Source organism: Phaethon aethereus (assembly GCF_964289735.1).
Source record: "Phaethon aethereus genome assembly, chromosome: 2".
NCBI classification, from domain to species: domain Eukaryota; kingdom Metazoa; phylum Chordata; class Aves; order Phaethontiformes; family Phaethontidae; genus Phaethon; species Phaethon aethereus.
In genome coordinates, this window is record NC_138582.1 from 4593068 (window position 1) to 5746500 (window position 1153433).

Here is a 1153433-nt window from a genome sequence, read left to right on the forward strand (position 1 = left end):
GCAGATTGCATTTTGGCCCCTTCACCAAACATGGCTGGAAGTGACATTATTATAAATTGTGAAATATATCGTTCTGCACTGTCCCATATTGCACCAAAAGAGAGGTAATTTTTAAAGCATGCTAGGAATGTGTAGTTTGGCACAACCATGTGAGGCATTCCCTTTCAGGCCTTTCTTCAGGCAGTGCAATTTGCTCATAGGTCAAAAAGTTGATCATACACTGATAGAATTCATGTGTCTTTAATGACCAGAGTACATGCTTCTAGTAAAAGCTGGTTCTACAAAATTTCTTGTGCCTTTCCTCTCTTTCCTTGGCTATACTTACAAGAAAGCAGCATTGTTTAATTAAGAAAGCACATTAGTGGAGTTCACAAACGAATATACGAACAGATTTTCCTGTCAAGTCTATTCTTCAATTCGTATTTCCCTGGGTTTTCGCTTGGATTTAACAAGATTTTTCACAGAAGCTTTCTTACAGTGTTTTGCTGCCAATAGATTGCAGCACCAGTAGAGACCTAACTGACTTGAACAAGATCTGATCATCTCTTTATAATGACGTGCATGGTTACCCCTGAAAATCATGTAATTATGATAAAGATTTAGAAGGAAAGAAGGTAATTTATTTATGTACTGTCCAGAAACATTCAGTCTCTTGATGTGGAGCAAAACCTGAATGTCTATATGGAAGTCTTTAGAGTTACTGCAAACATACCAATCTGAGTTAACCAGGAAGGAAGCAAAGAAGCTATTAATAAAGCGGTGCTGAGAAAAGTGCTACAGGGCACTGTGCTGCAGTATATATTTACAATATGTTATAAAGGCTGCATTTATTTCAGAATTAACATCTTTAAAAAGCAGCAGATTTTTGAGGGGACAAAGCAACCCTCATATTGGGTTTCCACGTGATCTGGACCTATTTAAATCTTGTGAAATAGCAACAGCCAAGCCTTCTGTTTTTAGCTGAGTCAAAAAGCAAACCTTAAACACAAACAGCACAAAAGCTTTGTCACTAAGCAGAATCAGTAATTCAGCTATTGAATCCCCCCTACAATATTTTCATACTCTGATTTATTTTTCCTAACACCTCGATACCCCATGGGTATCGATGAAACACCATCGATGCTTGGTGCCCTACAGACCTATGGCATAGTCTTTTCTCCGAAGAGGTTACAGAAGCAACAGCCAAGCAACATGGGCTTGTTTTGTCTTTTTTCCCTTGAGTACAGATGGTGTTCAGTTCTGCTAAGTTAAAATAAATATCAGAACTTAAATATAACAGCTACATCCTCCAGACAAGTGATTGCATAAATATGCAGAATTTGCAGCCTTGCTTTCATATTAATTCTAACCACATCTCACATCATCAGGCAATGCTTTCCCCTTATTATCTTTCACTACCAGTCTCATTTCAGACAGCAAAGCCAGTTCCAGACTGAAACAAAGGTCTGAGACAAGGAAGAAGGTTTTAACACGTAAAATCAATCAAATGTGAGTTTTGTAAATTTCCTTTTGTATGTATGTGAGGATTGTGTAAGATAAACTACTGTGGACAACTTCTTTTATCTTAACCAAGTAACTGGCAGGAACCGGTGAGAACCAGTACAATGTTAAATTACAAGCTAAGCAAGTAGATAAGAAAAGAAAAAACCCACCAGAGACCACCAGAGGACCACCAACTCATTTAACAGCGCATGCATCAGGGACATTTGAGTATGTTAAACATTCTCGGAAATGTCATGAATATGCTAACAATTGCAATGAATATGAATGTATGTACTCTATATAATTCAGATGCTGGTAACACAAGGCACGCATGTTAGGAGGAGATATGCCCCATGCGTCCGGCACTGTAATAAAGATGTCTGCTTAATAACACTTCGATGTTATTAAGTTTGAATTTCTTAAATTAGAACTTCTTTGAATCAAGACACATGCCAGCTCTATGATAACAAAATATCCATGGCTACCTCTATAGTCTATGACAGAGCTCAGGAAAGCTGTGCTTACCCCTCCAGCTGCCAGCAAGGAGAAGGGAGAAGGTGTGTGAGATGAAGATTCAGAGGTTGCCAGCACATAAACAACAGCTACTGATTTCTACTTTCCCATTCTGTTTAAGACAGAAAGTGCAAGCTCAGCTCTTCATGGTTTTCCTATGAGTTTTCTAGCCCAGGTCTTCTCCTTCACCTATTCATCCTGTTTCCCATGCCAGGAAGTGCTTAGTCTCAGCCAGGCATCTGTCTTCACTGCTTAGGATGATAGTATTCAGATTGCCTGCAATGATGGTAACCCTGAACGATCTGTAACTGAAAAACAGTGGATTTACAGGTACCCTCTGGTTTCAGTGCCTAACATTGGTTAACGTTGCTTTCACCCTGTAGTAATAGTGCCACTCAAAAGCATCATGAAAATACCCAATGAATCATTTTTTCCTTTTGTCATGTTACAACCCATTCTCTGATTTGCAGCAGGGGAGCATGCAAGGTTTCGATGAAAGAAAAGGGTCAGGAAAGAGGCTGACATCATCATTTTTTTCAGTTATACTTAGTTTTCTCTACAGACTCCGTGACCCTTACCTTTGGTGACAGAGCTTGAAATGGTTCCTACAGAAGTCATTAGCATTTGTACTCCAGTGGTACCTAAAGCCGTCAGGATCCAGACGCTGCTAAATGCAGTCTAATTGCAGTAGTCTTTGCCCTAGGGAACATTCACTCTCCACCTTTCTTCACCCTCGTTGCATATTCTGCCCCCAAGGCAGAATGGAAGCGGTTAACAGTAGCTGTAATGATGACTGCTGTTATGTGAACACTTTCCACTGCAAACTGTGTGAATGCCAATACTGATTTCTTTTCAAACGCAGTACTAATTTCATGGCATTCTGCTGCCCTCAGTAATGTCTGAGTCTGAATTGCAAACTAGGCCCTAGTCTCCACTCTTGCAGTCATCTACCCATCCAGTTTTTCTTCCTTTAATTGACAAAGAGAGATGGTGAAATTCCCATTCCTGGGCAACCTAATCTAATTTTCATGTTAGCCCTGCTTTGAGCAGGAGATTGGGCTAGAGACCTCCAGAGATCCCTTCCAACTTGAAATTTTCTCTGATTCTACATTTTATATAAGCAGGTGTATTGGGTGTCCATGTCTAGGGGTGTTCTCAGTGAGAAGAGGCCAGGGGTTTCCCCTGCATCAGACAGAGCCAGCTTCCAGCCAGCTCCGAAATAGACCCATCGCAGGACACAGCTGAGCCCATCACCAACACTGGTGGCACTTCTGGGAAAACATAGTTAAGAAAGGACATAAAAGTTGCACAGCAGCTGAGAGGAGTGAGAAAAATGTAAGAGACACAACGCTGTGGACACCAAGGTCAGTGAAGAAGAAGGGGTAGGATGTGCTCCAGGTGCTGGAGCAGAGATTCCCCTGCAGCCCATGGAGAAGACCATGGTGAGGCAGGTTGTCCCCCTACAGCCTATGGAGGACCCTGCTGGAGCAGATGTCCACACTGCAGCCTGTGGAGGACCCCATGGCAGAGCATGTGGATATGCCCTGAAAGAAACTACAGCCCATGGAGACCCCACTCCAGAGCAGGCTCCTGGCAGGAGCTATGGCACATGGAGAGGAGCCCATGCAGGAGCAGGTTTGCTGGCAGGACTTACAGCCCATGGGGGACCCACGTTGGAGCAGTCTGTTCCTGAAGGACTGTACCCCATGAAAAGGACCCACACTGGAGCAGTTCTTGAAGAACTACAGCCTGTGGGAAAGACCTACACTGGAGAAGTTTGTGAAGGACTGGATCCTGTGGGAGGGACGCCACGCTAGAGCAGGGGAAGAGTGTGAGGAGGAAGGAGCCGCAGAGATGGTGTTACAGACTGACCGCAACCCCTGTTCCCTATCCGCCTGCACTGAATGGGGAAGGGGGAGGTAGAAGAGTTGGGAATGAAGGAGTGAAGTTGAGCCTGGGAAATAGGGGGGTAGTGAGGGAAAGATGTTTTTAGTTTTATATTTGTTTCTCACCATCCTGCTCTATTTTTAACTGACAATAAATTAAATTGAGTTTTCTCCAAGTTGAGTCTGTTTTGCCCATGATAGTAGTGATCTCCGTCTTTATCTTGACCTGTGAGATTTTTCATCTTATCCCCCCCCACCGCCATCCTGTTGAGGAGGGGGAATGAGAGCAGCTGGGTGGGGTCTGGCAGCCAGCCAAGGTCAAACCCACCGCAGCAGGTACTGAATTTTACAAGCAATTGCAGCCATGCGCTGTTCACTTTGAGCCCATGAACACTGCTGTAGAATTCATAGAGGGATTTATTCAAGTGCATAAAGGCATCAGGATATGCCCTTTAATGATTGTACTAGATCTCCACCACAACCAAACCCCTTGAGCCTGTGCACGGCAGAGTTCAGAAAGCGTTGCACTCTGCCACTCGCAGTATAAAATGCTAACACATAAAAATGCATGCATCTCATACGATACAACTGTGAACCTATACATCTTTATGAAACCACTCAAATGATGCTAACAGACTTCAATGCTGGTATTTATATACATTATATACAGTATGTATATACATACAATGTTGAGGAAAATATGAGTGAAAGAAAATCTTGCAGCAAGGCTATTCTATTTACAGTTAAATAGGCTACTTAAATCATTTAATATCACTCAAATCACTTAATCTTTTCCTAATTTAATTAGGAAACAATAAAACTTTCAATTATCAATTTAAGTTCTTTGCTTTCATTGCTGATCTTTTGGGTGAATACATACAAGCATGATACATAAATGTAACAGAGACTATTTCTCAACAAGGTTAAGAAAAACAAGAAAACCCAGTAGTAAGGCAATACTAAGTGATGGCAAACCAGACTTGCTTACTGCAAACCAAAGGACTCATTGGTTTCACACACAAAAGTGAGCAGGAGTCATTGTCATCTCCCTTCCTCCACTGCAGCTATTTCCTTTGTAAGTTTTAATCCTCTGCTCTCACTAGTGTCCACTTTTTTCCAGAAGAAGGAGAAAACCTACTTCTGGTAGCACTGAGGAAGGAAGGAATAAGGAAGGTACAAGCTTGGGAAAAGGCTGCACATATTTACTAGTGAGTACTGTGTAGTGTTTATCCTGCTTTGAATTTTTCAAAACTGGGCACTTCCAGATCAAGCAAAAGCAAAGTTCCAAAAATTTAGGAGCTGCAGAACGGAGTTACAGGCCCAGATGACAGCTAAGAAATTAGCAATGCCAAATAATGAAGTATGTCACATTAGATTCGCAACATCCAATCTAGCCACCTCTGCTTGCAACATATACCAGCACTAGCTGCATGTAAAGAATAAGAAAAAACAGGAGGTGAGCTGGTAAAAAATGCTTGGATGGAAACATGACTTTTCCTGTGGAAGAGAGAGGAAATGCTATATTATTATTGATATATTTAATGTGACAGATATGACAGCTGTTTGTGACACACCGTAGACAGGCATGGTCCTACTGGAAGGAAACTGTCGCTGTAAGTGTGTGCAAACATCCTGGATGCAGACGATGAAACTGTAAATAAAGGTGGAAAGGTCTGCTTTTGACTAGTAATGGTGTGGACAAACATGGTATGAGAAAACAATTGTAGCTCTGTAACCAGAAGTTCTCTGTCTCCCAAGACTACCCACAAGTAACCAACTCTGCAAAAGCTGGTGGCAGTTAAGAATGTTCCACAAGCATTTGAATTTCTGAGCATCACTGCCACTAATTTTATGTGTTAGCAGACCAGAGCAAGTCTTTTCCCTACAGCCTGTCATGCTTCAGGCATGAAGTCTAGAAAAATGCTTCAGAAGTCTATAAAGATGGTCAGTTTGTTTTGAAAGTGTACCTCTTGCTCATAACAACTGTGGAGCAGCTTAGAGCAGGGTTCAAACTGACGGTGGGATGAAGCCACCACTGAGAACAGAAGGAGCTTAGAGTGGATTTCAGCTTAGGTACTTCAGCTGGTAGCTAAAGACTAATGTGATAAACCTCAGCTCAATTGTTCTAATAAGAGTACAGAGACACAAGAATAATAAATACGTATATGAAGTTTCAAATTTCTCAAGAAACATTTGCACATCTGCATCTTTCCAGTTACAACTGAGGAGAAAAAAAATCCCACACTTGATGTCATCTGCGCATTCAGTGCTTAGACTCTTACTGGAATGATTAAGAAGATGCTGGATTATATAGGGTTTTTTCACCTGTTTTTGACTGCTCACAACAAGTTACTAAGACTAGCAAATGACTCTGCCTGAAAGATTAGTCCAAAGTTTATAGTTCAGATGAACAAAAAATAACAAGCTGGATTTCCCTTCCCCGCCAGCCCGTTCGTGTTGAATAGTACCAGCAGCATTTTCCATATGGTACATAGTAATGCTGTTACTTGGTTCCTCTAGTTTATAAATAAAATACTTGTATCTGCACCTTTCTTCGCCATGACTCATCTCTGTAAGATCACATGGGAAAAATGCAGTGCCATTTTCTTCTCAATTAAGCAAGCAGTGTTGGCTGCCATCATGCCTTGACATTCAGAACCTGTCTGATTCTTTGTTTCACCTTCTGTGCAGAAAAAGCAGGTACGATAGCTCCACAGGATTTATTTTTAACCAGCTTATTTACCTTGCTCCATCTGTTCAAAACAAACAAGCATTGTGAACAGGACATGTAAGAGGCTGGGCCAGATGTACAGCAGTAGTTACCTTTGTTCTACTTTAGGTAGAGCAACTCCTGATCTTCAAATTTAATAAACAAGGACTTCTTTCAAGCAAGCATTAACTCATAAATATACCCGTGAAGGAACAGGTAAGAAGCAACTATTTCACAAGTAAGACAACTCAGAATATGTCAGTTCTGGGAGGAGAAAAAATGTATTCTGATCTTGGACTGGACAATTTGAGCTAAAACTGCCATGAGTATGGCAACTGACCTTTTTAACATGGGTTAGTAGTGAATGAATACTTAAAAGGGAAATTTGAAGATAAAACCAGTCCCCTTCCCTCTGTTAAAACCCCAGGTGTCTTATCTTTATTTTAGCACAAATGAAGAGCATACTTTCTTTCATTCTTTCATTGGAATGTAAGCACATCCTGAATGGAGGCAAGGAATTTCAGAAGTAGCTACTGATTTTTACTATGTTTTTATATGTTGAGTTTGAAGTAGCTTACGAGAAGTTTTCAGAAATGCTGTCTCTCTGTCTGAGGTTGTATTCAGTATAAACTGGACAGAGGTTGTATTCAGTATAAACCGGAGGTGTTCGGCTCTCACGGCTTCTTGTCAGCCCAAGACATCTCTGAGGAATCTTGAGGGAAAATTACTTACCCTTTCTCTGAAAAACAGAAGATGGTGAACTGTGGACTTCCCTTCCCTAGCACTGCTGGTAACCGAAGAGAAAAAGCTATAATTATTTGTTCCTTGCCAGCATCTGTACAGACTGAAATCAAAGTCCTGTCTTCTCTGAAGGGCCTACTTGGAGTGAACTGTTTCCTATAACTGAGATTGGGGTTTCCCCCACCACAAAGTACTCCTTTTGTCTTCCTTTTATGAAGTGCAATATCTTCCATCTGAGAAAACCCCAGCTCCTTTTGCCCACTGACACTTAACTCTTGGCAGGCCTAGTTCCCGATTCTCTGGAGAAAACTGTCTATTTGATTTTCACTGAGACTCAACAATCTTGTTTTAGGTTTCACAGAGACTTAAAGAATTTGGACTTGATAAAATACCCCAACACGTGTCCAGAGCCACAGGGTGAGCTCATGTCTGAGCTAGCCTGAAACTAAGCTTAGGACTTGTTAAATTAGTTCCCTGTGATGTCTACACAGATCATTTAACCCACCACCTCTTTTCAAGAACAAGGAAATACTTCCCATGTCATAAACTTCCCGTTGGGTACAGGTTGATCAGACTTATAATTGTCTGAAAGGGGAAGAATGCTGTTCTTCTCTGGGGCTCCAGCTCTTGAAGGTCATGAGGAGAAGGCAGGAGTTATTTCAATTGGTAATGACAGAAAATACTCATTCAAACACATTCAGCACGTCAAGTGGCATTTTAAAAATCCTTTGAGGGCAAGATGGACACAGCTGCAGGTGACTGCTTTTGTCTAGGCAGGAATAGGGCACAGAGGGGTCACATTTACTTGGGCCTGAATCATCTTGCACAAGATCACACTAGAAAGAGCTTTCTAAAGGCTTCTTGAAAATGATCATATTTGACAGTCTCAAATTCAACTCTTAAAACTAGGACAGAGGAAATCTCATCATTTTAAAAATAATAATAAACAAATCTTTGCAATAACTCAAAAGGATACAAAACCAGAGGATCTGTTTCTCAGGAAATACATTTTAACTGCTGTTGCACATCACAAGTAACTTCATATGAAGTCTTTTTTACAGTGGTCCTCCCAGTTGTCTTCACTGCAGACAGGAGAGTATTCAGGGTCAGTGTGTTATGTCAGGAAATTACTCTGAGGACCTCTGTGAGATTAAAAGTTTGAGTTCTTTATAAGGTATTTTCTGTTCCAAGTAATAGTTTCAAAGTCAAATTTTATGTGGCACTGAGACATGCTTAAGAGAAATGTTGAGTTTAGATATGATGGTTCCTTCATTACAGTTACCTTGCTTGTGCCGAGATAGGCTGACCGCTTTGACAGTAATATACTGGCTGTAAGTCTTGCTATGTATTTTAGTTCTTTTATGCCAACACACAGGTAAGCACTCGTCTCACCCTCAGTGAAATGTCTTTTACTTCCTGAAATCAACACACACACTAGCACTGAAGTCAGAGCAGCCACAACCTGTATTTTAGCCACTGCAAATGAAAATAAAACCCAATCTGATACGGTAGAGTCTGCAATTGCTAGGAAATCCCTTTGGCAGTTTTCATCTTAATGACCTCCTCTGCTTATATCAGAAGGTTATGGCTTAGCGGCTTCCAATTTCTTTGTTAATCGCCTGTCTGAAATCATGCTGCCTTTCTTTAAAATGGTGCTAAGACTTTTCCCTGGAATGATTAATTTAACAATACTCTACTTTTCAATGGTATTTAAACACACTTAGACATGCTCATGAATTAACCTTCATAACCTCCATTACAAATTCATGGGTATCATACTTACTACACAAATTAGTTACTGTTAGATGTTCAAACAATCAATTTCATGCTTTGGGCTTACAAAAATATTTACAGAGCTCTCTCATTAGCTTTTCTCGAACCCTTCATTAAAATTTTTTTGACACAATGCAGAAACCTTGGCAACAGCTTATACCCTGTGCTGCCTGCCTATCACCCTGTCAGTATCGCTTCACTGTTGTCTTAAATTCCCCTCTATGACTGTATCCATCTGTTGTTTTGTGTCTTACACCTCAAAAGCAATTTGGGGCAGGATTACCTTTTCTTTTCAGATTTTATTGCTTCATTCACAATGGGGCCGTTTTCTGTGACTGAAATTGCAACATGCAACACGCACAGTAGTGAACAAATGGGGAGACAGGAAAAGTCAAAATGACTTGCCTAGAATATCCTGTGGTGGCTAGGAGTCAGGGCACTATCCCTCTTCCTGTGCTTGCATCGTTTTTCTTACAGTTGTCATCCTTCTCATTACAGAGGAAGTCCAAGCACTCTAGCAAGCATGAAAAATCAAATTTAAAAAAGGAAGGAAGATTACGATGGGTAATTCTAGGGAAAGGGAAGAGTTACTCATCCCATTTTGCAAGAGCTTCAAAACTCTGGCAAAGCTCATATAAAAGATGTCATGGGTGCATTTAACCACTAGGAGCCGTATTTAGACCATTTCCCTCACCTATAAAGGACCTGGCAAATTTTAGCATTTAGGTCACGAGAATAGCTAAGATGATCTGTCATCCAGGGCTGCCAGATGCTGCGATCACCTACACCTCATCATCCTTGTGTTTGGGATTGCCAGGCTCCCAAGATGCTCAGGAATGCTCGGCATATCCCAGCCTGAGCTGAGACATAAGCTCTGTTATAACACCAACTCATAAAGAGGTACCTACCTCCAGTCTAGATTTCCTCGCTGTCCCAGTGTGAGCCCATCACACCCAGCGCAGACAGCCAGTATTGACAGAGCTGGAGGGAGGGTAAGTGCTTCTACTGAGGGTTGTAGGCCTTTCTGATTCCGGAGGGGTTTGTAGCCGTAACTCCTCAGGAGTTCCTCTTCAGCTAAAGGGCCCATTCTCATTAATGAGCTCTGGACTCCACAAAGGTCAGAAAATGGGGCAAACACGGCTTGGCTAGGATTGTTGATTGCTATGGGTTAATGCATTTTTTTGCCTTCAGTTTGCCTGGAAACCTGATGAAATTGGGTGTTTGATAGTTTTAAATATTAATTCTTGCAAAGCTTGAAATGTCCCTTTTGGGGGGATTTAGCACTCTTGTGACACTCACCATTTCAAAGCTCAGATATCAGAAATGCCTTTAGAAAAGTATGCTAGGTCAGCTGCAGAAAGACTGGAACCTCTCCATCCACTGCCTGGTTTCAGAATATGAGGAACTTAATGCCGCTTCCCTCAATCAAATTCTGTCCAGCCTAAACAGTTCACATACACATAAGTTTGCAGGACAAATTCACAAGCTTGTACAGCATTTAAAAGCTCAGAAAATCATTTAGAAAGCAAACCTTTTGTTCACTTTTTCATTATCCTAGAAAGTAAATAATAAACAAATCTTCATTTAAAAATGCATATGCAATTTTTTAGATATTATGGCCGTGATTTATTACAGCAACTTCCACAGCCTAACTGCATTGGCCACCTCCCTGGAAGCTGAAACACATCATCGCCTATTTCCCAGCCTACTGCAAATGTGAGCAAGGAGGATTAATTAGTCAACACTTTGAGAGGTATTTAACTTCTGTGTGATGCAACAGGATTGCAGTGCTGTGTGGTTCTCATAGAAAGAACAAGCACTTAATAAATATCTAAATAATCCACAGATGAAATTTGGTCCCATGAGGTTTAGAGTTCAACAGGTATAAGCCAAACGCCACTTGCTACATTTGCAGGAATGAGAAGGAGCAGCATGGAAGGCATCTTTAACGAAGTGTGTGGCATCAGGGTGACCACTGTGTTACAGTTTGGACAGGTTTGAATTGTGCTTGGCAAAAAAGTTGAAAGTCAGTTGGCTCAGCTGTCAGCCATATCCATTTATACCTGATCATTCAGGCTAAAGACCCATAGTTGGCTGGACATAGGAGCTAGCTATGTCTCTCCCGTGTGCTAGTGGCTACTGAAACGGCCAAGCTTTAACCCTGCTGCCTTTGGCATACCACAAGCTTTGATGTATTTCACTGAAGTGTAACAGCTACATAAAACAAGCTGCTTCTACATGACTTAACAGTTCTCTGCTCTTCATCTGCAAAGATTACAGAGCCAGAGCTTGAAAACTGTTGTGCTGGGCAACCAAACCACAAGAACAGAATGGGTGGGACTAGGCCACGGCGTGTGGCAGCAATGCAATGGATGCACACTAACCAAAAAACTCTGTGTCTACTGCATGCTCCTCATGCATCTTCAGGGCTGGACCCCCTTTCCTAACCTGTTGTTTAACCCTGAGCAAACCATTCTACTTGCCTGCCACATTTCTCCTCTGTAAAATGAGAATGAGGTGGCTTTCCTCATCCATGGGGATCACTTCCTAACGTATGCAAAGTGCTTTGAGAACCTCTGATTAAAGAGGTAATTTTGGATGTTTTATCAAGTAGTACATGAATTATTTCAAAGATCAGACTGCATTTGTAGCATGTGCTGCTGACACACTGACAGCCTTTTCTGAAAGGAAGCAGTGTCCTGGCTGTGGACTAGGTTGGTTTTTTTTTAGCTACACAGAGAAGTCTTTCTAGCAACTGCAAAACTTGCACAAGTAATTTTTGAGCATCAGTGAATCCTGGTTTCCTGCAGACGTGTGCCCTGATTGACTGACCTCCATATGTAAAGAAACAAAATCACCAAGTGAAGCTTTGCCCACAATAGCAGCACCTACAAGGTGTCCCTCCCACCGGGATTCTCTAATGATGCACGAGTCCAGCCTTTGCTTTGCTAAGTGTGCTTACAGGTGCTTTATTTTCTACCCATCTGCCTATTTTCACAAAGGTGGCGTGAACTCCTGTTCAACATATTGCTCTCTGTCACATTTGACTGAAAACAGATTTAAACATTATTAGCAAGAAGAAGGAAGGATGGGGAGTAGTCCATCAGGTGCTGTGGTTCTGCAAGTCTTCATAGGAAACCAATAAGAAAATAAGTAATTAAACTCCAGCTAGCATCAGAGGAAAACAGGAAGACACATCTCTCATCAGACAGAATGAAAATGCTCTGACAGTAAAAAATAACAACTATTTCACTCTTTGTTCAGGTCCCTTTCCAGACAGCACAGAACATCCAAATGCAACGTTTTCCTCTGGAATCCCAACACTGACTGGATTTTTTGCTCAGCTTGCATATGTTGTTGCTGTACTCAGGAAACAACTAAGTCTTTATTTGATCTCCACAGCAAAAAGCAAGGATAGGTAAATTTGTAAAATCTGCTTTTTATCTCCCCGCTTAAGGAAAATAAATTCTGTTGAGGGGGCACAGAGAGAAGGGCTGACAGCTTTATGGACGCAGCAAGAAACCTCCTTTGGCTGCTTCCCAGTAAAAAAACATTCATTGTCGTGATGCTAATTATGCCACACACATCTGTACCTTTTTGTGCTTTTCAAGGAGTTAATAGTTGCTGCCACAGATCCAGCTCTTGCGGAACCAGCCTCCCTACTCTGCAGCATTAACGTTTGCAAACAAATGCACAATCCCTTGCTTATGCGCAGCTGCATGGACGGTACGGAGACAGCTACGTGCAAACAACACCTCGCCTTGTAGGCAGCAAGTCACATGCCTAGCATTAAGTGTAAGTCATGTGCAAACTCATCTCTGGCCCTAGTCCAGTCCCTGCTTACCCTCCCGTATACAAATCTACAGCATTAGATGGCACTGAATACCTAAATGGAAACTCTCCTTAGTTTTATTGAAGTTACAGACTGCCGCTCCTTTTGGTCTTCGCCAGCACACAGGTGGGAACAGCCATCTTGGTCCCAAATTACAAGCAGAAGGCAGCATATTTAAGCATCTTGCTACATTACTACGACATCGTAAATGACTTCTAACAACAGTTCAGAGACCTACCCAGGCTTGGCAGAGCCTGGCCCCCATGGCCTAGTAGCCGTGGGTAGCAGGTGGCCTGAATTGCTCTCATGAACTCAGTGTGCCATGTTACTCCATCTGTCACAGGCACCATAAGGTATGTCCACCCTATACATTAAGCCTGCCATGCAGGGTGAGTGGCCCAGCTGAGGCTGTTTGCTTGCGAGTTCCTCCAGCCCTCTCATTTCTCTGTCTCCACATCACTGGGCAGAGCTGAGCTCCGGGATCAGCTCAACCAGAGGAATTGGCAACTGAACAGCAATTAGGAGCAGCTCAGTGCCATCCCAGCCCACCACTCCCCACCAGGTTCTGACCCTGGGGTCTCCTAAAGACTTTGGCCCTTGGCTAAAGGGCAGTGTGGCCTGGGGATAGAGGTTGTACAGTGTGATCAGCAGGCCCAGGTTTAACACATGATGTGAACACGGCGATAGTAAGCAAGTGGGTGAAGTCTTCAAAGTTATAATAAAATATACATAATTATACATATTTAAACCTATTTTAGGATATAGACTAAAAAAAAAAAAGTAGGTGTGATTCAGTGTGATTTCCAAACTGTACATACGGTTACCAGCGCTCTGGGATTCAGGGAGGGGAAGGCGACGGCACAGCCCACTGATAAAACTGCTTGCTAAGATCCAGCTTTGAAATGTTTTGTGCTTGATAGTCAAAGTGCTGCTTGTGCACAGCCCAAACAGTGCCAGGGGCCAGCACAGCAAACAGCACTTCACCCGGGAAGAATTGCCTCCAGGCTCCCATGGGAGCAGAGGCTGGTTGTACCCATCACTCAGCAGAGCATGAGGGTATCTGAGTGCCATCCTCTCACCTGACAGGCTTTGAGATGTGGTTTCAGTGGGTATTCACTAGTTTAAATATTCTGGCCAGAGGTTGTAGCACTTCAGATACGCTTTTTAACTTCAAAAAAGGCACACCTGACAGCGCAAATTAGTCACAGACAAGGAAAACCTCAGAAAATGCATTAGAATTAGAGCAAAGACTGGCTCCCAGGACAGACTAGCGTTTTCATTAGCTGCAAAATACAGATAAGAATTTGTGACTGTTTCCTCTTTATATTTTGAGAGCCAGAGTTGCTAGATATTCCCTTCAACCAGGAGCTCTTGAGTGTTTCACACCCCAGTTTGTTTTCCGCGATTTCTGCACTGATCACTTACCTTCTGGAAAATTCGATTCAAGCCCATGTCTACCTCTAGTGTAGGGAAGCTTCAAGAATCTGAGGTATATTCTTTTTGCATCAGTCTATTTTTGTATCACTACAAACACTTTCCTGCTGTGTGGGTCTGCAGGAAAGTCCTTGCTATGAAACTCTTACCTTCTGGGGTACAATAGAGAAGGAAACCCGAAGGGAAATGAACCTTTTGCAGGTCGTGGAGAGGCCTTGTGAGCCAAGGCATAGCCAAGCCAAAATGCCAAAACGCAGATGAGGTCAAAAGGATGCACAGAAGTGCCAGACGTGTCCACCTCTCGCTGCTCGTGCCGCACGCTGCAGCTGGAGCGGGATATTTTGCCAGGAAGGAAGTCACCTCCTCACCCCCGGTGGGATTTCCCCTAGTATGCGGATGGCTCTGGTGTAATGCGGAAAGTCCAACTGCTTCCTAAGCAATTCCTCATGCCCCTCCTGTACCATCAGCAGCTGCTACCTCGCTGCTGAGGCTGCTCTGGGATCTCACAGGGAGACAGTCGCAGCAAAGGGTGCTGGGCGGCTGTATCGGCCTCGCCCAGGCAGCGGCATCTGTGGGATGAGCAAGGATCTGGCTACAATACGGACGTTGCAGGGCCTTTGGTTTACGGTCCAGCTCTAGTACTCTGCCAAGGAAGGATTTTGCCGTGTTATGTTCAGGAGCAGTAATTAGACTCCGTTTCCAGATGTTACACAGAGAGGGACTCCAAAGGAAGAAAGGAGGTGGTGGATCTTTTTTTGTAAAAGGTTTGTTTTCTGGCAGCTGGACTGCATTTAAACAGCCTGGCAAAACCTTACATCGGTTTGGACTGCATTTAAACAGCCTGGCAAAACCTTACATCGGTTTTAAAGACACTCTTTACTACAAAGTGATTTCTGCTACAAAAAAACACTGGGGAAGTAAACATTCTATAAAAATATTTCAATTTATCATTCTAGCAGAGGAAGTGAGAGGAAAGGCGAGCTCAGAGTTTCACGTTGTCTCCCCCGTGGAGAATAATCCATTTCTGTCTATCACACTCGGTGCAGGTGGATGGGAAAGGAGGAGGTGAGCTCCTGCTGGACGAGGATACAGGAGTTCAGACTCAGGAGGGAGACGGCACGTTCTTTGGTGTTGTGGTATACAGAGGCAATACTTGGCCAGCAGTAATGTCCCAACAGCACAAAATACCACAAGATTTTCATAATGCAGACAGAGCTTATTAGCCATGAAGAAACAATTAGTTTAAAGGACAGATAAATGAAATTTTGGCCGTTTACCTGAAGCCTCTTCTCAGCACGTTAATTAGGAGGAGAGCAAGGGACGGATCCAAGAGTGAAGTAAACAGACAGCACCAAAACCAGTTCTAGGAAGATAAATCACCACAGAGGAAGAGCATGAATAATAATTTAGTAATGAATATTCATTTGTGCGTGTATGTTCTTCAGGGGCTTGAGATAAATCCCATTTGGGGTGCATCTACCAGAGTCCTGTGCCGTGCTGGGGAATTTGCTCCTGAAATTCAGGGCTGAAATTGGGAACTCTGTGATCATACATACAAGAACCTACAGCTATATATCTGTACATAAAGTTTTACACTTTGGAGAGGTGGCAAGCAATGTCTGCAATACCTTTAGGTTGCTTAAACTTTACAGTGAAGTAGACTGTAAGAAAATAAAGAGGTGAGGGAAACGTGCTGGACAAGGATGAATGACTCTGGACCAAAGGCTCTGAGTAAGATGACTGAAAGTAAGGATTTGAGCTAGAGATCCTGAAAAGAAACTGGAACAGGACAAGACCTGGGAGATTTCCTTCCTCCAGATATGGCTGAGCATGGCTATCCTTTCCACTGCAGCTGAGATGGCAGTCTCCTACCTGAGCTGTTTCTGTAAGCATGGTGGCTCATTCCTGTTTTGCAAACGTCCGTCTTTCCGCCCACCACGAACAATTCCCTGCCAGCAGCACCCTGCGTCACCTCTCACGTGGCTTTTGGCCGGGCCCTGGAAGATGCAGCACTTGACGCTTCTGATTGTGAACGGATGCGGGACGTGCAGAATGACCCAGCGCGGGCTGTGCCGAGGTACCCGCCATCCTTCCCCAGGCAGCAGCGGGCCTCCTGCCCTTCGTGTGGTGGCCCTGTGGCACGCAGCCTCTCCCCGCACTGCGGCGCTGGGTGATTTTTTCTTCTCCTCAGGTCCCTTCCTTTCCTCCCTTTGCATGGGCCTTGCTGCCCGTTCGCCGCAGCAGTACTGGATACCAGCACCATGAGTAAAAACTGGGAGACTACCAGCAGAGGAAATGCTTTGAAAATGAGATCTCCTACTTCTGTGCAGAGGAACAGGCTATTTTAGGACCAGATTGTGTTGGAGATATGGGCTGGGACGGGATTACTGCAGCTGCTAACGGAAACGCTGTTGTATCCAAAGCTTCCCAATAAGCAAGGCGACAGACGTTGTGTAAAGAAACCCTCCGGGCTCCTTGGTTCCTCTCCTCCCTCTTTGGCATGGCCTCTGGACTCAGAAGCGGTAGGCAGGAGTTGCTCCAAGCCCAGAGACCACCGCCAGTTTACAGCAACGTACGGGAGCAGCCCCGCCACTCGCACCTTCTGGGAAGAATGACGATTTCCACACAGGCTTCTAATTACAGCAGAAAGAAAGGGTTGTCCTGCTGTCAGTCCGAGGGCAGCACAAAGGACCATGGTAACAGACAAAACTCCAGCAGTCCTGGGCATGTTCAGCAACGCAAAAATTCGGTCCTGAGCAGCTCCCAAGGAAATCACACCCCCTTGTCTGCCTGAGATTCACTGATTCCCCCTCTAGCTGCAGCTGCCCAGCCATTTAAATGACATCAGATAATTAAACATACTATGGAAGCAGCTACAGTGCATGTCAAAGCTCTGTTGGGTTTCACAGAGATGCTTCAGCTGAAACCTTCAGTTCTTAAATTTTCTCGTAAGCAGTCTGTTGGGACTGGCAGGCCACATACATTTGTCATCACCTGGTATCTTCAGTATATAGGTCCCAGCTGCCAAGGCAGCAGCCTCCAGCATGCAGTACCTAAGAGCAATCCCAGTAGCCTGACATGGTGTATACCTCTCCAAGCTACATCTCCCCGTCTCCGTGCTACGAGCAGAAGAAGCTGCAAGCCATGCTGCAGAGCCCTGCAGACCTTTTTCTGTCATTGTGCTGAAGGGTCGCTCTGAGAATTACCTGCAGATTTATTACCCTGCAACGTCACTTGAGAAGAACGTTGCTGTCTCTATTCTAACAGAGATTTACAGCTCATTCTGCCTAGAAATGGGGCTTTTTTCTTTTTTAATTGAGTGATCTGTCTTTGGGGGAAATATTTTATTTTGTGCTGTACGTTTCAAGGTCTTTGACCGTGTCACTTCCACTTTATTTAGCTACCCTGTCACACCAGCCTTGTGTACTCCCTGTTCTTCCACTATCCATGGCAACCTTCATGGCTCATATATTTATTTTTCCTTTTATGCATCTCCAATGATTCTTCCCAAACTGACTCTCAAGACTGGAATGTGGTCCTAAATTAGGATTTATCTACATGGGTGACTTTTCCAGAGATTTTGGGATAACTCCTCTCTGTGGAAAGACTTGCTGCAGCATACGTGTGCGCAGCTGGGAGTTATAGCAGTGAGCTGTCACAGTTCACTTTGCCTTTGTGCCACGATAAATTAGCACAAGCACTAACTCAGAAAAAGTCCTCGGCTATTACTGGAGAAAGCTCAGTTAAGAACTGCATTCACTGTGTGGCCGCATCCAGAAAGCAAACATGTATGAGTCTATGTAAAGGATGGGATGAGGGTTATATAATTCAGTTACACAATGTATGTGATTGCTGTCATCAGAAGGCTGTCTTCAGCGCTTGTTAGTCTGTTTCAAAAATAAATAACAGGACTGGAGAGTTCAGGGACAAGCAGCATTCTTACAGCAATGAACAAAAAAATAAAAGAAAGATTGGAGCCATTTATCAGGGAAGGATAAGATATGATAAATCAAATAATGAACAGTCTAGGACATGTGGATTAAGAATGCCTGTTTTCCCGTTCATATAATAAAAGAACAAAGTATCATTCAAAGAGGTGAGAAATAGCAAATTACAAATTACAAATTACAATTTTACAGCAGAAGCACTTGCTTGACATAATTACAAACCACAGAGCTCTGGCATTTACTTAAAACACAGGAGTGAGAAATCTTGGTGTGGTAACAGTTGCAACACTGAAAGCTAAAAAAAAAAACAAAACCAGAAGGGAGATAAATGCTTCAGTATCTATTATATATAGGGGATTGAGAATACACCATCAGGGAAAAATAGATATCAGGGCTTGCTTCCACCCTCTACTGATGTCTCCATTACTAAACCCTCTCAGAAACAAGCTATCCCACCAAATGGCCACACGTCCAACAGGACAGTGATGTCTGTGTTCCTAAGGAACAATACCAGCACTGAAGGCAAAGGAGCTGCCTTGTATTTCCAGAAATGTGTAACGTCTGCCTATTGTGCCCTTGCTGATACTTAGCGTGGCTGCACACACTAGAGCCACTGTTCAGAAAAAACTTTCAAACATGCCAGCTCAGCCAGTGAAAATTATTGTGTCTGAAAGAGCACAGATTTGGTGAACTTTCATCAGATCTGAATTCCAGCTCTGGTTGCCCTGGAAACACTGGGATGCTGAAGATACCTCATCTCAGGGCAGCTTTCTCTGAGGGGTTTGTTCGGCACCAGGAGCCTCGGCCACCGCAGCACTTGCCGAGACACCAACAAAGGCATCGATTTCACTCAGCAACTGCAGGGAGCATCAAATCGCTCCTTCCTGGAATTAATATTGGTTCACATCCAGCCCAGACCTTTTTCTTAGTTCAAATGCACATCTGTGCCATATGGCAGCTGCTCCTGGCTTTGAGTTCCTCATTCCCCCAGGTGGGTGCAGACACCGTGTCTCTTATTTGCCCTGGCGAAGCGGCAGAGGGAGCTCAGGCAGTTCAGACATATCCTAGAAGAAAGTGAACAGTGAGTAGACTTCTGGCCACTGTATCACCGTTTGCTACCAAACACACAGCTGTTCTCCAGTTGCATTGTGAGATGGAGCCAGACGGACTATTCTCGGCTCCATTACCAGTTTTCCGCTGATTTTTTCAGCTGCCTGGTCTCCGTGCCACATGAAGCTGAGAAACTGCAGCGTTTATAGATTTCATTAGGAGTTACCTGTGCTCAGAGTCTCTCGGACCAGGGTTGTATTTTATTCTGCTCTAAAGAATGATATTTTGTGGCCAAGTTTCTCCCCCCATCCCAAGTTTTTACAAAACTCTAATAAAAAAGTTATGCAGCCAGGGCATTCTAGGAGTTAATCACAGAATCATTTAGGTTGGAAACAACCCTTAAGATCATTGAGTCCAACCGTTAACCTAATACTGCCGAGGCCATCATTAAACCATGTCCCCAGGCGCCATGTCTACACGCCTTTTAAATACCTCCAGGAATGGTCATTCAACCACTTCCCCAGGCAGCCTGTTCCAATGCTTGACAACCCTTTCAGTGAAGAAATTTTTCCCAATACACAATCTAAACCTCCCTTGGCACAACTTGAAGCCATTTCCTCTCATGCTATCGCTAGTTACTTGGGAGAAGAGAGTGACACCCAGCTCGCTACAACCTCCTTTCAGGTAGCTGTAGAGAGCGATAAGGTCTCCTCTGAGCCTCCTTTTCTCCAGACTAAACAACCCCAGTTCCCTTAGCCGCTCCTCATGGGACTTGTGCTCTAGACCCTTCACCAGTTTCATTGCTCTGCTTTGGACGCACTCCAGCTCCTCAATGTCTTTCTTGTAGAAAGCATTAAGTACCTCAGCCTTTTCCTCAGCTGCTGTCATTATGTTTCCCCCCACATCTAATAAAGGATGGAGATTCTCCTTAGGCCTCCTTTTGTTGTGAATGTATTTATAGAAACATTTTTATTGTCTTCAATAAAAGACAGTATTTGGCAGTAGCCAAATTAAGTTCTAGTTGGGCTTTGTCCCTTCTAATTTTCTTCCTGCATAGCCTCACAACATCTTTGTGGCCCTCCTGAGTTGCCTACACCTTCTTCCAAAGTTCATAAACTCTCTTTTTTTTCCCGCTTTGAGACAGGGGTACCCCATCTGTCGCCAGCAGGCCTGGTGTCGTGCAGACCAACCCATGATGAAAAAAACCAAAATTCTGCCAGTGACATCAGTCATGGAGCCAGGTATTGATCTGCTGGCTCTTCCTGTTTCTTCCCTCATTATTCCCTGCAACTGGAAGGGTAGAGGAGCACACTGCTTGTGCTCTTCATCCTTTAACCCATCGTCCCAAGGCCCTGAAATCTCTCTTAATTGCCCTTGGACTTCTTATTGCAACTTCATTGCTGCCTACATGAAAAAGCAATAATGGATAATAATCCGAGGGCCGTACCAGGGTAGGAAGTTTTCTCATCTCATCTTTAACCCAGGCCCCAGGCAGGCAGCAGACTTCCCTTAGAAGTGGGTCTGGTCAACGTCCTGGGCCTTCTGTTCCCCACAGAAGAGAGTCTCCTATGACAGTGACCCATCCTGTTTCTTTATAGAAGCAGTTTTGACGCAGAGCTTAGGCCAGCTTAACCTTGGTGACACCTCCAGGATGAACCACCGCCCTAATCGTGGTTCGGTTCCACTTGCAGACCCTCATACCCATCACGCCAGGGCAGCTGGGAAGGTGGGTGGTCATGGAGGAGTTGCTGCACCGGGCAGGAACTCGTCACCGTTGCCCCCATCCCTTAAGCCGCCGTGTTCAGCCAGGCGGAGAGAGGGCAGGGACTCCTCCGTACCCTGTGTCCTGTCTGCCTGACAGGCCTGTCCCAGGGAAGGCGGGTGCAGTCCCCGTAGTCTGTCTCTCTCTTGCACTCCCTGGTGCTCCCCAGCCTGCTCCCCTCCTCCCGGAGCTCTGTCCCCGAGCGGAGGAGCTCCTCTCCCCGGGCGCACCTCCCGCAGCCGCGCTGGCTGCTGCGTCCGGCCCTGGCGTGAGAGCAGGGCGCAGCCGGCAGCCCGGCACCGGGCTGGCAGCGCGGTCCCGCCGAGCTCTGCCGGGGAAGCGGCGTCGGTCGTGGTGGGGGCAGAGCTCAGAGAGGACGGGGCCTTGCGCCGGGTGGGTGCCATTGCTCGCTGCTCGAGCCGGCAGAGCTCCAGCGCCCTTCCCGCGCAAACGGCCGCGCCACGTCCCGGCCGCGAGCGCTGCCCAGGGGTTCCTTTTATCCATGGCGGGGCTCGGCCGCCGTTGCTCCGGTCGCTAGCACGCCCCGGGGGTTTCTATAGGTGCGGATGGTGCCAGCACCGGAGCTGCTCCTCTCGGCAGCTGCGTGGGAGCGTCTCCACCGCAGAGCACTCAAGAGCTGTGGCAGTTAGCTGATGAGCACGTGCCACAGCATCGTGACTAGGACCCAACCAGAATGGATATGTTCTTGTTTTTTAAAAGAAGCAAGTAGTTAATGACTACCATAATTAATTAGGATAATTACTGTTGCCTCTGGAGTGCCTTCCACTTAAGAATCTCCACAAGCTTTTTCTGCACGAGTTAAACTGGTGCCCCTGTTCTGTGAGGTACACGATCTCTATGACCATGTGTAAGTCCCTCTAACTTCCACATTCATAGAATGACGTCAGTAAGAACACCGTTTCACTGGCAGGAAGATACTATTCAAGATTATGGGATGTTCAACTTCCAAGAAGCTGGAGCCCATTTAAGTACCTAAGTATAGAGATTCATGGAGGAAATAGAGGTAGAGGAAAGCACCAGAGTTAGAAGCTTAACTGTCCTCCACACTTGCTGTCAGCCCATGGCGGTGGCATACCAGCTTGGGGCAACCCAGAGTCAGAGTGGATTTGGAGATTGGCAGTGGGCAAGGTTTCCACAGATACGTTTCTGGTAAATGCGTTCAGGCTAAGTAGCCATTAGGACTAAACACAAGCTTTGGTTTAGATTTTTGTTTTCTCGAGCTATCCTTCCCAGTTGTTTCCCTAGTAACAAGTCCATATGTCAGGAACATATTTAAGATTATTATATATGTAACAACTCAAGATTAAAAAAGGTTCAAACAGTAGCCCGTATCTACCTGATTTAGGGAAGAAAACCATATAATTTCCTTCATTTTTATTAATTCTTTTACATAAATGGGAGGAAGTGTCCATGGACTAGAAATCATGAAACTATCAGCAGTGGATTTATTGTCTGGGTAGAGAAAGAACCAATTACAGTTAAGGGAACAGTATGAAAAATAACTGCTTCTGAATATTTCTTCCCAATTTGTATTAATGTTAGATGTAACAGTGGAAAAGTTAGTGTTTATATTTAATGTCTAAGTTCATAACTCCGCAAATTATATAGTTCTTTTCAAGTAAAAGCATTGATAGGGAGCACATTTCACATTCAGAATGAATGGCTAAGAAGAGTTTCATTTGCAGACAAATATTCATGCCTGATTTTTCATGTCCTCGAATATGCGAGGAATGGAAACAGCATCACATTACTTCTCTGACTAGCTGGAAATAACACAGCCCTAACGTTGAATCAATTCACAGAATAAACCCTGTGAATAGCTGCTGAGGAAATCAATATGAGGAAATAGTGAACTGAACATCTATTCTGCAAATAGGCAGAAAAAGAAAAAGTAGATTGTGGCTGTCCTGGTTTTGGTATCCCTGAAAAGTCTGGGCCTAAAAGCAAGTTGGGTGCCCCATCTAGATTAACAAATTCATTGCGAACCAAGTGGGGAGGTTGTGGAGAAAGAAACAAAGGAAAAATAAAAGAAGGGTGATGGAGGGAAGCTGGGCAGTTATAGATAAGCACTTGCATGGACAGGTGAGGGGAGAAGTATCAAATGAAGGAACCCTTCAAAAGAGGAAGGAGTAGAAAGAGGAAGTGGGATGGGGTTAAAGGCAGCAGGTAGAGAAAAAGTTCAATGTTGTTCTTTCTGATACAAGATGGGGGTATCAGCAGAGAGTACCCTGCAAGAGAAAAACTTGCCAGAGGACAAGACCTCTGAGAGGGTGGAGGGAGAAAGATACCAGAAATAGAGCCAGATGTGACCATTGGATTTGTTGTCCTATACAGCACAGCCCTTAAAAGTCACTCTGCTGCCCTCTCTCTTTTTGACAAATGGCAGGTTTCCTTGAAGTGATGCAGTCTTAAAGACTCAAAGAAGTGGAAAATGATCTTGGATAGCTGTGATCTTGTCCGTGATAGAGGAAGGATTCCAGGGACAGTATGACCAAAAGAGAAGGACAGGAGGAAGATGGTTGCAAGGAGTGAGAGTACATAGAGGTTATGGGAGGGGAAGGCCAGAAAAGAGAGACATGTTGAAGACAAGGAAGAAAGAGTGTAAATAAAGCTTTACGCTGGTGAGAGGAGGGGAGGAATGGGGTGGGAAGGAGAGAAGGAAGAAATGACTGTTCTAATGTGGATTAGGATGACAGCAGAAAAACTGTCTGTGCATTGATGCTGACAGAGCAACCAGTTTGCCCAGGCTAGAAATAGATAATTGATACCATCCTTTGAGAGCTGCCGTTCATCAAAGCCCTAGAAACCACCAGTCTCTCCTTGCCCTTAATTTGTTTTAATGGAACACTTTCCCTGCCTCTTCCTATATTTTTTTTGCAACTCCTTGCAACCTTTATCCTCAGCATTTTAAGCAAGTGATAAGCTGCTGGTAACCTTGTTTGCGATTTGCAGTTCATTAGAAGTTCAATCGGAGGCAAAGGCAGCACTTGTGTGCAGGATGAATTGTTGAGCAGGTGTGTTTGGTCTGAGCCTTGTCTCTGCCAGCCACTTATATCTGCCATCTAGTCCTGCTCAGTCAGCACTCACTGGGGTTTCTTGCTCTGCAACTCTGGTGTCAGTGGTGATAACCATCAAAATGGAGAAAAAACCCAAGTATTAGTTGCACACAAAGCACAAAGTTAAACACACGCCACTGAGAAAAAGAAGGGGCAGGATAAGATGAGGCAGGAATAAACAAGTGAGCACTGAGGATGTACTTACCGCACCTATCAGTTGCCACCAAGCTGCAGGGACTGCATCTTTGTACATTGAAACAATAAGTTCTGAAATAAAGTTAGTAATCTGGGAAGTGACTCCTTTTTTTCCCACTGTTGCTCAGTATGTTAATGCAACAGATATACCGAACTAACCTACACATCTCCTATATTGTCAGCTGTTGTGTGCTTTACAGTTTTGTATCTCCACAATTTGCTCTTCTTTTTAATTTAATCTGCTGGATGGAGGTAATGAAGATTTAAGTACTAAGTGTAAACTCATCTGTCTTGGTAGAGTAGCTGGAGTTGCACAGAGCCGCAGAGCTGAAGATCATTGTACTCAGCTCAATGGGTGGTTCTGCCTGTGGCCAAATGGATTCCATATGCGAGCTTTTCTGTCACGCAGAAGGTGCCATCACTAGCTCCCTTTCTAAGAAGTCTTTCTGTTCTTCTCGATGAAATACACTGTCACTTACCCCAGCACGTTCACTTGCCATGATGGTGTCAGTATGGAGCGAGCTCTGCTTGGGTAACTTTCAAAATTACAAGTGCCTGTTAGGTTTTTTTTTTTGGCTGTAGACAGATAGTGTTGCAATTTTATTAATTTTATTCTTGACACAATTCTGACTTTCTGCATGCAGATGATTTCAGTGTCCAGATACCTTTGAGAAACATATCTTGGGTGAGAAGAGTAGTCTGGATTGTGTTTTTAATGTTAGGCTTACACCATTAACCAAAGAGCAACAAGCTGCCACTCTGATTGTCTAGCATGTTACACAGATATGTAATCTATTGCAGCCAACATCTTCACCCTCACTTCTCTTTTTATAAGGAAGGCAGGTTCTCGTGCCCAGAGTTCCTCGGAGAATCTTCTATGACAGTGGGTAAGGTAGCTGCAGAAAGGGAGAAGGTAAACTGCTCTCCATGTCCCCTGGGAGTGGGTCAGGTGTAGCGAGTTTAAACTGAAACAGAAGAGTTAAGTTAGAGATGACAGAAACCTGTTCATAGAGAAGAGGACAGTGGGTAGATGCTTAGGAAGACTGTGAAACCTCTAGCGCAGGCAGTTTGTCCAATCTGTTTCTCCCAGGAATTAGTTGTGGGCTGGCTCATCTGGGTTTTTTCCAGCCAGTTTTTCAACTCTGCTTTCTGCTGTTACGTAGCAGCAGACATTCAGATTCTGAATATTTTCCAAAACTGCCCAATTATTATTAGGTGTAATTAACACCAGAATCCTTAATCCATAAACCTGCTGTAGGTTGGACCCAGTCCTATTTTGTGTTTACAAAATAAAACCTCAATGTGAAGATGACCTCCTTGAAAAGCAAGAAGCAATCCTAGCTCCCAGTCTCTCCCCGTGACGTAGAGAAATACTTGTAGAATATAGAAAGCAAGGTATATTACTAGAACACATAGCTGTTTGCCATAACAGTAGCACAACTTACCACTTAGAAACTCTCCAAATTTATTAGTGCTGAATTAATTACCTAGCCATATATCTAAACTCAAATGTTCAGGAAAGTGATTAATATTACTCAGAACTACTACTTTATGGATCATTGTCTGTAATCAGGTTGTGGTAGTTCAGCAAGATCCACATTTCCTGTGGCTGACAATGGATTATTCACATAGGATGTGCGGCATAACTGAGTTAAGGTTATGGAAGCAAACATACCTTCTGGAATTTGCCCAATCTGAGTCACATAGTTTGGTAAAGATAAAGTTGCGTAATTCAGGGCTATTTTTATGCACTTGCACTAAATAAACATATGTTCATGCGTTCTGAAGAACAACAATGTGATAGGAACAGTCTTGGTTCGTACTAGGATCTGGTTAAATAAATTAGAAGTACGGTGCAGTGCTTGGGAGGGTTCGGTTATAAAGCTATTTCAAGAAACCCATGAGGATTTCACTAAACTCTGCAGCTGCAATGTCTGCAGGCAAACAGGATGCTGTTCTATCACCAAAGGAATAACAAACAATTCCAAAAGAGGGGGTAATTTAGTTAAATATAGCACTTGAAATAATATACTAAGAATTCACGTCTTTTGTCATCATTTTACCTTTTTTATGCAGTGGGTAGTAGCAAAATCCTCAAACTGCTATTGACTGCAAATAGTGTTCCCATCAGAGAAGAAACAAAAATTTGGAGATAACAGGCCAAAGGACAGTGAGGCAAGCACAGGCTCTAGAAAATAAGATAAAAAGAAAAAAAAACCCCGAATGTCTGAGATCATTGCTTTGTCTGCTTCCTAGGCCAGATCCTTGAGGTCTTAAATGTACAGCAACACTGAGAAAAATGTGCAATACTCCAACCACTGTGAAGGTGTTGATGGTCAGTGCATGAGCTTATTCCCTGATTTAGTGCAGCCCAAGGACCAGTCTCTGTCGTCTTCAAGAATCCTTCTCTGACATCAGCCAAAGTAGATGCCTCTACCTGAAGTAGAGGGTAAGAACTGGAAAAAGCAGTCTCCCAGTTTGCAACCATCTGCAGTTCAGGGACTTCCTGAAAAGGTGGGTTCGGTATATTAATAACCCTCAATCTCCCTCTTCCTTGAAGAGGCTGCTTGAAGAGATGCTTTCTGAAGCCACATCAGCTTTTAGTTCCCACAACACACTGTGGCAGGAACTTCCAAAGTTTAAGTACAGGCACGAAGAGTCACTTCCTTCCGTTTGCTTTGAGCTTGTCCTCTCCTACTTAAAATTGCTGCTTCCTTATTCTTTTATTGGAAAATACAATGAAAAATCCATCTCCTTACCTTCTCCATGATGTTCATGATGATATAGATTTATGCTGATCATCTCTTAGGCTGAAGAGGTGAACCTATTTAGTTCTTCCTTATATAGGGTAGTTCCGTACTCCTATCATCCTTGTTATTCTCATCTGAATCTTTTTGGCTCTACTGTTTCCTTTTTAAGTGAGAGGGCCAGAGCAGCACACAGGATTCAAGCTACAAGAGCCGTAGGTTTATACAGTTGCATAACAACATTCTCTGTTTTGTTCTCTGTGCCTTTCCTGATGATTCCTAACATTTGATTTGCTTTATTGAGGGCTACTAAATGCTTACCTGATGTTTTCATGGAACTATTTATTATAGCCTCGAGTTTTCACTCCTGGCCAGTAAAGGCCAGCTCAGGGCCACATGTGAGCTGAGGGCTGCTTTTTCCCTTGTGCATCATTTCACTGTCCAGTCACTGAGATTCTGCAATTCTTCACGGTCTATCCTCATCTTTAATACTCAGAGTAGTTTTGTATCATGACTAAATGTCGTGGTTTAGCCCCAGCCAGCAACTAAGCACCACGCAGCCACTCGCTCACCCTCCTCTCTCCAGGTGGGATGGGGGAAGAGAATCGGGAAAGAAACCTCGTGGGTTGAGATAAAAACAGTTTAATATGACAGCAAAGGAAGAGGAAATAATAATAATGATGATAATAATAATAATGGAATATACAAAAACAAGTCATGCACAATGCAACAATTGCTCACCACCCCAATGATCTATAGCCTGTCCCCGAGGCACAATTCCTTCCCCCTGGCCAGCTCTGGGTTTATATACTGAGCATGATGTCATATGGTAGGGAATATCCCTTTGGACAGTTGGCATCAGCTCTCCTGGCTGTGCCCCCTCCCAGCATCTTGTGCCCCTCCCCGCTGGCAGAGCGTGGGAAGCTGAAAAGTCCTTGACTTAGTATAAGCACTACAAGTACTCAGCAACAACTAACATCAGTCTGTTATCAACATTATTCTTATACTAAATCCAAAACACAGCATTGTACCAGCTATTAGGAAGAAAATTAACTCTATCCCAGCTGAAACCAGGACACTAAACCTTGTCACTTCACTGTTTACTCCTTTTCAGCTCATGCATGAGTTTGCCGAGCAAACAGCACATATCTCCAGGGGACACCACTGCTGATCAACCCCTACCACAAGAGCTGACCATGAGCTCCTACTCTCTGTTTCCTGGATTTTTTTAGTCATTCCTTTTTAATTCATCCAGGGACCTTCCCATTTATGCCTTGACTTTCCTTAAAAGCCTTTGGTGAGAGATGTTGTCTGCAGCTCTCAGGAAATAAAAGCTGGTTATATCAACAGGATATCCTTTATCCAAAGGCTTGTTGACACCTTCACAGAACTCCAGTGGGGCCATATGGCAGGACTTCCCTTTACAAAAGCCATGCTGACTCTTCCACGGCACATCACACTTACCCATGTGTCCACTAATTCAATTTTTTTTGCTAGTTTCTACAAAACTGCAATGCCATACCAACCTGCACTTAACTTCTTACGATGCTGGAAGAACCGAGACCTCCCGGTAATTTGAAAGGCTGGGGCAAAGGCGCTCCCACTGGATCTGTATTTTCCAGACTGCAAGTTTCAGCTGCCGGAAGAGCAGTATTTGGGATATTTTTTCCAGAATTTCCTCTTAGTGTTTATTGTTGTTTTTGGTCAGATACACAAGTGAGTGCACGACACTCGGAGAGCAGCATCGTTTTCCCACGTCAGGATTCCTCTACCTAGCCCAAGATGTTACAAGCAAAATTCCCTGCTGCCGTCAGTCCTCTCCGTGCTGACAGAACGGCAAGATGAGCACTTGCCTCCCTTTGCTTATACCTCCGAGGGGCAGGAAATGCCTCTTCCTCACCGCGTCCCCTAAAAACCTGGGGTGGGAGCCCTGCCAAGTGAGGGGAGGAAGTACCAGACAAGTTGGTTGCTGCCAGCCACCGGCTGCAGTCAGTCCCCAAGGGAAAGCGGTTATTTAGCGTGTGCTGAAACGATTCTGTGTGGTGAATCAGGAACACGTTTATAGCTCCCAGACAGCCAAACCTCGCCCTCCCTTTTAAGAGGGGAGTTCATCCAGGCGACAATCTGACTTCATTGAAGAAGCCAACGTGAATTATTTCCTGATCATTTCAATGATGATTTTTGGGTTTGAGGGTGCAGATTCATCAATCAATTTGTCTGGGAAAGCAGAGGACTGCCTAAATCATTTAACCAGTCTCATACTGCTCTTTTTCTTGGGGTGGTGAGGTTATGACTTCTTCAAATTTTTTAAAATATTGAAAGCCAAATAAATTATGGAAAAAGAGCAGCTGCTAACAGCTTAAGAAGGGCCTTGTGGTCATTTCCTCACCAAAAGGTAAACAAGCATGCTTCTCTCTCATGAGCAGTACATTTCATCCCTTTCTAGGTTTTAACAGCTTTTGAATGAAGTAAAACACCGGCACTTTTGAGACTTGCATTGACTGCAGAGATCCTTCTGGAGCCCTGAGCTACCTCAAGGAAGGTGTTGCTTTGCCTTGACTCTTTCCACAAAACCTATCCCATATATTGCACTGGGCTCCCAGCACAAAGCTGACCCCTCTGGGAAGCTTGAAGAGGTGTAAAGGTTTTAGCAGACACCGGGAGAAACCAGCCGTCGCTCTGCAGAGTGACTCACGTTACAGAGTGCTGCCGGCAGGACACAGACGTGCAGGAAGCAAACCTTCGTCAGACTGAGTAATTCAGGTGAGCACAAGCGCGACGCTTGAAGGCACGTACTGGCTGTGATGCATAAGGCTGTGTAACCTGGTCTGCCCTTACGCAGATGACCTCAGGGGTCTGTATTGTGGCTTCCCAGTTCTTTGAATGTGAACCACACTGTCTCCTGTCATGGAGAAGAGCTTCCACTTGCCTGCACGAAGGGAAGCATGGCATGCTTGCCTGCCATGCCTCCTGCCTCTCTCCCAGCAGCCCCGGGATGCTCTCAGACTACCAAATCAAGAAGCCTCTGGTTTTGTTCAGAAGGTTCCTGAGATCACCCGCTATGAGGGAAGAAGGGATTTGTAGGCTGGCAGACCGTAGGATCCACTTTGCTGCTTATCTCATTCCCTTAAGAAGGGCAGAGGTGGTCTAAATCCCATCTGATTTACCAGGACTTTGGACATCTCGTTCCTATTAACTTCAGTAGCAGTATCCATATCCTGTAGGAAGTTTTGAACACAAGGCTCTGACATGTTTTGAATCAATCCCTCCCCAATACATGAAGTAAAGAAGTGACCATGAAGGGAAATAAAGGACGTAGGAAAATCTTAAACAAAATCCCAAGCTTTATGAATTCAGAAGACCAAGATCCACCTACAATTCTGACTGTAGGTGAATGAAGATGAGAATGAAGTAAGTAATTTCCATGCATATTTTGGAATAAATATAAAAGCCATTAAAATAACACGGACCACAGTCTAAAATACCTGTAGAGGCACAAAATAGCTGCCATGAAAATGCCACAATAAATGGTCATGGAATTTGAAATGTGACTTGTCAGCAAAATTGCACCTTCATTGAAAACAATGATACAAAATCTCTTTTTGCTAATTTATTTGTACTTTACCTCCAGAGAGGTAAAGAGCAATGCAAAGTCTTTAGACTCTTCTAGGCATTCTTCTCAAGCAATCGTTCCAGAGTTAGTGTAAAGATACCAGGTATAAAGTGACACCTAAGAGAAATTGATGCCTTGCCCATTTGTTCCAGAAGAAGATGCCCATGCAGGACAACTTCCTCCAAAATGTCCTAGAAGAACTTTCCAGTAGGTGAAAACCTAGGTAGTTTTGATAAAGAGATTGATAAATGAACGAACTCCCTCGTAAATCATGACTCTACTACTTAGGAGAATATTGGATTAATTTGGTTTCCAATTTTAGACTTTTTTACTCCTGTGTTACTCAGTGTATGCTGGACCTGTACAAAGCATACATCGTATGCACCGGCATATTGACAGCAAAGGAGAAAGGAGAATTTGAAATATAGCTGCTACGATGATCTCCTGTGCCCAGCCTGCTTTGTTCTTCCTGATACCTACTGTGATAAATTCAAATACGCAGAAGAGTCTCTCCTCTTTGCAGTGCAAAGAGCTGCCCTTGCTCACTCATGCATGGAAATCCACCCTGAAAGCCAGGGGCAGCAAAGGAAGTTCTCCTATGGAAAATTCACAGTGTTGTCTTAAGATCCCATCTTCTGTCCAGCTGCAGGGATGGTTGCAGATCTATGAGAGCAATGCAGAGATGAAAACAAGCGGCCATGTGAAAACAAGCAGGAATAGCAGGGAATGGATGGAAAATCCTGGAGCTGCCACTTACATCCCTGTATCATCACACTGTGATTCATCTCAGTTACGCAGGATTTGCTGTAGGAAAATCTGGAATATACTGAGCTCCACTGACTCTCCTCGCAAACCTTGTACACCTGCACACAACGAAGAGTACCTGAACTGCACTCGCTCCGTCTCTGTTTGCTTCCAGCTCATGTTTGCTACTTTTTGCCTTTTGCTCAGTTCACAGTGAGGAATGCTCATATAAACACAAGTTTGAAGGAAATGCCTAGGGAGTAGCTGCCTGCGATGGGAATGCATGTGGAAGTCATTTTTGAATATCCGCAAAGGAGAGCTAGTTCTGGATTAACCTCTCCAGCCAGAGAAGATAAACTTGACTGCACAGTTCAGTTTAACTCATTTGCCATGAGCTGCTAATGGATTATTGATAAGTAATGACTTACTGAAAAAAAAATATGCAAGAAATATGAAATTAATGTGATAATAATGATCACCTGCTCTGTTAGCTTCTGAAGAAGAAAAGAGATTGCATTTGTTGAACAAATTTCAATACATCACTTCTCACACTGGTACTGAAGGGCAGCCGTTACAGGATACACAGCTCTGCAGGGGTCTGGGTAACTGTGATTTTGTTATGCAGTGGAGCCAACCTACCTTTAACCACTGCCAAGAAGGATGTCCGGCTCCCTGATGCTGTCCTTGACCCCAGCATGCATCCTGCAACTTCCTTTTCACCGCACCACTGAGTCCCTGACCCACACTCTGCCAGTCTGGGGAGATAAACCAGCATGGAGCCCTCCAGTTCTTACACCACAGAAGTTTTTTTGCCGGTGTAGTTCCCAGCACCAGCATGCAGCAGGATCAGCACATTGGACGTGGTGGAAATGTGCAGCCTAGTGACCCTGGCCATCCTTTCCAACAACAGCTGCCCATTAATTAGGATCAAAAATATGATAAAAATCTCATTCTCAGCCTCCTAATACCACCATGCCATGCAGAGAACAGTGGATGCCAGGGAAGAAGCAAAGGGCTGTAAGGGGAAGAAACATGCAGTCATGAACGACCATGAGAATTAATTTCTGCCATAAAATATGGCTCATAATATGAAATGTCTGACAACCATCTCGAAACCTTGAACCTTGCCATCTAGCAGTTAATTTTAAAAGTATTAGTTATGGCTTAACATCACCTGAAAGTACGCGAATGCCTGGCAGCACAGGCTGACAGGCAGGGCTGCAGACCTGGGGAACCTGCAGCCTAATTAACGCTTGAGAGCATGAGGGCCCCCGTCGATAAAAGAGAAACGGAAGGGCGGCAAGTGAAGCTCCTGATTGCAACAAGTACCAGCATGTGGCTTAGTCCCAGACGCCACGTAGTGGTTTGCTAGGCAGGGAGGAGGGAGATCCTCCGCTGTCTGGCAGTGAAGGGACCAGGGGAATATCTGGCCAATGCTGTTTTAAAGTTTTCTGGAAGTTTTTCCTATTGATTCACCCCATGGAGATACGTGGGGAAAGGGCAGTTGTTAGGAGGAATCTGGAGGAAAAGGGACTGTCGAACTCTCGCCGCTCTCAGCATGACCTCGCACTGCTGCAGGCATCGATGCACAAAGCCAGTGTCTGATTCAGTGTGCAGAAGTAAGGGGTGACAGGGACATATCTGCTGCCTGAAAAACTGACCTGGAGGGACAGGGAGGGATGTGAGCAGCTGGATATGTGAGCATGTATCATATCGATTAGCGAAGGAGCTCCTATAACTGTCAGAGTTACATACGGTGTCAATACAAGTTATGGAAAGGCACTTTAATTAAGAGAAAAACCAATGACAAAAAGACCTTTCTGTTCTTTAGGAACACTGGCAGAAGAGGGTTATTTCTAAACGGTTGCCCACACTGAGTCACGTCGTTCACATAAATTAGCTTGGCCTGAAACAGAAAGTTCAGGAGCTGCCAACAGCAAAGCCAGCCATGGGTATGAGCTCATGAGAGATTGCCAGTCCTGTGGAGTTTGGCTGGTCCCATCACGGATGAGAAAAGTCTGAAGAAAAGCTGGGGTGTGGGAAGAAGATGCTTCGGGTGACCTGCTTCCATCAGACACGGTGCTGAGCCAGGGCCTTTTCATGGTGATAAAGAAGACCTCTGGGGGAGCAATGTGGCCCAATCATATATATAACAGACATCATGCATCCTTTAAATGCTGCATCTCCCTCTACAGCTTGCTGGATCAATGGTGTTATTCTGCTCCAAGCGGTACAGCAGGAGACCACTCAATGCAGATACACTTTTGCATTCAAGTCATCCCACAAAATAGGCAGCTTGCTGGAATTTCCAGAGGTGACACCGGAATTCCATTAAACCCCCTAACCCATGCTCAAAGAGAAACTATTCACGTTTCTCCTGTCTACCATTAGGTATTAGTTATCTCTCCACTCACACAGCATTACCAAGGTATATGTGTTTTTCATAGTCACTCAGTCTGTGTTCATCCATTTTGGCTCTTAAATAAGCTGCTATATACTGACATCCTCTAAACTGAACCCAGAAGTGTTTACTGGACTGAAAAAGACATCACCAGATGGCTCCAATATCAGCCTAGAAGGATTTCTGTTCTCCAACAGGTGCTAAATGTGGCTGAAAAATCAGCAGGCTGTAGAGTGTCTGCATAGTCAAATCACCTCTAAGAGGCTTTATAATTGTGTTCAGTTCTGCCATGCTGGAAAATGAGGGTAATAAGCTCAATGTATTACATTTAAACTGGGGCTAGACTCCATATATAGTGGTAATGAGAAACACAGGCTGAGGTTTTGAAGGCAGCTAGTGGGGCTTAGCACTTTGCTCAGTGGAAAAGGAGATGCCAAGCTACCTTAGTTCATTTGAGAGTCATGGCCATGAACTCCCAAGTTTCCAGAAGTCCCCAGTGATGGGGCTCACCTATTTCAGATGATGTGAAAGGGCTCAGTTCTGAGAAGTCGAGTCTTACGTTCGCTCTAAAAATCAGGCTCACATAGCGATCTTAGGGTGAGAATCTAACAAACTAGATACAAAATCTGTAGGCATTTTTTGGACATTCAGATAAAAATTGTTATTTTATTAGTCACTAGCTTTAAGGCTACAATAGTCTTTCTGATACTGAAGTGTTACTAATCATTAAGGTATTTAGTTTTGTCTTACTTTGCCTCACTTTCATTTCTAACTTTCATTTTCTGGCTCTGTGCACATGAATTACATTGAGGAGTTTCCTAACAGTTGGCCATAGTATCTACCAAAATGTCTTGAACACATTTCCATGAACATCTTCTCCAACTATCAAGTTCTTTTCAACAAAACCTAGAAGTACTCAGCCTTCTACTATCTTTTGTCTTTTTTTATTGCACTGGGGATGGTGCAATGGGTGGGTACATCAGTAGTAAATAAGTCAGTAAGTAGATAGGTCACTCCACTGGGTTTCATTTAAAAGGAGTACTTTCCCTTTATGCTGCAGGCTGGCAAACACTTTTTCTAGCTACTACGCCAGTTCAAGCAATCCCAACGTCCCCTCGTGCTGCCCACTCAGTTGTGCCAGTACAACTTTCCATGGGCTGCCCAATAAATCCTGCAGGGATCCATCTGGGATAATAATAACCTGACCAAACATAACTCCCTTTTTTTTCTTCAAGCCCTCTTAACCCTTGTTGAGTCTACTTAGCTCAGTACCACCACTGAAAAATTGCACACCAGACTGCACCAAAAGCAAAAGGGAATAAATATTGAAGTTGAGTTCAAATTACTTTTGCGAGTCAACCAGCTGCATCATTGTATGGGAATCCAGTGCAAAGTCTAATGTACTCATTTATCATCAAGCTCAGATCAGAGAGCCCCACAGCAGCCCCACAAACTGTCTGTAGTTGTAGCCATGTTCCAGGCACTAAACAACCTATTTTTATGTGTCAGAGTAAAGATTCACAAAACCTTCATCAAAACTGGTCCTGCCACGGATTCAAAAGCCCAATGAGGGATTCTGAAGTCCTTCTGCAGTCCCTGGGGAGAGCAAGGCACTTTGTACAGATGACATGACACCACAGACACCAACCAGGGTGTTGGATGGAATGAACCAATGGGAAACACAAATCACACAGCTGCACCAGAATATCTCCCCTCTGTGCAGCCCGCAGGCTGCAGAATGAGGCCCTTCGGTCAGCCTGGTTTTCAAAGCCTTCTTCTGGTGCTCAGGGCTGTGGGGAGGAGGGCAGCATTCACTAAACCTCATCCTTAGCTGGTTTGTCACCCTAAGTGCTCTCTCTGGTCTTCGGTTAGGGACATTCAGAGGAATTTTGAAGAAGACTTTTCAGATCAGACAATGATATCCAATTAGGATATGATTCATCTCATCTCACTTTAGCCGTCCACAAAATGCAGGGTTGGGATTCAATGGCCTATCTAGGTTCTAGATACTTAGTGCCATATGGCATATTCTGTGTCACCCAAGACATCTATACAGGGCTTGCAGATGTGACACTGAACATACAGGAGACCTGCACATTCTGCAATGGCAGCTAGCATTGCTCTTGTCACCTTTGTTCAGGCAACGACATGTCATCCAAGAAGTCTACATCTGAACTAATGGTCTGGGTACTCATCATGGTTAGAAGTCTAATCATCGGCATTAAGCATAGGGTGTCACTCACCCAAACAAAATTAGGTGATTAATTACACCCTGTGTTCAATTGACTGGTGCCTCTTACCCTACTGATTACAAAGGTGAATTCTGAGTGAGTTCTCAGGACCCACACTGCAGATCCACACATAGTCAAATGAATCCCGTGCCCAAGAGTTTTCAGGATGTGGTAGGTGCTTAGGCAGAGTTGGCTGGACTGCAACTGTACCAGGATCTTCTTTAACCAAGAAGAAATTGTTGACTCATTCCTTTGGACCTTTCAGGTCACAGAGTGTCACCGTCTGTGAAAGCAATAAAAAAGGATGTTTCTTATAATGTCTTCAAAAGCACTTGACAAAGATCACTAAAAAGACAGTTTCGTGTTCTAAAATAGTTGATTGAACTTGTTTGCAAGTTACTGGGCCCAGTGTAGGACACTCTTCGGATGTCAGTGGAGGGTCATCTTGTCCCTTTATGACTGTTTGTGGCTAACAGACACTACTCACCACTCCCACCTCACTGCTGCCAGCCCAGTCCCCCCGAAAAATCTATGATGTTATGGAGATGTTATGGATGTTATGGAGCACAAGTCTTACGAGGAGCGGCTGAGGGAATTGGGGTTGTTCAGTCTGGAGAGGAGGAGGCTGAGGGGAGACCTTACCGGTCTCTACAACTACCTGAAAGGGGGTTGTGGCAAGGTGGATGTTGGTCTCTTCTCCCAAGGAACTAGCAATAGGACGAGAGCAAGTGGCCTCAAGTTGCGCCAGGGGAGGTTTAGATTGGATATTATGAAAAATTTCTTTACGGAGAACGTGGTCAAGCATTGGAACAGGCTGCTTAGGGAGGTGGTGGAGTCACCATCACTGGAAATGTTCAAAAAACGTGTAGACATGGCACTGCAGGACATGGTTTAGTGGGCATGGTGGTGTTGGGTTGATGGTTGGAGTTGGTGATCTTAAAGGTCTTTTCCAACCTTAATGATTCTGTGATTCTGTGTGATTTTGTGATGTGGGCCACAGGAGGTCAGGGTTCCTTCTCACAACCTTGTCTGTGAGCTGCAACGAAGCCTGCAGAGAAAGACAGCCTATAGTGCAGGAGTGACTTCTGATTCACGTCAGTGAAACTTTGGCAGCAGTGCTCTCTGTGGTTTTCACCTTTCAACATCTCCTTATATACTCATTTTCTCATCTGTACCATGTAAAACACTACGGGATCTCCCAGTGCTCAAAAACTTTCCATCACAATTACCTGGAGTTGCACTCCAACCACTAGTTCTTAACTGAAAGGTTTCCAGCCACTCAGTTTTCTGTTGCCCAGCTCTTCCTTCAAGTTGGTTGGACATTTCTGTATAAACCAGACTGTAAGTCCCTGCCCAGAACAAGCTGACTATTATTACACAGCCTGCATCATTCTTTTGCTTGGCTCATTCAAGACAAATCAAGTAACTGGGTACTGCCTCATGCTGCCTGCGACTTAAATTAGAAAGAATAGACCACAAGAACAACTGCAGCGGTAGGAGAAGTGGCTATAAAAAAGGAAAGTGCTTCTCTTAGAAACCTTTGTTCCACAGAGGGAAATTGTAAAAGTAGTCCAGGATATTTTTGTTGCTGCTTTTTAATTTGAAATTTCATGTCTGGAAGTATTTACAGACGTAGTGTTGTGCAATGTTTTTGCTGCAGTATGGTGCTTGCTAAGATTAGCACAGTAACAGACCTTTTCAGAGTAAATTGCATATAATTAATAGGAAGCAGGAGGAAAAAGGAATAATTGTACTTCAACCTAAAGGCAAGTTCAGCTCTCCCAGTAGGTGGAACCAGCACTAAGGCCATGCTAAAGAGGGGCCCTTTCCGTTCCTTCTGGGAAATGAACAACAATTTTGTGCCCGTATTGCAAATTCTCATTTCCAATTTGAGATGAGTTTTACCAAAATGCAGTGATGTTCAGAGCTGGAATTTCTTTCAGGTCCTTCCTAGCAATGTTGGAGATTATCGCTTTGTGCTTCTGGCTCGTCTCCCATCCAATGTCAAAACACATTACAGATATTAAAACAACATTTCCTTGTGAAGGAGCTGTATAAAACCTATGCAACACAACTTACATTTTGGCCTCTAAGGAAGGACTTCACTGGTAATCTAAACACGACTTCAGTTCACCATTTCTGCGGTGAGGCCTCAATGTCCTGTGGAAGGAAAGAGCAATTCCTCTCCGGGTGGACACACAGAGGACACCAGGACAAAAGCTCCCTACACTCCAGACTGGGTTTCTATGTGTTATGAACCCTGTGACACCGCACAAGAGGGGATCCCACGTCTCATTCCAACATGAGCAGTTACAGCCTTCTCCCCAAACCCTTTTGGAGCTCATGGTCAATAGGGGACCTGTGCTGAAGCCGCGTGGCACGTTGCATGATGAGCTCCCATCTTCCATCCCACTGAACCAACCACACTTCCCAGTGGGTCACTGCGTGCAGCAGTAAGGAGGGACGAGTCCACGCACATGCTGAAACCGAGTGTTTCTCAGCTCTTCACTTCCCCACGCAGACACTCCTCCCTGAAGACATTAGAGCATCTCAGTATTGCCAGATGCACAGGTCAATAAAAGCACTGAAACAAATCATTGCAACCAAGGTTTCACTTCGCTGCTATTATTAATCATTAGCAATAGCTATTGCTAATTAATGTCATTATACATCACGACTATTAATCATAATCTGCTGATGCAAGACATATTGTCTCTTGTAGATAAGAAAGAGGAAAAAAGCAAGCAAGCAATAATAAAACTTGAAAATTATAATGGGCAGCGTCTGCAAGTTCAGGCTGCAAACTTCACGCTAGAAGGAAGCCAACGTCCCTGCCTTGCTGGCTGCATCTCTGCAACTGCATTTAAGCAATGCCACTGGTCACAAAACCACACACCACCAAACTGGGCATACAGCTTTAAAATATTATTTTGTATATGACAACTTTTGGTGATACAAACTCTTAACCATGTGGGAACGAGATTTCAGTTAAACTAATCGTCTCTTCCATAGTGCTACACTGTTCCCCCCACCCACCAAGAACACCCCCATGCTTCTATCTTTACATCAAGGTCTTTCAAAAAGAGTTAAACTGTTCAGTTCAAACATAAGCTCTTAGGCTGTATGCAAAAATCACCGAGAAAATGGCCATGACCTTTGTTAGGTAGAAGGTGCGATTAGCTGACCCTAAAGATCCCATGGTCCATGAAGACTACAAAATGATATAATGCAGCAAATTATTTGACATCAGAAGTGCTGGGTCATTAGGATTTGTTTGTCATTACGATTTAAACCCTCATAAATCATTTTTTTTTTTCCTCATAAGGAAGGAAAGGGAAATTTCCTTCATTTTATATTTCAATCTCAAGTGGAAATTTAAATGCAGGTGTCTGAAGGTGAAATGCAAGAGTGGAATCAATTCTGTAGCTCACAAAATTGATTTGCCCCAGACCTGAATTTGTAATATATCCCCTTCAGCAGGCAGTCGGGAGCCGCAAGCACTCCAGCACGCCTGCTTTCCCCACAGCATGGGAGAGAGCTCACGTACAGCCTTCGGCTACCTGCCGTCGTACTGATGAGCGTGGACATTGCCCGCTCAGAAACTACATCTCTAAGCAGGAAGTTATTGACAGCGTTTTAAACAGAAATTCACTGCGATAGCAATCTCACAAAGGCACAGCGCAAAGAACAGGACATATCTGCTGGCTTTGGGTCCACAGACTCAGGGGTAGTGGGGTGCCAAGGACGATTGTACGGAGGAGAAGGTGTCAGTCTTCTGAAACAAAAGTATTTCTGCCACACGTTCAGATGGCCACATCTCCATCTGCTACGGGAGAAAGGGCTGTTGGTCACAGTGGTGAGCTCATTAAAATGAGATCAACAGAGATTTAATCTAATGCTGAGGATTATTCGAAGTGGAATGCTCAATTAAGTGTGGAGAAAAAAAATGTAACACATCAAATGAATTGCCAGCTGATTCCCCTGCTTTATTTGGAATTTAGCCCAATATTGAGGAGGGCTGATAAGCTAAGGCAGGACTGTGAAAAACCTCTGATGCTGGGGGGTGTCAGCAAACACAAGTTCATTGTGCCACATCGTTACTCAAAAATTTTCCAGCAAGCTCCGCAGGTACGTAGCGTTTGGCTAGGATTATACACCTGCCAGTTTCCACTTCTATTCACACCAGTGGCTCAAAGAATATTTGAAATCTGCTAAGGTGAGGATTTGCATAAACAGGATTTGCCATGGCTCTTGGAAAATTGGAAGAGTTAAGTCCGATGAGTGCTACAAAACTTGCCTTTTCTTTGCAGATCTTCTGTAATCCTGGCCATTTCTTGCTTCCTCCTCCACCCCCAAAATTGAAACTGCTGCTGCTTCCCCAGCTCCCTCACCTCTCCAAGCAGCGACCACACACAAGGACAGACAGGATTCTGTTTTGAACGAAACAATTTATTTTTTTTTTTTTTATTTGTTTGTTCATTTAATTTAAACATTTACATTTCCACTTGAGATTGAAATATAAAATTAAGGAAATCTCCCTTTCCTTCCTTCCTTATGAGGAAAAAAAAAAAAAAAATATTTATGAGGGTTTAAATCCTAATGACAAACAAATACCAGGCAGTAAGCCAAGAAGCAAGAGAAGAGAAACACATTCATTAATTAAAACAAGCATTGCTTGCTTTGAACTAATAAAATCATGTTAAAAAAAATTGGAGCGATGAGTTCTCGGCCTCTCGAAGAGAAGAACATGCTCCAGCCCAACCGGAGGCAGTGGCACAGCGAGCGCCTGCATTGCTGCAGGAGAGAACAGGCAGTGTGGGATGCATTCCCCAAACTTGCTAATTGGCAGGCGCAGGGCCCCGTGCCGCTTACAGAGAGAAGAATTAATCTTAACATGAACAGCTATGTGGCCTGTTGGCACAATATCACAGCATTTTTTTTTTTCTTCCAGCAAGTAACATTTAATCTTTGCCCAGACATTTCAAGGCAGAGCTGTCTTATTTCTCCCATTATGGCAGGACACCTTCCCACGCCATTCCCTAAAGTCAGAATTTTTGGGAGCCCGGCGGGATGAGGTCCAGCCAATCACGACCTCCCGCACGCATCTTCTTCTTCTCTTCCTCGAAGAGCCTCACCATCCCTGAGGCTTACAATTGCCCCTAAGAAGCTCAGCAATTTGCCATCCTGAATATTTTGCCTGGGCTCCCACACTCTGCCCCCCTCGTCATCACCAGAGAGCTTAAAAACATCCCGAGGCTGCTCAGGATGAAGCAAGGCTGCCTCCGAGGCTCTCCGTAGTGCTCTGCGTCCTGGACTGAGAAAGGCCGAGCACGGAGTTATCTTCTGCTGCCTGTTAACCACCTACCCATGGCCCTGTTTCTTTGCTGTTTATCACTATTGCTATTCCTGTTTATCACTATTATTATCATCTCTATTTATCTGTGGTCCAGGGTACACAGCAGGACTCTTCCTCCCGCTCCCTCTGTGCTGTTCAACACACTAAAGAGGGAGTATGTTTTATACAGGGGTTCAAGATGGGCTGTGGAGGGTGGGAAACCATGAGCCAAGGGAATTAAAAGACTGAGTGGCACCTATGGCTATAGATTTCTCAGAACAACTGATTTGGGTATGTTTTGCTGCAATTACCCACCAAGTAGGAACGGTGGTTTTGCAGGGCCCCCGGCAGCAATCCCTCTGCTGACTGTTTTGCTTCTGCAAAGTTTTTCCAGGGGTTTTCGCAAAGGTTTTTGAACTCTGAGGGACAAGAGCCGCGCTGGCACTGGGGCGTTGCCTTACCCCGTCTGGCCCCAAACACCTGTAGTATTTATTGCCTCTCCTGTCCTTCCCCTCAGGAGCCTCGCAACTGATCCCACAGGGAACAAGCTTCAGGAGGCAGAAGACCTCTCTCACCGTCACTCCACATCCATGCCTCAGCAAACTGGCAGAAGAGCACAGAAACAGAGCTGCTCTAGGATGAAACAGAAAGATTTGATGGACATTTCCTCCAAAGTCAACTCGTGTTTATACGGAGGAAGAGTATCCTACAGGACATTCTGTGGGACGTGGGGTAGAGCATCCTGACTTGTCCCAGCACTGCCTACGTCTGTGGGACCTGCTGAGCCCTGAAGAGAGCCAGCAGGGACCATGCATGTAGAAGTGTCTTCTGGTTCCCCAACAGAGGCAAAGTGTCTCCCCACCAACGCTTCTGGTGTCAGCACATTGTCAATAGCTTGTAAAGTCTGGGCTAAAAGCTCCAAATAAGAGTGGCATTTGAAATAAAAAAATAAGAAATAAGAAAAATAAGAAATAAGGAATAATGCCAAAAGTGGCATTTGAAATAACAAAAACCTCCTACATCGTGGAGTCTAAGCTCCTTGACCCCACGATGAACACAGTCCGGACGCCAGCAGGTGTTATACTTTCTGTGGCATGAACAGACGTGCAAAGGAGTTTGGCAGGAGCTACCATGGGGTGAAAAGCCGAAAAGTTTGGGGGACTCGCTATTTTAATGATGGTGACTACGAAACCCAGAAGTGCTTTAACTTTGTACAAATACAGCAGTTAAATACAAAGCAAACAGTACTCACTGGAGAAAAGGGTAAATGATGAGGAACCCCCCCCTGTGGTTTATATATAGCATAGATCTGTATACTTGGCATTTTTACAGTCATAAATACTCCAAAACTTCCTATAATGTTCTGACAATGTTTTGTCTCGGGGTTATTTTGAGGCTATTAGAAAAGAACAGAGCATGCCCAGCTTCGGTGAAATTTGAAGCAGAAGATGTAGAGTTGCTGGTGCAGTTCCACCTCGACCATGCCATCACCTTGCGGCAGCCAAAGGGAAGCACCACCAGCCCCGGTGCCCGCGTGGTCTGTCAGTGCCGGGATCGGTATCTTCATAAAGAAATACCGTTGTGACCCAACACTCCTGTCGAGCAACCCAGCTGCAGCTAACGCATCCCCTCGCCGTGTCCTTGCTATGGCCAGCATCAGGAGAAGCTTTAGAAGATGAAGATAAATGCCCAGGCCAGACATTTTAAAGGAGAAGAGTAAGAAGCAGAATTCAGTCTGGAACTGGTGCAGAATCCGGCGTGTCTGTGCAGCCCCGAGCACCCTGCATTGTCCCTAGTCATGCAGTTCTTTAAAAACAAGCAACTTTTTGCAATTATTTGTTGGCACTCCATGAAAAGCAATGCCCCCCTCAATTCTTTCTTTCTGGATTTTTTATTGAAACCAGGCAGTCAGAAAAATGCAGTTCTATTAGAAACAGGACATGAGGACAGTTTTCGCCTGTGTGGCAATTTTCTCCTTGCAGTCTGCTCCCAGCGACAGCCTATTCTTCTCCAGGGCTTGAACAATAAAGGTCTCAAACAAAGGCGGGTCACAGCTGGAGAAAGGATGCTTGAGGTCAGGGCTCCTTCTTCAGCCTCCAGTAAGGTCAGTAAGATGGGTTGTGCTGGTGCCACCTTCCTGGGTGAGGCTCGCCACAGCCTGTGCGAGCTGCTTCGCCAAGCCCAGGAGGTGAAGGAAACACAAGGTCTCCTGCAAGACGGGGTTCACGGTGCTCGTAGACCTTTGGGCTCGGCCCCTTTTGCTGCACAGTGGCTGTCTCCACCAAGGTCCGTGCCAATCCTGGGCTGGGGGGCTCCCTCCATCGCTCTAATCCATCTCCTCTACTTAAAAGGGTAATTTTGTCAGCTGCAGTCATTTTTAAGCCACAACTTTTGACTTCCCGGATGGGGCGGGGGGGCGGTTAACAACATTTTCTAAGCCCATTCCATCCATTTAGGAAAACACACACATACAGAAATACACAAATATATATTTTGCTTGCAGCTCTGTATCACTTAATAACACTTTTTTTTTTTTTCCTTTGGACTCCATGGCCCTCTGTAACACAGAAAACCCATTTGACTACCTTGCCGGATACTGGGTGGATCAATATATTAAATACTTTGAAGCATGGTGGCCACTTTTTTTCCTAGTCAGGACATCGAAATATCTGCACCACAGCTAGACTCAGGAAAACCAGTAAACCATGTAAACTGCCACACCATGGGGAGACTGAACTGAGCTAATGCTCAGTTATTCAAAACTCAGGATGGAAAATAAAAATTGATGACAGAGGCAGGTAAAATTGGCACAATCCAGTGTCTTTGTGTAGTTAAACTCCTATTTTCTGTGGCAAGGCAAGACACAAATGGCAGGGACTATCTCTGCTCTCGCTGGTTTTATTCCCTCCCTGCCACTCAGTGCCAAAATGCCTTTTTCTGTTGGAAATTTTGCCTCATCCATGCCAGAGGCAGTGCTTGGTGCGTTCCTGCTGCCTCTTTTAGCTTCTTTGGAGCCTTTGTGCCTCCATCTCACAGGCGCAGACATTTTCGTAAAATATTAGTGAGCAAAACCCCCAAACCAGCCACCACAAGCAGAGACATCTCCTTCTGCCGTGTAACTTGTACGCATGAAGTTTCCCTTCTGCAAACCTTGCCACCCAAGGGTGATTCGCCCTGACCACAGCTTCCCGTCCTGCGTGCTTTGCCTACGCTTTCAGCAGGGACATGCATCCATGAAGGCAAGAGAGACATTTTCCCTTGGATGTAAGTTTGAATTAATTATAGAAGATCTTCTCTTTCAATCAGCACAGGCCTTACTCTCCAGTTGACTTGGTGGGACTCTGACCTGCAGTTCTAATTGGCTCTGAGCATTACATCACAGAACGGTTTGGGTTGGAAGGGACCTTTAAAGATCACCTAATCCAACCCCCCTGCCATAAGCAGGGACATCTTCAACTAGATCAGGTTGTTCAAAGACCCGTCCAACCTGACCTTGAACATTTTGAATGTTCAAACACTTACAAAACAAAAGATATTTCTCTTCCCTGTGAGTGATACAAACACAACCTGAAAACTAAAGGATCCAGCTGTTCCTTGTGCTCCTCCCATCATCACCAGCAGCAAAACCCCTGAAGTCAACACTCTGCAAACAGCCAGCAGTTGAGAGCCTGGCGGTATTTTCTTGTAGGGTGAAACATGCTTTTGCTCAGTAAAACCACCAGACCTAGCACAAAACAAGACACACTGAGCAAGAAGATGCACTTTGACATGGCCACCGTTCTGTCTACACCAGCGCTTTAAGGCATTAACGGCAGAAACACGATATAGTAGAAAAGGTGCGACTTTACGAACTTACACTTTCAGGATTATCATTTCAGTCTCTGGAATCTTATGTGATGTGAGTTCGGCAAGAGCCAAAGGCATTTCTCTGTAAAGAGCATTTCTCTTTGCCCCCACATTTACAGCAGAGCTCCCACTCTCTTTTCCTTACCACATTTTTTTAGCCCCCTTTAGCACATCGCCAGCCCTTGGAAGAAAAGCTGCCCTTGCACTCGCACCACGCAGCGTCTGGCTGTTGCCACCCAAATGCTATTAGCAGCTTATCCATGGTACAGTCTTGCTTGCAGGTTTGTCAAGGACATTTCCAGATCTAAAAACCTGCTATTGGTAAAATTGTCATTTTGAATTCATGTGGCAACACGCATCTTCCCCAGTGGCAGCTTGTTAATGAATTTGGCTTTTTGCTTTTGAGTTGTTTGGTTTGTTGAGATAAAATGCGCAGTGTTTTCCCTTCCCGGTGCATATTCTTTCACAACCAATTTGTACCTTTAAAACAGCAACGTAAGAGCGTTTGTTTAGGAGTTGAGAGGTATTTGGCTACTTCTATTCTGTCCTTCTGGAAGATCACGTGGTTCAGACGTGCATTGGAGCAGATTCTTGTGGATTCATTCAGCTTCCTCTGAAATCTGGAGGTTGATAATGTGCAGAGGAGTTTTTGGCTAAAGGAATGGCCCTACATTAGGTGTCACTTTAGGTGTGGGTGGCTATGCCATTATTTGTAGATAAAACCCTGGATGCTTTCAGCTTGCACTCAAAGGGAGTATTGTCAGATAACAGAAGTCCAAAATGGTAGAAAAATTAAGTATTTTAAGGCTTTAATACGAGACGAATTTTTGCCCCAGTCTCCATGTGTGCAAGCAAGCGGGTATGCTTTTATGCTATTGAAGGCTAGAGGAAAATCCCCCAATGATGGTAGTAATAAAGACTCCTTCGTGCTGATACATCAAGAAATCTCAGTGCACTTGCCATTAAAAAGAGCATCTCTGGAGCATCATCCTGCAGCTCAGGCTGGGAGGGATCTGGAGATGCCCATGTCTTTGCCCCTGGCGAGGAGGCAGGCTGGGCTCCTCACCTGCAGCACTATTTGATGTAAAAACCCATTTTGTGGCAGCAGAAGCTGCCTACGAGCGCAGGAGGCTCCGTCCCAGCTTGGGACTCCCTCCTCTCCTCTTACACTCGCACACGGGTGGAGACCAAACTGTACATATCCCACTCCCAGCGAAATGCTACCACAAAACCATGTTTATTTTTCTTCCGCTATGTTTGCAAGTGGGATGTTTTGGTTCTTTCCTAATGGAGGTTATTAACATATTTTTACTCTCATGACAGGAAGGAGTTAGCTACTGCTATTACGTCAAAAAGCAAGTCAGCACCTGGTGGTTTTGGCCTGCGTTAGTATGTACCGGTAACTTGACTGTGTGAAGAGTGGAAGAGAAATACTGGTCATTGAGCAAAATAAGCATCCTTGCCTGCAAGGATGGCGTCCCCAACACCTTCTGATTGCGGTAGCCCCAAAGCTGAGAGGGCAAGCACGGGGCTTCACGGGGCTCTCTACAACTACCTGAAAGGGGGTTGTGGCGACGAGGGTGTTGGTCTCTTCTCCCAAGTAACCAGTGATAGGACAAGAGGAAATGGCCTCAAGTTGCGCCAGGGGAGGTTTAGATTGGATATTAGGAAAAATTTCTTCACTGAGAGGGTGGTCAGGCATTGGAACAGGCTGCCCAGGGAGGTGTGGAGTCGCCATCTCTGGAAGTGTTCAAAAAACGTGTGGCTGTGGCACTTCAGGTCACGGTTTAGGGGACATGGTGGCGCTGGATTAATGGTTGGACTTGATGATGTTGAAGGTCCTTTCCAGCCTTAGTGATTCTGTGATTCTGTGATTTCTTTTTACAAAACAGAATGGAAAATGTAGTTACTTATGCTGGTTGGGGGCCGTCTGGTACTGTTAAATTTTTTTAATAACCTTCTGGGCTGGAGCCAGCTTCCCCTTTGATGTGGTGCTGTTTTCATTAGTACTCGTTCAAGGTGAATACCTGATTAGCTATGGGGAGCTGAAGGGTTTTTTTCTTTCCCTTTTTCTTTTGACTTTTGTAACACTTACTACAGACAAAGAGCACCCATGCCCTTCCCATGTTAGAAATATAACAAGTGGTGTTAGGCCAGAATAAGTGAGTTTGGGTCTATCTGGCAGTTCAAATGAACTAATTCACACAGCCGTGGCCAAGCTTTTTGTGTGAGCTATTTCCATGCTGCGCTTCGTGGTGTTTTCAGTCATTCGGGGCTCTTCTCCCTCTCAAATCCAGGGCAGCTGCAGAATGGCTCCTAACAAATATTTCACTATCCCTCACTGCAGTGGCTCTTCTGCACAATGGCTGTGAGGGATTTGTGAGCACACAAGGTCTTACTGTGGGTCTGATTTCTACGCCTGTAGAAATAGAGCTACGCAGATGGATGAGTTTCAGCAAGATCAAGGCTCTTTCTTCCAGTTTTCTGCTGAAATAGACCTATCGACCAACTTGGAAATGGTACTTCTGAAATGCTAGATAGATCCTAAATGTCTTTTTATCCCTTCTTTCCCCAGGAAAGCACTGTAATAGGAGACAGATTATCCAGTATTATATGTGAGAACAAGAAAAGGGCTGCAGTTTGGGGGAAAAAAGATAAGAAAACTTTGGTTACCTGAGAACTCCTAAGAAATAAATTAATCCGACCACTTGCAAAAACTTCACAGATTTCTCTCTTTGATTTCTTTCATGATTTCAAAGACAGAAGACACAGTAATAAGTACTCCGAAAGCTTCCCCGAGATGCTACAAGCTGTCAGCTGAATTTCAGGCCAGTTTAGACATCACTCCTGCTCCCTTTCCAGAGCCCATCAATGTGTCATTCTTGGATAGGTTCAATTTTGGGTGCAAAGGGAAAGAAACTACCTTCTCCGGCTTTGGAATAGTAATGTAATCATAACAGCAAGCACTTAAAAAGCTGTTCTGCATAGGACATGCCGATGTGCTCTGTAAAAGATTGTTTTACAGCCGGGGCAATGGAGACACAGGAAGGTAGTGACTTGCCTGTTGCCATTCAGCAGAGCTGAGGCGAGGACACAGGTCCCCTGAGGGCAATGTAGTGGCACAATTGAAGTCAGCTTTGCATAAATCTTCCAGCCTTTTCCACAATATTTTGCCATTTCACAGTATTTCTGATTTTGAACTTATTTTTTCCTACTCTCCTAGCCCTCTCCTCCTATCTTCCTCTCGTCGCTCATTCAGCAAGTAGTTTCTTCAACTTACATCCCCAAGGAGAACAAGACATTTACTCCCGCTTCATGCTGGATGTTGGGGTAGATCTAAACGTGCTCTGCTTTATCCTCAGGTGTCTGGGGGACTTTGGCAGAATTGGCCATTTTTTAATTTCCTGCTAGGATGCTTCTGTGCTCTCCAGGCACAGCAGGAATGCAAGGACCACACAGCTGCCGGGGCTGGTCAACATGTGGTCCCCACCTATCTAGAAAACAGCAATCAGGAAACAACAGGAACCAAAGCAATGCTCTCTCTGCCCAACAACCTCATCACATATTTCCTCTTTGCCTACTAGCGTCACAGGACTCCAGGACGCAAAATTCCCATCTACTGGCTCCAGCCTGGGTTTTGATAGATCATGAGGCTCAATAAAAAAGCAGAGAGCCTTTGAATAATGTTCCCCAAGTGCATCTTGCTGGAGCCAGTCTCTCTCGGCACCCTGCCGAGTCTGCCACCTGTGAGAGACAATGCTGCATCACTGCAGAAAGCTGCATGGACCATTGAATAGACTTTATATTTTAAAATATCACCAGTGTCTTTACCAGCTTCTCACAGATTCAGAGTTTTTTTATAGGTGGGAAGAAACAATGGCTCACTTCCTGAGAGCATACAGCACAGCCTCCTCCTCTAGCCCTGTTTTCAGCCCAGGAACCTACTCTTTAATTCACCACACCGTGCAGAACGGTGCTGCATGTTAATCCAAAGCTATCAAGAGATGGAGAGTCCATCACTGGCCAGCTATCATGTTCCTGTGTTTAATGAAGCTCTTACTTCTCGTTTCAGTTTGTCCAGCCTTAACCTCCCAGCACTGGCTGCTGTCACACCTCTCAGTGCAAGATTAAAGAGCCTCCGGTTACCCGGTGCATCCCCCACAAAGTACATAAGCACAGATACCAGCTCATCCCTTGGTCTTCTTTCAGATAAACTAAACAGATGGAGCTCCTAAATCTGGCTACGAAGCATTTTTGGTGGGCCTCAGGCTGCCTCTAGCTTCTCCCTCCCACCAACACCAGCTCAGCCCAGTATTCGGCATTTTCTACTGGATGCAGCCTTTCAGCTACCAAAGGCAAAAGCTCAGCCCTGCACTGCCCTCCAGCACGCCCTGGCAGCGGGGCTGCTCTCCTGTCTAACTTTGCATCTGTCCACTTTAAGGTAGATTTTATTTGTCCCAATCAGCTTATTAAATCATTTATACTGTGTGACACTCTCCCTTTATAGCAGGATGGGTTTTTAATCAAAATTGCCCTCTCACATCACTGTGAAATTGAGGTGGTTGGTCAGCTGGTGAAATCCTCTTATAGAAAGCCCGACTTTCATTCTTTCATATTCTGCTTCAGTACTGCACAATTATCCCTTTTGAACTACCCAATACATTCATTACCGCGTCGGTCCATCCTCTGCCTCTATTGAAATGGAGTCCCAGCCATATGCTCCTGAGATACCGTCAGCTTCCAACGCACAGACCAATCTCTCAGAATGAAATCTGAAATACTGTTATCTCGTGTTGGGTGTAATATCTTCTGGGCTAGAAAATGATCACACATCATTTGAGAAACTTCAAAGAGATTTATTTCTGGTTATATGAGACTTCCAGCATACATCTTTATGATTGAAATCTCCCATTACTCGGTATTTCTTTCCATATATTACAGATAAAAGCTCCAGGAGCAACTCACCTCTTTAATGTGAGGCCATGGTCTGTAATCCCTGTACAGGCACAGACTCACTAAACCCCCTAACTTTGTTAGAGCTTTAATATCTCTATGTTTAACAGCTACATGGGTCACAGTCTTCTTCCAATACTGTCCCGCTCAGCCTTTTCTCTTGGGCAGACGCTACTGTTCGTACACAGGTTGTAGTCGGCAGTTTTAATGCTCCAGCCACATAAGTCAGCCTCCTCTCACTCTGTTCTGGCAATTATATCAAACTCCTTTTAATTAACAAGCATTTGCGATTCCTGTCATTACCCAGATTCCTCAGAAATATGAAGAATGAAGGAGGAAACTGTTCATACAGCCACCAAATTTCAAGCCCTGATAATGGAAATTAGACAAATTGCTTGGGCATGTGATCTGCCTTGATGAGTAAAACAAATCTGTTGGTCACATTTTGGTAGGTGCTTTTAGGCAAACAACTGCCCCTGCCCTGCTGCGCCAGGCAGCCTGATCAAGGAATGCTCTTAAGCATTGTCAGTCAGTCATGTCGGGAGTAATAAATAAAATGCATAGAAGAAATAGGATGAAAGGAGAGAGCTGCAGGGGACTCTATAGCATCTACAGAAGATGTTCAAAGCCAACCTTACAGCGTCCTGCTCAGAGGAAGGCCCTTTGCCTTTGTTTGGACCTTAGCAGGAAAGGATGTTTATAGGTTGTGTCTTTTAAAGTACACCATGACTGAGTCAGAGGGTGTGCTTACATTTGGTCATTGGGTGTTTTTAATATCAGTACAAAGTCCAAAGAATACTTTACTATAGCGGGAAAATAAGGTAATGCCATTTTTTTACTGATGCGCCAAATCTTAGCTCTGGAAAGCTAATGGGTGACAGGGCAAGTCTGACCCTGTACCTTGTGCAGTGCAACTGGAGTGCTATTTGCTCACAAAGCTCAGCACTGGCAGGTCCTTGGGATTTAGAGATGGAAAGATGCCTACGGTGGTACAAAACACCACCTTACCGATGGCAGCTTTTTTGTCCAGGCACATGTAAGCAGGCCAGGGAGAAGAGGTAGCAGTAAGTACTCCAGGAGTAGGAGGCAATCATTCCTGAAATAATCAAAACTTTCTCAAAGTCTCTGAAAACCCTCTTCATACCCTGAGCAAGAAGAAAATGGGACCAGTTCAAACCAGCACTGCACCATGTACAGGGATTCCTCTCCTTGGTGGGGAGCGGTTCCCCCTTGGCCCAGCAAAACATCTTAGAGACCCTCATCCAGCTCAGGAAGAGTTAAAATCTCACTGCATTTATTTAGCCCAGACCTAAAGAAAACAAATTCTTTCATATCAAGCTGTGAAACTCAGCACAATCAAATGCCTACAGGGACACAGAGCACTCTCCAACCATCACAATGCGGTGTTATTCTAGAGAAGATGGTTCCTGGTTATTTTGGACTGTGGAGACCATTACCGACTAACTCCCCAAAAGCAAACCTCGATGCAAGCAGGAAGAATATCTCAATTTTTCCCAATCAGCTGCTAAAATCCTGGGCCCAGTTCAAAATAAATTGGTTTCAACTTGGTGAAGAGGCTTGCACATTTGTTAAACCCAAATGAACGGGCAGCAGAGATGGGTTTGGAGGTGAGATCTTTAAACAAGCTGTCCCAGTGTTTTCATTGGGAGGGGCTTGTGTTCTGTTGAAAATTCTTTCCTTCTGTTACATTGGTTTTATTCTGTATTATTATACACCACTGATACAGTGGAGCCCTGCCAAAATCGGATGTTAAAATGCCAAAAGGAGGTGAGGCTCTGCTGGAGCCTTTCTGAGTCCATAGGAGCCAGGAAGCAGGGAAGCCACAGGCACTTCTGTTCGTGCACAAGTTCCAGCCCTGAACTGCCAGCTCCGGAAGCTGGATTTTAGCTAATCATCTGAATTAAATCCGTAATGGTCCGTCACGGCTTGTAAGCAGGTGCACTTTTACCAAGGATACTAATTGCCCTGGAAAAAACACAGAGAGCACTGCATCCCAAAAGCCCAAGAGAGTCCAAATTAGTACACGAGGCACTAACACTCGGTATTAATTTCACACAGAAGACCTTTTTTTGTTTGTTTTTAACATGAATACTGTCCTTGGCATCCTATAAGACATGCTACATTCCTGTGGGGATCAATGGAGGTTTGTTGCAGCTTTGACTAGTCTCTTGTCAGACACACAACATCTAATTCACTACGGTATTTCTACTTGTCCCACTCTGGTTCGACATACATACTCCCACCATTACACTGCTCCTTTTAGCTGGGAGGGTTCATATCTTCTTTGACTGCTTTATCTCCTGTAAAGCAAAGGAAAAAGGAATGGTCTTGGAGATTGGTATGTGGCTTGGCCCCAAGGTCAAGGCAACAGATCTTGAGGGACCTTTCCATTTCTACAGAATCATATAGTGGGGTTTTCCCACAAGTAGCACCCAGTCTCTCACCCTAGGTTGTCATCCCAACCTGCAATGGCCAAGTTCAACACACCTATAAGTGTCTACGTTTGGGCTGGTTTTATGATTTGTGCTTTTAATCAGTGGGGAGAAGGTTCACAAAGGATGCGGTTCATCTCAAGTTTGGTGTGTCTGAACCAGCTCCAGTAAACAGCCTCCAGGATGACTCTCCACTGCTCCCCATCAGTGAAAAGGGGAGTCCAGATGCTCAGATGGGGCTGTTCTCATTGTAGGGTCTTGCTTTTAGGTTGGATCTTAGGAAAAATGTGGAGACCTCCTGCCCTCCAATCATTCTTGCTGAGCTGGGAAAGAAAGAATTTCAGACACAGCGTATAAAACATTTCCCACAGCCTTTTCCTCTCTTGTCATTGAGAAGATGACATTTGTATTCACATAGTGTTTAGCACAAGGAACCCCCCCACTCTCATTTCATTGTTGGGTGCCGCTGTAGTAAAAATAATAAACAGTTGAATGTGGTGGTGGGGTTTGGGAATGACACCTGCTAACATTTAAAGGATGGGCACGTTTATTTCTTCATGAATAACAGCATTTACAGAAGGCCTTTCACCCCGAGGTGCTCCACAAATTATAAACATACATCACCACATCACAGAACGGGCAAAACAGCCAACTTCAAAGTTTCGGCTGGGAAAATCCCACACACAGCCCACTGCAGGGAGCGATTCACCTGCCAGATATCAAAAGGCAAGGCAGTCCTACGCACAAGGGAGGGTTTGCTGCCAAATCAAGTCATGTCCAAGCTGCAAAGTAGACCATAGGATCATTCTTCTCCTCTCTGGAAATTATTAGGATGGTCTTTGAGTGTCTGTGTTTAAACAACATTACTCTCTCACTGACAAAGTTGAAACCATCTATGTTTTATTGTGTTTCAACATGTTTGGAAGGTCCATGTGATTGTTCACCTTTATTTCCTCTCCAAACAAGTGTTCCTCTCCGTTTCCTTCACACGCACTCATGCCAGCCACACCTTCCTCGCAACCAGCAGTCCTGCAACACCACACAGTGCAAAGACCCAAAGGAGAAACTAAAGATGATGTCTGTGTAAAAATGACAGCTAAAGAATCCTTAAAAAAAGATGATTCAGGAGCTTTAACTGAGAGTGTGTCAGGAAAATTCACAGAATCACAGAATCACTAGGTTGGAAAGGACCTTTAAGATCATCAAGTCCAACCATTAATCCAGCACCACTAGGTTGGAAAGGACCTTTAAGATCATCAAGTCCAACCATTAATCCAGCACCACCATGTCCCCTAAACCATGTCCTGAAGTGCCACAGCCACACGTTTTTTGAACACTTCCAGAGATGGCGACTCCACACCTTCCCGGGCAGCCTGTGCCAATGCCTGACCACCCTCTCGGTGAAGAAATTCAGCTGCTGGGATTTGCTTTTCACTTTCTGAAAACCTCAGAGAATTAAAGAGCCTAAAACTGAGCGTGGAGGTGAGGAGCATGCTCTGAAGGTGGGTCTGGAAGGGCTTCAGCCACTTGCCCTGAGTGTGCAGCCACCTCTAACAGCAAGTGGGAGACTGAAGCAGGACCATGCCCTATGCAAGCCACATCGTGGACATTTCCCAGCATCTCTGACCACCTGGGCATTTTTCCATCCATCTTCAAGAGGGATCAGCAAACCAAATCTCATGCTCCAATTAAGTGACACTTTTACAGAGAAATCACATGGTACAAAGTGTGTCGGAAAAGTCAACGGTCCAGAGAGAAACTTCAGCGTCTAACTGGCATCCTTTAATTTGCATTCACCAGTTTATACTGGGACTTTCTGCTTTCTACAGTGCTCCCTGCCTGTCCCAGCGAAGATCAAGAGGCTTCGGTGCTGGTGACGAGTGCAGAGGCTTCATAACCAGTTTTTTTCTCCTGCGGTAGGTAGCACAATGCAGGTTCATTCATTCTTGGCTGGAGTAGACTGAATCAGCACATAGACGGGACAGTAGAAGGACACCATTACAATCAGAAGAGAGCAGGGAATAATAAATTGAAGCATTTGAATGTGATTATCCAAAGGAAAATGCAGATTGTGCAAAAAGAAAAGCTTCTCAACAGTGTAATTTATGAGACTACAAAATAATCACACAAGCGAAATATGGGAAACCCCAAATTACAGACATCTGAGCATCTAGAAACCAGCTGAATACTTTCTTCCTCTCCCTAATTTCCCCAGTGCTCTGATTGCACAGTTAGTTCTGCAAGGCCAGGTTTGTTCTCAGAGTGATTAACGATTAGCAGCAGCAACAATTTTTTTTCAATCCCTTCTGCAGATCAAGGGAGGAAAAAAATGCAGCTCCGACAGAATTTCTGCCTCATGCTTGCTGCTCTCAGCAGGGCTGATCTCTCCGAACAGCAAAGGCAGCTACAGGTGGTCGCAGCGAGAGTACTACCAGGAGAGGATTTGCTCCATCTCATAACTGACCCACCCACTCATCCTTTCAGAGCTGATGCTCCCTTTCTTTTATCTATTTTAATGAACTCCACTCCAAATAGTTTGCTGCCTGATAAGAACTCAGATAATCTATTAACCGCCTCGCGTCGGGTGGCTGCCCCTGTTGAAATGAGATTTGCGTGTCGTCGGGCACGCATTCCTGCAATTCAGAGCCTCCCCTAATTGCATTCTCGTGCATATTAGCATGAATTAAAGCCTGGTTGCAGAGATCTTGCCTTCCTATTTTGTTCTTGTAATGGTTTTTGTTCTGACCGTTGCTGCTGAATAATCCCCGCTTCGGCAATCAAACTGAACCTGAGAGCGTTATTGGACTTCACAGCAAATGAGTCCATTTTAGGCAGCAGATAAAGTTTCTAGTGGAACAGCATTGCCCTTGACAAGTTAACCTCTCCCTGCTCCAGTGCTTCCTGTTTTCTCATTGTCTTTTAAGCTTTAAGTTATTTAAAAGCATTAAATTAGAACTTAGGTACACTAAGAAACATTGAAATTATAAATAATCCAATCCTAATAAACGTATAGAAATAAATAGATATGGAATACTGAAAAGGTATCATTAGAGTTTGTCCTTTTAAATGGACAGTGTAGAAGACATTGTTATGTGTTCTTATGCCAAGAAGTGAGACCATGTCATGCCTAGATATTATCTCATTAACATCCTGTTCATTCCCAAATCGAAATCCAGATTACAATTGTTTAATTTTGTGTGTATATATAATCTGTGGGTTGTCTACCTTTCGGAGAAGGCAAGAGATCCACGGCTACTGCAAATACATGAATTTCCATTCCCACAGAAGATTAGCATATTCCACCGGTCCCTTCTCTGAGTTCAAAAGGTGTCTTTGAAAAGGACAACTCTTTGAATTACCCTCTTCGCATCCAAGGAAATTACTAAATTTGTATTGACCATACGACTTAAAGGTAACTAAAGATTCGTACCATGACCTAAACCCTATTCTGTTCAACTCTAGCCGAGCAAATACGTTAGGGGCATTATCAGGTAAGATGCCACTATAGCTGGAAAAAAGACAGTCTGATCAACCTTGTTCCCTGATAAAAATCACACCAGACACTCTGGGAGACGAGGATAAACATCCTGCCTCAAACTTTCATTGCGCCCGTGTTGCCCTCCAAGTGCCTGAGAAACCAGAGAGGTGCTTCGCTTTGTCGACAGCCGAAAAGAAGGCTGAGGTTACCTCCAACGCACCAGAATTTATTTTAAACCCCTTCAACTTACAAATCCTGTATGGAATTATAAACAAGAGAGTCTCTGGTTACAAATGGGTGGCATTAGTCCTGGGGAAACAGACTCTCCTCCAGGACGTCGTTCAGTGGATCGTATAACCGGCTTCCGAAGGGAGAGTCTGAAACACCAGCACCGTCTGCAGCAGCTTTTCACCTCGCCAAGAGCAAGGCTGCAGGGGAGAGAAGGGGGCAAAGATAATTTATATAGCTCCGTACTGGTGTGCCACCTTGCCACCGATACCCACAGGAGGCAATTTAAGGACGTAATGGGTCTCCGGGCGCTCCGCTGCTGTGTAGTGGGGCAGGTACCTCCCGTTACCCCATTTTTTTAACGCAGCTCGGGCGAAGTTTGCAGTAGAATACAAGTTTGGCTGATGAGGGAATCGATGTCAGGCTTCTGTAAGAAATGTGCCTTGTAACAGTACAGCATGTTGATGAAGTAACTAAAACAATACAAAACCACTGTAAAACACATTAAATGGATTAAGAATTGGCTAAATTCAGGTCTCAAATATAATTATAACCAGAGAAGTTTTCTTTGAGTGGGTGTGTGTTTGGAGAGATCCCACAGGGACTGGTTCTTGGCTCTATGCTATTGTATTTTATCAACAACTTAGGGAAAAAAACCCTTTAGACCATTATAAACATTTTTTTCAGATGAAAAACGCTGGGAAAGTGGTAAAAGGAAGGAATAGAGGTCACTGATACAAATGGGTAATTGGTAATCTGAAGGTAAGCAAGTACAACTAAGTTAAGTCACAAGATCAGAGACGATACTTGCCTGGTGGGGGGCTACAGCTGTTCTACACTGGAAAGCCATGACGAAGAAAGGGTTGCAAGTCACGGTGAGTAACCAGCTGTCCATGAGCTGACCCAAGCTGTGTATGTATAACCAAAGGAAAACCAGGGAGAAGAGGAGGATTATGCTGTCTGAGTATTCCCCCGCTCCTGAAACTGCTGCCTACGCATTGTGCCCTGCTCTTGCGTCCACAAAGCAAGCGGGAGGTTGAAAACCTGGAGACAATTCAACGAAGAGACACAAAAATGTACCCAAGTCTGAGAAAGATGACTTGCAGGGGGACATTTAAGCAGCTTAGTCTACTTAGCTAGTCAAAAGAAAGCTAAGGGGTGGCTGGACGCTGATCCAAGAGCCTCCAGGGAGAAATCCAGTATCGGAAGTTGTCTTCAGTCTAGCCAACAGAAATGTCCCATGCCACCAGACTTGGTTCGAGTTCCCATACCAGATGCATGCCTTGGCCATGTCCTGCCCCCATAGGTGGGGAAGACACCAACCTTTCTCTCAAAGAGAAATCCAAGTGCCTGGTCCAACCAAGAGCTATGGCATGCTCTGACAGGTCCTCCCATCTCGTCAAGCCAGTGACTGGGAGCCTGTTGCACACCAGTGTTTGAGTGCGAATGTGGTCAGAGAATTTGGGTCTGGGATACTCCAGCTCTGTTTTCCTTCTGTGGTTTTTCTCTCTCTTCTGATCCCAGTGCCAAAGAAATGTTGCATTGTTTGAGAGATTTGAATCTGGTGGCACAGCCTGTCTCAGAACAAGCACTTTCAAAGCTGTCATCTAATCTAATGAAGAGAGAAGAAGCTAAAAGAAGAGACAAAGATAGCAGGCTCAGTCAAGAAAACTGCTGTGCCTGTTCCCCCAAAATGAAGGAAGGGTTATGCATTGACCAATTTGAGCAAGAGAAAAATGGACAGGCTGGAGAGCAGCAACATTTTGGAATGCTGTACATGAGAAAGACATTAAAAAATGATGATCCCTACCTCAGCATACCCTCATACTGGGCCCATACCTCAGAAGTATTTAGTTCCATCATCCTACCTGCCCCTTTTGGAGACCTCTTATCCCATCACTTCAAAGGCCAGTAGCCAAACATGACAGTTAAACAACGGTCAGAAAGGGGCGGCTAACATCAGACGGACTCCATCTGGCTGCAGATACTGCCTTTAGTGCCGTCCCTCCCTTCTCGTGTGTGGGTTTTCTTCTTCAGCTCTACTGGGAGATGGCTGGAAGCACAAAGAGGGGAAAAATAACCGGTGAATACGTAACAGGAACAATTTGTTCTTGGATTTAGAGCTGTCTATGGACAATATGCAAGCCAGTGTTTTGAGTGAAATATTTGACTAATGATCCCTACAAGGAGTATGGAATAATTAATGCCTGGAAGTGATATACAGGGATATGGGGAAGTTGGGAGTGGGTGTAACAGACTGCGACCATGGCAGTAATTTGAGAAAAGCCCGCACCGTTGAAGGTAGCTTTCCATGGAGGAACAAGCTGTGAAGAAAGCGTATGATGAAGAACAAGCTGGATGCTTTAGCACACTTTTTAAGTGTCTTTAACACATTATAAGAATGTGTTAAAAATAACTTTCCTGTATTTTGCAAGCAACCCCAATGCAAGCTGCATACTTTTAATTGCAGCAAACTGACTTGCACAAGCTTTACAAAACACTGCTGAAACTCAGGCCATTATAGTTAAGAATAATTGCAAGAGCTACTTAAATATTCAAACACTGGTGAATAAACAAGTATTGTTCTGTATTAAGTTCTCAACAAATTGTTGCTGCTTCTGGTTGAACCTTGTGTTCACTGTAAAGATGACTTTCTTACAGCACTTCTAAAAGCTTATGTGCAAGTGCAAGTGCAACATATAATTTGAGGTCCTTTTAGTTAATTGCCCACACAGCTGAATTCGACATAACTGCTGAATTCCAAAGCTGTTTGTTTATTTTCTCTTCAGTGGGAACTAAGCTTTCTACTAATCAGTGACTGCAGCTGAAATGAATCCATCACAATAGTGAAACAAGAAGTGCATTCATTTAACAGCACGTTAAACTGGGCATTTTAGCCCCTTTGCAATGTGGTTGCTATGGCATTTGTGGGTGGTGGTGAAGATGACAGGAGATTCTCAACATAAATGCCAAACCACGCTCTAATATATGTCATACTGACCTGCTATTAATTCAGTGGCTGCTCTTTTATCATAAAAAAAATCAACTCAACTTTCACTTCAAGAATAGATGTGAAATTCAAAACAGCAGTGGCTATAAGAGTGTAAATCACATGACAGAAACTTTGAAGGTTGATTTTTTTTGTGCCGCTGGGGCTTCCTGAAACCCAAGAAGGATTATAAGGAAATGGGGATAAGCCGACAGTCATAGAACCATAGAATCATAGAATCTTTGGGTTGGAAGGGACCACTAAAGGTCACCTAGTCCAACCCCCCTGCAGTGAGCAGGGACATCTTCAACTAGACCAGGTTGCTCAGAGCTCCATCCAACCTGATCTGCAATGTTTCCAGGCACAGGGCATCTCCCACCTCTCTGGGCAACCTGGGCCAGCGTTGCACCACCCACATTGTGAAAAATGTCTTCTTTAAATCCAGTCTAAATCTCCCCTCTTTTAGTTTAAAACCACTACCCCTTGTCCTATCACTACAGGCCCTGCTAAACAGTCTGTCCCCATCTTTCTTCCAAGCCCCCTCTCAGCCCTGGCAGCTGCAGGAAGGTCTCTCTGGAGTCTTCTCTGCTCCAGGCTGAGCCCCCCCAGCTCTCCCAGCCTGTCCTCCCAGAAGAGGGGTTCCAGCCCTCGGGGCATTGCTGGGGCCTCCTCTGGCCCCGCTCCAACAGGTCCATGTCTCTCCTGTGCCGAGGGCTCCAGAGCTGGACGCAGCACTGCAGGGGGGTCTCCCCAGAGCGGGGCAGAGGGGCAGAATCCCCTCCCTCGCCCTGCTGGCCACACTGCTTTGGGTGCAGCCCAGGACACGGTTGGCCTTCTGGGCTGTGAGTGCACATTGCCGGCTCATGTCCAGCTCTTCATCCCCCAGGACCCCCAAGTCCTTCTCCATGAGGCTGCTCTCCATCCCTTCAGCCCCCAGCCTGTGCCAATACTCGGGGTTGCCCCGACCCAGGGCAACAGCCTGCACTTGGCCTTGTTGAACCTCATGAGGTTCACACAGGCCCATTTCTTGAGCTTGTCCAGGTCCCTCTGGGTGGATCCTGTCCCTCAGGCGTGTCAGCCGCACCACTCAGCTTGGTGTCATCTGCAAACTTGCTGAGGGTGCACTCGATCCCACTGTCTGTTATTGGTGAAGATATTAAAGAGTACTGGTGCCAATACAGACCCCAATCAGATGCAGTTGCACTAAAAGGTTGGGCTGTTCACCTGCCCTTGGACTTCGTTCTGGCAATTTCATCTTGCCATAAAATGTAATGAATGTCAGGAACATATATTAACTTAAATATGGAGTTTTATTTTCCTGCAATTTTTTTCTAGGTGGATGTGAAACCTGTCACAGAACAGCGTATTTCTTTGGTTCCATGCGCTTTATTTACAAAGAATTGGATGTTTGTTTTCCTTTACTTTAAGAAGAATAAAATAATGAAATGTCTCTTTCATCATCCTTTCCCTCAGGACTGTGCTTATCATCTTTGTGCCAGAGTCTGGGGCTTTTTTTTTTCAGCTGCATGAAGCTGAAGGAAGGCATTCTCCATCCATGTGTCCTGCACATGACTTTGGGCAGGGACAGACAACTGTTCTGCGTAGTTAGTACTATCGCTTCAATTATCTGTGTCTTTATTGAAGGTTATGGGCTACTTACATTAACTCCAACACATCTCTAAGACAGTCCTGTGAATTAAAACATAATTACATAGGAAGCAGAAGGTATGGATTTATGTTTTCTCCCCCAGATTAACAACCCCATGAGCATCTTGTCTGGACCATACCAGTGGTTGGTGCCTTCTTGCTTACAGCAAGGTGACACCCTTCCCGCAGCACACATCTCTGAAACCTCTCTGCAGGCTGGGTATCAGTGGGCATTTACAGTGTGCTGGCACTGGACTCTTCCCAGAGGAGCAACCTGCCTTAAACCTGAGCTTCTCTAGTGGCTGCCACAGGCTGTCATACGGTGAGAAAGCTGGTGATTAAGACATTGCCTGCCGCTTGCATTGGCATGGGAAATACCGCCAGAAATAAGTTCAGTGGAGGATGCAAAACTGGCTTGTAGGTTCCAAAGCTTGTCCTCCTGTCTTTCCCTGCATTGTTTTCTGCCCTACAGGTCCCGGCCAAGGTCACAGATGGCAATATGCCCATTTCCGTCAGCCCCCAACCGCAGAGCGAGCCTGAGCAGGGGATACTAGGACTGGTCATGGAGAGCAGGCAGGCTCTCTGCACAGAGGCAGCCAGAGATTCACTCGTTCCGTATAAGCATTTCAGCTCATCTGGCATTTTTCATTCAGGAGCATTAACCTACAGTCCAGCAGAATTACGTACTGTATGCTCCTAAATTTTTAATCAGTTACATGCGCTTGAGAGCAAATGGTCTCCTTTTTTTTCCCTGATATACATATAACTCCTCTCAGTGTTAATGGGATTTACATGGGTTTATCAAGTGATAATAAAAGCCTAAACGTCAGCTTCTGCTAACACTGGCTATGTAATTTCCTGCTCTCTCAACACACAGGGAGTATAACTATGCGCTATTAAGTGCAACGTAACAAGCAGAAAAAGATATTGAAGGTTAATGCTCAGCTTTACCCGTGCCATTGTTGGAAACCTGTTACATACACAGGTTTTAGGACAAATCACACAGAACGAAGAAAATCAAAAGGAAAACCAATTTAAAAGTCATGGACGTGTCTTTTCTCCCCTGCAAAAGGGCACGTCTGTTCTTTGAAGAAGTCTTTGTCGGAGTCCCACAGCCTGCGTGTTGGAGGCTGCAGCAGCAGCAGAACGTGAAGGTCCATGCGGCACCTTGCTCTTCCTCTGAGGGGAATAGATGAAGCAAATAACAGCATCTGGGCCGATTTAATCTGTTCTCACGTGCCTCCAGTCTCCTGTGGGGCAGGCGTGAAACAACAAGTCCTTCAGCGTTACCTCGGCATTCCCTGGGGCTGGAAAGAAGGTTTAGTCCCAAAGGGTGGGACTCATCTCTCCCCACTCCAGCTGTCTGCAGCGCAGGTGCCTCCCACAGCCGTCTTGTCCCTAGAGTGCCTACGTCCTTCCCCCAAATATAAGGAATAAAACTAGCACACCTGAAGCTCGGTGACAGCAATTCCACCTGAACTGTGCATGAATGGCCCTGGCTTCTCCGTGATTTCTAGCTACAAAGCTGTGGCCCGTTTCTTCCCCTGAAGTGCCCTTGTCTTTAATGAGAAGAAATTGCTCCAAACAGGCGTGCACAAGGCTCGTCTCACCCCTGCTCCTTCCAGGCAGCTTCAAGGTAGAAGGGGCTACATTATAAACTGGATTATTGAGCCACAGCCATTGCTGCAGTTGCTCAAAACAAACCATTTTAAAATCTCCTCTTACCGCCCGTATTTTTTAACGCTTTGAGGGCTGAATTTTACATTGCGAACTTTCTTTCTGTGAAGGCTTCACACGCGACACAGGAACACAGAGCCTGGATACACCTTATATGCAGTTTTGCTATTATTCTCCAGCCATTTCTTATGTGCCACAGCAGAAGTGACTTGTGAAGAGGAAGCTGAACGGGGAGTACGGGAACACAAGCAATTTCAGTTACCGCTCATACAAATCCTAGCCGCATGCTTAACCACCTCCCAGAGAAAATCAGATTAGCCTTAGCAATAACACCGTGCAGATCCGTTTATTGGAAAAATCAAAAAGGAAAACCTCTGCGGAGGGTGACCGCTCCAGGCTGAACTTCTGCCGGACAGATGCTGAAAACGGATGTCCCAGAGCACCCTACAGCCAGCAGGACCGACACGCAGTTATTGTGCCACCGTAACATGGCTTGATGGAACAGCCACGCAATTTGCTGCCTTCTATCCGGCGACTGAAATAAAACACGAGGGAAGGTTGTGTTTTTTAAAACTTTCATATTGGAAAACTTGCCTGTTCTAAGGGGAATGTCGTGTAGGCTCAGCTGCAGGCAAATGCGGTCCGAGGCATCCCACACACATACCAACACATACACAGGGAGCCATACACAACATGCAAACACCCTGAAATCCCAAATAAATATCTCAAAAATCAGTTGTGCTCCAGGGGAAACAAGCGGCCTGCCCACACACAGAATTAAGAAGTTAATTAGTGTTTAAATATTTCCTTGCAAGCTTTGGCTCTATTACTGCTTCAGTGAGTATAAAACTAGCAGGAACAAGTGACTATATGGGAGAAGCATGACTCTGTTTTTCAGCACGCTAAGATAAATGATAAAAAAAATCACATAGGTAAACTGCATGCTTTTTATTACAGCTTTAATACGGCATGACTGGGAACTGAGGGAACTACTTTTTTTAAAAAAGCATATTCATTTTGATCTAGCACTGACCTTTTAATACGTTCAGATCCCTGCAGGGGAGACGAAGCTACTTGCTGTTTTCTGTAAGAAAGGATAACCCCAAAAGAAAAAGGCACTTCAAGATCACAGAAAATCAAGGATTAGCCACGGCAAGATATGTTTGCACCCTCTTAGGTATTACACCAGACTTGATGATCTATTCATTTTGGTACATTCCCCTGTATGACCTCAAGGTGGGATGGGTTTGGTTGGGTCTGCCAAGAAGACTCATCTGTCACATACAGTCAGAGAAGAATGAGTTATCTCTACTATAGTTGGCAGTGGGCAGATGAAATACTGCGTAGCCATTCCTGCAGTTATTTTGGTGTTTACCTACCTGGGACAGAAGCTATGATTCTGTTTTATTATCTCTTTTCAGTGCCACCAGCAGATAGCTAATACAGTGCTGGGGGAAGCAAAGATGTCTAAGGCACCTTACTGAAGTTTTTACTCTCCCCTGACTGTTACTGTACAACTCCAATGGGAATAGATGGATGGTGGAAAAGAGTACTTTATACTTTACTCTCCACACCTTGGCCTTTTGGATTTTCCTTTTTTGAAAATAGAATAGAATAGAATAGAAAAGAACATTTTCAGTTGGAAGGGACCTACAACGATCATCAAGTCCAATTGCCTGACCACTTCAGGACTGTCCAAAAGTTAAAGCATATTATTAAGGGCATTGTCCAAAGTTTTTTTACTCACTGGTTTTAATTTACCGATAGGCCAAGTTTGCAAGTTGGCTCTAATGGCACAGCAATTTCACTGCAGGTATTGAAGCTATACATCTCTCTTTTCAAGCTTCTAGGGACTTTGTTATAAGCTAGGGGCTTCTGCTTCCACAAACATGTCTAGCATATCAAAATGGAAAGATCCCTGAATACTAAATTTAAAAAAAGCATGAGAGGTGGAAGGGTTTTCAGGCTGAAGTACTCCATGACCAGAATACGCACTTACAAAGCTGGGAGTCTAGCAAATAGCTTTACATAGGACCAAAGCTTTACGGAAACATGCCTCAAGGATGGAGAGGAGAAACATCAGCAGCACTTACTAATTGCTGCCTGCATTACAGTTGTGACAGCCTAACATTTTACAGTTCGCTTCTCTGAACGGCTGATAAATGGTTTGGTTTTGCGCGCGATTCTTTGTCTAGAGAAGTTCACTCGTATCAACAAGAATAAGATCAATGTTCCCCAAGCAGAGCTGCAGCAAGGCAGCTGGCTGCCATCAGTACGTATTAAACTCACCTCTCAAAGTTCTCTTCCAGCTTTGCCACCAACTCATTTTTCTGACCTTGAGCGGGATGTTTTATCTGTTGAGGTACCACCTGGTGCACCTGCAGATGGGAATCCTTCTTCCTTTTTAAAGACCGCTATCAATTTAGCTAAACCTGTATCCGTAATGTGCTTTGAGCTCTTCAGATGAAACATCACAGAAGTGCAGGTATTATTGAAATACACAGGTAGAAGCCATGGATAAAACAGCCTTTCTAGAAATGGCTCTTACGGTCTTGCTTGCCTGTATGCAGTATTTGTCCCCAGTGCATTCTGGACACACAAAGGCCTGAATGTGTTCTTTCTTTTAGATACTTTGGGACAAACCCAAACACAACAGCTAGTTTTTATTTCAGAGGGAAGTATCTGAGTGACCCCCAAAGACAACTGGGACTTGTCGTGGTTTAGCCCCAGCCGGCAACTAAGCCCCACGCAGCCGCTCGCTCACTCCCCCACGGTGGCACGGGGGAGAGAATCAGAAGAATAAAAGTGAGGAAACTCACGGTTTGAGATAAAGACAGTTTAATAGGTAAAGCAAAAGCCGCGCACGCAAGCAGAGAAAAACAGGGAATCCATTCCCCACTCCCCATGGGCAGGCAGGGGTTCAGCCATCTCCAGGGAAGCAGGGCTCCATCACGCGTAATGGGGACTTGGGAAGACAAATGCCGTAACTCCAAAAATCCCCACCCCTTCCTTCTTCTTCCCCCAGCTTTACATGCTGATCATGACGTCATATGGTATGGAATATCCCTTTGATCAGTTGGGGTCAGCTCTCCCAGTTGCATCCCTCCCAACCTCTTGCGCACCCCCAGCCTCCTCGCTGGTGGGTCAGGGCGAGAGGCAGAAAAGGCCCTGACTCGGTGTAAGCCCTGCTCAGCAATCACAAAAACATCCCTGAATTATCAACACTGCTTTCAGCACAAATCCAAAACACGGCCCCATACTGGCTACTAGGAAGAAAATTAACTCTATCCCAGCCAAAACCAGCAGAGGACTGAAGTAGTGCTTTTGCACTGCGGATGCTCGAGGGAGAGGACTGAAAAGTCAATGGGGAGCTAAGTTGTATAAGAGGGTGGAGGCATCTTAGAGGGAGAGAGGGGAACTGGCTGCTGCCTGTAGATACAAAGCAGGAGAAAAGAAGGGAATGGAAAGAAAAGAACTGTTTAACCCAAGGTATAACCTTGGGGAAAATACAAACACAGATAACATCACAGACAAACGTATGGTGGAGACTGAAAGATTTCTTACTCGTGACTAGTTTGCTACACACCCTTGAGTAGTTCACTGTTTTGTGGCTGGATTTGACCAATTGAGGTTGAGGCTCATGCCACGAGGCGGGTGGCAATGGCAGGGCATTGCACTGATGACTCATGAGCTTCCTTTCAGCCCCAACCTCGCTCTTTGCAGGATGGTCCCAATCTATGCGTTGCCACACTTTTCTCGGGCTAGGTCCCCAGACCTAAGTATTTCCTTTCATAGAAATAATAATGAATGCTAAAGAGTAGCATTTATTTTCAAATAAATAATATGAATAAAAGCATAAGATAAAGGGCTTGCTCCTCAGTTGGGATGAATAGAGGCAGTTCCGCTCACTTCTGTGGCCACATTATGGCAACGAAGAATTTGGTTCAAAAAAGATTAATCACCAAAAAAGGACTTGATCTTCTTTCGGACTAGGAGTATCATTAGCTGCGTCCTTAGTCTGCTCTTCCAAAATACTGCTGAACAAGAGAGGAAAAAGGATGAATCATTGCAAAACTGCAAATATTTGGCTGGTTTAACAGTAGTAAAAGCCATTCTCCTATAGTAATCTCATCCTCTGTGGGCTCGCTTCAGTTTATTTTAGCTCATGAATGAATGTGTCAAGTATGTCTCTTGAAGTTCAAGACAAATACTTTAATTTAGAGCAAAAAGGCAAAATCATGAAGGACTGTGGATCTACGTACCTAAAAATAAACATCACCAAGCCTGTATTTAAGGACATCAATTATTTCACAGGTGACTTTCCAGTAATTTTAATACTTGACACTACAGCTGCAGTGTAGGAAAGACAACAGAAGCCTAATGGACTCTGAAACAGTCCTTGTTGATTGTGGTCAATAGTCTAGTATTTGTATTATTTTTACTGAGGGGACATTGTTCAGCACAGTAGCTTAAAAATAACACTGCTATTCCTGTTGAATTTGTTGAATTTTAAATTTTTGTTTCCTGGGGAGTACTTCTCGGGCAGGGACTGACTGAAGTGGTGCAAGGACTGGATGTATCCACGTAAAAACTAGGGCTGCGAACTTTCTCATAGTTTCTGCTCGATGTAAATAAAACCGCTCCAACTCTTCACCAGCCCTAGAGAAAGGGTGTTCTCTCCACTGCCGGGAAATTACAGATAAACTTGAAATCCCAGAAGCTCTGTTGCCAAACTTCATGTAATATTTTATCTAAATTTAACATTTGTGTCCTTCCCATATGAATAACACTGCTTTCAAACAGTTCAGCGGTTAAATCTCTCCGCTACCATCTTAAAGCAAGCCTCGTAAGATAGTTGGTCTGTGCACAAAACATTGCAAGTTAGATCTTTTGTAACCAAGTATATTTAGAAAAAGTTAAATGATTGTTTTGAAACTTTTCAGCTCACAAAGAGAAATCCATCTCCAAGACTGAACACACGCATTTAAGATCAAAATAGCAACAACTGTAAAATTAATAACTGATTTTATTAAAAGATAAAGTTTTGTAAAAGAAGAATACTCATTTATACCATGATCCAGTGGTACTTCAAAGACACTAGCATATTTTACTGTATTATGGCTAAAAATGTTAGCTGCAATTTGTCCTCAACAAAATAAAAACTTCAGAATTAATTTTAAAAATCTGTAAAGTTGGTCTTAGCCTTATAACATGGCTAAGTAAAACTGTGCATGGCTTGGCAAACTGAAAATGGAAACAGAAGCCAGGTTCGCCAAAGTGATTTTCAGTAAATTATTTCTCTTTTCCCATCTATACATTATGGAAATCTTTAGAAATCTATTTGGTGTATAACTAGCCATCTTAAAACATGCTCAGTTGAGAACTTCTCTGTAGCAGAGTGTTGTTTTCATTTAGAGCTAACAGCTCTATGGTGAAATCCTACTTTCTGCACGGGTTATATATACTCTTTACATTTACCACACGCATTTTGGCCAAGAAGGCCAACAGCGTCCTGGCCTGTATCAGGAATAGTGTGGCCTGCAGGAGTAGGGAAGTGATTGTGCCCCTGTACTCGGCACTGGTGAGGCCGCACCTCGAATCCTGTGTTCAGCGTTGGGCCCCTCACTACCAGAAGGATGTTGAGGTGCTGGAGCGTGTCCAGAGAAGGGCAACGAAGCTGGTGAGGGGTCTGGAGCACAAGTCTTATGAGGAGCGGCTGAGGGAACTGGGGTTGTTTAGTCTGGAGAAGAGGAGGCTGAGGGGAGACCTTATCGCTCTCTACAACTCCCTGAAAGGGGGTTGTGGCGACGAGGGTGTTGGTCTCTTCTCCCAAGTAACTAGTGATAGGACAAGAGGAATGGCCTCAAGTTGCGCCAGGGGAGGTTTAGGTTGGATATTAGGAAAAATTTCTTCACTGAGAGGGTGGTCAGGCATTGGAACAGGCTGCCCAGGGAGGTGGTGGAGTCGCCATCTCTGGAAGTGTTCAAAAAACGTGTGGATGTGGCACTTCAGGACACAGTTTAGGGGACATGGTGGCGCTGGATTAATGGTTGGACTTGAAGATTTTGAAGGTCCTTTCCAACCTTAGTGATTCTGTGATTCTGTGATTTTTCCCCTCCCAGTAGCACGCTATAATCATGTGCACATGCATGTAAGAACATCACTGCAATGTGCGTATTATCTGCGTGCACAAACCACATCATATTATGGCAGCTGGTGTAATTTGGTCCTTAACAAAGATCACTGCTTTTCAATGTACTAGAAAGCTTCTAATTATGCTGGAATTCTCACTTTGAAACAGTATTTTCCCCGCTCATGGCAGGGGGGTCGGACTAGACAACCTTTAAAGCTTCCTTCCAACCCAAACCGTTCTAGGATTCTAGGATTCTAGAATTCCAAAGATTAGCAGAGACTGATTAAAGTACACAGCCAGCCATGTAGAACTAAAGCCTACAAGCGGAGCCTGGCTGCAGGAAGGGCAGGAGAGGCACAGGCGCCGAGCAGCCCAGGGTATCTGGAAGAAGCGCTGCAGGCAGCATACGGCTCTTCGCTTGCCTCCTCAGGCTTTTCAGCTGGCGGCTCTGCAGCTGCTTCTGAGTTTCTGAGCTAGTCACTGTAGTACCTCGATAACCTCAAGGAGGTTTTTTCCCTTACTAAATCATAACAATGATGAAATATATAAATATTCCCCAAATATCATATGTTTCCTGGGATATTTACATATGATTTCAATGCGAACTTAAGGAAAACAATATTCTCTGCAGTTGTTAAGATTTTCCTTGGCACCTGGTTACAAGAGATGGACTTTATTTCTATTCTTGACATCAACATCTGTGAGTTTCTGTTTTCAGACAAATCGCAGGGCTCCTCTCATTACAGCAAAGGGCAACCAATATGTACCTCTACAGACAAGAATTTGCTTTTTAAGTATGCAATCTCTCAAATGGCTTAACGGTCTTTTTAATTACATATTTATTACATATTTTAATTCATATTTATTACATATTTTTATGATATTTTGGAGGCATTAATCCAATTTAAATCATAATGAAAGAGAACACTGGGGTAACTAACAGGAGCTTGAAAAATCTCTACACTTGTTGCACCTGCTTGGTAAATAAACAAAGCAGCTCAGACCGTAACCAGCTTAACATCAACAGATGTAAAAAAAAAAAGTCTGACGCAGGAGCTGATCTAGCAACATCAAAACAAAACAGTAAGGAAATCTTTGCTTCTCCGTTACGCACAGCTCTAATCCTTCACTGAAACTGTAGGAGTTATTTTCTAAGATACAGATAAGAGGGCTGGGAAAACAACAGTATGAAGCAAGAGAAAAAACCTTGGCTTATACACTTGGTCTTCAATATTCAGGGAGCTTTAACCTCTTTTCTGAAGCTCTCCTAATTGTATCTCCCAGTATCTTCCCATAGCTGTTCAATCACTGCGCCTATTTTACAGACTAGAACAGGAGGCACCAACACACAAAATGACATTAAACCCCACATGAAGTTCATGCTTCTAACTTGTTCTGCTGCTTCTAACTTGTAAACTATCCGACAGTTAAATATCCTGTATATGTATTATGTTGATAAGTAATAGTCTTATAAAGTTAATATAATGATGTGCAAAAAATAGGTTTCCAAATAAATAAGAAATGATCCACATCTGATTTACAAGGCTTTTTGCCTTCCTGCACGCCAAAGCAGCCCGATAACTTATCGAGAGGCAGACATCCATAAGAAAGAAATATTTGACTCTTTTAGAAAGATAAATCTGTCATTTGGTACACTCCTCACTTGCTGTTCCTGAAGCAGCCTTTATTCAATGCAATAATTCTGTTATAAAGCTATACAGTCATACTTTTTAAACTGGTTCAATAGAAATTACTTTTACAGTTTTTTCTTTTGGGGGGAAGAGTAACATTTTCAAGAACAAATTCTGATGAAAAGCTGTGTTATAGATGATTCAGCTGCTGTCAATTCACTTTTCTGTAGCTCATAGTGACTTTGATGCCAGAATGTTAGATTGCCACAAAGAACAAAAATCTTTGTGCAAACTGAAATGCATCTGGCTGCAATCTTTCTGTTATAGCGATTGTTTTCATAATAAAGGAACCCAAGAGAAATATTTGTGTTTTTCAGTGCTTGCTACATCAGACTGAAATGGCAGACAGCATGAGGATATATAAGAATACAATTGTTAAGGAATGTGGTCTATTCTTCAGAGGTTATTGTAAAGTATGAACTCACTCCTACATGTGCTGCAATCAACTCAGTCCTCCAAAGCAAAACACACTAATTTAAGTCAAACCACAGCTCTCTCTCTCTCACTTTTTTTGGGGGGGGGCTGTGTGTGTGTGTGTGCAATATTCTTCCTACAAAGTAAATACACTCAAGTGCGGTATTGAGGTAGTCAGATACAAAGACACTTCACAGAACACCTCCAAAAGAGTTGTTGTGCCTGTACTGAGAAAATTAGTAGGAAGAACAGTGTGTGTAACGGGGAGAAAAAGACAACACGGAAAATCTCTCTTTTTCTATACTGCAAATGCATACACGCCAATGAATGTCAGCCAGTGTCCCGAAGGGATAAAGAACAGGATATCCCCGAGTTCGACAATCCCACAAAGAAAGTATTTTCCAGTGCATCACTGTCTTCTAAACAAATCTGCTATGATAATTAGCTCCATATTTTACCCACTGTGGAGGCTCTCTTCAAAAACTTTGTGCAAGAGCAGTATCCTTTCTCTGCAGAATCTTAAATGAGAATAAATTTTTAATTAGGCAACTGAAGAGCAAGGACCTGAACTCAAGAAAATTACAATCCTCTTTTATTCCATTTTTATTCCAGCTTTCAAAGCAGCACAGGATGAACAAATTAGAGGAATGACAGAAGTCGTCTACCTCCTGGCTGACTTAAATTTATGAGGTCACTCATTCAGTGGTTCCCAAGTAATGACTTCATGTAGGCAGCAGGGACTCTATGCAGCCATCACAAAATAAATTCATGCATGTCAGCATATCTTGCCTATAAAAGTAACTTTTAACAAGAGGAAAATGTAATGCAAGGGGAGTGCCTCTGAAATGGGATGCAGGATAGGAAGATTCACCCCACCCCAGAAGTGCTAGAACGTGTCCTCTTCACCCTGTCCCACAGGACAACACAGCTATCAAAGCCAATGACACCTGGTCCAACGGAATGATTAGAGCCCCTGACCCCACTCTTTTGATAGAGAGCAGAGAAAGAGCAAATTTTGAGAGACACAACTTTAGGGAAGATGAGGAGAACCCTATAACTCAGAGGAAAGGCATGTGGAACAAGTGCTGGGGGTGTTGGTGAACAGCCAGCTGAACATGAGCCGGCAGTGTGCCCAGGTGGCCAAGAAGGCCAACAGCGTCCTGGCCTATATCAGAAAGAGTGTGGCCAGCAGGAGTAGGGAAGGGATTGTGCCTCTGTACTCGGCACTGGTGAGGCCGCACCTCGAATCCTGTGTTCGGTGTTGGGCCCCTCACTACAAGGAAGACATTGAGGTGCTGAAGTGTGTCCAGAGAAGGGCAACGAAGCTGGTGAGGGGTCTGGAGCACAAGTCTTATGAGGAGCAGCTGAGGGAACTGGGGTTGTTTAGTCTGGAGAAGAGGAGGCTGAGGGGAGACCTTATTGATCTCTGCAACTACCTGGAAGGGGGCTGTAGCAAGGTGGGGGTCGGTCTCTTCTCCCAAGTAACTAGTGATAGGACAAGAGGAAATGGCTTCAAGTTGTGCCAGGGGAGGTTTAGATTGGTTATTAGGAAAAATTTCTTCTCCAAAAGGGTTGTCAAGCATTGGAACAGGTTGCCTGGGGAAGTGCTTGAGTGACCATTACTGGCGATATCTGTAAGACGTGTAGACGTGGTGCTTAGAGACACTTGGTGGTGGTGCTTAGTGGTAGACTTGGCAGTGTTAGGTTAACGGTTGGACTTGATGACCTTCAAGGTCTTTTCCAACCTAAATGATTCTATGATTATGTGATTCTAAGTACCAGTCCTGTATCCCGTGCCTAAAATCTAAATCAAAGTAGTATCAAGTCTTCATGATTCTGGGACAGATTCCAAGACGACTGGTCTCATTGTCTCATCAGAACTCTTTCCACCTAGAATTAAAAATTAGGCTGATAACAAATTTGTAGATACTACAGTTGAATAAACAGAGACTGGAAAATAAAGAAAACATTAGAAGAATCAACATACACATACATTAAAGATCATTCACCGAATATGAGACTGGTCAGCAATGACCATTAATATCCACAGAAAATAGTCTCCTTACTTAATGTATTTGGTTCTGTGTTTGAAGATAATTCTAAAGAAAATTATTCTCTGATGTCTAAATTGCCATTTAAAGTGGCTGAAAGGATTGCAGAAGGAGATTATTTTTTTTGCCATTTGCTCAGATGTTGAAAAAAATGTGAAAGAAAAGACAAGTTTTCCCAAATGTGGTCATTGTAACCTTTTAGATGATAGGTGTTCAGAACATTAGTTAATCTTATAATAAATGGATAAAGCTTAACACAGTCTTAAAATAAAATAAAGAAGTTAAAATATTCCTCACCAATCATCCCTGCCCTCCTTGCTAGCTGGATTGATGTCCCATGGGCCCAGTGTCTCTCTGTGGAGAGCAGGAGGATTAGATCTATACATTCACATCTGACTGCCATAAGTGTGTTGAAATTTGCATTAAGTACAAGAACTCCTTTGATCAAAACATCGCATACATTTTACACATCAAGGGGCTCTACAGGAAAAGTGTAAGCTTACCAAAGCAGCTGAAGGGATTTTGGGAGGGATTTGACAGAGAACAGAGTGATGAGGCTACTGTCACAGTTCCTGCAAAAAGCTGACTTGATCTGTTTAATGACAAAGAACCAGTACTGCATAAGGACAAAATAAAATAAAAAAGAGGTTTTTCAATACCAGTTTGACTAAATGAAAGTATAAGGATCAGGGGTTGGTTCAGAACTGGAAGGCTGTATCTTTACTGGGAAAGACACCACGTGCACTCCTGGAACGTAGCTAGCCCTGCTGATAGCGTGTACTCCTGAATCCTCTCCTTCTCTCTTGACGCTTCCTGAAAAAAAGTGTGCAACACAGCTCAAGGCATTAAAATGGTAGAAAACTGCAGAAGAGAAGTCAAAGAATTCAAATGTTTCTAAATGTCCATAAGAACTCCACCCCTTTATGCTGTTTGGTCTCAACAGAATGCAATTTTTAAATATATGGTTTGATTTGGCTCAGCTAGGAGTTTGTCTGAGGTTAGGTTGGCAAAAAAAGAAAAAAGAAAAAAAGGTTGATTTCTATCATGGAAGCCAAAAGAAAACGAGAAGAAAAGAATCTCTGACGGGAAGTAGAGTGCTTTAGGATAGATCATGAATTTTACTTTCCATGCCATCACACCAGGGCTCCTGACTCTCTTGTGCTTTTGTACTGACAGGACGCAGAATGAATCTCTCCTCTTCCCTTTCAATTTCCATTTCTTATTTGGAACCAGTCTAACTTTCTAGAAATCAAAGCTACCAGTCAGGACAGAGATTTGGGTTGATTTTCTAGATAGATAAATAAACTTCTTGATCCCATGCTTCTACCTAGTCACCATGCTGAAAGGCCTGGTGAGGTGGTCTATGTTACCATTAGGGTACACATCAGCAAATGAAGAAGCAGTACTGGGAGGGTTCCCGTGCTACCGTGTTTGTTTTTAGCCAGTTATAGCCAAAAAAAAAAATTGTCCTGTTTTTGTTTTGTTTGGCTTTTTTTGTTTTCCACTGGGAAATCTAGGAGGTTATTACCCTGCTTCTAATTAACACATTAACATTTGCTTTGGAGGTTTTAGTTAATAAGAGCAACTTGTCAAGTGGGTCCCCAGCTGTTAATTAGTTTTTTCCACACCAAATTTTCTACCTGAAATTTCCTTCCTGATCCAGTGTAATTTTGCTGATTTCCCTTAGAGCTTTTCTTAAGAGTTGCTTTGTGTTTTGTTTTCCTGGGTTTTGTTTTTTTTTTAAATTAGAAAAACCTCCACTGGTGACTTTCCAGTCAGCTTCTACTCTAAATGCTGCCCAGAAATGCTAATACAATGGTTTGCCTTTTTTTTTTTTTAAATCCAGAGAGAAGCAGAGCTGCACATATTCACACTAATAACATTTTGGTGCCTTTAATTGTTCAAATCTGTACCTTCTAACCATGAAGCTGCACATAGCACGGTGCCCCTAATTGCTGTAACACTCCTCCATCTGTGTGGCATTATTCACTGTTACATGTAGGACCCGAGCCCTCAAGGTAAACCACGCCGCTGACCCTACTGATCAAATATGAAAACTCACACATGAGAAAAATATGCAGCGTAAGGTTTGCAGCAGATTATAACCCTGATAAGATGAGAACTGTCATTTTATTTCTATCCACTCATAAAAGAGGTATTTACTACATACTTTTCCTTCAACGGTGTCAGAATACTACGTAGACTCTTTATGTACACAGTTGAAGACCCCTTCATCTGGGGTTGATTTAAATGATTAAGAAAAGAAAATCCTCTCACAATGAAGAATGTTACTGCGTATTTTGTGAAATAGTTAACATTTTCTCCTTTTTTCCAACCCCCCCTGCATTTCATTGTCACAGCTTGAAATAGCCTTGCAGATCAGAGTTACCTGTCTCTCATAAGCCTGATCACACTGGTTGTTTTAGTGAATATTTACCATCTTGCAGAAAAGTTGAAGATGCTTGACTGCAGCTGTGCTCCAAAACACCGGAAAGCACCAGTTCTCTTTAGAGCCGTTATCCCCAGCTCCATCACTTAATAAAAGGAAAGACAATACATGCTACGATACAATGAAGTTTCCTACCTTTTTGTTTATACCAATGCAGCACAAGTTTAATAACCACTGTAAATTAAATGAGATAATGGCATGGACAGGACAAATAATACCATTAGTATTAAACTGGATGTCTTACCTCAATATTAATCATTCAATAATAAATTATAGGGCATAGTCTTTTTTCTACCTACCAACAATCTCTCTGTAGACAGAACAGGCAAGAAAATTATTTTACTTTTCTGTGCAAGTTCTAAGCATCAGGAGGAAACAAGAATCGTAGAAGACAAAGGTGCAAGTCACAACTTATAAAAGTTTAGCTATGTAAAGATTTAGGCTAATTACCTAGGCTCTCCTGTAGTCGATTGAGAAAAATTGGGGTAATCAGAGAGCGAATCATTGTAGGATGGATGAGCTGCTGGAAGTGCCTTTCTCATAGGCAGTTAGTTTGGATGAGGCCCTGAAGCTGGAGGACAAAAAACCTGGCACGTAGAGACAGAGCAGAGATTTCAATCTGGATGCCTCATAGTCCATACAGAAGCCATGACCATTATCCTACTCATGTCTCATGAATTTCTGTTGAAACTATCATTTTGGATAATCATGTAACTTTTCATTGGACATCAGCACAGGTCCCCTCTCCCCGCTGAGTGCTCGATCACCAGCTTTTATGGAACTCACTCTACATTTGACTAAAAATTGCATTCTGTAACGTGAGAAAGACTTCCCAGCAAGTGTTTTATCAAAATCAGTATGTTGCTGAAGGCTTCTGTTTTTACAGGCACTTTGCTGAGGAAAGAAAGCAACAAGAAACCAACAAAAAAAATTCTCACGAGGACCTGAAACAGGGACTTTTCACGAATGGCTACGAACCATCAGTTTGAGATATTATTTTGGGCTTGCCTTCATCCCATTAAAACCAATGGGAAATCTCCCAAGGACTTCAGGCAGCATATTCTTCCACGTGAAAAAGTGTATTAAAAGATTGAGCAAAAATATAGGAATCAGATTCACAGTTCTACCACAGGCTTTACTCTGTCTCCTCCATAAATCACTCATATATATCTTAATAGTTTTTCCACCTGTAAAATGGAGAGAATTGGTACATTGACGCTGCCCAGCATCATTTCTATGATAAACTCAGAGAAACACAGGAATAGTAATTACTTATTAAATCAAGTACATTTGAAAAGATACCTAAATTAAGAAAGTTTATTAACCCTGTATATAAAATCAATAGGATACACTATGCATGACAGAAAGTAGGTATTGCTACTATGTTGTATGTGTAGAATATAGCCCTGGAGAGGAGATATTTGCTTTTGGGCCTGTTCATCCAGTGAATAATGTGTGAATTTGGCAACTCAAATACTGTCTCAGCTTGCCAGTGTAAAGAATGGGGATAACTACCTTCTCCACAGGTTTGCTTAGAGGCTAGAGCGCTTTGACATCTTTCAACGAAGGCTGAGACAAAGGAGAAATGATTAATAATTGGAATCAAATGTTTGGAAGGGTCATTTAGTGCAATTCCCTGCTAGTGCCAGCAACTGTATCATAAAAATTTATGAAGCTCCATTTTCCCTTTCATCTTCCCTTTCCAGTATGTGTACCACCCCTTCCCTGTGTATTAATCAGAAAATATACTCCTGTTTTACTCATGCATTTCCTTCCATTTTCACTATGCCAGTCCTCAAGAGCATTCAATTTTTCCTGTGTGTTACTGTGAACACCCTCTTTATTGATGTCTCCCAACTTTCTGTCATCGGTAATTTTAATTAGCACATTTCTACCTTTTCTGGCAATAGCATCAATAGTGATCCCAAGACCAATAATTATAAAATAACTGAAATCATTCTTCCTTCCTTCCTTCCTTCCTTCATTTCTGCATAGCTGTCCAGCTTCAGTAGAAAAGGTAGAGTGTATTTGCTATCCTCTCTGGCCTACAGCCAGCTGATTGAAGGACTCTCCCAGGAGACTGGCAGATTCAGGTATGAATCTCTTGGGTTAAGGAAGTTGCCGAGTCTCCCATTTTGTTAGCAACTACTCTAATGGCCAAGGATTTCTATAAAAGATGGATAGGAATGCTGTAATGCTGTTTAAGAGAGAGTTTCTAGGACTTGTTTTCATATGGTGTTCAATGCATTTGTATCATGTTCAGAGTTTACGTGATGGAGCGGCTCCTGTAGGGCCTTGGAACGTTTTAGGTTGGATTCACCTGAAAAAACTGTATTTACAATCTAGGTGCCTACTTGTTTAGCATGTCTCCTTTGAGTTTCTTTATAGTGCCTGGAAAACTAATAAACATAGGGAAGTTAAAGAGTGTGAGTTGTCTTACCCTAAACTACCCATGTTTGAGCGGATTAATCGCATCCCAAGTGCCACTGACTGTATTGACTAGTTCTCCATCAACTATAAAGGCAGCCCTGCCAGCTAGCTCAGCTGCAGACACGCTTGAACCAAAGCAAAATCCATCCTACCTCCAGTTTCCAGACACACTCGCAGTTTCCAGAGGTGGAGGTTCGGGATCTGCTCAAGCTCAGGCTGCCCGGGGCATGCAGAAGAGCAAAAACTCAGTTCAACTGCCACTAGAGGTAAGTGATGGATTAACAGAGACTTTTAAAATTACTAGTTCAGACTTAGGTTATTACATATACTCAATGACTGACAAGCACGCAAACACTGAGGTCATATGTAAATAAATATGCAACTATTTCCGTGAAAGAGAATATTCCAGTCTTGAAACAAGAGAACAACTGTGCCAACCGGTGCCACCGTGGAAATGAAGCAAGGCCAGACGTGCCAGAAAAAGGCCACAGAACGAGCTCCTCTGAGGCGGTTTCACGCCTCCAAGCAGCAGGGACGCCCGGTCACAGCGGGGCAGGGAGACGGAGAGGACGCAAGCCTGAGCATCGAGAACCGCTTCTGAAAAGCGGAGTGAGGATAAGGGGTTAAACTTCCCCTTCTCCCCGAGCTAACCGCCCCCCCTTTCCACTGGCCCTTCAGGATCTGCGTCGCCTGGGGAAAAGGAGGGCGGGAAGAGCCCCCCAGGCCGGCGAAGGGACGGGACGCGCCCCGCCGCCATGGCCGCGGCCGCTCCTGACAGGATCCGGGGCGGCGGCGAAAGACCGGCGAGCTCGCGCCACCTGAGGCCCCCGCACGCCGCGCCTGCGCAGGCGGGGCGGCTCTCCCCGGTTTGAGGGGCGGCAGCCTGACCCCCCCCTTCCAATCCCCCGCAGCCATGTTAGTGTGGGGAGCGAACGAGGGAGGGAAGGAAGGGGCAGCCGCGCATCCCATGGTGCAGCGCGCCGGGAGGGCGGGGGAGCGGCGTGGAGTGGCCGGGGCGGGCGGCCGGGCGGGCAGGCAGGCAGCTGCCCGCGCCGCCGCGCAGAGCCAGCTAGCGCGGGGCGGCAGCCGGGCGGCGTCAGCAGCCGGCGCTGGCGGGACAGCTCCGCTGCTTCTCCTCCCCTCGCTCCAGCACCTCCGCCTGCCGGCCGGAGGTGGCTGCCCGCAGCGCGGTGAGTGCTGGCGGCAGGGGCTGCCTGAGGAGGAGGAGGGGACGGAAGGGGCGAGGGGGACTGGCGGGGTGAGGCGCAGCCGCCCCAACGGCCCTAACTTGTATAACGGGGTGAGGGGAGAGGGAGGCGGTGGGAAGGAGTGTGGGGGGGCGGCGGCTTCTCCTTCCGTGTGTGTCGTCCCTTCCCCCGGCTCCTCAGGGGAAGAGCCGCCCGTTTCTTCTGTATCCCTCGGGAGGGGCTGCCTTGGGCACCGGGGAGGGGGGGCAGGAGACACCAGCCCCCCCACACGGGGCACGCGTGTGTACACACACGTACGTGCCCACACGGAGCGCACGCCGCGCGTGCCTGCAGCCGGGGACGGCGGCCGCGGTGCGAGCCGGGGGCTCCGGCGGGGCGAGGGGGAAGGCGGGTACGGGTTGGGCTGGGGGTTACCAGGCAGGGCCGCTTCCCTCCCCCGCGGCGTCTGCGAGGGAGCTTCGTTGTGCGGTGTTGTGGGGACGGACGGGCCGGGAAGGGAATAGGAGAAGAGGAGGCTGCGGGGAGAGGTCATCTGGTGCACCCTCTCCCCGGGGCAAAGTCGGCCGGCCCCGCCGCCCTGCCCACCCGGGAGGCTCGGCCCGCCGCCGGCCCTGCCCGCTCCCCGGGGCCGGGGCGGCCGCGCCGGTCCGGTCCCACCGGATGTGGCGGGAGGCGGCTCGGCGGAGCGGGACGGTCCGTAAAGTAAACAAAGGGAAAGGAAAGGGAGGAGGAGGTGTCCCCTCGCTGCCGGAGCCGGGCTGCCTGGCGTGCCCCTTCCTCTCTCCAGGCGTGCTGGTAAATCTGCGGTTGTCTCTTAGCGCCTGGGTGGGAGCGCAGGGGGAAGTGGTTGAGGTTTCTTGGTGCGTGTCGGGCGTTTTAGGGGTTTGGTTTTGGTTGGGTGTTTCGGTTTTTTTGGTTGCGGGTTTTTTTTCTTTTGTTTTGTTTTTGGTTGGTTTTGTTACTGCGCTCGCTGGAGAGTGGGGTGGTTTGATGCCGGGAGAAGCCGGAGCAGCTGCTTGGTCCCATCCACGCTTTAACCCGGGGACAGCTTCCTAAAGCTGTAGCGGGGAAGGGGGAGCGAGTGTTCCTCAGCGTGGCTTTTGGGTGACCCGGCTGGTGCCACAAAAAGTTGGATTAGATAGAGGAGTTTTTGCACTTCTTGAAGAAATTTGGTATTTGTTTTTCGGTTGTAAACCCGATTTTGCAGGCATTGTACTTCTGCAGCTTTAACAGGGTATCTTTCTCCTCAAATCCCTGGGACTAATTTTGAAGCATGTACTGTATATTGTCAACTTTCACATCCATTCTCTTTCCAAACCTCCGTTGTTGAGATGATGCTGTTCTGGAACAAGGGGTAGTCTTTCTCTCTGAGCTCCCCCCGCCCCCGCCTGGAACACTGTTCACTGTATTGTTTCTGTGTTAGTTGATTTGAAGTCAGTCATATTTAAGTGCTCTGAAAGCCGAGTGAATGCTGTAGGCCTTAGCACCAATGTTGGGCTCTTGCAGTGTCAGCCTGCAGCTCAGTTTTTGGCAGTTTGACTAGGATAAAGCAGTGCTGTAGTAAATGTGTTGAACAAAAAGTTCAGTTGAAAGGAGAAATACTTGGGGATTCATATTGAAGTAGTTCATGTAAATGTTAACTTAAAAGTGAGGTGGTATTGCAGTGTCCCTCAGACTCCTCTGGTTGTTTAATATATATATTTTTTTTCTGTGTTAATTGAAAAAGTCCCACATTCCTCAAAGCTAATCTGCCTTTATCATCTCTGATTCTGTTAAACCTGGGTAAGGTCAAGAGCATAACTGGATTGGGGCCAGAAAATATTAAATGTTACATAGTTGTTTGGAACAGCTTGTTATCTTATTGATGTTGTCAATGTCCAAAATTCCACCACTTCCGTTCTCCACCCAGCTCCTTTTTTGTTACCCCTGAAGTCAGGCTGTTACCCTACCTCCTATCTTTGTTGGAACACCTTTGCCCAGATGGTGTGATTTGCAGCATGGGAGCCACAGCCTTTGAATTTCTTAAAGCAAGGTTTATGGCTGAGATTTCTTAAAGAATGTGTATGTTTGAGATCGGAGCCCATGCCGTGAATTTAATGGACCTAAAATCTGGGGTACTGTTAACAAAACAAAACCCCAAAAGAGGGAGGAGACACTTCACTGGTTGCTGGGAAACATTTTCTCTTTCAGGACTGTAAACTCTACTGGCTATTCAACAAGAGAAAAACAGTCCTGATAATTTGTCTTTTGTGCTATTATGTCTTAAATCCAGTTTTTGTAGAACATGCCTTGAATTGATGTTTGTGTTGGTTGACCTTTTGTTTTGTGGGAAGGTTAAAAAGTACACACGAAAGGAAGATGGCATAGTAATTATACGTCAAAAGCTTTAAGCTTTATTCAGCCTCAGCCTTAGGTATTATTAAAAGAACTGAGCATGTGTAGCTGACGTCGCAATCAACTAGTAGTGTGGTAGAGTGCTTCATCTAGAAATGAATATTCTTAGAAGAGCACTATTGTTTCTTGAATGTGTAATTTGCTGAACCAGCTTTAAGAATTGTTTCAACTTCTAGGTATCTAGTCATGCAGCTTTGCTTCAAAGTATCTTACATGTTGTTAAAAGGGGACTTTTAAAAAAGAAATATAATGGCTTACCACATGATGACTAATAATTGAACGGGGTAATCTTGGTTTTCTAAATTTCACCAAGCTAATAGATATTTGGGGGGGTGGTAGGAGGAGAGAAAAGCAGGAGTGCTTTCTGGAGATTTAAGTAGTAAACCAGGTGGCTTTGGTTTAGGAGATTGTCTTCTATTTTTTTAATGCATCTATAAATGTGGTGTGTTTGGTTTTGGTTTTTTTTTTTTTTAAGTAAAAGGGTAACTCAAGAAACAAGAAGTTATCTCTTGCCATTTGTATAACAAAATGATCATTTTTTTTCTCCTCCGGTAGGCATTGCCGTGTGTAGCAGTACAGTCTTTCATATGGTAGAACATTCACAGTAACAGTACACGCTATTCCTATTCCTTTTATATCTTTTGGGATTTGTGGAAAAGTTTGGGGTTTGGTTTTTTTTTTCCTCATTGTGACATAACTTTCTGTGTTTTCAAAGTACAGTTTTGAAGAACATTGTGTTGCTGGTTGTTCTTGAGTACATGTGTGTATATTTACCTCCGGGTTTTTGACAGCTGCCTGCACTGGTGTTTACACAATAGCTATATTTTGCAGAATGTTGGTAGCTATAAGTAGGTTGTAATTTGCTGTAAAATCTGTATGTTCTGATGCTGTAGGTTTTTAGTCTTGTGTAATTTTTTGTCTTAAAATGAACACTTGCAGCTTTACATTTGATGTAGACTATTGCATATAGTGCCTCCATGTTCTCACATTCTGGACAAATTTCAGTGAATTGATAGAAGGTATTTTAAAAGGACACTCTTATGCTAGAATTCATACTCCAGATCTTTTTTCCTTTGTTACAACTACCACGCTGGGATGCTAGCAGTGAAAACTTGAGTTTTATTTACTGCTTAGCGGTAAGCTTGTGAGTCCTCGTTTTGGGCAGATGTCAGTGAAAACTCGAGTGTGTGACTGATATTTAGCTCCATCAGCTGTGGTTTCCAGACTAAATCTGTTTTTCCTCTCATGTCCTGTTAGTGTAATTCTGAAATTCCAAGTATCATTGCTGAGTAACAGGAAAACATGGACATACTGACTTAATTTCTTGAAAGGGTTTTAATTATAGGACAAGATTTTAAAAACTGCAACAAACAAATCCTTACTGTATCACTTTGAACTCTTATATGGAATGATAGCAGAAATTATTTCGGACCACTCTAAAACTCTAATTTTAAATGTACTTACTTAGCACCTGAACTACAGTGATTCTTGTTGCCCTGAATGATAACTTCTAAAAGCTGTTGGTTTATTTTTAAGTGTTTGAAAAAAAATCCCTAGAACTTAACACAGGTTAATGCAAGATTGGAGTTTGTAAATTGTTAGCAATTCCAAGTGAGTCTCTTGATCTGTATATGACTGCCACTTAGGAACCTGGGACGTCCAGTGTGTTCTACCAGTGTTCAATGAATGTGGTTTATTGTGTCTGTTAGAAAGACATGAAGTTGAAAGAATAGGAAATTAACTGGAAAACGTGATATCCCAATGGATGTCTGGTTTTAAATAGTCTTTTTAGTGTGGGAGAGGAAGAACAACTGTGGAGATGATAAAGTAGACCTTTCTAAAAGCTCTCATTTTTCATGTCCTGCTCTCCGTACTCAGGGAGTAGTTGATGGCTGATCAGATGAACTGTTGAAGAAAGTGGCTGTTTAGGGACTGAATGGCCCTGCAGGTTTTATGTTTTATTTTCCCTCTCCTTTTCTTTTTAAACGTTGTGTTCTTTCTACCATCTAAGCTTCCAAAGGTAGGAGTTTGTTAGCATTTGGTCTTCCTGACACTGGGATGCAAGTCTTACAACTGGGGGGACTTTTGAGTGTTAGGACTTCATGGATAGGAAATGATTTAAAAAAACCCTCAAGCCCACAAGAAAAAAATCATGAAATGACCAAAAGCACAAAAAACTTCAGATGGCTTGATCTGATTGTCTCTATTTGTATTAAAGCAGACACAAGAGAGACAGTTGTGGTTACCCAGGTGTGTGTTGCTGAAATGCGTATGACCTACTAAAATTTGCAAGGGGATGTTTTGAAAGCTGTGTCAGAGCTGGAGCGTGTCCAGAGAAGGGCAACGAAGCTGGTGAGGGGTCTGGAGCACAAGTCTTATGAGGAGCGGCTGACGGAACTGGGGTTGTTCAGTCTGGAGAAGAGGAGGCTGAGGGGAGACCTTATCGCTCTCTACAACTACCTGAAAGGGGGTTGTGGCGACGAGGGTGTTGGTCTCTTCTCCCAAGTAACTAGTGATAGGACAAGAGGAAATGGCCTCAAGTTGCACCAGGGGAGGTTTAGATTGGATATTAGGAAAAATTTCTTCACCGAGAGGGTGGTCAGGCATTGGAACAGGCAGCCCAGGGAGGTGGTGGAGTCGCCATCTCTGGAAGTGTTCAAAAAACGTGTGGATGTGGCGCTTCAGGACATGGTTTGGGGGACATGGTGGTGCTGGATTAATGGTTGGACTTGATGATCTTAAAGGTCCTTTCCAACCTAGTGATTCTGTGAGAGGGATGTGTTGTTGGAGGGAGTTGACACAGGGAATAATGTATATGGAAGAAGTGGTTTCAGAGATGGCAGGAGAACCACAGAAACCAAATGCTCTCTGGCTCTGACGATACTTGAGATCTGGAGATTCAGATCACTGGTGGTGTCAGTGGTTTGTAGATTAAGAAGAAATGGGAGAATTGTTTCTGAAATCTGCTTTACGAAGTTTGAATGCAATATCTGTCAAATCAGGATGGAAGAGATAAATAATGAAAGCTGAAGGTATCAAACTTTGCTAGAGAATATCTGATGATTTGCTTGCATCGGCGTTAATTACGGGTACATCTAAATTCTTCAGATCTGCAGCAGTCCATGGCTGAACTGGTAAAACTTTCCTGTGTTGGATTTCCTTTGTCCCCTATGACTTGAAGACTTTTTCTTCCCCACCATCTAACTCTCTGCGTTGGTCCTCTGCCCTTTTTATCGTGTTCAGAACAGAAAGGGTGTATAGAAAAAGTTTAAGCAGTTTTTGTTAGTGTCCTATTGCACTGAAGTATTACCTTTTTTTTTTTTTTCCTGGGAAGGAGAACTGACAAGCACTCAAGTTGGTTTCATTTTGCTGCGGGGTTCCAACTTCATACAGTGTAAGATAGGTCAGTTTAGAGCTTAATCCTTAGGGTTAATCTTGACCCTTTCCCTGCCCGTGGAATTGTAATTTAACTCATTTTAAGACCCCGGACTAACTTCCTTCCTTTTGACCAAAAGCGTGTAAGCAAAACGTGTGCATCAGTTGTCCTGGAGACAGTAACGGGAGAGTACATATTCTTTGCCACTGCTATCGTTTTAGGTATGTTGATGAAAAATAAATTTAGAAGCATTTAGACAGTGTATGTGTCAAGAGTCTTTAAATGAGGCACTTCTTATTGCCTCTGTGGAAATTGCAGTGATCGAGCCGAAGCTGTTCTCACCGTTGGGCACAGTGAGAAAGAGGTCAGAGGGCTCTATGGCTGCAGACTACTCCTGCTTCCTGCCGCCACGCGTGGGGTTTGCGTTGTTTACCCGCACATGAAAATGTGCAATTCCTGCTTTTGTTTTATTTACTTTTGGGGGAGAGGAGAGGGAGCAGACCATCTCAGGCTACAAAATAATTTTTCCATTAGTCCCACTAAAGTTCCTGGGAAGGATTTGAAGCAGCAGCTGGTTTTTTTTAATTTTTTTTTTTTAATATGGGAAGGAGGAGCTGCTGCTCTTTCCTGTTTTCTTGCTGCCAGGGTAGCAAATAATTTGGTTGTAAGGGGGTAGCAGAAGTTGGGTTTAGCAGAAGCCAAAATGAGCCAAATAGGTGCATTCAGATCTGCAAGATACACTCTTTAACCAGGTACCTAGCTTTTTTTCAGGCCTTTCTTAATGCTGCGAGGGGTGTTTGCTGATTATAATCCATGGGATGTACAATAGCCAGTAAGGTCTCTGGTCCATCAATGTTTGATACCTAATTTCCTAGCACTGCCTTCAAGATTACTGCTACTGAGTGTACTAGTAAGATACTTATAAATCCCAATGTCCGAGTTATACCCAGTGGTGGAGATTTATATCAATCAATACCTGTTTCATCCTGTCTGTTGTAGGTTTTATGTTCAGTGTGAATACTGAGGCAAGTTTGCCCGCAGTAATACTCTGCAGCATTGAGATTCAGCAATTCTGTGATCTTAAAAGGAGAATTTCCTCTTAATGATTTTAGGCAATCTTTTGAATTTAATTCTTTTTCTGTGAAAGATAGTGTGAAAGCATAAAATCTACTGCCATGTTCTTATTTTCACATAAATAGCTGTTCTTGATTTCCTTTTTTGGGCTAGGCAGTTGTAATCTTTCTGTCCTATGAGGGAAAAATTGTCTTGCGTTCTGGTTTAGAATTTGGGATTTTTATTGCCTGCTTTTCTGTATTAACCTTTACTTGAGAAAGGAGAAAAATCAAGTTAGTGTTTAAAAGAGTACAGTTCCTTTTTATTTTTGGTTAATTAACCAAGCTGTTTCTCAAATTTTTTTCCCTGCTATTTTTAATACACTTCAAGCAGAAACTCCTTTTGCTGGTGGCTGAATGCTCTTGTGGTTCTTTTATGCCTGCTTATACCTCAGCTTTTAGCTGTCTCCTTCATCCTGTTTGCTCCTCTACTGATGTTCTTCTGGTAGTGGAAGCTGTTTAAAGGCAGAGTTACTTCTTCGTGATTGATTTTGCAGTGTAGGCAGTAGCACACAAAATTAACATGTGTAACAGGTACCTTCATAATTCAGTTGCTGAACTTACTCGTTGGAAAGAGTTAAACATCATACTATTTTATTTTGTATTAGTCCTTATCTCCTTTTCTTCACCCTTTCTCCCAGGAAGTTTCCGAACCTGATTAGGGGTATTCTTGTGTTTTTGCTGGTGCCTAGGACCGCTCGTGCCTGATACCACTGCTTTTTGTTAACCAATGGTGGAAAGAGGTAGGAAACATTGATACAAACACAGCATTGGAAGTCAGGAGGCAAGAATTTTATCTCTGCCTCTTCACTGCCTTATTTTTTTCCTTTTGATGTTGGCTAAACTAATTTACCTGCCGTGCTGTTGTTTATTCCCCGTTAAAATGAAGACAGTGCTTTGCTCAGGCTTTGTCCACTGGCCTAGAAAGACATGGCAATTCTGAATTGCTTTCTGTAAGAGGGGTTTGAAGTACCCCTCATGAGGAAAAGTAGAAATCATGATGTTGAATCAAAGTTGTTCATTTAAGGTGCCATCTTACTGCTTGGGATGAACCTTGGTGTGGCTGTCAATTAGTTCCCATTTGTCAGTGTACTTGTTAACCTTTTGTGATGCCTGACTCGGAACTACGCCTGCATTTACTAAAGAAAATGCACTTGCCTTCTATTTAATGAGTAGGAACAAAAGCTGGTTGATAATATGTATATAAAAATGTGTGTGTCTGAGGTGAGCCACGAGTTGGAGGGTTTTAATCTCTAAGTTTCCATTTTTAATTCTGTTGAAGGCTGTTTAATTTTTAACTGGTTTTCTATTGCCAGCCTTTATCCAGGAAACCTTTATACGCTGCTGACACGTAAGAGTCTCTTCCTTGCAGTGAAGCTCTTTGCAAATGTTACGAATTGTAGTTTCTGTTCTTACTCTTGTGTTAACAGCACCATTTCATGGGAATGCTGTTAATTAACGGCTAAATAAGTAATTCTGAATTTTTTATCAGCTCTCATTTTCTATTTTGGGCTTAAGCACTGTATCCTAGAGGCTTCTAGATTCCAGCTGGATTATTAATTGTCTTGCCATTTTCACTTTAGTGTGTATAAAGTGCAAAGCTGGCTGTTTGCTGTACTTGTTCTGGTGCCTCTCAACTCCACAGCCTCTTCCTACTCTGTATTTAGTACCTTTTGAATCTTGTTGTTCAAATGTCTGCTCAAAACATACTTTTCAAGTTCTACAAGAGCTGAGTAAGCAGTGATGTGCAGGTTATTGATTGATCGGTGCTCAGTTTGTGATTAACCTTGTTCTGCTGGTGCAGAAAAAGAAATGCTCTACGGTGGTGTAGTGAGGGAGTAAATACTTGGAGTAATCATTCTACTGAGTTCAGTACTGGTAGGATTTAGTTTAAATGCTGTCTTCAGTTTTGGGCACTGTACAGCGAGAAGGGGTTTTCCTCTCTTGGATGCTTTCAGTAGCAGATCAGATACCTGAAGGGTATGACACATGAGAATTGAACAAATTAAGATGTTAACTTTTTATCTACTTGTAGTCTAAGTTATTCACGTGCATTAGGCTACTACAAGGAGTAAGAAGATAAAGGCTGATGGGGGCTAAAACAAGGAATAGTTGACTTAAATAGTAGGACTGAAGACTTGGATTAGTTACTTGGGGAGGAAGACTTCTAATGCTAAGAATTAACAAACCACTGGAATAGATTAGAAAGGGGATTCTTCTCACTGACAGTCTTTAAGAACAAATTAGATGTGTCAGCAAGGGAATGCTGTTTATCCCTACCTCAGGAGTGGCAGATTGACAAGATGACCTCCTGATGTTAGTGATGCTAACAGGTAAGGTTTATGGTAATAGTCAAAAGGTAGTTGACAGTAACCCCAGCAACTGGTAGCTTTCTCAGAGCTTTTGCAAGCAAGTCCTCTCTGTTACCTTGTTAGTTGTTGCTTGAGGCTGTGCAGCTTTGATGTAAATCTGTTGCAGGCAAAGCATCTTGTGTTTTCTTTGTGGAATGCTGTTCTCGGTTACGGCTGTAAAGGTCACCGAGAGAAGATACTTTCCATAAATGAAACTGTCATGCTTTTCTATAGATGGAGACGTTACCTAGATATGGCTTGAAAAACGGAATTATAAACCGATTACTGATATTAGAACAATTAGCTTAGCTGCCATTTTGCCGTACACTTAGAAGTTTCATGGAAGAAAACATGCAAGACTGTGCAAGCAAGCTAATAAAATGGCCTTGGAGGATGACTTTTTAAATTCTTTTGGTACTGCCCTATAATTAATGACTGTATTTAATTAATTACATATTAATAAACTGTGCTTTGCTTTCAGAATAATAGGAACTTCTGGTGGATCTATACTTTCTTTCTATGTCTGTCTTTCACTCTTTAATGCGATAGCTTGTATTTTGATGTTGCACCAGTAGGCTTCCTCAAAATTGTAACTCAAATTAATCTGTTTTTAAAGCAAGTCAAAATGTTTCTCAGCAGTTTGTCATGGAAAGAGAAAGTCACTACTGAGATTGGGAAACAGAATTAAGTAATCTTTAGTGAAAGTTTTTATGGAGACAAATGAAAATGTGATATGCATGGCTGTCTGTACTCAGTACAGCCTCTGCTGGAAACTAGTATTAATGCTGCACCCTGCATTTGGGATGTTCCTTATGAAAAAATAAACTCATTGATCGGACAGTTTTTTAAACACTATGGTAAAATTTAGAGGCAGAAGCTGCTGGAATTAACTTTTTTGTGCTACATGTGGGCTTTCAGGGAGCCTCTAAACTAAAAGGTGGAGCTGAGAGTGTACATCTGTGCAATGCGTATGAACTCTTGTAAGCTGTTTGCTATGGTCTGGGGAACTAAAAGTTATTTTAAAAAACAAACCTATGTGGTGTATAGGCAAAGGGAAGCCTCTTGCTATTCTTTTGTATTGAATTCTGTTTATTCAGTTATAAAAGCACCTGGTCAGACTAGATACTAAATCTTCATTATCAGGATAATCTAATAATTTCAGATTTATGTGGATTTCTGTTTAGCGTTGCTTTTGTAAATTGTGTGATTTTGGCTGGGGGTGGATCTCCTCCAAGGAGGAGGATAACGTTGTTGTTGTTATATGCTTTAGTGCATATGTACATAAATGGTTTTGGACATTTTAATTAACTAGAGGTTGTCAGGAAAAATCAATCAATTTCCAGAAATATTCCTTGTATTTTGAAGGTACAGTTTAAGAATTCAAGTTTATAAGAGAAGTGGTGGGGGAATTATATGGCACGTGCTTCTCTTGTGAGAATATTCTGACTCTGTCTCTTCTTGAATACTTTGTGGATATTAGATTGAGTGTATTTCTTGGGTTGTGGACAGAAACAAAAATAACATAGTCAGAGCCCCTGTGAAACTTAGTCAAGAAATGGAGTCAAAAGAAGGAGCGGGATATAACACTAAATACAGTTCTGTTCCATCTTTTACCTAGAGTTTGCGTCAATATTTCGTTTTTATAAGAAATCGAGCTTTAGTACTCTGGATTTCATTCCCTTGTTGCTGGAAATTTGTTACCTACATGAAATTAATGAACCACCAAGCTGATTTCCTTAGGAGATTAGGCACCTGTAGGAGAAGATGGTGTGCAGCATAGACAGTTAATTCTCAGATGGGGATTTAAATGAAGTGAAAGTTTAGTTGTGTCATAGGCTACAAAGCCCCTGCTTATTCAGCCTTAGCAGAAGGGGGAGAGTTTCTTTGTGTGATGGCAGTACTGCTTGTCTCATGCTGTTTCAGTGCTTTCAACAGCTAGTTTTATGCCTTGCTCGCTCTTCATCAAAAGAGGAGAGGGAATTCTTAGACAGGAGTGTGTATCATTGGTTTCATTGTACAACTGAATCAGCTTTTTTTTCTCTTAAAGACAAACAAAACCTCTAAACTGTTTCATAATCTGGGAAGAGTACTGAACACAGGAGCTTCCCTTCCTAGGAAACAAGTTTTGGAGTTCTGTAATGTATTGATCTATGTGGCTTTTGGGAGATAAATGGGGATTGCATTGCAGTTCTTTCTTTCAAAAGTCTTTGTTACTTCTGTTGAAATAGATACTGAACTACAGTATTCTCATGTGGGAATAGGAACATTAGTTATATTAAAGCAAGCAAGAGATCATAGAGTGAAAGTACGGGCAGGGTGAGGACTGCAGCAAGCTGTGAAAATAAACGTACATAAAGCACACTTGCTTTAATACCTTACGCTGGAAGTAGACAGAAGTAGTAAAACAAGGGAAGACTTTGTGGGTTGCTGAGTCGAGATCAGGTTTGGAAAGGCAAGATGACAGTGAGTCTTGACAAAGGATTTGAAGCGTAGTCAAAGTGAAATGGGGAGGGGGGACCTGTGGTGCCCATGTGCATATAATGCGAGTACTTAATGCACAGCTGTCACTTGAAACGTGATAGGTTTTTCGACTGAGGCTGTGTTACAGGAGTTTTAAGTGTTATGTTGAACTTGTGTTCACTGTTAGATCTTTTGTCTGTGTAGCTGATTTTGTATGATGGCCCTTACGAGTAGGAGCTGAGAGTAAGTATGGACTCTTATTTTTTCGTGTTTTTAATGTGATATGGAAGTGAGATCTTACTGAAGTTTGCCCTTCTTCTCCCTGTTCAGTTATGACAATCTGGTTACAAGTTTCTGTAGAACTGCTGGTGGTGGCCATATGGATGTGTTTTGTGGTGACATGCTTAGGATCTGTGTTTGGGTTGAATGAGTTGGTTCCAAATTCTGCTTCATGGACTACGTTTTTCTGGTGTCCAAGCCACTAAGCAATGTTAAGATCAAGTTAGTGCTTTTACACCAATTATCCCAAAACACTAAGAGTTTCAGAGCTGCTAAATCTTCACAGCATTGTGTCTGTGCAAATAATGCCTTTGAGTCAGCCTAGAATTCAGTAACTGCCTTGAATGTTCTGGGACTTTTCCTGAAGGCCATAGGTCACTTGTTAGTAGACTGTACTTAGGGCTGTGCGTACTGTTCTACTGCATAGTTTTCTTCTTGGTGCTACTGCTGAAAGTGCTCCGGCCAGGTCCATTACCCTCATTGTTTGAGGTATAGAGAAGCTGTGTATATACAGTTGTTTACACAAGGTATAGGAGAGTATCTAAAAATCTGTATGTGCTGTATAACTAGCAGGAACAATGACATTGCCGATAAAACTTAGAAGAGATGAGACATAACTAAAGAAGATATTACTTGTGTCCAGAAATTGCTTTTCTTTCCCTGCATTGGAAGACCTCTTGAAGTCTTTTCTGTCTACCATGATCTTCTGTGGAGTTTTCCTGTGACTTACTGTAGTGCGAAAGGGGCATCGTTAGAGACCAGATCTGATCACATTAAATGCTTTACAAGGATAAAAGTGTTGCGCTGCACCGAATTGTTTATTCACTTTGTCTCGGATCAGAGGTAGGAGAGGGAAATGAAGAAAGTAATGTTGATCTTTAGTGGTCCATGTTTAGCTTTGTAAGGCTTGAGATGATGAATTGCTGTATTGAAATGGAGTGGAGTACTTGGGAGAGGGTTAGGAGGAGAGGAGTTTGTGAAGAGTGAATTAATGAAGTGACAAGAAAAGAGCAAAGAGGACAAATTTTCTTGAAGAACATGATCAAAGAGCATTAAAGGCAGCTGAAAACATAAGGAAGCTGAGGAACGAGCTCCATGCTTAGAAGGCATCTTAAGATTTTTCTTTTTGGATACTAGTAATTGATTTATGTCTTTAGTGATATGCTAAACTGGAGAGGGAATGGGATGATCCTGGAAGAGAAAACTTAAAATTTCAGACTGTGTTTGGAGGTTTAGATCTACAAGTAAGATGCTCTACCTTTTAGTTGAAAAACAGGATTGTGTGTGATTTTTAAAAGGAAAATAAGGTAAGACAGAGTGGTAGATAAAGCTGAGTGGAAAAAAAACAAACGCCCACAAATTGAACTGGACCAAATGGGTGACTTACAGCCACCAGCTGGAAAAAGTCTAAAAAGGAATAGTTTTCCACCACAAAAAAATGTGTTAAATTTAACATTTAAATATTATCAACTTACTGAAAACCTTTCCCTTGTGGGGAAAAAGGTGGAGAAATTTCAAAAGCTATGAAAAACTCCTACTGCCCCAAGCAGATGTATTTGGATTTTCTTACTTTAAAGAAACCATTTTGTAAGATATATAGATTTTTTTTTTTTTAATACAAAAAGTTGAAATAAAAGCGCAGTATTTTGTTTAACCCAAACCATTTTTTATGTTTAATTTCCTTCTGACCACTTTAGAAGTTTTCAGCATTTACCCCAATTAGAATGAGACTGATGTTTTAAGAAGCGTTAGAACTGGTCAAACTGGAGTTGAGCATAGGGGAGTTCTTGTCACCTCTTGCTTCCTAAGGAATTGATGAATGAAGTAAGTGAGTAAGTAATCTGTGAGAACAAATCTTGGGAAGATTGGGAAGGTATGGCTGGAAACGGCTGTCAGTGTAAGGGAGATGAAATGATCCTGTGTTTGCATTGTCGCTGAGTGCATTACCCTCTTAATAACTAACGACCCAAAGAGGCCCTTTATGTGTGCTCTAGGGTTGCCATCCAACGTCAAATCACAGTAGCATGCGTTTGTACACTTGAATTTTACACACATGGGTAGTTCTATTGAAAATCAGTGGGATAACTTGAGTGGAAAATTTAGCATGCTTGTGTTTGCATTATTGATGCCTAAGCAATTAAAATAATATTTTTCTAGTATATGTGTTTGGTGCATTTTTGATGTTGCATGTCAGTAAGTCCCATGGTATGACACACAACTACTTTAAAAAATGCTTTAAGGGTGCTATTGATGTAATGTCCCAGAGTGAGGAAAGGTCATTACTCTTGGCCTCGGAAATTTAAAGTAGCTTTTGCCATATCAGAAAACATATTTGATTAAACCAATAGCTGCACAGGTTTCACAATCTGAGAAACAGTCTCATGAGCTATTTCCCTTTTCATAATGGACTTGTCATGATGTCATTCCCATTGTGTTAATCGTTGGTGTTTTCATGAATTGTCCCAAATCATGACTAAATCCCTAAAAATACTCAGAGCAGATTCTGGGGAAAGCTGTCATTTGCCACTCCGTCTGGTAGAGATAATGGGACAGCCGGCAGACTTAACAGATTCTGTGTTAACTTTAAAATTAGTGTTTTGAGGCAGTGCCATCCCTCTTACACGCCACCATAAAAGTTCAAGTTCTCAATGTTTTTCCCGATGGTATGCATGCGTGTGTCAGGTGAGTGTCTGTGGCTCATTTCTGGGGCTTTCATGCAGAAATTCTGTTTAATTCTGTTCTACTTAATCATTGATCCAGATGAGGGGATTGAGTGCACCCTCAGCAAGCTTGCAGGTGACACCAAGTTGAGTGCGAGCGTTGATCTGCTGGAGGGCAGGAAGGCTCTGCAGAAGGATCTGGACAGGCTGGATCGATGGGCTGAGGTCAACTGTATGAGGTTTAATAAGGCCAAGTGCCAGGTCCTGCACTTGGGTCACAACAACCCCATGCAACGCTCCAGGCTTGGGGAGGAGTGGCTGGAGAGCTGCCCAGTGGAAAAGGACCTGGGGGTGCTGGTTGACAACCGGCTGAACATGAGCCGGCAGTGTGCCCAGGTGGCCAAGAAGGCCAACAGCATCCTGGTCTGTATCAGGAATCGTGTGGCCAGCAGGAGTAGGGCAGTGATTGTCCCCCTTGGTACTTGGCACTGGTGAGGCCGCACCTTGAATCCTGTGTTCAGTGTTGGGCCCCTCACTACAAGAAGGACATTGAGGTGCTGGAGTGTGTCCAGAGAAGGGCAACGGAGCTGGTGAGGGGTTTGGAGCACAAGTCTTAGAAGGGGCAGCTGAGGGAACTGGGGTTGTTTAGTCTGGAGAGGAGGAGGCTGAGGGGAGAGAGCCTCTCTACAACTGTCGCTGTTGCTCTCTACAACTACCTGGAAGGGAGTTGTGGTGAGGTGGGTGTTGGTCTCTTCTCCCAAGTAACTAGTGATAGGACGAGAGCAAACGGCCTCAAGTTGTGCCAGAGGAGGTTTAGACTGGGTATTAGGAAAAATTTCTTCTCCAGAAGGGTTGTCAAGCATTGGAACAGGTTGCCTGGGGAAGTGGTTGAGTGACCATTTCTGGAGGTATCTAAAAGACGTGTAGACGTGGTACTTAGGGACACAATTTAGTGGTGGACTTGTCAGTGTTAGGTTAACGGTTGGACCTGATGATCTTAAAGGTCTTTTCCAACCTAAATGATTTTATGCTAAATTTAAATATTTCTGGTTTCTTTTTTGGTTTATTATAGCTTAGATGAACAGTTAAAATAGGATTTGAGTTTGTTGTTTTTTCAAAAATCTCTGCAGTGTTTCTTTTAACTTTTTTGTGTTACTTCACCTCATCAGATTCTCTTCTCTTGTGGAAATCTCTTGGTGGCCTTTGTGTGTGGGAAAAGCTTACGTAGCTAAGGTGAATAAAGGTTCAGAAACAGTTCTTAAAAATTGATTTCTAAGTGCTTAGTATGTAAGCTTAGGCTTTCTACTGGCACTGCCTTTGTCCCTGTAGTATATATTTGTTCGCAATGCCAAAGAGCAAAACCAACTAGGAAAATAGCAAAACCAACTCTGTAGATTACTAAGCTCTGGAGTTCTTTCGGTTTGGTCATTTCCTTTAAGGAAAAAAAAAAACCAAACAAACCCACAAAACCCACAATTCTTTCTGGACAGTATGTTACGTGTGTTTTGGGCTGTATCTGTATGTATTTGTTACTTCAGCTAAAAACTGGCTTGGCTGTCCTATGATGCACGTACCCTGGGGAAATAAATGCTTTTCACTAGTTCCTCCCACACAGTTTTTTCCAGGGAAGCACTCTTTCTAATTCTAGATCTGGATTTTGCAAACGTTTTGAGTCACTCATCACTGTTTTCGGTGCTCACTGAGTTGTTGTTTCTATTAAATGTATGTTACATATATTAAAGGTTTGCTTCAGAATCCCTCTTTAACCCTCCTCCTCCTTCAAAATACCAAAACTATAAAACTTGTGAATTTTTTAGTGTACTTTTGTGGGAGCTACAGGATTTCTGGCAACTTGCTTTGTAAGGTACCTATTTTGAGTTCGAACGTTAGCCCCTGGTTTCTACTTTTACAGACTTCTTTTGTGTTTTGTTTTTGTCTGTCCTGTCTCCAACACCCCCCCCCCCCCCCCCCGCAATGTCCCCCCACCCCCCAGGATTTCCAGCTAAACGCCCTACTTTACAAGTACAGATTATCTACCGCAGCTCACTCTTTTGGAAGGTTATCTTGCCTTCATAATAAGGGTATCAATTATTTGCTTTTAAGCTTGTTGGATATTTGACTACTTTGATGTTAATTCAAGAAAACAACCTGATCAATTCTAAATATTTATTTCAGATTTCATGTTTCATCCTGTATTAAGCACCTGCTGCTGAGAGCTGGAAAGTCTACTTAAGGTATGTGGAATAGCTAATGATTTCACTTTCACACAGGATTTTCTTCTGGATAAAAGGATTCAAGTTCAGATTTTTTTCTTTTTTTTTTTTGATCTTTCCTTGTAACTATTATTGAAGATCCTGATTTTTTTTTTTAACAGTGGATGTTATAATAGAATTTCTTGGTTCGTCTTTTTCCCTGAACCTCCTAGAACTGTCCGTTCTCTGACACCCCATTTTTGGCCCTTCAGCCTGAGGGGAGCAGAGGTGGGTAGGCCTGCAGCAAGTAATTTATCATGCATGGGAGGAATCCGTAAGGTGTTTTCTCACTTATCAAAACTGCTCAGCTGGAAAATGTCGTAGCAAACCGACGTGCTGGCTTTGGAGTGAAATGTTAATGATACTCTGTTTTCATGTTCTGCCTTTCTGTAGTACGTAAAAATTTTGTCTTAGGCAAAATCTTCACTGTAGGAGCACTTGGCCTAATCTTAAGTAGTTTAGGTATAAGCAGGAGTAGAAAAGCTGGGTAACCACAATATTCTTTGTATTACAGGAATCTATTTCTGGTCTCCTATTTTTTTGATTCCTTGTGATGCCCCCCTCTCCCAGGGTGTAAATGGTTATATTTGCAAACTTCAGTTTTATTTCTCGGTACACTTGGAATTTCTGACTTTTGCTTTTTTTGCTGCTGACATATATGGATGTTTGGAATATTCTTAGATTTGAGTGTGGCTAGAATAACTTGTTGGATCCTTTTTTCCCTTTTTTCCGTTTCTGGTTTGGTGGTGGTTTTTTTTCTTTTTTCTTTCTACAGCCTTCTATGGTTGGTTGGTTTGGGAGCCTGTATCACTTTTTTTTTTTTTTCCCTTAGGCTTTGGCAGGTAACAAAATTCATGTTCTGCTACTTCAACAACACTTTTACATCTAATTTGCTGGGTGGCAGCCTTATTTAAAACTTCTATATCGCCTGTGTTAGATTACGTTAATGTCCTCCTTGCCTGGGCTGTAATGCGCTGGAGAACAAGGAGATGTGGCTGGTAGCATTTCACAGGACGAGGCCCCTAATGGGGTTTCAGACTGTTATCTTGCAGTTCAGCTTCAGAGTATTGCCTCGCCTGGATTTTCACCTTCAGGAAAGAGCAGAGGGTCACTTAGTGGCTCCTGACTATCTAAATTTGCAGGGGTAGATGTCTTTATTCTTCAGTAACTTTTTTGCTTAACTTCTTACTTCACAAGAGGTCTGGAAGTTAGTCAGCCTTTCTCCATTTTCAAGTTTATGGGGACTTAATTGCTTTTCCTTTCTAATTTCTCCCTTCCCTTTTCTGGTATGGGATGATATTTGTTTGTGTTATGCAATTAGGGTTGTTTTTTTTTTACCCCCCCCAAGGAATTCCATCTCCTTTCACTGCTCCAAAGAATGAGTGGTTTAAAAAATAGTAGTCTTCAGTTTTGTCACCTGAACTGAAAAAAACCCAAAGTACTTAAATTTGAACAAAAAGCACCATTACTGATACTTTTATCAATTAAGACTAAAATTTGTTGCCTTATATGTCATGTTAAATCTGAATTATGATTCAGATGGAAAACCAGACATTTAACAAAAAACAACTAAGTGTGGGAAATCCAGAAGGGGGGGTGGGGGGGCACAGAACAGGCTCCCCCCCCCCCCCCCATCATATCTATAAAGGCCTACAAATCTGACCTGTGATTTCAGTTCTTTTTTATGCTTCCTTTAATTTTGTTTGACCTTTTAAAAGGAACAGCTATGACTGTCGTGATGTCATAGGCAAAACAGCACACTTGTGTGTTTTGTGAACTGAAGCCATTTGTTCTTTGGAATACATGGTTTGTAAAAGGCTGAAGTGAGTCATATCCTGGTAAAACCATGACAACTAAGTATTTATTAGTTTGTTAGGTAAATATCTTGCAGTACCTTCCTAGATAAGACTTTGTAGAAACCCAGCCATGTGAATAACAAGGCTGTGAAATATAAAGGCAAGTAAGAAGGAATAGTGCAAGATCTTAAATGTAAATTGCAAGTACTTCTGACTTGTCAGGTTTACATTGAAATATGTGTAGTTTTTCTGGCTGGGGATTTGGTAGGACAAAGAGATTAGTGCTACTTGCTCTTTGAAATTGGTATTATATATGCAAATACTGGAATGATAGTTCCAGTGGAAATGACAGAATAATCTACTGAATCTTTTGCTTACCCAACTGATTTATAAATTGTTATTGTAAGTCTTGTATTCATATTGTAAAAATGTAAGCTCTTAGCTATATCAGGATAGTCTTTTCATTACACAATCACATACTTTGTTCCACAGAACCACTATCGTGTTTGGTACCAAAAATATACTTGTTTATTCGCTGTACTCTTAAAGCCCTTCTCTTACAGGATGGGTTTTTCCTGTTAAATTTTGCTTTACCCGTTCTTCTGACGATGACATTAGTATCTGTATTGGATGGAGTCACAGAATTCAGGATAAAAGGTTTCAATTTTAGGTCCCTGCTCAGACATGCCATTTTTTGTTGTAAGACTTAAAATTTGCATTCAAAGCAGATCTCTGGCTGATCTGAATGGCCCCTGAGAGTACTTGGCAGTTCTCTACTTAACCTCCCAGGTATCAAGGCATGTGTCCATGAAAGAGAAACACATGGTGATTGTGGAAAACTTGACTAAATGACTCTAACATCATCCAGAAACCCTGAATGCATAGATGACACTTAATTGCTTCGGCTCATAAAGTATTCTTTGTCTTCTTCCTGGTGCTAGTTTTACTAATATGCTACTTTTTTATTTAATATCTTACTAATATGCTACTCTTATTTATTAGCGAATGCAGAAGATGTGTATCAATAGGGAGCAATTATGAGCAATAGTTCTTTTAGCTTTATAATTCTGACTTGCTCCTCAGGCAAGTCTTTATGCACTGAATTGTTGCAGGGCTTCTGTAGGTCAAAGTACATGTAACACTGGGTTTTTATCGTGTGTGTGTGTGCGTGCGCACGTGTGTTCAAAGGTGTCAGACAGCCATTGACAGCAGGTGGTGCTAGCACTTCCACCTCAGAAGCAGCTTCCAAAAGATGTTCTTCTGATTGTATCCCTATTGCAGGTGACATCAGATGCTTTCCAACTTGACAGTTTTATTTCAGTTGAAATGGAACTAGTATTTGTTGAACAACTTTGTTGTATCCAGCATAGCACTCGTTTAAAAACAGTATGGCAGATCAATAAATTAATGTTCCTTTTTATCTCTTATAGTAAGAAACACTTCCCTAATGAAATCTTTCAAGATCCATGTTTTCTGTATATTTTAGATGTTATGCTTGTAATCTTGTTCTAATACATTCAGGGCTTTTTCCTTCTTGATGCAAAATTTGTTTCAAAAGATTTCAGTTTACACTTAAAACTGTAAAGAATAACCACGCTATTCTCAAGTGTTGAGATAATTAATGTATATTGCTGCTTGCCAATAAACACCTATGTGCTTATAGCTCCTCCTGGCTTCTGAAAGTGGAATTTGGCTGGGCTTGCTATCTGTTTTTTTGGTTTTTTTATTCTGGACTTTTGGGGCGTTGGAGAAAGATCTACTTTTCCACCAAGGTTACGGTAAACTTCAACTTCTTCCAAGCAGGCTGGGCTCACAAGTGTGTATGAGTTCACCAGCGGTTCAGTGCAAAACATACTCTTCTCTCTGGCTGGGTTCTTGTTGTGAAGGGTTCTGTGCTCTATCTGTATTGGCAGGCATCACCAGAGTTTTAAAAGCGACGAACTTGACTGTAATGAATACAAACCATGCCATGTGGTGCCTAATGCTTGCCTGAACTCTGTCCTGGCCTTTGCTCAGTGTAGTAGTTGTTCCTCAGCCTGACCCCAGAGCAACTGCTATCTTTTACACAGAAGTAACTGGGCTGGGGGAAATAAATTTCAGTGCTTGTGATATTCTCCTTAGTTATCTCACCCGTCAGCTGAGTTTAATAAAACCTCAGTCTGTCTGGATTATCTTGGACTATGTTACCGAGGTAGCATGAAGTTGAGTTTTAGTCTTCCCCTGGAGTGCCAAAGGTCTTCTGTATACCGGAACAAATCATTTGTTTTGGTTGCTAGCCCTCCTGGTAAATGTGAATAGGGAAATACAAAGCAGAAAACAAATTTTGACTCTGTAAATAGTACTCCTTTGTAATAAAAATCCTTAGATGGATCTGTAACAGTACATTCTGATGATGCCAGGCATAGCCATGTAATGCTGCTGCTACTTTCCAGACTGTTTAAATTGCAGATTTCCAAATGATTGACTTGGTTAAATATCCATGAAGCTTTTCCCTGTACATCAAGGCATTAGCCCGGACATTGCAGCATTGTTTTAGCTTGGAAATGTTGAGACCTTTTCACAGAATACGTTCTTCTTGTCCTGGCACAACAGATTTTTTTTCTTCATCCCAGCCCTGCAAACATACACGTGTTCAAATTTGTGCAACCATGTTGACATGTTCAAATCAGTAAGAGTAGTTCTTGTATCTGAAGTCAAGCATGCCTATACATGTTGTTTAGCTATCGAGGCAGTAGGCTCTTATGTATAGGTGTAATGAAGGTGGATGCAACCCATTTTATCAGTCTAAAAAGCAAAACTAATTCTGTTTCATTACAGTTATTCTGTTCCATCCCACTAATGTATTTATCATCACTTTTCTAAAAATAGATTTAGTGTTTTTGGCAATGTAGGGTTATATTTGCAGTGAAGTTTGCTGTAGCTCTGCTTCTATGAGAACACTTTGTTTACTCATTGTCCTTTGATCCTGTATTTTGGTTATTGGGTTAAGATCCGTACTGCCTGTTAGTTGCTGCAGGAAATGCACAAGACTTTAACACTGGCCTAGAAAAGTTTCTAAAAGCAACAGGTTATTCTGGATCATTCACCAAGATCATTCTTATACAAAATAATCAATGATAATCTGCATCTCACTGCTAGGTGGTAGACTTTTTAACTTTCCAGTATATCCGAATTTTAGACACACAGTGGATCAACTCCACAACAGCCTTGCAACTTGAAAAGTGTTACCTTCCTGCTTGTAAAAAAGAGAATTTTCTGAGAGCATAAAAAGACAAATTCAAACCAGACCGTAATCTTCTCAAGGCTTGAAAAGTTCAATTTTTACCTGTAAACGGAGTTAGGCTTGCTGGGCTTCCTGTTATCCTTTGTAATAGTGTTTGTTAGTGGTGTAGCATCTTGAATTGTAGTTGGAGACCAGGCTCTAATGAGTGTTCTTAGAAGACAAGAAAAATTAATGGATACAAATGTACTGAAGTCATAAAATACTGTGGAAAAAATACTGTCCAGCTTGGTAGGCAGCAGCACCAGCAAGTGACAACCTGGGGGTTGCCAAGGTTGGTTTGTGTGCACTGTAGTAAGGGAAGGATCTGGGTTATTTCCTGGCAGATGTTCATGGAGAACTTCCTCTTAAGAGACGTACTCTCGAGCGCGCTTCCTGAAATGTGTTTTAATTAACAGTGACTGAGACATAAGGAATTTCACTCCTCAGGAAATTCAGGGCTTATAAATATTGTGCTGTGCTCAAAATGGGACCTGATATTCTATCTTAACTATTATCAGCATTTTATGAGAGTGAAAAGTTTACTTGTCTCCTTTACGTTTGGCACTCCTTGTAAACAAGTCCCAACATTAATGTTAGTTTTTATTTATTTTCCTCTTCTATCTAGTCTCATAGTTCTTGTTCACTTTTGATTCACTAAAATCTCCAGACTTTCTGTAGTATTATTGTCTTGTCTTGCTAGTAATCTCATTTTGTATGTGTGTGGTTGGTTATTGCCTAGTTGTAAAGCTGGTGGAAAATGATGCGATAGAGTGTTAGAAGCCTCTGATGTGACATCTTTCCTTCCCATGTATTTATAAGACGCATCACCAGCTGTATGTGAACAGCTAGTATAAATCCTTTCAACTTGGACTGACTCCCCTTTATGTCTAGATGTTTGTAGATTTGGTTTGCTTAGTCTCTTACTTCTTTGGCACCTTGAGTTACGTAAGTCTTCCTAATGCATGATAATTCTTTAGATGCCAATTCCTTTCGAAATTACCAAGTTTTGGAAATAATGCTATGCTTTTTTTTTTGTGCTTTAATGTCATTAAATCCATTTACAGTAGTGTGAATTGGCAGAAATAGTGGTTTTATTTTTTTATTATATTGTATAGTGTTCACACATACTGGTTCTCTTGGGTATAGAGTAGATGGCTGTCAGGAGCGATGTGATTTCTTTTGTTTCTTTCTTACTGGTAGCTATGAATCAGTACTTGTTTTCTGTGGCAAGAAGGAAAGCAGACAACTTGAATTCCCTGGGCAAGATTCTGGATAAATGCAGCTTGGGCAGTGTTTCCTTATTAAGGAGGATGAAGAGAACCTGAGAAGGCAATAAGAGTCTGTAACTGCACCCATAAATGAATGCATTAAATGAGATACAGCGCTCTGAACCAAGAAGAAGCCTTGATCACCCAGTAGAAGTTACTAATAGCTGTTCCAGGTACCACTGAAATACTGCCCTTGAACATCATGTGGAAAGTATATGGTAACACAGCCCACTCCCGGCTGTATTATGGAATGTGCAGTCTTTTAAATTGCTAACCAAGATTCCCATATAAAAAGAAGTCACTCATTTCAGTAAATAGCGTTTAGAATATGGAAAGGAAAAGGGTACTTAAAGTCATGGTTGTCAACAGGACTGCAAGTGTGGCATTCCAGGTTGTATTTGTATGTGTTGCTAGCAGGTGGTTGTGTTGTCATTGCCCTTTCAGGATCAGTCTACTCGGTTTAACTTTCAGGATCAGATGATAAAAGCTGGGCAGAGTCATAGTAGGTGTTAAAGTCCAAAGGAATGGGGGCAGCTGTGACTGTGCAGTTCTTTCATTCAAGCCTACTCCTTTATTCTAAATGATCTCTACAACAGCAATGTCCAAAAGGAATGGTAGGGGTTTTCTAATAGTATAATACTCTACGGATTTTAACTTTCTCATGTTTCTGGAAGTCTTTTTATGTCGTTTTGCTAGTAGTAATATTCCTGGAACTCTGGACAGTGTTGTGTCATAGCTATTTGAAGCAGAACAATTCAGGTTGTACTCTGCCTTTAGTGTATGCTAGCTCTTACAAATCACCTTACGTACAAATTTGCGTTGGACTCTTACTATAGTGAATAACTTACCGTAGAAGCCTCTGCATAATAATTTTTGCTATTGAAAAACAAAACAGGATATTAGCCTGCACCTTCTTTTTGCATGGTGTTAGGGGCTATGGATTAGTCATTTGATACCTTAAAAAATTCCTGAGCGCAGGATGTATTTGTATCCAGCCTGAGCCCTTGTGCTTCTACTGCTGTGCTAAATCCTAAACAGATGTAACCCTAACAGAAGGTCATTGTTAAACAGCGACCTCTAAATCTTTTTTGGGGGTTTTTTTGGGTGCCTTTTCTTTTTATGGTCTCAAAATTTTTTTAATTTTTTTTTTTAATTATTATTTTGAGGCCCACTTTCTCTGGGAGATCCTGTACGGATGTAAGTAGTCAATGAAGAATAGGACATGTGGTGATGGTGGTGGCGGTGAAATCTGGGCTTCAGTTCTGAGGTTTCCTGTTCATAAGGTTTGAAGAGAAGCCAAGCCATAGCTACCTGGAAGATTTGCTTGGAGGGGGCTGTGTGTGTATAAACATATAGTGTGAAACTTTGACCACTTACTCTTCTGCTTCTTGAAGGAGGAGGTTAAGAGTTAGAGCTCTGTACTAAATTCAGAGTTCAAATCACATAAAAATTACTGAATCCTGATACTAACACCAGGATTTAATATTTTTGATGTTGCTTTCGGTAACAAACACCTAGTGTTGGAGACATAATGTAAATGCAGCTCTCCCCTGGAAAGGAGAAAGAATGACATAAGCAAAACAGTAAGTTACATTGCTTAATATATGGATGGTCTCTATATCCATAGTGATGACAGCAGAAAAACCTGCACAGAACGCTGCATCACTGCGATAACTGTACACAAGCAGTATGACTAATCTGAGTCAAAAGATGCCGTTTTAGCTTTTCTAACTAAAGTTCCTACTCGAAGGTATCGTCATACACAGAAAATTTGTGATGGCTATATTCAGGGGAGCATTACAGATCTCAAAAATAGCCGAAATGCACAAATACAGAGTTAATTAGTCTTTTAGCATCTAATGCTTTTTTAATGCAAGTTGTGCATCCCCTCATTTGTTGTGGGCAAAGTGGAAGTATTAAGGTAGGGAGAAAGGGTTGTGGTGCATCTGAAGGCTCACCTGTTTTTAAGTAGAAGACTAAATAATGCCTTCTTCATTCAAGTTCCTCACCTGGTTTGTATTTTTTAAAGAAAACACTTAATCCCTAAATTTGCATCTGGACTGTAAAATACTTTTGTCAGGAAAAAATAATTTCTATCTTATTTGGGTGAGTTAGGTGGCATTTACTTTAAATTTGTTACTTTAGCATGAACGTTTTTCACCTTTCTTCTGAATAATTAAGAGAACTCAGTGGGAACCTGTGAACATATGAAAAGTAGGTTGTACGAAAGGCCCAAAGCTTGGCCTCAGGTCTAGAATTTTTGCTCTCACAGAAGTTATTAATTATAGAAGATTATAGAAACTGAACAGAAGACTTGTTGCTTTTGGGGATGGTAGAACAATATATAATTAGATAATAATATATTATTATTGTGTATATGGGTGTGGTAAATATGCTTTATTAATCTACTCAAAAAAGCTTATTGATTTTTAAATTTTTTAATTTGGTATTTCAAAACAATGTAAGTATTTTAAGAAGGCAAAATTGTGTTTTAAGTGTGCAAAGGTGGTCTTACGATCTTGGAATATCCTATTAAGCACCATGCTGTGCTATTCATTTGCATCTTAGTCTTGCTTTTTAAATTCAGAAGCTTTGTGGTTTCAGTTTTCCTTTGCACTGTAAAAAAGTAAAGTCATCTTCACAGCAGCTGAGGTGAGAATAAGTCTGAAAACTTATAAAAACATCCAGTAACGGGATGGAATTGATACGGCTAAATGGGATAGCAGGAGGAATTAATCCTTTTCTAGAGTTCCAGTTTTGAAAGAACTCTCAGGAGCGGAGAGCCCTGACTGTGTACTTGGAGAGTGGTACTGGATAGAAGTTTCCAGCTAATTCTCCAGCTATGGAGAATTTCTTGTAGCTTTTTTTTTTGTTTTCCTTAACTGTAGGTTGATTAGGGAAATCAGTAATTGCACTGTGGAAAAAAAAAAAAAGGTCGTGTAGTGTGTCTGCTCTAAAAGACTATGTGTTTGCACAATATTTGCTCACAGCCTAGAAGGCCAACAGTCTCCTGGGCTGCACCCAAAGCCGTGTGGCCAGCAGGGCGAGGGAGGGGATTCTGCCCCGCTCTGGTGAGCCCCCTCTGCAGTGCTGCGTCCAGCTCTGGAGCCCTCAGCACGGGACAGACATGGAGCTGTTGGAGCGGGGCCAGAGGAGGCCCCAGCAATGCTCCGAGGGCTGGAACAGCTCTGCTGTGAGGACAGGCTGGGAGAGCTGGGGGGGTTCAGCCTGGAGCAGAGAAGACTCCAGGGAGACCTTCCTGCAGCTGCCAGGGCTTAAAGGAGGCTTGGAAGAAAGCTGGGGACAGACTTTTTAGCAGGGCCTGTTGTGAAAGGACAAGGGGTAATGGTCTTAAACTAAAAGAGGGCAGATTTAGACTAGATCTAAGGAAGAAATTTCTCAAAACAAGGGTGGTGCAACGCTGGCCCAGGTTGCCCAGAGAGGTGGTAGATGCCCCATCCCTGTCAACACCCCAGGTCAGGTTGGACGGGGCTCTGAGCAACCTGGTCTAGTTGAAGATGTCCCCGCTCATGGCAGGGGGTTGGACTAGATGGCCTGTAAATGTCCCTTCCAACCCAAACCATTATAGGATTCACTGATTCCAGTCTTGCTTGGTTACTGGGGGATGCGTTAGGCCACTGGCAGACCTAATCCACTAGATCAGGTAGATTACGAAAAGTTACTGCTCTGCTTTTCTGGAGGTCAGAGTTGCCCAGTTTACCCCAAATTCTTCTGGAGGATTTCTGTGGTTTTTCTCTTAGCTATAGAAGTAGAGACACACTCCACAGGTTTCCTTGTGGCCTCATGACTTTTGTCACTGCTTTGTGATTAGGGAATTGGGAGAAAGGAGGTAAATGGATTTACTTAAACTGCGTTCATGTGGCAGCAGGGTTAACATCCCTGTCGTTTACGCTGAAAAGAATTGTTTCGTTCTCTGAGCTTCCTCTGGCTTGCTCTGAGCTTTCTGTATCCTGTTATTAAGAACTTGTGCGTTTCTTCTTATGTGGGGCTGCAGCAGACAAATACAAAGTCGAAATTATTTCAACTACAACTCCATGACATGTTGTTAGCATATGCGGCCTGAAATTCCTTTGTACTGTCACAAATGCTTAGTTTGCAGAATGACGAAATAAGTATTAACTGTACCAGAGCTGACACTGGAATAACTGCACACTACTGTTCTTTAATTTAATCTCTTTCTGCTTATCAGCAAAGATGTATGTTTTCAGAAGTTCCTGAAATACCGGCATCTTTGTGCAGTAGCTGGATGATTTCTGTGCCAGAATTACTTTAATGTTTTTGAGCAAATTTAAGTTCTCTGAACCTAATTAGATCTTGAACGGCTTGCACTGAAAAGGAGTCTTTTTGTAATAATTATTGGAAATTTGAATAAGTTTTTAATTTGGACCTTAAGCCATTTTTTTTCTCGTTTATGCTTCAAGATTGAAGCATAAATGATTTTTTTTTTTTTTTCCAGGGTGCGTTTTAGGATACCTTCACCAGTAATTCCGAGAGGGAAGATTGGGGAAAAGCGATCTTCGTGAACTCAATGTTGTTTCAATATTTTGATTAATTTTATTTTTTAATAAGCATTGCATATGTATTCTGCATGTTATGGGACATAGGAGATACTGTTACAACGTATTCTAAGTAACTTAGCGCGCTGGGGTACCTGACGCTTCATACATGATAAATTGAAAACTAGATCATAGTGTAATTTAAAATATTCACTTTCTTCATGTTACTGGGGTTGAAAGTGTGTGAAACAACTGTCAGTTCAGTTCTAGATAATCTCTGTGACCAAGTTCAATTCTTTGTTCTTACTCTTGTGGGATTCGGTGGCATTGGACTTTATTCAAGTTGGATCAGGAGCTGAGAAAAGCTGGAGAGCTTTTTTTGCTGGTCTTTCCTTCTTCCATGCCCAATGAATCGTCAGAAAGGGAAAAGCTTTTTAGAGACTAGTCCTCTCATAATTTATCTTTCTTTGAGATAACAAAAGAGGTGAGCTGGCATTGGTTTTTCAGGCACACGGGATGGTGGGGTAATGAATAAACTACAATATCAAGGAAGAATTTTAAAAGCCTAACAATATTTTTTCTTGGTTTAGGCTTTAATATTGTTGCTCTTTCCTAGAGGTTATAATGTGGTACAAAAGATTTAAGTTTTACTGCCTCCCAGCACTCATTGCTAAGGCAAAAACACGCGTTTCTTGTGCATGCTGCTTTGTGGTCTTGAATTCTTATCTTTGTGCAGAAAATACTTGTTCACTGAGTCCAACCTACACAGGGCTGTACCAAATACGCTTATATCATTAGGATCTTTGTGACCCTTTTTGGTTTATTCTTAAAGGGCTACTTCATTATTTTCTTTATTTCTGCTAATGCATGTTACAGCTAACTTGGCTTGTGTTAAGGAATCCTATACATCAGCATATGTATTCACTGCTAGTATTGCATTTTATATATCAACAAAGCAAGTTCAAGTAAGATGTAATTGTACAAGTTTATATACTATACTATCCCTTTGCATAAATGGAAAAAGCTGTTACTGAAATATTTGACTATGTACATTTCAAGTGAAACAGCACTGTTTCTTGACAGCAGCAGCAGAAAGAATAAATTTGAGACTTTTTTTTTTAAATAGTAGATGCATTTTGTATTGGAAAAAATATTTTTTCTAAGAAGTCATGTCTAGATACAAAATCATGGTAGACTTAAAATCCGTTGTAAATAGACCTGTAATACTCTGTAGTACTTAAATACTTACCAACATAAGGTAAGTCAGAGTTACTAAGGGACTTGGTGATTTTTAGCTAAGAAAAAATGGTCATGTTTCATGAACAGCATTCTACCAGGATTCCTTTCCTTGCTGCTGCCCTTAAAATTGGTCTGTTAATTATTTGTGAGGAAAATCAGTTTGACAACCCTGAAGGCAGAAGTGTTCACTTCACAGTACAAATAGTGCTGTCACGCCATACCCTTGGTGCTGGGATGACAAGAGCTGCTTCTTGGAGCACCAGCTCCAGTCTCATCTCAGGACCATTTGGGGCTGCCGGCAGGGCTGGCTAGTAGCTGTGTGTCCTGTTACACGTGTTAACTTCTAGCTTCAAAGTGTGGACCTCCAGGCATTCTTATATGGCAGCTTTCCGTCATTGTCTTTCAGTATTTCTGTGGATAATCTAATTAGTTTAAATCGAGCCTTGATAAATTTTGGGTAAGGTTGTCAGCTGCTTGTTATCTCATCTGAAACAGCAGGGACCTGGACCCAGAGTGCGTTCTGTTCTGATCCGTGCATTTATTCAACCTAGTTTTGGCCAGGAACCTACACAGGAGACGTAATGTACATACGATTTGAGTTGTCCTTGCTGTCCTTGTTTTATCTCCCTAGTGTTTGTGGAGTCTGTTAGTATTGTATGAAATAATATTTCGTGAGCTTTGACTTTAAAAAGCGCAGTCGTGGCTTGTGTAGGAGGTGCGGCTTGCGTTAGCTGCTGGGGAGGTAACTGCAGTGTTAACTAAAAACCCTCAGCTCTTAGACACAGTATTGAGTCTACAGAATACTGAGTTTGTAGCATAGCTAATGCTTATCTGCCACCTAAGATGTAATGAATCTTAAATCTTTCTGCAAGTATTTCTGGTGGTCTTAATCTGTTTCATGCCAGAGGCAGAGAGAAATAATGCATTCAATTTTGTCAAATTAAGTCTTTACTGTGCATTAAATTGATTAAATGGAGCAGCAGATTAAGGCGAAAAATACTATCTTAAATTCAGGACTGATAGGATCTTAATGATGCTAAGCTGAAGTTTTCCAGTGGGTTTGTGGATATGAGAATCCATTAATCATCTATGTGCGGCATCGTGTGCTACTGTATTAGAAACAAGCTGTGTGACTTGCTCACTTTACTCGCACGAGTAATGGTCATGTTTGGAAGCCGCAGCAAATGGAATATGGAAGTCGCATGCGTGTTGGGTTCTGTCAAGATGAGTGGGTCTCGTTTGATCATGTTCTTGCAGAGAACAGGCGTGTTGGGGGTTTTCCTTTTACACGAATGACAGTGTCTTTTGAGAGTTGCTCTCCGACGGCTACATGACAGAACCAATTAGGAGAAGAAAGCCTGTCTCATGTTGTGTACTGAAATTCTTCTGTCTGCAATCTTGTTCCCCCACTACCTTTTTTTTTTTTTTCCCCTTCGTAATCTAGTTTTTGTCAGTCATCTCTTTTGGTTTCCTTGTCCTGGTATATGTGTGTGTTTTTCTTTTGCTGTCTTTTCTGCCTGTGGTTCCTCCCTACCTCGCTTGTCATCTTTTTTGCTGTCTTAATTCATCCTCCATTTCTTTTCCATCTGGAAAACTGTATAAAAGGGCACAGAAGTAGAGGAGAAGCTTGGGAAAAGATTTTTCTCAATTTCTGCTGGTGCATCTACCTCAAGGAGTGGGGGGAGGAGGGAGCTGACCTAACACAAATACTGCTATCATGAAACATAGCAAGAAAAATTAATTATGTCAGTTTAGGTAAATGCGTAGTATATAGCTCTGTAGTGACTCTTTTGCCCTTTCCTGATTTGTTGTCTTTATTTCTATTGCCCCTAAATTCCTATTTAAGACCTTGAGGTAGGCTCTGTGTCTTTTTGGCTTAAAAATAATTACATATGTTTATTTAACAACAGGAATAATAGTTTTTATCTTCTTGCTAATTCTTATTGCCTTCTGTGTCTGCTGTGTTCATTGACAAATAATTTAGTCAATCTAGATGGTTCTTGTGACTTGGGTTTTGGGAAGCTTTTTTTGACTTAAAAAAAAAAAAAAAAGGCGGGGGGACCCCAACAAAACCCCAACCTACCAGAATTATGCTTTGTAACATGTTGTGCCTCCAAACAGTACAGTAGTTGCAAGTGGTGTAATCTGTGTCTCTAGTAAAACTTGCTGTAACAACAGGATTAAATTAAAGGAGTTATCCCTGTGCCTGTGGTAGTACATTTATTGGAAGTTTGTCCAGCAGACTGAGCATGCGGTCTTCGGTTCTCTGTTACTTCTTACATTCTTAAGATCCAAAACTGTCATGTCTTGCTGGAAAAGTTATTTCAGACTCTCTAGCTCTGGCTGCAAAGGCCCTAAGCCATATGCTTGTGGAAATGCCTGTTTGTCGTAAAGGGATGTTATTGTTTGCTTTGAGAACAAGCTCTAACTGCAGCAAATTATTTCTCCATCCACAGTATCACTATTAAACTAAGAAAACACTAGTATTCTTGTTAAAAATAGATTTTTGTCTTGTTTATTGGGATACTTCTCTGTACAGAACTAAACTTCTGCAGCTGCTGTCAAGCTCGCTTTGAATACCTTGCAGTAATCCCATTGATACCAATAAAATGTTTTATTTTTTTAGGCACTAAGTAAGTTAGTCTTTTCATGCATGTAAGTGTTAACTAGTAATGGCCCTTTTTTTTTTAGATAAGTACAATGTATGTGCAAAGATGATAATCTTCTCTTAAACTTTAGACAAACTACTTTGTGTTCTTTACTGGAAAGCTGTCCTTCAGATTTTTTCCTTCCCCCTACCCCCTCCATGCTGGTTGCATTGATAATCTTCAACCTTTCAATCATCTTGAATGTTCTGTAACTTCAAATGAAAAAGCTTAAAACTTTTAATTCTAGCTTCTGAAAAACTGCTGTAACAATGGAATCCATGTGTGGGCCATAACCATGGAAACGGCATAATTTTGCAGTGGTGGATCATGAAGGGAAATGACTCTCCCAACTTTCTAAGAATTTCTCTTTAAAGAAAAAAAAGAAACCCCAGAAGCTGCAAAATCCTGTCTTAGTATTCCAAAAAGAATTGAGTGGCTTTCTGTTAGGTTGTTAGTCTGTTATTTATTTTACATTTATTTTACGTTCTGAAATGTCTACTCGCTCTTGCAGAGTTCCTATCATACCTAGAGTGCAAAAGCTTTCCAGGCTTGCAGTGCTCGTTTGAGTACAGGAACTACAAAGTCCTGTCACCTTTTGAAAACTCAGGTGACTTGTGGTGGCACACTGCATGTCAGGAGTCTATCATGGAAAATGACAATGGAAATTCAATGATAGCAAGCAATGTCAAGATGATGTTTTTTGAAAGAAAAAATTTCCACTAAACCTATTGCTTAAGAACAAGCACTCTGCAGTACAAATGGGGAGGGAGCTAGACACGTATAGAGTGCATGACTGCAGCTTTCCTTAAGCTTGCCTGGGGGCCTGAAATGTTAGGTTTATAAAATGTCACAGTATTTCTATCAGGATTACATGATCACAGGTCATAGTACTGGAGATATTCCTGATAGAGCTGAACCATTGCCAGCACACGGTTGTCCCTCCTTAAACATCTTAAGCGGTTTTAAAGTTTCTTGAGCTTTTTCAGAGCTAAACATGTCTCCTTTTGCTATAAGCCATTAAAGGAGCAGAACATTCCTATAATGTAGCTGATAAAGTCTTAAAACAGCACTTCTGATTGAGTAGGTATTCTCAGAGGTCATATCTAAAGCTCGTGTGTGTCCTGCGTCTCCACAGAGCCATGACGGGGAGTTTAAGAACACCGGAGACACTGCTGGATGAGACCAGTGATCCTCCAGCCTAGCAGTGTGCCTCGGTGGCAGCGAAGGTGGTGTTTAAATAGAGTTTGCAGGCCTGGCCCTATATTTCCTTGGCATCCCCGTTGCATCAGGGATGCCAGCCGGTGCCTCCCTGACTAGTCCTTCTCACCTTTCCTTGTCAACCTGCTGTTAGTCTGACGACTGCCTTTGAACTTGCTGATGGTACCTGCCTCTGCAACCTTCTTTAGCAGGAACGTCAGGATGTTCACTGCCAGCCCTGAAGAGAGGCACTCTTACCAGTTTGATCTCCAGTAGTTTCCGTAAATGCCTCCTACTACCCATACTGGCAGAATTTTATGAACAGCGGTGCTGCACTGATTTGCTTTTCCTCTTTTTTTTCTGCCCCCCAACTTGTAAGCTGTGGTCATGTTCACTGTGAGCCTCATGTGGTCCCAGATTTTATACTCTGGCCTTACATGGCAGCTGCTCCATCCCTCGATCACTTCAGCTGCCCTGCTCTGGACTTTCGTGAAGTCCACTATGCATTCCTTCTGGTGCAGAGACCATAACTGAACGCAAGATATGGATGCTTTATTGTTTTGTACAGTAACATGTTGAAGTACCTTGTTTTCAGTACCTGTCCTAATGATATACAACTTTTTAATTGCCTTTTTTTGGTCAGCTACTGCACTTTGAGCTGATGATTTCAGAGAAAACAGTGACTCAGCCTTCCTCCCACAGTTGGAACTGCAGAAAGTGCAAGTGTTAAGTGGTTAAGGAGGTATTGCTCAGGATATTTTTCCTCTGGATGCATTACATCATGTCTATCTATGTTGAAGGGAATCTGCTGTCTTTTAGCAACTAGCTTCATTTTGTGAGATCCTTCTGGATATTTTTCCTATTGGCATGACTTTTGCCTGCCCATAAGAGCTTAATATCACCTGCAGACTTAAAGATTTCACCCATTTTGTGATGCTGAATAAAACCAATTCTTGGAGACCTTACTCTAGTCTCTGTCCATACCTCTCTTCTCCATAGGCAAAATGTAGTAGTTGTGTAGCTATTGAGAATAAATTCTTTGAGTTGCTCAGATACCGCATGTTCTGTAACTCAGTGTGTAATGAGATTGATCCCACCTGCCCTGAGTAATGATTGAGTAATTTCTTTTGCTGTTCTTAACCTCCTTGAATGTAGCTTTCACCAGAGCTCTTTCATTTAATCACTTACTGTTCAGCATGTCTGGTCTGAAATTTGGCTACTGGTGCCTGGCTAGATAACTTTGTGGACATGCTCAATCATGTGTAAATGAATTTAAAATTTCCAGATGCCCTTTTAGTTCAGGGCAGAGTTCAGCTGAGATGAAGGAAAATGTGTGTGGATTTATTCCCAGCATCTTAATCAGAATTTGGGTTTTCTTCAATTTCAAAAACTAGTATTTAACAACCTGAGTGATTTAGGAGGAGTTGCTCTCAGTGGGAGGGGGGAAATCGTGATTGGAAACTGTTGAAAGACTTTTGTAGATGGTATAAACTAAGATGACTAGATGTTGCTTTTGTTTTTAAATCACGGTGGGTGGGACACAGAAGGCAGGTATGAACAGAAGATTGGGGGGCAGTGAGGAGAAGGCAGCAGTTAATTAGCCACTGATTTGTCACCTTATTGGTTATGGAAACAAATATAAACTGAACATGTTCCTGAGGTACAGGACAAGTTCGCTGACACCAACACTTGTGCTGCTGTAATAACACCATGCTCATGTGTGTTTAAAGCTATTTGAAGCATGTCAGGTATGGTGATGATCACACTGCAAATGTGTCTAGTACGTATTTTACCAAGCAAATATATAATCTGAAAAAAAAAAGTTAGTGTTCCGTGCAGTACTTCAGTTGGTCTTCTAACTTGTCCTTACTTTAATTCTGTGTTGCTTTTGTGATTGAGAGGCTGCTGCTTCCATTAAAACTAATAACTAGTTAAACAGAACTACTCAAAAATATAACACAGGCTGTGCACGTTTTCCTAGGAGGGTCTCACAGCGGTTCGTTCTTGGCTGTTCGTTAGTGAATCTTTTCAACAGATGTAAATGAAAGTGTTAAATAGTGACTGCTGATATTTGCAGTTGAGGCCAAGATTTAAACAGAGATAATAAAGGACTACAGTGCAATGTGAATCTCCTGTGAAGTAGAGTTGTAAACAAAAGATGTGTGGTTTTCTATGTTGAATGTCTTCTGATCTGGCCAAAGCACAAAAAAAATGCTGGCAAGTTTTGTGCATGGTGGTGTCTGTCCCATAATCATTCCCATCCCGCCCAATCCATCCCTATGGTAATGGATAAAAATTTACAGTTAATGGTGGATATTTAGCTGCTGCTGTGCCTAAGGCAAATGCAATAAATATGTCAACAGGGGAAAAAACTCTGAAAAAATAAGCAAATGGTATTTTTAGTGCTGTTATGATTGACTGACGAATACTGTGTCAGGTATCGGTGCCTGCAAATCGGGGAAGCTACTAAAAGCAAGAATAGTTTGGCCATTTAAAGACTTGGAAGGATGAACAAAGGTTTAGAAAAATGGGCCTTTATAGTGATCCACTTCTGCCTCTCAGTCTACATAGCTAATATAAGAAAAGATTTGATTGAGTCGCTCTTTAAAATTGCCCTAAAATTGCCTTAATAGGAAACGATATAATAAAAGGCTGTTAACATTCAGCTCTGTGGACTGCTAAATTAGAAGTAGGTTAGATATAGGTTAGAAAGGATGAACTTTTAACGACGAAGGAAAAAAAGTACCCATATGGAACAGTCTAACCCGTGGTTTATGTAATCTTTTAATCACACCGTAAAACTTTTTAACAGCTTTTCCTTAGCGGGTGTGCTGTCAGAATGAATTTAATGTATCTCCAAGGTCTTTGCTCGATAGGTTAGATGATCACAGATAAATCCTTGAGATTTTCAACAAACATAATTTTACTAAGCTGGTTTTATGAAAGTTGACTTGTGTTTTCTGCTTAATTATCTACTCTTTAAAAAAAGGAAAATAGTTTGACATAGATGATGGGATCTCAACTTTATTAAACATTAGAGGAACACCCAGCTCTTTTTTTTTTTAGCCTGCGAGAGAGTAATAGGAGGGGAGGCTTCCAAGCTGTTGAATCCAGCCTCCAAGACAACATCCTTCAGCATCAGTCAGGCAAAGGCTTAAAGCTGAATACATGCATGTATTCCTAAATGATTTTGGTACCGGTAGATAAATAGGAAAATTGCATCTTACATTGAGGCCGTGATATTCCTCGTTCAGTTGGAAGGATTGTTGTCAGATGACATGTGCTACTTGGCTTCCTGGAGGCTGTGGTCTGTGGTTCCTTGTGTGCTGCAAGCCTTTACTCCTCACTGGAATGAGAGAATGGTTCACGAACTGAGTATCTGCATTCATTTCAAGGGAATACTGTTAGGTTAGAGTCAGTCAGTTCCTGCTACAGGAGAACAGGGTTAAATTTCTTGTGGTCTACTGCTTACCACAGCTCTGGAAAGAGATCAGTGCTGTAGATGGGGTGAGTCTGAGCCTCTGTAGTTGTCCATGGAGCCATATTCTCATTTTACCTTGAGGTGGGAACATGAAGCTCAGAAAATATTTCTGTTTTTGATGATTAGATGTTAGTCTTGGAAGGAAGATGTCAAATTTCAGCTCCATGTCCAAGAAAACATTTGAGGAAATTCTGCAATGCAAAATGCATAGTTTCATAAAAACAAATATAGAATTAGGGATATCTGGTACTCGAGGCATCCATAAATCATAGAAAAAAAATATTTGTGACAGGATTTACAAAGTCTATTGAGGACTATGCTGTCCAAAACCATCTCAATGGGTATAGCACTAACAGTAGTATTCTTTCTTTAAAATACAGGGTTTTTTTTAGTTTCTCAGTGAATTCCTGTAGGTGGTTGGTTTACTTGGCAAGTTTTTTTTTGGCTGAGGAACTTTCTTATTTTGTAGCACCTCTAATGTGTTACAACTTCTTTCCTGTTCTGTTATTGTAATCTGTCTATGGTATTACAGAAACCTTGGTTGGAAAGGACCTCTTGAGGCTATCTGCTCCATCCTCCCAGTATCTATTTGGGATGATAACAGTTTTCCTTGAGAACTGTTTACCTTTACAAGATATGTAAAAGTTTGTAAAGAATAAGGTCCAAAAATTTTTTTTTCTTTCTGCCTATTCAAAATGACAGTTTGTTCTCTACCTAGTGGCACAGTAAGACGTGTAAGAATGCGAATGCAGAATGTGACTGATCCCTTAAAAGTATCAGTAGGAGTAGAAGTGCATGAAATGCAATTAATTTTTAATTTCGCTTTGAAGAAGTACTTTGGAGCAGATAGGAAACATAAGGTTGGTTCATGTTGTACAGCTGTAGGTGTGGTTTGTGTGACAGCTTTCACAGAATCACAGAATCACTAGGTTGGAAAGGACCTTCAAGATCATCAAGTCCAACCATTAATCCAGCACCACCATGTCCCCTAAACCATGTCCTGAAGCGCCACATCCACACGTTTTTTGAACACTTCCAGAGATGGCGACTCCACCACCTCCCTGGGCAGCCTGTTCCAATGCCTGACCACCCTCTCAGTGAAGAAATTTTTCCTAATATCCAATCTAAACCTCCCCTGGCGCAACTTGAGGCCATTTCCTCTCGTCCTATCACTAGTCACTTGGGAGAAGAGACCAACACCCTCGTCGCCACAACCCCCTTTCAGGTAGTTGTAGAGAGCGATAAGGTCTCCCCTCAGCCTCCTCTTCTCCAGACTAAACAACCCCAGTTCCCTCAGCCGCTCCTCATAAGACTTGTGCTCCAGACACCTCACCAGTTTCGTTGCCCTTCTCTGGACACGCTCCAGCACCTCAACATCCTTCTTGTAGTGAGGGGCCCAAAACTGAAAACAGTATTCAAGGTGCGGCCTCACCAGTGCCGAGTACAGGGGCACAATCACTTCCCTACTCCTGCTGGCCACACTATTGCTGATACAGGCCAGGATGCTGTTTGCCTTCTTGGCCACCTGGGCACACTGCCGGCTCATATTCAGCCGGCTGTCAACCAGCACCCCCAGGTCCCTTTCTGCCGGGCTGCTCTCCAGCCACTCCTCCCCAAGCCTGTAGCATTGCATGGGGTTGTTGTGGCCAAAGTGCAGGACCCTGCACTTGGCCTTATTAAACCTCATACAGTTGGCCTCTGCCCATCGATCCAGCCTGTCCAGATCCCTCTGCAGAGCCCTCCTACCCTCCAGCAGATCAACACTCCCACCCAACTTGGTGTCATCTGCAAACTTACTGAGGGAGCACTCAATTCCCTCATCCAGATCGTCAATAAAGATATTGAATAAGACCGGCCCCAGAACCGAGCCCTGAGGAACACCGCTTGTGACCGGCCGCCAGCCGGATTTAACGCCGTTCACCACAACTCTCTGGGCTCGGCCATCCAGCCAGTTCCTCACCCAGCGAAGAGTAAACCCGTCTAAGCCACGAGCCGCCAGTTTCTCCAGGAGAATGCTGTGGGAGACGCTGTCAAAGGCTTTACTAAAGTCCAGGTAGACAACGTCCACAGCCTTTCCCTCATCCACTAGGCAGGTCACCTGGTCATAGAAGGAGATCAGGTTGGTCAAGCAGGACCTGCGTTCCATGAACCCATGCTGGCTGGGCCTGATCCTTTGGCTGTCCTGCAGGTGCCCTGTGAGCACTCTCAAGACCAACTGCTCCATAATCTTCCCCGCTACCGAGGTCAGGCTGACAGGCCTGTAGTTCCCAGGATCCTCCTTCCGGCCTTTCTTGTAGACGGGCGTCACATTGGCAAGCCTCCAGTCTTCTGGGACCTCCCCTGTTAACCAGGACTGCTGATAAATGATGGAGAGTGGCTTGGCAAGCTCCTCCGCCAGCTCTCTCAGTACTCTCGGGTGGATCTCATCAGGCCCCATAGACTTGTGGGTGTCCAGGTGGCTTAGCATGTCCTTGACTGCTTCCTCCTGGATTATGAGGAGTACATTGTGCTCTCCATCCCCGTCAACTTTCACATGCTTTCAGGAAATAAGAAGTTGTAGGAGAAAAGTCAGTCGAGATCTCTACCGCGTGAGGGAATCCTTACCAACAGGACAGCTCCCCCAAATGCTCTAAAGTCTCTCCTTATAGTCATAATCCAGGTTAGGAGCCTAACTCTTGTTTTTTTCTTTTCAAATGTCAGCACTGAATGACTTTCTTCCTATAGGATATACATATCTGAATGCTATAATGTGCTTCAGAAAGGGGAAGGTTTTGCACAGCAAAGAAGGCAAGTTTGTAAATGTGATCTGAAATGAGTAGCTACCTAAATGTGTAGTCTCAATTTAAGTCTCAGTGAATTAAGTTTTTAAAATGTTGCCAGAATCCACTAGTCTTTTTTCAGTGTTAGATGTTAACAGGAAACCATATTTGGAGTATGAAGCTAAGAAGTTGCAAGCCAGAAAAGATTAGAGCGTGGGGGGGAGACAGGGTAAACCCAAGGGTAAGAAGTATTGTCCAAGTTCCTGATGTAACTCTGCAGCTAATAAAAATACATGAAGGTAATGAACATTCACTTACTCTTGTGGTCTCTGAATACAAACACACACACACACAAAACAGTGGAATTGTTACTTTTCTCTTTGGACTTGTGACAGCGTTTGCTTCATTTATGTTATTATGAGTTGATATTTCTGTAGTGGCTGCTGTTGGCCAGAATTAAGATGCATTAGCCTACAGAGCACCTTGTTCTTAATGGAAATCTTTGAAAAATATGATACAAGTAAATTGCTAAGTGCATTTATACAATTTTGAGGAGACTGATATGACCTTCAAGCTTCAATTTCTTTTGGTCTACTTGTTTTTAAATCTGACGTGTGTCAATTAATCATAGAAAACAGTCTCTCTTACACTAAATTGTATTAGAAGAACGTGTACTTGCAGGAAGCCGTTCTGTGTACTTGTCCCAGAGGTGTAGCATCTATTCAGTTAATGCACTTACAGAACTGGTTTCCTGTGGAACATGGAAGTAAGAAATCATTACAGTGTTTGACTTAAATACACTAACAGTGCTGATCTTGTAGGCACCCTATATGGTTAGGTCCCGGTGCAGTAATGGGATCTGTGTGAATGCTGGTGCCTGTGCAGGGAGAGATCCCATTGGAAATCAGCAGCTCAGGTGTTCAGGAAAAACGCTAGAATACCACCAGGATTTAATCTTAAGTTAAAAATATGTCTTGGCTGTAGAGCTTTCCCTGGAGGTGTTTGAAATTGCATGGTTAAGTTCCTGATGTAAATTAATGTTTCCTGCCTATCTGTGTATATATGATAATGTATTTTTCTGATGGTTATGTTTATCATTACTTTCTTGAAATCTGTTGTGTAGGCACACCTAACCAAATAGTCATTTCCAATACATTGCAAATAAGAAAAAAGAAAAATTAATGCAGCTTGTAATCTTTAGTAACTGAAATTTTTCAATGTTCTTTAATTATAAGTGGAACTTAGAGATTAGTTTCTATCATTGTAGAAAAAATTAAAATCAGATAATGATATTTTCTACTCTGCAGTTTTATTTGTTTTATTGAGGTGGCTACAGTTTTTCGTATCGTGTATCCTAGTGACAAGCAGGAATTCTTTTGCAACTTTATAAAAGAAGTGCACAGAAACTATATATATAAACAGACAGAAAGATGCAACGTTTCTCTTCATTTAACTGTCCAAATTAATTGTCACTGCAACGTACTTTTCTCCCGGAAGAAAGCTCCATTCCATATGTGGATGTGGATTCTGTGCAGGAGCTGGTGCAGAAGACAACTTGAGGTTTTTCTTTCCTGCAGTTTATGCAGCTTCTTCCTGCCTGCGTTTCTCCCATCTCAAGGCATTTCTTATAACAGAAGCTGCTGCTTCTCATAAGCAGACAGCATGATGAGCATCTTTTAAATGTACCTTAATAGTGTTTTGAACTTTGTATGTTCTGCCAGAACAAAGCATGCAATGTTTTCTCTCCTGGGGTGTCCTATTGCTATTTTCATTTTACATTTTTAAGTGTGTGAGAAATTTATTAATGCCGTTTCACTGTCTCCTCAGAGAGTACCACAATTCAATTTTGAAATTTTTAGTAGGCTGCCTTTAAATTTCAGGTGTAATTCTCTTTGGTATTCAAGTTTTATTATGTTTTACAGCCATGGATTGTAAGTGAAGGCAAGCATGATGTTTAAAATCTGTTGGTGAGGGCAGGGTTAATATATTTATTAAGCCTTGTTATATCTTCTAATAGATAGCAAAGTAGTGGCCATCTGCCCTGATAATCTATGAATCTGTTCCAGTTGCTACACCTATGGTTAAAGTTCAATTTCTATGTGGATTTTGTACCCAATCTGACGATTTTGTTACTCAGCAGTGCTGTCTCCTCTTAACAAAAGCAGAAATAAATACAAGTGTGTTGGGACAAGAAAGGAGAACTAGGAAAACAAATGAGTAAGAAACTGAACTGTGAACCTAAGGAAAAAGGTCGGCACTGCTATTTGGTTAATCCCTTGATGTGTGTTCCCAGTCCTCGTCCTTACAGACTTTGAGTAATTCTTGCTTTTTAGTTCTTTTTGGGTTTTAGTTTCTCTTCTGAACTCTGATAGGTACCTCAAGTCCTAGTTAAAGCCATGTGTAGTGAGATGACAAGTAGATGTATGAAAAGCAGGCAGAAAGGAATATAAATCAGAGTTTATATAATTACCTACATAAGGAAAATTTAATGTATATGCATTTATATCCAACTTTCTATTAGGGTATAATTTTTAATATCATCTATTCAGACTGAGACAGTGGTTCTTGTGAAGTTCACTACAGATCAAGACAGCTTTGTCATTTACTATAAAAAATGTTCAGCAACTGTTTCATGTGCCTCAGTGACAAAAATCAGTCTCTTAATACTTTTGGTGTTCTATACTTATCCATTTGTAAACTTGGTTACCTTTTTCTCCAAAGGTTTAAGAATAAAGAAAACATACAATAATGTCCTCTTCATATGCAAAGACTAACCCTGACACTTTCAGCTCTGGAATTATGTAGGTGATGATGGTGAAATGCGTACATAGCACTTAATTTGTGCGTAGTGGCCTGTATTCTGCTGTAGTAATTACACTCATTGCCTAGCAGTATAATCTTTGTCCTTCAGTTAGGTGGGCAAAACGTAATCTTGTTAATGAACAGGGTGAGACGAGGAAAATGCTTCTGATTTGCATGTAGCATGCCTAGCAGCTAGCAAATTGCTTCAGATAATGTGCTTCATTAAACAAGTACAGCCTTGCAGAAAAATGATCAGGCCAAGGCAATTTTAGAGCTATTTTTCCTTCTGTTTCTAAATGTATTTTTTTATTGTTACAGATATTTGAAGACTTTCCTTGCCAGCAGGTAAGTTCTCTTCTTTCGCTTATGTCTTGATGTGACAGCAGGCAGCTTTTAAAGGCTTGCTTGCAATACAGTCGTGCTTTTAGGTAATCAGAGTATCAGTTCTTACTGGCACTGTCATGGTACTCAGTCATGTGGGGATCTGAGGTCAAAACAAAACCTGCTGAGGTACAGATTTTTTTTTTTTACATTTAAATAGTGTATTTTGACAAGGGGAGGAGGTAACTGAGATATATTTATATACAGTTGTTAAATATGCATGTAATATAGTTAATGCTTAAAACGACTCAGCACAGTGTGTGATACAGCTGTCAGAAGAACAGATTAGGAGCAGCCACAAATAGTATTAGTGGTGAATCAGAGGGACAATGTGCAAGGAAATGTGGATGGGTGGTTTATGGGTGGAAGGAATCTCTCCAGGTGCTAGTGGGAAAGGTGACAGGCACGTTCACTTGGCTGGGGTCACAGGTGACTTGTGCCAGAGCTGGAAATATCCCTTGGCTCTGTTGGACCCTGTGTCTCCTATCAGTGGTGCTTCAAAATTAAAACAAAACAATAAAAACCCCAAAAACCAAACAAACCCCAAAAAACCCCCAACCAAAGCAATGATGACAAAAACCATCAAAAACCTAACCCCATCAAACCCTACTGCACTGGACCTGATTTTTAAAAAGTGTGTTTATTGTTTGATACATTTGGTCTTTAATTAAGCATTAAGTTTCATAAACTCACTTGTGCTGTGGGCTCATGTTGTGCTGTAGAGCTCAGAATGAGGCTGTCTTCCATTCCCCAGCATTTGGTTCATCTATTCACCGTTTGTAATATGAATTCTAGAATCAAAACTGTAGTGCACTTTTACTCCTGGCCGAGCAAGTCTGGGATTGGATGTTTATCAGGCTTGTTGGCTTTTGTCCTTACTCTGTGTTGGTTGTTTTGCTTATGTATCCATTCTTTCATTTCTTTTTGCTAATATGTGCTATTACACACAAAATTATCTTTTTACAAGTGATGGTGACTTCTTCTAATTTTGCCCAGGGAAGTGGTGGAGTCACCATCACTGGAGGTGTTCAAAAAACATGTAGAGGTGGCACTTCAGGATATGATTTACTGGGCACGGTGGTGTTGGGTTGATGGTTGGACATGATGATCTTAAAGGTTTTTTCCAACCTTAATGATTCTGTGGTTCTATGAAGTGTGTATCTAAAGTATAACAGTACTTAGTCAATATGAATTTGCTCTGGAGGTAGTTGCTCTTTCCCATTTGAATCAAATGTTTATTTCAATTAAAAGTTTGAAAGCTGATATGTTATAGTCTTTCCACAAGAACTTTATAGAGTGGCTGTTCTGGAAAAAAAAAACATGTTTGCTTGAAGCAGTGAAGAGAACTCTAAATGTGGAAAGAAGTTGTGTTGGTTTTTTTTTTTTTTATTTTAAGGAAAGCATCTTTACAGTGATTTTGCGTGCTGAGAGTGGTTGTCGGGAAGGCAAGTACTTGTGGAGAATACTGGAAAAATAAGTGCCTGGTGATTAGGTCAGGCTGATGGGAAGATAAGGGGGGTGGTTGCTGGTTTTTATTTTTTCCCTGCAGCTTCTAAAACAAGGATGTGTGGTGAAACTTCTTCCGAGTTTCCATTTGGGACTTGAACAGTTTGTCTGATACTGTGACTCTGAGTCACAATAAGATTATTCTTTTCGATTTGGATATGTGTGTGGGAGTGTCCTAATTATACTTTTTAACTGTGTCATGGAAGTACTGATAGAGGGCAAAAATTTGCCCAGGATTTTGAAATGGTAACCTTTTACCATGGTAAGGCAAGAGACCTTTATAGAGGGTAGAAGAGCTGTACATCAGAGCTAAGGAAACCTGTTTTAAAAACGTACTTAAAATACTATCAAGAGAGAAGGGTGTGTCAAATGGAGTCCCACAGAGGTCTGACTTGTCAGTCCCACAGAGGTCTTACTTGAAATATTGTATTATAATATTTCCATTAATGACTGTGATGATGGACTTTATGTGCCTATTCAATCTGCCAGTAATACAAATACAAAAAGAATTATGAGTACGTTGGATGATGGGATTAAAATTCAAAAGAAATTTGACAAATTGGAGAAATAGCCAGGATAAAAGGTAAATGCATTTGAAAAAAGATGAAGTTCTACATTCAGATGGGAAGGTTTAGTCATCGGAACTCGTATTTGCAATAAATAACAGTATTTTATTATTTCATGTTTTGAAGAACTTTATCTTTTTTTCTCGGTGCCACTTGTAGCAGAGGACAATAGATGTCACTAGAAATGCTCTCACTTTTGCCACCTGGTTTAGTACTCTAAATTTGCATTATTATTGGTGGTCTTTTGCAATATTTGAAGACTTTGCAGTAGGGAGGAGGCTACTTAAAATTGTCTTTATTGTAGTGTCTTGTTTGAGGTTGTATTACAGGTAAATTTGTTATAGTCAGTGGTATCCCAAGGTCATCCAGAACAGTTCCTTTTTGCTTTGATTTCATAGCAAGATTTGCTTGTAAAGAAGGATTGTTAGTGCACTGTTGAATACATTAGTTGATTAGGTCATTAGTTAAATCATTACCCAGGAGAATTATCCTACATCAGTCTGTACCACTGCTTTGAAGTCTATGGGTAACTTGGTTTTTTACTACCTTTTAACTGAGGCCATGGATATAAGCATAGAGAATTTTTGGAACGTGAACCAGTAGGGACTTGGAGGGCAACTCGCTAAAATATTCTAATTTCAAAACTGGATAGAGAACACAGTACTCCTGTCTATATTTGAAGTTATTTTGGAACATGAGTGTGTTCACAGTAGGCCAGGAGGAACGAAATAGTTTCCTTTTGGTAAATGCAGTTAAACTTTGTCTGTCAGCACTGTTGGGATTAAAAACAATCCCTCCTGGATTTTTTTTTTGCCCTCTGAATTTAAAATGGTATAGCATCTGTGATGTAGGTGACTTTTCTTTAGACTTGATCTTCTGTTCTTGATCCTGTAGTGCAAATAAGTATTCATTACCAGAATCGAGAAATAGTAAGAAAGCAAACAGCTATACCAGATAGGGAGAGGAGAATAAAAGAAACGAGCATGTACACAGTTTTCGGTTAAAAGGGAAACACAACATTCCCGCAGAATGGGATCTTGGGTACGGGCATTTGTTCCTGATGACACTGTCCTTCAGAGAACATCTGGTGAGTCCAGTAAAATCTTACTGTCTCCTAGTATAAGGTATTGAAAAATTAAAAGGAAATTAGTACCCTTTGTGTAGCTGAATTCCAGATATGGAGTATATTTGAAGTCTGTTTGATGTTTTTGTGTGCATTTTTTGCGTGTATAGTATACAACCTAGGTAAGTACCATCTGCTCACAGTCGTCGTGATCTTGAAATACTAAATTGTTTTGGAGCTACTTTTAGTTCCATGTGCTCATTTAGGACAAAAACTCATTACACAATTTCAGCTCAACCTAAAGAAGTTGTTCTTTCTGAATTAAAAACACGTTCTCATTCAGTCTTTCATTTGTGTGTATGGCCTTGCTTCTTATATAACGCCTGCCTGTGATCCATTTAATTAAACCAGATTAATCTCCTGGCACATTCCACAGAAGCACCCTGCCTCAAAACAACCTGCTGCTGCTTTTTTTCTTACCCACCGGATACGAGGTGGGGTGTTTAATGATGTCCTGTGTAATTAGATCTTCCTTATCCTAAATCTACGCCTGTCTGTGTGATGAACTTAAATATAGCAACTTGAAATGCAACATAGCTTTTCAGATGGAATAAAAAAAACTCCACAACTGCACGGATACTTCCTATGATGTTAAAAGATGGAAAATTAAAAATCAGTTGAGGAGTTGCCGAGTGAAGTAGCCAATAGCAAGAACTGGCAGAATTGAGGATATGCAGAATTCTTAAAATAAATGTCCACATGTATTAAAGGGGGTAATAAATTATGCAGCGATTATTCATTCTGTTGAGAACAAACTAAATAACATGAGCAGAGAACTGTTGTTAATGTCTCTGCCAAAAGCGGGGGGGGGGAAGCAATTGTGTATTTAAAAGTAAAAAAAAAGTACAAAATAGTGGCTTTTTGATTTGTCACTTCAATTTTAAATAAGAACTAAGTACAAGCTCTGCTAAGACTATAAACAGTTCCTCTTATGTCAGAGTTCCTGACATGGTGCTTAAGGGATTATAGAAGGAAACCTGCACTGTCTTTTTCACTAAAATCACTGTTTTCAGTAATCCCTTTGAAAAAACCAGGATTTTTTTTTTTCTTCTAGGAATCCTTGCAGATTTCATTAAGAATTCTGATTTTATCCAACAGTATAATTACAACCAAAACCATTACAAACATATGAAAATTAATTTTTTAATTTGCACTTAAATTATGAGGTACTCCTACAAATGAAAGAGTATGGAACTGAAAAGTTCTCAATTTGTGAAACGTTGGTGCTGTCAAGTTAGAATAGCTGTCTGCATGCCCCGTACAGTTCAGATGTGAGAAGGCTTTTCCTCTTTTGGTGCAAATATGCTTTATAATTTTAATTCTTTTCACCAACAGTGGGGGATATGCTACTTCTAGACTTCCAAATACCATATCACAAAACTTCTCTTACTACTGGATGAGATTATTGCTGACAAAACTTAAACGTCACTTTGAGGAAGTTTCCCTTGGTATATGTGTGTTAAATTTTCCTATTTAAAAATGTGGTAACAGAAAGGTAACATTTTTCAGTGAGCTATGTAGTAGTGTTGAGATGATGAGATATATTGAACACCTCGCTAAAATTTAGGTAACTTAAAATTTCTTCTTTTTCCTTTAGGAATTGGTTTTCCTAATCTTTTATTTGTAATGGCTGGCCGTCACCTGGACTTTAAGCTGCTGATCGCAACCCTTTGAGGTTAGCAGTCCAGTCTCCAGGTCATCTCCCTGTCCATTTATTTAGTCCATACGCCATCAATTTGTCTGTTAGGATATCGTCATGGGAGTCAGTGTGGAAAGCTTTGTTGAAGTAAAGAGAAACAACATCCCCTTGTACACCAAGCTAGTCACAGAAGCCCATCAGGTTGTTCAGGCATGATTTCCGCTTTGTACAGCCATGCGAATGACTTCTGATCGCTTTCTTGTCCTCATATGTCTAGAAATGGCTTCCAGGGTTATTTGCTCCATCTCCTTGTCAGGAAGGGAGGTAAGGCTAACCAGCCTGTAGTTATCCATACCCTCCCTTCTAGAAGACAGGAGTTACCTTTACTTTCTTCCAGCTATCAGGAACCTTCCCCGTATGCCGTGACAGTCTATAAAATGGTTTATAGTTAAGAAACTTGCCCTGGCGGCAGACCATTGTTTTTCTGGGAGTATGTAGAGGGATAGCGGAAAAAGGAGAAGATGAGGTAGAAGGAAAGAGGTTTCAATGTAGAGTATTGAGAATTGGATTAAAAAAAAAAAAAATTCAGGAGTATTGTGAATGATGTGTCACCCCTAGTAACTCCTTACTTTGTTGTGATGCTCAAAGAAGGTGAAATTTGATATATTTATCACTTAATGGGTCTATGACATGATTGCATAAGGAAGTAGGGAGTCGGAGTTGATGACATGAAAGGTCCTTCAAGTCCTATGCCCTATGTTCCTATAAATGTTAACAAGCTGGGTTAATAGTCTGTGAGTTTAGAATAAACAAATAAACAACAAAAAAGCAGCATTTCAGCACATTCCTCTCTCATTTCCTGTCTGTAGTTCTGGCTCCCAAGGTTCTGGGGACGTACACACTGCTGTGAGGATTGTTCTTTCTTACTCATATGCAGTCACCTCAAAGTGGAAGAATTCCAATATGTCAAGGGGTGCATCGTATGCAAATTATATGATTTGAATATAGAGTCTGTAAGATTTTTTCTTTGTTCTAATTCATTGCTATTTTAGGACAATTTGAAGTTTTTATCCACTTCCTTAAAATTTGTATTACAAATTATGTCTTTAGAACAGGAATTTTGCAGTTCAGAGGAATAAGTATACTCTTTCCTAGGGAAAATTGTTCAACTTCTTTTTGCAAGTGGCAGAAAAGAGTGTGGGTGAGAACCAGTGCTGCTCCACTCTGAATAACTTGAAATCACCTGATTAGAGTTATGCAGGTCAGCTTTGAATTAAGTCATGTGCACATTTTCTCCCTTCTTTTAGATAGTGTACTTAATTTTACTTCTAGTTTGGAAAATTTGTTAGAAATGCTGATTGTCTATATCCTGTCACTGAGGATGGTGGACAAGAAACTTGAGCTTCACTGTCATACGGGCATCTGTTGACACTTCTCAGCCAGGTTTTCCAGAAAGAGGTTTGTTAGTCCTCCATTTGAGAGGTGGGTGAGTTGTATCTCACATAGTTACAGCTGCAGGGAAGGGGGAATGTCCAATGCTTTATTTTAAACATACTACGAGTTGACACCCTTCTAAAACAAGCAAACAAAGAAAGAAAGAAAAAAGACGAGCTTTTGGCAGAGCTTCTGGCCAAAACGTAAAAGAAAAACCTGAAATTTCTTTGGGTGTGTTTTTTGTGGGAGGAAAAAAACCCAAAACACCTAAGGCAGAAGCTATTGAATTTTATGGGGTTTTTTGTCAGTTGTAATATCAGAGGAATTGCAAGAGTACTTACAATTCTGTACTACATGCTGTCAGAAAAATAAATAACTTACGGTAATGTTTTGCTTACAACAGGATGCGTATTTGCTGTGAGAAGATGTTTACCTGTTTTGGAGTTGAAAGAATACAGACTGAAAGTGGTTCTTGGTGGGTTCTGTGCCATTAAATAGTCCCTTTCATTCTGTTGAAACAAAATGGGTGTCCAGAAACTTCCAGTTCAAATTCAGCTGAGGCAGTCTGTAAGCGAAGTGAAGAAAGTTCATTCCACACTATACACCCACAGGTATGTTCTTGCTGCCAACTGGCTGGCAGCAGTAGTGCAGAAGAAGCTGAAGGGACATTGATAAGAGTTAAGATTCTTTTTGTGTTGTTGTAGAGTGGTGGTTTCTTTTAGCTTATAAAAGTTTTTGTGAATGGCAAGATAGGGGGTGGTATCTGCTACTGGAGAAGTCATCTATCTTCTCTTACAGGAGAAAGAAAAAAAAAAAGTCCAAGAGCAGAGCCAGCCTCCCAAGTGGAGGACAGCAAGCTGTAATGAGGGCACTAGGATATTGTGAATGAGAGATTCTGTTGCTTTTTTGCAACACAACCTTCAATGGCAGTCACTGGAATTGTCTTGTTCTGGTGCAGAATTATTTAAGGAAAACATGGCATTTTGAAGAAATGACTAATTATGGTACATAAACATGTGTTCTTTGCTCTGTCCTGTGAGCAATATCCTGCTTATGCCAATGATGCATTCACTCTGTTTTTTATAAGACTACCCCACAGAAAGAATGGCTTCAGTGGATTTCTGTAACCCCTTCAACTCCTGCTGTTCTTTCAACTTAGATGCATAATACACCTCACAGCTTCCTGTGCGCGTTTCTTAAATCCACACACCACATTGGTCTCCTATCCAGTTGTATTCGCATCCCATGCTGTAGTGTCCTGCCACAGAAGGAACCTAAATGAGCAATACCTGACTGTGCCTTGATAGGTTTTTCAAGATGTTACCTCTTTTTTTTAATTGCTGTTGGGTTTTTTTTTTGTTTTCTGTTTCTCCCTGTTGGTAAAACACAAAGGTCTTGGAAAGGAAGGTTTTCCCCATGCCTCCATTTTGTCAGGAAGTTAATACTTCTGCAGTAGGTCCTGACAAGGCCTGAAGCTTTCTTGGATGAGTGCGTTGGAGATGCTTGCTCTAGTATCCAAGTATGTTAGTACCCAAGGTTTTCATAGCAGCAACTATGAAGTAAAGGAAGGGTCAGTATGACAGTGTTACTGAAAGAAAGAGTCTGAAAATCAAGTTGGATCTTGTGTAGTTGGTTTATATAAAATATTAGTTGTTGGAGTGTGTTTTTTGTTCTGCGAGACCTGGGTTGGGAGTGGCTTGGGATCTTCTCCCAAAATACACATAAGCTTGTTTGAAGTAGAACATCACGGGCTACAGTGAACCAAGAAGAAAAACATTGTGTGGCTGAACTTTTATCAACTACTTTGTTATAAGTTACACCCAAAATGACCATAAATAAAAGATTAGATGAGATTTCCTTTAGTTTATTTTTACATCCTTGACAGCTCTTAATGTATAGCTCCACTGCTCTGCTTGTGTAGTTAGCTAATAACTTTTTATTTGTGCAAGGTTGTTTTTTTTTTTGCTCAGCAGAAGACTGGAAAAAGGAAGTAGTAAGAAAAATTGTAGATACTGTACCTATGACTTCTTTCCCCCTTCCCTTTTTTTATTTTAAGAAGGTGAAGAACACATTTAAGAAAATAGTCAAACAGTTAGATAGCTGTGGTGTTTACTGCAGGCCTTTTCCCTGGGGATCAGTAACTTGAATATGAAAAGTTATTTTGTCAGGCATAAACCTGATGTTCTTCAGGTTTTCACACAGAAGGGTCAAATTTATAAAAACAGACTTTTTTATTCTTTTAGTAAGTAGATATTTCTTCAGGACTTCATTCTGACAAGGGGTCAGAATAACAAAAGTGGGGTGTTTAAACGTCTGTGTTTCCTTTGGTGGGTTGGAATTACGCTTGAGATGCATGTGAAACTTCTTAAGAAATTCTTAAATAATTTCTTAACTCTGGCACAAAGATGTTTTCCAGATTATATCTTCATTCACTAATTATTCCTTTAAAAAGTTCTCTAAAACTGAAGCTTCTAGTTAGTCTCCGTTCAGATTACTTGCTGGAATGGTTTCATGATTTTTTTTTCTTTTTATTTTTTTCACAGCAATGTGTGATATCTCTGTGAAAGTCTTAATGGAGACAAATATTGCAACTGTATTATGAGGATTAGACTTAACATTGTGATTCAGATTCACCTGCTTTTTAACTAAATCTATGAAGGCTGGCTGGGCTGGGGTTGTGGTTGTTTTCCTGCTTATCCTGCAAGCACTTTACAAAAAGCTCCAGCAAAACGGTTCTGTGTCTTAGTGGAGCAAACTTCCATGGACTCAAAGAACAGCTACACTGCTAATGAAAACTTGGCTTGCAGCTAAGGCTTTTAGCCTCAGTAACATGTTGCTGATAAGCATTGAAAAAGCTGCTGACAGTTCCCTGGTCAACTGTGCATCCTCCAAGAGGAATAAAAAGTGTTGTTGAAACTTGAGGCCTTATGACAGAGAAAGGTGGGAGAAAAGCGATGACACCACGCTGAGTGGTGCAGTTGATATGCCTGAGGGATGGGTTGTCATCCAGAGGGACCTGGACAAGATCAAGGAATGGGCCTGTGTGAACCTCATGAGGTTCAACAAGGCCAAGTGCAGGGTCCTGCCCCTGGGTTGGGGCAACCGCCAGTATCAGTACAAGCTGGGGGGTGAAGGGATGGAGAGCAGCCCCATGGAGAAGGACTTGGGGGTCCTGGGGGATGAAAAGCTGGACGGGAGCTGGCAGTGGAGTCGCCATCTCTGGAAGTGTTCAAAAAACATGTGGATGTGGCACTTCAGGACATGGTTTAGGGGACATGGTGGCGCTGGATTAATGGTTGGACTTGATGATCTTGAAGGTCCTTTCCAACCTAGTGATTCTGTGATTCTGTAATGTGCACTCGCAGCCCTGAAGGCCAACAGTCTCCTGGGCTGCACCCAAAGCCGTGTGGCCAGCAGAGCAAGGCAGGGGATTCTGCCCCTCTGCCCCGCTCTGGGGAGACCCCCCTGCAGTGCTGCGTCCAGCTCTGGAGCCCTCGGCACAGGAGAGACATAGACCTACTGGAGCGGGTCCAGAGCAGGGCCACAGCAATGCTCCGAGGGCTGGAACAGCTCTGCTGTGAGGACAGGCTGGGAGAGTTCGGGTTCTTCAGTGTGGAAAAGAGAAGGTTCTGGGGAGACCTTCTTGCAGCCTTCTAGTACTTAAAGGGGGCTTATGTGAAAGATGGGGACAGACTTTTTAACAGGGCACAGTAGCAATAGGACAAGGGGTAATGGTTTTAAACTCAGAGGTGAGATTTAGACTAGGTAGAAGGAAGATGTTTTTCACAATGAGGGTGGTGAAACCCTGGCTCAGCTGTCCAGAGAGGTGGTAGATGCCCCATCCCTGGAAACATTCCAGGTCAGGTTGGACGGGGCTCTTGGATGGGGCTCTGAACAGCCTGATCTGGTTGAGGATGTCCCTGCTTCGTGCAGGAGAGTTGGACTAAATGACCTTTAAAGGTCCCAACCCAAACTATGCTGTGATGCAGCGGGATGTTAGGGGTTTGATTGACGTTCTGGAAACATCAATAACTGAATTATTGAGATTTTAATGTGGAACTTCTTCAAGAAGGGTTTTAAGTAGAAATGTTAAAGTCAGTTATCCAGCTTTGTTTAATGGCCTGTGCCCTTCAAAGCCTGAGGGGAAAAGGAAGTGGTTCCTTCTACCCCAAGGCACAACTGGCTAGGCTTAAGTCATTCATTGAAGATACTTAACCTATTAAGATGACAGTTTCACAGGTGCTTCTGCAATTTAAAAGTTCTTACTATGCTTTTTGTTTTAGGGTGTTTGAACTTCTCTACCAGCAGTTTCAGTTTATTAGGTTTTGTTCTCAATTTCTTGGTGGTCGGACAAGGCTTATAGTTTTCCCCTGTTTATGCATTCACTGATTTTTGTCCCAGTGTCTTGTTCTCTTAATAGCTTTAGTTGAAATGGAAGTGGTGTTCAACAGACCAGTACTAAACAAAAGATGAGCTCTTGGCCCCGTCAGATGCTGTTACATGCCAGCAACCTTCCTGTGATGTTTGGTAATGTAGGTCATTCAGGCTGCTATCAGAAAGGGTGGTTTTTTTATGTTCTGTCTACCGTTTGAAGACGGTTATGGTTTAGCCCCAGCCGGCAACGAAGCCCCATGCAGCTGCTCACTCACTCCCGCACGGTAGGATGGGGGAGAAAATCGGAAGAGTAGAAGTGAGGAAAGTCATAGTTTGAGATAAAGACAGTTTAACAGGTAAAGCAAAAGCTGCGCACGCAAGCAAAACAGGGAATCCAAATCCCACTCCCCATGGGCAGGCAGGGGTTCAGCCATCTCCAGGGAAGCGGGGCTCCGTCACACGTAACGGTGACTTGGGAAGACAGACGTCATCACTCCAAACATCCCGACATTCCTTCTTCTTCCCCCAGCTTTATATATGGAGCATGACGTCATATGGTATGGAATATCCCTTTGGCCAGCCTGGGTCAGCTGTCCTGGCTGTGTCCCCTCCCAGCTCCCCGTGCACCCTCAGATTCTAGCTAGCAGGCCAGCGTGAGAAGCTGGACTGTCCTTGACTGCTCAGCAACAACTCAAAACACCAGCATGTTATCAACATTGTCTCATCCCAAATCCAAAACACAGTCTCACACTGGCTTCTGTGAAGAAAACCTACTCTATCCTGGCTGAAACCAGGACAGATATTTATTTAATATCCCTTCCCTTAGATCTGAAGAAGGGCTGTGCCTAGAAAGTTAGTGCTTTTCCGGCTGTATCAGTTGGCTGAGTATATCTTGGTCTTGCCTAGTTTAATTTTTGTAACAGCATTCTTGCATGTGTTTCAGCTTCATCAAAACACTGCCTTTCGTGCTGAAGTTGTCCTTAAGTCGATGGATAAAGTTTGGTACGTGTAAAGTTCAGTTGAATTTGAAGCTACAGAGAAGGGGTTGTATTGGTCTGCTCATAAACTTAAATGGATGCAGACGGGATATTTGCTGTGTTTGAAATACTCAATGCTGTTTCATTGAGTTTCACAGCTGGTTAGCTAAACTAACTTGAGCTTTATTTTGGTGGTGAGATCCTGGAGGCCTTTTTAAAAATAAGCAGCATGTTCTTGTGTTTTCTGAGCGTTTTGCTATCACTCTGCAGGCATTTTCATAGGTAAACATAACTTGCTCAGCAGAACTGTGCTGACAAGAAGCTATCTTGTGTAATTGGAGGCTATTTGAGGTGGTGGATTTTGCATCAAATAAAAGGTTTTGTGTTAGCTGAAGATGACCTTTGATTCCCCATAACAGAACATAAAATGACTGCCTGAGGAACTGCTCTTTGAAAGTATATTGCTGTTCTCATGAACCAGCGATATAGGTGAAAGCTCCTGTAAAGTGAATGTCCCTTCTTGGTGTAAAATTGGAAGAAGGATTGGTTGAAGTGAATAGGAATTGAATTTTCTGTGGTTTAGAGGCGCAGCTACACCTAGGCTCAACTAGAGGTTCTCCTAAACAAAACATCAAACTCTATTTGTTGGAATTTCTCATGCAACAGTCTTGAATCCAAATTATGCTGATTGGAGAGGGAAAGGGGGATTTGTGTCTAACAACTTTTTTTTTTTAAATACACTGGTCTTTGCTTGATGGGTTAGCCATAGGCATTGCTTGGTTAATACAGCAGCCCTAATGTTAGTATAATAGGACTTTTAAAAGATGCTATGTAAAAATTAATTTTTACTTTTCTATTTTCTTAGACTTGAAGTGTGTCCACACTGGCTTGTTGATTTGTTTTGTAACACTGGAACTTTGAAGTTAGACAGTTACTTGTCTTAGCCTTTAAATGTGTGTTTATACATAGAGGATTTATGCTATGCTCATCCCTCACTAAGAAATATAATGTTAACTCTTCCATCAGTGTGTTTTAAATATAAATGGAATCATGTTGCATTATTGTGAGCTCATGGATTACTTTTTATTCAGTTTGTAATTGCATTTAATGGTTTGGAAGTCTGAGAAATTCCCAATGTTGTATTTGTCTTTTATGTAACACTGTAAGTCTTTGAAAATTACATTCTTCTGAGGTGCAGTGATACAGAAATCAGGTGCAACTCTTAGTTGTAAACATCTTTTCAGCACAAAGTTTTTTGGTAAGCTGTTTTTCTAACTTAGTATATGGAGGAGAAGCAGGATAAGGGAGACGTGTCCATTTCTGGTAAATTAATTGGACCCTCTGTGGCTGCATAGCTTTCTTACTTCCATTTGTGTAACCAGTTACTGGATAGATAAGAGAGAATGCAGCCCAGATAGGAACAGACACTGAAGAGACTTGCTGACCCATAAGCAACTTCATTTTCCTATATCCCTCTTTAGAAGATGTGACTAATTATTTCTAGGTTATCCTTGAATTAACGAACAGGGGTTTTCAGAAGCATCTGTAAGGTCAACTGATCTTCTCATGGATCCCTTCCACAGAACAAAAGTAATCCTCACAGAATGAGTTTCCTTTAAACAGCATCAAAGGAGTGGGGTTCTCCCCCTTCTGCTGTGCTTACCTCATAAATAGAAGCTTTTCCTCATAAACACAGGAAGCTTTATCAGGTCAGGAAGGGTTCTGGTGACCATTCTGGATAGCTTTGGCTCACTCCTCCTGTCACCCCACCTCTTTCTCACCATCTGAGAAGGTTGAAGAAGTACAAACTGATAAGCACAGCAAGCCTGTAACAGAGCAAAATTATCACACTTTATTTTGCAGTAAAACAAGGAGCAAGACGTGTAGGGTTTACTATTTCTCACCTTTGCTTCATGGAGACCTGGAAAAATGATTTTTGCTTTAAGCACTGGAATTGTGAAGGAACTTCTCAAGGGTGTCTTGAGGATAGCAACAGTTTTGTTTGTTTTTAGGTGGTGGGTTTTTTTTGTAAATAGCCTAGAATATGAAAAGGCAGAATACTGGAATTGGTGCCCTAAGGAAGGAGTAATTTTGAACCATTCTCAGCTTTCATGGCGCTGACTTTATACTTCTCTACAGTAAGCCTTCAAAAAGTAAATGGGAGTGGAAGAATAGGAGTGGGTTAGTCCACCCACAAGAAAATCTGCTGTAGCTTCCCTGCCTGAAAATTAATACAACCCATATGGGTTTAAAAAAATGGCTAGTCTTTATTTATGAAATAATAAAAATAAAGTTAACTTAGTGGTCCTTCTAACATGTGTTGTCTTAACAGCATGGAGGCTTTTAGGAGGCTGCATGCGGTCTGCTCTGCTGCTGAACATCAGAGGATCCTTTGGGAAAGGGAAGTATGGGAAACTTCATCAGCACTACATTGCTCCTGCTCTCTTTCCCTTCTCCACCTCACTACTATCAATGTTGAAAGTAAAAGCAGGGAATTCTGTCAACTACTATTTTAAAATGTAGTTCAGAGAATAGTAAGGCTAATTATAATTAGTTGACCATGGCCTAGAATGTGAGAAAGTGTTGCTTTAAAACTCTGCAGTTTTCAAGAATACCTTGGATGTATTCTATTAAGAAAGCTCACTAAATGGAGAGAGATAACAATAAATTCAGTATGGGATTGAATTCATGCCAGAAGAATGTCTTAAGCACAGATCCAAAGCAGTTTATATTCTAGAATGAGTTTATGTTGGGATACTGGCATCTTCTGGTCAGTAGAAGCGCTGTAGTGTGTATCTTGCAGTGTATTTTCTTTTCTTCCTGGCGATCGACTGCCCCAGGTTGAATCTAGGAAGTGTGAGCTTCAGTCTGTCACACTCATTCAAATCTCAAGCATTCTCTGAGTAAGAAATCTTAAAAGCAGGTACCACTAGAAGTTCAAAATTAAGACTAAAATAACAAATGCAAATTTTTCATTTGATTGATGGAAACCTCACAAAAGACCGCTTAGCTTTACAGGCAATGGATGTTACTAGTAGTTTGCTTTGCACTTTTTTAATTGATTGATTCTCTTAAAGTTTATTTCATAGAATCTTTGGGCTGGAAGGGACCTTTAAAGGCCATCTAGTCCAACCCTCCTGCAGTAAGCAGGGACATCTCCAACTAGATGAAGTTGCTCAGAGCCCCGTCCTACCTGACCTGGAATGTTTCCAGGGATGGGGCATCCACCACTTCTCTCGGCAACCCGTGCCAGTGTTTCACCACCCTCACTGTGAAAAATTTCTTCCTTAGATCTAGTCTAAATCTACCCTCCTTTAGTTTGAAACCAGTTATCCCTTGTCCTTTCACAACTTTCAGGAGAAAAATGGCTTTAATCTAATTTAGAGCATGGAATTAGAGTTTGTCCATATTGCAAAGAGTCAAATGAATTCATGGAGATGATGTTACTTCTCAGTTGTGCTGAATTACTTCTGTCGGAGGACTGGACTTGCCTTTTGACACTCCAAGTAAAACATTGTTTGTCTTTCTGTTTTATCTGTCAGAATGCTCATAGTTATATAAGAAAGAACATCTCTGGTGGCAGTATAACGATAATTGAGCTTCCCATCTTCAGAGATCCTTTGAGTTCATGAAACCGGTCATCCGTGTTCTGTTGTGCCCTTTGGCAAAGGCATTCTGGAGAAGACTGTATGCTAGAGAAGATGTGGATGGAGAGGCAAGGGGTTCTAGTGGGCAAGGATGATAGATTTGGAGACCAGGTAACCAGAGGTAGATGTTCACGGCAGCCTTAGCACAAGTTGAGCTTACTGTAAGATAAATTTCTGAAGCCGTTATTCCAGATTTGATGTAATGGCAATGCACCATTTTTCAGTGGTTCCCGTGAACAAAGGAGAAGATGTTTGACTCTGGCTAAAAGGATGCTTAGGGCAGATAATATTTTCCATTCTTAAATATTACGCGCACGCAAACAAAATAATTATAGTAGTTTTAAAAGTAAGAAACAAGCCTGAGAGAATGAAGATTACAGTGCAGTTTCAGTGTTTGGAGAGCATCTTTGCAGAATACTGGATACAAACATGGAAAAGCAAATGAATTAGGATGCAGAAGTTTGTCACATGAGCCATAAATATGTTTTAATATTTTGAAATTTAGATCAGGCACTGTTAGCTTTACAGGCTGTTCTGCAATTGTCTCGGTAAAAAGCATTTGTGGCTTTACAAAAAAATCCTCCCCTTTTCCTGAGGGCAAACTTGGTTTGGGGGCTCTCATTTTTTGTTAGCAAAATGAATGCAATGAAGAAATGTTGTTCTTCCATCTCTTACATCAATATGCAGATCTTCTTAAAATAAATGTGCATGTTCTTCAGCATCTAGTAACTACTAGAGGGATAAACAGTAGCACATGAAGTGGCTAAAAATACAAATGATCAAGTCCAAAACAATAACGATGACAATGTGATTGCTATGCCCTAGGCTGTACCTCTTCATTTTTGTCTTAACAAGCAAATGGGCTGCTGTCTTCTCTCCCTGTTGGAAGGAGATTGCTGTTGCTGATATGTTCATCTGGTAGCTGAGAGGTTGCAGAAGAGGAATTGAAAAACAAACCTTTTTTTCTGCTATCAAACGCTGCTTTGGTACAGATCTGTCTGCTTTCTTCACAACTTCTGAATACTGGGTTTGGTTTCTCAGGGCAATGGAGCTTGGACAAGTATTCTGTGTTTGGCTCTGTCCTGTTCCCATTCCCAACAGTGCTCTGACTTGCTAGCCAGTTTGATCAAAACTTGATGAATAGAGATAATAACTGATGATAAAATAATTGGTTGAATAGCAGAGAGATCCTAATGATGCCATTCACTGAGGGGGGGAAACTGTAGTTGGTTAGCTCTCTGCTAGTTAGATAGTGGACACACCCAACGGGAGCTCAGCCTCTAGACATAAACCTAGAGAAAGCCAAGCTTTGCCAGTTCATCTGATCTTTATTTTTGTTTGGATAAGCTTGAATGGAAAAAATTATGCAACCTTTTATGTGCCTTCCAGTTGTACAAAACTGTTGTTTAACCCTTTATTCTGCAAGGCTTTGATTTTTTAGTTGACTTCACTAGGGCAGGATCAGCCCTGCAGGCAAAATTAAAACAAAAACTAAATGCCTTGATACAACTCAAAAGCTTATGACACCCCCCACACCCCCCCTTGTTTTCAAAAAGCTGATGCTGATATTCAGTAGTCTTTAAAACCAGGATGAAATTGAGTAACCGAAGTCATAGTCATCATAGAAATGTCTTGACTCGAATCTCCTTGGAGGCAAAATGCCATTTCTTAGCTGAGGACCTTGGCTTGTCTGTTGCTGTTGGGGTAGTCTGACTTTTGTCTGGTTAGAATGTGTGTTTTAGGAAAATGGCCAGTGCTTCTACATGTTCCTAGTATAAACTGATGCGTTAATTTAAAAAAAAAAAAATTTAAGTATTTTCTTTGGTAGCTGTTAGCATCATTGCTTACACAGTGAGTACTATGCAGATACTATCAGTGTATGTCGGCATATGCAACTTAACACAAGAACGAATGTTCCTGTTCCACAGTCCTAATTTCTGACAGATGTTCCTTACCTCAGTAAATGTCATAATCTGATTGGCATCACTTAGAACAGCTTATTTTACCTAAATGGTACCTACGTGATGAGTGGTATTTGTAAAATGTTGCAAATACTTGGTATTAAGTATACTAAAGACAAAAATATTTAAATATTCAATTTTTTTAACTTTGTTACTTGTCTTCTGCTTCATGCCTACCCCTTACTTCCCCCTAACTGAAGGTTTGGAGTTTCTAACTTTCTCCAGAACACAAATTTTATGCTTTTGGTGTTTAGTACACAAAAACTGATCATGTTATTTGAAAGAAGAGAAGGAGCGCATGTCTACTGGTTACTTTTTACAATAACAAATAGAAAGTAAGTAATTAAATAAAAATAATCTTGGCATCAAGGAACAACTTGGCTTATTTAGAAAAAAAATCTGTACTCAGAGTGTAAAATACTGGACAAATTCTAAAATGGAATTTAAAAAAAAAAAAATTCTCCTGCTATGCAGTACTTCACCTTCATTTTGTAGCCTAATATTACAAGAAGGTATGTCCTTGAGGAGAATGATTGGAATACTCGTGTCATCAATAAGGATGGCTGTAACGAGCAGACAGTATCTCTTGACACTTGGATTGATAATCTGTGTTAGTCTCATCTGTTGAAAGTATAAAGAAAAATGTGAGTGCACACATTCTGTTTATTAAAATTCTCCTTGGTCATGTACTTAGCAGTTGATATTTAAAGAGTTTTGCTGTCATGAATAAAACTTAATTTAGGCCTTACCTTTTTTAGCTCTTGTATTTTTTCAGTTTTTTTGCAAAACACTTTTTTATGGAAGAAACCCAGGCTTTTTGTATTTTATTCCCTAAAGCGCAGACCAAACCAACTTAAGGAAAAGTAAGGAAGTATTTGCAGCTTTCTGTTTTGTAACAAAACAAGACGGACTTGCTCAAGGTCATCGGGGAAGCCCCTGGCAGAGCTGGATGTGTAAAAGCAGCTTTCCTGTGCTGCAAGCTGCACCTTGAACCAGAAAGGCACCTAACTCTTGTCCCATGCATCTTCTGTAGGCACACAAATACAGTAATTTGTGTTCTCAATATTACTGTAAGGTGTGTTGCTTTATTATTGAAGGGAAATATAATTGACCTTGTTTCTGGAAGTGTTTGGCTGGCTGTGTAGCATGCAGGGGCTTTGAAAACTTTATGGTGGGGGGAGGAAGGCATCCAGGCATGTCTTCAGTTCCCTTTGGCTTTCTTCAGCCCCAGAAAGAGCTTTGTGCCTGAGCAGTGATGCAGAACATCTGATGGGCCTGGTTGTGGCCTAATCTCTCTCCCTTTTTTTTTTTTGTCAGTGAATATTTTTTCTCCTGTAAATATAGAAGAAAGCAATACTTAAATACAGTCGCTGCTTTTTTTTTTTAATCAGGAGTTTTGACATACACTGTGTAGCTCTGCGTAGCCAGTGTATTGAGAAATGAAGATGGCAGCACTATAGTGAAGAATGGTAATTAAACATATGCTGTAGACGAGTGCGTGCTGCTACAAGTAGGCAGATAGGTAAATTGAAGGCTGCTAGCTTCAGATTAATTCCCTTTTGGTTATAGCCTTGGATAAGCCTTATGCCTTACTGCTGAGGGCTGGGAGTGGGAAAAGATTACCATGGAATATATAAAGAGCTCTAATGAGTTGCGTGAGTCTTGTTCCTGTTAATTTTTTTTAATACGTACTTTCAGTGGAACAGATTGTTTAGAATTTTTGTGAAACCTTTTGCTAGGACTAAACCGAATATTTTCTTTATTTCCGTATACATAAGCTGGCTGGACGTCTGTTTATAAACATACGCTTTCGCAGTGCTTATATACTCACATTTTTAAAAAGAACAAAAATTGTTCTAAGTAGTTTTGATGTTACGTGTTGCAAGTTAAGAAGAAACAAATGCCCCATGTGGCGTGTGCGCTTGTGGTGCCTTTGCCTAGACGCGTACAAAGCGGCCCTGGCTTTAGGGGGCTGGACGTGGTACCTCGCGGCACGGGGCGAGGTGTTTGCCCTTCGCTGCCGGTATAGGAAGGCTCCGCGGGTTCTGCCATTACTGATCTCGTAGCTGTGGAGTCGCGCAGGTAGCGATGTGGGGTCTGACCCCGAGTCCTGCGCCTTTAGGGTGCCGGCTGCTTTTTTTTCGGCGCAGCCGTCTGCGGGCGCGGGTAGACGGCGGAGGGAAGCGGGGCCCAGGCCCGGGGAGCGCTTGGCGGGAGGGTGACGGGGCGGTCGGGGGTGCCGGAGCCGGAACAACCGCGGCAGACAACGGCCGGAGGAAGCCGCGACCCGGGCCAGGCTGGATGTGCAGCTCAGCCGCTTTCAGAGGCGGCCGGGTTGAGCCGAACAGAAGGGGGAGATTAGCATATTAATGCGGCGCTCGCTAATCGCTTCCCCTCCTCCCTCCCCGCCTCCCTCCCTCCTGAGCGAAGGCAGGAGTACGGGCACCCACGCTGACTCCGCTGCCTGTTCTCGCCCTTCCCGGCACCTCGCCCCCGGGAAAGGATGGCTCGGGCTTTCAGTGGCCCAGGCCGGAGAAGATGAAGCAGCGGCGCGGCCTGCCTCCGCCGCCGCCGCCGGAGCGCGCTGCCCCGGGCGGGCTGCGGGGCCGCGCCCCCGCCCCTCCCGCCGCCGGCAGGTGAAGGCAGCCCGGCGCGCCTGGGGGAAGCGTAGCGGTTCTTCCCTCTGCTTGCGGATCGCGAATACGTTCAAGCGGCTCCTCAGCCGCCACCACCAGCCCCTCGCCGCCCCGCAGGACCGCGTTCTGCTGGAGCTCTGAAGCGGGACGGTGCATGCCGAACGCTGGCGTGAGTCCCTACACGGCCGTGTGTATGTGGCTGCTGGAAGTGGCAGGCCAGCAGGCCCCGAAGCGAGCAGGTGCTGGCTCTATGGAGAAAAGCGGCTGTAGCCCATTCCCGATGTGCTGGGCTAAAGGTACGCATACCTTTTATTTTTAATATATCCTTCCTTCCGCGGCCCACCCCACCAATTAATGTTTCACTACCTGTGGGTTTATAGGTTTTTTCCTATCAAAACAAAAAAGCAAAGCTAGAAAATAAAATATTTATATTCTGGTCATGCGCTTGTAACGCGAAGCAGTCTGCAGGGTCTTCTTTCACCTGACAGCTGTAATGCTTTTTCTTTTTTTCTTTTTTCCTTTGCTTTTCAGAATTACTTGAAATGAAACAGCACTAGAGCTGTTTTGGTTTTTACTTCCACTGATCTGACGGCTTTGTTTTTGATCTTTGTATGCTTGAAACCACTGCGAGTGTAATTCTGCTTTCAGTTAACCTTTTGGAAGAAGCGGTTTTTAAGTGTCTGATTGTAGGCAACGTTTACAGTGGAAGACTTAACATCTTTTTACTTGATGTCTTAGGAGTTACCACCCCTTGCTACTCCCCGAAAAGAAACAATAACTAGCCACAAAGCATGCGTTTATTACAATGAGAGGGTTTCACTTGAAATTGAGGCTTAAAAATAATTAGATGGAAATGTGAAACCTATTCACACGGTTATCTTAAACTTGCATCCCAAGACATTAATATTTACATAATGATAATCTAGAAGGTATTTGCTGGCTTTGTGGGTGGGAGTGTGTGTATGAAGATACAGTACAGAGATTAGGGTCGAAATTCTGTTAGTAGCCAAAGAATCAAATCTTCCTTAGATGGCAAACAAGTGTAAAAGGTTGAGTGTTGCTGATTGCAAGCATAACTTTCCTCGTGCTCACTTTCATTTCGATGTACTTTCTTTTTTGGAAGACAAACTGGCAGTGAAGTATTGCGTCACCGTAATCTTGGATCACAGGCAGAGGCAGTTACTTCAGATACATTTCTCCCGAACTTCTGAACCAAGGAGTTGGTAGATGTAGCTGCTGATGAGCTGTTTTGGAAAAAATAACAGTAAATTTCTTCAGAAGGTGTGTTTATTTGGAGGACACGTGAAGGAGCATTTCACACTGTCTTTGTCTTGCGTGCCTTCTGCACCTTGCTGAGTTGTTCAGGCTAAACTAGCACTTGCCAGACACTGACATCTTAGAGCAGCACGTATAGTAGAAACAACTTAAAAAGAAGAAACGGCAGAACTTGAACTCCACGTTTCATGAAGTTCGGAATCTGTCAGCTCCCTGGGGAATAATAGTTAATAAAACAATGAGTACCAGTAGCTGGAAACAAAGCTAAAACAAAGCTGTGCTTTGCTTTTAGTAAAACTCGTTTACCAGGAAAAGGGGTAACAACGATGTCTGCTCCTGTGTGTCATAAACTGGGTAACGAAAAGTATTGGATGAAATAGGGATTCATCCCCTTGGGCTATTCAGAGGGTCAGAATGAAGGTAGTTCCCAGAGAGTAATTTTCAAAAGTAGGGAAGAAAAAAAATCTTTTCAAAGAAAAAGCAAGTTGTTACCATCTGTTGTTAAGCCTGGTTAGTATTGGGGCTATCGGTTTTCTCCCTCCTGCTCCGGCACCAGAGGATGGCTGCAGCAGGACTCGCTGATTCTTGCAGAAGATGGCTGCACTGGGCAATGATAAAAGGTATCGATTCCCCCTCCCTCCAGCAACTAAAATGAATGAAAAACGATCTCTCTCTCTTCCCCTGGTCATCGGCGAAGTGTTCTCAGAACATAACTTCAGGGAAGATTGCTTATGCAGCCGTCTCTGCCCTGAAACGGAGAAGAGCCATGTAATCTCTTTTTATTCCTGTTGGGGGGAGAAGGGGGACACCAGGAGTTGCATAAGAGGACAAAGGCACCAGCATCTTCGCAGCTGCCAGTTGTCATGATTTCTAGAAAAAAACTGCATCTCAGCCTCCAAGAAAAAAAAAATAGGACAGATGAGAAATAGCCTGTGCTATATTTGTCGTTGAATGGTGGCCATTCCTTAGTTGATGAATGCTCTGTATACTGTTCACCAGCTTAACCTTAGGGAAATGAAACGGATCTGGCCTACTTTGATAAGGGCTGTGAGATATCTACAGTCAAAGAAAGGTAATATATTAATGAGAGAAACATTTAGTTTGGATAGCTTTATTCTGGCTCTTCTGCTTTTCTGTTAAATCTTCAGGTTACCTGCAGCAAAAATTCATAAAACTTTTTAAGGTATTTTGTAACGTTTTAAAATGTGATCTTGATGTATATGTTTTCTTATCTAAAACTTCTCTCTAAATGGTCCTTTTTGAATGGTTTTTAATGCAACAAATTAAGCTCTCAGTGTGTTAGGTGTGATCTCATAGCAAACGTTCGTTCTTTGAAAATGCTTTGAAATACTTGAGTCTGTGTTCATGCAGAGTGTGCTTCTACCTTTTTTTCAGTGTTCTTAAATTTTAAATCTTCAATTTTAGCAATATTGCATGATGACCTAATTGCAGGCAATTCTGTGTGCTCTGTAGGACTGCATCAAAGAGTAAGTTGCTTGCTTGTTATAAAGTATTTGTGTAATCTGTGTTGCCTCCTCTTTATGCTTAAAGTCCAATCTAAGTGGTGTTACTGAATTCAGTAATCTAGTCCGGATCAGCATACTCCAGATTTGAGAATATTTTGCTTGGCAAAGGAAGAGAAAGTGTATATTTTGTTTACTGGCATAATTCTTCTCAGCAAGCAAGTCTGTATTACTTCAGTTTTGGTAGTGATAGGAGTAAGACATTTTTGGCTGCTTCCCTCCTGTCCCCTTTCCCTTAAATAATTTGTAACTTAAAACATCTGGTCTTGTGCAATAAACAGCTTCAAGCTCGGTTACAACTTTCGGGGGATGCTGAAGTGTGAGTGTCTTGGTCCCCAAGGAGGCAGGACTTGTTTTCCAGCTAAGTACTGAAAATTTGTGCTGGTATTTGTCATACAGGGATGTTTTCTTTCTGACTGTAACAGTAGACTAGAAAGTAGTTATGGATCATTAAAAACTTTTCACTAACATCTCTAATCTTTGATAAGATTATTAATGGTATAATGTATTGTACTTTGGTTTAGATACTTTTCCTAGTGACCTTTTTTCCTGAGTTTTGTGTGGCATGTCATTTTAAGCTTACAAAATAACTCAAATGAAAGAAAAGTAAATGTAACAGTTAAGGATAGTTGGATAGCTCTGTTATATAGCTGTAAATTATCCACTCCAAGAAGGTGGAAGCTTCTTGAATATCTTCCATGTGAAGATAATTTAATTATTAATAACATGTTTAATAATTTATGAACAATAAATGGATGTGATGTTGTTAAGTGTATGTCATGTGAGTAGTTAGTGAAGGGTGATCATGGTTACTGAATTCAGCTGTTCAGACTAACATGAAAAGGTCTGTGCTGTCTTCAGATAATCAAGCCAAATTCAGTAAAAAAACTTGTCTTGATTTAAAAAAATCAAGACTTTAAGCTAGCTATGTTATGAAATGTATTTAATCAACTGGGAAGGAGTTTTATCTTACTGCAATCTCTTAATGTTGCAGTCTTTTTCTAAGTGTCAAGCAATTCCAAGTTAAATGTGGGGTTTGGGGGTTTTTTTTCTGATTAACCCTGCTGTTTCAGGGGGTGTGTTCAGATGGAACCTGCTCGTGATCTGTTGAGTGTAAGCAAGATAGTTGGATGCATAAGAGGAAGGTTCAATGCTGTTTCTTCTTGATCTCAGTCTCATAAGTCTCCACTGTTTTGGTAACAGAAAAATAGTGGGGTGATAATTTTCAGTCCAACAAACCCTTAGATTTTTAGGTGATAGGTAATCACTAGGAGGGATACGGTGGTAGAAACAGACTAAGGAAAGGTGCTGATACCATGAAGGTAGGCAGGTAAGTAGTCTCTAAAACAAGATTTCTTACTTTTTTGACACAGACACTGTGTATATATAACATAGAAATAAAATAGCTGTTGTGGATTAGGAAAGAAAAAAATCCCCTCTGTTAGCATGAGTGTTCTGCTGCATCTTCATAGTGACTTTCAGTTGAGGTGACTGGAGGGAAGCGCCCACACTTGCGCTTTTTGCAGATCTGTAGGTGTAGGTGCCATGAAGTGCTTTTCCCTTGGCTTCTGAGGGCGAAACAACTGGGAGAAGAGTCTCATTTGTGATTTGACAGTCTGTTCTTGACTTACGACATTGGCTGCACCAGCTGATGTGACACATCAACCATTTCCTTCCAAACCATAAATTTGTCTAAAATTTTTATTAAACTTTATTAACTTAGTAGCTTCATAAGGTGTGAGATTTGCAAACTATTAAAGCATCTGTATTTCAATTCATGTGTGCCTGTTTGTGTTTTGTTGGAAATCTTTGTAGAAAAATGAAAAATAGTGTTAATCTAATCAAACCACTGCCTTTCAGAGGCAGTTTAAAAACAATTCCTCAAATGCTTCTGTATATTTAAAAGTGGAAAATAGTCTGGAAAAGTAGGGGGGTTCTTTCCTTCAGTGTTAGTACAGCATGCGATAGCATTGATGTTCTTCAAAATGTATAGAAAGTATGTAGCTACGAGAGTACTGATGCATTTCTATTGGCGTGATTTGTTTCTTATTCAAAGACTACAGGAATAGAAGATGGAGCTTGAGATGTTTTTACAGAAAAGGGAAGTGATTGTTTTAAGCGCTGGGGGAGCATTTGGTGTTCCCTGTGTAATGGAGATGTATGATCTTATTAATTGTAGCACCTAGTAATGAACCAGTGAACCAGCATGGAATTAAATTCTGAACTGCCTGGGAAAAACTAAAAATTATGCAGGGAAAAAGAAATGTTTTAAATATCTTTTTGAAGATGCATTAGGAAAAAAATTAGCAGTAAACCCTGGAAGTTGGCATTTAAGAGAATGGTTCATTGATTGGAACAGTGCATTTTTGCTGAAAAGTCAAACAGGAGTTTGTGGCCTTAATATCTTACTCAGTTTACATTGGTCATTTTTTATCACAAGTCACATTGTGTGTGTGTATGTATATATTTTCTGTATGGTGCATATATATACACACATGTGCACCCCAGACTCGGCATCATTTTCCTTACACAGTTAGCCTGGCAACAGTTGTGGTGTTTCAACATTGGCATCCTTGGGTACTGAAGATGATCTCTTACCTGTTTTTGATGGAGTTTTTAGAGAACGCAAGTCATTGGGCCAACTGTTCTTCATGCATAGCTTTTATTGGAAGTACTATTGTAATGTAACACCAGTCAGAAAAGCTTATTTCAAGAAATGTATCAGCCTGTCTAAATCCTTCCACTTGCTGAAGTGTTGCTTAAGCAGAATAGTTGCAAATTCATGTCTTGTAAAAAAAAAAAAAAAAAAAAAAAAAAAAAGTGTCAGCAAAGAGTATGTAGTTTTCATTAATTGTTGGTCTGGAAAAAACCCTCACTAGTATCCTCAAATTCATGAGCTGATACGGATTTGTTCATGATAATTATTAAAAACTGGAGACATCTTAAATTAACACACACTATCAATCACATTACAGTAGGCAGGCCCGTACAAGCTACTGAGTTCTATAAACTAGCACAGCAAACAAAAGACAGACATAAGGAAATGTCTTTGTAAATGTTACGTTAAAACAAGCTTAAGTACAGCACATCATAAATGTATTTGAGTATAGAAGTTATAAAAAAAGTTATAAAAATTTATTAGTGTTTGTGAAGATTTCATCATCTTGCAATGTAAATGAGATCACTGCAGTATCTACTGTTGAATCCACGTTGAGAATTAATAATGCCAATTTTTTTCTGTCAGGTTGTAAAGGACGAGGATTGCTGAGGTTCTGGAGTTAGCCGGTGGTTGCCCAGCATTTATGTGACGCTTTATTTACTGGCATACAGGAAGAGGGTTGGATTTTCCTCTTTGGATATTGAATGTAGCTTAGCAAAGATGTTATGAAAAGTATTTCTGGGTGGAACTCAGTCCTGCTGAGTCATTTCATTAAAAATAATTTGTAAACAAACTCTTTTTTTGTTTTTCATTTGATAACCAAGGATTGGGGTTTTTTTTGGCAGAAAAGAAGTTGCTTATTACTTTCCCAAACACCATCACTGCTTTCCAAAACAGTGTTTCCTTTGCCAATGATTTCAGATCCGTAAAACTAAGCACTAAGTGTTTGGTTTGTCTTTTTTTATTTAAATTTGACTCACTTGGGAGATGAAGTGTTGTCCCTTGCTTTATTGAGGAAATTTCTAAGGAAAAAATGCTTTTTCCATGCCATAAGTCTCCTCATCTTGGCTAAGTGCAGGAAGAAAATTAACCTTCAGTTCTGCCATTACTTTGTGCAACTGCTCACAGCACTGAAAACACTTCAGTGAAGAGCTATAGAGGGTGTCGTATCAACAGCCGAAGAGCATAGTAAACTGAAGTGTGGCATTTTGAGACTGAAAGCTAAACTTTGACTTCAATTTGATGTGCTGTAGAACTAAAAATTTATCTTTGTCGGGGGAAATGGAATAGTTGTGACTTCTCCTCTGCATCCAGTGATGGTTCATCTTATATTGGCTGAACGGGTCCTCAGGGATGTGGCAGTTCCCTTTCAGAATTGGAAGAGGTACAGAGACAATTTTTAACATGTCCAAAACATTGATGGAAAGCTTTTGCTTCTCAACTTTGTAGAAGATGCAGATCATCTTCACTGTTGTGTTCCGTATAGTATGTGACACTCTGGGGTTGTCTGACTAATGATTAAAGAATGGTAGTGCCTTTCTTTCATTGCCTGCTTTTTTCTAGTTCCTATAAGAATTTGGCCTAAGCCAATTCTACTTAAAATTGTCAGTAAAAAAGACTCTTCTTCACTTGAATAGCACTACTTGATGAAGCTAGACAAATTATTTTATTGCCAGTATTTGGTCATGGATTCCCGTGTTGTGGTTTTCTCCTTTAATAAGCGTATAAAGGTTATCGTGGCAAAGAACTTTCTCATCACAAGTAGTTGCAGGGTGAGTAATGGTCTACAATCCTGTGAAATCTTTATTTCTAGGGAGGAGGATGGGAAGGAACTGGATGTACTCCTGAAGCTTCTCAGCTGGCTTCTGAAGATGAGGGGCAGCAAGGTTTAAACTCACCTCATAGGCTTTCTGCTATTGTGTTTGCAACTCAGCAATGATCTGTTGTCCTTGCTGTTATGGGGGGATACTAGAAGGAATCATATTCCTGAAATCCTAGTATGTTCAACTGAAAGGGGGTTTTGTCTAGTCTGTGACATGATGGTTGGTCAAGATAAACTGAAGAACTGCAGCAAAAGTACTTTAAGAGTAGAGCAACCTTTTCAATGCGATCGGAACGGCTGATTCCCATGCAAGTTGCATTGCCAGTGGACTTGAACAGCAGCTTTTTGTCCATTCAAGTGTTTCATTGCAGTGCTCTTGAATGATAGTGGCAGAATTAAAAGGCTGGCTTAAAAGGTTTCTGATTTATGGTTGTATATAGCTGTACCTGTCAAAATGGAAGCATACGTGTCCTGTAGATATCCGTCCCAGCCCTTCACCAGAGGGTAAAGGTACTGCTGAGATGGCAGGGAGCTGTGTATCTGTTCTTCACCCAAGGGTGCTGGCAGTGTAGTGCTAATTAGTATGCCGCTTTTATCATGCGAGTGGCAAAGAAATGGATGGTTTTCAGCCCAACCTGTTCAGCTGCTCTGAGCACAGTGCTTTTGGCACAGAGGTGGGATGGGCAGATAGCAGTGCTGCCTGTCAGTTCAGTATGTTAATGTTTTATCATCTAACTGTAGTTTTAGCAGAAGATACTAGGCTTTTCTGTATGTGTTTTTAAATCTATGCTTTCTAATATTAAGGGGGTTTTTTTGCTCTAGATAAAACAGGAGGACTTAATGCCTGGGAGTTTCTTATATAGAGGCAGGAGAATGTCATTGCCCTGTTCCTGTTCTGCCCTTGAAATGAGGGATTTGCACCTTTGTACTTTTGCTACTAAGTTCCTTCAGCCACATTGCTTTTACTTTTATATTTTTTTAATACATATACACACACTATAGTGTATGTAATATATAATATCTTTATATATAATACAGGTAAAAAATAAATGCATATAAGGCATAAACAGTGCTTGGAAAGGAAAATGTCCATTACTTGTTCTTTCTTCCAAAGTCATTTGGGGAGTTGTCTAAGCTCTGGTTTGATCTGGTATTGAACAAACTCCTTGCTGATTTTAGACGCACCGATGTAGTTTTACTGAAACAAACTGTGACACCTGCATTGGCCAGTAGTGCTGCATGTGATGTTTGAAGTATCAAGTTTGCACATCTAATCATAATTTAAGTATCTTTTGTCAGTCTGGAGATGCAGCAAGAATTCATTTGGAATATTGCTCTCATCTGTCACATTTCTTTTCAGAACTATGTTTGTAGGTATGTTATTCCACAACGATGGAAAACAAGGTATTGCGGTAGGAATGGCACCACTTGCTGTGGCTACCAAATAATTTGTGATAAACCCTCTTCAGATTGTTTTCTGAAATCAGAATTATCAAAATTCTTTTTGTTCATGCTGAAATTAAACTGGAATCTCTTTGTTCCAAAACTGCTCCTTTCTAAAATTTGAAGGGAAAGCTGTTACGCTGTTTCCGTGTCCAGCCTGTTCTGCAAGGGAGCAGTGACTGTTAGAGGTATGAATGGGGACGAGCTGGTAATAAGAATTATCTGAAGTCAGGGACAAGCACACCCTGGATACACAAAAAGGTCCTGTTCATTATTCCTGTCTCGTACTGTAGGAAGAGTCGGGTGAGTTGCTTGGTTTGGCCAGAGGTGCGACTGAACTGCACGGCACCTCGAGTCTTGCGGGAAGCAGTGGGCCAGACTGGGTGTCGATCGGGTGTTCCCTCCTCTGAGCAGTGTTACACTGGGCCCTTTCTAGCAAAATTTTCTACAAGAGAGGAAGGAGTGGGAGTAATGTGCGTTTACTGTTCCTGTGAATACAGGGCATCTTAAGTAGAATGTTTTACTCGGTAGTATCAGCTACTGGCATAAGCCAGTAGTGAAGATCACAACCTGTTCCTCTTCAAGTCATGCACACCCTTACCTGATGCGTGATACCCACCAGCCCACTGCTACTTAGAGAAAATACCACAGTAGAAAACTGCTTTTCTGAGACATTCATAGTTTAGCAATTAAAGACAAAGCAAAAATGATTAATATGTACCAATCACCGACCCAGTGTGAGGTTCCTTAAAATTGTACATCTGCTTATTGAGCACATGATTGAAAATCATAATGATGAATTATAATCATAAAATCATAGAAATTATTTTGAGGACTTGTTGCTCAGAAAGTTTGGAGTAATTCAAATGTGATTAAAAAAAGCAAAACAACAAAAAAACCCAAAAACAAACTACTAATGTTTATCAAGCATAGAAAAGCAACGGCAGACAGTCCCTTCTGTTTAATCTAGATTTATCTCCAATTTGTTTTTTTGTGTTGAAAACACAGTCAAGCCGAAGTAAAATAAACCAGGGTGGGAAAGTTTGGGTTTAAGAACCTTGGGAACAAGTAAAATTCATCAGAACAGGGAGGAGAAACCCTCATATTGGAAACTACAGATTTGAAACTGGTTATAAGATGGGACCATACTTGGGCGTGTATTTATCAGTACAGAGGTGTCCAAAATATTAACTGAAGCATTTTTACGTTCAGGTACCTCAAATTACTGTACTCACTTGTGTAGCTGTGATGGCCTGTGCATCTTCAGGAGAAATTAAGCCAGCTTTGAAACTTGCACTCGCATCTCTTCTGCCTTTCTTCAGTATTATATTAGGCGATTCATAGAAGTTTAGTATGAGCGCTCCGTAAAATCGAGAGGGCAGACCAGAGGTAGAAAAAGAAACTTCAATTTAAAATGGATTTACTTTAAGTGTACTTGCCTGTAGTGTGTGTTTGTGGATCTACCCAACCTGTTGATACGCTATAATGATTTATTTTAATGTTTGGTTTTTTTGGTAAAGAATCAGTCACTGATGCCTTAATCAAGTCAGTATTTTCCTGTTCAGTGATAGGAACATGAACAAGAAGTTGAATAAACTTCAATTCTTTTGAATAACACCACATGTGGGAGAGCGGCAGCCATTCCCTTTCGCTAGTGTGGATGGTACCTGAACAGAGGCTGTGACAATTACTGTGAATTTTAGTTTTGTCTCTGTGATATATGTGATGCTTCAGCCCTGGAAGGGTCATAGGAAGCAGGAGTTCATCTATAAATTTTTGTAACTTATTACCATAAAACTCTGGGAGGACATATTTTTCCTTCTTTTTGTTAGACTTTCCTCACTCTTTACATCCCATCCACGCTCAGATTATTAATATACTTGATGATCTTAGAGGTCTTTTCCAACCTTAATCATTCTATGATAATATTGCTCCAGTTCTGTTGCAAATGGAAATAAAAATGCTTGCTTGTTCCTTTCCTCCAATGGGAAGAATATTTCTTGGAGCAGGCAGTAGACAGGACGTAAACTCTGGTCTTGCAAGGACAGTCAACCTACTGTAATGCAGTAAAGATGCTCATAAAATGTCTCCTTTGTGACTGACTGGGCAGTTTTTGAGAGGGCCAGGTCTTTTCAGGTGTTGAATGCTTCCTCCTTCCTTACCCGTGTGCATGTACGTATTGCAGTGCTAATCACCCGAGCATGAAAATGCTTGTATATTCAAATCTGCTGTTCTGGAAATCCACAGGTATGGTCATTGCTTTGCCAAATTAAGGCCAAACTGAAGAAGGGTGGGTCCTGAACTCTTTAGGTTGTTGATTTGTTGTTTGTGGCATGTGCTTTCCTTGATATCGGTGGTATGGTGTAATTTGGCACTGAATTTTTAGACGGACTATTATTTCTGGCTTTGATTACTGTGTCTTTGTGTTCTCTCCCTTTTCCTCTTACTCCTTTCAGCCCACAGAGATGCTGTTTGTTTTACTGCTGTGAACTGTTTTGTTTAGCATGTAAGAGTAGATTATATAAATGTTATAATAACTTGATTCAGAGCTTTCTGTCAAAACAACATGTTCTTAGGGATATTCCCAAAGTAATTTGTTATATCTCTCTCTAATCTTAATTTTGTTGCATTCAAACAAACAAACAAGGAATTTAAGCCTCTCCTGCAAGATGTCCTGGAAGAACTGACAAACCCTGTCCAAAGGAATTGCTTCATAAATACCTTATATTGGCATATACCTTTGTTAAATGCCTTATAAAACAAAACATCAAGGCAAATCTGTAAGTTTAAGATAGAATACATGCTGTGCAGCAATGTATTCTCTTTTTTAAATTAAACTCTGAAAAACCATATCCAGTTCTAAAATTACAGGTTTTTTTCTGGACATTTATCTGATTTATGAAAACAACTCTAATTTCAGATATTTTTTTTAATAGCAAGTATTTTGCAGGTGACAGAAAATTAAAACAATTGAAGGCAGACACACCAGTGAAATAGTAAAAAAGCAATATTTTTAAAGTCCTCGCCTTTTAAATACTGTTAAAATGACTGAATTGCGATGTGCAAGGGAAAATGGGTAAGAGTTGTTTTTAAAAAACATGCATCACAAAAGTGGAGTAAAGAGAAACTGAAACAAGTTTTTGGTATCAGTTCTTTTCACCTCTGAAATCTTGGAGCTGTGAGTTTCTTTTCAATAATTAAAAAAAGGAAGACTCTTCAGTTGTGTAGTTTTAAAAAAAAAAGATCGCAGGTTTGGGGTGAGGAAGGTCTTGCACAGTTTGAATTTGCCATAGAAACCTCAATCCCAATGAAGAAATCTTAAAAGAAATGCAGTTTTCTGACCTTCAGCAAGTTCGTGGTAGGGGCTACTTAAAATAAGTGAGTAGATGGGAGAATTCTGTGCTGCCACTTCTGCGGAAAAACCTGAAGGGTTTTTTTTTTTATTCCTTACACCAACACCCTTTTCGTGTGTATCTCACTTTTGCTATGAAATACAGCAGTAGAACAGTCTGTGTAGCAGAAGTTCTTGCCGTGACAAATACTTTTTTCACAAGAAGAGTGGAATTGGGGATGCTTTCAGTCCGTTTATTAACTGGCATCTTAAATGAGGAATTACGTGTTGCACATTAAGGAATCAAAATTTGCTCTTTCTTCTTGATACTTTACAAATACATAACCTTGCAGTAAGTGAAAGGTGATGGTTTGGTGTTGTTTGTTTAGGAGGTTGGTCTTTGTGTTACCTGAAGGGGTAGAAGGTAAACCACAAAGTCTTGTCAAGTATGCTGCTCTTTGCTCCTCTTTATATTGTCAAAATACTCTATTCACTCTTTAAAGTGGGAAAACTCATTTCCTTCTGGAGTGTGAAAATATCTGCAGCTTATTTCTTTGAAGCAAATCTTGTTAACTGTTAATGTCTCAAACTACATTTGTGTAGGAGGATCATTGGTACTACATCTACCAAAACCAGCAGCGGAGCAGCGTGGACGGTGCCCCGCAAGGCTGCCTGGGGTGTAATGTCCCAGGTCCACATTGACTAGGTGGAACAAAAATGTTCTTGAAGCCTGACAAGCTCTGCTTTTTGCTCTTTGCTTCTCTGATCACCTCTTTCTGGTGTCCATCATTCCTCTGAGTAGTGTTGTATTTGACAGAAGAACATAGCTGCGTGTTAAATGGGTTTTTCCTCTTCGAATTGCCTGTCATCTGCGAAACTCAGCTCTGCTTGCTCAGTGAAATACTCTGCAGCTGATAAAAATGTAATGGAATCATGTTTCATACAAATGCTGAGCATCTTTAAAACCATACTTTGACATTTACAAAATATTGGGAAATAGAGGTGAGGTGTGCTTATGCTGCCATTGACTGTGCCAGGCATATTTCAAATTAACCTTTTCCCTTTACACTTCATCCCAAAAAGTTACTTTTAACAGGTTCCATGCTTCTACCACTTCTTTTAAATTCTGATCCCTGGCTGAACATCTGTAGATGGTGCCATGAGAATTAACTATCAGATGCTTTGTTGATTTTCGTGCAGATTACAGGTGCTCATCAGGTCTGCATTGTATCAGAGATAAACAAGCCTTACTTGTTCTGTTGCCTAGAATTTCATGAACTTCTGCCAAATTATTGGCATTAAGAACTAAATTGGTAAGAATCTATCAAATGATAAAACCTGCTCTACCACCAGAACTATTGTCTACTCTGTTAGTAAGCTCTCTACTCCTAAACAAAGGGAAATTGTAATAGTTTTCAATAAACTAGGTAATTACACTTTTTTTTCCTTTCAGACTGTGCCTTCAAGGCCTTTCAGCTCATGCACTGTAATCTGAACCCAAGGTCAAGAGATGACTCAATTTTTAATAGTACAAGTTTATAGAGATACAAAGTTCTGATACACTTTTGCGAATGTGTTCAGTATTTCACAAATGTGCTTTCCATACATTTTATAATACCATCAAAGTGTATGTTGCAAAACATACTGTCAGACTGATTTTTTTTTTTTCAGAAGATGGTTGTATCTCAGAACACTGCATACTAAAGCAGCTGTGATTGTCCAGTTTATAAAAACTTCAGGCTGGGATATCACTACAAGCTAAATTTCTTGTGTTGTTCTACTGTCGGAAAATCTAAGAATAATCTTAAATTAATGATAAGCAATTAATGTATGTCCGATGTCTTACATTCATTGTATTATATACAATCTTTTAAAGTTCAACAAAGCCATTATTGTAAAAACTTTATTTTTCATAATTAAGATGTAGCAAATCCTGCGGTTTGCGTTGGTAAGGAGTAGGTATTATAGTCAGTAACCTAAAGAACTGTTCATCTTTATTATTAAGGAGATGTACATAGGACCTTTGCAGGTCAGCAAGGTCCTCCGTGGTGAGGTAGGTGAGGTGTTGGAAGGTGGTGAGCGTTAGTTCAACCAGGAAGTTGGACTCTGGTTTTTGAACCTTCTGCTGAACACCATAAAAGCTCAGTCATTCTGCCTTGAAGGTGTTACTTGGTTTTTTTCAGCAGCTCCTCCCTATTCTGTCTTTGTGTTTGTTCCTTCTTCTGTCAACTCTGACACTTAGTGGGTATGTCTTTGCTGTTTCGATATGTTACTGTTAAAGATTCTTGGTCTTTTTCAAATCTGCCCATTTAGTTGGCCAGACGTATCTGGGTACCAGCTAATATTTGATAAATGGCTGTAAAGGAACGGGAACGGGAAAAAAATAAGGTAGAGGTTGAAAATGACACTTGAATTTTTAATATTAGTATTATAACTGAATTATTTTTGCCGCCTTTAGTCATTACAATGGAGGAGTTCCTCTTCCTGTCCTACCCATGCTCTGCCCTTCCGCCTTCTCCCCTCTCTACCAAGTATTGAAAATCAGTAAATGCTATTTAATAGTTTAGTGTCCAAGGTTCAGCTGTCAGATTTGGACTGTAAATGATTCATGCAGCTGTACTGAAAAAAGCAGTTTCACCAATACAGAACTCACTCATTTCTCTAACCTATGAGTGCAGTGGAAGATGCTTTCTACTTCCCAAGATCCAGCCCAAGAAGAGGGGACAAACTTAGAGCAGGGCCTGTTGCGATAGCACAAGGGGTGATGGTTTTAAACTAAAAGAAGGGAGATTCAGACTAGATCTAAGGAAGAAATTTTTCACCATGAGGGTGGAGAAACACTGGCCCAGGTTGCCCAGAGAGGTGGTAGATGCCCCATCCCTGGAGACATTCCAGGTCAGGTTGGACGGAGCTCTGAGCAACCTGATCTAGTTGAAGCTGTCCCTGCTTATTGCAGGGGGGTTGGACTGGATGGCTTTTAAAGGTCCCTCCCAACCCAAACTGTTCTGTGATTTGAAGAGCAGTGGGCTGACATACCAGTGTGCAGCTGCCAGAAACGGGAAGCCTCCCTCTCCCTACTGCTGGCTGTGTGCTTTGGCTATTTAGTTTGTGCTGGCTCCAGAGCTTTTCAGAGCTCTTCTTGGGCCACTTCACCTCATTTAAATGGACCTCCCCACAAAAAACCCCAAACAAAACTAAACCCTCACCAAAACCATAAAAAAGAAGCCTGGACTGATTTCTTCTGCCTTAGGTAAAAGCAGCTCAAAAGCTGCTTAAGAAGCAGCAGGAGGCCACAGAAGGGAAGCACGGGCTGCATAGTCAGGGAGAGTGGATGGGGAAACACTTGGCAGGTTGGAAAAGGGTAGCAAGCTCTGCAGCTTTGGCAGTGGCAAAGACAAATTGGTTATATTAAGTTGGTTCAGTGGCCTGTGGTGACTACTTACTTGCCTTTGAAAAATTAACTCAAACCTCAGTACAAATACATTCTTTAGAAATAATCATATATAAGTTCTGTAGCTTCTTACAGAGGCAGATCTGAGAAACCACACTTAAATTTCTTTAGTGATATTTGAACATTAAACTATATGTGAGAACTTGGTCTCTGTGCAAGAAAATACTTGACTTTTTAGAAAAAGACTCAAAATATTGCAGAAGTGATGGGCCATTTTAAATTTTGTTGGGTTTTTTTTTAATAAACATATGAACCCTTGTAAGGATCAGAATATACAATGTAGGATTGTTTTATTTTCTGATTAGTTCTATGCAAAAAAATAGTCAAAATGTTATTTGACTTCTTTTAGTTTTCTGACTTGATGTCAGTCTTTTTCAAGCCTGGAAGTTATCATCTTGCACTGGCAACTATTGACTTGATAAATGTTGTCTATAAAACATAAGGCATGAGAGCCTGCAAAGCTGGTATTTCAGTGTTTTCATCTGAACTTTCTGGAAGCACTAGGGGTCATATTTCAGCTTGAGCAGTAGAAGCGAAAGGTTAAGCCTTTAAGGACACTTCTAATGTAAAAAAAGGTATCACATCAGCGGTCTGCTTTCTTTGACAACATCTCCTATTTGTGACTTGTTCAGGAGACCACGTGAGCATGACTGACTGCAGTCCATCCTTGTGTTTCTTCAGCATCCACTGCATTAGACTTTTATAGAGTCTTTTAATATCCATTAATGTGCCCATTGTCCATACCTTTCTGAATTTGCTGCTGCTGTTTGCCTGCACAGTCTGCTGTCCACTACCTCCTGTTTAGAAAAGATCTTTTGACTGAAACTAATTAGAGGATTAATTTGGGGTTCAGTTTATCCATCATCGTGGATTTTGTAGATTTTGATCTAGTTCTTGGATGGAATCCCAGCTTTTTTAGGTTCCCCTCACATGGCTGCTGCTCTGCCCCTTAGTCATTTTATTTGCACTTCTCTGGACTTTCTGGACAGTATTCAAGTTGTGGTGGAAATTCCATTGACTTTTCTGCTCTGTTGCACCTTGGGGTTAAAATAGAATAAACATAGACCACAGTTCTCTGCTGGCGAGGGATTGTATGATGCTGAAGATACTAGATACCCACTCCTTGCCTGTAGTAAGTACTGACAAAAACTTCCAAGTTACAAAGATCCTGAAGTCACAGTTTCAGGCTAAAACTAATAATACAATGAAATACTGCATCCTTCAGTTAGAATACTTAATATTTTATCCCTTTGTGTCATTTTCCCTAAAGCTAGTTACTGTACCAGTTGCATAGAGGTTTGAGTGAGAGGTACCTCCCACCTGTGAGATACTGCTGCATGGAAACAAAAAAAAAGAATTGTATGTAGTGTGGAGGGTGTATTGTCACAATGATATTAAAAATAATACTAAAAATAAATTTAACCATATTAAGAGCACAGATTGCAAAAAAACTCTTTGCTTCCTGAAGCTCATGTGCAAAGGTGTTTTAATTACCAGATCCTTTTGTAAGAGATTGTGTTTTCAGGCCAAGTACAACTCAGTATTTAAAAGGTTGCACATCTTTAAGTACACCCCCTCCCCTATTTAATATTTCTGCATGTTCTAATAGGGACTGAAGGTAGATTGGATTGATAGCTCTGTGTGTATTGTTGGCTTATGGAGGTGTCTTGCTTGTGTAACAAAAACTTAATTTATTACTATCTGCTGTTTCTGCAAATGGTCAGGCTGTTGTACACATTGCATATTTCATCACTATGATGTGGTGGGGAATTGATTTATTGTTTCCAGGGAAATAATTGAATAGAATAAAAATGCACTATAAAGTACCAATTTCATCTTTATGAGTTTTCTTAATGCCTATCTGTGACCAAATATACTATAAAAAAATGCAATAAATTCTTGTGAGGTAGTGAAACCTGGTTTGCCCTAGTTACTTGACCATGAAGATGTTACACCAATCATCTCTTTTGTCCTTTATACCCTCGTGTGATGAGGGACAGCACAAGCTGGTCATTTTGGACCTAAGCAAGTGCTGATAGATTTGTCGTTATGTTTGTGCTCATTAGCTAGCTGATGGGCTGTCAAAGAATGTGCGAAGACTGACTTTTACTACTGATTTTTTTCAAAATGTGCACCAATTTAATAACGTGTTATTTCTCACCCCCATTCCAAGTTGTTTGAAATTAGTTAGCTGTCAGTAACTTATAAAGAACTGGGTTTGTTTAGCTGGGATGAAGTGGGCAGGCTGAAGCTCATTGTAGCAAAGACTGTGTTGTATATCTTGGCCATGCATTGAAAAGCATGGTATAGTTTTGACCCAGGATGCCCCCATCATAGAGGGGCAGAGGAAAGCGGTGCCAGACGTACCATGATTGGGTGTTCTTGATGTTCCTGCGTGATTTCTTCCACAATTTGAAATGACAAAAAAAGATGAAGCTTAATTGTAACAAAACTTCACTTCTTGTAGGATATTGGACCCAGCCCTTCCATGTTCCAATTAATTTTTATACCACAGACCAATATCTTAACCTTTTGAAGTATTAAGTTTCTTTTTCTGAGAACTTGGTTGAAGGAAGCCCTGAAGTAAATGTATTTCAACTGGTTAATACCTAGATTAAGAATGGCTTTTCTTTTTCTTGTAAACTTAATAAAATAGTAGCTCAGCTGGAAGTAAAGTGGTCTAATTCCAGCTGTTAGAGTCTTCACCTCTGAAGTCCTAGCTTTTTTTAATGGCTTGTGTCTCATGCAATGCTAAATCTTTGGCTGATGTGACATACATATTGGAGATGGGTTAAAAAAAGTAGTTTTTCTAAAATCGGTAAAAAGGCTTACTTCACCCTCTTGTTTTGATGTTCATAAGTGGGGCTGCTGGCAACCAGTGGTGCAACGTCAAAATAGAATTTTCTTTTAACCTTTTTAAGAAACAATTTTTGCTTGCTCACTTGTGTGGTGCCTTTTTTTAAGAAAATAACATCACTATTGTTCTCTACAACTTGCTAGAGAAATTCTAAAGACCAGCAACAGAAAATGGAAGAGGAGATTAGTGTTTACTTTTATTTCTGTAGTACCAAGGGACCACAGTGAAGGTTCAGAGAGGTACTGAGAAATGAAGCAAGTATCTAGCTGGATACCTTGTTCTAATTAAAGCATATAGAGACACTGATTTTTCTTGTATTCCCAACACAATTGATGCTTCCTCAGTATTAATTTTTTTTAATATTAAAAATAGAAATTGGTGCCAACTCCAAAGGGAATTGCTGGGTAGCAGAGATTATGCAACAACATTAGAATAAAATTGGGTTAAAATGAGTACTTAAGCTATGTCAGGACTTAATCCCGTGGGGTTTGTATCAAGAAGGATGGGTTGTGTTTTGAATGTCACAGGATGGAGAGATTGCAAGACATCTTGGTAAATTTGAATTATTCCTTGAAGGTACAAATAATTCAGCCAGTTGTCAGTACTCTCTGAAACTTCTCTCTATCTTGTCATCCCAAGATGCAGTGCTACCAGAGTAAAACCTACTCACTGCTTCTGTAGCATTTGAAAGAAAGAAAGAAAAAAAAAAAAGTGTCTTACGAGTCCTGAAAACAGCCTGCATCAGTAGCAGCTGTATATGGAATATGCTCTTGCTTCAGTTCGTTTAGGTGTGTTGTGGTTTAGCCCCAGACGGCAACTAAGCACCATGCAGCGCTCGCTCACTCCCCCCCCCCCCGCAGTGGGACAGAGGGGAGAATCGGGGAAAAAACTCATGGGTTGAGATAAAAACAGTTTAATAGGGCAGCAAGAGAGAAGGAAACAACAATGATGATAACAATACTGACAAAGGGATGTACAAGAACAAGTGATGCCCAATACAGCGATTGCTCACCACCCGGTGATCGACAGCCCGTCCCCGAGCAGCGATTTCCGCCCCCCCGGCCAACTCCAGTTTATGTACTGGGCATGACGTGGTATGGTAGGGAATATCCCTTAGGCCAGCCTGGGTCAGCTGTCCTGGCTGTGTCCCCTCCCAGCTCCCCGTGCACCCCCAGCCTTCTTGCAGGCAGGCCAGCACGAGAAGCTGGACTGTCCTTGACTGCTCAGCAACAACCCAAAACATCAGCACCTTATCAGCATTTTCTCATCCCAGAATCAAAACACGGCCTCACACTGGCTTCTGTGAAGAAAACCAACTCTATCCTGGCTGAAACCAGGACAAGGTGATATGCATATTTATTGTTTGCTTTTGTTTTTCTGAGAGATGCTTACTTTCTGTTTAACAGGCTGAAGGTTGTCATAGGCTCATAGAATGGATTGGAAGGGACCTTTGAAGGTCATCTAGTCCAGCCCTCCTGCCATGAGCAGGGACATATGCAGCTACAGCAGTTGCTCAGAGCCCTGTATTACTTTGGTTCATATGGGTTTTGTAGTTCATGCTTTCTCTGAGTTTCTCCTTCTTGCTCCCCTGAGTGTTTTGTCTCCTAAAAGATTGATAATAATTGAAATAAATTTTCCCAGGTTGGCAAATTGCATTGATAAGCTTGTTTTGACTTTGATCTATAGTATCTTTTCATGTTGATTTTCTAGTGTATTTCTAAAATACTTAAGTCTGCAAAGAAAAACTATACATTTCTGCTTTGAGCTGTATTGAGACATGGAGTTAGTAACTTGATGCAGTATTCTCTGAGGGGAGAGGAATTCAGAGGAATTGCAGTCCCAGGCTGTTCTTCCATTTCGTGTCGATACAGTGAAATATTTGATGTGTCGATTTAGACTAAAATAGATATTAAGAACTCAATTTTTAAATTGTTTTGATGTGGCTGGCCAGGCTGCTTTATACTTTGACCTGAGGGGTCTTGATAAATGCTTTTGACTGCAAATCATGTACTTAAAAATATTTATATATCTGGAGGAGTGGGGAGAGAGCAGTCACCAGGAGGGGATCAGAGAAGAGGCAGTAAGAGAAGGAAATCCATTCTTGGGTGTAGTCATAGAAAATATTACCAAGAAGAATGAATATAGCTGAAAGATGTTTAAGGTGGAAGAAAGGTTTGCTGCTTTTTTTCTTTTGCCTTTGAACCTCATCAACATTGGCTGAAAGAAAGAAAACAAGAAAAATAAAATTGGTAGGAAATAGAGACTCTGCAAAGTGACTTATGGAAATAGCTGAAATTGTTTACTGTTTCTGAAGGCAAAAGTGATGATAATAGGAAAAAATATCCTTTCTCCTCTCTTTCTATGTCTGTCTCTAGTTTGAAATTGTAAGCTGTCGTGGTTTAGCCCCAGCCGGCAACTAAGCCCCATGCAGCCACTCGCTCACTTCCCCATGGTGGGATGGGGGAGAAAATCAGAAGAGTAAAAGTGAGGAAACTCTTGGGTTGAGATAAAGACAGTTTAACAGGTAAAGCAAAAGCCGCGCACACAAGCAAAGCACAACAAGGAATCCATTCCCCACTCCCCATGGGCAGGCAGGGGTTCAGCCATCTCCAGGGAAGGAGGGCTGCATCATGCGTAGTGGTTTCTTGGGAAGACAGACACCATCACTCCAGACGTCTCTCCACCTCTTGCCTTCTTCGTCCCAGCTTGATATGTGGAGCATGATGTCATAGGGTATGGAATAGCCCTTTGGTCAGCCTGGGTCAGCTGTCCCGGCTGTGTCCCCTCCCAGCTCCCCGTGCACCCCCAGCCTGCTCGCTAGCAGCCCAGCACGAGAAGCTGGACTGTCCTTGACTGCTCAGCAACAACTCAAAACATCAGCACGTTATCAACACTTTCTCATCCCAAATCCAAGCCTCACACTGGCTTCTGTGAAGAAAACCAACTCTATCCTGGCTGAAACCAGGACATAAGCCTAATGGATTTGTCAAAATTTCATCCTTAAATCTGCATCCTTAAATGTGTAACAAGATAGTAACATCTGGTAAACACAAAAAAACCTTGTTGCCCGCCTGGCGTGCTTGCTGCTTCTTTCCTGTGGCATGTATGCGTTCTGGGGATGCTCCTTTGACCACTTTGCTTTTTCCACCATTCCATTCTCTCTGGTCCTCTGGGAATGGGTCTATTGCAATAGCAGGGCTCTCCAGGCATGCAACTGTGCTGTGTAACCATCAACATGTAGTTGAATACACTATGACTGTTTTCTTAGCAGCACTTGCAAAGACACATTTCTTCGAAGAAGGATTCTAAGGAGTCATCCAGATTATGTCCAACAGCAAGCATTAGCACCATTTATCTCATGATAAAAAAAAAAAAAGTATATATTATATCTCTCAGGAGATGGCATCCCAAAAGTCAGCAATGCAGTGACTCTTAACAGAGACTTCTGAAAATACAAGCTTTGCCCTGGGGAACGTAGTTAAAATTGTACTTAACATGCTTACTTTCTGTGAGGTTGAGGTAGACAAGTTAATATTTGCAAGGTGAGCTGCAGTAGGATTTATATACAAACTGTGAAAGTGGATTGAGCTTGAAATTCATGAGATGTTTACTGTCTGATGTGAGATGTATTATGGATAATTTTAAGGAATTAAGAGTGTGGAAGAAATTCTTAATTACAAAATCGCTGAGGTTGGAAGGGACCTGTGGAGATAGCTATGTCCCTAGATAGTTTGAGCCCTTGCTCAGAGCAGAGGCAGCTACAGCATGTTTTTCAGGGCAGTGTCCAGTCTGTTTTGAATATCTCCATGGATGGAGACTCCATAACGTCTCCAGGCAACCTCTTGCAGTGTTCACCCACTCATATAGTGCAAAAATACAAGGTATTTGAATGAGAATCACTGTTTGTCATTTTGTGCTCATTGCCTTGTGTCCTCACTGGGGAGGGATAGTCTGGCTCCGTCTTCACTGGTATTTATACACGTTGGTAAGATCCCCCTAAGCCTTCTCTTTTCCAGGTCAAACCAACACAGCTCTCTCAGCCTGTCCTTGTATGACAGGTGCTCTCATCCCCAAATTGTCTTTTGTGGTGCTTCACTGGGCTGTCTCCATTATGTCCATGTCTGTCTTGTACTGGGGAGCCCAGCACTGGGCACAGCACTCCCAATGCCCCTCACCAGTGCTGAAGAACGAGAAGGATCACCACCCACCCTTGACCTGCTGGCAGTGTTCTGCCTAACACAGCCCAGGAGGCTGGTGGCCACCTTGCTCCAAGGGCACGTTGCTGACTCATAGTTGGCTTGTCCACCAAGACATCCAGGTCCTTCTCTGAAAAGCTGCCTTCCAGCCAGTCACTCGGGTAAAGCAGCATTGTTCATTGAGGATGCAAGTAACCTAAAGGCTTTTATGTCTCTTAATAACGTTAGTATTTTAAAGTATTTTAAGTCTTGTAGAATTATTACACCAGGACCAGAGAAGGAAATGAACGTTGAATTTTTATTGTATCTTTTAATAGATTTTATAGATTCTTACAGATTTTTTTTATAGGTTTGAATTGAGATGGGTGAAGTTACTTTGCAGAAATGAGACCTGAAAGAGGCATTAGCTCATAGATGTCGATGCCTTCAAGGCTGAGATGGGGATCACAATATGGAGGTTGGGCAACATTATAAAATTTCATGATGCGTACAAAGGACATGAAGTCACAGTGTGAATAATTACAGCTAGGGTCCTTGTAACAACCGCTGTGTTGTTAGCTGTCAGCCAACACTAGTATGAGGAAGTTTTAGTTATTTTTTAAATTATTTTTTTAATGTATTCGCAAACTATGAATGCTGAAGACATTATTCGCATTGAAAGGATTTTCCTTATGAGACTACTTTAACTTTTCTATCATTTTATTAATCAATTTTTAGTTAATCGATTTAAATATTTTTTAATTATTTTTTTGACTGTCTCATTAGTGGAAATGATTTGGTTTCTAAGTAATCAGAACTGGTAGTGAAACATGACTTTGAACTTTGATACTGGAAGTCATAATCCTGACTATGTTCCTGATGTAGTTCGCAAACGTGCGGAATATGCAGTGCGTGTAAGATATGTCAGCAGGAGTCACATTGAGCAGCAAATCACTTCTGGAAGGATTCAGTTAGTTATCTCATCCTATTGTGCTTTTTGAAAAAATTAAACAACTTTTATTATACTTTCCTAATGTAATTGGTACCCAAGTACTGAAAATGGCAGGTATTCGAAAACAAATTGTATAAAACCAGAAAGGAGCACGAAAAAGGTACATAGTGCTTTACTGTAGTTGATTTGCGAAGCTGTGAAGTGCAGTGCTATTGGTTTTGTTGTAGGTTTTTTTTGTTTTTCTGAAAAGCTTTATGTTCTGGTCTTGTTTCACTGTCTCCTATACACTTTCCTAAACCTCAGGTACTCCGCCACAGTAGAGGAAACCATCTGAACGATAACGTGCATCGTAGCCTGCTAACAACCGCAGCATCTCAGCAGGCTGGGATTTGTTTGCTTCACTCCTTCCCCCAAGCTTGGAATAAGTCTTTACAGTATTGAGGAATATGGGTGTTTTTTCTAAAGCATGAGCATTGGGAGAACAATTCTTTACTCTTGGAAGCTCAAGGGGGTAGCTGGCACACAACTTTGCCTACAAACAAGTTTGATTTTTAGACCATTAGTCTGGATGTGCCCCAGCTCTTTTTTCACCACAATATCCAATAAAATACAGCGGATTTAAGTCTCCGTACACAATGTGGAATCGTACAATGGTTTCGGTTGGGAGGGACCTTTAAAGATCATCTGGTCCAATCCCCTGCTGTGGGCAGGGACATCTTTTACTAGATCAGGTTGCTCAGAGCCCTGTCTAACCTGACCTTAAACGCTTTGAATATTCAAACACTTCCAAATCCAAAGATAATTCTTTTCCCTGTGAGTGACGTAAACACAGCCTGCAACCTAAGGAATCCGGCTATTCCTCATGCTTCTCACATCTTCACTGGCAGCAAAAACCCTGAAGTCAATACTCTGTGAATAGTTGTCCAACCCAATGATGGGGCATCCACAGATGCAACATGTTCCAGTGTCTCACCACCCTCATTGTACAAATTTTCTTCCGTATATCTAATCTAAATCTACATTCTTCTAGTTGACTGTAGCTTGCTTGTGCTCCATAATTTGTCTATTTAATACCAAGAGGTCTATTGGTCTATTTAATACCAATTTCAATGCTACTTGTCTATTTAATACCAAGAGGACTAAAGCTGCTCTTTTAAAGTGAGATCTGTAATGGCAAGATTACAAACCAGTCAGGTTTGAATTCAGAATAGCCCAAATAAGCATCCTAGTCTTGTAATCTTAGCTTTCGTTGTATCCTAAAACAACCAAGCACATCTTGTAAAATAGTTGTTTAAGTATCCTTGCCTGGAAAGCAGCTATATTTTACAAAGTTTTGGCCCGGGACAGAGTTTTAAGGTCATGTTAGAAACTCAAACCTGGGGGCTGGTTTTAATGGGAATGTTAATAGGTCCATAACCAGAGGTACAACATGTGTTTCTATACCTTGAACTATCAAATTTGTTGCTCTTGGTACCTCATAAAGTGAGCATTGGGATTTTTTTAACGAAGTTGTAACGAACCCAATGATGATCAAATTCTGAAGGAAGACTGCTTTTCTGATTTTTCAATGCCCTGTACCCACTACAGTCAGTCTGTTTTATTCGACATTTCCCCCTCAACGTGATGAATATGAAAAAAATCGTAATAGTGTTTTCCCTGTCCATTGAAATTATGCTGCCTAAAAGCACTTCTGTATGTAGAACCTGATGTCTTTCATCATTTTTCTGTTTGCTGCTCCCAAGGGATGTAGATTGTCCATATTTAGTCTGTGGTCAGACATATTCTAAATGCTTCTTTTGATATTTTCCTGTAGCTTTTCTCCATGTTCTTTTTCTGCCAAATAAAACGTGATGAATATGTATGTTAAGTGGATGGAATATGGCAAATTAATATTAAAGCAGGCTTTCTTCTAGTTCTTTACTAGAAAAATTACTCCTCTTGCTTTGATTTGTAGCAAACTTTCCTGCCGTTTGCATAGATAGTTTAAAATAAAGCTTTGCATTTTTACTAGTGACTTCCAGGTAGGGTAGGTTGTTCTGAAGGAGACAGAACATAGTGCAGAAGTTGTGGCCCATGTCTGAGCCTGAAAACTGCTGTTTCATTCCTAGCAGTTGCACTTTCAAAGGGCTTCGTTTGCACGAATTTGACCTCATGAAACTCCCCACCCTGCAGACATTTGGAGTTTCATGGTGGCTATTTTAACCTTACAGGAGAGGAGCCCTGTAGTTAAGAGCATGTATGGTCATGTCATCTTGGTAGTCTTGCCACAGGGGAGATTTTTATACCTGCTTCAGCTTTCAAGTCAAGGTTTATATGGAAACAACTGGCAAGTTCCTTTGGTGAGGACAAGTCCAGAGTAGTGTTGCTGAGGGATTCCCGGCATTTTTGCGTCTGCATCTGTTGGTGTATGGTGGATAGGAGGAAAAGTTTTAACATGGGCATAAGGTTGGCTTAATACATTTTTGTTTAGTGCCAGAAAAGAGAACAGTAAAGCCAGATGCAAAAGCTGTAATGGTTTCTTGAGTTTTCAGACAGAGGCAAAAGGGACATGAAACTAAGGTAGGACTTGGCAGGTGGGGGAAGTCCCTCGAGGGTCAGGCACTGAGGGAATGTTTTGGAGAAGTGTCTCTTCGGCTTGCTCTTACCATCTTCCCTGAGGGCAGGGACATTAGACGTCCTTTGTCTGACCCAGGACTGCCGATTTTAAGTTCTTACAGTTCTGTAGGCTGAATGCAATTCAGCCATTTATTCAAGAGGTAAAGACATACTGGGCAGATGGGCTGTTTGTTTCCTCTTTATCTTGTGGGTCTGAGTTAGTTAGGTAGATACTTAAGGTTGTTGTGTTAGACTTCAAGTCCTGTTTTAGCCTCTAGCAAATGTTATCTACAGTCTGAAGATTTCAAGCCTTGATACTGGCGGTGCTAGATTCCTGTTAGCTGAGCTCATGGCGTGGTTTGACACTACTGGTGAACTGGTGTAATGGCTATCCGCTGCTGGAGGGGAGACGGTCTCCACGCCTGCCCCGACCACCAGCTGCTTTTGCTTCTCCTCCGCTGTGCTTGTCTAAATGTCTATGGCAACTTCAGGCAGCTGTGGTATAAAACTAAGCCAACTCTGAAAACCAAATCACCTTTTTCCCCCCGCCGGTAGTTTCCTGAAGGGGTGGTCGGAGGTCAGCAGGGAGCCATGGCGGGTGGCAGGTTGGTGGCTGACGCTCTGTCGAGGGGCAGGCAGCCGTTACGGGAGCTCAGCTGGAAGCGTCGCTCTCTCTTCGCAGTCAAGTAAACAGGCTCAGGCATTCAGTAGCGGTACTGAAGCAGTTTCACTCTCTTCCAGCTCCCTTTCGCAGACCAGCTTTAACTACCAGAAGGGCGTTCAGAGTACTATGCCAAAAAGATCAAGTTTATTTTTAACATCTCCAGATTTCCAAAACTGCCTCCCCACTGGCTGATCGCTCTGAGGAGGAGGAGGTTACAGAAAGCTCTGTGCACTTGTCCAAGCCCTGGAGCAAAGCCCTGCAGTCTTTGTTCTTTCCAGCCAGCAGACTGGAATGATGCTTGAGACTATGTCAGGCGAGGGAGGAGGTAATGTTTGCTCTTTTTCCCTTGTACTGTGTTCATTTCTCAGACACCATCTGCTTGTGGCTGACTAATTTGCAGTGGTAGCTAAGAGGCAGGTTTTTTTCTTTTTTTCTTCGAGATGAAGACTCATACCATGGTCCATGCCTTTTGCTACCATACTTGCAAATCACTTGGAAACTGGGCTCATCAGTGATAAAACTTTGCCACTTGTTTAGTAGTTGATGAGAGGAGGGACAGTGGTGTTCTTCGTTGTTCCTCGGTGAATAATGAATTTAGCTCTGGATGGTTTTGAGTTGCACTGGTTCCCAAAATAGCAGAAAACAAGCTATGTGACAAGGTTCTTATCCTTAAACCAGGAGAGTCTGGTGTTGGTGTGTGGCTTCTTAGTGGAGAAACTCCAGTTCAGTGACTGGGCTGTCGGGGTTTTCATATGCTGATCTTTAGAGGCTGGTTGCAAGACCAGATTTGGCAGATTTTAGGGGTGGGAATTCCTGTTAAAACCAAAAGGTGCTACTTGGTCCTGAAGGTTTTGACAGAGCCCTGCGTAGAGTCATTGAGAAGCTAAAGGAAGAAGTTTTGCTAAAGATTCCACTTTTATTAATGATTGTGTTGTTCAAATTCAGATCACTTACGCCAGGGGGCTTGCAGTTTCTCTGCTAGTCGTCTGGGTAGATTTTTTTTAATGTTTGTAGATGTATAACTATTTTAGGTGGGGACTCCAAAAAAGGCAACTAAATGTCCTTTAAAAAATGAGTCTCTATGGATCTCCGGTAAATGCTCTGTATGAATCGTAAGATTCAGGTATAACTAAAATTATTTTTTTTTTGTTTCCCTTCCCTAGAATATGACAGATACCTAGCATCTAGCAAAACCATGGCAGCAGCTTACCTTGATCCAAACTTGAATCACACACCAAGTTCAAGTGCAAAGACACACCTCAGTACTGGGATGGAGCGCTCCCCGGGGGCCATGGAACGAGTCTTAAAGGTTTTTCACTACTTTGAAAATAGCAGTGAACCGACAACGTGGGCCAGCATTATCCGGCACGGAGATGCTACTGATGTCCGAGTAAGTCTGTTTTTAGCATTCTCATGCCATCTTTAGGTTGTTAACTTCATGCTCCAAAAAATGGAAAGTAAAAGTCTGTAAGCAAACAAACATGGAAGTTTTCTGGTTTATTTTAAAAGAATTTTTACCTGTTGTATATTATGATTAGCTTAAGTTGGTATCACTGAAAGCTTTTTCTTTCCTCTAGAACTCTTCCCATTTTTGCAGAATAGAAACTTGAAATGTAGAACAGTGCTTAGCAGTCTAGATACCACCAGTGATCTATGTCAGTTGACTTCTACTGCTTTATGCTCCCCAAAGCCTGTGTGATGCCTCATGGCAGGGATGAGAGCTGGAATGAAGGTGACATTAAACTTTTCATGTTTAAGGGGAAAAAAAAAATTTGTACATGTTTAAATCTAAGGTGTGTATATTTACAAGTTTAAAATGTTCAAATGTAATGTGTACATGACTTTTTAAAAAATAAAAAGTTTTCTTCGGAAACTCATTTCACCATGGCATGGAGAAACCGAGCTGAAGAGTCCTTTCTCCCTGCAGTAAGTCCCTTTGTTCCTCTCCTGCCTCGTAGTCACCTGCTGCTTGTATTTGTACAATGTTGTCGTTCGGTTAGTCAGTGCAAAAAACCTGGAAGGTTGGGATTCTTTTAAAAATAACTAAGTATCTGTAATCTTGAGATACATGGAAATGTTGCATATGCATGAAAAAACAGTGTTTATTCTGAAGCATACATTCTCTCTAATGCTGAGACCTTTACCATTTGCTACACTTTTTCAATTTTTGAGGTATTGCGGTATTTAAACTGAAATGGAGATCAATGTGACATGTCAAATGCCTTTAAAACTTAATGGTTTATTTTTTTTAAATTATTCTTCCAGAGCAGAATCTTGCATGGTGGTAGGTAGTGTGCAGGGTTGTTTTCTTCTGTGAGGTTCTTGCTGTAGAAGCAGGTTCCCATCGGCTCATTCCTTCCAACATTTGTATTCTCTGCATGGTACTTTAAATTCCACTACAAAGACACGACTCCAGTCTGCTGAAGGGAGAGTTGTTTGAGTTAAGGAGACCTGTTGTCTCCTTCTGCCCACTGTTAAGTTTCCTTTGTGCAAGAGAAAACAAAGTAAAAAACACCGTGAAGAGTTTCGCATCTTTTCTCTTCCTTTGCTACTGCTTATTTTCTAGCACAGCTGCATATGAAAAGGCCTAACAGCATTCCTAAGCAGAGTACGTCTTGTGGTGGTGATCATAGACCTGTGAAGTTCAGGGATTTTTTTTGGTGACAGTCAGGAGGTCTGTGTCATGTCAATTTAATAAGCCCATATCTGTGTTCAGGGATAACTTGATGAGTGGACAGATTAGAGGTACAACAACAGGAATCATTATTATCAATAGCAGGCACTTATTTTACATGGAATAGGGTTTTTTGGGTGCCACTTGAAACATCCTTGCTCCCTGGCTTAAGTATAGTGGTTTGATATATATATCTAATGTGATTGATTCATTTCATAAAGTGTATTACTTGGTACAAGGGAAGAAAAACTATGTCTCTTATGTTTTTAATCTTGGAAGTCTCTACTGTGGATGAATGTCTAGGATTCTTTATATGGTACTTGAAATTGAGGTTATCTTTCCAAAGAAGTATGTAGAAACTTGAAAAACAGAAGCAGAGATTACATCTCTGGTTTCTCCAGCTCAGGAATACCTGTGGTTATGGGCTTTAAGGATCCAAAACTTGCACTGCCTGTAAGAAATTCGGTGCTGAGTTCAATTTGCAAAGTTACATATCCCTGTTGTAAGCAAAAATGTGTAATTTTTTATAAAAGCAGGATCAAAAGAATAGGCAAGTAGCAGCTGACTTGCTGTCGTAATTTTTAGTTTTCTTACATGCACATTTAATTGGATGGTTGTTTCTAAAAGTAATGGGATTTTGTATTGTTCTCCTTTCCTGATAAAAAAGAACGTGGTGGGTTGCTGTTAAACTTCCTTCTTTTAACAAGCATAGTTCTTTTTTTATTTTGTTAAACTGGGACAACGACTATTGAATGTGCAGGTACTCTGTAGTAAAGATCTAGCACTGATATATATTACCGTGTCCTGACGTTTATTTTAGAAACAGTAAACCGTTGTTGGAGTACAAGCTTACATTCCATTGGAATGACTGCTGTTTGACCAAGCTGAATAATTTAAGATTAAAATAGCCTTTAAGGTTTTTATGCCTTAGTTTTACACCCCACACACCCACACCCACCTTTGTGGAAGAGATGGTCTGCAATAGAGCTTCCATTTCTTCTGAGTTACAAACTGAGAGGGAGATTGGGTTGGGCCTTTGGCTTATTTCCAGAATGGCTCTGTAAGAATATTCCGAGGTGAATGTCTTAGCTCTGCAATTAAAAGGAAAAGAAAAAAAGGTTTTTCAAGACTACTCCCTGGTTAGCACAGCTTCTGGGATGACAGCCGAGGAACCTTTCCAGTACTCAGAGTAAGTCAGACTTGGTCTGAAATCTCCAGAAGAGCCAATTAAAGGTTTTTTTGCTGGTAGAGCAGAGGACTTTGTGTAATGTACTAATACCAAGTGAAAGTAAGGGTGGAATTTTCATTCCTGATTTGTGTTTTCTAACACATTCTGGTTCTCGCAACGTGGTTTGCCTTTGTCAATGGAGACCATGTGTTTGACAGTCAAAGAAGCGAGGAAACACCCTTTTCCCTTTTTTTTTTAAAAAAAATATTGTATGACTTTCTAAGAGTAGAGTATAAACAGTGCTTTAGCTTTATACCTTATACACAAATCCTTGCTCATGAGGGGAAACCCTTTTCATTAAAAAAATCATGTTAAGCTCAAATGAGCTCAAACTTAGCTTTCTGTAAGAGTCTCGTAAGTGGCTAGGCTAAAGGTACTCTTTCCTTGCTCTTTGACTTGAAATATCCTTAACCAAGATGACAGTATGGCTATACATAGGCTTTGCTTTGAGGAGAGCTTCTGGCTTTGGACCTCTGCTTAGTCTGGATGGATGTAGTCCCTCAGACAGCTGTTTGCTGTGAGGGATGAGCCTGTATTCTGCAAGGGATTCAAGGGCAGCTTTTCAGTTCTAGGAAATGCTTTCTTGGATTTCAAAGAAATGGCATGCTCTCTTTACCATTTTTTCCGTGGTATTACACTGAAGACATGCTTCATTTCCAAAAGAAAGAAAAAGGTTTTTATGAATGTGCAAACATTGGTCTCCTACTGTGAATAGGTACATAGATAGCCATGCATTTGCCAGGGAAAGAAGGTGGTTTATCTTCCCTATTTATCTTGGTATGGCTTCCTTTGGATGTGTTGTCTACGTGCATATTCACAAAGAGGGATTTCCAGGCTTTGGGGTTGGAGAGGATGCAGGGCATGCTCTGCCCTGTTCACAGCCTCAGGTGTGGCATGCAAGTAGGTGGGTGTTGCCGAGATGGAATTTCTTTGGTCTGAAGTGCACACTGAAAGTAAACACTGCCACCGCATCTTGATCAGGAGTTACAAGTAAATCACCTTTCTGTTCTCAGAAAATGTGGTTGAGGCAGAATTGTAACAAACATATTTGACAGAGAAATGAATGGACTGCATTTAGCAGATTTAGGGGTAGAGAAGGGTTGGGTTTTTTAGAAAATAGACATTTGAAAGCCTTGTGTGAGCCCCTATTAGATGGCTTTTGGTAAAGTGCAGTTCTGCTCCGTGCTCTGCATTCCCACCTCAGAGGTGCCCAGCTTGCATCCATTACACCTTCTTTTAAATTTCTAGTGCTTAAAACTTATCCTTGATTCTTGAATAGTAGTTCTGAGAAGTAAAGATGGCATTATTTCTGTGGAAATAACCTGGTTTGAGATTTATGGTTGTTATTGTGAGACATGCATTGCACCTTGATTCTTACGCGGGTTTGTTTTCTTCCAATTGCGTAAGACTAGCTGACTAAAATATAAACTGGATAGTGATAGCATTAAAACTTTTAGCTCTCAGCTTTGTCCTTATTTCTGGAGATAGAGAAAAGCATGGTTAGAAGTCTTTGACAAAAATAGTGTGTCCAGGGCTCTCTTAGCTTGTTCATGATTCACATGTCTTTTTCTCCCCCTTTTTTATGTGCTACCACCCCGCCATTTCAGCTTCATTAATGTCGACAGACTAAGAACTCAAAAAGCTGAAGGAAAAAAGACCATTAGCTAAGGATAAGATTGTATCTACCTTAATGGACTTGACAAAGTTTGGAGTCACAGGGCATGTCTTGGTTCTGTCCCATCCTTTCACTTCAGGATATGGTTTAGTGGGCATGGTGGTGTTGGGTTGATGGTTGGACTTGATCTTAAAGGTCTTTTCGAACCTTAATGATTCTGTGGTTCTGTGATCCCTACATCAGAGAAAAAGACCAGAGCAAATTCATCAGCTTCCCTACTCACCTGCCAAATCTTATTTTTCGTGGGTAGAAGGCATGGGTGCAGGATTGGAAGACACTGTATTCCAGCCAGTTCCCTAACTTGAGCTGTTTAGCAGGAGCAGGGCTGAAGCATGTTCAGATGAGACATCACTAAAGCAGTTCATTAAACCGCATTGCTGTGTTAGTATTTGTTGCTTGCTCTTTTCTTGTTTGACTCTCCCCTACTATCCATACCCAATTTTTATGTTCCTAAGCCATTTTCAATTTCCATGTCTTAGTCCATCCTACAGTGTCTGTATATCATTCTGCTTTGGTTACCTGTTCATAGAATCATAGAATCTTTGGGTTGGAAGGGACCTTTAAAGGTCATCTAGTCCAACCCCACTGTAGTGAACAAGGACATCTTCACCCAGATCAGGTTGTTCAGAGCCCTGTCCAACCTGACCTGGAACGTTTCCAGGGATGGGGCATCTACCACCTCTCTGGGCAACCTGTGCCAGTGTTTCACCACCCTCATTGTGAAAAATTTCTTTCTTAGATCTAGTCAAAATCTCATCTCGTTTAGTTTAAAACCATTACCCCTTGCCTTACTGCAACAGGCCCTGGTAAAACGTCTGTCCCCATCCTTCTTAGAAGCCCCCTTCAAGTACTGGAAGGCTGCAAGAAGGTCTCCTCGGAGCCTTCTCTAGGCTAAACAACCCCAAATCTCTCAGTGTGTCCTCACAGCAGAGCTGTTCCATCCCTCTGAGCATTTTTGTGGCCTCCTCTGGACCCGTTCCAACAGGTCCATGTCTTTCCTGGGCTGAGGGCTCCAGAGCTGGATGCGGGACTCCAGGTGAGGTCTCACCACAGTGCAGTAGAGGGGCAAAATCCACTCCGTCGCACTGCTGGCCACACTGCTTTGGGTGCAGCCCAGGAGACGGTTGGCCTTCTGGGCTGTGAGCGCACATCGCCAGCTCACGTCCAGTCTTTCATACACCAGTGCCCCCAAGTCCTTCTCAGCAGGGCTGCTCTCCATCCCTTCATCCCGCAGCCTGTACTGATACTGTGGGTTGCCCTGACTGATGTGCAGGACCCTGCGTTTGGCCTTCTTGACCCTCATGAGGTTCACACGGGCCCATTCCTTGAGCATTGTCCAGATTCCTCTGGATGGCATCCCATCCGTCAGGCATGTCAGCTTGCACCACTCAGCTTGGTGTCATCTGCAAACTTGCTGAGGGTGCACTTGATTCCACTGTCTTATGTCATTGATGTAGATATTAAAGAGTACTGGTCCCAGTACGGACCCCTGAGGGGCACCAGTCATCACCAATCTCCATCTGGACATTGAGCCGTTGACCGCTGCTCTCTGGATGTGACCATCCAACCAATTTCTTATCCACCCAACAGTGTCCATCCATCAAATCTGTATCTCTCTAATTTAGAAAGAAGACCTTGCAGAAGTCCAGATAGATGACATCAGTAGCTCTTCCCTTGCCCACTGATTTGGTCACTCCATCATAGAGAAGGCCACTGGGTTGGTCAGACAGGACTTGCCCTTGGTGAAGCCATGCTGGCTGTCTTGAATCACGTCCCTGTCCTCCATGTGCCTTAGCAGAGCTTCTAGGAGGATCTGCTCCATGATCTTCCCAGGCACAGAGGTGAGGTTGATGGGTCAGTAGTTCCCAGGGTCTTCCTTGCTTCCTTTTTTAAAAATGGGTGCAACGTTTCCCAGTCTTCAAGGACTTCACCTGACTGCCAGCACTTTTCCAGTATCATGGAGAGTGGCTTGGTAACTACACCAACCAATTCCGTCAGGACTGTGGGATGCATCTCATCAGGTCTCATATACTTGTGCATGTTCAGGTTCCTCAGGTGGTCTTGAACCTGATCTTCTCTTACAGTGGGAGCGACTTTGCTCCTCCAGTCCCTGTCTTGCAGTCCATCCCCTCGAGAGTTGTGGGAGGAGAGACTGCCAGTGAAGACTGAGGCAAAGTCGTCGTTCAGTACCTGAGCCTTCTACTCATCCGTTGGTACCAGTCTGCCAGTCTTGCTTATCAAGGGAGGTACACTTTCTTTTACCTTCCTTTTCCGGCTGACATACCTGTAAAAGCCCTTCTTACTACTCTTTGCATCCCTTGCCAAGTTCAGCTCCAGCTACGCCTTGGCCCTCCTGACCCCATCCCTGCGCAACTGGGCAATATCCCTGTGCTCTTCCCAGGAAACCTGTCCCTGCTTCCACCGCCTGTGCATTTCCTTCTTGTCCTTTAGGTTGCCCACCAGGTCTCCACTCAGCTGTACAGGTCTCTTGCCTTCCTTTCCTGATTTGTTACCACTGGGGATCAAGAGCTCTTGTGCTCTATGAAAAGCGTCCTTAAAGATCTGCCAGCTCTGCTCTGCTCCCTTGTCCCTGAGGGTGGTTTCCCAGAGGGCTCTATTGACTAACTCCCTGAAGAGCTGGAAGTTTGCTTTCCTAAAATTCAGGGTCCTGACTTTACTCTTTTTCTGCCCCATAGCCCTCAGGACTGCAAACTCCACCAGTGCATGATCACTGCAGCCCTGTGACGGCTGCCTCCTGTCTTGACATCACCAATTAGCTCACTTGCGTTGGTGACCAGCAGGTCCAGTATTGCGTCCCTTCATGTTGGGTTGATGGTTGGACTTGATGATCTTAAAGATCTTTTCCAACCTTAATGATTCTGTGATTCTGGTAGGACTATTCTTGCAGTGTTTCCATTCCTTCCAGGTTTGTCTACACTAGGCTCTTGAGTTTTTGTGGGTGTTTCTAAGCTATGGATGGTTTCTGTATTTTACCCACTAATACAGGAGACCTGAGTATTCGATTGTAGGTTCAGTTTGTGATAGAGGAATGGAGTCTCTAGTGCAAAGGTCTACAATTAAAATGATATCCTAGTTAGACAAGTGTTTCTTCTGGCAGCAGTGCCAGCTTCCTTCTCAAGGTTTTCTCATGCTGCCACCTTAGTTGTGCTGGCATAGATGTTGTGACTGTTTGGCAATCTCAGTCCCAGTTAAAATGAATGTTTGTTACAGTGTTGTTTTTAGTCCAGATCAGTTCTGCAATCTTGTTGGCCACATCATTATGCGGACTGACACCATTGAGAAAACGGGAGGAAGAAAGGTAACGCTTGCTTATGCTGGCACTGCTCACGTCTGCAGTGTTACTGCACCACCAGGAAATAGGCTATTAAAGCCTTATTTATGAGCATCCCTTATAATCCACTGCAGTATGCCTGGTTTCCAAACACTTCTCAAGGATATTGCCTATCTTGAAAAAGGGCAAGTGGCTTGTCAGTCTAACCCTCAGTCATTGAGAAGACTAACTTACAGCTGCAATTCCACCCATTCAGCTTCATGTCTGTCCTCCTAAGTCTTACCCTTGTTCACAATTGCTGTATTTTGACCCGGTACCTGGATGAAGGGAGCGGATGCTGTGGCTAGTGTGGAGCAGAGCTGGTGTACACAGTACTGATTCTGATTGACTGCCAGGTAGCCAGAAGTTGAACGCACTGCTTTCCAGCTGCTGAATGGGCCAGTTACACTTCATTGCTTCTTGCTTCTTCTTAAACCAAGCAAGTAACTTGAAGAGTTACAGGAGATTGGGGATGTGGTAGGGCTGTTCTAATGTATCTACTGCTATCTGTAGAGGAAAATGCAAATGTATTACACAGGAAATTTTTTTTATCTCCTGGGTCTCTTTTCTAAAATAGATTCTTAGAATAGTATAGTACAGGTGTAGCAGGTTTGTTACACGAAGTTATTTCACCTTCAGTGGAAAGAGCATGTGAACACTAGCAGGATTCGAAACCATGCCAGGTAGGTATTTTTGGTGTTACAGAAATCTGCTGTACTCAGCAATAGTTAGATATCCAAATCTAATTTCTACATCTATACAGCAAAGTAAGTGCTTTGAGGCAGTGAAACATTTTCATGTATAGAAGCAGACTGGAGCACACTGTTTTCCAACATCAGTTAGATAAGTGTGGAAATGCATAAAAGAATTTCTGGTCTAGTAAAAGAGCTAGAAAACCAGTACTGTTTACCTTTTCTTTCCTTCCTTTTCTCTGCGGCATGCCTACGTGCAATGTAACAGATGACAAGGCATAGTTGTATTGCTACTTAATATGTGCCTCCCTTTTGCAAACTTGAAAAAAGTTCCAAGAACTCAAAACTAAGGACCTGCAAATGTAAGCAGTATAAAAAAGAAGGTAGATGGTACTGTGATATTTAGACTAATTGTAACAGACAAAAATACCGTGGATCTTTAGAATGCCTGTTTTACTTGTGCAAAATACTCTTGATATCCTTGTATGAGACACATGCAAAATAAGAGTTTAAGAAAAATATAAATAGCCTTTGACATTTTTCTGAAAACACCTTAGGTCTGCAGGTGGTTTCAAGTCATAGAATCATAGAATATCTTAAGCTGGAAGGGGCCCATAAGGATTGTCGAGTCCAAGGCCCTGCTCCTCGCAGGACTACCTAAAACTAAACCGTATGACTGAGCGTATTGTCCAGACACTCCTTGAACTCTGACAGGCTTGGTGCCTGACACTTCCCTGCGGAGCCTGTTCCAGTGACCGACCACCCTCTCAGTGAAGAAGCTTTTCCTCATGTCCAGTCTGACCTTCCCCTGACGCAGCTTCATCCCATTTCCTCGTGTCCTCTTGCTGATGATGGAGAGAGGAGATCAGCATCTCCCTTTCAAGTCAGGACCACATCCTGCATTAGACTTTAGCCGTACAGGACTGGATCTGAGGAAGCTCCTCGACTTTGCAAGTGCAAATGAGGACAGAGGATAGTGAGTTCTAGATGTTGAGCTTCTGGAAAAGGGGGAATTTCTGATTTCTATTCCTCTGGAATGAGGGGGAAGGCCAAGGAGGCAGATATCCTGCTGGGAGTCTGTTATAGACCACCCAGCCAGGATGAAGAGGCAGATGAAACATTCTATAAGCGACTGGCAGAAGTCTCTTATAGCTAGCCCTTGTTCTTGTAGGGGACTTCAATGTACTGGACATCTGCTGGAAGTATAACACAGCAGAGAGGAAACAGTCTAGGAGGTTCTTGGAGTGTGTGGAGGATAACTTCCTGACACAGCTGGTAAGTGAACCCACCAGAGGGGGTGCCCGGCTTGACCTTCTGTGTACAAACAGAGAAGGACCGTTGGGAGATGTGATGGCCAGAGGCCATCTTGGGCTTCGCAACCATGACATGGTAGAATTCTCAATTCTGAGTGACGTAAGGAGAGGGGTCAGCAAAACTGCTACCATGGACTTCCGGAGGGCAGACTTTGGCCTGTTCGGGTCACAGGTTGAGAGAGTCCCTTGGGAGGCCATCCTGAAGGGCAAAAGGGTCCAGAAAGATGGGACAGTCTTCAGGAAGGAAATCTAAAAGGCACAGGAGCAGGCGGTCCCCGTGTGCCGCAAGACAAGCTGGCGGGGAAGACGACTGGCCTGGCTGAACAGGGAGATTTTGCTGGGACTCAGGGAAAAGAGGAGAGTTTATTCCCCTTTGGAAGAAGGGGAAGGCAACTCAAGAAGAGTACAAGGATCTCGTTAGGTCAAGCAGGGACAAAATTAGAAAGGCAAAAGCCCAGCTAGAGCTCAGTCTGGGCATAGTCATTAAGGATAACAAAAAATGTTTCTACAAATATATTAACAACAAAAAGAGAGGCAAGGAGAATCTCCATCCCTTACTGGATATGATGGGGAACGTTGTCTCCAAGGTTGAGGACAAAGCTGAGGTACTTAATGCCTTCTTTGCCTCAGTCTTTAATAGCCAGTCCAGGTATCCGCAGGGTATTCAGCCCCCTGAGCTGGAAGACAAGGGATGGAGAGGACTATAAACTCCTCATAATCCAGGAGGAAGCAGTTAAGGACCTGTTCAGCCACCTGGACACCCACAAGTCTATGGAGCCCTGATGGGATCCACTCAAGAGTACGGAGAGAGCTGGTGAAGGAGCTTGCCAAGCCACTCTGCATCATTTATCAGCAGTCCTGGTTAACAGGGGAGGTCCCAGATGACTGGAGGCTTGGCAGTGTGACACCCATCTACAAGAAAGGCCGGAAGGAGTATCCTGGGAACTACAGGCCTGTCAGCCTGACCTCGGTAGCGGGGAACATTGTGGAGCGGTTCATCTTGAGGGTGCTCACAGGGCATGTGCAGTACAACCAAGGGATCAGGCCCAGTGAGCATGGGTTCATGAAAGGCAGGTCCTGCTTGACCAACCTGATCTCCTTCTATGACCAAGTGACCTGCCTAGTGGATGAGGGAGAGGCTGTGGATGTTGTCTGCCTGGACTTCAGTAAAGCCTTTGACAGCGTCTCCCACAGCATTCTCCTGGAGAAACTGTCGGCTTGTGGCTTAGACAGGTTTACTCTTCGCTGGGTAAAGAACTGGCTGGATGGCCAAGCCCAGAGGGTTGTGGTGAATGGCGTTAAATCTGGTTGGTGGCCGGTCACAAGTGGTATTCCCCAGGGCTCAGTTCTGGGGCCGGTCTTGTTCAGTATCTTTATTGATGACCTGGATGAGGGGATTGAGTGCTCCCTCAGTAAGTTTGCAGACGACACCAAGTTGGGTGGGAATGTTGATCTGCTGGAGGGCAGGAAGGCTCTGCAGAGGGATCTGGACAGGCTGGATCGATGGGTCGAGGTCAACTGTATGAGTTTTAATAAGGCCAAGTGCCAGGTCCTGCACTTCGGCCACAACAACCCCATGCAACGCTACAGGCTTGGGGAGGAGTGGCTGGAGAGCTGCCCGGCAGAAGAGGACCTGGGGGTGCTGGTTGACAGCCGGCTGAACATGAGCCGGCTGTGTGCCCAGGTGGCCCAGAAGGCCAACAGCATCCTGGCCTGTATCAGAAAAAGTGTGGCCAGCAGGAGTAGCGCAGTGACTGTACCCCTGTGCTCGGCACTGGTGAGGCCGCACCTTGAATCCTGTTTTCAGTCTTGGGCCCCTCACTACAAGAAGGATGTTGAGGTGCTGGAGCGTGTCCAGAGAAGGGCAACGAAGCTGGTGAGGTGTCTGGAGCACAAGTCTTATGAGGAGCGGCTGAGGGAACCGGGGTTGTTCAGTCTGGAGAAGAGAAGGCTGAGGGGACACCTTATTGCTCTCTACAACTACCTGAAAGGAGGTTGTGGTGACGAGGGTGTTGGTCTCTTCTCCAAAGTAACTAGTGATAGGACAAGAGGAAATGGCCTCAAGTTGTGCCAGGGGAGGTTTAGAATGGATGTTAGGAAAAATTTCTTTATGGAGAGGGTGGTCAAGCTTTGGAACATGCTGCCCAGGGAGGTAGTGGAGTCACCATCTCTGGAAGTGTTCAAAAAACATGTGGATGTGGTGCTTTGGGACACAGTTTAGGGGGCATCGTGGTGTCGGGTTAATGGTTGGACTTGATGATCTCAAAAGTCCTTTCCAACCTTAATGATTCTGTGAAAACTAAACTTACTGTCAAACATCTAAAATACTAGAAGCTATACCAGTGTGCAGTAGGATCAGAAGAGTGCTGATTCAGCCGAGGAGACTGGAAAGCACGGCTGTGCTGGCTCTGTGTTTGTCAGCGCGGTTGGCATGTAGTCTGAGGTTCCTCGTCTGATGTGGGAGACCCTTTGGATGACTGATCTTTGTATGGCTTAAGTGTGAGAGATAACTGAGGCATTTACGTGGATGTGTTGCTTGAGATGATGGTGTCTCTGGGCTTGCATGGTAACAAAATCCTAGGCAGCAGAAAAATGTGTTTCCAGGCTACAGTTCCAATGTATCCTTGTCGCTGCAGTTCTTTCCAATGTATACTAGTCTTCTGCAGCAGAGTTCTTGTTCAGCTGGATGAGTTCCCCAGCCTAGTTTATCATGTGATACACAAACATGTTGGCTGGATTAGTGCGAGAGAGGGGAAGTAGCATGATAATGAGAAAGAGGGATGTGGGCTTTGCTCTTTGAATGTCAGACATAGTTTCCTGGGAGGACAACCTGCATTTTGGTGTTGTGAGGGCATTGTAGAGTTTTCGTTTATGGAAACTGTAAGATTAGTTTTCATCCGAGCTTTGTAGTTTACTTTGTCCAGCTTTTCATTTAAGCTCCCCATACAAATTTCTCATCAGAAGTTATAGTAACTTGACATGTAAATAGCATTTGACATATTTGAAGCGCTTCACCAGTGTGAACACCATGTCCCTATGTTGGAGGTGCTACTCCTAAAAAAAAAAAAAAAGGCTTAAAAATGGCTTTTTCTAGCGCAAGATACTTTCTCCTTCCTACTAAATAGGGAAATTAGGTTTGTAGTCGCACTGGGAGTATATTATTACAACTTCTATTTATTCATAGTAGCACATCAGCTTCGTTAATTTACAAGCAAGCAGTTCTTTTTCACTCATTTACAGAATACAGGGTGTTACTGATACACACTGGGAGATCCTAGGGTGTCCAGTGCCTTTTAGCCTTTCTCTGGTCTGTCTTGATTTTTCAACAGCCTCCTAAGTATATTGTACTGTAAATTCTATTTTTGGTCACAATCTCCTAACTTAGGACAAATATTAATCTATTTTTCAAATTAACTGTGTTGCATATCTGTGGGCTTTTTAGACAAATGACTAAAAATGAGTGCTATCCAGTTTTCTAGCTGTTGAACCAGCTTCTTTCTTCCCTCTGGGTTATTAAAGGGAGGGAAAAGTGATCTTTCACTTACTTGTTATTGATAGGAAGTTCCTCTAGGGGCTTCCCATTCTCTTTTGCTTAGCTGTACTAGCCTATATTATGTTTGGGATGTAAATGTTATCTCTGGAAACCTAATTAAAGTCAATGTGGTTACAGGAAACAGCATTCAGCTGTCATATGATTGTGTGACTTGCTTACAGTTGTAGGGTATTTATGAGAAAGACAATACGCATGAAAACTCCTCATAGAAACTTCTATTCATGTAGATATCCTGTGTATACCCAAAGTGAAATCTCATTTTGGAATAGGTTTCTGCTGAAGTCAAGCTCTCCTATGACTGTTTCTAGCTTTGATTAACTTGTGGTTGTAAGTCTGTAATCCAGATTGAAACTTTGCTGTTCCTTACCTGTTTTTTTCCACTCAAGGATGCCTCTGAGGAGCTTCCCAAGCTAAAAGGCTGGTTGTAGTCAAATCTGGACAAATCTCAGATTTCTTTGGCTATACTTCCAGTTAAAAGATTGTCATGACATGTCTCAGCAGGATGTTTTAGTCGCTATTGTGCAGTGGTTAAGCAGTTAAATTGTTTGTCTGGAAATTTCTGATTAAGCATTCTGATCGCTACCACAAAGAACATCAGGCATGCTTCTGGCAAGGCTCCTCACACTGTGACCATGAATGATGGAGAAGCTGTCACCCATCCTGGAGTGATGGCAGTGGCTTTGTTAGACACTCCGAGGATCTCCACATGATCTGTGGAGGCTGTCCAGAACCTGAGGAGAGACTACACATTGTTTACTACCCGATCAGAGTTAAATACACTGACCTTATTATGGCTGCAGTGCCAGTCCAGCTCTTTGAGATTAATCTTGCAGTGTTTGGAAATAGCAGCCAGATAAAACAAACCCTGTCCTGCTGCATAGGAACTTACTATAGTGTTTTTATGCTGCGCTTCCCCTGGTGAGAGCTGGTGTTCCTGAGCGGACCGCACTGTTGTGTTGATGGTTTATGTTGACTGAAGGTGTGGCTCTAAATGTTTCATAATTCTAACTTCGCTGGTTTGTGAATAAAAACAGTAAATAAGCAAATAAATGTTTTACTTGAGAGGCTTCCCCTGCAGACCAGCTGTTTTGAGTGTCTTAATCACCACATTTCCTTATTTCTCTATTTTTTCATTCTGGCTATGTTTTGTTAGCATCTGGAATGAGCTCTGTGGCCTTCCTAAACAAAAAGAGAAACGAAGCCACTTAAGGTGTTTGTTACTCATAAAGCATCACTTCTTCCTTTCTGGGCATACATAAGTTTTTTGAATGTATCTTCAAATACTTGCACTTGACTTGCTTTGCAGCAGTTCTGCTATGTCCTTAATGTTTACATTGAAGCTGACTTTTTCTTGGGTTGCAGTATGTACTAATTGTTGCTATTTTCTTGGGGTGATACCAACTACCTTTCTTACATAATTTACAAAATACATTTACCTTTTTATTATTATTTACTTTTTGTTCTGTTATAGGTTTAGAATTGAGACAATATAAAAAGGATAGAGGCTTAAAAATCTCACTTTTGGTGGGCATTAAGACATCTGACTTCTTCAGTCCTTTTGAAATCCCAACCTGAAAATCAGAGAGGTTCTGTGATGTCTGGCTTGATTCTGTCCTGAGTAAATACCAGCGGTTTGAGCTAAGCCTTCTGCATTCTTCTTGGTGGTTCATATTCATAGATAATTTTGCCTTTTTTTTTTTTTTTTTCCCCCAAAGCCATTTCTTAGCACAGCAGGCATAACTATCGGTTAAGAACATGTACCCCCATTTTCATTATCAACTGGCAGGGTCAGAGATAGGGGAAGGGGTGGATTTCCAAAAACAAATATTGCATGTTATGTACTCTATGCAGGGTGTAGGAGGAGATGGAAATGAATGACTCTCTTCTGTTTGTATGTATATAGAAAAGCTGGCAGTGTTTCCTTTAGAAGAGAGCAGGCCTGCCAAAACATTAGGCTTTACTAACTAAGCAGAGATTGTCCTTTGGGTGAAGAGGAGGTTAAATGTGCCTCTGTCACTTCTGAGAGTACTTAGTGGCTGTTAAGTGTTTCCTGGGATGCAGTCAACTGTTCTCCTTCACAATATCTGATACAAAGACCTAAATACAGGCAAGAAACAAACTTAACCAATTTTTATACCCTGTGCTCAGTACATTTAATTCAGATTTTAAACCGTTCACTAAGCTGTTAGTAGACCTTTGGAATTTGCTGGGGAGGGTTGCGAAAAGTTAACTGCTTTAAGAGGAGACAAGATGAGTAGCTGGAAGAGTTTCATTGAAGGTTGATGAATGACAGAAACAACGCTTGGCTCAGGAAATGCACTGGGATAAAAATAGAGGCTGGGAGAGCACTTAGGGGAAGCGTTGTATGCGCTTGCCTGGTGTCGTCTCTTCTCCCGGCATCCATCTGTGGCCACTGTGGTTGCTCCTTTAGTTGTTCTACCAGCCTACCTGCAGGGAGGTTACCTTCGTTTGCATCAGCCCTTTGTCCCAGCAGCTTGGGCACCTTCTGGCTGGCAGAACTCAGCTGTTGCTGGCTAGTGTGGTGCTGCCAGCGGGTAGTGCCACTTGAAAACTTGTATTTTCCAGCATGTTTTGAAGTCGCCCTCCCACATGATACAGTCCTCTGCAAGAATCTTGCATGCTTATTGTTGTGTCCATCTTCCTTCAAGTGTAGTGTTTGTCAGCTGCGTTGCAGTGGATGTCCAGGTCCTGGACATGGAAGGAGACGAGGGTGTTGGGAGCCACTGCTGGTACTGAAGCGAATGATGCTTCTGAGGATACCACTGCTCTTGGAGGCAGGGTGCTGGGCTTGATGGAACCTCTTCTGACTTAGACTCCGTGAATTTACTAAACATGGTTTCCTTCTTGCATGCTTGAAAGATAATTTTTTTTTTAACATTTTGCTATGCACTGTGTTGCTTCTGGAAGATTATTTAAAGGTTGCAGTTTGATTAAGATGTCAGCTGATGTAACAGCTCAGTATTATCTCACCAGAAGCATTGATTCCACTCCTACATGTGTCATCTTCCCCCTCTATTCACATTTAGTACTTCCTTAGTTCTCTTTTTGCAGTTATTTTTCTGCTTGCTTAATTTGCAGAATCTCAGGGTCTTAAACAATTTCTTTGAGATATAAATTTTGGGAAACAATGTCATCCTGTAAAAAAACCTGCTGTCTAACTCGCTTCAGTAGCCCACTTCTGGCTCTTGTAGAACTTACTGTTGGCCACATGTTGATACTGTCTGAAATTCTGAGCAAGAATCAGCTTGTGCATCTCTGTGTGTATCTACGTGCATGTGTATGTATGTGTATATGTGTGTGTATACACACACTCACACATAAGCATATTTAGTAGCAACTTTTCAGACCGTTACAGGGTCAGAAGCAAAGGACTATGAATTCCTGAAAGAAGTATCTTGGAGCAGTGATAGCCCGTGCTCCTGCTGAGCTCTAAACTCTGTACTGCAGGGATCTGCTGCCTTGCAGAGAGACAAGGTTTACCTTACACCAGATTGCGAGGCAGAAACTGATCTCCTGCTGACTTTCTAATCTGGATAAGAGCAGGACAGCCTGGCATGCTGTACCTGAAAGGTTGCTAATCCATGATCTGCTAACACATTTGAATTTTAGTTATGATGTGTTACACCTTTCTAAGGCCTAACATAGAAGGGAAACAGCAATCTGTTATAACTTTTATTTAAAGGTTCCTTTCTTGGGCAAGAGATCCTCAAATTCTGAAATACACCTTAGGACAAAACCCACTTATTTTGTTGACAGTCTTCACAAATAATTGTCTCTTGTGGCATTTTATAAGGGATCTGTGCTGAATCTCAGGAGAAAATAAGTGGGGGGGAGAGGGGAAAGGAAACCAAGGGGCTGTGATGTGACCTACAAAATCTTGGCTGTTGGGGCACTAAATAGGATTAAAGTCTGCAAGACAATTTTCCAGCTGTAGATTAAGAGTGACTTTTAAAGGCTGGTAATGGGTTTTTGGTTTTGTGGGGTTTGGTTGTTTTGGGTGTTTTTGAACAAGTACATCTCACTTTCATCCACAAATATGCTTTTTATATTTTGGCTTTTATGTTACTCTGTTTTACATAGAGGAAATAGTGGCTTAATTCTGATAAGATGCATGGAAACGTATTTACTGGCGTTTTGTGAAGCTGTGCTGGTAAAATTTCAGAAATTGTAAATGGTTGTCTGAAAAAGTAGCTTAAAATTGAACATGTTTAGTATTTTTAATAAAGGTGGTATCTAATTTATTGCCTTGTATTTTGTGTAGGGTATGACATGGTTATATTTTAAAGCCTTACTGTAGAATTTAAAAAACTTATCTGTTGCTTTTTACGGCTTGTAAGGAGTGTATGTTTCTCTGTTTTAGGGCATAATTCAGAAGATTGTGGACAGTCACAAAGTGAAAAATGTGGCCTGCTATGGGTTACGGCTCAGTCATCTGCAGTCTGAGGAGGTTCACTGGCTACACCTGGACATGGGGGTGTCCAATGTGAGAGAGAAATTTGAACTAGCCCACCCTCCAGAAGAATGGAAGTAAGAGTATAAATCTGTTCAGTGTCAGAATTGAGTCATATAAGTCTTTTTGCCTTGTCTTAAACTACTCTATAATTTGCTTTACTAAGGAAGGTTCTCTTGTGGTGGTGGAACAGGGCAGTGGGGGGAAACCGCCCACCTTCTCACAAAGAGCTGTAAAAGGTGTTTTGTTTGCTTTAAGGGGTTTTTGATGATGTGAGGGGTTTCCCGCAAACTGAAGAGAACAGATAAGTGGAACTTGGGATTTAGAGGAGGCATAAAGTAGGAACAGAAATCTCCTAGTCGTTTGTCCTGAAAAATGTGCAAAATTGTGATACATCTGGTGACCTAGTCCCATCTCGGGTTTTGTCATCCTTAAAAGCTTTAGGGACAGGAAAGGTGTTCCTCTTTGTGGTGTAAGCACACCTCTAAAAAATCAAAAGGATAAACCTTGTTATTTAAATGAAAACAAGAAAATATTATTAAGTACTAGTGGTATTTATATGTAGACTAAGTAGGAGAAATGTCATTTTGAAAGAATGAAATGCAGTGGATAGATCAGTTTATCCCTCTACAGTTGTAAGACTATTTATTGGATAACGAATTGAGGCCCAGAGCAATGAGTGACATCTGCTTTTCTTCTAACTAGGATTTTCTTCAGTTATACTAGGAACAATGAACAATAGAAAGGTAACTGCAGAATTTGGATAATTTTTTTTTTTTTAATACCTAGGTACATTGGCTGATATATTTTCATGATACCAGTTAGTTGGTTAACAGAAGTTAACGCTCTGTTGAAGGTTGAGTTTTCTTCAGCTCTTTAGCAGAGTAAGCTGGAAAGACAAAGAGCAAGCTGATGGTGCATGCTGAGGAGACGATATGGGCTGATGATGAAGGGAAAGGCCACTTTCCTGGTAGAAAGACTTAAAATTTTTTGCAGGATACAATAGTCTGCTAGAGAAGATGGAGAGCTCAGGGTTTTAAAATACCATTAAACCAAGTGTTGCACTAAACTCATGTGGGAACACCAAAAAGTAGATTACTATGGTAGTAACCATAGTTCATTGTAGGGGTTTTGTGCATCTTCTTCTGTGGTTTATGTTCATAACCACAATTTGTGCAGAAGCTGCTAGTTATTTTAAAGGCTTACATCTATCTTCTGCAGAATTATTTGTAAATAGTCTATACTTAATTTCTTGTAAATGAAGTCGTTATATACTAGCAGATGTCACAGTTGGCAATCTTCAGTTGATAAATTCTCTTTAGGGGCCTGATTTTAACAAATGCAAGAAACTCAAACAAATTAGGAATGTTTAAAACTTAGGTTTCAGAAACGTTGCATACTATATTCAGTGCATGTTACATTTTACTGCTTCTGGGATGTACATCAATATTTTTCCTTCCATACCTTACAAGAAATTTTTCATTGTTAATACTGTGAAATCACAGCTTAGGAAGTAGAGGATTCCTGAATCCTTGCCGTGATAGTAGTGCTGTGTATACGATGTGAATCATCTATGCTATGTAAACTTGTTACATAGTGTACAAGTGTCAGTTCCAGTTTTATTAGGCAGTGCAACTAGCATTGTACGTGTTGCAGAACAAAGTTAATCAGTTTTAAAAACAAAATTAGGTGATTGTTTTGAAGTTTGTGGAAAGGAATTGTATAAAATACTCATGAAAGAGCTATGGCAAGATGTAAATTATTCAATACCTTTCCAGAGTGTCATTTAATGTTTTATCGAATACATGCAGCGTGACATACCTTTTAAACCCGTGGAGATTTGCTGTGCATAATCAAAATGCTGCTGTCATATTTGTAATACCATAACACAGAGTGTTTAAGATCATATGACAGTACTTGTAAAAATATTTAGATTAGTAAAAGGAGAGAAATCTTGGAATGGTTCTTAAATTAAAAGCTTCCTCTGGTATTAATAAACCAGTAACTGCCCCTCATGTGATTTTTTTTTTTTTTTTTCTCTCTTTTTAATTGTCTAAATTAAAAGGGCTGTTTATTCACAGTGTTCAGAAGTTAGATCTCAGACATTCTCCTGGACTAATCCAGATACTAGAAGTTACTCTGATTGTCAGTAGGTTGTACACGAAAGTTGCCAGAATAAAATCTGTCTGCTGTATACTCAGCTTTTGTTTGATGCTTATATGTTTGTAATCCTGCAGAGGATGGGCTAATGAAGGGGAGAACCAGGGATATGACCTGCATCAGATGATGTAGCTGTAGTTAGAGCTTAGAAAGAGTAAATAATAGTGGACTTCAGGGCAAGGTCACCCAAAATTCTGTCACTTCAAATTTTCTTTCCTCTTCCAGGGGCACACACAGTTTAGTTTTGCCAAACTGCCAGTGGATAACCTCAATTATGTCACAAAAGATGGACAGGAAATCATTGCTTACTGGAAGTCTTCTTTTCCCATCCTCACGTTTGCTTTTTTTATAGTACTTTGACCTTCTTGCTATAAAAGGGTCTGTATTCTGCATGAGAGAGCAAAGGTTTGAACTATCTTGTGGATTTTTTTTGTTGGTTTGTTTTAAATAAAAATCAGTAAAGACCTAACTCTTTGGTTTTTCTTACACAGAAGAAAGATTGGCACTAAAGGTCATATAGAAGCCTTTTGTTGACTGTGCCTGCATCCTCACTGTACATTTACTTCAAGAATGTTTGTGCTAGTTAACGGTATCAAACCAAATACCCTTTTTCCATTTTATTTTATTCTCTGGCAATGAAGATAATTCTGTCCAGCATCAGAAAACTCAGATTCTGTCTAAATCATGGTGCCAAAAATGATCAGTTATAATTATTGGAACTGCTTATTTGTTTGTAGCATTGTGTTTAGGAAGACTATTCTGGAGTCTGCTGTGGTTTGTCACACTGCGTACTACTGTCTTACTTTGAGTTACGCAAGACTTGGCACTACAGAAGTATTGTATAATTTGAGTGTAATTCCATGCAATTGCTTTAGAATAACTGTAGGCTTCCAAATGCAGTCTGAGATTTTTATTCATTACTGAATTCTGGTAACACTGCTGCTGTTAGGTTTATCCTACAGTAGCACAAATTGTTAATTGTTCAGTAAGCATTCGCTTGTATGTGTCCCTGTCCATGCAAGATAATCCCAGATGACAAGTGAAACACAGACAAAATCCCAAGGCTTTTCTATGGGAAGACAATAAAGACTGGAGGGGTTTTGTTTGCTTCAGGTCTCCTCTTAGTGTTTATGCTGTTAAGGCAGACCTGGGCATGTGTGAAACTCACATTTTAATGAAGAAATTAATCTTTGCTTCTAGTATTATTATTTTAATGGTTGGATGTTTCCAAGGGCATGAGGGTGAAAGATGAAAGAGCCTTCCTCCCTTAACCCTCATCTTTACCACCATACCGCTAGATGAACTAGGATTAGCAGGATGTGGGACTCCTTAAATCATAGCATTAACCCTGGTCATTTTTATAATACTGAACCTTCAAAAGCAGCTATCCTTTCTGTCTCAAAAAATGGTGTGTGCCAAAACACTGTTAGATTTGCTGGTCGTCTTTGTTGCACAAGGGGAGAATCAAGAGGTTTGAATAACATTATTCCAGACGGGGTAGACATCTTCCAGTTCCGTACTTCAGGTTTGTATGTAAAGTAGATCCTTGTAACCAGGCAACACGAATGGTTTCGCTCTAACAGGTAGAAGATGCCCCAGTGCTTAGCAGTCCTGTACTATAAGATTTGATAGCTGTAATATAAAATGCCTTGGCACTGACACAAAGGCCAGACCACCTATGGAATGATTTAATGAGTTGACTAAGTTGATCTAAAAGCTCTGTACCTCTCCTCTCCACAGTCTGTCTTCTCCCTTCTTTTGCTTCCAGTTATTCAGTCTTTTCCCTATTCTTCCAGGAGCCTTAACGCTTGTCTGATCCTTCAGCGAGCTGATTCAGTTCATTAAACTCACACAAGGCTCCTTCTTTGTCTGCCCTTTTTGTTCCCATCTTCTCCTTTCTGGTTACTTTTCTCCTGATGCGAACTGAATTGGAACTTGCTGGAAGCAATCTGTGTGGTTGGGACTGGTGAGATTATTTCTTTCAGTGCCACAGAATACTAAGAGTTGGATCATACTTTGGTTTTTGGCTCTACCAACTGCCCAGGTAGAGCTTGTTACTGAAAGGGAAGCTCCTAGAACTGTGGACAGGTCACTTGACTATACAACTTCTTAACTTAATGGCCCACCGTTCTGCAGGTCTGAGTGGAGGCCCATAGTGTGTGGCACAGTGCTTCTGTACACCAGTATAGTACACCAGATGCTGAGCAGTAAGTAGAATAGTGGTCTTCCAGTAATAGTTTTATCAAACACAAGGGAGGTGATCATCAGCTGGGATACCTGCTCAGAAAGCAGACCTGGTTTGTGAGAAAGGGACTTGTCATCCACATCAGTTGGCTGTATTTCAGACAGTAGATTTAGTGGCTGTTGAAAATCAAGCCCATTCTTTAGTTGGCCTTCGGAATTCTGCTTCTTCGTTACCCTAGGCGTTGTCAGAGATTCGGTTATAAATAGTTAATGAAGGTCACTCTCAGTGACTGTCCCAGCCAAGCTGTTTTGCCTTACCTGATTTTTCTCATGAGATCCTGTTGCCAAAAGCAGTGCTTCTCATGGCTCCTCAGTTAAAAACACAAGTCCCTGTAAAAGACAAAGATTGTTTTTCCTGTTTTTTTTTTAATCTCAGGGAGTAAAGTTTTTCTACATCTTAGAAACATAGAAAAATTTAGGTTGGAAAAGACCTTTAAGATCATTGCGTACCACTGCTAACTAACACTGCTAAGCCCATCTCTAAACTATGTCCCCAAGTGCCATGTGTTGAATATTTGTTTCCAGGGATGGGGCATCTACCACCTCTCTGGGCAACCTGTGACAGTGGTCTCACCACCCTCATGGTCAAAAATGTCTTCCTTATCTCTAGTCTTAATCTCCTGTCTTTTAGTTTAAAACCATTACCCCTTGTCCTATCGCAATAAACCCTGCTAAAAAGTCTGTCCACATCTTTCTTAGAAGCCCCCTTTAAGTACTGGAAGGCTGCAAGAAGGTGTCCTCGGAGCCTTCTCCAGGCTGAGCAACCCCAACTCTCTCAGCCTGTCCTTGTAGGAGAGGTGTTCCATCCCTCTGATCATTTTTGTGGCCTCCTCTGGCCCCGCTCCAACAGGCTGCAGCCCTTCAGGGACAACCTGATCCCGCCCGGGCTCCCCACGGCCGCAGCTCCTGCAGGAAATATCCCCCTGCTGCGGCCTGGGGCCCTCCCCGGGCTGCGGGGGGGTCTCTGCTCCCGCGGGCTCTCTCCAGGGCTGCGGGGGATCCCTGCTCCGGGCCTGCAGCCCCTCCCGCCCTCCTCCTCCTCCGGCCTCGGGCTCCCTCTGCTGCTGCCGCCTCCTGGGCTCCCTCCTCCTCTGCCGGGGCCGCCTTGGGCCCTTTCCGAGTCCTGTTTCCCCCCCGGCGCCCCCGGCTTGGCTGCGGGGCTCAGCTGTGTCCTGCGCTGGGGCCCTTGGAGCCGGCTGGGACCGGCTGTGTCCGGCACCGGGCAGCCCCGGCCGCTCCTCACAGCGGCCGCCCGGCAGCCCCTGCTGCCAGTGCCTGGCCCCCAGTACAGCTCCTTAGGGCAGGTACGCTTACTAACTTACTCTGCTTTGAAATAATTGAAAATCCATTGTCTGTTAACTGTCCCCCAGAAGCCCTGTGTGCTAGTATTCTGTCCTGTACAGAAACCAACTCTCTAGAAATCCATTCAGTTAAAGCTGTAGCTTTGTGCCCGAGAAAGCGGCCTGTGTTAGTTGAAATATCCTGAATATTCTGTAGTTGACTTCACTGTCTTGATTTGCAAATTCTCTTGTGCCCTGCTGTTATCCTCAAGTTGCATGTTAGCCTTTGCTATGTATTTTCCAGTCCCTCACAAAGCTTAATCAGAAGAAAAAAGGTGCCATATTTTGTTTTAACATCCAGTGATCTCACAAAGTGCAGCTCCAACGGGAAAGGATGAAATTGTCTTTTAATTAACTGGGTGGTACTGCAGTATGGATGATGAGTTACCCAGTCACCTTCACGTATTGGTTCAGTCAGCTTCTCTTTGCTCAAAGGCAGGATCTTCACTTTTGAATACTTATTCCTGCTTACTGCTTCACGCAGTGAGGCTTGGAAGGTGATGTGGAAACTTGCTGCCACAGAGAGGAATTGGGATAGAAACAGATAAAGGATGAGGGCAGAACAGCAGGGAAAAGTGCACCTGGGAATGACAAGAAACTGATAAGGACAGTTTTCAGAGAACAGTGTTGATGTTAATCTTAAAATGTAGAAAGACAACTAAAGTGCAGTGGGGTTTAGAGCAAAAAAATGCAAAGAAGGAAGTTTGTTTTATTCCATATTGGTCTCTGCAGTGGTGTTCCGTAGCATATTTGAGGGAACAGGGCAGAAGCAGGTGATAGGGGAGACTCTCTGGTTTTCTGCTTTTGGACAGGGTGCTCAGGCTGCTTTCTCCCCCTGGCACTTCAACCCACGGGTACAGTTTGGCTTATATCTAATTTTCTAGTGAATAACTCGATCTCTGCTGTGTATTATGAAATGTAAACGCTAATGAGCAATAGAAGGTGGTTCTGTGTGCCTTCTCAAATTAGAGTAATTTTTCAGCGTTTGTCTTACCTGTGACTTTGAATCTTTTTTTGTTTATACCTGTCTGTGGTGGTGTATCAGGAATGGCTTGGGTTGGGAAGGACCTTTAAGGGTGACACAGAATCACACGGAATCACAGAATCACTAGGTTGGAAAGGAACTTTAAGATCATCAAGTCCAACCATTAATCCAGCGCCACCATGTCCCCTAAACCATGTCCTGAAGCGCCACATCCACACGTTTTTTGAACACTTCCAGAGATGGCGACTCCACCACCTCCCTGGGCAGCCTGTTCCAATGCCTGACCACCCTCTCAGTGAAGAAATTTTTCCTAATATCCAATCTAAACCTCCCCTGGCGCAACTTGAGGCCATTTCCTCTTGTCCTATCACTAGTTACTTGGGAGAAGAGACCAACACCCTCGTCACCACGACCCCCTTTCAGGTAGTTGTAGAGAGCGATAAGGTCTCCTCTCAGCCTCCTCTTCTCCAGACTAAACAACCCCAGTTCCCTCAGCCGCTCCTCATAAGACTTGTGTGCCAGACACCTCACCAGCTTCGTTGCCCTTCTCTGGACATGCTCCAGCACCTCAACATCCTTCTTGTAGCGAGGGGCCCAAAACTGAACACAGTGTTCAAGGTGCGGCCTCACCAGTGCCGAGTACAGGGGCACAATCACTTCCCTACTCCTGCTGGCCACACTATTCCTGATACAGGCCAGGATGCTGTTGGCCTTCTTGGCCACCTGGGCACACTGCTGGCTCATGTTCAGCCGGCTGTCAACCAGCACCCCCAGGTCCCTTTCTGCCGGGCTGCTCTCTAGCCACTCCTCCCCAAGCCTGTAGCGTTGCATGGGGTTGTTGTGGCCAAAGTGCAGGACCCTGCACTTGGCCTTATTAAACCTCGTACAGTTGGCCTCTGCCCATCGACCCAGCCTGTCCAGTTCCCTCTGCAGAGCCCTCCTACCCTCCAGCAGATCAACACTCCCACGCAACTTGGTGTCGTCTGCAAACTTACTGAGGGAGCACTTGATTCCCTCATCCAGATCGTCAATAAAGATATTGAATAAGACCGGCCCCAGAACCGAGCCCTGGGGAACACCGCTTGTGACCGGCCGCCAGCCGGATTTAACACCGTTCACCACAACTCTCTGGGCTTGGCCATCCAGCCAGTTCCTCACCCAGCGAAGAGTAAACCCGTCTAAGCCACGAGCCGCCAGTTTCTCCAGGAGAATGCTGTGGGAGATGCTGTCAAAGGCTTTACTAAAGTCCAGGTAGTCATCTAGTCCGATCCCCCTGCAGAGAGCAGGGACATCTTCCAACTAGATCAGGTTGCTCAGAGCCCTGTCCACCCTGACCTTGAATGTTTCCAGGGATGGGGCATGCACAGCTTCTCTGCGCAACCAGTTCCAGTGTTTCATCACCCTCATCATAACAAACTTCTTCCTTATGTTCAACCTAAATCTACCCTCTTTCTGTTGTTCTCCACCTCTCTTGTATATCTTGCAGTCTGAAGACTCTTCTTAGTTTAAGAACATGTTTTCTGTGCACAAGAAGACTGAGTGTGAATTTTTCTTTATGAAATAAACTTGCCATGCTATGAAGAAACATCATTCTGGGTATTCCTAATTTGTATACAGTGTGTATGCATGTCTTCACAATTTCTAAATGTTTTCCTTATATTAATAATTTCTGACAAGGCAATGTGTTTTTGATGAGTTGAAGCAAAGAAGAATACTGCAACTTCTGTTTGCAGTGGAATTCTAAGCAGCAGTAACTCTGAGTAACTTTTTATCAAATGCTCATATAAATCTTGAGTATAGGCAGCCAGATCACTTGTTGAAAATAAGTTTTTGTCCTGCTGAAAGCAGCAGATTGAAATGTTCCAATATTTGGTCTTACCATCACAAGTAGACAGTTAAATACACTTATTTCGGGGAAGGACTGTAATGAGTTTTAGACTTGGGATATGCTGTATTGGCATACCCAAAGGGATGAGAACTTTTATTAGCAGAATTTCATTGCAGGAATATGTTAGAGGAGGACGTATGCAAAGTGTGTCAAACATCATGGGCTGTTACTGCAGGACAAGCAATAATACTAAATTTAGGGATTGGAAGCAGAAATTTAGGGTTAAGGAAGGGATTTAAATTTGGTATAGGTCATAGATCATGGCTAATTCTAATTCTCCCTCACTCCCTGGTGTACTATTAACTTGAAAAATATGACTGTCATGTTGAAAACTGGTTCATTTGGGTTTTGCATGCATCTTGATGATGAATAAGGAAGTAGGAAACCTTTTTACAGAGAAATCCCTTCAAAACCTTTGGAAGAATTCAGAGGTCAATATTTCAGCACTTGATCAGAGAAGGAGCGGAGTCATGTTCCTCAAGTAAGCCCTTGTTTTGTCTGTAGGATGTGGATCCCTGGTGAGTAACACAGGTTGCCACTCTTGCTTGGCACAGTGGGATCTGTGTTTTATAAACCATGCTTGTGATAACCAAAGATAAAAGCTGTTGCCAGGGGAGTCATGTCAGTGGTTATTGGACGTCCCTTCCCATGGAGCTGGACCTGATAGCTTATACGCCCCAAGTCTTGGTGCTTCAGTCCTCACTGAAGCTTTGAGAAGGCAGAAAGGTTTTGTGTTTGCTTCTATTACAAAGGTCCTTCGTAAACTATGTCTACTATATTCCAGGTCTCTGTGTAGTCAAAAGAGGAAAATTTCCATTAGTTTTGAGAGTTTGTTTTGATTTTATCCTTATTTTTAAGAATGTTTGAAGCTGTCTTTTCTTTGTGAGGAAATGTCAAGTATTATCAGTTTAATTCTCTTTTTCTTGCTTTTCAGATACGAATTGAGGATTCGATATTTGCCAAAAGGATTTCTAAACCAGTTCACTGAGGACAAACCAACTCTAAATTTTTTCTATCAGCAGGTGTGTTCAGTTCTACTACTTTTCTTTTGCTGCATTTACTGAATTTTTTCAGATTTTGCTGAATTTGGAAAATTCTGTGTTTGTTTACGCGGATAACATATTACTGCAGAAACGGAAGTTGGTAAAATTTAAGGTTGCATATATAAAGCAGAAAGGGCATGAAGCCCATGGCATCTTTCTTCTTGAGAAGTGGCGAGGAATATTTTCCAAAGACAAGGTAGCTCTGTAGTTGCTGTCTCAACTCAGGTAAAATTTACCATTGTTCAGCTGGCTTCTTACAATTATTTCACACTTTATTAAATTGCTGAATTTCTTTATTTTTGCAAGCACAAATAAATAGGCAAATTCACTTCAACGATGGAATGTTTCTTCCACTCATTGTTAGGTTATTTTCTTGATTTGAGTATCTTACTGATGAGTAAAATTGCATAATATTAAAAGTTTCTAAAAAGTGAACAAAATTAAGATTTAGGTGCTTCATTTATAATCTGCTTTTAGACTCTCAAGCTCAAAGTAAAACTTAGTGGGGTAATCTTTTAGAGGAGTCTGGACTAGAATGGTTTTAGTATCGCCTAACCTTAAGAATCCATGCAACTGTGAGAACTCAAACCTAAACTTACTACTTGTTAGGTGGGTCTTTCCCGGTGTCTGGATGGTTTGCTGTCTATGTTCGTACACTGAAATATCATTAGTGCTTAACAACCAGTTTGTGTTACTAATGGTGACAAGTTGGTGAACCGGATACTTTTTTGTCATAGTTTTAAGCAGTACTTTATACTGCTATGTGGAGGGTTAGTTTTAATCTAGATCATTTAAAGGAGTCATTTTATGGAGTTTTGTCATGATAGAGATGGAATAAGGTAGGAATGAGAGGCAGGGGGAGAGGGTTTATGAATTCAGCTGAAATGGCAGAGCTCAAGAACTATATACTGTGAAAGCTCTGGAGTTTTGTTTTGAAATAGAAATTTTGTTTTACCTGATGCATTTTGTTGTGTCGAAGGAACAACAATATGAAGCGCTGATAATGTTACTCAAACCCCAAAGGCTGCTACCAAGGAAAACTATTCCCATGGACTGCTCTTCTTTTTGTTGTGTCTCTGCCACATTCTGAAATATCCTGATCTTAGGTTGCCTGCTTGGGGCATAGCATAATTCTTGAGCAACATCCCCTAAAATTAGGATGTAACTGGAGCTGGTCCAAAGCATGGCACTCTTCTGCCCTTGTGAACAGACACATTTGCAGATGAGGAACCAGGAAAATTTCTAAAAAGAGGAAAATATAATCCTCCCCTCTGTCCAATACCTCATCTGAAAGCAGAATAGAGAATTAATATGCTCGTGCTAATTTCTTAAATGTCTTCTATCCTGTATTGTACACACAGACATTCCTGCCTTAGGTAAATTACTCTTTTCTTTTTTTTAATGTGATGAAATTCTTGTATTGGTATATGTTGGAGTTTACTTCTGAGAAGACAATTCCTGTGCAGTGCTTGTCTAGACTTAGCATTCTAGTTTAACTGACCCGTGTGATATGCTTGTTTCAGCCTATAAATGTGTGGATTTTAGTGAGTTTTTAGTACTGCCAGGGATTCTTCTAGAAACAGCAAAATCATGTTCCTTTTTACTTCAGCGGCAAGTGACTTTCTTCATACTGGCTTTAAACGTAGGAGATTTGTGTTTTTTCTGAAGCAGAAATGGGTGATGAGCTCCAGAATAATTTTCCTGAACTCCAACGTTTACCTATCCAAGAGCTGGGAATCCTGCAGCATCCCCTCATTTGTGCTGCAGAGAACCATTTTTTCCAAGCAAGGAATTTAAAATGCCAGAGGAATATTTTTTTAGCATTTTCTGAGAAACACATTTTTACTCAATTTGGGGAAGTCATTAGAAACAGCTGCAAATGTCTCAGACTAGCAAGAAGATTTATGAAGGCTGTGAGGTACTGGTATGGAAAGACGAGATCTGGGTGTATCTGATGATGCCCTGAATCCTAGTTCTACCATAAAACGAAAATCAGAGGTTCTTGTCTCCTTGCTCTGCACGCCCTATGATTTCTTTTATCTTCCCTTTTCTTCTCCACCTTATCATGAGGTATTTCTAAATCCAGTTCTTCAGAAGTCACTGTTCTTCATTCTGGGGTGCTGCAAGGTATTTGGGTCTTCATTGTGTGGAAATCAGGTGCACAACTTCTCAGATCTATCATTCTGTGTCCGTGATTCTGTTTTGCTCCAAGTCTCACTTGGCCTTTTGAATAAATTAGGATAATTACTTCTACCTGGTAAAGTGTTAAAGCAACCCCACTGACTTATGAAAAGAAGGCAGGAGAAGAATTTGAGCAGTAACTCTGCATCATGAAACAGACCTAAAACAGAGGGGGATGTGGAAAAACAAGGAGAGATGATTTTTCGCATTCTGTTCCTCGTTGTCATTCTGGCAACATTTTAATGTCCTCTTTTGCTAATCATGGCTCACAATCAGACACATCGCGTTGCATATAGGCAAGAACAAGAGAATGTACATAAATCATACATGCACACATACATAGCTTAAGCTTTCTGCACAGAAATAACTGTTAAGAGATAACGAACGTAGGACCTAGTTACAGAATTAAAAACCATCCAACAGAATAACACTTCTATAATCAAATTGGCTTTTGTTGAAGTAAAAGTCAACATACATTGCTGTCTCGTGTGTTTATAAATGAGGAAAAAAAGGTTCTGATGACCAGATGCTGCCCATGACTAAATCTTTTCCTTTTCAAGAAGAAGCTGAGAACCTGTTGCTAACTTGATAACATCTAAACACATGTTGCCTGACATGAAAAATGTACAACATGGATTTTAAAAGTTCATGGAGAAAGAAAAGAAATATGGTGACCTGTCACCCATGAATTGTCCATGGATTCTAGAAAATGTAATTATTTTGTTGAATTTGAATTGCAGAGCAGCAGTATTGTTGAAAAAGAAGCTGAAAGTTTGAGAGACTGAATCCTCAAGTGATCTTCATGTTCCAGAAAAGCACAGAACATTTGTAAAGATAACCAAATGTTACCTTAATCACTGTCAAAAGACACAGTTTATTTGTACAGTTAACCCAAACCACAATTATCAGACTGTTAAACTGAAAACTGGCACACGTTTGTAACTTCACATGCATGACTACTCCCATTCAGTTCAATGAGTGCATTGCCCTGTATAAATTGGTGCAAGCTTTTAAGTCTTCTCAGCTTGGACTTAGTATGTGAAATCTTTTTTTTTTGCTCTCCTTAATTTTGACTCTTTTAAGGATGCTGTGACCTTTCTTTTTTTTGGATATTCTTCATTTTCAAGAGTCTTGAACAAATCAAGAACCTCTGACCAGAACTGTTTGTAGCTTGATGGACAGCCGTTTGTAATCGGTGGCGGTCATTCTGCCATCTGCAGCGGGCGTAATCCGTTCTAATTGGAAATATAAAAGCAGGGCACTTAACGAGACTTTTCATAAGAGTGCCCCTGGTTTGCAATCTGTACAGCAAAAGGATTAAAATTAGTATGTGGGGAGGGGAACCATGGAACTTGTTTGTAACGTCAGAATTAGTCATATTAATATTGATACCATGCAGTGTGTCAATGCATCTGTGTTTCAGGCTGTGCTTCAGCTTTGAGGCTTGGGATGGGGGAGAGGCTGATGCTTAGGCCATTCCTCTTGAAGAGATGTCATTTTACATCCCAGCTGAGAGCTCTCATCAACATACTAATGCTAGAATTGTGTCTTTTCTTTTGTGTTGTTTTGGTTTTTTTACTGGCCTGTTTGGTAGATGTCAAAGGTAGTGGATCGCAGGTCTTCAGAGGTGTCTTCTCTCTTTTCAATTAAGTGGAGCATTTAGGTGGTGCTACTGCATTGACTGCATTAGTCCCGTGGGCCCAACTGCTTACAGTTTCAGCCAAATTAGGCAAATTGGATCCCACCCAGTGCTGCTTGAATTGTGAGGTTAAAGTATTCAAAAATCAGGAAATGCCAGATTCATGGTTGTCTGCACAGCTGGCAGATGCTTGCTGCATAGGTTTTATGTGCCAGCCTTCAAGTTGTGTCCCGTTGTGTCGTATATCCAAATCTGAACCAAACTGAACTATAATCCCACCCCCAAAAACCTTAAACATGAACTACACAGGATTGCTGAGTAAAAATACTGTAAGTTAGTTTTTATCAATAAGTAACGTCCTTTTATTTGTTCTGTTGACTGTTTTGTATATCTCAAAAGAATAACAATACCTGTCTTTTGTATGAATATTTAGCATTTTTCAAGAAAGCTGCAGAGGAAACAAGCATAAAGTTACAGAGGGAGAATTAAAAATTAGAGTTTTTCAAGTAATGGAAATTAGACTTCACATTTTTCTTGTGCTTTTTAGGAGCATTTCCAGTGGCTTTAAATAAGTGTTGGTGAACTCAGTTGCAAGTGTCTTCCTTTCCCTCTGTTCCAGTGACATGGCTCTTGGGAGGTGGAAATAAAGGGGACGGGCTTCTCTCTTTTGCCTTAATAGCTGAGTGAGGAATGAAGGCCATATCTCACCTCAAGATAGAATACAGCTTTTAAAAACATTCATATAATGAGAATCAGATGTAAGCTACTTGAATTGCCTTCCTTTTTACTAAGGGACAAGAGCCTGCACACATTTATCCTTGAATAACATGTTAGCCTCTAGTAATTGGAGATGGTTTATCCCTTGATGAAAAGGGAGTAAGCATCTGTATGGGGGCGGGGGAACACACACACACACACCAGCTCTTAGGCATCAGCTGTTCCATTGTTGCTGTCCTTGTGCTTCAAACTGAAGACTTTTAAAATAACTTTTTGGGATTTTTTTAGATCCCGAAGAACAAAAGGTTGTTTTTATCAGAGCAAAATTTTTCTCTGTGCTGCCTCGTTTAATCTGCAATGTGGAGCTGCCTTGGAGGTGTACATCTATATAACAAAGGAGACCATAGGACTGGACTATGTTTTGCATTTGCTTTTTAAAATGAGCCAAAGATTGTGTAATGCACAAGGGAAGGAACTGCAAGCAGAGAGAGAGGATGATCTCAAAGTTAAGGCAGATAAATGATGTTCTGCAAAAATTGAGCTGAATTCTGGGCCACAGGGTTTCTGTGTTTCACCAGACAAGTACAGTGCAGGTTCGTTTTCATAAGACAACTGTTTTTAAAAAGAAAAGAGAAAAAAGTGATACTTGTTTTCCTCTAAAAAATGAAAAATAAAAGAAAATTATCTAAAGAAATAGGAGGTAAAGTGGCACTTACTTGCTTTGTCTCTGTAGTATCTGTAAAGATAATATGAACACTTAAAATGTATTTCCTTAAATGAAAATTCTCTTTTGTGTTGTGGCAGATAAATGCATCATGCAAATTAAATTATTTTTATAACACTGTCCCCCAACGTGTAGGAGATTTTAAGTCCAGGCAATTACCGTTAATAACTTAATGATTAAAGTTTTACAAGGCTTAGGTGCATGAGATATAATTTGAAGGGCAGGCTGGGAATTAGACTCTTTAACCTAATTAAATAACAACATCTCTTATACCCTAATAAAAATAGGAGACCTGAAGCAAATGACTTTGACAGAAAAAGCTTTGAAGAAAAGCAAGGACATAGGGAGAAAAGCTGGCATTGTTCCTGATTGGCAGCCTGTTTAAAACAAAAAATAAAACAAAAAGAGGTCTTTCAGGAAGAGTTAATGGTTGACACATAAACTGTGCCCTACAGGGAAGTGGTAATAAATGTAAAAATTGCAGCTGCTTAAAAAGATCTAAAAAAAATTTAATTTTAAATCATAAGTATATAAATCAAACTGAACATCACCTGTCTGCTCCTTACAGCTTGCAAAAGTAATTATAAGTGAGACAGCCTTTACAGGAGTCAGTTTCTTGAAATTGCTGAAATTCACAATTCCTCATAAAGTATTCATTTTTTAACTATAAAAGTTGATTTACATTCTGAAAACTTATGCTGACATTCTTCTTGTAGGTCTTGCTGTTTGTATCGTTGTGTAGCTACTTTGGTAACTTCCAAATGTTCTGTGTCAAATGTCTGCTTTCTGTTAGCAGTGCTGTATGATAGGAATGTAAAACATACTCCTATTCCTAAATACCTCTTAAGTAGTCAGCCAAGCTCAGTCCAAAGGAAGATGGCTGATTTGATTTAAAATTTCCACCTGTCAACCAGAGTGGTGAAAATACTGCTTGTGGGCTTTCTTGCAGTCATATGTGAATTACTCTTAATTCAAGATGATAAATTTAAAATCCTCAGGACAAGTTTCCATGTACTGATTTCCATATTCTATCCATGGAGTTGTCTTTGTTAGTAATCTTGAACAAAATGTTATTCTGATAGGTGTATCAGGTTGTACATAACATACATTGGACCAAAAAAAAAAAAAAAAAAAAAAGTTGAGTCACGTTGGTACTTGGACCCATTTGTTCTGGAGAAAGCAAAATTCTGTGTCGGTGAGAAGTATAGAAATTAGCTGTTAGCAAGGCATGCTTAGTAGGTTGAGTACTATACGGCTCCCAAGAGTATAGACCTACTTTATGGAAGATCTGAGAGGCAGCAGTGTATAGTGCGGTGACATCTGGAGATCAGCCCACTCGGACAGAAGGGATCATTTTTAGCCATTCTGTCCCTAACAATGCCTCATCAGAAGTTGATTCCCCCCCTACCCCATCTCTAATGCCCTTATTATTAACAGGGGAGCTTCCAAAATTCGTTAGAGATGTCAGAGATCACCTCTAGATAATACAGAGGCTGTGACCTTGCAAGACGAAGAAGAGGAGCAGCTGAGGGCAGATGGCAGATGAATGTTATCCTGATACTGAATCAGTGCTTTTAACTCCACTAGAAGAGGCCAAAGCCTTAATTTTCCCTAATGTAGACTTATCTTCTGTAATACAGAAGTCTGATATATCAGATGGGTAAATAGGGGTGGAAACACAGGTGTTTCCCTCCGGTGCATATTTTAAGACTACCATTAGGGTCATTAAGATTGCTCCTAAAACTACTGATGACATTAGAGGCAGGCCTTGGGTTTTTGTGCATATGGTACTTCATTCAGAGCAGATGAAGCACAAATCTTTGAGGGTTAATTTTGCGTAAGATTTCTGAAGCTGTAGTAATGTGGGTTGGGTCCGTATTCTTCCAGGGTGATGATTCTGATTCTGTAGTGAAGAAAATCCAGTGTCCTACAGGAATCTGCTGTTGGTAAACGAGGAAGGGCTCCGCTGTTGGGAAGACGGAGGAGCCGTCTCCTTTTGCAGTTTGGTCATTACAGATACATGCAATTATGTTGTGTGACTGTTCTGCATTCATCTGGTGATGTATCTGTCCCAGGGTACGCTACAGCATTTCTATGGTGCATTTAATGCTACAAGAAAGATGACAGTGGAAACCACAGAATATTTGAGATGATTACGTCTGATAGGGGACCATGGAAGAGCTGTGTCATGGATTGTGGTGGACTTGCGTGTCGTACCCGCTACAAGTGGGGAACAAAATTCGGTCTGAACGGGAGTGCTCTGAACACAGAGCAACATTGTTCATTTTGAGTGTGAGATTGTGGGGGAAACAAATGTGGTACATGCTTCATCGTTGTGTTGGTCGCATAAGTAGTAGCTGAAAATCGGCTTTTCCGATGGATAAATTGAGGTATTCTGGACTTTCATGTTATAGAAGCTGGAATTAAGAGCTGGTAAATTACAGGAAAAATTTCAATGGACATTTGTAGGACCGATGTCACCAGAAATGTTGTGTGCTAGTGTAGAACAAAGATCCTGATTGAGTAATTCTGTGGTGGCTGAGAATGAGCTATTACATACAAAAAACAAACACTAAAATACGTTCAGGTATTAGAAGCTTGAATGTTTAAAAAGCAGTGCTAGAACAAACCTGGGCTGTTTTAAAAGGAGAATAAATAATTACTACAGATAGAGGATGGTCAAGAGGAAGGTTATATTTTTTAATATAAATGTCACTAACTAAGCACAAATGCATAACTTCTGAATATAAAAAACAGCAGCTAAAAATATCTGGGTAGAACAAGTGGATAAAGAGAAAATGATGTAATGTGGATCTTTGTTTTTCATGCTTCGTTAAACTACTACAATTACAGTTCTTAGGCTGTTTACTGAATGGAGTACAGAAGACATTTTGTTTCTTTGTTTGCTTATCTAAATATCTTATGTGTTGTGGTGGAGATTTTTTTTGTTATGGACTTAACTCCTTAGGGGGTACTTAGTCACTGAAGTGCTGTTTAAATGCAGTTTTCAAAGCAATGCAAATTTGGAAAATAAAAAAAAGGACTAAGTTGTGTAAGTAGGTCATAGACATTGAAAGTAAAGCAAGAGAAATAGATTGCTTATTTTTAAACTGTCCTGAAATATTGGAGATTATCCTGTGGGAGATTTCTTGGTAACATTAAATGAGCTGGGAAAGCCAGTGCAGTGGCTAATTATTGGTACTTGCCCTTTTTGAGACACCATTTGATAGTACTGTTGCTAAAGAATTTCCACAGTAGTTATGCTTGAAAAGAAAACTCAGTAGAAAGTTTGATAATTTTTTTTAATAACTTCTAAGGATATAAACAAATCTAAACCTAAAATAGATTTTTAAGGTCCAGCAGGTAGGGGTTTTTTTAATCCCTAAACTCTTGGAAAGCATTCAGTACTAAGTTCAGAATTATTTTACTCTTCTTAATAAAGAAATTTAAATCCAGCGTGCTGTTTTTATGAACTGCACTGGCAAGATGGCTTGTCAGCCTGAGTGAACATTCTTCTGAAATACTGCAGCTGCGTAAAAAAAATCGGGTGCAGAAAAATGAAGCAGATGGCTTTTGAAAGTAGCAGCTGGTATATAAAATACAAGGCCTGTGATAGATTTCTTCTTAAATCATTTGTGCTAGCGAAGGGCTATTCTCTAATTTCTCCATCTTCACAAACATGGGCTTTCCTCTGTCTCCAATTTTTATTTTAAATTATACCATCTGGAATTTGCTAGCCGTTTATATAGCTAGGAAAGTGCCCGTTATTTCCTAGTAAATTTTGAGAGGTTAGAAGTTACACCATCAGTAATTTGCCCATTCAAGTAAAAGAACAAATATTTTAAAAGTCTGGCATCAGAAATGAAACTGGTCTTTTCTTTATGTGCCCGTCTTCCTTGTGGAAAAAGCTTATTAGTTCACGGTTCAGTGCTCATCTCCTTTCTTTTCTTACGATTTAAGAGTATCTTGGAACTTCTAATGCTCAAAAGACTAGAGACATAAGAGAGATTTTTTTGTTCTGGCTAACCAATGAGGAATAGTAATGAAAAAATATTTTAAAATGTTGGTGAGAACAGAAGGTAAACAAAGAATTCTCACTGAACATCAGGACATTAATATGTCAGGAAATACATTACGTTATAGGATTATCCTGGACTTATGAATTCTTGTTTGTTTTAAATACTACTGCTCTTTCTAAGCATGTGATCATTGAACACAGGTAGTATGTTGGGGGGAGTAATGGTTTTGTTTCACTTTTTATTTTATCAGGACATGTAAAAGACCTTTTTCTTACTTCTGAGAGGTGCATTTATGCTTGGCATTCATGTTTTCCACATTGCATCTCTTCCTTGTTACAGAATCTTTGTAGCTGTCGTGACCAAGAAGTTAACTACAAATGTGAAGCGTAGGTCACACTTTAATTCTTACTTGCCAGCCTCTGAACGGGCAAATGCAAGTACAGTTACTTCTAACACCAGCATTGTAGTACTACTCATCTAGAAGCCTGAAGTAGTTTGCATTTTGGTTATACCATGGTTAATGGAACTTAAATAGACTAATCCTTTCCTCTCAAAGCCTACACCTGCTTGACTGTAAATCTGATTTAAACGTGTTAGAACATTTAAAAAAAAAAATGAGGGAAAAGATGCTTGAAATCAACACCACAGTGTGCAGCAAGAAATTATTTTTGTCTTTATCCTCCTTTAAACTATTTTCCAATATATTTTTCTCTGCAAGTTCTGATATGCACATTCTGCTAAAATGCAAAATGGGTAAATGGAAGCAAGCATGTTGCACACAACATAAACCAAAGTGATTCACTTAAGACATAATATTTTGGGGTTTTGATTGTTACCAAACAGAAAGTATATCAGCTCTTAGCAATACAACACTTGAATTCATAATCCTAGTGTAAATCTTAAGTGTTTGCCTTGTTAATCTTTATGCATTTTTATTGCTAAAACATTGTGACCATGAAGTATTTGAGATGACTACAGGCTTCATGTAGTCTTATCATTGCCAGAGCATCTGGTCTCTAGTAGGTGATGTAGCTGAAGTAACGCCACACAGGTTTAGCAGGAGTACTTTAAAGGCTTCATTGGGTTGGTGGGAATTGGGAAGGGTTTGCTTTGTTGTTTCTTGTTTGGCCTGTTGGCTTATTTGGGGTGGCTTTTTCAAAAACAGGTTTATATAAATTATGTGACAAGTTTTATATAAATTTATTGTTCTCTTACAAACTAGGGAAAATTAAGTTCTATTAAATAGCATCTTACAGTTTTTCTGATTTAGCCTTTGGAGGGATCCCATTCTGAATAATTAAAATGGGGAGCAGAACAGCAGCAGTGGTACTTGGTCTGCTTGACGAGTGTATATATCTTGATGACGTACCCTTCGGCCTTCCTCCATACATTGCATACTGTTAACTGAACTTTCAAACTGTAAGTAAAGGTCTGCACATACAGAGGGCAGTTCTGCAGGTGTAACATGAGCTCACAGGTAACAGTAGCTCCCAAACCCACAGATCAGGATTCTTCCTCCCTCTTAACATTCTACTTCTGAATTCGTAGTAAACAGAAAAAAAAATTACAGAATTCTTTAAATTTGTCAGTTTCTTTTTTGTGTCTTCGTATGTGTATAAACTTTATGCTCTAAAAGATAGGGCCTTTTTTCTCTTAAACAGGCAGATAATATTCTTGTTTCTCTCATTTAATTATATTAACAACAATAATAATAAAAGTAATAGTTGAGCAAACACGAAAGACTTCTAGGAAAACTATTCAATTGCCCTGTGGCAGTGCGCTTAATTACCATTAAATTATCTCTTCTGTCTCTTCCATTTAATATTTGTTCAGGCTTTTTCCTTAGGAGGTTATGTAGCTCATGTTGAATCTCTTGCAAAACTCTTAATCTTTGCACGAGTATTAGTTCATGCATTGATCTAATGCCATCTCAAAGAGAATAGTCAAGAAAAATTAAAGGTGATAAGAGAAGTTCTCATTAGTATTCTGGGAGTAGAAATTGAATGTGGTGTGTGTCGTCGTTCCCCCCCCCCCCAACTTAGTGAAATTTAAAGAAGAATGTGTGCAGACAAGTTTCTGAAAAAAGCAAGATAAAATTAATTCCTTCTATCAGTTTATTACCTTTGCTATCCATAATAGGACACTGCCCAATCTAATTAGACCACAAGATTAGGACCATAGGCTTCCTGAATCTCATAATTTCTTTGTATACCTTCCAAAGTTTAAACATAAAAATAAATTGGTGTACAGAATGTATATGCAGTGCTTATGATAATCAAGTGCAATTCTTAATTTTGATGAGAGGATGTCATGACTGATTTTGTGAACACTGCTATGAGTCACTTGTGGACACTGAAGGCGGGTATTTTTTCAATGTTTTCAGCTCATTTCTTAAGTGGATAAAGGCATTTTCATCCCACTCTTCAGGTTGAATCATGTGAATTTGAAAGACTTGAAACTCCATGTTACAGTACCAAGGAACTTCGGAAATCCACACACATGCCCCCCGCCCCCGCAGTGAATCAGCAAGGGAGAGTCTCTCTTGGCTGAAATGTGGAAGGGATATATGTGATTTACTCCAACTTTATGAAATAGCTGCGTTTGTCCCTCTCTTCTGGACAGGGATGTGCAAAAAACCCTCCTTTTTTCTGCTTGTCACACTAAGAAAATTATGCGCTCAACTAGGCAATTGTCTGCTTGCAGCATTATGATGAAAATGTGTCACTTTTGTTCTGCAAGTAAGCTGAGAATTTTTACAATACTTATTTTTTTCTTCCAAATTGTTGGGATTCGGAGTTTTTTTAAAATTTTCTTAGTCAAGTTCTGGTGCTTGTAGTTGCAGAGTCAAACTGGGAAAATAGAAGTGGGATTTGTGAACGCTCACAAGCCAGAGTGCAAGGGGAAAGAAACTCCGAACTTTAAATGTTTGGGTAATGTTATGTATTTATGGAATACTAGTTACTTGTGGCTAGCTACATTTTAAAATATGGTTGCATGAAAGTGAAGATGTTCTTAAGCTGTTTATTTTAACAAATTAAGTACTTAGTACTGGGACCTGTAAGCAATGAGCTGTGAAGATAAATGAATACATATTTGATTATGGTATACTAGTTGCCTCAAATTAGCATAGTTTCTGCAAGGGGAATTTTTATATGTCAGGATTAAAAAAATACTTTGCTACAGCCAGTTCTTCTCGGTGTCTGAATGCTTCAAGGAATAGATGGGCAACAGCTCTGAAATTTCCTGGCAATGCAAAATTGTTGAAATGGTTCAAAAAATGGAACACATAATTTAGGGGAAAAAATAAGTTTGTTTAAGGTGTAAGGCAACCTGGCTAATGGATTTTGTGAGCGGATATGTTAGCTTTTTAGGTGAAGTAACTTGGCCTATACATGACGGTGAATTCTCAGAAAAGTATAGGAGAATAAAACAAAAGCTTGTATTATAAAGTACCATTCAAGTTCATTAAACCTCAGTATGGATGATATAAACAAGAAGTAAATTGATTATAGTTTCTTTTAACTTGATACATTTCTGGAATATGGAAATACGTATAAGAACTGAACTCACATAGAATTTGCATTTTCAGTTTGTTTCTTACTTTTCATTATCCCCATGGGTATCCCGTGGTGTATTTGGGGACAAAGAGTGCTGTTCTGTTGTTTGCCACTGTGGATACTGCAGGGGTCATTCATGGTAGTAACACAGAATCATAGAACCATTAAGGTTGGAAAAGACCTTTAAGAAAGAACATGGGAGCCTGAAAATTACACTCCTGATTTAAATGCTCTGAGCTTGTATCTGATGGTTTTAATGCAGGACAGGTTTCGTATCCTTGCTGGTGAATACAAGTTCTAATCTAATTTTTTTGTTGAAGTTGTTATGTTGTGCCATTTATGAAGGCATCTAGATGGCAGTTCTGATAGCTGGTAACTCTTTTCAGTGGTGGCCTGTGCCAGGACCAGAGGCAACAGGCACAAACTGAAACACAGGAGGTTCCCTCTGAACATCAGGAAGCATTTTTTTGGTTTGGTTTTGTTTTTGGTTTTTTTTTTTTTTACTGTGAGGGTGACTGAGTACTGACACAGGTTACCCTGAGAGGTTGTGGAGTGTCCATCCTTGGAGATATTCAAAAGCTATCTGGACATGGCCCTGGGCAACTGTCTCTAGATGGCCCTGCTTGAGCAGGGGAGTTGGACCAGATGACTTCCAGAGGTTCCTTTTCCCTGTGTGACTTTGGGTGATTCAGATGGGAGAACTCTTCAGTCACTTCGTAACATAAGGCAGTGGTTTACACCTGATGCTGAAGAATAGGCCTTTAAATTACCCCTGCAGAAAATACTTCTGCAATGCCTTCTTTGCCAGGTCTTTCAGATAAATGGAACATATCTGCGATGCCTTAGAAATAAAAAGATAACATGATCATTTAATTTCATTTACGTGGGAATAGCCCTTTAAGATCGTCAAGTCCAATTTTTAACCTAGTACTGCCTAGTCCACCACTAAACCATGTCCCTAAGAGCCACGTGCACATCTTTTAGATACCTCCAGGGATGGTGACTCAAGCACTCCCTGGGCAGCCTGTTCCAATGCTTGAGGAGCCTTGCTCTGAAGCAGTTTTCCCAATATGCAGTCTAAACCTCCTCTGGCGCAACTTGAGGCCATTTCCTCTTGTCCTATTGCTTGTTAGCTGAGAGAAGAGACCAACACACACCTTACCACAACCCCCTTTCAGGTAGTTGTAGAGAGCAATAAGGTCTCCTCTCAGCCTCCTCTTCTCCAGACTGAACAACCCCAGTTCCGTCAGCCGCTCCTCATAAGACTTGTGCTCCAGACCCCTCACCAGCTTTGTTGCCCTTCTCTGGACACGGTAAAGCATCCTTCTTGTAGTGAGGGGCCCAAGACTGAACACAGGATTTGAGGTGCAGCCTCCCCAGTCCTGAGTACCAGGGCACAATCACTGCCCTACTCCTGCTGGCCACACTATTGCTGATACAGGCCAGGACGCTGTTGGCCTTCTTGGCCACCTGGGCACACTGCTGGCTCATGTTCAGCCGGCTGTCAACCAGCACCCCCAGGTCCTTTTCCACCAGGCAGCTCTCCAGCCACTCCTCCCCAAGCCTGTAGCGTTGCATGGGGTTGTTGTGACCCAAGTGCAGGACCTGGCACTTGGCCTTATTAAACCTCATACAGTTGATCTCTGCCCATCAATCCATATCTGTGATACGCAGTGTAGATACCCATATGTGTGGTCTTATAACTGACAGTTCTCTCTAATTTATACACGGTTGTTTGTAAATTATTTCATAAATTGGAAGATGTTTTGTTCATTAGAGCAATGAGTGTTTACTTGGCTAACTCGTAAGACTCTTTGCACTTAGGGACCTTTGTGGTTTTGAATGAAAATACAGAATTAAAGCATCTTGACTTCCTGGAAGTTGCATCTCTCAGTTTGTATTGCCTACAGCCGTTGTAATTACCAGATATTGGGGTTTGTTGTTGTTTTTGGTTTGGTTTGGTTTTTTCACTTTTACCCAGATAAATCTTTTTAAATGTCACCAGAAAAACTCAAATGGAATCTTGTTTCACATGACAAGGTTTTGGGGGTTGTTTGTGTTTGGGTTTTTTTGTTTTGTTTTATTGTAAGCTTAATTAATAAAAAGACCATTATTAATTCTACGTATTTTGTGCATTACTACCATGGGAATACGGAATTACTATTTCCATATGTGTATACAAATAGCAAACTACGTAATGCTCAAGGGCAATTATTTCTTCTCCCGTCTTTCTTATTAATATTTGTAGGAGTTGACTTGAGAAGAGTTTAAAGCTTATTGTTTCATCATATTTAGTACCTGTATGAGTTCAAATGTAAGAAGCTTTCTCCTAGTATCGCAGCTATTGTAATATTTCATATTTTCCCTCTTGCACAGTTTATCATAGTTCTTCCTTCACACCTTTCAATAACAAATTAAAATTTATCATGCACTTCATAACTAGAAGTGTCTTATGTATTTGTTGCTTTGTAGCCTAGGGCTGGATCCAGCTGTCACTTTGGTGGTGAGAGAATGCTGTGGTGCATGCTCATGTGTTACTGTGAGGATGCTGACTGGAGAGGACCTCCAGCTGTTGAATCTGCTGCTTTATTTCCCTGTCTTTTAAATTATGAATTTCATAGACGTAGCAGTTTGAAATAGTTTTTCTTACAATTTGTCATCACTCAAAAATTCATTTTGTGATGTGAATTGCTTCCATAATGTATAATCTCCTCTTTGATCTGCAAGTCAGTCATGTGGATTTTTGTGATATTTCAGGACTTTCTGCCACTAGGATCTCAATAGGAATTTTATGATTTCATAAGATAGAGTGTAACATTAGCCGTTAAAGAAAAGTTTCTGTAGAGGTATGTTACTGGTAAAACACGCCTGTTGCACAGAAGACAGGATTTGCAGAGTTAAGTTCTTCAGTGCTAGTTCTCTTACTGTCTTTTTTTTGTTCTTAATAACCATGTAAATTACTCCAATGTGGTGAAAGTATTACCTAAAAAGTAGGCTTTCTGCCTACATCGCTGTTAGTAAATAAAAGTCAAGGAGACGTGATGAAGCTTTGACCCACCATAGTCCATTTGTTGAATACTTGGCATGCCCTGTGGTACAGCCTTTGCACATGCCACTTTACCATTCTTCTAGACTGTGCCCCAGCACAGCTGGGGGACGGTGCATGCCAGTGGTGGTCCAAATATGCTGTTTTGGCCCAACAGTCCTCTTCAGGAGGGATGACCATTTGGCCTCCTCCAGGTTAGGGCACACTCCTTGGCCTGTTTTATTTCCTGCTGTAGATGGTAACCATCTAGTTTCACTCTTGTTTCCTCTTGCTAGTTCAGACATTATTTTAAGTCAGTATATAGCATGATTTGCACATACTACTCTTTTCACTTACTACTACTTTTATTTTCACAGTAATGCACAGACATTTGTTTGTTTTATGTGCATGATTAGATGCACCTAACAAAATGAAAAACTGTTGACCAAGATGGTTCAAGAATACAGCATACATTCATGTATCTTGAATGCAGGTGCAACAATCTGCTCAGCCTTCTGTGAAGTTTTTGATTATATTTAATAAAACATAGATAATGTTGCTGTAAATAAGGAATTTTTAAAATCAAGTTCATTGCAGTCAAAATGGGTTTCTTACAGAAAAGTAGCTCATTTGTGGAGAATAAACTTTTTTTCTCTTTATGCACTCTAAATAGTAATTTAAAAAATGGAACTTAAGACATTTGTTCTGAAGTTTTTTGGGCAGTATATTAGTCTGTATTGGCACTGAACTGATCTTTCTGTGATGCGTACCCACTTCTTTTGCTATAGGTGAAAAATGACTATATGTTAGAAATAGCAGATCAAGTGGACCAGGAAATTGCTTTGAAACTAGGTTGCCTTGAAATCCGGTAAGCTGATAATATCATTTATTATTAAAAATGTTTCTGACAGAATATATACATTAATTTTGAAACTTCTTATAGTTCATTGATTTCTGACCAGTATAGTTTAATAAAACATCATAAGACTTTTTTTGCTACAAAGTAGTTTGAAGAAAAACTGAATAGACTGTATTGTAATAAATTTCTAGTGATTTTTAAATTAACATTCCTTTTAAAATTTTAATTAATTACATCTTGATACTGCCTTTTGGGTGAATTCTTCTGAATAATTCAAAGGCCTGTAGAGGACAGTGAAGTATACTTAAAAAAATGCATCTGTGGTGTTATTTAGCACATAGTCTTGTCATTGTGCATACCTAAATCCTACAGCTAAAGAATGTAATTAAAGGTAAATGGTGCTACCTTTCCTCTCTGCACTTACTCAATTTTTAATGTGCTATTTCCAGATTATTAAATCTTAAGGATTCTTTTGGGTGGTTTTGGTGTTCTTGTTAACTGTGTAGACAGATGGAAAATAAAGATAAATTTATCAGATTAAGAGATCCTTGAGAGAGTTCCCAGCACAGCTTTTGAAATGCATGTTTTGGGTTTTGCTAATGTATAGAGAATTTCCAGCTTGAAACATTGGCTTTAGTTATGCTGTTGTCTCACACAGGGAGATTAGGGAAGAAGTAAAATTAATAAGAAATTAATGGCAAATGTAAACTTCTTAGCAGAGAATAGAAGTTTCCTTTGAACAGTACTGTCCAAAGTAAAACAACATTTAAGCTTACGGAATTTCCTAGGTGTTGTAGGAGAACCTGGTGCCTTTGCTATAAGTTTTGCTGGTAGCACCAGGGAAAACAAAAATTTTGTGTGTAACTGCAAACTCATTATGCACATAGAAAATTGTTGACGCCTTATTTCAAAACGTAATGAATATAATAATGTGTGATTATTTTGTCAGCCAAGTCCTGCTTTCCATGCTTCTCATGCTGTGGCTCTTCAGAGTATTTTCATGAGATATTTCTAGTAGATGACTACTGAGACTGTCTAAGCATTACTGGTCCACTTTCTCAGTGAAAACAATGATCCCAGCCCTCTCCCAACAACAGCTACTCATCCTTGATTTATTAATTAATTTATTCTTTTATGCAAACATGTCTGGATTGGAACTGTTAGTTTTGATCATTCCTTGCTTCCTTTGGTTCTCCTGTTACATGCACAGACACAAGTGCTTTTACAAAGGACCGAGATACCGTGGGAGGTAGAAAGGAGCTGCTGAAGGGCAGGCTAGATCACTTCTTTTGGTAGCACTGTAGTTAAGCTGGTTTAAAGTGGTTCTGACAATGCAGTACTGCTATAGTCCTATGCATGTTCCATACATAAGATGATTTTGTAAAATAAAAATCTGATCTGTTGAGGTAGGAGAATAATGTACTAATATTTATATTTTAATTAATTCTGCCAATGTTTTCTAATGGTAAGTCTCTGAAAGATTTGATGTTGTAGTTTTAGGCTGGATCGTCCAATAATTGTTGCTTTTAAATATTTTTCCTGACTTCAGGAGATCCTACGGAGAGATGAGAGGCAATGCATTAGAAAAGAAGTCCAACTATGAAGTGTTAGAGTAAGTATTGTGTTCTAGTTTGAGGTTTAAACTGTTTCTTAATCAGGAACATTAAATTCAGTTCAATAACAGAACATTTCTGCTGTGATCTTTTTATTCCTGATGTTTGTTGAGCTCTTAGAGTGCTTTAACATAAGAAAAGGGTGATGAAACCTATTAAGGTATAGAAGTAGGAAGAGCACCTTTAACTCTGGTCCAGGGAAGCAGGGTTGGAGTTGTTTAAACTTGATCAGGAGGCTGCTTATGTTTTTTTGCAATTTTGCTACTGTTTATGGGTTCATCAAGTCTAGTTCTAAGGTGACTTTGATTCTAAATGTTTTTCTGTGCATAGTTGCATTCTTCAGTTGTGATTCATCTGTGGTAAAGTTTGAGTTACTTGAAAATGTTTGCGGTATTGTTTTTTCTTCTTTTTGCTCAGCATGTGGGTTTCCTGAATTGTGACCTTGCAATTAGCAAGTTCTTTATTCATCTATGTATCACAAATTTTAAGACGACGAAGAAGCATCCTTTTACTGAAAGTATCTTGGTTACTTAATCATGTTGTACTGTAGATGGCTTCAGTCCAAACAATCCAAAGTCCTTTAGAAGCTTCAAGGGACTGAAAACTAGTTTTATTTGTATTAAATACATACATACGTATGCCAATGATCTGCTCTTCACTACTAATTATCTTTGTGAAAAGATGTTGTACAGTTCTGTTTTTTGTTTTATTTTTAATAAAACATGTGCTAAGTTTTAGAGGAGTGAAATTGGAGAATTTGGAGGTGGAAGGTAAGATTTTTTGCCACAATGAATAAGTTTGTAAGGACTTTTGAGGAAACTGTGATTTTAGTAAGTAAAAATAACTTTAATGAATTGCCTGCATATTTATATAGTGCTCCTAGAATCATAGAATCATTAAGGTTGGAATAGATGTTTTAAGATCATCAAGTACAACCATCAAGCCAACACCCACTAAACCATGTCCTGAAGTGCCACATCTACACGTTTTTTTAAACACTTCCAGTGATGGTGACTTCACCACTTCCCTGGGCATCCTGTTCTAATGCTTGACCACTCTTTCAGTAAAGAAATTTTTCCTAATATCCAGTCTAAACCTCCCCTGGCACAACTTCCTCTCATCCTATCACTAGTTACTTGGGAGAAGAGACCACCCACCTCACTACAACCCCCTTTCAGGTAGTTCTAGAGAGCGATGAGGTCTCCCCTCAGCCTCCTCTTCTCCAGACTGAACAACCCCAGTTCCCTCAGCCGCTCCTCATCAGACTTGTGCTCCAGCCCCCTCACCAGCTTCGTAGCCCTTCTCTGGACACGCTCCAGCACCTCAACATCCTTCTTGTAGTGAGGGGCCCAAAACTGAACACAGGGTTCGAGGTGCGGCCTCACCAGTGCCGAGTACAGGGGTACAATCACTCCCCTACTCCTGCTGGCCACACTGTTGCTGATACAGGCCAGGATGCTGTTGGGCTTCTTGGCCACCTGGGCACATTGCCGGCTCATGTTCACTCCTCTATCTGTGCAGAGTTTTTAAAGCTTTGTCTTTTTTTGAGGGAGGGGGGTTTTTTTACGGACTTCATTTTACTGTCAGTAGCCACTAGTAGAAACATTCTGGTTGAGGAATTGCATAACAAAATGAGAAAGGACTAGTAAAGATGGATCAGATGAGCAGATAGACGAGGCTAAAAGGTGATACAAAAAAGGATTTGAAAATACTGTGAGTTACAGTGATTGCAGTTCACATATGTATCAGGAAGAACTTGAGAAAGGTGTTTTTAAGTCTGTTATTTGGCAACTCATAATCTACAAACATTAGGTTAAGAGCTTTGGAAACAATGAGACAAAGGAAACGAGTCACAACAGATGACATGAAGTATTAATTAATAACTGAAACAGGTGAGAGTTTCTGGAGGACTCAATATGGGGCTGCTTCCAGTTTAATAGTGACTTGTGTCTTTCAGTTCATGTGTTTTTCAAGCAGTAACTACTTTGGTAGGAAATAACTTAATTTCTGCTGTGAAAGACAAAGTGAAGCAAAACTCTGATACTCAAAATCCAACAGCTTGATGCCGTACAAAATAGGAAATTTAGAATTGTGCACTGCAAGACTGTCTCTTTTGAGAAGCAAAATGTACTTTTTGTGGGGTTTAGCTGGGAGAGATGAAGAGTAAAAGCACCTTAAAGTGTCTGTAGATAATTAGAAGCTGGTAAGAGTCTGCAGAAAGTGCCAGCAATCCCTAAAATGTACTCATTCGATCTTACTGCCTTAGTAGCCTGTAAAGGTTTTTCTACACAGGTAATGTTTATTTCTCAAGTGAAGCTTCTGTTTGGGCGGGATGGGGGTTGTTGCTAGTTTTAGTACATCATGAGGCACTTAACCAGCTGAGTGCAATTTTTTAATTTAATTTTTTTTGCATTTGGTGTGATTGCTTCTTGCCTGTCATTGTCTGATGTCTATTTGATATATACTCGTCTTTGATCGGATTTTCATACAAGACCAAATCTGGGTGGGAAATGGTAGATAGAATCAAACTGTTAAGTAGCCTTTAATAGTTGGGCCTTCATGTAATGAAAGAAGAATGTTTTCATAATAAATGCTGAAGCCTGTTAGCATAGAGCAAGGATAATTACAAGTACAAAAATGGGAGCTATATGAAGGAACAGCTGCAGCCACAATTTTGTAAAAAGCGTGTTAAAGACTATTATGTTAATCTCATGTTACTTTTTTGTTATAACTTAATTGAGATGAAAAATAGAAATAAATATATATGTTGCCTAAAGCTGCTTATCATTAGATGACAAGCGGTATCATCTATCTGTATTTGCTATTTTATTAATCCTATTGAAGTTTATACGTTAAAAAAATTAAATTTACATTTAAGCTTACAAGTAGGATGGAGTAGATGAGGTTAAATACAAAACTGTATTGAACTGTATGAACCAGGAGCTTACTGCTAATTATCGCTTACTGGCAATCAGAAAACAGATGTCCGAGTTCTTCATCTGGAGGACTGAGTTGGTGTGTATCCCGAGTTGGACATTTTACCCCCACGCAGTGCAGCTGCGGAGGGAAGGGAAGGAGTTTGTAGGGTTGTGGGTTTAAAACTGTATGTTCCAATTTCCAGTGCTTATTCTCTTCCTTATAGGTACCCATAGTTCGTTGTTGACCATGGCATTAAATCTGTATGCTGCTTATATTAAATTCTTCTCCAGTGAATAAATTTGCTGTCTCAGTTAAACACAGGGTATGCTTCATTAACAAATTTTGTTAAGAGTTCTATTTTGCTGTACTCTGCATAAGAATTTCTTCTGAATTTGTTACGTACAGATCTGTACAAAAGGCTACTCTCTAACTCTCTAATAACGAATCGAATCCGATTGTCGCAGCCACGTGCTGCAGTACTGTTAAAATGAGTAATACTGGAGTGATGCAGGGCACTTCATTTTTGAAAACACTATTTCTCAAATGTTAAATGTTAAACTAATTTATTCCTTGTCAAAATGTCTTTGCATGTTATTTAGATGGTAATAGTGTGTTAGATTTATTTAACTGTGGGATGCTAAACCGCATATAATTTGCATTTGAGAAGAAGTGCATCAAAGGAATTAACATTTATGAAAGTTTTATAATCTTTCAGCTTACTGTCATCGCACAGATGCCAGTGTTCGCTGCTGCGCATGAACATTCTGCTCCTCTTAGTGGAGGATGGTTTTAATATGTTTTGTGAAATTGTATACTACTTGTCTTGAGAGCTTTAAAAATACCCTGATGTATTATTTTGAATACATTTTTTAGATTGACTTCAATGTTGGCTTTCTTCTTGTGCTGTTAGGTAGCAGTAAATATATACTGTATATCTCAGGCTCGCTAATGGCTTTTCTTTACTTTTCTTTGCCAAATGTAAGAATTCCAGATGTATTTCTAGTCATGTTCAAAGCGTGCAGTCATGGAAAGGTTTCTTTCATGCTCCTTTCAGAAGCAAATAAGGATGTTTGTTTAAAAGAGAGTGTAACCTCTTAAATTTAAAGGGAAAAAGTCAGTAACATTGTTGAGAGGCAAGGATATAAGTCCTATTTACCATTTTCTTTTAGTTTTTCCATTTTCTCATGCAAATTTTCTGCTAATACTAATACAACTAGGTCACAGTCATGCACAGTCATTTGTTATACCTGGTGGTACAGTGTTGTTCTTGTGCTCTACTGTATCTCTGGCAACTTCTCAGGCATCTTTCTTGAAGCTAATGTTTAGTTGTAGTGGTACGTACGCACGTTGGACATAAGCTAGGTGCAGTACATCTGAGCCACAAAAACATTTAATCCACATGTCCCTGGGTTTCAAGCAAGGGCTGCAGTCCTATTCATAAGCGTGAAAGCAAGCTTGTAAGTAGTTCTGTTTGCAAGATTTTTCAATGTTTGCAAGTTTCTGTTCGTCCAAGCTCACGAACAGAAGCAGGATCCTGATTTACAGATGCAAGAAGTGGGATTACTTGCAAGGAAAAGATGGGAATTTTAACATTAGATGTTCAGTATGAGGAAAAAGTGACAGTAGAAATTAAAAAAAAAAACCCACCAAACTTTAAGTGCTGCAAAGGGTAAAACAGTAGTGGAACAGCAGTCAACATGCTTACCAAGGTGATACCATGAGAAGTCCTTTCCTTTATGTTGTATCTCCTCCTCAATTCGAATAGATGTTTAGTAGAATTTGGCATTTTCTTCTTGTTCCCGTCTCACCTGACTACATGCTGTAAGAATATATTTTCAGTATTCTTTAAATTATTAAAATATGTACAAAGAACAGGTTTTATTCTCAAAAATTCTCTGTGCCCAAGCCAACATTTCAAATAATACACTTTCCACATCAGGTACCTGTTGTAATGGTGATAGCCTCTTGAGTGTAAACTAGAAGATGCTGGTGTCCCACGTTTGCTGTGGAGTGGCTATGGCTAGTGTTTTAATGGTACTGTGTGTTACTCTGACAATGTCAGGGACCTTAGTATGAAAATCATTTACTGTATTGCATGTGCTAGTTAAAAAAACAAAACAAAAGAAATAAAAAACAAACCCAAAACACCACCCTGAAAAAGAGCAATATAACATTGCACAATGTTGTTTATATTAATGATACATGTGTTTTCATTTCAGGAAAGATGTTGGTTTAAGACGTTTTTTTCCGAAGAGTTTACTAGATTCAGTGAAGGTAATTATAATTCCAGTCAATTTTATACTACTTAAAAAAATAAACGTCAGAATTCTGAAGGTTGCAGTATCATTTTCACCATATAGTCGTAAGGGAATTGCTGAGCAGTTGTGCTGTCTTGGTGAAAAAATACCAAAGCTGTCTGTTGGATTGGTAGGATGTAAATCCCTATAGTATAGGTGTGCAGCTGGCAGAACTAAGATAGTAGTGATTTACATGGCCTTGCTGAGCTATTGTGAGAGAGTTACACCTCTACCTCTCAAACCTTGTGGGTAAAAATTCAAAACAAGTCCTCAGACCCTCTAGTAAATAACTTTTTTTTTTTTTCTCAGAGAAATGAGAGTTCTGGAGAAAGAGGAAGGGGACATGTAATAAAACAGCATATTTTTAGTGGCAACTTGATAAACCATATTCTGCCTTCCTTGTTCAAGACTGCATCCAATTCATTCAAGGAAGATTTCCAGTAATTCCCACTTACGTTAATCGTAGTTAAGACTATCAACATCAGTTGAATCTCACTTCCATTGAAGTCCATATGTTCCCAGAGCAAAAATGTAAATTTTTCTCAACATTTGAAAACGGGGATTAAGAACAGCCACCAAGTATTTTTACAGCTATAGCCATCTTGATATGAATGTCTTGATAAAGTATCTCTTTACCATTCATACATGAAAGTATAAATGATAAATTGGTATTTTAGAGCTGGCTTTGGTAAGCAGTGATGGTTTTACAGAAATAATAGAATTCAATTTCAGTGATTTAAATGGATAAACAGAAAATGTCTGTCATGAAGGGGTTTTGTTTCCAAAGACTATTGAAAATCAGAAGGTAATGAAGTCAAGTGGATTTAAGTAATCCCTCTGCATTTTTATTTAAGCAATTATCTGAAACTGTATTCTCTGCTAACTGGAGAAATTGTGGTGAAAGGCTCCAGACGTAAAAGAATGAATAACTGTTTCAAAAATAATACTACAGAGCCAGAAAACTGACCAACAAAGAAAACTTCTCTTTAGAAATCATGAAATGGAGAGACTAGCAGAAAGAAGTAGCAAGAATTGCCAGAAGGTGAAACTGAGTAGAAAGTTGCAAAGATGTGAAAAAAATGTTGGACATAGGAAAAGGAAAAACAAGGGAAGGAAAAACGGGTCTGCTTTTTAATGAAAATTAAATCCCTATTAAAAGTAATCTAGGATTGGTTCAAATGTTTCAATGACTCACTTTGTGAAGACCATTGATTTTTGAACTGGCAGGCAAGGGAGGGCTCCTGATGGCCATGAAATATAAAATTAATTATTTATTTCTCTTAGTGAGGTAAAGCTTAGAGTGTAGTGCAGTGGTAATCAAATTTGTTCATGTTACACATTTAAGAGATGCCAGCTGTACAGAGGATTATCACTCTATGTATAGGAAGGCCAGAAGGATGGAAGAATGAAAATCAAAATGTTTAACAGTGTGAAGTATGAGGTGATATACAGGGATTGCAAAACAGAAAGTTCAGCTTTATTTGGGGAGCTCATTAAATAAATTAAAAAGAAGTCAGGAGTTTAAAGACATCTATATATTAGCTGATCACAGAGTGTCTGCAAAGGCACGATGTTGTAAAAGAAAGCAAGTGTTGTCCTAGGAGGTGTCTTGGGAGACAGGTTTCTTCAGGTGGAAACATTAAAGTCATTGGACGGTATCTCATATGTGCTGCAAATAGTTCTTTTATTCATGCTCAAGAAAGAGTAAGTCAGCCTAATTCACGTGCAGGGAAAAATTTTTGGCCTTCCATTTTCATTACATCACTAGAGAAGAGTAAGAAACTTTCCTGTGTTCAGCTTAGTAATTGGTGCCTTGCAGGTTGACATGACTGCTGAGCCGTGCTCTCTGTGTGTAGCTGTATCAAGTGTGCAGATATGGGGGGGGGGGGTCTACTTATACTAAACCAGCAATAGAGCGGTGGAGGGGTATGTGGGAAATGGATGTAAGCCACATTCTGTTTAGTTCGCAAATTAGGAATCTTCCCTGTCACTCTGGAGCATGCCTTCTTAAGCAAAAGCGGAGGAAAAAAAACCAACCCTGTTCTTACGAAATTCTTAAAAGCAAATTTTCAGTGCATTTCCCCTGCAGTTGTCATTTGCTGATATTTCTCATAAATGGCTCTCTTCTTTTACGGAAGAGGTATGTTTTTCTAACTGATTTTCTATGTTTACATCTTGCTCATGATCTCAAAATGAAGGCTTGTATCCTCTGTGCTTGCTTTTTCAGGATATGTAATTAGGTGTCTTGCTCTGGCCCACTGTCCCAGATGTTGGGAAGATGATTTGTGCTGCTCTAAGTGGTTATTTCTACCCTGAAAACAGTTAATAAAATGATATGCAATATAGTTAAAATATTTTAATATAAATGTTTGGTTTACTTTTTACATTATTTTTTAATTTACACTTTAATTTTTATGTTTTATATGGAAGTTATTTTGCATATTATCCAACTTTGAGAATCCACTATGCTATGGCTAGTCTAAGATACTGTGCACAGAGGCTGAGATAACAGCTACAGCTGGGTTGTATACAGTTAAGAAGTTGGGAGAAATGAGGAATCTAGAAAAAATAGCTCGTGCAAAGGTTAGCATGCTGTCTTTTACAATTTATTCAAAACATTAATAGTTAGATATTCCCTCTATAATATATAGCAGAAATAATTTTGTCGCCAAGCAGAAGTTAGACGGCAGAACTGTTACTTATATTTTGAAGCTCCCTTTTTTCTTGAGAGTTGTCTGCATCTCATTGATAAAGAAAGTGTTAGTGATGTTAAGTGACTGAAACTCTTAAAATGCACTGTCACTGATTAGATTTAAAATAATTAATCTTTAAACATTTTAATACACAGGCCAAAACACTACGAAAATTAATCCAACAAACATTTCGACAATTTGCCAACCTCAATAGAGAAGAAAGTATTTTGAAATTCTTTGAGATCCTCTCTCCAGTGTACAGATTTGACAAGGAATGCTTCAAGTGTGCTCTCGGTGTAAGTAGAGGCATGTGACAGTCACCAGAATACATGCTGCAGTTATGAGTCTAATTGGATTTGCTTAGTTCTGCAACTAATTGCTTGCTTAGTTCCTGTTTTGATGTAGAGATGATTGAATTTCATTAACAACAAAATGTATTTATTGATTTTATTTAGAATTTTCTCAGTTGACTGTGAAAAAGCACCATTCATTAGTAGGGTAAGAATTATACATTAATAAATATTTTTATTGGTGCTTCATATGTGAAAGTCAAGCAGTTTTTAAGCTGGTTTCGTGCAGAAATGAGACTTCTCAGCTTCTTGTGTTTGTGAATTTTCCTCTAATGCCTTTTAATCTCTACCAATTTCAAACAAATTTTGAGAAAGGGCCTTCAGTCTGAGAGCTTTGTGAAAATAGACACTCAAGTAGATATTAGAACATGAACATCAGTGTCCATGGGAAGAGCAGAGGAAATATAGGAAATATATAGCTCTCATGTAGACCTAAGATAAAACACGTAGAAATGCATTTTGAGTAGCAGGGATCCCCAGGAAACCAGTCATGAGGACTTTTGCTACTTATAGAATTATTTGATTTTAATGTATTTTAGATTAGTTGAATAGTTTAAAAGCTTCTAGAAATTAATTACTAAATACGGTAATTACGACATTGGAGGATAGTGTTTCATAGCAAGGTCTTGCTTTTGTATTGAAATTTTGCCCTGTCTTTCTCCTTCGATTCTGAAGTCAAGCTGGATTATTTCAGTGGAACTGGCAATTGGCCCAGAAGAAGGAATCAGTTACCTTACAGACAAGGGTGCAAATGTAAGTCTACTTATGTTTTCTTTTCTCAGTTACTGTCTTAACAACCATGACTTGTTGTGAACTGAACTTCACACAAAGGGGAGTGACAAGTCTGATCTTTTAGTTAAACACAACTGGAGCTGGGAGATTCAGCATATACAGCTATTACTCAGATATTAACTCATGATTTGGGATTGGAGGAAATGGAGTTGGGTTAGGCAGAGAGACGGTGTCAACTTTTGTACTCGGTGTTGGCTTTTGTACCCAGTGAAGTACTCACTTGCAGAATTTGAAGCATTAGTGGTGACTTTTTAACAATGAAACATGCAATTTACTGTAACTTATTCTCTTCTTTCTTAGTAATATGTAAATGAAGAGCTTGTTTAATCAGTGTTTAGCATTTGTGCAGTCAGTGCCGGCTTTATTTGCTTTATTTCATACCCGTAATAGCCTTTTCATTACCCGATATTGACTGTATTACAGTATTCCCTGTACACCTCTGTGGTGCAAGGAAGTTTATGTTCAGACAGGTTCTTCTAGTAAAATGTTTGGGACCTTTACAATCATGATTTACAACCATCTCTAACTTCTATTAAAATTAATTCGAAGGTAGTGAAAAGGTTTTGAGATTAGGAATAGGTAGCCAGCTAAGAACATACCTTTTTCAGCAGTCTGGAAGTATGTTGAGTATGCTGTGAGCACAGGTTCCACGTGGTTAACCTGTTGAGTTTTTGGTCTTGACCTCCAAGAGGTTGTATTTAGTATGTACTTTAGCGTGTGCCTGGAGTTACTCAACAGTGACCTCTGTGGGCAAACTTGGTGCTCGGTTTCAGTTTGCAAATACTATGGATATTTGTATATGTTGTTAGCCAAAGCTTAACGGAACTGTAAGAAAGAAACAGAGAGGAACAGACTTCTACGAGTGTAATTTGGAGATCAAAGTCTACATGAGCTTTTGCAGCATCAGGAATAAAGGCAAAGTATTTTGCTGTAATTTTGAAATTTCCCCCACTTTTTCCATTGCCTTTCTGCAGCCAACTCATCTAGCAGACTTTAATCAAGTGCAAACTATTCAGTATTCAAACAGTGAAGACAAGGACAGAAAAGGGATGTTACAACTCAAGATAGCAGGTGCACCTGAGGTATGATATTGACAGTTGTGGTAAACTTAACTAGCTTTGGTGTTTCTGGGAAAGGGTGGAAGTTAGTATACTCTTAATTAAGACATTCTATATATTGTACTTTTGTTCTGGTCTGTAACTTCATTCTGGATTTTTCTACTGTCAGTGTAATTATGATATACTCAATGGATACTTGTGTACGTGCATGTTTAAGCTGGGAATTGCCTGTCTCTGTACATGTACAAAGACTTCAGTTAAACTCTCTTGCTCCTCCTGTAGTTACAGCCAGTGCATTATATTTTAACATTTTGCATTCCAGGCATTCTGCAGTTGTTTGATTTTTCTCGCTCTTTAAGGGGAAAGGGAAGCTGAGTGTGAGCAGTTGCCATTATACTCGTCAGATATTTTTGTTTTTAAAATAGGTTTAGAGCTTATTATATGTTTTAGGTTTTGTATTTGGTGCTCGTAGAATTTGATATTTGTAAAACAGACATAAAAAATACTAGCCTTTAAGTGCAACTTAATCGTAGCCTGCGTATGTATATGATGCTACATCCTAAAGAGGAAACAGAGCGATTTCACTTTTGTGAAAAGGGGAAATACAAAAGAGGAGAAATTTGTTCCCTCGTTACATGGAAGCAGAGCTGGGAGTGAAATCAAAGCTTTTCCTTGGTCCAATGCACTGGAAAACAGTCACTGTGGTAGAGAAGGTTTATGGGCAAGTTGGCAAATATGTGAGAGGATGATGAATGTTGGCTGTATTAAAATTAATAGCTTGTCTGTATGTGTCTCATCTCTTTTTCCATTGTCTGTCTCTTATTATTTTTAAATATTTTTTAAATATTTTTTTTTGAAATTGTGATGGTTACAAAGAATAAATAGCTGCAAAAGGGTGGGAAAAAAGATACCACCTGCAAGAGCTTTAAGGAGTAAGCAGCTTCTTCAGAATTGTCATAATTATAGCCATAAAAGTCATAGCAGCTGTAATGAACAGTGGTTGACTGAAAGTTTAGCTAGCAAGCCACTTAAGAAGCTGAGATTAATACTGCTTTTGTAGTAGTGGAGGGTGGAGGGTTTTATCAGCTGTGCTTTCTGAACCTCATGTTTTAAATTCGCTACATGAAAGGTAAAGCAAGAATCTGATCACTCTTTTCTCACCCACATTTTTCTGTTTACTGTTCACAAGTGTGTGTAAAGTTCTGATGCAATGACACAGCTGTTCTACTCAGTGTTTGCAACTACAATAATACCTCTTTGTTGGTGCCTTGTTTTTTTCCGCCTTTAGCCTCTGACAGTGACAGCACCATCCTTAACCATTGCAGAGAATATGGCTGACTTGATAGACGGATATTGCCGACTGGTGAATGGAGCGACGCAATCTTTTATTATCAGGCCACAGAAAGGTAAGGAGATGTTTCATTCTGGTAGTTGCTGTACTCCTATCTACTGATGGATTATTTTGCATTTGTATAGAAGACACAAGGTCTCAAAAACCTCAATTTGAGGCTCTTTTCTTTCAGGGAGGAGGCATGAGGTATTTTTGTTATCAGAAACACTGATAGTAAATATCACTCCGTGAAAAATTACTTAATGGCTGGTAATTTAGTTTTCAGTAATCACTGCTTTACACAGTTCTAAACTTAACTAGCAGATGTCTATAAATTGTAATTAAAGGCACTCCTAACAAGAACGTGTTAGCTTGAAATGTGATTCCTTAATGCACAAGTGGGAATTCAGAGAGGTTGGTTAGAATGCATTTGGATAAGGTTCTGACTGGTGATAATTTTTTAAAATTTCTGCCTTCCTCCTAGGTACTCAAAACATCTCTGTCAAAACAAATGAGAGTTTGAGAGAAGTCTCATGATCCTTTCTCATAAAATAGAACTAAAGCAGAGATATGCATTTTGTAGCATTGATCATTTGGTTTTGTAGCAACCCAGAAGCCGAAGGCAGTGAGGCCAGGGGGCAGGTACACCTAACTTTTAAGAGAGAGTTTTAATTGCATTTCATTAGCATTTCTAATTTCAGACAGCTTTATTTCTTTGAAAACACCCAAGCAAAGCTGCTTAAGAATGGAATTTTCTGTCCTCCTGTACTAATCTTCTGAAAATTAATCCAACATTTTTGGTATCTAAAACAGTGAATAAACTGTTTCCTTCTTCCCTGTATGCAATACAAGAAAATACACAAACCATCGCAGAAGCTCTCCAGTCTAAAACTGAGTCCCTCTTTAGCCATTTTTTTTGCTTTTCTGTGCCACTGGTTTTCCCTGATGTGTAGTTGCTGAAATGGACTGACGTTATTGACATAGTTCAGATCTTTCATGGGTCCATATATAGCATCCTGCCTGTGCATGGCTCCAAAGTCTGCCTGTACCATTCTGTTGTCAAAAAAAACCAACAAACCCACACAACAAAACTTGGTCATTTAGTGATGAAGAAATGTGATTGTAGGGTATTAGGCGTTTTGACAGCACTTACTCATTGTTCAAATTATTCTTAAATTTGCATGTTTGTTTCTTATTTCTGACCTCTGGAGTGTGTGACTAACCTTTAGCTCCAACACAAGTAGCTTTGTTAGAATTTACGTTGGTCATGCAACCTTACCTCCATATAAAGCAAAATCTTCCCTCAACACAAATTCATCTCTTCTAGCCAACTTAGTGCACAACTCAGTGATAGTGAACCACTGGCACTAAAATTCGACACAAAAAGGATAGGTTAGCATCAGTGATAATGCTAGTTTATTGTTCTAAAAATAAAATACGCATCACAAACCAGGACATTCATTTCACTAGTCTAGTTCATACCTTTGAGCAATTGTCTTTTGTGCCTCTTTTTTTCTGAAAAATCATAGCTTGGCATTTGTTACAATCCTTATTATTCACGCCCCAAACTTTCCTTCCAATACGCAGTGGATTGGCTATTTTTCAGCCTGACCGATAGCAGCCAAAGTTGAGCTTTTAAAACTTTTTCATATTTTAACACATTACCTCTCCCCACATCTCCATCATGTTAAGTTGATGGATAGCTTTGACACTGGCTTCTGGTTTTTCTTTAGAGGCACGAATATAAAGCATGTCCAATTCTTGCCACTTCTGCACTGGTGGTGTATCAAAAATGTGGTCCTTCCAGTCTGCATTGCCAGTGCTATTCTAGGCTTGTTCCTCTGCTTCCAGAACGGCTTTCCTTTTCTTACTTACACATAAATGCTCTTAACTCCACAAAATACCACTCCTCAATGATTCCCAATTCTGTCATTCCCAACAGCAACTGCAGGCAGTCAAGGCCTTCATCAGGTCTTAGCTCTGTTCATCCAGTGTGTAAGCTTCTAGTGCCGTGCGTTCTGGCATCGATGGTGCTCCAGTCACCTGTTTCCATTTCTCGGCCAAACCCTGCTCTGCTGTCCTCTGTGCTGTTCTTGCCCAAGCAAGGGAGCAGCTCTCAGTCAAAATCTTTTACCGGATTTACCGTCTCCTGTTCAACACTTATATGATACGTACAAACAATTGCCATCCAAGATAAGCAGGGCATGTGAGTCCTGACTTACTGCTGCTGTAAGCAGCAGTAAAAATTGACCCACTCTGCTTGCACTTTTTCTTTCTAATTCTTGTCTTCCACTGACTTGCTTATCATTCAACTGTACATCTTCTAGCTCTGTTAAGGGCAAGATCTCTGATTTTTTGTGTTGTACAGTGCTAGGCACAACTATACCTTGCACAGTGGTTTGCTGGTAGGCATGAATGCAAAATAAATCAATGCATTTAATGGAGTGTGTGTGTTTATGTGATATTCTTACTCGTGTATTTTAACATATCGCAAATGAGCAGTGATTGAGTTAAAGGAACGTTATATAACATTTTGGGAACACTGCTCTTTATGCAAACGTTAAGAGAATCCCTCCAGTTAAAATAAATTGTGGGGTCCTTTTGTCTGAGGTTTCTTGTTTTGAAGTTTATAGCGATACTCAACATACTAATTAAACATTTCATATGAGAGCTGTCCCCACCATGATCTGCATTCCCCGATCCCACATCCACAGTGAGCTTTGAGTATATAAGGCATATCAGAAACAAATCATGTAGCAACTCTTGATCCAACAGATGTGTTTTCTCTCCTCTTTGAGCTTTCACATCGCTGCTTTGTTGTAAATTTGCTTGTTTTTTTCAACTCCTCATAAGTTATCCTTCTCAATTACTAAAAGAACATGTGTGTTTGGCTATTATCTGTCATGCTATCTGTTAATGATCCAGTTTTTCTTCATTTGGTGAGAGCACTTGGTAATGTTTAAGACCTGGACAGTATTTGGCATATTTCCATTCAGTTTGTTTTATTTTTCACAATTATTTTGGTATATAGGTCCCTTTAGATCCCTCTGGAAACTTTAAACTTAGTATTTGTGTTTCCATTATCACACTTAACTCTTACAGGCAAAGAGCACAAATGAAGAAGTGAGAAAAACTCAAACTGCTATTAAGTGGCTATTTTCTGATTGGACTATGCACTAAGTAGCTTTCCTGTGATCTTAAGTCCAGTGGCTGAATTTTCTATCTATTAATCACTTTAAACAAGCTTTATAGGTAATGCAAAGTTGTCAAAACTCATAAAAGGCTAAAAAAAAAAAGACTCTGGAAAAAAACACCTGAGCAACTGAAATAGTTATCTGACTTTCATTCCTTTGTACCAGACCTCACCTTTACGTTGAAACCTTTACGTTGAAACCTTTACGTTGAAACCTTTACGTTGAACCTAAAAGGATTACAGTTAAATGAAAACTCAGAATTTTGAGTATCAGAAGACCAAAAATAAATAATCCATGCTGTTCTCCAAATAAGTGTTTTTTGTTTTCACACAAATTAACTGTGAGCACTGTTTTCATTTTAATGGAATAGCAACATGTATTCTAATTCTTATGATACTGCTATCATTTTGAGTAATTTGACCCCTCACTGATTTTGCTTTCACAATCCTTTCAATCAGGGGAGGACAGTTTACATTGTGGTAAATCAAAATACCTGAGAATTCTTTTCACATCTCCTGGAGCCAGAGGTTATAGGAGTGGTGGAAAGTACTGGCTGTATGTGTCAAGGTTTTGGTGGCCACTGTGAAATGGAGCGGAGGCTGCCCCAGCTACCTCCACCATTCCACCACTTGCCTCTGTGACACACACACTTGATAATTTTCATTAAAATACACATTCATCACACATTCTTTGTGACTTTCACTTACATCAACAAAAAATCCCAACATCAAAATCTGAAGTATCATCATCACAAAGGCAAAAAAAAAACCCCAAACAACAGTATATACACGATAAAACTCCTCTCCTTGTCCCGCCACTACTTTACAACAACACATTCCCAACACCACCATCCAAGCTCCGCACAATTATTGTACTCCCTGATATTGTCCAGTCTGACTTTTGGCTGCTCCCTCTTTCAGTTACTGTTGCTGCCTTGAACTCCTGAAGCCCCACGTTGGGCACAGAAAAGGTGGGTTAGCAGCCACCCTCAGCGGCTTGCTCCCTCCCCCTCCTCGGTGGGACAGGGGGAGAAAATAGGATGAGAAAATTCATGGGTTGAGATAAAGGCAGGGAGATTGCTTACCAATTGCCAACATGGGCAAAACGGACTCAACTGGATGAAAATTTATTACCAATTGAAATAGATCTGTGTAGTGAGAAGCAAAGACAAAATTTGAGCAACACCTTCCCCTTATTATCTGACACCTCGCTACCCTTTCCCCTTCCCAGCTTCACCCCTTCACGCCCGACCCCTCTCCCCCCGAGGGGCGCAGGGGTGGGCACGGGGGTTGCGGTCAGCCCCTCACAGCCCCTCTCGGCCGCTCCTCCCTCCTCACAGGTCTCCCTGCTCCAGCGCGGGCCCTTCCCCGGGCTGCAGCCCTTCAGGGACAACCTGCTCCCGCCCGGGCTCCCCACGGCCGCAGCTCCTGCAGGAAATATCCCCCTGCTGCGGCCTGGGGCCCTCCCCGGGCTGCGGGGGGGTCTCTGCTCCCGCGGGCTCTCTCTAGGGCTGCGGGGGATCCCTGCTCCGGGCCTGCAGCCCCTCCCGCCCTCCTCCTCCTCCGGCCTCGGGCTCCCTCTGCTGCTGCCGCCTCCTGGGCTCCCTCCTCCTCTGCCGGGGCCGCCGGCTTGGCTGCGGGGCTCAGCTGTGTCCTGCGCTGGGGCCCTTGGAGCCGGAGCCCCTGCTTGCCACCACCTGGGCATGGACACCCAAATACAACCATGCATATCGCATTTTTTTTTAACTGAATATAGAATTGGATAAAATGTTGTGGGTTCCAACTTGTGAAAAACAACATATGGTTTTACTGTGATGCTGTTAGTAATGAATTTTGACTTCAGACCTTCAAGGGTACTAATGAATGTTTTGTATTTTATTTGGGATATAAGCTGTAAATGGATGATCACCAACTTGGGAAACAGTGCCTGAAGTGAGCAGTTTGTATCCAGAGAGCGTGTAGGCGTCTATAAGATCAGCTTTGATTATGCTATTTCAACAGTAGTTCCATGCGGATGGATTTTTCTTGAATTTTGTCCAGTGAAAGGGCAGGTGTCTCCAATACTACTTAATAGTGGGGTTTTATTTCTGGTTGCCTTTTTTTTTAACATAAGGTTACTTTTCCAGTTTCCTGTGTCCATATGTGTTTCTCTCACAATTTTCCAGATATCTTTAATTCCTTTCACTTTTGTCACACTTTACTCACTAACTACATACTACTATTCCTCAGCTAACTACATAATACCACTTTGTGTTAACTTTTTCCTTATCTCACAAAATATTTAGAATGGGTTTACTCTGAAGATGGAATCAGGATTTTATTGTGAAAGACATATTTAATTATGATCCGTGCTTTATATTTTGCACTGATAGGAAGCTTTTGAGTAAGTGAAGACTTGCAGGAACAGAACACGATTCTCATTGTTAAGGAAATTTAATACTGCACTGGAAAATTAGATTCTATCTCTATCTCCTACATCCTTTTTGATAATAGTTGACTTCAGCATACAGTAGCAGTTGCCACCTGAGGTATTTCTCAGTTTCTTTAAGAGGATGGGGTCTACATTTGCAGGAGGGAGAAACAATCTGATCTGCAGCTGAGGTCAGTACTTTGAAAATATGAAGCATTGTGGCCATGCAGGTGTTGTGAAATCAGGCACTGATGTTTCTGACGTCCCCAAATATGATACTGATGTGCTCCACACAAAAAAAACTTAGAGGAAGTTAAAAGTTCTGTATTTAGAGTACAGTTTGAATAGTGTGCAGTTAAATGCGATGGATCTACATATTAAACAGCAGGAAAAATTATTTTTAAGTAGCTGCTCATTAATCTTGCACCGGTTATCTCAATTTAAAAATACCAAATTATGAAATTAACTTTTAAATGTAATAAAGCTCTTTTAATACAGAGGTTTGTGCATTTGTATCATTTCCAAAGTTTATTATTTAATATACTATGTTTTAGCACACGTGATTCATCAGCAACATCTCAGCCATTAAATACATTGCCAAATGTAGGAGTGATGTTGGAATAACTAACAGTAGTAGCATAACTTGATGTAAACTAGAACATGCAGTGCTTTCACAGCTAATGATGACAGATCGTGTAGATACCAGGTGGAATTTAAGGTTCTTGAGTCTCCTTCAGAACCCTGGGGAGGCCTGCACAGTAGCGGGCAGGACTCTTCTGCCTGTTTCTCCAAACTTGATGTCTTTTGCCCAGTTCCATCCATCCAGTGTGAATGCTCTAGTGCCCATGCCAGCCCCTTTCTCAGGTGCCTCCCCCCCGCCTCCGGTCTTTTTATTGCTGGCTGTCATCTTCAAGCATCTGATCTCGTACTTGCCACTTCGCACTACCTTTCAGGATCTTTGCCTTTCATTTCCTTTCCCAAAAGGTATCATTTACCCTAAAATCACTATACCTTTATCTCCCACCTCATGTTTCTTGTACAGTCTTGCTGTCCTTCCTCCACCCTCCAGTTTCAGGTGCTTGCTCTAGTCACTTTGCCAAGCTGCTCTAGGTCATCTTCCAAATCACAGCTCCTTGTTTCCCTTGTATCTTGCATCTTCCTTTTCAACAGCCACCATCAGACCTTAACGTGCAGCTCTCACCCTTTCTGCACTTACGTGGACCTGCTTGCTCTTCAGTACCTTTAAGTACAATTGAGCCTGTCTCTTTTTATTCCTGTGTCCAAACCCACTGGGAAAGATCGGACTCTGTAGCCCTGGGCTTGATTTGGAGCATGTGCAGCCCAAGTCCAGTGCTGGAGTCTCCTCCTGAGGAGGAATTTAGCTTTGAGGCTGTGGAAGAGCTCTGCTGAGCATGCCTGCGCTGCAGTGTTTGTTCTTTTCCCTCAAAAAACTGATAGCTTGACTAAAATTAAGCAGACTTACGTTGAGATGGTGAAAGGAAATAGCCTGATACACCACCGTCTCGTAGCAAATTATGGTGCATCCCTGCTTGAAACTGTAGAGGCCTGGGTGATTTCCAACGGTTTCTTTTGGTTTTCTTAACATTAAAATGTTTGATCCCTAATGTTAAAATATTTAATCCTTAGCATTAAAAGGTTAGTCCCCTAAAATCCAGCTAGCCTGCGGCAGAAATTTAGCATGGAAGCAATAGACCATTGCTTCCGTTGGTGAAAGTACAGGAATGTTGCAGGAAATGGAAAATGGATCCCTGTGAACTTAACAGGTCATGCTGTTAGCATCATTTATGACTTAAACATTGTTTCAGATAAACTTAAAAACAGACCTAGGTTGGTGAGCCAAACTATGTTGTTCTATCTTTACACAGAAAAAAAAAATTGTAACAAAATAGTGTAGTTTGCCATGTTGAGCATGGTGTGTAGGTATTGAGCATTTCTTTACTCAGTTCCATAATACACAGAGGCAAGACTAGTTTTCTTTTATAAGGTCTGTAAAATTCAGGAATTTTAACACAGGGTAAGGGCAAACCAGAATTTACATGATTTTTGCGTAATCAATCTGTATTACGGTTTTCTGAAAGTGTGGCTTTTCCATTTTCTCTCAAGTCACTTTATCAGTACTACAGTGATACCCATTTCAATTGCCCACTTTCTCCCCTTCACACTTTAATCTAGTATAAATCACTGGTGCTTTACTAAAGGTTTAGTAACTTCCCCATCATCCTTCCCACATGGATACCAAGTGTCTCATCAAATCCAATAGGCAAAAAACTTGATTATGTACAGCCAAGTTTTGATTATGCAGTACCATTATCAGAGAAAGGATTTGAAAATAGTTTACAAAAAGCTAACTTCATCTCTGGCTACAAAGCATTACTATTGTATAATATCAACCAAGTGTGAAATCAATACGATATCTTACATGCTTTAATGATTTATTTCAGTTGTCTTGCTTGGGAGTTCAAGTTGGCTTCAGTTGTTTTATTTATATGTTAGCACTTAGCACATCTTGGAGATAAAAGAAAAGCATTTCTTACTAGAGAGATGAGATACTGTCATACCTTCTGCAGGTGATTTATCGGACTTGTTAAGAATAAAAAAGAATTTGTATATTCTGTATATGTTGTTCTCTCGGATAAGAGTTTGCCTGAGAGGTCTATATTGAAGGAGTTAGAAGGAGTTGTGTTGATATGCTGCTCTAAATATATGTATAGAACAGTCTTTTGAATCCACATAGTTTCCGTGTGAGATGATGATCATTATTGTTTCAACCATGTATATATTGCACATTGAGATAGGTTATTTGGAAACTTGAGTAAAATTCTAATCCCGTTTTCTTCTTGTTTACACAGAAGGTGAAAGAGCTTTACCATCAATACCAAAGTAAGTTATATGCTTTCTTATATATTAAAAAAAAATATTTTGAAAAATAGTTTTGCTTAAGTGATGCTTTAGGACTATTTATATATGCTTAATTTTTATTGTGGCTTTTGGATCCTAGCACAAATAGCAGGTGGTCATTTGGGACCATTGGGCATAAATGACTGACAGCAGAATTAAACTATAAAGATAACAAATAAAATCTCAGGAAAACAGTGCATAATGCATAGATTGTATTTGACAATAACAAAAGGAGGATGTTTTGGAAAAAACTTGAGTGGGATTCAGACTGTTTGTTTTGAGTCCATGAGTAAATTTTATAATAGGAGTGATGCTAAACAGTTTTTGAATTGTGGTTTTGATCTGTGAGTCAGCCTATGCTCTAGTTTTTCCTGTTTGTCCTCTTTTCTGCTTATGTGAAATACAGATTTTTTTTTTTTTTCTCCTGTCATAAATCTGTTATATCACCTTTTGTTAATAAAATTTCTGTAATGGGGCTAGCCTGAGTTGGGATCTCTAGATTCAATGTAATAAAGACTAGCATTTACTTCGTAAATACTTTAAAATCTATTTTATTGAATATAATAATGTAGAAAAAATATTCTCCAATAGTAATTGTGGATTTATAGGAAATGCTAATCTGTGTCAGGCAAATAGAGTTGCGCTTTTTCCTCTGGCTAGTTTTATGGTGATACTGTATCTAAGGTATGCTGAGATACGCTATCTTCATCTAATCATCTAATAATTCTTCATCTAATAATTCTTACATAAAGTATGCTAAGAATCTCTGCTAATCTCTCTGCATTTTTCTCCTTCCCGAGCTTTATGGCAAATAGGAAAAGATTGCTAATTAAATCTGTTTGAACTAAAAATACCTTATGTTGCTGGAGTTAGTAGTCCATAACGCAGCAGTAGACAAGCCTGTTAATTCTTCCTGATGATTCTCTACGCTCCTGGTGTCAGTGGCTAGGTCTCCATTCTACCTGGCAAGTTGTGATGTTTGTCTCCCCTTTCCACGTGCAGTTTCTTATTGTGGCCTCCTAAACTTCAGTCCTTTAACCAAGCCACTTTTTTTTTTTGCTTGCTTGTTTGTGATTTGACTGCTTCTTAATAGCCACATTCAGCCTTGTTTGAAGTCACATATCATCAGCTTGTTCTCCTTGAACCTTATCAGGCAGTATAACTGTTGAAAGACCAAATGAAATTTAGCAGTTTAATAGTGCTTTATCTCTTCTTTTTTTCCTTTGGGACAGAGGAACCGTGCCTACTTTGACCCAGCCACCTCATTCTATTTTTTCCTTAATTCCTGGAAGGAGTCCAGAATTACTATTACTACTCTATTAACTATTGGGTGGCGTATGGAACACAATTTGTTCCTGAATGTGGAAGAAAGCAGCCACTTAGATACTAGTGGTTGCTGTTCCTTCACAGGTCCTGCTGCAGTCCTTGCTAGCCAGGTAGCTTTCTCATGGTACAGAATGAGAGGAGTTAAAATGCCGGGATAAAAAGGAAAGGAAAAATCAAGGCCGGAAGCAGTAAAATTGGTAAACTTAGTGTACACTCACATGGAGGGGGAAAATTTGTTTTTACACAAAATTTTGTGTTTTTACTTTAGCAAGTGAAAAACACAGAATAACTTTCTAATTACATTAATTTTACCCTTTTTTTATTTGTTAGGGATTTCTTGGATAAAATAGGGTTTGAAGGGAAACTTTTCCCCATTTTTGGGACAGTTTACCAAAACTGAATTTGTATGCTTGTGTCTGTTTAAATGAGGGCACCACATGTGCTCTCAGGCTGGCGGCAGAGGAATGGGCGTTTGTCAAATATATAAAACTACTAGCCAACACCATCTTGCATCTAGAAGTATTTGCTTTTGCCAGATGAAATTCCAGATTTCTGAAAGCATGAAGTGCAGTATTCTTGCTGTCTTACCATTAAAATTGTGTTTATGTATGTACATGGAAAAAAATTTAGAAGAATTTATTGGAGTTTCTGTTACTAATGAACATTTATAGCTAACTACATTTAAATTTAATTGGTTTTCTTGATTTACTTGACTTGTAAAGCAATTTAAAATTGTTGCACATGGTAAGTTGTCTTACAGACAAAAACTCAATTCATACTTTATTTCCAGTAAATAATATAGAAAATAGAAACACCTTAAAATTACATACATTAACAAAGTTTAGACATGCACAGATTGATCTTAAAAGTTTGTAAAACGTAGGGTTTGTTTCTTTCCTTTAAATTTGCTCTGTCGTGAATCAGTATGCCAATTAAAACGATAACGCATTCTCTCCGCTCTTACTCCCCCGCATGGGTTTGAAATGGTAGATTCCTTTCTGACTTTCCTCCCCCTCAAAATCTGTCACTGTGGGGAATGGGCTGGCCCTGCTGATTACAGTGGGTGCCCTGTTAGGGCGAACTCCCAGTGTATGTGACCCCGAAGGATGTACAGCATTCAGCGATTCCAACCTCTGTTTTACAGGCTGGCCAACAATGAGAAGCAAGGAGTAAGGTCACACACAGTCTCTGTGTCAGGTAAGGCTCATTTAAAAAAAGGCAAGTTTATTTATAAAGCTAGCAGATGTTTAGGCAGGTTTTTCACTCACAGTTAGCTCGCTTCTTGCTACATGGCTGTTGACTTTCCCAAGCCTGTAGCTGTGCTGCCTTTGTAACGCGGTTTCCAGAGAGAAACTTTTTGCAGCTATCCTATGTAGCATCGCTTGCGAGAACACCCGTATCCGTGCAGTAACGCAGAGCCAGAACACTTCAAAGCAAAGCTCCTTGTCAATATTTCACTTAGCTTTGTAATGAAGTAGAATGTCGTGGGCTAGAACTTAAACTACCTGAGTATGTGTTAATTATGAAGGAGCAGGTTTGAAAAGTGAAAATAGGCAATTAATTATTAATCATTGCTTTTTGGAAAGAAGAAATTTAATAACTATTTTTCTGTAGCTGCTGCTTAGATCAAAGGGCTTAATTTTTGCTATTGATAATCACAAGTTAATTGAGGGATGAAGCATGTGAGGTGATGTTTGTTGTTTCTATAGCTTGTAGGCTTCTGAGGCTTCTGTTAGTTACTGTGGGTTTTTTAAAGTTTTTATACTTGAGAGAGAACATTTTTCCTTTACAGAATCTCAAAAGAAATCCTTTTGAAGGATTGATTCACTGTCTTAGTAGAAAATACATTTCTAAATCCTTATACGAATTATTTATTAAGGAGATTTTTCAATGCAAAAGTGCTCTAATGTTATGATATGCTCCTATAGATTTCTAGCATGTGGCCATGAACTCAGGAACCAATACTGTGGCCCAGTGGAGTGCCCACCCCCGATTCATAGGGAGGCTACAGCCCCCCTTTAACATTTATGTGAACGCTTAGTAGCACATGCTCAAAAAACCGACACATTTCATACAAAAGAAGGAGGAAAGATATGTAAATGTTTGATTAATTTCCTACTTCTCAGACTCCTTTCCTTGCCCTTAACCCTTTTTTAAAGATGTTTGAGATTCACCCCTTGGCATAGGAAACCCAGGTAAACAGAGCTTGTGCAAGAAATTAGATGAGAGGATCTGAAATTAAAATGTATGTCAAGCTGCGGAGATGTAATAGAGCTTCATCAGTTACTGTTACCTCTCGGAGTCAAATAGCAGCTCTTCTTCCTTCAGTACCTATCAAACAAGCATGGTAGAGAAGGCAGATAAGCATGAAGCATGGTCAGCATGTTCTCTCTTGATACTTAACCTGTGTGGCTCATTTTAGCTGTTAGAAAAAGTTGAAATTTCTTAAGTGATTAGTGCTGTGCTTTTTACTCACTCCACTCATGCAAGAAAAGCTTATCTTCAGGACAAAAAAGTCATACTCCCCTGCCACCTCAAATTTTCACCCTTTCAGTTATTCTAAGAACACTGATATACTTTTACTATTGAAAGCAGTCATAAATGCTTACTTCATGATCCTTTATTGCTCTCGCTTTGACTTTGCAAGTTTAGGTATCTTTTGCTTGGTGCGTTATATGTGATGAAGTACTCTTGCGTCTCAGAGCACAAACTCGCTTCTTCTCTACTCTACGGAAGTAGTGTTTTGATATTAATGTAGGGAAGTTAGTTGTAATGCCACATAAGTGGCGTTTAGGGCATCACATAAAGGTGAATGATGGGCGAATGAGAGCCTTGCTGTAGCACCACAGAAGAAACAGAAGTAGCAGTGCTGGAGATGCGCTGGTTGTGCCAAATGAACGTCAAGGAAGCTATAAGGCACAAAGCTGGCTCCTGATGCCACAAGCAAAACAAAATTAAACGAGAAAATGTCCTTCTCTTTCTTTCCAGTACCAAAATCAAAACCAATTAGGTATTTTTCTTATATTGTAGTAAGGTTTTATATCTTTCCACACTGAAATTGTTGTGCTTGATGCTTGGTTTTTATACCATGTTAGAAACCACCAGAAACACTGACATAATACTGGAGTGATTCAAGCCATTGCATTTATTATTCAGTCTCAAGGGCTTGTTCTTCTTTTAATATAATAAGGGTATGTAGAAGACAGACATACTTTTTTTTGGTTTTGGGGTTTTTTGCCCCAAAATTATTTCAAATGCGTTGAGTGTGGCATGATGTCAGTATATTAAATTTAAACCACAGACAGATTGTTGAAATGAAGTTACATGATATGGCTTTTTCCTCGGGAGGTGCCTTCTGTAAGAATCTCTGAGTCCCCAAAGGAATCAACTTGTTATAAATGAAGTAATACTTCATGTACATGTGAAAAAGTGTTGTTCCTGTTGTCACACGAAACTGATCCATCAGTATGGAACAGCGGAGGCAACAGATGTATTTAATGTTTAGTTAATCTGAGAGTTACAGGTTAGCAGAGTCTGACAGCTGACAGCATCCAGTGCAAAGCCAGCTGTGGGTGATGCTGTCTTGGTTTGCAGAATAAGAGTTTTTCTCTGGTGACTTGGAGCTGTGGGCTTCAAATAAGACAAGCTTTTATAACTTACTGATAGCTGTAACATCCTTCATGCCTTTGGTAGTTCAAATCATAAATTAACTCTGCTATTTATTTTCAGTGAGTTGCTCCCCTTTGTTTAGACCTCTCCCGATGCTAAAGCTAAACAGCAAAAATCTGAGACAGATTTTTGGCAGGAAAATTAAGCAGTCAGACATATTTGTAGTACCAACACCCATAGTTCTAACGGAAAGTTTCACAGTGAGTTCCCCACTACAATTTGGGGAAACCAGTGTGGAACATGATTAGATTGTCTAAAAGTTCAGGTATTTGTCTGAAGTTTTATAGATTTAAAAATGAGCCTATTAATGAAAGACACCTTGTCTTTCTTTTTGAAATATTTATTAATATACCTTGAAATACTTCTGGTCTAGTGAAATGAGAACTTGTTCTTTCCACGTGTTTCAATATTCTGAAGCATACAAAGATAGAAAGTTTTTAAATTTTATTTGTTTGTTTGTTTGTTTTTTGCTCTAAATAAAGGCCTTTTCAAACTAGTGAAGGGTGAAGTTGGTTTCAGGAATCCAGAGCAGCAGATTGCTGGACCTGGGAGCCAAGAAGTGTTCTCTTACGGCTGTGTGTCACTGAACCAGGTTTCACCACACACCTCTTACTGCATGCTTCTGTTTCTTATGGTATTATTTGTCTGCCTTATTTCTTCAAATTATATGTTCCTTGGAGTGGGCACTGTCTTTCACTGTGTGCAAGTAAGATGCCTGCCAGATTAGCCCATTTTTTAAAGCATAGTAACAATTTTATCCTCAAATTTTAAGTGTGTGTGTGTGTAGGATTATAAATAAATATAAATAAGAAGCCAAATTAAGTTAGTTGTATTTCAGATTTTTTTGGTATACATCTGATGTTTTGGTTTAAGTTACTGTAACTCACCAGAAACAATGAGTGTTTTAGCTAATAGGTAGATACTTCTGACTTTTATCTTCTTCTCCCTTCACTTCTGTCTTTACGTTAAAAAATAATTCTTTGTACTTAGCCAAGAGTGTACACTCAGAAAGCAGTAAGGCTAAACTATTTGCTCTGTGCAAGTAGTGTATCAAATTTGTAAGAAGCAGCATACCACTTTACTATAATTTTATTGACTGGATTTCCTGCTGTTTTGCTTGGAGTCGCCTTATTAAAATTCTCTAGTCTACAGGAACTTGTTTGGGCCAGCAGTTTGTTTTGAAATAGCAAACATTAGCCTTAGTAAGGTGATGCACGTATTTCCTGATACACATATTTCCAAAAATAATAATTTACCTAGTCAATTTTATATTCTAAAAAGTTCTTCATAAAATGAAATCAATAAAGCCTTAGTTTTCTTGCTTCTTTTTTACATAAAATCTGACACAGAGTTCTTTGGTTTCTCCTGCCTGATCCTCACCTATATAAATATGACTAGGAAGAATAAATAAGCTTTTGCTTCCCTTGGCTAATTGCTGTGCCTCCTTTGCACTAGAGAAATTTTTTTAATCATAGCTCAAACGTTACTTTATATGCAGTAGTACAGAATATGACATTTCAGTCCCGCTTGTTTCAGTGAGTATTGAACAAGCAGAATATTGAAGAAGTCTTGGCAGTGTTAGGTTTACGGCTGGACTCGGTCGTAAGGATCTTTGCCAGCGTAAATGATTGTACGATTCTAAGCAGTCGCTCTTGGCATTTGGATATTCAGGTACTGCTGAATAAAATAACGTGTTTGTCGGGAGGGAGCTGTGACTGGAAAGATGACAGTAAGCAAGAGGATGAGTTGTCCTGCAAGAGCCAGCACAAGGCATGTGCCTGAAGGGACTGGCCACAGGGTAGGTCTTGGTTCAAAGCGGCTGCTGGTTTTGCAGCTTTAATACGTCCTTATCTAGTGAAGGAAATTGAAAGGTGTTTAAAAATATTATCGCTGTTTCAGATGCTAAGGCAGACTGTTCAAGCCATCGAAGGAACAGACCCCAGAACACATGCCTTTAATGGGGAAATCGGTATCTCTAAAGAGAAATTTCTTTGTCATCTTGTTCCCTAGCTGGCGCAGCTGTTGTTACTAACACAAGTAGCATTTAAGGGGTGTAAATGCATGATAATATGATGGCATAAGTTTCTAATAATGTCAATGTGCCATTGCCTCTCTATAGAGAGAAAAAAAGAAAATTTGTTTGTTTATGGTAACTCTGTAAGAAATTACAACTGCATCCCATGGTTTAGATATATCCATAACACGCTCTGCGAAGGACAGATTGGATCTCTTGAGAGAGCTTCCCTATAGGAACAGAAGGATTTTAGCATCCTGAGAGAGGGGCTTCTCAGCAAGTTTCCAGGTTCTGCCTTAGAACTACAGATTTACAGTATAATATCATTGCGCTTAATCACATACTGTGGTTAACTCTTGATCATGGTAGTGAACCGGCATGAGAGTTTTCTGAGGTGCTACTTACGAGCAGATCCTGTTTGAAGTAGTTGCCCATTTAGTCATACCATTTAGCTGAAATTTAAATTAGAATGAAAAAAAAATCTCTTTTGAATGAGATAGGTGTGATTTAACTGAGATTTTAGCATGCAGAAAAAAAAATTACATGGTATAGTTCATCTGTGAGAGAGACGTCCAGTAGATTGCCTAGAACAAACTGAAATACGGCAGAATCCAAATGTCAAAACACAACAAAACAGTAGAGGAAAAAACAATAAATAATATCCACCTGATTTCAGTATTACAACACTTTAAAATGTTCTTAGTGAAGGAGATGTCAGCATATGAAAGGACCTGAATGTACAGGTGAACGGTGCGGGCTAATCATAAGCAAAGCTGTGAGCAGGGATGGAGAGACAAGTACGATTTTTATTGAATCACTTGTGCTGGCAAAGCACAGTGCATGCTCTGTTTTGTGATTCCTGTGCTCAAAATGAAGGTCTGCCCTGTGCTCAACTCTGAAAGAGTTTCTTGTGTAGGACTTGTATTTCCTAGTTCCATTTGAATTAGTTGGTAGGGAAAAAAAGGTGTTCTTTGCTTGAGATTGTAAAGTTGGGGGTGTTTATGTTCCTTTTATCAAGTCACTCCAAAAAGACAATGCTAAAAAGTGTAAGTAAATTTTTAATAAGAAAAATTGTATTTTGAGTGCTTATGACTGTCTGCTAGCTTGGTTATGTCGTACTCTACAGCTCACTTCTGAAAAGAAAGACTAGCAGTCTTAGCATAAATTACATAGTTATACATTCAAATTATTAAGTAATTAGAGGAATATAAAGGCTCTGTACAGCTACAGCTTTGCCATATGGTCACAGGACTGGGAGACATTCAAACCTAAAGGTTTGCTGCAGATTAATTTTACAAACCTTGAGCAAGTCATTAGTCTCCAAGTTCATAAAGAGAGTTACTTGCTTCTTAACTCAGCCAGCTGTTCCGCTGATTAATAAGATAATACAGTTAAAAATACTCTTAATGCTAATAAATTACAGTATTTCAGATTCCCATCAGAGTTGAATAGACTGTTGGTGTTATCTTTTTGTGTTTTAGACTGACAAAAATTATCTTTTCATGCATAAGAAGACCAGAATGAACTCTAGTGATGATCTAAACAGATTTCCTCTGTATCAGTGCCTAGGAAGTTAACTGCATTGATTTCATCAGCCTGTGTTGTTGGTTAAAGAGTTCTTAACCCTCCTACGCTCCTCCTTTGTGATCTATTCATCTGATTTGAGCAGATACTTTTGCTTTGCTAGTAGTAACACTGTAGTATGACTAAAGAAGTGTTGCATGCAGTACTAGGTTTGGGGGTTTGTTGTTTATGTATAGCCATACTTGGTGACAGCTAAGCTCCTGAAAAGGTATTGGAACTTTTTTTTTTTTTTTAAAACTTAGAATCAACTCTCTACCTAAATAAACTTTCTTCTGTAGCTGGACTTGAAGGTGTGGTAAGTTTAAGACAAAGCAGTCTTCCATTTATTCTGGCAGAATAGTTGAATAAATTTTAGACAATAAATCATAAAGGCAAAGTTTGAAATGCAGAAGGCGAGTTGGACCGAGTGTCAAAGGGCATCAGGACCCGTACATGATGAATTTAAAACACCGTTGTCGTTTCAATGTGCCCTTCATACGAAATAGGTTATCCAGATTCCAGTCAGCCTACCCATGTATCAGTGTAAGAGTGAACAGCATTTCAGCATTTCAAGCTTAAATTAGCTTTGTAGCCTGAGCAGACAGGTCAAGAGTTGAAACATCTCTTCCCTTTTGTGCATTGCTTCCAGTGGCTCTTAAACCTGTTTTTCTGTTTCAGTACAGAGTATTGGATTCCCTTACTCTCATTTCAATACCTTTTCATTAGCCTCTTAAAATAGCTGTAGCATTTTTTTCTTTTCTTTCATACTATATCTAAAGTTTTTTATGAATGTTACCTCAGGTTTGTGTTAGAATGATGGTGCTGAAAATTGTACGATGAGATGTTTGAGCAACCTGGTCAGGTGGAAGGTGTCCTTGCCCATGGCAGGGAGGTTGGAACTAGGTATCTGTACGATCCCTTCCAACCCAAACCATTCTATGATGCTATGTCAGGAAGATAAGTCCCTAGGATTGCAGTGATGTGATATGCATGGAAATGCTGATACACTAATTTATTCGACAATTTTGCCCTCTCCTTGCACCTCTTTTAATATTTCGCATTGAATCTGATAGATGTTCTGTCGTTTTCAGTGACATGTACATTTTCACAATTGATGAATGATTTTTGTTTGTTTAATCACCCCAGCAGTTTTTATAATGGTGCTTCTTTGTTGTTTAGGATACAATGATAAATCTCACCCACTTGATTTTACTTTGGATTAAAATTGCCATCTTAGCAAAGCATGGGTTGTACATAGTAGTGCGTTATCCATTAGATTTGCATGCGTGAAATTCAATATGCAGCCTTCAGCTTGGACTGTGATTGAACACACTTAATAAACCTTTAAAAAAATTCTGCACATTGTCGTTCAAAATCTGGCCACTAAAAATTGCACAGCTGCATATAACATGGTGCTTTTGTGTAAATATAGCTGTTTTGGTGGTCCATAGGTTTCCAGAATCTATGAAAAGTGTGAAGTTATTTTTATTAAAAAGTAATTCTTCTTCTCCGCCCTTCCTCCACTCCTCCCACCACTCACTGGTATGCTGTACTGGTATGCTGCCTCTGCACTACTTGGGGTTCTCTTTCAACACCTGTACCTCCAGCCAGTATAATTCAAGGTGGCTGGACCTCATTCTTGAGTTTCGACTGTGAAGGACTGCCAGCAGCAGGATGCAGGTCTTTTAGTTGCTTGGCTTTTTAAACCACCTCTCACATTTCCTGAGGTAAAGGAGAGAGGGAAAAGAGGAAAGCAGAGAGGAGCGAACAGATCACAGGAGAAATAAAAGGAGCAGCTATCCTCAGGTTCTTAGTGTTGTCTTGTGTCCTTCCTTCTCACTTTGTGAAATCAGTTGTGGCTTCTTTGTATTTTCTCCTCAAAAATCTCTCCTCCTAAGAAGCGTTTTGCCAATTAAATGCAGTAGGGTGACTAGGAAAGGGGGGACAGTGAGGACAGTACCATGGGGTGTTTGCTCAGAGATCACTGGAGAACTAGAATATCAATTGGCAAGACAGATCTGCACTGGGCATAAAACTCCAGTGGCAGATTTCAGGTCATAAAATATGTCAGTGTTGTATTTCAGTGGGACAGAGAAACTGTGTTTTCCTTTGTTCTATGTAACCCTGTTATGTGGAATACTTGTTTTGTGTTAAGTTCTTTTTAAGGGTCCAGAAAGTTGATACGTCTATGTTTAAGTTTGATGACTGCCAACTGAATCGGAATTTAGCTATAGCACAGTCTAGTAGAACTTAGATGGGGAGTTTGCAAAAGTGGGTTACACTTCTGGGATAGACAATGTTCTTTGCGTTGGCAATGGATGGCATATGTAGTTGGCAAAAGCTGACTTTTTAATAGATTCTAGTCTCACTTTTAAGACTTGAAATAAGAATAACTTTGCTATAGAAAGGAATTTGAAGGGAAGTACCAAATATTCTTTAGAGCTTCAACAACATTCTTATAACCATTTGCGTATACGGAACTGTAATGTAAACCTTTACTTTTATGTTCGTTCATTGTAGATGTTCTCTCCAGTCTCTTTTCTTTTATTTCCAAATAATTTGTTTCTGTTTTTCTCTTTCCTTTTCTTGCCTCTTTGTAAAGGAGTCAATCACTGTCAGCATAAAGTAAAGAAAGCTAGACGCTTTCTCCCTTTCGTCTTCTGTTCCCATGAGCCGCCACCTAAGGGTACTGCACTGCTCTTTGTATAGGCTGCCTTATTAACCCAAAAGCTGAATATACTAACTCGTTTACAGTTGTTAAACTACTTTAGCCTCAGGTAAACAGAGTTCCAAGAATCATTTCATTAAATTTCTGCAACCTCTTTCCTCCTATTGAATTGGATTTTCATGCAGTGTCACAAGCTTACTGGTCCCCATTTTTATGGGGGACTGGTTTTTAAGCATCATATGTTACAATGACAAACACATTACTAATTTCATTTGTATAGCTATGCAGCCCCTATATACCCATGGGGTTGTTGGTTAATATATTTTTGCTTCATTCTTGGACCCCTGATACAGCATGCTTATGAATGAAATAGAATAGCAACAATAAGCATCAGCTAAGATCACTTTTAATTAAATATTGATTACAGCGATGCTTTTGGGTGCGTACTGGTTCAGCACTTGGTCTGGACCAGTTTGGCTTTGTTAGGGGTAAGAAGAATTGCAGTAATAAGTGCGTTACTTTTACAACATTAATGTGCATATTCCTTTTATTTATAAATAATGTTTAAAGTGCATCAGCTTGTGCTGTGGGTATTGGTGTGCAATAGGGCCTCTACAGTACATGTGGAGTATGATGCTCGTTTGAACATCTTCCCCGTAGAGTTGCTTCGTTTGCCACTCATTTAAATATCAGCTTTGTATAATTGCAATATGCTTGTGTGTAATTAATACTTAGATGGCTCCATTTCTTACTTGTGTCTTTGTGATAGCACAGGAGTGCATTTCCTTTGAAAGGGTCAACACCAACTCCTCTTTTCCAAAGTCATAAGTGTATGTGCAAAGTCAAATTGAACTGACTCATCTGACTATAGATCTATTTTGTAGTGAAGTATTGAATAAAACCAGGAATTTACATTTCTTAACAATGCTTTAAAATAACTAGTTCTACTCCCAAATTTAATTTTTGTGTAAATTTGTGTTTGAGAGTCATTAACTCTGTTTCATCATACAAGCTTCTTAGAACCTATCTTTGTTCCTTGGGTTTTAGGTGAGAAGTCTTAAATTCTGCTACTTTTCTGATTTCTCTTGAGTCAGGTATATAAGATAACTACAGTCTGAATACTTTGGATTACTCATGAATTTAATAGTCTATTTTCCCCTCCCCCTTCTCTGTCCCTTCTCTCTCCCCCTCTTTTTCTCTCTCCTTGCATGCCACCTGGATCTGCAGATGAAATTAGTGGGGACGGTAATATGTTTTCTAGTCTGTGTGTTACTAACGTGCAATATGCAACTCTTATATCCATATATATATATATATATATCACTTAATGCCCATTTCAGTAATAAAGTTTATATGGATTTTAGTATTAAAAAGCAGTCTGCTTTGGACACTAGCCAATAAATATTGTGCTTTACAGGCTGTGCTACTAACACTTTCTGCTAAACTGGAATTGAAAAATGAAAAACTATTTCAAACACACAGGGATGTGGTATTGCATGCGTTTGCAACGAGAGTTCTGGCATGATGCAAAGAAGGTTTATAGGTTTGCAAGAGGGTCCATTCAGTCTGATTGAAATGGTTGTGTCAGAATTTTTTTGGTCAGTGAGTGAGATCAATGGATGTAACGCATGAGAAATGAGGCTACTAAGTGAGGCTTTAAAGGCATGGCAGCATCAAAGTGCTGTGTAGTCCACTACTGCTCCTTGCATAAAAAGAAGCTGTAGAAGATAGATTAATGTCAATTGAATACATGGAATATTAATGAGGTTTCAGCCACTCGAACTGCTAATTTTAAAGACAGATTTTAATGTTTTTCTTCAACACTTTGAAACTTATTACAAAATATTTAACTTCTCCAGACTTTATAAGTCTTTTTTTCTAGAAAATATTGACTTGCTGTCCTTTGAAAATAAATTGGGGTTTGTTTTTATTTTTTTAAAAGAGATTTTCAGCTATTTTTCTAAAGGATTCCATCTGATGTTGGGAAAAATCAAACTGCTACTATTGATAGTGTATGTATCTTTATTCTTATAAGTAGGAGACACTAAAAGGGCATAAAAAGCAGTATGCAAAGGAAGGCGATAAGAAGAAATAGAGATGACATCTTGTGGCCTTCCTCTCAGTAAAATGTAAAGGGGGTGTATAACTTCATTTCCTTTCTCTCCTTCAGATATAAATCAAAGATGACATTACCCCAGTTTTCTTTCTTTTCTTAAACGTTAAAAACTGAAAGAAAGTTTTTTCTGTCTTAAATTCAGAAATTGTTTTTCAGATACTAACCCTATATAGCTATTTATTGGTGCTTATCATCTTTTATAAATTACAGGTTCTGATAAACGGGAAAAGATCATAAAAAGGGAAATTTCAAACAGGTGGTTAAGATCATGAATTAGATATTACAGATTTAATATCCTGGGATGTTTTTTCTCTACTGTTTAATAAATGCATTCAGATTTAGTAAAGTGCAAATTGGCTCATTCACCTATACCACCAACAGTGTATCTTTGTCCTGAAGAGACCTATTCATTTTTCCATCTAGAGCAATCTGGGGTTGGCCAACAGATGAAAAGGTTCAGTGTTGGTTTTAAAATGTGTGAGAGCGCAGCAGTAATGAGCCCTATTTTTAAATATTAGTTTTTCTAGACTTTAAGAGAGATGCGACAGAACATCTCCTTGAGTGCTGCTTGGTTGTGAGTTTTTAGCTCCTGAGACTGCTATAGCACATCCTTCTTCATAAAGCAGCCTGGAGAGCCTCGCCCAGCTGAGTTTTGCTTTAGACTCCATGCGTTAGATCCCGTGTTCTGGAATATCTCTTAGCAGACATAGTCACAGTCTTGGCAAACTTCATAGTAGTCTCATGCTATATGACTCTAATCGTGGGGTAAAGACTGCACATGAGGGAGGCCAGTTACCTGTGCTGCAGAACACTTTGAGCACATCACTGTTAATGCCTTGATTGAATTTTCCTCTAATTCCCAGAAACAATGCCAGACATGTATAAGAACTATTTTCTGAATTCTTATTATGTATTCCTCTCCAGAATGTTAATGTGTAACACAAAATATTTGTTTAGTTAATTGCATACATTTAATTAATTTGGCTTGGCTACTGAAGACCATTCTAGTTTCAGGACAGTTTTGGGCAATGTATCAAAACCATGTGAAGTGCTTTGTGGTGTTCTGATAATGCTTTTATTATGAATTAACTTCATTAATTTAGAATAGAGAGGTGAACAGGCCAAACCATTTATCACATTTTATAAGCACTGTTCCATAATGTAGTGTAACATGTTTTGTTCTTTTAAAAACCACTGTGGCACCAGTTCTAGTTTTCAGACTTTTTAAGTTCTTCTTAAAGATGTTTATAATACCTTTCATTCAGTCCGTTTTTGTACATAGATGAAGAACTTTCTGGTATCCTCAAATGTTAGCTTGTAACAGTAGTCAATACATACCACTCTTAATTAAAACTAAAAACCTCTTACCACAACATTACAAGGAAGCAGTGATTTATCCCCATCACATGGGTGTCACACTAATGATTTCTTTCAAACGGATGCTTATTTTTTAGATCAAATGGGTTTATTTTCTGCAAAAACATTAGTTGATAATGTAGGGAGGAAAAAAGATACCAAGAAAGAGATTAGTGCCTCTGGAGTATGCTGCCTGTTTAGAATTGTGCACTGTCTTTATAATTAATTGAATATTCATTATGTGACTCTGTGTTGCTGTGTCCTAAATAGAAATTGCCTAGCAAAAATTTAAATGACATAGAATGTCCTGATACTGTTTTTACAAGACACGGTATATTCCTACAGGAGTTGGAAAGAACAATAGCTTTAATTTTATTTAAGTAGTACGAAATTAAGATCATAAAACTACATTTACTCACTGACGTGTGTTGAACTGCAAAGGTTGTAGGCAACCTGTAGTTTCCTAATTGTTGAATATTCAGGTTTGATGAAAATGAAGCCTCTTGTTTATGTACACGTGTAATATTTATGAGACTTGCTCTGGTTTCAGAGTTGGTCTTAGTTAGTTGAACTGGGGGCTGCTGCCAAAAGGGATCATCCCATCCTTTCCGTTCCCACTGTGGCTTTGTCCCATTCACCACTGAGAAACCATACCTCTGGAGATGATGCCAGGGAGTTGTAGGGATATTCATATGCTCCAGGGCAGATGGGGAAAAAGTGGGAGTAAATCATGCCTTTCAGAGGTGGCCCAGTATGTGATCACCTGAAACCAACCATGAAAACCGCATGCTGGATTTGAAATTACTCAATTTTGAGACCATCTCTGTGCATTTAAAGTTAGTGAGCAGAATTTAACAGTCTTGCAGTGAATATTTATCTCACTGCTGTGGAGTGGGTTTGTAACCCTTGGAGGAATTTATCTGACATTTAGGAAATGACCTACACACACTGGAAGTTCTTCAGAACAACAGAAGGACCTTCTGATATGACTTCACACCATTTAAACCCTTTTGAGAACAGATGATATGAAAGTTGTAAGTTCTAAACAGAGGAAGAAATACACTGTCATTTTTCTGAAAATTTTGAGCACTTGTTTTCAAACACTGTCCATGAGATGTTGATCTTGATAGCAAAACTGGCGGTGAATTTCCACTAAACAAGGAGAACTGAGACCAGTGCAAGAAAAATGGGTGTAAGGTGAGGGTGTGACTTAAAAGATCTTTATGCTCTATGGAAAGCAACTGACCTTGCCCTACTGACAGTAGGTAGATGCTGCCCTGGAACATCTTTGCTGTCTGTTCTGCCTGTTTGACATAAACTAGCAAACTATTATTCACGCTTTATTGAAGGTAAAGCAATTTAATCCATTAATAATGTTTTCTCCTTAGTGCAGTGGAATTTGCTGTTAAAAAGATTTTCTTTTTAAGGCAACAGTTTAGATGAGTTTCAATTACAGAACTTGAACTTCTTGGAATACAAATGAATCTTCCTTTTATTCCTTGTTGAATGCATCTGTGTGACGTATTATAATTGGGACTGAGGTCATTATCATACCATCAATTATGCACGAGCAAGTTTTATTCATGCTATTGTAAATGCATCCCAACAATGTTGAAGTCGGGGGTTGTGACGTACCAACCCTGATAAATTGGAGATATCGTTCTGGAGAATTGTTTTCATCTGCTTTTCCCCGAAACTCTTCAATTCCTCCCGTTACAGAGACAGATGACTATGCAGAGATTATAGATGAAGAAGACACTTATACAATGCCATCAAGTAAGTATGGTATTTAACTTGGGAACTTTTCTGTCCAAAAGCTTCTTTGGTTTAGCAGGGACTGAATGTTGTATTGCAGCCTTAAGTAACATGTGTGGCAAGAAAATACTCCTTGTGATGTTTTTCAAGTTCAGGTTTTGAAGCACATAAAACCGGATTTCGTTTTGCTGCCATGAGTGACTTCACAGAGGAATTCCTTTTATGTCCCAAAATGTAGAATTTTTGATTGTGATGCTGAACACAATGCTTAAAGACAGAATGGATAAGATTTCTGTGATAAGAGCAAAGATTTTGGAAAGCTTCTGCGTATAGCTGTCTTAACTGTCTCTAACCCTTGCTCTATGACAGACTTGCTGCTCTTGAATGCCTTGATAGAGGAAAGTCATCTGTACCACATGCAATTTTGTTAAAAGATGAAAGACTTCAGGAACAAAATTAAAAATTCAAAGTTCTTGTGAGTCTTCATCTTTGAAGTGAAAAAAAATTATGTATTAGCCACCACAAGGATTTTGTCTTATGGCACATGTGAATTATAATATAATTTTGAAGTGTCATGGCTAAGTAATTTAACTTGAAAGTCTAGTATTCTGATTTTAAAAGTTGTGTCTGCAAAATGATAGTTGCGTTTTGACAATCAAGGATTTCTCTAGAAGTAGACAAACAGTTGATATGCAGATGTGCAAAAATGTCGGGTTTGGTTAGTGTAAGAATGGGGGGAGACTGGTGCTAAACTGGTGCCTTGTTCTGCTGAAGAACCATGAATGTATGTAAGGATTTCTAGAGTTCACCATGTGGCAGGATTGTTTTGTGATCATTTCAGTGTTTACAACATAGTTTCCACTACTGTGGAAAATATTTGAAAAGCAAGAATATATGTTTTGAACAACACATGTATTTGAACATAAATACTTGAAAAGCAAGAATATATGTTTTGAACAACACATATATTTGAACATAAATACTTGAAAAGCAAGAATATATGTTTTCCAGAAATAAACAATGTGTTTTGAATGTCTTGCAGTAAGTCACTACATGATTCCACTAAAATAATTGCAGGATCAAAAAAGTACTGTGATAAATTATATCCTTTATTTTTGTTAACATATTAACTTTGTGTGATTTCCTTCCCCCCATCTTTTCATTTAAATTCTCATTGAAGTAATTACTTGTGGGCCCAGCCCTGGATGATGCTGAATGCTTAAGTATGCCTTCGATTCAAAGCCCATGAGATGGGCTATTGAAGTGAAATTCATTAAGTACTTTGCTGTATTGAAGTGGACTCAAGTGTTCAGCTCTCTCAGGACTGAGTCAGTAAAGATCACAAGAACAGACCTGTGACTTCTGCTAATGTAAACTTAAAATTGCATCAGTATATTTCTTCATTTTTTAAAACAATGTTAAAAAATGTTTGTCCTTGTCTTGATTTTAAGAAGCTATATCTAAGTAAGCATTTGATTTTTCTCTTAATTGCACTGCAGAAAGCTATGGAATAGATGAAGGTAACAGGAGACCCTTTACCCATCCCTGTATGCTTGCAATTTGGAATGATGTGGAATTTTTAAGTTTACTATTCAGTTTCATTAATAAACATTATTTATTTGTAGTTAAACCAGTTAGCTTTGGGATTTTAAAGAGGAAAATGCAGCACTTAAAAAAAGAAATGAAAAAGACATTTATCACACTGTTATCCAGCTCTAGATGACGTTATTTCTGTAGTGCTAACAAAATCATCAGTCATGAAGTCCTAAGCTGGTTGATTTTTTTTTTCTGCTGAATAATACAAGTAGAGGTGAAAACATATACTGTACATGCTTTTCTACTATTCCTGAAATATTTTTCCATGTTTGCTAGAAATTAAATTGCAAATGAAGTAATTCAATTGCAATTGATTAAATGCTTTGCTGAACTACTGAGCCATTTTTATCAGTAATATTCTCAGTCTGTTAAACAACCAACTTAACAAAATTGCATAAGTCCACAAAACATAGCAATTTTACTTCAATTACACACTGATAGAGGTCTAGTGCACTCAAAATTTTGCTCTTTCATTTTATCTGTATTTGCTCTGCTCTTGTTTCTGTATTCTTTTTCTTGCAGTTACCTCTTTAAAAATTCTCCGGGCTCGTTTGATGGTTTTGAAATCTTAAATACCACATAGTGGAATTCTCTTAAAAAACAGATGTGTGCTAAGGATGTATTTAATACCATTGGTAGACTGGATATTAGACTAGATATTAGGAAGAATTTCTTTACAGAGAGAGTGGTCAAGCATTGGACCAGGCTGCCCAGGGAGGTGGTGGAGTCACCATCACTGGAAGTGTTCAAAAAACACGTGGATGTGGTGCTTCAGGACATGGTTTAGTGGGCATGGTGGTGTTGGGTTGATGGTTGGACTTGATGATCTTAAAGGTCTTTTCCAACCTTAATGATTCTGTGGTATTGCCCTAGGCTATTTGTGTTCTTTGTCTTTTACTAGGTATTATTAAGAAGGATTCAATTACGTCTATTGAAAATATTCAATTACGTCTGCATTGAATTAAATAATGCATAGTAGTTAATTCAGCAAATTAGATTTCACAATTCCTTTTTCATTGCTTTGAATCAAACGTTTGTTTAAAGAGGTTTCCACTGTGTGTATACAGCATTTGTATAGGTTGGTGTGCAGCAAATGTTAATCCTGCCTATTCATATCTGAGACATTTGAATGACTTACTTTGGGTTTCTTATCTTATGGATTATTTCTTTGCCCTTCTTCAGAAATTTGATATTTTAAGTGCATTATATTCTTATAGCCAGAGATTATGAAATTCAAAGGGAGAGAATTGAACTGGGGCGCTGCATTGGTGAAGGACAGTTTGGAGATGTACACCAAGGAGTTTACATGAGTCCGGTAAGCCTCACTTCTGAAATAAAAACAAACAAACAATAAAACCTTTCTACTTGAAAAATAAAATAAAAAATAAATTTATTCCTTAGATGCCTTGGTCTGAGTCTTCCAGAACAAATAAAAATTGACTTTCTGATATATTTTGCAGAGTAATCAGCATGTAGACAGTATTTCTCATGTTTCAACTAAGTGCTGAAAGGACTGAAGGAATTTTAGTCTGTTATGCTGGAAGGGCAGTAGCCTACAGCAGAGCAACAGTAATGTTACATAACTGTGTTGCTCCTGTGAGCATCTCACTATACCTCTCGCAAAGAAGCTTGCATGTTAATAAAGTTACTACTTTTTCCTGAAAGGAAAGTTACAAAATACTTGGGCCCTGATCCAGCAAAACCCCAATGCACAAGAGTCACCTCAGTGAAACGAGTGAGGTTGTCAGGACTTGTGTAATTTAGACTGGTGTTTATGTGTTTTTCTAAACTGCAGCCACAAAGATTAAGATGGCAATTTAAATGGATGAAAAATTAAGTTTGTGGAAAAAAAGGCAAGAGAAAGCTGGGAAATTATTTAATGTCAACCAATTTCAAGCTTATAATAAACTAATTCTGGAAGTGTACAATGAAGATTTGTTTCTCATTTGAAGAAATCAAGTGTCTGAATTTTCGATAGATGAAGTAATATTTCATGTGGACAACAATCTAGTTCTAACTTCAGAAACACCATTTCCCAGAAACGTCTAGTTAGCGTCCTGGGCTCAGTGGGTTAAATAAATAAATCTTTAATGCAATATTTAAGTAAATAAATAAGGATGAACATTATATATTTCAGAGAGGTTTGAAGCCTGTTCCGATATCTTCATTTAGAAAAGCAGTTCTGATATACTTTGCATTAAGGGAGATCCTTATTTTTCATTTAATCCTGTCCAAGTTAACAGGAGTAATGTTTCACTGAACTTGGGGCACAGTGGATAAATCTAGTGCTCTGTAAAACCAATTTAAAGACCCATTTTCTTAGGGACTATTGTTTTGAAATGCCGTCTCTCTCTGTTCTTTTTCTTGAATTGGAAAACAGCTTTTGTCCAGTCATCCTGTGTCTAGTATGACTTTTTAAAATGGATTTTAAAACCTGATGATTACTTTTATTAATAAAATTTTATGCTACCTTTAAGACACTTGAATATGTGAAGGGAAAACAGAAAGGTATTATCATTAAATTTTAATGTACTAGTCACAGAGTGTAACTTAAACTTCTGGAAGAAATCCTACAATAGTTAAAGATTAGTTACAATAATGTGATAGTGTTTCCATCCTTGTGTATATGCAGCTTGCATGCAAAAACATAGGAGAGATTTCTGGTTTAGTGTTCTGCTAGCTCAAATTTGAATCTGAAAAATCTCATTTATCCCTCTTTGCTGCACTTGTAAAGTTTTTGTTCTAGTGACTGTGCAGCATCCACCTTTTCTCAAATGCTGCTTACTACTAGGTGTTCCTGCTATACCACAACCAGCCTGTATAGGGTACTGAATGGAAAATACATGTATACATACAGGATGCTATTGCTTAGATGTATGCAATTCAAATAAGACTGTCTTTAAAGGCTGATTTACTGTGGGATTAATCCAAAAGTGTGATTTAAAACAGCGTTTGCTGCTCAGTACACAAACTGTTGCCAGTCTGATATATCCTTACTGTTTTATTTCCTTATCCAAAACCAACGTCAGCTAAACCCTGGTATCGGGCCTTTTCCTATATTCATTTTGCAAAATGTCTGGAGTCTTTGCCGGTTGCAGACACTGAAACTTTCTTTTGATGCCAATATTATGGTTATGGGCTGTTTCAAAACTCTTATCTGTAACAACCGGTTACACTTGGTCTGGCTGGCCTCCGGAGGGCTCATCCCATGCTAATTGCTGAATCCTGATTTCAGAAGGGAATAAAATAATCTTAATTTACCACCAGTTTTTTAGACAGTTTATGGGCATGTTTATGTATGAGAGAAGGTTTTAATCAATATTTTCCTGCAAAGTTAACTTGAAGAGCTATGTTGTGAGTAACTTAGAAAATAGACCTTTAAATCTACAAAATGTAAATACTATTCTAATTCTGATAATTTGTCTGTACAAATAGATTTAATATAGAGCAAGCATGAGCAGACATAGAACATAACTCTGTGAATCTTCAGCTCTCGCTGACCTTAAAAACTAGGTGAGGGCATACATCAACCCTTTTGGGGAAAGATTCATTTGTAATCTTCCTATTAACCAATGCATAATTCCCAATTTCCCAGCTGGAAGGAAGGCATACTAGTCCTTGAGCAGGCCTATACCTAATTAGAAGCTTAATTTTAGTACCATTTCAGTGGCTTTCAACCCATTAAGAACTTGTAGGAGTGACATCTTCTGAGCACTGCATGTTGCTGTGGGTATTTTTACAACATAGTGTATCCCATTTTCTAAGTAAGTCATGGCATTTTGAATACTAGTGAAGCTCGAACAGCTAAAGCTTCTTTTCAGGAGAAAAATGTTTGCAGATTCTCTGTGCTGTCTGTAACTTATGGAAATGGTATTTGTAAAACACACCAAAGCAGGAGAAGATGAAGGATGCCGCCTGAGCCAAGAGGCCTCCTTTGGGCTGGCTTATTGCTTCTCATTTTTCAGTATTCAATGGATAAAAAATCAGATGGTAAAATCTGTTTCTGATTTTCAGTTCTGTTCTGTTTAACTCTGTTTTAAGCCCTTGCTACAACTGATTGTGAAGCTCATATGTAAAATCTTTGGTTTAATTTCCGTTGTAATTTTAGTACAGAATTATGGCCAATCTTTGCTCTACAAGAGCCACAAAAAGTCCTTTATTTGACTTTCCAGGTTGCTTGCTCGCATAAGCCAAATGTGGGTTTTAGGCATCTACCTACCCTACTTGTTTCCTCTGCTTTTGCTAAATATTGTCAAGAGTTTACCATCCTCAATAATGCAAAAAGTTCACAGTACTATTCAGTTGAACTTACTATCTTTGTCAGAATTTTTGTACAATTTAGCATAGTTTAAAACAGATTAAATATTTTGTGGGTGCTTTAGATGTGACTGTTGTACTTGATTATAATATATGTCTTGATTATAATAGTATTTTAACCATTGAAGCTATCAAAATGTAATTTCTTAACTAAAGACATTTTAGTTCATAGTATTTTTCTCTAAAGCAGTTTTGCTAGAATTTTAAAGGACTTAGCTTTTTTGTGGGCTGTATTTCCGTTATTTCTCAATCATGTCTTTCAGGAAAATCCAGCTATGGCTGTTGCAATCAAAACATGTAAAAACTGCACCTCAGACAGCGTTAGAGAAAAATTCTTACAAGAAGCCTGTGAGTATTAAAATAGTTCTTTTGGGGTAGCTTCTGTAACTGGTCCTTGCAAAGACTGCAGCCATCTGTGCCAGAAACTTTTGATGCTAATGTAAATCTTCTATTAATATCTCGCATGACCTTTTCTTCTCCTGCAATATGTGCCAGAAAGACTTGCTTTACATCCTTGCATTGCCCATGTATATGATTAAATGTGGGTTCTTTGATTTTTCCAAGTTGAACAGTAATGTCTGACTCCTGTAAGGCTTCGCAGCTGGTTTTGGAATATTAGAGACCTGATCCTCTATTTCCTTCTTAATTAATTTAAAAAAAGTAGCACTTGTTTCAGTGTATTACTTTAGACACTCAGGTGGGCTGTCTTTGTTAACAAAGTTGCTAAAAATGTTATGTCTTAAGAGACATCTGTTTTGAAAAATCAGAATTAAAAATTTTGATGGGATAAACCGATTTTCCAATTGATTGCCCGCAAATATTGCATTCCCCAAACAGAACATTTGATAGATGGAGGAAGGCTTTTTGTTGAGATGACTACTAACAGAAAATTTCTGAAGATCATTGTAGTTACTGATTTGGTTTTGTAAGCAAATTAAGATACAAGGTTTAGGCCTTAATTTTGGCCTCTTATTTTCTGCTATTGTGTATCTATAAATCTCGTAAAGGTGTTGTATTACATCAATAAATTATTTGGTTATGGCCAGATGTTACAGTATACTTTTATTCACTATTCCTTTGTTCAAGGATTTTTTTCTGATTGTTCAGAAAATCTGTGTTTGTAGCTAATAGCTTCTTATTTTTGGTTGTCAGATTTTTCTTAAATTACTATAATTTTTTCCATTACATTTCTAGCTGTTGGAAAAGTAAATGCCATTGCTTATAGTAATAACTTACCAGTCAAAGGTAGGCTGCTGTCTTTTGACAATGTAGAAAATAATTGCTCATTGAATGGTCCTTATTATGCTTTGAGCTTGACAGATTAGGAAATGCCAACCTAGTAGACAGATAAATAGTGCTTTTCAGTTTTGATTTAATAGTTTTGCCATGTCTTCTTTCTTTTTTTTTTAATTCTAATTCCCATCTGTTACCTTTCTCTTGTTTGTGTTCAGACTGCAAACTCTCAGCAGATGCTGCCTCCTAGTTTTTAAGAGCACTCTTCAAAAGGCCCAAATCCAACATCTGGGGAGGCGGGGTCGATCATTTCACTGAATTAAGAATTTTTTTTCCTATTATGTTAATTTATTATTAGGGATATTCAATTATTTTGGAGTTTTAGTTGTTAGCTTGTGGAGTGTTCAATGCTGAAAAGATTTAGTATTGATTCTTGAAAGAAGGAACACCACAGAATAGAAAGTAGATCAAAGAAAATGTTTTTACGAGCAGCACCTGTCTCTGCATTCCTGTCTGCTTTTGTGTAGCGCTGTATTAGTATTAATGCATCTGTATATGCTAAAATCTGTATATGCATTGAGTTAGATTAGCACAAGAGATTAACACAAGTTAAATAATTGGGGTTTGTTTGGAGTGTACACTTTATTTGCCAGGATTTTAATACTAACATTGCGTTCAGATGTACTAGTTCAGCAGTGCATACTTTTTTGAGGTGTCAGAAATAGCTTCCCTCTCCGAAACTCCGTTTTTACTTCAAAAGGAAAGAGGGGATTTGAATGACTTAGCAATCTAGCTTCAAATCTATGGAGTATTTTAGCAGTTGTTATTGCCCATTCGACATTTCACCACATTTTTTATTCCTTTTTATTAATACATTAAGCTATGTCATTGATGGGGATGTTTGTTTTTACTGACTTCTTCTGTATTATTTGTAACACATTAATATTTTAAAGAATATGTTATCTTAAGTTTGCCCATATAAGCTTCTTTACAGCAAAATATGTTAGTGAACTATTAAACAATAGGTTTTATAGGCAGTATTGTCCAAGGATTTTTCTTGAGGTTTGTGTTGTTGCAGGATACGTTGGTTACACAGCTGCTATGTATCAGTGTACAGAAGTAGAATTCAGAGCCGATCAGAGTAGGAATCCAAAACCACCTGCTGGTTTTAGCTTATAAATGTACAAGAGATACTAATTTAAGGTTAAATTAAGGATAGTTGTCAAGATTAAATTAAAGGTATTTGTCATGTGTATGTTGGAAGAGAAAAATTTAACCAGAGGACTGATGCTTCATTTAACCTACTGAATACACCTCCCCCAAACATGGATAAGTGTTGAGTCAGTCGCCAAGGTGAGCATCTCCAGTGTTGGCAGGAGAGCACTCCAGCGCGGTGTCCAGGAAGGTTTCCTGAACGAGGGCTGTGCCAGGTGCTGGCAGCCATCGCCAGTACGGCTGATGAAGCTTGGGCGGATCCAGGAGCAATGTCAGGAGACTTAAATGTGGTGTTCCACAGACGACACGTTCCACAGCAGAGCGGTCTATCTTGGTGTGCAGGGGAGTTTCCTGAACTGGAGCAACACCAGGGTCATGGGAAGAGCCACCGGGAGCCAACAGCTGTCACAAGAGGGGCTGATGAGGCTTGGGCAGGGCCAGGAGCAACCTCGGCCAACCCCCGCACGTGTAAAAGGCAGCCCTTGGGGCGTGCTCACGACCAGGGCGGGCAAAGAGGGCATAGCACGGCAGTTTGCGCAGAAGGGCACGCAGAGAGGGTGGGCTCTGGAAAATGGGCGATTTTCTTCTGGGAGCCAGATGGAGACAGCCTCCTGTTGAAACAAAATGGTTTGTGCCCACCACAACTGCAAAGCTGTGACTGAAACCCAGGTGGAAGTGATAAAACCTCCTATGTGGACACCTATACCCAGACTGATCCCCCAAGAACTGAAATTGCTGCTCAGAACCAGAGTTGCATGGAACTCCAGAACCTGGAAGTCCTCCTAGGGTCCAAAGGCAGGGGTGGATGTCATGGGTGCAAGCATGCCCAGCTGGAGGAACTCTTCAGGCAAGTGGCCATGTTACAAGAGGAGCTTAACAGGCAGTGCGATATCCAGGCGTCGGAGCAAGAAATCGATGCATGGTATTGTGTGCTGTCACAAGCTGAGTGACAGCCCTGCCTTCAGAGTTTGCAAAGGAAGATAAGCTTGTTTCCAACCCTGAGGTGACAGACTCAACCAACTCCCAAGACAAAGGAGACTAGACTCTTGTTTCTGCTTGGGGCAGGAGGAGGAATCTTCCCCTTCCACCTGAAGTGTCCCTGCATAACAGGTATGATGCCCTGGGGCTGGAGAATGAAGAGAGAGTAATGGGCAAGACCCAGGAAAGGCCAGCTGTGCAAAGTTGGTCCAGCTGCTCACCTGCATTAGAACTGGTGCCACCAGGAAAGTATGTAGGGTATTTATAACTGGAGACTCCTTGCTGAGAGGCACCAAAGCACCCATTTGTTGCCCAGACAGAGTCTAGAGAAGTTTGGTGCTTGCTTGGAACTCACATCCGTGGTGTGACAGAGGCCGCTGAGCCTGGTAAAGCCTGCGGACTAGCAGCCACTCCTGCTATTTCAAGCATGGTCGAATGGTGCTGCAACAAGGCAACTCACAAGTATCAAAAGAGACTTTATGTCCCTCGGGACGATGTTAAAGGGATCGGGAGCACAGGTGGTGGTGTTCTCTATGCTCCCAGTCAGAAAATGGGGTTAGAGCAAAAGGAGACAAATTGAACAGGTGAATGATTGGCTGCATAGCTGGTGCCATGCTCAAGGTCTCTGCTTCTGTGATCTTGGGCATACCTTCAAGACACCAGGCCTGTTGACAGCTGACGGGGCTCAACTGCCCAAGTGGGGCAAGAGTGTCCTGGGCAATAAACTGGCTGGATTTACAAGCAGAGCTTTAAACTGGATTAGCAGGGAAGGGAATAGAGTTCTAAGCACTCAAGAGCTGGGGCTGCTGAGGAATTAGGAAGCAACAGGTAAAACACCTGTGAATTGCCTGAAGGGAATTAGGGCAAGCTCCTCTAAAAAGGGAATGTGGCTGATAGCCCAGCTGAAGTGCCTCTATAGCAGTGGACACAGCATGGGAGACAAACAGGAGGGGCTAGTAGCCACTGCCCAGATGGAAAACTACAACCTGATTGCTCTCACAGAAACGTGGTGAGGTGAATTACACCATGGGAGTGCTGTGATTGATGGTTATAAACTACTCAGAAGGCAAGGAAAGAGAGGTGGGGGAGTTGCCTTCTATGCCAAAAATGCATTGCACAGAGCTATCTTTGAAGAACAGCAGTGCACAGGTCGGGGGCTTATGGGTGAAAATTTGAGACCAAACCATAAAGGAAACTTAGTGGTTGGTGTCTACTGCAGGCCACCCAATCAAGAAGAGGAGGTTGGTGAAGAGTTCTTTCTTCAACTGCAGGAAGCGTTATGCTTGCAGGCCCTGATCCTGATAGGGGACGTCAGCCACCCAGACATCTGCTGGAAAAGTGGAACAATGAACTGCAAGCAGTCCAGGAGACTATTGGAGTGCGTTGAGGACAACTTCCTAGTACAGGTGATGGAGACCCTGGCCAGAGTAGAGACACTGCTGGACCTGTTACTCACTAACAGGGAAGAACTTACTGGAGTGGTCAAGACTGGAGGTAGCCTGGGGTTCAGTAATCATGCCTTGGTGGAATTCTCAATCTTGAGGGGTGCAGGATGGGTAAAAAGTGGAGTCAAGACCTTAAACCTCAAAAGGGCAAACTTTTGGCTGTTTAGGGTGCTAGTGTATGGGATCCCATGGGAAACCCCTCAGAGGCAAAGGAGCAAATGAAGTGGGAGATACTTCAAGGCATGTTCCGTAGTGTGCAAGAGCTCTTAATCCCGATGTGCAAAAAGTCAGGCAGGGGAGGCAGGAGGCCATCTTGGCTAGGTCAAGACCTCTTGTCCAAACTAATTCACAAAAACAAAATGCATAGGCAGTGGAGGCAGGGATACACATCCGGGGGAGGTTATAGGTATGTGGCCTGGCCGGAGAGTGCAGGGAGAGGATCAGGAAAGCCAAGGCATAGCTGGAGCTGAACTTGGCTAGGGACATGAAAAATAGAAGGAGGAGTTTCTTCAGGCACATAGGACAAAAAAAAGGAAGATGAAAGTAGCTGTATTCCCATGATGAGCAAAATGGGAGACCTGGCTACAACCAACATGGAGAAGGCTGAGGTGCTCAGCAACCTTTTTGCCTCTCTCTTCACTGGCAAGTGTTCCAGCCACTGAACCCAATTCACAGAATCCAAAAGGAGGAACAGGGAGAATGAAATACTGCCCACTGTAGGAGAAGATCAGGTTCAAGACCATTTAAGGAACCTGAATGTGCATGGGACCTGATGAGCTGTATCCGATGGTCCTGAGGGAACTGGCAGATTAAGTTGCTAAGCCACTATCCATCACTCTTGAAAAGTCATGGCAGACTGGTAAAGTTCCCAGTGACTGGAAAAGGGGAAGCATAATCCCATTTTTCAAAAGGGAAGAAAGGAAGACCCATGGAACTACAGGCCAGTCAGTCTCACCTCTGTGCCTGGCCAGGTCATAGAACAGATCCTCTGGAAACTATGCTAAGGCACATGGAAAATGGAGAGGCAGTTGATGACAGCCAACATGGCTTCCCTAAGGGCAAATTGTGCCTGACAGATGTGGTGGTCTTCTACAATGGGGTTACAGCATTGGCGGATAAGGGAAGAGCAACTGATGTCTTCCACCTGGACTTGTGCAAAGCATTTGATACTGTCCCAACCAATATTCTCTCTAAAATGGAGAGACATGGATTTGATGGATGGACCACCTGCTGGATAAGGAATTGCCTGGATGGTGACACTCAAGAGTTGCGGTCAGTGGCTCAATGTCTGAATAGAAACCACTGACAAGTGGTGTCCCGCACGGGTCTGTGCTGAGACCACAGAATCATTCAGACTGGAAAAGACCCTTAAGATCATTAGGTCCAACCATTAACCTAACACTGACAAGTCCACCACTAAACCACGTCCCTAAGCACCACATCTACATGTCTTTTAAATACCTCCACGAATGGTCACTCAGCCACTTCCCTGAGCAGCCTGTTCCAATGCTTGACAACCCTTACAGTGAAGAAATTTTTCCCAGTATCCAATCTAAACTTCCCCTGGTGCAACTTGAGTCCATTTCCTCTTGTCCTGTTGTGTGTTACTTGGGAGAAGGGACAGACACCCGCCTCGCTGCAACCTTCTTTCAGGTAGTTGTAGAGAGCAATAAGGTCTCCGCTCAGGCCTCCCATTTTCCAGACTAAACAACCCCAGTTCCATCAGGTGCTCTTCATAAGACTTGTTCTCTAGACTGGTATTAGTCAAAGTCTTTGTTGGGAACATGGACAGTGGGATTGAGTGCACCCTCAGTAAGCTTGCAGATGACACCAAGCTGAGTGGTGTGGTTGGTACTCTAGAGGGAAGGATGCCTGGACAAGCTTGAGGAATGGGCCCATGAGGGTCAACAAGGCCAAGTGCAAGCTCCTGCACCCATGTTGAGGCAATCCCAAACATGGATGCCAGCTGGGTGATCAGTGGATTGAGAGCAGCCTTGCTGAGAAGGACTTGGGGGTCCTGATGGGTGAAAAACTGAATGTGAGCCAGCAACATGCACTCGCAGCCCAGAAAGACAACTGTAGCCTGTGCTGCACCCAAAGCAGCGTGGCCAGCAGGTTGAGGGTGGTGATTCTGCCCCTCTACTGCACTCTGGTGAGAGCCTACCTGCAGTGCTGCATCCAGCTCTGGAGCCCTCAGCACAGGAAAGACCTGTTGGAGAGGGTCCAGAGGAGGGTCATGGAGATGGTCAGGGGACTGGAGCACCTCTGCTGTGAGGACAGGCTGAGAGAGTTGGGGTTGTGCAGCCCGGAGAAGAGAAGGCTCCGGGGAGACATTATAGTAGCCTTCCATTATTTAAAAGGGGCCTACAGGAAAGATGGGGAGGGACTCTTTTCAGGGGGTGTAGTGGTAGGACGAGGGGTAATGGTTTTAAACTGAAAGAAAGTAGACTTAGATTAGACATTAGGAAGTAATTGTTTACTGTGAGGGTGGTGAGACACTGGCACAGGTTGCTCAGAGAGGTGGTAGATGCCCCATCCCTGGAGGCATTCAAGGTCAGGTTGTATGGGACTCTGAGCAGCCTGGTCTAGTGGAAGGTACTCCTGCCCATGGTGGGGGCGGGGAGGGCGTTTGAACGAGATGATCTGCAAGGTCCTTTCCAACCCAAACCATTCTATGATTTGTATGTCTTATTGCATAAAATATACTGTGACTGCACTGCTGAGACTGAAAAGCTAATTAAGTCCATGGAAAAAAGAGGACTTGTGAACGTAATCATTAAATGAGATTTTTGTCTATGTTGTAAACTGACACGTGTTACAGACGTTGAATTATACATATTATTTTTTCCTTCCACCCGCTCCAGTAGAGAGGCACAGGTTAATTGGTCATGCACTGGATTGATAGGTCATTACGTTAACTTACATTATGCTCAACCAGGGCAGAAGAGCCAGAGAACCTGACTTGATATGCACCTTCTACAGAAATTTAGTAAAGCAAGCAGTGTTTCATACTGCCTGCAGAAACTTAAATGACCAGACATTATTGCTTGTAAGCAGTTGTTTTAAGTCCTGCAGAACTGTGATTGTATTTCCTGCTCATAGACTAAGTGCTTCTTAACCGAATTTTTTACTTTTACTTAAAACAAAAAGGTTTTATGTAACACACCAACTTGTTTCTTTTCCTTTTAGTAACAATGCGTCAGTTTGATCATCCTCACATTGTGAAGCTCATTGGAGTTATTACAGAAAACCCAGTTTGGATAATCATGGAGCTCTGCACTCTTGGAGAGGTATGAAAAATCCTCACGCAGCTTTGGTCTCTCTTTTAGCTCACAAATATCTTTACTTCTCAGTACTAATGCAGAGGGACTCTCCTCAAATGTGCTACCATACTTGTTTGTAGAATTACAGACTCAGAAACAGTAGTGGCAGAATTTGACCTAAGTCAAATCAGTCCTCCACTGCATCAGCTCATACCGAAGTGATGTGGTCATAGTTTTCAGAGAACTTCAATTGCTGTTCCAGAGCGAGAGCACGACCTGTGTCAAGATGATGATAATGCAGTATCATTTAAACAGCATTTGCAGAGATGCCTTCTAGAAGTGAAATCATGTCGTACATCTTTTCCTGAGTAATACTGCATTTTCCCTTGGAACACTGAACTTCTTAGGGGTTTTTTTTGTGTACAGTCTCTGCAGCAGAGGTCCTAGACAAGGTGCCTTTCCTCATTATTACATCTTTTGGATGAATGGTTTAAACAAAATGAGATGTTTTCATAACCTATTTCTTTTCTTTGAATTGCGTTGTTTCTGAAAATGTGAGGTTAAGTGATAATTCATACTGCATTGTAAGATAGTCATTGTAATTATCAAACTGCAATACGTTGTCCAAGGGGAAAAAAAAAGGCAGAAAAACCTGTAGTGGAGTAGTCACTTTCTGGAAAAAAATTACAGATTTCCTTTCCTGTGTCCAAATCGCTTTTCAAAGCCTTGTTTTAATTTATAAGGCGACTCTAGTGCCACCGTCCATTGGGTCCTAACTGCCTTATACTAGGAATATATATAAAAATTGTGCATTGATACTGGCTACCATAATTAAATACAGTTGTTAGCAAATGGAGATTAAAATTAAATGCTTCCAAAACAATACTGATCTAATCACTGTTCAGATTGGCCATGTACTGTTTTGTTCTGAAATTATTTAGGCCAAAAATGTGCACAGTTCTCCAAGGAAGAATGCTTAAAAAGTCCAGGAGTGCTTTTCTGTGGAACAGCAGTGGTATACGCTGTAAGTCTTCGAAAGGAGCCTTGAAAGCAATGCACAAATTTGTTTTTTCTTGTTTGGCTAACAGTTCTGAGGTACAAAAAACTGCTTGAAATTAGAGAGTCAAATTTCTTCACGGCAAGTGATTTTGTATTCTCATCCAGTCTTAAGGAAAGGCATACCCACGGATACTCATGTAAACTTTACAGTTTGAGATATGCCTCGTTCAAATTTGTTATTTTTTTGTCCTAACTTCTTGTGTTTTTTCCTTCTTTGTGCAAAAAGTTGAGATCGTTTTTACAAGTAAGAAAATACAGCTTGGATCTGGCCTCTCTGATACTTTATGCTTACCAGCTTAGCACAGCACTTGCCTACTTAGAGAGCAAAAGATTTGTACATAGGTAAGATTTTATACATATATATTTATACGTGTATATTTTTATGGGTAACAACCTGAAATTTTCGGGAATACAAGGTGTCCTAGATTCCCAGATTTTTTACGGGCAGTACTCTGGCTATTAGATACACTTGCTCGAGTAAAAACAAACACTTACAACACATAGTTGGATTCTTTAAAGCTTTCTTTTTGTGTTTCTTTTCCTTGACTTACGATGAAAGTGTAGCAGCAATACTTTAAAACTCGTAAAATTCACTTCCCTGGTTTTATGTCAGGTTCCATACTAGTATGTCATTTTTTTCAGGTGCTGTCACCAAAATTACACCCTTTTCAAGAGTGACACCTGCTGGCCCACTCTGAGACTGACTCGGAGGTGGTGCTGGGTTTTAGTCAGACTAGATTTCAGCTGAGTTGTTGCTTTGAGTTTACAATATTTTCTTTAAAGCTGCAAGTCAACTATAATCTTCCAAAGAGAGAAAAGCAAAACAAGCGGCAGGCAGTTTCTTAAGTAAAGAACAGTGAAAACAAAATATTTATAAAAACAACTACTTGCTTAACCAGAAAGTGAACTCGAATTTCCTTCTAGGTGAGTTTTGAATTTTATTCCCTTGAATTTGAACATGAGCTTTCTAGGGAGAAGAGACTGGCTTTAGCCTCTTATTTACAGAGAGGCTTACTGACATACTGACATAGCCGCTTACATGACATAGACAGTGGGATCGAGTGCACACTCAGCAAGTCTGCAGACCACACCAAGCTGAGTGGTGCGGCTGACACACCTGAGGGACAGGATGCCATCCAGAGGGACCTGGACAAGCTCAAGGAATGGGCCCGTGTGAACCTCATGAGGTTAAACAAGGCCAAGGGCAGGGTCCTGCCCCTGGGTCAGGGCAACCCCCAGTATCTGTACAGGCTGGGGGCTGAAGGGATGGAGAGCAGCCCTGCCGAGAAGGGCTTGGCGGTCCTGGTAGATGAAAAGCTGGACATGGGCCAGCAATGTGTGCTTGCAACCCAGAAGGCCAACCGTGTCCTGGGCTGCATCCAAAGCAGCGTGTCCAGCAGGTCAAGGGAGGGGATTCTGCCCCTCTGCTGTGCTCTGGTGAGACCCCCCCTGCAGTGCTGCATCCAGCTCTGGAGCCCTTGGCACAGGAAAGACATGGACCTGCTGGAGAGGTCCAGAGGAGGGTCGCAAAAATGATGGAACAGCTCTGCTGTGAGGACAGGCTGAGAGAGTTGGGGTTGTTCAGCCTGGAGAAGAGAAGGCTCGGGGAGACATTATAGTACCTTTCCATTATTTAGAAAGGGCCTACAGGAAAGATGGGGAGGAACTCTTTTCAGGGGGTATAGTGATAGGATGAGGGGTAATGGTTTTAAACTGAAAGAGGGTAGACTTTGATCAGATATTAGGAAGAAGTTGTTTACTGTGAGGGTGGTGAGACACTGGCACAGGTTGCCCAGAAAGGTGGTAGATGCCCCATCCCTGGAGACATTCCAGGTCAGGTTGGACGGGGCTCTGAGCAACCTAATCTAGTTGAAGATGTCCCTGCTCACTGCCGGGTGGTTGGACTGGGTGACGTTTAAAAGTCCCTTATAACCCAAAGTATTGTATGATTCTATGCTATTAAAAGTTCACAGCACTCCCATTATCGTGTACCATTTAATTCTGAACTCGAGCATTTTACTTGTGTTTAAATACTTATGTTGAAATTCTGTGTTGTATATATTGTAGATAGAAACATACATATGTACTAGGCATGTATATATACATAGCTATGTACATAAAAACATTTTAAGTAACAGACTCTTACAATTTTGGCCAAGTAGCTGTTTATTTTAACTCTAGCAATAAAATTTCAAAATACAACTTATTCATAGTATAGTGAAATGGGAGCAAGTAGCACCATGCAGTTTGCTCTGCATACTTCACTGCTCAAAGCTAAATCTGTCAGTACTTAGTCAAGCCTGCTGAAATCCAGAATCAACAGACATATAAGGCGGGTTGCCTCACCTGGGAAACCGCAAGACAAAAATGCCCAAGTCTTTTCATAATCCCTGTGTCATCACGAAAAACTGAGCTCCTTACTAGGAAGCCTCTCGCAGAACTGAGATCTTATACCAATTCCTTACCTTTGCAGGGTCAGGAGACAGATTTTCTTCTTTCTGTCACTTCTAATTGCCAAAAATTGTTAGTCTGTGATATTTAAATAGATGAAGACAAAAGTTTTTTCCTCTGCTGTTGACATTGACTGTTACACTTTTGGACAACAGTTAGCTACTTATAGGATCATTGTACTGCAGCATTTCTGCAAGGTTCTCGGAATCAGAAGACAAACATGCAGTTGTCATCTTCTGTGCATGGACACCCAAGCTGTGACTAGAAAAATAATTCAGTCCTCTCAAAGGCATTTGATACTTCTGGGTTTTAATAATTTTTAACGAGTAGAAATAATGTCTCCTCTGTTTGGCAGGGATATTGCTGCTAGAAATGTCCTGGTATCTGCCACTGATTGTGTGAAATTAGGTGACTTTGGTTTATCCCGATACATGGAAGACAGTACTTACTATAAAGGTAAGTTGACACTGGATCCTGCTTGCAGGCCGGTTAGAACACAATTGATTCTCACAATGCTGAGTTTGTTGTCAAAAGGAATTAACCACATGCTCTTGGTCTAGCTGTTGTATTTGCATAAAAAGGCAAACTATTCAATGATTTAATAGATGGCATTAAATTCCTACATGTATGCTTAAGAAGAAAAATCACAAGGTCTGATTTAAGTTGCAAAAAGTAGGAAATTCATGTGTAGGTAAAATTCTGCTTTTTAGTGTTACAATGTTTACGTCATGATTTTTAGAAAATTATCCACATTTGAGGCCTGTTTGAGATAATATTCATGTTCATGGCATAATACAGGTAGCTTACAATGAGCTTAAGGTTAGCTACAGGTAAATTTTGAGGTTTTGCTGTCATTGTATGCTGTGTACTTCAGATGCCACTGGACTTGGGAGATTCAGCACAAAAAAGTCTCTGAAGCCTGCTTTTTCCCTCATTTTGGATGGAATACTGATTTTCAGTGCCTGTAGCAGCTGTGAGATGTCCTGCAGTATCTGATAGATGGAAAATACAGCAGGACAATAGAGATTGCAATGTAGAGTATCAACCAGTAGCAATTTAAATCTGGTATATATTACGAAATAATGTAGTCATAAAATCTAATCTTCAATATATTTGTAGTTTCAGTCATATCTTTTAAAATATCCTTTATCTGTCCCCTTACACTCCATCTTGTTTCCTCGTTTGTCTCTCATCACTGTGAGCTACTTACATTCGTTTCAGTTGCTGAGAGGAGAGGGGGAATACTTTTGACGTGGTCATTTCGTGTTGTGCCTTTGTGGTTTGTTGCTGGGGTTTTATTGGGAGGTTTGGAGGATTATTTTGATTTTTGTTGATTCTTTTTTCTGGTTTATGTAAGGTCAAACAACCTACCTTTTTTTTATGAATCATTTAAAAACACCTACTCCCTTGCTGAAATTTTTTGATGGTTTCAGATTTAGTGCCAGTACCTTCTTAACTAGTATAGTTGCATCTTGAAATAAGAATTAACTTCACTTAAAGGAGCTCAGTCAGTCAGAATATTTAGGCAAAGTGCTGCTCTTCCCTCTAGAGGACTGCCAGCAGAACTTGTCAGACTGTGCAGAAATCCCTTGTACAAAATTTGATAGTTCAAGTGCTTCACTGGAGATGTGTTTTTCCCTATGAATTATTTCACTGAGAACGCAATCTGTGTTCGAGCTCAGTAGGAATAAAAGCCTGCGTTGTCTTGCCTTCCCTTGTAGCTTCCAAAGGAAAATTACCTATCAAATGGATGGCTCCAGAGTCAATCAACTTCCGACGGTTTACCTCGGCTAGTGATGTGTGGATGTTTGGTAAGTGAATACCAAATCGTGAGGTTTCTTTAGTGTCCTCTTGGAAAAGTTTGATGCTTCATTGCTAACTACTGTAAATGAATAATTTCCAGATATTTGGCACTATTTTTACTGTGCTTTCTGAAAATTTGGTTTCTTCCAGCACATTTTCCACCTCTCTGTTTTTCTTTCTGTTTTCTACTTAATAAGCCATAAGCTGCATGTGCCTTTTTGCTTCTAGTAAGAAGCCGACAGAAATTAAGGTATAAGGAAATTAGGTCATAGTCATAATGGAGATATTTTTTTTTTTACTGTTGTTTTTCGCTCTGATTTCTTTTTGTTACACTATTGATATTTGCTGTTTCTGTTTTATATTTTCACTTTTTCTTTTATGGTGGTATGCCTGCTTCCTTGCTTAATGCATAGATCAGCCTATGTGATGTCCTGTTTCCAAATCTTTAATGCTAGATTTCCACTTAATTTGTCTTTCCTGCTAGCTTTCAAAATATGACCAGAAGCTGAGTAAAAATAAGGGTAAATGGGAATATCCAGAAGGCTTGATCTTTTTTCCTAAATATGCAAGTTTTTATATTAATCTGTTCACCTGTGCTCAAACTGGTCCAGACTGCTGGTCTGGACAGATAGAGATACAGGCTGTGTAAAGGAACAAAGATGATAAGACTTGAAATAAGAGCAGGACAGTCAAGTAAGAGTTCACCCTGTTTACAAAATAAAATTTGAATGTTTTTAAGTAAAGGGTATGTGAATTTTGGCAGGTTTATAATAGTTTGAAGAAAACTCTAGTACAGTCTGAGTTTAAAAAGTGAAGTCTGTGGAACATTCTGCCTGATCCTAAACTGAGAGACCTTTTTTCCCTTTGTGCTTTTAACATAGTTTCAACAGAAACTGTTTTATTACATAGTTTTAGCACAAAAAATTTGGATCAATGCCAGTGTCAAAACACCCTCAAAGTGAAAATACGCTCTACGTGTCGAAACAAGCCAGTTGGAACTAGTCAAAGGGAAAAGCAAACACAGCTCATTCTTCCTCATCAAAACGTAGATTTGAATATGAGCAACCATTCTGATTTCCAGTAGGTAAAAGGTAGTTAAAGTGAAGCCGGGCTGCCATGAGCCAGCAGTGGGTCATGCTTCCTCAGAAATAGTTTAGGTTGATATTGCGTGTATAATCCTACTGCACATCACTCCTCTCTGCTGCCAGCGGTAAGTCAAAACTGATTCCCTAGGTATACATTTCAGAAGAATTTCCATTGTTTGGCTGTATAAAATTGGGGTTTGTTTCTTCTTTAACAGATTTTATTGTTTGCTCACTCTGGGGTAAATTTTTTTGTGTGTTTCTCAGGTGTTTGTATGTGGGAGATCCTAATGCATGGGGTAAAGCCCTTCCAGGGAGTGAAGAACAATGATGTGATTGGGCGAATTGAGAACGGTGAGCGGCTCCCAATGCCTCCAAACTGCCCTCCTACCCTCTACAGCCTTATGACCAAGTGTTGGGCATACGACCCTAGTAGACGACCCAGGTTTACTGAACTTAAAGCACAACTCAGGTAGGGTTATACTTTTGAAAGGTCATTTCCTTGTTCAGAAATACTTATTTTCACTGTATCTTCTGTATTTTCTTTCTGCGGAAAGTGCAAGACATAGCGTATTAAGTTTTATCTTCAGAAGGCTAGGTTGTTGGTACTCTTTTGGAAATCTGGACCTTATCTGTTAGAGAAAATTGGGAAATAAATTCAAATAACTGGAAATATGAATCACCTTCTTTCTCTCCCAATAAAAACTCCAGATTTTACTAGCAATTTGGTTATAATTTTCGCTATGTGTGCTACAATCTGGTGCGGGGGCGGGGGGGGTGTAAGAAAGAATTTTAGAGTGATTACCTAGTCAAACATGCAGTGGACAGTTTTGGGGTAGAAATGTATCTTTTCTTAAATAAATGAACCATCGGGTGAGTGCTGTTGAAAGTCATTTTCATAACATACGTAGGACACTAGTTACCCTGTGGCAGCTGTGTTTGTGCAGTCACAGAGCCTGCTGTAAATGCAGGCTAGGAATCATTAACTTGGAATTCTTTTGGTCTTTGTAAACCAGGATATAGACTACCTTATGTTTATCTTGGAATAAATGAGCGCACACTTTTGAGACCAGTCTAAATTCACACCCTAGTTTATTGTGCAATAATTTATTCCAGTGTCCATATCTCTATTTCACCAGCCACAAAATGGGAGTGATATTTAAACTTTGAAGTGTCACTGAGAGATTGCGCAGACATATTTGATATTTGTGACTACCTTTGGGATTTTATGAGTTCTCAGTATCTATTTTGCTTAAGTCAATATAAGCTTCAAACAGTATGTGGGTATTGTACACTGTAAATACACTCTTGGATTTGTTGTAATTCATTGCCAAATTCTTCAGTTTTATGTCTTGTTTTAAAGTTGTGCTTTGTTGCATGTTTTATTTTTATAATACCATTTTGTGCTGTCACTGGATGTTCACGGTACAAGATCATTCATAGGTGGTTAAAATAAGGGACAATTTTAATATAATTATGATGCTGTTTCAGAGTTGCTGTATGGTTAACTTAGCTACCTTTAAGTTTTTTCCCATTTCTTAAAATTTCATACAGTTCCACTATCTGTTACTCCGCGAGCTCCTGTGTAGACTAATAATTTACATAGCTAGAGGAAGTCATAGCCCTTCTTACAAATAACTTACCCGATTGATTGTGCGGAGTTAACCACAAAGGAAGGAATGGTAGGGCTGGGTAGGGATTACAAGGAAAAGATACAACACAGTTGTGTGATTCAGTAACAGGTGGAAATTGGCAATTCACTTGCATTTTCTGGGTTTTTTGGCTCTGGAAGAACAGGATTCATTTTAGTTTGCAGTCAGGTTGTACTGATAACTTACAGCTGGCTGGCATGGAGGAGGATGAAGCCCTAAAAAATTTTTCGCCCCAAAGGGTGAGAACCAACGCTCGTGACATGCAGCAAAGCAAATTCTTGTTGATTACAAATCACAGTGTTTCCCAGTGTGTGTGTGGGTAAGCTCTGAAACAGGTCACCCAGAAAGACTCTGGAATTTCCATGTGGGGAGGCTTTAAAACCTTGACTGGAAAAGGTTCTGAGCTGCCAGACCTTGCTGTGCATGGAGCCCAGCTTTATGAGGAGATTGAACTCGAGACCTCCAGGAGTCCCTTCCAACCTGAACGATTCTCTGATTCTAGATGAAAAACGCACCAAGGAGGATGGAGTTTTTGCTCCTCTACTCATGCTAGGAGATCTGAAGCATTGTTTAGAGGACAGCTTCTCTCCTGGGGCCACAGCAACCCTAAAATCCAATTTTTACTCTCTTCTTACCAAAGCAGAGAGTTTTATACCACTCCATGCTGGTGACCTTTATCTCCTGGAAGTTAGGCAGCATGGTCGTCCTTAGGGCTTCTTTGCGCGGCTGGCAGACAAAGTCAGCCTCTCGTCGGAAAGGTTGCCAATTCCCTTACGATGAGGCAGTCTCAGGCAGCTAGGAAAGATTGTGTTTCAAAACTCAAATTCCCATGAACTTGCAAAAACAAGCCATTTCCCTGGTGGCTTTTTCTGTGTGGTGTTGCTGCTGCTCCTTCTGGATCCTATCCAGGGTTGTCTTCTCAAGCTGAGAGCAGACTAGTCGTTTGCTTGAGGCCAATGATACAACACTGCAACGTTCCGCTCTGTTTTAATGAGAAAAGGCCCATGGCTTTGGGAAAAATCTTCTTTTCTGCATCTGAAATAGCACTGATGGGAGCATAAGCATTTAATGTGTTCTTTGTTTGTTATTTGGTGCTTATCCCATTTCATGGTAACATCTGCTTTGCACAAACTTCATTTCCAACTGATTGTGCAATGCAAAGATGTTGATTTCTGTAGAATTTATATAGTGTTATTAGGGTAGTAATAAGGCCTGATACTTTATAACATTTGATCTTTCCAAAGTGGATAGGAGTGAGTTAGTCTTCACAGCAAACACAAAAACAAATGTGTGGATTGTGGATTTCCAAATTTAATTCCTCCTCGCATCCTAGGTCCTTTTTGCAGTTTGGGCAGGGGTTATGGGTTGGGGTGTGTAAAAGTGAGATTAAGGCAGGAAAGTGAGGTGCTACCCTGCTACTCCTGCAATTCTGTCACTGATGGGCCAGAATTAGAATCTGGGGTATTTTAATCAGAAAGCCTGTGCTGCCTTGCTGATTCTGTGTAGAAGAGATTTTTAGAAATTTTTTTTAGAGATCTTTCGATTATTTACATGGTAGATAATATGAAAGGCCCTTTGCAAAGTGTTCAATGTAGCCACACGATGCGATATCATTTTTATAGCATTTCTTGTCAAAATGACTCCTAGCTACTTACTGTAACCATACACTTACTGTACTATAATGGTACTCTCACTGTAACCATACACTATCTCATACATGCGCGTATTATTAAATTTAATTTATTCTTTGCTGTGTTCAATGCTGCAAGTGTGTATTGCTAAGGTAGCACCAGTATGCTCACAGACTCTTCAAAGTCAGCTCCCAGACTTGTGCTTGCGACTTGTGGTGCCCTGAATGTCCCTTTGTTTGGTAGTTCTGTTAAAACCGGGTATTTTTAAGTTGAATTTTAACTTTGAGCTTGCAAATTAATGTAATTGCATGACTTTTTCGCTGCATCATTGAATGAATTTTGTTTAAGTACCTATCACTGACCCTTTCTCCTAAAAATAGCAAAATAAGGAGCAGTTGTATCATTGACAAGTGTCACTCTGGCTCTCTGTTGGTCACTGAGGAAGCAGCACAGGTTTTAAGAGTGGATGACCCCACCAGCATCCTAGCACTGCAGGTCACATTAAATACAGCTCTAAAAAGAATGAGAAAAAAACCGAAACAAAACGACGACTGATTCATGCTTTTAAAGTCTGTTTTTTATGATAACGGTGAGATAATTAGCTGATGAGAACTGGACTTGAGCCTTTTTGTGACTGCATTTGATGTAGGTTCTGAAATGTTGCTTATAAATAAAAGAAGCAAAACTGGTAAGAATGAGGGCAGTTTGAGTCCTTGCCTGTTGTGGCATCCTGCCAAATATTTTAACACATGATTGAAATACACGATGGAGGCTGCAAATTCTTCATTAGCCTTTTGCTCTTGGACAGTGACCATTAGGAATAATCTATAATCCATATGAAAGTGCTTTTAAATTAGAACAGTATGCGAAAATATGTTCATCTGCATCCAGCTTTGCATTTCTGATGGCTGGAGACGACAGAGAGGAAAAAAGAAGCTCCTTGTTCAGGGTCAGCACTTACTGGTGGTTCCTGTACCACCATAGCAGCAAACACTGGGATTGCTGTGCTGTTTGACATGCAAGGATACATTTTAGTATTTCAGATATTCCTACACTGAAGTTCCTAGTAAATGCTTCCTTTTCAATGTCACAGGCCAATTTCAGTAAAAAGATTCCTTGTAAATTAAATAAGCTTATCAATCATGCAAGCTTCTAAAAGTTAAGATTTTTCATCAGACTTAACCTAGCCAAGAAGATGAGTTAAGTTTCTCTTGTACTACCTCAAGATTTGCTAAGGAAATCATATGAGTAGAAATAATTCTCTGTTTGCTCCTCTTTGCTGCTAAAAATATATGCAGTTTGGGAAAATATGCCTAGATCTGACTTTCCTGACCTTCTGCAAATTCTAATAAACTGTTCAGAGTACTTGAGCAGCTGCACTGAGAAAAGGTCAAAAATATCTCTTGGCATGCTTTTACTCCGTCTATGGATTGGTCTTCCCTTTGTAAAAACAAAGACGTTTCTGTGAGTCATTTATATTCTTTGTGTTTTTTCGAGTAATGCTTCTCTGAGGCATTTCCATTTTATATTCTTCTCAGCAGTACTCAAGGGCATCCAAGTACAAATTCTGCTGCAGCGGATCAGCCTTTGACCAGGCTACTTACTGGGTTGCTGGGGAAAGGACCTGCTGATGATACAGGCGCCAAAAGAGCAGGGTGGGATGAATTGGAGTTGTAAGGCAAAAAGCTGAGCCTATGTTATGAAAAATAAGTTACTTCAGTAGAAATTTGTCACTTCCAGTGATCTGATTGAAGTTAATGGTATTGTATTGAATAACGTGACACCACAGATAAAATGACTTTGATAGCAAGGCAGACAGGTATTGGTGTTCCATTCCTTTTTATGGAAAAACAGGAGTGTGCTGTGACAAATTACACCCATGGCCCCAAACTGCCAATAAGCCATCTCTAAATTTAGTCAGCTGCTTTTAGCCAACTCCTGTTCCATTCTTTTGCCCAGATTAGAACAACTGCTGTATCAAAAGTTTTATTAAAAATATATATTTGATTTGTGCAATGTCTGGGTGGATTTTTTTTGTGTTGTTTTGTTGTGTGGTGTGTGGGGTTTTTTTATTTTAAATCTTGAGGTATTTCTTGGAAGATCATATATCATGGCTATAGATGCATGTTGGCTGATTTCTCATGCTACATAAAAATGCATGCTCAATATCTGAAGTGTGACCTAGCTTTAAAGCAGTGGGTTTTTTGCTAGTTCTTTGTGGGTTCAAGTAGGAAATACTTCATTTTCCTTATTCTGAAGGAAGAGAGAAGTGAAATAAAAATATTTTCCCTTTTCAGTTCCCTCTGTTGGGCTGTAGCTGTTATATCAGGGTGACTTTTGCAAAGAACTTGTCTGATTTTGTTTTTGTTCCACATTCTTGTGTTACTTCAGCAATGATGGATTGAAATTGCAGCAATACTTACAAACTTGCTTTAGCTGCAGTGAGACGAGATGACTTCGCTGCTTTTTAGAAGTGGCATAGGATTTTTTCTGGCTGAGTAGGGAAAAGCAAATTTCTTGTCTCCAACCAAGCAGGAATTTATTCTTGAAATAAGCAGTAAAGTTCCAAGATTAGAATAGATTGCTGTAGTTGATCTCATCCCCTGCATGAGTAATTCTGGGTGGTTATTTAGCAGACTGAACAGGAGATTACAAACTCAGAACCAAGCTTTGTTTCTGGAAACTTTTGAGAGATAAAGATGCTGAAATAGCTCCTTTACAGGATTATCTTTACACTGGGGATAGTGATATGTAAATAGTCTGCCCTACTCCCATCTCCAGAATAACCATGTAGCATGCAGCTCCAACGAGTTTGCAGCTCCCTATTTCAAAGCTTTATTCTGAGTATTTTTCAAATGGCAAATATCCAACATTAATAATCCACATAGCAGAACTGGGAGGAGGCTGCTGTGGGGGCAGCAGTATCACACTGAACTTCAAACAGTCTTTTTAATAGTCAGAACAGTGGTAAGTAGCAAACTAGTTTTACTACTGTCTTGTACTTTGTTTGAAAATGTCGCCTTTTGACCTGAATGTTTAGAAGCTGAATGAATAATGTCAGTATTTCTGTTTTGCTAAATTAGTTTGCTGAATGTGTTCCTGGTTAGGCTAAAATATAAGCGCTGAAGACGTTGTATTTAAAACATTTTTTGACTGCTTTGTTGAAAAAAAAAAGAAAATAATCCCAGTGATCTGAAGCTCTTTTGAGCATTTTCAGTGTGTTTTGAACCTTTGCAGCAGTTCAGTAGAATATATTCTTGTCAAAAATAAGTTTTCATGCAAGTTAAATGCTCGATTTATTGTCTTTGATGATTTCTCTGTGTAATTACACATCAAAAGGACTGTTAATGCGCAAAAAAAGTTTTGTACAAGATCAACCACACCTTTCTAAAAACTCTTGCTTCTGTGCTGCTTCTGTTACTGAAAGCACGCTGATAATCCTACAGGACTATTTCTTCCCGATACTGCTTTTCAGAAGCGTAACCAATATAAGTAAAAGAAGTTTGTGTTTCAGTTCTCAGTCACTTTGTCGAATAGTATTCATTAGTCTGAAAAATGTGGGAGGTATGGGGAGAGGCTTGTTAGACATTGAACTGGAGTTTTACTTAAATATAGTATGTTTTTCTTAGTACAATACTGGAGGAAGAGAAGCTGCAGCAAGAAGAACGAATGAGAATGGAATCCAGGCGACAAGTCACAGTATCCTGGGACTCAGGAGGATCGGATGAAGCTCCTCCCAAGGTAGCTATGACTGCAAATTATGTGTGTTTTAAAAAAAAAAAAACCCACAACAAAAAAAAACCCCAAAAAACCTTTTTATTCCATTTATTTCTTCAAAGCCTCCTTTGACGGGTTTGTTCAAACAACGGCATTCTGGCCAGTTTTGTCATCATCTGCTAATACTTGCCTGAAATGACCTGGCTCTACTTGAACTGTCATTAGAACTGATCCATGCTATAATATCACACTAACAATTTTCTGTTTCTTGTTGTTTAACTTGTAAAAGACTACCATAGTTGCCACAAAATTGTTTCCTGGCCTCTTCATTTTTTCTTCTTTCTTATAGCACTGCTATGAAACGTTAGCTAGGGACTTCTCAGACCACTGTGAAGTTTATTTGTAAAACATCAGTGAGAGCACAGAAATCAATTAACTGCATTTTCCTGATTCTGGACAGAAAATTAAGGGGTTTGCTTCCAAGGACCTTATGTGGTTTAGTTTACATTTAATTTTGTTTCATTACATGTCTGTCCTGTTTGGATGTCGCTGATGCGTTCTGCAGCTGTGATAGTCCAACCTCAGCAGTTGCTGAGCTCTCTTCTCTCATTAACTTGTCAGCTTCTTTTCAGAGTTACTTTGCACTTTGAAGGATCGAGCCTGTATGTCAAAGAATTTCGTATTGTGCATTCACCAGTGTAGTGTGGGATATTATCCTGATCAGTTTGTGATGAACCCCTGTAGCTGTATACACAAGCTGTGGTGCCAATAATGATTTCAGTAGTATTTATGTGGCACCTTCTGCTGCACCACGCATCCGCCAACAATCACAGGAAGGCAATTTTTTTTTTTTTTTTTTTTTTTTTTTTTTTTTTTTCCCCAGTTTCCCCACACCCAGGTTGTTGCCTGATAGCTTTTCGAGCTTGGTTCTGCATTTTGATAGCTTTATGGCAACCAAGAAATATGAGCAGTGGAATTGTTGCTTTCATTTCAGAGAAAAAAAAAACAGAAAACAGTCCATCAACCTGTTTAGTCATCTGAGATTAACTAGCAGGATTTGGTGTATATATAAACCGATGATGTTCTGAGTTACAGAAGCAGATAACCTACATAGATAGGAACAATATGCTACTTAGTTATTACAACCTTGTTTGAAGAATTTGTTTAGTCTTGAAGCTTTAGGGCTAATTGAAATAGAATAAGTACCTTTTACTAATGTAATATATGAGCTACACCTTTGGGTGTAGCTTTGGGTGTGATGTATAAACTGAAACACTTGACAAAGCATGTGCTAAGATTGCAATTAGTTGTACTACTGCATATCATTTTTGAGGGGGTCAGTATGTCCCCACTGTATATGCGATGCAGTTGTTGGTTAGGTTCTTTTATACAGTATTGTTGTGTAAAATATGGATGTGCATACTAATGACATTTGAACAAGTTGAATTTTGTTGATACGAGATTTTAAGTATCTCTTAAGTTACTATCTAATTTTTGTAATGGTGACAACTGATTTTTTTCTTCCAGCAATTCATTATAAAAGTTTCAGGTCTTTATAGGTCTTAAACTCCATTTTATCTATAGCCTTAAACTCCTACACATTCTCAAATAATTCTAGGATATCACAATTGATGCTATGAAATTACTTGTATCTCACAGTGATTTCTGTTAGAAACCGAAGACAGAAAATATCCTAGTACAGAATGATAATGACATTTTTCATAAAGTGATGATAAAATTCTGCAATCTCAAAGTAATGTGACGGTCGCCTTTAGCTTCAGAAGGACTGAAGGAGCCCATTTGCAGAATGATGAGGTTTGGGGGGTTTTTTCCCCTCTTTGGTTGATTTTTTTCTCCTCCCAAAACACCCAGCAGCACCGTTCCTCATTAAAAAAAAACAAACCCAAATATATCTTTGGAGGTTAATATCAAACAAAATAACAGAACACTTCTGCTTGGAAGATAAAAGTTGTTCTGAGCAACGTTTTCCAACATTACTTCTTCCATTAGTGTGGAATGTCTATACCTATTTTGGCAAAAGGTTGATCTGTTCAATGTGTGCAGAAAACCAGGCTCCTTTTCATGCAGTTTTTTGTAATAGTGCTGTCTGAATTTCTGACGACTTTTCTCATGTATTCCTGTGATTATACATCTTGTTTGTTTACAGGTGAAGTATTGCCCTTCTCCTGAAGGGGTAAAGCAAGACAGTCAGATTAAGACTCGATAGCTGTTTTATAGCGGTCCTTTCTGATAGGAGCTGGTTCTGTCTTGTTTTTTCTTGGCTGGGAATGGGTTGCAAAACAAAGCATGGATAATGAAGCGACCATGGAGTTCAGAATATGATCAAAAGCACCTTCCATGTTGAGGCAATTAGTTACACAGAAGTTAATTACCAGAACTAACTTTAATCCTCAGAGTAACACATGGAAATATTCGTGCTAAACAAACCGGTTTGATTTGTGTTCTGACTCAAGCAAAAGAATTTACTTTTGGGAACGGTCACAAAAGCAAGAAATTAATAGCAAAACTTCACGTAATGTGGATTGTGAACTTTGAAACAATGCTATGTTTGCACCTGGAAACTTTGATTTAAGAATTATGTCCTTAGCTGATGTCTTTTCTAGACTTAAACAACACAGAGTAGGTCAATTAATGCAAGCAATTAAATATACTCAAAGAATTCACAGAACAAGCATTATTTATTGACATACCTAGCAAACAATTCAGCTGCTTCAATTTCCAAGCAAAAATGGAGGAAAACTTAATTTTAGTTGTTTAAAAAAATGTAAGTCATTTTAGAAGCGGGGGGGGGTGTGTGTGTGTGGGTGTGTGTGTGCATTGAGCTTGCTTTTGTGGTGTACCACCTGTAAATGTTTGTCTCACCCAACAGTAATTTTCTGGTTATAGTTTTCTGTTTCTAAAGACTCTAAAAATTCCTTTACATTTACAGCCCAGTAGGCCTGGTTACCCTAGTCCGAGATCCAGTGAAGGGTTTTATCCAAGTCCACAGCATATGGTACAGCCAAATCATTACCAGGTATTACATTTAACACTGTGCATGTATTTTTAGGAATGTTCGGTTTATAACTCAGTTGCAGCTGGTGGGATTGATTCACTTCTTAGGCAGTTTATTTTCATTCAGTTCTGTTAAATGGTTTTTGTTTTACATCAGAACAAACCCCCAGCTGAACCTGGTAGGTTTACTCCAGATGGCAAATATTTTCATATATCTGATATGGTGCTCAGATTCCTAAAACTACAGTGAAACCCATCAGACGTTTTCATATTTACCGAAGGAATGTGGTGTTCATGTTAACATTTGTGCTAAGCTATAAAATTACTTGCCTTATAAAATGGCATTAACTGGTGGGCTTTCCTTGATACTCTGCTCCCTGATGAGTGTCTGAAACATTTTTGTTTTCTGTTGGCTAATAGCCATCTCTAGATCTACCACATCATATACTTGCAGGTTTTGCTTTTCTTCCTAACACTGCTGAAGAAATTTGAAAGAAAAGTTTGTCATTAAAGTACTTTAAACATTCTTGGGTTTGTTCAAAGCTACAGTCATACACGGCAGTCTCAGTCAAGATTTTTTTTCCATGGAAAGGGTGGGGGTTTCATTATTTTAATGAGTACTTCAGACTCATTAGAACTACTTCGATTTTCCTGTAGAGAAGTTCTCAGGCCATGTAGCTAAGCACACTAATTACGTGCTGTCTCTCAAGACTTCAGCTTGTAACATACACTAGGGGGGTACATTTTATATGTCTCTGTAGGGTGATGTGTGCAGGCTCTTATTAACTTGAACATGAGCTCTGCATGTGTAGCTCTTACAAATGTATCAACAGGTTTATTTTTGTTCATCAGAAGACTTGATCTTCGTGGCTGCAGAGGTTAAAACATACTTTCTAATGCTTCTGTTTTGATAAGCATCCTCAAATAGTTACAGTTGTATTTCTGTGTTTTTATATATCATTATAGTAATCCTCAAGTAATTGTTATATGTTGTGATAGGCATCCTCAAAGGCCTAAAGAGGTTTTGTGTCACATTTTGGCTTGGCTTCCTTCTTCTGATGTTGCTTCCCCTCTTCCTCCTCCTCCTCAGTGGCTGCTTGTTTTGAGTAATTTCTGTGCTGTCATATTTGCTCCCTTGAGGGGGGGGGAACTATTAATTATGGGAAAGCATAGGTCTTATTAATAATAACAACTCCCCTTTCCTCCCCCCGCCCCTTCTGCTAAAGGTGTCTGGCTACCCTGGTTCTCATGGGATACCAGCCATGGCAGGCAGCATTTATCCTGGGCAGGCTTCTCTCTTGGATCAAACAGATTCCTGGAACCATCGGCCTCAGGAAATATCAGTGTGGCAACCAAACATGGAGGTATTGTGAACTGACGCATCTGTTGTTGCGCTCTGTACAGTAAACACGCTTTTTTATTATTTAGGTACATCTGGAGATTATTGTAGGAAAACTGTTTCTGTTATTTTTTTAAATTGCCTTACTGCAGTGGGATGAGAGTCATTACTGAGTTCTGTTCTTTTTGAAACAAATCCTCCTATGTGAGCTTGGGCATGAAGGATACTCTTTACACAAATGCTTGCTGAACTGAGTGATAGCAAATATTTTGTGTTTGTTAGAAGAAGGCTTTACTGAAAATTACTGCTGTTAATAGAGATGGAAGCATCCATGTAAAAATATGTGATATTGCTGCTGTTTTAAAATACTTCTTGTGGGAGATACCCAGCATAGCTAAAGTATCTGAGGCTTCTCTGTAACTTATCCAGAGCAGAAAATGAACTGGTCTGCAAAACTGTTCTTGAGTTGTATTCCTATTAGGTAGTTTTCAGCCTGTCATGATTGCACAGAGCTGCTGCAAGGAACATCAAATTAATTCCCCCTTTAACCTTCTATCTTTTTTTTTTCATTGTTCTCCTCCATTATTTTACACTTTCTTCATTCCATTTTACCCTCCCACAAAGTTTCACTTTGTGCAGCTTCTGTCTTAAATCCATTTGCTCTCTAACCAGTACTCTATTCCCCATGTCTCTGATAAACATTTAAGTGATAACTGAGGCTTCCTTGTTAAACACAGGCAAGCAGATAGGTGTCCAAGCCTTCAATTTGCCTCTGCTTACTCTTGTTGATTTGACCATATATTCTGCCGTTATAACTTGCTGCTGTGCTTTTGTTGCTCATGCTATGTAGTTGAGGGCTGTAGTCCCAAGTAGTTCAACATCCCCATAGATCATTGACTGTAGAAACAACTTAGTCTAACTATGTTGTGCTTGAATAAAGTGTTGGTGGAATCATATGAATGCTTTGCGTGTGTTTATAATAATAATTTACAGCCAAAGTTCTCACAAAAGCTTGGCAAATTGGTTACCTAAAAACAGCATCAGTGAAGTTTGTTACCAGACTCCCCTTGGCTTCTCTAAGGATACTAATTTATACACTACTTGTTAATGATTTCCAGACAGCATTGGGATAGGTTATATTCAGTATTGTAAGCTTAAGACATGCATAAAAGCTTACTCAAAGATCAGTAAAAATGTTTTTGTGACATGCTTTGCAAGTGTCAGCTAAAACTGAAAAGCATATTTGTTTGGGGTAAAAAAATGTATCTTGCGGCTTTTAACAACTGGATAATTACATTATTGCTCAAGACCAAGAAGATGAAATTGATAAATCTGTTTTGTTGTCCAACTTAAATGAAGTGCAATATATGAAGTTATGTTACTGAAAAACAAAGCAGAATTTTTCGAATCTTTTTGGTTCCAGTGATTAGGAGCAAGGCAGATGAAATATTTGTAGTTGGAGTTTCTTCTGATGGTCTGCTTCAGTTTATAAGGAGTTGAAGGAACTCTACTTGACTGCTGTTGTGTAAGGGCTTTTAAAAGTCTGTTCTTTTATAATCTATAAGTTCTTGCAGCTGTTTATACTAGTTCTAAGTTGTGAGACTGAATAAACTTACGCTGTTTTGTAGGATTCGGGCACTTTGGACATACGAGGAATGGGCCAGGTTCTACCCACACATCTCATGGAGGAGAGGTTGATACGACAACAACAAGAGATGGAAGAAGATCAGCGCTGGCTCGAAAAAGAGGAACGATTCCTGGTAATACTTCGTTTCATAGTGCTTCTTAATTCATTCTGATTTTCCTTTTTTTATTGCAGCTTGCTAAAACCTGATCACTTCTGTGAAATGAGAGCATTTACTGAACGTAAGAGTCACTACCAAAATACAGGTTTGGAAACAGGTTTTAGATTAAGCATTAGCTAGTGAGTCCTGTATTATAAATACTTTGAACAGCTGGGGTTTTTTCAGTCAGTCTCACTTTATCCAGTTGAGTATTGATGTGTGGTATGTTGTGGGTATAATTCTGTGCCAATCTGGACATTGCCTGTTTGTTCTTAAGGAGATAGATCTGCGCATGCGCAACCCCCAAGAAAGGGGTAACCATCAGCCATCTAACAACCCTGACTCTACTAAGAGTTGTAAGCAGTCTTACACTGGAGGAATAATGAGACACATTAGTGGGAGGAAACAATTTGAGAGAGAGCTCTGTGAGGTGGGAAGAAAGCTCTGACCATAAACCAGGGGGAGAAGGGAGATGCATTGGTGATGGGATTTTTTGTTTCTTTGCAGTTCCATGTTTTCTTGTTGTCAGTGCAGCTGGTGTATGGGTTTTAGTTCAGTTCTAGCTTTCCATTTGTCAAAATTCAGTTCTGTGTTAAAATTCTCCTCCTCGAGACTGATGGCTGCAGATGCAGCAGAAGATGGTAGTAGCATATTACTCTGTATAGGCTCATGTCTGTAGGCACCTATAGGTGTGTAAGCCTCATTTGGCAGGTGAATAATTTACAGTGGTGTGGTATGGGTTGTGGCAAGCATCAGTCGCAAGTTTGGTCTTAAGAAGCATATGTCAAGGAATGTTACTGTGTGGAAACCTTTTATGTTGTACGTAGTTACAAAACATGCCTGTATAAATGCAGGTGCCATAGGTTTGTTACAGAAGGTAAGTCTAAATGCTCTCTATTTAAAGCAGATGTTGATAATGGTCTATGGTTTCTGTAAGAGTTCTTTGCACTGTCTAGAGCTGGTCTCCAGGAAAATCTTAGTTGTACAGATGAAATATTTTTATTTTAGACACCAAAATTTCTGGCCGTGATTGTTTCACAGGACTTGAAACAGTCTTTTAGGTATCTTGAAGCCAGGACATGGAGTTCCTTGAAAATAAGAATTTATGCTTTATTCTACAGGAAGCCAGTGGGCAGGAATGGAGAACAGATCTTGTACGTAGATGATGTTACCAATTCCTGGCCATTTGTATTGTCTTGGTCTCTCAGGGGTTTAGTTATGTATGGTGTTCAGAACAGCTGATGGCTGTGAAGACAGCCAAGGTAGGATAGATGTCTCCTAGCTCAAGAGCTACTGATAGATGCCTCCGTGTCCAGTATATGTTCTATCCAGGATCCAGATTGTGCCACAGTTAAGATGTTACGTTTGATTAAAGGATGTCGAAGCTTGCTTTTGGCTGGTTTCCTTGTAAGTGCACTTGGGAATTTGCGCTTTGTCATTGGTTGATAGTAAAGAAACCGCTGTACCCAGATTGCTTTGTCCAATTTATTATAAGCTGAAGAGAGGGAGGGGAAAGGAAATTCATTCCCTGGTTTAGGCATTAGCTTTTCCAGTTTTGAGTGGCACCAGTTGCTCGTGACTTTCACAAGACCAGGGGGTCAAAGTGATCTATTGTGCGTTAAAACTTTCAGGATTGTCAAGAACTTTTTGAGGTATTAATGTGTTTACTGAGAATAAAGCATTGATTTCAGGTGGTGGCACTAGATTGTGTGTGAACTTTCTGCAGAAAACTTTCTGAACTTTCTGACCTTTTCTGCAGAATAGATGACAGTTATTTGCAGCACTTGTTACTCTGCTTTGATTCAGCCTCTGGATCATTAGGCTGTTTGCTGTCCCCAAAATTGCTCTTTGAGGAGAGACTTGTGGTCTGTCTTATCATACACTTGGAAGAAAATTGCTGTGTTTTCATTATGTGTCTTTGCTGTGAAGAGACACCATCTCTATTGCAGCCCCTAATCAAAACAGAACTAGCACTGATGAACTTGTGAGCAGCTATACAGCTCTGCAGCTTTGCCAGAGCTGGATTTGTTTTACGTAAACCCTTAGAGGGTTAAAAAGGCAAAAAAAGAGAAAGTTTGAGTGGAAGTAAGCGTGAGCTTAGATAGCCACTTTTTCCAATTTTTTTGGAATGCATAAAACTTAAGTTCTTTTTCTTTCCACACTAACATTTTGACTATACGGACTGTGGGGTTTATACCTGAATGCCTGTTACAGCTTTAGACACTGTGTCAAAAGCTAAACAAGCCAATGATAGCCACAGGGCGTATTTGAACCCACAGCAGGATGTATGTCAGAGGAATCTTCGGTTTATAGGTGGGTGTTTCTTGGAAAAGGAATGTGGTTTTCTAGGTTTAGTCCTGAAGAACAGAAGCGGGTAGAAAAGTCCTTGTGGGGAGTCACTCTCAGAGCCTTGCAGATCTCCTGAAGGATGTCCACAATTCATCTGTGAGAGTCCAAACACAGGCCCAGTGTAGAAATAATGCCTATATTACACACACCCTTCTTGGCGCATGTCCTTTAGTGAGTGACCAGTGACATTTCTTCTCTTGGGAGAGGGGCCTTCCCTAATTTCACTCCAGGTGATTTAGGGAAGAGAAGCACCTTATTTTCTCAAAATTGATGTCATGTCTCTCACTTGCTTTGAGATACCTTTCTGCACTAACGTTTAGATTTTGATAAAATGGTTTTGCTGAAGTGTGGCTCTCCCTTGCCTGCTATAGGCAAGTTTCAGGAGAATATTCTTCCTTTTGAGCACAGAAGACAATAGAGAGAGTAGAGCCAGATTTTAATTTTTACCTTATGTAACCATACAGTATAGTGTTCTCAGTTTAAACTGGCTACTTTCAAAAGCATCTCTACGCAGACTTCAGACTCCTACAGTATATCTTGCTTGTACTACTGAGAATTGGATTCGCAGGGGAGCGACTCCACATCACAATGTAAGACACTGCAACAAGAAGAAAAGTCCTCAGTGAGGTTTCTATTAGTACAATTTTTGTTTCCCCAGAGTAACATCAACTTGCTCATGACTTGAAATTTGTTGCTGCTTCTACAGGGAAAAAATACAACTCAAAGCATGTTAGTACACGTATAAACAGCACTGATGCTATGTTTGCTAGAAGAGACACCCCAGATGAAGAATTAAATTGCAATGGCATTGAAATGGAAATTTGCCAGACATTAGAGAGGTTGTTATCTGTGTGAGCAGTTTGCCTGAAACTGGTCCTTTGAGAACATGTGACTAGTCAGTACTTGAAAGAAGACAGAAATTTTGTCTGCAGCTGCAGCTTTAACAGAATCCAGAATGCTGAAATTCTGCTGTAGAAGGAGAAAACAAGCAGATCTCTCTTCATGGCAAGCTCCTGAATGAAAATAAATGTGTTGTGTAAAAACTGGAAAGTAAAGAAGTGTTTAATTTTAAATTGTACCAAATATATCCACTGGGGGGGGGCCGTGATTTTGGGTGTTGGGTTTTTTGGGTGGTTTGTTTTGGGGGAGGGGTGTTTTGGTTTTTGTGGGGTTTTTTTTGTTTTTTTGTTTTGGCAAAACTGACATTCCCTCCCACCCCCTGGTAGAGAGGGGATGTTGCGCATTAGTCTGGTAGCTTTAATGGACACTGGTTAAACTTCTGGGCTTTCATGCTCTCTTGATAAAAGTGCTTTAGATACCAGCATTACCAGGAAGGAGAACAGAAGTACCTGAATTATTTTAGAGGAAGCTGAAGCGAAGACGAAGCATTACTGCACTTAGAGTGATAAAGGTAACTATAGAAAACAATCTGTGTCCAGGGCATGTGCAGGTGGAGAGGTGAGGTGGCTGCAGTACAAACACATTACATCAAGCAAGTGGAAGTCTGGCCTTCTGTGTAAGGAGCCTTACTGTTGGGATTTTTTAGGTGCTGCAGTCTTGTGGACTGAGGTTTTCACTGCTTTATATCCTGTAAAGTTTGGACCTCAGTCACATAGGCAGTATCACAAGAAATGCATAAAGTTCTTATTCAGGACTTTCTCCTGAGTTGTTTTTTGATCATATGGGTATTTCCACTCCAAAAAATAAAATTGACGAAGATTAATCAATATTTTACTTGCACATAGTGCAAGCTTCTAGGATATAGAAGCTAAACAAACCACCTCCATCCCCAAAAGCAGTGCTCCACAATTGTGAATGGCCTCTCTACTGCTGGCACTTGCAGTTCACTGTGACTGTAAGATTTGGCCCATTGCCCTGCAGTCTGGCATGCGTGCAGCGATACTTGCACTTATGTCCAGCATGCTGGCTTTCCTTTACAGTATTTGTGCACACAGAAAATCAGCCCATAAGGATCAAATTACTCCATTAGGGCCACAGTATGTGTATGTTAATCTTCCAGCCCTGACTTCCTGTGTGTAGAATTAACTTAAAAACAAATCAATTAATTGATTACTTTAAAATCATTTTTAAAGCCCCCAAGGATGCTTTTATTTGTGCATTTTGACATGATTTTGGAACTGCCAAAAACTGTTCTGATAATTAATTTTTTTAATTGGTTCTAGGAGTGATTATATCTTATGTATTTTGATATGGAGTTTGACCCAAAAGGAGAATCACCTGTAATCACAGATAAGAAACCAGTGGCGGTGGTGATGCCATGAGAGAGCCTGCTGAACTGCTAGCTAGTTAGTTTGCTTTGCAGAAGTTGTGGGAAAGAAATTGTGTCTTTCTGTGTCTTTTCAAGGTGACCTTTTAATTTCAGAAGTGTAGTGAAGTTAGTGATTTTTATGCTGTAACTTTGGGTAACGTCACTATCTCTCTCTGAACATTTTGCAGAACGCTTTTCTTCTTTTGAGCCAGTTTAATTACCTGCTTCCTCATTTATATTTAGTTTCTAGTTTCAGCCTTTCTTTGTGGCTGTATTGATGTTATGTGCCATAGTTTTTAATAATATAAAATAAAGATATATGTAAGTGCATGCCTTTTAGTAACTCCCCAGCAGACAGAGCAATGTTGTGCTAAGAAATTTATAGCCCTTTCCTGTGATAGGTTAAGAAGAAATAACTCACATAGTTTCCTTATCGTGTTTGGTTTTGTTTTTTTCTGAAATTCCCACATAGTTGTGGTTTTGTCCTATTTTGACACTGAGAACTGCAATTGAAATATAATTGATGTGAACTGATGCTAAAATAAGATTTTAATTTTTAGCCTGAGAAAATCCCACCAAGACATTACAATTTGGCATGTCCTGAGTATGCCAAGACTTACATGTTCTTTTATTAGTGAGTGACCAGAAATGCTGGGAAAAAAGTAGATTATGTTCCAGTTTGTCAAGATCCGCATCCTGTCTGAAAACTCTTCTCGATGTTTCCAAAGATTTCGGATAGTAGACTATTTATTGGAAAAAAATCCATTTACTTTTGAAGGATTTTGATTTTATGCAAGATTTTAATAACATATAGTTCCTCCCTTCGATATGTATCTGTAATCCGTATAATAGTAAGTAGAAAAGATTTTGCTTAAACTTGCATTTGGCACTTTCACAAAAAAAACCTCAGGGCACTACGGTTTGTGTGCTTGGGAAGTCCCACCATACTATGGTATGAAACACATTTGAAGATGATTTGTCATCAGAGTTGGTCACTGTTTAGCTTCAAGCCTTGAAAAGTATACTCGCCAGTGACAACTTTTTCAGGTAAAGCTGAAATCCTAAACCTCTGATTTCCCGAAGGTTTCATTTTCTGAAACAGTCTTACACTGCACAAGAGTGTTAAGCAGGGCCTTTGTAGATACACACTTTTACAAGCTATGTTCAACCTGGGGACTTCACAACCAAGTGGATGTCTTGAGGGTTTTCCCCCCTCCAGCTCATCTCCCTGATGTATATAACACCCTCGATACAGTTGTGCTCCAACAAGTGCCAGAAATGTTCTCTATAAAGACACACACGCTCAGCACCCACCACCCGGTTTCCAGCCCCTTTAGCTGCTTCTCAGAGTCAATTCACATCCAGCTTAGAAGTTCTTTATATCTAATGCTATGCCCAGTACCAGGATGGGAGAACCGTTCAGAGGAGTCTCTGCAGTTTTTGGGAGGGCTGCCGTGAAGGTACAGGGCCATAGCAGGGACTGGAAAGACAGTAGGGTGTGCTTTGGGGCTGTAAAATGGTGTGTAAAGTACAGAACAGGTCCATTTTGGTGTGAGGCTTCTTTTTGACCCAAATTGCATTAAATACATCTGAAGGATCTCAGTATTAAAAATTCAGCAACATATTGTTACCTCATGCAGCATGAGGAGCTAAAATTAAAACTCTTGCCACTGTAGAAGCATAAGAATTGCTGCTGCTAATATTTAAAAATACAATGAGTGCTTGATCTTAGATATCACCTCTACCGTAAAATAGTTTGTCTCTTGAAATTTCCACAGCTACACAAATGAATAAATCAGAATATCATGTACTAAAATGGGAGTTGTTAGGATTTATTAGAACACAGTCAGGTCACTAGAGATATAATGGGACCTCGTCTTAGCCATTGAACACAAAAGTGTGGTGGTGTTCCTTGTGTTCCTAACTATCCGAGTTTTGATGGGGCAGAAGGACGAAGATGTTTGGAAGAGTTGAAAGGGCTCGCGTTTCTGTACCACTGAAGATTTTCAGTCCCTATTTCTAAGACGTAAATGCAGATCACTGAGGAGCAGGTGGGTTGTGTATGTAGCTGTACAGGCTGCTCGTGGTGGACCCTCTGGTTTGCCATGACCCATTGGCACTTAGCATCTTTGTTTCCAGATCAGGTTCTTGGAGATGCCTGGGCAACACCACAGCCTTCTATGGGTTGGCTTGCGTGGGGGTAGTCAGCAGGACTCGGTATTTTTGTTGGCAGTTTGTGAAGCAAGTGTTTCATCAACTTAATGCTCATTTTAGTAATACTTTATGTGTATTTACAACATTTCTGTGAAACGATTCTTAGATTGTAGCTAGGTGGTTGTATACTGTTCATGTACACGATGTCCTGAGGTCCGCTCATACGCTGCACTTTTGCTGCTCGTGATGGTGACTTGGGTATTTGAATTGTTGCTGTGATGTGAGGTTGTAGAATTGGGCATTTAGAGAGTTTAGATGGTAAAAGGGAGGGCCTTGTTTATAAGATAAGGAGGGGAGGAGATGGATATTATGTCTGTTAATTTAGCTTTTTTCTTATAATACCATTAAAAAATACGTTATTTGGACTAGTATGTATTTTTGTGCTGCTGAATCTTTTAAAATGCTCAATATTTCATTATCTTTGGAGTGTGGTTTAGGGTGCATTTCTGAAGCAATAAATTCTTAAAAGTGCCTTAAAGACCCCTGTGATAAAATAGTCTTTGACTATTTCGAAAAACTTTGGGCACTTCCCTGGCTAGAAACAAACATGAAACGAAGGCAAATTGTGAACATTGGTGTAATAGAAATGTAGTTAGTCGTATGCTTAGATAAACAAGGATAGCTATTTGCTTTAGCTTAAAAATATGAGAATCACGACTTACTTTAGATATCTAATGAAGTATCTAACATACCTGTATCAAATGAACTTCAATGAGAAAAAGTCATTTGTCATAATAAAGGAAATGAACTGGAGATTCGTCAATGGTAGGTTTCATCATAAAATTTGTCACACATTTCTGGAGAAACACTGGGAAATTGGTTGCTGGTGTCTGCCTCAGTTCTTCATGTTTAAGATGGGGTTAAAGATTTCCCTGCCTAGTATGATTTGTCTATTTTTAGTCTGCAAGTTCTTTCAGGCAGCGACTGTCTGTGTCTGTGCCTCAGTCTGTGGACGACTGAATGAAAATCCGAAGTACAAGCCCTTCTGAGAGACTACCAGCACAATTGAAGTATTTTTCATGATAAAAGTTCAATATTAGTGTATCTCTGCAAGTTCTGTCTGCCCTGCTGGCTCTTTAGGGTCATCTAGCAGGATACGTGAGTTGAAATTATTCTTTAGTGCTTTTAGAAAGAAACAAAGGAATCTGGAGTAGCTTTAAACGAGAAAAAGATGTATTTGTTCCTTGACACTGACCCTGAAAGAACATGAGCTCAGTTTAGTTACAGTCAGTATTCACAAGCCTACATTTCTCTAAATAAAAAAAAGTCATGCCGTGTGTGTCCATTTTGTGTATATATACATAGAGACATATGAAGGAAGTTGTATTTACACTGATGTAGATACGCATTTTATCCATTTTCACTAACTCCTCATCCAGCCTCATAGGAGAGTGAATTGAAGAGTCAGATAAATCCTCTTTATGTGCCAGAACTAGTGCACTGGAAAAGCACTCCATTTTGCTGAACTTGTGTCTTCAGATCGGTGTTAACCTTTGTTTCACATCCACTCTCCCTTTGTCTTTCCATGTAATTAATTCTGTCCTCGAAGAATGAATATAACATACTTAGGTTTCCTGGGGAGATGAGAAAAATGTGGAAAAAAAAATGGGTGTCATCTTATTTTTACTTTTTAAAACAACCGAGCCCTGGGTTCCTATACCTTGCTTAAAACATATAAAATACAAATTCATTTGTTGCTTATATCAGGAGAATAGTGCATCTGGATGTCTTTATTAGCTTTCTGTATCCAAATGCAGTGTTTAAAGAGCTCCAGTAATTGGCCCCGTTTGCAGGCTCGCAGAGGGAGCCAAGTACATATAAGCCATCTTCAGGCAGGAAGCGGGAATTAATGCGCAGCGTCTCTCATCCCGTGGTTGCAATTTTGCTGTTGGGAAGCAAACGAATTTTTTTTTTTCTTTTTTTTTCTTTTTTTTTTTAACCCAACTTTTGCTGCCTTTGGGAAAATTAAAATGCAGGTTTTCCAATGTTGTGTTAGGGAAACGGTACTATCGATATTTATAACAAGCATTTTTACACGTGCGCTCGAGAACGGGTGGTTGAGAAGCAGTCGAGAAGGCTGCCAGGAGTTTCAGTAGCTGCAGTTGCAGAAGCGCGTAGTCACAGCAGCGGGGGTGTATAGACTGGAATGAAATGACATATGTATTTGTCAGTGTAAATTTTTAACAGTATTTGCCTGTCTTTAAAATGATGTTAAGCTTAGGTCGCGTGAGTTGGTAAGAAGAGTACAGAATGAAATTTTTAATTTTTTGTTTTAGAAACCCGATGTGCGGCTCTCTAGAAGCAGCATTGACCGAGAGGATGGAGGTCTCCAGGCCCCAGTAAGTATGTGTGGGATCTTTTCATCCCCCAACTCTTCCTCCAGTTTCCTGGTAGAACATGTTGTACCCTGTCTTGATTGTGGGAGATGATTTAAAGTTTTTGCTAAATGTTTCCACTGTTATTACATGGTTCTACAGCTTTCCAGAGGCTGAGCTTCTGTGGGAACAGCAGCCATGGCAAACTTGTTCATGCAGCAGTTTGGGGGATTTGGGGTTTGTAGTTTTTGGGGTTTTTTTTCCCCTTGATGCTGCTGTTGAAACAAAAAATGTTTCCACAAATATGTTGCAATAATTTTTACATGTTCATGTGCTGTATAATTGGGCCTTCTGTTTAAGAATTTGGATACTTTTATGAAAGTTTTGTCAACAGGAAGCAGGATTAAAGTAACTGTTTTTAAGGATCTGAAGGGTTTTCTTACAAGGAATGTAAATGTTACTGCTGTATTACCCAGAAATCTGCTTGGGGTGAATGATCCACTATGAAACAGATGGAATAAACCCCATAGCCATTCACTTACTGCCAGACAACAGCTGCAGCTGTGGTATCCGTTCTTATGGCTTAACTCCTGTCCGTTTAACTAAAAACGTCTCTCCCAATTGTTCGGTAGCCATTGGATCTCTGAACCATACTGGTCGAAGGGGGGGTTAGGCTAGGGCCCGTTAATGACAGAAACCTGATGCTTCATCTACTGTTTGTCCCCAGGGATCACCTTCAAAATAGTGAATATTTTAAATTAACTTTCCTAGTTCATTTGGGATGCAACTGTAAACTCCTGGTTTGGCTTCAGTATTTCTTCACTACCTAAGAATTTAGGGACTCTTCCTGTGTTTGCAGCCAAAGTACAATCATGAGTGAGTAAATTAATGACACACTGCAGCATGGTCTCTAGAGACGTTCATGTCTGGAAGCTGCTAAATTTTTTTCCATGAAATTGGAAATGGAAATTTGTTATGGAATAACAAATGGAATATTGTTATGTCTTTGCTATGGTTGCATATAAAGAGCAAGTAAAGTATCGCTGCATTTTGTGCCACTCATGAAGGTGCTTTGAGATAACCTGGAGATTTTGAGGTCGTGTCAGAGGTTTGATTCGGGTGGCGATGGGTTTAAAGTACAGCCTCTTACAGCCAGCTGGTTGCTCTGACTGCTGCTCGATTTCAGCATGACTGCCTTGGGTTAGAATAAAAAACACAACACCCAGATCCTAAACTGCTGGTAGGGAAAGTCCTGTCCTCCCAGAGGAGGTAGTACGATTTCACACCCCATTTGAAAGTGTGAAGAAGACACTTAGTGGTCATTAACAAAATGAGTTTTAAAAGAGACTCTAATTCGTGATAACTACATTTCTAGTTCCAGAACTTGATTTTGTGTTTTTATAGTTCTTAATACATTCAGAACATCACTCTGACTAACTTCATTTGCAGTGGGAAATGTCTAATGCTTCTGTGAGTCAATCTAAATTTCTCATCAAGAGGATGAGAAATAGACAGTGGTCATTTCTAGGAGAACTAGGATTAAATAATTGCCCAGCGTTGCACAGAGATTTCTGTGACAATGGTGAGGACAGAATCCAGTTTACTGAGGTAATTTACGTCTTCCCTACAAAGTGACTTGTTTGATTAGTCGTCGTGGCACTTGGAAGGATGTAGAGCAGAAAGCACAGCAGCTCTGATTCCTGCTCAGAGCAGCAGCATCTGCACAGTTCAGGAACACGGGGAGGGAGGAGAATTAATACATGATCCTGTTCTTGGATAGGATGGTACAAATGAACGGTTATCACACGCATTTAGTAGTTCCGAACTGATGAGCGTGTGGCTATGTAACTTCGTGCACATTCTTTTGACATACATTTTTAATATCCAATTTTCTGGAAGTAAAAATGCAAGAATTGTTTTAGTGGCATTTTGTTTTCCTTCCTGTCCTCCCTCCTTTCCCCCACACAGGGTTATCAGACTTGAAATATTTAGGTTTAACAACCCAAATCAAAGTTAATGACATGACTGATGGTGCTGACAGAAAGCAGATGGTTTTTCTAGCTGTAGAGGGCAGCCGTAGGACAGCGTGCGAGATGATCAGCCAGTGGGTTTCAGAGGTATGTGGTGACAGCAGAAGAGTTTCAGAGCTTTGGATCTTTGATCTCTACTCCTGGTTCCTGAAAGTGAAGTTTGATGCTTATTTTTTGATTCCCACCAGAGTTACAGACTTGGGAGCAGGCAGGCTGAACGTGCTCCTTTACTTCTAGCCATCACATTCCTGCTCTAAAGCATTAAGTTGATAGAATATCAATTTATAAGAATTTCAGATTTCTCTCTGTGCAATACATTTTTATATGCCCTTACTTTCTGAAAGTTGTGCTTCTTGCTACAGCTGCAAGTTTTGTGTAAAGTAATAATTTGGTTGTGACTATACAGATTTTCATCCTTCATAGAATCGTAGAATATCTCAAGTTGGAAGGGGCCCATAAGGATTGTCGAGTCCAAGTCCCTGCTCCTCGCAGGACTACCTAAAACTAAACCATATGACCTTGAGAGCGTTGATCAGACACTGCTTGAACTCAGGCTTGGTGCCTGACACTTCCCTGGGGAGCCTGTTCCAGTGACCAACCACCTTCTCAGTGAGAAGCATTTCCTCGTGTCCTATCACTGGTCACCAGAGAGACGAGATCACCACCTCCCCCTCTGCTGCCCCCCTTGAGGAAGGGGTAGGCTGCAATGAGGTCACCCCTCAGCCTTCTCTGCTCCAAGCTGAACAAACCAAGTGACCTCAGCCGCTCCTTGCAAGTCTTGCCCTGGAGACCTTTCACCATCTTGGTTGCCCTCCTCTGAACACTCTCTAATAGTTTGATGTCCTTCTTCTGCTGAGGTGCCCAAAACCCCACACAGCACTCGAGGTGGGGCCACACCAGTGCAGTGCAGAGTGGGACAGTCACCTCCCTCAACCAGCCAGCGATGCTGTGCTTGATGCACCCCAGGACACAGTTGGCCCTTTTGGCTGCCAGGGCACACTGTTGACTCATATTCCAACTTGCCATCAGTCCAAACCCCCAGATCTCTTTCCACAGGGCTTCTCTGCAGCCTCTCGTCCCCCCATTTGTATGCGTAACCAGGATTACCCCGTCCCAGGTGGAGAATCCAGCATTTGCTTTTGTTAAATTTCATATGGTTGATGATCGCCCTGCTCTCTAGTCTGTCCAGATCTCTCTGTAAGGCCTCTCTACCCTCGAGGGAGTCCACAGCTCCTCCTAGTTTAGTATCAACAAACTTACTTAACGTATGTTTGATTCCTGTGTCCAGATCATTTATAAAGACATTAAAGAGCACTGGCCCTAAAATTGAGCTCTGGGGAAACCCACTGGTGACTGGCTGCCAGCCTGATGTCACCCTATTTACTAAAACTCTTTGAGCCCAACTCTTCAGCCAGCTGCTCACACAATGTGTTATGGACTTGCCTGGCTGTGTGCTGGACACTTTGTCCAGAAGGACACTCTGAGAGAGAGTATCGAAGGCTTTGCTAAAATCCAAAACCAACCACATCTGCTGGCTTCCTTGGTCAACTGGATGGGTGACCTTGTCATAAAAGGAGCTTAAGTTGGTTAAGCAGTACTTTCCCTTTCTGAACCTGTGCTGGCAATGACCAATGACTGTGTTGTCTCTCAACTGCTTTTCAGTAACTCCCAGAATAACCTTTTCCATAATTTTACCAGGCACTGAAGTGAGACTGACAGGCCTGTAAGTACCAGGGTCTCCTTCTTAACCTTTGTCGTGGTTTAGCCCTAGCTGGCAACTAAGCACCACTCAGCCGCTTGCTTGGCCCCCCCGCCCAGGGTGGGACGAGGAGAGAATTGGAGAAAACCTTATGGGCTGAGATAAAAACAGTTTGATAGGACAACAAAGGAAGGGGAAATAATAACAATAACAACAACAACAATAATAATACTGATAAAGGTATATACAAAAAGAAGTGATATGCAATGTGATCACCACCTGGTGATTGATAGCTCATCCCCGAGCAGTAATTCCCTCCCCCTGGCCAACTCCAGTTTTATATAGAATCATGGAATAGTTGGGTTGGAAGGGACCCTGGGATGAATCCCATTGGCCCCCACAGACGCCCATTGGGACCCCCCGGTTCATCCAGCTGGAGCAGCAAGTCTTGAACAAGTTCAGAGCCAGCTGGGAGTTTATGGTGGTCCCAGTCATGGTCTTCCAACACAGGGCTCTGGGTGTCCCAGTGGCTTATTATCGGTGTTGAAGACAGAGGCGAAGGCAGCACTGAACGTCTCCACTTTGTCTGTGTCCCTATTTGTGAGGTGACCGACCTCATCATAAACAATGGACCAATGTTACCTCTGATCCTCCTTTTGCTGTTAACATATTCTAAAAAGCCCTTTTTGTTGTCCTTCCAGGTGCTGGCTAGCTTGAACTCTAATTAAGCTTTGGCCATGCTAATTTTCTCCCTACAGTGGCAAACAGTGTCTCTGTAGTCCTCCCATGTTGCCTGTCCTTGCTTCCAGTGGTCGTACATTTTCCTTTTCCACCCGAGTTCTAGAAGAAAATCCCTGCTCAGCCAAGCTGGCCTTCTGCCTCTCTTGCTTGACTTCTAAGACTTTGGAACTGCCTGCGCCTGCACTCTTAAGAGGCGGCTCTTAAGTGACCATCATTCATGGAGCCCAATACCTCCAGAAACAGATTCCCAGGAGACCTTACTAACTAGCTCTTTCAGGAGCCCGAAGTCTGCTCTCCCTATATCCAGGGTCACAGTTTTGCTGGCAGTTATTGTCCTATCTCTAATGATTTGAAACTCAACTAGTTCATGGTCACTGTGACCAAGACAGCCACCAGTCACCGCTTTGCCCATGAGTCCCTCTCTGTTTCCAAACAACAAATCTAGGAGGACGCCTTTCCTACTTGGCTCCCTTAGAACCTGCACCAAGAAGTTATCTTCAATGTGCTTCAGAAATTTCCTGCACCTGATTGTGTCCACTGTATGATATGCCCAGTTGATGTCTGGGAAGTTAAAATCGGCGATAAGGACAGGGACAGCTGATCTAGAGATATCCTGTACTTCCTTCTAGAGTAATTCATCAGTGTCATTGCCCTGGCTGAGTGGTCGATAGTGGACTCCCACAAAATCCCCTTTATTGGCTTTCCCCTTCATCCTTACTTAGTTGATCTCAACCGTGACATCGCCAACTGTGTCATGCGATCCAACCCGTCCCACATACAGTGCCACCCCCCGCCTTTCGTGCCCTGCCTATCCCTCCTGAAGAGGCTATAACCATCCGTCACAGCACAGCACCCCCGTCACAGGACTCATCCCACCAGGTTTCGCTTATGCCAGTGATGTCATAGCTCTGGGAATGGGCCAAAGCTTCCAGCTCCTCTTGTCTATTCCTCATTCTGTGCGCATCAGTACAGGGACATTTCAGATGTTCTCCGGTGTACTCAGCACGTCATGGAGCAGACTGAAGGACCTCGCTAGCACACCATCCCTCAAACACTGGCATGCCACCCCCAGGCTTATCTCTAGCAAGCCTGGTTTTATCCCTTTCCCCCTTCAAATCTAGTTTAAAGCTCTTTCAATGAGCCCTGCTAACTCCTGGGCAAAGATCCTTTTCCCGCTTTGAGACAGGGGTACCCCATCTGTCGCCAGCAGGCCTGGTGTCGTGCAGACCAACCTATGATGAAAAAAACCAAAATTCTGCCAGTGACATCAGTCATGGAGCCAGGTATTGATCTGCTGGCTCTTCCTGTTTCTTCCCTCGTCATTCTCTGCAACCGGAAGGATAGAGGAAAACACTTGTTTGTGCTCCTGATCACTTAACCAATTGTCCCAAGGCCCTGAAGTCTCTGTTGATCACCCTTGGACTTTTTATTGCAACATCATCTCTGCCTACATGAAAAAGAAATAATGGATAATAATCTGAGGGCCATACCAGAGTAGGAAGTTTTCTTGTTGCATCTTTAACCCAGGCCCCAGGCAGGCAGCAGACTTCCCTTAGAAGTGGGTCTGGTCAACGTCGTGGGCCTTCTGTTCCCCACAGAAGAGAGTCTCCTATGACAGTGACCCATCCTGTTTCTTTATAAAAGCAGTTTTGACGCAGAACTTAGGCCAGCTTAACCTTGGTGACACCTCCAGGATGAACCACCGCCCTAATCGTGGTTCGGTTCCACTTGCAGACCCTCATACCCATCACGCCAGGGCAGCTGGGAAGGTGGGTGGTCATGGAGGAGTTGCTGCACCGGGCAGGAACTCGTCACCGTTGCCCCCATCCCTTAAGCCGCCGTGTTCAGCCAGGCGGAGAGAGGGCAGGGACTCCTCCGTACCCTGTGTCCTGTCTGCCTGACAGGCCTGTCCCAGGGAAGGCGGGTGCAGTCCCCGTAGTCTGTCTCTCTCTTGCACTCCCTGGTGCTCCCCAGCCTGCTCCCCTCCTCCCGGAGCTCTGTCCCCGAGCGGAGGAGCTCCTCTCCCCGGGCGCACCTCCCGCAGCCGCGCTCGCTGCTGCGTCCGGCCCTGGCGTGAGAGCAGGGCGCAGCCGGCAGCCCGGCACCGGGCTGGCAGCGCGGTCCCGCCAAGCTCTGCCGGGGAAGCGGCGTCGGTCGTGGTGGGGGCAGAGCTCAGAGAGGACGGGGCCTTGCGCCGGGTGGGTGCCATTGCTCGCTGCTCGAGCCGGCAGAGCTCCGGCGCCCTTCCCGCGCAAACGGCCGCGCCACGTCCCGGCCGCGAGCGCTGCCCAGGGGTTCCTTTTATCCATGGCGGGGCTCGGCCCCGTTGCTCCTGGCCCTGCCCAGGTCCGCTCAGCCGCTGTGGCGTGAGCTGCGGGCTCCCGGCGGGTCCCGGGTTCAGGAAACCCCCCGTGCACCGCGCTGGAGCGCTGCGCTGCCGACGGTGCCGGCGCTGGAGCCGCTCGCCTCGGTGACTGAGGTTGACATGAAGGTTGTATAAATATAATTACCAAGGAAAGTCACTTCAATCTATTATTAAATACTTCTGGATGAATAAGCAAATTGACCTTGACCAAGAGCTTTGCAATAAATGCAAAAAGTAAACCAGCTTCTACGTCTGTTACCATTGTGGAAACCATTCAGCAGTGCAGAAATACCTCAGGCTTCTAACTGTTGCACTGCCGTTTCTTTTTCACCACTGTGACTTCTACAGTTTGATCTCTGAATACAGACTAAAAATGACTATGAATATCCCACCACATTTGATTAATAACGAAGGATAAACTGTAGTGTAGAGGCAGGGCAGGGCTGTTGTGAGCGATAAAAAATAAATGAAAGTTCTTTTCTTGCTCTGTAAGTCATATACCCATAGTTGGGAGCTTAGCTAATGGTGGTGAATAGAGGTTTATTTTTTTCAACTGTTGGGAAATGTGCTGAGAACTGGCTACTATCAGTGTTTGAGATTGTGATGATGAAAGTTGTGAGCACTGTAATAACTAGTCTAATTGCATATTTTATTTTATAGGCAGGTAACCAGCACATATATCAGCCTGTGGGTAAACCAGGTAAGCAGTAAATTCATATACTGTCATCTTGAATCTTTGATTACAAGTCTTCAAGTAGCAGTAGTGAACAAAGATTTTTGCCAGTATTTTCATACAAGGGGTGGATTCAATTCCCCATAATTACACATAGGTGTTTCAGCGCACTGTGTGTTTAAATTCCCTGTGCAGTTCCCAGAGATGTAGTCAGAAAGCCAAGAAAGCATTTCGTCAAGAGGCGGGAAGCGTCTAGAGGAAGCTGAGTCACTGTGTAGGACTTCACCTAGTAGGAGTTTAGACATGTAAAACAAAAGTAGACACCTAAAGTTAGGTTTCTCAAAGTGAATCACACCCAGGATTTCTGCCACGAGGAAGTCCGGTTTTCCCAGACATACGCAGCATGTGTGGCACTCGGCTGTGGTATGAAGGGGTGAGCACCTCCCCGGTCTGGCACTGGTGTACTTAAATGCATAGCAGTTCCCCACAAAGGGATTTTAGAAGTATCTTACTAAAATGGCCATGTTCTCATAATCGCAGGGAAACTTGATGAATTCTACAACCTTTTCTCTCTACATTTCTTCAGTAGAAATACAGATTAAAGTGTATTTACTGTAAGACACATTAAGATGTACATCTCTGCTAGTACTGTAAAGCATGTGTAGCCTTTGTAGTGTTGACAGACCAAAATCACGCAGGTACATCTGATATGTTGGTCCTCTAAAATGCAAATCGTTTTGTTAACCAGATCATGCAGCTCCGCCAAAGAAACCTCCCCGCCCTGGAGCCCCCAGCCATTTGGGCAGCCTTGCAAGCCTGAACAGCCCTGTGGACAGCTACAACGAAGGCGTGAAGGTACATTGCTCAGTGTCACATGAAATAGGCTTCAGAAAGTTAAACGTTACCACTCTGAGATAGTTTTCTGTTCCTGGAGTAGAGACCGTGGAAAGCAAAAGCAACTCAACTTCCCAAGTAAATGTCATGGGGCAGACATGCACTGGCAGCGCTCCAGGGTAGTGGGGAGTTAACTGGTAGGCTCATCTCCTCCATTACTATGATTCAGCATGTTCCTCACCTAGAACTTTTCCCAGGTGAGCTTATTTCTAGGTTGAAGAACATAAGAGATCTCCCACATGGACTTGGCCTCCCTGCTCAGCAGGTTTTTAAGCAGGAAGGAGCACACCCAGGGTTCCCAAGTCACTCAGGTAGTACCAAAGCCTCCTGTCCTCAGTCAGAGGGAAGTGAGACATGCATCAACTGTGGTGCTCCAAAAAGCTCTTGCTGCAGCACCAAGGCTCCTAAAACCCTAGTATCTCTGGGGAACAAGGGAAGAGAGGAAATGGGCTGTCTGACCTGTGATTGAGCTACTTTCTGATGTATTGTTTCATCTCCAGTAAATAGGCAGCAAAGCCAAAAATGAAACTTCAGTTTCCTAAGCAGAGAGATGCTGCAGGGTGCTGTGAAACACAGCGTCTTGTTGCCTGTTGCAGTTGGTGTTAATGGAACTGCTCCTTAGTATGTCAGTCACTTTTAAAATCATGCTTCTAGATGTTGTCCCTGCCTTTGGGGCTCTTTTACCTTTCTAATCTTCAGGAAACAGAAACCTGAGTGACCTCAGGGCCTCCCAAAGGGAACCAGTGGAGCTAATTCTGATAGTAGCGATTTCCAGCAGCTAGATGTAGAAGTGGTTGGGAATTCTCTGTCAGTAATACTCTAACAGAAATGCAGCTGATCTATTCACATGGCCATTTTATTATTTCACAACCTTTGCAGATAGACAAGTACCCCTCCACAGTGACTGTTGGTCTGACGGCAGTATTGCTGCCCAGGGCGTTAAAGCAGGCTCACCCCTACCGCTGCTCCCATTCTGTCAGCTGACGCCCTCAGTAGCACCCAGGGAGGTGATGTGTTTGTGCTCCGGTTCTTTCCCAAGAGGAGAATGATGGAGGCTGTGTTAGAGCACGGGCTTCTGCAGATACACCGGTACAATCCCTCCGTAATACAACAGCTAGTGCTAACAGTACCAGCTCCTCATGGAAGCAGAACCTCCTGCTAATCTAAGCCCTGCCAAGCCTGTAGTAAAGAACGTCAGTCCATGTTGTGGTAGACACAGCTGTTGTGATAAGCAACATTTATTTTAGGTGGTTTAAGAAAATACAGAAAAAATCACGTTCATCTGACCATGGAATTCAAGGCTTGCCATCAAAGCAGTATGTTTAGCCCAAATCAATCTCGGTCACTGCCTGCCCCTGTGTCTTGCTCTCTTGTTTTGAGATTGTTGGAATATTTAAGAATCAGCATACATAGACAGCAGTGGTGAATTTGAGCAGGATTATTTATTATAAACTGATGCCAGTGCTTTTGAAGCTGCCAAGCCTGAGAAAATGTCAAAAAGCAGTAACAGATGTGTTATTACACTTGGCTTCTCTAAAATTTCCTTTTGAAATGCTGGTACTGGAACATGAAAAGTGTTTTCTGAAATACAGCCTTTTGACAACAAACCAAACCTAAGGAGCCAAAGCCATCAGTAATAACAAGTGAACAAGATGTGTGTACTAAATAGCTTCTTCAGTAGAAAAGAAGGGCTGATTTTTTCTGTTAAGAGTTTCTTAAAATTGGTTTTATGCCCCTTTAAGAAAACAGCCCATTATTTTTTAATAGCGTATAGATTTGTTAATGTCTGCAGTCCTAAACTGAAGATGCTTCTGAGGTTCATTTCAGACTCCCTTTTCTGCAGAATACAAATTAAAGTAAGAGGATTTGAACTGCTTGCCCTCAGAAACCTTTAGGGCATGCACCAGGACATACTTGGGTTTATGTTACTCACTGAGACAAAGTCAGCCACTCCACACAAAGAAACTCCTGACTTCATAGTCTGCAAAGCCATAGTGTTGATGTTGGGTATAAACAAAAAAAAAAAATAGAGCGTTAGGAAACACAGATGTCCGTACTCTTGAAATGTTAGGTCCTGGCTCTAGGAATTAAGTGGGTTGGGTATAATCCAGCTAGAATGGGTTCTTGGTAGTTCTTAACCACGACTGTGGTAAGTCATCGCGAACCAGGAGCTGCACAGTTAGATGACCATGTATTTCCTATCATGACTTTCCTAAAGGAAAAAAGAAACCATTTCAGAAAGATGAATACAACATTTTCTTAAATCTATTGATTGTTTGTGTAAAGGCACCAGGGTTGCACAGGACATGTTGTTTCCCACCATTGCAGAGGCCCTCTACTCCATTCACCACTTTGCTGCTCGCCAAGACTGGCTTGCTCCTGTCAGGCTTTGCATGATCTCTTCCCCATGTGTTTGGTAAAAAATAAGCATGGGTGCATGGCAAATACTTCCACTTCTACGCGGGCGCACAGCAGGTCATCAGCACATGGTGCTTCCGTAACAAACGGACCAAGAGCTAACATGAATGACTGCCGATACTGTTGAGGATGCATTTTTGTTGCAGGCTTTTTAACTGGTCTCTTATTGCTACACATGTTTTGGTTTTGGTTTGGTTTTTTTCCTGCTGAGTTTTATTAATATTGTTTTTCTTTTTTCCCTTCTTTTGGTAAATTTCTTTAACCTTCCCCCACATTCTGCTCAACCATAGCCATGGAGGGTAAGCAGTGCGTGAGCGTGTGTGTACGTGCCCTATTCCAAAATGTCTTTGCATGTGACTTTGCCAGATGACTGTTTAACTTCTCGATTGCTGAAACCTATTAGAATCACAGCCTTTCACTGGTGATTGAGGCAATTACAATGTTCTTTTTCTGAAGGTATTTTCCGATCAATACACGAGATTGACTCTAATTGTCAGTACCCACTTAGTGAAATGCAACAAAATGGAATCACCACGCACTAAATCCTGCACTCCTTCCTTAGACAGAGTTTCATCCAAGTTTTCGTTTATAGTTTCATCAGGGCAGTATCTCAGGTGCTTGCAGTGAAACATGTCACCAGTTGTAAGGACCAGTAGTAACCCAGTGCGATGGGCTGAAATGCCACGAGCTATCTCAGATCAACAGGGTGGGTGACTGTTGTGTGACCAGCAGGAAAGAAGCAATTTTTTAACCTTCTGCTCCCACCGAGTGGTTGCTTGGGCAGCCAAGCTCTTCAGAGCTGCAGAGAACTGGGATGTGTTCAGTTTTACAGCTCAGGGGCAGAGATGCTGAGAACCTTACAGAGGAAGTTTTCAAAGTTTGTTTCTTTCCTGACCCAGGATTATTCTGGTCTGTCTTGGATTTAACTCTAGACAGATATGACTCGTTGGAAGTTTTGCTTGAGTAAGGACTACAGGATTTTTATCTATTGGGGTTTTTCTGTTGGAAAAATTATGAAAACATTCTGTCTTTCCCACCTGTACTGGTGACAACATTTTTGCTAATCCGCTGTGAACTTTCACTAACAAAATAATATGTACTGCAATATTCTCTCTTAACTATATCAGTTTGTTAACCATGTACTCTGACATAATTTTGGAGCACAAAACTTTTGGGAATGAGGGACCTGATAGCTGTCGCCTTAGCAGTGGAACTTGTCCATCAGTAGTGAACCACTTAGATGTGTCAAGTACTTTGTACTCCTCGTTCCTCAAATCATTTTCTTCTCTGTTGTTGGAGTTATACTGGAAGCTTTTCAGGGAAATCCTGGTAAAAATTCCCTAGTCTCACTTCATAGAGCAGGTTCAGTTAGAAGAACTAAAGGAAACTTCCTGCAGATCTGGGAGCGAGCATGCTCAGCCAGGACAGGGGCCCCAGCGGGACCGGGCGGGGGGGCTGTTGTGAATACGAGACCTTCCCAGCCGTCTGCAGAGGTTGGGAAGTTGCTGAGCCCCATCTGCTGGGGACAAGAGTTTAAACAATCCCTCTCTGCTTCCAGATTCAGCCGCAGGAAATCAGCCCTCCTCCTACGGCCAACCTGGACCGCTCCAATGACAAAGTCTACGAGAATGTAACTGGGCTGGTGAAAGCGGTCATAGAAATGTCCAGTAAAATACAGCCGGCTCCGCCCGAGGAGTATGTACCCATGGTAAAGGTAGGGAGGCAATTCCTAAGAGCAGTGGTTTCTTTCTCTCCTGAATGAGGTCTTCAAGTGGAACTTCTGGCAAGTTGGAAGTAGAAAAACCTTTTATGTTTTGTGGGTTGTGTAACTTGTGGTCAGAGGGCTGGAGCTTTGGATACTGTTAACAGTATTGTGCGCAACAATGGTTTTATTCCCCAGCTTGCCTGTGCTTATCCAGGGGCAGTGAGTTGTGCCCCGTCTTCTCTGGATTTCACTTTTTTAAGAAAAACTTTTTTTTAAATTAAGCCTTTGGCATCTTGTTTTTACGGTGAAACACAGAAGTGCAGGTAGGATTTTAAAGTCTCTCAGCCATGTTCTAACTCCCTTCTTATCCAGATGAGGAAGTAAGTGTATCTGTTGATTCCTGCACTCCTACAATTCTCTCATCCATTCATTCCAAGTTTTTAAAGTTTATTTCCTTAAATTTTTTCTCTCAGGAGGTTGGTCTGGCGCTAAGAACCTTACTGGCAACAGTAGATGAGACCCTCCCAGTGCTTCCTGCAAGCACCCACAGAGAGGTACGTAGAGCTCCGCTCACCTGACGCTCAGTCATTACGTTTCAAGTTAGCCTGAGCCAGGAGAGTGATCTGGACATATTTTTGGCACTCCCTCCTTTGCATATGCATACATTTTGGTTCACTAAGCAGTCTGAACTCTTGGGTTATAATTCTACATGAAACAAACGTTATTAGAATTGCTGCATGGACATAGGCTTGTATTGACTTAAGTGAAGCTGCTTAAAGTGGATGCAATTGAAGAGCACACAACACGCACCCATCGGAAGATGACATAAAAACCGTTAGCAGTGCATACACGAAACCAGTATTCTAATGCAGGGAGACCATCTGGGATTTAATTCCTAGTGCAAGTGTAATTTTCCCTTAAACTACAGATTGCACACAAAGTCATTAAACAGGTAACAGAGCATAGCTTGCTGCAGATGGAAGGTTGTGGTAAGAAAGTATCCTGTAGTACCTAGTTCTGGATGAGAAGCGACTGAGATCAGTCAGTGAAGTTAATGAGTCAGGAGTAAAACCGTTTTCCTCCAAAACTTTGAAGGAGTGTGATAAGGAAAAAGCCAGAGAATGGTTCTTTAAGTGCCATCTTAGAACCACATAGCTGAGTCAAGATGATTCTCTGTTAAGTAACCTGCATCTGGCTTCTTGACCTGTTTAATTTTTTAGGGCTCCTTTAATAATAGTATTAAAAAGGGTGATGGTAATTAGGGACCTTGAAACCTGTAACAAGGTGTTAACTCTAAGACATGAATTAAAATCCAGGGTTTTTTTGCGGTCTTGGAGATGTTAAACAGCAGGCGGCTCAGAAGCTGCCAAGGCTGCTTTTGATCTCCACATAGCGTAGAGCGGCTGGTGCCGAAATTCTGTCTGCTCCATGTGGTGCCCACAGGAACGGCCCCAGCTTCGACTGGAAATCTCAAGAAGGGGCTGTCGAGGGAGGGTAGATCGTGCCGTTGCTCTGCAGCATCGCTGCAGCGAGTGAAGTGCTTCTAACGAATTGCACAGTTGACTGAATCTTCTTGTTCCAGATTGAGATGGCACAAAAGCTGCTGAACTCTGACTTGGCCGAGCTCATTAACAAGATGAAACTGGCACAGCAGTATGTCATGACCAGCCTGCAGCAGGAGTACAAAAAGCAAATGCTGACGGCTGCTCACGCTCTCGCTGTGGATGCCAAAAATTTGCTGGATGTTATTGATCAAGCCAGACTGAAAATGATCAGTCAGTCCAGACCGCACTAAGTACTGAGGGAAGAGTTTCATCAGTCCAAGAATTCTGCTTGCGAAAGGATGTTTTTTCACCTTCCACCAGCAGTGAGGATTAACCCAGTGTAGTCCCGGCTTTCCAGCGCCTCTTGCTTCAGCAGACCTGACTGACAGCTGTTGGTTCTCTCTCATTGCAAAAGTTTAACCAAGTTTTTATCATAAAGCCAAGCTGGTCTGGGATTCTAAAAGTGGCATTATCACAAGATGAAGTTTGTACAGAAGTCCTCGGGAAATCACGGCTACGGAGCGCACTTCAGTTTTACACCATCGCATGGGACACGCTTAGCCTAGAGCTGCCACAGGGTTACGGTCTTGGAGCCGACATTGTCTGAGCAGCAGATTGGAGAAAGATATTGTGAAGTGAAGAATTCGGGGAAACCTCAGGGCTGAGAATTCTTGCCCACAGTATATGAACTATCCAGACTGGAATTTTTTTATTAGAACACTTAACGTCGCAATATGCTAATCACAATTTACAGAGAAAGAATAAAAAGCTATATTTTCAAGACTTCAGTCATTTCAAGACAAACTAAAGCCCTCTTCATCTTCCTGCCTTTTACTTTTATGTGAATGTGTGAAGCATTTGTTTGGAACTAGCTGTAGAACACAACTGAAAACTTGTCTTTTTCACCAGAATAACGTGCCAGTTCTTTTGTAGCAATGTTGTTTTCCTTGGAAGCAAAAATGCTGCTTTGTACCAGAGCAATTCAGAGCTGCATTTAGAGGAGTTCTGTAACCATTCATGTCCCCCATTTTTATATAATTTATAAAGACAGATTAAAGCCATGTTGAATATTTTAAACCCACTGTAGTTAACTAACCCATCCTTTTGTCTATCTTGCCTGGGAGGAGTTACAGTAGAGCAGTGTAATTAGATTTTCCTTGGTTTTCCAGTTGTGCCATCTGTTCTGTTAAAATAAAAACCACACTCCCTTTTTGCTGTTGAGGGATATAAATTATTCTCAGGAAGAATATAATGAACTGTACAGTTACTTTGACCTATTAAAAAGGTGTTACCAGTGAAATTCTGGCTAATTACTTTGTGTGTGTGTGCACTGCGGAAGAAACCACTGTGAGTTTTCTCTGCTTGGAATTTTGCCTCCACACTAATCCACAAGCTTTTAAGAATTGACTTATGCAGGGACTTAAGGAGCAACAGTAAACAGCGGAGGAGGAAATCCAAGATCTCAGTAGTCTTCCAGAAGGCAGTTTTTCCTTCAACTGTGGGGCACAGGGAACAACTCAGTGTTACCAGCTGTGTAAGTGACTTGTAATTACTTGCTGTCATGCCCTTAGACTTTTCACATCCATTTTCCTGGGGGAGGGTTACTTTAAAAGGAAGTAGGGGAAGGTGGCAGTTGAGTGGTTTGCAGGAGCTGTGTTGGAAGCTCAGTAGAGTTCCCAGCAGCAGCAGGGGGTTGCACAGATTACATTCTGAAAACAAATGAGCTCCAGTTCTGTGGGAAGATGGGACCATGCAGAATGCATCCCTTTGGTCTAGATGTGGAACAACCCTTCCACAGAGCTTTGGAGTCCTTCATACACACTAGGCACATTTTGCTAATCATAGAGTAGTTTGGGTTGGAAGGGACCTTCAAAGGTCATCTAGTGCAACACCCCCCCACCCCCAATGAGCAGGGACATCTTCAACTAGATCAGGTTGCTCAGAGCCCCGTTCAACCTGACCTGGAATGTTGCCAGGAGGGATGGGGCATCTACCACCTCTCTGGGCAACCTGGGCCAGGGTTTCACCACCCTTATTGTGAAAGATTTCTTCCTTAGATCTAGTCAAAATCTGCCCTCTTTTAGTTTAAAACCATTAACCCTTGTCCTTTTGCAACAGGCCCTGCTAAAAAGTCTGTCCCTACCTTTCACATAAACCCCCTTTAAGTACTGGAAGGCTGCAATAAGGTCTCCCCAGAGCCTTCTCTTCTCCAGGCTGAACAACCCCAACTCTCTCAGCCTGTCCTCACAGCAGAGCTGTTCCATTCCCTCTGATTATTTCTATGACCCTCCTCTGGCTCCATTCCAACAGGTCCATGTCTGTCCTGTGCTGAGGGCTCCAGAGCTGGATGCAGCACTGCAGGGGGGTCTCCCCACTGCAGAGGGGCAGAATCCCCTCGCTCACCCTGCTGGCCACGCGGCTTTGGGTGCAGCCCAGGACACGGTTGGCCTTCTGGGCTGTGAGCGCACATTGTCAGCTCATGTCCAGCTTTTCATCACCCAGTACCACAAGTCCTTCTCAGCAGGGCTGCTCTCCATCCCTTCAGCCCCCAGCCTGTACTGATACTGGGGGTTGCCCTGACCCAGGAACAGGACTCTGCCCTTGGCCTTGTTGAACCTCATGAGGTTCACACGGACCCATTCCTTGAGCTTGTCCAGGTCCCTCTGGATGACATCCCGTCCCTCAGGCGTGTCAGCTGCACCACTCAGCTTGGTGTCATCTGCAAACTTGCTGAGGGTGCGCTCAATCCCACTGTCATTGACACATTAATTTTCATTTAGTACTTTAGAATACATGTTTGCAAAACAGCCCTTACCTTGTTCAGTTGCTCTGGAAGTCCTGCTCAAAAGTTCTTTTAGAAATACAAAGTTACTTCTTTCATATGCAAAGTTACACAATCTTCCACACCCACCCTTCAAAGCAGTTTGAGATTCTCCTTCAACTTTTTCTGGAGATGCAAAAAAATTACACACACAACCTAGGCTTGGTGCCTAGCACTTCAAGACTCAGTCTGCTTTTAAGTTATACCTACTCATGAATAAATAGTATCCTAGCTTTAGCCTTCAACCAAGAACTGCAGCATTTTCCCCACTCTTCAGCTCATCAAACGTCCTCCACTACGAAATGCTCGTAATTCCTGCTGCGCCACGGCCCTTGGCGGCCACTGAACAGGTTAAATCACCTGGTACTAGAAACTGCACTCTCTCCATGGAAGCTGCACTGTTGCTAAAGCATTAACTAGTCATGTTAATGCTTTAGCCTTCTGCTGAACGTGACCACATCCTGTACCTGCCAAGCTCTTGCCGCATCCCATGCCCACCGCAATTACATTTCCACCTTTGTCCATACGCCACGGAACACAATTAGGAGCCTTACCTGTCACTGTGCTATGCCTATATCAAGCATGAACCCCCACGGAGAGCTGTAAAACCCTAGATGAACATGTGACGGCAGCAGTTTTGGTACCTGCAGGTAACTTAGCCATCCTTCATCCACTCCACACACACACACACGTAAGAAGGAAGAGTACAATTCAATGTTCTTTATTACAGATAGGTACAAAACTAATTAGTCAAAAAGACCAAAGCCCATGTCATCATCAGATTCCTCTGATTCTTCCTTCTTTTCCTCTTCTTTCTTCTCCTCAGCTAGAAAAGGAGAAAGGAATCAGGATTTTTCCATGTTATCAGCTCGTAAGAGTCAGATGCCACAAAAGACCTCACGTACAATGACCAAGCAACCAACATCAAGAAGCAAGGCCTGAGCAATCCTAACAAGCTAAGCTAACAACCCAAGCAGACTAGTGCTTCCACTACCTAGGAAATTTGGTTTGTGCCTTCAAAATTCATTCCTATCAAATCTAAATAACTTTACAGAGCAGGTGCTTTCTCTTTAGCCATCAGGATGAGACCCTGATGATAACCACAAAGATCAGCCTTAATTCTGTGGTCACACTGATCCTGTACACTGACTCAAAGAGCAATTACAGCCTTTCTAAAGGTGAGGGCCTGTTTTGCCCTAGAACACCCACATGTAATACCAGAGAACATAAACCACATTAAAATTGTAAGGGGAATAGGAAAGCTGATTCTCAAACTAGTAACAAGTAGCTTTCTAACCAAGGATTTCCTCCAGCTGAAGATTACTATGTTGGACACAGAAGCCCACTTACCTGGGGCAGCACCACCAGCAGGGGCAGCACCACCGGCTGGAGCTGCTGCAGCCGGAGCACCACCACCACCAGCTCCTACATTACAGATCAGGCTTCCGATGTCGATATTAGCTAGAGCCTAGGGAGAACAAGCAGCAGTAAAGCCTCGTTAACACAGGGTGTGCAGGGCAGCTTTGCTTTAGCACCTGCTAAATTACGTCCGGAGCGCAGTGATGAAACCGCATGATGACAGACCAGTGGCCTGCTTCTCTCCCATCAGCGCAGTCAGCGTAGTAGCGACTACTGCCCAAGTCAACACCACCAGCGAGCCGTTGTGTGGTTGCGACCTGCACCCAGCAGCGCCCACACCGAGACGGGGACGTCCTCACACGCCTCCCGCCGCCCCGCCTTCTCCCCTCGTTCCCTCCCGAGACGCCCACGGCATCCACGGCTCCCCCGCCATCCCGGCCAGGCGCTCCCACTCGCCCACCTTCGCGAAGAGTCCCGGCCAGAACGGCTCCACGTTCACTCCGGCCGCCTTGATGAGCGCGTTGATCTTGTCCTCCTGCAACGACAGCGCCGCTCAGCAGCCAGCCCGGCCCGCGGCCTCCCGCCCCGCGCCGCCGCCGGCCATGCCGCGGCTCGCCGCCATCTTGTGCCGGTGGGGCCGCGGCCCGCACTCACCGTGACGGTGACCTCGTCGTCGTGCAGGATGAGGGCGGAGTAGATGCAGGCGAGCTCGGAGACGGAGGCCATGGTGGGGGCGCGGTGCCAGTCGCCGGGGTGGGACGGCCTTAGCTTCAGCTGAAGGACACAGCACCTTGGGCCGCCAGAGAGGAAAAGGGGCGCGTGCTCACAGGGGGACTTTATAATGGCGCCCTGAGCCAATCGCAGATCCGGCGAACTGAGACGCAAACACAACCGTCAGCGCCGCTGCCCAACCCGCGACGGGCAGGGCAGCCCTAACCAATGCCGCCGGGGAAGCGCTCTGCCAATCGCAGCGTAGCGAGGGATGATGGGAGCGTCGGCAGGGCGCGTATGGGCGTAGCAGCGTCACAGCGGCCGTGGCGCGGCGCAGCGCCGGCAGATTCGCACGGCCTGCGAGGGGCGCTGAGGCTGCCAGCCGCCCGCCTGCCCCCGCCTCCCTGCCCGCCTTCTCCAGCGCCGCTGCCGCCTCCTGCCCGCTGGGGCCACCGCGGCCCCCCCGGGGCTGGGCGGCCCCGCCGGGCCGCGGGAAGGGCCCTTCCCTCCCGGGTCGGGCAGGCGGCTTCTCCGCGGCTCTCCGCGCTCCAGAGCGGCGGTGCTGGGGTCTTCCACGGTAAAGGTGGTGTCTTCTCGTAGAGCTCTTTCCCTCCCCTGCTTCTTGTCAATAACAAAATAGTCATCAAGATACACAAGAGGGAGTATAGACTGTGAACTACAAAAAAAAGAGAAAATATAATACGGAATACTCATCAGAGCTGACACCCTTGGCATAATGATTGACCAAGAGGTTAATGTGGTGGGCAGGAGTGGCTGGGACCTGCTTGTTCTGTGTGTCCAGCCATGTCCCAGACCTTCGATGGAGATCAAAACTAACACCATTTATGCCGGAATATAGAATTGCCAATTTTTCACAGAATCATGGAATCATTAAGGTTGGAAAAGACCTTTAAGATCATCAAGTCCAACCATCAACCCAACACCACCATGCCCACTAAACCATGTCCTGAAGTGCCACGTCCACACATTTTTTGAACACTTCCAGTGATGGTGACTCCACCACCTCCCTGGGTAGCCTGTTCCAATGCTTGACCACTCTCTCCATAAAGAAATTTTTCCTAATAGTTAATCTAAACCTCAATCATTTTTGTTAATGTTCTCCCAAAAAAAGTCAATATGTACTGTGTTGTGGGTTTAATCACAGAATGTTATTTAGGGTGTTACTACTTGGCTAAATACACAATTTTCTGTAACGTGCATAAGTAAAAAAATTAAAAAGGATGTAGAATGAGCCATTTTTTGTGACCCTTCTCTTAGGGAAGTCTGCTACCTCCCTGGGGCCCGGGTTAGGGACACCACTAGGAAACTTCCTAAACAGGTACAGCCCTTGGACTATTAGCCACTACTGCTCTTCCATGTGGGTGGAGACGAAGCTCCAACTCATAGTCCAAGACTGATCAAAGAAGACGTCAGGACCTTGGGACGGTTGGTAAGGGCATCTGGAGCACAGGTTATTTTTTCCTCTCTCATTCCAGTTGCAAGCAGCGACATAGGAAGAAACAGATGGGCCCAGTCTATTAATACATGGCTCCATGACTGGTGTCACCGCCACAATTTCGGGTTTTTTGATAATTGGATGACCTACACAGCACCTGGCTTGCTGGCACCAGATGAGATTCACCTTTCTTAAAGGGGGAAGAGGGTCTTTGCTCATGAGCTAGTGGGGCTTATTGACAGGGCTTTGGACTAGACTTAGGCCAAGATGTATGATGTTTAATAAGGCCAAGTGCCAGGTCCTGCACTTCAATCACAACAATCCCACGCAATGCTACAGGCTTGGGGAGGAGTGGCTGGAGAGCTGCCCAGCGGAAAGGGACCTGGGGGTGCTGGTTGACAGCCAGCTGAGCATGAGCCGGCAGTGTGCCCAGGTGGCCAAGAAGGCCGACAGCGTCCTGGCCTGTATCAGAAATCGTGTGGCCAGCAGGAGTAGGGAAGGGATTGTGCCCCTGTAACTCAGCACTGGTGAGGCCGCACCTTGAAAACTGTGTCCAGTTTTGGGTCCCTCACTACAAGAAAGACATTGAGGTGCTGGAGCATGTCCAGAGAAGGGCAACAAAGCTGGTGAGGGGTCTGGAGAACAAGTCTCATGAGGAGCAGCTGAGGGAACTGGGGTTGTTCAGTCTGGAGAAGAGGAGGCTGAGAGGAGACCTCATCACTCTCTACAGCTACCTGAAAGGGGGTTGTGGTGAGATGGGTGTTGGTCTCTTCTCCCAAGTAACTAGCGATAGAATGAGAGGAAATAGTCTCAAGTTGCACCCAGGGAAGTTTAGACTGACTATTAGGGAAAATTTCTTTACTGAGAGGGTGATCAAACATTGGCACAGGCTGCCCAGGGAGGTGGTGGAGTCACCATCACTGCGAGTATTCAAAAAACGTGTAGACGTGGCGCTTCAGGATGTGGTTTAGGGGGCATGGTGGTATTGGGGTGATCGTTGGACTTAATGATCTTAAAGGTCTTTTCCAACCTTAATGATTCTGTGAAGGTGGAGGGGGATACTATCAGGCTCACCCATGACAGACAAGCCATGGGACAACATGCCAAGGTTAGAGGGACGGGGTGCTAGCGAGAGCCCTCAGCCTGTTGCTCTGAGATGTGCTGGCTACGCTGCAGCACACGTGAAGTCTTACAGAGATGAGCCAGGGGCTCGTGAGGTAATAGGGTACAACAGGGGAACACCACCAAAAGACCTCAGAGGAACTAAGGGGTGTTCCTCTAAAAAGGTGCCACGGCCGACAGCTCAGCTGAAATGTCTCTACAGCAATGCACGCAGCATGGGCAACAAAGAGGGGGAGTTGGAAGCCACCATGCTGCTGGAAAGCTACGACCTGGTTGCCATTACTGAAACTTGGTGGGACAAATCCCATGAGCGGAGTGCAGCTATTGACGGCTACAGGCTCTTCAGAAGGGACAGGCGACAAAGGAAGGGCAGAGGCATTGTCCTCTGTAGTCAAGAAATAGAGTGTGAAGAGCTTTCTCTGAAGAATAAGTCACGAGCAGGTTGAAAGCTTATGGGTGAGAATCAGGGACTGAGGCAACAAAGGAAATCTTGTGGTTGGTGTCTACTACAGGCTGCCCGATCAAGGGGAGTCTATTGATGAAACATTCCTACTCCAGCTACGGGCCCATGGAGCGCAGGGAGCTGATTCAAGACAGCCAGCATGGCTTCACCAAGGGCAAGTCCTGCCTGACCAACTTAGTGGCTTTCTATGATGGAGTGACCACAGCAGTGGGCAAGGGAAGAGCTACCCATATTGTCTATCTGGACTTCTGTAAGGCCTTTGACACGGTCCCCGACAACATCCTTCTCTCTAAATTGGAGAGATAAGGATTTGATAGGTGGACACTGTAGGGTGGATGAGGAATTGGTTGGATGGTCACATCTAGAGGGTAGTGGTCAACGGCTCAATATCCAGATAGAGATTGGTGATGAGTGGTGTCCCTCAGGGGTCCATATTGGCACCAGTACTCTTTAATATCTTTGTCAATGCCATAGACAGTAGGATCGAGTGCACCCTCAGCAAGTTTGCAGAGAACACCAAGCTGAGCGGTGCAGCTGACAAGCCTGAAGGACGGGGTGTCATCCAGAGAGACCTGGACAAGATCAATGAATGGGCCCATGTGAACCTCATGAGGTTCAACAAGGCCAAGGGCAGGGTCCTGCACCTGGGTCAGGGCAAGCCCTAGTATCAATACAGGCTGGGGGGTGAAGAGATGGAGAGCAGCCCTGCCAAGGACTTGGGGTCCTCGTGGATGAAAAGCTGGACTGGACATGAGCCAGCAATGTGCGCTCGCAGCCCAGAAGGCCAACCGTATTCTGGGCTGCATCCAAAGCAGCATGGCCAGCAGGTCGAGGGAAGCGATTCTGCTCTTCTACCGCGCTCTGGTGAGACCCCACCTGCAGTGCTGTGTCCAGCTCTGGTGCCCTCAGCACAGGAAAGACATGGACCTGTTGGAGCGTGTCCAGAGGAGGGCCACAAAAATGATCCAATGGATGGAACACCTCCGCTGTGAGGACAGGCTGAGAGAGTTGGGGTTGTTCAGCCTGGAGAAGAGAAGGCTCCAGGGAGACCTTGCTGCAGCTTTCCAGTACTTAAAGGGGGCTTCTAAGAAAGATGTGGACAGACTTTTTAGCAGGGCCTGTTGCAAAAGGACAAAGGGTCATGGTTTTAAACTAAAAGAGTGTAGATTTTGGCTAGATCTAAGGAAGAAATGTTTGACAATGAGGGTGGTGAAACCCTGTCCCAGGTTGCCCAGAGAGGTGGTAGATGCCCCGTGGCAACATTGCAGGTCAGGTTGGATGGGGCTCTGAGCAACCTGATCTAGTTGAAGATGTTCCTGCTTATGGCAGGGGGGTTGCACTAGATGACCTTTGAAGGTCCCTTCCAACCCAAATTGTTCTATGATTCTATGATAAATAAGTAAAATTTTCAGAAACAAGCTTGAACAAAATAATTCAAGGATTTACAAAAAGCCTGGAAGCTTAGAATCCTAAAATGACAATTTACTGTTACCAGCAAAGCATATCCAACAGCCTACTCTTGTAATTCTCCTTCATAAAAATCTGAGGCTTTATTACAGCATTAGAAGCAAAAACTGAGGTAAACAAGAGGGACTTGACCTCTTGTATACATCCCTTCCTCAGGATCAGAAACAACTCAAAGTTTCACTAAATGAATACTTGACGCTACTTACTGATGGAGATAATAAATGCAGAGTGTTGCAGCATTTAACTTGTGGGTGCTTAACCCTATTAATGGGGTCACCAGCTCTGAATTTAAACATTTACTTAAATTTTCTATACAAGGCACAGGGCAAATGTCTACATTTTTAGTACCTAACTCAAAGTAGCAAATAACTGCACCTTTCCTTAGGATGTAATATTCTGGAACCTCTGTCATTGTTAAGTGCTTGAAGATGGGATTTCACAAACAACTTGCATGAGCCTGCCTTGTCTGTCCCTTGCTCTAGTGTTGCCATGGCCTCCCATGAGAAAGCACTCAGAGCTGTGCCGATAAGTCTATGAGATGATCTCACTGAAAACTAGCAATATGAAAAGAAAAGATTCCTTTTCAAACAAATGAACTTGCCAGTGACAGTGGCCTGGGAAATGAGTAACAGAAGTGTGCAAACAAACAACAAAATTACAGGCTTAGTAGAGACCATTTGCTTATGAAGGAAGTTCATATATAGTGTATAACTGTTCCAAATATCAGGAAGCAGAAAGTGGAGTTTGTTCAAGGGCATCAGGATCTCAGAGTAACTGCTACTACAGCACCTCTGGAAATGTACAGATTGTCAACAGGCTAAGAAAACTGCAGGACACCCAAGATTTTCAAATAAGAAAGATTCCCTCCCAAGTGCATCCCCCACCAGATGACATTTGTATATGTGAGAAAGGAACTGAAGATTAGGCCAGCCCACATGAGGAGATGCTCAGATAGCTATTACTTTATGTCTAAAGGTACTGCCAGCTAAGAAACCCAGCAATGTTAGATTCAGCATCTGAAATGTCAACTCCACTGACAACATCCTGCATTAAACAGAAAATAACTTATTTTGCAGGATTTAAATACTGACCGTATATCGATTCTCTCTTCAGACAGTAGAGGACATCTAGCTTCACTGAACTTGCAGGTTCTCTGTATTCCAGCCGTTCCTGTTGCAGTGATCAGCATGTTTAGTGCTGTTGTACTGAAACGATACAATTAGGGACAGTATGCAAGCATTCCTATTCCTTGTGGATACGAAGAAAGGTGAATGATGGGGCCGAGCTTTTTCTATTCTGCCTTAGTGGTGAAAGTAGGAATAGAAATTTGTGGGGGTCCTAAAGCACAAGCAAGATAGGGATGGCAAAGTCTTGTACCTGTGACTTGAAAACAACATTTCAAAACATGAAACAACACGAGTTAAAAACTTAACCAGGTATAAGACCAGTAGGTAGGGAAGTCATTTGCGCACCCGCAAAGGAGAAGAGATACGACTGCTTGATGGATAAGGTAAAAAAATAAAGCAAGATTCCCTTAGCCTCTAAATTGGCTTTGTATTGCCCAGAATCACTTACATCTTCTGTATAGACACCATAGTCTAGACACCATCGTCTCCTAAAAGCAATCACTGTATGACAGTGAGAGGACTTAGAAGTAGATAAGTCATTTTAGGTTGTTTTTCTTACTACAGTCCACCTTAATCTCTGTACAGTTCCCTTTCTTTCTCTAGTAATTCATTATTTTTTTCTTGTTTAAACTCTTCAAATGGTCTAAATTGTTCCCTGGCCCTGGGAGGATCCTAATTTGGCTGTACAAGCCTATATCTCCTGGTTTTAGCAATTAGCCATGCTAATGAACTTCACATTGTTGATCATCAGCAACAGGGTAGGAAGGCCTACATAGGGATCTGGACAGGATGGATTGATGGGCTGAGGTCAACTGTATGAGGTTCAACAAGGCTCAGTGCCAGGTCCTGCACTTGGGTCACAACAACGCCATGCAATGCTGCAGGCTTGAGGAGGAGTGGCTGGAGAGCTGCCCAGCAGAAAGGGACCTGGGGCTGCTGGTTGACAGCCAGCTGAGCATGAGCCAGCAGTGTGCCCAGGTGGCCAAGAAGGCCAACAGCGTCCTGGCCTGTATCAGGAATAGTGTGGCCTGCAGGAGTAGGGAAGTGATCGTGCCCCAGTACTCAGCTCTGGTGCGGCCGCACCTCAAACACTGTGTCCAGTTTTGGGCCTCTCACTACAAGAAAGACATTGAGGTGCTGGAGTGTGTCCAAAGAAGGGCAATGAAGCTGGTGAGGGGTCTGGAGAACAAGTCTTATGAGGAGCGGCTGAGGGAACTGGGGTTGTTTAGTCTGGAGAAGAGGAGGCTGAGGGGAGACCTTATCACTCTCTACAACCTTGTAGCAAGGTGGCTGTTGGTCTCTTCTCCCAAGTAACTAGCAATAGAATGAGAGGAAACAGCCTCAAGTTGTGCCAGGGGAGGTTCAGATTGCGTATTAGGAAAAATTTCTTCACCGCAAGGGTTGTCAAGCATTGGAATGGGCTGCCCAGGGAAGTGGCTGAGTCACCATCCCTAGAGGTATTTAAAAGATGTGTAGATGTGTCACTTAGGGACATGGTTAAGTGGTGGATTTGGCAGTGTTAGGTTTACAGATGAACTCGGTCTTTTCTAACCTAAATGATTCTATGTTTCATGCCAACACCTTCACACAAAGGCAACAGGCTAAAGTCTTTCCGACTCTCAAGAGAGGGAAGGTCTTCGTAGATGATCAGGCTGCGCTGATTTTGTTTGAGTCACTGTTAATCTATTGTTAGCCAGAACAGTCATCCCCTCCTGCAAGTGTTTTCCAAATTTCTCTGCAGTTGCACCTACTGTGCCTTACTGAGTCTGGTGGGGTTGTTTTGGAATTTGACAGTACAGCTGTAGAACATTAAGTTGTTTTCTCCGAGTTTGTTCTTGAACAGTCTCAGGTACAATATTTGCTTCCCTTACCTTCTTTTTGGAAACTACTTTTCTCCCTAGCTGAGTTTTTGTTGGTTTTGGGTTTTTTTCCTGATAACTAGGTTATTACAACAAAGAACGGAGCTCTGTTTTTACTTAAAACTATAATAATGAGCATACCTAACATATCCCCAATAGGTGGTGCTGCATCTTTTTCATAGTGTTTAATTCTTGTATTGTTGGCCTTGATCACCTAGAAAAGTTAAGTCTTTCTTGAATGAACTGAAGTTAGTGATCTAATAATAACAACTACTTCGGGGTTTTTTTTTTTATAAATAAGTATTGCAATTCATTTGGCAAAAGAAATCAAGTGTGGCTTTGTTGCTTAGTAAGTAGGACAGTCATCTGGTTGTAGAAAGACAAAAATCAGGTTTTGGTCCCTCTACCATGGATTAATTGTATTTAAAACAGTAATTGTAAAATAATAAACAGTCCCTGGTGGAGAGGGAACCAGAACCCTCAAAGTCTTTGTAACCATGTGAACACATAAAACCATAGAGTTGTGGTCGTCTTTTGTTGTGATCCCACTCATTTTATATTCTCATGCAAGGCAGAACATAGAATATGTGAGGAGTCTAATGCACACACTCCAGGATAACATCTTTCTCCAAGGCTTTTGATAGTGTTTCCCACAGCCTCCTCCTAGAGAAACTAATGCATTACGGTCTAGACAAGTGGTCTGTGCTGTGGGAAACTGGCTGACAGGCTGCACCCAGAGGGTGATGCTAATAGCTCCTTTTCAAACTAGCAGCCTGTCACAAGTGGGGTCCCCCAGAGATTGATATTGAGCCCAACGCTGTTTCATACCTTCATACGTGCTCTGGATGATTGGATCAAGTGTACCCTGATGAAACCAAACGGAGTGGAGAAGTGGACTCTGGAAGGGAGAGCCACTCTTCAGGATGACCTGAATAGGCTGGAAGAGTGGGCTAACAAGAACTTTATAAAGTTCAGCAAGGACAAGCGTAAGGTCTTTCACCTGGGAAAACATAATCCAGGTGTGCAGCACAGGCTGGGATCTACCCGGCTGGGGAACAGCTCTGTGGAAAGGCATCTGGCGGTCCTGGTGGACAACAAGCTCAATGTGAGTGAACAGTGTGCTGCTGCGGCAAAGCAAGCCAACAGGATGCTGTGTTGCATCAACAAGGGCATCACCAGGAGAGACAAAGAAGTCATTATCCCACTCTACTCAGCACTTGCTAGGCCATGCCTGGAATACTGTGTTCACTTTTGGACCCTGCTATATAAAAAAGTTGAGGACCAGGCTGAAAAGGGTCCAGAGAAGGGCCACAAAGATGATCAAAGGACTGGGAAGCCTGGTGTATGAGGAAAGGCTGAGAGAACTGGGTTTGTTCAGCCTTGAGAAAAGAAGGCTTAGGGGAGACCTTTATCACCATGTTAGAGTATTTAAAGGGTGGCTACAAAGAAGATGGAGACTCCCTTTTGACAAGGAGTCACATGGAAAAGATGAGGCGTAATGGGTACAAGTTACTCCTGGATAGATTCCGACTGGACAGAAGAGGAAAATTTTTCACAATGAGAACAATCAGCCATTGGAATAATCTCTCCAGGGAAGTGGTGGATTCCCAAACATTGGACACTTTTGAGATTCACCTGGACAGGGTGCTGGGCCATCTTGTCTAGACCGTGTTTGTGCCAAGAAAGGTTGGACCAGATGATCCTTGAGGTCCCTGCCAACCTGGCATTCTATGATCTTAAAAGTTAGGCCAGTTGAGAGCTCAAAAATGTAAGCTTAAATCCCCTCAGAGTCAAGAATAAAATTGACATCTTTCTGCTCTGAGTAAAACTTTTTTCCACTGTGTCATTGTTATCAATGACTAAAAGACAGTTAACTGTGGGCTTTTTAAAGTTAATTTAGTTTAAGCAGGGAAGGGTTGTTACTTAGTGAGATCAACGTATGTTTTCTCATCAAAAGAAAAGCCGTATCGTTTGTCACTAGCCTATTTGTACATAAAATATTTTTCCCAGCTTGCTCCTGCTGATATAAATTATTTTTAAAAGCTGTTCCTAAATACCATCTTTGCTTCCAAAATTATTAAAAAATGCTCGGTTTTTCCAAAACCAATAATTCCTTCTTAGAGACATATCAGTTCTGAGAAATGTCAGCTTGAAATCCGGCAGTTATGATAGGTATTGTGTCCAACAGTCACTCAATTTTTTCTTTAAATAAACCTGATTTTAAGTGTTTAAGCAGTTCTTCTTATACTACTATACAATTATAAATATAACATATAAAGAGCATGTATAAAAGAATGCTTTTATAAAGCTTTCAAACCAAACCTTTTCAAAAACCAAGGTCTTTTTTTGGGTGAAATTGCCCAGGAAGACATAGTTACGTTTCACTGTGCTCTAAAACATCAATTGTCAGTGCCAGAAAGTATTAGAAATAAAGCAGGTAGCATGGTCCAAACTCAGTGTGCGTCCTATCACTTCAAGAACAGAGATAGAAGAGAGCTGTAACTCTCCTTTCCTCAGTAACACAGAAATGTGGGTAGAAGTGTGCAGCAGCATGAACATAGCCTGCAGGAACAGCAGGACTTCTACATGAGAAAACAGTGCTTAAATAAAACTATTTAACTAATTTATTATTTAACTGGTTGTGCAAGTCTGCAGTCATGTATACACAGCGATAAGCCCTTTTGTTTATGAAGTGCTAAATCCACAAAAATCAACTTTAAATCAATACGAGTATATTGCACTCTAGGATGTTCCAGGTATTAATTGCTGTTTTCAGGATCTCTGTTTTCCAGGGAATTTGTGAAATCAATTGCAGAGTATCCTGTGGAGCCTGAGAGAAGTGTGGGATATGGGTTTATTGTTTTGTGAAACCTCCCCTTATGTTTCACGTATCTTCTTGTAGCTTGTAATTTTCAAACTGCTAGCAGAATACCATAATCAACTTTTTTTGTTTTCTTTTGCAGTTGTGTGAGGTATCCGATGAAGTTCCATGTGGGTACATCCCTTCAGCATGCAAGCTTCACTGACTCTTGCTTTCAGAACAAGCATGATAGTATGCATAATGTTAGTGGGAGTTATCTTCCTAGTCAGAATGAAGAGATTTATTTAAATATAGTATCCAAAAAATTAGATGTCGATACAGGGACTGCATGCTTTCCCCCTGCCACCTCAGCATTTAGTACTATCTAATAAAGGAGAAAGGCCAAATTTGCCTCAGATAACTCTCTTCTGGCCCTTAGTTTGGGGGATTATCTCCTACCCTCCCCGTTTTCAGCCTCTAGTAAGGTTATATAGCATAAACCAGAAATTATTGGTGGTTGTGCAAAAATGTTACCCAACTCCTCACAGAGAGCAAAAGAGCAACCCGTTTGCCAGCTCCCTTGTTTATAATTTTGCTAGAGCTACTTGGCTTTTCTCTAGAACTAAAGTTGACCCATGATTTTTTCCTTTGTTTGCTTATAGTTACTGGTAAATCTTTAGTTTCCAGCAACATGAGGAGCTTGGAATGCAGACAAATCCAAAATCACTCCAGTGGAAGCTCCAGTGGTGACAATGGTTTCAGGACATTCAGGACAATGGTTTCACTTGAAGTGAAAGCTGAGCTGTTAATAGCAACTCTTGAATATCTACAAGTATGATCCAAAGGGAAGACTAAATAAATATATAGTTGATGTAACTTTAGAACAGTGAGATGTTTCTATACCACTTCAAGTATGAACTGATGAAGGAGGGTATGAACCTATGGTTTGATGAACCATACAAGCTGTATGTTTGCCTCGTCCTTTGGCAGATAGTATTTACTAAAGGAATTCAGTTGACTTTGAAGGGGCTTGACTGTCCTGGGATGAGAACTGCATTATTTTTTTTAAAGGCTTACACATCAAAATGGAACAGGTGAATGAAACTATGGATCATAGCTGCTATACTGTAATTCTGTAGGTAACACTTTCTGGTGGAAGCAAGCATCATGAACTTGCTCTTTGCTTCCTCATCAGAAGGATTTTTTTTCCTACTTTTTTTTTAGGATTTTTTTTCTACTTTCTTCTCCTGAAAGGAAGAGGTACCAATGAGGTGATTACAAAAGGATGACAGTTCCTGCAGGAATCATCATCACTGATATCCCGAGTCTCAGTACATCATACTGACCAATACTATGCCTCTTTCACATTATCACTAGTTGGTATTCCCCCATACTAGACTTTACATAAGTACAGCCAGAGATTATCTGGTTGTACAAGACAGTAACGTGCCACACCACAGTGAGGCTATAGATACAATTAAAAGTGGCTGTGGTAAGGTGTGAGATCCATGAGGTGACTGATCTGAAGTTTTCACAGCAGCGTTGCCTTTGTCTCATGGCGTGTTGAGGAGGAAGAAGTGAAACAATCAAATCTAATTTTCAAGTAAACAGGGCATTCAAGATCAAGCAGTGTGTGCAATATTGATGTCATTCCAGCATCCCTTTTAAACATGCATAACTAGGCAGATTGCTTTGAAGGAGAGGTAGTAGAGAGCTAGAGGCACTTAGCATTTTCCAAGGTCTCATTGAAAGACAGAGCAAGTCTCTAGCAGTCCTGGCTGCAAGCACACACTTTGTTTGACTGTTGATGTTGCACCTGCCTGAGGCAGAGGTTTGGTAAAAACAAGCCATGGTTCATCTTGGTGGGTGACTCCAGGGCCTAGAAAGGCTCCTGCTGGTTAGCCACAGCAGCAGCCTCTAAGAAGAGCAAAGCACAACGCGCGTGGGTACGGACGGCAGGGCTGGGGAAGAGCGGTTCAGTTCCAGTAGATGAAATTCGTGCGGGGGAGGAGAAGGAGGCGGCAGGAAGCCGGTCAGCTCCACTCGGCGGACTGGAGGCGGTGCGCGCGGATCTCGGCTCGGGCCCACCGCGCGGCTGGGCTGCGGGGAGCGGGGCCCCTCGGGCGGGCCGCCCGCCCCGCGGGCCGCGGGCAGGAGGGCGGGGGAGGCGGCAGCGGGCGGAGCGCCCCTTCCCCGTGACCTCCGCGGCTCCTCCCTTCTCCCCACCCACCTCCCCGCTCCTCAGTGCCGCCGAGTAACCTGGTTTCCCGGCGTCGGCCCGGCCCTCCTCCCTCTTTTCTTTTCTTTTTTTTTTTTTTTTTTTTTCCTTTCCCCTTTTCTTTTCCTCCCTCCACCCCTTCCTCCTCGTCCTCCTCCTCCCCCTTCCCCGACAGGGTAGCCGGGGCTCGGGCTCGCTCCCTCCCCCTCTTCCCTCCCCTCGAGCTGCCGCCGCGGTAGGGACCTGGAGAGAGGCGCCGCCTCCGCCGCCGCACACGGAGACATGTACCCGGGAGCCACCGCCGCCGGACCCGGTGAGGCTTCGGCCGGTTTTGTTTCCCTCCTCCGGGGCCTCCCCGGAGCCGCCGGAACGACTTTCTCTCGGGGCGGCGGGGTTGAGTTCGGCGGCTGTACGTGTGCGCGGTGTGTGTGCGTGTGCGGTGAGCTGAGGCGGGTGACCGCTGGCGCACGAGGCAGGCTGTCAGCGCGGGCGGCGGCACGAGCCCCCTCTGCGGCCAACTCTTCCCCCCCACACCTCCCCTCCACAGCCCCAGCGCCGCGAGACGGGGGGTGGCGCGAGGGGCCAACGGCCCGCCGCGAGACGAGGAGGAGAACGGACACGGACCCTGCGCGAGCGCGCCCCCCCATGTCTCCCCCCGCCCCGCCTCGGGCCTGGCTGGAGCCGCTGAGGCCGCGGCCGGCTGCGTTCCCGGGGGAAGGAGGGGTCAGCCCGCTGCCGCCACCTCGGGGAGGGCGGCGAGCGAGCCTGCGTGTCCGGAGGCCCTTTTTAGGGGAGGGTCGCCTTCCCCTGCCCTCCTCTCCCCTCCCTCTGCCGCGGCGGGAGGCTGGCCCCGGCCTGAAGTGGGGGGAGGCGAGCCCCGAGGCGGCGGGGAAGGAGGGGCGGGCGGAGAGGGGCGAAGCGAGGGGGGGGCTATTCCCCTCTTCTTGGGCGAGAGGTCCCTTCACGCGGCTCTGGTAGCCGCTGCGGCGGCTGCTGGGGCGGTGGGAGACGGCAGAGATCCCCGTTCCCCTTCCCGGCCCGCCGCCGCTCCGTCCCCGGGGTGTCCCCATGGCTGTGCGCTACGTGCTGCCTTCCTCAGGCCAGCGCTGGGCTGTTCCTGCCAACTCAGCCTCCTGGTGGCAGCGCGGTATGGACTGGGGTCTCCATTTCCTCCCTCCCAGATCCTCCTGGGCTAGCCTGGGATACCCGTCTGCACAGAAGTTGAGGCTGCCGTGGCCGTGTTTCGCTAACAGCGCGTTTGTCAACGGCTGTGCTGTGCTAGTTTGTGTTGTTTAGATGTAGATAAACCGTATCCAGATGTTGGGTAGGGCTGGGAGAGGTTATCGGCTTCATTAGATGACTTTAGGTTCTGTCGTGTAATGAAATCTGGGGGCAAAGGAAAGATGAATGTGGAGAGAAGAAAGGTTACCAACTCGCTCGGGGATGTTTATTATTGTTTAGGGGAAAGGTAGGTTAATACTGTGGGAGTTTGTGCAGTTAATATGGGACTTTCTAGTGTTGTGCTGTTTCTGTGGTAAGGATTCTTTTCTAATTTAGAAACTATGATGGTTGGGTGACTGGAACCTAGTTTTCTTATAGAAAAGTTTCAAAATAAGTGGAACTTTATTTTATATTACTGTTCTCAACAGCATTGCATAGAATCTTTTCCCTTAAGGGGATAATCTAGCAAAGAATAGCGTAGTGGAATATAGGACTTGTAGCTGAGATGCATTTTACTGCTGCTCTTACAAATGCTTCTACTGTAAGCGCATTCACATCTTAGGATCCACAGTTAGGTGTTGACTTATTTTTTTTTTATCTGATTTCAGTCTCTTGAAGGGACAAGGATCAAGAAAGACAATCTGGATAATTGTTTTCTTCTTAGAGTACAGCTCCTTTGTTTTTACTTTCTTGCTTTTCTTTCTACAGTGCTTGAAGGCTTTTAGTAGACACACCAGGAAGATAGGTCTCTGCATCTGTGTGTATCCAGACTGATGTTCAAGATTTTGGTTTCATGTATAAACATAATTTGCACATTTCAGTACCAGTAACTGTGCATAACTATTGATTTAATCATTTGGTGGCTTCTAGTGTTGGGTTCTCGTTCAGGTGTGGGTATACTTTCAGCTTACAGGTATTCATGGTGCTCAAATTGTCCTGTTGTTGCTAAGGCTGTTATGTTCGTGTCCTATTGATACATGTTTTTTGATGCTGTGTGTAAGGAGCTAAATAATTGAAAATATTGCCAGTGTATGGGCTGAGAGTAGTTTTTATATGTAGGAGTCTCTTTACATTCCTTCATTTGCTCTCTGTCTGATCTGTCATTCTTCCTTTCACTCAGAATGATTTTTACTTCCATGGCACCAGCATTGGTGGCTGTCCTTTCCCATCAGGGACCCATGTTCAGTGCGGTAAGGGTATTTTCCCTTGCCAGAACAACCCTCTCTTCACCTTGGGCCCTTGATAGAACAAATGCTGTATTTTTACCGAGTCCTAGGCTGCTATATGTTATTGGTGTGTGTCTCGGGATCCTGCTGTTCTGCTCCCCTTAAGCCAAGCTCATCTTCTGTCTTGTTTACTTCCTAGTTTATCTCTGTGGCTCAGCCCTTTCCCCCTGTGCAGAGCTGAGCAGTGTCGGTGTGTGCGCTGGGGTATGAGCTGTGAGTTGTTGTCCACATCGTGAAGCTCTGTGTTTCCTTCCTGTGAAATGATCCACAGAGAGCCTTAGCACAGTGGCCCTCTAGCAGTCCGAACAGCTTCCTGCTCCACACCCCATCGTAAGGCAGGGTACTTGAGTTTTTTAAGAAAGCGTGGCTGCGCTGTGAACAAGTCTGGAAATGGGGACTATCAGCAGGATGCTTAGTTGCCTTGTGTAAGACTACATGTGGCCTGTGAGCGCCAGTGAAAGTCCCCTTCCATATGTTAATCTGATACCTATAAAATGAATGTATGCTGGAATCCTGTTCCTAGGAGTGAGCAAGGAATGTGGTTTACAACCATTCACAGAGCCGCAGCTGCTGTGAATGTACAAGAACTCCAGCCTCTACATGTCTGTCAGCACATCCTTGACACCGCGTAAATGCTCCATTCGTATCTCCTATAACTTAGATCTTGCCGCCGTTTGCTTCTCCAAACGTTGCTGATGCGTACAAGCTACTTTGCTCTTCTAGCTTCCGTCACCAAACTGGACACCGCAGCCAACCCTGTTCTGATGGTGCCTGTGGTGCTGGCCTCCTGCCAATGTAATCGCTCAATTTGCCACAGGGTTTGCTATTTTAATCTTAATTCTTTTTCTGGAAACAGTATAAAGCAAGTTAGGAGGCCATATCTGACTAATTTCAAACAATTGCTGCCGAACACGGAAACTTTGTTCAAACATGCTGTTACATCGGGAGTAAGATGTTTTTTTTTATACAAGAGTGGGATATCATGAAATCACCATTTTCATGCTTAAGAAACCTATGATCCCTGTTCCTTTTTCCCAAATACTGTTTGAGTTCTTGACTTGAATTTGCTGAAACACTGCACGTGTGCACTTTCTTTGCCTTCAAAAACTGTGAAAAGTAAAAAATCTGAAAATATGAGAGAATTTTTTTTTCTTTTTTAAGAAAAGTTTGATACTGCTACATTTTGGTATATATTTTTCCAGAAGGACAGGAAAATGTTAAAGTGACAAAAATACCATCATTCAGTTTCAAGAATTGATTAAAACTTGCTTAAACTTCTCTAACGTACACTGCTTGGTGTTTGTGTATTTATAAATTCTAAACTTCACATGCTATAGATTCTCTTTTTATTCTTTGAAAGAATATTTGATTTTTGCCGGCTACTCAAGGTCTTAATTTATTTTTTGTTGAAGCAGCAGTTGTCTGAAAAAGAGTGTCTTCATGAAGGGGGTTATGGCTTTGAATGTAAAATAGAACCTTTTTTTCCCTAGCACAAGAAACAACTTTCAGCCCTCTATCGCACTAGTGAAACTAAGGTTATTTTCTCACTTGTCGTTTAGTTGTAAGTTACCTCTTTCAAATTCTTAATAGACTGTTGAAACTTTTAAGTCTTTCCTGTCATTTTTCAGTGCGTCTACTTGTTTTTAACTCCCATATATTTTCTTGAAGATATGCAATGGCTGGACATTGATTTTCTTTAGGACTCTAGTCCTAAAATGTGGGGCAGGGAAGGGTGTGCTCATGCCTTACTTGGGTGGTAGAAATGGCAACATCTTCATCTTGTGGAATTTAACTCCACCAGCATCCTCTTAGCTCGCGCCCCAGTAGCAGCCAGAACTCTTGTGTACCTCCTGTCCAAAGATCTGCCCTTCTCCTCTTAGAAAGGCTTTTTGTATTCTTTTGGGGATGGATCTGGACCTGCCTTTACTGTGCTAGCTTTTCTGGTATCACAGAGTTGCCCAGTTTCTTTGGCTTAATTTTAGACAGTAAATTATGTCAAAATTCATTGTAAGCTGCTGTATGTAGAAGAGGAAATGAGAACTTAAAGGAAGAGAGCTGAAGCTGTACATTTTGTGTGAGAATTTTTCCTTAAATTATATTTTATTTGACAATGTTACAACCTACAAAGCAGTGTAACTTTTTCAAGTGTATTGTTGTCAGGGCCAGTATATTTTCTTAAGGAAGAAAAAGATTGCATATTATTATGGTGCTTTAGCTAGCTGTGTAGTCTGAAGGTGGCTTGAAGATGAGGTAATAATTTGATTAAAAGGTAATTTATGTTGTCATATGTGTGAACCAAACTTTCCCCTTCCCTTACTGAATTGCAGTATACTATTTGCTATACGAAGGGTGAAACATTTTTTTGCAGCAGCGATTCCCGTACTGACTCTGCAGTTACATGGCATTTTGTATTCTTATTTTTCTTTTGTCTTGAAATTTTTCATTTTTGCAGAATCATTGTGTACTCATATATACTTAGTGGTGTGTTGTAGATAGAAAGAGTACAGAGGAACAGCCAAACCTTCTTGACGTCCAGGGAAGTAGCACTTTGACAATTTGTACCCTCTCCTGTACTGCTATCACCACCAGTCTTCCTCTATTCCACAGAAGGGTGGGAAAGGTAGTTAAATGCTTTAAGTCTGTAAGGGAAAATATATCTTAGACTTATCATATGATGGTCTGTTCTGTTACCCGCTTTGAATGGTATAGGAGGGAAAGATTTTTCCATTTCCGAAAACAGCCCTTCAAAATACTTTCGGCCTTCCAGAAATTGCAGGGATCAAGTCGATGAACGCAGTAAACTTCTAACTCCTGAACTGGCTTTGCAAACATACACAGTTCTAACTAATTAGGAACTTTACATGCCTAATGAAAGTCTTGTTCATGTCGGCTAAGCATGTGCTGACAATAGCTTTACAAAACTTGTAAGACTTGTCAAAATTTTGTTGTGTGTTGCCTCCCTTATTTCAAGTTTTAGTGGAATACTTGGTCATATTTTTAGTGACAGAATTTCTAATACTCAGACTACCAGAGAATATTATTAAATTTGAAAATTAAGAAAAGTCAACCTCCAGTATCTTATTTTTGGTAAGTTACAAACTAGAAAAAAATCGCTGGTGGAAAATATTACGTAGTTTTAACTGTAGTAGCTGTGGGTAGGGAGCTGTTCCATGCATTGTCCAGTTAATTTGCTTTAGGATCCTGCATCCTTTCTGATGTACACATAAAGCAGCCCACTAGAAGGTAAAGTATCTCTTATTCTGTCGACTAGGGAAGTGCAGCACTTTACAACTCAGTGCAAGGGGGTTTTTTTGTTCACATTTATTGTAATACTAAAGCTGAACTTAAACATTTTCTTACATGTTTTATGCTGTCAAAATTGGGAAAAGTAAAAGATAGACCTGAATAGCATCATCCCCAGAATAGACCAGACTTGCATGGTGTATCTCATGTCTTGTAATTCATTAGTACACCGTTCTCTTTGGTAGCCATTTCTAAGATGCAGCGCTTCAAAGAGACTTTTTAGTACTGTCCAGGAGGTGTTTTTATAACCCTCAGATGGAGGTTATGCCCATGTTTTTGTATGCTCATGACCGTTTTCATAGGTGGTATCTTGGTAGCATGTCCAAAGAAGGGCAACGAAGCTGGTGAGGGGTCTGGAGCACAAGTCTTATGAGGAGCGGCTGTGGGAACTGGGGTTGTTCAGTCTGGAGAAGAGGAGGCTGGGGGGAGACCGTATCGCTCTCTACAACTACCTGAAAGGGGGTTGTGGTGAGATGGGTGTTGGTCCCTTCTCCCAAGGAACTAGCAATAGGATGAGAGGAAATGGCCTCAAGTTGCACCAGGGGAGGTTTAGATTAGATATTAGGGAAAAGTTTCTTTATGGAGAGAGTGGTCAAACGTTGGAACAGGCTGCCCAGGGAGGTGGTGGAGTCACCATCATTGGAAGTATTCAAAAAATGTGTGGATCTGGCATTTTGGGATATGGTTTAGTGGGCATGGTGGTGTTGGGTTGATGGTGGGACTTGATGATCTTAAAGGTCCTTTCCAACCTTAGTGATTCTGTGATCTTTCACTGTGTTTAGTGAGTGCTGTATGATAGCACAATTCACTTTAACTTCTCCATTTTAATTTGTTTTGCTTTTACTATTCTCTTTTCAGAGTAAACTTAGTGCTTTTAAATAAAAAATTTTAGTCTGGGTGTTATTTCATCTGTGTCTAGTTCCTCTTTGCATTTTGTATTAAGGAAAAATATTTATCCTAAATATCCCTATTGCTTTGCTGTAGCTGTGGAGCCATGTGGTACCCGGTGACCAGGCTTTCTAGAAAGAAAAGTTTTGGGGTTTTTTTATTTTTTAAACTGTATGACTTCACAAAACTGGACGCAGCTAATGTAGAAGTGGACTGTTGATTTAGATGGGGAGGTACTGTTGATAATGACATAATCCAGTCAGTCCAAATCTTGCTTTGATGTTTTTCTCTCTTGCTGCCATCAGTGTTGCCTTTTGAATTCAGTTCTCATTGAGCTGTCCACAGTGCTGCCAAATTTTGTTTGTGTTTGGGTTGTGAAACAGATTTTTTTTTTTTTTTTTTTTTTTTAAAATCACAGACGTGGTGACAGTAGTTCATTCTCTCCTGTTGTAATTTGTCGTCTTCTATTTTTTGCCAGTGCTGCTCAGTTGTGTCTTGTTTTTGTTGCAGGTTTTAGTCTTCATTCGACCTTCATTAAACAGGCAACTGAAAAACAAAACTCTTTCTTGCCAAAAGTAGATTTAAAAGCTGTCTATGTGTAGTTTTACATTCATCTTAAACTACCCTAATCTAGCCCTGCTGCAGAAAGAAATGGTCATGCAGGCGTTAGTGTGGGAGGCTGCCTTGTGCACTGTTGGGCAGACCGATCCCAACTAAAACCAAGTCCTTTTCATTCCTTGCCCTTGTGCCCCCTCCTAGTTAGTTTTAGCGGCTTTGCTTCTCTGCAGGAACGCTCAGGATATCACTAGTTTTGGGATCATAGACTGAACAGCTGCGTGAAGGCAGGATTTCTCTTTCAGTGCTAGATCTATCTCATACCAGCCTAAGTTGTATGTGAGCTTATTATGGCCTGAAGTGAAGATGTTAAGACCTGGGTGCCAGCGTTAATATGTGCGGTGACAGCTCTGTAGTCATGAAGGTCTGTGAGAGAAGTGTTAAAATATTTAACTTTTCAGAGGTACAGAATAACTACATACATCTGCACTGTTTTGGGCTCCACGTATCTTTCCTAACAGCTCTTCTGGCAGCAACCTGATTACATTCCCTTGCTTTATAAATCAGAACAAGGAGAATATGCTAGATGTTAACTCTTTCACCTGTGTGAAGAGTTAAATCTCTTAACACATAATTCCATAAAATATCTGTAAGTCTGAAGACACTGTGTTTAAACAGTATGTGAATTTTTTGTCTCATTATGTCACTTCAAGCCTGTATTGGGGTGTGACTGAAACAAGGGGTCTGCAGAGCAAAAATCAAGTCTCCAGTCTTTTGAAGAATAAACTAATTTTAGCATGTCATCTGGAGGAGCTTGAAAATATGCTTTTGAAGCTATGTTGGTTTTACAGTGCAGATTTGCATATAGGGAATCAAACTGATGATTTTTTTTTATGTAGTCTAGAGAAAAAAAGGTAACTTTCTTCTGGTCAGATGAGGAGCTGACTTAGCAGGCACTGTTGGATACCCTGGGTGGCTCTGTTTGAGCTGCTAATACCACAGATTGGATCTTTAGAACTTTTTGTCGTAGTGGTGCTTTTTTTGTATTCTTAGTTTGGTCATGAAAATTATGTTAGAGCTTATTAATGTGAGAAAATAATGAAATTTAAATTTTAATTTAGTAGTAGGAAGTGTGTGGATGTGCTAGTTTTGATTTATTTTAAATAAGCCAATTTTAGAAGAATTCCCAAGAGGGGAGGTTTCACTGGCTTAGCTAGATCAATCTAAAAATTGTTTGAAGTTAAACTTGTCATGTAGATGAACAAGGCTTTAAAACATAATTATTACTGGGGCCTCGTTATATACCTTCTGAAACTCGTTTAGCAAGTGTTTACTATAAAAGGGCAGGCGCCTATTCATATGGAGGGTAAATTCCTATCTAAATGTTTCTGTGTTCTTGGCTTTGCTTTTCCTTTGATAATGAACTTATTTCATTGTCCTTTCATACAGCTTGTGGTTTGCAGTGAATGCTCCCTTTCTAATGTTTTTTGGTTTTTGTTTTTTTTTAATCAATCCCTCTGGTTGTGCTCTCTTGCCCCATCATACTCCTCCATCATTTTTGAAATCTTTGTTTGCTTCCATGTGGAGGACAAGTCTGAGGATGTCGGGAGAGCAGGGGTTTTCTTGTTTGCACTTTTTAACTGCTGGTGAAATACAAGGTTTCTCAGCAGTAGTACATGTCAACTTCAGCTCTTCTGACTTGAATATTTCATATGAGAAAGCTCATGAGAGACATAGATTTAAAAAGAAAACCCAAAAAACCACCAACCCTCCAAACCACAGGGGAGAAAAAAAAAAAGAGACCCAAGTTCAGGTAGAGAATGACAATACAGAGGAATGAACGTCGCTGTGAACCAGTATGTTTCTTTCTGGGAAGAGCTTCAGTGTTTAATGAGGGAATGCTTAGGAATAATTCTTACAGATTCAGAATATTTGCATAAGGGTGTGTTGTTTAAAAAGCGAAAGCTTCATTCAGAAGGAGGAAACTGCCCACCAGGCAAGGAAGTAGACCTTTATTGTTTGGGTCTTGTTGTGTGATTAGAATACAGCAGTGGTAATTTTTTTTTTTTCCTAATTGTTTCTGACTTGCAAATCCCCTTTAATGTAAAATTTCAATGGAGGTATAGACCTCTCTGTAGGAAACTTGCATGTGCCTTTTTTTTTTTAATTTACCTTTCACAGAATCCGTAAAATAATGCACAGGAAATCTACAGGACTAGATGCCACATGGAGTAAAGTTTTAATAGTGACACTGCAGGAGAAAATTAATTATTTCCAGACAAAAAAATCTCTGGTCATTTGGGTGCCCCTAGGGTAAGATGCCATCGTTTGTGGTCTCCTCCCATGTTGTTGCCATCATGACTGGGGTGGCACATTGCCGCAGCTGAGTTTTGGTTTGTATCAACTTAATATGAGAACTTAAGTTGCTTACAAGAAGCAGGTGGAGGGAAAAACATGCTACTACATAATAGGAAAAAATATTCTCATAGGGGAGCTCTTCTGAAAGCCTACACTCTTGTCATATCTCAGTTACTCCATTATTTTGAACCTGCATTTTACCCTTCTTTACAGCCATGATGAAAACCACAGCCCTGTCTCTTGAAACCGCATTAGATACTATTGGATCTCTTGCATGTTAAAGATGCTCCTACAGCTGCTCTCACTATCTAAACCGATAAAATAAAGCATAACCTCAGCTCCTAACTGTGACTTCTCTATTTTGAAACTAAGCCACAGGAGTGTTCATGTTTTTGTAGATTAATCCAGTGTGGGTTTGGGGAAAGATTTCTTTTTCAAGGAAGGCATGGCTGCTGCTTAGTTACAGCTCCAACAGTTGAGTTTTGTAAATCAAAAAATATTTTAGGTATGAGAGAACTTAAAATTTTTATTTTTAGATTTTACACAAAAATACTGCTAGGCAAAGTCTGTGGGACTATGAATGTGCTTGCAAAGGTACAGCGCAAAATACGACCATCCTAGCTTATTTCTTTAATAAGCCAAGGACAAATTATTTCTGTGTTTCATTAAATTGTATACAATGTGAATACCAGAGGGAATGGGGATCTGGGGCCTATGTGGCACCAGTTTCCAGCTGATGAGGCACAGCACACTAGAAAGAAGTGCCAGCGGCAACAGGGTAAAGCCCAAGCCATTAGAGCTCGTTAAGCTTAGTGGAGCTTGTGTGCATGTAGACACTAATGTCTCTAATAATATAGAAGGCCAGAGGAGAGGCATGGGATGTAATAGCAAGGGATCTGGAAGGAGAAGGAGGAGAAGGAAAAGGTGCTGGTAGAAAGGTTGGTGGCAACATTGTGCTGAGAACTACAACTGTGGTTCAGGTGACTTAATCTATGCAGTGTCTGCTCGTGAACTGTAATAGAGACCCGTCCTTACTATTTCTAAGGGGAAAAAAAAAATTATGAAATACCGAGATCTTGAGTCATAGAGGTAATGGAGTGTCATAGTGAGGTGTACAGTACTAATGGTGTTGTTTGACGGTCGGTTGTGTGTGCAAAGGTGTGGAAGTACTTAATGTGGGGCGGTTTGCGGTGAAGTACCCCTCGCTGAGCTCAGTTCTGTGCCTGGTGCTATCTGCAGTGACTGAGCTCTCCTTGGGACTAAATGCACGTGCTTGTTCATCTGATATTAGCACCAAGTAGTTTGATGGAAACTTCAGTCTGTACATTGAAGTAAATATCATTGGAAGAGTCAGTAATGATGGATAAATTGCACTTTACCAGGCTACTAGTGACTTAAAATTATAAATGGATTGTGGCCTATGTTGTTTCATACATACCTATATGGCCAGCTAATACAGAAGAAGGGGGAGCCACATTGCTTTGCTAACCTAAATGCAATATTTCAGCAAACAAGGGGTAAGGAAATGTTAATGTGGGATGAAGAATACAGATTTTCTAGTCTTGCCTTCTATAGGGAAGAAGCAGCATGAAGGGAGGTATAGATGCTAGTGGGTGTTTATTCCCCTCGTAGAAGATGTGTATATTCACTACACAGGCCTTTTGGAGTGGCAAAGAACAGGGATTATACTGAATGAAGGCATTGCTCTTTATGAATGCAGAAAATACTATTACATTCTTTATTTTAAATGGTTAGAAAAAGCATCTGGAATTAGTTCAGCATCATTTTCTGAGGTATGAAAAAGTGAATGAGTCATTACAGTCAAGTGTGATGTATAGCACTAAGAATGTTCTCCATTTCCCCCTTCATCGAGCAGAGGTTTGCCTGAAGATGGTGTTACTTTGTGAATTCAAACTACATTTAAGGGTTGCTGATTTGTGGGTAAACCATAAGCATCCCTGCCATTGTTTGGATGAAAAATCCACGATTTGGATGACCTAATTCAACATTGCACTTCATAATTAAAAGCATTTCTCTGCATCCCTTAAGAAGGTTTTCAGGAGTATTTTGTACAATTTTGTGTACAGGGATTGGTTAAGCCAACTGGCTTATTAACAGTAAGGATAGATGTTTTATGCTCTGTACGTTCCTTGTGTGGTCTGATGGTGCTCTTCTGCCACTTGCCCCACTTGCAGGTGGCCAGTAGAGTGGTGAGAACCAGCTTGTTAGTATTTGAAAATTTGGAGGATAACTTCAAAGGTCTAGGCTTGAAGGAGAATGTGGGAGGGGGAAAAAGAAAAAAGATTACTAACACTTGGTGTCTTTTGCTAGTTGACATTGTCCAGAAGAAGCCTGTGGGCTAGAAAGAACCATTCTTTGTTTCTTGCCTGTTGCTTTCTGCTGGAGCATAGATCTCTTCCTCTTTGGTTCTCTGGCATTTTGTTCTTGTAGTCTTTCACGTACTCTTATTTGAAACATCGTCATAACTTACAAAGCAAGTGGGACTGATGTCTTGTTTCTCCCTTTCATCTCTGACTGCAACACCCACTCACACCATTAAAGTCTGGGAGTGATTCTGGTCTCTGTGGACCGTATCTCTTCACAATGCCAGAAATTACCACGTCCCTGTCTTACAGGGGTCAAAAAGTAACCAGCATACCAAGGCAGCTATAGACCTGTAACCGATTCTGTAATCCAGAAAAAAATAATCATAGAATGGTTTGGGTTGAAAGGGGCCTTTAAATATCATGTAGTCCAACCCTCCCTGCCATGGGCAGGGACATCTTTCACTAGGTAAAAGGGTTTGACTTGGGAATTAATGTTGCTTGAATTCTTTTGCAGTGTGACAATTATTGCATAAAAATAATGTCTAGATTAGGTCTGCTGAACATAATGAGATTCTAGGTTTGAAGGCAGGCATCTAACACTTTGACTCATTGTTAAGGTTTTTGATTTTGTACTACAATGCAAAGAAATTAGAAGCAATCTGGCAGAGTGGGATCCCTAAACTTCTCAGTAGTCATAGGTGGGGTTTAAAATATGACCAAATATGAGGACAGCTCCTTCGTTTTTGCTCGTCGGTACCAAAGCAGCCCTAGCTCTGATAGCCCACCTCGACATACACAACATGCTGTTAGAAAGTGTGTTAGACAGCAAGTGGTTAAAGGAGTTCCAAGTAGTCTTAGATGTACTTTATTTGTATGAAAAAGCTAAGAACTGTTTTTCCGTTTTTGGCTCTTTACCTGTTTCTAATCTTCCAGATGCTTATGAGGTTATTTGCCATGTTGCGCTAGAACGTACTGTTTTTCTAGAAGGTGCAGAAAACCTCATAAAATCTGGCAATTGCATGCTAGTAAAGACCCTTCGATAGTTGATATTTATCAAGATAATGCTGTAAATATATTAGATTCAAATGAAGTTCTGATTGCATCATCTCTTCTTCTGCTTACCTCCAGCACTTTCCTCGTGGTTTGTTGAATTCTTGAGGATAATAGATTAAGTCTTGGAGAGATACAGATTTGATGGGTGGACACTGTGGAGTGGATGAGGAATTGGTTGGGTGGTCACATCCAGAGGGTAGTGGTCAACGGCTCAATGTCCAGATGGAGATTGCTGATGAGTGGTGTCTCTCAGGAGTCCGTACTGGCACCAGTACTCTTTAATATCTTCATCAATGCCATAGACAGTGGGATCGAGTGCACCCTCAGCAAGCTGCAGACGACACCAAGCTGAGTGGTGCAGCTGACTCGCCTGAGGGACAGGATGCCATCCAGGGGGACCTGGACAATGCTCAAGGAATGGGCCCGTGTGAACCTCATTGAGGTTCAGCAAGGCGAAGTGCAAGGCCAAGGGCACCTGGGTCGGGGCAATCCCCAGTATCAGTACAGACTGGGGGATGAAGGGATGGAGAGCAACTCTGCCGAGAAGGGCTTGGGGTCCTGGTAGATGAAGAGCTGGACATGAGCCGGCAATGTGCGCCCACAGCCCAGAAGGCCAACAGTGTCCTGGGCTGCACCCAAAGCAGCGTGGCCAGCAGGGCGAGGGAGGGGATTCTGCCCCTCTACTCCACTTCGGTAAGACCCCACCTGCAGTGCTGCATCCAGCTCTGGAGCCCTCAGCACAGGAGAGACATGGACCTTTTGGAGCGGGTCCAGAGGAGGTCACAGAAATGTCAGAGGGATGGAACAGCTCTGCTGCGAGGACAGGCTGAGAGAGTTGGTGTTGTTCAGCCTGGAGAAGAGAAGGCTCTGGGGAGGCCTTGTTGCAGCCTGCCGAGTACTTAAAGGGGGTTTATGTGAAAGGTAGGGACAGACTTTTTAGTAGGGCCTGTTGCGAAAGGACAAGGGGTAATGGTTTTAAACTAAAAGAGTGTAGATTTTGGCTAGATCTAAGGAAGAAATGTTTGACAATGAGGGTGGTGAAACCCTGGCCCAGGTTGCCCAGAGAGGTGGTGGATGCCCCACCCCTGGCAACGTTCCAGGTCAGGTTGGACGGGGCTCTGAGCAACCTGCTCTGGTTGAAGATGTTGAGGGAAGTTGGACTAGATGACCTTTAAAGGTCCCTTTCAACCCAAACTATTCTGTGATTCTAAGTCTGTTACCTCTGTTTGTTGTGCATCATCTAATCCATCTGTAGCTTGACTGAAGAACTTTTAGTTTCCATACTCTAAAATGTGCTTAATGAGTTGCAGAGACAGACGTACAGGTTCCATATAGATTTCTCTACCTCTAATATCAAGGGATTGTGAACTGCAGCTTTGAGTTTTCCTTATCTGGTAGAAAACACCGCCAGCCTTTTTCCTATCTTTCCCTAACGGTTCTTAACAGAAAGCCTGTGCGAAAGTTAAACTTCTCTGTATAACCCAGACTGTAAGAGAACTTGAAGATAGTCCAAAATTTTTTTCACTTGGATCCTAAAAGGAAAAGGCTGAGCTCCCTTTATTCCTCTTCTTGCTCTGACCATATATATATGTAAATAAAAATAAATAAAAAGTCTGTGCAGATCCTGTCAAGGATTTATAGTAGATGTTTTCCACATCCTTTCTGGATTCCCTCTGTCACTGGTATTCTAATAGCTTTTTGTGGAAACCCTGTTTTCCCTGTCGTGGGGTGTCCCCTCTCCACGTCTCCCATTCCCCCCCTTCAAACTGCACTTGCATTTCCAAAAGGGGACATTACCCATTTGCAAGCCCAGTGACGAATGACCAAGGTGGCTAGGGGAAGGAGACCATGACAGAATTGTAAAATAGTTTGGGCTGGAAGGACCTTCATCTAGTCCAACCCCCATGACATACCAGGAGAGGCTGAGAGAATCAGGTTATTCAACCTTAAGAAGAGAAGGCTGAAGGGTGATCTTCCAGCTGCCTACAACTTCCTCAGGGAAGGCTGTGGAGAAGATGGAGCCAGACTTGTGGCAGGAGGCAGTGGACAGAAGCTGGAACACAGGAAACTGCATTTGGGTGTAAAGTAAGTTTATTTTACCTTGGGGGTGATCAAACACTGGAACAGGTTGTAAGAGATGTTGTGGAAACTCTGTCCTTGAAGATACTAAAAAGTTGACTAGACAAGGCAACCTTCCAACCTATGTTATTCTGTGTTCATGATACTTGGCACCTCTGCGGCCGCTGCTGGAAAGCCTTTTCAAGCAGATGTGTCTATTCCTTTGCCAATCTTGGTTCTTTTTAACCTGATGGTGATCAACATGTTTGCCATTTTTTTGTTTCCTGCAGTTTTGGAGGCAAAACAGCTGATGACTAGTTGAGGACAAGTTATTAAACCCCCTTTTTTTTCCAAGGAGTCATGCCTCCTCTCTGCATCTCTGTGATGGAATCTGTAACTAAACTGGAGGCAGCAAAGAATATGCAGAATGGTGGTATAGTGCATGCTGTCTGCAAGGCTGGCGTTGGCAAGCAAGGTAGATGAAATCAAGTGCTGCAGGAGAATCAAATTACATATTGAATTGAAATTCTCTATACTAGCATGAAATTCGGCCTTTTATTAAATATTTGGGTATCAAGTAATCACTGTATGTAAAATACTTTGAAAAGTGCATCTGTATTGCACAGCGATATCTGAAACACCCATAGTGATGATCCGGAAGAGCTACCCTGTTGCCTGATATTAGAAACCTTAACTGAAAGTGAAGCATCCAAATAAGGCTTCCTTCCTTCACTTTAGTTTCATTTAGAGGCTATATTTTTAGAAAAATGGTTTTAGAGAAGCTTCCTGTCCACAAATGTAGGTTGCATTAGCCCAATGCTAAAACATGCTTTGAGTTGTGAAAACATCACCTGATTATTAAATATGCGTTGGGACTTGCCACACAAGGAAACTTACTGATATAATTACAGTAGTATAATTACGCTCAGACGTTTTCCTGTGTCGACAAGCCCTTAGATGCAACTAGCTTGGCCCCTTCTTATTTAGTAACTCATTAGGCCTCTGACTGCACATTAGAATTGCATAATTCTTTGCTAAAAAAACTTCAACGTACAAGCTTAGTGCTGACTGGTAGCGCTTCCAGGGTGCTGAGCAGACCAGCAGTTCAACTTTAAAAAATGATGAACAATGAAGAACAAAAGAAATGAATGCTCCAAGTCTGGGAAATGGTTATAAACGGTCCTGAAAAATCATCATTACACAATTGCATGGATTGTGTAATTGCACAACTGCTGGGCCATGCTCATTCAAAAGTGCAACTCATTCACACCTTTTATATACTAGGAGTTTCTTGGCCAACTGACTCCTTGAGTCACTCTCTTATCTCTAGTTTTGATCCACAATAACGTGCTGGAGTAGGAGCACGCACGCAGCCAGCCGTGTGTTTGCAGTCGTGTTTTCAATTTGCAAAACTCTGTTTGTACTAAAGCAGCATTTCTGGGATTGCGCAGAGTTCCTCTACCACCCGCTTTTCCCTGATGCTCTCTTTTGACAGAGTAATATTGCTTGATGTTTATTTTTATTTTGGAAAACTGCTGCAAGAATGTTATTTTTCTAATATCTGTCGTCTTCCAGATTTCTTTTTATTTTAGAAATTACAGTTCTTAACATTGATAACTATGAACGTTTTGTCTGTGTAAATTGGATGAATTATAATAGGAAGTCTGTTTTTTCATGATAAAAATAAGCCTAAAGACAGTATACTGGCACCTCATTATTTGATACCCAGCTTACCTTACTTCACACCTTTAAAATGGGGTTCTTGATGGTCTCAATCATCATATCAAGGCTGAAACGTTCTCATTCCTATTATCAAATGAGTGAGGAGCTTCTGATACTTATCACACAGATGCTCCAGTTTATTAGTCTTTCATCCTTCTTCTAATTCATTCTTCCCTTGACAACACTTTAAAAGTAAAATCAGGTATGCATGTAGATTTTCCAACACTTTGAAATACTGTCTTTCCAAAAGCAGCATCAGTGTTCACAAAGGAGTTTCTGAAAAACAGGAGTGGAGCAAATACCACGTGTTGGGGTAGGAATTCTGGCAGGTTTCCTCGGGCAGGGCGTCACCTCGAGCTCCAGTGTCCGGCGGTATCCTCTGTAACACACTTTGCCATGCTGCAAAACCTCCCTAGTAGGAACCTTCCCACTAAGAAAAGCGTTCTGCTATCTTTATGGCTTCTGTCACATTTAAAAGGGAGCGAGTGATGGGAATTATGCAGGAGTGCTTGAACAAGGAGTTGGGGCAGCTGAATCACTTTGGACGTAGCAATTGTGTTTTATGATTGAGGCTTATGTTTTTTTTCTTTGATAGAGAAGAATAATAAGGCTCTGTCCTCTCATCAGCACCAAATTCAGTATTTTGTGACACTATGCTTCACAGCTGGTTGGTGTAACGGATTTTACACAGGTAGTTTTTGCATTCTTAATTTGAGGCAGTAGTCCAAAAAGTGAATTCAGATCGATGGTTGTAATATTTAGTTTTTCCCCTTGAAGTTCAGTTCACATCCTTCAGTTCTGTAGTTCAGGCATACGTATCTTTTATGCAGCAGAAATATAGGTTGACTGCTTATCGGGTCAGTGCTGCTGTTTAATAAACAGTACTTATCTCCTTGAAGCAACACCCTGCCCTAAATAAGTTTGCCAAGGGAGTTGAGCCAGAAATAGCTTCCTTTTTTTAATTTCTTTTATTGGATCGTTAAAAAAAACATTGAAAAGAATGTTTAAAATGAAAATACAGGATGGTAGTAGTCCTGCTTTCTGAGCAGCTTCGTTCTGTTATTTTTTTCTCCATCAGGTGTGTAAGCTGTAAAGCTCTGTGATCACGTCTTTTCCCCAGGAGTCTGTACTGCTCTCAGCATTTCATGTCATTCTCAAAACTGAATATATGCCCTTGCTTTTATTTACTGTTTGTCACTAAAACTCCTGTGGAGGAATGTAATGATGTTGCTCAGCAACATGTGATTGTGTTGATCCTTGAACGCTTATAGATACGGCTTTGTTATGCCCCTGTGAGAAGTGGTAAATGATCCCATTTTAATACAGTGGGAGGAGGATGCATTACTTAATTACAAAATTACTTAATTTTGCAGCACAAATAGCTTGGGAGGGGTTTCCCCCTCTCCATGATGCTAGCTTTTGTACTTATGGGTTGGCTGGGGTTTTTTTGGTATTTCTGAAAACTAGTTGTGACGTACCAAATCTGGCACAGAAAAAGGAAGGGCACGGGAATTAGGATGTGGCAGTAGATACAGAAATGTTAGAAGGCATAAACATAGACAGCAAAGAGAAGGGAAGTGCTTAATATTGATGAGGTAATAGTTGATCAGGTAGTTGTGGTAAAGGCAATACATAATGCAGCTGGAGTGCAGAGTGTGGATAACAAGAAACAATAAACAAAATAATAAATATAAACGCCAGGAGCCCTGGCAGAAAACTAAAATATTTTTGAATGGGTGGTGCTATGGGGATCATGGAAGGACACCAAAAACTCACAGAATGACAATCATTACTAGGGCATGGTTTTCAAATAGGAATGTTCTGTTACATAAAGATGGAAATAAAAATACGTGCAGTGCTGAGCTGTAAAGCATTAAACAACAATGTCTGAAATTATAGGTGGGAGCCAGATTTCTTCAGGGAAAATGATGGTAAACAAGATTCTGGTGGAGTAGAGGCAGATGCTCGGTGCACATCCTCCTGATCTGATTTGGAGGTGGATAAGAGAAACCTTTGTCATATTGCAAGTATAAATATTTGCAGGTGTATTTTTTATGTTACTTTCCATCTGTAGTGATAAAGCTATAAATAACTTTGTTAGTTGTCATATTCACGGCAGAGGATTTTTTCTAATTAATGACAGAGAAACTTTGTGAGTTTGTCATACCAAGCAAGGGGAGAAGGTGGCTGTGGGGGCCACCTGAGTGAGTTAATCACCTTCAGAAAAATACATTTGAAGTAAGCAGAGGTCCTGTAAGCATTGGGAAGAGGTGTCAAATCCATGTCTCAGAAGTTGAGATGCACAGGAATTAAAAAAAAAAAAAAAAAAAAAATTGCCAAAGCTTGAGAGGAATTAGAGTCAGCAAAGTATTTCAACGTGCCTTCAGGGATGTAAATAGGAAAGGTTAGATGCAGAGGCAGACAGGCTGCTTGCAGTGAGGCCTGGGTTTACGTAAAAGAGTCTAGAGCTATTGTGTGAAAACTAAGAAGATACTTTGCTTCATTTCTCAGTACAGGTGTTGACGCTGCAAAGGCAAGATGGATAAATAGTAATAATATTCAAATGAGAATTGCTGTCTTTCCACTGAAGGCAAAACTGGAAGTGTGTGCTTAAATTGTGGAGGCAGAACAATCTGTTATCACAGAAACCTGAAGTGTTAGGTCATGGAAATGAAAGTCTCTAGCAACAAGCATCTTTAACATATCGATCAAGTTAGTGTTGGAGAATCACAGCCTTTAACAGCAATGTTTATAAAAGGGAGGGAAAAAAGCACAAATTGAACTTCTGTAATGTGACATTCTGAGGCATACACCCTTTTGACGTATTTGGAAGGCAATATCTGAAACAAGCTTCCCAAACGCAAAACAAACAAGAAAAGCCAAGATTTAAATAAATAAATAAAAAAAATAACTAATATCATATTCCCAATGTCAAACCAAACTATCTGGATTCTGATTAAATATCTGGTATATGGTAATTGGTGCTGAAAGTCAGGTTAGTACAATGGTAGATATAAGAAAGGAAATGCTGATGAGTGGGAAACTGGCCACAGGGAGTGTTGAAGGGTAAAGTGGGGAAGTGATGCTACTGAGGTTGGGAATGATCTTGTTTATTATTTCATTAACAATCTTTGCATAAATGTTAGGGATAAATACAGTAACTTCATCATGGGTCATAGGAGACCTTGTCAGAAAAGGAGGACCAGAGCATCATCCAGAAAGCAAGTAGGGTAATAGATATAGGTTAAAAAAATAAATGTATTAAAGAACACATAGCTGGGAGCTAATAGTGAACTGGGACATGATCAGCCATAAACGACTGAGATGGGCACGCACATACTGATGGGTCACTGGACGGCCAAGAGCTGCTGTTATAAGGTGGTGGTACACCAGGCAAATGCAGTTTAGGGCTCATTAACATGACGTTTCCAATTGAGAGATGAAAGCATGAGTGCATTTGTGCTGGACCCTGATGGGACCTCATGCAGGATAGCACTCGGCCTTGCTCAGGAAAGATGAGCTGAAGATGCATTAGCTTGAAAAATGACTGGAAGGATGAAGCCTGGTTTATGAGAAGAGACTAATAGAAGTAGTATAGCCTAGAATTAAGAATTAAATGGGATTTTCATTTAAATCTAAAAATACAATAAGGAGTACTTAATCTGAAGGTCAGCGAGTGTAACCTGACAATGAACAAATAAAAATGGAAGGATGTTTCTGAGCATTAGAGCATGACAGTTCTGGAACAGCTTTCCAGTAGGGAAAGTGAGGGTGGGAAAGTGGTGACTGATCTGTTAATGAAGGGATGTGTATTGTTTCTGATGCTAGCAGAGGACTGAATTTGATAATCCCAGGAAACCACACCTGGATTCTTACATAAGTAATGAGAAGCCTCCTGGGTTATTTCACATGTGAAAATTTTGCTGCAAGTTGTTACTGCTCTAGACCATGGAAAACCTGAGTACTGATGCTGCAGGAGTTTTGAACACTCGCTTTGGTACCTTACACAATTCCCCATGGATTTTTAATGGAATTTCCTAGATTGAAATAAAAGCAAGCAGCTATTATGCTTCTGCTTCATGTTGCCTGATCTACAGCTGGCATTTGGGTTTAAGAATATTGTACAGCAGTAGACTATTTGCTCTGCTTTCTGTTTAAAGGAAGCAGTGGGATATAATTTAATTCTAATACATAGCGTTTGCCAGAGAGCTGCAATGTGTAGGAACATCTCCTCTTTGGCAGCCTGTGCGGTGTGGTCATTAGAGCAAAATGTATATAGCTGAAATGCATGCATTGTATTTGCTTTGATGCATGCAACTCATCCAAATGTGATTGCAAAGGTGGTTTGAGTGGTAGAAACTCCATTTTTATAGCGTTTACTCAAATAAATGTGGTTAGGCGATTTGCTTCTCTGTCTGTTTTGAAACCAAGGTTCTTCCCTGCAACAAAGTTCTGTTTCTCAGTTTCCCAGCAGTGCCCGCTTGGCCTCGCAAATTCCCACTTGGCTGACTTGTGGTATAGGAAAATGCAGCTTAATTTTCTGTTTGGTAATCAGGGCTAGGAAATACAGCAAATGGTGATTCAGCATGGGAAGAAAGAGTCGGAATTCACGGACTCCTGATAGCAGGTTTTTTTCGAACCTTAGATTGCTGAAAAGAAGTTACCGGTTTAAATGTGCTGCGCTTCATTGGTCAAGTAGCCTATAAATTTGTTTAACTGTCAATTTGCTATAGCTAACTTGTGCTTTCTCTGTTTTCAGTGCTTGCACCTCCTCCACCGTTGCCACCACCAATACAGGGATATGCCTTTAAACCCCCTCCTCGACCAGATTTTGGCACTTCTGGGAGAACAATCAAACTGCAGGCCAACTTCTTTGAAATGGACATTCCTAAAATAGATATCTACCATTATGAATTGGATATAAAGCCAGAAAAATGCCCTAGAAGAGTTAACAGGTAATACTGTGCTTTGCTTTTCCTCACTTATTTACATTCTTATTTTCCTTTGAAAATGCTGGAGCCATGTGCCAGTCTTCGTTGAAGGCTTGGAGGATGTTTCTGTCTTTAGTCATTGTTTGTAGTGATAGCTTCTAACTTTGTATATCCATCAACAGGCCTTTTTTTTTCCTCCTTCTGTACCAATCCAAGATTTCAGTGCTAATTGTCCCATATTTTGATTGAACTTGTCAGCACTTTAAGATGCTGCTGATCAAAGCCACTGGTGACAGATGGATAAACTGTATTAACCGTAGTGGAGTTAGGTCAGCATAAGCCTTGATAAATATGATTCTTAGTATTGCTTGGTTAAATATTGGAGTACAGTTGGCTGACAAGCCCTTCAGCAGGGAGTTGGTGGTATGGGCTTGTTTACCCACCTTCCCCTACTGACAAGGGGAGGCAAAACCCGTTTGTTTGTACTGCTGCAAGAGGATCGTGGAGGGACTAAATTAGGTAAGACATTATGCTTCATCAGTAGATTCTATATAAGGGAAAGATATGCTCCTGAAACAGCAAGGTGAAAACATGGATCAGTTGGCCAAGGAAACAAGCAATTAGGTTTTGCATTTTGCATATGTGCCCTATTAGTCACAGTGTGGCAACCTCATGGACTTGAAAAAGAGTGGTGTTGCCAGAAGTGAAACTTGAGAACAAGACTTGGCGCTAACTGGAAACCACAAGTGTCTTCATCATAGCTACCTACATCTTGACTGTAGAGGATCAGAATGGCATGTTTATATATTCAGGAGCAAAACCTTTCCTTATTAAAAAAGGTCACATAAGTAGAATATGCAGTCTTGAACATGAACAAAGTGTGCAGTCAAAAAAGCCACCTGAAAGCCAAAGTTTTCTTACCATGAATTAATAAACCAGAGTTCATTATCCTTTGTTATACTAAAGAGTTGGTAATGATAGCGTTTTCATAAAGCAGCATGACTGGGCTTTGGTGTCCTGTTTTCTTTCTGTGGTGATCTATAAATATAGATTTAATTTTTCAGCTAGTCAAGAATTGAATTTATTTTTAAAAGCGAACACTGTTGTAAGTGTATTAAGCTGAACTCTCTTCTTGCCCTCCTGATTTCGCTGGAGTACTCTTACTGGGTTGGAGTGCTGAAAAAAATTTTCAGCAGTCACTTTTTTCATAGGGGGACCTGTAAGAGCTTTACTTATATGAATTGATATCCCTGCCACCAGCTCCAACCCTGAAAACTGGCGTGCTGCTGACTGATGCAGATTGCCCTGCCTCTGTAGCACCTCTGGGACCTGAGTGCTGCCACAGCTCACGGGTCTTGTAGTTCTGTGTGATCACCTCTGTTACAGTCCAGTGTGTGTGTGTGCTTGCTTATCAATGGCAGAGAGTGTAATTATTAAATAATAAAGCAATTTTCCTCACTGAAAAGGCAGATTATATTCAGTAGCAAGTTCTGTCTCCACTGACAGCTTCTGACCTGCTCTGCTTTGTCAGGTTAATCACTCCCTCTGTTGTGGTAACACGAGCAAGTATAAATCTACATAGATTAAATGCCTTTTGCAGTAAACAAGGATGTCATAAATGCATTCGACAGTGGTATCGTGCATGTTGCTCAGTGCAGTGTGGGAAGAATACAAATTGTATTCACTTAATGAAGTGTATGTTTTATTTCTTTTGGGTGCTTATTCCTGCATGCATTACCCTGTAGATATACATGTGCTCACCTGCACCTGGGTTTTGTGAGCTGTGACCTTTCAATCCTCCATGTATACCTATATTTTTGTGTGTGCTTATATATATATGATTATGCAGGATGCACATGTAGTCCAATTGTAAATGATAGTTTTTTCAGCTAGCTTACATGTTTCTAGTGTTTGGGTTATATAATTCAGATGTGTATTTATAGTAAATAGTTTTTATCATTACTTTATATGTTATAACCTCTAGAAAAGATAGAAGGACATGTTATTTTCATTTATGCTACTCCCTCATCTGTCCCAGCTTCATTCTTCAGTTTTATTCCAGGACTTGCTACAGCTTGGACTATGACCCTGCAGACCCACTGCAGGGAAGTATACAGTGTACATGCAAGTTCCACGCTGATGAGACGTGAGAGCTGGAGCAGGACTGGAGACAACGTGCTGCTGTGCTAAATTAATAGTCTGGCTACAATTCTTCACATGTCGCAGAAAGTCCAGATCTGTTTGGATAGTTAGTTAGGGAGAGTGGGCGATGTGAGTTTGGTTCTGCACAGTGGATGCCCTCAGTTTAATTCATGAGGGCAGCTAGGACTCATACAAGGTTCAAGATGAACTCTGCTTGCAGTCACTGACCCCGAGTTCTTGGTGTGCTTGCATGATCTCAGTAGAATAATGCTCCCAAAGAGCTGAAGTTAGTGAATTGGTAAATAACTCTTCTATTAACTTCACATGGAGAAAATAACTTCCTTTTCTTTAAGATGTCTCTACCCACAGTTGAGAAGCACTGTCACTAAATGTGGTTTGAAGCTTGAAAACCTTAATTAAGTGGAAGTGTTCATTTTTATATAAAGTAGCTCACAATTGGAAGAACTTGCTCAGGAAATGAACGGGTTTTCCATTGCTCAATCTTTAACTCAAGGTTGAAAAATACCTCCTCCCTCTCACCCTCCAAATTATGTACTGTTCAGTCAGACATTGCAGCCCTAAGGCAGGAATTACTGGATCAAGTCAGGCAAGTTTCTTTCAATGGTCACATCTTGTCTTAAAGCCTTGGCACAGAGCAAAGAAATTGTCAATTAAACCAGTCTTAAGTCTTTTCTTGAATGAATTCAGAGTTTCATCTCAGTTTTTTGCATTGCTATAATATCTAACTGTATGCTGGAGTAATTTCCTTTCCAAGTCAAGGTGTATGTAATGGTCATCTGCAAGCCTCTCTGAGCTGCTAGTTGACAACAGTAGTGAAACAATAAAGGTTTCCTTTCTATGTCAGTTAAACTTCTTAACATACAGCTTGGGGCAAAAGGGCATTAAGGATCTTGTAGGCAGCATGTTGCAGACCAGTGATGGATTTCAGATTTTACAGCATTGTGATACAGATAGCCAGAAGGATGTCTCTTTGAGACATTTGCACCAAAGACCTTTGGAATCAAAGTGTGTTACTATTCCAGCAGACCTCTCTTCAGCTGGTGAACTGCTTTGCATGACCAGTGTGTAAACGCTGTGGTTTGACAAGAACTTTAAGAGTGGTTATGTCATTCATACAAATGCTGTGCTTAAATGAATATGTATTTTTAATATGCACGGGTCCCAGTGAATGTGCCTATCCCGTTTTCTTAGATGGATCCCAGTTTTTTGCGTATGGGGGAAAAAAAAAATTAAAAAGTAATTTTTCTCAGTGCGATGCAAAAAGTTTTCGTATCACTGTCAGCATAGAACTATTATAGAACTATTGTCGTTACACTAAGACTGTAAGCTTGGATATTTTTTGGTTTGGTTTGGTTTTTTTGGAAAGCTGCTCGGGCTGCTGGACTTTTGGTCCGTGGTCCTCTGCAAAAGGGGCTGTAGACATGGGAACAGAAGCCTCAGGAGAATAAAAAGCACCTCCTGTTTTGAGCTTGAGAGAGTATGAGCTTTACCACTTCCAGTAGATCACAGAAAAGAGGAAGGAAGGTTTCAATCTGAAAAAGGTAGAAGTAGCTACCTTAAGAAGACAGTTTAGTCTGTGAAAAAGTTGCTTTAATTCAGATCCGTCAAACAAATCTTGCCTTCAATACCCAAAAGTGGACAACCCTTTCATTTACCTAAAGCTTCTATGCATAAATATTAGTATTACTGTTCATTTGCTACTTAACATCAAAAGTAAAAAGTTAAATTAACGTAATCTTTTTGTATTTTCAGAGAAATAGTGGAGCATATGGTTCAGCACTTTAAAACCCAGATTTTTGGGGATCGCAAACCAGTGTTTGATGGAAGAAAAAACCTTTATACAGCTATGCCGCTTCCCATTGGGAGAGATAAAGTAAGTTTTAAATAGAAAAGTTTCTAATTGGAGATTTTAATGTAGTATTTGCAGAGCCTGTCTAATAACTGATAGGAACTGATTTTATATTTCTGGAGCAGATGTCTCCTCCTGTTGCCACTTTGCTCAGTGTGTGGTTTGTCAGGACAGAAGTGTGAGCTTGTTGCTGTCAAAATGGCCGCTTTCCTTTCCATATCCCCTCTTTCTTCCCTCTCTCTGCCCACTTGTGTGGTTTCTGCTGGTTTGGTGAGCTGGATCAACTGCCCAAGACAGCAGACAAGCTCCATACTGGCACTAGGGAGAAAGTGAAAGCATGGTTGAGTTTGAGAAAGGGGAGTGGAAGCACCCATGTGGGCAGCAGCAAGCTGTTGTGTCAGCTCGTTAATCTCATCAAAGCCGACTGTAAGCTGATTCTCACTATCCACGCACTAGAAGAAACTCCTCCATCCCGCTGTTGGTGGTATGGAACTTCTTCCCTAATCCTTTGCGACGTGAGAGCCAAATTAATTTAAACTGCACAGGTTAAGACCTGCTAGTTTAGCCCTCCGGGCAGTTCAGGAGGACTTTCTTGTTCTGTTTGCCAGCTCTGTACATAGGGCGGTGACCTCTTTGGTCACTCTGGTTGTAGTTGCGAAGTGTCCCCTTGTCTGTGCCCATTGATGACTGGAGAAGCAGAAGGGTCTGTGCTGGAACATGCTAACACACAAACCCGATAAAATAATTTAGCTTACGCTTCTGTGGTCTAATAACAGATTGAATTTTCTGTGGCCTTTTTTATTTAGACGATGAACACTTGAGAATACAGTCATCCTCATTACTCACTTAATACTGTGGTAGTTCCCAGAGGCCTTCTGCTGTGGGTGCAAGGTGGGGCATACACAGTTACAGGGAAAGACTGTCTGATCCCATAGGAGTTGATTACAACCTAACTAGACAAAAAATATAAGGGGGAAAGGGAAATACAGAGGAATGTGGAAACTTGCTTATGTGATAAAAATGAGAACAGAGCTTAGGTCTTCCTAAATTGAGTAGCAATGTGCTACAAAATAGTTCATGCTGTGCTTCACTGTCTGTCATTGTATGCCTGTGCAGTGCTTGACACAGTTAATAGTTTTACCTGAATCAAGCTTTTAATCTCATATGTGTTATTTTTATTTCCCCCAAATGTATTTAAATGTATGTCATGCAATAAAGGATGGTCTTTACTCCAGACTTAATTATTTTTCATTAACTGATAAGCTGTTGTCTAGGAAAAATATAAAATAATCATTTAAAAGTATTGGAGATTTTTTTTTCACTTTCACCTACAATATTCCAGTTCCTACAGATTTGACATGCAAGATTGCAAAGTATTTGCTAAAGGTGGAATGGTACTTGATGAGTGTCTCCTAGGCGTTTAAACAAGTTGTTGTGGTTTAGCCCCAGCCGGCAACTGAGCCCCATGCAGCCGCTTGCTCACTCCCCCACAGTGGGACGAGGGAGGGAATTGGAAGAGTAAAAGTGAGGAAAGGCATGGTTTGAGATAAAGACAGTTCAATAGGTAAAGCAAAAGCCACACACGCAAGCAAAGCAAAACAAGGAATTCATTCCCCGCTCCCCGTGGGCAGGCAGGGGTTCAGCCATCTCCAGGGAAGCAGGGTTCCGTCACGCATGATGGTTTCTTGGGAAGACAGACGCCATAACTCCAAACGTCCCTCCACCCCTTCCTTCTTCATCTCAACTTTATATATCGAGCATGACGTCATATGGTATGGAATATCCCTTTGGCCAGCCTGGATCAGCTGTCCTGGCTGTGCCCCCTCCCAGCTGCCCGTGCACCCCCAGCCTTTTGCTGGCAGGCCAGCACGAGAAGCTGGACTGTCCTTGACTGCTCAGCAACAACTCAGAACATCAGTATGTTACCAACATTTTCTCATCCCAGATCCAAAACACAGCCTCACACTGGCTTCTGTGAAGAAAATTAACTCTACCCTGGCTGAAACCAGGACACAAGTCCTCGATGCACGCAGAGTTACCTTGTAACTGTAATACATTCCAAGTTGTGGATGACTGACAATATATTTTATGACAAATATGAAGTTCTGCATTTAACAAGTAAAGGTAAATGAAAAGCGGTTATCTGTGGAGGATAAACTGGGATCAGATTAATCCTTGGCTCTAATGATTCTTTGTGAGATGCAAGTTCATAGAATCACAGAATAGTTTGGTTTGGGAGGGACCTTTTAAAGGTCATCTAGTCCAACCTCCCTGCAATGAGCAGGGACATCTTCAACTAGATCAGGTTGCTCAGAGCCCCATCCAACCTGACCTGCAATGTTTGTAGGGACGGGGCATCTCCCACCTCTCTGGGCAACCTCGGCCAGGGTTTCACCACCTTCATTGTGAAAAATGCCTTCTTTTTATCCAGTCTAAATCTCTCCTCTTTTAGTTTAAAACCATTATCCCTTGTCCTTTTGCAACAAGCTCTGCTAAAAAGTCTGTCCCCATCTTTGTTCTAAGCCCCCTTTAAGTACTGGCAGCTGCAAGAAGGTCTCCCCGGAGCCTTCTCTTCTCCAGGCTGAACAACCCCAGCTCTCCCAGCCTGTCCTCCCAGCAGAGCTCTTCCATCCATCAGATCATTTCTGTGGCCTCCTCTGGCCCTGCTCCGACAGGTCCATGTCTCTCCTGTGCTGAGGGCTCCAGAGCTGGACGCAGCACTGCGGGGGGGGTCTCATCAGAGCACAGTAGAGGGGCAGAATCCCCTCCCTCACCCTGCTGGCCATGCGGCTTTGGGTGCAGCCCACGACACGGTTGGCTGCCTGGGCTGCGAGCACACATTGCCGGCTCATGTCCAGCATTTCATCCCTTGCTCTCGTTGGGAGCTGGGTCAGATGACCACCTCCTCCGGTTCCTTCTGTGTCTGAATGCCTGCTGACCAAATAGGACTCAATTCTTGATGCTTTGGATTTTAAAGCCTGTGTATAGTAAATCATATATGGTAAAAGTAAAGTCTAGTGACAGTATGTCAGCAGGACATGCTTTTGACACCCTGATGCTTTTGTGTCTGTGCAAATGAACGTTGTAACCTATGCCTGGGAAAACGCTGACTTGAATGCTTTTGCTAACCATTTTGGATGGGACAGAATTACCTGGCCAGAGCGATGATCATTTGCAAAAGGCGGTCACTGAGGAGAGTGTTTTTAGTGGAGGTTATCGCAAGGTGGTTCAGAGAGTTCAATCTGTGGCTCCCATTTAGGCTCACTTCTAATAAACGCATATTTTTTTCCCCTTTTTCCCATGGGATCTAGGACTTTGTAGGTTGTTCTGCCATACATATATTAATGTTATTACCCTGGAGGACAGAGCTAATAGAGATACATCTTCAGCTGGTTTAAATCAGATGTGGGGAAATTTAGCTTAATGAGGGAAATTTTTACATGGTGCTAAATTGATTTAAGCATTGTTTAATCTAGTATAAAGTTTGTAGGTATTAGGACTTTCGTCTAGCGTAATTAGATTAGGTTTTGGATGTTCTGTACATAACAAATGTAGCAAGTTTACTGCACATGTGAGTACATTTAGGATTATATTGAAAAGATTCATGATTATACACTGATTAATAGATGATCCTCAATCTAAGTGGATGATGGCTTTGATTTACTTGCAGTTTGTATTGGTAGTGGAAGAACCAATGCTAAACAGAAATGGGCAACATTTGTTGTGGGGTTTTTTTTCCCCTCCTGTTGCTCTTTAACTTAATGCACTCTGTCCTCATCTCTTGGTAACGGTGGTTGTTCTGGCGTTGTTTTGTGTGGGTTGTGGGATTTTTTTGGTCCTTGCTGACAATCCTGCTTCTTTTGTAACTTTTTCTATTGTTCAGATACTCTTAATCTTTTCTGCTTGGCCTTCATGGTTATCATACCTATTTTCTTTCCTTCCTTATCATACCTTATTTTCAGTCTTTAATTCCTTCATTTCTTTAGACCTTTGGGAACAAATATGGAATATGTAAATAGTAACAGAATGTTTTCGTAATTTTTATTCGTACACATTGAGAAGAAAGAAGTGTACAGGACACTGTCAAGGTATAAAGATAGTAACAGTCTCCTCTCTCCTTGTAGGTTCTAACAGCAAGCCTAGATCACCTCTAACTATGGCATTGTACTCAACTGTTGCATTATTTGTGTATTTCCCTAAAATGTCCTTCGACAATTAAGAGTTAGAATTAAATTTTAATTGAACTTGAAAATTTTCTTATCCAACAAGAATCAAGAACAACTGATATATCTTAACGTACATCTTAAGGAGTCTTTAATTAGAAAACCAGTAATTACAAGAGAACTGAGCTGCAGTTCGATACAGAAATCCTACTGCTGTTCCCTTTTTCAGAAGGAAAGTGTTAATCCTGTCTATGGCCACAACCTTACTCCTCTTGACTTTGTCTGTTTGAAGTACTGCTAAAGACTCTGTACGTGATAGAAGCAGACCTCTTTCTTACATCCATAGCTTGAGATTTCCAAGCAAGTCCATGGGAGGTAGGCACCCAAATATTTCTTTGGAAAATGTGCATCTGTTTTCCTCTGAATCCCTCGGAAGAAACTCTTAGATTAATAGAGGAAGAGTACATTGTATGTTCAAAACATGATAAAATAATCACGTAGTGATTGCATATATTTTATAGAGCAGGAGTACTAAGAATTCCACAGGAACACATGGTCAGGTTTAATTTGTATTATTTTTAAACGGTGATATGCTGATTTGTAGGAGTCAATGAGACTACATCAGCTACAAGACCTATTCTTTTTAAGAACAGCTTTCAAATTTTTCCACAGGCTTAATGATTTTTCACATCCCTACAGTAACATCTCTTTCATTTAGTTCCTTTAGCTCAAAATTATGTCAGCTGTGTTGCAACTTAGCAGTGGGTCTAGCAGGTAGTAGGTTAGTGACTAAGATTGTAAGTTTTTTATTTGGGAATAGATTATGCTTGGTGAAACTGTAGGAAATCAAACATTAAATTTGGTTTTGGAGTTTATTCCTAATAGTGAAGTACATGATAAAATTCCCATTTAAAACTACTTTGTCTTGTAAATTTTCATATTCTTGCTTACTCTGTCAAACATGAGCATGTTCATTTGCCCTTAAAAATATATGGTGGGATAAAGAAAATAGTTCTGAGAGTCTTAAATTCTGATTAGCAGTGCCTAAAAGTATATGTGATCTTGTGGATGTGGATTAAGGACATATTTTTTGGTCCTAATGTATTTTTATGAATTTTTTTTTAAACATAAACCCTTCAGTAGCATGTAATCCAGGTGAGATGCCAAAGGAGGATAAACCTGAAGAGCTGGATTTAAACCTTGCTTATTTGAGCAATGACTTTTAATGCAACTGTTTTGAAGTGGGGTTACAGCCGGCAACAAAAACTGCTTGGGCCAAATTCAGCGGTGTGAATTCACCATCACAGCTATGCTGAATGTAATCTGTGTTTGCAGTGCAGCAATTGGAATGAAGTTCTTCAATCCTGGGTCTTCTCTTTCTGCCAGGGACACGGATACTGCAACATCAAGTAGTTCAGTTCTTCATCTTTTTCCATTCTGTCACGGTGAAGGGGCTTTGTAAATTGAAACCAGAATGGGAAAAAACTGAATTTTTTTTAGATTAAGGGTACCAAAATTGTTAATAATCAGGTAATAAACAGTTTTGGGAATAACAGAAATTATGAAACTTGATTTGAAGGAGGAGAGAAGTTTAAAGGAAAATGCAGTTCAGGTGTGACAGATGTCTTCCATCTACTGCCAATGAGATGTAAGCTGAAGACCTTTCGATGGTGTGGTGGCAGAAAAGGCCTTCATAGAAAGCTTCCAACCTGTTTCAGCTGAAAACCTGTACCTTTATTTGCACAGCTTTTCAGCAGAATTAACCTTCTGGGACAGGTTCATACCAGTGACCCTGCAATTCCAGACTCCAGTTCCCGTTGCTCTCCCACGGCCATACAGCTCCTTCCTCTGCTCATTGCTCCTGGTGGATGATATTTGCACTGGAGGAAAAATGTGGCTGTAATATTAATTTTGACTGGCTACTATAAATTGTCAACTCACTTTTTTGGCATATGGGAAGGCTTATTATTTATGTTTTATCTTTCCTTCCTATTTTTTGACTGAAGAAACTGTCGCAGAAGACCAGATGATTGCCTATAGTAGCTCGCCGTTACCCATGTATTATTTCTGCTAGCCCACTAATTACAGTTTGTCTGTTAAGTGGATGCCTTTTATATTTAAATTGTAAGCTCCCTAGGACAGGAAAACGCAATGTTTTTGTTTATATCCAGCACAAAGGGTACTCTGATCTTGTTATTTCTTGTAGTCACTCCCAGAACTGCTAATCATTTCAGACAAGCCTTAATTTTAGTCTATTTAAGAACTTTTGTGCTCAGGCTTTCTTTGTTTTAATAAAGAGGCGAAACCAGCATTACAAGTAATTGGCTAAAGTAATTTACCATAATGTAGTTTGCCAGTGTTATTTAGACAAAAAATTCATAGTGGGGCATGACATGTCAAAGGGATGCCCCTGTTTCCTGCCTGATATCGTCAGTAGTACTTGAGAATCATCATTCATTCTTTCTTCAGCATTTAAAAATAAGAGGTTTTGGGGCTGGTGGGTTTTGTGTGTTGTTTTTTTTTTTGGTTGGGGTGGGTGGTGGTTGGGTGGTTGTTTCGTTGGGGTTTTTTCCCTTTGAAAGCTTCTTGTGGATTTTATTTTCTCTCATTTGAACTATGTCTGCAGTAATAGTATATAAAGCACTCTAGCACTTTAGAGAGAGCAAACACTTGATATTCATGAATCTTGGCAGGTAGTGACAGACCATATTTTATTTTAGGCATGCAGGAGCAGACATGAGCGGTGATGCATTTGTATGAGTTAGGTGCCTGAAATCAGGTTATCGGATCTTCATGGAGACCTCCCTGGTGATACACAAGCACTTCCAAATTATAATGTTGCCTCAGAGGGAGATAGATGCCAGTTGGGAAGCACGACAGCTTTCTGAAGTACACCTTTGGAAAGATCTAGCTATAAAAAGAGGCTGTACCTACTGTATGTTGTTTCTTCATCATTGCTTTTTGTCTCCTCCCATGCTTTATAGCGCTGTTCAGAGGAAGCCATCGTCCCCTCCAAGCCCCTTCCATTGTCCCCTTTAAACGGAAAGAATCATCTTGGTTTGTTGTTTGGCATTGTTGCAGGTGGAGCTGGAGGTGACGCTGCCAGGAGAAGGAAAGGACAGAATATTTAAGGTGGCTATAAAGTGGATGTCCTGTGTGAGTTTGCAGGCTTTACATGATGCTCTTTCTGGTCGGCTGCCAAGTGTCCCGTTTGAAACCATCCAGGCACTGGATGTAGTGATGAGGCACTTGCCTTCCATGAGGTGAGGGGAAGACCTTGACGTTGTTTAGGAGGTTGCATTGTTACTTGAATCGCTTCGGTGGCTTTTTGGGTAGGATGTGCTTTCATAGCTCAATGAAAGTAATAGCCGTCTAGCAGATGGGATGCTCAGGCAAGAGGCAGTAACGGTGCTTTTCTGCTCATCTGGTGGAATTAGTAGCCTCCAGCCTGGTCACAAGTCCCTCTCCCTGCTGGTCTTCAGACTCGCTCCATGTTTGTGTGCTCTTAGGTCAGGGGTGCCCTGCCATCTCACTGATACCCCATTTCTCTGTAGGCCTCAGAGAAGGAAGTCCTCCCCGAGTGGAAAGTAGTTGGAGGTTGGTAGACATGTGAGGGTGGTTTTAAAACTTGTTACCCTGTTCCTATATGTCCTTGGGCAGATGTTTATTGCCAATTTTGTAGGAAGGGTACTGTGCTAGGAGGACTTTAATGTCACCCAGTATAGCTATTTTTATAGAAAATAAAAACTTGAAAATTACTTGGTTTTTTTCAAGCAAGTGGGATCTACAGTATTTGCAGTCAAACCCAAGAGATACTGGGTTTAAATTCTGCTGCCATGAAACAAGTCGCTTAAGACCACTGTTCAAATTACATTCAATTGGAAAATAAAGAACAAAGCTTAGTAGTGCTGAACTTTCCCATTTTGAAGGGCTAAACAGGGAAAATGAGCTCAGTTTATGTAAATATCTTTCAGTAGCCTTACATTACATTGACTTTATCATCATAATGAGGTTAAAGTAAAAACAAAAATCACTTTAGTCAGGTTTTGCAATGCAGAAAACAGCCCAGAGTAGTTAGTCACACGTCTTTGTTCACAAAAACAGACTAGCACTGTTTTTGACTAGTTTGATATTAAGTGTGCAATACTGACTTACCAGGATGAAAGATGCGTCAAAAATGTTTGTTAGATCAGTTCTTCACCCACACAGAGTTTCCATGGATTTCAGAGGAAGCTATGCACAAGTAAGGGGAGAGATTATTACATTGTTGTTTTAATAGCAGAGTTATTTAATTATTTTCTTACTGAAGCATAGCTGAATTTTTACTAGAGTACCAAAAAAAATTTAATAATGCTTTTTGTTTGAATTAGTGGGTATATTAAGGGGTATACTGAAAAGAAACTTAAACAAACATGAGTAGCAGCCAGTTTCTTCCTGTAACTAGCTGGATTTTGAGAGGTGTAAGCTGAGACCCGACAGGAATCTCAGATTATTGGTAATTCACAACACTGACCACTTCCATGCTTTTGTGAATAAAAATTTGCATTAGTTATGGCTTTATTGCAACTTTTTTTGTTTTAATTTTATGATCTGATTTATTTTCTTGCAGATATACTCCTGTGGGGCGATCTTTTTTTACAGCATCAGAAGGGTGCTCAAATCCATTGGGTGGTGGCAGAGAAGTTTGGTTTGGCTTCCATCAATCAGTCAGACCTTCGTTATGGAAAATGATGTTAAATATTGATGGTAGGTCCTATAAAAATCTTTTCTTGTTCCTTCTTTTTCAGTGGAAAAGCAAAAATTTAGTTCCATTTGTTAGATTTCTTAAAAATTTCCTCAGTATTTTTACTGAGGAAATAAAAATAATGTTAACGTTTTTGTCCACAGTATCTGCAACTGCATTTTACAAAGCACAGCCAGTTATCGAGTTTGTATGTGAAGTTTTGGACTTCAAAAGTATTGAAGAACAACAAAAACCTCTGACAGATTCCCAAAGGGTGAAGTTTACCAAAGAAATAAAAGGTAATAATTAAATTACATAAAACTGCTTTATCCTGTCTGGTGTGTTATCGCTACCCATTAAAAATATATTCTATAGCAATTGTATTAGTGGGAGACAGTTTATCACAATGAACAGTGTGTACACTTTTTGAGCAGAACTAAGAGGCAAGAATCATTTTATTACTTGCATATATTTCAAGACTTTCAGAAGTCTTTATGTTTCAGTCTGCTTGACCTTTTTTCTTGCTACATCAGTTAATCTGTACCTTGAGAGAGTCACTTTGTGAAGCAAAGTTGGGTCAGTTTAGATAAGTATGTGGCTTCAGTTTTGATGAACCACTAGTACAAAAAGTTAAGTGAGCTTTTTTTTTTGAACCAGCCACATTTAGAGCTTAGGTATGCACACAAGTAAATTATCATGAATTCAAGAATCTGTGGTAACTATATATGTATGTGCATTTTGCCTGGGGCAAATATAGGGTAGTTTAGCTTTATGCTTCTTAAAGTACCCCCATCTCTAGAGTAAATACAAGTTAACAGCTAGAAATACAGAAATTTTATATTTTTCACTTTTGAAACATATCGGTAGTGCCAGTCCTAGTTCCATGACAAAGATACTCCAGCTCCAAATCTAATGATTTCAAAATGTTTACAAAGACTGGGATTTCATGTTGGTTTTATTATAAATTACCTAATCTTAATTTTTTCAATTACTGGTGTCAAAATTTTCATATTCCAGATTTTACTAATAATTTAGCAATGTGTTTTTGCATATTTTGGTATATTTCATACATGTAGTCTCCTGGAAGTATATTACAGTTATTCTAATATGTAATGACTGGATCAAAGAGTAGGAGGAAGGAACCTTACTGTTTGTGTTCGCTGAAGGTTTCTTCTGGAAAATCCTTCCTTCGTGATATGCTTGATAGAAAGAAAGCAAATTAAAAAAGAAGAACTCCATAAATCATGCAGCTTCCTTGTTTCCACAAAATCGTCTTGGCCCAACTACAAGCTACCAAGAAAAGTATCAATAAATCCTGAGTTTGTACTGGTTGTAAATGTTTTGAAAAAATAATCAGGCACTGAATTGCCATCTGCTTTTGTCATTTTTTTCTACGAGTATTTTCATTCTTCAGATAGAGGAAGTCATCTCAAATTTGCAGCAGAGCTAGTGGTAAATTGAGATATTGAGGTAACGGTTTATCTTTTAATGAAAATAGTGTCATACAAATTTTGGAGGTATTAATGAAAACTTGGTATTTATCGAAGGTTTCATAATAGATGGCACTTCGAGCTTTAACAAATTATGTGGCAAGATTAGTACGTTGTTTGGCAAGCTATTAGTGCCTGTGGCAGACGGGAAGTATGCCACTGTTACTCAGCAGCTGCCTGAATTTACACACATGGGCAGATATATAAGGAATTCTTATCTACGGCCCCGTCTTCCTATTCGCACACATTCAACTTCCTATCTCTGGTAGTCCACCTGTATCTGTTTCTGCCTAAGCATGAAAGTAATCTACATGAAAATGCTGCATTCGAGCTTTTATTTGTGGATAACGGTAAATTAGAAACACTTCTTTACGGGTAGCTGTGCCGTGCTGGTTTGGGGCGAATAATTTATTCTTCTAGAAGTTTTTGCCTTTTAGGTGGGCTCGGCTTTTGTGCCAGTGGGGGTTGCAACAGATGTTTGTCTTCATGAAGAATAAAGCCCTGTGGCCTCATTCCCATGGGCTGCTAGAGGACGTACGGGTATTCCCCCGACTCATTAGTTCAGGGTTGGTTGGGATAGTTTGAGATCTCACAGACACCGTATGTTTATACATGAAGTATAAACAAGCTCTTTGTTTCAAGGAGGTTACGTGCTTCTTTTGTCCTTTCACCATCCTGGACTTCGTTAGAGGTACAGAATTGGAATTCACAGAATGCGTTCAGCTTTGCGAACTCTTGGAGCTTTGGGGTTTCATCTTGTTTCTAAAATTCTTTGTTGAACTTTGGCTGAAGCTCGGTGATTTTGAATTTTAAGACTATAAATGGTTCTTTTGAGTTCTGTCTGGAATACCCTTTGGTGATTGGTTGGAGAACGTGCTAAATAGTGAATAGCTTTACTGCACAATTTCAGAGGTCTTATGTAGCAATTTAGGGGGCTGACATCTTGATCTTGAAGAAATGGTCATACGTGTCTTCCAATTTTTAGGTCTGAAGGTGGAGATAACACACTGTGGACAAATGAAAAGAAAGTACAGAGTGTGCAATGTCACCAGACGACCAGCAAGTCACCAAACGTAAAGTATTTTGCTTCTTTTTAAGTGTATGTTTAATCTCGGGCTGGAAAAGTATCTTGCCTGCTTTATTGAGATACGAAAAGTTGTCTTGAAAGATGATGCTTTCTTTGGTCAATACATTTAAAATATATCTTAAAGTATTTTTCCCAGTTTTGCTGTTCTTTTTGTTCTATTTTTATTCTATAATGAATGTCATGGCATTTGAACTAATTGATTTGTTTTAAATCTGGAGAGGGTTGTGGTGGGTTTTTTTCCCTTTACAGATTTGTTCAGCATTGGAAAAACAGGGTGCCCTATTGGTAGCATAATGTTTCCCAGAACTGTTGAGCAGAAAAGTTGTGCCAGTTGGGATCGGCTTTCTAATCTTGCCTATTACCGACCTATCTTTCCTCTGGAAAAAAATGTTGATTTTTAATCACTAACTAGAGATCTGCAGATAACTTGAATTGTAGGTATTTTTTCCCATTTTTAAGGAAGCAGTATAGGGAACAAAACTGATACCAGCTGTTTAAAAGAAGATAACTGATCAATATCTAAATCTTGTATTTAATTGTTTGGGCTTTGTTTTGTGCTCTTTCAGCGCTGTATTATATTAATGAAAAGATGATATTTGTGCCACCTTGATGTAAGTGTGTGCAAATGCGTATGCCTATACAGAAATACATTTGTGATGCACAGAAAGAGAGAAACACATTTCTGAAGTAATAATTTTTGCAACCCTGATACTGCTATTTTCTGTGCATGGCATATTGTGAAATGTAGTACTACGATTACCACAAATAAGCAGAAAACATTAGTCTTTGTCTCTAAGGCACCTGCTCCTAGGAAAATTAATTTATAGCTTCAGGTATCAAGATTGTTAGAGAAAGTCTTCTGTGGTAGTATTGATGCATGGTAGTGGCAATGATGGAATCTTAATTATAGAAGCACACTTGCATCATTTCAGCAAGAAAGGTTTAATCTCCAGTAAGCTTAACTTGTGCCAAGAAGTATATCGAGCAAGTGTGGGAAAGTATTCTACATAAAGTAATGGCTTATTTTCCTATTTGATTTCCAATAGATTCCCACTTCAGCAGGAGAATGGACAAACAGTTGAATGCACTGTAGCTCAGTATTTTAAGGACAGGCACAAATTAGTTTTACGCTATCCTCACCTTCCATGTTTACAAGTTGGACAGGAGCAGAAACACACATACCTTCCTCTTGAGGCAAGTAAACTTTTTAATAATACTGTATTCTGGGAATGGGGGGAAGGGATCAGAGGAAAAAGGCTCAAATGTTGGCAAACTGTTTTTTGAGTAGACAACTCCAGAAACTGTGTAATGCAGCAATGACAAAACAGTTGCATTATGTTTTTTATCTTCCTTTGTGTGGGGATATTTTAGGTGTGCAACATAGTGGCAGGACAAAGATGCATAAAGAAACTCACTGACAATCAAACTTCCACTATGATTCGAGCAACTGCCAGATCAGCACCTGACCGTCAAGAAGAGATTAGCAAATTGGTGAGTGTTGAGTGAAGTGTAGTAATGGACTTAATTTTTGTCTTACTATTAGCAGATACTAGTTTATTTCTATAAGACTTTCTCCAGTCACAGAGAAATACATTCTCACAAAAGGTTTTCAAGTGTTCTTTTGGTGCTTTTTTTCAAATTTTGAGGCAACTGTGTATCCAAGTGGAATTAACAGAGACTCTGAATGCTTGTCATCACCCGTATGTAAGGGATGTGTGCTCAAATACAGGTTATCTCAGAAAGTTTTGGATCTCATAAAAAGAACTTCTTTTTCTGCAAGAAATACCTAATTCCTTTTAATTTCAGATGCGGAGTGCGAGTTTTAATACTGACCCTTACGTTCGTGAATTTGGAATAATGGTCAAAGATGAAATGACAGATGTGACTGGTAGAGTCCTACAGCCTCCCTCAATCCTCTACGGAGGCAGGGTATGTTCAACAGATACTGTGCAATCTGTGATAGCTTTGATTACCAGTTGTGACAACTTCTATAATATGGTTGCTTTAAATGAATGATGTTGGGTGTAATGGGATAAAGTCATCATAGGTGTAAAGTCTAGAACTTAAATACAGTTTTTGAAAGTCCTTAAATGTAATGGGCATGTTGTGTGTGATGATGCTCTGTCCCTCAATCGCATCTTTATTTCTGAAAGTAAAGCTAGGATTAAAATGCACTTATACCAACTTAAGAGAAAAATGTTTGTAAGCTTTGTTTTTTCTTTCACACACTGTTTTATTGTGTGTTGCAAGAAGAAACGTGCAAATAGTGGTTCAAATCAGTCTGTATGGAGAAGAACTGAGACAACTTCAGTTATTACTATTCATTTTTGCCTCCCCTAACTCTGAAATCTTCCTGAGCTTCTGGATGGTTTTGAAGTGTTCTGGGTGGAGCAGCTGTGTTTAGGACAACTATCTTAAGGTATTATCTCTATCAGCATGTTTTTCTCTATTGGCATCTGTTCTTGTTGGAGTATTTACTCACAGGTTTTTTTTTTTTTACAATGGCTTTTCAGACAGCCTTTCTGAAATAATCTTCTTCCGGTGGTGTTTTTCAAAAAAAAGTTTGAGAAACAGCTTTTTCTATCACTTACATAATGCATCTTGTTTTTATGCAAGATGAAAGGTTTGATAGCTGGGATAACTTAACTTGTGAAGGCCTCTGATGAATCGTAGTATGGTTTGGATTGGAAGGGACCTTAAAGATCATCTAGATCCAACGCCACTGCCATGAGCAGGGACATGCTCCACTAGACCAGGTTGCTCAGAGCCCTGTCCAACCTGGCCTTGAACGCTTCCAGGGATGGGTCATCCACAACTCTTCTAGGACCTGTTCTAGATAATGTATTGTCAGCTGAAGATAGTTCTGTCCCGATGAACAAGTCAGACTGTTACCTCCATAAACCCGCAATGGGAGAGGATCTTGGCATCTTCTACTTAAAGCTCGTCAGACAAAATCAGGCAGATTAGCTCAAATCTTCCTTCACTGACAGGTTAAGATAACCTAGCTGTCTTTGACTGACCCTGATTAGGGAGAGTGCTCTCATGAACTATTCTGGCACCAGGGCAACAAAAGCTTAATGGTAGATCGTTCACATTTTCCTTAGACTTGTGTGAGTGACATTGAACCGCTATTTGCCTCTACTTAGTGATGTGTAAAATATTGATAATACTTAATTAAGTTGCCCTTAGAAAGTTCTCTGAGCAGTTATAAAGCTGCTGTAGAAATGTACGTTTTTGTTAACATTACATACCAAGCATGAATCTGATTTACTGTCCATATGTAATTTCTATTTGCTGCTGGTTTATATAACCAAAGGAAACTATCAAAATGAACAATATGAGCTTTATTTTTTGCCAGACGAGCAAGCTGTCTTGCTACAGTCACAGAATGATCTTTATAAGATAGGATAGATGTTTCAACAGTAGAGAGAAAGACGTGGAAATATAAATAACCTGCTAGTTGGAGGGAAGCAGAAGCATAATGGGGTTTTGTTAGCATGAATCAATTTTTGCATTAGTGTTTTGATTTTGTTTTGTTTTTTCTTCCACTTCCAGAATAAAGCAATTGCTACACCAGTTCAAGGAGTCTGGGACATGAGAAATAAACAGTTTCACACTGGAATTGAAATAAAGGTTTGGGCAATTGCGTGCTTTGCCCCCCAGCGCCAATGCACTGAAGTTCATCTTAAGTAAGTGTGATTCATAAGATGGTGACTTTATTATATATGGAAGTACCATAATTTTGTTTATCTAGAATATATATTTTGTTAAATCATTTAACATATGGCAGTACATCTTTAACAGTGCTTTTGAAGTTCTGTCTCTGTGTTTTGAATGATGCCAATCTGATTTCAATGCTAGCATGGTGAAGTCCTTCAAATTAGACTTGCCAAAAGCAGTTTATACTGTATGGCAGGTTTCTGCCCAGTGAGGCCTTAAAACAGAGGTGGCTGAAATGATATAATGAAGAGTGCTTATCACTAAGTATTTGTCAAGAGCGAAAGATAACATGTATGTTGTCTTAAGTTCTTTTCCTGGTTATAGGAATAAATTTATTCATGCAGAACGTATTTAAAAGGAAAATTTAAAAAAGCAATCCAACTTTTGACTAAGACTTTCTGCCCTGTAGAGTTACTGTACTGTGCAAGTTGCTGTATATGCAAGATGAATATGACTAGCTGTTGTTTTGTTGACTTCGAGCATTTCAATGAAACTTTCCAATTTGGTTTCTCTGTCTTGGGGTGGAACATGGTTGTTGGAAGACTACTGTTCAAAGCGACAGCTGTCGTTCTTTAGATCAGGAAAAGTGTGCATGCCTGTGTAAATGGATTGTCTGATTCCTTCTTTTGCATGCAGTTGTCCTTCCTTTGTACATGGGCAAGTGCAGCTCTAGCCCATGCAGGTGATTCAGCTGTTCTTTGTAAGGTGAATGCAAGACGGTGACTACTCATAATAACAGTATTGCCATACAGTGTTCCTTTAGATGATTTGCCAAATAGCTTGGGAATTTTTCCCTAACAAGTGGTGTGCAAACAGTGGAAAGCTTACCTTTCCCATTCTGTGAGGCTAAGGACTTGTTCCCTACAGGTACATGGCAGGAATTAAGCTGCCAGAGAATTTTCTCTTCCACGCTGTTGTTTCTAGTGGAAATGCTGTGTAGGAGAACTTAGTTTTGAGAGACAGGAACAAGTTCTTCAGCATAATGGAGGAGGGTCCAGAGGAGACCACCAAAAATGATCAGAGGGGTGGAACACCTCTCCTATGAGGACAGGATGAGAGAGTTGGGGGAGGGTTCAGCCTGGAGAAGAGAAGGCTCCAGGGAGACCTTCTTGCAGCCTTCCAGTTCTTAAAGGTGGCCTATAAGGAAGATGGGGACAGACTTTTTAGCAGGACCTGTTGCAACAGGACAAGGGGTAATGGTTTTATACTAAAAGAGGGTAGATTTTTAGACTAGACATAAGGAAGAAATTTTTCACAATGAGGGTGGTAAAACCCTGGCACATGTTGCCTGGAGGGGTGGGAGATGCCACATCCCTGAAAACATTCAAGGTCAGGTTGGACGGGGCTCTGAGCAACCCGATCTAATTGAAGAAGTCCGTGCTTATTGCAGTGGGGTTGGACTGGATAACCTTTAAAAGTCCCTTCCAACCCAAAGATTCTATGATTCTATATTGAGCCCAAATAAAATTACTTGATGGCTTAGATGGAGTTTGTCCTTACCTTGAAAGGACATTCCTTCATATTAGGAACATGGCTGCATCTGGTTGCATCTTGTTGACTCTTGCTACACCTTGAGCAAGTTGGAACTCAGCTGCTGTAGATCCATCAGAGTAAACGCCTTCAAATTCCTTAAGTCTTCAAAATCATCCTGCGTTACCTGTCAGGAACCAGGAGAGAACCTTTCCTGTTAGACACCGTACTTATGGACGGACATCTGAAGACTGAAAACCTGTACCATTTTAGGCTTGCGTGTTCTGCCACTGGCTCCTCCTGCTTATAGTGGTGAGTGCCTGTTTTGCCAGGGAAAATGCTTAACGGGCCTATTTTCTGCAAGAAGCCACAAGCTGCAGGGCTTAAGCTCATGGACTGTTACGATTCGCGAAAGTTAACAATGGGTTTGGAAGAAACTAAATCTTTACACCCTCTTAGTGGGTAAGTGTATTATCTGGCACCCTTTGGTGCAGATGAGCAACTTTTTAGGCACCATCCATTTAGACACAGTGAGGACATCCACTCCAAAATAAGAAAAGGGACTTTGTCAGTGTTGATGCTAGTTAACCATTGCTACCTGAGACCACATTTGCTGTGCTGGTCATTAAGCCAAGTGCCGAAGGAGGACATGTCTGGGGGCATCTGCATTAGTGTTTTAGTTTGGATCAGGAGTGCATATTTGAAGTGAAGCTCCCGATGGTCACCAGTTGCCATGCCATGCACTGCATCAAGGAGCAGTCTGAGTGTACAGTGTGGATTTCTTCTGGATAAAACTGGACTAGAGGATGTGCTTCAGCCCACCACACCAGACTACAGCCACTCTGAAGAAAAATCCCAGAACCACATGTAGTGTGAATGTTGGTCACTTGTCACCTGTCCAGGCCTCCGCCGTGACACCTCGCTACTTCCTCACCTTGCCTTTGTTTATGGGGACGGGACTTAAGGTTTACTCATGCACCATCGATGCAGGCATCCAATCTGGAGGAGCCATGACTTTGAAAATGCTTTCCAGAGTGGGTGTGCTCTGTAGAGCCCTAGACTCCTACACTGAAGTGCTTACAGTGGTCTTGCTTACAACAGGCACAGTGTCTCGGTGTCCCTTCAAAAGGAAAGGCAGTCAACCAGTACCATGTTAACAAGAGCCAGGAGAAGGAGGCAGGTTTGCAACACAGCAGACCCTGCTAGTATTCTTCGCTGATAAAAGCCTCTGACCAAATTAGGTTGTCTCTGTCTCTGACCAGTTCCATCAAAGTGTCACCTGCATTCGCACCATCCTTGGAGAAGGTTTGTCTTCACCTCCAGGATACAACTTTTCTCTGGTATCTAGCAAGGTTTTCTCATGCATTGTTATTAACGTTGGATCAATTTGCTGAGACACAATTGTTGGTAACTTCTGTTGGTTGTTTTCCTCACCAAGAAAAAGAAGGAACTCCAGCCGTTTTTGTGGTGACATACACAGAATTATGGTAGAGCAGGCTATCAAAAATATCATCATTGTGTTTTCGCAAAAAGTAGCTTATACTGAATCTCTCATAGAAAGATCAAATAAGGTGGAATTTGCTTTGGAAGTGAAGTGTTTAGTAATGGTGTTATTTATACAGTGTATTTCCTCATCTTCCCCTGTCTTTTCTTCAGTGACTATACAGGCACAAGTCAATTAAAGATACGCTAGGGGTAAATTCCCAGGTTTTTAGACAGCACAACTCTGCAAGTATAACAGGATTGTTACATTAAAAATAAGGAAAAAAAAAAATCAAGATGGATTTTGCTACCTGAGAGTCTAATGTATTTTATTTACATCCTTTAGGTCCTTTACAGAACAACTGAGGAAGATTTCCAGAGATGCAGGAATGCCAATCCAGGGGCAGCCCTGCTTCTGTAAATACGCGCAGGGAGCTGACAGTGTGGAGCCCATGTTCAGACATCTCAAGAACACTTATACTGGGCTGCAGCTGGTTGTAGTAATTTTGCCAGGAAAAACACCAGTCTATGGTCAGTAAGTGCAAATCATAAGCATGTGTGTTTCAGTCAGAATTTCATGTATTTTTTGTGAAGTATCTGAATGAGGGCAGTTTCATTCTGGTTTAACTACATAAATTCTGTTTAGGGAATGGGCTATAAATTAATTCTATTCCTTCTCTTGTGCTGCATGATGTTTTATATTAAGCCCTTAATTTTTTTCATTATTTTTGTCTGTTTGCTTTTCTGCATTCTTCCTGTTGGTACATTTGAGATGCAGGTTGTAAGCGAGAAAACTAAACCAAGGCTTTTGTGAAATTGATGAAATTGATATGCAGTGGATTAAAATACACTTACTATAATTTGTGTGCTAAAAATTCCAAGTGACTGAAGAAGTGATAAACTCGAGAACCATGTAGCTTTGAGAACATCTTTGCTTACTCGTGCCGTCCCCCTTTTGCAAAAACAGATGAGCGAAAGAGAAGATTTCTGCCAATCGATTCTTCCTGTTCTTTCAGTTTTTTGACTCTTGAGTTGTGAGGACACTGATGCCTGGAAGGTGAAAACTCAGCAACTTAAACTGTGTTTTGGAAACAGATTGACAATTAGTGCATTTTACATAGCATATACACATAGATTTTAATATGTTTGAGGTAAACCATGCATTTTGGTTTTAACTAGCTCTTCCTATAGGCAAGACTCCTTTTCCTCTCCTGCCTTCCTCCTTTTTTCACTTACCTTGCCTAATTGCAGCAACATCCACTATATTTCTTCCATAGCTTCATGGACTCTCTCTTCTCTAATGGCTTAGATCTACCAGCTGCAATTTTTTTTTTATCCCATCCCTCACCAATTTAATACAGCAGAAAATCATTTCCTAGCTTTCTTTTCCCAATATTATATCATATAAAATAAAAAGAGAGATTAAAAAAAAGAACCTCTAACAAAATAGTACCTTTTCCCCCCGCCCCTTGAATTCATACTTGCAAAGGAAGTTGCTCGTCTCTAATTTGTTCAGTAGAAATTCAGTGCAAAGTGACATTTTTGCTTTTCCTGTTTGGCATTAAAAGGGGACTCTTTCCTCTACTTAACCACGGAGAGGATGTGGTACCACTCGCATCTGCTTTCCTTGTCATTATCTTTAATTGTAGTTCTTTCTGTCCCCTCTAATCATCGCTTTTTATTTTCTCCCTGCGCTCTTGCATACCCTTGCACTTCTTATACCCACGGTCTTGTCTTTTCCTTGACTGTTCTCCTCACACTGGCCCTCAAAAAAGCCTCTTTCCCTCTCCTGTTGCCACGAGGTGGGTTGCATCTGCTCCGAGTCTGCTTTGGAGACTAAATTTCTTCTTTTCCTCAGTATAAGGGTATGGTTCTCTTAAAGCCTTTAAGTCTCAATCTTCTCGTTAACAGTAGCATTTGTTTCAACCTTTTGAATAGTGCAGTTCATAATGGGTTTCTTTTGGAGGTTTTATGGGCCATCCTTTGCTAAACTGGCCACTTTCTATGCAAGTGATGAACTTATAAACTGGTTGGCTGAATATTACTCAGCACGTTACTATTAAGTTTGCGTTACTAGTCCAGTGTTTAATAATGAAACACGTGGTCATCATCCTAATATTAGCCATATTACCTACTCCATTAGCCACATTAAAACACTAAAATTCTAAAATTATAATTAGTGTAATTAAAAAAAAAGAATTCTTAGTTAAAATAAGCCAACAGTGTCTTCAGCTATGTTTGGGACCCAGTTACTGCGCTGTTGGCAGGTGGAGCACTCCAGGACTGGGAGGTGGTTTACTGGAGGCTGGGGTTGGGTTTGGGGTTTAGGTTTCTTCTTGTTTCTTTAAGCTTAAATAATCACTGTGCAAAAACTCTAGGTGTAGTTAATTGTCACTGAATCAAAACCTACATGGTTTGATTTGCGATATGCAATTTTTTTTTTATTTTTGCTTGGTTTTGCAGCGGAGGTGAAACGTGTTGGCGACACTGTGCTGGGAATGGCTACGCAGTGCGTTCAGATGAAAAATGTGCAAAGAACAACACCGCAAACTCTGTCGAACCTTTGCTTAAAAATAAATGTCAAATTAGGAGGCGTAAATAATATTTTACTGCCACAGGGAAGGTAAGCCATCTTTCAAAGAGGAAGAGGGTATTGTAATGTAAAGAGAACGTGCATCATATGAAGATAACTGGGTGCTTTTATCTGTGGTCATCGCTCTGTAGTTTAAGTGACTCTTCAAACTGTCTTTTGGCTTCTAATAAATAGTCCTTTGAAAGTTAGGCTATGAAGGCTGGAGAGGAATACTTGTTCCAGTTGAAATCTATAATAAAAATAGTTATTGCAGTCTGACTGTTGAAGTGTACAACTTTCCAATGAAAGTTTTACACTTCATATATATATAAATTTTATAATATATATAAATTTATAATATTTTATTTGCCTTGAGTTTTCAGAAACAAATAACATCTTGAATACTAGTGCCTTTTCCTTTATAGTTTAATTGTAGTCAAGATTCTTCATTTTGTTGTATGTCTTAACTTACATAGATAGTTAAAAAAACACAAGCTGGAAGCGGGAAACTCTTAATTGGTTTCCAGGTCCAGTTTACCTTGCAATTTCTTATTAGTGTTACATTGATAAGTTTTCGTTATACTGTGAACTATATTCTCTGAAGTTTCTTTGATACTATTGAATTCTATAGCTGACATGTCACTGAAGTCCCGCATGTAGTTGAGTGGGAGTAAAATAAATATCAACTTGTTTGTAAAAAAAAAAAAAAAGAGGGACCTTGCTTGTTAAAGACTATATTTTGTTTGTGTATCACCTTAAAACAAACATTCCTAAATTGAAATTTTTATCGGTTTTATTGAAAAATCGGTCACAAGAAATGCTGATGGAAGAATGAAGAAAATACAGCTTGTTTTGCCTTACCTGCAAGGATAGAGAAGGATAGCATAAAGATGTATAAAGCCACTTAAATCAAAATGAACAAGTATGTTTCTATGTCAGTAAAAAGATGGCATTTTTACAATCAGAGAGGTCGGGGAATAATTTCCTACATCATTCTTGGGAGCCTGTTTCAAAGAAGTCAACATTCTGTTTTGCACAGATAAGGAAATTTTCCCTTCGACATATTTAGGCTAGTCAGAAAGCAGCTGCTGAAAAATAATCCAACAACAAGTACTTAGGGAGGGGGAAAAAAAAGAACACATTATCAGAAGGGATATATATTTTGTGTATCTTTGTGAAGTTCCATTCATTGAACTAAATATACTCAGCCTGGGTAATGTGCTTGTTGGAGACTCCTATGAAAGCAACTAAAACCCACTGTGTTAGCGAGCATGCGTTTCAAAAAGGCACCGTGGGGTTTTTTGTCTATTTGTTGTTGTTTGTGTTTGTTTTTTCTAAAAAGGAGTTAAAGATAACTGCTGTGGAAACGAAACAGAACACACCCCCCCCCCCCATAAGTAGTTGTATGCTGGATTCATAAACATAAGGTCTCTTAAATGGCATGTGCTGACAGCAATGATGAGGCCAGAAAGTTGAATTCTGCTCATTATGCCAATAAATTGTGCATTTGGGAAAATGGAGTTAAAGGGAAAAAGAGAAAGTGGCACAACTACACACAACACCTAGATGTTGTATGAAAGTGCAGGTTTCAAATATTTAAAACATAACTCTTTAATTGTTGTTTTCTGTTGGTTGAGGGGATGGGAATAGAACAGCTTTTTATTTGTATAATTGAATTATAAGTTACATTGTTATAATTGCCCTCAAATTTCTTTTTAGAGAAGGTCTGAAACCAGCAGAATCTATCTACATAACTGTTCCCCCACACACTCACATACACATGAAAAAATTCTGGTGGCCTAAGATCTCCTGTTTAAAATTTTTTAGTTAACGAATAGAGTTGAAGCTTAAAACTTCCCATGTAGTGTTTTGGTGTTCTACTTTTGATGCAGCGAATTAATTAAAGGTTTGTTTAAAACTTTGAAGCATCGTTTAAAAAAAAAAAAAATCTACTTTTAAAATACTGCCTATGATACACAAATTTTTGTACATTTTTACCAATGATGGGGTTTTTTGTTCAGAAAGAAAATCATAGCATCTGTGTACAGGTGTGCACAATCCTTTAATTTTCTCAGATGCTATTTGATGCTAAGGAATCAACTTTTATTCTTTCCTATGGTCTGATCAATAAAGGCTACAATTCTCCAAGTTATAAGTGAAAAAAATCTTTTTTTTGTTTTTAATGAAAAGTACTAATTAGCTTTGCTCTAAAAACAGGCCAAGTATTTAGTATGAAAACCCTAATCAGGACTTTTAATTACTGTCACAGCACGAGTGACCGATTGTGATCAAGTGCAGATTGTTGACTAATTCACTGCAAGAGTAGAGTGTGCTGTTTACTTGTGTTACAATGTGCTTTATTAAGTGTTAAGCTTTGCTGCTTTTACAAATTTGCTTTCTCTTTATCAGACCACCAGTATTTCAACAGCCTGTCATATTCCTTGGTGCAGATGTAACTCATCCTCCAGCTGGAGATGGAAAAAAGCCTTCTATTGCTGCAGTGAGTAAATTGTGTAATGATCTTTAACCCCTGCTCTCTCCTGCTACTCAGCTCTAACGCATTTTATTACTTTCAATTCTTTTGTGGTCCATTTCTGCTGATGGCCTAATTATAGCATTATAAATTATTTTTGCGCAGGTATCTAATGAAACTTTGGAGAGAGTGCTCTGATACTAATTACTTCAATGTATGTGTTAGCTTGTAAAATGCCTGAGATGCTAATACACAGAGGAGCTTTTCTATTAGCTGATATTTATCAGCAACCTGTAATAAGCTGGTGCATGTTTGAATCTGCTTTTTCAGCAGTTAAAAATGTTAAGAATTTATCCATTGCTGATAGGGAACTAGGCTGGCTCAGTTGTGGGTTTTGGGGGTTCAAGCTTCCTGACAACACAAATTGTGCAGTAATCTCTTGAAAATGTGCTCCTTAAAAACGGGAAGGTTCTTGACTTGCATTATGTCAAACACTATAATGGCTGCTCTGGCTTACGTGATAATTAATAGCTTTGGTGTCAGTATGTGTGGTATTCATCTTAGGCTTAGCTCTGGTGCTAAATAAACAAAAAAATACTTGTTTTATTTTGTTTGTGTCCAGGGAAAGCCAGGTGGAGATGTGCTTAGTTGTGATTTTTGACATACGCAATTTAGATTTGTTTGGGTTTATGCCATTTGTTTATGGTTTACATGCCATTTGTAGAAGTGTGAATTTTGAGATTGCATGAACAGAAAATTCCCTTCCCTTGGCGAGCAGGACCTGTTCGGTGGGGACCTTTTGGTGGTGCCTCACCGTTTCAGTTTTATAGATACATCCACAGTGTCCCAGAAAAGCACTCGGTCTTCAGGAATTCAAATTCCTATGTTGCAGTCTGGAGTAAATCAATGGTGTCATGGTATCCATGTACTGAATGGTATCAAATTGTACTTGAATTTTTAACTGCAGGTAGGTGCAAACAGGAAATTAGTCTTTTAGATTTAAAACAAGTTTTTGGTTTTGGAAGAGCATGTTACCACAGGTAGACTAAACTCAAAGCTCTTTCCGAGCACGTTATGATTTTGACTATATCTTTGCTTGGTCAACCCCCTAGTTTGCAAGATACTGTTAAAAAGACTGTGCATTTATTTTTATGAAATACCTTTACTGAAGTACTTTTAGATTTGGTTTGATACTAAGCATTTTTTCAACAGGTTGTAGGAAGCATGGATGCTCATCCTAATCGATACTGTGCCACTGTTCGGGTCCAGCAGCACCGCCAAGAAATCATACAAGATTTGGCTGCCATGGTCAGGGAGTTGCTTATTCAGTTCTACAAATCAACCAGATTTAAACCAACTCGTATAATCTTCTACAGAGATGGTGTTTCTGAGGGGCAGTTTCAACAGGTTATATTTTTCTTTTTGAGATTTGGATTATGTATTTTTCTGGTAGTAATGTATTTTTCTGTAGTTGGAGTTACAAAAAGAAGTGTACCCTCCATGAATCTTCCCTCCACAAATTTGTTGGATTCTAACCAAGCAGATCAGGAAAAATGTTTTCATATTTTTCATGAGCTTTTTTTTTTTTTTAATGCTTCTCCCCTTTAAAATACTTTCCTTTGCAAAATCATAAATGATAAAGGATAGTTTTAGCACTCAAGTGATGTTCAACATCTGTGACCTATTCAAGACATATTAGTCAAACTGTATCCCGTAGAACTTTTGACAGTAAAGAAAAACTAAATGTAGGCTAATTTTCCTACTTTTTTAACCAGGATTAATAAATGCTGTATTTTCACACTGTCACTTTTCATTCATTCCCAATGAAATTTAACAGATACTTTCTTGTAATTATTTTGTTTGCTTACAAGTACCATATTTTTTTAAAATATTTTTCTATGTATCTAAAGGATATTTACATATGCTTTCCTTTCCAGTATTTTTATATGTAAATTAAAAGAGAGAGAATTTAGTAAACTTCTTAAAATCCAAGGGGAGAGAGTAAAGGTCACTCAGTAAACTTGAATTAATAAAACTAATCTTTGTATGAACTTTGGGGGTTTTATTTCCCATTTATCACTGTTTTTCACTGAATTTTTAATTCATAACTAACCTAAATCCCAAATCAGTGCCTTTTGTTTTATTGCACTTTCCTCTCTCTCGGTTTTTATTGATTGTCTGGCATGAGCGTTCACAAAACTGGGAAAGAACATGCAGTTGAGCAGTTCTGGATTTTTATCCCTTGTACTAGTCTGAAAAATAATTAGGCTGTTGTATATTCAACAGCCTAATTAAATGTTCATTTGTATTTGTCAGTTAAAAAGATTTTGACGTACAGCTTATTAGTCCAAGCCTCATGCTTGGAGCTGAACAAATATGGAACCAGCTCTTGCCTGGCTCAGGAAACTGGTGATCTAATTTGTTCTCATTAAGTGGAGAAATTAAGGTTTGATCTTGCATGCTTTGACATCTCGCTACTCTGAGTGACAAGGCAAGAAAGAACACGATAAATAAGAGCAATCTGCGAGATAGCTATCTCTCATATTTATCACACATCTCTGTGTTTATGATTCAGGTTCTCCACCACGAATTGCTGGCTATCAGAGAAGCATGCATTAAACTAGAAAAGGATTACCAGCCTGGAATTACATTTATAGTTGTGCAGAAAAGGCATCACACCAGACTCTTCTGTACAGATAAAAATGAACGGGTATGTTCTAATTGTGACCGGCAAGTATCTAGCAGGTGGCCAAGTTACCTATTACTTACTGCTCTTATTTAAGCAGTAAGAGACTTGTTTGAAGAACTACATAAGATATTGGGTGAGATCTTTCTGCCTGGAAAGGAAAACCTTTTTTTTTTTCTGTCCCATAAAATAAACTAGCAAGAAGCTTTTAAGTTCCTTTTTTAAGTTCCTAAAATTTTTCAGGTTTCTTTTCAGGTTTTTTTACTGTCTCAAGATCCTCAAGGGTTGAGATTGATCTGAGTAGTGTAGGGTTTAATATATAGATGCCTACATCCATCTGGTACAGTTACCTCAGGCACTCTGTTGTAAATGGAGATCTGTTTAGTATTCCCAGCACACTTTAAGGCATATTTCATCTGACTCTAGCACTGGTGAGTTCACTGGTTTGGTTGCCGTTCACTATAGAGTGGCTCTTGGGTTACCAGCTGAGATGTAGACACTCAAATTGTTAGGGAGGGTGAACCCTACACTTGGACAACACTTTCTTTTCGATTAATGCTACCTTTAAGGTGTGTTAGGTGTCTAATGTCTTAGACGTGTGGAGTTCAGTTTGGGCATATCAAGTGTCACAACACATTATTTATAGTACTGAACATCTCAAATTGTTTTATGAGTATTTCATAGTTGTTGTTGTATCTATGTGAAGTAGATGTAGAAATACTTGATTCCACCTTTCTGGGTGGAAAGGAGGTTCCCCGAGTCTAGGATGGAGCCACTGCTGTAAATGAAGACTTCCTAATGGCAAACCTCTGTTCACAGCTAGGTTTCTCGTGTTCTTTTTCCTTCTGTCAGGCTTCTCCATGCGAGCATTTGAAGCCTCCTAGGCTTCAAGGCAATAATTAGTAACTTTTAATGCTGACATGAAGGTGGTTTTTACATTGATAACATGCTGTGATTACAATTGTTAAATTGTTTTAAAGTAAAAAGTATTTTTAAGTTCTGCTTTGATGTTTTTGAGGGAAGGAGAGGCCTGTCTTACTACTGTGGATTGTCCTCTTTCAGGTATAAACAAGAAAAGTTATAGAGGAATAACCTGTCCTGGAATGGGAAGGTGAAAAGTATTTGACAAATCAGTTGCAGGAAATTCTTTTTACTTTAATCAGAAAAGCTAATCTTTGTAGGTAACTTCTAAGAAGATTTTGCAGCTCATCTCTTTTTTTTTTTTTCTCCTTAGTAGAGACTCTCCAGATTTTCAGTTGAACAAAATTTTGGTTTTGCTCATTCTTGACTTTTTGCTTTTTACATTTTTTTTTCCCTTGTGGTTTTTTCCTTACTGTGCAGCTGAAAAGAAAAAACTTTGTGTGTGCCCTACTATATTTGCATTTTCTGTTCACCCAGGTTGGAAAAAGTGGAAACATTCCAGCTGGTACCACGGTGGACACAAAAATCACCCATCCATCAGAGTTTGACTTTTACCTGTGTAGTCATGCTGGTATTCAGGTACAGCATTTTGTGTGGGATGGTAACTTTCAAAGATAACACTGGCTGTTGGTATTTCCTGTGTTCTTTCCACAGGAAACAAACGGTACAACTTCCATCTGTGTATGTTGGCTTTTCATCTATGCCGTCCACAGTGCTCTTCTGTTGTTGTTAAAATCTGAAAAAAATAATGAAACTGAATAGATACGCAGCACATCCTGTGCATTTAGTTTGTTCTGCTTCTCTCCTGTCTGTGTGCTGCTTTGAATGGTAGCAAGGTATTTGAACTATTTTACAGAGCTGCCTCTTGCGTTATATTCTCTTGAAATGTGCGTCCCGTTCCTAGGAAGCAACTAATACATTGATAGCACCACTGTAGTGTCACATTTTCTTCTGATTTGTTCTTCCCAGTCAGAAACTATTAATCAACCACAGTACTGAAAGTCAACATTTAATACTGGCTAAAAAAGGGGCACAGGTTCAGTTGCTGCTAGCTGTTAGTTTTGCCTAAAGCTACTGTAGGTGATGGCTTTTTGTCAGATCTAAGTTTCACAAGATGAAAGTGCACTTCAGTAAGTTCATTTAATTTCAATAACAGGGATGAAATTCTAGAAAACACAATCCTATCCAAAAATCCCAAAGTTATATGGGGAGGAAGGAGGGAGGTTGTTCGCCTTTTTAAAGGCAAAATTGGCTGAAGTATGTAGAATTGCTCACGTGTGACTTTTGAGGAAGCAGCCAGTTATACTGCAGTTCACCTGCAGAGGTGGAAATTTAAAAGAGATTTTAAAGAGATGTTTTTGAAATGCTGACGTCCTGTGTGATCTGCCTTCAGGGAACAAGCAGACCTTCTCATTACCATGTCCTCTGGGATGACAATCGTTTCTCTTCAGATGAACTGCAGATTCTTACCTACCAGCTGTGTCATACGTACGTACGCTGTACTCGTTCTGTTTCCATCCCTGCACCAGCATATTACGCGCACTTGGTTGCCTTCAGAGCCAGGTATCATCTGGTGGATAAAGAACACGATAGGTGAGTTGCATAGTTTTAAATTATGACGGAATTTGAAAGGAAGCAGGAAGGAAAGGGGTTTGTTAATTCTGGGGTCAGTAGTATCCTCAGTTAGCCGTTTGAGGGGAAATTTGGTCTTGCTACTCGATTATAGTGTGCAAGAAGATAGATGGTCCTCTATGCTTCTGTGCTTTTTTCCGTTTCAGAACTTCGGTGGTGTTTTAAGGGTAATTAGCTTTTGACCGTTCTGTTCAGAAGAAATGAACGATACAAAAACAATATATGCAAGGAGAGGCAGATTAAATAGGGTTTATCTTCTCCCCCCACCCTCTTTTTTCCCCACCTCCTTTCTCTTACAGTGCTGAAGGAAGCCACACTTCTGGTCAGAGTAATGGCAGAGATCATCAAGCACTTGCTAAAGCAGTTCAAGTTCACCAGGACACGTTGCGCACTATGTACTTTGCTTGACATGTTTTAATGTTTAGCGACTCAGTACGATACAGAGTTGGATTCACGTGAGACCAGCTGCACTTAGACCAAGAGTTGCCCAAGCTACAGTGACAGCCAGCAATGAGTGGTGCATCTTAATTTTTTTTTTTCCCATTTGCAAGAAAGCCTTCCGTCCAGAATTTCAGACTTGATTATGAACTGCATTCTTGTACCAAACCCCACTATTGTTGGAAATGTGGTTTGCCAAAAATCTCTAAGCTGCTTGGTATAAAACAGACCCATATTTTATAATTAAATCAAGAGCTGTGATCTCAGGGCTTAGGGGAAAAAAAAAAAAAAACAACCCAACAACCCAACCCACAAACCTCCTCATTCAGTTTGCTATTCATTGAATTGCTTTTAGTAATTTGTAAAGATCTAATTCATACTAAAGTTTGATGGGCTAAAATGCTGTGAATTAGCTTTTAATACAAAGGAAAGCAAAGCATTTTTTTTGACTATTTATGAAGCTTTGATTATTCTAGATGCATTTACAAAATTTTTATTTTCAAAAGAAGAGAGTGACAAAATTCTGGTTTTCAACTGTCTTATAAAGATTATTCTCTGTGTGTCTAAGGGCAAATGTATTTTCTGAAGCTTGTTCTTGAATGTTTTTTATTGTGCTGCATTTGAAAATGTTTTTCATAGACTAAAGAAGAATTTTAAAAAAGAATGAACTTGTACCTACGCTTTTAATAGGTCCAGTTAGATTGGCAAAAGAAAATGTGCCATTTAAAAAAAAATTGTAAAGAATTTTTTTTTAATCATACTGACAGCTAACTTTAGAATTTGTCATACAGGACTGTGACACTTACTTTCCAAAGTCTCTAAAGAATACGGGTCTGTGGTGATAAATACAGTACAATCCTTTTTCACTGTTGTTTGAGTTAATGTAAATTTTATATATGTTTCACAGTATTAATGTGATAGACTAGATGCTATTATTTATTTTTATTTACTAAGGAGTGCTCATTATACTTCTGTTAACATATCAAGAATGCTTTGGATTTAGAAATTAAAACCTTATCATGGGGACATTACTATTCAAATGCAAAAATATGCAATTGACTTCGATGTGAGAGTTCAGAGATCCACACAGTGTATATTGTATAGCTTGTAATTTGTAGAAAGGCTTTTTATGCGTGCACACAACATAGCAGGTTTCACCTGTGCTGTTCAGAGACGCACACGAGACCAACATTCTACTTTCAATTCAAGCACAAAACAATTGTATTTTATTTATATGTGGAATATTGGTGAAGCAGGAGCTCTAGTAGAGGAGAGTGGCTCATTGTTTGTAATTTAGACAAAAGTCAGAGAATCTATGCAGTAAAGATAAATCTTAGGAAACTGAAGTTTACGTATGAAGGGAGGTGAAACTCTCTTCGTTATGCATAAGGTCAATAGTAAATGTGAGAGTTTTGCCATTCTCTTAGGAGAAGCATTAAATAAAACTGATAATTGTTAGACAGACGCTTCTGTTAGTTTGCACACTGGGTTCATGAAAAAAACCATAATACATATGTAAACCATTGCACTAATTATGATGCCACAAGCAGGTTTAGAAGAAAATAGAGAAAGCCCAGGAAACTTGTTTATGCTGACTTGATTTTGTTTATTTTTCATAGCGTAACTGAAATAACATGCGAAGAGGCAGATTTGTAAAACTTCATTCTCTTCCACTGCTTCATTTTGCTTCACCTTTTCCCTTTTCTCTTAGCAGATGCTCAGTCACTGTTCTGAATACGTTTACCTCTAGCCACTGAGACGGGCGAGTAGCTTCAACCAGTGCGCAGGTCTGTGCCGTATAGCGGCTAGACTATAACCAGTTGCTGTTGAATAAGCTAGAAAATGCCCAACCTTTGCTGCATAAAGAGTTTTAGGTACATAACTTTGTGCAAGTTCACATCTTCACCTTGTAGCAGTTGGTTGTCGGTGGCGTTTAGGTGAAATAACAATGTAAGATCTATTAATAGATTAATTGTATTATTCTAATTCAGTGGTGAGGCTGCTGGGTCAGATTTTCTTCTTGGTCATAGTTATGTAAATCCAGATCTTAAATTATGCTGGTGTAACAGAAAGTGAGTTCCAGGACACACTGTCTGTATTTCTCTGTTCCAGCCAGGTTGTACGTACCTCCCCTAAAGTACCGCTAAACTGCAAAACCTTTCCATGGTGGGTATGTTGCACTTCTCTGTGCACTTGCTTGAGAGGTTTCAGATTTCGGTGAAGATTTTAATTTGGCAGAGTTTTAGATAAGAATTATTTTTTTATATGTATTGTTATTGACAAATAGGAAAAAAGATCAACCATTTTAAGACGCCGTTTAGTTCATTTGCTCTTCAATATGCAGAGACCTCTTGGATGTGAAATTCATCCTCCTCTTTCCTCTCTGTGCAGATCTGGAATAAATGACTTTATACAGGTGATCAGATGGGGCGAGGAGGGCAGAATCTGTCTTGACCTCAAATCTTCTTTCTGAAGCAGACTGGGGGGCTTCACTGTGTCCCACTTGGGATGTATTCTTGAGGCTGGAATAGTCATTGCAGCTCCTTTTTGTGAGAAAAGGAGTATCAGGCAGACCCTTAATCTGAGAGTAGCTGTTGTCTGTGTATCCTCTTGGAATGAACAAAAACTTTGTGTAGCTTTCCTTGCCCGAGTATGAAGAACTTGGGATGGTTATATGCATTTCAGGCTAGGGACATTTTTACCTTTTACAGATCTTTTTAAGCCTCTAATACTGCTAATTCTTTATGGCTTGATTTCTCCCTCCTTTCCCCTCCCCTTCCACGCCCTGCTAGTGGTGAATTAGTGAGTAATTTAAAGCATTTCTCTAAAAACTTATTAAGTATATACTTTGAAAAGTACAGTGTGCTCTAAGTCCAGCAGCTATCTTTCTGGGAATATTTTTAATTTAAATTACATATTCAAAAATGTCTCCTGTCAAAAAAACCTCAAGCCCCACCCCATGAACACCTAAAACCCTACTCTTCACGTTTTTTTTCTTACCTCCCATGTGTCTTACAAGAACAGCAATATCTCAGGTAAACACAAAGCTCAAGATGTCTCTCACACACATTCCTGCTGGTGAAGTCACAGCTGAGGTTGACAGTTATAACCACTACGTCACTATGCAGCTCAGGTCAGCAATAACCAAATGTGCGTTACCCGCTGGCAGTTGGGGTTTTTTGGGGTTTTGTTCATGTGTTTCTTCAGCCCGTGCGAAGGCGGTTGCGTGACTCCTCTTGCAAAGGAGCGCTGGGCAGGACCTCATCGCTTGCGTTCCTCTTGCTCTGTGTTGTGTTCCTGGCCGTCACCTTCTGCGTGAATTCAGCCATCGGTGCAGGTGCTCTTGGTGCTTAGCAGTCTGAAAACTGGCAGTAATTGCATCCGGGTGACAAAAATATGTTCTTCCCACTGCAGGCATGATCGGTGTGATGGACAAACTGACCACTGCCAGTACTGCAGTATTTCTTTTTGCCCTGGTTTTAAGAGTGTGCTTGAGAGACGAACAGATATTAATGAGTTGCCTGCTATGGCTAATTTTCTCTGAGGTGTTTTTTTTTTTATGGAGATGGTAACACTGTTGAAACAACAGTATTCAAAGACTGAAGCAGGTTGTAGAAGCTCTGTCCTAGAGAGGCTCAAACTTGGCTGGACAGGTGCCCGCACAGTCTTGGCTCACTGGGCGTGCGTTGGGCAGGGGACTGGTCCAGACATCTCCAGAGAGCCCTCCCGAAGTTCTGTAGCAACCTCCCAAAAACCAGCAGCAGCAAGCGCGAAACGCTCCTGTTGGGAGGTGAAAAATAGTACCGACAAAGTTTAAATACTTAAAAGTTGTCTTTTTCTTTCTTTAACGTAGGAGATACAAAGCAACAATTAGGTTTGCTTAGTTTGGGAAATGTCTGCTCCAGTGGCTGAATATTATAACATGTCCACTCCACCTCTTCTAGCACCCAGGAAAGAGAGTTGAGTCAATCCTTAAGAGGACGCATCCCGCAGTGAAATGTCGGAAGTAGGTGGATTTGCCTTATGAGTTTGGCATTCAAGATAGCCCTGTGCAATCTGAACACTTCTAATTTGTGTATGTGCACTGATGTACGGAGTGAGATCACTTGGTTTTGTTAGAACTCCTTATTTTGGCTTGGTTTGGGTTAGAATATTTCAGCAACCATACTTGGCTTGCTGAATTACCATCAGAGATCTCCCATGTTACGGAAGCTTTGGCATATTAAATTCCTTGTTTCTAGATCTGTCAAGTTTTGGGTGAGTTGTTCAGGAAAGCTGTTGTGTCTTAATCTGCTGGAGCCAGCATGGAAAATCTACAGGAAACTTTTATGCTTAAAACCAGAAATGCATAGTAAATATTTTTGATCTTCACCCAGGCCTCCAGGCAATGTTCCCTTACTGTAAAAGCAAAAAGGTTGTGAAGGTTTAGCTTTAATTCTGACTCCACCAGTAATTCCTGCAGCCTTTGTCCATTTTAACATGTGTTCAGATGTTAGTAGATCATTGTTATAACTAAGAAAAGAGAGAATATTTCCACAAGGATTTTAAATTTAAACTTTTGAAGGGTAGATGTGGTGGTTTAGGTTTTTGCGTGCCCGGGTTACTTTCGGAAATGACCAAAGTTTCTAATCGAATTATGATGGTTCTGAAGGTTTTATCTCAAGTTTGGCACGCACGTGCACAGAGGCTTCCGCGGAAACGGAAGAGCGGGGTCTGGAGGGCTTTGCGCGTTGCTGCCAGTGCTGGGTTCTTTCCTGCAGCAGTAGATTCCTCAAATACAGTGGTCGCGTGCATCTCGCCCGTAGAAACCCCCCTCTTCCTCACGCCACTGAACCTCTAAAGCGTAACTGAGGGCAAGGATGGGAGAACGTCTGTGTTAACACCCCCCCGGCCAAGTTTAGTGGGTTGCTCTCGGTTTTTAGGGTGCATGCAGACTATTTCTTTTTGAGGAAGAACGCTGATATTTAGAGGTGAGACCGGGTTGGTTCGGCAGGTCACGCTTACTCAAAACTGCAAGTACTAGAAATGCAGGACTGGGGCCTTTGGAGATTCAGATGGACGTACTTGCCTCTTGACGTAATCCACTAAGCATCTCTGGTGGCACAGATAACCCATAAGGGACTTTTTTTTTTTTTTTTAAGAAATCTTTTACACGTTAAATTAAGGAATGTAAAAAAAAGTTCTCGCTCAGTATTTTTCACACTCGATACCAGTGTAATAAAATCACATTTTTTCCTACTTTTTTAATACTCTTCTCTTACAGTATCATCTCTTTTTGTGTATTTGTCCTGCCAGCGTGGCTTTCTCAATTTCTAATACAGGGCAGTACAATTTTTGTAACTTTTATATTACATTTGGTAACATGCTTCTTGATGCATACATGCAGTCTTTTCTAAGGAAAACTTCAAGTAGAAGGTAATTGCACTGAATTTTTTGAATTCCCTTTTTACTGTAAGACTTCTTTTTTGCATCTGCTGTAGCTGTTTGAAAATACTGTAAATACTGCTATGTATAGCAAATACTGAAATGCTGTGGATACCATTCCTTGTTCTTAGATTTTTCGGAGTACTGCCATATTTTACAGTATTAAGATAGGAGCTTTGGTTTTAAGTGTTGTTGTACTTTCTGTTTGCATTATGGTATGAATCCAAGGGCACAGCTGCTTTAGTACAGTGGAAATATTTAGGGTTCATCTGTATTTATGAACTATTTTTTTTCTTCTCTCCTCTATGTACGTTTCTCCCACCACCGTGAAGATACAAAGGCATTTTTAAGCTACCAGCGTGCTTGTTGTCTGTGCAACGTTCAAATGCCGATCTTTGATACCGCTGTTACATGATTCATAGCGTTAATGTAATAACCAGACTCTCAGCTGTAGCTGTCACACGTTTTCCTTGCTTCTTCCAGCGTCTGATTCCTGTGTCATCTAAAGAAAAAACGGTCTGTGTGGCAGAATTAGTGGGATAATAGGGATTTGGGATCCGAGTTAGAATGTCTTGCGCTCTGTCCCTCCACGGGTGTGGGATTGTCGAGGGCAGAAGATGTTTTAGTGCTCTGAACTAAGAAATAGCGTTGCCTCTCTGATTGCCCACATGAGAAAGCCGTCGATCTCCTATCCATCAGTAATTGCCTTTTGCTCCTGTAACCCTTGGGGCCAGGAGAGACGCAACTCCAGCCCCGTCGTCTAGCGTTAGGATGCGAAACAGCAAGTTTCACCTCCTGTTCCTGAGGGTTAATGACTGGAAAGAGGCATTCCTCTGAGATGATTTTAATCCGAACGATACTGGGGGGGGGGGGGGCGGGCTTTGCATGTACTTGGTGTGGCATGTAACCTGTTTTATCTCATTTATTGTGTTTAAGTTGCTTTTTCTTTGTTGTTTCTTTGCCTGAAGTGTTAATATGAATGTAATGGCTTGGCCAAATCACTACAAAAGGTGGTTTTGTAATACTCTTTAGTTAGCAAGCAGATGCAGTTAAAGGCTACCTCCTGTATTCCTCTGCAGGTGAATTAATTTTTAAAGTGAACCTAATACTAAGCAGCCAGAATGCTCACAAAAACCCTGTATTTTCAGTGTTTTGTTTCTTGCTGGGGAACTAGCGGTGCCATACTGTGATCTTGGATGGCTGCTCATTGCTCCTTCTGTCTTCCTAAGGTGTAGATGTGGCTTGGGTTGATGCAAGGTGTTAAGAAGGTATCGGAAATGGCGAGGCAAATCGCACATCGGGCATGTTTGCTTTGTGCAGGGTTCCTCGATAGCAGCGACTCTCGCTATAACCTGTCCCTTCACTCGCTGCGTTTGTAAACTTGTTTCCACGTGGCAAATGTTTTTGTACTTTAGCTATTGTCTGAAAAATGTCATTCTTTCACTGAAAATGACATGAAGGTGCTTGAAACGTATTTTGGGTCTGAGGCAAAATTTATGTATTGGACTATTTTTTTAACGTATTTTTTAGATAAGTTGACATGAGACTGTAACAGTGAAAATGGTATATTCCCTGCTCAGATCATGATAAACTTTAAAATGGGAAAACCAAAACAAAGCACCAAAAAACACCACCAACCTTGAGTATGTTCATATTGTGAATATTTAGTGTCAGTTATGTGCAAAGCCTCGGCCGTAACTCAACCTTGAAATAAGTGCACGACTAAAGGTTTTTTAAATGACCTGAAATGAAACTGTAGAAAACTGTGTTTGTACATCGTGTTTTGTTTACAATGAATCCAAACAAGCTTCCTCATTTTATAATTAACCACTCTGCTGACAGAAATACTACCTGTTTAAGCACGACGCGCTGGTGTGGTTTCATAGCAGTGTTAAAGGGGTTTTTTATTTAAAAGTAACGGGGCTTTATGCTACGGACGTTGGCATCTCAGAAGCAAGTTTGCTGGGATTATGTGCTACCTGCAGTTTCATTATCTTAATCTTTGGGTGTAGACACTGACAAAGCTTATTGGTGGTGGGGAGGATTGTTGAAGTTCTGACGCTCTGGAAGCCAGTTCTTGTTGAGCAATGGTGAGTGACCGAGTAACTGAGCTCTCTAGTAACTGAACGGGGTAAAATCCTCAAAATTTTGCTCAGTTCTCAGTTATAATTGAACAGAGCTCCCCCAAAAGTGTGAAATACAGGGTTTTGCTCTAGAGTAAATCGTTGCTTTTCAGAAAATATTTCACTACATCTTGTGTTACGGATCCATAGACACTACTGACCTTGCTGTGGCCTGCAAGGGGTTTCAGTGTGCGGGCCTGCTGAACGCGCTCCCCCGTGAGCATATCCTTGTACAGCGACGAGAATAACGTCGCGTGCTTTCTAGACTAGGTCTGCAACCCCAAAGGAGCATTGGGAAGCTTAAGCGAGGAGAGAGCCCCGTGCGAGGTGCTTGTCGTGCCTACACGGGAGAGAAATGCCGCCCGCGCTATGCCAGCTACCCCGTCCCTTGTGGGAACGAGGTAAGGAGGCGAGGGGAAACATTTTCTTGCAAAACTGCTAATTAAGCATTTATTAAGGTGGCAGTTAAATAATATTCCCTTGGTTTTCCTTCTGGCTTCTCTGCGAGGGGCCCCCGAGAGCAGCCGGAGCTGCGGCACAGCCCGCTGCAGATCCCCCACCCCACACACGTCCGCTGTTCCCTTCCCCAAAAGGGGAGTGTTGGTAGGCAGCCCCCTCAAGTTGACTTCTGGTTTCAGCCCTCCCAAGTCGGAGGCCTTTGGACTTGGCTGGAGCAGTTTGCTCAATCTGGAGGTGTGAGAGGTTGGCGAGACCTAGTCTTGGGAGTTCTGCGTGTGGCAGCGCTAAGAAAGTGGACCCACGGCACGAGACGAAGGCTGGCTACTCCCTTCCTTTTAGTATCCTCAGAAGTGTAATGGCTTTAAATTCGTCCATGGACGCCTCGGCAGACGCGTCTTAAAACTACCTGTGGCTACTTGTCAACCAACCAACCTGCCTATCTTCTTTTGAAGAGCCTTGTATTTGTGTCGTAAATCTGTATTCAAGCGTTTGGTCATTTTTACATGGCTGTTACGAGTACACAGATTTTCTCCCCCCACACACATACGCTTTGCATGTGCCGTTGTACTGGTCTGCTTTAATTTTCCTATTTTTTCCCCTCCTCTCAGCACGACTGAAATACCTGCTGCAATACCTACTATCTAGTCATCAGCAGGGATTACAGATATTGGCTACTCTGGGCGCAAGCCTAGGAATTGTCCCTGAAATAGAAATTTAAACTTTCCTGGCCATTTTGTGGTCCTTTGAGTGTGCTTGGCAAGCATGAATTGTGAAAAGGTCAGCGAGCAAGCCTGGGGAGTTTCTAATCCCCTGGCTGGTGCTTTTTGTATTTGCTTTGTTAGGTTAGATTTCCTGTCAGGAAAAAAAAAACACATTTAATGTGGACTCTATTCTGTATTTATCCACTTTTCCTGTTTTTAAATCCACGAATAGAGGAAGCTTCGCTCGTGCCAGTATACATAAAATTGCACGTTTTTGCTTGCCGTGTCCTTGACTCAGAGCAGATCTGGTCTGTGCTTTCTGGGCACCCTGAAATCTCAGCTGCTTGATCGTGTGCTGTGGGTGGGATCAAGCCTAGCGCGTATCGACACGAAGAAGTTTGTTTCTAGATTTCACCAGAGTTCATTCTGCATCAGCTGTGAGATGCTCGGATCCCACTGTTTCTGTGCTATACAAACAGGAAGGTGTATTGACCCTAATTTTGTTGTTCCTGGTATGTTTTCTCATGGAACTTAACAAGACTGAGCCCTTAAATTGCTCATCTCATTTACAAGTGACAACTTGGTCATTTCATTTTAAGGTAAATACCGAGTCTCTAATTGCCTGGCCGACTCTGATCTTTAACTGACCTTCAGTTGTCTGTCAATGTTGAATCCCCAGGATGTCTCCCACCAAGAGATTGTTGCATTTTTCCAGTTCTTTATTACCTGGTTTCGGGCAGTAGAAATAATTGGGGGGCGTGGGGGGGTGTTAGATAGGATGTGCTTTTCCTTAGCAAAGTTTACGTAAGGAACTATTTAATTACGGAATAATTACCAGTAGACCATTTGGGAGAGCAAGGCACTGGGGGGGGGGGGAAAGAAAGAATAGGGGAGAAAAAAAATTAAAGAAAAAAACCATCAAGGAGTAAGTTTCAGAATTAGTATCTGGGAAAATCAAATTCTAAATTAGGTGCAATGAGGATGTATGTCTGGCAAAGTTATGTGCTATCCTAAAGAGTGTTACCACTTGTTTCTGTAATTTGTTGATAAAGCTTAGTAGATTTTATATATGTGTGTGTGTACATGTATATCCGTATGTGTAAACACACACGTATGTTAGTGAAAGTGGGACCGTGTATAGGCTGTTTATAAAAGATACAAAAGCAGTATTTTGCTGGAAATAATAAGCACAATTTTACTGGCTTCCGCAGTACTTCATTAGTTTGTACAATCACAAGAATCTCAAAATTGAGGGCAGTTCATAAGAAAAGATCCAGTCCCGGATTTCTGTGCAGCAAAGTGGTTAACTTAATCTCGGGAGGGTGAGATGGAGAACAGAATGTATTGATTAAATCCATAATTTTTTTTCCCCCGTTTAATTTTGGTACGCTGCAGATTTAACTGACATCTGTTAAGGTTTTAATCTTTTAATAGTTTTCAGATTTTTTTATTTTTATAAAATAACTAAAAAAGAACCAAAAACCAATTCAAAAATTTCATATTGTAAATGTTCCCTTGAATCAAAATGGTTTTATGACCATTGAAAGTTTGCTATTTTTTTGAAAGAAAAAAAAGATCCCGTGCTAAAGGCCTCGTTTCAAGTGGTACTAAATGTTTGTTGACGAGTTTGTGTGTTGCATCTGTATTAAAATGTCTTGTGCTTGCAATATATAAATGATGTAGCGCTGTTTGGGTAAGAGTAGCACTTGTAATACAAAAAGCAGACACAGAAATACCCTCGACTGACTTTTAAACGCAACAACGGCGTTGTAGAATTTACTACGTAGATTGTAAGTGTCGCTTTATGTTACTCAAACGATGAGGTTTCACGTAGGTGTGTGTAGTTTAAATAGTTTGTATGTATCTTGATAACGTAGTTGAACGTTTGCATGACGCTGTGTGGCGACGCCACTTTAAAGTAAGCCTTAACAAAACGATACATTTGTCAGATTTTTCGCAGAGTATGCAAAAACACTGTTTAACGAGAGTAGGATGTTCCTCTAAAGCTAAACTAGCAGAAAAGGAAGTTTTCTCGCCTGAGAAATAAAGGGACACTTGTAGATCTGTATCCTGGGACTGACCTCGTTAGGCACCGGCTGTCACTGTTGCTCTACCGAAACTGGGCTCTCGGGCATTTCTCTGGCAGTCTACCCAAAACAGGCTTTCTCAAATCTCAGCTTCTTTTTTCTTTTTTTGCCTTTTTTTTTTTTTTTTTTTGGTTGAACATATTCTCCTCCCTCCCCCTGCTAGGAAATCTCTGCCTGAAGGAGGATTGTGATTTAATACTTAAATTTACATCGGGAAAAAAGCTGTTCTTGAGTTCTGTGCTTGCTTCAGATAGTGCCATCGTTTCCACTTCTTACGAGTGACACATAATCCTTAAAACATTTTAAATAGAGGCAAATAAAGTGTTGGGGACCCAGCTTGCTTTTTTTTTTTTTCCGATTTGGATCTACCTCATTTAAACAGTTGGGTGCTATTTACTCAAATTGTCGATGAGATTGGCAAAAGCGACCAAACTGCGTGTGGTGACTGACCTCTTCGGAGGCGGCGTTCTGCGAACCAAAACCTCTGGGTTTATTGTTCAGAGACAACAATATTGTATTTGAGTTTTATTCTTTGTGCCTTTGTGTTTTTCCCAGTGCATAACAATCAAAAGTCATATTCTTAATTAAAAACAGCAAATGTATTTTAACCACAAAGTAAATTTAAAAGAAAAGCTGCAAAACATAGTTTTAGCAAATTTTAAAATATTTTTCAGAGTATCAAGTCGTAAAATGTACAGTATCACAGCAGAACTAGGCAAAGAGAGATACCCAATAAAGAATTTTTTGAAATATATAATCCCGACCCTAGATATCTTCATCTGTGTGTGTATCTATCTATGTATGCATATATACACACACATATAGTACACGATTTTGTGTATGTGTGTGTGCATGTATATGTAGAAAAAATGAAGGGATACATGTGTAAGGGTAAAGGAATAAAATGTCACTGACTTTTCCACTGTTTTGTATCTAACAGTTTACAACTATGTGTAAGTTTTTCTATGTGAACCTTTTTTACTTAAAAAGAATTCCTTTTGGGAAAATTTTAAGTTGTGAAATGCTATCATTTTTTGAGGTTTAAAAAAAAAAAAAAAAAAAAATCAACTTTTTACCAGTACCTAATACAGAGGGGGAATCTTTTCTGTAAAAGTGTATTTAGTTTAAATATTAAAGAAAAGTCTATATATGAAATTGTAAAAGTGCTGACATTCCATCATGGCAGGACTTCAAAGCTGTTTCCTAAGGCTTTCTGCTGCAGAGGGACTCGAACAAAAGGAAAATGCCTCTGTTAAATGTTTTTATAAAACTGCTCCATCAGGTCTATACTTAAGCTATATTTTCTAAAGCCTAATCATCCTTTAATATGCTGCATATAAATTATCAGCATGGTTGCACTTTCTCAGTAATAATGTATGCCCTGCAATTGGCTCATGATAAGGACTTTAGTTTTTTAACAAAACAAATAGTACTTTGGGCAGAAGGTAATATTTATATAGGTACCTCAAGAAAAAAAAAAAAAGCCTGAATATGCTGCATTTTGTTCCTTTAACATTTTTCATGTAGCATTCGTTTGCTTTTATTTTTTTTTTTATTTTTTTTTTTAGTAGATTGCTAGCTACCTGTTTTGCTTTGGGGGACCCTGGTAGCATTTTAGACCTTCGTTTTCTGTTGATCTCGTAGAATGTAGTATCCTTCCTTGGTTTCATGCAGTAGTTCGGGACGGGATTTGCCCTGCATTGTGTACACAAGGGGGAGGGGGGCCACGAGGAAATACGCTTTACGTAGACTTCAGGAAAAGGATACTATCGTTCTAAAACAGACAATACATGTTCCTAATTTTTAATTTAATTTTACTTTTTTTGCTCGTACTGCTTTCTTGACTCTTTTCTCAAATACGAGTGTGGAGAGGGGCAGCTTATTAACGGAGGAAAACCAAACTGACCAAACTTGCCCTGTTGGTCAACGTTTTGGGGGTGATGGAGAAGCGGCGGGACGTGGGCTCGGCCACGCTCTGTGCCGAATTGCCCGAGTGCCGGCTTTGGTGAGAGCTGTGCCCCACGTCAGAGCAGGGTCCGTCCTGCCCTCCGGCCGCTTGCTGGTGTGGGTGCGTCCTCTACTTCTTCATTTCCGAGTCAGTAGAAATCTAAAAATGTGCAGAGATGGGGAATTTCTTTGTTGAGAACCGTTGAAGGAAGCTCCAAAGGCTGTGAAATTGAGCATTTATTGTCATGTTTTTAAGCTTAGGTGGGTCCTTTTCCAGGTTTGTTTTACAGCTTGCAAGGTCAAATAGTTTGCACTACTTTTGCAATAAACTCATGAAAAACCTAACAGTTTCTGTTTTGGTTTCTTACTGTATATATACAACTAATACTAAAGATTTAGCATAGTGTTTTTCACCTCAAAACATAAGACTTGTAACAAGCTCAGAATGCTGTAATTCCTGACAAAATAATGATGTGAATGATATTTTATAAAGTTATTTTGTATGGTGTCAATTTTGTTTTGCCTCATAGTATGTCAATAAAATAAAATTCCTCATCTTTACAAGTTTGTTTGATGTCTTTTTATGCAATTCGGCCATTTTCTGCAGTTACTTCTGCACTGTGAGACTGGTTTTTCCGTGAGCGCACAGCGGGACGTATTCGTGGCCCAAATAATTTTCCACAGTGAGTAGAGAAGAGCGGTGGGAGGACATCTCACGGGTGGGGAGCTGCGGGATGCCCCTACAATACAGAAATCCCAGGACATGGCTAAAAAGTCCCTGTGTACTATGCAAATAGTTATTTTGCAGCATTGGTGCTGTGTTTTTCTCGCTGCCAGAGGTCAGAATCGAATCTAAAATTATTGATCGCTTCAGTCTGTAGCTCAGAAACAGTTGTTAAAAGCCCTACTGGCAGACTGGAGATTGTACTAGAACAGAGATCCTTACGCTATACCAAATTCTGCTCTGTCAACTCATAAACCGAATCTAAATGTGCTGGCCTGGAGGCTATTTTTTGTGATGAGAGAGAAGATCGGTGTTCCCTGAGAGCCAAAAAGTTCTAGTCCCATCACCCTCCCTTGCATGATACCATCTTGGGTGCCTTTCAGATGGTTCCGTGGGCACTCGCCTCATGTGCTGCTGTGAACTGAGAGTCGCACAAGTCATAATCCTGAAATGATGTATGGAGGGTCAGCATTTTGGAAGCCACTTGCCTGAAATCCTATCTTTTGTTGCTTTCTGAATGAATACCTACAGCAATCAATTTTTAAATAGAAACACAGGAAGCACTTGGGGTTTTACTATAAAGCATCAAGCGAAGGAGGATATCAAAAAGAATTGCAAGTATGCTGGGGAGCGCCTGTTGGTAGCCCAACCCTGGAAACGCAGATTAGTTTTACTCAATAAAATGACATAACATCACAGCCCTCTCTTCCATTTCAGGCAGAGCTTTTTTTTTCCCCCTCGTTTTTGAAATAGTTTGAACAGGACTTGGTTTTGCTCTGTGTCAAGCTCTTGAGGAAAGCAAATACCACTTGCTGGTTTTGATGGCAACAAGCTTTGGCAGATGCAAGGCCTTGGAGACGGCTGTGGCAAATTTTGGCAGCTCTGAAGTCCCCATCGAGGATTCTGGCTGAATGAATCCAGAAGGCTGTTCAAGTTCCTGTGGCCTCACTAATTGACAGAGTATGTTCATCATCCCGCAGCAAACTTCTAAGAGGGATAAAATACCGTAATTCATACTTGGTAACCACAGTTCTTTTGTCATTTTTGCAAGCTTAGGAAGCTTCATCTCCTTTGAGCAGCCTTGGCTGGGGGGGTGGAAGGATCTCTCAAGCTTGGGGAGGGGGGGAAGTATATCTAATAATAAGTTCATCCTGGAAGGTGTCCCCTGGCCTGTGTTCCACTGTCTAAAATCCCTGAACACCTTAAACAGGCCCCAGTAGTACCACCCGCTTCCTGCCTTGCTTTCTTGCAGCACAGGAACATTGAGCAGCTGCAAACTTTGAAAACTTAAAAAAAAAAAAAAAAAAAAAAGCAATGGGTCTTGTAAGCAAGCAAAGCTGGCTGCTTTCCACTACAACCCCGTGTTTAGGATGCCTGTAATTTTGTCAAGATTTACCTGTTTATAGTGAACTTCCTCATACTGGATATGGATAGATAGGGACTTGATCGCAGCTTTCCTGTACCTGAAGGAAGGTTGTCCTTGGCATCACGGACTTTCCTGTTCTTCCTCTGGGTGTAGGAAGAGGCTGTGTCAGCCCAGGCCATGGGGGTTGAAGTACTCACAGTTTTGACACGTGGTCCTGAAAGGCTGGCAGGAAAAAAAAAAAAAGTCCTTCAAAGTCAGCAGGGGCACTCGTGGCAAAGCAGAGGGATTGCGGAGGCCCAAGCTGTGCGTCATCTGCTTGAGATCTTCAACAGCGGCTGGAGAGCTGGGTGCTGGTGAAGAAGAAAACTGAGCTGTAAAGGGAAAAGTGAGACAATCTCTTTTTCTTGCTTTCCCATATGTTTCAGCTGTAGAGTTTAGTAGATGCTACACAAATTTGTCCAGTTACAGAGTAAGACATAGTCTGCACGTGTGCTTCGTTCTGTTCGAACGCTCCTTGGTCACTTTTGGACCAACCGAGGAAGTGCATGTTAAATGATACGGTTTGTAGCTGGAGCTTTGTAACGGCTTGTGAACGTGGCTTTTGATTCACTGCAAGGGATGAAGGTGGGCTGTATGTGGACTGGCATGTGTCGCTTAGATCTTTACACGGGTGTCCCACTCTACGGGTGCCAGCAGACCGGTTAGTCTATTTGCACTGATCTCACTCAAAATGCATTTCCTTTAGTGTGTAACCCAGTCTTAATGTGCTGGTTTGGCATTTCTGGTGTGGAGGGTTGACCTTGGGGCCAGCTGCCCCTCCAGCCGCTCTCTTACTCCCCCACTTCAACAGGATGCGGGAGAGAAAATAAGAGATAAAGCTCATGGGTCAAAATAAAGAGAGGGAGACCACTTACCAGTTACCTTTACAGGCAAAGGAGACTCAACTTGGGGAAAATCAACTTCATTTGTTGCCAATTAAAGCAGATTTGGATGGTGAGAGACAAAAACTAAAACACCTTCTCCCTACCCCCCCCCTTTCCCCCATTCCCACCTTCACCCCTTCACGCCCGACCCCTCTCCCCCCGAGGGGCGCAGGGGTGGGCACGGGGGTTGCGGTCAGTCCCTCCCAGCCCCTCTCGGCCGCTCCTCCCTCCTCACAGGTCTCCCTGCTCCAGCGCGGGCCCTTCCCCGGGCTGCAGCCCTTCAGGGACAACCCGCTCCCGCCCGGGCTCCCCACGGCCGCAGCTCCTGCAGGAAATATCCCCCTGCTGCGGCCTGGGGCCCTCCCCGGGCTGCGGGGGGGTCTCTGCTCCCGCGGGCTCTCTCCAGGGCTGCGGGGGATCCCTGCTCCGGGCCTGCAGCCCCTCCCGCCCTCCTCCTCCTCCGGCCTCGGGCTCCCTCTGCTGCTGCCGCCTCCTGGGCTCCCTCCTCCTCTGCCGGGGCCGCCTTGGGCCCTTTCCGAGTCCTGTTTCCCCCCCGGCGCCCCCGGCTTGGCTGCGGGGCTCAGCTGTGTCCTGCGCTGCGGCCCTTGGAGCCGGCTGGGACCGGCTGGGACCGGCTGTGTCCGGCACCGGGCAGCCCCGGCCGCTCCTCACAGCGGCCGCCCGGCTGCCCCCGCTGCCAGCGCCTGGGCATGGGCGCGTCCTACACTGGCTTCTTTCAGTGTTTGTGTCAGTTTTGCTGTAGACGGACTCCAGGTGTGACAGGAGGGGGAAGCAGAGAGGAAATAAAGCACCATCAGGGGGGTGTAGAGGGAGACCAGGGCAGACGCTGCAGAAACAAGAGTCATCGGGGTGCAATGAGGAGAAACACTCGCAGGAGTGAGTCATCCTTCTGGTTTTCTTTGAGGGCATCCTTCCTTAAAGAGCATGGCTCCTCCACCCTCCAGCTGGATTTCTCTTTCTTGTGCTTTCCCTCCTAATCGCATCTTTTGTCTGACATGCAAAGACAACGCTTGCGTAGAGCAAGGACCTCATAACTCGTCTGTGCTTGCTCCCACTCCTCAGGTGCACACCGCAGCATTTTCCAGCCTGGCTACAGGGAGAAAGCGACTGCCAGGGCCAACACAAGGACATGGTTCACACCAGGTCTCTTCTCAGCCAGGCCGGTTCAGCTCAGGCTGTGTAGCCACTGCTCGCGTTACAGGTTCAAGGTTCAAGACAGAAAGGACGCATTCCCCTCTGCTGTGCACGAGGATGTGTTGCAGGACAACAAAGCAAGGCAGCCTGCTGGTCTGGGCTACTCATGGCAGAGGACACCTCTGCCAGTTGTGAACACAGCCCAGGTACGTGGATGATACGGTCAAGCACTGCATTGGCCTTTTCCACAGCAGCAGAATTTCCCCCTTCAGCTGACCTTCGCAGAACTGGCCATGATCTGTCATGCCCTAGTAAAAATATTTTCAGTTGAGAACACCAGTGCTTCCAGTTGTGTCAGCACAGGCACACGTGTACTGGATGATGGTGTCAGCTTTTGTCCTGGACACATTGGCTGATCATGGTGAGACACTCTCCTTCCCAGGCTTATGAGGTACTAGTCTGTAGAGCAGTAACTGATGAATGTGTTGGGGATTTTTTTCCTTCTTTTTTTAGGGTGTCTAAATGCAGAGCTCCTGTGTTACTTTCCAAACATCGGTGGTAACAATCTGTTGACAAGCTGAGCAGCAGCTGAAGCAAAGTGACAAAAATCAGGAATGATCACCCCCTGCAGATTATGAATGGTGGGAGATATTTACTTGGGGTTGGTGGCTATTTTGGCACCTTTCATCAATATTGTGCTTCATAACATACACCTGGTTCCAGGACTGGCTTAAAAAAACCCTTTACGGATGGTTCTGCATAAGGGACAATTGGGTTGGCTACACAAACAGAATTGGCAGTGGAAAACACTGAGTCTAAAACTAATCAGAACTGTAATTTCTATAAACATGTGTGCCCTAAAACTTGCCAGCCCTGATGTCTTTACCGCAAAATCATAGAATCACAGAAAACTTTGGCTTGGAAGGGACCTTTAAAGGCCATCTAGTCCAACCCCCCTGCAGTGGGCAGAGACATCTTCAACTAGATCAGGTTGCTCAGAGCCCCGTCCAACCTGACCTGGTATTTTTCCAGGGATGGGGCATCTTATCACCTCTCTGGGCAACCTGGGACAGGGTTTCACCACCCTCACTGTGAACAAGTTCTCCTTAGATTTAGTGTAAACCCCCCCTCTTTTAGTTTAAAACCATTAGCCCTTGCCCTATTGCAATAGGCCCTGCTAAAGAGTCTGTCCCCACCTTTGCTGTAGGCCCCCTTTAAGTACTAGAAGGATGCAAGAAGGTCTCCTTGGAGCCATCTTTTCTCCAGGCTGAACAACCCCAACTCTCTCAGCCTGTCCTCATAGGAGACGAGAGGTGTAATGCCTCTGATCATCTTTGTGGCCTCCTCTGGACCCGCTCCAACAGGTCCATGTGTTTCCTGTGCCGAGGGCTCCAGAGCTGGACGCAGCACTGCAGGGGGGGTCTCCCCAGAGCGGGGCAGAGGGGCAGAATCCCCTCCCTCGCCCTGCTGGCCACGCTGCTTTTGACGCAGCCCAGAACATGGTTGGCCTTCCAGGCTGTGAGCGCACGTTGCCGGCTCATGTCCAGCTCTTCATCCCGCAGTACCCCAAGTACTTCTCGGCAGGGCTGCTCTCCATCCCTTCAGCCCCCAGCCCGTACTGATACTGAGGGTTGCCCTGACTCAGGTGCAGGACCCTGCACTTGGCCTTGTTGAACCTCATGAGGTTCACACTTGCCCACTCCAAGCTTGTCCAGGTCCCTCTGAATGGCATCCTGTCCCTCAGGCGTCTCAACCACATCAGTCAGCTTGGTGGTGTCTGCAAACTTGCTGAGGGTGCACTCGATCCCACCGTCTGTTGTCATTGATGAAGATACATGAGCCCAGCACAAAGACCTCTTTGCCAGGGCTGTTTGAGGTCATTGCATTTTTGGGTGGTGACCTACATAACAGTGGGTCAGGTATTGTTTGGCCTCAGCCATAGTACCAGTGAGTTAAACAACGGAGGTGCCAGCTCTGGGATCAAGCTATTTGTGGATCTTCAACACAGCTAGTGTGGTGGCCAGTGGTTTATGGGCCACAATGATTTGATTTATCTTGTTGCCCTCTACCCTGTTTACGCTACAGAATTACCACGCAGTTTTGTGCTAGAGTACAAGTAGCTTTTTTTTCCTGCAAAAGCTGGGAAGTACTAGACCCACCAAGTGTTGAGCAATGCTACACAATTTACATATCCTACCGCAGGCACCCCCACCCCCAAACAGACAGCATTCAGCCCTCAGTTTCCCACAAGATCTCTACACATGTCTAATAATAATATTTTTTTAAAAAGGCAAACCAGCCCTTTCAATAATAGTACAGTTCTGCATACTCACTTGGGAATTTCTTTAGGGATCAAGCATCACTTAGCAGTCACTGCAGCTTTCCTGATACGATACGATTTTGATTTATGGTAACTTTGGGAAAATTTTTCATAGTACAACATACTTTGATCTTTTAAAAAAAGCAAAGCATTTATGTGGCTCAGTAGCTTTACTCCTCTGGCAGTCTCTGATCTTACCTGCCTAATTTTTGCTTTCTTAGAACAAATCAGGAGTGTGCCAGATTATGGAGTTGCTAGAGCTTTCTGCCTTGTGTTTTAAGAGCAGTTCAGTGTATTTGTGCCTTCAAACTGAGGGAAGCTGTTAGCATTATGCTGTTAGTATAATTCTTTCTTCCTGGAAAGATGAACAGTGAGCATGCTAGGCTTGTACATGATGGAAGCTGGAAAGAACTATATGAAGTCTCTGCATCGATTGTCACTTTTCATACAAAACATTTATTTTAAAAAGTTGCATATAAAGTTCTACACAGGACAGTTACCATTTCTCTAGTAAAAACAAAACCAAACCAAACGAAAAATCCAGCTCTGTCACTCAAATGGTGAAAGGGTTGCTCATTCTCAACAATCCATATTTAATAGACTTCAATGTGCATTTTTGTAGTACACCACAGACAAACTGCAGAAGTAGAGTCTGTTAGAGAAAAAAGTTCTAGATGTACATATTTACATCATTATCTAACACACGTACTTTTTACCACCACAGCTGCAGAACCACATTAGCTCTTGGAATGGATCTCATCCTCTGCCCTGTCTCTGAGCCGACACAGCTATTTAGGCTCCATTACAGAAGCAGCTGTTTTTACAGAAGACTTTTTTAATGGGCTTGGGCCACCCTGGCACTGTTCCAGAAAACTGCATGAGAGTTTGATCGGTTACCGGCTCCCCGGGGAAGAGAAGGCTGAGGAGAGTAGACACTGTGTAAAACACCTCCCCTCACGTCATCTTCGACTCTGAGAAGAAATACAAACTGAGGAAGGACTGCCTTCTAGTCAGAGGGTGAAAGAGCTTTTGGACTGAAAGCTGACTGTAAGAAATTTTAAATTTGGATAATGATTGTCTGAAGAAGTCATTTTAAATCATCTGAGCAAGTTCTGCTGTCAGATTTACATTAGCTCTTCTTACCCTGCCATGCTTCTGAGGGAAGAATTCTATTCTTCAACAAGTATAAAGTTCAATTTCTAAACTTCTTAAACAAAGCAAAAGCAGATGGCTCAGTAGATAAATATATCCAGCATCTGGATTCTCAGTCACAAAAATAACATTCTTTGTACAACAGAAAATAGATCAACTATGAAGGAATTTGCTGTTGGTCTTAAGATCCAACATTTTCATCAACAGTTTCGTCTTCATTCTCTTCCTCCTCATCCTCTTCATGTTCCCCGATCTCTCCATCTCGCTTCTCTTTTTCAAGCATTTTTAGGTATTTGCTAGCTAGGATCTTCTTTGGCAAGATATCTGGAAGGTAGAATCATTTCTTTTACAGTCAGTTTGAATACTTACATTGCCTCATTAATACTGTTACATCCATACCACTAATGAAATGAAGTTGAAAAGAGGCTTTGTTAAAAACATTTTTATTTAGGTGAATAACCAGATAAGTTAGTCTGACCTATACAGCTGTAAGAATTAAGAGGGAATTACCCACTTATGGTACAAGTAACCAAAGGTACGGAATATATTTTACGACTGATTACTGGCAACTGTCTTTACTATCTGCTCATGTACATTTGATGTAAAATAAGAGCGCTCAATTACTCAACTGCCTTAGACAGATGGGACAAGACAGCTATCCCATTTATGTCAGAACAGTATATCCACGAAAGTACATCCACAGGGAACCCAGAGAAAGACGGGGCTAGGAATATCTTATTCTCAACCTATATCCTATAGCTAGGTGTTACAACAAAAATCCAAGTATCAGTAAAAAGTGTGTGTGCATGCACATGTGTGTGTACAAATACATATAAAAAGAGAGAGGAACCATATGATGAATCACTTTGCAAAACAAGACTTACAGATTTAAATGTGTAATTTTGAGGCCACATAACTTCTCACACAAAAATGTGCAGTGATCTTGTTTTATAGGCTGAAAGCTTTCAGATGGAGTTGCTGGAATTTATGAAAGGCTTAAGGCAATATGCTGAGAACTAATTAGCCTCGTATAATTTTGAAGCACCACAAAAAAAAACATTCACAAAGAAATCAGAATCATTGAATAGTTTGGGTTGGAAGGGACATTTAAAGACTACCTAGTCCAACCCCCCTGCAATGAGCAGGGACATCTTCAACTAGATCAGAAAACTAAATGTTTTCAGTGATGTAGTTTATGAGTTCCAGTTGAATGTTATACAGGAGAGTAATGACCAGTAGGAGAATTGTGCTCTCACAGAACAATTCAATAAGAGCAAGATTTCATTTTCCAAATTGCATACTGGATTTACCATCACACTGTAGATACCTGCAAGGAACTGAAAGGTCTCACACTCTTCTGCAGTATGAGACAAGTCACTGTAAGTCAGAGCGTTCTTCTCTTTGCCTCTGCCATGTTTGTAGGAGTATGTAGCCAAATACTGAACAAAAAGCTCCTAAAAAAATAAACGAAAAAAGTATAGTCAAACTATGAATTCACATATCTAGTTGGCAGTTTTCTTTAATCTCCATTTAAAGACACTAATGCTGTACTTAAGTGTACATATACGGGACACTTTGTGGAGGGACCCACTTATTTCAGAAGAGCTAAAGGTCAGGATATAGTTGCATCTCCTTGGAGCATTGAGTGATGGTTTGGGTTCTGGTACGTAACTTAATTTGTGCTGCTCTTCAACACTTTCCACAGCCCAGCAAATGACACTTGGGATCAGAAAGCAGCAGGGGATCATCTCCACAAGGGCTAATTTATACTAATCGGCAGTGGCGGAAATAAGAACCTCCTGCATTGCTCACAGCCCCTGGGAGCTCAGCTGCACGGGAAGATGCCCAAACCCCCTTTTACATGATGGGAGCCTGAAGCACGATGCTTCATGGCCGCCGAGTGACGGACACCGGCAGGAGGGGAAGAGAGGGGCGGCAAGAGCCGCTCGCTGGGGACGAGGTCGGCACCGAGCAGAGACGCAGCGCAGCTGCGGGCGGGGTGTCCCTGCAGCGGTGAGAGGAGCGACCTGGGAGCCCAGCCCGGAGGACAGCGGTACCTCAGGGAGGCACAGGCCCAGCACGGCGGGGAAGGAGCGGGGTCGGCCGAGAGGGAAGAGGGAGCCGGTACCGTGGCTTTGGCGGTGAGGAAGAGCGCGTCCTGGTTGATGCTGGAGACCTCCGGCGAGCTCTTCATGATCACGCGAATACGCGACAGAGGCAGCGACACCAGCCGGTTCTCGCCGCCGCTCAACCTCGCCGCCATCTTTCCCCCCCCCCCCCCCCCGACCGGCTCCGGCCCTTCACCCCCAAACCGGTGAGAAATGGGCGGCCGCCCCGGCACGGCCCGCTGGGAGCTGTAGTCTCCGACCGCCAGGGGGACCCCGCGCGCTACCGGCGGCTAGCGACGGCGGGACTACAACTCCCATGAAGCCGCGCGCCATCCGCCGGTTCGCCGAGCGGCGGGAGGACTACAAGTCCCGCGGTGCACCTGGCATCCATCCCCGCCTGCTCCCTCATTCTCCCGGCGGCGGGGCGGCCGCGGTTCCCAGGATGCACTCGGGCGCGGTGGGGCGCGGGAGGCGTCTGGCTGCCGGCTCCTCAGGGTGTCCGGGCCTCCTCGCCGGTCCCGCGGGCGAGGGTGCGTTTCCACAGGCCGGTGCCGGCGCCAGTACTGGCGGCAGGGGCCTCAGGGGTTTCCTGGCTCAGCCCCTCGACGGTGGGCCGTAGACGCAGGTTAGCGCCTGAGTTTTGGGAACTTGTTTTTAATGGCAAATAGGCTCATCCTATATATATATTCCAGGTGCAGGCCAGTGGCTACAAAATTGTTAAACTGTAATTACAGGCTGCTAAATCCCTGTTTTGCTGCTGTAGTACAGTATAAGGGAATGCTGTCTGGTAATACTGACACTTGTCAGAGGTATGTTGAGGTGTGGAGGGCACACATAAACTATTAGGTGATTATGGGGCTATGTCTTTGTTATTAACACAGTGTCCATAGAGTATTTATTTACATTGTGAGTCTACTGTGTAGGTAGCTTGGAACGTGTTTATGGGTGACATGTCGGCCTAGGCCTGAAGGCAGTGGCCTAAGTAGCGTTGGCTCCAGAAGTTCATCTGTTTGTGAGAGCTACTGTCCCACTGAGAGTGAGTTAGCACTTCCAGAAATGATGATGTATAGTTTGCACTTCAGTAATGGCTTAAATAAAAAGTTTCCAATATGCTTGACAAACGATCATTTGTAGCAGTAAGAAGTCTGCTAAGGCCGCTAATTTGACCACTCCTTAGCGTGAGAGGAAAGAATGGGAGCTTTTCCATAGCACACAATAATAGTTCACATAGAATTTAGGGAAGAAAGGGATGTACCCATAAAGACTCATATTAAATGGAAAACACAGGGAGTTTGTTAACTGAATATTACTAGCCTACATAGAATTTGCCCAGTACATAAGGACAAGGCTTTCCTATAGATGATACTGATTTATTGCTAAAAGATAGCACCCTAAGCCACCCACACCTTAGTGCAAGGGTAGTGCAGTGATGTGTTCATTGGCATCAGTTCCAACATTACTGTATTTGGAGACATCTTTTACAGCTAGCTATTACAGATAATCTATGTCTCTTAGACTGCATAATTCCCTTGAGGTTACAACTTCTATGAGGCCATTCTGTGTAAGTTATGTCTGAAGTGAAGCGTAATCTCCTATGATGCTATAAGGATATCTAGCAGACTGTTTCTTCCTTGATCCTTATTGTCTTGTGACATCTTGTGGAAACAGTTGACATTACTATGACACTGAATTTCTTGTAAATACTACTGGAGTCTTTCATGATTTCAGCATACATATAAACTCCCATCAAACTACCAAGATTTCTGAGGGTATTAGCTATTTGGATACAGATTTAGGATCCGTCTAGATCCCGCAGGATCTAGGGACCTGTCTGTAGTCATTTTACTCAGCTGTTGACAATGCAGTTTAAGTCTGGGCAAACCAGGACTCACTCTTTCTTCTCTTCTAGGTCCTATCTCATTATCAGATGTTTCCTCTTTTCCTGTGCAGTGCTCCCTGAAACTGCGGGATAACTCTTTTTTTCTTCAGTACCATGCTGGGCAGATGATGGCTTTCAAGTCATAGAGAATAGGAGCAGGCACACAAGCATGGCAAATGTAAGGCATCTCTCCTTGCTGCTGATACAGCTTTAGTTTGCGGGAGAGAGAATCACTATCTGTATAGCATAAGATGGGTGTGCACACACTTTGAGAATACCATGATATTGCAATATTACTGATATTTAATAATTTCACTTTTTTTAGTATATTTTGAAATAGCAAAATTAATGTCATACCAGTAATGGAATCAAATTTGTTCCTAACTAAAAGAAACAAACCCCTAGAGTGGTTCATACTCGAATTAGTTCTCGTGAATCAGAACTGAATTGGTACTGTTATTAAAAATTCTTTGTTAAACCTAACTGGGAACACAGGTAAAATAAATCTCTCCTCTTGTAAATGCAAAACAACAGTTTGCCTAAAAACTGTTCAGTATAGGGACTGTTTGTACTGATTACAAACTGCAGAGCAGCATCACATCTCAGTCTCTCCTTTTCTACTCTCACCTGACTCACTAGTCTGTGCTAGAGGAGCCCCCTTTGCTGTCCTTTGCACACATGAGTAAGAAACTGCTCAATGCAGGTATTTTTGAGCTCTCTAACTAAATTAGGCCTAATTAAGGAGTGATCGGAGATGCTATTCTTATCCCATGGTGAAGATTTGTTTCTTGTTACTGACACCTGTGAGCTTCCCCGCAGCAATCTTTTTACATCGTTGTGTAAGTATGAGTGTCTGAGTGGTTGTATACACATGCACAAATTTCCCAGGAAAAAAATAAAAGGTTCCATTCTTTCCCCTGACCTCTGTCTCTCCCTTCCCCACTGCAATTTCTACTCTCAGTGCAGTGCCATGGCTTCTCTAAGCTTCTCAACATCTGTTTCATATCTAGGGAACTTGAGAGAAACTGTGGTGCTCTGTTAGCAGTATAGGTACTGTGCAAGCTCCAGCAGGAGAACAGGAGGATGTTAAAGTCTTTTCCTAGCTGCAGTCTCACCCTATAGCATCACCCTTTTAATTGGTTATATATGAAGGCAGGGTGCCTAAATTCCAGATTACCGGTATCAACTCTTAGTGCTCTGAACCTGAACTACACTGGAACAAATTTACTCATGGGCTGAATCTGAAGCAGAACCTAATTGAAGTAATGTACTAATTTGATGCCCTAACTTACTGATTTTACTTCTTACTGTCCTATACTGAGTGGCAATACAGCAACAGCAGAAGTAAAAAGTGCTGCTCCAATAAATAGTCCGCTCAACTGTGGAGAACTTATTCACATGTACTAGTGAGCTACCTAAAAGCAGAAAAGGATGTTGAATCATTGAGTAGTATTTCTCTGTATCAGATCTTCGTTGTATGATATTAGAAGAAAAATAATGATAAACCTGATATAATCAGAATTCTCTATGGAAGAGAATCTGGAGAAAGTGTCTGCTGAATTCCCAAAAGCTACTGAAAGAAATTAGAGTACTATTGGAGAAAAAGCAGGTACAGTAAATGAGGTGACATCAGGCTGGCAGCCAGTCACCAGTGGGTTTCCCCAGAGCTCAATTTTAGGGCCAGTGCTCTTTAATGTCTTTATAAATGATCTGGACACAGGAATCAAACATACGTTAAGTAAGTTTGTTGATACTAAACTAGGAGGAGCTGTGGACTCCCTCGAGGGTAGAGAGGCCTTACAGAGAGATCTGGACAGACTAGAGAGCAGGGCGATCACCAACCGTATGAAATTTAACAAAAGCAAATGCTGGATTCTCCACCTGGGACGGGGTAATCCTGGTTACGCATACAAATGGGGGGACGAGAGGCTGCAGAGAAGCCCTGTGGAAAGAGATCTGGGGGTTTGGACTGATGGCAAGTTGGAATATGAGTCAATAGTGTGCCCTGGCAGCCAAAAGGGCCAACTGTGTCCTGGGGTGCATCAAGCACAGCATCGCTGGCTGGTTGAGGGAGGTGACTGTCCCACTCTGCACTGCACTGGTGCAGCCCGACCTCAGGTACTGTGTGTGGTTTTGGGTGCCTCAATATAAGAAGGACATCAAACTATTAGAGAGTGTTCAGAGGAGGGCAACCAAGATGGTTAAAGGTCTCCAGGGCAAGACTTGCAAGGAGCGGCTGAGGTCACTTGGTTTGTTCAGCTTGGAGAAGAGAAGGCTGAGGGGTGACCTCATTGCAGCCTACCCCTTCCTCAAGGAGGGCAGCAGAGGGGGAGGTGGTGATCTCATCTCTCTGGTGACCAGTGATAGGACATGAGGAAATGGGATGAAGCTGCGTCAGGAGGTGGTCAAATTGGACATGAGGAAAAGCTTCTTCGCTGAGAGGCTGGTCGGTCACTGGAACAGGCTCCCCAGGGAAGTGTCAGGCACCAAGCCTGTCCGAGTTCAAGGAGTGTCTGGACAATGCTCTCAGTCATATGGTTTAGTTTTAGGTAGTCCTGCGAAAAGCAGGGAGTTGGACTCGACAATCCTTATGGGCCCCTTCCAACTTGAGATATTCTATGATTCTATTATAGAAAGAGCATAAGGCAATTCTAGCTGCACTGAAGATCTTCCATTTATTCTAGAGGGAATATGAGGACTGTAAATCGCTTGTCAAAGCAAAAAAACCACGACCCTGAGGAACACATTTTCTTTACACAAAACCAGAGCATAGCTAAAAAGATTGGCCACTATGTTGCTGAGTGGCATTTTAAAACCAATTCATACACATTTAAGAAGTTAATAGACAAATTAGAGATGTAATTATTTATGATCTGTAATCACAAAAAATAATGAAATATGCCATTATTGTGTAAAGAACAGTGGATAAGTGCTGGACTAGGGAAAAATCTGCCTGTGTCAGCAAACAAGGGAAGGAGCTGAAGTCAGTCTGGCAAAGTGTAAACACCATATGTGGATAAGTAGTTGGCACAGACAATAATAAATGTAAGGTTATATTAAAAGAAAGAGGTGTCTATCACAAGATGCATACTGTAACAAAATAAATTAACTTCTGTAGTAGCATTCTCTAAATTTGCAGTAGAGCAATATAAAAGCAGCATTTATAAACAGTGAAAACAGACAAGTTCATAACGAAGCAGAAGTATTTCTTGTGCAATGCAAAAAAGGCTGTTCAGAGGGGATCTGATGAAGTGTTATCTGGTGGGGATAAGAAGACTGTGTCATATTCAAAACGCAACATAGATCTGAGCAGTTGGTAAATTATATATTAATGCACAAATGCAAACAGAAAATGACTGAACTGACAACGGTCACTTCAAGATACCTAAACATTTGGAAGTGTCAGGTAAGGCTCTCAGTGTAGAAGTTCCTCCATTCGAATAGCTGGAGCAATGAAAATTTTCAAAAGCAAAAATAAATTAACGGAAGCCAAGCTTTTAGGCAGTCAATACCATGTGTCATCTTCCATTTCCATTTTTGATAGATACACAATTAGGCAACTTCTCTTCAGAGTTGCTCTACCATTTGGAAATATTCAGAACATTACATACCTTCATCCTGGAGGATTTCGGGAGACTGAGTAGCTTAATGGCAATGAGAAAGCTCTAGAGCACGGCGTTTACAGAGCCGCGATCTAAATTAACTTACAGAGATGATGAAATATTAGATACTCCAATGTACATTTAGTAGTAACTATCTTATTTAATGCAAGCCACATATTGTCATCACCTTTTTGTCTTGGAGGGAAGAAGTGAAACAACAATAAACTGCTGAGATGAACTACATAAAAAAAAAGTTTCTAAAATCCTCTCCAACTAATGCCAGAGGGTAGATTTATAAATAATTGTGCTGGTTTTGGCTGGGATAGAGTTAATTTTCTTCATAGTAGCTAGTATGGGGCTATGTTTTGGATTAGTGCTGAAAACAGTGTTGATAAGACAGGGATGTTTTTGTTATTGCTGAGCAGGACTTACTGTTACGGATTTACACTCGCCGGCCACCATAACAGGGTCCAACCCCAGGATCCCGCTGAGAATGCAAAGTCCGAGTGAAGGTTTCCAGTTAGTCTTTTATTAGTTCTTAGGTTACAGCTCAAGCTGGATGCCTCTGGAGAGGGACACCTGCCCCAGTTCACGCCTCTCAATTATACCCATCTCACCCATCACCCGATCCGCCAAGTCCAACCCCAAGTCCAGTCACTGAATTCTGGTCGGTGTTCTCCCGACTTTTTACTGGTTTTCACTGTCGCTGGACTGGCCTTGTTCTCAAGTTACTTCATTCTCTTGGAATTGTCTCCTTGGTCCTTATCTTCTGTATGAGGTTTAATAAGGCCAAGTGCAGGGTCCTGCACTTTGGCCACAACAACCCCATGCAACGCTACAGGCTTGGGGAGGAGTGGCTGGAGAGCAGCCCGGCAGAAAGGGACCTGGGGGTGCTGGTTGACAGCCGGCAGTGTGCCCAGGTGGCCAAGAAGGCCAACAGCGTCCTGGCCTGTATCAGGAATAGTGTGGCCAGCAGGAGTAGGGAAGTGATTGTGCCCCTGTACTCGGCACTGGTGAGGCCGCACCTCGAATCCTGTGTTCAGTTTTGGGCCCCTCACTACAAGAAGGATGTTGAGGTGCTGGAGCGTGTCCAGAGAAGGGCAACGAAGCTGGTGAGGGGTCTGGAGCACAAGTCTTATGAGGAGTGGCTGAGGGAACTGGGGTTGTTTAGTCTGGAGAAGAGGAGGCTGAGGGGAGACCTTATCGCTCTCTACAACTACCTGAAAGGCGGTCGTGGTGACGAGGGTGTTGGTCTCTTCTCCCAAGTAACTAGTGATAGGACAAGAGGAAATGGCCTCAAGTTGCGCCAGGGGAGGTTTAGATTGGATATTAGGAAAAATTTCTTCACTGAGAGGGTGGTCAGGCATTGGAACAGGCTGCCCAGGGAGGTGGTGGAGTCGCCATCTCTGGAAGTGTTCAAAAAACGTGTGGATGTGGCGCTTCAGGACATGGTTTAGGGGACATGGTGGTGCTGGATTAATGGTTGGACTTGATGATCTTGAAGGTCCTTTCCAACCTAGTGATTCTGTGATTCTGTGATTCTTCATTCTGCTCATATTTTCTGAATAATTCTTTGTTAGCAGCATTAGTTTTATCAAGAAGTTTACGCTTTGTCAGTTCCCACAGCCTAAGGCTTCAGCTACTTTAGCTGCTAATTCTGAGCCACTAATGCTAAATGAGACTATTCAGGGAGAAGAATACAGTCAATCAAATTTCTTCTATAACACAGAGTCAAGGCCTTTTCTGCTTCTCACACCACCAGCCAGTAGGCACAGGAAGTTGGGGGACACACAGCTGGGACAGCTGACGCCAACTGACCAAAGGGGTATTACATACCATATGACGTCATGCTCAGCATGTAAAGCTGGGGAAAGAAGAAGGAAGTGGGGACATTTGGAGTGATGGTGTTTGTCTCCCCGGGTAACGGTTACGTGTGGTGAAGCCCTGCTTCCCTGGAGATGGCTGAACCCCTGCCTGCTGATGGAACGTGGCGAATTAATTCCTTGTTTTGCTCTGCTTGTGCATCCAGCTTTTATTAAACTGTCTTTATCTCAACCCATGAATTTTCTCACTTTTACCCTTCCGATTCTCTCCCCCATCCTGCCACAGGGAGAGTGAGGCAGTGTCTGGGTGGGGCTTGGCTGCCGGCTGAGGTTAAACCATGACAATAATGCTGCGCGTTGGCTGTGTTCACATGAGACCGAATCTTTATTTTTGTATCACCCATATCACAACCAAATACAGTGTCAGCATTTGCCATCCGGTTAGTGCTCATGCTAATATTGTAGAAATAAATGTAGCAATCGCTTCTCTGTGAGAAATGCTCCTAGTTACACTCCTGGTAAAATTCTGTGAGAGGAAACCAGTTATTGAAACTGTCACTCTCTGTCCCTTTGAACTTAAATTTGGACAAGTTTGAACAAACCCATCTTCCCTCCCGAAAGCGGTATGCACCTTCCAAGCTTTATGTTCTTCCTCACGTCTACAGACTGTAGATGTATTTGAAAATTGCAGTTCAACCTTTTGAGTTCACGTCAAATCAGTTACACCAGCTAAAGGTGTAGCTGAGCAGCTCCAGCGCCGGCACCGTCGGCAGCGCAGCGCTCCAGCGCGGTGCACGGGGGGTTTCCTGAACCCGAGACCCGCCGGGAGCCCGGAGCTCACGCCACAGCGGCTGAGCGGACCTGGGCAGGGCCAGGAGCAACGGCGGCCGAGCCCCGCCATGGATAAAAGGAACCCCTGGGCAGCGCTCGCGGCCGGGACGTGGCGCGGCCGTTTGCGCGGGAAGGGCGCCGGAGCTCTGCCGGCTCGAGCAGCGAGCAATGGCACCCACCCGGCGCAAGGCCCCGTCCTCTCTGAGCTCTGCCCCCACCACGACCGACGCCGCTTCCCCGGCAGAGCTCGGCGGGACCGCGCTGCCAGCCCGGTGCCGGGCTGCCGGCTGCGCCCTGCTCTCACGCCAGGGCCGGACGCAGCAGCCAGCGCGGCTGCGGGAGGTGCGCCCGGGGAGAGGAGCTCCTCCGCTCGGGGACAGAGCTCCGGGAGGAGGGGAGCAGGCTGGGGAGCACCAGGGAGTGCGAGAGAGAGACAGACTATGGAGACTGCACCCGCCTTCCCTGGGACAGGCCTGTCAGGAAGGAAATCTTAAAGGAGCAGGTGCAGGAGCAGGCTGTCCTGTGCGCCGAAAGACAAGATGGCGGGAAAGAAAACCGGCCTGGCTGAACAGCGAGCGACAGTTGAAACTCAGGAAAAAAGGGAGAGTTTATGACCTTTGGAAGAAGGGGCCAGCAGCTCATAAGGACTACAAGGATGTTGTAGGGTTATGCAGGCAGAAAATTAGAAGGGTCAAAGCCCAACTAGAACTTAATTTGCCTACTGTGGTAAAAGACAAGAAAAAACATTTCTATAAATACATTAGCAACAAAAGGAGAGCTAAGGAGAAGCTCCATCCTTTATCGGATGTGGGGGGAAATACAATGAGAAAGGCTGAAGAAAAGGCTGAGGTACTCAATGCCGCCTTTGCCTCAGTCCTTAATAGTAAGACCAGTTATTCTCAGGGTAGCCGGCCCCCTGGGCTGGACGACAGGCACAGGGAGCAGAATGAAGCCCCCATGATCCCGGGGGAAATGGTTAGCGACCTGCTACAGCACCGAGACACACACAGGTCTATGGGGCCGGATGGGACCCACCCAAGGGTACTAAGGGACCTGGTGGAAGTGCTCACCAAGCCCCTTTCAATCATTTACCAGCAGCCCTGGCTAACCTGGGAGGTCCCAGTTGACTGGACGTTAGCAAATGTGACATCTGTCTACCAGAAGGGCTGGAAGGAGGATCTGGGGAAGTACAGGCCTGTCAGCCTGAACTCTGTGCTGGGGAAGGTGATGGAGCAGATCATCCTGAGTGCCATCACACGGCAAATACAGGACAACCAGGGGATACAGGCCCAGTCAGCCTGCCTTTAGGCAGGTCCTGCTTGACCAACCTGATCTCCTTCTGTGACCAGGTGACCTGCTTAGTGGATGAGGGAAAGGTTGTGGATGTTATCTACCTGCGTAAAGCCTTTGGCACCATTTCCTACAGCATTTTCCTGGAGAAACTGGCTGCTCATGGCTTGGACAGGGATACTCTTTGGTGGGTAAAAAAATGGCTGGGTGGCTGGGCCCAAAGAATTGTGGTGAATGGAGTTAAATCTAGTTGACAGCCGGTCACAAGTGGTGTTCCCCAGGACTCAGTATCTTGGCCAGTTCTGTTTAATATCTTTATCAACGATCGGGATGAGGGTATTGAGTGCACCCTCAGTGAGTTTGCAGATGACACCGATTTGGGCAGCAGTGCTGATCTGCTGGAGGGCAGGAAGGCTCTGCAGAGGGATCTGGACAGGCTGGATCAATGGGCTGAGGCTAACTGTATGAGGTTTAATAAGGCCAAGGGCCGGGTCCTGCACCTGGGTCACAACCACCCCATGCAACGCTACAGGCTTGGGCTTCCCCAAGTGGCTGGAAAGCTGTCCGGTGGAAAAGAACCTGGGGGTGCTGGTTGACAGCTGGCTGAACATGAACCAGCAGTGTGTGCAGGTGGCCAAGAAGGCCAACAGCATCCTGGCCTGTATCAGGAATAGTGTGGCCAGCAGGACTAGGGAAGGGATCTTCCCCCAGTACTTGGCGCTGGTGAGGCCGCACCTCAAACACTGTGTTCAGTTTTGGGGCCCCTCATGATAAGAAGGACATTGAGGTGCTGGAGTGTGTCCAAAGAAGGGCAGCAAAGCTGGTGAGGGGTCTGGAGCACAAGTGTTATGAGGAGCATCTGAGGTAACTGGGGATGTTTAATGTGGAGAAAAGTAGGTTGAGGGGAGACCTTATCGCTCTCTCCAACTACCTGGAAGGAGGTTGTACCAAGTTGGTTGTTGGTCTCTCTTCCAAGGATCAAGCAATAGGACAAGAGAAAACAGCCTCAATTTCTGCCAGGGGAGGTTTAGATGGATTATTAGGAAAAAAATTCTTCCCCAAAAGTGTTGTCAAGCATTGGAACAGGCTGCCCAGGAAGTGGTTGAGTCACCATCCCTAGAGGTATTTAAAAGATGTGTAGATGTGTCACTTAGGGACATGGTTTAGTGATGGACTTGGCAGTGTTAGGTTTATGGTTGGACTTGATGATCTTAAAGGACTTTTCCAACCTAAATGATTCCATCTAAATGCAATTGCTCATCCAAAATCTTCAAAACCTGTGAATTCTATTGAAGTTCTTTTGTTGGAATGCCACTACTTTATGTCATGACATGCCCCCTTCTACTCCAACAAATATCTGCTCTAGAAAAATAGAGGCAGAGGCTCAGAATGCTCCCATGCCAGAGGATTTGCAGACTGAGGCGGAGAGCAATTTTTACCTCACTTGCTTTAGCTGGGTAGCAAAGGTGGCAGGGGAGGGCTTACAAGAACAGACCATACAATTTTCCTTTCTCTTGACATTGAGACAAGAAAAAGATGGTTTGCTTGATCATCTGTCTTGATAAATGGATAAAGTGCTTGGGCCAAGCAGCTCCATGGAATGGAGTGGCAGCATGTAGATCTCTTCTATGGGGAGAAAGAGTAGCAAGCTTGAAGAGTTGGTGGCAACCAGGGACATGTATCTGCTCTCCTGCATTATTGTGGGGTATAAAAAAACTACTGTAATGAGGAAAAGATTGTCAGAGGTGATTATTCCAAATGTTTTGTAAGCAGGGGTTTGTATATATAAAAGCACATATATTCAGACTAGATATAATGAAGAACTTTTTTCACAATGAGGGTGGTGAAACTCTGGCACAGGTTGCCCAGAAAGGTGATAGATGCCCCATCCCTGGAAACATTCAAGGTCAGTTTGCACAGGGCTCTGAGCAACCTGGTCTAGTTGAAGATGTGTCTGCTCACTGCAGAGGGGCTGGACTAGGTGGCCTTTAAAGGTCCCTTCCAACCCAAACTATTCCACGATCCTCTGTGTGTGTATATATAAAATAAAATACATACACATATATATATATATATATAAAAAATGATAGAAGAAATGTCTGTTTGCTGAATGTTGATTTCCAACTTTCCCCATAGTTGGCAGATTAGCAATGTTCAAAGAAGTCAGTTTGCAGTATGTCCCTTGTGTTTTTACATGCATCTGTAAAGCTAATAAATATTGTGCACTTTAAAGAGGCACCTAGCTCTCAGGTATCTCTCTTTAAAATGTTGTCTGTCCATTTTTCACTGAGGTTTCTGACCCATCGTTGGGAAATATATGATTACCATGTTATTAGAGTAATTATTCTCCTAAAATGCGTTGACTGTTCATTTGCCTACATTTACATTTCTGTGTTGAAGGCAGGCTTGTGATCCAAGTGACCCTTCCCAAGCTCTCTAATCTTTCCCCAGCAACACACTTGTAAAAAGGTCTCCCTAATACTCACCTTTGAGCGAGCCACCTTACCAATAATGTAAGTAAATGGTAGCCTGTCTAAAGCTGGTAACTAAGTGTATTCTTTAATATCCCAAAAATGTTTGTATAACTACTTCTAAAATTTATATTTTAGAAAATTTAAAAACTTACACTGTCTAAACTCAGAGGTAATGTAACTAATTTTTCCCAGTTTTGGGGGGGAAGGGATACATTTGCACCACTTACATGAGCCGTCTGTTGATAAATGAGATGGCAGTGTTCTTTGGGCTGCCTGTGTGAAGAATTTCACAACAATAAATTATCAGACTATCTCATGAATAGAAATCTCGTAATTGAATATCATAGTTCAATTGATGATCAAGATTTTGTATTACAGAAAATACCTAGGGGTGCACTCATATGTAGGGGGGAACTTAAATGGGAAGAAAGTCAAATATGGAGAGGCTTGGCACCACTCAAGAGATTGTTATTTGGGAAACAGTGCTGGGAGGATGTTATTTGGGGGCCAGAGCTGACAAGTTGCAGATATGTCCTGTCAACTCTTGCCAGAGTGAAAGACAGAGGATAGTCTGAGAATCTGTCTTGGAGAGCTGCTGTAATGAGGTGTGCCAATGCTTTGTTTTCTTCACCAAACCTAAGAACCAGTTTCCTAAGTTTGTAATTTAGTGGAATAAAATGTTATTCTTCATTTAAATACTGCCTGATTGCAAGAGCTATTTCAAAGTATTTGGCAAATGTGAGATGTCATTCTCACTGAGAACTGCTGCTGTAACTAGGATATCATAGAACCATAGAATAGTTTGAGTTGGAATGGACCTCATCTAGTCCAGCCCTCCTGCCATGGGCAGGGACATCTTCAACTAAATCAGGTTGCTCAGAGCCCCGTCCAACCTGATCTTGAACACTTCCAGGGATATGGGTCATCCACAACTTCTCTGGGCAACTTGTTCCAGTGTCTCACCACCCTCATTTCTTCCTTATGTCCTATCTAAACCTACCCTCTTTTAGTTTAAAAATATTGCCCCTTGTCCTGTCACTACAGGCCTTGGTAAAAAGTCTTTCTTTCTTCTAAGCCACCTTTAAGTACTGGCAGCTGCAGTAAGGTCTCCTCGGAGCCTTCTCTCCTCCAGGCTGAACAACCCCAACTCTTTCAGCCTGTCCTCACAGCACAGCTGTTCCATCCCTTGGATCATTTTTGTGGCCACCTCTGGCCTTGCTGCAACAGGTCCATGTCTCTCCTGTGCCGAGGGCTCCAGAGCTGGATGCAGCACTGCAGGGGGGTCTCCTCAGAGCGCAGTAGAGGGACAGAATCCCCTCCCTCGCCCTGCTGGCCACACTGCTTTGGGTGCAGCCCAGGAGACAGCTGGCTTTCTGGGCTGCAAGCTCACATTGCCAGGTCACGTCCAGCTTTTCATCCACCAGGACCCCCAAGTCCTTCTCCGTGGGGCTGCTCTCCATCCCTTCATCCCCCAGCCTGTACAGATACTGGGGGTTGCCCTGACCCAGGGGCAGGACCCTGCCCTTGGCCTTGTTTAACCTCATGAGGTTCACATATGCTCCATTAGAACAGCACCCACACTCTCACACAGAAAGCTCATGCTTCCCAGAGTCTCCAGGATTTTTGCCCTTTAAGCTACGAGACACCCAGGAACGATTTCAGGATTCGCAAGCGCTCGGCAGGCCCACTGCTGGCCACTACTGAGCGCTAGAGCCGCTGAAGTTTTCCGCCACACAGCAGGGAGAGATACTGGCAGCTGGGATTCACCTGCCAGGTGATGCTCATTCCTTTTAATGAATTCTTCGAGGAACGTCTCGTGTTTGCAGACACAAGCGGAGTCCCCGGGAAAACGCCGGGTGAAGCACGGCGGGCAGCGGCCGGGCGAGCAACCGCAGCGCTCGCTCACACAGCTCGCCCGCCAACACCCCCTCCCCCCACGCACACACTTTGCGCATGCGCCGCCCTCCCTCGGCGGGGCGGGGCTGCGGGCGCCCATTGCCGTCAGTTCCGCCGCGCCCCGCCCCTGCCCGCCCCGCGCGTCCGGCCGCAGGAGGAGGCGGGGGCGGTTCCTGTCCCGGCTGTGAGTGCCCCCTTCCCCCCCCGCGTTACCCACCCAGGAGCTGGCACCGGCCCTGAGGCGGCCGCGCCCCCACCCCTCCCGAGAGACTCTGTCTCTGCCCGCTGCCCCCGCAGCGGCTCCCCTGGGCCTCCCCTCCCCTCAGCGCTGCCCTTCAGCCCCCTTCCTTGCGGGGCGCGTGTACCTGCCGCCGCGCCTCCGCTGGCCTTGCCTCTTGTTTTAAAATTTGTTTCTTTTCCCCTCCTAAACTTCGCCGCGCCCAGCGCGGGGACCTGTCGGAGGAGAGGGAAACGGGGGAAGGGGAGCGTCCTCGCGGGGCGAAGCCCTCCCGTCCTCCCCGCCCGCTGAGTCGGCGGGACGGGCAGCGGGGACAAGGCGCGGCTCTGCTGCCTGCGCCGGTGGGGGCGGCCAGGGGAGAGGGGGCTTGGCATTGCCGGGGTCTTCGCCCTGTCAGTAGTTACGAGGAGTCCTTCCTCCTCAAAGAGCGGCTTTTCTGCCACCTGTGCTCCCGGGCTCAAAGCTCTTTTCTTCGTTCTCTTTGGTTAAATCAATAGTGCCCGAGTGAGGCTGTGCTGTGGGGTGTTTGTTGTTTTAGGTTGTATGTACGTACGTTTTAGAGGGTGCCTTGGAGCTGAAATCCAGCAAGGGATCTGTGTGGTCCGGCGGTGCTCACAGGAGATGTGAGGGCTGAGCTATGCGCGTCTTCATTTCCAGCAGAGCTGCCGTACCGTCATCAATTTTAGATAGCCCAGCGGAGAAGGAATTCTAAATATTTAAATGTAAAAGCGGAAAACATTGCCTGGACCTTATGATGAACTTGCACGTGTTTTGAGAAAATAATGACTTCACTTTTTCTCAAAAACAAGTGTTCTGGACCTGGCTTTCCTCTGCCTGGCCATGTGTGAGCACTGACAGTTGTGTGAAGTTTGGTCGTTCGGATTTGGTGTCGGTTTACATCCCACCTCACTCAATTTTCTGTATTTCCCCAATGCATGTTGTGGAGACCTACTGGAGAGCCTGAGTCTCAAAGGACTCCTCTTCTGAGGTGCTGCTTTGGCAAGCACTAACTCGGTGGCATTAGGTTGGCTTGTGTAGCTGCACAGGGAATGGGAAACAGATTCAGTTGGAAAAACCTAATTTACAGATTTTTGTTTGTGGTCCTACTGATACGTAAGAACACTGCTTGTGCACTGTGTAACTTTGTCAGTAAGCTGCATGATTGAAGGCTTGGTAAAATGATGAAAGAAAGTATTAGTATTGTAGCACATATATACAGGATGCAGAAGTGTTTAGCATCGAAGTCCTGGTTTGATTCAGCAACCATGTGTATGTCTGAATATTAAAAAATAATATACGTTTTTCTTTTACTAGCCTGCAGTTGATGCAAAATGAGTGTTCCTGACTACATGCAGTGTGCTGAGGATCATCAGACTCTCCTGGTTGTGGTTCAGCCGATTGGCATTGTAGCCGAAGAGAGCTTTTTCAGGATCTACAAGCGAATTTCAGCAGTGAGTCAAGTTAATGTGCGCGACTCTCAGCGTGTGTTGTATATCCGTTATAGGCACCATTATCCCCCAGAGAACAATGAATGGGGGGATTTTCAGACACACCGGAAAGTTGTGGGACTGATAACTATTACGGACTGTTCTTCTGCAAAGGACTGGCCTCAGACTTTCGAAAAATTCCATCTTCAGAAGGAAATGTATGGTACTACTCTCTATGATTCTCGGTTGTTTGTCTTTGGGCTTCAAGGAGAGATTGCAGAGCAGCCCCGCACAGATGTGGCATTTTATCCCAGTTATGATGAATGTGAAACTGTAGAGAAGAGAATAGAAGATTTTATCGAATCCCTCTTCATAGTGTTGGAGTCTAAGCGGCTTGACAGAGCCACTGATAAGTCTGGAGACAAGATCCCGCTCCTCTGCGTTCCTTTTGAGAAGAAGGATTTTGTAGGTCTGGACACTGACAGTAGGTAAGCAGCTATTTTTGTCAGCTTGCAGGTCTTGAAAAAAACTATGTGGCAATTGCTAGCCTTTAGAATAAGCCTATTAGAAGGGACAAAGAATACTTTGTTACAACAAAGGTCATGCCCCTATCTTATGGTGAATGCCTGCTGTAATTTAAAATTTAATTTGTAGTTTGACCATATTTACGTTTTGCATTTACATCTATATATATTTAATTTATGAGGCTAATCAAATAGCAAGGAAGAAGTCACAGGGAAGGTTTGACAGATTCTGCTATAAAGAGAGTTTTTGCTGGAAAGCTTAAAATGGTTTATAGATATACAGTATTAAGAAAAAAAATTCAATTTACATGGATGAAAAATAATTTTATATTACGTTGAGTAGTATTTGACTAATCCTACATACTGTGGGGTTTTTTTTTCCCCTGAGCTTCTGTCTACATTTTCATCCTATGAAACAGTGACCATTTATTTTGGTCACTAAGTCCAGCATCTTTCCCTGTCTTTTGTTTTTATTAATTATGTGTTATTCTTGACCTGTCTTGTTTTGTTACCATTCTTATCACAAGTGTTTCCTTTGGTTTTGTGTATGTTACAGGCTTGTGTTTTGTTTTTTTTTTTCTGCCCCACATCTTTCCTTCCTAATCATTTGCATGCTCAGCTTTCATATTTACCTGTTACAGTTCTTGTATGAGGGATTAGTAATTCTGGCTTGGTGGCTACAGGCAGGTGCAAAATCTATTTGACTCTGCTGTTTGCAGTTAAATCCAAAGGATGAAAGAAGCTGTCTTCCTTTTGTCTTGGAAAGGACAGAGGTGTGGAAGCCCTATCAAAATACATAGTATGCATGGGAATAGTATGTTTCACATCTGTCACTACTAGGGATGCCAGCAGTGCTTATTGTGTGTAAAAGCTCAGAGGTGTCCAGGCAGGGTTGTCCAGAGCTGTCCAGGCAAGTTTGCAAAGCCTTCTGATCATGTTAATCAGCTCTGCCTACATAATCAGTCCTAGCCTTAGAATCTCCATATAAGAGTGTGGAAGAAAAGTATTCCAACTTTCTAATTAGTTTGAAGCCCTCCATTAAATTACCTTTGGTTGCTTGAAGGACCAGCAGTACCTTTCTTCTTTGCTGGTGAGCAGTTGAACTTGCTCTGACTTGCTTACCCAATGTTGTTCCGTGCTTGAACTGTTCTTTCAGTCTTCTGGTCAGTTCCCGTGCTATTCAACTTTCATTAGCAGCATAAATTATTGTTATTGTTTTTTGTACTCTGCATGGGCGGTAAAGTTTTGTAGACTAAATGAGCCCTTTTAGAATCTCTTCTTTAATTGTTCAGTTTGGATGACTTTTGAACATCACCACCAAGATTTCCTGTTCCAATTAGCTAAGAAAACTATGAGTTTTGTCCAAGAATCTCAAAATCAGAATTAATTATGCTGTTCAACTGTGTCTTCTAAATCAAATGCTTCCAAATTGTACTTTGGAAGTCAGTTCCTCAGATAAATTACTTACTTTATGAGCAGTGGCTGTGTTGTAGCTAGTGGCTAAGTATTTCCTGTGAAGTTCTGAACTGGTGGGGAGCTTAAACAACAGGCAGTATGTTTGTCTGCATGTATCCAAAAAGATACTCTATGCTGTTGCACTGAAGAGTTGAAAGAGACTTAGTGTGATGCTCGCACTCTTTGCAAAATGGAAGGCGTATGACCTGGGTTCTGTAAACATATGGGCTTATGAACAGAGACTGGTTCAGGTATGTGTACAATCTTGCTGGGTGGTTTGAATACAGAATGGTTTTTCAGTAAGACTAGATCAGTGGATATACTTTAAATATTTGCTGCACTTAACTGCTCAAAGAAAAGGTGTTAAATATTCTAATCTTTCCTCTTTCAGTTCAATAGTAAGAAAGATTTTCAGCTTTATTTTGCTGTGGGGTTAGTACTTCTGATAGTTCTAAAACAAAGGATTTATATACAAATAGCATAAGCCAGCTGAATTAAAAGATCCTGAGATTCCGTTTAGTATTTTGTGGGGATGAGGAAGAAAATACTTTAAATGCCTGGACTCTTTTTTTTAAAAATATTTTTGAGTTTTGTAACAGAAAGGAGAATTTATGTAATCGCAAGTAAATGTCAGAAAAGGAGTTGTCCTTGATTGAGTTCGAAATATGTGTGCATAGTGTACCTGAGCTTCTCTGCACAGGAACCTTTCTAGGCACCTTTCATGTTGCATGATGCTTCTATATTCTACTGAGCAGAAATTCAGGAAATGTGGTTGAACTAGGATCAGTTTATTAAACTAACTGACACTTTCAAGCCTAAGTCCTTAGATGTGAAATGGTAGTATATTGCATTTTATTACTTGGGTTGCAATAAAAGGTTTTTATTGTAACATGTTCTCTTTTGCAGTGACAGATTCCCTAATTAAGGGGAAAGCATTGCATTAAGTCATAACGGGGGGATAGAGGGCTAGAAAGGACCTTCTTCAACGGAGTCCAGTTTCTGTTTTTGCAAGATGCGACGTTGCATGATTCTGTTCAGGGAGGGGTAAAGGTTGTCAGAGTGCATTTGACAATTCTGATAGAATAACTGTTGCTACTTTGTTTTTGAGTCTGTCAGCATAATGAGTGTAAAGAAGGAAATAAAAAAAAAGATGATGTTATTGAGAGATTGAGGCGAATGAAACCACTTTTTCTAGAATAGGTGGAATAGGAAATTTCTAAAAGGTTAAAGGCAAATATTGCTCTCTTACTCTTTTTAATATGCCCTCCGTCCTTTTTTAAAATTTTTTTTTTGTATATAATGTATCCTGATCTCCCACTCAGTGTGCAACTAACTAGTTAAAAAGCACAAATATTCTATATTAAATAGATGGAAGAGAAGGAACATGCTCTGTGCTTAGAGAGTATATGTCTTTGCTGCTGTAATTGCAGATGTCTAATTAGGCATATCTTCTCCTGTAAATGCTAAAATTGAAGTTAAATTTCACAGTGTGTAGCAAAGGTCTCATTAGGTGTAGCATGCAGCTGTAACCTTGAGCTAATGAGCTGGGTTGATATATCGCATAAAAATATGTTAGGAAGTTACATGGGACATAGTAATTATAATCACATGATTTGAAGACTAATTAAAACTACTGAACTTTTTTTGTGTCTTAAAAGAGACTTTTCTTCAAGCAATTTTATTAAGGTTAATACTTATGTTATGATCAGGACTAGATACATAGAAGTGATCTTTCTTACCCAGCCAGTAAGACTAGCGTTAATTTGGTTGCATAAGAATTGCAACACGATTGGTTTCTTTTAAGATGCAGAGTTCATAAATTAGGAAGATGGATTATTATGCTGCATTTCAAATACGGTAATTCTCGGAAAAAGTGGAGCTGATCTTTGTCCTTTGCAAGTTGCTTGTATAATGAGCAAAAGAGACAACATTCCCAGAAGTCCTACTGAGATGACAATATACACAAAACCATTATAATATTTGTATTGAAGAATTTGTTTTTGCCTGGTAGAAAACTTTAGGTATAAAAGTAGTGGGATTAAGTCCTAAGAAGTTTTGAAGAATGATTATCCTGTTAAATAGAAGTTGTAGGACTGGGAGTCTAACCTTGGTTTAATTCCTAGACCACTCAGCCAGTAGGTGAGCTTGGCAAAACTGTTAATTTTTCTTTCTGTTTCTTCATCTATAAATTAGGTAAAATACTTATGTGGTCACAGGACTGCTGAGGATAACTGAAAAAGTTTCTGAAATCAGTTGCACTTGATAGTTATTTGTAGAGGCTGGGAGGCTGATTGAAAAGAATGGAAATGCATGTTCTCATGACGATACAAAGGTCTTACAAACTTGAAACTAAGAAACATACTTGCCAGAAATACCAGAAATCCCATTTGTTTAATTTTTTAATTTTATTTCTGTTTTCAGCGAAAACTCCCCCCCCCCCCCCCCCATGTTTGATTATAAATCTACTTGGATAAGCTCATTCTCATGTTGTTCACATCAGTTTGTGTCTTGCGTTCTTTCTTTTTTAATCCTGGTAAGGCATCCATTTAATACTATTGAGTAATGGGAAAGTAGGGCTCTATTTATAGATCTGTCTTTCTCTACACGGTATTGTAGATGGGATTTGTTCACTGATTTATCAAAGTTTATGATATCTCAGTATGTGTATGTGGCTGTTAATTTTCTTTCTGTTCTCTGTCTTTCTAATTTTTGTTATGTTCCTTTCTTTTTTTTTTCTTCTCTCATACTGCCCTGTGAGTTTGTTGTTGGGTCTAAAAAGGTAGGCTGTGATTGCGAATATTTAAAAATAGTTAGCTTTCTTCCATGTACTGCCTTTCCACCCTGCCTTCATTGCATATTTTAATGTTGCTTTTTATATTTATTTTTCAGTACACACAAAAATAATTGCTGCCTGGAGCCTTACTACTGTGGTTGACCCCTTTTGGTGCATTTGGCAATTATATTTGGTAGCAATGCTGAATTTTTTTGTAGGACACACATAATTTGCTTAGGCGGCTGCTGGCCTCTGGAATTTGCTTTATTTTTAAAACTCCAAAGGCATGAAGCTGTTGCTGCCCGTGTTTGGTTTCCAAATTCAAAAGTTCTGGCAGTCAATCAAATGCCGTAGCTGTGTCTCTTAAGTCTGGATAATGTTATGATTAGTGATATCTATAGTTCTGCATGCTGATTGGAATTAGCGGAATTTGATGGACATTTTTGTTGAAGCATTTTGCATGAGTACTTTTGCAAATTCATTTTGCATGTTTCTTGTTTTTAAATTAAGCCACGTTGAAATTTGAGGATCCAGAAATTCCTTCAAACCTATTGCTGGATGCTTTGTAGTGAAAATAAATTCTGTCTTGAAATATAATATTGCTGCTCTGAATTTTCTGTAAAATTATCCTGGGATCCTAGAAAAGAGTTGGGGATGAAGGAGTAAAGCATGTATTCTATATAGCAAATGATTTAGAAATGGACATGGGGTCACGTCCTGCTTTTTGGTTCCTGGGAACAGGTTTGTTGTCCTCCGGTTTGAAGTAGTGGTAGTGGTCACTGATGGTAATGATTGTGGTTATTATTCTGAAGAGAACATAAAGAGTGTGTTAGGTACCGAATTAACACAACTAACTTCAGAGAATAAGATTTTAAACTAGTTTTGTGGTCAACTGTATGTGTACATGTGTTGAGGAGAGGACCTTCTGAAGAGGAGTTTGGATGACTGATGGTATGGAGAGTTCCACGTGTGGTCCTGCATTACGTGACATTGCCTTCTGTGAGGATATTTGAGTGCATCACACTCCGAAAGGGGTTTGTGGTATGTCTTTGGGTGAGACTTCAGTGTGTCTTTGAAACTTAATGTCTTAAATGATCTTCTAGAGGAAAAAATAAATAGAAAACAGCCCTTAGCAGTAGGGTACTACAAAGACCTGACCTAGAAAAAGTAGCAGTTAATTTACGTGGACTTTTTGTTGTCAAATTGATTAAGCAGTAGAGAGCCAAAATAATTAAACCGTGTTTTAATAAAAAATAAACTATAAAGGCAGTATCTATAAGCTTCTCACTTTCAGCTTTGTGGCTAGATTCTTCAGGTAAAGCTGTGAAGCAAAACTAGCTAGGTGTTAAAATGAATAATCATAATTTTATGCTGATATATGTATATGCATGTCTGATTTTTTCCATTAAACTTGCACCTCAATACGCACTGAAGGAAACCATCAGTCATTTAGACTGACCTGATATTGTAGGTACTAGATTTTTTTCAAAACAGGCTTCCCAAATACAAAGTAAATTAAGTTTTGCCATCTGTGGAGAGTGGGTTTCGTTTCTACTAAATCTTTGCCTTGTGCCTTTTTGGACATACTTGCAGTAATTGGGGTGGAGGCAGAGGGGGAAAGCCTGAATTTGTTGTACTTAATTGTGAGCACTAAATTACGACACAGTTTACACTTTGTATGGTGCAAACTTACTCTAAAATTAGTGACAAAATGTTTCCCAGGAGGATGGTGAAGGCTTGCAGGGATTGTAGGAGAGAGATTTTGTCTTGGCACCACGTTTAAGAGCCTAAAAGTAAGTCGAATGAATTCAGCCTTTGAATGATTAATAGTAAATTTCTTCATCACCAGGAATAAATTATGTTTGTTTATAAATAAGGAGAGTTTCTGAGAGAGAAGTGTTTTGTATGAACAATGTTTATTGATGTTTAAGTGAAAAAATGCATAAATCTGCAACAAAATTAGGTATTGGTTAGGATGAGCTGTTGGTGAGGCAGTATGAGGGAAATTATTCTGGTATTAGGTTCTGATTTAGGAATCTGGCACCATCTCTTTTTCTTTTGCTGTATGACTTGTATTTATGAGCTTAATTATATGCAGTCTGGAAGATCTGGAAGAACACTTAAAAACTACAGTTTTGAGAGAGTAAGAAACATAATTTGTCCATAAACATAGAGATAACTTTATAAAGTGTAGAGAGAGGAAATTTGAAGTGTAGCATCTTTGAAAGGAATTATATCTGTGTAAGCGAACAATTATTGTCCAATTCCACTTTTTAATCTCTGTAAAAATGTTAAAAGCAATATAACATTTATAATCTTAATTTCATTCTGGAATGCAGAGATTAGTAAAACCTGATTTGTAAAAAATTTATAGTTTCTTATACAATACTGATTCAAGATTACAGAGTAACTTTTTGACAGAGGTATTTCTCCATAACCCAAAGCTCAGATTGAAATCTTAGTAAGATTTGGTGCCCTTCCATAGTTTGTGCAGAGCAGCTTTAGTTATAACTTTGACCTTCCTTGCATTTTTTTATTAAAAAGATCTGTAAAGCACATGCTTATTGAAAAAGAAAAGAAATATTGCAACTTCTTGCCATATCTGAAAGATAAAAAACAGTCGTATTTAGCTTCGTTTAATGTCGTCATCTTCACATCACTTGTAAGTATGAGCTGATAGATCAGAAAAATAAGAACATTTATGCAGGAGTTATCTGTAACTTTTTAGATGGAGAGGAGAAATAGGAGACATGCTTCTTGTCTCCTATAACTTCCAGTTTTTCTTGTAAACAATGACGCTGGTTCTGATTGCTTTTCTATTTAATTTTTATAAGGACACTGTGTGTACTTCCATATATCTTCTCTTTTTAAACTTTTCTTCTCCATCCATGTAAATCAGCTGCTTGCTCTTCATCTTCTTGCTGCACTATTTTTTTTTTGAACCAACCGCAAGAAATAAGACATTATTTGCTGGCTGAACATAGTGGTTATCCTTTGGACTTGATGCTTCTCTTTAGTGTAAAACATCCCAAACAAACAAACAACCTCAAAAGCAAACAAACCAGTAACATGTAATTGTTTTTATTGCTACCATTTCTCCTAGCCTTTCTGCCTTAAAATCTAAAGGAAGTAAATTAATATGCTTATTCCTACCCTTATACTTCATATGTTCTGTCCCCCTTTTACTTTTTTCCCCACTTTTTACAGTCTTCATGAAGGCAGTCTGTTCAGATGTGTTATGAAAGACTATTTCAGTTGCACTTTCATTAATCTCTAGGGTCCACTGGGAAGTTCCTTGCTGGAAAAAAAAACCCCACCGCCCCAAGCCCCACTTCATTCCATAATCATGGCATTACCTCTTACATTCAAGTCTTTGTCTAGGGTATAAGAGTTCAGCATCTGGAGAATGGATGTTACCCTGGTGGGTTTTTTTTTTAATTTTAAAGTTGTTAGATTAAAATATGCTAGGTAATTTTAAAAAAAGATATTCTGTTGGACTTAGTTTAATTGAAGAAGTATCACTACATCTACTAAAAGCTAAAAATGAAGAGCTATGACAGTCAATCCGAGATGGTTCTTTGTATTTTTGGAAACATCTTTTAACCAGATTCTTTGGAGATATTTCATGTACAGAATAAAGAACGGCATCTATGGCAATTCTTGTAATTGAAATTTCATTCTCAGGTAACTTTTAGTTTAAACCATCCAAAGAAAAAAGTTGTTTTTTGTCTCCTTGGTGTGAAGTTTGGACAATGAAATTGTATGCTTCTCTAGATATTTATGTACTTACAAGACATTGTTAGAACAAAAGGATATACTATTGGAGCAATGTAGATAATAAAATATCTAAGTTGACATTTAATTTTTCGGTAAGAAAACAGTTTTATAAGGTAGAGCAGGGACATTCTTGCTAGGGAATACTTTTGCAGGAGGGAGAATTGAGGATGGACTCGGGAGAGCAGCCTTGTTCTGAACTGCGACTTAAATCATGAGGCGCTTTGTGTGTCTTACTCTGCAACTGTTGCATTTCTTTAGCTGCAGCTTACTAAAAATATAAAATAGTAAGGTTAGTGCCTTTATCGCATGGATTTGTGCCCAAGTTGCCTTTTCAGTTGTACCAACGTGTCTGTTTAATATTTTCAGTCGGGCTTTATTGGCCTTGGCTATTAATTTTGTTTGTGAAAGTAAGAACTTCAGCATTTAATTTGTAAAAAAAGGAGTAGCAAGAGAAAACCTGTCAGTTCTTGCCTGAAGTGATAGTGGACTTTCTCATCATCCCTTTAAAAGGAAAAACGTACCAGTTTCAGCGCCACATTTCTAAAACGACACCATTTCGTCACAAACATACGGTACAAACCAGGGAAGCCAACCCTGGCAGCAGCAGCAGTCTCAGCAGGCGCTGCGTGCCGAGAGCAGTGCGGGGCTTGCGAGGCCCCCGCCGGGTGCCTGAGGGGCTCCGCGCCCACCGCACCCGTGGGCTGTGTGCGCGGCGGGCCCGGCCGGCGGGTCTCACGGCGGGAGAGCGGCCGGCCAGAGCGGGGCGGTGCCGCTGCCCCGCGGCCAGGTCGAGGCGCGGGAAGCCGCCTCGCGCCGGCCCCGGGCAGCGCCGGCCGCCAGGAGCGCCGCCAGCGGCGCCTGCGGGGAGCGGCGCCGGCAGCTCCCGCGGCAACGGCTGCGCCCTCTGCCGCCGCTCGCGCTGCTTCTCCTCGGGCTTAGGCTGCTGCCCCGACGCTCAGCCCAGCCGCTGGTGCTCTGCCATCCTACCCAGCGGCGTGAGGTCTCCAGCGAATGGGAAGGGCTGATCGGGCAGCGCGCCGAGGCTGGCGGAAGCGTGGCGGTAGAGCCCGGGCCAGGGCTGTGCTCTGCAGCAGGCGGGACGCGGCTGCCTTGCCAGGCAAGCCCGGGGCGAGCGGAGGCGGCCACCCGGCCAGAGCTGGCTGTCAGAGCGGCTGCTGGACAGGCGGGGGGCCGCAAAGGCTGCAGCCCTGCCTGCTGGGTGGAGGAGGGTGGAAGCTCCACCTGGGCAAGGTGTGCTCTGGGGGGGTCACTCGGGCAGGGGGTGGAGGAGCTGCAGGAGGAAGTTAGCAGGTGACGCTGTGTAAGGGAGGGTGAACAGTGTTACTTGCGACTTTGCAAGAAGTAGTAGGGCCCTGTGGCACTGACCTGCAAGGAGCACCGGACAAAGGGCTTCAACAGCAAACAGACAACGCCTTGGAGCAGGAGGCACCATGGTCTCTTATGACGCCTAGGATCACGCTGTCACTTCACTCCCTTTCCTTTTATGTACCAACCAGCAACAGATACGAAACCTCGGCAGCGGCCGGGACCCATGAACAAAATTCACAGGGAGAAGCCGCACCAGCAGCACATAGTGAAAGCTGCAGAAGGACACGGCGAGTGCTAGTAATGTGTGACTGTGGAGAGGCACCGAGGCACCCATCTGCTGGCGGGGTGCACAGTCAAGGGAGGTCTGCTGCTTGCCAGCAGCCGAGATCTGGGATGTCACAGAGAGGCAAGTGCCACAGCTAGGTAAAAGCACAGACTACTGTCACCTACTTCTTTTTCCATGTAGGCCCCGATGACATGGTAAAGCAAAGCCTGGGCAAGATCAAGCAAGACTTCAGAGCCCTGGGGGCACAAGTGAAAGACAGATGTGCAAGTGATTTTCTTCTCTGTCTTGCCAGTCAGATACAGGGGTGCAGGCAGAAGTTGACACATCGTGCAGATCAATACCTGGCTTTGTGGCTGGTGTCATCACCAGGGTTTTGGTTTCTACAATCATAGCTAGATTTTTGATAAATACAGCCTATTGAGGAGAAATAAGATCCACCTACCAAGAAGAGGCAGGAGAATCTCTGCTAGCAGATCGGCTGACTTAGTGAATCATGCTTTAAACTAAGAAACTTGTGGTTGTAGCATCAAAAACTGTGACACCTGCATATTCATAAGCAACAGGGTAGATGAGTGTACCTATGAGAGTAGTTATGAATGCTCCCCAACCCTTTCCAAAGGCAAGGATCCTAAGTTCAGCCACCTCAAGTGCATGTCTACCAATGCAAGTAGTCTGGGCAACAAAAAGGGGGAATTGGAGCTCCATGCCCAGTCTGAGAGTTATGATGTCATAGGATCAACAGAAACATGGTGGGAATATTCACATGACTGGAAGCCCACAGTGGATGGCTAGAAGCTGTTTCAGAAAGATAGGAAGGGAAGAGGAGGGGATGGAGTTGTACTTCAGGTGAAAGACATTTGAATGTATGGAGCTGAGCTATGGAGATGATGAAAGTTCTGTTGAATGCCTTTGGATCAAGATTAGAGGGATCATCACCAAGGGACATCTCATGTCAGAAATCTGTTACCAACCTCCCAATCAGGATGACAAGGCTGATGAAACCTTACTTTGGCTGCTTAAGGAAGCCTTGGGCCAACAGAACCTGCTCCTCATGGGTGACTTTGGCCTTGGTCCAATGGTGGCCAGTCACAAGTGGTGTTCCCCAGGGCTTAGTTTTGGGGCCAATCTGGTTAAATATCTTTATCAATGATCTGGATAGGGGATTGAGTGTTCCCTCAGTAAATTTGCAGATGACACCAAGTTGGGTGGGAGTTTTGATCTGCGCGAGGGCAGAAGGGTTCCGCAGAGGGATCTGGACAGGCTGGATCGGTGGGCTGGGGTCAACTGTATGAGGTTCAACACAGCCAAGTCCTGCACTTGGGTCACAGCAACCCCTTGCAGCGCTACAGGCTTGGGGAGGAGTGGCTGGACAGCTGCCTGGCAGAGAAGGACCTGGGGGTGCTGGTTGACAGCCGGCTGAACATGAGCTGGCAGTGTGCCCAGGTGGCCAAGAAGGCCAACAGTGTCCTGGCCTGTATCAGGAATATTGTGGCCAGCAGGAGTAGGGAAGGGATTGTCTCCCCTGTACTCGGAACTGGTGAGGCTGCACCTCAAATACAGTGCTTAGTGTTGGGCCTCTCACTACAAGGAAGACATGGAGGTGCTGGAGCATGTCCAGAGAAGGGCAGTGAAGCTGGTGAGGGGTCTGGAGAACAAGTCCCATGAGGAGCATCTGAGGTAACTGGGGATGTTTAGTCTCGAGAAAAGTAGGCTGAGAGGAGACCTTATCGCTCTCTCCAACTACCTGGAAGGAGGTTGTAGCAAGTTGGGTGTTGGTCTCTTCTCCCAAGGATCAAGCAATAGGACAAGAGGAAATGGCCTCAAGTTGCGCCAGGGGAGGTTTAGGTTGGATATTAGGAAAAAATTCTTCACTGAGAGAGTGGTCAAGCATTGGCACAGGCTGCCGAGGGAAGTGGTGGAGTCACCCTCACTAGAGGTGTTCAGAAAACATGTAGACATGGCAGTTTGGGACATGGTTTAGTGGGCATGATGGTGCTGGGTTAACAGTTGGACTTGATGATCTTAAAGGTCTTTTCCAACCTTAATGATTTTATGATTCTGTGAGTTCAGTTACATGGACATTTGTTGGGAAAGCAACGCAGAGGTCCACAGGTTGTCCATCAATTTTCTGGAATGTGTGAAGGGCTGTTTCCTGCTGTAGATGCTGGGCTTGCTGACTAGGAACAATGCACTGCTAGATTTACTGCTCACAAACCAAGACTTTCTTGACAACATAACTACCAATGCTAACCTTGAATACAGTGACAACAACATTGTGGAGTTTAAGATCCTGTTGAACACACTGAAGACCAATAGCAGGACAAAGACCCTGGATTTTAGAAGAGACAACATCAATGTGCTCAGAGCCCAGATGCGAGGGATTCCATGGGAAGCATCCATGGATGGCAAAAGAGCTTGTGAGTCCTGGGAGTTATTCAGGAACAGCCTCCTGAAAGCACAAGAACAGTCCGTTCCCTACTGAGGGAAAGGAAGAAGGCAGAACAAGACCTGGCTTAACAGTGAGCTTTTGGGTGTACTTAAAAGCAAAAAAGCAGCATATCAGCTATGGAAAGGCAGCCAAATACCCACTGAGGACTACAAGAACCATGCTGGAGTTTTTCACGATGCGACTGGACAGAGTGGTAGATAATCTCATCTAGGCTCCCTTTTCCATGACAGGTTGTGTCAGATAATCTTTCAAGGTCCCTTACAACCTTGGTGATTCTATGATTCTGTTTTATTTCATTTGTGACAAGACTATTAAAAGACTGCACTTCAGAGCACTTTAACTTTGTGGCTTTGTCTGCGTAAATGCTGTGTAGCCAAAATATGTGATGCATTGCTTTTTTTCAATATATCCTCAAATTGTTGGTTCTTTCACTTTTGCATATCATGCTGGTTAGAATTCATACTGGATGTTTGCTCAGAGAAAGAGGGTAAATCAATCTGGATCTACTATTAAGGAGGAAAGAAAATTGACTTTAGGTGTTTATTACCTCCAGTAAGTGTTTCCTGTAAATAACTGTAAATTGTACCTTTTATTTTGCAGACACTATAAGAAGCGTTGTCAAGGCCGGATGCGGAAACATGTTGGTGACTTGTGTTTACAAGCTGGCATGTTACAAGATTCCTTGGTGCATTATCACATGGCGGTGGAACTTCTGCGGTCTGTGAACGATTTTCTGTGGCTTGGAGGTAGGATTAAGTGGTGATACTGAATCAAATAATTAGTTTCTAAAACCAAGTTAATCAAGCTATCTTCTATAACTTTCCTTCTGTATTGTGAAAAGTAGGAATGATTTTTGGTGGCCAAAGTTTGAATATCAGGTGTGACCAAGAATTAAATTGAAATAAAAATTATTAAATAAGACATGAGAAAGAAATATATTAAAGAAAACCTTCCACGTAAAATATGTTACTGTAGTAAAGCATGTACTTAAAATTCTACATCTGACTTTTTAATGAGTCTTTGGAAAATGTTTGGGTTTTTCACTGGATAATACACATGTTTTAAAAATCTTTCCTGTGGGTACCTACTATGGACTGTTAGGAAAAGATTTTTGCTTTTACATCTACCAAAGCCACAAGTGTTTAACTTTTACTGGCATAACTTCCTCTCATATTAAGTCCTCGGCTTCACTTTTTTCCCGTGCCTTTTCATTCATCCTTTCCTTTTTTTTTTATTCCTGCTTTTTTCTGTTTATTGGATCTGCAAATGATCTTTGAGCACAATTTCTGCTTCTCAATTTGTTGTGGTTTAACCCCAGCTAGCAACTAAGCACCACGCAGCTGCTCGCTCACTCCCCCATGGCTACTGTGTACTCCTACAGATTCTGCTTGTAGGCTTGGGGCCCTGGGTGGTCTGAGGGTAATCCTTACCAGTGAAAACAGAGATAAAAAGGACATGGAGTATCTCAGGCTTTTTCATGACCTTTGTCACTAGGTCTCCAATTTATATGCCATTTATTTATGGCATAGTTTATCTTTGTGTAAGTAGACTTTACTACGTGATACTTCACTTCTTGCACATATCCCTACTAATCTGTTGGCTTTTTTCTTTACAGCTGCTCTTGAGGGGTTATGCTCAGCATCGGTCATCTACCATTATCCTGGTGGTACTGGAGGTAAAGTTGGATCTCGCAGGGCACAAGGTGGTTGTCTTTCTGCTGAGGCAGGCAACAGGCACAGACCAGGTAAGGATGGGATTTGTTTTTTATTCTGTTTGCCACCACTCAATATCTGAAAATTTCCTCCCTACTTCCTAACTGTCAAATTATAGCAATGACAGGATAAACTGCAGAGGAGTCGCTATGAGGGGAGAACTGTATTTCTTTTTAATATTTTTACATGAATGACTTTACTGCTTTGGTATTAATGTCGCCATGTGTGCTTTACATAGAGTTGCAAAGCTGTTGATCTCTTCATCTGATTGTTAATAGTGTCTGTGTTAGTTTGAATTTTGCTGGAGGAGATGCAGACAGTTTTCATAAAGTACATATGATATGGCAGAGCTGCACATAGTGAGAAGAATAAGCTAGGTACATTTATTCAGAGGTGTTTTGCTGTTCTGAAGTCAAGATTTAATAAATAGATTTGGTTAACTAAATACCAGTACACCCACATAATTTTTAAGATTTAGTATACTTTTTCTAAGCTCTCAGATTGCATAACTTAACATGATTACTGTATTAACATTGGTAAGATAGACATTCTTTGAGAAATGGCCTGCTTAAACTCTTTTAGGAATTATTAGGAGAGTAACAGAGAGAAAAAATAGAAAATATCATAAAGTCTACAGTTCACCTGCATCTGGAATATTTCAGTTTCCTAGCTCAAAAGGGTCTTCATGTTCCCTATCTCCCATTTTTCTCCTGGAATGAGGTTGCAGATGGGCAACAAAGATGATCTTGGTATGGTTTCTGTACAAAGAATAACTGAATAGTGTAGAACTTTAAAGTTCTGCAAAAGAAATGGCTGAGAAGTATGAGAGCGCGCTATAATATGGTGAACGTTGTGGAAGAGGCTGGATAGGAATCAGAGGTTCGGTGCTTCTTCTGATAAAGAACTAGAGGACATCAAATACAGCTAGCAGATGAAAAAGCAAATGAAAATAATTATTCTTTATCCAATTTATAGGTATGATATGGAACTCCTTGTTAGGAGTTACTGGATCTGGTAGGGTGATAGAGGCGAGGCTGACGCAACTCCATGTCCCCAGGTCTAGCCAGTTGTGAGGCTTGAGCGTGCATTCTCAATGGGTGTACATGCACACACACACAACGTACATACACACAGCCCAACACAGACAGAAAACACAGAACTCATGCAAACACAGACAGCACTAACAGCCTGATCCAGCTCCCCTGGCTGATCAGAATGAAAGCCTGTTAATAGTATGGATCCATCCAGTAGCTGGTTTTAGTCACTCAATCTATCTAGAAGCTGGCTGCTGGGTTGCCAGGTCTCACCTGTTACTAGCACCTGGACCTACAAGCCTCTGGGACCCACAGCCCCATTCCACTTGTTCATACTTAGACCTACACACACACACATGCATTTCCCTTATCTGTCTTATTTTTCCATGCCTGTTCCGTAAACTGCCTTCATCCATCCTTTTCCCTGTCTTTGCTTTGTCCCCTACACATCCCATAAGAAATCTTGTACAATCCCAAGATGTTCTTTCCCTGCATCTTATAATGAGTCCCATATCCCTGTAGGCAGTAACCACCCCCGCCAAGTCTGTCTGTAAGGTGATCTGGAGAGCTGCTTGTGTTAACTGATCTTGATGGGTTTCACCCCCAGACAGCTCTGTTGGCTCTGATTAGGTTATTGGGGTTCTGCTGACTGTCACTGTTCTTCTGTGCTCCTTAGTGTCTGTGGAGATGAGCCTTTAATTGCATAAACGAACACTTGCCACGTGGTGTTAAGTCTCCTAAAAGTTTCTGTGGCTTCCAGGAGAGGCTAGCTAGGGTCATGAAAGAAAAATGTATTGATTATTATTAGCTAGACGGGCCTCTGGTCTAACCCAGCACAGTGTTTCCATGTATATACTGAGGTTCTTGCACAGTACCGAAACAAACAGAAACTGGGTTTAAGTGCTGATGTGAGTATTCTTGTGTGCAGTGTGATCAAAATGAATTCCTCCATCTAAAATAACCACCTATCTTTATTCATCTGTAAGTCACAATCTAGTAAACACTTGGTTTGTATTATTATTATAAACTGTATATGTTCACAGCCGGTAATTGTGATAGTAAAATTACCTTATTTCAGGAGGCAATACTGATTTTTTCATATAACACCAAGTCATTAAAATCTGTGCATTTGGTCCCATGACCTATGAGTGCATTTTATGTTGGCTGTTACAGTATAATCACAGAATCACAGAATAGTTTGGGTTGGAAGGGACCTTCAAAGGCCATCTAGTCCACGCCCCCTGCAACAAACAGGGACATCTTCAACTAGATCAGGTTGCTCAGAGCCCTGTCCAACCTTGAATGTGTCCAGGGATGGGGCACCTACTACCTCTCTCAGCAACCTGTGCCAGTGTTTCACCACCCTCATGGTGAAAAATTTCTTTCTTAGATCTAGTCGAAATCTGCCCTCTTAGTTTAAAACCATTACCCCTTGTCCTGTTGCAATAGGCCCTGCTAAAAAGTCTGTCCCTGTCTTTCTTCTAAGCCCCTTTTAAGTACTGGAAGGCTGCAGTAAGGTCTCCTTGGAGACTTCTCTTCTCCAGGCTGAACAACCCCAACTGTCTCAGCCTGTCCTCGTAGGAGAGGTGTTCCATCCATTGGATCATTTCTGTGGCCTCCTCTGGACCCATTCCAACAGGTCCATGTCATTTCTGTGCTGACGGCTCCAGAGCTGGACACAGCACTGCAGGGGGGGTCTCACCAGAGCAGAAATGAGGGGCAGAATTCCCTTCCTCGCCCTGCTGGCCACGCTGCTTTGGATGCAGCCTAGGACACGGTTGGCCTTCTGGGCTGCGAGCGCTCATTGCTGGCTCATGTCCAGCTTTTTATCCCGCAGTACCCCAAGTCCTTCTCAAGCAGGGCTGCTCTCCATTCCTTCATCCTCCAGCCTGTACTGATGCCAGGGGTTACCCCAACCCAGGGGCAAGGACCCTGCCCGTGGCCCTGTTGAACCTCATGAAGTTCACACCGCACACAGTGTGCCCACATTTTATTACTATTATGTACATATCATTTCACACAGTTACTGGACCTTCATCCACTTTTTAATGAATATTTAGCAGTAGATGTTGCAATCTGTTTGTTTGTGATGGATGGTCCTTTTTACTGCTTTGACTGACACAGGTAACAAAGAAGTCACAGCTATCAGAATAATTGAATAAAATATATTTTGGATATATTATTGCTGCTTCTGTAGATAAGTTGTAGTTCAAAGTCCAACTTGTTAGTGTGGTTCTATTCAAAAAATGTTTTAGTTTCCTGTGACAAGATTTTTCAAAGGACTTCTGTGTGAAGAAAAACATAACAGGTTTTTTTCATCCCTTCCAGATGAAAATGTTACTTCATGGTCCATTAAATATTGTTCCCTAACTCTAGTTATGATCTCTTAATGTTTTGAGATCTGAACTGCTGAGCTCTGTCTAGCCAAACAGCTATTGCTGTGATGTCTTTCTCTTACTGACTCTGCAGTGCCTTTCATTTAAAATCTTTTCAATCTTTCTTTGCTTATAATCTACTTCGGTATGATTAATTTTGTGAGGACAGTATTTAATTGGGGGAACAAATTCCAGTGTATCTTAAAGTAAGATTTGAAGGGTGAAGGGGATAAAACCAGACTCACTAGAGATGAGCCTAAGGGTGGCATGCCAGGGTTGGGGGTGAAATCGATAGCCCAGCTCAAGTGCATCTACACCGATGCACGCAGCATGGGCACCAAACAAGAGGAGCTGGAAGCCATTGTGCAGCGGGAAGCTATGATGTAGTTGCCATCACAGAAACATGGTGGGATGACTCTCATGACTGGGGTGCTGCAATGGATGGCTATAAGCTCTTCAGAAGGGATAGGCAAGGAAGGAGAGGTGGTGGCGTGGCTCTGTATGTCAGGGAGTGTTGTTTTGATTGTATAGAAATCAACGATTGTGAAGACCCACTCGAATGCTTATGGGTAAGGATGAGGGGGAAGGCCAACGAGGCAGATATCCTGCTGGGAGTCTGTTATAGACCGCCTAACCAGGATGAAAAGGCAGATGAAACGTTCTATAAGCAACTGGCAGAAGTCTCGCAATCGCTAGCCCTTGTTCTTGTAGGGGACTTCAATGTACTGGACATCTGCTGGAAGTATAACGCAGTAGAGAGGAAACAGTCTAGGAGGTTCCTGGAGTGTGTGGAGGATAACTTCCTGACACAGCTGGTGAGTGAGCCCACCAGGGGAGGTGCCCTGCTTGATCTGCTGTGTACAAACAGAGAAGGACTGGTGCGAGATGTGGTGGCCGGAGGCCGTCTTGGGCTTAGCAACCATGACATGATAGAATTCTCAGTTGTGAGTGAAGTAAGGAGAGGGGTCAGCAAAACGGCTACCGTGGACTTTCGGAGGGCAGACTTTGGCCTGTTCAGGTCACTGGTTGAGAGAGTCTCTTGGGAGGCCATCCTGCAGGGCGAAAGGGTCCAGGAAGGCTGGACAGTCTTCAAGAAGGAAATCTTAAAGGCGCAGGAGCAGGCAGTCCCCATGTGCTGCAAGACGAGCTGGCGGGGAAGGCGACCGGCCTGGCTGAACAGGGAGATTTTGCTGGGACTCAGGGAAAAGAGGAGAGTTTATCAGCTCTGGAAGAAGGGGCAGGCAACTCATGAAGAGTACAAGGATCTCGTTAGGTCAAGCAGGGACAAAATTAGAAAGGCAAAAGCCCAGCTAGAGCTCAATCTGGCCACAGTCGTAAAGGATAACAAAAAATGCTTCTACAAATATATTAACAACAAAAAGAGAGGCAAGGAGGATGTCCATCCCTTACTGGATATGGTGGGAAACGTTGTCTCCAAGGTTGAGGATAAGGCTGAGATACTTAATGCCTTCTTTGCCTCAGTCTTTAATAGCCAGACCAGGTATCCACAGGGTATTCAGCCCCCTGAGCTGGAAGATGGGGATGGAGAGCACAATAAACTCCCCATAATCCAGCAGGAAACAATTAAGGACCTGTTAAGCCACCTGGACACCCACAAGTCTATGGGGCCTGATGGGATCCACCCAAGAGTATTGAGGGAACTGGCGGAGGAGCTTGCCAAGCCGCTCTCCATCATTCATCAGCAGTCCTGGTTAACAGGGTAGGTTCCAGATGACTGGAGGCTTGCCAGTGTGACGCCCATCTACAAGAAAGGCCGGAAGGAGTATCCTGGGAACTACAGGCCTGTCAGCCTGACCTCCGTGCCGGGTTCATCTTGAGGGAGCTCACAGGACATGTGAAGGACAACCAAGGGATCAGGCCCAGCCAGCATGGGTTCACGAAAGGCAGGTCCTGCTTGACCAACCTGATCTCCTTCTATGACCAGGTGACCCACCTAGTGGATGAGGGAAAGGCTGTGGATGTTGTCTACCTGGACTTTAGTAAAGCCTTTGACAGTGTCTCCCACAGCATTCTCCTGGAGAAACTGTCGGCTTGTGGCTTAGACAGGTTTACTCTTCGCTGGGTAAAGAACTAGCTGAATGGCTGAGCCCAGAGAGTTGTGGTGAATGGTGTTAAATCCGGCTGGCGGCTGGTCACAAGCGGTGTTCCCCAGGGCTTGGTTCTGGGGCTGGTCTTGTTCAATATCTTTATCGATGACCTGGATGAGGGGATTGAGGATGAGGGGATCGAGTGCTTCCTTAGTAAGTTTGTAGATGACACCAAGTTGTGTGGGAGTGTTGATCTGTTGGAGGGTAGGAGGGCTCTGCAGAGGGATCTGGACAGACTGGATCGATGGGCCGAGATCAACTGTATGAGGTTTAATAAAGCCAAGTGCCAGGTCCTGCACTTTGGTCACAACAACCCTGTGCAATGCTACAGGCTTGGGGAGGAGTGGCTGGAGAGCTGCCCAGCAGAAAGGGACCTGGGGGTGCTGGTTGACAGCTGGCTGAACATGAGCCGGCAGTGTGCCCAGGTGGCCAAGAAGGCCAACAGCATCCTGGCCTGTATCAGCAATAGTGTGGCCAGCAGGAGTAGGGAAGTGATTGTGCCCCTGTACTCGGCACTGGTGAGGCCGCACCTCGAATCCTATGTTCAGTTTTGGGCCCCTCACTACAAGAAGGATGTTGAGGTGCTGGAGTGTGTCCATAGAAGGGCAACGAAGCTGGTGAGGGGTCGGAGCACAAATCTTATGAGGAACATAAGTTAAGGGAACTGGGGTTGTTTAGTCTGGAGGAGAGGAGGCTGAGGGGAGACCTTATCGCTCTCTACAACTACCTGAAAGGGGGATTGTGGTGAGTTGGGTGTTGGTCTCTTCTCCCAAGGATCAAGCAAGAGGAAATGGCCTCAAGTTGCGCCAGGGGAGGTTTAGGTTGGATATTAGGAAAAATTTCTTTACTGAGAGAGTGGTCAAACATTGGAACAAGCTGCCCAGGGAAGTGGTGGAGTTACCCTCACTGGAGGTGTTCAGAAAACATGTAGACCTGGCAGTTTGGGACATGGTTTAGTGAGCATGGTGGTGTTGGGTTAACAGTTGGACTTGATCTCGAAGGTCCTTTCCAACCGATCAAGAGAAACGTCTTTCTCTCGAATCTCCTGTGGCTTCCACCATTTGGCAATTTTAGGCTATAACACAGGACCTGGGTGCTCAAAAAATGTTGTGGTGTCTGCTTTATTTAAAAAACATCTCTGGAGAGAGAAGCATTAGTATCGTCTCTCTTTGTATAAAATAGAGCACAAGCTTAAGAGGGCAGTGTTAAAGGGTTTTTTTGAGGGTGTGGTTTATTTTCGTACTAAGCAGAATTAAAATATATTTCATACCTATCTGTAACTATCAGAATATTTTCTGTTTTTTTGTTGGTGAACTTCATCTTATTCTGAAACTCTTTTGATAGGAATAGTTCATTCAGAAGAGAATTAGCCGATAGCATAGTGTGACAGTGTTATAACTTGCTTGGGGAATGGAAACATGGAGTCTTGCCAGCTCCGAAGACAGGTTTCTTCCTTGATCACTGCCATGAGCACCTGGACTGTGGTATCTTACTGATCATGAAATGGGAGCTTTGATATTTTAAAGAAGTGTGACTTCTCATGTTCCTAAAAATTTTTGTTTGTAGGGGGAGAGCTTTAGACTGCATCCCCTTCAATAGCTGGATTCGTTTTTGCAGCCTTCAGTGTAAAAGCAGATTTTGAGTTGCTTAGATCCTGTTGGCCAGGAACATGGCTGTGGTCTGATGGCGATGTGATTTGTGTGTTGAGTAAGCTGAGGCTAGATTGCTTTACATTTAGCTTACTAGCTGTTTTGGGTTTCTCTTCTGTGTTTTATCTGTTTGAAGTGCTAAGCTCTTAATTTTGTCACCTAACCTTCCTCTTTCCCCAAGCAGAATTAGGACACCTGAATGAAGTGTTGGAGAATCTTTCTTGTCTTGCTCTAAATCTCTGCTTCACTAGTCTGGAGTCTGAGCAAATCAATTGAAAGAAGGTCCTGTCTTGCTCATAAAGGAATTGTTTTTGAGTGCTTAACCCTTGATCTCAACAATTTTATTGCCATGTTTAATCAAAGTTTAGGGCAACAAGGTGTTATATATCTGATAATCCAACTTTGCAATGCTCTTGGCAACTACTTTATGTGAATAGTCTGCTTTGTTGGGTTGGCATGACTCAATTATTCAGAAGATTTGATGGGGTGAAATTAATGACAATTGAAAGGGGTACAATTACTTGAAAATGTTGTATTATGTAGATTAAGTGAGCTCCCACAAGGAGATTTAAGCACTGTAGGGCCTGCTATTAAAATATAGTAAGTGGGTTGTGATGGAAACTTGCCAACTAAAACAAGAGTAAAGAAAAACGAGAAAAGGATATGGATTTAAACTGTGCATTGAAAATTCTTCAATTCTTCTTGTTGTGTCTTGGAATTCATTGCAAGTTTATGGGATTTTTACATTTGTTTTTTAACAAAATGAGATTTAACATATGGTGACTACTTGAATTATAATTGGTAGTCCTTCAAAATAGCAATGATGATCCTAATAAATCTTATGATTTTGTTCAAGCCTGATAGTTATAAAACATTGTAAGAGCTTATTTTGTTGGCTATATTTGAGGCTGAAAAAAAAAATCATTTTTGTTCCTCCTTTTAGGGGCACAAGAAGTTCTCATTGATCCAGGTACATTATTTTCATGCATGTTTCCAAAGTATTTTATTTTTATTACTTGCATTTGTTTTGCACTTGTATAGACAGTTACTGCCACTTGCCAAAACTAGTACTGTTTCCTGATGCTTCAGTTCTTGGCTATAAATCTTGAAGGAAGCAAAAAAACTGATGGGTAACTGGCACAAAATAAATTATATAGTTCCATGGTTGTGTCCCTGTAAATTCTAATCAAGATTGTTTCTTCTCATGATTTAATTTTTTTTTTAACCGACAAACCCGAATGGTCACACGTAGTCTTGTAGTGTCATAGTATTCTTTCAGTCATGACTAACAAAAGATTTTGCACTTCCATAAAAACCCCAAGGTGTTAATCTACCAAATGTGCTTGATATGATTCTTTAAGGTTGACAAACATCTAAAAAAGTTGTTTTAGCATTTGAACATGTAAAATAACATATGTCAGAATATATAGAGGGAGTAGAAAGTGTCTTTCACAGTAGTTTTTAACTGTCTATTGAGAGTTAGGTCCCGCTCTGAAACATAAAGATTTCTTCGCCGTTTTAGTAGAGAAACCTCTTGCAGAAATAAATTGCCATAAACATTTAGACATGTAATCCTGCAGATTAAGTAACACTTAAAAAGGTGTTGAGCCTTGCCAAACCTTTGATGTATGTTTCAATTTTGTTAACTATGAAAAAAAAATTAAATTCTAGAAGTAAAATTTTCATGTTCTTTTTAAAACACTGGATTTCCTTGGCTTCTGTTTCAGATTCTTATCCCTTATGTATGTAAAGACTCTTTCTGTCTCTCACCTTCTTTCTCACATAAGAAATGCAATTTCTTACTTTGAGTGTGAGCCTCAGGTAATTTTTTTTTAATGTGGAAGGCTCGGATTTGGTGGCCTGTGTTACAGTGTAACTTGGTTTTTTGTGATTAGACATAGGGAAGAGAAGTATTTGTTTTAAATGGTTGGAGGAGAAGGTCACTGTTCTAATAATTAGTTTATAAAAATTTGCACCATTTTTTTTTTTCTTAGGTGTGCTTTAGAAATACAATTTTTAAGTAGAACAAGGAATAGTTCAAAGATCAAAATTGCATGTTCAGATGTGGGCCATAATCTATTTTCAGCACTATAATATTTTATGCAGAGTCTAAATACTTGGAGAAGTGTAAAAGATTATGAATGCTTTTTTTTTTTTTTTTTAAAAACTAAATGAAATACTATTTCCTATCTGCTGGTTTATGATTGAATCAATATTTCATTTGCACTCTTGAAAATAGCGTAGTAAAACAGAACTAGTGTTTTCTAGGTAGGGCATGATTTCTTTCTAGGTAGGGCAAGTATTTTTTGTGAATGCTTTGGTCAAACCTAGAGCATATCCTAGTTTTCTTGTTAGATATTTAGTATCTTCTGTTCATTTCCTACCCTGTTCTGTTCTAGGTGCGCTGACTTCAAATGGTATAAATGCAGATACCAGTGCTGAGATAGGACGTGCCAAGAATTGCCTTAGTCCTGAAGATATCATAGACAAATATAAAGAAGCCATTTCTTACTATGGCAAGGTAAGATTATTTTTAAGAAACTTCACTGAAATTCTTGTGAATAATGAACTGCTGTCATTTTGGTTTCAGAGGATTTTCTAAAGCATGTGCAATAAAGTTTGTAAAATACACAATGGAAGAAATAGGAATAATTTATACTACTGAACTAAGTGCTTGGTTTAGAGTTTGGGAATGTTAGAATTTTGTGCAAAGACAACACCTAAAACAGCAATGTGCTGACTAAACTAGTTACTGTGCCTGCTAGTACCTGGAGGTTTTGGATTAATTGTCTTATATTTTTAAAGCACTCTAAGCATAAGTGTTAGATATTTGAAGGTTTGTTAGCTATTACGTATGTGTATGGTTCTTAATACATACGTCATCAGCTCCAGTCAATAGAATAGAATATTTCAGTTGGAAGGGACCTACACCGATCATCTCGCCCAACTGCCTGACCAACGCAGGGCTGACCAAAAGTTAAAACATGTTGCTCAGGACCCAGGACCTTGGCGTTATCAGCACCATGCTTTTATGCATTGTGTAAGCTGAATGCTTATTTACTGTGCCTGCTGGAATGATCTCTGGGGAATTCAGGAGTTTATGAAAAGGTTGCTGATGATGGTTGTGATTTTACAGGATTGTTAAGGATGTTAGTATCTAGAGTGTGTGGAAGGGTAGGGGGTCGCGGGGGAAATGTGAAGGACAAATATTCTTAGAAGAGGATTTAGAAAAATTAAACAGTTTTCAAGTCTACTGGAGCATTTTTTTCAGGTTTTTGTGCAAATGCTTGGAGCATAAGATAGTAAGGTACCTTAATGTTTGCATTCATAATATGGAGAGAAAAAAATGATTTCATACTGTGACAGCAGTGGCTCCGTATCTGCATCAACATTAAAGATAAGTTTAATTGTTTTGCAGTGTATTATGCTTTAATAACTTTTTAACTTCAAGTATCTGTCTTGTTTGAAATTGAAAGTATCTTTAGAGTAAGGTATGTAAATATGATATTGCATTCCCGTGTCTGTGTTGAAGGGAGACTCTCCAAATGAAACAAGATAAATTATGTGCATGAGTTAATTTATGATCAGAAGCAATGAAATGTGATCGTTTTGGGGATAGTTTCGGGGAAATTTGAATCCATCAATATAACGATAATTCTCAAGTATGCATTCAGCTTTTTATGTTACCTTAGGGGTAAGTTGCTCATCTGGAAAGAGTATGATTTCTTTAGAAGTATAAAATTATTGGACTTTGGATTTAGGGCAGGATATTTATATTTTGATTATAATAATATACATTATGCTCTCAGCAAGTAATAACTATGCTTCACTGCAGCTTCACTTGCAAGTAATGAAGAGCTTTCTCTTGGACTGATCTATAACTGTTCAAGACAAGCATAGTTACTTTTTGTCTGTTTAAGACCTACAGATAGAGTAACTCCTAGCTCTAATGCTGAGGAAGCAGCGCTTTCTGCATACTTTTTGTTATCACTGGGCTTAAGGAACTTTTGTAGCATCTTCTAAAGTGGATTCAATCTCCAGTGATTTGTTTTTGCTGATATAAATGCACAAGAGAGGAATATGTAACTGCATTGATGGAGTAACTCTTGCATTTTGTTCTGAGCTTTATTTCCCCCATTAGATTTCAAAGATGATAAATACCTGAACAGAGTTTAACACCAGTAGGAGATAGGCTGACTCAAATATCCAATCTCAGTATTGTTTAAGGAAGTAACTAGATCAAATTGTTTGTACAGAAAACTGCCTGTTACCCAAGCTCAAACAGATCAATGCACGTCTACATTGTCTCCTGCCTTTCTTAAGCAAGCTAAGTAACTGAAACAGTGATTTACAGAACATGTTTTGTAAATAGGTACTAGAAAACTCAGAATAGTTTGTAATTCATTGTCATCAGTGATACTATTTTAACTGAAGAGAAAATTGATGCAGTAAAAGTTCTGTTGCTACAGCTTCCAGCTATTAAACTGTGAAGGTAGAATTTATTTCTTTGCAGACACACCATCCACACCCACCATATATATGACATTATCCAAAATGATACTAATATTCCCAACTTTTTTTCTCGTCTGAACTCGCAGACTGAAGCTGTGCTGTGCCTCAAAATAAAAAAAAGTGAGTGAAGAGGCTGAAAACCATCGTTTTGCATAATAACATTTTATATGACACCTTAATTTTCACTTGGGCATATGTTGATAATTTAACAGTATAGTCACTAGCATTAAGGAATTGCTGGGTTTGGAAGATGTGACAGCTGATTTATGTGTTGAGTAGAAATACTTATCAAATCTAACAGGTGCAATACTTCAATATTATTTTGATTTTCTCCCTCTTCAAGTACAAGAATGCTGGTGTGATTGAACTGGAAGCCTGTGTGAAGGCAGTGAGAGTCCTTGCAATACAGAAGAGGAGCATGGAAGCCTCTGAGTTTCTTCAGAATGCAGTTTATATCAACCTTCGTCAGGTTGGTGCAGAAAGTCCAGTTATTTTGTTTGAGAGATTATACTGAAGTATGACAGTTACTTAGACTGAGGAGACTCCAGTTTATTTTCTGTATCACTACCTTCCTTCTCACTAGGACTTAACTTCTGAGGGTTTTCATATGTGTGTATCTGGTTTGAAAGGTATTTGGAGTTCATCTAAAAACATGAGGACTTAGTTTGAAATTAAAGACTCCATTGGTTATTCTCCCTTGTGAAGGAAAAAAAAGAATCCTATTGTTGTTCTATTGTGATGTACTAGGAAAAAACAGCTGCTTGGAACAGATCTGCAATGGAATTTTTTTCTTCCTCGTTTGTATCTCTTTCAATGAAACTGTGAGCAAATCAGGAATGGCCAGCTGCATAGTGTATTCAAGATTCGGACTAGTGGTATTAATCAATTGAATTTTTGTTGTGTAGTGCAAAGTCTTGGTTAGGCCAAATCAGAAAGGAATTCAGAGGAGAGCATCAGTATTTGAAACTGTGAGAAAAATGCGCAGTACCACCACAGAACAAGACTAGCACTTTATTGGTGTCTCAAGCTTGGTGTCACTGATTACAGAGGGATTGCTGTGGTTGAAAGAATTCCTAGAAAGCTGTTAGGTTTCTTACTGTTTTTCCTTTTTTGCTCGTTACATCTCGGTAAGACTAGCAGTTTAAGTCCACACCATTGAGTTTAGTAAACCTGGATTGTGACAGCTAATTTGTGAGGGAGGTAGAATACTTTCATTTGTGGACAATTCTTTCTGTGGAGTCCATTTTCTAACCCAACATAAATGAGAAATTAAATGATTGATAAGATATCATAAAAATAATCAATTTTATCGCAGAGTACCGTAACTGCCGTAATCCTTCCAGTGCTAAGGGCCTTCTCTTTAATTCTGTAGCCTGTCTTTCACTGGCAGCTCTGTAGCCTTTTATGTAAGATGCTGTGGCAGTATTTTTCCCTTGTTCTTGCACTGTTATTCTCGTGGCCTGCAAACTCCAATGTTATGTTGTTTTTCTCATGGAAGCAATTACTGTCGTTGTGAGAATCACCCGTTCTCCTCCCTGACACCACTGATGTTGCAATTTTCAGTTTGTATCAGAGGAAATAATAAGACTTAATGAATGGCAAAGTATATACGTCATTTAAATAGCTGATAAGTATTACCTAATAATACACAAGCATAAAGCTTGGCAGCTAGTCAGCATGCAACATGTGGCCTCAATCAAAGCTTGCCCCAAACAGCTCTAATAGTGTCACAAATAGAAACAACTACGAGTTTGACTGTGTTCAGATGAAATGCATCCAGTGAAAAAGTGTGGTGTGAGGGCATCATCATTTTTGTCACCTGCTGCATTGGAGAGGACCAGAGAAGGGTGTTGTGGAGACCTCACTGCTCTTCTTCCTAGCTGGATGGTCTCTTTCTCTCTGCTTTTTCTCCCTAAAGTAACTTTGAGCTTGATGTATGCAATCAGCTATTGACCCCTCAAATAAATATTTGTGCATGTAAAGCCTGCCTCAGTGTGCATTGTCATACTGTATAAAATATCTGCTATAAATGCTAGATCTCCCACTGTCTGGAAAACCTTGAAATAAGAGTTAGGTATATTATGTATTTGTGTTGTAGCTCAGTCAGACTTTAGGGAGTTCATGCAGGTATCATCCAGCGACCCTCAGCAAAGTGTTTTGACGCTGTTTCCCACAGCCTTCTCCTGAACAAATTGGCAAGATACGGACTGGATGGGTGCTCTGCAGGATGGGTGGGAAACTGGCCAACAGGCCGTACTCAGAGGGTGGTGATCAAAGGTTTTTACTCTGACTGGCAGCCTATCACTAGTGGGGTCCCCTAGGGATCGATACTGGGCCCCACACTGTTCAGCATCAAAAATGATCTGGATGATGGGATTGATGATGACACTGAACTGGGCGATGAGGTGGACACATCAGAAGGGAGAACCATTTTACAGAGAGACCTGGCCAGGCTGGAAGAGTGGGCTAGCAACAGCTGTATGAAGTTTAACAAAGACAGGTGCAAAGTCCTGCAGCTGGGATGACATAACCAAAGAGCCCAGTAGAGGGTAGGATCTCTGTGTGGCTGGGGAGCAGCCTTGCTAAAGGGACCTGGGGGTCCTGGTGGGCAACCAGCTGAAGTCAGTAGTGTGCTGTGGCAGCAAAAAAGGCAAATCAGAACCTGGGCTGCATCCACAGGGGCATTGCTAACAGAGACAGAGATGGGATCATCCCACTCTACTCAGCCCTTGTCAGGTTGCACCTGGAGTACTGTGTCCCCAAGTTCAGGAAAGACATGGACAGGCTGGAGAGGGTCCAAAGGAGGGCTACAAAGTTGACTGCTGGGCTGGAGAACCTGCCTGATTAGGAAAGACTGAAGGAATTAGGTCTTTTTCTTCCTGGAGAAGAGCAGGGTCAGGAGGAATCTCATCACAATATTCCAGTACTTAAAGGGCAGCTACAAAGAGGCTGGAGGCTTTTTCCTCACAAGGAGCCACATGAAGAAGACAAAGGGCAATGGGTACAAGTTGCACTAGGAGAGGTATCATTGCAAGATAATTTTTTTTTTTCAGTGAGAACAATCATTCACTGGAACAACCTCTTCAAGGATGTGGTGGAGTCCACATTGCTGGAGGTTTTCAAGATGCTACTGGACAGGATGCTAGATGAACTCTTCTAGACTCCCTTTCCCACAAAAGATTGGACCAGAGGATCTTTCGAGGTCCCTTCCAACCTGGGAAATTCTGTGATGATTCTGTATCAGAGTGTAACTCTATCGTTTGCACAATGTGGGAGATCAAACTAGATGATGATGGTACTCAGTAGATGTGTTCTAGAAAAAAAGATATGTTAAATTGAATACTAAGGAGCATGATAATTTTTCTTCTCAAGTGATATTGGTAATCATTGATTTTTTTTTTTTTAAATATTTTTCAATCATATTAATAGTTCAGGATGGATCTTTTCCACTGAACCTTCTGCTGTACCTTGTATACCTAATGATCACTTGTTCATTTCCTGATGTCAGCTATATATATCTGCTTATATATTGTTACGCCACTGTAGAAGTTCAGTATATGATTGCTTTAAAAAGACCGCTGACAATATTGAGTTTTTTGAGCATTGAGGCCCACTGCTGAGCTGTGGCCCATTCTTTACTGATTTCAATGAAGTATGACATTCACCTAGCTTGTAACTGCATGTCTACTATTTTGTCATTTTCTTGGGTGGAAGTGTTTCTAGAAAGCATTATTATGAGAAATATGAGTAAGATAATCTTTCCAGTGTTGGGGAGTACATTTTCTATCAAGAGGGGTATGGCTGGGAATTATATTTACAGCTCTTCAAGTTTTACTGGATGTAGCATGGAAGCAAATAAAAGTTATATTTATAATTTGGACTAACTCAAAGGAGGAGTCATCCTGTGATAGGTTAGAGAAACAAACTTGCAGGTTGATAGAACATCAGCACAACCAATATTTGACAGCAGAAAAAACACCTCATAGGATAAAGTGTATGCCTCTGATAAACAGGAAAACTAGTTTCTTTCCATATATTCCATCTCCTACTCAGTCTAGTAACATTATGTAGTTGATGTTTTCTGATTATAGGAGAGCTGCACGGTAATAAGACTTACCTTTGAATCCAGTTATGAGAAATAAATTGTAACATCTAATTACAAAGAAAGTGAGATTATAGAATTTTAATATAGTAAGGAATAATTAAAAAAAAAAAATAAAAAGTTGCCCTCTTGAAAGTTGATCTTAAACCAGTGAAAAAACTGGGTCAGTTGCTTGGTTAGTGAACTACAGCCTTTACAGGTGCAATTGCTAACTTGGTTTGTTATAACAGTGAAATGAAGATGAACTAGATGGAAAAGATGCTGTGCTTCAGGTCTTGGCTATTTTGCAGCCACTTTATAGGACTTAAGCTTCTGTAAATTTGTAAGGTCAGGAAAGATGTTTGTGAGTGCCACACTGATGGCCTGCAGAATGCCTGCTGCAGTCTCGCAATTAATTATTTGGAGTATATGTGGATGTTTTTTTCTTCTTCTTTTTTTTACTTCTTTTAAATCCCTGGGTGGTAATGCATAACTGCTGAGGGAAAACACAATTTCGCTATCTTTGTGGTGATGAAAAAAAGCTTCCTGTAACTGCAGAAAATATTTGAGTGACTTTGTGGGCAATTATTAAGCCACAAGTTAGGTAGCAGTGTTAAAAAATTTACTCTGATACAACAAAAATAAAACTTTCTGAGAATCTGTTTCCTCTCTGGTAGTTTCAATTATTAGTGAGCGCTCAGGTCTACCTAAATAGCAAGACTTCTCATCTTAAAAATTTAGTTTCCATAGGTGTGTCAACATTGACAGTATTATGTGAGGAATAGCTTTTGATAGTGCTTTTTTGTTTTTAAGCTTTTCTAACTTTAGTACATGATCATGTGCTCATGCCCTTTTCAACTGTGCTGCCATATTTTTTTATTGTGCTAACTTTTAAAAAAATGACATAAATAGAAAAAAAGGGGGGGGAGAATTTTTTCTGGTAGAGTAGATAACCTTAATCTGACACCTCATGCTCTTTTTGAATGATAGCTATTGAAGATTCTGATAAACTGATTTAAAATTGTTCTGTATTGTCTTTTTGTGCCTTGTCTTCTCTCCAGCTGCATTGATTCATGAATGTTTTCAGCTTGGTGCAATTGCCTTTTTACAACTCTTGTTACAGGGTTTGGTCTTTTATGTGGATGGGCGCTATTTTTGCACTGGACATCGTCTTGTGTTCAGCTCTGAGGGAAACAGCAACTTCAGCTTCAAAAAAGTTTGAAACTTTCTAAAATGATTTGCTAGTCTGTGTCTCTTCATCTCTTGAACTTCTAAGATTTGAACTATCAGATAAGGTCATGGTGCCTTCTGAAAACTCTAGGTTTCTCTGAGGTCTCTTGTATCCCTGTGTCCAAAATTCGAAGCGACATTTGAAAACACTTCTTTTTTTGATTTTTAATTAAAAAAAATATATTAGGGTTTTAAAATTTAATCAGGATTTAAATTATTTAAATTAAATTATTTCAATTAAAGGTTTAAGTGACTAGAAGGTCACTTAAAGTGAAGTTTTAAAACTTCATTTATAAGACCTAATTACTTCTGTGAAAGTTAATCAGTGTGGCTAGCATCTTCTTTGGACTTTCCAAGCCTTTAAGTATCTGAAGTTAAATGCACAGACTCCACTGATCGATACTTTCAGTTTTGAAGAATGAGTTGCAGAAATGCCGTTTCTGACCTTTAGTGTTATTTTTATATGAAGTTTGTCATTTTAAATGCCTTTGCTCTATAGCTGCTAACACGTTTTGCAGTTTCAAATATTTTGTATGGCTTTTGGTTGTGCACTAGGTGTCAGCATTGGTCCATATTCAGAACTCAGTTTTGTTACTGGGATGTAGACTTGAAGTTGTTGGTAGCTTGGAGAGTTTCTGCGGCAATTTCTTCTTGGCTGTCTGGTTTCAAAGCAAGATTGTCATTCAAACCCGGGAGGAAAGAATGGTTACTCGGGACTTGTGCCATATATTGATAAGATAAAGAAGCACATGTTGATTGTTCCTTATCAAGTTTGTTTCAACTTTAAGCCTAATGGGGCTTTTAGTAAATTCTTCCTCACTAGTTGGCAGTCTGCCTATGTGAACTATCATGCAATAAATATTTTGTGGTTTACAAGATCAGAGACACATAAAAATTGAGACAGTAATGTCCTTGATTTCGTAGCTTGAGATATCAAGATTAATAATTAGGTTTATTCTTAAAAGGATGAAAACGTTTAGCTTGGTAAATCAATAGTCATTGGAAGTGGTGTATTTTTGTGTTCTTATTATGGCACATGAATATCATGCTAAGTATCTTCCACAATATGTGGAGCTGTTTAGCTGTTATTGACTGTTTTGACTATTTACTTGTTAGTTCTACTGACAAATCAAGTTGATAAAGAAATCTCTTTGCTGCTTTTGTTAGCTGTTGAACTTGAACTTAAGTTTTCTTGGTAGTAAAAAACTGTCATGACTGGTTATATGCAAAATCACTGGCCCTTCTGTAGTGTTGGAGATATGTCTACTACATTTTTTTTATTCCTCTTTTTTTCTTCTTTTTAAAAATCAGATATAGGCTTTAAAGTTTTATTTGATTAAAAGCAAACCTTTTCCCTTTTAATTTCAGCTTTCAGAAGAAGAAAAAATCCAGCGTTACAGCATTCTTTCTGAGCTGTATGAACGTATTGGTTTTCACCGAAAGTCTGCTTTTTTCAAGCGTATAGCAGCAATGCAGTGCGCTGCCCCTAGCATCCCAGAACCTGGGTGGAGGGCCTGCTATAAACTGCTTTTGGAAACTCTCCCTGGCTATAGCTTATCATTGGATCCCAAAGATTTTAGCAAAGGTAAGTGTCTTTGAGCAACTATGGATTTGCATCCTAGGTCACCCAACTGGCTTTCTGTAATTAATTTCCTTGAGAGATTTCAAATAAAACCAAAACCCTTTACCTATCTGAAACTAATTATGGAAAATAGAACAGTTCTTTAAAATGGTACCTTCACTTTTTGTTAGTGTTGCTTTCGATAATTTCAAATTTCTACGAGCTACTGCTGAATGTGTTGCTGTATTCCTCTGTTTGCAGCAAATAATTATGTTTTATTTATGAGAGCTTAATTTCTACTCAGTTTCAAAAATTTCTTTGCTTTTATTATACACTTCTCAGTACAAAAAAGGTCATACTTTATTTCTGAGTATTTTTTCAATGACAGTGCCTCCAACCTGTGTATCAGAAATTGTATTTCTTTTGGTACGTGGTGTTATTTGATCTTACAATCAAAGAATGGAAGATTCTTTTACATATTTTTGTATATAGACATACAAAAAAAATATATCTGTATCTCTAGGATCAAATATGTCATGTTTTTCCACAAATTAGTTCAGAGTGATGTTATCTGTAAGACTAGCATTTGGTTAAGACATTTCAACAGTTTTTAGATGCTATATATTGTTTGAATTACTATTTTATTGCATCTATTAAAAAACAATGCAAAAATAGCCCATAAGAACACATGCCTATTCTTGTGTCTGTTAAATACTGTGTTCACTTTCTGCAAACTATATGCTGCTTGCTGCTCTTTTTTAAGCTGAGTTTGAACAATTTTATCAATGTTATCTGAAGTTGTATATAAAGTAATTTTAGAAGTTCTCTTTATTTTAATATACTGTGCTGCACTTTGCCTCTAAAGGAAGAGACAGCTAATATGCTGCTTGGGAACTCCTTTTGAGTAAACCTTTCCAAGTAGTCCAAAAACTTGCATTGTTTTTGTATAGCAGCACTTTTGGGGACCATTCCCTAAATGTTGTAGCTTCAGGAGTGGAGCAGCAAGCAATAGGCTGACCATGTATCAATGGGAAGGAGGTGGCAGTCACCAGTGAAAAAACTCTGAATGAACAGCAGCTGAAAGATTCTTCTCCCTTTTGTGAGAGTACTTTGACTGGCTATTGTTGGGCTTCCAATTTGAGGCTGTCCTGTAAGTTTAGGTGTTTCCGTATGTGCTAAGTCACGAAGCTCCATTATTGTCAATGCCTACTAGTCAATTCAGTCAATGGAGAATATGGAAGTACTCAGCTGACCATCCACTACGTGGTATTTTCCATGCTCTCTTAGCTGCTTTTGTGATTTCCGTTGATGAAACAGGCATGTAGAAAATCCACTACTAAGTGTGGATGCTTAGGTTTTTTTCTTTTTAAAACCGGTGTGATTTTTAGCAGTCACTGAAAGAAATGATATGTGAGAGGAGGCAGAAAATGCCAAGTGGACTAGACAGAAAGATACAAAGAGTCTAGGAAGAGGGAAAGTGCTCGAAAAAATATTCAGTGGCCTGTGATGGAAAAGGAGAAGACTGGGATGGGACTGTGTTGGGAGAAGAGGTTGTAGAATTTCTGCAAGAAGTGACAATTAAAAAAAAAAGTGACATGAGTGGTGCTTATCTTTCATTTTTACCTTACCTTTATATTGCACTGACGTGCTTTGTCAGATTTTACCCCTAAAATGGCTGTTTCAGATGAAAAGATCACCGTACTTGCTGAGAATGACATTTCACACGTGAAAAGTAATGAGAGTCTTGTGTGCAAGATATAAACTCTCAAGGTTTGGTTGCAGTAAATATTTCTAAAAAAATTTGCCAAATGCTGTAAGGTTAATATTAGAAGGAAGGCTGTTTAGAAGCTTATGAAGTACTGCATATCTTGGAATATCTGTTATTTAAAAATTATTGCTTTTTCTTACTAATAAAAGCAGATTAAGTTTCATGAAGACTACTGCATATTATATTTGTGAAACAAAAGTTACTTTATGAGATCTATTTATTGTTATCATAGATACTTTGGAAGTATGAAATAATTTATAGTCTGAAACTTAGTTTTTAAAGACTGAAAATCAGGAAATGTTCCTCATGGCCTGTAGTGTTATTGCATTTTACTGACTTTTAATGGCCAGGAAAGCATTGAGAGAAAATATTTTTTGCTTGGTCTTTAAAGAGAGTTAAGTACTTGATTTGGATAAAAATAAAATTTCTGTATGAAATCTCATGTCAATTGTTCAGAGAGTTTAAAAAAATTGAAAGCTTTAAAGTTTTTGTGTATTATTTTTACTTCATGGGAAGTGTTAATTTCATTTTCTGAATTCTAATTAGTTGATAGACAAGCACATAAAACAAAAATTGCTTTCACATTTAAATATTCAAGCAAACTCAAAGTTCCTAATTTTTGTTTTGAGTACAAGATTTGGATTTTTTAATGATTGGTTCTACTGGGTGATTTTTATAAGTGTAATTAAATTACTGCTTAGTGTATAAAGAAAACTAAAACCAATTGGCTTGTGATGAATTCTCGCTTTAAAAAGTATCAAATGACTGCTTACTTTATAGGGACTCATAGAGGATGGGCTGCAGTACAGATGCGTTTGCTTCATGAACTGGTATATGCTTCCAGAAGAATGGGCAATCCTGCTCTATGTGTCAGGCATCTGTCTTTCCTTCTCCAGACCATGCTGGATTTTCTTTCTGATCAAGGTATGATTTTTAAAAGAAAGAGATATTTGCATTTTCTTCTGTCCTACAGTCAAATAATGTGACTTTGTTTTGAAATATACTTAATTTGAGAAGTAATGGAGAGCACAGAAGTTAAGGAATTCTGTATATGCATGAGGTAGTTTCTAGATGGTAATCAATTACATACACAGTGTTATTAGTTTTAAATATTAGTGTTCCGACCTTGATGTGTAGTATCTAAAATAAAACATCCTTTAATGCTTTCCGTCTATAGATTGGCTCTCTGAAGCCTAATGCTCTATTTCCTCTGTAAATATTAGGAATATGATCAGATGGCTTAATTTGCATGTGGATTAAAAAAAGAAGTATTGTTTGAAAATACTAGCAGCAGTCATAAGAGCTGTTAATGCAGAGATTGAGAAGAGTTGAGGTTGAAAAGTAAATTCAGAAAGATAAGTGTGTGTGGTAGTTCAGACTGAATGAGTTTTCTGATGAAGTATGTTTTTTGACGAAACGTTCATAGTGTGGATACAGAATTAATCTATGGGAGTAGGCACCATCCTTGTCTCTGAGACAATGAACTTGTAGAAGCTGAACATAATGGAACTGAATTAAATGGTGTTGTCATGGTTTAACCCCAGCCGGCAACTAAGCCCCACGCAGCCGCTCGCTCACTTCCCCATGGCGGGACAGGGGAGAGAATTGGAAGAGTAAAAGTGAGAAAACTCATGGTTTGAGATAAAGACAGTTTAACAGGTAAAGCAAAAGCTGTGCACACAAGCAAAGCAACACAAGGAATCCATTCCCCACTCCCCACGGGCAGGCAGGGGTTCAGCCATCTCCAGGGAAGCAGGGCTCCGTCACGCATGATGGTTTCTTGGGAAGATAAATGCCATAACACCAAACATCCCTCCACACCTTCCTTCTTCTTTGCCTCAGCTTTATATACTGGGCATGACTTCGTATGGTATGGAATATCCCTTTGGCCAGCCTGGGTCAGCTGTCCTGGCTGTGTCCCCTCCCAGCTCCCCGTGCACCCCCAGCCTTCTCGCTGGCAGGCCAGCACGAGAAGCTGGACAGTCCTTGACTGCTTAGCAGCAACGCACAACATCAGCACATTATCAACATTTTCTCATCCCAAATCCAACACACAGTCTCATACTACCTTCTGTGAATAAAATTAACTCTATCCCAGCTGAAACCAGGACAAGTGATTAACTAGGGCAGTACACTTAAGTTTCTGTGGTTTCTTTCAAAAAAAAATTTTTAATTCAGCAATAAATTTCAGTGGGATTTATTAAATTTGTTGAGGGATGACAATGGAACCTATGTGCCTGTGGATGATTTTCGGAAATGATAATGATTTGTGTGGACCCTTTTGTGGGGGAAGACCATGCAGCATTTACAAAATAACCTGGAAAAGCAAGAAGTGACAACTATTATGTTTGTATTATGTTTCTTAGGAAAAATATTTTAAACAGGTTTGTTTATCACCCAGATTAATGAGATTGAACTAGTGATGAAAAATTTTTAAAAATGTTTTTGATTCACAGTAAGCTAGGTAAAAAGTGTCCCTTTTTTTTTTCCCCAGCTATTCCCTCATTTATGATGCAGAGGATGGGAGTAAAATGGTGTAGTGTTTTTTCTTTTCTCTCTTCTCCTTTAGTTATGGCCAAACGTCTCTCCTTGGTGAGAGCAAAGAACTGCAGCAAAGACCTTTGGTGAGATTTAGGTCTTTGCCTGCCAGTGAATTCCCTCTGTTTAGTGGCTCAAATCAGTAGTGGAGGAAGGAGAAGAACTGAGAGGAACTGATAAACTGGAATAAATTATATTTCTGTCTGTAGATCTTATTTGCTGTCAAGAGGTCCTTGGATTTTCAAGGATTTTTAATGAAGCTTTGTTGATTTATGTATGGAAAGTTTGGCTGAAGACAAAGCTTTAAGATATTCCACATATTCCCTAATCCTAAAAAGGTTTGAAATCTTAAAGAAGCAACTTTTGTGTTTCTTGTTTTCAGACATCATATGTCTGAGTAAAGATCCAGTTTCATAAGACCTATGACAACCGTGATGTTTAGTGTCTCCGAAAAAATCAAACTAAATGTTCTCCAGTGTGTTTGAAAAGCAGCTGAATCTTTTTCTCCTCCTCTTCTGCAGACATCCAAAATAGAACTCGGTGTTGTGTTTGAAGTCTTTTATTGATAGCATGTTGCTCAGACACACGGTTAGTGGTGTTCCAAACTAGCTACAGCGTGCATGACAGTGCCAGAAATGTATTTGTGGCTTGTCATTTTTCCATAATTCTTCTGAGATAGATATCGTGTGTTGTTGTGCAAGGGTTCATTTAGCATAGAAAATTACTTCAAATTTAATAGTTTTAAAAAAAATATCAGAATATCATGTAAAAATAAGCCAACAAAACCCCTTTGACCTTGGATTAGTAAAAGACTAAAGCAAGATGATTTGAATGCATATGATTATGCTACTTACTATTTTAGGTCTGTGAACTGTTTTCCTTATATTATGAACTTTAAAAAAGTAGTATAATTAGTATTCTTCTCTGATAATCACATGACTGAAACTTCCAAGTTTTCTTAACCAATTAAAGATTTAATTATGAAACTGAAGTAATACAGTAGCATTGTAGTTGAAGAATGCTAAGATTTTATTATTTTTCTGTGATGCATGGAAACTTGCCATGTTACAGTTACTAGATGGAGGAAAACTCACTCTTTTTAAAAAGAAACTTTTACTTGAATGCATTTTTTCTTAAATAAACTTAATCTTTTTAAATAAGATAATTTTGTAATTTATAATATGTGTTAATTCCTACACTTTATTTAAAATTCAGGTAGTTTGCAGATGGTCTATAAAAATAGAACAAATAGAAGTGAAAATTCTAAGCTGTAATAAAGTTTCCAGCTAAACATTGGGCACTGGAACTTGATCTTCCCACCCTTTTTGTCTCAGAATTGTCTTCCTTTAGACACAGAAAAGGAATATTCCCTTGTTCTAGTTTGTTAATCTCATTCTGTTCATTTACTAGCTCAGCTGAAGTTGAGATACTGGGACTTTGGAAAACAGAAAAAATCAATTTCTTCCTCACTTCAACTAGAAGTTCAGAAGATGAAATTTAGTAGTTATAATGAAAGAACTATTAATTAGAAGCTCTTGCTTCTATTCACAGCACACAAATACATAGTCAAAACTGTTTTGTGTTTAATACAAAATTTTGTTATATTTTAATCGAATTATACCTGATGATAATTTTAAAACACAACTTCTGTATATGTTAACTTGAATTACAATTTCCAACCGTGCAGCCTGGCAAATCTGAATAAAAAGTATCATCAAGTAAATGGGAGATGTCAGTCACTATTTTAACAACATGGAACCTAAGAGTCTAATTTAAAATGAAGCTATTTAGTTACATAAATATGTAAAATGCTGTCTTCTGCTTAGCAAAAAGAGGTACCAAATTCTGCATAAAAGCTTTCTAATCTCAAGCCATTATGTTTTAATGCTAATAAGCCCTTGAGAATCACTCTTTCTTTAAATAAGAATTAAAATGTGCAATTGAAAATTTTCTTGGAATTAAATCTATCTGTTTTGCATAATGCTTTTTGAAACATAACACTGCGTGTAGAGCTTCCACTGAATTTGATTTGGGTAAGGTCAGATACTTGGAAAAAACACAGTATTTTATTGTGGATCTTTATTGATAATATCCACGGTACTTAAAAGGACTGTGATTTGTATTGTGTGCAAGTGCTTCTGAGTTAGCTCATCTATTAGGGCCTGCCTAAACACAGAGCTGCTTGGAAACAGCTGTTACCGAAATGTGACTGTCCACACAGAAGCCACTTGTGTCACGTGCGTCACCCCTGCAAGTTCACGTTCTTTCAGACATTCAGTGGGTTTCCAGCTGTTGTGCCTGCTGTTCTGCTTCTGGTGGCAAGGATCTTGGTGCACTGAGGTGACCTTTTCTCACCATTTATGGCATGGGTTGAAACTAGGAATGCTTCATTCCTTTTTTTTGTGAGTGAGCTCAGTTCATTAAAGATCCATTGAAGTCTGTCTATTTTTTTATTATTTTGGAAATAAGATACACTTTTCAGTGTGTCTCAGTATACCTCTGCCATTAAATCTTCCTGTCCTGTGATTGTTGTTGCGCTTTTGTTCTTTTCAGCCTTCTTGTGAGATGACAGGCTTCACATCTGAGATCTCTACTGATCTGTCTGTTGTGTACTTAATTAAACTACTGACTCTATGATGAGTCTTCCTTGCATGAAACATGCAAAAGTCATTTTTCATCTGTTGACCAGTGTTCTGAATGTCTTTATTCTTGAGGTGAGTGACAGTAGGTGGCGGAGAGAACAATATCTAGAAGTACTTCCAGAAATGTCCTAGGGTGCCTTCCTGTGTGTAGTTGATTCTTATTGGACACCAGTGTTAGTTCCAGCTGCATCCTCTGTTACCAGACTTTCGGAGAGAAGCTGGTTCCCAAAGCAGTTTGGCAGGGGTCTGAGGTTGTGGAGGCTAAAACGAAGGTGCACGTTGGCCTTTTAACACCAGTTCTACCTGGTGGTCCTGGATGGTCATCAGGCAAAGGTAACAAGACAAATGACAATGTTGCATGTTTTTTCTTCTCTCTGTCATGGTTATTGATTTTTGGATACAGTCTACAGATTGTCTGAGCATTCTTGGGACCCTTTAGGTGCTTCTCTAGCTAACTGGATTGTTAGCACAGGTACTACTATAGCATTAGCATGGCCTTTGGTATCTCAAAATGTCTGTTCTGCTGCTCTTACCGTTCCCAAGATTAACACGAATACCCTCTTTAGAAACAGAACCATGTTGGCTAGCAATCTGAAGAAAAACCACGTGGCTTCTCATGTATGTACACTTACCTTTCAACACCAGAAAGACAGACAACAGTGGATATCATGTAATTCAGAGTCTTTCTGTGATGACCTTTGCCTTTAGTATTTTCAGCAGCAGCAGTGACCAAAAATAAATAGGCTAAGTTCCATGGCCATGACCACAAAATGTCTGGCAGCTTGGAAAATAAGATACACTTATTCCAGTTTTGTTGATCTGGTTATCAGGGCTTCTTTGCGTACTGAGTATGAGATTTTGAACAATTTTTATTTATTATTTATCTTTCTACTGATGTCATGAAGAAATTTGTTTTAGCCCTAGCAAACGAAATACGATATCTTGGGCTTCATTACAAATACCCCTTTGATAGAGGTGTGCCCTCCCTAGCATTGATACTTATCACCCTTGCCACAGTCATTGATTCTGCTGAAAGACGTGAAATCTTTAGTGAAAGACTTAACTTGTTATGACGCTTTTCTTCAGCCAGAGGACAGATAAGGTACTGCATGTGAAGAAGGACTTACGGGGTAGCTGTGGCTAGATATTTTATCTTCAGAAGCAAACGTTGTCAGTCATTAGTTTCCACTAGGAGGGATTTCTGTGTGTGGATTTTAATTTTCAATACACCTATTTTATATATCTCCATACAGGCATTGCACAGGGAATACCATGGATTGGCTGAGATCATTACTTGATAAGGAGTTGTTTTATGGTTTATTTCAGCTAGAGACTGCATGCCGTGTCTGCACTTGGTCCATAGGATGAGAAAAAGATAGCTCTGCCTAAGAAAAAGGCTTTTGTCCCTTTCATAGAATCACAGAATTACAGAATCTTTGGGTTGGAAGGGACCTTTAAAGGCCATCTAGTCCACCCCCCTCAGCAAGCAGGGACATCAACTAGATCAGGTTGCTCAGAACCCCATCCAGCCTGACCTTGAATGTTGCCAGAAGGGATGGGGCATCTACCACATCTCTGAGCAACCTGTGCCAGTGTTTCACCACCCTCATGGTGAAAAATTTCTTCCTTAGATCTAGTCTGAATCTCCTCTATTGTAGTTTAAAACCATCACCCCTTGTCCTGTCGCTACAGGCCCTACTAAAAGGTCTGTCCCCATCTTTCTTAGAAGCCCCCATTAAGTACTGGAAGGCTGCAATAAGGTCTTCCTGGAGCCTTCTCTTCTCCAGGCTGAACAACCCCAACTCTCCCAGCCTGTCCTCACAGCAGAGCTGCTCCAGCCCTCGGATCATTTTTGTGGCCTCCTCTGGCCCCTCTCCAACAGGTCCATGTCTTTCCTGTGCCGAGGGCTCCAGAGCTGGATGCAGCACTGCAGGGGGGGTCTCCCCAGAGCGGAGCAGAGGGGCAGAATCCCCTCCCTCGCCTTGCTGGCCACGCTGCTTTCCAATGTTCTGAGTTGAATTTTCAGAAATATCCCTAATTGTCTAAATATCATTGATGTGATTCTAAACTCCATGGTGGCAGGATTCTATCCTATTACTTGGCACTTCAAAATCATATGACATTCCGATCCATGCCATGCAAGCCTTAGAGGTTTGTAAGTTTGGCTCCAGGCTGTTGTCTCACGAAAACAATCTCTCACCTTCCAGAAGATACTTATTCTCAGCCTGTGCTGAGATCATCCACCCTGATGAAGAATTTCTGCCAAAATTTATGGTGAATGCTATTTTGGTTCCCCTCATCCTCTAGATCAGTTTTGTGATGGACTTGTGCAGCAGACCACTTTGATGCCTTGCCAGCTTAGAATTGTTGGTAGTTGGAGGACCAGGGACTGCATGACAATATTCTTAGATCACTTTCAGAACCTTTTTATCCTCCTCTCAAGATTGCTGTGCTCAGGTTATGGCTGACTTGTCAACTTCTGGGGCGAGGTCTGTGCCTTCTGCAAAAAAAGTGATGAGCTTTACCTAAGGAAAAAATCCCCAAACCTGGTTTATCTTTAGAAGTTATGGTTGAGCCTGGACTGATCGTAATTTGATTATGTCAGACGTGTTAACCTGATGACTGTTAAAATATGCCTTTCGATCTCACAGCTTGAAAGAGGAAACTATGCAGTATTTTACATACATTTTTATTTATAGAACAGAATGCATATGAATTCACTTGGTGATATTTGAATTTCAAATTGCTATGTAGAAATATAGGAAATAAGAAAGAGTATTAAACTGGGCTCATAATAATTGACAGCTAGGCCAAAAGCAAATGTGTAAATGCCCTTAAGTGTAACCCATCTGCCAAGCCTGTACTGGCAGCAGTAAAGACCAGACTCAATTTCTGAGGATCTTTACTTAAAATATTGTCTTGAATTTCCACCCAAACATCTGGGCAAAATGAAACGAAGCTGCATGGGCATTTGTTGAGTTATGCTTCCCCGCGCAGATTGACTAAATGGCATTTCACTGGAGAAAGAGATAAAGGTAAGAATAACCTATAAACCAATAAATAACCGCTGCTACTCTAGAGCATGGATGAATTTAAAACCATCTCTTGTTTTGAGGGACTGCTGGAGCAACTTGTTACTGTATGTTCACCTAGCCGTATCCTGTTCTCTCTGTGTTGCTATGACTTTCTTATTTTTCCCGTTTAGAATGCTGTAGAAAGAGTTCTTGAAAGTTTCAGCTCATTTTCTTTAGTTTGAGCTGGTTGCTCACTGTTGCTCCCCTGTTTGCCATTTCTCCTGCCTATTCTCATAGTGCTCCTTTTTTTTTTTTCCTCCTCTTCATATTTAGGTCACAGGAAACAAGATTTTAAGTATTAGAAATAAAATGTAGGATAAACAAATATGAATGCCTGATTTTAAAATAAACAAACCACCTTGACAATAGTATTAAACTTTGAAAGGATGAGATATATAAAAGTAAAGAGGCTAATTGGAAGAAATTCAAAGGAGCAGTATGTTCGCTGGTAGCATGGAGACTGCTTATAGAAGTCATAGTAGATTCTCAGCAAGTGTATTCTCTGTCTCCAAAAAAATAATGAAAAAAGCAAGGGTAGTTAAACAGCAAAATAAATGCAATTGAGGGAGAAAAAAAAAAAGTTCACTGTATAGAAGTGGATGTGGTGTCCAAACATGGAAAGTAAAAAGGAATGTCAACCTCGATAAGTTAAATGGGATGGTGGGGATGACACATAAGCACCCAAAAGATTTTGAGGAGTAACTTGCTGAACTCATGAAAGCTGTCGTGGTTTAGCCCCAGCTGGCAACTAAGCACCACGCAGCCGCTCGCTCACTCTCCCTCCCACAGCGGGACGGGGGAGAGAATTAGGAAAAACCTCGTGGGTTGAGATAAACACGGTTTAATAGGACAGAAAGAAAGAAGGGAACAATAATGATAATACCAACAAAGGAATGTATAAGAACAAGTGATGCCCAATACAGCAATTGCTCACCACCCCGTGATCGACAGCCCGTCCCCGAGCAGCGATTTCCGCCCCCCGGCCAACTCCAGTTTATGTACTGGGCATGACGTCGTATGGTAGGGAATATCTCTTTGGCCAGTCTGGGTCAGCTGTCCCGGCTGTGTCCCCTCCCAGCTCCCCGTGCACCCCCAGCCTGCTCGCTGGCAGGCCAGCACAAGAAGCTGGACTGTCCTTGACGGCTCAGCAACAACCCAAAACATCAGCACATTATCAACAGTTCCTCATCCCAAATCCAAAACACAGTCTCACACTGGCTTCTGTGAGGAAAACCAGCTCTATCCTGGCTGAAACCAGGACAAAAGCTAAGAGCTTCTTTACATATATTAGAAGCAAGAAGCCTGCCAGAACTGAAATACAATTGAGGTATAAAAAGAGACACTCAGGGAAGATTGAGGTGTATCAGAAAATTTGTATCAAGGTCCTCTTTTTAGGAAGGAATGTTCTGAGGTTTCGTCATTCCACTACAGAGAATAGATCTGTGGAATTCTTTGAAAGTGTAATTAGAAAAGGTTTATGGTGGGGAGTGATATGAACTGTAAAATGAGTAGTAATAAATTTCAGGTACCTGGTAGGGTTCAAAGATGCTAAAAGAATTTTAAAATTAAATAGCTGAACAACCAACAGTTGCAACTAATGTATGTCTTAAATAGTCTTCGCTCTCATTTTAAAATTACAAATGGCAAGTGTATCTCTGCATTTTTTAAGAGTTCAGAGAGGGATGGAAATTCTTCTAACTAAATGAGGTGGGTGTGTCTTCTGTGTAGACATCTGCATCCTAGTTATCCAAATGATCCTGACCATCCCAGTGACTCTTTTGACAAGGTTCATCACTCCCTTTACACATATATAGCAGTCTCAGCACTGGCCAGGTGTCTACACCTGACCCTAGTCATTGACGCTTCTCTTGAAGTAAGGTAAACCGAATTCCATCCTTTGAACCCATGTGGGTTCAATAATAGGAGTTCAATAGGAGTTCAGTAGGTTCAACAGGAGTTCAATAGATTCAATAGGAGTTCAGTAGTTTTGATATCTGTACTAGGTAAATATAAGAAACTGTAGTAAATAATAATAGCCATATGGGTAATTGTGATCTAATGAGAAGGAGTTAGAGCATCTTTGAAGTGTGATTTCTTTCTATAGATGTTCTTTCCAAGGAATGATGGAGCATGTAGATGAGCGTGATTTAGTTAATACAATGTTCCTGAATTCCAAAAAAACCACCCCTTTTGGTATATTGATTAATAAATGATTAGGAGAGAGAGAAAAAAACAATAAGTGAATGAGATTATGGTGTTAAGGAAAGAGAATATTTAGTCATGTGGCTTTTGCTTTTCAAAACAGTTGTAAGCTATCGAGAAACTGGAAAAAAAGGCCAGTATCCCAATTTGTTGCTGAGCCAGAGTTATTTAGAAGAGTTTCTAGAGTAGACTTGACTGTGGTATTGTGGTATTACCTTCCCAAGAGTGGAAGGTAAGAGATCCTGTATTGGAAACCTTCTCTTAGAAGGTCTGCTTAATGCTGATTGTCACAAGTAATCCCCTGAAGTGTGTGTAATGTAGGCACCAACTGCTTTGCTCTATAGCTTCTCTCCTTTTGTGCTACAGTACTTGATAATGCAGACGTAGCCCATCAGCACTTCACAATGTTTTGTAGTCAGAAGGAATGTTATTCCTGAATACTGCATTTAAATTAGGACAGCATTTTCCCTAGGAACCCCTGTAGTGTGTCAAATAATTTTTAGAAATGTAGAAGTTACTGATTTCAAGGGCTGAAAATTAAAACTTGATGTAAACTTCTGAGTTGAAGTGAGGTTTACTTAACTGACACTAATGAACTGGTTTTAATGCACTGCATTGTATTTTAGTTGACAAAGTACCTGCAAGTTGTTTTTGCCTAACCAATAAATCTTTCAAAAGGGAGCTATTTTGGTTGGTCTTCTGTATTCAAATTAACTGACTCCAGGATGGAGATGGAAATCTTCAATATCGTTACCAGGGAATATTTATAGTAGCATGGTAGGTTTTTAGCCATTAATTGGAAATCTTTTTACAGCTTTAGCATAGTGTAGTATCTTATCTGTGTATGTATATATAAAAAAGTATAGGGGTGTGTGTATATATATATATATAAAAATGTAATTGAACAAACTTGTCACCTTGTGTGTTTGATGTATAGCAGTGGTACAATATGGTGTAGGAATAAATATATTAAAAAAAGCTTGAATGTAAATGCTTTCTGACATATTGTAATAAAAGACTTCTGAGATTGCACATGGAGAAGGAGGAAGCTTCTTAGAAGCCATTTAACTCTTCAAATTCATCATGGTACTATGAATTTTGCAGAATTTCATCTAGTTCTGTGTTTTCTTCAGTTATGTACTATAAAACTTCAGCACTGTTACGTGCTGCTGTTGCTGGGAATTGTTTCTCTGCAATGCTTTTTCCAGCTTTTTTAAAAACCCTTTTTTAAATTCAAAATATTAGCAGCAAGGTAAAACTCTCTGGGCTTGTTTTATTCTTTTAAAATCTCTCTCTGGAATTGGTGTTTTCTAGAGACAAGCTAGCTTACCAAATAACTTCACTCAAACTGCTTTATTAAAAAGGCATAATTTATTTTCCTGAAATACATGTCTGTTAGACTGTGTAGAAAGTGAAGATTGCTAAGAAGAAAACCACAATGCCTATACGTGTTTATCCGTTTCAATAGTGCTCTTCTTTATCCTTGTGTTCCCTGAATAACTCCAGTTCAGATCCTAATTCAGTGAATTTATTAATTTTGAAGTGGAATAAATAAATGAGACTGAGTAAACTAGTGACAGGGATAAAAGATTTAAATTCATTTGTGTAGCACAAAATATGAAGACCAACACTTTTTTAAATCATATGTTATATGAAAGAAAAAATGCCATACTCTGAATAAAATGAAGACTGGTCCAAATTGTCTACCATTATAAACAAACCTGAGAGTCTTTCACATATGATTTACCATTGTTTAGACCTGCGTGTTGATGAGATGTTTTGCAGACAAAAATTCCAACCAACACCATATCCAAATTCTTAGGTAAAACAGAAGGTCAATCATTACAGTAAGATAGTGCATTTCTTTATGACAGAAGTTTATTAAATTGTTTAAAGTCATTCATGAACAAAATGAAGTTTCTGAGCTCTAGCTCAAAACTCCTATCTTCATGTAATTACCTCCTGATTTTTGAAGAAGCCTGATTGGATTAATTGAGGGAGAAGATACAAGTGTTCAAATGAAGACAAGTTGCAAACTTTTCATTGCAGAAAAGAAGATTACTTTGGGAAGACATACATTAATTGTCGATATAAGACATGAAGAATTTGTGCTGTATTTTTAAGAGCTAATGTTTTTGTACAGAAGGAAGTTAGGACGTGCTATATTACTAAAATGGAAACAAACTTTATATGATACTTAACAGACTCAGTACTGCTCTCTTTAGCCTAAATTAAAATGAAGGCACTGGAATCAAGGCTGCTACTGAAAGTAGCACTTTATATGTAAAAAGAAATATCTATGTTTAAAAGAGGATCATCTGTGTGCTTTGGGGAACTCCCCGTATGATGTGCATTGAATATGACTGGATGTACTAAGAAGAGAAGAGTCAGATACTGAAGAAATGTTTTTTTTCAAAAGGATTGGAAAACACAACTGTATGTTAGTTGAGAGAGCTGACGTTTTCGTTGTAAGTTTTCAGACAGTTATCTAGTTTTTTAAACTGGCCTTTTCTCAAGCAAGAATCTCTTCTCTTTGTATCACTAGTGGAGGTGTTGAAACTTGGAATCCTGATAATCCTCTCTGGCCAAATTCCTGTGACTTTGCCTTTCAGTATGTTGGGAAAAATGTTGTTCTTGCCATCTTCTGCTTCTGCGTGCTTATTCCACCCAAAATACAAAACCAGATCTTTTTAACAGTCTTTTAAACAAAGCCTACTTTGCTCAGAATCAGCTTTGCAGCAATCCTTAACTCTGTTAATTGTTGTAGAAGTTATCTATGCTTAATTTGCTCCACTTTATGTTAAGGTAGGTTTTAGGTTTAGACTAGATATGAGGAAGAAATTTTCGGCAGGTGATTGGTGGGTGGTGAAACACTGACACGGATTGCCCAGAGAGGTGGTAGATGCCTCATCCCTGGAAACGTTGCCCAGAGCCCTGTCCAACCTGACCTGCAACCTGGTCTAGTTGAAGGTGTCCCTCCTCATCGCAGGGGGGTTGGACTAGATGACCTTTAAAGGCCCCTTCCAACCCAGACCATTCTATGATTCTAGTATTTCTTAACATGAAAAGATCATTAATATTGGTCAGTGGTTTACATACTGATTTTTGTATGTACAAAATATATTCTTGTAGTGTTCAAAGTCTGCAGACATCTGCAGTTCTCGGATACAGTGGAGAACTAGATACTGAAATTTTAATGGCATGTTTCTGAACTCTGACTTTGGCTATGTCAATTTTTCATGAGATTTTATTTAAAAACATTTTTGTGCTAGCTGTGAATTTCAAACTGACTGTGACTTAATGTACACATTTTATATAATTATTAAAAATCTTGTAATAGAGGACCATGGTGTGTTTAGTCAATCTCTTCCCGTTCGCTCTCTCTGGTGGTCGTCTTAGAAGCAGATATTATTATTCTGACAAAGACAACTCTTCTATTCTTGTCTATGTTGAAAAGATTATCTTCTCCTCCTACCCCCTTCCTGCAAAGTTATCAGTAAAGCTGATAATTTCTTTTTCAAAGACGAGCTGTTACACAACAAATAACTGAATCCTTTTGTGCTCATTCTTTTCTTAGTATGGATGGAGCCATTTTCTTTGATATTGTTCAGGATGATGTGCTCATGAAAGTGAGTCTATGCTCTCTGGGTAGCATGGATTAATTATTTTCTTGTTGTTCTTGCTCTCTTCCGTGTCATACTGTGAATTTTGTTGGTTTTAGTCTCCACTGTATTTATTTAGAGATTTATTTTGCTTGGTTTCTCAAAGAAACAGGATTCCTTTAACATGCTGTCTGACGGTGCCTTCCTGGTTTTCCCCATCAGAATAGCTTTTGAGTCTATTGACAAAACACAGTGTGGAGAACAGATCAGAGATGTTAATTTTGCGGCAGTTTCATGACACTTCTTTATACATAGAAAAGGTAGATGCTAACAGTGCCCTGGGGAGGCAAAGGAAAAAGACCATTAATTCTCACTCGCTTCGGTCATTTTGTCATCCAGTTGGCCAGGCAGCGTGCATGTGCTTCCTGTCTAACTGATGGCCTAATGAATATAGGTAGTCTGAAATGTTCAAGGCAGTATAAAAATGTAGGGAAGTGCTGAGATTTATTGCAGTAAAGAATATTGGAATGAAAATGCAGCATTCCTTGCATTGCTTTCAAAGCAATTTGCTCAAGTATCAGATCTCTGAGCAGCTTGAAGTCGTGTTTACTTGCTCCACGTATTTTTCAGGAAAATATTAGAGATGCTGTTTGTTTACTAAACCTGTAGAAAATGCTGTCATCTAATACTTATCAGACTTAATGTAATGGAAAAACAGGTGATGCTTGCCTGCAAATTAGAGGAGACCTGCTCTGTTCTGCTGAATTAAACAAGCGAAATACTGAATTAGCGGATTGATCATGCAAGTCTTGCTAAGGCACTTCACTTACAACATTAGCTTGCTTATGGTAGTGAAGAGTGATGTACTGAGCGTACAAACAGGATGCTTACTGTCCATCTGCATCTATCTGAAACTAGAGTTGAGGGACTACCTGAAAGGTCATGAAAGCCTTTGCGTCCATGCTATAATCTAGAAATTAACTTCAAGGTACAAAGTTCGTAGTGGTTACTGTCTATGAATACTCAATTTCTACCTCAGCTTTTGTGAGGCTCTTAATGTATTTTATGGCCTTTTTGAATTTCTTTCTTTTTTTTTTTTTTTTTTTTAGTTTAAAGAATTCACTGTGTCTGGATGGCAGGGTGATGCAGAAGATCTCCCTGACAGCAGACACTGACTTTTTTTTCTTCTCTAGTTGTAAGTGGGTCCACCAAGCAATTTTCTTTTTTTTTTTTTGTGTGTGTGTGAAGCAACTATCCGTGTTTCTGTGTGCAGAAACTACTGTTTATCTTGCTTTTTCTGCTGTCAGGCTGACTTTTTTGTGTTGTTACATGTTGCTAGTAATTTATCAAGGAGATGTTTGACTCTGTTCCTGAGAGAGCTGTCTGGCTGCCACTTTTTGGGGGCTGACTGCTGCAGGTGGTCTCCTCGGACTTCTCCTTTGTGAACGTTATTTGCTATTTTCAAGGGGGAAGGAAAAGTTCAGACAGCACAAAGAACCCTGGGTACTAGGTTTTTTTGTTAAAATTTTGATTCTGGGCTTATCACCAGGGGAAAATTGAAGTCAGAAGACCTTTAGCTATTTGTTTCCCAACTTCCTTTTTCAATATTTTAGCAAGTTGCATAAGGAAACAGAAAGTTGTTTGTCTTCCAGTGTAATTGGCAGGTCAGACAAAGTGTTCTGTTTCTTCATTCTACCTTGCTGTAGGTTGTTCTGCAGGGGACACAATAACTTGAGCAAAACAAGATCAACCAATTGTTCGTCAGCGAACAAACGTATCTTTAATATTAGACTACGTTTTTAATGGGTAGTGACTCTGAACGAGTACAGATATTTGAAATTTCTTCAAATATTAAAGTTAAAGAACTAAAACATACAGTTATAGCAACTGTGTTCTTCTAATTTTCTCCATTATCTGCCAAGGCATGAAATGCTGTCTGTGTGGTACTGTTCATGGTTACTTAAGTACTTAAAAATGTTAGTCTATAACTGACCTTTCTTGTCCTGGTCTGATTTTTTTCAATGGCTCCATTACTGTGAAATACTGCATCACATTACTGTGAAACTAGCAGAAAGACTTTTCTTTTTCACATTCAGTAGCTTTCAGTCACAAATGGTTTCTAACTGTGCAACTGAAGCTTTCAGATTTTTGTGTTCTCGTATTAGAAAAAGGCTCGGAGCAGCTTTGAGACAAAACCATGTCAACACAATGAACACTGATGTAGCTAAGCAAAAAATTACCAACAATATTGGTGGCATTGCAAAATTTTCAGTTGTCAGAAGCAGCGAAAAAAAGGTAATGAAAAAAATTTGGTATGAAATGGGGAAATTGTACTCTGAGGTTATGCTGAACAAACTGAGAAGTATGTGCCCGAGTGGCAATACTGACTATGGCTCTGATCAGCTTTATTTGGTTGCAGCTGTTCTACGATCCTGATCGTTCAGTGAGTCTGGAGAGAAACTGGAGAAAAAAAATACCATGAACGTAGTTATTCCAGATGAGAAAATAGCCCATCATTTCTCACTCAATAAATGAGACTCTGTAATACCTACACAAGAGCATCCAGTAGTGTTTCCAGCTGGAGTGCAGGCTTTTAAAGCTTTTGAGGTGAATTCATAGGTTGAAGGATCAAGTGGTGATTGCTTTCCTGCTGATGTATACAAGTGTGAAGACACTAGGTGGGTAAAGACCTCCAAGGGTAGCTGTTCTCTTTGCAAAGAAGACACAGAAGAAGATAAGTATTAGTGGTAACTGTTTCAGTCACAATCTTCTAAACTAAGGGTCTGGAGACTTCGTAGTTGAATAGATCCTCCCAAGGAGGTTGGTGCAGTTTCTGATTGCGTCAAAATATGATGACAGCCAGGCAGACGGTAGGAAAAATTCAGAGCTGTTGGAAAGTAGCAGTCTGTAGCAGGTTTTTGGCAATGATGAGGCTTTGCAAATTTGACTAAGCAGCGAAGTTTGTATCATTCATACCACAGAGGTCAGGTAGCAGAGGTGCTCAGTTAAGGGAGAAAGGCTCCAACATTTGCTTTCAGAAGTGGCTCTTGGGCAAGATCATGCAGCTCTTGCTCTTTTGCATCATGAATGCTTCCTGATCTGTCCTATTGACGTAGATTCCTTTAGCATCTTGGTTGAGATGCAGTGTTAAATAAAAGTAATAGAGCTGCTGGCTTGGCAGCAGCATGTTATGAACTGCATTTCATATAATATCAGCATAGAAAAACATCTTGGTTTAGCCTTGTCTTTGCAGAAAGCATGCTGAGCTTTTGCTGTGAAATAAAAATGCGACTCAAATCCATAAACAAATTCTTTTTGCAAGTGACAGCGTGTGTTCTTTGAGTACAATAATTGACGGTGTTTCGCACTAGGAAAAGAAAGACGATTCTTCAGAATGACAGACCTCTGGTTTCAAGCAGAATTAAGTGCATGCTGTTGTCTTCATCATTCTTGGTAGCTGTGATGCTTTCCATCTCAGTAGATTCTACGTGTACTATGTGCCCTTGCTCGTATAACATGGCTAATAACAACCCGAATGCTGTAGCCTGAAATTTTTATGAAAATAGTCAGTCTTGAACAAGTACAACTCCTGGTTGCGCTACGCTGATCTGAATGTACGTATATGTCTAATAATGTACATTTTGGAATATTTCCTATACCCAGCTAAAATGTGGTGAGTGACTCAAGAGGCAGTTCAGTGAAACATAGACACAAGCAAAGCAATTTGTCAGTTATGTGGCATTGACTTCATAGTGAAGGCGATTACAATCAATATTTGCTTTGAAAAGAGTATGTACTCATGGCCTTAGAAGTTTACAAACTAAGCTGGACTGATGTGGGCAGCACAAATATCAGTGGATGTTTGCACCTTTCAAGACCCAAGATGGTGTTTTGGGCAGTGGCATGGTTTACAGGGTATGTTTCTCTCGCATTTTTCTCACTCCTCCCTCTCGCAGCTGCTACACAGCATTTTTTACCCTTCCTTAAATATGTTGTCACAGAGGTGCCACCAGCATAGCTGATGGGCCCAGCTTTGGGCAGCGGTGGGTCCATTTCGGCTGGACCTGCCCCTCTCTGACATGGAGCTACTCCAGGTCTCTTCTCACAAAGGCCACCCCTACAGCACCCCTCACTACCAAAACCTTGCTGCATAAAGCCAATACACTTGTCTAAGCAGATTTTTTGGAAAGTAGTATTTGCTATCACCCTTCCCTTTTCTATTTTGTTTTATCGTTGAGTATTGTGGTCTCCGAAGTATTTTCTAGAAATGGTTTGGTTATTGAACGATTATTTTTATTGGTAGCATATATATGGAGGAATGTTCCCTGTACTTTAAAACAATAAAGGTCTATGACTTCTCAGCTATGTCATTCCCTCCTTTAAACACATACTCTCAGACTTATTTCTGTTTGCAGACTCCCATTTAATCAGAGAAATAAAGTTTTGTGTTCAGGCCGTATATTTGCAAATAGACATTTTTTTCTGGAGTCACAATTGTATACATTGTTGAAAACAATTGTGAGATAAAATTCATAAGCATTTGTTGTATGTTATTGAAGATAACCCAAATAACGTATATTTGCTTGAATGTTCTTGTATTTTTAATCAAAACCAAAGAAAAATTTTCTTACCAGTTGGTATGATTTAGTAGCATAGTATAGTACATTTATTTTAAGAATTAGGTAGTTTTAACACAAGGTAACATCAAAAGTAATTTTTTTCTCTTTGCCTTGTATTGTTTCAGGTAATGTTTCTGAACAGGGCTTGTTCACATAACAATGCTATTATTAATAACCCAGACATGCTTGAGGCAAATTTTGTTGGATATGTAATTTACTAGATAAATTGTAGAAGTTTTTATCTTGACAATGAAAAAATTAACAAAAAGCAGGTATAAACTGACACTTCTGATTCTGATTTCAATCAAATTCTGATTTCAATCAAAGATTCTGAAAAGTTCAGAAAACTGTCTTGTTTAAGGTCATTTAATTATATTTGATCCATCTATTAAGGCTTCTAGAGCATAACTCCAAGCACTGCATGCAAGCATTAGCTGGTATTCTATTAGAGTTATTTTGCATAAATACAAGAAGAACTAAGAAAAAATTTAGGTTATAACTTCATCTTAAACTTCTGTTACATGTAAGTTTGAAATTGGTTTTTAATTTTATTTTTAACAAATGCATTTTCTAGAAAAGAAAGATGTAACACAGAGCTTGGAAAGCTACACAGCAAAATGCCCGGGTACAATGGAATTCATCACTCTTCCAGATGGTTTGAAGTTACCTCCTGTTCCGTTCACCAAATTGCCTATTGTGAGGTGAGACTCCAAAATACAACCTTTAACTTTTCCACACTCGCTGTCAAATTTTAAAGGATACTGGAAGGATGTAGTCTTCTCAGTTCACATAAGTTATTCACAATAACATGGAAAAATGTCAAAATGTCAAAAAATGTCAAATTGTTTTGAGAAGTTCGTAGGCAAAAACAGAGCCTTTGAGCAGAAAATACTTTCTATGGTCTTAATTTCAGGGGGAGAGAGTTGTTTTGTGTTTGGTTTTTTTTTTTTAAACTGTCATTCAAGAGTTTCTGATACAATCAAAGAAAAGTATTTTGTAATTGCAGATGATATTTAAGTAAGATACCTGCTCATACTGAAGGTCCACGAGTTGGATGCTGTCTCCATCTGTGGAGCTTGGAACTCAGCTGGAACTGATGCCTTTTATAGCTTTACCCTTCCAGATGCTGCATTTTCAAGGTGGCACCTTCACCAGCCTATTCTACATCTGTGTTCCTTTTTGTGCCTGTGTCCCAGGCCACATCATGCACTCAGTCCAATGAATAACTGCATGTTTAGATTAGAGCCTAGCATGGAGTATTAGAGTCAGAGAGAGAGAGAGAGAGAAAACAGTGATTGGGCATCAATAATAAAAGAAACAGCTAAAAGATCTTTGTCAAGAAGTGGCTTTTTGAAAGAAAAAAAATTGCTGTTCAGAAAAAATACGGTAGAAGTTATGGAAAAGAGTTCTTAGTGGGATGTCATCAAACATTTCATGAAGCAAGAGTTCTGGTATCATAAAGAGATAATAAAATGTATAACCAAAGAGTGAAAATTGTATTTATTTTCAGATTACTTTTAGTCTCTAAAATGAAAATGAATGTTTTACTCTATGACCTTTTTTCATTCTCGAAATAGTTTTACTATGTTCTCTCTAACTTCTTCAATATTTTTTCCTTCACGTTTACTGAAGAAAGAGACCTTATATAACTATTTGTAGTGCATTTAATGATAGGTCTGTTCACACTTAACAATTTATTGTGTGGGAGGTGCTTGCTTAAGGTGCAGGTTTAACTGGAGCATATGGCTGTGCAGTCAGATGGAATTGTACGCGGAATCAGAACGGTCACACCAGGCCACAACACACCGGTGGTGTCCTGGAAACACTGTTTTGTGTTGGACCACGTACAAAGCTGTGCACTGGCTACCCACCTGGGTCACCCCACTTTTAATGTGTACTCATGGGGGAAAAATGCATCTTCCCTGAGATCTTCCAGCATTGTCCCATCAGTGGATTCAGTTAGTGCTGACAAAATGCCTTGGATATCTTTGCAGATACCTGCTTTGTGTTGCCTGTTCAGTGGTGCAGTGCATACTTTGGAGTTGCAGCTGGTATCAACTTCTTTGTTGGAAAACATGCAAAATGGACATATGATGCCAAAACCTTAACTGTTAGAACCAAAGCTACATATTACAGTGGGAAAGTTAGTTGAATAACTTATTATCAGCTGACTTTGGGGTTGATTTAATTTTACAAAAAAAATCTATGTATAGAGCTAAACTAGTCATATTTGATTGTCCTAGACCATATTTGCAGTCAAGACACATAGGTAGTCACTTCCAGGTTTCTGTAACCTAATTTAGATATCTGCTTTAGGATGAGTTGAATTACTGGAGTATGTCGACTGTATTAACTCATTTTCCATTGACCTTAAAGATGTCCAATGACAAGTTCAGGTAACGGTGTCTGTCTTAGATCTGGTAAGTACATTCTGAAGGCAGGTTCCCAGCTAAATACATGAAGGAGGCCTGTATTTCTTCTGAAAGTTTTTAGACCACAAACTTAATGCAAATTTTAACCTAGACTTTTTTTAGAAAGAAAAATTAAATAGTATTAAAAAAATTGAAATTAATTAAGCAAACTTGTATAGTCCTTTCTAGTACTTCAGTTACGTGATTGTAGAGAGAAGTTAGAGCAAAAGCTTCCATGAAAACATTTTTAAGGCAAAATACTTTCTTTTGAGAGCAAAAGTGCTGTCAGCCATTTAGTGCCTCTTGCAGATCTCTGTTCTAGGAATAGTCTTAGTATTACACGGTATAAAACCAAAACTACATTCCTTAATCTGATTGTGTATGGTATCTGTCTGCCTTGGCTGTCAGCTGCAGAAACATGATGCTGAAGTTCCCTCATGAGTCTGACCTTAACTCGTGCTAAAAAAGCAGCATTGTGTTTAGCTGTGAAGTGTTAAAGCCTGAATTAGTCTCAGGTTTTTGCTTTTTGCTTAGCTTTTAAACCATGGAGGAGGTTGATTGTACTGGATGTATTCCACACCGCTTTCTTCTCCATGCTGAATATTGAAGAAAATTCAAGTCTGGAGAATACAGGAAATGCCAGTTTGAATCCTTTTTTACAGGAGTCGTGCATATAGAGGCCAGTCAAAACTTTGGCAACAGATTACCAAGACTTTGATGGCTAAGCCTCTGCCTCACTTAAAATGTTGTGTATGCTGACAGAAAGGAACAAGCACGTTATATTTACTTGTTATTCCTAGGCCTAGCTTTAAGAAATTACTCACCATCCAGGTGCTTCATTTACGCTATCAGCTTTGCGCTGACCTTGATGCGCTTGGAGCGTTGAAAATAAGTTGCTGCTGTTTTGCCATAGGGTGAGGAACCCAACACCAATATTTAACAATTAAGAATTGCTGTTTGTGCTCCTCTCCTCCTCCACACTTCTTGTCTTTTGAAAGTTCTATAAAAACCATAGAGATAAAAATCTGTAATCCAACAAAATACTAGTTGTGTCTACATATAAAGCCTCCAGTTACACCTGCACAGCAAACCTAGTGTATTGTAGAACTGTCAAGGTAGATGGAAAACAGCCATGCTGCAGGACTGCAGAGCTCTTTGAGCTAAATCATGCTCATTAATTAGTTCCAGTGTAACACCAGTGGACCAGGTTGCCCTGAGAGGTGGTAGATGCCCCATCCCTGGACACATTCAAGGTCAGGTTGGATGGGGCTCTAAGCAACCTGATCTAGTTGAAGATGTCCCTGCTCATCACAGGGGGGTTGGACTAGATGACCTTTAAAGGTCCCTTCCAACCCAAACTATTCTATGATTCTAATTTTTTGAGACATAATTTATAAATGTGTGAAAATGTAGTTTTGATCAATGTTGAATAACCTAAGCTTATGATTCAATCCATGCTAGAGCCCTCTAGAAACATACAGATTTACTGATGGTGATGGCTTCTGTTTACTGTTGGCATTTCATGGTCTGCTAGTTTTTAATCCATTTAATGTGAAGTGCGTATTTTGGATGCAGATTTCTTAATCAAAATGCTGTCGAACATCGAAATGCCACAGTGAAATTGGAACATGGTTGCACCATTACCTTTTTCTCCCCCATACCTACAAAGCAATAGAAAAAATTTGGCTTGGCAAAATCTTTATATTCCATTACTCATGTTAATTAGTATTCAATGTCTAGCTGTCCTTTATTTAAGTACGGTATTTTTTATAGTATTTCTTTTTTTTGTATGTATCATATGTTTTAACTAGATGCTTGGTCTATTATTGAATTGCTTTAAATATTGTAATCTTTTTATGTTTTTCCTTTAGTCTTTGGAATTTTGGGATTTTTTTTTTTTTTTTTTTTGACATTTCAAAAACTGTAGTGCAATCTGGAAAGCTCCCTGATGAATTTTTATTTCTTTTGATGAAGCTTTGGAAATTAAAAGCATCTTGGATTGGAAAGTATTCCATTGTTGCATACTATAAAATAATCATCTAGTATTTTCTTTAATAAAAAATACAATAATTTATTGTCTTTCTATTTTAATAGATGCAGTATTCCCATTTTTTGTCTTAAAACTACTTTTCTCACTAACATACTTAAAAGAATTTTCTTTCTTTTCACTGCTGATGTCTTTTACTTGTCCTTATATACTTTTCTTACTACATTATATTTACTTGCTGCCATTTTTTTCCTTCCCTCTGTTTATTTAGTGTAGGGTTTTTAAAAATTATTTTCCCTCTAAGCAAGGTTGTTTTTAATTAACAACTTTCTCCAAATACAAGATTGTGATCTTTTGGGTAGCTAGTGAAATTATTTTGTAATTCCTAATTGTTACTCATTTGAATTCAGTTGGGTTGGGCCAGGGGCTAGAAAATGTACGTTACTGAAGCTTTTCACACAAAGGAATTAAATTTGCTGTGCTGTATGTATGACCTATGAGGGCATAAGCTGTCTAATATGTGGTTGAAGAACATTCATTCCACAGTCATGCATTAAGATAAAACAGATTATCCAGCAGTATTTATATAATAATGATGGATGAGACAAAGCACTTCTTTCTTTATATAAAATAAAATAAAATTCCTTTTTATTAGCACTTTATCAAATTTAATGTTTGTTTCCTCAAGGAGAAATCATTCACATGTTTTGCTTGAAGTTGCATTCTAAAATCGTATCAGAAATGGTTTCAAAATATGAAATATTCATGCATCTGTCATAGTTTCTCTTTATTCCTCAGACTCATCGTCTGTTATTTAACGTTTGATTGCAATGCTGATGCTAAGTATCACCAACAGATAATATATAGATGTGGTTTATTTCTTGTTCCAAAATACTTCTAGTGTTATCTAGTAACTTCTTATCAGGTGTTTTATATCACAGAGATAACACATCTGTGTAGCGTTACACTTACAGCTCCATTATTTTTCAGCAGTAGCATATTATCTTGAATGATTTGGGTAATTTCTAAAACAAATTGTTTTCTTGTATGTATGTACTTTTTATTAGTGGGATATTGATACAACTGTTCTTTAATGTGATGAGGACTTACATTATTTTCATGTTCTCGATAGTTTATTGTTTTGAAATTAAGTATAAAGCTGTAATTTTGGAAAGTGCATGACTTCAGTTATATCCCGTAAATGATGCAAAACTGTTTTAACCTGTGAAAGAATACTTACCTGCTTTTTAAAGTGAAGACACTTGATTTTAAGTTTTTTCTCTGACCTTTACAGCTGAGCAAGGCAGTGCTCGCAGTGCTCCAGTCATAGTACTTGAAGAACTTCATAAAACATACGACAACCTAATCATGTACTGTAACATTTATAATCTCTTTGGTTTATTATGGCATTATCAAAGGATTCCAGTGAGATAAGTTTTACTGTGGGAGGTGGATGTGGGAAAAGAGGGGGTTAATCTTGGAATAAGTTGGGGTTTTCTGGCATTCTTGCGCTTGTCGTCTTAACTGGTTTCAGAAGTCTCCTAGGGTTTTAGCTAGACTCTGTTGTTCATGTCTTGGTACATCCTATTGCCTTTAAGTATCTTGTAAAAATTTACTACTGGAAAGTTTTGTGAGCATTTTATTTAGTTCTTGCTTGTCAAACTCAGTGTGGTGTGATGTCTCTAGCAATTAGCAAAACTTGTAGTTTTCTTGTGTAGGAATTTTTTTAAACTTGAAAAACAAATTTCAAAAAGTTGGAGATTTAATCCATGAGTGATTATAAAGGGGAAATTCTTGTCTCTTGTTGACATTCTTAATTAAAAGCACTTAAATCCTTTAAGCACTCAAATAAGCTTAGTAGACAGAGCAAAATAGCTATGATACTGAATGGTGCCTTTATTCACCTTTTGTTTTTCCTTTCCTCACTCCTTCCTCACTAAGTAACTAGGAGTTTTACAGGCTTTTGTAATGCTGCTACTTATGCTGAATGTCCACTAATTTATTGCTTGTTCTTATGCCGAGTATTTAGTCTTTAATTTCCCATCAGCACTGCAAGGCCAGTGATTTGCCTGCATGGTATTATAGGGATTTGGGTCTAACAGGGGTATAGTCTAATAAATACTCATTTTCTGTCTATTTGTAATTGCCTTCTGGTCATTCAACAAACCTACTCAAACTTCTGTGATGCTTCCTTCCTTCTAGAAGTAACTGTTCATTTTAACTGTTTTAACATCTGTTTTATTCACCTTGGAGAAGTTCTTTATTTGTATTAAATTGTCCAATGAAATTTTGTTCGCCTCCTAGTTTGGGTTTAAGTTAAATCTTTGGTTGCTTTCTGCACCGGACTTGTGGTGTATCTGTTCTTCAGTCTGCACTTAACTTGGAAATTAATAGCTGGAATTCGAATCACAGATCCTGCTAGTTTTGGTTTTGCTGGTTTCTACAGAAGATGTTTTTCCTTTGATATTTGTTTTCTGAGAGCTTTCTGAAACTTTGCCTTTAGTTTCCTTGGGTTAGTATTACTTTCTTTTGTACTGTAGGTGTTTACTTCACGTTTTCCATTTCAGCTATTTTAATCAGTACCAACTCAGAGTGTCGTTTAGTATTTATCAGTTCATTTTTAACACAACCATCTGTAAAATTATTTTTACTCAACAGGTCTGTGAAGCTCTTGAACCTCCCAACCAGTCTCCGACCTCACAAAATGAAAAGTCTGCTTGGTCAGAATGTGTCAACCAAAAGCCCCTTCATATATTCTCCAATTATTGCACACAGTCGTGGGGAAGAACGAAATAAGAAAATAGGTAAGAATATTTTGCAGTGTTTTCTACTGTTTTGTTAAATTAGAATATCTTTCTTGGTCAGGGAAAGCAAACCTGAACATTTCTTTCTTGTATTTGAAATAATCAGCTTTTTAGCCTGAAGTTCTGAATGAGCAAAGCTTTGTTCTCTGTAGGATAGGTTCAAATTCAGAAGAGCAATGAAGTCTCCTAAATGATAAAATTGATTTTCAGAGGAGATAAAATAGTTTTATTTCCTTCTCAAACAAAAGAGAAATCAGGGAAAACTTAGTTCAGACACATTCTGTTCAGCAGCAGCCAGCTTAGCCAGTTATGATGTGTGGTGCCCTGACCTAGATGCACTGCTGGGGCTTCCCCTTTTCTAATAAGGGTATCATCACGCACATGAAGAAATTAGGATGAATGGGCTGCAGTTTCTTGGACAAAAGATGCAAATCCATAGGAAACTGGACCATGCTAGTTCATCAACCATAGATTTATCTATCTATCTATCTATTTATTTATTTATTTATGGTTATTAGTGTTAGACTACTGGGATTTTAAAATTGGTTTTCAGTTTATCTCTTTCCAGAGGGAAATACGTTGATACCGTATTACTATTTAACTTGAGCACAAAATGATTAACTGTCTGATTAGTCAGTTTTTCTTAAAGGCAGTTCAGCAAAAGTAAAAAAAGCCTTATAAACAATGTTTAGAATACTATAGTCATTTTCTGCTAGAGGATTATTTCATTTATTACAAAGCCCTTCGGTGCAGTAATTGTGCCGTTGGAAATGGATTACAATGCTTGTTTCAAATCCTGGATTAAGTTACAAATATCAGTAGTCCTTTTTGTTACTTTTGTGCATATCACATGCATGATAATTTTTAACATAAGCATTAGTGTCAGCACAAAAAGGACTTGTGTGACTATGGAGTAGAACTGATTATAAAAACTTCAACACAGAAATTTTCAGAATGTTGTCTACCTTAACTTGGCTCCTTATGTCACTGATTTTAGTACTATGTAATCACACAAAAAAAAAGAAAAAGTAGAAAAACAGTACTTTGAAATTTTATCAAGGTTTGTCAGACTTTTTGTATCATGCTTTGAATTGTAAAATACTAAACATTTAGCAGGTCATTGTCAGTAGTAGCTCCAACTAATTTTTAAGAGAGGTAGTTCAGGAAGTTCCTGAACCTGCGTTGGGGCAACCTCCAGTATCAGTACAGGCTGAGGGATGAAGGCATCGAGAACAGCCCTGCCAAGAAGACCTTGGGGGTCCTGGTGGATGAAAAGCTGGACGTGAGCTGGCAACGTGCGGTCGCAGCCCAGGCCAACAGTCTCCTGGGCTGCATCCAAAGCAGCGTGGCCAGCAGGTCGACGGAGGGGATTCTGCCCCTCTGCTCTGGGGAGACCCCCCTGCAGTGCTGCGTCCAGCTCTGGAGCCCTCAGCACAGGAAAGACATGGACCTGTTGGAGCGGGGCCAGAGGAGGCCACAGAAATGATCAGAGGATGTGCTAAGAGGACAGGCTGAGAGAGTTGGGGTTGTTCAGGCTGGAGAAGAGAAGGCTCCGGGGAGACCTTCTTGCAGCTTTCCAGTAATAAAGGGGGCTTCTAAGAAAGATGGGGATGGAGTTTTTAGCAGGGCCTGTTGCAATAGGACAAGGAGGGGTAATGGTTTTAACTTAAAAGCGAGGAGATTTAAACTAGATCTAAGGAAGAAATTTTTCACAGTGAGAGTGCTGAAACACTGGAGCGGGTTGCCCAGAAAAGTGATAGATGCCCCATGCCTGTCAACATTCCAGGTCAGGTTGGACGGGGCTCTGAGCAACCTGAGCTAGTTGAAGATGTCCCTGCTCGTTGCAGGGGGTTGGACTAGATGACCTTAAAAGGTCCCTTCCGCCCAAAGATTCTATGATTCTATGAAGTTAGAGCAGAAACTTTTGAGTAGGACAAGCATGTGCACTCCTCAGCACCTGAACTTTATTTTCTGTCCCCTGCTCCCTACCTCTTTCAAGCACAAATGTATATGAGAGATGGAAATGCTTTCCGATTCCCGTATTCTCTGTTTCTCCTATTAGTGGTAGTGTATTTCTATTCTAATATATTGCATTGCTCTCTGGGACTCCTCCTTTCTTGGCTCTCTCCTTTTTTACCCTTCTGACAGTTCTCTTTCATCTACTTACAAAATTAACTTCCTCCAGCAGTGTAGCAATCACTTGGCTTCTTCAAGATTCAGGCCAGATTATGCCTCGCCTGCAGAGCCAGTACTTGGCGAATCTCTCTGTATGGTTTGTTCACTCTAACATGTGGGGCTGCAGGGTTTTTCCACACAGTCTTCTAGGTTCGATGTTGGACTTTAAGCTGCCTGTGCTGTGGACTCAATTATGGTTGAGATGATAACCCTTGAGAAGATCATGCATATTTTCTAATTTGTTTTATGATGATGTGTATTTTCAATATAGTTGAAACATGAGAAATTAAGAAATACCCAGAGGTAGAGATTCACACAGACAGAATCACACAGAATCACTAGGTTGGAAAGGACCTTCAAGATCATCAAGTCCAACCATTAGTCCAGCGCCACCATGTCCCCTAAACCATGTCCTGAAGCGCCACATCCACACGTTTTTTGAACACTTATAATAAGTGTTATTAGATTATTACGTGGCAGTTTGGAGGGACATGGTTTAGTGCTACTTTGCTGCAGTACTACTTTGATTTCAACAGACAAAGGATAAGAAATTTTAAAAATGTAGATTTGTGGGAACATAGAATCATTAAGGTTGGAAAAGACCTTTAAGATCGTCAAGTCCAACCATTAACCTAGCACTGCCAAGTCCACCACTAAACCATGTTCCTAAGCGCCACATCTACACATCTTTTAAATACCTCCAGGAATGGTGACTCAAGCACTTCCCTGGGCAGCCTGTTACAGAGTTTGACAACGCTTTCAGGGAAGACATTTTTTCTAACACTCAATCTAAACCTCCGCTGGTGGAGCTTGACGCTGTTTCCTCTTGTCCTAGTACTGGTTCCTTGGGAGAAGAGACCGACACCCACATCACTACAACCTCCTTCCAGGTAGTTGGAGACATCAATAAGGTCTCCCCTCAGCCTCCTTTCCTCTAGACTAAGCATCCACAGTTCCTTCAGCCACTCCTCATGCAGACCCTTCTCCAGCTTCACTGCCCCTCTTAGGAGACACTCCAGCACCTCAATGTCCTTCTTATCATGAGGGGCCCCAAAACTGAACACAGGATTTGAGGTGCGGCCTCACCAGTGCTGAGTACAGGGGCACAATCACTGCCCTACTCCTGCTGGCCACACTCTTTCTGATATAGGCCAGGATGCTGTTGGCCTTCTTGGCCACCTGGGCACACTGCTGGCTCATGTTCAGCTGGCTGTCAACCAGCACCCCCAGGTCCCTTTCCGCCGGGCTGCTCTCCAGCCACTCCTCCCCAAGCCTGTAGCGTTGCATGGGGTGGTTGTGACCCAAGTGCAGGACCTGGCACTTGGCTGTGTTGAATCTCATACAGTTGGCCTCAGCCCATTGATCCAGCCTGTCCAGATCCCTCTGCAGAGCCTTCCTGCCCTCCAGCAGATCAGCACTGCTGCCCAAATCGGTGTCATCTGCAGACTTACTGAGGGTGCACTCAATACCCTCATCCGGATCATTGGTAAAGATATTAAACAGAACTGGTCAAGATACTGAGTCCTGGGGAACACCACTTGTGACCGGCTGTCAACTAGATTTAACTCCATTCACCACAACTCTTTGGGCCCAGCCACCCAGCCAGTTTTTTACCCACCAAAGAGTATCCCTGTCCAAGCCATGAGCAGCCAGTTTCTCCAGGAAGATGCTGTAGGAAACGGTGCCAAAAGCTTTACGCAGGTAGATAACATCCACAACCTTTCCCTCATCCACTAAGCAGGTCACCTGGTCACAGAAGGAGATCAGGTTGGTCAAGCAGGACCTGCCTAAAGGCAGGCTGACTGGGCCTGTATCCCCTGGTTGTCCTGTATTTGCCGTGTGATGGCACTCAGGATGATCTGCTCCATCACCTTCCCCAGCACAGAGTTCAGGCTGACAGGCCTGTACTTCCCCAGATCCTCCTTCCAGCCCTTCTGGTAGACAGATGTCACATTTGCTAACGTCCAGTCAACTGGGACCTCCCAGGTTAGCCAGGGCTGCTGGTAAATGATTGAAAGGGGCTTGGTGAGCACTTCCACCAGGTCCCTTAGTACCCTTGGGTGGGTCCCATCCGGCCCCATAGACCTGTGTGTGTCTCGGTGCTGTAGCAGGTCGCTAACCATTTCCCCCGGGATCATGGGGGCTTCATTCTGCTCCCTGTGCCTGTCGTCCAGCCCAGGGGGCCGGCTACCCTGAGAATAACTGGTCTTACTATTAAGGACTGAGGCAAAGGCGGCATTGAGTACCTCAGCCTTTTCTTCAGCCTTTCTCATTGTATTTCCCCCCACATCCAATAAAGGATGGAGCTTCTCCTTAGCTCTCCTTTTGTTGCTCATCTTAAAGTGTTTTCTTGTTGAAGAAATATTTCCTTGGAAAATGGCTTATGTGGTTTCTCTTGTTAAAAAATTGATTCCCAATTAAATTTTCAACATTTAATCTCTTAGGTACACCTTGTTATGTTTTTTTTTTTCATTTAAATAAAACCTTTTTGGTAATTTTGTCAAAGTGTTGTATTATGCAGTGTTCTCGTTCCTTGATGGATACAAAAGGAACCTGCATTTTTCAAAACAGTTCAAGTTAGTATTTGTTTATGTGCTGTGTGTACCACAGGAGTTTTATATTACACAGGGCAGTTTCTCCTTTTAGGTTTTTCTTTAGCCTAAGGAGATGTCTGAACTGCTTGTGATCCTGTGAAGCATGTCTTTTGAAGTATATACAGAGTGCGTTCATTTTTAAAAGCCTCTAATGTTTCATTCAAAGTTTCACAAACAAAAGAATGTACAAAACAAAACCTGATACATCCTTTGCAAGAAGCTGAGGAATTTAATAAATGTTGAAACTAATGGGAATATTTTAATGACATGTATTTAATTATAAACAATGACAATAACAAATGAACTGTGTTTTTCTTACATGGAAATACGTAAGCCATATTTTGGTTAAATTATTGTTGCAGCAAAGAAAATGAAGTACTGCTGACAAACCAAAGGGAAACAAAATCCTTTAGAAAGTCTTGAGAAAATGTTTTCGGCTTTCAGCTTGATAAGCTTTTCTGATTGGAAACAATAAATGGGATAATTATACGCTAGTTAAGTTGCTTTAATAGTATGGCAGTCATAAGAAATAAACCTACTGATTTTTGACACAAAGTGTTTTTTGTTTTAAAGTGTTGATGGTCTAACGGAGCAAGGATGTATAATATAGTTCCATTAGTAAATATGGCAACTAAACCTCTATTAGATGATATAAATACAGCTCTTTACCTAGGCTCATATAACCTGGTTTTACCTTTCCTTTCAAAAGCTTTTCCCCCCAAGGATGCAATTCTGTAGCATTGCCTTGGTGTCTTCTACGTGGAGCAGTTAGATCTTCTGGAAAGCAAACCAGAGGCAGCTAGTGAGATCTTTAGAAGTGGGAATGTTTTTCTGGTGGTGGTAGGGTCCAGTCATGTTTTCCTGAGGGAACGAGATGTATGTTCCCTATAGCTGTCTGGCCAAAGCAGATCACTTGGGCACCTGTAACCTGTACTTGTGCCCCCAGGGCTCTGAAGTCTTGCTTGATCTTGCCCAGGCTTTGCTTTACCATGTCATCGGGGCCTACATGGAAAAAGAAGTAGGTGACAGTAGTCTGTGCTTTTACCTAGCTGTGGCACTTGCCTCTCTGTGACATCCCAGATCTCAGCTGCTGGCAAGCAGCAGACCTCCCTTGACTGTGCACCCCGCCAGCAGATGGGTGCCTCGGTGCCTCTCCACAGTCACACATTACTAGCACTCGCCGTGTCCTTCTGCAGCTTTCACTATGTGCTGCTGGTGCGGCTTCTCCCTGTGAATTTTGTTCATGGGTCCCGGCCGCTGCCGAGGTTTCGTATCTGTTGCTGGTTGGTACATAAAAGGAAAGGGAGTGAAGTGACAGCGTGATCCTAGGCGTCATAAGAGACCATGGTGCCTCCTGCTCCAAGGCGTTGTCTGTTTGCTGTTGAAGCCCTTTGTCCGGTGCTCCTTGCAGGTCAGTGCCACAGGGCCCTACTACTTCTTGCAAAGTCGCAAGTAACACTGTTCACCCTCCCTTACACAGCGTCACCTGCTAACTTCCTCCTGCAGCTCCTCCACCCCCTGCCCGAGTGACCCCCCCAGAGCACACCTTGCCCAGGTGGAGCTTCCACCCTCCTCCACCCAGCAGGCAGGGCTGCAGCCTTTGCGGCCCCCCGCCTGTCCAGCAGCCGCTCTGACGGCCAGCTCTGGCCGGGTGGCCGCCTCCGCTCGCCCCGGGCTTGCCTGGCAAGGCAGCCGCGTCCCGCCTGCTGCAGAGCACAGCCCTGGCCCGGGCTCTACCGCCACGCTTCCGCCAGCCTCGGCGCGCTGCCCGATCAGCCCTTCCCATTCGCTGGAGACCTCACGCCGCTGGGTAGGATTGCAGAGCACCAGCGGCTGGGCTGAGCGTCGGGGCAGCAGCCTAAGCCCGAGGAGAAGCAGCGCGAGCGGCGGCAGAGGGCGCAGCCGTTGCCGCGGGAGCTGCCGGCGCCGCTCCCCGCAGGCGCCGCTGGCGGCGCTCCTGGCGGCCGGCGCTGCCCGGGGCCGGCGCGAGGCGGCTTCCCGCGCCTCGACCTGGCCGCGGGGCAGCGGCACCGCCCCGCTCTGGCCGGCCGCTCTCCCGCCGTGAGACCCGCCGGCCGGGCCCGCCGCGCACACAGCCCACGGGTGCGGTGGGCGCGGAGCCCCTCAGGCACCCGGCGGGGGCCTCGCAAGCCCCGCACTGCTCTCGGCACGCAGCGCCTGCCACCTGCTTGCGCTGCCGCCAGCGTGGGCTTCCCGCGGTTTCAGTACTAGAGTAAGAAAGTAGTTCAGGGAGTGCTCTACACCAAGGGTGGGATCAAATCTGTAAAAATTAAGAAATGAGCCTAAAATCCTTTCTTTTTGGGAGAAAGTAAAGGTTAAAGCATGAAATTAATGGTTTGCCTTTATTTAGAGATACTTAGAGGAAATAAAGAGTTTCCAACATGTTTTTCTGTAAACTTGACTTTTTTAGAATCACTTTTTACGTGGTTGCATTGAAAGCATATTCAGAAAAGGCATTCCAATCTTGCGGTAGTTCTTGTGGTGTGGAAATCACTCTAGTTTAGATGGGTTGAGGTGCCTACTTTGCCTACTACAAGTGCCTTCGTTGATACAGTTGACCATAATGGGCCTTCAGTGCTTATATACCTTTGAAGCTCTGTACAGTAGCTCTTCACAGGAGGAACTGATGCTTTTGGGGCCTGCAGAATACGTAAGACATTGGGGAACCTCATAAGCAATTAAATAAAGAGAAATTTACAGAACATCTCATGCAATTGTGCTTTCGAACAGTTTGAAGCCACAGTTTTGCTTTTCAGGTTTCATAGTAACATAACCTGTTAATATCTCTGAACGTATGTTTTTGAGTTCCACTGGCATTAACTGGAGTTAAACATTTGCATTAAGTGCGTCTCCCTTAAGCTCTCTAATATTGCTTGCAAAATGGGATCAGATAGTAAATGATTGCGGATGTACAATTAGAGTACAGATGGCTTCAACTGTTAATTACAGTCTTAATTTTAATAATCCTTTTATTATCGGACACTTTCTAATAGCTTATTAAAAAGTGTTAGTAATGTATAGTAAGATTGACTAAACTAGTAAAAGTTAATCCATGTATGTTATAGATTAGCTTATGGTCATGATTTATTTAACAAATACAGTTAAACCAACTTTTGTTTATTTGGACTGCAGGTCCTCAACTTGTATGGAGAATCTTGTCACATTCAGTTTTACATCTGAGAGTCGGGTGCATGTGGTTAACTGTGAGAAATTTGGAAGGTAGACAGGATCTTGTGGACTGAAAAGTACTGATGTAAAATAATCCTTCTGCACTGAACAGTTCCTCAGAACTTGCATTTCTGCTGCTGACCTCACTTCCATAAACTTTTCTCCTTAAATTAAAAAAAAAAAACAAACCCAAATTTTAAATTTGGCAGGGTGAAGTGTCTTTAAAGTCTCTCTCTCACTTTGTAGCAAGATATAAACTGAAAGTACAGCTTATTACCCGACCTATTTTTGTTCATTGTCTTTCCTAAGTATTTTCACAAGTTACTAAATAATTGCATTATTGCTTAAGTCTCCGTTTTGTGAATATCAGAAAAATCTATATCTGTAGATTCTAGTGCCATCTTCCCCTCTCACAGCATCTCCCAAACTGCTTAATGTTTCCCCCCAGAAATTAGTGGGAGTAAACTAAGGTGGCATCTTGCCGGTGAGCATTTGTTTCCTTCTTAATTTAGAATGATCTTTTATTTACTCCGTATCATCAGCTGTGTCTATATGAAGGCTTGTTTCCATTACTCTTAATTTCCTTCTTCCTGTTGTGTTCATTCCTTATCTGGTTGCTTTTTATTTGAGCCTTAATTATCCAAGGCAATGTGTGCTCTGTACCTAACTCCAAGTATGTAAACCTTTAAGTGTTTAACATGAAGGATGTGTTTTAAGTACTGTTTTGAATTGATGCCTGAGTTAGTTTTGCCAATGTAATGTTGGGACGCTGGGTCTCTGAAGCACTATTACTGTGTTAATGAATGCTGCCAGTCCTTTAACTCCTTGTTTTCCCTGTGATTTATAGCTTGTGTCCCACAATGCACTTGAATAGAACTTGGGCTGTGAACGTTATAGAGATGTTAATTTAGAACATAAAGGTAATACAGCAACCTGACAGCTCAGATGATGCTACTTTTTTATAAGACTGTGATTAGGTAATTCTTGCATTAATTTTGTAATAATTTCATGTAGACTTCCAGTGGGTCCAGGGAGATGTGTGTGAAGTTCAGTTGATGGTCTACAACCCTATGCCTTTTGAGCTCCGAGTAGAAAACATGGTATGTATGTTTCTGAATCTCGCCTTTCCATTATTTTTCTGAAAAAATTCTCATTTGAAATTTGAAATATGGTTTTCTCTAAATCACATAGTTTTAAAAAATAATTTAAGCCAGTATAACCTCAGTTTAACAGTGCAGTACTGTCAATTTTCTCGTATTTGGTGGTGATGAGGTATTGAAATGAAAATCTCTGCCACCCAGAGTGTTTAAATGCGTTACTCTTACTGACCCGTAAATCAATTCTGCATTGACTAGAACTCATGCTACATAATTTACATATACTGGTTTTCAAGTAATAATTATATCCAAAACCCTAATAATTAGAGTGTACTTACTACTGTAATTTAAAAATCTGCATTCATCATAGCTTTTCAGTTTCTCATTTCAACCACATTTTTAAAAATCAGAGGAATTAAAATAGTTAGTTCTGAGAAGCTTTGTTTTTTAATAGAAGCTTCAGCTCATAGGTCTGCTGTTCCCAAAGATGTATGTTATTTGAAAACACTGCAAGCTAAAATGATTGGGAGGGAAATAAAAAAGGCTAAAATACTAGAGAAGCATGTAATGTTAGAAGGATCAAGCCCAAGCCTTGATCCTTCTAAATAATTCTAACTTCTACTAATTCAGTTGACTGTATGATATTAATTTTATGGACTGCTTGTAGTGTGTCCTGAAACAAAGTAAATAGTGTTTTTTTCTCTTCTTTATGCCAACTAACAAGATTTTATTTTTTTAATTATTACATGTTTAAAGGTTAAAAGTCCTCTAACTACCAAACCAACTTAATTTCCACTCAGTTGTAATCCAGTGTTGTCTGTTACATTAAATATTTTTAGCTTTAATACTGCTTTAAATAATAAATCTTGTCTTTTAGAGCCCAGTGTTCTGTTAGGCTAAGTGAATCACTGTATATTTGTTTGCTCAAGATTTTTGTTTGTTTTCTTTTATTGATTGGTCTGCTGCAGTGGCTAGTCTAACAATTTGACCTAAATTACTGATAATATGCCACATATAATGAAGTGTTTTTCCATGGGAAATGAACAAGCCCAAAGATTGTGCTTATAGCATAATAAAATTCATTCTTGGAAGCTAATGCTGTTTAACTTCTAACCCTCACAGAAGTGTTCCAAATTGCTAGGAGTGAATAGAAAAAGTATTGTAAAGCTGTGCATCGGAAAGGGCTCTATACAAGAATTAATTTATGTAAGAAAATTTTGATTTGTAGTCTGATTTGTATCGTGTAAGTAATGATTTAATTATATATTTAAAAAATGTGGAAATGTAGTTTGGATAATTTCTTAATGAGGAGATTTCTTATGAGTGCTTACACTTAAGAACTCGTAATACAGTTGTTTGCATTGGTGTGCACTCCATCCATTCCCTGAGCAAATTAATTGCAGCAGTGTGAATACTTCTTTTTACTGTTAGCATGATAAAGGTCTGTCTTTGAATTGATACTGAATTTCAGTTTCAAAATGGGAAAGGGCAGTGAAAACGGAGCCAGACTCTTCCCAGAAGTGCCCAGCGTAAGGGTAAGAGTCAATGAACATGTTGCATGAATGGAGAACTTTCCTAATTAAAAATTCCATTTTTCCAATCATGAGGGCAGTCATAACACTGGAACCTGTTGCCCAGGGAGAATGTGGGATCTCCATCTTTGGACATCTTCAAAACTTGAGTGTAGGCAGTGAAAAACCTAAACCACCGTCAAAGTTGGCCCTGTTTTGAGCAGTGGGCTGGGCAAGAAGACCTCTAGCATTTCCTTCCAGCTTAAATTCTTCTGATTTTCCAGTTTCATCTGTGAACTTTCTGGAATGTGGGCATAGTTATTACTTTATCACAAGAATAAACTCTGTTGTTTTTATTTTAATAATTCAAGGCATTGTTTAATATTTAAAATGTTTTATTATTAACATGTACACATGTCTGCAGTCCCCATGGTCCCATGTTGTCTGATTTATCATCTTGTATCACATTCTTTCATATTATTTAGCCTCCTAGAATCATCTTCCTAGCAAGCGTATCCTTTTCTGTCACTCAGTGGCAGTTTCAGCTGGTCTGTCCCACAACATTTTTCCTTCTGTCTGACTCAGCACCTTACTTTTGCAGTATGACTAAGTGTTCAAGCTTGTTTCCAATGACTGGCAGTCCTTTGAGTTCTCCATAGCTTGATTTCCTTTACCCTTTTCATGGTTCACCATTCACCAACACGTAACTGTCCTGAAATCTAGAGTCTTATTCCTTTTTTTGAATTTTTCCTTTCCCTCATTTTTCAATTTATGATTTATTGTTCTGTTAGCTTAATTGTTTCATGTTAAGTGAATGCTCAAAGAATCAATCCAGACTTTTATCATGATAGTTTTCCTCATGTGTCTTCCTGTTTGTTATGGCTGAAAGTTGAGACGGTAAACAACTTAGTATTGAGCACAAGTTGTTAAGGAGAACGATTCCCTGTTGAAAGGCTTCTCTATCTTTTGTCGTTATTTGAAGTATTGATACTAAGTACATGTAGTTTAATTGAGGTATGCTTAAGTAAAAGAAATTGGATTTTTAGACTTTGCATGGGACTGTGGAGATGATGTTGCATGAGATGACTTGCTTGAGACTTTGATCAGTGTTGCTCAGATGATAAGCCCTGTACTGTCTGAAAAGTTGATTTTTTTGGTTTTGTTTTGTTTTATTGTTCTCAAAGCTCTTTGCCCATCTTTGTTGTTCTTGTGTTTATTCCCTATCATGCATATTCATGATTTGGGACTCTATTTAGATACCTATTCTTCATGCGTGTCCCATTTCTGTATTACTTTTCTGTCTTTTTCTACTTTGTGTTTTTGTTTTGTCCGTATAGTTAGAAGGCTGATCCATTGAAAGGTGCAATAGGGTCTGTAAAATGACAAATAAAAATGTTTAATCCTGGAAATATGGAGGTGATTAGGTCGAACAACTGTGTATTTTAGTCAATAAGGTGAAGTAGGAGAGATCATAGGGGTGATCAGAGGAGGTACTTTAATGAAACTTAGCAGGTACCTTAAATCAACAGAGAGAGAGAGGGACAAAAATGAGCCTAAGTAGCTTTGACTGCAATGGATTAGGCAGAATAATTTTGCTATCCTGGTGGTGGAGCCCAAGTTAATGGGAGATAAGATGTTCAACTGCAAATAATTGTAGATACCATTTTTTCTCCCAGGAGTATTGATTTCTGTATAGACTTGTTCAGGTATGTGAAAGATAGTGTCTATCTCTTTTGCAGTTACTAAGATTTTTTTTTTTTCTGTGCAGGAAAAAATGACTTTCAGATTTCAAGCCTTCAAAAAAAAATGCTGTGAAATCTCTGAAGGATTTATTTTGTGTTGTGGGACAAATGTTTAAAGCAGTAAATCATGGTTCAGTCTAGTGAGATCTACTATTAAAATAAAATGCAGGTGAAGATGCACTGCAAAACGTGTTAAGTCCTTTAAGGTTTTAACTACTTTTTCCTTTTTGTTTCTCAAGTTTCATATTAAAGGCCAAAAAAAAAAACAACCTGAGAAATTTTGTGGCAATGTTATTTATTGAGTGAAAGCATGTTTTCTGCACTTACTGTAGAAAATACAGCCATGGTTTTTAAGATGACTACAATATATACAGAGCCATGTAAACTTATTCAATAAATTAATATTGAGAAACTAAAAAAATAATACCCCAAAACATCGAGATAATGTAATTTATAGTATTAAGTCATGATTCAATAAGAAAGTCTGTTCTGTAGTTCTCCTTCTGTTTGGAGTGTGTATTCATATGAAGACAATTTAAGTGTGGTATTTTGATTAATGATGCTATAAGAATAGCTGCTACATTTTTTCGGTGAGCTTCAAAACTATGCTATTAGCCAAGAGCGCTATGTTGATGTTTAAAAATACCATCTAAAATTTTGATAAATCTTTATGTATAATCAGTCATATAACTTAATCTATGATCATTTAAGTTGTTTCCATGAGCTGCTCTCTAGTGAGTTCGCATCTTTGCACTGTTTTTGCCATCTTGAGAGAATATTTACTTACTGATAACGCTACATTTAATTGAAGCTATATTGAGCAAGAATGTATACAAAAAGGATAAGTGGGGAGAAGGATAAAAATAGTCGTGTTTGGTGTTTTCTAGTTCTGCGTAAAATAACCTTATAAGAAATACGAGGGAAAATTTCCTTTTAAATAAATATTTGACAATTTTCCTGTAAAGTATTTGACAATATTGTATAAAGTATGTTCAGCATGAAAACTAACTTTGAAGACAGTGTTATTTTAAAAAAAGAATGATTGCATTTCCAGATTGGTAAGTAAAGCCTAAAAAAAGCAGTTACATACTCCTGATGTTTTAACAGCATCCCCAAATGCTACCATTTACATGCAAGTTGTTTTGTTTCTCTAAAACTAAGTCAAGGTTTGAAGTGATTGAAAGACATACTGTGATAATAGCATGCATATATTCACTCTAAGGCAATTTAAATTGTTTTATAAGAATACAAAGGAATGTAAAATTGTGGTGGGTTTTTTTTTTGTGTTTGTGTGATTCATATATTCCCTGGAGGAAACTTTGTATATGGGTAAACTTTTCCTATAAGGTCAGAAAGAGCAATGATTATGAAATATTACTTGGAGTAAGGTATAAGTCTTTAGGGAAAAGAAATCTAACACTTATCTCCTTTTTTAAAAATTTTTTTTATTTATTTTGGTGTCTGATATGTTTAGGTAAAGGATATGACAGTACTTCAGCCTCGATTTGATTGTCACTGTTAATCTAAAAAAATTTTAGGCACCAGAGGGCAATGTTGGGCAAATATTGCTGAATTCTGGTATCCAGCAAATAGCAATATTGAAAATGTCTTTCAGATATTCTAGATATGTCGTTGTCTTTTAAAACTTACTTGTGTAGGTTAAGTTTTAAAAGTAAGTATCTTGATTTTGGTTTGTCTGGAACTCTGAGGCCGCGTTGAGGTTTATATTTTTTCCATTTTGATAGGTTTATGCTTTCTTAATACCTTTACTTTTAAAAACTTGAAGTTTTACGAAATAGTAAAACTCTCTTAATGAGAGAAATGAATGCTGTATTCTCCTTTGTGTGATAATACACTTGAGACTCTTTAATTTCTATTCCAGGCATAGTATGTGCCTAGTGCAGGTGTTTTGGCATTTGCATTGCATTTGTTTTCTAGAAAAGCTCTTAATTTTCATGGTTTTTGTTGTTAAAGAATAGACTGAGAATGCATTCTTAATGCATTATAAGAAAAAGACATTGTGCTGAGGACTTACTTTGCTTTAGCAGTTACCTGTGATGGACATGCTGTGTTTCTGATCAGCATGCTCCAGGGGTGTAATTTTGATATAATTTCAGGGCTTAGGGAACAACGTACACTGTATATAGCAATTTTTTTTTTCTCCTGTTATTAAATCATTTTAATACTAGCAATTTCTCTTAATGGTAAGTCCTGCTCCTTGTCCATAAACACATGCATATTTTGGGTGATTGTACTCCAGATGCATTCATGTGCCTTTTTGTCTATTACTGTCTCTTTATCTTGATTTTTGTCTGGATTTTTTCTGCTGTTAACATACTCAGTTTACATCCTTTGGCGAGGAAGATGCTTTGTCTGACAGCTGGGTTGTGATCATTGCTTTTTCTGAATATTGACCATTAACCTTTAAAAATATTACCACTGATTTATTTATTTTTTCTTGGTTTATTTCCCATTTTTTTTCCCCCACGGCAGTGATCTTTAGTTTCTTCAAGGTTAGTTGTCTGTGGCTCTTTCCAAGCCTCAATTCCCTGCAACGAGGGGGCTCACTGGGTGTGATAGATCAAAACTCTGGCTGGGCTGGGCAGTTTTGACTGGCAACTCTGGGCTCATATAGCAGCCTGCACATGTGCGTGCATGGCTACTTTAGATGCATTTCTTGAGGCTATGCTGGTTTATGGTCCCCCTTGAGGTTATTTTTTCCTTTACAGGACCCTAAAAGGTTTTTAGGGAAATGTCTTCCCATGCACCCCCTCAGTCCAGTTTGATAGTGGAGGATGTCTAATAGCTGGGATGGGGGACTAATTCATATGAAGTACGCACAAGACTGCAGGAAGTGAAATGAATGTATAAATATATGTCCTGACATCTAGCTTGATTAAAAATGTGAAGTAGAGGAGTAAGAACATGGGAGAAACTATTTACTCATTGCTTCCCTCTCCCCCATTGCCCCAAAGAAAACTGGGCTAATTAGGACCATATCTTAACAAGGAGCTTCCCATATTTCAGAAAAGTGCCCTGACTATGGTTTTGCAATGGTGGTGTCTTTTCTTAGTGTTTTGTATGTGTTTATAGGCATTTGATATACTGGCTAATGTGGGGAGTTAGCTAGGAATGGAAAAATAGTTATGTGTATTAGTTGTTACAAGGTAAGTTCAGTGTAGTATTAGGAGAAAGTTTGAACTGGAAAGGCTTTCCAGTTTAACCACTGAATTAAATTACCGAGTCCCCTCTTAGAGACTACCACTGAGGGAAATTCCAAAACTCTCTAGGTAAACGTGCTGGGAATGGTTATTGTGGAGTTGGCTCTGCTTCAGAGTAGGGAGATGGGTCAGATGGTATTTAGGGGTCCCTGTCAGTTCTGTTTACTTATATTTGCTATAGCTGATACTAAATGGCATGGGAGGGTTTTTTTTTTGTCATTGATTTTTTAGGACTTTAAGTTCTTGGATGAAAGTATTTAGTTGAGGGCAATCCTGAATATTTCAAAAATATTTGAATATTTGGCCAAGTGATAGTTCAGTGCTTTTGGGACTGAAATAATCTTACAAAGCCTTCTGCACCTGTTTTAAAAGTGAGTTTCAGAGTGTGTATGGGGTCACCTTTTGTTTATGTTCTAAGATTTGCTTCAGCCAAAGCAAAAGCGGAATGATTATGATCTGAGACTGTCCATACTATAGTGTGAATGTTCACTCCATTTCTGTGGGTTAAATTCATGTTCAGTCACATGCAAACAATAATGTTACATCATCTCTAAAATCAGCTTGTATTGGCTGGTTATTGCAAGAATTATTTTGCTATCGTTGTTGTGAGATACTGCAAGGAGTATTTCACCAAGAGAGCAAAGGAGGCCTGTTTAAGCTCCCAGCTATATGAACGTACCTATTTGAAAAGTAGCGGCCAAGCTTGCGTTTATGCGTTGGGAATCAAAAAGCTTCAGTGCTCTGATACAGTGGATGGTGAATGTGTAGGAAGACAGAATTAGTTTTCACTTACTTTTTTGTGGTTTGTTTCTGACAGCTAAAGTCTCCATGTGAAACTGGGGGGAAACTTAAAATTCAGTAGAAATGAGGGTTTGACCCAGTATTTTCTTGTAACTCAAGTGAAATGATGAAATTGAATTTTGTGCACTGTTAGAGAAGGATAGAGTTCCCTAATGCACCTTTCCACAAAGCAGGAATAGCTTTGATCGAATTACGTGTTGCCTCAACAGTGTCAAGTCTACAAAGAAGTTGCTAGAATGAAGGATTTTTTAACTTTTGGGTATGTTATGATCTTGATGACTTCATATCTTCAGTAGCAGAGAAATCAGGAACCTGGCAGACCTATTCCGTTTGCTTTCTTAAGCTTCTGGTGTGTTTAGGACTTTGCTGTTAAAAATAGGTGCAAAGCATTTATTTAGTTGTTACGTAGCATGTACATAAAAGACAGTTAATTTTCCAGAAGGCAGTATGCCTTCTGAGGAGGGAAAAAATTCCGATAATGGCTTTTAATTTAGTTCAATTTTTGGTTGCTGGTGGGTTGATTTTGGATAATATCTAGGAATTGCTTGAAGAAGACTTGCTGGTGGTTAGTCCCAATGCAAATCAGGCCATTAAAACTTAATGTACATGACAGGTCAAGTTTCAGTCATTGGCTGGGTAATTCCAGTGGTGTCATTTGCATTTCTTTAAGTACTTTCTATACAAGTATCAATTTTCCTAATTTCTAATTGAGAATTAGAAACATAAGAGGGCTAGACTGCCTTTTACAGCTGACATGAGCATTAGAGATGCACCATTCAAAACCCAATTGAATTTAAAAGTAGGAAATCATAGATATTTTCAAGGGGAAGCAATGCTGGTATTCTAGCTAGTATTCTCTTCTAGAATACTATTCAAGTATTTTATCCTTGTTAAGTGTTCAGTCTCTTTGTGGTTTTCTGTGGCTCAAACCGTGACTTTTTTCATCTGACTTTACAAAAATAGTATCCACCTCTTTAATAGAGTTTTGAGGTCCTGTGAAGCATCCTTATGGCGTTGAGGTCTAATCCAGTTGTACTTACTGCAGTAATTGATGGAGAAATTTGGATGGCATCTTTATTGAAAAATAAAAATCTATGTGTATAGAAAAACAGCTGGTAACTTAGACTTACATGCTTTCCAACGTCACATTTCTTACTTATAACAGTACGTTCTGTGTTCAAGCATCTTAAATTCACTAACTGAGCTTAAAAAAACCCCAGTCTACTAAACACAATAATGCTGTGTTTAAAAGATTGTTAAACAATTTTTTATTTTCCTTCATTTCTTACTTTGTCCCATGTTTTAAGCTTAGGATGCTAAGAGATTTCTCTGACATACACTAAGGGAGTAAATCATACAGTCTAACTGCATGCATCTAGGCTTGGTAGAGGATTGATTTAGCAACGTGAATACCTTATGCCAGTGCACTGAGATGGTTAGGTTGGATACTAATGCGAGACTCACTCAATTGTAAATACTAAATTTTTTTTCTCCCCACAGGTAAATATTTTCTGGCCAGGAACTTTAATTAAAGCTAAGCAAGAGCTGCTATTTATGTTTGATTTCCACTGTCCAAAATATAAGCAAATATATAAGTAAGGTCACAGGTACAATTAAATATAGGTACAAAACAACACCATGCACGTTATGTCACTCATTCTTTTTACTCTGCTTGGGTATAATTTTTATTAGTTTTTCATACGTCGTTCCCACCTCAGATCCTGAAACACGCTTCACTGTTGAATACAAATCTTGCCATAATTCTAAATGCATCCTTCAGGCACTGGAACTTAAAAACTAAAACGACTGCTATGAGCAAATTGGAATAAATCATAAAAGTTTGGGTGATGTAATGCAAGGCACTAAAATATAAATATATATCATAAAAATGTAAGTGTATATCATAAATGGATTTTTCTATGTAATACGACTTTTTCAGGGTCTCTTGACAACAGGAGTAGAATTCGAATCTCTTCCTGCAGCTCTTTCTCTACCTGCAGAATCTGGTCTCTATCCAGTAACTCTTGTTGGTGTTCCTCAAACCACCGGACAGATCACTGTCAATGGTAAGGGTATCTTTAGTCATTCTCATCCTAGCAAAACAACTCTGTATTTTACATCTCTGTGGATTACATAAGTTTGTATGATACATTTTAAATTGACGTCCTTTATATATTTGCCGCTCTGAATTCTCCTCAGTACGTAAAGGAAAAAACGAAACAAAAAAAGAAACCTGTTTTCTACACTAGACTTCATAAAAAACATAGCCTGTAAAATCCCTTGGTTGTAACAGCGGTAACGAACACACATTTACAATATCTCATGTATGAGAGGAAAAGGGTAATGAACTCAAACTCCTCTTTATTAACGCTTTCATTTGGAAAGCTTCTGAGGAGGATTACTTGAACTTTTTTATGAGAAAGCGGAAGATAATCTTGCAGTTCCTTCTTAATTAATCGTGTTCATGTAAGATTACAGAAAATTTTGCAGATTGCTTGTGTAGAAACAATTTAGCCAAAGTGTGTAGTCTGTTGCAGTCGAGATACCATTTCATTAATAAGCCTAAATAGAATAGTGTTTGTAGTAAGTAAAAAGAATTAAAGAGCTTTTCTAGAAGACGAGCAGATCAGTTTCCTAGAGAAGGAGATACATGGGAAGACGGTAGATTCAACAAGTAGTAGGACTGAATCGTCTTACCAACACACAATTTTAAGTATGTGTTCCTGGAATAATTACAGGAAAAGAACCATTTTAATAAAGCTAAACACCAAAAGAAGAAAAGCTTTGAAGTTGAAGAAACTCTGTTCTTACTGAGTTTTTCTTAAGTGCTTTTCTGTCTGCTCATAAACCAGTTTCTCATTTAATTTTTCTTTTCTTTTTCAGAATCTATTTCAGTAAATACAGAATAATATCAAAGCATTCAGAACATTTGTGCTGTAGTTGTCTGCTTTTAGTTTCACATACTAAAAATATATTGCAAGTAGAGGAGTTGATTTCTGTATTTGGCATCTGTTTGTGTGTCAATGTATCAAATTTTCCTGCAGATATAGCTTGTATATATTGCCTGGTGGGGAATTTGTGTGCAGATAGTTTCCTACTAAATTGAACTTTTAGAGGATAAGCTGTGGTCTTTTATGGCAAGTGTCTGTATGTGTATGCGTATATACTTTTTTTTTTTCTAATTCATGTCCTTTAGGGTTCTTTTTTTCTTCTCGTTCAGATGCAGTTGATAGTTGTTTCTTATAAACATTTTTTGGAGGAAATAGGGAACTGTTAACATGTGTTGAAGGGTAACAAGTTTTATGTGCACCAGTGGATTAGGGTGATGTAGTATAAAGTGGTGGTCTCTATACTATGACTTATGATGTTGATCTTGTAAAGGATTCTACAGAACTTACCATAATGTGTGGTAAAAATCATGGACTCTTTTTAAATTTTTTTTTTCATTTTACATGTCACAGATACAAATTTGTACGTATATGTTGTTTGTATGTTGTCATGTAGTTATAAATGTTGTTATTTAGAGGCTTTGAAAACCTTTTACATATGTTGTGTCCTGAGAAGATTCTGCTGTAGAGAAGGTGGTTTGGGTAGCAGAAATATTGGCAGGATTTGACTAGTAAGCTTAGTACTTTTAGACCTTTCAGAAAGCAGAAAAATTCACAACACACTGGTGTTTTCTTCTAAAAATCAGGTTACCATACTTCAGTTTTTGGAGTCTTCAGCGATTGCCTTCTGGACAATTTGCCAGGAGTGAAGACTAATGGCTGTACTGTTGAAGTCATTCCAGCTTTGCCAAGGCTGCAGATCAGTACCTCCCTTCCAAGGTGAGAAATGGAATTAAATGGTGATTTTATTTATTATATTTATATAATTTTATTTTTATTATTTACATTTATTGATATATTTATTATATACAAACACACATAAACACATATATAGTTTATCTTTTATAATACATTGATATTTATATTTATATGTTTTTAAGCATTAGTCACATGCTGAATAAAAGCTCCTTCATCTGAGTATACAGTCAGTGCTTTAGTAAAACAAGACACAAACTATCTGTGCTATTTACTTTAGAATATAAATAGAAGTTTTTTGTTTTATTGCTTGAAACCTTGGAATTTCGTAGAAAATATTTTGAGATTTAATTAACTGAGGGAATGTAATCGTTGTTCATTAATAAAGTCATACTTTTAAAAGACTGAATCCTTTAAAGGGTAAATGTTCATAAAAACTTGATGTAAAGAGGTAATCCATGGAATAGTGTAGGTTGGAAAGGGCACCTCTGGAGGTCATCTGGTCCAGGATCTTGCTCCAAGCAGGGCCAGTTTTGACAAGTGATGTGACTTAAATGTCAGATCAGGTTGCCCAGGGCATGATTTAGTTAAGTTTTAATTATCTCCATTGGCGGTGTTTCTGTCACCTCTGTGGGAAATCAGTTCCAGTCTTTGACCACACTCACAACAGTAAAAGTCACTCCCTCTTCTTTTTTTCAAACTGAACAAACCCAGCTCTTTGAACCTGTCCTTATATGTCATGTGCTCTAGCCTCCTAATCATTTTGATAACCCTTTTCTGAACTTGCTCCAATATATCAATTTTTCCATTGTTCAGGAGGCGCCGAAACTTGATACCATACTAGAGAAACTGTATGTTTAAGAGATACAGGAAGAATCAGCTAAAATAATGTCCTTATACACTCAACAAAAAGGACACAGCAGTAGCATGTCTTTTTTGCGGGGGTTTTTTTGAGCTTTTTTGTCATGAAGAATGTGGCTAATTCCATAGTTTTAGAGAGAGCTGGTAAGACAGAAATTCAATTAACTTTTTGGAAATTTTCAAGGTTCAAGACCATTCACCTACTAAGCTGCATGTTGTTTACTATAGCTCAGAGTCTTGCCATCCATCTACGTTTTGCAAGTAGTTGTAAAAGTATGGAGTTTCAGTTTTCCATTTTTTTGTTTGGTTTGTTTTTGTTGTTTTTATGTTTAATATTCCTTTTAGCGATGGCTCAGGAAGAAGCCTTTTGTTACTTACTGCCTTGATAGCTCAAGTAGTACAGGGATTGTTCTACTGATTGGAAGATCCTAACTCCATTTATGATCCTCAGCAAGATTATCATCAGTATCGTATGACACAAAGAGATACATATGTGTATATATATATGTAAATTTTTTTGAGGTTGTGTTCCTCAATATGGTTTACTTAGTAAAGCAAAAGAACCAGTTTTGTTCTGGTTTTTCGATACTGAATTCTACTTTTCTAATGTGGAATGGGCTGTGTTGATGACATTGTATTACAAAGGTATAAAAGTAATATCCTGGTGAAAACGGCAAAATAATAAAATGTTGCAATTGAGTTACACGTTGGTAAATTTGCTATAAAAATTCTGCTAGATACGGACTCTGTGTGGGTTAGCTGTAATCAAAATTAATATTGGCTAGCAAAAGTTATGAATATATTAAAGAACATGGTGGGTTTGGAATACAGAGGGAATTACAAATATTCTTAAATGAGCATAATATCTGCTCTTTTTGGATATACGTTCAGCTGATAGTGTGAAACATTAACATGATTTTCTTTGAAAATTGGTTTGTGTTTACTTTTTCATTGGTGTTACATTTACTGTCAGTTTTTTCCAATGCTTTAGTTTCAGTACTCAGTCTTAATTCCTATAACACCTTGGGAATTCAGGTGTACTTCTGGCTACTTTGCAGTATGCCAGAGAGGTCCCTGTTTCCCATCACTTATTCATTCTCCTAGCCTCTATGATGCCCACAAATTGCCTCATGTGACTCCTGTCAACTCTGTTTTATCCTTTGGGTTTTCTGGAGGACAATGCACTTTTAAAGACATGGTGAAGAACTGAAAGAAAGAGCACTCTTAATTTACAGACAGCAGGATAAAATATGAATCTGATTTCTCTTCTTGCATCTTGCGATTTGCTTTACATCTGCATTTCCTTTGACACCCATCAGCACGTTAGCTTTTATAGCTCCTTCTGCTGGAGCTGAGCTGATGTTTCTTAATTTTTCACTGAATTTATTTTTGAAGTATTTGAGATAATCTTATGCCCTATGTATTGCCTTACTTCTTTGTAGGTAAAACTGTAGGAGAGAGTTTGTTTGAAAAGTCAAAGATACATAGCACTTGATTATTTCTTCAACAGTTGATTGCTCCAGTAGTAATTTTGGGGTGATAGTCATATTGTCAAGAATAATTCCAGGCTTTTCTAGGCATACTGTAACATCTTTTTAGAACTGTAAAAAATTTTTTTTATTGATCTCTCTGTTATGGAAGGTCAATTTAATAAGCTCGATTTAGCAGAAGCTGTAATAGAATCATAGAATCATTTAGGTTGGGAAAGACTTTTAAGATCATCAAGTCCAACTGTAAACCTAACATTGCCAAGTCTACCGCTAAACCATGGCCCTAAGCACCACATCTACATATCTTTTAAATACCTCCAGGAATGGTGATTCAGCTCTTCGTTGGGCAGTGTGTTCCAATGCTTGACAACCCTTGCGGTGAAGAAATTTTTCCTAATACCCAACCTAAACCTCCCCGGCGCAACTTGAGGCCGTTTCCTCTTGTCCTATCGCTGCTTACCTGGGAGAAGAGACCACCTCGCCACAGCCTCCTTCCAGGTAGTTGTTAGAGAGCGATAAGGTCTCCCCTCAGCCTCCTCTTCTCCAGACTAAACAACCCCAGTTCCCTCAGCTGCTCCTCATGGGACTTGTTCTCTAGACCCTTCATCAGCTTCATTGCCCTTCTCTCGACACAATCGAGCACCTCAATGTCTTTCTTGTTATGAGGGGCCTAAAACTGAACACAATATTCGAGGTGCGGCCTCACCAGGGCTGAGTACAGGGGCACAATCACTGCCCTACTCCTGCTGGCCACACTATTGCTGATACAGGCCAGGACGCTGTTGGCCTTCTTGGCCACCTGGGCACACTGCCGGCTCATGTTCAGCCGGCTGTCAACCAGCACCCTCAGGTCCCTTTTCTGCCGGGCAGCTCTCCAGCCACTCCTCCCCAAGCCTGTAGCGTTGCATAGGGTTGTTGTGACCCAAGTGCAGGGCCTGGCGCTTGGCTTTATTAAACCTCATACAGTTGGCCTCTGCCCATCGATCCAGCCTGTCCAGATCCCTCTGCAGAGCCCTCCTACCCTCCAGCAGATCAACACTCCCACCCAACTTGGTGTCATCTGCAAACTTAATGAGGGAGCGCTCATGAAGCTTTCTGTGGGTTGAGAATGACTTTGTTAGTATGATGTTCCATCCCTCTGATCATTTTCACGGCCTCCTCTAGACCTGCTCTAACAGGTCCATGGGTCTTTGTTGTGGTAGGGACCCCAGAGCTGGATGCGATACTCCAGGTGGGGTCTCACCAGAGCAGAGTACAGGGGGAGAATCACCTACCTCAAGTTCCTGGCCACACTTCTTTTGTTGCAGCCAAGGATACGTCTGGCTTTCTGAGCTGCAATCACACATTGCTGGCTCATATCTAATTTCTTATCTACCAATATCCCCATGGCAAGCCTCAGACCTGAGGTCTTGCATAGCTCAGAACAAAGCTGGTGACTATACAGTACTTAAACAGTAATTGAGATGGCTTTTCATTTAAGAAGCTGTATTACAGAAAATGATGTGTAAGCTGAATTAGCTTGGGATCAGGTTTCAGATGTACATTTATACAGTGATTGAAAGTACCATTTGTTTGGTTTGTTAGTGTGCAATTCCTTGATACTTTTGTTTAAATATGAGGGGAGAAAAGAAATTCCTTCTTTCCTGTCACTCCAAATGCTGAAAATTCACAGTGCTGTATATTAACGATAGATGACAGTAAATTTTAAATGATCAAAAAATATGTGTTTTAAGTACTTGTTGTCATAGTCGTGCTCTGAAAGACTAAAATCTGCTCTTGTTTGTGTAGGCTGCTTATTTTGTCCTAAAGAAGGATGAGATTGAAAGGAAGGATAGCAGAAATACCTGTCAAAAGAAGTTACTGAAACTGGGTTTACCAGCAGATTTATCATTAATTTCAGTAGCTTTTGCCCTTGTATCCTTGATACCTTCTGACCACTTAGCATTAGCGTGAAAAATACAGTCAGAAATGGAACCTCTGCCCATCTGTCTTGTTCTGCAATCCTCCTTCCCTCATTCATGTTCTAAAGAGTTCATTTATATTCACTATTTCACCTTTCACACAGTAAATGTCTTCCAGAATCCACTGCCATGAGGTTTATGCCCTCTGCTGTCCACTAAAACTGCATTCTCTCAACTCTCATATTACTTCTTCCTAGCGAAGGTCAAGGTTACTGCTCAATTCTCCTCTATCCATGATGTGTTGTCATAGCACTGTGCATATCTGCTATTTCAATAATTGACTTGTTTGACACATTTCTTACTTTAAAATGAAATGCTTGATACTTGTTTAAATAAATTCTCATGTTTCTGAAGCTTTAGATAGCCATGCATTTTCTCTAGCACATATAACTCTTAGAATAATTTTTGTTTCATCTTGAAGTTATTTTTACAGTATATTGCTCTACTAAGCATATTTTAACCTCATATTTGAGATACTGTTTATGATCCCTTAAGAAAACAGTTTCTGGGTGAACAGCTGTGTAAAACAGTTAGTGCTGTTTATCTGTCATTAAAGGTGTTTCTGTCTTCATTCTGCATGTATCATATGTTGGTGGGGTTTGGGAATGCCTGAGAATGTAAGATAACTTATCCTCATTTGTGAGTACAAAGGTTTCATCTCTTCTGAGGTTTCTTCTACCAGTTAACTTCATTGTCACTTTTGTAATTTTTACGGGCTGATCAGAGAGCAGTATGGACCTCAGGATCCTGCAGAGGACTCTCACCCTGGTTTCTTCTGTCTCATGCTCAACTTCTTATTCTCCTAAATTTTATTTTTTATTATTTTTATTTTACATTCAGCTCTTGATACTCATTGTTACTCAACCCTACTGTTCAAACACTTAGTAGATCAGATATCACTTTTTTGAAGTTTGCTCATTCTAATGACCTGCTCTTGCTTTTTTTATCTTTTCCATTTCTTATGGTTTTTGCAGCAATTTTTAACAAGCTTTCACAGCTAGGAATGCATATTTTATATTGTTTGAAATCTGACTTGGCTTATGCATAATATATTAATGTTTGTCCTCAATGGTTACAAAAAAAAGACCCTGGCTAAAATGAGAATGGAAAATGATATCTAATATCTTCAAGACTGCAGAGCAGTAGTTTTTGAGTCTTCAAAGAATAATTAATAGAATATACTAACTTGGCCAGGATTGTGAGATATTTATCATAATATTTTGTTTGTCTATGTGTCGCATTTTGTAGGTCTGCTCATACGCTTCAGCCTTCTTCAGGGGATGAAATCTCCACTAATGTGTCTGTCCAGCTTTACAATGGAGAGACCCAACAGCTTATCATCAAGTTAGAAAATATTGGAACGGAACCATTAGAGAAACTGGAGGTCACAGCGAAAACAGTCAATACTAAGGGTGTGTATGCTGGTTTATATTTAGAAGTAATAATGATCACTTTTTCTCTGATAAAAGGGGAACTAGTTGTGTTGTCCTTCTTTTAGGTCAGTTTAGAATAGATGTCATAATCCCTGTTAAGGAACTGGAATCTTTCAGTTTGATTATATTGTGGGAATATAGAAATGAAAGAGAATGTAAGAAAATGTAAAAAGAAAATGAAAGAAATTGTAGAACCATCTGTGTGTCAAAGGGTCACCTGCTTTTTGGAAATCTAGATTTCATTTTAATGCTACTTGGTAAAAAAAAATCCTGAGGCAATAACTAATAAAAAGCAAGAATCTTGGGTCTAAATTATTTTTATGTTTAAAGAAACTGATTAGTTAATTAACTAAATTACCATTAGCAGTAATGTTGTCCTACTTGAGGGAGTGGAAGTAAATAAGCCTTACCTCTATCTCAGTGAGCAATAGGAAAAAAGCGGCATAAAAGACTTCAAAAAACAAGGCAATAAATAAAATAAGCTATTGTGAGTTAAAAGAATAATTGAAGGTATGGAAGAAATAGAGTACATATCTGCTTCCAGTTATTTCTCCTAAAACACTCTGTGCATATTAGTGTTAAAAAATACTCTGATAGGTGAATCTTGTTTGTGTTTTGTGATGTATTTTATCATTTTTGGTTTGTCCTCTGAGGCACGATTATGAAAATGATACTAACAGAAGAACTGCAGGTGACAAGCAAGATAATCTTTACTTACAATAGAAATACCTTATTTTATTGCAGGTTTTATTCTGTCAGTGCCACAGTATTAAAATGCAATGTGATACCTGGTGATTTTTGTTCATTTCAGTATTCGAGCTCGTGATTTTTTTTTTTTTTGACAGAGTATGCTCTTCTCTGCAACCTGAGAGAATACGAGTTGCCAATCATCTAAGAATAGATTTTTTGTCTGAGGCTTGTTACCAAGAATAATTTTAGAAGCTGAAACGTATGATGACTTACTGTTCTAATTCCAGTAATTCCAGCATGTTCCTACTGTGCTAGGAGCTGTATGTATGTAACGTAAAGACCAAATACAGCACACATGTTAAATGGTGAAGTTTATGTAATGAAATGTATTAAATGGTGGAATATATGCGCCTCTGAATCAGGTGTTAATCACACTCGTAGAACATAATATTATGCAGTTAATTGGTTCAGAATTTTGAAAAAAAGACTGTCAGCTTTTAAAACCATTATTTCTCAGTTACAACTGACTTTTGAGAGGCAGCGAATGATAGTTGTTCTGAGAGTGTGAGAACCATTCCATCAGAATCATAGAAGTCTATGTGGGCAGGGACCTCTGGAAATCGTCTTAGCCAACCTTCTTTTGAAAGCAAAGCTTTAGATTAACTTATCCAGGGAACTGTCAAGCAGAATCTTCAGTTTCTCGCATTGTGTCACCGAAGTGAAATTCACCCCTGTATTTGGAACTATGCTCAAGATGAGCCATGTTATTGGAGGAAAATGCATACTTAAATAACTATTACTTTTTACATGACTGTGCTGTGGGTATGACATAAAGCACTGAAAAACGCTATCCATGGCAAAAGAACTAATGGTCCACATTAAGCATGTAATTATTATGTTATTTCAAATGTGATTGGATGCAGGTCTTTCAAAGGATGGACCTTTGCCTTTTTTAACAGACTCTCTTCCATTTTAGTTATTATTGTAATTGATACAAATGTGTAAGGATGGACTCACGGTACAGTGTAACATGTAACATGGGATTCTGGTGATCAACAGGGAGCTAAAGATTTGTAATGTCAGCAGCTCAGTTGGTCGGTGATACTACATGCATGGAAATAATGTGGATACAACATTAAACTATCTCTAATAGCAATGCAAACTTTGAACTAACACTTTTTTTAGAACGATGACATGCGCAAAGGGGGATGCCTTTCCATCCTTTGTCTCCAGTCAGCTCTTGTCAGAGGCTTGTTATGTCCCAGTTAGGGGATACGCTCTAAAAGCTTTAATAACCCAACTGTTCGATCCACTTAGGGGCAAATGTGACACTGATCTTTTCAAACTTGAAGCATTGAGAAGAGCGTCCCAGGCATTCTTACCAGCCTCACAGGTTATTAGGCTCTAGTAGTGAGCACCAGCTGCACACACTGAATGAACTTGAATGGTGAAGCGAAACCTCACTGATCTTTCCTACAAGTGATTGACCTCTGGAATTCAAACATAGAGAAATAATTCCCCTGTCTAGCTGTATTCTTCCCATGGTCTTTGAACACGTCTGCTTGCGGTCTCAGCTGTTTAGCTGTGCCAGACCACAAATGAAAAAATCTACTCTGAGGTCCAGGTAACCCATTTGAAGAACTGTGAACTTATAGATTTTTTTTGCCAAACAAAACTGTAACGTCTTTCAAATTAGAGTTGGGTTATGTTCCATAGACAGTTGTGAATGCAGGCAGGCTTTTCTCCAGTTAGTCCAAATGTCCTTGTGAAGGTAGGGCAACAAAGAATGTTGGTAATCCAGCCCCAGTCTAGCTGCCGTCGTTTTACTATCTGGGTTTCTCAGCTCAAGTCTCTTCCTCTCTGCCCACACTGGCTGACTGAGATAATGATTTTGAATAATTCTTACTAACTCTTTTCCGCTCGTAGGATAAATGTCAAATAATCCATGATTTTAGAGCATTTTCCCCCCTCCTTCTAGGAATACTTGCTAATTGCCTAGAGGAAACTGCTAGATACTTCTACATTGTAAAGAACATGACAAGTCCTGCAAGTTCATTTCTATCTACCGGGTCTGAATTCAAACCATTCTGTATTGTCACCTCAATTTGAAAGAGGCTGTTTTTCCCCAGTCTCAAAGGAAAATTAATAATAATATCGGTACGCTGCCTATGAGCTGATGAACTATTAGTGCTTTTAAGCCTGTAATTCTAGTGTGTACACCCCACAGCTCCTCATTTTTAAAAAAAGGTGGCGGTTACTCTGCAGTGCTAAATATGCAACTTCCATTTTTACTAGAATTTCATGCACTTGGAGAAGTTAAGAAGTATGAATGCCAGTGCCTATGCATTTAGAACTGATAGCTATTTTGAGGTCCTCTGTATTCTGCTAGGAATATATGCTTCAGCTGGTGAGGCATCAAGAATCAGATGTGCAGATTACCATAGAAGTTTGAAGAGCTTTGTTACCTTGAAGCGCATCAGATTTCTGTCTGCAGGTGTCTGACCATACTTGCACTCAGTGTGCCTTTGTGCATGTTGAATTCAGAGCTGTGGAGTACTCTGGTCTCATCCTTCTGTGCTAGTTGGAAACTGCTTTTGCATTTATATTTCCTTTCATCTGCTCAGCTTGAGAAGCACCAGTTGTTTTGGTTATGTTCTACCCAGACTTCGCCTTTCAGCTGTAGTTGGTTACGTTTTTCTTTCTTTTTATCCCTACCTTTAAACTCTTTCCCCAGTTTTCCAAGTGTTTTAATTAAATTGTAGTGTTGCTAGTGTCTCACTGGACCTCCAGGCTGGACTGCATCTTTTTATCCTGATGTGGTTTTTTTTTTGAAATCTGTGTTTGTCAGAAATCTGCAACTGTGCTCAGAACACTATTTCATGTATATACAGTTTCTCTGATGCTTTAAGTTCAGTTTGCAATTTTGAGGCTATCTGCAGATCATAATGCTATGGTTAACAGAGGATTCAGTCCCATCCTGTCCCATCCTCCCACACAAAGACAAAAGACATAATAATTTAAGAAATATCCTACTAGGGCTGATGGTCCATCTTAGCTCAGTAGTCACAGGACATTAGGGGATGCTGCTCAGGGAGAGCATGCAAGTCTCACCACTGTTGTGGTGTTTCTGTTGTACTTAGCATCTGTAGTTGCTGTACATATATACTTCTTTTTAAGTAGCCCTTTTGTGAACTTGCCCACGTATTTGCCTAATCCTATTCTGAAGAAGCTGCTGATACTGCTTGCCTCTGCAGCCTCCTGTAGCAACAGGTTCCAGAAATGGGTAGAGAAGTGCTGTATCTGTTTTAATCTGATCTCCTCCTAGTTTTATCAAGTGCTCCTAGTTCTCTCATACCGGGGAATTTAGTGGACAACAGTTCTGCATTCACTTTCTCTGCCATCTTTGTAATTTTTGTAAACTGTAGTCATCTTCCCCTACTCAGCCTTTTGTTCAAACTGAAGATTCACAGCATTTTTTAATCTCTGCTTACATGGCAGCTGCTCCATCATTTTAGTTACCCTTCTCTGGACTGTCTCTAGCTCTAGCATGTCTATGTCCTCCTTGCAGTACAGAGATCAAATCTGCAAACAACATTTAGGATGTAAGCACTCCAAAATTTTTTACAGTGGCAAAATACCCCCCTTTGACTTGCTTGTTGTGGGTTTGGTTTTTTTTTTTCCTTTCTTTTCCTGTTGCTGTTCACTAAGCTGATGATTCCAGAGGACCATCAATGGTGGTTCTAAGGTTTCCTCCTGGAGTTGTAACTGCCGGTTCCAAGTCCAACATACCAGGCATGGCTCATATCCCTCCGCCCTGCCCCGAGATGCGTTCTTTTACCTTTATGTATGTTGAAGTCCATCTTTTTGCATACTCACTTCATTTCATGAGGTCCTTGCTTTTGACATTACTACTTCCCTAAATGATACTGAAATCTAGTCAAGATAAACTCTGGAAATTAATCTGATCAAATGGTGACTGTAATTTGCAGAATGGTTTAGGACTGATAGCCTTAAGCTTTGTTATTGAAAGAAATGTCTGTGTCTACACTGTTGTTCTATAAAGTATTTTATGAAGAGGACAAAAGAAACTAAAATCTTGGTAGTTCATGAATTCTATACCTTTGTAATCTACGCAGTTGAGATACTAATGTACAGATATACCAAATACTAAATACACATTGCTAGTCTAACTTGAATTTGTTCCTATTTAAGTGAAGTAATTCGTAAATTCATCATTTTATGGTTTTGTTTGTCGACTGGTTATCTTAAGAGCAAATAATTTTGAGAAAAATGGTAGCAGTCCTAATATGTGTTGTTCTTTACAATAGCAAGAATTTGTGATGGTGGGAAGGTAAAAACAGATTATGGCTTCTCATAACAGTTTTAATAGCCATGTAAAGTTAAATACCTAAACACAGAGTTAAATTATTTCAGTAAAGAATTTTATAGATGTGATTACATTAAAATAAACCATTTGTGCATCTTTTGAAAGAGATTAAATTAGGAAAATATGAAACATAGCAAAAAGCCAGATTTACCTGGGAACTTAAGTTTGAAAATAATTGAGGAAATGAGGTTCTTTTGATCTCAGAAGACTTGCTTTTCTATCGAGTTTCTCTATGTAGAATGCCAGTGTGGATTTTTTTCTTTGGCAGACCTTAAAATCTGTTGAGAGATTGGGTTAGGGTAACCCAAAATTAGATTGTGGGTAAGTTATTATATGATATTTTTTGCTATTTAAATTATTTGGTGTCCAGTAGAATGATAAAACAAGTTATTAATTTAAACTCCTGACTAAAAGTCACTTGCAACTTCAGGTGTTTGCTAAACACAAGTTTTGGACTCTAGAAACAACTGAATGCAGGCATGCACCAAATAAGTGTCTTTCCCACTGAACTGAAAGGTTTGAAGCCCCATGCCATGTATAATTCCTGTAATAACCATTACTGAACAAGGTGAAGAAAACACTATTAAACAATAAACCAGTGTCAGCTAAATATAAACTGGATTTTCCTCTACAGTTTAACTTTTACCTCAAGCATTTAGACCTTGTCTTATAATTACAGGTGTTAAATTAGAGAGTATCTGCAAGGGCTATTCTCACTTGGAAAGTCTTTTCATTCATAATATCTTCAAACGGGTTTGGGCTTAGCGACCCTGACGTGATAGAATTCTCGATTCTGAGTGAAGTAAGGAGAGGGGTCAGCAAAACTGCTACCATGGACTTCTGGAGGGCAGGCTTTGGCCTGTTCAGGTCACTGGTTGAGAGAGTCCCTTGGGAGACCGTCCTGAAGGGCAAAAGGGTCCAGGAAGGCTGGACAGTCTTCAAGAAGGAAATCTTAAAGGCGCAGGAGCAGGCGGTCCCCATGTGCCGCAAGACAAGCTGGCGGGGAAGGTGACCGGCCTGGCTGAACAGGGAGATTTTGCTGGGACTCAGGGAAAAGAGGAGAGTTTATCAGCTCTGAAAGAAGGGGCAGGCGACTCACGAAGAGTACAAGGATCTCGTTAGGTCAAGCAGGGACAAAATTAGAAAGGCAAAAGCCCAGCTAGAGCTCAGTCTGGCCACAGTCGTAAAGGATAACAAAAAATGCTTTTACAAATGTATTAACAACAAAAAGAGAGGCAAGGAGAATCTCCATCCCTTACTGGATATGGCGGGGAACATTGTCACCAAGGATGAGGAAGAGGCTGAGGTACTTAATGCCTTCTTTGCCTCGGTCTTTAATAGCCAGACCAGGTAATCGCAGGGTATTCAGCCCCCTGGAAAGCGGGGATGGAGAGCACAATAATACAGGAGGAAGCAGTTAACGACGTGCGATGCTACCTGGACACCCACAAGTCTATGGGGCCTGATGGGATCCACCCAAGAGTACTGAGGGAGCTGGTGGAGGAGCTTGCCAAGCCACTCTGCATCGTTCATCAGCTGTTCTGGTTAACAGGGGAGGTCCCACATGACCGGAGGCTTGCCAATGTGACACCCATCTACAAGAGGGGCCAGAAGGAGGATCCCGGGATCTACAGGCCTGTCAGTCTGACCTCGGTACTGGGGAAGATGATGGAGATGTTCATCTTAAGGGCGCTCACAGGGCATGTGCAGGACAACCAAGGGATGAGGCCCAGCCAGCATGGGTTCACGAAAGGCAGGTCCTGCTTGACCAACCTGATCTCATTCTATGACCGGGTGACCCGCCTAGGGGATGAGGAAAGGCTGTGGATGTTGTCTGCCTGGACTTTAGTAAAGCCTTTGACAGCGTCTCCCACAGCATTCTCCTGGAGAAACTGGCGGCTCGTGGCTTAGACAGGTGCACTCTTCGCTGGGTGAGGAACTGGCTGGATGGCCGAGCCCAGAGAGTTGTGGTGAATGGCGTTAAAGTGATTTGTGATTTTTTTTTTCCCCACCCGGGGATCGTTCATGAAGTGCATGAAAAAGATATTAGCAGATATTTCTTATGTCTGTTTAGTATCTGAAGTAAGATTAATTCAGGAATAAGTCATTGTGTTATTGTACCATTCTAGTATGTAACAACTTTTCCTATTGTTCTAAAAAAGAATAATTATCTTGTGTGAAGTTTATAAATATCACTTTTTTTGTTGCTTTTGCTGAAGGTACTTAAATGTCCCTGACTGTAGTTTTTTGCATACTTCAGGGCTTGGAATAACCCATAACTAACTCACCCTTTTTCTGGAAGTGGACTTAACCCTCTGCTTCTCTTTATTTCAAGTTGGATCTGTCGATGTTACTGGAGTACTAAGGAGAGAGAATAACTGGATAAAGTATCTCAGTGTATTGATGAATAGTAAATACTGGTTTTTTTTCTCATCTTCTGGCATGTTAGGCTTAGGAGACAGGACCTAGTAAGTACAGATGCCCTATCTCATATGGACCAATGGTAAATAATTTATCAAACAAATATCTTTTAACACAAACTAATCCTGTCTGGCAGCATCCTTAATGTTTGGGTCTTCTATACTTTATGCTTCTCAGTTTTGACAATGGACTTTATTTTATAAAAAAATGAAAGCCAATAGTCTTCCTAGCCTTCTCCATTGCTCAATAAGTAACTAAATAATGATGTTACAGGTGCTTCAGAATTGTAACTGATTTATTTTGGTGTAATATTTTGATGAAATGTTTTTGCATTCATGTGACATTTCCTGAGTTGAAGACTTTATGATTCAAAACTCTATGAACTTTTAGGTCTCCTTCAGTCTGTATTCAAAGTGTATATTTAATGCTGCCTATTGTAAAATATTTTTTTTCTGGTAATCGTCGTCTTCACTTAAATTCATATTTTGAACTTTGTGATCTACATGCTTCCAGGTCAATGTCAGTAACCACTCCAATATCCTTCTAGTGTTACATTAATTTTTAATGCCTTAATTGTAAATATTTTGGAATTTGAATAGAAAATGACAAATCAGTTAATATTCTCTACAGCAGTTGGAAACTTAAACTTCTGTAACACAGAGGTTATGCTCATGAAATATTTACTTATTTTAAAACAGAGAAGCTGTATGGGGACTTTTTGAGTTGGAAGCTAGAAGATACCCTCTCCCAGTTTCCTCTAAAACCTGGAAAGATTGCAACGTTTACTGTAAACATTAAAGTGAAGCTGGACTTTTCATGCCAAGAAAACCTTCTGCAAGATCTCAGTGATGGTGAGTTTTTAATTTCTTATTGCTTAGGAGGGTTGTATGTACTTCTGAGAAACACTTATCCAATTGTTGTGCATTCATTTGAAAGTACGATGTGTGATATAGCTTTGTATTTTCATATTTGTGTCTTGTAACGCAAAGACAACTCTTCAGTGAGTTGTATGGATTGAAGACTGAATTTTTGTGACAATTATGGGTGTGACAGTCTGACCAAACTTTCCCATCATGAGACCTTGCCCTGCTATCTTTTTAAATCTTTCCGTGACATGGAGTGTTTTTATGTGTGTCTTTTATCCTTATCTTACGAAGATGAAGAAAAATAGTTTGCAAACATCAGTGGGTTTTAAAGAGAAGTAACGTTAAGTTGATCATTTAGTTATCCATGATTGTAGAATTCTTAATCGTGGCTGACTGCAGTTTTGGCAGAAGTGACATATTACAATGTAGGGCATAATCCCTCTAATATCTGTACTGTAGAGAAAGTTTTATGTGCTTAAACTCATTGTTTCTTTTGAATAAAAAAACCCAAACAATGTTTGCTTGTATTACAATTATCTGGAATTACAGGTACCAGATACTTGTAATAAGGGTTTCTTTTTTATAATAAACACACAGTCTTACTGGATTATTTGCTATACTCAGTATTTTTTCAATTGCCTGATATGTTTACACTGATTGGATTAACTTAAAAAAGATATACCTGTATTAAAAAAAAAAAAAGTATCATTATTAGTTGGACTGTTTCCCAGGCTCCACTTGCAGGTATGTGTTATCAGTATCATTAATTTAAAAAAAAAAATATTTTCGGTATAGAAAAAATAGAAAATTACATGCATAGCTTATTCGAGTTGAATAGGACTGATTTCTGCAAGTTATCTTGCAAATACATTTAGACAGAAGTTGACAGAATTTATATTAATAGTCAGTGAAGATTAAAAGAATTTTTTGTTTGTTAAACCTCCGTGGTGTAAAATACATAAATTATAAAAATATTTTAGGATTTAACTGCACAAAACCCATAGTGTTGCTACACTAATGTTTACTTTAGAACTTTTTTAAAAAGCTGATAGTGGAGGAAGACCACACCATGATATTATTGTGAAAACAGAGCTGCCAAGAAATTGAGGCTTTGAGAGATGCCCTTGATAGGAAATGTAATTCTGGACAGCACAAATTTGTGCTACAAATTTGGAGAACTGGGGGCATGGGGGAGCAGATCTGATGCTAACTATAGGATGATTTTACTGTTTCAGGAGTAGCCGATACTGCATTACTTACAGATCCCTGAACTCTTGTCCTCATGTACCCCATAGATGACCTCTCTTTTCCATAGAAATTCCAATGGCTTATTGCTTGCTTATTTTATAAGATCTTTTATTAAGTCGTCATTCCACTCATTATCTACTACACTGTATGCAAAAGCACCACGCAGCCGCTCGCTCACTCCCCGCTGCCGCAGCGGGACAGGGGAGAGAGTCGGGAAAAACCTCGTGGGTTGAGATAAAAACAATTTAATAGGGCAGCACGAGAGAAGGAAACAACAATGATAACAATAATAATACCGACAAAGGGATGTACAAGATCAAGTGATGCCCAATACAGCGATTGCTCACCACCCGGCGATCGACAGCCCGTCCCCGAGCAGTGATTCCCGCCCTCCGGCCAACTCCAGTTTATGTACTGGGCATGACGTCGGATGGTAGGGAATATCCCTTTGGCCAGCCTGGGTCAGCTGTCCTGGCTGTGTCCCCTCCCAGGTCCCCGTGCACCCCCAGCCTGCTCACTGGCAGCCCAGCACGAGAAGCTGGACTGTCCTTGACGGCTCAGCAACAACCCAAAACATCAGCACATTATCAACAGTTTCTCATCCCAAATCCAAAACACAGCCTCACACTGGCTTCTGTGAAGAAAACCAGCTCTATCCTGGCTGAAACCAGGACAATAGTATTAGAGATGCTAAGTACATTGACATCTTGCTACTGTAATTTTTCTATATTGCTTTTAACTTTACAAATATTGTACTTTCTAAAGAGGCAGGTAAGATCCTGGTGTGAAGAGCAGCAAAGACCTAGAAAAATCAATGGCAACTATGACATGACTTTTAATCATATGGTAGCAATGGTACCTTTCTCTTTTGAAGACCAGACTTACAATGATGATCAAAATACTTCTGTCTTTTAAAAGTAATGCCCTTAACAGGGCATCTGTTACTGTAATCGGGTTTAGTTTGCTGCTGAAGTTGTTTCCTTTTACACTGTTTGTAACAAGGACATAGTACAGAAAGGATAAATTAGTGATGCTTCTGATGATACACTTATCTAATTGGAAAGTAAACTAAGTTATCAATCAGAATTGCTGATCTAATTTGTGTGCATTGATGATATACTGTCTCGTAAGGAAAAATGTTAGATGTTCTTCTAGATTAAAGGCAGCAAAAACACATGAGTGGCTGTACAGGATCAGATCAATGACCGTCTAGTCCAATATCCTGACTGCGATAGTGGCTAAGAGCAGATGCCTGTGGGAGAATATAGGGAAAATCACGAACATACATGCTACTTTCCTTTAGGCTTTCAGGCTGCGACTGTTGTTAGCTCAGGAGCTGTCAGAGCCTGATAATGTTTCTCTGTTTTTAGGCACTGTTAGTCATCCTTAGTGGGTTTCTCATTCACAAAATTCTTCATTCTCTCCACAGCATGCTGTGGCAAGAAGAATCATAGCTAAAATACTTTTAGCGGCTTTGCACCTACTGGTATCCTTCTGATATTACCTGGTTCTTGCATTGCAAGAAACAGCTAACAGTACAACTTCTAAACATCTTACCTACACTCGTGATTTTATACATTTCCTCATGTTATTGCCACAGTGCTCTTTTTCACAGACTGAAGATTTCCAACTGGCTTAGTTGTCCCTGTTTATGGAAACAGTTCCATACATTGATCAGCCTTGTCCCTTCTGAACCCTTTCAGTTCTATATGTTTGAGGTAGGCTGTACACACTATTTGAAAGGTGATCTATGTATTTCTGTAGTGACCTAATGATGATCTTTGTTATATATTACTTTCCTTATAATAATGCAATAATGCACAATTTATCATTTGCTTTTTTGACTATTGGTGAACATTGAGTTCATAGATTAATGAATCTGTGAACCATAGCTCCAGGATCTTGCTCCTCAACAGTAATGATATGCTGAGAGCCTCTTATTTCACATGTAAGTTTAGGGTTGGTTTTTTCCCATTTATTTATACTGAATAAATTTGGGGCTGGTCTTGTTTAATATATTTATTGATGATCTGGATGAGGGGATCGAGTGCTCCCTCAGTAAGTTTGCAGACCACAAGTTGGGTGGGAGTGTTGATCTGCTGGAGGGTAGGAGGGCTCTGCAGAGGGATCTGGACAGGCTGGATCGATGGGCAGAGGCCAACTGTATGAGGTTTAATAAAGCCAAGCGCCAGGCCCTGCACTTGGGTCACAACAACCCTGTGCAATGCTACAGGCTTGGGGAGGAGTGGCTGGAGAGCAGCCCGGCAGAAAAGGACCTGGGGGTGCTGGTTGACAGCCGGCTGAACATGAGCCGGCAGTGTGCCCAGGTGGCCAAGAAGGCCAACAGCGTCCTGGCCTGTATCAGCAATAGTGTGGCCAGCAGGAGTAGGGCAGTGATTGTGCCCCTGTACTCAGCACTGGTGAGGCCGCACCTCAAATACTGTGTTCAGTGTTGGGCCCCTCCCTACAAGAAGGACGTTGAGGTGCAGGAGTGTGTCCAGAGAAGAGGCAAAGAAGCTGGTGAGGGGTCTGGAGAACAAGGCCCATGAGGAGCAGCTGAGGGAACTGGGCTTGTTCCGTCTGGAGAAGAGGAGGCTGAGGGGAGACCTATCAGTCTCTCCAGCTAGTTGAAAGGGGGTTGTGGTGAGGTGGGTGTTGGTCTCTTCTCCCAAGTAACTAGCGACAGAATGAGAGGAAACGGCTTCAAGTTCCTCCAGGGGAGGTTTAGACTGGATATTAGGAAAAATGTCTTTACTGAGAGAGTGGTGAAACATTGGAACAGGCTGCCCAGGGAGGTGGTGGAGTCACCATTGCTGGAAGTGTTCAAAAAACATGTGGACGTGGCAGTTCAGGACATGGTTTAGTGGTCATGGTGGTGCTGGGTTGATGGTTGGACTTGATCTTAAAGGCCTTTTCCAACCTTAATGATTCTGTGATTCTGTGAATTCCATTTGATGTTTTATTGCCTGGTCATTAAGTTTCGTAAGGTCCTAGCTGTAATGTCAGGAACATGCCATTGCCTGTGTTGTATAGGCTTCCATGCTGGCAATCGGGTTTAGGCAAATAAAGCCTAATAACATGCCAGACAACACTGCAGATGAAAGCGCATCCAACTGAAGCATGTTGTTTAGGGTTCTTGTCACAATCTGGATTGCCTTGGTTTATTATCTTTGGAATTAATTACTTTGCAAACACTTTGAACAGCTGGGCAGGAGTTCTAGAGACACTTTATTAATTAGGATTAAGAAGACTAGGTTTATGTCTTGAAGGCAGTTGACCAAGATTTAGGGATACCATGTAGGAGATCTATTTGGTGCAAATGCAAATTAAGTTTCGTATCTCTTGTCCCTAAGCTGGGTGGTTCAAGCTTCCTTCTACATATATTCTTGGCTCTCTGGTCAGGAAAGGCAGTGTTTGTATTTGATTCTAAGGTTGTTGCACTAGGTAAGGCAGGAAGAAGCACTTGGATCTCTTAGTACATCGAGGCTTAAGGAGCTTAAGCCGTAAGATCTCTGTCACCTGTTAAATCAAAGAGGTCAGCGGGATGCTGACATTAGGAACATGATGAATTCTACTTCCCAGGCATTATACTTGACTTTCTGAAATCCAGTATTTCCCTGATGCTAAATGGGAAAAGAATAATAGCTGCTTTTTCTGGATTGCATTATAAATGGTAACTTGTTAGTGGGAAGCAGTCTTTTAAAAAAAACTTCTGTTACATGGGGATAATGTTTGCAAAGGTAATGAATTAATTACAATGAGTATTTCATTATGTAAAACGTTAGTGTTTATTCATTCTGTGTATAGGGAACCTAAAGACAGGTGTGAGAATATTTAAATTCATAACTCATCAAAGGAACTAATCAATTACATGCTAAGAGAAGCAAATCTATGCCTTAAGTCTCTCCTTCCCTACTCTAGGGGAGAAAAGGTTGCAGAGAAATAATAGCATATTTGTAAAAATGGTGATCTTGCATATTTTTTAATATAAATATGCAAGACCATTGTATGCTTCATACTCTCTTTGTTGCTTTTCTGCTTTAAATGGCTAGATTTTATCGACTTAAAAAATTTCCTACACTTATATAGCATATAGACAATATACTTCTTGGTTAGAAAGATACCTGGTTTTGAATTTAAATATAGTCTTGACAGGTCTTCTGAAAAACTAAGTAGCCTAGAGGGCTCTATTAGGATAATAATATTACTGATGATGATGATGGAAGTCCTCGGAGATATTTCAGTATGATCATTTACATGCTACTGTGCTTGGTTGCCTTTATTACATTTAATAATTCAGAATAATTTTTCAAAGTGACTTCATTTCTAAGAAGGTTTCTGTCTCTGCAGTTTGAAGATGTCAGGTTTTATTTTGGTTGCACTGTTAATCTGAGTAAATGACTGGGGTTTTTTGTTTGTGTTGTTTTTTTTTTTAAACTACAAACGCTTCTGTGACTTCTGTAAATTCATCACCCTGTTACTTTAAAAATGTTCTTAATTTTTTGAGAACTTTTCTTACAGAGTTCTTGAATTCCCCTTTAGTGCTTATAGAAACTAAAGTGTTTTTTTCCCTCCCAACTGCCTTTTGATCTAGATAAATAATCTTCTCATAATTTGATTGATACAGGGTGTTTTTTTTAGCAGTATCTAAGTGCCCTAGGACCTTAGCCTGTATCAGTTGTACCAGCTGCTATGCAAACATGGAGTAAGATGTGTTTCAGGCCCCAGACCTTTACAATGTAAATAGTTAAGACAGACCTGTGGCAAATAGCAATACATTTATTACTGGCACATACAGGCTAATTGACCTGCCATCCTCTTATGCTGTTTCCTTGCTGAGACACATCTAATGTAGTGTGCATAAATAATCTCTAGTCTTTGATTGTGAATTTCTTTACACTTCATTTGCTCCCTTTTGTTGTATTCACCCTTACTCTAAATTTAGCTTGCAGTTCTAGTTTAGTTAGTTCACCAGCCTCAGGAAGGAATCCTTACTTATACTGCATTTGCTACTGTTAATTATTATTATTACCATCCTCTTCAGATGTAATGGAGTCTTAAAGAAGTGCTTAGTCTGGTACGGGTTGTCTCTGCTGTGCTCCTGAGAGCCAGAGAGTTGCTGCATTCCTAGTAGTTTTGCCTGTAGTACTGCTACCTGTGGTCGCTTGTGTAATAGTCTTAAGCATGTTTTTGAGAGAGGGAAGGACCTGCATCTTAATGCCCACCTGTAGTGTGAAAGGTGAAGTGGATTATATTGCCTGAAACTCTGTCTACTCTTGTGTTCTTCCCCTCTTTGTTGCGGCAGACAGCAAGTTTCTAGACTTCTGCCTACTTTCAGCAGAACGCAAGCCTTTTTTTCTAGGGGAAAAAAAAAAGGCATATTTTGGTTTGGCAAGAACACTCTCTCTCGTATCTTGAGTGTTTTTTTTTCTCTTTTTTTTTCCTGCATGCTCAAAGTACGTTGACACTGTTACAGTATTCTTAGAAGAGGTTGCCTACCGAGAGGCTTTTTGGTTTGAAATTTCTGTAAGGCAATGGATTGACAAAATAAACAAATGGATTGAGGGGGCCTTTAGTTTTCATATTTTATGCTCATGTTCTGTACTTTCCAAAAACTCTGACACGTGTCTTGGGTTATTACTTCATAATTTTAAAACACTCATATAAGAAAGAAGTTACAATGTTTATATATTTTTCTGTATGTGGTGGTTAACCTTGACTAAGGCCCAAATGCACCCACCCTCCCAGCCTCTTGCTCCCTCCCCATCTTAAACAGCTGTTGTGGTTAACACGGCATATTAATAAAATAAATCTAATTTACTGCCAAATAAAATAGAGCTCTATGGTGAGAAACAAAACCCCCAGCATTAAGATATCTTCCCGCCCCTTTCCCCTTCCCAGCTTCACCCCTTCACGCCCGACCCCTCTCCCCCCGAGGGGCGCAGGGGTGGGCACGGGGGTTGCGGTCAGTCCCTCCCAGCCCCTCTCGGCCGCTCCTCCCTCCTCACAGGTCTCCCTGCTCCAGCACGGGCCCTTCCCCGGGCTGCAGCCCTTCAGGGACAGCCCGCTCCCGCCCGGGCTCCCCACGGCCGCAGCTCCTGCAGGAAATATCCCCCTGCTGCGGCCTGGGGCCCTCCCCGGGCTGCGGGGGGGTCTCTGCTCCCGCGGGCTCTCTCCAGGGCTGCGGGGGATCCCTGCTCCGGGCCTGCAGCCCCTCCCGCCCTCCTCCTCCTCCGGCCTCGGGCTCCCTCTGCTGCTGCCGCCTCCTGGGCTCCCTCCTCCTCTGCCGGTGCCGCCTTGGGCCCTTTCCGAGTCCTGTTTCCCCCCTCGGCGCCCCCGGCTTGGCTGCGGGGCTCAGCTGTGTCCTGCGCTGGGGCCCTTGGAGCCGGCTGGGACCGGCTGGGACCGGCTGTGTCGGGCACGGGGCAGCCCCGGCCGCTCCTCACAGCGGCCGCCCGGCAGCCCCTGCTGCCGGTGCCTGGGCACAGACACACCAATATATAACATTAAGTACATTTCATGTCTGTGGAAAACAGGCGTAAGCAGGTTTGTACTGATACTGGATTATAAGTATTTCTGCAGAGAAGAAGCAGTTCAACCTAAAATCATAGAATCATAGAACAGTTTGGGTTGGAAGGGACCTTTAAAGGTCACCTAGTCCAACCCCCTGCCATGAGCGGGGACATCTTCAACTAGATCAGGATGCTCAGAGCCCCGTCCAACCTGACCTGGGGTGTTGACACGGATGGGGCATCGACCACCTCTCTGGGCAACCTGGGCCAGGGTTTCACTATCCTCATTGTGAAAAATTTATTCCTTCTATATGGTTTCATTCTCCTCTATTTTAGTTTAAAACCATTGCTCCTTGTCCTATCGCAACAGGCCCTGCTAAAAAATCTGTCCCCATCTTTCTTACAAACCCCCTTGAAGTACTGGCAGGCTGCAAGAAAGTATCCCCGTTCTCCAGGCTGAGCAACACCCAACTCTCCCAGCCTGTCCTCACAGCAGAGCTGTTCCAACCCTCTGACCATTTTTTGTGGCCTCCTCTGGCCCCGCTCCAACAGGTCCATGTCTCTCCTGTGCCGAGGGCCCCAGAGCTGGACACAGCACTGCAGGGGGGTCTCCCCAGAGCGGGGCAGAGGGGCAGAATCCCCTCCCTTGGCCTGCTGGCCATGCTTGCATCTCAAGTGACATTGTATTGCTCGTAACCTGTAGACTACCTTGGAATACAAAGAAAGTTCCATGATGTCCTGGTGTCAGTTGTTTGAGGGTTTCCTTGCCACAGTTTCTGACCACCATAGTTGTGATGCATCTATTGAAAAGTGTATATATTTTTGTCACCAGGATCAGGCCAGTGATCGTTGTACAACACAGGGTTACGAGGGAGCTGTGTATTAGAACAGGACAGAAGCTGTCCTGTGCCGCCAGCTCTGTCTTCAGTGCTTAGTCATCAAGTTGTAAATCTGTATGTTTAACTCCCTTAGTAAACTTTCCCTCATTCAAATATGAAATTGTGTGTGATTCTTCTGTGCAACATGCCGTGAAAGTGGCTAATGAAGTTAAATTGACAATTTACTTAACATTTGAGAGGAGAGAGGAAATTCTGGTAAGAGATTTTGCTCTGTTGTGACAGCAGGGACTGCAATGTTGGAAAGGCAAACTGTGTTTTTGCAGTTACCATGGAAAAAGTGTTGGTCATGTGCTGTTACCATGGAAATATTCAGTGTGGATTCTAGAAATTAGGAAGATTTCTGGATAGAGTAGAAAGACAATTGTTCTTTTTATAGTAAAAGGCTGCTCAAGCTTTTTGACAGTATGGATTGACAAAAGAAAACTGTGGAGAATTTAGCATCCTCAAATCTCTAAACTTCATGAGAGAAAATAAAATGTATGAAGTCTCAAAAAATGTAAATACCAAGTAGTTTAAATCTTATGTTGGCTTCATTGATCCTCTGAATTTTTCAGTTATCTATTTTCTTCTGCCATCATTAAGTTCTGCAGCCTACCAGGGCTTTTAACAGAATGTGTTTCCCCATTGTCTGGTGACTGTTTAATGTATTGCAGAGGAGCTGGACCACCTTTGCTGCCTGGTTAAAGAACAGAAAAAGCTAAATAATTAAAAAAAACTTGCTAGCAGCACAACATTAATTTTTTTTGTCCTCTGGCATAGAAGTTCCCTTGCACAGTCAAAGTTATGAAGGGGTGAGTCATTTGAAGTATAATGCAGTGCCTGGCACTGGGCTTTGTGTGGAATGCCAGGTTCGAGTGCAGAAGCAGTGTTTATTTTGCTATCATACCTTTTGCAGGTACAATTTAGAGAGTAAAAATTCTCTCTTCCTCAGAGAAAAGGTTTAAACTAACCTTTGTCTTTTTTTTGTTCCTATGACAATGAAAATAGAATGGATTTTTAAAGGATCAAACAATTAAGAAAGGAATTAGTTGTATGTCCGTGATGTTGTTTTAGGTATTACCTATTCCTTTCTCAAAGAAAGGGAAACTGGTACTCTATATACAGTGGAGAATCTGACTAATGCCGTGCAATTTTTCATACTTGGTTATTTTCATGTTTTTCTTTGCAATTTTATACACCAATCAGTGTAAACTTTTGTTCTAAATATAGAACTGGTGAAAATAATTCAGCAATTTGAAAATAAGATTTTTGCTCGTGTAAAACTTTTTATTTTCTTTAAAAAAGAGTGGATTTCAAAGCCTGCAGTCAAATGTATTCATGATGAGTTTTGTTGGCAAGCTGTCTTGAAATTTTTAGTGTATTATTGCCTCAAATCTTAGGCTAGTAAGTATGTTTGCTTTAATATCAGTTGGCTTTTAAGAGATGCTAAGAGCTGCTCTAGGAGTGGTTTGATACCTTGTTATTTCTTGTGCAGGTTAGAAATAAAATGCCTATTAGCCCATACAAAATTCTTCTGTGCTCTCATTTTCTTTCCTTTTCCCTGCTTTTCATGGGCTAGATTACTGCATGATTCAATGTAGTTATATTATAAGAGAAAAGGCTTTTTTATTTTAGTTAGTATCAATAAAATACTAAGTTTAGTTGATATGTTTTCCAGGGTAGTCATATAATAACTCATATGATTGTCTTCCCATTTGTAGCACCCTATACAGACTTACCCCTTCTGATTTTGTATCAGTTAGTTGCTGCTGATTGATTTTTCTGCAGTGGACCCACATGGAACAAATATATTTTAATATTTAATATTAATAAACAGTCTTAGTTTGACCATTCATGGAGATTAAAAGAATAATTCTAACAATGAGGAAAACCAGGCTAATGCTGCATACATTTCAAAGTAGTACAATGTGGGCATGTTCCCCTCCCTTCATGCTGTGGTTGCTCTCAGGGTTGTTTTTTTTTTGTGTGTGTGTGTGTGCTGGTTTGTTTTTGCTTTTTGTTTTTGTTTTAATGTGTAAGTCATTAACTAGCTAACCTGAAAAAGAACAACAGTGAAGGTGAAGAAAGAAGGTGAAGTAGGGTTTGGCCTGGATGATCTTTAAAGGTCCCTTCCAACACAAACCATTGTATGAAAATGCATGGATAATCATACAAGCTATGACCTTCTTTCAGGTAGTTGAAGAGCACGATAAGTTCTCCTGAGAGCCTCGTTTTCTCCAGGCTAAACTAGTATTTAGCTACTAATTCTTTTGCTTCTGCGTGAAGTTCACCAGAACCATCAAAATATCTTTCCTTTCCTGTAAATTAATTTCTCTTCCTTAAAATTCCCTTCCTTTAAAGCACCGAGAATTCTTTCTGTGAGTTGGATCATTCCTTCCACTACTTCAGTGGTAGCGTATCCTACCATCTTGCGAAGAGTAGTGCCTTGGCGCTTGCGGAGCCAGTAGTACCCTGTGGCAACTGCAAGAATGGCATTTTGGACACCTTCACGGTGTCCTCTGTAGCTTCTGGCAAGTGTCTGTAGAAGTCGGTGGAAGCCTTGAGAATGTCTTGCTTTAACCCTGGCCAGCAACTAAGCACCACACAGCCGCTCACTCAACCCCCTCTTCTGGTGGGATGTGGGAAGAACTGGAAGGGTAAAAGTGAGAAATAAATTCATGGGTTCAGATAAAAATAGGTTAATAATTAACAACAACAACAACAATCTAAGGAAGAGGGGAAAAAACCCATAAAGAGAGAGGCAAATAAACTCCAAGGAACACAAATGATGCAAATGACAACAATTGCTCACCAGCAACCAACTGGTGCTGAGTCTGTCCCCAAGCAGCAATGCTCCCCACCAACCTCCCCGCCCCAGTTTTAGTGCTGAGCATGACATCATATGGTATGGAATATCCCTTTGGGCAGTTGGGATCAACTGTCCCGGCCGTGTGCCCTCCCAACTTCTTGTGCACCCCAGCCTACTCGCTGGTGGCGTGGGGTGAGAAGCAGAAAAGGCCTTGACTCTGTGTAAGCACTGCTCAGCTAATCACCAAAACATCAGTGTGTTATCAACATGGTTTGCAGCACAAATCCAAAACACAGCCCCGTACTAGCTGCGGTGAAGGAATTGAACTGTATCCCAGCCAAGTCCAGTACAAATATACAACATCCAGTCAGGCTTTGCCCATGTAAAGTACATCAGTGTATGTGAATACATCTTTTGCCATCATTTCTAAGGGTTATTGACCTTTTAGGAAGCAGATGATGTTGTTGACAGTTGGTGATGGAAATACTAAATTCCTGAGAAATAATAATCTTTCTTTTCACTTTTCTTTTTTTACTTATGAGATAAGTTAGTTGTAAATTAAAAACTTTTTCGTTTCTTTTGACTAGTAAACCTCCTGAGTCGGCACCTTCAAATCTGATGTATATCATAGTGTTGTATCTTTAAGGCTGAACTAAGGTGCATTTTAAAACTCATTAGTTGGTGAAGGAAGATGGATGTAAAGGAATATGGGAATATGCTCTTTGTTTTCTCATTTGGATATCTCTGAAGTAGAATTTTAATGAAGCAAAACCATTTAATGCTCCTCCTTGTTCTTTTGTTTTCTTCTTTTGAGGAATGTATCCTCAACAGGTCCAGATTCAAGGTCATCCATGGAATTGGAGTGTGATATTAGCAAATATAACTTGATAGGAGCAGTTTCCAGAAAGGAAATATGTTTGGGTTTTGTGTAGTAATTTGGTATTTCCTGTATGTTTAGAAATACGTTTCTGCTGTGATATATAGGATTTTGCTTGGTATTTAATTGGTGTTTGTGGATTGCAGTTGCTCTTCTTTGGACTTTGGATGTAAATTTAAATAATAAGAAAATGTGAATCTAGTTTTAATATATGTTAAAGTTGCATTATTTCATTTTCTTGTTCCTCTGACTTTTTTTTGATTCAGTGGTAGTCTTCACACATTTTAATGGTTTGTGCTTAGAATGTGACTTTGGGAGGTATGTTGAGAAACCCAAGTATGCTACAGTGTATTTATTTACCTTCAAGTTATACAAGCTTGTCAGCAATAACAGATACTACCAAGTTGTCATACTGTCTTTTATTGCTATACTATATGCCACACAGACTGCTAATAAATTCCAAACTGAGGGCATTCCTCTAAGGATAACCATTTCTGTTAAGCTTTTTGTTGACTATTACAATGCAAACCTTCGTTTCCATTCTGCCTTTGTTATGCACAAGAAATATTTTACATATTTTTACATCAGTAGGTGGTACAAAATATGACTTCTCTATTTTCTATTCTTTTCCACAATATGTACCTGAAAAAGGAATCCTCAGGCTTCATACTGGAAGTTAGTTTAGAGATACTAAGCAGCTGATAGGGTCACTATAATGGAAAAACAAACTTCTATCTTTGTTTGTTTTTAATATTGTAAACATTAAAACTAATTTTATATTATTAACTCTGACATCTCTGTTGCGATATTTCAAATGCAGTTACCTTCCTTTCCTGTGACCTTCGATGAGTTTTTTGTGTATTCCTGTTTGACGCTTTTTTGACTTCTAGGGAAAAGTAGAGCAAAATTATTTTTACCTTTTGTTTTACCTTTTTGTATAAAATGTTAATATTTCTTTCTGTGTATTTCCTCTCCCTTTGACAATACAGATACAGATTCATTGGAATAAAACATAACATTAGACAAGTGAAAGTAATTTAATTTATTCTCTTTCTAGATGGCATCAGTGTTAGTGGACTTCCGCTCTCCAGTCCTTTTCGGCAGGTTGTCAAACCAAGAGTAGAGTCTAAACCTATTAATCCGCAAGAAAGCAGCAAAGTTGGTGACTGCAGTCATGTGAAGGTGAGTGACATCAAAATAAGTAAAAGATGTGGTTTTAATTGTACAGTGTTATGGTTTGTTCTGTGACTAAAAAATAAAGGTTTCTTTGTCTCATAAATATTTCCCCTTTTTTTTATTTTTTAGAACAGCTTGATGTTCTGTGTTTGGATTGTTACAAGTAGAACAAACAAAAAGGTGAAACAAGATCAGGCTAACAGTAACAATTGTAGAGTTGGTTATCAGTACTGTACACTCAAGGAACTGTCAATTCTTCACCTCATGTTGCTTTCTTACGTGATATACTCTGTAGGAAGGTGCTTCTGTATGAATTCTTGGTTTTCTTATATTAAAGTGTACGGAAGGATTTGTGCCTTCTGAACATTTTGGGATCAAAGTCTTACCTTCACTATTCCAGTAGTAAGCCTTTCAGTGGTGTTCGTAGAAGTCATAAAACAGAATAGTTGAGAGTGCCAAAAGAAAAGTGAATAAAAGTAGCAGGATGAAAGAACAATTGTGTAGATAGAAGCTGCACTGTGCTCACTGAGAATGGGTCTTCTCTGGAGCAAGCTACTGTTTGTTTTGCTGTTGAAGATTTAAACTTCTTGTTTTGAGCAGTGAAATAAGAACCGCTTCATACTGTCCAGATTTACAGAAGGTATAATTTAAGATGAAAATAACAAAGATTGAAAAAAATGTACTGTAGCATTTCATTGATCTCTTCCCTAGCTTTCGTGAATGTTTTGCATGCCTTGTAGTATTTTATCCATTCCCTACATGGTTCTGTGTTCTGCATGAATTCATTCAGTCAAAATTTATATCGAACGTTGTACAATGCAATATTTGGCTTAGCATATCTTTGGTTGAGAAGCAAACATAGGCTTTGCTTTTCTCAGTAACTTGCTTTGCATGCGAATTTGCTTTCTTCCCAGTGAGATTATTTACAATTCTATTTGATCAATAAACAGGTGAAGCTATTAATTTTTAAGTATGTTTCTTTTGGACCATTAGCACTGCTAATTCATCATCATTTGATTCTGCAGTACAAAAAGGATGATGACAGCATATGAAAGAAGATAAAAAATTAGTAAGGCCTTTCTTTGTATTTTATGACATAGCAAGGTATTTCCCAATTGCTCATAAATATAAATCAGCATGATTGAGGAAATAATTTGGTATTTAAGTGAGTAAAATGTCCAGCATTAATTTTTAAGTTTAGAACTTTGTGGAGAAAATCTGACCTGTAGACACTTCTGACTTACAGAAGCCAGGGGAATGTGATTTTGAAATCACACTAAATATCCAGAAATGTAGAATTTCTTTGTACCAAATAAATGAAAAAAACCTTTTGGTGCACTTTTTCCTTGTCAGTCCGTTGTCCTGGCAACCAAGAACTTGCAGGTTCACAATGATCTGTATGATGGTGTTACTAGGATGTTGGAGAGCTGTAAAGCAAGAACCTGTTTTTTTAGTAATGTGTAATGAAAGAGTCTGGTGGGAAAGCACATGCTTGATTCTGTCGTTAGGTTTATGGAATGAATTTTGGTTTAATTAGTTGTTATTTTGTCATAGAAGGACCTTGCAGGTAATCAAAGCCCTATTCAATGGAGCATACATTTTCCAATAGCATCAAGGGTTTCCTTGCTCAGTATCTATCAATTTATCAGTGTATTGAGCCTGATTTGTATGACTGCATGCCTGAAATTAAAAATTTACTGTGTTAACATCTATTCTAAAATGGGGTTAATCATTAAGCTTGCACTTCTTGTGATGGTTAGAAGAGATGATATGTAGAGGTGGAAAAATAAAAATCAGGGTGTTAAAATAGCCAACAGGATAAAGCTCTGGAAGAAGTCTACAAAATTATGTTTCTAATTACTTAAATTATTATCATTCTGATCATGTATTTTCAGACAACATCCATGGCAGGGAAAATGTGACATATTTTTCCAATATTTATAAGATTGGTCTGTTGTAGATGAAGAGAGAGAAAGCCACAGTAAAGTATCACCATCTGTAGGGTGATTTGCTGTCATGGTTCATTCCGTTTTAGCAAATGTCGGTTTCTATAACTTCCATTTCTATTTATCACGTTAATATACTCATAAATAGTAATCTTGTCCCAGTTTGTCCTAATTAAACTACTATAAACCAATCATTTGATCTATCTGGATTAAAAATGCTTACAAAGTTCAGAACTATTTAGAATATCTTAGAAGTATTTTTCCATTCACCAGACTATCCACATAAGTAAGTCTCTGTGTGTATGGACATACCTAATTGGTACTGGGCAAATGACCAGAAGAAATTACCCGTCATAACTGAAGAGATTGCATTTGTCTGTTTAGATGACTACATTACATTTGACTGCAAGTCGTTCTGTGGTGAGGTGTTACAGCCAGCTTTTTCCCCTGCTGTCTACTTCCTCCATTTAATACTGTCTGTTTATTTCATTTTGCGACTTCTCTTTACTTGGACAATGCTCTTTAGTAGGAAGAAACATAAGAACCACCAGTAGCTTAAAATAAAAGCTAGACAAATTCCAAATAAACTATCAGGCAGTTATTGTAAATAACTGAGTCAGTTAAGCATTTGAAGGTATAATTAGAATTTGTTCTTGTCCAGTTTTCTTGGCTGAGTGCTGAGGAATTGGCTGTATTTTTGGTTTTGACTTGCTTGGTTTTAGACTGGGTATCTTTCAGAGTACATGAATATATGTTCGTTGCCAAATGCAAACACTTTTTCTCAGTATGAGCATTGTTGTCTAAAATGTAGTAAGGTGGGATATGTACAAGAGAGAGGATCCAAGGTTCCCTTTGAACTCAAGTCTCAAACTATTTGATATTCCGGCACGGTGCCATTTAGGGTGATTGCTTGATTATGTTTTAAAGTTTATCTTGTAATAGTCAAGCCAATTAAAGTGGTTTGGTGAGGACTAATGTAAGAAGCAAGTGGGAGTTTTTAAGTTAATAAATAAGATTGATGTTAAACAATTTGTATATGTGGTGAAAATGCTCTTCTGTAATTTGTTCATGATTTAGCAATGGGTATCTATTGCGAATATTCAGGAGTAGTAGTTATTTTTCAGTCCTGTATGCTGTGCATAAGCTGGTCTTCAAATTAAGGTGAATTTTGCAAATGAAAATTAAGGTAAATCAATGCATCTCTTATTGCTGATTCTGAAATGTCCTTGTTCTGATATTTATAAGTCTTAATGCTTAAACCTTCCCTCTCCACTTGTTTGCCTTACATTTTTTGTGCTTCGGTCTTGGATATTGCCAGTGTTGAACTTCTCTGCAATCTGCGTTTTCAGTTTTGCTACAGGCTGTCTTCTAATAAACCACTGGCTTCTGGAAATGACTGTTATAATGATCTCATAAATTCAGTATCAAAATTGCTTTATGACCTCATCATAAAGCTTACTTGTACCCTCAAGCTGAATAGAATATCACAGTGTAATATTATGTTCAGATGTACTCTTTTCTGCTGTTGACTACTGAGTAATTGTACTAAGCATTGTCTAAAAATCTTGGTTGTTCTAGAGTGCATCTGTATGGCAGAGTGGGTTAGCCCCTGCTTGGCTCTGCATTGCTGTGGTTATACTGGTACATGAAATACTCTGTTTTAAGGCTGAATTTGTTATCTGTTATCTGTTAATTTTAAGTAAGACTGCAGTGTGTTTAGATATTCAGCTATTCTATGTCTTAATACAAAAGCTGCAGAGAGAAATTTAAACAAATATCATAATCTGTCAGCAAACAATATGTTATTTTTAACCTAGGGAATTCTGGACTGTTTTTCATGCTTGGAAGCTGAGATTATTTGGCTTCTCTAGTGCTTTAGCCCTGGTGCTTCTCAGTCATGGAAGAAACACACTTTTACTCCATGCCAGATATTACGAACTTGAGGCTTAGAGATTAATCTGATCTGTGGAAATTTGATCCTTAAAGTCACAGTGATTACCATCACAAAATGGTAATTCACTGGTAGTTTCTTTTTGTCACAAGGTGAAGAGGAGAATTATTCATCAAAGTATCTCCGTTCAACATAATGTCCATGGTTTCTTTGGAATATACTTTCTGGGATTAAGAAATATTTCATGACATTAATTGGACAAAAGACCAAATCAGGAGTTGAAATGGAGAAGTCTTTTATTTGGGTGAAGAAAACTTTGAAAGCATATTGTGGTTTTTGTAAAGTCTTGGTTTAAGCTGTGAAACATAGATGTTGATTACTGGCCAGTTGTATGGCAGACTGAGGTCTGTTTTATAATTTATAAGGGCTTCCGACGACTGACTTACTTGCTTTGAAACTTGAATGTTCAGGAGAATTTGCCTCTGTGTACGAAACATGAGCTGTAATTCTACAGATTCAGCTGCAGACACTGGAGGGGTTTCAGTAATCTCATGAAATTACTCTGTTCCTGCACTATCAGTAAATGGTAGGAAGTGTTAAAATAGGGTATGTAGAGGTAATCTAATTTAATACAGTATCTTTAGTGTATCTTTTCTGAGTTAGTCAGCAGTGTATTAAAATGAGATACAGGTCTTAACTGGATTTTTTCCATGCAGACCTCAGGCTCTGCTCTTTTAGTATGAAAGTATGCTGTTAATTGAGATAATCTTTAGATACTTGATGCTTTAAGCTCAGACTCCATTTACCCATAAGTCTTAAATCTATTGTAAGTTTAAGCCCTTAAATAGAACAAGTTGGATTTTTTTTTTTTTTAAACTTTTAAATAATTCTGAATCCTGCTGAAGTTAGTGGTGATGTTGAATCTATGGAGCACAACTGAAATTTAGATTCATTCTTTTAGGTTGGCTAAATATGAATTTAGGAATGAGATCTTGGGGAGAAACATATAACCCAAACGAGACGTTCTACTTCCACACTGGGCTATTTTGGAATTCAATACTATGCTTGTAAATTTGGTGGCCCTGAGTTCTCCTTCAGTATGAAACACGTCAAGTCTTACGAAGAAAAAAAATAGGAAGACGCAAGTGTCTGTCTCTGTTTCTCTAATAACTTTCAGGCCTGTAAAAGAAAAGATAAAAAGTCCCAAACAAAGCTCATTCACTTCCTAAGTTGATTTTCATCAAAATAACATATATATGTTTTTTGTAATTAATTCACATTTGTAAGATAAGTACCAGAAAGCCCGTCGCATTTCCTGAAGTTTGCTCAGCTTGGAGCTGTGAGCCAAATCAACCTTTGCCAGGTCAGCAAGGTGGCTTTTGTTGCCTTTCTGTCCAAGACTTGCAGTTTCCCTTGAGATGAAGTGGATAATAAAAGTAGAGTTGTTTTGCAAAAATGAGAGCGAGCTGAATTCGTGGTAGTTGGTACATGCCTGGCAAAATTTGACTATGATCTGAATTTTGACGGACGCCTGCAATTTTTGAGTAGTCTGGGTCTAAACGCTCTGTGGTGGTGCATCCCCCCACCTCCTTCGCTGCCCAGTTTGCATTGCTTATATTCCTTTCAGTGCGTTTGGTTTCTATACGTAGTTGGTTGAGTATTCAGCAGTATTTCTGCTCACCAACCCTCTTCCTCTTCTATGAATTGTTCCATCAAGAAATGAACATTCTGTTGTGCCCTAGAGAGGATTGTACTTCAGAACATGAAGAAAATATTTTACTAAAGCTATTCTCTAGAGCCATGGGAAAAATAAACTTGCTATTCCCCCTTGGATTTGAATGAAGTTAATTCATTCATCTCATCTGGTATTTTACATTCAGTATTATCACTGTTGTAGCTGCAATTTCAATTCAGCATGTCTTTTCGCTTCAAGTACTTCCTATTTTTGCCATTTTATTTGATATGAAAGAAGCATTAAAAATTTTGTATTGATAGAAAAAATTTTGGATAGATTCTCTATCTGCCAGTCAAAAGCACTATTTTCTTCAAACTTTTTTCATTGTCACTCATTAAACAAGAGTTGATAGTCTACTTAAACCCAAACAAATGTCTTATCAAGGGTAATTGCAACAGGTACAATCTACAATATAAATAGTACAATCAATTGTACAATCTATTGTATTGTAATCACAGAATCACTAAGGTTGGAAAGGACCTTCAAGATCATCAAGTCCAACCATTAACCCAACACCACCACGTCCCCTAAACCATGTCCTGAAGTGCCACATCCACACGTTTTTGAACACTTCCAGCGATGGTGACTCCACCACCTCCCTGGGCAGCCTGTGCCAATGCTTGACCACCCTCTCAGTGAAGAAATTTTTCCTAATACCCAATCTAAACCTCCTCTGGTGCAACTTGAGGCCATTTCCTCTCGTCCTATCACTAGTTACTTGGGAGAAGAGACCAACAACCTCCTCACCACAACCCCCTTTCAGGTAGTTGTAGAGAGCGATAAGGTCTCCCCTCAGCCTCCTCTTCTCCAGACTGAACCACCCCAGTTTCCTCAGCCACTCCTCATCAGACTTGTGCTCCAGACCCCTCACCAGCTTCACTGCCCTTCTTTGGACACGCATTAATACCTTCTAATAATACAATCTATCTATAGTACAATCTACTATATAAACCACACTTAATCTATCTTTTTCTCTTGTCCAAAGATGAACAAGGAAAAATTAAAGTTGACATCAGCACAATAAAAAGAGCTTATGTGAACAGTAACAGACTCTGCAGTCACGAGAGCTTCTTTCCCCAAAGAGTCATCCATGGCCATCATTGGTCTTGTTACTCAACTACAATAAAATCCTGTTGCTATAAGGATTTGTCGGTATTTCTTGAGATGAACAGTTTCTGGTAGTTTTTCGTCAGCTTGCTAGACTACATTTGAGTCATTAATCTAGTCAGTGAGCATCAACAGCAGACATCATTCATATATCTCTGTTACCTGTGTTCAGAATGTTCCAGTGCTGTCACACTGGAAATATTTCAGGCAAAAGGAGTTGCCTCTGAGCAGCTGTTGAAACTTGGAAGGTAATGGTAGATGAACCCATTTGTGGATGGGGATACTCTGAGATCTTGTTGAAGTCCAAAAATTACTTTGGATTGTTTATCATGGTAATGCCTAAGAAGTGCTCTCTACAAACAGAACAACAGTGGTGGTTACTTGCCGAATAACATTATGATAAGAAAACAGAGAATCTTAATACTGAAGTGGGCTTATGTAGGAAGGCATTGGCTAGACAGAAAGTGAAGGAAAAAATGGAGGGGAGCGTGGCTGGGTTAAAGTAATGGAGAAAAATAAAAGATGGGCTTACGTGAAGACTTGCTGAGGTGAAAACTTGAAGGGGGAGAGGGTTGGAACAAACATTTACAATAGGGTGGTGAAAGTCCAGTCAGCTCTGTAAAAAATTTTAAGAAAAACTAGAAATTTAGATGCTTGCCTCAGTGCTCTGCTTGCATTGGATGATACATTTCCTCACAACAGCTCTTCCAGAGGACAGAGATAACCGGTAGCCTAGAGCTCTCAGATTGTAAACTGCTATGTGCCATATGGTCAAGTGTCACAAATTCAGGATACCTCTGGATATATATAGCTCAATTTTGCTCTTGTGAATTCTTGCATGTTTAGTTTTCCTCATTAATGAGAACAAATGAGGTAGGTCAGATGGGTTTAGACCAAAGACCACTCTGTATTTCAGGTGCCTTATTTATTTGTTTCTCAATCTTTGTACATTTTTACGACTCTTGGTGTTGATCCTCTGGCAATCAAGAGTTGCTGCAGTAGTCTTCATGATTGCTTCTGCCAATCAGAGAATGTTTCAGTACCAAGAGTTAAGAGTGCGGTTGATCAGCCCTCTAAAGACTTGCTCTACTTATTAGACTTAGTTCACAAAAATGAACTGCCTATCAGTACTCAACCTCCCTGCTTGCACTTCAGATTTCGTTTGAATGTCCAATTTAAAGTGTTTTTTCATCTCCTCTGCAGGTAGATTTTGATTCATTGTATGTGCTCCTAAAATGAGAGCGTATCGTCCAGGTCTGAATTAGAAGCCTTGTAGCATATTGGGTATCATGCTATGCTTCAGCTAATAAACCCTTTCTTTCAACAGTGCTTATTTTATTCGTAGTCTGATATTTCTTTGACTACATGCCTTCCAGTTCTTAACTGACTCATGTTCAGTCATACCAGGTTCTGGACAGTGTGAGGTCAAGTATGTTTATGGAAAAAGCTGTAGGTAAGATTTAAAAGATCTGTTTTACCCCTAAGCACAGAAAATCTTACTCTGGAACAGAAGAATTCTTCCAGAATGACTTACTTGAAAATGTGGAAGAGAGTTGCATTCTGTTCTAAGTAGAGACTCCTTCAAGCATTTGGTGTTTAGATTTCAATTATAATAGAAATTCTGGGTATTCTGGATATTATATTAACTTTATGTCCAAATGTATTTCCACACTTCATTCTTACAAAAATTTGTGCAGTATTTCCATCCATTTAATTGATGGGTATTGATAAGCATAGAATTTACTGTGCTAATTTTTACTAGACTCATGATGATAATTTCTAGTGTTTTAACTGAACCAGAAGCGTGGAATTGGCTGTGAGGAAGGCAGTTGCTCTGGCAGGAAGACCTGGTGGCAGAAGCTGAAATGCACTGGAAAATAGAACTGGGGAGATGAAGTGATAGGGCAGCTCTGATCAGCTGGAAGGTTCTCCAGTGCCTACATAACTTGTTTCAGTGAAGTTGTTCATGTGCTTTTGAAAGTATAGTTAAGAATTTAATTCAACCTATGTGAGTGTGAAATGCAGATAGTGTTACACAGGTTCTGTTTTACTACAGTTAACTGTAACCTACCTTAAGGATGTTATTGTTCCTGACACATGAAAGTAATGCCATTTGCTGAACAGTATCAGAGAGAATTTTATTCAAATCCTTAGATCTATGCATAGAAGCAAATATTATACAATATAAGATTAGAGTTTCAATGTAATGTATATCTTGCATAAAACAGTTGGAGAAAAGCTGAAGTGTATTTAAAATCATTTTATGGGTTTGGGTTGTTCTTTTCTGTAAAGAAAAACTCTGAATACAAGGAATAGATAGAATCATGCTTTTTATTTTATTTTAAAACTACTGTTATTTCATCTGTCTTAAAATTCTGTTGCTACTTAGTATGACATAAAGTTGTCCTGAACTGAATATCTGTCCATTCTATTTAGGAGCTTTGCATCTGTGAGTTGTTCCATGTAAATTCAGTAAAATTCATGTCTGCATTTTCATTTTTAGCTAGATGTTAAAATCTTAATAATTTTAAATGTGCTGTGATACAGTCCATATTCTAAGAACTTGCTTGAACAATTTTTATTTTACCATAATTGAACTTGTGCAGTCCCATAGGTGCCTTAGCAACACTAAGGGCATTCCATCTGCAATTCCTCAGCTTGCTTTTCACCTACATCTTAATTCACCCTTTTCTTCCCTCATTTCTTCTCTTCTAATCTTGCAGGTTTTCATTTATAACTCCATACTAAGGTCTCTTCACCCTTATCCTCATAGCTGTTATAAACTAACAGCCTAGCAGAAAACATAGTAGGTAAATCACATGCCAAATAAATACTACTCATGTCTTGTTTATTTTTTTAGTATCTCTCTGCTTCTTGTTTTGCCCCTGAGAATAAGGGAGACTACTTTCGTAATAGCTCTGGAAAACTGCCACCTGGAGGAAATAATTTTTCTAAGTTCTGAGTGATTTAGTCAGAAATGTAAGTTCACATGCAGCATTGTGAACATACATTATATTTCCTTTGACTTAGATCCTAATAGTGATGTTGTATTGCTGTTATAAATCTTCCCCTGAAGATTTATTCCATGTAACTGAAACAGTAACAAATGGCCCACCTAAAAAAATCATTCTGATGTGATAAACTTAACCAAATGAGCTTGTAATTTAGGATAGAAATTATGTGTTCTTCAGAAGAGTAGCTTGTGAGTATGCTCTCCAAATGATGGTAACTGGAACAGTTACTCCAGAAATGTAGTGCCACTTTTGATGCTCTGCAGGAATTGCGTCCTCATCATCTTCCTTCACATCCAAAAAACGCCTGTTTAGGCTGTAATTTCATTATTAGCTAGTGGTAGCAAACAATATCTCCATCCTAGTTGTATTCATTTATGTAGTTGCTGCTATTAGTTCTTTCTATTTACACTTGTCTAGAGCCAAATACCAATAGCCTCTTTGAATATACGGAAGGAGACGTTAGTAAGGAAGGATAATTTAGCTTCTTTTTCTTCTCTTTGGAGAATTTTGTTCTGATCACTAAAATTTAGTTTTACATTATGAAATGGTCAAGTTCAAAATGTTACGATCTAGAAATCTGCTAGTTGGTTTCAACCTCATGTTACATTTTTGCTTAAATATTGCTAGTCCTACATACGGTAATTTCTTTTTGCCGAATGTTTGATGGCGCATTTTTGACATTCCATAGATTTTATCAATTTAATCTTTTTCTGCCCCTGCACTGCAGGGACCCAGTGCTTTGACAAACAATGAAGGCTAGCTTTTCTGAAGGCTGACATAAATGCCATATACCATATACAGGACTTTCTTAAGCAGCATGTCCTTGATTAGTTTGAATTGCTCAGTTTTTATTCTGTTCTTTTTATAAAATATATAGATCAGTTCTTTTTCTCTCTGAGAATAAATCAATCTGCAAGCCAGTTCAGTTTCTTAAGTTTTCAAATAACTTTCTTCTTGAAATATTCTTGATTTCTCCATCACAGGCACAGATCATAGTTATTCATGGAGGTTTGTTCTGGTTTTTGGGCAACTAGGCCAAAGGAATTAAAGTGCATCGTAATAAAAAAGTAAAATCTTTAGACTGCAGGTCTTCTGTTTAGCTAAAAGTGGCATTCTTAATACCTGCTTTGCCCAGGAGTATGAGGAAGAGAATGAAGTTTAGTAACTTATCACTAGGGGGACTTAAAAAGTGTAGGTCAGGTGTGGTAGTTTTCCACAGAAGAAATTGGAAACACAGAATGTGATAGCTGTAATTGATGCCAAGCCATTTTTGAAAGAGCAGACCAGAATCTACTTTACCAACTTCGTTTCACCTAGGGAAACGACTGGATAATATCACAGTAAGCTCCACATTTACTGTTTATGGAGTAAAACAGGTTTTAAATGTCATAGTTTGCAGTTTCTTAGTAAGATGGTTTGGACTAATACTCTCACTGAGGGGTTGCTTAAAGGAATTCCAGTTTTATTTATTTATTTGTTTAAGGCTTTCTACTGCTATCAGTGAAAACAGGCATAAAATCCCAAGTTTTAATGCAGGTTTATATCTTAGTGTAGTACTAAGAATAATGTTGTGCTAACTTTATAATTGATCAGTGTCAAATGCTCTTTGTTAGGGTAGGTGGGACAAGTTTGGCTTTAAAAGCTGTAAATTTCCTGTAAATGAAAAATTTCTAAAATTTTCAAATGTAGAAAGAAAATCCTAATACAATAGGGAAAAAAGCAAGACTTAAATAAATGCACTTTTTAATACTGTGTTACATGAAGTAGATCCAAATTATAACTCATGTTTTGTTGGCCATTTTATGAAACTGGTTTCTATGCACTGTCTTTAAGCTGCTGTTCTTGCTGTATATTGCAGTGATTGATGATATGAGAGAGGAAAAACTGCTGATGAAAAAACTTATATGAAGAGGGGAAGTGCAGGAATTTGGAGATGCTGATCAAACAGAGTGTAATTTCTTAGATTTTTCTCTACAGTTGGTTTAGGGCTGATTTTCTGTAGGTGTGCACTTGGAGTAAACTAAACTTCTAATGTTACTGTGTTTAAATGGAATAAAAATCTTGTTGTCTGGTGATGATGTAGAGAAAAGTACTATGACTATTACTGTGGAAAAATTAATCCTTTGCACTGGTGCATGTTGTTTGTGCCTAGAATATTTGCCATGCCCCCTGACTTAAAGATCTGTAGCTTGATAATGTATTAGTATAAACATTATTGTTAAGTGACTTGGATGTGCATCAACTGTCTGTAGCTGTTAAGTACAGTGAACATAATAGATATCATTCTCTGCAATTATATTTGCAAAAGTGGAGAATTCATAATGGCTGGCTAATTTTAAACCTGGGACTCTAAACGTGTTATTGATTTAGCTGAAACAGGTCTGAGCAAGAGGAAAAGACAAATGACAAGAAACAATTAAAATGCATGTTTTTTAATAAAGTGGTTTTCAGGAGCAAGGAGGCTTCTAGATTACTTCGTGGCGGTAGCTAGTTTATATAAATTTTATTAAGTTTTACTTTCAGTTACGTTATATCTTTGTATAAAATGACTAGCAGACTGAGCAGTAGATTTCGAAACTGTACAAGTTAACTTCATTCAGATTAAATAATTCCATAAAACTCCACTCATTTTTTGTTAGACACTATGAAAATGCAAGTAATAGACAATTTTATTACTGTTGCTGCTATTTGATATAGTGGCTGACAGTCCAGAACAATGAGTAGATGACTTGCCCAAGATAGCACAAGTTGCACAGTTAGGAATATTTTCCATACAACTAACAAATGTTCCTTACTGTGACTAGGGTGAGAAACAGGTGATGTAATCCTGTTTCTTAAAACCTAAAAAAAAAGAAGTCTAAAATCCCACATTCTTCACCGCTGGAGAAATTCAACAAGAGGTTTTCTCTGCTCAGCATCTTGGTACTTTTTCCAAAAGCCATTTCTAGACTTAGCCCCTTGCCCAATGCTTGTTTCCTATGGGTAATTATCTATGTCTAATTGTTTTAATTCTTCCATGTTAATTTCTGTTGCGCCTTAACATATTTTTCTACCTCTTGCTTGGTCAGTGCAGTGCTGTGGTCAGTCCAAACCCTCTCCCTGTGTTTATCTGATTGCTTGGTAGCCACCTATAAACTATATTGTTAGCTCCTGCTCCAGTCTAGAATGTGGGGGGGAATAACTATAAATGGAGAGCAAATGAGTTGAAATAGAAAAAGACGGAATGTTATCCAGAAGCTGTGAATGTATTCTTGTAGCCTTGGTGGAAAACTTCCTACTGATGATCGTCTAATCTCACCCTGATAAATTCACATCAGAGGTTCCAGCATCAAGCCAAGAATTCTGAGCTGAAACACACATTTTTGGAAGCCATCCAAATTTATTAAAACATTTCGGTGGCGGAGAAATTTTCTGCATCCTTATAGCACTTACTTTAGTGGTGGCATACCCATGCCATTCAAGAGTGCATTTTACCACTAGTCTTAATTTCTCCACCTTCAGTTTCCACCACTGGCTTTTGAAGCAAGTAAAGGGCCTCCTTGTCCTTGCAGGACAACCAAGGGATCAGGCCCAGCCAGCATGGGTTCACGAAAGGCAGGTCCTGCTTGACCAACCTGATCTCCTGTGACCAGGTGACCCACCTAGTGGATGAGGGAAAGGCTGTGGATGTTGTCTACCTGGACTTTAGTAAAGCCTTTGACAGCGTCTCCCACAGCATTCTCCTGGAGAAACTGGTGGCTCGTGGCTTAGACAGGTGCACTCTTCGCTGGGTGAGGAACTGGCTGAATGGCCGAGCCCAGAGAGTTGTGGTGAACGGCGTTAAATCCGGCTGGCGGCCGGTCACAAGCGGTGTTCCCCAGGGCTCAGTTCTGGGGCCGGTCTTGTTCAATATCTTTATTGATGATCTGGATGAGGGGATCGAGTGCTCCCTCATTAAGTTTGCAGATGACACCAAGTTGGGTGGGAGTGTTGATCTGCGGGAGGGTAGGAGGGCTCTGCAGAGGGATCTGGACAGGCTGGATCGATGGGCCGAGGTCAACTGTATGAGGTTTGATAAGGTCAAGTGCCAGGTCCTGCACTTCGGCCACAACAACCCCATGCAACGCTACAGGCTTGGGGAGGAGTGGCTGGAGAGCTGCCCGGCGGAAAAGGACCTGGGGGTGCTGGTTGACAGCTGGCTGAACATGAGCCAGCAGTGTGCTCAGGTGGTCAAGAAGGCCAACAGCATCCTGGCCTGTATCAGAAAAAGTGTGGCCCGCAGGAGTAGGGCAGTGATCGTGCCCCTGTACTCGGCACTGGTGAGGCCGCACCTCGAATCCTGTGTTCAGTTTTGGGCCCCTCACTACAGGAACGATGCTGAGGTGCTGGAGCATGTCCAGAGAAGGGCAATGAAGCTGGTGAGGGGTCTGGAGCACAAGTCTTATGAGGAGCGGCTGAGGGAACTGGGGTTGTTTAGTCTGGAGAAGAGGAGGCTGAGGGAAGACCTTCTCGCTCTCTACAACTACCTGAAAGGGGATTGTGGTGAGGTGGGTGTTGGTCTCTTCTCCCAAGTAACTGGTAATAGGACAAGAGGAAATGGCTTCAGGTTGCACCAGGAGAGGTTTAGATTAGGTTTAGGAAAAATTTCAGTTTCCGGAGAGAGTGGTGAATCATTGGAACAGGCTGCCCAGGTGGTGGAGTCACCATCACTGCAAGTGTTCAAAAAACATATAGATGTGGCGCTTCAGGATGTGGCTTAATGGTGTTGGGTTGATGGTTGGACTTGATCTCAGAGGTCTTTTCCAACCTGTGATTCTGTATCTTTTCTCTACTTTTACTGTAAGTGAGTTCATGTGAGACCAATTTAGAGTTTTACTCTGAACTTTTGTGTATGATAGAGATGTTAAATTCAGAAGGAGGGAGGATACTAACTTTCCGGCACTGTTATACAGCTCAGTGATGATTTCCCAAAAATGCTTGTTTTCCTATTCAGGCTGTATCTCAGTAAAGTTTTAACGTTTTACAGATTATAATGAACATTTTTTAATGTTGCTGGATTAATGTTGCTGGATTAATGTTCCTTTGTGGTGGTACTGTCATGCAACTATAATCCATACCTTCAGCCAGGTAATTTTTTCTACTACAAAAGGAGTAAAATAGTTTGATTCAATCATACCTGTTCTTTGTACTTGGTATCCAAGTGTGAGTTATGTTCTCCCAATCTAGATAGAATGGAATTGGAATGCTAGACAATCGTTAGATTTTTAACTGGGGAAAAAAAATAAATTGTATTACCATGTTCTATGCCACTTAATTCAGTGAGTATTGCCCAGAGTGATTGTTTTTCAACTTAAGAGAAAGTTGAGAAAAGGAAGAAGCTGTTCCCAAATTTGAGCATTATAACCCTGTATTTAACTAAATAATAACTTTGACTACAATTTCTGTGGAGAAAAAACCAAAAACACACAAACCAAAAAACCTAAACCTCAGGTGTTAGTGCAGAGGCAGCTCTGCTTACCTTACCTCTTATGTGAAAGTTACTCGCTTTGAAAAGTCTCCCTTGTAAAAGGTCGCTCCTGTGGATATGCGAGTCACAGGTAACAGTGGAAGCAGTATAATCAGTGGGGACCGTTTCTAACCGTTACCTAGTAGCATTTCTTCAGTGCTTACTTTGTCAAGACACGTGGCATTTGAACTTAAAAGCATGACAATGAGTTATGTGGACATTCTCTCTTTATAGATTATGTCTAGCCAGGGGATCTTGTTCACCCTTGAAAATAAGGGGTCATGACATAACTGTGCAAAAGAAGACATGGCATCTCTGTGCACTGAGTAGTGTCAGGCTGAGTCCTGCTGGGTTGCATGCATGCACATCACTCTAGGTTCTACTCGTTCTGAGTGTTGAATCTGCCCTGGAACAGTAGGACGTAAGGTAGGGTATTTCTATTCCAGGAACTCAACTTCTAGGGGTTACTGGCTGAAAGACAAAGCGCGGAGGAATGCAGATAACAATTTGATAATTTTGCTTTGCTAGAAAAACACCTTCTGCATTCTGGACAAAATTTACAGATGCTTTTCTAACCTCTGTTATTGCGATATCCAGCTCACTGCAGGGAGGAATGTACGGGAAATGATACCAGAAGGACAACTTGACAGCAGTGACCTGCAGTAACTCCATTTGCCCTTCGTAACAGGGAAGAGCTGTCACAATTGCTACTGTCCAGTGACAGCAGAAATGTCCCAGATCAGTTCTGATACCCGGAGAGTGTCTCCCGTGCACAAGGAACATATGGAAGAGCAAGGGCCATGTCACTGATGTAGAAGCATCTTCCTCCACTTCTATACCTACATATTTCTGTTTGTAATTTCAGACACTGCCTTGTCCTTTCACTTGGTATTTTCCTCCTTCATAGCACCAGCATGTGTCTAGCCATTTCTAGAATTGCCTTTGCAATTAATATTTTTATAATTAAGCTATTTGAACTTTTTCTGCCTTTTGTTTGGTCCACCCCACGCCCCTCCCCGCCCCCCCAATATCATCTCTCGTAGTATTTTCTACTCACTGAAGTGCTTTGCCATGTACAAAGCGCTGGCTTTCTTTTTCAGGAATCTTGCCATCTGTTGCGTACCTTGTACTAGCCCAATGTGTGAAAGTTAGTAAGACTCAGCTCATGTTCTCTTTTCCTTGTTTGTTCCGCTTACAGGCTTGCCATCTTACTCAGAAAGAAAATCAAACTATATGAACATTAGACTTTTTAACAGTATATAGAAGAATTTCAAATGGGAATAGAAGTCAGTCTGTAATTGAGATTGTAGTGCATTTTCATTTTGTGTCTTAATTTTTATCTCCCTTTCTCCGTTAAACAAAATCTCCCTATTTCAGAATACTCACTGCGTATATGTTCTAAACTACAATGTAATGAGGCCATACGGTTTGGGGTTCACAATTCAGTTTTTCTCATGTATTTGAATATAGACAAATGTGAGTTAGTTGAGAATCACCAAAATAGTGGGTGTACTTAAATTTACTGTTAAAAGTTTTCGAGCTCCTTATTAAGAAAAAAAATAGGTAAGTTAACTTCCTCAAAGTCTTAAAACAGACATATAGTACCTTTAGTACTGAATATTTTCGTTATCAACAGTTTTATTTTTCCCAAGTTGGTTTAACACTGGTATAAAGTATCTGATCTGCTGAATGTAATGTGTTCTTATCAGGCTCACATCCCTGCAAAATGCATCAAAAAGTAAAACCTTACTGCAGTCTTCTCAGTGAATGAAGATTTAATTGCCTTCAAAAGAATCTTTCTGTGTATCTTGGGAAGGTGAGGAAACTGCTCAGTTACTATTCAGTATGCTTTCCCCACAGACAATCTGAAATTTGGAACTTGCTTTTGGAAGCTGAAACCTTCAGGTCAGAGGATTAGGAAAACAATGGAAAATTCCCTTTGTAAACTTTCTCTCGGAGACAAGAAAAGCCTTTTTAAGAAGTTGAAAAGAAAAACTCGGAATGCTGCAAAATGAGGAACAGTCAGTCCTTTGTGCTCAAATGGTTAAAGTCTCCACTATAGTGAAACACGTCATTAAAATTTTGGCAGCCACACTGAAGTGTCAACATTGGACTAACCTAACCAAACGTGATGGATTGGCACATGAGTGTCTTGCAGTGCTACATCTCAACACAATTTCACAGTTTCTCTAACATCTTTCTTTTCCTTCTTTTTTTCCCCCTGCTGTATTCCTTCTTTAAAGGAAGGTACATTTTATTTTGATTGTTTAGTTCCTGTGTTTTTAAAATTTATTCCTTCACATTCGCATGGCTACCTGTTTGGAGTTATGGTGGGTCTTTGATTTTCCTGACCATTAAATAAGTCTTGAATTTTAGCTCATCATACAGCATAAACTGAAATTTTTCATACTTCTCTGTCTGTGTGCCTAGGAGTCTGGTTTATATTTTATTGCTCTTTTATGAATTGGGAAAACCTTGAAAAATAGTAGCAGATTTTGAGAAGTGGTTTCCATATTACCCTCTGTGTAACTGGAAATGCATTTCCTTGCAGTTTTGTCTGTGGGTTTTGTTCAGGGCTCTGTTTGATTTGAAAGCAATTAAATGGAAAATAGACACTACAGTTTTAGAGTTACTCTGCAGGTTTCTCTGCAGCGCTGATACTTGGGAATTAGGTTCAGAACTGAAGTGGCTGGCTGTAGTCATGGAGAATATCAAATGTGGATTTTCAATATAGGGCATGAGAAACACTGAGTTCCTGGGACCTGAGGTTATCTGGGGAATTCTGAACTAAGAGAAATACAGATTGAGAGAAGTCTACTGTTAAATGAATTTTAAGGTGAAGAATTGAGAGATATCTGTACGTCTTTAAGGAATTCTATTGTTCTGTAATATATTCTGTATATCTATAATACTGGGTTTTTTTTTCCAGTAAGAGAAACAGGGACCAAAATTGACAAGACAGGAAGCATAAGAAAGAGTTTTCTGGTTATTGTCCTACTAAATTGGGTTGTATCTTAAGTTTTGGTCCATATTTGAATCTAATGCATATATGGTTCCTAATCTGAGTAGTGTTTATATATGAAGAGGCAAGGATGTACCTTTCTCATTGAGCTAACACTGTTAGGATGATGTTTCTCATTTACTCATTGTATTCAGTTCAAGTACTGTTTTGCTGTGTGCTTATCCTTGCTTTAGCCAGGTTAACTCAGTAGCAGTCAATTGTGGTGTTAACAGCTATGGCTGTAAAGAAAAGGAACAGGAAAAACACTGAAATTTGAATATTACTTCCCTTTTTCTTTATATCCCATGACAACGTCCAAGTTCTTTAAAATAATTGTGATTGCTACTATTTTTTTTCTTTTTTTTACTTTCTTTCAGGATTTCCCCTAATTCCCTGCCACTAACACTTCTTCAGGTCTTTCTATCAGTTTATGATCATATAATCTATGGCAAATCGCTACATTGCATCTTTAATAAATATTCAGAGCACAAAGTAAAAAGAATCTATGATCTCACAGAAAGAATTAAGATTTTTTTGCAGCTAGAGGTTTTTATCTGTAATCTAAACAAAATTATTTAACTGCAAATAAACATAACTGAGTTGTTAACATTTCCCCTGCCCTGATTGCATAATTTTGTTTACTTGCTTCTTGGTAGGTTTTCATTTTTCCTTTACTTTTTCCTTTAGGAACTTAGAAGAAGAGGTTATGGATCTGAAACTTATATAGTTCTGTATCACTGTTGTGATAACAATGTCATGTTAAAAATGTCAACACACCCATAGATAATTGTGTCTATTTATGTCACTGGCCTGTTGAAAACAATCTTGTTAGAAATGATGTGTATGTCAGGGCTCATTCTTGAAAATGTAGTGATGCACCTGTTATGAAATTAATTCAAGAGGACATTTCAGAGTTGTGGCAGTCTTGGCAAGTGCTAAATGCATCAATCCTTATGTCCCAACAAAACTTGCATGCTATTTGGATAAAATTCAGCTTAAATTATCACAACTTTCCAGCAACTTCTGTTGAATATATTTTTGAACTGGTGTCTTAGCCTCTTCTAAAGAAACCTGATTTAAAATCAAGCCTTTTAATATGCCACCAAAATGAAATTTCTGCAATTATCCCCATAAAGATAATAATTTAATTTTTGAGCGAATTCTTTTTTAATATATGGTTTAAGCTAAATCTGAATTCAAATTACAAAAAAACTTAATGATAGCTAGAGAAGGTATGTGTATACTAACTCATCTGCTGGGCATCAAGGTAGCCAGGACTAAGAATTTGTTATTTTAAAAAAAAATCTTAAAAGATACCCAAATTCACTACACCTTGAAACCTGGAGGTTACCTCTGTCCTATAACCAAATTGTGACAGATTTTAAAGAGATGACTCCAGAAAAATGGCTGATGGGAATTTTTGAAAGTAGTTTGTTTTTCATATACCACATACAAGAGTACTTAATTTAAATAAAATGGCATGTGCGTATGCATGCATATAGGAGGTTTGAATCATGAAATGGTGGGAAAAGCTTCAGACATAATAGAGAAGAGAGATCTTCTTTAGCAAACACATTTATGCTTCTATTGCAAGTAATTGATCTATCAGGTATTAAGTAATTGCAATGGAAAGGACTGAAATTACCAGTTTTAAGGCCTTTACAAATTTCTACACTTCCTAACACTTCAATAGAGCATGCAAAAAAAACCTGAAGAAAATAATGCACCAAAACAATTTGGGAATAGTCAGGCTATGTAATATGGAAAAGCTTTCAGAAAGATTATTTTTCTTAGACTCCATTACAGAAGAGAAATACCTTAATTTATTTGTTACCCAGGGTACACGGGTAAGCCTGTGTATTCTACACTTTACGCTTTCCCTTAGTGATTCAAACGTTTGTAAGATCGATCATATAAAAATGCAATGACATAGTTTGCAGGAAAAAAAAAGCCAGGGAAAGCAAGGCTTTATCAGCATACAGTCGATATATTTGAGTAAGTACAATGCTTAGGTGTGGAGCAGAGGTATTTGGACCTGCTGGTTTTTTGAGGGATATTAATGAAGGCTACCTGGTTAGTAAGATGAGACTGTTGCTTGATGTAGACTTCATGTTCTTTTGCTGGGTCCTTTCCTTTTTGTCATATATGGTATATGGTATATTCCCTGGAAAATTGTACTAGTTTCATTAAATATCTGTATCAGTGCTCTTAGTGTTCTAGTCTATGGCTGAGGTTCTGAGAATCGTAAGCTACAGAAAACTTGGAAATTGCAAGATAAAGTGAATTAATTCAGCATTATGAAAAACAATTTTAAACTGATTAGTGCCAGTTAAGACTGTATACAAAGTAGGTAGATTTAAAAAAAAGAGAAATATAACTTGCTTTTATAAATGAAACTGAAGATATTTCAGTCTTGATTTATATTTAGAAAAAAAATACTGTGACTCTTCTACTACTTTCAGCTGTCGTTTCTGTCAGTTCTTAATTTACTTCTTTCTAAACACATTTACAAATTTGTTCATTTAAAATTGAAGTTGGCTGCTGCTGTTTCTGTTTAACACGTGCTTGAAAATATACTCCTTTTGAAGTTGATTACTTAGGTGACAGCTTAAGTCAAGTATTTGAATGTGTTTACTTTCAGAAATCAGTTTCAATTGTCTGCCTAACTAGGTCTTCCAGTGTTCTTATCTTCTAGTTTTAACTTGAAAGTGGAATAAAAAAACAACTGCCATTATTTGTTTAATATGAATTTGGGGACTAGTTTGTTTCTACTGAGTAACAGATTACATGAAGTTACATACCTATAGTTATATATAGTTGTAGAAAAATTCTCCGTTTCTGCTGAGAAGTCCCAAGAGGCTATATGAATCCTTACACTGCAAGAGTTCCGTGAACTGAAGTTTTGCGCTGCAGTTTTGTGTTGAATGTTCTAACTATGAAAGTTTACATAGCGGTTGGAATGTGGCAGTTTGAATGAAGCTGTGTGTTAAATTTCTCTTGTCAGAATGGAATTTCTTGTTAGAAGAGGCTATCAATGCCTTGGCACATGAATAGGCTGGCAGTAAGGGCATTTGCTTGCAGTGGTTCAGCTTGAATCAAGCAGGAGAGGGATTTTGAATAGATTTTTCCCTTATTATAAAAGTGCACTTTAAGGGTTGACTTGGCTGGTATCTTCTGTTAACTGTTCTTTCTTTACATAAATGTTTCTGGGGACGGTAGAAGACCTATTGGCTTAACCCTGTCATTTTGGATCAAGTCTCATTTTCAAGACCTTAGCTCAATTCAGTGCAGTATTTCTGCTCCTATTTTCTTAGGAGACCACTTTTCCATTTTACTGTGGGTTGCTCCAAGCTGTTTTTCATTCCAGAACTTCAAGGTCAAAGTACTGAATAAGAAAAAATTGAAAGACATTTTTCAGAATCAAACAATGTGCTCTTGTAGTTGTGTTGTCATCTTCCTGCATTTCTCTTAAGTGATCTGGGGCATTCCTGTGGCATTTTTCACCAGTACGCGAAAAAGTCTCAAGAATGTATGATGCTAGTTATTATTCTACATCACAATCATCACTATCAGAGTGGAAAACTTAAATAAAAATATGAAATTATTTGAACTTTTAGATTCTAATTCATGAAGGGAAACCAGTAGTTGCATTTCTGAGTTATATTCACTGGCTAGGAGCTGCGCAGCACAAACAAGAACAGTATCTGCCTAAAATACAGTACAACTGTAGGTCTAAGACAAGGCAGAAGAACCTAGACAGCTCAGGGAATACGAGGAAACATGCCAACAGCATCTATTTATTTATCTAGCAATCAATTTTTAAAGCATCATTCACAGAATCAGACTTAGAGAATGGTTGTGGTTGGAAGGCACCTCTGGAGGTCACCTGGTCCAACCCCTCTGATCAAGAAGGGCTACCTCAAGCGTGTTGCCCAGGACCATGTCCAGTTGGCTTTTGATTATCTGCAAGGATGGAGACTACACAATCTCCCTGAGCAACCTGTGCCAGTGCTCACTCACACCCTCATGGTAAAAAAGTGTTTCCTGATGTTTGGATGGAACCTCCTGTGTTCCAGATTGTGTTCATTGCCTCTGATCCTGGCACTGGGCACCACCGGAAAGAGCCTGGCTCTGTCCTTTTTGCACCCTCCCTTCAGGTGTTTATATACAGTGATATGATCCCCTCACATGTATTGTGAGGATGTGAAAACTTAGGGGCAAAACTGACAACGGTATGGCCACAGGGGAGAGTGGATGCAGTACAAAAATAAAAATCTCTGATATCTGTGGCTGCAGGTTTGTTGAGAAAATTGTCACGTATGCACAAACACAGAGTCCCAAAAGGTACAGTCCACAGGTGTCAAATTGTCAGGAGGTGCTATCCTTTATTGTGCTTAAAATCTTGTTTTATCAGCAAAGAGAAAGTACACCTTACATATCTAAGCCAATAATTTATTATTAGTACAGTTGAAATCTTAACCTTTTAATCATTATTAGTCCAGATCTAATCATTACAGAAAGAAAAATAATACAGTTTGAATTGTCATACGCTGACTTCTTAGCCCTCAGAAAAGGGATAGAAACGATGCTCACCCTCCCACTGCTCCTCTGGGTGTAAGGTTGGTCTCCCCAGTGCTGGTGAATTGTCATCCACTGATATCCTTCACTGGGAGGAATATGACATAGATGGTTTTTTCTCTAGGATACGGTTGGGGTCCTTTCTATATGTTTGCTAGTGTGTTTTTACACCTTGCTTTTTATTCATTGGTCTGCAGCTTCATGTTACGTCCAAAATCACTGTATATGGTGCCTTTTACATCTGTTAGATATTACTTGTTCCCTTTGTTCCCCCTAGTAACCCCTAGAATAGTGTTTTTGTCCAGCTCTCTATCTGCATTTCTTTGTCTGACTGCTGAGTTATTTTACAGCCTTTGAGGTTTGCTGTGTCAAGCGTGTATCCTGTCTCTTATCATGGCATGCCTGTACTCTGTGCTGCATCCACCTCTCAAAAGCATCCATCATCATGCAAGGCCTGTATTTCTTTACACTACATCATTATCTTATTCATAAATATCTCATTCTAAATACAGTAATTTCTTCTTACAACTGTCTGCATAGAATGGTGGCTGTACCAATAAAACTAAAATAAATTAGACGTGGTATCCTGATAGACTGGACAAATTGTTGTGGCAGCTAAACCTTATAAAGTAAAGTTGCAACCAGGTCAAGAAAAGTTCAGAGCAAGCTAAAAAAACCTCAGTCCTGAGGCCTTGCAAGCTCAGTACAATGCCACAGAAATACGATTTCTGGCCTGTTACTAGCTAGGGCAATACGGTGTTACAGGACTACCCAGCTTAGAAGAGACAAAGTTTGTTTTAGGTGATTAGTACATGAAGGAAGTGGACATGAATTCCAGTCACTTCTCAATGAACGTTCATTCAAGTGAATAGAAAATGATTCTATGGCATTCTTGAAAGTTAATTTAAGAGAATAGATGAGTTGAAATACTGTTCCTTCAGAAAGATTGGTTCTTTTTTCCCCCAATTTATCAGATATTTGTGTATGCTCATTTTTGTCAGGAATAGGTCATATTACCCTTGAGAAACAAAACTGTTATCTTTGGGTGTGAACCACTTTCTAGAAAACAGGGAATAATGGTGAAATTATTAATAATTTGATTTATGGAAAGAAAACCATGAGAAATTGTTGACCTGCATAGTATGTTCAGAATAATTCCACTTACTGAGTGTGGAATCAGATAAGTTTCTTCCAGTGAAACTGTTAGAAGCAGTGGATTTTGGTTTTTGGCAATAGCCTTTTCCCATTTTGTACAGTGAATAGAATGCCTGCTGAAATTTCTTACCTAAAATGGAATGTAACAATGTCTTTCGCAGGAAAATAGGACGTAGTTGTTTTCTTCGAGCATCTCAGCTGTTTTTCTTACGGGATAGGTAAAGCATTTTGTTACTGCTTTGAAGGAAAAAGGTAGCATCTGAAGTAGTATTTAATGTTTTACACGTCATTCCTTGTGGATATATTTAATAATAGAAGAAGTATTGGACTGGAAATTGAGGTAGTATTAATGATCATAAGCACCAATGATATGAATTAATTTTCTAACTCATCAGGTATGCACAGCTTGTTTCATGTGAAGTTGAGATGTGATTAATTCTGGTGAAAAACTTAAAGAAATGTAGTATTATATGGCATCTTTTTATTCAGGAAGGAAGGAGAGACAGGAATCTACTTGTAATTTTTGTTCAATAGCTATCTTTTTTTTATGTAACACTTTCTGGCTGAATTGTTTGTACTGTCTTAACATTCAATCAGGTATTATTCTTACAGCATGTCTGCATTAAGGAAAAATGTTTCCAAGTATAATATGATATGTCCCTTGATGGTCCTTTTTTATAGATATGCAATATATTATAGTCCTGTCACTTACTTTGTTGTGAAGGGGTTGAAGGGTGAATAATGATAGGAATATTTGTTGTGAGTTTGGGGAAGGGGGAAAAAATAAAAGTCAACACCAATATGAGAAATCTTTCTCCTGTGTTACTGTCTTCATTAAAGTGTCAGAACTTGGCTCATCACTTCTATAAATTGTAAAAAGAGAGAAAATATATAATGAGCCTGGGAAGTCTGTTTGAATTTTTCATATGTGAACACAGTAAGCTGATCAATAAATTTTATAGTTGATATTCCATTTATCTTCAGTAAGTTTATTTATCTGCCACCGCTTTTTAAATGAAAGCTATGGTAATTTTAGCAACAGAACTTGAAAAACAAAGTTCAGCAATGTTAGTCTTTGCATAGCTGGCTTTTAGAGGCCAAATTCCAGGGAAAAGCAAACAAAAAGCATACCCTTCCATTTATCTCATTCTTGAGATCATGCTGTTCATTTCCATCAATAGAAACTTTTATTATTTTATAGCAATATTCATATGACTTAGCAGTTGAAGTCCACTGTGTTCCTAGTGCACTTTTAAGTTTGCAAGAAGAACATGCAAATCAGAAATTTTGAACTGTTCCAGTTCATAGAGAGCTGTTTCTGTCCTCGCCTTCAGATAAAACTTAAGACGAAGGGGTTAATGTAGCGTAATGGATGACATGAGATGGTTGGATGAGCCTAAAACATACTATCTATTTAAAATGTATGAGAGTATAAATAGTCACCAGATAGCACTATGACTGAAATTGAAACAAGACGACCATAAATATAGTCAGCTAGATCTTGGAATAAATGTTCGTTTTCTCTGAAGTTGTTGTATCAAACAGTGGGTTTGGGTGTTTTTTTTTGGGGGGGGGGAGGGCTTCTGTGTTGAACTTTGACTGTACCTTTTCTTAGCTTCAGTAGCTAGTGCTTAGGAAATGCTGGTTTATCCAAGCAAAAACTTTTATGTAGGTTGAGCTATCCAACTGATACTTGCCAACGATTAATTTTAAACTACCTAATTAAATTATAATAAATTCAGACGACTTTTGATACTCGGCTTGTACTTCTAAGGAAATACATGCAACAAATTATTTGAGGAAAACAGTCATTCTGATCAGAGTGAACTGCTACTGAACAAAGATTTATACTGGAACAGAGTTATAAAGTCATAGTCATAGTATTCTGTTTAAATTTGTGGAACAAATTTACCTGGAATTCTTATCGAACCTTTTACCGCCCTTGGAATAAAAGCAATTTTGTAGCAGACACTGAAGTTAAGTGGAACAAAAATTAATTTCTTCTGCACAAAGTTTTCACCTAATTTTTGTTTTACTTGAAAGAATCAGTTACCTAAACGATGTTTTACAAGAATGCTACCAGTCAAGCTATTGCTCATTCTAAAGGCTTATTTTGTCATGAATTTTTCTGTTTGAAAACATATCTAACCAGATCTGACATCACTTTCCTTTAGTCCTCAGCACCACACTTTGACTGGTTGAATAAAAATCTCAGTGGCAGTAATATTGCTTGGCAGATATGCAAAAATCCTAGAGAGAGATGGAGTAGTACTGCCAGTATTTATATAAATTTTCAGAAGTTCAGAGTTGTAATGTGTGCTCTATGTTCTAATTCCTGTGTGATAAATCTAGAAAAAAGATTGGAAGTGTTTAAACTTTGAAGAAAGAATCGATGTGTAGTTGGTAATGGACAAATCTGAGTAGAATTGTTAATTCTTTTTGCCTTGCAGCCTAAGTTCGCTGCCATGATCAGGTTGATCCATATCCGTTATGAAAACAGCAATTCTAATTATCCCAAGAGTTTAATTTCCTTGCCTGAATATTAAAGTCTCATACTACAGTATAGTTTATTTTTCAATATTTAAGTTTTATATGGCAGATTACATTCTGTTACCAAAATAAGGCTTTAAGAGGGACACAGCTGATACAAGTTGTTCCATTTAAATTGTAGTTAATCCTTAAATAATCTTCAAGAAAATGGAAAGTGTAATATAAACCTGCTCTAAAACTAGTTTCATTATGGCTGGGAGATACTTTTGCTTTCCTAGTGTCTTGTTTTTACTTGCATTTTGAAGTACCCATCAAAGGTCTTCCTTTACTGCTGAAGAACAGAAATTCAGTGCATTTTAAACTATGTTTAAGTTTAATTTCTTATTTTTAATATGGGTAATACCAGTGAAAACTCTATTATTGAAACTTAATACACACGTATACACTTCGAAAATTAAATACTTATCTTATACCATTGCCTGGAGTAATATGGTGTAGGCTGGATGCTGACTGGCGAGAAGGTAGCTTTGCAGAAAAGGACTGGGTGGACAACAGATTGAACAGTGGTCAGCAATGTGTTTGTCTTGGCAGTGAAGGCCAACTCCATACTGGGATGTACCAGAAAAAAAGTAGTCAATGCGCTGAGGGAAGTGATTCTTCCCCTCTGTTCAGCACTTGTGAAACCACTTCTGGAGTACTGTGCCTAGTTTTGGGTTCCTCAGTACGAAAGAGACATGGACATCGTGGAGTGAGTCCAGTGGAGGACCGCCATACTGGGTAGGGCATCAGAGTCCATGACGTATGCAGAGACTGCTGCGAGAGCTGGGTTTCTGCAGTCTTAAGTGGAGATAGCTGAGGGAGTTTCATGATGGCAGAGTGCAGAAAGGAGGGAGCCAGGCTCATCTCAGAAGTGCACAGTAAAAAAAATAATCACAGAGTGGCTGAGACTGGAAGGTACATCTGGAGGTCATCTTGTCCAACGCCCTCTCAAGCAGTGCCACCTAGAGCCAGTTGCCCAGGACCGTGTCTAGATGACTTTTGAATATCTTTAAGGAGGGAGACTCTACAGTCTCTCTGGGCAACCTGTTCCAGTGCTCAGTCACTCTCACAGTAAAAAAGTGTTTCTTGATGTTCAGAGGGAGCCTTTCAGTTTTGTGCCCATTGCCTCTGGTCCTGTTACTGGGCACCACCCAAATAATAAGCAATCGGCACAAGGTGGAACACAAGAAATTGCAGTAAAATACTAGGAAGATTCTTGTTCACAGTGAGGGTGCTCAGGCAAAAAATGGTTGCTCAGAGATGTTGCAGAATCACCATCTTCAGAGGTATGTTCAGAATTTGACTCGATGAACCCCTAAAAAGCCTACTGTAACTTAGCCCTGCTTTGAGCAGAGGGTTGCACCAGAAACCCTTCAGAGATTCCTTCTCAGCTAAACTATTCTATGATATATGACATCATTTACTTTGCAAGCACATCTTTCTTTGTGAAGACCTTCATCATTTGTACCCTTTTTTTTTAACTGCCACATTTTCCACTCTACAGTTGCTTATTAAGAAATTAGCATTTTGTATTTTTATTTGATAATTTAAGGAAATGCAACTATTTCACTGAATAATAAAGGAAGCTTATTTGTTTTTCATCAGCTGACCTAAGTGGCCACGGTGGTATCACTGCACTGTTATGAACTGTGATCACAAAGATTTTGACTTGAGATGATGGAAATACTAAAAGTAGCAAGGGAAAGATGGCTCTTTTTGAGAATGTCTGTCTGAGTTCATGACTACTGAATTTAGAAATCTGTTTTCAGACAGTTTTTCTTTATTCTTATTGAATGGTAGCTCATACGGTTGTTGGTAACAACTCTGTAACCATCATTTCCTTGTTTCAGGTATATGGAAGTATATTAGAATGAAGCTGAGCTCCAGCAGCTCAGAAGATTTGTGTGCTGTTGATTGCCGTATGTTTTTTTCTTTTTCTGTGTGAAATAATTTTTGATTCTGCCCTTGCTTCATATACTTCGAATTCTAGGCATTACTTCATGTTTTATAGCAGCCTTTTCAAGATTTTTACTGTTGTGCTTTTATTTATAGTGTTATAGGGAGGAGGGAGGTCAAAAAATGTCACGCTGTCTGTCTCCTGTGCGCCACAGATGTTCATTTTCAGCTTCATGCAGAAAAAAATTGAAATTGCTATGTGTATGTGACACAGTGTTTCTGAGGACAAGTGTTCAAATGCAATATTGTCAAGCTATTTTTAGCCAACTGCTGTCCCTATAGTGCTGTTTAAAGATTCAGCTCAGGCTGCTAATAGATATATTTATAACCATTCTGTCAACTGCCACAGCATGAGTGCTGTTACAGATGATAATTCTATTCTTGGAAGCAGTGCCATGGTTACCATTCCCCTAGATGCTCAAATAGAAGCTATACATCTGTATACACTTGGTAAAATTTTAATATACTAACATGTTTTTATGCTGCAAGAAAAAGCAAAGCCAGGCATGGTATTAAAAGAAGTAATGCGTGCAGAAAAGCACATGAAAGAATTAAAATCGGTGTATTTACTTGTTTAAGAAAATACAGTAACTTCTTTAGTATTACATATTCTGAAATTTGGGTGTGAAAAAAACTGTGTGAGGGTTTTTAACTGCATTTTGCTGGCATTTATTTTTAATGTAAGCAGTTTGATTTTACTGCTTTTTGTTTCATGTCAGATTGCTAATATATAGACACTTAAGCACAGTATGAAAGTGTGTAGACATGCTTTCAGTACTGCAAAAAGTCATAATGCTGATGAGGTTGGTGTTATGCCTTCTAAGAAATTCAGAATTTTATGAAATTAGAGATTCATCTGCTTAAAGGTGAAATTTGATATGAAAAGTTTCAGACGGCTTTACATTTGTGTGTTGTGCTCCAGGCATGGGTTTATGAGATGCTCTTTCTTTGGAAGCCTCCAGCAGTGGCTCTAGATGACTGCCCGGTATCACAGCAAGCACCTCGGTCTTTTCTGAGGCTGGGTGTCATGGCGAAGCCTTGGATCCTCCTTCACTGGGGCCTAAAACCCAAGTGATCCAAGGTCCTGCAGCTTTCTTAGTCTCTGCCTCTTTTACATAAATATTTGCTAAGCGATAATACAGAGTCTGGGACTCAGCTGCTTTATTTGCTTTCTCTAAGTACTGAAGAGGCTTTAAGTAAGTGTGACTGGAGTGAGGACATTAGGTCCCACGTTTGAATAAACTGTGTTTCTAGTGGCTGCACTGTAATGTGCCTGCAGCACTGCAGCATGCCTGACAGAGACTAGGAAAGCGAGTGTGGAGCTGCATGGCAGTGGAACTGTCAGGACTTTGGAGGTTTTTTGTTTGGTTTTTGGTTTTGTTTTGCTATTAGCTTTGCAGGGAATTGGATTGCACACCATGAATAAAAGGCTCTGAATAATGGTGATACAGGTTTTGGGGTGATGTGCTATCATCCACCATGCTGGGAGAGAGATGGATTTGATGGGTGGCCTGTTGGGTGGAGGAGGAATTGGTTGGATGGTCGCGTCTAGAGGGTGGTGGTCAACGGCTCAATGTCCAGATGGAGATCGGCGATGAGTGGTGTCCCTCAGGGTTATGTACTGGGACCAGTACTGTTTAATATCTTCATCAATGACATAGTGGGATCGAGTGCACCCTCAGCAAGTTTGCAGATGATGCCAAGCTGAGTGGTGCGGTTGAGACGCCTGAGGGATGGGATGCCATGCAGAGGGACCTGGACAAGCTCGAGGTATGGGCCCGTGTGAACTTCATGATACCCAACAAGGCCAAGGGCAGGGTCCTGCACCGGGGTCGGGGCAACCCCCCATATCAATACAGGCTGGGGGATGAAGAGATTGAGAGCAGCCCTGCCGAGAAGAACTTGGGGGTGCTGGTGGATGAAAAGCTGGACATGAGCCGGCAATGTGCGCTCACAGCCCAGAAGGCCAACCGTGTCCTGGGCTGCATCCAAAGCAGCGTGGCCAGCAGGTCGAGGGAGGGGATTCTGCCCCTTTGCTCCGCTCTGGGGAGACCCCCCTGCAGTGCTGCCTCCAGCTCTGGACCCCTCGGCACAGCAAAGACATGGACCTGTTGGAGCGGGTCCAGAGGAGGCCACAGAAATGATCCGAGGGCTGGAACAGCTCTGCTGTGAGGACAGGCTGGGAGAGTTGGGGTTGTTCAGCTTGGAGAAGAGGAGGCTCCAGGGAGACCTTCTTGCAGCTGCCAGTACTTAAAGGGGGCCTACAGGAAAGATGGGGACAGACTTTTAACAGGGCCTGTTGCAATAGGGCAAGGACTAATGGTATTAAACTAAAAGGGAGATTTAGACTAGATCTAAGGAAGAACTTGTTCACAGTGAGGGTGGTGAAACCCTGTCCCAGAGAGGTGGTAGATGCCCCATCCGTGGCAACATTGCAGGTCAGGTTGGACAGGGCTCTGAGCAGCCTGATCTAGTTGAAGATGTCCCTACTCATCGCAGGGGCGTTGGACTAGATGGCCTTTGAAAGGGCCCTTCCAACACAAACTATTCTGATTCTGCTTTTCTTTATTGTTGAATAACATTGCATAGATGGTATCCAGTTGTGATTTTTGAAGTGATGCAGTTTCTTTTTTGAAGTCTGATGAAAGATACAGTGTTTTTCATATTGAAGGGATGAAAGCAGCTTTGAGATTGGCAACTCAGGAGGGTTCCTGATGATAGGAAAAAAGTTTATGTTGTGCCCATGTAAAGGAAAGATCAGGAGGTAGGTTCAGGGTTGCATAGGCTGCTCAGCCTTGTTTCAGTTTCTGAAAAGATAATGGAGCCTTTTCCAAACACATGAAAGACAAGAACTTAATTGAGTGCAGTGATTATGGACTTAGCAACCTCAGCTCAAGCTTGACCAACCTGATTTCCTTATTGGATGAAATGGCTGGTTCTCTGATGATACTGAGGCTGATATCATCCATTTTCAACAATCCAGATGGTGAAAGGATGTTTCCTCACAAAATTTGTGCATGCTACTGAGTCTTGAGTAGACATTGTAAGTTGTAGAAGCATGTTGGGAAACGCGAGGTTGAAATGAAAGTTTCTGATGAAATTCCGATTAAATAACCTTCGTAGTCACAGTGGATGCCAAGTTTAATATGAGCCCAGAGTTGTGCCCTCACTGGGAATAAGGCACAGCTGTTCTTCATCCTATGTATTTTGGACTACGATGGAGTCCTTTGTAGAGGTAAAGCAAGTTTGATCATTGTGAAGTTCTCAAACTCATTTCATCTACTTCCTCCTAACATACACTTACAATAATAATATTGTATTCATGACAGATGATCTCAGGCATGAGTGCTGTGTTCAGTTTCACTGGCCATAAAAAGTGGTTGCCAGATCTCCACATTACCTTAGTGTTTGGCAGAACCATGCTTTAATTACTCCGTTTTTATTCTCTCCCAGACAACTGAGTTGTTTGAAGCAGTTGTTTCTTTTCCAGAAGTTTTCTCAGGGAATTTTTTATATTCCTGCCAACCTTGTCTTTTATGTGACTCTGCAAAGGAGGTTGTGACAGATTGGTTTGCAGTTTCCATCAATATGCTGCTAATACTCGATTTTACATTTTCCTCTCATGAAACACAGATGGTCAGGTTTTTAAGATGATTAGTGTGTGACTGAAATTGTGTTTCAGCTAAGAGCTTGTTGGCTGAAACTCATCCTATCTGAAGTAGATGACACTGGTTGACTAGGGGGAAAAGATGAGAAAGTAGGATTTGTTTCTTCAAGAGGGTGTAGCTGCATTTAGTTGTTAAGACATATGATGCTTGGCGTAGGTTGTTGCTTTTGCTTGTTGGATATGAAGAAAGAAGAGGCATCCAATCACATTTCCTAGTGTTAATTTAAAATGCAATTTTCTCTTTTTATTTTACTGACACGATGCTGGCTTTAGTTGATGACATCAGATGTCGTGTTTGTGGCTTTGTCTTCAGGTGTATTGAATTTCAATTACCAAGACTGTGTCTGTGATGTGAAATGTACCTTCCTCTGTTTAATGTTCTGCATAGAACACATTACATGTAGCATTTTGGAAAAAACATTGCCTTTCAGAATGGTTTTTAATTAATTTTGGAGTCCTAAAAACAAACTTTGTTTGCATCTGTATATCTGAGCAGAATTCTTAAGAGATGATTTGCAGGTTGAGTTGCTGTCGTTCATCTTCTGCTTGGCCTATTAGTTTCTTTACATTTAAGAAATAATAATTTGCATAGCTCAATTATCAACAAATATGTGTGGCAGACAACAGCATTCATGTCCATGTTGTACTGAGGTGTTCTGGTAGGTTTTTTGTGGCACTTAAACAATTAAATGCCTACAAGTTTGAAACAAATACTTGAGAGATGAAGTTATATAAAAATCTCTGTAAGCCTAAAATATTGTTAAGTCTTTGAAAACTTTACTAACTTCATAAAGGAGTATCCAATTCCATTTATTTGAGCTGTGCATCGAGAATCCCATCCGTGTGTGCATAGAAAGCATACATTTTTATGCAACTCTCACTTAAATTTCTTTTACATGTACTTAGACAAAGTAGAATTTAGTTTGCAACATATTTCTTGGAAAACTTTATCTAGTTTCTGTGGTGATTTTTTGTGATCTGTTTAAAAACTAATATACAACGTGCAAAATCATGAAGACATTTCTGACTTTTAAAAAAACCCTTTTTAGTTCAAATTGATGGCTTCCTGTTCTTGTTTATTTAGAAGGATGTCCTATACCTCAAAAAATGCAACATCGAGTAATGTCCACTGTATTTTAGCATTGAATGGAAATTGGGGATTGCTGTGGGGAACTGAAAGGGACAACGGGGCAGAACACAGCTGGGCAGGTAGGTTGCAGAGAGATGACATGGACAGCCATCACGTGCAAAGGAGTTGTAGTTTTCCTGCTCAGCCACAGATGAGAGAGCTTCTATTTCATGCTTCCATCAAGTATGAAGGAAATAGAGTAGATGTCCTTTGGATGACAGATGTAGGGAGTGAAGTGGCATCAACTATTCTCTTATCTGTGGGGTTTTTTTGGCTGTAGTAGTAGGGGCTTGTGGTACTGTATAGTTTTACATAAGATTAACAGCAGTTGGATTTTTTTATTGTAACTATAACTTCTGTTGATATCTGGCAGCAAATATGTAACATACATGAATTGGAAAGCTTCCCTTTGTGAAAAATACAGCTCTGGTAGTCTCATTTGCTGCTTTCCCCCCCCCCCCCCCCTTTCCTTTAAAGAAAATGCCAATGGTTAGAGAAGACCACCCTTTTTGTCTCTCTCTTTCAGAAGGTCTCTTTAAAGATTTTTTTTTTAATCGTTACTCCATAATCTGAAGAATCATAGACTAGTATTGGTATTTATCGTGGCCCTGCCTTTAAATCTTGACCATAACTCTCCTTCCAAGGGATCAAGTCCTACAATTCCTGAATGCTGTGGAGCAAGCTAAAACCTCTAATACCCAGTCTTTGGAAAAGCATAAGGAGGAACATGATTCTCACCCTGCAGATATGGGCCATGCTCTTGCATGTTCTACCTAATGTCACCAAGACCTTTCTCTTCATTGTGGCCTGCTGAAGCAGACTGATGGACTATTAGGTCAGATTTCTTTGAGGTCACCAGTTAACTTAATGGCTTTTTCAAAACTTTTGTCTGTACATCCTCTGATAGTGACATTTAAATTTTGACATCCACATCCTGTCTTCCAGAAACCTTCAATTCTCTGCTATGTTTTTTTCTAGCAGAACTTGACACCATTATATTGCGAGAGAAACCCTGCAAATGATTGATTATCCCACTGTCCCATTCCTTATAGTTTCAAGAATCCATCATTAACAAGTTCTTGTTTGTCTGAAAATTTGTGGCCAACTCAGCATCTATCTGCTCTATCAATATTTAAGAGAAGATAATTGCTACTAGACTCCTTGTAAGGACTTGTCGTGTTTTTTTAGACTGTCAGTTTTAGGATCATTAGTGGTAGCACTGCTGATGAAAGCTGAATGCTCCATTATGAGAAAAAGGAGTAAGCGCCTTCAGAAAGCTGTAAGTCATAAGTGTAAAGAACTAATTTTTATAGCCTTAACGTAAGGACATCCATCTTTTTTCTTGATAAAAGAGCAGCCAAGAATACTGTATCTATTCAAAAGTGCTGTGTAAGCAGATCAGTGCAAAAAGTATTTGTTTTACCAAGGTAAAAGTAACTTATTTGACATGCAGCAACATTACTTTTTTAAGCAGACAAAAGTTTCTACAAGGTTAGAGAAAGTACGCCTGTCCAACACCTGTGACAAAAAATTATCCCTTTCGCACTCCAGAAATCTCTTGGATTTCTTGTGTCCTGCCATGTTACCTTCCTAGCAGATGCTGAAAGTTTTTGTCCTCCATTAGAAGGACTGCAATTGAGAGATGTCTTCGATTTGTTTAACTTCTTGGCCGGGCAGTTTGCATTAAAATGTCCACTGTAAAATTCTCTTGCTGGCCACCCCTTTGATCTTGGCTGGTCATTCTTTCTGTAGCAGAGCTCCATGTGTTTGAGCCTTTGTATTCAAGTTTTTTTCTATCCATCTTTTCTATTCTGCATTTCTTTCTCAAAGTGCCTGTATCCATTTATTGCAACACTCTGGTTGTGTGAGCTATCCCACTAAGTCTCTGGAATCTCAAATACATTGTAGGTCTATTTATTGCTAGGCACAGACTTGTAATTCCTTCTGCTTGTTTCCCAAGATTTGTCTACAGGCACTTGTTATGGGCCCCTGGTTGTAATGGTTTCTCAAGGGCAATGCAAAAGCCTCCTTTGATACCCTATTCTGTGCTTGTTTTCCATCTCTTGTCCAATCGTCCACTTCTCTTCAGGCTTTGATCTCCACCTCAGTGAACCTAGCTTAGAAGCATTCCTCACAAGGGTAAGGAGTTTGTTGGCAAAGACGTGCTTGCCTTGCTTCATCAGGTAGATTCTGTGTCTGTAAAGTCATTCATTCCACAAAGATGTCCTATGGCCATAAAAGTCAAAGTCTAGCTGCCAAAACTAGCTGTGTTGCCAGGTGATGATCTGCTGGATCCATCCACTTCTGCTAGTCTGTCCATCCTCCTTGGGTGGCAGGATGCAGGGGAAGCAAAGTCCTGTAGTGGCCAGTGATCTATGCTCTAAGTCTCCTTTCGTAGCATCATTTGTGTCCACAGGAGTGAGAAACGGAGGGTAGTGATTTAACACTGCATGAGCCTTAGCAACCTTTTTGGCATCCACATTCAGGATGCTAAGCAAACAGCAAACAGTATGTTTTCAGGCAGATGAGTGTCTCTGACCTTGACAACTAAAAGTTTTGCTACTATATGCATGGTTGAAATTCAGTAAAACTGTTTGGTTACAGACATTTACTAGGATATCTAAAGCAGTGCCACAGAGAGACGGGGGACTTCCCATCTTGTGAGTTGTCAAGCAAGCCCTTAAGTAATTTACACTCTACTTGTGTATTTATTAGATGCACTAACAGATGACTAGATGTGTAAACAGTTGGTATAAAAAAAGTTTATATGGAATAGGAGAAGCTGTGGGGGCTCCACATAGCAATCAGAGATTTCCTTTTTAATGATTATAATCTAGTCAATGTGGAAAAGAATTTGTAGCAGGTATGATATACGATAACTTTTCATGATACTTGGTTTTCTAGATTGACATATATACACACACACGTATACAAATTTTAAACAGTCTTGTTTGTGGGACTTGGTTTATGTGATCAGTAAGAATATTAGGAAAATCTCATTTAAATGCTGTTTACTAGTACTTTTTTTTTTCCTAAAGAAAACTCACATGTGCTATTGCTTGTAACAGAAAATGTTAAACTTAAAAAAAGTAATAATCTGTTTTCTCAGTTAATGAAGGCAGAACCATGAGAAAATGCACGAACTGAGCATAGTTTGCAGGCTGATACTTTCCTGGGCTAAGTTTCGGGGATCAGTAAAATTACTCAATTCTTAAATCATATATAAAGTTAAGCTGATGTTGACAGTATTTTTGAGAGGTCATATACGGCATTCTCCCATAGAATTGAATTTCTAAAGATCAGCTTTTCAAAAAAGCAAACATTCAAACCTTGCCACGGAGATTCAACTTCTACTTGTATTTATAATTCCAAATACCAGTCATTTTGGTTGTTACCTACTAGTTTTGTGATGTGATTCTTGCCTTGTTGCAGGACTACAAAAAAGAAATTTTTTACATGCCATTATGTTTATTTTTTTATTAATGGTTTGACTTTCCTGTGCCAAGCATCTTTTAAAAGAAAGTTGCTGAAAGTAAGGCTCTGAATAAGGTGTAAGAACACCTGTACTTAAGAAAGCTCCATGTAGCCTGGTATTGCATCCCTAATACTGGACACTAGTAATGTAAGTTTTTCAAGGAAATAATGTGAAAAGACCGTATAAAAAAGATTGTTTTCTGCTCATTTTTTCAGGTTTCAGCATGTAGTTGGTTGCTGGCTTCATTAAACAGAGGGTGTAGCTGATCAATCTTATTTAAAACCTACCACTTAGGCATCTTTTACATGAATTTTACAAATCCCTTTCTGAGCTCACGGCCTCCAAAGTATCCAGCTGAAATTGGGTTTTCTTGTGTGTAGAATTTGTTGCCTGCCAAGTAATTATATCAGTTAGCCCTTCTTCCTCCCCCCACCAATAGTAGCTTAATCATTCCATACTCATTTTCTGCACAGTGTTTATTAATTGATAGATGCCTTCATATGGCCTTTCAGTAGTGCCTGTCTACCTGAAGAGTCTCAGTCTGTTGAATCTCTCCGTTTGGAACTTGCCAACTACTTAGCAGGTGTTTTCAGAGAGCTACCCACAGTAATTTATAACCAGTCATTGTGTTTAAATACTTAGTATATTATTATAGCAATGTATTATTAGTAAAGCTTACCACTTATCAGCTACCCCATATTCTGGTCATGTGACTCTATTGCACAGCATCTGGTGAGACGGAGCCATCTTGACCCCGATGGTAGTACTACAGTGTTTTAAAAGTGCCTATTTGCACCTGTGTGGTGTTTACTATCTACTGAACCATTTTTCTGTGAGGAAAACCTTTTGTGTCATCCCATGTACCCTGGTTCCTCAAGTGCTTTTTAGGAAACTTTTGGAAAATTTGAATATGCTCATCCTTATTCATGTTGCTATTGACTTCCTTGGAGAATAGATTTGGCAGACATTGTTTCCGACCTTAAAGAACATTTGAGCATTTCTGATGTATCACTTCAATCCATTTGTCTACTAATTTTGTTTTATGTTATGGTTCCTGCCCATTTGTCCAGTATAGAAGTCATTTACAGATCTGTAATTTCCTTTTTCATCTGCTGAGAATCTCCTTCCTTTAAGAAGAAAGAAGAGGCACGCTGGACATCCTCTTTTGCAGATGGTTTATATGAGTAGTTCACCAAGTTGGTATATGGGTTCCTAATGTGAATACCACTGTGGCAATTTAGAATCATAGAATCACAGAACAGTTTGGGTTGGAAGGGACCTTTAAAGGTCATCTAGTCCAACCCCCCTGCAGTGACCAGGGACATCTTCAACTAGATCAGGTTGCTCAGAGCCCCGTCCAACCTGCCCTGGAATGTTGCCAGGGATGGGGCATCTACCACCTCTCTGGGCAACCTGGGCTAGTTGTTTCACCACACTCATCATGAAAAGTTTCTTCCATGTATCTAGTCTAAATCTCCCCTCTTTTAGTTTAAAACCATCACCCCTTGTCCTATTGCTACAGGCCCTGCTAAAAAGTCTGTCCCCATCTTTCTTCTAAGCCCCCTCTCAGCCCTGGCAGCTGCAAGAACGTCTCCCCGGAGCCTCCTCTGCTCCAGGCTGAGTCTCCCCAGCTCTCCCAGCCTGTCCTCCCAGCAGAGCTGTTCCAGCCCTCCGATCATTTTTGTGGCCCCCATTTAGCAGTCTTTTCCTCATTGCTTCTAAATTTTATTGGCCTTCCAGTTTGAAGGTAATTCTAAAGACTCATCCTATATAAAGGAAGTTACCTGTAGTCTTAATACGTATAAAAAGAAAAAAATATCACCCATCCACTGAGTAGTATGTGAGCCACTGAGAGGTATGCCAGAGAATTTTGATATATTTATGTTGACAGTTTTTCTTCCTCTTCACCTCTGTGGCATATATATGAATGACTAAAAAAATGTTATCTGGTAATGTTTAAAATGGTATGTACTAGAAATGCTAAAACCTTTTTGATTTGAAACTTGCTCAAAAACTGAGTTTAAAAATTGGAAGCATTGTCATCTGCTTAGGTGGTAAAAACTGTAAAAAGAATATTCTTAAAAAAAAAAAAAAACACTGAAAAGCCCTACCAGTTTTCTGTGGTCAGAATTATACGTAAAGAAGGTTATTTTTGGACCTAATTACAATTAAGGAAAATGGCAGGGAGCTGGTGAAAATTACCTCTTGCTTCACTGTTCTTACATTTGTGTATTGCTCTACCTTTTAACAGTATTTGTTTGCATACATTGTTGGTAACAGTTCTAATAGTAGCATTTTTTTCAAGAAAGGCTTGAGGGAGAAATGCCATGCTTGTCAGTGAATGATTAATGTATTGAATAAAGGTTAATTACTTTCTGATTTACAAAATAGCTGAAAGCACAGATGAATGCACCATGGAGACTAACTTTAAAGCAGGATCAGAACTGACCTTAAATGCTGGAAGAAATAGTGAAAATGCAGTTTTCTAGGCTAAGAATTAATGATATAATAGGACTGTGGTAATGTGCTGTGTTTGAAAAGCTTTGGTATCTTTTGCATAAAGATTAATATCTTTTGTCTCTTATTTGGAAACTTTTTGTGTAGGAATGATTAGACAAATATCAGTTACATCTCTATGTATTTAGTAACAGCATTCTTATACTGTATCATTTTGAAAATTCTGTAATCATTTTTGCACTGTATAGGTTTTGGTAGTAAAATAATGGATAAGAAGAGGCAGTGTAGTTTCCCAGCTCTAGATAAGCACTTATAGAATCATAGAATCATTAAGGTTGGAAAAGACCTCTAAGACCAAGACGTCCAACCGTCAACCCAACACCACCATGCTCACTAAACCATGTCCCGAAGTGCCACATCCAGACGTTTTTTGAACATTTCCAGTGATGGTGATTCCACCACCTCCCTGGGCAGCCTGTGCCAATGCTTGACCACCCTCTTGGTGAAGAAATTTTTCCTAATATCCAATCTAAACCTCCCCTGGCGCAACTTGAGGCCATTTCCTCTCGTCCTATCACTAGTTACTCTTGGGAGAAGAGACCATCTATATCTTCAGGCTACTCAGAGTGATAGTTATTATCCCTTAAGGATTAAAAGAATGCTATTTTTTTTATATTTGATGAGAAAAAAATGTACATGCTAGTTATAGTGATTGTATTAGTCATTCACGGACTGGAAGTTGTAAAATTGGTAGTTAACATTATCAGTAACATTAGATTTTTCTGTTTAAATTTTAGATTCATGAGATGCTTCCTGTTGTTGATGTTTCCTTGATCTTATGAATGTTCAACATAGTAATATGTTCAAAGTTTAGAACTTGAAAAATTACAGATTTTCTCACAAACACGAGCTTACTGATGTGGAGGCAGCATTACTACAAAATGTTTCTCATTATACTTTACACTGCCTGACTTCTTTCTTCTCATTGAGAGGCAAAGTTATCTGTTCTGTAGCTTCTGAACACATTGATGCTCTTTTTGCAGCTGATACATGAAAGTCAGTAAAACCTAAATGATCTTAAAATTCCTGGTTAACGAAAAGTGAATGTGCTGTTCTTCTATGTGTATGCCATTAAAATAAAATAGCTTCAGTTAATAATACTGCTTTATGGTAAGGTTTTTTATCAGAATCTTCTAAAAAAACTTCCTCTTCTGCCTGAAGACAAGGTAGATTTATAGGAGAAACTAGTTTGTACTCAGTTTCATTACTGACTTCTTAAACAAATATTCCAGCTGCAGTTAATAAATTTTCCTGTCTGCGTGTGTACAAGAGATGCTAAAGCACAGAAAGTAACGCTGGGAGGGACTTCAAGAGAACATCTTGTCTCTGTCTTGCTGCTTCAAAGGTCAGGTTGCAGAGAAGCGATGCCTAGGCCATTCTGGTGGAAGATTTGGTGATGGAAATTCCACAATTCGTATTTAATGATTTTTAGCCTTTGCTATTGTGGAAAGCTATAGAAAGCTTTTCCTTTCTTCTGTGCTGGCTCTTCCTTTTCATGGTTTTCCTATCCCCAGTGGAAACTGTTCCCATCCTCTGTGCATCAAACTTGTGATTACTTAAAAACTGTTATTTGATCTTTTTCTATTAAACCTCTTTGAGTCTTACAAGTTAGGACACGGGTCTATAGGAGATAGCTAGAGTTTTAATTCAAAACTGAATCACTAGTTCATTGGTTGACTTTGGGAGAGACGTCTAACACTGTCATTTCAGGGAAAATCTGATTCACGATGAAGATTTTCTGCTACATCTGGTTGAACGTAGCTAGATTAATTTCCTGGAGTGGAGAGTGTTATAGTCACCAAGCTGTTTCAGATGGAAGACAAAACTGAATTGTAAAAACCGATGCTATAACTAAAAACTGGTCCATATAAGAACCAGTCTCGGACTGCTTGCATGGGTTAAAAAACCTACAGCTTCTGGCATTCTGTAGATGTGTGGTTGATTTGGCAAATTTTTAGTGTCAGAATTACTTTGATTGTAAGTTGAATAATATTGTATAATTGTGTGCTTTTTTGCCATCAACTGTCAGGTTTAATTAACTATTTGTGGATCTATGACAAACTGATTTTAGGAATGATAGAATTCTTCTTAAAATTTCTGCAATTATGATATTTCTTTTAAAAGGGCTTTTCAGGGTAAGAAAAAAGGTCAGTGAGCAGTATTAGTATACAGTTTGAGAAAGTATGGGCAAACTCTTTGTTCATCTGTGATAGTGTAGAACACCTATATTTTCTTGTATGCCATGTAGTTGTAATTTGTTTTAAGGCTTTATTCAAAAGGACATGTATTTTTTTTCTTTAGGTTTTTATAGACTGAAGTACCTTATGGTCGAAGGGTCACAAAGCAATAAAGAAACTGAGAAAATAAATGCATGTTATACTGATTGGAGCTTTACAAAAAAGAAGTAATTTTCTTCTCCCCTTACATTTTTTGAATTGCTTCACCAAACTGCAAGAGGTAGGGAACATGTGGAATACGCTGCATTAAAAAATATGAGAGACTTTGTTAATTACCTGGCGGAGTAGCAGGTAATGCTGACATACACAGTACTTGACAAGAAACGCGCTGTATTTGTTTGAACTAAGAAGACCAATAACTGTATTGATTACGGAAATTCAATCCAAGATAGAGTCCTTTAAATAAATAGTTTGGCCTTTAATATATGGATTAATTATTCATAATTCCCATTTCACTCTGTTTTTTTATAACTTCCATGATCAGTTTCAATTTCATTAATCGATTACAATTTTGTGAAGCTTCACAACTAAACAGGGATATGAAATTGGACAGTACATTCTCCCACTTTTCTTTCTCTTTCTTACTTTTCCCTTCCTTTCTTTCTGAAGATCTTTGATATTGTTTAAATAGTGTTGTATGCATTGATTATTACATACAGTGGTTCCTTGCAGAGATGAAGATGGCTAACATGAATATATTGGTTGCCTATATATGTATTTTCAACTACCAATACTTTGAGCAAGGCCAAGCTAGCAGTGTATACAGAAAGTGTGTGAAGATGCGGGGTTTATTTTATTTATACATGGTATATACGGTTATAAAATTAAATTCTACTACTTGTGAAAGATTTGATAAACACTGAGCATTGGTTCTATTATTTTTGATAAAAATTGGCATGTTGATGGAGACATTTTAATTCAAAGAAGACTGAATTTTTATGAATTTGAAGTAGCAGAATGATATACATGGAACTGGTTATTCAGTTTGCCTGAGCAGTTATCTTATTAAGCTGTCACCTTGGATAGAATATATTAGATGAGTTACTACAAATGAAACCATTTTTTCCTAATTACTACTAAAGTTATAAAAATTTTAGAAGACATTATAACCCATACACTCTAAACCCAAAAGTGCCTTTGTAAGTCAGTAATTTTTAAGTTGCAAAGGTTTTTATGTCAATGGCAGATTTTTTTTATTGAGGATGGAATATGGAAGAAAACGTTCTTAAGCTTGAAATCTCTTGATGCATTTGGTAATGTATGAAGGAAAGTCGTGCTTTTTGTGATGGCTTTGCCTTTTTGATGTTTTCTTGCAGGGAGGAAAAATTTAACATAATACATCTTTTAGCGATGTCAAATTTCTCGAGGTGTAATCAATGAGATTAGTGCTTCTGCAGAGTTTTGAGGCTAAGCTATATATTTTAGGGGAGGTGTTGATCCTTTTACATGTTGTTAAACATTTTTAACTTAGTCTGGGACTATACGAAGGCTCATGGTGTCTTGTAAAGTCTTTAGGGTTGTTTGAAGTTACTGTGTCGAACTACTGGAGTCATGTGTAGTTCGCTTGTCAGTACCTGATGTCCTTGTACATAATTACACAAGGTAACCTAGAAAAACAGATAACTTCTTCCTGTATAGCTACATGTTAACATTATGTGCACAGTAATATTAATGTAGCCTTTATTAGATTTTCAGATGTAAAATGGTGATAGCTTTCTAAGAACATATTTAGTTAGGTTTAGTGGACTCAGCTATAATATTGTGCTCACAGTTGACATTACTGATTAGATTTTTTTTTTTTCCTGGTGCTGAAATAAGCAGGTACATAGTTATTACTGTAAAGAAGCGAAAAGTGTTTAAATTACTTGCACATGTAACAAATGGAAGATCTCTTGAGATTCTAGCTATACTATAGAAAAAATAGAAAATATCTAAATGCACTTTCCTAATGTAGACTTCTGTGGACCGTGAAATGCTAAGGCTGGAGCCTTTTTTTCAATTAGGTAGTGCATATAGACAATGTATGCCCCATGTTCTTTCTGCTGGGATGCATGGTATATGTGTGATAGTGTTTTTCTGTCTTGGACTTTGTACCTTTTGAATTCTGTTGACTTGGAATGGAGAATTCAGATGATCCTCTGCAAAAAGCCCATTTGCTTTGGCTTTCTCAATATGATTTTTCACAGGAACTTCCTTTGAATTCTTTTATATATTTATTATTCTTTTTCATTTGTTTTACCTCAGTGGCTTATGTTACCCTTTTCTTTAACGTGGTAGTTGTCTCTGGGTCAGAAGTTTGAAGAAACTTCCTTTCTGTGGATGTTCTAAAGGCCTTTTACTTTATTTTTCTTTCAATTTTGTTGTCCCTTTGACATTTTGTGTAGTGGGTTGTTTGGTTTTTTTTTTGAGAGAGGACTAATTGGGAGTTATACTGACATTAAATTATATTACAGTCACTATAGTTTTTGAAAACTATGTTTCTTGGTTATGAGCTTGCTCAACAAAAGCGTTAAAAAGCCAGTTTCCAGATACTGGTTTTGTCTCAATATTGTATTATCTCTCTCAATCTTTTAAGATGCAGATTGGCTTTGTCATACATAATAATACAGTATCTCTCCAGAGGACAGGAGACAGGTGTAAGGCTTCAAAATTAATATTCTGGCCAGTTGAGCCTTCTTGCCTTTCTGCTGGGTTGCTTTGGTTTTTTGAGACTGCACATTTACATACGTCTTCCAGCACAAGATTAGTTTGATGAGCAATTTAGTTAGGTATTTTTTCAGTAACCTTCTTAGTGATACACCATTACTTAGTCATTATTTCATTAATAATATGCCAGGTATTGTTTTCATTGCCTGAATTTTAAATTTTCTAGCCATGTTGGACTGGGGGAATAAGTCAGAAAAACCTTGTGAAAGTACATATGGGCAGAAGAGAATGGGGTTCTTGAATTCTCTTGTGCCTTTAACTAAGCTCACTGACAAACATAAAGCTATTTTACGAAGTCCAGAGTTCTGTGAGTCTGAGTATCTGATTTTGAAGTCATACTTTCGGTATCAAGATGAGCACCTCAAACACAATCATTGTGGTTTCTTGTAAATATCCTGTCGGAACGGAAGAACTCCTTTGAGGACTTGAAGAAAACACTATGAAATTCGTCTTTCCTAAAGTGGTGCATAGTGTGTTTTATGAGTCTCAGAAGAATGAATTACGTTCACAACAAATAAAGCATTAACATGCTTTTTAAAAATGGCTATAATAAATATGTAAAGTGATTATATGAGATGTCATATTGCAGAGCAATCAGTTTCATTGTCATGCTGCGAATGTTTAACATGAGTTGTTAGAAGTGTTAAGAGGGAACTAACAAGTATTTTCAAAATTTGTTTAGAGTCTTACTTTTTAACTCCTTCTTGTATAAGTCAGTTCTGTGTGCCAGGATTAAAATGTGTTGTTTGTGTACTTATTTACATATTATTGAAGTGTTTGACAGGATAAGGTGTTACTTATGGAAAATACAGATAAGTTGACTAAAGGAAAAAGGTAAACCTTGTATTTGATGAAGCAGGAGCTTACCCGCAAAGGTTAAAAAGTAGAGGGATTGTAGTAAAGTCCTTGAAAGGATGGCTTTTGTGTATGTGATATCAAATGGAAGTGGTAGAGTATAAGTCTGAGGTGCATCAAGAATAGAACATTAGCCACAGAACAGAGTGGTGATCTCTTCCTTACTAAAGGAAACCAACTTCTTGGATTATTACATTAGGCTTTGATTTGTACCGAAAGATAAACATGATACACTCTTAGTATTTCAAAGTGTACAATATATCTATAAATATACTCTGGGATAAGTATATAAATTTCTCAGAGAAGGCTTTAGAAGCTTTTTCAGCAAAATGTTTATCGTTTCAATAATGGGTGTAGTTGGATGTCAAGTAATATAGCACTGCTTCAGCGGTTACATGTTTTTTTCAGGCGAGTGATAGGTTCTTTTAGTAGGATATTTTATATTGCCAATGGCGATGCAAGATGTGTCTTGAAAGTGTTCTCAATTAAACACATTTACTAAGAAAATATTTTCTCTATATCTAGTATGTCAAATGCCTGATATCTCAAGAATTGTAGTGTAAGGGCTAAACCTTCCTGTTATATTTCAAAAAGATAATTTCTTTATTTTGTTTTTGTTCTTGCCTATTTCTTTCTTTATTCCAAAATCCTTGTTTTGTTCCATTTTTTAAACAATGAAAACATCCTTGTTCTACTTCAGTGTTTTGATGCACGCAGTTGATTTGAACTTACCAATTTCCTTATAGGAAAAATATCAGTGATATGAAAATATCATTTTCTATTTTGTCCCTTCTCAAGCTTTTCTAATGTGTGAAGTTTTAGCTTTGATATCACAGCCTTAACTCTTCTGAGAAATTAAACAAATGGATACTTTTTTTTTATTTTGCCTAAGTTCTAAGTGGATGTGTTGCTTTGACTTCATCTGTTTTCAAGGATGTTTTAGGTCATTTTTTCATTCTTGCGCCTGGTCAGTAATTAAAGCATATTTTGTATTAATTTTTTTTACTACTTGTCTTGTTTACTTGTTTCCCTCTGGTGTAGTACTTCTCCTGTGCTTGTGGTATTCCTTGTACTGTAAGGAATATGGAAGAATTATCCTTATTCCACTATCTTGTTTCTGAAAACAGAGATGATGCACATCTAAAAGGAGTTTGGACAAATTGCAGAGAATAACTACACTTAACAGGATAGCTTTCGTTAGGGTAGCTTATGTTAGTAAATAAAGGCTATAAAAGGAGCCACTGTCTAAACTAAAACTCAGGTTTTGTGGGTTAAGGAATGCAATGCACAGCCTGTGCATATGACTGTTACTAAACATGTCATATACTTTTTGGGCTAATTTTCAAAAATTTTGTCTTAGCTCTCCGTTGCATTTTATATCCTACACAAAATTGCTTTGTTGACATTTAGAATTGTCTACCAATCCACTGCTGTTTATCTCAGTGACCTTCTAGTTCTTTATATTCTGGTCTGAGAGGTAAAGATACAGTGTAATTTGTTCTGGTGACATTTGAAATTACCAGAGTAGTTAGTTGGAATATAATTACCCAAAGGAAAATTGGCCAAAACATGAAGGTTAACACTTCTGTACTTGCAAAAACTATCAGGTGTTAAGAATGGGGGCCAGAGTTCCAGTTTTATGTCTCATCAGAAGTATAATGCTTTCAGCAACGTATTTAAATACTATATATAGTATACTATATACTAGGATATAAAGTCAGTGCCTCATCCTAAAGAAAGAGTGCTACCTTCTGAAAGGTGAAGGATTTTGTTTCTTTAGACTGTATTATATACTTTTAAACTATATACTAATTTTTTGCACAACTCAAATGCAATTCTAAAATCTTTCTGTAACTTAGCCCTCTTTACATTGTTTCCTCCTTCCCGCAGGCTTCTACTGCTTGCAATGCGCAAAGCCTCCATTCCTAATAAAAATATAGAAAGTGACTAGTTCCTTTTATTTTTGGACCTGGTAAGGGTGAGTACACTCTAAGTGGCACATTTATTATGGTTCACTACCTATATTTAACTCAGATTTGATGATGTTTCTGACAAGCTGCTTGCATTTAGACCAAGTCAGCATTTCTCCATGATGACACATGGGCTGGGACAGGAGAACAAATCACCTGAAAAGGACAGAAAAAAGAGGCTTCAATGGGAAGACGTTAGGAAAGACAATTTAAAGTAAATATTGAAAGCAATATTATTGTTAATTTTAAATCTGTCAGTTTGACATCTGTGAAGTGCTGAGTGCTTAATTTTTTAGTTACACAGATACAATGACTGGAATGAGCAATAGTGTCGAAGATCCAGAAAGAATTAGTTCTTTACAAGTACAAGAATATATTGTTTTAACAAAAAGTTACGATTCTATGTGCTGTATTCTGTTTATTAACCTTTTTGAGTTCATATTATGATCCTCAATCAGAACTTTTGTGCTTTTTGTGTTTTTCTGGTTATTTCCAGTATAGACTTTGTTATTAACTAGTACACCAGACTCTATCAAGAATTGTTTAAAATTATGACATTGAATTAATTTAATTCATAAATACTAACAAATTAGGGGAGAATGGAGTTCACATTAGAATGCTATAGACTGTCTGAATGTGGGGGTTTTTTTTGGTAAGGCCATTGTAAGAGTAAAGCAAATTATCTGTTTTAGGTCTAGTAAGAAGAAAAATGTAAATGAAAATTATGTTTTTATAGACAATTCCAGTGTGGTGGGTGACCTCCTCTGGCTGCCCGATGCCCAGCCAGCTGCTCCCCTCCTCAACAGGATGGGGCGAGAATAGGATGTAAAAGCTCATGGGTGGCAGTAAGGACGGTGACTGGGGGAGGTCATGGGCAAAACTCAGACTGGACATTGCCAGAGAGTGGAATAATTGTGGGGAAACTTTTGTTGTTGGTAAACGGTTGAAGGGACAAGGGTTGGTGTTTTATGGGGTGTGTAAGTTGTCCACCTGCAGCCCTTCAGGGACAACTCGCTCCCGCCCGGGCTCCCCACGGCCGCAGCTCCTGCAGGAAATATCCCCCTGCTGCGGCCTGGGGCCCTCCCCGGGCTGCGGGGGGGTCTCTGCTCCCGCGGGCTCTCTCCAGGGCTGCGGGGGATCCCTGCTCCGGGCCTGCAGCCCCTCCCGCCCTCCTCCTCCTCCGGCCTCGGGCTCCCTCTGCTGCTGCCGCCTCCTGGGCTCCCTCCTCCTCTGCCGGGGCCGCCTTGGGCCCTTTCCGAGTCCTGTTTTCCCCCCGGCGCCCCCGGCTTGGCTGAGGGAGTAGAGTAGAGTAGAAAAGAATAATTTCAGTTGGAAAGGACCTACAGTGCTTCTCTAGTCCAACTGCCTGACCAGTTCAGGGCTGACTGAAAGTTAAAGCATGTTGTTAAGGGCATTGTCCAAATACCTCTTAAACACTGACAGGCATGGGGCATCAACACCTCTCTAAAAAGCCAGTTCCAGTGTTTGACCACCCTCTTGGTAAAGAAATGTGTCCTAATGTCCAGTCTAAACCTCCCCTGGTGCCGCTTTGAACCATTCCCACACATCCTATCCCTGGATGTCAGGGAGAAGAGATCAGCACCTCCCTCTCTAGTTCCCCTTCTCAGGAAGCTGTAGAGAGCAGTGAGGTCCCCCCTCAGCCTCCTTTTCTCCAAACTACACAAACCCAAAGTCCTTAGCCACTCCTCATACGACATGCCTTCCAGCTCTTTCACCAGCTTTGTTGCCCTCCTCTGGGTGCATTCAAGGACCTTCACATCCTTCTTAAATTATTGAGACCCAGAACTGCACACAGTACTCAAGGTGAGGATGCACCAATGCTGAACACAGCGGGACAATCACCTCTTTTGACCGGCTGGTCATGCTGTGTTTGATGCACCTCAGGATGCGGTTTGCCCTCTTGGCTGCCTGGGCACGCTGCTGGCTCCTGTTGAGCCTGCTGCCGACCAGCACCCCCAGGCCCCTTTCTGTAGGGCTGATCCCCAGCCGCTCACTTCCCAATGTATACTTACGCCTGGCGTTACTCCGTCCTAGATGAAGAATCTGTCATTTGGACTTGTTAAATTTCATCCCATTAATCAATAGCCCAATGCCCCAATATATCTAGCTCCCTCTGCAAGGCATCTTGTCCCTCAAGAGAGTCAACAGCACCTCCCAGTTTGGTATCATCAGCAAACTTGCTAGTGGTGCATTCAACTCCTGTGTCCAGATCGTTGATAAATATACTGAACAGGACTGGCCCTCAAGTTGAGCCCCGAGGAACACTGCTGGTGGCCGCTCGCCAGCCAGAGGTAGCCCCATTCACTACAACCTTGAGCTCTGTCCTTCAGCCGGGTCTTCATCCAGCGCGCCAGAAACCCACTCATCCCACGCTTGGACAACTTGTCCAGAAGGATGCTGTGAGGGATGGGATCAAAAGGGGCTCAGCTGCGTCCTGCGCTGGGGCCGTTGGAGCCGGCTGGAACCAGCTGTGTCCGGCTGTGTCCAGCACTGGGCGGCCCCGGCCGCTCCTCACAGAGCTCCCCCCTGCAGCCCCCACTGCCAGCGCCTGGGCACGGACACCCCATTCATCCAGTAGACAGAAAAAATAACGTAAAAAACCATCAGTCAAGATTTAACTTCCACCCCAAACTGAGATACTCCTTTTTTGCCCATTGTTGGCTATTTTCTCATCAGATCTTCCTGATAAAATTCCTTGGACTCACAGGTTGAGCAGACAGTAATGGTGAGAAAATGGATCCTTTGTGAGATGATGCAGTGAAAAACATCTGAGCGCTCTGCTGAATATGTGTGTAATTAAAGCATAAAAATATTGCTATGCAAAACACTTATTACACCATCCATCATGATCATTGAAAGGAACTGCTATTTTAATAGCAGAAGCAAATTTTACTTCATGTAGCTGTGAATTTAACAAGCAATTTGCTGTTAAAATATTTGGAAAATTTGAAGGGAGAACATTTGCAGGTCATATTTTGAATACTGGGCTTTTTACAAGAAAGAGGTTTTATCTTTCAAAGATACGATTTTTAAGTATCACACAGAAAATCAAACTTCAGTCCTCCTGTTTCTTGTGCTCTCCTCCGTGTGGTGCTGTGTATCTACAGCAGTACGAAGCTGAATGTTTTTGTGTCGTTTTTCTATACGTTAAAACATTTGACACCAAGTTGTTAGCTTGATTGAAGTAGAAGAAAACATGCCACATCTATAGATAAATCAGCAGCTTGGAACTTTGCATGCATGAATTGTCTGCCACATCTCTTATGTTTTGACTGATATAATAGCACTTAAAAACTGCAAGCAGATTAGTGGGTTCCATTAATGATGAGTTAAAATATATTAGGTTAATCCTGAATTTATTACCTATCACATAGTTCCAGGCTTAGAGATGAGTGCAGGACAGGTATTCCAGAAGTGAGGAATACTCACTGTGTTGTAGTGTGAGGAAGTCTTTCAGACAAGTCTGCAGATAATTTGCTTTGAAGTCCAGTACCGCACTGTACCAGACCGTTCTCTTTAGGGTAACTACACACTGCAGAACATTACTTTACAGATTTTTTTTAACATAATTTAAAGTTTCTAAATATTTCTTCTGCATTACAGGGGTGGGCATTTCAGTGAATGCACAGTAGGTTTTTTGATGGTGGTATAGTGCTACGAATTAGGGTGAATTTTAAGCAAATCAGATTAATAAATCAGCTGTATCACTGACTAACACTGAATTTCTTTATTAATAGCTGGAACAAATAACACAAATTCCAAGCTTGAAATTTCAGTTCTAAGCAGGAAGAAGATGGTAGTGAATCAACGCTACGGCCTGGTCGGTGTGATGGTACTGATTGTGGCCTCCTAATGGAAGTTAGGGAGGCTGTAAATTTTGGATACAGTAGTAAGAGATGACTCCCAACTGTTCTCTTGTAAATTGGACCAGTGCTGCACGGGGATATGGGACGGACTAAATGTGCAGACATGTCTGTTTTGTGGAGCAGTTGATTAGAAAGCCAATGAGGGAAAGTCAATTTCTGACATTTTCCTGGGGAACATGTAGGACCTGGTTCAAAATGTGAAGCTGAAGTGCCACCTTGTCATAGTGATTTTGGAACGCTTGGGTACAGCAGCAACAGTCAGTGAAGCAGTGCACAGCTGCTTAAAGCTGCTTAAAGCAAATATTCATAAAAATGAGAAAGGTTATTGAAAAGAAAAGAAGAAAAAAAGGGAAGGGAAGGGAAGGGGAGGGGAGGGGAGGGGAGGGGAGGGAAGGGAAGGGAAGGGAAGGGAAGGGAAGGGAAGGGAAGGGAAGGGAAGGGAAGGGAAGGGAAGGGAAGGGAAGGGAAGGGAAGGGAAGGGAAGGGAAGGGAAGGGAAGGGAAGGGAAGGGAAGGGAAGGGAAGGGAAGGGGCAGTTGAGAGTTAATTCTTGATAGGTAGCATGGAAGCTTTTGAGGGCACCCTATCAGAAGCACAGAACAAAATTATTTCCATCAGAAGAGCCTTTTACCTGTCCAGAATGACTTAAGAAGAGTGCAATAGAAATTGGCATGTCTAAGGAGTAAGGCAAAAGAACACATTAAAAGCAAGATGACATTTTTCAAAAGTGCCTAGAGAACATTTTTGTGAGGATCCAAATTTGTGTGGAAAATAATGTGGTACAAATAAACAAAACTAATATTACTATCAGCAAGAGCACCTCTGTGAACTAAAGCGTTGTAATGGTTGTCAACTGTAGTTTGTCGCCTTCTGCTTTCAACCGTCTTTGCGCTTGAGGATTGATTGATAGATGGCAAATACGATGCCAGTACTTTCTTAGAATTCCAGATCTGGGACTCTGCGTACTGCAAAGCCTGATGTCTCTATTGGACACTTCAGTAGAGATTGTAATACAGAATTAGTGGACACATGAGTATGTCTGGTATACGGGGGACAAGGCTTTTTTATTTTTCTTTTGAAGTCAGTGCTTCACAGTCCATATGCTGCACATACTGGAGCTCTTTGAAGATGTGAAGAAATACTTGAAGGAGGGAGATGGTGAAATTTTTTCTGGATTCAGAGAAACATTGAACAGGATCAGAGAAGACAGGTTCAGTGGAATCTCATACTATTTGTGACTGGGAGAGAGGGTTGAGAAGTATTTTGTCTGCTTGCTCGGTTCCCTAGGCATCCTGCTTTGGTTACTGTATATGACCACTGTTACGAGAATAAACTCATAACAACTCATACATTTTATCTTAGTTATAATATAAGACTCTTTGCTTTTAGATTATATCAGTGAATGTCAGTAAATTTAGGTGAGCAGGTGTCCACCTAGGGAAAGCATTCGACATGCTGCATAATGGTCTTGTTTAACTGAAAGAAGAGTAAATGAGCGTTAAAAGCATGCGGTCTTAAATATTTTTGAAGAAGATGCATTGTAAAAAGCATCTATTTTTTACATTATTTTACTGATCATTAACTTTTAAAGTTTAGGGTTTGTATTAGAACTGTTAGTGCAAACCAGGATTTATTTTTGTTTTATATTTATATGTTCATGCGTTGATTCTTGCATCAAACATTTCAAAGAAGCACTTCAAAATGTGAGAGTACATATAATGTGTCATTATGATTTTGAGAGAACCAGTGAAAACATAGAGCCACTTGTAGCACGTTTGGTTGTTTAAGTTTGTATTATAATGCCCATTATACGGAAAATGGGTAAACCCCCAAATTAATCTCCCTCCAGTTACCAAGGTTAAGTTGTGTGTTGTGTTGGCCTTTCTTTATCTTTTTAAACTGTCGTGTGAAAAAGTAAAAGAATTTAATCTTTATGAAGCAGGAGGAAGGGAAAGCGATGCCTGGGGCATCTGAGTAATGTGGGCAGAGGGTGAGTAATGTGTAATAACTTGCCATATATGTGCTCTGTAGAACAACATTTTTCCTTGACGTCATTCATAAAGCTGTCATACCCACACCACAATAGAAAGATACTTCCCTCTACAAATTTTACAATATCTTGCAAGCTTGTTTGACAGGGCACATGACAGGTCTATCAAAACTGGGAGTCTCTTGTGACAAAATTTGAGAAAACTGGCAATCCAGTAAATGGAAAAGGTGGAATCTATATATGTCAAAAGCAAACCCATTTTTATTTAGATTTCTGAGAGTTGTCTTATCATTTTTCCTTCTCATTTTTCTTTCTATAGGATTTGAAATATTAAAATGAGAAACGTACTGAACTGCTGTCTAGCTGTGCCATGCTTTTATATAACCTTACATGAACACTTTCTTGTCTTATCCCTGTATTTCTTCCTTTATCTCATTTAGCTGTAAATAATTAAACTAGAGCAAAATTAAGAAATAAACTTAAAAAAACCCTTCTTCTTGTATTTTTCCCTCAAAGCATTAGAGGCTTATTATGGTCAGTGAAACAGATGGCTGAAGCCTGACCTGCAGACTGCTGTATGCTGAGAGAGGCTTGTGAGTTCTTCTGCTTGAACATGTGCTCTAATGAATCCAACTGAAAAAAATCAGAGAAGCAAAAGGCAGTGGATGGACATAGAGTCCATAAATCAAGCACAAATGCTATATTTCAGTGCCTGAGGACATTAACAAATTATTTTTATTAATTGAGGATATATTTAGGATAGTGCAGACTGTTGTCCACAGCACTTTTGTGAAGTGGTGAAGTGTTAGCACATGTTGATTATAATACTTACAAATGCATAGTCATTCACCTGAGTTACACAACCCAACACAAATGTGTTCAGCTAAGAGTAGCTGTGGGCTGTGTTGCTTTACAAGGGTTCGGCTGGGTAGCGGAGAAGGCGGCTAGAAGGTCCCTGGTTGCTGTGTCCTGGCTGCAGGTTGCTCTGTACCTTCTGGAGAGGGAGAGATTTTTCCTTCTGGGGAAGCAGGTCAGAAGGCTTGAGAGGGAAAGATGTTTTGCAAGTGAGGGGTGGGAAGCGGGAAAAAGGAATGGCTGAAAGGATGGGAGCTCTGCCGTCAGGAAGCCTAGACCTCAGCAGCCAGGCAGGCTCATGGGAATAGCAAGAATCGGATCATCAGCTTTCTCTGGTGACAGAATGGACTGTATCTACATTAGTAAGTATTGTGGCCAAAAAATGCAGATTTTTAAACTCGAACAATCACTGATAAGGAAGAGATTTCTATGCTACCAGTGCTTTTGAGGAGGGGTGGGGGATTTGATTTTAGACTGTCTCTGATCTGATATGGATTTGAATGCCTAGTAGTGGATGGAGTACACCTTCCAATTTTGTATCACAGAATCCTTTCTGTTGGAAGGGACCTCTGGAGATGGTCTAGTCCAACAGACCTGGTCAAAGCATGGTCAGCTAGAGAAGGTTACTCAAAGCCATGCCCAGTCAGATTTTGAGTATCTCCAAGACTGGACACTTCACAAGCTCTTTGGGCAACCTGTTCTAGCATTTGACTATGCTAACAAGAATAAAGCTCTTCCTTATGATTAAAGGGAATTTTCCATATTTCATTTGTACCCATTGCCTCTTGTCCTTCCATTGGAACCTACTGAGAAGAGCCTGGCTGCATCTTCTTTGGTCCCTCCCATTGGGTATTTATACACATGGATATGATCTCCCTGAGCCTTCTCTTCTCCAGACAGAACACTCCAAGCTCTCTCAGCCTCTCCTTGTATGACAGATGCTTAAATTCCTCAGCCATCTTCATGAACCTGGGCTGGACTTGCTCCAGTATGCCTGTATCTCAGGCACAGCTGGACACAGCACTCCTGATGGGTCTCTGCAGTGCTTGAGTACAGGGGGAAGATCACCTCCTTTCACGTGCTGGCAATGCTTCCTAATAGAGCTCTTCATAATTCAACCTGAAGTAATCAAGTTTGCGTGCTTCAAGACCACTCCACAATGTGAACAAAGACTCAGTAAATAAGAACAAGTAGGAGATTGACCACGAAAAGATATTTCTGATCCAGACAAACCAAATCCTGAAAATGCACTGATAGAGACCAACAGCGTAGAGTTCACATGAAGTCACCAAGGTGGACTGAGAAAATGTGAGAGAATATAGTAGGCAGGGAGAACTTATTTACAAAGCTTTTAAAATTCTGTTCTGTCTCATTTTGTTGTTTGTGTTTTATTTTGTTTTTTTTTTTTTTAAATGGTACTTCTTCACAGAAAATTATAACTTCTAAGATGTGGAAGGGGAGGCTTTTAGGACAGAGGAGTCTAGATAAATCTATCTCAAAGTTTTGGCTGACTTGAGGTCCCATCATAATTTTGTGGTTAATTTTATCCTGTGGCAATTTAAAACTGGATATTTTCTTTTTAACATTTTGTGCCTACTGCAGTTACCTTGGCACAATTTTAGTACCAAATATTTGAAATATTACATATAACTCTAATAACTTGCATTTTTCAGCACTTACTTGGATTTCTCATCTGCTTTGGAAAAGTTAATTTATTTTTTAAAATCCATATAGCTTCATTTATCTCTGATATGAGTTGAATGCAGACAGGTTGCCTTAGGCAAACAATTACAAATCAACCCTCAAGCACAGTCCATAGGAGTAATTTACACTTCTCCTATTTTAAGGCTGCAAGGCTTATATATTTAAACTGAGTTCTTACGTGCCTTTATTTCAGTAGCAAAAAGTTACCCTCATGTTACCTGGTAAAAATAGATCATAAATTGCCAAACAGATTGTTTACCATTTGGTATGATAAAATTAAAATGTTGAGATGGACAAGAAGAACTTGATTCTTTATAATTTTATTATTTTTTTAAAGCAAGGGTGTGACACTTGTCATCAAGATGCAAGTATATGTTGTTAACTATTTACGGTTCATTGTTGCTTGACTTTGAAATCAAGTCTGACTGCTATTTACCTTCTATTCGGGAGAGTATAATACAAACTTATTGCTAAACATTTAGTGACTTTCAAATATTGCAGTTCCTGACTCTATTCAGTAAAAACCTACGTGTAATAGAACATAAGTATATAAGATTCAGTGTTCGTAATTTTTCCTAGTAAGCACGAAAAAGGAATGAGTTTTTGAATTGAAAGGGAGAACTTTTTTAGCCAATAAATTGGAACCATCACCTGATTTTAATAATTTAACATTAAAAAAGGGGGAGAGGGCATCAGAGGACTTCTGAATGGCTGAAATTATGTATTTTGATCTTTTAAATAACCAAATCTAATTTCAATGTATATACCCCTGTATTTTAAAACAAACAAACCAAAAAAACCCCAACAAACTAAAGAGAAAAAAATTAATTTGGTTTTGAATGAAGCAAAGCACTATCATTCAGGTTGAATCAAGTTGGGGGGAAAAAAAAATCACCATTCCATCATAATTCTTTTAATTGCCTTTTTTTTGTCCCCAAACTTTTTTTCCATACAGATTTTCCAGCAATAGGATATTAGATTTCTTTTGACTATTGACTATTGTTTACTCAAATAGGAACATACCAAAAATTATTCCTGACTTTTAGCCAGCGTTGCTGCAATGACTGCAAGTACACCGAGCACAGTGTCCTGATCTGCTGCGGGAAGCAACTGTATAGCACAGGATGGAGCAGGTCAGGACTCCGTTCAGTTCTATGTTTGGTGCACTCCTTCAGTCCTGCGGCTTTAGTTTGCTTTCACAGGACTGCTCAAAATAAGCTTTAGTTAGTGGTTAGTTAGAATATCCTTTTTTTAGGCTAAATAATTATTATAGGCCATCAGGTATGTTTTATACGTTTTCAGAAGTATGGCATAGTGTCCCACCCTTTTGTTTAAAATTAATCGCTACGAATTTTGTTGTGTCACATGCAGTAGTTTTGTCATTTGAGTGACAAATGGGATAGATAGGTGTTTTGACTTTCATTACCATGTGATGATATTAATTTGCATTTATATGGTTTTGCATTGTGCATACATTAGCATGTCTTTTGGTGAAATGATTACTAAAATATCCATAGTGTTTTACTAAGCCAGTATTTTACTAAGATTTGGAAGAATGAGTTTATAAGGCATGCTTGTTCATTTTACAGAGCTCACTACCTTTACAGTAATTATATATATTTTTAATACTGTTAAACTTGAAAAAGATACTATTTTTTCATTGCAAGACAAAACAGGAACATTATGATGAGATTTATCAATAGCCATTAATCATTTATTCTAAGTATAGTTCTGTAAGAGTAGGTAACTAGAGGATATCAATGCCTTTTCTAACTAGGAACTCGACAGGATCGTTGAGTTGCAACTTTCAATAGATATACTCAAATAGAGTTCAATGGAGAAGAAATTTCAGGATTGTTGCATGTCCTCAGATCATGTTTCATTTTGTTTTTCTCTAGGAAAAAAAAGTTGGCGAATTTTTTTTTTGTTTTTTTGTTTCAAATCAGTCAATCTTGAATAAGGTGATGACACAGTCCATCCATGCATCAGTTATAAGGGGAAGAATTATTGTTCAATGTATGCTTATATGAAATATTTTTTCCATGTAAACTGTTAAGGATTACCACTCTTCTCAGTTAGCTGATTTTGGTTTTTTCCCATAATGCTCTTATTTCTGTAGAACTTAATGGATGGTCAAGTGGAATTCACAGAAGCAGTATGGTTTTGGCTTTGGGTTTAATTGAGTATGAGTAACAGTTGGAAAATTCATTATTATTTGTCTGTTTTAAACCTCTGAAGTTATGAGTCACTGCTTGGGAGTTTCCTGATGCATATTTATGAAGTGCTCTGAGTGAGCTGACTCAGTGTGTTTTTTAAATAAGCATTTGTAATCCTTTTAAATGTGTGCTAACCACTTAGATTGGAAATCAGGTTACCATCCCTATTAAAATCAAAATAGTGATTTAAAGATCAGGCACCAGTACCTACCTACCTACCTTCTTTCTTTCTTTCTTTCTTTCTTTCTTTTCTTTTCTTTTCTTTCTTTCTTTCTTTCTTTCTTTTCTTTTCTTTTCTTTCTTTCTTTCTTTCTTTCTTTCTTTCTTTCTTTCTTTCTTTCTTTCTTTCTTTCTTTCTTTCTTTCTTTCTTTCTTTCTTTCTTTCTTTCTTTTCTTTTCTTTTCTTTTCTTTTCTTTTCTTTTCTTTTCTTTCTTTTCTTTTCTTTTCTTTTCTTTTCTTTTCTTTTCTTTTCTTTTCTTTTCTTTTCTTTTCTTTTCTTTTCTTTTCTTTTCTTTTCTTTTCTTTTCTTTTCTTTTCTTTTCTTTTCTTTTCTTTTCTTTTCTTTTCTTTTCTTTTCTTTTCTTTTCTTTTCTTTCTTTCTTTCTTTCTTTCTCTTTCTTTCTTTCTTTCTTTCTTTCTTTCTTTCTCTCTTTCTTTCTTTCTTTCTTTCTTTTTCCTTCGTTCTTTCGTTCTTTTGTTCTTTCGTTCTTTTGTTCTTTCGTTCGTTCTTTCGTTCGTTCTCGTTCTTTCATTCTATCTATCTGTCTGTCTGTCTATCTATCTATCTATCTATAATATTTCATGGATTCATAGAATATCTTTAGTTGGAAGGGACCCATAAGGATCATCAAGTCCAACTCTCTAGTCCTCGGAGGACTACCTAAAACTAAACCATATGACTAAGAGCATCGTCCAGACAGTCCTTAAATATTTATATATTTGTATTTGGATATAAAATGTGTATGTACATATTTTGCAAAAATCTTTTAAATTAAAGAATTTATTTAGGTCAGTTCACCACTGGGGACCCCTGTAAAGTGGTCACATAAGAAAGAGGTTTTTGCTGAAATTTTATTTATGTGGTTATTTAAGTGGTTGTTGGAAGAGGGGGGGATATGTTTAATGTCTCAGAGAAAAAGGAAAGAATCAGAGACTGACTATTTCCTATTGACACATAAAGGAGATTTTCTCTTTCTTCAGTTAGAAAGTGGAGAGTTCTCCTGATTTATTAGCATATGATGGTTTTAGATGTTTTTGCAACTTAGATTCTGGAATTAGATTTGTCTTGTTTCCTTCAGAAAAAGATCTCTGAATGTGTTGTTTAATTATCTTGTTAATGGTGAGTTACTGGACCTAACGGTAATGACTTCCAGTTGACTTTTGGGAATGTATTTTCTTGGAGGGGGAAGGCCCAAAAGTAACAACATATATTAATCCTTTTTTTGGATGTTATGTTTATAGGACATTCTGCTGCTTTTAGAGCAAAACTGATCTATGTGAAGAATAGAGGTGTTTAAGTAGTGGCAGCTTTAAAACAGTGGTGGTCCAGATATTGGCCAAATTGTGAGATCCTGCTCAGAAATCAATAATAAACACATACTGCAGACTACTCCGACATACACTGTTCGAATTGTCAGTGCCTAGCCCTTTATAAATCTATATTTCTGAGAAAACATTTAATGATGCCTTTCATCTGCTTTAAGTCCTTTGCCTGTGTAAAACTTGTGTCTTTTTGTTTTAACATCTGTCGTGGTCTAACCCCAGCCGGCAACTAAGCCCCACGCAGCCGCTCGCTCACTCCCCCACGGTGGGACGGGGGAGAGAATCAGAAGAGTAAAAGTGAGGAAACTCACGGGTTGAGATAAAGACAGTTCAACAGGGAAAGCAAAAGCCGCGCACGCAAGCAGAGCAGAACAGGGAACCCGTTCCCCACGCCCCATGGGCAGGCAGGGGTTCAGCCATCTCCAGGGAAGCAGGGCTCCGTCACGCGTAATGGTGACTTGGGAAGACAAACGCCATCGCTCTGAATGTCCCTCCACCCCTTCCTTCTTCTCCCAGCTTTACATGCTGATCATGACGTCATATGGTATGGAATATCCCTTTGGTCAGTTGGGATCAGCTGTTCCAGCTGTGTCTCCTCCCAGCTTCTTGTGCACCCCCAGCCTCCTCGCTGGTGGGTGGTGTGAGGAGCAGAAAAGGCCCTGACTCGGTGTAAGCCCTGCTCAGCACTAACGAAAACATCCCTGTCTTATCAACACTGTTTTCAGCACAAATCCAAAACACGGCCCCATACTGGCTACTGCGGAGAAAATTAACTCTATCCCAGCCAAAACCGGCACACATCACAGAACTTAAAGTGCATTTTTAATCTTCAGGAGTCTTTAGTGCAGGTGGGACTTGGAGCAGGCAATGGTGCTGGAGCTCCCTCGCATGGACCATGTTTACCTGGCTGGATTATGGCACAATGAGATCAGTGAAGAAAGGAAATTAATTTTAGTGTCATCTCTACTTCCGATTCATATCTGCAATTATCTTCTCGTGTTTACTGAAGAGCTAAGTCCAAATGCCCTATATTGAGAAAAAACATTTGAGGAAATCACATACACAGAGGTTATGAAGAGAACTGTATGTTTTAATAATGTGAGTGAATGCTTGGTTGCTTGGCATATTAGCTTTCGGATAGCACGCCCAGTGAAAGAAAGAAGATACATTAGAATGGAAAGTGTTGCTGTTCTGCAACTCTAGGACTTGATTTCTAGCTAAACTATAGGACAAATTTAATTTCTGAAGTGTTAGTCCCTGAAAACTAATTTCACTATTTTTTAATCCTGTTAGTTCTTATCATCATATTAAGGAGTAGGAATTTGCAATATTCATCCCACATAAAACTCATTAAATCAGTGATAAATTTAGCTCAATAACTTTACTGATTTTGCAAATGATTGTGCTGCTAGAGGCTCTGTTTGCAACCCAAGTAGCAGCTGAAAAGTCTGAAGTGCTCAGTCTTCCATATTTATACGTTAATGGCTATGCTGAATAAACAGTTCTATTGATTAAATTGTTAAGCATTTCTGTTTTAAAACCTCTTTCTTAGCTTGCTCCTACTTTTGAGCAATCACTTAATTGGGCTTATTCCTCCCAATCACAGGAATTCCCGAAAAAAACGAGGATTGTTTAACACAAGAATATCAAAGAGCTCTCGTGGAAAACCTGATCACCCGGTTTCAAGGATCTTTTATGTGTTGCAGTCAATTTTGTTCTGATTTGCTGGGTACATTAATTCTTTCCAAGTTACTTCAGCTATTGCAAGGAAGAATTTGTTTTATCTTTTGAGGGTGAGAGTATCATTTTTGTTTAGAGTACAATACAGCAATATTATGAATAAAAAGTATACAAATAGTAAATGGGGCTGGGTTCTTTAGGAGACTGTTTTGAACAGTGAATGGATTTGAGATCTTCAGGAAACCATTTGTACTTCTTGTGTGCCCTTCGTATGGGATGGATTTGTGTGCTGTAAAATAGGAACTCCAAATTGTGCTTACTTGGGTAATGATGATGGCCCTGTACCTGTGTCAGACCATATGCCCACAGGGGGATGCATGTGACTTTTCCTTTGTCGTCTGGGATATAATCACATTCTCTTATGTTTTAAAAGTTTATAAACTTTGAAAAGTTTTATATTGCTATTGGGGAGCAGAGTAACTAATACAATTACTTTACTCTTATTATTGGTAAAGGTAGTAAAACCAGCAATGTAACAGCAGAGTTAATAAGGTATGTACGTTGGGATACTGTTGAAATGTTTTTTATGAAGGGCAGTCATGGTAAGCAAATCTGTCAGAATTCTTTGAAGCATATGCTGAGCTCATGAACAAAGGGAAAATGGTTGATACTGCTTGCTTGATTCCTAAAACACTTCCAAGAAGACGCTCGCAAAAGGCTCTTTGAGAGAAACAAATATGCTGTGGGATAAAAGTGGAGGTCCCATCATGAGTCAAGAGCTGGTTCAAGGTAGGATGGATCGCCCATTTACTCACTGAAAGGTGGTCTCCACCCTAATTCATAGGGATCTGTATTGTGCCTGTGCATGCTCATAAAGGATCTGGATATTAGGGTGATTAGGATTGTGTCAAAATTTATCAAGGGTAGCGAGCGTACAGGAAAACCGACTTTTAAGGATTACAGGCTTATCCTGTGATAGAGGTGGGTTGTTAAAATTGGAGATGAAGATCAGCACTGATCTACATGTGCATTGTAAAGTAACGCGCATGAAGAAAATGCAGTCTTAATTCTAAATACACAGTGACGGGCTCTGAATTAACCATTGCCATTTGGGATAGAGATCTTGGAGGTATGAAATATTCTACAAAGATGTTAGTTTAATTTGTAGTAGCAGTGCAAAAGGCAAATAGAATATTAGGACTAAAAGTAAAGGAATAGAGAGCGAAACAAAAAGTTTCTTCTGTCTTTACGCCATATCTTGTGCAATCTCATCCCCTTCTCTCACAAAGGACGTGGTAGAAGTAGAAGGAACAGAGAGAGGATGGGCTAGTGTTGAGGAAGTGTGAAACAGTGCGGAAATGTTTGGCATGAAAAAATAAAACTGAGTGACTTCATTGTGTTACCCAGAGACTTCAGGCTGTTGCATGTGAGCCTATTCAGGCTTGGTGGTGTGGCTTTGATTCCCTTCCTGAGTGGGAGGGTTGGAGGAGAAAACTTGCACTCACTCTTAGAGACTTTAACAGTGTCATACAGCTTTCTAAAATTCTCATTTGCTTAACTCAAAAAATATCCTGAGACGTAATACTTGATTGCTGAGTCTGCAGTAGCAGGATGGGGTGGATAGCAATTAAAAAAAGCGGTGTGCTCGCTCTCTCAAAAGTGAGACATGAGCTGCTTGTGGATGAGTAGCAACATTGATCAGACGTGTCATTCTTAACCGGGGAGTCACTTGTGCAGCACTTGTTTTTGTTTTTTTCTTGATGTTCTTTCTGGGCTTGTGACTTTTTTTATACTAACTTGTTATTTCATTTTTGATTTCATGACATATGGGGTGATGCTGCTGTACAGCAACCAACACGTTATGGTAGCCTTTGCTGGGAGAACCAGGCTGAGTTGTTGGTCTCCACATAGAAAAATTTTCCCTTTGAAGAGTCTGTGTGCGATTTGTTCATCAACATCTGTCCCTGCATTTACTCCTCTTTTATACCTTCCTACTTCAGAATCAGGGCAGGATTTCAGAATTGGAGAAGTTATTGAGGAACATGTGTGATGGCTTGTCCCTCCTTCGTTCAGGTCCTCCAAGAACAGAAAGCAGGGCTGTCTAATTTCCTAGCACACATTTTTCTAAGAGGCTCTGCAGTTTAGTGTCAGTAGACAGAAAAGTCTCGATGGGAATGTTCCACATAAAAGTTACCTGCATTAAATTATTTTTAATCTTTCATCTGTATCAGCCAGGAATGAGATTCCATGGTAGCTGCAGTCAGCAACGCTTGGATCAAAGTTGACGGAGGCAAAACCTTTGAGGCAGTTAAGAGCGTGCAGCAGCCACTTGGGCATTCAGCTGCAATAGTACTGCCCTGGAGGCCCGGGTGCAATTTGCCTTTAATTAAAGCAAGCAGAAGTCTGTGATTAATATTACAAGAAGAATTATGTATTGTATTTCCTGAATGTTTCCAGAGGCGAACTGAACTCCAGGAGGGAATACTGTCCAGAGGAATAGTGCTCTGTACTCCTATCTTCCTCCTCTCTATTTGGAAGTGATAACTTCTCTTCTAGCTAAAAAATGCAGAATAACTTGTGAATGTGTGGCTGCAAGAGCCGATTAGAAAGCGCACAGTTTAATGTGAGACGAATGCTCTTCAGTAAAAGATCGCTGTATATTGTATTTTATCGTGCAGCTGTTTGTTAGAATGCCCTTTGATTCACCCCATTCGTTAATGCGGAATGACTGTAGCACGCCTGCCTTTGAATTTAATATTATTCTGCTCACATCTCCGTTCTCATTATAAACAAGGCTATTTTTAGCTAGCACAGATTCAGAATATGCTTTGTAAGCTTAAGGGGGATTTATTGAGCTCCTGTGTGTATTCACTAGAGATTCCTTGTCGAAGCTTACCGATTTAGGACTGGGGAGGGGTAAAACGGACTGTTTAATTCCTGGCATATGCCTGCAGGAGCTATATTTAGCTTCAGCTACTTGTCATGGCCGTTGTGCTATTTTTACAAAGGGATGCAGCAGTTTCGTTGTTCAGGGGCTTAACTAGACATAAATGTAGATGGATGAGCGAGGTAAACATTGGTGTACTGCAAAAATTGCTACTGAAAGTCAGTGTATGCAGTAGGTGTACTCGAGTAAAACTGCGCTAGAGCGCGAACACACCAGGCACCTTGTTCAACAGACGGGTTGTGTAAATTCGCCTGATTAACACATGTGCTAAAAATCCTATTTAATTTTGCTTTAGACTGATAAAGTCATTTAACAGGAATAACGATGTGGGCTTTGTTTCTATTTGTACATAAAAAGGTCTGACGTACTGCAGTGGCACAATTTATTTAATTGCTTAAGCTGTTATTAAGAATTTTATCATAGCTTTTGTAGTTGCCATGTATATTTTTAACAGAATACAGAGGAGAAAAATTAGTATGGAGAATGCTTGCTGCAGTTCAGTCCTAGAGGACGATTACATATGCACTACAAGATGATTACATATGCATATCCTTTTTATACTGCATGTATCAGGGCTCTTGCTATATATATATATATATATATATCTATATCTCAATTACTATACTATTTGGTGCTTTAAGAAACAATATCTACCGGAGAGTCTCTTTTTCCTATTTGGGGAAAATTAGGAATTCTGCCTTGATCAGTTAAATATTCCAGTTGATTTAGATTTGTTTCTTGATTTGCATTTGGAGAAACATATAGGTACTTTCCCTCCTTTCTTGGTTGTTTAATTTCTCCTTAAAAATAGAGAATTTATTTTTTAGCTAAAAAAAAAAGGAAAAAGAGAGTTGTGTCATTTATAAAAATACAGAAAACCTAAAGTATATTTTGTATATCGGAAAATCAGACAGGTCATCCTTAAGTGAAAAGACACATGCTCTCGAGTGAGAGAGAGAGAACAATGAATAGATCTCGTTCTGCAAAGTTGCATGATACCTCTGTACACTCGTTCCATCCATTGTTTTAATGTAAAAATCCAATTTATGATATCATTTGCTTTTTATGGACCATGATATGATGTTTTCTACAGGTAGAAAATTTCATATATGGTTGTTTATGTATTCCACTTCTGATCTTCGTTTGTTATTGTGGACCTTTCTTAGGCAGCCTAAGGTGTGCCGGATACTAAAGACATCAGGGAAGACTAATTTATTCCAGTTTTGGAATCCTACTCAGCTTCAGATAAACCTTGTGAGGTAAAGGCCTGCTGCTCTCCTTATCACAAATGACATCGGATCATAGAATAGTGTGGGTTGGAAGGGACCTTTAAAGGCCATCTAGTCCACCCCCCCTGCAGTGAGCAGGGACATCTTCAACTCCATCAGGTTGCTCAGAGCCCCGTCCAACCTGACCTGGAATGTTGCCAGGGATGGGGCATCTGCCACCTCTCTGGGCAACCTGGGCCAGTGTTGCACCACCTTCATTGTGAAAAATTTCTCCTTATTTTTATTCTAAATCTACCTTACTTTTAGTTTAAAACCATTGCCCCTTGTCCTATTGCAACAGGCCCTGCTAAAAAGTCTGTCCCCATCTTTCTTAGAAGCACCCTGCTTTCTCCCATCACTGAGTCTACAGTCAATGAAAGCTGCAAGAAGGTCTCCCCGGAGCCTTCTCTTCTCCAGGCTGAATAACCCCAGCTCTCCCAGCCTGTCCTCACAGCAGAGCTGTTCCATCCATTGGATCATTTCTGTGGCCTCCTCTGGCCCCGCTCCAGCAGGTCCATGTCTCTGCTGTGCCGAGGGCTCCAGAGCTGGACGCAGCACTGCAGGGGGGTCTCCCCAGAGCGGGGCAGAGGGGCAGAATCCCCTCCCTCGCCCTGCTGGCCACGCTGCTTTGGGTGCAGCCCAGGACACGGTTGGCCTTCTGGGCTGCGAGCGTACATTGCTGGCTCATGTCCAGCTTTTCACCCACCAGCACCCCCAAGTCCTTCTTGGCAGGGCTGCTCTCCATCCCTTCATCCCCCAGCCTGTGCTGATACCGGGGGTTGCCCCGACTCAGGGGCAGGACCCTGCCCTTGGCCTTGTTGAACCTCATGAGGTTCACACGGGCCCATTCCTTGGGCTTGTCCAGGTCCCTGTGGTTGGCATTCCGTCCCTCAGGTGTGTCAGCCGCACCACTCAGCTTGGTGTCATCTGCAAACTTGCTGAGGGTGCACTTCATCCCAGTTCTCCTCCCAAATGTCCTTTCAGTACCAGTATTTCAGGTAAAGCAAGGTTTAAGTGTTTGAGGGAATGACGGGAATTCCTGCATGGAAGAAGCTCTGAAGTTACCAGCATCCAAGTCCCTGTGGTCTGCGTTTTGCAGTAAGAGATCGGTCCAAGGAGTCAGTGCTAAGAAGCATGTGTAGCTCAGAGACCATAAAGTATGTCATGAGAGTGTTCCGATTTCAGAAATGCTGTTTTTTGCTTAGCTCTCATCAAGAGGGAGTAATAAAAACATCATGCCACTGACATTTAGGTGGAGGTCTTTTTCTATTAGGTTGGAGGTTTTTGTCCTCCCAAGGAGAATTATAGAATCTCTAGCCAGTCAGCATTTTTTCTGCTTTTCCTTTTTATTGGTGTGGGGGTGTGTGTTTTTTTCTTTTATTCTCCTGAGAACAAGTAGGCAGGAGGATATTCAGCTTAGGTATATAAGGGCACTTGTTGCTTCTCCCAGCACTGCTGTTAAGCCTCATTTTTTAATATGTATTTTATCCTTTAAACCTGATGTTTATACAGACTTTATTCTCTGTCAGGTTATCTTGTGGAACCACTGAATGTAGACTCAGTGATGGGAGAAAGAAGCAAAAAATCACAAGTATTTGTCTTGTGTTAGACTATTGTAAATTAAAAATCAAGAAAGTGCTAATCTGAATTAATTTTGATAGCCAAATGAATACATAGGCAGAGATGTGTGCGTTTCTAAATGCCAAGGCTGATTTTTTTCATGAGATCAACTGTAAAAATAGACACAGTCTTTGCATTCAGAAATCAGTCGGAGGACTGCAAGCATGATGTTTTTGAGTCCCATCTTCCCTGGTTTCAGCTACGTAGGCATCTCCGTTTCCCTCCCAGTTTTCACATTCTGGTCTTTCCCTGAAAAAAACATTCAGCTGTGTTCAATGTACTGCATTTCTCTGTGAACTGTGTTGCTGGAGCAGCATGTCCCACGTGCTTGGATTTGAAAGCTTGCAGTCTCCAGGATGACCTTTTTGGGTTTCGTCCAGTAATGCTTAGGGCAGGTAATTTTGATAGTAAAGATGGGAAATTGAGGTATGAAGCCACATATAGAAAGAAGGATAAAAAATTTAGTCTGTATAGGGCAAAAAAACCCTACTCCGCACTGTGATGTGTGTGCTGGTGGGGGCGCAGATAAACCACACGGCTTCTCAGCGTGAATGAAGCACAAGTCTGATGAGGAGCGGCTGAGGGAACTGGGGTTGTTCAGTCTGGAGAAGAGGAGGCTGAGGGGAGACCTTATCGCTCTCTACAACTACCTGAAAGGGGGTTGTGGCGACGAGGGTGTTGGTCTCTTCTCCCAAGTAACCAGCGATAGGACGAGAGGAAATGGCCTCAAGTTGCGCCAGGGGAGGTTTAGATTGAATATTAGGAAAAATTTCTTACACTGAGAGGGTGGTCAGGCATTGGCACAGGCTGCCCAGGGAGGTGGTGGAGTCGCCATCTCTGGAAGTGTTCAAAAAACGTGTGGATGTGGCGCTTCAAGACATGGTTTAGGGGACATGGTGGCGCTGGATTAATGGTTGGACTTGATGATCTTGAAAGTCCTTTCCAACCTTAGTGATTCTGTGTGATTCTGTGTGAAGGTGAGCAAGTAGGACTGGCCCGAGGCAGCAAGGAGAGGAAGAAGGCTTGAATGCGCTGTTTGAAACCGTGGTCCTCAGCCTGAAGAATCGTGGAGGTCCTGTGAGGTTCCGCAAGTAGGACAGCCCTGAGGAGAGCTCAGCCTCACGGCCCTGAAGAAGCGAGGAAGCTACGGAAGGGCAGAGGCCTGGAGGTGCCACCAGCTCTACATCGCTGCAGCCACGGAGCTGAGGCTCTGCGGCACCGTCTGCGTCAGCACCGTTGGCACGCTGAGCGTGCTTTCGGCTGGCCACCTCTCTGCTGTTGTTACTAGCATGGTTATTGCCAGGGTTACCTGCTGCTGTTGAAAAGAGTGTGGTCGATTTGAGAAACTCACTTTCTCTTTGTTACTGCCAGATAATTTAATTAGTTAAGCAGCTGAAATTCCTGACCCATGATTTATTTAGACAATCCTCAAAGCTGTTAAAAGAATTTAAGCATGGAACCCAATAGAAGAAATTGAGAAATTAATTTTGTAGGGAGAGATTCTCTGGTGCCTTCTGCAAGATGGAACAGATGAACTAGTACATTTTTATTTCTCTTTATCACTAATGAATATCACTGATTGCCCATGGGAGTGGAATGGTCAGAGAAGGAGAGGAAAGAAGGAGGAAGGCAGAGAGAATTTAACAAAATTGGGTTTTATAATCTGTTTAAGGGGAAAAAACCACCCAAACAAAGCAGAAAACAAAAGGGCATCCAATGAGAAAAGGAACTAAAAGTCAGAAAGAATGGCTAAACACTCACGACTGCATGGAGCCTGCCCTGATAATGCCAATTTGCATGAAAAGCAGGTCAGGAGCATGATGGGATTGGGGAAGAGTGGGCAAGGAATTTTTTTTTTTAGAATAAGTTCTTTTTCAAATTTCAAGCCTTAATCCCATGAGAAATTATATGCATTAGTAAGAATTGTTTTCCATAAGCAGTTCAGAAACTAAAATGGAAAGATTGTATTCTGAATCTATATTTTTTTAGTCTGGTCTTTATGCTGCCTTTTTTTTTTTAATTAAATGCTATAACTTAATGGGGAGCCTGCAATGGTGCGTTCTGGTATTTCTTCACTAAGTCTCAGAAACAAAGTGCCTGTAGCTAAGTACTGGCATTTCATCTTGTATTAAATGTTGAGATCTACTTAGTTGCATTTTTACTATACTAAGGGAATTTAGAAAAGACGTGACAATTCATCATATGTGAGCCTTTCAAACAGAGTATGATTTGTTAATTTAATTATGGGAAACACTGATAATAAATATTTCAAAAATTAATGTTCCAGTTTGAAAAAAAAAAACTGAGGACAAAATCTTGCTTTGCTATCTGAAACACAGCATGCAGTATGTGTGGTGATGCGATGCTGTAAGAAGAAATATTATAAAGCAGAATCTTCTGGTTCTTCCAGTAGCAAGATGCCCACAGGGATAAAGTCAGAATTATTGATAGTGCTAGTAAAATTGATTAGGAATAAAGAAACAAAGAAAAAAGAAACAAATCTACTAAGCAAAATAGAGAATGTAAGACTTAAACCCAGGAGCTTCTGACGTGAACTGTTTCCAACTTCTTAAATTTTACAAACCCCAAAATTTTGGTGCATATTTTTCAGCAGTGAGGAGGAAAGTATATGAACATTTTATTGATTGTTTACTCATTAAAAATATATCACTATAAATTTGACTTTCCCGACTACTACTTCACATACTGTCTATATTGTTCTCATTGTTGGTAGATTCTTTGTTGATTATATCTAATGTTGCTGCTCAGTAATTATTCCTGTTTTTTAAAAGGAAATTAATCGTTTAATGTTTTTCATATCTTGAAGGATTTTTTCTTAAAGGAAACAGTCTAATTATGAGAATTGCTAATATTTTGTTAAGCTAATATTTTGTCGTCTTCTATGGAATGTTTCTTTTCATTTACATACAGCACATAATTATTACTTCTCTGCAGGTGGATTCTTACATCCTGGAGTTATAGTTACCTTACCATAGTCTTGATCTAAGCCCATTTTTGGACCTAGTGTTCTTTGCTACGTATAACTGAACACTTGTTTTGGGGTAAAGCTTCTTGACTGTGGTAGTCAGTCAACCCTCTTCCTTGAGAAGAAGCTTACAGGAAGCATTGAGCACCATATTTAACTTCCCAGCACAAGGAATCCTCTCCATCACTGCTCCTTCCCCATTCATTTCTACTTTATATAACATTTCTTGTGTTATTAGCTGTTTTGGGGAGATCTGTTCTTAATCAGTGTTGTTCCAGCCTTTGCATAAATAGCAATATTCTGTAGAATTACGTGGAAATTCTCTTTAGATTTTACTCTCTACTTACGGGTAGGAAGTACTATGGTAGTAGTTCAGTAGAAATAACTGATTTGAGTTGTAGATTATAATTGTTTGAATTGGCAATTAAAAATCAGTGTAGGAAAGGTGTTACTGTTCAGACAGAGTCACTATTGAGGGTTTGGCAGGAGGGTACTAACTGCTGTCATTTAGTTAGGAAACTTTAATGCCAAATATTTTGCTTTTAATTAGTGTTATTCAGATAGCAGGTTTTTTCTAATTTTGCTTTTAATCCTGTTATGGAAGTGAATATGGGAGGGATTTCCCTGAACAGACTGGAGAGAATGATTTTTTTTTTTTTTTTTAAACTGTTACCTGCTTGGTGCAGAAAATAAATTTGAGGGCAAAATATGTAAGAGAAGGCAAACGGGTAATTTTTTGATGGTTTATCTGTAAAATATTTCTTGTAAGCATAGTAGGTGATGTTAATGTCTGGTGCTGTTGGTTAGGAGTCTTACCATCTGGAACTTACACACAGAAGCACTTTTGTTTCCTTTTCTTCATCAATAGAAGGAAGGACCAATGAAGTAGTAGAAAATTTATCAAGCCAAAGTCATCATACAGGTTAAACAATTTATCCATATTTTTAATATTGAATTTCCAGAACACGACTCTGCTTAAAACCAAGAATCCCCACCCTAGTCCATAGATATTCTGAATTCCAGATGTGTTCCGTTAACGATAGGCTTCTTTTCCTGGCTGCCTGCCCCGAGTAGTGTATTCCAGGTGTACTCCAGCCTTCCTTCCTTTTCCTTTATATGGATCCTCCGCGGGCAAGATTACGTTTGTAGTAACACCCTGCCATTGTTTTTTGGTCTGCAGTGATGCAGTTTGGAGAAATCTGATAAATTCTGTTGGTATTTGTGAAGATTAATAGAATCAGCCGCGCAGTTTATTGTTTGTGTAGGTTTGGCAAGGTCACTGGAGTATGTATACAACATTATTTAAATGGGGGCTGTAGCATTTGGACTGTTCTTCTCTGCAGGTGCTGTGGGAGAGAGTGGTAAATTGTTTTAAATTGGAGCTTTGTAAGCTTATGAAAGTGTAGGATTTTTTTTCTATCCTAGAGAGAGAAAATCAATTTTTCATATTGTATGTGGAGTCCTTTTCAAGGTACGTGTGCGTAGAGGGGTTTAAGGGAGATTGACTTGGGGTTTTTTTTACAACCTGTTCATACTATATGAATCCTAAGCAATAAAACTTTCCCCGATTACCTGAAGGCTCCTGAAATTATTATTTCCTTCACAGTCATGCTCCCCCCTACACATAGGTCTACACTCCTGATGTAAAGCCTGCCTGATGTATCTTTGTGCGTGTGCTTATGTTCCTAGGAAGCCTGCGAATTATCATAGCTTAGGAGAAAGAATATAGGATTGAGTGTTCGTGGTTCTCAGAGATATTCAAAATCTCTTATGTCCCAGGTATTAAATGTCCCCAGTTAGAGCTTACATTTGGGATGAGAAGTCCTCCTGTTGTCTAGATTAACAGAAGACCATTAGTTTTTCTTTTCCCTGTTTTCTAGCATGGGCTGTGGGACACACGCAGGGTCATCAGCAAGTTTTCTTTGACAAATTCCACACTACAGCAGGGACCAAGGTTATGACGATGCCCTTAAACTCTCCTCGTCATCAATGGCTGTGTGGTTGTATTTTTTAGCCATTTCTGGAGGTTTTTCATTTAGTATAGGATGTTAGGAAGGAGAATCACAGAGAATCACAGAATCACTAAGGTTGGAAAGGACCTTCAAGATTATCAAGTCCAACCATCAACCCAATGCCACCATGTCCCCTAAACCATGTCCTGAAGCGCCACATCCACACGTTTTTTGAACACTTCCAGAGATGGCGACTCCACCACCTCCCTGGGCAGCCTGTTCCAATGCTTGACCACCCTCTTGGTGAAGAAATTTTTCCTAATATCTAGTCTAAATCTCCCCTGGTGCAACTTGAGGCCATTTCCTCTCGTCCTATTGCTGGTTACTTGGGAGAAGAGGCCAACACCCAGCTCACCACAACCCCCTTTCAGGTAGTTGTAGAGAGCGATAAGGTCTCCTCTCAGCCTCCTCTTCTCCAGACTAAACACCTGCAGTTCCCTCAGCTGCTCCTTGTAGGATTTGTGCTCCAGACCCCTCACCAGCTTCGTTGCCCTTCTCTGGACACGCTCCAGCACCTCAATGTCCTTCTTGTAGTGAGGGGCCCAAAACTGAACACAGGATTCGAGGTGCGGCCTCACCAGTGCCGAGTACAGGGGCACAATCACTGCCCTACTCCTGCTGGCCACACTCTTTCTTTTACAGGCCAGGACACTGTTGGCCTTCTTGGCCACTTGGGCACACTGCCGGCGGAATGATAATGCTCTGTGACCTTTCAAACTAACATTTACTGCACATTTGCCTGTAATAATATGGGACTGGGCTTAATAAAGCAGCCTTATGCCACAGTCTTATGTAGAATGAACCGTGGATCCACACCACAGGAGCTTTCCCAAGCAGGATACCGAGTATTACAGCAATACTACGGGACGTACATAGCTGGCATTCTCACAGATCCCCTCACGGAAATTGAAGTCCGTTCTCAGATTACGATGTAAGTAGTGTCAGATCCCTGGGCTTGTGGAGTCTAGCTCTGATTTTTATTAAATGGTCGAGCTCGTTAATGAGAATGAAGTACGTTTTGAATGGGTTTGCGCTTTTTTATTTTTGTATTTAATATTGATTAGTTCTCCTGACATAACATAAACTTGAGTTTATTAACTACAAATTACGAATTGATGTAAACAGAGTAGACAGGTATGTCCAGAGTGTCCAGTGAAGGTTTTCATTTGTATTAAAAGGTGACTCTCATGAATTTTAATGAAACTAAATTAGGAATTGGAGTTAGGCCACTTTACTTAAAAGCAAGCTGGAAATGGGCGAAACATTTTAAGTGTGCACATGCAGCAAAACATTAAACTGTTGATTTTTATATTCTTTAAATCACTGGATTGTGGTTAAGAAATTGGCTGTATCAGTGTTTCTGTTCCTTCAGCCAGGCTTAGAAACATGAATGTTTTTTGTAAGTTAGAAAATCCTTAGATTGTTCCTTAGAGCTTATGAAAAAAATTAACAGGTTTCATAAATTGTTTTCTAAATCTTCAGTTGCAAGGGAGAGTACTTTTAACTAACTGAGGTTTGATGGCATCTGATAATTAGAACTGGTTTCCTGGATAATTTGTTGACTTGAGGTTTGTTTGGTTTTGGGATTTGTTTGTTTGTTTGTTTTTTCTTTTTTTTTTTAAAAAAAGAATGAGCTAAAAGCGAATCAAAGAGGAGATAGACATTGTTTCTAAATCTTTTTGAGAAACAGCTCTCCTTCTAGACACCAGCTTCAGTATAATACGGTAATGTTCATGTTACGGTCTCTGCCTCTGTCCTTGCTCTGAGACTTGGCAATAGCAGGTGCCTGGGAGCCCGAATAAGAGCTGAGAAAAAAATCCAGTGACACATCCCAAATTCTTGCCTTGCTTCCAGCAAATCATATTTCAGGAATGTAATGAAAGAAGAGGTGGTGTACAGTGTCTTTGGATGAATCCAAGGTTTGTTCTGAGCTTGAACGCTGATGATGACATGGGGACTGGTATGCTGGGAAGCTTCCCACACGCTGATCGTTAAGGAAAAAGAGACAAAGCCCAAAATTTCATCACAGTACCACTGAGAGCAGTGACTGCATAAGACTAGTGCTAGAGAATCATCCTCATTTTTAATACTTGCTAACCAGTCATGTTCTACAAACTGAACATCAAAGAAAGACAAGGTTCATGCACTAGGTCTAGCCAGGAGTCTTCTTTTATCTGTTAGTTAAAGGGGGTGAGCGTATGTTTACAGAGACTTGTTAAAGAGACCAGATGCTTTGAGTTTTGTATAATCTTTATCTGTGCACGCTCAAAAACTTTAAAGGTTTTCCATCTGATTATGAAGGGAATGAAGTGGTCAGTATTTTTCAAGAGTACGAAAGAGCGTATCATTTAATAAACCCTAAACTCTTCTAAGCAAAAATAAACTCCTAATTTTTTCTATGTTAAATGTGGTATGGAGAGGAATTATATAAAGGGAAGTCCAGCTGGCTTTGTTTAGCTACTCTTCAGTTTTTGAAAGGGTTAGGAGAAAAAAGCAACTTTTTACATAAGATGCAGTTATTTGTTAGATTGCTTTTTTTCTTAAAAGAGTAGAATGGATGTGTTAAGAAAGCAAATTTTTGAGGGCATAGAAACTTTATTGGTAAATCACTTTATTGTCTAATTTAATTGAACTAATGAAATGCACAGTAACGAAACAGCTCATAAGTAATTTGCTTCTATTTCTCTAGACACTGGAAGCCATTTTGAATTTTAAGTACTCTGGTGGACCGGGACATGTTGAAGGATATTACAGGAACCTTTCACTAGGCCTTCATGTAGACGTAGAGCCATCTGTTTTCTTTACGCGTGTCAGTACCCTTCCAGCAACAAGGTAAGCCTTGTTTGACTCTTGTGTATTTGACTTATTGCCTCTATTATATTGGCTATAACTTAAAGACCACGCTAGAAACTCATCAGCAACATGTTGGTAAAAAATTATATGAACAAATTTTCAAAATTCCTCATTTAGGAGTTTAGTCTCCTTTAACTGCAGCCTGTGATTAAAGCAATCCATGTGCATTGGACAATTTCTGAGGTTCAAACATTTTGTCATGGTGGTTTATTTTACCAGGTACGGGATATCCCCTGTTCGTTGTAAAATGTGATGACTTCTTTCAGTATCTTTTTTCCTGTTGTGGTGTGTTGTGCATTACGTTGTTTTGTGTTTATCTTGTAGAATCTTACCTTAAATGCATGTGTAAATTACTGTCTTTGGATGCGAGGAATAAATTGTAATAATTCTCTCCTGTGGTGCTTGCTTTCACTTGTAAGACACAGTAGTTTCACATATCATAGTGAGTTTTAAAAATCATGTCAACGCATGATGGTGGTCAAATGCCATAATTAATAAAATGTGATTGCTTAAGATTAATCAGCAATTGAGTGTAATCATTTTTAATAATTATTTGTTTTGCTAAAATACTATTTATTTGCTGCTAAATACACAGTTCCTATTTTGTATGTTTTAATTGATTTAATTGCTTTACATGCTGCTTAAGCAAAGCAGATTTTGAAAAAAGGAGTTCTGTAAATTAATGATTTTACTGATCCTTAATCAACAATTTTTTGTTAATGTATGTTCACCTACGCTAGTAATTAAATAGAGTCTTTAAGTATTTGGGGGGTATTCAGACTGGCAGTTCCAGAGGTGGTGTTTGAATAGCTGTCATTCAAAAGATGAATAAACAAACTTGGGTTTGTTGGGAGGAAAGAAAACTGAGAATGGACATTGTTTCAGTACATAAGTACTTCAGAGGTATAAATATCAAGGAGGAGGACACACTTTTAGATCAAGGATGAAGTTTGTGCAAGAAAAAATTGTTACAAATTGGACAAATTTGCACATCTATTAAAAATCTTCTTGTGATAATCTGCTACCAACTACCAAGTAGTAGGACTATTGAAAAGACAGCCAGTGTGCATAGTGGGAGTAAGCATTTTGTTCGGTTTAAATTTTGAAATTATTTCAGTGCAATTATGTAATAATCCTACTAATAATATTTGAGAGTAAACTTAATTGAACAAAGAGATTCCTACTGGTCCTAGGACCTTTTTCATGACAGACTTCAGAAATAAAAGCCAAAGATAGGCAAGAAGGGAATATAAATCTAGGAGATACTGGGAGCATATTTCATTTTCAAAAGAAAGAAATGAGTCACCAGTATCATACCACTGCAAAAATGTCAAAGAATGGATGGACAGCAGCATAGCTTGCAAAACATGAAGTGTTTCTTTTGTTCCTGTGAACAAAAGAAGTAAAGCCTCAAGAAATGTTACCGTATCTATTTTGGGGATTGAACTTGGAGAAACATGGAGAACAGTGGACAAGTTGGAGGAAGTCTAGAGCAAGAAGAACGTAAGTTTAAAGAAAACTCATGGTCTTGCTGAAGCATAAGAGAAAACTGACGGGGGTTTAAGTTTTTAATTACATAAACGGCACTGCCAAGAGGATAGGTATCTATTTCTCACAGCAAGTAATACCGTAAATAATGACCTTTGCATATGGCAAGGGAATTTTAGGTTAGTAAAAGACAAGGAAACACCAAAAAAGTTTTTCTAAAAAATGCTTAAGGATGAGACAAACAAGATTCACAGAATCACAGAATAATGAAGTTTGGAAAAGACCTTTAAGATCACCAAGTCCAGCGTCAGCCCAACACCAGCAGGCCCACTAAACCATGTCCTGAAGTGCCGTGTCTACACATTTTTTGAACACTTCCAGTGATGGTGACTCCACCACCTCCCTGAGCAGCCTGTTCCAATGCTTGACCACCCTCTTGGTGAAGAAATTTCTCCTAATATCCAATCTAAACCTCCCTTGGCGCAACTTGAGCCCATTTCCTCTCGTCCTATTGCTGGTTACTTAGGAGAAGAGACCAACACCCACGTCACCACAGCCCCCTTTCAGGTAGTTGTAGAGAGCGGTAAGGTCTCCCCTCAGCCTCCTCTTCTCCAGACTGAACAAGCCCAGTTCCCTCAGCCGCTCCTCAGAAGACTTGTGCTCCAGACCCCTCACCAGCTTCGTTGCCCTTCTCTGGACACGCTCCAGCACCTCAACATCCTTCTTGTAGTGAGGGGCCCAAAACTGAACACAGGATTCGAGGTGCGGCCTCACCAGTGCCGAGTCCAGGGGCACAATCACTTCCCTACTCCTGCTGGCCACACTATTTCTGGTACAGGCCAGGACGCTGTTGGCCTTCTTGGCCACCTGGGCACACAGCCGGCTCATGTTCAGCCGGCTGTCAACCAGCACCCCCAGGTCCTCTTCTGCCGGGCAGCTCTCCAGCCACTCCTCCCCAAGCCTGTAGCGTTGCATGGGGTTGTTGTGACCCAAGTGCACTTGGCCTTATTAAGCCTCATACAGTTGATCTCAGCCCATCGATCCAGCCTGTCCAGATCCCTCTGCAGAGCCCTCCTACCCTCCAGCAGATCAACACTCCCACCCAGCTTGGTGTGGTCTGCAAACTTACTGAGGGAGCACTCGATTCCCTCATCCAGATCATCAATAAAGATATTGAACAAGACCGGCCCCAGAACCGAGCCCTGGGGAACACCGCTTGTGACCGGCCGCCAGCCAGATTTAACACCATTCACCAGAACTCTCTGGGCTCGGCCATCCAGCCAGTTCTTTACTCAGCAAAGAGTAAACCTGTCTAAGCCACGAGCCGCCAGTTTCTCCAGGAGAATGCTGTGGGAGACGCTGTCAAAGGCTTTACTAAAGTCCAGGCAGACAACGTCCACAGCCTTTCCCTCATCCCCTAGACAGGTCACCTGGTCGTAGAAGGAGATCAGGTTGGTCAAGCAGGACCTGCCTTTCATGAACCCATGCTGGCTGGGCCTGATCCCTTGGTTGTCCTGCACATGCCCTGTGAGCATCCTCAAGATGAACCTCTCCATAACCTTCCCTGGTTTTGAGGTCGGCTGACAGGCCTGTAGATCCCGGGATCCTCCTTCCAGCCTTTCTTGTAGATGGGTGTCACATTGGCAAGCCTCCAGTCTTCTGGCACCTCCCCTGTTAACCATGACTGCTGATGAATGATGGAGAGTGGCTTGGCAAGCTCCTCTGCCAGCTCTCTCAGTACTCTTGGGTGGATCCCATCAGGCCCCATAGACTTGTGGGTGTCCAGGTGGCTTAACAGGTCCTTAAATGTTTCCTGCTGGATTATGGGGAGTTTATTGTGCTCTCCATCCCCATCTTCCAGCTCAGGGGGCTGAATACCCTGCGGATACCTGGAGTGGCTATTAAAGACTGAGGCAAAGAAGGCATTAAGTACCTCAGCCTTGTCCTCGTCCTTGGAGACAATGTTCCCCGCCATATCCAGTAAGGGATGGAGATTCTCCTTGCCTCTCTTTTTGTTGTTAATATATTTGTGAAAACATTTTCTGTTATCCCTTATGACCGTGGCCAGACTGAGCTCTGGCTGGGCTTTCGCATTTCTATTTGTAATGGTCTCAAACTGAATTTTTTTTAAAGGGCAGATTGTGTCCAGCTCTTATAAAAGGGGCCTAACACTGTATGGCTTTATTGGTAAGGAGGTTTGTCAAGAATTTTGCTGACTGAAAGTGTAGCATAATAGGAACCATTTTTAGGACCATTCTTTTAGGAGCTGCTCTAGTAAAGTAAATCTAATACAACCTGTGAAGTCAGAACACAGTATCCAGACAGCTGTTGGCAAAATCCCAGGAACCTTATTAATGGTGTTCAGAGTTTGTGCCAATCTGCTGTGGCACATTCTGAGGCCTTTGTAAGGTTTTCAACGCTTAATAAGTGATCTCTCCTTTTCAACCTGGAAGTACCACAGCCTCTACTTTAAATAGTTTTCACCAAGATTCGCTATACAGGTTAAAATACTCAGTTTGCATTTATTATTTCCAGTTTGCATTTATTACTTCCATGCGTAGCCCTCTTCGTTCAGCGTCAAACATGTCCTTTGTACTCGATGTGTATTTTTAAATGGACAGCACGGCTGCTCCTTGGGTCGCTGCGATTGCTTTCCTAGAGTCACAGAGCACCTCGGGTTGAAGCTGCGAACCTTCCATAAAAGCTTCAAATACAAGATGATGAAACTCTCTTGTTGGTAAGCTGCCTTTTTGTGCTAGGTTTCCTCAGCCGTGTTTTGTGTGAGACGAGGTTATCCTACCCCTGCCTTGCCCATTTATTCTCAGGAATTTACTTTGTGAGGAAAGTGTTTAATCCTGAAATCTTTAAAAATAGATTGAGGTGCTAATTCACAGGTGGAGTTTCTGCATTGTTCGGCTGCGTACAGTTTCTCGAGGCTGGTAGCAGCAGGTGCTGTGTAGAGCGGCTCCGATTCAGCCAGGAGCTTCAGCTCATAGTGTATGCATTTGCTTCGTTCTTTGCCTTTTCATCAGCATTTAAGTCAGTGGAAACTTTATTTTAAGTGATTTGCTGATTGGAAATACAGTTAAAGATGTGACTGCTTTTAATTAGGGTGCCTAAAAGTTTTACTCAGTTGGGGGAAAATACTGTGATATTTAAATTTCTTTCAGAAGACTTGTATTGTGAGACCTGTCAAAAGGCAATTCAAATTTTTTTGCTTTTTGTTACATTAGGTATATATTGTCTGCTAAGTCATGAATGCATTTTAAGTGTTTATTATCTTGCTGTTTGTTCCATGCTATTAGCTTCAGTGATCAGCAACACCATTCCTCTAATCTTGCGCTTCCTTGTGTAGATTCTCCATCAGAAGAAATCATGTGTCATTCGATATTATGTTTTAGAGTGAAAAACAGCAGAAATATGTCATCTTCCAATCTGCTAAGGATAAATATTTATCACGAAACAAAACAAAGTTTATTTTTGACTGTTGATCATCTCTGCCAATATGTAAGACTCAATGACAGCAAATTAGAAGTCAAATTTTGTACTTTTACTTGCTCTCTTAAAATCCTGAATCTGATTTCCTTTAGATTTACAGTTGATATTTCATTGCTTAAATTCTATCTGTGCTATTTTTGTTTCGTCATTATGAGAAAATAGATTTTACAATTTACCTTCTCATCAGTCATTTCAGAATGAAGGTTATAATTTCTTTCATTTTTCTGGATTCAATTTTTTGCCTTTCTTTCATGTTTTTCTGGTTTTATTTTACATTTTACCTCAACAAAGTAAGAAATAGTAGCTTACCGGCTGCTGGGCTTAAAAAACAAAGCAAAATAAAAAACTTTGAACATTGATTCTTCCCTTAGGTCTTTACTGAAAAAAAAACAGGAAAAAAGTTAATGAAATAACTTCCCCCTCCACCCCTAGTTGTAACATAAAGATTATAGTTTATGTGAAAGTCTTCTTTCTTTTTTTTAGCTGCTTGAGCAGATACGCATGGGAAATGAATCAACTGAAATCACTGAAACAACTGGGGATTGTTGTTTGGTTTTTCTTTTTCTAAAGATCTAGCCAAACCTACGTCTTCCACTTGTGCACAGGTTTCTGCTTTATACGGAGAAGTTTCATTAACTGCATTTTCAGCATGTCTTAAGACGCGTTTAATCCTGACAACAGGGCCTTTTAGCCTTTTTCCGTGGTGGTCTGTAGAGCCATCTTCGTTGGCTTGATGCAGCTTTTAAAATGCGGCAGTGCCTAATCTGTTGCCTAATTCTGATTCAGATATCAGCTCTCCTGTCGGAAGAGACGATATTCCGTCGGTAACCGGCCATAATCTGCTCTGAGGTTTTTCACTGGCTCTGTCAACCTCTCCGAAAAGACCGGGAGAACAGCCTTGTGCTGGGAGATGTTCTACCTCTGATCACGTTACCTGTAACCCTAGACTCTACTTGTCTGTGCTTGCCCAGAGATGATTGTCCCGTGATGCATAATCAAGAACGTTGGTGTTTAAAGCAGCCCAGATATAGCGTATAAGAGATAACGAATTAATGCTGAAAGTTTTCCCAGTCTGTCCGACAGCTCACTGGGCTGCAGATCACTGAAGTCTTAAAGGGCTTCAGGGATCTACTTGCTTCACTGTTTATTTACTGTAAAATGCCAATAAATCTATATAGTAAAACTGTATTCATTGTCTTCTGTAATTGGGCATACCATGTTAATTGATTCCTTATCAGGTCTTAGCCCCAAAACTACTGGTTTGATTCCAGGCCTCAAAACAGTTCCGTTTCCAGCAGATTATAGACTGCCAGCAGAGATCTGATGCTGACGGTTCAGTGTAAGGGAAGCATTTTGTTGATGGTTTCATGTCATACACCTCTTCATTTTGACATACTGCTAGCTCTACAAAAGTCTGCTGTGGAAGCTTGTGCTAGCTAGATTGTCTTGAACTATCTCCTTTATACGTGTTGATTCTCTCAAAGGCATTGTGTGCCAACTTTGATGGGCACCGGCACCGAATGTCCTTCCTTACCATCTTTATCAAAGAACAGAGAGCATGAAAAAACACTGCTTCACTCCACGTGTTTGGTAAGAATTCAAGCAAGGCATGCTCTGCATGCTGTGAGGTGCCTGTTGGTCATCTCGTGCCCCTTGCCATTATGTCATCAGTACAAAAGTGTCTTAAATCTACAAAGGTTAGAAAATCTTGGTCTTGCGTATTACAAAGGTGGTGAGACGATCTGAATTTGTAGATTAAGTCAATCCACAGAGCAACAGGGACGCTGCCCGTTTGGGCAAAGTTCAGAAGCCAGATATGTAAGGATATTATTACCTGTAAATTCTACAAATTCAAGATGATGAACAAGGTAAATTTTTAGATTTTTTTGAGGCAGTGACTTTTCTTCCTGTTTGAAACCACCGTACATCTGATGAGATATCAGCTGCAGATCTCTTCTGGCAAGTGCAGAGGCTTAGACTCTGTTCTTGTAATTGAGTTTGAGGGAAAAAAAAGGGAACTCGAGGTGAGTGAGATGATCTGAATTTAAGTCTGACACTTAAATTCAATGTGTCAGTTCATCTATCTGTAGGTTCAAGTTAATTTTCCTTTGTACCATTAATGTATATCAGTTAATGAAATGTTTTGGTTTTGTAAAAAGGCATCAGTTTATAATAAAGCCTGCAGCATGCTCCCTAGTCTAGGACCTTTCCTTGTGTTGTATTTAAAGTTAGGATCCAGTTTTTCCAACTTGGTTTCACCAAAGTATTTGGAGACTGAAAAAGAACAGTTTTGACTATGTTGAGGGTTCTCAAGAGATCCTCAATTTGGTGGGTAGAACTTTGGGTCTTCATGAAATCAGACATAATTTTCAGAATTTCCTGTCCAGTTTCCAGGGTTGCGAACATTTTTACTACAATAAATTGCAACACAGCCTCTTCAGCAGCCAGATTTGGGTTAGAAATCCTGATAATTATATTTGTACAAGTCATACAAGGAAAAAGAGTAAACAGCATGTTTCTTCGGCAATGATCTAACAGATATTTTCATTACTCAATAAAAAAGTTCTGAAGCATTTTCTGAAACACTTTTTGGTTTTATGTAGCTGTATTTTTAAATTAAATATTTGCATTCCCTACATTCAGAATAAGAATCAACTACCCAGCTGTTTCTAGTTTTCTCTTTCTCAATATGTCAGTATTCAAATGTCATAGAGCTTTGAGGGGTGGAGAAAAACTCTTTTGTTTGGGTGCTTGAAGAGCAATCTGTTTCGTTTGGAGGAAGGCTAGGTTATGACCTGTTTGGTCTTAAATTCACTTTTATGCTAATGAAAAAACCCTAATAATAAAAGCCAGTCAAAATGGAAACCAGACAAATTCAACTACAAAGGAAAGCTCTCATTTTGATCAATTAGACTGATTAACTGTTAGAAAAATCTGTCAAGCAATGGGTTTAATAACCATTTTTTAATGTTCTTAGGACTGGATGTCTCTTTAGAATATATTCTTTATTTATACACTCATCATTGAGCTCAATATAGATTTTACTGAGTGGGAACCCATGACATGTAGGAGGTTACATCCAATAGTTAAATCATTTTGCTAACCTTAAACTCTCCTAATGGTATAATGTTGCAGTGGGTTCACAGAAGAGCAGCAGAAAGTAGCTTACAGATTCAGAGAATTGATTTTTGAGATCAAAATGTTAAATATGTATGGTTTGGCACATGAAGACGTGAGAACATAAATCCACAAATATTTATAGATGTGCTGGGAATATTTAGCATAATTGAAAAGGTTTACAACTGGGAGAAGTCAGATGAGGACAGTTCTTGGAATATGGGAAAAGACCTTTTAACAGTAAATTGGATAATCTGACTTAATCATCTAAAGTTAGTCTCGAAAGCTTCATTTTAGAGAATTAAAAATAAAAAATTGAATTAAAGAAACCCTATTGAAAACACAATTGAACGTACAAAGATGCTCTAGATTGTTTTGCGATGTCGCTCTTCATGTTTGCCAGTGAATTTTGGAGGAGAGGGTTGTCATCTGGGATGTCATTGCCTGTCGTCACTGCCAATGCTTCTCTTCACTTGCTGATGACTCTTTTTGAGGAGGGATGCCTGTTTAAAGAAAACAGTAAGGAAGCAAACAAAAATGTGAAAACACTCCGTGATTTCAGTTGATGGGGACACTGAGCTGAGTCGGGATGTAGATAAGTCGCCAAACCTCCCTGAGCGTTTCTTGCTTAAACTGACTTTAAAACTACGCTAGAAACAGAACTGCGATGAGGTTATTCACTGAAGTGAGCCGTCATTAGAGCACGGCGGTTGCGTCTGTTTTTTAATACTGTGTTAGATGGTACTGAAGAATATCCTCTACTGGCATTTCAGTGGATCGGAATAGTAATTGCAATACCCATGAAAGAAAATTCTAGATCACAGTGTAATTGTCTCTTGCCTTAAGTTCCCATGGGCCCAGTTTTGTGACTATTTTTGGAATTATAACTGGCATTGTAAGGTTTTAAAAATACAGCATGATTCATCATGTCACTAACCTTGGTTTGTCTTATATCCTGAATTCTGCAATAGAGGGTAACAGAAATTAATTTATACACTAAATCTTCAAGACACTGTTGAATTAACTCAATTTTCAAATAAAAATTAAGAATTCTTATTTTTTATTGTTTGAAATGAGCATTGACTTAAATTTGCATGTTATTCTGAGACCTTCAGATTATAAATCAATCAAAACTGGAAATGTTTCCTTGTAATTCTAGTTTTTACCTGTACAATCTTCTGATGTATAGACTTTTGTGTTACTTGTGAAAGGAAATCTTGAACGTGAAATTTATGGTAAATTTTTCTAAGATCATGACAAATGAGGAAGATCGTTGAAATGGAGAACATTTGCACTTTGTGATTTTTAGTATTCTTTCACTTAGGCTCTGAAACTCTTTTTTTGACCCAGGCGTATTTCCTTTCCATTAGCAGTCAAAATGGCAGATGGAAAGAAGAGTAAAAACCTTTCAAGAACTTCTGTTCTTTATCCTAGTGTCTATATAAAGTCCAGTACAGCTTTAAGTCATCTTCATTTAATTTGGACTTTTAACATAATGCAGTAATTTGTGTATCATTCTATTCAGAAAAGATAGGTATGTTTCTGGTGTCTGCTGTATTTTTCTATATTTATTTTGTGTTTCTATGTATTTTTTTCTAAATTTTATGTTTTATTTCCTAGGGACATGAAATCTATATGATCACTTTAACTGTTTCCCCCTCTCCCCTAGGTAAATTTTGACTATTTTCAGCCAGCTTCAGGGAAAAGTTAAATACATTCCTGCAGATTGGCAGCTGGAGAGAGAAGAGAGAGCCTAATTTATGTCCCAATGAGGAAAGGCAGAAACAGGGACTCAGCAGTTACCTGCTCTGTTCCCTGTGCCAGCTGGCATGGATGAGCTCAGGACCAGCCAAAAACATTGTGCTGCCCACTGTGGTTGATGGATGGGTGAGAAAGTTTCTCAGGGTGTATGATGGGGAGATAGGAAGTATGGGCGCTGAGATATTTGTGGTTCAATAGTGTATTTCTCTCCTGTATCTTCCAGAATAATCCATGAAGAGTAGTTTATTTGAGTTTTGCAGAAATTGGAAACTCTGTACTAATTCATACGGTTTCCTTAAATGCCTCTAAGTCCATAAGTACATGGAATAAAACTAGATGATGGTTTAGTTTTGTGTGTGTTAATGTGTGATGATACCATGCTATCTCAGCAGATGTTCTGGAGGAAAAGAAAAAACCCATAAAACCAAAACACCCAAACACAAACTGACTTATTTTATGTGCTTGACCCAAACTGTAAAAAGGAGCTAGTAACAGCAAAATGACCCAAAACCTCTAAAAAGACTGGGAAGCCACTGATGACCCTGCATGTCGTGTGAAATGTTGAAGATGGAGTTCTCCGCCTTCTCTCGGATAGCTAACATCTACTTAACTTAGAGGACTCAAAATCCACTCAAAGTGGATTTTTTCCCCAGTAATTCACCCTGTACCTCCCTCCCCAACCCACTGAATATTTATTATAAACTAATATATGGTGGTGGGTACTTTGGAAAGGAAGAAGAAATTACGTAAATGTAGGATAGTCTTTCCCAGTTCCAGATATTAGTGGCTTATGACTGGTATTTCTTGCCAATAATTTCAGTAGGCCATTATGGTATAATTTAATCATATCTAGAACCATTTATTATTTTGAGTGTTTTATGTTTTTTATAAGCTCACACATTTTCTTTTTTTTTTAATTAATTTACATAGAGACCAAGGTTAATGGTCTAAGATTTACTCAACTGCCTTAAAATTCTTAACACGATGCTTGAAATTCTCTGGTAAAGAGCTTAGCTTAAGCAAGAGATTTCTGACTGGACTTACAGGTAGTAGTTCAGCAAAGTCACACTGGGGTTCCTTTATCACTTGCTTGAATATGATTTGCCACTCAAATCTCATTTACTGACACTTTGAGGTAGGTTCTTTAATTCCTATCGCAGAAAGGTCGGCCTTCTGTACGTTCACCTGTAGTGACAATTGATATAAACACTTAATTTGGCTTTCTTGCTAATTCTTTGTTTTTCTGGAACTTTCACTTTCATCCAGATCATAACTCAGTTCTATAGAGTCTGATTGTAGCACGTTAAAAAAATGAATAAATTCATGCTAGTTTTGAGATCTTGAGCAAATTGCTCTTTAAAAACTTGAGGGTTTCTTTTTTCCTTTTAAACTTTATTAGGGTGTTACCTCTAATTTTCCAGTGCTTATACTTTGTCTTGGCTTCCTTACTCGGATACAGCTTCCAGTATTTGAAGCTTGCTGTTTTAATTCAAATATTTTTGTAACTTTTAATTGTGTTTGTTTTCCATTGCTCTAATAGGCTCTTTGATACTGTCCTGTGTTTACTGTGCTATCTTTTCTGCAGTTTTAATGTTGCCTTCGATCTTTTTATACCTGTATCTTATTCTTCTAAGTTTTCAAAGTACTGTAATAATTCTGTAACTTTGATTTTTTTTTTTAAATTAAAGATTTCCCTGGAGAATTAACTTAAAGTTGACAAGGAAAGAATTCTTTCCCCTACATATCTATTTTGTGTAGTGTTTGAAGAGGATGCAATAGATGTCATGATGATGAATAATTTTCACTGCGTAGTCCAAGAGTTCATATTTGGGAATTTTTAGTATTAGCGATGTTGTTTATTCCTGAAGGGCTGCTGCTTGTACAGGTTCTATATATTTATGGCATGAATTGTTTTATTTACAAAACTTTGGTTCTGCTGCCAAAAGGTATTGCACAAGACTTGAGTGTTATTTCAGACAATTGTTTGGTTTTGCTATGGGATAAATAAGAAATTTGTTCCATGTTGAATTTTGTAACCATAGTCTACACTAGGAGTCTCTCTTGCAGATGGTAACTTCATATCTACTAGAGAGGCAGAAGTTTGCTGCGTCTTTACAGGTCTTGTCCCACTCTCCCACCGATGAGATAGAAACCAGGCTTTTTTTCCCTTTCTTTTTCATTCCTTACTGGTAACAGGATAGCTACTGACTCGAAAGTTACTTTTTTTCTTGTGAGCTGTTAAGGAAGGGAGTTTCTCATAAGAGCTATGACTCCTTATTTGTTCTAAATTCTTGAGTTTTGACACGTTCGCTTCAGGCACTCAGCCACCTTCATGCATTCTTCTCTATAGTCAATATTCATTGGGGTTTTACCCAAAGAGAATGTAAACCCTTAAAATATATATAAAAAAAGCCTCCACCCCCACTTTTGCTTTTTACTTGTGCTGAGAGACATGCTACTTTCCCCAAGCAGTGCTTGCTTGTCATTTAGTGCCTGACTGCATGTGACATTGCTGTCACTTCTGTGTCCTGAACCTCAACCTCCCATGCTTGTCCTATGAGTGTTCCCATCTCCAGGGTTTGGAAGGTAGCAACATAGTTCCTCCTGTATGTGCTCTGAAAATGATCTCTCTTGAGAGTTGTATTATGACCCAGAGAACCTATTTCCAAAATAGAAGAGCAGTTCTTAAATAAACTCTTGCACCTCCTGAGTTTAATTGCCTGGCCAGAGTTTAATTGTAAATTATTATGCAATAGGATAAATATACTTGGTTGCCTGAGACACACAACTGTATCTTAGTTTGTTCGAAGGATGGCTCTGGCGACTCTCACCAACACATTCCTCTTTCTTCACTTTTGGGGAGCTTCTGGTTTCAAGTGAACTCTCAAATTAATGCTGCTGGTGGGTTCTTCTGACACTGAGTACAAGTTACTCTTCCATACTTACTGATTCTGATAGTAATTATATGGGTGGAGATGATCCCTAATCTTTGTACAATGGCTATACTACTTTATACTATGATTCACAATAAGTAATTTAATTTTCTTATATGTGCATTTAAACTTTGAAGTCACTGATAGCCAAAGCTAAATTGTAGTGATGCTTAAGGCTGGGATATTTCTCTGTTGTTAAGTGGCTTCTTAGGAAGTTTTGAATTTCAGAGTAGACTGCTGAAGCATTATTGCAGCTGTATGATCGTATTTGGCATTTTGGTATCTGGTTCTGGTATTTTTCCATGTGTATTATAGTATAATCACTCAATGCTGCTTTTTGTGCTTAGTTTCACAAGGAAGAAAAATTTATAAATAAGAATAAAATTTTACCGTAAAATTTCTTCTCTCTAGCTTTGTCAGCATTATTTCCTAAGGTTACCAGAAATGCGGTTGGTGTATTTACACTGAATGCTTCTAGAGAAATGTGGATTTGAAGCTTGCAAATACATGGTTTTCTGTGAGAGCTGCCTGTGTTTGCCTTTCTTACAGAAGGGACAGAGTTGTCTCTCTCAGAGTAGCTGCTATAAAGGAAAAGTACTCTAGCTGCCGGCTTGCTTTGGTCTTTAGACAAACCAGCAATCGTAGTAAATGGAACTGTTCCCTGACACTGGGCAAGGATTTAAATTTTTGCTTGTAAATTAAAAAGATAATGTCAAGGTAATTTGAAATAATAAAACTGTTTCATGTGAAAGCTCAAAGAACTAAAAAAAAAAATCTGTGGCTTTTTGCATAGAAGTGAATCTGAAAGCTGCAGAGTGAGAATATACACAGCTGATCAAATGCTGTGGGACTTAGTATTGTGCAGATCATCATTGTCATGGAACTTCTCTTCAAGATATACACTTCTGTCTAGTTTTAGTAAAAAAAAAAATCAAAAATTTCCAATTATTTAAAAAAAGTTATTTACTAAAAATATTTTAAAGAAAAAGAAAATATTCTTTTACTAAAAAAGAATAAGATGCTCTTATAATTGGAGTAGGGTATAAAACACATGTATGTGAATGTATGTATATTTATGCACATATATTTACCTCTATGTATAAATATTAATTATGATATATCTATAATAATTCTGTGGTGTGTTATTGAAATTGTGCTATTCTTTTTTTCCCCCCTATCTGAACAGCACCCGGCAATGCCATCTACTTCTTGATGTCTTCAATTCTACAGAACATGAGTTGACCATCAGTGCTAGGAATAACGAAGATTTAATTCTGCATGCTGGAGAATGTCAGCGGTAAGTGCTTTCAGTATTAAAAGGGCCCTGTTTTCAACCCTAATATTTATTTGTACACAATTGATGATATTTGGGGCCTATTTTTCTTTTTAAACATTGTACACATGTCAAAAGTTTTACTTTCTTTAAGGTGCATTACTGAGTTCCAGCAATATCTCAAGTGGATTTATTTTGGCTATGAATCTAGTAGTACTGAAAATAACAAAATACGAAATAGTTGATTCTGAGGTGTACAGCTCATTTAACTTGTTTTTGTAGAGTTTTTAAATATCATTTTCATTGCTCTGAAAGTAGTTCTGGTGTTAAAACCTGATCTCACTAGTTCGTTATCCCAGTTTTAAATAGCCTTTTCTTTATGGGGTCCCCCAGCCATATTATCAGTTTTCATAGGAAGAAAACTGCGGGAAAGAAAAATAGAATTGAAGAAACCGCAGTCACAATCTCTGTAGAAAAAATATTTTAGCTTAACTAGGCTGTTACGTGTATCGGTTCTTACAACCCTACTATGGTGATGTAAAGGTCATTTTGTAGCTAACTAGAACCTTTATTTTCCATAATATATATATCTAGGATTCCTACGGATGGCTGTACCCTAGGTTGCTTGGCTTATTTTCTTCAGATGTTCATAATCTAGATGATACCATTTTCATCTTAAAAACATGAAACTGTGAAAAAGGAAATGTTTCCATTTGGTTATGGGCTATCTACACAGTTCTCTTCTTTGGGAGAGTTGTGCTGCAGTCTTAAGTCATGCAGTTGATAAACTTAATTAAAGAGAGAGAATTTCATGTCTTCAAATATCAGTCGGAATATTAAGTTCAAAGTAAAACCACATCAACTGCAACACATGCAGTTGTCAAAAAGAAGTCTGGAATATGTAACAATAGCATTAAATTCAGAATGTTTTTTGCCTCAGTGACACTGTGTCAGTTTAACCCCAGGCAGCAACTAAGCCCCACGCAGCCGCTCGCTCACTCATCCTCGGTGGGACGGGAGAGAATCAGAAGAGTAAAAGTGAGGAAACTCACTGGTTGAGATAAAGACAGTTCAACAGGGAAAGCAAAAGCCGCGCACGCGAGCAGAGCAAACCAGGGAATTCATTCCCCACTCCCCATGGGCAGGCAGGGGTTCAGCCATCTCCAGGGAAGCAGGGCTGCATCAGGCGTAACAGTTACTTGGGAAGACAGACGCCATCACTCCGAACTTCTCCCCCTTCCTTCTTCTTCTTCTTCCCCCAGCTTTACATGCTGATCATGATGTCATATGGTATGGAATATCCCTTTGGTCAGTTGGGATCAGCTGTTCCAGCTGTGTCCCCTCCCAGCTTCTTGCGCACCCCCAGCCTCCTCGCTGGTGGGTGGTGTGAGGAGCAGAAAAGGCCCTGACTCGGTGTAAGCCCTGCTCAGCACTAACGAAAACATCCCTGTCTTATCAACACTGTTTTCAGCCCAAATCCAAAACACGGCCCCATACTGGCTACTGCGGAGAAAATTAACTCTATCCCAGCCAAAACCAGCACACTCTGAAAGGATGACCATAAGAAAATACATCGACTCAAACCGAGGCTGATTTTTCTCAATTTTACTTTATCAAGAAATGGACAAAAATATCAGTAACATACAGTGCTTGTTCCGTGTTCTTACCGTACTGTTTTGGAATTTTGTTTTTATGCCTCTTGCTATTTCCCATCATTTTTGTAGTTGGTAAACTGCTTGAAACTTTTTACTCCCAATTTTTGGGACAAAGTGAAGCAAATAGAAATAGTCCTATAAATAAGGTTATTGAAATTACTTTGCAACTCCTTGACTGAATTACTTTTATTTTCTTGTGGATTTAATAATTTAAGTTTAAATATCCTTAAACCATATTGTAATGAATATAGACCCTTTCAATAATTCTTTTGAAACAGTTATTTATCAAGGCGGATTGTGTATTTGTTGCTAGTGTTTAAACCTTTAAGGATAGTGATTTTTATTCTTATTGCAAAATATTTTATTGTTTTATCCTTGGTTAGAAGTTGCGCTGAGCTTTCTATCAGTTCTAAACTCATTTGTTACCTATTTTTTGAATGATAAGCACTTCTATTTGTAACAATGTGTTTATAGCTCCTCTGTTGCTTAGAGTTTTAGTTTTTATTCTGATGCATCTGCTACAGAAACATGGGTGGAAAATACACTGGGCCTTAAGATTAGGTTACTCCTCCTAGCACAGGGCTTTTGTTAATCTTACAAAAAAAAGTAAATAAAGTAAAAAATCAGAAATCTTCCCCTTTTTTGAGCAATGGTTCTAGATCTTTCTTTTTTAACGTAGGACAGTCACTCTCAGGAGTTTGCATTTGAACCAAGTGTTTTCAGTGCGAATGTACATGATTTTTTGTTTTTTCTTTGGACATAGATTTTTGTCAACATCTGATGCGTATTTAAAGAGAGACTCTTCAGGCAAGTTTTTTCCAGTCAGGTTTTTTTCCCCTTCCCTGTACCTTCTTGATTCCATCCTCATTCTTAATGTTTTCCTCCTTCCACTTTTATTTAAATTATAACTTCTTTGCCAGCTGTAGTCACTCTTGCTTCCTTCTGTAATTTACGTTCCCTCCATTCATCACCATCATTTTGAAATCTCCTGTTCTGACAAAGTGTAGATAGCAGGAAATTGTTTTCTTCGTTCCTGTTCTTATTGCTGGAGACCCTTAAGTGTTTTCATATTCTCTGCCTACAGACCTACAAAAAGGATAATGCTGCATCCTGCTTACGCTTGCCTCTTTGCTTCCTGCTTTTATGTTTAGAAAGTAAAATAACTTGGAAATCTCTGATGTGTTGCTTCTCTTCTCTGTATTATGGAGCCGTCGCTGTAGAGTATAAGTTTTGCCCTCCTGTACCTGGTGAGAGGGAGATTGCAGGGGATTCTTCCATTGCTTTTATGTAAAAGGAAGAATGGTGATGGAATGTTCTGGATGTTCCACTTATTAAAGCGCTCTCCATAACATATCTGATTTATAACGAAGGTATACAATTGGCCATGGTGCTGGAAATGGGGAGGGTGGAGGAGATGGAAGCAGCAATGCCAAAAAAAGTCTGGGATCATCAACAGATCAGTACCGGCACTGCCGAATGTTGCTGAGTCCATGCAGGGTAGACCCTGGTATCCATCTTATAGCATCCATATTATTTGGTGCATTCCAACCCCTTCCCATTCTCCTGCTTGTTTGTGTTTATGTAAAATGGATCAAATGCGTAGAATACTACGCACCCTTTTTACTTTAAGGTCTGAAGTTTGCCTCAGTTAACGTAGAGATAGGGAAATAACTATGAAACGATGGTATTATTAATGAACAGGGACATCCTTTAGGCCATTAAAATACTGTCTGGAAAGTATTTTTTGTACAGTAAGATTATTCAGCTCACTAGTGAAGATGTTCAAAAGACATGTAGACACTTTGGGACATGGTTTAGTGGGCATGATGGTGTTGGGTTGGTGGTTGGGCTTGATGATCTTAAAGGTCTTTTCCAACCTTAATTATTCTGTGATTCTGTGATTCTATTATAATTTTAACTTTCAGAAAACCTTAAAGTTACAATTTACTGTAACTTTTAAGCTATTGATTGGGAATATTTAGTGTGTACCCTGTAACTGTTCTTGGATGTGTATACAAGCAGTGTTTCTGAGAAGCGAGTCTCTTTTACCTCTATTTTAGGATAGAGGAACACATGCTTTGCTCCCTATGGTTTTATAGTAAAAAATGAAAATACGGGCTCAACGATTATTTTCTTCACTCATTTTTCTGTCTTTAATTGTTATATGTTCTGCAGACTCACAAATGGAAAGCATCAGCCATCAGCCTTTTTCTTCCTGTATCTCAAGACATTACTTAGTGATCTTCATACGCCCCTTTTTGGTTTCCATATGACTTGAAATGTTCCTTTCCACCCCATTGTGGACAGTTAGTGGTATGTTTTACTTTGAGGCCTTTTGTTCTCAGAAAATTGCGGTGGTGAGGAGAGAGATCTAAGACTAATGTGGAGGAGAGCAGGAGAAGAAAGGCAATTTGCCCTCCCTCTCCTGTGAGGTGGCGTGTTGAAGAAAGAGAGGAACAAGGGTTTTGGAGGGTCCTTCAATGAACTCCTGAAAGTATATTTAGCTTTCAGCTATTCTTCTAGACTGGCGGAGCCTCCTGCAAAGCTGTTCCTTGAAGTAGTGAACTGCAGACTGTTGAAGGGGCTTTGCTATGAAGGTAGAAATGTTTTCAATGTAATGAGTGGTAAAACTGAACGTTATCACAGTGATGTGGCATTCAACAGATTGTTCTGAAATGGAAGAATATAGCAGACAGCTCTGGGTGAGGAATTGTATTATGTATGTTAACAAAAAAGTGTTGCCACTAGCAGTGATTTTAATTTATTGAAAAACTTAGGTATGGTAATTATTGTGATTCTTACTTGATTATCAAACCATTAAAATTAAATTTCATGACAACCCCCATTTATGCGTAAATCACTTCATAATTTATGGTAATAGATGTTATCTCATAATGTGCCTCAGGATATCTCATCTTGTACAACATACCCTGCGTTGCCTTTAGATTTCCATTCTGTGCACGGTGTGTCTGGCATTCGGGAACGGCAAACATCGTCAGTGGAAGATTTATCATGGTGATGGTCTGAGTAGATCAGTCCTCTCATCTATCCTTGTGGTACAACACAACTGAGTTGTTAAAGTCTTCCATGTGTTTGAGACTCCACAGTTGGTAGCTGTAGATGTAACACTTTTAGGCATTAGAGTTTTCAGACTGTTTTGGTCTTGGTGTGAGTACCGTAGGGTTTAAAGCTTGGGACTGCCCAGGAGTAGGACTGGAGTGAGGAGTTAAGAAATGAAGAGCAGAGGGGACCTGGGTAAGAACAGTCTGGGAAAAAAGGGACAAATGGTGTCAGAAATGGAGGAGCTGTGAAGGATTTCTTAATCATTCTGGCATCTTCCCAACCAGAGAAGACATCTTCTCCTTTAGATGCTGGAATGAAATCGAAAATTTTTTGAGCGCTGTATTTCCTTAAGAATGGTAGTAGTAAGAAGCTTCTGGATAGGTGTATAAGTTCTGACAAGTACTGGTGATCCATGTGAATGCCGATGTGAAATGATGACATGATGGCATTTTAGCCTTTTTTTTTTTTTTTTAAATTGGGAGTTTCATAAGAAAAAATAGGCTAAAGAAATACTACAGTAGCAAAGTCAACACTCAGAACTTAAGAACTGCCAAGCTTCTTGATGGGTCAGCAGTTCTGCCTTTTAGCAGGGTTATAGGGTTAACTGCGTGAGTTTACTTATATATATCCACTATAGTAAGTGGTTTTGGTTTTTGTTTTTTAAAGTCAGCAGAAGTATAGGTATTTTTCACAGTTTTGATCAGTGAGCTTTTATATGTATTGACTTCACCTACTTTTAAATACTTTTTTCTTAAATTCTAATGCATGAAGAACAATTAAAGAAACAAATTATTATTTTCATTTTCATACCTCTTATCACGTAGCATGGTGTTTCTTTCATCCACAGAGAGTAACAAAATTTTTAAAGGTCCTTTGTGTGCATACTATTAATGAGGGCCATTGACTACTGCTTAAGTATTTTATTTAAGTGCATTGGTTAATTGAGCTGTGAAGTAAGTGAGGTGGTATACTGCAATTTCTGCAGTATTAAGCTGACAATAAACATACAGATTGAAAAGATTTTGAAATAAGACCTCTTCCAAAGGGTGTGAGAATTAAAAATTCTGCCCCATTTTAAACCTTAAGTTCCCTTAATAAATGTATTTTCCAAGGGTAAGTAAATCATGATTGTTATTTCTCATAGCTGCCAAGTCAGTGTTTAATTTGTGCTTTTGTTTATGACAGGGCATGTTGTCTGTATGAGAGATTAATGATTTTTGCCTTACATTGCTGTTATGCTTTATGTTTTAAAGACAAAGCTGCTATGACTAAGGCTTTGCATGCTGTCATTGAGAGAAAATAAAATTTCACAGCAGTTTCTCTGGGTCTTCATGTTAAATTCATGGGGAGCTGGAAGTTTCTGAGATACCTGCAAGTCAAATTAAAACATATCAAAGGTTGTATTAACTAAAACATGAAAATCACTTGCTGTTTTTGGGGTAATAGTTTTTATTTTGCCTTTTACTTGACATTTGTTAAATACATATTTAATTTTTTTAAGGCTTGCCTTTTTTCACTAATAGCTAAATCAATCTTTAAATATACTACATAATTTTGAGTGAATAATTAGTTATTTTCAACAAGGAAATTGGAAAGGAAATGTCTGTTTGGGTGGGAAAGGATGATATATCTAGAACTGGTCAGATCCAAAGTATGATGCAATTCTAATATTTATATTTATTTCAAAGCACTTTGCAAAAATTGGAGAAAGGAAGAATCTGTAAAAATCATAGGCTGATAAAATAATTGAAATTATTATGAAAACATCATAATAAAAAAATGAAGAGCAACAGAAGGAATAATAAAGAGAAATTTCAGGTTTGGACTGCTTTATATTCAGAGCACTGAAGGAATTCCTTTGCTGAGAGGGGCATGCTTCCCATGAAAAGTTAGTCCAGATGCTCTTTTGAGCTCCCTTCCAACCTTGGCTATTCTACAATTCTGATTCTTTGGTAGGGTGCAAAGGCATGATGGGTGATCGCAGGGTGATTGCAAGTCCTCAGTGCAAGTGTGCTGCAGAAGACCAAATGTGATCTGAGAACAGGACAGGCACATAAAAATGAGGAATAAGCGAGACTTATGACATTCAGTTCTGGTCACATGTGTACAAGAAAGAGGAGGTCAAATGGTAGAATATGCAGATAGCTCATTAAAATAGTGTAGACCTTTGGTTTGATAAGCACAGTAAAAAATAAAAGGGATTATTAATGTATTCTGTGAAGTTGCCAAGAGAGAGGGCTCGCTTCTAAACGTTAATGGAGGTGAGGACACTAAGAAAAATGGAGCTTTGAGCTATCTACGGATACGGCTAGAAATGAAGAGATTTCCAAGCCTCAGACGTCATCAGATGGTCAAACAGTCTCCCTCACGGAGCAGTGAGGACAAAGAACCTGGCTAAGGTGTCCTCAGGTGAATTGCCGAAGACCTGCCTGCAACTGCTGCACTTTCCAACAGGAAGACCTTTTCCAGAGCTACGTCCCTGTACTTGATGATGAGAAAACCAATGCCCTTGTAGGTGTTACAGCAACAAATATGTGAATCGCTGCTTGTTCCTCCTTCCCTTCCCTCCCTAGTGCAGTATCATCCTTTGGTTCTGAAATATAGTTACGGTGTATTTCTATAGGCAAAGTGCAAGAGAATCTCTTTCCTATGATTTGTGTTTGAATTTAGCATTTCTGTTTCTGTCAGACACACACATATTTGCAACACAGATAAACCTGCCTTCTCTAATTGCTGGTATGGAGACTTTCCCCTTTTCTCAGGTTTGTCTGCAGAAGGTGTTTCTCCCCTCCCCCAGCTTTGTTTGAAAGACTCAATGTATTGATTATATGAATTGGAGGATGCTGCACTGGGTAGGCAACTGGTTTGATATTATACGACTTCTCAGTAGATCTTTCTCTTCTTCCCACTTCTTCAAAAGTAGCTCTAAGGAATTTGACTGTTTTTCTAAATTAGAGGTGGCGAACTCACTGGATCTAGCCTGCATGGCAATTTTCCCGATCTCGTTGAACATCGACTTGACCTCAGGAGACCCAATTTGCACTATTTCTAATATTTTGTGCATGCAGCTGAGGAAACAGGAGGTTTGTGAGTGCAAGCCAAGTCTGTCTCTGACAGGATTTATTAAGTTTAATAGGGCACAGCATAAACGTGGCTAGATAGGTTGGCCCTTATACAAAATATCACACAGATATAGTACAAGTTTGCTGTGCTCGTTTTAGATGATCTAGAAATCATCTAGATCAAAATCCAAAATAGTCATCATCATATTCTCCTTAAAGCACAAGTAGATCACAAGTTGCAGGAAGTGCAGCGTTCAAAAGCTATCTCTTGAAAATGTCAGAATAATGGATTTCAGAATTCAGATTTATAAATTATTTTTAGAGTGCTTTTTTTTTTTTTAATAGAAGGAACCAGACATTTTCCTTCCTTCATTTCTTCGATCCTTGGAAAAATTATTTATTTATTGAAATTTTTGGGTGCTAGGCACGTTTGTGGAAGCATTTGGCAAAGTGACGGCCTATTAAAGGGTTGGCTGAAGTGCTAATACTTTTTTATTGGGTTTTCATTTTTGTGCAAGGTATGTGGAAGAAAAAGAACATAAGAATATTCATAACACAAGCTAAACAGGAAAAAATACTGCTTCTTGAAGGAAGTCATAGTTGAAATGGCTTGTGCCCTTAGTTCACACATATTCAAGCCAACAGATTTTAGAAGAATCATATTTCAACATTGTTGGATGATGGAAAAAAGTGGACAATGAAGGTGAACATTATCAACCTTTCACTGGGCATTAGACCCGTCATTAGAATTAAATAAATACCAATATTCACAGGAGGAAATGCCATGGAAAATTTGGGACTTGTCTGTTCTTTTTCTAGTGAACTTTCTGAACATTGAAGGAGAAAGTAGTATTAATCAACATTGTTTTTTCTACCAATGTTTGTCAGTATTTCTGTGCGATGGAAACTTAATCAAAATTTCTGTTTTGTCCCCAGCCTACTCAGTGGTCAGCACACCTGGGATAGGCTGTCGCTGTCTCTTCTTTCAGTACAGTCCACTAAATGAAATGATGATAGACAAGCACGGGGTAAAAAGAGGTGCCATACAGATGAGCGCAGACAAGTAGGGAGGTGTCTATCTGCACTTCCAGTAATACAGTTGGCATGGCCCAAATTTCTGTAAGTCTTGCTTTGCGGTCTAAATTCAAGGTAGACTGCAAACATTGTTATTGTAGAGGTTATTTCATAATTCTTCCTTATCTAGTTGAAGGCGGCACTGTGTAAGGCGTGATAGGCGAAGGAGGCTGTGCCGTGCCATGCTGTGTGCCTGGGTGGGAGCAGGGTTGCAAAAAATAAGTATCGCTTGCATGCTGCTGTGCTGCAAACGTGGGTCTTTGTGGGCCCAACTTCCAGGTTAGCCATGCTTTGAGTAAGGGATTTGAACTGGACGACCTCCGGAGGTCCCTTCCAACCTACAGTATTCCTTGATTTGAAAATCTGCCTACTCATTGATAAACTCGCTCGTTCTTCCCAAAGCCAACAGTGTTATGGGCGTGTGCCCATATGAATTGGTTCCTCTATCACTTTCTTTTGTCTTCTAAGACTTTCTGTCATCCTAACGTTTGTCCTATCCTGTCATTCTTCCCCCCGCCTCCCCGAGGATTAATTCCTTTCCTTAGCCTTTCTTCCTTTATTTTTCTGCTGTTACAGATGGCATATTGCCAATTTATGGTAAGGCTCTTGGCCTCCAGACTCATACATTACTTTAAGTAGTGTGTTATTGGGGGTAGCCTGTATTTGCACAATCCTCCTTCATAGGTCCGATTAGATGCATTACTTTTTCTGTTCATTCACACCTAAAACCTAGTGCCTTGGACGTTCATCTAACAGATGAAAAATTGCCGTGGAAATTTTTTTCCTGATAAATTGCTCTAATACAATATTTGGAGACTTGGAAATAGGGAGTGAAGGGTATCTGGATGTTTAGAACCTTTAGAGTTTGTAGGTTCAAGTGGTGAAGATAATCGTTTTAGTCCATTTCCTAATTAACCATCATCTTAATTTTGGGGGAGGAAGCTTTCAGGACACTTTTGTCTATGCTGCCAGTAAAAGAGTGAGCATTTTGGGTGTAGGTACAGCTCCAGGTCACACCTGGTTTGATCAATACCTGTAGATAAATAGATTAATTTAGCATATTGCATTATCTGTATTTAGGAGCACTTGCTGTGTTTTGTGGCTGTGGTGACACGGTGACTGCATTAATGGGATGAAAGAAGATTGTCTTGAGTGGCTGCCAGTTACGTCTGCTTTAATGGCCAAAGGATTTATTAAAGTTACACTCTGGTATTGCACTGATTTGGCTTTCTGCCTGCTCTCTGATGTTCTGTAAAAGATCATGATGGTACAGCATAGATTTCCTGAAGTTGGAAATGAAAATACCTAATTCCTATTAATTTATTTTAGATGATCAAAAGTATAATTAAAATAGCTGTTTTATGAGTCTTTCCTTCAAAGAGAACAGTCATTTAAAATGAGTGCTTCGGCAGCTTGAATTTATTCTTCAGTCTTGACGTCCATTTACTTCTTCCTTCATTAACTAGAAACAAAAGCTAGAACAACAGTGATCTGAAAAGATCACTGGAAGATGTTTTGTAAATGCTATAGTATATAAAGCCGGCTTTTTATGACATTTTCATTTTGCAGTTTTAAAGGTATCTGCAGAAGTTGGTTTGAGGTGAGAAGTTTGTTTTTTCTCCTGATGCTACTGTACTAACTGTGATCATAGGCAAAAAGTTGAAGCCTTCTTTGGAATAATGCAAGGATTTATAGGTTCTAAATTAAAAAAAACCCAACAATAGTCTGATGAATTTGAATGCAATGTATGATTTACCCTATAAAAGTGTATAATCTTGGCAGGGAATGGGGTGATGTTAAGTCCATAATCTTTCCTCTTTGGCCACTTCGTCTCTCCAGTCCCACCCACTCTTTTGATGGTTGGATCTTCCCAAGGGAGAGCTTTACCCACCTTAGCTTGGTCTGCTTTTAGTCCACAGTGCAGTGGACATTTGAAGCACATTTACCCAGTTTTGGAAAACATATACTGCTTCTAATTTGCTTTCTTAGAGTTGACAGCTGTAATAAAAATGAAGAATTCTGTTCTAGCTTTGGATTTTTCAAGAATAATAGACAGTTCTCGAACAAGATCATTGGAGTTTAATTTTTTGGCCCTCAGAAGGACTGTTGCTTGAGGGAGAGAACTTTATACCTAAATGCTGTAGTACTTTGATTTCTACCTAGTGTGGTAGGTGTGTTTAAAGCCTCCATATGTACATTTTTTAAATTTCTCCTTGTCTTATATAGTGCTTTCAGGCTATGAAAGATCCTGACATTATGGAAATGTTCCAGATTTAATATATTGAATTGTAAATGAGTACTCTCAGGAAAGAGGGTGACTTGTAATAAAGAAGGTTAATTACAGGTTTCTTTCTTTTTTTGGTGTGTACATCTGCATCAGCTAAGTGCGCTGAACTGGGAAAGAGTAAACACGGTTTTATGCAGGGAAGTTGTAGCTCATAAATCCATTGAAGTTCTGTTAAGGAGTTAACAAGCTTCTGGGTAAGGAAGATCTACGTGATATCATTATTGACGTATGTCAGTGTTCCCACCAAAGGCTGCTAGAGAATCCAAGCTGCTGTGGGGTAAGAAGGGAAAGTTACTAATTGGTTAAGAGGAGGGTGACAGAGGAATGAATAATCACTTGTAGAGATGACGTCATCACTGGAGCCCTTATGGCATCTGGGTTGGACCCTGAGGTGCTCAGGAAGCCGCGTGGGAAGAGTGAGCAGTGGGCTGGGAAGGGCCCTGATGGTAAACCCTGGGCTGTAAAGGGGGAAGCTGACTGCGAGGAATTACAGAAGGACAAGGTGATAAATTGGCAGGTGAACTTCAGTCTTAATAAATCCAAAGTGATAGACTTTAAATAGTGAATGATGAGCTCAGGAATTGGATGCAGGTTTTAATACATCTATCAAAATGCTGCCCACGGTTCAATAGCAGATGAATACAAAACAACCATCTTTTTGAGCAGATGTACTTTATCAGCACAGGGTAGGATGTTTTCATTTCTTTGGTACGATCTCAACAGATGAGAAGGTGATACTTGAAACTATTTAAGTTGAAAGGAAGTTCTAGGCAGAAAATATTTGCAAAAGGGAACCCAAGGTAAGAGAGGAATGTAGATGCTGTTATGATTGAGGGGAAAAATAAGAAAATAAAAGCAAGCACATATTGTAAATGGAAGAATGGATTATAAAACTATTTCATGTTGAATAGCCTGAGATGATTGGTAGCATCTTTTTTTTTTCCCCTTTCAATTATGGGATTAGTTTTGCTGTCTGGTATAACTCTTGGTGGGGTGGTTAAATGGAAACTGGTTTATCGATCCTTATCTTCATGGACTTAATTATTTCCTTCTTGGTGAAGGTTTTGCTGTTGTCTGCAGATCTCTTCCTGACTCCTGACCTGAAGGTTCCTGGAGTATTCTCACACACGCAGGTGATGCAGGATTTGCACTGCTGAAGTGCAGCTGTAAGGAGAGGTGCAGCTAACGGGTTGGAGCCTGTTTATACTAGATCATTTGGGGATGGATTAGAGGTTTTCCTCACTGATGAGAGGTGCTCTTTCAAATTCTTCAAATACTCTAAGGTATTCTCTGGTCCCCAGTGGCTTGTTCTTCAATTCCTTTCAGAGTTTCTTTCCCATGGGTTGTGCTGGTGCCAATCAGATAGTCGTAGGTCTGTCCTTTAATTGAAAGGGGAAAGCAGTGTACAAGCAGGAACAGCAACCTTTGCTTTAATATTTTTAAAATCAGCTGAAAGCATCGTAAATTACCTGACAAAATTAAAAATCATAATCTGGATAGATTCAGAAATGTATTGAAACTACATATACTCAATATAACAGAATAGAGTGGTTTGTGTGGCTACATGTCTTTAGTACAATTAAAATAATTTTTCCTATTTGCTGTGTAAGTCTCCAGAAACTAATCTTGTTTTGGAAAGAATCTACTGAGTCATGAGGAAATCTTTCTCTCTAAATTACTCCTGCTGTAAGAGTTTACTAGGTCATCTGTATTTTTCCTGATATGTTTATTTGTTCTCTTTTTTCCCCAGTTCAAAATGAAATATATGTCAACTCTGCAGAACACAATGCAGAATATTAACGCTGTTAATAGTTGCTGTGCAACATGTGTGGTTAAATCCCAGCCATGGATGTATCTCAGCTAAAACCTTTCCCTTGGACAAATAAGGGCCGAACACGTAAATTATACACGCTGATCACCAAGGTTTCCTTCCAGATTCACTTCATCAGGGAATCTTTGTTCTCAGCCCTATCTTTTATACCGAAACGGTGTTAATGAGTTGTGCATCTCCTGATGAGCTGGCAGAGCCTTTGCAGCTTCGAGGAGATCTAACACCTGCTAATACCAGTGCAAAAGCTTCGCTGCTAAGTTGCCAACACCACATTTAACCTATTTAAATCACAAGCTACCATTGATCTGGTTTTCGGGAGTGCTTTGGTTTTAGGAGATGTATTATTTAAAGAAAGATGTTAGTATTTAATTTTTGGTGTTTAAAAGGAGAGAAACTGCCTCTTTGGGATTGATAAAGGTAAAAAAATACAGTTTAGTAATAATTTATTGATAATAATTTCTAAGTTCATAAAGAAGATCCTTCTAGTAGGATTGTTCTACTACATGAAGATTCAGTTTGGTATGAACAAAACCAGACCGAATCAAGAAGAAGCTTCAAATGGTGTGAAGAGAAAGTTTTAGTGAACCATATCCGCATTAACCCTGAGGGTAGAAGTAGTGAATGACTCTGTATATAATCCAGGTGTATCCCTGTGGTTCCGGCATAGCCAAACTACCACTTTCTGCTGGCCCAGGTTTTGAGAATGGTGGTAGTATTGAACAAATCTTTCCCTCTACATGTGCAGTGTGAAATTGTAGGACCGTAGAATGGTTTTGGTTGGAAGGGACCTTTAAAGGTCATCTAGTCCAACCCCTCTGCCATGGCAGGAACACCTTCCGTTGTACAAGGTTGCTCAAAGCCACGTCCAACCTGACCTTGAACACTTCCAGGGATGGGGCAACCACAGTTTCTCTGGGCACCTGTTCCAGTGTCTCACCACCCTTATTGTAATAGATGTCTTTCTCATGTTCAATCTAAATCTACCCTCTTGCAGATTAAAACCCTTGCACCTTGTCCTGTCACTACAGGCCTTGGTAGAAAGTCTGTCCCCACCTTTCTTACAAGCCTCCTTTGAAATACTGGCAGCTGCAATAAGGTCTCCCTGGAGCCTTCTCTTCTCCAGGCTGAACAACCCCAACTCTCCCAGCCTGTCCTCCCAGCAGAGCTGTTCCATCCATCGGATCATCTTTGTGGCCTCCTCTGGACCTGCTCCAACAGGTCCATGTCTCTCCTGTGCTGAGGGCTCCAGAGCTGGACGCAGCACTGCAGGGGGGGCTCGCCAAGGAGTTGCAGCAGCACACAGTTTACTATTTTTTCACAGTCCTGAAAAATAACGTTTTTTAGTGTCCTGATGGGAACGGTGTCTTTTTGTGTGTACAGTAATGAGTTAGTGCAGGCTTGTCCTTAATGAGGGTGCTCGCGGTGGCCGTGACAGTCCAGGTTTGAAATTGGCTTTTTTTTGTTAAAAACTAGCAATGGAAGGGAAATGGACATTGCGTATAAAAAAGAAGAAACCTTGTTTTTTAAAGCTATTCACACTGAATATTTGGGTGTATTTGGAAAAATACCAGGCACCTGAGATAATTTCCAGCTGGTAAAATATTTTTTGTAAAGGTAACAGCTGCACATTGTATTGGCAAATAAGAGAATTTATACTAACTTTTTTTACAACTATTTTTCTCAGTTTCAGAATGTCTTGTTTCACGATACAGTAAAACTGTTACTTCACCATAAGTCCTGTGGCTCTATCTTTTTGGGTACCTAGTTGAAACGTTTCACCTTTTGCTGCTTGGGGTTTTTGTATGAGTTGTGAGCTAAATTTATTTTGCAAAGAGTAGACAAACCATTGGGTAACGTCTGTAAATCTAATCTGTTGAATTTGAATAAAGCTTACGTTGAGGTCGTAACAGTTCAGTGACTGAAGAAGTGGAAAGAGAATACAAAATTAGAAAAATACACATATTAAAGCTACTTGTGTAGCAGTTTACTTTCCTGATGCTTTTTGTAAAGGGGGCAGGGAAGAAAACGGTGTCTTTAAATATCCTGTCAGGCTGCTGCTGCATCTACTTGCTTGTGTGACAGATACCGCATTTCTCATTAATGGTACCTTGCAAGTGCCTGTGGTTGCCATAGTAACTATCTCCAAGCCTTATACCTTAAATTTATCCTGACAAAGGTTATTGTGGCAATTCCTACTAATTGGGTTTTTTTTGCTGCTCCTATTTTTAACTCATCCCCTCCTCCTTTATTTCAGTTACCGGTACTAAATGGAATGAATTGGCAGGACGGATGTGCATGAGAAAATGCTTTACAGGGTGGGACTAATTGGCAACTAAGCTCTACATGTTGTTCTTCAGTGCTTGGTCGGAAAAATCTAAATCAGAACTTTCAGTGGTAACTAAAATGTTATCTGTTTTGTCCTTCAACTGTTTTGATATAAAAGAATATAGATGCTCTTGAAACACGGTTTTGGTTCACGCTGGCTTCTACTATTGTTTACTACCAAGTATTAGTCACATTGTTTGTTACCGGATATATATACCAGCAGACGTACAAGGAAATAAGCCATATCCTGAAGACCTGAAAGGCTCATTCCAAGTAAGTCTCCAATAAACAGAAGATTACACAGTAAGAGCCTTGTGCTGTGTTAGCACCTGGGACGGGTACTATATTGGTACGAATGCAGTTGCCTGGCATCTGCTGCTACAGCAGGTTGAATTAAAAAGTTATTCACAGGCTGATGAATATTGCTCATTTCCTGTAGGTGTTTTAGAGGACTACGGCTACAACATTTTCGGCGGCTAAGAACTCTCAAATTTAATTGCTTGATTGACTTCGGTTACATTTTTCAGGCTCAGGACTGAGACAGCAAAGCAGTGACTTGATGAGCAGTCTCAGAGTATTCATTTCATGGGTACAGAGCGGCAGAGAAGAAAAGTTACAAGTAGAATGGGGGGCTGTCAAGCCCTGTAACTCGTGATAGTGTGGTAGGAATAGTTCAGTTCTGCTGAACAGCAAGAAATGTGATTGCAGCTATGATAAGGGACAAAATGTAGCCATAAAGAAGGCAATGTGATAGGACTAAATCAAACCATGCCATTAGAGGAGGGGAAGGGGCAGAGGATTCTCAGCTTTTCAGTCAGGTGAAGGATACAGGTGCACATTCAACCCACTGTTTTACACTCAGCCAAGTTCTGCATGGCAGAGTTCACCCAAAGAGGCAGCCAGCAGTCATTTGACCTTCTTTCTTTTGACACATATGAGAAAAACTCTTAAAACTTCACAACCTTCAAACATTGAGCATTCTTATTTTAATATCTTCAGTCCTGATGTAGATCAGCACTTAAGCTGAGGGCACAGCAAACTTAAAAGATGTAAGAAATGTTTATTCACAGTTGACTTCTGAAATGCTAAGGCTGGTGCATTCAATTGCTTTGAAGCCCAAGAATACATCCACTAGAACTTCTTAGAACAATTTAATTTTGTTTCCATGCTTTGTCAGAAGGAATTTACAAGGAGTGTAAATTCATGTCTGGGAATGGAAATTTGCTACAAAGCTAGAAAGATCCCTATGGATATTTGGGAAAAAAAAAAAGGAGATTTGGGGATTATATACCTCCTCAAGGGCTATGCAGGGATACGTTTCATTCAGCATTGTTTTTTCTGGTGTATAACTTTGGCCAGAACCCTCTTTGTCACTATAAAAACAAACCATAAAGCTCTGGAAGATTGTCATTGGCTTTCAGCATTTTTAATTCTCCTCCTTCAGCTTGAAGGATAAGATGGAGGACAACTCTAAGCTAAGTAGGTGGACAGGATTTATATCTTGTTTACAGTAAGTCTGCCATTCATATAATTTAAAACGAAGGTAACAGAACTTTGTGGGATACAAAATTGGTATTTTGTCACCGTGAAGCCTGTTCAATGAGAAACCTCATTCTCCTTCCTTATGTATTTGATGCTACAATTCCTAACACACTGTTGAACTTTCTAGATTTTCCTATATTCTTCACTTGATACGCCTGAACAGGAACAGAATTCAGAACTGATACTTGCTCATTTTTTGGAAACTTCAGTCATTTAATGTAACAGGTAGGGAACCAGAATAACGAAGTCTGTCTCACATGTTTCTTCATCCATATGCTTAAGTACATTATAAAAGAGGTGTACGTTGCGATTTGGGGCCTGAGAGGCAAAATGGTAAGTGATTTTATGCTGATTTTTTCAGCAGGAAAGTGCCAAGAGCCAAAACACAATCTGCCTTTCTGGGTTTGCTGTAGCCGTTGCCGTTGAGTGCTGAATTCACTGCCCTGAACATGTGCCGCGTACCTGACGATAGATATACGTGCAGTGATACCAAGAGCTGGAATGTGTAAAGAGCAGCTTGAAGACTTCCAGAAGTCTTTACTTTAAATACATCAGCAGCAGTGGTCTGAAATGTAAATGATGATTTGCAGTCACGTAGAAAATTGCAGCACTGATAAAGAAAAATTGTTACTTCCTGTGGTCAGTCCTGGAAATGCCAGAGCCCTGTTAGAAATCTAAAATGAAATATGGTTTGAAGAAAACAGTGTTCTCATGCTGTTACAATTTTTCAAGCTTTTGAGGCATTTAAACTTACATTTTATATAGCAAATTGCACTTGTCTGCATAAAAGAATCTCTAGCTGAATACCTACTAAAGAGTTTTTCTTCTTCTGTTGACTTTTCTGTTGACCATTAACTGTAATTTTTGTTCCATCTCTTCTCAGTTCTAGACAGCAATTTGTATCTTTGTTTTCTTTACAAAGCCATGGACAATGGGATGTCTTTTTCCTGTCTCTGTGTTCTCTCTGACACAAAATGATTGTAATCAGTAGTTAGGATTTATACTTGCTGCTGCAGGAATTACAGGAGGTTAAGGAATAATACAAAATTATAGAAAAAGGAGAAAATATTAATGTAAGTTGCAGCAGCAAATGTGTTCTCAGATCTTTCACTTAGGCATACAAAATGTATCTTAATGCATCATAGATATTAATTTTATTGTTTTAGGGGGAACTATAAAAATGATTTTTGATACTGTGATAGCAAATACTACATTGTACTGAATTATGAACTCTACGTTTTATTCTTCATAAAATACTGTTTCATCCTAAGACCACTGCAGTCAGTGTCTTGTGCAATGCCATGAAAAAGAGGGAAATAACAGAAACAAAAAACTGTCTGTAATAATAGGATTGAATCCTGACTGTTTCAAAACAGGTAGCATAGTTTTGGAAATACTTGCTCTTTTCTTGACTAAATAAGTGCTGGAGTATCTCGATCAATATACACAATAAAGCAGTCTTGGAGTTCGGATGCAGGGGGAGAGATTTCTAGGAAGAGCGATTCATGATACCACAGGAGAAGACTGGGCTAGAGTGGAAACCTCAGGAGAGACTACATTTTACTCAAACACCAGCCAAATCTTTGATCAGCAAAAGGTGCTGAAGAAAAGTCACAGGTAACAGTGATTTTAGATGGAAGTTAGTCATATACCCAATTTTAAAAGTATTTCCGTTAGTGTACAATAAGTGTTTACTGTGATTTTTCAGAATCTGCTTTGCAGTCTGTATTAAATCCTAGGTGTAGATAATTCCAGATAACTAAGCAGACTTAGAAACTGCACTTAGTACTCATGCAGTTAACACATTTCTGTGTCTTCTTGCCATATGAATCCAACTTACGAATGACTTACCATAAGAGGTTTGTGAAAGCTCATGGAGGGTAATGGTCTAATGAAATCTGCCAAAAAAGTTAATTTGTTTAAAGTGACATTAAATTTCGTCTTCTTGTGTTAAAATATATGTCATAAGCTCCTGACAGCTTGAGCCATTCAACATTTTTTCTTCGTATTATTAATCACAAATGATATGGTTTAAATACTCAGGAAATTCATTTAAGATCATTTTGGCTTGCATGTGAATGCTCCATGAAAAATGTTAATGAAATATGTTCTCACAGGATCATTAAAAAAATCACAGAATCATTTAGATTGGAATGGACCTTTTGAGGTCAGGTAGTCCAACTCGCCTACCCAAGCAGGGTCACCTAGCACAGGTGCCCAGGATTGTGCCTAGTTGGCTTTTGAATGTGTCCACAGATGAAGATTCCACAATCTCTCTGGATAACCTGTTTCAGTGTTTGATCATCCTCACAGTAAAAAAAGTGTTTTCTCATAATCAGATCGAATTTGTGTTTTAATGTGTTGAGTGCCTCTTGTCCTGTCAGTGGGCACTACTGAAAAGAGTCTAGCTCCCTCATCTTCATTTTGTGTCGCATATTTATACACACTGGTGAGATCAATCCTGAGCCTTCCTTTCTGCAGACTAAACAGGTCTCACCTCTCAGCCTTTCCCCATATGAAAGATGCTCCAGTCCTTTAATCATCTCATTGGCCCCATGCTGGACTCACTCCACGTGTTCTAGGTAGCCCAGCACTGGACCCAGCACTCTAGATATGCCTCAGCACTTCTGAGTAGATGGGATCACCTGCCTTGACCTGTGGGCAACACTCTGCCTAATTGAGCTCAGGATGGTGTTGGCACATTGCACCCATCTTTAAAAAGGGTAGCAAGGAGGACCCTGGCAACTACCGACCTGTCAGCCTCACCTCTGTACCTGATAAGGTCATGGAGCAGATCTTCCTAGAAGCTCTGCTAAGGCACATGGAGGACAGGGAGGTGATTTGAGACAGCCAGCACAACTTCACCAAGAGCATGTCCTGCCTGACCAACCTAGTGGCCTTCTGTGATGGAGTGACCACATCAGTGGACAAGGGAAGAACTACGGATGTCATCTATCTGGACCGCTGTAAGGCCATTGACACGGTCCCCCACAACATCCTTCTCTCTAAACTGGAGAGAGAAGGATTTGATGGGTGGACTGTTTGGTGGATGAGGAATTGGTTGGATGGTTGCATCCAGAGGGTAGTGGTCAATGGCTCAATATCCAGATCAAGATCAGTGACAAGTGGTATCCCTCAAGGGTCTGTATTGGGACCAGGACTGTTTAATATCTTCATCAGTGAACTAGACAGTGGGATCGAGTGCATCCTCAGCAAGTTTGCAGACCACACCAAGCTGAGTGGTGCGGCTGACACGCCTGAGGGACAGGAAGCCATCCAGAGGGAGCTGGGCAAGTGTGAGGAATTGGCCCATGTGAACCTCATGACATTCAACAAGGCCAAGTGCAGGGTCCTGCCCCTGTTTCAGGGCAACCCCCAGTATCAGTACAGGCTGAGGGATGAAGGGATGGAGAGCAGCCCTGCAGAGAAAGACTTGGGGGTACTGGTGGATGAAAAGCTGGACATGAGCCGGCAATGTGTGCTCGCAGCCCAGAAGGCCAACCGTGTCCTGGGCTGCACTCAAAGCAGCGTGGCCAGCAGGGCGAGGGAGGGGATTCTGCCCCTCTACTGCGCGCTGGTGAGACCCCCCTGCAGTGCTGCGTCCAGCTCTGGAGCCCTCGGCACAGGAGAGACATGGACCTGTTGGAGCGGGGCCAGAGGCGGCCACAAAAATACTCAAGAGGGCTGGAACAGCTCTGCTGTGAGGACAGGCTGAGAGAGTTGTCGTTGTTCAGCCTGGAGAAGAGAAGGCTCCGGGGAGACCTTATTGCAGCCTTCCAGTACTTAAAGGGGACTTAGAAGAAAGAGTGGGACAGACTTTTTAGGAGGGCTTGTAGTGATAGGACAAGGGGTGGTGGTTTTAAACTAAAAGAGAGGAGATTCAGACTAGATCTAAGGAAGAATTTTTTCACAGTGAGGGTAATGAAACCCTGTCCCAGGTTGCCCAGAGAGGTGGTAGATACCCCATCCCTGGAAACATCCCAGGTCAGGTTGGATGGGGCTCTGAGCAACCTGATCTAGTTGAAGGTGTTCCTGCTCATGGCACAGGGGTTGGACTAGATGGCCTTTAAAGGTTCCTTCCAACCCAAAGATTCTATGGTTCTCTGGTTTTGGTTTCATTACCAGAACCTGGAATCTAGTGGTTATGGCAAGGATTAGTGCTCTGCCTTACCTTTCCAACCTCCCTTTTTGAATCTGGTTTTCTAACAAAACCAGTTTGATGCAATTGCTTTTTCTGTTCTGTCACTACTAAGTTTTGAATTCATCAGTAAATTGAGGAATAGAGGTCTCAAAGATAGATTTAATTCCTAAAAGTACTGTCAAAATCATTGATGGGTAGACAGGAAAGAGAAAAATCACTGCCCCTATTCTGGGAAAGACAGGCAGAATTTAGTGAATACATATTTGATTTTATTTGACCTGGAGCTTTTTGTTTTTTTGGCAGGGAACATGCAGAAATCAAATCTGAGGTTAGAGGATAAAGCAGAATCTAAGAACACAAATCTTTATGAAATAGACTTTATTATTCTTTCTGCTTATGAAATAACTTGAGTGAAAGTAGTGTTTTCTAAAATTTCTCAGAGGGAAAGATTTTGACCAAATACTTCCTGTTCTTCTCTTTTACCTTTGTTGAAAGAGATTCTGAGTTTTTATCTCCACCTGAGATAACATGTAATATTGTCTTTAAGGAATATAGTAACTCGACAAAGAACAGACTCCTAGTATTAAGGGGACTCTTTCTGTTAAGGACTGAGTTTTCTAAGACTTGATTCGTTTAAGATGCCGTGTGCCTTCTGCTCCCATGTCTTTGAAGAGTGGTTTTAGAAGTCCAAACATTTATCTCCACCTCTGATGAGACTTGATCCTGAAAGATGAAAGGAGTATGAAGGTTCTCCTCAGAGCAGCTGATGAGCGAGTGTAGTGGGTTTGCCTGGCAAGGTTTTGGTAGTGGGGGGTGGGTTGGGGTGGCTTCTGTGAGCAGCTTCCAGAAGCTTCCCCTGTGTCTGGCAGAGCCAGTGCCAGCGGCTCTGACGGGCTCCAGTGGCTCCGCTGGCCAAGGCCGAGCCCGTCAGCGACAGTGGCAGCACCTATGGGGGAACGGAGTTAAGAAGGGGGAAAAAAGCCTGCAACAACCTGCAGCTGGAGAGAGGAGTGAGGATGTGTGAGAGGAGCAGCCCCGCAGCCCCCGGCCCAGAGCAGGAGGGGCAGGAGGGCTCCAGGTGCCGGAGCAGAGGGTCCCCGGCAGCCCCGGGGGAAGCCCCCGGGGAGGCCGGCTGTGCCCTGCGGCCATGGAGCTCCACGGGGGAGCAGATCTGCACCCGCACCCGGGGAGGGCCCCACGCCGGGGCAGGGGGATGCCCGAAGGAGGCCGTGACCCCGTGGGCAGCCCGCGCTGGGGCCGGCTCCTGGCAGGGCCTGTGGCCCCGTGGGGAGAGAGAGGAGCCCCGGCTGGAGCAGGTTTGCTGGCAGGACCTGGGACCCCGCGGGGGCCAGGCTGGAGCAGCCTGTTCCTGAAGGACGGCACCCGTGGGGGGACCCAGGCTGGAGCAGCCTGTTCCTGAAGGACGGCACCCGTGGGGGACCCGGGCTGGAGCAGCTTGTGAAGAACTGCAGCCCGTGGGAAGGACTCACGCTGGAGAAGTCCATGCAGGACGGTCTCCCGTGGAAGGGACCCCAGGCTGGAGCAGGGCAGAGGGTGAGGAGCCTCCCCCTGAGGAGGAAGGAGCGGCAGAGACAGAGTGTGATGGACTGACCACAACCCCCATTCCCCGTCCCCCTGCGCCGCTCGGGGGGAGGAGGGAGAGAATTTGGGAGTGAAGTTTAAGGTGCATACACGGAATCTGAGAAAAAGTTGTAATTTTTTATTGGCATATTTTACTCTGATGAGCTAATTGAACAGACTGAAGCACGTTTAGCTTTGATTTAGGCTCCCAAAACTTCTGTCAGTACCTGGCAAGCCTACCAAGTGATGGGCGATACCTTGCAGACTACGTGTGGGCTCGGTGTTGCATGTCATAGTTAGCTCTGTGTATACTATCAAGAATACTAGTGCCATGAAAAAGTACACAATTACAATTCTGTAGTTGAAAATACATTGCATTAAAAACTAACAATGAGTCAAATATGCTTTTCTGAATCTACTGAAAAAAAAAACATGCTGAGAGCTGATCACTTGGAAAGTCATTGTTTTTCAGGTCTGGTTCAGATCATACATATGAAACCTATTCACATCTAAGTGTAGTGTCTAATATGTTTACACAGAAGTAATGATCTTGCACAGAATTAATTATCACCTACAGAGTTTTAAAATATTTAAAGTAGATAATAGATATTACGACAGCATTCTGTTGCTGGTCTGATATTACTTTTTTAAAAAAATCGTAATTTAGTGTTACACACACGTTTCATTGCACTTTGAAAATGTTTTTCCTTGCTTCAGTTCAGAAATGTTTGACAATTTTCCAAACCCAATCTTGTTCTCTTAGTGTTTAAAGCAAAGCTAATCATTGTCAAAGGTCTTGAATAATATGCAGAAGATGCTGATAAAGGACTAAATTATATAACCAGGAGAAACAATACTTCACTTTTCAGAAACAGTTTTAGAAAACAGTAACAACATGCACGCGAGAAAAAAAACAGTAATATGCTCAGCCAAAGTTCTCTGACCAGCAAGACTGGAGCCTCTGTTGTCATTAAACTGCTTTTATACCACCGAGGTAAGCAAAGAGGGAACAGAACTCCTTCAGCCAGCAAGTGAATGATGTCATATTTTAAGAAATCCCAAGTAGACAATGTGAACTTTGGGGTATTATGTCTGGCTAGCGGATTAAAGTTGGATTAAACCCAGTTTTTCAGACAGGAAAAAGTTGTAATTAAGCAAATGCCTGATCAAAAAAATGCATTCAGGACTGACCTGGCCTGAAGCTTAGAAAATCAGAGAACCTAAATTGTCTACAAGCTTAGGAATAAAGTGTGTCCATGCCCAGAAGTGAGGCTGAAAGTAGGAGACTGGGAGGTTGATGCTGAAAACTGTAGTGGTGTGACAAGAGCAAGGGCAGAGCTTTGGTTGGCTTGCATGGTTGGATAAGAAGTGGAAACTGAAATTGGAGCCCAACAAGCCAGACATAAAAGCACAGCAAAAAACAAAGGTGCCACAAATTAGACATTTTCTAGGAGGAATAAAGTGGTGTTCTCTCGATTGCAATGTAAATAAAAAGCAGCAAGGGTCAGCTGTGTCAAACATGGCACAAGCATAGATGATAATGATGCAGGCATTCAGATTTGATGAGATGTTTGTAATCCTTGTTAAGATTGTGAAATGGAAGAAGCAGGGATTAGGTTGGAGAGCATCAAGAACTGATCTAAGGAAATGAATTTTAAATAAGTTTGCATAACACATTGAGTCATTTCAGATTTAGGCATAGAGATTGTGTTCAGGGATGGAGAAGATATAGAGCTGGGATTTCTTAGACTGGAAAGAAACTTGGATTGTAAGGAAACAATCTAATAAAATGGAAATGCAGAAAGAAAAATGAGTGAAAGAAGTGAGAATGTAGGAACCTATATTCCTATGCAACAGGAAGGTTAGTGTTGCTGAAATAGCAAAAAAGCATCAGAGGAGAGGAGGAGTCAGGAAAGAAGAGTTAGTCTTGGTGTGTGCTTAAAAACACAACACCCTTGTTTCACAGTGCTCGTTAGTATGGGAGAGAACCAAGAGGGTAATTATGCTTACAGCATCTCCAGTTTTCAACAGTAAAATTACCCTCTCGCAGCTGCAGACTCCCCTTTGACGCACACTAGAAGACTTTGTCTCTGTAGTTTGTGTTTCTCTGCCGCCTTAGACTCCATGTTCCTCAGGGTAAGTCTGAGTCATCTTTGAGACCTTGGTCTGCTAAAGCAATAAGACATCTTTCTTGTCTATAAAATAAAGGTTCAATTTTGCGTGGTGTGCCAGAAAAGTGATTATATTTGACAGTTTCAATATTTTGATTTCATGCCATGCCCCATTTTGAATTGCATCTGTCAAGGTAAAGGAAAGTTTGCTCCTACAGACAGTATTGTCTATAAGACATGATAGTCTTTATTATGCTGCTCAGCAAATTTGTGTATTTGTCTTCAGCTTTGTCTTCAGAGGGCGAAGAATCAGTTTCATTTTATATATGATTAAAAAAAAAGAAAGACTGAATAAGGCATTAAATGGTCATAAGCCAGATAGATAAGGCCTGATTATGATGGAATGTTGTATTACAGTTTTCTGCCTTTTTTTGCTAGCTAGTAAAATGAAAGTGCAAGAATTAGAACTAAAAGTTACAAAAAAGTAAATAAAAAGAAATACCCAAATTAGCTGATTTTTACTGTGATTTAATGTTTGGGGTACAAGGCCAGTAGTTCTTTTCTGCTTGCACTCATACGTAGTAATTAATTTAAAATAACTTGTTTTGAACATACTGGCATAACCTCAGAAAATTGTTTTAGTTATATTGGTAACTTGCTCCTTATTTCTATTGTTTTAGCCTTTTACATTGGAGAACAGTTATTATTACATGGTGCAGTGGCTTCTAGATAAAAGTAATAATGAGGCCGGTCAAGGGCTTGGTAGCCACAGTAAAACCAGGACACTAATTAATTAGTATGACATTATTTATAACCTTCAAGCCTTTTCAAACCAACACAGACTCTTTCAAGTTTCTTGTTGTGAAGTCTCTTAAGTATCCTCCGGATTTGGCAGGAGAGTGTTAATGAAGGCAGCCAGTGTTCTGGCCTGTTAATCCAACAGGAGCTGCTGCTGTTGAAGGAGCAGTAGGGCTTCTTGGATACGCTCGCATGTAGAAGGACATGAACAAGAAGAACCGGTGAACGCACACGCGTTTCAAGCTCTGATTTAAGTGCTGAGAGTAGCAATAAAGAGAAGGGGACACGAAAGAAAAGTCTGCTTTTCTGACTAATCTTGGAAATGTTTCAAATTGTGGAGAGTTATGTGAAAGAAAATTAATGTAATGGGAAAAAGCGTAAAAACTAAGAAATGCTTTATTTAAAAAAAAAGTATTTACAACATTTAACATAATCCTGAAATTCACTTCATTCATGTAACAAAAGAATTACAGATAGTTACTGCTATAACATGCAGCATTTTAAGGAGTGCAGCTTGAGACCTTGAATTTCGCCAAGAATCCTCTACGAAACCGTAGTAGAGGGAATGTACAGATTAAATGAGCTTTTAGAAGTCTCTGTTACTGAAGTGATTGTTGTCAATATTTTTATGATACTAGAGTCAGATATACGCTTAGGTGTCAAAGAAAACATGAGAATAAGAAGCTTTACAATTCTGGTAGAGGACAGGTAAATGAAGACTGAATGGATACCATGTACTGAACATACTATTTCAGGTTCATGTAACCTTTTTAAGCACTGCATGTTGATCTGTTGCTTTACAATCAGCAATCTGAGAGAATAATCAAAGCGGATTTTCTTTTATTCTGAATCATAGAATCATAGAATCAACAATCTTTGGGTTGGAGGGGACCTTTAAAGGTCATCTGGTCTAAACCCCCTGTAATGAGCAGGAACATCTCCAACTAGAGCGGGTTGCTCAGAGCCCCGTCCAACTTGACCTGGAATGTTGCCAGGGATGGGGCATCTACCACCTCTCTGGGCAACCTGGGACAGATTCTAGTCTGAATCTGCCCTCTTTTAGTTTAAAACCATCACCCCTTGTCCTATCACTACAGGCCCTCCTAAAAAGCCTGTCCCCATCTTTCCTCTAGGCCCCCTTTAAGTACTGGCAGCTGCAAGAAAGTCTCCCTGGAGCCTCCTCTTCTCCAGGCTGAACAACCCCAGCTCTCCCAGCCTGTCCTCACAGCAGAGCTGTTCCATCCAATGGATCATTTTTGTGGCCTCCTCTGGCCCCGCTCCAACAGGTCCATGTCTCCCCTGTGCTGAGGGCTCCAGAGCTGGACGCAGCACTGCATGGGGGGTCTCACCAGAGCAGAGCAGAGGGGCAGAATCCCCTCCCTCACCCTGCTGGCCACGCTGCTTTGGGTGCAGCCCAGGACACGGTTGGCCTTCTGGGCTGCAGGCGCACATTGCCGGCTCATGTCCAGCTTTTCATCCACCAGCACCCCCAAGTCCTTCTTGGCAGGGCTGCTCTCCATCCCTTCATCCCCCAGCCTGCACTGATACTGGGGATTGCCCCGACCCTGGTGCAGGACCCTGCCCTTGGCCTTGCTGAATATCATGAGGTTCACATGGGCCCATTCCTTGAGCTTGTCCAGGTCCCTCTGGATGGCATCCTGTCCCTCAGGCGTCGGCCACACCACTCAGCTTGGTGTGGTTTGCAAACTTGCTGAGGGTGCATTTGATCCCACTGTCTAGGTCACTGATGAAGATATTAAACAGTACTGGTCCCAATACAGACCCCTGAGGGACACCAGAAAGTCATCCCTGAACTCCAGTTTAGGACGGCCTATGTTGCATCCCAAGTCTTAGAGATTCAGGATGCTGCTGTAAGATAAATGGTACTGAACTTAGATGCACTAACTTCTAGGACTTTCTCAAATAAAAAGGGAATACAACTTTTACTGTTACAGCAAATTCTTCATCTATCTAAAGTTTAATGATGCGTGTTTCATCTGAGCTATCTTGGTGTATGGTTAGTTTTACTTACGACTCTCTGGACCACCACCCTCCTTGCATGGTAGAACTTAGCACTTCAGGAGATTCCCATTAGAACCCAGTTTCATATTTTTTAAGTACGCTGTAAATAATGTGCTTTATTGATACAGAATGTTGTTGAGTAAATTTGCAACCTTAAACACTGTAGTAATTAAAATCCATAGTGAAATGCAGTTCCACAGTTGTCGTGGTGGTTGGGCTTTACTGTTAAAACTCTCATTAGATTAAGTTCAGAGCTCACTTTGAAAGCTGGCTGGCGATTTGGAACAGCATACCTGTACGAGTTTACTTGTCTTCATGTTATCTCTTTATTTGTCCCTGGGTGCTGAAGTGCTAAATTCTGCCGACTGTGTTCATCAGATGTACCTACTGGTTTGTGCTCGGGTGTTGACCTGGAGTATGTAGTACGTCTGCCTTGTATCAATTCTGGGTGCATTAAGTAGCCATGTATAAAAATCAGCATTATAAAATTCCTTAGGAGTTCCCTTTTGCATCTTGCTCCTCTTCTCCCTCTCACTTATTCACCACTTTAACCTCTATTTTCCTTTCGCCCCTTCACTTTAAGCCGCTCCCCATCTCAAATGAACAGATTTCTGAAGCAAAAGATTTTCCTTTTTTTCCCCTCTCTTCAGGTGACACTTTGTGTAGATGTTGGGAATAACCAAAGGTTGGACGTTTCCTTACATAGAATTAGTTTTTGTGAAATTAATTGAAACAACAATATGAAATGAATGTACAAGAAAACTTACAGGTTTTCTGAGGGCAGAGATAATGAGCAGGAGATGATCCCACAGATCCTTGCATACATTTTTCTTCCACTGTGTTAACATGTTTTCTGAGCTAACTATGCCTTGTGCAAGCAATCTTTCAAGTACTTGAATGTAAAAAAACCCCAACCAACCCACCTCTGCAAAACTTCACCCAATAAATAGAAATGCTCTCCTTTTGCAGATTACATAAATATTTATTCCTGCAGAGCAATGTTGTAAATGTTTTGTGCTGTGTTTTAGAGCCCCTTTAATGTTTGGGAATATTTTATTTATTATCAATTGAAGATTTTTCCCCATTGCTTTCAAATAATTTATTAGTAGACATAACCTGGAATTAGGAACTACTAGAGGACAGACATTCTGGAATAACCTTCAAACTGGCTTTTCACCCTTCCAGACTTCCTCAGTAGTTTGAAGACAGAATTGATAATTTTATGCGTAAGGTTATAGAATCACATTTACAATCAGACTGCATGGAGATTGCACAGCCTCTCCGAGCAACCTGTTCCAGTGTTTGACCACCCTCACAGTAAAAAAAAGTTTCTACTATGTCTAGATGGAATTTCCTATATTTCGATTTTTGCCCATTGGCTGTTGTCCTGCTACTGGGAACCACTGAGAAGAGCCTGGATCTGTCTACTCCTTGCTCCCACCAAGTATTTATTCACATGGATAAGATCTTCCTGAGCTTCTCTTCTGTGGGTTGAACCATCCCAGCTCTCTCAGCCTCTCCACGTATGACAAATACTCTCATCCCTTAATCATCTTCATGACCATGGGCTGGACTTACACAGTCCATGTCTCAGTTGTATTGGGGAGCTCAGCACTGGACACCTGATGTGTCTCCCCAGTGCTGAGCAGAGAGGAAGGAGCCCCTCTCTCGACCTGCTGGCAATGCTCTCCTGCATGCAGCCCAGGATGCCACTGGCCTTCTTTGCTCCAAGGACACATTGCTGGCGCGTGTGCAACTCGTCCAACAGGACGCCCAGAGCCTTTTCAGCAAAGCTACTTTCCAACCAGTCAGCGCCAGCCTCTACTGGTGCCTGGGGTTATTCCTCTCCTGGGGCAGGACTTTGCGTTACATAATATATAGCTTGTTGTAGCTGGAAGCTGGACTCTGTGGCCCTGGAGAATCTTTCCAGCTATAGGTTTTAATTAGACTAAAGAGAAGAGTAATGATCATACCTGGTCTATTAATTTTTTTTCTCGAAGAGTTTAAATTCAACCTGTAGCTTAAGTATTTTCTCCACTGATACAGGATGCAGTAGAGCCACAGAAGCATGCATTTTGCATCTTAGGGAATAGTGAGGCGAAAGGTCTTTATTTCAAAATGCTGCTGTATTTACTTTAAAACGGGAACACAAAAAGCTGCACATTTCTGCCATGTAGTTTCCTTTTATGTGTTGCCTTAGCTTTATTTTCAATGAAAAATCAGTCAGTTGTTGATTTGGGACACCAGCTCAAACCTCATTCCTTTCTTTTCACCTCTTCATCGTTTTCAGTGGTAGTCCTTAGTCCTCGATATATACCTCATTATTTTGATCTACTAGGATAAGTTATAGGTATCGTGTTTTTAAGAGATTTGCATTAGAATATGACTGAGTATCCCCTTATCACAAATGTAATGGTAGACCATTTCAAAAGTATTTTCAAAAGTTGTCAATATTTGAGTTAGTTTCCCATTTAGAACATCTTGACTTGCTAGAAGCACTAGATAATTCTGACCATGTTTTCCCTGTAAGTAATTAATCTGTAGTTGGGTAATACTCTAAAGCTTATCAGTGGGATGCTGCAACTTATATTTTCTTCTCAGAGACACTATTGTGTTTTAATTTTTCTTTCTGTCCTGACTTCTGGTAGTATTGCATTATCCTCATCTGATCTTTGATGAGTCTTCTACCAATGAAGAAAGGAAATGGAAATTTGACATATTGTGGAAGGTGTTGTTTTCTGAGTTTCGGTTAACAGTAAATCAATTCATCTTTCCTGTTGTTGACCCCAATTAGATAAGTGTTCTACAGAGCAGAGCCTTTTATGTCTCTTACATCAAGAAAAAGATTTATTTGAAAATATATTTGCTCTTTTAAAAGTTTTGTTAAGATTTCCACCCACATAAATATATGATATTTCTTAGTTTCTATATGTGGTCAGTCATTTTACTTGAAACAATATCATAATAAGTAAAAAAAAGGTACAGATTTTGATCAGGCACTATTAAGCGGGTGCTGCAGACACTTTCTATCCTGAAGTGTGCTAGAAGAGTTTTGTTAATATACAGCACAAAAACTAATTTATTTTGATGTGCATTAATGTTTGACTGTATTGTCCTTCTTCAAGGATGTAACAGCCAAATTCACCTCATTTAATTTAATACATAATTCTTAAGGCATTTTGTAATTTCTCCCAGGAAGTTATTCGTTCATCCAGCTGAAGGGAGATTCTTAAAAGAGAGAGAAAGAACTGTTTTACTGTTCATGACTTGGTTTAGGTCGTATTACCCAAACTTAACAAATTTATTAGTAACATTGAAACTGAAAATCAAATATAATTACTGAGGAAAGTAGTATTTCCGTACATAGCTTTAGCTAAAAACATGAAAGAACCTCAGGACATGATGATGGTAAATCTATTTTTAAAAGAGACCATTGCTATTTAATGAAATGCTGAGCCCAGGGAATGCAGTCAAGGATAATCAGAGGCACTTATCAACTTTGACAGGCTGCAGTATTTCTTATGGCTTTGTTTCAGCCCATGACTTCTTACTTCAGTAATCAAATACTTTCAGTGCCCATTTCTAGCGAAAACATTAAAGTTTAAAAAAAGCATAATAAGAAAAAAAGTATAGCTGGAGGGTTTGGGAGAATGCTTGAAACATCAGATTTGAAATATTTAGACTTCTTAAATCAGAGGTTCAAATCCCAGGAGGATTGACTTAGTCCTTCATGTTTTGCAAGCTTGATAAACTCAACTTGATGCAGAATCATTGTGAAGTCCCTAAATTGTTGTATCAGTGAATCACTTTACGGGTGTTCAGAGCACACTTATTGATGGTCTTGTTAGAGCGTTTTTCAGGGCCTACAAAGAGGATCTCTCTATCTTGTGATAAGATATTCTACCAGGCATAGACCTGCTACAGCAGCAGTTCTTGAGGAAGTCTGAGTCCCCATCATTATCACTATTTCCACTATATTTTTCAACTCTGAGAAGCATGAAGTGTGTTAAAGCAACAGTTGTGCTATGATACAGCTGATTTAGTTTCCACCAGGAGTTGGAAAAGAATCCACTAGAAGATCCACATGGACAAGGTTTCTGATGTAGTACGATCAACATCAACAGAATACCTGTTCTCTGCATTCATAGTAATGAGGCACATTGGACTACACTAAATTGTTGAAAATTACTGGGTTTTGCCTTGATGCATCTCAGATACATTTATCTTTATTATCCTTTAGTATATCATTCGTAAAGAATGGAAACGAGAGTTTAATTTCAGTTAATAAGTTTAAATAAGTATGCTCTGCACCCCAGTAAAGTGTTTCCCTGATGAGAACTGCATATTCAGGATTACTCCTACATCTCAAGACATTTTAACTTGAGTATAACTCTGCCTAAGTTGACAGTGAAAAAATGTATAGAAATAGCTGTGAACTGGTGGCAACACCTTCATTTTTGTCAATAGTATTTTCCTTATTAGAAGCTCTTTGTAGAGCTTTAGTTCTTTGTGTCTGCTGCTTCTGACCTTGTGGGCAGGCAGCTTAAAGTTATTTTTAGACCTTTTGTGAGCATATTTATGTGACACTGACTTCTTTAAATTTGAAAAGCCAAGTAGCTTTTTATAACATTGTTAAAGAGGCAGTGGTCATGGCTCAGTAGTTAAAATTGAATTCTATTTTGCACTTAAAAGCTGAGATTTATCCTTTTAAGCCCCATGCTGGCTTAATGATTCAATACAACTGTATATTTGCTCAGAAGTGGTTTCTGGCTGCCTTGCTCTGGCTGTGTGGATTTCTCTCTTAAAAAGATCAGGTATAGTTTGTACTGCATATCATCTTTATGCAGATATTAATTTCTGACATTGTAGATTTTTTTGGAAAGGAATGCAATTTCAGGATAAAACCAAAACCCCAGCTATACATAAAAGAGCCTAAGGTTTGAATGTACTGATTATCAATTTAAACTAGGAAGAAAAAAGATACCGTTATTATCCCCACATTAACCACTACATTTAGTAGTGATTTACATTAAAACTTAGCCCAGAGAAAGGCTGATGTGTAAGGTACTGGAACAGGGGTAGTTTCGCCATGCAATGACTTGCATTTTGTCTTTCTAATTTCTTTTCACTGATGGAATTGAGAGAAGCTTTTCTTGGAATCTCATAAAATAGCTTGCTGCTTCTGCATGCATTATTTGATCAAAGTCTAGGATCTTCAGGTATTTTTCTGTTAATGAAAACTGGCTGTGGAAATAATGCTTTATAGCAGCCAGGACTGTTCTCTTTGTATAGTTTGCTTTTGATACATTTTTTTGTTGTTAAAATAAATACAGGTTGGTTTTTTTTCTTTGCGTGATTGCCCGCTGTATGCTTTCTAACACAGATGTGAGCATTTCCAACTACTTGACATCAAATATACTTTAACTTCTCCTGTACTGAATGAACTAATGCTGTTAAAATACATGAGTACCTTCTGAAGGAGACTTCATCTACCAGTGTCACTCTTAGCATAACATTGCAGCTGCATTTTTCTAGTTTCCTTGCTGTCCCTTTTAGAATATTGCCTTGCTCGTGTTCTGAGTGCTTAGACAAAAATATTTATAGGTGATTTGCAGTTTTGGATGCCAACTTTGAAGCTATGGGACTTTGAGGGTCTCATCTGTTTCAATTTGTTTCTACCTCTTGAGTAAATCTCAGTTTTTCATGGTTCATCCCAAAGCACACAGATTTTCTTTCTTTAATTTCTTCTTTTCAAATGAAAAAGACAGAAAGTTTCAGAATGCCCCGTCTTGAGGAAGGTTGTTGGTTAGAGCTCTGTCATGCATGGCAGAATTACCTTCCCTACTGCCTTATGGCCCTGTAGGTAGCCCTGTAGGTATTTATGGTGTGGTCTGGAGGAGACCTCAGTCAAGCATCAACAGAAGGGAAAAAATACGCTTTGGCTGCTCTGGCGGTGCTTATGGCTGTGAGCATTTCTGCCATTGATGCTTTACTGCAACCCCCATCCGGTCACGTTGTTCTTCAGTGAGCCCCACAATGCACAGTTCCGGGGAAATCTCAGTCTTTCCCTGGAGCTTCCATAGCATTAAAACTTCCAGGATGTCATAGAATCATAGACTTCCCAAGAACGTCTCAGAAACTTTTTCTCAGTAATGCAACTACCTTAATAGAAGTATGTAATCTGTCTGCATCCTTGAGATACCTGGAATTATCCCCATCCGTCACATGTTATTTACAACATACCTGCTGTTACAGTCAATGTACTGAACTAAGGCAAACCTCTGTCATTACTGTGTCACAGGTTGATGCAATCGGCACATAGATACTATTTTCTCAGAATCATAAGAGACAAAGTACTCTTTTGAAGAGCAACACCATTGTGGAAGAGCTGAAGAACAGGGAGATGCAGCTCCTTGTGCTTAACGAGTGCCTTCTGAGGTATGAAATAACTTCACAAAAGCTGTAATTCGTTCTCTGTCCCCCTAGTCGGGCTCCAGCAAGGACCGTTACCTTTACAAGGGCATTGTCAATCTTCCTTATCTTTGGCTCCAGTTGTTGATACACAGCAGTAACAGTCATCCTCATGGCAGCCCAAATCTCTGTTAGGGGACCACCCTCTTTATCTCCTCCCTTGAGTTTAATGGGTATTTAAGCACCTGTGTAGACAGCAGTATGGGTTTCTTTATTTGGCAGTAAATTCCAGTTAGATCCCTTCCTGGTAAGAATGACTACTTTCCTACTCATATTTCTCCATCCTTTTCAGGGACATTCCTCATGGAAACCTGCTTAGCAACTCTACTAAATGTCTTTGCCACTTTGCCAACTCACTTTGCCTCTCATTTGAGAAGAATGGAGCTTTATAGCAGCTGTTGTCTGATAGCAAAGAGGAAAAAAAGGACAGACTTACTCTGAATTTCAGAAATGGAGAACAAGGATGTGTAGTTTGGATTCTCTATAACTCTAAGGCTATTCATGGAGGTCTCTGCACCAGTAGATATGTACACTTGAAGTTAAGTGGAGTTACTTTTTATCATTGCATCAAACAGGTAGAAAGATTTCTAGAGATGATTGTGAAGCTCTTTCACTTACTAAAGTTAATTTGAGCCATGCTTTTTGTTTGATGATGAGACATGGCCAGCATCTGCAAAGAGGAGGTTTTCATCTTCAGCCCTTACTCTGTTACGGTTTTGCCCTGGTTAGGACACAAAATCTCTGATGCATGTAAGTGCATTAGAGCTTTGGGCTCCTTTTTATATCAGCAATGATCGGATTGTAGGTCCTGATGGGTACTAATAGGACTATGTGATATGTAGTCAGGAGACTAGTGTAAAATGAAGCAGAAAGCATTTTAATTTTCCTTCGTCATTTCTTGTCGTGGTTTAGCCCCAGCCAGCAACTAAGCACCACGCAGCCGCTCGCTCACTCCCCCACGGTGGGACGGGGGAGAGAATCAGAAGAGTAAAAGTGAGGAAACTCACAGGTTGAGATAAAGACAGTTTAATAAGTAAAGCAAAAGCCGCGCACGCAAGCAAAGCAAAACAAGGAATTTGTTCACTACTCCCCACAGGCAGGCAGGTGTTCAGCCATCTCCAGGGAAGCAGGGCTCCGTCACTCGTAATGGTTTCTTGGCAAGACAGATGCCATCACTCCGAACGTCCCTCCACCCCTTCCTTCTTCTTTGTCCCAGCTTTATATAATGAGGATGACGTTATATGGTATGGAATATCTCTTTGGCCAGCCTGGGTCAGCTGTCCTGGCTGTGTCCCCTCCCAGCTCCCCGTGCACCCCCAGCCTGCTCGCTGGCAGCCCAACACGAGAAGCTGGACTGTCCTTGACTGCTCAGCAACAACTCAAAACATCAGCACCTTATCAACATTTTTTCATCCCAAATCCAAAACACAGCCTCACGCTGGCTTCTGTGAAGAAAATTAACTCTACCCTTGCTGAAACCAGGACATTTCTGGTTTCCAACTAAAGAGCTAACATCCAAGATAATCTCCTTTACTTAATTTTCAGCACTGAATATGTCTGGAATTTCATTTGTGCTGGATGCCAACAAGAGATTTGACTCTGCTGTGGGTGCTGTGCTGGCCCACAGCAGATGTGTTTCTAATTCACTGATTTGTGTTCCTGATTCACTCATAACTAATGATGGATGCTTCTCCTCAGTTCCAGCTCTTATTGAAAATACCTCAGGAAGAATGCATTGAAGGTGCTATAGTAATTATATTCATATTATCACGACTAAGTTTCTAACAGCTGCTTCATCTTTTGAGTTACAAAATTGTCCCAAAGTTCAGATCAGAAGTCTATGGTCTGGAGAGCATCTCTGCACTTAACTGAGTGGCTTACAGAGATACGGTGAATTTACCCCAAGCCAAGTAGATGTATTTTCATTGATAGCACGAAAAGATGCGATTTGTCTCTTCTCAACAGTGGTGGAGAGGCTGATTTAACACTGAGCACTATGGAGTCAACTGCAAACCTTTAAGGCCTGTGGTTTAAAAAGTCGGCAGACTTTTCCCTTTTATCAGTCTCAGTTTTTATTTTTGCATTTAGTTTGGACAATGAGAGAAGCTGAAGGGGGTGAGGGAAGTATGCTGTCCTTTTTTGGGTCATTATTCAGCAGCATGTGGGTGGGTCACAGCTTGAGTGAGGTGTTAAGTGAGGTGATAAGGCTAAAAAAGTAGTTTATGTCATATAGGTGAGTGTAACCAATACATAAACACGGGAGTGGACCAGGCATCTTAAAAGAACTTCCAATTTTTGGTGAATAACCTTCCTTTTCCATATTTATAATATTAAAAACTGTTTAGCCACTGGAGTGGAAGAGCATGATAAAGGGTTTCATTATAGCCTGGACCATATATTATCTACAGAAGTGTTAAGTGAATTCTAATTACTTGGCCAACTTCTGACCTTCCTTTGCACTTTCTCCTCTTCTGGGCATAGCAGAGAAAAGCTTGTTATTGATAGTGATGAATGGGAAAAAGATTATAAACATTAAAAATCTGAGTGTGGGGATTAGAAGACTGGAAGGAAGGAATTAAACAATAAATGAAAGAAATTTGATTTGGAGTCACTGACTCAATAAACCATAGGATAGTTTTTTAGAATGTAAGTGCACATTAAAGAAATTATTATTAGCCCCCAAGTTAACTTGGTTTAAGCAATGAGGATTGATAGGCAGGGCTAAAGTTTTGTCTAAAGATTTGTCTATATTTTTGAGACAACTTTTGTAACACAAAAAATCATTTTAATAATAGAACTGAGATTGAGAATAGGCGATTTCTTCACTGAAATAAAGAGTACATCAAAACACAAAATGCTTTTGTACCTTGAGATCAGTAAACCTACATCTCCTAAAACTGTTACACAAAAGACTAATTTGTTTTTCTAGAAAGGCTTATGACAATAAAAATCATGAAACAATCAAAATTTTCACCCTTATTAAATCGACTGAACTTTGGAAGAAGTGAGAGTAAAAGGATGCAGTGACATCTGTAGATTTAGTAAATATTTTGTCATTATTAATTCCATGCGCTTGGCAAATTTTTAGTTTGTAGTGTTTTTTTCCCCGTATATGTTTGATATCCATTATTGTTATAAGTGTTATCTTTTTAGCTGCTTGATCAGACCTTAACTGCTTTGGATCCTGACGTGGATGTAACAATTTACTTGATTTTCCCTCCTGAATTCAGTTTAGATTTATTCCTAGGCATTACACTCTATATTGTATATTATTCATTATTCACTGGAGGGAAAAGCAAAGTATGTATGTAAAATGAAATGAAAGGTGAAAGCTAATAAGTTCAGAAACATTAATTTAAAGATGGGAGAGCATATGTATCATGCTTGAAATTGGGAGCTGAGGTCTTGTTTTTCATTTTAATTTGAACTTGTAAGTACTAAGTAAACTTAGAAAGTGAAGTTTGTCGTAAGTCATTGAGATGTTTTAAAAATGTCCATAGGCTTAAATAGTAGGCTGTGCAGTGTTCTGTAAATACTGCTCTAAACTGCTTCTTATTAATGTGTTTTGTATTATTCATGAGCAGAATGATATTCAGCGTCATGACCTTTAATATGAAACGGAGAATTTAATGAAAGTAAGTTATGGAGTGATTAGTGAGCGCTGATAAAATGGTGACAACAGGCAATAAGTACCTATACCCAGGCTTTAATCATGGGATTTAAATCTAGATGAGGAGTATTTTTACGGCAGTACTCCAGACTGTTCAAGTCAACTTCTTTCTTGTATTCTATCTCGTGTTTTGATGTTAGGTCTTCTTTTCTGGAAAGAGCCAGCCATCTGTAATTTTGAAGGAGAGCTTCTTTTCTTTTATCTTGCATTATCTGAGAGGCTGTGCAGGCTGGACTCCTGTACCATGATATTTTCAAGCACAGAGTGACATTAGACAGTTGGTTATCTCTGTACTACTTGTCCCGAAAACACGCTCGCCAAAACAAGCCCTGTGTTTTGTCTTTCGTGGTGCTTCTTGCTGTTCTCAGTCCTGCTATCAACTACACAAGCTCACTTATTTTTGATCGCTTGTGCACAGGAACTGGTTTATACAAATAATTAACATTTTAAAAAATCTAGGCTTCTTAGAAGCAAGCTGTTTGTTCTTTTGATATAAACGTGTTGTGGTGGGGTTTTTTTCCTATGGCAGTTTAAACCATGTGGCTTTTTTATTTTCTGCGTTTCCGTATTGCTCAATTGAGAAACCAAATCACTATTTCCTTTCCAGGTCTTCCACTGTAGTTTGTGTACAGGTATGAAATAAACAATAAAATGATATTTCCAATAATTAATGACAATGATTTAACCAGGGTTTCTAAGCCTGCTTGGCAAATGTATTCCAATAGGATAGGAACTTTATCAAGCCAGAAGGTCACGGATTAGCTATTGAAATGGTATTATCTAAAGAAATATAACGTAAAAAGAGATAAGAAGTGAATTATTAAGGATTACTTGAAGGAAAATACTGATTTTGCTCAGGTTGTCCCATGTTTGTAAAACTGTTTGTATCCCTTGTTTGTTAAACAATTGCAGAATTAATTTAGTTCCAAAAAGCAATTTGTGCTGTTAATCCATATCTGACATTCTCATTATCAGCTAGATGAACAGTTACTGGTTTAACTAAATCCTATGGGTTTGTTCTCAAAATGAGGTGAAGATCCCTTACTTTTTGACTTGTTTAGACAGTTTTCAGGAAGGAAAAGCGTAGAAAAGCACCGTGAGGAGAGGTAAGTGTTGCTTCTCCTGCTCCTCTCTTCTGTAGCCTTGGAGAGTCACTCAACGTCTGCCTTCTGGAGTATGTTTTCATCCCAGCCTGTGTTCCAGCTCCTGAAGTAGCTGCCGGGGGCTGGACCAAAGCTCCTGTGCAGGGGCACAAGGTCAGGGCTGCGGGCACTCAGGAGCTGGTGTTGCGTCGGTGCTGAGAATGGCTGGAGACGAAGAGCCCGAAAGCTTGTAAATGAGAATTGTTTGCACCGTGGTTTTTTTCCCCCCACTGCGTTATTCTTTTTGATTATGTTTGTGATGACAAGCCTACTTCTTGTCACTCACATGACAGCTGGCAATTAAGGTGGTGATTTGATTTAGTGATTTCCTGCGGTCTATGATAGTGTATGGATTTCTGTAAGAGAACGTTCCAATTGTGTAGGTGCCTATTTGAAGGCTATTACAGCTAAAAAAAACCCCAAACCTACTCTTTTATGACTTTGTACTCAATTATGCCTCATTAGAGTCTTGTATATTTAGGAAGCAATGCTGCTGTTTAGCCCATTTCCTATCACCTGGAAGTAACTTGATTTACAATTAAGGAAACGGCTCATTTTACAAATATCAAAACTCTTAATGTACAATTTTCATGACATGTCATACGATGTGTCATGTGCTGCTTAAAGTCAAGTTTTGTCGTTTTTGGGAAATGACTCTAATGTAGTCTAGTCAAAGAATTTCATTTAATTACATGTGTAATAGAACTTTCTGCCTTTTACTTAATTGGTCTCGCCTACGTTGTTTCTGCCTATTAGATGATAATTTAACAATTTCTAATTTGTATATCCCTGAGGGAGGCTCAACGGGAATAAATGGGAGTAAAAAAATCTCTGCAGCATTATTCCTCAATTTACTGCTTGATGGCATCTCTTTTTTAGTTGTATAGAGGAATAGAAATGGAGAATAGTAGGCAATAAAAAGGGAAATCTTTTGTATAAAAAACTTAGTTCCAGAATAAAGCAGATTATGTAATCTTTGCTTAGTATATTTACAGTATTGTTTGCTTAGTAGAGGATATATAAACCCAAATTTAATAATATATGCTTCCAGTTTTAATATTAACCCTAGAATGCATTTATATCTGTATAATTGAATAACTTAGAGAAAATTGGCACGTCAGGAGCATGGGGGCTTCTCAGCTGTGGATGGGAAGGTTTATAAAACTACTGCACAGTTCTGGGGTACAATTTGTCTGGTAGTACTAGGCTATCATTTGGGGATAATCTGACTCTGGGATTTGCTGTGTTAAGCTTTTCTTTGTAGATGGGAAAGAGTTTTTTGGGGTTTTTTTGTAAACTTTCAAATTGGCCTAACACTGCGCGTGTGATTGAATGTGTGCGCCCCTTTAGATATTTGTTTGGGGGTTTCAGCTTCTTTGCAGGCACTGGGAACCAGGTGGGACAGGATGGTTTTAAAAAAAAAAAAAGGGTTGGTGATCTATATATGAGATGAATTTCAACTCTCATAAGCTGGAGGCGAATATATATTGATATCTCCCCTCCAAGCTGGCGAATAAGACTGATTCCTAAACTGGGATTCGGTTTGAAATGGATGCCTAAATCTCGATATACCTACATATGTTTTTACGATAGTCAGCAAAATCCAGTCAATTAGTGGAAGCTATATGTAATTTTCATAAAAGAGATCTCAACTCATTGTTTTCTATTTTGGTACCTTTGAATTTTACCTTGCAGTTTGCATTTTTTTAAAAGGAAAAATTGTCTTGCAGAAATTTAGATAGCATCATCTTCTGAGCTTTTATTATCTACAAAGGAGTGCTACGAAGAAACATATTCACAGAACTTTGGTTAAGATTTTTTTCTTAGTCCATAGAATTTAGATTTAGATGAATGAAAAGACTTTGTAAATTTCTAGGTTCAAAAGAAATGCTTAAAAAACCCCTCACCTTCAAAATTTACATATTTTAAAAGACTACCAAAGCTTCTAAATAATATTGTTAATTTCTTACTTGAAATAATTGTTTCTCAGTTTTTGAAGCACTGAAAAGATTAATCTAAAAATATATTTTTAAAGCTAGACATTTTAAAAGGATTATTTCACATAGATGTGAGTGAAATACTTAAATGAAAAATTACAGCACTTTTTAATCCTGTTAGGGTGTTCCTTATTTTAGGAGGAATACTTTCTCTTAAAAATCATGAAAATTTTGAAAAAGCTTAGTAGCATACTTAAAAATGATACCTCCAGTGTGAACTTTTAATTGGAAGGTCCTATTTTGGGGGTTTTGTTTTAAATTGTTCCTTAGCTGGGGGCTTTGTGCGAGCCATGATAGCAAAGGGTGTCTGGAAGTCTACCAAAACCAAAGTGTCTTCATCTCGGACACCATTAGTTGACTGCTCATAACTTGTGGTATTTGTAATCCCCCTTCCCTCCGCTTCCTCCAAATGTAGTGAGGAAATCCGTGCTTAGATAAGAAATTTGTGTATATGAAAATGATAGGAAATGTTGTTTCATTAGTGGCAACAAAAATCCTCTTTTTACCTCCGAGTTCCTTCATGCTAGCTGCATATTCTGCAAAAGCTTCCCAAGCATGACTTTGCTCACAGGTGAACTTTTCCTTTCTAAAATTCAAACTGCTATGTTTGAACTATTTCTGAATAGTAGAAAAGAAGAATGAAAAGCCCTTTTGTCTAGTTTGATTTTAATGGGGTTTTAAAATTTGCTTTAGTTCTTTGTGGAGCATTGTGTCACTGCCTGGACATTAGGCAGGCACACAAACAGGGCTGCACAACTGAGTGTCTGCATCTAATGTACGGTCTATACCACCCTAATTGACTGAGGTAGGTTAATATGGCAGGCAACTGCTCCAAAACGAGTATTTTTCCGTTTTAATAATTAAATAAATACTGACTTTCTAGCTGTAGTTTTCACATCTGAGGCTGGTGGCCATTTAGCTTCACTCCCCTTTCCCATGGGAGCTCAAGCTCATGGGCCTCTGAATGAGAGACGAGTGGCAGGGCAGGTATTTGATAAGATCCGGCAATTTCCAAACGGGATGTTACAGCAGTCGAATTTTGGCTATAACAACAAGGAATTTTAGAGCTGTGCTCATTTTCTGGTACACTAAACAGGAAAATTGGACAACTAATGAAACACAGCGATATGTGGGGCAAAATGTGCAAAGTTAAATCAATATCAACAAGATGAGGTAGAAGTGAAGACATTCCTCGCTTTGCATATTGCTGTCGTTGATCCAGGGCTGTCAAGGCTTGAGTATACTTAGCAGTAGAAGCAACGCCTTGGTTTATTAACTGTTATTTCCTGGGTGGAGGGGAAGTACGTTGAGGCTATCACATCAACATTCATTAAGGATCTACCCGTTGATGAGAAATGGTAGGACCAAGGTGGTCTTTCAGGCTGCTGCACTGCTCAGTGGGAGGGTTTGTTTTCTGAAAAAAGCTTGTTTCTGAGCATGCTTCTAAATACACATTTAGGTGTTACTGGTGGAGGAAGCGCTGAATGAATTTCTCATGCATACAGTGTTTTGTGGGAAAAATATTTAGGTGAAAATTTTATGTGAGTGAGATGTGTATAATTTTTATTTATAGTGCTGAACAGTTGACTTCTGTGGAACCTGTATGTCACCTCAGGTGAAGCTTAATCACAGGGAACTAAGATTTAGGGAGTATGATTAAAGCTTCTTGTGCCTCCACTCATGTTTGTGAACGTTATTCCTGGTATAGTTACAAAATAAGGTCTGTGCATCAAAACTCATGGACCACGTTGCTACGGTGGGAGATATTTGCTGTTGTACTGGTGCTTTGGTTTGTTAAACTGATTAGGTCCCAATTGTCCCCCAACTTTAATCTTTGGCAGGCTAGTTTAAGTATGATGTCACTCCCAAAACTTGCTTCTGGGACTTGAGAATCTGTAGTAAAATCTGTATAATTCCTTTATATACCGAAAGAATCAATGAGGCTGTGGCCAAATAAACATTTGTAAATCCATGGACTGGACTAACTTGAATACAAGACTCTTCAAGGAACTAAAAAACAGCTATTTTTTTTTCAGAAATCCAGAAAATGCGAAGGTTACATGTGTGATAGAAGTATACAGGTTATACATCTAGGAAGGGAAATTGTTTGAGAAAACAGTGACTTGGAAAAGAATTTGGTTATTACAGTAAATCATCTCCAGGTGAACTTCAACTGCAGTGCTCTGGGAAAAGGGCAAATGTTTTCTTTGTCTATTACAAAAACGACAAGCAAGTAGATTGTAAATGAATAATTCACTGTGAATGTAAAATTTAATTGTATCTTGAAGTAACAGTCCAGGGCAAAAAGTGTGTACTTGCACGCTGAGCATTCACGCATCGTATCGTTTTACCCAAAAAATGCTTGAATCACTTCCTTTATGAATAAGTTGTATGTAAAGCTCTGTATCACTTAATTTCCTCTTGTGTAATCTCTGAGATGGACTGCTTCATGTGTGGATGATTCTCAGTTGTACAGCCTGTTTTGGTGTTTTAAGTGCTGTTTAGTTTTGAGCACTGACTTTGGTTTTGACTAAGATTTCAGTATCTTCCCTGAAGATAACCTTTCAGGTGTGTGCAACGTGTTACGGTCAAATTCCTTAAAGAGGAGCATTGCCACCAATTGCATGATTTATCGGCATATAGCTTTTATATAGCTTTATATAGCATATATAGTTCTTTGTCTGAAGAAAAAGTGAGTTGCTGCTCCAGATTTATCATGTGCAAGAGGCTGTGAGACTCCTCTGAGGGTCTTGGTGTCCTACGTACGTCCTACACAGACCCAACTCCACGTGTATCCTACTGTTGTGCCCTGGGACCAGCAACAACCATCAGTGTTGGGACAGGACACAGACCATGCTGTGAAGTGTTCTGGTGGTGATTCCTGATCACAGTGTTTCTGGTTTCTTTGGAATGTTCCAAAAGCAGAGGCACTTGGCATTTTTGTTCCATGTTCCTTAATGCTAGATGTGTGCAGGGTCAGAAGGAAGACGACGGTTAGAGCAGGTGAGTACCTGGTAGGAACCAGGTGGAGGACCACCTGAGGCTACTTGGAAAAGATGCTCTGAGATGCTTGACTTATTTCGCTGTATTTTTATTTATTGGGGTGGGCCATCTTCTCAGTCTTCTCCTGAGAAGATTGAGAGACCTGGGATAATGAGTAGACATGACTGTAGAATGAGTTTTTTTGGTCTTGTTATATCTGGCACAAAATTCCATGTTTTCTTTTGAACTTTTTTCCATATAAAGGCAATACTGAGTTACACAAATGAAGAACTGAGTATGAATATGAACATATACCTTTTGAAATTTATTTCTCTGATTATTAATATTCCACCGAGAGGTAGGAGGTACAGTATGGCATTATTTTGGATAATGACAGGATTACAATCCTTGCTTAGTTCAGCTGCAAGAAATAAAGGGAGGATATTCAACTCGATCTTCAAGTATTATCGTGCTTAGGCTTTTCTAGATTTCCCAATGGAGTGAATGACTATTGATTATTACCGTCTTATGCCCCCTATAGAAATTGGTGTATTTATAGAGTAGGCTATTACCATTATTATTTTAAATTTCTTATTTCATTAAGTAGCTAACAGTTTTGCTGCATGGTGATTGCCATAGAAGTCCCAGTAACTTAAATGAGCAAGGGAAAAAAGATGCAAGTTGAAGCTAATTGTTATGCCTTTTCATTTCCAGTTTATGGTTTTCAAATTTGGAGTTACGAATTAAAAAGCCAGATTCTCAGCACGCATAGTATAATCTCATTTAAACCGAAGATTTATGTAGAAAACGATGTCTTAACACTGTTCCATTTTCAAATATTCCATTTTAGACCGTGGAACTATTCTTTCCTAGTTTAACTTTTATCATCTGGAATGTTGTGGATCAGATAAGTATAAGCTCTTGAATTTTACAGACTTCAGCACTACAGTTTGACTTTTATCTCCTCTTCAATTATATTCAATAAATAATTAAGTTCTAAATGCAAATTTTTTAATTTAATTAACCTTTCCAAGATTAATGGAAAAATTTATCTTTTGCTTTGCATGGTTCAGATATTAAAGCAATCCTTTTTCTTTATGAAGTCAGTTTTAGGCCAGGAGGATAGATCATTACTTATAGGTCGCTTGAGCTACTTATTTTACAGTTGTATTTTATAGTAGTGAATGAAATACAGATTGCACTTGTAAAGCAGTGAAATAATTAGAAGTAAACAGAAGGTATATGTTAATTTGGGTTACTTTCCTGTCTCGTTTTCATCTAGTCATACAGATGTCTTCATCTCATAAGAGATGTGATTCTTGAGGTCTGTCTTTGCCTATAAATTGTTGTATTCTGGGGTGTCACTACTCTACCGTTTTCTTATATCAACTGCAGAACTTGTATTTAGTGTGGAATTATGTGTACCTGAAACATGATGTTATAGAAATGTTATTACTGAGATTGAATAATGGAAGAATCAGGTGAAGTTCCTTTTTTTAAGTAGGCTTGTCTTTATGCATTTTTTTTTCCCCTCGTGTAAGTGAGAACAAGAGTATCACCCTCACCTCTAGCTTCTCCTTTACATTTAAGTCGTTGACTATACATGGACTATTCATATACATAAGCATTTTGCATAAGTAGTACTAGTATGGTCTGGCTTCGGGGTCCCTTTATATCTGTCTACTTTACCTAAGAAAGGAGGATGAACAGGAAGCATAAGATTGAATAAAGTCCCCAACTGCCTCCTTTCAGCTTCATTATGGAAGGAGTTTCCAAATTCATCTGTAGATGATAGTATTTAAATAGGCAGTTAGCCATGAGGAAGAGTTTTTGGATTCCTGTTATATTGTTTCTTCCTAAAGTTAATTGAATGAGGACTATGTCTACGTTTTATTCTTCCAAACTAAGCAGCAGTATTTTATTTACTTAATGAAAGATAAAATCTAGTTACTCTAACCAGATTGTTGCTTTTCTTTTAATACCATGCCTGCTTTTAACCCTGTTTTATTTTAAGAGTGTGACATATTTAATTTCACTTTAAAGATTCATCCTTTTATATGAGATGAGGACATCAAAAGAGCCGAGATGCATCCCTGGGCGATAGGGTGTGCCCGGGACTTGTCCGCTTTCCTGCCAGGAGCAAGGGCAGGAGGTTATGGCACTACAGCCAATACTCCTTTACTGAATTTTTCACCTATTAATTTTATCTGCTACTTGCCACTTCTGTGAAACTGGCGGTGTTGCTTAATTTTCACTGGCACCGCTTTAGTAAAGAGGGATGTGCAAGGTGCCGGCTCAGGAACAGTCATGATGCTGTTTAAAGGAAGTTTTGTTCATTGATACAAAGTCCTTTCTGTTGTGCATTTTGTTGTCAGTACAGAGTAATATTTCGGGGAAAGATGAAACTCATTCTATAAGAAGTGGTGAAATGAACTGCCGGTGTCCTTAATAATTCTGTGCTGTTACTTTAATAGGACTTTAGAGAACTGTCATTGAAATGCCTGCTGCATCATCAGAGGGTTTGTCATTTTTTTTCCCTGTAAGTCATCCTGACAGGTGACGTGAGATGATACCACGCAGACGTATCATCAGCATTGCCAATGAGCTGACCTTTTCCTCTTCATTCACTTAATTTGTATTTGAATAATTTGCATCCCTGTAACGATGCTTGGTTGGCTGAGTAGCTGTCACAACGGCTTGGGCTCGTTTCATGACAAAACCCAGTAGCTTCAAAACACAATTGTTTCATTATTCATGAAAACTGTTGCTACCTTATCCCTCCTCCTGCACAAGCAAGGTTAGCCAGAGAGAAATAAAACCTGTTTTGCATTTGCAAGACTGGCTATTAAATATTTTTACATAATGCAGTGGTTTTATAGAAATATCTCATGATTTATTGAAAACTCTTCTTGTATGAAATTTGGATAGCTACTCACAAAGCAAAGAAGGTTAAAATGAAATTCTAGTCCCTTTTCCTGGAGCAAGTATGTGTTTAAACATCTTTTAACATCTTTTATGTTTTCCCTGATATGTAATTACTGTGAAGGGCAAGGAGCTGTGTATGCAGTTACCCTTGCACAACACGAGCCATCGTTATCCTGGCCATTTGTAATAAATTGAATGCCTGTTTCAATCTGAATTGTCTTTTTTTTTACCTTTTTCTGTATACATTCTATAGATTCTTGTATATTGCAACAAAAAAGGACAAATTTGGGGAGAAAAGAAGTGCAGAGAACTCTTGACAAGAAACATAGATTGCAAAGTAACTGTAGACAGAAGCGGAGAAAGACTTTTACGGCTAAAATACATTCAGTTTCATTATTTTCATGCACAGCACAGTGACAGAGCTGGGCGATGGTCAAGAGGTTGCCTTTCACTGCCTTCTGCTTCTTTTAGGACAAAGCCCATGTGATCTCTACAGATCACTTAAATTGAAAAATCTTTTTAGTTGGTGACTGTAAACCAATATCCAGTTTATCTGTTTTCTCCTTCAGTCAGTTGGCTTCCGGAATTCATCATCTATTCATTAGTAGCTCACTGGTGAAATGCATCTTTTGAGATGGGAGAAAAAGTAGTAAAAGTAAAGCAAAGAAGCTGTGTTTGTGCAGGGGTAAATTTTTAAGGATGAGTGACTGATTTAGGTTATGGCATTTATTTTTTGTTTTGATTTTTCTGTAAAGCCTTCCAATTTATCACACGTTCCATAGGCTGAGGAATAAATACTGAAGCAACACTATTGATAAAAAATGCGGAGACAGAACTTGATACGGATGCTTTCAGTATGAGAGGAAGCAGAATACTGATGATGAAAGGCATATATGTTTAATAAAAAGAGCTAGGATTGAATTTTGTCGTGCTTTATTTTGAGTGTATGTATAGTCTTGAAAAATTTTCTCTCTGTTTCTTTCCTCTGTTCTGCCTACAGCTATATTTGTCATATTGTTTTGTGTGATTTTTTTTTTCTCTCCATAGTTCTCTTTTACTCAGATCACTTTATAGCTGGCAAGTATGTTGTTGAGGATGGTTTTGTATCTTCTCAGGTGACATGGAATCATAGAATAGTTTGGGTTGGGAGGGTCCTTTAAAGGTCATCTAGTCCAACCCCCGTGCCATGAGCAGGAACACCTTCAACTAGATCAGGTTGCTCAGAGCCCCGTCCAACCTGACCTGGGATGTTTCCAGGGATGGGGCATCGACCACCTCTCTGGGCAACCTGAGCTTCACCACCCTCTAGGCTAAATCTAACCTCTTTTAGTTGAAAACCATCACCCCTTGTCCTATCGCTACAGGCCCTGCTAAAATGCTCCTCCTTGTCTTTTTTAGAAGCCCCCTTTAAGTACTGGAAGGCTGCAAGAAGGTGTCCCCGGAGCCTTCTCTTCTCCAGGCTGAACAACCCCAACTCTCTCAGCGTGTCCTCATAGGAGAGGTGTTCCGGGAGGTGTAGCTGTGCTAAATACAGTACACACAGTATAAATAAAAACAGGGTTAAAAAAATTGAAAAATCAGTAGAGGTTCTGAGTACTAGGAGACCTATTTACTAAAGTTTTCCATACCTTAGAGCTTAATAAAAGTTATTTCAAACAGACCTGTACAATGAACTGTTAAGAGTAATCTAGGCTGTATTCCTGAAGCTGATGTGGATTTATTCTAGACTGTTGGGGAAAAAAGTGCTTACATGCATATTTAATTTCCAGAAAAAAAAAATTACGGTATTTCCAGTAATGATCCATTAACAGAAGGATGCAAGCTGACTGCCATCAATTAAATAGTAAATATTGCTAGGCAGGAATGTTTTTCTAATATATCATTCACTTTTCTGAGTGTGGCTCAATAATTAGATGAGAGCTTTTTCCAGGTCTGTTGGGAGATGGATTCTCAATATATTTGTTCAGAAACTAAGATAATTTTTTCTAAAAATATGACTATAGGTAACTAACTATGAGTATTTATGTGAGAATTTAAGCAGTACTGTGTATATAATAGAAATCAAATACTGGATTTGCATCTGCTGATGTACCACAGAATGATGAAGTCATCTTGGAAACAAAGGCAAAAATGTTTTTGTAATGTTCCAGTTGTGCCTCTGTCTTCCACATGCATTGCACATGCAAAATCCAGGAACCCAACCAGCATTTGCCGAATCAAATCATATTTCAATGCCAGTAGGAATTTATTTTAGTCATAGTTTCAGGCCTGATTTTTTTGGTTTTTTTAAATCTACTCTACAGATTTTATCTAGGTGTTTTTCATTACGTTCTTTATTTCTGGCTTGATTCCTGCAGTTACTGTGATACGCTTTTGTAGCTCATGTTGGCTTTTTTATATGCCCAGCACTTGATGGCCTTTGCATGCAAATGAAGAACTCCTAATGATCTCTTGCTGTAGGAAAAAATAGCCAAAACAAAAGCACCCCTTAGAGAGGAATAGATTAATTCCTCTGCCTTTTTTGATTTTTAAATGTGAAGATCAGCAAAGATGGGGTCTGCAGAACAGGTAGCTTCTAGAAACAGTAATTGTTCCACCTTTGTCTCAGCGCTGTACTTGTACTCTTTAATGATGAAGGTAGTCTTGGACCATTAACAGCTTCTCCTGAGATGTCCGGTTTTGCTCAGGGTGAAGCATGATGGGCCTACTTGAATTCATCTTTCAACAGTACATTTCATAAGCTCTAGATTATTCCTTGTTCTTGTAATTGCTGTGGTTTTTCTCCCAAGTTTCTTTTGGGGTCAAGATTCTCTTAATGCTAATTACAGAAAATCTCTTCTGGTCTGGGGAGATTGCAAAACCCTTTCTTGTTGACTCTTGTTACTAGTGTTTTCTTTTTGGCAACATTTATGGAATATGTTTACCTCTTTATATGTAGAAATAGGGATAAAAGTAATCCTGTGTTTTTGTGAAATGCCCTCCTCAGACCCCTTCTCAGATTGTAGTTGCATTTCATCGTGAACGGTTTCCGAAGCTGTTGCTTGGTCTTCTGTTTTCCTTAAGTGCAAAGTCATCTCAAGAGCAATATATTTTAATTCTTCCGTAATTATTTTTCTATTTCAGACGATTCAGGAAATTAAAGATGTTTTGGCAGCACAGTATATTAGATCTGCTATAACCACATTTCATGTGATGTGAGCTGGTCTAAATTCCCTTTTAGATTAGATTAGTGGTTCTAGTTTAACATACAAGTATTTAGTATGCATTATAGCATAATATATTTAATTTAATTTGCTTTTATGCCTTACTGTACATTTAATAAAGCAATTATTTAACCATTTACTACCAATGAATTACACTATGATATTGAAATTAATTTTGCCTGTATTTCATGAAAATACATTAAGCAAGATGGAAGCATCTTCTCAAAGAAAAAGACAAGGGCCACATTTAGGCCCTAGTGCTGTGGTTATTTTGTCTGTCTTTTCTGAGTATTATAAGGAAATTTTTAAAGGAAAATTTAGGAAGTTGGCTTGTAAGACCAATGAAGTGCACATGGCTTCCTAAGTGTGCTACTCTTCACTTCAGGAGACACTTTCGTATATAATATTTTGCTTCATTTGTGTATAGGTTGGGATTAATAAACTACTTGAAATAGTGTGTTCATCAGCATTTGGCCCAGTCCTGTTGCTTTTTTTCCGGAAGTCTTAAGCACACCAGGAGCTTTTACATACCAGGGGTCAAGGCAGATGAGCCTCTGCAGAACCACAATAAGGTCAACTGGTTGCAACTGCAAAACAGATGTCTGGTGTACCACTCACAAAGGCATTAAGTTGTTGATTGATGTTTTGTAAAAAACCTTACCATCTTCAGTAGACTTAGACTTCTGTTTTCGGTAGCATAAATCATATGACATATATCATTAGCATACAGACTAGATGCCACTGAGACAAATATACTAATATCGTAGGGCTTGGTTTCCCAGTGGTCTGCATTTTCTGCAGAAATTTGTAAAATAGTTATAGTAAAAATGCTCTTTTTTCTCTTTCTTTTCCCTTTGCTACAGTATGGCTATCCAAGTTGACAAGTTCAGTTTTGAGAGCTTCCCAGAATCCCCTGCTGATGGGACACAGTTTGCAAATGCAAAGCAGCTGGAAGAAGAAAGGCAACAAGCAAAAGGGCTGGAGATTAACAGCAAGCTGGATATTTGCTGGAAAATTATATCCTTTCATAAATACTTGCTTTAAAAATATATAAATAGATGCCCTATGACACACTTTATTTTATAATTCAACTCGCTTTATAGAAGTGTTACTGAAAAGAAAAGCAATTAGAACTATGAAGCTTATCATAATTATAGACTGTTTGAGGTTAATTGTGCTGTATATTATTTAGACAATGCTTGGGTCTTACTATAATGGCTTTTTCTGAGTCATTGAGCCTGCCACAAACCCTGTGTGTTTTTTCTCAACTTTTAGGGAACTGAGGAAGTATAGTTAGGATTGATGAGTAGTAGTTTTATAGGGTCAAATTTTCTACTCTCCCCCACACTGAGTAACTGAATGATGAAGAAGTACATGAAGCTGGATTTAGAGAGTTTTCATATATTTAATTATATTTGAGAAAATCAGAGCGTATTAGAATAACTTATTTCCAAGTCCTCTTTACCGATTTAGTAATATATCTAATCTTGGGTAGCCTTCTTAAGGCTTAGAAAGGACTTGCGTGATGACTTAGTCATCCTAAACGTAAGATCCCCATAATAATTCTAAATGCAGTAAAATATTGCCTTGTGATTTTTAATAAGAAATTACATTCAGTTTAGAGTTAAAATAAACCAATGGTGTTGCTGTAAATTCATAATTTCCATTAAAAATCTTGTGCTTGACTTGTCAAAAATAGACTTTTTAATGATTTTCATCAGGGAAATGTTTTGTGCCGCCAACAGCACCCCAAGCCATGTGTTGATACTCAGCATCTTCCAGGAGATTTATAGTTCTCACTCAGATCATCCTCAAATTCGCGTGATAGTGGGTGGCAGGAAATGAGAGAAGAGTGGCAATCAAATTGTGGTTTATATTTAGAGATGTCTTTTTGTACTTTTAATTGTACTTTTATCCATGGATCTGAAATGATTTTGAATTACTATTTATTAAATTAACCGCACAGGATTAGTCAAAGGCAAGACTAAAGACGTAAATGAGGTTCCTAGTGCCTGTTTTATCCAGGCTCCCTAAGCAACATTTCAGGAAGAGTTCTGTTTGCGCAAAAATGTCAATATTTAACCAGAACTCACTTAGAAAATTTTTTTTATGGAAAGATGAAAATATTCTTTGATAGCATAGTGGAATTCTTATGCTGGAATTGAATGTGTACTTGTAATAATTTTGTCAGGGTGTAAAAATACATCCTCATTCATTTCTGTTGCTGAGCAACACTGTTTACATCCCTTGTGTGTTCTGTATTAAAACCCAATTTTGATACCAAAACTGTCATGGCTGACACGTAAGTCAGTACCTTAGAAACCAACAGAACGATGCATGAATTCTATGTGTTAAATTCAGTGCAAGCATTAGTTTATGTGTTTTTAAGATTTGTTATGAATGTTCTCTCTGTTCCTAGAACTAAAACTATTCTAATGAGAGGCAACGAATTGCACGTGTGCTTAAAAATTCCTGAAGAAACATGTACATTGTTTTCCAGATTTCAGTCCCAACTAGAGTCAGTTTTTCTCGTCATTTTATTTCTTACAGCGACATTTCGATGTGAACCAGTAAAAAAAAAAAAAAAATCCTCTCACTTCTAAGTTTGAGAAACTTTGTTTGAGACATCTGTCCTCCTGCCAGAGTAATTTGATACTGGCCAGCAGAGTTCATTTCTGATGGACAGAGATACGGAGAAATGGATGGATAGCTTAACTCCATAAGCCTTGTTTTCCTTCAAAGCCTGCCTAAACGCAGCCAAGAGATAAAAGTATTTGCAAAGATACAAAGGGATATAGTTGCTTATATTTCTAACTAGAGAAGGCATTTTTGAAAGTTTTTTGAATGGTAAGACCAAGTGATCTCTTTGGTGTCTACCATCTTTGAACTACTTTGATCTCTCCAGCTAACCTTCGTCTGCTAAGTATATGCACGAGAGGAGGAATGTACATTTTAAAGAACACAGTTCAGAGAGCTTTGTTATGAGTAATCTTATACTGTTTATTAAGGAAGGTTTATATTATTTAGCTTGCAATTGCTTCAATTCTTACTGTGTAGGTTAATACCATATGAAGCCATCATGTAAATAAAGGGTTCCAATTTTAAGTATGTGGATTACATTGCAGTGAGAAGTTAATTATATGAAACTCCTGTGAGCACCAAAAATACTTTACAAAGGGTGAGGATTTCAGGTTGTATTTGTATGTCTTGCGGAGTATCAAAAGTATTTTCCAGTATGGAAGGTCCATTTTCCATGGCTTTATCTATTTAAATATTCAGGGTTTCAAGTGATGAGATTTTCAGTGCTTCATTTGTGAAAGTATTGTAAAACTTGATCGATTTGCATATACTTTGAGGGCTGAAGGCAGGAAGTAAAGACAACATAGCATATTATTCGGTTCAACCTTTGTATATTTTTGATAGAATGAAAATTATGAGGAAAATAGACCTTCTTATGAGAAAGCTTACTGCCATGCCATTTCAATTAAGAAAAATTTTAGACTAATGTAATTTACTGTGTCTTTGACAATAGGTGTATTGAGATAATTTAAATTAAGAACATGCTGTCTTGTTTTTTAGCATCTGTTAGATGGCATCTGGTATCAGCTTAACAACTGGGGCTTGTTTTAACACAGGATTTGAACAGACGGAGCACATGTATTAGGGTGGCTAATATTTTCAAATTATGCTTCTCTATATTTTTTAAACAAAATTAGTATTTTCTTCAGGGACCTTCTATGCATTCTGACTCATGGATCAAGGCATCTATATTAAGTGTCCTTTAAAGTTTCTAGAGTGCTGTGTCTGTTGCTGAGTGCTCTAAGATTTTAATCTTTTCACTGGTACTTCATACTGGGCTTCTTCAAAATCTTGAGTTAAGAAACATCATGTTCCTTGTGTGAAGGATGAAGGGCAGGTTAAACTTCTCTCTGTGGTCTTTACACACTCTGCATTAGACTCACCATAGATTATTACTCTTCAGAGTATTCCATTGATTTGTGACTTCAGAAATTCAAATATGTTCAGAATTATTTCAGAGAATTTGGTCACATGCAGGTGATCCTCATTTTTAGAAGAATAAACAAAGATTTACCAATGTTCAATGGCAGAAGGGATTTTTCCTGGGAAACACACAAAGGTTTGGCTACGGGTAGCATATTTATGCTTCAGTTTTAGATCTATTTTAGTTTGTTATAACTCTTGCTGCTGCTTAATGAACAGTCTTCACCCGTCCTCTAGTGCTGGGTGCCTCTTGTGACCCTCCTGATGAAGTGAGGCAGGAACATCTTTGCCAGCAGACTTGCTAGTCTAGCTTTGAACTTGGTACCTTGCAGGATGGTCCCCAAAGCCTGTAGAGCAGTGCAAGAAAGGGGAAGCATGGCCAGGAGAAAGTGATGGGTTAGAATCTCTTGATCTACCCTGTAGTGTGATCGAGAGCTCATGTCAGATTCTTACACCTGAACTTGTGAAAGATATGGAGGAGGACTTAGAGGTCAGCATGCAGTTGCAGAGCTCTGGAGTCATCGGGATTTGAGACATAGTAGTTTGTGTGAACGGGGTGCACTGACAGGTGGGTATGGGTTATCTAGGAAGGTTGGACAGAGATGGTGAAGTGCACAAGGAATTGTTAGGAAATGAGCAATGGGCCAGTTCAAAGCTTTTGGATCAAGAACAGAGAAGTCCAACAGGGTGATGTGGTGTGCATTTGTTACAGACCACCCAATCAAGAAGCAAAGCTGGATGAACTCTTCCTTTAACAACTGTAAGGAATCTTCCAGTTGTGGGTTAGGAGATTTCTGGAGTACTTGAAGGACACTTTTTGTGTACAGGTGCCGGATGGCTTGATTTGGCATGTGCTGTGTGGGATCTGCTACTTGAAAATAATGAAGATCCAGTTAGAGGGGTGAGGTTTGATGGCAACCTTGTCTACAAGTCGCCCTGAGATAGTGGAGTTTAATATCCTAAGGAAGGCAAGTAGCAGGATAATGACTGTGGATTTTAGGAGATGAGACTTTAGGGAGCTGGTAGGCAGGACTGCACAGGAGGCTGCCCTCAGGAGCAGAGGGGTCCAGGAGAGGTGATGGACTCCCAGGAACAACCTTCACAAAGTCCAGGAGTTGCCGCAGTCAACAAGATACATCTGACTCTTCAAGCAAGGCATATCACAAGGTGACTGTAGTAAGTTGCAGCCAGGTAAATTCACAATGAGGGCGATCAAATAGTGGAAGAGGTTGTCCAAAAGTGCTGTAAAATTGATGTCTTTGAAGCTACTGAAAAATTCTGGACAAGGCCTTGAACATCCTTCAAACCAAGACATGGTTTAGGGAACCTGGTGGCGCTGGATTAATGGTTGGACTTGATGATCTTGAAGGTCCTTTCCAACCTTAGTGATTCTGTGATTCTGTGATTCTGATGCAATTTCAGTATTTTCCATGCTTTGAGCATAGGGTTGGACAGTGACCCTGGAATTGCCTTTCAATAGAAGTTATTCTGTAATTTGTGCAGCCGTGCAGCGGGCTGGTTCAGAGAATGACCGTGGAAAACAACTAAACTCCTTTTCCTCCCCTGTCTCATGGTCTTCCCAGGTTTGATTGCAGCCAGAGAAATTTTGTAATATACTGTGAAAGAACTGCTATTTCAGTGAAATGAGACTATAATATTTTGGAGTAATTTTCTTGAAAATACTCTAAACCTGGCCCTAACTGCCTTTAAAAAATGAGACTTCCAGTTCCACCTTAAAGATCATGTTCCATTTTTAACTTTTCTAATAGTTAGACATTTTTTCTTACTTCAGCCTTAATTTCTGTGATTTATATGAAGCCTGTCCTATTTGCAATGTTTTCTTACATTTTTGAAATTGTGTTCTGTGCCTCTTCCTCTGTCTTTTCTTTTCTATAATTAAACCTACTTACCAACATTTTTCCAAAGCACATTTTCTTTCAGTCATATTGCTAATGTTCTGCAGTATAGATACATTTTTCTCGATATGTGGGATCCAAAGCTGGAAGCAGTACTTCGGGTAAGGTTTCTCATAGAATAAAAGCTATATACCTTTTGTTTCATGTATGATGCTTTCTCTGAGAACTATTCTTGACTTCTGCAAGTGTTCCAAGTCTGATGGATTGCATGTGGTCCAGCATAACTGACTGAATAATTATTCCCAACTTCCATTTTTAGATCTGCTGATTCCTTACAGGGTGATGCTTGGAACTTTTCTTCACTGAATTTCATCTAAGTGGTCTTCATAAGTTCCACTCATTTATTAGGTTTGTGAACACTGACGTATTTTCCAAATACATAAATTTTATTACTGTTTTTGTATTTCATCACCTAAGTAGCCAATCAAAATTTTGAAATTATTATGTATTGGACAGAACCTTGAGTCATCTCATTTGATATGCTGTCTGGGCTTGACAGCAAACCGCTGATAACTGTTACTGAAATTTACTTTTCTGTTTGTCTATTCAGCTTTTGATGACTTCATCTTGATCATAATTATGAATCTTCAGTTATGAGACTATTGCATGTTGTAGAACTTTTGTATATCAGTAAAGGTTTCCTTAGAAATACTTTAGCTGGATGGAGCTTTACATTTCCATGCACCTTCTTAGCATTGACAATTGTTTGCAAAAGTAACTATTATTTAAGAACCTCAATAACTGCATGTAATTAACTTTAATAACGAAGTAGCACAATAATAATCAAGTTCAAAGCTTAAAATATGACTAAGGCTATTGCTGTAAGTAAACTGTTATTAATAATTTGAATTTGTTTTTCATTAGTATAATTTTTATTTATGAATATTTGCTAATTTGTTTACGATTGTGTGCATGCTTCCACCTGTATTTATTTGCAAAGGAACTGAGAAATATGTTATTGAAAATCAATCTTTTTAGAAGGATGCAAGATGTGGAGTGCTGCATAGCAGAGAGAAAAAACATGAGTAAATTTGAGAAAGAAGCCATTTTTTTAAATCTTTTTTTTTTTTTTAAGCAGTAGGTTCTAGATAGCATGTTGTGTTGTAATAGTGGGTACTCAACTCCACATTAGACAAGATAGTATAAAAGACCAAAGTTTTCCTAGGGGAAATGAACTAGTTTGACTGTCATTGAGGTTTTTGGTATGAAACAGTTTATATCATATACAATCTCTTGCTAAAGAAACATGAAATAAAGGTGTCTACTGTGAAAAATTATGGTTTGGTTTTTATTCTTTTTTGTAATAGCATCTGGTGGTCATGTGTTGATTGGCTCTGTGGCCCCTGTTGAAACTCATTTGAGTGCAAGTGAAAATGTCTTGAACTGCCAAATGTGAACAGTTGAACTGGAAACTGGAAGTCAACTGTTTCAGTCCTGGCTGATGCATGTTTTGGTAATAACAAAAATTTGACTGTGGGAAGTGATGCTGGAGTCAACAAAGGCATTTAAGTATCTGACTCCTATGGAATAATAGGTTTGTAATCAGACTGAGATTTCAGCAAATATTTGGAGGTTTGGTTAAATAGGTAGATTCTATGAGGTCAGGCTTAACTTTGACAGTCAGGACTTCCATTTATCTGTGCAATTTTTTTCAATAGATTTTAAATTCTGGATCTTACACTTTTGTCTTTTATCAGGTTCCACTTTAAGCTAAGAATGAAATGGTATATCGGTACCCCCTGTTCCAACTGCTTTGCTTTAATTGACATCTAAAGGCTTGTCTTGGAAAACTCTTGAGTTAAGCTTTTATCTCTTTTTCCTCTGACATTTTATTACTGCTTATTTTGTTTACTTTTCGCTTCCAAGGCTATGAGTTTGCTACAATGTTCAGTTTGTATTTGCACTATAATGAGCAATTTTATATGACTGCCTGATATACAGTCAGGAGACAAAGATCAATGATAGGAAATTCAGTGCTATTTGCGTCCATTAGAAATAGTTAGACTATACCAACTATGCTAAGCTTCTCTGTCAAGTTCAGTGATTTTTGTCTTTGAGTCTGCTTGGCAGCAGAGCTTAAGCTGGACTAGATACTGAGGGCAAGATTTTAGGTACTGGTTAAACTAAGTACTTTTGGGATTTGCTGACAAGGGAAAGAGTGTTTTCTGAATTGGTCTGTGCAACTTAGGCATTTCCATTATGTTTGAGTCTATTTTGCCATATCTATGGGGCAACCTGAATACTGCACTTAATGCCACTGGCACCGCCAGGTCTTCCTGTGGAGTAATCTGAAGACAGCAAGGTTACATTGATTGTAGGATAATTCAGGTTGGAAGGAACCTGTGCAGGTCTGCTATAACACCCTGCCCTGCAACTTGTGTCCATTGCTCCTCTTTGTATTACTGTCCTCCTCCAAGAAGAGTCTGGCTCTGTCTTCTCTATACCCTCCCACTATAATAGATGGCAATAAAATGTCTCCTTAGGCTTTCTTCTCTTCTCAAGACCAAACAAACCCTGTTCTCTCAACTTCTTTTTATATGTTATGTTCTCCAGCTTGCTAATCATCTTGGTAACTCTCCAAGGAACTTTATATTCTATTTCCGTGTCATAAACTGAGGAACCAAGACTGGACACAGGATGTAAAAAGTGTAGGTATGTCATTTTTTTTCAATTAGTAGAGATATAGTATACTTTTTGCACCCAGTCTAAGTGGTAGTTGGTTTCAGAAATAATCTGTAGCTGTGTTGAATTTGAAATTCAGAATGTGTTTTCCTTGTGAACACATGGATCTGCTTTGATAGTATTTACCAATTATAAAGTATGGAGAATCACCTATTTTATAGTAATTACACTCACAAGTCTATGGGGCCAGACGGGATCCACCTGAGAGTACCAAAGGAGCTGGTGGAGGACCTTGCCAAGCCACTCTCCATCATTCACCAGCAGTCCAGGCTAACAGGGGAGGTCCCAGATGACTGGAGGCTTGCCAATGTGACACCCATCTACAAGAAAAGGCCGGAAGGAGGGTCCCGGGATCTACAGGCCTGTCAGCCTGACCTCGGTGCTGGAGAAAATCATGGAGCGTTTCATCTTGAGGGGCTCACAGGGCATGTGCAGGACAACCGAGGGACAGGCCCAGCCACCATGGGTTCATGAAAGGCAGGTCCTGCTTGACCAACCTGATCTTCCTCTATGACCACGTGACCCACCCTTGTGGATGAGAGAAAGGCTGTGGACGTTGTCTACCTGGACTTTAGTAAAGCCTTTGACAGCGTCTCCCACAGCATTCTCCTGGAGAAACTGGTGGCTCGTGGCTTAGACAGGTTTACTCTTCGCTGGGTGAGGAACTGGCTGGATGGCCAAGCCCAGCTTGGCATTAAATCCAGTTGGTGGCCGGTCACAAGTGGTGTTCCCCAGGGCTCAGTTCTGGGGCCGGTCTTGTTCAGTATCTTTATTGATGACCTGGATGAGGGGATCGAGTGCTCCCTCAGTACGTTTGCAGATGACACCAAGTTGGGTGGGAGTGTTGATCTGCTGGAGGGTAGGAGGGCTCTGCAGAGGGATCTGGACAGGCTGGATTGGTGGGCCGAGGTCAGTTGTATGAGGTTTAATAAGGCCAAGTGCTGGGTCCTGCACTTCAGCCACAACAACCCCATGCAACGCTACAGGCTTGGGGAGGAGTGGCTGGAGAGCTGCCCAGCAGAAGAGGACCTGGGGGTGCTGGTTGACAGCCGTCTGAACAGGAGCCGGCAGTGTGCCCAGGTGGCCAAGAAGGCCAACAGCGTCCTGGCCTGTACCAGCAATAGTGTGGCCAGCAGGAGTAGGGCAGTGATTGTGCCCCTGTACTCGGCACTGATGAGGCCGCACCTCGAATCCTGTGTTCAGTGTTGGGCCCCTCACTACAAGAAGGACGTTGAGGTGCTGGAGCGTGTCCAGAGAAGGACAACTAAGCTGGTGAGGGGTCTGGAGCACAAGTCTTATGAGGAGCGGCTGAGGGAACTGGGGTTGTTCAGTCTGGAGAAGAGGAGGCTGAGGGGAGACCTTATTGCTCTCTACAACTACCTGAAAGGGGGTTGTGGTGAGGTGGGTGTTGGTCTCTTCTCCCAAGTAACTAGTGATAGGATGAGAGGAAATGGCCTCAAGTTGTGCCAGGGAGGTTTAGATTAGATATTAGCAAAAATTTCTTCAACAAAAGGGTTGTCAAGCGTTGGAACAGGCTGCCCAGGGAAGTGGTGGAGTCGCCATTATGGGAGGTGTTCAAAAAATGTGTAGACATGGCACTTTGGCACATAGTTTAGTGGGCCTGGTGGGTTGATGGTTGGACCTGAAGATCTTAAAGGTCTTTTCCAACCTTAATGATTCTGTGATTCTGTTGATTTTATAATACTATCTGACACATTAAGCTTTTCATGGAGCAATAAGCAGTTAACATTTCTAATATTCCAGGCACCACTGTGAGGCTTTTGTATGTAAATTACAGTTAAGTTAGTTTAACTTGACAGTTAATTGCAGCCACTCTGTTTTACAACTTCTTTTAAATACTGCCTTTTTATTAGTGTTTTCTCTCACTTACATTCCTTACATTAAAGGCGTGATAACAAAATTATTTATCTGCTGTATCTATAAAGTAATCCAAATTATGTATTCTCTATTCTATAGTTTGGTTTATGGAAATTTTTCTGCTGTGCTGGTGTCCTGGGTCTTATTTTTCAGCAGCAATGTTTTTCTGAGGCGGTATTCTGCTCCCTTCAATTTTCCAAATAGGTCCTTGTCTTAATGGTGTTTACAGCTTTCAGACTCTTTGGGGTTTGTGAATTCTTCATTTGTAGACCTTTTAGGAAAAAAAAGAGGTATTTAAGTCATTTTTCAGGACATAATGAGAATATTAAAAATGAAATAATGAGAATGCTGTACAATGTATTGACTTTCCTCTTCTATCATCTCCTTGAGCTCTGGAGTCTCAATCACTAGTTGTTAGATATCATTTTGATCTGAGATTTCAAGACTTTTCTTTTAAATCTCCTGGAGAGCCTATAAAATTATGTCCTGTGGTAGAAATTAGTTATCTGCAGTACTCGTTAATTTTCTTTTAAATGATACAGATGAGAACACACTTTATCAGTCAGATGATGTGCTTCTCTTTCCAGAGTTTTGCAGAAAAAGGACTGATTACATATAGGAGCTGTTTATAGAAGTTCATATATTCTTCTATTTTTTTTGAGCTTTTTTTGAGCTATTTTTGAGGAAGGTGGTTCCAGTACTTTGGGAGTCGCTGGTTGAAACTTTGATCAATCTTGCTAGGATCTTAGCCCTTAATTATTGTGCGGACACCACTATGGTTGTTTCACTTGAAGATTACAAAGTTGGGAAGAGGAGTTTTTCAAGTCTCAGAGAGGATCCTGCCTCTCTCTTGAATTTAGTTTGTGCGTGATGGTCCTGTTCTAGGAAAGTGTGAGGTGAGCTGTAAAGACAAAAGAAGTTTTGCCCAAGGAGTTCCAGTGCGAGTATACAGGCACTCCAATGCTGTATGTGCGACCATGACGGAGCCGTGCTTGCTCCACCTGCACGTCTTCCTCTCAACCCAGCCAAGATCGGGACTTCTTGTGGTACAGGATTGCGCCAAAAGCCAGCGAATGCAGCTTTGGTCAAATACAGGGTGGTGCTGACATTTGCGCGTGCTTCAAAGCCCTTTGGACTCAGTGCCTTTCTGAAGTCAGGGAATTAGAAAAAAGAAACGTAGTGCTCTTCCTACTGCAGATACATGTTATCTTGGTGGATGCATCGCACATGAAATTATTATTAATTTGTTTTAAATAAAAGATCATCTTTGTGTCACATTGGATATTGCCTATGCTTTTATTTTAGTGCTTGTTTAACCTGTTTTGAAGCCCTTTAAAACCTTTTCTGGTTTTCCCAACAGTTTATTTCAGCGCTTCACTGTCCTTAGGGGAAGAACATTTCCTAATTTTTTCTCGTTTCAGTCTGAGCCTGTTCCTGAGCAAGGGTGAGTAGAAAGGGACGCTCGCAGCTTATGTGCCTGTGCAATTCTGGTGTGATGTTTGCCCTCGATAACACCACCGTCACTGCATTGTCTAACATCCCTGCACCTTCACGAACTGGCACCGAGCCCATACTCAGAAGCTATCCTAGCCCACACTTGTTCTTTTTTCTGTTGCTCTTTAAATTTTATCCCTTTTATTTTCAGATTGCTCTTAATTTGTCATTTTGAATTCTGATCCTGCACCAGAGAGTTACAGGTTCTGCATTTTTACAGCTTCCAGACTTTTTTCCCACCTTGTGTTTTACTATGGTTCAGGTACATTTTACCTTTGCATCTTCATATTTAACACTCCTCAGTGGAATTAAATTCTTATATTCTGAAGATATCAACTGCTCTAATTATTATTGTTAGCCAATTCATGGGTTAATAAACTAAATACGTAACATTAACCTTTAATGAATGTCTAGCTTGCAGTTTTGATTTGCAGTAATAAAAGTTGTGCGTATTACATGCTCTTTTTCTCTCTGAAACAAAATTTTCCTTAATTCCAATTTACCCTTCCTTGAAGCGTGAAGGGGAAGCAAGTGTGGAAGGCGTTCTTAATCAACTGGTCCTGGAGCATCTACAGTTGGCTCCTCTCCAATGGGGTGAGTAATGTCAAAATCTGTTGATGATCTTTTTAGAGGATATACTGGCTTGTAATTTTCAGCAGCATAAGAATGTTAATGTATTCATTTACTGATAATCTATGATACCGGAGAATTTGCTTGGAATTTTACTTGCCTTTAGAAATTTTACTTGACTGAAGACAAATGTAAAATGGATATCTATTTTATTTTGGGTATCACTGTTCAGTGATAGTAAATATGAAACCTGAGTATGCACCTTCTGTTAATTTGCAGTCCTAGTTGTGTTGTATGAGAGGTGGCTGCCTGCCAGTTCCTTTGCCTGACAGTGTTTGGTTTAAAGTAATTTGTCTAAAATATTTTCATATGGAATTATACTTTGTGGTGTATTTCTTATCATGATCTAGACGTTTGCACTACTAACTTTTTAGGTACAGAAAAAGTTGTTACTCTGTGTAGTGAGGAATAACAGTTTCTCTTAATTTTGCAGTTAGAATGATGTTCCAACAATGAAATGTTGAATTAATTTAATTTTGAAGAGTCGTAATAGTGTGACTTCTGTCTGAGGTTCTTAACAAGGCTTGTTCAGAGGCTTTGGAACACGGGATGTTTTATCCCCTACACTTCTGTGTCAGTTACGAGTTTCAGAAAATGTTCGCAGTTCATCAGAAAATTGTTGTCAAAGCTTGTGCTTTTAAAGCAAATTTTTGTACTCCTTATTTTAATTAATTTGACCTAGAGAGGACCAATTTTAAGGAACACTAATCCATCACTATTGTCTACATTAACTATTAAAACTGAAATGACCCCCAGCTCTAGTATTTGTGTACTCTTTTAAATGCTTGTGTTTTTTTCAAGCATGTGGACCATCCTCAACCTGTATGTTAAAACTTGTAAGTAGTTTTTTTTATAGATGAGAAGGTTAAAACTGGTAATGGTTTGAAGTTGTTTGTTATAAACATGTCAAACTTTAACCATAATCATCTGTCCCTGAAATATGCTTATTTGGCCTCTGTTCTTTAGAGGATTCAAGGATTTGGTAGCACTTGCTTGTATGACTGGCTTTGGCTACGATTGCCCTGGTCCTCATCAGGAAAATGAGCGGTTTGTCAGATGCGTGTTGTGAGCTCAGACAGGTCACTTGAGAGTCGTCGTCATGGAGTGACTTTAGCCTTCAACACATTTGTAACCTGGGCTCTGCGTTTGGAAACTTTCGCTTAGCAGTTTTGCGTGGGAGGTCACCTTAAGGATGAAAACAGCAGTCGTCTTCCTTTCATGTTTTCATGGTTTTAATCTTTTAATTTTCTTTTCACGCCAAATCCCACTATTTCCTTAGTAAAAGAAGCTGTTAGAGTCATAGGATTGTATCTGGTATTCCTGCCTAAATGGTGATATTCATAGGTACTTTGATGCACTAGTTGGAAAACATGAACGTAGCACTGATTTACCTTAAAATCTGATTGCCCGTGGAGTTGGTAATTTCTCAGGCTGTTGCTTAATTCAGTCGAAGAATACTGGGTACTTTAATTTTCAGAATGTATGAACACCAGACAAAGCTCTGATATTCTCTACTTTATAACTGCAAAATCGTTTGAAGCACAATCTCTTGGCTGATTATGGCCTACATGTTAATTCTCTGCATTAAATAAAGTGGGGAAGGGGAGATCCCGTGGGATCTCGAATACTTGGTTTGCCACAACTTATCTATGATATGTCCTTTTTGAAAGTTCTGGTGGCAGAAAATAGTGGTTTTGCAGAAGTCTACTTTACTTTTATATCTAGTATTTTCTCAATTTGAAATTACTATTGTGTATATTATCTATTTTGTATAACAGAAAATATGTCCATGTAGAAGCTGTAGTTTACTGTGGAGATTATTGAAAAGAACGTTTTGATTAAATGTCTGATTTTTAGTTGAAAACAAAAGCAAAAAATTAACATTATAAACGATGGAGAAATTTTAGTTTAACCATAACTTTGAATATTCAGCAATTAAATCTTTGCTAGTTGGTTTCACAATGTTGTAGCCAGGCAGCCCTACCTGGGGTCGCCACTCAACTAGATCTAAGGAAGAAATTTTTCACAATGTGGGTGGTGAAACCCTGACCCAGGTTGCCCAGAGAGGTGGGAGATGCCCCATCCCTGGCAATATTCCAGGTCAGGTTGGACGAGGCTCTGAGCAACCTGCTCTAGTTGAAGATGTCCCTGCTCATGGCAAGGGGGGTTGGACTAAATGGCCTTTAAAGGTCCCTCCCAACCCAAACTATTCTATGATTCTATGAGGAAAATAATTGTGGTCTCTCCAGAAAGTGTACCATGGTAATACAGGCTAATTTTGGTTTTATTAATGTGTGGGATGGAGGAAGAATTAAAAGATTTTCTTTTTTTTTTTTTTTTCTCCCCTGTTTGGTCGGTAGGAGTAATAAGGAGTTGTTGGAATGTCTGGGCAATCGAGAGCGTGTGTGTCTGTGTGTACACATGTTTTTAGACAAGGTGACATGTTGTTTTTGGAGTTTAAATTGTCTTTCGGTGCCAGAATGTATTTCCTATTCACCACTTAACAGGCACGGTAAAGTGTTTGGTGTTTCAAATCGTCTAAGATGTAATGCGAGTTCTGGTTTCCCTGTGATTGTTTTCTTGATATTTTGAAGTGGTTAACCTTAGCTATCTGATAAGAAGCAGCTCTTTTAGTGGTAGCGGTCTGCACCGAATACCAATACTGAGATAAACTTATGCAAGCTATTTTAAAAATTCTTTGACCATTAACATTTCTACGAAGAGAACTATAATATTAATACATAAAATTAATAAGGCAATAGTCTACAGATTTTCTTTTCTCATCCTGCCTCATCCAATATTGTGATGTCATTGATAAGAAGTTACTTTAAAAATACTGTAATATGATAGTGTCAGATTTTTTTTTCTCTTAATCATAACACTGTACTCACAGCCTTGCTTTGCGTTTAGTTTTGTTTTTCTGTATGTTAAGGATAACCTGTGTTTTAATGTGAACCCTTTAATACTAGCCATCATCGTAGTATAATCTTTGCATATACTGGCTGAAAATTTTGCCTTAATGTTACGCAATAAAATTGATTCTATGATTATTCAAGGCTTTTGCTATATTGATCGTTACTTTGAAAGGTTTACGTAATTATAAGTGCTCGCATTGAAACATGAATGAATATTTAACACGGGTTTGAATAAAAAAATGACTGGCTCTTCAAATTTATAAAAGCTGGACTTAAAAATTCCTTTTAAATTTGGCATATTTAATTCATATTGGAGTTAATATTACATTTCTAAAATTATAAAAAGATATTGAAATAATTTTTCATGTAAATTTGACAATCCTGTCTTTCTTCATTAAATGCAAGGCAAAGGAGTAGAATTAAAATTTAAGTGGCACTGAAGTTTTGGTCTGAGGGTTAGAAGTCAGCTCTGAAGGTTGTCAGAGGAAAAAGTGTGTTTCTTTGAACCGTGTTGGTTGTGATTTCACATAATTAAATGACTGGGGAAGGGAAAAGTATTTAAAACATTAGAAATCGTAAAAAATAAAATATGCCAAAGGCTAGAGTGAGAATTCTTAATATGTTGTTAGAATTGATTTTAAGATTTAGGACATCCCTGTAAAATGAAGTTTTCTATTAGGGAAGTTAGTAAATCACACATAATTGAAAAACATAATCTTGTTCAACACCAGCAAGTTCAATGTTCTTTAAAATTTATGACATATTTTCTTTTTACTGCTGGGCAACAAACCAAATGTAGGAATAGATGTGGTTTTAAGGTGAATATATTAATATCATCAAATCAAGGAAACCTAGCCTGCAAAGTTTAATGAGGAGATCCAAGACTCTTCAAAGGCATATGTCATGCAAGTTCTGTGGTTAGATTTGAAAATGATCAGATGGAGGCATTCGTAGTTGCTGGCTGTGCGATATTTTTTCATTCTTTATTTGATTTATGTTGCTAAGATTTGCAAGCAAGCAAAATTCTGAGACCAAACACTTATCAGTTTGATGATACTCTCCTGCATTTCATAGCAAAATTATCGTAGGTACAAATGTTATGCACAAAATGTTGTTATTGAACTCGAAATAGACTGAGTTTGAAATAGACTGTTGATTGAACCTGGAGCAGGCTGGACTCAGGATATTCCTACATTCACATGAGAAGCACATCTTAAGCAAGAGGTTCCCAACACTGCCTGCTGTACACGAATTTCACAACAGAAGCTTATTATAAATTCTCCTGCATAAAGGAAAATAAACACATATATATGAGAGTGAAGATTTATTAGAGAAATTTGATTTAGGAATTTAGAACTGTAGACAAATTTGAATGTGCTAAATGTTTTAATATATTGGGCAAATACCTAGCTTTTCTTTGTAGAAACTAACTGAATAACTGAAAAGCAATGATAATACATGAACTCTAAAGCAAATATTTGCACTAATATTCTAAGAACCATACGTTGGTAAAGGTTCACCACGGGCCAAGTCCAGAAATAGCTCTTTTTTTTCATTCATTCTTCTATTTCATGTGCTCATTTAATTCATTTTTTACTTCTTCCTTCATAACAAACATGAATTTCAAGACAGTTTATAACATTTAAACTAGTCATGAATAGCTTTTCACAATGCAGTATGTTTCATTTGCTAGTACGTGATTGAAGGGAAAACTAACAATAGTATCGCTGAATGGCCTCCAGATCATAATTAAGAAAAGTGGAGAAGAGGCGGCTGAGGGGAGACCTTATCGCTCTCTACAACTACCTGAAAGGAGGTTGTAGTGAGGTGGGTGTTGGTCTCTTCTCCCAAGTAACCAGCGATAGGACGAGAGGAAATGGCCTCAAGTTGTGCCAGGGGAGGTTTAGATTGGATATTAGGAAAATTTCTTCACCACATGGGTTGTCAAGTCCTGGACCAGGCTGCCCATGGAAGCGGCTGAGTCACCATCCCTGGAGCTATTTAAAAGATGTGTAGATGTGGTGCTTAGGGATATGGTTTAGTGGTGGGCTTGGCAGTGCTAGGTTAATGGTTGGGCTTGGTGACCTTAAAGGTCTTTTCTAAAGTAAATGATTCTATGATTCTATGATAGTAACCAAAGTCTTAAATTGTTTACTTCTAGGTAGAGAGTGCTACACATTTTGTTGTGAGTTTACAATAAGCTGTGTGTCTACCTGCATCACGTAGGCATATTGTACTGAGAGAAAACTCAAAAACTCAGAATTGAAGGATGGTTTTAAATTGTCTCTCACAGGTATTTGGAATCAATAGGGGAGGTAGTTTTAGAAGTATTCTGAAGCGTTTTATGAGCGTGCGGTTCATGGCAGCTTGTTTGAAAGTTCTGTCTTGTTAAGTTTCAAAAACATCTTATGGAAGCATTGCTTTTAAAATAAATTATTGTAATAATTCATTGTATGTTTTAGAGAACACCAAATCAGAATCAATTTTCACAGCTTATATATTTCATGGATCTTAAAATTAATTACTGAAACTACTCACCCATTTTATTTTGCATTTTCCAGTCTGACCTTACACCATAATTAAATCTTTCTTTCCACAATTTATGTGATTAGCTCTTAGGGCTTGCAGCAGTGTCAAATCACCACATCCTGAGTACAGAGGAAAATATTTTAAAGTATCTGTCAGTGAGTAGATGAGAAAATGATACATCTCTAAGCCTGTGTTTTGAGTGCCATCTTGACACCCTGACAGCTTGGTGTCCCCAAGGACCCAGTTAATAAGAGCCAGATCTCTGCAAACGTGATTATTGTGGACAATTTTGCTTTAGTTGGGGCAGTCCTACAATATTGCTTCTACCCCATATTTGAAATTCTAAGGCTGTCTTGGATGCTTGTTCAAAGAATAGTTTTAATGGGGAACTGTCAGGAAGTAGTTTTACTTTCTCTTTTAATAAACAAATCCCTTATAGGCCTTCCACAGGAGCATGTAGATTATATAGATATAAGCTTGGAAATATGGAGAGGTCAGCACGGTCTGCCCTTCAAAAATTTATGAATGTTATTCTGCTCATTCCTCAAACTAAAAATCCTTTAATTATTTCTATTTTAGAATTACAGTAGACTGACCATTATCATCATTAGAAAGATGAAACCAAGAGTGTTAGCCAGAAAATCTCAAGAGCGAGCTGTCTGTAAGGTAGAGAATCGGTCTGATTCATAGGAAATCGAGAAACAATCTGGTTGTAAATGGATTTTACAAGGTAATCAACCTTTCTCATCCATTTAGAAACATCTTCAGTTTTTTTATTTTAATTTTAAGATGCAAGAGAGGTGGGAACACTTTCATATCTTAACAGCTTGTGTGCGGGCTGTTTTGGAGGATATTTTGGCAATGTCAGACAATCAACATGCTTTAGTTACTGGGAAGTGTTAAGGGACTGGGGTAGTACATTTAAAAAACGGACTAACTTGATAAAACTAGGGCATCTGGCACACGAATAATGTTCTCGCATGTCAAAACATGCTATTATGTGATGTGTTTTGAATCAGCTGTTGTTTCTAATTCCTTCCAAAGCCTTGGTTAATCTAAAGCGAGAGGAAAAGCTTGTAGAGAAAGGGTTTCAGACATAACCGGACCAGCAGTGATGCTAAGAAAAATAAAGAGAGGATCCTAAAGTGAAAATAAATTAACAAAACCTCTTACATAAAGACAGAGAGCTTGAGACAGGTTGGGTGGAGTGCCAGTGGTTACTTCATCACAAATTTCTGAAAGAATTGGTAGCTGAAGCTGCAGGTCCAGCATTTCTAAGAAAGCAGTGAGAAGAGGCAGGAGGGAAAATGGTGAAATAAATACTAATGAAAATGTCTAAGTATTGGCCTAGGACCAATTTCACCAATGTGAATCATTAGTGATTTTTGCTTAAAAAAAAAAAAAAAGGAAAGCATATATGAGGAGGAGGAATAAACTGATGAAGCATGCTGAAAGCTCAAAAATAAGCACCACCATCTCTCCAAAAGATCAGGCTACTACACAGTATCATAGAATGGTTTGGGTCAGACAGAACCTTCAAAGATCATCTAGTCCAAACCCCTGCCATGGGCAGAGACACCTAGGACACTAGATCAGGTTGCCCAAAGCCCCATCCAACCTGACCTTGAACGCTTCCAATGACAGGGCATCCACAGCTTTTCTGGGCAACCTGTTCCAGTGTCTCACCACCCTCATTATAGAGTGTCTTCCATATGTTCAATCTAAACCGACCATCTTTCAGTTTAAAATCCTTGCCCCTTGTCCTATCACTACAGGTCTCGGTCTAAAGTCTCTCTCTGTATTTTTTATAATCTTTTGATAATCTCAAAAACCAAAGTACCATGAACGAAATGGATGAAATGTAGTCTGGAAAAGAAGGTTATCTGTTCTGAGATTAGTAACACAGAAATCTGCTAGAAGTTCAGCTGTCTGAAGTGATTGGAAAGGATTTGATTAAGTGTTACTCCAGTGTAATTTAGCTATGAAGAAAGGCGTATGTGACATTTGTAGAAGTCTCTAATGAAACCTCACATGGGAAACTTCTTCTATAAGAAGAGCTGAAGTCAAACCAGAATAGTAAAAGTAACGTTTTGGAGGTGATCAAGGAATGAAGCCTTATTGTTAGGTGTATGCTATGGAGACACTACATTGAATAAATTTAGATCAATTCTCAAAAGTTGAGTATATCTGGCAGGTGAGTTCTGTATTCACTACTTAGACATCTAGTACAGTCTTGCTTGCTTTGAGCTGCAGTATCTCTGAGAAACATCTCTTTAATTTACCAAAATCAAGAGCTGACTGATCTCCAGCAATCCATCAGAGGACTGGGTCTCAAGAAGGGGAAAAAATTGCTGAAGTAGGGCAGCTTTTGGCATAAAAACATACTGAATAGAAACTGTCTGTTAATAAACGCAGTCTAGATTTTTTAAAGACCATTAAGGTTCTCAACACAATGTTACAGCAGAAATACTGGCGGAGAGGAAAGTACCAAATAATGATGTTTGACTGGATACAAAAAAGAGAAGAAGAAACAGGAAATTGTGGTAGCAGGAAAATTAACTCATTCAAGCTTGAGTCAGGCATGCGTGCCTAATACATTTTGGTATGCTGAGTGAGTGACATTGTTTTCAGTATTTCATTTACAAAACCATGGTATTTTTAAAGCAAAAAAAAAAGTGCTATGCATAGTTTACTTCTTCATAGAAATATTGTTTATGACATTTCAGTTAAGCCATTGCAGGTGATTCAGAACACCATAATAATGATAAATTATTACACAGTTATGCAAGGTACTTAATTTTCTAGGTATTGTTAGAAGTAAATTGAATAATACATTAATTGAACAGCCAAATTAAAAAGTGAAAAGCTATTGAAATAATTATGAAAATAGGTTACACTTTCAAAAAGAGCTGTGAAGATAATTGTAAGGAAGAAGATTGAAAAGACAAAAAAAGCTGTCTTGTAAAGCAGTTGGTGAAAAGTATCAGCAAATCTGCAGAGAAATAGATTTCTATTACTTTGTTGGACACAGAAGATACCATTTGAATAAAAATTTAGAAAAATATGATTCAGCTTGTGGACAATTAAAAAAAGAAAAAAAGGAAAAAAAAAATCAGAAGATGTATGTCTTAACAAGAGAGGCAAGAAAGATGCTTTGATCCGGCAGGATTTTAATTACCCAGCAATTAAACGAACTGTACAGTTAAGCATGTAGAGAATGAGAAGTGGAAAATATGCTAATTGTAGTGGAAGAATATTCTGAATAGTCTATGTAGGACAGGTTCAACGTCTAATTGGTTTTGGGCAGTAAGCAAGAAGGGAGGCCTTATTCCAGAATGCATATGCTGAGCTTTCCTTATCTGGCTTCTGACATTTTTCAGATTTTGTTTTATTTCACTTGAAAAAGTAATGCATATGCTTGGACCCGAATGCCATGAATGTTGTAAGTGAAAGCAGTCTTTTCACTGACTACATGGTACTTTGGATCAGACTCTCTTACTAATAAAGTGTGTCATTTGACTGGACTTGGTAGAAGTGCAAATGTACTCTGTTGTAGTTTGAAGTTTGTACTTACTGAAGTCAAATGGAAAGTTTTTCTTTTATTTTTGTATTTTACTAAATGCAAAATTTTCCAAGTATTTCACATGTTCTCCCTCCACCCCCATGTGTTAAGGCCAGCGTGACCTATCAGTAGTTCTTTGGCAAACAGACGTTTTGAGGGGAGGGAAGTTGGTTTAATTTTCCGTGTTCATTCTGAAGTAGTCTTTTATTTCATCAAGGAAGCAGAAGTGAATTAATGACTGTAGAGAACATAAATCCACCTCAATAAGCCTTGTAATACTAAAATTAATAGCTTCTAACTGTCAAAACCTCAACAGTACGTGCACAGACCAGAACAGACAGATTGGTACGAGCAAATATAAGCTTTGACTGAAGTCTGCTCTTTCATGTTCTCTCCTTTTCTCCTTTTTAGTCTTGCGCTCTCAAAATTGGCAGCTAATTGTCTATTTTTTAGCATAAGAGATTTTTTTGCCGTCTTATTTTTCTCCATTTTGTGTTTTTTCTTAGCCTGTTCCTTCTCTCCATTGTCTCTTCAGTAAAACAATGTCTGAACTTGAATTGATTTTACTTTTGTCTTTATTTTGTATCCTAGACCTTCATATTATGCAATCGTAAAATATTTTTTTGAAAAGAAAGGTTGTATAGTTTTAGGCCTGAAAGAAGTAAATTTGATTTGATTGATTTGAATCATTAATTGATTTGATTTTGCAAAGGAAACTAGTCAAATCTTTCCTGAGCTGTGATTCTGTGTGCTTATTGGCAGTGTATACTCAGCAGTGAACTTAGACTTTTATTTTAGTATGTGTTTCTTCATTAAGCAGAAATTCAGGCTCATTTTAATAAAATCTCTGATTACCTATGGATACATTAGAAAAAGTTATAGACGGAGAAGGGCGCTTTTTTTTTTTCACCTTAGGATATGAAAGAGGAGCTGAGCAAATGTTTTCTGTAGGATGGCTTTGTACAAATGGGCTTTCATGAAAAGATACTCCAGTTGTTTTCTGTTACTCATTACATTTTGTATAGTATCATATAAAGTTGTGGCTCAATAATCAGACATGTACAGAGCTGTAACAGAACTTTTATATCAAGACCAAACACAAGAGATGAAATAAAGAAGAATCTTAATTAAAAATGTTAGTAGTATATAGAAAGGGTAAAATGTCTCAGCAGTTTCTCAAGTTACACAGAGAAATAGCTGGTTGCCTCATGTGAAAACTTCAGGAAAGAAAAAAGGCAGCAGAAGCAATCCTTAGTAATTAAAGGAAGTGTTAAGGGATAATTACATTTCTGTGCTTTGATACACAGTCACCTGTCAGTTATCCGAGTGAACGATGGAGTTGTGTTGTTCAAGCTAAGGGAAAAGCCTGGGTATTGAAAGTGTTGAAGACCATAAATCAGAAACTTCAGAACAGAAGAAGGTGCCACCAGCCCCGAATGGTTCTGCTGGAAGTCTCCTAACAGGGCTCCCAGCTGTGGGAGCATTTAGTAAATTTGTTTTAGTGGGACGTGAGGGCTCAGAGTTGGTTTTATGCTGCACCCAAGCTCCAGCCTCCAGCTGGAGCACTGCTGAGCGGCGGGATCAGCAGCTCAGCTCTGGCAGGGCATCTTGGCTTGGGCTTTGCCTTGCTTGTAGCGTGGACTGGCAGACTGGGTAAAACATGACTTTGCACCTATACATTAGGCCACTTGGATTCAGAACCCTTGTTTGAAATGAGATACTTTTATAGCTCTTTCATTCTGCCCAGAAATTTAGGCACATGTATAACCCCCCCAAAATGGGAGCTGACCCCACGGGGACAAATGTCCACACTGTCCTGTCTAGTAGGTTCCATCACGCCGTTTAACGCCCAATAGCTGCATCACCCAGTCACTGCTTTACTATCACAGTTTTTCCCCTATATGCTTCACTTCCAGAAAGAAAGCACGCAGGTTTCTCTCACTAATGAAAGAGCCGAATAGAGGTAATGAAACAAAGAAAATAAAAAAATGAGTGAGAAATGTGATCTAAGATTTGAGATTTGGATGAAAATAAGATCAGTGAACAGCTGTCAGTTGGAGTGAACATCCTGAACTCTGCCTGTTAAAGAGGCAAAATGACCTCTTGTTTCCTAGTGACTATAATTTTGTATAAGCTGCTGGAGCAACCAGTGAGTTTCTGAACATCTGTTCCTAATGAAGGTATTAATCAGTAATGTGCTCACCATTTGTTATTTATGAACTATTTTTGTTAACCAGTTAGGCTGTATTTGAAGGAAATTATTTCTGTTTATGGGTACTTAATAGATAGTAATTGGTGTTGTCTGGATATTGTTTTAAATTAATCTCATAACATGAAATATATATCTTTATGTTATTTAATTCAGAAGTAGATTGCAGAAGGTCTCTCATTATAGTTTTGTCTGGAGAGCCTTTTGTAAAATTATTGAGATCTGAGAACCTTGCTGCATATAGGAATTTCAAGATTAAATCTATTTGTGACTCATCGCCAGCCCTGTTGTTCTTGTGTCAATATTGTTCTTTAGTTTAAATAGCTTTTCTCAGTCTCTGATGTTTGCCTTTTTTTTTTACTCTTTCTCTTTCTTTTGTGCATTTTGAGACAGCAGTCAGGACTACCTCCCCTAGTCTCCTGGATAGCATTGGGATTTTTTAATTGCCCACCCCACAATTATCTCAGCCGCCTTTGTTTGTGTCTGTTGTAAAATGTGTTTTTCATTTTCTTAGATCTGGATGACAAGTTTAGATCTTCAGTAGCGTTATTCCTGACATGGATGCTTAACGATCTCTACCTTAATAAAGTAAATCCGTTGTCCGTTATTAATCACCAAAATTATAGTCAATAGTTAGTATTTCACAGAACATGATGTAGACTATTGAAACCAACATTGCTTTTCTCACAAACATTAGTTAGAAATATACAATGATGGAGTAAATCCAGCTTAGTAAACTTTCTGGCTCATATGAAAGTTTATGTATTAAAATTAGTGTGAATTTTGTTGGTATCTGGCTACAATGTAGTGTTTAGCAAGTTGCTGCTGTCCCTGTAGCGTATCTCTAGCAGGACCTTGAATGTTTAAGGTGGATAATAATGTAATCACTCTGAGTAAATGCAAAATAAGTAAACCACGAAAACTCTCAGAAGTTAATTTTGATTAAATTTCAAGTTTTGGGTACTCAACACCATGACCAATAGTGTAGTAAAGCAGTATCAGGCCTTATTTCTGTCAGAGATTAATGCTCTATTGTGAAAAAGCATCTATAGTAGTTCAAATAGAGTACAGTCTGTCCGTTGATGTGAAATTCCCGAGTTACCAGTTTTTTTCACCACTTAAAAGTCCTTCTTAGCAAAAAAGTAAGGAAGATGCTCCACACGACTTCGGGAGTCATTTCTCCAAACAGCTGGAACGCTGTTTATTCGCCAGGTCTGTGACATCCCCCTGGCTGTGCTGATGATGGTGCTGTCGAAGGTATTTTCTGAAGAAAAGGCTCCTTCCTGCTGTCATTTGCCCTGATGCTGAAAAAACCCTCCAGTCGTGGCCATAAACCCTGCACCTGGGTAGCTGTCTAGTGAGAACTGGAGTGATGTCTGCAGCTCGATCGCTAAATGGTCAGATATATAACAGCTTTTTTTCCTATTATCTAAGCTTGTATTCTGAGTGACAGCGTGACATTTGTCTATCCAGGTGACTTGTCCTTACGAATGTAGAATCAGTGATGTGTTTCTTGTAGTGTCCCTTGGTGTTGCTAGCTGGAAATTCAGCATCTGTTCGGAAACCCAGATATACAGATGAATTTCAAGTTTAGGTTTTCATTACACAGAAATTATGGTTTTCATAACATGCACGCGCAGTATCTTGGAAATCAAAATGTATGGGGTGTCCACGCTCAGACGTTGCCCCTGTGAGGAGCAGCCGGGGCTGCCCGGTGCCCGACACAGCCGGTCCCAGCCAGTCCCAGCCGGCTCCAAGGGCCCCAGCGCAGGACACAGCTGAGCCCCGCAGCCAAGCCGGGGGCGCCGGGGGGGAAACAGGACTCGGAAAGGGCCCAAGGCAGCACCGGCAGAGGAGGAGGGAGCCCAGGAGGCGGCAGCAGCAGAGGGAGCCCGAGGCCGGAGGAGGAGGAGGGCGGGAGGGGCTGCAGGCCCGGAGCAGGGATCCCCCGCAGCCCTGGAGAGAGCCCGCGGGAGCAGAGACCCCCCCCGCAGCCCGGGGAGGGCCCCAGGCCGCAGCAGGGGGATATTTCCTGCAGGAGCTGCGGCCGTGGGGAGCCCGGGCGGGAGCGGGTTGTCCCTGAAGGGCTGCAGCCCGGGGAAGGGCCCGCGCTGGAGCAGGGAGACCTGTGAGGAGGGAGGAGCGGCCGAGAGGGGCTGTGAGGGGCTGACCGCAACCCCCGTGCCCACCCCTGCGCCCCTCGGGGGGAGAGGGGTCGGGCGTGAAGGGGTGAAGCTGGGAAGAGGAAAGAGGCAGGAAGGTGTTTTAATTTTTGTCTTTGTTTCTTACTATCAGAATCTATTTTAACTGGCAGTAAGTGTAATTTTCTCCAGGTTAGGTCTGTTTTGCCTGGCAATGACTGGTAAGCGATCTCCTTGTCTTTATCTTGACCCATGAGCTTTTTTTATCTTTTTTTCTTCCTCTGTCCTGTTGGGGAAGGGGAGTGAGCGAGCATCTGAGGGGGTACTTGGCAGTTGACCAAGGTTAATCCACCACAGATTATTACTTCAATATCTGGATATTGCCTTTCAATTATTGCCTTTTGGGGAGGTTGTGGCACAGTCCATGCGGCTCCATGGAGCCAGTAATACTCAGAAATCTCTGCAAAGGCGATAGATAACACACAAACGTAAAACATACGCTAGCATGACACAAGGCAAGGAATGAAAGTGAGACAATACGGGATTGTTTGCTTGTGAGAAATTATTTTGGCTTTCTAGCTGTCACAGTACATAGTTTTGGTACGGGGGTCAATTCAGAACGCTGTGCGTAATTCAGTCAAGAAAAAATGAGCAGACACAAACTAGAACTGTGAGATGCCTGATGGGGGAGGCAGCTTGTAACAGAGGTTGGCGATGATAATCTGGAAGCTGTTCTTCAGAAAGCATGGTGGCTAACAATGAAATTCTTCTGTTACTTTGCGAGAGTGAAAAAATCTGACTACTTGATCATCATGCAGAACTAACCTTCACAAGTGTCTTTCTGTTCTTGTAATAAATTTTTTCTTAGGCAATGTATTGTGTGAGATTAAGAACAACTCTGACCTACTGTATAGAATCAGTCTTAATCCTTCTTATTCTCTTGTAAAGTATGTTTCATATTTCATTGGTGCTGGCAACTTGGTAATAATCCGGTGGCATTACCTATTTTATGTAAAATACCGTAGATGGCATTTACCTCTGTCTTTCATCTGGAGTTTCAGTCTGTGGAGCTGCTTGTTTGCCATACAGCGTGCCATGATAATCAGCAAACCTTTAGTCAAATTAAGTTGGATAGTTTGATGGTATGAACTCAGCAGAAAATAGCTACATGCCTAAATTTAAAGATGAAGGGACCAAAGCATTACAGAAAATCGGAGATTTCATTTAGCCCAGGAACTAGATTTTATTCCGATCTTGTTTTCTGTAGATGCTGACTAAAATGTTCCTCCACTGGATTTTTGAAGGATGTTTTCTGTGGCTTCAGTTACCTCACATTATAGTTTACTCTTCTAATTAGAAACTCACTGTATTCTATATGGGATAGCGGATGTTTCTCCGTTGCAAAGATTCCAAATATGGCCCTCGATTGTTCAGTTATTTTAATTTTTCATGAAAGTTCATGCTATCAACATGTATATTCCCAGTATGCCAGTCTTTTGGATATCGCTGGGTAGTACTGTTGGGTAGTACTATTGATACCCCAATTTGCAATAATGAAGTCTTTGAACTTCTTTTGGGAAGAAGCTTTAAATACTGAAATACTGTAGTGATGACTCCTATGCTTTTCCTGATGTGCTAAAATCTAGAGAAGAGGCTGTGGGAAATGCTCTTCTGAGCTCTGAGGTAACACTGAAGAAACAGGAGATGTAAGTGCATGTTCGAGTATTTTCAGTGTTGAAGTGGAATCGCCCTGACCTTTTCACCAGAAATTAAATTTGAGTATATGGTATCTGGCAATTAATAGCAGGTTAAAACTATATGCAGTGATTAGACAGTCTTTAATTGTCAGTACTTCGTATTCTGGTGGCAAAGTGAATTTATTAAAGTTTGCAAACACTGGAATAAACACAAGTAAATATTTTGCTCAGTAAAATTTCACTCATATGTAATAATGTCTAGGTGAAAACTCATTTGGGAATCTTTCTACTTTGAAACAGGGATTAAAATGAGTCAGAGTCATCTTGCTATTCATTAAGTAGCTCACTCCTGCTCCATCATAAATAATAAATGATGTGATGGGAAGACTCATCACTTGTAAGTGAAATTTGAATATCAGTAAATAAGTTAAGAGATACAAATAAAGAGTAAGCTAATGTCAGCATACAATATCTTTGAAACTTTCTAAAGCTCTATGGTGAAGATCTGCCCAAGAAAGTGGAAGTTACCACTATAGAGCTGTTCCCTGACTTCTTCCATTCCCATACCCCATTCAAACTAGCTATAATTGGCAAGAATATAGAATATTTTGTTTCTTGGGCTTACCCGTGAAACTGGGTGATTTTCAAATATTCGGATAAAGTCATTCTGTAAGATCCTTAAGATGTCAGAAATAGGTGCATATTTCTTCCTTTCAGCCCCTGGTAGCAGAGAAATCTCATTATGGAAGATCAAGGCATTATAGATACACATTGATTGCAACCCCCTCCCAAAAAAGCCAAACCCCAGCCCGCCCATAAAACACCTGAGATCTCTACCCTGTTTCTGGGGTTGAATATCTTAGAACTTTTATGGGAAATCCTGGGAAGTTAAACGGATGGTGCTGTCAGTAGAAATGCATCTTTCGTTTTCCTCTCTCCCCATCCTCTCCTTTTCAGTCTCCTGCGTGTGGAGGTCTGTTACTGAAGCCAAATCATGTTTGTGATTTTGAAGATGTGTGGATTAAAATATTGGAGGCTCTGTTGGATGCCTGAAAGCACGAATGACACTAGGAAATTTATACTTTACCCTGCTAATTGTTGGAAAATATGAGCCCTTGATTGGTATGCAATTAGAAGTGTAACATTCTGTTAAACATATCACACAGCATATGGCATGTTAGTAGCAAATCCTCTAATTTGAAATGAAAAAAGTATGTAGTTCTGCATATTAGCAATTTTTGCAGAGAATCAAAATTTGCCATTTGTCTAAATGTCAGAGGGGAAAAAGCCGTCCTTAGTTATTTTGGTAATCTAAATTGGGTTTATGTTTGATAAAATTTCTGTTCTCTAACAATAAACAAATATAAAAGAGGAAACCCCATAATATAGTTAAATGTGCCATTAGTTCCCACTAATCAAAAGTATGCCTTTTATTAAAAAAAAATTAATTACATTGCCATATCTGCTTTAATTCAGAGAAGTTAAAAATGCTGAAGCAAAAACATAATTGCAGAACCACAGGAAAAAAAAAGTCAAGGGACCATGACTGGAATTCATTGATGGGCAATCAAATGGCGCATTGTTTTGTCACTTAAAAACATAGAATGGATCCATAGACAGATGATCCTTTCTTTAACAACCTCAGTGGTTTGAAGGCTTGATATAGCCTCTAGTCTTTGGAATAACATTTTCACATATATACCAAGGTGCTGCAAGAAATACCCTTCTGTTAGAGACTGAAGTCTTGCTTGTATGGGCCCAGGGCTGACTGTGGCTTCGAATATGTACTAGCCCATTTATAAGGCTAATGGTAAGCACTGCTAATTGTAGGCATGGTTCATTGAAAGATAGCTTTGTAGTCCAGGCCAAGATGAGAGCAAGTAAACTGCATCTGAGAATGAAGTAGTTTCCTTTCACGGTGGATGTGCAGGGTAACCGTGTGTCTTCAAATGTGATTAGTCTTGGAGGTGATTGCATTTCAGTGATTGACTGCACATACACCACAACTTTTATCAGTGAAGTTTAAAATTCTTAGAAATTGCCAGACACATTTTGCTTAACAGGGTACTTGACAAGCTTGTTATTTCTAATATTTGTAGATGGCCAATTTATTTCATGTTTGGCAGCTAATATTTATCTTCTTCCTCAAAGTTTCTGACTTCCTAGTCAGTCTTTCACTGCTGCTATGTTAGGATAAGTCATCACTTTAAAAATATGCCTTATTTCTGCTTTAATTTACATCTTGTCTCTGGTGTTTTTTCCCCACGGCGTAGTATTTGTGAGACATCAGCCTAATGGTATATTTGGCGGTGTATCTCAAAGTAACCTCCTAATGCTGGCTTTATTAGGTGTTTATACTGAAATGGTTAGTAGGATTCCTGTTCTGCTTGTCTCCTCGTCATCCCTGCCTTTGTCACCCTCCTACTTCAGTCAGCGAATGACTCTTACCGCAATGTAGCTGAGCACTGCAGAGCCGCAGTCTAGCCTTGTGAGAATTTGCGTCCCTACCTTAAACCGGGCAGGAAAGAAAATTTTTCTGCTCTAGCGGATAACTGATCATTTATTATGCTCAAGTACTGACATCAGTTTTGTTGTGACTTTGTACTTCATTTTGACATTGCATTATACAGTCAATTTGGCATTGAACTAGAGAAAATGAGAATACTAGGAAAGCGATTCCTCAAACTATTAATTTTATATCAAAGACAGCTCTCCAAAATGTTGCGTGGGGAGGAGGGAGTTCTTTTTCGTTCTGCTTTGCTCACCAAATTACGCAGTTACTTTGGAAATCTTAAATCTAGTAAATTTAAAATCAGTTTGTGCTACAAAGCGTGAGGTTTTGTATTGGTTGTTCCTGTTGTGTGTTGTAGTCACTAATCCTTTTAATGAAGAGCTTTTAGCATTGAAGAGATTCTATTTATAGTAAAGCCATTAGAGCATAAAGCTCCTCATTGCTATTCTGCAGCATGTAGCTGTAATGTTTGTCAGTGGAGAAAAGATATTTTTAGCTACAGCATTGAAAACCGAGGCTGAAAGGTCAAGAATCCTCGCGGGGATATGTTCTGCTACATCAGTGCTATCACACAGCTGCTGTTTACTCGCTTATCATTCTCCAGTAATAAGAAGATTTCTTTATTGTGACACTAAAGGTATAAAGCATCAAAAGGATTTTGTGCATGAAATGAATACTCAGGGAAGGATGATGTATCCAATCACATTAAATGTTCTACTTCTCCTTAAGTGAATGACTTTATTTTCCCAAAGACTACCTCAATACCTATTTGTCAAAACATTCTAGGAAAGTTTTTTTTTTTTTAAAGGGATAAGACCTAATGCAAACAAAAGGCAATCTGCTGAAATAGTGAAGAATTTTAAGTACACTCTTTTCTGCCTGACATCTACACCATTAATTTTCTTAGCAGCGTACTGCATGAAGGGAAGACATGATACCAACATGTAGTTTGCCAAAGAAAAAAGAGCCTGGAGATTTCTATTGGTAATTTGAGGAACAGAATTGTGGGTGCTGGTGATTATATCTTCTACAGGACAGCTCGTAGCACACTGGATAGGTACTCAGCAAGCACAAAAAGATCATGTGGTCCTATTGAAACAGAATATGAGACATGATATGTAAAAGGGAGAAGGGAGAAAGGAGGGGGGGAAAAGCGATAATTATAGGAATACAGGGCTGCATATATTAGCTGAGTGCACAATGTGGAGGCTTCAGAGGTTTTTCTAATATCTCTAGATAAAAATCGGGGGAAAAAAGATTAATTGCCACTGAGAAAATTAGGGCTGTATGATCAAAGGAAAAGCAGAGAAGGAATGGCTTGTTGACAGAGGTCTTATATCCTCTGAAAAAATCTTTTCATTTTTATGAGTCTGGAGTTTTGTGCTGCTTGGGGAGACACAGGCATTGTCATCATATTTTAATATTAATAAGCTGCTATGTATCCCTTTTTATTCACCAAACATGCAGCATAGGAAAGGTATGGGTAAAATAATACACAGATAGGTACACTTTCATCTCAGGGTGTAATGAAATTAATTGTACTTTTCCTCTAAGAATTTCTTCAATGTCTTGCTGCTGGAGGTTGTTCTTATCTTCTGACACATGGAGTCCATTGTCACATGCCTTTTAAAACACATTCCTTCATATCAGGAAATTATTTTAATTCTATTCTTTCTGCATACCCAAACCAGTTTTTAACACCATCTTTTCCCAGCTTTCTCTATAGACAGTATTTGACTTAGTCCATGTGGTTATAACTGTTACGTTGTTCTGCCTGCTAAAATTGTGCCAGGCAGCAGCACGGAGTGAGCACGCATTAATAGGCAGCTCCTGTGCTTGATAAAAAACCCCAAAATTGAAGGATTGTCGAAAAAGAATTGGAAAAACTGACGAGATCTCAATTCTACAATTATTTTCTTTTGTAGTTGAATGAGGTTTAGGTAAATGGGCATTGGCTGAAGGAAATGACAGAGAAAGGGAGGGTTTGGCTTTATGAATAGACAAGGCATTAATGGCTTGTTCCTATCAAAATCAACAGATGTTGCTTAGTCCCATTTTCTCTTATCTCTCATTTCTCACTCTTAAGTGAAAGAAACTCATGTGTTTCTGGCTCTGTCACTTCATGGCATGGTGACTCAGTTCGAAAACAGCAGAAAAAAACCCCAGGAAAAAAAATAACTAGTAGTTTCTCCTTTTCTGGGGAGTCAGGTTAGGAGGCTGAATCAGTATGCCTTGTAACAGGGGCGGCGAGTGCTGGGGCAAAGGCTCATGCGGTGAGGAGCCAGGGGTGGGCAGAAGAGGAGGGCAGGAGGGAGCCCAGCTTCTCCTCCTCCCTGCTGAGGTGATGAGATCTTAATTTAGCTTACTGTTGTATGAAACGCAGGAACAAGTCTGAGGAAGGCCAAGAGAAACGGGCAGGAGGTGGAGAGAGGATCAATTATGAATGAAACCTGCGTGAACAACCAGTCTTCATGTGGAAGAGAACGCCCTAAGAAGGGGCTGTCAAAAGCTGTCATGACCCCATTCAGAGGGCTTGTGCCATCCCTGCTCTAACTCTTTAAACCTACGGTGGTATCTGCTAATAGCTTCAAGTGCTGTGATGTTGGGGTATTTTTTCTTTTTATTGATTTGTTATCTTCGAGTATGCTTGACTGGGAAAAAGAAGGACGGTACCTGGGGCTTAACGCTGACTTGGGAGGTTGTTCTTCATATGTTCTTCATCATATCTCTCATCATGGGATATGCACGTAGTATATGGAATGGAGGAATATGTTCTCAAGTTCCTGACTTCATGACGTGTGTATATATACAGTTTCTTAATGAAAGGGAAAGTTTATAAACATCAGTGATGGATTTAATATATTGGGAGAACTGGAAATTCCTGGGATTTTGATGGTAGCACAAAGATTTCTTTCAAAAGAGAGAACTCAGGATGTTTTTTGTTTCTTTCTATAACTGCTAGACTACAAAAGGAATCAGCAGAAACTATGATAAGAAATACATAAAGTCATTATCATAGAATCATAGAATCTTTGGGTTGGAAGGGACCTTTTAAAGTCATCTACTCCAACCTCTCTGCAATGAGCAGGGACATCTTCAACTAGATCAGGCTGCCTATGATCTTAATTGCATATGATTAATTTATTTGTTTATAGCTTTCATAGCCTATAGAAGTAGTCATGGTGTTTACAGGGGAAAAAAAAGTAAGTTCTAGATCACAGACTGGTAAAATAGTGTTTAAATCTTTTGTTGATATTTTGTGTGAAAATGCATAATGCTTTTGCTGTTCTAGCTACTAGAGTCTTGTGGGAATCCTGATTTATACTCTAGTTTTCCTCAACTTCCCTAGTTAATCTTGATGCTTTTTATACTTGGTAGACCTGTGAAATCCCATGCAGGTTTATTATCTGTGCTGCATTCTCTCTTGCTTTCTTAGACTACTTAATTCTTATTTGGGCTTAGACCAGCTTTAATTACTTTAATTAGGGTGTCTTTGTTGCAATTTTGCAATCACTATGATGTCTTTTTTTTGTAGTTGCTTTTTTTACAGTTAGCAGTTCACATACTACCTAATTGGCTTCATTAGCCAAGAGTTCTTGAGAGAAACAAAGGGTTTTTTTTTTCTTTTTTTACCATGGGTGGCTTTGGTTAGTAAAAACAGAGACAGCTCTTTTGGAGTCGAATGGGCTAATGCTTCCGCTTGGTTGTGCATTGTCATGAAGTTGAAGACTGGTAAATTTTCATATGTATTGACATTCAACTTTGCGTAAATTTGTACAATTCAATGCAAGTCAGTTACTTAAACACTTCTTTTTCATTAAATTTTCCCCTGGCTATCTTCCATGTGGAAAGATAGGTTAAAAATAATTGCAAAGTAGACATCACGGCCTTTACTGACATAGATTCAACGAACATGCAGCAACTGACAGTTGCCTTTTACTGGTTTCATATTTTCACTTTAAATACATGGTTTCCGTGCGAGAGTGGAAATGTCAAAGCTGTATCTGTGGTGAAGACAGAAATACTTGCCTGTAATTACTGTTCTCTGGAAATGTTTTTTGTGAGAGGCTTTCTCTGTTCTTGTTTCTGCTGTATCTGAGACTTGAGTAATCTTTTCTTGATTTGTTTGTTAATCAAGGGGAATTTTTATCTTCTTACTGTCATTGAGATTTATTGTGTGATTGCCTCTAATTTGAAATTTGGCAAATTTTATGAAATATGGAAATGTGACCTAGTTCTGACCTCATATACCTGTGCTGCATTTTGTAGCTATGCCCTTAGCACACTTGATGGCCCTGTAAGTCCTTTCATTTGCAGCCTGTCACCACAAAATATATTTGGCTCCTGGTTATATAAAAGGATTAATGATTCCTGACACAGCTGAAGTTTTGGTTTAGGAATCTCAGTTTAAATCTCTTTGCAATGACTGAAACATCAAGGGTTGTTATTAGGGAAAGATTGAATCACTTTGAGAGATGTGTGGAGACCTTTGAAAAACTATATGTACATTGGAGAATCCCATCATTTCAACTGCATTTTTCTGGCTGGTACAGAGCAGTATCGGGAGAGTTCAGTTTATCTACTTGAGCTAATCTGTGACTTCAGTTTATTGTATATACAGAGCCTATGCTGCAGATCTAGTTCAAATTAAAACAAAGCACTAGGTCTTAGCGTTTCACTCTGAAGGAGCAGTTTTTTGATGGTAGCAATGTCGAGAACCCTTCTGCAACTAAAGCTTCAGGCAGTGGCTAGCATTTTAATTGTCCTGTCCTTTGAATGTGCTCATTTCAGGAGTCTTGTTGATGCTAATGCTGTCTCTGTAATACAAAGCTAGAATGACTTGTGATTCCAGTCCTATTTGTTAAGTGGATATATTTTATCTGTAATTAGTGACTTGCTGCTAGTGGATAGTAAGTATATCTACGGACTTGTTTTATTGTCTGTTTAAAGCTCTTGTGTATCTCTGAAAGAGTCTTGAAACACATTTTTGCCCTGGTTTCCTGCTTGTGGTTGGGTGCCGTTCAAGATTTGTAAGGAATTAAGAGCTATAGGTAGCCTGGTCTGACTGCATCTTTTTCTAAATGGCATTACAGCATTTGGGATCCAGTGCAACTTATGTTAACAAAATCTAAATTGGGATACTTAAGGGTAAAACATTTCTGGAAATGAGTTTTGTTGTTCTGGCTGTCAATTAAATGACTAGGTTTCAGTGTAAAATCTTACTCTTTGTTTAAGAATCTGACTTGTGTGCTGTTGACATGCTGGAAATGTAGATAAGATGTGATAAAAGGTACTGTTACTATTGCCTGCCCACATACACAATTTGTTTGCTGCATAAATACACCTACAGGCTTTTTCCATACAGAGGTCTAAGTAACGACATGGAAACATATATTCGTTTTGTTAATTCACAGAATTTTTCTGTTTTATGTTCAACATAAACATAGATAAATAAGCCAAGACTTCATCAGGGAAAACCATGTTTCTGCCAAATTGCATTACAGTAGGCCAAAAAAATTCCTTCCAAAACACTGCTCGACACTTCTGAGGAATACCTCAACCAGTGCATGTGACTTCTAAAATAATCAATCTGTTCCTAGGGAGTAAAGTTGAAGATGGAAGAATAATTTTGTCCTTCCACCCAACAACTCTGAATCAAAGAACTGTACAATGAATAATGCAAACTGATTTTTAAAAACATGGAAGGATAATGTAGGTAATGTGGGGAGGAATGTGGGGGAGCCAAAGCCTATGAAGACAGATAATTTGGACACCATGCATTGCATCTAAGAACAAACCGAAATATGAGCTAGAAAGATGTCTTTTTAATTGCAGAAGCAAATCCTATCTTCACCATTTTATCTGGTTCCCTCCCTGAACTCCTTCCATGTCAGCTTTCTAACTCAGCTTGTGCTAATACGCTCTCCAGCATCTCCTTCATTTTTCATGGCTTGTGGTGTCCTCCTGAGCTGACAGAGCTCAAGTCTGGCCGTTCTATACTCTCTCACGGTTCGTGGGATGATGTGGAAGATCTCATGCCTTCTGGCTCCAGATTAGAAGTCCTGAAACAGTCAAATGGGTATCTTTCTCTGAGGGCACAATGAACTTCTCACTTGTCTCTTCTTGCCAACATTATGTTTATAAGGCTGACTTTAGAAGCTGTTTTTTTTTTTTCTTGATAAAAAACCCCACAAACCTTGGAGAGCTTGACACAGGAGAATGGTATATCGCTAGGTAAAAAGTTTGTTCTAACTTTTAAATTGTCCAACTGCACTGGTATGAGAACACAGTTGTTTTTACTCTGTTGCTTACCTCTTGTGAATTTATGATGCTGTTTTTCTGAGCATGCTGAAATGTTTCTTATCATCAGTGAGCGAATCATATCCCTGTGAGAAGCATAATGTGCATATTACATATAGACAGACTGAGAAAAGATTATTACTTTGCCTCAGGCTACAAAATAAGACAGTAATATAGTGGGAAGCTCAGTCTCACAGTCTCCTGGTTTAACCAGTGAATGACTCATTTATGATACTGGCTTAAAATGCACTAGAAATGAATGATGGTGAATAAAGCTTAGAACATGATTGGTCAGAACAATGTCTCCTCTTCAGGATTTAATAATGTGTGTCCTTCACAGCAGTTTAAAAATTAAACTAAAACTATGGGACTGTATTTTGCTTCTGGCATGATCCCTGATTAATAAGCAAAGCAAATGTTTTTCTACACTGAATTACTTCCAGTATCTTTATTTACACATCAGTGTGTCAGATTAGTCTTTTTGCTTGTAGTTTGGCTGCTTAGCAAGTATTTTTTTTTGTTACTCCCTTTATTTGCCATTGGCTTGGCAATGAGATGGCATTAGGCTTATGTCCTTCTGAACGTGAAGACTTGTAAATATCCTCCTCAGCATCACAGCAATATTTCTGTCCAAAGACTCTCCTCTTCCTGGAATTGCAAGAAACCACCTCTAGGAAGAGATTTTATTTTTAATTGTAGCTAGAGCATCCACAAAGCTATGTGCAGTTCATTCCAAGCCTGGTTCAGTATCAAGGCTCAGGGGAACTTCAGATGGGATGTCAATTCAGATTCCTAGTGTCCTCCTGATTCTGCAACCCACTGCTTTCCTTCTCCTTTCTCAAATGTAGTTTGAGGGTGACAACCTAAGATGGGGGCTGCTACGATGGAGTATTTGTGCATTCCCCTCTTCCCAGTTGTGTACTCCTGGGTTTTGGTGCCAGTGGTTGTATAGCTGCCGGGTAAGTCACATTAGGCAGTTGGTCTCCCTGAAAACAGTTTTGTCTTCTCACTGACAATCTTCCTCCAGATTATTTCCTCAATTACTTTGTGCACTTTTACTACCTAATTTGTTCCAGCTTTGCCTCTTTCCAGACTTCCCTGAGCTGATGCAACACACCAGTTCAACAGAAGACAAACCCAGTGAGGAACACAGATAGCTCTCCGTAGCGCTAGTGATTTGAATAGCTGGTGGGTAGATTGCCTGGATTGCTTTGAGAACTGCAGACTCAGATCCTCTGTTCCAGAAAAGAGAGAGGAAGTAGTTTGCTAGGGAAGTGGAATCTCCTTCATCCCCATTCCAACCCTTCTTTACGTGGTCCTCACTAAAAGTTGTGACTTATAACCAATGCCCTTCTCTCTGGGCTCAGTGTACCGAACTTAAGACCTTCCAATGCTGGAGTACTTTATAATCCAAGGGCTGGTTTTGTGCATATGAAACCCCACTGCAGAATATCCTTTGATGTGTATGCATATCCCGCTAGGTATTTTAAAATACAAAACTTTTCAGAATTGACTGCTCAATTCTAACCAGAATTTGAAAATTACCTGACAAAGTTTCATTTTTCTCCAGAAGTGTATGACTACACATGAGAAGGGAAAACAGAGTAACCATCAGTGAAAATACACAAATAATGACTTAATAATCACAAATCTAACTGAGAAAGTGGTATTAATTATTCATAGAGGGTTTATCTTAAAACTTACTGTTAGGCAGCTGAAATAAAAGCAGATGTTTCTGCTTTGTCCCAGAGGGCTGGAAATACAGAATTGGAGTCAAATTTGATATCCACATAATGATCTGGGAGGGTGTGGAGGTCTGTATAGTTGTTATTTGTGTATGAAGTTTTTTTGAATGACAGATGGAAACACTTTTTTCAGTATTTATGCTGTTTCTAGTTTCTTCTATATGTTACATAGAAGAATATGCACTGTATGCACTGTAACATCTTTCATTTAGCACTCTTGCTGCATATTTTTGAACAAATATTTACAGAATAATACATGGCATTTTTCATTTATCTTTAAGGTTTTAATAGATATTTTTAAATTATGAAATCACTCCTAGTAGTTACATTTCACTTTTGAATTACTTTGCAGATGCACTCAAACACCACAGACCCATTGTTTCAGAATACAAAATTGAGATTAAAGGTGATGGCACTAAAGCAAAGCAGAGTGAGAAGGAAGAAATTTATGACAAACGCTTGAAATTCCAGGTCTTGGAACATCTGTTTTTGTCTTCTACCTTTATTGTAAATTTATTGTGATTCTTCGGATAAGTTGGTTTTGGTGTGTTTTTGATGAAAGGAGTATTGTAAGCAAGCTATGAAAGTTTTTAAGAAGTGAAAAAGCACTAAACAGTACAGTATCAATACAGTGTAGCTGCACTGGACCTGTGTCGTCATCTGGTCCAGACCCCACTCGGAGCAGGGCCAAGCAAGGCCAGTCTTAATATTAAAAAGAAATGCCGCGTCAGGCCAGGTGTGAGGGGTATTGTCATTGTTTTGCAACTTCCCAAGGTCAACCTGTGGGTTAGAGGCAGTTTTGACTGCATGTTTCCACCTGAACTCTGTCTTCTCATTAACTTGCTAATAAATTTCTGCAAAGGCCTCTTACGTGCACTGTAATTTTTCTTCAGTAATTACATTATTTATATTTAGAATTTAAGGTGAGATTAAGGACATAGGGTTATGATGAGGAAAGGGAAAACAAGGTCTGAGAGTTAAATAGCTTTACTAGAATGGAAGCCCTGAATCTGTTGCCTTACTTAAAATGTGAATAAGATGGCAGATAAACACAAAAAACCTTGTTGGTAGATAACTGTTTTCTCTTCATAGCATCTTTTCTTTTAAAAGATTATATATTTAAAATTTTGACTGGTAGTTTAACTTCTCAGCATTTCTCTTCATCTGGTTAAAATATATGATATCATCTTTGTTTGATACATTGCAACATGATCTTTCTTTCTAAAAAACCAAACGAAACCAAAACCCAAATCAGCATGTGTGTATTTTCAGTGCTTATTCTACTGATCCGCACTTTTATGTGAAAATAATCCAAGTTTACTTGAGCATATTGGGAAAAGTTGTGGTATTTACCAGTTTAATGTTTGTATTTTTCTTCTTCTCCTTGATTTTTGGTATGAGCACTATTACAAGGGGGGTTTACTAATATATATAAATAAATCATGCAATGCAACAGAAGAAGGGAGCCAGCTCTACTCTTTCTCATTGAAAAATTTTCTTGTCTTCTTGTACTGATGGTGCACAGAGTTGCAACAGGCACTGAGGGATGTGCAGGCAACTCTGCAGAAAAGTGATGCTGCTTGCCTACCTCCAACTCTGTGCAATTATCTGCCTTTGCAGATTTAGGTTTGGAGTATTTTTTGCAATTTTTTTTGGTGGGGCTTGTGTCTCTTATTATTGGACACAGAGACCAATATGCCTTAGCTGTTTCTCCTGTGGGAGTAGTAAAAACAAAACAGTTAGCCTTAAAGAACATTGCAGGAAAGATGCTCTCCATTCAGTTCTTCTGTTCAGCCAAGAATCTAATCCTGTTGGGCTTAAAATGTCTCGAATTATTTGCCATTATTAAATAAAGTTATGTACATTATTATGCTCTGCTCAGGTGTTGACAGTACTAACTCCTAGGATTCCTAATTTTTAGCTGAGCTATGACAAAATGTAATAACTTTTTATGTATTTTAATTCACATTTTTCCTGGGCACCCTGAGAATGCTTCCTATCAGTATCTCCATCTTGGAGATCTTAATGATTTTTCTCTAACATTGTCTTTAGAGACTCGGTTCTTTTCTGGAAGCTTGTTGTGAAGCAAACTTCATTATGTTGTTATTATTTAGTGGTTCTTTTTCCACTAAAGAACACCAGAACTTCTAAGAACTTAATCTTGTGAGAATGGTTGACCTTCCGTGGTATTGAAAAGCCACACATTTTCTTTGGGAAGATGGTTATATTTTATCTGTAGGACATCAGTCTGGAAGGACTGAGAACTGCTTGAAAATAACTTCTTCAGCTACTTTTCTGTACTGATGCCTAAAATAAAATTGGTAATTACCAATGCGTCTTCACATGGCTTAATAATAGATCCTACGCTAGAACACCCTATCAACTGAAGATTTCATCTGTCATTTCAAGAGAAAACGCATATACCTCAGGCCTTGTCAAAACAGGTGATTTTTAAAATTTTAATAATCTATTGAAGACAGTAGTTCATTTGCTTCAGCATTAGCAGTATTTGGATTACTGACTTAAACACACTGCGGGCTATTACTCTGAATGAACGTACAATCAACTTCATAGCTGTTAGCCAGACTCACAGAAGTGCATGAAGTAGGAAGAGGGGTTTTGGCTCCCCAGTATGTACATTCTTTAATATTTTTCTGCAGAAATAATTTTGGAATTATTTATGCCAAACTTCTCCAGGAACATACTACTATTGTGTATGTCAAGTTAAAACCTTGGAAGAAGGGGACCTTCTATCACCTTTGGAAGAAGGGGAAGGCAACTCAAGAAGAGTACAAGGATCTTGTTAGGTCAAGCAGAGACAAAATTAGAAAGGCAAAAGCCCAGCTAGAGCTCAATCTGGCCACGGTCGTAAAGGATAACAAAAAATGCCTTTACATATATATTAACAACAAAAAGAGAGGCAAGGAGAATTCCATCCCTTACTGGATGTGGTGGGGAACATTGTCACCAAGGATGGGGACAAGGCTGAGGTACTTGATGCCTTTTTTGCCTCAGTCTTTAATAGCCAGACCAGGTATCTGCAGGGTATTCAGCCCCCCGAGCTGGAAGACGGGGATGGAGAGCACAATAAACTCCCCATAATCCAGGAGGAAGCAGTTAACGACCTGTGATGCCACCTGGACACCCACAAGTCTATGGGGCCTGATGGGATTCACCCAAGAGTACTGAGGGAGCTGGTGGAGGAGCTTGCCAAGCCATTCTGCATCATTCATCAGCAGTCTGGTTAAGAGCGGAGGTCCCAGATGACTGGAGGCTTGCCAGTGTGACACCCACCTACAAGAAAGGCCAGAAGCAAGATCCTGGAAGCTATAGGCCTATCAGTCTGACCTTGGTACCGGGGAAGGTTATGGAGAGGTTCATCTTGAAGGTGCTCACAGGGCATGTGCAGGACAACCAGGGGATCAGGCCCAGCCAGCATGGGTTCCTGAAAGGCAGGTCCTGCTTGACCAACCTGATCTCCTTCTATGACCAGGTGACCTGCCTAGTGGATGAGGGAAAGGCTGTGGATGTTGTCTACCTGGACTTCAGTAAAGCCTTTGACAACATCTCCCACGGCATTCTCCTGGAGAAACTGGCGGCTCGTGGCTTAGACAGGTTTACTCTTTGCTGGGTGAGGAACTGGCTGGATGGCCGAGCCCAGAGAGTTGTAGTGAATGGTGTTAAATCTGGCTGGTGGCCGGTCACAAGTGGTGTTCCCCAGGGCTCAGTTCTGGGGCTGGTCTTGTTTAATATCTTTATCGTTGACCTGGATGAGGGGATTGAGTGCTCCCTCAGTAAGTTTGCAGATGACACCAAGTTGGGTGGGAGTGTTGATCTGCTGGAGGGTAGGAGGGCTCTGCAGAGGGATCTGGACAGGCTGGATCGATGGGTCACAACAGGTCAACTGAGGTTTAATAAGGCCAAGTGCTGGGTCCTGCACTTGGGTCACAACAACCCCATGCAGTGCTCCAGGCTTGGGGAAGAGTGGCTGGAGAGCTGCCCGGCAGAAGAGGACCTGGGGATGCTGATTGACAGCCAGCTGAACATGAGCCAGCAGTGTGCCCAGGTGGCCAAGAAGGCCAACAGCGTCCTGGCCTGTATCAGGAATAGTGTGGCCAGCAGGAGTAGGGCAGTGATTGTGCCCCTGTCCTCAGCACTGGTGAGGTTGCCTGCACCTTGAATGCTGTGTTCAGTGTTGGGCCCCTCACTACAAGAAGGACGTTGAGGTGCTGGAGTGTGTCCAGAGAAGGGCAACGAAGCTGGTGAGGGGTCTGGAGCACAAGTCTTATGAGGAGCGGCTGAGGGAACTGGGGTTGTTTAGTCTGGAGAAGAGGAGGCTGCGGGGAAACCTTACCACTCTCTAGAACTACCTGGAAGGGGGTTGTGGTAAGGTGGGTGTTGGTCTCTTCTCCCAAGTAATGATAGGGTGAGAGGAAATGGCCTCGAGTTGTGCCAGCAGAGGTTTAGACTAGATAATAGGAAAAATTTCAATTTCCGGAGAGAGTGGTGAAGCATTGGAACAGGCTGCCCAGGGAGGTGGTGGAGTCCTCATCACTGGAAGAGTTCAAAAAACGTGTGGATGTGATGCTTTCGGACATGGTTTAGTGGGCATGGTTGTGTTGGGTTGATGGTTGGACTTGATGATCTTAAAGGCCTTTTCCAACCTTAATGATTCTATGATTCTGTGAAGAATAAAGTATGAGACTAATCGATATTTGGTCTCCCTGGAAAAATAGGATTTTAACACATAATGAATTCTGGGTGAACAATTATTACTGCTATTAGTATTACTTGTGGTTGTCACATTGTGGCACAGATTTCTGTCCCCACCAGCTACATGAGAGTGACCAAGGGAAAGAGAATTGAATTGAGTATTTACAAGATTTACTGGTGTTTGCTCCTTTACTCAAATCATCTTGGTTTTCATATGAGGAGGTACATATTTTTTGTCTCAGCTCTCACATTTTTCTATGAAATATGTTTGTTGCTCTTCCTATTTCTAGACATAGTTTTATGTCTTTGTATTTATAGCATTTCTATTGCGCATGTGTTTATATACGTGTACAAAAAAAGTACTGAGGTGGTGTGCAGGTCAGTTTAGTTTACATGATTAATGCGTGATTCTACAAAAAATACAAAATTTGGAGGAATAAAAAAGCTTATGGACAAGATTATGGAAACCAGGATACAGAACTGGCTAATTTAGTCTTTGAAGACACAAGTGATATTTTCACCCTGCATCCACTTGCTGAATATTCCAGAAATAGACTTTATTCATATCCCTCTAGGAGAGACGTGGCTGCAATTTATGGAAAATTCATCATGCTTCATGAAAAAGCTGAATGCTGCAGCTTTAACTGAAGCGTTCCGGTTCATAAATATTGCAGTGCTATGTGCTGTGTAAAAGTACACTTTTTTCCTTCCTTTCTGGCAGGTGATGTGATTTTTTTATTGCTTGGAAGATGATCCCTACAGAGTTTAAAGAGAAAAAAGAATATCTCAATGAATTTTTGAAGGAATTTGATGCTGACTAGTAAAAAGATTTTCAAATTAATCTGACAGCCTGATTGACAAGGTGTGGTTTAAGTGGACCATATACTTACATTGCTTCTGCTCTGACCTGTGTGCAGTGTTGCGTTGCAATCAAGTCCTCCATTCTTGATTTCCCTGTCAAGAACTGGAGTTCAGAGAGAAACATGCTGGGGCCAAGCTCTGGATAGCTGCAAACCCTAAAGCTTTCCTGTGTTAACGGTGCTATAAAAATTGATCAATGGAAAACAACTTTGCTGTGTAGTGATACTTTTCTGAAGATAAAAGCTGTTAGTCACAACAAATAATATTCTTTCCTTATACCAACAAGTGCGTACATGCTGAGTGGAAATACTGCCGTGGTGAAACTGGTGCTTTTAGTGTCCCTACAGTGTCCTTGGCAAACTGCTTGATGGAGTGGTTCTATTACACAGATTAGGGGCAACTCATTCTTCGTAGTAACAGTTGATTAGGGTGCATACAAAATTGAAGTTTTGATATAGATATATTAAAGCCATATATTAAAAAAAAAAAACAGCAAACTTCATTGTAGTTTTAACTTGCTGGTTCTGAGCTTGCAAAGCATCCCCAGCTCTCTGGGGGGGCCCACAACCTCAGGTTCTCAGTATCTTCTGAGGCTAGGGTGGACAGCAAGGATTCTGAGTCATCTTTAAGGAGGCACCAACTCTCTTAGCTCAGATCTTGTGTGTTTAAGTATAAATGCCCCTACATAGAGGTGAGAGTACAGATGGAATAGAGAGAGTATAGCCTAATAATGCTTTAAATGAGATGTAGCTACAACTGGTTTTCATCATTCATGAGACCTGACTAGCACCTCTGTTCCTTCCAAAGCTGAAAATAATGCAAAGAAAGCATGTTAGTGTTGGATTTTGGCTTTTCACTAAATGGCACAATCTAGAGTATCGGGAAGATGTAAGAAAGCCCTAAAGAAATGTTTAAATGAGTGAAAATTTCAAAGGAAGAACCTTCCTTTTTTTTTTTTTAGAAAGTAATTATAATTAAGAGTTATGAATATTTTGGTTACTCTGCAATAAGCAAATTCTTAAGGGATGAAAATATGCTCTAACTAGCTGCTTTGCAAATGTATAAAATTCATAATGTGTTTGATTAAAACTTCTGCATTGCTTACTTAAGCTTTGCACAGAATTCTACAAACATTTTATAAAGAGTAGTTCATAAATCCCTATAAGGTACACTTACCATCTCGGTCAAAATCTGATACATGTACTGTTGAGAATTAAAAAAAAAAATGTTCAAAACTCAGTAGGAAGTCAGAAATACCACAAAGAAAGAAAAAGGTCCTTGTAGTAATGAGACCTTGGGCAGTACTAGCACTTGGTATTTTTCTGCCTTACATATGTGATATTTCAAATATTTTTAAGCATGCTAGAGTTGTGACGAAGGATGAATGGGAAAGCAATGAAGAAAAGAGGGCAGAAATACAGAACTTGAGTTCTAAACTGGCAATAGATTGTTGAAGGGATTTCTACCTGATTTAGTTTAATATTTTTAAAATAGAATAGTTAGGATAATTTAACTTTCTTTTCCTGAAAACCTTTACTAGGCTCACCGTAAAGTAAGGATTTTCTTTCGTAATTGTGAATCTGTGGGTGAACAAACTAATGTGATTCTCTCAGTACAAACACTCAAAAATAAATTCAGCAAATTAGCTTATAAATTATTCTGCTGAATACATGAATTGCATAACAATTAGAGGTTATAATCAAGCTTTAAGTACTGTGAGTTTATCTCAATAATACATGTGCTGCAAATGCTGTGAATACACTGTTTTTCAATAACCTGCTCCTTGAATGATCATCTCTAGGTCACCTGAAGTATGCTTCTTACCTCTTTGCTGAATTTTATTGTATACCCTAGTGATTTTCCGACTCAGAAATAGAAAAGGGCCATAATGACATTATTGCTGTGGTTTTTGCTGCTGAAATTTTCTCAAAGCCCTTGAGCAAAGTGAAACTAAACCAAAATTGGTGGCATTCATCAGCCACAGCGAACAAACAGGATCACTCTTCAGATCAGAAAGAACTTCAATGTTTCATTACAATCCATAATTAAATACCTGCTCTTTCCTCATCTCCCTCTCCCCAACCTACTTACTTAGCCATTCATAATACTGACATTTATGCTGACCTGTGTTCCTTAAAATTATTTTGTAAGTCTTTAATTCCAGATTACCCTGAGGTGAAAATTTTTGCCGCTCTCTTCAATGACAAAGGCTATTAGAAACACCAACTAAGTCTTAGTGTAGCCTTAAACTCAAAATGCAGTTCCAAAAGGTTCAACAAGAAGAAATATTGAGCAGAAAAAAAGGAAAGTCACGGGAAAACCAATATATAATGTTTCAATTGGAGGAAAAGAAAAATCAGCTGGATGTTTTCATGTGTTGTGGTATCTGGAATCTGATGTGATGCGGGAAAAAATCACTAATAGTAATTCTGCTTTAAGAAGAGGGTTGATCTTGTAAATCATAGGAAGAAAGAAATTTAATTTATATACGTTTAAGATCCCTGACAAAGTAGCAAATAAAAAACAATCTGTTTGCATTTCAGATGGAATTCAAAAAGTAAACAGTAAAAGATATGAACTTGAAACAAATCAAACTTCTAGATGTTTCTGGACATCTTTGTAATTACTTCTGAACATTTAACAATGTAATGATATACTTTTATTATAAAATAATAGTATTTGATAAATAAATTGTGACAGAAATGCAACAATGGGTTTTGGATTCCAAAATGCTGGTATGCCTGTGGCCTGAAAGCTGCTACAACATGGCAAAAAAAAGGAATGAAAGAAAAAAGGCTATTTCCTTTCCCTGGTCTAAATGAACCATGGCTCTCCTTCTGCACTGCCCAATGCAGCACTTACTTAGAGCAGTTGCTTCTGTTTTTCACTTTGGTGATTCAGAGCAAATTAAGTTTGGAAGCCCCAGATTTTGCCTTCTTAATATAATTTAATGCATTTGACATTTGACATTAATGCAAATGACTCCTTTTGACCCGAAGTATCACCAACAGCAGATCCATGAGAATTTGCAAATTCAAGAGTTATGATGCAGATTTGTAAGGGATTTCTTTCAACCCAAGAGGAAAATGATAGTTGCTTATTTCAACAGAAATGTAAAAATCTGCAGAAGTTGATAGTGTTTGCCCAGCCGTTTGATCACTAGGCAGGCAAATATTTAAGACCTTTTAGGCTTTGAAAGAGGTTTTTTTAACTATACACATCAACCTAAATGAAACGCTGCCATAAGAACAATTACCAGTTTCAAATTATAAATTTTAAGATACTCAGAGTGAGACTTTAGCTACAAACTTAACTTTCAGTTTTATTATATGATGCACAGAAGCTTAAAAGGAGGTCAGTTCCTCTTAAGACGTACATGCTTTTTTGACTGTAACCCTTCAAGTTGGTTTTAACTGGGTGTCCTGCTGCAGAACACCCTGCGTAGCACATCTGGCCAGCAGCTTAGTGATACGCTACAGTACGTGGGATCAGCACAGAGCAAAGAGGAAAAGCAATCTGGGAAGTTAGATCATCTCGAAAACAAGCAGTGATCTGATTTCAGTTCAGAAATGCCGGGTTATTCTTAATTTTAGACACTGTGGCATTTGCCTGCTGATGAGATTATGGAAAACCTGTTTCGTGTGTTGATACTTTTTCCCTCATGGGCCACATGCGGTTCTGCAGTGCAGTTCATGAGTTAAAAGCCATTAGTAAGAGAAGAATGTGGAATTTTGTTAGGAGTCCACGTTTTAGAACCGTACTGAAGATGATCTGTATTGGAAAGATTCATTTTCTTTGCTGCTAATTGCAAAAATCCATTTGAATTTAACTGACTTTTTTTTCCAATTTGGCAATGGACCTGTGTGTGGTGGTTGGCCTAAGTGTTTTTGAAAATACAAATCAAATTGATTAACAGGGGTGTTGGGTTTGCGTGGCAAGGGTGTTGGTACGGGGGCTGCCGGGGCGGCTCCTGTGAGCAGCTGCCAGAAGCTTCCCCGGTGTCCAACAGAGCCAGTGCCAGCGGCTCCAAGATGGACCCGCCGCTGGCCAAGGCCGAGCCCGTCAGTGATGGTGGCAGCGCCTCTGGGAGAGCATAGGTAAGAAGGGGGGAAAAAAATGGCATAACTGCAGCCAGAGAAAGGAGTGAGAACGTGTGGAAAACAGCTCTGCAGACACCCAAGTCAGTGCAGAAGGAGGGGGAGGAGGTGAGAGAGAGATTCCCCGGCAGCCCCTGGGGAAGCCCACGGGGAGGCCGGCTGTGCCCCTGCGGCCATGGAGCTCCACGGGGGAGCAGATCTGCACCCGCACCTGGGGAGGGCCCCACGCCAGAGCAGGGGGATGCCCGAAGGAGGCCGTGACCCCGTGGGCAGCCCGCGCTGGGGCCGGCTCCTGGCAGGGCCTGTGGCCCCGTGGGGAGAGAGAGGAGCCCCGGCTGGAGCAGGTTTGCTGGCAGGACCTGGGACCCCACGGGGGCCAGGCTGGAGCAGCCTGTTCCTGAAGGACGGCACCCGTGGGGGGACCCAGGCTGGAGCAGCTCGTGAAGAGCTGCAGCCTGTGGGAAGGACTCACGCTGGAGAAGTTCATGGAGGACTGTCTCCCATGGGAGGGACCCCAGGCTGGAGCAGGGGCAGCGTGTGAGGGGTCCTGTTCCTCACGAGGACTGAGCGGCAGTGACTATGTGTGATGGTCTTAACCCAGATTCCCTGTGCCCCGGTGCTGCTGGTGGGGAGGAGGTAGGAGTAAAGTTAAGCTCATTAAGAAGTGAGGGTTAGGGTGAAGGAGTTTTTAAGATTTTGTTTTATTTCTCAGTATCCTCCTCCGATTTGCATGGTTGAGTCTTGTTTGCCCGTGATGATAGTTGCTGAAAGAATTATCTCAACCCACGAACTTTTTGTTATATTTTCTCCAGCTGAGAATATACATATTTTGTCCATCTGAGGAGGGGAGTGATAGAGCAGCTTTGGTGGGCACCTAGCATCCAGCCGCGGTCAACCCACCACAACAGATATTTGATCCCATGGAGATTTTTTGTTCTAAAGACCCTTTTTTCCCCACTAGTAACTGGTGTCAGTATTTTAACAGCTGTTACACTGAAGTATTATTCATGTTTTTGTTCATAGAGAATTAAGAAAAAATTTTTTACAAAATCGAAATACATGGTGTTGTACATAAGAATAGGATGTAAAAAAATTAATTGGATTATGAAATTGGGCACTTGTAGCCCAAGCCAATCATCTCCTGGGCTGCACCCAAAGCAGTGTGGCCAGCAGGTCAAGGGAGGGGATTCTGCCCCTCTGCTCTGCTCTGGTGAGACCCCCCCTGCAGTGCTGCGTCCCGCTCTGGAGCCCTCGGCACAGGAGAGACATGGACCTGTTGGAGTGGGGCCAGAGGATGTCCCAGCAATGCCCCAAGGGCTGAAACAGCTCTGCTGGGAGGACAGGCTGGGAGAGCTGGGGGGGTTCAGCCTGGAGCAGAGAAGGCTCCAGGGAAACCTTACTGCAGCTGCCAGTACTTAAAGGAAGCTTAGAAGAAAGACAGTGACAGACTTTTTAGCAGGGCCTTTTGCAATAGGACAAGGGGTAACGGTTTTAAACTAAAAGAGGGCAGATTTAGCCTAGATCTAAGGAATAAATTTTTCACCATGAGGGTGGTGAAACACTGGCCCAGGTTGCCTAGAGAGGTGGTAGATGCCCCATCCCTGGTATCATTCCAGGTCAGGTTGGACGGGGCTCTGAGCAACCTGATCTAGTTGAAGATGTCCCTGCTCATTGCAGGGGGGTTGGACTAGATGACCTTCAAATGTCCCTTCCAACCCAAACTATTCTGTGGTTCTATGATGCAACAGTGTTCATGTTAAGAACTATTCAATAATTGTCTAGCATCAGTCTGACATCATCAAAGAGTCTTTGGTTGCACAGTGTCTTGATAGGCCTCCTAAATAAAATAAGGTTTTCCAGACCTTGAGTACTTTTGGGGTTCTACTGGTATTTGTAAGGGAAAATTCTACACTGCATGTTAAAAACTTCCCAAATTCTGCTCCAAGAAATAAGGCACCGTGGCAATAGAGTCCTTATCTGCCAGCTCCTTATTATATGCCTTATCCTGCAAGACCAGCCCTTCTCTCATTTTATTGGAAAAATTGCTTTTGACCTTGTATTTCTTGTAGGGAAATTGACCTTTAGGAAGTCTCCCACTGCTTCACTGATTTGTAAATCACTATTTGACAGTGTAGTTCTTTCTACCATGTGCATAAATGAGAAAGAGACAGATGTGTGGAGGCAGATTCTAAAGCAGACCTGTAATAAAATCAGAATTAAAACAAGAAGCTGTCTCACGCTTGCACTAATTCTTCTTTCTCAGGGATGTTCATTGAGGCATCTTGTTCTCACGCACACTGCGCCACGCTATCACTTGCATTGTCTTGTACTTTTTTGTTGGCTGTACGCAGTCTGTAACTGCAGCAAAACTATCACAAAAGGTATTACTTTAAGCTGTTTAGTTTAGTGTTCCTGTCTGTATGAAATTGTTTCGTGACATGCTATGAGAACTTATCATCTATGTACTATTGCTTTCTGTCTTCAGAGTAAAAATAATTTCTATGCCTACATTTTTGCCTATTTTTCCTCTCAGAGGATGTGAGTTAACAGAATAGAAGTTGAAAGTGGAAATATGCATAATATCACGAATCAGTTCTTCCTGAAATAGGGGATACATGGGTGAAAAGGGCATGAAGTGGTATGGCTATACCGTACTTTGTACTGCCCGTGGGAGTGAAACAGCAGGTAACTTTGTCCAAACCTTAGCTTTTAGTTTACCCTTGCCTTCTTTGGCATTCTTTCTACTTTAATTTTGATAATTTTATCAAATGAAGTTCAATCTAGTGATTTAGTCCAGGGCTTAAATCTAGGCACCTGCCTAACTTTAGGGAACTGTGGGCAACAAAATCATATTTACCATAGAAATGTTTCACTGGCATTAGGTTACTTTTTCTTCAATTTAACATTCTGTATTTTCCTGCATTTCCCACAGCATTCTCCTGGAGAAACTGGTGGCTCGTGGCTTAGACAGGTTTACTCTTCGCTGGGTACAGAACTGGCTGGACAGCCGAGCCCAGAGAGTTGTGGTGAACGGCGTTAAATCCGGCTGGTGGCCGGTCACAAGCGGTGTTCCCCAGGGCTCGGTTCTGGGGCCGGTCTTGTTCAATATCTTTATCGATGACCTGAATGAGGAGATGGAGTGCTCCCTCAGTAAGTTTGCAGATGACACCAAGCTGGGTAGGAGTGTTGATCTGCTGGAGCGTAGGAGGGCTCTGCAGAGGGATCTGGACAGGCTGGATCGATGGGCAGAGGTCAACTCTGGATCGATGGGCAGAGGTTTAATAAGGCCAAGTGCCGGGTCCTGCACTTGGGTCACACCAACCCCATGCAATGCTGCAGGCGTGGGGAGGAGTGGCTGGAGAGCTGCCCGGCAGAAAGGGACCTGGGGATGCTGATTGACAGCCAGCTGAACATGAGCCAGCAGTGTGGCCAAGAAGGCCAACAGCGTCCTGGCCTGTATCAGAAATCGTGTGGCCAGCAGGAGTAGGGAAGTGATCGTGCCCCTGTACTCGGCACTGGTGAGGCCGCACCTTGAATCCTGTGTTCAGTGTTGGGCCCCTCACTACAATAAAGATGCTGAGGTGCTCAAGCGTGTCCAGAGGAGGGCAACGGAGCTGGTGAGGGGTCTGGAGCACAAGTCTTCTGAGGAGCGGCTGAGGGAACTGGGCTTGTTCAGTCTGGAGAAGAGGAGGCTGAGGGGAGACCTTGTCGCGCTCTACAGCCACCTGAAAGAGGGTTGTGGCGACGAGCGTGTTGGTCTCTTCTCCCAAGTAACCAGCAATAGGACAAGAGGAAATGGCCTCAAGTTGCGCCAGGGGAGGTTTAGATTGGATATTAGGAAAAATTACTTTCCAGAGAGAGTGGTCAGGCATTGGCACAGGCTGCCCAGGGAGGTGGTGGATTCACCATCTCTGGAAGTGTTCAAAAAATGTGTGGATGTGACATTTTGGGACATGGTTTAGGGGACATGGTGGTGTTGGGTTGATGGTTGGACTTGATGATCTTAAAGGTCTTTTCCAACCGTAATGATTTTGTGATTCTCAGAAACTGGGTTTGCCCAAATTTAAGATTTCATAACGTAGTTTGCAATTTCACAACAGGAGGGCTGTTAGCAAAGATGCTGCAGTCAATTAACCAGTACTTGAGAGATGGTTGAGAATAGCTGGTTTTATTAGAGGTTCAGGGGATCCTAAAGCAGTTCCACTATGCAGCTCTAATATGAACTTACTTATTCAGTAGTGGTTAAAGAGATTTGGCTGGGAGCAATATGGAGTCCTTTAAGGGGGAGAGAAAGATTAGTTCTCTGAGTGAGAAAGGGGTTCAATTTGGAGACTTCCCTCCTGCAAACGGGGACAGGTAGAGGGTCACCTTGCTGAAGCAGAGGCTGCTGCAAAAACAAGATGAAACTCAGCCTGTAGCTTGGATGGGAATGGTCTGAGTCTGTTGCCACTGAGAAAGGAGAAATTCAAAAAGAAGAGCAATTGGAGAAGGCAGCAAGACTTGTTTCAACCTCTATTTACAGTCTTTCTCATCTATTTGTTCAGAGTGAACTCTATTTAAAGTAAATTTCTAGTTCATATTGTAAGAAAATGTGGTGGTGGTGGTAATTCCACCAGACGTTCTGAGAGTTGTGTCCTGCCTCATTTCATGTCTGCATTTGCAATTGTGTTCGTCCTTGCTTTCTGGGCTAGCTCTTACAACAAATGGGGCTTTTATTACTACAATATATTCTTGCAAGTTTACAATTTACTATAGTAGTATTTAATCCAAGACAAAGAGTTTAGCCTGAAGAGGCTTTCAGGAAAAAAAATTCTTCTCTGTATTATATCCTTGTGGGTCTGTGTTCATTCCATTCCCATGGACAAAGCAACCCTTACTTTAGAGAAGAATTCCAGTGAGATCTATCTTAGTTTATGTATCATGGTAAGTTTTTCTACCGATATCAATTACTTTTGAGGTACTTTTTAATGTCTTTCAAAGATGTCTTGGGTAGTGGCTGAATTTGTCATTTTTTTGGTCAAAATGTTTGGTGCATAATGCTGAGTTTTTTAGGTAATTGTTAGGTGTTGCTGCTTGCAATGATGTGCAGTGCAACGTGTGAAGGACCGCAGAGATTATTTTATTTTGGTGTCAAGTAACCATCATATTCTGTTTCATTATTAGTGATTCTGTACCCAGAAAAAAAAATCTTAAAATACTGGAAACCTTTATAAAACTGACAGTATTTTAAACAGCATATGTGTGGTCTGTGTGGCCGCTTCTCTGTGTGGACAAATAGGATGGTTATCTCGGCAGAGTTTCTCTTCAAAATTGAAGGTTAACAGCCGCTGTTGCCAGTGCGTACAGCTGCGGCATGAACCTGTGCTTTGAAATTCCGTCTTCCAGCGGTATGTTTAATGGGTTCATATTCAACCAATTGTTTCCCATCAGAGTGTTTCTCAGCTGTGAGATTGATCTCGAGTGGTGATTATTCCTGTACACCTGAGTTTTACTCGTATACCTTGCTCAGGAAGCTTGGCACAAAGTCTGGCCTTTCTCTGACAGGCAATGTGAAAAATAGGGGGATTCTTCAATCACTAAAAAAAATATATTTTTCTTCTTTCCAGGTTTAAAATTGCATGACTGTCAGAGCATGCAAGAGCACTCCCAGATTCATTCTAATGCCATTACCAGTTAGGGAGATGATAATACAACACATGTACAAAGTTCTTTGGCTGCAAAAAATGGTTTGAAGATTTTTTTAAAAATCAGGAATTTCCAAAATATTGATGAACTCAGCTTTAGATTACTGGACTGTACTGGCTGTCTTACTGATTCCTGATTTTATGTGCTAGAGTTTTGACATCAGTGACAGGTTCTCTGCTTTCAGTTATGTCCTGACCCTTTTTTTCAGTACAGGAGAACAGATTTACCCATACTGCTACGTGAGCCTCATGTCTGAAAGTGATCCTCACGTCTGAAAGTTCTTACTGAACACACTAAGCTGTGTAGCTGCAGCACTGCAAATAAAGAGGAAAAACAAAAGAAAAAGAAAAAAAATAAAAAAAGAAAAAGTCTACTTTTTGACATATATTTTATTGGAGTGAAGCCATAGTAATATGATTTTCACTGTGGAATGGGACTTCAAAAAATGGTCGCTAACATTTGGGACCTCTGAGCATGCCTTTCATGCAGGATTGGTGTATACGAAACCTAAACTGAGACCTCTGCACACTTGCATTCCAAGAAATCACCACTATAAAGGGAAATTGTTATTTTCAGAATTAGACTGGAAGATGCATGGTTTGTTAATAAGATGTACGTGCTATTTTGTTTTAGAAACTTAAAATGATGTTACTTGAAGTAGTCAGCGGTAGAAGTAAAAATAATGGTCCTGTGAAGTCAAGGGATGGGGTATGAGTGCGGGAGCTGGTTCAGTCTCTTTCTGTTTAATGCGTGCATTAAGCTGGTTTTAAGAGGCATCAAGTAAAGTGCTTGTCCTGGTTCCCAAAGCAAATAACAAAATATTCCTGCTCATAAAATATAAATAAATTATAAATATATTTTTGTACTCATCCCATGAATGTTCCTTTATATTATGTGTTCATCTATTTTTTATTATTTTTACCTTAAATTTGTCAGTGTTTGCACTCCTAGGAAATGTATGCTCTTGCAAAGGGAAAAAGAAAGAAAAAATTAATTTTCAAATGTTGATTGCAAATAGAAGTGGATGAGCTATACATAAATAATGGAAATAGTTTTTATTCACTGGTTTCAGACCACCAATGTATTTTAACGAGGATTTTGGTAGCAGTGGGAATGGGTAGTTTTGAAGTTGAACAATGTTGCCGGGGGCTCTGAAGTAAGTAGAGAGATCTGGAGACACAAAGCAGGTGGTTCTTGTATACATTAATTCGGTCTTTCCTAAGCTACATGTCAACTCCTTCAGCTCAGGGCTTTGTGACTAGATGAGATGGAAGAGGGTGGCTGTGAGTGCCCCTGGCTTTGAAGTAAATGTCAAATACAACCACAGTTGTAAAAATTGTAACTGCAGAAAAAAATCCTATCCATTTTTCAGTATGGGATGTCACAGGGAAAGCAGCGAATCTGCATATGCATTGGCAAGTTTGCATAGCATAGAAAAAGGGATTATTGCAGAATAAATTATGTTCTTTGCATCCTAAGTTGTCAGAAAGGGACAAGATAAAGAAATTACATTTTCATTATGAAGCAGTCCAGTTCTTAACACTTCTTCTAAAACCCAAATATCCAGTAAAGGCTGAGAGGAGTTTTATTGCAGGGCTCCAGCCATGCAGACCTGTTACAAATTGTGTCATTTGTGTGAAGGGTGAGATGGCTTAGAGGAAACAATAGTTACTTTCTTATTTAAAAATTAATTTTCGTAAGACCTGGAAGACGAGACTATAATTTAAACCCATTTTCTGAAGTATGAATTTCTAACAATATTTTTAATTGTGATGAATTCCCAGTGACAGTCTTTTACGGTCTAACAGTGCTTTTGGATGTTTCCTCTGGTGATACAATTTTTCTGAGGAAACATGTAGTTCTGCAGATTTTTCAGGTTTTTTGGTAATCTCAGCTCCTGAAATAAGAGTGTGCTCATCTGCTCTGCAGGTTTGGAAGTAATTAGTTATCCTGGGTCAGCTGGCTTGTGTAGACAAAGCAAAGGTTACATATGATGGTCTGTTATGTTTAAATATGATGGTCTATTATGTGTATTGTATGAAATCTAATAGTTTGTAACATACTCACCTAGTCTCAGCTGGAATAATCCCTTAGTGATTTGCAGGATCCTGAACCACTGACCTGAAGCTGTCATTTATTGGTAGGATGAAAGAACACTTTATTTTGCAAGTGTTCATTAACATCATGAATTCCCCTTGGGGGAAAAAAAAAGGAAAACAGAAAATGTTGAATTGAGAATATGTCATGAAGTGGAGAGACAGTTTGGAGCTAGAAATGTGAAGTATAATGGGATGCTGTAGATGGGTACTTTGTGTTTTTGTGGTGTGCACATTTTTGGGAAGAAATGCAAATGTGTGGTGGTGTGAAGCTGTAGCTGTAGTAAGCCTGATGACCCAGGTGGTAAGAGGTCCAGGACTCTTGGGTACTGTGAAGAGCAAACCTATCTTACCATTTGATTGTGAACCAAATTAAAAGTTGTATTTAAAGTGTGGAACTGAAAGTATTTTTTAGTAAAATCTACTTAACATGCCAAAATCCACTTAACATGCCAAAATTACAGTATACATTTCAAGTTGTAGACACATACATAAACCAATTTTGGCCAGTTTTCTCCTCTCAAGTTCATGACTTGCTCACACTCACCCACATCGACTATTCTGGTGTGGATCTGAGAGATACTTCACTCTTTCTCTTAATCGGGCATGAAGGAAAGTGGGAGAAAATAGAAAAGACATGGGGATGCGTTTTTCCCTGCCTATGGCCTTCTGCAACCTTGGTATATCTCTCTCAGAATGTTAATCCCTCTCCTGTCTACTGTAGACTCTAACCCCACATTTTCATTATGAACATTTTTGTCATTCGTTCATAGTCACCACAGCCATGACAAGAAGGGAAACGTGGTCTGCTATTGAGTTTGATGAGCTTAAATTAAAAAAGAGAAAAAGAAAGAAAAAGTTGAAAGATTGAGCCAAGAGAGATTTTTATCTTTTTATATTAACATGGTTACCTTTTTTTTGGAAACATCAACCAGATTTGACCAAGGACAGGAGGTTACGTTTCAGAGATGCAGGGAGATTGATTTCTTTTTTTCTTGGTAGGAAGGGGTAGGTAGTAGAAAACTAAAGCAAATCGTGTTCTTTCTAACAGCCTAAAGAGTGTTGGATTTAGTAGCTAGAAGATGTCTGCTTTCTTCTTGCCTTTGGCTTAGTGTAAGAATTGGTGGAGTTCCTCTGCTCTTTTCAAGCAGCTGCTCAGAACATTATACTTTTAAGACCTCTGCTCACTTTGTCAAATTTGGCTGAAATAATAAAAACTATTTAAAATAAAATGACTAGAGAGGGACAAATTAATTTGCAGACCATGTGATTGAATAAACCTTGTTTTATCATGAAACTTTATAGGCATGAGCAAATCTGAGCCAGATACATGGGGATTTTTGCCTTTTTTCTCTGCAAGCATTGTCATCAAACTCAAACTTAGTTGTATTGTCTCCATATTTTCCCCCAGCCAATGAATTAGCAGAAACGTTATGTTTTTATAAATGTCACACTGGTATAAAATTACTTTGTGTCAATTGTTTTTCCCCTGGAACTAATTTTTATAGCACAGGGAGAAGTACTAAAGTGTATAATTTTTTGGATCTGAAAAAGATCTGTTACAGTAGGATAATAATCGTATGCTTTTAGACAGACAGGCTGTAATTTATTTTCTGTGGGCCTGCTTGCTTTCATCACAAAACATTTAATGAAAAATATGACTGTTTATCAGTAAAGATTTTCTTCCCACCCATCCCGATGAGATATTGCCATCACATATGAGAATCAAATCACTATCACATATCATCCTAAGCAAATATCAGGTGATAAAATTCTTCTTATTCCTTGCTAATCCAAGGAAGGATTATTTTGGGGTATTAATGGTCTTGCAGTATGTTAAACTAAAGCTATTTCTGTTTTGCTGCAATTTTTGCTTTGGCTAAGGGAAAGAATTGGGAGCAGGAAGAAAGATGTCTCAAGATGGGTCATTATGGTTGACCTCTGAAATTTTACATTAAAAATGTCAAGTTTCCTTGATGAATTTTTAGCCTCTGAGATTCCAGTTAATGTATTTGGCATTTTCTTAGGACTACAGTGAAATGTATTGATCTTCCTGGCATTTTACTCAATTTTTTGGTAAATTTTCACTGTTGTAAGGAGGTGTTAAGAAAACTATGCTATAGAAGACTACCATGCTCCTGAGCACTCTGGAATAAGTAAGGAAAAACCTCAACTGGGGACCAGTACTCACTGCTTTTCATAGACTTCCTCTGGCCTGCCCTTGCAGCACGAAGTGTGCTGCTGAACATCCGTCCGTCAAAAACTCTTGCCTTGAAGACAGACTTTCTTAGCATGCTGCTCAGTATTCACTAACAAAAAGCTAAATTTCCTTTCCTTTTGAGTTTGCAAGCGCCGCTGAGTGAGCTGTGTTACGGGAGACCTGTGCTTGTGATGTGAAACTGTAAGAATTCCTGTTCGCTCACTTCTTAAAAGTGTGAATTGTATTTTACAAAAGCAGGACAAAATGTTTTCCTTTCTTCTCACTTTCATCTGAATTTCTGTCTCGGGAAGGAGTTTGCAGTTTGTAAAATCTCGGCACTTTCTAAATTCCCTGCCATTTCATAAAGCTCTGCTCGTAGAGTTGATGTGTGTACAGGCAGGAAGAAGGAAGTTCTTGAATAATTCTGCAATATCATTCCGAATTTCTCCTTTATATTCTCAGGCAAATTTTTCTCTAAAGTGAATGTAGAGCTGCACTCAGATTTTTCCTATAATGAGGCCTAAGGAATCCCAGTTTTTGAACTAGGATAGGATAGCAAACTACCTGTTTGCTATACTCTTGCTTCTTGTTCTTTTTGACTTTCTGTTTCAAACCTACTATCTGAAAGACATTTGGTACTTTTTGCTAAGAATCTGGTTAAGATACAGCATTCAAAAGAAATAGTATTTCAACAATACTTAGCAGCTGTCCTGGTGCATATATTTGCTTTCAGATAAGGTAGCTGTATTTTGCTAGTCGTTGTTTAGAAAATATAAATCTCTATCTTTTTATATAGTACTTTGTTCAGGTATATGATGTTTGTTCTTTGACAGCTATATCAACTTGAGTTTTTGTGAAAGTACATAACTGGAAAAGTATGCTGTTAATTGTACATTCAGCCTATATCTACATCAGATTTAAAGTCATTGGCAGACAAAAACATTGAGTCAAAAAATATCAATATTCCTACAAAGCCATTTATTACTATCTTTTTAAATGAGTCCTATATGGCAGAACCATAATGTACTGCACAAAAGGAGACACAAACCTGAAGTGCACCAAAAATGAGCACTGCACTCAGACTTTGAAATGGCCAACAACCTATTTCCCATGATTGGGTTGTAAAGAATATGATGTGTGTCATTTTTGTGCTCTTTAGAAGAGCTGAATTTTCTGGGTGGAAGTGTTGTTTGGCACTTTGTGCTGGTTTTGACTGGGATAGAGTTAATTTTCTTCATAGTAGCTAGCATGGGGCTATGTTTTGGATTTGTGCTAAAAACAGTGTCAGTAACACAGGGAGGTTTTTGTTACTGCTGAGCAGTGCTTGCACAGCATCAAGGCCTTTTCTGCTCCTCACACCACCCCACCAGCGAGAAGGCTGGGGGTGCACAAGAAGTTGGAGGGGACACAGCTGGGACAGCTGATCCCAACTGACCAAAGAGATATTCCATACCATATGACGTCATGCTCAGCATATCAAGCTGGGGGAAGAAGAAGGAAAGGAGGATGTTCGGAGTTACGGCGTTCGTCTTCCCAAGACACCGTTACGCGTGATGGAGCCCTGCTCTCCTGGAGATGGCTGAACCCCTGCCTGCCCCTGGGGAGTGGGGAATGGATTCCTTGTTTTGCTTTGCTTGTGTGTGTGGCTTTTACTTTACCTATTAAACTGTCTTTATCTCAGCCCATGAGTTTTCTCATTTTACTCTTCCGATTCTCTCCCCCGTCCCACTTGGGTGGAGTGAGCGAGCGGCTGCGTGGGGCTGAGTTGCCTAGTAGGGTTAGACCACACCACCTCTGCTGTAAAAAGGAAGAGAAGGACAAAAATAACAGATTATTTGTGTTTATGATTAAAGCAAAAAAGTTGCAGGAAAAGAGACTTACACAGAGTATTTGAAAAAAATAGTAAGTTATCACACAGTTATGGAAGAGATTGTCTTGGGATTGGCTTTACCACGGAAGCCTCTGAGTTCCAACTAGACAGACATGTCTCACAAATGTAACAAGAGCCTCTTGTGGGAAAAGGAGATGGAGCAGATGTCTTCTTCAGGATCAAGATCTTCTAATTTTCATGACAATCACGCAAGGTTGCCATATGTGGTACACGAGAAATTTATGTGATCATCCGTGCTCACCATTTTAATTGGTGGGTGTGTGCTCAGGCATATAAACTTGTCAAGCTGTATCCTCCATTGTGGATGGGTGAATAAATTAGGTCTTCTATTTTTACATTTATGAGACTATAAAGGCTTCCCTCACCTATCAGAACAGAAACTTACACATTCACTAATGGGTTTTAAGAAGCAAATGAAGCTTGAACTCAGTTCTTTTCATTTTGACAACTGTTACCGGTATGAAGCGTAATGAAAACAGCCTGTCTGTTGTTAAGCTTTTAGTTGTTTGCTATGCTGTTTCCAGCCTTTAATTTACAAGGATGAAGTAATTGACCTTGTATCCTTATAGGGCTGACTGGGAATTATGGACTGCAGTTACATTTTATTTAACCGGTAGCGCTGTGCCATTGAGAATAAGTAGACATGTGTCTTTAATAAACATAGAGGATGGTCTGGTTAAATGTTCTTCTAGACATTTTTGCTACTTAATAGCCTGATTGCAGAAATACAGACTGAAAAAACCTTGCGAATGATAAGCAATGATAAATTCAAAAGAAATTAAGCAGAAAATACACATTAATATCACTACTGCTGAGTTTAGGTTCTCATGGCAAATATAGAATATTTTGCTTTACTGTCCTACAACTGAGTCCCAGGGTACTTGTGAAATAGCGTGCTTTTTGGTGTAATAATGAGAACTATTTTAGTATAATTATTGGTTCCTTCAGATGGAGCTGATTACCACAAAAGTTAAAACAACTTAATTCTTGTTGTTTACATCATAGATGTGAGTATCCTTTGAAGAGAATCTGAGATAACTACTAAACATAAGTAAGCCTGGCAGAGCTCCCAAGGACGTAGCCATGGCATCATAGCAAGTCAAATTTTTATCAATTTACAAAATTGAGTTGCATGTCAGTTGTATCACAGCTACAAATTTTGGTGAGATTACATGAGCTCTGTGATTGACATAGTGAAGGATATGACCTGGAGAATTTGAGACATCATAAAAACCACTTCTTGCTGACAATAACTTGACACCTCCCCCTCCTCTGTGCACGTTCTTGGGCTATGCCCCATCCTGCTACTCTGATGCGCGTCTCTTGTTTGGGTATGTCTAATCAGCATTCATATGTAACGATTTTTAATTATTAATTTAGAGAGTTATGTAAAGAGTGGGTGTTCTTGGATTAGAAAGGTTATTGGCAGCTGTCAGCAAATTTCCTAAATTTGCTATGAAGATAGCCTAGCAGAGTCACTTGGCAAGGAATAATCTAACAGAAATTAAAAGTCTAAAGTTTCTGACTTGAAGCACCAAACTGCCTTTTACCCAAATTGCCATTTGGCATTCCATTACGCCAGCATTATCACGCAGCTTTCTTTTGTTTGGACGCATTATAAACTATTGGCGTTTCTGACTGTCAGTTTAGTACCAGCCTTTCACAGTTGCTCTCTAGCAACCTCGCTTACTCCAAGCGCTTTTCATCATGCCCTCTCTGGGAGTGTTTTACCTCCTGCTCCTAACTACTCATCCTTGAACTTCCTACCTCTTCTCAACTTGCTGGTGTATACTGTATTTCTTTCTTTCCGTGTTTTTTCTGCCGTGCCTGTTTACATGTTAAGATACACAACACAGGAGTAAGAGTTTGGTTCATCCCATACTATTGTAGGTGCCTTGCAATATTTGAGGGATGCGTCATTCTCGGTGCCTTATCTCCCTTGTTTCCTGGGACAGTGACCTATGCCAGATTATTTTCCCTAGAAGAGTTTACTTTCCTGTTAAAACAAGCAAAGCCATATTGGCTAACATGATGGTAGTTGTCTACTGAAGCTTCATTTTCCACCTTCTTGCCATGCATCTGCTCTTCCGCTTGCTTGAAGTCTGCCTGGTGTCTTAAATCCTTGCATAGTTTTGCAAGAGATTTATTGTTGAAAGTACATTATTAGTACAGTGCCTAACACAGAGCCTCTGGGTGGCACCACAACATGAATAATGATAATTATAATGAGTCGAGTCAGCCATTAAATCACTTCACCTTCAAATCTTGGCTGGATGTGGAAGCCTTTTTTATTTCTCGAGCTGACTTCTTCCAAATCTAAAATTCATTACTCTGTGCATTTTTCATCTCCACAGACGTGCTAGTGCTCAGAGAAAATTGGGCCGCAAAAAGAAACTGAAAAAGCTTTAATTAAAAAGCAAATAGCATTTTTCAGCAGGGAAAAGAGGTGGTGAGATCTCCCCCAGGCTTGCCTTACTATAAAAAGATTCTTCTATTTTTGTTTCACTTGCCTTTTAAAATCCACCACCTACCTTATTTATTCATCCCCACTTGGAGTTTACTGATCCAGTTGTAAGAGAGGTGTTCAAAATTAGCAGCTGGGCTGTGGCAGCCTTAGGGGGCATATGACTTCCTTCTGTAAAAGCAAAATTGCAGGCTCTGCACATTACTTGTACAGCTAGTTAGCTGGGGGGATGAAGCTCTAATAGTGTCAGTACCTTTTATTTTCAATATTTAATTGCCCGCCGTGTAAAGACAGATTACTTTTGGCAGTAAGTAGAGCAAGCAAGATGTGGAATTTTTTATCTTTTATTTTTCAGAAGAGACCAGGCTGATTGGAGAAGACAAAGTGAAATGCTGTGGTTATCATGTTATTTAAGTTTTCACAATTTCATTTAGGATGGTATTGGTTAGTGATTCCACTATTGATATTCTGCAGAGAATTAAGAGATTTAGCATGCATACATTTTAAAATATTATTTGCTGCTTTGTATTTATCACATTTCCAAACTTTGCAGAGTTGTCTGAGTTGTGGTAGAACTGCTCTGAAAGCTTTTGTATGCCGTTTACTCTTCTGTATTCAAAATCTAAGTGATGAAAGCCCTTTACAATTTATTAGCTATTTGATGACCGGTTTGAAATCGACTGTGATCTTTCTCTGTACTTCACGAGAGCATATCTTGTTCTATTATATTTAGCTGTAATTGGCATCTTTATTGGCAGTCTTAAGAAAAGGAAATGGTGAGGTGGGCCCTGGGAGCTGATTAGACCTTCTTAATTACTGAATGTTTGTACTCCTGGGAGACACTCGACTGGAGCTGTGGAAAAGCAGAACTTTACCTGCTGCTCCTCTTTTTAATTATCTTTGCAAAAATGCAGCAGCTAACACTCTGCTGAGCTTTCGGGCCACCATCCTTCATATAAATAAAAAATGAGAATTATTTTCTTAAAACCATTTTAATTTCTTTCTGAATGTTGGACTGTGTATTTCGAAGTGCTTCCTCAGGTGTTGAAGGTTTCCATGTACTGGAACATGTCATCCAAACCATGGTGTAGTTTGATCTTCTCAAAGATGAAATCCTGGTTCTACTTTAGTAGAGTTGGTAAGAATTTCATTTTTGGTTGAGGGACAACAAGGATTTCACCTTTAATGTCCCATGTTAAGATGGTTTAGCATCAGCTCATGTAGTGAATGATATTTCCTGGATTTAGGGAATGAGATGTCTTCAGTATTTTTTCTTAATGAACATTTAAAATTGTGTTATACTTTTGAAAAGTCCTGTGCAGAAAACATGTGTAAAACTTGCTTATTGTTATAAAGTTTGAGTTGCTCTGATTGTGTTTTATGAAGTTCGGAAATGACGTATAAATATCAACTCCAAAATGACTACAAGCTATAGCTTGATTGTTTTGAAAACTATAGTGCTTTTCAAATAGTTTTGGGATTTTGAGGATTTTGCCATTAATAGGCACAATTTGGTAGCTGTGGAAAGCTCTGCTCTCTGTGTGAATGTTTAAAATGTCTCTGCATACAGTCTCTCTTGAGATAAGATTTGACTTTTGAAATGTGCCTCTTTACGGCTGTTTTGAAATGGAGATTTTGCACGTCAACATTTTTCCAGTGGCACGGGCATTACTTATGAATACTTCTTTTTTGAGTGCATAAACTCCGATCAGTCAATCAATCAATGAATCTTTTCTTCATCTTCCTAACCAAGGACTGATTTGGTCCTTGTGCTTACTCAGAATATGGAGTGTGATAAAACTGCAGCTGGAGTTTTGGTTTCACAGCCTATTTTTTTTTTTTTTTTTTTAGCGCATTACTTATGATAGTCACATATAAGATGCCTTCTCCTTTTCTGTTAGGACGTAGGTGTTAGGTAATAATCCTTCAGAGCAGTCTCTACATAGCTGGCTGTTTTGCTTTTGAGAGAGTATAAAACCATGAGAGTTTGCAACTACATTTAACCTTCTGCCATCAAATGTACGCATAAAACTTTAAGGCTTGTGGTAATTTAATCTGGTAAAATATTTTAGTAAAATTTAATAGATGGTAAAATCTTTTAGTAATATAAAAACTTGTGAATCGTCCATTTTATTACAGATTTGTTAGGTGCTTTTTAAGTCTTCTTAGAGACATTATCTTCCTCGTGCCTGGTCCTTCCTCTTGTCTGGTATACCTGAGTTCCTCTTCCTCTAGTCCTTTAACACATAATTATTAGTGGTTGCAATGAAGTTTGCATCTTGATTGATGTTCTCTTATTAAAGACTGCTATTAAAAAGAACTCTGAAATCATATGATGAACAATACTGAAACACTAACAGGTTGGAAACTATACTAATTATTGTAGTAATGAATAAGATATATTTCAAAAAGGTATTTTTCTTATCCATGTTCTAAGTTGGTTGGCCTTATTCTTACCACATAAATAAACTGGTACTGGATGTGTTGAATGATAGTGTGATTTTTATGAATAGAAATAAGTTTGCTATGTTATTAGATGGAAATGTTTCAAATTCCACTTTTTTAAAAACACTTATCAGAATTCTTTCATGGTGAACTTGGACTTTCAAAGACTGTGTCAGCTTGAATCATCAGATGACAGGATTTAGGTGTGCCTCTGAGTTTCCTCCTTTCTATTTTACTGCTTTATAATTTATATTTTCTTGGCTTTAAAAAGTTTTTCTCCTCTTGTAGTTTGAAACAGACTATTCTACGTATACTTTGATTTTTTCATAGTCCCTTTATTTCTAGCTTTTTAGTCAGTGTCCATCACCTTTGTTGTATCAAGCTTCTTGCCTTTTTTCCCAGCATAACAATCTGCCCTTGTCTTTATTTCTCCTCTAGCCAGGCCAATGCCTGATTTCCTTGTGACATGCAGATCCCCTCAGAAGATATATTTCCATTATGATGCCAACAAAACTGTACACAAATTTTAATTGTGCATTTTAAAGGCATTTATTAATTTTAAAGGCATTTCTTAAAAGGGGAGCATAACCACACTGCCTGTTTTATTTATGCATTTATTTGTACCATTCTCTCTAATTCTCTTCTGGTTTTAAATTCCTAAATTTTCACATTGATTACAAAAAAGAAAAGGAAAAAATGTGAATTTGAGCGGTCTCCAAGTAATTGCCTTCTAATTATCATCTTTCTGAAGTAGTTACCTACAAATTACCTACAAATTGTTTAAGCATCTAAGCTCAACAGCAGCGGCAGAAACAGATCCCCAAATCTTCTTTAGAAGAATGTTTGCAGACCTATTGGGCATTAGCAGTACTGTAAGATTTGAAAAATGATACTTTGAAATCAGCCTCTGTAATTAAAATATTATTAATGGAAAAGAGGGGAGAAGATAAAGTGTCAACAGAAGTTAATGATGTGTAAGGTACCCATGTTGTTAAATGTGTATTACAGGTTTAAAAATTTCTTGGAAGTTGTCACAATGGAAGTACAAAGCACCATAATTTTATATCACTACTGAAAAAAAGTATTTTTGCCTCATTGGGAACAGTGATCGTCTCTCACAGGCTTCAGCTGTTAGTCCTGGAGACTAATAACAGCATTTCTTCCCAGTGATGAATGGCCACTTAGATTTTCCTTTCAGTTAAAATTACTTTGGTGCAAAATGCTGTAGATTTTAAATTGGGAGAGGAGACTATTTATCCAGCCTTCGCTATTTGTTATATTTCTCCTTCAATATTGCATGGAAAAATGGTCCCCATTACACAGAAACAGATTGTAAGCATTAGACAATTCGGTATCATAAACTACATTTCTGCCCTTAAATATTCTGCTGGGAAAGAAGAAGTGACCGTCTGAAGTTCTCCAGGAGCAGAAAGATGTATCTGCGGTATCTGAAGTTCAGTAAATTGAATAGGAAAGTAAAAGGACCACACAGCACTTGAGTACTTAAACTAGGAGGAACTCTGCAGTAACTACTTAGTAAATCAAAAGTCAGATTCTCTTAAATTGTGTTCCCCTTGGGACACTCTAGTTCACCTTCTGAGCGGTTGGGCCCTTCAGCGGGCATTTGTTCACCTGCCCAGATAACCGATGGGAGCAGCCATGCAGGCGGAGGACACAGATTTATCTGTCCCCTGAGTTGTCTCCTGATGGCGCCCAGTTGTCTTCTAATCCCAGCCGGTGGCTGGTGGCTCAAAAAGGAGTGTACGGAGCAGGGCCGGTAGAAGGTGATCCTTCCCTTCCCATATTAAATGTCTGGGATTTACATTCCCGGCTTCTGGGAATAAGCAGGTTCAGGACTTTCTCGTCTGCAGCTACGATGAACTTTATAGCTGCTAATGGCGTTACGCTACACAAATTAGCCTAATGTCTTTTTGAGCCTCTATACTCTTGGCCCCTGTAGTATCCTGTGGTGGTGAAGTGCCACAGTTCAGCTGCATTGTCTGAAACATATTTTCAAGGGTTTGCTTTACTTTCGTCACTCGATAACTTCATTTGTGTCCCAGTTGTGTCATGTGGAACTGTGAAAGAATTGCTCCCTCATCATCTTTATTTTATAATTTGTGATTTTATACATCTGGATTGGATCCTATTTTACCAGATGTAGAATCAAAATACTAGTTTTTTCTCACATCAGAAGTGACCTATTTCATCTTTTCTTTGCCATCCTGGTTTTTTTCTGCTCTCTTGGAGATTGCTTTGCCGGCAAGTGCCTGAGATAGGGGCACACCGTGGATTTCTGTACAATAGCACACTAGAGTTTTCTCTCCTGCGTTCAATCCCATGTTGTCTGCTGAGCATTCGTATTTCTTACAGTTCTCATAGAGCTGTCTACCACATATCTAAGACCTCTTTCCAGAGTGGTAATGACAAACTAAGAACCTGTCAGTGCTTATATTGTACTTCAGACCTATCTGCCTTCCTTTGCATTTCAGCTGCCATTTTATCACCCCATCACTTAGGTGGTTCATGCAATGCTACAATTTTTCATGGTAAGCTTTTGATTTTGAGTATTCTGAACAATATTCTGTTGTCAGCAAAATTCATCCCTACGCTAGTCAATCATTTTCCAGCTCCTGTGTGAATCTTTTCAAGTGCACAGGTCCCCTGTGCGTTTCCCTGCTGTGGAAACCTGGTAAGGAAGCGATATTTTTAGCAAACTTACAGATTTTTTCCTGCAATATCCAAACATCTTTCTCTTCTAGAAACCTTACAGTGATCTGTAAGTAAAGAATTTGGCGGTCTTCTCTTCGGTCTTCTGCACATTGCTCTCTGCACCATCGTGTTGCAACCAAGAAGGAGCAGTGACTTGAGTAGGTGTTGAAGTAACCTGCCTTCTTCTGCTCTGTGGTTTGTCTTGGTTAGGACAGAGGCTCATTGTGTCTGCAGGTTGTGAGAGGTTCACATGGCTGTGGCCTGTACAGCCCCTCTTTTGTAGATTAAATGGGGATTTAAAGATGAATTGCCGTCAGCCTTGAGCTATTGCTCATAAATGCAAAATGCCTTTTTTTTAAAGGAAAGTTTATGAAGCTGTGCAATGATTTTTTGATGCAGCTATTACTGTGTTATGAATCTTTAGACAGAAAAATAGAAAGCAAATAACTATTGATCATCTGATATTCCCCATATTTAGATGCCAATAAGTGCAATTTCCCTTTGTTAGTTTGCTCTATGGCCCTAGTCTGGCCATCAGAATGAAGTAATGTTGACATATTTCAGTTTTATGATCCTTTTTTTCAAAGGCAAAACTTTGTCTGATTAATGCTGCTATATTTAATATCCTTTGCTGTATTTCCTTAAGTTAGCATGATAGTGTATGCTGCTGTGGCAGAATAAAACTCTAGAAAACATAATGTATCAAAAGTTTATACTGAAATTTATTTTAGTAGTATTCCAGCAATGGATTTTAATGGCCATCATGTGAGCTGTTTACCAGATGCATCAACATATTGAGATTGCTGATTTTTTTAAAAAAGAAAGCCAAATTCTGTCAATCTCATGAAAGTTCCTGCAGAATTGATGGTAGGCAGGGTGCCCTCTCTTCAACACGGCTGCACTGCAAGTGTGACTGCTGGGAGATTCTGGTACTTAAGCTGTCCACATACTTTTTAAAGTAAACACCTCAGTTTTTCTACAAAAATGAAAAAAAAACAATTGTAAAGAACATTCCTCTATTACCAGACAGAGCTGACTGTGAATCTGTAGTTGACCATGCTATTCAGAGACGGAGGTGTTTGTAGTATTGTAGATTTATTCACGTTTTTTTCTGTCAAGCTTTGGTGGGTAATGATGACAGGGAAAGGACGTCCAGTTTCCGTACAGGCTAGCCAGCGAATTGGCACGCAGGCTTGCTACAGAGCTGGAGTCGGAGACTTTGCTGGTCCTGCCTTTGCTGCTGCTGATACCCTTCCCGGCCAGCGTACTGAGTCGTTGAATACGAGTTGTTACGGCATTCCTGCAGGCAGATCGGGTGTAGGGTAGTGGTTACGCAGCATGTTCTCTGCAAGCGAAGAGATGGTATTACATGGCAGACACTTAACCATGTTTAGTTAAATTCAAAGAATCTCCCCGAATACGGGAACAGCTGTATGCACTGGCTTTCCTTTCATTGCCTACTTTTCGTGATAGGAAGATTTAAGTGGAACCCCTGGAGGCTCTGCTTATTAGTGTTACGGGTTGAATTTATGTCTTCCTGGAAGTAGCTAAAAGCAAAAGTAACAAAAGCTGAATGCGTGAAATACTGTTTATGCAAAAAATTGTTTTGTATGACTATTCGTTAGAGAAACATCCACATTAATTTTGAAGACTGGTACATTTCTTAGAATTTTGGCACAGAGAAACTCCAGTGTGGAAATATATATTTTGAAGTTTATTAAGTTAATATAAGATCGTACCTTAAGCTAGAGAGCGTTTCCATAATGTGAAATGGCATGGGGTATTTAATGGCTGTACATTGCGATTGTTCGGGACGTCTGGTATGAACCAAATGCTGTTGTGACACACTTCTGGCAAACTGCAACCGCTCTTCGTGTTTGCGTCGAGGATGTATTGCTGTTAAGCTTCTTCTGTGTACTTGCTACTTTCACTAACACTTAATTTTGGTTTGCTAATACATTTGGCTACTCTTCCCGGTGCTGTAGGTTAGGATCTTAACAGATTGAATAAGCCTGGCAGGGTTTTTTGACTGATGAGCCATCAAGAAGATTTTGTGGAACACAGTCTTGAATCAGGGTGGATTTTATTCCCCAATTGTTTCTTCCTCTTCTATTGACACTAGTTCAAGCCCTTCCCTTTTGGAAGTTGTGATCTCTCAGCTCTGAAGAGTGTTTGAAAGAAGATTCCATGCTGGATTTGAGGAGAAAAAACTTCAGTAATATTTCTGAACTCCACTAAGAAAAATGTAAACGGGTAGACAAAAGCATGAAAACTTTTAAAGATTAAATAGGAGGTGGGTGCAAACATGACATGTTTTTTAGACATACATTAAAATCAAGATACGAGTGCCTTACTGGAGAGGTGCAGAGACAAATTAGAGATGATACCTTTCTGGCATGGTAACAGTTATCACTTTGTAAAGAACAATTGAAAGACGCATAGTTTTTAGAGCTATTCATTACTCTATAGACCAAGACTTGTGAACTACTTTTTATGCTGCACATCAGGCAGACGTGTTGCTGCAGACATGATTCCTGTTACAGATGCAGTTGGCACTTTTCTTCCCAGTCCTATCCAGCAGTTTCACTCTACTGTTTACACAGTTACCGTTAGCTGAGTTGGCAGCTCTTGTTTCCCAGGACCCAGTGCAGTATTACGTGGCTGCAGAATTTATTCTAGAATGACTTTCAAATGCTTTCAAGTCCTCTTTTTTTCTCACCAGTCTTGTTGCAGAGCCATGGTTGACAAACCTCATTGCAGATACACTGGAAGTAGTCTTGTGCTGAGACCAGCAGCAATGAGGGAAGTGGGAATGGCTTTTATTGTATTTACCTATTATTTTTTTTTTTTCCAAGTGAAAGACAGCTTGGAGCGATTTCCACGCTTCAGGGGCAGGTTACCCATTTCTACATACTGCAGGGTCATTCCTGCAGAGAACACTAGTGCAGGAAAGCGTGGACTTCTCTAGAAAGTAGCTTCCTGAAAACCCTTTGTCTTGCTCCAGGTTGCACACTTCTTTTACACAGAGGGTAAGAGAAGAGGGGAGGGGATGCTACTGTAGTTTCTTTATGTTCCTTCAGATCACAAAACCTGAATATTGAGTCATGCATTAATGGTCTATTTGTTTGCAACGGAGGTCCATAGCACTTTCTCAGTGCAAGGTGTTGGGTGCTTGGGGTAGGAGATGCTGGCTAATCAAAGGGGAGGTGATGCAAGATTCCCTTCTCTGAAATCCTGGTAAAAACATCACTGTCATGATGTCACGTCAGTTTTGTTGCATTACTGTAATGTACGTATAAGTGTTTAAAATAATTTAAAATAATTAAAGCCTGGATTTTGAAATCTGTAGTTAGCTTAGCGCGTGGATAAACCAATATTTGAGTACCTAAATAAATAAACAACTTTCAATGAAGCTAAATCCCTTTGGCTTCCACTGACTCAGTAACGGTTGTAGCGAAATTCAGCGGCATGTAGCAGACCTCCATGCCATTACAGATGACTTGGGCTCCTTAATTCATTAAATTCCAAACCTTGGAGAAGATTTGGCACTTAATAATGGATTTGCAGGGCTGGAGGAAATTAGTTTGCACTTGCATGTTATTTTTTTTCTCCTAATAAATTCAGAAATTAGTAACTATGATGTATCCAAAGACCCTCAGGAGAAAATATCCTGAGGAATAGAGATTTATAGCATGGGATGTGCTTATTTAATTTCTGGCTTGTCGTGTATTCAATAGTGGTTTTCTCAGAACTTTCTGGGACTTCACAGGCAGACTTTAGGTAACAGAGTAAGAAAGATTTTTGAATTAGGAGAAGTCTGCAAAGAGTGAAGGGAAGGGTTTTTCATGAATTTTATCAGGATGAATATGCATTTAGACATAGATATTAGAGCCAGTGCTTGCAGAAACCTGCTAAATTTGCCAAGAAGCATTACCAATTAACGTAGTTAATTAACAAGAAGCTATGTTAAAATTAGTTTGGGGTTGGAGAAGTGGAGAGAGAGTGAATTGTAATTAGAAAAAGAAATCACAGCTGCTATTTAGAGAACTGGTATGGAAGTTTGCAGGTCTTGCTGTCGGAAGCAGCACTGCATTGCGGCTATGCCTCATTCATTCATTCCGTTCGCAGTTTTCTAGGAAAGAGCTGCTTTGGTATTATGTATCACGATTTCCAAGCAATATTGATTATCCTAATTAAATTTAACTTTCTGCAGGCTAACATAATAATAAAAAAAGGTCTAATTTTTCGGAACTTCTCAGAAAGGTGAGACTCTCAGTGTTTCTTGAGCAGCTAATGTTCAGGAATTTATACTAATTTCTCCAGTTAAGGATTTGTATCCTGCTGAGTTGAATTTGCTCAAAGAAAAATGCAGACTTCCCCAGCTTGTATTATCCTGCATGCTGTTAGTAAGCAAAGAGGAAAAATCAAGGTATTTATCTTTGCAAATTGAACTGAGTTTCACACTAGAAATGTATGAAAGTTACCCACGAAATAGTGAGTGTCTCACGCATGAGACATTTTTCCCAATGAAAAATAAACTACAGTTTAGTTAATAGATTCCTGAATAGGCCTGATGTTAGCCTAGGGAATTTTCAGATCTTTTTCAAATATATTTCTTTATTTTAAAAATAAGATTGGGTGTACAGATTAAGATGTGTGAAGCAAGCTTGAATCTTAGGTTCACCATGGCACAATGAGGCACATTACCAATAGTCTACCTTACAGAGGTTGTCACAGGATAACTATTGCTATGGTGATATAGAAGAGATATAGTTTATCCTGTCAAAAATTGTCCTTTCTTGGCTAGTGTAATTAAACATTTCCACAAAAGGTACTGAATTTATGTGGGAAAGCACCCTCTTACCAATGTGTTCTGCACATAGGGGGAAGGATTCCCTGCTGTGCCCTATGGTCAGAGTTATAATACAATCCATTCAGCTTCAAGAGAGAGCAAATTCCAACCTTGCTGTTGAGGCAGAAACTTGATTAATAGAAGCACATGAAACCTGGCCAACCGATAGCCTGGTTTCTCCAGCCATTGCTGTTTTGGCCATCCTGAGGTGAGATGGTCTGGGTTTAGGCTGGTCAGAGCTTTCAGGTTTCCTTTCTCATGTGCCGCTCATCATTACAATTCAGGCAAATCCAAATCTTATGCTCCTTTTGTTACCTTGTGGATGTGTACTCTGATCCCCATTGGCCTCACTGTACCTATTCAACCAGATCTGAAGTTTGTTGGGTACGGGAGTACACCTAAGCTGTAATACAACTGACAAAACATCTGGATTTGTCTGTCTGCATTGAAAAAAACAGGTTTTCTGGAGGTCGTCTTAACACCAGCGGTTCACCAGCAGGTGTTTGTGCCAAGGGTTGAGTATACACTGGGTTAGCCATGCTACTAATTGGTATTTTTTAAAGATGGGCTGGCAAAAGTTTTGCAGTATAGTTTAGGTCACACATTTTGATATTATTCAAATAGGTGGGACCTGACCACCAAAGGAATGGGACCTTCTGTTTGTGCCCAGTCAGTTTATAAATATCATGAATGAGGAACTCTGTTGTAGATCTGCAGGGACAATATCTATGAAGAGCTCTGGTTACTGTATTTATATCTTAAGGAAATCGATGAGGAGTTGTCCAATGGCTCTGCGGTTCTTGTGAAGTGCATATATAGGTAGTGAAACCAGCTTGGTGTCTTCTAAACACCTTAAATCATTACTTATTGCTCCGGTTGCATTCAAGAAAGGTTAGAAGGCATAATATTTTTTCTCTTTCTTTAAAAGATTTGCTTTTTATTTTAACATAACATTTATTTGACTTCTTGATGCAGTCGATACATCCTGAAAAGGTCTGTACATACAAGCGGTGCTATTTAAGGATTATTAGAAATTATATTAATAGCAAATCTAGTAGCTTCTACTTCCCATTCACCATCAGAAATCACGATCTTGTGGTTTTGCTGACATAATTACCCCCATATAAGCCAGTTCTAACAAGGCAGAATTAATAAGTTCACGTTATAAATGAGCAGCAGGAACAGATGGACTGAGAAAATAGTCAAGTTTCATGCAAATATCAATAAAGGTGATTAGGAAAGCAATAACACCATTTGGCTCATATGTTGCTTCGTATTAATAAAGACTACCTAACTGGAAAGGTTTTGAGGCCAGTTGGAGGTCCGGAGAGTTAGATGTTCTGCTTCTGTACATTACAAAGACAAGTTTTGGTTTCTGAGAAGATGACACTGCCACGAGTGGCGTCACACTGTGAGGGCCAGTATCAAAATTAATCATTTTCACAGATTTGTTTAGCTCAAGGGCTGAAAGCATTACATTACATCCAGTGAAACAGATACTGAGCTGAGGCGCTTACATTTAATTAAAGCACTGCTGTGACTAGGTAGAATGGGATTTAGGGCCCTTTTGCCAGGGTTTCAGTTTTCTATTTTAGGAACCTCCACTCGCAAATTCCCCTGCCTGTGCCTCCATGCCTCTCTCCTGACTTTTTTTGAAGGTACCAATCTCCTGCGTTGCACTCCCACATTTCTCTGTGCCATATGGATCGATGCCCTTTGGTAGATCACTGATCTGTTTGTCCTGCATTTTCTGTCATTTCTGTAACTGCCAGAGACAGAGGAGAGCCCCAGAGCAACACAGAAGAGGAAACAGCTGGTATATATATCTCAGATGTATAGCACATGTCTACATATTCCTATCCAGGATTTTTTTGAGAGAAACATCATTGTACATTATGTAGCATTTGCTTGTTGACTCACATGTGCTCTAGACTCATCGGAATATCAACATTTGGATGTTATTCATGTGTGATCAAAGGGTGCTTTGGAATTGCTGCCCATGTAGTTGATGCACACGCTCACTGTGGGTTGAATTTCAGTACAGCCAGATTGAGCCAATGGCTCAGATTTGCCTGACAACAATCTGGAAAAACATCACAAGTCAGAATTCGCCTGTACAGAATTTCCTAACAGAGATATCTGAGGAAACCTAGGCAGCCCTTATCTACATCAGAGGGTTGAGATCACCTCCCCCTTTTTCTGACATGCTCAGAGCTGCTAACAGTTATGCCACTATAGAGATGTGTTTTATTGGAGGGATGCTGAGTGTGTAAAAAGCTATACTTTGAGAACAAAAATTATTTCCCAGTCAGAGAAAAAATACCGTGTAGAAAGGCATCCAATGATTTTGTTCTTATTTCTTATTTCCTAATGAATGAACATGGAAGAAAATAGTTCTTCAATTAAAATTGTTAACTAACTTCTTTCCGTTGTAAATATAGGAAATGCTCATTGCTCCAAGTGAGTCCTTAGGCAGAGTGAGGTAATACAGCAAGATCTTTGATGGCAATAGGTTTTTCCATTGTACATTTTAGCTTTACCTTCCTGGAAGAAAATCTCTTGTGACTGTCCTTGACTCTTGTAGGTATTTCCAGCTCTTAATGTGGGGTCTTGTGATGAATTCAGAGAGGACTTGGAAAAATAGTACTATGGAGTATTTGCATATAGTAGATGTCTTGTTATCTTTGAATCACTTTGAAATACTGTACATTTAATTATTTTTTCTGCCACTTAATAACATTTTTTCTTCTCCTCCATGTTAACAATGGATATAAACCCTTGTCTGTAACCTTGGTTTCCTTAGTTTTGCTGTAACCATTAAGATTTCTAACCAGAGTCCACTCTCATTTTTTTGCAATCTGCTCTGGGAGGACAGGAGAGCTTTCTCAGCTAGAACCAAAGCTTCATGCATTTCACTTAGCTTTTGATCGATTTTGTTGCTGCTCACTGTTGGTACTGTATTGGAGTTGTGTATTTATTGTTGTAAGCTCCTATGTGCTGTGGTGGTTGGCAATCTAGAAATGTGTTAAATAATATTGATTTTTTTTTTCCTCTCACTTGGCAAGCATTTTATTTTACTCTGTCTTTATTACTATTTTAAGTATCATTTACTGGTTTTATTTTCTTTCTTATTTACGTCTTGGCATCTCGTAGCGCAAGGGGCCGTTGCAGTGTTTGGAGAGAAGTCCTGAGGGAGGATGCTCACAAGACTATACTTTCCAATTCTGATGCTAACTGCCTTTAGATAACAACAAGATGTGTTTGCGTATTATATTCTTACGACATCATTAAATAGTATGTTTGCATATTTGTCTCATAAGAATAAAAATTATTTTGATATTCACTGCAGTATATGTAACCTATCAGGTAGTCACCTTAAATGGGTGTTTTGACAAATCAACTTCTGAAAAACATCCTCCCTGGACTTCCAAGAGCCAACAAGATGATATAAGAAGATCTGTCCATTTCTCATGTATTCCATAATAAATACACACAGTTAGGTGTTTTTCACTTCATGACAAAATATGGGTCCATATTAACAGTGACTTCTTCTGAATCGTCATTTGGCATTTGAAGGTATCGGGGAGACATCTTTGGGAGAGGAGGGCTGTCCTTCTAATCTAATGCTACAGAAGTTTTTACCGCATCTTAGAGCCTTCCACAACATTCTTGTGGTTTTATCCTGAATTGGAAACCTGTGCTGAGCAGTAAGCCAGAATAAGGTACAGAAAGCAGCTGGGTGATAGAGTTGTGGTTTCCAACGGTGGTTTTCGTTGCAGCTATTAAGGGAGCAGAATGGCCTTTTCAGCTATGGTAATTGTCTGTTTCTGTTGAGACTTTTCTTGAAATAATAGTGGGAGGTTAGTTTTAAATCAGAAGAGTTTAATACGGTGGTTTATTGTGACCGTTTATTTTTTTCACTTTTGCTCTGTACAGCAAAGCTCTGAGTTGTTTTCAACAATGAAAGGTTTCTTAATAAACAGTGCTTCTATCTCAAATTTTGCACAACTGTTGATGTGTTTCATTTTGGAGGAGAAATGTAGACCTCAGGTCAGGCTGTTGTGGCATCTTCTCTGAAGCTCTGCAAGGGGAAGAGGTTAACTGTTTTTCCTGAAAAGTTTATTGAAAGATTCTGAACAAAAATTTTCAGGAGAAATTCCAAAATTATGGAAAAATACTAGCAGTTCTTTTTTCCATTAGAAAAGTTTGTATCTTGCTGTATGGAAAGAGGTAAAAAGAGAAGCAATTAACCAACTCCTAATGGATTTCCTTTCTATGTAGAAAAGTAGGAAGGGATAGAAAAGGGGAGTTTGTGGGACGCGTGGAAACCCCTGCATGGGGGCATGAGCACTCACTTTTGTCACCTGATTTTCCCTCCATGAAGACTGATGAAACCTGACCTTGGATTCAGTTCTCTGTAATTTGAAGCTGTAGTTAGGAGGATACATGCATTTCCAAGGGAATGGTATAATATGAATCTTCCCTGAGGACAAAAAATAAAACAGCCCTTATTTATAAAGTCAGGAATTTATTGCTGGTATGCCTGAAATCTTAACAATTCATTTAAAGAATATTACTCTCAGTAATAACAATAAATTCTTATACATGTATTATATATATATACATAAAAATAGAATCTTTCTTTGCTGTTACATTATCCTTCTCTTGCCCTTCTTGGTCCTAAGTTTGATGGTACCCATATTCCTGAAGAAGCAGCCAGGGGCTGCAGCAACTTACTAGCATCCTCCAGTTCTTCAGACCAGGCTGTTTGTGTTTCCCAATATCTTTTTTTCTCCTCAGTGTGTTTTTTAACTAATGTCCAACTGAATTCACTGTGTGTGGTGTATTTTACATATATTAGCTACATATGCTAGATTATTTTCTGATCTCCTTTTGTTACTCCTAAAACCACTTTTCCCACTCCCACGTCTGCATTTCTTTGACCTACCATTGATGAGTTGCTTATGGCCCTGGGTCTCCAGTGTCAGCCTGTGGCCTATTTCTTCCATGCTTGTTGTCTTCCACACAGTATCCCGTGTCCGAGTTTTCAAAGGCCTCCGCTGTCATACCAGGCTTGTATTCCTCTGTGCTATATCATTGTAATAAAACCTACTACATAAATAATAATATTAATAAATATTTCATTTTATCCCAAATCCACCCATCAAATCCACCTCTCTTCAATGTAGAGAGAAGGATGTAGTGGGGGACCATGTCAAAGATCACTTTGAGATGTATTGCTATGCGTGTGTGTACTCACTGCTTCCAACTCCTGTTTCTATAATAAAGACGTGGAAAAGTGAAGCTAGAAAGGACTAGTGCCATTTCACCTCTGAATGGCATTATCTGTGATTGACTCTAGGTATAGGCAATAGAGTCATTTGTTAAGGAGAGCGAAGCCAAGGGCACTGAAAAACCCAGCCATGGCTCCGCTGATGACGCTTAGGGATAACCCAGGGGATGTGGAGCAGCAATGTACTGCCAACGAGGAGACTTGGGGGCTTTCCAAAAAGAGCAGTTTATGTCACAGTCCTTCATCTGTCTTTCCTGTCCTGGAATCAGATAAGCCTTGTCCTGTCATCCTTGGCGTGGCCATACTCTGAGGCATACACTGTTGGGAAGCCTTGGACCAGTGCTGCCTGAATCTATTTGCAGCTTTAATCTGTTTCAACTACTGAGGTTGACATTTGGTTTTTTTCTTTGAAGCACATACGGTTTTCCTGCATTTCTATACATAGACACACTCTCAGATCTCCAGACTGCCTTTTGCATTTGAAAATGAAGGGAGCCTTTGTGCTTCCATCTTCTGAGATAGCCAGTGACACCATGAACATTAAATATAGATGAATTCCAACTGATTTATAACTGTACCTACCGCATCCAATTTTCACCACCTTGTCTTTTAAAATTTGCATTACTTCATAACACAGAAGTAGTCTGGGGTTTTATTTGCATAGGTTGATGTGTTACAAATCAATCTCAATCAACTGAGTAATAAAACAGGCCTTTAGAATCAAATATCTCTTATTCATAAGCGTTATACTGTATCTTACTGAGCCCTAATATTATCTGCGGTTGACTATGAAGGCAGCGCTTGGACAAGTTTGTAGCATCACATCGGTGTAACTTACCTTCTAGTTACATGGGTGCCATAATGTACCTCTCGCTCCGTTTTGTTAGTGTAAATGGAGCCTTTTTCTCAGATCCGTTGCACAGCTCATTTAGAATTTTAATGAAGGCATGTTGCAGGAGTTTAACTTTGGAGATAACGTTCATACAGAGTATTATGTCTATTGCTGCAGTTGTATGTATGACAATTTGCAGACAAATGTAAGGCGTGAGTCCTAATTAATTTATAATCTAAACTGAATAGAATGCAGGTATGGCACTGGGGCAGTAAGCAAAGGGAGATGGCAAAGCGGATGGTGAGGTTATGACAGTAAAACGTTGTGGCAAAGGCATATTTTCGTTGTCCGTTTCAATTTCACTGACCTGTGTTTCTAAACCAGACCTGCCCCTTGTAACTGTCAATAACTCCCCATGTCTGGACAAGTCTTTATTTTAGAATCTATTTGATAACCTAATTCTCCTCACTCAATTGATTTCTGACCTGACTTTCATTCTTGAGTCAAATTGTTTTCTTAATAGCTTAGCTAACGACACTTGCCAGTAATTGATCCTTAGTAAACATTTTTTTTAACGTATCTCTGCATTTTTGCCACCCTCTGCTTTTGAACTGCCCATTTGTATGGGTTCTTTGCATAAATATTTTGTGGCTCATTTGAGTCTCTGCATAATTAATTAATTGCTTCTCACTTAGTTTTCTGCATAACTAATCTACTGCCACATAATTAACAAACTCTTTAATTCCTTATTAATTATTTACTGTTCTTTTGAATATATGAATTAATTGACTGTTTAAATTTGCTGCTGTGCTGATTTGACATCTAGTTAATTGTTTTGATTAATCAATTAATTAGCTGCTTAATCTCTGCTTAAAAGTATAACCCCATGACTGCCTTGACTGTGCCCTTCCTCGTTCTCTTACTCAGCTCTATCAACTCATCAACAACCAGATGCTCAACTTACTGTCCAGGCACACGGACCTTTTGGACTTAAATGTATCCCTCCGGTGAAGCCCTCTCTATAACCCCAACGATGCTTCTTATATCACTGATCTTCCTCCAAATGTGGATTTTTCCACGTGACACACTGCTCATACGCTTGAACCTCAAGAGAGATTCAGCTCTGCTTAGTTATGCCAAAAAGAAAAGGGGAGATCAGGAAATCAAGATATTGAGGAATGAAAATCCATGAGGTAAATGTGATATGAGAACAGACCTGGAGAATTATGTATTTTTATGGCACACAGAGTGAGGATGTTTCAGTATAACTACTGAAGACGTTTGTGGTGAATTGATGTAGCTGATAAAGTTCCCGAAACTTTATATTTATGTATAGCTCTTCCACTAGACTTACTTGTTGCGGCTGTTTTTCTCTGGTTCTTCACTATTTTAGCAGAAAAGAACCCTTTTCTTCACACTTCCCTTTATTTAGGTGCTAAACTTGGACTTAAGATTTCATAACTGGTTGTTGCAGAAACTGCTGTTCTCTTTAGGGACAAGGCCTTTGAAAGAGGTGTTGCCTTAAAAAGTTGTTTGGTGTTATATATCACGAATAAGCCAACAGAAAACATACCTGATATTACGAAAAATCCTTCAAAATGGAATGTTTTTTTTAAGTTTTCCACAAGGTGCGAGCTGCTCTTCTAAGGCATTAAATTGTGGCTTCTTATACAGGTGGAAGTGTGAGAAGTGAAATGGGGTTATCAAGCGTGCAATGTGAAACACGGAGGCTACATTTACGTCTTTAAAAGAAGGTGCTGAGTATTCCATTCAGTAGCAAGAGAATAACCAGGTCAGAATCCAAATAGGTTGGACTTGCTTGTGTATTTGATGGGTGCTGTCCTAATTTATTGTCTGATGTTGATCAACCTATGGACTTAATAGTGAGAGTGGTTGCCAGAAATACAGTATTTTTGGGGCGTATAAAAATGTATAAAAACGGTGTTACCAATGAAAATTTTGAAATGTGTGGTATGATAGGTTATAGTGTTATAATACGTATTTTTAAAGTTACAGCATGCATAATACCTATGTTATCATATATCTTATTTACCCTTTAGCGTGGTCACGTGTCAGATGAACCATATTAGACAGTAAAAGGCTGGAGCTGGTGGAGCAATTCCCCGGATCCTAGAAGTGATACTGCACTGGCTGCCCAGCTCCTCCTCCTCCTTCGTGCCATCAACTGTGGCAGCTTGATCACCATTCACTACCATGGGACCATAAACACCGAGTGCATGTGGACACACCTACGTGCAGATGACTAAGTTTAGATGTCTTAATCTTGAGCCGAATCCAAGATGGTTTTGATTAAACACTTTGTGAAGAAGGCACCAGCTGGTCCATGAAAAGTCACCTTTAGCAGTGGTCTCCATGCCCAAATGAATGGGTCTCACTCCGCTGGTGAAAAACATTGGAGAATATGCAGAAATTGTTAATACTTGGAGAGAATGGAGGCAAGAGTCTGCTAATCTTTTTTATCTCCAGTTTCTGTGAAACTGATTATCATGAAAACTTACCATGAGAAGGTGCTAGGCAATACCCACAACCTACTAGCTTGCCTTTTGGCTGCAAGTGTAGAAGTGAAGAATTTAAAAAGTAGTTTGCTTTTCTTTGTCTTAGGCAAATTAACTAGAGGCTTTTTTGGGGCTGTTTTAAAATATATCGAGTCTAATTCGTAAAGAATTAGAAAACAATTGGATTCCCTGAACATGTAGTGAATAATAATGAAAAACAGAAGATGTGGTGGTTGTTATTCCTCTGATGCTACTTTAATTAGTCTGTGATATAGTGACTGTCCTGCAAAGTATGGATCATCTCTTAGTCTTATACGTACCTCTGAAGAATGAAGCTTTACTCTTAATGTTTCCAGGCAGCGCCTGATATAAAAGCTGCTAATAACTATGATCAGCATTAAGCGTATGTAAGTATTACATTTCTGGGAGACTATTCATACGATTAAAATTAAGCATTAAAGTTAGATAACTCAGTGGACCAAAGCCCTGATAATATTCACATTGGAGATTTGCCATTGCAAAAAAAAAATTTGAAGAGAGGTACAGTCTGAATGAAAAATGGGCTTTTCAAAAAGTTAAAAAAATAGGAGTTATGTCATAACATGGTATAGGAGAAATATGTAAGGAAGTGATGGGATGGGAGAAACTAAAATTTTTATCATCAAGAAATATATATTGTGAATATATTTATTGTCAATATTTCTTAATAGTGGGAAAAAATATTTGCCAACAACCTAACAGTCTATAGGAATTATTAGAGGAGGTGAAGTAGCTGAGCCTGCAGGAATATAGTCCCATTCAGCTCTGTCTCATTGCATTTTTATGTCAGCATAAATCCACTGATTCAGTGAAATTCAGCCCACACCTAGATCTGTATGTCTAAGCAGAAGCCCGTACATTTCAGAGTTCCTGTATTATTTACTGCTGATAGAGCATTATTCCAGTGCCATACAGAGGATAACATGGTTATTCCTTATATTTGATTTTTGTAAAAAACTACTTCTTCCCTGACTCCCTGTAGTTTATTCTCAAATTTAAGTTAACTTTCATAATAATGTATTCAAATTGAATTTTAGTATTCATTTTCTTTAGTTTTCTTTCTTAAATGTAGAAGAATCACATTCAAAAATGTGATTGCCCACTTGTTTAAAAATCTGTCACAATCATGACACCTTGCTATTGGTTTCATCAGCAGAGTTGAGACAACATTTCAAATAGAAACACTTAAAAATTGGCTTCATATGTACACAAGCGTGTTGAATACGGAATAATCTCTTTTTTTCGGGTGTTTACCTTTCTGCCTTTCCTAAAAGCAAAAGGTTATGAAAATAGGTAAAATGTAAAAGATGCATCTATGTTTTTGCAGGATTAGGCATATTTGTGTGTGATTGAGTAGTTGCGGTTAACAAAAAGGATGGAGGCAGAATACCAGAAATCATTGATTTGTCAGCTTCAGTAGTCCGTTATGTAATGATTATATGTACTTGCTAACGTTTGATAGCTGTAAGAGAGGATGCAGTGTTTATACTGGAAGTATATCAGCCTAAGAATTAGGCTGGTATTGTTGTAGCAAAACTTTGGAAAAATAACTGTAAGTAAGTGCTAAATAGGGAAAATTGGCTTCCTTTGCTGCTTTCTCTTCCATTTAGAATTTATTTAGAATTTCAGTTTATTTGAAAATAAGATTTTGGGAGAAGCTTAATGTTCAACAACCTAATACTTTAATTACCCCATATTAAATTTTCCTTAATCATAAACCAACACATAGAACGTTTTGACATATCAACAAAACATTACCAGCAGCTTTCTTTTGAAATCTAAAAATCCCCAGGAAAAAGCAGGTGCTGAGACATTTAATAATGCTCAGTCATTTTACAAAACTCCCTTGAAAGACAATGGAGTGTTTTAATGGGCAAATTAGAAATCATTTAGCTGTTATTATTTAAGTTATGTAAGAAGCTGAACAGCGTATTATTTTTATGTCTGTGTACTTGCCTCAATACTTTCAGAAAAAAAGAACAGAAGTCTGTCTTTGAGTTTGACTGAAAGTAGCCCAGCGTCTTACAGCTTTCCAGAAAGCAGGGAGTTGCCTATACAAGCAACGCAACAGCATCACCTTTGCCCTGCTGCAGCTGAGTGTTCAAATCAGGTAAAACGAACAAATGGCCTAGACTGAAACGTTAAGCTTGGTCTTAGAGGTTTTCTTTTGCCCAGCTCTTGTGCAGAGCATTAATTACCAAAACAAACACTTGCCAAGATACCAGTTACAGCTTAGCTACTCCCCATAATTATTTTGTTGCTTTATATGGTAGGGGAGGTAGCTGGGTTTCAAACCTGTGGAATAAACCAAAGATCTTGGTGCTACCTATCAATTGGAATGTTTTGGTAGGCTTGTGGTTTGAGCGCTCTAAAGGACAGCACGCTCATCTATATAATACGGGAGGTCAGAGTAGGTCACTTCCTCCAGGTCACTTCTGTATGAGAAGTAATATTGGGTTTGATTTAAAAGGTTCCAGAGTTACACTTGGTCCTGACTTGAGCTTCAAGAAATGGGGAAATACGTTTCCTTTTAATTCCTCTTTCCCACTGTCAGCTGGGAGCCACGGAAACAAAATGAAATTGGTCCTTAAATCAGCATCAACCCTACCTGTGAGCTCCCTCGTTTTCATGGCTTATTTATAACTGTGGTTTCCAGGGGCTCTGGAAGGACACGCAGCCATGCTGGAAAACCGTAGCTACGCCTAAGTAGTGTTTCTGAGAACTTTGCTTGCGTTGCTTAAAAAGATGAAATAAAGTACATAGCAGAACTTAACAATGAGCAGCAGTTGAGTTCTGCTTCTTCCGCTCGTCTTCTGCTTCTTCTTCTTCTGCTCCTTGGCAGCGACTCCTCAGCTATGGACAGTGCTGGCAGCATAGTGGGGTCTGTCTCTCCCTGTGTTACGTCTCCTCAATGCAGCCCTGTCTTCTGTCCTCACAGCATTTTTCTGTAAATAGCAGATTTCACCAAGAAAGGTACTTATCAAGAAATTAGGGAAAAAGTGCAGGAAGCAATGTAGGGCAGAAGGACTGAGTGACGATGCTTTTGACAAGGAAAAGAAAAAAGATCATTTGGGAAAAGAATCATCAGGGCTCGGTTCTGGGGCCGGTCTTGTTCAGTATCTTTATAGATGATCTGGATGAGGGGATCGAGTGCTCCCTCAGTAAGTTTGCAGATGACACCAAGCTGGGTGGGAGTGTTGATCTGCTGGAGGGTAGGAGGGCTCTGGACAGGCTGGATGGATGGGCAGAGGTCAACTGTATGAGGTTTAATAAGGCCAAGTGCTGGGTTCTGCACTTGGGTCACACCAACCCCATGCAATGCTCCAGGCTTGGGGAGGAGTGGCTGGAGAGCTGCCCAGCAGAAGAGGACCTGGGGGTGCTGGTTGACAGCCGGCTGAACATGAGCCAGCAGTGTGCCCAGGTGGCCAAGAAGGCCAACAGCGTCCTGGCCTGTATCAGAAATCGTGTGGCCAGCAGGAGTAGGGAAGTGATCATGCCCCTGTACTCAGCACTGGTGAGGCCGCAGCTTGAATCCTGTGTTCAGTGTTGGGCCCCTCACTACAAGAAGGACATTGAGGTGCTCGAGCGTGTCCAGAGAAGGGCAACAAAGCTGGTGAGGGGTCTGGAGCACAAGTCTTGTGAGTAGGGAACTGGGGTTGTTTTAGTCTGGAGAAAAGGAGGCTGGGGGAAGACCTTATTGCTCTCTACAACTACCTGAAAGGGGGTTGTGGTGAGGTGGGTGTTGGTCTCTTCTCCCAAGTAACTAGTGATAGGACGAGAGGAAATGGCCTCAAGTTGCACCAGGGGAGATTTAGATTGGATATTAGGAAAAATGTCTTCACCGAGAGGGTGGTCAAGCATTGGAACAGGCTGCCCAGGGAGGTGGTGGAGTCACCATCTCTGGAAGTGTTCAAAAAATTTAGGGGACATGGTGGTGTTGGGTTGATGGTTGGACTTGATGATCTTGAAGGTCCTTTCCAACCTTAGTGATTTTATGATTCTGTGATTCTGTGAAAGAGGAAGAACACAGGGATTTAAGAGTTGTTTTCACAACTTGACCATGTGTTATATATTACCTTTCAGAAATAGATTTGTTTCTTAAATAGTTCTACTATTTCAAAGCATGGTGCTAAAGTTTAAGTTCCCCTTGTTGGTAACATCTGGCCCTCTGATTATTGTCCTGTTAACTGACAAATCAGAATTTGAGCCCTGAGCGCATGGATGCAACTAAGTTTTGGTAGCAACAGCTTGTTCCTCTGTCTGAGGCAGACTTCTCACTTCAGCAGGATCCTGGGCTGCCAGATGTTGTCTTTGATCTGAATCATTGACTTAGTCCTTAACAAATCCTTGAATGTCATCATGTCCCAAAGTCAGTGAGTTCCAGCTTGTTTGTGAGGCACATACTAAGTGACTAAAATGAATTTGGGAGGATCAGAATCATAATCTTGTCCTCCTCATGTATTAAAATAAATTTGAACTAATTACTTCTGATCTTTTAGATGAAAACATTATTCTGGGAGCACCTTACTTGAGTTAATCCAAATGTGGACCTTTAATCTGGTCTCATTTATATGTGGCAAGCAGATACCAAGATTTTCTGGGTAAACACATGGATAAAAGAGCATTTAGGCTATTGGATCTTTAACTGAGAATTATTCATTGTTAAATATAGAGCTGGTGCTCCAGTGCAGTGATGGAAAATCCAGTTTTAGGTTCACTCTCCAACTCAATAACTATTGCTCTGTTGCCTTGGGAAGTCTCTTAGTCTTTAACTTTAGAAAGTGTGTCATTCCTGAAAGGTCCATTTGAAATCAGGAGGATCTGTGGGAGAGAGTGAGAGCATCAGGGCAATCTCATCTTCTTTGATCTTCCTAACTACCTGTGCAGTCTGCTGAAATAGGGCAGTGAAATAACTTCCTCTGTTTCAGTTTGTTCTGTGATTCACTTTGAGGAGGCAAGTGGCAGTTAGTCCAATCATTAAGTTATTTATTAGCATCCTAACTCATATTAAGTGTAACCATAGAATCATAGAATGGTTTGGGTTGGAAGGGACCTTATAGATTATCTAATTCCAATCCCCCTGCCATAACCAGGGACACCTTCCGCTAGACCATGTTGCTCAAAGCCCCATCCAGCCTGGCCTTGAACACTTCCAGGGATGTGGCATCCACAACTTCTCTGGGCAACCTGTTCCAGTGCCTCACCACTCTTACAGAGAAGAATTTCTTCCATCTATCTAATGTAAATCTGCCCTCTTTCAGTTTAAAGCTGTTACCCCTTGTCCTATCACTACATGCCCTTGTAAAAAGTTCTTCTCTAGCTTTCTTGTAGGCCCCCTTCAGGTGCCGCAAGGCTGCTATAAGGTCTTCCTGGAGCCTTCTCTTCTCCACACTGAACAACCCCAACTCTCTCAGCCTGTCCTCACAGCAGAGCTGTTCCATCACTTGGATTGTTTTTGTGGCCCTGCTCTGGCTCTGCTCCAACAGGTCCATGTCTTTGCTGTGCTGAGGGCTCCAGAGCTGGACACAGCACTGCAGGGGGGTCTCAGCAGAGTGGAGCAAAGGGGCAGAATCCCCTCCCTCGCCCTGCTGGCCACGCTGCTTTGGATGCAGCCCAGGACACGGTTGGCCTTCTGGGCTGTGAGCACACATTGCTGGCTCACATCCAGCTTTTCATCCCCGAGTACCTCCAAGTCCTTCTTGGCAGGGCTGTTCTCCATCCCTTCATCCTCCAGCCTGTACTGATACTGGGGCTTGCCCTGACTGATGTGCAGGACCCTGCACTTGGCCTTGTTGAACTTCATGAGGTTCACATGGGCCCATGTCTCAAGCCTGTAAAGGTATTTCTGGATGGCATCCCTTCCCTCCAACATGTGAATTGCACCAGACAGCTTGGTGTCGTCAGCAATCCTGCTGAGGGTTCACTCAATCCCAATGTCCATGTCACCAACAAAGATGCCCTGACCATAAAAAACCCTGACTATAAATAGTGTGTGGCACTCCAAGAAAGGTACTGGAAAATAAGAAAGTCTGTATGTCAGGGCTGGTTTTCCTCCAAGCCCAGTACAGGGCAGTAACCTGTTTCTTCTTCTTGCCCATGTGTCTTCTCTTCTGCAGGACTTGTCCTAGGCTGGCTGCAGAGGGTCACATAGGAGCTACCATCTCATTGAGACAGAGCCTTAACAACATTTCTGCTCTCAGCTTCTGCACAGTAAAGGATCAAGATATACCCTGATGAGAAATCTCAGCATAGAAAAACCTGAATTCTTTTATTCATTTAATAGGCAGTGTTTTCTAGTCATAAATGGCCTGAAAACCATGTGTCTCTCTTTGACGTATATGATGACTGTAAAAGGATTTATAAAAGGCCTGGGCATAAGTAATGGAAACTTTAAGAAGTCATAATATGGCTGCAACTTCTTGACTTTTAAAAAAAATTTTCTTGTTTTTCATTTGTCTTCTGCATGTTTACAGGTTCTGATCAGCTTGTGAAGTTTATAGATGAAAATGTAGGAAGTGATTGTTACTGTATTGGCAAGGCTGAACTGCAGCTTTTAAACTATTCCATATTATAAAGTTTGCTTCTAATAAACTAAGACCACTCTACATCTCTTTCTAAAAGCATTAAGTTCAATTCAATGCACTGGTAAGAATCTGTAGAGAAAGTTTTTCCAAACAGTTCTTGTTTAGAGAAATGTTTCATGCCACACATTTCTTTGTGATAGAGCAGCACGACTGGGAATGGAGGAGGAAAGTAGCTGGTGGGAGGCTGAACACCGGTACGCTCCATGCCTCTGCCTGAAGGACAGCTTCTTTGTAGACAAGAGTGAGAAAGTAGGGATTTATTTCAGAAAGCCCTGGAAAGCAAAGATACAGAACGGCAATGCACGTGAGGCAATGATGTCTCTTACTATAGCAGGAAAACGAAAATCCAAGCCACAAAATTACGGGGATGATGAAGAACATATTCTTGGGAATATGTACCACAATTTCTAGTACCACAGATAGTACTTCCCTTGGCTTCCTTCCTTGCATATGAACCATTATGAACAAGTAGTTCCATTACTTCCAACATAAATATTCTTTCTGAAAGATTCTTTATTTAGGATTTTCCTTAACCGGGCATATTGTGCATTATGGAGCCACCAAATTGTGCTGAATTTTCATGTTTGCATCTTAGTTAGCTGCAGCTCAGTAAAACTCATCTGCTGTTTGGCTTTCAATTCCCCTTGTGATCTGAATGTCACTTCCTGTTCTTTTGAGGTTAGAAATAATCACTGCTAAATAGAGTCTACAACGATGATGTTGTGGATGATGATGGAATCAAAATGGGATTTGTTTAACTTCCCACACCTTTACTTATGCTTTATTCAAGAAAAAGAAAGATATGTAGTTAATTGAATTAGTGAAATATGAAGATATAAATCAGAGTGATCGAGGTACCTTTTTATAGAATGAACAAGAAGTATTACTTTTGAATTTTGTCACATGATTATGAAAATTCTCATTACAGTACTCCTGAGAGAATACCATCTTATTAGGAGATAGCTGGCTTTTCCAAATTCTTAAATAATTTGAAAAATATGCAGATGTTATCAACGTCTGCTGCATACAGAAAGGGATGTGGGTTTTTTTCCATTAGGATGATCAAATTGTTTTTTTTTTAAAGTTCTTAGGTGTTCTGATAATATTCTTCCATCCTTGAGCCACTTCTTGAACCATGTTGATTTTAAATGGAAGAGGCACAGCAAAGCTGCTGCTGTTCCAGCTCACTGACAAATATTCAGTCTGCCTTTTGCGGCTGCTATGCACGATAGGAATAAACTAAAGCACAAGGGTTTAATGCTGTTAAGAACTTTTCCTTTGCTTTGACTCATTTTACTAGCAATTTCCAATTATTTTTACTGTCCTTCCAATAGATGTCCTCACACAGGTCCCCAAAATATCTCCTAAGGTTCAGTTACCCCGTACATATTTTCTTCATAGACAAGTTGTCATCAGTAACAAGAACCACTGGTTGCTTTCCTGCTTATTTTGATATTGCATTTTAGTAGCACCCAGTCTGGCAGCACGTAATGGCAAGTAGCTCAGTACCTTTAGCTCTTCTACAGCGTCATGCTTTGTAATTGTGTTCCGTCAGAGTTGCAGAACATGAATGTCTTTATTTTGGGCTGTTAATTAACAGCGGAAGCTGGATGTGCAGTAAACTACAAATTTAACATCTAATTTGAAGGTGGCAAAGTTATGCTTCTGTTTCTGCAGGAGACTGGAGAAGGAGGAATAGAAAGTTTTTATTTTTACCCTTTCTTCAGAAACCACACACTGAAGTTACAGGAAGGTATCTAAGGATAAATGAGAGAACAGGAAAACAAAGAACTCCTAAGCCTGGTGGTGTTGGAATTTAGCAACCCAAGAGATTTTCCAAAGACTCTGGATTTTAAAAGTTCCATCAAATAATGATTTAAAATTTGCTGAGAGCAAAACCCCACATGTCTGGAAGCTTGCATTTAAGTAACAGATGACAACGCAGAAGGTCACTAAGCGTTTAATGGTCTTAGTTGTGTTTACATGCTAACACTTGTTTGTATTTTTAGTTAAAGTAAGCTAACTACTGATATCGAAACTACTAAACTGAGATAAAGTGGTGAGAGGATTCCAGAATAAATGGGGGTTGAGAGGAGGGTCCCAGTACCAAAGTGTATGGCCATGAAGAGGAATCTGTGACTCCTTGCAGAGGTCAAGGTCTTCTGGATTGGTGCCTGTATGCGTGAGCAGGAATGGTCCTTTTGTTTCTGGATCAGAAAAACTGGGGTTTACTTTTCAGAAAATAGAGATTATTCTTCTTTTCCTATAAGTATTTCTTGCAAAGCTGACAGTCTTGACTTAGAGTCCTAGTTGGATTTGAGCACCTTGCAAAAGTAACTTCAGTTTAATTCCTTATTTAATTCCATATGCACGAGCAAAATGGCTTTGTGAACCACTGAGTGGAGCTTATCGACTCTGCGAAAATGCTAGGGATAGGTGCCTGAGTGTGGTTTCTTTTTTTTTTGCTTTTTAAATTAGTATCCTAACAGTTTGTTCAGTTCTTCTGAGCTAAAGAATGGGTAGTTATTTTAAACTGAGATCAACCTATTAAACTGTGTTAATATATGTGTGGGGGTGGGGGTGTTTGTACAGTCAATGAAATGCAGATTCGTTCCATATTGTTTTCCCTTTCTCTTCTTATTGATTTGCAGCTTTGCAATCCTTTCTCTTTCAAAAGCAGAGAGCAAGTAGAATCTCACATTTCTTTAAAAAATTAGAGAGAGAGAGAGAAGGTTGTAAGTTCTTCTGCTTGCAAAGAGCCCTGGCTTTAAGTTTGTGTAAACTTATTCCTTAGTTGAAAACTGAATTTTCCTGAAAGACAGTTGTTATTCACATTTCCCTCAGCACATCCAGGACCAGATTTGAAGTGGCAAAAAGCTGTCAGGATTTTTTCTTCTTCTTTTTTTATTACTATGGGGGAGGCTGCAGCTCCTTTGGAGGTGCTGGAGTGCCCAGCTCACCTGGAGAAGGTACAAGCTCCTGGCAGGCGACGGCTTGAGTGATGCCAGCTCCGCTCCGAGCCCTCAGCCTGAGCTCTCTCTGCAGCCCCCACGAGTCCAGCGCACGAGGTAGCCTGGTCCATCAGCCTGTTAGAAGGATTGCTTCCAGCCGTCATTCTGACCCTCCTGTTTGTCCCTTAGTTGTCTTTGTCAAGCTATGTAGTATTTTAAGATGACTGTGGTAATTAAGGCTACTATTATTATTATTATTATTTAGTTGATACTTTGCATTGGTAGGAAGAACCTGACCTCAGCTATCCCACATTCTTATTTTCCTCATTTTGTCCATGTGCTTTTCACCATTTGTTTTCACCAGAAAACATATCTTAAATCCACTTAACATCACTAGGTACATAGAAAACCATAAGGAAAAGGATAGTGATAAAAATCCCTCCAGCACTATGTGCCAGGGCACATTCACAAATTCCTACTGCATTGTGGAGGCAAATAATGAGGAGATGCTATATAGCAGCCTTTTCTACAACAGCTTCCACTGTTGATTTCAAACTTTATTAAATAGTAACTTTTTTTTTTTAAGTAATCCGTTTCAAATCTTGATGGTTTGAAAGAAAATGTAGGTTTCAGCATGTCCTTGTTTTTCCAGTTCGCCTACTTGCAGTGTAGTAAACTGGCACCTCTGTTTATATTTAAGATCTCTTGATTTTGGTGCAATTTCATACAGCTAAATAAAAGAACAGTTTTAATAAGCTGAATACATTACTGTTACATTACGAGTAGTGCTTTATACAGTTTTTTTCCAGATAGGTATGAAAACTAGGTTGTGAGCTTAGAGCGCTCAAGACAACTAGTTATGGTGGAAGAACCCCAAAAGGACAGACTTCAGAGCTGCTCTTTCATTAGGTGACGCAGTATTATTTTATCTCTCTCTGCTTGTTTTTTCCTGGAAGCCATTTGCTGTTCTGAACCGTTTTGAGAGCTGCCTCATGTGCCGTGTTAAAAAAACACCCAACAATCTCATTTTTCCTAGATTTTAAATCTTACATCCTTTGTAAATTGAAATGGTCTTGTTTGTACCAGAACATAGAGTGCCACAACATGTGGGTGCCAAATATCTGTTGGGTGAGAAGCCAAAAAGCACTTCACTTACAATGAAATGTTGTGTTATCAAACTGTGTCTTCTCACCACTGGAAAAAAACTCTCTCTGGTTGGTCACTCAGAGTATTTTTAATGGTGCAAAAGGCCACAGTCAGACACTACTTCAACACAGGAAAGACATGGACCTGTTGGAGCGGGTCCAGAGGAGGCCACAAAGATGCTCAGGGGGCTGGAACAGCTCTGCTGGGAGGACGGGCTGGGAGAGTTGGGGTTGTTCAGCCTGGAGCAGAGAAGGCTCCGGGGAGACCGTATTGCAGCTGCCAGGGCTTAAAGGGGGCTTCTAAGAAAGATGGAGACAGACTTTTTAGCAGGGCCTGTAGTGATAGGACAAGGGGTGATGGTTTTAAACTAAAAGATGGGACATTTAGACTAGATCTAAGGAAGCAGTTTTTCACAATGAGGGTGGTGAAGCCCTGTCCCAGGTTGCCCAGAGAGGTGGTAGATGCCCCATCCCTCCTGGCAACACTCCAGGTCAGGTTGGACGGGGCTCTGAGCAACCTGCTCTAGTTGGAGATGTCTTTGCTCATTGCAGGGGGGTTGGACTAGATGCCTTTAAAGGTCCCTCCCAACCCAAACTATTCTACGATTCTATGGTAGAAGGGGAGCTCTTGTTTGTGTGCTCTCGCTGATGCTGTGTTTCGATCCTGCTGTGGGACATAGAGGTGAATCAGCCCATGGTGCAACCCCACTGTGGCCAGCCCGGGCACTGGCAACAAAATTAAAGCTAGGTTTGGGGTGTGTATATATATATATCTGTGTGTCTATATATTTCACTCCTGTCACTTCTTGGATGGTGGGGTTGACCTTAAGTATGAAATGAGGCAGTGGCAGCCCAGTGTTAGCCATGCGGTTGCACAAGAGCTCGAGTAAGCGGCTTGCTCTGCTGGTTGGAGGAGCAGGTGTTTTTCCATGGGAATCAAGCTCCGTGCCTCTGCAGGAACTCGCGTCACTTGTACAACTCCTATAAATATATTCTAAAGAGATGGTTTAACAACCTGAATGTGCACATTGTATCCTACCTAGCAAAAATGAGATCTGAAGATTTAAAATCCTGTATTTTGATATTTTGCTTTTGAAATGGCATTTCTGTCTTCAAAATAGTCTTGAGACTCTGCATTGCTGATGCTTACAGTATCTGGGATGCAGCTGCTCCTTAGAGTACTCTTGGGAAAATATTAACCCCAAACTGGGAAAATATAGAGAGTTGGCACCAACTTTAGGTCTCAAGAACTGTCCCTTTATTCCTCTGTTCTTCATAAGGAAGAGAGGGAAAAAACATTTACTTTCATGTGATAGGCTGGATATTTTTGATAGGTGTGAACAGTGGTTCCTTCCGGAGCGATGTGATTACCAGAACAGTAATGAAAGATGGAAGTTTTGTTTAACTCTCAGCAGGAGGATGTGCAGTGCCCCAAAAAAGTAAACCACCTTGAAATCACAGCGTTAGGCAAGCACAGCCAGCACACTGCTCTCACGGGCTGTAGTCAGAAATGGGAGACAGGATGATAGCTCTCTGTGGTTCAAAGCTGAGGCTCAAACTCCAAATGTTTCAAGGACTTTGTATGTATTTGTGAATCTTTTATGTGCAACGTAGTTAAGGATGCTTGACACTTCATCAAGGCACACTGCTATGTCTTCAACATTCAGCCCCTAAGGTAGAAAGGAGTTATAGTAGAAATGCTACAAAACTCAGGTTCTTGTCCAAAAAATTGAAGAGGACAACATAAGGGAAGAGGGTAGAACAGTCTGAATTTATAGTGTGGATTGCTAATGTTTGCTTGATCCTAATGCAGACTGCCAGTTTGAATTTGGAAGACTTATACAACATTTTAGGGACCTGTTTCATCCAGTCTGGAGAGACAGGAACACCTGATGCTGTTGTCAAGGCTGGTCTGAGCATGATTTTAGTGAAAAGGATTCTCCTCCGCATTTTGGAATCACACAGGAATTCCCATAAGTCACTGTCTAAAGTTGCAGAGCAATAAAAGACCAAACAAGACTCTGTTGAAGACGCGAGCAAATTTTTTCTTCTTCTATTCCTCTTAAAACAGTGAACTCTTTCCATTTTAATATCTTTCAGAAGCTGAAGAAATTTTTTTGTTCTTTTTTTTGTGCGTAGAGTGTGAATCAAGGGTTCTCCTTACAGCTGTTGGGTGGTGCACCTATCTCAGCTATCAGCTGCAGTCTGGAATGAAGAGGAGTGGTGTCTGTACTGTGCTCTCTGCTAATGATAAAAAAAAAATCAAAGAAAGATCAAATAATCCAACAAGAAAAAAAATACGATTAAGTTCTGTGTCATAAGACTGTCTTCCATAAAGACTGTTCTCAGCTACATGGAAGGTCTGGCACAATGAGCTTTTATATCTCTGCTATTTATTAAATATTGAATATATAAGTTAGATCTGAGAGTATTAAATTTCATTATAAACTCTATTTCTAGTCTGTTGTATCCCTTTATGCCAAATCACATTTTGTGGATCACAGTGGGATGAAGTGGCTCCCATCATTGTTCCTTTGATTTGGACAGCAGGAGAACCTTTTATGGCCTCACCGCTCACTACGAGTTATGTATCTAAAATTTTCTGGCTGATTTTGGTCCTTGCAATAGCAGGGAAATAGTTCTGCATCTTACCTAGAACTAATAATCAAGATCACTACTTCTTGTTTTCTTGATTTAACTTTCTTATCTGTGTCTCTTTGCTGTTCAAAGCTTTATCAGGAAAATATGTGGGTCCTCCCAGGGGAGGTGCAGGGTGGTTTCTGCAAATAACGCTCCAGAGAGCCTGTTCCTCTCCTTTGGCATACAGGGAGACTCAACTCCTAGCGTGGACCCTCAGATGCATCATCTTTCACATATAATGATTTACTTGCGGATGCGTTTCATCTAATGAACTCGAACTGAAATGGATTTTATTCAGTCATTAAAACTTAAAAGAGCAAAATGTCTCAAAGCCAAACAACTAGCCTTCTGAGATGTTAACTGTGCTTGTTTTACAGCAAGAAGCAAGTTCCTGAGTGTTGAAATTTGCTTGCCTAAGGTCAGAGTGAATTGACAGCAGATCCCAAACCAGGACCTAGAAACACAATTTCAAGGCTCTAATTACAAGCTGGAAAGGGAGTAGTTGTCTTAAGCTATTTTTTTGCATTGCATCTTTAACCTGAACATAGTCAAGAAAAATCAATATTTTCCATAGACTTCTGGAGTTGGCTTTGTGGATGGATGAGGATAGTCTGATTTATTTAATGAAGCTGGTGGCATGAAGTAAAAGCTGTCACGGAGTTTGTCACCACATATTGGAGGGAAAGCAACGATTTCTAAAAAGGCTGCTATTTGCACAGTTATTGAACTTTTGTTGGAGCTGTAGCTACCAGTCCTTTTGTGGTGCCAGATTATTTTATCAGTGACGCATCGTGTGTTTCCTCCTCAATCCATTTATATTCCCTTTAGGCAAAGGCAGAGCGTGCAAAGCAGTCTCAGTGTTCTGGCAGAAGGTGGCATTTATTTCTGAGTTGGAGCATTCACCCTCTATCGTTGCCATGCTAAAAATGTCTAATAATTAAGAACTGATCTAAGTTTGGTTATAAAGAGCCAGTGGTTGCTGACTGCAGGCTTAAGGTTGTTACTTTATGTGCTGTGTCTTTCTAACATAAAAATGGGAGAGTCTCAATCTACTGTTTAGTGAAGCAAGCACGTCTTCTCAGACACTCGGAGGATCCCAGTAAGTCACAAAAGGCTAAATAAGAGAATCTATATCATTGTTCTTGATAGCAATAAAAGACAACGCATGATGTGTTTTGGCTCATGAATTTAAACACCAGTGGAATTAAGAAAACCTCTTTCAGTGTTACCAGAACAATGATTACCAGTTGCAAATTACAGGGCTTTTCAGATCTGCTTACTGTGCTCTTTGAAGTCGCTTGCAGGAAGATTGACTTGATGGTGTATTTTAATATTGTTAAACTGCTGCATGTACGATATAATGAGTCCCTAACCTTGTGAATCAAGCAAAATTGTTAAAGTCCTTAAAGTTTCATAATTTATGAAGTTTAAAAATTATTTTAAAAATAGAGTCTAACTGAGGTACATATTGCCATTTCTGTTTCTTCATGCTCCACAAAGCCAATTAATTCTTTCAGCAAACCAGAATGTGTGACAAGGAGGAATTGAGCACAGCCCAAGGGTACTCATATCTTTGAAGGTTTATTTTTGGATGGGATGCAGGGAAGAAACTTTTGAGACTGTGAAATTTCAGAAGTGTCTAGGTAGACTCAAAGGCACAGGATGCCATCAATGTCTGAAATCAAGGACATGCGGGAGATGGGGACACTGCCTCAAATGGGAATCTGAGAGGTTGGGTGGGCATCATACTTGGTGCTGGTAGAGGTCATCTGGTGCTGTAAATTGACCACCCTTGCAGATGTTAGTATTTGTAAGATCATACATTCTAGCAAAATCAGTTTTTTATCTTGAGTAGGCAAGCACAGGGTCTTCATGTGTGACATCTCTTCTAAGGGGGCTTGGAGAGATGCAAACCTTCTTTTGTTAGAGGGTTTCCAGCTGCCGCTGCACCACTACAGGGAAAAGGAGGCTGGTTAGGGAAATCCTTATCCAGATGGTTGGAGGAGTTTTATGGCCCAGATCAGTGGTGCAAAAGGTTATAATATCAGCAAGAACTTGCTGCCTTAGAGACAATTTTTTTAGTTTACTTTTAATATTCATAACTTGCAGATAGCTTAGGTCAGTCCTCCTAACTTAGAGCAGAAGTCAAATAAAGTATTTCAGCATTGGCTCAGTAATGGCAGTTGGCATCATCTTAATCCTTTTCGTCCTCTGAGAATTCATTTTTAAAAAACAAAACTCCCATAAAACATTAGGTTTGCACTCACTTAATTAGCTGAATTCAGCAATGGTATTCTAGTAAATACTTGCTTTCAGTTCCTCTGTGTCTATTACTTGTAGATATTTGCATCTAAAGCAGGAAAGTTGTCTATTTACAGCTCACAGGATAATTTCTTTCCTACCTGGCAAAAAGATATTGGTCTTTGTAAGTAGAATAAAACAACCAGTTGCTTCTTTACCCTCTGGTGCTCTTTAATCAGTTTACCATCCTATTTTCCAGCCAGGGTTTTCTTCGTACTACCAGTTGATACTCTGAAGATAGATTTTTTTTTTTTTTTGCTAGTGTATCTGTAAAAGTGCCTTGAGCACAAAATCATTACCTGAGAGCTACAAACTAGAATTGATCTGGTTTAGGCTGAGCATAATTTCCATGTCTGTGCTGACCTGAATGTTATTGTCCAACAGGTTTCTGAAAATGTCAAAAGCCAGAGGGGAGGTCCCAGCAAAATTGAAGTTCTTTCTTCCCTCGGAGTAACTGAATTTTAAAGTCCCTAAGCCCTGTAAATAAGAGAGAAGAATTGGTAATGAGAAAGGGAATTAATAGGATAGTCTTTCACACGATTTATATAGCTTTCAAAAACTGTTGCATTATTGTGTTTAAAAGTGCTGGTCTACAGCACTTTCACACTAGGAAGATAAGATTAAAAACTCGAAGGGGCAGCTCTGGGAATTAGAAGCTGGAAGAACTGATGGATTTGAAATGAAATAAAAGCTGCTATTGGGGAAAATTTATTTTGAAGCTAAAATAGTGTGGCTGCCAATAAAGTATTCAGAGGAGTCAGATGTTTACCTTGATATAGATGTCATATTTCAATTTAGTAGACAAGTACTTTTTTTCGGCTACTGTTGTCATTATGGAAATCAGCTGAATGAATCTCTGCCATGTAATACATTACAGAGTAAATTGGGATCTGAGGCGAAGTTATGGTTATGCGGATGTGATGTTCAGATGTCTGTGCAAAGTCATGTCATTGCAGCCCTCTGGAATATACTCCACTTGGACAGGAAAAAATTCAACCAGAAGTTAGAATGGTCTTTTAATTAGAAGGGAGAAAAATGAACAGGCACTGATGCATCTGCAAAGCATCTGTCTTTATTAAAGATTTCTTTTTTGGGGAAGCTATTTATTTTAAACTTGTAGCATTTATAGTGAAATACATCTTTGCAGTGAACCTTATTTCCCTTATTTTAGAGAAACAAGGGCATAGGTTCTAGTACCAGAGGTGATGCATTCCGTCTTCATGCCTTTATTTATAATATATTTCTGGATGTCTAGAAACTCTTCTCTCCCTCTTTCTGTCAAATGTGTGTATGTTCTCATTTATTCTTGCTGTGAAAATGGCTGAATTTATAGGCATATGCATAGAAGTGTTGTCTTATTCATAGTTCTACTGTGCAGTTAATGTGTTGGGGCTGAGATTAACTTGACTGCTTCTGAAGTAAGATACTGCTGGAGCATTCCAGGTTCCTACGGCTTTCCAGTTTTTACCACAAAGTCTTCTCTTTGAGTACAGTTCTTACAAAAACTCCCAACTTCGGTACTTTTTTTTGATAATTTCCTTCATGAAAACTCATGCAAAAGGGGTCAATGTTGCTGAAGTAAGGACGGGAACGCTAATTATTGTTTTTAATTGACTACGTGGTCTTTTCATTGCAAGCTTGCTTTTTTGCCTGCAAACTGCTGTAGGGAGTTTTTGTTAAGAATTTCCATCTCCCAATATTGTTGAATTGTCTGTCTCACTTTTTGCTTTCCTTACAAGAGCTTTAGAAGTTTTCTAGGCAAACAAATTGATTGTTACACTGCAGTGTAGGATGATTTTGCATTGGCATTTTTTTGAAAATGTTACTGCTCCTGGAGCTTCGTTGTTAAACCAGCAAACTTCTGTAGTCCCTGCTATGTTTTCTGCTCCATTTGCATCTTTTTCTTTTCCAACTCTGTGGAAATAATCTCCAGTCGTGTTAAAAGGAAGTTAATGAACATGACATGGGTGCTACAGGAATTAACAGAACTGTGAGGAGGAGATGCATATTCTTAGAAGAAGTTTGGTGTCAGCAGAAACCAGGATCACAGGATGAATTCTTTCTTTTCTCTTCTTATTTGTTCTCAGGCTATTTATCTACAGTATTTAGTACAAAAGGAAACAGAATAAAGTTTCTATCAGCAGGAAAAAAAGAGAAATTTTATTTTTGCCTATTGAGAAATTAAGTGAAGCAAAAGCATCTAAAACAGATCAGGGCTAAAGATTTTTAAAAGCTAACCTGTTTTTTCTAGTATATAACTGCTGTGCTGTTTACTAGTAGTTAGCCTATTTAAACCATATAGAATACTCTAATATTAGAAAGATGTCTATAGGTATGTTATACAGCTAACAATTCCATGGATGCTGGGAGTGACATAAAAGACGTGTTTCGCAAAGCCCTGCATACCTGAACATGACTTCCTCTTGCCAACAATGTTCCTCCTGGGAATTCAGCTCCATTTTTAATGAGCCGCTGCAATACACACAAAAATACGGCACACCACAAACCAGAAGGTCCCGTAGCTGGTGATTGCATGCAGCCCTACATTGGAATATATATATATATTATTTTTATATATATATAGAAATCACTAAATAATTGCAGCATATGCTGGAAGAGGGAAACTACCCTCTCTCCCACCTTTCAAACACCTCCCCGGCACTGGCAGATGCATTGCCAAGTGGAAACTTCACATCAGTGCCAAAAATTAAGAACAGATTACAGTTTGCTGATACTTAACAACAATCATCGCTGTGATCTGCAGAATCATGAAATGAGTCTTTTACATGTGCATCCCCTACTACGTGTTTCTACCAGCGAGCACAATGCCTTGCGGAACTTGGGGGAAGAGGAAAGATGAGACTCGCACAGCAGGACTTCATCACAAACCGTCGGGCAGGCAGGTACACTCAGTCATTAGTGGGAGAATTATCACAAACCATTTCCTTACTCCTGATTTCCAAGAGGATTCTACAAAATACCTCCGGAAGTTGAACCTGAGTGCTAAAATTCCTGGCAGCTGATGGAAATAGAGGTTTCTCTGAGATAGTGGTTTTATGGCCCGTTCCAGTCCTCAGTAGAGAGCTTCCTAATCCACTCGCTTCTTCCTCCTTCCCAGGAGCTGACTTAACCTCTCACCGCTAGCCCCTAGGCTTTGCTAGGGCTAGCAATCCTCTTCTTTCAGCTAGTCTAGTTGAACATTATACTTAGATTCATCAAGACCAATTGTGTCTAGCGTGTGGCCAGCTTGCAGCTGTTTCTTCCTTTGTGAGGACCACAGAAGAGGAAAGAAGGAAGGAGGTTTGTGTTTTAGAAAGGTATTAGCTGGTCTTAACAAAAAAATGGTGTCATCCTACAAATTGCATTCTAGTTTCAGACCTGGTGGAAGATTAAACATGTGGAGCTTTGCTGCTAACGCCAGCGCAGGACTGCTGTAGGTTTTGGAGCAAGTCTTTGGTGTGTCTTCTTGGTTTCTAGCCTGCTTTCTTCTTCTAGCCTGCTTTCTCTGTTTAGCCAGTTTACTTGCTGGTCAGAGAGGTTCTTACTCAGAACCAGTTTCCACGTGTTCCTGCTTCCTCAGTCGCTGCTTAGGGAGGCTGGAAGGGAAGTGAGGGAGTTCCTGCAAGATTTCAGGGTGAGGAACTCTTATCAGGAGGGAGAGCAAGCGGAAGGGGCATATGGGTGAACAGAGGGTTTTTTATGTGAGAGTGACGTAAGACTTGAATCTGCAAGAGAACAGCAAGAAAATGCATATTCTCAATTCATAGATACCATCATTATAGGTTTCTACACCTGAAATTGTGCAGACTTTCACTATGGACCCTGGGCATCTGTTTATTGGGGTTGAAGGTGCTGCTCATTGAAGCATCTGCTTTAATGGGAACCATATTCTAACTCTCTACTGACTAGAAAGAGAGAGTTCTAACTTCTCACTTGGAAACAACCTTGAAATATGACTGTGACGCTGTAACTTGTTTTAAGTGATGTACCTGCTCTAGATGGTCAAATGGACAGATGTAAATTGCCTTTAAATCCTTGGAAAACATAAACTGAAGGGCCACTTTTTTCATTTCAAGACTTTTTTGGCATTTTGTTCATTTGCTTTTTACTTTGGCGAGGTAAGAGGGACCAGCCTAGTGACCCAGAGTGCCAAGTAAGGACGAGAAGAGCTTTGATATCTGTCCAGAACATCTGCCCGTATGAAATAGCTTCTTGCTATTCTCTGGGTTTATTATCATTGCTAACAGGAAAATAACATAGAGCTAGTGTAAGAGTTGTATCTCTCTCTTTGCTAGGCTTTGGCATCATTCCCGTAAGCTGTGATGTGGAGGACTCTTCTCGTCCTGTGTCTTTGGCAGCTAAGCAGAAAAATTGCCATATTGCTCATGTATACTTCTGTACAAGCTGGTATTTTTGAAAAGGTGGTGTTTGCATGAATAGTTAAATCCATTTAATTTTTTTTCCCCCCGGCAAGCTTTCAGTCGTTTTTGTGTACCACCTAATCTTAAATAAAGCAATTTGTAGATGGCAACATCCCCTGGTGCCTCCATTTCTACAGGCTGTTTAATGTTTTTTGACAGTCGTGTAACATTTTATTGCTGCTTTAGTGGTGTGTTGTTTTTTTTTTTAAAGTTTGAATATTGATCTTATTGTGTTACTTGTTTTTTCCCTGAATGATTTTCAAGTTTGGAAGGCAGCTCCAAACCAACTTTAAATTGAAAGGTGACAGCAGTGTGTTAATCACAAGGACTCTACTGGTGGCACTGGGTTTTTTAGGTTTATCGATAGATTCATGTAAGTCAATGTCACCAATATTACGATGCTAAACTTTGATTAGTAAATATATTTTGTACAGTGAAGCTGCCCCAGGTGTATTGGGTTTGCATGGCAAGGTTTGGGGAAAGCGGGGGGGCTGCAGGGGCGGCTCCTGTGAGCAGCTGCCAGAAGCTTCGCCTGTGTCCAGCAGAGCCAGTGCCAGCGGCTCCGAGACGGACCCGCCGCTGGCCAAGGCCGAGCCCGTCAGCGACGGTGGCAGCGCCTGTGGGGGAAGAGAGTTAAGAAGGGGGAAAAAAATGGCACAACTGCAGCCGGAGAGAGGAGTGAGGATGTGTGAGAGGAGCAGCCCCGCAGCCCCCAGCCCAGAGCAGGAGGGGCAGGAGATGCTCCAGGCGCCGGAGCAGAGGGTCCCCGGCAGCCCCCGGGGAAGCCCACAGGGAGGCCGGCTGTGCCCTGCGGCCATGGAGCTCCACGGGGGAGCAGATCTGCACCCGCACCCGGGGAGGGCCCCACGCCGGGGCAGGGGGATGCCCGAAGGAGGCCGTGACCCCGTGGGCAGCCCGCGCTGGGGCCGGCTCCTGGCAGGGCCTGTGGCCCTGTGGGGAGAGAGGAGCCCCGGCTGGAGCAGGTTTGCTGGCAGGACCTGGGACCTCGCGGGGGCCAGGCTGGAGCAGCCTGTTCCTGAAGGACGGCACCCGTGGGGGGACCCGGGCTGGAGCAGCCTGTTCCTGAAGGACGGCACCCGTGGGGGGACCCGGGCTGGAGCAGCCTGTTCCTGAAGGACGGCACCCGTGGGGGGACCCGGGCTGGAGCAGCTCGTGAAGAACTGCAGCCTGTGGGAAGGACTCACGCTGGAGAAGTCCATGCAGGACTGTCTCCCGTGGGAGGGACCCCAGGCTGGAGCAGGGCAGAGGGTGAGGAGCCTCCCCCTGAGGAGGAAGGAGCGGCAGAGACAGCGTGTGATGAACTGACCACAACCCCCATTCCCCGTCCCCCTGCGCCGCTCGGGGAGAGGAGGTAGGGAAAATCAGGATTGAAGTTAAGCCCAGGAACAAGAGAGGGCTGGGGTGACGGTGTTTTAAGATTCAGTTTTATTTCTCATTACCCTTCTCTGATTTGGTGGGTAATAAATTAAACTAATTTCCCCAAGTTGAGTCTGTTTTGGCAATGCCAGTAATTAGTGAGTGATCTCTCCCTGTCCTTATCTTGACCCACGAGCCTTTCATTATATTTTGTCTCCCCTGTCCAGCAGAGGATGGGAGTGACAGAGTGGCTTTGGTGGGCACCTGGCCTCCAGACAGTGTCAACCCACCACACCAAGAAAAACTGCAGCCCTCATGCAGTTCTTTTCCTGAATTCATCTAGAAATTATGACTGATACAGTGCCAAATATTTTGGGATTTGCCTAGATGCTCAAGACTTCAGAATATCAGGCAATTTATCTGGATTCTTAAACAACACCAAAACCTTTTTTTTCCCTTGAATTTTATTGAAAAGCTTAGGATTTTCTTGCACATTGGAATGAGGAACCCAAAACAAGTCAGTTAAAAGCTCCTTAAATGTCCAGAAGAGTGGGACTTTCTCTTCAAAATTCATCTGGGAACCTCTTTCTCTCTTTCACAATCACCATTTTATACCAATAAGTGAAAGAAGTAAGCAGGCTTTGATTTAACTCCCCAGTGGACACAAGGAAACTCCCAAGAGGAAATGATGGTGTTTTTTCTGCATAGACATCTAATTGTCCTCTACACATTCCATCCAAGCCTTGAAGTTCAGCTTGTCACCATGGCTTATGCCCTGACTCTCCTTATAGAGGCAGAACTTTGTAGGTATGAAGGGAAAAACAGAACTTGTTTTATAGTTTGTGCAGTCAGCTTGTAGTGTTTAAAGAGCTTGAGAACCTGTTCTAGTACAAGTCCTTATAAAATGGAAGAATTCTGGCTTTAATTGCTTTGTCAATAGCCTGAGAAGATGGTAAAGAAGAGTACTTACCTGTTGACACTCACACCTACGGGGCCAAGAAGACATACTGAGTATTTTGTATTGGAAAAAAGTAAAAAAAAAAAAGAAAGAAAAACACTTCTGAAGTGCTTGTTGTACCTTTGGGTCTGCAAGAGAGGCATGGAACGAGACCTGGAAGTTAGCATAGTCTGATTTTAGATAGAATTAGTAAGTATACATAGAATGAGGCAGGAAGAACGGTATGTGTAGGTGCAGCATTATCTTCTTGCCAAGCCTGGCTGCTCATCTGAGTGATTTATTTGCACTGTGGAGAAGCTAACCTCAGAAAATCTGCCTCTATGATAGCTTTTAATGGAATCAAGGTGGTTATGCAATACAGAAAACGAAAAAACTAAATGTGTTGTCATAGTTAAGAATAGGGATTAATGGTCTGATACATTTCATGCTACTGTGGCATGTGTAGCTCTGAATTACTGTGATTAGATAAAGGGAGTATTTATTATCTAAACACTGGTGTAATGTTTCACCTCAGCACATTACTCTCAAAGCAGTGGTGTCATCTGTTTGTAACATGCTACACGCATCCTGGTGTTTCCTGAAACAGAAGTCGGTGCTTTAGAAAGAGTATCATGAATGACTTGGAGGCTTCTTCAGTGAAGGGATCATGAGAGAACTGATAAGAAGAGGAGAAAGTCCATCTCGTGGGAAATCTCACTTTGAGGGTTGAGACAGAAGAGTTGACCATGGTTTAAATATTTGATACTTCTCAGAATGAGGTGGAAGACTATATGTCATCTTGATGCTCTGTGACACACGTAGGCAGTGCATATACACAAGGTAAATAGTACATGCGGTACTTGCACTCCTAACTCACAGCACTGTTATATTCTTAATATTCTGTTTTATAGCGTAACAACCAAAAACATATTTGGATTCAGAGTAAGTCAAGTCACACTTTATAAAAAAATGTTTTTCTGGGTAGCAAATCTAGGCATTCTCAGTAGCAAATCTAAGCATTTGTGCTACAGGAAAAAAATTGTATTCCTTTGTCAAGCAAGCTCTGCCCTTCAACCCTTCCTGCTATGAATATAATCTGCATCTGAAGCCCTGGGAATCAGTCTGACTCCCTGGAAATTATTCTCATGTCCTAAAATCTTCAGTCCTTGTTATCTGAAGGAACTGGCAGTCAAGAGCAGGAGCCAATTCCTGTGCCTAGATTGTTTAGTTCAGTTTTCAGTCTTATGTGATTTGTGCTGTTTAGTAGCAGAAATAATTAGTATATATGAGAAGTGCTGCTATTACTGGTTGTTTTTCTGGTGGTATACCTGGTACACAGTATTTCCTCTAGCTAGACTATTCTCTCATTCCCACTTGCCTTCTATTAGAGAATTTTTACTCTTCACCCTGATGCCATCCCCTGATTGCTCTATGGATCTTCTTCCAATTGAAATTCAGACGTTTCACCCCTGAATTCTTCATTTCTTCTCCTTCCCTTGCTATGTTTGCCAAGATGTTGAGAGGTGGTGAACTGAGATGGGAGACCTTCATCTGAACCTCAGGTGTGTTGGTACGCAGGTGCTTGGAGCAATGTGCAGTCTTCTCCCTCCATGGGTGAGCGCCTGGACTTTTCTCTGTATTTGTATGAATATGTTTTGGTAGATTGGGTTTTTCTTCTCTTGCTTACAAGAAGAGCAGAGTTCAAAGTCCCCTTGGGTGTATCAAGATGTTTCAAATAGGCAGAAAATAAGCAGGCATGGGAGCTCCGGAGACCGCAGTAGCACTGCCGCCCAGCAAACACTGCAAAACAAGTGCCGCTAAGAAGAAATTGAGGTTTTGTTCAAGTACAGCAGCAGGGAGCACAGCAGAATAGAAGTGGGTAACCTGGCCGTTAGCAATGATTTCCAATGCATGTCAAAAGTTTCCAAATTAATGAACTTTGAGCAAACTATGGTAGAGTTGGGCACATTGCCAAATCTTCGTAAAAATCAAATGCAGGCCTACCATTCACAAAGACAAACTACCACCTTGGAAAGGCAACAGGGGGCTATTTTACTGCAGAAATATTGTTGTCCCATGAAATGACTAAGTTCCTTGAAGTATCTGAAGCACCGTGATACGCTTAAAACCCCCCTAACTAAAAGCTGGAGTGATCTTCCAGATTGACACAGCACAGTCTGCGTAGAGTAACCTTGGCTACCTGGTCTAGTAATAATAGCAAAATGTAAGCAAAGCTTTTGGGAAGAAGAGGCATAATTAGTGAATTCATACAGGAAAAGCTGACACAGAGCAGCACCTTCTTGGTGATGAGAACAGATATGCCCAGAGAGCTTGGCGAGTGGCTTGGCTTGTCCTTCGGACAGAGATGGTCTCCAAAAATAAGCTTGCATGCACGATGTGCCCCTTGCTGTGTTGGAAAATACTTGATTTGGATGTGGCAGATTTCAAATAGTTAATTCTACGAAAGTAGCCACCTTTTTTTTTTCCTTTTTCTTTTTTTTTTTTTTTTTTCTTAAATGGAACTAAAGCTTTAATTAGCTTTAGAAGAAAACAAAGGCCACAGCACACACATTCTGAAAATGCACAAGGGAAGTAAAATGCCTGTCATGGAGAGAAATGAGAGAACCATTTTTTCCTTAGTTAATACAGTAAAAATTCAAAAAAGTCTAAGTATGGATTTTTTTTAATCTAACCTTGATAATGTTATATTTGAAGAACTGGATGAACTGTGCATCACACTAATGGTAACCATAATCCCCCAAATCAATACAGGAAATACCTTGCTTATTTAGTAGAAATGTCTGAATTTGGACATCCAAGGAATAAAACAAAATTAACCATTTCATCTCCAAATATATTTTGGAAGGAACATATATTTTCTTACTAAGATGATTTATGGGAGAGGGGATCTCATTTAATGTCAAGTCTTTAAGCAGTTATCTCAGCTGAAAGCAAAATCCAATTTTTGCACATCTCTACTATGAATTCAGTTGCTATTCACTGCATTTATTTCTATTTTTAGACTGATTTCCTGTATAACGAGGCTTTGCGCTTCTGTGCTTGCGCTCATCTCTGTCACCTCCTACTATGTTTTTAACCTATTGGACAAACCTAAACCAAATCTAAAAGAATGGAGGAGTGCTCAAATGTAACTTAAAGATCTACCAGTTTTAAAAAAAAAACTGAAGAAAGAGACCCCAAATGTTAGACAACTTGGGAAGAGGCTGGAGAATTTGCCTGGTTTGTGTCGTGTTTGGCAGCAGCTAATTTATAGGTCCAAATTTACCCCAGCGCTTAATCGCTTTTGCTTTGTGAAGGTGACCTTTTGCTGGAGAGGAGCGCAGAAGCTCCAGAGCATAGGTGTCCCTGGGGAACCAGGCTTCGGCAGTTCTGCTGTTTGCTCTGGTGTTTTTTGGCATTGCTTTGGCAAGTTATTTTGTGTCTCAAAGCAAGCTCTGAACCAACCGGCGTGGCAAATAGCAGCCGTCTGGTGTGGATACCTGAAGGGCACCAGGGGCTATTTCACGCCACCCACAAGCAGAGTGAGCAAGCCTGTGGCTATACTATACTTTCTACTCCAGCTCTCATTTTAAAACCAATTCACTGTGCTGTTGTTGTTTTACTAGGTAATATTTTTGCTTATATTGTTCAACATAAAGACCAGTTATTATTGTGGATAAGTGCTGGACAAAATTATTCCCTTAAGCTTGATCAGTAGTATCAGATGGTGAAGTATCTCTCTGAAGTATGTCTTTAAGTACCTTCTATACCCTACTTAAAAATTGAGTAAAACCCATATTTTACAGCCTACTTTAAAAATTGGGTAAAAACCCACAACGGTGTAGTTTCAATGATATGTAGGTACATGCCAAGAACTGTCTTACTTGGTGCTATCCTTCACTGCAGGCTGAATTAGTTGGCTTTGCTGCCTGATGCTCCTTTGTGCTAGGAAAATAACCGTGCGCTCAAGTTCATTGGGGAAAGGGGGCTTCATCCTTTACAAACCGGTACAGGATGATTGGCCATGCTTCAAAGAGCACAGCACCAGAGAGATCGTTTATTAGCAGGAAGGTGAGATGAACAAATGGTTTGTTGTGATTGACATCAAGTACAGAATTACAAAAGGTATCTGGAGTTGTTGGCCAAAACAGTTACATTTTATTCTTTGCTAGACGTTGCCCTTAAAAAAACCAAACTCCAAAAACCTCATCGGTTGTTTTGAATTTTGGTAACTGAATTCAAGCTTCTACTGAGATGGCGATGAGCTGTACTGGGCTGGAGACGTACATTAATTTCTTGGCTGGTGTAATGAGGCATATAGTTGTCATGCAGGGTCACTCTGGGCATAGGAAATTGTGCCAGTCGGAAGTGATAACTTGCATTCTGTCCTTCCCAGGTGGAGTTGCAAAGATTTGGCTCCACCAGCACCGGCTGCAGCCAAGAGCTCATCATGCATGCAGAAACTTGAAAGATCAGATGGTGCCTTATGTGAATGGCAGGGGAGCAGAGATTAGTCAGGAACAGATATAGTTCGTATGTCAGCACATTTTATGTTTCCATTCTTTATTCTTGACTTCATAATTCAAATCCATTGATATCTATCATGCCATCTTCTGCTTATTTCTTTAGTTTATCTGACTAGGTTTTAAACCTCATTGGTATTGTGGTCCTTTCACTGCTGTGCTCTTGACACAAGCTGAGGATGCATCATTTAGCATGATCGTGTGTTTTGCTTTGTTCAATGAAATGACGACAGCAGGATGATGTACGTTGAGCTAAATATATCCTGAGTGTTTAAAAATGGCATTTGGTTGGACATATGGGGCAGTGCTGTACAACATCAAAAGTCATATTTAAAAAGATTGTTTCTTCATAAAAATTGTACATTTTTGGCAGTTCTAAAGGTGTGTTATAGGCCCAGTTATTTTTGCTACTGATGTGATCTTCACAACATTATTTCTTTGGGGTCTGACCTGTGCTGTCATATGTGATAAAAAGATGTTCCATCCCTTATGTCTAATACTGTAAGGACATTAATATAATCAATAAGGTATCTTTATAAACTAGAAGTAGTTTTAACAGCAAATCAGAATAGATTCTTAATACCTGTTCAAGAACTTGGTCAGCTGTTAATTGAAGGATCTTAAATCCAGGCTCTGATTTTTAGAGAGATAAATTTTATTTTTCTTGCCTGATTGGCCATATGACTTTGAGCTGTTATTGAAGGGCTTCTTTGCAGGAATCGGTGATTTAGTTACACCCAGTGCAATATGCTTTAGGTTAGTAGAATTTTTCCATAACTCAGCTTAGCATAAAAATGTAAAGAATTTTTCTTGTCACTTTTTATAGTGGAATGAAAAGAATAATGTATTTCAAAGGCATCCTGCATTATTGATGGCTAATCACAAATAGCTGTTTTGAATACAAAAATAATTCATTAAAAAAAGCCCCAAACATAAAGCTGTCTGCCTGTAGAATCTAGACTTACGCTTTTGAGAAGATGCTTTATGCTTCCTTTCGTGGGCTGCACGCAACTGGTACCATGCCTCCTGTTCAGCTGTTCCAGCTGCTGTTGAATAGAATTCAAGTGGTTTTCTGATATCATTTTAGTATATGCTTGTGAGTGATTTGCTTACAGACTGGTGTAACAGAACAGTAAGTGCAATCTGGAGGTGCAGGGTCACTCGTCGCACACTTGCGTACAGCTCAGCTGCTCTGGAATATGACAGATTGTCAGCATGCGCAAAGATATTTGCAAATACTGTTTTGGCCTTTACTTGAGCTGCTTCAGAGTGATGAGAAGGGATGGGGAAGAAAAGATATTTTCTTGGGCAACCCTGAGTCCTTCATCCCTTAGTGGTGGTAACAGCCTGTAGCAGGCTCCAGGATGCTGCTAGAGGAGTGACAAGTTTCCTGTTTCTGCCTGGTGTTCTTGTGCGTTGGCGTGACTCGATCACCAACTTTCTCCAGTTCTAGATGCTCACAAACACAGTAGGGATGGTCCATAGAGCTGGCAGAGATTATGCAAACTTTTTTACAGGAAGGGGACCCATCTATCCACCATTCTTCTTTAAAGCCAACTTTAAACATTGCGTGCTCTTCTTCTCCTTTTCTTTCACCTTTATTTTTTTGTATCAACAGCTGTTCTTCTGCAGCTTGCTGAAGGTATTTCATGCGACAGCTGGGGGTAAGGAGAAAGCATATTAACCCTGGGAAAATAACATGGCGTACTTGATTTGCAGATGTTACAATTCAGTTGTGAGCTGAAGACAAGCACTCACATGCTCCTAGCTGGGGAGGACAAAAACATGATGAAAATAAGGAAAAGAGAAAAAAAAAAAAAAGCCTGTCTTCCATTTCTAAAAGGAGTCTTGCTTTCCCAGCCTGGTTTAACTTACAATAACAGAAATCAGTCACTACAGTGCTTCAGGTAAGATGTTCTGGTTGGCTGGTTGGTTGGTTAGTGTAGCTAATACGATGGATTAAGCTGGTACCTTAAGAAGGAAACAATTGCAGGAACAGACAGGAGGTAAAAATTAGCTGTTCTGGGGTTGGCAGTTTTCATTACTGTGGTTGAAGCTACATCTGAGCTCCAAAGTTCAGCAAAGAAAAGGCATCTAGTGACTACTAGATATCTAGTGTGGCTAATACTGATTTATTTTCACCCAAAGACATGTCCTTGAAAAAAATGCCTGTGCCCAGCTGATTGCCCCAAATAACACTGAAGTTTCTTTCCTCTCTGTTTCTCTCTCCTTCCCCTTCCTCTGTCATGACATTCATGTTCTAAATACCTGTATAAGGATTTTGTCCATTTTAAATTTCTGCCTCTTGTAGCAAAATGAGGAGTTTTGCTGTTGTATTTGATGGATTTTAAATTCCTGTGCAGAGAACAGGTCAAAATTTTATTTTAATTGCTTTGCCTTTTATTCACATGGGAAGGAAAGTGTGCAAACACAGTCAGGTTTCTCCATTTCTGACAACAGATTGAAACTATGGTCCAGTGATGAACTGAGAAACCATTCAGTCAAACTTTCATCTGATGTATTTTCCTGTAATTTGTTGTGCTTAGGGGCTGGGGGAAAAGGACACAGGAAAGCTTTAGCATATGGACTAAACTTAATTTGTGTGTGCTTCAAAATGGGGAAAAAGTTCTCTGTCAGCCTTTTTGTGGGAAGTTAGAGAAGCCCCTGCCATGTCAAGCAAGCTGTTGAGATTACGTAATAATGAATAATACATGTGTACCAGTGGAGAGATCTCAATGCTGATTATTTAAGTGGATATTTTTATGGCCGAACTACTTGTGAAATATGCAGAGAATTCCTCATTATTAACAGAAGAGATGCAGAGAAGTTTGGACAAAGTTTTTCAATGATTTGGAGTGATTTGTTATAGGAAGTGGTTAACCAAACCAGTTGCATGATTTTTGGAAGACTGGTCATATGCGTTTCCAAGTAGAATTGTCATTGTGACCCACACGTAGAGATTCTTCAACTTACCTGGCACCACGGAACTCATCTGGAAGCTAATACCAACATTCACCTTCTGAGCCAGCAATGTGGCCTGTGGCTGTGTTCCCTCTTAGCCCATACCCAATCGTTTTCATGGGTAAATGAAATACAATTCCAAGGAACTCATGGGAGGAAAGAGTTTGAAATGTCTTTGGAGCACAGGCTGTAATTCATGTGTTTCTGTCCTGTTCACTCCCATGGTGTCCTCACAGTGCATCACAGCCATTTTTACCATCTTCCCCTTTTCTCTTGAATAATTGAGACTTTTTTGAGCCAAAAATATGGAGAACTGTGGGGTTTCCGATACAGAGTTTTCATGCTGGGGATGGTGGGAGACGCAGACTCTCAAATTTTGGGAGTATCCAAGCAATTTGACGAAGGTGGAACCAGTTCTTCACGCTGTGACTATTTCTTTAGGAAGGCTGACACTTGCATTTCACTCAGAAACAAATCAGGATTGTGGCGTTCAGGGAAATAAAACTGCTTCCCTGCTGTTTAAAAGGATTTTGCTCTCAGTGAGGGGCAAGATTTAAAGATGCAACTGTCACCTCCATGTTTCCTCCCAGCTGAGCTTGATGGCTGCTCCGAAGCTTGCCTGGGTCTGTGGAGTCCATGCAACAGCATCTCATCTGGCCAGGTGTCCTTTGCACTTCCCAGTTCGGGTGTGTGGCTTCAGCTAAACTGAAATTAGGTGATGAGAGGGAATACTGTAACATCTGTTTCTCTTTGTGGATCCAGCTCTAATTTCCTTTCAGTACTTCATCAAACAACAGGACTACAGCTACACTGCGTATTGTTTTTTCATTTATTTGGACTTCTTTTAAAAGTGAATGCACATACTTAAAATAAATAACCAGGTGAAATAAATTATTTTAATATGCTGAGGATGCAGTTTTATTTTACTTGCTGTATCTCTTTTTGATTCATGTAACTCTTACAGAAGAGAGAGAAAATGTATTTAAGTTTCCTTATTTAAGAAATTGATGTTATTGTATATTGATCACAGAAGCTGCGCGTGCAGTAGCTGGACAGTCTGAATTACTCTCGTCACAAGCATGAGCAGTACAGGACACACTTCTTCCATGCAGCAGTGACAGCATCCCTCAAATCCAGTTCAAGGGGAGTCACATTAACGTGCTCCGCACATGCATTTTGCTTTTGGCCTTTGTGTTTGTGTAGTTACTGTTGTATATTATTTCAGCCAAGGGCTAGTAAAGAACTTTCATTCCTCATTCAGAAGGGCTGCATTTCCACTACAATGAGGTACCAAAAGATCTTGACCATTCTCAGATATGTTTCCTCAGATATAGAAGCATTTCTCAGATATATTTATTCAATGTTGGCTCATTACAAAAAGCTGACTTCAGTGTATTGCCCAGGCGTTGTGGACAGTACAGGATGCAGGATGCCAAACACGTTAGAGAATTCATGTGTTGGAGAGATTCATGGTAGGGTCCCTCAGCTGCTCATAAATGCTGTTTACTGGCCGCCTTGACACACTTTGTCCCCTTCTGATATCATAGGAACTGAAATCTCTAAAGTGAACTTGCTCCCTCATGTATTTGATCATATCAGACACTTCATACCTGGATCCTAGTTCATCACCCAATCAGATATCAAGAGCTTTGGCTTCACTTTCAAAGGTCTGTGCAGCTCTCACCTCTCAAATCAAGATATATCCTCTGCCTTGCTGTCATCCCCAGTCGCATTTTTCAGCTTTTCAGCTAACTGTGACCTTTCTTTCTCTTACATGGCCTCTAACATATATCATAACTCTGTTTGGATCACATTTAAGTTCACGTAAGTTCCTCATCAGGAGTATTCTGCTTAAATTGGGAGTAAAAGGGTTCTTTCCCTTGCCTAACTCCTTGTAGACCTGACTGTGACTCCAGGCTAATCCTATACCAAACCTTATTTATTTACACAAGTAAGGTAACTTCAGTTTGTGTGCCTCATCCCTCAGCTTTTGTGTTTCTGTTTTACTTTTGGTTCCATGGAGCTTCAGAGGTTTTAAAGCTCATTTACAAATTTGCTTCATCCTTGGAGTGTTTGCATCAGACATCATCTTGTTCCGGTAGCTGAAGATTTATTCTGGTAGGTTGTTTTTACTTAAATAGTAATCTCATTGCTAGGAATTAAGTCTAAAATACTCTGCATGTGACTTTTCTCCCACTCTTTACAATAATGAACCCAAATTCTTTCTAAGATTGCATCCTGTAAATGACAGTGATCCGGAGGTGGAAATACAGTTCTCGACAGAGATATAGTGCTTCGGCGCTCATTGTCTTGGTTCATCATCGCGTATTATTCATAGCAGAATAAATGGCACCTTGGTTTGCCATAGTTCCTACCGTCTCTGGCTTCTTCGATTTCCACACATCAAAAGCAATGCACAAATAAAAGCAGTTTATAAATAGAATGAAGTGGAGATAATTAGTGGGACTTCAGCATTCTTGTGACTTGGTTCATTGGTGACTACTAAGTTTTAACTCAAGAAAAATAATTTTAACAAGCATCTTTGCAGTCTCTGCCCATTGCTGCCTGCCCCAGGAAATGCATTAATACTTCAGAGCTTTCATGTGCTCATCTGTGTCTTGCTTTTGGAGGAATTGATGAAATTTACCCTGTAATTTCAATGAGTAGTTATATTGCTTTTCTGTCTTATTTAGATTACATGAAAAAATTGAGGAAGGAAAAAGCTGTGCAACCTTGTTGGGAACAGAGATTGTTAAAGGCACAAATGTTCTTAGAATTATGTCATAATAATAGTTTATTTAAAATAATACATCATGGAACCATGACACTACTAGATATTGATTTTTGTCTTGTGTGCTTGCATATTATTTAGAGTAGCAAGTTTTTCGTTTTTTTTTCCCTTTTCCTTTGGGAGTATACTAACAGGAGGGTCATAAGTAGAAAATAATTCTTAGAAATATACTGTAGAGAGATGGAGACATCACAATTAGCTCAATCGGTAACAAGGTTTAAATGTGGCTGACCAAAAGGATGACTTGAAGTCAAGCCTTCAGATAATATATAGACATGAACATAAGAAAAAAAGAGTATTTTTGGGAACAGTAACTATAGAACCAGAGCACCTTCCTGATTGTCCTCTGAGTTTTACCAATTTTGTTGTCCTCCTGACCTTCCATATTACATGTTTGTCTGTTTAGAGCAGCCTTTTGTGTAAGGCTGTGTCCTGGTTTCAGCCAGGGTAGAGTTAATTTTCTTCACAGAAGCCAGTGTGAGGCTGTGTTTTGGATCTGGGATGAGAAAATGTTGATAACATACTGATGTTCTGAGTTGTTGCTAAGTAGTCAAGGACAGTCCAGCTTCTCGTGCTGGCCTGCCAGCAAGAAGGCTGGGTGTTCACGGGAAGCTAGGAGGGGACACAGGCAGGACAGCTGATCCAGGCTGGCCAAAGGGATATTCCATACCATATGACCTCATGCTCGATATATAAAGTTGAGATGAAGAAGAAGGAAGGGGTGGAGGGACATTCAGAATGATGGTGTTTATCTTCCCAAGAAACCATTACGTGGGAAGGAGCCCTGCTTCCCTGGAGATGGCTGAACACCTGCCTGCCCGTGGGGAGTGGGGAATGGATTCCCTGTTTTGCTTTGCTTGCGTGTGCGGCTTTTGCTTTACCTATTAAACTGTCTTTATCTCAACCCATGAGTTTCCTCACTTTTATTATTCCAATCCTCTCCCCCGTCCCACTGTGGGGGAGTGAGCGAGCGGCTGTGTGGGGCTTAGTTGCTGGCTGGGGCTAAACCACGACAGGCTGGAAGAAGTGTTTTTTGGGTTTTATATTGGTTTTGGATATTTGTGAAAGTGTTTGTATGCTTATATAATTTAAGTTTCCATAGAGCTGTAGACATTTTGGTAGACCCATGGTGGTCATCTAGTCCCATCTCCCATTCAGAGAAAGGCTGTTGCCAACAGTCGATCAAGTCACTTGTCTATCGGGGTGTTAAAAGTCTCCTCAGAAGTTGCTATGCCTTGATCTCCATCCTTCCAAATACCAATCTCTGACCCTTTTAAAGAGTTTTTGGAATCTCTGTTCTCCAACTGCTAACCACCGATTGCTGACTTTAATGACAGCCTTTATGACGCCAGCTGTGTCATTTGAATTTGAGCATTTCAGCTCTTGGAAGGCCATACAGTACGTACCAGGCATGAAGTAATAAACATCAAATGTCTCTACTGGCAAAATTGAAGCACTAGCAAGGAACTGATACAGCTGAGAGAGAACCAGATCATTTGAAGAAACAAGTCAGGTCCTGTGCTACAAAAAACCTGAGAAAATAAATCCAAAGCTCTTCATTGCAAAAGGTTCCTTGGCTCCCACCTCATTACGTTGGTTACTGCCATGCAGCTAGTACACTAACATGAAGCAAATTAAACTTTTTTTTTTCACGCAACACTCTACTTTCTGTTGATCTGATTTTGCTCTCTAGCTCAGTTTTTCTCACTATACGTAACCATCCAGACCGCATCTTCCAAGAAAAACTTGTTCATCCCTACAGTAATGACACCTGAATAATGACAGTCGGTTACCAGTTTTAGAGTCTGCCATAACATATGAAGGGTTATATAGAATCATGGAATCATAAAATATCTCAAGTTGGAAGGGACCCTTAAGGAGCATCAAGTCCAACTCCCTGCTCCTCGCAGAATGACCTAAAACTAAACCATATGACTAAGAGTGTTGTCTAGACACTCCTTGAATTGTAACAGAGTTGGTGCCGTGACCACTTCCACATACAACTCCAGTCATCAGCTGTAACAGTAAGGATGGGGAAGAAAGTCATCAGGCCTTGACCCCCTGAGAGCAGAGTGCGATGGTTCCAAGAGGAGGTGCAGCACAGTTGTGTATGGACTGTACTGAGGATTGGCTATTGAAGCAGTTGTTTTTACGGAGCAGTATTTTCAAAGACTCAGTGCCTATCTGACTGCTGGCTTATACTTCTGGGAAAGCAGCTGGTTCTTGTCAGATTAACGTGCTCCAGGGTTACTGGAAAATGTTATTTTGTATGAGGTGAACTTTCCTCGGATGTTGGTGGATGGCGCTTGTTTGCACTTAACCCTGAAAGAGATTCAAACTTGTCACTTTTAGCTGTAGCAAGTTGTCAGCATCCTCTTGACTTGGAAGAAGCAGACTTTGAATCCTGTCCACCGGTCAGTGCTGCCTGCTCCCCCCCGGTTAACCGGGGACTGACTGGGATGATTGTAGGTCATAGCTGCAGTCTTTTGAAAGTTATCCACAGGTTGTGGTTAGAGAAATCAATTTTCCTCTAGCAGTAGGTAACAACGTGAAATACCTCTTGCAAAAGCCCTCCTGATCGGTAATCATTCCGCTTGTCTGTGGTCCTAGTTTTGCTGTGCTGGAAGTAGGAGGCAGCGCTTGAGATTTTAATTTTGTGCTATCAGGAGAGTGCAGTCTGAACTGACTTGCCCAAAATGAAAAATTATGATGAACCGGCAACCACTGGACAGATAGCAAGAAGAAGCAATTGTTAACATTTCCAGATTATTTTATATTTAGAATCTGAAAAAGCTAAATCCAGGGTGAAGGATTACAGCAAACCTTTCAGCGAAGCACTGCAACAGTCGTTTTTGAAGAGATAAAGAAACTGTATTTCTGATAAGGTTTGCATGAGGAACCCTCGAATCCTTATACCGTTGCAAACGAAAATTCAGTTTATAAGGAAAAAGGGTAATGTAAAAAACACTCCCTTATGTCATAAACCTTAGAGAGCAAAACATTTTGACAGCCATTCACAGCCGTAATGTGTTCAAGGCTCTACACAGGCTATTTGTAAATTGTCTTGAACCCGGAGAAGATTAATCTGTGCAGCTCCTGACTGTGCCCGACGCGCTGGACAGACGTCAGAGTTTTCCACTAACTTCATTTCTCCCTGTCTGTACTTTTGATGTTTCCATTTCCTTCAGGGTAAACTTAAGTCTGAATTTCCTGACTTTCTAATATTTGGAGTTTATTTGGTTTATCACTACAGACTTTTAGAATCACTGCCGTTACCAAAATGTGCCTTCAGGCTTCACTTTGTCTTAGCTTTTATTTGCAAGTGCGTAGCGTATTATGGTGCATCCTTGTGGTACCACGAAGTTCAACTTTTAGCAAACACTGTAAGCTTTTATTTGTAAATATCTCACTGAAACAACAACACTAAGAGTGAAAAATTTGAGTACCACTTGAACTTTCACTGGAATATTATGAAAAATGGATGAGACTAGAGAAAATAATAGGTTTTGACAATTACCTCTTTGTCAGATTTTCCCCAGAAAATCTCCTTGCTTTGCATGCTTTTCAAGGGAAGAATAAAAGTTTCTTTTCTTTTCTCTTGTCCGTATCATATAATCATTGCTTGTTGTGTACCGGCTCGTAGAGTATCGGTTATAGTTCAATAGCTTTTGTCTAGAGCTCATTATCTGTAATTGAATGTATGCACCAAGCTGAATCTGTTTATTTGTAACTTGATAATTAAGCTGCTGCAGACACTTACTCTGGGAGAAGGAGGAGAGGAGACAGCAGCCTGTTACCTTGCAAACGCTGCTCTGGCCTGAACGAGGAAGAACAGGATGTGCTTGAAGGTGAGCAAAGTTCACCTCCCAGCATGTACAACCACTGTTTACATCTCACCGGGTTTATTAATTTTCCTGTCTCCAGACTAAGTGGGCATTAAGGAAAAGGGGTTTCATCATTCTTTTCATAGAGTTGGCCCAGATGTTACTTCAGAACAGTGTCTTATGGTTGCTTAATACTGATCCTGCCCAATTTTTACCACTGTAACAACTAATTTTAATATACCCTGTGGGTTAAGAAGTGGTGATTTCGCTAATTCTTAGGCAAAATGGGTAGGATGTGTGGGAGCACCTTTCTGTTCTTACAGCTGATATGGAAGTATGTGAAGCTTCTTTTAAAAAAAAATGACTAAGAAAAAGTTTGATGGGAGTATATTACATTTTGGTATTTCTTAGTGATGAAAATGGGAGCCTACTGACGTCTGGTAGCCATGGTTGCTAACATTTCAGGAAGCACAAAAGCAGGGATGGACGTAAAAGGCTTTCTTTTTCAGTTCCTAATTCCTTTCCTATGAGGTTTTGAATAAATCAGACATATAGTGGCACCTTAATTTTTACTAAATATATCTTAGTTTGCTAATGCTGTCTCAGAGCAGACCTCAGATGACATTGTAGAACATAATTGCTTTGTTTTTGCTCTAGTTACTCTTATGCATTTTTAAAGTAGAGCATGTTCAGTTGAATTTTTATTTTCTGTCAAGTACAAGAGCCGGTACTACATTATGTCCCATTAATAATGTTTTAAAAATAAGTCCAAATCCTGAGAGGAAAATCACTACAGTCACTGATTGAGTCCCTAGGTAACAAAATAAGAAAAATATATTGCCTCGGGAAGAGCTATAATGCTGCGAGTTCCTGATCACTGGCTGTATTCTTGCAAGGTACTGAAGGGCACGTTTAATGCCTGTGTGTAAGTTGTCCTTCCGAAGCCAGTGGGACCAGCATTTTTATGAATCTGAAAGAAAAAAGATGACGTGACTCTTAGAGGAATGTGGTGCATGAGAGATGAATCTTTCTGTTGCTGAATTTGAAGCCATCCTTATGCTCAGGTATGTAGTCCATGCGAGAGAATAATCCAAGGAATAAATTTCTGTCACTTGGTTAAAGGTCTTTCTAAGGTCCTTGCTGAGATTGGTTAGATGTATCAGGTTCGCTTTACCCAGTAGTCAACCTTAGTACGCTCTTAAATAGTAAAATGTTTTGGAGATTGGTATTTTAAAATGGGGATACGATGACTGAAATCTCAGTGCCAGTTGTTGGTTTTGGAGTCTGCAGCTGGTTTTGCAAGCTAAAATGGGCCCTGATGCACTGATACAGGAGATGCTGAAAACAGCTGAGTAGCATCTGTGCAGAACATCTGAAAAAAGGACAGTTTGGTTTCAAGCTGAACTCCTACCACTCTCTCTCATTAGCTAGGCAAGAACCGGTTAGTGGTCTGTACTGTCGTCGTTCATGAGTTTATTTCGCGGGAGTAGAAAAAGGCAACAAGTCACAAAGAAACGGATGCTGTGAAAGTGAGCAATGGTTGTAGAGCACATGACAGAAATTGGTAGGATTTTTTGTCTAGTATTTACAGTGTATGCATGTATAAATAATGCACATACACAAAGATACACTGGATTTTGTACCCTAAGGTAGGGTGTAGTGCCTATTACCCAACCAGTTTGGTTTATGTCCTGCTTGGTTTGGGGAAGTTTCGGGAGCTGTGTACACTCGCAGTTGTGTCAGCTCTTATACACACCTTTGTCTTTTCCCGGGTACTGCAGCTATCTGCGATGATGGCTTTGGTCCTCTGAGTTTTAATGCCAGGACTGCTTTCTGCCTGTTTTCTTTAGTAACCGTTGTTTGGGGATGTTATCTTTGTGTCTTGATATAGCTCAGGAAGGACTGGTTTGAGTCTTGCCAGCTTGTCTTGGTATTTATTTTAGTTTTTGAGAAAAAAATGTACCCAAAAGCCATTCTGAATTAGCGCATCTTTACAGAAATACGTGCAAAGAGCAATTGTATGAAGCTGCAGACAGATTTGTGCTTTAATTTCTTTACCTTTTTCTTGCACTGTTATTAGAGACAGAAAAAATAGGGATTACTGTTGCATTTTTGCATTCATAATCCCTTAGAATTAGTGTCATATTCTGGAATGAAATGGAATACAAGGAAGAAATAAATAACTGCCTCTAAATTCACTTTCCGCCTGGTGTTGTGTTTGAAAGATGGTTCAAGTCATCCATTTGATATGATACCGTGAATGCTTTTTTTCAGCAGGTGTCTCTCAATCTTGTGCCTTGCTTCTATTCTTCTAACGTTCCCCATGTGTTAAAATAGTTCTGAAGGTTACTTCTCTGTTCATTTCAGTGTAACCTGAAAGTCTGTGGTTTTACTTTTTAGTATTCGTTTGTGCTTGGAAGTGGGCAACAGTTAGGATTTATTTGTGGATGGGAGAATCTTAGGAGTTAGCCCATGGTCGATTTATTTTGCCTCTTTGAATGCAGTGAACAATAATTCACTGAGGGTTTGCTGAATGCTCAGGAAAAGAGAAAAAAATTAATTAAACCCTTTTAATATTTTATCTCTTTTCACAAGGATACTGTCTTAGAGGCAAAGAGATAAAATGACACAGTTTTTAAAAGCATTCCACCCAAACACGGTAGCTTCTAAGCTGAGAGTCAACAGCGGAAGTGTTTGTGAAGATCTATATTGTCTCTCTGTATATACATGTATACATGTATGTGTGTGTATAGTTGAAGTTATATAATTCACATGTCCATTTTCCCAATCTGATTTCTTATCCTATGCCTTACATTTATTATTTATCGCATACCATTACTTAAGTGCCAACATACACTGTAAATTATATATGGTGATCTCTGATGTTGTGGTAGCAAATCAATGGAGCAACCATGGTTAACATCATCTATTATTTTAGATTATAAAAATCCAAAAGTATTCCTGAGCAGCGTTGTCTGTTTACCATGTTTTCATCTACTGTTAGCTTGGTAAGGCATCACAGTAAAGGGGTGATGAAGCTGCCTTTGGGGTAGATTTTATGATTAGGGATGCCCACTCTGTGCTCCATTCCATCTGGGAAGGAGGCAGAGCATGCTGCAGTTGCGACGTTTCAGCCTGGGACATCACTGACAAATGCCCAAATGCCCATGCCCACGCAAAGAAATCAAGTGAGATAGTTTCCAAATTAGACGTCTTGAGTCCACGAGGCAGCAAACTCAAGTTAAATTATCAGACAAAATGCTTGACCAGTTGGTTTCATAGGCATCTCATAGCCAAATATTTGTACAAAACCTGTTTTCTTTAGTATTTTCTTTTTTCCTTCTGCCCAAACATATGCACTAGTTTTGTGTTCTTGCTAACAAGGCTAACATCTGTTGTTGAAAATTTACCCACTCCCTACAATGGTATAAGCAACTGAAACAGGTTTTCTTGCCACATGTCTTCGCTTTGCTTAAGTCCCAGGCAGTTATTAAACCTTCAAAAAACATATACTCTGGTAGCAGTTGAGCCAGTTTTAGCTTTCATAATTACACTGGAGAGTTGGACCTATCTGATGACGTCTGAATGGACATTTTTGGTTTGGAAACATCACCTGTGATTTCCATAGTGACTGCTAGCCATAAAAAAACCCACAAAAACCCACCACCCAGTCAGCTCCCCCCGCAACCAAACTTAAATGTTAGGCCCTGTTTTGGCCATTTGGGTCATAAATTATGCAAAGGAAGTTTTGTGTCCTTTGACCTGGGAAATTATAGACCCGTCAGCCTCACCTCCATCCCTGGGAAGGTGATGGAATGGCTCCTTCTGGAGGCCATCTCTAGGCATATGGATGAAAAGAAAGTTATCAGGAGTAGTCAGCATGGATTCACCAAGGGGAGATCGTGCTTGACCAATCTGATAGCCTTCTATGATGGAGTGACTAGCTGGGTAGATGGAGAGCAGTGGATGTGGTTTATCTTGACTTCAGTAAGGCTTTTGACACTGTCTCCTATAACATCTTCGTAGTGAAGCTCAGGAAGTATGGGTTGGATGAATGGACTGTGAGATGGATCGAGAACTGGCTAAGCAACAGAGCTCAAAGGGTTGCGATCAGCGGTGCAGAGTCTAGCTGGAGGCCTGTAGCTAGTGGTGTTCCCCAGGGATCGGTACTGGGTCCGGTTTTGTTCAACATCTTCATCAATGACCTAGATGAAGGGTTGGAACGTACCCTCAGCAAGTTTGCTGATGACACAAAGCTGGGAGGAGCAGCTGATACACCAGGAGGCTGTGCTGCCGTTCAACAGGATCTGGACAGACTGGAGCATTGGACGGAGGGGAACCTCATGAAATTTAACAAGGACAAGTGTAAGTTCTGCACCTGGGGAGGAACAACCCCATGCACCAGTACAGGTTGGGTGTTGACCTACTGGAAAGCAGCTCCATGGAGAAGGACCTTGGAGTCCTGGTAGACAAGAAGCTCTCCATGGGACAGCAATGTGCCCTGGTGGCCAAGAGGGCCAATGGTGTCCTGGGGTGCACTAAGAGTGTGACCAGCAGGTCGAGAGAGGTTATCCTCCCCCTCTACTCTGCGCTGGTGGGGCCTCATCTGGAGTATTGTGTCCAGTTCTGGGCTTCCCAGTTCAAGAGAGACAGGGAACTTTTGGAGAGAGTCCAGCGGAGGGCTACGAGGATGATCAAGGGACTGGAACATCTCTCGTATGAGGAAAGGCTGAGAGACCTGGGGCTCTTTAGTCTGGAGAAGAGAAGGTTGAGAGTGGACCTTATCAATGTCTATCAATATCTGCAGGGTGGCTGTCAGGAGGATGGAGCCAGTCTCTTTTCAGTGGTGCCCAATGATAGGATCAGGGACAATGGGCACAAACTGCAGCACAGGAAGTTCCACCTCAACATGAGGAGAAACTTCTTTACTGTGAGGGTGACAGAGCACTGGAACAGGCTGCCCAGAGAGGTTGTGGAGTCTCCTTCTCTGGAGACCTTCCAAACCCGATGGACGTGTTCCCGTGCAACCTGCCCTGGGTGATCCTGCCTTGGCAGGGGGGTTGGACCAGATGATCTTCAGAGGTCCCTTCCAAACCCTACCATTCTGTGATTCTGTGCCTTGCTGTGCATCATGGGGAGTGAGCAGAACAAGGTGCTGCTTTTTCATCTGAGTGTTTGAACGGATGTTGCAGCCTGGGGCACGGCTGAATGGCATTTTCAAATGGGAGAGAAAAGCGATTTCCAAATCCTCTAAGCAAAGTTGGGGGTCCTCCTGGACGTGTGACAAACTGCTAACGCGTTCACTGGCTGGGTAAGTTTGGATGGCTTTGGTAGGTTTGTACATATCAGAGTTTACAGCACATTTTCCAGTCCTTTTGGAGCAACTGTCTGGATTTCTCTTCTTGCTTGAAATGCGAATGTTAAGATGTATTTGTTGCCAACTGACAGAAAGGAAGAAAAATTATTTTAGGAGAAAGAAATCAAGCGAGCAAGCGTAGCCATTCATTATTTAAATGACGGTGTTTCATGGCAATTTTGTCTTGAAATAACCTTCTGGTTCTGCAAATTGTGCAGCGCTGTTCTTCAGTAGCCAAAACTCTTTGTCACACATTCAAAGCCCTTTGTGATACATGCATTGCTAGCTCAGTAATGGAAAGGTGGGAGCAGATAATTGGCAAATAGTATTAACCAGCAGTATGTTCCAGTGAGGGCAATGAATTAGTATTTTGCTTTGGTAAATGCACGTTGATATCCAAGCAATTTGGCAACTCCAAACTCCTCAACAGATTTGACCTGAGAAAATAATTAGAAGAGGATTTTCTGGGTGTCCACAGGTTCAGTATCCCAGAGTCATGTTTCCTGTCCTGCCCTTCCACTCAGGAATATGGAATTGAGAGGTTATTCCCCACCAGCACAAAGCAGTTTGTTTGTTGGTTCTGGCTTTTTCACTAGGATGGCTATGTAAGCTGGACATTCTCAATGAGGATCAGTCCCTGAGCTCAGGTCATGGGATGTGCCAATTTTCTAAGCAGCCAAGGTGTTTCAGGAGATAAGTTAGAAAGTGGCCATGTTGTACATTCAGTATTTTTTCTTTGCCATCTGCCTGAAAGAAGTACCTTTAGGTAGAGTAAAATCAGGGAAGAAATTGCAGTAATTGTTTCCAAATGCCCCATTTTGTGCAGAATCAGTTGCTTTAAAGATACGGTCTTTGACAACTTCTCTGTTAGAGACGTTTGGCTTTTTTGTTACTCCACCAATAATTCACGGGTATCCTTAAAATGAAAACAGATGATTATTTAAAGTTAGGTCTAGTTTTTCATTAGGGGACATTCACAGAGCTAGTGATACACAGAAAACCTGTTGGTTCTCCCCAAGCTACCTGTATTAGAAAAGAGTATCTGAAAATTGTTACAACATACCTACATGCAACCATCTAAACACTGCTTTTGCTTGGTTTTTGAGGCAAAATGTGTGACTTTCAAAGCCACTTTTAAAGAACAAAATAATTGCCTTAGGACTCTAGTCATCTTCTCTTCACAGATGAAGTTCTTCTGCTATACCCAGAGGAAACTTTTATTTTGTTCGTATCTCAGCTGGTTTGTGGCCTGTGTGATTTTTTTGCTGTGGTCTTTTGGCTTACAGCAAGTTGCCATGTGTGTTATTAGTGAACTCTCCCCGACAGCAATCTCTGTATCTGTTATGATATAGATGAGCCCTACAAAAGCTCCCATGAACACTTACCATGTGAGAGAAAGGGCTGCAGGCAAGGGCTTGTTTCAAAGGTGTGTTGCATTTCTCATGCACCAGTTTTCAGACTCTCAGCTCAGGAGTTGCTTACTGGAATTAATTTTATTTTATATCTGACATTAACAAAAAAATGTCACTGATTATTATTTCTTTAAGTAGGCATTTATTTCAATAATTTAAGTTTGGAGGGGAGGAAAAAGCTGCAACACACCGGGTTAGAGCCCCTGGTTATCTATGATGACTGTAGTGCTCGTGTCCATTGGCACAGCCCTTACTCATCACTGTTCCCTATAAAATCAGCCTCATTTTAATGGGTTACTGTAACCTTTTAGTAGAAGAACTTGCTTTGACTCAGCTGAGGAGGAATTGAAGCTGTTGCTCTCCCGGCCCTTCCTGGACTCAGCATGGGAGCTGCCTCCTCTTGGTGTGCAACACTGGAGCAGGGACGGAGTGTTTACCCAAGGGAATTGATAATAAATAGTGTTATGCTGCACATTCAGGTGTTGAACAAAGCAACGCTTTATATTGGCTTCAAGAAATATTACAATAATAAAATTTAGCAACCGCGTTTGTTGTATTTCGTGATAGTGCTATGCAGAGGTATAAATAAAGAAGCAGGCACACTGAAGAAAGGGAAGGAGATGGCCGTTAGGCAGAGACCACGCTGGCACTGTTTGTACCCAGCACCTGGAATCACGGCTGTGTCATTAGTGGGGCCTCTAGGTATGGTCAACACTCAAAAAAAAAAAAAAAAAAAATCTTTGTCGGTCAGTATCTCAGTCTTATTAAATCAATGTTTCATGACTCTACACAGCAAAAACCTATTATTGCTCTGTGGACAAGTGGCCTGCATTTTAGACCTAAAAAGGGAAATTAAATTCATGAATTAGTGATGATATCCAATTTTATGTTGTCATTTTTTGTTCCTGATGCTGAGATTGCGTTATTAGCATCTTGCACAGATGCATCAGAAAGCACCTCGTGTTGCAGCTTAACGAAGGGAATATTTAATGTTCCACAACAACATGTGACTATGGCAGGCAATGAAAAAAAAATTAGTCAACTATTGGCAAAGATTATACAGACAAAATACATTTCTTTTGTGCGGCGGGAAGGAAAAACGCCAGCAAGGATGATGAAGACTTTCTTAATAAGATTTCTGTTTTCAAATATTCTGCTTCAGACCTCTTAATAAAATGAATGCGTTAGATGCACAGAGCTAAGATCACTGTTGAATGAGATTATACTCTTGTCCATTTAATAATGATGCAGTTGTAGGTTTTTTTCCCTACCTTCTCTTGTAACTTTAAATATTTACTGCTGAGCAAATTTTGCTTGGATTTAAATGTTTTTTGTTGTTTTTTTTTTTTTTTTCTAAATAAGCTTTCAATTTATGTAATCTGAATGGTACGTCGCCTCACAAAAGGCTAAATATAATTTTTTCTAGTCATCTTGTGACTTCAGTGTATCTGTTTACTTCAGAGGCCACACGGGCAGGAGCCTTTTGAGGACAGCATTTGAAAATTGAATTTAAAGAGAGCATTTTGGTTTAATTTGCTGGGTCAATTTGTTTAAATAGGCAATAGTCTTGTATTTGTCCCGGTGAGACCTTGGATAGAGAGTACATTCGGGCATCGTTTTTGATGCTGTAGCATATAACAGTTGTGCTAATAATTGCTGGTAAGCTGATATGTTTATGTATTTTTACTTGGAATGACTGATTTTTGGCTTATGTATTATTTGTGATTGATTGCAGGTTGCCTGTTCATTTGGTTTCTGGCTGGGCTGTGGAAAGAGGAATTACTCTTTCTCTTTACTTCCTTACTCCCCTCTGTTCTCAGCCGCCTCCCCAAGAGATCAGCTCCAATCTTGGCACCGCGTGACAGTTAGCAGTTGTGACAGGCTAGCCTATTTTTGGAAGTCTGTCCCCACTCTTTCCCCGCTGGAAAAGCAAGTTATCTTGAAAAATTAATCTATCTGGAAGAGGAGGAGAAAGCTTCATGAGGCACTCACCGCTCAGTGCTTGGGCTGCAGTTTTGCTAATTATTTGTTCAGCTTGTATCACGGGATCAGAGAGGTTTGCACTTCACCTGGCATTGATCACCTGCCCTTAAGCTCAGCAAGAGCCCTTCTGTTCTCTATGCAAAAAGCAGCAGACTAAAATACAGCATGGAGCTGCATGGATGTTGTCCAGTCATGTCTTATATTTCACACATTTCTGAGCTGCTTTGGCAAAACCAGAAATACTGCTGCTTGTCTCCAAGGAACAGAAACAGAAGTTCAGAATTTGGCAGTTAGGGTGGAAAGACTTTTTTTTCCTCCTTTATTTTGCTCCTTCTTTAGACTCTGGAGGCTCTACAAGCAGTAAAATATATGTGTTAAATCATACTCGCAATGGGGTGGCATCTGTAACGCTGTTCTGTGTGACCAAGGAACTGCTGTGTGCTCAGTGATTACATCTCGTATTATGATATGGTCTCCTTAGAATGAAACTGCTACATCTCTGTGCATTGCAAACCCAGCCCAAATAAGGCAGATGTAATGCTGGAACTTTCTTAGCATCATCAATTAAAAAATACAAAGCAAATGCTAATGTCTGGAAGGGAAAGTATGGCAGCAGAATTACATTGTCAATGGATAGTTTATGTTGTATCAAGAAAACAAGAATTTCAAGTACGTGAAACTATGACCAAAATGGCTTTTAAATTCTCATCACGTGGTGTTTGTGTCCCTAAAGCTCAGGAGCACGCTGGACAGCTGATGTTAGTTTTGATCTCCCAAAGCACTATTATTTTGTTTTCTCATAGGTAGCTATTATTGGAACTTTAAAAATAGATTCTGCTGTCTGTCTAATCTATTAATTTAATCTTGTTCTAGATGTTTCACTTTATTTCCTTACATATGATGTGAATACCTCTGTGCCTACACTTTACATACCTGTCATCATTGAACTATCAGAACGCCTTTCCCTGGAAAGTCGGTGCTGAGTCATCTTTAGAAGGTGCTCGTTCCCACAGCAGCTTGGTATAAAAGAAATTAAACATTCAAAGTATCATTGATGTAAGGAGAACAAAAGGAGTGGGGAACACTTGGCCATTCGGGACTGATCCTATATTTCCAAGGAGGTCTGTGGAAGCTGTGTCATTTCAGGCTCCTGAACCACAAGGCACAGATTTATAACGTTAGTTGGCTAATGAGGCAGATGCCATAAAATCTCCAAAATAAAGTACCTTTGGAGGATAATATTTTCTGAATGTGGCTTTTCCCTTGTCCCCTTTAAAAGACCGTGATAATACTGTGTGGCTGTTTCTGTCACCTATACCAGCTGAAGCTCAAGAAGTATGTAGGCTTATCTGGTTGGAATGGGTTGAATTGAAAGTGAAGCAGCAAATTGATTTACAGCTACAGTACAGCATGTATTGATTCCTCCAACTCTACCACTTTTTCTCCTCCTTTCTACCTCCCAAATAAATAAATGCATATGTTACACATTTTAATCCTTCAGGTTGAGACCTTCGTGAGGAATATAGCTCACCTGATTATATTCTGACCTAGAAGCTTTTTTAAAATTATTGTGTGACATCAAATTCACACTTTTCTCTCATCTAAGCCATCGTTACCAGAAGGAGATGCCCATGACGTACAGGTACACACACCATGTTTATACTGTTTCATATCAGTAGGCATAACGCAAGTGCACACTGCGTAAGTTCAGATGGACACGGCCAATGAACCAGCCCCACGTGTTTGCAGATCTTTGGTGTGCACCCTACATGATCTGGGGCGTAAACTGCATATATGTTATTCTGTGTATTTTTGAGATGTTTTATCATACCAGTTAGATGTTCTTATAGAACAGCGTAGTTTCATTGTGGAAAACAAAGAAACGGGAGAGGAGAAAAAGATTTTAGGGTAACTTTTGGGGGGGGGTGTATATTATCTGTCGTTTGTCAAGGTAGATCAGTAAGGGGCAGCTTCCTTTGGGTGTCGCATTCCTTCTGCATGGTTTTGTGCATGAAGGGAAAACGTTTCCTTAATTCTACCCCTCATCTTATTTACAGAAGAGTACGCATAATTAGGCCCATAAATTGATGATTACCCTTTCATATCCATCACCACTAGGATGCAGCATTTTTTAAATATTCATTTAAAGTACATCTGAACTAGCAAAGTAATGAATGGGCTGTGCTTCTGGACTTTGTCTTTTCATATGCTAAGTGGTAATAGTTAATCAGCACTGGTATGTGGTACAACATCAGATAATCAGACCAAAACCATCCATCTGCTTCACTTGAAGTGAATCATCATTCTAGCATCTTTGCTCAGTATCTTCTGGAGGAGAAAAATGAAACAAACTTCTTTTAGCGTAGAAAGTGTTTGCTTGCTTATTCTAAATGAATATCTAGGAGGAGGGGAAAAAGAAGTGTTGTGATACAGGTATGATTTTTATAAGGCTAGCTGATCTCTTACATTTTCTCTATGTCCTTTTTATCAGTCCACCAGAAACAAATGTGCTTCTCCGCATACTGGCTTACCTGGGCGTGTGGGGAAGGGTCTGTGCCTTGAAATTTTACACTGGTCTTAATTTGTGTCTTGAGTGATAGACTCTAGTTATCCAGTCTTTCTACCTTGTATATTTATCTGAAATATGAATTAATTTAATGTAATTGTATTTCAGTTAACGGCTTTCTGCGCACAGTGATCAGCAAATCGTTCCTTCCTTTTTGGCTGTATCTCTAGATTTTATCTTTTTATCTGCTTTTCTCCAAACATGTTATACTGGTCTGAATTTCCTAAATCAGTTCCGTGGGTATAAAATATCATGACAAATTTCAAGTCAGTCTATATTTGGACACACAGAGCAAGTCCTGGGAAGTTACTCTGAACTATTCACATGTTTAAACTATTGTCCTCCGCTAAAGAGTCATTCTTCCTGCAAGAGGTGAGGGCTTTTGCCTTCACCACTCTGCAGTTGCTTTGAGAATAAATGCTACTTGTACTGTGTTTTTTCTGTGGCAGTGTTCTTTTTTATTTTTAAAATAATTACTTCAGATACATGATTAAAACAGTTCTGGTTCTGTATCACTAAATACCCAACTAAGCCTCTCAACAGCAATTAATACTTTACATGTAGGCATGTTGATAGTCTGATAGCTATAACAAAAATGTAAACCATTTTTTATCTTTTTGGGGGATGCTTGGTTTTGTGCTGCATGAATTTGTGCTCTGAGGTTGTCATTTGCCAGGTTGTAGCATGAGTGGTGTGGAAGGGGCACCTCGCCAGGCAGCTGTTGCTGTGCCTAGTCCAATTCGTATCCCAAATAGGGTTGACTTGACAGCCTGGATGGAGCGTCCCAAAGACCATCCTGGGTCGTTCCTGCTGTAGAAGTGGTTAGATTGTAGATAAGAGGTTTATTAATAGTCAATAGAAACTTTCCAGCAGAAATGATTATGTGGAACAGTCTTTTGTATGTCATTAAGATACTGAAGAGATGTTTCGTATCTAGTCAAGGTGTATCAATAGCAAAAAATTATGCATGGGCTGGGGTGGCCACAGAAGACCATGGTCAGCTGGATTAAATAACTGAGCAAAAGTGATTTGAGGAGGCTCCTGACGAGGTTGTACAACCTCCTAGGGGAAGTTTTGGAAATGTTGGAGAAAAAGGAGGCAAAGTATTTATGTTAAGATGTAAGTTTGAATTGATCATTTTGAGATCCATGCAAATAAGTGTGTAATGTTCCTCTGCACCCAACTGAGGATGTGTGACTACCACTTGGAGCAAGCAAAAAAAGCTACCCAAAGCATCTGGCAGAAGATGTCTGGTTTCCTCCTCTCCCTCCCTCCTCCTGTGCTCTCCAGCAGTGTCTCCTGTTGGGTTCCTTCACTGCGTCTTGCCACAACTACTGCAAGTATGTCCTCTGTCATTTCCACCGCTTGGAGCCTGAATCAGGGATTTCACAGTGCATTTGAAGTTGCAGAGGAAATCGCGCTTTTGCCAGCCTAAGGTTAATTCTCTCTTTTTGGCCAAAGCTTGTTATTCCTGTCCACAGGCATGTTCATCCGATTTTAGTGTTAAACACTTGCCACTCCTTTTGTTCTCTTTTTGTTTATTGTAGTCTCTTTTAGATATAAGGCAATGCTTGCTTTTTTTTTTCCCCCTCAAATTCTACTATTTCAGTGGCTTTCCAAGGGCATAGTTGTGCATATGATTGTAATTCTGCAAATCATGTGTGTCACTGAAATTCCAAAGCATGCAAATTAAAGTGCTCCCATATCGCCACCTTGGCTTTAGCGCTTTGTTAATCTGTAGAGGAAGGGGTCTGGCTGGATTTTTTTTTCCATATGATAATCCATCTGTTGTATGATTGTCCTCATCTCCATGGCTTTGGCATTGTCATACTTTGCTCTGGCACTTATCTGATTGTAGAAAATGCTTCTTTATACATTTGGTTGTTATACTTGTTTCTCTTTGATTACCAGCTTGCAAGCTGATTGGTGTCAAGAAGCTTCCATAATATTTGTTATAATACAGAGTAAATCAATATCTGTGTAATGGAACAAGAATATATGCATTAAGACTGTGAATTATGGTGGTATCTCTGATGTTGTTTAGTGTTTCTGGATTCTAGCCTTTCAGAAGGCTAGGATGATGCTGACTGACAAAAATATAAAAGATGTAAAAGAGCTGGTTCATGTAATTTGTCTTTACCTGGACTTCCAGGTAAAGAAACCTGTTTGCTGTTCATGTTACTTTTTAACAGGGTAAACAAGGGTGCTTTATCCTAACATACTAAAGCCCACTGCGTATGCAGTTTATTTTTTATTTCTCTCGGACCTGGGAGGAATACGCCATTTCCCCCTCCCCATTCATTGAAAAGCTTCCATGTTTACTTTCCTACAAAACTCATCAAAACATAAGTGAAAGCGCTAATTTCTAATAGCCAAATATCCCAATGTTAATGTGCTTTGTTCTCCTGCCCTACGGACTAATGTTAATGAAAACTAAAATGACATTGGCACACGTACACAGTAGTGTGGAGAGAGCTGACTGCTATTTAAGTTAGCTGGAGTTACCTCATCAGATATAATAAGAAGCAGCAAATACTGATTTCACCCAGTTACCTAGAAAGGACCTTTGTGCCACTCTTCAAAGCTTGCTCGTCGCTCTGCTTTTCACATAGTTACACCTGCTGACTTGGGTGGCAAAGTGTTTTTTCTGCTTCTTATTACTCGGGACCCTGGAAGCCAGGTCACCAACTACAGCCAGCTAATGCCTGTGCATCACCATCAGGAGGTTAACCTCACTGGAAGGACTGTGCTGGGATTGTTCAAAAACAGGCTCTTTTGTTCCCTTTGATGCAGCTACCTCTATTGCATCCATCGCGGCATCTTGTGTTATAAACACTACTGGTGTTCTTGCCACGTTCCCAAGAAAAAATTGGTGTAAGGGAATAGAGGAGCTACTTAAGTGAATAATTCATTAACATGATACATTTTTGTTAGCAAAGGCAAAGCTGTAGAAGTTAACCTATATTTGGAATGTGAGGACATGCCTAGTGACATCTAGTGTTTTTGTCAGCTTTGGATCAGTCCTCTGACTGTTGGGCAATATTCTCCTGGCAGTGCTGTATCTGAGGAATGTATCTTACCCCCAAAGTGATGGTATTTGGTGATATTCTGGATGTCTTGACTGCAAATCACCTGCAGGCATTGAGAACTGTAGGGCTGTGTGATGTAACTGGTGTAGAACAGGGTTCATGAGATCTTTACTGCTGGCGATGCTACGTGAGAAGATGATAACGCAGGCTGGCTTTTAGATCCCTTTTAGAGCCTGGGTTGATCATGAAGCACTAACTTTTAGGGGAAAGCAGAATTGATGCATTAACTATGGCATTATGGATTCTTAGCATGGAAAGCCATAAAAAGCTGTTTTTCTAGGAATATTTTTCAGACCAGAGTCAGTTTCTCATCTCTAGTGTCCTTCCTATCATTTACTTTTATTAGATATTCAAATAACATGGGGAAGGATATTCCTACCCTGCTAATTTGGTCTCCAATCTTTCAAACACTTTCTTATATCCTTATGTTTATTCATGGGAGTTGTTCATTTGACTAGTCTGGTTGCAGAATAAGAGATGCATAAATAGTGCATTTTGAGTTTATTATGCAAAGTTAAGGAAGCTGAGGGAAAGTATGTCTATGTCATTGCAAGCTCATTTATTTCACGCTGTACTGTACAGAACACACCACCATGTTCTACGATGAAATTTATCCTTGTGTTGCTGGTGGTACAGAGGAGTGAATAAAATACATTTTTTATAACATAATAAATCATATTAATACAGAATAAAATAACATAGGGATCTTGTTACAGACACTGTGGCTGCAAATATAACCCAGGGCAATGTGTGAATAAGTAACATTTAGTATTAAGTGTAATTTTTATGCTGCTTTGAAAATGACAAACATTTGACATGTTCAGCTAATAGGTTTAATTAAAATTCAAGATTAATTATGAAGATGAGTAACTGTCCTTCATTACCTTGTAGGAACAAAAGATACATTTTGAGAAAGAAAAGATGATTAACCCAGTAACATGTATCAGAAGAATTGGAAATACTCCCTTACAGGAGCAGAGATGATAAATATTAAATTCTTCCTCCCCCAGCAAAGAGGGAATGAGATTCAAGGCAAACTGGGTTTGCAGAACTGCTGGGTTTCAAAAAAGTGATTTTAAAATAACCGTAAGTGCACTTGTCAAAGAGGTGAACTGTTGCTTCAGAAATTATTAGAACAGGGGAAGGTGTTGGAGTCTTGCTCTAAATTTCAACACATTACTGAAGTATAACTCAGATGTAAAACATTTAATGTGGGATTGGTTCCCTGGGTTTAAGTTTTGAATAGTCATCCCACGGTCATGTAAAAAATTTGAAAGTGGGTATTAGACAACTATTCTAATTTCTTCCACTGTTTCCAAGAAAGTGGCAACACCAGCTGATGCATTGTAATACGTTATATTTATAGGTCAATTTAGCAGCTTTTTCTATTAAATCTTGTCAGGCTCTGTGATTTATATGATATTTGTTCAGCATGCCTGTAGAAGATATGACTGGGTAATCTGAAATATGAAATGTGTTAACCTCTGAGTTGAGCTAATGATAAAGTTGAATTAGGCTAATAACAGTTTAAAACAGCCATATGTTTTCTTTCAACTTTGTAGACTTTCAGTCTTAGATATGTTTTAGCCTCATACAAAAAACTGAAGTGTTATTTTTTTGTAAGTACAGCATGTTGTTCTGAACGGTCACCTCCAGGTCTTTGACTTACAAATAGGAGAAAAAGGATTTTTTTTTAATATGTTCTGAAATTCCAATTTTTGAAAGATCACAGAATCACAGAATCATTAAGGTTTGAAAAGACCTTTAAGATCATCAAGTCCAACCATCAATCCAACACCACCATGCCCCCTAAACCATGTCCTGAAGTGCCACGTCTACTCGTTTTCTGAACACCTCCACTGATGGTGACACCACCACCTCCCTGGGCAGCCTGTTCCAATGCTTGACAACCCTCTCGGTGAAGACATTTTTCCTTATATCCAATGAAGACCTCCCCTGGTGCAACTTGAGGCCATTTCCTCTCATCCTGTCACTAGTTACTTGGGAGAAGAGACCAACACCCACCTTGCCACAACCCCCTTCCAGGGAGTTGTAGAGAGCGATAAGGTCTCCCCTCAGCCTCCTCTTCTCCAGACTAAAACAACCCCAGTTCCCTCAGCCGCTCCCCATAAGACTTGTGCTCCAGACCCCTCACCAGCTTTGTTGCTCTTCTCTGGACACACTCCAGCACCTCAATGTCCTTCTTGTAGTGAGGGGCCCAACACTGAACACAGGATTCGCGGTGTGGCCTCACCCAATGCCGAGTACAGGGACACTATCACTTCCCTACTCCTGCTGGCCACACTCCTAAGATTTCTTCCTGTATTTCCTCTGTCAGTCATTGGTATTTAGCTTAGATTTTTAATCAATTGCCAGATCTCACAAATGTTTTAAAATGACTAGTGTAGTTAGTGTAGTTGTTTTATCTCTGCAGCCTTTTCTGTTGGGTCCTTTGAATTAGTTCAAAATAAGCTACTAGCTCCGTAACTCTTGAACCATTTTATGGATATGATGTGAAAACAAGGCATTGCTATACCTGTCATACAAAGAAACTCTTGAAACTTGACTGATGAGAGAAGAGTGCATTTTGGTCAGGATTCAACTCCTTACTATCAAACTTGGCAACGAGGTTCAGATTTCCAAAGCTGCCCTTGCTTCAGTGACATCTTGGGTGGTTGGTGTGTCCAGTCTTGTAGTGTGTGCTGCAGTCAAATTATTTCAAATGTAAAATACTGTTGACTGCCTTTTTCAAAAATGGAGTACTATTTTTTGCTCATGAATGATGGAATTCAATTTTTAGGAGTGACATTTGTGTTAGTGTCATGCCTTGAAGGTCACAGATCATTTAATGATGTCTCATCATTGCTATTCCTTTTATCCCAGTTTTCCTACTTATGTATCCCACAACTTTACATATGAATTCCTAGGGAAATCCAGATTAGGGGATTCCTTTAGACCTTGCTTCATCTGTGACAGCAAAAGTTTATGTCTGGCAATGTGGAATTATTAGTGGAGCTACTAGACTGGGCCAAGGCAAGGTGCAGATCTGAAATGGGCTCTTTTGTTCTACAGGTTGACAAATTCTCATTTCAGTTAAGAAGTCCCTGCTGGTGACTCCTTGAACTGCTGTATGAGTATCCAGGTGTAGAAGAATGTAGTAATGTAGTAATGACTAGAAAATTTAGAAAACTTGGAAAATCCCTCCCCCTTGTTCTGTTTTCAATAATGATTTTATGTACAAAATTAGCGTTCTTTTCATTGTCTTGATGAACAGCTAATTTATGTTTTTAACCCCAGTAGCTTTGCAGGCAAATTTTTATATGTAAGTCTAGATACGCTTGCTATGTTCGGCATGTTTACCAGCACCCAGAGTCCAGAGCACATGGTCATGAAGATTGGCTATCTGGCATATAGGCTGTAGAACATAATTAAGTTCCCACAAAAAAAAATTGCCTTTGTTAGCTGACTCATCTAATGCCTAGAGGTAACCCTTAAAATCATACATATTTGTGCTGTGTAAATGGTGCTTGTCAAAATGTTTCTATTGAGGGGATGTGGGTTTTTTATGTGGACAAGATTACTGCTTGGGAACATTAGGAGAGAGCTGTGCTTTGCCATAGGCAGTGCAATAAAATTCCAGATCTTGAGTGTCTCAGCCAAGGTATCAATCTAGAGTGAATTTAGATTGCTTTTCAACACGTGGCCATGAGGTCAGATTGGAAGAGCCCAGGAAAATCTGTTGAGTGGAGTGTATCAGCCACCCCACGCATCCAAATGTATTTGCATCTCACATAAAAATGTCCTGTAATGTTAAGCAGCAACTACAACATATTTCTTGGGTAAGCCATTGCCTGGTGGCATGTGGTAGATTTGAATAAAATATAAATTATCTGCAGCACAAAGAAAACCAAAATGGAAATCCTTTTGTTGGACACAGCTGTGCTGCAAGTTGTTTACTGATCTTGTGTGTCATTGTCCCCACTTCTTTCTGATGTACATCATTTACGTCAGGGGCTAATGGTCCCTCGGTGTCCTGTGTCTGTTCAGGCCATCTTGAATGGCTTCCCAGCTTTTGCCAGCAATGATTTGGAAATTTTCTCAGTGATAGTGACTCTGCATTGAGATCCTTCAGCCAAAATGGAAAATCTGATGGGTTTGCTCTCTTATTTTGTGCCCAAAAACTTTTCATTGTTTTCGTGAAAAACATAGGTCCTAGGCTTGCATCATGGCAAGACACCACTTTAAGAAAATGTAGACTGCCCACCTACACAGGATCACCGCGTTAGCTTCATTGAGACCTTCCAAATCCAGATGGTGAAAATGTTCTTATAGAATCTACAGCACTTTCTGGAACCTTGGTAGAAGCTGCCTTCTCTGTGTCTTTCAATACAAGGCCAATCTTCTGCTGTTCTTTTGTTGTACTTTAGGATCTACGGAAGAGCTTTAGATGCCTGTGTTAGCTAGTTAGGGTAGTTGCTCTAACCAAAGTGATTACCTCTTCTAGAAAACTTGCCCACATCAAAGAAATTATTTACTCTTAAGGTTGAGAGGCCCAGCTGTTGTTGGAAGCTGCCACCCACTGCTGGAAGTTCACTGGAAGACAAAATAAAAAGGAAAAATATGGAGTTCTTCATCTGCAGATATGTTTAATATAATTTACTGCATTTTGTGGAAGAAATAGAGAACTTGCATGTTTTGAGTGTAGACAATTATAGGCCAAATAGGGGAGACTGCAAGGTCACATTGTTAGGGACAAATGTTTGTGTGGGGTGACAGATGATAGCTTTTTGTTTTACTGTCGAAATTTTGAGTGTTAAGTAACAAACACATTTAAACCCCAAGCACGTTTGGATTTTTTTTGAAGTGCCTTAAAACACAGAGCTAGGCTGCATTTCAGTCTTTGCAACGCATAGTCCAGAGAGTTGGCTGCTCTGACGGATGTCATTGAGATACGCTTTTAGCTCTGAGGATTTCTTAGAATGTAGCACAAAGACAGTTTTCAGTGAGGGAAGGAGTATTCATCCCTTTTACTTTTGAAAAATTCGTAGTCTAGCAGCAAATAACAATAACTATTTTTCTGTGCATTTCAGTCCTTCGAAAGGGGGTCTGTAGAGATCTCTTCCATATTTATTTTTCATCTTTCATTGGAAGACACTGAAAAAGTTTTTACCCAATTTGGGTTATCGTGTATTTTTCTTAGTAAGATTTTATATACTTCCCTAGGAAGGTTTGGCCCACAAACAGTCGGATCATACTTCCCTTAAAACTGCTAGTTAGTAGGGAGATATGAGAAGATCACAACTTCTCATATTTAGGCAGGGATGTGAAAGCACATTGAAAAGAAAGTGGGTTTTCATTTATTTTCTAGTCAGAGTGATCTGAATTTTTCAGAACTGAGATGCCCTTCTGCCACTTTTGTTCTCTGTCTGGTGCCTATCTATAAATTACAAGCCATTTTCTACTTTTTTCTGATCAACTTCTCAGTAGCATTCCCCTATGTCTGAGCTGGTGGGATATGACATCTCAAAAAGTCTCACCCTTAGCCTCCTGTATTTCCATCCAGCAAGTCTAAGGCCTGTGTACAAATCAGAAATAGGTGCCCATAAGTTACACTAAAAAAGAAATGTTCTCATCAAGCACTTCCATATTTCTCTTCTCCTCAGCTTTTTGGGGTCTAGAAAGCATAACCATACCACGACCTGTTTTAGGTGAGACCAGAGGTCTCACCCTCACCCAGTATCATTTTTCTGACAGTGGTCAGTAGCATAAGTCTTTTTTTGGGAATAAAATGTCAAGTCTAACATAACACTTTCCCAAATGTGTGCCCTACTAGTTTTGGAAAACCACATCCTAGGCACTTTTTAAGCCAAAGGTTGTAACAGCTTTGTGTTTATTAGGGCACGCTGAACTTTCTTTGATGGATTTGTCTAATTAGTCCTTGAAACCACTTGTACTTTTCAGTGCCTATATCACAGTGAGTAATTTTTTATGCATGTTTTATAGCAGCTTAAAGGACCTCCTATGATTACCTACAGTTTCTTTTGTCTACAATAAATCCTTTTCTAAGTGCATAAATCCAATTAGTATAGCTTTTATTCTATCCGTTAACGTTTTGGTAAACATCTCTGCATCAACATTTTTATCAACAGGTTTATATAACAGGCTATTTTTCCAGTTTCTAAGTACAACTGTCCTTTCTTAGTTGTGGGAGAAGGAGATATTTTTAGTTTGCCAAATTTTATTAAAGAAATCTACTAATAAAGATTTAAAGCTCTTTTAAAGCATGTAAAATTCAGATATGAACTCATATATAATTGGATTATCTAGCCTTATCCTCTCATCTTCTTTTTCTTACTGAAGCTGGTGTCAATCCATAGGACGGTTGGTTGTCTTTTGTGTAAAGGAGATGTATCTGTTCCACATAATCCTTTATAAAACATGTCCAAAAACTTTTGTTGTTTATTCTGAACTAGTTATCAGGTATTTCTTGCTATTTCTAATGAATTGACTGGCCTCATTGTTCCTTTTTTCCTAAAGCTTAACATCCTATTATCATCTTCTGCTGTTCAAGAGACGTGGTTTCTCTCTCACTTCTCTATTTTCTTTAAAAAGTCGTAGATCTGCTTGTGCTTTAATTCCAGCACTGATGAGATTTTTATCAGATAGCATTCAGTCCTTGGTTTTTAGGATTGGAAGCTTTATCAATTAAGGGTGCTTTTCATCACAGCCATGCTGGTATCCAGTTCTGATTTTTATGTGTTTCTTCATCTTTTTCTCTTAGTTCTGAAAAACCTGTTCATAATTTTTAAGGGCCCAAATAAAAATGTGCTGAATCTCTAAGAATATTACTTGTTTTTTATTTCCAGCCTCTTCACCCTAAATTGGTGGGTGATCTTGTATCTACAGTGTTCAGTGTATTTCTTACCACCCAGAAGGGAATAATGGGCTTCCTTTAATATTTAATAGGATCTCTCCTCTGGAAGCCTTATAATTGCATGTTGTTCTTTCATGGTTTTCTTACCCTCCGTGTTCTCTGTAGGGTACCTATTTTTTTTTTTAAACAATGATATTTATCTTACTGGTCTTGTCTTAGTTGTAGTTTTTAAAATGTATTTATCTCTGTCTTAGCTTAGAGACTGTATTTCCAATTCCTTCTGTCTCCTTGATTCAGTTTTGGAGGTATGATAACTGATCTCAGATCGTCGGAGACCTCTCTCCTCGCTCTTCTTTTCTCCTCTGCATATTCTGTTTCCCACTTGAGCAGCCATATTCCATGTAGTATCCAGAGCAGAGAACCTCTCTGGGAATTTCTTTTTGGAAATAGCACTTGTAATTGCTCCCTTCCGTAGAGTATCTGTTTTATAACCAGAGGAGTAAAGGTAGGGAGTGAACAGGGAGTGGTATTTTTGGAAGACTTTGACATGTTCCCCTTCAAACTCCAGCATCGAGCAGAGACACTGTAGGCTCATGATCTAGGTGGTATTGCAAGGCTGCTTGAGCACGAGGTTGGGAGTGGCGTTCCCAGACGTGGAAAGAGGAGGTGTGGGAGGAAAAAGAATTCACCCGTTGCTAGTGTGTGATGTGCCCTCCTGGCTGTGAGGTCTGGGGGCTGCACTGGGAGACCATGCAGCAATATTTGTGTTGAACTTGCACATGAAAGTGTTTCTTTCCTTTTTATAATTTTTGCAAGTTTTGTGTAAAGGTGAATTCAGAAATTAAAAACCTGTTTTGATGGTACTAACAGGCAATTGTAAAAGATGAATACCAGAGAGTCTCTGTCTTACACATTTTCAAGCACCTGGACTTGCTTTTAAATTGACAAGCTGTGTTGCCATGTTCCATGATACTATAATATGTATCCTTATAAACCCCAAAGGACATAGTAAAAGTTATCCAGGTAATGCTTTCTGCAAAGGAGAAAAATAGGAAGAGTTTTTAGAAACCAAAATTTGTTCTTGTTATAAAGTACCAGTTTTAAGATTATAACATGTTAAGTGTTTCTGGTTTTTTATATAAAGCAATTTGTCTGGAAATTCTTGAGCTTTTCCTGTAATGAAAAGTCCTTTAATGGAAAACCTTGCAGTAAAGAGATACTCTCCAGTTTCATCTGTGGAAGATTGAGGGAGGATAACAGAGGAGCAATAAGAACAAAAGTGAGAGGAAAATAAAGGCTGTTGGTCTGGTGGATTAAAGAAGGAGCAAAGGATCACAGTAAGAAATGAAATCCAAGGTACAAGGCAAGGATCACTGCAGAGCCGAAAACAGGCACATGCTGTTGTTAGATGTGACGTGTTGGGTGGGAGGGGAGGACTCTGTACAGGAAAAGCTTGGGAGAGGAAGGATGTTTCCCAACCATTGGACTAAGAAGATAATTTTAGCAACTGTGATTTGAACAGGCTGGAAAAGAAGGAAGCATGTGGGAACTGGATGCCAGGTAGGAAGGAGTTGCAGTAATTGAGGCGGGAGGTGATCAGGGCAAGGATGAATGATTTAGCCGGGTTGGTAGGAAGAGTGCTTGATATTCAGTAAATTGCAAAGCAGGGAAGTGATGTGACCTGCTGAGCATCCAGATGCTGTGTTGAGGGCAAAGCAAGCAGCAGAGCGGATGGCGGTATTGCAAGGCTGCTTGAGCACGAGGTTGGGAGTGGCGTTCCCAGACGTGGAAAGAGGAGGTGTGGAAGGAAAAAGAATTCACCCATTGCTAGTGTGTGATGTGCCCTCCTGGCTGTGAGGTCTGGGGGCTGCACTGGGAGACCATGCAGAAATGTTTGTGTTGAACTTGCGCATTAGCTGCATAGCAGTCGCTGCTGGCTCATAAATGAGCACACTTGTAGGCAAGGGAAGAAGCGTGGGCGTGAGAACTTAATGCGTGCGGACGTTTCGCAGGTGCGAGAGTGAAATGAGAGAGATGATGAACAAGTGCTCGGAGAGGAGGTTAAAGTTTACCAAACCTTGTAAGCACGCTATCACCCCATTCTGCAGCAAAGAAAGAAGCTTTTTAGTGACATCTAATACTGTTTACTCCAGCAGGTTTTGATTTTTTAACAAAGTAACCGTATGCTGTGTTTTCAGCTGGAGGGAAGTGACATACAGTGTTGTTTAATAATTGAATTTATTTTAGAGCATCATGTAACATAATTGCCCTGGAAGTTCTGTACACACTGCTTAGCTGCCTCTGAGACTGAAGAACAGTGCTCGTTTCTTGCCTGCAACTGTGGTGTTGTGCCGGTAGGTAGCTGTGAACATCAACAAGTCAAGTAAGTTACGTTATGTTAAGCGGTGGAAGTGACTCTGGAACCACTTCTATCTGGGGAGGCAAGACACTTTTCCTGCTTGCTTTCTGCTTTTCTTGTCAGCTGGTTGTGACCATTTGCCAGTCATGATGAGACCAAGTTAAGGCACCTGATTGTCGCTGGCTGCAAATGCAGTAAATATAGACCCAAGCACTTTTTATTCTTGATCCTCTTTGTCCATTAATACTTCTATTTGTGAAAATAGATGGGGAAAAAAATTGACACTTACTCCATTTGCCTGTGCTGTATCTACAAATTTTTAGAGTGAGTTTCTGGTTAGGCTTCTCCTTTTAACAGGGCTGGCAAATGGGAGCACGTAGGAAGGCTTTTGTAGAGCTGTCTTGGGCAGCACTTGCGGTGGCAGAAATGCTCTCCCAGCGTGGCTTATGCCCACTGCTTTATCTGTCATTAAAAGACCCTGTGCAATGGGGAGAACCTTCCACTTTATTCCCAAAAGGAGTAAAATGTCTGAGAGGCTTCTTAGTGTGAGTCCCTGGAAACATTCTTTTGGTCCTGGAAAAAGAAACTTTTGTTCTAATTGGATTGTGCTAGTGTGTTATTTATTAATATATTTTTAAAATCTTCATTCCGTCTCTTCATAAGATTGAATGTGAGCCAGAAACAGCAGGATTGATATTCTGCCTTGGTTAGATATAAATTTTTTATCATATTAGCAATTTTGTTGTCATATTGGTTTTCACTTTCATTAGTACAAGGTGTTCAAATGTTTATTTTCCTTTTGAGTTATCTGAAATAAATTATAATTTAATAAATGCAAATAGCTGCATAAAAACAACATTAAGACTGTGGGGGAAGAAAAATAAGAAGTAATTAATATAGAGGTACAGATTCTAGTTTCTCTCCTCCTCCTGCTCACACAGGGTCCCAAAATAGGCATTCCCATTGCAGACTATGCTTTGTTTTTTGCCATGCAAGAAATTTCCCTGTGGAAGTGACCACAATATGGTCCTTCTTCACACAGCTCTGAACCAAGTAGGGATGTAATGCAGTTTGTCAAACAGTTTCCCACCCTCTTGGATTTGTATTTTATTTATTATAGTATTGAATAGTATTTATTTTATTGTATTATTGTGTTGTTATTAATGCTATTAACTGCAGCAAACAACTTAATTTGTAGCCATCTGCATCGTACTCAGGTCCATAGGTCCTTAAAAAAGTAAATCATCTTTTTTAGGGACCGTGGTGGAGCAAGTTATGTTGCTTCTACAGGTGAACTTTTGGGTCTTTAGAGCCTCCATTAGTTATTCTAGTTTATTACTACTATTCTAGTACTCCTGGCTGCTAGTTCTTCTCATTCAGAGAGGAATTCCTAACTATATTTGAAACCGCTAAATAAGTATTTCCAGATAATGATTTGGCTCCATAATATGTTTTTCCAGTTCCGAGTTATATCTGCAATTGCACTTATTTTGAGGGAAGACAGTGCTTCTGTTGAGCTGTCTCAGGAAACTCTTTTTACCAGCAGATGTTTCAGGAAGGAAAGCCAGAAAATCAAAGGCATCAGTCTCTATCTCTATTATGAGCCCATTACGCCTGTGTTACAACGGCCGATTGTAGCTCTTTGGCTGATAAAAGAGGCAAAGAAGAGAACTAGAGTAGCTGGCTGCTGCCAAGGAATCACGTCTTCCATCCTTCCCTTCCATTTACTTCAAGAGAAAATGAGAAGGACAACATGAAAGATTTCACCGGCAGTTCTTCTCGGCATGGCTGGCAGTCAGTAACACACCATACACAGAGAGTGGAATAACTAGGAACTGCTTGCAATGACACTACGGATGAGGCTATAATGTTTTGGGGAGGAAGAGTTTAACCATGTGTACGTGAGACTTGCCAGGGCTCTTACCTGCCTGGTCAATTTTATTTGACCAAATCAAGTGTTTGAGTGTTTGAGGCTGTCAGAGCTCCTTTAGGAAGTTGAACCTTCAGCATCTTGCAGGATAGATTCATATGTGACCCCTTCGAAAGGGAAGACCATAAACTTAATCTCCAGACTCCCTGGCAGGGAGATTCGTTGCCAAACACAAATGACTGAAGTTTCAGTAGGACAAATGAATGAAATTGTATGTCCTGGGAAGTACAAGAGGTCAGAGAAGAAGAAGATATAACATTACCTGTTGGTTGTAATGTCTATGAATCAGAGACAAATTCTCAAAGGAAACATTCATAAATCTGAACTAGTTACCCTGCTCAATTTATTTTAAGGCAAACTGATGGATTGGTGGTTGGCCTCTTTGTATCACGAACAGCAGAGAAGTCCCTTGTCTCCATTTGATATATAGGAGCCTGAAATCTCAGATTATCTTTGCAGAAACGATAAATGTTTCTGCTTTGTATTTTCCCACTGATCTGCATGGCTACATAAAAGCCATGGAAGAAGAAAAACTACGCATATAATTTCTTAACTTCCTGCGCTGTCCAGAGCTTGCATGGAAGGTTAACATCACATTGTACTGTTTGATGATGCTACATTACTACAGGCTACTGTTTCTCTGTCCCTTTCTACCCAACAACAACCAAAAAACCTAACCGTCCCCTCAAAACTAATCCACCATTTGGCATCAGAGGCCCAAAGGAGGGTTATGGGGTGAAAGGCATATCACTGCTGTAGGCTCTAGAAATAAACAAACAAATCAACAAATCTCTTCCATTCAAAAGGAGGTTTGTGATTTGTCTAGTTAAGAAGAAAATAAATAATAACTTTGCATTCATTTCAGAGACTTCTCATTTGTTTATGTAAGCATCCAGGAGAAATGATTTTTTTTTTTTAATTAACTCAGGTAATATTCCATGAAACGAAGATGTGTGCAAAAAGAAACAATCTACTTGATGTAGATGACTGAATCTAATCCTGTTGTATTAGCCTGCCTTTATACTGAAATGATAAGAATAGGCACTTGCAAGGTTTGAGTTGCTTGGCCTATATAGTTGTCTGGGTCAGGACCAAAGAATGCCTGCATCTCTCCACTGACCTTAAAGGGAGCACAGGGAGATGTAAAATTTGTGAAAACCAGCTACATTTGCTTAGCTGAATTTTGCCTTAATTATTTCCTCTATTAAGGAACTAAGTATTTTTCTAGCTCTGCAAGTTATAGAATACAACCTTGGAACAGCTCCAACCATATAGCGTACTTTAGTATGATACAATGATACAATCTGTGTAGTTATTAAGAAGTCAAGCAAGGTTTGCGCTAACGACCAATCCAAATGTTGCTTTACATCCTGCTAACAGTCAATGGCATGTATGCCATGCCAGAGCAATACTAGTATATAAATATTTAAATGTTAAAGGAAATATGGAAACACTGTGCATATAAGATCTAAATGAGGTAAGGTTGGTAAACCAAAAGGCAATATGATTTGAAGAAATCTATTTAAATAGTTTCTTTGTAAATTAAACTAATTTGGGGAATGTTTGTTGTCACAGATAAAATTTCACAATGGAATTTGCTCCTAGGAAACCTGGAACACTCTGTAATATTCCCCAGTGCATCTGAGGGCAGGATTTAAGAGACACACAGTTAGACCACTAAACACTGATATGTGAACAAACCCTTGATTCACAATTTTGGGAGTAGGAAGAGCAGAACTCACGCTGATTTCATAAAGTTATCTTAAAACTGCATCCATTTAAAGGATATTTGAAGGATGCAGGTTAGTTTTATTGGATCAGACCCAAACCAGATGGGTTGTTTAATACACAAAATTGAGATGAGGAGAAGATTTTGAGTGTGCCTTGAAATCTGACAGCACAACTACTGTAGTTTGCCCAGGGAATATTAAAACATTAATTTGTTTGCTGAAAATATGAAAGTGAAACTGTCTGCTAAACTGTTGATGTTTGTTTGCTTTTCTTTGTCCCCTTGAGTTTTGATCTTCAGAGGTGTCGGTGTTATTGCAGGTTTGAAGTTGAGTAACTTTCTTTGTTATAGTTAGTTTTCTTTAAACTGTGTCCCAGAAATTAGATGCTACTCAGAGAGAGGTAATTTCCAAAACAAATGAGGTCTCCTGAGTTGAAGCCTCTGTTGACAGCTCTGTAGGGCTCTTTCTAGAGCTTTGCAAAAGGTAGCTGTAACATACGATACTGAATTTCTATGAGTTCAGTAAGTAACAATTTTGCTTTTGGTTCCTCTGTAATACCTAGTTCCCATTGTTACAACTTTGCTTTTCTGCATTGTGTGCCGTGCATTTTTATGTGATGCAAAGGAACGTAATTAAGAGCAAAAGGAAAAGCAAAATGTTTCCTATTGGGAAACCTCTTTGGTTGAGGCTTGCGTGTGGTAGGTATTCTCACAAGAGAGGTGGTGGTTGTCCCATCAATTGGAGGGCCTTTTGGCTATTTAGGAAAAAAACATAGAAGAATGAGGACCAACACTTTCCTGTTTCATATGCTTGAACTCCTCAGCCTACTTCCTACCCCAAAATGAGATATTCAGCTACAACTGTCTTGGCCTCATAACCACCTTCTCTTGCTTCCAGTTAACTGCTCAGCCTGGAATTCTTTCACCTCTTTCACTAGGCAGAATGTATTACATGACACATTTGGCCACTAAACAATTCAGGTAAAATAGCACATGAAATTATGGATCCAGGAAATTATTTACTGATCAAGCGGTAAAGCGTATGTGAAAATAAGAGTATGCCTTTTCTTTCTGAGGAAAGACAGACGTGAAAGAAAGCATACCTGAGGTAAGGAATTACTTGGATTTCGAAGTAGTTTGTTTTTGAACAGCTTTTGTAAAATTTGAGGTGAGTTCATTAGCAGCTTCCAAATGGACTGCATGTCTGCAATATTCAGGTCACCCTTCTGTGGGTTTTTCCATGTTTTTGTGGCTGTAGGAAGGATTCTTGCACATGTTGAGTGAGGACCCGTGTGATTTAATAGAGCATTTTTCTCCTTAATTCATAAGATTTTTTTTCCTCAGGAGTTAGCATGTGTCTGAGTTTTACTGGACTTAAAATTGCCCTCCTTTAAAGGTTCATTTGGTCAACAGCACCGCAATGTATACCAACTGTAAAGTGTTCATTGTGAATAACGGCCTCCTTCCAGCAACCTAAAGTAGTGCTGCTTTTTCTGTCCATGTCTATGAATCCTGGTGAGGATTTTGAAAAGGCAGCCACTAGGCATAGGTATAAAGTGTTCCTATTTGACAATGAGAATCCCACTGGTACCTTCACGCTAGACTGCATCTCTATGTGTGTATCTGTAATATATAGAAACAGTTTTAGTTATAATAGTTATAATATTAGGAAATTAATATATTTTTGCTTTAAAAGAGAGAAGAAAAATAAGGAGAAGCCTAAAATATAGTATCTGATTTTTCAAAGAGTAGAGTTAATAAGTGCTAATGTGGGAAAGTAAATTAGGAAATACGAATGATGAAAAATGGCAAAATTACTATTTATTTTCCCAAACTCCCACTAAGTTATTATTTATTATTTCTGCTAGCATAGAACCTATAAATCCTGCTAATTCTGCTGACCAACTAGTGCACTGCAAGCAACAGGACAAAACAAGGCACCGTGTCCAGAAATAACCATCTGCATAAAAGATGAAAGAAAGTAACTGAATGAGCTTTGAGAAAACAAGGAGATGCCATGGTTCACCGCGATAGGCAGTGATCTCCAACACGTCAACGGCATTACCCTTTGTGAAGCCTTCGTGGGCATCTCACCAAGGAAATGCTTGAAGGAGGGAGTAGCGCAACGTAACTCTTTGGAGACCCAATAGGCAGCATGAGCAACAGCTTGACAAAACCCTTGATTTAAGATCAAGCAGATGGGCGATGGATGTTCTCACAACACTACTAGAGGCTTGCACAGCTATCCAGTGCAGAACAAGAGAGGAAAAGACATGGGAGGACAGACTGCAGGAGAGGCTGAGAGCAACCGAATGTGGCAGGCATTACATTTCTACACTTATGTGATAGTATGAAGTCAGAATTCATTAAAGCCTTTTTATAGGTACAGTAGCAACACCATATGGAATGTTTCTGTCTTGGCCATGGCCACATGATAGAGTCTGAAGAATACCATGTGTATTCAGTACGTAGTCTGTGGCACTGAAACTTTAGATGTGTGTGGCAGGGATATAAGCACAGAATTAAATTTATCTAGTAGCCAACTAATATCTGGTAAATTCTGGTCTCCTTACTACTTAGAAGAGTACACAAGTAATTATTTCCTGAGGAGGGGTGTCCTGGGCTGACCGTGGTCAACTGAGCCCCCCAGACACTCTCTTACTACCCCACCTCAACAGTATGGGGGAGAGAAAATGAGAGATAAAGATCACGGGTTAAAATAAAGAGAGGGACACCAGTTACCATTACAGGGAAAGGAGACTCAACTTGGGGAAAATCAACTTAATTTGTTGCCAATTAAAGTAGATTTGTATGGTGAGAAATACAGACGAAAACTAAAACACCTTCTCCCCACCCCCCACCGTCTTTCCCCCCTTTCCAGCTTCACCCCTTCACTCCCGACCCCTCTCCCCCCGAGGGGCGCAGGGGTGGGCACGGGGGTTGCGGTCAGTCCCTCCCAGCCCCTCTCGGCCGCTCCTCCCTCCTCACAGGTCTCCCTGCTCCAGCGCGGGCCCTTCCCCGGGCTGCAGCCCTTCAGGGACAACCTGCTCCCGCCCGGGCTCCCCACGGCCGCAGCTCCTGCAGGAAATATCCCCCTGCTGCGGCCTGGGGCCCTCCCCGGGCTGCGGGGGGGTCTCTGCTCCCGCGGGCTCTCTCCAGGGCTGCGGGGGATCCCTGCTCCGGGCCTGCAGCCCCTCCCGCCCTCCTCCTCCTCCGGCCTCGGGCTCCCTCTGCTGCTGCCGCCTCCTGGGCTCCCTCCTCCTCTGCCGGGGAGGCCCTGGGCCCTTCCTGAGTCCTGTTTTCCCCCCGGCGCCCCCGGCTTGGCTGCGGGGCTCAGCTGTGTCCTGCGCTGGGGCCCTTGGAGCCGGCTGGGACCGGCTGGGACCGGCTGGGACTGGCAGTGTCCGGCACCGGGCAGCCCCGGCCGCTCCTCTCGGCGGCCGCCCGGCAGCCCCTGCTGCCAGCGCCTGGGCAAGGAAAGGTCCTAATTGTATTCAAAGTTCTAACATTATTTCATTATTGGGCACTACTAATATGTTGCTAAATAGAGATGACACAAAATACAGGGTTTTCTACCTCCACATTTACCTGTGGGAATACCTTGGAGGATTTCACAGCAGGATGTTGTCAGTATTGCCTCACATGTATCTTATCTATGGAGGGTTGAATATGAGAGCTTCTAATTACTCTGAGGAGCGGCTGCTGAACAGCGCACTCTTAAACTACAGAATGGGTTTTCTTTCTGATTGTACTATTCACTTTTGGTATGTGATAGCAAGCTCCGTCATTAAAGTTTGTTTTTAAGTGAGAACAAGCAGGCCACATTGCCAGAGTCTTATTAACAGATATCTGCAACTTCAGATGTTTCTCCAGGCGTTCATGTGCTGCTCCTTAACACAGCGTGTGAGGCCCAACCTGTGGGAAATAACCATGTCCGTGCCCATCCCAAAACACCTCCTTTTCAAATAGCCGTTCCAGGGGGGCGAGAAGAAAAGGAAGGCTTTCCATACCGTCATTACACTGGCTGCGTTAGCTGTGGTAGATCCTGTTGGTGGATTAACCTCTTCAGTCTGCACAGAACTTAGGAGTGTGGAGGAGCAGCCTTGGGCTAAAACTCCTGGTCTGAATTTCATATCTCTAAATAGATAAAAGAACCATCTGCCCAAACATCTATAAAGAGGAATGCAAATAAATCAAAACATTAGTGGTGGTTTTGTTGCTGCCATTGTTGGTAAATGCCAAAATACTCAAATTCTACCAAACCGAGGGGTGTTTGCAGTTCATCATGGGAAGCCCATTTCAAAGCATAAGATAAAATAAGTACGTTGATGCAAGTCTCAGTGAAGATTGCGGATCTGGGGCTGAAACCATTTCATTTTCAGTTCAGCTAATTGGTTTCCAGTTGCCTCTTTCGTTTCACTGCACCCAAATTCTCATTTTCAAATCTGGAAGAAACTGCATTGCTCACTCTATAAAACAGAAATATTTTTGCTTGGCTTGTTGATTATCTGAAACATGTTTCTGGTATCAGTGAACTTAGAGCTACTTATGACACTGATAACTAGAGTTACCTGATTTACATTACTCCTACAAGATGTAAACTTAGAAGGTTCAAATTGATTCCTACTCTACTGTTGTAGCCATGTCATGAAATAAATTCACTGCTGTTAAGACAGGACAAATACTTAGATATCAGAAATATTTTAGATTTAAAAGAAATTCACATCAAGGAAAGATGCAGGTTTTGTAGGCTGTCTACACCCAAGCAGCATGGCACATGTATGTCAGATATATTTGTTTCATCAGTACCTTTTAATCATCTATCCCTTGCCAGCCCAGAAAAAGAATAATTTATAGATCAGTTATGGTAGACTGCGGACATTTTTATTTCTTTCTTAAATGTTTGCATGCTGAAGAAGACTTGTTCATTTGGACTGGAGGTTGACCCTGCTGGGATCAACTGGTTTCAGTTTGCCAGGCTGCGGTTGTCTATGCCTGTCCTTCGTGACATGCTCCATGCCTACCTGCACCATTGCGCTGTGTGAGAACTTCAGGAGTTCATACTTCTTGAACCAGCAAGTTGCTGACTCCGTTTTCAGTAACATCAGGGAAGATAAAATGCATCAATTAAGCTTGATATATTTTATGTAGAAGCAAAGTTGAGCACTAGTAACAGCCAAGGTGATATTAATCACAAAAATAAAACCAGCACTAATACAGTTTATGAGTTGAAGCTTGTTAATGTTTCCCTGAAGAAAATTTTACATTTTTGTTTGCCTGATTGTGATGCTCTTCTCTTTCGTTTTAATATGCCAGTTTTCTCTTTTACTTGACTACTTGGAGAGTGTCTGAGAACGCCCTTTGTGTTTATATGAACACTTAGAAGAATTAATGCTGGTTTACTTCTTTCAAAGATAATTACATTTTACAATTAACTAAATTTTATTTTAGATCTCCTGTCTAATTGTTTAGATGGCAGTAATACTAATATTGATGTCCTCTTTCATATCTCCTCTTCTCTGAGCTGGCCCATGTTCATTACAAAGAAGGCTTTTGGAAAACATTAACCAGCAAAATTTCATTGTTCAAAGGCAGCACACATCATGTACAGTGCATTAAATTCAGTAATTTTCTAGTTATCTTATGTAATAGCGATACATCTTGATAAAATCTGAATATGGTAATCCAAATGCATATATATATTAAAATATATAGTCTTTGTACCTTCTTGGTTGTAAGTTATTTTTATATTTCCTTTTTTGTGAAGTAATACTTTTATAATAAAGATTTAAGAATATTATATTGAAGCTGTATAGGTTCCCAACATATGAACATTCTTTGAAGTACTTATATCTTCAGACCATTATAGTTACACCAATGCTGTTGTTATAAAGAAAAATAGCTATAGTTATGAAAAATTAAATGAGATTCAGAAATACTCATACGACCAGAAAAATAATGTAAAAAGGATTGAGAGGGAGCTCAGTGTATTTAGTTTTAAGAAGGCAAAGTTATAAGACATTCATAGAATCATAGAATCTTTGGGTTGGAAGGGACCTTTAAAGGTCACCTAGTCCAACCCCCCTGCAATGAGCAGGGACATCTTCAACTACATCAGGTTACTCAGAGCCCCGTCCAACCTGACCTGGAATGTTGCCAGGGATGGGGCATCTACCACATCTTTAAGTACCCTGGTCCAGTGTTTCACCACCCTCATGGTGAAATATTTCTTCCTTAGATCTAGTCTAAATCTGCCCTCTTTTAGTTTAAAACCATTAGCCTTTGCCCTATTGCAACAGGCCCTGCTAAAAAGTCTGTCCCCATCTTTCTTAGAAGCCCTCTCCTTTAAGTACTGGAAGGCTGCAAGAAAGTCTCCCTGGAGCCTTCTCTTCTTCAGGCTGAACCCTCCCAGCTCTCCCAGCCTGTCCTCATAGCAGAGCTGTTCCGTCCTTCTGATCATCTTTGTGGCCTCCTCTGGCCCCGCTCCAACAGGTCCATGTCTTTCCTGTGCTGAGGGTTCCAGAGCTGGACGCAGCACTGCAGGGGGGTCTCACCAGAGCGCAGTAGAGGGGCAGAATTCCCTCCCTCGCCGCTGGCCACGCTGCTTTGGGTGCAGCCCAGGACATGGTTGGCTTTCTGGGCTGTGAACGCCCATTGCTGGCTCATGTCCAGCTTTTCATCCACCAGCACTCCCAAGTCCTTCTCGGCACGGCTGCTCTCAATCCCTTCACCCCCCAGCCTTTATGTTGATTACAAGCTATGCATATCTTTTTGAGGAACAGAAAATGGGTGATGGAAAGAAAAACGTGGCAGCAAAGGTCTTTCAGCTAGAGACTGAAGCTAGATACATTCAGACTTGATTCAGGTAGTTTTTCTGAACAAAAAGAATAACTCGCTAATCACAGCAGCACTTGCATGAAATGCATTGGATTTGCCAGCGCCCGGCACTGATGTTTTTCTAAAAGTTGTTCCCGTGTGAACACAGATAAATTGGAGGAATCTGGTGGCATGTGTTGTATAGGTCACACTGCAAGTTCTGAGAAAATCTGTTTTCTCTCTGAGTTACAGCTGACGTGGGTGGACGTGTTGGAGATGGTGCAACCTGTAGAAGTGACAGTGTGATCTGTGGATGAGAATATTTGGTTGATCTAGTGTCAGGTCTCCTCAGGGGTGTGATTGCTCTCTGAACTTAAATGTTTTGCTAGTACTCCTAATGCCCTAATTCCTTTATGTGTAATAGGCAGACCGACAGGAACAGCCACTGCCTACATCATGAGAAGATGATGAAGTTCAGTTAGTGGGATGAAGTGTGTGTTCCTGTTCTCCTTTACATTACTAAGTACTATTTTTGGTATGAAATGATTGTAGCCAACATACATGGGTAACCATTTTTCAAGGTGACAAGCTTTTCTGCTCTCCTCTCAGGCACATGATTCATCCCATCGCATGACTTAGACTGAAAACAAGCGTGCTACGGTTTGCATTTTTAATCAATGCAAGCTTAATGCCATAGGCTGAGTTTTCTAGAGGAGGTTAAAAAAGCCAATGCTTATTGATAGGAAGAATTGTGCCTATTATATGTCAAGACCTTTTGTAAACACAGATTTCATTTATTCATTCTATTTTATTTTCTTGCTAAATTGAGATCTCCTTCTATACAAATCTGCAGTGATCAAAGAGAAGGAGGTAGGATTCCTTTAATTTTTTTTCACTTACACGTCATTGGAGTTAGTACAATATTGGAAGAACATTATAAGAATTCAGACTCACAGTTGGTTATTGATTGCATGGTACCAGTGAACCTGCTTTGTTTAAAACTTTGTTGTTACTCTGCATTTAATTTGTGTTAGTTGCTGAAAACAATTCAGAGATTAGGATGAATGAAGTTGGAATGTTAAATATTTAAAAGGAAATGGTGGGAATTTTAAGTCACGGTTTTCTTTTGTTACAAGTGGAAATGTCCCTTTTGGATATAAAAAGCTTGAAGATTCTTCTTGGTATACGTCGTTGTACGTAATAGTTTTTAATGTGAATAGAAGTGACTTCACAGCCTTGAGAAACAGTACTTCTGTTTCACATATGGGATCTCTGTTTTGCAACCAGAGACCTGCAGCAGTGACACACACAAGTAAATATATCCCTATTTGCAAGTGTCTGTGAATGTAGTTTAAAATGTTTTGGTATATGGATTTAATACTGCTTTTTAAAATTATATTAAATGTGAAAATCATTACTGAGCAATAAATCATAATAAAATACATATTTACTAATCTTTACTAATCAGTGGTACATGAAATACTGTGTTTTCCGTACATTGTGTCATCTATTCTAAGAATATCTCAGATGCCACTACGTTACAAAATCCAATATTGACTTTTATTAAACTGCACACTTCAAAAAAAATTATAGCTGTATTTCTACCTTCAAATCCCACATCTGGGCTAACAGTGATCAGCTTGCTACCATGGAGCGTTAAACAAGAAATCCCAACTACGCTCCAGAGACAAAGGGTTGGCAAGTGGTGACTGGCTTCCTGACTTACTGGAGAAGAAAAATAATCTCTTTCTAGAGAAACAGAGAAAAGAAAGGTAGGTTTGATCTATTCTTTTAACAGCTGCTTCTCTTTTTCAATCCCTAATTAATCTTAGCAGTTATTATCCTCTTGCAAATCTCTTTTTTATATGTAATATTTATATATTTGCCTTATAGTCCAGGTAGAATGGTGAATCCACCAGCAGGAGCTAATAATCATGTGTATTAGAAGATAGACTGAAGTTGAAATTGATTTTTTTTGAGGAAAAACACTATACCTGTTTTTGTATTCTTAGATTTGTGCTTCTAAGTGCTAAGTCACACTGATCAGCATGGGTTTATTGCATTATTTCAATGGTGGAGATAATTAAATGAATGATGACTAAAAGAGGACATTTATATGACATTCTATTACTTAATGATGTAAACTGTCGAAGTGTTTTATTTCAAGACTCTAAAAGCTGAATTTAGAAGCCAATCCAGTGAAGTCTTTGAAACTGAATTTTTCATTAGCTTTAATGACTTTTTTCAATGGTTATTGCATGGGTCATCTGCAAAATGCAGTAATTAAAGCACTGGTGGTAATTATAACTTACAGAAAATAACTGAAACTGTGTTTAATGTCCGTCTTTATGCCACAGGACTACACTAAAGGCAGGTATGCATGCTTTCTTTTCAGTTACCATGCTTTACTTTCTATGGTGAAGCCATTGGGAAATAATTGCTCAGAAATTTTGAATACCTTCCACCACATTATGTTTTAAAGTTCTGTTGAGTTTTTTTCCTAGTCAAATTTTAAAATAAACCCATAGTTCCTAATATCAGAATTCTGTGCCAGATAACCCTCTTTCTCAGTCCTTGTGCATTCCTTACATACACTCATGCACAGTCGCAAGCATTTGACCGTTAATAGATGTGTGAAAAAGAGTAGATGCCCATTTTTCCCTAGAGCCTTCCTCCTCCCTCAGTCTTCAGTCTTGCCTTTAAACATGGTGTAAAGCTCCTTACCTCAAGGAAACTGGTGTATGTCCTTTGATTCAAGAGTCTGCAGTGATTCAGATTAATTGAGGATCCTTAGCCTATGTTTTAGCTGTGATCCCCGGTGGTTTATTGTCTTTACAGTCCCTAGTATTGGGGGATGGTCCAGTGGATAGGGTGCTAGATTAAGACTCAGGAGACCTTGTTTTCCAAGTTTTTCTGTGCCGTACTGAATGAACACAACTTTCTATGCCTGTAAAAGAAGGGGATATCTTCCCCTTTGAGAGTCTTTGAGCCTGGCAATGGAAAAAAAAGAAAAATAATTTTAAAAAGCCCTTTTTTTATTGTTTTACTTTGGACTTTACTGGGAAGCAATGCACCTAGCATGTTCTCTTAAATATACCCTTAGGTTGATTTTGGTCTCTGTCATTTATTTACTTTGAGTTGGAACAGTTGCTTAATGGGATGTACCTTGGTTTATGTCTGTAGACCAGGGGAGGGGATCCTGCTGTGCTTCACGTATATTTTGATGACTTAAATTACTGAAGGATTTTAAGTAGGGATGGTCATAATTAATGCATGTTAAATGTCCTTCACCATAAAGTCAAGGTGCACATCAAGTCATTAAAACTGAGGACAGTGTTGCGCCTACTAGAATAACTTTTCCTGTTTTGGGGCAAAATGTCTATCTCATCATCAAGTACAGTGGCAGAAAGAAGAAGGGAAAAGATGCTGTTTCTGGTATTATGGGCTGCTGGCTTGTTGAAGTTCTGCTGCAGAGGCTCAGAAATGAACTATCAATTGAGGTGAAAAGGTGACCAGATTATCCAATTTGAAAACGCTTTGAGAGCCATGAATATGCATAGTGTTCCCTTTCAAGGGTTAACCCTGAAGTGAGAAGGTATATAACATGCTCGTTGGATAGAATAGAGAAAGCTAAATGCAGCTGAGATTTTTTTTTTCTTTCTAAAATCTTGAAAAACAGATGAGATCCGTGTTGTTTGTTTCATTAGTGTGCAGAAGTTATAAATGTCTTAGCTTTGGGGAGGTTCCTCAGGAAATATAGTTATTGTTTGGTTTTTTCCCTGGGTTTTGAATCATCTGTTAAAGTCACAGGTCCTTGTTTACAAATCAAGATCCCATATGTGAACGAAAATTGTAATTTCTCAGTTATTACTCTTATTTTTGTTCACATTTTTACAAAGCACTCTAGTCTCAGGGAAGGGTATTATTAATACTTTAGGGTTTTGTTTTATTTTTTTTTTTTAGTGCTGTGTGGCTTCCAGAATAAGTGCAAACTTTTTCCTGGGAAAGCCTGTTTTGAGTTTATAGTAAAAAGGGATTTAAAGTTTGCAGATGTTCCAGTTTCGGAAGCAGGACACACTAGAGCTGCAAACTTGATTTAATACCCTATAAGGGTAAAGAGATTGGAGAGCTTTTATGAAGAATACTTTACTAACAGACTGGGCTTCACTTCGGAGAAAGTTGCCAATTAAAAAAACTCCCTTCAATACTTATTTACATATTTTGCTTCTAAAGGGCAGAAGTCATGGGCCCTAGTCTTGTTCGTGTTGAAGTTAAGGAGATCTGCCCTTCATCAGCATGTGACATTGAGGTTGGGAGAAGCTTTTCATGCTGCCTGTGTGTCACCAAGCACTCAGGAGCTCAGCTCTGAACATCTGACTCAGAGTCTGCCTCTGGCAAGAGTAAATGGAGATCTTGCCTGAGGAACGACTGACTGTTTCATACAGGAATCCTTAGGATATAAATTGATTTGTAGTAAACGAAGGGAATTTGATTCCTCATAAAGTGCTGACATCCAATTCCCATTGGCTCGCACAGGGAGAAATTATTCCTTCTTGTCTGATCCTGTAAAAGTAAAGTCTGCAGACCCTTAAAAATCCTCCTTTGTGCCACTGGTGAGCTGAGGGGGTGGTTGCCAGCTTCTTTCTGCCGGGTGGGAGTGGTTTGGTGCAGGGGAACGTTCATTAAAACGCTTGATGTGAACTTGAGTGGCGTTTCAGAAAACTGAGAAACTTTTGGAAAATGGGTAAAGATATGGGAAATTGCTATTGGCCATGCTTCACAGATGTTTTTTGAAGAAACTTTCCAGCCCTCTGTTGGAAAATCCAAGTTTTTTAAATGCCCGTTTTCTTGGGACCAAGGCAGAAGTATTAAAAGGGTGTGTTGCTCATTTTTTGTTCCCTCGCCCTTCCACAGTACCAGAAGTTGCAGCTCTTTGCCTTCCTTCCGAAGTGTCTGGTGCAGAGGCAGTGTTGAGCTAGATGAGTCTTGTGTGCAATTCAGCATAGTGATTTCCACAAACATAAACTACCATGAAATTAGATTACTGATCTATATGAATAGCTTCTGCCAAAGCATCGTATCCTTATGGTGCTTTAAAAAAGTGCAATGCTCTTAACTTGTGTGGTTTAAACTTCGAGCTACGGCTACTCCTGTCTGAGCAGGTAGGAGGAAGCAAGCACAATGCCTACTACTCTTAAGACACTGGAATGTAGCGGATCTGGGTCTTAGCTGTCAGCAACCGAAGGTTATAGACCTTGGTAAGGAATCCAAGAAAGGATGAAAATACACATCACAACATAAATGTTGCTTACCAAATGTGTCCAATATTTTGAGCCTTCTAGATTCCTCCACTGACTAATGTACATGTCATTTTGGTGGTAATAGAGAGCTTTGACAACAGCAATCTGTATTCATGTACTGAAACAATAGATTCCTTTAGACAGAAGATGGAAAGATAAGTGAAATTTGGGGTTTCTGAGGGGGAGGTTGTTACATTTTCCCATCTTGACAAAAGAGATTTTAAGGAACCAGCTGAAAACTCCAGTTGAGGTATTTTTTTCTGGATAATGATAGATTCAAATCTACTCTTTTAATTTTTTTTGAACTGAATTGGTATCAGGAGGGAAAAAGAGTAGCCTAGTGGCTGGTGTCCCTGGTGGAGACTGCCTAGACCAACCTACCTTTATCTAAGTTGTGAACTTGGTCCACCTTTGAGAGAGCAGCAATCAGTTCCCAAGACAGAGCTCAAGCAAACAAGGAGAGGATGTGTATATCAGAGTCCTTAGCCAACTCTTCTCCATGGAGTCATTAGCATATGCGCTCAAAAGGATGGATAACAAGACAGTTTTGTGAAAATCTGCTGAAAGTTATTTTGGGTAGAAAAAAACCTACCCCGAAACCCTTCTGTTACTGTGCCCATAGTTGAAAGAGTTTTTTGGCGACCAAATTCTCCGATAAAGAAGTTTGAGGTCTAATTGGAAACTCAGTTCTTTGGGATGATTTTCTCCTATGTAAGTACAAACTGTCAAAAGTCAATGTTTGAAGTGTTTGGCATCTGAAAACTGCTTTCACTTGATATTTGGAACTGGCTTTGAGCAAGGCTAACATTGTATTCCCATGTAAAGGTATAGATTTAGATATGTAGGTTCTTAATTTACAAGGTAAATTTGCTTTGCAGTTATGATTGCTTTAAATCTATCTGCTAAATTATTGTACTTGCTATCAGACTGTTCTTTAGAGAAATTATTTGGGGTTTTTTGAGAGAATGATGATCGAATTTATGACTCTGTTCTCTATAGCAACATCAATTATTCCAATAAAGGCCAAATAAAAAAGAGCTATTTACTTGTTTTCTCAGACAAAGACTTGCTGGGACTTTCAAGTAGCTCCCATGTCTGTATTACAGCAAGCCTCTGTACCACAATGAATTCTCATGCTGCCCTCACATGTGTTTCCACACTATTCAGTAGAGAGGTCCATGAAAAGGCACTTGATGCCCTAGAGACTAGCTTGTTATCATGTTTTTTTCTAGACTGTTTCCCCAAAATAATGCAGTTCAATGCAATGACTCTTAAAATACGAGTCAACGGTGTTGAAAATGGTTTTGGTATTTCGGTGGGCGAGTGTCACTTTAGCAGGAGTGTGTCTTTGATCTGCTGACCTAAAATAAATTTGTTGCTGTTGAATGTGAAAAACTAAGAAGCTCTCTGCTGTTTATTTTGCAACAACAAGAATTGTTGTTGTCTTTCTGTTGGAGTTTATAGTAGTATTCTACAGAATAGAAAGACACAAAATTAAGTGTTTTTCAAGGATGGAGGAATCTCAATTTCTGCTGATATGAGATGATAAGAGGCAATTCTATTCTGTATGAAAAGAGGGAATAGAGGCCTCGTCCTATGAATGTACCAAGTGGCTACTTAGGGATTAAGTGTAAGACAGGATCACCTCGCTGATTCACTTGGGCTCTGCTCAGTTATCACTTTTAATCTGTTTATTGCATAGTGATTGCTTGGCATCAAAGTTATGCAAGTCAGATTTCTCAGGTGTCCTTTTTTAAAGCTATCAGGAGAATTATAATTAACATAGGATTTGTTTAGATTTGTTTTTTTCTAAGAAACTTCATTTTCATTAAGTCTGTCTCACTTACACACTTGACCATAATTTCCCTTAGCCTAGAACAAGAGAAATGATCTCCCCATTTTAATATTTTTCTTTGATTAAAATTGTGTAACTCATGCTGAGAGTAGCAACATGTTTGAATTTTTTTTTTCTTTATCTGTACCACTCAAAGGCTCCAATAAAGAGGCAGGTGGCATTAGCACCTTTTTGCAGATAAGAAATTGAAACAGAGAGAAGGAAATGCCTTTCTTAAGATTTCACTCAGTTGACCAGTCTGGTGCCCTCTGTGGCAATGTAGTGCCATTTAGCTGTAAATAACTCAACTGAATGCTGGGGAATCAGATTATTTCATGCTTCAGCTCTGTCTTTGGTGATTTAGCTGTATGCTAACTTAGTCTTGCTTTGCAGACAGTGTGGACTGCGACATGCGAGTGATCCTAATGCTAGTAAAAGAAAAACATAGATACTTAATTTTGAGCTCGTTCTTTCACCCATGATTGTAACAGAAAAACATATCTTTCTAGAAAAGTCACAATGAACAGTAGCAGACGGGAGGGATGAGCTGCTAAAATGTCCCAAAGTTCAGCTTCAGTATATGGGCTTTGAAAATGAAGACGTAAGGCAATCAAGTCTTGAGAGGAAAAGCTGTCATTCTGAGAAACAGCCAAAGAAATTACATTTGAGGTACATGGATGTCCAGCAGTATCCCTGGCAGAACTGGGGGTTTCTTTAGCCACCTTACTATTGGTTTCCTCATAGCAGTGGAGGTTGAGATACCATAGTTGTACCAATAGCTTTAGGTCTGATCTGGAGCTTGCTGTTGGGTGCTACTTATGGTACTTGGTTTCCAGTCATGAAGTACTGAATGCTGGTAAAACATCTTTCTCCACAGTATCTTTCAAAACACTAAAATGAAACAAAATTTGAGTTTCTCTAGCTTCATTATTTTCTGGAAGTAGGAGGTGAAAAGTTGGAGCAAACAGTATAACAACAGTACATATTGGGTGGCCTGACTCTTCAACTTTTGATGAGTTTCTGTTTGTAGGCAGCTGCATGAGGAACTGCCAACTGTACAAGATTGTTTGTAAAAGAGGACTTCAGTAACATTTTACAAGTTTTCAAAGGCAACAACTATGGTAAGTTGTTGACTCCTAAATTCCATAGCCAGGTTTGATTAAAAAAATCTCCTTGATTTGACTGCATTTACTCACATGAAAAAGAACTGTCCAATGTAACCTTGTTGTAGTCATGGTAGTCTAAGGTTATAAATGAGGTAAAGTTTGTAACGAGAGCTTCTTCTATTACTTCTCTTTACAAACCCTTCATTCTCATTAATATGCATTCCTGATCCTTCCACAATAGAAAACATAATCATGCACCAAAATGACTGTTCCCTTTGAGCTTTGTCACCTCAGGCTTTACAGTGTTATTTCGTTTTGGCTCTCATTTAAGAAGTAAATCAAGTACTGTTTCTAAAAGAGGTTTGGAATATTAATTAGGTCCATTAGGTCTATGCAAAGGCCATCAAATTAATTTTGCTTCTGTCCAATGTAGATATGAATCTAGGCTTCCTGAATTGAAAAGGCTATTACATTATACACAACCCATTGTGTCCTGGAACTTCTCTAAAATGTGTTTATAGTACTTATCTGCCCCAAAGAAATATTTCTGGTCATTCAGGATAGGTTTAAAACACCTACTTTGCCGAAGAAGGCAGTCTCCTCCGTCTCTTTTTACTTCTGATTTGTGGCAAAGGTCTAGCTGAAGTTAAATATGTTCTTATTTAAACCGTAGGACTTTTATGGGGGCTTCAGAATTCCTGGACATTTAAAATCAAATGAGTAAGAGTTCTAATAACAGTGCTTATTTTATGTAGAGTCCATCATACAAACTGCATCTAAAAACTTTGCAAAGTTGAATAGTAACAGATGGGAGGAGAATTCATGTCCTTGGTTTGTTTGAAAGAGGCTTTGTATCGTTGGTGTCAGAAGTCTATTCTGATCCTACCAGAGAGATAGTAATGACATTAAAGCTACTAGAAGATATGATGACAGGTTTGCATCCAAGGCTAAAAAGGATGATAATCTTGAAGGACTGCTTAGGGAAAGCATTATTCATGCTAGCCAAAGAAGGCACATTAAAAAAATGTAACCTGTTGGGTAAATGGTTGAAATTTCAAGTTTCAACCATTATTGCAAATTTCCTTGTAAAGGAAATCTGGAACACAGGGCTGTTGTGCATTTTATGAGGTAGGGAGGATTAGAATTTGTCTCAGGCCTTCTTTGGTTCACTTTCCTGCTGTGCCTTTGGCTCTGAGTAGCCTCTGCTCTTCATATCGTTTGTGTGCACTAGCTCATGCTTCACATCTACATCAACTTCACATGCAACTCATAAGTATCTCAAATACCCACCTAAGAAACCTAATTTGTTTATTAAAGTAATGTCAGTTAGAGATTCGAAATCTTCCTAAAAAATATCTGTCCCTGTCCCTGATTTTGGATTTACTGAAGGGAGATAAGCAGTAATTGCTTGATGATACTAGAGGTTCTTGCAGTTTAATCAATGAATGACTGTAGATGCACGGAGAACCTCTGATAAAACATACCCAGGACATAGAAGGTATACCTGTTTTAATGTCTCATTGCAAGGACCCTTTCTTCCAATGAATATCCCTGTGTTAATATAATTGTCATGATAGTAAATTACAAGCCTGTGTGGTTCCTCTGTAATTTTCTTTCCTAATTGTCACCTTAGGAAGAAATTATTCCAGTTACATTTTTCACAGCCAAGCTGTAAACTGTAAGTTCAGCTTAAAGGAAGCTAATAAAGGAATGCAGTAAGATGTGGTTTTATGCGTGATGTTGGGAAATACAGTATAATTAGGATTTTTCTCTCAGAGGGAGGAAAAATGAAAGTGCTTGTCTGGACCACAAAAAAAAGAAAAGTTTCCATTTCTGATATTTCAAACGAGAAAGAGATAAAAAAACATCTGAGATGGAAGCACTTTACTGAGCTCTATACTATTGGAGACGAGTTATCCAGTGGTAAAGGATATAAATAGGAGCTTGTCACTGATGCCTTTTCTGGCCTTGAACAGGCCATTGAACTGTACCTTGATTTCTTCATCAGCAAAATTTAATTAGGGATTGACATTTTGGTTCAGAATATTGTGATGAACATAGGTGAGTAAATTTGAATAGTTTTTCAAAGGTGTTTGCCAGTAAGCTGAATTTAACCATCCAGATAATTGCAGCTAATATTAGTAGTACATTAATTCAATTTTATTTTGTATGTTTTCCTTTAAGCAATCAAAACTAAGACAATGTACAATTTGTGTTTGAAGTTCTCCTTGGGGACGTATTGGGGTTTTGAGCCTGCAGTATGCCCTATTATTCTGCAAAAGAAATCACAGCTCTTTTCCCCAGAAAGTTTACAAGGTAAACACCATGGTAGAGTCAGTGACACATACATATTTTGATTTCATATGTGTCTTTTTACCCCAGCCTTTGATGTTAATTCTGAAAACAAATTTGTACAGTTTCTTTTGGGGGATTCAGGGCTATGAGGCTTGGTTTTCCCAACAGCAGATGGATTTTCATTTCTTTGTTCCATTTAATTCATTGTTCTTATTAACCTGATCCCTTAAGGTATGCAGCAGTCAAGAATGCACCGTTCCTTATTGCTTTCCTTTCCTGGTGGTAGGAAAGTAGCCAAATACATCTTCACTAAAAGTTGTTTTTATGCAATAAGAATCAAGGAGAAGTTAAACAGTACTGCAGAGAGACTTACTTGACATAGTTAGGGGTGTCTAGTATGTGAGTGAGCAGAGATGGATAGATGTCTTTAACTTTGTAGATGTTATGACGTTAGAAGTCTAAGATAAAATACCGCTGTGTCATGAGCTCAGTCAGCATTCAGGAGATGAATGCATCCATCTTTGGCTTTGTGATTAAAAAGCATAAAGTGGCATAAATCAAATAAATTATTCCAGAAGTTTTTGAGGTTTTTAAATATGAAAACTTACAGTTTCCTTGTGATAGAGGATAAGAAATATCTTGGCAAACTACAGAGTAATAGGTCCTCTACTTAAAAATTATGATCCTTATCGTAACGAATATATGGCAAAAAAACCCTGAAAACATGCCCAAAAATATATCCAAAACAGTACGTGAATTATAGAAACTAGAGCATGAAAACTGAGCTTGCTCTAATGTCAGTAAATTGGGTGTTTGAGGTAATAGCAAGAACTTAGGTAAATGAATGCTCCAAGGTAACGCTGTGCTGCTCTGCCGCATTCATCTGTGTCCACGCTGCCTCCAGTGATTTGTATTTCAGCTTTTTGCTGATGATGCTTGAAAAGACTACAGTCTACCCAGCATAAATCTGTTTTTCCTAAATTGTATGAGTGCAATATAGATTTTAGCGTAATATTTTCTATGTGCTAGTTTTGATTAGAAGAAAAAAAAAATGCTTTTTGATCTCTGTATCTTCTGAGATAAACTAACTGTTGACCAACCTGATCTCCTTCTATGACCAGGTGACCTGCCTAGTGGATGAGGGAAGGCTGTGGATGTTGTCTACCTGGACTTTAGTAAAGCCTTTGACAGCATCTCCCACAGCATTCTCCTGGAGAAACTGGTGGCTCGTGGCTTAGACAGGTTTACTCTTCGCTGGGTGAGGAACTGGCTGGATGGCTGAGCCCAGAGAGTTGTGGTGAATGGTGTTAAATCTGGTTGGCGGCCGGTCACAAGCGGTGTTCCCCAGGGCTCGGTTCTGGGGCCGGTCTTGTTCAATATCTTTATAGATGATCTGGATGAGGGGGTCGAGTGCTCCCTCAGTAAGTTTGCAGATGACACCAAGTTGGGTGGGAGTGTTGATCTGCTGGAGGGTAGGAGGGCTCTGCAGAGGGATCTGGACAGGCTGGATCAATGGGCCGAGGTCCACTGTATGAGGTTTAACAAGGCCAAGTGCTGGGTCCTGCACTTTGGCCACAACAACCCCATGCAACGCTACAGGCTTGGGGAGGAGTGGCTGGAGAGCTGCCCGGCAGAAAGGGACCTGGGGGTGCTGGTTGACAGCCGGCTGAACATGAGCCGGCAGTGTGCCCAGGTGGCCAAGAAGGCCAACAGCATCCTGGCCTGTATCAGAAATAGTGTGGCCAGCAGGAGTAGGGCAGTGATCGTGCCCCTGTACTCGGCACTAGTGAGGCCGCAGCTTGAATACTGTGTTCAGTGTTGGGCCCCTCACTACAAGAAGGACATTGAGGTGCTGGAGTGTATCCAGAGAAGAGCAACGAAGCTGGTGAGGGGTCTGGAGCACAAGTCTTATGAGGAGCGGCTGAGGGAACTGGGGTTGTTCAGTCTGGAGAAGAGGAGGCTGAGAGGAGACCTTATCGCTCTCTAGAACTACCTGAAAGGGGGTTGTGGCGATGAGGGTGTTGGTCTCTTCTCCCAACTAGCTAGTGATATGACGAGAGGAAATGGCCTCAAGTTGCACCAGGGGAGGTTTAGATTGGATATTAGGAAAAATTTCTTCACTGAGAGGGTGGTCAGGCATTGGAACAGGCTGCCCAGGGAGGTGGTGGAGTCGCCATCTCTGGAAGTGTTCAAAAAACGTGTGGATGTGGCGCTTCAAGACATGGTTTAGGGGACATGGTGGTGCTGGATTAATGGTTGGACTTGATGATCTTGAAGGTCCTTTCCAACCTTAGTGATTCTGTGATTCTGTGTGGATTCCTGGTATATGTATTAAAGTAACAGGAACACTCAAAGGCTTTTGGAATTGGCACTGGGATAAGACATTGTCCCAGCTCTGTAGAAAGGACGTCCAGAGTGGAAATGAGAACAAGTACAGCATGAATTAGCTATTTTAGAGTTTTGATCTCCAGGGAAATTGCTGTTTGGCAAATAGGAAATTTTCAATGCAGTTTGGACAGTCAAAATTAAGGCGTTTGAGCCTTATAAAATAATCTCTTTGTTAAAAAGGAGGGTCAAGAGATCCCAGTTAGGAATTGCACGCTCTCTGAGCAATGCTGCTAGAGGACTGTGCATGCATGTGTCTTACAAGGTGTGGTGACTGAAACACGTGTGGGGTGATGATGAGGAACATCTCTGTGTCTTCAAGATTTTTAAGGAAGTATACACTGTGGTAATACTAGTATTTGGCACTTAGGCATATCTGATGGTGGTTAAGCCTTTAAGGGATCCTCATGACATGTCTGTGAATGAAGAATAATTGCTGATAAATTCACACCCTATGACTTAAAAATGCATGCTTTGATCTTTGGGAAATTGCTTGTCTCTGTGTTAGTGAGTCAGTGGCAGACCAGGGTTTTAACTTAGGTGTGTTTTATACCCAGAATCTACTTACTTGAGCTGTATATGTTGAGGAGCCATAAAAACTTAGTTGGCTTCAAGAACAAAAAGAAAAACAAAACAAAACCAAAACCCCAAGGCAATAACCCAATATGTTCATTGCTACAAATACAAATGCATTTAGCAGTAATCCCCTCTATTTTCCTCTCTTGTTTTCCTTGTCTGGGATACCCTCAGATCTTCTTTCTGTGTTGAATTCATGGCTTCAAGCAGTGTTTCTGCTGCAGTGTGTTAAAGATGTGAGAAGGAATCGGGGTGAAAACTTACTAGGACCGTCTGTAGTACAATTCTAATGCCTTGAATTCTGAAATCTAGAAACAATACCAGATTGTAGCAGCATGGTTTGGCTTTTTATTTTTTACTGTTCCTTTGGCAAATGAAGGAAGTTATCATCATCACCCAGTGATTTTTCTACAGCACTTTCTTTTTCAGTGGTGTATATATTTGTCATTTAGGGGAATGTGTTGTCTAATACCTTGAAGACCTTGTGTGATTTGATTATTTTAAATTTAGTGTCACTGTTCTAAAGTCGATTCGCTGGGCATTCCCCCTCGCCCTGTCCTCCAGGGCTGCTCCACGTAGCTCTCGGGTCTCTAACGTCGTGATGTCTAAGCCAACAGATGGTCACAGACAACATCTCCAGCATTGCTGGTAGACAAAGGAAATTAAAAAGCTGAAACAGAGACCAACAAGGAGTATTACACCTAATGTTGCCTACAGCTTTCATCATTACTGAAGGGTCGTTACCTGTCTCACGCCCAAAGCTCCTGAATTTTCCCTGTGACACCACTGAGAAATCACACCTTCAGCATGTGTGGTTTTGTCCTCCCACAGGTAATGACAATATTTTCAAGGCTCAGCTTTAATAAAACAAAATGCTACACAACTGGAAAAAATCCAGTCTGGAAAATATATACAAAAAATTTTCAACTGGTCCAGTTCGGATCACTGAGGTACTTCCTCGGTTAGTCAGGAGGAGCATTTGTTTAATTTGTTTCTTAAATGGTTTTCTTGGATCCCCCCACAAATGCTTTTTTGGGGGGGGGGTGGTGAGTCTTTCAGAGACCGTGTGGCTTCTTATGGATGTAGTTAGAAATTCTGTTGCTAGGAAGCCTGTAAAGAAAGATGTGGTATGAATAACATGAATACATACAGTAGTCCTCAAATAGCCCTTGTATCCATCTGTCACGTGTCAACATTTGTTTATGGAAATATCCTTTCCCAAATGTCAGTCTACTTCATTCAAAACTTCACAAGTTTGCTGTAAAATTATCATCTTCAGCTATGCAGATGGGTCCAAATAACTCTCGTGCAAATAATAAGATTTGACCTTAAGCAAAGTGCTTTTATTGTTGAGTTGCTGCATATGTCCTTTAGCTTTCACAGCCTTTGTTCAGCTATATGTGTAATTTATTACTTAAATTTTTTTCTGTTACAGATTTCATAATTGCAATTTGAACATTACTTTGGGACAGGACAAAGATTAATTTGATTTTAATTCATTTTTTAATTGCAGTTTTCTACAAAGACTGAGTTACAGTTCTCTGTGTATTTAGAGTTGCTACATTGGTCTAACATAAATATTAACCTACTTAAAGCTATATATTATTTTTAATCTTAGAAAAAGCCTCTCTTTAGTTTAGGAAGACATTTCATCTCTGTTCAACGTGAAATTGCCACAAATGAGCAAGAATAGGGTTGTGCTGTTAATTCCATGTGCGCTGCATTTAATAATTATACTCTAAGGTATTTATGAATTATCCTTTAGAATAGGGAATCTAGTTTTTTGAAGAAGTTTATGGATTTACTGTTACCTGATCTCAGAGATGCGTCTGAATTTTCCACATTCTGTATCTGGACTAACGTTTGTCTGGGCAAGGGCTATGCACTGCCACTTGGGGTCACAGGAAAAGGGTAAACATTTGCACTAGAAACAAAAATAGACTGGAGGATCTGAAATCACAGTTGTCACCAACTTGTCCCACTGTCCAGATGCGCTTTGCTACTCAGAATCCATTTTGGAATTTAAGTTTCTGTATTTGTCACCAGGTATGACGTGTAAAATACAAAGATCTTGTGCTCAGTGGGTTAATCCTGTTACTGGCACACTGAAAGGTTGATAATATGTGCCCAGGCTGTTGCTCCTTCTCAAAAAGCCTCAAGTTTTCATGTTTCTACCCATTTGGTTCTTAGGGGAAAGATGTCCCCGCTGTACATTGCTTTTTTTCCTGGAAAGCTAGTTGGGCCAGGACAGGTAACAATGAATAATAATAATAATAATAATAATAATAATAATAATAATAATAATAATAATAATAATAATAATAATAATAGCAAAAAAAAAATTACACAAGTCTTAACAGAGCAGAACTTTCTTGACTTCTAAGTTTGCCCGAAGAATTAAAACCGCAAACTGATAGACTGTTACGATAGAAGCCTTTTCAACTTGTACGATCTCAGAGTTCTGCCGCTGTAAGTGTCTCTGTTTTGGGAAATGGTGGTGGTTACCCGTCGCACAAATCGGAGGAGCACCAGGGATGTGGCCCTTTTCATTCTCATGTTAGCAACCGTGCTGCTCTTGGATAGGATAACAATTCAAGTTAGTAACGCTTTGCTGCGAGAACAGGCACAGGTAGCGTTCAGCGTTACCTCCTGAGGTCCGTAGTCTCACTCAGATGAGATCGCTGCGAAGGAGCAGACTAATCTGTCAGCCCTTAGTCACGTAACCAGGCACTAACTGCTGTGTCGCATCGTCACCCTGATACGCCTTCCCGGGGCTTGCTTTGCTTCCAGTAGCAATATTTCAGGAAGATTTGTGGGAATTTCAGGTGCCTCTTGAGGAGGAGCGAGAGCAGGTACGCCCCCGAGGCCGTCGGGTGCAGCGACGGCCGGCGGCTCCGCCGGGGACGGGGAGGCACGGTGACAGCGAGGCACGCGGCAGCGCCGAGCGGGGATCACAGAATCACAGAATCACAGAATCACTAGGTTGGAAAGGACCTTTAAGATCATCAAGTCCAACCATTAATCCAGAACCACCATGTCCCCTAAACCATGTCCTGAAGCGCCACATCCACACGTTTTTTGAACACTTCCAGGGATGGCGACTCCACCACCTCCCTGGGCAGCCTGTTCCAATGCCTGACCACCCTCTCAGTGAAGAAATTTTTCCTAATATCCAATCTAAACCTCCCCTGGCGCAACTTGAGGCCATTTCCTCTTGTCCTATCACTAGTTACTTGGGAGAAGAGACCAACACCCTCATCGCCACAACCCCCTTTCAGGGAGTTGTAGAGAGCGATAAGGTCTCCCCTCAGCCTCCTCTTCTCCAGACTAAACAACCCCAGTTCCCTCAGCCGCTCCTCATAAGACATGTGCTCCAGACCCCTCACCAGCTTCGTTGCCCTTCTCTGGACACGCTCCAGCACCTCAACATCCTTCTTGTAGTGAGGGGCCCAAAACTGAACACAGGATTCGAGGTGCGGCCTCACCAGTGCCGAGTACAGGGGCACAATCACTTCCCTGCTCCTGCTGGCCACACTATTCCTGATACAGGCCAGGACGCTGTTGGCCTTCTTGGCCACCTGGGCACACTGCCGGCTCATATTCAGCTGGCTGTCAACCAGCACCCCCAGGTCCCTTTCCGCCGGGCAGCTCTCCAGCCACTCCTCCCCAAGCCTGTAGCATTGCATGGGGTTGTTGTGGCCAAAGTGCAGGACCCTGCACTTGGCCTTATTAAACCTCATACAGTTGGCCTCTGCCCATCGATCCAGCCTGTCCAGATCCCTCTGCAGAGCCCTCCTACCCTCCAGCAGATCAACACTCCCACTCAGCTTGGTGTCATCTGCAAACTTACTGAGGGAGCACTCAATTCCCTCATCCAGATCATCTATAAAGATATTGAACAAGACTGGTCCCAGAACCGAGCCCTGGGGAACACCACTCGTGACCGGCCGCCAGCCGGATTTAACGCCATTCACCACAACTCTCTGGGCTCGGCCATCCAGCCAGTTCCTCACCCAGCGAAGAGTAAACCCGTCTAAGCCTCGAGCCGCCAGTTTCTCCAGGAGAATGCTGTGGGAGACGCTGTCAAAGGCTTTACTAAAGTCCAGGTAGACAACGTCCGCAGCCTTTCCCTCATCCACTAGGCGGGTCACCTGGTCATAGAAGGAGATCAGGTTGGTCAAGCAGGACCTGCCTTTCATGAACCCATGCTAGCTGGGCCTGATCCTTTGGCTGTTCTGCAGATGCCCTGTGAGCACTCTCAAAACCAACCGCTCCATAATCTTCCCTGGAACAGAGGTCAGGCTGACAGGCCTGTAGTTCCCAGGATCCTCCTTCCGGCCTTTCTTGTAGACGGGTGTCACATTGGCAAGCCTCCAGTCTTCTGGGACCTCCCCTGTTAACCAGGACTGCTGATAAACGATGGAGAGTGGCTTGGCAAGCTCCTCCGCCAGCTCTCTCAGTACTCTCGGGTGGATCCCATCAGGCCCCATAGACTTGTGGATGTCCAGGTGGCTTAGCATGTCCTTGACTGCTTCCTCCTGGATTATGAGGAGTACATTGTGCTCTCCATCCCCGTCTTCCAGCTCAGGGGGCTGAATATCCTGTGGATACCTGGAGTGGCTATTAAAGACTGAGGCGAAGAAGGCATTAAGTACCTCAGCCTTGTCCTCGTCCTTGGAGACAATGTTCCCCGCCATATCCAGTAGGGGATGGAGATTCTCCTTGCCTCTCTTCTTGTTGTTAATATATTTGTAAAAACATTTTTTATTATCCTTTACAACTGTGGCCAGACTGAGCTCTAGCTGGGCTTTTGCCTTTCTAATTTTGTCCCTGCTTGACCTAACGAGATCTTTGTACTCTTCATGAGTTGCCTGTCCCTTCTTCCAGAGGTGATAAACTCTCCTCTTTTCCCTGAGTCCCAGCAAAATCTCCCTGTTCAGCCAGGCCGGTCGCCTTCCCCGCCAGCTCTTCTTACAGCACATGGGGACCGCCTGCTCCTGCGCCTTTAAGATTTCCTTCTTGAAGACTGTCCAGCCTTCCTGGACCCCTTTGTCCTTCAGGACTGTCTCCCAAGGGACTCTCTCAACCAGTGACCTGAACAGGCCAAAGTCTGCCCTCCGGAAGTCCATGATAGCAGTTTTGCTGAGTCGTCTCCTTACTTCACTCACAATTGAGAATTCTATCATGTCGTGGTCGCTAAGCCCAAGACAGCCTCCGACCACCACATCTCTCACCAGTCCTTCTCTGTTTGTAAACAGCAGGTCCAGCAAGGCACCTCCCCTGGTGGGCTCACTCACCAGCTGTGTCAGGAAGTTATCCTCCACACACTCCAGGAACCTCCTAGACTGTTTCCTCTCTGCCGTGTTATACTTCCAGCAGATGTCCGGTAGGTTGAAGTCCCCCACAAGAACAAGGGCCAGCGAATGCGAGACCTCCGCCAGTCGCTTATAGAATGTCTCATCCGTCTCTTCATCCTGGTTGGGTGGCCTGTAACAGACTCCCAGCAGGATGTCTGCCTCATTGGCCTTCCCCCTCATCCTTACCCACAAGCACTCTACTTGGTCTTCACAATCTTCAATTTCTATGCAATCAAAACACTCCCTAACATACAGAGCCACCCCACCGCCTCTCCTTCCCATTCTATCCCTTCGGAAGAGCTTATAGCCATCCATTGCAGCACTCCAGTCATGAGAAGCATCCCACCATGTTTCTGTGATGGCAACTACGTCATAGCTGTCCCGCTGCACAATGGCTTCCAGCTCCTCCTGTTTGGTGCCCATGCTGCGTGCATTGGTGTAGATGCACCTGAGCCGGGCTATAGATTTCAACTCTGGCACGTTGAACCTACCCCTAGGTTCAACTCTAGTGAGCCCGGTTTTAGCCCCTCCCCCCTCCAATTCTAGTTTAAAGCCCTCTCAATGAGGCCTGCCAGCTCATGAGCAAGAATCCTTTTTCCCCTCGGCGTCAGTTGCACTCCATCATTTGCGAGGAGACCTGGTGCCGTGTAAACCGCCCCGTGGTCAAAAAACCCAAAATTCTGACGACGGCACCAGCCCCTGAGCCATGTGTTGATCAGGTGTGCTTTCCTGTTCCTTTCAGCGTTCTTCCCCGTCACTGAAGGGATTGACGAAAACACTACCTGTGCTCCCGCTCCATTGACCAGTCGCCCCAGTGCTCTCAAGTCCTTTTTGACTGCCTTCGGGCTTCTTAGCGCAACCTCATCGTTGCCAACCTGCATGACCAACAGCGGGTAGTAATCAGCGGGCCGAACCAGACCAGGGAGTTTTCTGGTGATGTCTCTCACCCAGGCCCCAGGGAGGCAGCAGACTTCCCTGTGAGTTGGGTCTGGTCGACATATTGGGCCCTCTGTACCCCTTAGGAGGGAGTCACCTACAACAATCACCCTCCTCTTTTTCTTAACTAAGGACGTCTTGATGCGTGGGGCTGGTTGACACACCCTAGGCACCCCCTCGGATGGACCTTCATCAGGGTCCTCATGTTCCTGTCCCTCATGTTCCAGAGCCCCATACCTGTTGTGTAAGGGCAGCTGGGACGGTGAGGGAGGCCGGGAGGGAATTCGCCGACCTCTCCGAGGAGGGACCTGCTTCCATTTCCCCTCATCTCTTAGGTCCTCTCCTTCTGCCCGGAAGGGATGCGGGACGGCAAGTCGGGACTGGGTCCAGAGGCACTGCTCGGTGTCACGCACAGCCCAGTAAATCCATGGCCGCGAGACAGAGCCAGGGTCAAGCCGGGAAGCCCAGGCGTCACGTCCCTGTCTGGACGGGGGAGGCAGGAGACCAGATACAGACGTAGCTGCTGCACAGCTGCAGCTTGAAATCAGCTCCAACATTTTTATTGATTTCAGCCCTTTCACCGCCTTCCTTTTCTGCAAAGAACAGCATCTTTGCAGCAATCCCAGCAATTCCATGCCCCCTGGCTATGTAGTCTACAGTGGAGCATCAAAGATCATAGCAGTAAACAGAAAGACTAACGGGAACCGTCCAAAGACAGGCTTAAAGGAACTTCAGACGGGTCATTTTAATGGATTCGCCACATTATTTAGCCATTCTGAAGAATCTTAGAAATGCATCTATTCCCCAGCAATTTAAGAGCCATTTATTAAGGTGTCACTCAAGTGGATTATTCTTGCTTGCAAAGTGTCACCTAAGCGCTGGCCCTGCATATGATGTTTCCTGCTCGGTGACAGCGATGAAGCTTTCTGATGTTGTTAGGAGTTTGACTACATACTAAGCTTTTATATAAGTACCGCTGTAATTTCCGTAAATTTCCTGGATTTTATGTGCTGTGTTGGGTACTGGCAGCTTAAGTGGCTTTATGGGTAGTTTGTGCTGCCACTATGACATTATAACATTTGGAAAGATTTTGGTGAGTCTCTGCCCAGTACTATGTCCTCCTTTCATGGAAAAATTTTTCTTGGTGAAGATGAAGAAATAGTGAAGGAACCTACAATTTCCATATTTATCTAAAATATGAGTATGCTTATTTATTGAGCAGGTAATCAATGAGAAGAGGTATGAAGATATCATCTCAATGAACTTTCCCTTTCTAAATAAAGTGGCCTTCTACCACATGGTAATGTATAATGCTGCAGAGCTGCCTCTCCAGCAAATTCTGCTGCAACCGTGCCAATGTTTTAACAAGGCACTGGGAATTACTGTGCTTTTACACTGCATTTGGTATTGTTTTACACTTATGCTTTGAAAAAGAGAAGGGAAATAGGTAAGGATTAAACCCATTGGTAAAACTGTAAGTCAGAAACTTGTAGAGCAAGGGCTGGTAATGTGCCCAGCTATTGCTGTTGTAGTTACCACTGCTTAGCCTATCTTAAATTTGCTCATGTTCGTAGTATTTAGGCGTAAGCAATGAGTTGTTTCATCTCAGGAGGATGAATTTAAAGGATTTTGGGATGTGCACTTTGGGTCTGCTCATTTGATTCCTTGTGCTTGCACTGTGCGTGCCAATGTGATTTTTTAGATTTCTTTTTCCAGTGTTCTTTTTCCATGCTACTGGTTATGGATTTTCTCTCAATGAAGTGTTGAGGGTTTGATATATGAAAGGATGTCTTCTCCAAAATCCATATAATCCATATTATTTGCTATATGTCTTGAACCTTCTGTGTGGTCATGTGTACTCATTCTGGAAAGATGACAGAAAGATTTCTGGTAAGAATCAGGTGATAAATCAGGCTTGTACTTTAAGTAAGGTAATTATAATCCTGAATTTGCTCAAATGTTTAACTTTTCGTACTACTTTATTCTAAACTTAAAGGTGGTCTGAATGTTGGTTTTTCAGCAACCAGGATGAGTGGAAATACTTATTACGTAGGTGGTTTGGGTACAGGTTTTTATCGCATCTCTAAAATAGAAATAATATTCCTTTTCATTTGTGTGGAGACTTTTGCCTGAGGATGTTAATGCAGCTTTATAATGTTCTTGGGAAGGAGAAGAACATTATTAAATCTAGTCTGCTAGTAGAGTAGATTTAGCCACACTCCAGCAGAGAGGGAGTGTACCCCAGTGAGGAGCAGAACCATATTTTCCCCATCTCTTGAGTTTAGAGTTAAGATTGGACAAAAGCACGTGTTCGTGGTGGCAGATACATTTGTAGATAAGTCAGTCCTGTGCGGTGTTCATTCAGGCTTATCAATATGGTCCATCAAATCATAGCAAACCGGTTGCGGATCATATGGATCAAACTGGGACTAATGTCCATGAGCCTATGCCATCCTAACAGCAATTCTCCATGTTTTATGCAGCGATGAAATCTGACTTAAATCAGGGGATGTCTTTTGTATGTTGATATGTATATGTTGATATGTATGAATAAAAATAAAACAGCATAGCAAACTTCCCTTTGAAACTCTGAGAAACCAGTAAGAGTTGTCTCCTTCAGGAATCAAAGCTCATGGCCAGCTGTTTACCAAAGGAACACACAGGCTCTGTTACGGAGTTTTTAATAGCCACAATATTGGTTTATCTTTGTTAATCATGGAATTGAGATTAGCATCCTCAACAAATGTTAACTGGCTGATGTAGTTCCCTTTCAGAAATTTGTTTCTTTTTCTTGCTTTGAAATACCTTTTCCTCCCCCTTCTTGTTTTTCCTCACCTTATTTTTCCTGTTTGGCACATAGAGACTGACGGAAGTTTGTTGATTAGACACTAAGATGATACTGCTTCTTTGGTACATTGGTCCTGGCACGCCTGTGAAACACTCCTTTCCCCAGTAGTCGTCCTCTTTCTTCCTTTGGAGATGGACTGGTCAATTCTGATAGAAGATAACGTCTTAGCTTTGTCCCCATAGACCTTCCCTGTGGTCTAGTAACTATCATTGTTACCTATGGTCAGGTGAAGCATACAGCGAAACGAAGCTAAGGCATTTACCGAAGACATTAAGGAAAGAGCACTTGGAAATTTATTCTGCCAATAATTGCCGGAACTTTTTCAGGACTGACAATACACGGACAATAAAGTGGCGGTGTGTAAGACAAGGCTGCGGCGAGGGGATGGGGAGCGTGGTGGGAAGGGTGGCACTGGAAGGGTGGCAAGGCAGGTTCAGCAGGACTGTGAACTAAGCCCTGTATCTCGCAGCGCTTGCTGTGTGCTCGCTCCATACGGCCAGCTAAAACGGACTCCTTCATCTTTTTCACTTTCTCTGTTTTCTGGAAAATTCACAACAAACCGTACCTGCCTTAGAAATGCCTCGTTGTTTGCAGGCAGGATTTATAAATAGATGTGTTTATGTGGCGGTTGATTAAAAAAAAAAAAAATCCAAATAACAAACTGTCTGATGAATTCTACATGCTAGCCTAAGGAATCAATACCCTCTTTGATTTTCACAGTATGGATTCAATTTATATGTGCTGAGAGAAGCAGGAATGCACTTTTCTAAAGGAAACAAAATGATTCTTTAAGTTGTTTATATAGAGTATTTTATTTGCAGATGAAGAATATCATGTGCAAGTTTAATGGATCTGTCAGTTGCAAATGATTTCTATGTATATAAAAAGAGATCAAAGATATAACCTTCCTAAAATAGATCTCTTTATGTAATCATTATAAAGTACTACCACAGGCAAGATAAATAGAGGCTCATCATGGTGATAATATACTTAGAGAGTTGAGTTCAAGCCTAATAAGGAAAGTATTTTGCTATTATTGCTGTTCATATATTTTAATTATTTATAAGCATACTATAGAACTATAGAACAATAGAGGGGCTTTATAGATAAAAAACATTAGGAAGCTGGTATCTTCTTCCTTTTTCTTTCTTAAAGGTTTTGACCATTATAATTTTGTGCAAAATGTTTTATGTGGACTATTTGATGTCAGTTCAAAGTGGGAAGGAAATGAGAATAATATAATAGAGGTTTGAGTATGTGACTCAAGTGAAAGGAACCAACAACTAAATTAATTTATAGTATGAAGCATCATTTCAGTTGCTTTTGCTAGGGAAATAAGGTACTGAGCTTTCAAGTTGTGTTTTATAAGCAGATTTATGAAACCCTTGTATAGTTTCAGCAGAGATGGAGAAATAGGACTCAGAATCCTGGAAGCATTTTTTGTAGAAACCTTAACTCGGATGTGTATAAGCAGAGATTTAGTGCTGTTTATAAATGTTTCTAGGGCTAGGGCCTAAAAGGAGAAAATATCTAGTAGGGTTTTTATTTCATGGTTACCAATATAGAAATGTGCTGCAGAAGACCCAGTAGCTAGAGGCACTTCTGCTGGTTCCTGCCCGCCCTTCCTCGAACGAAGCCGTCGTTCAGTGCAGTCTTTTGGCCTTTTTTTTTTTTTCTTCTCTCCCAGTAGTCATTTAATTATTATTTGGCCAAGCTGCGCTTACTGCAGTATCTTTCACACTAATTTAGGCACTCCAGCTTTTAAATGATTAATGTTGACTGTGCTCAGAAATCTCGTTGAACCTTTCCAGCCCTGAGATGTGCTGAAGTGTATCAACTGGTTTTGATGTGAAGTCCGCTGTGCTGAACAGGAATAACTTAACGTGTCTGGACTGGGCTAATATATGTATTCTGTAAGCAACCGGATGACCTTGCTGTCTTGGCCAGTTGTAAACCTGCGTCTGAGTTACTGTCTGTTGTTTCTCTGGGGGCTCTGGTGTTGCTGCTTTCAGTGTTTTTCTTTCCCCTTGAATATCTTTTTGATATTATTCCCCCTCACATATCGTACTTGCTGTAACTCTAATTCTGATCACTCTGTATTCATACCTGTATTTTAACCTTTTCCATCTTGACCGTATTGGCAATACTCACTCTGATGACACATATGAAACCATTTAATTTTAACAAAATCCAGGTCCAGCGTTTGCCTCACAGCTCTAGCTTTTATTAAACAACCCACTGCCATCTACCATTACTACTTCTTGTCTGTCCTTTGACCAATTTTTGTTTATAAATAAAAAACGGAATTAATTTTTCATTTCCAGTCTAGTAACTCACAGCAGGGAGTGCTTTCCTGGAGTTCAAACGGGCAGTTAGATGCACCATGTCCTCTTCATGCACTAATTTTTGTAGGTTGATCAAAGATTGCTTTCTGCATGAAATTAAATACCCTGGGTGAGAGGATGTTTTGAAAGCTGTGTGACAAGAAATGTTCATGTAGAAATTAATATTCAGTGCAGAAGAGAAGTTGGCTGTTAATTTTCACAAGTGTTTTATGATGGCAGTAGTACTTTAATACAGAAAGCACTTCATAGCTAGAGAAAATAGATAACTCTATTATCTGTAAACAATAGAAACTATACACCAAGTTGTTTATGTAGCCGTTCCATTTTTAAGATTTAGTGAGCCTTACTTTTAATTTTAGTTTCTACCAAGACTTCCTGATTTATCACTTCGGTGTCTCTCAGTTTATTGCAGTGGTGAACTGAGTGCAGTCTCCCCTCCATAAATAAATGCACCCCATTATTGTATTGCCTGTTAGTATAAAACTCAAATGTAATATTCAGGTAATAAATTTGCTTAAAATTTGGTGGTTGTCCCCTCTAGTTTTTTCTGTCTTCTCATTAGCTGGAGAATGGAAATAAAACAGGAACATAAAATCTGTCTTAACAGCTCAGGTGGTCCTTGCCACCCACTGTCCCTTCTCCAGGGCCAGGCTCTCCCTGGTCTTCTGAGCGAAGATGAACATACCTGAGACTGGAAATACTTGCCGAGAGGCAAAATGGCTTCATAACCCTTCCACAGTCTCACCTCTTCCCCTGAGGATGAAAATGTGCACCTCTGCCATGTCTTCTTCATTAATTTCAATATGAGTCTATTCCTTTGGTAGAGAAAAGAAAGTTTATAAAGTCTGACTAAGCCATTGGCTTTACTCATCCCTTGGAGAGCTGAGTTTAAAATATTTATATGAAGTTGTCTTTTGATTTTACTGCATCTAATATACTAATCGGCTAATTGGTATCAACATGGGGTGTTTTCATGTGTGTAAAATTTGCATTTGGATTTTTAGAATTTCTTTTGAAATCAGACACAGTGATCAGATGGCTGCAGGAAAGGCAGGGACCACTGTACACTGCGCTCTCTGCCTGGACTTGTTTTAATTACTCTAGCATTGCCCAGCAAGTAATTCAGGTCTTAATTTTTAGGTGGGGGATACAGTTCTAATATCAGAGTATATTTAATGGCAAGTGAGAAGTTGAAGAGAAGGAAAAATCCACTAAAAATTTTATAAAATAATAAAAGAGAACCCAGGTACCAATAACTATTTGTACTGCCCTCCCACACACACACGTGCTTTCTGAGTCGACCTCTCTATCAGTTTATGGAATCGTGATTTAAGTTATGGCTCTGTTCTTTAACCTCTGGAGAAGATATGAGGTCAAACCTAGAGGAGTTGTCCTGTGCCTGGTGGGAACCTGTAGTAGCACAGCATCATAGAGATGAGTTGTGAGTGTGATGGGTTATGCTGTTGCACCCTTGTTAGACCAGTTTTTCTCAGATCTGGTGAAAGAGCCTGGCAGTCTAAATGAAAGTGGGTTTATTGCACAGAGAAGTGAATTTCTGGTTGGAAATGTTTAGGAGACGCTGCTACAAACTGTCATGACTATGCATCTTTGTCTCAAGGGCCAAAATTAAAAGATAAACCATTTCTTCGAAAAACTTAATACTTTCTGTATGCTGTGTTGGCTGATGCCTCTGTGATGGCAAAATTGATCTCTCTTCAACATTGGTTCTAGTCTTCTAGCTCATCTTCCTTTGTAAATACACTGGAGGAATACTGTGATATATTGCCACTTGGTGGGTTGATGTTTCAGTCATTAAACCTGGGAATGAGGAAAGCGTTTTGTCCACAGCAGTGAAGGATGGGCATCTCCGCAGGTCTCCTGAGAAGACTGGGGAGGGGATGTGTTGTCTGCACAGACTCCTGCAAATTTGTCTCGAGCTCCTTGGGGAGGTACCTTGTGCGTGAGTCAGACTGGATCACCCCAACAAAAGTGTTCTCATGAGTGGCCAGAGGTTGACATGATTCCATTTGTGTTTTGACTTATTACTATGGTTTCACAAGTCTATTGAATCTCTGTTGGAGGAGGGAGAAAGGTGGGAAGAGCCAGACATACCAAACTCTAAGATTGAGGAGGTCTCATGTAAAAACCTGAATTTTCAAGAAGAAAAATTCTATTTGATTCTAGCTAAAGGTTTTCTTTTTTTTTTAATTCTTGTGTAGAGAGAAGCAGGAAAAAAAAAGACAAAAATTGTTAATCTGATTTGCATGTTCTTCAAAAGAACAATAAAAAGAAATTTTGTCCTCTAAAACGTTATGGAGGTTAAAGCAACAGTTGCCTGTGTTAAAGAAATACTCAGTGGCACATGTGATTAAATATGGATTTCTTTTCCTGGATGAGTGCCCTAGCCCTTCTGCTGGTCATATACCTGCATATATAAAGAGTATTTTTAAAGCACCTGGGCTACAACCTTTCTCTGAAAGGAGAGAGTGAGGAAACATCAATATTTTGTTTGAAACAATGGAGAGTGTCCCTCTTAATGATGGATAAAATATGCATATTTGCACTCGGTTAATGACTGTTCATTTTAGTATTCATAAAACATGGAAATATTTAGATTTCTCGTGTAATTTGTGTAAACTTTGGGCCGAACAGCGTTCGGCAATGGCCCTTCAGTTAGCGTGAAGGTTTCTTTCGGTTCTCTCTTGAGAGGAATAAAACTACATTAGGAAAAGCTGCGGGTACTCATGGTTCTTCCCAGCCAAGCGCTAAAGCATTCAGCCTCAGAGCTACAGAGATGAACTGAGCTATAAACTGCGGATACAAAGCTGTGCCGTAAAGCACTTTATAACCTACCAGCACAATGTACTATTTTGTAAGGCAATTTATTGCGCTATTCAAGCCCGGCCAGAGAAAGCGTATTACCAGCTCGCAGGTGAGAAACATGTTTTAAAACATGGCAGTCAGGACAGTTTTGAATCCTGTTATGCTGAGAGCCCGCAAAATGTACCAGAAAGATGCTCGGCGTATCATAAGAGGAGATGTAGTCTTGTCTGTAGTCTAGGGAGGTGATATTTGATGAAATTGCATCTGTACTTCCTTATGTTATTTATATCCAAAGTTATTGCCTTCTATGCCTGATAGAATCTCTGTGTTATCTCTGGTACATATAGTCTCCCTCAGGGTTCTCATGAAAATGAGGCATTTATGATTTCCCTGGAAAATTAGATTTTGCCTAAATACATCCACACTGATTACAAAAAGTGCTGCAAAAGTCTTCAGTTAGGGTTGCACGAATGTTTCTGTCCTGATTCCTTTACTGCAACATTAAACCTTTCTGAATTTTCCCTCTGAGGAGAATTTTTTCCTATCCTGATTTCTGCCTGAAGACTAATACATGTTTTTTCAACTTTGAGTAAAAGTTGTTCATTTGCTGATAGACAGAAATATTATTTTTCTTATTACTAAATAAGCAAAAGCAAATAGATCTTGCAGCTCAGGTTATATCTTTGATTATATAGCGCACCATCACCCACAGCTTGAATACCTTTAAAGTCTTTAAGGGATAATTCAACTTTTAAAGGGTTAAGCAGAATTTGTTTGTGGTATTATGGTAGTTTCTTCTTGTTTAACTTTTGCAATTTCCCTAAAGAAAGTTTGCTGATGGCCAAAAAAGAAAGCTTTTTTTTTTTTTTTTTAACTGTACGTTATTTAAAATGCAACTGTGTTTGAAATAAAAAGGCTTTTGGGTAGAACTTTCAGCAGTTCAATAACCGGGTTGTATAAAACAACATCACCGTGAGTCCTGCAGCCCACAACACGATCTGAAAGACAGTAGTTTGTAGAAAGCCACCCAGCCTGTTACTTCTGTCAAGACTATTCAGCCTGTTTTCCCGGTATTAAAGCACCTTTAGGAGACCACAAAGAGGGCCCTTGGTCTAGGAATTTGTTTTGTTCAATATAACAATAAATGGAACAATGTCGTTGCAGAAAAGAACTGGGGCGGGTACTGAGCTCAGTGCAGCGGCTGAGAGTTCTGATAGGAAACCGTATGGTTTTGATCACTGGCAGGGTACTCAAAATTGACAAAATGCTGGGAAGTTACAGGATTCATCCCAATTTGTAAAGCAAAGGGGCCAGCAAGGAGATTCCTGCGTGTCCACAGAAGGGGGAAAAAAGCGTATTTGGCCAGCCGAGGTGACTGGCGATTGCAACTCAAAAGAAGCGTCCACGCCAATGTGCCGTTCCTCAGGCTTGTTACAGTGCAAGTGAACGGATTATGACTTCACTTCTAAATCACCAGCAACACATGAAGTCATAAAAAGGGGATTTATTTTGAGTTTTGGAAGGTATGGATGGAGAAGAAATTGTTTGCCTAATTTATATTATCTGCCATGGTTCAACCTTTCAGTTTTTTCCTATTTAGGTTTTGTGAAGAAGGGCAGCCTTTAAAAATTAATAAGTGCAGTAATGGTAAATACAACTGTGGAAGGGAAAGGAGGAGAGATTAGTTTAAAGGAAGACTCGGCAATCATACCGGCACCTCCTTAAGCAAAAATTTTGAAATTTTTTGTAAATCAAACCACTGCATCTAAAAACACTTGAAACAGAGTATAGAGCAAAAGCAACTGAAAGTTAATTTTAGGTTTTTTATGATAACATTTCTGAAATTTACTGACACATCTTAAGCAAAGCCCTTGCAGTATCTACTTCATCCTCAGTACATAGTTGAAAACTTCTCGGCACCTACTAACAGGGAGCAACCATGATGTTTGTTGCTGGCACACTTCTACCTGTCTCATTCAATATCATCAGAATGTGTTTGAGGTTCTTGAATAGGTTCTAACAATAAAAGCAGATCAGCTTTTATTCCATATATTAAATTCTTCAAAGAATTAGGAAAAAAAGAGCATGTTGGTAAAGCAGAGATATGGTATACCAGCTACTGCAAAATCCAGTTGATTTGCATGTCCTGGGTAGTTGAAAAGAAATATGTCTGGCTACGTGATCACAAGTAAGTGTTTTCTAGCACCCTGCATATTTAAAGTGGAGCCTGGCTGCAAATTATTACATGAAAATTATCATCAGTCTAATTGGATAGAGGGAAACAAATGCTGGACAACGTGAGTCGAAATGGAGGTAGATGAATGTTTTTTGGACAAAATTACTGCGTACTGTATGAAAGTGGAGGGATGATGTGGAATAAAGGGGCTTAGACCAAAGAACACAGTTACCGTTTCGGACACCTTAGATGGGAGAAGGGAGCTGGATGCGATGGGTTTCAAGGGCAGGGTTGGGTGGTGGTTGTAACATTGAAGAGGTCACAGACAACAAATGTTGACACCCTGCAGAGGTGGGGAAGGAGCTCCCTGATGCTTCCACACCTCCGTGCTTTGGTGTGGCCAGAAAATGGGGAGTTTTTGTAGAAGTCCATCAGTAACTCTTGACAAGAGCAAACCAGACACAGAGGGAGCCTCTAAAGCACACGGCTGAGTGGAATAAAGATGCCTTTAATCAGCTGTTTTGTCAAGTCTATAGCAGGGATGGAAAGACAAATCCAGTTTCAGCTTTCTGAGTGAGTCTGAAGTAAAAGTAACATGCTGTAGTTGGCACGGCTGTCTGACACAGAGACGGCTTTGAAGTATGTGCTTCATTTGCAATAGGTTGGCTTGTTTTCACACAGCAGAAACTGGCTTTTTGTTCTCTCTCCAATTCCTTCATGTAAATAGGTGTTGAACAACAAGAACCTTGTCCCCCTCTCCAGATTATGGGAAAATGTACGCTGTCGATGGCATTTTGCTGAGAAGTTCATATGTAGGGTTGTTTCCAAGCCTCGGGGATGGCAAGGGTTCATCAGGCAGTGGTCTGGGTGCAGTCTTCAGCTCCTCTCGCTCAGCTCTCTAATGGGACAAGTCCAATGGAAATCAGATGCTCGATCCCAGATCAAAACACACCATGTTCCCCCCTGTACTATAAATTGGGATTAGAATGGTTTCTTTAATCCTATTAGCTAAAAACTATTAATTCCTTTCTCCTCTTGAATGGTGTATTGGAGAGAACTTCTACAGACCTTGTGGTTTAAATAAAGCCTGTGACATTATAATTTGGGATTGCTGTCATACATTTTTTGTAGGTGATACACCGAGGAGCTGCTTGCAGCGTCCTCAGGGGATCCAAGCGTTGTGAAGGGTTTCTTCTCCATCGGCCTGAGGAAGCCCCATGCACATATGTGCCTACCTACTCCTTCACAAGGCGTTCACAGGGTCCAAAATAATTCCTTAATGAGAAGCAAGCTAAAACATACTACTGGCATTCTGTTGTTTCATACCGTGGAAATGACTAAGCTGTGGTGTGCTGATAGTTTGCATGCTCCTCTGTTGTGTTTCTTACACCAAGTAAATGTGCTTTTTGACATCAGTTAACTTCTCCTGGGTAGTTTTGTCTACTCAGAGAACTTCAGTGAACACTGTACAGAGTTAATGAACAAGCAGTGTTAGAGACCAAAAAATTGGCACTGCTTGGGAAGTGGCACAGTATATTTCTTCCCCTCAACACTATGTCATTGGTGTGCTTGGGCAGAGATTTACGCTGTAGACATTTGTCACTATGGAAGTAGGCAAAGACCACTATTTTACACCGTGAAGCAGGCTGGAAGGCTGCAGATTTTACTCTTTAGATTAGTGGTTTTAGTTATTGCAGTGCAAAGAAAAAAAAATGCCTGAAGTCTGTAACTGAAGCCTTTGCACTTCTGAAGTACGCCAGCTTGCATTACTTTTGAAACTTGTCCCATTATTGTTAGTGGAACCTGCTCATAAAATCTGTTTCCCCAAATGCTTACCAAGAAAGCAAGCGTAGCACAACAAAATTTGTAATTATAGAGAGATGTCTCTTTTCTTTTTTGTACTTCTTAGTTTATTTGTGCTTTCTCTATTATACAGAAGCATATGGGCGAGAATAAATAGAAAAAAACCATATGACAGGGGGAAGGCAGAGAAATTAGGAAATGTAGCCAAAAGAGAAAACAATGTGTTTCCACGTATGTCATTTCCATCACTACAATATATCAAGCTAGCTTATAACCAGTCTCCTTGTTCATAAGAGTACCACCGTCTTGGCCAGAAGACGACGGACGGAAGCGGGGACACTTGAACTGGAAGCGCGAATCCGTGCCTCACACAGGCGAGCGCCTGCCACAGCCGCGATGGTCCAGCTGCTTTTTTGGGTCATGTCCTGAGCGGCGTGAAAACACACGCTGAGCGGAGCAGTCTGTGGTGAAAGCTGCTTGTTTTAACAATATATGGGGGGCTTTACGCCGTTTCCAGTGACAAGATATTCCAGATTCTTTGAGGCTTTCGATTTGATCGTCAGCCCAACTTTGCTTTCTGAAGACTTTGCAAAGATTTAAAATGGAGACTGAAGACTGAAAGAAATGTGAGGAGAAGGAAGATGAAGTATTTTTGTAGGCAAGAACTGAAGCACCTGCCCAGTACTGAGTTCTTCTGGCAAGCTAGGCCTGGTCAGTCCAAGGCTCTGGGAAATTAAAATACCTCCTCATGACTCACATGGATTTATAGCTCTCCATCAGTTCCGTTTTAGATCATAAATATCCTTTAAATACCCTTATTAAGATACATATCTTGCATAAAATTGTGCAAATAATAAACTATTGCAAATATTTAGATAAATTAGAGCTTCTCCATTTAATTACTGTATGTGGCTGAAGGACAGTGGGAACAGAGAGAATTTAAAGAGGTTGAACTGAAATGCAGAAGCAAGTGGAAAGTTTTCAAATCTCCCTTGTCAAATATAGAAACTCTTGTAATATTGATCCCTTGCTTTGTATTAAAGTGGTAGAAATGCCCCTTATGAAAATTTATGAAAGTACTTTGAAAATATCTCGTCAGTTTTCAAGACTTAGCTGTAGGTGTATTGTTACCGTTGATGATGATTTAAAGTGACTCATCTGCTTTCCTGTATGTTAAGGCATGAGATCTCTTCATTTTGTACACAGATCCACTTCTCAGCTTGTGGCTGATGAAATATGTAGCCCTTGCCTCAAGAATAAAGAGGCAGCATCAAACATTGAGCATTACCTGCAAAAATAGCTTCTGCACTGTTGTGTTTAGGGCTTGCTTTGTAGAAAATTGTTTCTTTTCACTGCAATTTTGCTGTTACAAAGAGGAAAGATAGCGGCACGTTGAGCCATAGCAGGGCAGTCCATTACAAATTTCTCTCTTTGATCAGGGTAAATGCATAACTAATTGCACCTTGTCTTGTCACCCAATGGATTGAGGCACTTCAGGTTGTAGTGGCGTCTGTCCTTTTGAGTCGCGGCGTGGCCTGAGGGATATCCATTCACTTCTAATAAGTGAGTCAATCTCCCTGGGTAGCAACCTGTAAAATGGTAGTGATAATTGTTACCTAGCCAGGAGGAGTGTTATGAAGTCTAATTAGTGACTGTTTTAGTATTTATGGGGGAAGAAAGATATGTATAAATGCTGCTTTGATTTTTCTCTTTTAAGACTGTATCTATTGAATCTGCTGTTGTGGAATTGTTCTCAGTGCTTTCAGGTATGAGATCGGTACTTTGAGAGGGCTTTGCCATCCTGAAACACTGTGGGTCTTGACCAGCCTTAGGTAGAAAGGCTTCTCCTCACAAATGTAAGGAAAATAGTTCATCAGAGCCCTTCGCTTCCTTTCAATAAGATGTTCTAAAGGGAAACTATTTTAAATAGGAATGCAAAGCAAGTCATAGCACTTCAATAACAGCCTCATCTTGCCACTGTTCAAGGATGCAAGTAACTTTGTGCTCGTGAGTTTTCCTCTAAGTTTGCATGGTCCACTTGAGTAGAAGTGTTTCCAAGATAGACAATGTTACCTGCCTTTCTGGCAAGCTTAGATGATTCTACCTCTGATCTGCCTTTGTTCTTTTTGTTCTTCGTTTTTTTGGTTTTTTTTTTTTTTAAGTTTCTCTCTTTGTCAGTATTTCAGCACTTCCTAGGTAAGTTAGACTTACCACAGCAAGCCTCCCAGTAGACTTCATGAACTCTTCTTCCAAGTGCCTTTCTCCTTATAAATATGCTCATTAAAGTGCTTAGTTACATAAAGTATGGGTAAGCTTCACAAAAAACCCCAAGTCGTACAAGTTGTCCTCCTGATAGTAAAACATCTCTCAGCCTGGTGTTCTTGGGAAGCCAATCTGCTGGTCAGAAGAGCTGTCACTCTAGCTCTGCTGTGTTCATACTGAGCTCTGTTAACTATATCGTCCCTAGAGAAGGACTCTTTCCTGATTGTCATAAACTGGGAAAAAAATTTAAATTATACCAATGAAATTATAGCCCCGATAATATGAATAACTGAAATAGAAGAATCAGTGGAAATGCATTGTAATTGCCTTCCAGTCTGAGATTGCGGTACGGAGCAAGGTAGAGGGCTTTGCCAAAGTTTTTGGCCCAGTTTAACATGTAATCATAGCAGACCATGAAGTGTGTTGTCACTTAATGCAGCAGCATGACTGGGATTTCAGAAACATGGTTCTAGTTTCTGTTGTGAGTTGTTAACTAAGAAAAATCAAATAAGACTTTCACAAGTGACCTCCTTGCCTTCTCCCCTCTGTCCATCCTCTTTGCCCACTGTAGTTCAAAAAAATCCATGTGGGACTTGGTTCAGTTACCGTAGCCTGATATCCAGCATGTGATAATGAGGTTTGACAAAGTTTAGGGACAAACATTTTAGCAGGGCCTGTTGCGAAAGGACAAGGGGTAATGGCTTTAGACTAGAAGAGGGCAGATTTAGACTAGATCTAAGGAGGAAATTTTTCACAATGAGGGTGGTGAAACGCTGGCCCAGGTTGCCCAGAGGGGTGGTAGATGCCCCATCCCTGGAAATATCCCAGGTCAGGTTGGACGGGGCTCTGAGCAACCTGATCTAGCTGAAGATGTCCCTGCTCATTGCAGGGGGTTGGACTAGATGACCTTTAAAGGTCCCTTCCAACCCAAACCATTCTGTGATTCTATGATTCTATGACATCGGGCACTATCTGAGAAAAGCCTGGTTAAAATAAAGTTATCCTGGTGTTTAATTTAAATAAGTGGAGGCTTAAGTAAGCAGAGGGTAAGATTGCAGCTCTGTGCTGTGTTCTAACACATCGCCCCTTTTTATCTGGTGTGTATAAAATAATGTATGGGCTGGTTTTTACTCGCTGTTGATTTAATAATCTAACAGAGTAATGGCAGAAGACCTTCCTACCATATCTTTACGTTTAGGAACAGTTGTGCATTTATGGTTAAGAGCATCTCCCCTGTACCTTCTCTTACTGAAATGAAAAACTTGCAAGGACATCTTGAAGTTTAGTGAGGTGATTATGTTTCCAATTTAATTGTTAGACAGGCCATAATACAGTTATTATTTAATTACATAATTAACTTCCTTTAATTTAATAAACCATTAAGGAAAAAGAAGTGTGGTTAAATATTTAACCATAATTTTGACAGACTAATCCTTGCCTGGAGGAAGGGCTTCTCTTAGCTGTACTGCCATTCTAAGATTATGCAAGCTCCTCCTTATTTTTAATTTTACACTTGATTAATTCTACTTTGTTTATGAATTTGTTATTTGCAGCTGACTCCCCAGGATGCTAATTGCTACTGTAAACTACAGATACTGCTGAGCTAATGTCTTCTGAAAGTATCAGGAAAAGAAAGGTTGTCATGAATGTACAGTTCAAACATGAACCACTGATTTGTAATTTTGACTTCTTTCCAAAGTAAAAAAAAAAGGAACCCTTATTCTTTGCTTCTTTTGAAGAAAATGCCCGTCTCCATTTATATCTGTGAAAGATGAGAGTGGATCTGGTAAAAAGAGTTTTTCTGTATTTGGTCTTGTATTTGATATGTTTTATTCCATAGTTATTAAGATAGTATGACCTCACACATTCCTGTTGAAAATTCAAGGTTATTTAGACTATAACATTTAGGAATTAGGTCCTGGATAAAGTCTTAACCTGAGTCAAAGGAATACAAAAATTGATGACAACAAACTTACAAATTCTTTGCATTTTCCTTTCATGCTGCCTTTTTCCTAGTGAAGAGAAAGTAAGATGATCAGTAGAGCGCAGATTAGCTGTAAGAAATACAAATCAAGCTGTCAGTCTTTTCATAGGGAGAGTTGTCCTGTTGGGTATGTGATGATCTGGATGAGGATCAGAAAAACTTTGTTGCTACGTTGATCTTCCAGACAAAGTCTGGCAGCCAAAGGAAAAGCCTCCCATGCAGAGAATGGCTTTTGGTGGAGGTCTCCGGATGGACATGCAGACGTTGTGAAGCTTGGCAAAAACATTGGCCTGAGGCAAATCGGTTTAATCAGTTGGACTTGAATTTCTCATCTTCGCAAATATAAGCATATTTGTGTTTACCCACTGTTACAAGATGTCGCAGGGAGCTCTCCTTCCCTGCCAAATGTCAGAGAAATGTTATGTCACACCGATTTTCCCTGTTTCTCTCAGGTTTTAAGATGGCATCTCCTTTTCCTAGTTCAGGATGAACCTTGCTGGCCTTCTCCACCTTTCCCCAAAACACAACTTGTCGTTTATCCCACCCTCAACCAGAGCTGTAGCTTCATCCTCTGGGCAACACTGAGATTTTCTTTCTTTCTTTCTTGTGCTGGACACGGAATTACTATGTGGCAGAGAGAGGCATTTCATAGTAGCCTTTTCCCTTCTTTAGTCTTCATTAAATACCTTAATTAACGTGTCTCTGGCTTCAGGATGCCTCTTCTTATTTGAAGCCTTCTGAAGAAACACTGGTAATACTTTCGATGTCAGATTATCTCAAATATTTAGACACACGTGTCTTCAATGTTTGACTGTTTTCTTTACGTGAACACTGATTAACGGGGAAAAAAAAAAAAGATGCTTAGACCAAGTGCAATATCATCCTCCCCAACAAGCCCTCTGCTACAGGATGAGTTTTGCTTTGGTTCATCGCAGGATTCCTCGTAGAACCCCACTTTGAGAGTGTTTTGAGAGCAACAAGCAAACAGTTGCAGTTGAAAGCATGGTGTTATGGTGTTACTTCTCAATGGGGAACACATAAATTAGTTGTAAAATAGATGGAGATCCTTATAGGAATTGCTTAGATGGCCATGACTTTCTCCACTGGGGTTTACAGAGTTTAATGATCAAGGTAGCAAAATATTTGCCTGCAGGAGCAGACAGCCCGGTTGTGGTAGCGTCTGCCAACTGCAGGAATTTCATTTACAGCCCTGCAGAGCTGTGCCATGCCCCGCGTACCTGCCGCGAAGGTGCTGCTAACTCCTCACACGGCAAACGGGCGCTGTGGGGTCCTGCCGCCGTGTCTGGAGAGCCTGCAGAAATGTACTGGTTCAGCTGGAGAGGCATCGCTGCCCACTGGATTCTCTGCAGCTTCTGCTGGTATCTAAGCAGAACACTATTTGCGACGTTTATCCAGTAACTAGGGCTGTGTGCTGTGTTTTCATGCTGCGTTTCGGGCTGAGACTTTGAATTTTCAGTGGGAAACATTAACATGCTGTAATATCCTGAGGATGAAGCAATTACCTTAATAGATGCTTCTGTCTTACTGGATGATCTAGAACGCATTATTTGCCATCCCTTTCTCAGTGTTGCCTTCTGTAAAATGAAATGTTTACCACCAGACTCCTGCGGAGCCTTCAAAATAGTGAAAAAGTATTGTATTGCATATTAATGTAGCATAATAATAGTAATATTCAGAGATTAGAGGCCGACTTAGTTTGTGCAGAAGAAAAAAAAATGTTTTTTTCATTACCTTTATTTAGTCTTGCAAATGGGAAGTCTGTGTGGCCTAGCATTCATCTCCCTGCCTCTGTTTTTTTAAACTTGTGTCCAAATGAACTGATTTCTAGACCCTTGCTAACTGAATCTTCATTTTTATAACCGGGTTCTCGTGGTCTCTGTCCTCCTCTCTTTTGACACCACGTAATACTTTGAATTTCAGTTCTAATAACCGAATGTGGAGTTTGCAGGCACTGAAATTAAAGCAAACGTTAAATCAGAATGTGCCCAGTAACTATTTAACTTGATTAGCATTTTGACTGCACAGGGAACCTGAAAAGTGCTTGATAGATGCAATATAAGGCTTTGCAGTGGCAGCAAAAGATATTACTTGTTTAATGTCAGCACTAAATAATGTAATGCTGATACTGTTGTCAAATGTCAATTTTCATTGCTATTTTCAGTGCAGCTTGATTGCTGGAAAATTAATATATCACAGTTTTAGAAATTCTTACAGCTTTTCCATGAAAAAGTAGTCTTTAGAGACAGTATTCTGAAGAAGGAAGGCTTCTTCACCCCAGACACCAAATTTTAAAATTAATTCTTAGGTTTTATTCATTGAGGTCAACAGGGAGGGAATAAATCTCAGACTTTCAGATCTTAGGTTATAATTTTGAAAATCTTGTGATCTGAGACTTTCTTAGGAAAGAAAAGCAGTGCTCTGCTTTGCATCATTAATGAAGTATCAGACTTCTCCTATGAATAATATCCTGGCTTAATTAAAAAGTACTTAAACAAATATTTAAATCAGAGCACATGTAGGAAAAATAACATCCTGATTTCATTACAAAGTGGTTAAGAAATATTTAAATCACCGCAAATCTGAGAGGTGATTAAAGTATTAGCAAGTATGGGCTTCTATCTTAGAAACATCAGAGCTTTGAGAGGGGCTTTCCCAAAATACCGATCACTGTTTTGCCATCGTGGCCAATAAACATCTTTGTCTTTGTTCCCACCACCAAAAACCTCTGCCTTTGTATGGGCGCATCAAGCACCTACAATAGATTTTGTTCGAAATGAAACCCAAACACTATCTCCTCCGGTAGCAGTCCTGCTTAAATGTGTTTGTGTCGGTTGTTTGTGTACATATGTAGTAAATATTTCTTCAGCGTATTTTATTCTGACATAATTCAATAGCTTGCTTTCAAAGTACAAGTGAATATTAGTCTACTAAATTGCATTACTACTTGGGAACTCCCTTTGGTAGTTTTTCTTAGTCATTAAATATATCACAGCAGCCTAATGCTGCATTTTACGTAAGCACAGCTCAGAAGCCTTTATTCTCTGAACTGGGGCACAGGATCCTCAGCTTTAATGTGACCACATTAGTTTCCACAGATGGAAGGAAAGATTCCGTTTCTTATATTCAAGACACTTTCAAGGTGAGGCCATGATTTGTGTAGCTAGAAACCTCGGCAATGAGGTTCTTGGTCAGCTTTTCTTTTATGCATTGTTAAAACACGTTGGTGATGAGACACCCAAAATTTGGGTTTGCCAATGTGCAGCTCTATCATTTCTGAAAGTGATGCTGAAAGACTCTTAAGTCAGGAAAGTCAAGACTGAGTTGCAAAGTCAAATTTTGAAAAAGTTAGGAAAAGTAAAAATTAAGGTTCCTTCTGTGACTTTGAATCCTGATGAATTATCAAGCTTTTTGCAGGCCCCAGTTATTTAATGGTCGGACTCAAAACACAGATGCGGGACCTACCATGGCTTCCTGCTAATTCCTATTATTTTACACGTTCAAACTCTTATCTGTAAGAGCTCATCAAAACCATTGCTTTGCATGCTGCACTTTTTCCCCACTCCCTAGTAAGCTCTACGCATCGTGATGTATTGTTTGAGGTTTCCCTACTCTTCTTTCACTTTCCCAGATGTGGACTTTCTGCTGAAAACCACGTTGCTGTGAAGCTGTCAAGGGCTGCTGGGCTTCCTTACCTGAGACTAATTGTGGGTGTGTATGTATGGGGAGGCACGAAAGGGAGGATTGGATGTGCTTGACAGTCATCCTGCTTTCTTCCTACTCCTCTGACATTGCTGAGACCTTGCTACAAGTGTCCTTTTCCCTTTTGGAATGAACACACTACAGATACCATCCTTAACAGAGGCTTAGATGTTAAATCTTTTTGCTTCCCTGTGTATACAGGCAAGATTGTTCTGTGTATTTGTGCTGTGAAAGCACTTTGTACCTCCGCTAATTGTTTTTATCCTTCCCAAAGTTATCTTGACAAAACCAGCGTACTTCCCTTCTGCCTGAGCTTGTGAAAAAGAGAGGGAGGAGGAGAGCAAGCAAAATCAAGATTCCTGCTGACTTGCATGGCAACAGCGATCTCCTTCCAGTTGGTACTAATCAATTGTGTAGCTGTGTGAATCAATTTGTCTGCAGCATGCTGTCAACTTATTATTAAGAAAGTGAAAATGAGTGGTGGATAATTGCTTGGAGCGAATGACTGAAGGCTTGGTGCTCTTAGAAATAAAATTATGGAAGAAATGTCTTTTTGATGTGATGCAGTTCTGCCTTGGATGCACTAAGGGGCCAGCTGACCACACTACAGAGTTACTTGCAGTCAGTGCTAGGATGTTTTTCTCTGACTTTGAATGAGGATTTTTATGGCTTTAAGTGAATTTCAGGAGAACATGTTGATTTACTCTCATCAGTTTAGGGTTAGATGTTAGGCTACGCATTTGAAGCAGAAAGTACAAAACCAAGAACCACTGGTGCCAAAAAAGGGATCCGAGGTTGTTAATGACCATTGCGTCTGTACAAAGCAGCTTTTTTCTCTCTCACCTTTTCAAGTTGCAAAGGCTTAGGAGGAAATCGGGAGTTCAGTGAGATTAGGCAAATGGGCAGAACTGGTCACTGGAATCGAAACCATTTCTTGCTGTTCATGGAGTACATCTGCTCTTATGCAGGCAACACGACTTGGTGATGTTTGTCTTGGCATTTATCTACGACGGTGAGAGGTGCCTTAGCAGTGCTATAGGAAAAAATCACGTGTATTATGAATGAGCAGGTCATGGCATTTTGTTGTTTTATTTTGGTTTTGCTCATTGCATGAACAAATGTGGCACTTTTTTCCCCCCTTCAAGTTTCCCTCTACTTTGTAATTGATCTTAAAGGAAAATAACTCCTCACTTTATACGTTAAATAGTTATGGTCTCCATCGATGTCTACAAGGGAGATAGATAAACATAATAAAGAATGCAACATAGGCACTACAAAGACATAAATGACAGCTGAAGGAAGACTAGTAATTTTGGAGATTCATGTGGGAAAATGTTCTCGAGCTCCGTTACTGGGATATTACCATTCTTGACATCAACAATGTATTTTTTAGGGTGTACCAGGAGGTTTCCTACTTATCCCAAGATAGTACATTGAAACTCATTTCATAACTGTCATGATTATCTCTGGAAAAAATTCCTAGAAATCCTGTGGTTTAGGAATAGAAACTGGATGGATCTCCACGGAATCTCTTTTGTGGGGATGCTGACTATTCAAGACTGTTCACGTGATTCAGACCTTTTGTTAATAATGGAAGAACCTGTTGCCTTAAACAAGAGTGACACAGCAGAGGAGAATCAGCCTCTTACAGCATATAGAAAGCAGTCGGAAAAATCCCTCAGTGTTTTCTACAACATGAAGTTACGCAGTGTATGGTTTCTTTGTCCAACAGCTTATAGTGCCGCCTTTAAAATATAATAATAACTGTAATCAGGTATCTGTGACATTAATGGTATAGAGAAATCTTTCATGTGTATCAGTAATTCACCAGAGCTGGCAGAAAACCTATTAAGTTGTATCAATCAAAGTAAGTGTAATATCATCAAAGATGATTGGGTAATGAGAAATAAGAGGAACTTGAAGAGAAATTGGATACAACAAAAACTCATTGCTACTTCTCAACCAAAAATATATTATTTTTATTTAAAAAGGGTGGTATTACCAGAAGGAAACTACTTACTGATGTTCTTTTCCTGTTTTGTATGTAGGTAAAAAGGGTTTTGTAGTATTTTAATATTAAAATATTAAATATTTTATATTTAAATACTAGAAATACAGCATGGCTCCATACCCTGACATTACAGTTTAGCAAGTGCCAACCATGTAGCATTGTAAATGGGGACACAAAAGTGCCTCTGACTTTATCAGTGGCTTGTACCAATGTCTTCAAGAGAAAACCCCACTGAGACTGGTGCAGACATCCTGCATTCGAATTGGCATCTTTTGCTGTCAATTAAAAATATTGTCCTATAAATGCAGTGTAAAATGTTATATGTCTCCGCTACTAGGTGCTGCTTGCGTGTAGCATATTGGGCAGAGCTTATGCTGTGAAACTTAGTCAAAAAATCTGACATGTGGACCCTTCAGATTCAAACAGCCTAACAATTTGGTTGAGGCTTCTTTGCTAGCTTATCATTGAAAGTCCCATGACTTTCCCCATTTTGTTCACGTGCGATACTATAGAGAGCTTCAGAAGAGAGCACTGCTAACGAAAAGCAAAGCATAACGTCGAAAAGAGTCGTAGAATCATTTCTCATTTAGGTTGGAAAAGACCTTTAAAAGCATCAAGTCCAACCATTAACCTAACACTGCCAAGTCCACCACTAAACCATGTCCCTAAGTGCCACGTCTACACGTCTTTTAAAGACCAAGATGGTGACTTAAGCACTTCCCTGGGCAGCCTGTTCCAGAGCTTGGTAACCCTTTCAGGGAAGAAATATTTCCTAATATCCAATCTAAACCAACGGTTAAGATATCGAGGCTATGAGACAAACAAACAGGCAGTGACTGTTTGCTGATATATAGGAAATAGCCAAAAAGACCTCCAAAATACCGCTAAGATAAATTCAATGGATTTTTTTTTTCTTTACTACAAGAGGTTAAAAGTCCAACAGGCATATGATTAAAAAGTGATGGACACAAAGCTCTCTAATACCTTCACAGCTGGCACATAGTGTATGAGATTAAATTTCAGCAGCGAAGAGCAGATAGAAAAATATTTAACTGTCCCTCCATTTTGATATCTGGTTGCTGAGGCTATCCTTCAGCAACTGAAAAAAAGCAGATTGGTTACGATATATTGATGGCTTAGAAAACTTGATCTAAGTATGTGATTTTTTTTCTGTTTCACAGTAGTTAACCCTACGCTTGGTTTGCTTTAAGTATGGAATACTTAAATAGCTTGCATTACACTCAGGTGGTAAATTGATTTATAGTTTAGAAAACAATGTAAATTTTGGTACTGAAATGGTATGAAATCATCAAAGTTATTTTTGCCCTCCGGTAGGTTCCTGTTTCTGCTGTGTTAACTAAATCAGACTACTTTGGAAATTCAGTTCCTGGACTCCTTTCAGCTAATTTTTCTTTTGACAACTGCGCTTCTTCAGGAATTAATGAACATGCTTTGGCTGTGTTGAAGAAGTTGATCTGTGTTTATGGCAGTGCATGAGAATATGCTGAAATCAAAGTGCCCTTAATTTTTTATTATATTTTATTGTATTATTCCATAGTGGTTTAAATAAATCTGTAAGTTTAGCTTGTGCTTAAGCATTGTTTTGAATACAAGTCCTTTCCTGAATTTTTAATTTTAAGATGTGACTTTTTAGAGTGTGATTATGTCTGAGCACCCCCAATTTTTTGGCTGACAGCGCTCTCCTAAATTAGGGAGGAACTTTTATCTCTGCTGTCCAGCTGAGAAGCAAAGGGAGAGAATTCACGGCGTGCCTCGAGGTGTGCAAGAGTACGGTGGCAGAGCAGGGAAGGAAGCCTGGGTCTCCCAAGTTCTTGACTACAGCAATCTTAAATCTTGAAACTGTGAACTGGCTTCTCGATTCATTTCTTTTCATGGAACTGCTTGTTCCCACTTGGACCAAGGAGTGAGAACTGGTGTTAGGTATGAACATTTACCCCTCCACGCTGATTAAGGGCAGACTGAAGGTGTGCGGTGAGTATGAACAGTTGCAGCCAGCACTTGCAACTACTTCTTGTCTCAGTGCTTGAGAAAGCTGAGCTGTGGCTGACTCGTACTGCATTTTCTTAAGCTTTATAATCCCCATTGAGCTCCATGTCTGAGTTCCCTGGGCTAGCATTTGTTAGCCCAACTCTGGGCTAAACCATCCTTTTTCTCCAATTGTAGGCCCCGGCATCAATGGTTCTTATAAGTCTTCTTTTTCAACATTTTTTTCCCTGTGGATAAGATTGGGATATTGAATGACTACCTTTCTGTAAGCGAATCTAATAACGTGATGATTTTCAGACTCTTAGGTACAAAAGGAGAGAAAAGCCTCTTTGCACTTCCTGCTTAATAAGATTTACAGTGTTTTCTATTAACCGCAGACATAGTTTCATTCCTAGCTCAGAATTCACACTTAGGCTTCCTAAATTAATGCCTGATTCTTTCTTCAGCAGTTTTTCATCTCTTTTAATTGGCGCTGGGTGCAGGCCGCCCGTGTCACGTTTTACCAGCTCCGCTTCAGCGCCGGCCGCGGCTCCCTGAGCTCATGCGTTACCCTCCGTTCATCCCCACCTTTCTCTCCTTCGGCCCTTTCCGTTACGTCCTACCTACATCTGCTCTCTCTTGGCGGTACGAGACTTTCAGAGCCCGTCCTAGCCTTCCTCGTGTACACTGGTGTCTGAGGAAGAAATGGCTTGTTTTGTTGACTTTACCTTGCTTAGGTGAAAATGCCTTGGAAAAGGTAAGCCAGATCCAGCGGTCTCTTGTTTCAGATAAGCCTCTGATCTTTTTGCAGCTTTTAGGATATCAAATATTGAAATTATAGCCTAACGGCAATGTTAATTTCTGTAATATTCAACTCCTGTGTCCTGTGAGATTTTATACAGAAAAAATGGCGGGTGTGCAACCTTAATTTTCAATTATGTAATTAAAAGGACATAGCTTGCTGATACGTATTTTTAGTATGTAACTTTTCATATCTAAAAATGTATCTTTTTAAACCAGATCCTAATTATATGAATAATAACCAACACACACCTACTCCGCTTTTCTTCGTGTAGGTGGTTGTTAGCAGAAAGCCTATGGTCTATTTACTTCTATTTTACCTATTTTCTACTATTTAAAATGAATGCTTTAGACTTTACTCCAGTTTATCTTACTTTACACTGACTTAATTGCATTGAATTCAACAGTTAACCATAATCTTCATTTATGTAGGAGGTAAATTGTGCACATTTAGTTAATTCTCTAGGTGTCTGGGCTTGAAATGGAATGTAATGGATCTTAGTCGCTGCTATGTTGTCATGCAAACTGTTAAAACAACACTTTATTTGCAGAATTTCCCAAAGCAATGGAAAATAAAGAAGTTCACGAGCATGCTTTTGGCTACAGAAATGCAAATCTAAAATGTGCCGATTTCACAGTGAATGGCCCTGGGAGAAAGGAAAGAACTTTAGTAGGATCAGGGAAACTCCAAAATATCAATGGCCAACGAACACTTCCAGCCGTGACTCCTTACTAAGTATTTTCTTAATATTTTCTTAATGCAGATTTTTCTATTTTTACTTTTATTTTCCATTTGAAGCTGACATAGGTTAAGCATCGTCCCTGCAAGTGCAGTTAGGAAGCAGCAGAGCGCAGCTAAACAGGGAAGATAAACAGAGCACTTTGTCGCTCTCTTGTTTTCATACCAAACATAAAAACCTCCAAAATTAGTGAAAAAGGATGTAAACGCAAACTGATGACAAGCCAGCTGGGTGCTGATGGGTCAGGTTCAGAGGGCAGACCTGCACAGTTGCCTACAGACTGCCCGTTCAGGGAAAAGTAGATGTCATCTTCTTCGGGTGACTGGAAGAAGCCTGACACAGACAGGCACCGGTCCTCATGGGGGACCACCCCAAAAACTGCTGAAGGGACGACACAGCAGGGCGCAAGCAATTCAGGAGGCTTCTGGAGTGCGTTGGTGACAGCTTCCAGTCACGGGTCTCTGATCGAGGAGCTGGTGGGAGGACACGATCTGCCTGGACCTGACATTTTAAACAAGGAAGAACTGGTCAGGGATGCGAAGGTCAGGGGCAGCCTTGGGATGGTGGAATTCAGGATCCTGAGGAGATGAGAAAAATAGTAGGTTCACAACTCTGGTTATAAGGAGAACAGTTTTTGAAACTGTTTCCCGTAACATTCTCATAGACAAACTGATGAAGTACGGACTAGAGAATTGGGCAGTGAGGTGGATGGGGATCTAGGATCCAACAATCTCCGGTTCACACAAGAAAGCTTCAGAAAGCCTAATGGTCCTCTCTTTCCCTGCCTCTGTTCTTGGGTACCGATCACTGTCAAAGAAGAAATTTGGAAAAGGAGTTGTATGTTACCCAGTTCACCCGTGCCCACTGCTGAGCTATTCACAGAAATTCTTCAGAGTTGCATGGGGAACTATAACTCCACACAATATGATTATTTTTGGAAAAGGAAAAAGACGAAAGCAGCTGTTAGAAATCTCGTGGTCCACGGGCCAGCCTGCTGGGAGACCCACTGGGTGTAGTTATTTAAAATTACATAAAACAATATAGGAAACACAACAGAGTGATGGAATAAGAAGATGTAATTTAAGTTTCACTTAGCAGAGGCAGCAGCAATGCCTTCAGGCCCATGTGCTGCTCGCAGGAGCCACACACTGTTTTTGACTTCTGCCTCCAGTGCGATACAGAGATTAACATACTGCTTTTTCCTTCTGAGAGCCGGCATCTCTGTGTGGTAGCACAAGTTTGGACATACCCATCCCTGCTTCCACATCAACTCTGTCTTCAGACTGCTCTCCCTGGCTTTCTTTAACTCCCATTTGTTTTTGATGCTGCCTTGTTTCTTAGTTGGTAATGAATATTTTTATGTTCTATTTGTTTTGAAGAAGTCTAGATGAGGTGCGTGCCATTCCATTCTCACACTGTCTCCTATTAGCAGGCATCCATTGTTCCCTGTTTACCAGCCTTTGTCTCTGCTGTACGGGCGTTGCTGCATTGAAGTAGCCTTCTGGGAAACTGGTCTGCCAAATGAGTAAATACGTGAGAGAGTGAGCAGTGAATCAGTTTTATGAAAAGCTCTGAGTCCGAGAAGATTTTTAAAACTTCTCGTTCTTGCAGACCTCTGATTGGGTCTCTCCTCCCTTTTACATTCAGTACAAGCCAACATGTATTTGATGTCTCTTTATAAGGCGTTATATTTAAGGAAAATCTTTGGGAAATGGTTCTCCTTTTCTGTAGACAACTCTCTGTTAACGGCTATTTTTACCCAATAAAATTCGATGCCTCAGAGACTTCCTGCTTTTCCAGAACAACTCAGTTGTCATCTATTTTATACCTATGAGATATAGAAAAGCTATGATTTCTGCTCTTGCTTTAGGCTTAATGCTTTGTTCTTGTCTTCTCTGTCTTGCATGGACATCTTTACGAGTATGTGTTACCCCAGACTCCCTTCCTCCCCCACTGCATATCTTCAGAGGGTGGCTGAGGAATAGGAATGTACTGAAAACCACAAGGGATTGACTCTCTGTCTCAGGTGAGGGGCTGGTTCCCCATATTCCATGACTTGACCAGGCTGCCCCAGCTAAAGCCGCTGTCGTCATTCACTGCTTGGGTCACTTCAGTGATTGCTTTAGTTCAAGTTATTTGCATCCAGCCTTGGCATCCTTCACTCATCCTCCCACTCAGGCTTTCCAGCTTTGCCCTTCGCATCTGCTGAGTGCTCCTTGTCGTCAGACTCCTTCCCTGGTTTTGACAACAGACTTTCTCTCTTTTATCCCATAGTAAGCCCCAGCTTACTGCCGTCTTTCCCTTCTCTCCCACTAACCAATGCAAATGGATATTCTTCAGTCCATGGGATTTATAAACATCTTCGGTGAAGAGATGCCATTCAATCTGATCTCCCTGGTGTTCTGGGAGCTTATCTGTCACTCCTTGCTAATACGTTGTGCTCAACAACTTGAGTTTAATTGCAGAAAGGCACCAGTCTTTATACAAAGAGCTCATGATAGGAGTAGTCCCCCTCTTCCCTGCCTAATTTGAACTTCTCCTGCTCCAGCTTCCAGACGTTGCTTTTAGCAACATGTTTCTCCACTAAATTAGAGTCCTTTATTGCTCTTCATTTTCTCTCCATAGAGATACTTACACATTATTCAAGTCATTTTTTCAATCATCTTCTTGATAAGCTAAAGAGATTACACTTTTTAAGTCTGTCACTGAAAAATATTTTCTCCAGCCTTCAGTTATTTTATGTTTTTCTCTTTTCTGCCTCCCTATAGTTCCGCATTCCTTCTTAAAAAAGGACACCAGAACTACATTCTGGTTATAGGGTTAGTCCTACCAATGGCAAATATAAATGTAAATTATTTCCTTCTGCTTTTTGCCTGTTTATGTGGTTCACAATTTTTTTAACGCAACTTGGCATTAGAAGCAAAAGTTACTTGTTTCCTGCGACCCTTCACATGCAGGAACATAGAAATGGCCTTTAAGGTTAGACTGAAGACTAATCTGTTCTAGGATCCTGGCTCTGACAGCACCCAGTGGTAGATCCTGGGGAGTGGTATAAGAATAAAGTGAGCACAGCAATTCATAGCAATTGTCATAGCAGTTGATGGCTCGCCCAAGAAGTAGTGGTGCTGCATTTAATAGATCTCAATGACTCTCCCTTCAGATCCTTTTGTCCACTCACTTTTTTTTGAACCCAAGGAAACCCTTTAATGTCAATAACTTATCTTGGCAAGAGACTGTAATGCTTAATTGTGGGTTGTGTGGCTAGGCATAGCCTGTCTTTGTTTTTAACGTGCCATCTGCTACTTTTGTTTGACTTCCTCTGCTCCTTCTGATAAAAGAGACTGTGAAGATTCATGCCCTGCTCACCTACTCCATGTCACTCATAATTTGAGAGACCTGTATCATAACTCTCCTACATCAGTTTCAAAAAGACCTGCTGATTTTCATGGCAGGTCTTCTACCCTCCAAGAATAACTTCTGTTACTTGAAGAAATACGAAGGTATTCATGTGTATGTGCTTGTATCGCAATAAACGCTTTTTTGAATGAACCGAGCTCTCTGAATGGTTTGCGTTGTCCTGAACAGTTCCCCTGTCCTCATTATTTATTATTCTGTCTGTGCTTGCTGAGAAATAAAAGGGGTTTAATATTATTTCTGTGCAATATTTTCTTCATGAGCCTCTTTTTAAAACTCTGACATTTGGTCTTTTTTATACTTTTTCTCCCAGACAGGTTGACAGTAACCACAGCTCAGTAACAGTACTGTCACCTAATTAAGTCCAGCTTGTGGTCTTAGATACTTAAACCAGATTAGCCAAATAACATCAATCTATTTATAATCTTTTTGCTATCAGCTTTCTTACGGATCTTTCAAAGTAAAGGATTGCAATACCTAATGCTTACAAAAACCAGTATTAATTCTGCCCTTTTAGGGAGGCACGTTAGGAAGTCTCTAATGTAACTCCAAGTCTTCAGGTGAACTTATCCCACTGATACGCTGTTGCTGCAGTTTTTTATTTGACATACTTAAAATGTATTCTTATCCATATCAAATATCAAGGGTTCGTTTTTACATGGTAGGAGCAGCTCTGCAAATACTGATCTGTGTGGAGAAGATCAGTTATGAACTTCTTGTTGGAAAAACCGAACAGCAAATCTTGTCTATTCTTGCCTGCATCATACACTGGCACAAAGACAACCTCCTGAATGAGGTGCCTGTTCCATATGCTTGGTCTTCTAAGCCAACAGCATTGCATAAAAGGGTTTGGGTGGTGGTGTGTTTTTTAACATAATGCTGGTGATAGTTTGAAAGAAACCAACCTGAAAAGTATTTCATAGCCCTAAAAAGAGTCTTACAGTGAAAATCAGGTTACTTCAGTTCTGTATTCTACTAGAAAAAAATCTGATTAAACTGAGAACATTAGGAAATAATGGGTAATTTCTTGGCACTGGTCTGTTAAAAGTGTTCAGAGTGTAGCATTGAATGCACCTTCCCAAGAATTAGAGAAGAGATTTGGAGAGAAGAAGGTTTTTGCAGTCTTGAAGAGGTGACATCCTAACGTGGTAATGACAACAATTTGGGGGGGGAGCATGGATGTTAACAGTAGTTCAGGTATCTTTCACTTACGCATAGAAGTTAGTCCGAGTGAATGGCAGCCTTCTTTTCCCAGCTGCTTCTAATGGAATTTGTCCTTCAAATTAGGATGTTATTTGTGTTTCTGAGGATTTTGCTTTTCAAAATAGTGCAGTTAGGAACCGTGTAAGAACTCTCTCTTTCCTCAGTCAGATAACCTCTTCAGAAGGCAGCTGGTTAACTCAGTGCTTTTTGGGACACCTTCGGGATTTGCGTTGTCTGGAAGCACTGAAGATAAACAGGCGCTTGACTCCAATATCTGTAGGAGAACGGGGCCATTACCAAAGAATAATGCCGGCTCCATGCTGTGTTACGATCCTGATAGAAATAGGACTACATACCTTTAATGAGTACCTGTACAAAACCTGGAAGAAACATACGCAGAAACTTGGAACAATAGCTGCAATGTGCTGAAAAACCTGTTTAGAGCCCGACCACAGCTTGCTGCCGGAGCGAAGAGAGCAGATGAGTCTTCCAGAAGCTTGTAGCTGATATTTGGGGGAGACAAAGGTTTACCGGTACTCACAAGGATGGTCAAATGTAAACTTGATTTGTAGAGCTGTTGTTTGAAATAGAAAACCACAAAGTTTTATATTTCAACAGTCACTCTCAGATCTGACATTACTTACTAACCTCCCAGGATTTGCAGAGCTGTATATATAAAGATTGTGTGTACTTTATAAAACATCATTTCACCATGAGCTACATCAGCATTATCTTTTGAATCTGCCCTGCTTTTTGTCAGTTTTCTTAAAAAAATGTGACTTCTTATAAGGAAGATGGGTGATAGGACTTGATACCGTTACTATCCCAAGTAGTGACTTCTGTTGCTGTTTCGAGAGGGTCATTTCCCTTCCCTGCACAAGGAAATAGCACTTAGCTTTTAAGAATAATTTGAATTGTTGGAAAAAACGATGAGTCTGTTGATCCAAATCATAAGTCAATTTGAGCGTGACCATAGATTTGTGTGATACTCCACAGCAAAAATAAATGCTGTGAGAATTAAATTAATAGTTAGCTACTCACAATATAAAATGTTTCCTACATAGGACCACACAGGGACTGTTTTAAAGTTTCCTTGGTGCAACTAAATGCATATCAGTGCAGTAACAGAGGCTCAGACTTGCTCTCCCACTTTTCTCTGAGGTCCTTTACTTCTCTTTTACCAGGGGGAGGAGAAAAGTAGAATACTTTTTGTGTAAGCCCTCTGTCTAAATTTCTATAAATTAGGGCTAAAATTAAATAACGAATTATTCTTTCTCCAACTGTTCCCTCTCCTGTCACATACGTATACATTCATACTCTGAGAAATAGCATGCTCTTTATGCAAAGGCTCCCCTCTTTTGAAATAAAACCAATAGATTTTTTAAACATTTCATAAGCAGCAGAGAATTTGATTACCTCACACTCCTAAATTCAGCTCTTAATTATTTATTTGGAACTGTTGGGTGGGCTACCACAATTAGCCTTGACATATTAAATAAATAGTTTTTTACAGTAATTGGTAGTTGATGCCATGCTGCTTAGAATAGGTTTCAATATTTCATTCCTGTCTTGGAGCTAGCTGTAATTTTTAATTTTGTAAAACGCTTTAGGACACCGTAAGAAAAAATAATTAAATTAAAGTGAGAAGTGTTGAGTAAAGTTCTTTTACAAAAATGCACCCATTATAAATTTAGCCCTTAATTGGTAGCATTACAAAGTGCTGAGATGGAAAACAAACAGGAGGAAACCTAATAATCCGTAACGTCAGGAGTCTGCACCTGCAGCTCGGTCGTGGTCTGCTTGCCAGTTTGCGTACAGGCTGTTGAAGAGGTAGAAGCTTTCAGTAGTACGACAAAATAATTTTCAGATACTCTGTGCCTGTGGTGGAAGGGTGTCCAGCTGAGGAAACAACAGGTAGGCACCAACCTTTCAGTTCTCATTTACTTTTATGGTCTCAGCCAAAGGGCTTTCCTACGCTCTCGCTTCCGAGGCAGCAGGCAAGTCGCTGGTTCTCCAGCTCTCCCTTCTGCCAGGATGCCCTCTCTCCACCGGCAAGCTGGCCTCCGGGTTTTATCTGGTCTGTCGTTTGCTTTCAGCTCTAGGCAGGCAACTTGGACTTCTCACATCACAGTCAACTGGATGGAGAAAAAGCCCCAGATGAGGCTGCATCGTGATACGGTTGGGCTGTGCAGATATATAGATCTGGGTCTATAATATCTTCTGGCTGACTGGAAGATGTCCAAGCTAAAGGACTCCTCCTCTCACTCCAGCCCTCCTGACAGAACAAGGGAGCTGCAGGATTTGGGTTTGCACAGGAAGTCTACCCATCTGGGAGCTCATTCGGCATTCCTTAGCTGCCTCTGTCCTTCCATCAGCATCCAGGCAGTCTGTACCTTGAAAGATGTACAAGGATGATAACAAGGGCACTTTGAGAGCTTTACTGTATCTCAGGCTTTCATACCTCCAGCAGAGTAAGATGTTGTTGATATATCTTAGTTGACATGTTTCTCAGGGAGCTTGAGCACTCTGGTTCTCCCCATTTTCCCTGCGTTACATCAACTTCAGAGACTCCTTGCTTTCAGCTTAGCATGAGTTCATAATATGATACGGTTGTCTGCTGTGGTGAGCCCTTCCAGTAGCAGGTTCCTCCTAGTCCTTTCATTCCACGATTGGATCCAAGTTTCAGACATGTGCTGCCGGCTTACCAGTTTGAAGAGAAGTTTTGTCTTCTAAAGTTCTCCAACCTCTCCATCTCTAGGGGGCTACTGGTTGTTCTCTGTGGACGTTACTTGGGCAGTTGGCCACAAGCTTCTACAATGAAAATTGCTGAGACTATAGTTAGAAGTCCCAGAACACTAATTTTTATGCTGAAATTCTATAAGTCGTAGAGAGCTGATCGTATTTCTACTCTTATCTGCTTATATGAAGATGCAACATTTTAAGCCTGTCTTCCTTTCCTTACTAGTCAGAATTCTGTTTCATACTACAAATACGTAATAATTTCTCTGTACAGCTAAAGCCATTGACTTTGCTGTGTTTAAATCCAGTCTAACAATATTCGGAGAGGCTGAGAAGAGAGACAGACTTTTTTCCCTGGTGCCACTGTATTTCCTCTGCAATGCCTTGTGTTAAACTTCTGTGTTCATCAGGACCTTCTTCAGGAAACAGTAGCCAGAAGCATATCTTATAAAAAGCAGCCAGATTTTGGGGTGGTGTTGTGTGGATGGGTGGGTGGAACTGTATGATCGAGTATCCAATAGAATATATAATAGGGGACCTATATAAATTCTCCTTGGAGAACAAATGAACTTACTGGCTTTCCAGAAGGTCTACGGTTTTCCGTTTTCATTGTCCTGTAAGAGGTAAGAAGCTTTGTGGGAGGAAATATGGTAACGTGTGTCATGTGGGGAACTGTGATAGACTTTGCTGCTTATTCTGCACTTCTGCAGGGATAATGTCTGACCTGGAGCAATTCCTTACTGTAAATCCGCGCTACACCAATGATTTGTGATGGTATTTCTGTAAGCCGTTGCTTAGTCAGTGGAGGGAACAAGAAGAATCCAGCTTTTTTTCCTCTTTAGAAGTTCCCAGTCAATTATTGCTGCCTCTTACACCGAGTTGTTTCTCTTCCTCTGCTCCCTTTGCACACTAGACTGCCCTTTTCAAGGGCATGAACTTGTAAACTGACTCTGACAGGCTGTTGTTGTCTAATACTGGAGGAGATAAGCCTTTTTAGCCTTTATCTGTTCCTTTAGGTATCTGTATGAATTCAGACAGCGGTATTTGATGTCACGATTGGTTGAATTTTAACAGAAGTTTGAATTGAATCTTAATAAAACTTTTATAGTGGCAAATAAAGGCGATTACATACACCAGTCAGGAAACTGAAGCCGTCTGTCCATCCAGCCAGAGGATGAACTAGCTTCTGCCCAGTGCCCTGTGAATATGTTTCCTTCCTAAATGGAATCAGTTATGTAAATACTTATTTTGCCCTTTGAATAGAATCACAGAATCACAGAATCATTAAGTTGGAAAAGACCTTTAAGATCATCAAGTCCAACCATAAACCTAACACTGCCAACTCCCCTATCTCTAGCCTACATTGTTAAAATATGTAGTGAAAGAGTATCTACCTAACAAACATCTACCACTTGTAGATGATTTTGGTATCTCAGTGCCTCATTGCATAAAGTTGGTTTTGTATACTCAAAAGTCCTATGCTAGCGGTAATTATGGACTATAGTGCAATGCTGAGTATAAGTCTTAATCGAGATGTCCCATTTGAGCACGTTTTTCTGGTGTTACTGGTTGATTATTGTAAGGCTGGTTTCTGGTTTATTATCGTAAGGCTCTCAGCCTTATTGCAGTAGACACAGCATCCATGTGTAACAGAGCAGATGTGGTGAACCTATCATCTAAACACCAAAAAAGAGACTCCAGTTGTTGACGAGGGGAGATGACAAAGATGGACATAATCTGCTTTTACTGCTGTGTGCTTGTGGCCTGGCATGGGCATCTGGGTGAGGAATCTCAGACTACTGCCATGAACGGGGACAGCTGTCACAGTAAAGTTTTTGCAAGTCTGTTTAGTTTTAATGCGAGAAGGAACTGAAATATGAATGAATTTCATAAAATGCTGATATAATCTGTCTCCAGTGTCTCGTATCTATTATCTTTCCACTTTTCTGTAACCACTTGAGAATGGATTTCCCAGTGGGCTAATTAAAATCCGCCTGAGACATCCCGTTCTCTCAGCAAACTCCTGTCCCTCTGTGATGATTTGATACTGTCACTGGGAGGATAAGTTTGGATTGTGCGGACTGTATGGCATAAACGTAGGCTTCTTTGATGTTGGTCTGGTTTTGCTAGAATGTGACTGTATTGCTTGGCTTTAAGAGCATGTCTGAGAGGAAAGTAATGGAAAACTGATAGCAGCAAAATTTAATAAAGCCAGAAGAAAGAAAATGCCATGCCTGTGACTACCCAAAGAGAAAGACATGAACTCAGTTGCAGCATGCTAATGGGGACTGAAGAAATCTTCCTCATTCATTTCTGAACTGGGCTCTGAAAAATGCTGTGCATTCTGGCTTTCTGCATGTATGTCAGTTAATTTAATTGAGTTTTGGGGTATCCCCAGGTAGAAGGAATGATACATTCTTTTTCTTCATAAAATCATCATTATTTTTTTAATAGTAGGTACCATTTTGGGGTACGGAAGGCAAAATTTTTCACAGTAAATCATGAGACCTTATTTTGCACGTTCAGGTAGTTCCTCTGGTGTGTTGCATTTCCCTTAATGTGCCAAAAGTTAAGCTGGAAGTCACAAATAATAAAAACAAGTAATAATTTTTATTTCTTCAGGTATGCTCTAATCGTTAGGTCTCCTGTTTGTGGTAGAGGATTGGTCCTTTGGGGGCAGGAGAGGTCATGAATATGTTGGTGAGAGCTTTTAAAAAACTCCAGTTTCCCCTTTAAGGCCTCACGACTCGGTGAGGCGCATTTGTGTGGCGGTCGTGCGTGTTTGATGGGGTGGATTGCCAGAGTAAAACTGACACTGAAAAATTGTGTAGGCTCTGCTTGTGTTTCCACCATCTGTGTGATGAATGGAAATGACATGCAACTGGACCCCAAAAAATCACTTGAGGTTGCTCAATAGCATAGCCAATTTTTTTTCAGAATGGTATTACATATATTAAAATACATTATATGTGAAGAAAGCCTGATTTCCTGTAGGAATGCATTTTTTTTAGAGACTTAATCTCATGGATCACTTTCATGGTTTTCCATTTCTGTCCCTTCTCCACATTCTAAACAATAAGTCTTTTTATCCATAGGCAGTTTGTGTTGCTTCCTCGGGGTCCCCATTCTGGGGATTGCTTTTTACAGGGTTTTATACTGCACTAAAAATGAAGATAAAATAAACTGTCCAGGTGGGGCTTTAAAGATATGTGCTGTGGAGATGTACAATCTACACACGCTGTGAGTGGTTTCTGATAGTCCCACAGCGTGCTGCTTTTCTACCTTGGAAGCCAAACACAACAGAAGACCCTTTTTTACCGTTGTCATTGTTGCTTTCATTTTAAACAAATCCAAGACAATGAGAAGGGTGCAGGTAAGAGAAGCCTGACAGCACAGGTTTAAGCTGTAGATAGGACCTCCCAATCCAGACAGCCAAGAAATCACTGCTGTCTTGGGTTGTTTCATCTTCACATCTGCTGAGGTGATACTGGTGTATGTGAGAATAGTTTTTATGATGGTTCACACAGAACTACATGGAAACATCTCAGCATTTTCATACCGGCTCCTAGAGTTTCTTGGTAGTGATTTTAAGTTGGTCATTTGAAGATCAAAGTCAGCATATTGTCATTACTAAGCCTCCAAATGCCAACTCTCCTACATACAATCTCTGTATGTACATTTAAGCTTTAAATGGAGGCTTAAAATGTCACCTTTTAAAATGCTTCCTAATAAAAATTTAAAATTTCATGATTGTCATAAAGTTGTATTCTAAGTTTCTCAGCGTTCAGTTAGTTTACAAAAAGAGAGGGAGCCATGGTGCACTCCAGCAGGACCTTGGTTTAGTTTTGGGGGACCAGGACTGGAGCAGAGCACCGATGTCTATCAGCCAGGACATAATCAAGATGCACATGTGAAAACTAGGTCTGTAGGTCATACAATTCACATCGTGGGTTCAGGGTGACATTCCCAGCAAAATATAATACAGCAGCAAAATCTAGCAGTGCAGCACTTCTGTCACAGAGAGCAAACCCGAGCCTTGTGTTTTGCTAGAAACCTAAACTGTATAACTCTTCAAAAGCCATTTAATTTACATTAAATAATTTCTTAATGCAACCAAATGTCTCTTTGTACTAGTAGTAAATTCTCCTAAGTGCTAAAAATATTGCTTTTGCTTGCCAGTATGTCAGTGGCTTAAGTACAGTATGTGTTTGAAACAAGGATAGTGGTAAAAAATGTAGATTTTATTAATTGCGTCAGGTCATACATTGAAAACCCTAAAATCTGTAGCCTAAGTTCAAACTATTGAAAGTTGCGTATAAAATCACATAGGTGCAGAGAGCTATAACTTAAAAGATGAAGATGGTTTTATTTCCAAAAGGATATATAAGTTCAATGAAAATGTTAACATAAAGATGTTAAGATGTACAGGATGGGCATGCTGCTCCAGGGAATAACTTATCTCATGGATTTTAATGTCTTTCAATAAGCTGTTCTCAGCTACGTTCACAAATACTCGAGCAATAACTAATAAATAAAATAATATTAGTTGAGTAAGTTAGTAAGTGAGCTGTCATAGGCATTTCCTTCCTGCCGGAGCCTCATGTGGTGGGTTGACCTTGGCTTGACACCGGGTGCCCACCAAAGCCGCTCTGTCCCTGCCCTCCTCAGCCGGACACGGGAGAGAAAATGTAATGAGAAGCTCATGGGTCGAGATCAGGACAGGGAGAGATCACTCACCAATTACTGTCACGGGCAAAACAGACTTGACTTGGGGAAATTAATTTAATTTATTGCCAATCAAATCAGAGTAGGATAATGAGAACTAAACCCAAATCTTAAAACACCTTCCCCCACCCCTCCCTTCTTCCCAGGCTCAACTTCACTCCCCATTTCTCTCCCTCCTCCCCCCGAGCAGCACAGGGGGACGGGGAATGGGGGTTGTGGTCAGTCCATCACACGCTGTCTCTGCCGCTCCTTCCTCCTCAGGGGGAGGCTCCTCACCCTCTGCCCTGCTCCAGCCTGGGGTCCCTCCCACGGGAGACAGTCCTGCATGGACTTCTCCAGCGTGAGTCCTTCCCACGGGCTGCAGTTCTTCACGAGCTGCTCCAGCCTGGGTCCCCCCACGGGTGCCGTCCTTCAGGAACAGGCTGCTCCAGCCCGGGTCCCCCCACGGGTGCCGTCCTTCAGGAACAGGCTGCTCCAGCCTGGGTCCCACCATGGGTGCCGTCCTTCAGGAACAGGCTGCTCCAGCCTGGCCCCCGCGGGGTCCCAGGTCCTGCCAGCAAACCTGCTCCAGCCGGGGCTCCTCTCTCTCCCCACGGGGCCACAGGCCCTGCCAGGAGCCGGCCCCAGCGCGGGCTGCCCACGGGGTCACGGCCTCCTTTGGGCATCCCCCTGCTCCAGCAGGTGTATTTTAGAAGTTTATCTTACATTCTGGTCAAAAGGTTGAGATCTAAAGCCTAAATTGATAATGTCCAAGTGAATTAAGGCGTTAGGTGGAATGTAAACTTTACTTGATAGACGTATCTAAACAAAGGGAAAGAAATGTCATTTGAAGACCAAAAGTTTGTCAGCAAAATTTCTAGTGAGTCCAAGCTCTTCACCGAATGTTCCCCGAGTGTACAGGAGTGTGAGGAAGAGGAAGATGAGCTTTTTCTATCAGTATTGCTTCACCCTAGCCATCCCTTTGGCAATTCCAAGAGGATTATGGGTTTGTAGAGACCGTATCAGCAGACGGGCTGGGAACTGCCCGGTGCACCACAGTCTTTTTAGGCTGACGTGTGTCTCGGATTAGAGGAGCCACGTTGCCGGATAAGCTGTGCTGGGGAGGAACTGCAGAGGTCTTGGGGTTCATAACTCTGGTTGGCTTTACAAGCCTGGTGCTCTCACGCTACAGAGCAACACAAGTGGAGAAATTGGAAAAATTTACTATCCTGCTGTTTCTAAGTATCCATTTTATGAGTGCACAGGGTGGTAGATTCTCCTCTTTTCCTTTCCTGCTTTTGTTCCCTGGCTGTCCAAGTGATTTGTGGGAATTAATTATTTTTTAAGTTATCTTTTAAAAAAAGTAATTTTTAACTTGACAATCTTCCTGTCAAGCACGCTTGAGCAGAAGGGACCACACAAGGCACTTGCTGCTGCTGAACAGATCGGAAAAGATGAAAGCGGGGAGTTAGAAATCTTGTGTGTTAAAGACCTTGGGGTTTTGCATTGTTGTTTTTCCCAGTGATTTATTTTTTAAATAAACTTTCTGACTAGAGCAGTGTTCCAATGTCAAAGCCTGAGTTTTTTCCCCTTAAAATGCCTTTAAAAATAGTAAGCAGTGTTCTGCTGGCCTGTTAATCTCAGCCAGGGTCTTCTTCAAAAGACAAGATACACAAATAATGCAGTCTAACTGAATACAGTTTTAATTTGGTGTCTTTTGCAGCAGATGAAGAACAAAATTTGTAGACAAAAGAGACTTTCAAGTTTGCTATGTCCCATGGAAGGGGAGGAACTGAGGGTGAGGGAACCATTGTTAAATGAGAAAAAGCATATCCAATTTCTCACTTTGGGAAAAATCAGGACAAGAAAGAAAATTTCTTCTGTATGTTCTTGAAAAAAAATGTTTTTCTGTTCATTATAGGTGGATGAGATCGGCATATTATTTCATAGTGATACTAAAAGATGTTCCCAACCAATCATCTAATTTAATGCTTGATCGGGGAGCCTCTCCTACTGCATTCTGGGTAGGATTAATTACGTAATTAAATGTCCGATTGTGTTCAAAGACTTTAAGGGATTGGCCACTATTGGTTTATTTTAAAATAGTGATACTAGTTGTGTTAATAATGATATTCTCTTTGACAACATGTGCGGCAGTCAATGAAATCCTCACTCATTTAGTTTTCTTTTACCGTGCAGTAACCAGTTTTCCGAAGCACTGATAGAAAGCTCTCTGTAAATATCTTTGGCCTTTGGAAATGAGAGACCCTTTTTTGCAGTATATATATCCTCGAAGTATTTATTGAAGCAGAAGTGCCTCCATTTTGGAGTCTTTTGCTCATTGACGTTTCCCCCCCCATTTAACAAGATGTTAAAAAGATATCCTTGAAGGCAGGCAGTGAAATGTAACAGCGGAAAGGTCACCCAAAGAGCAAGAAGATGGCCTTTGAAGAGCTAATTCTGCAGGAAATACAGGAGAGAAAAATTTGCTTTCTAAAATTTCATTTCAGGAATAAGAAGTTTTCTTCCCCCTCCCCCCCCCCCTTTTTTTTTTTAAACTTAGCATGGCCAGTTTTTCCCCTGCATTGCTAGCAACTGCTCAGTTTTTAAGATTTTAGGATACTTTTTGTAATATTCTGGATAAGTTGTTGGGGCCCAGAGTGCTATGGATTAAAGTTGAGCCAACTGCATCTAATTTTGGGTTGTGTTTCAAAGGCCTATTTTAGCAGTGGAAAAAATAATATGCCACTGTGTTCTTAAAATGTCATTACTTTTTATAGCTTTGATATAAACTTTTCTGTCTGATTGTGTTAGCAAGAGGAGGAGTCCTTCTAACTCTGAAATAAAGGAGTGTCAACAAGGACTGCAACGTGTAAGTGGGATCAGCAAGAGTTTTAAGATTGATGGTTTGCCTTCACAAATCCTTTCTTCTTAGTAACGAATACTTGTCCCATGGTGGTGGTAATCCTTCAATTTAAATGAGAGTCATCACACTTCTTTGTGTATAAGTACAGGAAAGAAAATAGTGCATGGGAGAAGGAATTGCATCCATGCTTTTGCCCTTTTCTAAATTGCTTCCGTTCAGCCAAGCAATTTAAAGACATTATTGGTGCTACAGCATCAGTTGTTGAGAACTGCACATCTAATTTTAGTCTCAAAGTTTTAGAAGAGGTTATTGAAATTGTTCATGCTACCTTTCTTCCTAAATTTCCAGCTCACTTTGATATTACTGTTAGGGAGATGAGTTATCAGAAATGTCTTTCCACATATGAAAAACCAAAGGATTTCTTGTGTTTGAATGACAGCTTTGAGTCCCTGGACACCTTAATTAAAAAAAAAGGTTAGGAGTGGGAGAGGCATGCAATACCCCAACTAATTCATCACGTAATAAAATAAGTGAATAATTGAACTAAAGCTGTTTTGATGGTCCAAGCAGATTAGAACAATGGCACTTCTCTGACTCACCAGTTAAAATTAGTAAAGGAGTTATGATAGATTGCATACATGCAATAAAAAAAGGCAGAAACTTTTCATTTCGTTTTTATACTTCGACTTTTTGTTCCATTTTCTGCTACCTATACAGAAATAACATTCCTTGGGGTGCGATTCATGTGCTCTGTTATTATGAAGTTGTGTTTGTTTCCTTATTACTGTTTTCAGACTGCCTTTTTAGCAGCTTTTTACTAGAGATCCCCGTGTGGAAGACCTGTATGTATGGTGCTTTATAGCATCATATATTCTGTAAAAATTCCGGTTGCTAAATTTGGATCAAAAAATAAAGACATTTAGATATGCCTCTTTGCTAAGAACATATCTTTCATAAAAATGAAACAAGTTCCATGATCCCAGCATGAAAAGTATTGCAAAGAAATGTCCAACTCATAATTCAGCTGCTTCTTACTTCATTTCAAGTTTTGAGGATGGTTGCTGCAAGGTATTAAAACTGTTGGGGTTTTTTTGTTGTTGCTGGTTTTTTTTAATTTCCCTTTCTGAATTTGTATTTCATAGATCACCCTAATGCCTCAGGAACTTCTTAAAAGCCCAAAATAAAATAAGTGATGTTCTTCTGGTATGTGAGTGACTGTATAATGAAAAAAAGGAAAAGTAATTTTACTTTTACCACCCAAATTACTGTCTCAATTAGTAATCTTAGGAGAAGGAGCAAGTGATGGAGTCACCATCACTGGAGGTGTTCAAAAAATGTGTAGAGGTGGCACTTTGGGACATGGTTTAGTGGGCATGGTGGTGTTGGGTTGACAGTTGGACTTGATGATCTTAGAGGTCTTTTCCAACCTTAACGATTCTATGAAATACTTGAAGAGCTACCTTTCCTTTGCTACTCTACATCCCTGATAGCCAGAGCACAGTCCTCCCCCATACTCTATCAGTGGCTGTTTCCACAATGATTTTGCTTTTCTCTTTAATATTTTAAATGCATTAATCTAACTCCAGACACTGTAAATTCAGGAAAACTTTATAGTTTTGCAACGTGTAAATTCTCTGTTAAGACTTTGTTGAGGTCATTAAGACATGAGTATTATTAAGGCAAAATACTAAAAATAAGATTATCACAAAAACAGTTTTCATTTTCATTCTCTATTACTCTCAGAGTAAATCTTTGTCAAAAGGTCGTTGACTCAGCAAAGCATGCAGATGCTTAATTACTTACATTTAAAAGCACAGTATAGGAAGTCCTACCTGTAGCACTGTTAGAGCCATTGTTCCCCAGCCGAGCTTGTAGTGAAATTATTATCTGCACTAACCAAATAAAACTACCGTACTGCTTTGCATTTGTGGTCAGGTTTGTGTCTATGTGCTGTTCTTCACAAAACTTTCTGTTGCTAATCGTTAAGTTCTGGAATCTGTCACCATTACCTAGAAAACACCCTGTTCTTCAATCTCTATTTTTTCAACTTGAAAAGTAGGAGTGATTTTCTAAAATTGTTTGGCTACTGAAGCGATATTGCTGCACGGTGAGCTTACAGTGTGCAGCAGGATGCATAGCAGGGGAGCTAGTTTTCAAAATTATCTAAGCACGACACAGTGAAATAGAGGCACAGCTGCTGTTACGAAGAACACTAGGTCTATAATTCTCCATGTGCTTGCTATTGCCCTCTGTATTTTATTTCTTTTTAGTCCCCCAGAGGGAAAACTGGGAACAGAGTCACAACACATCAACTGCTTTTGGTCATACTGAGGTCCCCTGGCTGCACGGAAGCTGAAAACGCTCTTTTAAAACCAGAAGAAACAGGGAGACCACCTCATCTCTTCTCTCATGAGCAGTAGGTTTTGGGTTTCCTCCCATCCCTCCATTTCTGGAGTGCTTACAGATGTGGATAAGTAGTGCCAAGTATGAGTTGTACCCCTCTCTCTCCTTTAAAAGGAATGGTGGAAACCTGACTCCTTTGCCTGCCTTCTCCTGTTAACAGCCATCACAAAAAACGAAGTGCATGAGTACAGACCGAGATATTGAGCATCATTCAAAATTTTGGGTTGAAAGGGACTTCTGGAAGCCATGTAGTCCCACCCCCTGCTCAAAGGAAGCTGAACCTGAAAGTTAGGTCAGATTGCTCAGAACTGTCTCCAGCAAGTTTTGCGAATCTCCAAGGATGGAGAGTCCACGCTTTTTCCTAGTATCAGCTCCAGTACTGACCCCTGAGAAACACCCCTTGTAACCCGTTGTGAAAAGTTCAAGATCAGCAACCATACTCTTCGGCTACGGTCAGATTGTTTTTTCTTTATACCCACAGAAAAGGAAAAGGGTGAGAGCAAGTGGGGGCTCTTTCTCCCTTGAAATAAGAAAGTTCAATTCTTAATGTCAGGGTTTTTTTTTTTTAATTAAAATATTCTTTGCTGGTTTTTATGGCAATGTAGGAGAATAGAATTATTACATGAAAAAGCCAAAAAGGATCATTCTTGTAATTTTTTGTATGCAATGTCAATTTTGGCCTAATAAGCTTACTATCACCCCTCATCTATTTCAGTTCAACTGCAAAAAGTCAAAAACAGTGCTGCAGAACTATACTTGACAGAATGCCCTTTTGAAAACCAGCTTAAAACTTCACATAACCACTGGTATGGAACTGCCAATACTGGTCCTGGTCTGCATAATATCGATGTATCGTTATGCCTGTGGAAGGTGAGCGCGCTGAGCCTCGGAGGAGTTTGATTGCCGAAAAGTTTTGTGCACTTAGATGAAGGATTTGGGGAAAAAGAAGGGGGATGCCTTCAGCCTGCGGTTGCGGTCTGGAGGACTGCGCTCTCCTCCTCACAGCCTCGGTCCCCTGTGATCCTTTTCACTTCGATCAATTTAATAAACTGACAGATACGAATTTTCATTACTGGCAGCATGGCACAGCCAATACGAGAGCGAAAGATCGAGCCGTGTCCTTACTCCTCTTCCCCTACGAGCAGCATGGTCGCCAGCTCGGTTGTGTCTCTGGGCTGCGCGGGCATGAGGCTGGACCATCGGTGGGGGAAAGGTCACCAGCTGGTCTTTCGGTGCACCAGGCTGAGGTTGCAGGCTGAACGACATGAAATACCTTGTTTTGATTTGCAAACCGAGCCAGACAAGAATGAGACCCATGGTGGGCATAGCTCTGAAACCACGTGACGCCGTGGCGGTGCGTGGCTTTGATACGCAAAGTCAACGCTTCTCCCTTTCCTTTATCGACATCTTTTTCGAATAGACCAAGGTGACTTCTCCTCCTTCCTAATGACACCTCCCTCGACAGCTGGCTTTCGCCGTGTGGTGAGGATTACAGCTAGAGGAAATCCTCCTCCTCATCCCCATCCCCACAAGCGATATTGTCTTCTCCTGGGAGAGCATGTGCATGCCACATCTGTCCACCTCCCCACCTTGGAGACAGTTCAAGGACTGACTTGACCGCCCCATTTTTTGTGGATCCTGCTGAGCAGCTCTGCTCCACCATCCAAACCCGACATTTGGCTTTTTAATTTTCCCCATTTTAATACAATCAAAGGTGCTAAATAACCGTGCCCTGCTTCTGAGGACTGCAGGAAGACCATGTTAGCTTTAGCCTGGGCTGGTTAATCATTGAGGGAGAGACGGTAGCTCCTGGCCCGTCTCCTTATTCCCTCCCCTTGCTTTCATTCTCTCTTATCCATATGAAACTCAATTAATATGCTACATTATTTCAGGACAAAACCTGATCTTAAAATACACAAAATAAAGTTTTCAATTTTATGTCTTCAAGTCACCTTGGCAGGGGGTATTTTGAGCCTGATTTTCACATGAATATTGTATCATAAAATGGCTGATTAAAATGAGGTAACATGACAGGATTGGCTCGTAGTGAATGGATATGTTATTTGTCCTGTTGGAAGGACGTTACTGTGTCCTTGCCCGCAATCCTGCAGAGTGGTTCCCAGCAAGTTATATGCCATCTAGCCTTCCCTGAAATTTATTCCTAACAATTGACATGTAGATTATCAATGCAGCAGAAGTCTTTTATGTTCTCTTTAGAGCAGGGGGTGGCAAGTAAGTAACCTTTCAAACAAAAATCCAAAGGGCCCATTGATAAAACTGGAGATACATAATTTAGAATTGTTTAAATTCTGGATTTCAGCAGAGGAGTAAAAGAAAAGCTTTGAAAGAACTTGGCAGTCAAAAAAAAAAAGTGAGCTTTTTGTTCTTATTTCAAAGGGTTTTGCCTTCACTTGAGTAAAGTGTTTCATTTGTAAAGCAGATAACTGCTATAGTGTGAGCTTATTATTTTAGAAAAATGACAGTGGTGTCCTTTGTATTGAAGATTTACAATTAACCGATGAAAAAATTTCCTGGGTTAACATCACTTTAGTAGTACTTTTTTCAGCAATAGGTCTTGAAGTACTAAACAGAAGACATCAGGATCATCCTTTGCATTTGATGGGTGGTGAAACCAAAGCACGGAGTGAGCCACCAGTTTGCCCAGCATACCAGTGGCACGGCTCTAAACCAAATGCAGGTTTTCAGAGTTCTGCTGAGGCAGCGTGTGCTCAGTAGTATCTCTGGCACCGTGTGCTGAGGCACAGGGGAGGTCTGCAACTGGTCATCTCCTATTTTCGAGAAACATCAAGGAAATACTAGAAATACAAACTGCGTATGAAATCGCTTTGCAGAACCTGGTGCCAGAGTCTTTCACCAGAATAGCTTTCACCTTCAAGGCATCCTGCTTCTCTTCGCTCCCTGCTTTTCAGAGATCTGATGATACAAAGGTCTGAAGGAGGATTGCTGTGGTCATCCTGTCCCTAAATATCACAGATGCTACTACTTCTCTTAATTTCTGCACTGCACCCAGTGAATTCTGGTTGATGGACTTGCAGGATTTTCAGAAGGATACCAGATTTTGCTTTGAATTTTTCACATCCTTTAAAAATCAACCACCCTTATGATTCATCTTTTATTTCCCGTTCTAATTTCTCTAGGTTTAACCTCTGCCACTGGATGTCATTCTGCCTTTGCTAGCGTGCACCTTTCCAATATAAAATAAATTAAAGTAGCCTCTAATATCAGTTCCCTGAGCAGATACGGTGACCCAGGTGGTATTTCATTTTTTTCCATTCTGCCTTTCAGTTTGTGCCCAACAGAGTAAGACTGGTTGAGAAAAGGACACAAACCTTTCCTGTAATCAGTGGTAAAAGGCTTTGAGAAAGTCCCCAGCATAGTGAATTTTTCTTCAAAACTGTGACTTGTTTCTCTGCTGCTTGAGAATTAAAAAAAGGCCAAAGGGTGTTTGTGGTCCTAATAACAAACAGATACATGTATGTTGTGCACTTATGTTATCAGCTGCTGTTTTGTTAATGATTGATGTAACTAAGGCTGTGGCTTGTTTCTTTAGCTCGGGTGTAAGTTAGGATTGCTGCAGATAGAGCTAGAGACACATGGGGTTAAGGAAAGGGGACTTCTATCCGGCAATATAGGTGGGAAGCTGGTTTTTAGCACTATTTCCTAAGGAAATTAGCCTCTGCGATGCTCTCTGTCTATATGCCTGTTCCCAGTAATTTTTCAAGGCAGTGGTTAGCTTCAACAGTATTTGAAATAGGACAGAAATCGCAAAAATAATTATGTTCCTACAATTCAGCAAAGGTGAAGATCTCAATGGGTCAGAGGTGGTTTCTTGTACCCTTGAGGGGGTCACAAGAGACTGGATGGGAGCTGGGGTGATTGTGGGAGTGCTGGTGCAGTACGTGGCACAGTGAGTACGACTTTTGCAGGAAAATGGGCATTTTTTTCTTCTCCTGCTTGCCAGAAAACCCACTCTCGGTGTACGCATGGGAGGGCATCGTGCAAGGGAATGGCTGCTGCTGCACGTTGCATCGGGGATGCTTCAGAGGCAGCGAGAAGGATGACTTTCCTGACCACGCACTGTGGTTTTGAAGATGTAGTGGCCGACCTGTTGGCTGGAGGGTGGAGGGGACAGGTTGAAGCCCTTCAGCCTGTGTGGCAATGGGACACAATTTAGTGCGACTTTTGTTTCTCTGTTTCTGTCCTTTCATTCTCTTTCTGTGAAGGAAAAGGTTTGCGGGAAAGGGTTCATCTAACTCAAGGTTTGCAGCTGGTGAAGCCAGACCATCTTTGGGCTAATTAAGGCTGAAGCTCCTGGTCGGGCAATAACGTGCGGTTTCTTTTGGCACAATTATTTTTGCTCATTTGGTTCAACACACAGGGAAGGGAAGTTGGTGCCAAAGAGATAGTTAGGACAAGCTGTTTGTATCTGGTCTTAAATAGGAAACAGTTTCTCCATCCTTGATTTCTTTCTCACTTTATTTGAGCTATATCAAGTGAATGTTATGCACAAGCTATTTTCAGAAAGTGGTAATTATATTAAATTATCTTCTTCCGGTATTCTTTCATTTTCTAATGTACTCAAATGCTGGTAAGATATTGTCCAGACAAGATGATGATAAAATCTGATCATCTGTTACTGTTTAGTAATGAAAGCAAAATTGGAAGATTGTGTAGCAACTTTAAAAAGGGTACTTTGACAGTTTTTATTTTATTTGAGTTGTTCTAGTCTATTATTTAACAAACCATCTCTTTATTGCTTAAAGAAGTGATTGCAATATTTCAAAAGGATCTCATTTTTCTTCAATTTCTATTCACTTGTGCGGCGTTCTTCTGATAGCTTTGTGCTGTGCTTCTCATGCTAATTCCTTTTACAGCAGCTGCTGGAGAATCTTAATGCAATTTGGCGTTTCAGCCCCCTTCGCTGCCTGCCATATACAGTACGTGCAGCAACACAACGTGGTCGAGCATACGCGTTACCGCTTCAAGCACAGGCTGGTGGTAAACCTGGCCACTCGGCTCCTGAGCCTGCAAATCTTTCCTCTAAAATCCTTTATTTATACACATACCCTTTTTTACGTAACCGTATAATGCAAATACTATAACATTTTTTCAGGATCAAGTTGGTATTGCTCCAGCAATGGCCAAAGCTAAATGTTTGTAGCAAAGGGAAAACACGGATAAAGCAATTACCATTTCATGGTGGTAGAACGTTGTTGTTGTTTGTTGACCAAAGACGACCATCGGTTTACTCTCTGGTGCTATAGATTACTCTGACATTTCAAATCTAGTCAGTCATATGGTGAAAACTTTATTAATTCACATGAAAATCAGCCCTGATTTGAAACTCTTGGCAGGGAGTTCTGCAGGTTAATTGAATTAGAGTCTGTGCGTGCTACTTTATCCTATCAATTTTTATCTTTCAGCTTTATTGATAGGTCTTTTTCTTATGTAGTCAGGAGAACATGAGAGTCCAACTAGCTTTCTCATCCTTTTTCTGCTGTTCAATCATCAGTGTTTTTTCCCTTCTCCTCTATAAGGAATTTATTGAAACAGTTTTCTATGTTCCTGCAAACACAAACAGTCAAATTTCGTTTAGGCTGCAAAGGTTTGCTAGGTCTAGCTCCAAGCCTGCTACTGTTTATCTGGGTAAAAATAAAATAGTCTTATTTTTTTTACAATTACAAATATATATGAGAATATGTATGTTTGGCAGAGATACAAAATTTTGAAATTTTACGGTTGCTGATTTAAGGTGTAGCAAAAAACTCCGATCATTTCTGTGGCCTCCTCTGGACCCTCTCCAACAGGTCCATATCTTTCCTGTGCTGAGGGCTCCAGAGCTGGATGCAGCACTGCAGGGGGGTCTCCCCAGAGCGGGGCAGAGGGGCAGAATCCCCTCCCTCGCCCTGCTGGCCACGTGGCTTTGGGTGCAGCCCAGGACACGGTTGGCCTTCTGGGCTGTGAGCGCCCATTGCCGGCTCATGTCCAGCTTTTCATCCACCAGTACCCCAAGTCCTTCTCTGCAGGGCTGCTCTCCATCCCTTCATCCCTCAGCCTGCACTGATACTGGGGGTTGCCCCGACCCAGGTGCAGGACCCTGGGCTTGGCCTTGTTGAACCTCAGGAGGTTCGCACAGGCCCACTCTTCGAGCTTGTCCAGGTCCCTCTGGATGGCATCCCATCCCGCATGCTATATCCCTTAGCGTATACCAAAAATCAGCCCTGAACAGGAATTGGCAGTCAGTGGTTGAACACGAAGAAGGCTGGGAGTTGGTGTCTCTTCAACCACCTTCTTCATTCTCAACCTGGCTTGAAGACTTCGCTACCGAAGAGCTATTTCACAGTCGGTGCCCTGTTTCGCTTATCTGAAAGACAAACCCATTGCAGGGGGCATTTGCCTGCCTGCTTTCAGCTCTGCTGTTGCTGTGTGCTTCTCTTAGCTGTCAGTTCTGAGGGTCTGGCTTTTTGCAAACCAAAAAAATGAATTTTCTTTTATACACTGTGGTCTGAGGGATCCATAGGTTGGTGTATATTGCTGGACAACCTTTGTTCTTGCAGCCCCCAGCCCTGAGATACTGCTTTTCACTATAGATCCGTATTGCCCATTAGTATTACTACTACTATTTTTAATATTTATGCTGGTGCTGTACATGTCAGGTGGTCTCTAAGGCGCTTTTCCCAGTACCTTGCTGGACTTTACAGTTTCTGTGTAATCACCATACGTTTCAGAGCCAAATTTTACTCTTGCATATCGACACAGCAAAGCGCAAGTCCGTGGCTTTACTTCAGGTAGACAGAAGCCTGTTTAAGGTAGAGTGTGTCGTGAAGTTTATCCCACCCGAACCCCCTCCCGTCAGCCCCAGCTCTGTACTCATGTCCATTTTGCACTCACAGATTGATAAGATGTTGAAAACTGTGATACAGGGATGAGGTTTTGCTGCCCTGGCCTGAAGGTGAAGGAGGGGAGAGTCGTGCTCCAGGTCCTCGTCAGCTTCTCCAGTCATGCTGCACAAGGACTGCAGGGACGTCTACGAGCAGAGTTTCAGCAGCGTGTGCAGTGTTGTGATGTTGCTACAATGCTCGGGAGCAACTCCTGTGGATGCTGAAAGGCACTTTTAATAAAAACCCAACCATTTACCGCATGCTTTTTTGGGAAGCTGGGTTGCCACGGGGGTAATCACTCTAAGAGAACTGGAAAGGTGCCGTGCTACAGTTGTTTTCATGTGTGGTGCTCTCTTTGGCTATTATTTTACTTTTACTGGGTCCACTATTGTATTTCCCAGTCAGAGCTAAACACTCCAGAGCCCTGGGGATTTTTGCAATTATTGCCACTGACAGAGCAAACAGGAGTGAGGAATCTAAGCCATTGCTATAGAGGCTGTATATAGCACAATACCCATGGAGCGCTGAGCATAATAACCGTAACATGACAAATGAGCTATTGATTCTCTACCCACTTCTAGGGAATGAAAAATTTCCTCCCAGTCTGTAAGCCAGTGTGCTGATCGCATCGTCCTCCTGAGTGCTTGTCTGCAGGGGTCTGACTCTGTGCTCTGGACACCATTTAGTTTAGACTAATGAAAATGCATGTGTATTTGAGGAAAAAGCTTGTCATAGGCTTTTTTAGCGGCAGCACAGCATCACCCATGCAAGGACTGAATGGCACTTAGGCATGCAAGATGCTGTTTTGACTTCGGTGGGTACCAGTCCTGCCTTACGTCTCAGGGAGGAGCGAGGGCTGAATCACAGGAAGCGTCAAGAGGCAATTCTGGGATCCTTACTCATTCGGAGCATTGTTTCAAACTCTGCTGTGCATAAAGGTCCTACCTGATGCGAGCAAAGATGTCACAGTTTAAGTGATTTTAACCTAATCATGCAGGAAACGTTCATGAAAGATTAGCCCCCAATCCTGTGTCCTAAGTAGAGACAATACGAGAAGTGATCACTCCCATCCTCACGAGCTAAAATCAGCTGTTTCCTTTGATGTGATCAACTATTTAGTCATGCTTGGTATTTTCCTTTTGCTTCTCCTTACTGGGATTTTCAGCACTGCCCGGTGCAGGTTTGCTCCGACCTCTTCTGTGTGCAGCGGCCCGGGGGGGTGATGGCCGATGGACACATCTGCCAAGAGAAAGGACGCCAGTTTTCCTTTCCTTGACATCCCTCTCCTTGGTTTTAGGTACCAATTATAGGGCAAATAGCCCGCACAAGGCGGTATTAGTTCTTTGTGGGTAGTTGCAAGAGAAGCGCCGTGTGGGTATCAGTAAAATTTGGCTGCTTGTTTCACTGGTGTCGGTGCCAGCATTTTCTCTGGTTTGCTCCATGCAGATTTGGGACCGTGTGTTTAATTTGGAATTTTGCTCGGGACCGAACCCAAGCTCGGGAGACAACGCTGCCAAGTTTTCTCTGGTTTTGTGTCAAGAACAACTTTGGATTAAAGCTGGAACTGAACCAGGCACGTGATCTAACTTCTATACTGTCTCATACATTGAAGCAAGCCGGTCTCGGCTAGCCCAAATGGAGTCAGACAGAGGGTGTTGTATATTCCTGATGTAAGATTAAAGTAACATCCATGGGCATTTCTGTTCACCCTTTTATTCTTAATCTCACTAAAGAAAAATTGCGGAACAAACCTTCAATGTGAAGGCTGTGAACGTTCTTTTTCCCTCCTTTCCATTTCTGAAGCAGCGTCTTGAAGGATGACGCTGCCCTTCTTGAACGTGCGGTTAGAGGAAAAGGGTGCGAGAGCAGCAAGTGAAGCCCCGTGGCTGAGTGGAGCTGCCTGGAGCTGCCGCATCCCTGTAGCCTTGGGGACAGGTCCCCCAGAGCAGCATCTGACCCTCTCTTGGAATGCTTCGAAGTGTTCTGCTGGGTGCTGGGCTCAAGGCTGTCACCCGAGGATAATATGTAAGAAACCAAGTAAATTGTTTGATGTGTCAGCATTTCTGTTAATACAAATAATTAATGAGAAGATTGACTTTTGGAATGAATTCCTCCTCCTCTCAGAGAGAGATGATCTCACTAAGGTATCTTGCTCTTTATTTAGGTATTTCTTCACTATTTGTCACATACCAAAACATGCATTACGAAAGAGGTTTGGGATTTCATTTTTAAACCTGTTTTCAGCAAAAACCATAGCACGAGACTCTCAGACGTGCACAGCGGGTCCGTGTAACCCCACAGTCAGGAGGAACAAGCAAACGACTGCTCTGTACCTGCAAACACCTTTTGTGCCCCACCGTTACGCCCCAAGATCGTTATCCCTTCATTGACTCATCCCAAAGCGTCTGTGTGCCTCTGTGCTGAACGTTTCTGCCTCGATGCTGGGTATCCGAAACCAGAGAGCCCCTTCCACGGTCTTCTGCTGAGCTCTGCCTCCAGCACAGAGGGGAGACCTTAGGCACGGACCGTTAGCTTTTATCTTCCCAGCGGTAGCTCCTGTTATTTTTGCTCATGCAAAATACCTGTGCTGTTAACAGGGATTAATTTGCCCAAACTGGGAAGACCAAGAGAAAAGTTTTAGGATACTAAGGATACTTAGGATACTACTTCAGGGTACTTTTTTTTTTTTTTGATGGAGACCCAACTCTCACCTATTCATAATCAGCAAGTTTTATTTTTAGCATTTGAATGCAGAGCGATAAACAGACATGGGGAAAAAAACCCCCACCCTCAAACTGTGTTTTCAAATGTATAGAGATATCACTGCATTTCATGGAGTTCCTGCTCTCTCTTTTCATATCAGTGCATGTTTCTGAGCTCTGTGCTGAATCAATCTATTTGCTTTCCCTCTTGGGCTGCCTTTCAAGCAAGACCTGACCGATGCTGATCAGCCGGCAGAGATGCGATATGTGACCTACCCACTCGACTTACAGCAAATCAGGCTCCACACAGTCTATTTTTAGAGTCCGGTTTCTGTGTTAGGCTCCTGGAATCCTGTGTTTGCTTCATCTGGAGTATGACACAAAATCTTTTGATTAATTTTAGAGGCAAAGCTCCTTGGAATAAAATTGGGTTTAATAATGGAAGTGCATTAAAAATTTATATGAGAAACGGGAATTTATGTCTCTCTGGGAACTTAAATTTAAATACAATCTACCTGAAACTCAGGATGTAATAAACACAAGATTCACGTTGAACGTTTGAGCCCTCCTGAGGTCTCCAATCCCATCCTGTTTAAAAACCTTTCTGCGTAGGAGCTGGTTACCACGCTTCCCACTCACAGCCTTTTTCTATTTTCTAGCGTAAGTAAGTATTTCTCCAGGTTTCGCCTTGGTAAGGAGAAAGCCTCCTGCCTTTCTTGCTACCATCTTCTGACCATTTTTCCCACAGACCTGTGCTAAGTCTCCAAGTGGGGGCCAAACCCAAACCCGGTGTTTGTGCTGAAACGCCAGCAATAGCGTGTGCAACGGAGCGATGCCCTCCCGGACTATTCCTGCGTGTGTTGGTTCGGCTCAGAGGGACGTATTTCGCTATACGAGCCACTTGTGCCCCGTTAGCAAATCTGCTAGCAGAGAGCCTTCCCTGAGCTGCTGGTCCCTAAGCCAGGTTTTTCGGTGGTTTTTTTTTTTTAGCCACTAGATATTTACATTTGTATTCCTTGCTGAAGATTAGTATTCTGTCCTCATCTTCAGTGAATTGCATTTTGCACATTTTTGGGCTGAGTTATGAAAATCCCATTGAATTTTAATTCATGTGCTCCAAATCATCAGTAGCATCTTCCAGTCTGAATCAGTTTTTCTTTATGTTTTAGATTTAGTTCCCCCCGCCTCCCCGCTAGAACTTAAGTTGTCAGTGAAGATACTGGCTAGACCCCAGAACTCACCCTTATGTGTTTCATCTCTCTGAAATATTCTGAAATATTTTTGGCGAAAGATAGCAGATTTTCAAGGATCTCTCTTTGAATACAGATTTTCAATTACCTTTAAATCCCGTGCGTTACATACAGATTCAGGCCACAAATGGAAAGGTAGATAGTGAAGTGCCATGGAGAAGGCTGTCATTGCTGTTCTTCTATCCCAGCTGGAAGCAGGAAACTATCGATAATTATTTTCTATTTCAGCCCTATTTTGTAGCCCTGCCTCAGCCAGCCTTTGATCTCAGAGCAAGGATTTCAAAGTGAATAACCCACAAAATTTTTTTATCTCTGACAATATGAACCAGGGCACCCTGAGGTAGTAAAAGATTTTAAAGTTGGGTTCTAGAAAATGAAAAAAGAGATGTTGTCATTTAATTCTGGGGTCTAAACACAGGGCTGAGAATCCAGAGCCGTAAAGCTTTACACCTGGCTCGGTGACTTGGCATTGCAAAAGGGAAATTGTGTTCTGGATCACTTAGTCTTCTTTTTTAAAAGATGTGTGTGGGCAAAATGCACTACTTTACCACTGTGAAGACATAACATTTTTTAAATTTACTTTTGCCCACACGAGTTGAAATGGAAACTATTATTTTAATGTTAAGCATTACCTTTTTTTTTTTTTTGTTCCATTGCAAGGTCTAGATCCTGCACTCTTTTCCAGTGAATGCTGGACTTAAATCAGATTCCCATCTTACATATCAATCTTCTTTTTTCTTCCAACTATCTTTTATTCCAGTTTGCTTCTTGCCTTTTACAACTCTACTAAAATCTATTTAGTTTTTGTGATCTGCTTAATATACTCTCACAATATTAAATTTGTTGGAGGTTAACAGCATTCTGATTGAAATTTCCATCAGCTCAGAAATTGTATCAAAGGAGAAAATGAAAGGCGGGGGCAATCTAGGGTATTTTTAAATCTAAAAGGCTAATTTAGACTAAATGCAAAATGGATGTGAACAACTGCCCTAGTATTTTCACAATAGCCAACCAGATGCCATGTCAAAAAAAAAAAAAAAGCCCTAATATCCTCATTTCTTTTTATGCTAAAACATTGGCAGGTGTTGCTATAGGCGGCAGACTAACTCATTTGAACTACATTGAGCAGTTCACACTGAACAAAAGGCATTCAGCTGCAATTGCATAAAGCATGATACAGAGACTCCTGAATCCTGGAAAGCAATGTGTGAAATTGCCTCAGAACCACATGTCTGTTTGTTAAAGTACTGTTTTTCTGCAAATATCACCCACTTTTGAGTTTGTTTATACTGAGATTTTCTGTCCGACTCTCCTCTCACTTCCAGTGTGCAGACTGGAGTAATTGGATATAAAATTTGGCGGTGCGGAACTGGGAGTAAGGAGCATCGTACTGTCTACTCTGACCAGCCCCTCAACAACTCATTTGGACATACAGAAAAAAAAAAGCAGAGGAGAAAGTTTTGAATATTTGCCCAGAGAAAAATTTGGGGTTTTTTGCCATGGCGGCAATGGTTTGCCATTGCCATGGCGGTAAGAAGTTTGGTCTTGGTTAAGAGTGTTGCATTGAAAACCCTGGAGGTTTAAATCCTCTATAGATGTCATTGTCATCACAGCAAAGAGACTCCACTGAAAGATTTTCTATGGAAGTAAGAGAGTGCGAAACCATTGGGTACCAAGAGTGCCTTTTTTCTGGTTTATTTTTTGCATTGATCATGATCTGTTAAGAACAGGAGTGACATGCTGGGTAGGATATACCAATTTGTTTTTATTTTCACAAGGTAGCATTTTTATGAATAATGAATATGCCCTTTGTGTGGCTGAAGTTTCCTGCCCAGCTTACAGAATCAGAGAATCACACAATCATTAAGGTTGGAAAAGACCTTTAAGATCATCAAGTCCAGCCACCAACCCAACACCACCATGCCCACTAAACCATGTCCCGAAGTGTCACGTCCACAGGTTTTTTGAATACTTCCAGCGATGGTGATTCCACCACCTCCCTGGGCAGCCTGTTCCAATGCTTCACCACTCTCTCTGTGAAGAAATTTTTCCTAATATCCAATCTAAACCTCCCCTGGCACAACTTGAAGCCATTTCCTCTTGTTCTATCGCTGGTTACTTGGGAGAAGAGACCAACACCCACCTCACCACAACCCCCTTTCAGGTAGTTGTAGAGAGCGATGAGGTCTCCCCTCAGCCTCCTCTTCTCCAGACTGAACAACCCCAGTTCCCTCAGCTGCTCCTCATAGGATTTGTGCTCCAGCCCCCTCACCAGCTTCGTTGCCCTTCTCTGGACATGCTCCAGCACCTTGATGTTAAGCTGAGTTAAATCGTCTCCAAGGATCAGTCCTTCTTCCACTCCTGACTATGCTGTAGTCACTTGTCAGCTCATTTGTGTTTTTTCCCACCTCGAAACACTCATCCCGTTGCTAAGAGCACAGTCTATTATCAAATTTGGTCTCTACATAGGCAGTCACAGTGAACGACTGGTCTGATTCAGCTCTGTTAATTCATTAACTACACAGATGTAAAGAAGTTGTGCAAATACATTATTCGTGCAAGTAACGTCAGAGTGAAGCCTGCAGAAAAGCTGTCCCTACCACAGTTATTGGAAGATTCAGTCAATGTATGGAATTAATAGTTTCCATCAATAGATATTTGAGGTCATACCCTCAACCTCTTAATATCAGGAAAGTTCACTGTGGGTGAACTTCAGTTCAGTCACTTTCTAATATTAGGGTTTGATCCAAGCCCATTTCATGAAGAAAAATATTTTAAATTTAATTGGTTAGTACAAGTCACACTAAGGATGATGAGAATTAATTGTCTTTGTCTATGAGCTTTTTTGTATCTGCCAAATGTCTTTGCAAGAAGCATCACATAAGGCCAAAAAAAAGAAAAAAGCACTAGGAAATCAAAAGAGGAAGGAAAAAAGAGCCCACTATGTGGTCTTTGATATTCCCTGTTCTAGTATGATTTATTGGTCTCTCATTTTTGTTTCAGGCTCCAGCCTGGAGGACAGGAGCTTACAGTGCGACCACGTAGGCTGGCTTGACAGAGATGCATGTTGGATCTGTAATGTAGAGAAAGCTGGAAGGAGAGGTGCCTGAGAGTTCAGGGAAATAAGGCAGCCATTTTTCTTTCTTTCTTTTGCTCTTTCTTTGTTTCTTTCTTTTCTCTTTCTTTTTTTTACGGGAGTTTGTGTGTAACATCACACATTTATTAAACTATTCATTTTCCCTAGGCCTTTTGACTTTGAAAGTTTGTATGTGCTTGTCCTCTTTATATTTTTGCATTACTTACTACTTGTATGGAAGTGATAGTGATATCCTAGTGATACGACAAGAGGAAATGGCCTCAAGTTGTGCCAGGGGAGGTTTAGATTAGATATTAGGAAAAAATTCTTCACAGAGAGAGTGGTGAAGCATTGGAACAGGCTGCCCAGGGAGGTGGTGGAGTCACCATCACTAGAAGTGTTCAAAAAACGTGTGGATGTGGCACTTCAGGACATGGTTTAGTGGGCATGGTGGTGTTGGGTTGATGGTTGGACTTGACAGTCTTAAAGGTCTTTTCCAACCTTAATGATTCTGTGATTCTGTGAAGTGTAACTTCATGTTATTGATTTCTCTTAATGACCAATAAGACATAAACCAGCAGCAAGATAAACAACTTCCAGTAGTATCACCATGCATTGACATTTATCTTTACAGTGGATGTAAAATGAGATGAATTACAGAAACCCACCTACACTTGCAACACCTACATCATTCTCAACTGTTTTTATGCCCATGCTATCTGAAAATGGATTTGGCATTAGAAATGTGCCTTCAAAATATTGATAACAATGAAAAGGCATCACACTGAATTACTGTAAAGTTGTGACTGTAGGAGTTTGTGTGTAATTATCTCTCATATACTCTCTCACCTTACTATAGGTGATATTTATCTCCCTTAATTTGAATTGCGTGAAAGTCCAGGCTCTGTCCACCATTAGTGCACTGGGATGAGTAGTCCCAGGGCAATTCTTCCCATCCTACAAGAACTGCCCAAGTTAGGTGGAATGGCGACACCGTCGGAGACTTCTTTATCTCCATGAACTTAGAGAGGATCTTGCTTTTATATGGCTGCAGTTTGAGGAGATGAATCCTGTTGATGGGAATGATTATGTTAGTATTCTATTGTAACTTATATGTAGATGATGACATTGTAATAGTACTTATTTTATGGGGCAGGTCTGAGGAGGAAGTATATCGTACTTGACTAAAGAACTCGTCTGTGTGGAAATCCACTTACAGACTCATTAGAAATTAAGATTAAGATCATCAACTCCTTTTGTCATAGGCTGCTAAGTGTTACTCAACTACATTATTACCAGCCTGAAGACATTAGGGATATGTTTCTGTCTTACGGAAATTCAACTGTGGGCTTCAAGCAGAAGGAGGAAGAAAAATCCTAGTGCCTGTGGCCCATGTTAAATTATTGTGTAGGTGGAGTTGCCTCAGGACACCCTATCGGTGTGCTATGTCCCATCTGAACATGAGCCGGCAGTGTGCCCAGTTGGCCAAGAGGGCCAGCAGCATCCTGGCCTGTATCAGAAATAGTGTGGCCAGCAGGAGTAGGGCAGGGATTGTGTCCCTGTACTCGGCACTGGTGAGGCTGCACCTCAAACACTGTGCTCAGTTTGGGGCACCTCACTACAAGAAGGACATTGAGGTGCTGGGGTGTGTCCAGAGAAGGGCAACGAAGCTGGTGAGGGGTCTGGAGCACAAATCCTACGAGGAGCGGCTGAGGGAACTGGGATTGTTCAGTCTGGAGAAGAGGAGGCTGAGGGGAGACCTCATCGCTCTCTACAACTACCTGAAAGGGGGTTGTGGTGAGGTGAGTGTTGGTCTCTTCTCCCAAGTAACCAGCGATAGAACGAGAGGTAATGGCTTCAAGTTGCACCAGAGGAGGTTTAGATTGGATGTTACGAAAAATTTCTTCACCGAGAGGATGGTCAAGCATTGGCACAGGCTGCCCAGGGAGGTGGTGGAATCACCATCACTGGAACTGTTCAAAAACCGTGTGAATGTGACACTTCAAGACATGGTTTAATGGGCATGGTGGTGTTGGGTTGGTGGCTGGACTTGATGATCTTAAAGGTCTTTTACAACATTAATGATTCTGTGATTCTGTGATCTTCCAGAGAAAGCTGAAAAATCCCAAAGTATGGGAGGCTCAGTCTCTGCTCCATCATCACTGTACATTAAAAACAGCAACAGCCGTCTCACACGATGCTCTCCTGGCCCTCTTCTTCCTGGTTTTCGTTAAAAATGCAGAATTTGCTGTTGCATTCCAAGCTGCTTGGTGTGATGCCTCTTTGAGGAGAGGCTGTGGTTGCTCTGTGCAGCTTGCTCTTCCTTCTTGATATTCCTATCATGGCTTTGCATGGGGTGAATAAGTTGGGGAGGCAATTCAAGTGGAATTGTTTGAAGCAATGGGTGATTATGATTTTCCACAGCGACCGTAAGCCTTGGCATTGTCAGACAATAACTCATCCTGGGTTCTTCTGATAAATGGGCTCGATCATGGCTGATGAGCACTGTATAGCCACAGTGGCTGTGGCAGCGAATCTTTCAGAATCATTGCAAACGCGTTCATCACCGCATAAAATGATAGAGGCATTTTTTTCAGTGAAACCTTTGTGACGGATGCCACAGACTGGTTTGGCATGACTAAAAATTCACTGTGTCCATTTTCATTCAGTATCTTCTATTCAGCCTCATAATGTCCCTTTAATGAAACCATTTAGGAAAATGATTCTATTTTGTGGTAATATTGGCAGGGCAGGGAGGTTCATGCTTGTTAAGCAAACTGGCTCATACGCTGACCAATTCACCGCTGCAAAACTCTCTTTGAGAAGGCATTTACCACGAAGTGTTTGTTAGCACGGAGAGAACCCAAGCTGTTTCTAAACTTTTGCAAATCTAATACAGAGCAGTCTTATCCTGGAATATGTTTTTAGGAGGTGAACTCAGGAGCTGTTAAGAGGCTGTTAGCCGAGAGAAGAAAATAAAATACATGCTGAAAAGAGAACATAAGATTAAAGATAATAGTTCTGCTGTAGAGGCCCCTTAAGGTGAACAGGAGAAAGAGAATAAAGTTTGTCATAGTCTTCTCTTTCTCTCATAGCCTAGAGAAGTCTTCATGTGCAAAATATTTTTAATCTCTTTTTCTATTTCGAGACTGTTTCACAAAGTCATTTTTATACATCCCAGTATAAACACTGCAGCAGATTTAAGAGGGATTTTGTGTCTGTCAAAATTAAGTGCATCAGTCTGTGTGCGAGGCTGGGAAATGTTAGGAGGCAATCATAGTGAAAAACAAACATACAAAAAAGGCAAACATCAAGTATGGAATAGTTTTATGTTTCAGATAAGTGACTTTATTCCCAAGGCTGACTAATGACGGAGGAGAGAGAGGTTATTCAGTGGTTATCACAGACGATGGATGATTGGGGCTTTTGGGTTCTTTTTCTTTGCTGACTCATTTTCTGGCATTTAGTGACTCAAACTCTGTGTCACTGTAGTCTGTGGAAATGGGTGTAATAAGGATGTGTGTCCCAGGAGCATTCTGAGTCTTAATTGATGTTTGTAAAATATTCTGGTATTTTTCTTTGAATACACTAAAATGAAAAGAACATTGCTACCGGAAGCCCCAACTCTGTCCATGTGAACATTTCTGCATGGAACCACACTCTTGTGGACCTAAATCTTTTGGATTTTCTTTGTTTTCCCTTAGTTTTCGTACATGGTGTATCATGCAGAAAGCTGAATGTTTCCACCGGTGCATTCAGCAATGCCACTCGAATCTGACATTTGTATCTTCCCGTGTTTCTCTTTCTTTCTCCAGCATGAATGCTTTTATATTGAAATTCAAGGTTTATCCAAATTGAGCTTTCTCCTTGATAGTTGCTGTAGCTCTGCTTTTGTATATGCTGCCAGGTCTTTGGGAGCGTAAATGTGTTAAGTCCCTCTCCCATGAAAGTCTGGGACAAAATTCCATTGATTTTCATCAGGGCAGGATCAGATTCAATATTAAGAAAACTCCATTTCCTGCTAATAATCTATTTTGGTCTCCAGACAATTTGCAGAGTTGCCTTTAAAACAGATGTCTAAATCTGATTGTCTGCTTGTTTTGTTCTCTCTAAATAATGTGCAAAAAATTACATTTATAAGGTTCAGTCCTGCAGATTCTTATCAGCATTGTTGCTGCTCATTCAAAGGTGACCCTTTTTATAAAGAAGGATTAATTCTTAGACTAGACGCTGGCAGTATCAAGCGCTGAAATTCTCACAGCCGTTTGGATTTCAGACCAAATTTCATGTCAGTCAGCTGATTACATTTGCTTTGACTGCAGCAAAGCCTGGTAAATAGAAAGCAGACAAATGAATTAATAGTGAAGTCAACTAAACCAGGAAAGTTTGAAGAGCTGCTAAAAGAAAAAAAGGTCTTAGGCAAGTAGAGAACATGGCTTGAATGAGACAGTATATTTGTCATGTTGGAGGGCACCTGGATTGCATGATCAGTAATATTTAGCGCAACACCAGCCCTATTCGAAGCAGTAGTCTGTAAATTGTATTAAGTAGAGTATAAACAAGATCTACAAATGATTTCCAAATAGGGATTACATAATGCAGATTAAGGGAAGTGCTGATAAAGGGGGATAGAAATTGCGAAGCAGAGACATGGTCATGGTGCGGGTTCCAGGAAAGAGGCACTGAAGCGCTGAGCATTTCTCGCAGCATCTTTGATGGATTTTGAGAGGTTCAGAGCTGGGCAAACACAAATCGTAAGAGAAAAATTGGCAGAGATGCGGGGCCATATTCAGACTGTTTTTCTACAGAAGCCTATCTTTAGCATCCGAATTTGAGAAAGTGATCAGTGATTCAGGCCACCTACAACCCAGCGCTGCCAGACCCGGCTGTCTGCACTGTCAGTGGAGAAAAGCAGTCGTGATACCTAAATTAGCTACTGGGAGCAGCTTCTTCCGACTACAGCCCTGAATTTAGGAATGGAAGTAAGTTCTTGCACTGTTTAACTAAAGAAGGCTGTTGAAACAGCTGGGGACCTAAAAGGATGAAAGTGTGCATATAGCTTGGCTCTGATTTCCTAGTTTAATAAGTGTGGAGGAACGTGAAAATCTGGTTTAAGGTAAAATTTAGGGGGAAAAAATATAAGGAGAAAATAGAAAGTAATGGTGGTTTCTCCAGTGCCCCTACATATTTTGGGCAAGGATTTAAAGTCATGCGCAATGGGAAAATTCTAGGTATTCAGTGAGAAACCTTAAAACAGAAGAAGTCAATAAAAGTGCAGAACTGGAGCGTATAGAAAAAATGGCCATGTAAATGCGAGTCGGATTGTGTGTAGCTGATATGGTCATTCCAGTGGACATATTTATCACGAGTCACGTATTCACTGTTGCTCTTTATCTTTTTAACATGGTTGCTCGTTATCAAGGTGATTTTGCATTGTTTTGCTTGTAGCTGTATTTTGGTTTTAACTCATTGTTACGCTATAAAATTTTAGCGCTAATAATAATTACAGGTGGATTTTAGTTGTCCCATGTAGGTGCATTACGCTCACTCTTCCCGGTTCTTTTTTTTTTCTCCCTGCTTTATCTGGTATGTAGTACTTAGAGTTGTGTACAATAATGCCTGATGAGTTTCACGGGTGAATAAAAAACTTGTGCAAATAAGAGTAGGAGACAAAGAATAGATAAAAGGGGGAAAATGAGGATGCTTCAGTGCAGAAGTGTAGGAAAAGCTAAGAAAATTGTAGAAGAAAGCCTGAATTACACAATTCTCTTGCATATCTCTGACAAAGATGATTTTAGCCTCTTAATTTAAAAAAAAGTAAAATATTGGATGTCAGTGGGTGGCTTTTCTAAAGGCTCAGTGGGTTTTGACTGACTAATCCTCTGAGTCTTAAAGAATATGAGCAAAGTGCTGTTGTTACCTGTCAGGGAGGACCTGACTGCCCAAGAATTAAGCAACATTTAGGGTGGAATTCACTTGGCCTGATGTTGTGTGGCTACACCTGAGCTAGTACCTGAGCTTGTGCCAAACCCAGGGGAAACCTCATCAGTTTGTTTTGTTTTTTCCTTGAGTGGGGCCCCTGAGGTCAAGAAAATGAATGCTGTCAGTCTCTCAATCTCACATTGCTTCAGGTAGGCACAAAAGATCTGCCTGGTTTTTAATGATGTAACATAACGAGCCTCCTGAATTTCCCCACTGTAAATGGAAGGAGTAAAGTGGATCAGAAAACTCTGGACGTGCTCGGCTGCAGAATAAGGGGTTTGTGACAGTAGAGATCTGCCTCTGGAATGAGCCCACAGGCAGATGGTGTGTATCCGGTTGACCATCATCAATAAATAGTGCTGAACTTCTTTCAAAAAAAAGAAGTTATATGAATGGCGTTCATAGTGCTGCTGCTCTTGCTTTCCAGGCAGAAAAAAGCAAAACGGAGAGAGATCAAAAAGCTCTTTCTCATTTTGGGTTGTTACCAAGACAGAGGTTGCTGTCAAGAAACCGTAAGGACTTTCTGGTATTGATTTTACTTGGAAGGTTTGGGGAGCTTTTGATGAAAGGTGGTGGTAAATGAAACACATTTTGTGGTGGAGTCAGAGCTCAAAAGACTCACTGGAGTCCTGTATGTCTTCTTTTCCTGACTCACTGGGCCAGCAGCCCTGTCTGGGAGTGTAAAATGGACAGCTAATCTCTTCCAAGCAAGCCAAAATGATCTTTTCTCAACCCAGATGTAATGGCTGGTCTTTCAGACATCAGTTCATGCACTGTGTGGGTGCACATTGTGTTTATCGTGAAGTGTGGAAAAGAACAATTAAACATGTGAAGTATTAAGTAAGACTTCCAGCTTCTCTCCTCAACAACTTCCCAACATGGGCAGCTCGACGTTTCCCACTGAACTCACTGGCTGACAATGCTGGTATTTGTGATGCGCAGGAACATCTTTCACTCGGCGGTTTTAAATGCCAACTTTGATTTCTGCTTTAGCGTCTTGGAGAGCCTGACACTGTAATGTACTTTTTCAGCTCAGTCAATACATTAGGAGAAATACCTCACGGAGGTCATAACGTGCTGTTCCATCTGCTCTGTCCTGGTCTATATCGTCAGCTGGATTTGTAAATCAGGTCGTGGACATAAATGTTACATGGGAGCCAGCACACGGGAATGACAATACCAGGGCAGAGCAGTTGTCTGCCTTGTCTGGGATTATGTCTGGCAGAGTTTGTACCATGTGCCTCAGGAAAAGGAGTGTGCTGGAGAGTAGGACTATGTTGGGAAGATGAATAGTGGTTTTGTGCCTTCATATTTCTGTGTTAAGGACATACTGAAAAGGACAGGAATTCCCACATGCACTGGCCTGTGGCGATCTGCCCCGTGGCATAACTTTGTGGGAGCAAAACAAAAAATGAAAATGCATGATCATTCCTCTCTGGGGAGAGAGAGAGAGTGTGTTTGCATCTCTGTCTGTGTGTGTCTCTTTTCTTCCTCTATCTCCTCCAACATCTTTTGAATTTGTTCACCAATTTTTACTGCAACTTGATAAAGAGGTGGAGAGCTCAGTGACAATGAAATTCCTGCGTATCTGTGAAATCTGAGGGAGAGGAGAGAGACTTTAAATGAAGGACAGGCACTAACAGGCAGACTGCAGTCTGGGCAAAAACCTCTGCAGGCACCACCAAGCCCTTATCGTAGAAGGTAGCGATGTCTCTTGGAAGGGGCTGCTGGAGGTCTCCAGTCCAGCCTCCTGCTCAAAGCACCAAACTACCAGGTCACCTTTGCCTGGGCTCAGGCTCAAATACCTCTAAGGCTGGAGGTTTGACCTCCAACCTGGGGCTGTTTGCCCACGACTGAGAAACATTTGTCTTCACCTTTACAAATCCCCTTGGGGTAGTGGTAGACTGAGATTCGATTCCCCCTTCTCCTCCTTTTCACTAAGCAACCTGATGTTGAGTCAATCACCCACAAGAAAAAGAAGATGTAGGCAAGCACTACCCTTGGAATTACTTTTTCTTTCATAAATGGGAAGACAGGGGGATGAGAATTAGATGTTTCTGCACTTCCTGCAAAATTTTATAAATGCAGCTCTGCAATGCATTGGTCTCCTTTTTTCCTGTAGTCCTTGAAGAGTAACAGCTATTGCTCCACGAACAAGTGCTTTCTTTCCAAACAAATGTTGAAGTATCTTACCTTATGTCAGCATTAAAGAACAGAGATCAGTCATCTGTCTGCCAGTGTTATGTATTTCATGATAAGTTCAGATACTGTCCTCTCTAGTGTAGTTTCAAATCAGTACCTCATTTGCAGAGTTTATGTAATGCCTTGTTGATCTACCATAGTGCTCCTTTAACGTTTGAGAGCTTGCATTTCAGACCTGGGTTTTAAATAATTTCAAAATCGCAAACTTATTATTGTTTTGCTATTTCTACCATTGCCTTTCAAAAAATCATTAAAATATTTCAATTTTATTTTTCCATAAAGAGTTGTAACAGCTGTTGGTTACACAGGAAAATAAAGGCATCGAGAAAACCGGATAATGTAAAAGAAATTTAGAGGTTTTGCAGTATTTCCCATTAAATGTCAATTTACATCATTTGGGCCAGTGATGGGCTAGGATTTAGCAGCTGTATCTCATTGCAACCTAAGAAGTTCCACTTGGTAGCTTGTGTCTTGTTGATCTGTAGAGTTATACTCTTCTCTGAACTTGCACAAAAAAAGGATGCTATGAACACAACCTGCTGTGGTTCGCGGCATTCATCAGGACTGCAGTAAACTCATGATGTGAGCGCAGCTGAAAGAGGCAGCCAACAGGCGAGCAGTTCCCTGTGCTTTGCTCTGAGATCTCCTGGGAACTTCTGGAGCTGTCGGAGGATTCCTGGGAATTCTTCAAGGATGTTCAGGGAGTTGCAGGAGGCTGGTCTTCCAGCAGGCTCTAGCATTTTTTAAGGAGCTCTACCAGCTACTCCTGCTCAGAAGGTGCTTTGAGCTTGTTTTTTTCCAGCTGACTCCTAGTTAAGGAGGATCAAGCACCCTTTTAGCAGGAGCCGTGGAGAAGCTTATATAGCTGCTGGTCTTAAAGCACAGTCCCAGATGCAGCAGTTGGTGCAGAAATGGTCCAGAAAGAAATCAACTATTTCTTCTCCCAGATCCTGAAGATGCGAAAGCCTGAACCCCCAACTGAACTGAAGGATGGGCTGGCAGTCTGTGCTTATTAGGTTGGGAAATGGAGACTGGCGAATGCAGAAGCTTGTGACTTCTGGCCTCAGGAGGAAGGCTTCTGCTCTACGTGCAGATCCGCAACTACAGGATAGCTTCAGTTCCCTGGGTGCAGATGAGGGGCTGGGAGCTCTGTCCAATGAAGCATCTGAGCCAGCTGAGCCTGAGAAGGAAGGCTGATAGTAGTAGGTCACTCTCTCCCACCTGTCAACCTGACGTCCTGTCTAGGGACATTTTCTGCTTAACAGTGGCTCGGATCTGGGATGTTGTAGACAGACTGTTTGGGCTTGTCCAACCCTTGGGCTATTACCCACTTCCACGTGAGCACCAGTGATACAGTCAAGGAAACCTGGAGCATGTCAAGTCTGGCTACATGGTTTCACAGGTCATGTTTGAGTCCTTGTGGCCCAGATGGTTTTCTGCTTTAGCAGAGAGGGCTAGAGAAGGAGTGGACAGACCCTGCAGGTCAGCAACTACTTGCACAGTTCATCCTCAACAGTGAGGATCTGGCACTTATGACTCTGGGATCTTCTTTGGGGTCAAAGATGGCTACAAAGACACAGGATCTGTCTAAGTGGGGCAAAAACATCACAGGAATGGTAGGGAAGGGCAGTGAGGATCCACAGCAAGTTTTGCACTTTATGTGAGAGTGGAGAGGGAATTCATGGAGTTCTGCCTTGGGACTGATGATGAGCCAGCTGGGAGCTGCTGGGTCGTGCTCAGAGAGCAGACCAATGCAGGTGATGCAGGTGGGTGTTTGCCACAGACCACCAGATCAGGAAGGAGATGAGGCCTTCTTCAGACAGTGGGAAGAAGCCATCCCAGAGAAGACAAGGCTCAGGGGATCTTATCCATGTGTATAAATTTCTGATGGGAAGACATAGAGACAGAGCCAGACTTCTCAGTGGTATCCAGTGAAAGGACAAGAGGCAATGGGCACAAGCTGAAATTCAGGAAATGCCATTTAAACGTAAAAAAGCTTTTTTACAATGAGGGTGTCTGAAAACTGGCACTGGCTACCCAGAGGGGTTGTGGACTCTCCATTGTTGCAACTATTCAAACCTGGCTGGACATGGCCCTGGTCAACCTGCTCTAGCTGACCTTGCTTGAGCAGAGGTTGGGCTAGATGATCCTCCGAGGACCCTACCAACCTCAATGATTCTGCAGCTCTGTGAGAAACCACATTCCTTCTTTTCCTTTGTATCAGTAAAGCAGCACATAGCAGTGAGGAACAAGGTACCTGATTTCTGGGGGTGTGCTTGGAGTTTACATGAAGAGACGAGAAGTGGGAATGGTTTGCAGCACAACTTCTGCAGAGCATATGTTCTTAGAGCAATGTAGTTTTTTGTGAGTGAAATAGTCTACCTTGAATTGCTTAATTATTGGCAATAAAAGAAACCACAAGGCAGATCTGTAAATTGCAGGGATAAAAAACTAAGTGCAGGTTTAGGCTTCACTGAAGCTTTGTTGAAACTCTGTAGGTATTCCAAATGTATGTTTAAGAATGTCAAATGAATAAATAACAGCTACTTGAGCCATGTACTCTTTCTAACTGCAATTAGTGGTACACTGCAATCTGCTTTCTGAATTAATTGGAAATCTTCCAAAGACAGAATAGGCCGCAGGGTTTTGGTACAGTTGGTAGAGAGGAAGTATCATGATGACCTTGCAGGGTGGAGGAAAGAAAGCCAAAACAGAATGACCAGACCGATGCTGGGTGGTAAATATTTGGATTTCAGCTCAAGCTGGACAAAGGAAATGATTTCATAGGTTCATGGAGAAAAGCTAGTGTTACTCTTAAAGGAATACTTTGAAGAGATCTTGAACATCTCTTCTGAAAAGGACAGCATCAAATGAATAACAAATTCATGTATCTCAATAGCGATTGATATTCAATATAGATCATTTTGTAAGTGCTCAATTGCAGTAATTTGTACACTGTATGCGACTAAACATAGTTTAAGACAGGTAGGTTTAGCACCTACCTAATGTTTAGAGACCATTCAAGGAACGTAGGAAAAGAAGCTGTTTGGTTAAATCAGAAAAGGTAACAAAGGGAAAGTCGATGTCACATGGTAAACTTAGTTACCTGAAGAAAGGCATGTTTTGGTTTGAAGACAGCGCTGGGAACAAAGTTTCTTTAGATGCAGAAATTCATCCAACTTACCTGTAGTCAGGCAGAAGCGTGTTGGGTGGTAGCTTAGATGGCCAAAGACTTGACCAGAGCAGCTGTAATAAAAAACAGTGGTTGCCAAGTGCTTCAGAGCTGCCTTACAGATAAATAGGATCATATTTTTCTGCTGTGCCAAAGGAGGACGTCCATTCCCGTGGTCTGCCTCTGGGGCTCAGGATCACTAGCTTGATGTGATGTGAAATTGTGTATTGCAGTTTTGGCAGGTGCCGTTAGCATTCTGCCAGTTTGCAGCAAAACTATAGCTATTCACTGAACGGCATGCCTCATCTGTCCCTTCTTCTTGCACGCAGTGCAAATTGCTTGTGTGTAACTGGTCACCCGTCCCTACTGCTGCTCTTCTACCTCTTGTTTCTCCAATTGCAAGATCTAGCCAATGCTGATGCAAAGTCCAGCAAGGTCTCCTTTTTTCTTGCTTGTTTTCCATTCTTCCATGACTCTGTCACTGACAGAGACTTATCACTTTCTTTTTCCCTCTAGTCTCTGTACCTGCCTCTTTGGCCTTCATTTGCAAGACAATTTCAGGGTGTCCACTCTTGCACCCTCTCTGTTCCTTCTCTTCACCTTGACATCAAGATTTCATCTCTTTTTTTCTTCTTGTCAGCCCCATTTCACAAAGTCTGCTTTGTACAGGGCTATGATTTCCTTGTCTCCACTTTCTTGATTCCTAGGAAATCCATTATTATTTATTATTATATTGCTTTGAAAGTTAGCTATAAAAGTATATACACTATGGAACTGCAACTATTTACAGAGACATAGCACATAGTATCCTAAATGTAAGCCAAACAGCTCTACTACAACTCACCTTTCCCTACTGAAGTGGAGAGAAGAATTTTCTATGTAGCTAATGCCAGTGTTGGAGAAAGCAAGCAACTTCAAAGGAGTGGCGAGTCTGTTGATTGCTCTGCTGAAAGGGAATAAACTATGAATGAAATGAAAGTAAACCTCAAAAGGTGACATTCTTCTGCAGAAAACTGAATAAAACTCTTTTGCCCAGCTGCACATAAAGTTGTTCTTTTGCTTTTGTGAAGTTTGGAAACAATTATTTTTTCATGTGTGTTGGAAATGAATTTGTTGCTATAGACAACATATAGTCTATATAGGCAACAATATATAGTGGACAGGGCTGAGGAGTTTGGGGGTCTTATTCCCACCTATATATCTGGTGAGCAAATTGTTTCACCTCTCTGTGCCTGTTTCTCACTATTCAGTAGGGCTAGAGATCCTTCCTTCCTTCCTTCGTAAGCCTTTTTCAGTCTGACTGGAAAAGCGAGCTAGAAAAGGTCTGTATCCTTGCTGTTAGTACACAGCAAAATATCTTGAAGCCTTCTGTTAAATTTAGAGGAGGACACATCCACGTGTGTCCAAAGTCAGCATGAAGCATTATGGCTGTAATATTAAGACCTAAGAATCCAAATAAACTAGAGTTGGTGCCCAGTGCACGTATTTGTGCTTTATGTTGCTGGTTGTTCATATGTATAAGAGGATATTGCTTATATTACCCACCATCCTCCTTTCTCTGTGTGTAGCTTTTTAAATTGCCAAGAATACAAATGAGTACAGAAATGGATGCATTTCTAAACCACCTTCCCCTTCTTACAGAATTTAAAATGAGGTTATTTTTGCTGTGCTGTAAAACATGTGGAGTTGCAGTGGCTTTGAGAGGCTTCAGCACTGTAAGCTTTCCAGTTAGTTTAAGGGATATGATTCTGTTACTAGGACACTGTAGCGTCTACCAAAAAATAATGAAAAATAGTCCTTTTCTTCTTTTATTTCTCCAGGGCATTGTATTTGTATTATAGTACAGAGTGGTGTGATCCGATTACTTCAAAGGCAATCTAACTTTGAGCTCCTTGTGTTTATAACCATTTGGCCATCACATGTTGGTCTTTCTGAAGGTCTTGGGTACTGATGTTGCCATCAGAGCTTTTATCTGTGGGATATTTTAGGGAATTCATTCAGAGCAGGTCTGCTGCAGAGACAGCACTGACAAGTCTGTTTTCCTTTTCCGCCTTGCTGTTTGCTTTCTGAGATAGCTGTGTTTTGAGAGGAACTCTGTATGTGTCTAAACAAAGAGCTTGGTCAGTGTAAGTGTGCAGGAAGAATGAGATCCGCAAACAAGGAAGACTTCACAATGCAACCTCCTTTTTTTGAGAAGATCCTTGGGATGGATGGATGGATAATACTCTTCTCAGTACACTGACTTTCTGGAGGGGTTGTAGGTCAGCCTGACTAAACTTGGCATCTCTTGAAAAGGATTACTAAGGAAGAATATTTCAGATGTGTTTGCTGAAAGGACCTGTGTGACTCTTGGCATTGAAATCAGCGTGTTAAGCTTAGCTTAAGCTATCAGTTGGTATTCAGTGCAGATTTGCAACTGTTATTCAGAAGACAATACTTTGAAGACCTCAGTCCTAGTTATCTGCCTGATGTCTGCACCTTCTTTATTTGTCATTTTAGCAGAGAGAATAAGCCTTCAGTGTACACAAATACACCCTTCTGAGAGTTAAAATGAGCTTCAAATCCCAATTAGTGTTGTGCTGCTAGGGCTAACAGTGGTCACACTCCTCCCTCTGATGTTAAGGGAGTCAAAGCTGAAACTCATTTATGATTTGAAAAGCTACAAATCCCTCTGCCTTCGAATGTGTTTTCATCTTTAGATTGTATCTGGTAAAACAGATAAGTCCTATACACAATTGTCCAGTGCGTGAGTTGTACCCAGGACAAAGGACTGCAATCCCACATTGGGACGTCTCTTTGCCAGGACATGCAGTAATGTTTTCTTTTTTTATCCTTTATGTCTACGTGTTAAGCAATGAAATATCTATGAAAAAATAAAGACGTTATTTCAATGGTGCCTCTAAAGAAGTGAGGCTCACTGTTTTCCAAATAACTTTTTCTCTTCAGACGTCAAAATGAAAGTAAAAACTCGTAACTGAAACCATGTGATAGACCTTTATTATTAGTCAAATAGGGGACAGTTTCTTAAGGAGAATGAAGGGTAGGAGATATGTAGTCTGGTCATGCTAATTCATTACTTTCAGTTGTGCCATAAATCTGACTGAAAACAAAGTTTTAGAGTTGCCTTGTAGATAGGTTCGCAGCTATTAGAGATGAGATATAATAGCTGGAAAGTGTTTGTACACGTGTCCTTTGTAAAACTTGGAAGTGTTAGTGTCAGCTGTTTTTCTTGTCCTGGGTTGGACAGCCCTCATGAGCTTGTTGCTTGAGTTCTTCTGGGAAATACTATTTTTGCAGTTTAAGAAAGTAAGTTTAAGAAAAATAGTCAAAAGACCATCAAAATTTACATGTTGAAGCTTCAGAATTAGGGAAAACTGGATCAAAAAATTTGTTCCTTATTTACGGAAGTAACAGGACTGAACGTAGGCAGTGAGTTAGGAACAATACTGCTCCTTCTGACTTTTGATTATCAGTAAAAAGTGTATCTGCTAGGAGAGGAGGGTTTGGACGTGCATGCAGTGGTCTGACCGAAGGTCTGAGACAAGAAATCTCACAAAGTTATTGAAAGCCTCTCTTGGCACTTATCCCCCACAAGTTAAGCGACATGAGAAGATCTCAATGGTTTTCCATAACCATACCATTCCTGAGTGTTTAACTCATTTAATTTGAAGTTTCTCATGTAGCTTTGGATGTAGCTGGGGAGGTCCTGAGGAACCAGGCTCTTCTCACCTTGGCACTTGCAGCTGTAACAGGTTGCACATGATATTTAGGAGGGAAATCTTCCATACCTGTGGTGCTGGAAATGGGACTACTCAGTAAAGGGGACATAGAAGGTATCTGGATACAAAGTCTTGACTACGAGTACAGGATACATTATTTTACAAAGCTTATAATTTACAGGGATTGGTTGAGCAGGACAAGTATCATGCTTAACATGCAGGCAACTGTACCTCCCCAGCCAAATTTCAGACCCTCGCTATAATGCCTGAAAATGCTAGAGCTGCTCAGGAAAAAAATCTGTGCAGATTCTAAGCTCATCTTAGAAACTTTTGAGTCATACTAGATGCTATACCAAAAAAAACCCTTGCTGTAATTGTGCCCAAACTAATTCATCTCAATGGTGAAAGACAGAACTGGCATCTTTGGTCAATATTTATCCAGGAATATTGAAAAGAAAAATCTCTGCTGTCACTCAGACCATTGTGTTATCAGAAAAAAAACGTGGCAGCGTTCAAAAAGCTAAAATTAAGCAAAATATAATTCTTCTTTTGGAGAAAAGCAATTTAACATTTAATAAAAAAAGTAACTGCACTTGGGGGGTGAGTCTGCAGCCTATCAAGCCTGCCATATCATTTTAAAGATTATAACTCTCATGATTAGAAAATGTCAAGATAATCAAAATACAGGGGAAATTACAGCTGCTACAGTAAATTAATGCTCTGAAAGTACTCGGGTTGTGCGATGCTATAACATTCACATCACAATCCTAACTTTTAAACCACTTTTTGTCACACGCATTTTTTTGCTTATACATTGCTTGAAGACAGTGAAGATTTAGGTATGATTTCATAGTTGATCTTAAGAGCGAGTTATTGAATCCCTTACATTTGATACACTGCTCCGATAATAAACCTGCGCTGCAGAGAAAGTGTCAAAAAGTTTAATTTCTTTTGTGCTCAAACCCTCCGTACAAATCTGCGTGGGTAATAAAATTATAATCACATATTCATACCCCTTTGCAAAATAAATGTAATGATACTTTGTGCTCCCTCGGCGCCAGCTCTCTCAAGTTCTTCAGGCACTTTATAAACATTAATTAAGACTCGTGCCTCTGCGTTGCGTAAGTGCCATCCCGATCGCCTTCATTGTTTTGTAAAGTGCCTGCCATATTTTGATTACTCTGGAGCTGCTTGTTAATATTATACACATCAGTAAACTGAGGCAGGGCAGTTAAGTTGCATGATTAAATTCTTGCAGCAAATCAGTGATTAAGGTTGGGGCTGCAATTAAGAGAGTTTTGCTTTCCAGTTCCCTGTTGTAACCAGCGGACTAACTCCGATGGGAACTTCAAAGCATTTTCAGTGATTTAAATTGGTTCCTGTGTTGAAAGAAAATTAATTCGTAACATTAATAGGTGTAGGATTGTTAATGCATTGTCACTTGGTGTCTCTTGAGGGCAAACGTGTGGCAGTAGGGCAGCCACAAACCGTACCGTGGCAGCCGTTAAAGGCTCTTTTCCTATAATAAACTATAATAGGCAGCTGTCTGCCAGCGTAAGCTGTGCTTTGTAATAGCCTATGGCTCATTTATGACTAAACAGACTCTTTTCCTGTTAGTCTTTAGCTTGCAGTGCGCTACTTTTTCCTCGTTTTCCAGTCGAGAAAATTCTACCTTCTCCTGGAATTGGCCTTTCTCTCCTCTCTTGCCGAAGGCAGTTTTATTAACTCCCGTCTGACTTCTGTTTCCTGTCATTTTCTGCTGCTTTTTCATCTGAAGGAAGACAGTGGCCACGTCATAATTATTTTCCTTAGTAATTGTCACAAAGATGCTGAGTGTTTCCTAATTAGATCAGGCAGCATTGATGGCGAAACCTCAGAGAAGCTGTCCGAGGACGTGAGTTTACTTCAGATCTTGGTAATTGAGTTGTACAGCCCGCGCTTGTGCAACCCGAGTTTCTCCCTGCGGCTCTTGAAGCACACCAGGGGGTTGGGAATAGTGGTATTTCAAGAGAAAGTGCAAAAAAGCTTTACTGGGGAAGTAAAATAATGGGACTTTTCCCCCCTCATCTTTAAATATGCCACGGTGTGGAAAAACCTCTCGGTTGTATCTCATCGTGGTCTCATTTTGCAAATAGCAAACCGGCGCTAAAATACTTCTGTATAGGTGAGGATCCGCTAAAAAAGTTGAAGACTTACTTAGGTGGGTTTTGGGGGCAGATATTTAAAGCTTACCTGGGGATTGAAAACACGTTTTTCAAATGTAGAGTTATTTTGATGCAAAATAACTTTACCAAATGTTCTAAGTGGTGCCTTATTTCGCTGCTTGAGGGCTGTAAATTTATAGATCATTGCACTGTAGATGAGATGTTAATTTAGAGGGATTTGTGAGCAAGATAGGATTGCTGGATACATTTGGAGTGCTGCTTGCTTTCATTTTTATTACTCAAGATGAACAACAGGGTGATCAGCATTTGAGAGCACCAACAGTGAGGATATTCCGCTGACAGGATTAATGTTCATGGCAAATGCCAGAAGTGATGGGAGAAATGGTAAAACTGCCCTTTATCTAACATTGGCGAGGGGATATTCTCCTTGTCCTGCTATTTGTGTTAAGAGCACCTCCCTTCCAGCATTTGTTTAACGGATAGGAACGGAACGTTTGTCTGGAGATAGGAACGGGATGCTTACCCAGAGAGAAACCCACAGGGCATCCGAGGGGCTGTGATCTGCTCGCGCTTTGGCCACTGCTGTGCGGGTCCCGGGCCATTTCGGCACATGGCTGCTGGGGCAGGATTAAGTACTCCTCTGTACCTTGCAAGCATCATTACAAAATGGTTAGGAGGGAGGGTGGAGCTTGCTTTATCCAGGTCAAAGCTGAGGTTGGCTGAAGATCTTCCACCATCCCTCAACTCCATGTTTCCCTTGAAAATTGTGATTTTAATTGTAGATTCTTGAAAACAATTGCAGCTGATTAGCATCTTCAATTCATGTCTTCCATGTAAAACCCATAGCAACACTATGGCCAGGCCTTTTTGGGGAAAAAGGGCACCTTTTTTGCAGCATGATGTTTCCTCGAGCTCTCGCTGTTGCATGACGGTTAGATCCTGCGCAGCTTGGCTTGTGACTGTTACTCAGCTTTCAGCTCTACAGGGCTAAAAAGGAATTTAATCCTTAGAACAAAGAGCTAGAAATCAAAAGTATCACTTAAAACAGGACCATGAAGCATGTGGTGGTATTTATGTGTTGGCGAATAAAATGCTGGAGAAGAGGAAGGCATGGGTTAGTCAGGAGAAGAAGGTAGCTTAGTTCTATGTTAGTAGCAGTGTTTAGTAGTAATAATAATAATAATAATAATAATAATAATAATAATTCTACTAGATTATACTTTTCTGCTATGATGGTAAAAAACCAAAGGCTGGCCTTCTAAGTCTGGAGGGATAGTTAGACACCCTGTTCATACTAGTTATTAAATCCTTCATCTGCTGAGCTACTTAGCATAAGTGCCTTCATGTAACATCTGAAAATGACCCTGAGGCCTCAGCCACAGACAGGCAGAACACAGCTAGTTATTTTGCTAAGGGGGATGATGAAAAGGTAGCCATCCTCTGGAAAACAGGCAAAAAGAGAAGAAAACGTCCCAAACCTTCTGCTTCTCTCCTGTCGGTCCTTGTGGTCTGGTGGTTAACGGTACAAAGCGACACCGAAGCAAAAGTACCCTTCTCTTTGTCCAGCCGGTGATGGGGAATGTTGCTCTCGTCTCCGTTTTCCGCAATCCCAGCCTGCTGGGGCTGTGTACACAATATAATAACGGGGAAAGCTGTGGCACGCCGCCCCAGGAAGGGACACGTATCAGCAGCACGGTTCTGCTTTGGTCTGTTGGCAATGTGGTTCAGTCATCTTTCTCTCTTAAGAAAGGTTAGGAACAAATTCAAGACACATGCTACTTCTCACAGACAGAAACCACTGCGATATATAGGATATATAGGCTTCTGTGTATTAGCGGGGCTTTTTTTTTAATTTCTCTGGATAGAATTCACATAAATAATTAAAAAAATACAAAACCGGGTTCAACCTGGCTGTCCAGCAGAGAAGATAAGTACTTGCAATATTCTAAAATATATTGTGATAAAGCGCACTTGTGGCTGGATTCTTCCCAGTGTTTTGTGGTCTCTTTGCCATTCCCAGCTGTGTTTGCCAATTAGATTCTCCTCAGAGTCTGTAAGATCATGCACATATTTGAGACTTTTAAGCTCTCACCTTGATATGAAGATAGTAATCACTTAACACATAGCGACAAAAAATTGGGATGTTTTCCTGCTGTGTGTGGCAACAGTGAATGCAGCTTCTTAAACACAGCCCGTGACTCAGGACGCTGTTTGCAAAGTCAGAATCAAAAGAGTTGGAATTGCTATCAAAATTATGCCAGTCAGACCTGTTTTAAGGGTTGGTTGCAAAAATAATTGGCCCTGCATTACCATTCAGGAAACCTGAATTGATCCCTTTGATTTCCAAAGATTGGTGAGCATCTGAACTTGGTGTTCAGGGCATATGCTTCCAGCTACAGACTGTCGGGCATACCTTGAAAAAAAGAATCTATCCTTCTGGATACTGTAGGCTTTTATCATCATGACTAAAAGGATTTTTCTTTATTCAGAATCTATCGATCAGATCTCTCTCATTGCAGTCTCCAGGTAAAAGCTGTCATAATTGTTTCTGTAGATACTAGTTTTTCTTTAAAAAACAGTCTTGTTATTCAAGTGCTTGCTATTCAATGGTGTCTTAAACCCAAAATGCCAGAGCAATGACCATATTAAACCACGAGCTGAAGAAACACAAAGCAAAGCATAATGATATTTTCTCTAGACTGTAGATACTGTATTGTGGTTAGATGTGGGATGCCCTCTAATCTTTCAGGACAGGTGAAGTCATTACGTTACACATTTTGAGTGTTTAGAAATGAAACTGAAATATCTTTTTATGTGCTGCTTATACAAAAGGGAGGACATAAGGTCCAGCTTGGCACTAGAAGCTCATCATGCCTCAAGTTTTCCAGGAACAAGGCAAATGAGAAGACCTGAACTCAGCCTTGCTTCCTCTGTGCCTTGTGAGCAAAATGAGAGCATCCTCACTAAAATTATTTATATATGTCAGCAATTGTCTCTCATATAACAAGACTGAGGAGGCTGGTAATAAAATAAAGCAAAGTAATTTAGCAAAAAGACTCTTTGGTTTTCCCCTGGTGGTTAGCAATGACTGTGGTTTTTCCTGCTTTGCTTAAGTCGCTAAGGTACCTTATTTGCTCTTGAATCTATTTTTAATTGACCCAACAATAAAGAGCTTTGTTACATGAAAAAGCTTTCTTGAATCTAGATTTGTGAATCAAGACCGTTCAAAGAAGCGGACTTCATTCTAGGCTGAGACGTCTGATATTTTCAAAGCAACTCTTCAGTCCTTAAGCCAAAGGCTTAAAAGCAAATGCAGACTGTACCAGACTGACGCCTGTTAGATTAACTGCAGTTTATTGATATAAAAGTTTGGGAACAACTTTACTGTTCTTCCTTGAGGAAGAGAGGGTCCTCTGTTGGAAAAATGAAATGACTTCTTGAGCTAATTCAGGTATAGTCGCTAAGAAAACTAAAAGAAAACCTAACTGAAGTGGGGCTGCTGGTGATCATAGTCGTGCTACATGGTCTGACTTTTGGAATATGCATTTAAGTTTATGTTCCCTTTAAAATAACTTCCACAAGACTTGCAGATTTGAGATTTTGATGTATTGCGGTTTCATTTAGACCATCTGTCTTCTGATATCCTGAAATGGTATTTCTTGTAACACAGTTCCTATCAGAGTTGTGGTATTATTAAAAATCAAATTTCATCTTTTTGTGCCAGGCAAAGCTGCTTGGCATCGACACTGTTGGTAAACAAACGCAATCAAATATTCTTCCAGTACTGCATTCCCATGTGCATTTGTTGAAACTGCAGCCCAAATGCGGTTGGATGCAGCAGTTCTACCTGACTGCAGACAGGCACAGCAAGGATTTCCTTTTGCACTGTTTGAAGAAGGCACGGGCTTGACAGATAATTTTAGTTAAGTCCTGTCCAAGGTCTTCGTGTTGGGGATAAGTTTACTGTAAGACAAAGTGCATCATTTTCTTAAAAAAAATAAACTAACTCGATTTTTGAGAAATAAAAATGAACACACCTTCAGGTGCTGCTGTATGAGCATTTTGAGACATATTGTATAAAGGCCAAGACATTCTAAATTGAAGATATGCAAGGTTCTTCTTGACCTTTTAGCTTAGATCACATTTAATATCGGATTAATTTAAGACATCCTGTATTTAAGGGGCGCATTCAGTAATCTAATAGGTCTTCTCCATTTTCAACTGCTCTAATTGTATTTGTTTTTAAATTATCTGGCTTTCATTGGTTTTTCTGACAATTTTAATTTGTTCTAGTATATTTTTCTAATTTCTTTCTATGCCAGAGGGTAATGGAGGCTGGAAATATTAGAAGAATACCAACCTCATGTGGGAGTGGAATTATTTCAAGGCTAGAATATAGGCTATGATTAAGAGTAATGGAATAAAATGAAGATAGGAACATTTAGACTGAGGCTTAAGGAGCCTTGACAGTAAGACGTATTGAACTGTGGAGGTATTTCCTACAGGCTATGGTGAAAATCTCATTATTTTGAAGTTGAAACTAGACTGGGTAAGTTAGAAGAATTACTACACATGAAGCAATCGTGGACTTACTCTTGGAGATTACCTCTCTCTTCCTAAATTTTGGCTATTTCCATTCCTTTGCTTTATCCAGCTCCTTCAGTGGGACTGGAAAGAATTTATGGAGAAGAAAGTATGCTGTATTTGAATATAGGATTACCTGAGAAGGCTGTGCTGCAAGACACATCTGTAGATGCCAGTAGAGCCAAGAAACCACCAGAGATTTGATTTTTCTTCATCTCTGCCTGCTGGGAGAGAAGTACTATGACTGTTCTCTGCCTTGCTACCCAAAGAACTAGTAAGACTAGTTGTTTTCATTGCTAATATCATTTTTGAGACAAACAAAAATGCAGAATATGAAATAAAAGATCTCTTTCTTGAATGGCTATGGTGGCATCGATAATACGATAAAAGTGAATTTTGATAGTTAATTTGAGAGGCGTGCCTTTCTGAACTGCTGAGTTTGATTCTCACTGGGAACTTGGATTATGATGATGAAAGTGTAATGCTGTAGCACCTGGATGTGGTGGGATCTGAGCACCTGTGATGTCATCACTGTATGTGCGTACAGCAGAGATCTCTGCAGCCCCAGTGAAGTTGACACAGGTGCAACAAGTAAGCAAAATGCTCGAACTACAGGTGTGGGGAGAGGTGGTCTGGGAAAACTCTGCTATGAAAGTGTATGCAATGGCCAGAAGAAATAGTGGTTATTTCTTCTGGTCACCTCCCAAGCCATTGTCTTCTAGTAGTGTCCCCAAAAGCATTGTGCTGGAAGTGCTGTGGGAAGTAAGGTTGCACTGCTACCTGGTGATCTCCTTTGGAGAGGCCATCACATGTATAATTAGCAGTCTAAGAGAAGGCTGAAGAGGAAAGGGCATTTCAGACCAACCTTGATGGCAGAGCAGAGTGTGAAGAAGAACAAGGCCTTGATCATGGATGGAGATGGGGGCACAGCTCTAAGGACCATCAGAAGTAGCAGCTGTGACTTTTTTTGCAGTGGAGAATAGGAGGTCAGGGACAGTATCCAAAGAAAGTGTAATATGACCAGAACGATGGTCCAGGAAATAAAGCCAGGCTATTTAGCCACTTTGGTTAAGCTCTTTTACTTAAGCCCGTTAACTCTCCAAGGTGTAGTGGTCACTGATTTTTGATATGCTAGGCAGGTGATATCAGCTTTAAGTAGGGAACCGTTTCTGGGGCATCTGTGTGGGTGCTGCCAGTTTAACAGACCTGTGACAATTATGTAGTGAAGATAAAGGAGAAAAATATAAGAGAAACCAAGCAGACAAGTACACAAATATTTAGGAATTTTTTACTCTCCCTAACTCGAGCAATCTTTTTGAAGAATAACCATTTCGGAACTATTAGGACTCATATAATCACCATTATCTTCTTTGCTACAGGTCTCTTTCTGCACGGTGCTACGGTAACTTGAAAAGCAATGATCATAATACCAGCTCTGCTCATCAGTATAAACAACCTGCAGACAAACTTGAGCTATTTTATTAATTAACCGCTGTATTGTTCTCCCTTGGAAATCTCAACAGAAAGGCCATTGTGACTGCCCAACACAATTGCTGAGCTGCCAGAGCCAAAGATGGCAGGTGGTTTTCCAGGGCTCTCAATAAAGCCTCTGTCGTATTTTTATTCTACCCAGGGCTTGGTGAGTGGGCAGTCAGGGTAATGGTGTTTGCGGGCTTTGATGGCAATTCACACTATGGCCAAGCAATAAAGAGCTGTGCTTGCAAATGATCCAAGAGAAGATTATAGTCCCCAGTCCAACACAATGCATATTCTCATACAGGATTTAGGACTGTTTTGATAGGATGATAAGGCTAGGTAAGGTAAATTGTTGCTCAGTGTTATTAACAGGCAAATCAGATTACAGAACAAAGATTTGTGTAAATGTTTCTGTGGGCTGCAAGAAAATGAACCTCGTGCTGATGTCAGATGGATTTTCCAAAGTCATTTTGCCGTGATATCTTTCAAATATTTAGATTTATTGTTGGGTTTGTTGTGATTCCATGGATTCACGATGCACAAAATACATAGGTGCGTGAAATACTGCATTTGAAGGTGAAAGGCTAACTGAGCAAACATAACCTTTTTTCCATATCGGTGTCAACTAGAAATATTCTAGATATAACTAGGCCTCATACTTCTAGGCATAGAAAAGCTGTTACTGGCACAGGATGGAGTCCTTCTGGACAGATATAATTTGGAAGAAAGTTCTATACTTAGTGAGCTGTGGACAGGGATGGATAAGGCATATATGAAAATGCCCAAGATCTGAAATGCTACAGTGACTCTCAAATGCGTGGGTCAATGGGCAAAGGAAGATGACATGCTAAAAAGTGTATGATGTGCTGTATGTGTAGATAGCTACTAGTAAATAATAGGTAATCAATTAGCTATCTTAACTATCAGCCTGATACCTGGAGTGAGTGATTATATGTGTTTCTCTATAAATAGATACAGATTTAAATAGATATAAATAGATATAAATATCCTAGTGGATATATACATGGATAATTATACATATCATGAGTTCAGCAACGTCCGAATACCGAATGTAAAATAAATGCAAGAGGCCCAAATGCCAAAGCTATACAGAAACATTGCAGAAGTCAGGGGAAAAACGTTTTAGCAGGGCCTGTAGCGACAGGGCAAGGGGTATCGGTTTTAAACAAAAAGAGATTTGATTTAGACTAGATCTAAGGAAGAAATTTTTCACAATGAGGGTGCTGAAACCCTGGCCCAGGTTGCCCAGAGAGCTGATAAGATGCCCCATCCCTGTCAACATTCCAGGTCAGGTTGGACGGGGCTCTGAGCAACCTGATGTAGTTGAAGATGTCCCTGCTCATGGCAGGGGGGTTGGACTAGATGACCTTTAAAGGTCCCTTCCAATCCAAACTATTCTGTGATTCTGTATTAATTGCAGTTATCTTACATGTCATAAAGCTGGAAGGCCCTTCCTTTCTAGACCACCAAAACGTAGGCAGGAAAAAAACTTATTAGAATTTACTCCCTTGCATCCCTCTCAGAAAGTATCCTCATAAATTTTTGACCTAGTTAAATACTGTTTGCTCACAGAAGACATAACTACAGTTTATATTTTATTAACCAAACTACAGCTTACATTTTATGAACCACAGGCATGTTCCTATGTTGGGAAAAGGTTGACTGCTCTGTTAATTTTTTTCCTCATTCTTACTTAATCATGTTTTCTTAGTAGCAGAATATACTTGATTAACTCACTTATTTAATGAGGTGCTTTGGGATGGTAAAGACAGCAGTCCATTCTGCTGAATGACTTTGAGATGTTAAAAAAAAAATAAAACTTGTAAGTGCCAGTAGATCTCCTGTTGGTCTTTACTGGTAGTTGTTCTTTGATGTGAGAGAATATTCAATTCCAACTAGTGTCCTCCTTTGAGAAGCTGATTTTCAGATTGTTGTTAATAACAAGTGTTGCCACACTGAGACAGATACTGGCTTCTTTTCTTAGACAAAGACTCAAATTAAGTAAGAGTACCTCAAGCTTGCCTGATTTTCAAATAGTTAACAATTAGTTTTTTATCCTACCTTTTAGAGAGAAGATAGTAATATTAATTCAAATTAGATCTCAAAGAAAAGTGTCAGAGCAAATGGACCTTTGCTCTTACAAAGCATGTTTTACTTGAGGCTGCCGTGCTCTGGGATGTAGAAATGAGACCTAGCTACAAATAAAATTGGGAAAACAAGAGTATGGATGCTATGGTTTGGTTTTGTATGATTTATGCCATTAAAGAAAACTGGAATTGATTTTTCCCATCAAGGACAATTCATATAATCATAGAATCTTTGGATTGGAAGGGACCTTTAAAGGTCATCTAGTGCAACTCCCCTGCAGTGAGCAGGGACATCTTCAGCTAGATCAGGTTGCTCAGAGCCCCGTCCAACCTGACCTGGGATGTTTCCAGGGATGGGACATCAACCACCTCTCTGGGCAACCTGGGCCAGTGTTTCAACACCCTCATTGTGAAAAATTTCTTCCTTAGATCTAGTCTGAATCGACCCTCTCAGTTTAAAATCATTGCCCCTTTTCCTATCACTACAGACTCTGCTAAAAAGTCTGTCCCCATCTTTCTTAGAAACCCCTCATTTAAGTACTGGCAGGCTGCAAGAAGGTCTCCTGGAACCTTCTCTTCTCCAGGCTGAACAACCCCAATTCTCTCAGCCTGTCCTTATAGGAGAGGTGTTCCATCCCTCTGACCATTTTTGTGGCCTCCTCTGGACCCGCTGTGCTAAGGGTTCCAGAGCTGGACGCAGCACTGCAGGTGTGTCACACTGCTTTGGGTGCAGCCCAGGACACTGTTGGCCTTCTGGGCTGTGAGCGCACATTGCCAGCTCATGTCCAGCTTTTCATCCACCAGCACTCCCAAGTCCTTCTCTGCAGAGTTGCTCTCCATCCCGTCATTCCCCAGCCTGTACTGATACCGGGGGTTGCCCTGACCCAGGTGCAATTGGCCTTGTTGAACCTCAGGAGGTTCACATGGGCCCATTCCTTGAGCTTGTCCAGGTCCCTCTGGATGGCATCCTGTTCCTCAGGCATGTCAACTGCACCACTCAGCTTGGTGTGGTCTGCAAACTTGCTGAGGATTCACTTGATCCCACTGTCTATGTCATCGTGTCATTGATGAAGATGTTAAACAGTACTGGTCTCAATAGGGACCCCTGAGGGACACCACTCATCACCGATCTCCATCCTGACATTGAGCCATTGACCACTACCCTCTGGGTGCGACCATCCAAGCAATTCCTCATCCACCGAACTGTCCACCCATCAAATCCCTATCTCTCCAATTTAGAGAGAAGGCTGTTGTGGGGGACCGTGTCTAAGGCCTTACAGAAGTATTTTTCTGTAATTTTTCACTGTTTTGTTTTTGCGGGTTTGTTGCTTCTGTACTTGTGTAAGAAATCTGAAAGTAATGTTAACTTCATTGCATTTTGTGGTAACAAAGACCTTGGCTCAGTGTTTTTAAGACAGGGAGTGAGTTCTTTTTATAGTGGAAGGTCAAATGTTTGGAGTTGAGTGTGCTCAACATCTGCATGTCACTTCAACAGCTACCAAACTCCTTGTGGAGAATCTGCTTTCTATTACAGCTACTTTTCACTGAGGCAAATTGAATGTGGCATCTGAAAGGGCTCTTTGCACATGGAGATTTCACTGGTCACTACGTGACAAAGTGATTATTTAAGGACAGAGACTTTGCCTGTTTTCGTACAGTGCCTGGTACACTGTGGTTGCTGTCAGAGGCAAGTGCAAGAGACATTAAGAAATGATCAGGAATGATCTAGAGAGAGAGGAAAACAGGGAAGAAAAGATAACAAAGTTCTACATCTGTAGATATATACTACTGAAAACACTCGAAGTTAGCTTTCTAGATTTGGAATGCTTTTTATAGTTTTGAGTGAGATGCTTCACTTTAAACAGATTATCCTGCTTTGATAGATGTTTAACATTGATGGTATTTTTAGAAGTCTTTCAAAGTCACACCTCTCATGAAGGTGAGTAATTTTTCACCTCTGATTATTGTTTCTTTTGTTTTGATCAGGGATACTCTATTGACCAATTTGGTATCTAAATCTCATGAAATCTCATCCTGCTTCTACCCTATTAGCGTGTAACTATGTACTTTTACCACTAGATATGGCTCAGGAACCTCTATGGGAGAAGTAATAACTGGGATTTGGCCAGTGATCTTCCCAAATTACTATCTTATGACGTCTGTCATTTCTGAAGAAAGGATTTTAAGAGATTCTGGCTGAGTGGGCTCAAGAAAGAAATCTCTTTGGAGAAAAAGGCCATGAATGGTATACTAATAGGTGATTATATAGCTATGGGCAGGAGGCTGAAGCCACCTGCACTGATATTGTATTCCAGCAATAACATCTGACACTATTTGTTGTGTATAATGTATATGTATATAATGTATATAATGTATATGTCAGACATATAATGTCTGACAACATTTTGTTGACTCATACTAACATCTATCAAGATTGGACGGACCTTTTCCCTTCCTTGAAAGCGTCTCTTTGAATCATCTATGCCAGGTCAGGCTGGATGCCCTCTGCTTCTCTCTGTGCATGTAATGCAAGTGGCTATCTCCTCCATGCCCTGTCCTCTCTTGGCGTCCCCTCTTGGAGCACACAGGCTCATGTTGCAAGTGCTTGACCAGTGAACCTCAAGGGAATTAAAATTCTCAACTGAATTTTCAGAAAGCTCACGGTCAGGTCTCTAATGTGAAGATCTTCTAGGAAGTGACTGCAAGTTGTTTTCTTCTTATTCCCATCCTGACATTTGACATCCATTCTGAAACTTTAAGCCAGGAACCACATAGTTTGTATTCTCCAAGTGAGCTCAGCTGAATACCCTGGTTTACAAAGGGGACTATAATATCTGTTCAGGACCTCTATGGAAAAAAAGTTCAGTTCTATTGTCGCTTGTTGCTGCTTCCTCGTAGCTGTTTACCCACTTGTCGTGTTCTCCTGTGGTCTTGCCACTAAGCATGCTAATGCCATTAATGGAAATGGGTAAGAGAGAACTTCATTTGTTTTAGAGAGTTTTCCAGGAGAGGGCAGCCATAGTTAATTCTGGGTCAGTTCATGTAATACAATGTGAATATAGATTACTGGCAGCGTTTGGCTGTGACGCTCTATTGCCCAGCATAGTTTGTGTGCTTAGTTCTTTTAATTTGTTCTTTTGTTTGGATTGCAAGTGTGTAAAAGATAGACTTTTTCACAAATTAATGCTGGAAAAGACAGACGACATAATAGAGTCGTTAACTCCCAATGCCCTGTACTTGCTGGAATCATATATGCTCTTGGGAACAGTTTCCATTATATGTCACTGTTTGCTTTATATACTTTCCAACCAACTCATAAGCTTTTCTTCACTCTCTTGCTTCAAAAATATTTATGGAAAAACATAACCCAAACTCTTGCTAGAGACCTAAAAATTTCAGGAAAAAAATTCCCTTGCACTAAAACATTTTACTTTTTTAGGAGGTTAGAAAAGATCAGGACAAAGTGATCCTCTCTCCTCTCCTCTCTTCCTCCTCATCCTCCTATAACGAGGATACATATAAAAACTCTCTTGGTTTGGCTGTAAGGATGGTAAGTTAGGAGTAAGGGGCATGGCCGCAGTTTGGAGGCTATACCCATCCAAACAGCAGTAAGGGTGTAGATGGCATCAGGAGATATTTTTTAATACTGTCCACCCAGGGCTGTTGCTTTGGCAGAGCTGCTTCTGGGAGTGGGGTGGCAGCCAGGACCCCTTAACATGCACCCTCAGTAAATGCTATTTTTCTCCCCCTTTTTTTTTTTTAATTAAAAAAACCAAAACCAACTCTGTTTTTCTGCACCACCGAATAAAAACTCCATGAAATACCTTTTGCCAAATCCCTAGGTAATGTAAATCCATGGATTTTTATAAAGTTAAAAATCTGGTCCCGGCAGGTACAGAGGTGATGGGGTTTGGGAGGATTTTTTGCTTGTGTTTTGCAGGAGGGAACAAGGTACAGTCAGTATCACTTCACATGTAAATCCACAGAATGATACACGGCCTCAGAGGTACAACTAAGGAAGCCATAAAGTTTTTCCGTACATCGAATTTTGAAGACTTTTAGCTCCGGTTTTGTCAACTTTGACAACTTGCTATGCTTTAAAGCCTCTCTTCAGTTCTTAGGCATTCCACTGACGTTTATCAAGCATACTCATGTAATCTCAAAATTCATAAACCGTTGAAAGATTGCACCAGAGCGAGCTTGTCAGACGATGCAGTGTTGCTTTGCCTGCCATGGAGGGTGAGGAGTTAATCATTTCTCTCCTCCGCTCATGCGACTGTGGGTCCCTAGAAGGTGGAGCAGACACGGTACTGTCTCTGTAGATGAGCTCATCTGGCCACTCTGTGCACAGAGCCTTGTGCAAATAATTCTTAGAAAAGGGACCTCATCAGCCACCGCACTACGCTGATCTGCACGTAATTGTACCTGTCTTTTAAAAGCCGAAGATAAAAGGACAGATTTGACACCTGCTCATCGCTGGCTTTGCCGGCGGGTGGAGCGTGGTTGCAGGGTTTGGGTGGGGAGCGGTTTTACCCCCTGAAGGGCCAATTAAAAGGAGAGGGGTTTGCAGGAATGCTTTGCCGCGCTTGACGGGTGAAGCTCAAGGCATGGCTCGCAGCCGCAGGTACAGAGAGGTTTTAATTTTTTTACTCTCTCTAGCTGAACACAATGTTTCTTTTCTTCTCTTCCCCCCAATATTTAATTTGTAGTTTTATTTAAACACTAAGTTTTCATCCCCTCTGAACCTCACCGTAATGATATCTGAAGTCTCCACTCCTTCAAAACGCAGTGATGAGGAAGAAAGGATTTCTAGGCTCTTTAACTCTTTTATCAACGAGTTCTCCTTTAAATAGCATGGCTTTTATTTTTATTTACTTTTCCTTATGGTTGGGTTTTCTTTTATCTTCTCTCTCCCTTCCTGCACGTCCTATAAATCCTCAGGTTTTACGTTCAGTTTAGTGTAAGACTTATTCCCATAAGAAGTTGGTACCTTGATGAGCCAGCACAGCGATTTTGAAAGCTTACAATTAAGATGTTTTTCTCTCTCTTCTGGAAATCACCTTCCCCTCTCAATTCTATTTGGTAGCTTGTGCATTCATTTCTGCTCAGTGAAAATTCCTGACTGCTCTTTACAGGACAGGTTAACTCCTTCCTAAAGCCTCTCAGTGTCCCCATTTGGAAAACTGTGCTCACTTCCTTGCCTCACCAGATAGCTAGCCTTGAAATTCGAGATACACAGGTATAGATATTTTAATTTATTTAAGGTTATTTCTTTTGTTGTTTCTCATTCTCTAGCAGTGCTGGCTGGACATCCCAGGGAAATAGGTCTGCATAGTTCTAGGTACCATACAAACCATTCTGCTAAGCTCTTAGGAACATGAGTACTTGTTGTCCCCAAGAGCTTATAGTCTAGTATTATATATATATATACATACACATATGTGTGTGTGTATATATATATATGTATTTTATATATATACTATAGAAGTATATATGCTACAGGTATTAAAAAAAAAAGATTAGCAGGGAAAAGGAATAGGGAAAATAGTATAACAGAGTAATAGGAGAGAAGTGGTTTTGCACGCAAGTTGCAGCCCACAGGTAGCAATGAGCACAACTTGCCACCTCTGTAGCAATCAATCAAATAGCAGGTTTTTACGAGTATTTTACTGCGTGACCTCAACAACAGCTTTCAGTTTACATGGGGAAAGTCGGGTCAGGATGTGGGGATTCAGCCTAGGCTGAGCTCTACTGCTGTAGCTGGAAAGTAGACCAGCTGAGAACGATGTCTATGCAAAGTGCCATGCGGACATAACTAGGTTATAGTCCTACAGGACAACCTTTGAAGCAAGGTCTTCAGTGGATTAGAAGGGCACTAATTTGGAGGTGTCAAAAGCAGAGATGAAGAGATTTTAATTGTTAAAGTTTCTAATCCAATTAGATCTCAGACGAGGGTTTAACAATGTAGGCAGAGCAAAAAGGTCAAATTCGAAGAAGTTTTGTAGAAAGTAGCATCAGGATTTAGTCACAGACTGGAGGTGTGAGTCATGAGAGGAGATCAAGTCAAAGAGAAAGCCGAGATTGGCAGGAAAGAGTCTGATTTTATTTCCGAAATTAAGACAGGTATGGAAAGGAAATGACTTAATGAAAAATTCAGGAGCTCGGTTTTGAGCCTGTTCAGTTTTAGCAAGTAGTAAATTATTAACAGAAGAATCTCAAAGAGAAAGGCCTAAACTGTTTGTCTTGATGACTCTAAGCTTAAAGATTTCTTGTTTTCAGTAAGTTTGATTGTTATTTGTGTGTTCACATCCTACCTAACAAGGAAAAATATGGATTTGTGTCACAGAGGATGACTGAAAACTTCCATCTACGTATATCTATTAGTGCAGTTCATGGTATGTGGATTCAAATTGGCTTTTGAAACAGATGATGATGTAGAAGAAGGATGCGATCAGAATTAAGAAGCTGTAGCAGCATAGTAGGACTTGATAGTTTCCAAGTCCCATCTACCTGGATTACTGTCTCATGTCTTAATGCAAACGTGGCAGAATGAACTAACTGTACGTAGAGGAAGTAGTAAAAATTTAACTGAATTCACTGGTAATTAAAACAATTTAGAGTCATTAGACGGAAATATGCTGTGACTGAAATTCAAAGAAACTTCTTTGAGAATATGTCCCATTTTAGTGTGCACCTCTGCTTTTGAGCAACTCTGGTCTGTAGACATTAGCCACATGTAGTGCAGTAACCACACGTCGCACCTTCCCTGTACATAAAATGCTGCAACACGGCATTTGTACCTGGAGTTGTTTAATATCTCTCATTTAGCTCAGCTCATTGCGTTTCAGTCCTGGTTGGGCTAAAGGAGACCTGTGAGGCTCAGTGTCCTCGTGCTCATGTTTACACAGTTGCTGAAATGTGGTAAATCATCTACCTGCCTGTTAACAGGGGGTTATATATTATCTTGTACCAGGCTTTGGCTGCTCTACAAGGATACAAAAATTCTTACAGCCTGGACATCCGGTGCAATATTTCATGGTTCTTTTTCAAGACAAGCATGGAAAATGGGTCTTGCAACCATCATTTTTCTTTAAATACTCAGCACCACTTTTTTTGCTTTCTGAAAGCATCCTGCCCTTATGTCTCTATACATCTGGGCATGGAGATACCTGCTGTCTCATCACTCTTCTCATCTGCATTTAAGTTCCTTCTGCTTCAGACAGTACATAGTTTATTTCATACTACAGGAGCCCCAGATACTCCTCAAACATGACAATTATACTACACATAGGATTAATTTAACTAGTAATTCAAAAAATAGCCACCTGTTAGGTATGATCACTTATCTATGTAAGAGTCCGGAGCACCACTGTCTGCCTGTTGAATAGATAACGTGGAAAATACCGTTTCCACTTGAAACAGTAGAAAATCCAGAAGAAACAGTTTCCACTTCCCTATTGCCATATGCAGTGATAGTTTAGGTGAGAAGATTCTGTGGTGAAATCCACGTATTTGACTTTGCAGGCACAGAATTGAGTACCGGAGCCTAGTTTTGCGTCTCTGCTGTTAAGTGGGCATTACTTCTTCTGCAACCGTGTGCTAACTCACTACTATCTCCATAGGAAAGGTGCCGCAATCACCACCCTCATCACTGATTTCTGGAGCAGGTAACGCTCCCTGGAGGTCTCCAATCTACGTAGTGTCTAGACTAAACCTGCTTTGAGATCAGACAGACTCCCAACCCTGCACATAAGGGCTAGAGACTTTTTTTATCATTAACTTTTCAGCGACAAGTCAGAAACGCTCACAAAGGATGCAGGAGACCTTTAAAAATCTCCTCCGCAGAGGGAGGGGTTCGTCTCACATCCATCATTGCAGAATGGCAGAAAGAAGGTGAAAATTTTAAGTCTCGTTTGCAACCAGTGAGGAATAAGGTGATTTTCTTTCAGTAAGATGTAGGTTGAGCCCTGTTATTCATGACCTGCAGCAGTTTTGTACAAAGCTGCCAGTATACAAAAAATATTGTTATATGATATATCCTGATATGGATTAGCTTTTTAAAAATCTAATATAGGGTTGGTTTTTTTTTTTCCTTTTTTTCCTTTCCTTTTTTTCACAAGGCAGGGTAAGAATGCTCTGAAAGTAGTCCTGCCACAGACAAGCTTTCAATATCGTAAAATAACATGCAAATCCTGGAATCGTGAAATTTCAAAACATGGGCATACACTGTACGCCAGCCTGACCTGCTGGCTGTGTAGCAGATAATCAAAAGAAGTCTTCTGCAAACCTGCTTGTGATGAATAGATAAAAAGGGGTTGGCCCACTTTCAGAACTGGGACTAGTTAAGCAAGCTGGGGCTATGTAATGGAATATTTTAAAATAAGTGAAAAGGAGCTCAGGCTCATTGGAAAACAGAGAGCTTTGAGAATTTTAGACTTTTAAGGGTCTGCCTTTGAACATTTCGACAGGACACAAGCAGTACAAACTCTGAAGTGATTTTCGCTTTGATAGCAAATTGGGCAAATCACCAAATGACAGGTTATCTTGGCTGCCGGAGGAGAGATGAGACAGGCAGGTGCCATCCATGTGCCAGCAATTTCACAGGGCAGGAGAAACGTCTATCGTAAAAAGCGTGTGCAAAATACAATAACTCCCACCAAAACCAGAGAGGTTAAACTGAACAACTCATTTCTTAAATAAATCTGTGGAGGATGTGTGCTCAGGTTTGCTGTCTTAAGATCCCAAGTAAAAGTTGGAGGCAGTCAAACCCCAGAGCACTCGACACGGTCACGCTTCTCTTTTCAGCTAGCGTGATCCTGGTATTTAGAGTTAATTGAAGAAGATTGTACTACATCTAAATGTTTACAGCCGAGATCAAGTAGCACTGACACTGAACGCTGATCCTGTGTCTGCCAAGGATAGATTTGGAGATTAAAACTGGACGTAAACATTATACTGATTTGGAGAAAGAAAGCTTACTCAATCCAAACGAACAAGGTTGAAAAAGCCTTTTGCAAGCGAGTCCTACAGGGATGCCGCAGCATCCTCAGTCCATTGGCATCACAGAGTTAAGAACAGACACCAACTCAAAACAATTTGGCAAGAACAATAATCGGACCAGTCGGGATCTGTCATCAGCATACCGGCCACTGCAAAAGAGTGATTAAATAGGAAGACACAGACAATTATCAAAGACTAACCGCTTATTGTTGCAAGAACTATATTTTAAATGTGGTTTTCTTTTTAATTGCTTTTGGAGCGAATAAAGCATCCTTAATTCAATTGTGAAATGTTTGGGAATGGGAAGTCTGCCAGGAATCAGGCAGCTCAGAGGTCTTGTGAAAGCAATTCTCTCTTTCACTAGCCTATATTCATGTTCAGTCATCCCATCCTCTGCCAACTTTCATGTTTCCAGGTTCGTGCCCCTATGTTGGCTGATGGTCTCTGGGTTGTTAGTACTTGCAGGAAGCTGCACTAGTTTGTTCATATCTTTTCCCGTATTTTTTATTCATCCCCGTCCAAGGGCCTTGACCCAAAGAGGAGCTGAGCTCTTCAGGTCCATAGGGGTTTTGGATCAGCAGGCTCTGAGTGTAAGGGCACTTTGTAGGACAGGACTAGCAATGGTTGACAAGGTGAGATACTGGTGTAATTGGAACCCGTTACAATACAAACATCTGTATACTTCTGCGCTCTGTTGCTATTGACTGCAATAAAATTACGCAGGGGACGGATTTGGCCCGGTGTTGTGTCAGGGTAACGATGCGTGAACGCGAGGATCTTATTCCAAGTTAAGATGCTCAGGTTTGGTGTGAGAGGCAGATCCAAACCACATGCAGAAGATTTTATGCAAATAGCTATGAGGCTTTCGTGTGAGTAAATAACCGTTCAGCATTTTCGTGATGAGAGTGCCAGGGAACACAGCTTTTATACTTCTAGAAGTGACTTTTGTACGGGTGTATTCAGCTCTGAAAGTACTGCAGGACCTCGGAGCGGACAAACGACTGTAACCAATGCTGTGTATCTCTGTGTAAATGAATTGCATGAGTGGTTTAGAAAATGAAAGGGAACATGAGGGAGAACATGAGGGAAGAGGGGAAACAGAAACAGTGTTTAGGTTCATATATTGGAGGAGATACATAAGAAAATTCAAGGAGCCTGTTGTCTCAGCAGAACACCGTCTGTTACCTGTCAGCTCCTCTAAGCAGCCAACAGAACCCCAAATTACAGGCTGGTAGAACTGTTTCTGACCTGACGTGCAGCGTGAGAGGAGGGACAGGGAACTTGCTTGTCTGGAGACAGGCAGGATCAGCTTGCTGTGTACACAGACTTTGCCCGCAGCACAGGTTTTTTTAATCTCCATTCTGGTCTTTCTTCCATCTGGGTAATATGTAAGATCAGAAACAGACAACATTGTTCAACCTATTTTTAAATGAATGATTACAAAAAACCCCAATTCTTTTTGCATTGTTAACTTCCTTGCCAAATCCTGAACCAACATTCTTGCAGAAGAGGGCAGGAAAGAAAAAACCAGTTGTTCCAGGCAGGATGGCTGGCCGTTTCATGGCTCTTTTAGGGCAATTAGAAGAAAAGCTGGCCTAGGCAGACATTTTAGTCAGCACTTTAGATTTGGTGAACACACAAAAACTGAATCATTCTGCGAGACTGTCACTGCAGCGGCTTTGGCTTGGGCTCTTGGTCTTTGGCTTTCCTCCATCGAAGTACCCGATGAACGTTATCTAGAGTTGTCAGCGTTGTTGCTACTCCTCTTCCCTCCTCAGACCATGGCTGTCTCCTGGTTCACAGACTGAGATGAGTAAACTAGTATTTTGGAACAGTTCTAACAGCATAAAAAGTGGTTGATTGACTAAAATTCCCCTAACTATCACACTACAGCTGAGCAAGTCTTGCTTTGTCAGGCTTGAAGATCTCTTTTACCTCTTACGTGAGATGTATTTACTCATTTGGGCACCTCGCCTTAAGTCTTGTTATCTTGTTTGTGCAAAGCCATGCCTCTGTGAGGTGCTTGCTTGACGTCCTGAGCCAGGTTCCCAGCTGCAGCGAATGGCAGAGACCAATGCATCTGCTTCAGTTTGGGATTCAACATCAAATTTAAAAGCAAATATCCAATGGAAATATCTCCCCCCCCGCCGCTGTAAAGATGAGCACAAACACCCTGCCTTCCTCTGCAGCCTGTTTTTTAAAATCAACCCAAACTTAAGCGAGGAGAGTAAACATTGCTGGAATGTGCGTTCCCACTGAGATTAGACATGTATTTGTATGCAGCTTTCCAAAATTAAACTTTCACAGTGGCAAATAGGGAGTTGGGTGAGGAAATGCAATTAGCCATGACTCAGGACTCTTGACGTACAGGTGGGCCAGTGAGTTGCGAGTGCTCACACGGAAACTTGACAAAGTAGCAAGAACAACTTACTATGCATTAACGTGAGCAGAGTAAACAACACAAAATGTTAATAATGTTTGGTATTCGTTTCCAAGCTGCTCCTTTGGGTGATGTAGACAGAAGCGCACCTGGCAGGTGATGGTAAATGATGTTTTTCTTGTGGAATAGTGATTGTCTTCCCATTAGTAACATTCATTCCCTTTTCTTGAGTTTTGAGGTGCTCAGAGACAAACGCTGTACGAAATATGACGTATTATTTTCATATAATGGTCTCCCAGCATGGTGGTGTCAATAAGCATTGCCTATCAACTGGCCATGAAATAGTTTTTCGAACTAAAGGGTGAATTCATTGAGATCTTAAAAGGCTTGGCTAAGGCCATCAGTGAAAAAGCAAGGCTTCCCAATCACCCTTCTCTCCCCTTCTTTCAATGATCTTAAGCGTCTTTTCCAACCTAAATGAATCTGTGATTCTATGATGCTCAGTGGCTTGTATCATCCTCATCCTCTGCCTTCCAACACGTGTCAGACATTTTCTCCATTGGTGCGATAACCACTTAGAGAAGATTCTAGAAACAAAATATCCTGCACTTCCTCAGAGCATCCCGTGCCTGTTCACGGGTGTGTGGCAGACACTGTGTCTCTCCTTTTTTCGTGGCTCTCAACCATTGCAGAGTAATGCTGGGACCCAAGGGTGCCAACACAGTGGATGTGTAGGTAAATGAGCAGGAAAGGGGGGGGGGGGGAAGCAGCACTCTATTGGGTTATTAAAGTACTTAAAAGGGATTTAACTTTTAATTAGAAGGAGATTGCTAGGTCTTTGTGCTTTTTTTGTCCTGACAGCCGGAGTTTATGCTTCCACCTTTTTTATGTAATTTATACACGCTGTTTGCATTAAACTTGTTCCTTCTAATTTTCTGAAATACTGTTTATCTTGTATCTGAACCTTTGGAAGGTGGAGATACGGCCGCCACTGTTTTCTGTGCTAGCGACTGTGTCTTCTGATTCAGAACTCCTGTATACTGGAGCCAACAATGATTCACTCTCACAGCAGTGGTGTGAGCAGTCTCAGCTTTTATACGCCATCTGTGTGAGTGAGCTGAATCTGCAGAAATGGGACCCTGTACACATGGCTTTTCCTCTGTTCGTGGATGAAAATATTAAAGCAAATCCGTATGGTCCATGAGATGTTTTCTGTGTCAGGAAGGGAGTAAAACTGCCTGTCAAACCAAGCTGTTCTCTCTGATGAAAGGGGACTGTTTTTAAACACTCCTTTCCATAGTATTTTGCACGCCAGCCATGTGTGTTTTCTCATCTGACATCTCATTGAGATCCTTGGCTTCAGTACTGCAAGAGGGAAGGATGTGCTGGGAGGGAAGGAAATAATATCTCAATATGTACACAAGCACGTGTGCTCACACATGGTCTTAACTCAATCTTAAATGAATTGAATTTTTTGTAGGAATACGAAAGAAGATTAATCTAGTTGAGCCAAACTTAATTGCTTCCCTTTTGTTTGGATTTTCTATTTTCACATGAAGATATTGGGAAGCGATGCTCTGAGCTATTATTAGATACAAAGGTGGAGACAGAGGGCAAAGGGTTCATTTACAATTCCTACAGCAGAACATCAAATATTAAAGCTAAAAGGCAATTTGATGAGCCGCTTGAAAAATAAAGATTCATCCACTTACCTTACTGAGTATTTCTGAAGGTTCATGCTGGTCTGGGGAGCTAACTTCCCACAGCTGTACGACCCGCTGGCTGGAGGAATCAGAAAAAAAAGATATATATCTTTTTTAAATGAAAGCACTTACCTTGCAGGGAGAAGCCTGAAAACATAAACTGATATGAAGTCATGAATTGATATAAATGCATTTCGTTTGAAAAAAGCAACTGGACTTCACTTCTGTGGTAGGAGACTGGGAAGCATAAAGTTTATAAACACACCCGCACTTCTGTGTTTTGAAAAATTCAAGTAAGTTAATCCCAGATAATGGGATACTGTTATAACCACTACTTCACCTCCATGATCTTAGGGCAATCCTGCAAGAAGCAATTTGATCACGTTGGGCAGGAGGGCCCGTAATGTTAAAGTGTGCTATTGCAAAAGAAATCCAATGCCAAACAGGTTTTCTAGCCTTTTCCTAAAATGCAGTGGTGATTATAACTTCCTTTCACTGAATCACAGAATGGTTGTGGTTGGAAGGCACCTCTGGAGATCATCTAGTCCAACCCCCTGCTCAAGCAGGGACACCTAGAGCCAGTTGCCCAGGACCGTGTCCAAACGTCTTTTGAAGGTCTCCAAGGATGGAGACCCCACAACCTCTCAGGGAGCCCGTGTCAGTGCTCGGTCACGCTTACAGTAAAGAAACGTTTCCTGATGTTCAGAGGGAACCTCCTGTGTTTCAGTCTGTGCCCATTGCCTCTGGTCCTGTCACTGGGTGCCATTGGAAAGAGTCTGGCTCTGTCCTTTTTGCACCTTCCCTTTGGGCATTTATGTTAAGATGCCCCTGAGCCTTCCCTTCTCCAGGCTGAACAGTCCCAGCTCTCTCATGTCCTCATCGGAGGATCCCCAGTCCCTTAATCCTCTTCGTGGCCCTTTGTTGGACGGTCTCCAGTATGCCCGTGCCTCTCCTGTACTGAGGAGCCCAGAACTGGACACGGCACTCTAGGTGTGGCCTCACCAGTGCTCTCGTCGTCAAAAACTGAGCATCTCATTTGGAAAGGGAAGCTTGGCATGGGGACTGTTCCAGCTGGGACACCGGCGTGGGTTTTGGATAGCTGCAGCTTGAGCACTGCAGGGTTTCTTTGTGCTCACTCTGCCAAGCCTCTTGTATTTGGGACTTGCTGCTGCATTTGGGTCAAGAGGGCCTTTCATCTGGGTAGTTCAGCTCTGCTGACCTGACTTCTGGAATAAATATCCCTTTCTGAACTTGTTTCTTCTTTGGCACTAATTTTTTTTTTCCCCCCAGTTGCTGCACTAAGGCTTGTTCAATTTGCCAGGCTAAAGGGCGTCACGAGAACATGCATCATTTTGTAGTTTTTCATTTAAGGCAACAAAACAAAAATAAGTTAAAAAAAATCACTTTGGTGTAAATTTTTTTTTTCTCCTGTGAAAGCTCCTGAAGCATAAAAATATGTCCCTTTTCTTGAAGAAGGGATATTACTGATGTAAATCTGATGCTGTTGGCAGAGGAATAATATGCCGTATGTCATGAGGCAAGCGACTGAGGAGGAGCTGGGTTGATCAAAATGCCTCGTGGGCATATGAGATTGTGGGGATAGGTGTTCACACAGAGGATGCTTTCTTACATGTGCCCAGGGCTTTCTCTTATCTCTGAACATGAACCCGTAGTGAAATAGAAATGTTCCTGTATTAATAGTGCATCGGAGATAACCCTCGTCTGAAAAATACAGTAATGCTGCACAACTGGGGACCCTTTCAGAGCAGGGAATTGGACTAGCAGTTTCATAGTGCGTTGGTAATGAAACATTTTGGTTCTGTGTAAGCAAACGGGCAAGGTTAGTGGACACAGTACTCTGGCTGTCATTGTCCCAGCAGTAACCAATTTAGAAGCTTTATATTTTCTGCTATCCCAGTAAGGGAAAGAAAAGTCGAAAGTTAAAAATAGAGATCCCAGAATGAATTAAAGCACAAAGAGTGAACAAGCTCGTAGTACTGCTGTATAATTTTAAAATCCCCTTTTTCCTTATAATCTGGACTTTAATATATGTATTACATTGCAAATTCTGGCAGTGTCTGTCCTGCTGCAAAAGGTCACCTCCATACAGCAGGATTTATTCTGGCTGTAACACGTGCACGTGGGCATCCAACCCTGGATCTACCTAGCTACTGTTTGTATTGGTGATTCCTGTTTGTATTTCCCTTCGCCTGATGCTGTTGGTTTGCAGGAGAAGCATGAGAAGTTGTCTGTGGCTTTGGCGTGCAAGGGAGGAGGTTAAAAAGGTATCTTTGGATGCCTGTGTGTAGATCATAATTATTTTTTTTTTCATAGCTCTTTCAACAGCTGTGGACAGATATCAGACCTTCATAAACTGCTTGTTGCAAGTAGTTTCCCTGCAACACTACCCTACACAACACTGCAGCGCTGGGTTTTCTTTCCTAAGGGTAACCATCGTGAACCCTGGGTTTCATTTAGGTTACTTTTTCTTGTTAAGTTTCCTACCAGTACTGTTACGGTTTCTAAAGCAGGAGTCCAACGTAATGTGGAATCGTTTTCTTGATTTGCAGATATCCTTGTTGACGGCAAGCTTTGCGACTGCGATATCGTGGTGGACTGCAAAGTGGGGGACCCCATCCCACTGGAGGTGAAGCTGACCAACTGGAGCAAACACAGCGTGGGACCTTTCGCTCTCACCGTGACGCCCTACCAGGATTACCAAAATGGGGTGCACAACTATGAGCTGCAAGACGTTATCACCTTTGTGGGATCCAACACCTTCTACATCGATTCAGTAAGTCTTTCTGTCAAACAGATCGCATTCTGGAAGATGTGCATTTGCAGAAAAGGGCTTCATTATTCAGTTGTGCATTTTAAGGCAGATTAATTTTTGGAAAGCACCACAATTATGGCAGCTATTGCTAAAGGTGCTGCTAGGTGTGGGGGTATAGAATCATCTCTCTGGCATGGTTTAAGACTGTAATTTCCTATCATGTAAACCACTAGTAAACTATCAGAGACGGTAACTTTTGGTCACTCCAGTTCTGGCTAAATGTGAATGAGTAACCTAGATAAAACATTTAATACCATATTGCCAGTCCCTTGAGCCAGCCAGTGCAGCCTGCAGTAATAGATTTTAAGTAACTTTTTCTCTTTAGTCCATAAGAAACATTCCCTGGGCTGAGCCAAGGAACGCAGCAAATCGGTTTTAGTCAGGTCCTGAGGAAATGCAACCTTATAAAACCATAAAGAAAAATAGAAAACATGCTGAAAATGTCCCATTTTTAGAACAGTTGAGATTTTTATTTTTCTCTCAAATTCTTCTTTAGAAAATTCAAGTCTGGGAGCTTTTTGCGTCTGAGGCAAGACACTGAAAATACCTCACAGATAAAACTACTCTCTCCCACATCCTTCCCCACAAAACAGCAACAGCAAAAAAACAGGAATGAAAAATATATGGACAATGCTGCCAAGTGGAATAAGCAGTATCTCTGGTAACTTATAAAATAAACATGAAGATGAGGATGAGTGTTTGGGATAGTGCTTAGGACCTTTGCTTAGGTCAGCTCTTCAGATAGCTAATAAAATGTGCCTGTCAAAACTGAATATTTAAGTGAACCTTAGTAAGAAAGAAATTAAAGGTTAACCACAGGGATAGTCACCATGCATATTTTTCAATTACGCATCACGGGAAGAAGATATTTCAAAGAGCTAATGAGCATGGAATACACCATCAACTTGAATTTTAATGGGAGCTAAATGTATTTTTAGCTGAATAATTCAAATATGTCACCAGAAATAATCAAGAGATGGCTTGCTTTGACTCTCTTTCTGACAATGTGGATTTTTTAATCAGAGTGGCAGTGTTTGGATGCCCAGCTGCCAAAGGGCTTGACCCTCCAGGCTAATGAGGGAAAAGGGAGATGTCAGTGTGATGTACTCTTACCTTCTGATTGAGACTCCTGTGGGGAAAAAAATCAGGAGGTCACATCTCTCGTGCCTGCCCAGGCAGCCTTCTCATATGTTACGGTCCCCGCTTTTGCCCCGTTGTTCAGTATTGTGACATTTCTTCTGTAAACACAGTCCCCAATAAGTTAAAAATAGAGTTGTTTTCTACTCTATGTCCTCCTTTTCATCCAAAAAGGTGAAACGAAGAAGATGTCGACTCTTAGACAAAAAGTGTTATATGTAGTATCGATACTTGTCCTACACAGACTCCCGGAGAAAACGCTTAGTCATATTTCTTAGAGGCATAGAGCCCTGATCATGGAAGAATTTTCTTCAAGCAGTGTATCTAATGCTGTCAGAGGCCCTTTCATCCCCCGTAATAACTAATTCAGTAATGGAAAAAAAGATTTCAGAAAGCCGCACCTGTTTTGGGGACAAGAAGAAAGTCCTGGTTTATGCATTTGATGCGTCAGGGGAGAACGAACATAGTCAGAATTGTGTTCATGCTCTGAGTTTGGCAGAAACTCAGGCAAACGCTGGTTAAGAGACCGAAGAAGCTCATGGTTGGGTCAGGTGAAAGACATTCAGAGTTTCTCTTTTTTATAAATGAAAGCTGAGACACTGGACCAGATTCCCTGCTGGCGTAGTTCAGTGCGGTTCTGTTGAAGCGGTTACACATCTGCCCATTATTTTTATAAACTGAGGTCATGGGCACATGATTATTCTACTTGTTTAATGGAGGGGGCTTGAGATGCTACCGTTTCCCAGCTGCTTGTTTCTGCTGCTCTGCAGAAGATGCTCCCCTCTTCTCCAGCAGACCCGGCGGGAAGGACGGTGTGAGCGTTTGTTTTCGTGCAAAGTTGGCCAGTTTAGCAAAAACTACCTTTGTCAGCAGTTTAAGCTAATTGGGCTGACTTTACAGTGACACTGGCAAGGAGGTGGTGACATGATTTATTGCGGTGCCGAGCTGGGTGGGAGGAAGGATGGAGAACTTGCGTATGGTTTGGCGTATCAGCAGCGTATGGTCAAGAACAAGTGGGAGTATCAGGTGTTACAGCAAGAGAAGATACTTCTCGCCCTGAAAATTCGGTCTGTTGTCATGACAGAAACTACAACATTATTGGTGCTCAGCTGAATGTGATTTCATTGGGGAAAAAAATGCAAAACCCAAACCCCCTCTGCTTCCCTAAATGTTAATGTCATACTGAGCCTGATGCTCAGCAAATCATAATTATTGTTGTTTCCAGGCTAAAAAGTTTCAAATCAGTTTCTGCTGCTATCTGGAACACAGGGCACATATACAGGAATTTTCAGCATGCGCACGCTGCTTCGCAGTATGAATATAAATTGTTTAAAGGGCAAAAGTCATATGATTTTGCATTTCTCTTTCTTGTGGCTTGAAGTCCAAGTTAGATGATTTATCTTGGAAGCAATGTAATGAGTGCTTTTCACCTTTTTGTGCTCTTACTTCAATGCACCAGTCTGGGTTTGTGTCACAAAGTCTCTGCTGGGATATACTACTTCAAAAAGCAAATTCTTTTACTGAAAATTTTAAAGGATATTGAGATATTTCCATGCATTTTAAATTAAGTAAAATCTTTATTTTTAAGCCCAACTTCTAATTTGGTTAATCTTTCCTTTCTATGTCCATATTTAACAGTGACTTCATCAGTTATCATTTAGATAGTAGACATTTTTGTTTACTGCGGGGTTTTGAAACATGAGATAACGTGGTGGACCCCTGCCCATTAAAATACATTTCATTGATTTATTTTTTATCTCACTTCACAACCTGAAGTTTAGCTTTATCCATATTATTAAAAATTCTTACTTCCTACCAACAGGGGTTTTTGACTTATTAGTTGATCAGAGTTGCTTCTTGCCAAATAAAAAAAAAATAATTATCTTCTGTGGAGATTCCTGTAACTACCAGCAATTCATCTTTCCGTGTTGTTCCTGCTTTTGCCATTACTGTTCTCAAGCAGGTTTTTTTTCCTGCGTGTGTTATCATGCACTAGCTCAAGTGATTTGTAGTGGGAGATGAGGAGAAATTCATTAGTCGATGGTCATTTTGAATCAGTTCAGAAGCTATGATGAACATTTGCTCACTTCTGGCAGGTCCTCTGTGACCCATCTGGAACAAATTAGTTTTCTTGGCACTATTTTACTCGCACTGTAAACTCTTTGGGGCAGCGAACAGTAGCTGGCACTAGCCCCAATCTCCAACTGAGCTCCCCAAGTAATACAGCAGTATAAATAAGTAGTAATTAGTTCTAAGCAATCACAGTCCCACATGGTAGCCTGAATCAGGGAAAGATTAGGATGGAGCTAGAAACTTAATTTTTCTTCTATCTCAGTGGAACAGAGGAGTAATGTGGGCATTCTTTTCTTGAGTCTTCAGCTGTTTTTTTCCGGGGTAGAAGCTTCCCGTCTTTGGTTTCCATGGTGTGGTGGAATTGTAGTAAAATCTGTTTCAACTCTGACTCGACTCAGCAAGCATGTATTCAACAGCATCCCAGATCGGGACAGTATATAAGCACGTGTCTAGGCAGTGACAAGACCAGACCTGTGTGCTGCTGGACTCGATGACGATATAAATTTGGTCTGGGTCAGGCACGAGTATGTGATCTTCATGTTTCCCACAGGTCAGCTGGATCATGCATTGCATCAGTGGGATGGTGCGTATTGTCAGCTTCGGTGGGAAATGTCTGACTTGTGTACACATCTGAACAAGTCACCCTGAGCTTCCTTCACAGGCAGCGGGAGAGCGAGTCATTAGGATTAATGCAGTTTAGAGGATATTTTACCTCATTCTACATTTGATCAGATGAATCCTTGTGTTGAAAAGCTGGCTCAGATATGGACATCCACTTTACAGACATTTGTGTGGATTCAGTTCCAGACTGAGACATCTGAATGAGTAGGTGTTACTATGGATGCTGGCCAGCTAAGCTCCCATTAGGCAATGGAGATGTAGTCTGCAGCCAGTAGAACCTGGCTTACACTAACATAGACACCCCGGGTGAGATTCACTTGCCTAAAAGTAGGTGTCTACCATCGTTTAGGTGCTGTGGGTATCCCACCTGGCCTCTACCTACTGCCAGAAATCCCGTAAATCATCCTGTAAATCTTGCCAGCCCTGTGCAGATGTCTCAGTGCCTTAGGTCATCCTAAATGTCACGAGACGCCTATGTTTTGTATTGCAATTGTATCCCGACTCTATAGGCTGGCCAGGTAGACCAATGTGTGTTTGCTCCACTGGCTGTATTGAGTAGATGTCTTCTTACTGTGGTAGGAGCTTGGATACCTAGTGTGCAAAGAAACACCTAAATGTAGATGGTTTAACCTTAAAATTAGTCCTGTGCCCAGTATACCAGTTGGGTTGGATCTAGCCCTCTACTGGCTGGCCTGCCGCTGATGTACTTGTGGTCTTCTGGGAATGTTTGTAAGCAGCCCCACTAGAGAGGCAGCCTTACTTTCCAAAGTCAGTTACTATTTAGGAAGAAACTTCTTGTAACTTCTACAGAGCCACTTGCATCTCAACAGTGCAAAGGTTTCAAGCTACTTTTGCTTCCCTGTTTCCTCCCCAAACCACAAGTGTTGATTAGAGCAGTGGTTGTACAAGTGGCCATACAGACGTGGATAGACCCCAAACCATGAATGTCGTCTGGTCTGTGCATACTGCACACAGGGAGATGGGCTGCGGGCAGAAGAGGACACATACCACTACCTGCCTTGCTGGCTCTTCTCACTTATGATGGAGGAACTGATGACTGGTGCAGAGACTCGTGCTGTAAAGGCAGGAGGAACGAACCATGTAGGCAAGAACTTCAAATGAGTGAAAAGACTGCGTTGATGCTGATGTGCCTGAAGCCATCTTCCTGCTTGTCAAAGGCTCTGATCAGTGCTGTTACAGATATTTCTTCGTGGTGGAACTAGATTAGGAAAAATGGACTGGGAGCTTGAAAATGGTGTGGGTCCTGAGGGGGCTTCATTCGCCGTTTGTCTCCACCCATTGCTGGCATTAGCGGATGCAAGTACGCATCAGTTCCAGTGAAGTGGAAATAAAGCAGGCAGCCCTGCGAGGAGGGGATGGAAGCAAAAGGGGAGACTGCCTCATGTTGTTGTGCCCGTCCAGACGCACTCCCAGAGGGCAAGAAATTGTACCCATCAAGGAAGGGAGATGCCAAGGACGGGGGTCAGGGGAACAGCTGTGGCTGCTCTGATCACTCATGTGGATGACACGATGCTGATCAAAGTTTGCTGTAGGTCAGCAAAAGTGCCCAGCTCCGAAGCCAAAGGGAGCCTGAGCTCTGCCAGCTCTGCTGCTGCTGCTGCTGCTTGTGAGCAGCCCGGCCCCTGTGCAGGAGCAGCAATTTAGGCAGGTTCAGCAAAGAACCCTGATACCCCAGGAACCATAGGGGGTGCCTGTCTGCTGGCTAAAGGACCCAGCAGTGAAGGTCCAAAAGAACACAGAATGGGAGAAAACAGAAACAAACAGCTCATTCCCCTCACATCTGACAACTACAGAGAGACTTCTTCACTGGAGGTGGTGGCAGGCAGTTTTCAGCTCTCTGGCATATTCTTGAGGTGCCCCACACTCCTGGAAACCTTTTCTAGAGGTTTCTCTCCCGCCTTTCCCTGCCATGGCCTAGTCGTCATCCTTGTTCTGGTCCTCCTACGCAATGGCGAAGTGCCCTTCAGCAAGGGGTGTCCATAGCCATTCTCCCAGTCAATACCTAGTTGTTGATGTCCCAAGTTACCTTATGACCAAATTTTTTGTAGCGGGCAAGAATCCTGATAATCTGTCTCGGAGCCTTAGCTCCATCCCTTCACTGTTCCAGGTGGTAATGTCCCATTGGTTCCCAGTGATGTCCCTTGCAAAGGTTTTCTCCCCCTAAATCCAATCAAGTCCAGCACATCCGGACAGCTCAGTGCTTCTGGATCCAACACCAGAGTTTCTGCTGTGGTTGTGCTTGGGTCTGAGCTTGGCTGAGACAGTGGTGTGTCATACTGTCATTTGTAATCAGTGCTGGACACTGTAACGTGATGGACACTGAGGTGTTTGGAGATGACCAAAGAAAGGCCCATCACCAATGACTACTCAAGTAAAAAAGAAAATAGATGGGCACAGGCCTACCCATAAAAGTAGGGATGACCCCATGAGTATATCTTGAGTTGATGGTTTCAGGGTCCAGAGAGCTGAAGGGAACTGGTAAGATGGTCTTGCTTGAGGGAAGACCAGTACTGGGGAGCATCATGTGCCCTTTATTGTGTCCTTTCTTCTAGGATGAAGTTGCCTTTTCACAATTTTTTGAACAAATTCCATCCGATTGAATGGCTTTGTGCTGATTCCATGTTTTGCATCTGCAGCAACTTTAACCCAATTCTAGGGACCCTGAAACTGGATTTAACATCATGTGGAAGCTGATATTAATTCAAACATTATCATATGCGGAACAGTTGTGGGATTGTTAAAGTGAGAAATTACTTGCTGAAATGATGGACTCAGAGCTATTATTTGTTGTAAAGATATGGATCATGAATGGTTTTGTCATAAATGTAGAAACAGTGTGAACTCTGTATTTTGGACAAGTTAAATCAGAGTGGCTACTTTTTGTGGGATGTTTCTTCCTGAACTTAATTATTTCAATGATGGTCAATATTAAAGACTCCTGATTAGAATCTGAAGTCAAATTGTGTCTAAGTAATAAGTGGGGATGAATTTAGTTATTGCTAAGTTGTTAAATGGTGCTTAACCATGTGTTTAACATGACTTCAGAGACATGATTTAGACCTTTAATACAGGTGTTGATAAATGCAGTCTGAGGAAAGATGTTCCTGGATATTCAGGACACTTTGGGGGATTTCTGCCTTAAACCAACTCTGTTCTGGAATCAGTGACTCCTGAAAAGCTGTATTCTGGTTTGAGCTGTTCCACAGCTTTGCTGCATGAGAGAATAATACAGGGTTTAATTTTCAGTGCTCCAGTTTTACCATTGCTAGAACACAGACAAGATCTTCACTCCTTTTTGTGTGAAGGCAATATTAAGATGTGAATCTAGAGCACTCTGAGATCATTTCAAGGAGCTACTGAATTGCAAAGTCCAATTATTTTGTTTTGTTGCTCGTTTAATTATACTGATTTTCACGTTCTCTTTTCCAGGTGAAGCCAAGCAAAGACTCTGTGTACTTTGGAGCGCTCCTCTTTCTCTACACAGGCGATTTCTACCTGAATATCAAATTCCATGAAGACAACTGCAGCAGGGAGCTGCCTCTCTCCTGGTTCTGCCTTCCTAGCATCCACATCCGTGCTACGGAGCCTGTGGTCTAAACTAAGCTGTAAATATACTGTGTGCTGTTTGATTAACCACAGTACACAGAAATGCTTGGCACATCCTCTGCTTGACCCCAGCTTGTTTCTGTCCAACCCCAGGCCATAGTCCCTACTTTGGAGGAACAGCTGAACACTTTCTGAATTGGCTGATAGTCATTTGGGCAGCTGTTTTAGCTAATTTCAGAGAGAGAGAGAGAGGCAGATTATAACTATGATGGCGTTTTCCTCTGTTTCCAAAAGGTCTTTCAAACTGCTAATATATGCATTATACTTTCATATACCCTATTGATATCAGTGGGTTTGAAAGGGTCTTGAGGACTGAATTTAAATGTGTTTGAAGAGCTCGATTCCAACATGAATAATCCTGTTTTAGCATTCAATGAGAGTTGTATATCTGTATGAAATTCCTCCTGGCTTACGCTGGACACATGGCGTGTGTCCTTGAGGTGTAGTTCTCTCTTAGACTTGTTCACGGGCTTGTTGTTCACTTGTTTGCTGAGTATTTGGTGGTTTTGGTGGTAAATAGCAGTAGTGATGCTTTTTCCTGTGTTGCTGAAAGTAAGAATAGCAAATGTGCCTCCAGTTATTCTCTTCCTTCCCTGAGTCCAGTGCCGCTTGCTCCTGGTAGAGTCACTGCCTTTAGTTTAGTAGATCTATGAACAAGAAATGAAAGAAAGCAATGAAGAGCTAAAGAGTTTTGTCCTTGAGAAAGGAAATAAGACAATTTTGGGGCTGCCTTGGGCTTGCCTGTGAATTTGGGCTTTCACAGTTCTGTTTTATGCAATCACAATTGCGTGAAACATTTGCAGACTGTAAAAAGGGCCACCAGAATTGATCAGATGGTCATTAATATCACTTTACGTGAGCTTTTGCAAACTCTTCTGATCAGATTTTTCATGCTAATAGACTGGACTTGATTATGTGGTTGTTTTTTTCCTTCTTTTTGTTAGAATTATTAAGTTTAATTATTAGGCAATTAAGGCCATGGAATTCCTGACCATAAGAGTACTTGAGGAATGTACTGAAAATTTAGCTTGTTGTCTTTCAGAATAATGTTTTTGTGTATAGAGACTCACATTTACCCCATGTAAAGCAAAGAGATGTCTTATATGTATGATTAATATATTATTTCATGGACTGTATGTTTCAAACCTGTCTCAATCTCTTCTTAAATTTAGCAGCTCTTAAGTTTGGTGGTAGTATACTTTCAGCGATGGATACACCACGATGTGGCAGGGGTGCTCCAGTTATTTCTATAGGTGCTAAATCTACATGCACAACCTCTTTGCAAATTTTTCATTTGTTTAGGCTTCATCCAAATGTGGGCACGCCATGTCACACCTGCCTTGGTCCGCCCTGCTCATGCTGTGGAGCAGTAGCCCAGGTAGATCATTCTGGCTCTCTGCACCGTGCCCAGCTGTACTTTTAGGTGTGACTGGTGTTTTCTGTAGGAATGACAGTGCTCAAAGCTCAACTCATGGCATGTTTGCAAAATACTCTAATGTATTCATCCTAAATATATTTCTAATTTGAGGGAACTGTATCTATGGCATGATAGCTATTTTTCCAGTGTATGCAGTGTATTATCTCTAAAAAACTGTGTTGTGGCTATGTTATCAGTGTTTGCTCTTGAGCTGTGGCTCTGTACACGGCTTTGTATGCTGGAGTGGAAGTCTTTAGTCTTAAACTGATGGAAATGTGAGACCGACTGAAGACTGACTTGCAATGATGTCAGCAGCTCTGTCAGCTGCCAGCACTCAATGTCCAGTAAGCAAACTGTTCCTTAGGCTTGCACAGTGGTTGTGGGCCAGAGACACCCATGGAAAGAGGGTGAGCAGCCGAGTTGGGCATGTTTTTTTGCGTTAATGGAGCGCAGTTGACCAGTTTGTGCCATGAGGCAGAATTCTCTGTCAGTACATAGGCATATACACAGAAAAATAAGATCTCGGGAGAGCAGGAATTAAACCAGTTAATATTCTCCATAAAAGCTTGCTTTTAACATGTGTCTCTGTACTATGTTACACAACACTGTTGCAGCGAAATCCAAATTGGGTTTTACTCAATATTCCCAGCAGGTAATCTGCAGATGCTAGGAATACAGCTAAGGCTTTGTAAGGACCACATTGCATTTCAAACAGAAACATTGTGAAGCACATGCTGTCGCAGTCCGGATGCTTCAGCTTACCCAGCTAAGGCATCATTTCCTAGGTTATTTTTGAGAGTGTTCTCTGAAAAGAGAGGATATTGTTTTGTGAAGGCTATATGGGGATGCAACACTCCTGTGCCCTTTACTTATAAAGGATCCTGATCCACAGCCTGCTGAAGCTGTTGGAATGGGAACAGGTTTTCTTATAACAGAAGCAAGATGCATATTTCCTAGGTTTCCAATATGCCATTATAAATCTGCCATATGTGCTCATAAATATAAGTTCTTATGTGTGAGCTGACCCGTAATGGTCTACCTGTTCATTATATAGTAGACCACTCTGTCCCTTGTCAGCTTTGATGCTTAGTTGCTTTTGGCATTAATGATACCTTTCCCAGTTTTCTCACACTTCTACTTGTCTTGGTGAGAGAGATGAAACACAAGAAATTCTTCCTCTGGGGCTCATTTGTGATTTGTCCAGAAGGAGAATATTCAAGTGCCAGTGTAATTTGGAGAAGGGTGAGGGGAAGGTATTGAAATGAGACTACTGCATCACTGGGATTGCTGTCAGGATTGGTCCTTGCAGTGCTTGAAAAAAGTGTGATGCTCTTCTGATCTGCTCTCCTTTTCTGGAACTGAAAACTTGTTTTTATTTCTTCGAACGACCCAGCTATTATTTTGAACACGATGAGCCACACTGCGCATTGTCACACAGATGTAAATCTGATATGATCCCACTTGGTTGAATGAAATCATTCCTAATTTAAATCACCAGTGCTGAGAGCAGACGTTGGTCCAATATATGTATGCATTGGAGAAGCATAAGTTGTGTAAATTTAACTGTCTGAATAAATACTTATCTTGTGTTATTCACACCTCTGCATGTCTCTCTGTCTATAATTCTTGATAGTGTTCTTGTGTGTTGTTACTGGTAATAATAACATATCTCTCAATGCTGCATTTTGTCTCTGAAAGAGTGTATTTGACCCTGCAACTGAAATTTCAGCTTCATTCAAATTTTCTCTTCCTGGATTAACTCAGAGCTGATGAAAGGTGTATGCTCCATAGTGTGGCTCTTGCGTCAGTGCCCATTAACTGTCAGCTGAGGGGAGAGAGCTGCACTCATGTGAAAGGTTACTCACGCCTCAGTATCCTAGTATTGACAATGAGGGTGGTGAAACCCTGGCCCAGGTTGCCCGGAGAGGTGGTAGATGCCCCATCCCTGGACACATTCCAGGTCAGGTTGGACGGGTCTCTGAGCAACCTGATCTAGTTGAAGATGTCCCTGCTCACTGCAGGGGGCTTGGACTAGGTGACCTTTAAAGGTCCCTTCCAACCCAAATCATTCTGTGATTCTATGATCCTTTCCATCCTCTACAGAGACAGCTCGAAGGCTGGAAGGAAGACCACTTATGGAGGCGGTATATCTGGGAAGACTGGCTGGAAGCACTTGTTTTGTGTGCACCATCTGATGTCCAGCCTTGTTTGAGCTCCTTCTGTCAGTCCCGAGGCTCCTGCGTTTGGGTTCCTAATCTAGAAACTCTTAAGCTTTCCTTAGTGAGAGCCAGCTACACTCTCCGTTCCTTGGATCCTCTGGCTCCCCTCCTGTGTGTGGGCACTTTGTCCCTCACTGAAATGGGACTATGCATCCATCCTACTTACACTATACACACAGTGCTGTCTGCCAGCTCCCTGGGGTGTTACACATGCCCTCTAGAGCTCTGGGCTTGCAGTTCAGCTGTTTGGGCACAGGTGGGATTTGAAGGCTTTCCTACAGGGACATGCTTTACAGAGATTTGTAACCACTAATGCTCTTTAATTAATACAGAAGACACGCAGATCTGGACAATTTTCATGTCCAGTGTTCAATGATACATGCTTACTTCTGCAGATTATACCATTCTGGGGCTTAGGCCAGGGTCCTTGGGTTGTCCAGCACTTTTGTAGCTCTTGGTTTCTCATCTCTTGCTTTCTCACCTCACCCTTCCCACTAACTCTTCCACTCACTGCTTTTCTGCTTTTCTTTGGTTGGTCCCAACAGGAGGGATCAGCATGTCCCTTTCTTTTTCTCCCTCCTTCCTCTACATCTCCATCAGAACCCTCCTAACACTTTGGTCATCTACTGGGGAAAAAAACTGCTTCAAACTCAATTTCAGTTGTTAAACTGGAGTTTGGCTCTCGCATCATCTCTTAAAAGCATCTTGGGATATGTCAGTTGAATGGGACCTTGTCTATTTTATTACCATCTGGTGTTGCTTGTTGGAGTAATACTTAGGCTACTACATTCATGATGCATCAATTCCATAATACCAATGGGACTTGTGCTGTATGTAGGTGACATGCCATTTAACATATATTGATTACTTATTGTCCCTGTGTTTCTGATTCAGCAAGATATCTAAGGTTAAGCACATTAATACACCCACTCATTACAGGTAATTCAGTCACACATCTGCCTGGGGAACTTGCTAATGTCCAGACACACAATCTGCACCTGAACCTGCAAATTTGAGATTGAGGCCCCTGTCCTGTTACGTTGCACGGGCCATCACCATTGTCTCCCAGGAGCCCTGGTGCAAGGAAAAGACATCTCACCAAAATCTGTCACTGTCATTTTAGTAGGTGAGGGGTAGATATATACAAGCCTGTGAGTGCAAAAGATCCTTCCAGGCCATTATTGGTCAGTGTATATCTATACCAACCACAGCAATGAAGCTTGAAGGCACAGATCATATGTATAAACTTGCTCGGGAAATCACATTATACCCAAAGGCCGTGCCCAGTAGCTGCACACTAAGTAAGTGAGACAATACTCAACCACCTCCTGCTTGCAATTGCTCTTCCAAGGGCTGGGACCAGCACAAGGCTGCGCCAACGTCCTCTCGGCCTCCCCATCTCCGCATCCACAGGAAAACTCCCCAGGAACTGCTCAGAAATTACTCGGCAGAAGGGAAGGCGTATGTTAACAATACAGCACCATTTTTGTGACGAGGTAGCGCTGGATCCTCTGAAGAGAAGAATTTGTTACAGCCCAGTGTACTCTGATATGACTGAAGGAGGGCAATTTCAGCCCCCTTTCGGCATATATTCAGTTTGAACAAAACAATGTAGACACTGCCAGAAAGAAATCAGGCCAGCTATTGAAATGGTTTAACAATGAGCGTCTCGTTAATGGCTATGAGGGTGTCATCACCAATCTGTGTCAGAAACAGAGCTCTTCTTCTTTCCAAAGTCTGCCCGTGTGCTTACAGAACAGTCCAGGCCCATGGCTGAAGCGATGCCATGGTCCGGTTTAGGCATCTGCCTACCACCTCCTTTCCCAACAAACAGCTCAGATCCAAAGCACAGACGCCATTCCCTCCCCACCCCTTTGCCTGATTCACTTCTTCACGTGGCCACACCAGGCTGGACCCGTGCAATGGGTTTGGGTTGAAAAGGGCAAAGAAAAGGCAGGGGAGCGTTTTCCCTTAGTGTGTGTACACGTGTATGAGGGGGTCATCGATGTGCAGCTCGATCACCGCACAGACTGTTGAAGCCTGTGAGGCTGCAGCATCCCCCACAGACAGATTTATAGTGCTCTTTGGGGCAACACGGGGGCAAATAAAGCAGTGGGAGAAAGGGAGGGTAGCAATGCGGAGAGAAATAGTACCAGGCTACAACCAGAGGCACCTCCACAAGGTGCCTGAAGTCAACTGAGATGAATCAAGGCCAAAAAGGTTATGTAACTGCCACATTAAAAATAAGCTACACTGTATATTAAGATTTCATTTATAAATTGTTTATAAAGCATTCATAAATGTTAGATGTAGTCAGCACGTTAGGCACATGAATACTTTGTGTTCTAACACTATCGATGGCTTCATATACGGCAGCTGCAGGTATTATAGATGGTTAAGTCACAGCTCTAGAGACCAACAGTTCAATAGCAATATACAATAAATGATTCATCAATCACTTAAACATGTATTAAGCATTTATGTGTTCTTTATAAATGGAACCTTAATATGAAGTGTGACCTTAAGAAGTGTGAATCAGGGAACATTTCCCCTTTCATCTTTTTTTTTCCCTCCTAAATAAAAAGTTCTAAATCACCAGTTTAATAATGATTGTTTTTTCCCTCACCTCTGGCTTGAGAGAGGCCACAGGCTTCTGAGAATTAAAAAGGGTTCATGGAACGAGTGCGACATTTGGATGTGCTTTCCTCTGCCTGCAAATGTTTTGTGTTGGTTGTGTGTATGGGCTCCAGGGATGCAAAAGGATGTCACCCCAGAAGGATGTCACCTTGCCAGCCTTCGGCTTTGCTCAGCTGGATGTCTGCAGATCCCCGGAGGAAGCACAAGAGCAAAGGTAATGTGATGGTAAAGTCAGTAAAGAGCAGAGCAGAAGAGCTGTGAAATGAGAATTTAATTCATTAAACTAAACCCTGCAGCCAGCTGTGTGGGCATTTGCGTGCATGGAAGATGCCACCAGAGAAGATGCCACCGTTGCAGAGCCCCAGCTCAAGGTAGCCCTGGTGAGAGGTTTCTTCTTCCCTACCATGGCATCCACGATGTAAAATACAGCCTGGAGGAAGGTGTAAAGGTTTAAAGCCTGCCCATCCCATCCCACCTCTCACTCCCTTGGAGAGCTGAGCCCCTCGAGATTCTTTTTATTCGTGGAAGAGACACAAGACACTCCTTGAGACACAAGACACTTGGCTGAAGTCCTGGCCAGGGCTGTGTCTTTACAAGTCTCTTGAGGAGGGCATTGCAGGGACCTGGCCCTGTTATTTGAACTTTGTATAGATATTAGCGACTTCCATGTGGTGACAGAACAAAGCCCTTGGATAATGAGCACTTAAATTTAGTACAAAAGTCAAATTTTGTGCAAATGCTTTGAGATATTATTTTCCATACACATATTGGGTAAATATATCAGATTTCCCCTTTTGTATAGCTGCTGTTGGTTTCAATATAAAATCACGTCCTTTAAAGCTTGTGCTCAGTCCGTACTGGGGGCTTGGGGTCTCATGAGCCCTGCTGGGAGAAACAACAGGAGAGATCAGTGACGTCATTAACACAAGCCTCTCTATTTAAAAGCACTAAATAGGAGCAGGAGCCACACGATGTGCTGTTGTGATTTACAGGGCAGTCATCTGTGCTCTCCAGGAAATCCACAGGGAGAAAGGGGCTCTGTGGGGAAGGAATCCAGCCGTCTTTAAGCAGACATCCACCCTGCATCAGAAAAGTCACATTTCCAACTCAAAATGGCTATTTTTTGCAAGTGGCTATAGAGAGAAGCCAAGGTGGCTAGTTCAGATGGAGGCATCCACTTACCAGACCGCTGCATTTGGGTGAGATAAATCCCCCTCCCGCGTCCTATCAAATGCAGATGAAGTTATCTAATGCTTTTAGAAGCGTAAAAAGACCCAGGGAGATACCCATGCAAAGAGCATGGAGAGAGCAGGTGAGGAGACTCATTTCTTTGGAGGTGGGCTAGAGCAAAACCCTTCACCTCCCCAGCCGGGGTGCAGCTCCATGGGGGCCAGGTTCGTACACGGGCTCTTCAGTCCTGCTCTGCTACAAATACCAGGACTGTGGCTTATCCCCAGTATTTTTCCTTTCGCTGTGTACACCACCGCCCAGGTGCACAGTGACCTTCCAGGCGAGCAGGACATCACGCGGCACATCAGCGAGGAGCCACATGATGGGGAAATACAGGTCTCCTGGGGACCGCCGACGTAAAATGTCCAGGGAAGGGGGAAACCTGCTGCAGCTTTATCTTGGCTTTGTGCAGACCTGCTCTGATGAGACCCTTGGCTGAGAGGCATTTTGAGCTGTTACCGAGCGAGCACGGTCATATTTTCCCTCTCTCTTTTCCCCGCACCCCTTGCTGCACCGGAGATAAGGCGGCAGTGTTTTGGCAGCTGGGAGGTGATGCTCTATCTGTTTGCACATATAGGACGCGAACGGAAATGTGCCACCCATCATCGTTATTGGGGTTTAACCTGCCTCTGCTCATTGCGCTGGGGACATCAGCTGGTTCCTTTGGTGGCAACGCAAAGAGCAACGACGCCGGGCGGAGATCACAGACCAGGCAGACGTCTGCACTCCAAACTAAAAAAGCCCCTGCATCAGCCTCGCTTACGGCCGTCGCTGCTCAAGGCTCCCTTGCAAGGCTTGGCTCCAAACCTCTTTTTTCCTCCACCTCTTCAGATTTTCAATCTCAGGGAATTTTTTCTGACATAAGGGTTATTTGTTTTGTAATCTCTCTTTCTTCTTCGTGTTGCTTTTCTGCAGCTAGACGGTACCATTTTGTCCATTCGACTCGGTTTCCAAGTTCAGAGAGGTCGGAAAGAGTCCTGAGGTCCATGCCACAGACGAAGCCCTCCTCTCTGTTTTCAAGTGCATCCTTCACCTGCTCGAGGCTTCTCCACCCTCTGCCCTGCTCTGCCGCCCGGCTTATTTCAAGGTTAGGCGCCGGGAGGAGAATACAACCTCTGCCTGGCTGGGCTCTGCCTCCAGACCCGACACATCTGGTTTGAATTAGCCCACGATACTGTTGTCCTCTCCTCCCGTATTTATCAGTCCTCCCACCAGCTCCCAACCAACACACGGGCAAGAGTCTGGCTGCTGGTGACCTTGGCATGTTGGAGAGGAGGGAGGAGGAAAGGGGATTTAGTATCACCTTGCTATCTCCTGCAAAATCCTTGTTTTGTTGCTTAGTGACAGCATCTTTACACGCAGTCCCAGTGCTACACGTAAAACACTGAATGTGAAGCGCTGCCGTGCAGCAGGAAGTTCAGCTTCGCTAAAAGCCACGTGTCCCTGCTCGGCGCTGGCAATGTGGCTCCCAGCGCCTCGTCCAAATGCCACAGGGCACATCAGGTCCTACCACTGCAGGCTGACGCAGGCCCTCCCCAGATCTGCCGCCGCGTGGCGATTCGCCGAAGCGGTGGTGGTGATGGTCTCGGTCTCTCTGCCGTATTCGGGGCATGCTGGATATTGCTGGTGTCCGGGTGGTGGGATCTGGGGACAGTCTGAGACTGCCTAGGAGGACAGCATCCCTTGGACCACCCTGCAGAGCCCAGGACTAGGAGGCAACCGTCTCACGCACGTGTAGACGCGGCCTCACTTACCTCGACCTGAAGTTTATTTTTAGTCCCAGAAGGAAACACTTTAGCAGCTCTACTTCTCACTTCCACCTGAAGGTATAAAGAGGACTCCTAATTGTTTTCAAGCCTCTGTCTTGGTGATACTATAATTCACATTAAGAGGGGAGGACCTGGAGCTACACGCCGTCCAGCCCTGCAGTTAACAGCTGCAGTGTGTACCAACCCCAGTCGCTCCAGCAAGCGAGCACATTGCCCAGCCAGGTGCCCTTCCCTTGTGCTTGCAGGTCCAACAAAATCAAATCAAATCAAATCAAATCAAATCAAATCAAATCAAATCAAATCAAATCAAAACAGAATTAGATTAGATTAGATTAGAATAGAATAGAATAGAATAGAATAGAATAGAATAGAATAGAATAGAATAGAATAGAATATTTCAGTTGGAAGGGACCTACAATGATCATCTAGTCCAACTGCCCGACCACTTCATGCCTGACCAAAAGTTAAAGCATGTTGTTAAGGGCATTGTCCAAATGCCTCTTAAACACTGACAGGCTTGGGGCATCGACCACCTCTCTAGGAAGCCTGTTCCAGTGTTTGACCACCTTCTCATCAAAGAAATATCCTGCCCCCAAACCCACGCAGTGGGAATTGGCAATGATCAATGAATTGGACCGGGCTGTCCCCTCCATAGCAAACGGTAGCAGTGAGAAGTGGAGAGGGTTTTCTGTGCCTCCTCAGCACCTCCTCTCTGGTAAGAACAATTAGCAGCCACTCGTTTGTCACTCTGACGAAGCGAAGCTGGGAGACACAGATCTGGCCTCTGGCTTGTGACCCACTGTGTTGCTGGTAACTGGATGTGTGTGATAAATAAGCCAAAGCCAAAACAGTTGCAAAATCCACCAGCTGTATCAGACAGAAGAGCTCAGGGATGAATGTCTGGTTCAACAGAAATTTAGTGGCTGCTGTATGAAAATGCATATTTCATGGGCTACCTGTGACTGACAATGCACCAGATATAGTTTGGATGGTCTACCTTGCAGTAAACTCTGCCTAATCGACTCTGGGGACTGAAGTGGTTGCAGCAGCCTTGGCTACACCAACTCAATATTCCATTTTTATCTTGTTTGATACCATTTCGTACAAGGCAGCGCACTCTCAGCCGAAAGCTGCATTGCTATTCTTATAACAAAAGAAAGATCTCCTCTTGTTTTAGGTGAAGTCTCCATTTGCATTAAGAATGCCCAGGGGATGTGGATACACGAACATGCTTTATCCAAGGGAAATGTTGAGCAGGGTTCCTGGTAAGCCCCAGCTCATGCGTCTTGGAAAAAAAATAAAAAAACCAAGTCAGGGCCGTAGCAATAGTTGGCCTTTTTTTATCTGCCATGCTGGGCAGTAAAACCCGCACTTGCGATGGTGCACAGGAGGGCTGTAACAGCGAGAACATGCCTCTGGAATGGATTTAGAGATAATAAGAAATCATCTTAATGCGACTGTTGAATGTACAAGGGATCCGGTAATAGTTATCACAGGTACACTTTCATTAACTCCCTTTAATTTAAAAGCTCAGTGTTTGCAGCAATCTTTTACGGGCAAGAAAAAGTCAAATCAAATTAAAAAAAAAAAATCCGGCTGAAGTGCAGCACTGCAGCTGCCCCCAGGAGCCGTTCAGCACAGCCTGAAATCCCGTCTGCAGTGGTGCCTCCAGCCAGGTCCCGCAGCCCTTCGACGGTGCCCCTGAAAGACCCCGCGTCACCCGCTACCCCCTCACCTCTTTACAGCAGGGACCCACAGTCGCTGCATACAAACGTGCCTTGGGTGGGACCTTTCCAGCGAGCGAAACACAAGCGGCGGCACCCACCACGTCACCAGAGCTGCCGCTTTTCCCCATGTTGCGGGTGAGGTGGCAAGCGCAGCCCAGGCTTGCAGCAATAATGTTCCTCCACCCAGGAACAACCCGTGTTCATATCTAGTAGGAAAAAAAAAAAAGGCAAAAAGAAAACAGATGATTTAACACTCAGTCCTAGTATAGTTCTGTGACAAAACCCTAAATTATATAATCAGGATGCAAGGAAACTCTCCTGAAAGTTAATAAACTATTCAACCTACCCAGCACATTAGCTGCACAAATCAATAAACATGCCAAAGAAATCAGGGATTTCAAACAAAAGCCCATAGTTTATGCAACTGGTGATTTCTGAGCGAGGGGCAAGAGACCATTGCTTCAACACAACGTTGCCCCCCTCTCCTCCTCCACTCCCCACCCTCCACCCCGCAGAGGTTACACTCAGTGCTGGCAGTCAGCAAGGAGAAAAGCCAACCCAACCACGTGTTGGTTGACTTTACAACAGCTTTCCGAGCTCTGCTCCTGGTTTTTCTGTGAGCAATTCAGCTCTATGGAAGCCTTCACACATATTCAGGCATTTCAGAGGACAAACGCCAGGAAGGCTGTAGGAAATTTCGGTGCAGTGATGGAGTGTTCCCGTGGCAGCAGTAGGAAATGCCTTTATTTGCGGAAGCAGGATGAGGGGTGGGGACACAGAAAGGAAAAATAGTTCAGTTCAGGAAAGGTTTATTAAAGGAAAATAACCCAACTGTTAGATGCTATCAGTGCTGTGAATCATACACGTTTCCAGCTCAGCTTCAATGGGGGACCGACGGTAGCATCCTGCTCTGTAGGCAATGCGGTGTAACAGCGTGGTGATCTTTTGGGACAGTTGTGGGGTTTAGGGATAAATGTCCCATAGCTGCATTGCTTAACGTATCCCCTCACCTTGCGGTTGAGGCTTCCCATGCCCTTTCTGCTCTGAGCATGGGTGACCGTCAGGTGGCAAGACCCACAGTAACGGTAACAGGAGGGGGACAAATGGGGAGGATATGGCAAAATAATTTGAAACGAGGAGCCAGAGAGAGAGGTGGGGAAGGAGGAGCAAATAAAACAGCACCTGCGTGGGCTATGGAGTAATGTGGGCCTTTGTGGGATGTAGGGAGCTTGCCTTAAGCTGCTCGCGAAAGACCTAGCAGGCAGCCTAAGCCCGAAACCCCAGGCGACGGGCCTCCAGCGGCTTTTCTCTGGAAGCTGAATCCTATGCAAGACAAAGCTGATTTGTGTGGCTGGAGGGTGAGGAAGCCCCGGGTGTAACAGGGGCTATGGCGTGCACCCAGGAACGGGTTATACCTGCCTTCCCAAAGGTGCTGCGTGAGGGCTGCCCTGGCCCTGCTCCCCAAAATGGCCCTGTGAGGAGCTTGTGTGCCTCCCTGTGCCAGTGCTGAGCCTCTGGCAGGACCAGGAGTTGGATGTTGGGGCAGGAGATGCTCTGGACTTGTGGGATGGATGTCCCAGTCCAACAGGGAAGTGACTGGGTTAGGCCCTCTCTGGCTAGGACTTCGCTGAGCTGGGGGACTTCTGGCTACGGTTTTAGGTGGAGGCACAGAAAGTCAGTTTGGTGTCTTATGTTTATCTTTTTTTTTTTTTTTCTTCATTGACCTACACTTTGTAATTCAAAATAACCTGCAAAAAGCTTTGGGTACACTGTAGGCTATTCACATAAGGATGTGTCTGGGTCTTGTTTTCTTTCAATCCTATTCGTCCTTGCTACTCCCACAGCCTGTGTGGGCACACTAGAAGCAGGTACACAGAGAGATGGTGTCTTTCCCCACCCCACCACAGAAGGTTGTAGATGTTTCCAGCTGGGCTCACCTGCAAAAAAGCAAAGGATCCATGGCTGGGGGTTTTTATGGGCTAAAATAGGAATGCAAAGGTACTTGTGGTTATCACAGGGGAAGGAAATATGTATATACGAGTGCCTTCTGGGTACTTTCTCTGTGGTGTATCCTGGACATCTCCTTGCCCTTGGCTGGCCTTCACATCATTACTAGCTTGCGCAGAAGCTCACATGGGCTGTGGCATGGGAAATGTGGGATAAAGGGCTTCCCTGGACAAGGGAGAGCTGAAATCTCTTCTTCCTGAAGATGGAAATTTGAGATGAAATGAAATGGCCATTATGTACTGTTGTGTATCAGTTTGACAGCAATATCCCAGTAAGGGTAAGGGTTCAACATCAGTGAAGCTGATTGATTGATAGACGAAGAAATTATTTTATGCTAAAACCAGTGTCTGGAGAAAGGACTTGGCAAAGAAATCTGGGTTGCAAACTGAACCTCTTCATGCTGCATGAAATAATGATCAACACAGTCAATCTGGGCTTTGTTTTACATGCTGGATCCCTCCCAGGACTACTCTGGTCATGGCAGCCTGAAGGACACTGTTATCTCCTCTCCAGCACTTGTGTCCTTTTCTTACATCTCCTTTCTGGCTCATTCACAATCTGGTTTAGCTCCACCTGCCATCTGGAGTGACGATGTCCCCTTTGCAGTTGGGTACCAGGACCCTCTGGGCCCACAGGAGCAAAGAGGAGGACCTTGTATGGACAAACAGCAAAGACGACCAAGGTGCAACAGGGAGGCCTGGTGGGCCTAATCCCAGCACCTGAATAGTGGGTTATCATCCGTGTGAGAGTCTCTGGTCTGCAGGTTGAGCAGGAAAACAGGTATCGCAATAGAAAATAGCTCTGAGAAGGCTTCTGTCTTCATCAAACCCATCCCATCATGGGCTGTGACCCCCACAAAGCATATCAGTATGGGAAATGGCTGCTCATCCACACCCTTCTCTCATAACTTCTAATACTTTGCCACAGGCTCGGCAGGAGCCTTAGAGCCATCAGGTTTGATCTCTGCAAACTGGAATTAAATCCACCTTCTCTTGCAAGGGGCTCCATAGGGCACAGCCACCCCAAGGCTCTGAGTTTCAGTCACCTACATTCAACTTTTCACCGTCCCTCCCATAGCCCTGGGTGCGCGTGGTAGCCCTCCCTGCCAAGGGCTGTCCCTTGGTACGTTTGGCAGCTTTGGCTGCATTTCTGCAGGAACTGGGAGGCAACAGCCCCTGAAAGGACCTTGCAGGACTGCATCTCTCTGAACACTAATTTTCGCAGCAAAAGCACCAGCAGTACCAGAAACTCCTGCAGGCTTTGGGTCCATCGAAAGATCCATGAGCAACGCAAGCGCCGCTGGGTTCCTCCATGAAAGCTGGAGGAAGGGGGCAAGGGGCAGATGGCACATGTATTTTTGTCTGAGCAAGCGGTAGAGGATTTCTTAGCCTCGCAGTGTCTCGTCCACACGCTGCAGAGAGGCTGGCACGCGTGTCTCGGCAGGGCGAGTCACACCTGTACTTCACTTTCAAACACAAGGCACTACCTACAAAATGCTCTCAGGTGGTTTTGGCAAGCGGCTTCATCCTGGTACCCGCTCTGCATCTTCCCTTAGCTACAGCATCTTGTATAACGGAGAAATATGACATATTTATCCCATACCTCAGGCCGTCTCTATGCTCTTTCACTGTACCTTGGAAACCAAACTTCTATTCTTGACAACAAATCACTTTCAGACGAATGGGGGAGTGTGTGGTAGCTTAGATTTTTTTTTTTTTTTTAAGATTTTTTTTGCAATCTAAGAAAAGAGTTGAGGATCTATTTTTAAAGATTATATCCCCCCTCCACCCACTGCACTGCAAGAGCTGAACATTTTGGCTTGATGAGAATATTAGTAAATCAGCCACAATCTGTAGGGTGCACTTCTTAAAACTACATTGCATAATGGGACAAGCAATAAGCATAACACAACAAAATACAATGGGAACTGGGATTTTGTGTAGTATGTAAACTAAAAAGTCGTGCCTTCAGCCAGGATTGATCACCAACTAGTTTGCAATAACCCAACCCCTGACCTTTTGTGCTTTTGTTGCCCCAGATTTAAAACCAGCTATCCTAGAGGTATGCTAGAGCACAGTTAATACAATGTTTTGTGGGAAACGTAACAGCTAAAACAATCTCTTTCTCCTCCCTGATATATTTTGATATATAAGGAAACCAGTAAGTACAGTAATGGCAATCATAGGCCTGTAAGATGATTTGAAAAGTGCATTTTTATCATTAGAGTCTGGGGGAATTGCATTAGCTCTAATAAAATCCTATAGGACTTCAGTGAAGATAATAACTTTAAAATGTTTTTATTAGTAGCATTGTCAATTCTATTCTGAGGTCTACAGTGTTAACAAATTAGACCTAAGAAAAGGATTCCATTTGTTTCGGTTGAAGGCTACCACATTCAAGGGAAAATATAGCACTTCTAGATTTTATTGAAAGTCCTTGGGAATCAGCCACCCACCCGGGGTGTACTGAGTGATTAATGCTGGTCATGTGCTATTTATCCCTTAAAATGTAATCACAAGCTGATTATTTTGTTCAACACATTTTTGGTGATTTGATTAAGAAGCTGCATGGACTTAACAGATTCAAAGGAAAACACATGGAAGAGGAGTTGAAAGACAAAGGTTGCCGCTAGGTAAGGATGTTCTTGGGACCTTGGTATAACCAAATATCTCTGATTAAGATTCAGCTTTTTCAGCGCTTTAGGCTCATGTGTGTTTGCATCTATCTCAAAAGAACTGGGCTAAGTTGATGAGGGTAGATGAGGGAATATGGCCTTATTCTGCAGACCTTTGCACAACTAAAAGAAATAACATTGTTCTTCAGGTCTACAGAACATGTAGGGGAAAAGGGGGAGAAAAAGGAGATTTGATATCATGTTTAAAATTTGAAAAAGAAAGGTGTTCATTCTCAGCTGAGCTCCCCTCTTTGAACAAGCACTTTTTGTGCCTGCCTTGGGATCCAGCAAACAGGAACCGTTGGATAGTAATAATAAAATTATAATGTTTATATGGGTCTTTGCATTAGCATATGAAGAAGCAAATTGAAAGACGAATATCTGTCCCTGGTATCGAGATGGGGGTAAAAGAGCACGGAACAAGCATTCTTTTTTGTTTAGCGAGCAACCGCAGCACCACCAAGTCCTGGGATGGATGTTCGCTAGTCCGCTGCTTGTTTCTGATTTCCTGAGCTAATCTGTGCCGGCCTACAAGAGGGTCAAAGCTATCTGCTTGTTTGGCACAAGGTGATAAAAGAAAGATGTTTTCTTCTTCAGCAACTTTGTCTTTCCTCCCTTTTAATTTTTTTCCTTTTTTCCCTTTTTTTTCTTTTTTTGTCTTTTCTTCTTTTTTTCTTTATTTTTCTTTGTTTTGTTTTGTTTTTTAAGGCTGAGATGTGGCAATCACAACAGAGATTCCCTCTCCAGCAGGTGTTAGATAACCAAGTCTAGAAAGAGCCTTGTGAGAACCAGGAGGTGGGTCTGAGTCAGGCACAGAAGAGCCATGGGGTGCATGTCTGGGACTCTGCGGGCCTTACGCTGGCAATTGCAGGAAGCAGAAGAGGAGACCATGCCTGCATGTGAATGCAAAACAGTTGATGTGAGAATAGAAGCTTATCCTAATTAACTGAATGAAAGCAAATCTAATTTGTCTGGTAACATGTGCATGTTGGATTCAGTTTGCCTAGTAATGGTTTGAGTTTAACCCTCAAGTAAAGAACTGGGGTCCAGGACATAATGCCTGGAAGTTGATGGGACACTTCACCCATGAGGTGTCTGTCCTTGTCTGAGGAAGCAGCTCAGGAAGAAAGAATAAAAGATGTGGCAAAGAGTTCACAACTTTCCTCTACTGTGTGACAACTAGTTTTAAAATTAGAGAGACTGACTCTGTCGAGCTTAAAAGACAGTTAATGTTCAGACGTCCACAGACAGTGAACAGTCTTTGGCACTTTCTGGCTTTGCATAGGCTGAGGTGACATTCAAATGTTCAGCCTGCTAGCTGGAGGACAGCAGAGAGGATTTGACAGGCCTTGAAAGTAGCTGATGTTTTAGCCTGGGAGCTTCAAACGAGGTGAGCTTACTCATACAAATATCAACGTTTCGTTGAGTCCTGTCATTCACAGTCTCTCTGAAAGCTATTTGATTCAGAGGCAGTTTTTTTGTCGTTTTCTAGACTATGTTTCTCCTGGAAGCGGTTCCTCTTTGCTTCCTCAGCGTTGGCTGAGATTTTCTTGCTAACAAATGTCTCCGTCTCTGCTTTCTGTGCCAGATCCCTCCCTCCCCACCTCTCCCTTGCCCTCTTCTGGGGTCCCATTCCTACCTTCCACCACTTGCCACCGTTGCAAGCTTCTTCCCACTGTGGCAGGCACACAGCATTAGCTAAGGACCTCTGCAATGCAATGCTTCTCTCCGAGCTTCTCTCTCCCTCTTCTTTTATGTCCCCCATATTCCTTGCCTCCAGGCCTTCCCCAAGACACTGTTCTTGCAGCCCTCTGCTGCCTTTCCTGGCCATCCCACCACCATGTATTTTGTCCTTATCCATTTTCCATTTTTCACTGGAGCTGTACAGAAATTCATCCTCTTCTCACATCACGTCCAATCAGTGACTCCCCTTGATCCAATGGACGCCATTAATGTTTCTAGGTGGGTGTTTTATAGGCTCCCCATGCCCAGACTTCTCCTTCTGGTTCATTCCTGCTTCTGAGCATCTCATGCTGAACTGTTGGCAGAGATGGATGATGCAGGACTTTTTGTCTTCTCTCTGCCAGGTCTAAAGCAGCACTGTTCTTCACACCACTTAAACCCACAACACAGGCACCAGGTTTGAGTTTGGCCATCCCTCCCCCTCGGATCCCTGCCCTCACCAAACGGCCGGGCCACCACCCTGATTCACTGCCTGTGGAAATAGCTGTACCTGACAGTTTTCTTTACCGCGTGTCCGAAGCTTTTAAGGTGTGTGAAAGAGAGCCCAGCTTTTTCCATTTGTGGTGGAAGATGCCTACAACTGTTTTGGATGTCATTAAAATAATAGAGGGCAGAGATTATTTCTCCCCGAAGCGCAAAGTTAAGGGACATCTTGCAAGAAAAATCTCCTCTCAGGAGAGAGCCAGCGCAACGTCTGGAGGAGAAATGTATTAAACACCCAAAAGCAGAGCTGCACTTGGTGTAACACGGCATGTTCCACTCAAGTCAAAGGAAGAGCACAGATTCCAGCCAGCTGAGTCTCCAGCACCTGAACGGCTTCACACGGGCTTCAGTTGAGACTGGTTCTGCACTAAACAAACCAGTAGTTCATAGCCAGGGTCTCTTTATTTTTTTTTTTCCAAAGAGCATTGGAAAAAAAGCTGCTAACAGTGGCACAAAAAACTCTTGCAGCTAGGAAGAAGCCCAGCACAGGCTCAGCTACAGCAGGGGATTTTAGGCAATTATTGCATCTTGCGTGAGATCAAGAGGCTTCTGGAGCATCACGTGGCCCAGCATGAGACCTGGGCAAGGTGCCGTGGGGAACGGGACTTGCCGACACTGTGCTGCCTTGGGCTCAGTGGAAAGGTGACAGAAGCAGGATTTCAGCTGCTCATCTCTTTGAGACCACCCTGTGTCACAGGACGCTGATGTCTGTAAGTTAGTTGCTGTCAGGGATCCAGAAGTGTGCTGGGATCAGTAAAATAAATCCAAAGGCATAACGGAGAACCAGAGACAGTCTTGCTAGTACTGACTCCTAAATATTAACACAGGAAGGTGAGAGATAAGAAACCAGAGAGTCTCATTTATTGCTGCTTAAGTGAGAGAAAGGCACGTTCAACACTGACAAATTTGCTTTTTTTTTTTCTTCATTATTCTTTTTCCCAAAACCAGAGAAGCTGTTTCAAACCTATTTCCCGCAGAATGGCAAGGGGCTGAGAAATGGAGCTGAACAGAGGGAATGGCTGTAATTTCCAGCAAACCCAAGTAAAGAATTGTTATCGGCAAGGCTTCTGCCAGACCGTTAAAAAACCCAGCAGCCATTTTTTCACTCCTGATATTGCACGAGATAACGGAGTCGGCAGCAGCACGGACAACTCCTGCCTCATTACTCCGACACCAGGCTCAATAGGTTCAAAGAAGTCACTGCCGGCGACGGGAGCAGAGGGTCTGCAGGGACTGATTGATGCACAGGGGCCACCCAGGCAAAGCTGGGGCTTGCAGGAGACTTCTGCTGGCAGATCTGTTTGGGCAGCTGGAGACCAAAAACCAAGGGAAGAGGCGTTGCAGCTAAAGGATAAAAGTGCCCCTGGCTCCCTCACTGCTGAGGTGACAGAGCTGCTTCTTTCCTCCTTTGAGCTAAGAGCTTCTAAACCATAAAGTCTCATCCCCTCTAAAGGATGGTTTAAACTCTTCATAGCTCTTCTAGTTACTTTAATAAACTGAATCCTGTGAAATTTCATATGATGGCTTAAATCCTTTTTAAAGTCCAATTTGTTAAGAAAACCAAGGCCTTTGTTAATTTTCTCCAGCAGGAGACTTTGGTGGAGGATGTGTCTGTGTAGAGGACAAGGTTTCTGAGTGGTGACCAAGGGGAGAAATGCATCACCTGTGGTCTGTGATCCCACCCCATCTCTGAACCACATAGATTTGATACTACGCCAACTGAAATTATGGAAAACTCCCCTCGCTTTCAGTAGGGTTAGATTAAATCCCTAAGGAGAATGGTTTGGAGGCAGAAGTGTGGCCCACATGGTCCCTTCCCTTTGATGTCTCGTTAGGATCCTTTAGAAAAGAGTCTGACATGGGGATTTCACTTTCAAGCCACAATCTTGGAGACAGTTCAGCTCTACAGTGATTGGATCAGTTGCCTTCTCCTGTGTGATCAGAGGGTTTCAAGACATAGACAGTTAGGCTCAGGGCATCTCACTGCTTAGATGTCCACGTGCTCCTAACCAGAGCCTTTGTTCTAGGCTCAGGGGCGCGATGAAGATGTGGCTGGACCTCCATGCTAAATTACCCTCTCATCCTGTAGGTGATCCAATTAAGGCAAATTTGAAGAGAACCAGAGAAGTTCATGCTCTGCCTTGCTGTGCATGAAGTCAGCAAGTTAATAATGGACATTGATCTCTAGGGCTGCCAGTCTGTCTAAAGCTGGGTGGAAGAGATTCCAGATTTTTTCATCACATCATTAGGTTTCATACTGCAAGCAATAAACTCTGTGGCCTGCAGCTGTGAAAATACTAATTTGGAAGCTATTATTTTTTATATTTTTGAGAAATTGCTGCTGTGTTTTTTTATATATGTGTATATATATTTTTTTTTTCCCAAAAAAATTTTCAGTAGTTCTTCCAGTTTACTTTTCCCCCTTTCTGATTTTCTGGACTTTCAGATCAATTAGGCTATCTCTTTTCCCCTCTTCCCTTCATTCCCCATTCTCTTTTTTCCCTCTCCCTCCCTTTAGTTGCTAGAGCAACAAAAACCTTCAGAGTAGAGGGGATTTACAGTGACACCAAAATTTTGCCTGTTACTTACGCACATAATAGGAGCCCTTCTTATACCTACCCCTTCATTTTGGGTGTGTTAATGTAACACCTTCTTCTCCCTTCCTAGGAGAGGTAATTTCCCAGATCTGTTGGCTTCATTCTTACATTTTCAGCCTTGTAAGATCAAAAGAATAGCCCTTGGCTAGGACTGGATGACACTATCTAGAAAAGAGATTGTCACCCTTCAGTGGCATGTTCAAGAGTTTCTCTCTCCTCTTTCTTTTGTGCCTTCAGCCTGTGTTTACTCCGTGTTTACAGAGATCTTGCTGCTTTCTTGGTCACTGCAGCTCCAGAGTCCTGTGGTAGTTAGTAAAGGCAATCTTTTCAGGATGGTTGTCCACCTAATGTATCAGAGGGACACCAGTGCAAAAGCTGGCCCTGGAAATAGATGTTTTGAAGACAACAATAACGTTAAAACTTGACACAATTTTGACAGCCTGTGTCTTTTGTGTTTATGAAAGAAGATGCAATACTTGCCCTTCTGCTATTGCGGGATGGTTATGGTTAAACGTGCTGGTGTATAACGCTGGCTGATGAAAAGCCACATTTCTGTCTGACTTAAATACAGGCTTGGAAAATAATAACAGGAGTTAAAGTGTGACTAAGCACTTCCAAGGGCTGTCATGCTTGACACTGAAGGCAGCTGGTCATGCCCTTAAAGTCCTTTTTAATAAGATTACTGTGTTGCTCATTATTCAGAGGTCTAGAAAAAGCAATAAATTGTTATGTTCTTATAAAGGTAACTAGCTGCTCAGCTTTGTCCTTATTCCTCCTGCACCAGACCAGATGGTGATGGCCAGGCTGGCCTCTCTATGATGGCCAGGCTGGACTCATGCTGTTTATTTTAGGATGTCAGCTTCCTTCTCAGGGTTGCATGTTTTGTAATCACAGAATCACAGAATCACTAGGTTGGAAAGGACCTTCAAGATCATCAAGTCCAACCATTAATCCAGCGCCACTATGATCCCTAAAACATGTCCTGAAGCACCACATCCACACGTTTTTTGAACACTTCCAGAGACTCCACCATCTCCCTGGGCAGCCTGTTCCAATGCTTCACCACCCTCTCAGTGAAGAAATTTTTTCTAATATCCAATTTAAACCTCCCCTGGTGTAACTTGAGGCCATTTCTTATCGCTGATTACTTGGGAGAAGAGACCAACACCCTTGTCGCCACAACCCCCTTTCAGGTAGTTGTAGAGAGCGATAAGGTCTCCCCTCAGCCTCCTCTTCTCCAGAGTGAACAACCCCAGTTCCCTCAGCCGCTCCCCATAAGACTTGTGCTCCAGACCCCTCACCAGCTTCGTTGCCCTTCTCTGGACACGCTCCAGCACCTCAGCAAGGTAATGAGCCTTTAGTTCACCAAAGTCCTTAGATTTGTGCCTAAATACTTCTGAAGTCAGTAGCATGTGCTTTATGTGTGTGACAAAAGACACACCAGTGCTACAGGCACTGCAGAACAGCAGCTGGGGAGCTTCCATCACAATCTTGAATGTCATCGTGTGATCACCACCATCCAAGCCGGGGCACAGTTGACAGGAAGGGGTGTTTGGTCTGCCCCCATTTTTAATGAACAAAAAGAAATCTCTCCCCGATCTGAGTCTATGCTGGGCTGGAGAATGAGCCATACAGGAAACCTGATTTTGATTTCCTTTCCAATCTCCATGTCCAAATCTCCATGACTGTGATTCATTACTGAGAAATGACTCCGTTCTACCTTCGTATGTTGTAACCAGATTAATATAGCCCTTTCACATGTATTGGTGATGATGGCCAGTGGTTAGCACACCTGGGGCTGAATTAAAAGCTAAGAGCATGAGTCATACATACAGGCTGAGCTCAGGAGTCAACCTTTGTAGCTGGGGCTGAGAAACACATTTCCTATGGATGACAGAGATGTGAGGCCTCTGCACTGAGCTGGGTGATGATCTCAGCCTCACCCCATTTCTGTCTCACAAAGGGGAGTTACTGGCTCTGCATCTCACCCACCAACACTGGTGCATTCATGGGACTGAGAGCCCAGGTATGTGGGGATGCTGGGTTGGGGGTACCGACTGCTCCCATCCTCTGTCAAGCTCTCTGGAAAGGATGAATGCATTTGAGATTACATGCATGAAAAGGTTTGAAGGTGTATCTTTAGTTGCAGATAGTTGTTCACAAGGGTTAGCCTCCACCTGGGTACCTGAATTCATCTTCCAGTGCAAGCGCTGGTACCACCGGGGAGACTGTGGGAACCATATCTGTATGAAAATACTCTGCATTGCAGCAAGTGGAATCACAACTGAATTTCATTTGGAGGAGAAAAGGAACTGGGAAACAGAGCTTGTCTTGAGTATCTGGGTAGATCAATTTAAGCACAATGACAGCAATTAAGAGGGTTACTTCATTTGCGCTGGACAAAGCGACTCTACAGAGATGCTGTATTAGACAGCATTTGCTCTTGGAAGACTTTGCCAAGTCTTCTACTTGTATTATCTCTATAAATCATTGGGATCCAGAGTGTGTCCACTGCGATGGCTTTAGGAAGAAGTGTATGTACTGGGAAAGGCTGGGGTGATGCTGATGTTTGGCAGCACGCTCTAACTGCTCTGTTAGGAAGGACTCAGCACCTGCACCTTGGTCCATCTAGACAGGATTTAATGCATGGATACCTGGTCACTGGTCCTCAGCTAGCCCTGGTCAGTAATGCTGGAAACCTGCAGCAGCAGCAACAGGATCGGCAAGAAATATTTAACTAGTTTCAGTCTTTGAGGGGAAATGTGTATTCTATTGAAACTGAAAATAAAATCATCGCAGGTGGTACCTTGACAGCTGCTGGCGTGGACTGGCCAGGCCACAGAGGCTAAACTCCCCTCTGCTGCCACCCAGAAGCACCCTCCTAAACAGACTGATGGGAATTTAAGTGCTGTCTGTGTTCATGTTTTCCCTGTTCTGTGGCACACATCTAACATTATTTGCAAACCACAAGCAGCAAAAATCATTGTGAATTTTGAAATCAACTGTCTCTTTCTTTTTTTTTTTTTTAAAATGGATTAGGCTGCTTTCAGATACAATGAATTCAGGTTCATTTTCAGCTTGGAGTATGCGAGCTTAAGCTATCTCTGACTTCTTTGAATCTGTGGAAATAAGAATAAAACATGACCCTTCACGTCCTCAATGGCTCAAACTGAATTGAAGTAGATGATTATTAAGGTTCAGAACAGGTTAGCTCTCTCCTCTGTTGTACAGACAAGTCTCGCGCTCTCTCTCTCTCTCTCCATCTCTTTCTTACTTTTCCTTCCTTTGTGCTCTGGCCAAGCCCTGGAAAAAAAGACATGCCAAAAGAAAAACATGGATTATATACTTTCTTACCCAAACCAGAGTGGGAGTACCAGAAATCCAGTAAAAAATATAGTCTCAGAGGCAAAGTGATCTGGATAATCAACAAAGCTTAGGAATTACCTAATGACTGGTGTTTCCTGTCACTATTGGTTTTGTTTGTTTGGGGCAGCACGGACTGGACTTATTTTTGTTAATAAGCAGATAAAATTCTTCTCCACAGAGAGACACACTGAAAAATAATCATGCTGTGGTGCAGCCCTATCCATCTATGATGGTTCAGTCTACAGACCCGAATCCACCATTGAATTTTAGGATTCCAAGACAATTTATTGGCTTTCTAACCATTTTTGCTGTCACTATGAACCCCTGGTATTTGGGATCAATCTGTAACAACAGCTAAAATCTGCTCTTTGCATACTGGCTGTTTCTACTGGCTCTTTCTAACTCCTGAGTGAGGAACTGGTGTTGAAAGGGCTTTAGTGCCGGTCTCAGCCATTACAGATCAAGACACAGCCCTTTTTGCAGTAAAAGTCTGGAGCACATTCTACTGTTGCATTTAACTAGAAGTCACTCTCCCTGTTTTTTTTTTTTTTTGTGGCAGAAAATCAATGCTATAATAGCTATTCCTTTTTGGCAAGAGACTGATAGCATTGGCCGGCACCCAGAATAATGCAAGCTGGAGATGTAGAGTTCTGCCAACGTACCTTAAACTTCCTGACCTTCAGCATCTCAGGATTTCCAGCCCTGAGAAGAGAGCTTTTGGGAGAAGAGATTGATAATTCTGCCTGGCTTTCTGTGTCCAAGAAAGAGCCCCAGAGGGAAACTGAAATCCTCCTCTGTGTTGCTTCTGCTTTCACAGTAAGGTAAATAATGGCTGATTCCACTGAAGCCAAGGGAACCGACTACTGAAACTAGGGCTAAAGGCAGCAAAATCAGGCCTCCTAGGCACGTTCCACCTCCAGGACTGCACTGTGTTGAATTTGCTCACAAATGTCTATTGGATGAAAACAAGCATATGCTTGGTGTGATTTTTTCCCCTGCAGATCAGCCTGTGGCTTCTTGTGGATGCTGATGTGCTGTTCCCTCTGGGGTACCCACTTTAGGGCAGGCTAGCAGGGGTGTCCCTGATGTTCCAAGGCAGACGGGCTGTCTGACCCTTGAAGATTGTCATAAGACTGCAGTTGCAGTTCAGCATCTCGTGGCTTCTGGGAGTGCAACTTGTGCTGATTTTACCCTGGTTATCCTGCGTTTTGCTGATGTGCGATGGCAAACTCACCCCATGCTTCAGACATTGTCGTGGTTTAGCCCCAGCTGGCAACTGAGCCCCACGCAGCCGCTCGCTCACTCCCCCACGGTGGGACGGGGGAGAATCGGAAGAGTAAAAGTGAGAAAACTCATGGGTTGAGATAAAGACAGTTTAATAGGTAAAGCAAAAGCTGCGCACGCAAGCAAAGCAAAACAAGGAATCCATTCCCCACTCCCCACGGGCAGGCAGGGGTTCAGCCATCTCCAGGGAAGCAGGGCTGCATCACGTGTAATGGTTTCTTGGGAAGACAGACGCCATCACTCCGAACGTCCCTCCACCCCTTCCTTCTTCTTCATCCCAGCTTTATATACAGAGCATCATGTCATATGGTATGGAATGTCCCTTTGGCCAGCCTGGGTCAGCTGTCCTGGCTGTGTCCCCTCCCAGCTTCCCATGCACCTTCACTTCTGGCAGCCCGGCACGAGAAGCTGCACAGTCCTTGACTACTTAGCAACAACTCAAAACATCAGGTAGTTATCCACATTTTCTTATCCTAAATCCAAAACATAGCCTCATCCTAGCGTCTATGAAGAAAATAAACTCTATCCTGGCTAAAACCAAGACAGACATTAACGTTGTACTTCTTGCTGGAAGGGTTTGGTTCATGAGTCAAAGCAAGGCTCCTAGACCCAAAAGCACTGACATCTCAGTCTGCCTTGAGCAATGACTCACCATATGACCTAGTCCCAGGTGCTCTGCCTTTATTTTCCCATCTGTAAAAATGGGTTTATGAATCCTCAGTAATCCACCGTTTCAAGACTGTTTACTAACATGCAGAGCAGTAATTTTTCAAGTTTACTGCTCATTTGACTTGCTTCATGAACTAGAGTGGGCTGCTGGATGTAACGATGCAAAAGAAACATTGCCCCAGACTGATCCCCATAATATAATTCCACCATGAAATACAACTTCTGAAGAGATATCGGACACAAGGATACTTATGCATTGCCGTATCTTTTCACTCCTTTCAGCTTAAAGCTTGCAGTCCCGTTGTCTACAACACGGCTGCTGCTCTAATCCTTCACGTATTACTTTCACTTAATCTGAGAAAATTCCTTCAAGGGTATATTGTGTGGTACATCTGTATCATTTTTTTCTTTATAGTTGTCGTGGTTTAGCCCCAGCCGGCAACTAAACACCACGCAGCCGCTCGCTCACTCTCCCTCCCACAGCGGGACGGGGGAGAGAATTAGGAAAAAACCTCGTGGGTTGAGATAAACACGGTTTAATAGGACAGAAAGAAAGAAGGGAACAACAATGATAATACCAACAAAGGAATGTACAAGAACAAGTGAGGCCCAATACAGCAATTGCTCACCACCCCAGCCCGTCCCCGAGCAGCGATTTCCGCCCCCCCGGCCAACTCCAGTTTATGTACTGGGCATGACGTCGTATGGTAGGGAATATCTCTTTGGCCAGTCTGGGTCAGCTGTCCCGGCTGTGTCCCCTCCCAGCTCCCCGTGCACCCCCAGCCTGCTCGCTGGCAGCCCAGCACAAGAAGCTGGACTGTCCTTGACGGCTCAGCCACAACCCAAAACATCAGCACATTATCAACAGTTCCTCATCCCAAATCCAAAACACAGCCTCACACTGGCTTCTGTGAAGAAAACCAGCTCTATCCTGGCTGAAACCAGGACAGTAGTAAATGAAACCATCCTATCCACATGCAAGCAGACTTCTGAGGAGTGAAAGGGTACTGTTATTTCACAGGCCTTAGATCAAGTGCATCCATTATAACTGTTGAACCTGATCTTCTCTGTATAACCAGAACAATTCAATAACTATTAAATTTTACCAAGAGATTTCTGCATCAATGTATATTTTTAATATATACAATAATTTTTTTTCTGATGAAAAGCAGCAGCAGCCAACATCTTTTCAGACACAAGTGTTAGGAAAAAAGGAGATGCAAGAGTTAAGCTAAACTGGAAAGTGACAGTATACCAGATGCATTGACACTAATGTGCCTCTTCAGAGTTCATGCCTAAAGGCTTCATGTGCGCGATGACAAATATATTTGTTTTGGTTGCTGGAGGTGCCCTTAAATTATTAAAAGACAAAACAGAAAAAGGACTTTTCATTTTCTAGTCCCATTAACTTGTTTCACTGTCCATGAGAGACTCAAAAAAAGGGTTCAGAATTGAAAAATCAAGACTCAGACTGCCCTAAATGTAGTTATAATTTTCAACCTTTTGTTGTGTTTCACGTTCCTATCTGTCTAGGTCCAGTTAGCAATGCCACTTAATCGTAAACCCCACAACCTCTGGCTCCTGCAAAAGTCTTTTTATAATGAAAGAGGGAAAATAGTGCATTTTCAGTATTTCCTTCTATTGATTTTGTGTATGAGTGTGCGAGAGAGGAAGAGAGAGGAAAAGAGAAAAAACACAATTGTGATAATATAATAATACAGTAACAACATAATTTTAGCTAAAAGAAAAATGTTAAAGGGGAAAAATAATTCTGGCTCTCTGAAGCTCTTTGACATAGTCAAAGGCATATTTTGAGCTAAACTTTTTAAAGTGGAGATTCACCTCCATCATGTGTTACCTTTTATCTATTCAGACTGCATTTTGCTTGCTGTTGCCCATTCATTTAACCCCCTGCTATTGAATAAATAATTTCATGTCATCTGCAATTTTTTGCTCCCTCTATAGCTTTCCAGCTCACAGAGCTTTTTAAGAAGGCAGGACCTCACTTGGACCTTGTGGAGCTCCATAATTACTTTTTTTTTTTTTTCCCAAATTGAAAATAAACCATTTGTTTGCGTGCTGCAGATCCTCTTGGCATTCCTCCATGGTACACTGAACTCATGGCTCGACTCATGGTAGTGGTCAGTGTAATGATGTGTGTCTGTCAGCTCTGTATGTCCTTCTACACCTCTGTCCACTTGCTTTCAGGTACAGACAGCGTGTTGGTAAATAGATATGAAGATTTGGGTCTCTCAATTCTGAAAATATTAGCCTACTTAAAAAAAGAAAAAAGTTATATTCACTAATTACAGTGGAAAACATCACTGGGTACAACATGATGAGACGCTAACAACTTCCCAGGCTCAGTTAGTAATGTTGATATGCCTCAAGGTCCTTGACCATTTCTGATAGCAACTTCCTGATTGACGCCAGTAAAAGAACAATATCCCATACAAAGACATGCACTTTTGGAGGAAAAACCAAGTAAACCAGACACATCTGCTTTCATGAGTTCTGTGCAATGAAGAGGAATGCATCTGTGCAACTAGATGCCACACAGAGAGCACGGCGTGCTCGGTGCAGTCATACATATTCTGGTACCAGCAAATAGATGTGTATAGGCAGGACTGCTTGTCTTGGGGCACAGGAGGGCTTACCAGCATTTTCAACATCAAGGTTAATGAGATGGTGTATGGGGGCTAAACTGAAGACATGGAGTTGATGAGATTCATGGTTAATGAAGCATTGATTCAAAGAAATAGAGGTGATTTCTTCTTTCCGTCTGGCAGGGAAAGTTTGCTATGCTTTTCACCCACATCTCTGGGTACCTTTTGTATATGTCCCCCCATGGCCCCGCTACACACCAAAGGCCTATATGCAAGATTGGTCCTACTGACACCAGCTGATGTGTATGTAAAATATATGGGCTCATCCTCTGATCCGGAGAAAGAACTCAGACAGCCTTGAATGAAGAAATATCAGGGAACAGTTAAGCCTCGGAGGAAGTTTAGTCAGGCACTGAAAACGCAAATGCCACAGCAGTCAGCACTGGTCAGAAGCCTGGGGCTGGAAAACAGCACCTGCCTGCCCATCCTGAAGTGAAAAGCTGTTTCAGGGCTAAATAAAACTAATGACAGCAGTTCCCTAAGGTAGATTCAATTGTAAGTAAAGTCTCCCACAAACTTGCAAGAAGCTGGCTTTACCACAGTAAAAGCTATTTATTTATTTTTTAAACAATGTTCTTTCAGGCTAAGAAAGGTCCTTACCTATGATAACCTGTGATGATCCTTATCCCATTAAACACGTAATAAAATAGCATCTCCCTTCTTAGTGGCTTGCTCAGTACACTGTGTTTGAAAATATCAAGTCCCATTCATTTCATAGGTATCTTCACCACAGGTAGCGGAACAACATTTTAAAGGTGCTGTGAGAGAAAACCTGGGCAATCAAATATAGATATGCTTGAATGCAATTACAGCAGCAAATGATTGCGTACCAGTGAATCTTGGTTCAATCTAAGCTATGCAATCACCTTCTGTAGCCTTTTCAGTATCTTATTATTAACCTCTTGTCTATGGAAAAACCACTCTCAAAATGAAGGAGCAAATGGAAGTAGTTTAATGTTGGGCTTTAAATCTTAGCTGGGTCTTTATTTGGGAACAAGCACAGTCAGAGCTGACAGTGCAGCCTATAAAAGCTATGTAACACTTTCACTTCCATATGATCCCTCTTTTCAAAAGTTTTTCCAGACTTTCATACAGTCATGGGATAACTTTAACTGCTTTGGCTGAAATATTCTGTCTGCCTATTTCTGAGCTACATCCTTCTGTTTTTGTTGTTGTTGGTGGTGGTGGTGGTTGGTTTGGGTCGTTTTAATATTATTTTTCCCCAAAAAACTATGTTTTAATTTCAGAAAAAAAAAAAATTTGGGTGTAAGATGTAACAAGGAAATGGAAAAACTGCTTGTTTTGCCCAGGTCCTGAGATTTGTTGGAAAGTCGAGCATCCAGATGTTCCACAGCAGGCATGACATCCTCCTTGTGCCACGGATGTGCCTTCTGCTACTCCTATTAAAATTCATCCCCATTAATTTTAGTTATGAGCTGCTGAAATATCTGTTTGCACATATGCAGAAGGGATGTATTGGACTCTGCACACTACATTTTACTAAGATGCCACCCACTCTGAGTGTGCTCTACTCCCTCACTATACCTCCTTGTTGGCAGGACTGGGTGTACAACTATCTAAAATATATATGGCTAAATGTGTTAATCTACAATGAAGACATCTCCATCTCCATCTCCATCTCCGTCTGAGAAAGCCACTCTTCCTTTATAGTGCAGAGCTGTTCCACATGGTCAATGGAGCTCAGGATATGATACATTTTACCAAATCTGGTAGAGATGTATCTTGGGGTCAGATATATCCTGAGCCCCAAGCTCTCCATGGGAACACCACCAGTTCTCCATGGGAGGTTAAAAGCTCAGGTGCACACATCTACATGGCAGAGAGGTAAAGCTAGTTGAGATGAATTGTGCCTGAACTGATTAGTCCAGTACTGTAGGGATTGAGCAGTAACATGTCCTGGGAAACTGTCATAATGAAATATTTAGAGGGAGAAATTACTTGCCTGAACATTTAGCATGCCATTAGCATAATTTCTGGGTAGAATTTTTGACATTATTTCTCCCCAAATTAACTCAAGCTACTAGGGCTTTTAGGTCCAGTCCAACTTTTCTAATACAATGAGAAGAAGAAAGAAACTACAAACCTATAGAAGTATCAAACTATCCAGCAGCAGTGAGATGCCAATGGAAATATTTATCGTGCAGGGATTAAGAGCAAAAGGAACAAGGCTATATAAAATGACATTTTTTAACAAAGACTCATATTTCTGTTTTAGAAAATATCTCTCTCAAACAAATACCTGTAATTTAAAAAAAAATAGGGAAAGAGTTTAAATAGTTGGAGAATAGTTATTGAAACCAGTTCTAGGACAAAATGTAAGACCTGGACTCACAGAAACTCAAGTGAGTTAAAATACATGTCTACCAGGTGTCAGAATACAGCAGTCCAATTCAAATATCAGTTTATATTGTGGCTCCGGACTTCCTAGACTCAAATTCTGCTGATGCTCTGATCTACCAGCCTTGTTAAATTAGCTTGGATATGCCTTATTAACAGCAGGAAATCTGCAGGTAGTCACTCTTTGCATATGCACTGAGCTTCCCTCCCCCATTTGCTTTCATGATGGACAGTACCTAGTGCTCAAGAAGCTAAAACTGCACTCCAGGAGAAACTGGTGAAGCACTAATAGTGCCTCAAGACTCTACATTCTCCTTTCTCCCAAGTCTGCTAAATTAATTTTAATTCTTCCCCAGCTTCTGGCCCCTGTATGAGTTCCAGGAGTGAAGCATGAGGATGATCTTCTCTTTAACAGGCGGGAGAAGCAAGAACTGCAGAGATGCCAGAAGAAATTGTTTCCACTGATAAAGCTTGACTGAGAAATGCTTGCAGAGAAATGGTAGAGGTAGAGTGGTAAACATATATCTACTCTCTCAGCACAAGAAATAGCTGTTCTTGGGCTTTCCTCTCCAAAAGCCAGTGGAAGAGGAAAGGACAGTCAATCCACAGAGATACTTCCTAAAGACCAGTTAAGGATGTCAGTGGAGAACAGGCATTTCTGTAATTTTGTGAGAGACCAAGCATGCAGATACACAACCAGCAAATTCCCTGGTCTTCTGATATATGCCTTGTGCTCTCCAGGCCTCTCATTTGTCATCTGTCTACATGTTAGTGCTGTAGACGGTGGATTCTCAATAAGCAGCATCTGCAACGTAGTGAGAGCCTTGGAGAAGCAATTTCTGGTGACAGACGGTGGGAAGCCTGACCACATTGGTAACCTGTGTTGCAGCCTCTGTGAACTGCTCATCCAGAAACTTCTCAGCTGTTTGTTAGCTACTGCACTTGAGAACATGACAATCCCTGGTGTTGCTGAAGAGTCTGTTTACCGCTACAACCCTTAATGGGATAGAGCATGTCTCCGCTGCGTGTTCTACCAGCTTCAACTGCAAAAGAGAGGAGGGGGAGAAAGGGGTAGGGCTTTGCTCCCGCTTCCTTTTTCCTTTAGGAGAGTTGGGAGGGAACCGGTCTTCAGTTGTGAACGGATGCTGCATGGGGATACTGGGATCTGCCGGTCCGTCCAGTACCTCCACACTTTTCCTTAAAAAAAAATGTGAAAAGGTTTGATGATTCAGTAGCACCGGCCAGTTCTAGGCATGGCATTTCCAGCAGTCTAAACAGATTCATTAATAACTTTATAATGTTCGTCATTCTAATATTGCTACTGATAACGATGTAAGCGATCATCATGGCTTCCACAAGTTTGTGCAGGGTGTCAAGGAAGGAATGGAAAGTACTTGCTGATGCATTTTATTTGGAAGTGCCCTTCACCGGTGCATCATATACTTGGAAGATTGAGGAGAAATCAAGAATGAAATGGACTGCTGCAGATGGCAAAAGATCTCACTTATTGGTCACCACAAGTGAAGGATGTGTCTCCATCTACTCTTTGCTACTGCAGCTGTTGCCTGGTCTCAGGCTTCACAGGTATAGGTCAAGATTATTGATTTCTTATTTGTAAACTTGGAAAAAATGTGCTGGGGTGTTTCAGGGTAAGAAAATCAATAGTTATGACATGGTTTCTACCCTGGAAAATCTTGCAACATGTTTTAAATAGGATCATAGAATCATAGAATCGCAGAATGGTTTGGGTTGGAAGCGACCCTTAAAGGTCATCTAGTCCAACCCCCCTGCAACAAACAGGGACATCTTGTCCTGGTTTCAGCCAGGGTAGAATTAATTTTCTTCACAGAAGCCAGTGTGAGGCTGTGTTTTGGATTTGGGATGAGAAAATGTTGATAATGTGCTGATGTTTTGAATTGTTGTTAAGTAGGAAAGGACAGTCCAGTTTCTCATGCTGGCCTGCTAGCAAGAAGGTTGGGGGTACATGGGAAGCTGGGAGGGGACACAGCCAGGACAGCTGACCCAAACTGGCCAAAGGGACATTCCATACCATATGACGTCATGCCCAGTATATAAAGCTGGGATGAAGAAGGAGAGGGTAGAGGGACATTCGGAGTGATGGCATCTGTCTTTCCAAGAAACCATTACGCGTGATGGAGCCCTGCTTCCCTGGAGATGGCTGAACCCCTGCCTGCCCATGGGGAGTGGGGAATGAATTCCTTGTTTTGCTTTGCTTGCGTGCGCGGCTTTTGCTTTACCTATTGAACTGTCTTTATCTCATCCCATGAATTTCCTCACTTCTACTCTTCCGATCCTCTCCCCCGTCCCACCGTGGGGGAGTGAGCAAGCAGCTGCGTGGGGCTTAGTTGCTGGCTGGGGCTAAACCATGACACATCTCCAACTTGATCAGGTTGCTCAGAGCCCTATACAGCCTGACCTGGAATGTTGCCAGGGATGGGGCATCTACCACTTCTGGGCAACCTGGGCTAGTGTTTCACTACCCTTGCTGTGAAAAATGTCTTTCTTCTATCTACCCTGAATCTCCCCTCTTTTAGTTTAAAACCATTACACCTTGTCCTGTTGCAACAGGCCCTGCTAAAAAGTCTGTCCCCATTTTTCTTATAACCCCCCTTTAAACACTGAAAGGCTGCAATAAGGTCTCCTCAGAGCCTTCTCTTCCTTTTTGTGAAGTGCCACAAGTATGACTGAGAAATTCACTTCCAAAGCAAACCGTGATCTAACCAGTTAGCTCTGGAAAATACTAAAACTTCTACTATAAAAGGCACTGGAAAATATATTATAGGTCAGCCTGAAGGTTCCAGGGAGCTGGAATTTGCTGGAGTATGTCTTTCAAGACTGTAAATCATGTTCTCTTGAAAAGACATTAGGAAGATCTCTCTTCTGTTTTCAAGTTCAGGTGCCTTGTAGCCCGATGGATTTTCTTTCCAACCAGGAAACCGAGTTTCCCATTTAGATGAGCTTCTTGTCATTGATCAGGTTTTTATGAGACTTTATACCAGTCTTCATGTCAAAGAGAAGCTCCAGACTTCTCATGAACTATAACCTGGGGCCAGGTAACCTTTGAGAGATGGGTTGCTCATCCCACTTGCTTGCTTTCTAAGGCAGAAGCAGCCAAACAGGCTGCCAAGGAAATATGCTGAGCTCTCAGCTTCCCTGTAGCTACGTACCATTAATCTGATGAGAAGTGGGAAAGGAAAGCAAGAGAAGACATGATCCAGTGGTCTTCCTCTGCCTCTCATCTTGGTGAGCCCTGACGTGGAGTGAGCTTCTATTTATGCCTTGTGAACAACCTAGGGACCAGAATTCAGAAGTGAACGGGAGTTAAGTTGTCCCCTGACATAGCTGCACCAGCTGACTCATCTGTCTGCTGACCCACATACATAAGGGAATTTTTGGAACAGAAGATTAGGAATGAACATGTTAGATGAATTTTCCATATTGAATAGCTAGAAGACATGGGAGGAGGGAGAAACTAAGAAGCAAAGATGTTGTAATGGTAGATGGTTTACTTTTTATTTGATTAGATTTTCTGGTGGCTTATTGCTGTTTGTCCAAAGTTTGTGCTGGTTTGTTTATACCCTTAAAGGCCAGTGCAGTCATTCTGCGCTGATCTGGTGTTGGTGGGTGACTAAATATAGTCCAATTAACGTAGCCCAAACAGGTGATATTGATTCATTTTTTGGAAAAACTTCTGAACATTTCTTTCTGGCACTTGGTGCAGTCAAAAACATCCCTCAGAAGCTTTACACAGAGGTGGCACCCTGAGAATGAGGAAGGGCTTGATCTGACCAGCATGGCTTTATCTCAGAAGATGGCACAGTGTTGAGGAGAAGGGGGGGTCCTCTCCAGCTAGGCGGGAAATTGTAACACTTAAGAAAGTCACCACATCTCCTCTGTTCCCTACCAAGCAAGTCAGCAGAAAGGATCTACATAATTACTAAGTCTCATAGCCATCAATGTACTCATAAGGTTATTTTCCAACCTAGGGAGTCCAGTTAGGTGGAAAATATTCCTTTGATTTATGTCCCTGAGATAGTCAGCTCATAAGTTAACGTTTGAGATGGCAGCTCTGATATGTGCCTTTTACATCTGAAGGCTGCAGGTAGCAGAGAGTGACAGGAAGGCATCAGACTAAGATGTGTAAAACATACAGAAACTGTTTATTTTCCATGTCTCAACTGAGAAGCCATTTCACTATGGCTCTTTAAATGCTTTATTATTTATAGACATAGTATTGAAAGCAAGATTTCTGGGTGACAGCCATTGGTGTGGAGAGGTAAATAATGAAGAACAATACAGTTAGACACAAAAGGTCTTAGATCATATAAGTAATTGGGCAAAAAGATGAAAAATTCAGTTTGGTGCAGATAAATGTAGAATAACGAGTCTTGGAGCAAAGAATATAAAGAAAGAATACGTTAACTAAAGAGAATGCCGCAGCATATTGACTAGCAGAGATCTGGGGAGCTAATGGAGAGAAATCTCCTTAATGCTCAGGATAGCTGCTGAATGGCTGGAGTCACAGAGGAATAAGAAAAGGGACAAGAACTGAATTTTTCTTAGACATAAAACCCTCTTAGGTTACCTTGTCCATCCCCTTGCATCAGTTGTGAGACCATTCTTTCTGCAAAGAACCCTATTATGTTGAATTATGAGGACTGTCAAGGTGATTTATAAGACAGATTTAGTAAGAGTGTGAACATTTTTGCTAACCGACACAAAAAGCTGAATGTTTTGGATGAGATGCTGACCTCACTGACACAGATGTAAATAAAGTCACCTGTGCAAATTTGAGCAGAATCTCTCATGACGTACAGAAGTATATATGCACTTACTTATTCTCAGAACTGGAATTTTTCCCCAGGCTTTACAGTACTGGGATTTTAGCTACAGCTGCAGCTGAGACAATGCAGAACCTGGGAAAGATGGGTTTGCGACCAGGGAAATTCATAGCACCTATGAAGCCCTGGCCAACTTAAGAGTGCTGACTGGAAGCCTACTCCCTCTCTTTCATGGGTACTGCATGGTGACCCAGTTCAGATGTTGATCTGGATAAAAGGTTATCTGCTTTCTTAGCAAACCCACTGACTTCAGAAGGTATTATTTGGAGAGTGAAAGGAGTAAGAGTTGACTCATGCAGTAAGAATATAAACATGAAAAGCAAGAATCAAAGCCCAAAATTGTCAGCTTAAAACCCTGCGTTGAACTCCCACTAGAAACACGCCCATCTTCTATTGGTACATATTTGACACCAATGTTTTCCAGGTTCTTGAAGTTAGGCTCTGTTCTTGTGGTTTGCTGCTGGAATCTGCACCAAAGTCCATCTGGGATCTAGAAAAAAGTTCAAATTCCTTGTTTTATCTGGGAAGCAGAAGACCTAGGTTCTGTTCTTCCTCCAAGGGCTGGTCATACACTTTACATTCAACAGGCACAGAAGCAGTGAGAGGATCGCAGACGTCCCCTTTCCACATGAAGTGCTGTCATGAACAGACTGCAGCTTTCTTGTGCTTCTGCCCACGGGTTGTGCTCCTTTCTTCTTTTGACAGAAGGGGTGGAGACCACCTCCCCAGACCTCTCCTTCTGAAGCCTGAAGTTACAGATAACAGGTGAGAGACCTCTTGCTTTGAGCCGGGTACTGATCTCAGCAACTCTGTTAAATAACACAGAAATTACAACTGTGAGTAGTACAGCATTGCTCTAAAATGGAGGGAAACCCCTGCTCATGTCTTTCAGGGGATGGACCTATGTTGCTTCTTCAGGGAGGGTTGGGGAGCATCAAGACTTTCAGTTCTGAGAGATGGAGGAACCCTCCCACTACCCTGTGCTGGGTTCTTTAGTGATAGGACGAGAGGAAATGGCGTCAGGTTGCACCAGGGGAGGTTTAGACTAGATAATAGGAAAAATTTCTTTCCGGACAGAGTGGTCAAGCATTGGCACAGGCTGCCCAGGGAGGTGGTGGAGTCACCATCACTGGAAGTATTCAAAAAACATGTAGACGTGGCACTTCAGGATATGGTTTAGTGGGCATGGTGGTGTTGGGTTGATGGTTGGACTTGATGATCTTAAAGGTCTTTTCCAACCTTAATGATTCTGTGATTCTGTGAAGGAAGGATGAGAAAAGGATGCAGCGGAACCCAATCTCCCTGTACAGTGCTATAGGGAATCAGCGCTGGGTCCTGGATCTCAGATGCCAAGGATCCTGCATACCAAGCAGGTATTACAGTGCCTACATCTTTCCATGGAAAAACCCTGAAATCCACAAGTGAGCTTAGTGCAAAACTAACAGGGTAATCTAATCAGAGCATTGTCATTTTGTTAATTCATCCTTGGAGGAACTTACCTCTAGGTAAACAATAGCTGCAATATCCTTTTTTTTCATGTCAATGAGGTGTATATTCTACTGCATCATTCACCTCTGTCAGTTCTTGTTTCTGAACCTTGCTGGGGGACCAGAAAATGCTTACACAGTCAAACACCGGCAATTTAAGAAACAAACACTAAATTGGAAGTTGAGATGTTAATTAAAAACTTGATTTCCTGATCTCTAGTTCCTTTTTTGTTTTCTGTTTGCATCAGGCTGGGCAGTACTTCTGAGGGGGTAAAGCAGAGGTTGGGTGAGGTAGAAATGAGTAATGCGTGGTGGGATGGAATCAGGACTGGTGTGCTGCTGGAAGCAAGCTATGCATGTTGCACTACAGCGGGCACTAAACAGACCCCTTTGCAGAAATGGTCCATTTTAACAGGGATTTTCCAAGAGCTGTACTTAAGATGTGGAAAGTGGAGGCAAACCCTTGATCCACCGCAAGCGTTCCATACCACCATTGCAAAGGTACTTCTGGTTTCGTATCCCTGTCTGTAGAACCTATACACACAAGCACACGGCACGTATACAGAGCCCTTGATCTCCCAGGGGCAGGATACAATAAATGCATTAAAACTCTCTATATGGCACTTAGGGACATGGTTATAGTGGTGGACTTCGCAATGTCAGGTTTATGGTTGGACTTGATGATCTTAAAGGTCTTTTCCAACCTGAATGATTCTGTGATTCTATGATTTTTTTATAGCTTGGCCTTGGGAACCTTTAAAATTCTTGGGAGATTTTTTGATATTTAATTCCTTTTTCTAAGAGATGTGCTATTTCTATAAGGTGTGGGGAGACACTAGACTCAGCTGAAACCCACTGCGTCTTTGACGTTTTGTGGAAAAATAATTTTTCTTTGTATGAGGTACTGACTTTCTGGAGCAGTACCAAAATAATGCTATTTTATTTGCTATTCTTACTTTCTTTCAAAGCTGGGGTTACTGTCTGTGTCTAATAAAGCTGCTAACAAGCCTCTGCAGCAATTTGTTTCTTTCTGATGCCTTGTTCGCAAAGCCCTTGAAAAGTGAGACATCACATTGGCTTTTCAACACATAAACGAAATGTTTTTTTGCTGCTCTTTGATCTTTTATAGGTTCCAAATACCTTTACTTTGTTGTCAAATGGATGCCACTGTTCAGTTACATGATTCTCAGGTATTTATTTAACCTTTTTGACACCAAAATGTCAAATGCTTCAAGATGCCTTCCCATTTTGAATACAAAGCTACAGAACTTTCTCTTAAATTCTGATGTGTATTAACAACTCTAGGATGCTGTTGTTTTAAATGCTATATACGGCTTTAAAATAAAATGATACCATGCTTGGTACTAATGAATAGCTCCTAAATCCTACCAGCTATACAGACTAAGATAATTACAGTTCTCTCTGATGAGAAATATCTGACTGTAGTCAACCACAGAGACAACAGGATGTTGAAGAAGATTTCTGGTAGGCATCTAGTATCCCAGCTTGAAAATTTATCTTCTTGTGAAGCATAAAAAGCAACTCCTGACGTGGGGTATGAACAGACTATGAACCCTGGGTTTCTGTGGGCATGGGACATAAGCTGAGCTGAGGAACAAAATGGAGCAATTCTGCATCATGTTGCTGTTAACCATCTATTATTTTCTCCATCAACGAACGCTTTCTGCAGTGCTGCAAATGACATTCTTATTTTTTAGAGGAGATGTCCCAACACACATATAATATCCAAGACATAATGATATTCATATAGTCACATCCAGAATCATATTCTACCAGCCCAGATGCTGGATCAATGTCACTTTGAGAAAGAAATTCCACATTTGAAAGATACAGTAGGTTTCTTCCTATAAAAAAGATCTGTCTGAAATGTCTTGGTGGGATGATATGCTGTGCTGAGGGAGCAGGAGCAAAACAGAATTGAACACAGAGGGATACACAAGATAGTAATTTCTATAGGATCGATGTGTGTCATGTAGCACATTTTACTGGAAACAAAAAGCATATCTCTAGTAACTAACTACTAGGGCCAGTTCTGTAGAGGAAAAATGGTGTTCTTTCCCTTTAATCTTTTAAATCAAGAGTAGATATTTTTCCAGAAGACATGGCTTATCGCAAAGTGGAAGGAGGCACTGAATGCAGCTGTTGCTGGCTAGAAATCATGATAGCTGATTACAGTAGTCCCTTCTCAACTTGAAAACCCTGGGTGAAGTCCTGGCTTTACAAGAACAAGAGAGGATGGGATTTTACCACATCAAGTGATGCCTTGTACATCCAGAAGATATATGGATTTATCTGTATTTTATATTAAATCAAAATTTAAAACATATTTAATTTGTTTTGCATCACTCAGTACAGGAAGAACTCCAGAATCAGCTGCAAAAGGCAAGTACAACTAGTATGTTGATGGAAAGGTATCCAGCAGCATGATAGATGGATGAAGATAGCAGCTGCTGACATGATGGAGTTGAGTCAGAAAGGCCAGAGGATACTGTCTACAAGCCTTGCTTCTGAACTTTGATACCAGGATCAGAGCAGGACAAGAAATAGTAGTGTTGCAGAGGAGGAGCAATGTGGGCCAATTTTTGAAAGAATGGGCTGAGATCAGCTACACTGCTGCATTTAGAGTCAAAGCAAGATTTCTAAGTCTGGGACGGTAGTAGGGCATGTTATCATGGATTGGCGTATTTACAGTGATGGAAATTACTATCTAGACTTGAATGAAAGTGTCTAAAATACACTGTAAATATAGTGTATGTGTATATATATACAAAAATTTGGTTTTCATTGACTACGTGGTGTTTTAAACACCTGAACATGAAATGCATGTCCATGGGGCATTTGAACCATTGCACCTGTTTTGTATGAGAGTACATGGTGCTGTGATCAGTGAAGGAACTGGACAGGAGCTACATTCAGGCAAACATGACCTGAATTTTCCTAGAAGTTTTATTGAGATAACTTGACCTATGGAACCACTTTGGGCAAAAGCAGTGTAAATCTGTGTGCCTCATTTTTGTAATCAATAAAATGGGGACAGTTGTCATGGTTTAACCCTAGCCTGCAACTAAGCACCACACAGCCAGGTGGGATGGGGGAGAGAGTCACAAAAAAACCCTCATGCATTGAGAGAAAAACAGTTTTATAGGACAGCAAAGGAAGAGGAAATAATAATAATAATAATGATAAAGGAAATAATAATAAAAAGAAGTGATGCACAATGCAACAGTTGCTCACCACCCAGTGATCGACAGCCCATCCTTGAGTTGCGATTTGCACCCCCCGGCCAACTCCAGTTTATTTACTGGGCATAAAGTTACATGGTAGGGCATATCCCTTTGGCCAGTCTGGGTCAGCTGCCCTGGCTGTGTCCCCTCCCAGCTTCTTGTGCCCCTCCCCACTGGTGGAGCAGGGGAAGCTGAAAAGTCCTTGACTTCATATAAGCACTACAACTACTTCGCAATCACTAAAAACATCAGTGTGTTATCAACATTAATCTCTCACTGAATCCAAAACACAGAACTGTACCAGCCATTAGGAAGAAAATTAACTCTGTTCCAGCCAAAACCAGGACAACATTGTAGCATGCTCTGTGAACGGGGTTGTTACTGGGGTTGTTCAGTCTGGAGAAGAGGAGGCTGAGAGGAGACCTCATCGCTCTCTACAACTACCTGAAACGGGGTTGTGGTGAGGTGGGTGTTGGTCTCTTTTCCCAAATAACCAGCAATAGAACGAGAGGAAATGGCCTCAAGTTGCACCAGGGGAGGTTTAGATTGGATATTAGGAAAAATTTCTTCACCGAGAGAGTGGTGAAGCATTGGAACAGGCTGCCCAGGGAGGTGGTGGAGTCACCATCACTGGAAGTGTTCAAAAAATGTGTGGACGTGGCACTTCAGGACATGGTTGAGTAGGCATGGTGGTGTTGGGTTAACGGTTGGACTTGATGATCTTAAAGGTCTTTTCCAACCTTAATGATTCTGTGATTCTGTGGATATAATGAAATTTACAGTGACCAAAACCTTGATGTCAGAGTTAGGAGGCTCAGTATGGATTTGTGGTACATGGCCTTATATGCATGAGTAAAGGACACATGTCTTGCTCAACAAAAGGATGAGAACCTTCTCGTGCCTTTTGCTGCTCCAGCAGGACATTGCTATTGGTGATGCCTCTGATTAAGCATCAGTACTTGAGAGATAACAAATTTTCAGTGATTACCATGGGAACCAAAAACGATTTCATAAGGGTGGAGAAATTATAAAAAGTTCTAATTGAGAGAGGATGAGGCTTAAAACAGTTTCTATGGAAACCAGAGGTGGCATCCAAAAAAAGTGTGTGTGCTAATCTGATAGTCTGATTGGCAGGTAATTGGTTCAGTGTTGGAGTGGTGGAAGCCTTGGGATGTGAGATGAAATGTCCATCACACAAATATATAAATAAACACATCAGCTTCTTGAGAGGAGCTGGAGTCTCGAACTCTTTCCCTCCCAGCAGAATACACTCATCACTCAATTGGTGATTCATTTTCATTCTTGTCTCTGTGCTGAGTGAATCTGGTTTGTTTTTTTTCTTTTTTTTTTTTTTTTTTATTGCAATGTGGAACAACTTCAACAGAGGTGATGGATGGAGTTGCTCCCTCACCTTACCCAAAGTGTAGAAGTCATGAGGGTGCTTTTATGGACAGCAGGAGATAGAGTGTTTTTATGGATAGCAGATGTGGGCTCCAGTGTCCTCAGACAGAAAAGAGAAATGAACAGAGACTTCCAGCCTTCAATAAGCAGTCTGAATACTTGGATGAGCTACTTGCCTGTGTTTTCCAGGACTTCAATTTCTTCTGACTGACTGGCTAATATCCAGCTAAGCTCAGTTCACAGAATTCAGAATTTCTGCAGTACTTTTACTTGTCAGATCACAGTAGAATTCCCAAGGACACAATGTCCTGTACGACCTGGAAGGAACCTACAGGCATACGATAAACCAGCTAACCTAATATTTATATCTACCAGAACCATTTGCTATTAGGGTGAGTGGAAAACTGTTGTCAAGAGTTTGGGGGAAGACAAAGGATGAGCAAATCAAATCTTTGCTCTCTTTCATGGCGCTACAGCTATACTGGGTTTGCGTGGCAAGGGTTTTGGTAGTGGGGGGGCTGCTGGGGCGGCTTCTGTGAGAAGTTGCCAGAAGCTTCCCCGATGTCCAATAGAGCCAGTGCCAGCGGCTCCAAGATGGACCCGCCGCTGGCCAAGGCCAAGCCCATACACGATGGTGGCAGCACCTCTGGGGGATCAGAGTTAAAAAGCGGGAAAAAATGGCACAACTGCAGTGGAGAGAGGACTCAGAATACATGAAACAGCCCTGCAGCCCCCAGCCCAGAGCAGGAGGGGCAGGAGATGCTCCAGGCGCCGGAGCAGAGGGTCCCCGGCAGCCCCCGGGGAAGCCCCCGGGGAGGCCGGCTGTGCCCCTGCGGCCATGGAGCTCCACGGGGGAGCAGATCTGCACCCGCACCCGGGGAGGGCCCCACGCCGGAGCAGGGGGATGCCCGAAGGAGGCCGTGACCCCGTGGGCAGCCCGCGCTGGGGCCGGCTCCTGGCAGGGCCTGTGGCCCCGTGGGGAGAGAGAGGAGCCCCGGCTGGAGCAGGTTTGCTGGCAGGACCTGGGACCCCGCGGGGCCAGGCTGGAGCAGCCTGTTCCTGAAGGACGGCACCCGTGGGGGACCCAGGCTGCAGCAGCCTGTTCCTGAAGGACGGCACCCGTGGGGGACCCAGGCTGGAGCAGCCTGTTCCTGAAGGATGGCACCCGTGGGGGGCCCAGGCTGGAGCATCTCGTGAAGAGCTGCAGCCTGTGGGAAGGACGCACGCTGGAGAAGTCCGTGGAGGACGGTCTCCCGTGGGAGGGACCCCAGGCTGGAGCAGGGCAGAGGGTGAGGAGCCTCCCCCTGAGGAGGAAGGAGCGGCAGAGACAGCGTGTGATGGACTGACCACAACCCCCATTCCCCGTCCCCCTGTGCTGCTCGGGGGGAGGAGGGAGAGAAATGGGGAGTGAAGCTGAGCCCGGGAAGAAGGGAGGGGTGGGGGAAAGTGTTTTAGGATTTGGTTTTAGTTCTCATTATCCTACTCTGATTTGATTGACAATAAATTAAATTATTTTCTCCAAGTCAAGCCTGTTTTTCATGTGACAGTAATTGGTGAGTGATCTCTCCCTGTCCTGATCTCAACCCACGAGGCCTTCGTTACATTTTCTCTCCTGTGTCCGGCTGAGGAGGGCAGGGACAGAGCGGTTTTGGTGGGCACCCGGCCTCCAGCCAGGGTCCACCCACCACAACAGCCCAAGTACATTACGATATCCTTTAGCTTGATGCCTGAAGAAGGAAAATAACATAACACTGTTGTCAGTAAATTAGATAAATAATAGTGCTTTGGCCAGCCACAACTTGCTGAAGTCCTCAGCAAAATCTTTGCCAGTTCAGTGGTTTGGCAGACACATACTTTCCTCCAGTAGTCTCTGAGCTCACCAAATTCATTTCTCCATTCAGCAGATGTAGACAGAAAAGCCTAGCATTTTGAAATATTTTGTGGATCAGAGGTGTTTTGAAAGAAGATAAGCCTTTCTGTTGAAAGACCTAGAAGGCTGGTCTGCAATCTCTGTGACACCGTGGTTCATGGCCCACCCCCATAATCATGATCTACATGAAATATTGCAAAAGTATTAGGAGAAAAAGCGTCTCTTAGCAAATGTGCATTTGGGGAAATTATTTTGCCCATTTTCTGATGATAGAATTCCCAGTGCCAGCATGGTCTAGGCTGCAGCCATCTGCAGAATGGCCACACTTCTGCCACACAAATGGCAAATTTGTATCCAGAATGGCTGCTATATCAGAACCTCTGCATGCTCCAGCATAAATTGGATCTGAAGAATGGTACACAAAGGTACTTAAGGAGATCACAAAGATTTCATGCTCCACTTTTGGTCTGGCCATTTTAGATTAATCTTGGGTCAAGCTTCACTTTGTGTTTTATATACAGAACTAAGTTTAGGTGAGTCTTATACATACCACACCTTTGTAAAACATTGAAATATCTGCCTGGATAATAAGCTTAAGCTGTAATCTTTCAATGACTCTGTCTTTATAGTATGATCAAAAGATTGTTTTCCATAGACTGAAGGGCTCAGAGAAGCTATGAGGATGGTGGTGATATCCATTTAAAGAAGAGTCTTAGAATAATGCCGCATTAATAAGCATCATGCAACTGAAGGGGCTCTCAGGTGGTCACCCTGCCTTGTGCTTCAGTGAATCTGTTGCTGCCTGTACCACACATTCTTTTTAACAGCATTTCACAAAAACAGGGCAATGAACTAAGCAGAGCAGCTGAAGAAAATGACAGAAGATGTTGCTCCGTGCAAGAACACGCAGGGCTCCATCCTGCTATTTCAGCCTGGGTACTCTTAATGTTGGGTTTTTTTCTCTCAAAAACTGTGCATTTTTTAATTTTCATGTATGTTGTTACGAGTGGCAAGGAGACAATCAGAGAAACAAACTAGACCAGCCATACTTCTGGTTGGGTGCTTGCACGTCTGCTGTTTTTCTGATACGTTCACGGACGGTGCTAGTCTGTGCCCTGTCTATTATGAACCATGCAAAATTTTCCCAGCAACCGAATCATTAATCCATATTTCATTTCATTTCAGATCTTGAAACTCCACTTCTCAGAAATGCATGTCTGTGTGGGGGAAGGTGTGTAATAAACTCATTTATATACATGCCCAGTAGAAATCAATAGTGAAAGTTTCTGGGTTACACAGGTGAACATTTCTGTGGGGGTTTTGCGGGTGGTGCTTCATCCTTTCCCGTACAACGTGCCAGTGGTTTCAAACCCCTCTGGAGACTCTGATATCTGTTCTATGCAAAAAAAATGTTCCACTAGCTACAGAACTATCGGAGTTTTGCAGCTGCAAAAAAGGCAGCAATCCTCTATCCTAGTGCACAGAAGACAGCATCTACCACCTTATGTGGGATCAACACACAAAAACAACCACTGGGTCAAGATCAGGTGAACTAAATGAAGGAACTTCTGTGGGACTTAGCCAGGAGATGCTAAGCCTGTGGAGATTAAGAGTTGTTTGAGAATGTGCAGAGCAAGTTGTTTATTATGACTTAGGAGCAAGGTTTTGCGGCTAGAATAATACTTTGCATGAAAAAAAAAACACCTGTGCTGCTCCATAGGGGTCAAAAATACAAATCAGATGTTGAAAAAAGGAGTTGACAACATACTCAACGCTGCTCACATTCTGATGTATGGAGTTGTGTCCCATCTATCTCAAAAAGGGACAGTAGAACTGAAAGGCACGGAAAGGGTGACACAGCAAGGGATAACTGTCTGAGGGATGAATCGGAGACTAATATTCTTCTCCATCAAAAGGTAACAGCAGAGGAGGAATTTTAAAGAGGCCTTTGAAAACCTGAGTGGTATGGAGAAAATGAAAGAGGAGAGTTTTCTTCACATCCTCTTTCAGTACTAGGACTACAGGATAATAATGAAACTAGCAGGCTGCAGATTGCAGGTCCAGAGCAAACAAGAGGATACAGTCCCTTGTGTAATGCATAATTCAGCTGTGAAATTTCTTCCCATGGGATGCTGTAGATGCTAAAAGCTTACATCAGTTCAGGAAGTGATTAGGCAGATTCATAGAAGAAAATACCTGCTAAGGACTATTAAATACATAGACGCAACGTCTGGGTGGGGAATTCCTAGATGGCAATTTACAGAAGCGGGGCAAATATCAGCACATGCTGACTCAGTTCTCTTTCTTAGGAATCCACTCTGGCCAATGTCAGGGATGGCCTAATGAGCTGAACAAAATTTAGGTCCCACCTGGAAAAGCTGCTGGTTCGTGAAAAGAAGTGGACTTGTGCAGGGATCTAGCTGTGAGAAAGAGCAGCTGAATGTGGAATAGAAGAGGCTAATGCAGGGCAATGATGATCTACTGATGAGAAACGCAGTTCGGGAGTACAGTTACTTCTGTTTGAGTTCAAAATCATAACCCCAGCTGCACTGAGGGCCCTTCAGAGTTTTCTGCAACGTTGTGAATACACAGTCCAATAAATTAACAGTTTGCTGCAATTTTTGGAGCTCACTTTAAGGCATATTCAAAGATCTTGATGCTCAGATGGTTGGTAGTCCCATCCCTGTTCAATAACGCCATGAAGCCCAGGAATAACCAGGATCCTGAGAAGAAGTGCAATTAAAAGGAGTTCAGATCCAGATGTTTGTCTGATCCATATATTAAATGAACAAACTTTCTTGAGTTTCTTATTTTTGTTTTCAGCTTTCTTTTAGTTCATAGTGCATCCTGTGTGTCACAGAGTACAACTTTATGCTTTTTGGCATGATTAAACAAGTTTTGGGGGAGGGTGGAGTAAGAATGTTTGTAAGATTTAAAGTCCTCATTTAATTATGGCTTACACAGAACAGGTGCATTTAGAATACAAAAGCAGACTTTTTTATAGTTTTAGTCTGAACTTAGTTGTTATTTAGGCCTTAATGTCCTAATGATGCCATTATAGATATTTATGCATATTTAAGCTAAATGAAAATAATTTAGCTTTTATTTAAAAAAAAAAGGGAACATGTGTTCACCATAAAAGTGATGATAAATCAAACTTTAAACAGTGCCAGTTCTAGTTGCAGACATGCCAAGAGTTACATGACAGTGAAGTCAATGTGCATGTTCCTGAAGATTGCTTACAGTGATTTGCTTTCAGAGTTTGCAAATATAATGATTTCCTCATTTGTTGCGTGAGAGTTAATATAGTAGCCTGGCTAATATATTAGCCTTCCTTCCTCCAAGCTGTGAGGTAAAGTAACATTAATGGAGTATAGGGAACAGGCAGAGTTGAGAGAGTAATTTGCCATCAATAATTTCTCTGATAAATGTTACCTTTCTTTTTTTCCCCCTCTGTTCACAAACTGCCCATGAATAGGCAATGAGTGGAATTATGTGCCTAACAATTTCTGCCACTGTGTCTCCATCTATCATGAACTTTTTTTCTTTGAATGTATGATTGACAAAGGTCAAGCAGCTTTGACTATACATATATGTTACATGGATTGTTTCTTTTCCATCATTGGATGGCAGGAAATTGCAGAGTAAAGCCTTCTGGGAAAACAGCTGTAAAAACAAATTCTGAGTCTGCCTGCTGATTGATTCAGTTATATTTTGCTGCTCTTTTAAGCTTTTCTAATTCCATTACATATTCCCTTCCAAAAGCTGTCATTCACAAAGAACCTAGTAGCTCTTCAACTCAAAAGCTCAATAAAGTCATGAGCTCAAGTATAGAGGCCTTCAGATCCTTCTTTCATGCCACTTAAAATGAGTAGTATTGCTCTTTGCCTGAGAAATCTGGACAATTAAATTATCTTAGAAATATATTTCAGAATCAGGGTTTCCTATAGATTGGCAAGGACCTCTGGAGGTCTCTAATTCAACCTCCTATTCGAAGCAAGGCTTTGGGTCAGGTTGCTTGAGGGCTCCTCCAGCTGAGTTAAATATATCTAAGGATGGAGATATCATAGCTCCTCTGGGCAACCCGTTCAAGTGCTTAGCTATCCTCATTGTCAAAAATATTTCCTTGCAAATGGATGAAATTTCCCTCTCGGCAACCTGTGTCCACTGCTTCTTGTCTTTTCACTGTGCACCCCTGAGAAGAATCTGGCTCCATTGTTTCTATAAGCACCCATTAGGTAGTTAATAAAACCTTCAGCTTTAACAAGGGCAAATACAAAACCCTGGAAGAAATATTTGTCTGTATAAGGTTATGTCCAAAGATGAGCCACTTATAAAATTAATAATTGGGATATTATCCTTGCTTCTAATGGCAAAATTCATCAGCACAGATGTCATTGAGATAGGACACATGAAAACATGAAAGCAAAGAGAGACACATGTAATGAATAGTATATTTTCTGTGTCTCTAATGTTTCTCATCACAAGAAAGCTCTCTTTCTCCCCTCCAAAACACCCACCCCTCACCCTGACTGCCGCTTCTGCGTGTGCATGCAGTGCTAGCATAACTGTCTCAAATATGCATGACTTTCTGCAATTTTCCAATACTTTCATGGCATTAAAAGATTCCTGTACAGAACATCACAGGAAAGGAAGAAAAACCCACCACGTCCCATTGAAACTGCAGCGCATTTGTTCTGTGGGAAGTCAATCTGCTCCATAGGCCATACCATATGCAATGCAATAGCAGGATACGTTCAGAGTGGTTTACACTAGTCACTGTAACGACTGTAATTGCCGGGGAGGATTTTTCAGATGAGATTAGCACAGACATTGGGAAGACACACTTGCAGTATGACGGCCTTTAATGGTACCAGCAGTGCAGAGTACCTGACTATTACACACTGCCTACTTGCTGATGCTGGAGTTCTGAGGGACAAGGTTTGCCAGTCTGGCTGAAGATTGGTTTAAAGCATGTGGGTGGTGGTTTTCCATCCCCCTGATGAACTATGTTTAGCTGTCCAAGGGGCTTCTCAGCTCTCTGTCCCAGCTCCCCTTTTCCACAGTGGGAACAGCAAGACCTCGGTATGGTTATTAGTATTCAGATTTGTCTGTGTAAAATTAGCTTTACTCTTTATGGGGCACACTTAGAAAAGGATACCAAATCCCTCAGAAGGCATGCTTGTTATCAGTACTGAGTGGCTCATTTCTAAAAAGGCAAAGAATATATCAATATCAAGTGGTTCATTTTTGCAAAGGCAAAGAATAAAACAACTGTAAATACCAAAGCTGCTCTTCTCCTGTGTGTGCTAACGTAGCCCTTCAAGGAAATTGTCGACACATGTGTGTCGCTAGTCAGACCCATTCTTATTACATTACAGCTTTTTTTAGTGTCTTTCCATAACCTTCATGGATCTCTCCTAGGCACTGAATCAATACAGTAATTTTAAATGAACTGCTCTATCCAGCTCTCATATTAGGGGTCTTGTGAAAGGTCTCATGGGGGGAAAGGAGGTCACAGGCAGAGCAGTGCTGCTTGCTGGCTGTTCATGGCTGGCAGGATGTCTATTGACAATTTTGAGTTTCTTTTAACCAACACTATGAGCAGACAGACTAAGGGCCAACACCAGGACCAGGAGGGTATGAAGGTAGGTTAAAGCAATCTTGATTCATACCAGATGGCTATTGTGTTGACTTCAGACACCTGGAAGAGAAGCTAAGACAACTTGTGTGATATTGTTGAGTGGACACACTGGAATACTTGGTCCCAGATACTTGAACTATGGCCATCAATGTAAAACATATTTCTCCAGCTCAATTGTGTCAAATGATTTCAGTTAGGTTCAGAGATAACTGGTATCTATTCCAACTAATGCTGGCGCACGTTAAGTGCTGGGCACCTTCACTGCACTGTATGCTGATGTTAAATGATACTAAAAGAGGGGTTCTGCTACCAGACAGGCCATTGACTTTAATGAAATAGCTAATTTGATCATTTTAATTATGAGTTGAGGCAAAGCAAGAGCATAAATGTTAAAATATCGTTTCATGCCAGTAGAGAGAAAAGTTGACATTTTCCTAAACCAAAGGCTAGATTGCTGAGAGTGAAGGAGAGGGATAATGAGCAAGTGCAAAGGAAAACAGGAATGAAAAGGTGAGAAAATCTGAAAGCTGACAAGACACTAGAAGGACATGACCTGGAGCCAGAGATGGATGAAAAAGCCTTCAGGCGGGGAGAAGATGAGAAGTTTGGGAAAAGGTTTCATGTGCTGCTTTAGTTAGGGAGGAAGAGTCTTGGTGCTGGAAAATTGAGCCTCTATTTCCTGCAGTTCTGAAACAAAGCATTGGGTATCACACATACAACAATATCTCTGGATTCTCTGCTGAATGGAATTATTTCTGCATTTGTAAATCTAAATTTGATAAAATTGCCACAGAAAGAGAAACAGGCACACAGACTGTCTTATTTTTTCTAATAAATAAAGCCATACTTTCATTGCGAGAGGCTAACAACTACAACAGGCTAACAACAATGTTAACAGAAAACAGGTTTCTGAGAGAGAAAGAAAAATGAGATCACACAATCCCTTTGATACCAGAAGTGGAGCAGAATTACCAAAGCACTGCACTGCACCACATTCCAGCACCAAAGTACCTCCTCCTACACACGTTGAGTTCTTCTTTTGCTTTAGCCATTGATTAGGTACTTGGTCTTCACATGAATCATGTAAATTCTCTAAGTGAACTCGTGGCGCTGCTGAAATCAATGAAAATTTTACTATTGGTGCCACTGGGGGCCAATATACAGTTTTGAAAAGGGGGTGTAAGGACATTTACTGACTTTTCAGGGATGTTAGTCACTCGCTATTTGGTGTTCATTTAGCATTTGGATAGACATGGTGCTATGGGAAGGCTGGCTATGTTTGAAGGTTGATCAACTCCTACTTTGTGCCTTATGCTAGAATTATTTACAAGCCTTTTTTTGGAAATAATTTTTATCTTTATCAAGAATAAAGTATATGACCTGAGTAACTGCAGTGAGCTGTGTCAATACCTTTGCCCAAAAGCTGAGAGGCCAAAATCACCTTAAGAGCTGGAGCCTGATACTGTCATTCCCTAAGCCAAACTTTACATGGGTCTGGGAATTGTTGTTAATCCTTGTCTTCACCGGGAGATCCTGAATGATATCTAATGGAAATACAGAGCTTGAGGAAAGTTTCTTCATAAGTCATTTCTCATGAGAACATGTTTCCTCACAAAGGAAATTCCCTGTTTCTAGTAAATTTAGTAGCAATACTCTAAAAAGAGAATCCTTGCCTGACATCACAAATTTTTGTTCTTACCAATCCAATAGAGAGACATTCCCTAAGAACTTACAGTCGAGAAGACTGCCTTGATCTTATGTTATATATAATATCTGACAATTTTAGTGGTTTATTGTCTGTGTAATTGGATGCAATGAATGGATTGAGTCAAGTTTGCAGCAGGTGTAAATTGACATCATTGGCAGCTTTGAAGCTGTGCATTTTCCACAGTTTCTGTCAGCTAAAAATTTCAGTATGGCTTTGAGATTATTGAGTAGTGGTTTGAAATCTCATTTGTGTGGGCCTGGCCAGGGAGCAGTCTCAGGGAGATCTGGTCCCCACAGGTACTAGACAGAGGTACATGGGGAGGCAGACTTGGCTCCTGTTTATAGTGTTTGTGTCCGCATCGCTTTTGAGGTTTCTGATCTGCACAGGTTTCCTGTGTGCTCCCAGTCAATGCTGTAATTTCTCTAAGATGCAGTTCTCTGTCTGTAAGATGAGGATAGTAATTCAACACTGAATTTCTCCTCACTCAATTGATGCAAGGAGAAATCCATTAATGCAAGGCATTTAGGTAATAGAGTAATGGTGGCTATGAGCATCACAAATACCTGGGTCTAGTCCTGCAGAGGGATGCACTTTTATATTTATATGAAGATAAGAGCGCTGTTTTTTCTAACTGCTACCAAACCACTTGATGTTCTGTGTTGAAAAAGCACAAGACAGGGAAATAAATATCCTAATTGCAGTTCCAGAGAAGAATCATGTGGAAATAAAGAATGGAAAATTGGAAAGTGCTGTTTTAACTTCTCTTGTTGTTTGCTCTGCCAAGCTATGGGAAGGTTTTGAAAAATAAAATTGCTATTCTGTGGCTCCTGTTGTCCCTCGGTAATCATGCCCTCTCCTTTCCTCTAACACATCATGACAGCGTGTCAGTTGATAGTGATCTTACATAGATTTAAATTCTCCTTCCCTCCTCAGATCCCTCAGACTCAGCTCCAGGCCAGGCCTAGAGCTCCTGTCCCATTCCTTAACCATACAACTTGTGCTAGGATGGATTTAATGACATATTTATAACAGATGCTTTGGGATAAATCCCAAATGTCTTTTCATTCATTCTCAGTCTCTGCTCATGCAAACTCCCAGTGAAACCAGCCATCTCCACCAAACCCAGACCTCAAGACACACAGAGAATCAGACATTTGCCCTGAGTGAGGTTTGGGTATGGCATAAGATTATAGGTTCTTCTTCCCATGTGTGAAGAAACTGAGGCCCAGAGGAGTGCAGAGAGTTGCACCGTGCCGTACAGTCACCCTGTGCCAAGAACATAGACCTATGGTGGCATCTCATGGAGGGTGTCCAGAGCTTTTGGCTTGTGTCATGTCAGAAGTGATTTTTACTGAGGACTTGCATGAGCTGGTGGCATCAGGGATCAGCAGGCAAACTGAATCTGGGAGAGTGAGAGGCATGGAAATAGGAATGTAGTCAGGAGAGGAAGAGCAAGATAAACAGAGCACGAGGTCCAGAGTAACTGCGAGGTGGGAGTAGAAGTTGGATGATGGCGGAGGATGTGATAACAGATGAAGCTGCTATAAGAAGCCTCAACTATTAGTAGTATATCAGTCTTCTGTTTTACTTAGCAGTGTGCTGGAAAGTGTGATGAATTCAATCTTGTGTAGCTTGTGGAAAGGCAGCTCTACATATATTTGAAACACAGGAGATGCCATGATCTGGAGTGGACCTCAGGCCCTATTTTACCTTGCACACCTGACATTTATTGTTGAAGGACGCCTGCAGCAGGAAATGGAGTGTGGTTTATTTCACAATGTTTATATGAAAAACATTCAATCATATGCCCTGCTGTTCATACAGTTGCTAAGAGGATGAGATTGATAAGAAGTGGTGTAATGAAGCTAGCAAGCAGCTTCATATTCAGAGTCAGATTTCTGCCTTTTAAATCTGCCCCAAACAGGCTTTTTCAGGACTTTCCAATCTGCCCAATGGGACTTTTCAACCTGCCAGAAATTATTATCCTTGCCAAGACATGATCTTCCAGGAAAACAAAAAAGTCCCAACCCCCTCCTTGCCCATCTCTCCTTTGCCTGACTCAGCAGGCCACAAATACCATTTGCCATTTTCTCATAGACTTTGGACTTGTAACTCTTGCCTGTTATTTACCGTGGCTTTAGAGCTGGTTCAGTGAGGAGGAGCTCAGCAGCGCCCCAAGCATACGTGCCGTAGAACCAGGGCCAGCTCCAGCCATGTTACTTGGCCAAGACTAACCACAAGCTTTTTGCTGGCTGAGCGACATTGCCTGGGGGTGTGAGGAGGTGTGAACCGTGACTGTCTAGCTAAGCTGGCACAAAGTCCTAAAAGCAGTGCAGTTCTATGGCTAAGGCTGTGTGTTGCAAGCAGACAGCTTGCTTTGCTGAGGGGGAAAAGCTACTAAGCTTGTGCAAAGCTCTGCTTTGCAGGCAGGCATCTGTCATGAATGAGTGGTTTAGGCCACTTAAAGGATCACTGCCAAAGATATTGGAAAGAAAATTATTTTAATATAAACTTGTAAAAAGCACGGCTTAACAGAATTTGATGGCAAGGTCCACCCTATTACTTATGGAAAAGCATACAGATAGCAATCAAATCAGAATTGGGTTGGAATGATTTTCATATGGATCGGGGAAAATGATTTACACAGGGTCAGGAAAATCAAGTCAGAATCGTGTTGGTGTGATTTATATATGGATTAGGGAAAGAAGGTGAGGGAGACCCTCTCGTTAAGTCACAAGGTTCAGAGTGGCTGCCAGTTGCTTTCTAAAATCCGACTTAGAGGAGTCAAGGGGCGGCTGAATCCACTCCTGGTCGCAGACTCGGTCAACGGTTTATGCCTAAAAACATTGGGTACAGGGGAAAGGAAACGAGGGAGACCTTCCTGTTGAATCATGAGGTTCAGAGTGGACCCCCTTGCTTTCTGAACTCCTACTTAGAGGATTCTAGGGATGGCTGAATCCACTCCTAGTCCCAGACTTGATCAATAGTTTATGGCTAAAGGAATTAAGTGCAAGGATCTTGGTGTGATGATTTAATATATGATTTTTGTGTTTTGTGTAACTTTAGAATGGCAGCAGTCTAATGTGGCACAGTAGCAATTTAAAATTCACTCATACCATTAAGGTAAATCACAATGTTAGATTATATAATATTCTAATAAAGCTTAATAACACAACTTAGTTAAAAACTTAACAAGATTCTCTAATTACATTCACACACAGATATAGACAGATGTATAAAGAAATATATGAAGATATATACAAAGGTATACCTGTTAAAAATTCCCCTTAAGTTCAGTGATACACTCATGTCAAGTGCCTTTGCATTTCTCAACAGGCGAGGGTTGAGCCTCAAGGAGCGGGGGGTTTCAGCCCAGGTCTCGTGCCAGTTTTCAGCGATGGTCTTCCAAACTTTGCCAACTTGAGCATTCATGAGCTCTGAGAGGTGTCCCACTCAGAGATGCTGGTCACAGCCAGCTGCAGTCCGGGAGAGCTCAAAGGGTCTCACTGAGAACTGTTGTTTATAGAGTCAGGAGATGACTGACTTTAGGCATCAGTAATTTTCCATCCTTGCCACAATCATTTGCCTGTAGTTACTGGGATTTTTGAAATTCCAGCGACGCTGGTACTGATCTGTCCGAGTCACAGTTAGACAAAATATGTTCCGGGGCTATCAGGGGAGGAGTAGTTACTCCCACACTGATAGTCCTGAGACAGTCAGTATGGTTCCTACCTTAGCTACACAAAAGCGCTTGGCATGGTCAAGGGGCTCTCAACCACCAAACTCTTTGCTCCAAGGTCAAGGCTTATTGAGAGTTCCAGGTGCAAGGGAGGTGGCAGGGAGGAACGCACCACACCAGCATCTGCGGGTACTTGCAAAGATTCTTTGTCGCTGTAGTTTAGCAGTAGGGAAATCATCTACTGTAGACATAAAATTAATCCGGGGGAAAATCTATTTAAACAGCAATTTTCCCTCCTGAACAGTGTGTCCTGAGCAGTGTTTTCAGGAGAAAGATGGGAAGGGTTGTTTGGGAGGTATGTTAGGTTTAATGCCCCTCAGCTATCAGCACACACAAGGATTCTCCAGCTGCAATCAGGGAGGCTGGTATCAGAAAACTGAGAAGTTGGTGGAGCCCTGGCTCTTTTTTTCCTCACACCATCAGCTTGACACACAAGCACAAGCAAAAGTCTCTGCAGGGTTTGCCCATGCAACAAAAAAGCCTTAGCAAGAGATGTGCTCAGAAATCTTCAAGGTATGACGCTTGTTGGAAACACAGTTCGGGTCTGAGATCCCACTTTATTCTGCCAGTGCAGTGGTAACTTCACTGAACATAATGTGCCTTTCCCAAGAATCCCCTAGATTTTGAACACTGCATGACAGATGATCTGCCCGCTGGCGAAACTGAAATGCGGGTGCTATCTCTTCCATCCTCTACTTTGTTGCCTTCAAGAAAAAATGCCAAGAGGATTCAGATAGAGTCTCCAGACAGCTGGAAAAGCTGCAGACACAGCTGAAGTGGACATGGATAAACATTTTCTGCCATTCTGACTGCAATTTTTTTTTGCCCAGTGCCAAATGGCTGATAGCACCAAGCATCTCCCTCCTATCCCCTCATCCTCAGCTCCTAATTTCTCTGTCCTTTTCCTTCCTCAGTCCCCCACACTTTCTGGAAAGAAGACTGGAATGTCTGCTTTCCGCCCCCCCCATCCAGGTTAGTTCCCCTGCATGACAACAATCACTGTCATAATGCTTCACTCTGTGCATTCTGCTCCTACCACTGATCTCTTCTGTCTTGCACATGTATATTGTGAGCCATCAGTGGCAGCCGTCCTTGGTCATGTCTGGTCCTTCAAGATGGCCTAACTGAATCTGGTGAGCAGCTAAGCATCTCTAAACCTACTAGTAAAATCAAATCCTACCTCAGTGATTTAAATGGAGTGTGGATTGTTAAGCAAAGCCATGGGTCTTAGACTGATGAGATGTGACACCACCCAGGTATAAAGGCACCATGACAATGCTAAGTCTTCATTTTTGGTAGCCAAGAGAGACAAAACAACAAAAATTCTCACTCTATTTAGGTATTATTATAACCTTATTCAGTGGCCAGACTGGATAAGGTTATAACAACCACAAGGAACAAATGCTGTCCCAGAGCAATGCTATGTGATAGTTAGGATATAGCAACCTGCATTTGGTTCATGCTCTGCCACTAATTGATTTGTTGGGCTTGTAACCATATGACAATGCTGTGCTTCAGAGCAACCATCTGCAAACTGAGTATAGTACTGAATCACAGGCATGTTGTGAGGCTTCATCAATCAATTGTGGTTTTAAAAGGACTCTCAACTCCTGGCCCAAAAGTGTAAATCATCATAATTTATGCCCTTGTAAGAATTTTTTTATGCAAGCTTTTGTCCTATTCTTTTCTCATAACAAATGTATACCCGGTCAATTCTCAGTGGGTTACTCCTGATTTAAATGTGTGTAACAGAGCTGAGAATGAAATCCCTCATCTTCAGCCAGAGGAAGGCTCTTATATACTGTAGCCATTTACGCACCCTTGGAAATAGAAGCTATTTAAAAGCTTTATTTGACTTCAACAGCAAGAAAATGTGTACCTCACCTTCCTCAGCATCAATCCTTTTTAAAGCATATTGCGTGTTTCCAAACTGTCTTGAGCACTGAAATTGATTTTAGAGCTGGGCAGTTATTAAACGATCCTTTTCCCTCCCTCCTCCAGTTTCAAACTAAGTGATAATATGAGGTGGTGGGAAATTCTCTCCATGAGATGGTACCACCTTTGCCCTGACTCTCTGAGTTTCTCAGGAAAGGTTTTCACTAGAGTATATATCCTGCTTGATCTGTACAAGTAAAACTATAATCTTCCTTTCAAAGAAACAGTTTAGCCTCGTGTGTATCTACAGGCTGGAATTTATTTTGGAAAATAACTGTAAAAGACTCTGGCACAGCTAAATGTAACTGAATTTCATAGAATCATAGAATGTTTTGGGTTGGAAGGGACTTTAAGGATCATCTAGTTCCAACTCCCCTGCAATAAGCAGGGACAGCTTCCACTAGACCAGGTTGCTCAAAGCCACATCCAACCTGGCCTTGAACATTTCCAGGGATGGGGCATCCACAACTTCTCTGGGTAACCTGTTCCTGTGCCTCACCACCCACACTGTAAAAAAAATCTTCCTTATATCTAATCTAAATTTACCCTCCTTCAGTTTAAAGCCATTACCCCTTGTTCTATCACTGCATGCCCTTGTAAAAAGTCCCTCTGCAGCTTTCTTGTAAAGCCCCTGTCAGGTGCTGTAAGGCTGCTGTAAGGTCTCCCCAGAGCCTTCTCTTCTCCAGGCTGAACAACCCCAATTCTCTCAGCCTGTCTTCATAGAAGAGGTGCTCCAGCCCTCTGATCATCTTTGTGGCCCTCCTCTGGACTTGCTCCAACAGGTCCATGACCCTCTTATGTTGGAGGCCCCAGAGTTGAACGTGGTACTCGAGGTGGGCCCTCACCAGAGCAGAGGGGCTGAATCACTTCCCTCACCCTGCTGGTCGCGCTTCTTTTGACGCAGCCCGGGACACGATTGGCCTTCTGGGCTATGAGTGCACATTGCCGGCTCATGTCCAGCTTTTCATCCACCAGCACCCTCAAGTCCTTCTCGGCAGGGCTGCTCTCAATCCCTTCATCCTCCAGCCTGTACTGATACTGGGGGTTGCCCCGACTCAGGTGCAAAACCCTGCAATTGGCCTTGTTGAACTTCATGAACTTCACAAGGGCACACCCCTCAAGCCTGTCAAGGTCCCTCTGGATGGCATTCCTTCCCTCCAGCATGTGAACTGTACCACACAGCTGGGTGTTGTCGGCAAATTTGCTGAGAGTGCACTCAATCCCACTGCCCATGTTGCTGACAAAGTTGTTAAACAGTGCTGGTCCCAGTACCGACCCCTGAGGAACACCACTCATCACTGGTCTGCACTTGGACATTGAGCCGTTGACTGCAACTCTCTGAGTGAGATCAGATAGCCAGTTCCTTATCCACTGCGTGGTCCATTCATCAAATCCATGCCCCTTCATTTTAGAGATGTGGATGTCATGCAGGACAGTGTCAAATGTTTTGCAGAAGTCCAGGTTGATGACGTCAGTCACTCTTCCCTTATCCACCAATGCTGTAAGCTTGTTGTAGAAGGCCACAAAATTTGTCAGGCATGATTTGCCCTTAGTGAAGCCATGTTGGCTGTCACCACTCACCTTCTTGTTTTCCATATGCCTTAGCACAGTTTCCAGGAGGATCTGCTCCATGACCTTGCCAGGCACAGAGGTGAGACTGACTGGCCTGTAGTTCCCCAGGTCTTCCTTTTTTCCCTTTTTAAAAATGGGGGTTAAGTTTCCCCTTTTTCAGACAGTGGGAACTTCACCGCACTGCCACAACTTCTCAAATTTGATGGATAGTGGCTTAGCAATTTCATTCGCCAGTTCCTTCAGGACCTGTGGATGCATCTCATCAGGTCTCATGGACTTGTGCACCTTCAGGTTCCTTAGGTGGTCTCAAACCTGATCTTCTCCTGCAGCAGCTGGTTCTTCATTCTCCCAGTCTCTGCCTTTGCCTTCTGAGACTTGAGTGGTGTGGCTTGAGCACTTGCTGGTGAAGACTGAGGCAAAAAAGTCATTGAGTACCTTAGCCTTCACCATAGCCTGGGTAACCTGGTCTCCCATTTCCTTCTGGAGAGGGCCCACATTTTCCCTAGTCTTCCTTTTACCACCGACATACTATTCACTATAGAAGCTTTTCTTGTTGTCCTTGATGTCCCTGGCCAGATTTAATTCTATCAATCAGGGCTTTAGCTTTCCTAACCTGATCCCTGGCTACTCGGACAATTTCTCTGTATTTCTCCCAGGCTACCTGTCCTTGCTTCGATCCTCAGTAGGCTTCCTTTTTGTGTTTGAGTTTGAGCTGACCAGGAGCTCCTTGGTCGTCCATGTAGGCCTGCTGGTGTCTTTGCCTGGCTTCTTCTTTCTTGGGGTGCACCACTCCTGAGCTTGGAGGAGGTGATCTTTGACTAGTAACCAGCTTTCTTGGGCCCCTTTTCCCCCCAGGGTTTATCCCATGGTACTCTACCAAGCAGATCCCTGAAGAGGCCAAAGTCTCCTCTCCTGAAGTCCAGGGTAGTGAGCTTGCTGTGCACCCTCCTCGCTGCCCTAATGATCTTGAACTCCACCATTCAATGTTCACTGCAGCCAAGGCTGCCCTTGAGCTTCACATTCCCCATCAGCTCCTCCTCGCTGGTGAGAACCAGGTCCTTGCCTCATTGGATCCTCTATCACTTGGAGAAGGAAGTTATCATCAACACATTCCAGCAGCCTCCCGGGTTGCTTATGCCCTCCTGTGTTGTCTCTCTGACAGATATCAGGGTGGCTGAAGTCCCCCATGAGGACCAGGACTTGTGAATGTGAGGCTGCTCCTATTTGTCTATAGATAGATTTGCTGGGGTTTAATCTATTGCTATGGTCTTACTTCCACTCAACACAGTCAAATATAGTCAAATATATATCGCCCCTCACTACAAGAAGTATGTTGAGGTGCTGGAGCGTGTCCAGAGAAGGGCAATGAAGCTGGTGAGGGGTCTGGAGCACATGTCTTATGAGGAGCGGCTGAGGGAACTGGGGTTGTTTAGTCTGGAGAAGAGGAGGCTGAGGGGAGACCTTATCGCTCTCTACAACTACCTGAAAGGGGGTTGTGGCGATGAGGGTGTTGGTCTCTTCTCCCAAGTAACTAGTGATAGGACAAGAGGAAATGGCCTCAAGTTGCGCCAGGGGAGGTTTAGATTGGATATTAGGAAAAATTTCTTCACTGAGAGGGTGGTCAGGCATTGGAACAGGCTGCCCAGGGAGGTGGTGGAGTCGCCATCCCTGGAAGTGTTCAAAAAACCTGTGGATGTGGCGCTTCAGGACATGGTTTAGGGGACATGGTGGTTCTGGATTAATGGTTGGACTTGATGATCTTAAAGGTCCTTTCCAACCTAGTGATTCTGTGATTCTGTGATTCTGTGATTCTGTGATAGTAATAACAATGTTTATTATCAATTTCTTTATTACTAGTTAGTCCAACCACTGCCTGATTTTGGTGAGATAAAGCTGACACTTTGAGCATGCCTGTGGAGAAGAGGGAAAATGCTGTTCTTCCACTGCTCTACAACGGATTGCCTTGCTTGGCCCTAGTGTGTCCTAGGTAGACTCCAAAGTTGCACCCACAATTGGGATATTCAGGGATTACATTGGAGCATTCAGGCCTTGGACCACTGAGACAGGTTTGCAAGAGATGCAAGTGGAGGCAGTGGGGACACACCGCAGGATGTCTGTCCACATTTGTGAAAGATCTAGACTAAGGCTGCAGCTGGATACCCAGCCTGCCACAGGCTTCCCCTATGGCTTTTGGTAAATCTTTCTGTTCCCTACCTGAAAATGATATATGCAGAGGGAAAATGTTGGTTGGAAAAAGTTTTTCCATTCCTGGGAGGCGGTCAGGTCATAAATGATGGGGATAAAGGCCAGAAAAAATATGTTAGAACAAAACACTCTCTGAAAAATACAGAGGTATCTGAAAGGTGAGTGTATTCATATGTCTTCAAACAGGAAAAAAACCAGAAGGAGGTGTGGAAGAGCCCACTCAATCTCTTCCAAATAAAAAGGATGTGTATAGATCAACCATTTAGTCAAAGGAGAGAAATGCTAGGTCCTGCTGCTCAAGTAGTCAACACAGAGAAGTAAGGTAAATCAGTACATTTTATTCAGCCTTATTTTAAATATTCCAAGCAATATGGAGTCTTTTCTTCTGGAGAAGACAACTCCACAACAAATACTCACAATAGCTCCTATTTTTCCTTTAGAGTTGCATTCAATTAGTAAAAATTGTAGGTTATTGCCCTAGCCAGGAATCCCCTCAGGCAATTAATTTCCTTCTTCAGTGGTGATTTTAACAAAATGCACACTTCCACAAATTCATTCAAAAGCTGTTGCATGGAAATATAGTACCTATTGCTACAGGAAGGTGTGTCTCCCAGCGCTCTGGATCTTTGCAGCTCAGTTACCTTTGGTGATGATGGAGAAGCCTGTACCAGTACAGGGATCTTCTTTTCTACTTTTCCAGGGTTCTCCTTGAAGACTTATTCTTACTCAGTGGCAATTTTGGTACACAAGGTAGTCATCTAAAGTGTGCATCAAATATTACAGTAAGGTATCAGCTGCAGTAAATGCAAAAGTGACAGTCACACTGTGAGCATGTGGTAATCTACAAACAGACCTGGAAGTCATATTGGCTCAGGAAACCTAGGTGGAGTCAATTCAGTAATAAATGCATCAATAATCAACACCTTTGCTGCATTCATTTCTCCAAGGCAGCCTGTTTCTCTATAGTGTGCCTACAAGACATGCATACATTACCGCCAGTGACTGATGCTGTCCCCTTAGCTGTTCATGTTTAATGAAAGCATTGTGCCTATATATAAATTCTGTGTTTGAGTGAAACATATTCCAAATCCTTCACAGCAGTTCTGGAAGAGACCTTTGGCTTGTATACCGAGAAGTGAACTCACCCTTTCCGCCATGCACAAGCTCTGCAGAATAAAAATGATACATGAATATAAAAATAGAACAGAAGAGACTATTTAGGTTGGACCAGATGCTCACATTCCTGCCACCTAGGTTGCTTTAATATTAGTGAATACCCTGTAAAAAGAAATGAGTGTGGGAAAAATACGAAGCGTAGGTCTGATCCTGTTCTTTTTTCTCCCACGTGTGAACTTGCTTCACACAAGCACCTCTCCATAAGTCAATGAGACTCTTCGTGCATGCTCTCTGTCACTGCTGATTACTTTCAAGAAGACTGTCATGTTGCAGGCACAGGAGCGATGGAGGCAAGAATTAAAGCACAAGTCCTCTGTTACACCTTCTGCATAAACACTGCTTGAGGAAGGGAACGCTATTGAATCATTTGAGACCTGCCTGCGTGTATCCGATAGTGGTTGCAATCCTTTGAACATCAATGGGAAAAAGGTACAAAGAATAAAACGAGAGCTGCACAGGGAAGGTTCCCTCCTCCATCATTTTCCTGAGTTACCGCTCTAAGGACACAGATGTATTCACCTAGTAACCCAAGCTCGGCTTCCTCTTGCAGTCAGCCGAGTTAAGTCCATGGTCCAAGAACACTTCAGTGACTGTGCAAACTCACACAGCTGGTGGAAGCAAAGGACATGAAGAGAGCTTGTGAAGTTAAAGGGGAGTTTGGCTCCTTATAATCCAGTCTCTAATGCTTGTCGTGATAATCTTTGCATTCTTGGTAATAGCCTGAGGTCACTAGAGCTGATAGATACAGTTATGATAGGCTCTGAGTCAGGCATTGCATTTTTGAACTGAGCCACTTCACAGTTCTTGAAATTGCAACATTTACCTCGGTGCTGCAGATGCCTTGTGATGTGTCTTCATTCATGGTCAGATCATTTCATGAATTAGTTTTGCAGACTTGCAGGGAAGAATTTTTATGGGGGAACTTTGATTGAGCTATTCTTAATCACTGAAATTGCAGTGTTTTTCTTATGCATTGCCAGTCTCGCTGGGTGTTGGAATTGCTACAGATCTGAAGCACTCCTCTCATGTAAACCACGTGGCAATAACCACTCCTCGTGTGTGACCAACTTCCATGAAGAATTGCCTATTGTGACTCAAAAGAACATCCACAGCAACACCATCAGGTGTTGAAATATATCTCCCGCTTCCTTAGGGCATGCAGCCTTGCAGGGGACAATGCACCATACGGCACTTTTATGGTAGTAGCTCAAAGAAATCCCCTAAAGGTCTGGAGGCACTTTATAGGGCAAAGTGAGCCAGAGCTATACCTCTGCTTTGCTCCCCTGTACACATGGAGCCTCTTATTGCTGTCGCAGACGGATGGGGAAGCCACAGAGTCATCACATTATGCCCCCGCATGGGGGACAGTGGCTAAAAATGGGGCTACCTTCTTGAACTTCAAAGTCTCTATCAAACCATGAGTGGCATGGAGAAATTGCACAGTTTGCTCTCTCTTCCAGCACAGGGTCTGGGGACCATTGAAGAAAGCCTGGTCTGAACAAATAAAAGGGAATGCTCTTCTTGCTCTGAATAAAAGATCTGTTGAACTCCTCCTTAGGGGAGGATGAGAATTTTTGCTGAGGATGCAAAAATTTTTGCTGAAATCAGGAACCATAGAATAACAGAACAGTTTTGCAATGAGCAGGGACATCTTCAACTAGATCAGGTGGCTCAGAGCCACGTCCAACCTGACCTGCAATGTTTCCAGGGACGGGTCATCTACCACCTCTCTGGGCAACCTGTGCCAGAGTTTTACCACCCTCGCTGTGAAAAAATTCTTCCTTAGATCTAGCTTAAATCTACCCTCTTTCAGTTTAAAACCATCACCCCTTGTCCTTGTCCTATCGCAACAGGCCCTGCTAAAAAGTCTGTCCACATCTTTCTTATAAGCCCCCTTTAAGTACTGGAAGGCTGCAAGAAGTTCTTCCCGGAGCCTTCTCTTCTCCAGGCTGAACAACCTCAGCTCTCTCAGCCTGTCCTCACAGCAGAGCTGTTCCAACCCTCTGACCATTTTTTGTGGCCTCCTCTGGACCCTCTCCAACAGGTCCATATCTTTCCTGTGCTGAGGGCTCCAGAGCTGAACACAGCACTGCAAGGGGGTCTCACCAGAGTGGAGCAGAGGGACAGAATCCCCTCCCTCACCCTGCTGGCCACACAGCTTTGGATGCAGGAAGAGAGAGGACAAGTGCTTGGGAGAAAGATACATCATGGGTCACTAAATAGAGCAACTAACTGAGGCTCAGAAAATCCCCTGAATTAAAATAGTCTGAGGTTGGGAGAGTATTTAAGGAGCTGAAAAAGAATCACACATACCTGTTCTGTTTTCATTTCTCCCTCATGTCTGCTACAGCCTCTGTTGGAGAAAGACTTCTGGGCTAAATGAACCTTGGCCCTGAACCAGATCTGCTGTTCTGACCATCTTCGTGCCACTGTCAGGAGAAAGAAAATGGTTTCTTGATAACCTGTGTAGAAAAATAAACAGGTTAGCTCTTTTTCTTTCTAGTTTTGATTGTGTTTTTCAGTTATTTTTCTGGTTTGGGTGCTTTTTTCCTTATCTGGCTTGTCGTGACTCCTTGTGGTTCAGCTGGAAGATGGCTCATGGATTGGCAGCTCTCAGCACCTTCTTGCACAGAGAGATATTAGATCTCTCTCAAGGAGCATCTCTGACAGGTCAACAGGAGTGACTGAAGAGGTCCCCAAAAGCAACTCAGAAGCCAGTTGCCGTGCAGCTAGCTCTTGCCTTCGTTGCAAAGTGAACTCAAGGTAAAACAGGAGAACTGCTATAATACAACAGTACCCACACGCTCTTACCTTGAACGTGGGAGACTTCTAACTCCTGTTGGCTTTTTGTGGAAAGAGTAGGTGAAACATTGAGTTAGCATAGCTGTCAGCAGCCAGGGCAACCACTACACAGCTCAGGGCTACCTTCCAGCCTGCTTGCTCTCCCTCAAGTTAGACTACAGTGAGAGGAGCTAAGATATGTGTTGACACTTCGAGTTAACCTTCCTTTCGGTTACTAAACAAGATTTGGTCCTTCAGTAGCTCCGTCTACAACAGAATAAAGGGCTTTTTTTAAATAACTTACGGAGAAAACTTTTCGTCAGGAAGGATCTTTTTAGCCACTTTCATCTATATTAAAGAAAGAAAAGCTCTTCACTCTTCCCTTACTCCTCCAATACTTTACATGCCAGTTTTACAAAGAGCTATTTTTTAGATTCTTCACCTTTTTGGTTTCCTTTTCTGTCAGTCATGCTATACACTGCATGTCCCAATCCTGCGCTCAGGCTGACAATGAACTTTCTGTTCCTGGGTGTATGTGTCTCTGTCTCTCACTTGGGTGATGGAAGCTCAGCCTGGCACTCCAGCAGAGCCCATGAGCTGAGCCATAGATCATCCTGTCCAATGTCAATCCTTCTCCCTAAAGTTTGCCTGACTGCTCTTCTGTAGATGGAAGGATTGAAAGACATTTCTCTTTGGACATTATTTGCTCTGTGGTTCAAATATGGACTTCTGCTAGTGAGTCCGGATGAGCAAAGACTGGTCCTCAGAGATGGATACTTTCTTGGCAAGAAGGTCAGCAAAAAAGAAAATCCCAAATTATTGTAGATGTAAATAGATGTTTAAAAAATGACAGTGACTTTTCTCTAAGCAATGTTGAAACCTTTGCAAATACACCGAACTACAAATATTTCCCATTCCACAACCCCAGCAAAATGCTAATACTCAGGCATTTCTCCGGAAAGCACTTACACCAATCCTCAGCTTGACACTGCAGCCTGATCAGAGGAAAGATGCAAGCTCATGGCCGTGCCCGTACCCTCCACGACTGTCACGCTAGTCAGTGCACTGAAGTCCCATGGAGATGGCATCCCTTCCCAGCTGCCCATAGGCTCTGCGTTCTACCCCACGCTAAGCACCACTTTCCAGCTAAAGGTTAATTACTCCGGGGGACATTTCCATCCAAGCTGCTGCCCACAGGTTGCAATCCCTGCCTGAGTGCTATTTTTAGACCAGCTCCTTCGTTGCTATTGATCCCAGTCACCCTCTGTTAATTAGATACACACAACACACACAGCATTTGCAACTCATTTATCAATTCTGTTCAGCACCTCCCTCCCCTGAGATGTAATTTGGAGCCCTCCTTGAATCATGCTATTGATCTTTCCCAGCAACTTTGCTATAGGATTCTCTGTGTTGCAAACTATTTATAGATTCTTCTTCTTCTCCTGCTCTCCCTTGGGGAATCAGAAATGGGCAATGGCAATCAGACTTCTATTTTTAAGGAGTTGATCAAAATCAGATATTTCCTCTTTTCTCCTTCTTTCCCCTCCTTCCCCCGTTGCCGTTACGTACAGGTTTCCTTCGGCAGGTGAGACCTTCCTGCTCCATGTGGTGCTGTAATGATTCTGGTAATGCTCAGGTGATGCGATGCAGAATTTGCCCAGGGTGAAAGCTTGTCTGCTGAGTTCATGAAAGTAACTCCTCCTCCCTGCATCCAAGAGTTTCACAAATGCTTTGTGACCTGTTTTGTCTCCTCAGCCTGAGATGCACCTTTCAAAGGGCTTCAGTCCCAGAGACTGTCTTCTCAGCCCACAGATTCAATCCATTTGCAAGGCACTGGGTTCTCATTGCCCCCTTCTATCTCAGGAAGGGCATCCAAGGGCCTTAGACAATGCGTAGTCAGGGGTGAGACAGATGGAGTTGCTTTCAGGGGTGGAGGATGACAGTAACGAGCCCTGGGGACATCGGATTTGGGAAAAACCTAAAATGAGGGAACGCCACCTGAGGCTCACAGAAGTCAGAAGGAACTCGGCCTTCGTTGAGTAAGGTCGAAAATCCCAGCCCTGAGGTGGAGGAGGCCTGCGGTTACCACAGGCAAGGTGACACCAGAAGGGAGCGCCTTGTCTTAGGGCGTGCCTGAAAGCAGCCGCTGTGGTAACACCTGCTACTGAAAACGTGACGGTGGAGTGGGAGAGAGGTGTGCTGGGAGCAGCTGGGCAGGGGTAGGGCCCCGGCCTGAAGCCTCAGGTTCACGGCGGGCCCGGAGCCGCGATGGGGACTGCAGCCCCCATCAGGAGGCACGGGGCTGGGACTGGGCTGCCTGGAGCGGGGCTGGCTCCTCTGAGACACTGGGAACGTGGCACTGCGTGTGCGTGCGTTGCGCGGGAGGCTCCATGTGCGTGATGGTGCTTGGGGCGCTGCGGGTGGGGAAGGGGCTGAGCGGTGTGCGTGGGGCAGGGGTGGTGTGTTTGTGCAGTGTGTGTGCGGCTGTGTGCTGCCTGGTGGGCTTTGGTGTGTGTGATGGTGTGGCGTGTTTGGCGGGGGACTGGGGGGGCTGTGGTGTGCGGGGCTGTGTTTGGGGAGCTGTGGTGCGTGGTGCTGCGGTGTGTGTGTAGGGCTGCGTGAGTGGAACTGCGGTACGGGGAGCTGTGTGTGTGTGTGTGGAGCTCCGTGTGCGTGGAGCGGTGAGGCCATGCTGTGAAGCTGTGGTGTGGGGCCGTGGTGTGTGGAGCTCCGTGGGCGTGGAGCGGTGAGGCCATGCCGTGAAGCTGTGGTGGGTGTGTGGTGGGGTGTGTGGCTGTGGTGTGTGTGGCTCTGTGTGTGTGTGTGTGTGGAGGGCGGCGGTGCGTGGAGCTGTGCTCTGTGGTAGATCTCAGCGACGGGCGGCGGCGGGCGCGGCGCTACCTGAGGTGCAGCCCGGCCCGGCCGCGTGCGCCGCCCGGCCGCTGCCGCCGTCCCCAGCACGGGGCGCGGCGGCAGAGCCCGCAGCCGGGGGGAGACCCCCCCACCCCGCCCCGCGTCCCGGCTCGGCTCGAGGGCGGCAACGGCCGGCGCGTGTTGCGCCCGCCCCGCTGCGGGCTGTCCCTGAGGGAACGCCACGAGCCCGCCCCGCCGCCACCGCCCGGCCCCGCTTGGCGGCCGGGGCGTGGCCACGCCCGGGGGAGGCGGGAAGGAGCCGCGCCGGGGGAGCTCCGCGGCTTCTCCCTGGCAGGGCGGCGCCGACGGGGTTAACCCGCTCCCCGCGGCGGGCCGGGGCGAGCTCCCGCCTCTCGTGCCAGCGCCGGAGCAGAGACACGCACTCACACACACACACACACGCACGCACACGCTCGCGCAGGCGATGGCTGAGGGGCGCGGGCTCGATTTTCCCCGAGATGATGTCAAGAGCTTGGGAGCAGGAGAAGGAGGAGGACGGTTGCTCTTTTTCTTAACGGCTTTGTTCTAAAACCATCCTAAATAAAGCAGCCCCAGCCCCGAGCGCCGCGGCAGCCGCTCTGAAAGTAGCGCTTTTTTTTCCCCCCTTATTTTTTTCTTTTTTTTTTAATTTTTTTTTTTTATTATTATTTTTCTCCTCATCTCCAGCTCTGTGTCCGTCCGGGGCCGAGCCGCCTCCCCGTTGCCCCGGGCAGGTGCTCCACGGCTGCCGCTGCGCCCGGCGGGCGCCTCCCCGCTGCCCGCCCGCCTCCCCCGCCCGCCGCCGGCCGGGGCGGCTCCGCGCCGCTCCTCCCGCTCGGCGCGGCTCCTGCGAGGTGCTGGCTCCCCGCCGCCAGGGCCACGCCGGCGGCGCGGCACCCCCGCCTCCCGCCGGAGCGGCGGCGCGGCCCCCCGCGCCCGGGGATGCTGCCTCCAACTCCCCGCCCGCCGCCTGACACCGCCGCCGCCCTCGCCGCGCCGGACGCTGCTCCGCTGCCCGCGCCGCGGCCACCTGCAGCAGCCCGGCCCCGCGCCGCCCGCCTCGCCCCGCGGCGGAAGGAATAGAGCGCTCAGCCCGTCCCGACCCGCCCGGCCGGTGCTCCCCCCAGGCAGCTGGGGCCGGGGCGGGCCGGGCCCCCGCGGGCCGCCCCCGACGGCCGGAGCCCGGGCACCCGCCGCCCCTCGCCCCCCTGCGCGGCGCCCCCCCGCCCCGGATGGGCGCGCTGCCGCCGCCCGGCCCCCCCCGGCCCCGCCGCGCCGCCTGAAGAAACTTGGGACGGCGGCGGCCTCCGCCTCCCCGCCGCGCCCCGCCCGGGCTGCGGGGGACCCTTCCCCGCGCCGCCGCGCCAACTTCGCGGGGGGACCCGCCCGCCGCAGGACTCCGGCCCGGGGCCGCCGGCCCCTCGGCGGGGCGCTGCCCAGCGCCCCCTTCCCGCGGCGGGGACCCCCTGCCCCTGGCCCTGGTGCTGGGGAGGAGCGGGGGTGCCCTGGATGGCCCTGCGCACTGGGACGGCTTGGTTTGGGCAGGTCCTGCGCAGAGTTTCCCGGCTCCAGGGCACCTGGTCCCGGCGCTCCAGCAGCCTCCTGTGCCTCTCCTCCTCCCAGGAGCCCGAGCAGGCGGGCGGAGAGCGGCCGCCGCCGCAGTACAAGCTGCCCCGGAGCGGCGGCAGCGGCGGCAGCGGGCGCCGCCAGCCCCCCCGGCAGCTGCCCCCCTGCTGCGGCTGCTGCGGCCTGTCGGATCCCCGGGCGGCCAGGGGGGGACATGGTCCCCTCACTCGCCCCTTGCTGGCGGCCATGAAGAGGCAGAACGTGCGGACCCTGTCCCTCATCATCTGCACGTTCACCTACCTGCTGGTGGGGGCTGCTGTCTTTGATGCCCTGGAGTCCGACAACGAGATGCGGGAGGAGGAGAAACTCAAAGCCGAGGAGATTCGGCTCAAAGGAAAGTACAACATCACCAGCGAGGACTACCGGCAGCTGGAGTTGGTGATCATGCAGTCCGAGCCGCACCGGGCTGGCGTCCAGTGGAAATTCGCCGGCTCCTTCTACTTTGCCATCACGGTCATCACGACCATCGGTGAGTGTCTCACCTCGGGGAGGCCCTCTGGGGTCAGGGCCAGGGCTGGGGCAAAAGGCCCCTCTGGTTGGGAGAAAGGGAGAGGAGGGCCGTGGCATGGAAAGGGTTAAGTGCTGGAGGAGTTTTTTGGCTTCCCTCCCGTGTTATGTAATTCATTGCTCTCCACGGGCACTTGTTGGACTTGGCGATGTCCCTCACCTCTTCTCCCTGGAGATGGAGCCTTCGTCCCCTGAGTGGGACTGGTGAGGAGTGGGGCTGGCCTGGTGGCTACCACTGAGCTGTGGCTTCAGTGGCAAGGAAGAGGGGGGAAGACGTGGGGTGACACTCTGACAGGGTTCCCCTCAGGAAGGAGGCCCTGTTGCCATGCTTCTCCTTGCACCCTTGCTTAAGATACATGGGGAGAACTTGGGGAAAAGGCAGTTGGATGAGGATGCAAACGATGAGGGCACGGGGACTGGATCAGCTGGGAAAGCCCTCGATGTAGCCAAGCATAACCTTGCTTTCATAAACTTTGTTTTGACGTTGGCAAGGGCTGCGGTGGGGGTTCCCACAGCTGTGGTCCCATCGCTGGGCCTCTCCCGGGCATTCCCAATGTGTTCCTGAAGTTTTTATTGCAGCTGGAGTGTCTGATGTGCCAACAGGTCACAGTGTGCGTCTCCTCTTTGTGAGCACACGGTCTGACAGGCAAAACCATGCCCGCTGTCATGTCCGTGCTGCCCAGCTTCCCAGACGTGCTGTTTCCCAGGACGGTCAAGGGACAGTCAGCGGACAACAGCCATAGGCTGTCATTTTGTACTTCTCTGCTTTCTGCAGCTGAAGTGGAGCATTTTGCATAAAGTTTGCTTCCCTGCCATAAAAATAAATACCACGATGACTAGAGGCTGCAGAGTACACACAGAACTGTGCTACAACTCTGGCTTTGGCTTGATGAGCAGGTTTGTTCCTCCTGGTTTTGCATTCCATAGGGTGGATTCACTGAGGCAGTTCGTAAAGTTCTTCTCCCAGCGCTTCTAGATGTTCCCCTTTAACATCTGGGGAGATCTGAAAAGACCTCGCTAGCTCAGTGGCTGTTTGATAGTGCATTATATCAAACGGGACATGAAAGACTAGCTCTCTGATTAATGCTGAAGGACTCGATCTTTTTACCAGTTAAGGCTTGTTACAAGGAATTTGCACATAGCCACCTGAAGCTACTGACCGTTTTCAGCAGAACGTGCTGTCCACTGCCCCATGAGCAGTGTCTACTCACGTTTGTATTTGACTATATTATACCTGGGGCAGTAAAAAATTTCCGTTGAAAGACCATCTGACAGTATAAAGCCTATTTGTCCTTACAAAGATAAGATTTTTAAGGGATAATCGCCTCTGCTTTTCTGTATATATCTAGAGATATGAAATGCGTGTATTAATAGGTTATAGAATACAAAGTAGAATGTAACTTTGGCTGATGACTTAGGTTTCCTGCTGTTCATTACGATGTCAGAACTCTCCTTCCTCCGTTGGTCACTGTTTCTCTCTTCCTCGATCTGTCTCTTGTCATTTATTTGTGCTGAGCGAATACTGGACTGTCATGCCCCTCTGGATTACAACAAGGTTTCCACGCACACGCCTGTGTACTCACAGTGCCCTATACTCCTGCCTGAGAGGTGGCTGCATTCTTAAGCTCAGTCGGTGGCAGGTAGAGAGGGATGTTTTTACAGAAGTTTGCTGTTTTGATCGTATTTTACCTGGAAACAAGTACAAGTAGCTTGGGAAGCTTTAGCATTTTCTCCTGCCAAGAGCTGGGATTTGTTTAGGAAGCTCAGAGCATCTCAGTGTGCAGAGGATAGCATGCATTTCTGTAGGCAGAGGTGCTTTGGGATGTCAGAATTGTTTAAATCTAAAATGTGTATAGCAACAGGGAACCACTGGGAGGAAGAGCACTAATAAAGAATGGTGCAGAAAGACAGACATTCTTTAATGATTGATTGTTTGGGAAACTCTGCTCCAGCGGGATATGTGATCCATCTTTCAAAAGTTTATTAATAGTTACTATCTGCATCTTGCCAAACACACTTCTGTTTTGTGTATCGTCACTTCAGTACCAAAGTACCTTCATGATGTTATCTGACCTACCGTAGCCTCTAAAAGTGAACATGGAAGGTTTTTTTTTTTTAATTTCTTATTTATCCTAAAATAATTTGGTTCAAAGGGGGAAAAATTACTTTCTATATCTAAGTTCTCAGGAAAATAAGAGAAATTTTTTTCCCTATGTTTCCTGCACGAGGTGGTGATCTTAAATGTTTATATTAATCTTTTGTGATGATCCTTCTTTTTAATCTGATTGTGTGTAGGCTCTCACATACATTTTCTTCTCCCTCTGAAACCTTCCAGGTGGACTTCAAGAAGCACATGCAGTGGTGTATGCGTTAGTGAACGTGCTGTACTCAGTAGGTGCTCTTGCAAAAGTGCATCTGACTAACGGTTGCAGGCTGGTTTTTAAAAGAGTGAATAAAAACCTCCCTTGACAAATCTAGAGTGGTACATCTATCTCCACAAAAATTCTCTTCAGAGAAGTGCAGTAGGAGTTAGCGGACCACAAAGTCTAGCGATATGCATGTGACAGCAGACTAATTCATGCCTAACTTCATTGTTCTCCTTGATATAGCTGTGCTAGCAACATGTCTGCAGCCACCACCTCTTTAGCTGTCTTGATGTAAACTACTGCGGCTTGAATTTGATCACAGGCCTTTATCGCTGGCCGCGGACCACCAGCCAGCGGCGATCGGTAGCCTGCCGGGCGGCGGGGCTGGTTCCGCCGGCGCCGGGCAGCGGGCGGGCCGCGGTGCTGAAGGGACAGCTCCCGCCGCGCCGCCCGGGCGACCTCGGCGGCTCGTTGCTTCCCGTTGAACACACAACGTTAAAGACCTTGTTGGGACGGGAGCATGAAAAACCGAAAGCCTCCCGTGACAGGCGAAGCGCTGGGATTTTGTCAACTCTCACGTTTGCTCCTCATCTGTAGCATTTGGCTTTTATTAGAGGGGGCTAGGGGGTTGTTGCTCACTTGTCAAGCTGAGTACTAAACAAAGAAGTGAGGGTTGATCAAGGAAAAGGAAACAGTTTTTCTCCACCTGTGGCACAACATTTTTTTCTACTCCCCAGGTGCAATGTTGGGGTTTTTTTTCTATTTTTTTAACTGACGCCCCACCCCCCCAAGAAATTAACTGCAGATGCTACAACATTCAGTGAGTCTGCTCTTAAAATCCATTAGCAGAAGAAAAATACCCAGCTTTCACAAAGTTTTGGTCAATTCTGTGGAAGTTTTTAGGTGAACAAAAAGAACTAATAAGCTGTTCCTGGCTCTCACCAGTTGTTGAGTTTATTTCGGGGTTGTTCTCACTTCAGAGTTAGCTAGTATAATTTCCTATCCATTTCCAGTTACACAGCCGTTTCCAGTTACACAGCCAAAATGATGACAGAGAGTGATTTAATCAAGTTCTCCATCCAGCTACTTGTCTTTTATGAGATACACTGTAGAGAGTTCATCAAGAGGCTGGATACTATGAATGAAAACACTGACTTTTGAAAATAAGAGGTTATTCCTAGGATTCCTACTAAGTTTTAATGCCCTTTTCTACAGGTTTATGACTGTGAGTAAACTGCTTCTATGTAAGCAGGTGTCAACACTGTCAAAACGTGTTATTTGTATGGATATCGCTCCATCATTTAGGCCTTAAAGGGTGATAGTCATACTTGATTTAACACCACCAAGCTCTAGTAAACACTGAATATTTCTGGAGGCTTGTGCAGAACGTAAAGAACTGAAAGCTGTTTATGTCACCCTAAAATGAACTGAAACAACAAACAGATTGAGGTTTTTTATATATTTATTTTTTCCCCGAGAAGTGACTGTAAGAGGAACAAAATTAAGACAGTGTGTGCTGTGAATTGCTAGTCTGTTGTTCTAGCTTTTAGGTCTTTATTTTCCATTTCAAATCAACTACAGGCAGTGACTGAACTATCCTGGTGAACACAGCAAAATATTTTTTAAGAATGTGGTGCAGTACCTGCAGTGGTGAACGGAATATCCACCTATTGACAGCTGTTTGGCTACTGACTAGCTAAACGTTCAGGAACTGTCTACATCCAGATGAGGAAATTGCATACTTCTGGCAGACAGTGGCCTGGCAGTTGGAACCTGCATTAACAAACTAAGCAGACACATGGTTAAATCAATTTCAGGATAGTAGTTAAGTCTCCATATCCTTTCTCTGCATCACTTTACCCTTCTGTAAAATGGGTATAAAAATACAAAGCTTGTAGTGTTGTGATGTCTCTAATTTGGTTTAGAAAAAGACATAAGTGTTTTCACATGTGAATTATTTTGCCAGTATTGCTCCTTCTTTAAGACCAGACTCTGGCATTTTGAGTCTGATCTTGTTTTTGATGGATGGTAATATTTAAAAGCAGTCCATTGAAAAGCTTTGAGTAGGGAATCAGGGCAGATAGACAATTTGCAATGGAAAGAAAGAAAAGAAAGGAAGAAAACAAGACATGAAAAGGGAAAGATAGAGAATAAAGACCCCAATGCTTTGGTCAATTAACTGCTGCATTCCTGACTTACCAGGACCTTGAAGGTCCTATCTCATACAAAAAATCAAACAAGTACAGAGTAGATTAAAGCCACTCTTATTAATAAACTCAGGTGAAAGTAGAGAGCAAGATTTTCTAGTGATACGAATGCTTGTAGATACACTGAAGTAATGAATCTATTCATTCACACCATCTGAACCTTCAGTGGACAACACTGGATGATGAGGACTTGAATATCTGTTGGTGGTATCTCCCAATCAAGGAGGAGGTCAGCTTCAGCGAGCTGCATAAAGATGAAATCTGTGTAGGATTTTGCTCCCCTGCATAATTAAAATATTCTGCAAGATCTTTTCACATTATATTCTTTGTCTCATGGAGATTTAAAAAAAAAATAATATCCAAAATAGTGTTCAGCTAACACAGAGAAGACTTTGTGGCTACTTTGGTCACACATTCATAGAATCAGTTCTTGAGTTCTTGAAAACTGGTTTTGCAATGATACCTCACATTCCTGCCAGAGGCACATTAGCAAAAGCTTTTTAGAAATCACTGATAAGCAAGGCAAAAATACAGCTCACATTGATGCTGAACTGCAACTTCCCACTGTATGGATTACTGGCAGTGCAAATGCAATATCCAGTAAGAGTCTGAAAACAGTTTTGAGGAAACATCGAGAAGCCTCTAGCCACTCAGCTGGGTGATGGTGTCAGCAGATTTCCTTAGCATAACTGGGCTTGAGGAATTAGTGCCTTGTAGTTTTTTAGGATCTGGTGCTCTCTCATTTCCTCCCAACTATTCATAACTTCTTTCTTTAGCTGAAGCAACTGAGATTTAGATTAGGCACAAGGAAACTCTTTTCCAGCTGTCAGGGTCATTGCGTGCTGGGAGAGATTGCCTAAGAAGACTGTGGAATCTCCATCGTTGGAGCATTTTAAAAAGAGTTTAGACAAAAATCTGTCAGGAATGGTTGAGGTACAGCTACTTTTGCCTTTAGGGAGGAGTATGGACTGGCTGACCCCTCAAAGTTTTTATCAGCTGTATGTTCTATGATTTTCTGAATCTTCCTTTTTCCACGACTTGAGCTTTAATAGCTCCTGAGCTAGCTTGTTTGTCTTCAGAAATAAAACCAAAGATCTTTGAAATTCCATTTTCTCCACTATAATGTCTTTGCTTATTGATTATTTTTCTATGCAGTAAAACCATTTATGTACCTTTGCAAGTGTCAGCATAGAAATATCTGTGTTTACCCACTGATAAGGCTATAAGTTAGAGGTGTCGGTGAGTCATTTGGGAAAAATTTACCTGAAGAAGAAAATGATCTCACTGATACAAGGATGGCGAGCAGAAATTTACAGGGCGGAATTGGGAGGGAGAGGAGGTGTTCTAGACGACAAATAAGGGAAAGTAGTTAGCTATGGCCTTATGCCTGCTTCAACTAAAAAGAATAAAAATCCCTTTGCTTTCTCTGGGAACAGCATCAGAACCCTGAAGTTTGATCTAAAGAAAAGCTGATTAATGGAGCTCTTACTTTTTGGACACCATGGGTTTTGGGACAGGCACTGCTGGTCTGGCACAAAGCAAAGACCAGAATGCTGTTGTCTTCCCTTGAAGGCATTCTGAGCTGCGGTGCTTAGTTCCTTCAGTGTCGGAGCATATTCCTTCATAAATGCTGAAAGCTCATGCTCATGGCTTTGAGCTGGAGTTACACAGCACTTTATATTCAGAATGCTGTACTGACATTAGGTGATTCATCTTCACAACACCTCTGTGTAAAAATTATCCTCAATTTAGAGACAAGGAGATAAAATGACTTTCTGAAAATTCAGGTTGGGAGCTATTTCTAATTGCCAAACAGCTCACTTCTCTCTCTTTCAGACCACATGGCATTAGTTTATAGCCAGATTAAACAGTGAAGATGAACCAAAGGCAGAGACCCATAGTGAATTCAAGGTGATATTAGCAAACTCCTGCAGTTTGGGTCTTCTGACATGCAGTAATAGCAGAACCTGGAGCATTACTACATGAAGGAGAGTATACAATTCTGGGTAATTATCTCTTTTATTACTATGTGTTTTTTGTCAAAGGTCTTTTAGGTTTTTAGGCACCCAGTTTCTATGGATTTTCCTGAAGATCCTTGACTGGATCCAGATAAAGGCTGCTTGAAATATCCCCTTCCCCTGTAACAGATACTAGTAAGGACGTTTGCTGGTGGTGCAGAACTAATCAGTAAGAGTCCTTGCTGCATCTAAGTTGAACTAAGAGGTTACTTGCAGTAGGAGGTGGACTTGCAACAGATGTTTTCTGCGTGCAGTAGGCCTATTCATCTCTTCTGGGCTTATGGATATTTTTGAGTGAAGCCATGGACTACTTCTGAAATGTCACATACGTAGATTGCCGTGATGTAAATTAATTTGAATTCGTTACCTTCTCTGCATTATAATTCATGGAATCTACTGACTTCAAGTTAAAATGTGTTCCTTATACCCTACCAGGTGTCTGTGACTCAATTAGCTACAACTAACATTGATATTGTTGGTGTTGTAGCTATGGCAGTTTCTTTGATTAAAGTGAGAGGGTCTATGGATTAGGGAATGTTAGGCAAAAAAAAAACAACCCAGAAATTAAGGCCTGATCCTAAGTCTGTTGTAAATGATGGAGATAATATTTTGAGTCACAGTAGTTTTGGATCAGGCCATTATTTGACATGAACTATACAATACAAGGAGCTATATACTATAGCAAACCAACTCCTGCAAAATATCTGTAATAGCAGTTTTCAGATTTTTTTTTTTTAATAATGAAATAAATAGTTTGTAGAGTTAAAGCATATGTTGACTGGCATTTAGACTGATTTTTATTTTTCTATTTGAACGTGAAAAGCTAAACTACATGCTTACTGCATACCTTAAACTTAGAGCAAAGAGAAATCTTGAGGAAGAATGTTGATGCTTTTTATTCCATTTATTTGTTTTAGTGGTGGGTTTTTTATTTTGCTTTCTTTCATTGCTGCGAGACAGTTAACAACCTCTTCTCATCCAACCTCTTCTGATCCACTGAGACACTTTTATTTTTTTTAAGTGCATTGCACATTTGCGTCTTTTACGTTTTGGGGGAAGAACCTCCTAAGTTTCTTAGCAGTTTTTTTTCTTTTAAGGAGTTAAGTGACCTTTTTTTTTAATATCTAGCCAATTGCCACAAGAGGCTTATGCAGTCTTCAGTTGGTTAAAGGGTTCAGTATTCTTTTTAACTGCTTTCATTATGGAGATGATTAGGGCATGTCAGTGAAAAACTCTATCTCTATTAAGGACTCATGTATTTGTTACTTGTTAGGATGATTAGGAGGGAATAGGCTATATTATCCTTTCAATCCTCTGCACCAGCAAGAAAGAAGAGCTTCAGAGAAAAGCAGGCAAGTAGTGGGTTTAAAAGATATCTGATGGGAAGCTGATTGTCTTGTTGCTCTCCTGACACAGAAGAGGATCGCTCCCTTTGCTAGCTGCGTGAGCCTTCTCAGGAAAATTTCACAGAGAGATTTAGGGCACAGATTGATGAATGAAACCTGCAGCAGCTCATTCTAATTGTATAGTGCAGGAGATTAGCTACGAGGAAATGTTCGTAGACTCCCAATTTAGGAATATGCTTGACATATTGAAGGGAAGGTAGAAGTAAAAGAGATTGACTCCCAAGGCAATTGGCATTGTCAGCAATTTCCAATATATGCTAGCATTAACTCATTACAGAGGTGTTTTGGGTGCAGTTGGAATATTTTATTTTTTCAACCCTCTTTTCTTTTGATGTCCTCTAGAGAGGATGTTCTCCTATGTTTAAACCATCAAAGGCCATTGCTATGGGAACTGTATCAGAAATTAACTGTTGTAACAAACCTGTGACCACCTGGAATTTTGAGTTGTTGCTTTGCTGCCTTTTGCACCGATCTGGAATTTTTCAGGACTGGACACAGCAGGAAAAGGCGTTGAATACTCTTGTTTCAAAGGTCTAGTCCTCCTTTACTTGAACTAATGAACAGTTGCTGTTTGAATCGTAGAATCATTTAGGTTGGAAAAGAGCTGAGTCCAGCTGTTAGCTGTTAATAGTTTGGACTGTATGGTGAAACAGGTCTGACTTCACTCAGTGAAAATAGTATTATTGGCAGTAATAATTTTTTAAAATCTCGAGTTTGGTATTTAGGTTAACTTTGCTCTGCAAACTCAGGGACCTGCAATAAAATGAACTCCAGCAGCAGGAAGGATGTGGAGCCTTGACCATAAGGCTCTGCATGCAGGCTGTGTCGTATAAGATACTGCATCTGAAATGTTTTAAAACTGTTAATGAAATAAAGATGACTGAACTCACCATTACAATCTTGCATCATACCTGCAGAGGTGACTTGAAGTCTCAGTGCTGCCCCAAGGTTTTTCTGGCCTTTGGCAACTTCTTGGCCATCCAGAGGTAGACCAGGAGTTTTAGAAGAGTTCCTTACAGGATAAAGCATGTAGTATTTTCTGCTGAGGACTAGGAACAGTCTTTCAGCGTTATTCAGGATTGTTAAATATTCTAGGCTGTCAAAAAACTGGATTGTCCTGGACTGCCAATGAGGTGAAAAGCTTATTTTGGATGTGGAAATCTGGGGTCCAACATTTGGGGACTGAGAGTGTCCTCCAATATTTAAAGGGATCTACCCACCATGACTCTGCCACATGCTCCATAAAAGTCCCTGATCTATTGTTTGTTTCCTGGACACCAAATATGAGTTATCATTGCAGGGTTGTTTTTTTCAATATTGCTTGGATGGGTTAGAAATGAGATAAAGCTATTTCTAAGCAACCAATAGTTAAAACAGTGACACTGGATCCGTGACGCCAGAATCACCTGGAAATCCCAGAGATTTGACCTGAATTCTTCAGCTGACCTTTCAACTAATTTATTAAGAATTCAGTGATGTTCTCAAACCTTCTCCTCTCCTGTGCTGTTTCATGTGGAAGTGAACATCCCAAGAGGAAGGAGATGGTAGCTGTTCAGTCTGTACTGATGCCCTATCAGCCTTTGCATTCTTTTCTGGTATTTTTGTCTGACAAACAAAATAAATGATCATTCAGTCTTTTGGCAGCAGAGGCTTAAGCTCATGATTTGCTCTTAAAACACATCTTGCCTAGTAGTAAAAGGCCTGTTATTTAAAGGACACTTTTCAAAACAATTAGGGCTTTAGTAGCGATGTGTTTTCCTTAATGGATGCACTCTGCCAGTCAGAGGAAACAACATAAGCTGATACCTACTGATGTAGGCCAACAGAGGCAAATTAGCAGTGTTACAAGTCAGTTCATGAATGTACTGCACATCCAAGAGCTTTATTTTAATGCTTGAAAAGCACTAGATATGATTCAGAATGGCTTCAATTTTGTTTGCTCCCCAAATATCCACCCCCAATTATATTTTCATTTAGAAGCCCTGTGTACCACTTCATGCTTGTCATTGCTTAATCTGTATGGGTTGCATCTAGCTCTGGTTTGACTTGTTGGACTGGCACCAGAGATAATTTTTCATAAAGCTTCAGTCTCACTACGTTGCTGCTGTTGTATGATGTTTGAAGTCAATGTCCTTATGATGTAGGTAGGTCAACTGCTGGCATTTTGGTATGACATAGATTTCTTTTTTGAAGGTTTCAGGAGTTTTTCTTTTCTCAAGATGGGCTACAGTAAAGGCTGGTGGTACTGAAGAGGTAGATGCATGGGATGCAAGCTTTGTTCTGGGTATCTAGCGATAGGTATCACAGTGGAAGTTGTTGCCTCTTGAGCATATGTGGTCCTGATTTGGATGACTAGCTGAAACCTGACTTCAGGTTGGGTGATGAGTAGTTAAAAAATATTTCCATGATCTCGTTGAAAAGAATCCAGTCTGGGGAACTTTTCAAGTTGGATGAAAATCACGGTCTGTTCCTGAAGAACGGGAGTGGAGCAGAGCGAATAAGAAAAGCTATTTAAACAACATCAAGGAAGATTAGAGCTGCCACAGAGAAAAAATCTTTCTAGCAATGATATTAGTGAAACACTGAAATACATTGCCTTGGGAGGGTGTGGGCTCTTCTTTGCTAGGTCTTGAAGAACAGGATAGACAAGCATCTGTCAAGAATGACCTATGCATACTGTCCTGCCTTGCGGCAAGGTATGGACTAGGCTCTTCCTACCTTATTTTTAATGGTTCTGTACACATACAGGCTGTTTGAAGTTTGTCTTGGATCTTGCTTGGGATCTATGTAAGTTTATCTCGTCCTTTTTTGCTGAAGGTTCCTGCTTCCCTGAGGGGTTATCAGTGCATCCTAGAATTTTGTCTCCAGCTGAATATCTGGATAAGAATCAAACCTCTTCTCTAAGCAGCAACTGTTCACTGTCAGCAGTGTCACCAGTTTTTTATGGCTGCTGTTTGAACAGCTCTACCAGTGGCTGTTGCAGGGAAAAACAAACACGCTGCCTATCTTTAAAAAAGGGACAGGAGAGAACATGGGGAGTTAATGCTCAGTCAACCTAAATTTGATACTCAGAAAGATATTTGACCAAGCTGTTAAACAATCAGTGTGAAAGTACCTAGGGGATAACAAGGGACAAGCTGGAACAAACGCAAATTTTTCTTGAGTGACTCACGTCGGACTTCTCTTGCTTGTTTTTCAATAGAGTAGCTGGTCTAGCTGACAGTGGGGGCACAGTGGATCTTTACTTCTATTACATATGTGGCATTATAATAGCATTGAATTCTCATAATTACAGTAGAAAAACATAGAGAGGATTGAATTGCCACAGCTGGAGCAAGGTCTGCGTGCACACACACGGTGGCCTAGAGGTTGCACTATGGCTGGACTTACCGCCTGTGTGAAAAGCACATGTGCTGCTGTGGTGGGTGGACCCTGGCTGGAGGCCGGGTGCCCACCAAAGCCGCTCTGTCCCTGCCCTCCTCAGCCGGACACGGGAGAGAAAATATAACGAAGGCCTCGTGGGTCGAGATCAGAACAGGGAGAGATCACTCACCAATTACTGTCACATGAAAAACAGGCTTGACTTGGGGAAATTAATTTAATTTATTGCCAATCAAATCAGAGTAGGATAATGAGAACTAAAACCAAATCCTAAAACACCTTCCCCCACCCCTCCCTTCTTCCCGGGCTCAGCTTCGCTCCCGAATTCTCTCCCTCCTCCCCCCGAGCGGCGCAGGGGGACGGGGAATGGGGGTTGTGGTCAGTCCATCACACGCTGTCTCTGCCGCTCCTTCCTCCTCAGGGGGAGACTCCTCACCCTCTGCCCTGCTCCAGCCTGGGGTCCCTCCCACGGGAGACAGTCCTGCATGGACTTCTCCAGCGTGAGTCCTTCCCACGGGCTGCAGTTCTTCATGAGATGCTCCAGCCTGGGCCCCCCACAGGTGCCATCCTTCAGGAACAGGCTGCTCCAGCCTGGGTCCCCCCACGGGTGCCGTCCTTCAGGAACAGGCTGCTCCAGCCCGGGTCCCCCCACGGGTGCCGTCCTTCAGGAACAGGCTGCTCCAGCCTGGCCCCCGCGGGGTCCCAGGTCCTGCCAGCAAACCTGCTCCAGCCGGGGCTCCTCTCTCTCCCCACGGGGCCACAGGCCCTGCCAGGAGCCGGCCCCAGCGCGGGCTGCCCACGGGGTCACGGCCTCCTTCGGGCACCCCCCTGCTCCGGTGTGGGGCCCTCCCCGGGTGCGGGTGCAGATCTGCTCCCCTGTGGAGCTCCATGGCCGCAGGGCACAGCCGGCCTCCCTGTGGGCTTCCCCAGGGGCTGCCGGGGACCCTCTGCTCCGGTGCCTGGAGCCCTCCTGCCCCTCCTGCTCTGGGCTGGGAGCTGCAGGGCTGCTCCTCTCACACATCCTCACTCCTTTCTCTAACTTCAGTTGCACAGTTTTCTTTCTCCCCTTCTTAACTCTGTTCCCCCACAGGTGCTGCCACCATCGCTGATGGGATCAGCCTTGGCCAGTGGTGGGTCCATCTTGTAGCCGCTGGCACTGGCTTTATCGAACATTGGGGAAGCTTCTGGCAGCTGCTCACAGAAGCCGCCCCTGCAGCCCCCCACTACCAAAACCCTTGCCATGCAAACCCAAAACAACCATGCAAGTCATTGTAAATGGGGCAGAAAATACAAACCCAGTTGCCCCCTGCTAAATCTGTCACCAGATAATTTCACAGCAGGGTAAAAAAATATGAAAATATTTATCAATATTTTTCTGTTAAATTGGATGGGTGTAACATGTACAGTCTTACAAGGGTCTGACTTGTGGTTGGTACTATTCAATTTTACCATTAATGGCTTGGCTGGTAGAACAGAGAGTACACATATTAATTGTGAGAGGGGTGGCTAGCGCTTTGGACCGCAGGAGCAGAATATAAAATGATTTTGATAAATTGTAGAAATGGTCTGAAATCAATATGATGAAATTCAATAAAGACAAGTGCAAAGTATTACACTGCAGAAGGAAGCATCAAATGCACACACAGAAAAATGAACTGACTAGATGCAAGTACTGCAACATCATTGTGATAAAGCGGATTGCAGTCGAAATATCAGTCTATGGTGTGAGATGTTCAAAACAGGCAAGTGTTGGATATAAGTCATAGAAGGTAGCTATGCTGTTTTGTTGGTATTGGTAAGGCTTCAACTTGAAAATTGGGTCCAGTTTTGGGCATACAGTATTTTGAGAAAGGAACAGAAAAATCAAAATGCTAAGAGAAAACTTGACCTGTACTCAGTGTGAAGTGGATAGAGATAGTTTAGTCTGGAAAAGAAATTTATGAAGGGAGGAATAATAGCAGTCTTCAAATATGTGAAAGGTTGTTGTAGAGAGGACAGTGGAAAGTTTTTTTCTACATATGTCTTGTAGAGAGATACTCAAGGTTTACTCTTCAGCATGGCAGAGTAGGTTCATTGTCAGCTGTGAAAACAGCTATAACATGATCTGTAAGGTGACTCCAAAGTGCCAGCAGTAGGATATTTATTTGAACAGATTAAACAGTTGTCCAGCATGCTTAAGCTTGGTATACTTCAGCCCACCTCACATCTGAATGGACTAGGTTACCTGTTGAGGTTCCTCCAAGCCATGTGTTTCTAGGAGTGGATGGATCATAGCTGCTATACAGGAGTTGACTGATGAGTTGAGTAACTCCTAAATGATGGACTGAGGATCCAAGCATCCTGAAACAGATCAAATAGTTTGTTGAAGTTTCTCCCAGCCCTCAGTTTCTGGGATTATACAATCTATGGATGTTTCTGAATACCGTGGCAAATGTACAGCAACAGTTGCTATCTGGCAGTGGACTTCATTATGGTCAAGGCTGAACTTGCTTTTAAGAGACCTGTTCTGCTAGAACAGGCATCAATATGGATCTTGCAACCCTTACTCATTTTGCATTTTGGGTTACAAATTCTGTCATGCTGAAACAAAGAGGTTTCTTCTTTTTCCCTAAATCCCATGCATACAAACCAGCAATTTCCATAACACAGACAATCATCCAATCTGTTATCTTGGCAGACATCAATGCCTTTCTACTTTGGAGGAAGGAAATCTATCCCATAATACACCTGTGCAATATATGGCAATGGCGATATTGTTGCTAACCCCTGCAGCAATCAGTTTATGCCCTCAAGCATGGATTTGATTATCCTTGTCATTATCTTAGCTACAAATGTTATTAGCAGCCATAAAATTGTCCATTAAAGTGAGAGGAATTACTTGCCTGCACCAAGGGGAGAACAGATAATTTACTACACAGATTTTAAGCCCAAATGCACTTTTTTCCAGAAGAGCCCTATGTATAGCCTCCATTTTTGTATTTCAAAACCTCCTTCCCCCTCCATGGGCTTCAAGTCTGGGTCTTTATACCAGAATAGTGAGATAGATACATGCCATTCCTGAAACAACCCTGAGATCATGACCATATAGTTCTTCATGTTCCATGGATGAATTCTTCCCTAAATCTGGAAGTGCAGATGCCCAAACTTTGCTTGGGTTCCATCATGTCTAGACTTCAGTGTTGGTCCAGGCTTCATTTAGACACAAATAATTCTGGATGCCTTGGACTGACTTGGCACCCATGCCCTGACTGTACGTCGCTGTTTGAGTTCAGTTGATCTGCTTCTGGCAGGGTCATTTTTATAGGTTTTCTTGATACTGCAATACTAGGGTTTTATGAGAGGAAGAGATGATGTATCACAAGGGCCAAGAAAAGATGCTGTGTCTGAGTGGGTGAGATCCAGGGTAGTGTCTGAAAAATTTCTTTGTCTTCAGTGGGACTGGCTGATTCATTCTCTTCCCACCACCCTGTTAATTCCTGTTCATGTATCAGTTCACCGTAAAGCTGCTTTTTATTCCCATGTGGTATTGTGTTCCCACCCCCTTCCATCAACAGGGAGTGGGAGAGACCACCTACGTCTTTCCCAACATGCAAAAATGGTGGATCCTGACAGACTGGGACAGATTCTGATCACAGTTGCTCTTTGTAAATCCTGTAGAACTTGGTTGTTTCGGTATATTTGTTGGCTTTAAACAGAGATGAACATGTACAGAATCTGGTCTGGAGAGCCTGTATTTTGAAGGAAGCATCCCCTCCTACTCACCCAACAGTTCACACACACAGAGCGTAGCATCAATATTAGCTCTTGTGGCAAATGGAAAATGTGGCAATAGCCTGAAAGGAACAGAAAATGTTCTCAAACAGGGCTTAAAAAAGTAAATAAACATCATATAGCTAACAAAATCAATACAGTTCCATATTAGCCATTACAGATATCTCTGTCTTTGTCTCCATCATACTGTGCACATTTCAGTGCTGTGGAAAATGCATAACCCAGGAGACCTCATTTCAGAACTTGGAGATGGTGTATTAAATGCAGGGTCTGGGATAGGATGCAGGCCTGACAGACATTGATGTTAAATAACAGATGAAGTTTTCCCTTTCCATACCCCGAAAGAGCAGTAACTGAACCAAAGATGTGTAAATATATATCCAAAATGGATAGATATTCATGAATGTTACAACGTTATCGGAAACAACTCCTCAAAAGCTCTTTTTTCCCGAGTCATCTCCACTGACTTAAAAAATCACTTTGCAAGAAGAAACGTTAGAATGTCCAAGGGGGGACAGCCTTTCATCTCTCTGCATTCTAAAAGCCTTATATTCCTCAGCTGCTCTTCTGCTTGGAGGCAATCCTAGACAGAGGAATGTCCTTATGCTTTCCAGTCTATGCCTCATGGCCTTCTTCCTTTACTCTTCACGTCTTCCAACAAAATCAGTAATATTCAAGCTATTCTTTCAGGCTTCTCTATTGAATTTGTTCAAGCCAAACTGCTGAAGGCATTCCCTCTTCTCCTCTTCCTTTGAGATCTTGATGTCCCCATTGATCCAGGAAGCAAGAGACAGGAAGCAAGGAACATGACTTTGGACTAAGCAAGTGGTTGATGATGTTCCTAATCAGAAGACTGTGTCATCAGCTGTCTCAATGGAAGCTGTGTTAGATTTAAAAGGAGGAAATGCTCCTGTGACCCAGGGCCGTTCTTTGGTTGCTTGCCTAATACACATAATATTGGGGGAACATCATGTGTCTTTTGAATGGTGACTTTTGCTTCCATTCACAGTGCAGATCTCTTTGCCAAGGAGAGGCTGGCAAGTTTTCCTGCATGACACATTGGTAGAGACTTTGAAGAAGAGGAAGAAGATGGAAATGTCTGTTAGGACAAAGTGGACCATTGCATGGAATCCTTCATTCAGGTGATTTCCTGAAACAGAAATGTCTGGTTTTGGTAGTCTTCAGTCTTCTAGTGTTTTAGTTCTGTATATCAGAAAAGGTATGCATGCTCACTGAGGCTGCTGGAGATCCACAGGAGCTGTGCTTCACTGTGCTTGCTTTTCTATTAGAATGATGATATTACCTGAAATGTAGATTGATGCATGGACAGGTAGATGATTTATTTTCTTTTGCATGTAATATTTTAATGTGACATGCTCCAACTCTTTTACAAGTGTCCATAGGCCTGCTGGGAGGTTCACAGCCTTTCATCTTGAAGGGAAGACAGAAGGCTTTTCTTTCTCCTCTGGCTTCTCCTTCACCTCCCAACTGCAGTGCTTGATATTGATCTTGCTGCTCAGAGTGCCTGCAGCGTGTGTGAGACCTGGGGGCCTGGGTTTCTTGTCTCTTTAACGGCATTCTGTGAGCTTGTGTTCAGAGACAGACGGAAAGATCAAAGGCTGTGCAAGTGCACTGCGCTTGATTTTGCTTACACCAATATGAATCGATTGACTTCACTGAGTTATGAGGGATTTACAGCTGGGGAGAACAGATTCTGACCTAATGGCTCCAAAACAGGCTTTTCTTGGATGAGCAATGTTATTAGAGCACTGGAACAGAGATTTCGTGACTCATCTGTGGGTCTGCAGTCTTTTCTATGCTTCTAGTAGGGTGTTCACTAATGTCATCACACTTCCATTGCAACTGTGGGCTGATCTAACGATGGACCAAACTTTGCTTGAATAGAGATCCTTATTCAGCTGCAAAGCATCCTCCAATCTTCATGTCACTGTACAAACTTTATTTACTGAAGAGCACCCTAGGAAGGGACCAGCAAGCTCAGGGCCAGACACTTGGGTAGTGGAAAATGTCTACCTTCTTCCTTTGTTGCAGTAAAGCAGAAGGTTAAAAAAATAGAAGTGAGGCAGGGAGAATGGATTGATGACTGGATCCTCTTACTAATCCCGAATAAGTTTCTTAGGAATGGGGCAAAATGGTGGAGCACATACGCCAACATCAACCTGTACTGTATATCTAGCTGGAAAGCAGTACATGCATTTTGAGATCAGTAAAGCTCCTTTTCAGAGCTGGTTAGAGGTCTGAGGAAGAAATATTTTTGTCAGAAGACACCAATTCATTGAGACTGCAAGGCATCACTTTGGGAAACTTTGTTGAGAATGTTCCCCAAGTTTGGGGAAGAGGCGGCAGTGGTCAGTGTAAGAGGGACTGAGCCCGTGTTTGCAATGAGCAGAGGTGAGCATAGTCACAGGCACAGGCTTGTCTCCTCCGGGTGTCTGGAGGCTATGCTGGGCACAAGGGCCTGACGGAGTGGTGGCAGCACTCAGGAGGTGGAGGAGGTGCAGCTTTGGTTCTCCTTTGGTCCCAGTGCAACGGGAATTGGAGTGGGGGGCCAGCTGTTGCAGTGTGGCTGGTGGCCATGACCATGACAATAACGGTATCGGGGTTGTGTCAGGGCTGAGTAGGCAGAAGCTCCTACCCTGCTGCATACATAGTCCCACCTCTTTGTCACTCATCTCTCATTTCAGCTGAGCTTGAACTGTGAGACCTCTTCAATACCAGGGCTGTTGCAGTGTCAGGCAGCAGTGGCCTTGCTTTGGTCCACCAAAGTAATAAGGAGCTAGTAGTTTCAGGAAAGGGTAGGGAGGCAGTGATGCAGTGGACTTGAGTTCAGCATCAGGTGGGAGAGGTGAGGCAGAGACGCCACATTTGGTGTCATTGAGGGTTCCTCCAAAACAATTGGGGGCCATTGATATGGGGAGCCCAATGGAGGTGCCTACATTAGATGCAACCCTATCCTTTGTGCCTGTGTGCTATCTTCTGAAGCCTTCAAGATGCCGGTGTACATCTGCTCCAAAATCACAACCTACTGCAGCTATACCTCTGCTAGATTTAGCTTTCCTAAGTGGGTTGCTGCTGGTGTGGTACTTGGCACAGATTGTAAGACCCACCTGGGAAGAAGGTGAGTTGCTATGTGCTGAATTGTGTGCCTCACCACTTGGCAGTGACAATAGCACAACTATATCTGCAGTTGGATTTGATGTTGGTTTTCTTCTGATTTGCCACTCACTGAAACTTAAAACCAGTTATGATGATTGGTCTTGTCCTTGGATTTGAGCCCTGATGCACTGGGCTCTGTACCAGCATGAAATTCAGGGTAATTTCAAAAAAAGTGTCTAGAAGAACACAGAACTAAAGCTCCATTTTCAAAAGTAGCTTTTGCACTTAGGAGGCTAGTTTCCAAGCCGAGAAAGATTGTACCTGCCAAATATGGGTTTAGAAAACAGGTTGGTTGCGGTGTGAAGTCATTGAAGAACATGCGAAAAGTATATGCCTTTCAGGACAGTTTAACAAAAAGGGGATACAGGTGCCTGGTAGCTCCAAATCCTCTGGTTGTCCATCTCTTCAGCTACCTGTCACACAAACTTCCCTTCTTTTTCCTCTTCTGTTACTCCTGAGGGAGTAAATCACCACATGAAGTATTAATGAAAGCTGCAGCAGGTGCTGGTCTGCTTGTACAGAGAAGTTAAAACAGCTCTTTCTGCTCGCTGACTCATGAGGTACCAACTCTTGTTGATATTCACAGGAGCTTGATGAATACCTGTAAAACACAGGAGTAAGTCCCTGCCTTCGAGAAGTTTCTGTTGCTTTGAAACAAGACACAAATCAGTGCAACAAGTAATAGGATGGAAGGAGTAGAAATAATTAAAATAGTAACAGTTATGTTCTGCTAATTGTTCTCCATTGCCACTGACTAGCTGAAGAATTTATCCCAAGAATGATGCTGGCCTTGTGGGCTAGTTCAGGGACATCTTTTGTGTCCAAGATGCTGTGAGGAACAATGCCTGGAGACTTTTTTTGAAGAAGCCAGAAAATGCTAGTCACAGCTGGCACAAATGGCACTGCAGATGGGGAAGTGGGTGATGAGAAATGGGAGCTGAGAAAGATGGAGCAGGGTGGTGTGGTCATGAAAAGCTTGAAAATGTGGGAAAAAGATAAGTCAATAGAGACAGATGGGTGAAGTTCTTGAAGTATTGTGCTGCTCAGAATACAGATGTTGACCTTGGTTTCCTTTGATGTTTTTTTCAAGATAGGTGAGGATATCCTGCCTGAATGGGGTAGCCTGCAAGTATAGAACATCACAGCTCATTCGAGTACTGTTAAGAACAGTTATGACATGATTGACCTTCCCTGGGATGCTGGTGATAATTGGACTTGGCTGAGGGCTTTCTTTATGCCTTGCATGGTTGTGGGGATCTGGATGCGGGATGCACTGTCCTTTCTGAAAGAGTCTGAAGCTACATATTTTATTTTTTAAGCCTCCAGAGATAAGAACTACCATATGTTCCCAGGCTATTTGCACTGCACAGCTATCTGTAATATGGCCTCATACAACATAAGGGGTTCACACAGCTCACGAAGCTGCAATGTAGACAGGGTTGAAGCATTCTAGCACAGTCTTGCCTGATCCTACAAGTTTTGTGTGCTCTCTGCGCCAGGCTTAGCATCCTAGCATCAGCATCATTAGTAACACAGCTCTTTTTAATGATCACCAACACTTTTCAGCAAACCTCGGGATTAAAACTCTGGTGGGAGATTTGTAAAACTCTTCCCACTGTTCCAACCTGTGAAAGTATTTGTCTGTGGAGACAGTTGTACCTCAGCAGGATTAGACAATGTCCGAGTAGAAACGCTAGATGTATAGCATTGAAGCCAGGTCATTGATCAATAATCTGCAATTCTAATTTTCCAAGCCCAGATACTCCTTAATGACTTCAGCTGGATTTGTGGACACCCTCCAGCTTTGGGTGTCTTGAAACAGACCACTAAGGAGGGAAGCTGCTATCCCAAATGTGTGGCAGATAGATAGCTGATGCTTCTGCTTTCAGTCTGGGGGCAGGGTCATGTCAGCTTTCCTGGAGCTGTTCTCTAGGTTAAACCATGCTAGGGGAGTGCTAAATATTGTTGTTATTACTTGTGTGACTGAAGAGAGCAAAATTACCTCGGGGAAGAAGGAACCGGCCAAATCCACTCTCCTGGCTGCATCACCCCGAAAAAGAATTTTGATTGTGAGCAGCACAACTCCAAGCTGCTGTGATGTTCAGCTGCCGTCCTTGTAATGCTGAGGCAGACGTGCCGCTTCCTCTCCAGATTGTGTATTTTGAGCACGTTTCAGTAGTGCTCTGAGTTAACATTTTTTTCCTCTTCCTCTACAGTGCCAGTCACTGCCTTTTCTTCATTTTAGTGATTAATTGCTCCAAATACTCCTGCTCCTGGACTGCGGGAGTACAATTTCTGAGCTGTATTTCATTTGAACTTGCTATGCAAGTACAAGCAAACTTGGGGGAGTGCACACACCCACGTATTGCTAGGTAGAGATGGTTGCCAAAAGGACACCAAGTAAAAGAACAGTTAGTTCTTAAACAAGGGTATAATCTAATAAGCCAAAAAAGAGAAAATTGCATACTGGAATCTTCAGTGCTTCCCCCCTCCCCCCAATTTCAAAATTTACAGCTAGTACAACCCCTGACTAGAGCAGTGATTTAAATATATATAGGCATCTGTGCTTCTAAGAAAAGGAAGTGTGTCTGTTTGGGGAGCTGTGTGGAATGAGTTGGTGGATCTCAGTCCAACTTCTGGTAGCCAGGTTTTCGCATCACTCAAAGCCACCCCCTCGCCCAGCCCCCCTCCAGGGCTCGTGCCAAGCTCTTCCTCTCTTCCTCGTATGATGCCACCTGCCTTAGCACCTTCTGCAGAGATGGAGTGTTTCTCATTTTTGGTTGTGGTGCTTCTGGGCTGGCACTAAGACATGCTGCTGGCCTGTCAGCCCTGCATGTGGAAGGTAGGGTTGGCTGTCTTCTCACTCTCTCCTCCTATGCGGCTGTTCCGTTGCACGTGAGAAGTCAAGTGCCGTGGGCTCCCTTCCTCCCCATGATCCCCATGATGTTAGATGCTTTTAGCCATCCCTGCGGCTGGTTTTGCCCAGCATGTGGCATCCTCACTACAAGAAGTCATTGGGCCCCTCACTAGAAGAAGGACATTGAGTTGCTGGAGTGTGTCCAAAGAAGGGCAACTAAGCTGGTGAGGGGTCTGGAGCACAAGTCTTATGAGGAGCAGCTGAGGGAACTGGGGATGTTCAGTCTGGAGAAGAGGAGGCTGAGGGGAGACCTCATTGCTCTCTACAACTACCTGAAAAGGGGTTGTGGTGAGAGGGGTGTTGGTCTCTTCTCCCAAGTAACTAGTGATAGAACAAGAGGAAATGGCCTCAAGTTGCACCAGGGGAGGTTTAGATTGGATGTTAGGAAAAATTTCTTCACTGAGAGAGTGGCCAAGCATTGGAACAGGCTGCCCAGGGAGGTGATGGAGTCACCATCATTGGAAGTGTTCAAAAAACGTGTGGACGTGACACTTCAGGACATGGTTGAGTGGGCATGGTGGTGTTGGGTTGATGGTTGGACTTGATGATCTTAAAGGTCTTTTCCAACTTTAATGATTCTGTGATTCTGTGATCATCTTTTCAGTGTGCTGAAAAGAGACCAACTAGAAGGCATGGTGGTCTCTTGCGTTGGTGGTCTCATGCACCATGGCACATCCCCTGTCATAGAGTGGACATGCTGACCTGCAGTTCCCCTGGGTCTGGTGTGCCAAATGTATCAGGAGTATGGATGGTGCCTAGAATGTGGTGGGACAGCACTTCTTCACCTTTTCTATGCTGTGGCTCTGTTTTGTTACAGGCAAAAAGCTTCAGGACTTGCAACAAAATTAGCAGCTCAGAAATAGAAGGTTTTTTTGTGCTGCCTGGAGGTTACAATTTCCTCCTCAGCTCCCAGGTGGAAAATCCATGGCTTGCTGCTCCCTCCTTCATCTGTTCTTAGGATGTCCATTGCCAGGACCCTCAATCTGGTCTTGTTTATGTTCTGCCTTCCAAGCCTCACTGTGCGAGTTAGTTCTTACAAAGCTGTCGCTATTCCTGGGTGTATTTAGATGTTTAACGATCCTCCTGTGCCCCTTGAAAAGCACAACAGCCCTTTCTGATGAAAGCGGCACTCTGCAGGCTGAGTGCTTTTACCTTGACTCAAAAACTCAAAAGGAAATGTTAATTGCTTTAGTGGTGTTATTTTTGAAAAAGGCACACTGGGCAGACTAGCTCGGAAAGATGAATCCTGGTGCTGATAAGGGAGAGACCAATCTATGTGAGTCTGTGAAATGTCAGTAGTGCTCACGGCAAATTCAAAAGTAGGGTGGAAATACTTCAATGATTTGCTTCCTTGATGCTTTTGTCTGGAGATGGCAGACCTGACTGGCATCTCAGGTCTGTGTTAAGTTCTGCACTGCTTTGTCACAGGTTCTGGACTTCTTTGGGGTGCTGCCTGTGCTGCTTTTCTCTGTTATGGCAAGCAGCCAGGGAAAAGAGACACGTTAGGGAATGCATTAGTTACAGGAGTCATGAAGGACATGGGAAAAGTGCGTGCTTGCTCTTCTCCTAGAAGTAGAGATGCTGTGGATGGAACAACGCAATCAAATTCAATGTTCATTCAAGTCTGGGGAATTGAATAGGTCAGGAAAAGGTGATGCAGCAATCTAGGAGCCCATGTTCAGAACCTGGGCATACGACCCCAGAAACGTGAGGATGTCCCAGCAAGTTCCCTTTCCCAACTCTCGTCTGCCATAAAGCCAGATCGACATATTGATTAATAATTGCAGGTGGTTTGAGATGTAGATGGTGCGTCTTCATGTCTTAGGCTATCTCTCTTTGGTGCTCAAGTGGCCTAACCTATATTCTGCTGGTTTGATTACATTTTTCCTTGGAATTTTGAGCTCTTTTAATTACAGCAGTTGCAGTTTTACATGCGTGCAGAACCACTCTTCTTTTATCATCTCAACACCTAACACACATTTAGGCATGGTCAGGTTCATGAATAGAGGCTACTTGGAGGAAGAGGAGGTAGGGAATGAACACTCTCTACCTGGGCTGTTTAAAACTGAGCCATGCTGTAGAAAAAGATCTAGTAAGAGAGATTTCATGAGAGGGAGCATGTGATGCTCTAGCATGGTATTCACATGAGGAGGAAATCTTTGACTCTGTTTTTTATTCCCTGCACTGATTCTGGATTTTTTCTTTGAATAAAATACTTTAAAAGTCATGACAGCCACATCTCCCAAGCCCCTGAGATGAGGTTTTGAATTTTATTCTGTGAACTTGAAACATAAAGCAGACGCATTGCTATCCCTTTGTTCTGGGTGCCCAAAGACCTTACTGCTTCTATCATTAATTTCACAGAATCACAGAATCACAGAATCACTAGGTTGGAAAGGACCTTCAAGATCATCAAGTCCAACCATTAATCCAGTGCCACCATGTCCCCTAAAAAATGTCCTGAAGCGCCACATCCACACGTTTTTTGAACACTTCCAGAGATGGCGACTCCACCACCTCCCTGGGCAGCCTGTGCCAATGCATAACCACTCTCTCAGTGAAGAAATTTTTCCTAATATCCAGTCTAAACCTCCCCTGGCGCAACTTGAGGCCATTTCCTCTTGTCCTATCACTAGTTACTTGGGAGAAGAGACCAACACCCTCATCACCACAACCCCCTTTCAGGTAGTTGTAGAGAGCGTTAAGGTCTCCCCTCAGCCTCCTCTTCTCCAGACTAACAACCCCAGTTCCCTCAGCTGCTCCTCATAAGACTTGTGCTCCAGACCCCTCACCAGCTTCATTGCCCTTCTCTGGACACGCTCCAGCACCTCAACATCCTTCTTGTAGGGAGGGGCCCAAAACTGAACACAGTATTCAAGATGCGGCCTCACCAGTGCCGCGTACAGGGGCACAATCACTTCCCTACTCCTGCTGGCCACACTATTCCTGATACAGGCCAGGATGCTGTTGGCCACCTGGGCACACTGCCGGCTCATGTTCAGCCGGCTGTCAACCAGCACCCCCAGGTCCCTTTCCGCCGGGCTGCTCTCCAGCCACTCCTCCCCAAGCCTGTAGCGTTGCATGGGGTTGTTGTGGCCGAAGTGCAGGACCCTGCACTTGGCCTTATTAAACCTCATCCAGTTGGCCTCTGCCCATTGATCCAGCCTGTCCAGATCCCTCTGCAGAGCCCTCCTACCCTCCAGCAGATCAACACTCCCACCCAACTTGGTGTCATCTGCAAACTTACTGAGGGAGCACTCGATCCCCTCATCCAGATCATCTATAAAGATATTGAACAAGACCGGCCCCAGAACCGAGCCCTGGGGAACACCGCTTGTGACAGGCCGCCAGCCGGATTTAACACCGTTCACCACAACTCTCTGGGCTCGGCCATCCAGCCAGTTCCTCACCCAGCGAAGAGTAAACCTGTCTAAGCCACAAGCCACCAGTTTCTCCAGGAGAATGCCGTGGGAGATGCTGTCAAAGGCTTTACTAAAGTCCAGGTAGACAACATCCACAGCCTTCCCTCATCCACTAGGCGGGTCACCTGGTCATAGAAGGAGATCAGGTTGGTCAAGCAGGACCTGCCTTTCATGAACCCATGCTGGCTGGGCCTGATCCCTTGGTTGTCCTTCATATGCCCCGTGAGCACTCTCGAGACCAACCGCTCCATAATCTTCCCCGGTACTGAGGTCAGGCTGACAGGCCTGTAGTTCCCAGGATACTCCTTCCGGCCTTTCTTGTAGACGGGCATCACATTGGCAAGCCTCCAGTCTTCTGGGACCTCCCCTGTTTACCAGGACTGCTGATAAATGATGGAGAGTGGCTTGGCAAGCTCCTCTGCCAGCTCTCTCAGTACTCTCGGGTGGATGCCATCAGGCCCCATAGACTTGTGGGTGTCCAGGTGGTTTAGCATGTTCTTGACTGCTTCCTCCTGGATTATGAGGAGTATATTGTGCTCTCCATCCCCATCTTCCAGCTCAGGGGGCTGAATACCCTGTGGATACCTGGACTGGCTATTAAAGACTGAGGCAAAGAAGGCATTAAGTACCTCAGCCTTGTCCTCGTCCTTGGAGACAATGTTCCCCGCCATATCCAGTAGGGGATGGAGATTCTCCTTGCCTCTCTTTTTGTTGTTAATATATTTGTAAAAACATTTTTTATTATCCTTTACGACTGTGGCCAGACTGAGCTCTAGCTGGGCTTTTGCCTTTCTAATTTTGTCCCTGCTTGACCTAACGAGATCCTTGTACTCTTCGTGAGTTGCCTGCCCCTTCTTCCAGAGGTGATAAACTCTCCTCTTTTCCCTGAGTCCCAGCAAAATCTCCCTGTTCAGCCAGGCCGGTCGCCTTCCCCGCCAGCTCTTCTTACAGCACATGGGGACGGCCTGCTCCTGCGCCTTTAAGATTTCCTTCTTGAAGACTGTCCAACCTTCCTGGACCCCTTTGTCCTTCAGGACAGTCTCCCAAGGGACTCTCTCAATCAGTGACATGAACAGGCCAAAGTCTGCCCTTCGGAAGTCCATGATAGCAGTTTTGCTGACCCCTCTCCTTACTTCCCTCACAACTGAGAATTCTATCATGTCGTGGTCGCTAAGCCCAAGACGGCCTCCGACCACCACATCTCTCACCAGTTCTTCTCTGTTTGTAAACAGCAGGTCCAGCAAGGCACCTCCCCTGGTGGGCTCACTCACGAGCTGCGTCAGGAGTTCTCCTCCACACACTCCAGGAACCTCCCAGATTGTTTCCTCTCTGCTGTGTTATAGTTCCAGCAGATGTCTGGTAGGTTGAAGACCCCCACAAGAACAAGGGTCAGCGAATGCGAGACCTCCGCCAGTCGCTTATAGAATGTCTCATCCGTCTCTTCATCCTGGTTGGGTGGTCTGTAACAGACTCCCAGCAGGATATCTGCCTCATTGGCCTTCCCCCTCATCCTTACCCACAAGCACTCTACTTGGTCTTCACAATCTTTGATTTCTATGCAATCAAAACACTCCCTAACATACAGAGCCACTCCACCGCCTCTCCTTCTCTGCCTATCCCTTCGGAAGAGAATTTGACTGTGTCTCAGTTTTTTACGAGTGAAATAGGTGTAAAAGTGCCTCCATTTTCCCCTACATGGGCAGTCTACATTGAGAAAGAATCCTTCCCTTGTCTTTTACTACATTTGTGCAGTACATAATATATAGATGCTTGGCGGGGGTTTTAAAAGCCGAGCACATATCCAATGAACTAATGTGCTATTTCAATTTCTGTATGCACCTGTTATCGTTCTCCAAATTCCTGGATTTTTTTTGTTCCTTTTACAAATTCATGCTCACTTTCCCCAAAGAGGTTTTAATGGGCAGAGACAATTAAGGTAGACAGCCTGTAAAAATCCAGACACTTAAGAAGGACCAGCAATCTAAATTATCATCTCAAGTTATCGCTGTACTGTGTTACTGCTTACCCTACAAAGTGCTGTGAGGAAGCAGCTGGTTTGTAACAGTGGAGCTGATTGGTATCAGGTAGAATCAGAAATGCCCCATTGCAAGCTATGTTGTAAGGGTGGTCTTCTGCATTAGAGCATGGTGGAAGCTCTCCTGTTTCAGAAAAATGCCTACTGTCTTATGTGGCCACAAACTGGCTACAAATGGCATTTATTTAACAGTATCTCCAACTCATACTATGGAATGCTCACAAAGATAGCCTATAATCAGTTAAGTCTTAGTGCTGGCTGGTGGGTCAGGAATAGAATGGCATAAAAAGCATCCTACTAGACAAATGGGAAATGAAGAATCTGTAGTTTGCAGAGTGGGAAATAAATTGGCCTGAGCCAGTCTTGGAAAAAAAGGTAGCCTTATGCTCTGCAGACTTCCAGGCAGCCAAATCATCCCCTACTTGTTTTTTCTTGCTCTATCATTCACTGATAGACTCACTCCCTTTGCATTACTTTGTTTTGTTTTTTACTATATCTCAAGCTATCCCCCCCATTTACTCTTTTTTTTGATCCTTAGCCCATGTTATGTCTAGTTCATGGAATTTCTACCCAGGATCTGATGCTGAAGGCATCTGTTATCTGTCAGAACTGTTCCTGGTCGGTGAACAGTGAAGGCTATTAAGAAGTGCCAATAATGCTTGTTTGAGCTATTCAATAGCCTACAAAACTGGACGCTAGCCTAAGACATTCATAACATTCCCAGAAAGACCTGGGCTTCAGGTTTCACAGGCAACTGAGAGTATTTAATCCTAGCACAAGATAATGTTTTTCCTGCCCTGTGACATTTTATTCATGAGCAAGGAAGACAATGGCAGTGTGGTAAAAGTGCTGTGGCAGAATATGGCTGCTTGGGTTTAACACCACAGTTGTGATGGTGTTTGTGTGGGCTTCCTCTGGTTTTCAAATTGGCCTTTTTTTCTGGAGTGGTCCTTCTTTGTACTTGTCATTGCTCCAAAGAGAGCAAGCATTCAAGAGGTGGATGGACTAGTCTGGTAGTAAAGAGTGTGATTTGGGTGAGATTCATGTTATTGATATAATGCTCATGTAATTGAGAATTATTGTATCTTACTGAGCCATCTGCTAATGGAGAGGAGAGAGAAGGACATGGTTTTATTGGAAGCTTGATGGTGGGACATTAGGGTTCAGGTCCTTCATGAATGGAGCTGTGTCACTCACTCTAGTGATGGTGCTTTTCAGCCTGAAATTCCATCCTGCTCCTAAGAATAATGCTGTATGCCAAAAGCAGCGTATCCCCAAGCAGAGGGGCAAAGGCTGAATTGACAATTTTAATAAAAAATACAGGAAACGTACTGTATATTCAGTGTCTGTCCTCATTGTTGCAAAGGAATCCAGCTGGGTATCCCATATGTCTCCCAGAAGAAGCATTAACCCTCTCTCCAGCGCTGAAATTGAGCTCAATCCCAGTGAAATCAGTTCTGTTCCTAAAGAGAGTGGGGGATCTTTAATATGTACTTGCAAATGCAATGGGAAGCCCAGAAGTGCCTGTTGAGTTCTGCATCCCTTGGTAAAATCTAAGCAGGCAGAGAAGAGAGAAGAGTGAACGTCTTGTTCAGCTCAAGTGATGGGGACAGGTCAGTCCTCACAAATTTGCCTCAGATACATGTTTTAGGCAGGAGAGTGAACTGCTCCCCACACTCTGGAAGAATTGTTACTGCTGGGCAGCCCCAGAGGGTAATCTAAATATCTGTCACATTGTTATGGATGCTCAAGGAAGTTTGCTTTTTTGGCCACTTGTAAGATAGGTAACTGTGAAAGGAACCTAAGAAAACTGTGTGGTATTTTAAAAGCTGTGGATGCAGTCACAGGGATCCTGGACACCGGGGAAGGCAGCTAGCAGCAGGGACCTGATGGGCAGACGAGGGCTCCGTCAGAACATACCCTGGGCTGTTGAAGTAGGAACTTTGTTACGAAGAACTTCAGGGAGCCCAGTATTGTGCTTCAGCCAATTCAAAGTCATCTAATGCACTTTCCAATATCCTGTGAGCAGGAATAATGTAACTGTAGTGCTTTTTCTTTTATCCCTGACATTCATCAAAAAGACGAAAGCAATGATGTTGTGACTCAGCCAACCTGAACGAGCCTGACAGTTCGTGTCTCTGATGGGTTGGGACTGGGTTATGATATGGAGTCATTTACTCTTAGTTGGCTTTCAAGCAGTAAGGACTTCAGAAATGTCCCTGGTGAGGTAGAGATGAGGGCACTTAGCAAAAGCTGGTTCTTATCTAACTGACAAAAAAAAGCTGTAAGAAGCTCCTTATTCCTGGTAGAAACGTAACATCGACACAAAGAAGATGGAGTTGGAAAAATGCTTCATTCCAAAGTGTGTTTATCCATGGTAAAGTGCTTCTATAAAAGGCATCTTGGGACTCCATGTTTATTCCCCCTCAATGACTTCTAGACTGGGTTTGCTTGTTTTTCAAGTCAACAGTTGTTGGTTTTTTGGGTTTTTTTCCCTACTGCCAACCATATAAACTCAGCTGAGTTCTGGAAATCAAACAGTGCTTTCTCCCTCACAACTGTCACCTCCAGTAATATCCTGCAATCAGCACATGGGAAACAGCTTTATTGGTGATATGTGAGACAGTTTAGATACCAGTTCCTTCCCCACTGCAGTGACCCTATTGTGCTAAGAATAGTAAATACATGTCCCCCTAAACAAAACTGGAAGACCTAATTTGGGGATATGCCACCTTGAGAAAGAAGGGGCTGCATTTTTATTTTTTACATGGTGATAACTGTAGACTTCTACCTTTTTTTCCTGGTTCCCATGCTCATATTTGAAGTTCACTGAAAAGCTGATGCTTCTGTGCCTGTTTTGTGGTGGAGAAGAAGAAAAGCAAATGTATGTACATATTTTCCCTCTTTTCAGTGGGTCATGTGGATTTGCCACTTGTATGTTACAGAATCTGTAGGTGGGGATATGCTGTGTCCTGAAGGTAGCAGCTTGGAGAGTGATTCCCAAAGGCGAATGGGCAAAGGTGGCACTAGATTTGCATTTGTATCTTTGGGATTTTGTGTGGATGTCTGGGTCAGTTTGGGTCTTCAACAGTGTTATGGGGAGGGGAAGAAGGAGAATGATTTCTGTGAGCCATTTCTGATGCAGCTTTAAATCCCTTTTGTGCTTCTGAGGGCTCTTGCTCCTGATTTCTCTCACAATTTTAGTTCAAGTGAGCTCCTTACATAGAACCACAGAATGGCTTAGGTTGGAAGGGACCTCTGATCATCAAGCCTCTCCTCAGAGCAGACCCAGTCCTGAGTTCAGAGCCTTGTCCAGTTGCATTTAATCAACTCCAAGGCAGATTTTTAACCAGCTGGAGATCACACATCTTCTTGGCCCCTGTTCTGGTGTTTGCTGTGAAGATTTTTCTCCTCATACCAAACTTGAGTTTCTCACTCTGCAGTTTGTGACCATTGATTCTCTTTTCGCCGTGAACCTCCGGCTGTACAGCCCACTTCTCTTGACCTCCTAGTTACGTGCTTACTAATGCAACTTGGTGTGGTTGGTGCTCGTTGCTGCAAGGGCACACCACTGACTCCTCTTCAACTTGTCCACCAGCACCCCCAGCTCTTTTTCTGCAGAGCTGCTCCCTAACCAGTCCTGATGCTCTTCAGGCCCCTGGTGACTGTTTCCAGCACTTACACTTCCAGAGGATCACAGGGGCAAGAGCCAGGGACCAGGAATCCATCTAGGTGAATATTAGAAAAAAAAAAGGAAGACCTTCAGTGAGGGATCTGTCACTGAGGAGCTGAGCAGAGCTGCTTCCTTTTGTAGCTGGAGTGATGTTTTTTTCCTCTCTAGGTGTAGAGCTTCTAAAAAATTGCACAGTATCAGTTGTAACAGCAGCATTAACAATTTGCAAACATGCTAAGTTAAGCAGTTAGTGTGAGGCTGCGCACCAGAGCCTGCAGGTTCCTCAGCTGATTTCGGCTGAATCCTTGTAGATGTCAGGCGATTCGGAGAGACCACGTCTGCATTACATAAAATCTTTGTTTTTTTCTGGGAAAGATCACTTTCCTTCACAGACTGTTCCCCTGATGTATAGGCCCAGCGTTTTGGAGTGAGCTCCTAATTTTTAGCCTGCACTTTGTGTTTCATAAATTCCTTCAATTCTTGCTAGTTTTTCTGCCTCAAGTAAAGTGTTTGCATCCTTCTAGTATTTACAGACTATTACAAAGTCCTCTCCATAGGTTATATGTAGTCAAGCTATATATTTATTTACCTGTTTTAATCTCCCCTTGTTAGTCAGTTGTTTCCAACATTGAAATAACTTCTCGTGCCTTTCTTTGATTTCCTTATCCCGTACAATTAGTTTCTGGGCCAGAGAGCACTATGGAGAAGCAATCACAGACGAGCTTTTCTCCTCTTGTTTTTCCAGCAGAACATTCATGTCAGTTATATTTCATCAGTGTTTTTAGTTTTTAATTTTGCCTTCCCTGATGAAAGTGTGGATGCAAGAGAGATGCAACTACATCAGCAAGTACCGCATTGAACCGGGGACTTCTGGAACTGAAAGCCGCATCTGTTAAGTTAGGCTGAAATGGAGGAGCAAGATGCTGACCGACTGCCTTCGTATTTCCCCGTGCTCCTTAGAAACATGGCTTTTCCCAAGCGCAGCTTAACTAACATCAAGGACCATCGCAGCTACAAGCCCAAAGTCAGACCAGCAAGGGGGATGGGGGTAGGAGGGTCACAGATTCTCCTCCTCCCATGGAGTGAGGGGGTGCTTAACGTATATGCCCCGATAGGCTCTTCTGAGCAAGAGGTGTTCAGGGAGCTGTGTTTCACCGAGGGACAGGAATGGACTGCTCTGGTCCTCAGTGATAACACTGATGGAGATAGCTGGGACAGGCGCCGAGTGACCAAAGTGGAAGATGTTGAGATTAATTAATTCAGAAGCCATACAAAATGCCCGAGGCTCTGGGAGATCACCCAGGAGCTGGTGAAAAACGTGCCACCAACTTCAGCATCGCTGCTGGTACTCACGGTGGCGCCTGGGCTGCCTTGGCTGGGGATCGGGCCCTCGGGGTACAACTGGTAGCGCCCCACATAGACACTGTTGTTGAGAGCAGCGCTGCAGGGCCTGACACAGCTTTGCACAGCCCTCGACTTCCTGCTTATTTTCAAGCTAGCTGACAAAATGCTGTGGAACAGATGCCGGCGTTTCCAAACTGAATTTCCAGGGGACGCTGATTTCTCCAAGGAGAGACAAAGGGGGCGAAGGCTGCGCCCCCCCCGTTCACAGCAGCGGCAGCGAGATGGAGGCAGCCCCGGGGGGCGAGCGGCGGCTCCCGGGCGCCCCCCAGAGGCACGGCCGCGCCCCGCAGCCTCTCTCCGTCCTTTCCCAAAGCCCGTAGCAAGTAACGCGCCTCTGATCCTCAGCAAAAATAATTCCGCCCCCGCCTCCATTTCCCTTCCTTACCGATGGATTTGGTTTGTAGATTAGCGTGTCCACCGCTGTCTGCAGTTGTAAAAAAACCCTGTAACGCCAGGTACTCTCTGATCAGGCAGTTGTTAAGCCTGTTGGGGACCTTGGGAGAACAAAAAAGAAGGAAAAGAAAAAGAATGAAAAAAAAAAGAAGAAGAAAAAGGAAAGAAAAGGGGAAAGAAAAAGTAAAAGAAAAGGAAAAAGAGAAGAGAAAGAAAGAGAAAGAAAGAGAAAGAAAGAGAAAGAAAAAGAGGAAAAGGGAAAGGGAAAGGGAAAGGAAAAGGAAAAGGAAAAAGAGAAGAGATGAGAGAAGAGGAGAGGAGAAGGGAGGGGAAAGGAAGGGGGAAGAGAGGGAAAGGGGGAAGGGAAGAAAACTCTCCAAATGTTATTTAAAAAAAATCTAACTGCTTTATTTTTGGTGTTAGCTTTTAAAGAGAGACTTCAGGTTAAAAGATTTGAAGATGGCTGGGAGTGTACAAACACTTCTTATTTAGGTTGTTTTTTTAGTACAAGCCATCATTGGAGAGAGGGTATAGAAGGGAAAAGGGACACTTGTGCATGGTCCTTTGAAGGATGTGGTTGTACTTGGGTTTTGCCTTGTGTGGCATTTGGGCATCCTCCTATCGGATGTTCCTGTTGACTCTGGATTCTTGGCGAAACTGAACTCCCACTTTTTGGGAGCGCAGTCTCATGTCTCTAGGTAACGCTTGTTCCTGGCTGAGTTGTTAGGACTTCTCTAGGTTTGAGGGATGTGCTTGATTAAGCTTGTGTTTTTCTTCTGATTTTGCTGGAGAATTTTGGATTGATTCCTCCTCTCACCCCACTCCTCTTCCTTTCCTCCCCAAAATGGTGGTTTATGGCAATAAAGAAAAATGAGCTGCAGAGAATAGCAACATCAGTTAGACTGCAGTGTGGGGACTGTTTGGTCGACCTTGTGAGTGGGTGTTGTGGAGAAGAGGGATTAAACTGGTGTTTTGTAGATGGTCTTCAAATTACATGGGTTTCATGCAAGGGATTATAGGAGGAGATGTTAATGCTTTGTCAGTACTCCTCTCCCAAGCCTGTGTTACGGTGTTTGGTTAACATTATGGTGACATTTGGATGGTCTCATTAGCCTGTCTGAGATGAAGGAGGAGAAGACAGAAATCTTTGTGTTGTCAGCAAGTCCTTAGCCAAGTCCTGGTGAGTCAGTGAACTGAAAGCAATGTGCAGTTGGGTAGCTATGGGGATGCCAATTTATTTGTAGAGAGTTTCCATTTCAGGATGGTGGCTTTTTGACTATCCATTCTCAGCTTCTATTTGTTTGCTTGACAATCCATAGACACAGCCTTTTCCCCTTTTAAATTTATTATGTATTCAGCTGGGACGTGCACAGACTGATGGATTCTCTATTGGATTTCTTTTTGGCACCTGGGCTAGATTTTTACAATAGGCTATGTACTTACTAAGTATTATTTTCTGGTATTTCCCTCTTCATTTTATGCAGTCTGACTGTATCTGTCCTGCTGGTGCACAAGCTTGAAATCACTCACCCAATGTGATTCAAATCACTTAACTGCTTGTAATGGGCAGAGAGTAGCATTTGAGGTGGTTTCTTCATGTCTGTTGAGGAATTTCTTCACTTGTTAGCAAACTTTTTTACTCCAGGCTTGAGGCAAGAGTGGGAACCAACTGGGAAGTCTGAGCTCAAGCCCTGAGTAACCCTGTCAGTGAAAATGTTCTTATGATACTTGGATGTTTCTTGTGGCAAGAAGACGTCTAGTGGTGGAGATTGCTTAATGCTGTGTGTGTCACCCAAAGTAAATCTCTAAGGTGCTGTCAGGAGGTTCTCCATCAGCATGAGAGGAAAGAGTAGGTACATTTTTAGCCATTATATTTTTCTAATCAATGGGACCTATGTAGGAACTTTTTGTCCCTTTATAGCTTGAGTGCTAAAGACTGAAGCATGTTCTTCAGCAACTACATTTGATGTCACTTCAGCTCCCCTGAAGAGTTGTGCTCTGGGGTCATTGCAGCTACTGGTCAGCAGAATAATACTAACGGACATCAGAGAGGCTTTGGCACCTGTTCAATAAAACATCTACCAGAACAGACCTGACCTGAAATTGGCTGGTCTGACATTTCGTACCAACAAACCTGCCTCCTTCTCTGTAGCCATGAAGCATAGTGGGGATGGAATTGGATTCCCTTTCTTTTTATTCTTTAAAGTATAATTTCAGAATTTTTGGTAAATGCTAAAAAATTAACAGGCTTTCAGGCAGTGATGTGTAAACAAGAAATAAATAGCTGGTGGCTAAGTCCTCCAAATTCCATCAGCAGTAATGCTGTGTTAGATTAAAAGGACAATAATACCATGTAAAATGTTTTCAGTATGTATAGATCTTGTTCATAATAAAATATTATATTAAAAATGTGCTGTTTGTTAGGCAGTATCTAGTTAAATTTGGCCTGTTTAGTGGCTATGGAACACCTAGAAAATAAAACCCCCTGTACCTCACTGAATGTGTCAGTAAGTAAACATAAATCATATTATGTTCTGATTAATACATGTTTAATAAAACAGGATAAGCAAATGCTGCTTTTATACTTTTCACTTAGCAGACTATAAAAAAGCAAAAAACATTGTGGAAAATACATGTGCTTTGGATAGATGCACTGCTTCTAGCTCAAGGAAGTTTTAGTACCAGAAGTCATGAGAAAATGTACACTAAAGTAATTCTTTTAACCATATAGTCAAATACATGTTCAGGATGGCCAAAGGATTCCACAGGAATGATGTAGAATTAGGTGTCTGATGATATTTTGTTAAGGTAATGAATTATTTTTTTTACTTTCCAGACCATAAGGTTTCAATAAAAGAAAGTGAAATTGAAGAACAACAATGACATTCACATTCTGATGGAATTGACTCAAATAATCAATTCCCTTGTCTGAATCATTCAACTTTTCATCAACAGATTCATTTCTCTTCTTTTTTCCCTTGATTTGACTATTCAGAAGTGCCACTACTTTATCATAATCATAAGAGACCATTTTTAGTATCTTCAGCAAAATGATGTTTGGTGGGAAGAAGAAATGAAATAGTGAATCCTAGTGAAGACAAACAGAGGTTTGTGGGTTTTTTTTTTTAGCGAAGGTGCTACTAAAATGTTAGGTGAAAAATAGGAGATGTTTCAATTTGACACAATACTTGCTGTTTGCTCTTTCAATTAGGAGTATCAATCAGTCGCGATCTAACTTCCACTCCAAGCCCTCAGTCTGAATGAATCACACACATGGGATCAGTAGTCCTAGAAGTACCTGCATTGACATAGAATGATAGAATAGAACTATAGAATATCTCAAGTTGGAAGGGACCCATAAAGATCATCAAGTCCAACTCCCTTCTCCTCACAGGACTACCTAAAACTAAACCATATGGCTAAGAGACTCTTCTTGAACTCTGACAGGCTTGGTACCTGTCACTTCTCTGGGAAGTTTGCTCCAATGACAGACCACTCAATGAAGAACTGTTTCCTAATGTGCAGCCTGAACTTCCTTTGACACAGCTTCATTCCATTCCCTTGTGTCCTATCACTGGTCACCAGAGAGAGGAGACCAGCACCTCCCCATCCACTGCCCCCCCTTGAAGAAGACATAGACTGAGATGAGGTCACCCCTCAGCCTTCTCTTCTCCAGGCTGAACAAGCTAAGTGACCTCAGCCACTCCTCATAGGTCTTGTCCTTGAGACCTTTCACCATCTTGGTCACCCTCCTCTGGAAAGAATCTAATCGTTTCATGTCCTTCTCAATATGGGCGAACAGTGTGCTGCTGTGGCAAAGCAAGCCAACAGGATGCTGGGTTGCATCAACAAGGGCATCACAGGAGAGACAAAGAAGTCATTATCCCACTCTATTCAGTGCTTGTCAGGCCACATCTAGATGTGAACAGCCTGGAGAGGGTCCAGAGAAGGGCCACAAAGATGATCAAAGGAGTGGGAAGCCTGCCATATAAAGAAAGGCTGAGAGAACTGGGTTTGTTCAGCCTTGAGAAAAGAAGACTTAGGGGAGACCTTATCATCATGTTCCAATATTTAAAGGGTGGCTACAATGAAGATGGAGGCTGCCTTTTTACAAGGGGTCACATGGAAAAGACGAGGGGTTATGGGTACAAGTTACTCCTGGGGAGATTCTGATTGGACACAAAAGGAAAATTTTTTACAATGAGAACAATCAGCCATTGGAATAATCTCCCCAGGGAAGTGGTGGATTCCCCAAAACCGGACACTTGGTATACCACAGGGTGCTGGGCCATCTTGATTAGACCATGCTTTTGCCAAGAAAGGTTGCAGCAGCTGATCCTTGAGGTCCTTTCCAACCTGGTATTCTATGATTCTTATATTGAGGTGCCCAAAACAGCACTCGAGGTGGGGCCGCACCAGTGCAGTGTAGAATGGGACCATCACGTCCCTCGACCAGCCAGCGATGCTGTGCTTGATGCACTTCAGGACACAGTTGGCCCTTTTGGCTGCCAGGGCACACTATTGACTCATATTCAGCTTGCATCAACCCAAACCCCCAGACCTCTTTCTGTGGTTCTGCTCTGCAGTCTCTTCTCCCCCAGTTTGTATGTATAATAATCATTGCTTGTAATACAGAAGTGTGATTAATGCTTTGCTACCGTATAGTCATCATTTGTTGGCACTATCTGCCTAGCTCAGAAAGCCTCCCAGGCCTTATGGCTGTATCCCATTGAGTCCTCTCAGGTGGTGGGGCGGCTGGGGGCAGCTACAACTGCTATGTGCTCCAAGAAAACTGCCCCTGCCTTTAACAAGAGCCTCCTGCACCTGCAGCAAAATTAAACTAGTGCTCAAAAGCTGGAAGGAGAAGGTTTCTTCTGAAAGATACATGAGAAGTTAGAACTGCCAGAAGAGCCACACTGGTGTTTTCCAGGCTTTTCTCTTTCTAGAAACATTTAGAGGGACAGACAAACCTCCCCGAAAGGGTCAGTCCCTGACGTGACAATCTGGTTCAGTGGGTAGATTTGGGATAGAGATCCTCTTAGTTTTACTCCTTCTCTCTTTTGTTTTGTTGGGTCATTCTGGGCATCTGGCTTAAATTTGCTGCCTCAGTTTCCTCCTCTAGCTGCAACTGCTTCCCTTCCTGAATCCTCGGTGAGCATTATTTAGTTAATGTTGATACAGTTCTGCGGGAGTGAAGAAATACCTTCAAAAGTGCTAATTGTTAACTCAAGTGATGAAATGCTGTTGTTCACAATAATTCTTTTTTTTTTTTTTTCTGGATGAATTGGCTAGTGGCAAGTTAGCTAATGTTCAGAAGAATTCACTCCGAGGTCCTGCTTAGCTGGGTTTATCAGCCATTGAATTATTAGCCCAGCATATGGTTACGTATTACACAGTGAAGCCATTGAATATGCATCAGCAAAGCCTCTATTAGCAAGGCAGGATGGGTGTAATGCTGTAAGTTGCAGCCAAGCCCAATTACCACGTGAGAATGCCTCTCCCGTTCGGTGGCTGCCAACCGTTTCGTTGCATACTAATGGCATTTACTCCATTTAAGTGGCTTTGCCGTCCTGTCCTTGGCTCCTCGTTCTCTGGCGGTGCTGCACAGCTGTAAGCAGTGACAGGCATGTTCAGAGGTTGTTTCAGCTTCGCGACAGGATTAATTGTCCTTTTGAAGACGGGACTGAGGTTGGAGGGTGACCATGCTCAGCAGCGCTGGTTGCTGTCCTGACTGCCTCCATCATTTCAGTGGGGTGGGAGTAGCAAGCCTGCTCTGTAGCGATCTCCCCAGAAACTTTCCATTCTGCACCCATCTTCCCTTGGCTTTCAGCTCGACATTTACTTCTGAAGAGCTCCAGCTTGGCTTCTGAGTAGCGAAACCCCTGCAGTCGAGCTTGTCTATACTAGCTTTTTCAAGCCAATGTGAGATGACCCATATGATGGGGCTTCCTCCATCTCAGCCCTCTGTCTGCTAGTACAAAAGAGGGATTGGGCCCATGTCTGATCCTCCCTGGTAATCTGAGGCCAGGCATGATTTTTTCTTTCAAGAACGGTTGCTGAAAATATTTTAAGGATGTTGTCACAGCTACACTCACGGGCAAATGGAGCAGTTCAGCTGCTTCAGGCTGTGAAGGTTTAATTGAGCTCAGAGGGAAGGCTCGAAGCTGAATTCAGTGTTTTTATGATGGAGAGCGAGGTCTGCTCTAAAGAAATTCTCCTGATGCTTGCCTTCCCTTCGTGCTGGCCGTACCGACCCAGGACCAGCTCTGACCTTGTCTAGGGCAGAGTTTGTGCTGAGAAAGGGGCTGTTTTCCCTGCTGGAGTTACTTCCCACAAGCAAATAAACTATTTTATTCTCTGTTCAGCATGTGAAAAAGACATTCAGAGCAACTGAACTGCCATTTTTTTAATTGCTGTTGCTCTGTAGCCAGAGATCGTGAGATTTGCAGGCTCTCAGTTGAAATGTCATAGCGAGATTGTTCCTTATAATTGTGTAAGAAGGAACAGCGTATCCTGATGAGATAGATGGGAGAGATGGGCCAAAAGAGAATATTTTATCTGTTTTCCTTAGCAATACAAGGATGACACGTGTATTAATTTTGGGGCAGACTGTGGAGATTTGTCGTAGGATGGGTTTTAATGCTGAATTTTACTCTTGAATAAGTATATACTCAAACTCCAGCATGTTTTGATTCTCAGGCCAATTTTTCAGCCTCCTTACTACCAAAGGTACCTGGTTATTCCATCCCTGTAAGGATTACATTTGGAAATCCTAACGGACAAGTCTTACGCTGGTTACTTGGAATCAGTTCCCCTGGATTTCTGCACAGTAAACACCTCTTTTAAAGCTTTTAAAAAGTGCTTTCAGCCCTGTGTCGCTGTTGGTAGGTTTGGTGAAGACATTTACAGAGAGAGTGGTCAAGCATTGGAACAGGCTGCCCAGGGAGGTGGTGGAGTCACCATCTCTGGAAGTGTTCAAAAAACGTGTGGATGTGGCGCTTCAGGACATGGTTTAGTGGGCATGATGGTGTTGGGTTGTTGGTTGGACTTGATGATCTTAAAGGTCTTTTCCAACCTTAATAATTCTGTGATTCTGTGATCCTCGGCAGCCAGCAGTCCACTGCTGGAACGTGGATTTGTGGGATCCTCCGGAGAGGGACGAAGGCCTTTTACCTCTGAGCCTCAGAGACCCTGTGACATCTTTAGGGATATGTCAAAAAGTGTTTCCATGGAAAAGCATCTTTGTGCAGAGTCATCAACTGACTTGGGTTTGCCTGTGCTTTGTAAACAGGAGAATTTGGGTTGTTCTGCAAAATAGTATCTTTTTGTTTAGGATCTGGGTTTTTTGTTTTGTTTAGGGTTTTTTTTTTTTTAAAATGAGGAAAGAAATACTGAAAATCTCTTTAAAAAAACCCACAACCCTCTCTTTTGGGCATTTTTGGCAAAACCAGGAGGGTCAGGTGCCTAAGGAAGGATCAAAACTGCAAGATATTGGTGTGAATGAAACTTTTGGGAATTTGTAAGGTACCGCTTTTTGTTACTTTTACTATAGAGAGATGCTTGCTGAGAAGATATTTTTGCAGTCAGACAATCTTTCCATGCATTTAATAGGAATTCAGAGAGTTCTCCTGGTATCAGATCAGTTCATTAACATACCCTTCAACTTCAAATCTCATAAAGACTTTATTTTTTATTTTTTTTCCAGAGATCCTCCCTTCTTGTAACATGTCTGAAAACACTTTCATTCAGGTGTAACTGACCTGAGACCAACAGTAAAGTGTCAGAAGTATTTAAACTAGAAAAGAGTTATTACAGAATTCAACCTTGAACTACCTGGGGTTACAGGAAAGCACAGAACTAGGCACAAATTACAGGGAAATAGATGTGAGGTGAGTGATGGGTAATATTCTTGGAGGCTTTATGATTCCAGGAAAGAGGGAAATGTGAAATGGAAGGTGAGCCAAAATTAGAGACCCTTCAGGGACACTAATAAATCTGGGGGGTGCTGATTAGTGCAAGGTTTGTGAGCAGCTTCCCATCTTTTGTGCAATCGAGGGAGAATTCTTTCTAAATCAGTTCATGCTAACCTGATTCTCAATTTGTACCATCATTTACACAGGCATGAAAGGGGACATAAATCACAGAAGTGATCTGTTCTCATAGCATTTTACCAACCTTCTGGACAGATAAAAGTGAAAGCAAATGTCATGACAGCTATACCAAGTTTTGCCCTGTGACTGTGGGATTTCATTGCACAGTTCTGGGTCTTAATTCTTTTGCGTTTGTCTGACATGACAAAATGAAAGGAGTCTAAACCAGACATGAACCAAATCTAGTGCAAAAATGACCAGGCTGGTGCCTGTGCCTGGAGCAGATGCCTCGCCCCTTCTTATGCTAAAACAGCACTGGGAAGGGATTACCTGTCCCGTAGGAGCTCCAGGGTCCTGCTGTGCTGTAATTCTTCCTGGTGACTTAGGTATTGCATCAGATAACGCTGTGCGTAGCTTATTGCTGGAGCTGAGGCTCTCTGTGACCTTCGTGAGGTTAATCCTCATGTGTGTTAACGTGAAAACAGAATCCAGTCCATATGTTCATCCTTGCATGTGGCTCCGGGAAGTGCCATGGATGGGTTCAATATTAGAGTCATATCGCTGTCTCCTTGGGTAGGTGGAAGCTTGCCAGGACTGGAGGGGAAAATGTTAGCTGATATTCATGAAAGCAAGGACATTAATGATTTTTCCTTCTCTCACCTAGGTTAGACACCTGGAGAACCTGAGGACTTTTATCTTCTGCTTTTTTTTGTTTTTTTTTAACGAGTGAAGAGATGGAAAGATTGATTTTGATTTAAATGTTAGATGACAGAATTATAGCCTTGCCAATACCTTGGGTGCCCTTTTATTTAAAAGAAACAGCTGCGCAAGAATTGGTACCCACAACAAAGCTAGGGTCTCATACAGCGAAGTTAAAGTGACTAATCAACAGGGAAATGCAAAGCACAAGTATGAATTTGCCTCAGAAACTTCAACTTCTCTTCAAGCTGCAGGACAGGGGTGGCAGATTTTCCTAATCCTCTGACTCACATACCTAATTGTTCTGCAAAGCCTGTGAGGCACGGGATGTATCATTGTCCCTGGGAGATGAAGGGATGGGAAGATTCAGGAATAGTTTACAGTGGGAGATGATAGTGGTTTCTCAAGGGTTGGTTGCTTATTTGGCTCTGCTGGGTAATCTGATGGGCCTGGTCTCAAGAGTTCTGGATAGTCTCAGGTGTCCTGTGTGCAGTTCTGGGCTCTCCAGTACATGAGACACATGGACGGAGGGAGTCCAGTGAAGCACCACAAGGATGATTATTAATGTGTATAAATACCTGAAGGGAGGGTGCACTGGGTTTGGCTGGGATAGAGCTAATTTTCTTCCTAGTAGCTGGTAGGGGCCTATGTTTTGGATTTGTGCTGAAAACAGTGTTGATTGATTGATAACACAGGGATGTTTTTGTTATTGCTGAGCAGTGCTTACACAGAGTCAAGGCCTTTTCTGCTTCTCACACTGCCCCACCAGCGAGGAGGCGGGAGAGTGCACCAGAAGTTGGGAGGGGACACAGCTGGGACAGCTGACCCCAACTGACCAAAGGGATATTCCATACCGTATGATGTCATGCTCTGCAAGGAGGACAGAGTCACACATTTTTTGGTGGTACCCTGTGACAGGACCAGAGGCGGGTCCATTTGAACATCAGGAAACACTTTTTTTACTGTGAGGGTGACCAAGGACTGGCACAGGTTGCCCAGGGTATTTGTGGAGTCTCCATCCTTGGAGATGTTCAAAAGCCATCTGACATGGTCCTGGGCAACTGGCTTTAGGTGGCCCTGCAAGGGGGTGGGGCAAGATGACTTCCAGAGGTTCCTTCCCACCTCAACCATTCTGTGATTCTTTGTAAAACTAAGGGTTCAATGTAAGGAAAGCTGTGGCTCTCTTGGCCTTGTTCCTGAAATGTGAGTGTCTCTCGAACTATTCAGCCTGTGTGCTACTCAAAAGCCAAAGCCTGGCTTTGCCTTTCTTGGGTTAGAAGTAGACTTCATCAAAACTCATATCTTAGCTATTCCGAATGGGAAGGAGAGCAGGTTTCACACCTGGCAGCCCTTGCAAGGATAAACCTCGCCCGCCGTAGAGAAGGATTTACATCTGTCTAACCACAGCTGTATGACCATACCCATATCTGTGTTTCAGAAATCTCTAGTAGATGGTATCTCAGTTTCTAGAGCTCCACTCGGAGACATGAAGCTAGCCCAGATTACAGGACAAGGGTGTGCGTGCTGGTGCTGAGGCTCACTGTGCTGTTTCACTGTGCTTTGCTCCCGTAAATGGGCTGTGACAGAGGGAGTTCCCTGAGGCGGGTGAACCCGGCAGCACCACGGGTCTGGGTAGTGGCAGCGTCCTCATCCGAGGGGTGAGGCTGCAAACTCTCAACCTCCGTCCCAAGGGGGCTTGTTGGGAGCTTTGCAGCATACCCGAAATAGCAGCACAACGCGTCTGACTCACCTTATGTGCCGCTGAAACGCCGCACAACGTTGCGGGTGACCCAGCAGGGGTTGAATAATGTCTGCAAGGCCACTGATGTCTCCTGGAGAGGTCTGAACTACTGGCACCACGTAGCACGCGGAATAAGAGGAAATGAGTTTTGATGGGAGAGAGGGTAACAGTAAAGACAAAAATCCCTTCTAGATCAAGAGGTTAATACAGGCCAGGCCAGTGAAGCGTGGCTGATAGAGGTGCGGATAGGCCATGAAAAATTCACAAGCTAACATCTCGAGCCCTGTCAGAGTGCAAAATGTTGACCTTAATCCTCCGAGCCTGTGATGCCATTGCCAGGCAGTAGATGACGAGCCTTTGTAGAAGAGCGAGATTGGGCGCTGATGGTCAGTCTGCTTTCCCTGCAGCGTTCTTCTAGCACCTGCAGATCTCTGCGTTGTGCTCGGTATCATCCCAAATATGGCTGGATGTCTGATCTGTTTGCTCTGAAAACGCAGAGCCGTGGCCTTACTGGAGGTTGGCAGGAAGGTGTGGGCTAACTGGTCTCCGTGCTGGACCTGCTGAGCTGTGGGCTTCATTGGAAACACAAAGAATATGTCTCATTTTAAAATATCCTAAGAAAATCTCCCATTCCATGTCAGGCAGGGGTCTCTCTGGCATAGCAGTGGCATTGTAACTGCTTAACATTTCCTTTTATTCACTGATGCTTTTTCTTTTTGAAATTGCTGAGCGTGCTCCTCTTGAGCTGAAGGAATTCTCTTTATCTGCTCGATTAGATGAATACTAACCTAAAGTGTTCAAAAGTTGTTCTGAGGATACACATTTAAAACCTTGTGCCTTGTCTAAGCCCTGACGTGGGCTATGGAAAGGCGTGACTTGACCAATGGAAAACTGAGGAATCTCCCAAAATCTCAGTCCCAAAGAATCGAGATTGTTTGGAAGACCAGACTAAAGATTAACTCAGCTGTGTCTTCCTCCCAGTTCTGATCCTGACTTGCCGTGACTGTTGTATAAGTACTCTCCTACCCCTCCAAAGTAGCTCACTGCCTTGCCGGTGTCGGAAGGTCTGTTTGCCTGGTGTTGATAAAATGTTGGAAATCCTCAGTCAAAGGCTGAGTGCTCTTTCACTCCTTCAGCAACCCACCATCTTGTGTGAGCTGTAACCCCCGTGACAACAGTATGTCACTCTTATTTTAAGCCTAATCTGATGTAAACCTGTTTATACAAAAGCAGAGGGAGAGATGGGGAGAGTTGCCCACATACATACCTACTTAGATTCCCATTTAAAGACAGCGTAAGTAAAGAGTAAATTCTGAGTTGGGTCTTCAGATCTTGTCCCTTAGGGAGCCCCCTTTCTCCCCCCGTAAAAAGAACAGTGATAATGAGAGTTCCCTGTTTTACATCTCTGGACCCACCTCTTCATAGCTGGTGAGGGGTCTGGAGCACAAGTCTTATGAGGAGCGGCTGAGGGAACTGGGGCTGTTCAGTCTGGAGAAGAGAAGGCTGAGGGGAGACCTTATTGCTCTCTACAACTACCTGAAAGGGGGTTGTGGTGAGGTGGGTGTTGGTCTCTTCTCCCAAGTAACTAGTGATAGGATGAGAGGAAATGGCCTCAAGTTGCACCAGGGCAGGTTTAGATTAGGAAAAATTTCTTTACTGAAAGAGTGGTGAAGCATTGGAACAGGCTGCCCAGGGAGGTGGTGGAGTCACCATCACTGGAGGTGATTAAAAAATGTGTACATGTGGCACTTCAGGACATGGTTTAGTGGGCATGGTGGTGTTGGGTTGACAGTTGGACTCGATGATCTTAGAGGTCTTTTCCAACCTTTATGATTCTATGATTCTATGTACTCTTGGAGACACAGGTTGTTTTCACCTCTCTGAGATGCAGCCCTCTCCACCATGCAGTGTCTCAACCATGCATCATAGAGCCATGACAGAAACAGCCAAATCCAGCTGATGCTTTGGGGTTATCAGATAGCAACTTAGCACTGAAAATGTGGTGGTCTCCAACTGGTGTGCAAGGCACTAGCACCGGAGATTTTGGCCATGCTGCTTGGCAGAGGAGTAAATAGGTGCAAAGGATACAACCCAAGCCAGCTGGGGTCTTCTTAGCAGTCTCCAGCCCTGGCAGTGGTCAGGCAGCTGTTTTTCTTGTGAAAGATGGAGCATCTACTTGCAGGGTAAATCAAACAGATAGATGTGACATCCAGCTGAAAAGTCTCCTAACACATGCTGATCAGTATTGGCTAATAAAAACACAGATTGCGTGGCTTCCCTTGAACTACGTGACCTCAGACCTCAAAGATTTCACTGCTGGAAGTCAGGGCAAAACTTAGGTGCATAAAATGGTAATAAATCAGAGCCTGAAAGGTTTTTTGATTTAGTGGGGCAGTGAACAGCATGGAAGCAAACCCAGGCATTTCCCCTTCTTTCGTATCCCTTTCTCTCCCCCTCTCCATTCAGCTTTTGCGCTTTGCCATAGGTACTGAGGGAGGCTGCACAACATCACTTTTCCTAAGATGAAGTCTGCAACTTCATTTATTTTTCTTTTTCCCATTCTGCAGACACAAAATTTACTATGACAATAAAACAATGGTGGTATTATGCTTCCCAATTTATCGGTGTATTCATGTATAAAAATGAATGTGAAAATACAGCATTCCTACTGCTGACTTTTAGTTTTGTAGCAAGGCAGCCAGAAACCATGGTTCCCCTTTCCATGGAGGTGGAGACCCCTCCTACTGGCTTCATTCATGTGGAGGTGATCAGGCTTCTCATAAAGCTTTGCCGGCTTCCAAATGATGCATCATTTTCAAATTAATTTCCTGCTTGGGTTAATAAACAGTTGATTCATTTCCTTTTTCCTAGTTACAAGCTAGTTTCAATGACTCTAAATACTAGACCGTCAAGGTGAAAGGGAGGCGATCATGGGCAATAAACAGACTGCAGAGGAGTTCAATTGTTTGCATCAATCTTCACTCCAAAGCTGTGTTCATATTGAATCGGAAAGGGTTTGGGCAGCAGGGTGAGAAGAGATGTGTGGGAGGGAATCCCTTTCCTCTTCTGAGTTTTAATTTCTGAGTACCACTGAACTATTCCCACAAGCAAAGCTCTGTGAGCCGGCGTATTTCGGATACAACGTCTCCCCTGTGAGTGCATCGCATCAAAGCAACTAAAAGACCATCCTGACCTCGGGGTTGCAGGTAATCCAGGATCCCATTTCGGAGAGTTTTTCCTTCTTTGCTCATGCTTTGCCAATAAAATAATTAGGGGGGAGGGCAACGCAGAGGCTGAGAGAGGGAGCCAAAATCAACATGGCATTGGAACAAATGGGGATTGTGAGGCTGCAGTGCAGTAAGGAGCACGCTGTGGGCACCTCTCTGTTGTACCCTGATGAAGCTGGCAGGATGCAGGATTTTATTCCTAGGGACCAGGTCCCACAAGAGACGCCCCCTCAGGGGAAAATCTAGGTGTCTTGAAAGAGCTAAGCAATTCAGTATTATATAGAAAATGCATAGTCATGCTGTTTAGCATCAAAACCAGCTGGAGAAATGGTATAACAACACATTTAAAATGGAGTTTTTGGGTTTTGTGACTGAGCTCTTGACTTCCCTATGCTTTGCTTAGTTCACTTCATGCTGTTTGCAGGTATACTGAGAGCCCCAAAGGATTTGGGAAAGCATCTTCTGGTCTTCAAAGTCCAGTGATGATAAATCAATTTATCATTGATCAATGATTTTTCAGTGTAGTGTGCGGCTTCTCTAATAAAGCAGTTACAAAAGATCATGGACATGGGGAACCAACCAGGAACCAATCATTGAAAGTGAAGAGTCAAATAAATTTGTTTGCAAATAACTTAAGGCCTGTGTGCCAAGCGCTTATAAACAATCAATACATTTAAAGAAAATCAGGATGGTTCCCAAACATTCTGCTAACCAAAGTGGGCCTTTATTCCTAATAAATACTATTTATGATGAATAATTTGCCTAGGAAGGACTGGAGAGAGGCCAATGTATCCATCTATTTAATAGGAACTATGGGTGATGCAAAGAATTATAGACTTCTCAGTCTTACTTTAGTTGCTGAAAGAATAACTGAGAAATTCATTAAAGAACAGGCAATAAAACACCAGGATAAGTATAAGTTGAAAGTAGTAAAACTCCATGGATTTTAAGGGGAAAATTCTGCATGCTTTCATTCACATTTTCTAGAGTCAAGGTAAGAATTGTTCCTTTTGCTGGCATTTCTGTGCCTGCTAAGATTGTGGACAAACTGAGATGAGGACTTTTCACTCAGTGTAGGCAGAGCTTAGCACGTTGCCACCTAATCTTTGCTGATGTCTTTGAACACTGCAGCGCTTGAATACAATAATAAGTTATGTCTCTAATGTTAATAAACCCTCAATTTCTTTGGAAAGATGAAGAGCAGAGCAGATAAAGGGCGACTGGTAAATACAGTTAGTTTAGATTTCCAAGATGTTTTTGAAAAAGCACCTTACAAGAAGCTATTAGTGGGATTTGGTGAGTGTGGGGGGAGAAGGAAGGCAGAGGCATAGCTTCAGTGGTGGTGAAGAGGAGGGACAGAAGGAGGAGGGCTAAGAGTTCAATTCACAGCTTGGGAAGAGGTTAATATAACAAGGTCTGCCCAGAATCAGGTTTGTGATGACAGGCGAGGAATGAAATCAACTCCATGACGGCCTAATAAACCTCAAAAACTGCGGACATGAATTTCAAGACAGCAAATCACAAGGCAATGCTGCTGGAAGGGACTGATTTAAATGCTTCGTACGCGCTGATGATTTCTGCATTCGTTTTAACCCTCCAGACCTCGGGACATCGTCGCCAACAGCTGAAAGAAGGGATTCGCACAAAGCACAGCGGGGGCTTGACGCGGTGAACAGACCGCTTAACTGAGTCAAGGAATGGGTGGAGGAAGCCGCGTCTAATGATAATGACATGGCTAATAATAATCTGATGAACTAATGCTTCTACCACCTGCCGTGTTGAGGCCTGATCGCCCTTTTGTTAGGAAGAGGAATGGTAGTGCAAATGGGAAAAAAATGAGAGTGATCAGCAGCATGTGGTTCCTCTGTACGGCGCAAAAGGAAAGCGATGGGGTTTAATCCGTAGGGAAAGAAGATAAATAAGTTAGAACTGATGTCTTTTACAGGGTTAGTACTCATAGGGAAGAGCTCATCTGCCGCTCTCCGGTTTTGCTTTTTGTCTTTTAATCCTTTTTCTAAAGTGCTGAGTACAGAGGAGTACAAAGCAAGCTAAAAGCAGTTTGTTTCAGCGAAGAGAAGTGTTCAGAGGCTGCATGATGACTGGTTTTAGTTTGTGGATCTTTGTGGGGGAAATATTTCTTGGAGGTAGCTGTATATTTTTTTAATGTATGCTTGTATATATATGTATGTATGTGTGTATATATATGTATGTGTATATATATGTATGTGTATGCATATATATTTAATTAAAGACCTAGTATTGTTAAAGGAAAGAAAACGTCCTGGGCCGTGAACGTTCAAGGTGCATACTGATGTTGCCCTGGGAACGGGAAGGGATGTCCCCCCACAGAAATGTCACGCTGTTAGCACGCGCCGCTATACACAGAACCCCTTGCGCACCGCAGCGGTCGCAGCCTGGGTCACCTCCTTCCTTCAGAGCTGACGGCAGTTTGGGGCTCTAGGTCGGGCTGTCTAGAAGTCACCTGCGCCCAGTGTGGTGCCCCAGACCAACATGAAATGGCTTAGGCAAGGGTGGGGGCTTTGCCTGTGTACGACTGCAGCTGGGAGAAACCCAGCAGTTTTAGTTCAGTCTCAGGCTCGGTCTCTGAGCTCGTTTGAACACCAGCAATGTAACGTGAGCAGGTCTGTTCATCCCAGCTCTCGGGCAGCAAAGCTGCGGATCAGTTTTCTTGAAGAGGTGCAAAGTGAAATCCGTCCAGAGCTGAAGCGTGCCGTGAGATACTGGCCGTGACCTGACACTCCTGGGACGCTGCTGCGGTACGTGCACGTGCTGGCGTGGGAGGGACACCAAGCCCCAGGCATCCACGAGATGCTTGCTGAGGGGTAGGACTGCTGCTGTGAGTGGGATGTCAGTCCCCTGTGCCAGCGATGGGGACAGCTTGCTGGAGGACTGAGCATGTGCTGTGTATCGTCCTTTTTCTTGAAGCCTCTTGATGTGCATGTTAAGATGTGACCACCCGAGGCACCTGATAGGTCTGTTTTGTCCATAATGGTGTTTGCTGCCCCAGCCTTATGCTAACTGAGTCCTCGAGCTGGTGCTGAGAAGTCATCTGCTGTCCTCCTGCCTCGCCTCCTTTCCCTGTATTACTATTGCCATCTCACTAACCACAAAGGTAGCAAATAGGACAAGGAAGGTCTAGCTGGAAGCTAAATAAGCACTTAAGACACTGATCAAATGTGACACAGGGATCACGTCTTCCCTTTGATTGAGAAGGCAGGGAAGTGCTCCATCCTTTAATTACCACCAGAGAGCTGAGGCACAGAAAACGTCCTGGCCTCACCATGAAGAAACTCAATGCCAGCAACTGACTCCGGCGTTCCTGGATCCCAGCCCTGGCTGTAAAGCAGAAGCTTGACCCTTCATCCAGGCTGTCTTCTCACCTCCTGCCTGTTTGTCACCGTGCCACATCGCATCGTGCTCAGCATTAGCATCCACATGTGCTGTGGACAGGTCAGGTCTTTCTGGAGTGCTCTGTGGGGAATAAGCCTCGCTTCAGGGCTGTTACACAAAGTCGTAACAACGATCCAGAAATAGTAGTCCTTAATCATGGGTAATTTCTAAAATGAATCAAACACATTATTGTCTTTCCAATGAATAATTCTCTTAGTGCTGAGCATTAGTAATGATAAGGACTTTCTAGTGTCCCTATGATATGTTTTTAAAAGCCACTGGCCTCTCCTTTTAATAAATCCCCTTTGGAAATGTTCTGTTTAATTTGAAAACCTTAGAAAAAAAGAAGGATCTGGTCGAAAGCAGTCACTGCTGTTCAGCCTTAATCACATCAAGATGGTTTTTGTCTGCAGATTTAACGCATGCGTGTGGATGTGTGGCTCAGACCCTTCCTTAGGCGTGCACTGACTTGATAAGCCTTAATGGTCACGTCAGTGATCCACGGATGACAGGTCATCAGGAGATGGGGCATTTTGAAACTGCACCTTTCAATCCATGCTGCTGTGCCTTCGGGGGGGTTCTGAGGCAGCCACAGGAACCAGCCAAGAAGCAGTGACTTTGTACCCATCATGGAGCATCCTAGAAACACTTTGGGCACTGACTTTCATCGTATCCCTGGCCTTTGAACAGCTCTGAAGAATGACTCTAAACTGCAGGAAGCTGAGCAAAATCAGAAAGGCAGGGGAGGTAGTACTGAACCGCATTGCCCTGCAGTGGTATTTGCTAATTGGGGATAAAGCCGTTGTGGGCCTGCTGAATAAGCCTGAAAGTAAATGCATGAGCATAATCTGTCCTGGAGGCACTGTGTGGAGTCGGTGGGGGGATGCCAGGAGGCATCTGGCTGGAGATGTGTGTCTTGAAGTGCTTGGACTCTAAGAGGGGACATAACTGAGCCAGGCTGGAGAGACACGAGTGGTCATACACGTGCACCACGTGCACATACCCTCACTCAGGAATGTAACGCTTTCACCTAATACTGATCTTTCCTTACTGCCCTTTTACTCTTTCCTCCTACCGGTCTAGATGAAAAAAGCACAGATTGTTTCCTTAGAGCTGTGACAAGGAAAGACCAAGGGAGGAAAGTTTAATGAATATCATCAAGGCTTGAGATGCAGAAGGGCTGTCAAGGAAAAGCACAGATGCTTGTGGCTCTGCAGATGATATGGTAACTGCATGTTCAAAATGCCTGCACCCATCAACGTGCCAGCTGCCCCACTGCATGAAGGAGACACGACTTCGTGCAGCTCCTCGCTGATGTGCCCACAGGACAAGTTTGTGGGCGCTGTGGTTGTGAACACTCGGTCCCGTCTTCAGGAAGACAGAGTTACACTCAGGAGTTCCTGGCACTTTTATTCATACTTCTCCCATAGGATGCCCTGACCACCTGGCACAGTAGTATTTTTCAGCTTATTTTTGGTAAGTCAGAAGTAAGAAGATGTGGAATTAACAACAGAAAACCTTTATCACTTTCAGGAATGCTTTTCACCAGGAATTGAGAGCTTGTCCCAACGTGCAGTGCCCAAGTGCCAGAAGTCCATTGCCAAGGTTTGCAAAGCTTCCTGCTCCTGCAGCGTGGTTGCACTAAATACCCAGCATGAGCATCTGATCTTGGTTTTTCCCTGTGTTTTCAAGGTTGTCCCACAGACAGCAATGGGATCTCTACATGGGGATGCAGCATTAGATTTGAACTCTTGCTCTGTGTCGCTATATAGTTCACTCGTGTGTGAAGAGTATGTAGATAAAGGGTATATGGCCTTATGTTACAGACCCAGAAATGTGAGTTTGAGCTTCCCTTTAGGCTCCTACTGAAGATTAAGTACATTTCAGGGTAGTGTGAAGAAAAAGACCCTCATCTGAAGAGCTGATGATCCAGATGGACAGCATTCAAAGGCAACGGGAGCGAGGGAAGTGAACATCCAAACCAAGAGCTGAGTAGGGAAACTTATGGCCGTTCTATGCTGTCCAGTATTGGTTAGATGTTGGTCTCAGTGCTTGGGTCACTGGAACTGGTAGCCTTTGATAAATAAGATGCAGTACGGTGGTAGCTACCACCATTTAAAGTTGAGAGCAAGGTAAGTAGCTTATGGTGAAATCTTGATATGATTGACTTGTTTTTTTTTAACATACTCCTTTAGTTATCCTTCTAAAAACTTGGGTGATGGACAAATATATGGCAGCAGTAAAAGGGGTGGACAAAGGCAGGCAGGTAGGAACGTATGATTGGGGGCATGGGTATCTTTTAAACTGGATTTGCCTCTGGGGATGTTGTAACATGAAACTATGCTGTTTCCCATGCAGTGTATCAGGATGGTTATCCTCCTTCCCTTTGGGATAGCACAGCTGATTTTACAGCAGTTTGCTGCACTTAAACAGCAGCTGCTCCTTGGCTTTCCATTTGCTGCTCTGTGCTGCACAAAGCATGTGGATCATGGGACAGGCCATTCCTGGGCAGTACTCTGATCCCTCAGTCCTTCTGCAGCTCTGTTCCACTTGCCTGGTACTGCAGTTCCTGGGATTCATGTGGGTTCTGTACCTGGGACTGTTCCCTTCTTGCTCTCATCCTGCCTATGACAACGAGGACCTCTAACTATGCAGAGTTAGTGGGATAATTTGACTGAAAATTACCCTTTACTTGATTTGTATGTCTTGCGAGACCCAAAGTGGCCCTACAGGATGCAAGAGACAATTGCATTCTTTGCGGGAGTCATGGGTTAAGTAATGCATGGGGGGCTAGAATTGCAGAAGGCAAACATCTATTGACAAATTCTTCCTATCCTGTTCTCTGACATTCATTCTCTACATGCTCTCTTACAGAGAAACTGTTCTGCAAACATTATAGAGAGATGTAATGTATTAAAATTAGGTTTAGATTAGCATCCTCCCACCTGGAAATCCAGGTGCTTTGCTTATCATGAGTTGAACTCTCCGGAGCTTGGAGACAACCATAAAGCTTCTGTGAACATCCTTAAATAGCTGTTCTGCACATATAAATGCTGCTCCTTTGAAATCATCTGTCTAATTTCCAGAGCAAGTGATATATATTGCTGTGTGTAGCTTGCTCCTTCCCTGTGTATGAATTGCCCTGTTCTTCTGCTGAAGAGCATGGACCAGGGCCCAAGAGTGGCAGTTTTTGTATTACATACTTCTGTCTGATCAAATTTTCCTTCTCCATTTAGTCAAAGGTGCAAATGGGCAAGGGAGAAGAAATGCCATGTTGGAGGAAAAAAGAAGGAAACAGTGTGTGGAAGATTTAAATAATAATAATCAGTGGTAGTCATTTGAAGGTGCCCAGATAAGATGGTAGAGGGGCATCATCACAATGTGTCAGTGTTCTTGTAATCATCAGTGTTATCCTAAAGACTCTCTAGCTCATCACAGGGGTATAATTTCCCCAGGTGTGGAGTATATAAACTATTTTTACGGGCACCCTGAAATCCTAGAATCCTAGAATCCTACAATCATAGAATAGTTTTGGTTGGAAGGGACCTTTAAAGTTCATCTAGTCCAATCTCCCTGCAATGAGCAGGGACATCTTCAACTAGATCTAAGCTGTGTCTTCAGCTGGTGTGGGGTAGCAAAACTACGTGACCTCAGCAGAGCTCTGTGGATTTATTCCAGCTGAAGTTCTCATTTGTTGTCCGATTCACATAAAACACCCCGCCCATCGGTTCGAAGTGGTGAGTACAGAGTGCTGCATCCAAGGGAAATTTTAGGGGAAGCAGAAATAACACAAAACTGGCTCGCTGCAGCTGGCATCCTGCCAGGATGCTGGGATTAAGCTGGTGGATGCTTATAAACCACGCGGCTGGCCCTGGCTGGAGCTTTCCCCTTAATCCAAATGATGCGGTTCCTCCCGAGCATCCTCCTGAGCCTTGGGGTCGATACCGCTCCTGAGGATGAAGGGGCTGGTGCCTGGTGTCCCCTTCTTCTGGCTTATGTCTTGGGAGGCTAATTGTAGAAAGTTCCCAGCTTGGGGGGGGAAAAGCTGAAAAGACAAATGGGGAAAGGATGATTGGATTTTGCTGTCAGCCTGAGGAGGTGAATAGTTGGACTGTGGAGTTTGTTTTGAAATGGAGGCCTAACCCAGTGGCCTTTGAAATCAGTAGAAAACCTTCAACTGGCTTCAGTGTCTCTTTGTTCTAAGCAAGGGGAACATCATGGAAATAGGAAAGCAAGATGATAACAGGCTTTAGACCTGCAGAATGCACACTTATCCTGGGCTCCACGGAGGTGCAATTACCTGTCTAGGCTCATGGAGAGACAAAATAGTGATGTTTGCCTTAAGGGAAATGATTTTTAAAAAAAGAAAAACAAATAATTTATTCAGGGGAATTGGATGGAGGTATCTGCAAAGGATGAGGAATAAAGGCTTGGTTCTGCCTGTCACACTCCTGCCCAAAACTGAGTTTAGAAGCAATGTAAAATAGTGCAAGGAACAGAGGAGCCAGTTCCAGTTCTACAAGGAGATGGTGGATATCATTAGCCAAAAGGTGAAGTAGACTAAACGGAGAATCAAAGAACTGAAATGATCTGTTAGAGAGTATACAGGAGGGAGCAAACCCAAGTTGGCAATAAATTGAAGACGGACAGGTTGTCTTGGGAGTCTTACGTCTACCTGGCTGTCTGTGCACATATCAGCCATCTCCCACATGGGGCCTCCTGTAACTATGGTAGTGTCGTGGTTGAACTCCAGCCAGCAACTAAGCCCCACGCAGCTGCTCGCTCACTCTCCCACGGTGGGACAGGGGAGAAATTCAAAGAGTAAAAGTGAGGAAACTCATGGGTTGAGATAAAGATGGTTCAATAGGTAAAGTAAAAGCTGCGCACGCAAGCAGAGCAGAACAGGGAATCCATTCCCCACTCCCCATGGGCAGGCAGGGGTTCAGCCATCTCCAAGGAAGCAGGGCTCCATCACACGTAATGGTTTCTTGGGAAGACAGATGCCATAGCTCCAAACGTCCCTCCACACCTTCCTTCTTCTTTGTTCCCGCTTTATATACAGAGCATGATGTCATATGGTAGGCTATATCTCTTTGGCCAGCCTGGGTCAGCTGTCCCGGCTGTGTCCCCTCCCAGCTCCCCGTGCACCCCCAGCCTTCTTGCTGGCAGCCCAGCACGAGAAGCTGGACTGTCCTTGACTGCTCAGCAACAACTCAAAACATCAGCATGTTATCAACATTTTCTCATCCCAGATCCAAAACACAGCCTCACGCTGGCTTCTGTGAAGAAAATTAACTCTTATCCCAGCTGAAACCAGGACAGGTAAAGAACCAGAATAGTCCATGGCATACACTGAGGGTGTTGCTTTGCACACGTACACCTGAACAATGCCTGGTTACTATGGCGATGGGCACTATAGAAAATGTTCATATGGATTATTTGACAATTCGTAATCCAGTGGGAAGAAAGCAGTCTGAGAAGGGGTCTTTGCCAGATGGATAGCCTCTAGAGAACACCTCTGCAAGGACTTACGGGTCTTCACTGGAGACCTTTGATTCATTTGTTGAATTTATATTCTTTAAGAGAAATAAAATGAGCTCTGAACTCCTGACCTCTGCAGCTACGGTCTTTGGTGGCACATGGCTGGACATTGGCACAGAAACTTATGGACACTTGAGTAAATACCCTGGATTTTAGGCTTAGTGAGGCCTATCAGATATTTAAACGTGTATCTGCTTTTAAAGAGCTAAATCCATTATGCATGTGATATGCAAATGAACTATAGCAAATGAACTGAGGTGAGACTCACAGAATCACAGGATCATGGAAAATTAAAGGGACCTCTGGAGATCATCTAGTCCCCAGCTCAAGCAGTGTCAGCTAGAGCAGGGTTGCTGAGGGACACATCCAGCTGGGGGTTGAATATCTCCAAGAAAGGAGACTCCACAACATGTCTGAGCAACCTGTTCTGGTGTTTGACTGTTCTTACAGAAAGTAAGTTCCTTATGTTTAAATGCCATTTCCTGTATGCCACTTTGTGCCCACTGCCTGTCAGTGGTGCCACTGGGAAGAGTCTGGCCCCATCTTCTTTACATTCTCCTGTCAGATACTTGTATACATGGATAAGATCCCCTTGAGCCTTCTTTTCTCCAGGATGAACAGTCTCAGCTCTCTCAGCCTGTTCTTGTGTGACAGATACTCCCATCCCTTAATCATCTTTATGGCCCTTTGCTGGACATGCTCCAGTATGTCCCTGTTGCTCTTGTACTGGAGAGCCCAGCACTGGGCGCCTTGGCTACAAGCCCTGTCCTCTGGAGAGCATCCACATTGTCCATCAGAAAATGACCAAGGGAGGCAGGATCTGGACACACATGTGTCCCAACTCCCGGCTCTGACAGCAAGGCCACTGTGGTGGGTTGACCTTGGCTGGACACCAGGTGCCACCAAGCCACTCTATCACTCTCAGCAGGACAGGGGGAAGAACTTAGGATGGACAAAAAAAATAACCAAACACGTGGGTCAAGATAAAGGCGGTTTAATAAGCAGAAAGCAAATGCCTTGCACGGAAACAAAAGAAAAAGAAAGATTTACTCTCTACTTCCCATCAGCAGGCACTTCCTGGGAAGCAGGGCTTCAGTATGCATAGTGGTTGCTCTGGAAGACAAACATCATAAAAACCAATGCCTCCACTCCTCCTTCTTTCTCTTAGCTTTTATTCCTGAGCTGATGTCATACAGTATAGGATATCCCTTTGGCCAGTTCAGGGCCAACTGTCCTGGCTGTGTCCCCTCCCAAGATCTTGCCCACCCCCAGCCTACTGGTGGGGGGGAATGTTGGCGAGACGGCCTTGATGCAGTGCAAGCACTGCTCAGCAGCAGCCAACACACTGGTGTGTGATCAACACCTCTCCAGCTACCAGCACACAGCACAGCACTATGAGGGCTGCAGTGGGGAAAATTAACTCCATTTCAGCCAGACCCAATACAGCCATGTTTTCTAGCCAGGCTCAGAGATGGTTCCCTCCTCTGGCTTCTCCTCCTTGCTGTAACGAAAACCTGGTTGGCCCAATTATCAGAAGTGGAGAAGTTGATGAGTCACTGTCTTGTAGAGCAGCGTGGCTTCATGTCAAGCGCTGCACTGATCTGCCTACCCATCTTAGGCGAAGATGTATTTATGGTGCTCTCCGAAGTGATACTGTAATATCCTTTTCTAGCCCACATTCCCTCTGGTGCCTGCTCACTACGAGATTTTTTTTTTATTTTTCCCCAATGTGTTAAATAAGATTATAGCTTATTGAGGTTGAAGGGAACAGGATATTGTTAGGAATTTTATCATCAAATTACTACTTTAAGCAAACTGGAAGTCTCTGATCAATCTTGTAGCACACAGTGTACTAGTCCTGGCCTTGACGTTCTTTCTTCCCTCAAAGCCCCAGCGAGATTCAGTGAGGATCCAGAGGTTACCCGAGGTAAAGGTGGGAAACATTGGTGTGAGCAGCTGCTCCTGGTGCTGGCTCCTTCACTCTCAGGGAGAGTTCAGAGGCAATGGATTTGTCTCAGTGAAACATTTCTCCTGCTTCACTAATAAGTAAGTCGTGCTTCACTAATGTACTCATCTACCAGGAGGCTATTTTCAGTTTATGCCCATTCCAAAAACGAGAGCACATCTCCCCACTCCTCCCCAGGCTCCTTGCTCCAGCCTGGGAGGGCTCGAGGGGCTGGTGAAGGCATCTGATGCCTGCAGGGAAATGTGGGTGCTTTGCCATCTTCTTCAGCGCAGTGTGAGAAGTCATCTGCTGAAGGTGTCTATGGCAGGCAGGACTCGCTGGCCGCTTGTTTCCCCTTGCCTGCTGCAGGCATGAAGGTGGTCAAGTCACATTTAATTTTTATGTAAAATTAGAATGTGTTTAGGGGCAAATTCAGTGTGTTGCCTGGCAGGGGACCTGCACGGCCCTCAGCTCTGCTAAATTTAGATTGCTAAGTGCAAGTGACAAAGTGGTATCTTCCCTGCTTCAGAAATCCAACATCTCCGCAGTGGGCTGGTGGATGCATGGTGGTGATGTTCCTTTCACCTCCTGAAATACTAAATTTTCTTTATTTTGACTCATGCCATCCTCCAGTCAGAATACAGAGGCTATTCAGTCTAACACCCAAAAAGCTAATCCAGAGGGGCAGCAGTGAAATGGTTAACAAGAAGGGCAGGGGAGTGCAGAGGGATGGAGATGAAAGGGAGATGAAAAGGGATTATCCAGGACAAGTTGCTTCGGTTTGCTGCAGGGGGATGAGTCACTGGTGATGGTGGTTAAGGTAGATTGTGAGACATGTGCGTCTTTTTTTCTGAGTGAGATTTTCAATGGAAAATATGGTTTAAATGTGGACTAATGTCAAACGATGCAACAGGGACAGTAAAGTGCATATGTTAAACCGAACAGCTCTGCAGCTGGCCACCCGGTGAAAGGATTGATGGGTTATTTATTGCAGATTATATGACAGGGGAAAAAATCTGGCTCATCAGGGGCCAAGGAAATTAAAAGTTATTCTCCTGTCATGGTAGGTGCTGAAATCAGTCTGTTACCTCCTGTTACCTCTTCCGATGAGCATGCAAAGCAGCCTGTTGCTCCGAGGATGGGGCCAGCTTTTTAGAGTTGTAGCTGACCGATTTTGAGGGCAGCAATAACATTTCTGGTTATGAATTGCAGAGCATAAAATGTTTTCTGCATAGATCAAGAAAGATGACATCCCTGCCAGGTAAAATATCGATTATCCACTATGGAAGTGTTTTTACATAAAGAGAGCTTCTTTGAACCATCAGATAATGGTGCTACTAGAAGCACGATAGTGAAGCAGACCTGCCTTTTTTTTCATGTTTTGTGCCAAATTTTGGCTTCCATAGGTTTCAAAAGAGATAATCTATTTTTCACACCCCTATAGGGCTTGACCCTGTTTCTGTGTCATGTAATTCTGTGTCATTGTGTGAATACTGTGTCTCTATTTCCCTGAGGACATATAACATTTATCAAAGTCCAAAAACATGTGTTGGGAATAATATGTTAGCCAGGGCAAATTTAGTCCTGTGTTTAGCATCCAGTCAGCAAAATTTCTCCCCAAACCCTTCTTAGATCTGTAAGGCTGGTCCTGGTAAGGCTTCTGCATATACAGTCAGTGCCCTTCATGACTGATTTAGTTGGCCCAACTTTTCTTAAAGCAGGAAAAGATATTTCCTGCTTGGAAAACAACAGTCATTTCTTTGCTCATCTGCCAACATCTGTTGGTGTGTGCAAGTCACAGCTTACATGTCTTAATCCAAAGTGTACCATGCTCTAACATCTACCAAACCCCAGGCCTAAAGGGACTTGGCTCATGCCCATTGCCTTTGGGGACTGTTGCTATACAAAGGAATAATAGCGATAGCATATATGCCATGGCCTTCTGTGGCTGTTAATACCAACATCTGGCAGATTTTGGCAAGAGTGCTGAGTGTTGAGGGTTGCCTTATGGCCATCCTTGATGCATTACGGGGTGCAGATAAATTCTAATAAGTACCTAAGCAGGTAGAGCTGGAGAGATGTGACTGATGCTTTTCCAGTGGAGGTACAGACTAGAAATCCAAATCTACTCTATGGTAACATACAGTTAAGTTTTGGGGGGACTTTGTATGCAAAATGATTGCTTTTTACTGGAGAGATATTTCTTCTACTGTGAAGAACCTGGTGGCTAGTACCTGACAATGGGGTTCATTGTCAATATAAAAAAATAATTTTTTTTATCAGCAAAGATTAAGGACCTGAGTCTGTTCCCACTGAGACAGCTGAGAGGTTACCAAGCACTCAGCATTACGGAGCGATTTGGTAAATCTGGATGAGATCAGCAGTCATTGTTGAGAGCAGGCTAGAAACATCCCAAACGAGGCAATCTGAATGCAAACTGAATAGATGGGACATATTGCTTTATGCGAGAGACAGTCATATGGAGTCAGGACACGGGCAAAAAGCGAGGCTAACCAGCTTAGGAGACAATTAGGCTGTGGCTGAGCAGAAGGACAGTTTTGTGATTTAAGTGCCGTCAGAGCTGTCGGATTGGGGATCCACTCCTCGCTCTGCCGCAGGCTTGCAGGCTCCTTCATTCGCTATTGACGCTCTCCTCCGCGCAGTCGTGTTCTGTGCTTCAGAGCTGCCGAAGTACAGGGGTTGCCATATGGGGAGCAAAATGCTTTACTAAAGTCTTTGAGCTCATTGCAAAAACAGTCAGGTCTTGACTGAGAGAGGGATGCTGGCAGCAAGGCTGACTCCTACAGTATCTGTACCTATATATGTATGTATATATGTGTGTGTGTGTATTTATATAGCTACGGATGTATATGTAGCTGTAAGGCTATCGTTCTTGCCTCTGCTTATGACAGATTTGGAAGCGATTTTTAGGAGGTGGAAGGGGAGGTAGGAACGTAGCCATACCCTCGCCTTCTCCACCCTGATCTCTCCCGATGTCTTTGGCTGGCCACAGAGAGAAGATGAAGGGAGCTGCACCAGGATCTCCAGGAGACTAAAGCAAAAGCTGAGAATGTCTGCTTTACAGGAAAAGGTATTGTAAAACAAGGAGCTGGTGAGGAATCTGCTCACTGTGATCATCTAGCGGAATGGTGGCCCTTTTGAAATGCCCCTGGTATGCGGCAGACCCATCTTGGGAAAATAGATCAATCCCCTCTTCAAAAGGCAGTATTTGCCAGCCAGGTTTTATGCCAAAGTGTCTGAGTCAGTGTTCTGCATGTGGGGAGCTTCTGGGTTTCCTGATGCAGCCCCGGTGGCTGGTAAAGCCCAGCAGCGCAGGAGCCGGCACTGGTCGTTGGAGGTGGCAAGTCTTCCTGCCATGGCTCACCGGCACCGTAGAGGGGCTGGAACCTGTCGCACAACGGCCTCGGAAAGCTCACAGTGGCTCGTGCTTGTCTCATGCACATGGAAAGCTCTCTAGGAGCACAGAGTTTGCTGTGGAAAGGGGAAGCAAAAGGGAGGGACAGATGGGAAAGAAAGAGGCAGGCGGGAAAAGATAAATAGGGCAAATGCAGGACAGACTTGGAACCAGTGGTGGCCAAACTCGCTAGCCAGAACGTGCCAGGAGGAAGCAGAGCTCATGATCAGCCATCACAACATTCCTGGTACCCCTTGCCAGTCATTTCTCCCTGGAAAGACAAAGAAAATAGGAGACTAACTGACTTCAGGTCATCCCAGGAGCCTCCACAGAGCCTCATCAGCCATAGAATGCCATAGGCTGTCCTTCTCTACCCCAAGTCAGACTTCGTCCTCTCTTGGTTTGGAGCCCCTCTCTCAGAGGGGTCAGAGAAGATCAGACTGCCGGGAGCCAGAGTGTGAAAGACTCGACAGGCCGTGACGGCCAGGAGCAAAAATGAATGTGACATGGCTCTCCAGCCAAAACACGAGAAAATGCGAGGAGTGTTGTCCCTAATTTGTCAATCAGGCAGAGCTCTGGTGACGTGAGGAATGGGGGGTGTCCCCCGTGGCACAGCCACCGCGAGGGAGGGGGACGGCGTGCTCTGCGCCAGCGGGGCAGTTACTTCCTACCAGTCCCCCTTCCCACAGGCGTACCAGAAAAGATCTGCCAAATAAGCTGAATTAGCTGTTTGACTACAAAAGCCAGCGAAATAGTAATTTTGGCAAAGAACAAGTTTTCTGGAAATCAATTACCTAAAATTCAGCCTCCATCTGGGTAGGGTCCTGCAGATTCCAGTACAGCGTTCGTGTTGCCTGATGGATTTCTTCTGTTGGGAATTGCTCTCTCCTCATTTTATTTACGGCCACTTTCAATGAATGCAGCAAGAAACACCCTTTAAAACCAAGTCAGGCAGTTTTCCCCATGCACCTTTCAAATACAGGCAATGAGGCCGTTGATCTGGCCACCTTGTTAGATCCAGGAATCATAAAATGAGACTCGTGCTTAAGTGGATTATGCAGTTTTGCTCAGTGGCTTCACGTGGAGAGCAGAGACCGTGAGCCAAGATTTCTGGTTCCCTGCATTGCCTGTTGGCAATGGCTGGATCCTTCTGCAGCGTGTGACACGGCCACCTGTTTCATTATTTGGTAGGAAGCTGGGGCTTCCTCTGAATGCACCTTTCCAGGGGCCTGTCCTCTATCCCTCCCACAGAGCTGGATTTCTTCCCTGTTTATTCCTTTCCCGTTTTCTTTATATGCTTCAGTCTTTAACTCTGCAGAATGCAATTGGAAAGATGCTACATAGACGAGTTTAGAGATTAAAGCTTGCGTGCAAATCCCTCTGGACTCTTGGCATGACCTCCAGCGATGCTGTAGGTTCTAGGAGATGAGTAGATGGCTTCATGACATGATATAAAACATGCAACACTCCCTCCAAGCACAAGCATAGTGGGGAGAAGCATTCACCAGTACAGCCACTGGGAAGAAAAGGAAGAGTCTGAAAGTGTTGTACCCTATTAAGAAAGAAGAGTCCCCTACTCATAGCTTCAGTAAGGGCAGATATTCAGACCTTGCTATGCTGTTACCAAAAAAAAAAAAAAAAAAAAGTGGATTATGAGGAAAAAGCTGTGGGAAGGCAATGCAAAATACTAGTGGAGGGTTAAATCTGGGAGATCTTGTCCAAAAGATGAGTAAAAGGGCTTGTGCTACCCAGCTAAAAAATTTAATGGATGTAAAAACCAAATAAAGAAGGGAATGATTTGGCTTAGTCAAAGGGCATAGCACTTAGCAGTAATGGGGGGAAATTGTGGAAGGTTAAAATCCAGGTTGAGTACAGTACAAATTTGCAGTCAGATGTGTTAGTTTTGAGAACAACCTCCCATGGAGATATGTGGCACTTAGTTGGCATTTTGTAACTAGGTAAGTGCACAGAAAGGATAAGGGCAAATGGGCATCTGGAAGAATGGTGCGTGACAAGTCTGTTGAGATATGATGCATGTGAAGCTGTGTTGTGAGGGCCGTTGGGTATTTTGCCCATAAATAATATGAACAGAAGATCTGGGAGAATCTAGTGGGATGGCTTCCCAAGCACCTATCCCAGGGAAGACTCTTATGGGGAAAATCACAAATCAGCAGGGTTTATTGGAACATTTTTAAGTCCAGTGCTTGCTGTTCAGAGAGCCCGCAACCATTTTCACTGATGGATGGATAGGCACCACTATTCCCAGTTTAGGGGGTCAGTAAAGAGACGACTTGGAAGGCCAAGACTCTCTGTAGTCATAGTTGGTTAGCAACTGTCCTGAAAAAAAAATATTATTTCTTATCATTCAGGCTTTTCTCTGAAGTGTACCACCTCTGAAGCTCATCTCTTTTTTTCGCCTTTTCCAACTGGTACTGGAAACTTCTGTACCAAAGTGCTGCCAGGAAGCTGTCTCTTGGAGAGCGGGTAATCTCCAGTTGAATCATAAGAAAGATTGTACCTGTCAGATTTACATCACAACTTTCGAGATTCTTTTAAATGCTTTTAAAAAATATTTGAAGTTGTAGATGGTTCTCCAGACCCAAAAGGAGAAATATCTGAGGTCTTTTCAGCAATCACGCTGGCGATTTCATCCAGGAAACAGCAGCTGTCTTGGCTTCTTATGGTACCTGTTGTTATACCCAGTAAGAAGGAGCTGCTATATTTTAAATTTACAGGAAGCCACAAAGTTCGTGTGTTCGTTCATTTATTTTTCATCCATGCACTGAGCAGGAGGCAGGAAACAGGTGTGTCACCGGGATCCAGGGAGGGAAGGAACGGCAGCAAATCAGGGGTTACAAAGAAGTCCATTGTCCAGTTGGAAGTATAGCAGACTTTCCAGGTGAACAAGTCAGAGACAGAGACATCTGTCATTGTTAAGGAGCCGGTCCCTAGCTAAGAAGTTGGTCTAGCAAAGAGTCAGTCTGGAGCTCGTCAGAAATGTCCAGAGAACCACAACTCTTTTAAGTCTGAAAATCTTGGAGCAGTTGTGAATTTGTCCTGAGACAGAGAAGTGCAGTGGTGATAAGAGACATTACATTTTCTTTTCTTTCCTTGCTCATTTAATTTTCCTCTTTATTCTTAGCATCACATACAAGACACAGCAATTTTCCCAATCTCTTTAAAGCCCCAGGATCCAGCTCTGCTCTCTCTTCATTCTGTATTTATTTAATACATGCAAGCAGAAGTTGGTTGATGAAACATGCTACTGAACTGAATGAGGCCATCACAGGAGAAAATGGGTTTATTTTTCACCTTAATGACAATTCAGATAAGTAGGCAATGACTCCTGAAGGATTTTGCATTGAGGTCATGGAGTTACAGGCAGCTCTTCTTCCATAGTTTCCCTCAAAGCCTCAACCTTGGTCCTAATGAGTCACATTTATATGCTTTGACCTCTTGGTACCAATGATGTTATGCAGTGAGATGCATTTGGGACTTGGAACAAAGCAGCCAGCATGGACTTGATGTTCAAAGATCCCATGTTGATTACCAGACCCTCAAATGTCAGTAAAAAAGTAGTGCCTAAGCACCACACCCCTAAACCTGAACCAAACCATGGAGCCATGCCCTTCCTCTCAATCTGAGTGTATTGTTGATCGATGACAACGAAGGAGGCAGTATCTCTCTAACCTAAGGCCCATGTTTGAGCACGGTCTCCAGGTTAGTACCTGGAGGGACAGTGCCTCCAAGTCCATGAGCGTACAAAGGTGCTAGTGTGATGTTGGTGCGAAGACAGGCTTTGACATGCATACAGTTGGCAGCCCGGATACCTGCTGCAGTGTGATGGCTGGTGGTTGGCATCTTGGCTAACAGACCAGGGGCTTAACCAGCTACACAAGGTTAGGTTAAAGAAAATCTATGTAGTGTTAAGACTTCCAGGAATGGTCATTAAAGAGGATATATAACACACAGTGCTATGTCCCCAGATCTGTATATGACTGTATCTGACACTCTTTACTGCTTAACTTACAGACTTGGCAGGAGCAAATTTCTTAGGCATGCAAACAGCAAGATCTCCTTCCTGTCTGAGATGGGATTTTTTTCCTAAATTGGTTAACGCCAATTGCCTGTGCTTCCTGATAAGCTAAATAACTGCAGTTGGGATCATCTTCATGGAAATTTCCATATGCCCCTTGCAGAGAAGCCAATAACCAGCTGTCAGGCAATGAACCTCAGCCCAAACACCCGACCAGGACGGATGCTAAATGGGTGTGGAGGGAGTGATGACACCACACCCACATCCGAATCATGCCTCTGCGTGATGGCAGAGGTGCAGGGTTGCATGACTGTTTGCACAGTGGGCTTGGGCTGCTGCAGAGTGGCTGTCCCAGCTATGCAAGAAGCTCCCAGGTGGAGATACGGGAACTGCTGCTGCTGGACTGCCCATAAATTCAGCCCAATTAGGGATGGAGAGGATGTCTTCTTCATTCGGCCCTCATCCCTTTTTCAGTGCAGAGGTGGAATGAAATGCTGTGATCATCAGTCTGGGTTATTGTAGTTCTTCCTTGGTGGCCAGCAGTCTCTAAAGGCGGTCCTGCCTCCTCCAGCCCCGACAGCACTCCCACGATAGATAGCAGGGTGAGCTTTGCTTTCGTCACTTATCAGCTCTGCAGCAATAGAATTTTTATTGCAATTTTGTTCTTTCTTTCCTTGAAACGTAGGCTGGTGTCTCATATTTCCCTTATGCTACTCAAGGAGTAGTAGAGATGGTGTATTTGGAGTATTTAGAGTAGAAGTTTACAATTATCTAATTTGCAGCTTGAAAGAAGTAGTATATGTCATTCAGGAGTATAGAGAGTTGTTTTGTTATTATTTTATTAAAAGTGCATTTTTTGGTAAAGGGGATCCTTAGCCAATAATCAAATAAGAGAAGCTGCAGATCATTAGGAAAACAATAAAGGAGCAGACTAATGACTCTTAGGGCCTCATTTGCTCTCCAGTTAATTAAACAGACAACACAGATGCTGCTGCTGTTAATAATATCATTCAATTACTGTGCTGCTAAGTATTATGGTCCCTGGGAAACCATTACCCAGTGCTGATTGAGAAGGGGAACTGTGAAGGGCTACTTAGGGGACAATAAACCATGTCTCTGTTGAAAAGGGGGCTGAAAGCAGTGTTTACTGGAGACACTAGGTGCTCTAGTACAAATAGGTGCAAGGTTGTTTGAAGTGATGGAGGAGCCAAATGGCTAATCTGACAAGCAACGCTCCTACCCCACGTGTGCTAATGAAGCTCAGAGCATCCGGCTGGGGGTCAACGGGAGGCATTTTTGTGAAGAAGGGGCTGGGGAAGAAGGCTCTTTGCTTGTGGAAAGGAGTGAGTGTGTGCGTATGGCAGCTAGGAGATGTATGGTGAATAAAAAGGAATTGGAAATGGAAATGAATGTATCTCAGCACCCCAGAGTATACTAAGCATCTCTCTGAGGGGGCAGGGGATATCATAAAAGCCTCATTGAGCAGTGCAGGTAATAGATTCACTTGCCTGATATTTCCACTCTCCTAGTTTGAGAGAGAGTGTAAAATCCAAAGCTGGCAGTAGAAGACCTCATCTCAGCCCTTGGGACTTTATCAAACAGCTTTCTCATCCGGGCGTTGCAGCGACAGGGACTGCTGAGCTGAAGGAGCACAGCATGGTCCCAGCTGGTCCTGTCCACAGCACCAACCTGCTGCCCCAGCATCCCGGAGCGCGATGCACAAGGGTGTGAGACAGCCGAGCATAGGTGTTAAAAGGAAATCAGGACCTTCCCCAGAGTCCTGATATCTCTTTGTACCTTTTCTTCTGTCCCAGTCCGTCAGGTATCTCCCATTTCTTGCCAGAGTGCCTTTTTTTTTTCTTCCCCCCTCCCGCTCCCCCCGCCTCCTTGTTTGTGCAAAAGGAGCTTTTGTAGTATTTATCTGTACTGTGGTAGCAGCTGGAGACCCTGGCCGGGGATGCGGGGGGACTTGTATGCCGTGATGCTCAAGCTGGCAGGTAACAACAGTCTGGGGTTAATGGTCTGTGTGCCTGGTACTTTCAGCTGTTCTCTGGTCCCCGGGAAATGCCTCGGGTCACGGTCATAATAGCTTAAGTAATATGAAGAAATGTGTTGGAAAAAGCCTGGCAGTGACTCCGTGTAAGAAAACCTCTCCTGCATGTCTGCATTGACATTTCGAGCACAATGCTGGGGACTTTACTTCTGTATCAGCCCGACTCTTCGTGGGTTCTCAGGGTAAGTGAGTGAATATGAGGGTTTGGGGTGCGAATATTCCATCCGTGTCACAGTGTCGGGGGCTGCACTGCCACGTGGTGACACCGAGCTGCATTCTAGCTGGTTTTGCTAGTTGCAGAGGGATCCTTTACTGGCCTCTCCTGGAACACTACGCCAAGTTCAGGGTTTCAGTTTGCATGTTAAGGGCTAAAAAGATGTATGTTTGTACATGGATTTGCCCGTGATACAAAGTAAGTATCAGTAAACGAGTAAAAAGGAATTATATTCACTTCTGAAAGATGCTCAGTGGAAAGTGGTCTGTTTTCTTTAAAGCTCAACCTAAAAAAAAAAAAAACCAAAAAAAAACCCCCACAAAACTGTGGTTTTTTTTACTCAAACTTACCCAAACATTTATTCATTCAGGTTCTTCTTTGTCACTATCTTAATATATAATATGCCAAATTAATTTAAATGGCTTTAATCCCACAGACACCTCTGCCCCCACTGAATTATTGACTGAGCACCTTAAATCCAGAACGCAGAGACTGTTCCGGCCCCTGGGACTTTGTAGTGCGCCCTGGCAATTAGCACCTCTGCTCTTTGGCCATGAGCAAGGCGTGGGCTTGGGAACACCCTGGGATCCGAGACCTGGGCAGGCGCCAGCGTCTCGCCAGCCCTCGGGCTGCGAGGAGGTCATGGAAGACCGAGGCCAGCCCAGATCTGGTGGTGTTGTCAGGTGTTGTTGATAGTCCCTCAGTCTGGGACTATCCAGATGTTTTCAGCAGCTCCAGCTTGCCAGGGCTATGTAGCACCTCTTTCTGGAGAGTGGGGAAGTGTCTTGGTGGCCAAGACACTGAACGTTCCTTGGCCCGAGGCAGTGGCCGAGGACGAAGCAGTGTAAGACTGAATCGCTCCGTATGTGTCCTAGCACCATGGCAAACTCCAGCAGAGAAAAGTTTAAATAGGAGGATACAGTGAAGCAGTAGCAAAGGAAATGTGGACTTAGTTCTGCGTTTAGAACGTGGTAAATTGGGACTAACGTCAGTCAGGGGAATAAAATGCAAGAACAGCCCAGCCCCTTGTGATTGCCACTGCTGAGAAAGGGGATTTTTTGTCAATGACATCATTCTCCGGGGTGTGTCGGTGTAAGCGACGTGTCTCCTCGTTTCCTGCTGGCACCGACCTTCGGAAGGCAGCTCCGGATCTCCTTCACATGGGCGAGATGGGGATCGGCCGAGCAAGGCAGGGACACGCCACTACGCTCGCCCGGTCGCTCGGGTTGCGTGAGGGGTGGTGTGGGTGAGCGGGGCCAGGTCCCTGCTCCGTGTCTGGGGAGGTGAAGCCTTTCCAGGACACCATTTTCCTTGTGTTTCAGCTCTTTCCCAGCCCCCCGGAGAGAGGTTGGCAGCCTGTGCCCCCGAAGGCTCTCTCCTCCTGCAGTGTCAGGGGTGCTCAGTGACTGTACAAACCTTCCCAAAGCTCCCACTTCGCTTTTCAGTGGTATCAGCTACAAACCCCTCCTTTATTACAGGTGCATTTGTGACTTGCTAGCTGGCTTGTCTCGTCACTGGCATCCCGCTCCTGTTCTAGGAATGGAAATATTAATTAAGACCAGCCCCACTGTGAGGACCTCCGCGTGTGCTTGCAGGGATGGGACCTCTCTCCGGAAAGGCTTTGGCTTTGGCACCTCTGCCAGTTGCCCAGCCACCATCCCGCGTCTGCAGCCTGCTGAGATCTGTGGTCTCTGCTGCTGCCCACCCGCTCCTTCCTCTGACGTTTCATCGCTTACCCGGTATTACGCTAAAGGCTTGTGTCGCTCATAAGCTGCCGCAGACATCTCTTTAACCACAGTCGTAAAACACAGCCGTTAACTCTTTCTGGGCCAGCCCTCTCCCATCCCACACAACATGTTGACATTTCTTATTTAATCCTTCAGCATTCCTCATTTTTATGAGGGATTCCCTGTGGGGCATATTAATAAATCTCACTGGAGTGCAACAAGAAATACACTTGCAATCTTCCTTCCTCGCCTTCCTCGCCTTTCCTCTCCCTCTCTTCCCCCTCTCCCTCTCTTCCCCTCTCCCTCTTCCCCTCTCTCTTTTTAATTCTGATAAAGGGATATTTGGTTTCTACCTTTGAGGACGTAGGTGGTTGTCCAGGACTCGTTACCAGTTCTCTATCCCAGTTACTGGCCTCTATCTGGACTTTACCTGAGCATTAAGTAACCTCATTCCTACTGAAAACCAAAGCTACGTAATCTTCTAATGTATAGCTCATCCTCATCCTACCCTTGTTCCCTAGCTGCCTTCTTTCCTTACACATTCAGAGAACCCTCTTCTGTTTGTTTTAATGTTCATTAGGCAGTTCTAACCTTACTCATACACGTAGAAACTTAGCAGACATGGACTTGTTGATTTGTCCTTTTCCCACTTCTTTTAAAAGTCCCTGTCAGTTCTTCCCTTGCAATAAGTATTACTGTAATCTTGCAATAAGTTGCAAGATGGGTTGCAATAAGCGTTATTGTAATCTAATCCTGGTATCTTCTGTGCATTTGTCATGAAGAAATCTCAAGCTGCTTTTTATCATTCCTGTGTTCTTTATACCAAGTGATTCAGTTACTAATCCCTTTAATTTTTCACCACTGCACTTTGGAAATTAAGGACTTGGATACCTGCTTTTGCTTATCATTCTTTTTAATTCAAACAGTAGTAGTGAACATTTGTTCAAACACTTTTCCATAGTGTCCTCACTGTTGATCTAAACCAACTATAAAATAGAATTGCTTTTTGCTGGCTCCAATGCTATTTCAGGGGCGAAAAATCTTTTGCCTATTACATCCAGGAAGGACTGGGCTCAAGTATCGCTAGTAACAGTAATTCTCCACTTGCCATCTAGAAAATTGCAAAATGACACATTTCCCAGTATTATTTATCTTTCTAATAATTTCCCAGAGATCTCTTGTCATGTCTGGATCCAATGGCAGAGATCTGTAACAGCTTCCCAGAAAATTAATTGTGTTCAGATGGATTCTGCTATATGCGTGATCTCGTTTTTTAAATCCTTAGGGGCTACCGTGTTATTCACCTGCACTGCAGTTTTGCCGTTACAGCTTTTATTTCTTTCTCGGATCATATCCCCCAGTTCTGTGTACCGATCGTATCGTGTTCCTGTTATCACAGAAATACTCTGCTTCACACCTGGTACCAGGAGTTCTTGTTCCTCCAAGCATTCACAACGTTATTTGCCATTTTTCGTGTGCAAGTTTTCCTCATCTTTTTATTTCCTTCTCTCTTTCTCTTTTTCTCGCTCCTTTCTCTTTCTCTATATCCTCCTTTCTCTTTCTCACCTCTTCGCTCTTCTCATTTCATCTCTTTTTCGTGCCTTTTCCCATCTCATTTTATTTTGCTCTTCTTTTCCCTCTTTCTCTTTTTCCTCTCTCGCTGTGAAATAGCTCCCGTGTCCTTATAAATCCACTTGTGCTTCTCTCCCTGCTTTCGGTTAGCCTGCAAAAGGGAACCATGCTTTCAAGGCATTTAGGATGCATTTAGTCTATCAGATCTGGAGCACACTGGAACACAGTGAATCCGTCTCTGCTAACGTCCCGGTGCGTCGACGAGAGTTAAAGGATCAAGGTCAGCGCAGTTGGGGGCTTGTGCGCGCACCAGATTACTCAAAGCGCTGCACGTAATGACACTTGTTATCTCTGCTGGCCATGTTTAACTGTTTTGCTTGTGTTCCCAAATCCTGATGGTTTTTACACCAGGCTGCCCACGCCAGGCTACAAGTGGAAGAGGGAGAAGGTGGGCCCAGGCTGGGAAATGGGGGAGAGGGTGTAAGAGCTGAGAAATGATGAGGAGAGGGGCATGAGAAGAGGCTGGAAGGTATTGAGGGTGCAGAGGGGTAACGAGAGGGGAAAGTGAAGAAAGTCTGGGGGGAACCGTGGTGGTCAGGATGGGGTAAGAAGGAACATTTGGGTACCCAAATGGTGCTGGAGATGGTATGCTGGCCAAGAGGAGCTCCAGATCTGTGCTGTATTGCCTTTCTGCTTGCGAGGGGAGGGGAGGGGGCACAAAGCGAAGAGGAGCAGATGTACGAAGGGAAAGGCATGGAAAGGGACCGAGAGTTAAAAAATGTGCGGGGAGGGCTGGAAGCGGAAGCGGGGCACTCCCAATCCCCCACGCATGCCTCTCATAGCGGGAAGCCACTGCTCTCCTCCCCAGTCCCACTTGGTTTCGGGGGGATGCCACCTTGACATTGGCTGCGTGCCGCGGCCGCTGAGCGCTGCCCGGCCGAGACTTCAGCGCTCGCTCCTTGGATCAGCATCGGCAGAGCTGGCAACAGTGGCAAAAGAATGGGGTCAGCCGCTGGCAAGCTGCTACAGTTAAAAAACAGAACAACAAAAAAAATTATATATGTAAGAAAAGGAAAATGAAGCAATGATGGGTTGGGCAATTAAGCTAAAAGCATTTGAGAGTGTAATCCAGCTCTCTCTATCAATAATTTACGAGTCCAAGATCAGTCTAATTGATTGAACACCTTCCACAGTAGTCAGCCACTAATAAGACAAATGAAATGTCTTTTTTATTGTCAAATCTCCATCTCACATTTGCACAGGCAAAATCCTGCAGGGCTTTTCATTTGAGGAGCTTGGGTATTTTTTCTCTTGATGGAGATAAATTGAGGGCCAGCATCTGTTTTTAAACAGCAGTAAATTAAGCCGGTCTGCTCCTTTGGCTGCAGGTGAGTGGAGAAAGAGAGATGTGCTGTACAGAATTCACATGTAAAACTTGCGTGGGTTGTCAAAAGTTGAACCCAGTTCTCGGAGGAAGTGTTATCACTGTGTAGTGATTGGAGTGCCTAGGACACCTGGCCTTGACAGACTCCAAAGGACTACAGCTCTTACCCTGAAGCCAGCATTTCTTATCTCCCTTCCTCTAAAGAAGAATCGCATTAGCATCCTTGGTTTCCTAATAGTGCTATTCATGCTTACCTTTTGACATGGCATAGATGTTTAAAGTGGCTGGACAAGTTTAACTTTTCCAGTTGACGTGAGCAAACCACATCACAGGTTGTGGGGAAAAAAAAAAAAAAGGTGGGTTGAAACTGTTCTGTGTTTTATAGCTTTCTTCCAACATTATGCCAAATGCAGTGATCTGGGGGACCTCTGTGACTTGCTCAGCAAATTTGCTTGATTTTGTTTCCTTTGGACTGTATCGCTGAGTTGGGGAGGAGATCGCCCCAGCAGAATGGAGCTTTTGGACACCAGCTCCAGAGCATTGCCCATTGCTAATCAAAAGCTGATATGGAGAAGAGGTAAGGCTTGAGTTGCTACTGATGTATATACAAACGTCTATCTGCATGGTGAAGATCTGTGTGCGACCAAGGCTTCTTTAAGCCCAGGTACTCAGCAGTTGTGCTAACACATCCTCTTGTGCGCACAGAGGCTCTGGGACTGGACTTTTAGCCAACATAAATTGAAGTAGCTGCTCGGAGGCATTCTTCTGACTTACTGAAGATCCAGCCCTGGGGTGAGGGAGCAGCTCTGACTATGATGCGTTCATGCGTCTTTAATTAGGAAAGACCGCAAGTGTGTGCATGCTCCGGAGTCCCCACCAAGTTAACCTTTTCTCTGGTGTGGCAGAAGTTACCTTCTGAGCAAAGCCAAAGACTGGAGTCCTGGCAGCGACTTTCCTCATTTGCTGTTATTACATGCGCTTCCCCGTGGCTTGGCTGGGGAGGGAGCGAAGGAGGGAAAGTGCCTGAGAGGTTTCATTTTGCCTGTATTACTTCTGAAACATTATATAATGTGTTTGAACGCTTTATCTGCCCAAGGAGTAGTTGTTTTACTTCCTAATCTAATAACTTCATGATGCCTGTCTCCCCTTAGCTTTGCTCTAGCTTGACTGTGCAAATGCCCTTTAATTGTGTTCTTGTGAAAACTAAAGGCCAGTAGCTCTGCCAAGGATGGCTAATTTTATAATGCACCACGCCAGAATTAATCTTGACTGCAAAAAAAAGGTTGATGGTTTATAGTTGGCAGTTATGGTCCTAAAACAACTGTTGTATAGGGTGGTTATAGGCTCTGAAGTACTTTTAACTATTGGGCATTGCCTAAGGAGGCAGGCGTTTGCCATAGTCAAGACAGAGGAGAATGCAGAAGGGGCAAGATGAGAGAAAGTGGGCAGGAGAGAGGAGGGAAATAGGACCCCAAAAAAGGGGATGACAGCAAATGAAAAGCAGCAGGCTGGAGGCATGAGAACGGCATGGGAGTGACACACAGGTGGAGCAGGGGAGGAAGAACAGATATGGCCAGCAAGAAGGGAAAGCGGGTGGCAAAGAAATAGAAACTGATGGGACAAATAGGCCAGTGAGTACAGAATTCTATCTGAGATTCAGTGTAGCCAAAGAAGACTTTTTTTTTTTTCTTTTGAAGGATATTTTCAGCTTCTCTGTCTTTAGGCCATGTACCACCTATCTGCCTAGTAAGGAAAGCAGCTTGGTTACCCAGTAGATGTGCTGATGCTTACTGGAGTTTTCTCCCTGGGACAGGTTCTTTCAAGCTGAGAGCTGGTCCTCTGCAGAGATAAATAAACATTGACAGGTTTGTAATTCTGCTGCTGCTACACAGCCAGGAAGTCAGGAGGTCTTCAGGACTCAGAAGTAGCTTCAGCCTCACTGTGAGTAGTTGAAGCTGGTGACAACAGCTCCATCAAACTGCTTACAGTTTTGCAAAGCAGATGAGACCTATCAACAAATGAGGTAGCAAGCCTGGAATTGGAATTGTTACTTCCAAGACCTACAAGTAACCAAGCGAGCAAATAAAAAATAGTTATTGATCTGTACTGGGTTTAAGTAGCAAGGTTTTGGAAGCCAGGGGCTGCAGGGCTGACTTCTGTGAGAAGACACCAGAAGCTGCTCCCATGTTGGACAGAGCCAGCTCCAGCCAGCTCCAAGATGGACCTGTGTCTGGCCAAAGCTGAGCCCATCCAGCCCCAATGCTGGAGCACAGGAAGAGTGTGAGAAGGAAGGAGCGGCACAGATGAAGTGCTATGGACTGACCGCAACCCCCATTCTCCACCCCCCTGCACCAAATGGGGTGGGAAGAAGGAGGCAGAAGAGTTGGGAATGGAGTGAAGCTGAGCCTCAGAAGAAGGGAGGAGTGAGGGGAGGGGATTTTAGTTTCTCACTATCCTACTCTGATATTAATTGGCAATAAATTAAATTGACCTTCCCTAAGTTGAGTCTGTTTTGCCCATGATGGTAACTGTTGAGCAACCTCTCTCTTGTATCTCGAGCCACAAGTTTTTCCATCCTACTTTTTCCCCCCTGTCCTGTTGATGGAGGAGAGTGAGAGACCAGCTTGGTGGCCAGCCAAGGTCAACCCACCACATGATTATATATATTGATTCGCAGAAATATGCAGTTGAGGAAACTTGACTTCCAGAAAACTGTGCTAAGATCCTCACTGAGTGTCCAAGATTGAGCTTTTGTCTGCAACTCCAATCCCAAGCTAAGGAGTGTGAGATGATATCGCACTGGAAGTACAGGGCATGCATGGCAGGGGTAGTGCAATGGAGGTGTTACGTCCTATAGACAGGGACTCTAGTGGACCCTCAGCAGTGCTGCTCCTTATGCTGCTCCTGCTTCAAAGCTTGCAAGTGGAGCTGAAACTGAGACTGAAATCACTACAGGAATAGTTCTGGAGGGTGTTAGCCAGGGTTTTGTCCAAAGCAGTTTTAAATAAACCTCCTAGTGGGTTTTGTCCCTTGTTGAACAGACTAATAATTTTCCTCATTACATGGCCCTTTTTTGGGGGGATATCAACCTCTTAGTCTGATCTGTATTCTTCATGACTAGGCCCTCTCCCCTCTGGTATCCACGTTTGGAAAATGCAGATGGTAACTGCCAGTGTCAGAGGAGAGCTGTGAATAGTCAGGGACCATCTCATGTTATTCTGTGTCATTTATATAGCCCCTGTCACTGTGGGGTCTTGGATCACAGTGGAGGTTCTCAGGTCTAAAAACTGTGCAAATGATGGTTATGACTGCTTAGAAATATCACGTGAAGTATTTTGTCAGTCTGATTTCTTGAGCTACCTCATATGGAGGAGTTTGGAGATGAAATAAAATGAAAAACACCTGGTTAGGTATTAAAATACAGAGGGATCTGGACAGGCTGGATTGATGGGCTGAGATCAACTGTATGAGGTTTAATAAGGCCAAGTGCTGGGTCCTGCATTTGGGCCACAACAACCCCATGCAATGCTACAGGCTTGGGGAGGAGTGGCTGGGGAGCTGCCCGGTGGAAAGGGACCTGGGGGTGCTGGTTGACAGCCGGCTGAACATGAGCCAGCAGTGTGCCCAGGTGGCCAAGAAGGCCAACAGCGTCCTGGCCTGTATCAGGAATAGTGTGGCCAGCAGGAGTAGGGAAGTGATTGTGCCCCTGTACTCGGCACTGGTGAGGCCACACCTCGAATCCTGTGTTCAGTTTTGGGCCCCTCACTACAAGAAGGACGTTGAGGTGCTGGAGCGTGTCCAGAGAAGGGCAACGAAGCTGGTGAGGGGTCTGGAGCACAAGTCTTATGAGGAGCGGCTGAGGGAACTGGGGTTGTTTAGTCTGGAGAAGAGGAGGCTGAGGGGGACCTTATTGCTCTCTAAAACTACCTGAGGGGGTTGTGGTGAGGTGGGTGTTGGTCTCTTCTCCAAGTAACCAGCGATAGGACGAGAGGAAATGGCCTCAAGTTGCGCCAGGGGAGGTTTAGATTGGATATTAAGAAAAATTTCTTCACTGAGAGGGTGGTCAGGCATTGGAACAGGCTGCCCAGGGAGGTGGTGGAGTCGCCATCTCTGGAAGTGTTCAAAAAACGTGTGGATGTGGCACTTCAGGACATGGTTTAGGGGACATGGTGGCGCTGGATTAATGGTTGGACTTGATGATCTTGAAGGTCCTTTCCAACCTTAGTGATTCTGTGATTCTGTGAAAATAATATAGTGTTTTCCACCTAGCAAAAGAGAAACGGTGAGGGGTAGAGGCTTGAAGAAGTTTGTGAGTAGCTTCCCATTTCTTCCCACTCAGTTTGACTATTCCTGTTGGCTGGGAATAGAAAACTGAATTGATGGATTGCTCTGATTATGCCTCGTCAGGTGCATTAAATGGTGTCTCACTCTGCTGCCTCCTGCAATCTTGCCGCTCGGTGTGCTTATCAGGGCTGACATGGGAAAGGTAGATGTCTGTAAACAATAAAGAAGTAAAAGAGGAGGTGAAAGACCTCAGATTGGTCTCAGCAAAAGGATTTGTTGGAAACTGGAAACGTGTTAAGAAGATAAAACCAAGCCACTTTTAGAATAACTAATTGAGATATGCCTGTCAGCGTCAAGACTCAGTAGCGCAGACAAACCCCATCCTGCTTTTCATGGGTCATTTGTTGGAAAGATGCTTGCAGTATATAGAAAGTTTCCTTTTAGCATCCATCTGTTTTATGCTAACACGGAGTTTAGCTCAAACACTTGCCTCTAGTTAAACCATGAACTCGTGTGTACTTGAGTTATGGTGCTGTGAGTTCATACTCACCAAGAAAGACTGCTCTATTTTTATCAGTGTGAGGCAAAATAAGAACCCATGGATTTTTAGTACCGCAAATCAAAGATGGGTGGGTTTGAAATGCAGTACTTTATTTCAAGTTTTGTGTTAGTGCTGCCTACAAGATCTGTCTGAAATTGTATGACATACTATTCAAAGTCTGTACAAATGGAGCACTGAATTTCTCCATTTCTGTATCTAAATTTGGGTTGTTGATGTACAAGAAAATGGAATTCAAGCTGGGAAGGTGCAAAATGATATGCAAGTGAAACTGTCTAATGCAACAGACTAACCGTGGCTGGTTTAATCATTCTAGGAAACAAAACCAGACCAGTGGGATATGGCTGATCTTTATTAATCTATGGGAGTAGGGAAGACAAACGGGGGGGATTGCTGTTTGAGCTAAGGACTTTACTTTTGTGAGAACAAACAGTCCATGAACAAGTTTGGATTGACGTTTGGAAGACTTTTTGCTGTAAGAGCAGTGAGTTTAGGGACAGCCTTACAGTTTGATTTGTGGAGATGGAAGCCCTGAAGTGAGGTGGAACTCCATCTTTTTAGGAAGGTGATTTTCATTGCAAGTTCCGAGTTTAATATCTCTTAGGCTCAAGTTCCTAAAACACCTGACTTCCTTGGACAGTTTCTGCTGGCTGGAACAGCATCCCGTGAGAAACGCCTCTGGTGTCATCCTGGTGGGGAAAGGTACTGGCAATCTCTATGCTCCTGGTGTGTGCTTGCTTCTGTGAGGTAAGAGCTGCCATCAGCAAAAGGGATGAGGTGGCTTCATCTGGAAGTGCCAACTGAATGAATTAGACTGGTTTATCTCCAGTGGTGTAATAACCCTGACATTGCATTCCAGCAAATCTTCCCATAGACAACCCTGGACAATGTTGCAAAACTTTGACTGTCACGTTTTAGCTCAACTCTTCTATCTTCAAAGTGCGAAGATAAATGTACCTCAAAGATAGTACTGGCTCAGTGAAAACTGAACAGGACAGTAGATTTGGGCAATATATCTCCATTAACTTTCTTGCTTTCAACTTCCAAAAATGCTTTGTCAGTCAGAATTGAACTTCTTCGTTCACAGAAGTGTTCTAGTTGAATTATTTCAGTTTTTCAAAGACAATTGACAGAACACAGTTAAAATTTGTAAAGAATAATTGAGAAATCTCTTTCAGTTTGTATTTTCAAGCATAAGTCAGTTTTAGGAATAAAAGCAACAGAAATAAAAAAAAGTACTTTGGTAAAATTAGCTCAATCCAAAGCATTTGAACAAAATGTTTTTCTTTTTTTCTTTTTTTTCTTTTTTTTTAATGAGATACATGTACCCCTTTGACAAAATCTATCTATAAATCCAATTGAATCACTGCTCAGTCTATATGTGATGTAATGGGGGAAATTATGATGGACTCCACTTACTTTGGCTATTAGATCACTGAAGTCAGGTTTCAGCTAATAAAACTGCTGGAAAATTAGAGTGTCTGCAGGGAAAATAGCCTTGGCCAAAATTGCAGCCAGCCAGATTCAGAAGACATGTTTGGGAGTGTTTTTTTTCAGAGAAGGGCACAATAAATGCTGTAACTGATGTAAAGAAGTCTATGATTGCAAAGATCTAGAATCAGGAAAACTTGTGTCCATCTGGCTAATTCCTTATCGTGGTCATGAAGGGAGAGAGAATGAGAAGCAAAGGAGAGGGAAGAGGAACTGGTGGTACCTCTACACTTGACTGTTCACCTGCTGAGACATAGATAACCCTGGAAGAAGGACTTTTGTATCTGTATAACTTTGGCTAGATCAGAGCTTGTGCCGCTTTATCTGTATTAGTAAAAGTCGTGTCTGCTATTTGATTTTCTGGCACACTTTCCTAGCAGGGACCGAAGTTAAGCACAGTGGGAATCGCTAACCCTTCCTTTAGCTGCCCTTTTGGGTGGCGAAAGCCCTGGTTTCTCAAACAGCAGGAAGATGAATCTGCTCAAAATACCATGTGCCTATTAGTATTTTCTAAAAGTTTGAAAACTATCATTTTTTTCTTCCACATGAGAACAATCTGCAGTAGATACAGCACAAAATAAGAACAGATAGGTGAGCAAACTCATGGCAAGTTGTCTGCGGTCTTCTAAGTCTCATAGCTGCATAGAGAGGGGTCACAGAGGCAAAATGCAATTGCTTCGGTGAAAACACGGCTGAAACGCTTCCCTAAATGTCACCCTGCATCTCTCGCTGGATGCGCTGCGTTTCACCAGACCAGCTCTGACAGCATTTAATGTCACACTGATTTGCAAACAGAGCTCTGTGCACTGCAGTGAATAATGACATCACAGGTTCGGAGGATGCGATTCCTACGTCAGGGATGATTTGTGCCTGATGTTTCAAGCTACTCTGCGGCTTGCCAGCCTTCGGTAATGTTTGTTTATCAGGGCTTTGTCGAGATTGAACTTCTCAAGCCCTGGCAGTGTCAGACTGAGAGCGGCCTCAGGCATTCAGCAGGTCTGAGAGTGGAATCCTGTTAACCCCGTGAAGGCTCAGACTTGGCTGGTTTTAGTACAAAAAGAACTAACCCTCTGAACAATGAGAAACCAGAAATTTCTCATGCCCCTTTTCTGTCATCGCAGTATAGTAAAGGAAGAAGAAACCCATTAATTTCTGGCCTCTTGTTAAGATGTGAGCCCCTATGCTTCTTCCTGAAGTATTTTTCCCTGATCCCCCAAAGCACTGTTTGGATCATCCTACCAACCTTGCTGGTGGTGAGTCCTTCATCTTCCCCCCCATGGGGAGGTCTCAGATCATTGCCAATAAACTGGGAGCAACCCAAATCAGTTACAGAAAACTATTAAAGTTGCCCAAGGTGGCCGTTTATGGAGGAGATTAAAGAAAAATAATGCTTATTGCAATCACATATATGTAGTAGAAGGAGCCTTTGGGATGTAAAGAAATGACAGCATCAGGAAAAGTTTGCTGTACAATGAGGACATAATGTTATAGTGATGACCAGTCAAACCTACATACCCAAAGAGGTTATTTTGCAGTCCAGGGAACTGATGACCCTGCTACCATGGTCCTGCATCTATAAGGGTGGTGCACAACTCTAACAAAGATCCTGAAAGTTTCTGAAGAGCAAGAAGGATCAACATCAAACAAGTGATCCACAATAAAAGTCATCACATAATGAGCTGCTTCTAAAGAGACATTTAAAATCTGAATCTAGGTATATGTTGTAAAACAGTTGTTGTCTTCCTTGCTGAAGTACTCTGCCCCAAAGAGCTCTGTTTATAGCTAATTTTGACTAAGGGATGAAGCTGTGACTAGCTCTGAGAAGTGTAAGGGAGTGAATAATGGTGGAAAGAAATGGAGTGTGTTGGATTGAGGGCTGTAAAAGAACACTGTGATAAAAGACAGCATAGAAAAATACAGGCTGTGTATCAAAAACCTTCCTAATAGCTGGATCTGCTGGACAGGAGAATAATTTCCCAAAGAAGAGAGCAGAAACCCTGTTATTTCAATCATTTAAACAAAACTGGGCAGAGCCCTGGAGAATATATTGTAGGGAACAATCATATGCCGGCCCCTGGGAATGGATAACATGACCCGATAAGTCTTTTCCTAGTGGTTGCTACAATTCTCTTCAGATTGCGAACTTGTTCTGGGCATGATTTGTCTTGGGACTAGATTTCAGCCTCAGCTCAATCCTCTGACTGTTTCAGAAAACAAAATGGGGAGGAGGAAGGGGAGGAAAGGCATGCAAGGGCAGTTAGAAATAGAGAGCATGGGAAAATGTTGACGCAGAAGTGCGACGGGGCTTCGTGCAGGCACGAAGTGCCAAAGAGGTACAAAACACACTCTGGTCCACATGCAAAGGTTTTAGGCCGAGCTGGTGGTGTGCAGGCTCCAGAAAACCTGCTCATTTGGTGCTTACCACAAAGCTCCCAGAACGTATGAACCCAAAGAGTCATGATCAACCTGCTTGTCCTTGGACTTTGGAGGTTTGTTTTTTCTTGCTGTTACAAGACTCCAGCTTGTTGGCTGATCTGTCTTGCTGCGTCCCTGTGATGCACACACACTCTCCTGGTGGTTTGCCTGGCTGATGATTTGTACCACCTTTGATTTCTTCAGAAAGGTGGCCAGGCTCAGATGCAGTCCAGGGAACTGTCAACTACTGCCCAGCTGGAAATCCGGAACAGAGCTGCCGTTGGTTTCAGGAGGAGCTGGGAAATGGTATGCCAGAAACATGGCCCAAATCACTGCTGTTTTCAATGCTAGTCTTGTCACACAGCTGGAGAGGAACCTCTTACCTCTTCACAGCCTCTTTTCTGAAGCAGAGTAAGTCACGGAGGTGAGTCGAGATAATGTTGTCATGTCTGGACAGAATTAACTGGCAAGTGTTGGCATCCTTGATTTCCTGGTGGTACACCAGGTGGCAACTACCTCAGATGCTTTGTCATCTTATTCAAAAGAATTGCCAGTGAGCACAGACATCTCTTATCTAAGCGGTGAAAGTAGAGGCTGTCTAAGTTCAACAAGAGGATGTTTGAGATGATCAGGTCTTCTGTGTCATATAAATGAGCAGGAAGATTGTCAGTAGTTTCACGTGGTCATTTGAAAATTTCCACTTTCCCTCATTTACTTCTTTAGTAAAACCCTTCACAGTGTAAATTTTGCATGGAAAAAATGGAAAAGGCTCATGTGCAAAAAACCACCCCAAACCCACAACAAACACAAACAAATAGAGAACTCTCAAATATTTTGGTTTTTTTTAAAGCATTACTTTTCAAGTTTTGACTATTGCTAGAAACAAGTAATTTCTTGAGCAGCAGCAGTAGTCAAGCCTGGTTTTCTGTGAACTCCAAAACATCCCCCAGTTTTCTTGAACCCTGATCTGCATCCTCATCCTCACAGGCAGATACATATCACAGGCTTATAAGGTGACAGAGACATACTATTCCTGTAGTTCTCTCCCATGCCCCTACGTCTCACCCCACCTTGCAGGACCCCCAACTCCTGTTTCTTTCCTGTAACTGGCCAGAGAAAGAGCTGACCGCATTGCAGCTGAGTCTGCACTATGTGTGTGTTGATTTTTTTTGGCCCTTTTACGTGTATTCACAGATTGGCCAGGTGACAGGCCCAGCAGAACAGATCACTATCAAGTTCACATTACAGCTTCTTCTAAGTGGTAGAAATTGGTGAGCAGCTTCAAAGCCATTGGGGAGGAAAGATAGATGGGCCAAGATATAGATATAGGGGGCTCATCCTTATCAAGAAGTGAGAATAAAAACAGAACTAACTAGAAAAATAGAAGTTTCTTATGGCTTGGTTTAAACTTGTAAACCTATTCCTTCATGTGGTAACCCATCAGGTATCTGAAAGGGCCAAATGTGACCAATCTCTGCTCCTCTGTTAGGCAGAAGCAATATCTCTCCCACTGAGGTATAAGTTCAGGAGGAATACAAGATCTTTTCCAGGGGAAGCAGAGAAGACCCCAAGTCTCTCCAGCTGTGGGGAGGGTGGAAACCACCTGGGCACACACCTCTGACAGGCACGTGACTCAACGAGCAGCACTTCCAACTACTCTACCCCAAAGAACTGAAGAGATTTGTCCCCTCACCTCCCCAGGCAGGCACCCAACAGGACAGATGAGAGTTCATCATCATACATGCTGGTGGTGGAGTCCAGACAGGGAAGGAGGAGGAAAGCCCAACCTAAGCAGTCTGAGAACCTCTGAAACACAGTTCTCCAGCATGTCCCATGGAGGTGACCTTACTGAGAGCCTTACTGGGACACATTATTTGCCTTTATCCTCTAAGAATCCAAAGGAAATCTCCTCAAGAGGGGCAACTTCTTGCAGAGAATGCGTGACTGTATTGCATGTGACCCCCACATGAAACCAGCCAAATATGAAGTCCTAAGTCCTACCCTGAATCAATGAGCATGGCAGTGCATGACTGTGTTTGACTAAACGGTTGCCTTTGGATCTCTATGATTTAAGGTAGTGTGAGAAACTTATTGTCTTCCCAAGCTACACCCACACGAGGACTACCCAGAAGACTGTCACAGCTGATGGCCTCAGTACTTGCTCCATCATGGCTGTAAGGGTTCAGGGCTGTGTTCTTAAGCAGCTGCCCAAGCACCCTTGATGTAGTACATTTCCTATGGTTGTATCTTCCAATGGGACATGGTTTAGCAACACCTGGTAATTGTCAGGGGTGGGAATTTCTGCCAACAGGCAGTTTGGGCAATGCAAAGCATTCACCATGCTGGTATTTCCTGCAACTTGGTGTGGCTGGGGGAGAAGCTATGGGAAAAAATTGCTACCGGTAATGCCCTAGAGCAGGAGGTTCAGGTTTCATAAGGCAGGAGGTAATGTGTGATGGCTGCAGATGAGACTAATGGAGGGAGTGGTGGACGGATGAGTGGCACAGAAGCTGGCATTGTGCTGACTGAGCAGTAGTTATCAATCATATCAGTCGTTTTGGATGAGTCCTTCAGGTCTGCTGCTGGGGCATCATGCACTGCATTTGCTGACAGGCAGTAGATCCAGTGTGCCTGGTGAGCTTACAGAAACCGCTGTGGCAGGGGTAATTTCTGAGGCTGAGGCACTTGTCTGTACTGACGCAGGATGTACAAGTCCGGCTTTGGCTGTGCCCTCACCTGCCGGTCAGCGGATCACAGAGAGGAGCCATTTCTTCTCCTCATTTCCTTGCTCGACACCACCTGTACGTATGTGTGTGTCTGCCTATCCCGTCAGAGCTGCTTTTGAACTGTTTTCCCTGAACATATTGAAAATTTGTTTCCAAGATCAACAAGAAAAGATGTCTGTGCTTGTGGTGCGGAAAATAAAGTGAGGGAAGCTTGCTGCATCCCTGCTGCATATAGGAGGTCTTCTGCAGGTCTTGATGTAATGCAAAGTAATGAGTGTAATTTCCAAGGTGGCATGGCCTTACTTCTGCAGTCAAGACATGGAAGCAGTCATAACAGACCAGGGTTGAGCCAGGATGGGAGGCTGCGCTGACCTTCTTGAGGAATTTTGGATTTGAGGTTGCACCTGGGGGTTGACGTATCCTTCTTTTTCTCACACGATGTCCATGTCTTCACAACACGAGATGCTATTAGCCCATATTGCTGTGTGCTCCTGTAGGGAGCCATGTGCCACGCTTTGACTGTTGTTTGAGCATCAAAGGGGAGGGTGTCATTGAGGATGGAAGGGAACGCTGTGCAAAATAAGAGGGATCATATAGGTAGTGTGCTGCGGTGATATCAGCTGACAAGGGAATGAAAGATAAAGGAGTCCTGAAGATGTCTGGGAAGAAAGGCAGCAGGATTCAGGGAGAGCCCAGACACGCAGAAGAGAGAAGAGGGAGCAGTCAGTGGTGCTTCTGTGCCAAGAGGCTGGTGGAGTTAGATGTCAGCTTTCATCCAGGTACAGCAGCATCCATGATGTGCTCTCGATTTCCTTACAGGTGAATGCCTTTGTCCTGATAAATGAGTTACCACCAGTTAGTTAGATGAAGTATCTATCTCCCTGATTCCTACTGAAACCTCTTTCGTTGCACTGCAAAGGCCATGCTGTTTCTTCTCCCTGCTGAAATCATGAGCAGCCAATCCAACGGAGGGCCAGCCTGTTCTTCATGGCAGTTTCTCTGACATAGATGAAACTCTGAAGTGTGTGACATCAGGAAGATGTTTTAATCTGAATTATGCTTGCCCATCTGAGTAACAAGTGCCGTTAGCCTCTTTTCATTATCTCATGGCCAGGGCTGCTGCCAGCACGAGTAAGAAAGGTTTGAGTCACAAGGATGGAGTAGTTCATTTCTTTCCAGAGGCTGTTGTCAGAGACAACCAGGCCCAAATGTCCATCACGGGGATGAACAATGTGTAGATGAATGAGGGGATAAACCTACTGCTGAGAGAAATAAAGTGTCCTTCATGAATAACGCAGTGTTGCTTTGAGATTCAAGACATCTAAAACCTGTTGTACATTGAATGTGAGCATGAATGAGGCTTAGCCGCTCTGCAGCTACACACTGGCTTGAACGCGACCTATAAATAACTTACCACTGCCACATTTCATTTTTATTTTTTAACACGGACCATGTGTTTAGCCTGATACCAGTGCACATCTAGAGACCAACCTCTCCTTATCTCTGACAGAGCCCAGTGTAGAAAAACACGCTTTGCTTTGCACCACGCAGGCTCCATCTATGCTACTACGTAGAGCAGGACCTGTGTTTGATAAGACACAGAGGCCAGCAAAGAGATGGCGTGGAGAATGCTAGTACTGCCCCAGGGTGGTGTTTAGCTGCAGTGGTCCCCTGGGTAACCTCTGTGGATGGACCAGGCATGGACTTTGCCTGGGACAGTGCTGGTTGGGCCAGGGTAGACCCATGACGGGAACTGTGCTAATGATTTAAAAGCATGGACAGTCATGGGTTGGTGGTGGAATCCATCCCTTATCCCGGTTCAGTTTGCGGGAACAGATATTGCCTTGCAGTATTGAAGGTGGTTACTATGTAGATGCAACACACTGAAAGTATGCAGGATTTTTTCCCATAATGTTTTATTTTTGTTACGGATTTACTTATTCTGGGCAGTCTACATTATTGCAATAGCGTGAAATTGTTTATTAAGACCCTTTTTGCCCCAGAAGCAAAGTGTTATTCGGGAGAATTTGTGTTGGAGGACCAGACAGAGGTTACTGGTCTGTCTGTACCCTGCAGCTGAGCGTAGTGCAAAGATCACTGACGTGGATCTAAGCAAGCTGGTCTGTCCACATGAGGCTGTACAGGGCCAGAGATACTTCCTTAGGGCCTGAATGCAGGCATGGCATTTTTCTTGATAAAATCTCTATAAAATCATGAGTGGCACAAAGAAGGGGAGTAGGGAGTGATTGTTCCTGGTCTCTTCCATAGAGGAGGTGGGGACATGAGATAATAGTAATGGAAGAGAAGTTCAAAATAAAGAATTGATGGTGATTTTTTTTTTAAAGAACACATGGTTGTTCTCTGGACCTTCTTGCCACAGGATGCTGCAGGTGCTAAAAATTTATGCACATTCAAGGGATAATGCCCAAGCTCATGTGAGAGAAATCTGTTGTGTGTTACTAAAACCAGTGAAACCATGGCTTAGGAGATCCCTGAGCTCCAAATGATGAAGCTGGGTACATGAATACCTGGGAGAAATGCCACGTATACTTACACCATACTTACACTCTTCCCTAGCCATCTGACTGTGGTCACTATTGGATTCAGGATACCTGTGCACTGTGTTCCACTGTATGCTACGGTTTTCTCTTGGTACCCCAGCACAATGTCCCTTCAGAAGCGAGAGAAAGGTATTTGGGTTGTCCTGATGAGTGGACCTCACACAGATTGTAATGTCGAGCTTCCCTCTGAAAGGCACCGTTGAAAAATAAGCTTTGAAGGAGGCTGAGTGGGTTTTCCCCAGACTTTCATAGCTACACTCTGGCAAACAAGAAAATAGTATTCCCTTTTTTTCTAGAATTACGTATAGATGCACATGGTCTTTGACAGTTTTCCACCAGAGAATGGACAAGGCCTGGAAAAACCAAAGGCAGGGAAGACCTCAACAGAGTTGTCATTTGGTGCCAGCCTTTATGGTCTGAGCCTTTGCCTCCCTTGCCTACACCTTCCTGCAGTTCTGCTTGATGTCTGTAGCCCACCCCTTCCGTAACTGGGAGGAGACAGCTTTTGCAGTGGATTGGTGCTCTGCAGTTCTGTACTGGAATAACACTCTGAGACATGACATTTCTTGATGACAAACTATTCTTCTAGATGCCAACCCAGATGAGCTCTGTCTTGAAAGCCTAAGCAACTGGGAAGGGTTATAAAAGAGAGAGAGACAATGCTAATGACATAACTTCCAATCAAGGTGAAAGTTATTTGGCCTGGCCCTGATCATTCAAATTATATCTCATTAAATATCAGCCAAACCTGCCTGCTGTGGTCATATTGCTGTATTGTGGGACCTCAGTGAACTGGTTAGTATACCAGAATAGTATAGGTAGTATTTACCTAGGTGTGGTCCAATGTAAAGCTCCATGTATATCTTTCCCACTATTATTTCAGCCCCTTTGATTGTTAGGGGATCACAGAATAGTTTGGGTTGGAAGGGACCTTTAAAGGCCATCTACTCCAACCCCCTGCAATGAGCAGGGACATCTTCAACTAGATCAGGTTGCTCAGAGCCCCGTCCAACCTGACCTGGAATGTTGCCAGGGATGGGGCATCTACCACCTCTCTGGGCAATGTGTTGCCAGTGTTTCACCACCCTCATTGTGAAAAATTTCTTCCTTAAATCTAGCCTAAATCTCCCCTCTTTTAGTTTAAAACCATTACCCCTTGCGCTATCGCAACAGGCCCTGCTAAAAGGTCTGTCCCCTTCTTTCTTAGAAGCTCCCTTTAAGTACTGGAAGGCTGCAAGAAGGTCTCCCTGGAGCCTTCTCCAGGCTGAACAACCCCAAGTCTCTCAGCCTGTCTTCCCAGCAGAGCTGTTCCAGCCCTCTGATCATTTCTGTGCCCTCTCTGGCCCCACTCCAACAGGTCCATGTCTCTCCTGTGCTGAGGGCTCCAGAGCTGGACGCAGCACTGCAGGGGGGTCTCACCAGAGCGGAGCAGAGGGGCAGAATCCCCTCCCTCGCCCTGCTGGCCACGCTGCTTTGGGTGCAGCCCAGGACACGGTTGGCCTTCTGGGCTGTGAGCGCACATTGCTGGCTCATGTCCAGCTTTTCATCCCTCAGTACCTCAAGTCCTTCTTGGCAGGACTGCTCTCAATCCCTTCATCCCCCAGCCTGTACTGATACTGGTGGTTGCCCTGACCCAGGTGCAGGACCCTGCCCTTGGCCTTGTTGAAGGCCTAATAAGGTTCACACGGGCCCATTCCTCGAGCTTGTCCAGGTCCCTCTGGATGGCATCCTGTCCCTCAGGCGTGTCAGCCCCACCACTCGGCAAGGAGGAGGCCGGGGGGGAGATGCACCACCACACATGCCTTAAGTGTCTCAACTCTCAACTCACTAGGTTGGTCAGGGCAGGACTTGCCCTTGGTGAAGCCATGCTGGCTTCCAGGAGGAATTGTTCCATGATCTTCCTAGGCACAGAGGTAAGGCTGATGGGTCGGTAGTTCCCAAGGTCCTCCTTGCCACATTATTTAAAAATGGGTACAAATGTTTCCCTTTTTCCAGTCTCCAGGGACTTCATATGAATGCCAGGACTTTTCAAATACCATGGCGAGTGGCTTGGCAACTACATCAGCCAGTTCTCTCAGGACTCTGGGATGCATCTCATCAGGTCCCATAGACTTGTGCATGTTCAGGTTCCTCAGGTCTCGAACCTGATCTTGTCTTACAGTGGGAGCGACATTGCTCCTCCAGTCCCTGTCTTGCAGCCCATCCACTTGAGTGAGTGTGGGAAGAGAGACAGCCAGTGAAGACTGAGGCAAAGAAGACGTTGGGTAACACAGTCTTCTCCTCATCCATTGTTCCCAGTTTGCCAGTCTTGCTCATCAAGGCAGGTATGCTTTCTCTGACCTTCCTTTTCTGGCTGACATACCTGTAGAAGCCCTTCTTATTATTCTTTGCATCCCTTGCCAAGTTCAGCTCCAGCTGCGCCTTGGCCTTCCTGTCCCCATCCCTGCACAATTGGATGCATTTGCTGTACCTAATTTTAAGGTTTTCTGTTTGATCTTTGTTCTTCAACACAGAAGAGAAATACCAATGTCATGTTTAACTTTTCTATTTCTTTTTAATCCTTGTCTGTCTTATGGTTCACATGGAGCCATCTCTTTATACTCAGGTAAAGGGCAGTGCCATTCATGTAGAGGAAGTTAGGCTGAGTTTTGGTAGTTGAAATCTGCTACCGAGGCAGTTTCTTCTGCCTTCACTTGACACAAGTAAAACCCAGCTACTTGGAGACCGATCCTGTGCACTACGGAGGGCTATTTCCTGCTGTTAATGATCCTCTATGACCCTCTTCCTCTGGCAATTACTGACCTTCGCATTTTTCCCAGAGGCAGTCTCTGATATTAAGAAGACAGTGGTTTGTTTTAAATTTGAGATTTATTGAATTTCAGAGAACAGGCACAGCTGGAGTTTGCTTTTCATGCATTGCTCTGTGTATTGCTGGATAGATTCTATAACGCTAAAGTAATGGAGAATTAAGTCTTTCTTTTGTGTTATTTTGAAACCCCTCATTTCAGACTGCTGAAGGCAATGGCTAAGGTGCCTATTCCTTAAAGCCATGTTGCACTGGAGAAATATATGACTTTGATCCCCTGTACATGAATCTATTTGCAAAGTCTTATTCCAGCTTCATAAATAAAGTCCTTTCTTTATCCCAGCTTCATGGTGAAAAAATGGTGAAAGACATTTATCTGATATTGTGGAAAGTGAGTATGACATGGGGAGAACAGAAATCAGAATTTCTGGATATTCTGTCTCCCTGTGTGAAATGGAGAGGAATTATACCCTGCCGGTGTCTGTGGTTTCCTATCTGTAAAACAGGGATATGGATATATTCTTATCTTATGGGAGAGCTGTGAGTCCCAAGTTAATTACAAAGTCTATGACAAATCTTAGAAGTTCAACTGTGAGATAGTGTGTAAGCATATAATATTAAAGTTTTATAATCTTCCTAAACTCTCTCTGTGGATAACTTTAACGAGAGGGATATAGTGATATCAAAAGAAATCTTTTTTCACCCCAACCGTTTTCTTTAGAACCCAAGGTGAAAGCTGTTTCCACCAACTGCCATCTCTGCAACCATCTGGAAAATCACATTTTCTGAAGCTTTCCTTCTCTTTATCAGCTGTAACTAAAGCTATAAAACGGGAAGATGTCCCTGGTTTAATTAACACCCCTGTAGTTCAAAATCTGATCTTAGTAATGAGAGGCAATTATAGCCTTTATTGAGGGACAGTCAGGTGGAACAAATCCAGCATCAATCTATTGAAGACACTTTCCTTTACAGGTAATTTGGAAACTGCTTTTTATGATGAACAGGCTACCTGGCCCAATACAGCAGGTGAATCTCTGTTTCGTAACCTGAAAAGAACTTCCTATTTTGAGTTATATGCTTCTTTTATAAACTGGTTTTTTTACATCTCATCTGTCTGCCAACAAGTAGCAACTGAGCTAAGGAAATACCTGTTCCTTTTTGGAGCAAATTCTTGCCGGTTTTCTCATTTTCTTTTCCTTATCCACTGTTCCTTTTCATTTTGAATGTTGCCTGTGGTTCATATTTTTCTTCCAGCAGAACTGCAGACTGTGGTGTGCCCACATCCTGAAGGCTATGCAGACTTCTGGCTTCTGCACCTCAAAAATGATGTGATAGAGCTAGAGAAGGTCCAGAGAAGGACATTGAAATGATCAAGGGAATGTGATTTCTGGTATATGAGCAGAGAGAGTCTGTGGCTCCAGTTCAGACATGAGAAAACTGAGGGCAGGGATAAAGCTGAGTTTAGCTGAAGTCATGAAGGTGGTAGATAAAGTAGATAAAGTAGTAGTATTAAAGTAGAACATCAATACTAGAGCTAAGAAGCACTAGCTGAAACAAGATCTGCTTGAAACTATGAAGTACTTTTTTACACAGCAGATAGTGAACTTCTGGAATCTATTGCCACGGGAGGCTGAGGAGGTGGGCAGTGTCAACAGTTTCAAAAAAGGATTAGACAAATTCAGAGCAGCAGGTCCATAATCTGAGTCTAAAGGTGATGGGCAAGCTTGAGGCAATACGAGGGGAATGGTCCTGCCTCAGTAGTATCTCAGGTGCTGTCTGGCCTCTAGCTTCTGATCTGTAAGAGTGTGGGTCTGCTGTATGCCCCATGTTTCAGCTGCCAGCCCTTTATGGGCATCCTGAGATCTTAGGGGTGATATCAAACGACACTAGATGCCTCTTTCTGGAAAGCTGATTTATGCAGGCACCTACACTGGAGCTACTTACTGAAGGTGGAGCTCTACTCACATTTAAGACACCTGCATTCGGCTGTTTGCATCGAGTTGTCTACCTGTGCAGTAAATGTCTAAATTATTCTGCAGTCAACAGATGTCTAGTCAGTGTAATGGGGACCTAATGAATACAGTCAATGGGACAGTCAGTACTGTCATTTCATCTCACCATAAGGTAGACTTCAGATGGTCAGGTAAATAAATCACTACTGGCTGTTTTCATGAAATCTTTGTTGACTATAATGGGAGCTTGGACATGTAGCACACATGTAGATAACCAAAATTCGAGGTATATTAATCTTGAACCGAGTTCTGTCCCGAGATTCCTATTTCAATGACTGTAGAGAAATAGGTGTCTCCTGAGAATAACTCATTGATCTGTTTTAGACACCTAGGGGTAGGTGAGAGGAACTGCACTTGCGAACTGCATATTGCTATTAATTTACTTTACGAGGAATCTAGATAGTGGTACCCACGTGGTCAATGCACACCATGGCCAGGTGATTCTCAGCCATCCTATCTGGGAGACTTTGGTACTGTCACTTAGAATCTTAGCTGTAAGAAATGTGGAATTTTAAAGCAGTGTGATGTGAAAAAGTAAAATTATAATTTCAAAATAATTTTGCTGGGTAAAGAACTGGCTGGATGGCTGAGCCCAGAGAGTTGCGGTGAAGGGCATTAAATCCAGTTGGCGGCCGGTCACAAGCGGTGTTCCCCAGGGCTCGGTTCTGGGGCTGGTCTTGTTCAATATCTTTATTGATGATCTGGATGAGGGGATCGAGCACTCCCTCAGTAAGTTTGCAGATGACACCAAGCTGGGTGGGAGTGTTGATCTGCTGGAGGGTAGGAGGGCTCTGCAGAGGGATCTGGACAGGCTGGATCGATGGGCAGAGGCCAACTGGATGAGGTTTAATAAGGCCAAGTGCTGGGTCCTGCACTTGGGTCACAACAACCCCATGCAACGCTACAGGCTTGGGGAGAAGTGGCTGGAGAGCTGCCCAGTGGAAAAGGACTTGGGAGTGCTGGTCGACAGCCGGCTGAACATGAGCCAGCAGTGTGCCCAGGTGGCCAAGAAGGCCAACAGCGTCCTGGCCTGTATCAGCAATAGCGTGGCCAGCAGGAGCAGGGAAGTGATCGTGCCCCTGTACTCGGCACCGGTGAGGCCGCACCTCGAATCCTGTGTTCAGTGTTGGGCTCCTCACTACAAGAAGGATGCTGAGGTGCTGGAGCGTGTCCAGAGAAGGGCAACAAAGCTGGTGAGGGGTCTGGAGCACAAGTCTTATGAGGAGCGGCTGAGGGAACTGGGGTTGTTCAGTCTGGAGAAGAGGAGGCTGAGGGGAGACCTTCTCGCTCTCTACAACTACCTGAAAGGGGGTTGTGGCAACGTGGGTATTGGTCTCTTCTCCCAAGTAACTAGTGATAGAACGAGAGGAGATGGCCTCAAGCTGTGGCAGGGGAGGTTTAGATTGGATATTAGGAAAAATTTCTTCACTGAGAGGGTGGTCAAGCATTGGAACAGGCTGCCCAGGGAGATGGAAGTGTTCAAAAAATGTATGGACGTGGCACTTCAGGACATGGTTTAGTGAGCATGGTGGTGTTGGGTTGATGGTTGGACTTGATGATCTTAAAGGTCTTTTACAACCTTAATGATTCTGTGAAAACAGACACCTCCCCCCCGTCCCCAGTTTGGTTTACAATAAATGCGTAGCCATGATTTTACTGTCTGTAAACTACACTGTGAAACATGCTACATCTTCTGTCCTGGATTAGCTTAATATCCTGGAAAAATTGCCTTTGCCAGACTAGCTGTAAAAGCTGCAAAACTATAAGACAAGCTGGTAAGTTGTTTATTCTTCAGTAATTAAAGATAGAGCAGGCATTAAACCCTTAAAGTCCTATGGTGTTCCCGGAGTGAGTGGCTTTCATAGGGTGTCTAGGAGAAAGATTTGTTCAGCGTTGAAGACTTTGGAAAGGCATTTCTTTGGTGGGTGTTTCTGTGGATATTGTTAACTCCATGCTGCCAGCAGACACAGAATTTGGATGCCATCAGTGTACTCTGGTTTAGGGACAAGGCAACACCAACTACTCTGTAAAATACTGTGGGCAAGTCAACCTATTTCCAAAGTTTCCACTGTTGCATGTGATACAGGATGGATGTGACATTTCTTTAGCAAATGAATATGATACAGTCTTGTTTAGGAGACTGCACAGGTATTTGGAGTAGGATGGGTTGCCCATTCTTTTATCTTTCCCACTCCCGTGTCTACGACTTTGTTGTTTCATGTCCTGTTTGCTTCGGATACAGGACATAGGCGAGGAGGTAGGAAGAGTGTCACTGCAATGTTCCTGTAGCTTTGGATCTGGCTGTGGCATCAGAGTGTCTGCAATTCATGTGGCTTGTGTGAAAGAAGGAGCTGTGTCATCACCCGCCTTGCTGACTGTCCTGTCTTTTCATTCCCCCTCCCAGGTTATGGACATGCTGCCCCAGGGACGGATGCAGGGAAGGCCTTTTGCATGTTCTATGCGGTCCTGGGGATCCCACTGACACTCGTCATGTTCCAGAGCTTGGGCGAGCGCATGAACACCTTCGTCAAGTACCTCTTGAAACGCATCAAAAAGTGCTGTGGGATGAGGAGCACCGAGGTCTCCATGGAAAACATGGTCACTGTGGGTTTCTTTTCCTGCATGGGAACGCTCTGCATTGGAGCAGCAGCCTTTTCCCAGTACGAGGAATGGAGCTTTTTCCATGCTTACTATTACTGCTTTATAACATTGACTACGATAGGCTTTGGAGACTATGTGGCCCTGCAGACCAAAGGGGCCCTTCAAAAGAAGCCTCTCTATGTGGCTTTTAGCTTTATGTACATTCTAGTGGGGTTGACAGTCATTGGGGCATTTCTAAATCTGGTTGTTCTCAGGTTCCTAACCATGAACAGCGAGGACGAGAGGCGGGATGCTGAGGAACGGGCGTCCCTGGCAGGGAACCGCAACAGCATGATTATCCACATCCAAGAGGACTCCCAGCATGGCCGGCCACGGTACAAGGCCGAAGTAACAGACCTTCAGTCAGTTTGTTCCTGCATGTGTTACAGGTCCCACGAGTACACCAGCCGGGTGGTGTCCCACCAAAATTCGTTCAGCTCGAAGCTGAACCCCCAGTACTTTCACTCCATCTCTTACAAGATAGAGGAGATCTCGCCAAGCACATTAAAAAACAGCCTTTTCCCATCTCCTGTCAGCTCCATCTCACCTGGGTTGCACAGCTTTACAGATAACCACAGGCTGATGAAAAGGCGAAAGTCCATTTAAAGGGATTCGTCTTCTTTTGCTTTCCTTGTTTTCCCCAGTTCTTCTCTGTTGTTTTGGGGTTTTTTTGTTCCTTGAGTGAGACGGAGCGAGGCCAAAGGGAGTAGAGAACGCCAGTCCTCCTCTGAGACTCAGCTCTTGAGCATGAAGCATGGATTATTACTGTTCCAGCAAAGTATGCCTTACATTACCCCCTCGGTGGATGTCAGAGGATTCAAGGTGACGTGAAGTGGGTACCAAATCCAAAGTTGCACACACAGCTGGGAGCCTTCATGTGCCACGGGCACTCCTGACCTAATAAACTATTTTCCTCACGAGCAGGTTGCAGCGTGCGTGCTTGCGTGCGTGTTGGGTGTGTGTGCGTGTGTGTGCGCGTGCAATTCCACGACTAGTGCCATGTGACAAAAATTAAAGCATCAGGTATTTTTTTTTTTTCCTCCCTTGAAGCAATTGTGTTCCAGCCTGCTTTTAACTTTTAGATTGCTTCCAAAAGGAACGGGTTGGGTGGGAGGGGAGCCAATTTGTTTTCTTTTTTGCCAAGACAAGCATGCGCCATAAGCAGTCAGTATACCAGGTGTATCATGATAAATTTTTTAATGCTAGATTTTAGATTGTATTAACATTAAAAAAGGCAGGAAAAGATGGATCATTTTAGCTTGCCAGTTCAAAATTAAAAAAAAAAATAAATAAAATAAAGCATGCACTTTGTAAAACTGGTATGCATTATAAAACCACAAGAAAAACTAGCAATGGAATTAATAATCAAAAGCAAATAATCCTATTGATTTAACTATATTTCCTTTTCTAATTTTCAACTGTTCCAACAATTTGCAAGTGGAATTTTTAAGAGAAATTGGGAGAATTGTTGGAACAAAAGAGTGTATTTTGTTATTTTAATTCTATTTATAAAATTATTATTATTATTATTATTATTATTATTATTATTATTATTATTATTATTATTATTATTATTATTATTATTATTATTATTTTGTGCAGTAATTACCTGCATGAAAAGGATTTATATTTTTTGGAATGCTTGGATTTGGATGGGTATAAATAGGTGGATGTATATTTTTTCTTATATAATAGTGACAGGGCATTCCTTGTTTTAAATAAAAGAATAAAAATGATTGTCTCTAAATGCTTTTGATTTGTAAATAATGGAAAGCCTTTGTTGGTCTCAGGAAGAATTCAAGGGACAGTATCTTGTGTTTGGCTCACTGGGAACTTGTGAGATTAGGTGTGATATTGCTTTTTTGCTAGGCAGAAAGGCAAAATGCATTTAACAGTAATGGGCAAAAGCAGTTTTACTCCAGCGTTTGGAGGGTAACTTTGGGAGTGATTGTGTTTGCAAGCTGTAGTGGAGGATGTTGAGACCATGTCGTAGAGTTGTTCCTTGGAGATTGTCCATCTCTCGGTTGTTCATCTGGACCAAACAGACTCTACAGAACCGAACTAGAGGCCTAATCCAGCTCCCCTTTAAGACAACAGGAATTTGCAATGATTACATGGGATTTAGCGCTTTTGGGAGATTTAGCTTTCATTTGACAAGGGTAAGACTGGGATTTTTATAAACCTGCACCCTTGTCTCCGATTTAATCCTATCTTTTAAATCACCTTCTGTGTTAACTCGCCATACAAACCCCATCTTTACTGGGCACTAATCACCTCCTGCTGATTCTACCATTTTGTGCTCCCTGAGTAAAAGCAATAATCCTTCTTCTCTATTTTCTTAAACTAGATGGTGTGTTTTTGTACAAGCCCCAGCCCTCAGCTCTGTGTGCTGATGGATGTTGATATCCTTTCAAAGAGGCATCTATAAAAAGCATTAATAGGGAGAAATAAGGAATGTCATTCCTCCTCTGATCTCTTCTCCCTGGCTTTACGTTATTAGCTATAGCAAACATGTTCATGTTCTCCTAATTTCCGTATCTGTGTTTCAATAAGTAAATGAAAAGCAAGTACCCATGACTTCGACTCCCCTATACAGCTTCCTTCGGAATTATAAACTGCTGTGGTAAGAAAACCTCCTTAAGATCAGTGAAGAAATAACTTAGGATTCCTAATGAGGATGGACTTTTTCAGCCTAATGTGGAGGGATAACATCCTTCAGCACCGCAGGAGAGGATGCTGGCTGCGTGGATGCTGTGCTGCTGGCACCACGTCCTAAAGCAAACGCTGATGGCAGCGGTGTTGAAGCGGGCGTCCCTAGAGACGCAGTTTCAGGATGTGTTAAAGCACCTCGGCGACTGCCACCTGCAAGCTGGTTTCCACGAGGGTGGCCCATGAGGTTCGGAGCGCTGTCCGCATTCCCTTTCGTAGCCTTTGCCTGTGGCATCCCAGAAGTGCAAATAAATGTAGATTTCTTTTCCTGCTAAGGAAAGAAGAAAAAGAATGCCTGGGGTATACACATCTGTATTGTGTATGGCTGCCTGGTGTATTTGACACTGGAGAAAAGCAGGAAAAGTTTGGGATTTTGCAGAACTTGAGTGAAATTCTCTCTGCATAGCAAAGGGGAACTTTTGTAACAGGACTTTCGGGAAAAAATTTAAATAGTTTTGTGAAAAAAGGTTACATCTTATAAAATATTGGTTAGCTTTTTCCTTTTTTTTTCCTTTAAGAAAAGAGGAAAACTCTTTCTGCTGCATATAAAAATAATCTTTAAATGCCCTATAAATCATGTTGAGCTCCAGTAGTTCAAAGCTGTTACATACTTCAGCTGATTTGTTACTAAATCTTCCCTCTGGAACCATAAATGAAGAGTAAATTTTAATACATGGGGTATTTAACCAGGGGAGCAACTTACCTTGGCATGTCAGGGGTTATCTGCCACTTTGAGTCTTTGCATTAAAACTCAGTGGCTTTATAAAAGCTCTGCTTTAGCTTAGTCAAGGTTTCTGGACGTGACTGAAGAAATCTGTGTATGTTGATATGAAGGAGCCAGAGTAGATATACATAGCAATACTTTTAAGTTTAAAAGCTGTAATGAGTGTCTATGTGGGAAAGGGTTTTGCTAAAATGTGTCTGCATTCCTTAGGATTTTAAAATATGGTTTTTTAATTTTTATTTTCTGCCTGAAGGACCCGCAACTCTGTCCAATCTATATTTTTGTTAAACACAAGATTTTAAAGTGGCAAGATATTTCCTTTGCAAGCCTGCACGCATTCAGACGTTTGCATGAGCTCTTGCAGGACTTTGCTCTGTGAGTAGGCACAAATAAGAGAACTGTCATGTGCACGTATCAGTACACCAAGCAAAATATGTTCTTTTCTTTCATCGTTTTTGTGGTTCTTGGCTGATGTGTGAACAGGCACTTGGGCCGTCTGGAGCTGGAACAGACAATATAGTGAAAGGGAAGCTTTTGTCCAAGATTAATCCCAGCTTTTCAGTTACACCTGAAAAATCAGTCAGTGAAAAGTGAGATGACTTTTGTCTGCTCTGACTTCTTATTGCCCTACATGAATACCAGTTTTCTTCCTACGACACTGCTTTTCACAGAATTTTTTCTCTGGTACATTATTAGTTTTATTCTACTTAAGACATTATTTCTTTCAGCTCAACCTCTCCTGCTTGCTACTTGCTTTTTTCAAATTCATCTAGAAGCAGGTAGTAGTGATGCTGCTTATGACAAGACATCCCAATATCCAACACGCCTAACCTGTGTTTCTGTAGCACACAGACGTCTGCTATCACTTTGTGATGCACTGTCATTCCCCAGAGTCTCATTTCCCCTTCCCTATTATTAAGCATTAGAAATAATAATAATAAATCAGATTAGTCTATTTATGTCACACTAATGTGCTCTTCATCAACACAACACAAATTTAGCTCCCTGCTGTCGGCTTTGATTACATAACAACCCTATTATCCTATCATATTTCATATCATCATCAAAGGGAAAAATCAGTTTGATCAGTGAAGGACCAAAATAGCTTTGACTGAGCATGCTGTGATACAGAAACGAAAGAGGAAACCTAACAGAACAATGCAGGCACAACTCTCCAGTTGGTCTTCATTACTGCATGAGGGAGATCCTGACTGATCTAACTGGGGCTGCTTTGCCAGAACTTTGCAGACACATATGCTTTACAGGCGTGACTGTAATGGGACAGCTCTAGAAGAGGTGTTTGGATGTTACTTCAACGGTCCAAAAGAGCTTCTTGGTTGTTAATGAATGGAGAAGATGTACAGTGACCTTCAGCAACAGACTTCTTTTTGGACTCCTCTGTAACAGACAGAATCAGCAATATCATAAAGAAAAAAAGAAAATAGGAAAATGACCAAGTTAATCTACTGTATTGTACATTGTCGCATTAGTTTTCTAGTGTTTTGGTCAAAGAAATTCCAGGGCAATAATCAAGATTATTGTGAAACAAACATGAGTAAGGTAATTTCTTGTTTTCTCTGACAGATTTGAAAGCTTTTTTAATGGAGAAAAGCATCATTTGTTGCTAGAAGCTTAAAAAAGATCAGTCAGTGGACCAGGTTGGAGAACGAAAATGTTCTAGAACTATTTGGTGTGTGCAGACTGGACGGCAGGGGCTTGGGTAGCAGTAGCTTTCAGTTGAAGTTTATGTCCTCATTTAGCTTTATGTAATATTCCTGTTAATATTAGGATCTAATTAAGACAGTCATTTAAAATCTTTATGAGGAAGCCAGACCAGAGGGATGTGTTGGAGTGTGTCCATTACACTAATGTTATGGACTTTTTAATGCATATTTCAACAAGACACTATTATTGACTGAAATATTGCACAAATTACAATGAGAATCACACCACACTACTTCCATCAACTAGAGATGCGTAACAGAGAACTGAAAAAGAAATATTGCCTCTCTGACCAGCCTGCCTGTCATCTAACTTTAATATCAAACTTTATTTGGGGAACTTCAGCAAGGTAAAGCGTATGAAAAGGATTAGCCATCATAACGATACACCAAAATCGAAACAAATGGAATAATGATATTGGACACAGAGCAATTGATTATAGGCGGAAGGCGCAGTGGGACTCTTATGCTAGTTAATCTGAGCTCAGAGGCTGAATTAAAACCATGAAAACTGATGGTAACCTTTGCCAAAATCCAGTTTCCAGTTACTTAAGGTGCACATAATGAACATGGCAAAGGAACTTTCACCCAAAAAAGCAGTAGGAGGGCAAAAAGAAAGATGGAAAAAAAGGAATTATTCTGAATAGCAGGAGTAGTTGTGTTATTTCTAGTTGAAACCACCATGAGTACTGAAGACTGTTGTGCTTTGATCTGAGTAGAATCAGTCTGGGAGACTGACTGTCCTCTGCTCAGTCAAGGTCTGTGCCACAGTGTTTCACTGATTACTGCTGATAAGGAGGTTCATGGAGTTTTTCATTCTCCGGTCAGGTTTTTGCTGCTGTCTTCATTGAAACCAGGATTTTATTCAGCTACACCATCCTGAGCAGTGCTAGTCCCTGTGATAAATTATGTTGTCATGCTATTTTCTTTACTGGTGGCCCTATGTGCAAGGACTCAGTAGGATGTAAACAAACTCTTTCTTTCTCTAAAGCCTGGAGTAGCAGGACCTTCCTCTGAAGCCAATGGATGCTTCACTGAAGCCAAACTTGTTCAGACTGGCCTTAGGTATTTCATTTAATTGTAAATTGCTCAGTGATTGCTATTTTTTCCTTTTCCCCAAAGAGGCTTCTTCAAAGCCCCTGACTGATTCTCCATCAAACTGTATTGTCCTTTGCACAAATTTCCAAGTCATGTACATGTACACATCAGTATTCCTTTGGGGGAAAAGTCCAACATAAAGCTTCAAATTGAGGAGCTTTCAGCATTTGTGTCCCCATTACATTGGGAGGTCCGCGAAGTTTCTCCTTTTGTGCGCTGGAGAACAGAGACATGGGAAATGCATGATGGTTGAGTTTGCAAATGACCTAGGTGGATGTTGCAGCTGCTAAGCTGACTCTTGCTGGACTATTTTTTGAAGTTGGTGGGTTTATATTGTTGTGAATTGGTAAGCTACAGAGAAATCAAAATGCTGTAAGGCTATTTTTTTTCTCATGCAGATTTCCAACATGGTGACCTAACTGATTTGGGTGCAACGCAATGAGTCCTGATTTATACTCCTTTAATGAAATTGGAATGTAAGCCTTTTTCTATTTACTGCTAGATATTATATTGGTGCCTCCAACTAGTGCTTGCCATGAACAAACTTTCCTAAACCTAATGGAGAGCAGAAAGACCTAAAGACAACAGTCAACTTGTATAATATATGCAATTGTATTTTGCTTTATGGAATCTGGTCATCCAAATCTGTTTGCTAATTTTAGGCTGGAAATACTGTCCCTGGAGCCTCCAGCCTTCATTTGTCTCTCCTTCTATGAATATTATAATTAATAAATATACCAGAGCCCTCCCACACCTTGCTTTCTGACCATGTAAGTAGTGCTGCCATACCTTAACGCCCACAAAAGATTGGGGGGTGAGGGGGAAGAAAGATTAATGCTGCAATTTTATTGGTAATTAATATTCACAGTTCCAAGCTGTCTTGTCTTTTAGTCGACTTTGAGAAATGCAAACAACAGCATGATAACATTTATCATTGCTGGCTAATTCACAAGTGGAACTAGCAAATACAGTAATTGAAACTATGCTTTATAATGCATCGTCCTCATGCATGACTTCTGATACCACTAGCCTGGCTTTGATTCATTGTTTATCTGGTCTGTGGAACAGCTTGCAGCAATTGTTGTATCCAGAGTGCTAGACTTGAGGCTGGAAGAGAGATCCATTTCACACAGCAGCCCTCTGGCTTTCTCCATATGCCCTCCCCCCATTAGCCACACTAACTCATTAGCTTGCCATTTCACAGATGTATGTTCAGACCCAAGATCACCACATTCTGTACTTTCACCCCTCATCTATTAATGAAAAGCATTATGCTACACAACTGCACCCTGGGGAAAAAAATGTTCCACTCTAATTACTACTGACAAAAGAAATCTAGAGATTGATTAAAAATAATATATAGGAAATGCAAAGTGCATAAACCTGCATGGGTGAGATCCACTTCTTCCCTGGCTGAGATGCAATGCATCAGCCTCTGAGGAGAATTTGGGAGCGTGTTTGTTTGGGAGAAGGCCATCAGGAGAAAGGGCAGCACAAACGACATGAGCAGGCAAAGAGACACAGTAGTTTGGCTCATTGTAGATGATCGGTAAGATCTGTGGCATATCTTCAAATTAGGGAAGAGCCATGGGTCTTCTGGGTTTAGTCTATTTGCTAGTCATCTGCCAGCATCCTCCCAGGCGGGAGTGGCAGGAGGTGTGGGAAGGATGGACCATGGCTGGTTCATGGTGGAGTGGATTGTCATTGGTGAGACCACATTACCGATGTTGGTGTCAAGCAGAAAGCAGGGAAAATTTTGTATTCTAGAGCCTCTTCCCTCTACTACTCCTTGGAAGAGATCAGTTACACCATCCCTTCTATTGCCTGCAGCAAATCCGTGCTGTGGTTCAGAAAGACCTGGACTGTGGTATCCCAGCCCATCCTTGATAGCATGTCCCCAGAACTGTGCCATAGAAATATGTGGAAACGCTACGCTTCTCCAGCTGAGTTCAGGAGGTCACAATATAGCAAAGAAACCTCTTCGTATTGACTGTTTGGATGGTTTCTACATGTCAAAACATAATCAAAATTGACCTTTAGAGAAATAACATTAATTCATTATTGCTGGTTCTCCCTACAGCATGGATATGCAGCTCCTTAATCATAATTATTGTTAAGAGGCTAATTAATCTGATAACAGTATTTAATGAGATTAGCTGAAGTAGAGTGTGTAAATGATTTTGGCCTCCCAGAGTCTGAAATCACAAGTCTACAAAATTATTTCCAAAAGGCCTGTTTGGTAATTTCACTGCTGACATGGGGGTCATGCAACAGCTGTCCTATTGACAAGCATCATCTTGGCACGTTGACTGGAGTTGGTCATGGGAGTATCTGGGGAAATGATTTTAGCTCAGATCCAATCTATGCACTGAGGCTCTTAATTCCCACTGAAATAAATAAGTGCTTAAATGCCTTTGTGGAGATAGGCTTTGGGCCTGATTTTGTCTTGCCTGTAGAGGAAAGAACCAGTGTTGTGTCTTAGAGAGATGGGATGATGCAGATAAGTGAGCAAGGGGCTGTGTTTCAGGATGGAGCATGTTCTGGTACCCATTTGGTGCAATGGCCAAAGTGTCTCAGCTGTGCTGTCTAGGATAGATTATGCTTCTAGGAGGAAGGGTTGCTGGATGCATGTCCAAACATGTCTAGACCACCTGTGTCACAAGCTGGATTGATGAGGACACTGATGCTATGGCATATCTTTCTCTCAAACCCTCTCTGAGCAAGGTTAAAAAAGGCAGAACAAAAGATTGGATTTATTCCCGGCCTCTGGGTGAGGGTGATGGAGGACAGGGCTGATTTCTAACTTGCACACTGGGCAAGAGCTCAGGACAGCATTCTCCTTAGGAACGAAGACAAGGAACTTCGGTGACAGAGCCTTCAGATAGCTCCATAGCCAGTTCTTCTAATGTTTCCTTTAAAGTACCTAGCACGTTTCTCTGATCTCTCTGATTATAAGCTCTTCTTCTGAAAACCCCTCCTGAATGGCGATGTGGGTGGAGTTTCTTATTCAGCACGCAGTGGTGGGCACATCTTTTTATCTTCTTCATGCCAAATGGATCTGTGAGGCAGCACACAACCATTCATGGCAGTTGCGGCCACCAGAACCTGGCCAAATTCTTCTGGTTGCTCTGGTAGCTGTTGTTTTCCTAAAAGATTGGCCAAGTGCAACACAGGAGCAAAGACATATATGTGAAATCCTTTTAGCAATGCACAGTTAGTTGTTGTTTTTTGGGGTTTTTTATCTTCACCATGCATTCCTTTCATGTTCTTCAGCATCTAAGCCCCAGTTGCTCTATGGTGACTTCTCTTTCCATGTGACTTCTCTTTTCTTTGAAGAATTCCTTACCGTTACACACATTTTCCAGAAAAAATGGATGCCATATTGCTCCCTTTTAGCACATCTTTTCAATTCCCAAAATGGAGAGATACTGCAGCCAGAGGCAGCAGCAGGAAATTCCTCTTCATTATTGAAGCTGTGACCTTTTTATTCTCCTGGGAAGATCCTGGTTGGTCCATTGACCAACACAACTGGTATGCTCAACACAACTTAGTGATCTTCTCATGCCAGCTTACCTCCTTTTCGACTGCTCAGCTTCATTTATATTGTGGCAGATACTTTCCTGTACAAGTTGTTAGTGCAGGAGTATTATTCAGATATTGGAGGACAAGTATACTATCTGCATAACGAGAGGGGTCCCAGTGTGCAGGTTACAACAGGTTTAAGACTCTGTTAATCTAGCATTTGGCTTTATTAAGTCATTTCCTGGGGACCACTCTGAGCACCACTCTTTTGGACTTCAACATTAACAAATTTGCTTAACCCACACAGAGTTAGTCTGCGTGTTGATTTGACCCCATATAAAAAAAGGACTAGCATATGCTCCAGAAAGAGTCCTGTCCACTATAAACCTTTTTAACAACTGACTAATAAGCAGAAATTATGAGACACTGGCTCATTCTTTAGAATGCAAACCTAATCTGTATTTCTTTTACAGAATGTAAATTTCCTGTAATATGCTATACAGACAATAACCCATCTGTTCTTTTTTTGCAAGGTCAGGAGTGAACTGTGGAAGAAAAAAATGTTTTCTTTTTCCTCTTCCCTTGACTTGTTAAGATTTGTGTGGCTGTTTGTTATCACTAAGGACTATTAACTAAAACTTTTGATTCTAGTGAAATGATGGCAAAGGAAATTATTTGGAGCTGGATAGGTCAATGGGGAATGGGAGGGGGCTTAAAAGTTGTTTCCAGTAGGCCAAAAGAATGTGGATACTGTCTCTTCAAGGTGCAATTTCTTACTTCAACAAACTGTTCATCTATGAGAAACAGGGATAAAAGTGTTCAATTTGGGACCTAAGGAGTTTATATGGAAATTCTTGGATTTCTTCCAAACACACATACATGTTGAAATTAAATTGTGATTCCTACTTTGGAGACTGAGCCTTCCTGCTCAGACAGAAGCGTGTGTGTATGTGTGTGTTTGTGAGTGTGTGCTGATGCTATGTCTCTTTTGGATCTCTTGACACTTTTTGGTGCATTTTTGTACTTCTTTGAATGTGCATATGCGGACTTATCGATGATGTATTGACGGCATTCTAAAGGCCCTCAACAGCCTAAGATAGAGCAAAACTCTCCAAATTTTTACCTTGTTTGATATATTTTTGTGCAGCACACAGAGTATTAGAAGCACGGTCATCTAGAAAGAGGAGCTGCTTGGCTGTGGAGACTGCACTGGAAATTTACCTCCTGGAAGCTGTGTTCTCTGCTCATTTCAGACCTCTAACTTCAACATAGCTGTTGAGCTGGTCCTAGCAAAGGAGAAAGAGCAGGTCATAAGCATCAAGATGCAATTTGTTAAACCAGTGCTAACTTGATGACAAAGAACCAAATTAAAGACTCTTTTGTGTTTTCATTTCTTTTTCCGGCCTTCTCCGTAATGGGAGAGGATGCCTTCACCCATGGCCTTAGAATGCCGTACTGGAGTTAGAATGCAACAACAGTCAAATGAAAATAAGATGTATTGCAGCTTACTTAAAGAATGAAAACTGTATCACACAAATGTTTACAAGTCCAAGTAGACAGCGAACCCCTGTACAATATGTAATTTATGCAAGGGATTGCATCTTTCTTTTGTAATGAATGCACTAAGCAACCCTGTATATATTTTACAATGTCTTTACAGAGAAAAAAAGAATCATTTACTGTAGTGTTGTAAAATAATGCACTTTTCTAATTTTTTCATTAAAAATCCTATGGCACGTTTTCAAATGTATATTGTTTCTTTTATATTGAATGTGCAAATGTTAACTTCCTGTAAAATTGCACTACAGAAGTAAAATCCACTAATGGAACTTATTTTGTTAAAGAAAAGTCCCTTGACAACCAAGAGATGTTTATGATTATACAATATGTATGTGTGTGCATATATGTGTATATAGTGTATATGTAATGTATATGCACACACACACATATATCTAGTGATATGTGTATATATATAAAATTATATAGGTCCAGATTTATATATTATTGTATTAATATAATATCTATAGAATGATAGATATATATAGATATGTATATATATTCATACATACACACAAGAATCACAATGTACAAACCCAGAAAGGATTACTCATTAAATTTAAGGGGGTTGGGGGGAGAAAGATGTCATATACAGAAGATATTTTGCATTGCAATAAAAGCTTTTTTGACAAAAGTATGTGCAGAGTGAAGTATGAACCTTCATCAAATACCGAACCATGCTGTTCCCAGAAGGCTGCAGTGCAGAATAAGCAAAAGCAAAGTGTTTAGGGGAGGCATAACGGCAGAGTCAGTGCATGGTGGACTGGAGTCAGCTGTCAAGACTCCCCCCACCTTACCTTTGTGGAGCTGAGGGGCAAGACCTCAGGATACCAAAGTCAACAGCATAACTTCTGACTTGAGGAGATCGGCGTTTCACTCACAAAACTAGGAATCTAGTGCTTCCTAGCAAAAGAGGGGACGTGGGTGTCACTGCCAATTTTAGCTGGCACATGTTGGTGTGAGGCACGAGAACAATTTCTCATTTGGGATGGAGCATTGGGAAACATCTATTGTTGTTGCCATCCAGGTAAGTCTCAAGTGAAGTCAGGTACAGGACCTCACTTTGTCCTTACAATGTGATTTCTACACACTCCTGCTCATGGAAGAATTCTAAAAGTTTCCAGAGCTAATATTTCATATTCAATAAACATCTTACCAGTAGGAAGAATCCTTTTTTTTCCCCCGATAAGGCTACAGCCAGAAGCTGATCCCAGCTGCATAGTGACAGAGAATGTTGGTTTTCACGTTTCCTTCCACCAGCCTTGATGAAAGAAAATGTCCACACAAACAGTGAGAAGAGTTAACCATTAGCATAAATAACTGGTTGCAGCAAATTTACCATAACATGTGGTAATAAAACAGAGACCAACTACCTTGTGCACTCTTGCAGGAAGAAACCATTGCCTTAGCGCAGAAAGCCCTTGGCAGAAGTCGCTGTTCTGCATTATACAGAGGGTAAGACTAGCTTGTCATAGTCTTCATCTGTTCTTGTTGAGTATGAGGCTCACTTACAAATGAGTGAAGTGCAAACATATCCTGGGTGTTGGGATGTAGTCAGTGTTATATACATGCTATGTTAGTTCCTGGCCTACATGAAAACAACAGGAAAAAATGCTTATAAAAACTTCATTTTCTGGTATTGAAGACAGGAGTCCTTACGGCACAGAAAGGAGGAATACAAATTTAACAATAGAGATAAATATACTCAAGCAATGTCACATATGTTTTCTATGCTGCATGAGGTAACATGTCTGTTAGCAATTAAGATCAACAATTTCTTTCTTTTTGGAGCGGTATTTGCCAGCATATTTTATCATCTCAATTGATCCAGCATGCACAGACAAGCCAAAGCGTCATTGAACCCCATCCACTCCTTTTGCAAGCAAAAAAACCTTTTAGAGTAATTAATTAAGAAATCAATAATATAGACTAGAAGACCACATTTTAAAGGGCTCCGGGTAGTGCAGCGGCATGCCCAGAAGAATCTGAAGACCTTGTGTGCTGAACTTTTCTTAACAACCGCAGGAATGTTAGACTTCAGGGGATGGGGAAAAAAATCAGAAAAAAGCTCCAATCTTTCATCTATAGGCATATAAATATCTTTATAAATCTGAATCAAAGTCAGAGATACCTGACTGTTCAGGGTTTGGCTGCTGCCATGTGCTTGGGTCCTGTCTCAGAGAATGAAAGAAATTAAGCATCCTGCAGTAAAATGCAAGAGCCTGCTCAGTACACATCAACCTCTTGGTTGGCAGCAAACACAATATTTCAGTCGCTGAAAATGGGTTTGTGTCTATAATCATGCTGTGACCAAATCTCTGCATCTTTCTCACCTAAGGCAATGTCTTCAGTTCAGCTTGTCCGTTGTAAAAACAGTGACTTTTGAGAGGGGACAAATGAGGGAATTGTACTGGAAGTGTACAAAATAATGAGCAGTAAAGAAAAGGTAGATGAGCTCTTCCCTGTTGTGCTTTCTCACGCTCCCAGGACAAAGCAATACCCAATGAAACAGAAACCAAAACATTTAGAACTGAGACAAGGAAATATTTTTATTTCCGTTATTAAAAAAGATTTAAATTTTTTAGGAAAAAAAGAGAAGCATATTTCTAGGATATTCAGAGCCATCAGAAAAACTGTTATTTGATTAAAATGCTGAAAACAAAAGCTCTGGAAGACCTGCAATCAGTGTATAAGTCCAAGTTCAGCCACTGAAGGAGGTACAAAAGACTAGTTGCTGCTTATATTCAGGCTGTTCTTGGCTCCATCATTTTACTGCTGGGAAATTTTGACTGTTGAAAGAAAGGAAGAAAATGTTCCTCTAGATGAAGCCAGTGTACTATGCCACATAGTGGCTATTAATGGAAACTCCTGGCTTTAACACTTGATATGGATTCAGATGAGCTGCCCTGTCCTAGCACTATGGTTATTTGTCCCAGGTCTGGCCAGGGTGGGACTGGGTCGCTTGGTTTCTAAGAGAGCGGAAATGCTAGAGGTAGGAACTACTGACCTATACCGCCCCAGACTCTATGGACTCTACCTGGAGGTTAATCTTTCCCTTCTACCTCCTAGTCAAGGTTGAGAGGAAGAAAAAAATCTTTTGATAGCCACATTGCTTCTACATACCACATAGACTAATGGTCTTGTGTTACAACAGACTCCAGTTTCACACTGTAAGTTCAAGTCAAATGAATGAACTTGGTATTTCCAAGGGGAACAACCCACAGCTGTGGCATTAGTCTTAGTTTTGATTAAAAGGAGAGGATATGGTACATCCTGATCACAGGGAATTTCAGGCCTGGCCCTTGACCTTGTTTCCACTTTGCACTTATCTGCTGGAGAGGACCTGTGAAAAGGGAGACACTAGATTGCTGGTGCCATAAGGCAGGAAGAGCATCTCCTCAGTGTGTCATACCATGGCCAGCTTAATCTGCTGTCTTTCTCTAGACAAAAGCCAGCAGCTGACTTTTCAAGCACGGAAGAACAGTCTACACCATCTGCTGGTGTCCTGTGCTGCATAGTGCATCATGAGCAACAGTTTTTATCTTGTGTTTCACCGTTGTAGTGTCTGATGAGTGTTACCAGCTGCATTTTGAACAGTAGGATGCAGAGACAAACTGCAAGATGCTGACACATCTGTGGAGTTTTAGGACAGAGGTTTTATGTGTTGTACAGAGAAGTGAAGGGAAAAGAGGCCAACTCGCAACGTGACTGACCTTGGTCTCAGACTATGAGTTATGCCTCTTGATGCTCACATTTAGTGCTATTGCTGTGCTTCCCTTTCATTACTTCTGCTTCATAAAATGTAAGAAAAAGGGGGCTGCTAAGACATGAAATGACCCTTCTCCTTTAAGATTTCTTTGGGAATGTTATCTCTGTCTCTGTCTTTGAATATGTGAGTGGAAATAATTTTCCCAGGAGGCAAAGGGTAACAAGGCACAGAGATGGATCAAGAAGGCAACCTCCCTCCATTCTAGACTCACGTTGACATTGTGAAACACTGCGCAGTACAAATGATCCCGGCTTGTATTAGTCTGTCTCTGCCCACACTCTGCATGGGCTCTGACTGTCATGGTATGGACTCTGCATTTCAGAATAAATCTGAAATCAGCTCACTGAATTTATATTACTATAAACAAGAGGAATTTTTGGACTGATGGGTTAAATTAATCCGCATTTTGGTGCAAGAGCCTGTGGGATGGTATAAACCAAACTGTTGGGTGGTAGTGTAAAAGCTAGCATCACTAGCTAGGATAGGACCATCATCAGATGAGACAGGACTCAACTGAATGTAGCTGTGGTGAAAAAGAAAGGAGAGGCTAGAGCAGCATTTAGTAGAATCTGAATTATTTAACTAGTCAAAATTAATGAGAGCTTACCTCAATTTTTCAGCATTGCACTAAGCCTGTTAATCTAGGCATAGCCTAGACTGGGGCTGAAGTTTGCTTATTTTAGTCAACACAGAAAATTGGTGCAAGTTGTAACACCTTGCTAGTTCTACCAGTATGGTCTTCCTGCCTGGGCTACTCACACTGAGCAGGTAAATCCCAGCACTGTTCACATCACCGACAGCCTGATTCTGCTCTCCTTGACTCTGATTTCTTGCTTATGATACACTTACCTTTCTAATGCTAATATAATTTGCCTTCTTTTTTTTCCTTCCCCAAATGTCTGCAGAAAAGACTTTTCCATTCATGTTGTAAATTTGCCTACCCAGAAGATGTGGTCACCAAGGAAGAGCCCTTCTGCAACCATAAAACATGTGGATGGTGGACATGGATGCTAATAGCTTCTGGCTCATTAGCACAAGAGCAAGTATCCGTGGGAGGTAATTGTTGTAAGGGTAATAATGTAGGAAGCATCCAAACCATCGATCTCTGTGTGAAGGTGAATTTCCAGCTGCTAAATCACTTAAATTAATCACCCAGTGCTGTTGCAGACAATGATTAGTGTCTGCTCTCCCAAGGGAGAAGGATAGAGAGAAAGAGAAAAATCTAGAACACAAATCATGCCGTTTTTGTTGTCCTGTGGACATTCTCCGCCTCCTTGCAACAGCTTATAGGCCAATACGGCTTTGTGAGATGTGATCTTGTCAGGATTCCCAAACACAAACAAATCAATAAGTCTAACAAGAAGAACAGCAGGTGACCAGATGCTCTTTTAGTAAAAGGGAAGGCTCTGGGACCCCACTTGGTAAGCAGAATCCCAAATGCAGTCTGCGGCAATTGCAGTTGAATAATTTCAAGGAGATTTTGGCCCATCTTTAATAATTTAAATCCATGCCATCAGGATTTGCAAAGGTCTCTCCATTCAGTAACCATCCAGCTTCTTATAGCACATGAGTTTTCAAATTTGCCATTACTTCCCCATGCTCCTTGAGATAATCTCATAGGGTCCAGGGCTAAATGAGTTGTAGAGACAGAAGGATCCTGTAGACCTGAGCTGCAGCAAAAAAAGCATCATCTTTTGTTCTTCTGGGCCTTTAGTGAAATGGCTGAAGGAAGCGATGGTCTGGAGGTGTTCCTGAGGTCCAGACTTCACACAGCCAGAGAGACAGCACAAGGGTTCACATCCATCACAAAGTTCACATCTTAACAAGCTGTTGTACATCACGTGAGCTGTAAAACCTGGCCTCAGGTCTCTCCTCAGCCCATGGCCATGCTGTGTGGAGTTCTCCAGTCAGTTGTGACAGAGTGTGTGTTTCTGGACAAATACACAGAGACATTTATTCTACCTCATATTTACTGGGGAGCTGTCTGGCCTGCTCCACTCCAGTTAAGTCTCTGTAGGAAACTGGTGTACTCCTATATCCAGTGAAAATCTTTACATAGGGAAGCCAAACCCCATTCTGATTAGGATCAGAAAGCCTTTCCCTTTCAACTGCTACTAGCTCTTAACAAGTTTTGGATGCCCAAGGACAATTAACGAGCCCATCTGAGGAACCAGCAGAATTAAAGGGCAGCAGAGGAGGAAGAGCTGATCTTCTCTCTTTGGAGACCTGTGATAGGACACGTGGAAAAGGTATGAAGCTGTGTCAGGAGACAGTCAGATTGGACATGAGGAAAAGGTTCTTCACTGAGAGAGTGGTCAGTCACTGGAACAGGTTCCCCAGGGAAGTGTCAGGCACCAAGCCTGTCAGAGCTCAAGGAGCATCTGGACAATGCTCTTAGTCATATGGTTTAGTCTTAGGTAGTCCTTCGAGGAGCAGGGAGTTGGACTTGATGATCCTTATGGGTCCCTTCCAGTTTGAGATATTCTGTGCTGGTTTTGGCTGGGGTAGAGTTAATTTTCTTCATAGCATCTAGTATGGGGCTGTGTTTTGGATTTGAGCTGGAAACAGTATCGATAACACAGGGATGTCTGAGGTATTGCTGATCAGTGCTTACACAGATTCAAGACCTTTTCTGCCTCTCACCCCACCCCACCAGCGAGTAGGCTGGGCTTGCACAAGAAGTTGGAAGGGGACACAGCTGGGACAGCTGACCTCAAATGACCAAAGGGATATTCCATACTGTATGACGTCATACTCAGCAATAAAACTAGGGGTACGGTTGATGGGAGCTGCTGCTCGAGGACTAGCTGGACATTGTTTGGTTGGTGGTGAGCAATTGCTGTCATTTGCATCACTTGTCTTTCTTGGGTTTTTTTTCTCTCTCTTTGTTATCTTTCTTTTCATTACAGGTTGTTATTATTATTATTTTTTTTTTGTTGTTGTTGTATTTCAATTATTAAACTGTTCTTATCTCAACCCATGAGTTTTCTCATGTTTATGCTTCCAGTTCTCTTACCCCCATCCTGCTGGCGAGTGGCTGTGTGGTGCTTAGTTGCTGGCTGGAGTTAAACCACGACAAATTCTAAGGTTGTTTTAAACACACGATTCTTCAAGGAACCCAGACAGATTGGGAAAAATGTCTCCTATTCTTAATTTAGTCTTATATTCATGATTACATGTTATTTTTGGCTGGAGTTGTGCTTAATGCCAAGCAAAAATGGGGCCATTCAGCTTGACATTGTACACAGACAACACTGAGACAAATTGCTCCTTCAGAGTGATTATAATCTAATATGCTACAATGAATTAATGGGGAAAAAAACCCATATCCTGCTGCTCCAGTACATCAGGTAGTCATAAGCTGCTGCCGCTGTGTCAGAGAGGGTGCAAACACCACCCTAAGGGCCGCTTGAGGTGAAGATTGTCATTCAAAATCTGCTCCAAGAAGGGAAGGCGCGTGAAAGGAAGGCACCACAGGAATGAAAAGGGTGGGAGAGCAATTCTGCAGAGCAGGTGAAGAGTCGACACCTGCACTGCCTGTCCCTGCCCAGGCGCTGGCAGCGGGGGCTGCCGGGCGGCCGCTGTGAGGAGCGGCCGGGGCTGCCCGGTGCCGGACACAGCCGGTCCCAGCCGGTCCCAGCCGGCTCCAAGGGCCCCAGCGCAGGACACAGCTGAGCCCCGCAGCCAAGCCGGGGGCGCCGGGGGGAAAACAGGACTCAGGAAGGGCCCAGGGCGGCCCCGGCAGAGGAGGAGGGAGCCCAGGAGGCGGCAGCAGCAGAGGGAGCCCGAGGCCGGAGGAGGAGGAGGGCGGGAGGGGCTGCAGGCCCGGAGCAGGGATCCCCCGCAGCCCTGGAGAGAGCCCGCGGGAGCAGAGACCCCCCCGCAGCCCGGGGAGGGCCCCAGGCCGCAGCAGGGGGATATTTCCTGCAGGAGCTGCGGCCGTGGGGAGCCCGGGCGGGAGCGGGTTGTCCCTGAAGGGCTGCAGCCCGGGGAAGGGCCCGCGCTGGAGCAGGGAGACCTGTGAGGAGGGAGGAGCGGCCGAGAGGGACTGGGAGGGACTGACCGCAACCCCCGTGCCCACCCCTGCGCCCCTCGGGGGGAGAGGGGTCAGGCGTGAAGGGGTGAAGGTGGGAATGGGGGAAAGAGGGTGGGGTGAAAGTGTTGTTTTAATCTTTTTGTCTTTGTTTCTTACTATCAGAATGTTTTTTAATTGGTATGGAATTAAATTAATTTTTTCCTGATTCGAGTCTGTTTTGCCTGTGACAGTAACTGCTAAGTGATGTCCCTCTCTTCATCGCAACCCATGAATTTTCCCATCGTATTTTCTGCCCCTGTCTTGCCGAGGAGGCGGAGTGAGAGAGCAGCAGGCTGGGAGTTCGCCCCTTAGCCAGGCTTAGGCCACCACTGTGCTGAAGTGGAAAAAGCTATAACAATTTGTCTGAATTTAGCATCTGCCCAAGTTGGAGCAGGAGGTTGGGCTAGAGACGTCCTGAGGTCCCTCCCAGCCTGAACAAGACTGTGGCTCTGTGTTTGAATCAGTGTAACATGAAGGAGTCACCTGGAATCAAGACTTGTCCCATAGATGTAACAGCAGTGACACAAAGCATAGTGTCTCAACATCAACAACAGTTCTCCAGAGACAATAGATCTGTCACTCCAAATGGACACAGTGGAAGATTTGACCTGATGTCCATGAATTAGGAGGAAGCTTAAATGAAGCATAATTTAAGCACACTTAAAATAAATCTGCAAGGCATAGTGTCTCATGGATGTTTTTGTAGCACCCTGGACTCCCCTGGTAATGGTCACACATTCGTGCCCATCTTCCACCGGGCCCAAAACATGGTACATGCAGTTTCAGTGCCTCCCAGGGAGAGCTGCATGCAGGCTTTGGTGGGTAGACATTAATCATTCCGGACGGCAAACTGCTGGATGGTTGAGCGAACAGGGCACGGCGTGCTTTCGTTCTCAAAGGCGGCTGCGATAAGCAGGAGCCAGGGTTGTAAGGACATGATTATTAGTGTAGCTGTCTGATTACCAGAGAAACAGCAACAGAAAACACAATCTGGTTGCGACTGCTACCTGAACACCCCTCCCCTCTAACAGCTCAGGAAAAGGCAAAGTCATACAGGAGATGGATGGCCCTACAATGGTTGCAGCCCTGTGAGTTGCCTGCAAAGCAGTGTTTTATGCCGAGCGGAGTGCAAGGCAGAGGGAGCTGAGTTGTTCCCTCTGCTTCTAGAGGAGGAGGTGACCCTGTACATAAGGACAGTTTCAAGTCAGCCTCTCCTTGGCAACCTAACTCCTGACTTCATGGAAATTCATAGAGAGACGTAAGCTGTTTTCGTTGCGGAAATCTCAATAAAATGAGAGAGATGGGGGACAAGTAAAGGAATGAGCTTCCTTCTAGCCACTTCCTAAGATGGACTTAGGTCTCTGCTGTGGCATATAACTTGAAGAGAGACTGAGATTCTTTACAGACCTCAGCACACAGTGGGTAGAAATGGTGCCGTAGACAGACCCTTTGCCTCTTCCAGCTAGCTGACTTAGGTGCTGTAACTCCTTATCGCCATCGACTTTATCAAAAACCGTGCTCTGGTGCCCCTTATTAGAAGGCAGTCTGAATAAATCACAGTCACATCAGCTGGGAGTTTCATGCTGCTGCCTCTGCAAACAGAGAACTAAACTCTCCAGTTCAGTGGTGCTTGACTCAATTGATTCACAGAGAAAGTGACCACAGTGGAAAAAAATGATGCGTTGATTTTGTGAAGACTCTCCTACACACCCCTATCATATGAAAAAAGATCTTTCCCAAAAGGTAGCTGCCTGCTATGTGACTTATACAGCCTAGATTCTATTGCAGCAGTTGATTTCATAGAATCATAGAATAGTTTGGGTTGGAAGGGACCTTTAAAGGTCACCTAGTCCAACCCCCCTGCAGTGAGCAGAGACATCTTCAACTACATCAGGTTGCTCAGAGCCCTGTCCAACCTGACCTTGAATGTTACCAGGGATGGGGCATCTACCACCTCTCTGGGCAACCTGGGCCAGGATTTCACCACCCTCATTGTGAAAAATTTCTTCCTTAGATCTAGTCTAAACCTCCCCTATTTTAGTGTAAAACCATTACCCCTTGTCCTATCTCAACAGGCCCTGCTAAAAAGTCTGTCCCCATCTTTCTTATAAGCCCCCTTTAATGGCTCTGCTTTTCTCCAGTAGATGTTGCCTTCCGTTTTGGTTCAGTCTGTTCTTTATCTGTGCCATCTATGGCTGAAGGACAATGTTATTTCTCATCTACTTAACTTCTGGACAGGAAGATACATGAACTTACACACCCCACCTCTAAGGATGCTTCTGAGGGGATATGCCATGGCAGTGATTTAGAGCTCTAGAAGAAAGGAAAGAAACACATGCATTCAATTTTCCATAAGCAGATGGTACACAGCTTGCATTATACCACAGTAAATTTTGAAGTCCCTACTGAAAAATAAGAAAAGCAAGCATATCCACTTTTATTTCAAACTTTCCCTGTTTCCATGGCAATATCCCTGTGAGGTACCAAGAGTAGATGCTGGGATATGAGGTATTAAATAGTTCTTTTTCTTTGCATCATGAAAGGCAGTGCTGAGATCCACGTGTAAAGAAAAGCAAGTTGGGAAATGATGCAGTGACATAGAAGAATTACTACACTGAGGATTACTGATGAGGAAATGTCAACATTCTGTGAATCCACAGAAAAATAATCTAGATTTGTCCCTTTATTTTAGCCCAGTGCAACTCAATGGATTTTCAGTAGAGCTGTACCAGCACGAAAAACATGGGACCATTCCCACATTATATGGCTGCTTACAGAGAAGATGGAGCCAGACTCTAGCTGGAGCTGTGCAGCAAAAGGAGGAGCAGCAACAGACATAAGCTGCAGCAAGTGAAATTCCCATTAGGTACCAGGGAAAAATGAATCACAATGAGAATGGTCAAATCCTGGAATAGGTTGCCCCAGTACTAACCTTGAAATAATCAAAGCCTGGCCTGGAAAAGCTCTGTAGCAGTTTGATGTAACTTTGAAGTTGGTTCTGGTGTTTTCAGGGGTTAGATGATCAAGTCCCGCTTCCAACTTAAATTATTTTGTTATTTTGTGATTCCCTGTCACAAGCACGTCAAGAAGTCCCTTTTTTGCTACTGCACTGTATATTCAGTCTGGTCTGTATTTAAGGTAGCTGAAATGATGCTCCTTCTATTGCATCCTTTTGCAGATCATTCTGCAATTTCATAGATTTTACTTATAGTGAATAGGTACGGCAAATTTCCCCGCTGCTCCTTTCTCTTAGGTTTTAGTATTGCCCTTGGCTGACACATTACAATACACTTGACTGAGCTCTGTATTTACTATTTACTTCAGTAATTGGAGACCTTTGATACCGCAAGAGCCAGACAACGAGACACCTCTTCAGATAAAATGTGTAGCCCAAGCATCATCAGCCAATTGCAATAATAGAACAGGATCATATGATAATTCGCTTTGGAAGGGATCTCAGGAGATCATCTAGTCCAGCCTTATGCCTCAAGCAGGATGTGAGGGAAGCTGATTCATGCAGACTTACTGATTCAGGGAAGGGTGTGGAGTATCTTAAAAGAGTCAGAGGACCTGAAATTTAACAGGCATTGGATTGCCTTCTCTAATAACAGTGAAAATATAGCTCAATCTGTTGTTATTGTTGTTGTTATTATTATTATTATTATTATTTCACTAGTAGTAATAGTAGTATGCATTGAAGTCCTAACTCTTTAAAAGAAAATATATCTCCTTATTAAAAACTCTATGGGGAAAAAAGACAAAATGGAGATTAAAAGGAGTATATTAGATTAATTATTTTACAAACTGACAAATTACATGACATTTCTGAAGGATGCATGGTGATCACACAACTGGAAAACACACTCACACTCTCCTCAATCCCAGACCAGTTCCTATAGGTAAGACTCTTCTCTCTAATGGCAGTTTTTGTTCTCTGAGATGCATGCTTGCCCCAGCAGCATTCGCAAAATCTTAGGATCCTTCAGCAAGGAAGATGATAAGAAGAGGATATTGCCTGAGAGTCAGGAAAGAAATTGAGATACCTTTTTTTCTTTGTCTGCATGTGGTAAACCTGAAGCTTATTCTTTAAATGGGTCATACCCATGAATATCTGTTTTTTCCCATTTCCAAGTTGGGCCAAGATTTCAAGTGGCAAAGATTTCAGTAACACTGTCTCTGCTGTTAATGTGGAGGCAAATGAATGAATGAAAATCTCCACAACACTTTGTAAAGGTACCTGTGGCTCTTGCCTCACTGTGAAGTCAGTGGATCAGACCTTACTCAGCCTCTACAAATTCACCTTTAGTGAATGATCCCTCTGATCGTTTTGGTGTCCTCCTCTGGACCCACTCCAACAGGTCCATGTCTCTCCTGTGCTGAGGGCTCCAGAGCTGGACACAGCACTGCAGGGGGGGTATCACCAGGGTGGAGTAGAGGGGCAGAATCCCCTCCCTCGCCCTGCTGGCCACGCTGCTTTGGATGCAGCCCAGGAGATGGTTGGCCTTCTGGGCTGCGAGCCCACATTGCTGGCTCGTGTCCAGCTTTTCATCCACCAGGACCCCCAGGTCTATCCTGGCAGGGCTGCTCTCCATCCCTTCATCCCCCGGCCTGTACTGATACTGGGGGTTGCCCCAACTGAGGTGCAGGACCCTGCGCTTGGCCTTGTTGAACCTCAGTGAGGTTCACATGGGCCCATTCCTCGAGCATTGTCCAGGTCCCTCTGGATGGCATCCCATCCCTCAGGCACGTCAACTGCACCACTCAGCTTGGTGTCATCTGTAAAGTGGCTGAGGGTGAAGCCATGCTGGCTGTCACAAATTACCTCCCTGTCCTCCATGTGCGTATCTTCTAGGAGGATCTGTTCCATGATCTTCCCAGGCACGTAACTTCTTTGCAACAAGTGCAACACCACATCTCTCCTTGTTTCTCCCAGGGTCATACCATCAGTATTTCTCTTGCTTCCTCTTCTTTTGCAGCCCTTCCATCTGTCATCCTGTGACTGCTTCCGTTAACAGAGGTCCTGTGCAATGCCTCTCCCATCAGCTGTATCAGTTCCCTGTGAAATAGCTACTGGTTTGTGCTTTGAGCAGTGACTGTGATCACTGAGCTTGTTTGCTTCGTTAGTTAATCCTGGAAGAGAGATGGTTGTGAGGCTCACCACCTTCCCAGCGGTTCTGTCTGAGGGTTGACACAAAGCGCTGTAAATGCTCTCTGTTGGAAAGGGATCCTGAAACAAACAATGGCATTGATTACAGTGAATAGTTTAAGTATAACCTGAGCCTGCCTTCCCAGGGAGAGAGGCACTAGCTGGGCTCTCAGGTCCTACTAGCTTTTTAACCCATCACAGGAAGGGCTAAATCATCCCCTGTATCTAACGCTCAGGGAGTGCAAAACAGATTCTTGGCCTGCAGAATAACCCATCAGAAAAGTAAGACAGAAACCCACTTGGCACAGCCCCATCTCCTAATACAGGAACAACGCCTTCTTCTTTAGTGCAAAAGAAACTACAACTTGTGAGGTGGGCCATGATCCACGAGACTGGGAATGTCTGAGTTCTGCAAATCATTTGGTTGATACTGCTTCAGTTGTTGAGAAGAAATTTAGAAAGACTGTAAGCCTTGTTCAAACTCCAGGAAAGGCATTTGGCAGATTCAGCTGACATCCACCGGGATCCTGAGGCTGGGTGTGTTTTAGCAAAAACAACGACTGAAAGTGTTTGGCTAGACAGGTCCTGTTTGAACACTGACCACCCTCCAGGAGTGCCCCGAACACCAGACAGCACCAACTGTTCAGTAACTGTTTAGGAAAAGAAATGGTTTCAGCAAGCACTTGCTTCTGTAGCAACAGATGACTTGAAGCTGCCGTGAGTAAGAATTCCTAATGGGGTCCTTCTAGTGGAGCTCCTGCAAAGGGCAGAGGAGGGAGAGTAATGTGCCCTAGATTTACAAAAGTGCTCATCTGCACTGATGCTGTCCTTCTCTGATCAGCTGTAAGGGAAGAAGCAGAATCTCATTGCTTCCTTGCAGAGATTAACCTCAGTCAGCAGTCAAGCCAATAAGACAAATACAAAACCAAGCAAACAGTTTGAAAAAAAGACATGAGCTGTAAGGTGGCTTGTTTTCAAGGTTCATTTTTAGTACATTTTTGTGGCATGTGGAGAACTGGGATGGAGCTTTCATATTTGTGAAACCAATGACGTGTGAGTGGAATGCTGTGCAGAGAGTGTGAGGCAGTGAAACCCCTTCACCATCTCTCCTGCAAGTCTCAGGAAATCAATACTAATAATATTAACAAACACAGAGGCTGAAATAAAGTGTATGCACCAGGGCTGTGATATTTAAATATGGTCTTTTCAGTGAGCAGTGGAGCAAAATGAGATATGACAGGGAGAGCAGTTCTCAGATCCAGAACTAATAAGGAACTTAGACCCCTGAAGTTACTTTCTGTGATATCTAATTTTAACTCTTCTGGCTCTAACAGTAGAACTGAGATATCCTGCACAAGATTTCTGCGTGTCCGATATTATGTACAAAATACAAAACTGGGAGATGTATTTGAGAGATCAGAGGGTTGTGCTGCCTTTCAGGGGGAACTCAACAAGCTGGAGAAATAGCTTGACAGAACATCATGAAGTTCAACAAAGGGAAATGCCAAGCCCTACCCCTGGGGAGGAATAACCCCAGGAACGAGTAAAGGCTGGGGAGCAAGTGGCTGAAAATTGGCTTTGCAGAAAAAGACATGGAGGTCCTGATGGACAACAAGTTGCATGTGAGCTGGTGATGTGCCCTTGTAGCAAAAAAAGGCCAACAGCCTCCTGGGCTGTATTAGGCACAGTATTGCCAGCAGATCAAGGGAGGTGGTCCTTCACCTCTATATAGCACTGGTGAGACCCATCAGAGCTGCTGTGTCCGGTGCTGAGCTCCTCAGTACAAGAGAGACATGGGCATACTGGAGTGAGTCCAGTGAAGGGCTGCAAAGATGGTTCAGGTATTGGAGCATCTGACATATGAGGAGAGGTCTGAGAGAGCTGGAACTATTCAGCCTCAATAAGAGAAAGTTCAGGCGGATCTTATTGCATGTGTATAAATATATGATGGGATAAAGTAAAGAAGATGGAGTCATCTTGTGATGTCTGAGATGTCCTCAATAGTGCCCAATGACAGGACAAAAGGAAATGGCAGAAATTGAAATAGAGGAAATTCTATTTAAACATAAAAGAAAATATTTTTATTGGAAGAGGGGAGGCTGGGGAGGGGGGGGAGACTCTGGAACAGGTCACCCAGAGAGCTTGTGGAGTCTCCATCCTTGGAGGTATTCAAAACCTGAATGGCCACGGCCCTGAGCAAACTCCTCTAGCTGATGCACAATCCTGTTGACAAATTAAACAAATGAGCTTTTGAAAATGGGAAAGGACAGTAAAGTCTAAGACTTCAGAGAATAAAGACTCTTTAAAAGAAGTGAGATATAAGAATATATATACATTTGCAAATTATGTGCCAAAGAAGCCATAATGCCCACAGAGCCAGTAATGGGCTACTCTGCACTCAATGTTCAAAGAACTGAATGTCCAGTTAGAGTCCAGGGCTAAGTTTCTCTTCATACCCATTTTTTTCTGACAGCATTCTCATATATGCCATAAAGATCCTCACCAACTGGGGTGCCACGTGATTAGGGGTAGGGTGGGACTAGCATGGTTCTGCTGATGTTTCCCTCAAAACCAGAATTCATGGATCATTTAGTCACAAATTCCTTAACAGCCCAGTATGGTCTTGATCAAAATCCAACAGTAAGCCACATGCATCAGTACCATTTATTTAGCTGGATAAAATGTGGTTGTCAATTTACATGGCTCTGTGGAATCTGAAGATGAGTAACGAGGCTTCACTGGCATTTGACTATAGCCGTTGCAGGGAAGAAGAACATTTTCTTTTACAGTGACTTAATAATTTAACCCCTGACCACAGGAATATTTATTATTCTTAACGACACTCTTAAAAATGCTCTTAATGATAGCCTCTGACCACAGGGATATTCATTAAATATCTCTATTGATCATCTGGGCAAACATAAATTGCACTAGGCTATATCCAAAAGACATTACTCTTTCAAATGCGAGCGGGGCCAAGCCATGGTGTGGGGATAGGATGCTGCAACACTCTTCTTGATTTAGTAAGAAATCTTTGGATCTGAAGAAACTGCAAACAAATTATAAAAGAGTGAAGGGCCTTATGCACAGGTTGCCTTTTGTGAGGTAGCCAGATGGTGAATGGGTTGTGCGAGTCCTTGAATAAGAAGGCTGAGAAGCATCTTTCAGCTTATTAACTGAATCACAGAGTGTGAAAGAAACTTTGAAAGCTGCTAGACTAGAAAGTAGCGTATTTATAGAAACGGCTCTGTGAACTGTATTATCTACTCCTACACTGCCTGCTCTATCTGGTATTACTACTATTTGCTCTTACCTTAGCCCAGCTTGAAATAAAGTGATTTAGAGATAATGGGCTAACACCAAGTCTTTTCATCCTTTTGGCATGCCAGTCCTTAAATGAAGTTGCTGAGATACTCCAACTGTGCTCAGTTCCCGGAAAATCCCAAGAGAATGGGAATGTAGGTCCCCTCATACTCCACAGGATGCCTGGCAGTATGGTACTTGGGAGCAAGGAGAATCTTCTCATAGCCACTGTTAAGCCAGAAGGTCTTTGATGTGCAGCAGATCCAGGAGCTTTGTGCTGAGACCAAAGGGCTCTAAGGTAACACAGCAGAGACATAGGCAACAGGCTGATGTGGCAGGAACAGACTCATTCTACTAAGACTGTGTCCTGAGAAGATGGTCCTCTCCCTGGACAAATTGCTTGGCTCAGAGGCCAGCTGCTTGGGTTACTGGTGTAGCTCATGAATAGTCTGGGTTTGGGGAGACTACAGTTAATTTATTTTGATTTGCCTGAGAACAAACATCAGTGAGTGCAGCACCTGCCACAGAGACAGTCCTGCTTTTTTTCATAATACAGTTTTGCAGCAGATATTGTTACCAGTAAAACAAAAGTAGCTGGGCTTATTGGGCCTGATTATGGAGGTATATGCTGTTGGGTTTTTAGATATTTCCTTGAGTGTCTTGGTACTTCTCTTGATGCCAAGGTTAAGAAGGTTAGTGGTAGTGTGAGAAACAGTTACCTCCTTAATCAATCAGAGCCTATTCAGGGAGAAACAGATCAGTGTAATACAGAGGATTAGTTCTAGCAAAGGTCCACACCACTGCAGAATAGTAAAACCATCTCCCACAGTCCTCAGGCGATACGCGGCTGACTGCCTCTGTAGTGAGCTGAATGTCCTGGCAGAGAGATTAACTCACTTGAGCAAAATCCCCTGGGGAAACTGAGCTCCAGAGATGTTAAGAACTGGATGGGGCACTGCCTCCGTCCCTCGTTACACAGGCTGTGATGGGTGAGACTCGGTGCACAAGGTGATAAGCAGGGAAGACAAGGGAGGGATGTGCTAAGGCCCAGAGAGCATCCCCTCACTGGGAGGTCTATCTGCCAGGGTGGGGGCCAGCTCAGTGCCAGTGCAGCTGAGGGGTCCTTTCCCATGGGAACACACTGTCAGGTTGCTCCTTGGTGGACAGCCCAGCCTTGCTGTACACTGCCAGAATGGAGGGAGAGGGAACAAGGGAGAGGAGACCTTCATGCAGCCCCTGGCACAGCAACGTCCTGGTTCTACAAACACAAACCTGAGCTGGAAACCCAACTTCTGTTTCCTAAAGACTAGCTTCTAGTGAAGATCCCAGTGGCTGTCACAAGACAGACACACAAAGATACAGTCTATAGCAGGAATTTGCTTTGGGGAGAGCCTAATTACCAGGCAGAGGCAGAGAAAGGTGCAGCATAGGACAATGGCAGTAGGAAGGCCAGAAGGAGCCGTGAGAAGAAGCTGGGTGTGAAGATAGAGCAGGATGCACGAGGGGCATTGGCATCAGACAGGGAGGTGGGGACACCTTGCAAGGGAAGAAGAGGCACCATTTATCACTGTGAAGTCTTTATCTCAAGCTTTTCTTTTTAGTGTGTGGTATCAATTAACGCTTTTCTGTGCCCTGTAGCAAGACGGTTCCTGCTCTTCTCTCCACTCCTACAGGCCAGCTGCTTTCAAAGTCACCGCTTTCCCCACCAAACTGCTGCTGAGTGGAGGAGGGTAATCAGCACATCACATATAACCCTTAACGATGTTTTAAATGAGGTCTGTTTTGTGGCTGGATCTTGGTACGGATGGGATTTGGGGGTGGGGGATTAAGCACAGGAGTATGTTATAATGCCACGGTATAACGGGTGATTGCTTGAGGTGGTGGGTCAGTGTGTCACTGCTCTCCTCTGCCTGGTGATTGCTACTAAGGCCGCAGTGTGAGCTTTTGGAATTGAGAGGAATTGAGAACTGCTGTGAAAGTGGAAGTGAACTGCTCAGATTGTTATTACTTTTTGTAATTCTTACTTTTTGGTGTTTTTTGAGATCTGTTCCCTTAAAAGTAGTCTTGATGTTTAAAATCAAGACAAAAGCTACTGCTTAGTTGGAAAAAGGCTAGAAAAAATAAACAAGTTGAAAACTCAGAATTGAGGGACTAAATCTCTCCTTTGCAGGCATTGTCTGAAACCACATGGGATCCTGGACTATTAGTTTTGAGTGTCTGTACTCTGCTGAAGGCAAAAGACAAAGCCAGATGTCCTGGGGCCTGGGCAATGCTTGTGTTCCCTCGTACCTAGTCCAGCACTGCTCAGTGAAGGGTCTCCATTCATCCTAAATACTAGCTGCAGATTCAATGGAAAGAGGCATGCCTTGATGTCAGGAAACTTCCAAGTCACAAATTCTAGATCTAGAATTCTAGATGATTTTTGAAGGTCTCCACATGGACTAACACCTTCTGATCTGGACCTTGGTTTCAAGTCACCTTTACCCATGCAAACGGCACAGGAGATTGAACAGTCCGTTCCCCGGGCTTAGGTCTGGTTCCACCCATAATCAGGGTTGGCAGTATGGGATACTATCTCTTCTCAGTTTCCCTGCCTTCTTATGCAGTGACAAGAGGGTTTGGAGAGGTGTTTGACCTTCACTGCTTGCCTTGCCAACCTACTGAAGCAGCTGACTATTTAGCTGCCTGAGAGGAGTGAAATGTGAAACTCAAAATCATTAAAGCAATTTAGTTTAATATTTCAAGCAGCAGTGTAAGGAAGGATGAGCAAAAGCCAAGACCTCACATCCAAAGCCAGATTTTGGGTATATGGGGATACAGAAGTCTGGACTATGTTGGATCTTGCTCCCCCAGTGAGTGTCTTCTGGGCAGGCCTGGGCTTTCTGCCTCAAAAATATTTTTTACACAGCAGGACATGGTCTAGTTCTTTAAATAAAGTACAGATTGTCCAAGAGGTCATCAGTACCACATCTCTCACTGAGACCTGTGCATTTGGAACTTGTTTATCTCCCTTCTGCAAGACAGATATTCAGCTTTTGCAATGGAAGGTGGCTAAATTTCCCCCAAAGAGTCACACTCAGCTCTGGGAAGTGAGTTTGCAGCAACATCCCTGCATATGGCTGACGGGGGCAAACAGGACATGTAGGACAGATTAGGATGTTTGAGTTATTGGGGAATTTTATTTCTCTGTTTTTTTTTTTTTTTTCCTGAGGACTCCCTTCCCCTCTGTGGAAGTTATTTTTTCACTTGTACTTTTTGTTTGCTGTTCAAACTGGTGCAAAGTGCCTAACACAGATAGCAGTATCTGAGTCTGCTGCAGGTATGAATGGATAATCGAAGCAGTAGTGCAAGTGAACGGCGAGCATCCTCCAGTGTGTAATTCACTGATGTCCTCAATTCTACAGGAACTCACAGATTACCAGCTGATCCAAGGTCTATCGGGGAGGAGAAAAAACCCACCCACATACACAAACATAGATTCTACCTTGTCTTAAGACTTCCTGAAGCTTACAGTGAGATTTGAATGAAAAACATTATATCTGAAAATAATAACTTCAATAGTTAAAAAGAAATATAGGAAGGCAATGCAATCTGCCTGCAGGTGCAGATAACCTTCTGGGACTTACACCTGGGACAGAGAAGGTAAAGCATAACTCACAGACAATGGAGAAAGGATGAAAAAAAATCTCTGAAATGCTTTCGTCAAAGAAAATTGAATTTAGGGGATGAATTTGCCCTGTAAATCTAGGAGTAAAAATAGCCAAGGCTGGCTGATAGTGGTCTGAAAAATTAGTTCAGTTAGAACCGTCATGGCTGTGATGGATAGGGGAGCTGCTTCTTATCAGGTCAGGCCAGTAATGGAAAGGCAATGGGATAATCATCAAATAATTCTTTTTACTACCAATCAGTTATACATAAGTGGTTGCCTTACAGAACCAGTTAACTGGTAACTGTAAATCTGAGCAGAGCCTTTACACTCCAAATGAGGATCTCCTTGTGCTCCTCCCTTACTTGTTCGAGTGCATTTTGTTTTTCGGTATCTGGCATTGCCCGGGTTAGCTCTAAGTGCTGTTGCCATCTGGTAGTGTCTTGGTACCTATGGGAAATGTGCTAGAGATGCCATACTAGTTTCAAGCAGACAATGTATCACCAGCAAGCCTCCCTCCCCAGACTTTACTGGTTTCACCAATGCAACTAAGCTGAGATGCTTTAAGAGATTTATTTTTCAGAGAAGAGTAAAGCTGAAGTCATGACTATGGCTCCTAAGAATAACGCTCTTGTTACTATTGTTATTGCTACTACTCACACTATTACTAATACAGGTGACATAGCATATCTAATAGTGCTAATGACAAAAGCAACAAGGAATAATAATAATGAAGACATTGCCCTCATTCTTCCTGAGCACTAAAACATCCCTGGCAAGAATAAAAAGAATAGCACTGACTCCCCAGACCATCTGACCTTGGATAGCTGCGGTTTATCCATGCAGGAATTTCCTGGGGCATCACTTTGGAGCTAGTGTTCTTTAAGTTTGCTGCAGGGCTGCCTTTAAAAATAGGGGGTGAAGGGGTGGGTGGGTGTATGTGTGCTGATAAATAGGCTAGTGGGAGAGGCTGTGTTGGGGCTGTAAGAAATTATGAACACACTCTCAGAATCCAGTGATAAAATTGTGACCATGGCCATGTTCACATGGATGTGTGATGTGTCTCTGAAGCTCGTTTACAATCTTCAGAGCAGAAATGATGCTCATACAGCCAGACTCTGGTTGCTCTCTGTGTTTCCAAGTTGAAATATACTTCTGTTGTATAAAACATTGACCCTTATATAGTATTGTGGGTCAACTATCGTACTGAGGCATGGTGTATACACAGAATAGCCAGGTCAGGATCTTGTCTGGCCTCTGACATTTATTGTTTCCAGTGTAAAGGAGGTGAGCCCAGAACTGAGTAGAAAGGGTGGCTGTTGGTATGGCACAGTCCTAGTTGTTTCCGTTACTTGGGATGTTCTTTAGAAAACAAACTGTCTTTTGGTATAATGGTGTATGCTTGGTCATGACAGGGTTGCATCCACCACTGAAGCATGTGTGAAGCAAATGGAAAACTGCAGCCATGCCTGGTGGTCCCTGCTCTCTGCAGCTGCAGAATAGAAGACATTGACCTTTCTCACTGAGCAGGGGCTGTCTTTTACTTTGCTGCTTAATAACTTGTTCAGTAGAGTCCTCATTTTATTTGGGGTTTTCATTGTGCTGTATCATTGATACAATAATTGTTCATAAAAGGGAAAAGTTCACTGCTTAGTGTGTGTTATTTTCCTTTTAACACAAAACCAAAATCTGCTGAAAGAAAAATACTCGCCATTTAATTACTAGTGATGTTGTCTTTGTAGTTTTCATCAGTAAATGCTCATCTTCAGAACTTCAGCTATTCACAAAGCTTTGCAGTTTTTCTTCTAAAGCACCACACTATCCAGTGAAGCATGAGCCAACTCATGAGTTTAATTAGTTATGTGACTTAAAGGAAAACATGGTTGCAGTTTCTTACATGCCATGTCACACTAAGCATCTGTCAAATAGGCTGTGGGAGTCTTCCAAGAAGTGCTTGCCCTATTATTCAGAAAGCCAAGGCCTTTTGTTCCCTTCAGTGGCTGCTTGACTTAATAATTAATACTTAGCACTATGTAAACATGAGTTAATGAATCCTCACACTACCCCAAGACTAAGGATTAGTGCTTCCCTTACATGAAGGGGGAGACAGCCACAGCAAGCCCAGTTGTGTCTTCTTCTCCAGTTACGATGGCCCAGGAAACTTCAGGACTGTTATGCCCCTATACAAGAAACTGGCTTTAGACAACGAACTGAAACAGGAGGGCTTTTATTCAGCACCTGTAGGAAGAAACACTGAATACAGTCGACCTGTGCTTCTGGACCCTGATCTACTTGCTGATAGAGCAGAAAGCCATGAAACCCACCCTTTCCAGATACAGGCAGGAATTCATGCTGCCATGAGTGGGGCTGGCTAATATAAATTCAGTTTCCATGTCAAAATTGTTCTTAAGGCACCATGACTCTCATGGATGCTCCTCCTTGACCTTTTTGAAAGTTTCATGTCATAGACTGATGTACACAGTGATTAGTCAGGCTTGTCACTCTCTCTCATCTCATAAATCAAGAGAACTGGTGGATCCTTGAAAAATTCCATGGTTAAGTGCAGGTGCCAGAGTAAAACAGAATATAGAACTCAGGTCAAGGAGAAACAATCCAGATTCCAATAAAGAAGAAAACTCAGTCAGATAATAATTCCCTGAGGATTTCCTCTTAGGAATACAAGACAGCCCCTTGGAGTCTCCTGTTCCACAAAATACCTATGTGGAGTTTAGAAAGGTACAGATGATGCCAACAATATGTTCCTCTTCTCTGCCCTTTCCCACACACCACAAGCCTCTAAATATTCACCAGTGTTCCTATACCGTAAGGCTTTCAAAATGCAAGTGTCGTACCCAGAATTCAGACCTACTGATAAGATAAGCAGGGCAAATCTGGTCTCAGATACCTGTTCCATAGTCTTGCTTTGGGCTAGCTCTATGAATGGCTCATCAGCTGAAGTTGCCAGACAAATACTGAGGTTTTTTGAGCATGTCTCTGGAGGAAACTTATGTTCCCAAAGTACATAGGTTACGTGAGGCCTGATCAGAGGCTTTCAGTATGTTGATGATACCTAAGCCATGGCTTGAAATGCCTGCATGGATAGGAGAAAAACTGGATGTCAGTGGTTTAACCAATTCACTCAAAGCTGTGGCAGAGCAAATTAGCTGGATCCAAATCTTCCAATGCCCTCCTGTGTCCGGACACGTACCTGGACATAAAGCTGAACCACAGTTGTGAGTCTGTGCACTTTCATCCTTTTTAACAATAGCATCAAGGGCTGAAACACTGTAGGCAAGACTCGTCTTTCTTATCAGGCTGTGGATGACTTTAACCTCTTGCAGGACAATGCGAAGCTTGGCAGGGAAGGGACTCCAGGGAAGGGGAGGCCTCTTCTTCAAAGCAGCTTAATCCTACTAGGGAATTGCTTCTGAGCCCACTGCTGAATGTCATCCTCCCCTGCCCGCCTCAGCACTCTGGTGAGGAGTAACTCGATGGCTTAAGCTTCTCCCTGTGACTCGGGCTTCTCCCTGATGATTGCAGTGATGACGCAGCAACAGTAGCTCATCACTGACTCACTCCATCGATATCTCTGAGAGACGCAGGGGCAGGAGGGAGACTTGCATTTCCTTCATTCGAATTCCAGATTTTTTGTGAAGCTGGCAAAGCATGCCTGAGACCGGCTGCATGCCATGCTAGAGAAACCTTCACACTGGCTTCCTCTGGGCAGCTGCCTATGGCATCCAGCACCCCCTGAGTCAGAGCTGGCGGCTCTTCTATTTGTTTGTTTCACTGGACACAGACAAATGCATCATGGGGCAAAAGGGGAAATGAAAATGTGTTCAAAGGATAGTCACTGGCACAGCGGTGTATGCTGTAGCTTTTCACACAACACAAGGGAAAACAAGACTTAACAATAGTGGCATTAATAACGTATATGTGTGCCAAAGCAACACAACCAACCAGAAACAGCTGCATGTTGTACAGTCATCCCCCGTTCTCTGCGGCAATTGCCTTGGGATGTCTGATAAATCACCTTTGTCTCAAGCTGAATTAAAAAAAGCCCCTTTTGTCAGTGCATGTATTACTACAATGTTCCAAATACTCTATGGTTCCTTGTCTGCAAAGCTACCATGCAGCGGAGCCTCCTGGAATCCTTATCTTGGTGTCTGACACAGTTTTTTCCTGAACATGTTGTGCCTTTGCAAATTATAATCCGATTTGAAAGTGATAGTCATCTAAAGTGGCTAAATGACTTACAGTTAGTAATCCTGGACTTCAATAAAAGTCTAGGCATCAGACACGCAATATCTCTCTGTCCAGAATGTAGTGTTATAATCTGTCAAGGGCCCTTATTTGGGAAAAGGGATTGAATTCCTTGTGTGTAGCACAGACATCATCGCTTGCATGATCCCCTAGCTTTCAAGTCATTACACCACTGACTGCTCCATTTCCCAAGCGACTTTTACAGCTTCGTTTCTGTGCCTGATCCCAGGATTTTTATTTCCTTGGTTCATAGAGCATCACAGCAACAGCCTTCATCATCAAACTATTGGTGACATTGATGTCTCAGAGTTCAAAGCCTTATCCAGCTCAGGTGTTTCTGCAAACAAACTTCAGCCAAGGGGTTTCTGAATAGAAAGGATATTGTCACACTCATCAAAACAGAGGCTTTGGTATTACAGGTTTTTTCCAGTATTTTCTGCAAAATGGTGTTCTTATCCATTAACGGGAGTCGCACAGGCTTCCATACACTCCACTGTTAGTACAGTGGACAATCATTTTTAAGATCACCTCGCTGCGCTGGTGTCCTGATGCTCTACACCAGCTCTGGCTGTCACCAGGTGGATGATACAGTCCCTGGGAAGGAAAATGTTGCTGATGGGGTGTTGCTGGTAACAGGGCCTTTCTGTCTTGCAAGCTCCTGTGAACACAACAGTGACCCTGGGAAGAATCTGGAAGGGCAACAGTTAAATCTAAGTCTGTCTATACAGCCATGCTGTAGCACTGCACAGGTTGCAGTCCTCAAAAATATTTGCTCCAGGGCAAGGAAATGCAAAAACTGTATTGTGACAAGAAAGCAATGTTTAGCCCTGTAAGGCAACACCAAATTTGTTTGGCTATAAAAAGCCTGCAAATATAAAACAAAGGGAGAGCAATATGAGGCAGAAGCAAATAGATGAAGAATGGTTGAGAAGGATCTGGAGATTTGGGTTGAATATGTGGCTTGTACAGGCAGCCTTGTACTGAGCGAGGACCTTCTCAGCAGGAGATCAAAGCCCCATCACATTATTGAGTGCAGTCACCTGCAGATGCTGCTGAGTTTAGCTCAGGGGATGCCTAACCTTCAGATAGACACTGGATTAGCTTGTGAGTACATTGCAATATTTTTCTATAAAGCAATACCCTTCTCCAAATCTGGACAACCTTGAATAACCTTTCCCAGGCAGCTCTCTGCCTGCTTTTGAGTCTTTTCTTTTGCAATCTGAAAAGAAGACAAGCGTTTCTAGTTCTAGGCTGACACTGTCCAGACACATAATGGAAACAACATGGTTCGTTTCTGCTCCTCTGGTTGTGGCATGTAAGACATTGAAACAGGTCTCAAAAAAGCTGCACTCAAGAGGCGAGGAACAGAATGAGTTTTTTTGCATCAAGTGGCTCCTGAGATGAATTTGCCTTCCTTTACTTTGGGTACTGCCCTTGTGGTATTAACAGCGTATATACTCCACTGCCTTAGGACATGGGAATCACCTATTCTGCTCATGAGACCCATTTTGTCCATACGTTACACTACTGTATGAATCCCTACAGGGATGGATTCCTCACCTCCTGCACATCCCACCTCTATTTTCCAGGGTTACCGCCATGCAAGACATCAGACTTCAAACTAGCTGTTGGGGGAAAGTCTTGTCCAATAACTAGGTAACAGTGGGATGAAATCCCAAATTTTATGGGGTTTAATTTTTATGGCAAGAAGATTTGATTCTTCCAAGGATATTTCCTTGATATTTTTAAATTAGAATTTTGGAAATAAACTAGCTGGACATTAACTCATGGTTTTAAGGCAAAATGAGGTGCCATTACCAAAAATGCAGTATAGGCAGTCTCTAGATATGGGAGGTGTGAAATCTGTATCTGGAGGGAGATTTGGAGATTCTGTTTAACCCATTAAAAGTTTAATGGTGAAGGCTAAGACAGCAGTATTATTCATGAGTGACTCTTATACTCCTGGTATGTTTATGTCACAGATTCTTACAGAAATATTATGAGTTAGAGAGATACAAAACATTTCATGGTCTGCACATCCCGCTATAAATCCAGGTTGCCTTAGTTACCATCTGGCTAACTGCACAGGTGAGGGGAGAGAGACCGAGAGGGAAAGAGAGAGATTAGTACTAATACACTTTTAAAGTCTCAAAAGACCTTGTGAATTGTAATGTTGTGATATGACACAAAGCTTTCAAGACCTGCACGATACAAGAGGAAAGCAAAAATTCAGACCAGCAGCTCTCTGACAAGATAGTGAACATACTTATGTTGTTTTTTTATTAAGAAAATCATGAATCTGAATATTGCATAATCAAAAGCCTTAGCGAAGCTAATACTTGTCCGTTCTTGAAGTCTTGAAGCTACTACAAGTCCCTTCTTGACCACTTTCTGTATTTGGGCTGGAGAGCTGTGTCTTCCCTAGTAATAAAATGTGCTTCAGCCTCTGATGGTGAGAGCAGGTGGTGTGGCACAACTTATATGCATATGATTAAATCATCTTCACAACTGTGGTGGGTTGACCTTGGCTAGACACCAGGTGCCCACCAAAGCTGCTCTGTCACTCCCCTCCTCAGCTGGACACAGGAGAGAAAATATAATGAGAAGCTCATGGGTCGAGATCAGGACAGGGAGAGATCACTCACCAATTACTGTCACGGGCAAAACAGACTTGACTTGGGGAAATTAATTTAATTTATTGCCAATCAAAATCAGAGTAGGATAATGAGAACTAAACCCAAATCTTAAAACACTTTCCCCCACCCCTCCCTTCTTCCCGGGCTCAGCTTCACTCCCGATTTCTCTCCCTCCTCTCCCCGAGCGGCGCAGGGGGACGGGGAATGGGGGTTGTGGTCAGTTCATCACACGCTGTCTCTGCCGCTCCTTCCTCCTCAGGGGGAGGCTCCTCACCCTCTGCCCTGCTCCAGCCTGGGGTCCCTCCCACGGGAGACAGTCCTGCATGGACTTCTCCAGCGTGAGTCCTTCCCACGGGCTGCTGTTCTTCACGAGCTGCTCCAGCCTGGGTCCCCCACGGGTGCCGTCCTTCAGGAACAGGCTGCTGCAGCCTGGGTCCCCCCACGGGTGCCGTCCTTCAGGAACAGGCTGCTCCAGCCTGGCCCCGCGGGGTCCCAGGTCCTGCCAGCAAACCTGCTCCAGCCGGGGCTCCTCTCTCTCCCCACGGGGCCACAGGCCCTGCCAGGAGCCGGCCCCAGCGCGGGCTGCCCACGGGGTCACGGCCTCCTTCGGGCATCCCCCTGCTCCGGCGTGGGGCCCTCCCCGGGTGCGGGTGCAGATCTGCTCCCCCGTGGAGCTCCATGGCCGCAGGGCACAGCCGGCCTCCCCGTGGGCTTCCCCAGGGGCTGCCGGGGACCCTCTGCTCCGACGTCTGGAGCCCTCCTGCCCCTCCTGCTCTGGGCTGGGGGCTGCAGGTCTGTTTTCACATTCTCACTTCTCTCTCCAGCTGGAAATGCTGCGTGCCATTCTTTTTTCTTCCTTAACTCTGTTCCCCCAGAGGTGCCGCCACCATTGCTGATGGGCTCAGCCTTGGCCAGCGGTGGGTCCATCTTGGAGCCGCTGGCACTGGCTCTATCAGCCACAGGTGAAGCTTCTGGCAGCTTCTCACAGAAGCCACCCCTGCAACTCCTCTGCTACCAAACCCTTGCCACACAAACCCAAAACCAACCCTCTTGTCCAAACTGTGTATTGGGACCGGTCTAGTCTATGCTCCTGACCCTAATGGTTAGGCTACACTGTCCTGTGATGCAGCCACAGGCACTGCCCGTGTTAGTACAGACCAAAATCGTGCCATGGCATAACCCGATGGCTAAACAGTAAAGACTGGATGCAGGATTGCATGCTCTGGTCCATTCTCTAGTCTGATTTAGTGTAAATGGAGGCACGGGGAGAAAAGACATCTTCTCAACACCTTTAACAGTGGTATGGCTACTTTAGCAAAGCATTCTGGAAGGGTGGCACTGGTATTCCTGTGAAGTTTAGTCGCACAGTTGTGAGTCCCATAATAGTTGATGTTTTTCTTAGAGCAAGTCCCAGCTGCCAGAATCAACAGCAAAGACTTGATATTCTTAGCCTTCATTCAAAAAGACAAAGGAGAAGATTAAATCAAATAATTCTAGCATACACTGTCGTGAAGGAAAGTTTGCATGAATGGAGGTCCCCCTGTGGGCAGAGAGGCCAGCATGTCATAAAAGCTGTTATTTTAAGCCAAGCTTGTAATCTTCTGAGAAGACTCATTTCTTTGTGAGAAGAGCAATACTGCCAGCAGGTTAGATGCCTCTGATTGCTAATACTTTCTTAATTCAACTGCCTACACATCCATTGTAAACCAAATTTTGCTGCTTTTTTTGTGAGGCAAAATGCACCTAATAAGTGTGTAAACAAAAACAGAAGTGTTCTGTCCCATGTCTGTTCTCTCCACATAATCTGCTAAGGTAGTCATGGCTCATTAAGCCCATGGACTGGCTTTTTGGTTAACTGCTACAGAATAATATGAACATATATGTTGAGAGCCATGTATTGACTTACATGGGAGTCTGAGCCTCCAGAGAAGCTGAATACAGATGTTTGCAGCCACTCTTCTCTAAATGATACCCTGGGGATCTTGGATATTAGTGATGATAGCTCCTAACTGTGTCCTGACAAAAATAGTTTCTCTAAATTAGAATGAAGAGAATGGGTAGAAATCATGACACGTTTATTTTATTTTAGTCTAAGTTTGTCCTGAAATCAGTAGAAATGTTGCGTGGACACGCTGCCTGTTTGTTAGTCAGTATCATATGGTATGGAATATCCATATGAAACTCAGTTGGGGTCAGCTGTCCCAGCTGTGTCCTCTCCCAACTTCTCGTGCACTCCCAGTCTACTCACTAGTGGGGGAGTGTGAGAAGCAGAAAGGGCCTTGATGCTGTGTAAGCACTGCTCAGCAATAGCTAAAACATTATCAACACTGTTTTAATCAGAAATCCAAAGCATATCACCATGAGCTACTATGACAAAAATTAACTCTATCCTAGCCAAAATCAGTACACTCACTAAGGAACTCAAATATTATATGTGTTGATTGAAAAATGCCACAGATCTTTTTCTTCAGTGGTAGTCATAGTAATGAACTGTAATTCATTAAGTAAGGTAAGAAGATCGGGAACGCTAAGTTGATGTGCTTCTTGGAAGGAAGCAGGATTCCCATTTAGGTGAAGGTGAAAGGGGGACCCAGGCAGGCACTTGCTCTTCCTGCAGTAAGGACATCAAACTACTAGACTGTGTCCAGAGGAGGGTGACAAATATGGTGAAAGGTCTCGAGGGCAAGACTTATGAGGAATGGCTGAGGTCACTTGGCTTGTTCAGCTTGGAGAATAGAAGGCTGAGGGGTGACCTCATCACCGTCTACGTCTTCTTCAAGGGGCGCAGTGGATAGGGAGGCGCTGATCTCATGTCTCTGGTGACCAGTGATAGGGCACAAGGGTATGGGATGAAGCTGTGTCAGATTAAGTTCAGATTGGACACAAGGAAAAGGTTCTTCACTGAGTGGTCTGTCACTGGAACAGGCTTCCCAGGGAAGTGGTCAGGCACCAAGCCTGTCAGAGTTCAAGAAGCATCTGGATGACACTCTTAGTCATATGGTTCAGTTTTAGGTAGTCCTGCAAGGAGCAGGGAGTTGGACTTGATCCTTATGGGTCCCTTCCAACTTAAGATATTCTATGATTCTATGGTTCTGTGAACTCTGGCTGGGGGTATTAGCTTTCCCTGTAATATAATGACCCTCTTTCATGAAACCTGTACTGAGACAAGCATGTGCTTCTTGGGATAATAAGACCAAACCAGCTCTCTTGGCAACAGTGCATGGTGAAGGTCAAGTTATTGAGGTTCATCCACAGACAGAAGACTTCAACATCAATCCTTATTCTCAGTTTTGGCACTGAAGATGTGAATCTTCAGGGCTTCTTTTTACCCTTCTCGATTATGAATGCAATTGTAACTTACCTGTCTTATCTACTGAGAATTTCCTAAAGAGATTACAACATAGAAGTAGCTTTCAAAGTGTAACTAAAATATATATTCTCACTGATCACTGAACTGGGTGGGACCAAATACTAGATTGGAATACAGAGTTGAGTACCAAATAGTCCCCAGTACTTTCTCGATGACCCCCCGTTTCCTTTGCTGACTTGATGTCTGAAGTATAATGGACAGATATTTTTTCTAGAAGTGTTAAACATAGATGAGTAATTCTTACGGTCTTTGAAAGTAATTCAGGCAAAGAACTACCCATCTGCACAACTAGTGCACTTATAACCACCACGTCTTGAAATTGCCTGGCTTCCCTTAAAGCCTCCTTGTTCCAGCAACTGAAGCTTACTGAAACAATAAATAGGGCAACGGTATAATTTCTGACAGTGTGAGAAGCTCAGAACTTGTTAGTGTTAATTTACTCCTTGAGGTGGTTTGAATTTTGATAAAAATATAGTGTTTTGCTGTTGCTGTTTCAGTTTGCTGGCTGAGCATTTCTTTAAATGTTTACGGCCTCTGCTCAGCATTATACAAGCAAGATTGCTTTTTATTGCCATTCCCTCCCAGCACAAGATTGTGTCTGGGTCTCTTGCAGATTTGTCGATCTGAGAACTGAATTTGTAATTTGCCAGGACCCTCAGGCCGTATTTCTTGCAGGAGACCTCTGTCTTGCAGGAGGGGTGATAGTTTCACCCTTAGGAGTGTGGTATGGCAAAGGACCAGCATGCATCCCCCTGTGAAGGTTCTGTGGGGGCTTGTGATTTTGTGGTAGGTGGGCTGCATGCTTTCCCTTGTCACCCATTTGCAGTGGGACTAAGACAGCAAGCTGCAGGATCCCAGGGCAGTGGCACAGCTCAGGGAATTGTATTTGCTCTTCTGGGGACTGTGGCCCTGCCCCGACCTTGTCCACTGCTCATCCCAGTGCTGTTCCCTTCCCTCACCCCACGGTCCTCAGGGTCCTCATCATATTTCCACTCATAACCTGGTTCTTGTCCCTTCTGCTCCACTTGGCTGCCTGGGTGTCAGCCACTCTGCTTTCAGTTCCAAAACTGTTCCTACCAGCCAAAAGAAGCAACCACAGGAAAAATTTGGCCCATCCTTCCAAGACCTGGAATGGAGCATGCTTGCTAGACTGAGAGTTTTAGAAGGATCCAGAGACTCTGTGCAACATATTCCATTGAAACTGCAGCTCCTCAGGCACAAGGAGAGTGGACAGGAGACTGCTGATAAGTGAGGCGTGGAGCTGAGCATGAAGGTGTTAGACAATCGTCATGAAAGCAGTGAAATCATTGCTTTAAATCTATGGAAGATTTACTTCCCTAGATTTACTTAAATTACTTTAAATCTGCTTCTTTCCTTTGCCTCATTCCTTCAAACAGCAGAAGCAATTTTGCTGAAATTTTCTAAGGACCTTGCTTTTTCCACAAAAAAAAGCATACATTTAAGGGAAAATGTTTAAGCCTTCCAATGTCCAAGCTTGCTGTTTGTCAATAACAGTTAGGGCGTGATAAGAAACTCTCTGTTGATCTCAATGGAAGTTGAGGACAAAGAAAGAAGGCTGAGACAGAAACACAAGGGGCAAAGAGGAGAGATCAGTCAAAATGTGTCAGATCAGTGAATACATGCAGTCCTGCTTTGACGGCTCACTTTTGCTTGCTTTTCTTCCAGAAAAAAAAAGTGCCTTTTCGTGCTCTGCAAGTACAGGCTGTGTCTCACTGAAGATGCTGAGAGGGGGAAGGGAAGGCTCAGAGAGGAGCTGGAAAGTGAAGGGAAAATGCCCTCATGATTAATTTCTGTGCTTCGAACCTGAAATTCACAATTCCAACTTCATTTAAAGGGATATGATTAAAGCTTGGGGAGTTTCTTTAAAGGATTTCTGCATACAGAGGTGGATCAAGGTGCCTCACAGCACTTGCAAAAGGACCTAAGCAGGGTGGGTGCCTAATCCTCTACAATTCCCTTCTTAGCCTCTTTTGTAGATCATACTGGAGTTCCCATCTCACATCTTATTATGCCTTTATAAACCTTATGTAATCCTGTATTCACCAAGTTCCTTTGCTTGGTTATAAAGCAGGCAGTTATTTTCAACAATACCCTGTGGGAACAACAGACACTTTCAAGCAGTGTTTTCCCCAAATAATTTCCTTTTTATAAACTATTCTATCCTTCCAGTAATAACAGCAGCCCTTTAGGAAAACAAGAGCACCAGGGCATTGCTGATACTGAGCATTCCCTGTGTTTGTCATGTACTGGGACCAGTATGGTATGAACTGGCTCTCGCTTTACCCAATGTAACTCCAACCTGGTATTCATTCACCTGCCACTGAAGTCTCTTGCTATGATGTCTTCTCATCATTCCACTTCTCTCCCTCACTTGTCTCAAAAAACGAGCACTTCAGAATCCAGCTGTTCCCTACTTTTGGTAAGTCTGAATCCAGAAATGATGTAGATGCATCTTTTTCCCCCCAGCTTCATTGTTTGAAAGAGTAGAATATTTTTTGCTGAAACTTTGAAGGTATCTATATATCTATATAATTATTTATATCTCTTCCATTTTGTGGCCTATTTTTAGATGATGCTGTGGGGTACCATGAGCTATTGCGTGTGAACAATGCATTACAGGTTGATATATATTGCCTTTCCCTTGTTTCTCGTCTTCTACTGCAACTGTAAAAAGAAGCATGTGGCTCGAAGTAAATATGAGTATCACTTTATGATTACTTAGAAGAGTCAATCAGTTTTTAAAAAAAGTTGTAATTGATTTTATATGAGAAAGTAACTCACTAGCTAGAGGACTAAGTAGAGAGAAGTCAGTTTTATGTGTATTGTATTTGTCTGAATCTTTTTTTACAGCTGCCTGAGTCTCAGATATTGCAAAAAAATCCACAAGCAAAATAATAGAACACAATGCCAAAAAAGGTCTTGAGAAGCTACCTAATTACCCCTTTGAAAAAAACGCAAAGCTTGAGAGGGTTGTTTAGCCTAATGATTCTCAAGAATTAGGTTACAAGCAAAAGGCCTGGTCCCTCTACTGCTCTATGAAATGTGTAGAGGCCTTTGGCAGTGGCCATCACAGATTAAATTCCATGTGGGTTTTGTATTTTTACTGCCACTTTTTCCTGCTTACCTCCCTCAAAGCTTCTTCCTCTTCCAAACCCATGAAACAGCTGTGACACTAGCTTGGGGAGGTAGACTGAAACCTCCTTATTCTACCCTGTACTGGTTTTGGCTGGGATGAAGTTAACTTTCTTCGCAGTAGCTGGTATGTTAGGTGTTGGATTTGTGACGAAAAAAGTGTTGGTAACGCACCAGTGTTTTAGCTATTACACTGCTGGGACAGCTGAACCCAGCTGACTCAAGGGATAGCCCATAACATACAACGTCATGCTCAGCAATAAAAGCTGGAGGGAAGAAGGAGGAAAAGGGGACATTTGGAGTTACGGCGTTTGTCTTCCCCAGTCACCATTATGCATCATGAAGCCCTGCTTTCCTAGAAATGGCTAAAAATGTGCCTGCCAATGGGAACTGCTGAACAAATTCCTTATTTTGCTTTGCTTGAGCCCACAACGTAGGCCTGTCTGCCTATTAAGCTGTCTTTATCTCACCCCATGAGTTTTCTCACTTTTACCCTTTTGGTTCTTTTGTCCATCCCACTGGAGGGCAGTGAGCATGTGGCTATATGGTGCTTAGCTGCCTACTGGGGTTAACCCACAACTTACTCCTCATTTCCACATGATTTTACCCCTGTGCAGCTCTGAGCAAGCTCTGCTTGGCAGAAGTGCTGATGGCTGTGAAGCTGTGAAGTGAGGAGAGGCTGGACAGGTGTTGGGAGAGTGAAGGGTCAAGGGAATCCTTGCTGGATGTTGGACGCAGGACTTGAGCGTGGCTGCGCTGAGTACGACCAGAAGCTACTTTGCAAGATGGTGGGATGAAAGTCTTTTTGGGGAGTAAATAGACAACTTACATTGCCAGGTCTGCCCTGAGCCTCCTCTTCTCCAGACTGAACAACCCCAGTTCCCTCAGCTGCTCCTCATGAGACTTGTGCTCCAGACCCCTCACCAGCTTCGTTGCCCTTCTTTGGACACGCTACAGCACCTCAATGTCCTTCTTGTAGTGAGGGGCCCAAAACTGGACACAGGATTCGAGGTGCGGCCTCACCGGGGCCGAGTACAGGGGCACAATCACTTCCCTACTCCTGCTGGCCACACTAGTGCTGATACAGGCCAGGATGTTGTTGGCCGCCTTGGCCACCTGGGCACACTGCTGGCTCATGTTCAGCCGGCTGTCAACCAGCACCCCCAGGTCCTTTTCCGCCAGAAGAAGCATTGCTCTACACATTATCAGCAGTATAAATCTAATCCTCCTTAGAAACATTTAAGAGAGAAGAACCAGAAACCAAAATACATAAAAACTTGATGCTGGGTCTGCAACCATTGCTTTAGAACAAATGATAGGAGGAATTTATTTTTCCTTCTTTGTCCTCTCAGGGAATTCATAGCTTTTGCTTTATGACAGATAAAAATATTTTTAATAACCTTGCAACAAGGAATTTGGTGTATGATTCTTAAATCTAATGCAAGACAGACAAAACCTTCTCTGCTTCAGGAGTGATCAAAGAGTATATCCGAAACACCTCCAGTGCTGCCTGGTACAATTTCATTCATTGATGGCTCACTCTTTTCATAGAGTGCAAAAAACCAGCAACATTTAATGCATTCATATCCAATCCCTTTTTTACACTTCATTTCTTGTTATTATGAAGCATTGTCAGACAACGAGATCTCTGTACTTTATGGTTCATTAGCACCCTTGCCAAAACACTGAAAGTATTACCAAGTGCTGAGGCAGACTCACTATTTGCACAAACACACATACACACACATACATGCACAGGGTACTTAGGCTGAATTATTATTCATAAATTAGTGTTAATTAGGCTGTTCATCAGTCTGAGAGATTATGCTCCCCTGTTATGAGTAGCATTAAATTACTTCTTAAAATTCAGTACCACAGCTTGTTTTTCATGTATGTTTTCCCCCACAGTCTCAAAATAATTGCTGAAAGAGTTGATAAGATTTTCGCAGAATCACAGAATCACTAAGGTTGGAAAGGACCTTCAAGATCATCAAGTCCAACCGTTAACCCAATGCCACCACGTCCCCTAAACCATGTCCTGAAGTGCCATATCCATGTGTTTTTTGAACACTTCCAGAGATGGTGACTCCACCACCTAGACTGGGCAGCCTATTCGAATGCTTCACCACCCTCTTAGTGAAGAAATTTTTCCTAATATCCAATCTAAACTTCCCCTGGCGCAACTTGAGGCCATTTCCTCTCATCCTGTCACTAGTTAGTTGGGAGAAGAGACCAACACCCACCTCGCCACAACCCCCTTTCAGGTAGTTGTAGAGAGCGAGAAGGTCTCCCCTCAGCCTCCTCTTCTCCAGACTAAAACAACCCCAGTTCCCTCAGCCACTCCTCATAATACTTGTGCTCCACACCCCTCACCAGCTTTGTTGCCCTTCTTTGGACATGCTCAAGCACCTCAGCATCCTTCTTGTGGTGAGGGGCCCAACACTGAACACAGGATTCAAGGTGCAGCCTCACCAGTGCCGAGCACAGGGGCACGATCACTTCCCTACTCCTGCTGGCCACACTATTTCTGATACAGGCCAGGACGCTGTTGGCCTTCTTGGCCACCTGGACACACTGCCGGCTCATATTCAGCCGGCTGTCAACCAGCACCCCCAGGTCCTTTTCCACCAGGCAGCTCTCCAGCCACTCCTCCCCAAGCCTGTAGTGCTGCACAGGCTTGTTGTGACCCAAGTGCAGGACCCTGCATTTGGCCTTATTAAACCTCATACAGTTGTCCTCAACCCATCGATCCAGCCTGTCCAGATCCCTCTGCAGAGCCATCCTACCCTCCAGCAGATCAACACTCCCACCCAACTTGGTGTCATCTGCAAACTTACTGAGGGAGCACCCGATCCCCTCATCCAGATCATCTATAAAGATATTGAACCAGACCGGCCCCAGAACCGAGCCCTGGGGAACACCACTTGTGACAGGCCGCCAGCCGGATTTAACGCCATTCACTCCAACTCTCTGGGCTCAGCCGTCCAGCCAGTTCTTCACCCAGCGAAGAGTAAACCTGTCTAAGCCACGAGCCGCCAGTTTCTCCAGGAGAATGCCGTGGGAGACGCTGTCAAAGGCTTTATTGAAGTCCAGGTTGACAACATCCACAGTCTTTCCCTCATCCACTGGGTAGGTCACCTGGTCATAGAAGGAGATCAGGTTGGTCAAGCAGGACCTGCCTTTCATGAACCCATGCTGGCTGGGCCTGATCCCTTGGTTGTCCTGCACATGCCCTGTGAGCACTCTCAAGACGAACCGCTCCATGATCTTCCCCGGTACAGAGGTCAGGCTGACAGGCCTGTAGTTCCTGGGATCCTCCTTACGGCCTTTCTTGTAGATGGGTGTCACATTGGCAAGCCTCCAGTCTTCTGGGACCTCCCCTGTTAACCAGGACTGCTGATAAATGATGGAGAGTGGCTTGGCAAGCTCTTCTGCCAGCTCTCTCAGTACTCTTGGGTGGATCCCATCAGGCCCCATAGACTTGTGGGTGTCCAGGTGGCTTAACAGGTCCTTAACTGCTTCCTCCTGGATTATGGGCGGGTTATTGTGCTCTCCATCCCCATCTTCTAGCTCTTCTAGGGCTGAATACCCTGTGGATACCTGGACTGGCTATTAAAGACTGAGGCAAAGAAGGCATTAAGTACCTCAGCCTTGTCCTCGTCCTTGGAGACAATGTTCCCCGCCATATCCAGTAAGGGATGGAGATTCTCCTTGCCTCTCTTTTTGTTGTCAATATATTTGTAGAAGCATTTTTTATTATCCTTTACAACTGTGGCCAGACTGAGCTCTAGCTGGGCTTTTGCCTTTCTAATTTTGTCCCTGCTTGACCTAACGAGATCCTTGTACTCTTCGTGAGTTGCCTGCCCTTCTTCCAGAGGTGATAAACTCTCCTCTTTTCTCTGAGTCCCAGCAAAATCTCCCTGTTCAGCCAGGCCGGTCGTCTTCCCCGCCAGCTCTTCTTACGGCACATGGGGACGGCCTGCTCCTGTGCCTTTAAGATTTCCTTCTTGAAGGCTGTCCAGCCTTCCTGGACCCCTTTGTCCTTCAGTACTGTCTCCCAAGGGACTCTCTCAATCAGTGACCTGAACAGGCCAAAGTCTGCCCTCCGGAAGTCCATGATAGCAGTTTTGCTGACCCCTCTCCTTACTTCGCTCACAATTAAGAATTCTATCGTGTCGTGGTCTCTAAACCCAAGACGGCCTCTGACCACATCTCTCACCAGTCCTTCTCTGTTTGTAAACAGCAGGTCCAGCAAGGCACCTCCCCTGGTGGGCTCACTCACCAGCTGTGTCAGGAAGTTATCCTCCACACACTCCAAGAATTTTGACATTGCTCAACTTGGCGTTAACTCCATAATCCTTGCTGCTGCTCCAGACAGTGTTCCTCACCTTCTGTAAGAGGAAGGAAACCCAGCTGATAGGGAAATGAAGCAATCAGGATCTGGCCTGGCTTGCATTCCCAGAGGTTTCATATGTGTGATTCCCCATCTGCATCTTCTACATCCTAGGCAGAACGTTGCACTTCCAGTGGTCTCTTTGAAAAGTAGCTCCTGTCTTAAGGAGAGGGTTTAAATGAATATTGTGCTAAGATACTTAGATCCTGAAAAGGAGGGCGATTAATCTGTCCTCAGCATTTCCTATTTCCTAGCATGGGTGCTCTTGGCTTTCATGAGTGACTGTTACAGATCTTTTTCAGAAAAATCTACATCTCTCTCCCCTCTGCAGGGAACCTGAGCACTTATCCGAAGTGCAAGGTTTCTACTATAGAACCACACAATAAAACAGGATTTGCCGTCCTGAACCTCACAGTGGCTGACTGAACCTTTGGGAAGTCTTGGCCTGACAGAGGGGGTCAGCGCACGGGGTGGGAGTAGCCATTCCTTTTCCCTATCGGCTGTCTCATATAATTTAATACCCGCTCCTGACTTCACTTCACAGTGCAGCCATTTGTCTTAACGCAGTCCAGGCTCCTGTGTCTGGAAATGGGTCTTTGGACCTGGCATCTGCAGAGGCAGCTGTATCTTTCC

General features: G+C 41.5%; 6 protein-coding genes across 35 annotated transcripts; 4 read left to right on the forward strand and 2 right to left on the reverse strand.

Moving 5' to 3' along the window:
• Positions 1-141410: 141410 nt before the first annotated feature.
• PTK2 (protein tyrosine kinase 2) lies at positions 141411-308370 on the forward strand (the record flags this gene model as incomplete). Of its 30 annotated transcripts, none has more annotated exons than XM_081996574.1 (34): positions 141411-141513; positions 169128-169354; positions 186812-186978; positions 196453-196540; positions 213212-213291; positions 214832-214894; positions 220034-220088; positions 222960-223100; positions 223830-223907; positions 224921-225028; positions 226293-226410; positions 234808-234838; positions 237327-237379; positions 246031-246114; positions 247324-247341; positions 251288-251344; positions 252823-252843; positions 254137-254234; positions 257500-257584; positions 265297-265397; positions 266656-266771; positions 269236-269336; positions 270602-270691; positions 272033-272237; positions 278678-278789; positions 281716-281802; positions 283007-283144; positions 284748-284879; positions 294012-294074; positions 301546-301585; positions 302307-302413; positions 306429-306584; positions 307049-307129; positions 308158-308370. In XM_081996574.1, 34 exons carry the CDS (start codon positions 141411-141413, stop codon positions 308368-308370), a joined length of 3417 nt encoding a protein of 1138 aa, XP_081852700.1. The 30 variants fall into 30 exon arrangements, with proteins under 30 accessions (XP_081852700.1, XP_081852711.1, XP_081852716.1 ...); XM_081996587.1 differs by lacking the exon at positions 246031-246114 and adding an exon at positions 305161-305169 and having other exon boundaries at positions 141423-141513; XM_081996588.1 differs by lacking the exon at positions 141411-141513 and adding an exon at positions 305161-305169 and having other exon boundaries at positions 169133-169354.
• A 3275-nt stretch (positions 308371-311645) lies between these two features.
• Positions 311646-313087, reverse strand: RPLP1 (ribosomal protein lateral stalk subunit P1). Its single transcript, XM_082015413.1, has 4 exons — positions 312954-313087; positions 312760-312834; positions 312291-312408; positions 311646-311766 (listed from the first exon to the last, which is right to left on the reverse strand). The coding sequence occupies exons 1-4, from the start codon at positions 313023-313025 to the stop codon at positions 311687-311689; spliced, it is 345 nt and encodes a 114-aa protein (XP_081871539.1). The 5' UTR covers positions 313026-313087; the 3' UTR covers positions 311646-311686.
• A 12016-nt stretch (positions 313088-325103) lies between these two features.
• AGO2 (argonaute RISC catalytic component 2) lies at positions 325104-380577 on the forward strand. The gene is made up of 19 exons (XM_081996825.1): positions 325104-325835; positions 346993-347188; positions 351080-351200; positions 358421-358602; positions 359949-360085; positions 360227-360361; positions 362538-362625; positions 363686-363833; positions 364011-364130; positions 364446-364568; positions 366195-366328; positions 369658-369842; positions 371775-371934; positions 374293-374383; positions 375569-375763; positions 376932-377066; positions 378441-378542; positions 379357-379556; positions 379895-380577. Exons 1-19 carry the CDS (start codon positions 325805-325807, stop codon positions 380001-380003), a joined length of 2592 nt encoding a protein of 863 aa, XP_081852951.1. The 5' UTR covers positions 325104-325804; the 3' UTR covers positions 380004-380577.
• A 20018-nt stretch (positions 380578-400595) lies between these two features.
• CHRAC1 (chromatin accessibility complex subunit 1) lies at positions 400596-402677 on the reverse strand (the record flags this gene model as incomplete). Its single annotated transcript, XM_082015247.1, has 3 exons — positions 400596-400738; positions 401742-401868; positions 402543-402677. The coding sequence occupies 3 exons, from the start codon at positions 402675-402677 to the stop codon at positions 400596-400598; spliced, it is 405 nt and encodes a 134-aa protein (XP_081871373.1).
• Positions 402678-417886: 15209 nt separating this feature from the next.
• On the forward strand, positions 417887-941488 carry TRAPPC9 (trafficking protein particle complex subunit 9; the record flags this gene model as incomplete). The annotated part of the gene is made up of 22 exons (XM_081996827.1): positions 417887-418470; positions 431176-431321; positions 432191-432319; positions 440397-440423; positions 441853-441974; positions 444309-444434; positions 450645-450861; positions 453386-453529; positions 471857-471983; positions 478339-478484; positions 487457-487542; positions 496754-496880; positions 498509-498641; positions 504178-504341; positions 512559-512711; positions 526108-526232; positions 600576-600718; positions 614723-614833; positions 665555-665708; positions 677167-677257; positions 933777-934000; positions 941321-941488. 22 exons carry the CDS (start codon positions 417887-417889, stop codon positions 941486-941488), a joined length of 3447 nt encoding a protein of 1148 aa, XP_081852953.1.
• Positions 941489-1010354: 68866 nt separating this feature from the next.
• Positions 1010355-1104321, forward strand: KCNK9 (potassium two pore domain channel subfamily K member 9; the record flags this gene model as incomplete). The annotated part of the gene is made up of 2 exons (XM_081996333.1): positions 1010355-1010958; positions 1103480-1104321. Exons 1-2 carry the CDS (start codon positions 1010373-1010375, stop codon positions 1104319-1104321), a joined length of 1428 nt encoding a protein of 475 aa, XP_081852459.1. The 5' UTR covers positions 1010355-1010372.
• Between the last annotated feature and the right edge of the window lie 49112 nt (positions 1104322-1153433).

Coding starts and splice junctions, on each gene's coding strand:
- RPLP1 (XM_082015413.1), bottom strand. CDS start 313,025: ATGGCCTCCGTCTCCGAGCTCGCCTGCATCTACTCCGCCCTCATCCTG. Junction 312,835..312,953: donor ACGACGAGGTCACCGTCACG/GTGAGTGCGGGC, acceptor CTGTCGTTGCAG/GAGGACAAGATCAACGCGCT. Junction 312,409..312,759: donor GGCCGGGACTCTTCGCGAAG/GTGGGCGAGTGG, acceptor TGTTCTCCCTAG/GCTCTAGCTAATATCGACAT.
- AGO2 (XM_081996825.1), top strand. CDS start 325,805: ATGTACCCGGGAGCCACCGCCGCCGGACCCG. Junction 351,201..358,420: donor TTCCCATTGGGAGAGATAAA/GTAAGTTTTAAA, acceptor GCATTGTTGCAG/GTGGAGCTGGAGGTGACGCT. Junction 360,086..360,226: donor AATGATGTTAAATATTGATG/GTAGGTCCTATA, acceptor TTTTGTCCACAG/TATCTGCAACTGCATTTTAC.